The sequence below is a fragment of the Geotrypetes seraphini genome, chromosome 2 (assembly GCF_902459505.1).
Source record: "Geotrypetes seraphini chromosome 2, aGeoSer1.1, whole genome shotgun sequence".
NCBI classification, from domain to species: Eukaryota; Metazoa; Chordata; class Amphibia; order Gymnophiona; family Dermophiidae; genus Geotrypetes; species Geotrypetes seraphini.
In genome coordinates this window covers 411,816,986-412,826,817 of record NC_047085.1, presented here as the reverse complement: position 1 = coordinate 412,826,817, position 1,009,832 = coordinate 411,816,986, and the positions used below count along the sequence as shown (strand labels likewise).

Below are 1,009,832 nucleotides of genomic sequence, written 5' to 3'. Positions count from 1 at the left end.
ATGTCAATGCCACCAGATTTTCCAATAAATTGTTCACTTGATCCCAGATGGATCTCCAAATTCTAAGTATCAAGGGACAATAGTACAGTAAATGATCCAACATCCCAGCATTTATTAGACTTTGAACTATCTAATTTCTGTAAACGAACTGGGGTCCAAAATGCTCTATGTAATAAGAAAAACCATGTTGGTCTCATAGATGCAGACACCATACATCTCATCCTCCAAGTCCAGATTCATGGCTAATGCTTTATCTCAATGCTCCAAATATCACGAAGACCAGTCTTTGGCTTTTTATTCAAAAATCCGGATATTAATTTATACCTCTGAGTGGCCTGGTGTCCCAGAAAGTCCGCCTGAAAAACATAAGACCGGCAAGCTATATTGATATTTTTTTTTTAGATTTTTCCAATCAGGAAACCCCTCCTGAATGGCCTGCTTCAACTGCAACCATTTATAATTTTGAGATTTAGCAAGACCAAATGTGCATTGCAATTGTGAAAAGTCAAGCAGCTTACCATCTGATATTACATCATCCAAAGTGCGTATACCCGCTTTCATCCAATGCTTCCAGATGACCATAAACCCGCCAATTTGAATCTTGGAGTTCAGCCATAGGGACTGACAAGTTATGGATCGGAATAGGTGTTAAATTATTAATACATTTTAATGTCTGCCATGTGTCTATCAAAATTCTATTGTCCTTATATAACCTTGGAAGTTTGATACTTAAAACGTGACACTATCTCACAATCTTTGTAAATGTTTGATTAACCATAAAGGGAATGGCAGTGGTGTGTGGTCAGGGCTTTCAGATTGCTTTAACCAATCAAACTGCAGCAAGCAAAAAGTAAAAAAACATGGCTGTAGGGCTTGGATTCTGTACTGCCTCCTGAATCCCCTAGGGCAGTGTTTCTCAACTCAGTCCTGGAGTATCCCTTTGCCAGTCAGGTTTTTAAGGATATCCTCAATGAATATGCATAAACTTGATTTGCATGCATTGCCTCCATTATTTGCAATTTTTTTTCATCTAATCTAATCTGGGATTTTTGAGTTGCACTATGTCTACAGAAGTTCAAGGCGACTTACAGAACAGTTGATGGAGAACTGTTTAGTACAGTTAAAGAATGTTTAGAGATTCATTACAATACAAGATACATTACAAAACCTTTGGGATTCTTTGAGGTAGAGACAAGTCGTAACTTGCATTTGAAGAGGTAATTTGGTATAACTCAAAGGTGCTGCGGGAAGGACATTAAATGGAGAGGAGTATTACATACAGCAAGAGAGCTAATATGAATCAATGAAAGATGCCATAGGTAGATAGTCTATTACAGTCATTAATCAGTGATTAGTTGTGTACTTGGTTCCATAGTAATTGGGTGTGCTGCAGTTTTGTGGGTCTGTTTCTCTGGGAGTCTATTGCGCTTAAGTGTTCAGTGCTGATGGATATTGGGATTGTTTGCTGGTAGAGTTCATGGAGTCGAATAGAAAAGTGTTTAGTTTCTTGCAAAATTTGGAGCAATTAGAATCGGATCTGATAACTGTTGGGAAGTTGTTCCATGTTTTCACACCAGAGAATGTGAATATTTTGTGGAATATGCACTTATACTTAAGGCTTTTGTTGTGGGGAGGTTCAGCTGTAGACTGTCGAGATTTCTCACTGAGGCAGTAGAGAGTTGTGCGGGGACAGAAATCCCAACCGTCCCCGCCAAAGTCCCACCCATCCCCACCCATCCCCGTGAGGAATCCCCTCCGTCCCCACGAGGAATCCCCTCTGTCCCCGCAAGGAATCTCCTCCGTCCCCACAAGGAATCCCCTCCGTCCCCACCCGTCCCTATAAACTACGGAACTAGTTATTTCATTTAATTATGCTACTGAATTAAAGGCTCTGGTAGAAACCCATTTACAAATAAGCAAAAAGACTTTATTAATTTGGAAATATTAATTGAGAAGAATACATACTTTGTAAACGAGTTTCTACCAGAGCCTCTAATGTTTATAAATTTTTATCAACACAACTAATATACTACTTTATCCTAAAGCAAAAAAAAAAAAAGAAATATAATTTTTTTCCTACCTTTGTTGCCTGGTTTCTGCTTTCCTCATGTTCTCATTCAATTCCTTCCATCCACTATCTCTCTTCTCTCTGCGTCTTCCATTTGTTCTGTTACTGTGCCTCTCCCTTTCTCCCCCCTTCCAAATTGGTCTGGCACCCATCTTCTTCCCTCCGCTCCCCCCATAGTCTGGCATCTCTGTCTTCTTCCCTGCCAGCGTCTTCTCCCCACTCTCTCTTCCCCATTTCCTTTCAGCGTCCTTCTCCCCCCCCATCTTCCCCATGTCCTGTCAGCATCCTTCTCCCCCATGTGCTTTCAGTGTCCTCCCCCCTCTGTCTTCCCCATGTCCTTTCAGCGTCCTCCCCCCATCTTCCCCTTGTCCTTTCAGCGTCCTTCTCCCCCTCCGTCTTCCCCATGTCCTTTCAGCGTCCTTCTCCACCTCTTTGTCTTCCCCATGTCCTTTCAGCGTCCTTCTCTACCCCTTTGTCTTCCCCATGTGCTTTCAGCGTCCTTCTCCACCCCTTTGTCTTCCCCATGTGCTTTCAGCGTCCTTCTCCACCCCTTTGTCTTCCCCAGTGCTTTCAGCGTCCTTCTCCCCCTCAGTTTTACCTTAAGCGTCGTTTCCTCTCCACTCCCTTTCTCCCTCCCTGCCCCTTACCTTTGTAGCGCTTCCACGCCCGAATGACAACAGAACAGGCCCAGTCTGACAAACCTCCCTGCCCTGGAGTATTGAAGCTGCTGTAAGAAAGTAATTTAGATTCGCGGCTACAGGGCAGGGAAGTTTGTCGGACCGGGCCTGTTGTCAGTCGGTTGGAGGAAGCGCCACAAAGGTAAGGGGACCTGGCCGGCTGTGCACCCCCATGGCTGCACCCGGGGCGGACCGCCCTCCCCGCCCCCCCTTGGTATGCCACTGCCGATCGCAGCACACAGCCGATCGGAACAGAAGTCTTCCTGATGTCAGCGCTGACGTCGGAGGGAGGGAGGGCTTTGCTTAAGCCCTCCCTCCGAAGTCAGCGCTGACATCGTGGAAGACTTCTGTTCCGATCGGCTGTGTGTGCGCTGCGGCAGGGCAGGTAGGGAGAAGATGAGCCTTGCATCCAACCCCGCAGGAATCCCGTGACCCTAGGGGGCATCCCCATGGGATCCCCATGACCTGAAGGGGGAATCTGTGGGATTCCCGTCGTCCCTGTTCCCGTGCAGCTCTCTATGAGGCAGACCATGCCAAGGAGAATAGGTAAATTAGTGGTGCAGCAGAGCTTCCGTTGAGTATGTGGTACATAATGCAGGATATTTTGAATTTTATTCGAAATGCGACAGTTAGCCAGTGTAGCGCTTGAGGTAGTTACAGATAGTCGTATGTTTTTAGTCTTAACATGAGTCTTATTGCCGTGTTTTGTTTGAACTTTAGTTTATGGATTAGGCTGATGTTGATAACCTAATGTATTTTTCATGTGTATTCATTGTGGATATCCTAAAAATCTGACTGGCAAGAGGTTAGTTAATCCAGGACTGAGTTGAAAAACACTGCCTTAGGGCATGCCACTTTTGCTTCAAGCAGTTTGATTGGTTCAACAAGCAACTATTCAATCAATCAAATTGCATGAAGCAAGAGCGGCAAGGGATTCAGGGGTTTTAGAGAATCCTTGCCCTGGGCTTTCAATCCTAGCCCTGGGACATTCAGGGCCAGTTCCTTCCTTCCTTCTCTGATGGAAGGGAGACAGTGGAACAGGGCAAACAAAATCTGGGCAACTTGCTACCCTTCCCTCTCGTGCCCCTGTGTCAGCTGGGAGGAGCCCAGCCAGTGCCAACTTCAAGCCTGTGCAGGCCGGGGGAATTGTGGACACTGATGGTAGAGGAAAGGCCCGGAGTAGGTCTGTCATTTGAAGCGGCCACTAAAAGTTAAAATTAATTGCAGTCTGCAGAGCTGCTTTTTACCTGCATGGAGAAGCCCTGGAGCAGGTCTGTTGCTCTGTGAAACCAGTGATTAAAGCCAACATGTAAGCACTGGCTGTGTGAAAAAGGTAAAGGAAGCCCTGGAGGTACTGGAATTCTGGGGGGACGGGGATGGAGTGGCTGGAGGGAAAGGGGAGAGAGCTACTGGACCTGTGTGGGGAGTGACTGGAGGGAGAGGGGAGAGAACTACTGGATCTGGGGGAGAGTGATAGGAGGGAAAGGACAGGGGGTACTGGACCTGTGGGGTGGCTGGGCTTGTAGGGAGGGAAGGGAGGTACTGGACCTGCAGGAAGTTGGACTGGAAGTAGGGGAGAGAGGTGATGAACCTGTAAAGGGAGAGAACTGGAGGTTGGAGGTAAGGGAGAGAGGTCAGATACATAGGAGAGAGGAAGAGCTAGAGGGAAGGGAGAGAGAAGCTGGACCAAGGGCATAAAGGAAGAGGGGGGTCAAATGCTGAACCTACTGTGAGAGAAAGATGCAGAAGGGGGAGAGAGAGAATGGGAGGAAGCTGGATGGGCTGGGGTTGGAGAGGAGAGAAACACATTGCCCTTTCTGAGCTTGTTGGGGAGAACAGGATAGAAAAAAAGAATGATGTGTTGAAGGGAGAAAGGGGAACAAGGGATGGGATAGGATCACAGGGAAAAGATGCTAGGCATGGAGGAATTATAGAGATAGGATACATAACATAACTTTTATTCTCTAGACAGAGGGAGGGACAGGGCCACTGGGAGGGTCAAAGAGGGGAGATGTTGGACTGGATGGATAAAGGACATACAAGATGCTTTGCAAGATTGCTGCTGGATGTCCCGGCGACCATTTTTATTACAGAGGAAGAATGGGCAGGAGCGAGCGGGAATCGCTTCTGTCCCAATGCACCGCTTCCACCAGGAGATTGCGGTAGGCCTGGGGGGATGTCAGTCTTTCTTGCTACAGAGGGAAGGAGCGCTAGCTGACTTTCTGGTAGTGCACAGACTGGGGTGCGGGTATGGGTGTTTCTCTGGCTTGGGAGGAAGTAGAACCCTGCAGAAAGAATACTTCAGAGGCAGGCAGACAACAGGAGGCTGGCTTTGTTGCGCCTCCAGCTGCCTGAAGATTTTAAAATACAGCGGCGGGTAGCTGATAGGTAGGGGAATCAGGAACTGGGGAGAGGTTGGATCCAGCTGAGGAGTGGGGGCTGGAGCTGGGAATAAGCGAAGGACAGATGCACAGGGATTGCAGAAGGGAAGGACATGCTGCATAGGGGTGGGAAGGACGGATGCTGCAAGGGGTGGGGAGGACAGATGCTGCACGGGCTGGGGGGTTTGGAAGGGAGGGAAAGAGATGTTGCTGGTAGGTGAAGGAACTGGAAAATAGAATTGTTGAATATAGGTGTGGAGTGAGAAGGAAAGACGTGCACATGGGGAAAGGAAAATTGGGCATAGAGAGAGAAGTAGAGATGTATGGGGGGAGAGAAGGATGAAAGGGAGAAATGTTGGATATGGTGGTGGAGAGGGAACAGAGGGACAGATTGAAGGGGATGCAAGGTGGAGGAATATTGGACATTGTGATGGAGGGAGAGATGTGGCATGGTGCTGGAGAGGGGTGATAGGAAATATGGGGCTGGTGGGCAGTGGTGAAAAATGCTGCACATGCTCCAGGGGATGAGAGGGAGAAATGTTGGATGTGGTAGTAGAGGGGGTGGGAGATTACATTACATTAGTGATTTCTATTCCGCCTTGCAGTTCAAGGTGGATTACATCTGGCCATTTCCAGAGGAATTGAATAGTAGAGCGGTTTGTTACAGAGAATTGGGATGAGTCTTGCAGTGTTAGTTTGTCTTAAAGGATATCTTGAATAAGATGGTTTTTATTTCTTTTTAAACGATTTGTAGTCTGTAGTTGTTACCAGTAAATTGGAGAGTTGGTAGTCTAGTTTTGCTGCTTGAGTGGCTAGAAGGCCGTCGTACAGTTTTTTATGTTTGACGTCTCTGATTGGGGGATGAGTGAACGGTTTGTGCGTTCTCCTGTGTCTGGTTGAGGTAGTTTGGATTAGGCGGTTGTTTAGGGCTGTCTCCGTTTATGGTTTTAAATAGTAGGCAGTAGAATTTGAATTGCACTCTTGCTTGTATTGGGAGCCATTGTGAGTCTAGGTATGCCGCCGTGATGTGGTCATGTTTCCTCAAGAAAGATGAACAATGAGAAAGAGAGGGAGACATGCTGCCAATAGGGGTGGAGGAGAGAGGAAGAAAAGTTAGGCTCATGGAGGGACAGAGAGAGATTTGGTTGGGGAAGGGAATGAAGTCTAGACAAGATGATGCATACAGGAGGCAGAAAGAAAGAAATATTGGATGATGCCCACTTTCGCATTGGGCAGGACGAAGGAGGAGGACTTTGCGATTCCTCCTGTTCCCACCGCTGGAGGCCTACGGAGCAGGAGGGACTGAGCACCCCACCTGCTCCCAACGTTTATGTACAGGGGGGGTGGTAGGTTGGGCCGGGGTGGACAATTTTTTACTCTCCTGCTCTCTGCTGCCCTTCCCCGCAGTGCAGCCCCGCTTTAAAACCAAGGACTCGCACTGTGGGGAAGGGCGGCAGAGCAGGAGAGTAGGGAGAGCCAGAGAGAGTTAGGCAGGCAGAGAGCAGGTCGCGGCGTAGAGCTGGGGGAGCCAGAGAAAAGAGTCAGGCCAGGCAGTACTCCGAGTGGAGCCTCACCAAAGACAGAGCAGTTTTTTACACAAGTGACTGGTCCTTACCAGTTGCTTGTTCTTGATCGGCCAGCCAGTCGGTGTATCAGGAAACAAGGGTAGTGAATCGCGTCCTTCCTGCTTTGCATGCTGAGTCCCCTCATTTACATGCACGGATCGGGATGGGATCGCTATACAGGTTAGTGAATCGGGTCAGAGGGAAATTGGATCGCAAAGGGCTCGCAAACCAGTCGTTTTGCTTTGTGAATCTAGCCCAATGTTTCTCCTTTTTTATCTGGTTGCTAGTATAACTGTAACATTCACCATGGTGTGGAAGTTGCATTATAGAGGATGGATCACAGTAGAGGGAAGGTCGCAAAGCAGGCCTATGTGAATCGCTGCTGGCTGGCTTGTCGCCCATAATTAGAACTGCAAGCACCGCAGCAGAGATGAGGAGAGAAAAGGACAGAGACATGCTGGATCTGTGCATGGGGCTGGAGGGAAAGGGTAGATGTGTTGCATTTACCAGAGCTGGCTGGAGGGAAGAGGGAGATGGGGCTGGGACCTGAAAGGGGATGGACAGGAGAGAGGCCAGGACCTGAAAGGGGCTGGAAAGAAGGGAGAGAGGGTCTGGGACCTGAAAGGGGCAGAAAAGTTGAAGAAAGATCAATGTAAATGATCACTTTGTGCCTTGTGTCTGTCTAGCACTGAAGAAGAAAGTGAGAAAAGAAATAGCAGATGGAAAGGAGGCCTGGAAACAGAGTTAAGAGCACAGAGGACAGCAGAATAATAAAATCACCAGATAACAAAGGTAGAAAAATTATTTTATTTTCAGTTTACTGATTTGAATTATGTTGGTATTGAGAATTTATATGTCTGCTTTATTTTGCACTGTATAGGAGGATTGCATTTTCTTCTTTCTCTAGTGTTGAATGACATGCAGAGTCTGGTGTCTCTGCTTTCAGTTTTTATCTCTATTTCAGCTTTTGTCTGCATATTTTTTTATAGTTCCCTGTTTTGTATCAGATCTTTTCTGCATTTGCAGCTGAGGTGAAGGATTCTGCTGGTATATGGTGTCTGTGTAGGAATCTGTAATAGTCTATCTTTTTTTTAGTTTCACAGTAGCAACTTTATTAGTGCTCTAGGGGCTGTAGAACAAGATAGAATCAAATTTTAGAGCATTTCCACAAGTAGTATAGTCAAAAAGGCAGAGGAGATGGAGGAGGGACCTCAGCTGAAGGAATGCAGAGCCTGTCTGCTGTCCTCTCTCAGAAGATGGTAGTCAGCAGCAGCTTGACACTGGCACCACAAACGTAAAGTTCTCATGCATGAACTGAGCATGCTCATGATGCTATGTTGGCAGCTCAAGTTGGTGCCACTAATTAGCATGCTTCAGAAAAACAAGAGGGATTGGGACTGCCAAACCCATCACTTCCCATTGAGAGATGTGATGGAGCCACCAAGCCTGTCTTGCTGTTTTCTCTAGGAAGTGTGAGATGCTGGGGCCACTGAATCCCTCTTTTTTTCTGTGGTTGTGTTATATGTTGAGACTTCAATTGGTTCTCTTTCATGTGTTAAACTTCAAGAAATGTTCATGGATGCCAAAGGCAGCTGTACCATCAGTTCAGCCCAAAGCCCCAGTATTTGCGATCTTGTTAACTGGTTCTGTTTCCTGTGTTAAGGACATTTTCATGGATGTTTCAGATAACTAGCATCAGTTTGGTTCATAATGACAATGACTTTACATTGTCTACACTTCTCCCTCCATATTCACGGGGGTTAGGGGCAGAGCCGGCCCGGGAATATGGAAAAATCGCCAATAACTTTAGGGCCAACACTGACCCACCCCCACCTCCATTCCTCCTGGACCTCCTTCACTGTACTTACTTTTTAAAGCCTGGTGGTCTAGCAGTGAAGCGGGGCAGGAGCGATCTCCCTATGCTCCTGCCCTGTGCAGAGCTGGGGACAAAAATGGTTTCCATGAGTTCCTGCAAGACCATGGGAACTCACAGCAGTCATTTTTTGTTCCCAGTTCTGCACAGGGCAAAAGCATAGGAAGATTGCTCCTGCTCTGCTTCACCGCTAGACCACCAGGTTTTAAAAAGCAAGTAAGGGGAGAGGCCCGGGAGGTGGGGGAGGGTCACCCAGACAAAAAAACGCAAATAACCAAAGTTGCTAATTCTGAATCCGGGAATATGGAGGGGGATGTGTACTATCACTCATATTTGAGTATGACCTGAAGAAGGAATGGATGACAAGGCAAGGCTTATTTTATTTTGTTGCAAGCATCCTGGATATCATGTGTCTGCTGCTCTCTGCTTTTGCCTCTTGTTTGTGAGTCCACAATAACTTTATAAATAAATATCAGTCTGTATTGTTCAAAGTATACACAGACTGACATTATGTGGTGTAGAATTTCCCCTAGTTGGACAGAGAACCCACGGGTATAAAAAGTACAAAAGGAAGTGGGAACAGACAATGAACACTCCACTAAAGATCACTGATGTAAAACCAACTTGTTTATTTCAGAAAAGGACACAAGCAGAAGCTATGGACCTGACACAGCACTGTGTTTCGGCATCTGATGAACGCCTGCATCAGGGGTCACTAAACATAAAAACATAACACAACATATTAAATCACATCATACAAAAATTAACATTTTTTTATAAGCCATACAAATAAATCAATACTAGAGGCCAATCAAATAAATAAATACATATAAATACAACGAATGATCAATATGTCAAAGATATGTATATGTGACAAACAAAACATATGATAATGTATATGCAAATTCATAAAAATGAAACCAAACCTGTGGCGTATATGTTCACAGATGACAGGTCTGGGATAAAACAAAGCTGTGTAGTAAAAATATGGAAATAGGACTATCAAACAGAGAATCTTGAGTGTAACATTTCATGCATTGTAAAACCTGATTTGAAGAAAGAGGAAGGTGAGTATAAAGAGATATGAAATGCCACAGGTAAGGAGAAGAAAAGAAAAAAAAAGGGGCCGAGAGAAAAGAAGGAAAAAAGAGAAAGAAAAGAAAGGGGGGAAAATAAAACCACACCAAAGGAAAAAAAGCCAAATGAACCAACATAATAAAAATGATGAAATAAGAAGCAATAAGAAAAAGAAGTGCCTATGAACGGAGCCTGAAAAAAAAAAAGCCTCAAATACGGACGGAGGTGATAGAAATGTGAAAAAACCAAAACCGACATGGAAAAGACTGAGAAAAACTAAATAGCAGACTGTCATCAGAAAAAACCATCAAGAGGGTGCTCATAAGAAAAAAGGGGGGCCGACCGAGAAGAAACAGAAGAAAATCAGAGGACAATGGAGAAGGAAACTATCCCGTCAGCATAGGTGTGAAGGAAAACCCAAAATGCTAAAAATGAAACTAACAAAGTTGAACGATATAGCAAAAACTATTGAAAAAAAACCAGAACGCCAACCCAAGGAAAATATGTAGAACTATATGAAAGAGCCTGCCGTACTGCACAATTAAAAGCGTATAAGAATACTGATACAATTGCGTGGCAGAAAAAACTGCAAGTAGCAGTGTCAGAAACAGGGGCAAGAAATGCTAAACAAGTGTATTAAAAAAAGAAAAAGAAAAGAAATGCACCTCAAGCCATATTAAAGAAGCACAGAAACTGGGTAAAGTTAAATAAACCATGAAACGTGTCCACTTACCTAAGTTCAATTAACATGCCAGAGTAACCAAAATCACTGAAAAGCTATGGAAGCATTTTCAAAAAGGAAGCCGGCATTGCTGAAAGCATTTAAATACCCAGAGGAAACCACACCCATAAAACAGAAAAATAAGTAAAACCACCAAAAAAAGGAAGAAACACTTCTGAAATAAAAGAAAATATGTTAAAGATAATCAAAACAAATATATAAGTTATAAATTAAACTTAGTTAAGAACTGATGACATATAATGTATAAGAAATGATTGAGAGGAAGGCGAGACTACTAGGTCCACATGAAGAACAAGTAGAACAGTGCACATAAAGCTTGTTGATGAAAAAAAAGGGAAAAACAAACCAAACAGGAAAATAAAACAAAACCTAATAGAACATACTGAACAAACATTATATGAACAAAGAGAAAAAGGGGGGTAAAAACAAAAGAAAAGAAAAAACTAGAGAGAAAAAAAGGGAGGGGAAGCCTTAAAGAAACGGATGAAAATCAAGTTCTAAATTTTTGTTCCTCCTTGCAAAGTATATTATTCAAATCACCTCCTCTGCTACTACTGTTAATAACTTTAAGTACAAAAAAACGTAATGTCCTCTATGGTGTGCCCTTCCTTAACCCAATGTTCCACTAAGCGTGCTGTCCATATATTTTGATTTATGCAGCTACGATGTTCAATCAGGCAGATCTTGACTAACCATTTTGTTTTTCCTATATACAAAAGGTTGCAGGGACATAAAATCACATAGATCACCTGAGCAGTATTGCAATCTGAACTATGTCTAAGGGTAAAACTTTCCTAGTCTTAGGATATTCAGATTCTGAGATCTCTAAACCAGTGTTTTTCAACCTTTTTATACCTATGGACCGGCAGAAATAAAAGAATTATTATGTGGACCGGCATCGGTCTGTGGACCGGCGGTTGAAGAACACGGGGCTAAGTCGTGGGCCAGACCCTGCCCATCTCTACCCAATCCCACCCCAGACCCCGCCCTCATAATAGTACTAATTGCACCTTGCACTTCCCGTGCCTCATCTGGAAGCCTTCCCTCTGACGTTGCAACGTCAGAGAGAAGGCTTCTGGTTCAAGTGCAGGATGCCCGTAGGAGCCACTGCCTGTGGCTTTGTGCACTGAATCAGTTAGGAAGAAGGAGCTGGCTCGAAGATAACGCCGCATCGATCGCACTGGCGGTTGAAGAACACTGTTTTGGGCCTGATGCACGTGCTGGCCCTGTGGACCGGCAGGAAATTTCTGTGGACCGGCACTGGTCCATGGACCGGTGGTTGAAAAACACTGCTCTAAACAATGTCTGCAGATAGTACATCTACCACATTTGTGATGGCCCTGAGGGGTCAAAGTATTAGCTTTTAGAGTTGGCAAGAAAGATGGAACTAGATGTTCCTTCAAGTTCTTCTGTCTGGAGTATGCGACTACAAGGCGCTTATCTCTAAAACAAGTATGTCCTTCTAGAATGTGCCAATGCTGTCTAATAATCTTCTGAATATCATTTGCCAAATGTGAAAATTTCAATGTACAAACAATATCTGGTGGTGCTCTTAATGTAAGCAAATCTTCCCTATGATATATATTTGCTTTCTTAAAACCCTCTTTTATACATTTATCTGGGTAACCCCTATTTTTGAATCTCTCGTGGAGAGTGATAGACTGCCGTGTATACAGTGGCATACCTAGCATATGTGACACCCGGGGCCCATCATTTTTTGACACCCCCCATCTATATAAAAAATATGATTTTTAGTAACAATCTACATAACGCACAACAAGAGTGTACCTAGGAAAAGGCAGCATCTTAAACACTGCAGTGAGCACTAGAACAGTGTTCTTCAACCTTTTTACACCTATGGACCGGTGGAAATAAAATAATTATTTCGTGGACCGGCAAACTACTAAGACTGAAATTTTTTTTAAAACCATCGCCGCTCCGTCCCCGCGAGGTCGGTCCCACAAACCATCTGATCCCATCCGCACAAGCCTCAAATAGTTATGATTTTATATTGAACATATTTTAAAGAATTAAAATTATTACAGAATGCTACACAAATTTCATGTAACAGAATACCATAGTCACACATGACAGGAATGGTGTTAGGGGAGTGGAACTAGGGCAACTGCCCCCTGGTCAGAGAGAGCCCTAAGCCAGCTGGAAGCTAAAGAAGCACTGCCTGGGCTTTGCACTCCCCAGTTATGTCTAGCAAGATACATATTTCAAATCTGATATATTTGAATCACAAGATAGAAATAAAATTATTTTTTTCTACCTTTTGTCGTCTCTGGTTTCTGCTTTCATTGACTTTTCACTCTCTTCCAGCCAGTGTCTGCCCTAAGAACATAAGAATTGCCACTGCTGGGTCAGACCAGAGGTCCACTCACGCAGCGGCCCTCTGGTCTAAGACCAGCACCCTAACTGAGACTAGCCCTACCAGCGCACGTTCTTGTTCAGCAGGAACTTGTCTAACTTTGTCTTGAATCCTTGGAGGGTGTTTTCCCCTATAACAGCCTCTGGAAGAGCGTTCCAGCTTTCTACTACAGAACTTCCTTACATTGGTACGGAATCTATCCCCTTTCAACTTTAGAGAGTGCCCTCTCGTTTTCCCTACCTTGCAGAGGGTGAACAACCTGTCCTTAGCTACTAAGTCTATTCCCTTCAGTACCTTGAATGTTTCTTTCATGTCCCCTCTCAATCTCTTCTGCTCAAAGGAGAAGAGGCCCAGTTTCTCTAATCTTTCGCTGTACGGCAACTCCTCCAGCCCCTTAACCATTTTAGTCGCTCTTCTCTGAACCCTTTTGAGTAGTACCGTGTCCTTCTTCATGTACGGTGACCAGTGCTGGACGCAGTACTCCAGGTGAGGGCATACCATTGCCCGGTACAGCGGCATGATAACCTTCTCTGTCTCTTCAATCCAGCATCTGCCCCTTCCATTCACTGTCTGTCTTTCCCTGCCAACTTTTCTCCTGCCCCCCCCCCCCCCCCAATTTGGTCTGGCATCCATCATCTTCCTTCTGTTCCCCTCATGGTCTGGCATCTCTGTCCTTCCCACCCCCTGTGGTTTTTAGCATCTCTCTCTTCTCATTTCCTCTACTCAGATCTGATATTGTTCTCTGCTCTCTTTTCCCTTTTCTTCTCTGGTCTTCCTTCTTATTTTCTGCCTCCATCTAAATTAAATTCTTTCTTACTATTTAGTCCTATTTCCCTCTTTTCACCGTGTCTACCCACAGCTTGTCACCCCTTTCCCTCACCCCTCCATTATCTTACTATTTTCTTCCCCCTTTATTTATCTCCTCCTTCCATCCAGTATGTGTTCTTTCCCCACTTCCATTCAGCAACTGCTCTCCCCTCTCAACTGACATCCATCTGCCTTCTGCTCTCTCTCCCTTCTTCTCACTTCCATCATCTGTCCCCTTCTCTCTCTCATCTCCTCCATTCCATCATCTGTCCCTTCTCTCTCTCTCCCCCCCCCAGCTTCCATCATCTGCCCCCCTTCCCCTCACCTTTGCGGGTCACTTTCTTTTCCCTGAGGGTGGCTCATGTCAGAGGGGAAGCTTTGGCCGAGCAGAACCGCTTGCAAGGAACAGTGGAACTTACTTGATTGATGTCGATGCTGGGGCCCGTTGCCGTTTGAAGGAAAAAAAAGGGACCTGCAAAGGCGAGAGGAAGGGAAACCTCCAGGACAGCTGCTCTTTGCCCTCCTTCAGCGGCCCAAGAGTCCAGACCAACAGCGGCAGCTCTGTGTACTTTTAACTTCGGCACAGAGCTGCCCCTAAGCAGTAGTTTAGCGAGGTTTCATTAGGCAGCCTCGGGGCCTTTGCTAGGCCGGCTCGCTTCGATGATGCGATGTGGGCCGGCCTAGCAAAGGCCCCGAGGCTGCCTAATGAAACCGCGCTAAACTATTGATTAGGGGCAGCTCTGTGCCGAAGTTAAAAGCACACAGAGCTACCGCTGGTGGTCTGGAGGTGCGGAGACAAGGCAGGAGGCAAACGCAGTGGAAGGCAGGAGTCCCGGCGAAGGCAGGTGTCCTGACACAGCGACTGCAACAGGAAGTTGCAAGTCAGCTGACGCCGGCCTTTCGTTGCGGCGGGGACCGAATCCTTTGCGGACCGGCAAGATTTTTTTGTGGACCGGCACCAGTCCGCGGACCGGCAGTTGAAGAACTGTGTACTAGAACACCAACACATACATTGTAAAACTAAACAAACCAGATCATGCACAGTCAATTGATCCTGTACAGTTGATGCTATCAGAAAGCCATGCCCCTTTCATACACACAGACAGATACACCCTCGCTCAATATGGAATAATCATAAACTAAAAATAGAAATATGTAGACAAAAGTTAAACTGAACTCCCAAGAAACCAGACTCTGCATACAATGCAACACCACAAAAACAGTAATACATGTCCTCTAATACTGTGCAAAATATAAAGACAGTAGATGTAAATTTGAAAAAAACTGATACATAACAATCACCACTTTACAAATTAACCAATAAAAATAAAACAAATAAGAAAATACCATTTTATTGGATTAATCCCTGTAAGCTCGGTTCTCATCCACACAAACCACCTGATTCCATCCACACAAGCCTTGAATTGTTTTATATTGAACTTATTATATTAAAGTATAAAAAGAAACAATATTCCGTACAATTGTCAATTTATTAATCAGCTTCTTCTCCCGACTCTCTCTTCCCCATTTCCCTTCAGCGTCCTCAGCCCACTCTCTCTCCACTTTCCTTCAGCGCACGCACATAAAAACTAGCAAGTAATTTTATATCATTTTCATTCTATTCATTCATAGAAATTAAAGTCTAAATAATGCCAGTCACATAACAAAACATGATTTTACAAAAATAATTCCCTGTACAGTCAAGCCTGCAAGGATTACTAGATGTCTTTCAGCAGCTCCCCTCCAACCCTCCTCCTTACCTTCATGGCCAAGTCAAAATGATCTACTAACAATAAAATTTTAAAAACACAAAGCACACTGTACGCAGAGAAAATGTAAATTATCATTCATATTCCTCAGGCTTTCAAAGAGGTCAAGGCAGTTGACCTTATGCAATGTCACCTCAGTAACAACTATACAAAAATAGACAAATATACCCCCTCCTTTTTTACTAAACCGCGATAACGTTTTTTAGTGCGGGGAGCTGCCCTGAATGCCCCAAGCTGCTCTCGATGCTCACAGGCTCCCTGCGCTAAAAACTGCTATTGCGGTTTAGTAAAAGGGGGCCATAGTGCAAAATATAGACAGCATATATAAATTCTCAAAACGGACACATTTTGATCACTAAATTGAAAATAAAATCATTTTTCCTACCTTTGGTAATTTCATCAGTCTCTGGTTGCACTTTATTCTTCTGACTGTGCATCCAATATTTTTTCCCTTCTTTCAGCTTCCTGTATGCTTCCTCGCCTCCAGACCTCATTCCCTCCCCCAACTTTTTCTTTGTTTCATCCTGTCCCCTTCTTTCTTTCTCTCTTCATGCCCCCTTTCTTTATGTATGCCTGTTTTATTCTCTCTCTCTCTGTGCCCCATTTCTTTCTTTCTTCCACCCTGCCCCCTTCTTTCTCTCTCCATGCCCCCTTTCTTTCTGTCTGTCTTTCTCTCTCTCTGTGCCCCATTTCTTTCACCCTACCCCCTTCTTTCTTTCTCTCTCCCCATGCCCCCTTTCTTTCTGTTTGTCTTTCTCTCTCTCTGTGCCCCCTTTCTTTCTTTCACCCTGCCCCCTTTCTTTCTCTGTCTGTCTGTCTTTCTCTCTCTCTCCGTGCCCCATTTCTTTCACCCTACCCCTTCTTTCTTTCTCTCTCCCCATGCCCCCTTTCTTTCTGTTTGTCTTTCTCTCTCTGAGCCCCATTTCTTTCTTTCTTTCACCCTGCCCCCTTCTTTCTTTCTTTCTCTTTCTCTCCCCATGCCCCATTTTTTTCTTTCTTTCACCCTGCCCCCTTTCTTTCCTTCTGGATCCCTGTCCCCCCCTTTCTTTCGGGCTTCCTGTCTCCCCCATGCCACTGCCATTTGGAAACATGCTGCTGCCACTGCCGCCGGGGAAAGGCTGCCACTGACCATCGGAAACAGGCCGGCGTCGAGTTCGCCCTGCTTCAATTCTAATGTCGAAGGATGTTCTGGGCCAGCCAGGCAGCGATTGGCTGGCACAGAACGTCCTCTCCGACGTCACAATTGACGTCGGGCAGCGAGAGTTGGTCGGCTCGCGGGGAAGAGAAACAGGGAGGGAGAACTTGGCGCCGGCTTGTTTCTGATGACGGCAATGGCAGCCTTTCCCTGGCGGCAGCCTATTCCTGGTGAGTGGCCAGTGTGCACCTCCTTGGGCCGTGCACCCGAGGAGGACGGCCTCCCCCCTTGGTATGCCACTGTGTGTATAATCTTCATTGTCAGAGCAAATCTTCTTCAACCATAAAAACTGAGAAAAAGGTAAATTTTTCTTCAAAGATTTATTATGAAAACTTTCATAATGAAGGAAAGCATTCTGTCTGTTGGTTTCCTATACAAAGAAGTAGTGAATCCATGGTCTCTTTTCTTAATCATCAAATCTAAAAAGAAAATTGAAAGGGGATCATGTTGCATTTGAAACTTAAGATTAGTGTGTTTAACCAGATCAGAAATGCCTCCAAGGTATCAATATCACCCTTCCACAACATAAAAATGTCATCTATATATCTTCTATAGCAGGGGTGCCCAATAGGTCGATCACGGTAGACCGGTAGATCGCCAAGGCAAAGTGAGTCGATCATGGAGCCCATCCCGGGCTCCATGATAGACTCGCGTTGCCTTCAAAATCTACCGGCCGATCAGCCTTCCGTTCCCCGACTGCCTGGTGAAGACAGCTTCCCTCCCTTCCACTCACTGCCCTCTTGCCCACAAGCGAACTGAACTCAGGCTTCGGGGCTCTAACACTGCGTGTGCCGGCTTCCCTTCTCCAAAACAGGAAGTTATGTCATTTCTGTTTCAGAAGAGAAGGTAAGCCGGCGCGCGCAGTGTTAGAGCCCGTCCCCCCCCACCTGGGTTCAGTTCCTCTAACAACACGTGCTCTGAAACAGGAATGACGCACCCTGCAAACTCCGGCCTTGAGGCACGACACTCTTGGTAGCTGGCTGCAGCCGCAGACACGTCCCGTGCTGCCACAGCGGCAAGTATCTGGATTACCGAAGGATCAGGGGCAGGACACGGCAGCCATGCTCTGAGTGTCGCCTTCCCTCCCTGTGGAAAGTTTCCGCTCGTGTCCGCTCCCGAGGAGAGCACCACCGAACATAAATGGGTGAGTGCCGTTCTCCCCACATATTTTTCTGTCGCCCTCTCCCACTCTAGCATCCCCAGAGCCGTTCCTTCACTGGGGCTTCTATAGGAGGCAGGGCAAGTAGGGATTAAAAATTAAACAAAAAATATTATAATGCATCTATATTGCTTGGACACTATCTGGCAAGTCTGAGAGGCCCAAACCGGACATTGTAACGTGTGGAGTGATGCCGCCCTTTACCTCCAGCCTGGCTACCAAACATGGAGGCAGCAGCAGAAGCATAGTAAATGCCACGGGCTTCCGAGAGAAGGGAAGGAAAAGAGAAACCAGACCATGGAAGGAGAGAGAAGGGAAGGAGACAGATGCCAGACCAGGGGCAGCGATTGGCTAGCCAGAACGTCCTCTCGACGTCAGAATTGAGGTCGGGCGGCGAGAGAAGCAGGGAGATCAAAGAGCATGGTGCCGGCCTGTTCCCCGATGGCAGCGGTGAGAAGGGAAGGGAAGCAGTTGGGCACCCCGCTCTAGACGAGCCGCGAGCCGCACTCAAGGAAGAACAGTGGAGGGTGACCAGCTGTGCGGACCGCCCCCCCCCTTGGTACGCCACTGGAGCAGCAGCGTGTCTGGCCGGCTCATTCCATTCAAAGCTGCGGGTGGCAGCTCCTTGCGAGATCCGCACCTGCGTCTGAAGCCTCTCTGATGTTGTGATGTCAGAGAGGCTTCTGATGCAGGAGTGAATAGGGCAAGGAGCCGCCAACCCGTGGCTTTGAACGGAACGAACCAGCCAGACCCGCTGCTGCTCCAAAAGGAAGGGAATGATCCAGTCCAGACCACGGGCCGCAAATAAAACTTGGAGAGCCACATGTGGCCCGCATGTTTGAGACCGCTGATCTAAAGCTACTTCGGAGGGTGAGCCGCTAGCGGAGCGGACTTTTGAACACTGGTTCTGGGACCTTAACGCCGAGATGGTGGGGCTGTGCTTGGATGTTAAGGCGGCCCTGGCAGAGATTCGGGCGGAGGTGGGAGAGCTGGGAGGCAGAGTTTCGGCCTCTGAGGATCATTTGGAGTGCGTGGAGATGGCCTTGCAGGAGACCACAGATATGGTGGTGACACAATTTGATGAATTGAGGCGGCAAGTAGAAGATTTGGAGAACAGATCAAGATGCAATAACTTGCGTTTTAAGGGTATTCCTGAAACTGAGTGCTATAAAGATGCCCGGCAAGTGGTGCAGGAATTTTGCAGTCACTTGCTTGGTGAGGAGGATCGGGTGGATCAGTCCGATATTGCACTGCATCGGGCCCATAGAAGTTTGGGCCAGGCTCGTGGGACAGGTAACCAGGATATAGTTGCCTGCTTTGGAGACTTTTTGTTGAAAGAAAAGATTCTACAAGCGGCACGCCGTCGTCCCACCTTCACCTGGCAGGGGATAACGGTCGGGGTTTATCAAGACTTGGCTACTGCTACCCTGCAAAAAGGGCGATCCTTTCGGGAGGTTACCCAGGTGCTGCAAGCAGAGGGCTACCGCTGTAGGTGGCTTTTTCCATTTGGGCTGCTATTCACAATTAATGGGAAACATCGTAAAGTGGATACTGTGGCGGATGCCTGGATGGCCCTGAAAGACATGGGATGTCGCCTGCCCTTGGATCAGCAGGAGCGGAGCTCGCCCAGCACGAGTGTGGAGACTGGTGGCCGGGACCAACGGGTCTCTGCTGGGACTAGCCAGCCTCCAACATTGGACTACTTTGAACTACTTTGCTATTCTTAGCTGTTGCGCATCGTATACTTTTCCTTTCTAGGGAAGGGTCTGTGTTCACAATGGCATTGCTGTGTTTTATATCTTCTGAGGTTAAACACTTGTTTATGTCCATGTGACTTTTAGGGGTTGAGCTGCACGGCTGACTGAGGAGTCGAAGCTTGAATGTTTACGTGTGTGAAGTGGAGAGTGTGAATGGGTTCAGTTTGTAGGTGGGAATGGAAGGGGTGAATGACTGCAGAGAAGGGGAGTGTGGTGTGACTGAGCCTCTTCGATTTAACTCATTTTCTCAACCTGGCTGACTCGAGGTTTGCGGGATCAGCTACTTGGAGGGGGGGAGGAATAGGAAGGGACTTGGCAGACAACAGAGGAGGGGATTGGGGGGGGGGGGGCGTGACGAAGAGGATCCAGAGGTTCTCATTGGTCCTGGAATGTAAATGGGCTGAATAGTCCCGGCAAGAGGAGCATGGTTTTTCGTGATTTAAAACGCATGCACCGGGATATTTGCTTAATACAAGAGACCCACTTGAGACCCAGAGATGTAGCTTTTCTTCAAAGACCACAATTTGATTTGATATGGACACATCAGGGGGCCAGAGCTACTAAAAGAGCTGGAGGGCTGGCCATTTTAGTATGTAGGGAATTGGGTTTACAGGTGGAGCAGATATATCGGGACAAAGTGGAGAGATGTTTGGCATTGAGAGGTACTTTACAGGGTCGCCCCCTGACCATCATAAATGTCTATGGGCCTAACACTGCCCAAGCTGACTTTTTTTAGGAGTCTCCAGGAGGATTTTGCAACCTTTGTGCACGGAGCAGTATACTTAGGGGGTAATTTCAATGGCCCACCAGATCCCTCCTTGGACCACTCGGGGGGAGGGAGGGCGCAGAGCACTTCAGAGCCATGCCTAAGCGCTTAGAACACTAATGCTTTCACTGGGTTTGGTTGATAGTGGCGCTTGCTCCATGGCACCCAAAGGACCTATACCTTTTACTCTCACACCCAAAATACTTACACTAGATTGGATGGGATGTGTATACATAGGAACCAGATGGGAGGGCTGCAATGAGCAGAAATAGAGACGATGCACATATCAGATCATGCCCTAGTCTGGGTGGCCTGTAAAGGGTTACTGGACCAGGGGGGTAGACGATACTGGAGACTCAATGAATGAGTTCTCCGCCGGTAGTAGCTGCAGTAGAAAAAACTATATGGGATTACTTGGATTTAAATGATAATGGGGAGGTCTCTGATGCTATTTTGTGAGATGCCCTGAAAGTAATAATTCAGGAAATTATTAAAAGGGGGCTCGATATAAGCGCCAGCGAGCTCAAAGTTTCCTTCAGTAGCGTGCACGTCTGCTCCAGCTGGAAACCGCTCACCAAGCTATGCAGGATCCTCAGACACTGGTCCAATTGCAGCGGGTGAAAGATGAATTATGCAAACTTCAGGTGGCAGAGCCTGAAAGAATGAGGGACAATTTCAAATTAAACATCTAATAAAGCTAGTGCACAATTTGCTAGGTACATTTGGATTAAACAGGCTTGGGCCACTATAGTCCGGATTCGTGGTGCTGAGGGAGGGGAGCCGAAGGTCATGGATATGGCAATTCAGCGGGAGTTCCTGAATTTTTATTCCCAGCTATATGGGCCTTCTGAGCTGATGGATAAGGAGGCACAGTCTCGATTTCTTGACTCAATACATATCCCTGAGCTATTGGTTTTGAATAGAGAATTTCTACAGGAACCCATTAAATTATCTGAGGTTCTAGAAGTGATACAGTCCTTGAAAAATGGCAAATCCCCGGGGTTGGATGGGTACACTAGTTGATATTATAAACATTCTCTGAACAATTGGGACTTTTATTGGTCAAGGTGGCTAATGGAGTTCCCCAGGGAGGAGCTCTACCAAAATCCATGGGAGAGGCTGGGATGGCGATATTCCTGAAACCTGGGAGGGACCCATTATTTTGTGGATCATACCGTCCCATCTCGTTACTAAAGTTGGATGCTAAGATCTTGGCTAAGGTTTTGGCCCTGCGGTTGGAAAAGGTGCTGCCCTCTTTGATCCATCAAGATCAAGCTGGAATTATTCAGCTTAGACAAGTGAGTGATATCAGGCAAAAATTGCATTTGTTATGGGCGGCTGGATCCTGACCTGACAAGATGGTTTTGATGGCTATAGATGCAGAGAAGGCCTTTGATTGGGTCCTGTGGGGTTTCCTATGGGACGTGATGGGATGTTTGGGTCTGGGGGGAACATTCAGTGCTTGGGTACAAGCCCTGTATGAGTCACCATGGGCTTGCCTTAGGATTAATCAGTTATACACAGATTTTTTTTTCAATATATCGGGGGGACCAGAAAGTGGTGTCCCTTTTGTTTGCCATGCCAATAGAACCGTTAGCTTTGGGTATTCGTCACCACCCTGATTTAGTTGGGATCATGCAGAATGGGGAGGATCATCAAATAGCGCTCTTTGCTGATGACATCTTATTGTATGTGGGAAAGCCGGAGGTCTCTATACCGTGATTATTACAGCTTTTTGATACATATGGGAAAGTCTCGGGGTTTAAAATAAATTTAGATAAGATGGAAATTTTGAACCTGACCTTGACAGATTTGGAGGTGGATGGGCTCCGGGGGCACTTCCCATTCCGCTGGGCCTCTCAAGGGATTAAATACTTGGGCATTTATATTCCTAAGGATCTTTCTAAGTTATATGCGGTGAATTATCCGCCTATTTATTGGCGTATTAGATCTGACCTACAGTGGTAGAATAGCCTCTGGCTTTCCTGGTGGGGCAGAATAGCTATTGTTAAGATGAATGTGCTTTCCCGGTTATTCCTCTTTCAAATGCTGCCGGTGCCAGTGCCATCGGGGGAGCTGTGGGGTTTGGGGGCGGAGCTAAGGAGTTATATTTGGCAGAGAAAGCCTCCTCGATTATCTCAATCCTTAATGTGGGTGGCTAGGAAAGTAGGAGGTCAAGGGGTGCCTAATTTGTGGTGGTACTATCAGTCAGCACAGATAAAACTGGTGCTAGATTGGGAACTAGGGAACATAAAAGAGGTGTGCAGTTGGAACAGGAATATGGGGGTCCAGGGCGCCCCTGGATCCAGGTAAGTGTTAAATTGGGAAATGAGGCCCTGGTGTCTTCTTTGACAAATATACAGGCGGAACCCCAGTTTACAATGGGAAGGGAAAATTGGGTATTCCACCGGTAGGCTCAGAAGGGGTTGCTTATATTTAGAGACCTAATGGGGACCTACGGGATCCTTTCTTTTGACCTGCTCCAACGGAAATTTGATTTGCCTGCTGGAGACTATTTGGCCTATTACCAGATCCAACATTTTATGCAAGCCCAGGGCTGGGGATCTCTGGGGTGGGAACACCTAGAGAATTTGTGGTTGCTCCTGCAGAAGGTTCCTAGACCGTTTTCAGTGGTGTATCAGTATTGGAGGGGACATTCTCACACTCATTTTCCCTTTCAGAAACATTGGGAGGGGGATCTATTAAAGAATGGAGAGTTATATGTGGAGAGGTATATAAGGTTTCCTCTTGTGCGTTGGTTCAGGAGAATGCTAACAAGATTCTGACCCGGTGGTACTATACCCCGGAGCGACTGCATAGAATGTTTCCTGGAGTGTCTGCTCACTGTTGGAGATGTGATATAGCAGTGGGGTCTCTTTTTACATATTTTGTGGAAGGCAGTGGTTCATACCATGACAGAACTTACTGGGGGTTAGGTGGGGAGGACACCTCAGAGCTGTTAGAATTGTACAATATTAAAGAACATCAATGGGAAACTAAACTCCTTCGCTTAGGCATGGCGGCAGCAAAATGTTTAATAGCAAACCACTGGAAAAATACTGCAGCACCAACTCATGCTGAATGACTCAACAGTCTGTTGTCCTTGGGGAGAATGGAGTTGGCGGTGGCTAAACGTCGCTTTACCTATGCATCCCAAACTTCTACTTGGCACAAATTAGCTATTTTGGATGCTCTTTAAAAGGTCTCCTTAGTTCTGGTACTCTGTTGCTTTGACGGATGGTGTGTGTGTGTGTGGGGGGGTTTGGGTCAGGGAGGATTTGTGGTTGTAAACGGTTCATAGACAGTGGAGCGCAAGACGTCAGCGCGCCGACAATTCGGCACAAGACAGAAGCGCACGGGGGAAAAAGTAATTTTTAAAGAGCTCCGAAGGGGGGTTTGGGGTGGCAACCCCCCCACTTTATTGGTTAATGTTCGCGCTGCTGTTGGAGGGGGGTTCGGGGGGTTGGAAACCTCCATTATAACGAAAACTAAACTTTTTATGATTTTTTTTTTGGGAAAAGTTAGGTTTTCTCTATAATGTGGGGGGTTTCAGCCCCCACACACCCCCGCAACGGCAGCGCGAACACTAACCAATAAAGTGGAGGGGTTGCCACTCCAAACCCCCAGTCAGAGCTCTTCAAAAATTATTTTTTCCCCGCGTGCTTCTGTCTTCCACCGAATTGTCGGCGCGCTGGCGTGCGACTATCCCGTCACCGTTGTAAACTGTACTGATGATGTGTTTTTCTAATCTGCACTGGTATTTGTTGTATATGTTGGATGATGATGTGATTATATATTTCTTCTTACAAAACTTATAATAAAAATTTAAATATAAAAAAAAAATATGTTAAAAAGCAACGGTCCCAGCAAAGAGCCTTGGGGAGCCCCACTATTTATACATACACCAAGAAAGCAAAAAATAAAAAATACAATGATCTATAGATTGGGGCTAGGCAATTCTGGTCCTCGAGAGCCACAAGCAAGTCAGGTTTTCAGGATATCCATAATAAATATGCAGGAAATAGATTTGCATCGCAAGGAGGCAATGCATGCAAATCCATCTCATACATATTCACTGTGGATATCCTGAAAACCTGACGTGCCTGTGGCTTTCGAGGACCGGAATTGCCTAGCCCTGATTTAGAAAATAGTGGAATAACTGAAAAGAAACTGGAGAAAAAACCTCAGAACCTAGTCAGGAAGAATTCTCCTCTGACGCTGACTAATCTGCAAGTGTTTGAGATAAGTTTATCATTATCATTTCATCTGTTTCAAAAGAAGTGTATGGCACTGGAGTTTTTTTGCTGATGAAGTAAATACTTTTTCCAGTTGAGATGTTTTTCCCGACAGGGTTCTGAGGCTTTTTCTCCAGTTTCTTTTCAGTTATTCCACTATCTTCTCTAGATCAATGTTTTTCAACCTTTTTACAGCTATGGACCGGCAGAAATAAAAGAATTATTCTGTGGACAGTCATCGGTCCGTGGACTGGCAGTTGAAGAACACGAGGCTAAGTCGTGGGCCAGACCCCCCCATCTCTACCCAATCTCCACCCCAGATCCCGCCCCCATAATAGTACTAATTGCACCTTACATGTCCTGTGCCTCATCTGGAAGCCTTCCCTCTGACATTGCAACGTCAGAGAGAAGGCTTTCGGTTCAGGCGCAGGATGCCCGTAGGAAGCAGGTTTGTGCACTGAATCAGTTAGGAAGAGGGAGCTGGCTCAAAGATAACGCCGCATCGATCGCACCGTGGACCGGCGGTTGAAGAACACTGTTTTGGGCCTGATGCATGTGCTGGTCCTGTGGACCGGCACTGGTCCATGGACCAGTGGTTGAAGAACACTGTTCTAGATCATTGTAATTTTTATTTTTTTTTTTTGCATTCTTGATGGTGTATATAAAAGCATATTACTCTAATGTTGAGCTTCATTAACTTCTGGTGGAATGGAGAAATCAATTTAAGATCCTAACTTTGGTGTATAAAATCCTGCATTGCTCCATGCCGAAGATGTTAACATTCTTTATTGACTCCATACTTACCCTTTCGTTCTTTGAGGTCTTAATCCCAGGGTTTGTTAGCTGTTCCATCTCTCCGATGTATAACAAATGCAAGTATTTGATCTCATTCTTTCAGGGTGGCAGCACCACAGTTGTGGAATGCTCTTCTGGAATCAATATGTGAAATTTCTACATTCGTAGCTTTTAGAAAGAGCTTGAAAGGCTATTTTTTTAGGAAGGCTTTTCATATTTAAGCAGCAGATTGGATAAGATTGCTGAAGTGCTAAAATCTGAAGGTATTTATTTTATGAATCACTAGCTGATGCCCCGGCGTTGCACGGGTATTTAATTATAGCAATAACACTGTAAATGGATTCAAATAAAGATACTTTATAGTGGTGAATGAAAATATTTTTTTACAGCTTTATAAAAAGTACAATAATCAAATTATAATGTGAAATATTTGACAAAATGAATACAATACAACTAACACAAAACTTGATTATAAACAACATTTTTAGTTTCACCTCCAGGAGCAAGAACATATACATTCTTGGGTGAACCCACCCTTCCCACATGTGCAGGTGGGCCGCGAGACCCCCAGAACATATCACCCCAGGTAGTGAGGGATCTGCATACCAATTTTCGTTCAAATCGGTCCCACAGCTTTTTACATTTTTTCCATTGACTTGAATGGGTGAAATCTGATTTTCTGTTTGTAGCTCCGCCCACGTGTGCAGGTGGGCTGCGAGACCCCCAGAACATATCACCCCAGGTAGTGAGGGATCTGCATACCAAGTTTCGTTCAAATCGGTCCCACAGCTTTTTACATTTTTTCCATTGACTTGAATGGGTGAAATCAGATTTTCTGTTTGTAGCTCCGTCCACGTGTGCAGGTGGGCTGCGAGACCCCCAGAACATATCACCCCCGGTAGTGAGGGATCTGCATACCAATTTTTGTTCAAATCGGTCCCACAGCTTTTTTCATTTTTTCCATTGACTTGAATGGGTGAAATCTGATTTTCTGTTTGTAGCTCCGCCCATGTGTGCAGGTGGGCTGCTAGACCCCGAGAACATATCACCCCAGGTAGTGAGGGATCTGCATACCAAGTTTCGTTCAAATCGGTCCCACAGCTTATTACATTTTTTCCATTGACTTGAATGGGTGAAATCTGATTTTCTGTTTGTAGCTCCGCCCACGTGTGCAGGTGGGCCGCGAGACCCCCAGAACATATCACCCCAGGTAGTGAGGGATCTGAATACCAAGTTTCGTTCAAATCGGTCAAGCCGTTTTTGAATTACTGTGAGAATGGCAGCTTTTTACATTTTTTCCATTGACATGAATGGGTGAAATGTGATTTTCTGTTTGTAGCTCCGCCCATGTGTGCAGGTGGGCCGCGAGACCCCCAGAACATATCATCCCAGGTAGTGAGGGATCTGCATACCAAGTTTCGTTCAAATCGGTCAAGCCGTTTTTGCGTGATCGCGGCACATACACACATACATACCTCCGATTTTATATATATAAATTGTTGAAGAAATTTTATGTATTATTGTTGGTGATATGATTTATGTATGTTATGACATGCAACTCGCTTGGAACTTTCAATATGTGGGATATAAATGTTTCTTACTCTATACAAACTCCACTTTTTTAGCTGAGAGCACTAACCCCCAGAAGAACAACCCTCAGGTTTTATTTTAGGTAGAGCTTAAAAGCGCAAATCTCCTCCACCCACATCATTGGCTAAAAAACTTCTGAAGAGGGTGTGCAAGTGCGTCAGTTAGTGCAGGGCTGAAACAGCTATTGCCTCTAAGTCATAAGGAACTTAAGTGATATTTAAATAGAAGCCGACGTTTCACGGTAAAGACCGTTTCTTCAGGGCGTATAAACTTTCACATTCCAATAGCTTTTGAGTTGCTTGTTTATTCTCGCCAGCATCCTGAGAATAAACAAGCAACTCAAAACAGAGGAATAAATTAGGACACCTCCACATATCCTCCCACTTAAAGTGGCTCAAATCACGCACAGGTGTATCGCATCAGGTGCACATGATTAGAACACTGTTATTCAGCATTTTGAAGGGGGTTTTCCCTACTTAAACCTCAGATGTTTACCCCCTCCTTTACTAACATGTAGCATGGGTTTTAGTGCCATCAGCGGCGATAACTGCTCCAACGCTCATAGAATTCCTATGAGCGTCAGAGCAGTTGCTGCCAGCACTAAAACCCATGCTACATGATAGTAAAGGAGGGGGTTAGTTTGGTGTGCTAATGATTGCTGCAGTGAGAGTGAACACATAGTGAGATCAAGAGAGCTGTCTGAGGCCTTCAGAAAGAAAATTGTAGCAGCTTATAAGTCTGGTAAGGGATTTAAAAAGATCTCAAAATAATTTGACATTAGCTATTGTACAAGTGGAGAATTTTCCAAACAACTGCCAACATGCCCAGGTCTGGCCGTCCAAGCAAGCTGACCCCCAGAGCAGGCCACAGGATGCTAAAAGAAGTCTCCCAAAACCCTAAAATGTCATCACAGGACCTACAGCAGGCTCTTGGCTACTGGTGATGTGCATGCCTCTACAATCAGAAAGAGACAGCACAAATTTAACATGCAAGAGGAAACCTTTGCTCTCTAAGAGAAACATCAAGGCCAGCTTGAAGTTTGCCAGAAAGAACTTTTTTGTTCATTCCTTTTATGTTTTTCTTTCTCTCCTATTTAAAGATTGTAACTTTCTCCCCATTTTCCCACACAATTCTTGTAAGTTTTAACTCACAATATAAGTCATTTTGTACGTCAGCACCAATATTTTATCTGCACATTTATATTATGTTGTACATCGCTTAGCAATCTAAATAAGCGATTCATTAAGAGCGAATAAGCTTGAACTTGAACAAACACCAGGACTTCTAGAATAGTGTTCTATGCACAGATGATTCTAAAATTGAATTATGTGGACACCAGAAAAGAGGACATGTTTGGCATACAGCATTCCAGGAAAAGAGCCTCGTACCAACTTTGAAGCATGAAGATGGAAGTGTCATGGTTTGGGTATGCTTTGCTGCAGCAGGACCTGGCCAGCTCACCATCATAGAATCCACCATGAATTCTACCCTGTATCAGAGGGTGCTTGAGGATCATGTGAAATTCTACCCTGTATCAGAGGGTGCTTGAGGATCATGTGAGACTATCTGTAAGAAAATTAAAGCTTCTTCTGTAAAGTCTGGCCAGTAACATCCTCCTGTTCTATATTAGTGGAGTTCACATTGATGCCCACCCATTCTACACTGCATCACAATATATGGAACACAGACTGTGCAGGTCTGTCCAATAGTTCTTTACTTTACATCCTTCATTTTCTAATTAGAAATCCTCTATTTTTATCCCACGTTTTTTTGAATTCTATCACCATTTTCCTCTCCACCACTTCCTAACATTGCTCCTAAGTCTTCCTCCCTGTAACCTCAAAGTTTTACCATTTTTTTCTTCTCTGGAAAACATTTGGTTCTATATTAATGCCTTTCAAGTATTTAAACATCTGTATCATACCTTCTCTGTCCTTCCTCTCCTCCAGAGTATACATATTTAGGTCTTCCAGTCTCTTCTTATACTACTTTTCGTCACCTTCCTCTGGATCACTTCAAGTCTTTATATATCCTTCGCCAGATATGGCCTCCAAAACTGAACACTTTCTTTTCCAGAAATAAATAAAAAAAGATTTGACATTGATACGTGAACATCCTACTCTGTTTTCTATCTTTCAACAAGTTCTTAATCCATAATAGGACATTACATCCTATTCCATGACTTTCTAATTCCTCAGAAATCTTTCATGAGGTACTTTGTCAAATGCCATTTGAAAATCCAAATGCACAATATGGGAAGGGGGGGGTGGTATATAGTTATATTAAAGGTTTAATCAATAATTATGCATGTAATATTTTGTATGATATTTTTGATTACAATATTTGTGGGAAGGGTGGGTGGTGGAGAGAAGTAATTTATGTATTTAAGATGATAATAGAAAGAATTTCAAGTGATGTGTATAATTCAATTGATGCAATATTGTGTACCTGATGTAAGATGAAAAAATGAATAAAGAATTGGGGGGAAAAACAAACAAATGCACAATATCAACTGTCTCACCTTTATCCATATGTTCATTCACCCCTTCAAAGAAATACAGTACATTGGTGAGGCAAGCTTTTCCTTGACTAAATTCATGTTGACTTTCTCTCATTAATCCATGCTTGTGTGTTCTGTCATTTTGTTGTTTACAATCTCTCCCATTTTGCCTGGCACCGATGTCAGACTCACTAGTCTACAATTTCCCAGATCACCTTTGGAACCCTTTTTAAAAATCGGCATCACGTTGGCCACCTCCAGTCTTCTGGTACTATGCTAGATTTTAAATAAAATTTACTAACAATAGCTCTGCAAGTTCATTTTTCAATTCTATCAGCACTGTGGGATGTATACCATCTGGTCCAGGCAATTTGTCAAATTGACACATTACATCTTCTGATGTTGGAGATGTGTTTAAGTTTCTGATTCATCAAAATTGAATACCATTTCTGACACTGATAACTCTCCCCACATCTTCCTTGCTGAAGACTGAAGAAAATAATTCATTAAAATCTCTCTGCTTTGGCCTTGTCTTCCCTGAGAGCCCCTTTTAACCCTTGGTTATCTAGTGGTCCAACTGATTATCTTCCCAGCTTCTTGCTTTTAATATACCTAAAAAAAAGTTTGTACTGTGTGTTTTTTCTTACAACGCAATCTTTTCAAGGTTACTTTTTGCTTTCCTTATTAGCACTTTGCATTTTATTTGCCATTCCTTGTGCTGTTTTCAATTATTTTCAATCAGAGCCCTCTTCCACTAAAGAAACAGTATGCCGGGCAGTATGCTGGGACTCCGTCAGAAATGTCACCTACATGTGAGAATGCTCAGTCCTGTTTGTCCTCAAAGTTGACTGTTTCGACTCTTTCTCTCTTAAATTTCCCTTCACTTAATGATGGGCTTTTCCCACTAGTACTCTATAGCAAAAACCAGGTGAGTTTTCAGGATACCCAAAATAAATTATCATGTATATAAATTGTGGATATCCTGAAATCTGACTGGCACCAAACCCTTCCTGACCACCCAAACTGTCACTCCCCCCACAGCCAAATAGAAACAAAATCTCAACAGCTAGAAACACCTTCACCGGGACCCCAAACCACCCGACAAAATCTCTATACCACCTATAGAAAATTAGTCCTATGCAGCAGACAGAAACTGGTCAGACTTCCCAGACATACAATGGCTCGACCTAGACAAACTACAAAAAATACAATCATGCAGCCTGCGACCTCAACCACTGTTCCCCATACCTGTTAAAAGCCGCCAACACTAGATTCCGCACCCACCTCTTGCGGTGGATTAGTTGCATGCTCACAGAGGACCAATTTCAACAAGAACTCGCCAAAATCATCATAACCCCTATTCTGAAAGACCTAAAGCCTCAATACCGCTATATGTTAAACTAATGGAAGGCCTTGTAGCAAAACTTCCCACCGAATACCTAGAAACCCACAATATACTCCACCCCTCACAATCAGGCTTCAGAGACAACTACAGTACAGAAACACTACTAGTCTCTCCTAGACACAACCAAACAACACCTAAGCAAAGGCAAAAAAATGCTATTCAAACAACTCGATCTCACAGCAGCATTCAACCTGGTAGATCACGACATCCTACTACAAACACTGGAGGCAATAGGAATCACAGGCAAAGTCTACAATTGGTTTGAAGGAGTCCTCCGCTCAAGAAGATGAAGAGTAAAAGCAAACAATGAACAATCAAAATCTTGGAATAACCCCTGCGGAGTCCCCCAAGGCTCCCCACTATTGCCAACACTCTTCAATCTTTACATAGCCACACATGCTTAGACAAAACTAGGCATAACATCATACAGCTATGCAGATGATATCACCATCCTTCTGCCTTTCGACCAAACTACCCCAACACAATGAACTACACATTGCACTAGAAACAGTGTCAAAATGAATGATAGACCACAAATTAAAGCTGAACCAAGACAAAACCAAATTCTTACTTCTAGAAAGAAACAAAACCCCAACCATAACAAACCTAGAAATAAACTCCATCACATATCCCTTACAAACCAACATAAAACTGCTGGGAATAATGATAGACAAAGGCTGCACCATGGAATTTCAAATCAGCAAAATGGTTCAGAAGTCATTCACAACCATGCGCAACTTAAGACAAATCCGAAAATACTTCAACAACGAAGAATTCAAACTCATACTACAAGCGCTAATTCTAGGACTCCTGGACTTCTGTAACATACTTTACCTGTCATGCCCCGCCAACATGCTAAAACAACTACAAACAGTCCAAAATAAGACTAATATACTCTCTGAAAAAATACAACCACTTTACCTCAGCTTTCCAAGACTCACACTGGCTCCCAGTACAAGCACGCAAACAACACAAATTCTACTGCACCCTATTCAAAGCCCTAAATGGAAATGGACCAAGCTATCTGAACAACCGCCTAATCAGGAAAAAGACCAAGGAGAACACAAGCACACTTTGCCCACCCCCCAATCAAAGGCATGCAAAGCAAAAAAATATATGACGGGACTACTAGCCCCCAGAGCAGCGAAAATAGACCATCACCTCTCAAATCTGACCATGACACCCAAGTACAAAACATTCAGGAAAGAACTGAATACTGTTCAAGAAATTTGTCAAATGATCTAACCAAACCGTATCGACCCTTCCCAGATCCCGACGCATACTATAGCTATCAACCTTGTAATCTTCCTGGGAATGTCCAGGCTAATTTCTTGTAAATCGCCTAGAACTGAAAGGTATTGGCGGAAAAGAAGACACCAGTATAATGTGTACTCTGAGGACTGGGTTGAGAGTCACTGCTCTACAGTCTACTACAGACATGGGCAACTCCAGTCCGTGAGGGCCGGAATCCAATTGGGTTTACAGGATTTCCCCAATGAATATGCATGAGATCTATTTGCATACACTGCTTTCAATGCACATTCATTGGGGAAATCCTGAAAACCCGATTGGATTCTGGCCCTCAAGGACCGGAGTTGCCCATGTCTGGTCTACTGTTTACACTGAGGATATCAAACTTCCATCCTGGAGGGCTGCAAACTAGTCAAGCTTTTGCAATATTTTTAATGAATATGCATGAATTAGATCTGCACACGATGGAAGTAGAGTGTGTAAATATTTCCCCATTAGAAATATCTTGAAAACCTGACTGGTTTGTGGCCCTCCTGGATTACAGGCTGACATTCCTGGTTTTCATGATCTCCAGAAATCCTTTCAGCTGTAACTGATAATGTAATCCACTTAGGCTTTAAACAATAGAAAATAAAAAAATAAAAACTTCTGCAGCAGAAAATGAGATGTCTAGTGTGCTTGGAGTCTGCATCCCAAAGTTTACAGCACGTTATTAACTCAGTTCCCTGTTAACTATAACAGTTATATGAATGAGAACCATTTTCTTGCATGAGGAAATATTTGATGATACATCAGTATTACAGTATTCATCCAGTTTGACTTACTACTACTATTAATTATTTCTATAGCAGTACCAGACATACACAGCGCTATACACAATCGCAAAGAAGAAGAATACAGTCCCTGCTTGAAAGAGCTCACAAGCTAAACAGCCAAGACAGACAAACAGGATGTCATGGATACAGTTAAGGGGAACAGTTAATCAGCTGGCTGGGCTGGAGTGCAGAAGAGTAGGGTTAAGGATTGAAGGCTATATCAAAAAGGTGGGTTTTCAGTCTGCTATTAAACAAGGGATTTGGTGGACAAACTCAGGTAATTTATTCTAGGCATAGGGGGCAGCTAGATGAAAGGAATAAAGTCTGGAATTGGTAGTGGAGAAGGGTAAAGCTAAGAGCTGCTTATCGGAAGAACAGAGTTTTCTGGGAGGTGTATGAGAAGAGAGGAGAGATAGAGGGGCAGCAGAATGAACATGTTTGTAGGTCAGCAATAGGAGCTTGAACTGTATGTGATGGCGGATAGGGAGCCAGTGAAGTGACTTAAGGAGAGGGGTAAAGCAAAACAAAGTGGAATTGACCCAATCAGAATGGTGCGCACCAAAGAAGTGTCCTTCAACTCATCTGATAAATTCAAATGCCTTTATTCTTCTGAATTTATGAGAATTTGGAAGAATAAAGGCATTTGAATTTATCAGATGAGTTGAAGCACATTTCTTTGGTGCGCACCATTCTGATTGGGTCAATTCCACTTTGTTGTTTTGCTTTTGTTTCCCCTGTTCTATTCTGTTAAGGAGAGGGGTGTCATGAGTGTAGCGATGTTGGTAGAAGATGAATTTAATCAAGGAATCTGATCTTCCACCCTTTTTATTATATCTTTTTTTATCAGATTAATGCAGAACATTGACAGTTATCTCTACAAAAAACTGTCTCTATGCTAACTGGTATTTCTGGAAGATCTGGCATGTACTAAAGTGTTATACTGCTTGCACTTCAAATACTTTTATCACATTAACTCTTAGCTAAGACTCTCAACTTATACAATAAAAATAAGTTTTTAACTTTGTTTTGTGCAAAATGTTTTTTTTTTTTTATTACAGTGTCACTGCAAGAGTAAACACATCAGGCTCAAGAAAAACATGTTTATGAATTTCTGCATATGAAAAATGTTTTCACAAATAGATACAAATGACATATCAAATGGATGGAATTGCCTTGGTCCTATGCAATGCAAGAAAAGACCCAGAACAAATGCATTGTTTGGATACAAATTTGGTATTATATAGTGCAAATAAAGCATATTTTAAGATAAGCCCATGGATTTTGCAAGTTTTGATTAAAAAGAAAAAACTACAACAATTTTCCAGGCCTAAATAACCATAAATTTTTAACTGACAAGCTCTATATAAATTTTTTTCATCAAGGCTGCTGTTAAACAATTATTTCACACATCAAAGTCATATTCTGTTTGTTCATGCAGCCTCTAATTACATGATTGCAGAATTACAGAAAAAACCTTATAAAAATAGGTTTATAATTTTATTTAATAGCTCTAACACACTTCAGGCATACAGGGTTTCTGCAAATATTTTAATCAGGCTAGATATCTGCCTTGAATCTCTCATTTGGAATTTCTTTTAGCAAAGGCAATTTATAATATATATATCTGTGTATGTGTATACTGATATACCTCTGTGTGTGTGTATGCGTATATATCCTTTTGATTTTAATGCAGTGGCACATACTTGAAAATTTTACAACATACTGATTGTTTCCAGAGATAACACAAAACCAGTGGTGTATGAAGAATACAGACTCATGCATTCAATAGCTCATGTTCTTTATCAGTTTTCCCAATAGCATCAGGATTAGATAATGGGTCAAGATCAGCAAAGAGATTAAACCAAGCAGTCAGATCTTTAGGATTCTTTCCAGGTTCTGGAAAACAGAAAACATAAATCACATTTCTTGTGTTTCAGACTTAAGATACACAATCTTTAATGAAAAGGGCTAAGAAGAATTCATAGAAATTGTTAGCCTCAATCATCTAAAATTAGAAATAATATATTTTCATTCATTATTGCAATAGAAGATAGAATAATATGTGGAAACTTATTTTAATTTAGCAGGCCAAAAGCATTTGAATCATCTAGAAACAAGTTTTATATGAACCTAAGTGTGTGTCTATATGCCTTTAAAAAAATGTTCCCTTTATTTCCTACAAACAGAAACACTTCTCTTAGAATTCCCCAGCATGTAGCAAGTCACATATTAATATTGTTTAACAGATATGTTAAAGGGAAGCAGCCAGCTAGAGAGGAAGTGGGACCGCTAGACGACGGAGACAGGAAGGGAGTGGTGAAGGAGGAGAAGGTAGTGGCAGAAAGGCTTAACATGTTCTTCTCGTCTGTATTTACTAACGAAAACACGTCCAACATGCCGGAACCTGAGCAATTCTTCAACGGAAGTCAAGCAGAAAAATTAACATTCATAGAAGTGAGCATTGAAGACGTTCGCAGGCAGATAGAAAAACTAAAAACTGACAAATCCCCGGGTCCGGATGGCATACATCCAAGGGTTCTGAAGGAATTAAAGGAGGAGATAGCGGAACTACTGCAGAAAATTTGCAACTTATCCCTGAAAACAGGCGAGATCCCGGAGGATTGGAAGATAGCCAACGTTACGCCCATCTTTAAAAAGGGATCAAGAGGTGATCCGGGAAACTACAGGCCAGTGAGCCTGACTTCAGTTCCTGGGAAAATGGCAGAAGCACTGATAAAAGAAAGCATTGATCAACATTTTGAAAAGCACGAACTTCTGATAGCCAGCCAGCATGGTTTCTGCAAGGGACGATCGTGCCAAACAAACTTATTGCACTTCTTTGAAGGGATTAACAAACAGATGGACAAAGGAGACCCCCATTGACATCATATATCTAGATTTCCAAAAAGCCTTTGACAAGGTGCCCCATGAACGCCTACTCCGGAAACTAAAGAACCATGGGGTGGAAGGAGACGTACATAGATGGATCAGAAACTGGTTGGAGGGTAGAAAACAAAGGGTAGGAGTGAAGGGCCACTACTCCGACTGGAGGAGGGTCACGAGTGGTGTCCCGCAGGGCTCGGTGCTCGGGCCGCTACTATTTAATATCTTCATAAATGATCTAGAAACAGGGACGAAGTGCGAGATAATAAAATTTGCGGACGACACTAAACTATTTAATGGAGCTCGGACTACAGAGGAATGTGAAGAATTGCAAAGGGACTTGAACAAACTAGAAGATTGGGCGACGAGATGGCAGATGAAGTTCAACGTTGAGAAATGTAAGGTATTACATGTGGGGAGCAGAAACTCGAGGTACAACTATACAATGGGAGGGATATTATTGAATAAGAGTACCCAGGAAAGGGACTTGGGGGTATTGGTGGACATGACAATGAAGCCGATGGCACAGTGTGCAGCGGCCGCTAAGAGAGCGAATAGAATGCTTGGTATAATCAAAAAGGGTATTACAGCCAGAACAAAAGAGGTTATCCTGCCATTGTATCGGGCAATGGTGCGCCCGCATTTGGAGTACTGCGTCCAATATTGGTCGCCGTACCTTAAGAAGGATATGGCGTTAGTCGAGAGGGTTCAGAGGAGAGCGACGCGTCTGATAAAAGGGATGGAAAACCTGTCTTATGCTGAGAGATTGGAGAAGCTGGGTCTCTTTTCCCTGGAGAAGAGGAGACTTAGAGGGGATATGATAGAGACTTATAAGATCATGAAGGGCATAGAGAGAGTAGAGAGGGACAGATTCTTCAAACTTTCGAATAATAAAAGAACAAGAGGGCACTCGGAAAAGTTGATAGGAGACAGATTCAAAACAAATACTAGGAAGTTCTTTTTTACCCAACGTGTGGTGGATACCTGGAATGCGCTTCCAGAGGACGTGATTGGGCAGAGTACGGTACTGGGGTTCAAGAAAGGATTAGACAAATTCCTACTGGAAAAGAGCATAGAGGGGTATAGATAGATTACTGCACAGGTCCTGGACCTGCTGGGCCACCGCGTGAGCGGACTGCTGGGCACGATGGACCTAGGGTCTGACCCAGCAGAGGCATTTCTTATGTTCTTATTCACCAAGTTATAAGAAAAGAAGCACTTCTTTTCCTACTTTCAGCTGTTTTTATTTAATAAACATGGAAGGCTCTGTTTGATGGAAAGCAACTGAGCAGTTCATCCCATAGGCACCAGTACACTTTTCTATGAGTAGGCCCTGCTAACAAAACTGGCATTGCTTTCCTGTACAAATAATGCATCAGTATAAAAATGCATGCATTCTCCATTTCCTTTTCTCTTTTGCATCTATAACAGTTCAATGATCCTAGCCCTTCCTTCTCTCTGCTAAGTGCAGCTTTTCTTTTCCACATTATCACAGGGCTCTGGTGTCTCACCAATTTCTTCCCTTTGCATGGGCTCTTTCTCTCTCTACCACCATCTCTGAAGCTTCTTTTCATTATCTGATAACTGTGCAATGTGCCATGTTAGCATTTCTATATGAGAACAGGAAGTATTTCTCTCAATTGCTGCTGCTCCTGCTTCTTACCATAGCTTATTGACTCACATAAAAACCATATTAGAGGAAGAAAAAGCACAGTTACTTACCATAAAGCACAGTTACTTACCGTAACAGGTGTTATCCAGGGACAGCAGGCAGCTATTCTCACATATGGGTGACGACATCCACGGAGCCCGGATGCGGACAGTCTTGCTTATAGAAACTAGAAGTTTCAAGTCAACCGCGCATGCGCCTGGGTATAGCAGAAAGAGATACAAGCAGCCATCCAGTTGGAGATGGTACGCTTAGAGATTGGATGTCCCAACTTGTTTGGATCGGAGACAAAAAGTTGAGGAGCAGTACTGTGTGGTTTGGTGCGTTCCAAATAGAAAGCCAAAGCACGTTTACAGTCCAGAGTATGAAGAGCTGAATCTCCAGGGTGAGAATGAAACTTTTGGAAAAACACTGGAAGAACAATGGATTGGTTGAGATAAAATTCTGAAACCACTTTAGGTAGGAATTTAGGATGAGTACGAAGGACCACCTTGTCATGATGGAACACAGTGAAAGGTGGATCAGCAACTAAAGAATGCAGCTCACTGACTCTTCGAGCAGATGTGAGGGCAATGAGAAACACCACTTTCCAAGTGAGATACTTCAGATGAGCCGTAGACATTGGTTCAAATGGAGGCTTCATCAATTGAGCAAGAACAACATTGAGATCCCAAACCACTGGAGGTGGTTTGAGAGGAGGTTTGACATTGAAAAGTCCTTTCATGAATCTGGAAACCACCGGATGAGCAGAGAGGGGTTTCCCTTCAATAGGCTGATGGAAAGCAGCAATTGCACTGAGATAGACTCGAATCAATGTAGACTTGAGGCCAGAGATGGATAAGTGAAAAAGATAATCTAACACAGAAGATAAGGAGGAATGTTGAGGCTCCTTATCGTGAGAGATGCACCACATAGAAAATCTAGTCCATTTCTGGTGGTAGCATTGTCTAGTGGTAGGCTTCCTAGAAGCCTCTAAAATGTCTCTTACAGGTTGAGAAAACTGAAGAGGACTTATGTTGAGAGGTACCAAGCTGTCAGGTGTAGAGACTACAGGTTGGGATGAAGCAGAGACAGAAAAACTGGCAGAAGATATAGCTCCATGCTGCTGAGTTGAAGTAGAAGGGAGTACCAAGATTGTCTCGGCCACCGAGGAGCAATCAGAATCATGGTGGCATGAGCATTCTTCAACTTGACAAGAGTCTTGAGAATGAGAGGGAACGGAGGGAATGCAAACAGGAAGAGATTCGTCCATTCCAGTAGGAAAGCATCTGCTTCGAGCAGAACTGAGGCAGTTTGTGGTTGTGGGGAGCTGCAAAGAGATCTATCTGAGGCGTTCCCCACTGTGAAAAAATGTGATGTAGAGGCGAGGAATGGTGTGTCCATTTGTGAGGTTGTAGAAGACGACTCAAGTTGTCCACTAAGCAATTTTTCGCCTCTTGGATGTAGACAGCTTTTAGGAAGGTGTTGTGGAGGATTGCCCAGTCCCAAATCTTCAGAGCTTCTTGACAAAGTGAGAGAGATCCCATTCCTCCTTGTTTGTTGACATAGTACATGGCGATTTGGTTGTCCGTCCGAATGAGGATTACCTGGTCGTGAAGAAGGTGATGAAAAACTTTGAGAGCATTGAATATCGCTCTGAGTTCCAACAGATTGATGTGACACAGACGATTCGTGCTGGTCCAGTGGCCTTAAGTACAGAGACCGTCAAGGTGAGACCCCCAAGCGTAGGTCGAGGAATCTGTTGTGAGGGACCTACTGATGGGGGGGGGGGGGCGTTTGAAACAGTAGGCCTCTGGAGAGATTGGAAGAGAGCATCCACCAGCGGAGAGAGTGTCTCAAGGAAGGAGTGACTGCAATGTGTCGAGAAAGTGGGTCACAAGCCTGCGTCCACTGAGATGCAGAGTCCACTGAGGAATTCTGAGGTGAAGTCTGGCAAAAGAAGTTACTTGCACTGTGGAGGCCATGTGGCCTAGTAGAGGTGGATAAGTGCAACAGATAATCCAGAACAGAAGATAATGAGGAATGCTGAGGCTCCTTATCATGAGAGATGCACCACGTAGAAAATTTTTGGTGGTAGCATTGTCTAGTGGCAGGCTTTCTAGAAACCTCTAAAATGTCTATTACAGGTTGAGAAAACTGAAGAGGAGTTATGTTGAGAGGCACCAAGCTGTCAGGTGCAGAGACTGCAGGTTGGGATGAAGTAGAGATCCTTGACTGTAAGCAGAGATGGAAAAACTGGTAGAAGGTATGGCTCCCTACTGCTGAGTTGAAGTTTGTCTCGGCCACCGAGGAGCCATCAGAATCATGGTGGAATGATCGTTCTTCAACTTGACAAGTCTTGAGAATAAGAGGGAATGCATACAGGAAGAGATTCATCCATTCCAGTAGAAAAGCATCTGCCTTGAGGCGATGAGGAGAATAGATCCTGGAGCAGAACTGAGGCAGTTTGTGGTTGTGGGGAGATGCAAAGAGATCTATCTGAGGAGTTCCCCACTGTGAAAAAATGTGATGAAGAGGCGAGGAATTGAGTGTCCATTTGTGAGGTTGCAGAAGACGACTCAATTTGTCCACCAAACAGTTTTTTGCCCCTTGGATGTAGACAGCTTTCAGGAAGGTGTTGTGGAGGATTGCCCAGTCCCAAATCTTCAGAGCTTCTTGACAAAGTGAAAGAGATCCCATTCCTCCTTGTTTATTGACATAGTACATGGCAATTTGGTTGTCCGTCCGAATGAGGACTACCTGGTCGTGAAGAAGGTGATGAAAAACTTTGAGAGCATTGAATATCACTCTGAGTTCCAACAGATTGATGTGACACAGATGATCCGTGCTGGTCCAGTGGCCTTGAATACGGAGACCGTCGAAGTGAGACCCCCAAGCGTAGGTCGAGGAATCTATCGTGAGGACTTTCTGATGAGGGGGCATTTGAAACAGTAAACCTCTGGAGAGATTGGAAGAAAGCATCCACCAGCGGAGAGACTGTCTCAACAAAGGACTGACTGTAATGTATCGAGAGAGTGGTTCGCAAGCCTGTGTCCTCTGAGATGCCAGGGTCCACTGAGGAATTCTGAGGTGAAGTCTGGCAAAAGGAGTCACATGCACTGTGGAGGCCATGTGGCCTAGTAGAACCATCATGTGTCTCGCTGAGATTGAAGAGTGGGAAGACACTATGTGACAGAGGTGAAGAGCATCGAGACGTTGAGAAAGGATTGCTCTGAATTGGATAGTGTCCAGAACAGCTCCGATGAACTGTAGATTCTGAGAGGGCTGAAGTTTGTATTTGGGAAAGTTGATTTCGAATCCCAAGCTTTATAGAAACCACGTAGTCTGTTGGGTCGCTACAATAACCCCCTGAGATGTTGAATCTTTGATGAGCCAGTCGTCTAGGTAGAGGAACACCTGAAGACCATGGTTCCTTAGAGCTGCTGCTACCACCACTAGGCACTTGGTGAACACTCTGGGAGATGATGCCAGGTCAAAGGGTAATACTCTGTATTATTATTATTATTTTATTTCTTATATACCGCCAAAGCCGTAGTAGTTTGAGGCAGTTTACAATAAAGAAGGGCTGGACAATCAGCGAATAGTTACAAATAGTGAATACAGATAAAGATACGCGAATAGTTACTATCAGTGAATACAGATACAACAAAGAATCAGCAAATATGGTTTACAACAGAGAAGGGCAGGTCAATCAGTGAGATGTTACAGTCAGCGAATACAGATACAATAAATATGCGTGTGCGGGGGAACGGGCGAAATAAGGACAAAAGTGGGTGGGCAGGGCAGAGGGTAGGGAAAGAGAACTTGGGGAGTAGGGGAGGGAGGGAGGGCTAGGTTGTAGTTTGGTTGAATAGGCTAGTTTCTAATAATTTCCTGAAGTTTAGGTAGGATGAGGAGTGCGAGATAATTCTGCTTAGCCAGTCATTTATATGACCTGCTTGGAAGGCAAGTGTTCTGTTTAGGTGACTTTTGTATCGGCAGGCCTTTAGAGTTGGGTGGCTGAAGAGGTGGGCTCTGTGGGTGGGTCTGGAAGAGCAGTTTAAGGAGAAATGGGAAACCAGGTATAATGGGGCCAAACCAAGAATGGATTTGAAACAGATACAGGCAAACTTGAATTGGATTCTTGCTTCCATGGGTAGCCAGTGGAGTTTTTGGTAGTAGGGAAATGTGTTCCCATTTTTTCAGCCCAAAGATCAGTCGGATTGCCGAGTTTTGGATGATGCGGAGTCTTTGAATGGTTTTTTTGAAGGACCCCAGGTAGATAATGTTGCAGTAGTCGAGTAGGCTTAGGATGTATGACTGTACCAGTAGTCGAAAAGAGCTTGCATCGAAGTACTTTCTGATGGTTCTCAGTTTCCATAAGGCGGAGAAGCCTTTTCTGACCAGTAAGTAGGTGTGAGATTCAAGGGTGAGGTTGCGGTCAAGTGTCACTCCCAGAATTTTTATGGAATCTGTGATAGGAAAGACATGACCATTTAAGGAGATTGTAGAATCTTTGATTTTGTCATTTGGACTTGGTAATGAAGATTCCCCACCCGAAATCTGAGGTACTGACGGGAGGCCAGATGAATGGGGATGTGAGTATAAGTCTCTTTGAGATCCAGAGAACATAACCAATCATTCTGATCTAGAAGGGGGGTAAAGGGATGCCAGGGAAAAATTTTTCTTTGACTAAAAATTTGTTGAGAGTCCTGAGATACAGTATGAGTCACAGATCGCCCGTCTTCTTCGGAACAAGGAAGAAACGGGAATAAAACCCCCTGCTCTGCTGATCCAGAGGAACCTCCTCGATGGCACGGAGATGAAGCAGAGCTTGAGCTTCCTGAAGAAGGGCGGTCTGGGATGGATTGGAGGGATACTCTCTTAGAGGAAGCTCTGGTGGAACCTGAGTGAAGAGAATATTCTTCCTTGATGATTGACAGTACCCAGAGGTCGGATGTAATGGTCTCCCATCGATGATAAAAAAAAAGATGGAGACGGCCACCTATGGGGGGAAGGGAGAACAGAGGCAGAACAATGGAGGTTATGCTCTGTTTCAATGGTTCCCAAACATGTCCTGGGGGACCCCCAGCCAGTCAGGTTTTCAAGATATCCCTAATGAATATGCATGAGAGAGATTTGCATATAATGGAAGTGACAGGTATGCAAATCTCTCTCATGCATATTCATTAGGGATATCTTGAAAACCTGACTGGCTGGGGGTCCCCCAGGACAGGTTTGGGAACCACTGCTCTGCTATAAACAGTCAAAAAGGCTGTGCAGCAGAAGGCTGAGGTTTCTGTTGCTGCTGTTGTTTCTTGGGAGGTGCTCGAGTGTAAGGAGCCGCCCTTGAAGTATAAAGGCTCTGGAAAACTGGAGTAGGGTGTGAAGATTTTGCAGGAGCTAGCTTTGGCTTTTTTCTGACAATGGAGGCAAAGGATTTTTCATGTTCAGACAATTTCTTTGTGACAGCCTCTATGGGCTCATCAAAAAGATCATTGCCTGTACAAGGAATGTTGGCCAAATGATCCTGAAGATTAGGGTCCATATCGATGGTGCGAAGCCAGGCTAATTGGCGCATCGCCACAGAGAAAGCAGTGGCCCTAGCAGACAGTTCAAAGTCATCATAAGATGACTGAAGAAGATGCAATCTGAGTTGTGACAGAGTAGCAGTGACTTCTTGGAACTCAAAATGTCTATGTTGTTCCAGTTTCTTCAGAAAACCTGGAAGAATATCAATAAGGAACTTGAGATAAGTAATGAAGACAAAATTGTAGTTGAGGATGCTGGAGGATATCACAGAATTCTGATAAAGCCAACATCCAAACTTGTCCATTGTCTTACCTTCTTTTCCAGGAGGAACTGTGGCATAGACTCTGGAAGGCTGGGTACGCTTCAAAGATGACTCCATAAGGAGGGATTGATGTGATAACTGTGAATTCTCAAACCCCTTGCAATGGAGAGTTCTATACCTCGAGTCCAGATTGCCTGGAACAGCAGGAATAGCGTAAGGAGTCTCCAAACAGCATGTGAAAGTCTGAGATAAAAGCCAGTTAAGAGGGAGTTTAAGTGACTCTGCAGGAGGTTGAGGCAGATGCATTTCCTTGAGATACTCCTTAGAGTATTTAGAACCAGCATCTAATTTAATGTCCAAGTCATCAGCCATCTGACGAAGGAAGGAGGAGAAAGACAGCTGATCCGCAAAGGCCCTGCCTCGAGAAGGGCTCGATGACCTGAAAGCACTTTGAGCGGAGAACTAAGGCGAAGCCTCTCTGGAGAAGTGGCAATCCAAAGAATATGGAGACTTGGAGGAGACGATGGAAGCAGCTGAGTCCTCGGGGTCTGGAAGCGGTGACCTTGATCGAGGAGTTGGAGGCCTCGAAGAGCTGGAAGGTCTAGAATGAGGCCTGGACGAGGAAGGCTGTTCTTTGGAAGAAGACCTGCGCCTCGATGGATGCCTCGATTGACGAGAATGGTGCCTGGAAGCAGGTCTTGAGGAGGATCGAGTTGATGTCACCCTATGTATGGAAACAGGCAATGCTGCTGGTGCATGAATAGGGCTGGAAGCTGTGGATTGAAACTCAGTGGTTTGGATCGAGGAATCTCGAAGCACTCCCAAAGACTGCTCCTTGTATGAAGGGTGAGAATTCTTGTCGAGACACTCGCAAAGAATCTACTCCTTGCCTAGAGTGTGGAGATTACCATTGAGACACTCGCAAAGACTGTGCTCCTTGCATAGAATGTGTAGATGCCAGACCAGACACTCGCAAAGACTCTGCTCCTTGCATATAGTGTGTAACTTCAGCTCGAGGCACAGACAGGGACTCGACCTTGCGGGAGACTGCTGATTGCCCAGGCTGGATTACATGAGGCGAAGTCGAGGCAGAACCATACTTGTTAAGTAATTGTACAAATTGCTGCTCCAACAGGGTCTGGAGAGAAGCCTGCAATTGTGGGTCCGAATCTGAAACTGGACCACATGCTGAGGCTAAAGGCTCCAAGGTAGCAGTGGAGATGTGCTTTGACTTGGAGGTCTTGAAGAGCTTGAGGACCACCGCCGGAACCTTTTCCTTAGTTATCTGACCTGAGGAGAGCTCAGGGGAAGATAAAACAGGTGTACTTGAGGTCAAAGACGCTCCAAATGAGGAAGGTTTGATGAGACTTGAGATTGGCGTCGTGGAAGCAGGAGGATCTTTGGTGGATGGTGGGACCAAAGCAGCACTCGAGGTCGAGGATGTGAATGAAGAGTCTATCCTGAAGAGTTTCTCCACCAAAATCCAACGACGTTTAAGGGCTTGAGGTTGAAGAGTAGCACAGCGCTCGCAGGACTTCGAACAATAATCAGACTCGAGGCACTTGAGGCACCAGCGATGTGGGTCTGTGAGAGAAATCATATGCTGGCACTGGCTACACTTCTTGAAGCCTGTTGTTGGCCGGGACATAGGAGGGAAAATAGCCACTGCGAAGTTGAAGCAAGCAGGCTGTCGCCGAGCGGCTTGTCCCGCCAGTCGGAAGAAAAAAATAAAGTCTCTCTTTTTTTTAAAAAAAAGAAAATAAAGTAAAAGCGATTCGCCACTAAAAAGAATACACACCGTGGTGAGAGAAGGCACGAAGCGAACTAAGTTCAGCACAGAGCGTCAAATATGGACTTCTCGGCTCTGCGGAAAACTGAGAACTGAGGAGACTCGCCCTGTGCTGGGCGGGAAGGCACTCATGCATGCGCGGTGCGGCTGACTCGAAACTTCTGAAGTTTCTACAAGCAAGTATGCTTGCGAGGCTGTCCACATCGGGGCTCCGTGAATGACGTCACCAATATGTGAGAATAGGCTGCCTTCTTGTCCTGGGATAATACAAGCTTTTTAAAAATAATATGGGCCTGATACTCAGTAGCAGCTATGGTTCAATAATTGGTGACAAACATATAACTCATGGAGTTTTAAAACTGATATGGAATCAGGCCTATTCAGCTACTAAAGAATAAGTACACTTCTCCCTCCGTATTCGCGGTTTCAATTATTTGCGGTTTTTAGCTTGCTGTCTCCTCCCCCCAAATTACATCAGCTTGCATAGAGAAATTACTGATTCCAAGCGTTTATAGAGAAAATCGCTGATTCCCAGCACTTTCTTCACTGTGTTTTGCCTCTCCTTCAGGAACAGGCCAGGTCTCTCACCATGTTATTCGCGGTGTCACCATATTCACGATGGTTTTTAACAGAAAACCGTGAACAACATATGAAAAAGTTATTCGCGGTTTTTCTGTATTTGCAGTTCTGTTAATTCCTTATCACAGGCTGGCTCTTCAACATATTGACAATTCTAGGTCTAATATGTGCCTGCTGAGAAAGTTGGCCTACACGTTTTCCTACTCCTGCTATATTTTTTATTTTAAAAATTTCTATACCGTTAACATAATTTACATACATAATTTCATAAAAACATGATAAAATAGACACACAATCATCAGAAATCATATCTACAAACTAATACCATAGCTTATATAATGAGAATCGTGAATAACTCTGTGCAGAGAGGAAAATTATTGGCTAAATCATCTTGAGTAATTTTCTAAACATGCCCTTTTCACTAGTTTCATATTTGGCTTACAAGGGAGTTCCATGAGCTGCAGAGAGCACCTGAAGGTGAGCGTCTATCTACCTAAACATCTGAGCCTCCAGATGTAATGGAGCACTCTTGGTGACTTGTCTGTTTACATATGTTACCATAGTGGCATTGTCTGAGAACATTCTGCCTTGCCTTCCATCAGATCTAGGGAGGCTAGGAATTTGCCCGATGCCACCGCTGCAATTACTGACCAGACCATCTCCATGTGGAAGCGTGGCACTTTCAGAGCCACATTCACAGGTATCGGGTCTAGAATCAGTCTCCGGTTTTCAGTGTCTCTTTTGGGCACCATGGAGTCCAGACCCCTATTCTACATCGATGGTTCTATGGCTTGAATAGTTAGTAGTCACTCAGACCCTGGCCACCTTGTCCAGCTGGAGAATCCACAAACAGATCTGGGGAAGGGTAACAGAACTCGATTTTGTGACTCTCCTGAATAAGATCTAGAATGCAGCGGTCCAAGGAAATTTGCTTCCATACCCTCCTTAGAATCATTCTGTCCTTGTCAGTTCACTTACAGAAGGAAAAACTGAAGAGGATACTATACTCCAGTAGTGAAGGAGGAGCTAAAAGATGTGACTGACATCCTTCTGTAACAGTTGTGACCAGAGGATATTCACCTAGAGTACAGCCGCCTTTGTTTATGTAACAGAAATTAGTTTACTGATATACCTTCTGGTTTGGACTAACTAATTTAAAGAGATAATTTTTCAATTGTACTATTAGGGCTCTTGTGTTTTAAAGGAAAATAATAATATTAATAAAACAAAACCTAAATGTCTTATATGGCTTAGCTAAGCACCCAGAATACAGCTAAAAGCCATTGAATTTGTTTTACTATACAGTAAGAATGAAATTGTGCATCTAGATTGCCTATTATGAGTTAATATCTTGGGTTTGGTTCATTCTTTCTTGAATCTAGTAAATATTTTATTTCCTCTACTAGATTCAAAACAGGAAGGGCCATTTTCAAAGCTTGGCTGATATATTTGCAGCTCATTCGAAGTGATGGTGATTAGTAATTGAAATATGTCAATTTTGAGAAGTTACATCTGTTGTTTTTATATTTTGGACTGTTCAGGAATAAATGCATTTCTTTCTATTTCTCTTCTGGTGTACTGTGTGCAGAGTCTGGCATATTAGGGTTTCGTTTGTGTACAACATACTTTTAAGTTTGTGGGTTTGTATTTGAAAAGGGGTTTTTTCCCCTGTTTTCTGCATGTGTGATTGAGACCAGGTGTTCTGGCGGGGATAGAAGGCCAGAAGCTTTGGTTGGTGTCATTGCCTCAAGTAGGAAAATATTTGTCGGCTCTGGACTCGAAACAGCCCCAACTAAAAAATTAGTGATTACATATGGCATGATCCCTAACAAACGACACTCACATACCCAAACTTCTAACCTCGGTTTATATTCGAGTCATCCTTTTTTCCCTTCTTTTTTTGGGGAAAAATGTTACCTCGGTCAATATTTGGTTCGGTTTATATTAGAGTATATACGGTACATACAGGTACTTCAAGCATTTTCCCTATCTGTCCTGGTGGGCTCACAATCTATGTAATGTACCTAGGGCAGTAGAGGAGTAAGTGATTTGCTCAGGGTCATAGGGAGCAGTATGGGGTTTGAACCCACAACCTTAGGGAGCTGAAGCTATAGCTCAAAACACTATGACACACTTTCCTCCAAAAGAAGGGTATGATTTGAGGGTGATCATATCTCATGATCTTAAGGTGGTCAAATAAGTTAAAAAATGGTATCAGAGAAAGCCAAAAGAATACTCATAGGGAGAAAAACAGCCAGCAGGAAAACGGAAGTGATGGTGTTCCTGATGAGAACTCAATTAGAGTACTGTGTACAGTACTAGAGATGGCACCTTCAAAGAAAAGCCGTGCAAGTTTTGCATCACCTCTGAGTAATACGTTGTTCTGTCTTTCTTGCTGGATCATAGCAATATTTCTGATGCCTACTGCTGCATATTATATACTGGATTTCTGGAGAGGAGAATGGTCTGTTCGGAATGGAGTGATATTTATTGGGAGAGATAACCTTGAAAAAAACGTATCAGAACACATGGGTGAAACATGTCGGTTATCCCCCGTTCTATGAACTGAGACCAGAAATTGAGCTGATCTAAAGCTAAGTAAATGTATTTTAGTCACTATTTATAAACTATTTAAGTATTTAAACATTAAATTATATAAAAAATTATAAAGAATACTGTCAGTTTAGGTCCTGGGTTCAATTCCCAGATAAGCCCCCAAAATGTCAGTTTCAGTTTGTGGCCCCCCCAATGTATGGTGGTAGGGGTTAAGTGAAATGCACACTGACAGACGCCAGATCCCAGGTTCAGTTCCCTCACAGATGACTCACCAGGACGTAGAATAAACGAGCACAGCCAGAGGTGATTGCAAAAGAATATATTATAGAAATAGTCTTACAGAAAAACAATATTCTGAAGCATTACAATTAAGTAGAGAGCATTACACTTAAGCAGAGAGCAAAGCAGTTTCTCTGCCTTACAGAGTCCAGAAAGAAGCTTGCAGTTCTAGGGAGAGCCAGAGAAAGAAAGAAAGAAAGAACCAGAGAGCCCAGAGATAGATAGATAGATTGATAGCTCGATAGAAAAAGAGAGAGATAGATTGATAGAGCAGAGAGCAGGCTTTTATACCTTGGAATCTTATTCTGAATAAAGAAATTATTGTATCTCCCAGTATCTTTCTGTTTAGAACTTGCAAACTGTTTGAAACAATGGTTAATTTAATTGCTAAGGAGAGTGTGATACTTGCAAGCATGGTGATGGGATTAGGTCTCTGGTTTCTTTGTTTCTTGATCAGTGCACTTGGACCCATTGTCCTAAGCACCCTCTTAATCAGACATTAACACCTTTTAGCTAGTCATGATTCAATCAGGGCTACTTAAAACCATATCAGGGATACTTAAAACAGTCTTCCTGTCCTCAGGGTCTATCTGCATTCCCATGCCAGAGTCAGATTGATATAATTTCCCATAGGCCTTCGCTGACATAAGTAATGCCAACTGAAAATGCTGAATGGTAGCGACAGCTAGGCTGACAAATACAAGCACAAAAAAAGTTTAAGAAAATTAAGAAAATATAAGGATACGATGACGAGAGGAGGTGTAAAGCCACCTACTATGAAGATTTATTGAGTGGGGAGGTGGCCTCGCTGAGGATCATGTGAGAGATTTTGCAATTGAAAAAGGTTTAAGTATATAAGGTTTGTATCCCTTATATATTGAGACTGCATATTATATACTGACATGTTCAGAATTTTATGCTCTATTACCCTGCAAATTTTAAATTGATTTAGGACTTCATATTTAAGACTTGTAACGCATAAACTGCACAATGTCAAAAAATGTTGATATTTTGTGAATGGATTACTTTAGCTATTCAAATCGTACTAAGTTTATTTGTATTTTAACTGTTACCCCCTTCAAGAGGAGGTAGCCCTGAAAAGGGCTGTATGTTTTCTGCTATTCTAATAATGTATGGGCCAGCCTTTGTTCTTGATAACAAGCTTGCAGCATTGAGGCATGGAGTGAACCAATTTTCGAAGTTCATCTGGCTGTACAACATGGTGCCAAGCATTAATCAGTGATTTTGGGTGTTTTCTGAACACCTTGACAGCAAGATTATTCCACAAATTCTCAATTGGATTGAGATCTGGTGACTGCCCTGGCCATTCCAGTCGCTGAATATGGCTTGATGTCATCCACTTTGTCACCATCTTTGCCCGATGACAGGGTGCATGTCATTCTGGAAGTCGAAGTCACCCTGAAAGAGACTCCTTGCAGACGAAACCATTACGTTTTGCAAAGTGGAGAGATACTTGGCACTGTTCATCAAGCCATCAATCACCTGAAAGCGTCCAATGTCACTGGCTGACACAGCCCGAGACCATGATTTTTGTCAGATGCTTTACAGTCAAGTCCAGGCACTGTGGTTTGAAAGCCTCATTCTTAAATTGTCTTACAAACATGTTGAACTGGCCTCCCCTAACACACATGAAAGTACTCTAATCGCTGAAGAGAACGTTTTCCCACACCTCTGGAGTCCACATGCTGTACTTTCTGGCCCACTCAACCCGTCGCTTTCTTTGCATTGCCGTTACCAATGGCTTTTTTCTTGCTCTACAGCCACGTAGTCCAAACTCCAGGCACCGCCGACGTACGTACACTGAACACATTTCCTGCCACTTGGCTGACAATTTTTGGTGATGTGAGTTTGCAATCTGTCACTGAAATCCGGAGAACAACCCTATCCTTTCACACAGTGGATTTACATGGCCTTCCACTTCAAGCCCTGTCAGTCACATTTCCTGTCTCTTTTTTCTTAATGAGCAAGCGTATGACTGTACTTTGATTGCACTTCACCCTGGCTGCAAATTTGCCGGCTTCAATAGCCTTTTTCATTAAGTATCACTACTATCACACGTTCTTCTTTTGAAAGATTTCTAACTTTTCCCATGTTGCAATTATGCTGTCACTGGAGTAGAAACATAGAAGATGACGGCAGAAAAGGGCTACAGCCCATCAAGTCTGCCCACTCTGCTTATCCACCACCTGTCTATGCCCTAATGACCCAATTTTCTTATCTTGACCCTCGTAGGGATCCCACATGGGTATCCCATTTATTCTTAAAGTCTGGTACGCTGTCTGCCTCGATCACCTGCACTGGAAGCTTGTTCCAATGATCAACCACTCTCTCTGTGAAGAAATACTTTCTGGTGTCGCCATGAAATTTTCCGCCCCTGAGTTTGAGCGGGTGCCCTCTTTTGGCCGAGGGTCCCTTGAGAAAGAAAATATCATCTTCCACTTCGACACGTCCCGTGAGGTACTTAAATGTTTCGATCATGTCTCCCCTCTCCCTATGTTCCTCGAGAGTGTAGAGCTGCAATTTGTTCAGTCTCTCTTCATATGAGAGACCTTTGAGCCCTGAGATCATCCTGGTGGCCATCCGCTGAACCGATTCAATTCTGCGCACATCTTTACTGTATTGTGGCCTCCAGAATTGCACACAGTACTCCAGATGAGGTCTCACCATGGCCCTGTACAACGGCATTATGACTTCAGGTTTTCGGCTGACGAAACTTCTATTGATACAACCCAATATCTGCCTTGCCTTAGATGAAGCCTTCTCCACTTGATTGGCAGTTTTCATGTCTGCACTGATGATTACTCCTAAATCTCGTTCTGCTGAAGTCCTAGTTAAAGTTTCTCCGTTCAAGAAGTACGTCCTGCATGGATTTCCGCTTCCGAGGTGCATGACCTTACATTTCTTAGCATTGAAGCCTAGCTGCCAGGTTTAGGACCAACTTTCCAATGTAAGCAGGTCCTGCGCCATATAATTCTGTAAACTGCATTCACTTACTATATTACATAGTTTGGCGTCATCGGCGAATAGTAGCAGATGGTTATAAAAACTGATTTTCATGCTTCGTTATATATGCATATGAATGATGCGCTGTGATTGGTTCCTGAAAACAAACGCCATTGGTTGAAGATGGAGTGATCTGATTGGACTGTTTCGATCCGGTTTTGACGTGAAATATCAACATTTTCAACATTCCGCAGTTTATGCGTTAGAAGTCTTAAATCTGAATTTAAAATGTGCAGGGTGATAGAGCATAAAATTCTGAACACGTCAGTATATAATATGCAGCAGTAGGCATCAGAAATATTGCTGTGATCCAGCAAAAAATACGGAACAATGCATTACTCAAAGGTGATGCAAAACTTTTGTATGGCTCTGTATACTGTGAGGGACCATGGCCTGGGGTGTCATGCATTTCTCTTCCTCTCCTCCCTCATTCATTAGGCATCATAATACTGAAAGGTGATGCAAAACTTTTGTATGGCTCTGTATACTGTGAGGGACCATGGCCTGGGGTGTCATGCATTTCTCTTCCTCTCCTCCCTCATTCATTAGGCATCATACCTTTGCTGGCAGGGTTGCCAAAGCCCCACAAGCTGAAGAAATCCACTGCCCAAGCTACGCCCTTCCTTCTCATGCTGCCTCAGGAGCAAGGAAATCAACAGAGTGCCCCAGTGTATGTTAGCCAGGCCTTGAATTTGAGGGGGGGGGGAAGAACCCGAGAAAATTTTGTCCTACCTTACTCTGTTTTTTGTTGCCCTCCTCCTGCTTCTCAAATGCCTGAGCTTGCAGAAATCCTCTCTGCATGGTCAGTTTCCATGCATGCACAAAAAAACCCAACAAGCATAGGAGGTGAAGAGGTAATGGTGGCCTACAGAAAAATCTACCAACTGCCAGGCCAAAGTTGGAGGATTGCTTTTACTAGTGAGGCTCAGAAAGCCCCAATAACTACTACTATTATTAATTATTGCTGTAGCACTACTAGACTTACGCAGCGCTGAACAGCGTCACAAAGAAGAAGAAAACAGTCCCTACTAGAAAAAGCTTACAATCTAAACAGCTAAGATAGACAAACAGGATGTCATGGATACAGTTAAAGGGAATGGTTAATCAGCTGGCTGGGTTGGAGGGCAGAAGAGCAGGGTTAAGGATTGAAGGTTATATCAAAAAGGTGGGTTTTCAGTCTGAATGGTGCCACAATTTGGGATGAGGGGAGGCTGAACCAAAAGTGGGAGTGCTGAGGCCCAAGGGTGAGAACAGTTTGGCTCTACAAAGACACTGACTCATTCAGGGTTTTTGCAATGAAAGAATCAGTCCATTTTTCATGTGAGCAATTGAATTCTGATGCTTTTTGCCCCATTTTTTTGTATAGTGATTTTGATCTGATCTCTTGTGATTTGATACAGTCTGCCAGCCATGTGGAGATTATTGTATTGGTGACTTGAGCTCCAAGTCTGTTAGGAATGAATGACAGGAACAGCTTGGTAGAAGTTTTGTGAAGTTTAGTCTGATCTGAGTAATAAGCAAGTGCATGTTTACAGTCCAATGAATGGAGTGCAGCTTCACCTAGGTGAGAGTGGGGTTTTGGAAATAAAACAGGAAGTATTATAAACTGATTCAGATGAAATTCTGGGATGACCTTCGGGAGGAACTTGGAATGAGTGCGAAGAACTACCCTATTGTGCTTTAAGTTCACTGACTGCGTGCAGAAGAGACATGATGAAGTCTACTTTCCAAGTGAGATGTTTGAGAGATGAAGTCGGAAGTGATTCAAACTAAAATTTCATCAGAGTGGAAAGTATAACATTAAGGACCCAAGAAACCAGAGGAAGCTTGATTGGTGGTTTGGTATAATAAAGACCTTTTGTGAATCTGGAAACTAGAGGATGTACAGATAATGTTTTTTCATCCAAAGGTGTACGAAAAGCACTAATAGTGCCCAGATGAACTCTGACTGAAGTAGTTTTGAGACCAGAGTTAGAGAGGTGTAGAAGATAGCCTAGAACTGATAGGAAAGTATTGGATCCAGAGAACTGAGATTACACCATACTGTGAAGCGAGTCCACTTAAAATGATAGCATCACTGTGCGGAAGGTATTTTAAAAGCTTCAATGATGGCTGACACTAGTGTAGCATCTGCTTCCTAGAAGAGTGAGAATGATGTGAGAGCTAACAAACAAATTGGGATGGAGAAGAGAGCCCTGGTTCTATGTGAACAACGTTGGGAAGACTTGAAGCGTGATGGGTTCCCATACACTGAATTGTAGGAGGAGAGGGAACTATGTCTGATGTGGTCACCCAGGTGCTAAGAGAATCATGGTGGTCTTTTCTTGGTGAAGTTTGAGTAAATTCTTCCCAAGTAGAGGTACTGGAAGGAAAACAAAGAAACTTATCCTGCTAGTCGAGGAGAAAGGCATCTGACTCCAGGTGATTGGGAGTGTAGAATCTGGAACAGAAGACTGAAGTTGTGATTGTGGGTGGAAACAAATCACCTCTGGAGTCCCCCAATTCAAAAATATTTGATGTAAACAATTGAGTGACCACTCGTGAAGTTGCAGAAGTCTGTTCAACGTCTCTGCTAAGTTAGCATAGTTCCTCTAATGTAACAGGTATTATCTGAAGACAGCAGGCAGATATTCTCACACTCTCAAAAAAGTGTACTATCACTTTAAATCTTTAAGATTGTCTGTACCATGCACATGCTAGTGCTTTCCTACCTGCGTCATCTCATGGGACCATCAGTTCAGTAATAAAGCTAAGAAACCAACTAGGGGCGGTGGGAGGTTATGAGAATATCTGCCTGCTGTTCTCAAATAATACCTGCTATAGGTATTATGCTTTATCTGAGGACAAGCAGGCAAAATATTCTCAACCCGTCCCTGCGAGTTTTGTTGCTGATCCAGTCCCATTCCTCTAAGCTAAGCCTTAACTGCACAAATCTCAGACACATGATTTTAAAGTGTTTGAGGCTTGTGTAGATGTGGACAAGGTAGGGACTGGGTTGGGCTGGGATGGCAAAATGAGTTCCTGCGGGGACGGGGAAAAATTTGTCCCAGTGTCCTTCTCTAGTGCTATGAGAATCTAGGTAGCGAAGTTTGAGTAAAGTCTTCCTGAGTAGAGGAATTGAGAGAAAGCATAAAGAAACTTATGCTGTCAGTTAGATCTTGTACGCATCTTTAAAGAGAGAGGTTTTGAGATTAAACTTTAAATTATTAGAATTAGTTTCTTGTCTCAAGATTATCGGGAGAGAGTTCTATAATGTAGGTGCTACCACTGAGTAAATGGTTTTACGAGTTGTGTCGTAGAATAACTGTCAAACGGAGGGAATTGTGAGAAGATGCTGTTGTGTTGATCGAAGCGTTCTTGAAGTTTTGTATGTGATCAGTAGTCTATCAATAAATGATGGTGAATGATTTGCTTGAACTTTGACAGAGTGGCTCAAAAAGGTGGGGGCATTGCCCTATACGTCAAAGAGGGAATTGAGTCTACCGGAGAGAACACGAAGAATAAGTTAGAGTCTCTACGGGTCAAAATTCCTGGAACAAATGGAACAGAAACGAAGATCAGCATCTACAACCGACCCCAAGGGCAGTCCGAAGAAATTGATGGAGAAATGATGGATGAGATTAAACGCAACTGCAAGGGAGGCAATGCAGTTATCATGGGTGACCAGTGTTCTCCCTAGGGCCTTTTAGCTGGGCGGTCCGCCCAGCTAATTTAGACGAGCGCCCGGCTATCATCTGCTGCTGCCACCGCTGCTGAACATAAAAAAAAAAAACCCGGCTTGGAGATTTCAGCCGGTAGCGATCTTATGCTCCGGGGCTCTATTGGGGGAAATGCTGCCGGGTCCTGCCTTCGTGGAAACAGAAAGTAGGCAGGACCCGGCAGCAAGAAGAGCAAATGCTTCACTAACCTGTCTCCTGCCTTAGCCCGTAGCGAACGCTTGCTTCAGGGCTCTCAACATGTGCGTGCCGGCTTCCCTTCTCCCCCTCCCCCCCAGACATAACTTCCGGTTTCGGAGGGAAGAGAAGGGAAGCCGGCACGCACATGTTGAGAGCCCTGAAGCAAGCGTTCGCTATGGGCTAAGGCGGGAGACAGGTTAGTGAAGCATTTGCTCTTCTTGCTGCCGGGTCCTGCCTACTTTCCGTTTCCGAGAAGGCAGGACCCGGCAGCATTTCCCCCAATAGGTCGATCGCGATCTTGGGCCGATCAGCCTTCCTCTCCCCGACGGCAGAATTGACGTCGGGGAGAGGAATGCTGGTCGGCCGAAGCAGGGAGAGCCTGGGGCAGCATCGGCTTTCGGGCCTGTTATTGGTGGTGGTTTGGGTCCTGGTCCCCGATGGCAGTGGCTTGGGGGAGGGCAGGGAGAAAGAAAGAAAAAGGGCAGGCAGGGAGACAGAAGAAAAGAAGAGAAACATAAAAAAAAAAGAAAGGGAGGCAGAGAGAAAGAAAGGGCAGGGAGAGAGGAAGGAAAAGTTGGGGGAGGGAATGAGGTCTAGAGGAGAGGAAGCATACAGGCTAAAAGAAGGGAAGAAAGATTGGATGCACAGTCAGAAGAAGAAAGTGCAACCAGAGACTCATGAAATCACCAGATAAGGTAGGAAAAATGATTTTATTTTAAATTTAGTGATCAAAATGTGTATGAATTTATATCTGATGTCTATATTTTACACTAAGGTCCCCTTTTACTAAACCGCAATAGAGGTTTTTAGCGCAGGGAGCCTATGAGCGTCGAGAGCAGCCCTGGGCATTCAGCGCAACTCCCTGCACTAAAAACTGCTATTGTGGTTTAGTAAAAAGGGAGGGGGTGTATTTGTCTATTTTTGTATGATTGTTACTGAGGTGATAGTGCATAGAGTCATCTGCTTTGACCTCTTTGAAAAACCCTGGAATAGGAATAATAATTAACATTTTTTATGCGTACAGTGTGCAACATTTTCTATGCGTATAGTGTACTTTGTGTTTTTTTAAAATTTTATTGTTGGTAGATCATTTTGACTTGGTCATTTTAAAAGTAGCTCGCAAGCCCAAAAAGTGTGGGCACCCCTGCTCTAGAACATCACTCCTTAGTTTTATCAAGTGGTGCAGTGAGGGGCCAGCACTTTACATCTTATCACCTGGAGAAGGACCGAGATTGTCTGGCAAAGTTACACGAGAAAATGGAGTAGATTCTGCGCCGTTCACGGAGGAGGGTGTTTATGAGCAACTTGAAAAACTGAAGGTGGACAAAGCGATGGGACCAGACGGGATCCATCCCAGGATACTAAGGGAGCTCAGAGAGGTTCTGGCGAGTCCTATTAAAGACTTGTTCAACAAATCTCTGGAGACGGGAGTGATTCCTGGGGATTGGAGGAGAGCGGATGTGGTCCCTATTCATAAAAGTGGTCACAGGGATGAAGCAGGAAACTACAGGCCGGTGAGCCTCACTTCAGTTGTTGGAAAAATAATGGAAGTGTTGCTGAAAGAAAGGATAGTGTATTTCCTTGAATCTAATGGGTTACAGGATCCGAGGCAACATGGCTTTACAAAAGGTAAATCGTGCCAAACGAACCTGATTGAATTTTTTGATTGGGTGACCAGAGAGCTGGATCGAGGACATATGCTAGATGTAATTTACTTGGATTTCAGCAAAGCCTTTGATACAGTTCCTCATAGGAGGCTGTTGAACAAACTTGAAGGGCTGAAGTTAGGACCCAAAGTGGTGAACTGGGTCAGAAACTGGCTGTCGGACAGACGCCAGAGGGTGGTGGTTAATGGAAGTCGCTCGAAGGAAGGAAAGGTGACTAGTGGAGTCCCTCAGGGTTCGGTGCTGGGGCCAATCCTGTTCAATATGTATGTAAGTGACATTGCTGAAGGGTTAGAAGGAAAAGTGTGCCTTTTTGCAGATGATACCAAGATTTGTAACAGAGTAGACACCGAAGAGGGAGTGGAAAATATGAAAAAGGATCTGCAAAAGTTAGAGGAATGGTCTAATGCCTGGCAACTAAAATTCAATGCAAAGAAATGCAGAGTAATGCATTTGGGGGATTAATAATAGGAAGGAACCGTATATGCTGGGAGGAGAGAAGCTGATATGGACGGACGGGGAGAGGGACCTTGGGGTGATAGTGTCCGAAGATCTAAAGGCGAAAAAACAGTGTGACAAGGCAGTGGCTGCTGCCAGAAGGATTCTGGGCTTTATAAAGAGAGGCATAGTCAGTAGAAGGAAGAAGGTGTTGATGCCCCTGTACAGGTCATTGGTGAGGCCCCACTTGGAGTATTGTGTTCAGTTTTGGAGACCGTATCTGGCGAAAGACGTAAGAAGACTTGAGGCGGTCCAGAGGAGGGTGACGAAAATGATAGGAGGCTTGCGCCAGAAGACGTATGAGGAGAGACTGGAAGTCCTGAATATGTATACCCTAGAGGAAAGGAGAGACAGGGGAGATATGATTCAGACGTTCAAATACTTAAAGGGTATTAACGTAGAACAAAATCTTTTCCAGAGAAAGGAAAATGGTAAAACCAGAGGACATAATTTGAGGTTGAGGGGTGGTAGATTCAGGGGCAATGTTAGGAAATTCTACTTTACGGAGAGGGTGGTGGATGCCTGGAATGCGCTCCCGAGAGAGGTGGTGGAGAGTAAAACTGTGACTGAGTTCAAAGAAGCGTGGGATGAACACAGAAGATTTAGAATCAGAAAATAATATTAAAGATTGAACTAGGCCAGTTACTGGGCAGACTTGTACGGTCTGTGTCTGTGTATGGCCGTTTGGAGGAGGATGGGCAGGGGAGGGCTTCAATGGCTGGGAGGGTGTAGATGGGCTGGAGTAAGTCTTAACAGAGATTTCGGCAGTTGGAACCCAAGCACAGTACCGGGTAAAGCTTTGGATTCTCGCCCAGAAATAGCTAAGAAGAAAAAAAAAAAAATTTTTAATTGAATCAGGTTGGGCAGACTGGATGGACCATTCGGGTCTTTATCTGCCGTCATCTACTATGTTATGTTACCTCATTCTTTCTTTTTTCTCCTCATGTACAGCACGGTTCTTTATTCTAAGCAGCTCTGGCACTAACAGTACCAAGGGTGCCTTATGCTACTTTCACTACCACTTGCAGTCAGGTTCGGCATTTTATCATGGTTTTGGTTTTTTATTTAGTTTTTCACCAGTATTTTCATTTATTTATTAAAGCAGCCTTTTTTAACAGCCCGATGCCCCTCCCCTATCAGTGTGCATTCAATCCACTGCCGACACTGTTTTGGCGCCTCTTTCAACAGATCAAATATCATAGCCCCACTGTCGCATGTTCACATTTATTCTGCGTACGAGTTTATCTCATCAGTGCAGAGACCTTTTCGTTAAGTCCATTTTACTCTCCCTTTTTTACTTTCCCGAGTGCTGTGGTTTTATTCTTTGGTTTTAATAGAAGCTCATTTGAAGAATAATTTAGATCTTTCCCAGGTTTCACTTTTCATCTACCCGGTCTTTTCTGGTTTCCTTTCTATAGTCTGCTTTTCATCTGGAGTCTTTTGAGTTTAGAATTACATTTTACGACATATTTTTATGGTTATAATTGTATGACATGTCTAAATCGGTCAAGTTATCCATTTTTTTTTGTCCCCTCATACAGTGGCAGACAGCCCCAGGTGCCAGCCTTAGGGGGGTACACAGCCGGCTGGATCCAGAACCTTCCGAGCTGCTCTAAATGGCACCTGCACCTCAGCGTGGCTGCTGTACTTATTCCAAAGCAGAGTCGGCAACCACACTGAAGTGCAGGAAGGTCCTGCTATGACTGCATTTACCGCCTCTGCCTCCGGAAGACGTAAGTGGCGTCGGAAGGGGTGGACTGGCAGCTGCAGTCATTGCGGAACCTTGCCACAACTTCCTGCGTCTGCCGGCCCACCCCCTCCAACATCACTTACATCTTCCAGAGGCAGAGGCAACAGAAGCAGTCATCATGGGACCTTGCTGGTTTGGAGGGAGAGAGGAGCATAGAAGGGTGGTAGAGGGAGAAAAAGGGGGTCAGGGTGGTATGGAAGGGTGGTGGAGGGAGAGAAAGGGGGCAGATGCTGATGGAATTGGTGTGCAGGGAAAGGAGAGAGAGACATAAGGGGGGAAGGATACTGGATGGAATTAGGTTGGAGGGAAAGAAAGGGGGCAGATGCTGATGGAAGTGGGGGGAAGGGAGAGGAGAGAGTGAAATGCCAGACCATGGGCGTGTGGGAAAAGGAAGGGAAGAACAGGAGAGAGATGCCAGACCATTGGAGGAGGGAAGGGAAGAAGATGGATGCAGAATAATAGGGGTGAAGGGAGAGATGGAAGGGGAATACAAGGAGAGAAGATGCCGTATAGAAGGGGCAGAGAGAGGGTAGACAGTGGATGAAAGGAAGAGAGTGACAAGACTATGAGGAAAGCAGAAACCAGAGAAGACAATGTAGAAAAAAATTATATTTATTTTTTTGCTTTAGGGGAGATGCATCGCTGTTTCTGTAGTGTTGCATTGTATACAGAGTCCAGCTTCTTGGTGGTTCAATTTAACCTTTGTCTACGTTTTTATATTTTATCCCCCCTTTTACAAAACTGTAGAGGGTTTTTTTTATAGCACCAATTCTGGTGGTAATTGCTCAGAATTCTATGAGAGTCTGAGCTGTTACCACCATGGCTAAAAACCACATTATAGTTTTGTAAAAGGGAGGGGGGTTAGTTTGTGATTACATATTCCATACTAGGCAAAGGTGTTTTCTGTGTTCTGTGTGTTCGAAAGACATGGTTTTCAGTTAGGACTGACTGTGTAGGATTGATCTGTACTAGTCTGGCTTGTTTAGTTTTACAATGGGTGTATTGATGTTGTACTTTTCATTGCAGTATGTAAGATGCTGCCTTTTCCTAGGTACACTCTTGTGTGATGTGTGGATTATTACTAAAAATCATGTTTTTCATACAGATGGGGGGAGGGGTGTAAAAAAATGATGGGTGTCACATATGCTAGGTACACCACTGCCTTCATAGTTTATATCTAATCCACAAGCCTGCTTTTAGGACCTACAGGGTATGTATCCCTCTGATTCATGACAATTTCACTTCTCATGTTATCTTATCCATTCTTTTTATTATACAACTGCCCAGATAAGCATCATTTTTTGACGTGATTGGACCTTGAAAACTAATGGCAACAGTGTTCTCCCCATAAATTTTTTCCAGCCATGAAAATTATTTGCTGCATTTAGTGTGCCACAAAAAACATTTGCTCCGTTTAGTGTGCCAGAGTTAAAAAAGTTTGAGAGACGCTGCTCTATACTATTTGAAAGAGGGCAAATATCTATTTATTCACTTCTAGAACTGGATACTTCTTAAATTTAATAAAAAATTATGGAACAAGTGTCAAACCTTAAGAAAGACTGCCATATTGAGCATTGGAAAATAACTAATAATTAACTAATACAAATAGTACACATTTAGGGCTCCTTTTACTAAGCTGCGTTAGCGGTTTTACCACACGCTTAGCTCGCGCAGAATTGCCGCACGTGCTAGACACAAATGCCAGCATTGAGCTGGCGTTAATTCTAGCCATGTAGCGCGGCAATTCTGCACGCGCTAAAAACGCTATTGCAGCTTAGTAAAAGAAGCCCTTAATTTTCCACCCCACCAAATTTCCCCGTCCCGCCCCACCCGGCTACTTTTTCATGCCACCTGGCTGGAAAAAATTTCTGGGGAGAACACTGGGTGACTTCAATTATCCAGGGATAGACTGGAACCATAGGCACCTTTGGCTGCGGTAGGGAGACCAAGTTCCTGGATGCTGAAGGCGATTGCTTCCTGGAACAACTTGTCAAGGAAAATATGAGAGGAAATACAATTCTGGACTTAATTCTAAATGGACTACAAGGACCGGCGCAAGGTGTAGAAGTAGAGGGGACACTGGGAACCAGTGATCACAATATGATCCGCTTCGACCTGGACACAGGGGCGAAACATCGATCCAGAATGACGGGCACGGTGCTGAACTTCCAAAAAGGGAATTACGAAGGGATGAGACTCATGGTGGGGAAGAAGATTAAGAAAAGGATAAGCACTGTAAAGACGCTAGAACAAGCATGGTCCCTTTTTAAGGACACAGTCACCGAGGCACAAAATCTATATATACCGTGTATTAACAAGGGATCCACGAGGAAAAAGAACAAGGAACTGGCGTGGCTCACTGTAGCAGTGAAGGAAGCAATCAGAGACAAGAAGACTTCGTTTAAGGAATGGAAAAGGTCGAAAACAGACGAAAACTGTAAAAAGCACAAACAGCATCAAAGCAGGTGCCATAAGACGGTAAGAGGGGCCTAAAGAGACTACGAGGAAAATATAGCCAAGGAGGCAAAAAACTTTAAGCCGTTCTTTCGATATATTAAGGGGAAGGAAGGAAGCGGTGGGGCTGTTGGATGACCATGGAATAAAGGGAGTGCTAAAGGAGGACAAAGCCATCGCCGACAAACTGAACATATTTTTTGTGTCTGCGCTTACCAAAGAGGATATACACAACATACCGGAAGCCAACAGGCTATACGCGGGAAACGAAGACGGGAAACTAACAGGGTTTACGATCAGTCTAGAAGAGGTATGCTTCTAGACTTAAAAATGATAAATCCCCGGGACCGGATGGCATCCATCCGAGGGTAATCAAGGAACTGAAAGGGCTATAGCTGAACTGCTTCAACTAATAGCCAATCTGTCCATCAAATCGGGAAGGTGGCAAATGTTACGCCGATCTTCAAGAAAGGTTCGCGGGGTGATCCAGGAAACTACAGACCGGTGAGTCTGACCTCGGTACCGGGAAAGATGGTAGAGGTGCTGATAAAGAACCGCATCATTGAGCAACTTGACGAACATGATCTGATGAGGACCAGCCAGCACGGCTTCAGCAAAGATCTTGCTTGACGAACCTGCTGCACTTCTTTGAGGGAGTAAACAGGCAGATAGACAAGGGTGACCCAATCGACATTGTATATCTGGATTTTCAGAAGGCGTTCGACAAGGTTCTGCATGAACGACTACTTCGAAAAATTGCATGCCATGGAATCAAGGGTAAAATACTCACGTGGATTAAAAACTGGCTGGCGGATAGGAAACAGAGAGTGGGAGTAAATGGACAATACTCGGACTGGAAAAGCATCGCCAGTGGAGTGCCGCAGGGTTCGGTGCTTAGGCCTGTGCTCTTCAACATATTTATAAACGATCTGGAAATTGGCATGACTAGTGAGGTGATTATATTTGCAGACAATACTAATTTATTTAGAGTAGTGAAGACGTAGGAGGATTGCAAAGATCTGCAATGTGATATAAACACGCTCGAGAAATGGGCCGCAAATGAGGTTCAATGTGGATAAGTGTAAGGTGATGCATGTCGGTAACAAAAATCTTATAAACGAATACAGGATATCCAGGGCGGTTCTTGGAGAGACCCCCCAGGAAAGAGACTTGGGAGTACTAGTCGATGAAGCCATCCATGCAATGTGTGGCGGCGGCGAAAAGAATGCTAGGAATGATTGGAGAAGGTTACATTGCCGTTGTATCAGGCCATGGTATGCCCTCACCTGGAATACTGCGTCCAGCACTGGTCGCCGTACAGCGAGAGATTAGAGAAACTGAGCCTCTTTTCCCTTGAAAAGAGGAGACAGAGGGAAAACATTCAAGATACTGAAAGGAATAGACTTAGTAGATAAAGACAGGTTGTTCACACTCTCCAAGGTAGGGAGAACGAGAGGGCACTCTCTAAAGATAAAAGGGGATAGATTCCGTACAAACGTAAGGAAGTTCTTCTTCACCCAGAGAGTGGTGGGAAACTGGAACGCTCTTCCGGAGTTTGTTATAGGGGAAAACATCCTCCAGGGATTCAAGACAAAGTTAGACAAGTTCCTGCTGAACCAGAACGTACGCAGATAGGGCTGGTCTCAGTTAGGGCACTGGTCTTTGACCTAGGGGCCGCCACGGGAGCGGACTGCTGGGCATTATGGACCACTGGTCTGACCCAGCAGCAGCAATTCTTATGTTCTTATGAATGTGAGAAAAAGAATTTTGAATGTAAGTTTATGGGATATTGGCAACCAGTGAGCCTATTTTAGAAGAGAAGTTACATGGTCAAATTTCTTAGCATTAAATATAATTTTTACAGCTGTGTTTTGGATAATTTGGAGCCTCCTGATCTCTGCACAAAAGAGCCTGCACTTCTGAGACTCTCCTGGAAGAAGTAATTGCCACCAAGAAGACTTTGTCCAACATATAAAACTTGTTTCTAGATTCAAATGCCTTTGGCCTGCTAAATTAAAATAAGTTTTCACATATAATTAGCCACTGTTTGCCCTGTATCAGTAACATAGAATATTGCTACTCCTTCGGTTTTGGCCAGGTACTAGTGACCTGGATTGGCCACTGTGAGAACGGGCTACTGGGCTTGATGGACCATTGGTCTGACCCAGTAAGGTAATAATATTTTTAAGTTCTTATGTTCTCTCTCCTTTTGCAATAATTAATGAAAATATATTATTTCTACTAATTTTAGATGATTGTGTTTCATTTTTCAGAGGTTAACAATTTCCAACAGATCCATGAGGAAGGTCTCCTGTAAGGGCTCCTACAGAGCTCTGCTGAGTCCCTATAAAACTATATTAAGATTCCAGGATGGAGATGGGTCTCAAATCTGGGGCCCTTCAGGAACCTATGTCCAGGTGGGCTGCTAGTAAAGCTCTCTTCTTTCGGCCCTGCTACTTGAGCTCTATCTCTTGTCAAAGCCCTCTTGGAGAAATGCTAGCACTGATGGGATGTGAGCACTGCCCGGCTCTAACTTTTCGCTGCTGCACTAGCGCTGAAATGTCTCTCATGCCTTAGCATATGCTGAAACCATTGTTGGCTTTTTGGCTCTAAGGAGAGTGGCAATGACTACTTCTGAGTATCCTTTTTGTACTAGTGCTGTGAGCTCAAGAGCCATGCTGTAAGACCAAAGAATCTTCAAGGGCAGGGGTAGGCAATTCCGTTCTTCGAGAGCCACAGGCAGGTCAGGTTTTCAGGATATCCACAATAAATATGCATGAGATAGATTTGCATCTCAAGGAGGCAGTACATCTCATGCATATTCATTGGGGAAATCCTAAAAACCCGACTGGATTGCGGCCCTCAAGGACCGACATTGGACAACCCTACCCTAGGGCAACTGGTCTACTGCAAGAGCAAGTCTGGATGCACCTGGAGTTTGAAACTTTGCTCCTTTTGTAGTTGTACAAGATCCATGTATCATGGGCACTAGGGCCAATCTGTTGCTACAAAAGCTACTATTCCTGTGTGATATACTATTTGGCAGACCACCTGGCCTATCATAGGCTGGGGGGAAACATACAGTAGCCCGGTCTCAGGCCATTGTTGAACAAGAGCGTCTAGTCCTGCACTTCCAGGTTCATAACTTTGGCTGAAGAACCGATTCACCTTTTTGTTCTTTGCAGGCAACACTGCGACGGAGTGCATTGGCCTTGAATTGGGTGACCATTGCAATGAGCCCTCTAGCTGAAAAAGCTGGCATCATTAGACCGCTTCATGAATTGATCAGGAGTGGGATCCCCCTTTGCTAGAGACTATGGATTGAGTCACCAGCTCATGCTGTGTTTAACTGCCTCTGTCCAGGGAAGTGGAACTTGCAGGAGAAAATGGGATATTCACGTGGGATCTATAGGGGAGTAAAAGTCGGGGAGTGGGTCATTGGTATGGGCAGACTCGATGGGCTAAGGCCCTTCTCTGCCGTCAATTTCTATGTTTCTATGTCTGACAACCCAATCTTCTCACAATGGCCTGGAATCCTTCAGGGACAACCACTCTCCTGGGTCTAATGTCTGTCTGCTGAGATAATCTGCTTGAACATTGTCCAGAGATTGCCTGCATATGTGTTTCTTCAGAACAGAACAATGCTTTCGTCTCATGCCAGAGTGGAGCACTTCTGATGCCTCCCTGCCTGTTTACATAGGCCACTGCAGTAGCATTGTCAGAGAAGACTTTGACTGCTTTGCCCTCCAGCAAAGAATCCAGACGGTGCAGTGCCTGATGAACTGCTCGTAGTTCCAGCCTGTTGATAGACCACTTTCACTGCGACGGAGTGCACTGGCCTTGAATTGGGTGACCATTGCAATGAGCCCTCTAGCTGAAAAAGCTGGCATCATTAGACCGCTTCATGAATTGATCAGGAGTGGGATCCCCCTTTGCTAGAGACTATGGATGAAGCCACCAGCTCATGCTGTGTTTAACTGCCTCTGTCCAGGGAAGTGGAACTTGCAGGAGAAAATGGGATATTCACGTGGGATCTATAGGGGAGTAAAAGTCGGGGAGTGGGTCATTGGTATGGGCAGACTCGATGGGCTAAGGCCCTTTTCTGCCGTCAATTTCTATGTTTCTATGTCTGACAACCCAATCTTCTCACAATGGCCTGGAATCCTTCAGGGACAACCACTCTCCTGGGTCTAATGTCTGTCTGCTGAGATAATCTGCTTGAACATTGTCCAGAGATTGCCTGCATATGTGTTTCTTCAGAACAGAACAATGCTTTCGTCTCATGCCAGAGTGGAGCACTTCTGATGCCTCCCTGCCTGTTTACATAGGCCACTGCAGTAGCATTGTCAGAGAAGACTTTGACTGCTTTGCCCTCCAGCAAAGAATCCAGACGGTGCAGTGCCTGATGAACTGCTCGTAGTTCCAGCCTGTTGATAGACCACTTTCACTGCGACGGAGTGCACTGGCCTTGAATTGGGTGACCATTGCAATGAGCCCTCTAGCTGAAAAAGCTGGCATCATTAGACCGCTTCATGAATTGATTAGGAGTGGGATCCCCCTTTGCTAGAGACTATGGATGAAGCCACCAGCTCATGCTGTGTTTAACTGCCTCTGTCCAGGGAAGTGGATCTTGCAGGGAGTCTCTGAGGAGACAAGGTGTCCTAGAGGGGGCGCATGTGCACCTTTGCCTAGGATACCACCTGTGTTGTGGCCACCACTGACACAAAGACTTGAAGGTAATGCCACACAGTTGGCTCTAGCTTGGCCAACAGGTCTGTAATCTGACCACAAATTTTCTGTTTGCATGCTTCTGGAAGCTGCTGTGCTGAATAAGACCTCTAGATATTTCAGGGACTGTGTCGGAACAAGGTGGCTCTTTCAAAAGTTCACAATTCATCTGCAACATCTCCACAACTGCCGCTACTACCTTTTCTCCTTCTGCTCAAGATGGTGCTCTGATAGCCAATCGTCCAAGTAAGGGTGCACCTGCCAACCTACTCTGCAGAGACTAGCAGCCACCACCACCATCAAAATAACCTTCATGAAAGTTCAGGGCACTGTTGCCAGCCCAAAAGGAAGTGTTGAGAATTGATAGTGATTATCCAACACATGATATCTGAGAAACTTTCTGTGTCCTGTGAAGACTGGGATGTGAAGGTATGCTTCCATCAAATCTACAGCAGCCAGAAACTTTCCTGGCTCCACCGCTGCAATGATGGACTGAACGGTCTCTATCTGGAACTGAGGAACTCTCAGGGCCGCACTGACATGTTTGAAATCCAGAATGGGCCTTCACTTCTCTGAGCCTTTCTTGAACACGACAAAGTATATGGAGTATCTGCCAGAGCCCGAATGTTCTGAAGGGACTGGTTCTATGGCTTGAATATCTAGCAACCTTCATAATGTTGCCTGAACCCATTGTGCTTTCTCTGGCTGGCCAGCTGGCGAATGCATGAACCGGTCGGAGAGGGTGTGCAAACTATCTTGTAGCCCTCTCTGATAATTTCCAGGACCCAGCGGTCAGATGTTATCTGTTCCCAAGCCTCCAGATAGTCCAAGTGGTAACCTCCATTCTTTAGGAGCAGCTTGAGGGCTGGCGTCATTGTGAATTTTTGGCTGGCACTGCAAAGTGTAAACCTGAACCTTGGTTCCTCTGGTTCCTGGAGAATTTTTCTCTGAAACTTTGAAAGGCTCTCTGAGTAGAGGCTCCTGTGAAATACTGTTGAGAGTGCCAGTACCCACGAAAGGACCCCCAGCTCTGGCCTCTAGATGATCAGGGTCTGCTGTCTGGTAAAGATCATGGTCTTGCACACTGGTCAGAATCTGTCCCTTGAAAAGGGAGCCTGCTCAGTGGCACTTTAGAGGTCAAAACACCCACCTATTGCCTGATCCAAAGCATATGATGGGCAGAGATCAAAAATGTTGAGACCTTCCCCAAGACTTTGATTATATCATATACTGCATCCACTACATAGTCTATTTCCACCACCTCAAGCTGAGGCAGTTAGGCCATTTCCATTGGAATCTACATTTCATAGCCTAGAATGACAAGCACATGCCACAAAGGAAGCCGTAGCAGCAGCCTTAATCCTTAAGGCTAGAGCCTCAAACTGCCTCCTGGGGACCATATCCACTCTGTAGTCCTGCAGATCCTTCAAAATCACACCTCCCTCACTTGGTAGGGAAGTGCATTTGGTCACCTGAGCTACCAGAAATCCACCTTTGGCATAGCAAACATTTGCTGGAATTCCTGATCCATGGGGTACAGTTGAAGCTATGGTTTTAGCTACCCTCAGTGAGACTCCGGGAGTCTCCCAAGGCTCTATGACTAGGATCCTCATGTCCACGTGGCATGGAAAAGACATGGGTTGAGCCTGGATCCCGCTCAGAAGAGAACACTGGGAGGTCAGGGTTTGTGGAGGCTCTATCTTCACTTCTTAAATGGATTCGTTAATGATTTCCAGCAAACCAGAGGACTTTAAAAGTCAGCGAACAGAGGGATCCTCTCCCTGGTCTATGGCTGATACTGCCTCCCAGTCCTCTAGCTAGAAGGCTGCTGTCCACCTCCTCCCCACACTGACCAGCTTATCACATGCTAGTGCTGAAAGTGCTGTGAGGCCTTGAGTATCAGCGCATAGCTCATGGCTTTCCAGCTTTCACTCTCTCCAAGAACCTCATGAAAATCTCGGAGAGGGCGGGAACTGGAAGGCCTTGAGCATGTGCAGATGCTGAAGGCCCCATAGTTGCTCAGCTTAGAACTTTGGTGACAGGCTCTTTCTGCACTGGCATGCGGTAAATATAGTGCCGGTCAGTAAGGGGAGGAGGTGGACAGCAGCGTGGGGTGAGTTCGCAGTGGAGGATAGCAGTGCCGGTGGCCTCGCGGAGGGGGGGTTGGATTGTTTGAGCAGCGATGATGTCCTTGGGGGGGAGTTTGAAGTGTTGGGTAGCAGCAACCATTGTCTCAGGAGTGGGGGGAGTTTGGAGTGGGAGAACAGCATTGACATAGGTCTATTTTTTCTCAAGCAACCAGAAACTACACTTATCTGGCATCCAACAATCTTCATGAGTGTGGTATAACTGGGAGTCTACTGTATTATGAAATAAAAGCAACAACTATTTATATTACAAGAAAATAATAATCACCTTTCACTGGTGTCTTGTTAATATCATAACTCAGGCTGCTTGGGTTCTGCACTGGCTGTGATTCAGCTGGATGCCAGTCACTGCTTATTGCCCAGTCTGAAAAACAAGATTACAACATTAATCATGTCAGAATTGCAGCTTTCTGTTGAAAATTGATACTAGCACATGTCAGAATATCAATATTCAATATATGGTACATACTGTCAGCCATATGAATGTCAAGGTGCTTAGATATAACAAGCATACATGAATCAAATGTTCAAATGTTAGATGACATTCCTTAGAAATTTAATTTCCTTATTCCAGGCAAACATGCTTTACAATTATGCAGGAGTAATCTCACTACCACTATGAAGGAAGGAGGTATGATCTACTTTTACACGTTTTGACTTTGTCAAAGGAATGGAGTAGAGTAGTTGTCTAGTGGTTAGGGCACTGGACTGACAACTAGAGACACCTGGGTAAGTCATCTAACCCTCCATTGTTTTAGGTACAAACTTACTGTACAACCTCAGGGGATTGAGAAAACCAAGTATAGTCAAACCTCGGTTTACGAGTGCACCGGCATGTCCTGTGCGTTGGTGCTGTTGCCGGTGCCAGATGGGGGTAAGACAATGTGTTTGGGGGGATGGGGGATGCCAGATTGCGGCGGGTGGGGGCGACGCGAGCGGGGTGGGATGCCGGATCACAGGGGCGGGGTAAGGTGGAGCAGTGCTGGTGGCCTCGGGGGTGGGGGAGGAGGTGGAACGAATCAAGTGAGTTTCCCTTATATCCTATGGGGAAACTAGCTTTGATATACGAGTAACTTGATTTACGAGCATGCTTCTGGAACGAATTATGCTCATAAACCAAGGTTCCACTGTATATTTGAATGTAACTCTCCTGAATGTAAATCCAAAAACAGGTTAAAAAAAAAAGAAGTTATTATAACCTGTTTTGGCTGGAGGATGTTTTTCCATTGGGATCTTCAGAATTTCAATGAACTATCTCTTAAACAACTGTGTTGCTGATAACTTGATTTTGGGGAAGGTCAGTATTCACAAATTACACGTCAGGGCATTTTCAGTGTGATTGTGTCTTGTTGTAGCCCAGTACATACTTGAAAACCCTTCAACAGATTTTCTTGAATTTCTTTAACTTTATCATCTATGCCAATATTATCTCAAAACTAAAATATGCCTTTAACGTGCTCGCTAATCCGTTTCCAGACAGTTTAGAGTGCATGTATTTTAGTGGCAGATTATCAAAATGGCTTACCGAGGTCTTTTCCAAGATTTCTTTTTTTTTGTTTGAAATATTTTTTATTGAACAGAAAAGCACAGCACAGCCATACAAAAACATTGCAGTACAGGCATGACCGGATGCTGGTAGAACATCTAACAGAACTAAACAAACAAGGTATCACCCCCTCAGACGAGGGGGAGTTGTGGCCAGGCCCACCGGACATCCTACATGGCTCAACAAGTCAGAGTCCACCCCATCACGGCCCGCAGAGCCGCGGAGCTCATAATCCGGAAAGGCCGAGCGGTGCAAATCAACGTTTTCCAATAACAGTGGAATCCCCAAAAAAGAACCCTCTAACCACCCCCCCTCTTCCAGTCTCCAATCGCACTCCAGTCAACCCCTCATACACTCCTGCACACCATCAACCATCCAAATAAACATGAAAACAGAAAGCAGAATAACCCTCCCCCCCCCCCGTTCAGTGAGAGAGTGAGTGTGAATAAGACACAAAGTCATTCATAAAGAGCCAAGTTCCTTCACAGTAGCATCCCATAAAGAGCGGTACAGTTGCTTGGGTGCCGATAGCGGCTCCGGATGGACACGGATCTCCCAGCGGGCCACCTCCAACAAGGAGCGCTTCCATACCAGCACCTCGGGTGCATTATCATCCATCCAGAGCCGGAGCACACCGCGTTTGGCCACCAACAAAGCGGTATAGAGAAATCGCCAGTGCTCCAAACTGAGGCCCTGTTCTAACACCGCCCCCTCACTCCCCAGAAGAATGAGCGAATAGGACCACTGTAGAGGCAACTGCACAACCTGGGCCAGAAAATCCAGTACCCCATTCCAATACGTTTCCAGCTGGGGGCATTCTAATATCATGTGGACCAGGGTGCCACGCAGTCGCCTACATTTAACACATATGTCAGTATCCCACAAGCCCGCCCTCCTACCCCGCACCCTAGTGAAGTATGTGCGATGTAAGATCTTAAACTGTATCTCCTGTAGGGAAACATTGCGCGCCCCACGAGAGACATTAGCAAAGCATGCCACCAACGTCTCAACCCCGACCTGCTCCCCGAGTTCATCCGTCCACTGAGAAGCGAGACCGAGAAGTCGGGGGTCCGGCCGTTCCTCTCGCGCCAATCTATACCAAGTAGAGAGGGAATTCATTAAGGCTGGGAAAGAGAGAAAGACGCGGTCAACCTTCAAGAGGTCGCCACCAGCGGGGGCATCTCTACGGCAGGACTCATAATAATGGCGTAATTGCAAATAAGCAAAAAACGGCATTTCGGGGAGAGACCAGTGACGGCGGAGGTCAACAAAAGAGGGGAACGCCCCCTCCCCAGAGGACACCGCCGTAATATGTCCCAGGCAAAAGTTGGAACCAAATCTAGCCTCCAGTCCACGGGCCGCACCCACCCCCGGAGGGAACTCAGGGCTCCCCCGCACAGAGCGAAAAGCCCAATTGTCCCGCAATCCTCCCCCTATTCGACGCCGCCACCAGAGCAGCGCACGGCGCATCGGGTCCAGCCATATAGAGTTACAACCCAACCTAGGGCGACGCCACCCACGGATATCAAGACAAGCCAGCGCACGGTGTGGGGTCACCCAGGAATCAAACAATCCCGGAGGAGCAAATCGTGAACCCCTCGAGTGTAGGTCATGCACCCATCGCAGCAGGGCCGCGACATTGTATAGCCGAAGATCTGGGAGCGCTAACCCCCCCCGAGCTCTGCTCTGCGTAAGTCTCCAAAACCCCACGCGGGCCCTCCGATTCCGCCAGATAAAGGAGCCAACAAAGGACCTGTAGGCTCCCTCCTCCGACGCTCGCAACCACAGGGGAATCATCTGTAAGGGATAAAGAATCTTGGGCAACAAAACCATCTTCACCAAGGCAATACGACCGAAGAGCGACAAAGGAAGATCACCCCATCTGTGGCAAGCATCCCGAAGCTGGGCAAGCCGTTCTACAATATTACGACGATATACCGTGGCCCAATCTGCGCTCAGAAAAATTCCCAGATATTTGAGTTCACCCGTCGCCCAACGGAAAGGGAAAGAAGGTAAAGTTCTCGATAAACAGGGCGCAGTGACCGAGATTGCCTCCGACTTACTGAAATTAATACACAGGCCGGAAAAAGCCCCGAAGGAATCGATAAAGGAAGTGATGCGGGGGATAGAATCCCGGGCATTACTGACAAAAAGTAGCATGTCGTCCGCAAACATGGTAATCTTGCAGACCTCCGCCCCCACCCGGATGCCCTCCACGCCCGGGGCATCACGTATCTTAGCCGCCAGCGGTTCAAGCGAAAGTATAAACAGCAACGGCGATAAGGGGCAGCCTTGCCGGGTGCCCCTCCTCAGCGGGAAGGAGACCGTACGCTGGCGATTGATGAGAAGCTGGGCGGTAGGAGCCGTATACAGACGAATCACCCAGTCAAGGAAAGAGCCTGTAATGCCAAAACGACTTAGGACCCAGAAAAGATAAGGCCAAACTACCTTATCGAAGGCTTTTTCAGCGTCCAAGCTAGCCAACAGATCATCCCCCGATCGACCTCTGCCCTCCCTCAGCGCCACCAACGCCTTAATTATGTTAGCCGAAGAGAAGCGACCCGGCACAAAGCCTACCTGATTTGGATGAACAAGCAAGGGGACAACCTGTGCTAGGCGCCTAGCCAGGATAGCCGTGAGGAGTTTCATATCCTGATTTAGTAGGGAAATGGGTCTATACGAGCCCACCAAGGCGGGATCCTTGCCCGGCTTAGGGAGCACCACAACATGGGCATGATTCTGCTCTGGGAGAAGTCTATCCGAGTCCTGCATATCTCCAAACATAGCGCACAATGCTGGGCCCACGTGATGTTGTAGGATCTTATAAAACTCGGGACCCATACCATCCGGTCCCGCAGCCTTAGCAAGCTTCAGACGACCAACAGCCGCGGAGATCTCTTGACAAGTGATAGGGGCATTAAGTAAGGTTCGATGAGCTTCCGAGGCGATCGGGAGATTCAAGTCGCGAAAGAAATTATCACGTTGCTCCGTGTCGTACCCGCCCTCGTTATAAAGATCACTATAGAATCGCACGAATTGGTTCTGAATAGCCGCCTCCGTCCGGTGCGACACATTCGAGGAGTCCCGAATAGTGGAGATGCGGGTGGTGCGCCGGTGCGGACGAACCAGATTGGCCAGAAGCCTCCCCGCCCGATTACCCCACCTGTAAAGTTGAAACTTGTACACGTCAAGATGAGTTAAGGCCCGAGCAGAGAGGATATCGTCAATTTGTTTGCGTAGCCCAAGATAGGATTGACGAGCTTCCTCTGAGCTGTGCCTCAAGTGATATAACCGGCATTCCCTCATCTGTTTTGCCAAGGACGTGAGTTCCGCATCCCGGAGCCTGCGCTTGCGGATAGAGTAAGCTATTATGCATCCGCGAAGATAAGCCTTTGCCGCTTCCCAGAATACAGTATCGGAGACCCCAGACCCTTCATTCGTCAGCTTGTACTTAGACCATTCCTCGGTAAGGTAGGTATGAAATTCCCCGTCAAGATACAGAGATGGATTGAGGCGCCAAATACGGTCACCCTGAGATCCACTCCCCCACTTAAGAGTCATAGTTACAGCAGCGTGGTCACTAAAGGGGACATCAAGTATGCGGGTGCGCGTCACCCTCCCGATAGAACGAGAGGGGAGTAAGAAATAGTCCAGTCGAGAATGGCAGTGGTGAACCCCTGAGAAGAAGGTAAAATCCACCTCTCCAGGATGATACACCCTCCACACATCCTGGAGATCCAACTCTCCCATTAGGAAGTTCACCCCCCGCCGCTCATTGTCCGCCGTCACTGGTCTCGGGGGCTTACAGTCAATGGAAGGGTCGCTAGTTACATTGAAGTCCCCTCCCACCAGGAGTTCGTAGTTCGGCAATGCTATCAAAGAGGCCCCCAGAGAGGAAAAGAAAGAGGGAGTGTATACATTAGGCGCGTAAACATTGCAAAGCACCACAGGTTTATCATTCAACGTCCCCACCCAGATGACGAAACGGCCCTGAGGGTCCCTAATGACTCTATGTGTTACCATCGACAATGCTTTATGGAAGAGTATAGCCACCCCCCGTTGCCGAGAGGAGTAGGAGGACGCCACTACTTCTCCCACCCAATCTCGCTGCAGTTTCTGATGTTCGCATGCCGTGAGGTGAGTCTCCTGTAGAAAAGCTACCATGACCTTTTCCTTCTTCAAAAAAGACAGAACTTTCGTGCGCTTTACTGGCGAGTTGATGCCCGCCACATTCAGCGTAAGACACATCAAGTCAGCCATATCCATGAGAAGAACTGAGCATCAGCACAACGTCCCAACTGTTCCACCCAAGATCCCCTAGGGTCTCCCAGCTAAACCCCTGAGGACAGACAATAAAACCCCACGATCCCCACTGAACTAGGGATACACCCCCCCCCAACCCTACCCCTCCTCCCCTCCCTCTACGCAGAGCACTCAACCATACACACCCAAGCACACCCCACACAAACATAGAACAACCTACCACACCATCTAGTCCCCACTCTTCCTCCCGCTTACGACCCCCCCTCGTACCCACCCAGCATCCCAACCGTTTCCATTCCCCCACTAAAAACATATACCTAAAGGCCCCCCCCAACCCCCTCACACAAAGAGACCCATACAACTGCAAAAATCAACCCCACCCCTAATGGCAAGACCTCCCCTCATGAACAAATCTAAAGACAGCAATGAAGTCAAAAACAGAGCAAATAGCAGATAACAGAGAATAAAGAATGGGGGGTATAGATCGGAGCATCAAATACCCAAAGTCCAGAGTCCAGAATCCCTGCATGCATATGCCGAATCATCGGTCCAGTCCAAGGATCTGACTAAGCATAACAGAAACAAATGCCAGAACCGAGAAAGCTGCCAAAGCAGCGCAGTGATAATATCCCTCAATAGCGTCCATCCATCAGGGCCTCCCAGGACCAAGCAGAAAAGAATAAGAGTCCACGAAAGGCCCCAGTGGTTCCCCCCAGAAGGGGACACAAAGCTCGAGCTCAGTAGTAGCCGACCCCTGTTGCAGGTATCAGCGGCCATAGACGCAAAGTCAAAAGAGATTTATAGAGCAACTAAGCAAATGAGGTAAACTGAGGTACTGAGTTAAGGGTTCGGAGGTGTAAGTGCCAGGGATCTGATAAAGGTCTGCAGTGCCTCCGCATCCTCGTAGGTCTTCGGTCCCCCGGCCTCAAAGACCCGGACCCGTGCAGGGTACTGCACCACGAAGCGGAGGCCTCTGTTGCGGAGCTCAGTGCAGTGAGGTGCCAAGGCTCGCCGGCGGGCAGCCACCTCGGCAGAGTAGTCGTTAAACAGCAGAATTTTAGCACCGTCCCGTTCCAACGTGCCCTTTTTGCGATAGAACGCCATGACTTGTGCCTTGTCAGCAAAATTCAGATATCTGGCAATGACAGGTCGCGGTCTGCCTTCTCCCTCGCGACGCTGGCCCAGGCGATGCACCCTTTCCACCAAGGCGCGTGATCCTGCCGGGGTGAAGCCCACTGCATCAGGTAGCCACCTCTCCACCAGATCGCGCAGTTCGGCGTCGCGGATATTTTCCGCCAGGCCCACCAGTCGGATATTATTACGACGTCCGCGGTTTTCTTGGTCTTCCAGGCGCTCGTGTAGGGTAGCGCACGTAGCCTGCAGGTCCCGAACCTGCGCCTCCAGCACTCCGGAGCGGTCTTCCTGGGCGGTGATGCGAGACTCCGCTTGCTGAAGGCGTTGGCCATGCCGCTCCAGGCAGTCCCGCACGTCCTCCACAGTTGCCTGTAGTTTGGTGAGTCTCCCATCAATTGCTGCCGATATAGTTCGAGTCAGCTCCTGTACCGCATCGTCCTGAAGCAGCACTTTCGGCGGGGTCGCAGTTCCGGCCGCCATCTTAGGTGCGCCGTGCTCACGCTGGACTCGTGCCGGCCGCGGGGTCCTAACTGGCATAACTTGCCTGGAAACCCGCGCAGAAAACCGCCGAAGCAGCCGTCAGCCTCCCACTGCTTTCCGCTTGATATCGCGCCAAAGAAGGTGAGGGGAGCAGAGCTGAAAAGCTTTAAAAAGCGGAGATTGGAGCGTGAGAGGGTCGGAGCACGAGCCAGGAGCCGCCGCTCAGCTCAGCGTCATCACGTGACCCCCTTCCAAGATTTCTAGCAGTCTTTGATACTGCCATGCAAATGTAATACAACGAGATCGTTAATATTGAAATGATAACTCCAAGCTATTCTCTATAATTGCCAAGTGATTCTCTAACCTCATAGTGCCACATTTGCATCCAGAATTTACCGACAGGTCTGAGCTGTCATTGCCTTACTTTCTGATCAGTGCCTGAGCGCTGACTGGTTCAGGCACCGACAGGAAAGTAAGGCTTGACAGCTCAGACCCATCTCTCCACGCAAATTTAAATAATAAACAAAATGAACCCTAATTGAAGTTCGGCAGGAGAGATGCCCATTCTCTCCTGCTGCATCACCAACAATAATCCCACATACCCCCGGCAGCAGAAGAAATGTCCAATCTCTCCTGCCACCACGCAACCCCCCCTCAACCACACACACACACACATGCCTCTGACAACCCTCAACCTCTCCCCCTTACCTTACTTAGATGGCTGGCTGAAGGGATGCTTATTCCCTCCGGCCAGTTGGCCTGCCTCTTCAAAATGGCGGGTCTTCCCTGTGCATCCTGGGATACATCGGGGAGGGGCCTGAGGCTCTGACTGGCCCAGGTTGTTTAAGGCCCCTCCTACAGGTGGGGTCTTATGTGTCTGGGCCAATCAGAGCCTTAGTCTTCTCCTTGGTGCATCTGAGAAGGGGCCTAGTACATCTTTTAGGTTCACCAAGATTTCTTTCAATTCCTTCACCTCATCACCCTTGAAAACCATTTCCGGTTCAGGTAGATTTTTTTACATCTTCTTCCGTAAAGACCGAAGCAAAGAATTCATTCAGTCTCTCCGCTATGGCTTTATCCTCCCTGAGCGCACCTTTTATTCCTTGATCATCCAAAGGTCCCACAGATTCCCTCACAGGTTTTCTGCTTTTGATGTACCTAAAAAAATTGTTACTATGAGTTTTCGCCTCTTTGGCAAGTTGTTCTTCATATTCTTGTTTAGCTTTCTTTATCAATGCTTTGTATCTAACTTGCCAGTGCTTATGTCTCTTATTTTTTTCTTTGGGATCCTTTTTCCATTCTTTAAAGGATGTTTTCTTGGCGATAATAGCTTCTTTCACTTCACCTTTAAACCATGCTGGCTCTTGTTTTTCTCTTCTTTCCACCTTTGTTAATATGTGGAATACATCTGGTCTGAATTTCCACTATAGTATTTTTGAACGACATCCACCCCTGGTTTACATTTCTGACCTTTGCCACAGACCCTTTTAGCTTCTTTTTAACCATTTTCCTCATTTTATTGTAGTCACCCTTGTGAAAATTAAATGCAGCTACAGTAGATTTCTTTTGCGACATCACTCCAGTTATCAGCTCAAATTTGATGTTTGATTACTGTTTCCCAGCAGGCCCAACAGTTACCTCCCGTACTATTCCCTGCATTCCACTAAGGGCCAAATCTAAAATAACTCCCCCTTTTGTTGATTCCCAGACCAATTGCTCCAAGAAGCATTCATTTTTGACATCTAGGAATTTTACCTCCTTAGCACTCCCTGATGCAGAATTTATCCAGTCAATGTTGGGGTAGTTGAAATCACCCCAAATATCTTAGAGCACAAGTAAGTTTGAATAACAGTATAATCTATAATCCTTACTTAGTAAAAAGCTTCTTGCTGCCTTATTTATATATCTTAGGGATTGTATTTCATGTCTTTCCCAATAATCTCAAAACTCAGAGCAAGCACAAACATCATACACCCAAAAGTGGGAGAAAAAAGGCCTCATATGGCCAAAAAAAAGTCAATCAGATATGTGAAAAATGTCTCACTGTAGAAATATTCCCTGCCAAATATAATGGCACTTAGTAGCAAAACTAATGTCACTTAGCTTTTGTTGATGACTTGCCTTTCTCCATTAATACTGCAACAGCTACACTCGCGGTGCTTCTTTTATCCGCTTATCCGCGGATGAAAGAAGCACCGCGAGTGTAGCTATTGCAGTACTAATTCCACAATGCTATCTGTGTTGCTCAGAATGTTTATTTTGTTTGATTCAATTCCCTCTTTAACATATAGCACAACCCCTCCCCTCCAATTTGATCAACTCTATCATTTCGATATAATTTGTACCCAGATAACACAATGTCCCATTGATTGTCCTCCTTCCACCAGGTCTCCGAGATGCCTACTCTATCTACCTCATCATTCAGTGCTATATACTCTAACTCCCCTATTTAATTTGTTTAGATGTCTAGCATTTGTATACAGACACTTCAAATTGAGTTTTTCCTTGTATCCACAGGCTGCTGAGAAGAAGACAGGGATAACTTGACATCTTTACTCTTCTTCCCTCTTAAGGACTCTTGGTTTTCTTTCATCATTTTTTAAACTTCTTTATTGGGACTTTTTGTTTTTAATAGTTTTTAAAAGTTTTTATAGTTACAGTTTGGGGACGTATTGTCACCTCATACTTGTATTTTAGTTAAAGTTTGTTTTCTGTTTTTACAAATTTGTACACCGCCTAGAAGGCTAATTGGGCGGTATAAGAAATTTTAAATAAACGTGAAACTTGAAATGTTCTAATTCCAACAGTATTCTTCTAGTAAAAAAATGTTTCTTCAGCCTTCATTCACATGCTGAGGAAAGTCAGATCCTGTTTTCATCAGCAACATTTCTCTGTCCTTGTTCAATCTACCGTGTTTCCCCGATAATAAGACAGTGTCTTATATTAAGTTGGATCTAAAAAACACACTAGGGCTTACTTTTGGGGATGTCTTATTTTTTTCATGTACAACAATCATCTGTCCCCTTCCTCTCCTCCACCCCAATTCTTCCTCTTTCCTTTCTTCCCCCCATGTGCAACATCTTTCCTCCTCCTCACCCATCCCCTTGTGCAGCATCTTTCTATTCCTCCCTCCCTCCTGTGCAGCAGAACCCCACCAACCCTCCCACCGTGAGACTGACATACCTCTGCTCCAAGGCCTCCTAAAGCACCAGGGGTGGGGGGTTGCTTAATCGACGAGTCCAATTTTTTCAGCAAATTAGGCAGCACTAGTGTCAAGGATGGAGTCAGGGAGTGTTGGGGGACATTCGGGGGTCAATCTTAACTAGGGCTTATTTTTGGCGTAGGGCTATATTAGGAGCAACTTTAAAAATCATGCTAGGGCTTATTTTCAGGATAGGTCTTATTTTCGGGGAAACAGGGTATATCCTTTCATGATTAGATTATTATAATTCAATCTATTTAAGTTTAACCAAGCCTGCAGAGACTCCAGTTAATTCAGAATACCGCAGCTAGGTTGATTTTTAGTAAGGGTAAATTTGAGCATGTATCTCCGCTGCTGGCTAAACTTCATTGGCTTCCGATATTTTCCCGGATACACTTTAAATGTGCCTGCTTAATTTTTAAGATTCTGTTTGGCATATGCTCTCTACTTATTCCTCTTTCCTGGAATTCTCAAAGACTGGGTCTGGTTAGGATTATACAAAAACTTAAACTTTTCCTTCCCTTAAAGGCATTGCTTCTATTGGTAAACTAGGGACATCTTATTCATTTAAACTAACAGAAATATAGAACGATATTCCCCTAAGGTTGAAAATTACTGTATATTTTTTCTCCCAAAAAGTGGGTAGGAAAAAAAGGTGCTTCATATGGAGCAAATACCCCCCCCACGCCGTTACCTTATTTAGACCGCCCCTGCTATTGGTTTTTTGCTACCGCCGCAAGTAGAGGAAGGGAAAGGCCAGGTGAGTGCAGCAATTGCATGCCACCGGCCCAGAAGCCTTACCCCCGACGTCAATTCTGACGTCGGGGAGAAGGTTGGGGCCGGCAGTGTGCAATTGCTGCATCTGCCTGGCCCTTCCCAGCAATTTGTTCAGTTCGTCTCTCGCTCTCAGGCCGCAACGAGGCCATGGCTTGCGGTGCTGTGCTGATGAGTTTGACCTGCTGCTGAGCCAGGAGTCTCCCCCCCCACTTTGTCAACATGTCCTCACAGTGGCAGTAACGGGAGGTAATTAAATCCAGCGGGCGGGCAGGCTTAGGGGGCGGGGGCGGAAGAGGACAGAGGTTGGAAGGCAGTGAGGGGAACATAGGAGGGAGGGAGGAAGGAACAATTGTTGGGCCTGAGGGAAGAAATAAATAAATAAATCAACAGATAACGAGGGGGGAAGGGCAAAGGTTGGAAGCAGTGAGGGGAACATAGGAGACAGGGATGGAAGAAGGGACAATTGTTGGGCCTGGGGGGGGAGGGGGGGGAGGAAAAGGACAAAGGCTGGAAGGCATTGAGGGGGACATAGGAAGGAGGGAGGGAGGAAGGAAAGAAAGAAAGAAAGAAAGAAATCACCAGACAACAAAGGTAGGAAAACTGATTTTATTTTCAATTTAGTGATCAAAAGGTGTCAGTTTTGAGAATTTATATCTGCTGTCTATATTTTGCACTATATTTGTCTTTTTCTATAGTTGTTACTGAGGTGACATTGCATATTTTAAAAAGTCATCTGCCTTGACATCTGTACCCTGTCCCAGCCTACCACTAGACCACCAGAGGGGTGGGGTTGGGTGCAGATCCTGGCAGGGAGAATTTGGTTCAGAATGTTTTTTTTCTTGTTTTCCTCCTTGAAATCTAGGGTGCATCTTATGGAGCAAAAAATACCATACGTTCACTTCAATCCTTCTGCAAAAACTTAAACGTGGTTATTCTCAAAATTGTTCTTCCAATGCTGAAATTTTAGGGCTGCCAGTCGGACCGAAGTCTGACTGATCCTCAACACCTGCGGACTCGCACACATGAAAGGGGGGAGGCAAAATACAGCGAGCCCGGCTGAACCCCCTTGTCTGACAGCCTACCCCATGTCTGATAGCCTACGCTGAAGCCTTTGCAACCCAACAGGCAAGCAAAGCTACTAGGGGACTGGACCCCAAGCTCCACAAAAGTTTCTGCAGACTGGTTAATAGGTACCACAGAGGGACTGACCTGTCAGCTGCAGATCATGATGATAAATGATGGGTGTCACCACTTACAAATACCAGGAGCAAAACCTTATCCCTCTAAACAGCCAGTATGTACTCTATATATTACCTTAAAATATGCACTTCTTGTTTTTCAAACATCTAGAGCATGAAAGAAACACTTTGGAAAACACAACTTGGTCACTTACCATGCAATGAGGACTGTAAATCATTCATATTTTGGTCTAAAAGCTCTGAGGGAAGGAAGCCTGATGGAGTCATCGTCTCCTGGTCACTAGCTACATTATTTGTGGCATGGTCATTGAGCAGGTCATCTCCAAAGACTGCTGTCCATTCTTTGCTAAAGTCTCCTTCATCCAAACTGGATGCATTAAGAATATCATTCAACATCATCTCATCTTTATCACAACTTTCAGGTTCTAGTGGGTCTCCAAGAAGGTCCTTTGGCACTGATAAGAAAGGATGCAACAAATTACAAATCTGTATAACATACTGGGCAAACATAGCCAGAATACCGATATGAAACTCCCCCAAAACAAAACAATACTACAGATTAAGCACAGTTACTTACCGTAACAGGTGTTATCCAGGGACAGCAGGCAGATATTCTTTATGCATGGGTGACGTCACCGACGGAGCCCTCGGTACGGACCTTTTTACTAGAAAGTTCTAGTTGGCCGCACCGCGCGTGCGCGAGTGCCTTCCCGCCCGACGGAGGAGAGCGTGGTCCCCAGTTAGTATAAGCCAGCTAAGAAGCCAACCCGGGGAGGAGGGTGGGACGTAAGAATATCTGCCTGCTGTCCCTGGATAACACCTGTTACGGTAAGTAACTGTGCTTTATCCCAGGACAAGCAGGCAGCATATTCTTTACGCATGGGTGACCTCCAAGCTAACAAAGAGGGAGGAGGGATGGTTGGCCATTAGGAAATTAAATTCTGAAGTACAGATTGGCCGAAGTGCCCATCCCGTCTGGAGAAAGCATCCAGACAGTAGTGAGTAGTGAATGTGTGAACTGAGGACCAGGTGGCCGCCTTGCAGATTTCCTCAATGGGCGTGGAACGGAGGAAAGCAACAGAAGCGGCCATAGCTCTTACCCTGTGGGCCGTGACAGCACCGTCTAGTGACAGACCGGCCCGAGCGTAACAGAACGCGATGCAAGCTGCAAGCCAGTTGGATAGCGTTCGTTTAGAGACCGGTCGACCCAAACGGTTCGGGTCGAAGGTCAGGAAGAGCTGAGGGGACAAGCGGTGAGCCCTTGTACGATCAAGATAGTAAGCCAGGGCGCGCTTGCAGTCAAGACTGTGCAATGCCTGTTCCCCGGGATGCGAATGGGGTTTCGGGAAGAAAACAGGCAACACAATGGACTGGTTGAGGTGAAAAGCTGAGACCACCTTGGGGAGGAACTTAGGATGGGTGCGCAGAACCACCTTGTCATGGTGAAAAATAGTGAACGGTGGATCGGCAACCAGTGCATGAAGCTCACTGACCCTCCTGGCAGAGGTGATGGCAATGAGGAAAAGCACCTTCCATGTCAGAAATTTGAGCGAAGTTGTGGCAAGCGGCTCAAAAGGAGGTTTCATGAGGGCAGACAAAACCACATTCAGGTCCCAGACGACTGGAGGGGGCTTCAGAGGTGGTTTGATGTTGAAGAGGCCCCTCATGAATCGGGAAACCAGAGGATGAGCCGTGAGGGGTTTTCCTAGGACAGGCTCATGAAATGCCGTGATGGCACTGAGATGAACTCTGATTGAGGTAGACTTGAGGCCTGCGTTGGACAGGGAGAGCAAGTAGTCCAGAACAGTTTCCACCGCTAAAGAGGTGGGATTGTGATGATGACGGAGGCACCAAGAGGAGAACCTGGTCCACTTCTGATGGTAACATTGGAGGGTGGCCGGTTTCCTGGAGGCGTCCAAGACGAGACGGACAGGCTGAGATAGATTTCCTGGAGAGGTCAGCCCGAGAGAAACCAAGCTGTCAGGTGGAGCGAAGACAGATTTGGATGTAGTAGAGATTGATGCTGCTGTGTAAGTAGAGTAGGAAACACAGGTAGAGGAATGGGCTCCCTGGAGCTGAGCTGAAGCAGGAGGGAGAACCAATGTTGACGAGGCCACCGGGGAGCTATGAGGATCATGGTGGCTCCGTCCCTGCGGAGTTTGGATAAAGTCCGCAACATTAGAGGTAGAGGAGGAAAGGCATAGAGGAACCGATCCGTCCAATCGAGAAGGAATGCATCCGGGGCCAGACGGTGAGGAGAGAAGAGTCTGGAGCAGAACTGGGGCAGCTGATGGTTGTGAGGGGCTGCAAATAGGTCCACTTGCGGAGTGCCCCAGCGAGCAAAAATCGAGAGGAGCGTGGGAGGATCCAAGGTCCACTCGTGAGGTTGCAGGATGCGACTGAGATTGTCGGCCAGGGAGTTCTGTTCGCCCTGGATATAGACAGCCTTGAGGAAGAGACTGCGGGCTGTGGCCCAGGTCCAGATGCGAAGAGCCTCCAGACAAAGGAGGCGAGATCCGGTGCCGCCCTGTTTGTTTATGTAGTACATGGCGACTTGGTTGTCCGTGCACAGGAGCAGAACCTGAGGACAAAGAAGGTGCTGGAAGGCCTTGAGAGCGTAGAACATGGCTCGTAGCTCTAGGAAATTGATGTGATGTCGACGCTCCTGTGGGGTCCAAAGACCTTGGGTGCGTAGGTCTCCCAGGTGAGCTCCCCATGCATAAGGGGAGGCATCCGTGGTGATGATCATGGAATGCGGGGGCAGATGAAAAAGAAGGCCCCTGGAAAGATTTGAGGAGTTCAACCACCATTGTAGAGATCGCTGAAGAGACGATGTCACAGAGATGGGATGAGAAAGAAGATTCGAGGTCTGGGACCACTGGTTGGCCAGAGTCCATTGAGGTGTCCTGAGGTGGAGTCGTGCCAGGGGAAGCACATGCACCGTCGAGGCCATGTGTCCCAGGAGGACCATCATCTGTCTGGCAGAAATGGAGTGATGAAGGAGCACCTGACGACACAGGCGGAGCAGATTCCGCTGTCGGTCGGAGGGGAGAAACGCCCGCATGAGTGTGGTGTCGAGAACTGCTCCAATGAACTGAAGGCGCTGTGTGGGAAGCAGATGCGACTTGGGGTAGTTGATCTCGAACCCCAGAAGATGGAGGAGAGAGATGGTTTGATGAGTGGCTTGTAACACAAGCGGAGACGTAGGTGCTTTCACCAACCAATCGTCCAAATAGGGAAACACCTGGAGGTTGTGAGACCTGAGGAAGGCCGCCGCCACAATGAGGCATTTGGTGAACACCCTGGGTGATGAAGCGAGGCCAAAAGGTAGCACTTTGTACTGATAATGGCGATGGTGCACCTGGAATCGTAGGTAGCGACGTGAGGATGGATTGATTGGGATGTGAGTGTAGGCCTCCTTGAGGTCCATGGAACATAGCCAGTCGTTCTGAGAGAGATGAGGGTAAAGCGTGGCAAGGGAGAGCATTCTGAACTTCTCCTTGACTAGACACTTGTTGAGGTCCCTGAGATCGAGAATGGGACGTAGGTCTCCTGTCTTCTTTGGAACTAGAAAGTAACGGGAGTAGAATCCCCGGCCCCTTTGTTCCAGAGGTACTTCTTCGATGGCATTGAGAAGAAGGAGGGATTGGACCTCCCTCAGGAGGAGGGGGGTTTGAGTTGAAAGAGAAGCAGACTCTACGGGAGGATTGTCTGGTGGAAGAGTCTGGAAGTTGAGAGAGTAGCCGTGGCGGATGATGTTGAGGACCCACTGGTCCGATGTGATGACCTCCCAACGGCTGATGAAGATGTGGAGCCTGCCTCCGATTGGCTGAGGAAGAGGCAATGAGGGTGGAAGACTGGCTAAGCCCTGGAGAGAGGAGTCAAAAGGGCTGAGATGGTTTGGCAGGAGGAAGAGGCTTGGCAGGTTGATTAGACTGGGCACGAGCCTGGGTGTGCTGGTGTTGGCGGGCCCGCCTAGGTTGCTGTGAAGGTGGATTGAGCGGCCTAGCGGAGAACCTGCGCTGATATGAGGTCTGTGGTCTGTAAGGACGAGCAGGTGGAGCCTTTTTCTTAGGTTTTATGAGAGTGTCCCATCTGGTCTCATGTGCAGAGAGTTTCTGCGTGGTGGTATCCAGGGACTCACCGAATAATTCATCACCAAGACATGGGGCGTTGGCTAATCGGTCTTGATGGTTGACGTCCAGATCAGAGACCCTGAGCCGAGCCAGGCCAGGCGGCGCATAGCCACAGCGATGGCAGATGCACGGGAGGTGAGCTCAAAAGAGTCATAGATAGAGCGCACCATAAATTTTCTTAGTTGAAGCAGGCTGGAGACGTGCTGCTGGAAAAGTGGAACCTTATGCTCTGGCATGTATTTTTGCATGGCGGAGAGTTGCATTACCAGATGTTTCAGGTAGAATGAAAAATGGAACGAGTAGTTGTTTGCCCTGTTGGCAAGCATGGCATTCTGGTAGAGCCGCTTGCCAAACTTGTCCATAGTTTTGCCCTCTCTGCCAGGAGGGGTGGAGGCATAAACACTGGAGCCCTGAGTCTTTTTTAAAGTGGACTCTACCAGGAGAGACTCATGAGGCAGTTGGGGTTTATCAAATCCTGGGATTGGTATAACCCTATAGAGGCTGTCCAGTTTACGGGGGGCCCCAGGGACAGTCAGCGGGTTCTCCCAATTTTTATAAAAAGTTTCCCGTAGGATATCATGCACGGGCAACTTTAGGAACTCTTTGGGAGGCTGATCGAAATCCAATGCCTCCAGGAAAGCTTGTGACTTCTTAGAGTCAGATTCCAGTGGCAAAGACAAAGCACCCGACAACTCCCTGAGGAATTTAGAGAAGGAAGATTGTTCAGGTCTCGATGTGGTATCGGGTGCCGAAGGCTCTTCGTCCGACGACGATGCATCCTCCTCGGTACCGGTAGGGGATTGTTCCCATAGGTCCGGGTCTCTGACATCGGTATGTGCGTGTCGAGAGACCGGAGTGGAAGGCTCGGTATGGTGAGATTTAGATAAAGACTTGCCTGAGCGTACCGAGACGTTACCGGGTGATGCAGACCTGTGTCTGTCTCGGTCCCGGGAAGTACGGTGCCGGTCAGGGTCGTGGGAAGACCGGTGCCCTGCTCGGTCCTGAGGAGGATCGGTCGACGTCAAGGCCATAGTCTCGGCATGGGAATGGAGATGTGGTGCCGAGAGAATGGGCATGGAAGAGTCCATAGGTACCGATGGAGTGGATACCGGTTGGACGGTGCGGGGCTCGGGCCGGTCTGGTACCGAGAGCAGCGGTGCCAAGATAGAGGGTAAGAGCTGCTGAAGTTGCTGGTGGAGTTGTTCCTGCAACTTGTCCTGGAGGATGGCCGCAATGCGGTCATCCAGGGGAGGCACCGGAACCACTTTTTTCTTCTTTGGTTCCATGGGTGCCGCTCTACACTCCGGCGATGAGGAGGCCGATGACGAGGCACTCACCGATATCGGAGTGGAGCGTTTTTTGGCTCGGCGTGGAGCCAAAAGGACTGGTGTCGTCCCCGAGGAGGGAGGGCGCTCAAGGGTGGAAGGCTTCTTAGCCGGCTTACCTGGCGCCGGAGGCGCCGATGTCGTCTCAGGCGTCGTCGAAGTGGTCGGTGCCGATTTCGACGGTGCCGCAGATGAAGAGGTCGAATCCATAGTCGGGCCGGTGCCGAAAAGTAGATTTTGTTGGATTTGACGATTCTTCAAAGTGCGTTTTTTAAGAGTGGCACAGCGGGTGCAGGAGTCCGCCCGATGCTCCGGTCCCAAGCACTGCAAGCACCAGTTGTGTGGGTCAGTGAGGGAGATCGGGCGTGCACACCGCTGGCACTTCTTAAAACCGGGCTGCGGGGGCATGAATGGGAACACGGCCTCCGCAAAATCAAACCCCGAGGCCTGGATCGTGACAACAGGCCCCGCCGGGGCAGGAACGAAAAATAAAGCAAAAAGAAAAGATTTTTTTTTTTTTTTTTTTGTAAATTGAAAGAAAAAAGCACCCGAAGGTGAAAAAACCGAAAAAATAACGCGAGCGGGAAGGCAAAAGGAGGATTTCAACGACGTTGAAAAACACACGTCTTCTTCGCTCCGCGGAAACGAAGAAACTGGGGACCACGCTCTCCTCCGTCGGGCGGGAAGGCACTCGCGCACGCGCGGTGCGGCCAACTAGAACTTTCTAGTAAAAAGGTCCGTACCGAGGGCTCCGTCGGTGACGTCACCCATGCGTAAAGAATATGCTGCCTGCTTGTCCTGGGATAAAATTAAGATTACCGCAAATTTTTCTGGATCTTCAAGCACCTGAAATTCACAGCCTCCCAAACTGTATTTTAGCCCCCTTGTTCTTTGGACATGGACTTACAATTCTTATTACAGGTCTAAGATTAGGGTTAAGTAAATCTGTTGTGGACCACTGGCTTCGATCTTTGTCTGACTTATTGAATTGTATCTTACTTAAAGATGCGACCTATGAGTCAGACAGTTAAGGGGTGAGGCTCACTAAACGAAGTGAGATTAATAGCATGGAATTTTGAGGAGGGGGAGGCCGTGCCCTCTCAAATGTTCCAGGTGATGGTACTGATTTGCTTCCCTTCCCCCACAGATAATATGGCTTCTCTAAACCTTGCTCCACCAAACTAAGAGCTAGACGCACTAGAAATGGTTGTTAAAACTGTGTGGGTCACTGTGGGCCAATATTTTGGCAATTTCTAAACGGCAATCAATGTTCAAAAGGCTTCCCATGCAAATGAGTTTTGTGGAGGGCAGCTGTAATCCCATCCGATTAATCGTTTAGAAATTGGCTCTCACACATGTGCAAAGCTGACAGGGGAAACCCGAACAGCTGAGCAGCAGGGGAAGCCCCAAAGCAGCCTCCTGCCACTCAGATGTTTGGGTCTTTTGTTTTAATGGCACAGATGTGTGCGTGTCGAGTTTACGGCATGGAGGGTTCGCAGTGGCAGAAGTGAGTGGACATCCTCCTGCCTCTATTTTAGTTTTGGGGGTCGTCGGGGAGGAGCTGGCTCAACTTTTTATGGGGCAGATATTGTGCATGTGTTACATACACACATCTATGCCCATAGAAAGAAAATGAAAAAAGTGTGGCAAGTTGTTTTTTTCAGGTCAGTATTACCGGTCAGCAAAATTTTGTGCATCACTGCAAAGTTAGGCCATCGATCAGCTGGCTCTTAATATTAATGACCTCATTTTAATAGTAATGAGGTCATTTGCATAGAAGAGTTGGAAAATATACAAATGAGTTGGAAAATGTACGAATGAATAGAAAACAATGTGGTGAGCCATCTTGTATAATGGGTTGGCAAATTTGGTAGGTCGCTAATTTGGTCAGTCGAACTGATTTAGCAACTATCAGAACGTAATCAGAGTGCTTAATCCATCTAGGCCCAAGTAGGGAACTACACTGATGATTTAATATTGCTGCACCACAAATGATTAGGGCATGGAAGATCGTGTTTTTCATGCCCTGAAAGAACAAGAAAATAAAACTGGCTGATCTAGCAAAGGGGAACAGAAGACATGTTAAGCATCCCTTAGCAATATAAACAAGGATGGCTGTGTTCATTGCAGCAAGAGAAAAAAAAGGAACCAGTAGGGTTATGATTATAAGCAGGGTTTAATTTGTAGACAAAAAGGAAGCAGACCTGTGGAGCTGGGAGAAGGAGGAGCAGGCTGGCAAGGGGTAAGAAAACAGAAGAAGAGGGGCTGTTCTATTCCAGGCTGGCCATTTCATCTACTCTTTCTTTCCTGTTCCCCGCATGCTTCTTGAAAGGGAGGGGCCTGGAACAGAACACCCCAGTTGCTCTGAAGTCAGAAAGAAGTGGCAGAACTGCATTCCAAGCTGTTCCCTCAGAAATCAAGGCCTGCTTGTGAGATGCCTCAGAAATACTAGTATTTTTTCCACAAGTCAGTCAGAAAATGAGAGTCTGGTGAGCATTACTAGCAAATTTACAAAGATGGATCAAAATTGAAATTTCATTAAGATACTTGAGACTTGTTTTTCCATGAAATCAGGTCACAGGGACCTGGATCTAATCAGAGCAACTTTGGTTAGAGTTAGTCATGGATAAAATAACCCCAAAGAACTTAAAACCCCTAACCCCTGCTAATTTTCCGGATATAAGATAAATTGGAGTAAATCAGAGGTTCTTCCATTGAATGTACACTGTGTAAAAATTTGATCCATTCCCATTCCTTTAGAAGGAAGAGGGTATAAAATATTTGGGTATTATGATTCAAAGAACTTTGGAAGACACATTGACAGTAAATGAAAAATCCCTATTATTGAAAGTCAAAGAATTGTGTGAGCATTGGAATCCATTACATCTGTCTTGGTGGGGGAGAGTCCAAACCATCAAAATGATAATTTTGCCTGTGGTTTTTGTACCAAATGAGTATGTTACCGGTTTATTTTCAAAGTTCCTTTTACAAAGGGGGGGGGGGGTGGCTTGGTCGCGCATGAAACGGTCAGGTAGCGGGTGAGCTCCGTGCTGACAGACTGTTTAAAGATTAATAAGTCGCTTGAAAGTTTGTTTTTTTTTTGGTTGGAGAAGGGGTAAAGGTAGAATGGCGTCAGGGAAACAAGCAAAAAATAATTCAACGTTTGGAAAAAAGAGCGAAGCCAGAGCCAGAAACCCCTCTGAAGATGCCATTATCAAAAGGAGCTGACAGTGAGGTTATGAAAGAATTGAAAGAAATAAAGGAGATTGTGCTGGCAAGTGCTAAGAAATTAAATGATCTGACGGATGAAGTGGAATACCTAAATAAAAGAATGGAACTGATGGAAATTAAAGCAAACCAATTTGAAAAAAGAATGGAAGAAACGGAAATAGAATTATTTCAAACTAAACAGGATCGGGTGAAAATAGAGGCGCTTACCTGGGAGCTGGAGGACTGTTCAAATCGTGAGAGGAGGAGCAATTTGAGGATCTTGGGTATACCGGAAGGGGTAGAGAAGGGTAATCCTATCTCCTTCCTTGAGAACTTTATACCTAAAATATTGCCTATAAAAACGAAGTTCCCTCTAGAGATTGAGAAGGCACATAGAATACCAGTGAGAAGGTCAAATAAGCCAATGGATCCGCGGCCATTAATATTTAAATTAAGGCATCAACAGGTGATTGAGATTTTTCAACTGGCAAAACAAAATAAGAATTTAAAGTGCCAAGATGCCCGTATTCATATAGTGCCTGATTTTGCCAAAAACGTGGCAAAAAAAGAGGAAAAAATTTTTGGAACTCAGGCTGCAATTAAGAGCTATGGGGGCCAATGACGGGCTTCTATACCCTGCAATCATGAAGGTTACTATTGAAAATAAAACATCCACATTCGATGATCCAGGAAAATTGCAGGAATTTATACATCAGAGGGAACAGCCAATGTCTCCATAAGTCCTCCACCAGATGTTTGAACAAAGAACACACCAAGAGATGTTTGGTTTTTTTTTCTTTTGAAACAGATGTTTTGATTTATTTCTAAAAGTTGTTATAAGAAAAATCAAATATAGAATCTTTGCTGCTGTGGAAGTCTAATGAGAAACGGAAAAGAATGTTATGGTCTCAGTTTAAACTGTATTATATTAACGGATCCTAGTATGAAAAAAAGATGATCTTTTTAAAATCTGATTTGAATCATAATTTCGCCAGATGGAAAGGTAATGGCTCTAACAAGAGTTAAAGATATTATAATATGGGGCAAACACTAACAGTACTGAGATTGATGCGAAAGATTGACAGCCTGCTCGCTTGCCTCAGTCAGAGCTTGTAAATTACAAGCGCGTGCGAGAATACTGCCTCAAGGTGCTGTAAAAGCAGAAAAGGAACTTTAAGCAATATACAGGGCAGAGATTTCCTTTTAATAGATGGGAAACTTTGCTAGGCTGCTGTCTAGGGGGAGAGAGTCAGTGTCCTTATATGAAACGAATGGGAGGTGACAAAAACTGATCCTTAACTAAATGCTGACCCAAAAATGGCATCGAGAGAAACAAAATGTGCAGCGGATGATTTAGTAGGTGATATTGACCCCCTCATGAATATGTTTAATTCCTGTATTATGATGGATCAGCACATATGGACAGCTGATATTGAAGGAAGTAGGACCTATGCCAAGACTTTTGAAAAAGCGGGCCTGAACACCAGAACTAAGTGGAGCAAATCATCAAAAGACTAAAAGATCTCAGAGGAGTGGTCAAAAAGACGCTTTATGAATACTAAAGGTGATGAAAATATTCACACAGTCAATGAACCCAAGCTGAAAGAATTAATTAGTGAGGCAATGGGAAAACTATATACAGGCTGAAGTAGGAATGACTAGGTTGTAACAGATATAAGACTCAGGCTGCGAGATTCCTGCTCCACTTTGGCCATTCATCTCCTGGATTAGAACAGAACGATGGTGAACCGGGCAGCAGTAGGAATTGATGTTATTTTTCCCGGACACGCACATATAGAGAGCCTAGCCCATAAGGTGGAGTCAGTGGATACTCAGCTATGCTGTTGCAGTATACAGAGATTCTGAGAGAAAATCGGAAAGGATTAATGTTTTATAATTGGGAAGTGGTACTCTAGCTGTTAACCTGCTAACGGAATTACGATTTAACAGTATTGGGATGAGTTTGCTTTGCTTATTTAAAGATACTTTGTACACTTTGTGTGTATGTTTACCCGATTCTAGATAAATATTTGTTACTTGTTTAGATTACAGATAGAATCACTACTGAATTTAATAATTTAAGTTATAAAATATGAGTTTCTTGAGGATAAATGGATTTGATAAAATATAAAAATTTATGGAATAAGAGAAATAAGTATATTAAGCTCAAGGTCTACGGTATCTATATGGATTCTGAGTGGATGAAATTCTGTGTGTAATTTAATAGATAATTAAACAGAATTGAAATATGTCTTGAAATGTAGAATGACTATCAAAGGTTATTTTAAAGATAATACACAATATTATGAGAGGATGATGAGTTTATGGTGAAATATATAAACCTGAATCTATGCAGATACAGGATACTCTTACATTAATTTATCCTTCATTTAACTCATGATATTAATTTAATACATCTTAAGTTTAGTTATACAAGTATTTTTACCAGAAAAAGGAAAAGAGGCGTGTTATAATTGATATATAAGATGAAATTTAATTTCTGAAGGCCTTTACTAAATGATAGATTTCAATATACAGTGGTACCTTGGTTTACGAGCATAATTCGTTCCAGAAGCATGCTCGTAAACCAATTTACTCGTATATCAAAATGAGTTTCCCCATAGAAAGTAAGGGAAATTCGCTTGATTCGTTTCCCCCCCCCCCCCGAGGCCTGTGGCACTGCTTTACCCCCCCCCCGAGAACCGGCATTGCTCCCCCCACTCACGAAAGCCCCCCCCACGTGATCTGCCACCCCCCTGTGATCCAGCATCCCCCCACTCACGTCTCTCCCGCCGCAATCTGACATCCTCTCCGTACCCATCACCCACCCAAACACATCACTTACCCCCCATCTGGCACCCGGCACCAACGCACAGGACATGCCGGTGCACGAAGATCTGTCCTCCTGTTCGCTGGGCCTTGAGCATCTGCGCATGCTCAAGGCCTTAGTTCCTGCTCTCTCCAGATTCTTGGAGATCTCGAGAATCTCGGAAAGAACAGGAACTAAGGCCTTGAGCATGCGCAGATGCTCAAGGCCCAGCGAACAGGAGGACAGATCTTCGGGCACCGGCATGCCCTGTGCGTTGGTGCCGGGTGCCAGATGGGGGGGGGGCAAGTGATGTGTTCGGGTGGGTGATGGGTAAGGGGAGGATGTCAGATCGCGGCAGGGAGGGGGTGCCGGATCGCGGGGGGAGGCGTTCATACATCGAGGCAAGCTCGTTTTGCGAGGTGCCGATTTTGCAAATGTTTTGCTCGTTTTGCAAAACACTCACAAACCGGTGCACTCGTAAACCGAGGTACCACTGTATATTTATTTATGATTACATTTAGAATTTGAAATCTGTGAGATATTTACTGAATGATTTTAAGAGTTTATAGTCTATTTAAGATATACCATGAGATTTTGTTCACATAGAATAATATTTTCATAAAATTATAATAATTTATAAGAAGTTGATAATAACTGAATTAATATACCGTATTTGCCGGCGTATAAGACGACTTTTCAGTACCTTAAAATCCTCCCCAAAGTCAGGGGTCGTCTTATACGCCGGGTACTGTTTACATGCAGTGGCGTACCAAGGGGGGGGCGGAGGGGGCGGTGCGCCCCGGGTGCCAGCCCTAAGGGGGTGCTCCCGGCCTTGCCGTTCAATCCCCCCCCACCCCCGAAGGACCGCTCACCCCACTGACCTTCCTGCACCAACTGTGAAGCAGTCCGCAGCAGGATCGCGAAGTCAGCGTCAGCGATCCCGCCCCTCCTCTGACGTCAGAGGAGGGGCGGGACCGTGGCGCAGGAAGCAGCGCAGGGATCGCTGACGCTGACTTCGCGATCCTGCTGTGGCTGCTTCATAGGTGGTGCGGGGAGGCCAGGGGGGCGAGCGGTCCTTCGAGGTGGGTTGGGGCATCAGGCCTTCAGGGTGGGGCGGGCGGGCAGGCAGGCAGGCTTTCAAGGGGGAGGGGGTGACAGGCAGGCAGGCCTTCAAGGGGGGACAGGCCTTCGGGGGGGTGCAGACCTTCAAGGGGTGCAGGCCTTCAAGGGGGGGGCAGGCAGGCCTTCAGGGGGGGTGCAGGCCTTCGGGGGGGTGTAGGCCTTTGGGGGGTGCAGACCTTCAAGGGGGTGCAGGCCTTCAAGGGGGGGGACAGGCCTTCAAGGGGGGAAAGGCAGGCAGGCAGGCCTTCAAGGGGGAGACAGGCCTATAAGGGGGGGACAGGCCTACAAGGGGGTGGGACAGGCCTTCAAGGGGGGGACAGGCCTTCGGGGGGGGGTGCAGACTTTCAAGGGAGTGCAGGCCTTCAAGGGGGGGTGCAGGCCTTCAAGGGGGGGTGCAGGCCTTCAAGGGGGAGACAGGCCTTCAAGGGGGGGAAAGGCAGGCAGGCAGGACTTCAAGGGGGGACAGGCCTACAAGGGGGGGGACAGGCCTTCGGGGGGTGCAGGCCTTCGGGGGGTGCAGACCTTCAAGGGGGGGACAGGCAGGCAGAAGGTTGTGCAGAAGGTGTGCGGAAGAAGGGGTAGTCTTATACGGCGAGTATATAACAAACTCTATATTTTAACTGTAAAAGTTGGGGGGTCGTCTTATATGCCCAGTCGTCTTATACGCCGGCAAATACGGTAATACAATACATTAAAGGAAAGTAATATTTAATGACAATAAGAAGTAAGAGAAATTGAAATATAGATTGATTTAAATTGGAGGTTATGAGTTTATTTATAGATCTAATTAAATTTAATTAGAGTAATTATATTATTAAAATGTATAATTTATTTGGTTAGAAATTCAAAATATATATTAATTTAATGAATTAGGAAAAGATATATAATTCATGAAAATGGTTAAGATTTTGATGTATCATTATAAATGTTTCAGTGACTTATAATTTAAAAGATTATTTATGGATAGTCTGTCAGGGAACCTTCGAAGCCTGATCCGAAATGTGTATCACCAAGTTTTCACTTTTAGTAATAAATTGGGGTGGGAAGGTGGGAGAAAGGATGGGAAGGAATGGGGTTGGGAGGGGGAAATTTAGTATTCAAAATTTTAATAGATGGAAAATGGTGTTTGTTCATACTAATTTCAATAAATCTAATTGCTTTGGTCAGATTATATATGGAAATAGAAATATACAATGGAGATTAAAATTTTATCACTAAATGTTAATGGCCTTAACCATCAAATAAAAAGGAAAAAAAATGCTTGCTTTTTTGAAACAACAGAATGCGGATATTTACTATATACAGGAGACGCATTTATCAGCGGTAGAGTCAAAAAAGTTGGAAGGTGGTTGGGTAAAACAGTGCTTTTTTGCCCCTGCATTGGGGGAAAAAAGCAGGAGTAGCTATATTAATAAATAAGAAATGTACAGCTAATTTTCAATTGATTGATTGAGAACCTTCAGGAAGATGGATACACGTGGAAATGAGTATGGGAAATAGTACCCTGGAATTATTTAATGTGTATGCCCCTAATTCAAATCAAATTGAATTTTTAAAGAAATTACAACAATTGATACTACCACTGGCTGCTTCTAATTTAATAGTGGCTGGAGATTTTAATGCTGTTATGGATCCGCTAATGGATAAAAAACCAAGCAAAGTTATGAAATCGTTAGGGTTAGATAATTTAGTACAATCTTGTGATATGAAAGATATATGGCGGATACTTCATTTTGATGATCGGGAATTTTCTTTTTGCTCACAAGTTCATAAATCCTTTTCAAGAATTGATTATATTTTTGTTTCAAATCAAATAGTACAACAGGTGACACAAGCCTCCATAGATCCAATTATTTTGTCTGATCATGGTGGGGTGTGGATTGAATTTAAGATTCCTGAACAAGAAAATAGTAGACCTATATGGAAATTTGATAATACATTGATTGCAGATTCAAAATTCCTTGAAGAGTTTCAATTAAAAAGGAATGAATTCTTTCAAATTAATACATTGGAAGAAACCTCCATGGAAATTTTATGGGATGCCTTTAAGCCGACCATCGGAAGTAATATTATATCATATTCGGCATATATTAGGAAACAACTTAAAAAACAATTTTCTACTTTGGAAAAAGAAATAAAGAATCTAGAATCTAAATTGATTGATAAATGGGAGCAAAATACTCTGCAGGCTCTATTAAAAGCAAAAGATAAATATAATGCAATCTCTTCAAAATTAGTAAGGAAAGATTTGTTTTCCCAGCAGACTCTGTATTACGGAAACTCAAATAAGGCGGGAAGATTATTAGCAAATTATCTCAAAGCAAAGAAAAGAATAACAAAAATTATTGCAATAAAGGATGAGAAAAGTGATACACATATTCAAATTGGAGATATTTTAAATTAATTCTTAAATTTTTATAAAGACTTATACTCTTCTGAGCCTTATGATAATAGAAGAAAGGATGGATTAGAATTTTTGAAATTAATTAATAGTCCGAAAGTTCCTGAACATATTAAAAGAAGTTTAGAGGAGCCTTCATTATTAAAAGAATTAGGATCAGCGTTTAAATCTCTTAGAGTTGGATCCGCTCCAGGTGGTGATGGTTTCACAATAGAATTTTATAAATCATTTCAAGTTATCCTATTACCTCATCTATTCAATTTATATCAGTCTCAACTGACTAAGGGTTGCATTACAGGAACTATTGCAGAATCATTGACTATTGTTTAGCCAAAGCCAAATAAAGATCCCACATTGGTTTCAAATTATAGGCCTATCTCATTAATCAATGTAGATGGAAAACTTTTGGCTAAGACATTGGCTTTACGCTTAGCCAAAGCTCTCCCTTTTATTACTGATATGCACCAAACTGGATAGTATTCTTCTTTCCACCTGGAATACATTAAAATGTATTAATACTTTAACTTCTACTCCAATACAACAATCCACATGTCAATCACTATGGTTAAACTCCAAGATATAAATCAGCGAGTCTAAAATCCTCTGGAAACATTGGTTGCAGGCTGGCATATGAACTTTAGATGATGTAATTCAAAATGGGAAAATGGGAAATTTATTACAATTGCAACAATCATTTGGCATTTCAAAATCCCAAGGTTAGAAATGGTTGCAGTTGAAACAGGCCATTTAGAAAGGGTTCCCTGAATGGCGTAACTTAAAAAATCAGTATAGCTTGCCGGGCCTCGGTTTCCAGACAGATTGGCAAGGGCACCAGGCCGTCAAGTGGTATAAATTAATATCTGAATATTTGACTGAAAAACCTAAAATTGCTGAGCCCTGTGAAGATGGAAGCATAATACTGTAGCTCCTCATCACTTTCATAAAAGAAGCCATTTAAGAATATAAAAATTAGATTTTCATTGTGATATTAACAAATATCGACAGAAGAATATTATGGCTTTCAGTAAAACTGGAAAGAGACACAAACCGGAATCACCAACTAAAGCTTCAACGACTAAAGCAGAAGATCACAGCATTGGTGAAATTCTGGACTTAATAAGAACACTGAAGGATTTGATGACAGAAACCAAAGAAGAAATTAAAGATGAAATTAAAGAAGAATTGCAGACTTTAACAACAGAGGTACCCAATTCCAAGCTAGAGTGGGAATACTGGAAAAAAAAACTACTGTGATTGAGGAAAATAGCGCCAGACTAAACACATCAAACTACAGTCAAACCTCGGTTTGCAAGTAACCCGGTTTGCGAGTGTTTTGCAAGACGAGCAAAACACTCAGCAAACTTTTGACTCGCAAACCGAGTGTTGACTTGATTTGCGAGCACCCTCCCCCCGATAACTGGCATTGCTCCCCCCCGCTCACAAAGGCCTCCTCGCTCCAACCGGCACCCTCCTGTGCGAACCTGCCACCCCCCCCCCCCGCCCGAACAACTTAAACCGTCTGGTGCCGGTGCCTAGAAGATCTTCTGGCTTCTGCCTGCCTTGAGTATGCATCTGTGCACGGCGGGCTTCGACCTAGCTGTGGTTATTTTCCCATTTATGTCCCAGCCGGTCACAGGCTTCAAGATGTGTAGCCGTTGCCAGCACGCGATCTCCCTTACTGACCCACATTGGCGGTGTATTCAGTGTTTGGGACCTGACCATTGTCATAGAAACATAGAAGATGACGGCAGAAAAGGGCTACAGCCCATCAAGTCTGCCCACTCTGCTTACCCACCCCCTGTCTATGCCCTAATGACCCAATTTCCTTATCTTGACCCTCGTAGGGATCCCACATGGGTATCCCATTTATTCTTAAAGTCTGGCACGCTGTCTGCCTCGATCACCTGCACTGGAAGCTTGTTCCAATGATCAACCACTCTCTCTGTGAAGAAATACTTTCTGGTGTCGCCATGAAATTTTCTGCCCCTGAGTTTGAGCGGGTGCCCTCTTGTGGCCGAGGGTCCCTTGAGAAAGATAATATCATTTTCCACTTCGACACGTCCCGTGAGGTACTTAAATGTTTCGATCATGTCTCCCCTCTTCCTATGTTCCTCAAGAGTGTAGAGCTGCAATTTGCTCAGTCTCTCTTCGTTCGAGAGACCCTTGAGCCCCGAGATCATCCTGGTGGCCGTCCGTTGAACCGATTCAATTCTGCGCACATCTTTACTGTAATGTGGCCTCCAGAATTGCACACAGTACTCCAGATGAGGTCTCACCATGGCCCTGTACAACGGCATTATGACTTCAGGCTTTCGGCTGACGAAACTTCTATTGATACAACCCAATATCTGCCTTGCCTTAGATGAAGCCTTTTCCACTTGATTGGCAGTTTTCATGTCTGCACTGATGATTACTCCTAAATTTCGTTCTGCTGAAGTCCTAGTTAAAGTTTCTCCGTTCAAGAAGTACGTCCTGCATGGATTTCCGCTTCCGAGGTGCATGACCTTACATTTCTTAGCATTGAAGCCTAGCTGCCAGGTTGAGGACCAACTTTCCAATGTAAGCAGGTCCTGCGCCATATAATTCTGTAAACTGCATTCACTTACTATATTACATAGTTTGGCGTCATCGGCGAATAGTGTTATTTTACCTTGAAGCCCTTGAGTCAGATCCCCTATGAATATGTTGAAAAGGAGTGGACCCAGGACCGAGCCCTGCGGCACTCCACGGTCACCTCCGATGTTTTAGAGAGGGTACCATTAACCACCACCCTCTGAAGTCTGCCACTCAGCCAATCATTGACCCATGCAGTTAGTGTCCCTCCTAACCCCATCGATTCCATCTTGCTTAGCAGCCTGCGGTGTGGGACACTGTCAAAAGCTTTCCTGAAGTCCAGGTACACGACGTCCAAAGACTCTCCCAAGTCCAACTTTCTTGTTACCCAGTCAAAGAAGCTGATGAGATTGGATTGGCAGGACCTACCCTTGGTGAATCCATGCTGACTGGGATCCCGAAGATTCCCTTCATTCAAGATCGTGTCCAATTTGCTTTTAATTAGTGTTTGCACACTATTGATGAGTTTGCACACTATTGATGTGAGACTCACCGGTCTATAATTCGCAGCCTCTGCCCTGCAACCCTTTTTATGCAGAGGAACGACATTAGCTAATTTCCAGTCCAGGGGAACTTTCCCCTTACTTAGGGAGAGATTGAATAGCTCAGCCAACGGTTTCGCCAGGACATCGCTCAATTCTCTGAGCATTCTTGGGTGCAAATTGTCTGGTCCCATGGCTTTGTTCACCTTGAGTCTTGCCAGTTCACTGTAAACTTCACCTGGTGTGAACTCAAAATTCTGAAACGGGTCTTCTGTGCTTTGTGTTGCCTTCAACTGGGGACCGTGTCCCGGTGCCTCACAGGTGAAGACTGAGCAGAAGTATTCATTCAGTAGTTCGGCTTTATTGGAATCTGCTTCCACGTAACTTCCGTCCGGTCTTCTAAGGCGTACTATCCCGCCTGTGTTCCTTTTTCTGTCACTAATATACCTGAAGAAGGATTTGTCCCCCTTTTTAATGTTTTTTGCCAGAATTTCTTCCACTCGAAGTTTTGCCTCCCTAACTGCCATTTTGACCGCTGTAGACCTTGTCCTATATTCTACTTTTGCCTCTCTTTTCTCCGTGCGCTTGTAGGAGAGAAACACTTTTTCTTCTCCTTAATGAGGTGCGAGATCTCCGCGGTGAACCACCGTCATCGAGTTCAGGTGGAAAAACTCTTTGGAGTTATGGATCTACTTGCACTGGTCTCGACCTCAACCTCGAATCCGGTAAAACTCACAGGGGTTCCGCCTTCTGCCTCGACTTCGGCTTCAACCTTAAACAAGTTGTCCTCATTTGGCAGCTCCTCGTCCTCGAGCAAATCTGCTAAGACTTCTCCTGACGAGACACTTGTCTCGCTGCCTCCCTCAGGTCAGGTACTAGCAGTGGTTATCAAGCTGCCCAAGAAGCATGTCTCCAAGTCAAAGAGTCATTCTTTCTCCTCTTCCTCGGAGACTTTAGCCACATTAAATGTACCAGATCCTCAAGTCTCAGTGTCACATTTGGAGGCTATGATCCAGACCATCTTGGATCACCAGTTTGGTAATATGCTTGCCAAACATGCTCCTGCCTCGACTCTGCTTCCTGCAGTCCAGCCTGAGCACTTAGGAATATCACAAGGAGTAGAGTCCTTGGCTGTGCCTCGAGCTGATCCTCCTCACTCTATACAAGGAGTCGAGTCCTTAGGAATGCATTGAGAGGATTCTACACACTCTATGCAAGGAGTTGAGTCTTTGCAAGTGTCTCGTCTGGAGCACAAGCATGCTACTCAAGGAGCCGAGTCCTTGACAGTGCCTTGAGATACCTTGACACCAGGCGTTTAATCCCTTTTGGTGTCTCGATCTCGATCGCCAGCCTCCAGTCCTCCCTCCTCGTATAAGGCATCACCCTTCTCGAGAAATAGGGCAAGAACTCTTCGACTTTCTTCTCAGTGAGACCTGCCTGGTTCGAGGCACAGTTCTCCGCATCAGTCGAGGCATCCATCGAGGCACAGATCCTCTTCTCGAGACAAGCCTAGTCTCTCCAGATCTCGAGACTCTTCGAGGCCTCCAACTCCGAAGTCAAGGACACCACCTCCAGATACCTCAGCTTTTTTTTTGTAATCATTTTTATTAGAAAGGGTACAACAGGGCAACATGAAGAACAGAATAGCCAGAGGCTCAAATACAGATAAGCAGTAAAAATACAATAAAAATACACTCTCTGCTGTTAGGTATTGGAGTAAGACAGGTAGCACAGATCAACAAAACAACAAGAGAGACCGATACCCCCCAGCGAGCTAAGGTGCGAAGATAACTAGAACAAAGAGGTAATAGAGGGGCATCCCCGGTACCACATAAGGTATAAAGACAGCAAGCCCCACAATCCCTCTATGGGGGAATGTGGAGATGAAAAGGACATTCCCTGTCACCCAGCCGACCCTTTACATTTTTGGTTGTATAAAGCACACAAACATCCCAATCGACCCTCCAGCCAAACATACAGGGATTCTATCCATTCTCTCAGTGAGTCGTCTATACCTGCATATTCAGACCTCAGATATCAGTACTCCAGAGAAGCTTCATCTTCGTTCTCTGCCTTGCGAGGCACCTCAAGGTCAACCTTCCTTGGAGCAGATATCTTTTTCTTCTTTCCTACGTCAAATGAGTAAGGACCTCAGTATTACTTTGGACTGATTCCAAATACTCTCAGGAATATTTAGAAGAAATGGGTATGTCTCGTCCTCCTGCGGAGTCTCTCAAATTGACCATTAATAGACTTTTTTCTCAAACCTTTAAGAAAAATCTTGAGATACCTTATTCCATTCCTGCTGTCCCAGGAACTGGAGTCTCGTTACAGGATGGTCCACTGCAAGGGCTTCGAGAAATCTCAGTTATCTCAGTCCCTTCTTGTGGAGTTTCCTCTGAAAAAGACCAATCCTGCCAAAGTGGACAAATTTGGTCGCCATTTGTATCAAAATTCTCTCATGGCAACTAGAGTTTTGAATTTTATTTTCATTTCTTATTTCAAGCATTTGGTTGACACACTGCCTGAATATTTCAAATATATCCCTCAACACCAACTTCCAGGGTTTCAGCAGACGATCACCACTCCAACTCAACTCTGCATGCCTCTCCTTCAATCTTCCTATGATGCATTTGAACTTGCCTCGAGGGTCGCTGCCTTTTCAGTGGCGATGCACAGGCTTGCCTGGCTCCACACTATAGACATGGATCCCAATCTTCAAGATCATCTGGCCAACATTCCTTGTCAAGGCAATGAATTGTTTGATGACTCTATTGAGGCAGCTACTAAATGATTGTCTGAACATGAGAAATTGTTTGCTTCCATCACTTGTCCTAAGCCTAAGCCTTCTACCTCTAAAGGCTTCAGACCTCTTCCATCTTACCAGAGGTGTTTTCTACAGAGATCAGCTCCTTATACAAGAGCGCCTCCTAAGAAACAACCCCGGGGGGGGGGAGGGGGGAAGATGGCGGCGATGTGAGGAGCCGTGAGAGACGCGCTGAGATCTCTCCGAGTTTACTTCTTCTAATCAACTATACCTTTTCTCCAGATGCCCCATACGAAGAGGAAAGGGGTGGTCAGGGTCCTTTCCTTGCCGGCCCTGGCGTCCACACCGTTACAGCAAACTGTGGATCGCTTCTTTTCGGCCTTTCCGGCGCCTGCATATCCCAGAGTGGAGAGTCCGGCACTGGGCGACGAAGTGAGGGAGTCGCTTGCCCTTTCGGGCATTGAAGCATCTTTATCTTCTCCGGTATCCCTCATACCTCCATGTCCGGCAACCTCCGAGACGCTGAGGCGAGAGACTCGCGATCCCGGAAAAGGACACGCGGCACAGCGTCTATGGCTGGTCAGCTGATAGAAGCAAGCAAGAGAGGGGAGAATCTGTCCTCTCCGATGGAGGTTTCCCTGGTTTTTGCTTCAGCGGATGGAGACCAAAATGGAAAAATCGTCTGAAGAGGTAACTAAAATAGTGGAGAGCTTAGACTCATTAACTAAAACTGTGGAAACAATGAAATTGGATTCTATAGTCCAAACTAAGCAGATGCAGGAGGATATATTGCACTTACAACAGTTTAAGATGGCTTCAATTAAAGACAGTTCCTCTATACATAAGAAATTAGAGCAATTTGAACATTTTAATAGACGCCTGAACCTCCGTATTTTAAATTTTCCACAAATTTCGGGTGTATTGCCTCTCGATTTATTGAAAAGATACTTGATTGAAAATCTAAAGATTTCTTCAAATTGTATACCTCCAATAAATAAAATTTACTATTTACCAAATAAGAAGATATCTGGAAGAGGAGGAGAAAATAAGTTTGAAAAAGAGAAAAAGGAGGAAAAATAATGAAATAGAATTTGCTAATGTGACTGATCTTCTTGAACAAACAATAACAGCTGATACTGATAGAGCTACGCTCTTAGTATCATTAGTATTTGAGCAAGATGTAAATATGATTATGAAATTGTTCTTTAAAAATTCACAAAAACTATTTGGGGAACAGAAAATATGGATATACCCTGACGTCGCTAAGACTACTCAAGAACGGAAGAAAGAATTTATTTCTATGCGCCAAGATACTATTAATTTGGGAGCAACGCTTCTTTTAGCATACCCATGCAAATGCTTAGTTAGGTATTTGGGAGTTAAATATACATTTTTCTCTCCAAACCATCTGAAGGAATTCTTGGATGTGAAGAAGATCATTAAGGACTGAGGGATAATAGAAATAAAGCCGGCGCTTAGATACATTAAGCCTATTTGTTAATTAAATTCCTCCTTAAATTTTCTCTCATAATTTTTGCTTGACCATCCCCCCATTATAGTGGTCTAAGAAGGAGATAAAGGAATATTCTTGTAAGTATGAATTTGTATTACTTTTGGATTGTTTTACCTCCCTGTGTTTATTGTAGCAAGATGTATACTTGTAAATTTTGATGAATAAATAGAAATAAATAATAATAATAAAAAAAGAAACAACCACAACAGCAATAGAGGCAGTAGAAACCTCAGACCCCTGCTGCGCATAAGGCCTTTCAGCCTTTATGACCATTTAATACAGAGCATAACCTCCATCATTCCGCCTCTGTCTTCTCTCTTTCCCATTGGAGGTTGTCTCCATCATTTTTACCATCAGATCTCTGGGTGCTGTCCATCATCAGTGAAGGATACTCTCTTCATTTCATCCAGGTTCCTCCAGATCTGCCTCCAAGAGAGTATCCTTCCAATCCATCACAGACCGCCCTTCTTCTTCAGGAAGCTCAAGCTTATGTTCTTAAATTAACAGAAATAACATTTGTCTTAATGACATTAATTCTGGCTAAAGTGATGAGGAAATAAACTTCCATCAGCATAAGTTGTCTTTTAGTTTTTGCACTACAAAAGGATAGTATAATACATAAACTTTACTTAAATTATCTCAGGGGTGTCCAATGTCGGTCCTCGAGGGCCGCAATCCAGTCGGGTTTTCAGGATTTCCCCAATGAATACGCATGAGATCTATTAGCATACAATGAAAGCAGTGCATGCAAATAGACCTCATGTATATTCATTGGGGAAATCCTGAAAATCCGACTGGACTGCGGCCCTCGAGGACCGACATTGGACACCCCTGAATTATCTGATACTGTTATACCCAGATATTGCATGGAACAGGTAGGTTTGTGGATGTCATCACATAGATTACAATTACATGTTGGCAAAACTGAAATTTAGAGGATTTGCAAGCAGATTGCTTGAATGTGCTGGGGGTTGTGACAAACCTAGCACCAGCACTAGTTTTGCCCCTAATAGGATCCTGTGCAGAAAAGCTGACCAGATTAATTCTGGTGACCGAGTTGAGGCTGACCTCCCTTGCCCATATAACTAGAGCAGTGGTGATCCAGATCAAGGGCAGGCAGACTTGCAACATTGGCATCCTGTCTATAAGTCAGCTAAGGCAGGCAAAGAGAAGCTAGCTGAGCCTAAAAAATCTAGACAAAACAGGCAAGGAAAGCCTGCAGTAGAACCAAAGCCCATTCCCCTCTACAGGCTGAAGGGATTGGCTGTGGGCTGATTAAAGGCAGGCTGAAGCAAACAGCAGGGGGAGGAGAGAGTGACGAGGCTGAGTCACTTCAGCAGCCCAGAGCACTGCGAGAGTCTTGGGACAAAGAAGCAGTGGCTGACGTCCCAGATTGGCCCATGCAGGAGGTAGAAAAAAGCCTTCCCACTTCTATCTGTCTTTTCTCAGAGTTGTTGGAAGTAATGGAAGTGCAGGAAGCTGGCTCCATTACTGAGAGTCAGGCACAACCCATGGAAATTAATTGAAAAGTGAGTAGCTGGAAAAACAGCCAGTGGTTTTAGATTTTTCTCACTCTTTGAGCAGGGAGTGATTTGTGTGTTCTGCTCCTTTGAAACAGAAGCTAAACTGTAGGTTTTCTGAGGAGAATACTTACCTGGAAGATTTGCTGTTGTGACCATAGAACGCTTGAGCTAAAGTATACGGAACTGTATGAATGCTCTGTAATGTTAAACCTTCCTGTGTGTGCCGTGGCTGAGAAAGCAATTACCTAATCTCTCTCAGCTGTGCTGCCTAACTGAGACATAACTCAGGCACTCAGCAGCCTTAGGAAAAACGGTCTTGTGGCTAGCTCAAGAGAATATGAATTGTCTGCTGTTACAAGATATGCTAGGATTTCATGTACTTGCTGTGAAAATCTTCTGCCTGCCTTGAACTCTGCTACAAAAGAAAAGTTTTGGGGGGGTTTTCTTTCTGAAATGCCAACCTGGTCTCTGTACTGAGCCAGAGTGAATGGTCTCAGGTGAGACATATTTGCTTAGTTCTTTTGGGAACCTTTAATCTTTGTTTTTCCTTCACTTTTGAAAACTGGATTCTGTGAAGTGCATGCGTGAACTGTATGCTTTATTCCAGGGATCGCAAAGTCCCTCCTTGAAGTGCATGCACATAGATCTCATGCATATTCATTTGGGAAATCCTGAAAACCCGACTGGATTGCAGCCCTCAAAGAGGGACTTTGAGACCCCTGTTTTATTCTTTGTGACCATCAAGAGCAGAATAAAACTACTATCATGTTTTTGAAATAATTCTGACTGGACTTTGTACTGTGTTGGGTGGTAGAAGCCCATACTTACCTTTTGCTCCCAGGCCTAGGCGATTGCCTAAGGCATGGTTAAAGACCTGAAGATGCGTGAACTGTATGCTTTATTCCAAGGATCGCAAAGTCCCTCCTTGAAGTGCATGCACATCGATCTCATGCATATTCATTGGGGAAATCTTGAAAACCCGACTGGATTGCAGCCCTCAAAGAGGGACTTTGAGACCCCTGTTTTATTCTTTGTGACCATCAAGAGCAGAATAAAACTACTATCATGTTTTTGAAATTATTCTGACTGGACTTTGTATTGTGTTGGGTGGTGGAAGCCTATAACTTACCTTTTGCTCCTAGGCCTAGGCGATTGCCTAAGGCACGGTTAAAGATCTGAAGATATCCCTGGTGGTAGGGAACACGCCAGAGCATAGTTGTTGTTACAAGTCCACTGAGGGGTGCTTGTAACAGGGTGCAAGTGAAATTAAAATAGGACATAATTTAGAGGATTTGTAAGCAGATTGCTTGAATGTGCTGGGGGCGCATGCAAAATTAAAACAGGAACTGACAATCTTGGGTGTTTGCTTAGACTCGGCACTTTCACTGAACAAACAGATTTCGAAAACTATCCAGGGGGGATATTCACAAGTCCGTACTTTGTACAGATTAAAACTGATGCTAACATCCTATGACTTTAGGATGGTGATACAGGGATTAATCTTACCAAAGTTGGATTACTACAATTCACTTGAAGTTAGTAATGAACTTGGTTCCAAGGCTGATTGCAAATACACCCAGAATGGCACATATTTCACCTGCCTTGAAACAGCTTCACTGGCTTCCAATAAGACAGAGAGTACAGCACAAAGTCCTTACAATAGTCCACCAGGTTTTGCAAAGGTTGGCTCCAGCCTGTTTTTGTGCATTGTGGGAGATTTATAAACCAGGAAAGATACTAAGATGGAGGGAGGGATGAAATTAACAGCATTAAAGGAAAAGGGAGTGTGTTATGTGACCTCTAAAATAAGGATGTTCTGTATTGCTGGTGTATCTGTGGAACAGTCTATCTGGATATTTGAGATTGTGCACAGAATGTGTCAACTTTAGGAAATTATTAAAGACTCAACTATTTGTCGAAGCCTATATGTAGGTAGTAGAAACAATTCTCGTGTCCTTTGGACATGTGGCAGTCCTATACATGTAAAACATGAATATTGCCTATGTCTGGTTTTTTTTACAGATATTCAGGTATAAATACTGTTTTGTCGATTTTATAAATGTCCTTGATATTGGAAACCGCCTAGATTTTAGGCAATATATAAATGTGTTAAATAAATATTAGAAGCATGAATCAGGCTAAACCTCCTGCATTCTTATATACAGTAAAAACTGGTAAGAAGATTAAGAGGGCTTTCTGAAAAGGTTAATATTTCATCAATATATAATGATAACTTGTGCATTTCCCTTCCTTGCTCCACCCCCTTAATATTGTTTATTGTGAGTTTCTATACTGCTACTAATGACTGGGGAATCAATTCAAAGCGGTTTGCATGAGCTTCTGTAAAAGGTGTTACAATACATGAGCTCCTGTAGAGGTGTTACAATACAGAGTTACAAAGGTGATACAATACATGGGCTCTATACAGAGTTACAGGAGCTTCTGCAGCAGTATTACAATACAGAGTTATTAATACCAGCATAATTAAGACATAATCAATCATCCTACTTATATTACTGGCACATCGATCATCCTACTTACATGCATATGTTCATAACAAAATCAATTGTCCTACCTATATTGACATCTAATATTAGGCTTACTATTGCAGCTAAGTACACAATATTTATACATCTCCTAAGGAGTTTGGCCTATTCAACTAAATATAGTCTATATACATGTATCTGTATCGTGTTTTATGTTTATCTTTGAAGTATTATCTTCCTCAGAGTCTAGTTTTCTGGGCTTTAGCCCTTGGTTTATTTATACCCTATTGTGTTCCTGCTATGTTAAGCTCTGGAATGCATTGCCAGAGGTTAACTATTCTCTGAATGAAAAAATATTTCCTCCTATTGGTTTTAAAAGTATTTCCCTGTAACTTCATCGAGTGTCCCCTAGTCTTTGTTATTTTTGACAAGAGTAAAAAAAATTAAAAAAATTGATCTACTTGTACCCATTCTATTCTACACCACTCAGGATTTTGTAGACTTAAATCATATCTCCCCTCAGCTGTCTCTTTTCCAAGTTGAAGAACCCTAATCTTTTAAGTCTTTCCTCATACAAGAGGATTTCCATCCCCATTATCATCTTGATTGCTCTTCTTTTAACCTTTTCTAGTTCCACTATATATTTCTTGAGATAAGGCAACCAGAATTGAGCGGAATACTCCAGGTAAGATCGCACCTTGGAGCAATACAGAGGCATTATAACATTCTTAGACTTGTTAACCAACCCTTTTTAAATAATTCTTAGCATCTTATTTGCTTTTTTGGCCGCCACCACTCATTGGGTAGAAAGTTTCATTGTATTGTCTAAGACGACACCCAAATCTTTTTCTAGGGCGCTAACTCCCCAAAGTGGACCCTAGCATCTGGTAATTAGGGGTTATTCTTCCCAATGTGCATCACTTTGCATTTATCCACATTAAATTTCATCTGCCACAGTCTTCCAATTTCCTAAGGTCTGCCTGCAATTTTTCACAATCTGCATGCGTTTTAACAACTTTGAACAGTTTAGTGTCATCTGCAAATTTAATCACCTCACTTGTTGTTCCAATTATAGAATGACATGGGGGAAAAAATCTGTCCCTGTCTCCGCCCCGTTCCCACGAACTAGGGCCCTATCCCGTCCTGCAAACCATCTGATCCCATCCACACAAACCTCAAATAGTTTTATACTGAACTTATTTTATTAAAGTTTAAAAAGAAACAATATTCTGTACACTTGTTATTTATAAATGTTTATCAACACAACTAATATACTACTTTATCCTAAAGAAAAGAAATAGAAATTTTTTTCCTTCCTTTGTTGTCTGGTTTCTGCTTTCCTCATCTCATCATTCTATCCCTTCCATTCACTGTCTGCCTTCTCTCTGCCTCTTCCATATGGCATCTGCTCTGTAACTGTACTTCTCCCTTCCATCTCTCCCCATACCCATTGGTCTGGCATCCATCTCTCTCCTACCCACTAACATGCATCTGCTCCTCCCTCCCCTTCTTTCCTCTTCCTTCAAGCGTGTTCCCCTCTCTCTCCCCTACCTATTTCCATGCAGCATCTGTTCCTCTCTCCCCACTATCCCCCCTCTCTCCACTTCCTTTCAGCATCCTTCGCGGTCCAGCAGCCCCCTCCCTCCCGATCAACACCGTCCGGGCATCTCCCTCCCTCCCTTCATGGTGATTTTCATTTTTTTGTCTCCCAGCTGCTCGAGCCTTTCATCAAGTCGCGTGAGGCTGCCTGCAACTTCTTCTCCGACGCAACTTCCTGTTTCTGGTTGTGTCGGAGGAGAAGATTCAAGCAGCTGCGTGCAACTTGTTGAAAGGCTCATGCTGCTGGGAGACAAGAAAAATAAAAATCGCCACAAAAGTGAGGGGAACGGAGGGAGGGAGATGCCTGGATGGTGGTGATCAGAAGGATGGAGGGGGCTTCTGGACTGTGTGATCAGTGACCGCGCGCATTCCCTCACTTCACTGCAGAGACAAGGCCACTCAAGCTCCACAGGGCAGTGAATGGCCTTGTCCCCGCGATCACTTTTTTTTCTCCCCGTTTCAGCAGGTTAATCGCAGCTAGCCACGTGTAACATCCACCATGTCATTCTCTAGTTCCAATTTCAAGATCACTTATAAATAAGTTAAATAGCACCAGTCGCAGTACTGATCCATGTAGCACTCTACTATTTGCCCTCCTCCATTAAGAAAAGTGGCCATTTAATCCTACCCTATGTTTTCTATCTGATAACCCAATTCGTAATCCACAACTGAACTTTGCCTCCAATCCCATGACTCTTTAATTTTCTCAGGAGCCTCTCATGAGGAACTTTGTCAAAAGCTTTCTGAAAATCTAGATACGCTACATCAACTGGCTCACTTTTATCCACATGTTTATTCACAGCTCAAGCAAACTAATGAGGCAAGATTTCCCTTAGCTGAATCCATGCTGACTCTGTCACGACATCATGTTTGTCTACGTTTTCTACAATTTTATTTTTTATAATTATTTCCACTATTTTGCCCGGCACTAAAGTCAAACTTACCGGTCTGTAATTTCCTGGATATTCCATGGAACTGTTTTTAAAAATCAGTGTAACATTGGCCGCCCTCCAATGTTCATGTACTATAGATGATTTTAGCAACAGTTTACAGATCATTAACAGCAGGTCAGCAATTTCATGTTTGACTTCATTTAGTACCCTGGGATGTATACCATCCGGCCCAGGTGATTTATTACTTTTTAACTAAAGAGAACTGATCTATTCCTTCCTAGACATTGGGAATATCAAAAATGGAGAGTGCCCGACATCTTTCAAATCCCAACGGGTGTACCCCGTTAAGCAATTTGCATCTTCAGGGGAACTGCATGACACGCACGGATAGCAGTGTGGAATCCATATGGATAGAAATTCCATTTGGCAGGAACCTGAAAAAGGTCTGATGCTCCCAGCCTGAAAACAGGCTTAGTAGGGCCAGAGGGCCCAAAATATAAAATCAGTGAAAAAAACAAAAATTCTTCAACTATGGATGAAAACAATAAAGCCAAAGAAAGTGGGGACTGGGAAGGCACAAAAAATAGTAAGTTTTGCACTCTTTGAGAAACTCCAAAACACAGTTTCTCAGCTTCACGGAAAACTGAGAACTGTGATGGTCCCATGAGCTGATGACAGGTGGGAAAGAACCAGTACATGCACGGTATGGGTGGTCCTTGAAAGACAATACACTTTTGAATGTCCGTACCGGAATCCATGCATGACATCACCAGTGCTGGGTAGTAACTAGTTACAGTAATTAGATACATTTTTAGTTAATTATCGACTAAATTAATTAGTTACTTTATATTAGTAATTACTAATAAAATTTACAAGTTAATTTTGCGTTACTGTCTACATAGCATGCAGAACAATTGAAGACAACTTTCCATTCATGTTATTTTACTCATTAAGCCTCTAATTCAACTAGTTTCTCTTGCCTCACCATAATGCATTACAGTTAGCTACGGCTATATATGTAACGGCTATATATGGTGACAGCCAGCCAAACGGGCTCTAATGAACTGAAAGAATCGCTTCATAAAGGACTACACTAATTTGCAAACTCATTTGCTTGTATGAGGTCTTTTAAGCATAAATATTGTAAACAGTTTAGGCATTCCTTGATAGATGGTATATCAAGTGATTAATAAACTTAGAAACTTGTTCAAAAAATTCCAGGAGTTTGAATTATGTCTTACTTGAAATGTTATTATTTCCATTATTTCTGTTGCCTTGTTTTTTAATCCTGTAAACTGCTTTGAACTGTAAGGCTTATGCAGTATATACAGTAAATAAAAAATTATGTTATGTTTTGAGATGCACTAGGTGGCGTTGAGTAGCTTGAAACTTCACGATTAGCATCCTTTTTTCTGTTTGTTTTATGCTTTAATTTCATAAAAGAAAATCAAGTATAGAAACTCTCTCAAAATCTGAACAAAAGTTAATGAATCTTTATAATCCTTATTCATATTTAAAGTGAAATGGTGTATGAAATTTTAGGACTCACTCTACCAATGAGTTTCATCATTGATACAAAATGTGAAAATCATCTCTGGTAGTCTGGTTCCTGAGCTTTTAAATGCTAAAGTTATCATCAAATGACACCTAGTATATTGAAGCTGCAAAGGGAATGGTACAGCTGAGGGGGTGAAGAACTTATGTGCACGACGGAAGAGCGGGACTTGGGTGTGATTGTGTGTGATGATCTTAAGGTGGCCAAACAGGTTGAAAAGGTGACGGCGAAAGCTATAAGGATACTAGGTTGCATAGGGAGAGGTATGGCCAGTAGGAAAAAGGAGGTATTGATGCCTCTGTATAAGACTCTGATGAGTACCGTATTTTCACGCATATAACGCGCGCGTTATACGTGGTTTTTACGTACCGTGCACACCCTTGCACGTTATACGCGTGAGCGCGTTGTACAAAATTTTTTTTACATAGTTCCCCCCCCGCCGTCCGATTCACCCCCCCCCCGCAGGACCGCTTGCACCCCCACCTCGAAGGACCACTGGCACACACCCGCACCCCGAAGGACCGCTCGCACGCACTCCCACCCGCACCCCCACCCTGAAGGACCGCTCGCACCCCCACAGCCTCCCGACCCCCCCCATCATGTAGAAGCTCCTACCGATGTCCTGCTGCTTTCTCTTGGCGGTCCCGACACTCGACACGATCGGGGCAAGAAGGAGCTCAAGCCCTCTTGCCCCAGCCAACCGCGGCACCCCCGACATGATCGGGGCAAGAGGGAGCTCAAGCCTGGGGGCGGGGCCTGGGGCACATGGGCCCAACCCGACCATGTGCCCAATGCCCCGCGCCCAGGAGGGACCTAAGGCTCCCGGGCCTATTCTGATTGGCCCAGGCGCCTTAGGCCCCACCAGTAGGCGGAGCTTTGGGACGGATGGGCCAATCCGGCCTCATTCCGTCGTTGGCTGCCTGCCGGACAGGCGGGTTTGGCTCCCGTCTGTCCGGCCAACTACACAAAGGTACGGGGAAGGGGGGTGGGGGTGTCGTGGGGGTCGGCCAGGAGGGTAGCGGGTCGGCTGGGGGGCGGTCGGAGGTTCTTGGGGGGGCGGTTGTTGGGGGGAGGGCTTGAGCTCCCTCTTGCCCCGATCGTGTCGGGGGTGCCGCGGTTGGCTGGGGCAAGAGGGCTTGAGCTCCCTCTTGCCCCGATCGTGTCGGGGGTGTCGCGGTTTGCTGGGGCAAGAGGGCTTGAACTCCCTCTTGCCCTGATCGTGTCGGGGAGTCGGGACCGCCAAGAGGAAGCAGCAGGACACCGGTAGGAGCTTCTACATGATGGGGGGGTCGGGAGGCTGTGGGGGTGCAAGCGGTCCTTCAGGGTGGGGGTGCAGGTGCGGGTGGGAGTGCTTGCGAGCAGTCCTTCGGGGTGGGGGTGTGAGCGGTCCTGCGGGGGGGGGGGGTGAATCGGACGTCGGGGGGGGGGGGGCATCATGCTTTCAGGGTGGGGACAGGACTTCAAGGGGGAGAAGAGAGTCGGGGCGGGCGAAAGGAGAGTCGGGGTGGCCAGAGGAGAGTCGGGGCGGGCAAAAGGAGAGTCGGGCAGCATGCGCGGTATACGGGTGTGCGCAGTATATAAAAATTTCTGTACATAAATTTGTGTTTTTCGCGTGCTATACCCGTGTGCGCATTTTACACGGGTGCGCGTTATCTACGTGAAAATACGGTACTCATTTAGAATATTGTGCACTATTCTGGAGGCTGCATCTTCAAAAATATATAAAAAGGATGGAGTCTGTCCAGAGGAAGGTGTATGGGCTTTGTGATAAGGTGCATGAGGACAGACTTAAAGATCTCAGTCTTTATACTTTAGAGAAAAGGCGGGAGAGGGGAGATATGATAGAGCCATTTAAATACCTATGTAATATAAATGTGCATGAGTTGAGTCTCTTTCATTTCAAAGGAAACTTTCAATGAGAGGGCATAGGATGAAGTAAAGAGGTGATAGGCTCCGGAGTAATCTGAGAAAATACTTTTTTACAGAAAGGGTGGTAGATGTGTGGAACAATCTCCTGGAAGATGTGGTAGAAACAGAGACTGTGTCTGAATTCAAGAGGGCCTGGGATAGGCACGTGGGGTCTCTCGGAGAGAGAAAGAGATAATAGTTACTGTGGATGGGCAGACTAGACGGGCCATTTGGCCTTTATCTGCCATCATGTTCTACATTTCTATGTGGAAAATACATCATGCCTGCTTGCTTGTTTGGGAACAACATACCACTTTCCTCGTAAAGTGCTTTTTCCTGAGGATCGAGATCTAACAAATTATCCAGTGTACCTAAGGGTGAAACATAATAGCAGTATGTTAGAAACTGTTCTGTTGCATTCTCCAAGCAAGAAATTTGAAAACCTGAAGCCTTACAAAAAGGTTCACATAGAAATATAGAAGATCCTTAAGAAAAATGTATTTGTCACCTGAATTCTCCTTGAGAGTAAAGTTTCCTTCTAAGGCAAGCAGGGAGTTTTTGTTCTCTTCTGCTATAAAACAAAACAAAATCCAACAGGAAACATCAAAATCAACTATAATGCTGTCCTGGGTATTTCTTCACTAATTATATCAGGGCTTCCTGATACCTATGATTTAGCAGAGTGAAGAAATGGCCTAGAAGTTAGAGCAATAGATAAACCAGGATTCAAATCCTGCTTTTCTCATTTGTGCCAGACACCATAAAGACTTTTCAGGGCCAGGGAACTAACTGTTGTACCTGACCTGTAACTCAACTTTAGCATGTATTTTGGAAAGGTAACTAAATTAAAATAAAACACCCCAGAATCCAAACATAATGTGTCTTTATTTAGAGGTGAAGTCACTAATTATACAAAATTATTTGCATGACATATACAGTTTTTTCATGAATATTTAGTGGCACAGGGTCTGTTAGTGAGCAGAATCATTATTCACAATCTCCCATCTCTTATCCCACTTGTAAATTGACTCTATTGATAGTTTACTCAATTCTATATACTGAACAACTGTAATCTTTACTTTCCTATCTACACATTGGCATTCTTTTCTCTCTTTGCTTAACTCTTTTTTTTTTTTTTTTGAGATGGTAAACTGCTTAGATCTGCTTAGTGCAGTAATAGTGGTATAGCAAATATGAATATTATTATTATATAACTGGAATCTTCCAAAGCGTCAACTACTTGGACCTGTTAGAAACTAAATAATATGAACCATAAGACATGTCCAACCTCCTTTTAAAATTATTAAACTAGTAATGATAAAGATAAGGGCTGTTAATGTACTATACTGAGCTATAACTACTAGAAAAGAGATTCTCAGAGAGCATTTGCTTCAACTTTGTGTGCCTTTGTCTACTTCAAGTATTTTTTTAACTGAAACAGCCTACACAAAACCATACCTCACAGTTAAAACTTGTATTTCACTGAAAAACATGTCCAAACACTAGAGGATCAGGATTGAAAGATTAGGTTTTTACCTGGCTAATCTCGTTTCTGTTAATATACACAGGAGTCCGTACATTAGCTGTTGATTCCCACTAGCCACGAATCTGTAGAAGAGTGTCATTTTACGATCTTGAACTCCTCCCCTTCTGCAGTGGAGAACAGATCCCTGTTCAGTTGGTATCAAAGCAACTGAATGCCACTGAAACAGAAAAAAAGGAGAAGCAGAGGCACAGGGAACTTCCCCAGCAACAAACATATTCTGTTCTTCTCTTTAACTTATGAAATAGAACAATGATCAATAAACAAGCAAACATTGAACAATAAATTATGCACATGAGTAGCTTATGCACATAAGCAGCTAGGAACCAACCTAAGTGCAACTAGTAGAGGCTAGAGAACCCTCCAAAGTGAATAGGGAGCCCCTGTTCCTGTAGCAATGTCTCTGCTTAATTTTAGATACAGTAGAAAAGGTCCTGAGATGGACACTGGTAACATCCGAGGCAGAAATCAGGTTAAATCAACAGTCTGCACAGGGTGAGCCATATGGACTTCTGTGTATATTAACAGAAACAAGGTTAAAAACCTAATCTTTCATTCTGTTATATATACAGTACATAGGAGTCCATACATTAGCTGACATACTAAAGCAGTGTCAGACATCTAGGGAGGGACAGATGAATCTGCCCGCAGAACCAAGGACCCAAAAGCAATATTCTCTCGAGACAAGACACCCACTCTGTAAAATCTCATAAAAGGGTGAAGAGTAGCCCAAGTAGCTGCTTTACAAATTTCATCAGGCAAAACAGCCCGGGACTCCACCCAGGAAGCTGTTACATCTCTTATTGAATATGCTATAATAGAGATAGGGAGCTGTTTCCCGCAGGCTGTCTGTAGGAAGATGAAATTGCCTTGCAAATCCATCTGGCAATCAAAGCTTTGGAAGCTGGCTTGCCATGTCTCAAGTGGCTGGTCAGCACAAAAAGATGATCAGAAAGTCTGAAATCATTAGTCTTCTCCAGATAGATAAGTAGGGCTCTGCGCACATCCAGCCTCCACAAAGTCTGTCCTGTTTCATCGAACCCGTAAGGTGAAAAGCAGGCAAACAAATCGCCTGATTGACATGGAAGGTAGAAAATACCTTTGGAAAAAAGGAATGTATTGTCTGCAGAGAAACACCAGATTCCATATTACGGAGGAAGGGCTCCCTACATGAGAAGGTCTGCAACTGAAATCTTTCTTGCTGAGACTAAGGCAACCAAAAACACTATCTTAACTGTAAAATCCAAAAGTGGAGAAACCAAGAATATCAATAATGTTGCCAATTATAAAAATCTAGCTAAAAAGAAGGAAAAAAGACCTCAAATTCCCCTCAATGGCAGAGTAAGGTAACATCATTGGTTAAAAACCAAACAAACCCTCCTTACAATCTTATGTACTATATACATATCACTTTAGAACATCTTAACTTAACTGAAAATCCTGATCCCAATGACCCATTTCACAGTCTGCTTCTTCAGGGGATCAAAAAAAGAAGACACCATTCACAGAGACAATTACATCATTCTGTACCTTATTTATTTGACTTGGCATAGATTATCTGTGTGTAAATCACAAAATGTCACAGGCTTTTTTGCTCTAAGGAGAGTCATAACAACCTCCTCTAAGTAACGCTTCCAAATCAGGGCCGTGTGCTCAAGAGCCATGCCGTAAGACTAAAGCGCTCTAGATTCTCCATGGGAACTGGGCCTTAACTGAGGAGCCCCAGATGACGGGCAGTTTCAGGCACCTGTCTTTTTGTTAGCGCACCAGATCTGCACACCAAGGCCTGTAGGGCCAGTCCGAAGCCACCAGAATCGCTAGCCCCTGATGATTCACTATTCTGCGGATAATCCAGCCTACCATGATGGGAACACAGAGAAACTTCTCTGAAGCCAGGGCTGAACAAGAGCTTCTAACCCTGTGCTTCTCCTCTCAGCTCTTTGACTGTAGAAGCAAACTGCCTTCGCATTTTTGGCTGTGGCCATTAGATCCATGTCCATTTGCCCCCATCTCTGTACAATGAGGGAAAACGCCCTCTGGGAATAGAGACCCATCACCGGATTCAAAGTCTGCCTGCTGAGAAAAATCAGCCTGGATGTTCTCTATCCCTGCCACATGGGTAGCTGAGAAAACTTGCAAGTGAATTTCCACCAACTGGAATTACATCTGTGCATCCAAGCATAGGGGAGCACTTTTGGGGCCTCCTTGTTTGTTCACATAAGCCACTACAGTGGCATTGTCTGAAAACACGCGACTGCCTTCCCTGTCAGGAAAGATTGCAACTCCAACAAGGCTAATCAAATGGTTCTCAGTTCCAGATGATTTATGGACCACTTGCTTTCTGAAGGGACTGACCTGCCCTGGAGTGGGAAACCACAGCAATGAGTGGTGCTGCAGAGACCACTTGGACAGAAGAGAAAGCTGGAGTGGGTGCAACTTCCAGGGAGGCCACCATCGAGCCCAGCACCTGCAGATAATGTCAGGCCATGGGGCTTGGAAAAGCCATGATCTCCATTATTTGCTTTCTGAGCATCTGTTTGCTTGGCTCAGGAAGAAAAGCATGCCCTGTGCCTCAGATATTCCAAGCATTGAGTCGGTTGAAGGTGACTCTTTCGGAAGTTGACTATCCAACCCAGGCTCTGGAAGAGGCTCACCATCTGCTGAACCATGTGATCGCCATCTTCTATAGAGGGGGCCCTGATCAGCCAATCAATTAGGTAAGGATGCACTTGGACAACCATCAACTTGCTGTACTTCTTTGAAGGAATAAACAGACAGACAGACAAGGGTGACCCGGTCGACATTGTATATCTGGATTTTCAGAAGGCGTTTAACAAGGTTCCGCACGAACGACTACTTCGGAAAACTGCGAGCCATGGAATCGAGGGTGAAATACTCACGTGGATTAAAAACTGGCTGGATCATAGGAAAGAGAGTGGGGGGTAAATGGACAATACTCGGACTGGAAGAGCATCACCAGTGGGGTGCCGCAGGGCTCAGTGCTTAGACCTGTGCTCTTCAACATCTTTATAAATGATCTAGACATTGGTACGACGAGTGAGGAGATTAAATTTGCAGAAGATACAAAGTTATTCAGAGTAGTGAAGACACAGGGGGATTGCGAAGCTCTGCAATGTGACATAATTAGGCTCGAGGAATGGGCATCAACATGGCAGATACGGTTTAACATGGATAAGTGTAAAGTGATGCATGTAGGTAACAAAAATCTCATGCACGAATACAGGATGTCAGGGGCGGTACTTGGAGAGACCTCCCAGGAAAGAGACTTGGGAGTTATGATCGACAAGTCGATGAAGCCGCCCACGCAATGTGCGGCAGCAGCAAAAAGGGCGAACAGAATGCTAGGAATGATAAAGAAGGGGATCACAAACAGATCGGAGAAGGTTATCATGCCGCTGTACCGGGCCATGGTGCGCTCTCACCTGGAGTACTGCGTCCAGCACTGGTCGCCGTACATGAAGAAGGACATGATGCTACTTGAAAGGGTCCAGAGAAGGGCGACTAAGATGTTTAAGGGGCTGGAGGAGTTGCCATATAGTGAAAGATTAGAGAAACTGGGCCTTTTCTCCTTCGAACAGAGGAGATTGAGGGGACATGATTGAAACATTCAAGGAACTGAAGGGAACAGACTTAGTATAAGGACAGGTTGTTCACCCTCTCCAAGGTAGGGAGAACGAGAGGGCACTCTCTAAAATTGAAAGGGGATAGATTCCGTATGAATGTAAGGAAGTTCTTCTTCACTCAGAGAGTGGTAGAAAACTGGAACGCTCTTCCGGAGTCTGTCGTAGGGGAAAACACCCTCCAGGGATTCAAGACAAAGTTAGACAAGTTCCTCCTGAACCAGAATGTAAGCAGGTAGGACTAGTCTCAGTTAGGGCGCTGGTCTTTGACCAAGGGCCGCCGCGTGAGTGGACTGCTGGGCACGAAGGACCACTGGTCTGACTCAACAGCGGCAATTCTTATGTTCTTATAACCATGGCCAAACCGAAAAGAAGCACCAGGAATTTTCCTGGAGTCACCGCCGCTGTAACAGAGTGGATCATGTTCATGCAAAAGTAGGGGACCTACAGGGCCTTATTTACTGACTTCAAGTACAGAATGGGATGCCAATCTTCTGTGCCTTTATTGGGCACTATGAAGTTTAAGGAGTATCTGCCAGAGCCCAATTCTTTTTTGGGAACTGGTTCTATGGCATGAATATCCTAGAGTTGTTGCACTGTTACTCGAACTCGGACCTGCGGCAGTCCAGCTAGGGAGTGGAGGAACAGATCCAGAGAGGGGAGGGGTTAAGACAGAGCGATCTTGTGCCATGAGGAAGGGCAGCCGTTGCCCTGGTGTCATTGCTGCTTCTTGGAGGACAAGCCACCACGAGAACCTGTGGATTACTGATGCCTGTAACTGCCAAATCTCTGTCTAGACCCCTGAAAGGGCCTGTGCAATGAGTAACTGGAAGAAAACTGGCAGCATCTCCTAGAGGCACAAAAACTGCTTCTGCCACCCCCGGCCGAACGACAGCCCCTTCTGTCCAGGAGGGAGTTGGGATGACGATCAGTCACACTGGCCAAGAGGTTGTCCTGCCCTTTGCCAAACAGCTCCTTGAAAGGTAATTTGCTGAGTGGCCTTGGAAGCTGAATCACTCGCCCACTGTCTGATCCAGAGCATGCAGCGGGCAGAAATGAAATAAGCTGAAGCCTTATTCAAAACTCTGATGATGTCATAAAGAGCAATGGCCACATAATTCACTCCCTCCTTATCATGTGTGGACAAGTGTCCCCCAGTTCTGGGGGGACTAGTCTGTAGTTTGGTATGACAGGCCCATGCCATGAAAGAGGCAGCTCCTGCAATTTTGATACCGAAAGCCAGCACTTCAAACTGCCTTTTAAGGACCACGTCTACCTTACAGTCCTGTGCATCCTTCAGCATCACTCCACCACTAGGCAGGAGGTGCACATAGTCACTTGTGCTACTGTGAAGTCCACCTTCCACTGGACAAAGAGCTGCTGGAAGTCTGGAGCCATAGGACAGAGCTTAGACATAGTTTTGGCCAACTTAGTTATAAATCCTTCAGGCGACTTCCATTGGTCAGTGACTCAGGAGGTGATGTCTGGATGAATAGGAAAAAAAATTGACAGTGCATTAGTGCCACACGTAATGGAGCACAGAGAGGAAGAGGGCCTGCTGGATATCAATCTTAAACGTAGAGATGACACATGAAACAGAAACTGATTTGAAAAGGTGATGCACTGAGAGATCATCACAGTGATCCGTCACCACTCCTGCCTCCTGACTACAGGACCCTAGTCAGGGATCCCAAATCATCCACAGATGCAGAACAGTCATATGACAAAGGCATGGAGTCTTCCAATCATCCCAGTTCTGCTCTGAAGGGTCACCAATACTAGGAGCCTGCTTGGGAGAAGGATTCCCCTGAGGCAGAGCCAGGGTGCCCATAGGCAGTGCAGCACTTCCCGGGCCTAAGTAGGCTTTCCATAAAAGGCTAGCAAAATTGGAAAAGCAATGCAACTGAGGACCTGAGGCTCCCTGTACGACCCCAGAGTGGGGAATTGGAGTTCTATCTGCCACCACATGCTTACGTTTCACCTCATCGCTGCTCATGCTTTCTGAGCAGGATCTCTTCTTTGTAGACTGGATCTTCTGGTATTTTAGGGGTTCTAAGGCCTTGGAGGACTGAATAAGGGCTGAGCCCAAAGTTCCTGCCCCTTCCTCACGCCCTGTGGCATGTGAAACATGTCCACTCCTCAACCAATAAATCTGCACACCAAATGCAGGATTTGGGGCTAGAATGGCCTGGGGCATCCAAGATAGCCACTGCCAAAAAATCCATGCCAAAAATGGGCTGTTGGAACCAAATAAAATAATAGTGATTTTAGGGTTTTGGAGGAGGGGGAACCTAATCCTAAACTCAGAAACCCTTAAAAATGAAATTTTCAACCTCTCCCCTCGACCCAATTTTCTCCATAGAGAATAATGGGAGTACTCACTGTGACTTCTGGTGCCTGCCTGCTTACAGCAGCCTGCCTGCAGGGAAAGAATTTCTACCTCAGAGATTGTCAGGAACTTGATCTTCGATGGAGATCTTCTGGCTGCCAGTCGACTCCCACCCCTGAAAATCCACACAAACTGACGGGGGAGAAACTGCGTACCTGGCTTCCAGATACCCAAGGGGTTCTTACTCAGGGGTCAAACAGACTGCGTTCAAGCATCTGATGAAATCAGCAGGCGAGCAGCTCCCAGGAGAATGGACCCAGAGCTCCTAAGGAACACCAAGCAGGCTTGCTCCATAGTGTGACCAACCCAGCACCAGTGCTAGCTTATTCCCAAGAGAATGCAGCATCAGGAACTTACATTCCCTTACCAGAAGAGCTGACCAGGTCAGTAGCCATAGTCAGGAGTTAGCTGGCAACTCCCCAGGCAGTGAAGCTGAACAAGTCAGGGACTGGTTACCTAGCCACACACAAAGTACACCTCAGGAAAGGTTTATTTCTGAGCCAACAAGGTTTACTACTTTAAAAAAGAAGCCTGTCACTTTAAGACAATCCCTATAAAAACAGTATGGAGAGAGCCAGATCCCCTCCCCTGCTCCAGGTAAAGCAGGTGTGGCTATCCCAAACATAAAATGTAGGGTTTGGAATAGCAGAGGGGGGAGTAAGGGAAACAGCCATGGAAAACAGCAAGAGAAGGAGCTGGTGGAAGCTGGGGCCAAGGGAGCAGAGCAGGGCTGTACTAAGCCATGGATGGGCCAAGAAATGGAAATGCTTGAGGAGGAACTGGCTTTACCCCAAACCTCCAGAGAACAACCAGGTTGGGAAGCTATGGACTCTACCTGTGGGCCAGAGGAGGCTAGGTTGCTTCCTGAATTTATGGAGGTGGGTCCCTAAAAGGTTAAACCTTTGGACTGTATGGTTTGGGATTTTTTTTTCTCTCCTTTGTTTGTTTAAGCTGGGCTGGGGAGCAGAAGCTTCTATAGGAGGAAGCAAGAAGCTGTTTTTGGGGGGAAAGTTTTGTTTTCTTTCTTTTCCCCTATCAGTGTGTGAAGTTTTTTTTCTTTCACTGTGTTTCTTTTTGGCTGTGAGGTTTTGTTGTTGTTGTTTTTTAGAAGGGTTCCCCCCCCCCTACTGCTTAGGTTGGCAGTAACCTCAGCCAGGTGTGGGCTATTAGGGAATGTGTATCTGGGGAGAAGTTTCAAGAGTCATAAAAGTCAGACCAAGAAGATTGGCATTTGTTTTGTTTTTCTTGAATGCTAATGTGTAAACTTTCTCTCATTTGTGTAAGCCAGATCACACTCACCACTTCAACAAGGAGAAAAGGGACAACAGCCAAACTCCCCCCATAAAAGGGGACGAGCCAACAGCAGAGAATCCACAGTGCAAGGCCAGCCGAAGGGAGACTGTAGGAGCTGTGCCTAGTCCTGAGCACATGGTGGAAGAGTCCTGAGCACATGACAGAACAGTGAGCGGAGGTCCATCCTCGACACGCCCAAACCTACAGCACTAAACACAACGATTGGAGTAAAGGAGATGATTGGAGATGCTGGCCCCTGGCAACTAGTAACATCCTCTACGGGCAAGCGAAGTAAACCCACCTCATTCTCACTCTCTTCTTCTTCTTCTTTTTCTCTTCAACAGGATAGCCGTTCATTAATACCACAGCTAACTCTCAGAAATAGATTTCAGATCTTACAGGATGGAACCACCAAGGAAATAGCAGAAGGGACTCATGAGGATACCCAGCTCACAACGTCAAATCCAGAGCACGCAGACCGGCCCCTTCGGAAGGAACGAAGAGTGGTAGTCATGGTGACTCCATGCTAAGGGGCACCAAGGGACCAATTTGCAGGCTTAATTTGCAGTCAAGAGAGGTCTGCTGTCTCCCTGGAGCCAGGATCCAGGATATTACCACTAGCCTAGACAAAATTCTAAAACCTAATGATCATTTTCCCATGTTTCTCATCCATGTAGGCACAAACGACACTGCTAGGAATGCCACAGAGAACATCCCCAGAGATTTTGGAGCGCTAGGAAAGAAGTTGAAGCAGATAGGAGCACAGGTGGTCTTTTCATCAATTCTTCCAGTAAGAAACAAAGGCAGAGCTAGAGAAGAGTGTATTCAACGGACTAACGAATGGCTCCGAGAATGGTGCATAGAAATGAACTTTGGATTCCTAAACCATGGCGAGACCCTCCAGGGACTACAAGGACCAGACGGACTCCACCTAACCAGAAGAGGTAGAAACATATTTGGACATCAATTGACCCGCCTACTCCATAGGGCTTTAAACTAGGTAAGTTGGGGGAGAGTACATACTTATATCCCAGAGCAGTAAGAAACCACCCTGAGGAGGCAAGTCGCACTCACACTACCAAGTCTAAGGTAAGTACCAATGATATCCACAATAATTCAGGGAGAAATATCACTGATAATTTAGGAGCCACACTAGCTCGTAAAGGAATATCTTCACAGATATGGAGGGCTATGTATGTTAATGCACACAGCTTGGGCAATAAAATTCTAGCATTAGAGACTGAGATAACAAACGCAGATCTTGACATGATAGCGATATCCGAAACCTGATTCACGGAATTGCATGGGTGGGATATGGTTATACCAGGGTACAACCTACTTCGTTGCGACCGAGAGGGTAAATTGGGAGGAGGAGTAGCGCTATACACTAAGGAAAGCATCAAAACCACCAGAATCACAGATGTTAGATACACCGGGGAATCCCTCTGGGTGAACCTGGCCAGAGGGAATGAAAAATGCCTATACCTTGGGGTGATATATAGACCTCCCAGGCAACAGGAGGACAAAGACATGGAATTAATCGAGGACATAGAGAACATCACACTGCGCGGGGACACAGTAATGCTAGGAGACTTCAACATGCCAGATGCAGATTGGAACACACTCTCCGCGACTACGGGTAGCAGCAAAAGAATATTAACCTCCATAAAGGGTGCACGTCTCAAGCAATTGGTATTGGAGCCCACCAGGGACCAGGCGTTACTAGACCTAGTTCTCACCAACAGAGATAGCGTCACGGAAGTCTCAGTAGGAGACACACTGGCCTCCAGCGACCATAATATGGTATGGCTCAACCTCAAGAAAGGTTTCCCTAAGACAAACACAGCAACAAGGGTTCTCAACTTTAGAGGCACAGACTTCAACCGCATGGGAGATTTTGTCCATCAGGAGCTACATAAACAAGCAATATCTGACAATGTGGAGGATATGTGGTCGTCTTTGAAGTCCATCCTACACGAAGCAACACACCGATACATAAAGACAGTAAGTAAACGCAGGAGAAACAAAAGACCCCAATGGTTCAGTAAAGAAATTTCAGACCTAGTTAAACAGAAAAAAGACGCATTTATCACCTACAAACATTTAGGCAGAGAGGGGGCGAAAGAGGACTATCTAGACAGATCTAAAGCTGTCAAAACAGCAGTCAGAGAAGCCAAACTCCGAATGGAGGAAGAGCTAGCACGGAAAATTAAGAAAGGGGATAAATCTTTCTTCAGCTATATTAGTGACAGGAAAAGAAACAAAGATGGGATAGTACGCCTGAAGCAATCGGACGGTAACTTTGCGGAATCAGATTCTGATAAGGCAGAACTACTAAACAAATACTTCTGTTCAGTGTTCACCCGCGAAGCGCTGGGAGCTGGTCCACAGCTCCAGACGGGAGATAACCAGAAAGACCCGTTTCAAGATTTCGAATTTACGCCCAGTAGCGTCTATGACGAACTATCAAGACTCAAAGTAAACAAAGCCATGGGACCGGATAACCTACACCCCAGAATACTCAGGGAGTTAAGGGAAGTCCTGGCAGAACCATTATCTGTTCTTTTCAATCTTTCCCTAAGCACAGGAAGGGTCCCCTTGGACTGGAAAACCGCCAACGTAATCCCACTCCACAAAAAGGGCTGCAGGACAGAGACAGCAAACTACAGACCAGTGAGTCTCACGTCTATAGTGTGTAAACTCATGGAAACACTGATCAAACAGAATCTTGACACAATCCTAGACGAAGAAAAACTGCATGATCCACACCAACACGGGTTCACCCAGGGTAGATCCTGCCAATCTAATCTGATTAGCTTTTTTGACTGGGTTACTAGACAACTGGACGCCGGAGAGTCACTGGACGTGGTATATTTGGACTTCAGTAAAGCATTTGATAGCGTCCCTCATCGAAGATTACTGAACAAGCTGAAATCGATAGGATTAGGAGACACTCTAACTACATGGGTTGGGGATTGGCTGAGCGGTAGACTTCAGAAGGTGGTGGTGAATGGTACCCCATCCAAAGCATCGGACGTGATCAGTGGAGTGCCGCAGGGCTCGGTCCTGGGCCCGATTCTATTTAACTTATTCATAAGAGATATGACGCAAGGACTTAGAGGAAGGGTATCACTGTTCGCCGACGACGCCAAACTTTGCAACATAGTAGGCAAAAGCTTATTACCTGATAATATGACACGACCTGCTGTTGCTGGAACAATGGTCAACTACTTGGCAGCTAGGCTTCAATGCTAAAAAATGCAAGATAATGCACCTGGGTAAGAGAAACCCGCGTAGAACTTATGTACTAAATGGTGAGACCTTGGTTAGGACCACGGCGGAACGCGACCTAGGGGTGATCATTAGTGAGGACATGAAGGTTGCCAATCAAGTGGAGAAGGCTTCCTCCAGGGCAAGACAAATGATGGGGTGTATCCGCAGAGGTTTCGTCAGCAGGAGACCTGAAGTTATGATGCCATTGTACAGAGCCATGGTGAGGCCTCACTTGGAGTACTGTGTTCAGTTTTGGAGACCACACTACCAAAAGGACGTGCTGAGGATCGAGTCGGTTCAGCGAACGATGGTCTTGGGGCTTGTGACAAATCTAGCGCTATCCCTAGCTTTGACACAGTGGTGAAGAAGGTAGGTAGTCCCCGAGGCAGGAGAGCTGGTCAGGTTGGCTGCAGAATATGAAAAGCTGACTTCACTTGGACTATCCCAGGAGCTAAGAAACTACAGCTCCCAGAAGGCCAGTCTCAGCACAGAAAGCTGTGACTGAGACAGGCACAGCTGCAGAGAGTTTTCTCTCCCTTCTCACTCTGCAGCAGGGAGGGGCAAATTAGAGGGGGGTTAAAAGAGAGCAGCTGAGAGAGAGTCAGGAGGAGGAGGAGCCGAGGAGACTTCAGGGTGTGCTCGGTGGAGAACCCTCTCCTCCTCAACGGAATGCTGAGGAGGCTGGAGACTGGCAAATGTTGGACACAGAAGAGCTTACTGCTGACCCAGGGAGTGAGGAAGGAACCCCAGGGGAACCCATGGAAATCCAGGAGAGTCTGGTAGGACCGGAGGAGGTGTCCATGGACATTGATAAGCAGTAAGGGTATTGACTGTGTCCTCAGTAGTGAAGCTACCAGTTATGCCAGTGATAGTTTGAAGGGGAGTGGTATGTCTCTCCCTGCTGATAAGGAACTGTGAATTGCTGCTTGAAAGCTTTAGTTGTAAAGCTAGCAAATGTGTTGGCATTTTTTTTGTTCTCTGCTAGCAGCCAAGCTGAGCCGAGAGCGTTCTTCCTCACAGCTGTGCATAATTAATTACTTGCAAGTCACAGCAAGGAGCTGTGCTGAGAGCCTGCACGGACCTTGTGAATTCTGTGCTAAAGAAGAGAACACGTTTTACAGAACTACAGTATGTGATAAGCCACGTTAAGGCTGTGAAAACCAGGTGACATGCTGGCCAGGTTTTTGTTGCACAATTTTTGGGTTAAAGTTTGTTTCTGTTTCTGAATGTTTCATGCCTGTGAAATGACACAGCTGCTGAAGCTGAAGCAGCTCAGTGAAAGTTTCTAAATCCAAACTGCTCTGGTGAACAGGACTGTTTATAGGTGTGCTAACAAAGTCCAGAGGCTGTGGAACTGTAGGTTAAGATGGGACACGCCCAAAAACCTGGACACTGGATTTCTTTAAAAGTTATGCTCTGTTTGAACAGCTTGTGTTTTGCCTCATAGTTTTGAGTGCTTGTTTTGAGGTCTGCTAAGCTGAAGCATTTTTCCTTTTGTTCAATGCAACCAGTGAACATAATAAAACTTTGTTTGATTATTCTAATATACTGGATTTTGAGGTGTGTGAGTTTCTTTTCCCTTGCCTGTTTTTCTTTTGGTAATGTCAGGGAATCTGATATTATACCTTAGGCAGACGCCTAAGAAGGCCTGAAGGGTACCCTGGTTAAAGGGTACACGTATGGACAGGAACAGTCACAGTGTTCCAGCTCGCTGTCGTGAACAGGAGCTGGGCAGGTGTGACAGGCTCAAGGATCTCACGTATGAAGAAAGATTAAAAAAATTGTGGCTGTACTCACTTGAGGAAAGAAGAGAACGGGGAGATATGATTGAAACATATAAGTACATCACGGGACGCATCGAGTCAGAAGATGATATCTTCTGGCTCATGGGACCCTTGACCACCAGAGGGCATCCGCTGAAGATCAGGGGAGGGAAGTTTCATGGCGACTCCAGGAAGTACTTCTTCACCGAAAGAGTAGTGGATCATTGGAACAGACTCCCACTCCAGGTGATAAAGGCCAGCAGCATGACGGATTTTAAGAGAAAATGGGATACTCACGTGGGATCTTTAAGGGAGTAAATTCAGGGGAGGGGATACTTGGAATGGGCAGACTTGGTGGCCTATAGCCCTTTTCTGCTGCTTTTTTCTATGTTTCTATTCTTTTTTGAAGTACTTACCAGCATAAAGCCATCACAGGGCCTGATTAAACCTTGGAGGCCACCTGCAGCGCAAGCAATTGCAAACAACTACAACTCAGTGGTGACGTTTACTGTGTACCATCTCTCACTGTTTGGCCTTCTATGTTTCTCTGTATAGTATACGGCATTGCTAGCCTTAAAGAAAAAATAAATATATATATATATTTTTTTTTTCATGAAAACTGTGGTTTAGATTTCCTTTGTGCTTTATAATTGCCAGCCCGGCCATTTTGATTTAAGCCCAGTGAAAGGGCTAAATAGCAATGTTACTTACCGTAACAGTTGTTATCCAGGGACAGCAGGCAGCTATTCTCACTAGTGGGTGATGTCATCAGACAGAGCCCCGGTACGGACGTCTCACAAGCACGTGTTGCTTGTAGAAACTTAAAGTTTCTAGATGCCCGCACCGCGCATGCGCCGGTGCCTTCCTGCCCGGAGATCCGGGCGTGTCTCCTCAGTTCAGGTAGCTAGCCTGAGAAGCCAACCCAGGGGAGGTGGGTGGGACGTGAGAATAGCTGCCTGCTGTCCCTGGATAACAACTGTTACGGTAAGTAACATTGCTTTATCCCAGGACAAGCAGGCAGGTATTCTCACTAGTGGGTGACCTCCAAGCTAACCTCAGTGGGATGGAGGGGGAGTTGGCGACTTAAGAGAATAAATTTTTCAATACTGTTTGGCCAAACTGTCCATCCCGTCTGGAGAGAGTATCCAGACAATAATGTGAGGTGAATGTGTGAACCGAGGACCAGGTGGCAGCCTTACAAATTTCCTCGATTGGTGTTGATCTGAGGAATGCTACTGAGGCTGCCATTGCTCTGACCTTATGGGCTGTGACCTTACAAGGAAGTGATAATCCAGCCTGGGCATAGCAGAAAGAGATACAAGCCGCCATCCAATTAGAGATGGTGCGCTTTGATACGGGTCTTCCCAACTTGTTAGGATCGAAGGAGACAAAAAGTTGAGGAGTGGTTCTGTGTGGCTTGGTGCGATCCAGGTAGAAAGCCAAGGCACGTTTACAGTCTAGAGTGTGAAGGGCCGATTCTCCGTGGTGAGAATGGGGCTTAGGGAAGAATACTGGAAGTACAATGGATTGGTTGAGATGAAATTCGGAGACCACCTTAGGCAGGAATTTCGGGTGAGTGCGTAGGACCACCTTGTCATGATGGAATACTGTGAATGGTGGATCCGCCATCAATGCCTGGAGTTCGCTGACTCTGCGAGCGGACGTAAGGGCTACAAGAAAGAGCACTTTCCAGGTGAGGTACTTAAGAGGGGCCCTGTTGAGTGGTTCAAACGGGGGCTTCATGAGACGGGAAAGGACTACATTGAGGTCCCAAACTACTGGGGGTGGTTTGAGAGGAGGGTTAACATGGAAGAGTCCTTTCATAAATCTGGCGACCACTGGATGGGCCGAGAGGGGTTTCCCTTGTAGGGGCTGGTGGAACGCCGCAATAGCGCTCAGGTGGACTCGTATGGAAGTGGACTTGAGCCCAGATTGAGATAGGTGTAGGAGATAGTCCAGCACGGAGGATAAGGAAGCTCGCTGAGGTTCCTTTGACTTAGAAACACACCATGAGGAGAATCTGGTCCATTTCTGGGAGTAGCATTGTCGAGTGGCGGGCTTCCTGGAAGCTTCCAAGACCTCCCTCACTTCTTGTGAGAATTGGTGAGGGGTTACGTTGAGAGGAACCAAGCTGTCAGGTGGAGAGACTGCAGGTTGGGATGAAGTAGTGATCCTTGATGTTGAGTAAGCAGTGAAGGAAACACTGGAAGTGGTACTGGTTCCCTGCTGCTGAGTTGAAGTAGGAGGGAGAACCAAGGTTGTCTGGGCCACCGAGGAGCTATTAGAATCATGGTGGCCCGTTCGAGTTTCAGCTTGACCAGAGTCTTCTGGATCAGCGGGAATGGTGGGAACGCATATAGAAATCGTTTCCCCCAGTTCAGTAGAAAAGCATCTGCCTCGAGGCGATGAGGAGTGTAGATCCTGGAGCAAAACTGAGGCAGTTTGGAGTTGTGGGGAGCCGCAAAGAGGTCTATCTGAGGCGTCCCCCATTGCGTGAAGATTTGGTGAAGGGGGCTGGAATGGAGAGTCCATTCGTGCGGTTGTAGCAGACGGCTTAGTTTGTCTGCTAAGACGTTGTTCTCCCCCTGGATGTATACTGCTCTGAGTAGGGCGTTGTGGCGCACCGCCCAGTCCCAGGCTCGTAGAGCTTCCTGGCAAAGGAGGGCCGAGCCCGTGCCTCCTTGCTTGTTGATATAATACATGGCGGCCTGATTGTCTGTGCGAATGAGGATTACCATGTCGTGGAGTAGATGTTGGAAAGCTTGGAGCGCATTGAAGATGGCTCTGAGTTCCAGTAGATTGATTTGGTGTAGTCTTTCCGCACTGGTCCAGAATCCTTGGGTGCGGAGACCATCCAGGTGGGCCCCCCATGCATAGTTCGACGAATCGGTTGTGAGAACTTTCTGATGGGGGGGGAGAGTGCATCAGCAAACCTCTGGATAGATTCGAAGAGGTCATCCACCAAAGTAGAGACTGCCGAAGAGCAGGTGTGACTGAGATGTGTTTGGATAGTGGATCGGACGTCTGATTCCACTGTGATGCCAGGGTCCACTGGGGGATCCTGAGGTGGAGTCTGGCAAAGGGTGTCACGTGTACTGTGGAGGCCATATGGCCCAGGAGCACCATCAGTTGTCTCGCCGGTAGAGTTTGGCGAGTAGACACCGCCTGGCAGAGGTGAAGAAGGGACTCCATGCGTTGCAGGGGCAGGAATGCTCGGAGTCGGGTGGTGTCCAGGACCGCTCCGATGAAGGGGAGGGACTGGGTGGGTTGTAGATGAGACTTGGAAAAGTTGATCTCGAAGCCCAAATTTTGGAGGAAGTAGGTTGTAGCCAAGGCCGCCGAAGTGACCTCTGGGGCTGACGGGGCCTTGATGAGCCAGTCGTCGAGGTATGGGAACACCTGTAGACTCCTGTCCCGGAGTGCTGCGGCCACTACCACCAGGCACTTTGTGAAGACTCTGGGGGACGAAGATAGGCCGAATGGTAGCACTCGATACTGTAGGTGCAGATTTCCCACCCGAAATCTGAGGAACTTTCGGGAGGCCGGGTGAATGGGGATGTGAGTGTAGGCCTCCTTGAGATCCAGGGAGCATATCCAGTCGTTCTGCTCGAGGAGGGGGTATAGAGAAGCCAAGGTCAGCATGCGAAACTTCTCTTTGACCAGAAACTTGTTGAGGGCCCGAAGGTCTAAAATGGGTCGCAGGTCGCCCGTTTTCTTCGGGACGAGGAAGTACCGGGAGTAAAACCCTCGGTTCAATTGGTCTGACGGGACCGGCTCGACAGCCCGAAGCTGAAGTAAGGTTTGGACTTCCTGAAGAAGAAGGGCGGTCTGCGTCGAGCTTGAAGGATACTCTCTTGGAGGATGGTCCGGGGGGACCCGGTGGAATTGAAGAGAGTATCCTTCTCTTATGATGGTGAGGACCCATAGGTCCGTGGTTATGGCCTCCCATCGATGGTAAAAAAGATGGAGGCGGCCCCCTATGGGAGAGGCCGAGGTTATGCTCCCGGGAGGGGCGTCAAAAGGGCTGGGGAGCCTTAGGTGCAGCCGGTGGCTGAGGTTTTTGCTGAGACTTCTGGGGAGGTTGTCTCTTCGCAGGCTGTCTCGCAGCAGGCGTTTGTCTGGGCATGTAACGCCGCTGGTAAATCAGGGGTGGCCTGGAAGGTCGAGACTGTTGAGGTTTGGGTTTGGGCCGCAGGATGGATTGAAAAGATTTTTCATGATCCGACAGCTTCTTGGTAACAGTTTCGATAGACTCATCGAACAGGTCAGCTCCAGCACATGGTACGTTGGCGAGTCTGTCCTGGAGGTTGGGATCCATATCGATTGTACGGAGCCATGCCAGGCGACGCATAGCTACCGCGCTTGCGGCGGCGCGTGCCGAGAGTTCGAATGCATCGAAGGAGGATTGCATCAGCTGGAGGCGTAATTGGGAGAGGGAGGCTACCACTTCCTCGAACTCGAATCGAGCTTGGTTGTCTATGAACGGAGTGAACTTGCGGAGCACCGGCAAGAAGAACTCCAGATAGGAAGAGAAAAATAAATTGTAGTTTAGCACCCGTGACGCCATCATGGAGTTTTGGTAGAATTTTCTACCAAATTTGTACATCGTTCTCCCCTCTCGGCCCGGCGGTACAGAGGCGTAGACCTGGGAGGGATGAGAGCGTTTAAGGGAGGACTCGACCAGTAGGGATTGGTGGGAGAGTTGAGGGCCCTCAAACCCTTTATGGTGCACGATGCGGTATCGAGCATCGAGTTTGCTGGGGATCGCCGGTATGGAATACGGTGTTTCGAAGCACTGCATGAAGGTCTGGTCCAGTAATTTGTGCAAGGGGAGCCGAAGCGACTCCGTTGGAGGGTTAGGTAAATGCATGGTGTCCAGATACTCTTTGGAGTATCGGGAGCCCGTGTCAAGGGTCACATCCAGATCATCCGCCATTTGTCGGAGGAATGATGAGAAGGACAATTGTTCCGCCAGCGTCGGTCTGTGGGACGGGCTGGAGGAGGAGGAGGCCTCCAGGTCCATGGACATCGGGGAGTGGTAAGGAGAATCGGGCACCGATGTCTCCTCGTACTCCGGGCCCCCCGGAGGGGACACCTCTGATGAGGAGTATCCCCTACGTTGCAGTTTTTTCTGCGGTGACACCTCCGAATGGCGTGAGGAGTGCCAGGATGAGTGTCTCGATCGGTGCCCGTCTCGGTGGCGGGACGGGGATCGGGATCGTCTGTGCATCGCATGGTCTCCCGAGGCCCCCAAGTGGATAGGGCTGGAAGCGGTGGATCGCAACTGGGTTTGCGATGCGGGTTCTTGCGATGCTACCCAAGTCTGGTAAGGAGTACGGAAGAACTCTTCCTGACTATGCCCAGGGCTTCGAGTATCGATCGGAGGTCTGGTCCCATGTTGGCGCGGAGGCGTAATGGGTTCTAATGGCGGCATATCGGTAAGCGAGGCTTGCCGCGTGGGCATCGTCGCCCTCCCCCGTTCGTCCTCGTCGGTTGTCGAGGTCGAACGGTGTGGGGGAGGGGGAGGGGGCGGACCGCCCCTTTGGACCGGTACCGGGAGGTCACCCTGTATGGCAGCGATGAGCCCGGGTCCGATGGTCTGCATGAGCTCAACGAATTGAGCTTCCAGCATGGACCGTAGCGAAGCCGATAAGGAGGGATCCGCACCGAAAGGGGGTCCTCCTGCACGGACATCACGCTCCTTCGAGGCCGAGTGCTTCTGCTTAGTAGCTTTCGGCACTTTGATGACCACTGGTGGCACTGTGGAAGGAAGAGGTACCTGAACCGAGGAGACCGGGGCAGGCACCGACGTCGAGCTCGTGGATGGTGTCGGGGTGAGCGATGCCGGTTTCACCGCACTCGATGCAGGAGGGGTCGATACCGGTTTCGCCCGAACCGGGGAGGTATCAGATGAAGTGGAGGCTGAGGGATCCTTAGCTGCGTCCATCTTGAACATCGATTCCCACAATAGGCAACGCCGCTTGAATGAGCGTGCCGTAAGGGTAGAGCAAGGCCTGCACGATTTCGGGATGTGGTCAGGGCCCAAACACTGCAAACAGCGCCAGTGAGGGTCCGTGAGTGAAATCGCGCGTTGGCACTTGCTGCACTTTTTAAACCCGGTGATTGGCCGGGACATAGGCCGGAAAATCTCCGCCGCGAGGTCGAAGCCAGTGGGCCTGAGCCACGTGGCCGGCCCGTTCGACCCGCCGGAGGAAATAATCTTCTTTTTTTTTTTTTTTTTTTTTTTACTGAAAAAGAAAAGTACTGTTAACTGTAATTAAAAGAAAGCGAAAACGCGGACAAGGAAGGCAAATTTAACTGAATTCAGCTAGCGCATGATGAAGTTGAACTTCTCAGCTCCGCGGAAAAGAAAAAACTGAGGAGACACGCCCGGATCTCCGGGCAGGAAGGCACCGGCGCATACGCGGTGCGGGCATCTAGAAACTTTAAGTTTCTACAAGCAACACGTGCTTGTGAGACGTCCGTACCGGGGCTCTGTCTGATGACATCACCCACTAGTGAGAATACCTGCCTGCTTGTCCTGGGATAAAAAAACTATTTTTTCTTCTCACTGTTTTGGGAGTGGTGATTTTTGGCTACAACAGCCAGCATATCGGGTGGTCCTAGGCAAGCGTCCAAGCCAGAGCTTACTCCTAAGGGTTACCCTAGTTCCAGGGGAACACACCAGGGTCCGAGTCAAGTCCCCACCAGCACCCTCTGCTGTCCTGACCCGAGGACTGGTAGGTACTTTGTTGTCATTCCACAAACACATCAGTGGAGTAGTAAAATCTTGCTTTTATCGCCTTGTAAATGATCAGATTTGTCGCTAAATTTTTGGAACCTAAATCTTTAAACATCCTAATTCACTCGTTAATCATATCAAAACTCAATTACATCTCTCAAGAGGTCATATCAATCCAGAGGAATATTGGTCATAATACGAATTACGAGCAGAGATAGGAGAAGGGGTTGATTTTTTGGGATCACTGGATGAAAACAAGCACATCCATTTTAGATAAAATTGCCCCTAAACGAAATAGCAAAAGCTGCTCAAATAAATACAATAAATGATTTGACACCGAACTATTAAAAATGAAACATTAGTAAGACGATTGGAAAGGATCTGGAATAAAACAGGAAAAGTATCAGCCTGGAACAACTGGAGATCCAACATAAAAAGCTACAAACAACTGATAAAAAAAAAACGTAAAGCATTTTACTCATCCAAAATTGACTCATCCAATACTAGCTTGAAAGGAATCAATACAAAAGAACTCTTCAACTTGCCTACGAATTTATTTGACACCACATGCTACGCTCAATCCACGCTACCATCAGCAAATTATCTAGCACAGCATTTTGATTCAAAAATTATAAACTTAAGAAATAATTGTTAGATAAATGACATATAAGCACATCAAATAGCTAACATACAAGGAAATGAAATACCAGCGGATATGATTTGGAATTCCTTTCAAGATTTAGAATGGAATAATTATATCAAATTATATAACAAGTACACTAAGTCATACTGCATTTTGGACTCCTGTCCCCCAGAAATTTTGAAAGCAGCTCCATTAGACTTTAAACTAACTTTGTTGAATTATTTGACCGATAATTTTAAAAAAATGGAAAATTCCTTACTAATAATGGTCACATTATAATAACCCCAATTCCAAAATAATCGTAAAGAATCTTTAACATTAGTAACCAACTATAGACCACTGGCATCCATTCCATTTTTTGTAAAAATCATGGAAGGATTGGTACATACCTAATTGATGGAATATCTTGATCAGTTCTCTCTTTTACATGAAACTCAATCTGGTTTTAGACCTCTGTTTAGCACTGAGACAGTAATTGCTGCCATCTTGGATAATTTACGCTCTTTATTTAGCAGGGGCCTTAATGCCCTGATTATGCAATTTGACATGAGTTTTGCCTTTGACTTGGTGGACCATGGGAAATTGTTACAATGCTTAGATGCAATTGGTATCAGAGGAGAGATGTTAGACTAGTTCAGAGGTTTCCTTATGTCCCGCACCTATCAAGTACGTTTCAATTACAATCTCTCTGATACCTGGAGTAATCCAACTGGCATTCCGCAGGGGTCACCATTATCCCCATTGCTTTTCAATGTTTACATGTCATCATTATTCAAAGCTATTAACGGAGAAAGCCCAACCTGCTGGAATAACCGACTAACTCAATCCTCCTCATCCAGGCACAGGAGAACCCACTCACTTTTCACACACCCACCATCCAAAAATGTCAAACGAAAAAAACTATATGACAACCTAATAGCCACCAAAGCAGCTAAACTGGACAGACAAATCACCATTCTGTTGTCATCAACAAAACCTTCAAGAAAGATACTAAAACCAAAAAATACATAAAACCTATCTACCTATCTAATATGATCAGTTCCTACCTAAACCCCACCTACCCACTCTACACCCTTAATATACTCTAATATGCTTCTAACTACTGCTAAAATGCCTCTATTTACCCAACACTTACCACCTTAAGATCTCGACAACTCTTTGGTAATTCTTATTACCCAACATTTATCACCTTAAGATCTCGACAACTCTTCTGTAATTCTTATGTAACTCTTATGACATCTCTTATGCTATTCCTGTAAACTTTTATGTAAACTTTCATGTAATCTCTGAAAACTTTTATGTAATCCGCCTTGAACTGCAAGATATTGGCGGAATAGAAATCACTAATGTAATGTAATCATTAGGTGCGCAATTGACCCAGCTGGGGATAAAATTATTTAGTTACGCAGATGACTTCACGATCATTATCCCATTCGCTACCTCTCTGAAGTTATTCCTGTGGCAACAGAAGTACTAAACTTGATGGAACAATGGATGACTTAACTTAGACTGAAACTTAATTCAGAAAAAACAAAAATCTTTATAGCCTCACCTCACCCACTTGGCACTAAAGCATCACTAAGCATCAATATACTTAGTTACCCTATTCAATCTACTATGAAGGTCTTGAAAGTAATACTGGACCAGGGCCTAACCACGAAAGACCAGGTGGACTCTTTGGTTAGAAAGGGGTTTTTTACTCTCTGGAAGCTTTGGTCCATTAGAGCATATTTTGACTTCATCATTCAGAATTTTGGTACAATCCCTTATACTGAGTCAACTTGATTACTGTAATATCGCCCATCTGGCAATTTCCCAGAAGAATAAGCAGCGATTACAACTGGTGTAAAATGCGTCAGTCAGGCTGATTTTTGGGTTGAAGAAGTCCGATCATGTAACTCCTTCCTACCAACTCCTGCATTGGTTACCAATGGAAGCACGTGCAAAGTTTAAGTTTGGATGTTTTTGCTTCAAGGCACTATTCGGTCTAGCCCCTAAATATATAACTGACCTTTTTCTCTTTCTCAACCAACAGACATAAGAGAAGCTCACACTTGAAGTTTGTTTCTCCACCAGTTATTGGATGTAAATTTAAAAGACACCATCAACATCTTTTCTCTTATCAAGCAGCATTATAGGGTAAAGATCTAGAATAGATATTATGCATGGTAATAACTATGAGGAATTTAGGAGACACCTAAAAACATATCTGTTCCTGAAGTACTTAGGTAGATGATCTGCACAATCTTTCCCACAACAACTGATCTCTAGAACTGTTAGTCATTAATTTCTAACTTTGTTAGTTCTACTCAATTTGTAGCATTTTTAATTATTGTAAACCGCATAGAACTTCACGATCCTGCGGTATATAAACTATTATTATTATTAAACTGTTATTATTATTAATTTCTGCAACTCTTTATTCATCGGGGCAAAATCGCACTGTTTGCCGACGACGCTAAACTGTGCAACGTTGTGGGCAGGGCATCAGAACCAGACAGCGCAACCAGGCCAAACACTATGGAACAAGACCTGCTTGTACTGGAAAAATGGTCCAGTACTTGGCAACTAAACTTTAATGCCAAGAAATGTAAAGTAATGCACCTTGAGAGCGGAAATCCGTGCAAAACATACACCTTGAAAGGTGAAAACTTAACAAGAACTACTGCAGAAAAGGACTTTTGGAGTTCTTATCTGGGAAGATATGAAGGCTGCTAATCAGGTGGAGAAAGCTTCAGCAAAGGCCAGACAAATGCTGGGTTGCATCAGAAGGAGCTTTATCAGCCAAAAGCCAGAAGTCATATTACCATTGTACAGATCCATGGTGAGACCTCACCTGGAGTACTGTGTCCAATTTTAGAGGCCACATTACCAGAAGGATGTGAAGAGAATGGAGTCGATACAGAGAATGGCCACTAGGATGATCTCAGGATTTAAAGACATCCCGTATGAAGAACGCCTGATCAGACTGCGCCTATATTCTCTCGAGGAGCGCAGAGAAAGGGGGGACATGACAGAAACATTTAAATACATCATGGGTCACATCAAAGTGGAGGAGGAAATCTTTTTTCTAAAGGGTCCCACGGCGACAAGAGGGCATCCACTAAAACTTAAGGGAGGGAGATTTCATGGTGACATCAGGAAATACTTCACCGAACGGGTGATTGATCAATGGAATGATCTTCCCCGCCAGGTGGTCGAGGCTAGTAGCGTGCTCGACTTCAAGAGTCGCTGTGACAAACAGGTGGGAGTACTACAGAATTATGCTCATACGATAAATACTCCAGGAAAGAAGGGTTCTTGAGTAGGCGGGCTATTTGGGAGGGAGGGTTCTTGAGTGGACAGACTTGTTGGGCCGTCGGCCCTTTTCTGCCATCATATTCTATGTTTCTATAACCCATAAGGAAAAATTAAAAGGCTTCAGATCATTCAAAATACAGCCATCAAACTTATATCAAAGGCTAAGAAGCATGATCATATTACTCCTCTTTTACAAATGTAATGTAATGTAATGTAATTTATTTCTTATATACCGCTACATCCGTTAGGTTCTAAGCGGTTTACAGAAAATATACATTAAGATTAGAAATAAGAAAGGTACTTGAAAAATTCCCTTACTGTCCCGAAGGCTCACAATCTAACTAAAGTACCTGGAGAGTAATAGAGAAGTGAAAAGTAGAGTTAGAGGAAAAATAAAAATAAAATAAACATTTTAACAAGCCAGCATTGATCTAAATACTTTGGAAGGTAGAAGAGAGGAGAGAAAGGAATAGAAGCAGAAGGGGGAGCCGTTGAACAGTAGAATTCTGGAGAAATTTAAATGATAGAAATAGAACAAAACAAAGACAAAAGGCAAAACAATAGATAAGATTAAAGATAAATCATAAGCTGGAAAGAAAAATAAAATAAAACTTTGTCTTCAATCCACGGTTTCAGCGTCAGTGATGAAGTGGAGCAAGTAAGTTTAGGAGGAGCGATTGACGTTTCCAGAAAGGGCTTCTTCAGGGAAGAGACTTGGCAGACAGTCCCAGGATGCCTATGTCTCCTCCCCTGCGATGTTCTCCCATCCATGCATTCCCTCCCAGACACACTGCCCGTGCCCCAGCCGCTCCAAGGAGGCTGCCCCAGATGAGGCCCACGGTGAATGCAGGATTCTCTCCTCTGCGGGAAAGCCGCCCGGAGCCGACAGTCGATCTTCTTAGCGGATTGCATGGGGGGAAGAGTTCACACTCTTGGTAGGATCGGGTCTGTGTGCTCTCGGTGGTTGTGGCTGGTCTCGTTGCTGCCTAGGTGTAAAAGCAGTTGATCTCCACTGCTGCTGATATTTAAAAGCAGGCAGATTGATCTCTCTAATGGACTGCAGGGGGAGGAGTTCACACTCCTGGCAGGATCGGGTCTGTGGGCTCTTGGTGGTTGCGATAGGTCTCGCTGCTGCTTGTATGTAAAAGCAGTTGTTTTTCTACTGCTGCTGATATTTAAAGCAGGTAGATTGATCTCTTAAACGGGATATAGGGGGAGGAGCTCACATGCCTGGTTGGATCGGGGCAAGGGCTCCTATTATAGGCTGCTTAGGTGTAAAAGCAGTTGATCTCCTACTTCTGATAATATTTAAAAGCAAGCATATTGATTTTTCCAACGGAATGCTGGGGGAAGAGCTTACTTGTTTGGCTGGATCAGGGCAAAGGGCTCTCGGTAGTGGTGGCTGGTCCTGTTGCTGCTTAGGTGTAAAAAACAGTTGATCTTCCTAGTGGACTGCAGGGGGAGGTGGAGCTCACACTCTTGGCTGGATCGGGTCTGTGTGCTCTTGGTAGTTGCGGACAGTTCCGCTGCTGCTGAGGTGTAAAAGCAGTTGATTTCCCACTGTTGCTGATATTTAAAAGCAGGTAGATTGATCTCTCCAATGGACTGCAGAGGGAGGAGCTCACATGCCTGGCTGGATCGGGGCAAAGGGCTCTTGGTAGTGGTGGTTGGTCCTGCTGCTGCTTAGGTGTAAAAGCAATTGATCTCCCACTGCTGCTGATATTTAAAAGCAGGCAGATTGTCCAGGGAGAGGAGCTCTGCACTCAAACTGCCATCCTCCTCGCTCACTGGCTCCCAATTACTCATAGAATATCCAACAAAACCATACTGACATTCAAAACGAAGTCCATTAAGGAGCCTCAATATATACATAATCTGATAATTCCGTACACCCCAACATGTACACTTCGTTCTATGGACCAACATCTTCTGACAGTGCCATCATTAAAGATAATACCGTGTTTCAATGAAAATAAGACACTGTCTTATTTTAATTTTGAGCCCAAAAAATGCACTAGGTCTTATTTTCGGGTAGGGTTTATTTTTTTCATTACACGATCATCTCTCCCTTCTCTCCTTCACTTCAATTCTTCCTCTTGCCTTTCTCTCCCCCACATGTGCATCTTTCCTCCCCTCTCACCCATCCCCTTGTGCCTTCCCTCTGCAGCATCTTTCTATCCCTCTATCCCTCCCACCCCCCTGTGTAGCAGAACCCTTGCCAAGTTTCAAGTTTATTTACAGTTTAATATATTGACCATCAAACAAATATCTGGATGGTTTACAATTGTTAAAATTAGAGTTTTAAAAAAAGTAATAAAAATAAAATAGGGTAACATAAAAACCAGACAAAGATAAAGATACGGACAAAGTTGGTACAATAGGCACTGGGGGAGGGGAAGATTCAAAATTACATCGAAGTCAAAATAAAAATAAAAGGGAGGTAGGAAGGGGAAGGGAGAGAATGAATAGGGGAGGGGAGGGGGGTCGCTTCTTAAAAGAGGTTGTTTCTAACAATTAAAAATGGAAGAAAAAGGATCTTATCCAGAATTTTGGTATATGTATTGAAATAAAAAGGTTTTTAGTTTGGTTTTGAATTTGTCGAGTAAGTTTTCCAATCAAAGGTAAGATGGAATTGCGTTCCAGAGGGAGGAGGCTGCACGGTTTACAAGAGCTTAATGTTAGGAAGGAACAGCATAATGGGGTTGAAGGTTGGGTATAGGGGAAAGAGAGTATTACATTTTTGTGAATAGCCTAGTTTTCAGGTGCTTTCGGAATAGTTGGAAGAAGCCCAGATTCTGTAGTGGGACAGTAAGGTTATTCCAAAGCTCGGTGATTCTGAAGAGGAGAGATTTCCCTAGTTTTCCCGCATAGAGGATACCTTTTGGCGTGGGGAAGGATAGTTTAAGTTTTTGGGCGGATCTGGTGGAATCAGGACTCAGGGAGTTCCAAGATAGTGGAATTAGGGGAGGGAGGATGCCGTGTAAGATCTTAAAAGCTAGGCAGGCGCATTTAAAGTGAATCTAATAGTCCCTTCAAACACTTGTGTAACACACTACCATCCTCCAAAAAAGGCTAATGCTCAAGCCAAAAAGTAATCTATATATCAATCAAAAGATTGAGATAAGAGATTTTTAGGATCTCAAGTGCTCGCAGTCGCATGCTAGTTGAACAAGTCTCGGCAAGTAACTATCTTGCAAACTATCATCGGTCCTTTAAACCCTTATTGTTATCATATATTTCATTATTTTTATGTAATTTGCTATATTTATATTCTCATAATAATACTTAGCTCGGGTGTAGATTCTTAACCCAGCCAGCAGGAAACGCCAAAACCACCTTCAGTTTGAAAGAAGGAACATAGCGCAACAAGATTTGAGTTTCAGTGAATTTAAGGAAAGGATCTCTGCAAGAAAGCATCCATCAACAGAAAAAACATTCTAAGCATCAGAACCAGCAGAGATGCTTCTTGAGGAGGCCCGTAAGAAGCCTGGCTCCGCAAAACCACTTGAAGATCCTCGATGGGAAAGGAGGAAACCAGAAGCATGAGAAACCAGTGTAGCTCTGCAGTCTCAAGCACTAAAACAAGAGAATCCTGCTACTTGGACCCTAAGGGATCCCTGTGACAGGTCTGAATTGGAGGAAAGCCAACACCACAGAGACTAGAGTCAAAACAGTTCCAAATTTCCTGGGTGCAACAATGTTGGACAGTCGCCCAAACTTTAGCCTAGGCTAGGACCATTGATGGCTTTATAGAGTTAAGGAGGGAGACAATGACCCCTTCTGAGTAAACCCTCCATGCTAATGCTTCGCGTTCAAAAGCCATGCAGTAAGAGCAAAGCAAACCGGATTTTCTACAAACACTGGATCCTAACAAAGAGGGTCTGAGTGAACCTGTAACTGGGACCTGTCCAAAGCCGCAGCAGATCCATGTACACGGTCTGCGTGGTCAATCTGGAACAACTAGAAAACTGTCCCCAATGGCTCGTGATCCAGAGGATTCGGACTAACATGGGCCACAGAAGAAACATGTATAACAGTATGGATGTTGGGGAGTCCCTGGACATCATATACCTGGACTTTAGCAAAGCATTCGATAGCGTACCACACCGCAGGTTGCTGAGCAAGATGAATTCTATAGGATTGGGCGACACATTGATGAAATGGGTTGGGAACTGGCTTGGAGGTAGGCTTCAAAGGGTAGTGGTGAACGGCACCCCCTCCAAAATGACGGAGGTGATCAGTGGAGTGCCGCAGGGCTCGGTCTTGGGCCCGATCCTATTCAATATCTTTATAAGAGACTTGGCAGAAGGGCTCCGAGGTAAAATAACATTATTCGCCGATGACGCCAAACCAAGCAATGTAGTGGGCAAAAGCACAACGGACAAAAATTCAATGCCCGACAACATGATGCACGACCTACTCCTACTTGAGCGCTGGTCTAGGACCTGGCAACTCAGCTTCAATGCCAAAAAATGCAAAATCATGCACCTGGGCAGCCAAAATCCATGCAAGACTTATACCCTTAATGGCGAGATCTTAACAAGAACTGTAGCACAACAAGACTTAGGGGTGATCGTCAGTGAGGACATGAAGGCTGCCAATCAAGTGGAGCATGTTTCATCCAAGGCAAGACAAATCAAAGGTTGCATACGCAGGAGTTTCGTCAGCCGTAAGCCTGAAGTCATTATGCCATTGTATAGATCCATGGTGAGACCCCACCTGGAATACTGTGTGCAATTCTGGAGGCTGCATTATCGCAAGGATGTGCCGAGACTGGAGTCGGTCCAGAGAATGGCCATCCGGATGGTCTCTGGACTCAAGGATCTCCCGTACGAGGAACAGCTAGATAAATTAGAGATATACTCATTCGAGGAATGCAGAGAGAGGGGAGACATGATCGAGACGTTCAAGTATCTCACGGGCCGCATCGAGGCAGAAGAAGATATCTTCTTTTTTAAGGGTCCCACGGCAACAAGACGGCATCCGTGGAAAATCAGGGCGGGAAACTGCACGGTGACACCAGGAACTTCTTTTTCACTGAAAGGGTGGTTGATCGCTGGAATAGTCTTCCACTTCAGGTGATTGAGGCCAGCAGCGTGCCTGATTTTAAGGCCAAATGGGATCGACATGTGGGATCTATTCACAGAGTAAAGGTAGGGGAAGGTCATTAGGGTGGGCAGACTAGATGGGCCGTGGTCCTTATCTGCCATCTATTTCTATGTTTCTATATGCTCTGCGGGCACGGCTGGACCAGAGCAATTATAGCAGTACCTCCAGGCTCAGACTTTTGACTGAAGAACCTGTCCACTTACATGTTCTCTGTTGCCATAAGGTTGAACACCAGCTGACCGCAGCACTGAACAATGGAATAGAGGGCTGATGTTGACAGCATTCAGGCACCTGGATGCAGGGCTTGTCTGCTGATAAATTGTGCTTGGATATAGAAACATAGAAATAGACGGCAGATAAGGGCCAAGGCCCATCTAGTCTGCCCACCTTAATGTCCCTCCCCTACCTTCGCCCTGTGAATAGATCCCTCCCCTACCTTCGCCCTGTGAATAGATCCCATGTGACGATCCCATTTGGCCTTAAAATCAGGCACGCTGCTGGCCTCGATCACATGCAGTGGAAGACTATTCCAGCGATCAACCACCCTTTCTGTGAAAAAGAATTTCCTGGTGTCAGCTCGTAGTTTCCCTCCCCTAATTTTCCATGGATGCCCTCTTGTTGTCGTGGGACCCTTGAAAAGGAAGATATCTTCCTCCGTCTCTATGCGGCCCGAGAGATACTTGAACGTCTCGATCATGTCCCCCCTCTCTCTGCGCTCCTCGAGTGAGTATAGCTGCAATTTGTTTAGCCGTTACTCGTATGGGAGATCCTTGAGTCCTGAGACCATCCGGGTGGCCATTCTCTGAACCGACTCCAGTCTCAGCACATCCTTGCGATAATGCGGCCTCCAGAATTGCACACAGTATTCCAGATGGGGCCTCACCATGGATCTATACAATGGCATAATGACTTCCGGCTTTCGGCTGATGAAACCCCTGCGTATGCAACCTATGACTTGTCTTGCTTTGGATGAAGCTTGCTCCACTTGATTGGCAGCCTTCATGTCCTCACTGACGATCACCCCTAGGTCACGTTCTGCTTCAGTTCTTGTTAGGATCTCGCCATTTAGGGTGTAAGTCTTACATGGATTTTGGCTGCCCAGGTGCATAACTTTGCATTTTTTGGCATTGAAGCTGAGTTGCCAGGACCTAGACCAGCGCTCCAGTAGGAGTAGGTCGTGCATCATGTTGTCGGGCATTGAAACATCATCTATTGTGCATTTGCCCACTACATTGCTTAGTTTGGTGTCATCGGCGAATAATGTTATTTTACCCCGAAGCCCTTCTGCCAAGTCCCTTATAAAGATGTTGAACAGGATTGGGCCCAAGACCGAGCCCTGTGGCACTCCACTGATCACCTCCGTCATTTCAGAGGGTGTGCCGTTCACCACCACCCTTTGAAGCCTACCTCCAAGCCAGTTCCCAACCCATTTCGTCAATGTGTCACCTAATCCTATAGAACTCATCTTGCTCAGCAACCTGCGGTGTGGTACGCTATCGAATGCTTTGCTAAAGTCCAGGTACACGATGTCCAGGGACTCCCCAATATCTAGCTTCCCCGTCACCCAGTCAAAGAAGCTGATCAGGTTGGATTGGCACGATCTCCCTTTTGTAAATCCATGTTGACGGGGATCCCGTAGATTCTCCTCATCCAGGATCTTATCCAATTGGTGTTTTATTAGAGTTTCCATTAGTTTGCTTACTATCGATGTTAGACTCACTGGTCTGTAGTTTGCTGTCTCCATCTTGGAGCCTTTCTTGTGGAGTGGAATGACGTTAGCCGTCCTCCAGTCCAACGGGACGCTGCCTTTCCTAAGGGAGAGGTTGAAGAACTTGGACAATGGCTCCGCCAGGACATCACACAGCTCCCTTAGCACCCTGGGGTGTAGGTTGTCAGATCCCATTGCCTTGTTAACCTTGAGCCTTGATAGCTCACTGTAGACACTGCTGGGCGTAAACTCGAAGTTACTGAACGGGTCAACTGAGTCAACCCTTGTCTGTAGCTGAGGGCCAAGCCCCGGCGCTTCTCGGGTGAATACTGAGCTGAAGTATTCATTTAATAGTTGGGCTTTTTCAGAATCCTTTTCCACATAGTCTCCGTCTGGTTTCCTAAGACGTACAATCCCGCCTGAGTTTTTACTTCTGTCACTGATATACCTAAAGAAGGATTTATCTCCCTTCTTGATGGTTTTTGCCAGAGACTCCTCCATGTGAAACTTAGCCTCCCTGACTGCCGTTTTGATGGCTTTTGATTTGGTCAAGTATTCTGCTCTAGAGACCTGTTTCCCTGATTGTTTGTAAGAGATGAATGCTTTTTTCTTCTCCTTGATAAGGGCCGAGATCTCCGCAGTGAACCACTTCGGCTTATTGTTCCTTCGCCGTTTACTTACTAATTTAACATAGCGGTTTGTTGCTTCCTGTATGGTGGTTTTCAAAGTCGACCACATTTCTTCCACGCTATCGGTTTCTGCTTGTCCTTGTAGCGCCTGGTGAACGAAGTCTCCCATTTCTTTGAAGTTTGTGTCCTTGAATTTGAGGACCTTGGTCAGTGTGGTAGATTTAGTGAAACCTTTCCTAAGATTGAACCATACCATGTTGTGGTCACTGGAGGCCAATGTGTCACCCACCGAGACCTCTGTGACACTTTCTCCATTGGTAAGTAATAGGTCCAGTATTGCCTGATCCCTTGTTGGGTCCAACACCAGTTGCTTGAGACCAGCTCCCTTCATAGAGTTTAATAGCCTCCTGCTGCTGCCGGAAGCAGAGGTAAGTTTATCCCAATCCACATCAGGCATGTTGAAGTTACCTAACACTACTGTGTCCCCACGCAAGGTGATATTTTCTATATCACTGATTATTTCCATATCCAGGTCATCATGTTGTCTTGGGGGTCTGTAAATTACACCAAGATACAAGCATTTGTCCTTCCCTCTGGCTAAATTAACCCAAAGGGATTCCCCAGTGTACTGGACATCTGAGATTCTTGTGACCATAATGTCATCTTTAGTATATAATGCTACACCTCCCCCTATTCTGCCCTCTCTGTCCCGGCGAAGCAAGTTGTAACCCGGTAAGACCATGTCCCACCCGTGGGAGTCTGTGAGCCAGGTCTCAGATATTGCCACCACATCCAGGTCGGCATTCCTTATTTCCGTTTCTAATTCCAGGATCTTGTTTCCCAAACTGTGTGCGTTGACGTACATAGCCCTCCATGTTGTGTTTTTGTTACATCTCAGTGGGTATGTTCCTGCTTGAGCTACTTGAACACCTTTAGCATTGTTTGTATTCTCCCTAGACTCATAACTACAATGTGTACTCCCCTTGGACCCAGAATTACAATGTGTGCTCCCTCTAGACTCAAAATTACAATGTGACCCATAATTGTCATATGAACATACCCCCGATTCAAAAGTTTTCATACTCGCCCCTGACCCAGAATTACGGTGACTACTTTCCTCAGCCCCCAAAAAGTATTGGCAGTTTAGTTCGCCAGGTATGTTGTATGTGCCTGTACCCTCCCCCGACTTACCTAGTTTAAAGCCCTGTGAAGTAGGCGGGCTAGACGGTGTCCAAGGACATTCTTTCCTCTTCCGGTCAGGTGTAGCCCGTCGTGTCCCTGTAGTCCTTGCAAAGCTTCTCCATGGTGCAGGAACCCAAAATTCATCTCCTTGCACCATCCTCGCAGCCAGTCGTTCACCTTCTGTATTCGATCCTCTCTGGCTCTGCCCTTGCCCCTCACTGGGAGAATCGAGGAGAAGACTACCTGCGCATCCATCCTCCTCAGCTTCTCCCCCAGGGCTTTGAAGTCTTCAGATATGCTGTCCGGGGTGCTCCTGGCAGTGTCGTTGGTTCCAACGTGGATTAGAATCATGGGGAAGTGGTCTCGGGGCTTGATGAGTCTGTCAAGGCAAGCGGTTACATCCCGGATCCTGGCCCCAGGCAAACAGCAGACCTCTCTTGATTGTAGGTCTGATCTGCAAATTGGTCCCTCGGTGCCCCTCAGCAGCGAATCTCCGATGACCACTACTCTGCGCTTCTTAGGGGTGGGCCTTACTGTTGATTCCGGAGCTGGAACCGTCTGCCGAACAACTTCTTGAACAACTTCTCGTACTTCGTTCTCAGGACCTTCCTGTAGCAGCTGAAATCTGTTCCTCAGGACGATTTGTGGTGTCGATGTAGAGCTGCCCTGTATGTGAGAAAAAGAGACAGAGTTAGGTCCTCTGCGTTTTCCTGTGGATAATGTCCACTCTTGCTATATGACCCTCGGATGGATGCCATCCGGTCCGGGGATTTATTACTCTTAAGCCTATCAATCTGCCTACACACCTCCTCTAGACTGACCGTCAATCCTGTCAGCTTTCCGTCTTCGTTTCCAGCATATAGCCTGATGGGTTCCGGTATGCTGTGTACATCTTCTTCGGTAAATACAGACGAAAAAATGTGTTCATTTTGTTGGCAATTGCTTTGTCCTCTTTTAGCGCTCCCTTTATTCCATGGTCATCCAAAGATCCCACCGCTTCCTTTGTGGGTCGTTTCCCCTTAATATATCGAAAGAACGGCTTGAAGTTCTTCACCTCCTTAGCTATTTTTTCCTGGTAGTCTCTTTTGGCCCCTTTTACCGCCTTATGGCACCTGCGTTGATGTTGTTGTTTGTGCTTGTTCCAGTTTTCGTCCGTTTTTGATCTTTTCCATTCCTTAAATGAAGTTTTCTTGTTTATGATCGCTTCTTTTACCTCTACAGTGAGCCACGCCAGTTCTTTGTTCTTTTTCCTCTTGGATCCCTTGTTGATAAGCAGTATATATAGATTTTGCGGCTCGGTGACTGTGTCCTTAAAAAGGGACCAAGCTTGCTCTAGCGTTTTTACAGTGCTTATCCTCTTCTTAATCTTCTTCCCTACCATGAGTCTCATCCCTTCGTAATTCCCTTTTCAGAAGTTCAGTGCCGTGGCTGTCGTTTTGGACCGATGTTTCTCTCCTGCGTTCAAAGTTTTTTCTCGCAAGCCCTAACAAAAATCCTACTGAATCAATGCTTCATTTAAATGGACACAACTACCCCATAGTTTCTACTTTAAAAATATTAGGGGGTCACATTAGATCGTTCACTGTCATTTAAAACTCATACTGATTTATTGATTAAGAAATGTTTTATTATTCTTTGGAAGCTGCGCTTCATAAGGAAATACTTTGACTTTATGTCTTTTAAAATTTTGATACAATCGTCTATTCTCTCAGTATTAGATTATTATAATATCATTTATTTGGGTTCCTATAAAAAAAACAATCAGTCGATTTGAGAATAATACAAAACACAGCAGTCCACCTGATTCTTAATCTTATAAAACATAATCATATTAGCTTATATTATCAAAAGCTTCATTGGTTGCCATTTGAATCCAGAGTGTTATTTAAATTCGGTTATATCTATTTTAAGATTTTATTTGGTATAGCACCTTCATATTTCCCTTCCCATTTTAGATTTTATAACATTAAAAAAACCATTTGAAAACCAGGTTGGTTCTCTTTTCTGTCAGTAAAAGCATGCCGTTATAAAAATTTTTTAGATAAGAGCTTGGCATTCCAGGCTGAAGTAATGAATTCATGTTTGTATGTTCTTATTTCCCCATCCCTTTCCTATTATCTTAAATAGATCTTAAAACTTATCTATTTAAAAAACATGAAACATAGAATTGATTTTAATTTATAACCTTTAGTAATCCATTTAAGTTTCTAATTGATTATTTGATGAATTTGTATTATCTGAGTCACATCAAGGTTTGTGTGAGGGACGCTCAGGACGCCAAAATTGGCTCACACCTTACAAACCAAATGGGGAAATATATATAATGGACGATATATAATTATATATAATACATTATATTGTGTTATAGGGTGCTCTCAGTGTGAACCCTCAGTGATAGGAGCGCAACTCTGACACTTCACCTCTGGGTCAAGGCGGTAAGCCTCCACCCACACACCATCATCGAGCACCCCGGGTATGCTGAAATCAAACAAATCAATCAATCAAAAGTGAATAAATCAAACTCAACACAAATAACCTGAATGACCCCCACACAAACCCTGCCAGCCAGACCCCCCAAGAACGCACAACAAAAGTAAAAAACATACAAGAACTATCAAAAAAGTATCAAAAAAACAACATAATACTTATCTGAAGCTATCTCACAGACTGAACAACGCAAACAACCGCGCCAAGAGGAAAGGTTCAACCGCGCTGGTTTCGGGAGAAGCCCTTCTTCAGGAACCTGACTCCCGACGGAACACGAACAAAGGGGACGGCTGGAGGGCGGGGTCCCTCCAGCCATCCCCTTTGTTCGTGTTCCGTCGGGGGTCAGGTTCCTGAAGAAGGGCTTCTCCCGAAACCAGCGCGGTTGTTTGCGTTGTTCAGTCTGTGAGATAGCTTCAGATAAGTATTATGTTGTTTTTTTGATACTTTTTTGATAGTTCTTGTATGTTTTTTGATTTTGTTGCGCGTTCTTGGGGGGTCTGGCTGGCAGGGTTTGTGTGGGGGTCGTTCAGGTTATTTGTGTTGAGTTTGATTTATTCACTTTTGATTGATTGATTTGTTTGATTTCAGCACACCCGGGGTGCTCGATGATGGTGTGTGGGTGGAGGCTTACCGCCTTGACCCAGAGGTGAAGTGTCGGAGTTGCGCTCCTATCACTGAGGGTTCACACTGAGAGCACCCTATAACACAATATAATGTATTATATATAATTATATATCGTCCATTATATATATTTCCCCATTTTGGTTTGTAAGGTGTGAGCCAATTTTGGCGTCCTGAGCGTCCCTCATACAAACCTTGATGTGACTCGGTTGCCTTTTTGTTTTCACTATTTTAGGATTTTTTCGGCATATCCGGAGTGTATTGTTGTTGAATTTGTATTATCAGCTGAATTCCATTTTTTAATAAGTTTTAAGATGCTGCGCTTAGTGTTGTATTACTTAGATTTGTGTCATTTCCATTTTTAACATTGCTGTATGACCTTGTACTTTTAATGCCCATGCATTATTATTGTGAACCGCCATGAACTGATGGTTTGGCAGTATATAAAAATAAACTATGTGCCAATGAGGGTGCCTGAAGGTAACATACCACCCAGTAGAGCAATAAGAGGGTTACCAACCACCATCGTAGCATTGTCCAAGACTCAGACCACCTGGCTTTCCAGAGCTTCAGCAAGATCAGTAAAGTTAACCAAATGGCTCAGAGTTCCAGCCTGGTGATGGACCACCTTCTCTGGATGGCTGGAGCAACGTTCCTGAACCAACTGACAAAACGAGGGAGCTTCCCAGCCAAAGAGACTGGACCCTGTCATGACAAATACCCAGGAAGCTATGCAGAAAGGCATGATCCTGACAAGAGACTGCGGATGGAGCCACCAATTCAAGCTGGCCCGAGACTCTGGTATCCAAGGGTAGAGACATCTGCTGAGAGTCCGTCCATAGAGACCAACAATCTAGCAATGCATGTCAAGAGTACACAAGTGAGCTTTCGACCAGAGAACTACATCTATAGTGGCTGCCATGGACCGCAGCACTGGAAAATAGCACCACGTGGTCTGGCTAGCAGGCTTGCAATTTGATAATAGCCAACTGCGGTTTTCTGTAAGACAGACATGGCCATGGTCATCCGCCATGTGGAACAAGAAGCCAAGTATTCCAGGGATCTTTTCGGTGACAAATGGTGCATTTGGGATCTCACAGGCCAACCCAAGCCCTCCAGGACCTGGAGCATCTGAGCCACTGTGTGTCACCCTTTGGAAAACAAGGGCCCCTGATCAACCAAGTTGGCCAGAAAGGGATGCACCTTCAAGCCCATCTTTTGCAGGTAAGCTATCACCACCACCACCATCACCTTAGTGAATATGCAAAGAGCGGTCGCCCATTCGAAAAGAAGGGGCAAAAACTGGTAACGACTTACCAGAATATTAAAGTGCAGAACCTTCCTGTGGTCCAGTGTAAGCAGGCCTCCGTCAGCTCTAGAGAGGCTAGGAACTCTCCTGGAGCCACCGCTACTATGACAAAGCAAACGGCCTCCATGCGGAAATGCAAAATCTTGAGTGCTACTTTGACTTCAGTAAGGTCTAGAATGGGCCTCCAATCGTCTGAGGCTTGCTGTGGCCCAATGAAGAATATGGAACATCTGCCTGAGCCCAAGTCTCCAGGCGGTACAAGCTGGCCTGAATGTCCAACAACCTACGCACAGTGGCCACCACTCCGTTCACAAAAGGGAGGCTAAGCCAGATGCTCCCACCCCCCTTTCATGTGCTGTGCAGCACATGGGACAAGGTTGCACCTCAAGAGCGCCAACTGGCACAATCCTGGCTTGAATTAGGGACAAAGATTGGAAAAGATCCAAGATGGCCACTGGCAGCATTTTGATGCAAAAAAAACAAAACAAAATGGCATAATCAAAAGTAAAATCCAAGATTTTAAGATTCTAGAGGTGAGGAAACACATGAGCACATGCAGAAACGAAGGAAATTCACATTTTCAGACAATCCCCCCCCCCCCTCAGATTTTCCTCATAGGCTGTGAATTGTAGGCTGTGAATTGTGCTGGCAATGGGCTGCAACCTGCCACAGCTTCAATGGTAGCTAGACCAGGGAGAAGAATCACTTTCTCAAGAGAAATGTCCTTCCATAGCTGAATATTTGGGCTTCCAGCCTGACCAGTGTCTGACTCAGCCTACACCCCCCTTAGGACCACGAACATGCAAGAACTGAAGAACCCCAATCCCCCTCCCCCCGCCAAAAAAAAAAAAGCCCGACTAAAATAAATGAGCAGAACAGAACCACTCCTTCAGGCATGCATGCAGAAGGAAAAAAAACAACAACCCAACTATAGAGGGAAGCAGAGCCCTCTGTGAAGTAGGAGGAACACAGAAAAAATCTAGAGTGGGTTCTTTTTGCAAGGCATGTGGCTACAGGGAAATTACCCACTTGTCCAGAATGACACACCTATTGCACTACAAAAAGAGATTATGTGCTTACCCTGGTAAGCTCTTTGCCAGTAGATAGATGACACATTCTAGACCAGACATGGGCAACTCCGGTCCTCGAGAGCTGGAAACCAATCGGGTTTTCAGGATTTCCCCAATGAATATGCATGAGATCTGTTTGCATGCACTGCTTTCAATGCATATTCATTGGGAAAATCCTGAAAACCCAATTGGATTCCAGCTCTCGAGGACCAGAGTTGCCCATGTCTGTTCTAGACAGTAGGGTTATTTCCTTATAGCCATGTGCTGCTGCAGAAGGAATGCACTCTGGATTTTTCTTCACTGGGCTCTCTAGCTCCACCTTCAGTTCGTAACCAAACACTTAGAGCCACTCAACACATGTTTAGTAGAGGCACCTGTAGCTAACAGAAATTGAAGATAATCCCAAGCTGACAGAGCTGGCTGCTCTAGAAGAGGAGAAATCTGGGCACATAGTTTCTGCCAGCAGGCTTCTGGGAGATAGACGCAGTCTGTAGCCGAGTTGAAGAGAACTCCCAGGTATGCCAGAGACTGTCTGAGCATCAGATGGCTCTTCCTGAAGTTGACAATCCAGCCCAGGTTCTCCAGCATCTCAAGTAAGGGTGAACCTACAGATCCACTTTTCGCACATAAGCCACCACAACAAATATCACTGTAGGGAAGGTCTGGAGCATTGTCGCCAGCCCAAAATGCACAGCCTCCTTTCGAAAGCGTGGAATCTTGAGACACATTCACGAGCTGAAGATCTAGAATAAGCCTCCAATCTTCTGAGCCATTCTTGGCATGAGAAAATAGATTAGAGTATCTGCCTGAGCCCGAGTGTTCGGGTGGCACAGCTCCAGAGCTTGAATATCCTGCCAGCGCTGAACGGTGGCTTGAACCTTAAGCTCCTTGACCGGACAACCTGTAGGAGAGTGAACGAGCCAATCTAACAGAGGCCCGGTAAATTCCAGCTTGTACCCTGATCTAAGAAAGTCTAAGACCTACTTGTCGGACGTAATGCACCATCTAGGCAGGAAGAAAAACTGAGAGCCAGTCACCTATCTGAAGAGGAGCATCCCTCAGCCTGGAGCCATTGTGCCTCTGATGGCGCTAATTGTAGTAAACAGGATATAAGGGGGCCCATGGCCAATATGTATAAGACACTCCTTGCCTGGGAGTCTGGACAGCATGCTAAGTACAGATTTTCTGTTACCAGTGAAGCAAAGAGAATTCAAGGTATAATGTCTGGAAAAACAAGATGCTGAAATATGTGGCAGTCATAACAATAGTCTATAGCTGAAAGTCACAAACAACTTATAAATAACAAAAACAGACTGACCTGGGGTGGGTCATGCAATGGCTGGATATTGTGGAAGATGCCTGGGCACAGAGCTCCGCTCCAACTCTCCTAATAACCCTCTTCTTTATGATCCCAACCTGTGCCCACTCTCCTTAATCACCCTCAGGGCTTACCCTTGCCACATAGGTTCTTTTTGGTTACTGAACAGCGCTCTATCTGCAGCATGGGGAATGCCGCCGAAAACTCCCAGAGTGCTTAAGAGTACGGTGGTGCACTCCAGCAAGATGGCGGGGACGCAGAAGCAATGGCGGATCGCATGGCAGATGAAATGCTGCAAGTGTCTATGCGAAACCTCTCACAGCTGCTGGATAAGCTAGCAAAGTTGCATTACTCGATGGAGGAGTTAAAGGATGTTTTGGCTGGGCATGCCACATAAATTCACCAGGTGGAGGAGCGCATCTCGGCTCATGAAGACCATATGGTGGCATTGGACGCTAGGATTGAAGCCCTAGAGACCTGAGTGAGCCAGCTGATGGACCGGGTTGAAGACCAGGAAAATCGGGCCAGACAGAAAAATCTCTGAATCGTTGAGGTCCCGGAGGCGGTTCCAGACTCCGATCTTTTAAATCTAGTGAAGCGCTGGCTGCCAAAAGCATTGGGCCTACCTGACCAAATGGGGCCTGTAGTGGTGGAATGTGTTCATCGTGTTGGGCCACGGAAAGACAGGAACAGCAATGGTCGGCCGAGGCTGGTGTTGGCCCGCTTTCATAATTATGCAATGAAAGCTTGGCTTCTTGAGTTCTTCAAAAAAATCTAGAGTTTTGGAGTACGAGAGCGCCCAGCTTATGGTCTTTAAAGATTTCTCTGCTAAGGTGGCTGAGCAATGCCAAACTTTTACTCGTTGTTCCCAGCTGGTTACCCAAGGCATTAGCTTTGCCTTCCTATACTCGGCCAAGGTGCGCCTCACTCATGAGAATAAGATTGTCACCAATGCGAAGGTAGAGGATCTAAGGAGGTTCATCGAGCAGCTGCTGGCCAAGTTATTTGTTTTTGGCGGGACTGGTTTTTTTTGGCTCAGATGTGGCTCATGAACTGACATTTTGGTTTGTTCTTGGAGCGCTGGTGTGGGCTGGGATTGGTGGCTTTCTATACCCGTTTACCTACCTAGCGGGTGAGGAGTGTGTGCATGCAGGGACCAGGTGCGGCATGCTCTAGGTGGCTTAGCAGCTTGCCCCATGCCTATGAGCAATGCAGAGTGGCCTGCTGCGGTGTGGGACTTCACCATTCTTCTGCTCCCTCTGGCTGAATGGTCCTGTTGGCATTGTCTTGAGTGCTGTTACAGTTCTGGGTCCAGCCTAGATGGTGCTTCTGCCGTCTCCGACTTGCTGGTCACCAGTTTTCATGCCTTTGTTTTCTGCATGAGTCCGAGACTCTGCTGTTGTTTTTGTGAGTGGCGTTGTTGGGTTGTTTTTTTTTTGGGGGGGCATCCTTGGTGATACTGTTTTCTGACTAGTGCACTTGGGATATTTGTGTGATGGTGTCTTTGTACTCCTTTCCCTTGTTTTTGGGACACAGGTTGGGGACTGTTTTATGGTATTGTTTCTATAAAGGGGGATTTATGGAGGGGAAGAGGTTGGGAAGTGGAGTGAGAGTGTCTGTGTGCGTGCTTTTATGGATGATGGGTAGTATGGAGTTCTGGCTAGGTGTGAAGGTGTGGGTCAGAAAGGGGAAGGTTAGGAGGGGAGGGTCTGGGATTGGGGGTTCAAGAGGGGGGGCAGAGCGGGAAGGGTGGGCTTCTGCTGGGTTCTATTTTGAGGTGTCAGTGAGCAGTGTGTTGGGTTGGTTAGGAGGCTGATGCCACTGCCCCATATAGGCTATCACTCTATGAGTTCATATTTCCTGTTCAATGCCCAAATGGGTGATATCAAAGTTGCTAGCTTTAACGTAGATGGTTTACACTCTCCAGTTAAGCGCAGCAATGTGCTCCAGTAATGTAAGAAACTAAAAGTTGACGTCCTGCTCCTATAGGAGACTCACCTCAGTGTATCTGAGCACACCAAACTGAAGAGGGATTGGGTGGGTGAGTTGGCTTTTGCCTCCTACAAAAGGCAACGGGGTGTTGCAATTCTTTTTCACAAAAAACATACATGCATGCTACATAAACTGGTTCAAGATGCTGAGGAATGCGAGAATTCAAGGGAGCCAGTAAGGAAGCTGCTGAGTGCCGAGAAGCAGCGCCAAATCGCACTGCTGCTCGTGCCACTCAGATGAGGAAATTCAATCGCGCAGCCGGTTAGCAGCAGGGCAGGAGTTTGAAAAGCTTGCTCCTGCCCGCTACACCTCCACCATGGATCGGCAGAGGACCCGCTGAACCTGCACCTCAACCACGGATCGGCAGAGGTATGATAGGGTAGGGAGAAGGGGGCAAAGTCTTGCGGCGGCCTTAAAATAAATTCGGGGAGGAGGCATTGACCCGAATATAAACCGGGACCCCTATTTTTGGGCCAATTTTTTGGCCAAAAATCCTGGTTTATATTCAAGTATATATGGTATTATCAATTCCTTTATGGGAGCACATCTAGCCAGTCAAGCAGGCCTGGTGTATACAAATCTAATATATGCAAATCTGTTTCACACCTATTCATTATAGATTACTTGAAAACCAGTCTAGCTAAATGTGTCTCTAGAAAAAGTTTAAGAATTATTTATTGTCTCAAAAGTATATTTTTTATTGGGATTTATTAACCGCCTTTTCATGAAGACGGTTACCCAAAGCAGTTTACAATACATTGAATAGTAATCAGGAACTCTTAAGTATTTTCACTCTATGTCCTGGCAGACTCACAATCTAACTGTGGTGCCTGGGGTAAAAAAGGGTTAAGTGACTTGTCCAGAGTCAAAGGGAGCAGGTTGGGATCAAACTCTCAACCTCAGGGTGCTGATGCAGCAGCTTTAAGCACTAGATCACTCCTCCCTCTACGTGCAAAATGTAAGTCAAGCTTATGGCTTCTGTGTATTTAACAGACATTATTAGAATAGTTAAATAAAATAAAATAAAAATATTCACAGGATAGAAATCAGGTGTTATAATCTTTAAAAAAATAACATACCCAATAAGGTAGACTCTTTATTTTGGTTTTCCTCATCTAGTGAAATCAACCTGTAATATAAAGAACAAAGCAATTTGGATCACCACTGAAACCTTGCAGGGAGACAAGCTTCTACAGCTGGCAGATGGGATAAATCCTTAGCAACGAATAGCAATGAAGACTAAACTGGGCATACTGGCCATCTGTCATTTAACTATGTTATTACTGTAATAGGATTTTTTTAGGAGGGGAAATCACAGTTCTTAACTCAAAAGGAAAAATCATTATTAATTAAATTATTAGTACATACTGAAAATATGTCACCTTATCTTGTATCCATAGTCAAACTATACATAGCAAGATGAACCTTAAGATTGTCCTCCTTCAGGAAAATTTTTTGTGAGTCCACTCATAAAAAGTACCTTCTCCTGCTTGAAACAAGCTTCAATTCCTGCAAGGTATAGGCAGAATAGAAGTCACTAATGTAATGTAATTTTATATGTGCATAAAGATAGTTGAAAAAATTTGAGTTTGCCAAAGACACAGTTTTTTGCCAAGCCTTTTCGGCTTAGGGCCTGTGAGTGTCTGCTGAAACAAACCTGCGAGAATCTAGATTTGACAGCATGATTATTTTGTATAATTGTTTTAAGTACTTCCCTATTTTTAATGTATTTAAGATTTTGTATTTCAATATAAACCGTTTGAACATAAGATTTTGTGTTTTTTATTGTATTGTAAACTGCCATGATCTAGTAACGCCGGGTGGTATAGCAAATTTCAATAAACTATAAACTCTCCGATTCCAACTTCAGAAAGCTACCCAGAGACAAAAAATACCAGAATTTTATACCAAACCACTTGTTACAAATTATCCCTAGGACTTGTCTACTTATTCAATTGCTATAAAATGTTTTCTGTTTCTCATAGGCAAAAAAACAAAAAGAAGACCACCTCAATGTTCCACATGAGTGGGAGGATCCAAAACACCACAAGAAGTGAAAGCGATGTTCTGGATCAAATGAGTTTATTCCAAAATGCAAAATGGCAGCAAAATGTTCAAAGTTGACAAACAATGACTCTAGTCGCCTCTTGCAATGAAGGTCTACAAATTTGGATAATATGGTTCACGTCAACGAAGACACCCTACATGGTCTGTGTTTCGGCTAATTGACTGCCTTCCTTAGGAGTAGTAGTATCTGCAAATCAATATTAAAACAATACTAAAAACAGTAGAAATAACTAAGTAATTCTCCAAAATGTTGAAACGTCCAGTGCAACAGTAGAAAAGAAAACTGCAAGAACCCAGTGAACCTTTCTGTAGAAGAGTTTCAAGAAATTGGACCTGTATGTCTCCAGTTTCAATCCTGGTTTTTTTTCACCCATTGTTGTAGAACACTCACCCCTGTTAAAGGGGTTCACAGTCCTTCTGAGAGCTACCAGTAGCTGAATATTTGCCTTCAGCAAATATTCTCCCTTCGTCAGTTCCTTCAGCATACTGCCTCTTAGCATCTTCATCCCAGATTCTCACATCTCCTCCCACAAAATTCTAGGGGGACACTACCACTAAGAGCAGATGATAGCAACTTACAGCTTCCCTCCCAAGAATTAGCAGACCTGTGGGTACTTTGTACCTTTGGCAATGTAGGCTCATTTTCAAAGGGAAATATATGCAGTTTCCTTTTAAAAATATATTGACTAACAGGGAGCATAGGAATGTAAATATCTGTAGAATTTGCGTCCCTAACTCCCTCCTGGAACATATGTGCAATGAGGTAAACATCCCTCTTTCCCATGCAAAGATAATTTCACATTATTCTTTCCTCTAATGGGGATAGGATAACCAATTTTGAAAGATTCTCTTTTCATGGATAAACATTCATTCAGCACACTACAGTTACTGAGACAGCCAGCAGAAGTGTTTATCAGAGTTTCAGGCAAAAATAAATGTGGAGGAAAAAGCCTCAGACTAACGTAGCAGCACTTAAAACAGGAAATGTCAAGCTGCTTTTAATCCTATCACTGGCATTTTAAAAACTCCACAAACCTGTGGCTTACATAACTCCAAATGAAAAACTACTGATGTACAGGACAGGCCCAGATGCTCAAAAGCTTTCTGAGGCAGTAAGAGTTGTTAAAGCACTCTTACTGGCATGGAAAGCTACCCTGCCAGTGCACAAAAGGATTCTCCATGGCTGTTACTGAACATTGTAGCAGCCCCTGAGAATCCTTTACTGATGAATTACAAGAAGATCAAAAGTATTGCACAACAGGGGAATGCATTGTTTCCTGTGCAGACTTTAACGGCAGGGTCTGAGCTGTCATAGCCTTCCTTTTCTGTCAGTGACGGAGGGGAAGATTCTCAAATATTTGCAATAAAATACAACGGGCCGCTGTCACGACCGCTACTGTAACGATTTCAAAAAGGCGAGTCATTCTTAAAAAGCCACATGTACCAATGAAGTTGGCGGAGAGTTGAAGTGGATCGCTAAATTTGCATGTGCCAATTGCTGGTGATAGAAGTTGGCATATATGCAAAATAAACGCACAAATTAAAAAAAAAAAAAATATTGAAGATTGGCAGGAGGTATGCCCTCCCATCGCTGTCATCAAGCAACCCCCCCCCCCCCCCCCCCCCCCCGGAAGCAAGAGAGATGCCCATTACTGCCTGCCTCCAAGCAACCTCCCTGACACCCACCAGCAGAATGAGAGATGTTCACTTCCTCCTGTCACCAAGCAACCCCACCTGACACCCCCTGGGAGGGGCCTTAAGCAACCTGTGCCAATTGGAGCCTTAGGCCCCCCTGGTGCATCGAGGAGGGGAATATCCACCATTTGAAGAGGCAGGCCTGTTGGGGTCATCGGGGGTACAACGGTGGCAGCAGGAGGGAGTGGACATCGGGGGGGGGTTAGGGGGTTTGCTTGGCAACTGGAGGGAGTGTGCATCTCTTTCACTGCCAAGGGTGTCAGGGGTTGCTCAGCAACAGGAGGGCATGGCGATCTCTCCCACTGACCGAGGGGGGTGTTGGGGTGAGGGGGGTTTGCTTAACGGCAGCGGCAGGAGGGAGTTGGCATCCCTTTTACTGGTGGAGGAGGGAAAGGGCATTGCTTAATGGTGGCAAAATTTTCTGGCTCAACTTTAAATTTCTGTTAGCCTAATCTTGACCTCATCCTAAACGGATTAGGGGGGCCTGCAAGAGGGGTAGAAGTGGGAGGACCACTAGGCAACAGTGATCACAACACGATCAGATTAACATTAGAAAGGGAGACATCCATAGTAAGGAGGACCGCAACAACTGCGCTAAACTTCAAGAAAGGGAACTATGTTGCTATGAGGGAAATGGTGGGGAGGAAGCTCAGAAACATCTTTAGGATGGAGACTGTGGGAAGCGCCTGGACCCTATTCAGGGACACCCTGCAGGAAGCACAGAGAATGTACGTCCCCAGTTTCAGGAAAAGCTGCAAGAACAAGCGATCAAAGGACCCGGTTTGGATGTCAACAGAAGTAAAGAGGGCAATAAATGACAAAAAAGTATCCTTCCGGAGATGGAAAAAGGACCCAACGGAGGAAAATCACCAGGCGCACAGGAAATGCCAAAAGGAATGCCACTGGGAGGTTAGAAAAGCAAAGGGGGATTACGAAGAGGGGCTGGCCAGGGAGGCGAAAAACTTCAAGGCATTCTTCAGTTACGTAAAGGGGACGCGACCAGCGAGAGAGGAGGTGGGGCCGTTGGACGATGGGGATAGGAAACATAGAAAGTGACGGCAGAAAAAGGCCGAGGCCCATCGAAGGGAGTGATTAAGGAGGATAAAGAGGTAGCTGAGAGGTTGAACACATTCTTCTTGTCGGTTTTCACGAGCGAAGACACATCTAATATACCGGACTCAGAGGAGCTCATGAGTGGGGAACAGGCTGAGAAATTGGAGCACATAGAGGTAAGTAAGGAGGATGTCCTCAAACAGATAGACAGGTTAAAATGCGGCAAATCACCGGGCCTGGACGGGATCCACCCAAGGGTTCTGAAGGAACTAAGACAAGAAATAGCGGGCACAATCCAGCATGTTTGCAACCTATCCTTGAAAACTGGTGAGGTACCAGAGGACTGGAAATTGGCAAATGTCACACCTATCTTTAAGAAGGGATCGAGGGGTGACCCCGGGAACTACAGGCCGGTGAGCCTGACTTCAATTATAGGGAAGATGGTGGAAGCTATGATCAAGGACGGCATTTGCGAGCACATCGAGAGGAATGGCCTACTGAGAACAAGCCAGCACGGATTCTGTAAGGGAAGGTCGTGCCTAACGAACCTTCTGTACTTCTTTGAGGGAATAAGCAGTCGGGTGGACAATGGGGAACCCATAGACATCATCTACCTCGATTTTCAAAAGGCTTTCGACAAGGTGCCACATGAAAGGCTGCTTAGGAAGCTGTGGAACCACGGGGTGGGAGGGGATGTGCACAGATGGATCAAGCACTGGTTGTCGGATAGACTGCAGAGGGTCGGAGTAAAGGGTCAATACTCTGACTGGCGGGGAGTCACAAGCGGTGTGCCACAGGGTTCGGTGCTGGGGCCATTACTCTTTAACATATTTATCAATGACCTGGAAAAGGAGGCAAAGTGCGAGGTTATAAAATTTGCAGACGATACCAAACTGTGCGGCAGAGTTAGGACCAGGGAGGAGTGTGAGGACCTACAAAGGGACCTGGACAAGCTGGAAGACTGGGCAAACAAATGGCAAATGCGCTTTAACGTGGACAAATGCAAGGTCATGCATATAGGGAAAAAGAACCCGTTGTTCAACTACAAATTGGGGGGGGTATCGTTGGGAGACAGCAGACTTGAGAGAGACTTGGGTGTGCTGGTGGATGCATCACTGAAGCCATCTGCACAGTGCGCAGCAGCTTCGAAAAAAGCCAACAGGATGCTGGGCATCATAAAGAGGGGCATAACAACCAGAACGCGGGAAGTCATCATGCCATTGTATCGAGCGATGGTGCGTCCACATCTGGAATACTGCGTTCAGTATTGGTCGCCGCACCTCAAGAAGGACATGGCGGTACTTGAGAGAGTCCAAAGGAGAGCAACGAAAATGGTAAGAGGGCTGGAACACTGCCCATACGCCGAGAGGTTGGATAGGCTGGGGCTCTTCTCTCTGGAGAAAAGGAGGCTCAGGGGAGATATGATAGAGACCTTCAAGATCATGAGGGGCATAGAGAGGGTGGATAGGGACAGATTCTTCAGACTGAAGGGGACAACAAGTATGAGGGGGCATTCGGAGAAACTGAAGGGAGATAGGTTCAAAACAAATGCAAGGAAGTTTTTTTTCACCCAAAGGGTCATGGACACTTGGAATGCGCTATCGGAGGAAGTGATCAGGTAGAGTACGTTACAGGGATTCAAACAGGGATTGGACGGATTCCTGAGGGATAAAGGGATCGTGGGATACTGAGGGAGGAGCTGGGATGTAACACAAGTATAGAAAGCTAACCAGGTAATAAGTATAGAAACCCAACCAGGTCGTGCATGTGCAAGACCGGAGGGTTAGGACTTCGATAGGAAGACAGGACTTCAATGAGAAACCAAGGTGGCAAGGGAGCCCCTTCAGGTGATTCAGACGGGTCGTGACCTGTTTGGGCCGCCGCGGGAGCGGACTGCTGTGCAGGATGGACCTATGGTTTGACCCGGCGGAGGCACTGCTTATGTTCTTATGTTCTTATGTTAATCTGCAAACTTTTCTCTTTAGATTGTTGACTAGTAGAAATTTTCAAGTCTTGAGACCAGATTTTCTACTTGGTCCATCCTAACAGATTGGTGTTGAATTTTTTCTTCAAGATTTTTAATTTGAATTGTGGAAGTTTGTATTGTTGAAATAAAGAGTGTGCATACCTTGCAAAGGCTCTCAATAGCTCCCCAGATTGCCTCCATATCTATCACTGCAGGTTTCATCAGTGGGCAAAGAAGAAAAGAGGGCAATTTCATCAGAGAAACTCCTTCCAATTGTTCTTGAAGATGTGTTTCAACTCGAATAACTCTCGGGGAATCCTGCCCCCTCCAGCCGCTGGCAAATGATGTTTAAATCCCAGTGAGAGTGGAACTTCCTCTGGGATTAGGGGTGAATCAAACGGCGCTGACGTCTCTTCCTGTAGTGTTGTCGGCATCCCAGACATCCTCCTGGGACATGGGGGAACTCCCAGACCGGCAGGGTTCAGCGAAGTATTGCTGTCCAAGATCGAGTTCGACCCCCCTCGATCAGCAGAGACGCTCGATCCAATAGCCACAGCATAAGATAATATTGCTTTTTGGCGCATTAGCGAAGTGGCAGAGGAGGCAGGAAGATCGCCCTCTGTTTTCCTTTACATTTCGACATTTAAAAGAGAAAATAAGCAGCAAAGATAAGTAAGGCTTTTCAATAATTCTGCCATCATAGCAGGAGCCTCTTCCTAAGCGACTTGCTCCGATGATATCTTGGTTCCTTCTACCAAACTCTTATGATTTTAAAGTGTTTGAGGCCTCTGCAATGAGGACAGAGCTTGCAGGAATGGGGCAGGGCAAGAATAGAACTCGCTGGGACACACAGTAGGCTTAATTTTAATTTCTGGTGGAATTCGTTATGTCACATATATAGAATGGAAAGATCATTGGCGGTACAGAATGGAAAGTATAAAAATTTTATAAAAATATGGGAGCCATTAACATCTTTTTGTCATGATTAAATGCCATTTTTCTATTAATTATATACCACTTAGTGTTGGGTGGGGGGAGGATTTCAATTGTAGGGTTTATGATCTTATAATGAATAATGGGATTAGAGGGAGGGTGGGGGGAGGGTTGCATTTATATTTATAGGATACAATACAATGATAAGATATTCAAGTGGTCTAATTAATAGTGTTTATTATGAATTTTTGTACACTTGATGAAAGTTTAAAAATGAATAAAGAATAAAAAAAAAAAAAAGAACTCGCTGGGACAGGACAATGAGTTCCCGCGGGGATGGGGAAAAATTTGTCCCGTGTCATTCTCCAGCTGTGATGTTTTCTACGTTTCCATGGTGGTGCTGAACAATTTTTCTTGTTGAAATCTCCGGCTCTTAATGGAACCAAGCACAAGAATCTACCTGGTGCATTGCCAAGGCACTGCAAACACCAACTATGAGGGTCAGTGATGGAAATTGGCCTTTGGCACCTGCAGCACTTAACACTTGATAACAGCCAGGACATCAACGGAAAAAGTGCGTCTACTAAATTGAATTCAATGGCTGAAGAAAAACTGAAACGGCCTCGCCGGCCAAAGCCTGTGAGGGGAAAAGAGAGGAAAGAAAGTTTCCTCACTCTATTTTTTTTGTTGAAAAAATATAAGTACTCTTAACTGAAGAGAAAAATTAGAAGAAAAAATGTGTGAGCAGCAAGGTAAATGGCAAAAATTAAACAATGTTCAAAGATACAACTTCTTAGCTCCGCAGAAAACTAAGAACTAAGGTATCGCGAGTCTACGTCGGGCAGTAGGGCACTTGCACATGAATGGTGCAGGCAGTTCACAAACTTTCTTGAGTTCTTAAAGTGGCAATGCAATTTTAAAGCTGTCCATACCAGGGGACATCACCCACATGTGAGAGTATGCTGCCTGCTTGTCCTGGGATAATGTACATTACAACCTCTCTACCCCCCACCACAAAAAAAATCCAGTTTCTTCGTCTTCAAAATCACAAATATCTGAAATAAAACTAATTTTTTTTCTTAAAATCAATGTACCTTTGCACCCATTCCCATGCTGCCTGAAACAAGAAGAGGGGTCCCGGCCCCTGCTTCTTGAGAACTCGTCTCAGTTGCTAACCCCTCTGACACTTTGGGATCCCTGCAGAACCTGCACTGCACTCCTAACATTTCAATGCCTCTTTTCCACAGCTCCGGCACTTGAAGGAACTGTTCATGTTAAGCATGCAGCCACCAAACACACATGGTGGACCTGAAAAGAAAACTCTTCACCCGCCTCACCCAATGCCAGCGCTGTGATGTAAACAAAATAAACAAAAAAGACTTTTCCTTTCTTTGTTAGGTCCTAGCTCATGCTCGTTGTCTAACACCAGCTCTAGCATTTAATCACAAAATAGAAAATACCTTTTGTTGTCTGGTCATTTTATTATTCAGATTATATTGGTCCCAGGCTCTGGTTTCTGTTTGTCTTCTGCCCATTTGATGTTTTTTCTTTCTCCAAGCTCACCATCCATCTTCCATCTCTGTACCTTCCCTTCCACTGCCATATTCAACATTTCTTTTCCACTGTTTACCATCTTCTCCCTCTCTCACCCTGCCTTGTGCTCTCGGTCCCTCCATGCAGCATCTCTCACTTCCTCCCCTCCATTATCATGTGCAACATTTCTTTCTCTCCCCCCATGCACCTATTCTCCACCCTATGTCCAACATTTCTCCTTCTCTTCTCTAGGCATGTCTCCCTCCCCTCTACCATATGCAGAATTTCTCCCTCTCACCCCTTTCTACATCTGTTGCGTCTCTCCCTTCCTCTTCTCTGCCCCATGTCCAACAATTCTTCCTATCTCCTCTGCTTTCTTCCCCCCATGTGCAGAATCTTTTCTCCCTCCAATCCCCCTGTGCTGCTTTTCATCCAACCCTCCCATCCACCTGTGCAGCAGCTTTCCTCCCTCCTATACTCCTCTGAAGCACCGACCAACCCCCCTTCAGGCCTCTCAAAGTAGCAACAGTGGTGATGGTGGCTCCCGGGTAAAGGCAGCGCTCTACCTGCTCCGCTAGGGCTTCCCTCTTCAGCGTCATGATGCGAAAGAGGGAAGCCCTAGCGGGGCAGGCCAGAAGTTTGGAGTGCTGCCTTTTCTCGCCAGCCACCGTCACCACTGCTGCTACTTTAAGAGGCCTGGAGGAAAGTCAGGACTCACTGAATCGGTAAATCCAATTTTTCTAAAAAGCAAATCGATTCACCAAAATGAATTGGGCAGCACTACTCAGGACTCCAAGAACAAACCTCCAGAGTCGTGACCGATGTATGCACATCAGTTGTGGAGCCTTGAGCCCTTGTGAATGCTCAAGGCCTGCTGGCTCCGCCTTCTTCTCAGAGGGGGAGGGAGCCAGCAGGCCTTGAGCAAGTTTCAAGTTTTCAAGTTTATTAAAAGTTTGTTGTACAAGCAATATCAAATACTTTAATGCGTATGACAATTTAAAATTAGGAGACAAAAATAAAATAATTTATACGAATAAACATACAATGTATGTACACAAGTAATTAGTGATACAAAAGGGAAGAGGGGTGAACTACAATCTTTAAAGAAAGTAAGAGTACATTTAGGGAAAAAAACAACATCAAGAGGGTGATGAAGAATGTTTTAAAAATATGGCTAAGCCTAAAAAAGAAGATAGGGGAGATTGTGACCTATACTTAAGGTCTGGTTAAAATAAGGTATTTGAGCCTGGGATTAATGATAGATGAATTATCCTATCTATGACTCAAATGCGTCTTTATACAGGTAGCATTTTAATGTGCTTTTAAATTTTTCTAATGAGGTTTCTCCACGTAGATAGATTGGTAAATTGTTCCAAAGCTGGGGTGCTATGACTGAAAAAATTGTAGATCTTCTGGTACCTATTATTTTTAGAGAAGGGATAGTCAGAAAATGCTATTCCGTTGATCTGAGTGTCCTGGCTGGAGAATATGGTGCAAATGCTTAAGGCCCCGCATCGGATCTTCGAATATGGCTTTCTTCTGGTAGTATCCCCAACTATGGCAATATGTGAAACAAAATTCTTCTATCCAGCCCGAATATATCACAACCTCAAACACTGATGGGTTCTGGATAAATAATTTTTTTATGTAATTTTTTTAGTATATCTCAAGGAAGCCTCAGCCCCACCACTCCACCGCTGTATAATCTCACAACCGCGGGAAGCATTACGTGGTGCCTCATCATTGGCCGTCCCCCCTTTAATGTGTTTAAGCACATTAAAGGGGACGGCCAATGATGAGGCACCACGTAATGCTTCCCGCGGTTCCGAGATTATACAGCGGTGGAGTGGTGGGGCTGAGGCTTCCTTGGGGTTTCTTCTGGTAATAGCAGCAGCTTTCTTCTGCACTAACTGGTAAGCTGCTGGCTTGAGAGGAGGATGGATAAGTAGGATAGAGGTGCTATATTCATCGGAGAGAGGCCTCTATAATCGACAATGGCACTGGCATTCATCGGGGGGGGGAGGGGGGGCAGTGTATGGCCATGCACAGCCCTAGTGGTCATCGGGGGTTGAGTGGAGGAGGAAGAAGAGGACAGCTGTGCCAGTGGTCAGGTGGTGGCTCGAATATAAATTGAGATCCTAATTTTTGGGCCATTTTTTTGGCCAAAATATCTCAGTTTATATTCGAGTATATACGGTATTCTCCACTAGAGGAGAAATTCTTTCTGTAGAGAGCATGTACTGCCTATTATAGTGATGTGAAAAAGTATCTACTCCTGGTCTTATGATTTACCCTATTATTGCACATATGTTACACTGAATGATTTCATCTTCATACAAAATGTAATATTAGACGAAATCTAAGTAAACACAACAGTATTCGCGGGGGGATAGGGGCAGAGCTGTACCGCGAATAGGGAAAAATCGTGAATATCTTCTCGTCCGGCTCTGACCACCCCCCACCTCCCTCCCGCCTCCCCCGGCATCCTGGCCTTACCTGGTGGTCTAGTGGGCTTTCGGGGCAGGAGCGATCTTCCTACACTCCTGCCCCGTGCAGATCGCCAATAGGAAATGACTGCCGTGAGTTCCCGTAGTATCTCGAGACTACGACGGGAGCTCATGGCAGCTATTTTCTATTGGCGATCTACACGGGGCAGGAGCATGGGAAGATCGCTCCTGCCCCGAAAGCCTGCTAGACCACCAAGTAAGGCCAGGATGCCAGGTGTGAAGGCTGGAGAGAGGCAGGAATGTGCTATACTATGTGAAATTGCGAGTGTCGAAACCGCGAATGGGAAGAGGGAAGTGTACTACTTCATTTACATCCATGTGAAAAATCACCATCCCCTTATTCACTCAACCAACTAACCAAAATTGATAACTGAAATGATTTCTACTAAGCAACTAAATAACTTACTGATCTTCCTCCTGTTCAGTGCTGTCAGGTGGAGCAATCTCTCTCTTTTCCTTTTTTTCAGTTAATTTATCGGTAGGATCTTGTAAGCTCTAGATCAACAAATAAATGGAACAACAACAAAAAAGATGATTATCCCTAAATTCTATAATGTATACCTAAAGTTAGAGGCACCTGCATAGGTGAACCTTGCCAATGCAGGCGCCTAACTTAATTTAGTGGTAGGTTAAATCAGCACTGATAATTGACACTCAATAGCTCTTAAATGGCACTGTGGAGTTAATTGAAAGTTAGCACCTATCATGGTTGGCATGATTCTACAGTGAAGCGCCTAGCACAGGGGTCAGCAACCTTTTTAAAGAAGAGAGGAGGAAATATTTTTTCAGTCAGAGAATAGTTAATCTCTGAAATGCATTTCCAGAGGTTGTAGTAAGAGCGGATAGCGTAGCTGGTTTTAAGAAAGGTTTTGGACAATTTCCTGGAGGAAAAGTCCATAGTCTGTTATTGAGAAAGACATGGGGGAGGCCGTTGCTTGCCCTGGATCAGTAGTAAGGAATACTGCTACTCCTTGTGTCTTGGCCAGGTATTAGGGACCTAGCTTGGCCACCGTGAGAACAGGCTACTGGGCTTAATGGACCATTGGGCTGACCCAGTAAGGTTATTCTTATGTTTATCCTAAATGTTTGACCCAAGATTTGCAAAGAGCTACAATGGGTAGAGAAGGGGGTTTGAGATACTATTTTTAATGTGATATGGGTATATATGTATTTAACACAAAAATAAAACCCTTATGTCCATTTCTCCATCCTGCAACATATTTCCTTCTTTCCCACAACCCAAATATTATGCTCTTTCTTGCTTCAACGGTCCAGCGGCAATTCTTACAGCTGTCTGCCGCTATCCCAGAAGCCTCTCCCTTTGTCACATCCTGTCCAGACAGGAAAAGGAAATTCTGACAGAGGGAGAGACATGGCAAAGGAGAGGCTTCCGGGTTAGCAGCAGGCAGCTGTAGGAATCACTGTCACTAATCTGTTGAAGCAAGAGAACGCAGGAGGTAAATTAACTGGCAGGGTCGACGGTGATGGTGGCTTCATGAATGAGTTAAATGCATCTATCATTCTGAGAAGAGCTGCAGCAATGTGGTCAAAGAGCTGCATGTGGCTGCAGGTTGCCGACCCCTGGACTAGTAGAAAACACAATTAAAAGTGAGCATGGTTGGGGGCAGATCATGGGTTTTTGAGTTAGGCGCAAGCATTTAGGTCAAGAAAACTCTGGCACCAATTTTTTAGGTGACATCTATAGAATTGGCCCCTTAACCCTCAACTATTTAAGAATATTTATATAAGCTACCCAAGTGGTCTTTGCTTTAAAGGACAATAAATATACAGAATAAATTATTATTATTTTTTTTAATTCTTTATTCATTTTAAAACTTTCATCACGTGTACAAACATTGCAAGAAATAAAATAGTTTTAAACACTTGTACATCTTATCATTATATCTTATAATTGCAAATATAACCCTCCCTCTCCCATCCTGAGATCCCTCTAGTTACTTTTATTTTTCATATAATAGAAACCCATCCCCCACCCCATCCTTATCTTACATAGTTAATATAAAAATATTAGAAAAATGGCATCAATCATGACAAAAGGACGTTAATTGTTCCCAAATTTTAATAAAGTTTTTATAATTTCCATTTTGCACCGCTATTGATCTTTCCATTCTATATATGTGACAAACTGAATTCCACCAAAACTTAAAATTAAGCCTACTATGGTCTTTCCAGTTATTAGTAATATGTTGAATGGCTACTCCGGTCAAAATCAATAAAAGTTTGTTATTACACATTGATATCTGATTCTTTTTTCTCATAGACATACCAAAAAGCACAGTTACTTACCGTAACAGTTGTTATCCAGGGACAGCAGGCAGATATTCCCACACATGGGTGACGTCACCGACGAAGCCCCGCAGCGGACAGCCTCGAAAGCAAACTTGCTTGAAGATCTCGAACTTTCGAGCACTGCACCGCGCCTGCGCGCGTGCCTTCCCGCCCGAACTAGGGGGCGCATCTCCTGAGAGGATCCTCAGTTCAGATACCTAGCCAAGAAGCCAACCAGGGGAGGTGGGAGGGTTGTGGGAATATCTGCCTGCTGTCCCTGGATAACAACTGTTACGGTAAGTAACTGTGCTTTATCCCAGGACAAGCAGGCAGCATATTCCCACACATGGGTGACCTCCAAGCTAAATAGAAAGGGATGGAGGGAAGTTGGCATATTACGAAAAAAGATTTTGCAAAACAGATTGGCCAAAATGGCCATCCCTCCTGGATAAGGTATCCAGACAATAATGAGAGGTGAAAGTATGAACCGAGGACCAAGTGGCAGCCTTGCAGATTTCCTCAATAGGAGTTGATCGGAGGAAAGCTACAGACGCCGCCATAGCTCTAACTTTGTGGCCCGTCACTCGACCTTGCAAGGAAAGACCAGCCTGAGCATAGCAGAATGAAATGCAAGCAGCCATCCAGTTGGATATTGTGCGTTTTGATATAGGACGTCCCAACCTGTTCGGATCAAAAGATATGAAAAGTTGAGGAGATGTTCTGTGAAGTTGAGTGCGTTGGAGGTAGAAAGCCAAAGCACGTTTACAGTCCAATGTATGAAGAGCCGCCTCTCCTGGATGAGAATGAGGCTTTGGAAAAAATACAGGGAGAACAATAGACTGATTGATATGAAATTCTGAAACAACTTTAGGTAAGAATTTAGGATGAGTACGTAGAACAACCTTGTCATGGTGAAAAACTGTGAAAGGTGGATCAGCCACTAGCGCTTGTAACTCACTGACACGTCGAGCAGAAGTGAGGGCGATCAGGAAAACAGTTTTCCAAGTGAGATACTTGAGATGAGCTTTGTCAAGTGGTTCAAAAGGAGATTTCATAAGTTGAGCTAAAACAACATTGAGATCCCAAACCACAGGAGGTGGTTTAATAGGAGGATGGAGATTGAGAAGTCCTTTCATAAAACGAGAAATCATAGGATGTGCAGAAAGGGATTTTCCATCCAAAGGCTGATGAAAAGCAGCTATAGCACTAAGGTGGACTCGGATAGATGTAGTCTGAAGTCCAGATTGTGATAAATGAAGTAAATAGTCCAGAATTGATGTCAAGGCAGCAGATCTGGGAAGTAAATTACGTGTATAACACCAAGCAGAGAATCTTGTCCACTTTTGACCATAACATTGTCTAGTTGATGGTTTTCTGGAAGCAAGTAAAATATCTTGAACAGACGGAGAAAATTGAGAAAAGTCTGTTATATAGAAAGGTACCAAGCTGTCAAATGTAGAGACTGTAGATTGGGATGAAGCAAAGATCCTTGATTCTGCGTGAGTAGAGAAGGAAATACTGGAAGAAGTAGAGGCTCCCTGGTGCTGAGTTGAAGTAGAAGGGAGAACCAAGGTTGCCTGGGCCACCGAGGAGCTATCAGAATCATGGTGGCCCGGTCTGATTTCAACTTGACTAGAGTCTTGAGAATCAGAGGAAACGGAGGAAAAGCATAAAGGAATTGATTCCTCCAGTCCAGTAGAAACGCATCCGCTTCGAGACGCTGAGGAGTATAGATGCGGGAGCAAAATTGAGGCAGTTTGAAGTTGAGAGGTGACGCAAACAGATCTATCTGTGGAGTCCCCCAACGAGCAAAAATTTGGCGAAGAGTAGGAGAATTGATTGTCCATTCGTGAGGCTGTAGAAGACGACTCAATTTGTCCGCCAAACAATTTTGTTGACCCTGAATATAAACCGCTCTGAGGAAGATGTTGTGAAGAATCGCCCAATGCCACAATTTCAGAGCTTCTTGACAGAGGGAGTGAGATCCCGTCCCTCCCTGTTTGTTGACATAATACATGGCTACTTGGTTGTCGGTACGTACTAGAATCACCATGTCGTGAAGTAGATGCTGAAAAGCTTTGAGAGCATAGAATATCGCTCTGAGTTCCAACAGATTTATAGGACACCGCCGGTCCGCTTGGGTCCAGAGCCCTTGAGTGCAAAGACCGTCCACATGGGCTCCCCATGCATACATTGACGAGTCGGTTGTGAGGACCTTCTGATGAGGAAGAGGATAAAACAGTAAACCTCTTGAAAGATTCAAAGAGAGCATCCACCAGCGGAGAGACTTCTTTAATGAAGGCGTGATGGAAATTAGTCGAGTTGGTGGATCCACTGATTGTTGCCATTGAGATGCCAGTGTCCATTGAGGAATGCGAAGGTGAAGTCTGGCAAAAGGAACCACATGAACTGTAGAAGCCATGTGACCGAGCAGAACCATCATTTTCCTTGCTGGAACAGAGGAAAGTTGGCAGAATTGTTGAGACAGTTGAAGGAGTGCATCCTGACGTGGTTGTGGAAGATATGCTCTCAGATTGATAGTGTCCAGAGTAGCTCCTATGAACTGGAGGGACTGAGAAGGAGTCAGCTGAGATTTGGGAAAATTGATGTGAAATCCCAAACTTTGCAGAAAAAGAATAGTCTGTTGGGTCGCTGCAATAACCTCTGAAAAAGAGGGAGCCTTGATGAGCCAGTCGTCTAGGTATGGAAATACTTGAAGACCCTGGTTGCGAAGAGCTGCAGCTACAACCACTAGGCATTTGGTGAAAACTCTGGGGGAAGAAGCCAGTCCGAAGGGGAGAACTCTGTACTGAAGATGAAGATTTCCTACCTGGAATCTGAGATACTTGCGAAAGTCTGGATGAATAGGGATATGAGTATAGGCCTCTTTGAGATCGAGAGAGCACATCCAATCCCCTTGATCCATCAAGGAATATAGAGTTGGCAGAGTGAGCATTCGAAATTTCTCTTTGACTAGATATTTGTTGAGAGCTCTGAGATCCAAAATCGGTCGCAAATCCCCTGTCTTTTTGGGAACTAGAAAATAACGGGAATAAAATCCCAAGTTCCTTTGTGGAAGAGGAACTTCCTCCACCGCTCGCAGGAGAAGAAGAGCTCGAGCTTCTTGAAGAAGAAGGGGAAAATGCGACTGATTTGAAAGACACTCTCTTGGATGGCGATCTGGAGGTGCCTGAAGGAGTCGAAGAGAGTATCCCTCTCGTATGATGGTAAGTACCCAGAGGTCTGAAGTAATGAGCTCCCATTGGTGATAAAAAGTGGACAGGCGACCTCCTATGGGGAGGGGAAAATTTGGAAACAGAGAAATTTGAATGCTCAGGTCGAGATTGTCAAAAAGACTGAGCAGGCTTGGTGGCAGCAGGAGTCTGAGATTTTTGTTGCCTTTGTTGTGGAGGAGGCCGACGAGCAGGAGGTCTAGAAAAAGCAGGAGTTGTTTTCTGCGGATAGCGACGTGGAGTTTGTTTGAAACCTCTAGTTGGTACAGGTTTAGGTTTTGGACGAATGAGGGAAGCAAAAGAGCGCTCATGTTCTGAAAGACGCTTTGTAGCTGCCTCAATAGAGTCATCGAATAATTCATTTCCTTGACAAGGAAGATTAGCCAATCTATCCTGAAGGTTAGGATCCATGTCCACTATCCGTAACCATGCTAATCTACGCATGGCTACTGCAAATGCCGACACTCTAGACGAGAGTTCAAAGGCATCATAGGAAGCTTGTAGCATGAAAAGTCTCAACTGAGAAAGAGTCTTAAGGATATTTTTAAATTCTGATAGGCGATTGGTAGAGATGTCCGGGTAAAATGAAGATAAAATCTTTAAAAAATGGTTGAAGTAGGACGTAAATATGTAATTATAATTAAGAACTCTATTTGCCATCATAGAGTTCTGGTATAAACGACGTCCAAACTTATCCATGGTACGGCCTTCCCTACCAGGAGGAACCGAAGCATAGATTTTGGAGGGATGTGCTTTCTTCAATGATGATTCTACAACTAGAGATTGATGAGAAAGTTGAGACTTTTCATATCCTTTACAGGGGACCGTTCTATAACGAGATTCTAATTTGGATGGGATAGCAGTGATAGAATAAGGAGTTTCCATATTGCGAGTGAAGGTCTGCTGTAGAACAGGAGTCATAGGTAATCTGAGTGACTCTTTTGGAGGATGGGGAAGCTCCATATCCGCTAAGTATTCAGGAGTATATTTTGAGTCTGAATGAAGGTCTATCTTGAGAGCTTGGCCCATGTCAAAGATAAATTTGGCAAAAGAAATTGATTTTGGATCAGATGTTTCCTCAGGAGAACCACTGCGAGAGTTATGTTGAACTGAGTAGGATGGAGAAGCCTCTCTAGAATATGGTGAAAGGTCTGATTCCAGACGCAGAGTGACCGAAGAAGCTGCACTGTGAGTTGGAGTAAGAGAATGCTTTCTTTTCAAACTCCTGGAGGGAGAAGTAGCAGGTGTACGTGTTACAGAATGAGTCGAGGTATGTGTAGGACTGTCTCGACGGACTGGCTTCGACGGTGTTCTGGATCGAGAAGGGCTTCGAGTCGAGGCTCGTCGAGATCCATGCTTCGACTTTGACTTCGAAGAACAAGGTAAAGAAGCCTCGGTATCCAAATTCAAAGACTCCCTCCGAAGCTTAGAAGGAACAGGTCTTGAATGCTTCGATCGATGCTTCGGAGGAGGTGAGCCCGGAGAAGACTCTGATGAAGAAATGTTCTTCGGTGTCCGGGATCGGCCTCGGGAGACTGGAAGCTCTGGTTGAGTGACAGGCTGATCAGTCCGAGGCAAGGTCGAGGACGGGACCAATTGAGCTACCAAGGAGGAAATCTGAGTTGTGAGTATAGATTTCAACATGTCCTCTAGCATCGGCACCGAGACAGAAGATTCTGACCTCGTAGGTGCAGCAGTACGCTCCGAAGAGGGCGACCTCGAAGGTGAGTATTCCCTTATCTTGGAGGTACGCTTCGAAGGTGGACGTGCCGAGGACTCTGGTGGCTTCTTGGATACGGCACCTGAAAGGGAACTCGGAGACTTACCCCCCGTAGAAGACTTCGTGGATGGCGTCGTCTTCGAGGCAACCGAGACAGAATAGGTCGAGGCCTTCGAGACCGAAACTCCAGCCGGAGTCTGGGTCGAGGCCTTCGAGACCACAGGTGTCGAGGTCGTCGGAGTCGAAGCCTTCGAGACCGGAGCAGCCGCTACGGTCGAGGCCGGATCCGAAGATTGCTCCATGCCGAAAAGTTGAAAAAATTGAGCACAACGTCGTCGAAAGGCCCGTGGAGTAAGGGTGAAGCAGCGATGACAATCTTCTGGAGAATGAGAAGAACCCAGGCACTGTAAACAACGGCAGTGGGGATCGGTGACAGAAATCACCCGATTACACTGTCGACAACGTTTAAACCCGGTAAGAGGCCGGGACATGGAAAAAATAAAGTCCGTGTCGAACGAAGGAGCCTAGGCCTAGGCCCAAAGCTCGACGGCCGAACAAAAAAAGAAAAACAATATATATATATTTTTTTTTATTTTTATGAAAAGAAAAAGAAAGGAATAAAAAAACAAGCACAGCGACCGACTTTAAGAAAGAAACAGCCGCGGTGATGAGAAGGCAATTGCTGCAGAGAAAGAGAACGTGTCTTCTTGTCTCCGCGGAAATAAACGAACTGAGGATCCTCTCAGGAGATGCGCCCCCTAGTTCGGGCGGGAAGGCACGCGCGCAGGCGCGGTGCAGTGCTCGAAAGTTCGAGATCTTCAAGCAAGTTTGCTTTCGAGGCTGTCCGCTGCGGGGCTCCGTCGGTGACGTCACCCATGTGTGGGAATATGCTGCCTGCTTGTCCTGGGATAAAGTACAGTATCATAAGTTAATGCTACATGATTTTCCAATAAACAATTTACTTGATCCCAGATTGCGTTCCAAAAGGCTAAGATATGGGGACAATCGAACAAAAGATGATCTAAAGTCCCTATATCGATATTACAATGCCAGTATCTATTATACAAAGAACTATTTAACTTTTGCAATCTAACTGGGGTCCAAAAAGCTCTATGTAACAAAAAAAACCAAGTTTGTTTCATAGACGCTGACATTGTACATCTCATTCTCCAAGACCAAATTTGTGGCCATTGAGATGCTGAAATATCATGCTTAATCTCAATGCTCCTAATGTCCCTAAGAGTATTATTAGGCTTTTTTTTAACCAATTCACTAATAGTTTTATACCAGTGTGCGGCCTGATGTCCCAGAAAGTCCGCCTGAAAACATAAAAATTATTAACAGGCCAGATTCATTGAAAATAATGCATTTCATTTAGAATCTTGTGTTTCCCAGAGCTAATTGTATTTCTCTCCCATTCCAAAAGATGCATACTCTTTAACTGAAATAAGGGCAAGGAAATTTTTTTTTTTTAATCCTTTCATGATAGGCTGGCAAATTTAAGTCCCATAGCATGTATTGAATCTCCTTCTTCTGTGTCTAGTTGGATATTTCTTGAGTTTATAAACCATCATGCAGCTCTAACAAGAAAAAGTCATTTGAAAAAGTTCCCATGTTTAAACAAATGCCAGATGTTACATCACTGTATAAGAAAAAGACAGAAGCAAGACTGAAAAAAATCATCAGGGGTTGTAAAATTTATGATGGATATCTTGTAAATCTTTTTGTCTGAAAAGTGGGAGATGTAGTGCCAGAAACTGTCAACTAAGAAAAGACAATTCAGTGTTCTTTTATCATATCATGAGAACAAATGTGGAAAGCAACTTTGATCAAATTACATTGTGAATTGCCACTTTTGCAGTAATTGTATTCTATAGCAAATATTTCACTATGGACAATTCTGATCTAATTTGGCTTGAATCAGCTATCATTATGGCAATGTGCTGCACAAGGTATGTTTAATAAACTATGGAGATCCCCAACTCCATTCGAGACGTCGATCTTTGTTAGTGGCTAGAGGACAGGTTGCCTAAGGCCATTGCCTTGCCTAACCCTTTGGCACCTTTCTCTTATCGAACGTGCTCACAGATTGGGAACCCGCCGTGATGAGGAGTCCTGGCCTCGGCTGGTCATCGCCAGGTTTCTTAATTATGCCTTGAAGGAGTGCTGGCCCACTTTCACCGAGGAAGAGATCTTAACCTGCAATTGGAGGGTCACAAAGTGCTGATATTCGCCCCAAGTCTTGTCGAGGCGTCGTGCCATGGCACCCCACTGCAGTGAATTATTCAAGCGTAACATCCGATTCTCTCTGATGTACCCTGCGCAGGCCCGAGTGATCTATAATAACTCCACAGCATTCTACAATACCCCAGCTGAGCTGGAGGGGTTCCTTAAGACTCTGCCTGCCTTGGTAACAGGGGACCGCCAGGCTTCCTGATTTTGCCCGGTACCGGAGCCCAGGTGAGCTGCTTTTCTGCCAAGTTGTTCCGTTTGGCCCTGTTGGCCACCGGGGGGCCATTGCGACGGTCCTGGTTGGCCCCTGCCCTCCGGGGTAGCGAGTGCCGGAGTGGCTGCTCGGGAGCACTAAGCAACTTGTGTGACTGCTGCAGACGGCTTCCCTCTGGTTGCAGCGGCTTAGCCCTGGGGGCTGTTCATCTCCATTTTCTTACAACGGTGGCTGTCCCTTCACTGTGCCTTAGTCTGTCGCCTTGGCTTCAAGGTCATGCAGGATCTGGACCATATCTTCAAGCTTCTTGTTCCATGGGCTTTGGAGGGCCATCTCTGGATATCTACTATCGGGTGAGCAGTCCCCCTGCGATGTGGAGGCCTGAGAGTCTTTCCATCCTGTGCCCAGCCTGTTTGTTTCCCTACAGAGATTGTCATTCCTGCTTTTGGAGAATCATGGATGCCATGCTCTCATTGTCTTTGGCCATTACCTTATTCGCCCTCTACAACACCTTGCTGCATGACTAACTACTACTGAGTCCCTGATTCTCTGGACTATTTGCTCTGTTTTATGCTCCCACCCCAAGTTTTGGTGTCTGTTGCATTGCTCTGGGCCTTCCCTTTGCGAGGCTATAGTCCATGTGGAGCCTTGGATTTGTCAGGTTGGGTTGATGTCTGTTATGGTGCAGCCCGAGGCTGCACGTTGAGTTGTTCTAGGGGTTGGGGGTTTAGCAGGGATTTTCCCATGCTACAAATGGTCTTTGGGTTTGGTTCAGCGGAGGGGGGGGGGTTTGTATGCTTGGGGTGTATGTGGTAGTATGCTTGGGGTTGTATGTTTGTTTTCTCTGCCAGAGGGACGCCACGCGCTGGGGCTTTTCACTGTTAGAATCCAACATTCTGCTGCCAAGTGTGTTTGACGGTGTGGGATATGGCTGGGACATCCCACCCTTGTCAGGTTTTTCCTGCTCTGTGTTATTCATATGTTATAACTCAATTGAATGTAAAATCACTTAATGTGGATGGGATTCACTCCCCCATTAAACGTACAAAACTATTGGCCTATCTTAAAACGGGAACGCACTGATATAGCTTTTTTGTAGGAGACCCATCTGACCCCCCTCGAACATGGTAAGCTTCATAGGGAGTGGGTGGGACGAGCAGACTATGCTTCTTTCACAGCCAGGAAATGCAGGATGGCTATACTCACACAAAAACATACCCTTCCACATTCATAGCCAAATTGCGGATCCTAACAGGCGGTTCATAATACTAAATGTGGAATTTTGGGGGAAGCCGTTGGTATTGTGTAATATCTATGCTCCCAATACCTATGCCCACGCTTTTTTCTCCTCCCTGGTGGGTCACCTGGCTCCGCTTCTACCCCAACTGCTTATATTGGGTGGATATTTTAATTTTGTAGCTCACCCTCAGTGGGATCATAAACCAGCCAACCCAGTACCGAAGGGCCACTCCACTAAGGGGGAGCATTTTCTCCTGAGGGAATTAGGCCTAATGGATACGTGGCGTACCCTGCACCCGGATGAGTATGACTTAACATTTTATTCTCACCCCTATTCGACTTATTCTCATCTCTGCTTCTCTCTTCCCATACATGATGGATGCCCACATCTCGGCGCCCCTAATTTCTGATCATGCCCTTCTGGGCCTTGCTTTACGGTTTGGTTCTCAGATGGAGGGCCGCATTTGGCGCATGTCACCCCCACCTCTTTGCAGATGCCTCGTTTCACGAGTTTTTTCAAAAGCAATGGGAAGCTTTTGTCCAAACCAACTCAGTGGAGGACGTGGGCCCAGTTACTTATTGATGCGGATGCTAGCACTAAGTTCTTCCAAGGCATCAATCTTCCTACGCTGACTGACGCTCGAAGAGCCACTCTCAACGGTCCCATCACAGGTGAGGAGATACAGGCGGCCATTAAAAAACTCAAGCTGGCTAAAACGCCGGGACCTGATGGCCTAGGTCCAGAGTTCTATAAACTTTTTGACCCCTCAACTTTATTACCCCTACAAGACTATTTTATGGGACTGCGCACTGTTACTCCCATTGGGGACACCCATAATAGGGCTCACATCATCAGCCTTCCCAAGCCCGCTGGATGCTTTGGCCTAGCTCTATTTTAAATCAAGATGTCAAGATTCTGGCCAGCATTCTTGCGGTGCGACTCAATGGCTTCCTGCCCTTTCTTATCCACGAAGACCAGGTGGGCTTTGTGCCGGGAAGGCATGCCTAAATGAACCTTTTAAAGGTCCTCGCGATGTTGCAGTCTTCCCCATAACATCACTGACGACGCTTATCACTAGCCTAGATGTCGAAAAAGTGTTTGACATGGTCTCCTGGACTCACCTTTTTGGGACTTTTGAACGTTTCGACATCCAGGGCGACTTAAATGATTGGCTGTCCGTTTTGTATCATAATCCACGCTCTCAGTTATTGGTGAACGGAGGGGTGTCTGACCCCTTCTCTCTGGGGAGAGATACGCGGCAGGGTTGCCCCCTTGTTGCAGCTTCTCTTCCTTCTCTCCTTGGAGCCTTTAGCTTTTCAGATTCGTCAGAACCCAGTGCTGGAGGGGCTCCGGGTGGGCAGCCAGGAATTCTGCATTAGCATGTTCGCTGATAATATGCTCTTATATGTTAAGCATGCTGATCAGACTATGACCGCATTAATGTCTCTCATTAGGTCCTAAGGTGTTTTTTCCGGTCTTAAAATTAACTTCGCCAAGATGGAGGCTCTTTTGTTAGGGGCCTCAGCTGTGGAACCTTGGTGTACAGGTTTGGGAATAGGCATCGCACCTGGGAAGTTGAAATATCTGGGCATCATGCTCTTTCGGGATTCCCGGAAACTTTACGCCGTAAACATTATGCTACTATTGGGAAGATTAAGACCCTCTGTCTTAAATGGCACACACTCCCCTCTCTCCCTGATGGGACGGGTGACGCTGGTGAAGATGGTGTTGTTTCCCAAACTGCTCTACTCACTTCAAACAATCCCTGTCTGGATATCCCGTACGGACGAATGTTCTTACCAAGCTATTATCCGTTCTTTTGTCTGGAGGGGGAAGGTGGCCCATATCAATGCTCTTAAACTGTCTCAAGAGTAGGAATAGGGGGGGTTTAGACTTACCCGCTCTCCACGTTTATAATGTCGCAGCGCTTCTCCGTTGGATCCATGAACAATTGGTATCTTCTCAACGCTACTCTCCTGTGGCTTTGCTTGAAGATTGCTGCTTGCCTTGGTCTTTTTTGTCTCTTATTCATGGGGCTGGGGGCGGGAGGGGGAGGGCCTTATACCTCTGTTTTCCCATTCCTCGTTCCCTTCCGTAGAGCCTGGCAATGGTGGCATTTGCAACAGGGCAGGCTACTCTCGGTCTCTCCATTTCTCTCCCTTCTCCGCAACCCTGATTTTGCTCCGGGAGTGGAGGAACTGATGGGTCTGGGGGGGGGGGGGGGGGCGTGCAGGGCGTGATGCGACTTTAGGTACTGCACTGGCTTTGGGGGGGAGGCTTGTTCCCTTCCCATGCTCAAATGCAAGCATCCTGGCACTTGCCTCCCGCCAATGTCCACACTTACCTCCAAGTTCATCGCTATTATCATTCCCTAGTACGCACCCACGGGGAACAGTGGGGTTATGGCACCTTGGACTTGATTTTCCTTTCCACTCCCACCACAGCTAATAAAATATACACTTGGTATGGAGAAGGGAGGGATTGTACTGGGGAGGGGGTGCTTAACCATTCTAGTGAGAGAGTGGACTAATGAACTCGGGCTAGATGTCTCCATCCTTTTCTCCTTTTCCAAACACTCTATCTTCAAGTGAAAGCGGTAACCCTGCAGGAGACACAATATAAAATTTTGCACTGCTCCTTCCTTACTTGAGCTCGAGGGCATGTCATGGGGTTGTGGCCTGACGATAAATGCCTTAAATGTAAAACCCACAGGGGCACTTTCATTCACTCCTTTTTTGCTTGCCTGAAACTGACTCTCTGGGACTCTGTAAAGCGCTGTCTGGCTGATCTCCTGCACAGAAATGTGCCCTGGAATGAACTTGCTTTGTTATTAGAGGGATGTCCAAGATCTACAACATCATGAACTGGACTTGTCCTCCCAGAAATTTGTTTTACATGCTATTCTTGTGGGGAAAAAGCTTATCTTGAAATATTGGATCTTTAAGGAGGCTCCCCCCCTACACCCTGTGGATAGCCCTGATGAAGCAGCAGGCCTGCTTTGAGTTGGACACCTATTCGTCTCACCAACAGGAACATTGGAAATTTTACTGTTCTCTCTGGCAGCAGCTCTTGGACACTAATGCTTAAATGCTATTGTATGTTTTTCCAGTGCTGGATTGTCTGGTTTCCCTGCTATTCCTTTTACTCCTTTTGCCTTGAGGGTTAGCACATGATTCTCTGTATTTCCTTACCTATGCGGCCTGCTGCTAGGACAAGTGCCTTCTCTCTTCTCTGCCACACGCTGTATATCTGTTGGCAGCCTTATGGGGCTCCCTCCCCACCTGGTTAATCTAGCACTGTGCCTGTTGACCTTGTTTCTTTTTTGCTGTCAGTGATTCCTTCTATGACGGGGGTGGCGTTCCTCGGCGGAGAGAGTGTGTAAGTGCCCGTGTGCCCTAGGGTGTGTTTTTGTCTAGATTGTGTATGCTGTGACAGGGTGACAATTGCCTGTGTTGAATCGTTTGGGGATTCTGGTTATTTTCTTTATATTTAAAATAGACGGGGGTTGCTGGCTGGCGAGATGTTTTTCGCACTTCACTTCGCTCACGATGTGGTTCCGATACACCTTTTTTCTGTACTTCTGTGCAATCCCTCATTGGTTGTACCAGTCTGCTCATGTTTGTTACACTGCTTGCTTTGTTGCCTAGTGTTTTGTACTTGTTATCCAGCTGCCTCTTGTCTCAATAAACATGATATTAAAAAAAAAAGAAGTGGTTATTTAACTTTATGTGCCATTAATCACAAACATAACAAACAGTTTTAATCTGAACATGGCAACTTAGGATAGTGGGGAAATTATAGAAAAGATAAACATAAAAGAGTAAAACAATAGGTTAGGATTAAAATGGCAGTAGTTTAAATTTTAAGATTTAGATTTAGCCTTTAGAAGGACAATTGTTAACCAAAGGCGTCTTGAAACAAAAGTGTCTTTAGTTTAGCTTTAAATTGTTTTATATCGGATTCATAGCGCAGGTAATTAGGTAACGAGTTCCACAGTTGATGAAATTCCAATGCCATAGGACAAGCTTAGATATAGTCTTAGTCAGTTTGAAAGAACTCTCTGGAGTCTCCCACTGCTCTAACTAAAGCAGTGAAATCTGGATGTGCAGGAAAAAAGGATGCCAGAACATTAGAAAGGCTCATGACTCTACACCGAGACATGGAGGGCTGACTTTCCAACTTCAGTTCTTTCAGGGCATCCAAAATGAAATGGTGGACAGAGACTGACTTAGCCGGCAAACGGAGGTTTTTTTTTATCTGGATCAGGACTCCACGAGGCATCCAGCTTAACTATTTATTTATTTAAAAATTTATATACCACATACAACTATGCAGTTTACATATCACATACAGTACATAAAATCTTATTTCCCTGCGATTTCCACATATAACAGACATAACTAGACAACATCATTAATATCCCCCCAATATAAAATATCAATATACCAAGTCAAATCAAATTTCAACAATTAAGAAAGCAAAAATGCATTAGATCAGGGGTCTCAAAGTCCCTCCTCGAGGGCCGGAATCCAATCGGGTTTTCAGGATTTCCCCAATGAATATGAATGAGATCTATGTGCATGCACTGCTTTCAATGCATATTCATTGGGGAAGTCCTGAAAACCCGACTGGATTGCGGCCCTCAAGGAGGGACTTTGAGATCCCTGCATTAGATCAAACGAATCAGTGTCATCCAGGCTAGAAGCAGTGTCTGGTGAGCCAACTAAGGCAATCTGGGTCCACAGTAACCTGGGCACTAAGGACCTAAGTAGTGACCTCCGCAATATGGTCTAAACATGAGCTGGACAAATTCTGGGGAAAAGCCACACACCGGGGCAGAGGCCGACTCCCAACAAACCATAGACAAGGCTTGCAAGGGATCCCCAGACTTAGTGGACTTGCGTTTCGCACTGTCACCAAAAATATGATGTAGGCCAGATATTTTGCTCAAACCTGGATCCACATTGGTTCTCCAGCCCTAGAGAAACTGGAGGGGTGAAGCCTGAAGCTCCTGCTCTCTCCTTGCGCATGCCGCAGCGTAAGGTACATGGATGCTTCTCTGCAGGTTTTCCAGCACAATCCACACATGAATTCATAAGGTCAGAGGCTAAGGAGTCCACCCCTAACAATTTTTTTTTGTAAAATCAAGGGGTTATGAGGCAGGAAAAAGAAGTTGTAAGAAAGGATCAATAAAATACAAGATGGCCACCTTCAGAAATTTTTTGCCAAAAATAGCCCATGGAACTATTTTGGAAAAAAAAAAAAAAAAATCATCAAAATAGGAGGGTTGGAGGTTGGAGACCTGAATAAACCCTACTCCCCCCCCCACCGATTTTCCCATAGGAAATAATAGGGTTGTATGCAGTGTCTATGCAGTACCTACATGTCTGCTCTCTCTCTCTACAGCTGAAGTAAAGGGAAAGGAAATTCTGCCTCAAATTTTTTCCAACAAGGTCCAATTTTCAGGATCTTCGGGTTGCCAGCTGGATGGACCCCAATCAAAACCTCTACCCCCTCGGGACCTCGACATCATACTGGGGGCAGGAAAACACAGTTTGTGCCCCGATATTCCAAGGGTTCTTACACAGGGTGCATACAGACTGCGCTTAAGCCTCTGACATGGTCAGAAAGCAAGCTTGCTCCTAGGGAAACAAACCTCGAGCTTTGTGTGTGGCTTTCTGCAAACACACACAGTAATTAAAACAACAACATTGGGAGGTACCAAAGTCAATACCAGTGCCTTGGTAGTAGATGTTTAAAGTAAGAGGCGAGATTAGCAAGCAAACGGGTAAATTGAGAAATGGGTGTTGGAGGTAGAAGATGAGCTATGAGGGGATTTAGTGGAAGTCACTTTGATGAAAGCCTAATTACTGGCCATGATGATAAATTTGAGGACCTCAAGAACAGGTCCAATTGCAGTAATTTTCAGTTTGTCGGCTTTTCTGAATCTATTCAGGATAGCAATTTGGCTAGTAGTTTGGTTCACAAAAGAACTACAGTCTGATGAAAAACTGGGGAAGCTTAGTATCTCTCACAGTAACACAGCAGTCAGTCTACCAAAAGACTTTTGATAGAGTGACTCGTGCTATGGTATGTAGAAGAGACATTATGAGAGCAGTTTTACATTGTTTTATTCTATTGCTGAAATAACCTTGGGATTTACTGAATCTTTGTATCCTTGACACAGCCTAAGGGTGAAATATGCCTATGCTGGACTTTTAATAAAGAAGTACATATTTCAAGGACCCTGTTTATCTAAGGCAATACTACTGTTTGGCTCACATTCACATAGGGCATGAAGCACTGCTATTTCAGGTAACTTAAAAGTTGAAGCTACCTGGCTCCTGTTATATATCCAGTAGTACTCTGGGGGAGGGGGATGGCAATTCTTTTGTAATGATGAGTTTGTTATTGTTCTTACAACAGAATGGCATTTATAGGAAACAGTTAGGTCCTTTTACAAAGGTGCACTGCCAAGCAGTGCATGTTAAATGTCAAGCCACCCATTCTATTTTCATAGGCAGCTTGGCAGAATACCTTTATAAAAGTAAAAGTCAGTTGAAGTGATGTCCTATGTGGCTTGAAAACTTGGCTCTTTTCAAAAATTTAATCACCTCCCGCTCTCTGGTACCCTTGTCCCTCTCTATTTTCTTAGTTCCTCTCCTATAACCCTTCATTGTAGTTCCTTTCCTCCTAACTCTGTAAACCGTGCCGAGCTCTACGCTTGCGGAGATGGCGCGGTATACAAACCTAAGGTTTAGTTTAGTTTAAAAGCCTGCTAGTATGTGCTAAGCTGTTTGGTTTGTACTTTATTTCTATTTATTTATTGGGATTTATAAACTGCCTTCATGAAGAGATTCACACAAGGCAGAATATAGCAGGTAAAGTTTAATATAAAACATTTTGTTAACAGCATAATAGTAAAATGATCAAATAACCGTAAAGCATAGTTACTTACCATAACGAGCAGGCAGATATTCTCACATAAGGGTGACATCATCCAAGGAGCCTGGTTCGGACAGCATTGAAAGTGAACTATTACTTTAAATTTTAAGAAACTTCGTAACTGCCCGCACCGCGCATGCACAAGTGTCTTCCTGCCCAATGTAGGCTCGCGGTACCTTGGTAAGCAAGCTAAGAAGTCAACCTGTGGGAGGGATGTGAGAATATCTATCTGCTGTCCCCAGATAACATCCATTATGGCAAGTAACTGTGCTTTATCTTAGGACAAGCAAGCAGCATATTCTCACATGTAGGACTCCCTAGCTGAAAATAATAGGATGGAGGGAGAGTTGGCCATTAAGAAGAAAATAAATTCTGTAATACTTCTTGGCCGAAATGAGCATCTCATCTGGAATAGGATTCTAGACAGTAGTGAGATGTGAAAGTATGAACTGAGGACCAAGTAGCTGCTTTGCAAATTTCATCAATGGAAGTGGAACGTAAGAAAGCTACTGAAGCTGCCATAGCTTGGACTTTGTGTGCTGATACACTCCCCTCGAGCTGCAGCCCAGCCTGAGCATAGCAGAAAGAAATACATGTCGCTAGTCATGTAGAAATAGTTATTTTAGTTACACGCTTACCCAATCTGTTTGGATCAAAGGATATGAACAGTTGAGGTGATGTCCTATGTGTCTTAGTTATTTGTATGTAGTAAGCCAGGGTACATTTACAGTCAAAAGTGTGAAGAGTTGTTTCACTAGGATGAGAATGAGGCTTTGGAAATAATACTAGTAGCACAATGGATTGATTATGAAATTCCGTGACCACTTTTGGAAGGAATTTAGGGCGAGTGCAGAGGACTACTTTATCAGGATGGAAAATCGTAAAAGGTGGGTCTACCACCAAGGCTTGAAGTTCACTCACTCTACGGGCAGACATGAGGGAGATTAAGAAGACTACTTTTTAAGTGAGAAACTTGAGATGAGTAGAAGCCATTGGTTTAAATGGTATTTTCATCAAAGTGGTAAGAACTACATTAATATCCCAGACCACAGGAGGTGACTTGAGTGGAGGCTTAGAATTCAAGTTCCCTTATTATGGAATGCTTACAGATTTTCCTTTGCAAGAGGCATCCAACAATTCAAACTCTCCCTTCCTTCTAGAAAAGAAAATAAAGGAGTTAAGATCTTCAGTCAATCTCTGGCTTTCAAACTTTCTCAACTATGGAATGAACTCCCCTTAATTCTGAGGAGCCCCAGTTCTTTCCAATCTTTCCGTATATTTCTAAAAACTTTTTTTTTTGCCAAACATTTTGAAAACTAATCTCTTTGAAACTTTTGCTATTACTTTCTGTAGTTTTTATTTAATCATTGTAAACTTTTTTAGTTTTTATCTAATTGGTGTAAACCGAGTCGAGCTTCCTTAGGTTGATGACCCGGTATATAAAGTTAAGCTTTAATTTAGTATTGAAAAGTCCCTTCACAAACCTGGAAACAAGAGGATGAGAGGCCAGAGATTTATTGTTGACAGGAACATGGAAAGCACTAACGGCACTGAGGTGAACTCTGACCGAAGTAGTTTTGAGCCCAGAATTGGAAAGATTAAGAAGATAATCCAATACTGAGGATAGAGAAGATGGAGTATCTTAGTGTTGGAGAGCATACCACATAAGAAAAAGTGTCCACTTCTGTTGATAAAATTGCTGAGTAGGTGGTTTTCTGGAAACAATAAGAATGGCTTGTACAGCATCTGAGAGATGAGGATCTGTTGAATTCAGGCTGAGAGGTACCAAGTTGTGAGGTGTAGTAAGTTCAGATTAGGATGTAAAAGAGATCCTTGACTCTGAGTGAGCAGAACTGGAAAGAATTTCAAGGGAATTGGATCCCTGGCACTCAACTGAAGTAGGAGTACCAAGGCTGTCTGGGCCACTGAGGAGCTATTAGAATCATGGTGGCTGACTCTGTTTTGAATTTGACTAATATCTTGAGTATGAGGGGGATTGGAGAAAATACATATTGGAACTTATCCGGCCAATCCAGAAGAAGCGCATCTGCTTCCAGATGCTGAGGAGAATACTGCCTGAGGCAATTTCTGATTGTGAGGAGAGGCAAACAGATCTATCTGAGGAGTTCCCCATAGTGAAAAAATGTGGGGCAATACTTTGGAGTTGAGAGTCCACTTGTGTGGTCAAAAAAATCTGCTGAGTTTGTCAGCTAGAGGGTTCTAAGACCCCTGCACATATACAGCTTTGAGAAAAATGTTGCCAGCAATCGCTAGTTCCAAATGTACTCGGCTTCTTGACACAAAGGGAGAGAGCCCGTTCCTCTTTGCTTGTTGATATAATACCTCACTACTTGATTGCCTGTGTGAACTAGGAGGACTTGATTGGAAAGGCCGTTCTGAAAGGTTTGAAGAGCATTTCGAATTGTTCTGAGATCCAATAGGTTGATGTGGAATGATCTCTTGAAGGGACCAGCGACCTTGTATGCAAAGACTGTCCAGATGCACTCCCCGAGTATACATGGACGCATCTGTTACGAGTACTTTCTAATGTGGAGGGATATGAAATGTAAGACCTCTGGAAAGATTGGTCGGTTCCATCCACCACTAAAGCAATTGACAAAGAGATGAGATGACTTATCTTTTGGGAGAAGGGGGTCAAGAGCTTGAGACAACTTAGAGGCTAGGGTCTACTGAGCTGTTCTGAGATGAAGTCTTGCAAATGGGGTAACATGGACTGTGGACGCCATGTGCCCTAAGAGTCGCATTATTTGTCTGGTTGAAATGGTTCGTAGACAAGAAACTTGCTTGCAAAGATGAATCACCATGTCTTGTCTTTGCTGAGGAAGGAAATACCTTAGATGAACTGCATCGCGAAGGGCTCCTATGAACTGCAGTTTTTGAGAGGGTTGAAGTTGAGACTTTGGGAAACTGACTTCAAACCCTAACTGTTGAAGCAATATTATGGTTAACTGTGTTGCAGAAAGTATTTCTGGAGGTGATTCAGCTTTTATTAGCCAATTGTCCAGATACAGTAATACTTGCAATCCGTGAGTTCGTAGAATTGCAGCTACTTGGTAAATACTCTTGGAGAAGATGCGAGGCTGAATGGCAGAACCTTGTACTGAAAGTGTTGGTGAGCTACAAAAAACTGTATGACCTTTCTGTGGGCAGGATGTATATGTGTGTAAGCCTCTTTGAGATCTAGAGAGCATAGCCATTCATTTCGTTCTAGAAGGGGGTATAGAGACCCCAGAGAAAGCATGCAAAACCTCTCTTTGACTAGATATTTGTTTAAGTCTTGGTGGTCGAGAATTGGTCAAAGACCTCCTGTCTTTTTCAGAATTAGAAAATACCTGGAGTAGGACCCCAGATTTTTCTGAGGAGGAACTACTTCTTTGGCATTTAATTAAAGCAAAGCTTGGATTTCTTGAAGAAGGGATGTCTGATGTAAGCGTGATTTGGAGGTAGTGTTACAAAATGAAGTGAGTAACTCTATTTGATGATCTTGAGAACCCAAGAGTCTGTTGTGGTGATAGCCCAACATCAATGATATATCTGCAATCGACCTCTGATCAGTTGGGGAGGAGGCTGGATGGGTGATACAGTGGCCATGCTCTCTAAAAGCACGTCAAAAATACTGTGCCGGCTTTTGAGGGGATAACGACTAAGATTTCTGAGGTTGTTGCTGTTTTTGCCTCTTCTGTGGTAGTGGTTTAGAAGAAGAGCAGGTTGCAGGGTATTGTCTCTTGTACAAATAAGCAGCAGATCTTGGAGCTGACTTAGAAGGTTGAGTCTTATTCTTTGACCTGTTCAGAGAGCTCCAGATCTGCTCGTGCTGAGTGAGCTTTTGAGTAACTATTTCTATTCTGTTCCCAAAAGGTTCTTCCCCTAGACATAGTATATTGGCCAAACAATCTTGAAGATTAATATCCATGTCACACTCTCAACCAAGCGAGGTGCCTCATAGCCATGGATATGGTGGATGCTCTAGATGTCACTTCAAATGCATCAAATGTCCTCCAAGCTATATACTTCCTAGTTTGGAGAAGGCTTTGAGTTGTGTGTTGGAACTCCTCAAGATGTTCCGGAGGAATATATTGTTCAAAATGCATCAACTTCTTTACATATGTTTGAAATAGGACATATAGGAGCAGAGGTGTAATCTCTGGTACTGGAAGACTTCTTAAGGGTCGATTCTATCAGCAGTGATTGGTGCTGGAACTGCAATTTGTCAAATCCTGGGCAAGAAATAATCCTGTAGAGAGAATCAATTTTCCATGGAGCTGCAGTGACTGAAAGAGGATTCTCCCAATTACGGAAAAGGGCCTCCTTAAGAAGATTGTGCAATAGCAACTTTAGCAGTTCCTTAGGTGGCTCATCATAGTCCAAGGGGTCTAGAAGCTCTGCCCTTGGTTCAATGTCAGCCTCCAATTTGACAGATAGGTCCTTCCCTAACTGTCTAATGTATTTAGTAAGAGACAGTCCTTCTGGAGACCTCCTTCTTGGGGGAGGAGGCGACATATCTGAAGTATACCATATGATTCCGGGCTGACAGAGTAGGTTCACACTCAAAGTCAGTATGGTGTCGTGAGAGGTCAGAATCAGCCACAGGTACTCCAGGTGAATCTTTATAAGGAGAGGAGTATTAAGGAGAAAGGTGAGATCGATGAGACGATGCTCAACGTCCCTGGTACTGCAATGAGCCACCCTCTTCCCTGTAGAAACATGGGAATTATGTGATGCTGGACAATGTCTCGATGCAGACCGTCTAGTTGATGCATCGAAGAAACTCGATGTCTCAATGCAGAACGATGATGCTTTGATGAAGAGTGGTGTTGGGATGTTGAGGATTGATATGTCGAGGAAGAGCATCACTGTCCACTAGCCGATTGATGTGATATAGACAGATGCTTCAATGGAGATCTGGATGCGGTACCTTGAGGCCTCAATATGCTATGCTCATACTGGGTCGGTATCGAGGGAGTTGATGTAAGCAGCAGTGCGGTGTGCAACTTGAACATGTCACCAATCTCCCTCCGAAAGAACTCATTGAGTTGCTCCTTGGCTCAAGAATCGGTACCATCAGTGTAGCAGGCTGTCTAGGGGTGGGTGACCTCCACGAGGATACAAGCCCTGAAGGAGACAACATCTGCGGAGATGGAGAGCAATGACATAGCTTCTTAGCCTGCCTCAGGGGACTCGCTGACTAAGCTTGCAACATTGGCTGGGAAAAGGATGGCTTCTTATCTGGCTTCCCCGATGCCGGGATGTCATCTGATGCTGATGTCGATGCTGGTATTGCTGGTACGCAGGCTCTGAATGTTTGATGGTGTCCACAGCCAAACCGAAAAGCATCTCCTGCTTGATGTGAAGGGCTTTCAGTAAATGCTTCTCTAAGGTGGAGCAGTGAATAGGAGTCTATATGATGTTCAGGGCCCAAACACTGTAAACCCCAGCTATGCGGGTCAGTTATAGATATAGGCCACTGGCACTGACAGCAATTTTTAAACCCTCAATGGTTTCAACATGGACGGGAATATAGCATCAGCAAAGTTAAGCTCAATGATTAAATTTGGTTTTAAAGAAAGAGAAAAATGGCGGCTGAAAAACCGTACTGAAAAACGGCTCATCCGATGGCACAAAGCCCTCACAAGGGCAGAAACCCAAGTGAGAGAAAAAAGAAAAACAATTTCCTTTTTTTTTTTTTTTTAAAGAAAAGAAACAGAAAAACAATGGCCAAAGGCCACAAGACTGTAGAGAAAAATTCTATGGCGGATTCAAAGGCATGCGATCCGGACGAAGTCCAGGAACACACTTCTTCGCTCCATGGAGAACAAAGAACTGAGGTACCGCAAGTCTACATCGGGCGGGAAGGCACTCGCGCATTCGCGGTGTGGGCAGTCGCGAAGTTTCTTAACTTACCATGACAATTCACTTTCAATGCTGTCCATACCAGGCTCCATGGATGACGTCACCCACATGTGAGAATATGCTGCTTGCTTGTCCTAGGATAAACACAATAATTAAGGTAAGCTTGGAAATAGCAAATTGAAAACTAATAATAGGGCTATCATGATGAAACCGTATCAAAAATATACACATTTAACAGCACTATAGAGCAAATATATAACCATAAGTACACATTTAACAGCACTATAGAGCAAATATATAACCATAAGAACATAAGCAATGCCTCCGCTGGGTCAGACTTGAGGTCCATCGTGCCCAGCAGTCTGCACACGCGGCGGCCCAACAGGTCTGGGACCTATGCAGTAATCCTCTATCTATACCCCTCTATCCCCTTTTCCAGCAGGAAATTATCCAATCCTTTCTTGAACCCCAGTACGTTACGCTGTCCTATTACGCCCTCTGAAAGCGCATTCCAGATGTCCACCACACGTTAGGTAAAGAAGAACTTCCTAGCATTCATTTTGAATCTGTCCCCTTTCAACTTTTCCGAATGCCCTCTTGTTCTTTTATTTTTCGAAAGTTTGAAGAATTTGTCCCTCTCCACTCTCTCTATGCCTTTCATGATCTTATAAGTCTCTATCATATCCCCTCTAAGTCTCCTCTTCTCCAGGGAAAAGAGTCCCAGTTTCTCCAATCTCTCAGCATATGAAAAGTTTTCCACACCTTTTATCAGACATGTTGCTCTCCTCTGAACCCTCTCAAGTATCGCCATATCCTTCTTAAGGTACGGTGACCAATATTGGACGCAGTACTCCAGATGCGGACGAACTATCGCCCGATACAACAGCAGGATAACTTCTTTCATTCTGGTAGTAATACCTTTATTGATTATACCTAGCATTCTATTCGCTCTCTTAGCGGCCGCTGTGCACTGTGCCGTCGGTTTCATTGTCATGTCCACCATTACCCCCAAGTCCCTTTTTTGGGTACTCTCCTTCAATAACATCCCTCCTATCGTATAGCTGTACCTCGGGTTTCTGCTTCCCACACGTAGTACTTTACATTTCTCAACATTGAACTTCATCTGCCATCTCGTCGCCCATTCCCCTAGTTTGTTCAAGTCTCTTTGGAATTCTTCGCAGTCCACCTTAGTCTGAGCTCCACTAAATACCATATAACCTTATAGATTGCCTATTTCCAGTACTAGATAAGGCACAAGAAGCATGGAATTCAATAAAATAAATAAAAAAATGAATTCAAGGGAATTTTTTAAGTGCCTGCTATCAAATTTATGTGACACACTAAAAAAAGTTGCAAGATCTTTTAATGTTGAACTGCAACTAAACAATAAATTTATAAAAAGAAATGCATATTGTTGACCATTCATTAAAAAACACAAAATTAAAAATCATGAAATGCAATGCTGACAGCATAATTACCAAAGTATTCAAGACTACACCCTGAAGCAAAGAAAAACTGGCTGTGTTTCATTAGCAGACCTTGGCATACATCTCCTAAGACAATGTTTTCTTTTCAGATACAATCCCAGGAGATATTTCAAGGACTATTTGCAATGGTCAATTCAGAAAAACAAATGAATCACTTAAACAATCATTTAAACAGTCAGACATCTTTCAATGTTTAGGCAAGTTGTCAATGTCTCAACAATTAATTTATCGCTTGACAAAATGCAACTTGTTGGCTTAACTGATGCATTTTTATCTAAGCATAGCAAGGAAAAGAAAAACAATCCACCAAAGTAGTTCCACAAAAGACAGAAGCGATGACAAACTTACTGCAAAAATGAATGTGAGAAGAAAATTGTCATAAGAATGTGTAAGGGCAAACAATTTGTGATTACATAGGGTTGGATTTATTATGTGTTTTTCCTCTCTATGCACTCAGGAAGAACATTTTTATAGAATACTACCTAACTCGTATAGCAGATAGGAATAGTGACAAACATTTTCAAAATTATACTTTCCCTTTGAAATTTCCCCGTGATGGAATGTACAGGAAGCTATTGGTTCCCCTTAACACTCCCTCATGTGGCTATATTAAATCCTGCAGCTTAGGATTAATGCTGGAAGAGCTAAGCGAAATTAGTCTGACCAATACAGTTTTCACATGGTTTGAAGGATTGAGAAACAGATCCTATAGTATTAAAATGCAGGGAGAATTTTCACAATCTTAACCCTTGTGTGGGGTGTCTCAGGTGCCATTTTATTTAATATATTAATGAGAACTTTGGATGAATTACTAACTCAAAAGCAGATTGAAGTATTCACTTTTGCAGATGATATTTCACTTATATTCTGGTCAAAGTTGAGGAGAATCTTATGGAAGTGTTAAATTTGGTAGAGGATTGGACAACTTTGCACTTAATGGAACTAGATAAGGATAAAACAAAATTCCTGTGGTTGAGCCCACCATCAATTCTTATTCTTGGTTCAAGTTCAAGCCTGGGTGACCTGTCACTTCCCTATAAGTGATTCTGTAGGCCACACCTTCAAAAAGATATAAAAATGGTGCATGGTATGTATTTTCAACTTTTTAGATAAGCTGCATGAACTCTAGCGTTTACAAGAAAACAAAACAACATTTCTCTTAATCTTGTAGGGTCCCGACATGGACTATGTTTCGCTGTCTACCTCAGGAAACCCCGCTCAGAGTTCTGATACAAAATACTAACGTGGGAATGCTCCTCAAGGTCCATGTCCAAGGTCAAGATAAGTTTTGGGTTTTTTGTAAGGTTTTTTGAAAACACTAGAGTTCAAACAGCTTATCTAAAAAGTTTAAAATACATATATGCAATGATTGGTCAGTGGAACTTTTTTGAGTTTCAGCATCTCATAGTCTCCGGGTCTCTGAGCATATACCAGATCACCTCATTTGAAGAGTATTTTTGAAGTTTTTGAGTTCTTAGTTTAAATAAAATTGTTGTGCCCAAAGAAGGGTTTTCATATACATGCATTTGGACCGAGAAAGTCAGCCTTAATGGTTTCTACTCCCTCTACACGAGCAGCTGAGAGAGCCTGCATATGAGCTTCCGCCCACCAGAAGAGGAGTTGAGTTTTTAGGTGCAATGGGGCGCTTCTGGTGCCTCCTTGTTGACATAGGCCACCACTGTGCATTGTCTGAAAAGACCAACTACCTTGCCTTCCAGAGACTTCTCCAGTGCCTGAAGTGCTAGTCAAATGGCTCCGAGTTCCAGGCAATTTATGGACCACTTCTGTTGAGCCAGAGTAAAACAACACTGTACTGGGTGACCGTTGTAATGACCATCCTCCCCAGCCATAAAGGCCTGAATTGGTTGTTAATATCTGCCAAGAGGAAATGCGAAGAGGCATGTCCCTGGAGCAGGCAGTCAGTTGCAGCCACCACCACATGCTGCTCTTTGCTACCGGCAACCATGGGCAATGTTGCTGAAGTGAATCCAGTCCATCTGAGGAGACCAACGAGAGAAGAGGGAGCCTTGGAGAGGTCTCATGTGCACTCTTGCCCAAGAGACTACCTCTATGGCTGCTGCCATTGACCCAAGACTTCAGGTAGTGCCACACTGTGAGACACGATCTCTGGAACAGATCTAAAATCTGCTTCTAGGGCTCCAGTCTGCATGGTTCTGGAAGAAAGACCCAGCCCAAAGCCATATCGAACAAGACTCACAGGTACCCCAGATACTGAGTTGGCTCCAGCTGGCTCTCCTTGCAGTTGACAGACCATCCTAAGACTTGGAGAAGTTGTACCACTCTTGAAACTGCTCAGTTGCCCTCCTCTGTGGACAAAATTCTCCTGAGCCAATCGTGCAAGTATGGGTGCACTTGGATCCCAGCCTTGCGGAGGTACACTGCCACCACCACCATCACCTTGGTAAAGGTGTGAGGCGCAGTTTAGTTGCTAGACTGAAGGGGAGCACCCGGAACTGGAAATGCTGGTCCCAACAATGGAACTGCAAGTAACTCTTGTGGACCGGGAAAATGGGAATGTGGAGATAGGCTTCTGTCAAGTTGAGGGAAGCGATGAACTCCCCCGGTGCCACTGCCACTATGACCGATCAAACAGTCTCCATGTAAAAGTGTGGAACCTTCAGAGCCTCATTGACAGACTTGAGGTCTAGAATTGATCTCCAGTCTTTTGAGCCTTTCTTTGACATGATAAAGTATATGGAGTATCTGCCCAAGCCCAATTCAGTGTCTGGGACTGGCTCTATGGCACAAAGGTCCAGTAGCCTTTGCACCATTGCCCTGACTCTGAGGGTTCTCTCCATTTGGCCAGCCAGAGAATCTACAAAGTGGTCTGGAAGAGGGTCACCAAACTTGATTTTGTAACCGTCCCGAACAACTTCCCAAGTCCCAGTGGTCTGTGCCAATCTGAGCCCAGACAGACCAGAAGGCTGACAGCCTACCCCCTTATCTGGGGAGCTTGGCCCCTTGCCTGGCGTCATTGTGATTTTGTAGAGGCTGAGGAGAAGTGAGAGCCTGAGTTTTGAGTCTCCTGCCTCTACTGGACCTCTAATGTGATCCCTGAAAGGAATGCTGCATCACATTGCTTGCTGCAGAAGAGCAGAATCTTTGAGAACTTCAAAAATTACTCCTTCCTGTGTCCAGAGCCACTTGGGGGGGGGGGGGGGTCTTTTGTTTGGTATGGCCTTGGGGCAACAGTCCTCAATTCTTGCCATAAAATTATCCAGACCTTTACCAAATAGAATCTACCCCTTAAAGGGGAGCCTGCTTAGTGTGGCTTTAGAGGCAAAATCTACTGGCTGTCAGATCCAGAGCATCCGACAAGCGGAGATCGCATAGGCTGACACCTTGCTCATAATTCTGAATGAGATCATACAGAATTTCTGATATATAATTCACCCCAGCTAGGATCCTTGTCATCCTCCAGACAGACATCTGTGCAAGTATGTGCTACAAAGGAAGTCGCAGCTTCTGCCTTAATCCCTAAGGTTAAAGCTTCAAATTGCCACTTGAGGAGTAAGTCTACTTTAATGTCCTGTGAATCCTTTAACATAACACCACCTTCTCTAGGCAGGGAGGTGCATTTGGCGACCTGAGCCACCAGTGAATCCACCTTCGGCTGAATAGTTGCTGGAAAACCGAAGCCATTGGGAAAAGCATGGTCATAGTCTTAGCTACTTGGAGGAGCCTCTCTGGAGACTCCCCTATGACTCATGTGACCAACTTAGTGATATCTGGATGTGAAGGAAAGCACAATGATTAGGCGACAGAGCTGTTCATAACTGAGCACTGAAACGAAGGATTTGGAGGTACATCCAGCTTCAGCTCTCTCAGCAAGGCAGCAGTAATGCTGGAAAGTGCAGAGGCTTTAAACAGCCAGTGCACTGTGGGGCTAACCCTCTGGTCCAGGGTAGCTGCAGACTCTGCCAGTAAAACATCATCCTGGTCCAATAGTGGGATGGAATTGGATTTTCCATCCTTCCAGTTTATATCAGATTGAACCTCCTGGTCCAAGCTTGTGTCTTTGGCTAGTGGGGACACCTGCTGAGGGAAGCTCTCCTGTGCCACTGCCTCTGGTGTGCTGCATGCAGACACTAAGGATCCTCGGCAGTTCAAACACATATGAGGCTCAGGGGTGAAGTCTTGCACTGGGCGTCTCGAGGACTATGGCAAGGACCTCCTACTGGCCCTCCTGGGCTCCGCAGCCCCAAGCATCTATGCTTGGCCAATGCAACTTCAGAGGGCTCTGTAAAGGATCTGTTCCCCTTGGAATGCACCTCTTGTGGATCCCCAGCCCTGTAGGACTCTTGAGGCGGCTGAACCCTTGGCTCTTGCCACTCCCCTGTGCGCTCTGCTGCACATGGGACATGGACGCTCCTTAGTTTTCCATCCATCACAAACTTGGCATGATATAGTGTTAAAAGGTCTGACCCTGCAGTGACAGTTCTTATGTTCTAAAAAACCTGAGAAGTCTATCTGTCTATTTTAAGCAAAATTGAGGGGTTTTGAGTCAGATGGAGGCTTTAGAAAAGATAGTTTAAAATCCAATATGGCCGCCACCAGAAAAATAGTACCAGAAATAGCCCCTGATGGACAGAAAACACAAAGAAAGGTGTTCAGAGGAGGTGGACTTAGCCCTACTCATTGTGCCATGTGGTGCCTGCCTGCTTCAGCATAGGAACTCAGATGGAACAAACAAGGAAGAGATCAAACTCAGATTCACTGGACAAACCTGGTCTTTGGACTGCCAGTTGGACTGAGCCTCAACACCCAGAAAATCTTATCATGCAGCCGGCCCACTATTAATCTCAGCCGAGAAGCAGCCCAAACAACCTACGCTCAAGTTCCTGACTAAATCAGGGATGAAAGCAGCTATATAGGGGATGCCCCCTGAACTATAAAAAATACCAGCAACTTAGCTAAGTGTTCCCAAGGAGTTGATCCTGCTAGTAGCAGACTTCCACAGCACAAGCCTGCCATCTTCTTCCAGGCAGAGGTCCCAAAAAGTGGAAACATCTGGGCACTGAGCCTCCAAAAAATACTGACATAAAATACCTGAAAATAATAAAACTGCAGAGCAGAACAAAAACACTTCTGAACAACTAGCTTGAAGAAAACAAACAGAGGGCAGAAGCAGCTCCCAGAGAAGGAGGTGAAGTCGAAAACATGATTGACAGTTTTCTGTAAATAACCTGCGAGTTCAGATACAAGACCCTAAAGTTCAGGACCACTAGACATACTGCACTAGAAATCTTGTTGACTATTCTAAATGGTGGAACTTAGTATGTCTTACACACAAATACAAACCATACCTAGACAAAAAGGGTAAAATTTCACTTGCTTACTTCAAAAATGGTACTTCCTATCAAGGAATTCTGATCATTGTGAGCATGACAATAAAGAACTGGCTGAAAGGCAAGGAAATTGAGACTCTGACCCAGTGAGATACATGCAGGCCAAAGCAAGGCAGATACTTCCAAATGGTGATAACAAAAGCAGGAGACCACTTGATGAAGCAAAGTGAGTGATAAGCCATGACCTAGATTCACTACTTAACTTACACATGCCACCTAGTAGTCATTGCTCATGTCTGATGCTAGATACTAAGAGCTAGATTCACTAAACCCTCCGATCCAGTCTCGACGATCACAAAATCCGTTTTACTGGTTTTGCAATCGTTCCCCGACCCACTAAACTGCTGCCGATCAAATGTCCTACCTGATCCGATCCACCCATGCAAATGAGTACAACCCCATGCAAAATAGCCAAGCGACTGATTCACTAACAATTGCCTGGCTATTTTGCACCGGGTTTTACTATCATAAAACCCAACTGCTGCAGACCCGTCAGTAACTGTATTATCGACAGGTCTGCCAGTTTTTTGACGGGTCTGCCTGTCTTTTTTATTCATTTTTTTCCATGGCACAGATATTTTACGTGTGTTACACATGCAAAATATCTGCCCCATTAAAAAAAAATAATAAAAATTAAAAAAGACAGGTAGACCTGTCAAAAAAAACACTGCCCCGCTCACCCCCAACAAAGGCGCCTCTCCCCACAAAAGGCAGATACCGACTCCCTCCAGCCACCCGACGTTTCTCCCACCACGCCACGCCGCTTAATATGGCAGGATGGATGCCAACTCCCTCTTGCCATCAGGGCCACTCCCGACTGTGCACCCCCCAAAAAAAATGTCCCCTCCTGTAAAAAAGTTGGAAGAAAGAGGGGTGCCCAGTCCCTCCTTCTCCTCCAGACTCCTGCGTCGATCTGCGGGCCTTAGGCCCCGCCCTGGTGCATCATGTGATGCATGGGGAGGGCCCTAAGGCCCTGATTGGCTCAGGTGCCTCGTCTCTTCCCCCCTTGGGAGGGGCCCGAGGCGCCTGATCAAATCAGGGACTTCCTTAGGGCAGGGACTTCCTTAGGCTCAGTCCTAAGGAAGTCCCTAAATGGCTCAGGCGCTTCGGGCCCCTCCCAAAGGGGGAGAAACCTGAGGCGCCTGAACCAATCAGGGCCTAAGGTCCCTCCCCATGCATCCCATGATGCACCGGAGCAGGGCCTAAGGCCCGCAGATCGATGCAGGAGTCCAGAGGAGCAGGAGGGACTGGGCACCCTTCCTGCTCCCAACTTTTTTACAGGTATGGGGAGGGGGGCATTTGGTTTGGGAGGGCGCAGTCGGGAGTTGGCTCGATAGCAAGAGGGGGTCGGCATCTCTCCTGCAGTGTGGGGAGAGTGTCAGTGGCAGGAGGAAGTCAGTATCCCTCCTGCCATTCGTTTGCGGTTGCGGGCATCAGCATGCGGTGGCGGGCATTTTTTATTTTGGTTCATGGAAGGAGGACGGGAGAGGGCATTTTGTCGGGAGGGGGCTTTTTTTGGCAAGATATTTTGCATGTGTACAAAATCTCTCTGCCATTAAAAAAAAGAAAAAAAACAACAACCCCCAGCAGAAGCCCTGACAGCAGTGACAGGAGGCTGCTTCTCCTGTCACTACTGTCAGGGCTCTGTCCCGACTCAATCGGAGTTTGCATATAAATGATTTGCACCTCCGTGCAATTGCTGTTTCAAAATTAGGCAGGAATCGGCCAACAGCGATGGAATCGCTATCTTTAGTGAATCTGGGCCTAAGATAGCCAAGACTAATCAGAATACCAAGAGAAGCAGGAAACAGTAATGGCATGAGAGGAAACCACATAATTAACTTGTTACTGTGGAAACATGAATATGCTAATTGAGTAGATGTGCCTTGTAAAACATTATAAAAACTGATGCTTTGTAAACAACTGATGAGGGCATGAGATACCTCATAGTCATAACCTTCCAGTATAAATACTCTTGTTATAAAGATTTCATTTTTGGAAACATATATCAGCTTTTGTACTTTTGTCTTTTAGTCTCTAATTGTCATTTATGAACGCAAGAAACATCATTTCAGACTTTATACTTTCTCTTCTTATTCTGTAAGTGGGATTTGTTGGCACATGTCTGAGGAGTTCTGACTAACAATAGGAATCATCATACTTGTTGGATTAAGTCCAGCCATTGTGAGGGACTAATGCAGCCTGGTTCCAACATCCCTTAAAAATGACATTAATCATCATCCTTAATTTACCAAGTTCATTATTCGACTCTTCTATACTTCTTGTATACTATGAGGTAATAATAGTTATAAGTAAATCAGAGTATTTTCTCACAACGTTCACACTATACATTTAGTATTTCTGTACTATCATCCAAGAAAAGGTTGTCATGCTCTGCTAACTGTTAGAAGAATAACAATTGAAAAACTAAGTATGAGTGTGAGACTATCATTTTGAAAACACAATAAAAATACCATGACTAAATAAAAAATTTCATGCTATTGATACCAGCGCAAACAGTGGCTTCCCCCATATCTGTTTCTATAGCAGACTATGGCATTTTCCTCCAAGAACTTGTAGAAACCTTTTTGAAACCCAGCAATGCTAACCACTGTTCCCATCTAGCCCAGTATCCTGTTTCCAACAGTGGCCAATCCAAGTCACAAGTACCTGACAGAAATCCAAGAAGCAGCAATATTCTATACTTCTGATCCCAGGGCAAACAGTGACTTCCTACTGCTTTTTCTCAATAGCAGACTGTTCCTCCAGGAACTTGTCCAAACCTTTTAAGACCCATCTACATTAACTGCTGTTACCACATCCTCTGACAACAAATCCCAGAGCTTAACTATTCTTTGGATGAAAAAATATTTCCTCCTATACTGGTTGTAAAAGTATTTTCTTGTAACTTCAATGAATGTCTCCTACATTTTGTAATTTTTGATGGAGTATAAAATCAATTCACTTGTATCTTTCTGTTCTATACCATTCAGGATTCTGTAGACTTCAATCATTTCTCTCCTCAGCTGAAGAGCACTAACCTCTTTTGTCATTCCTCATACGAGAGGAATTCCATCTTCTATGTCATCTTGGTCACTCTTCTTCGAACTTTATTTAATTCTGCTATATCTTTTTTGAGATATGGCGACCAGAATTGAACACAATAGTCAAGGAGAGGTTGCACAATAGTCATGGAGCAATACAGAGGCATTATATTATTCTTAGTCTTATTTACCATCCTTTTTCTAATGATTCCTAGCATCCTGTTTGCATTTTTGGCTGCTGACACATATGGAGTGGAATGTGCATATGTATGTGTATTTGGATATCTTCATACCTATTTCTTATATGCATAAGCTCTCAGGCAATTATACTGTATAACAGCTTACTTGAACAAATAAAGGGATAATTGTATGAGGCCACATAGGTTAGGTGGCAAGAATGCATGTATAAGGGTATTCTATTATTTATACGTGACGCTATGAGTGGATGAGGACGTGTTTCCGGGGCCCTGATCCTCTCTACGGAGTATTAGCTTACTGAATTCGCACCCTGGCCGGTTCTTTCGGTAGCGCTCCTGCTCGGGACCTAATGGACAGATATTTAACTCGCTCACAGGAGGCTGCGCATATGAAATCCGGTCGCAAAGATAAGGATCGTTCGAAGCCTGGTGAGCCCAAAATGGCGGCCATATCGGGTACTGCTGTTTCTGAGTTTACAGACACGTCTTTGAATGACATTAAAACAGCAGTGGCACAGGTAATGGGGCCACAAATGGAAACTTTAACCACTCAAATGACCCGCATGGAACAACTCCTGACCAACACCAAGGCACGTACTACTGACCTGGAACAGCGGGTGTCTGCCGCGGAGGACACATTCAACTCCCATGAGTTAGACCTAGCGGCCCTACAAGAAACGGTGCGCCTGCAGGCTGACAAACTCGACGACTTTGAAAATAGGTCGCGCCGTAGCAATTTACGTTTTTTGGGTGTCCCAGAAATCATCCTGGATGTGCGCCTCCTTGCCGAGTTGGATGGCTGGCTTGAGATGGAGTTCCCAGACACTGTGGCTCCTGGCTCCCTTTGCCTGGAAAGGGCCCACTGTCTTAGTGCGCGGCCTGCTCGAGAATCCAGACCCCGAGTGGTGATTGCTAAATTCTTGAATTACCGGCACAAGATGGATATTTTGCGTCAGTACTGGGCTAAGAGAGACTCACTGAAATTGAAGGGTTCGGTTGTACGTCTTAGCTAGGATTATTCGTCAGCCCTTACTGAACGACGCAAGGCCTTCTATCCTCTCTACACAAAGCTGGTGGAGCTTAAGCAACAATTTCTATTTGTTTACTCTGCATTACTAAAGATCCAGCATGATGGTACCTGGCAATCTTTACCGGTGGCAACGGAGGCCGCGGACTTTATTAATGTGAACCTTGGCTCTTCTTCGGAACCTCCCTGACTGTGTCCTTACCTGTTTGGTTTCTGATCTTTGGCCAGGGTGGCTCTTCTTGGTTATTATAGCTTTGTGCTATTTGTACCGATACTCTGTTTGTATGTTTGGTTGTTATTTTCCTGTATTACGAAGATTGCGGTCCCGTATAGTGTCTTTATGGACCTCTTACATACTCCTGCGGGGATATGTTTTTTGGGCTTGTTTGGGGATGGGGTGGGGGTTGGGTGTTTGGATGGGAACAGTCTACGAGGTTGCTATTTTGGGGATTGGTTCTTATTATGCTTTATTTGACTTGTTATTGTTTGACCATGCTGTTATTTACCATGATACAGGCTGGGTGTTCTGTGGTACGCACCTGGGTGGGGCTAGGCGCCTGGGTGTGGGCTCTGGCTATTATATGCTGCATGTATTTTTTGTCCGGGGCCCCTGGGTGACAGCACGCTTCGCATTGTTTTCTGAACATTTCTGGTATAACGTCCCCGGTTAAACGTACGAAGCTTTTGCGACAATTGAAGCATCATCATGCAGATTTGGCTTGCTTGCAAGAGACTAAATTAACTGCGGAGGAACATAGAAAACTGCGGAGGAACATAGAAAACTGCGGGGATGGGTAGACTCTGTGTTTTATGCTTCCTCCCAGGGCAAGCGGGCTGGGGTCTGTTTGCTAGTACGTATTTATTTATTTATTTAGATTTTTTTTATTTATTTATTTAGATTTTTATCCCGTCCTCCCAGTAGCTCAGAACGGTCTACAAGTGAACATACACAATGGAGAGTAATTAGACATATAAGAAGTACAACAGGTTTAAATGTTTGGACTTACAAGAATGTGATGTAATTTAAATAAAGGGAGAATACAGCAAATTAAGAGTAGAGTTTAAATATAAGTAGTTTAGTTTAAGTACAGTTCTATGAGTTTAGATACAGTTTGTCAGTGTAAAGACTAAGAGAGGACTATACTGAAATTTAGGGAGAAGATAGGCAGGGGAGAGAGGAGAGAGGGGGGCTTAAGGGGGGAGTAGACAGAGGGTGATCTTTAGTTGAAGAGGAGGGTCTTTATCAATTTATGGAATGTTAATAATGAGTTCTGTTGTCTGAGTTGAGGGGGGAGTTGGTTCCAGAGGTGTGGAATGAAGTGGCTGTAGGATCGTTTGCGGGCAGTTTCTGTGAGGAGGGACCTTCCGGGGGGGGTGCATAGGTGTATCTCCGATTTTGAGCGGAGGGTGCGAGTGGGGGTGTAGATGGGAAGCTTGGATTTTATGTAGGAGGGGGTGGTGGAATAAATTCTCTTGTTGGCAATTGCCAGGGCCTTGAAAGCACAGCGCTGGCTAATTGGGAGCCAGTGCTCAGCACGGAGTGCTGGGGAGATGGGATCATGGTAGTTGAGGTTGTGTAGGAGGCGGATAGCTGCATTTTGGACCCGTTGGAGGCGTTTGAGATTATTTTTGGTTAGTCCATTAAATAGGGAGTTACAATAATCCATTCTGGAGAGGACATATGCGTAGAGGAGTTGGGCGAGGTCCGGTGTGGAGATGTAGGGTTTGATCCTTTTCAGTTGACGAAGGTAGTAGAAGGAGGTGGAGATTACTTGGGATATGTGGGCAGATAGGGATAGGTGTCCGTCTAGGGTTACTCCTAGGCTGCGAACCTGATCTGTTGCCGTTAGTAGAGTGGAGTCCCATGCTAGTGTAGGACGTGGGTATTTGGTGGGGTTTTTTCTGATCCATAAGAGTTCGGTTTTAGAGGCGTTAAGTTGAAGTTTGTTGTTTGACATCCAAGTTTTCATGTCAGAGAGGCAGTGTTGGAGGTTAGCAATTTGGGACGACCGGTTCTCGCCTAGAGGGAGGAGCAGCTGGATGTCATCTGCATAAGAGTGGATTTTAATGTTATATTTCTGCGCTATATCGATGACAGGCCTGATGTAGAGGTTGAATAGGAGGGGGGATAGAAGGGCGCCTTGAGGAACACCATATTTGATAGGCTTGGGGTTAGATTTATGTGTCCCTAGTAGGACAGTAGGACAGTCTGGGTCCTTTGATGGAGGAAGGAGGTGATCTATTGGAGGGATGTGTCCTTGATTCCGAGGTCGTAGAGTCTGGATGTGAGGAGATGGTGGTCGACTGTGTCAAAGGCAGCGCTGAGGTCAAGTAGGACTAGTAGGGCATCACTGCCTTTGTCGAGTATTGACCAGCTGTCATCAATGATATCAAGGAGTACTGATTCTGTGCTGTGGCCTTTTCGGAAGCCGGATTGGGCTGGGGATAGAGCAGCTTGTTCTTCAATGAACGGGTGTAGTCGGTGGAGCACAATTCGTTCAAGGAGTTTGGAGACAAATGGGAGGTTGGAGACTGGGCGATAGTTGCCAGGTTCGTTAGGATCAAGGGTGGGTTTTTTGAGAGTGGGCTTGATAATAGCTGACTTCCAGCTGAGGGGAACAGTCCCAGTGGTTAGAGAGGTGTTAATGATGGGGAGGATGGATTCTGCCATGGCATCTTCTGTGGACAGCAGGAGGCTGGACGGGCAGGGGTCGAGGATGGTGTTGGAGGGTTTGAGTTCGCTCAGTGTTTCGAGAACCTCAGTATGAGTGGCTATATGAAATTGGGAGAGAGCGGCGGAAGAGGGGGTATTTGGAATCGGCTGGGGCTGAGTAGGAGCGGGTTTGGTGTTGGCGTCAAGATTATCTCGGATGGTTTGTACTTTGGACTGGAAGAAGTCCGAGAGAGTCTCGCTATCGAGTTCTGTTTGGTTGCTGTGACTATTTCTTTGGGCGTTAGTGAAGAGTTGGTTTGTGAGGGTGAACAGTTGTTTAGATCTAGAAGGGGCTAGTTGTAGGAGGCGAGAGTAGTAGGTCTTTTTTGCTTCTAGAATGGCTGCTTTGTAGGTGATGGATATGTTATTCCAGTGGGCTTTGGTTTCTGTGCACGGGTGTTTGATCCAGATCCTTTCTGCTTTTCTCAGTGATCGTTTTATGGATCGGAGGTCATTAGTGTACCAGGGAGCAGGTGCTTTGTTGGTGATTATTTGGGTTGTTTTTGTCTGGACAAGGCTATTATAGAGGGATTGGATGTTGGAGTGCCATGTGGAGGCTGCCAGGTCAATGGAGTGGGGATGTTGGGTGCAGGTTTCATTTAGGGTGCAAATACCCGTGGCCATGGCTTGAGGGCTGACCGAATTAGGGAGTTGACGTAGGGTGGGGGGGTAGGATCTTTACGCGGGGTTAGGGTAGTTTCGAGTGGGAGTTCGAATTCAATGAGGTGGTGATCTGACCATGGGACAGGTGTGGTGGTATAAGTTTGTTGGGGCTCTGCAGTTGGGTCTCTGAGGGTGAAGAGCAAGTCTAAGATGTTGCCTGCTGAGTGCGTGGGGGTGGTTATAGCTTGGTGGAATCCCAGGTCGGAGAGGGAGGAGAGAAAGTTGTCAATTTGTCCTGAAGTGTTGGGGTAGTATGGGAAAATTGAAATCTCCCAGGATTGTCACGTGTTTGTGTGAGATAGATAGTTCGGTGATGAATTCGAGGAGGGTCTCTAGGGTATCTGCTGGGGAGTTGGGAGTTCTGTAGAGGCGTATGAGGGCGATTTTTTGTTTGTGGCCTATGGTGAACGCAATTGCTTCTAGGGAGGGAATATTAATGGAGTTTATCAGTTTTGGTGTGGCGGAGGTCTTGACAATGGTAGTCACTCCACCTCCTTTCCCAGAGGTACGTGAGCAGGCGAGGGCCTGGTAGCCTGGAGGACATAGTTTGCCTAGTGTTATCCCATCATTGTCTTGGAGCCAGGTTTCAGTGATCATGAGGGCGTCCCAAGTCTTGTCACAGATGAGGTCGTGTAGGAGGAAGGATTTATTGTTAACTGATCTTGCATTGATGAGTGCCAGTTTGAGTGTATTGCGGGAAGGGGCTTGTGGGGAGGGAAGAATGGGGATGAGGTTGGCAGGGTTTCTGGTACGGCTTTTTTTAGGTTGGGGGGAGAGATCACCGTATCTGCCTTGGCCTGTAATAATGGGGATGGTGAAGTATAGTGTTGTAAGGAGTGTAGGGGAAGTGGTGAGGGTGGGGGTGGGCGGGAGGGTGGTTTGTAAAGTGGTGGGAGGGGGGGTGGGGAAGGTGGTGGCCTGAAGAGTTGGAAGCATGGCAGGAGGGGGGTTTGAGGCGTTGGGTCAGAGGAATTCAGGAGAATCTCGCTATCAAGTCGCGGCTAAGTCCTACTGTTGTAGTTAAAGTCTGATGGGGGTCAATTATGACAGAGCTAAGTCAGGAGCTTGGAGCCGAATTGTTATTATTGGGGCAACTGGAGGAGAGGTAAAGGTTTGAAGTGTGCTGTCACTTTATGTCATCAGGATCCCCAGGGTAGAAATTTACTGTTACATATTTCCTTGCAGGGCACAGATTTCAGGTTATTGATCCCCTATGGGCCTAATTTCTATTCTCAGACTTACTTTAACTCTCTGGTCTCTTTGGGTCTTTTGGACACATCTTTTCCTCTTATAGTGGCTGGGGATCTTAATCAGGTGTTGGATGCTTCGCTTGACCGTTCCAGTCCTACCGCTCTACCATCGGGCATGCTTGCCAAAGGTGTGCCCTTTCTTTGTAAGTCCCTCGGCTTGGTGGACCCCTGGCGGTTACTCCATTCCTTCAAGCGGGATTACACTCACCAGTCTCGAGCACATGGGACCTTTTCTCGTTTAGACTATCTTTTGGTCTCAGAATCCTTGTTCCCTCGTTTCGCCGAGGCTATCATTGGCCCTTTGGAAGTATCTGACCATTGTCCCATCTGGTGGGACGTTGCTTGGGGTATTCCTCCTATGGGGGCACTTAGATGGCGCTTTCCCTCGTACTTGCAGGATGATCCTGATTTTTTAGCTTATTTACGTAAAAGTTGGGATGATTTTGTGATAACCAATGGCCAACATCAATCTACTCCGGACCTTTTTTGGGAAATGGCCAAGGTAGTACTCAGGGGGGCGATTATATCCTATGTGACGGCCCGCCGTAAGAGAATCTCGCATAGCATTATTCGTTTGGAGAAACAATATTCTCATTTGAAAGCTAAATATTTGCAACAGCCAACCTGTTTACTCCAGGAAGAACTTCACTCGGCTCAGGTTGCCCTTAACTCTTTACTACATGATCGAACCAAGCGCTCGCTCTTCTACAGAAAATATCGGGTTTTTTCGTTTTGGGAATAGAACAGGCAAAATGTTAGCTACTTTGACTAAGAACTGGCAGGATGATCGTTATATTTCTCGGATTAGGGCGGACTCTGATTCTTATCACACTAAGCCCGTGGATATTGCGGAAGCGTTTTACCAACATTTCTCTAAATTCTATGCTAGTCCAGGACCTTATAGTGGTCCTGATGTTCTTGATTATTTGGAGGACGCGGGCATGCCCAAGTTCACTGATCTGCAGAGATCGGCTTTGAACGGACCTTTTCGGGGCACGGAGATCCAAAAGGCGATCAAGAACTTGCGCTCTTGTATGGCCCCGGGTCCCGATGGGTTCTTGGCCGAATTTTACAAAATGTTATCTCTGCAGGCGTGTGAGCCCCTCTTGGGTTTTGTCACGGCTCTGGAGAAGGGCGTATTTCCATCTTATGCCAATACAGCTACTATTACTTTGCTCCCGAAGCCGGGTAAACCTAGGGATGAAGTTGACTCTTATCATCCCATTTCTCTTATCAATGTGGACTTAAAAATTTTGGCTCGCCTGCTAGCGAATCGTCCGACTTCTCTTTTGCCCCATGTAATATCATCGGCGCAGGTTGGGTTTGTGCAAGGCAGACATTCCGTGGTGAATGTTAGAAGGGTGCTGTTGGCTGTGTCCAGAGCTCAATCGACTTCCACGCTGGGCCTTCTAGCGAGCCTGGACGCAGCCAAGGCATTTGACCAGGCTTCTTGGCCTTACCTTTTCCAGATTTTGGATTATGTGGGTATCGGAGGTTGGTTTTGATCTTCCTTATGGGTATTGTATTCTGCACCATCGGCTTCGGTCTTGATAAATGGGATCCTTACGCGTTCCTTCGAGGTTGGTCGCGGGACTTGCCAGGGCTGCCCTCTGTCTCCCTTGCTCTTTCTACTCTACTTGGAACCCCTTCTTCGTACGATTCAGAGGGATAATGAACTGGTTGGGCTACCGGAGGGCTCTTCTCAATTACGTTTGTTAGCTTTTGCTGATGACTTGCTGCTTGCTTTGGCTCAACCACAGATCTCCTTGATGCGTGCTCTGGAGCTCTTGGATGAATTTCATCTTTTCTCTGGATTGACGCTGAACAAGCAGAAGTCTTTGGTACTTCTCTTACAACTGACCGTTCGTGATACCTGGCAAGGCACTTTTCCTTTGGTGTGGGCATCCTCTTCCATTCGCTATTTAGGTATTCTTATACCCAGGGACTTGACTACTCTTTACTCTCTTAATGTACTTCCCTTGCTTTCTACAATTGGACAACGGCTGTGGGCTTGGCACTCTTACCCCTTGACCCTTCTGAGCAAAACTGCTCTGTATAACATGATGGTGATTCCTCAGTGGCTTTACCTTCTGCAAACCTTGCCTTTTCTTCTCCAGCGCTGTCACCTTCGGTTGCATCATCAATCTTTGCTTCTGTTCTTGTGGGGAGGTAAGAGGTCTAGGATTCCATTACACACCCTTACTTTACCTACTGCTCAGGAGGGTCTTGGGTTATTGTACCTGGGAAGACTTAATGTGGCCTGTCAGCTTCGGCATTTGAATGACTGGTTTTGTGGGACTACTCACTTTTCTGCTGCGGGGGTGGAGTGCCTCGCTTTTGCTCCCTATCATTTAATTATCTACTTCATGTGAAATGTTTACTACCACGGGTACAGTCCTATGGGGACTTGTTCTTATTTCCCGTACGAAAAATTTGGAAGCAACTTTGTACTCAGTTGGCTATTTGGTTTGATGTGACACCATGTTTGCCTATAGCTGATAATGGGGACTTTCTCCCTGGTATGGATTTTGGCACTCCTCCCCTGTGGCATTGGAGGGGTTTGTTTTATCTTTATCATGTCCTACAGCCTGATGGTTCTCTCCAGTCCTTTCGGACGTTATGTGACTCTTCTACCTTGAAGGATGGGGACTGGTTCTCTTATAGACAATTACAACATTATGTCCATTCTCTCCCTGGTTCCGCTCTGACTGAGGAGATTCAGGAGAAACTATCTGAAGTTTTTTGTTTAACTGCACAGGTGCCCATACCCTTGCGTTTTCACCACCGATTTTTGCAGGAGCTGGCTGGCGATTTGGACTATGACTCTCTGGCAGCTAAATGGACACAGGAATTGCAGTTCCCCATTTCTGCGACTATGCTGAAGCGGAGCATTCTCCAGGGGGCGAAATTATTGGTCTCTGCTGTGGAAAAGGAACGGTATTATAAGTTCTTGGTTCGGGCCTATTTTGCCCCTGTCAGAGCCTTTAAAGCGCACATACGCTCTACTGACACTTGTCCTAAGTATGCGGCTCTCAAAGCTTCTCTGGGCAATATGTTTTGGCTCTGCCCGGGCATCTGGGCCTATTGGAAACGCATTTGCCTGCACATTAAGTCTCTTTGGAACTGTACTTGGGTGCCTACAGATACTTTTCTTTTCACGTTGAAACTTTCCTTGCTCCCTGTTCGCCCGGGTGCTACTGCATTTGTACAGAAAGCTATTTTTATGGGCATCAAGACTATTCTTCAGTGCTGGTTATCTCCGAGTACTCCCATAGTGTCACACTGGCGGACTCAGATGATACAGCAGGCGGGATGTGAACGCCTGGCTATTGCTGATATGGACTCTAAGCATGGTTCCCTTTATTTACGATGTTGGTTACCTTTTTGTTCTACTTTGACAACCCACTGTACGTAGTCGCTTACTGAATTAATTTCTTTGTTCTGTTTCTGTTCTGTTGAATATTGGAGTAGCTGTTCCCAAGGAAGGGAGGATGGGTGGGTGGGTTGGGGAAGGGGGGGTTTTCTTGTGTTATGATTTACTGTTTGCTTGTTCCATTTCTTAGCTTCTTATTTAAAACTAACAAACAGATTTAAACATACATGTAAATGGGTACTTGCATGTAAACAACCTCTTACAGAATTATCAACGTCCTTTCTCAGTAGGCATGTGCAGGGGTCGAGTTTGGTGGAGTTCACAATTATGTGTGTGTAAAATATAATTTCCATGTACGAGTATAACTCTAGAAACACAGAAACATGACAACAGATAAAGACCAAATTGCCCATCTAGTCTGCCCATCCACATCATCCACATCTCCTCTCCCTAAGAGATCCCATGTGCTGGTCCCATGCTTTCTTGAATTCAGATTAGAGAGCTGAATGGGAATGGGGCCAACGAGAATCCCACAGAATCCACAGGGTTTCCCCCTAGGATCGTGGGAAACCTGTGGGGATTCCTCCCCCAAGGCGTGGGGATCCCGTAGGGTCCCTAATAGGGCTTCTGCAGGTATTTATCTCTCTCCTGACTGGCTCTAAAATGTCAAAGTAGTGCTTCCTCCTTTCTTCCTTCATAATCCAGGGAGCTGCTTCATCAACAAGTCATGGGCTGTGGTTCCTACAAGCCACTCACAGTTAACTTGGAAGTCTTCCCTCTGATGGGTGAGGATGGAAGAGCTTACTTGCAGGGAGACGTTTGATTTCTGTTTCCATGCAGCTCTCTAATTCAGACATAGGTTTTTTTTCTCCACCCCTTCCACTAAGAAGCCATTTCACATAACCACTACCTTTTCTGTACAAAGTATTTCTTCAGATTACTCCTGAGCTTACAAACTTTTACTTTGATTCTAGGCCTCCTCATTACGGAGTTTTCCTTCAATTGAAATAGACTCACTATACATTAATACAGCAGAAAAGTGGGCAATCACACATGTAATTGCCCAATTACACATGTAAGTGGTCGAACCTAGATGTACGCCATTCTCTGTCACTTGTACTAATGTTCAGAAATGAAAAATAGGTTCCTACTTTTCTTATAAAATACCATATTTTTCGCTCCGTAACACTCACCTAACCATAAGATGCACCCTAGATTTAAAGGAGGAAAACAAGAAAAAAACCATTCTTAACCAAATTCTCCCTGCCAGGCACTGCACCCAACACCACATTCCTTGCCAAGCTTTGCACCCTGTCACTCCTCCCTGCCAGGCTTTGTACCCTGTCCTCCTCTGGTGGTTTAGTGGTAGGCCGGGACAGGAGTGATCTGTCCCTGCTGACTAACAATTTTTCACACACCCCAGTACCTTTTTTAATCAACCCCCTGTAACCCCCAGTACCTTTTTTAATCATCCCCTCGTTACTCTCCAAGTACTTTTAAATCATCCCCCAGCACTAAATCATCCCCCCATACCCACACCAGCACTTTTATGGTAAACAATTTTTGATTGATGGTAAAGAAAAAGAAAACCAAACAGCATGATAAAACAATAAAGCATACAACTGCCAAAAACTGAACAACCGGTAAATAAAGATATCATCATTAATGCAGAGAAACCTCTCCCCCCCCCAATCTGTCAGCTCCCTCCCCCCATCCCCCTTGCAGAGACTCAGGCATTGCCCTCAAAGAAGATCCAACCCAGAGTCCCAGGCTCTTATAGGCCCAAAATACGGGCACCCACCCAGCCCTGTAGGAATCTTCCCCCCGCCAGTACTTTTAAATCATCCCCCCGTACTTTTAAAATACCCCCTGCCTCTGCTGCCCTCTTTTAAAACATGCCGCCACCCCTTTTTAAAACACCCTCCTGACCGCCACTGCTGTAGTACCTGGTGGTCCAGTGTGTTTCCCTTCCTCGCTAGTGGCGCACAGGTCAGGAGGTCATACCAGGATATAACTTACTCCGTCACGACAGAAAGGGCAAATCAGGGGGAGGAGTAGCTCTATACATTAGAGAGGACATCAAAGTTACTAAAATCACAGACATCAAGTATACGGAAGAATCCCTCTGGGTGAATCTTGCCAGGGGCAATAACAAATGCCTGTATCTTGGTGTTGTGTACAGACCACCAAGACAAAAGGACGATGTGGACCAAGAACTAATTGAAGACATTGAGACCATCACACTGCGAGGAGACACAGTGCTGTTGGGAGACTTCAATATGCCCAATGTGGACTGGAACAAACTTTCAACTACAACCAGTGAGAGCAAGAGGCTACTAGCCTCCATACGAGGAGCACGCCTCAAACAGATGGTACTAGAACCTACCAGGGATCAGGCGATCCTGGACCTGCTGCTCACCAACGGGGACAGTGTCACAGAGATGTCAGTAGGAGAAGCTTTGGCCTCCAGCGACCACAACATGGTGTGGTTCCACCTGAAGAAAGGAATCACTAGGTTAAATACATCAACTAAGGTCCTAAATTTTAAGGGGACTAACTTTCAGTGCATGGGGGCTATGTCTACAAAGCACTGCAAAACCAGAGCACGACGGACAGTGTGGAGGTACTATGGTCGGCTCTGAAATCAACCCTGCAAGAAGCAACCAACATATACATGAAAACCGTGAGCAAACAGCACAGAAAAAATAGACCGCGGAGATCTCAGAACAAGTAAAGCAAAAGAAAAAAGCATTCATAACCTACAAACAATCGCAACGGCTGGAAGCTAAAGAAACCTATCTGGCGAAATCTAGAAATGTTAAAACGGCAGTCAGGGAGGCCAAACTCAGGATGGAAGAAAATTTAGCAAGACAGGTTAAAAAGGGGGATAAATCCTTTTTAAAGTATATTAGCGACAGGAAGAAGAACTCAAGTGGTATTGTGCGCCTAAAAAAACCTGACGGCAACTTCACTGACTCAGACGCGGACAAAGCAGAACTACTCAATAACTACTTCTGCTCAGTCTTCACCTGCGAAGTGCCAGGATCCGGACCTCAGCCACAGAGGAAAGGGTGCTCGGAGGACCCATTCCAGGACTTTGCATTTACCGCAGGCAATGTCTACCACGAACTATCAAAGCTAAAGGTGAACAAAGCCATGGGCCCGGATAATTTACACCCCAGAGGGATGCAGGTCAGAGGCCGAAAATTACAGGCCAGTGAGTCTCACATCAATAGGATGTAAACTTATGGAAACATTGATCAAAAACAGATTGGACACGATTCTGGATGACGAAGGACTAAGAGATCCCCACCAGCATGGCTTTACGAAGAGAAGGTCTTGTTAATCTAATCTGATAAACTTCTTTGACTGGGTAACAAAGAAACTGGATAAGGGAGAGTTCCTGGACATCGTGTATTTAGACTTCAGTAAGGCTTTTGATAGTGTCCCACACCGTAGGTTATTGAACAAGATGAACGCGATGGGCCTAGGAGAAACACTGACTGCATGGATAGAAGACTGGCTTAGCGGTAGACTTCAAAGGGTAATGATAAACGGTATTCCCTCAAAAACGTCGGAAGTGACCAGTGGAATACCGCAGGGCTCGGTCTTGGGCCCAATACTATTCAATATCTTTGTAAAGGACCTGCCTCAGGGACTTCGAGGTAAAATTACATTATTCGCCGATGATGCTAAACTATACAACGTTGTGGGCAGCGCAGCAGAACCTGATAGCGCAACCATGCCCGGCACTATGGAGCAGGACCTACTTTTACTAGAACAATGGTCCAGTACTTGGCAACTAAATTTTAATGCCAAAAAATGTAAGGTAATGCACTTTGGTAGCAGAAATCAATGCAGAACATACACCCTGAATGGTGAAAACCTAACCAGAACTGTAGCAGAATGGGACTTGGGAGTAATCATTCGGGAAGATATGAAAGCTGTGAATTAGGTGGAGAAAGCTACAGCAAAAGCTAGACAAATGCTGGGCTGCATCAGAAGGAGCTTTATCAGTCAAAAGCCTGAAGTTATACTGCCGTTGTTCAAATCAATGGCGAGACCTCACCTGGCGTACTGTGTTCAGTTTTGGAGGCCACATTATCAAAAGGATGTGAAGAGAATGCAGTCGATTCAGCGAATGGCCACTAGGATGGACTCAGGATTTAAAAATCTCCCATATGAAGAACGTTTGAGCAGGCTGCGTTTATATTCTCTCGAAGAGCGCAGAGAAAGGGGGGACATGACAGAAACATTCAAATACATCACGGGCCGCACTGATGTGGAAGAAGAAATCTTTTGTCTTATGGGTCCCACAGCGACAAGAGGGCATCCGCTAAAACTCGGGGGGGGGGGGGGGGAGAAGATTTCATAGGGACATTAGGAAGTATTTCTTCACCGAAAGGGTAATTGCTTGATGGAATGGTCTTCCACGTCAGGTAGTCGAGGCCAGTACCACGCTCGACTTCAAGGGACAATGGGACAGACAGGTGGGGTCGCTCCAGAGGAATGCTTAAAAGATGGATTCTCGAAGGAGGGAGGGTTCTTGAGTGGGCAAACTTGTTGGGCCATCGGCCCTTTTCTGCCGTCATACTCTGTTTCTATGTCTATATACAATGTACATTGCTAGTTTTCCATTTTAATTTAATTTCTATCCCACATAACCACACAGTTCCAAGCAGGTTAAAAGAAAAGATAATACAATATCAAAAAATTTACAAACCATTAAATATATCTTAAAATATAATCATAATATCCACCCTACTTAAAAAATATTTCTGATCTAGCAATGTTTTTTTGGTTTCCTAAAAAGCCCAATATTAGATATTATTTCACTGGGCAGAGAATTCCAGAATTCTGCAGCTCTTCTCAAAAGTGTTCTCTTCCTCGAGGAGAGCAATCTACAATCTTTATAAGATGGTATTATCAATAACAATTATCAGTAAGAGCATAAATACCTAGTTGAGTAATAACCTGGACATGCACATATAAAATTTTAAAAGTAAAAAGCAAGTTTTTAAATTCAATTCTTGCCTCAACTGGCAACCAATGCAGCTCTCATAGTAATGGGATAACATGACTGAAATCTATTTGTCCCACCCCCCCCAATATAAGTTTAGGCAGCAACATTTTGTAAAATCTGCAGTCGTTTCATCTGTTTGGCAGGAAGACCTAGCAGACATATATTACAATAATCCTATGAGGTATTAAGGCAGGGGTGTCCAATGTCGGTCCTCGAGGGCCGCAGTCCAGTCGGATTTTCAGGATTTCCCCAATGAATATACATGAGGTCCATTTGCATGCACTGCTTTCATTGTATGCTAATAGATCTCATGCATATTCATTGGGGAAATCCTGAAAACCCGACTGGATTGCGGCCCTCGAGGACCGACATTGGACACCCCTATATTAAGGACTGAACTATAACCCACAGAAAACCTCTCTCTCTTAAAAAAAAAAAAACAAACCCATAATTTTTTGATCATATTATTAGCCTACGTCCAACCAAACCCCCAAGAGTTTAATTTCAGTTTTGAATGTAACATTTGCATTTTAGAGTTTCACTTCTTCTACAATGTTGATGACTTCCTTTCCCCCAATATCGCATTAGATGTGATGGTTTTAACCATATTACATTTGTCTTATCTGAATTTAATTTCAAAGAATCTTGGGACATCCAATTGAAAACTGCCATAAACACATCATTTATCAAAACACATCATTTATCAAAACATTCTTCTATAATGTTGACGACTTCCTTTCCCCCAATATCGCATTAGATGTGATGGTTTTAACCATATTACATTTGTCTTATCTGAATTTAACTTCAAAGAATCTTGGGACATCCAATTGAAAACTGCCATAAACACATCATTTATCAAAACTGTAACTGAGGATATGTCAGATAGTACAGGAAAGATTAATACAATAACATCAGCATAGAAAAAATAGTCAACATGTTTTTCCTGGAGCAATAAACCTAAGTCTCTCATGTATAAGTTAAAAAGAATGGGATAAAGGGGAGAACACTGGCGAACTCCTTGAGTTATCTGCCATTGTTGTGAAAGATTTTCTTGCTAACTAACCTGTAGACATGGACTTGAGAATTAGTAGGCCAGCTCAAAGACCAAACAAATGTAATTTAGCCTGTATGACTCTAACTTTGCAATTTTTAGCAATATTACAAATGTACATTCTGATTACTCATCGCTGCTGACTAGGTAAGATACCAGTACTGTTCCTTTTATCAATTACCTTTAGCATAGTGAATTTGTATGGCTGATATCCTTTGAAGCTTTCATGGATGGCTGCCATTGTATGTGAGGTTTTCTCCCAAAAATGAAGCAGTGTTGTCTGAATTGAAAAGAAATATTGTTTATGAAATTACAATTTGAATATGTTAAACCCTCCTTTGCCCCAGATATAAAATTAGTACCTGTATATAATACGTAAACCGTTTTGATTGTAACCATAAAAAGATGATTTATCAAGTCCCATCTCTTTGTTTCATTTTGTTCTTTAGATACCTGATATGTTGTCAAGACGTGGGACAAGAGATTGCATCTACTTGCTCCGAGAAGATCCACTTTCTGACAGACATCTGTCTTCAGTTTGTCAAAGCTGGCTTTAGAATGACGAACCTGGGCTTGTACCTAAAATGCAAAAGCAAGGCTTATTTTTTACTTTCTTTTTTAAAAATTAGAATTTTAAGTCATTTTTTAAAATAATTCTTTATTACATTTTCAGATCTTACAAAAAGTGCATCATAGCATACATGTCATAACCATAAGAATTAAGCACTTATAAACATTCAGAAACAATTTATCAATACCCCAAAAAATACCCTCCTCCCTTCCCAACCACCCCAGAAAAGATTAAAAATCAGAGAATCATATAAACATATATCCCCCCTCCCCCCCCGGATGTGCAATTAATATATCAACAAAAATTAAAACTAAAACAATTCTATAAAAGACATTAATGGACCCCATACTAATTTGAAAATTTTTGTGTTCCCTGACAAATCAGCATTCATTTTTTCATATGTATACACTAAATATAGATTTGCCCACCAGAATGTAAAATTAAGACGGTCCCAATTTTTCCAGTTGCATGTAATCAACTGTATAGCTGTACCCGTCATAATGAAGAAGAGTTGTCCTTTATATTTATCTAACGGGGCCTTAACATGCAACACAGTTCCACATATCATTATCTCATAGGCCAAAGGGATCGCAGACTCCAAAATATTATTAATATGTTCCCAAATCGACTTCCAAAAACTCAGTATCATAGGACAATAAAACAGTAAATGATCCAGTGTTCCTATATCTAGATGACAGTGGCAGCATCTATTAGACCTAGAATTATCCAACTTATTCAATCTAACCGGGGTCCAAAAAGTACGATGTAACAAAAAATCTCCCAAGTTTGTCTCACAGATGCCGATGCTATACATCTCATCCTCCAAGATCAAATAGGTGGCCATCAAGATGCAGAAATATACTGCTTAATCTCAATGCTCCAAATGTCTCTAAGAGTGTTTTTGGGTTTCTTATTCAAAAGTTCAGATATTAATTTATACCACCTGGCGGCCTGATGCCCTGGCATATCTGTCTGAAAGCAGAGGAACTGCAAGCTGTAGTAACTTTTTAAGTTTCGCCTATCAGGGAACCCTTTCTGAATGGCCTGCTTCAGCTGCAACCATTTAAAAAACTGAAATTTTGAAATACCAAAAGTTTGTTGCAATCAAGCAATTTTCTATTTAATATGACATCATCTAATGTTTTTATACCTGCCTGCGTCCACTTCTTCCAGGCAATTTTAGACCCGCCTATTTGTATCTTGGAGTTCAGCCATAAGGATTGACACAAAGACTGTTCTATAGGAATTTTAGTTAACTTATTAATGCATCTCAAGGTCTTCCAAGTATCCAAAATAATATTATTGTCCTTAGCATAATATCCAATACATGAGACAGTCGCACTGGGGACTTAATTTTCCATTCCAAATATAGCCAATCTGGAAGATGTTCCATGAGCTTGGGCAGGATCCAATACATACACTGACGCAGAATATAGGCCTGATGACACCTATAAAATTTGGAAAATTTACCCCTCCCTCCACAATTGGTTTTTGTAGAGATACTAAAGTGATTCTAGCAGTTTTACCCACCAAATAAATTTGATAAGAATACTATTCAATTTCTTGTAAAAGGACCCCTGAATGGCAACATACCCATTTGGTAGCAAACCACAAGCAAAATCATCATCTTAACTGTTTGGACTTTCCCCCACCAAGACAGATGTAGTGGGTTCCATTGCTCACACATTTCTGTAACCTTTAGCAATAAAGATTTTTCATTTACTTTCATCGTTTCTTCCAGCATCTTGTAAATCCAAATTCCTAAATATTTTATACCCTCTTCCTTCCAAAGAAAAAGGGAACAAATCAAACAATCCTTTTTGACAATGTATGTTGAGCGGAAGAATCTCTGATTTACTCCAATTTATTTTATATCCTGAAAATTTTCCAAAACTTTCAATCAAATCCAGTAAAAGTGGAATGGTAGTTTCAGGATTCCTCAAATGAAGCAAGATATCTTCTGCATATGCAGAAACTTTGTATTCCCGACCTGTGTAAGGAATACCTTGAATCTCCTCTGCTTGTTGAATAGCCAATAACAAAGGTTCCAGTACAATATCAAACAGCAGAGGAGATAATGAACACCCTTGCCTAACTCCCTTCTCCAGATGAAAACAGTCTGAAAAAGTATTATTTATATATAATCTGGCAGAAGGGAAGCTATACACGTATAGCACGTTATACACGTCATTGTCCTATGATACTGAGTTTCTGGAAGTCAATTTGGGGACATATTAATAATATTCTGGAGTCTGCGATCCCTTTGACCTATGAGGTAGTGATATGTGGAACTGTGTTGCATGGGTCCAAAGAAGAGCGGAGACTTAAAGGGAACATGATAGAGACTTATAAAATCATGAAAGGCATAGAGAAGGTGGAGAGGGACAGATTCTTCAGACTAGCGGGGACAACAAAAACAAGAGGGCATTCAGAGAAACTGAAAGGAGACAGATTCAAAACGAATGCTAGGAAGTTCTTCTTCACTCAGAGGGTGGTGGACAGCTGGAATGCGCTCCCAGAAGAGGTGATAGGACAGAGTACAATATTGGGTTTCAAAATGGGATTGGATGACTTCCTGAAGGTGAAGGGGATTGAAGGATACAGATAGAGGGTAACTATACAGGACACTAAATGAATAGAGAATACACGATTTAGGAAAAGGATCACTTACAGGTCATGGACCTGGGGGGCCGCCGCAGGAGCGGACTGCTGGGCAAGATGGACCTCTGGTCTGACCCGGCAGAGGCAATGCTTATGCTCTTATGTTAAGGCCCCGTTAGATAAATATAAAGGACAACTCTTAATTATGACGGGTACAGCTATACAGTTGATTACGCACAACTGGAAAAATTGGGACTGTTTATTTTTTGTAAAAATTTTATTATTTTAGAAACTACAACAATGTAGTACATTTGATTGAATACAGAAAAATATTACAGAGATTAAACCATTTTATACAATTAGTATATAGAACCATAACTTTACCCACCCACCCATCTATCAAATATTAATAATACAAGACAACTTTATTTATTACACCGATATGAAGAATTAATATCAATTTCTCAATTACATCTCCCTCCCCCACCCCCCCACCCCGGATGTGTAAGGAAAAAAACTTAAAGAAAAATACATAAACCATTAATGTGAAGCAGCAAATAAAGCCAATGGGCTTTTCCAATTTTTTGTGATCAATTAAATAGCAATTCCAGTCAAAACCAGGAAAAGACGGCTTTTTATATTTATCAAGGGGAGGTTTAACGTGTAACATAGTACCACAAATTATAGCTTCATATGTTAAGGGAATATCCGATTCTAAAACAATTTTATTTGTCCCCAAATTGACTTCCAGAAACTAAGTATCAGTGGACAAAAAAATAACAGATTATCTAAAGTCCCTATATCAGCATGACAGTGCCAGAATCTATTAGATTTGGAACTATCTAATTTTTGCAAACAAACTGGGGTCCAAAAAACCCTATGTAATAAAAATAACCATGTTTGCCTCATAGATGCTGATGCTGTACATTTCAACCTCCAAGTCCAAATTCGTGGCCAACAAGATACAGAAATATACTGTTTAATCTCGATGCTCCAAATATCTCTGAGACTATTTTTAGGTTTTTTATTCAAATATTCAGAAATTAATTTATAACACTGGACAGCCTGATGTCCTACTAAATCTGTTTGGTAGCAAAAGGTCTGCAGGCTATAATAATTTTTCCATTCAGGGAACCCACTCCGAATGGCCTGCTTCAACTACAACCACTGTTGAGATTTTAAAATGCCAAATGATTGTTGCAGCCATGAAAATTCCAGCAGATTCTCATTGGATACATGCAACTGGAAAAATTGGAACTGTCTTAATTTTACATTCAGGTGAGCAAATCTATGTTTAGTGTATAAATATGAAAAAATGAATGCTGATTTGTCAGGGAACACAAAAATTTTCAAATTAGTATGGGGTCCATTAATGTCTTTTGTAAAATTGTTATATTTTTAATTTTTGTTGATATAGTAATTGCACATCTGGGGGGGAGGGTGGATATATGTTTATATATATATATATATATATTTTTTTTTTTTTAAATCTTTATTCATTTTTATATCTTACAACAAGTGTATCAATAAATTAACAATTGAAAGTAAATACATCACTTGAATTTCTATTTTTAACAATAATACATAAAATTTAACCCCTTCCCTCCCAACTCTATCATAACAAATGTATAATTAAATATATCCTATGAAATATTATTTTTCCTGATCTAAACATTTAATAAAATTCAGAATTCCCCCCTCCCATCCCTTCATTTGTATTGTACCTATAATGGAAAAATGGTATCCATTCATTACAATAATTTGTCAATGGCCCCCATATCTCTTTAAATTTTTTATAATTTCCTTTTTGTATGGCTATTGTTCTCTCCATCTTATAGATGTGACACAATGAGTTCCACCAAAAACTGTAATTAAGCTTGTTCCAATTTTTCCAATTATGCGTGATATGTTGTATGGCGACTCCTGTCATAATCAATAAAAGCTTATTATTGTTTGATGACATTTGGCTCTTTGTTCTCATTGACATACCAAATAGAATCGTTGTCATATGACAAAGAAACAGGGTTCTCTAATAAACAATTTATTTGTCCAGATTGATTTCCAGAAGGTCAAAATAAGGAAAAATTATGTTCTTACCTGTTAATTTTCTTTCCCTTAGACGCAGCAGATGACTCCAGAGACCAATGGGATAGCCCACATCTACCAGCAGGCGGAGATAGAGAAACTGATTAACAGGTGGTCCTATTGGCTGGCACTCCTCCTGTTTATCCAGTATAGCTCCTTGCCCAAGTATCCGTAACCATCAATAGGCATAGCATGTAAAAAACTTCTTTCCCATAATAAATCTCAAAATGCAATAATATAGAAAACAACCTGCCATAATAACAAACTGCGAAAGTTGCAAAAAGAAAAACCGAGAGAAAATATCCAGAAAGGGTGGGGCTCTGGATTCATCTGCTGCGTCTAAGGGAAAGAAAATTAACAGGTAAGAACCTAATTTTTCCTTCCCTAGCAACAGCAGCAGATGAATCCAGAGACCAATGGGATGTAGCAAAGCAATCCTCAATCTGGGTGGGAAGCAAACGCCGCCTCCGCAACAACTGAAGCACAAAACGCCCCTACCGCATGCGCCCCCACATCCAAGCAGAAATGCGAAGAGAAAGCACTCTCGGAAGACCAATTAGCCGCAAGACAAACCTCCTCCAAGGAAAAAACCTCTGGGCCGAGCCCATGAAGTAGCCATCGCTCCTGCGGAATGGTCATGGAGTTCATTCGCCAACCACTTCCCTGCCAGCAAGCAAGCATAAAGAATGTCCCCCTGGACCCATCGAGCGATGGAGGCTTCGGACGCCGCCATACGTTTGAGGCGTCCCTTGAAGAATACAAAAAGGAAAAGCGAGCGTGACATAAAAGAAAGGATGACACCCCCCTAGAAAGAAATAGTGGTCCCATCCGAACTGATACTCCATATTTCGGAAATCAGAAATAGAAATCCCCGTTGAACAAGGCCTGCAACATAGAAAACTGCAGAGCTGAAGCCATGGCCACAAGAAACCCCATATTCAACGGCACAGCCCGTTAGAGTCCCAAAAGACAAGGATGAAATGAAGCCTTTGGTAAACTGAGAAGAAGTATGTGAAGATTGTACTCCAAACCGGGCTTTCTAAGAGGTGCATGAATATACTGCACTCTGTTTAGGAACTGAACTACATGAAGCTGAGAAGGAAGCGAAGAGCAAAATACCTAGCCCTTGTAACAAGCAAAGAATGGCACTAGAAGCTGAAGGGAATTGAACGCTAAGCCCTCGGCAATACCCTTGTGCCAAAAAGGAACTCTGGAGTTGTTCAAACGTTAAGAAGCACCCAAGAAAGGAAAAAACCTCCAAAAGGAAGTAGAAGCCACAGGAGAAGACGTCCGTAGCACCTGGATAAGAGAAGAAACAACCTGCTTCGCATAACCCTTACACGTCAGCCAAGACTTTTCAAAAAGCTAGGTCGTAATACTAAAGTAGTACAAATATCCATGTTGATCGGACCCCAGGCGAGCAAGGCCGGAGATACCAGGAAACTTCTCAGTCCGGTTGCCGAAAGACTCATCAAATCTGCATAGTAAGGATGGCGCCGCCAATCCAGAGATTCTACAAATACTGTGCCCGGAAAGCGAGCTCGAGATGGCAAATCCAAGCCAACATCAGCCGCGGAAAACACTGAAAAAGAGAAGGCAGAGGCGACAAAGGAGCCACGCAGCAACCCCCTCTAACTCCCACTCCCTGGGCCCGCCGAAGAAGCCAGGAAGCTTAGAATTGAGAGACGAGGCCATGAGGTCTAGGTCCAGGAGATCTCACGTCCATAAAAAGAGCTAGAACGCCTGAGCCACAAATCTCAATATCCAGGATGCAGAAGATAACACTATTACTAACATGCACACTCTCCAGAGCGTACACAGCGCTGTACACTATTAACACACAAGAAATGGGCCATGCTCAGATTCCGCGGAGAGAAAGTCTATCCAAACTCTTATCTTGATCCATAAAAGGATCTGCCAACAGAAGATGAAGATGAGTCCACCCATTAAAGCAGAACATCTTCACCTGCCAACTGAGTACAACACCTACTGCCCAAGCTGTAGAGAAATACCCCCATCCTAATACTGACCAAAAGGACCCTCAGCGGCAATCCGGAAGAATGATCTGAAGCTCCAGAAAGGTAGCCTGACCCTGCTCAAGAGTAGAAGAATGAACAAGTACTGAGTCGCCTCTGAAGACCAGACTCCTGGAGCTGAGGATGGAAGCCACCGAGCCCCCCAACCCGAAAGCCCAGGATGGTCGGTGGTCATGAGCTAGTCCAGCAAAGACCGAGGCATGCCTTGAAAAGAGAAATCGCGCTGAGCCACCAAATCATACAGAGCGATGCAGGAGGAGCATACCAAATAATTGGAGCCCTGAGATACCGGGAACCTTCGGAACAAAAGCGACTGCTGTAGCGTAAGAAGGGGAAAGCAAGCCGAAATTCCCAGTGGAATCAGCAATATGGATCCCAGAAACTGTACAGAATTCCATACTCTTGGTCATGGTAAGCGAAGAAGAATACCAATCTGAGACCGAGACCCCACGCCCAAGTCTCCGGAAAGAAACACATGTCTCTCCTATATGAATAAAAACATTACCCCGATATACCTATAAATAGTATAGGAGAAAAGAGCGCTGTGCAAATTCGAAGATGCACGTATAAAGAACTGAGGAAAAGATACCACCCTTTTCGTGTCAGTCAAATGGCCCGACTGGAAGTCATCCGAATCAAGCAGGCAGTCAAGAAGAAATTAGATGAATCGCCTGGTAGCGCCAAAATGGCTCCACCGCCCACCTCATCTAAAACGTTCGTGAAGCCTCGGGTAGGCGAAATGGCATGTGTCAAAACCGAAAGCGCTGCTCCGAGAGGCAGGCAAGCCTAGTGCCGATTCAGAGTCCATAGAGAAAATGTAAATATACTCCCATGGTGTCTGCAGAAATGTGTAACCCTGAGAAACTAATTCAGCAGAATGGGATCCAGCCTGCCCAATGCCCCCGTCTTGGCCACCATGCAGTAAGTGGTCCCCAAGAACTACAAGAACCATCCTGAGGACCAGTAACACTTCAAAGAGAAACACAAAACATAGAGACTCCATGAACGAACAGGAAACCTGAGGAGGAGGCAAAGGTGCAAGCATCCTGAAAAATGTTCACAGCCCCCTGACCTGACAGTATAGCGACTACTCCCTCATGAGAAAGCTTGACGAGGCCTTGGAAGAAGTCAAGATACCCTCAGAATGAAGTGCAAAAGGTCAGTAAACGGCAGGATGAGCATTGTAGGAACTTTAAGAAGAAAGAAATTCTCCTAGGAAAAAATCAAGGTTCATAATGTAACCCATGAAAACAGTACTAACTCCATGCAACGTGAGCGAAATACGTATGTCCTTTAAAGGGAATATGTACTAGATGCAATCAAGATGCTGTATCTACCGCCCTTTGAAAAACAACAGCATCCTAACAGGTATCAGACAAAAGCGTTGTGACCTGCCCATATGACAGCTCCCTGTCCACGAGAAAGCTGAAAGAGCTGACAGCGGAAGAAATGATCCCCACAAATTGCAGCAGTGGTCAAAAAATGAGCTGGAGGACAAACACAATTTCAGCAAAGAAGAAAGGAACACTCCTGAAACCCAACTATACTCGCAATGTAGCATTGACCAAGACGGAAGACTGAAAAATAATAGGAAACCGCGGCAGCCTGCAGTAACTTAAACTGCATGCAAGGTGCTCCAAAAACCAACCGCCCCCAAAGGGCAACTATGTTTGGGTGTTGTTTTGGTTTTTTTTTTTTTTTTTTTACAGTAACCCAGGCGACTCATGCCCCTAGTACCGCATCATAGGGACAGAAAGCAGTTCCGCAGCACTACCAGACACACTGCACTCCCAAACTGCACCCCAACAGATAAACTTGACAGCAGAACCGGAATCAATGCTATAACGCAACCACACACACAAAGCACAGCACAGGGAAGTGAAAAGAAAACATTCAAGTATGCATATGCTCTTTAGGGAAATCCTAAGAGAAAGAAAGAAAGAGAACCCCCACCAAGTACCAGGTAATCTCTAGCTGCAAACAGTATCCTGCAGCAATGCACCCTCTGGCCACCCTGTGCAGAGAAAAGCTGAACTGGGCAGAGGAGCAGAAACTGAAGTCTCCCTCCAATATGCTCCCAGGCCTAAGATGCAAGGCCACCCAGTAACTAGAATTGCAGCAAATAAACACTCACCAAGGCCCCAAGCGCTGCATCACATCCAAATGGGGCTGCACTAGCTCCACGCATGAAACTCAAACACTAGGGAGGCCTTGTGAAAGCATAGACTACACGCTGCAGCGCAGCTGATAACGGAGGATCGTAAGCGTGTTAGGTGCTCACCCGGAAAATGCAACTGGTAGGCCGCGGCACCTGCTCAAAGCAGCCAGGGGAAAAAACAGCCGACCTGCTGTGGCGCCGCCGACAATGGAGGATTCCAAGCGCGCTTCCCCGAGTGCGGGAAAATTGATCCCTTCAACTGTTGGAAATTACATATCCGGCGCCCCGCCACCTCCAGAACATAACAGAAACCGCAGCGGAGCTTCCCCAGCAGAAGAAAACACGCTTGCGCATGACTTCTGCAAGCTGAAAACCCTTTTTCCTTCAGAGCTAATGTGAGAGCCGCAACCACCACGAAGCCACCGCCAGTGGAACCAACCAGTGAGCGCGCCTTACACGAGCGGGAACGGCCTAGGTCCTCCGACCCTATTCCTTCTCCAACTTAGAGTTGACTCCATCAGCGCCAAGGAAAAAGTGCGTGCCCCTAGCACGCGGCAAAAGCATAGCCACTACTACCTCCAGCCACACACCCGGAGGGTCCCGAGCTACTGTAAATTCCCGGTCCAAAAATAGCTCGGAGGTCACCAGTACCCGAACACAGCCTCACCACCATGACAGCTCACAAGCCCCAGCCCGCCAAATAAAAATAACACCGCACAGGACACCAAACGTCCCTAACAAACACACATCTGCGACCGAAGCTCCCCCAAACCAAAAGAAGCATACTCACAAACAGTGGTCAGGACCCGCAAGTGCTGGTAGATGCCAGTAAAAGCCGGTTGCTCAGCACCATGAGGACAGAATAACCATTCAGAAACTGTGGAGTCCTTTTTTTTTTTTAAGGGAAAGAAGAAAAATAGGGACTCAGTCAAACCCTCTATCATCGGAGGGAGGGTGAGGCAGGGACCTGGGGGAGCCCAGGTGTAACCCCTAAAGCCAGCACCGTTCAGCCGGACACCCCTGTCTCACTGAAGAGGAAACCTCAACAGGAGAAATAGCACTGATAACTCTCTGAAGAGAAAACCTCAACAGGAGTAATAAGATTTCAGTCACAGCCAGAATCCAGGAGCTAGATGAATAGCGACTTTCCCCTGCTGGGAGATAGAGCATACTGGATAAACAGGAGGAGTGCCAGCCAATAGGACCACCTGTTAATCAGTTTCTCTATCTCCGCCTGCTGGTAGATGTGGGCTATCCCATTGGTTTCTGGATTCATCTGCTGCTGTTGCTAGGGAAAGGGACAATAGTATAACAAATGATCTGATGTCCCAATTTCAAGATTACAATGCCAGCATCTATTAGACTTAGAGATATTTAACTTCTGTAATCTAACTGGGGTCCAAAATGCTCTATGTAAAAGGAAAAACCAAGTTTGTCTCATAGATGCGGACATTGTACATCTCATTCTCCAAGACCAAATTTGTGGCCATTGAGACGCAGTAATTTGATGCTTGATCTCAATGCTCCAAATGTCCCTAAGTCCAGTTTTAGTTTTTTTGTTTACAAATACGTTTATCAATTTATACCACTGTGCAGCCTGGTGTCCCAAGAAGTCCACCTGAAAGCATAAAAATTCTAAACTATATTGCGTATTAAGATTCTTCCATTCAGGGAACCCTGCCTGAATGGCCTGCTTCAGTTGCAACCATCTAAAGCTTTGCGATTTATTAAAACCATATTTATGTTGCAGCTGTGAAAAGTCAAGCAGTTTACCTTTTGAAATAACATCACCTAAAATCTGTATACCTGCTATCATCCAATGCTTCCAGATGACCTTAAATCCGCCAGTTTGAATCTTGGAGTTTAACCATATAGTTTGATTTGTCGATTTATAAATTGGAATAGATGTTAAATTACTAACATATCGCAGAGTTTTCCATGTATCCATAAATATTCTGTTTTCTTTATACAATCTAGGCATTTTAATGCTAAGAACATGACATAAACCAGGGGTCTCAAAGTCCCTCCTTGAGGGCCGCAATCCAGTTGGGTTTTCAGGATTTCCCCAATGAATATGCATGAGTTCTATGTGCATGCACTGCTTTCAATGCATATTCATTGGGGAAATCCTGAAAACCCGATTGGATTGCGGCCCTCAAGGAGGGACTTTGAGATCCCTGACATAAACATAGAGGGAACATGAATCGCCATTCCAACCACAACCAATCTGGGGTATTATCAATGAGCTCTGGGAGGACCCAATACATACCCTGGCGCAAGATATAGGCTTGATGATACCTATAGAAATTGGGAAAATTTACCCTACCCTCCGCAATTGGTTTTTGTAAAGATACAAAAGCAATTCTAGGAGTTTTACCCAGCCAAATAAATTTTATAAGAATACTGTTTAACTTTTTATAAAACGACCTCCTAAAAAAAACTGGTAACATTCCCATCTGATAAAAAACCACAGGCAATACCATCATTTTAATAGTCTGAACTCTCCCCCACCAAGAAAGATGTAGTGGATGCCATTGCTCGCACATTTCTGTTACCTTCTGCAATAAAGATTTTTCATTCTCTTTCATTGTGTCTTCCAGTGTGTTTTTTATCCAAATTCCTAAGCATTTTAATCCACCTTCCTTCCATACAAAGAAAATGAATCAAACAAGCCTTTTGTACAGTACACATTTAGTGGAAGAACTTCAGATTTACTCCAATTTATCTTATACCCTGAAATTTTCCAAATTTCTCAATCAATTCAAGTAAGCATGGAATGGTTGTTTCTGGATTTCTCAAATGAAGCAAAATATCATCTGCATATGCAGAGACTTTGTATTCCCGATCTGAATAAGGAATACCCTGTATCTCATTTACTTGTTGAATAGCTAATAACAAGGATTCCAAAAAAATATCAAAAAGCAAAGGAGATAAGGGACAACCTTGTCTAACCCCCCTCCGCAAATTAAAGCGTTCTGAAAAATTATTATTAATATACAATTTTGCAACAGGGGAGCTATACAATGTTTGAATCATTTGTATAAATCTTGAACCTATTCCATACCATTCCATAGCTTGATACATGAAGGTCCATTCCACCTGATTAAAGGCTTTTTCTGCATCCAAGGACACAGAAAAAGCCGGATCTTTCATGGCTTTTGTTAAATTCAACATATGAAAAGCCAATCTTGTGTTATTATATGAGTGTCTCTTAGCAACAAATCCAGTTTGGTGCATATCAATAATAAAAGGGAGAGCCTTAGCTAAGTGTAAAGCCAATGTCTTAGCCAAAATTTTTCCATCTACATTGATTAGCGAGATAGGCCTGTAATTTGAAACTAACGTGGGATCTTTATTTGGCTTTGGCAAAACTATAGTCAGTGATTCTGCCATAGTACCTGTAATGCAACCCTTTGTTAGTTGAGTCTGATATAATTTTAATAAATGAGGTAATAGGGTAACTTGAAATGATTTATAAAATTCTACAGTATACCCATCACCACCTGGAGCGGATCCAACTCTAAGAGACTTCAACGCTGTTTCCACTTTATATGATTCTCAGATTTTTGATCTTTGCTGGGGTGGTTGGGAAGGGAGGAGGGTATTTTTTTGGGTATTGGTAAATTGTTTCTGAATGTTTATAAGTACTTAATTCTTATGGTTATGACATGTATGTTATGATGCACTTTTTGTAAGATCTTACAATTTAATAAAGAATTATTAAAAAAAAAAAAAAAAAAAGAAAGTTGGATTTATTTATTTGATTTCTTTTTTAGCCCATTCTCCCAAAGGAGCTTAGAATGGGTTACAAATCAGGTACTCAAGCATTTTCCCTATCCATCCCAGTGGGTTCACATTATGTACCTGGGGCAGTGGAGGATTGTGACTTGTCCAGGGTTACAAGGAGCAGCATGGGGTTTGAATCCACAACCTCAGGGAGCCGAGGCTGTAGCTCTAACCACTATGCCATATTCGACTTAGTAGTCATACTTGACTCAGTCACAGCCCAATCTTTATTACTATGTACTTCAGTTATAATGCATATACATAGACTTGCTGAACAAGAATTGTGCATTAACAACTGATGTTAATGCATTTTAGTACACTGGTCTCTAGATCTTTCGCTATGCAGATAGAATGGCGAAAACCTGCAACAAGTCTGATTTATCTCTGTAGCAATTTAGAACTGCATACCTTCCTAAATTTTTCCATCTGCTTGAAAAGATCAGGGTCCAGCTCTTGAGAGATATCCTTCATCCACAGCAAAGCACCCCTGTATTCTGTTCGAGACTGTTCCATGCGGTTTACTGTCAGCCAAGTGTCTGATATGGCCCTGTATCTGAAAGTCTCCACCTCCTGATATAATCTGCATAACGGTGCTCGTAATGATAACCTAAAATAAACCAATTTAAAATTTTAGTTTTTTCCATCAAAACATTTTCCTCCAAGACACCATAAAATCATTTTATCTTTTTAATATCATTTCTTTCAATGTATGTACTTTTAATTTGAAAAATAACTCAAAAGTTGTTAATGTTATAAAGACAAAACCACCAGTTCAGTAATCTTCTTTCTGGTAGATACTCTAGGTGTTCAATTCGTAGCCGCGATCCAGTGTTTGCAGAAATCCAACACTTTTCTCACTATGTACTTCTCCTACTACTGAAAGAGAGACAGAGCCACCTACAGTTACATCAAAAAGCAAAGCCACCACACTGGAACAAGGCAGCAACCAAAGGAGACGGCACGGGGTAAATCTCCCCAGAAACATAAGTAAGGTCTGTTCTGTTCCACAAGACATAACAACATAATTAATAAACAGCCAACAGGCAACACCGAGAATATTTATAAACAATGTAGAATTAACCTGCAGTGTGCAACGAGCACCCACTGGAAACCTGCCATCGGTAACAATGGTAGACATATAAAAGGGAAATCACCCCCCAAAGACCATCTGCTTGCTGGAAGATACTTCAGCCTGTAAGGAGAAAAAACAAGAGGAAAAAAAAGGCAGGCAAAATCACCAAAACCGATTCCATACTGAGAGGGTGGGTCATATAGAATCCTCCAGGGTCCACCAGAAAGAAAATTACCAAAGTTAAGAACCTAATCTTTCATTCTGGTACGTCCCTTCTGGATTCTATATACTCTAGGTTATGTACTAAAGCAATGGCATTGTCTAGGGAGGGACAGAAGAGTCTGCCCTCAACACCAAGGTCCCACAAGCGGTGCCAGAATGCGACGCCACATCTACTCAGTAAAATCTGGTAAAGGTATAAAGAGAAGACCAAATAGCTGCCTTGTAAATTTCATCTGGCATAACAGCTCGAGTCTTCGCCCATGAAGCCGCAACATTCCTAGTCGAGTGGGCCTTGAGAGAAACCGGCGGCTGCTTTCCACAGGCAATGTAAGCCAATGAAATGGCCATACGGATCCAATGGGCGATAGAAGCCTAAGATGCTGGCCTAACTTGACAAGGCTGGGCCATCAGGGCAAAAAGATGATCTGAAAGGCAAAAATCATTAGTTTTCTTCAAATAGTGGAGGAAGACTGTCCGCACATCCAATTTGCAGAAGATCTGATCCTTTCACGCCGACCCCATGGTGCAGAAGGCAAGTAAACGAATTTCTTGGTTGACATGAAAATCAGAAACACTTTTGGCAGAAAGGGACAGTATAGAAAACAACCCCTTGAGTCTGTTATGCACAGAAAAGGCTCCACATACAAAAGAGCCTGAAGCTCCGAAATACACTGTGTGCAGACGTTAGCCACTATAAAGACAGTCTTGATAGTCAGATCAAAAGCATAGCATCTTCAGTGGCTCGCACAGAGCTTCTACAAGACCCTGCAGAACAATATTAAGATTCCACTTAGGAACAGGCTATGCCCCTTTGAAAAATCTGGTCACATCTGGATGGGCCCTCAGGAAAATGAGCTCGAAAACATGAAAGACCAGCCCATTGAACTTGAGAGGTCATCGCCAAACCTTAATCCAAACCCACCTGAAAAAAGGCCAGAACCACCAGAATAGGAACCATCACCGGCTCCAACTGTTCTCTGGCATACCACTTCTGAAAAGCTTTCCAGGCCTTGCCATAAGAAGCCATAATAGAGGGAGGAACCTTAAGCAATCTGGGCCAATCAGAGCCTTAGGCCCCTTCCCGGCACATCCCAGCTATTTTGAAGAGGCCAGCTTGTTGGCCAGAGGTAGGAGGCATCCATCCAGTTGGCCTTTGCAAACAAGGTAAGGGGGAGGGATTGGCGTTGGAGGCACAGGGGGGTCATCATGGGTACGACAACGGTGGCGGGAGGGAGTGGGCATCTCTCTTGCTGCCAGGGAGGAATGTCTAGGGGGGGAGGGGAGTTGCTTGGCAACGGGAGGGAGTGGACATCTATCCCGCTGTTGGGGGAGGGTTGTTTTACAGTAGTGGCAGGAGGGAGTGGGCATGCTTCCTGCTGATCTTCAATTTGGGGTCTTTTTTTATTTTTATTTTATTTGTGTATTTATTCTGTGCATGTGCCGATTGCTAATACCAGTGATCAGCACATGTAAATTTAGCGACCCTGTACAAACCTCATTTGCATGCGCATTTTTTAAAGAATGACTTGCTTTTTTGAAATTGTTATAGTAGCAACTGCAACAGCTGCCCATCAGATTTTATCATGCACATTTGGGAATCTTCCCCTCAGTTGTCAATGACGGAAAAATAATTTTTTGAGAGCATTCTCATATGATTTAATTCTAAATCAGAATCCAGAATTATAACTAAGATTCTAGATGCATTATTACATTACATTAGTGATTTCTATTCCACCGTTACCTTGTAGTTCAAGGCGGATTACAAAAAGGATCTATCTGGCCATTTCCAGAGGAATTATAGAATAGTTAGGGGGTAGTCAACTTGGTTCATAGAGATGATGTGGTTCTTGTGGCGTTAGGTTGTTTTAGAGAGAAGGGAGGCGTTAGGTTGGTTTCAATTGTTGAGTATCAAAGATTTTTTAAATAGTATGTTTTTTTATTTCTTTTCTAAATGTTCTGTAGTCAGGGGTCATTATCAGCAAAGTAGAGAGTTGGCGGTCTAATCTCGCTGCTTGTGTGGCCAGGAGGCCATTATTCAGTTTTTTCTGTTTGATTTCTCTGATTGGGGGGTACTCTAGTAATTTCCAAAGCCAATAAGTTATGCCTTAGCTGTATTCATTTTTAAAATGTTTTTCTTAGCCCAATCAATAACTTTGCCTATAACTTGATCGATATATTCAGGATTATTTAGAGTTGCTTCCATAAGTGGACAAAGTAGAAATATGTCATCTGCATAAGCATATACTGTGTAGCCTATACTGTATAGCCTAAATTTGAAAAGATTTTTCCAGATTCACTCATATTTAAGGAAGGTGATAAGGATGAACCTTGAGGCACACCACATCTAGTTTTCCATATTTCAGATAATTCAGTGCCTATTGCTACTTGATATGTTCTTCTTCCAAAAATCCTTTAAACCACAATTCACTAAACCTATACAGTTTAGCATTAACTGATGATCCACTGTGTCAAATGCAGTGGAAACATCAAACTGTCACCGCAATGGTTACATGCATCTAGAGGAAAAGGCCATCTTACTTGCCAGTCTTCTAGTACCAAGCTTTTACCAGTGAGCACTCATGGAGCAGGCTGAGAGACTAAGGATCATCTCATTTTTTTCTGAACATTTACTGGGGGAAGGGGTTTCTCTCCCCTATGGAGCCGAGTCTTGCAGTATGTTTTATGTCAGGGGATCTTCCCCATGTTGTTGATTTGGTGCTGAATAAAGCTGAGTTGAGCCCTGGGGATGCAGACCTCCCCTCTTGATTTTTCTTTTTTGTTGACACACACATGCAAATTTTTAACAGGCGTTTGGTCATCCTATTGATCTGTTAATCATGGGGGAGTGTTGGGTTGAGTGGATGGGGTGGGGGAATTGAGGGGATTTTTTTATTTCGGTGGGTTATTTTGGACTTTGGGCCCCTATCACCAATCTCTTGGTCCATTGGGTTATATACAGTAGTTTTCATTTTATATGTGACTGTTTGATTATGAAAGATATTGTATTAATGTCTCTTACGCCTACTACTTATGGGGAATTTAGGAAACACCTAAAAACATATCTGTTCCTGAAGTATCTAGGCAGCTGACCCGTACAATTATTTCTCCACAATAACTGATCTCTAGAGCTGTTAATCACTAGCTTTTACCTCTGTTAAGTTCAATCAATTTGTACCATCTTTTAATCTTTGTAAACCGCATAGAACTTCACGGTCCTGCGGTATATGAACTGTTATTATTATTATTAATGTACAAAAGATAAATATTCCACTTAAATGTCAGTTCCAGTTTAGGGAAGCATTGCGTTTGCAGGTAGATGTTTTGTTTATCCAGGAGACCCATTTGCTCCCTAGACATGAACAGGTGTTCCATAATCGATACCTGTAAATTTTCTTGGCTTCTAGCTGTGGAGACATGAAGTCAAAGGGTGTAGGAATATTATTTTCTTGCAAATATCCCCGGCAGATCCTCCATACTGTGGCAGATGGAGACGTGCAATACATTTTAGTTAGGGCACAACTTTATGATTATACCTATACTTTTTTGAATGTCTATGACCCTTAACTCTGCTCAGGGAGCATTTTTTTCCCATATCTTCCAGGTGTTAGCAGATAATGTAGTAGATAATGTAGCAGGTTCCTTAGTTATGGGTAGGGACTTTAATTGCATGCTGGATCCCAGTTTACACAATTCTACCCCTACAATTCTTTATGTCCAGAAAGATAGGGCCTAACTCCTTAGCTTCTTGAATCAAAGGGATTTGACAGATGCTTAGCGTTTATTACACTCTGGGGTTTGAACCTATACTTATTTCTCGCCTAAATATTCTACCTCCTCCCATATTGATCTATGGCTAGGAGGTCCCACATTGTTGGGACAACTAACAGATGCTATTATCCATTCTGCTTCTTGGTTAGATCACGCCCCTCCATTACCATAACTCTCTCGCTAGCTACTCACTGCTTGGGTCGGTGATATTAGCAGCTTAATGAGGTCCTCTTATTGGAGTCGGCTAATATCTCTCATTCAGAAACACAACTGCAAACGTTTTTGCATATTAAATGGCACGCCTGAGGTAATCTCTTTTGTTTTATGGGAGACTTTGAAAGTGGTCATGAGATGTAATATTATTTCCCTACAGGCGCATTTGACTAAGTCAAGGTGTGCCAGAGTTCCAATTGAGGGCACAGATAGCTTCTTTGGAAGCTGACTATAGAGATATGGGGGAGACGATGGATACCCAAAAAAAAAAAAAAAGCTACAGGAAGCCAAATTACATCTCAATGAGTTGGAGTTGGCTGATCTCTCTGAGCAACTTACCAGGACCAAGCAATTATATATCGAGTTTAACAATCGAGTGAGTAGATTAGCAGCCCATAAGCTTTGTAAACACCAAGAGCAGCATTGTATTACTGGCTTACGCAATGCAGCAGACAGGGTGTCTATTGATACTCAGTATATACAGCAGGAATTCTTACACATTACTAGAGGTCTGTGTCTGTATATGGCCGTTTGGTGGAGGATGGGCTGGGGAGGGCTCCAATGGCTAGGAGGGTGTAGATGGGCTGGAGTAAGTCTTAAAAGAGATTTCGGCAGTTGGAACCCAAGCACAGTACCGGGTAAAGCTTTGGATTCTTGTCCAGAAATAGCTAAGAAGAAAAAATTTAAAAATTTAAATTGAATCAAGTTGGGCAGACTGGATGGACCATTCAAGTCTTTATCTGCCGTCATCATCTACAATGTTACTATGTAGAGACTTTATGCACCAGATTTCTCGCCCCCCTGCCCCTATGATCGCTACTTTTTTGGCTGCTGTTAAACTGCCCATTATTTCACGTTCTGACTACGAGTCTCTTTCACAACCTATTACTCTACAGAAGATTTGCCTAACTCTAAGGCTCTGAGGTTGGACAGGTTTGGCAATCACTTTTATAAATGCTTTGCTAAATTGTTGGCGCCCATTTCAGTTAGGGTGTACAACACTATAGATGATCACACTGTGCTGTCTTATTCTTGGCGATTAGCTGCAGTTACTAAGCCGAGGAAGAACCCTCAGTTATGTAGTTCCTATTGGCCTATCTCATTATTGAATACTGATTACAAAATTTATACCAAAATTTTGGCTGCCCGATTGCATAGGGTGCTTTCAGTTGTTTTACATCCTGACCAGGCTTTATTTTGGGCAATAGGGCTTCAGATAACATTAGTAGAGCTCTGCATCTCATTGACACAGCTCAGTCCAAACGTATTGCATCCATCTTTCTATCTTTAGATGCAGATAGGGTCTCTTGGCTCTTCATGTTGGCAGTGTTACACCATATTAGTTAGCAGCGGGGCAGGAACTCGTAAAGTTCGTTCCTGCCCACTGCACCTTCACCGGGAATCGGTAGATGAGGTATGAGGCTAGGGCAGGGAGGGAGGGTGCAGAGCCTGACAGGGGAGGGAAGGAAGGAAGGGTTCTGGGTGCGGAGCCTGACAGGGGAGGGAGGGAAGGGGGCTGGGTGCAGAGCTTGGCCGGGAGGGGGCTAGGTGCAGAGCCTGAAAGGGCAGGGCACTTGAATATTAAGTTGCCCGACTTGTATTCAAGACAACCATTTTTTCTCCTTTTTTGGGGGGGAAGGAGGGGTCTCGACTTATATTCGGATATACTTATATTCGAGTATATACGATACATCCTGGTTGGGACATGTTAATGCAGTCAAAATGGTAGAATTACCAAAGCTTCTTTATTTGTTTACAGCCCTACTGATTGCTATTCCTCAGTGGGTTTTTCTACCTTTTAAATCGTAAGGTTTTCTCTTATATCTGGAAGAGGAAACCTCCGAAAGTGAACCGGGCGTTGTTGTGCCAAACTCAGTAGAGGGGACATATGGGGGTTACCCATTTTTCACTCTATCATCAGGTGGCCCTACTACTGATTATTGCTGAATGGATGTGTATTGGGGGGGGGGAACTTCCAAACCTTGGCTTCGATTGGAGCAACAATTAGTATCCACTATTCCTTTATGGGCCCTCCCATGTCTCTCTAAGAATAGACAGACAGCTTCTCCCAGAGCTTAATATGCTTATGAGGCAGCCCTTATCTACCTGGGTTAAATTACACCATCATCTATTCCCAGACCACAAATATTTCACCCCAATCTCCTTTTTGCCTGACTTCCCATAAAAAAAGTATTATAGGACATTCCTTGATTGGGCTCACGGCATCCCTCCAGACCTCAAGTCAGATTTGGGTAGAGGGTAAGATACTTCCCTTTGAGGATTTAGTTAGTGAGATGGACCTCTCATTAGAGACCTATTCCATTACAATCAATTATATGCTTTTTTGAATTCTAGTGGGCGGGATGAACTGCTATTACATGTTTCCCCGAAAATAATGTCAGAGGCAGGATCACGGCAGAGGAAACAGCTTAAAGCACTTTGCAAAGACGCTGTAACTGCGATCTTCACTGCAGGCTGAAACTATAAAGTAAACGGTGCGGGGAGGCCAGGGGGAACACGGAGGCCTTCCCAGAGGGAGGGGATGCGCAGTTCTTGGGGGAGGCCAGGGGGAAGCCGACAGCAGCACTTCCTGACTGACCCGCCCTCCTTGCCCTCTAAAGCAGGTGCGGCAGTGGCCGTCCAGCAAGAGCAGCGCTGCTGCTCCTGCTTTAGGGGGCGAGGGGGGAGGGTCCGAATCGGGAAGCCGATTTTTTTTTTGTATCGATTTGAATCGATTCACCCAAAGTGAATCGGTGAACCGATTCAAATCATGAATCGGGCAGCACTACTACCTACTTCCCTAAGCAGCGTTGGGCCGGCAGCACTCTAACAGGCTGCTTCGGCCTTGTCCACCCATGAACTCTACCACGTTTCTGATAACATCATCAGTAACGCGGCAGAGTTCACGGGTGCAGTGAGAAATTTAGGCCATACCTACTCTCCTCTCAATGGGCTAGTATTTATAGCTATTTGTTTCAAGTGTCTATTGCTGCCTCTCTTATTGAAAATGGATATAAAATCTTTATCAGTGCCACCTCACTCCAGCTTAGTTATCCAGAATATTTCCTGGTCACAGTGATTCCTGCTGGAGAGATTGTGGTTTCAGAGGTACCTTATATCATATTTGGTGGACTTGTCCAGTGATATATTCTTTTTGGTCTCACATTTTGAGAGACATATTGGACATCTCCTCCCCTCAGCAAGCGGACTTTTGCCTTTTGCATTTGCAACCTCCAGGAGTATCCAAGTTAGCATATAAATTTACAACATCTTTATTGGTGGCGGCCAAGTTGGTTTTGGAACAGAATTGCAAACGCCCACTAGTGTCTTCCATGGATATGTTATTAGCAAAATTAGATTACCGGTACATGTGTTTGATGTCGAAATTAACAGCATATAAATATAGCGAATTTGTTTCCTTTCATAAGGTTTGGGACCTATATTTAGATCGGCAAACTCAGTCTGCTTAAGTAGTTTCTTTGGGAAGATTGAGCTAGGTATAGGGGCATGGATGAGGGTGGTGAGGAGATAGGGGAATATTAATGGAGCTGGGGTTTTTTGTAATTTTGTATGGGGGGGTGGGTCTGTTTTCATCCTGGTTATGTATTAGAACTTGTTTTGTTGGTATATATAGTTCCCCCTTTCATTTGATGGGGTGGGAGATGGCAATTGTTCTGTATTCATTATTATTTGATATAAATAAAACATTAAAAAAAGAAACCTTTAATGTAGTTCCACAAATGAGACACAGCCCTCCCCAAACCAAATATCCAGTGACCGAGCCAGTACCCATACTTTTACAGCTTTATGTGCAACAGAAGAGAATGGATTACAATCTACTATACCTTTGCTGAGATGAAAAACAGAGGGCTTTTCCAGTAGCCTGCATCATTTTTCCAGCTCTGGTCTTATCTTGACAACCTTTTGAACGAAGGAACTTTCCCAGTTCATTTTCATCCTGAGACAAAACTGAGAAAATAAAATAATCATCAGTCATATAAATGTGTCCTAAAGAGACAAAAAGTCACACATACACTAATGGCCAAAACTGTGGAAACACCTAGCATTTTAGGCATTGTGCTAAAAAAAAAAAAAAAAAAAGCATGGCTATAACACCATAACTGTATTTAATGCATAAAATTTCAACTAATTACATTACAGATTTCTATTCTGTCATTACCTTTCGGTTCAAAGCGGATTACAAAAAGAGTTATGGTAAATTAATCCTATAAAAATAACCAGCCATATCTGGAAAAGATTTACTACTCTGAATCTTATTGCCTTCATAGAGACTGAGATTGGGCTTGAAGGTAAAAAAAAAGGAAAGATTACTGACATTTTTCTCACAGCAATAGAACCTAAGACAAATAACTTACAGTTGCTTTAAGAATACTGAGAAAAAAAAAAAAAAAAAAAAAAAAAAAAAAAAGAGGCGTGGCTTGAACGGTTGGTTGAATAAACAAATAGCTCCTTATATGCAAATATATTAAAAGAACTACTACTAAATATTTTAAAGAAACTAAAATATATATTGAAATATGACTTCAACTAAACAAAATAAAGCTGAACTGGGAGCTGGAACATCGGGGAGCAATAAGAGGTCGAAACCTGAGCCAGGTACACCCTCTAAAATCCCATTACCAACAGAAAAAAATCTGGATGTTATGGAAGAACTAAGACAAATAAAAGAAATTGTCTTAGACAGTAACAAAAAACTACAAAAAGCAATGGAAGATGCTGCAATCCTAACTAAAAGAGTAGACATTACAGAAAATAGAATTTCAACATTAGAAGATATTACAGAACAACTAAATACAGATATGAATCACAGCAAAATCATATGGAAAGAAATAACAGAGATAAAAAAAAATCTTGAAGACAGCCGGAATCGTGAAAGACGGAATAATTTAAGAATAATCGGATTACCTGAAGGAGTGGAAAAGAATGATCCGATTGCATTTCTTGAAAAATTTCTACCTAAAATACTACCACTGAAATTTAAAACGGAACTGGAAATTGAAAGAGCTCATAGGATTCCAACACAAAGAAACAACACTCAAACAGGTCCAAGAACTTTAATTTTCAAACTTTTAAGACATCAACAAGCAGTTGAAATATGCCAAATAGCCAAGGAAATCAAAAATCTTAAATGCCAAGATTCAAAAATACACATTGTCCCGGACTTTGCAAAAGAAACAGCAACAAAAAGAAAACAATTCTTAGACATGAGACCACAACTAAGATCTCTAGGAGCTAGATTTGGGCTCCTCTACCCGGCAACTATGAAGGTTACCATTGCTAACAAAACGCAAAACTTTACGGATCCAAAAAAACTACAGGAATATATAAATCAACTGGAGCAACCTATGACAATCTAAAGAACAATTAATGAATTCATACCAAATACTTTGACGGTTAAAGATAGTTCAGAACGGAAAGCAATGGAAAAAGAACACACAAGGATCGAATTAAAGACTTAAACAACTTGCAACATTCTCCATGGAAAATAAGAAAACTGAAAAATACAAAAATTCTAAAATTCTACTCAGAATAAATAGAATAAACTTACCGGGAGGAATGAAAATGAAATGAAACACATCTCCGAACTCAAATGATGACAAAGAAAATTTTTTCAACAAACTTAAAAATGTATTGATTGAAAAAGAAATTTTGAAAGTGGAGTAATAATAAGAAAGAGAAAATAATAAGAAGAAATGATTGGTTTCCTATATTTCTGGTTGAAGGTGGTACTTCGGGTTTAATTTTGCGTTTCGGATACATTAAAATACATTTCAAATACGAAATGTATGAATAGAATGTATCTGAGACGAAAAAATTACCTGGAAAAAAAAAAAAAAAGTTTTTAAATATATATATCTCAATATTTATGTTCTTTATTATTAAGTTGAATTTAATACCCACAATTATTCAACCTGGCAATCCTTTATGGGAGATAAAATGAGGGTTTTTGGCACAGGACTTTACTCTCGTCTGCACAGGCATTAGATATTTTAAAATCATAGATATCTAGAGAGTATATTATTGAGACAGAACTTATAAGAACTCTAATGGGAGTGTTAGCTTCTCTTAATTGACACTCTCTTGTGAATCATAAGAAAATAATGAGTATAAGAGATAGGGGATTCCTGTGCTGAAAACTCTTGTTACAGTTCTGAGGAAAGAGGCTAAATTGGACAGCTTTTTAAAGTAAAAATAATATACCACCTGAAAAGAAACGAATTGTAATGAAATGTTCTTAGACATAAGTGATTTAATATAATCATTCTTATGGATTTAAAGACATACAAATATAGAAAATAATCTTTCAATACATAAGAATGAAAAACTTTTTACTTATTCTTATAATTAATAATAAAATAAGAGAAAATATACAGAAATAGAGAAAAAATGTAGTACTTTAGATAATTATTAATAGCCTGTCGGAGTTATCTAAATCCAACCTCAACCTGCGTATCCAAGTTTTCGTAATTAATAAGGGGGGGAAGGGAGGGATAAAAGGGATGGGAGGGGATAAAAGAGAAATATATAAGGTAATCATGGGAATAAAGGAAAAAAGAGAAATGAAATACTTAAAACATTGGGAAAATATACATAATTTAATACCTAAGAATTTAAAAATAAATGGATATTAAAATTATGTCTTTAAATGTTAACGGTCTAAATCATATGATAAAAAGGAAAAAAACACTATCATTTTTAAAAAGGCAAGATGCGGATATATGCCTTATACAAGAGACCCACCTCTCATGTATAGAATCTAAAAAGCTAGAAGGAGGCTGGGTCAAACAGTGTTTTTTCTCACCAGCTATAGGGAAAAAGGCAGGTGTTGCTATTTTAATTAATAAAAAATGCTCTGCTTCATTTAAACTAAAAGCTTCAGATATTCATGGAAGATGGATAATGGTGGAAATGAATATGGGAAATACTACCATGACGTTAATTAATATATACGCCCCTAATTCGAACCAAAATGAATTCTTTAAAACTCTTCAACAACTGATCATACCACTGGCTACTTCAAATCTTATAGTAGCAGGGGACTTCAATGCTGTAATGGATCCTTTATTAGATAAAAACCCAGGTAGAGTTATGAAATCTATGGGACTAGATAATTTGATTCAATCTTGCGATTTAATAGATATATGGAGAATACTTCATTTTGATGGTCGGGAATTTTCTTTCTGTTCTCATGTTCACAATTCTTTTTCAAGAATAGATTATATCTTTACTTCAAAACATCTTGCACATCAAGTGACACAAGCAGCCATTGATCCAATTATTCTATCTGACCATGGTGGAGTATGGATCAAAATTAAAACTACAGATCAAAATAATAACAGACCAATTTGGAAAATGGATAGTACATTGTTGGTTGACAAAAATTTTTGTGAAAATCTTCTAACAAAAATGAAAGAATTTTTTCAAATAAATGATAATGATGATATTAACAGAGAAACTCTATGGGATGCCTTTAAGGCAACCATTAGAGGACAAATAATTTCTTATTCGGCTTTTCTAAAAAAACAAATCAAAAAACAATTTTTAATCTTAGAAAAAGAGATTAAAAATTTAGAATCAAAACTTATAGAAAAATGGGAATATTATATTCAACAAGAATTATTAAAATTAAAAGGTAAATATAATGAGATCTCATCTAAGATGATTAGGAAAGATTTATTTTCTCAACAAACATTGTACTATGGTAATTCAAACAAATCAGGAAGAATATTGGCAAACTATCTTAAAGCGAAAAAAAGAAAAACAAAATTAATAGCAATAAAAGATGAAAATGGAAATACAAATACACAAATTGAACCTATTTTAAAACAATTCTTAAAATTCTATAAATCTCTTTATTCTTCCGAAAATTATCTAAATAAAGAAAAAGATGGTTTTGAATTTTTAAAAATGTTAGAGGGTCCAAAAATTCCTGAACATATAAAACGAAGTTTGGAAGAACCAATATCACTAAAAGAATTAGGAACAGCTTTGAAGTCCCTTAGAGTTGGATCCGCTCCAGGTGGTGATGGATATACAGTGGAATTTTATAAAACATTTCAAAACTTTTTATTACCCTATTTATTAAATCTTTATCAATATCAACTCAATAAAGGTTGTATTAAAGGCACTATAGCAGAATCTTTGACTATTGTTTTGCCAAAGTCCAATAAAGATCCCACTTTGGTATCAAACTATAGACCAATATCTTTAATAAATGTAGATGGAAAATTATTAGCAAAAATACTTGCGCTAAGATTAGCTAAAGCTCTCCCCCATATAATAGGTATGCATCAAACAGGATTCGTTGCTCAAAGACATTCATCTCACAATACCAGATTAACATTCCATATGTTATATTTAACAAAGAAAATGAATGAACCTACTTTTGCAATTTCATTAGATGCAGAAAAGGCCTTTGATAGAGTAGAATGGCCTTTTATGTATCAAGCAATGGAATGGTTTGGTATAGGTCCTGGATTTATACAAATGATACAAACAATGTATAGCTCCCCTTCTGCTAGACTATATATTAATAATACGTTTTCAGAAAAATTTAATCTACAGAGAGGAGTTAGACAAGGATGTCCCTTATCCCCTTTGCTGTTTGATATTGTTTTAGAACCCTTAATATTAGCTATCCAACAAGCTAAGGAGATACAGGGTATACCTCATTCAGATAAAGAATATAAGATATCTGCTTACGCAGATGATTTATTACTATATCTGAAGAATCCAGAATCCACCATTCCACATCTACTTGAATTGATTGAGAAATTTGGAAAATTTTCAGGATATAAAATTAATTGGAATAAATCAGAAATTCTTCCACTAAATATACATTGTACAAAAGGTTTATTTGATACATTCCCTTTTGTTTGGAAAGAAGAATATATTAAATACCTTGGAATTTTGATAACAAAAACAGTAGATGAAACAATGAAAATTAATGAAAAATGCTTATTACAAAAAGTAATAGAAATGTGTGAGCAATGGAATCCTTTGCATTTATCTTGGTGGGGAAGAGTACAAACCGTAAAAATGATGATTTTACCGATAGTATGTTACCAAATGGGGATGATACCAGTTTTCTTTCAAGATTCGTTTTACACAAAAATAAATAGGACTTTGACAAAATTTATATGGCTTAATAAAAAACCAAGAATTGCTCTAGCGTCATTACAAAAACCAATTAAGGAGGGAGGGGTAAATTTTCCCAACTTTTATAGGTATCATCAAGCCTATATCTTACGTCATGGTATGTATTGGATCCTCCCAGAACCCACAGATAATATTCCAGACTGGTTTTGGCTAGAATGGAGGCTTATGTTTCCATTACGTCTTAATCATGTAATTAGTATCAAAATGCCAAGGTTATACAAAGATCATAAAATATTTATGGATACCTGGAAAACTCTAAATTACATAAGTAATCTTACTCAAATTCCAATTAGTAAATCAACCAACCAAACTATATGGCTAAACCCCAAGATCAAGGTTGGCGGTTTTAAAGTCATCTGGAAACATTGGATGATAGCAGGCATTCGCACTTTGGATGATGTAATTAAAAATGATAAATTGCTGGAGTTTTCACAATTGCAACAAAAATTTGGTCTCAATAAAACACAATATTTTAAATGGTTGCAATTGAAGCAATCTATTCAGAAAGGGTTCCCTGAATGGAAAGATCTCGCTAAATATCACAGTTTGGAATTCTTATGTTTCCAGATGGACTCAATAGGTCACAAAGCCGCACAGTGGTATAAATTAATATCCGGATATATAAATAAAAAACCAAAAAATGGTCTTAGAGACATTTGGAGCATTGAGATAAAACACCAAATTAGTGCATCTCAATGGCCACGACTTTGGTCTTGGAGGCTAAAATGTACGGTGTCAGCATCTATGAGACAAACTTGGTTTTTTCTTCTTCATAGAGCTTTTTGGACCCCTACTCGTTTACAAAAAATAGATAGTTCAAGATCTAATAGATGCTGGCACTGTCATATTGAAATTGGGACATTAGATCATCTTTTATTCTTTTGTCCATTTATCCTATCATTCTGGAAATCAATTTGGCCCCAAATTAACAGAATGTTAGAAAATCCAGTAGCCTTGACATATGATACTATATTATTTGGAACAACTATGAGAGCAAAAAGCCAAATTTCATCCAGTAATAACAAACTCTTATTTATTTTAACTGGAATTGCAATACAACAAATCACATTCAATTGGAAACAACATGATAGATTGAACTATATGTTCTGGTGGAATTCGGTATGCCACATATATAAAATGGAACTTGCTATTGCAACACACAAAGGATACATTAATAAATTTAAAAAAATATGGGGACCATTAACCGATTTTTGTAATGAAGGATAATTTTTCCCATAAATAACATTGGAAACATCTAAAGACCGTTAACATGATTTCTCTAATGAACTTTTCCCATGATAAGATAATTGTAAAGAGGGAAATGGGGTGGGCTTTTCAATTTTGATTATTACATACTAAATTAATATTTAAAGAATATACAATAAAATTGATTTATGTATTATTGGTTGGGAAGGAGGGTGGGACAAGGGATTTTTATATTAATGTTAAACTTGATATTAATATATGAGTTATTCAAGTGTGTATTTAAGTTTCTATTGAGTTTATTTGTAACACTTGTTGTAACACAAAAAAAAATGAATAAAGATTTAAAATAAAAAGAGTTATGGAAGAAGGGTTACAACATTAGATCAGAGAAGGTTTCCAAGAGAGAGAAAAGTAGGATCTGGGGTTAGGGAGGGGATGGTAAGAGGGGGGTTAAGCTTTATCATGGTATTGCTAGGCTGGCCCGCTTTGTGGGACGGCCTACTAAAGGCCCCGAGGCTGCCTCATGAAACCATGGCTAAACTACTGCTTAAGGGCAGCTGTGTGCCGAAGTTAAAAGCACACAGAGCTGCGGCTAGACTAAAGAGAGGAAACATTTGCTGGAGAGAGGAGAAGGGGTATTCCTGGACAGGGGAGGACGGAGGGGAAGGGGTACTGCTGGACAGGGGAGGAAGGAAACAGCTGGCAGGGAGATTAGAGGAGGAGAAGGAGTTAGGATGGAATGGAGAGATCAGATGAGGGAAAGGGGAGAAACAGAGGAATGAGAAAGTAGAGAAAGATTGATGTTGGGAACGGGGTCAGACGAGAAATAAGGAGAGAAGAACAAAGATGCTAGATGTGGTGTAGGAGAGATAAAAATGAAAGCAGAATGAATCATGTAAAAAGAAGAGAGGGGGCATAGGCTGGATGGAAAAGGGAGAGGGGCATAGAAAGAAGGCAGATACCATATGGAAGGGGGAGATGCTGCATTGAAGAGACAGAGGGCAGACGCTGGATGGAAGAGAGTGAAAAGACGATGAAAGCAGAAACCAGAGACGACAAAAGGTAGAAAAAAATAATTGTATTTCTATTTTGTGATTAGAATATATCAGATTTGAAATATGTATCCTGCTAGAGCTGGTGTTTGACATAACTGGGGGCTCTCTCTGACCAGGGGGCAGTTGTCCTAGTTGCATTTCCTTAACACTATTTCTGTCATGTGTGATTGCGGTATTCCGTTAGCATGATATTTCTGTGTACCATTCTGTCATAATTTGGCTTATTCAGTTTTCTTGATATGTGCCGGTAAGTTTGACATCGGTTCCAGGCAAGATGGTAGAAGCACTGATAAAGGACAGCATCTGTGAGCACATCGAAAAAAATGGGCTGATGAAAGCGAGCCAACATGGCTTCTGCAAGGGAAGATCGTGCCAAACAAACTTACTGCACTTCTTTGAGGGGGTAAACAGCCAGTTGGACAAAGGGGAACCTTTAGACATCATTTACCTTGACTTCCAAAAGGCCTTTGACAAGGTACCCCATGAGCGGCTGCTTAGGAAGCTGTGGAACCACGGGGTGGAAGGGGACGTATACAGATGGATCAAACACTGGTTGGCAGGCAGGAGACAGAGGGTTGGAGTGAAGGGTCACTACTCGGGCTGGAGGAAAGTCACGAGCGGAGTTCCGCAGGGGTCTGTACTTGGACCGCTGCTGTTCAATATATTTATAAATGACCTGGAAACGGGGACGAAATGTGAAGTTATAAAATTTGCGGACGACACTAAACTCTGTAGAAGGGTTAGAACTACGGAAGAGTGTGAGGATCTACAAAGGGACCTAAACAAACTGGAGGAGTGGGCGAATAAATGGCAGATGAAATTCAATGTAGGGAAATGCAAGGTCATGCATATAGGGAGAAAAAACCCGATGTTCAGCTACCAAATGGGGGGATTAGTATTAGAGGGAAGTAACCTTGAAAGAGATTTGGGTGTACTGGTGGATACAACAATGAAGTCAACGGCGCAATGCGCAGCAGCCGCGAAGAAGGCAAACAGAATGTTGGGTATTATTAAAAATGGTATTATGACCAGAACAAAAGAAGTCATCCTGCCGTTGTATCGGGCAATGGTGCGCCCGCACCTGGAGTACTGTGTTCAGTATTGGTCACCGTACCTCAAGAAGGATATGGCAATACTTGAGAGGGTCCAGAGGAGAGCGACACGAATGATTAAGGGCATGGAAAACCTTTCATACACTGAAAGACTGGAGAGGCTAGAGCTCTTCTCCTTGGAAAAGCGGAGACTCAGAGGAGACATGATAGAAACCTACAAGATCATGAAGGGCATAGAGAAAGTAGAGAGAGATAGATTCTTCAAAATTTCAAAACATAAAAGAACAAGAGGGCATTCGGAAAAATTGGTAGGGGATAGATTCTAGGAAGTTTTTCTTTACTCAACGGGTGGTGGATACCTGGAATGCGCTTCCAGAGGACGTAATAGGGCAGAGTACGGTAATGGGGTTTAAGAAAGGATTGGACAATTTTCTGTTGAAAAAGGGGATAGAGGGGTATAGATAGAGGATTGCTGCACAGGTCCTGGACCTGTTGGGCCGCCGCGTGAGCGGACTGCTGGGCGCGATGGACCTCGGGTCTGACCCAGCAGAGGCATTGCTTATGTTCTTATGTTGGGGAGGGAAGACAGGGGTTTTGTTGATCTTTGCTCTGTATTATTTGTATTTATAAAATGACAATTATACAGAATATTGTTTCTTTTCATACTTTAATAAAATACGTTCAATATAAAATCATAACTATTTGAGGCTTGTACAGATAGGATCAGATGATGTGCAGTCCCGAGCTCACGGGGACGGGGCGGAGATATTTTTTTAAAAAAATTTCAGTCTTAGTAGTTCGCCGGTCCACAAAATAATTATTTTATTTCTGCCGGTCCATAGGGGTAAAAAGGTTGAGGAACACTGGTCTACGACACCCAGATCCTTTTCTTGAGTGCTAACCCCCAACGTGGATCCTAGCATCCAGTAACTGTGATTTGGGTTATTCTTCCTAATATGCATCACTTTGCATTTGTCCACATTAATTTTCATCTACCCCTTGGATGCCGTCTTCCAATTTCCTAAGGTCTGCCTGCAATTAGGCAGGAAAGCGTGAAAAAAGACCATTCCATGCGCATCACACCACTCCTCAAATAGACGCCAAACCCTTACATAAACCCACCCATAGGGTGGAAAGCCTCTGGGACCCCAAGAGCGTTGAGAGCACTTTATATAAATACCCCTTCTCACCTAGGCGACCCCTTTCAAGAGCCAAGCCGTAAGATAAAAGGGACCCGGATAGAACATTGGAATAGGACCCTGAGTTAGAAGGTCGTCCAAGAGAGGAAGAGGATCCACCACCAGATGCCTCACCAGATCCGCATACCATGGTCGTCGAGGCCAATCCGGAGCCACCAGAACCATGAGGCCTGGATGGTGAATTATGCGGAGAAGAACTCTGCCCACTAATGGCCACGGAGGAAACACATACAACAGCCCATCTGTTGGCCATAGTTGAACCAGAGCATCCAGGCCCTTGGCCTGACCGTCTCTGCGATGACTGAAGAAGCGGGGCGTTTTGGTGTTGACACTTGTGGCCATCAGGTCTATGAGGGGCTGACCCCCAAGACTGCACTATCAACTGAAAGGCCACAGGGCTTAGACACCATTCTCCGGGATTTAGCACGTGACGACATAGGAAGTCCGCCTGAACATTCTCCACTCCTGCTATGTGGGATGCTGAGATCTCTTGAAGGTGTGACTCCGCCCAGCCCATGAGCAGAGTCGCCTCCTGCACCACCAAAGTACTCCTGGTGCCCCCTGATGATTGACATAGGTCACCTCCGTAGCATAGTCCGACAGAACCCTGACTGACTTGCCCATCAGAAAGGACTGGAAGGCTAGCAACGCCAGACGGATGGCTCTGGTCTCCAAAACACTGATCGACCAAGAAGCCTCCTCCGTGGACCAGGTGCCCTGAGCTGAGTGACCTAGACACTGAGCCCCCCAAGAAGACTGGCATCTATGAGCATCACTGTCCACTGCAGCTGTCCAGACTCGCCCCTTGTACAAGTTGGGGGGGGGGGGTCCTTAAGCCACCAGCACAAACTGCCCCAAGCTAAGCCCAGAAATGGAACAGGGTGATCCAGACTGTGTCTCTGAGGCGACCACCTCCGAAGAAGAGCATTCTGAAGAGGACGCATGTGGGCCCGCGACTACTTCACTACATCGAGGGAGGCCGCCATCGACCTCAAGACTTGGAGGAAATCCTGCGCCCAAGGACACTGGGACGCCATAAGCAGGCGAATTTGAGATTGCAATTTGCTCACCCAGGCTTCCGGAAGGAAGACCTTCCCCAAGGAGGTGTCAAACAGGACCCCAAGATATTCCAGGTGCTGAGATGGAGACAACCGGCTCTTTGCAAGGTTGACTACCCATCCCAGCGACTGCAGAAACTCCACCCCCTGAGCCGTGACCCAAGTGCTCTCCTGGAATGACTAGGCTCGAATCAACCAGTTGCCCAGCTACGGATGAATAAGAATGCCCTCTTTGCGCAATGCAGCTGCGACGACCACCATCACTTTGGTGAACGTCCATGGAGCCATGGCCAGACCAAAGGGAAGTGCACAGAACTGATAGTGTTGCCCAAGATAACAAAACGCAAGAAGTGATGATGGGATTTCCGAATAGGAATGTGTAAGTAGGCCTCAGTGAGATCGAGAGATGACAGAAACTCCTCCGGCTGAACAGCCTGAATCAGAGATCGCAGAGTTTCCATGCGGAAGGCAGGCACGTGAAGAACTCTATTGACCCCCTTCAAATCCAGGATGGGTCGAAAGGTCCCTTCTTTCTTTGGCACCACAAAGTAAATTGAGTACCAATCTGTGTTCCATTCCAGCAGGGGAACTGGAACCGCCACGTGAAGATCCAACAATCTCTGAAGGGTCTGGCGAAAGGCCTGCTGCTTCCATGCCACCTGCGAGAGAGAAGCGAGAAAATGGTCTGGCAAGGACCAGGCGAACTCAAAAGCATAGCCGTCCTGGAACACTTCCAGAACCCACTGATCGGATGTGATGTCTACCCACTGTGGATAAAAGTCTCTCAACCGGGCGCCCACTGGAACCAAGTGCAGAACGGGTGGCAGGGGACCCAGTGGGGGCACTACCTGCACCCCGGCGGGCCCCACAAAAGGACTGCATGCGCTGAAAGAACTTACCTCTTGAGAGCCCAGGAGACTGAAAAGAAGCAGCCCCTCGATTGGAGTGGAAACGGCAGAAATCACGCCCACGAGCAGTGCCACCTCGAGCCAGCGGCCTAGGCCTATCCTCAGGCAAACGAGGCGCTTTAGAATCAGAGAGAATCTGAACCAACTTGTCCAGGTCTTCACCAAACAAGATCCTATAAAAGGAAACTTCGTCAACTTAGCTTTGTACGCCAAATCCGCCGACCAAGCACAAAGCCACAAGGTGTGGCGTGCTGTCACTCCTAAGGCCAGAGACTGGGCAGAAGTTCGCAAGAGGTCATACATGGCATCCGAGAGATAAAAAGCACCCAATTCAATTTTTTGCAACTTCTTGTCTTAGCAAGTCCCAATTCTCAGATTTATCATCAACTACATGCTGGGCCCAACAAAAACATGCCCGAGCCACTAGCCCGCCACACATAACTGCCTGGACTGACACAGCTGTCACATGAAAACTCTGTTTCAAGGAGGGACTCCAACTTACGCTCCTCCGGGTCCTTCAAGGCCGCACCACCCTCAACAGGCACGGTATGCCGCTTAGAGATGGCCGAGACCACCGCATCTACTACAGGCAACTTCAGAGTATCCCTATCCCATTCCAGAATGGGATACAGGCGGGCCATGGAGCGCGCAAAGCAAAAAGGGGCTTCCGGCACCTGTCACTGTGCGAGCATGATGTCCCGAATATCCTGATGGTTAAGAAGAGAGTGGGAAGCAGAGCGAATCCTCTTAAGCAAGGGGTACACCATATGCAGGGGCTCTGACAAGGGGTCCTCAAAGTGCAAAACTGAGGAGACCTGAATGATTAACTCATGGAGCTCTTCCCGCTGAAAAATGCGCACCACAGAAGTATCTTTGCCGGCTAGGGGGTGTTCGAACCCCTCGCCAGTGGAATCCAGCCCTCAAAGAGGATCCTGGAATTCTCCCCAAGGGTCCAGGTCAATCACATCATGCTCCTCTGGGAAAAAATCCTCATCCCAAGAGAACCTCGGCATTTAGATGAGAAGATTAGAGGGAGGCAAACCACCGCTGTGTGGGGCCGCACCAGGGAAGACATCGAGAGTAAACCCCCCCTCCCCTGAGACCTCAGAGTGGACACGGAACCTCCTGCCGCCAGAACATAAGCTTTACAAAATACTAACATAAATTCAGGGGGAAAGACCCCCGGCGTCCCCAAGGGACTCCCTGGCCCAGCAGGGGACCCTGACATACCTTGCCCCTGTATTTTCAGAACAGGGGGAAGGTCACCTGAAGTAACTGAAATGAATGAGGAAGTTCCCGCCGAAATTGGACTGGAAACCGCCAAAATTGGAGCTCCTGCGGCCTGTCATGTCTGAAAAGCCTGGGACTTTCCCCGACGCTGAGGCCGAGGAATCGACAGATGCGAAAAGGGAATCCCCAGCCGATCCGGCGGTAAGGGAATCCTGTGCTCCCTGTCGGCAGCTGGGGAACCCTCCGTGTGGGCATCATGGGAAGCCCAGGCGTCCCCACGATCTGAAGCCGAACCGCGAAGCACATGTGGCGGGGTGCCCTGGCCGCCGGCATCCGCTGCCGACGAGGCTTCCCCATCGCTCTGGCCTAAACAACGCTTGCACAGGCCGGCCACGAGTACCTCGCGCCTGGAGCACAAGGAGCACTTTTTCCATTTTAAAGAGCTCATTGTGCTGAAAACCGCCCTAGCTGTATAGAAAGTGCTGGTTAGTTGAGAAAAACACAGAAAAAAAGGCAGTTATAAAAGGAAATGAGCCCTTTAGACGGCACACCTCAGGATTTTTTTGTTATTTCTTTTTACATAGTCAGAACAGACTCCACGGCTCTCAAAGCTGGAGGGCTCACCAACCGGGGGACCAGGCCGCCTGCTGAGGCCCACTACAAAAATATGGGGAGGTGGAGGAAGGTGGGGCAAGGGACCCAGCACGAGACTTGCCAGATTTAACACCCCCAAGGTCGGACGATCCTCAACAGAACCCGTCCAAGCTCTATCCGGTACAAAAAGGGGAACCAGAAGTCCACAAACAAAGTTCCAACAGTTCTAAGAGGGGAGCTGAAAAGCCTTACCACCTGCTACCGGAGATTAAGGAAAACTGGAGTAGCAAGAGGGGCATGCTATATTGATATACAAGTTTGATCTCAGTCTCCACCTGCTGGTAGCAGTGAGGCATATTACCCATTAGGAAGGACTATACCAGTCTGCCAAGCGATACAGAAACTATAGTTATCCGGCATCTACCAATCCCCATAGGTGCCAGATAACAAAGTCTACTTGGAGTAGCAAAATTTCATGCTGCCAATCTAGGGCAATCTGTGGCTTTCCCCACATCTATCTCAATAGCACGTTATGGACATATGTTCTTATACTCAAACTACACACTATCAAAACATATGTGCCTAGTTACAAAATAATGTTTAGGTGGAACAGTGGTATATACAAGTGTATGCACACACATATGTATGTTAATACTAAATAAATTAAACATTTATATATGTAACTGGCATTTAATTATCCCCTAGGAGTCACCACCACCCAAGAAGAGGTATCATTGTAGAAAATACATTGAAATCTTTCACTCAATGTGGGCAGCAGCTAAAAAGCAAACAGAATGTTAGGAATTATTAGGAAAGGAGAAGACAATAAAACTAAGAATATGACAATGCCTCTGTATCACTCCATGGTGCAACCAAATCTTGAGTATTGTGTGCGATTCTGGTTGCTTTATCTAAAAAAAGGTATTGCGGAATTAGAAAAGGTATAGAGAAAGGTGACCAAAATGATTAAGGGACTGTAAAGACTTTTATATGAGGTTAAGGCTCTTCTTCTTGGAGAAGAGAAAGCTGTGGAGAGATAGGATAGAGGTCTATAAAATCTTAAGTGGAGTGAACAGGTAAACAAGAATTGATTAGGTTTATTCAATCAAAAAGTAAGACCAAGGACTCACCATGAAGTTTCAAAGCAGTATATTGAAAGCAAAAAGAAGGAAGCATTTTTTTTCACTTAACTCATAATTAAAGTCTGGAATTCTGCTGGAGGACAGTAGAAACAATTATCTTAGCTGAGTTTAAAAAAAAAGGTTTGGAAAATTATTGGAGGAAAAGTCCATAAATCATTATTAAGGTAGACCTTGGGAAAGTCACTGCACACTAGAGCAGTGTTCTTCAACCACTGGTCTGTGGACAAGTACTGGTCCACAGAAATTTCCTGCCAGTCCACAGGGCTGGCACATGCATCAGGCCCAAAACAGTGTTCTTCAACCACCGGTCCATGGTGCGATCGATGTGGCGTTATCTTCGAGCCAACTCCTTCCTCACTGATTCAGTGCACAAAGCCACAAGAAGTGGCTCCTATGTGCATCCTGTGCCTGAACTGGAAGCCTTCTCTGATGTTGCAATGTCAGAGGGAAGGCTTCCAGATGAGGCGCGGAACGCGCAAGGAGCCGCTGCCCACAGCTTTGTGCACTGCATCAGTGAGGAAGAGGGAGCCGGCCTGAAGATAACACCGGGGGCGGCATAAAATGGCCAGGCGGGAGCAGGCCAGAAGGTAAGTCATAGTATGGAGGGAGGGAGACAACAAAGATAGGGGGAATGATTTTATTTTTGAATTTTGTGGTTGAATTATATCAATTTTGAGAATTTACATCTGCTGTCAGTGTGCTTTGTGTAGTTTAATTTTGTGGTTAACCATTATGTGTTGTTAATAAGATTATATTGTGTGTATCTATGAAAAAGGAATGGAAAAAATAGTGTTACAATTAGTATTATTATAGGGGCGGGGTCTGGGGTGGAGATTGGGTAAAGATGGGTGGGGTCTTGCCCACAACTTAGCCCAGTGTTCTTCAACCGCCAATCCATGGACCGATGCCGGTCCACAAAATAATTATTTTATTTCTGCCGGTCCATAGGTGTAAAAAGGTTGAAGAACACTGCACTAGAGAATAACACGTGGAAAAAATCTGTCCCTGTTACTGGACCACCATCACCTTCACCACCCCGTCACCGTCCCCACCATCCCCTTCACCGCCCCATCCCCGCAGCATCCACCCTTCCCTCTCGCCACCTCACTGCCCTTCGGCACCCCTCACGCTGTCCATGCATCTCCCTTCCTCCCCTTACCTTCTCGTCGCATTTTAAGGTTTCAGACTTGTTAAAAGCCGCCGGAGTGTTCTTGCAGTCGCATGCATGTGTGGGCGGAAGCTTCTCCTCTGATGCAACCAGAAGTTGCATCAGAGGAGAAGCTTCTGCCCACACACGCACGCAAGCTCCGGTGGCTTTCAACAAGTCTGAAACCTTAAAACATGCCGCGAAGATGAGGGAGAGAGATGTGGGTGGGTAGGTAGGAGGGAGGGAGGGGTCCGCGCGCGTTCCCTCCCTTAACTGCGGGAAGAAGGCCATTCACTACTCCACAGGGCGGTGGATGGCCTTGTACCCGTACCTGCAGTGCAGTCCCCCCCCTCCACCGTTTTGGCGGGATACCCGTAGCTAGCCGTGGAACATCCACTGTGTCATTCTCTACTGCTTACCCTAGGGCAGTGGTAAGCAAACTCATTAGTCAAAAGAGCCAAAGATCAGCAGTACAACGATTAAGATTTCTTTTCAGAGCCATACCCCGTACTCGTTTGCGCTACGACGGCTACGTCAACCCAACTGATACCCTGCTCGCCCGCACGTAGTCGAAATCGATTCGTGGCAGAGCCTAGAGAATGACACAGGAAAAAATTTGTCTCCGTCCCCATCCCATCCCTGCAAGCTCGGTCCCCGTCAACCATCTGATTCCATTCACAGAAGCCTCAAATAGTTTTATACTGAACTTATTATATTAAAGTATAAAAAGAAACAATATTCTGTACAATTGTCAATTTATAAATCAGCGTCTTCTCCCCACTCTCTCTTTCCCATTTCCCTTCAGCGTCCTCAGCCCACTCTCTCTCCACTTCCCTTCAGTGCACGCACATAAAAACAAGTAAGCAATTTTATATCATATTCATTCTATTCATTCATAGAAATTAAAGTCTAAATAATGCCAGTCACATAACAAAACATGATTTTACAAAAATAATTCCCTGCACAGTCAAACCTGCAAGGATTACTAGATGTCTTTCAGCAGCTCCCCACCCTCCCTCCCTCCCTCCCCCTTACCTTCATGGCCAAGTCAAAATGATCTACCAACAAATTTTAAAAAACACAAAAGCACACTGTAAGCAGAGAAAATGTTAATTATCATTTATATTCCGTAGGTTTTCAAAGAGGTCAAAGCAGATGACTTTATGCAATGTCACCTCAGTAACAACTATACAAAAATAGACAAATATACCCCCTCCCTTTTTACTAAACCACGATAGCGGTTTTTAGCGCAGAGAGCTGCGCTGAATGCCCTGTGTTGCTCTCGATGCTCATAAGCTCCCTGCGCTAAAAATCACTATTGTGGTTTAGTAAAAGGGGGTCATAGTGCAAAATATAGACAGCGGATATAAATTCTCAAAACGGACATATTTTGATCACTAAATTGAAAATAAAATCATTTTTCCTACCTTTGTTGTCTGGTAATTTCATCAGTCTCTGGTTGCACTTTCTTGTTCTGACTGTGCATCCAATATTTCTTCCCTTCTTTCAGCCTCCTGTAAGCTTCCTCTCCTCCAGACCTCATTCCCTCCCCCAACTTTTACTTTCTTCCACCCTGCCCCCTTCTTTCTTTCTCTCTCCATGCCCCCTTTCTGTTTGTCTCCCGTCTTTCTTTCTTTCTGTCTCCCTGCCACCCCTTTCTTTCTTTCTCCATGCCCTCCCCCAAGCCACTGCCATTGGAGAACAGGCTGCCACCACTGCCAGGGAATAGGCTGCCGCCATCGGGGAACAAGCCACCGCCGAATTCTGAGCTCTCCTGCTTCCCTTTCCTGTAAAGAGGATGCTGAAGTGCCGGCCTGACCACCCTTCCCCACCCGACGTAAATTCTAACGTCGGAGAGGAAGTTCCAGGCTAGCCAGGCAGCGATTGGCTGGCCCAGAACTTCCTCTCCGACATTAGAATTGATGTCGGGTGGCAAAGGTTGGTTGGCCTGGTGCTTCAGCATCCTCTTTACAGGGAAGGGAAGCAGGTTGAGCAGGATGAGCCGCACTCAAGTGGCTAAAGAGCCGCATGTGGCTCGCGAGCCACAGTTTGCCGACCACTGTCCTAGGGATAAGAAGCATGGAATTTTGGTAATTTTTTGGATCCTGCCAGGTAAATGTAGCCTAGATTGGCCACCGCTGGAAATAAGATACTGGGCTAGATAGATTGTTGATCTAACCCAGTATGGCAATTCTTATGTTCAACAAATTAATCTCATGGTTTCCTAAACTAAAATCTGAATTGAGCATATTACTTACAACAAATCCTCTTTTGATATTGTTCAATTACTTTAAGTAGTTCCATGCATGTTCTCTGGATTGAATGAAATAGCTGAAATTAAATAAAAAAGGAAAATTATTCCAGAAATATCTAAGAAAAAAAGATGGAAAAATATTTAGCACCGTAACTTGAAACTTCAGCAATTCAATTAATCATAAGCAATATTTTATGAGAAAAATTGCAAAATTTATGTAAGCATGAATTAATTTGGTGTCTTTTGTAGTAAATAGATGTGTCATTCTGGACAGTAGGGTATTCTCCCCATACACACAAGCCAAGCAGAAGGGATCTACTCCAGTTTTTTCAATTCCTCTGCCTCCTTCAGAGGGCTCTGCTACCCCCTTCAGTTTGTATCAAAGCAGGCGATAGCCCAGTGTCTCTCAAACTGTGTGCCACAGCACAGTGGTGTGTCCCAAAGAGATTATGGGTGTGCCACAAGAGATTCCAGAATTATAAGTAAGATTGTCAAGTGATTTGTTAAAAATTTTTCTGATTGATTATTATACACTTGTTGTAAGATTTGAAAATGAATAAAGATTTTTTAAAAAAAAAGAGATTCCAGAATTTTACTTTATTTTTAATAATTTCCTTCACTGTTTTTGATTAAAAATCAATAAAGAATTAAAAAAAAAAAATAATAATTTCCTTCATAAATACTCATACATACTAGAAAGCACAGTTACTTACCTTAACAGGTGTTATCCAGGGACAGCAGGCAGCTATTCTTACATTACATTACATTAGTGACTTCTATTCCGCCTGTACCTTGCAGTTCTAGGCAGATTACAAAAGAGCTAACTGGACATTTCCAGGAAAGTTACAATTTTGAGTTACAAAAGAGATGAGATAGCTGGATATTTCCAGGAGATATTGCAAATTAGATAACAAGTAAGACAACTGGTTATTTCTAGGCAATATTACAAATAAAATAACAGATAAGATAACAAATAAGATAGCTGGACATTTCCAGGAGCATTACATTTTAGGGTATTGTATTCTTGGTTGATATTTTGGGGTGGAAAAGAATACCAGAGGAGCGGTGGAATTGAGAGGTTTTTTTATCAGGGAGGGGAGGGAAGATGGGTGGAGTTAAGGTGACCGGATATATTTTTTGAATAGCAGAGTTTTGATTTCTTTTCGGAATGTTTTGAGGTCGTACGTTGTGGTTAGCAGGTTGGAGATGGAGTGGTCGAGTTTTTCTGCTTGCGTTGCAAGTAGGTTGTCAAACATCTTCTTGCGTTGAGTTCCTTTGAGTGGAGGGTAGGTAAATGGAGTCAGGGATCTTCTTTGTCACATATGGGTGACGTCACCGATGGAGCCCGGATGCGGATGCCTCACAAGCAGACTTGTTTGAAGAAACTCGAAGTTTCGAGTTGCCCGCACCTCGCATGTGCGAGTGCCTTCCCGCCAAGCACAGGGCGCGTCTCCTCAGTTCAGACAGCTGGCAAAGAAGCCAACCAGGGAAGGTGGGTGGGTTGTGAGAATAGCTGCCTGCTGTCCTTGGATAACACCTGTTACGGTAAGTAACTGTGCTTTATCCCAGGACAAGCAGGCAGTTATTCTCATATGGTTGACCTCCAAGCTAACCAGAATGGGATGGTGGGAGTGTTGGCAATTTAGGAGAACAAATTTTATAATACTGTTTGGCCAAACTGTCCATCCCGTCTGGAGAAAGTATCCAGACAATAGTGAGAAGTGAAGGTATGAACCGAGGACCAAGTAGCAGCTCTACAAATTTCCTCAATAGGTGTAGATCTGAGGAAAGCTACTGAGGCTGCCATAGCTCTAACTTTATGGGCTGTGACTTTACTGTGAAGGGGTAATCCAGCCTGGGCATAGCAGAAAAATACAAGCCGCCATCCAGTTGGAGATGGCACGCTTAAAAATAGGATGGCCCAACTTATTTGGATCGAAAGAAACAAAAAGTTGAGGAGCAGTTCTGTGTGGTTTGGTGCGTTCTAAGTAGAAGGCCAAAGCACGTTTACAATCCAGAGTATGAAGAGCAGATTCTCCAGGATGAGAATGAGGCTTGGGAAAAAACACTGGAAGAACAATGGATTGGTTGAGATGAGACCACTTTAGGGAGGAATTTAGGATGAGTACGAAGAACCACCTTGTCATGATTGAACACAGTGAATGGTGGGTCAGCAACTAAAGCTTGCAGCTCACTGACTTGTCGAGCAGAAGTGAGGGCTATGAGAAACACCACTTTCCAAATGAGATACTTCAGATGAGCCTTATCAATTGGTTCAAATGGAGGCTTCATGAGTTGAGTAAGGACAACATTGAGGTCCCAAACCACAGGAGGCGGTTTGAGAGGAGGTTTAACATTGAAGAGTCCTTTCATTAATTTGGAAACCACCGGATGAGCAGAGAGGGGTTTCCCTTCAATAGGCTGATGGAAAGCCGCAATAGCACTTAGATGGACTCGGATAGATGTAGACTTGAGGTCAGAATTGGATAAGTGCAAAAGGTAGTCCAAAACAGAAGATAAGGAGGAATGCTGAGGCTCCTTATGATGAGAAAAACACCACGAAGAAAATCTAGTTCACTTTTGGTGATAGCATTGTCTAGTGGTAGGCTTCCTAGAAGCTTCTAAAACATCTCTTACAGATTGAGAAAACTGAAGAGGAGTTATGTTGAAAGGTACCAAGCTGTCAGGTGTAGAGACTGCAGGTTGGGATGAAGCAGAGATCCTTGACTCTGTGTAAGCAGAGAAGGAAAAACTGGTAGAAAGTACGACTCCCTGGTGCTGAGTTGAAGTAGAAGGGAGTACCAAGGTTGTCTTGGCCACCGAAGAGCGATTAGAATCATGATGGCATGATCGTTCTTCAACTTGACCAGAGTCTTGAGAATGAGAGGAAATGGAGGGAATGCGTAGAGGAAGAGATTCTTCCATTCCAGAAGAAAAGTATCTGCCTTGAGGTGGTGAGGAGAATATATCCTGGAGCAGAACTGAGGCAGTTTGAAGTTGTAGGGAGCCGCAAAGAGGTCTATCTGAGGGGTTCCCCACTGTGAAAAAATGTGACAAAGAGGCGAGGAATGGAGTGTCCATTCGTGAAGTTGCAGAAGACGACTCAAGTTATCCGCCAAGCAATTCTTCGCCCTTTGAATGTAGACAGCTTTGAGGAAGGTATTGTGGCGGATTGCCCAGTCCCTAACCTTCAGAGCTTCTTGACAAAGGGAGGCAGATCCCGTCTCTCCCTGTTTCTTGACATAATACATGGCGACTTCGGTGTCCGTCCGGATGAGGACTACCTGGTCGTGAAAAAGATGTTGAAAAGCGTTGAGAGCCTTGAAAATTGCTGAGTTCCAACAGATTTAGGTGACATTGACGAGCCGTACTGGTCCAGTGGTCTTGAGTACGCAGACCATCGAGATGAACGCCCCAAGCGTAGGTCGAAGATTCTGTCGTGAGGACCTTCTGATGAGGGGGCGTTTGAAAAAGCAAGCCTCTGGAAAGATTGGAAGAGAGCATCCACCAACGGAGAGACTTCAAGGAAGGAGCGACTAAAATGTGTCGAGAAGGAGGGTCGTAAACTTGCGTCCATTGAGATGCCAGCGTCCACTGAGGAATTCTGAGGTGAAGTCTGGCAAAGGAGTCACGTGTACTGTGGAAGCCATGTGACCCAGAAGTTAACATCCATAAAGGGAGCACAACTCAAACAAATGGTATTGGAGCCCACTAGGGCCCAGGCGATCCTGGACTTGGTACTCACCAACGGGGATAACGTCTCGAAGGTCTCAGTAGGAGATACGCTAGCCTCCAGCGACCACAACATGGTGTGTTCTACCTCAGGAAAGGTTTCCCTAGATCAAGCACGAAAACAAAAGTACTCAACTTCCGAGGCACTGACTTCGAACACATGGGAGATTTCGTCCACCGGACACTGCAGAACCAAGCTACGACCGATGATGTGGAAGCTATGTGGTCATCCCTGAAATCTACCATACATGAGGCGACAAGCATCTACATTAAATCGGTACACAAACGGCGGAGAAACAACAAACCCCAATGGTACTCCGCAGAAATCTCCCACCTCGTCAAAGAGAAGAAAAAAGCATTTATTTCCTACAAACAAACGGAGAATAGGGAAGCTAAACTAGAACATAGGGCGAGGTCTACAGCGGTCAAAACGGCAGTCAAGGAGGACAAACTTCGAGTGGAAGAGACTCTGGCAAAGAACATGAAGAAGGGGGACAAATCCTTCTTCAGGTATATTAGTGATAGGAAAAAGAACACAGACGGGTTAGTACGCCTTAGAAAACCAGATGGGAACTACGCAGAATCGGACCCCGATAAAGCAGAACTACTGAATGAATACTTCTGCTCGGTCTTCACCTGCGAGGCACCGGGGCATGGTCCGCAGTTGCAGGCAAGGGCCAGCGTGGATGACCCGTTTCAGAATTTCGAGTTCACACCTGGCGACGTCTACCACGAACTGGCGAAACTCAAGGTGAACAAAGCCATGGGACCAGACAATCTACACCCCAGGGTGCTCAGTGAGCTGCGTGATGTCCTGGCAGAACTGCTATCAGGACTCTTCAATCTCTCCCTAGGTTCGGGGAGAGTCCCCATAGACTGGAAAACAGCTAACGTCGTTCCACTGCACAAAAAGGGTTGCAAGGCAGAGGCTGCAAACTACAGACCGGTGAGTCTCACATCAATAGTATGCAAGCTCATGGAAACACTAATCAAACATAAATTAGATGCAGTATTGGATGAGGAGAATCTACGGGATCCCAGTCAACACGGATTCACCAAGGGTAGGTCCTGCCAATCCAATCTCATCAGCTTCTTTGATTGGGTAACAAAACAGCTGGACTTGGGAGAATCCCTGGACGTCGTATACCTGGACTTCAGCAAAGCTTTCGATAGTGTCCCGCATTGCAGGCTGTTGAGCAAGATGAAATCAATGGGGTTGGGAGAAACACTAACTACATGGGTCAATGACTGGCTGAGTGGCAGACTTCAGAGGGTGGTGGTTAACGGAACCCTCTCTAAAACATCGGAGGTGACCAGTGGAGTACCGCAGGGCTCAGTCTTGGGCCCGCTCCTTTTCAACATATTCATAAGGGACCTAACTCAGGGGCTTCAAGGTAAGATAACGTTATTCGCGGATGACACCAAACTATGCAATATAGTGAGCGACAGCTATTCACCCAACAGTATGAAGCAGGATCTACATTTGTTGGAGCTTTGGTCCTCGACATGGCAGCTGGGCTTCAACGCTAAGAAATGCAAGATCGTGCACCTCGGCAGCAGAAATCCGTGCAGAACCTACACCTTAAATGGTGAGATCATAGCTAGAACTTCAACAGAATGAGAGTGATCATCAGCGCAGACATGAAAACTGCTGATCATGTGGAGAAGGCTTCATCTAAGGCAAGACAGTTGTTAGGCTGCATCCGCAGGAGTTTCGTCAGCAGGAAGCCTGAAGTCATAATGCCATTGTACAGAACCATGGTGAGACCTCATTTGGAATACTGTGTGCAATTCTGGAGGCCACACTACCGAAAAGATGTGCTGAGAATAGAGTCGGTGCAACGGATGGCCACCAGGATGGTCTCGGGGCTCAAGGATCTCACGTACGAGGAAAGGCTGAAAACTTTGCGGCTCTACTCACTCGAGGAACGTAGGGAGAGAGGAGACATGATCGAGACGTTTAAGTATATCACTGGTCGTATCGAGATGGAAGAAGAGATTCTCTTTCTCAAGGGACCCTCGGCCACAAGAGGGCATCTGCTCAAACTCAAGGACGGGAAATTTCATGGCGACACCAGGAAATATTTCTTCACCGAGAGAGTGGTCGATCCTTGAAACGAGCTCCCGGTGACGGTTATCGAGGCAAACAGCGTGCAAGAATTTAAGAGCAAATGGGATGCCCATGTGGGATCCCTTAGAGGGTTAAGCTAAGGAAACTTGCCATCAGGTGTGGGATCCCTAAGATAGTAGACTTGGGGGTGGGTCAGTAGAGTGGGCAGACCTGATGGGCTATGGCCCTTATCTGCTGTCATCTTCTAAGTTTCTATGTTTCTATCATGTGTCTCGCTGAGATGGAAGAGCAGGAAAGCAATGTTACTTACCGTAACAGTTGTTATCCAGGGACAGCAGGCAGCTATTCTCACTAGTGGGTGATGTCATCCGACAGAGCCCCGATACGGACATCTTGCAAGCATGTCTTGCTTGAAGAAACTCAGAAGTTTCGAGATGCCCGCACCGCGCATGCGCCAGTGCCTTCCCGCCCGACGTACCGGGCGCGTCTCCTCAGTTCAGGTAGCTAGCCTGAGAAGCCAACCCAGGGGAGGTGGGTGGGACGTGAGAATAGCTGCCTGCTGTCCCTGGATAACAACTGTTACGGTAAGTAACATTGCTTTATCCCAGGACAAGCAGGCAGGTATTCTCACTAGTGGGTGACCTCCAAGCTAACCCCAATGGGATGGTGGGAGAGTTGGCAACTTAAGAGAACAAATTTTGTAACACTGTTTGGCCAAACTGTCCATCCCGTCTGGAGAAAGTATCCAGACAATAATGAGAGGTGAATGTATGAACCGAGGACCAAGTGGCAGCCTTACAAATCTCCTCAATCGGTGTCGATCTGAGGAAGGCTACAGAGGCTGCCATTGCTCTGACCTTATGGGCTGTGACCTTACAGGGAAGGGATAATCCAGCCTGGGCATAGCAGGAAGAGATACAAGCCGCCATCCAGTTGGAGATGGTGCGCTTCGATACCGGTCGTCCCAACTTGTTTGGATCAAAGGAGACGAAAAGTTGAGGAGCAGTTCTGTGTGGCTTTGTGCGATCCAAGTAGAAAGCTAGAGCACGTTTACAGTCCAGAGTGTGCAAAGCAGATTCCCCAGGATGAGAATGAGGCTTTGGAAAGAACACCGGAAGCACGATGGATTGGTTGATGTGAAATTCAGAGACCACTTTAGGTAAGAATTTTGGATGAGTACGGAGAACCACCTTGTCATGATGGAATACAGTGAACGGTGGATCCGCCACTAGGGCCTGAAGCTCACTGACTCGACGAGCTGACGTGAGGGCCACTAGAAAAACCACCTTCCAGGTGAGATACTTGAGTGGAGCCGTGTTGAGAGGTTCAAACGGAGGCTTCATAAGATGAGAGAGGACAACATTGAGATCCCAAACCACAGGAGGAGGTTTGAGAGGAGGGTTGACATGAAAAAGTCCTTTCATAAATTTGGAAACCACAGGATGAGCAGACAAAGGTTTCCCTTGTAGAGGCTGATGGAAAGCCGCAATAGCACTCAGGTGGACTCGTATAGAGGTAGACTTGAGGCCAGACTGGGACAGGTGTAGAAGATAATCCAATACAGAAGATAGGGAAGCTCGCTGAGGTTCCGTGGCATTGGAAATACACCAGGAAGAGAATCTAGTCCATTTTTGGGAATAGCATTGTCGAGTAGCAGGCTTCCTGGAAGCCTCCAAGACCTCCCTCACTGCTTGAGAGAACTGGTGAGGAGTTATGTTGAAAGGAACCAAGCTGTCAGGTGGAGGGACTGCAGATTGGGATGAAGTAGTGAACCTTGATGTTGAGTGAGTAGTGAAGGAAACACTGGAAGAAGTACTGGCTCCCTGCTGCTGAGTTGAAGTAGAAGGGAGAACCAAGGTTGTCTGGGCCACCGAGGAGCAATCAGAATCATGGTGGCATGGTCTAATCTCAATTTGACTAGAGTCTTTTGAATGAGAGGAAAAGGAGGAAACGCATATAGGAAACGTTTGCTCCAATCCAGCAGAAAAGCATCTGCCTCCAGGCGATGAGGAGTGTAGATCCTGGAGCAAAATTGAGGCAGCTTGAAGTTGTGGGGGGCTGCAAAGAGGTCGATCTGAGGTGTCCCCCACTGAGCAAAAATCTGATGAAGGGGGTCGGAGTGGAGCGTCCATTCGTGAGGCTGAAGTAGACGACTCAATTTGTCCGCCAAGACGTTGTCCTTCCCCTGAATGTAGACTGCTCTGAGGAAGGTGTTGTGGCGAACCGCCCAATCCCAGACTCGAAGAGCTTCCTGACAAAGAGGGGCCGAGCCCGTGCCCCCTTGTTTGTTGACATAATACATGGCGACCTGATTGTCTGTGCGAATAAGGACCACCATGTCGTGAAGCAGATGTTGAAAAGCTTGGAGGGCATTGAAGATGGCCCTGAGCTCCAGAAGATTGATTTGATGGAGTCGTTCCGCACTGGTCCAGAACCCCTGAGTGCGAAGACCATCCAGATGGGCCCCCCATGCATAGTTCGATGAATCGGTCGTTAGAACTTTCTGATGGGGAGGAGAATGAAACAGCAAACCTCTGGATAGATTCGAAGAGGTCATCCACCAGAGAAGAGACTGCCGTAGAGCAGGAGTGACCACAATGTGACGAGATAACGGGTCGGACACCTGAGTCCACTGAGATGCCAGAGTCCATTGAGGGATCCTGAGATGTAGTCTGGCAAAAGGCGTCACATGAACTGTAGATGCCATGTGGCCTAAAAGGACCATCATGTGCCTCGCTGAGATGGATTGGCGAGAAGACACTGACTGGCAGAGTAGAAGGAGAGCATGTAAGCGTGGAGGAGGAAGGAATGCTCGAAGTTGAATGGTATCCAGGACAGCCCCTATGAAGGGGAGAGACTGGGTGGGCTGAAGATGAGACTTTGGAAAGTTGATCTCGAAGCCCAAGCTCTGCAGAAAACAAATGGTGGTCAAGGTCGCCGAAATGACCTTGGGAGCGGACGGGGCCTTGATGAGCCAGTCGTCGAGGTAAGGGAACACCTGGAGACCCATGTTCCGGAGTGCAGCGGCCACCACTACCAGACACTTCGTGAAGACTCTGGGCGACGAAGATAGGCCGAAGGGAAGCACTCGATACTGCAGATGCAGATGTCCCACCCGGAATCTGAGGAACTTGCGGGAGGCCGGATGAATCGGGATGTGAGTGTAGGCCTCCTTGAGATCCAGAGAGCATAACCAATCGTTCTGCTCGATGAGGGGATAAAGAGAGGCAAGGGTCAGCATGCGGAACCGTTCCCTGACCAAAAACTTGTTGAGGACCCGAAGGTCCAAAATGGGACGCAGATCGCCCGTCTTCTTCGGGACCAGGAAGTACCGGGAGTAAAACCCCTGGTTTTGTTGATCCACCGGTACCGGCTCGACGGCCCGAAGCCGGAGCAAAGCCTGAGCTTCCTGGAGAAGAAGAGCGGTCTGTGTGGAGTTGGAAGGATACTCTCTTGGAGGATGGTCCGGGGGGACCCGTTGGAAATGAAGAGAGTATCCCTCTCTTACGATGGAGAGGACCCAGAGGTCCGTGGTGATCGCCTCCCATCGATGACAAAAATGATGGAGACGACCCCCTATGGGAAAAAATGGGGTAGGCAGAACGAGATCGGTTATGCTCCCTGGAGGAGAGTCAAAAAGGCTGAGTAGCCTTGGGAGCAGCCGGCATCTGAGGCTTTTGCTGAGTCTTCTGAGGCGGCTGTCGCTTTGCAGGCTGTCTCGCAGGAGGGGCCTGCCTCGGTTGATAACGCCTTTGGTAGATTATAGGCGGTCTAGAAGGACGAGACTGTTGTGGTTTAGGCTTAGGCCTCATGATAGACTGGAAAGATTTTTCGTGGTCTGACAGTTTTTTAGTAACAGTCTCGACAGACTCATCGAACAGATCCGCTCCCGCACAAGGCACATTTGCAAGTCTGTCTTGGAGATTCGGATCCATATCAATGGTGCGAAGCCAGGCCAGTCGACGCATGGCGACCGAGCAGGCCGCAGCACGAGCCGAGAGCTCGAAAGCATCATAGGAGGATTGCATCAATTGGAGGCGCAACTGGGACAGGGTCGCCACCACCTCCTCAAACTCAAACCGAGCCTCAGCATCGATGAAAGGTGTGAACTTGCGGAGGACCGGCAAGAAAAAATCCAAATAGGACGAGAAGAAAAAATTGTAATTGAGCACTCGAGTCGCCATCATTGAATTCTGATAGATACGTCTACCAAACTTATCCATCGTTCTCCCCTCCCTGCCAGGAGGCACGGAAGCGTAGACTTGGGAGGGGTGCGAACGTTTAAGGGAAGACTCGACTAGGAGGGACTGATGAGAGAGTTGAGCTCCCTCAAACCCCTTGTGGTGCACGATGCGGTATCGAGCATCCAACTTGCTAGGCACCGCAGGTATGGAATACGGTGTCTCCAAACACCGCATGAGAGTCTGGTCAAGTAACTTATGCAGGGGAAGCCGAAGTGTCTCCGCCGGAGGATGAGGTAAATGCATGGTGTCCAGATACTCCTTAGAGTACTTCGACCCAGTATCTAAGGTCACATCTAAGTCATCCGCCATCTGTCTGAGAAAGGATGAAAAGGAAAGTTGGTCCGCCAAGGCCGGCCGGCGAGACGGACTAGAAGACGTGGAAGCCTCCGGTTCCAGGGAGAGCTGAGAGCGGCATGGAGAGTATGAGGTAGATGGTTCTTCATACTCCGGTCCCTCTGGCTGGGATAAATCTGAGGATGAGTATCCCATACGCTGCATTTTCTTCTGTGGAGACACCTCCGAATGACGCGAGGAGTGTCTAGAAGAATGTCGAGATCGATGCCCCTCCCGATGCCGGGATGGGGAACGTGATCTTCGATGCATCGATCGATCCCTTGAAGCCTCGAAGGAATGGATTGGACTCGATGCAGTGGAGCGCATGGGAGGCAACGATGCCGACTCACGCAGTGCCACCCAAGTCTGGTATGGAGTGCGAAAGAACTCCTCCTGCGATGCAGTATGCCCAGGACTCCGATTATCAGGGGCCGATGTAGTACCCTGGTGACGTGGAGGTGTAATGGGCTCTAAAGGCGGCATGTCAGAAAGGGAAGCCCGCCTAGTGGGTTCCGCCGCCCTCCGCCGCTCCCCCTCGTCGAGCAGGGAAATCGAACGACGAGGAGGAGGAGGAGGGGGCGGACCGCTCTCCGGGACCGGGACCGTAGTATCGCCCTGAATATTAGCGATAAGCCTCGGTCCCATCGTCCGCATGAGCTCAACAAATTGAGCTTCGAGCAGGGATTTAAGCGATGCCGATATGGAGGGATCCGCACCGAAAGGGGGTCCTCCTGCACGGTCATCGCGTTCCTTCGTGGTCGAGTGCTTCTGCTTGGTAGCTTTGGGCACTTTAATGACCACGGGAGGAACAGTGGAAGGCGGTACCTGAACCGAGGAGACGGGAGCAGGAACCGATGCTGAACTCGATGCAGAAGCCGGTGTGAACGATGCTGGCTTCACGATGCTCGATGCATGAGTCGCAGATGCAGGCTTCGAACAGACCGGTGAAACATCTGTCGAAGTCGAAGCAGATGGCTCCTTAGAAGACTCCATCTTAAACATGGACTCCCAAAGTAAGCAGCGCCGTTTAAAAGAGCGCGCTGTGAGCGTGGAACAAGGCCGGCACGATTTCGGAACGTGTTCTGGACCAAGACACTGAAGACAGCGCCGGTGTGGGTCCGTCAACGAAATCGCACGCTGGCACTTGCTGCACTTTTTAAAACCGGTGATAGGCCGGGACATAGGCCGGAAAAGTGACGTTGCTAGGTCGAAGGAGCTAGGTCGCAGCCACGAGGCCGGCCCGGCCGAACCGCCGGACGAAATAATTGTAACTTTTTTTTTTTTTTTTTTTTTTAAATAGAAATAAAAGTTCAAAGAAAGTAAGTAAAACAATAAAACGCGGGGAAAGAAGGCAAAATACTGAAATTTCAGTCAGCGCAGAATTGAAGAGAACTTCTCAGCTCCGCGGAAAGAAAAGAACTGAGGAGACGCGCCCGGTACGTCGGGCGGGAAGGCACTGGCGCATGCGCGGTGCGGGCATCTCGAAACTTCTGAGTTTCTTCAAGCAAGACATGCTTGCAAGATGTCCGTATCGGGGCTCTGTCGGATGACATCACCCACTAGTGAGAATACCTGCCTGCTTGTCCTGGGATAAGACACTGTATGACCAGAGATGAAGAAGAGCTTCCATTCGTTGTTGTGGAAGGAATGCTCCAAGTTGGACAGTGTCCAGAACAGTTCCAATGAATTGTAGATTCTGTGAGGGCTGAAGCTGAGATTTGGGAAAGTTGATCTCGAATCCCAAATTTTGTAGGAACCAGGTAGTCCATTGGGTCGCTACAATAACCCCTTGAGATGTGGAATCTTTGATGAGCCAGTCATCGAGGTAGGGAAATACCTGAAGACCATGGTTTCATAGAGCTGCCGCTACCACTGCCAGGCACTTGGTGAACACTCTGGGAGACGAGGCCAGGCCGAAGGGTTGTACTCTGTATTGATAATGCAGATTCCCCACCCGAAATCTGAGGTATTGATGGGAGGCCGGATGAATGGGGATATGAGTGTAGGCCTCCTTGAGATCCAGAGAGCATAACCAGTCGTTCTGCTCGAGAAGGGGATAAAGGGATGCCAGGGACAACATTCAAAACTTTTCTTTGACTAAAAATTTGTTGAAAGCCCTGAGATTCAGAATGGGCCACAGATTGCCCATCTTCTTTGGAACAAGGAAGTAACAGGAGTAAAACCCCCTCCTGTTCTGCTGGTCTAAGGGAACTGGTTCGATGGCATGGAGACGAAGCAGAGCTTGAGCTTCCTGAAGAAGAAGGGCGGTCTGGGAAAGATTGGAAGGATACTCTCTTGGATGAAGCTCTGGTGGAACCTGAGTGAAATGAAGAGAGTATCCTTCCCTGATGATGGTAAGCACCCAGAGGTCGGATGTAATTATCGTCCATTGGTTGTAAAAATGATGGAGACGACCTCCTATAGGGGGAAAAGGAGACAGAGACTGAACGGTGGATGTTATGCTCTGTTGTAAACAGTCAAAAAGGCTGAGAAGCCTTAGATGCTGTTTTTTCAAAGGAGGGCGAGTATAAGTAGCCAGCTTCGGAGCAAAACGCCTTTGATAGATAAGAGCAGGGCGTGCAGGTTTGGCAGGAGCTGGCTTTGGCTTAGGTCCGACTATAGAAGCAAAGGATTTTTCATGGTCAGATAATTTCTTGGTGGCTGCCTCGATGGATTCATCGAAGAGGTCATTGCCCTCACAAGGAATGTTAGCTAAGCGGTCCTGAAGATTAGGGTCCATGTCAATGGTACGAAGCCAGGCAAGACGACACATAGCTACAGAGCTGAGGAGACGCGCCTTGCGCTGGGCGGGAAGGCACTCGCGCATGCGCGGTGCGGGTGACTCAAAACTTCGAGTTTCTTCAAGCAAGTCTGCTTGTGAGGTGTCCACATCCGGGCTCAGTCAGTGACATCACCCATATGTGAGAATACCTGCCTGCTTGTCCTGGGATAATAGATGACATACACGTCAATGTCAATGTTATGAGTGTTTGTGTGCGTAAGGATACTACCACCCAGACAAACATCATTTTTTGATGTAATTGGTCCTTGAAAACTAAACAGTAAGTCATTTTAGTTTATTTTTTATGCAGTAGTTATCCTAACTTTAGCAGTAAAGCAATCAAGGTTTTGTTATTGTTTGGATCATCTTATCTTTGCAAACTTGGATTTTCAGCTGCGACTGAAATTAAATTAAAAAAAAGAGAACAATTGCAGATGGTGGATGACAAAATGCTTCTTTGCTTGTTGACTATTGAGCCACATTTTGAGTTAATTTGCACTCGGAAACAAGCACATCCATCGCATTGATTAGCAATTCTATCTACTTTAGTTTCAACGCTGTTAGAATTACCCATACACTGCTTAAAGAATTTTAAATAAATAATGCTCAAATTTAATTTCTTGTTGGTTTTGCAATTTTATAATTTCAATTAAAATGTGCCACGAAAAACATTTGCTCCGTTTAGTGTACCAGAGCTAAAGAAAAGTTTGAGAGACAATGTGTTAGCCAATATAGGAGTAAAAAGTCTAATGAACTCACAGAGCACCCTACACTGTCTAGAGCAGTGTTTTTCAACCGCTGTTCCGCGGCACACTAGTGTGCCGCGAGATGTTGCCTGGTGTGCCGTACGGTAAGGGCCGCCATCAGGGCAGTACCACCAGTCTAGGGAGAGGGGCGGTCCGCCCCACGTGGACAGGAGAGAGCTGGACGGGGGACCCGCGGAGTTCAATACATCTCCAGCCGCGAGGCTCGTCTTCTGTTCCTGCCTGCCCTGCAGCTAACATATAGCCGATCGCAAGCGTTCCCCGATGTCAGCGCTGACGTCGGAGGGAGGGCTTAAGCAAAGCCTGCCTTCCGACGTCAGCGCTGACGTCGGAGAATACTTCCGTTCGGCTATTTGTGCGCGGCAGGGCAGGCAGGAAGCAGAAGACAAGCCTCGCGGCTTGAGCTTCGTTTTGCTGAGAAAGTTGCAAAGATGGGCTGGGAGGCAAACACGGAACACAAAAGGGGGGGAGGGAGTGCGTTTTGGACACAAGGCATGAACTTGGGAGAGAGGAAGGGAGGGAAAGAGATGCTGAGGTGGGGGAGGGAATGCGTTTTTGGACACAGAAGGCATGGACTTGGGAGAGAGGAAGGGAAGGAAAGAGATGCTGAGGTGGGGGAGGGAATGCGTTTTTGGACACAGAAGAAATGGACTTGGGAGAGAGGAAGGGAGGGAAAGAGATGCTGAGGTGGGGGAGGGAATGCATTTTTGGACACAGAAGAAATGGACTTGGGAGAGAGGAAGGGAGGGAAAGAGATGCTGAGGTGGGGGAGGGAATGAGTGTTTGGACACAGAAGGCATGGACTTTGGAGAGAGGAAGGGAGGGAAAGAGATGGTTGTGTACACGGGGAATAGAAGAAAGGAGAATTTTTGGTCATAGGGAGGGAGTGAGGTACAGATAGTGGCATACCAGGGTGGGGGGGGGGCAGTCTGCCCCACCCCGGGTTTACGTCCCAAGGGGGTGCACAGCTGGCCACCCTCCAGTGTTGTCCCTAGGCCGGCAAACTGCGGCTCTTTAGCCACTTGAGTGCCACCGCCGCCATCGGGAACAGGCCGGCGCCAAGTTCTCCCTGCTTTTCCCTGTGGGGCCGGCCAACTCTCGCCACTCGCGTCAATTCTGACGTCGGAGAGGACATTCTGGGCCAGCCAATCGCTGCCTGGCTGGCCTAGAACATCCTCTCCGACGTTAGAATTGACGACGGGTGGCGAGAGTTGGTCGGCCCTGCGGGGAAGAGAAGCAGGGAGAACTCGGTGCCGGCCTGTTCCCGATGGCGGCAGTGGCAGCCTATTCCCCAGTGGCGGTGGCAGCATTATAAAATACTTTTTTTGTGTTTATTTGATTCCTATATATTTATATATAGTCAATATAGGCACAGTTAAATTTTTTAACTTTTTCTAATGGTGGTGTGCCTCGTGATTTTTTTCATGAAACAAGTGTGCCTTTGCCCAAAAAAGGTTGAAAAACACTGGTCTAGAGCACCAAATATATAGTCCAAAATGGAAATAATATAACTTGGCTTAATTCTCTGGATGTGCATTTGAAATTCTCTGCTGTTATTGATAGGCAAACTGTCACCTACTTGGATACTGTGGTCAGTAAGACAGTTCATAAAAACTTACCACCTCTGTCTATAGAAAATCTACTGACCGCAATACCTATCTTCATTATTCCAGTTTCCATCCCACTAGACTAAAACAGTCTCTTCCTATTAGTCAATTTTTGAGAATCCGGCATATTTGTTCCACCACTGCCGAATTCAAAGTCCAGGCTAAATTACTTACCCAGTGTTTCAGGGATAGAGGTTACCCTGACTGGGTTATCAAACGAGCATATCACAGAGCTCGATATGCCAACCCCGAATTATTGTTGAATCCACAGAACACTGTTATGCCTGATCGTCAAGTGTGTGTCATTTCCTACTCGGACAAGCTCAAACTGTGGCCAGTATTATCAGAAAACACTGGCATATTTTAACCATTCATGACAGTTTTAAAGAACTTCCTAGAATTGCCTTTTCCCGTCCTAAGAATTTAGGCAATTTATTGAGTCAACCTTATGGGAATAATGTTCAAGGCAGCCATAAATCTTGTGGACATTGTAATGTTTGTTCGAATTCTCTTGCCATTACTACCTGGTGCCATCCTACTACCCAACGTGAGTACTTTAAGACAACATACCACCTGTCTTTCCCAATGGGTTGTCTATGTCATCATGTGCCCATGTAATTTGTTATATGTGGGACGGACTAGCCGTAAAATAAAAACTAGACTTGCAGAACATAAGAGTCGCTTGAACACCTCTACTATTTCTTACCCTATGGTACCTCATTGTTTGGATAAAAGTAATACGTTCTTTGACCTTACTTGGTTTATTATTGAACAACTGCCTGTGGACTTTAAAGGGGACAAATTTGCTCGTATCCAGCTTCGTGAACAATTTTGGATTTTTGAGCTTAATGCTATTCATCCCCATGGCCTCAATGAAGATATAGAGAGGAATACCATTGTGTAGTCTTTGTTGTCGCTGTTGGGGCTCTGATTGGCTGTCTATTGATGACGTTGTCCTACTGTTCAGTTTTTAAGCACGTTTTTGCGCGCTGCTCTTTTAGCTCCTTCTTTTTCATGGCTGACTTGTGCTGGTGCCACTCATGGCCTGATGATTGCCATCCATCTTGCCTAACAGATTCCTGAGGAAGGGACCTAGTGTCACCAAAACCGGGCTTGGTAGAATCCTGATTGGAGGCGGTTTCTTTGCCTCATTGTCGATTCCAACTTGCTGGACCATGTTTGCAAGCTAAGTTGCCTTTTTTCATCTAGGAGTCGGCTGGGGAACTCCCTGAGCGCCCTACTCTGTCTTCTTTTTTGAGCACCTCACTGATGTGATTATTTTATCACTTGATTAGTCCTTCACTGTTTGTGATTATTTTGGGCACACCGGAGGGTCCAGTGATGGTGTGCAGGTGGAGAACTTCTCCTTTCGCTTATCCTTCACACTGAGGACCCTCTCCTTCACTTATTATAGTACATTTCATTATATTATTTCCTTTTTGGACTATATATTTGGTGCTCTAGACAGTGTAGGTTGCTCTGTGAGTTCATTAGACTTTTTACTGCTTTATGTGGTTTCTATTTATTATCTTTGGCAGTATTATTTTTGGAGTTACTATGTGATAGCCAATATAGGAACACATAAGAAGGAGGGGTACAGGAAGACTCCCGAAAAACAAATCTGTTCTGACCTGAAAGTATAACAAATATGTTAAGCATTTTAATTGAACAATCAAAACATCAAAAAAACCATACCAATCAGAAACATTTATGGAGCTCAAACATTCAGAGAATGGCCACCCGGATGGTCTCAGGACTCAAGGATCTCCCATATGAGAAATGGCTGGATAAGTTGCAGCTATACTCACTCGAGGAATGCAGAGAGAGGGGAGACATGATCGAGACATTCAAATATGTCACGGGCCTTATTGAGGTGGAGGAAGATATCTTTTTTCTTAAAGGTCCCATGGCAACAAGAGGGCATCCATTGAAACTCAGGGGGTGGGAAATTTCATGGTGACACCAGAAAATATTTCTTCACCGAAAGAGTGGTTGATCGCTGGAATAGTCTTCCACTAGAGGTAATTGAGGCCAGCAGCGTGCCAGATTTTAAGAAAAAATGGGATTGGCACGTGAGATCTCTTCACGGAAGGAGTTAGGGGGTGGGACATGGGTATGGGCAGACTAGATGGGCCGTGGCCCTTTTCTGCCATCAGTTTCTATGTTTCTAATTTGTTATAGCAATAGATTATTCTCCATACCCTTCAGGTTATACTGACATCAAAATCTCAGTTTTGACTTCAACTTCCTGAATGAGACAGTAGGCAGGCAGAGTACATAACTGACAAGGTGGGGTTCCAGAATGACACACCTATCTACTAGAAAGCACAGTTACTTACTGTAACAGGTGTTATCCAAGGACAGCAGGCAGATATTCTCACGTATGGGTGACGTCACCAAAGAAGCCCAGGTACGGACCACTTTAAAAGTGCATCGCCACTAAGTCTTTAGAAAGTATGCGATAGCCAGAATCGCACAGGCGCAAGTGCCTTCCCACCCAACGTGGTCGCCCGGTCCCTCAGTTAAGATAATCCAGCTAAGAAGCAACCCGGGGAGGTGGGTGGGTTGTGAGAATATCTGCCTGCTGTCCCTGGATAACACCTATTACGGTAAGTAACTGACAAGAAGGCAGCATATTCTCACATATGGGTGACCTCCAAGCTAACAGAAATGGGATGGTGGGAGAGTTGGCCTTTTAAGAAAATAAATTTTGTAATACAGATTGGCCCAAGTGCCCATCCCATCTGGAGAAAGACTCTAGAAAGTAGTGAGAAGTGAAGGTATTAAATAAGGACCAGGTGACAGCTTTACAGATTTCCTAAATGGGAGTAGATCTGAGGAAAGCCACAGAAGCTGCCATAGCTCTAATTTTGTGGGCTATGACACGACTCTCCAGTGCCAGTCCAGTCTGAGCATAGAAGAACGAGATGCAGGCAGTCAGCCAGTTGGAAATCGTTCTCTTGGAAACAGGATGCCCCAACTTGTTTGGATCAAATGAGATGAACAGTTGGGGAGATGTTCGATGTGGCTTTATCCAGTCAATGTAATAGGCCAAAGCCCATTTACAGTCCAAAGTATGTAAAGCAGTTTCCCCAGCATGAGAATGAGGCTTAGGAAAAAAACACTGGTAGAACAATTGATTGATTGAGATGAAATTCAGTGACAACTTTTGGAAGAAACTGCGGATGTGTACGAAGAACCACCTTGTCAAGATGAAAAACTGTGAAGGGTGGATCTGCTACTAATGCTTGTAACTCACTGACCTTCCTGACAGAGGTAAGAGCAATAAGGACACCCACTTTCCAGGTGAGAAACTTGAGATGAGCTGTGGCCATTGATTCAAATGGTGGCTTCATCAAGCTGAAAAATACCACATTAAGGTCCCAGACTACAGGAGGAGGCTTGAGAGGTGGTTTAACATTGAAAAGTCCCTTCATGAATCTAGAAACCAAAGGTTTTCCCTCTACTGGTAGGTGAAAAGCTATAATAGCACTGAGATGAACTCTGATATTTGTAGATTTGAGTTCAGAGATAAGACAGAGAAAATAAATAATCCAGCACCAATTCCACTGCCAAGGAAGTTGGATCATGATGATGAAGAAGACACCAGGAAGAAAACCTAGTCTACTTTTGCTGGTAACATCGTTGAGTGGCTGGTTTCCTGGATGCTTCAAGGATTTGTCTAACAGATTGAGAGAGATGCAAAATAGATGGATTCAACTCGAGAGAAACCAAGCTGTCAGGTGCAGTGAATGCAGATTGGGATGCAGAAAAGACTCCTGATTTTGTGTAAGCAGAGTAGGAAATATTAGAAGAGGCTCCCTCTCTTGAGCTTGAACAGAGTTCTCAACATGAGAGGAATTGGAGGGAATGCATATAGAAACAGGCCTGTCTAATCCAGGAGAAAGGCATCTGCTTCCAGTCGGAGAGGAGAGTAAAGCCTGGAGCAAAACTGGGGCAACTGGTGATTGTGAGGAGCTGCAAACAAGTCCACTTGAGGAGTGCCCCACTGAGCAAAGATGGACTGGAGAGTTGCAGAGTTGAGAGTCCATTCGTGAGGCTGAAGAATTTTGCTGAGGTTGTCTGCTAGGGAATTCTTCTCTCCTTGAATGTAGACAGCCTTTAAGAAAAGGTTGAGGGCCATCGCCCAAGTCCAGATTTTTTGGACCTCCTGACACAACAAGAGAGAGCCCGTACCTCCTTACTTGTTTATGTAGTACATCACTACTTGATTGTCCATGTGAAGAAGGAGGATTTGGGGGCAAAGAAGGTGATGGAAGGCGTTGAGGGCACAATACATTGCTCTGAGTTCCACTTTTTAAAACCCGTCTGCGGCCAGGACATCGACGGGTAGACAGACTCCGCTAAATTAAAATCAGAGGCCCAGATGGCTGAACAGGCCCCGCCAGGCCGAGACAGGGAAAAAACGAAAATGTTTGATTTTTTTTTTTCCCCAGAAAAAAAAGAAAACAATTAGAATAAAGAAGAAAAAAATGACTGAAAGTCGGGAAGGCAGCAATTTTTTTTTTTTTAACGTTTCAACGGTCGTTGAAAAACGTGTCTTCTTAGCTCCACGGAAACTAAGAAACTGAGGGACCGCGCTCCTACATCGGGCAGGAAGACACATGCGTGGTGCGGGCTATCGCAAATTTTCTAAAGACTTAAAGTGGCAATGCACTTTTAAAGTGGTCCATACCGGGGCTCCATCGGTGACATCACCGATACGTGAGAATATGCTGCCTGCTTGTCCTGGGATAACATAGAATATGAAGGAAAGTCTCCGTGAGATTCAAGAACACTAGAAACTCCCCAGGAGAGACAGCAGCAATGACTTTGTGCATGGTTTACTTTCAAAAATGAAGAATCCGCAGGAAGCGATTGACCAACTTGAAATCCAGAACGGCCTCCAGTCCTCCGAGCCTGTCTTTGGCATGATGAAGTATAAGGAGTATCTGCCAAAGCCTGATTAGTGTTCTGGAACGGATTCTATTGCTCAGATGTCCAAGAGACGCTGCAGGGTAGTACAGACCTTAGATTCCTTTTCCGGCCAGCCTGCCGGAAAACCCAGAAACAAATTCAGAAACAGGCAAAATAAATCTCTCTTGTACCCCTCCTAAATGGCATCCAGCACTCACTGATCCTAGAATATATGAATTCACTCTTGGAAAAACTGAGAAAGTCATCCCTCTGGCATCAATGGGGCTTTTTAGGAGCAGGAGCTGCTCGGGATCCAGATACCTGCGCGGATCCCTCACAAAAATGGTTCATAGTCTTAAGCGCGCCGACAATTGAGGGCAAGACTTCATCGCGCCACAGGAAAAACCTTCTTTTAAAGGGCTCCGAAGAGGGATGTTGGTGGGGAACCCCCTCACATTACTTAATAGTGATCGCGCTGACGTTGGGGGATTTTGGGGGATTGTAATCCCACATTATACTGGAAACTGAACTTTTCTCTATTTTTTTTAGGGAAAAAGTTAAGTTTTGAGTATAATGTGGGGGGTTACACCCCCACACCCCCCCAAGATGGCAGCGTGAGGCAGTGCGATCCCTATTAAGTAGAGTGGGGGGTTCCCCACCAACACCCCCCATCGGAGCCCTTTAAAAGAAGGTTTTCCTGCGGCGCGATAGTCTTGCGCTCAATTGTCGGCGAGCCTTTGTCCTCGCGCGCTTTTGTCTTGTCACCTGTCATCCAGACCTGTCCCAAAAAGAAGCTGACCCTTGAAAGGAAGTCTGCTTAAAGTGGCCTCGGAGGCAGTGTCCTCAGTTCAATGACAGATCCAAAGAGGCTGGCGTGCAGACACTACATAAGCTGAGACCTTACTAAGAACTCAAATGAGATCATAAAGGGCATCAGCCATATAATCCACACCGTCCATCACTAGCTGGAAAGAGACATCTAGTTCCGCAGTGGGCACTTTGCACAATCCTGTGTGACAGGCACGCGCCACAAAGGAGGCTGCTGCCACCTTGATACCTGAGGAAGGAACTTCAAAACATTTTTGTTTTTTTTAAACATATATCCACTCCTGGAGTCCTGAAACACTACTCCCCCATCACTAGGTAACCTATGCCACAGCGGAATCCAATTTAGGAGCCCAAAAACTTCTGAAAATCAGGAGCTAGCGGATAAAGCTTAGCCATAGCTTTAGAATGCCTGAAAGAGCTCTCAGGGTATCCCATTGTTTTGTACTCAGACCAAGAAGCTGTGGATGGGATAAAAAGAAAAGGAACATTGCATATTAAAACAGTCCATGACCAAACATTGTGACATGGAAGATGGAGATTTCATGGACAGAACCAGGCAGAAAAAAAGTCTGCAGACAGAGGGGCCCTCATCCAAATCCAGACACTCAGGGCGACCGTGTTGATTAGTCCTAGCAAGGGTATCAGCTGGATCCAAAATAGAAGTAGTGTCAGGAGACAAGACGCATAATATTCATATGGCAACTAATGCAATCGAGCTCTACCATAGCCAGATGAGATGGCTCCTAAAAAGGGATCTCTGCCACTGGCACAACCAGCTTAGAAGAAACCGAAGCGCTCACCAGCTGCATCAAATGAGCTGGGACTGCCTTCTAGAAGAGCGAAAATAGTATGGTGAAAATTCACACCCTTTATCCACTGTAGGACGGCACCCACACTATGCCAAAAAGAGTCCCCAGACTTGGAATGCAGGCATTCGGCACCAAACTCCAGAATGGCCTCTGGCAACTTGCACTTAAACCCCTGACAGGGTCAGAGGGCAAATGGACCCCAAGTCTGAAAAGAGTAGAACAAGCAGGCTGGCTCTAGATCCACTGAAGTTTCTCTGAAGGCACCAAAAAAAATGAACTTTAAAATAAGAAATATTCTTGATTTGGACTCACGAGCAGGTCATCTATTTGTACAATGTTGGACTTCTTTTTGTGATACTTAGACTCCTTATTTTAGAGATAAATTTGGTATTGACTTGCTTGTTTGATATATTGACAGTTTCTATTTTGCTTTGTACTGATTGCTGCTGCTCCTGGGAGTGGGTGGGAAGGATAAGGGAATAGTTGGGTTGTTTGATGCTGTGTCGTGGGAGCTTCTTACTTCTTTGCTATATTTGTTTATACTTCTGCTTACTGTATTGTTGTGAAACTTTAATAAAAATGATTTAAACATAAAAATAAGAAAAAGATGCAGAGCATATCCTAAAGACTTCTGCATGGATTGCTTGCAGAAAGTGAAAACTGTAGGGGGCTCAAACTGGGAGGAGCACATGCTCAGAAAAGTGTTTAGATTTCTGCAACTCCCAGATTGCAGGAAGGGATTGAACACAGAGTATGGAATCCAGAAGGGACGTAAAAGAATTAGAATTATATATACAAAGACAGAAAATAAATACTGATGAATTGCAAGTAGATATCATATACAGTCAAACCTCGGTTTATGAGTGCACCGGTTTGCGAATGTTTTGCAAGACGAGTAAAACATTCACAAAATCGGCACCTCGGAAACCGAGCTTGACTCGATTTATGAGCACCCCTCCCCCCCCCCCCGCGATCCAGCATCCCCCCCTGCAATCCAGCATTCCCCCCCATTCGCGTCACCCCTCCCCCGCGATCCTACATCCCCCGCCGAGCACCCAAATAGCATCCCTTACCCCGATTTGGCACCAGTTTATTATTATTATTATTAGTTTTTTTTTTTATATACCGCCTATCAAAGTTATCTAAGCGGTTTTTACAATCAGGTACTCAAGCATTTCCCCTATCTGTCCCGGTGGGCTCACAATCTATCTAACGTACCTGGGGCTAGGGAGGACTGAGTGACTTGCCCAGGGTCACAAGGAGCAGCGCAGGGTTTGAACCCACAACCCCAGGGTGCTGAGGCTGTAGCTCCAACCACTGCGCCACACACTCCTCACATGCCGGTGCCAGTGCCTGAAGATCCTCCCTCTTGGCTGGGCTAAACTAGGCCTTGAGCATTTGCGCAAGCTCAAGGTCTTCTGGTCTCGCTCTCTCCGAGAATCTTGGAGAGAGCAAGACCAGAAGGCCTTGAGCATGCGCAAATGCTCAAGGCCCAGTCCAGTCCAACCCAGCCAAAAGGGAAGATCTTCGGGCACCGGCATGTCCTGTGCATTGGTGCTGGTGCCAAATCGGGGTAAGGGATGCTATTAGGGTGCTCGGAAAGGATGCCGGATCGCAGGGGGGATGCCGGATCGTGGGGGGGGGGGTATGGAACCGGTGGCCTCGAAGGGGGGGGGAATAGAGCAGCGCCAGTGGCCTCGAAGAGGGGGGAGGAACGTATCAAGCGAGTTTCCATTCATTCCTATGGGGACACTCGCTTTGATATACGAGCAATTTGGTTTACGAGCATACTTCTGGAACAAATTATGCTCGTAAACCAAGGTTCCACTGTATTAAGAATTTTTTTCCTTACATACCTCCAGTTTGGCATCCAGGTCTGCATCTGAAGCAACCACATGTTCATCTTCCTTTTTCCCTGTGACTTTAATCAAGGTCTGCTTTGTTTTCCAGTACTTCTGCTGCATCTTGTTGACAACTGATTTCTCCCGGCTTTGGGCATACCGGTCATAAAATTCTCTAGAATATCCACTGAAAAGTTTAAAAAGTCACATTAAAAAATTGTATTGAAAAGCGTTTAAAAACTATGGCATATAATCACTTGCTAAGATTTTCTTGTGGTCAGCATATGTAGTTATATTGTATTTAAGCCTTTATTTATTATTTTTTACCTTATGTGGTTGGTTGGTCTAAATTTGTTTTAACCATCTGGTTTGATTAATGTGTTTTTCTTTTTTACCCCAATTTTATCATTATTTGTAAATCGCATTGAATTACGATTTTGCAATCAAATCAAATTCTTATTAAACTTGATGACAGATTTAAAATATGCTGCCCAAACATGAACTCAATACCACTGATAAAATGACCTGTTTATCTTTACTGTACAGTTTTAATTCAGAGTCCTGACAAATAGCAACTCAAAAGGGACATATAAAAAATACAGAATGTTTTTCCATTAAGAATATATAGATGATTGTCGTAAGATATTATTTTTATGTGGTATATATTAGTTGTATATGAATTTGGGAGGGGGGTAGGGGTTAAATCTTCTTGGTGTACGATATTGAAAATTTCTCAAGTGATGTTGTATTATATTTGGTTGATATTTACTGTACACTTGATGTAAGTTTAAAAATGAATAAAGAAATTATTTTTTAAAAAAAGATATAGAATCTTGGCTATGTTATCAAAAAGTTTTTCTAAGTAGGCCCAAGCCCAGGCCTACTGTGAAAAACTAATATACTGTATATATGCTAATTGAAATATTAGACAACCACATAAAAAACTACTTGTAATGTTATTAGCTGTACTGTAACAGATATTCGTAAGTGACTTACTAATTGTGGCCATCCATATTTCATCAATCTTTTCTTTGGAGCCTTGAAAGAGAGACAACAAATATCAAGGTTATATGTTAGTCAGAAACTTATCTCACCAGATCCTGCCCCCTTCAATGGATTCTCTAGCCTCAAAGGTTCTCATAGTGTGGTCACCAACAAGAAATGATGGCAATATTGACAATTTATCTTTAACATAATCCCCATTCTTTTTTCCCTTCCCACTGCTTTCACTTGCTCCATTTCCCCTCATCACTCCTCCAATTCTTCTCTTCCCCTCTTGCCAAGTTCCCATAGCTCTCTCCTTTCTTGCTTTTTCTCCCTCCTTTAATCCTCTTTCCTATTCTTCTTCCCTGCTACCACTGCACATCTCCTTTTTCTTATCTTCCTTTCTGTACCTCACTCCTACCTCTTGCAAGGGAATCCAGAAAATAGAGGACAGAGAAACTCAAATTTGCAGCCATCTTTGAGAACCACTAGAACCCAGCAGTCAGAGGTGATGGCCTCTCATTACGCCAGAAAGGCTGACAACTGCTCCCGACGCGTGGAGAAGACATCATCCTGGCACCAGAACTGTTTCTAACCGGAAACCGCCAGCCGATTTGCCAAGGACTGATGATGCCAGGGCCCGCTGAAATATGGTCTGGCAGACGAAGAGGACCTTTGACCTGTGGAAGGCCTGAGTACGGACGAAAACACCGGAAGGGATGAAAATTAGAACACCCACAACTCCTAGCAGGACAAGACCTGCTCCCAGGCAATGCCTTAGGTTTACGATCACTGGCCACAATGTCATCCAGACTCTGGCCGAACAGGAACTGACCCTTAAAGGGCAACCAGCTCAATGTAGCCTTAGGAAGAAGAATCCCCAGATCTTTGCTAGATCCAGAGTATTCTGCGAGCCAAAACAGAATAGGAGTCTCACTTGGCGAAAACTTCCAAGTTGTCGTAGAAGGCATCAGCCATGCAATCCACTCCAGAAATAAGAAAATCCAAATCATGAAGCACCAGTGTCAGCATCATGGCGCAGCTTGGAATGACATGCTCAGGCCATGGAGGAGGCCATCGCCGCTTTAACACCAGCTGCGGCTGAAGAAAAGAGGTGCTTAAGGATGAAATCCACATGTCAGTCCTGGACATCCTTCAGGACCATCCCCCCATTGCTAGGGAGAGATGTGCGCTTGGTGGTTGGTGCCATCTTCGGGGAAATAAAGCCGCACCACGGCTCAAGCACATTTCAAGCGACCCACTGGATTATCCCAAAAATCAGTAATAATCTGAACGTCAAAGAGGTAAATTGTGCCGAGAATCACCTACTCCTGTAATGCGTCTCACAAAGTAAAAAGTGCTGTGAAAGATACAATAAAATATATTTTACTGTATCTTTCACAGCACTTTTTACTTTGTGAGACGATTTACAGGAGTAGGTGATTCTCGGCACAATGGATCTTTTGGTTTATGATTTTTTATTCCATATTTTTTGTCGCATATTTTTCAAACCTTTTTGTATATTGGACCTCTGACGAAGGTTTGTCCGAAACACGGACCGTGTCGGGTCCCTTGTTTGGGAAAAAGGTTTTTATAAATTTATATTTGTCACAATAAATTCTGCCTGCATCTTGTACACATCTGCAGTTGGTTTTTGTTTGTTCCTGGTTGGTTTTATCTGCAGATAAGGTTGGACCCCTCCTTCCTTTTTTGTTGCTCTGGAAGGGAAGCAGTAGCATTTTTAACTAGGTATGCCTGATAAAGCATATTTACAAATTCCGGTGGAAAACCCTCTGTAGGAGTCAGGGCATAAGTAACGTGACCATTTATTTTTTTCCTCAAAACGGGACATCTACTAATTTTCAGTCCTGCCCCCAATCCCGCCCCAGTCCCACCCCCCCTAATTTTTTCCATTCATTTTTCATGTACAGTTCACACAATATCTTATTAATTTATAATGGTAACCATAAAATTTAAAAAACCCCACAAAGCACACTGTATGCAGAGAAAATGTTAATTATCATTTATATTCGGGGGGTTTCAAAGAGGTCAAGACAGATGACTTTAAAATATGGAATGTCACCTCAGTAAAAACTATAGAAAAATAGACAAATATAGTGCAAAATATAGATAGAAGATATAAATTCTCAAAACTGACACATTTTGATCACTAAATTGAAAATAAAATCATTTTTCCTACTTTTTTGTTGTCTGGCGAGTCTTGGTTGTGCATCTGTTCTTTCTCTCTCCCTGTCCTCCCTCTTTCTTTCTTTCTCTCTCCCTGCCCTCCCTTTCTTTCAAACCACAAATCTCTCCCCTGTTGCATCTTTGAAGAAAGTTAAGCCTAGAGCAGGGCTGCTGCTGGCATTCAGGGCCATCTTTCCTATTTGCAGGGGTTTGGGCACCTCCCGCAACTGGTTGGCTTCAAGCAGCAGCTCCTCCAGGCTGCGGCTGTAGCGGTAGATCTCGTCGGGCACAGCCTGCAGGGAACAGTGCCGCTTGTCCACTGACTCAACATGCTGGTTGCAGCACCAGAAGGGGATGCGCTTGAGCATGGCGAGAGCCACTGCCGCTGAAACCCGGGCTGCTCACATCCAAAGCACAGATGGGGGGGGCCTCCTCACACCACAGCAGAATGGAAAGTCAGCGAGCAAATCCGTCAACTACAACACACAATGAAGCGGTGTTACACCCCTGTTGCCATCATGAGTATTTCCAAAGAGGAAGAAGGCCGCATCAATGAACTGCATTTCAACGGCTATAGGCATTAGAAAGAAACTGGGAAAGGTTAAGTCAAAAGGGCTGGAAAAATCCAACGCTGCGCGCAGCCGCTCGCACCAGCAGGGAGAAATCCCGGGCTCCTTTTGGGCATACCTGCACGTTGTCCCCAAGCACAGCTTCGGAACACCGAAATGTCCCGTTTTCAGAAAGAGAGCAACTAGACTCTAGTTGCTCTTTCTGAAAACGGGACATTTCAGCGTCCCAAAGCTCTGCTTAGGGACAACAGGACAGGGTACCTAAAAATGGGACGGTCCCATTCAAAACAGGACGTATGGTCACATTAGGCATAAGGCACTTGAAGATCCTCCACGGAAGTCAAAGGCACTGCATTTGAGCAAATCTCACCCCCCCCCCCCCCTCATGGGCTGCAGCACACATGTAACATGGCTGCGCAATTGACAGCCATCCACCACAAATGAGGCATGAATCCATCCCATCCTGTCTTGGAGAGGTCATCCATGTGGTTTTCTTTCAAAAATGAAGCTAGCAAGTATGAAAAATAACTTTAAAATCAAATCTGGAAAAATCCAAATGCCATCGAGGACATATTTTGACTAAAAATATCCCAGGAAAACCACAGAGAATCCTCTAAAACAGAGATTTTAGTATTTTAGGGATGGGGAGGGAAACCACCTAAAACCCCCTTTTTAAAGCCCCCCAAAATCTGATTCAAGCTGTTTTGCTCCCTCATAACCATGTACTGACAGGAAAAAAAAAAACCACATTTTACTCATTGTGCTGAATAAGAGCTGAACACAGCTTACAGGGAGATCCTTTGTCTCAGTGAACTGGAAATCTGGATTTCAAATCTTCTGACTGCCCCACCACAGCCGAAGACCTCCGCCACCCGTGGAGATGTCACGCAAATGCCTGATGGAGGAATGCAGTCTGGCTCTGATCCTGGTTGCGCCTCCACAGAACTGCTCAGCCTGCTCTACACCCAACTAGCGGACGAACCTGGGGATGAGCTATCTCCCATGGGAAATATCCCAGAGCCCCAATCTGAAGTGCAGCCTGTCTAGGGGGCTTACTGCCGAGCAGGGAACCAACAGAAGCAGACGTTCTCCAAAAGTCTGCAATCTCCCGCAGTCAAGGACGTCCCCGCAGGGAACCTCCATAGTAAGAGGGCAAAACTGTGACCAAAAATTACTGAAATTACTGTAAAATTACGAAAAGAAACACAAGCAGAAAAGATAAGCCCCTACAGCCTGGCATGTAGGAATTAAGACTTGAGTACGCAAGAGCATGCTCAGTGGTAAGGTGTGAGGGGGGTGGGGGTAAAACATAAGAACAGCCTTACTGGGTTAGACCAATGGTCCATCAAGCCCAGTAGCCCATTCTCACGGTGGCCATTCCAGGTCACTTGTACCTGGCCAAAGCCCAAGGAGTAGCAACATTCCATGCTACCGATCCAGGGCAAGTAGTGGCTTCCCCCATGTCTTTCTCAACAGACTATGGACTTTTCCTCCAGAAACTTGTCCAAACCTTTCTTAAAACCAGCTATGCTATCCGCTCTTACCACATCCCCTGGTAACACGTTCCAGAGCTGAACTATTCTCCGGAAAAAAATTTCCTCCCATTGGCTTTAAAAGTATTTCCCTATAACTTCGAGTGTCCCCTAGTCTTTGTAATTTTTGACAGAGCAAAAAATCGATCCACTTGTACCCGTTCTACTCCACTCAGGATTTTATAGACTTCAATCATTTCTCTCCTCAGTTGTCTCTTTTCCAAGGTGAAGAGCCATAACCATTTTAGTCTTTCCTCAGATGAGAGGCGTTCCATCCCCTTTACCATCTTGGTCGCTCTTCTTTGAACCTTTTCTAGCGCCACTATATATTTCTTGAGATAAGGAGACCAGAATTGAACGCAATACTCCAGATGAGGCCGCACCAAGGAGAGATACATGGGCATTATAACATTCTTAGTCTTGTTAATCATCCCTTTTTTAATAATTCCCAGCATCCTATTTGCTTTTTTGATCACCACCGCACATTGGGCAGTAGGTTTCATCGTATTGTCTACGATGATACCCTGATCCTTTTCTTGGGCAGGAGGAGGGAAATAACCCAATGGTCCAGGAATAAAGTGGGATTGTACAAGGATATAGGTGTTACAATGTCAAGTTAGTGTTTTCTGGGAAGGTTTTATGTTACACAGAGCATAGTATACAGAGTGATCCATATTCAACAGCCACTAAGTCTCAAACGAATAGAGATCCAGCTGAGAAATTTTACATGGTTTCATTTGAGGATATAGGGAACATCCACATAAATTTTTATTTAATTTGGAGGAGGTCGAGCAGGATGATTTTCAACATTGAACCACCTGACATGGAATGGCTCCACTACTTTTTTTTTTTTTTTTTAAGGATGAACAGCATAAAAAGCAGTTACTTACCGTAACAGGCGTTATCCAGGGACAGCAGGCAGATATTCTCAACATACGGGCGACGTCATCCATGGAGCCACGATGCGGACAGCTTCACAAGCAGACTTGCTTGAAGAACTTTTAGAAAGTTTGCAATTGCCGCACCACGCATGAGTGAGTGCCTTCCCGCCCGAGGTAGGGCGCGCGTGTCCTCAGCATCACCTCAGTTCAGATAGTTAGCTAAGAAGCCAACCAGGGGAGGTGGGTGGGTTGCAAGAATATCTGCATTATATCCCTGGATAACACCTATTATGGTAAGTAACTGTGCTTTATCGCAGGACAAGCAGGCAGCATATTCTCAACCTATGGGTGACTTCCAAGCTAACCAGAATGGGATGGTGGGAGTGTTGGCAATTCATGAGAATAAATTTTGTAATACTGCCTGGCCAAAATGACCATCCAGTCTGGAAAAAGAATCCAGAAAGTAACGAGAGGTGAAGATATGAACCGATGACCAAGTGACAGCTTTGCAGATTTCCTCAATAGGAGTAGATCTAAGGAAAGCTACAGATGCCGCCCTGGCTCTAACTTTATGGGCTGTGACTCGACCCTCTAGATGAGTCCAGCATGAGCATAGCAGAAAGAGATGCAAACCTCTGGTCTGACTCAGCGGGGGCAACTTCTTATGTTCTTATGCCAACCAGTTGGAGATGGTTCGCTTGGAAACTGGACGTCTCGATTGGATTGAAGGAAACAAAAAGTTGAGGAGAAGATCTCTGTGGCTTAGTTCTTTGCAAGTAGAAAGCCAAATCACGCTTACAGTCCAGAGTATGAAGAGATGTTTCTCCAGGATGAGAATGAGGCTTTCAAAAAAACACTGGAAGAACAATGGATTGATTTAGATGAAATTCTGAAACCACTTTAGGCAAGAATTTAGGATGAGTACAGAGGACCACCCTGTAATGATGGAATACTCTGAAAGGTGGGTCCACTACTAAAGCTTGTAGCTCACTTACTCTGCGAGCAAACATGAGAGCAATGAGAAAAACCACCTTCCAAGTAAGATATTTCAGTTGAGCCGATGACATTGGTTCAAATGGAGGCTTCATCAACTGAGCAAGAACAACATTGAGATCCCAAATCACTGGAGGCGGTTTGGCATTGAAAAGTCTTTTCATAAATCTGGAAACCAAAGGACAAGCAGAGAGGGCTTTCTCTTCTATAGGCTGATGGAAAGCAGAAATTGCACTGAGATGAACTCATATAGATGTGGATTTGAGGCATGACTGAGATAAATGCAACAGGTAATCCAGAACTGAAGACAAGGAGGTAGATGAGACTCCTTGTGATGAATGGTGCACCGAGCATAAAATCTAGTCCATTTCTGGTTGTAACATTGCCTAGTGGTAGGCTTCCTAGAAGCCTCTAGAACAGGGGTGCCCAATACGTCGATCGCGATCGACCAGTAGCTCAGGAAGGCAACGTGAGTCGATCGCTAGACTCGTGTTGCCGTCCTGATCTACCAGGCCGATCAGCCTTCTTCTGTATTCTCCCTAGGGCCCAGCTGTCATCTGCTGCTGCCGCCGCTGCTGAAAATTAAAAAAAAAACCCGGCTTGGAGATTTCAGCCCGTAGTGAACTTATGCTCCAGGCTCTAACGTGTGCGTGCCGGCTTCTCTTCTCTTCCCTCCGAAACCGGAAGTTATGTCCGGGGGGGGGGGGGGGGAGAAGGGAAGCCGGCACGCACATGTTGAGAGCCCTGAAGCAAGCATTCACTACGGGCTAAGGCGGGAGACAGGTTAATGAAGCATTTCCTCTTCTTGCTGCCGGGTCCTGCCTACTTTCTGTTTCCGCAAAGGCAGGACCCGGCAGCATTTCCCCCAATAAGTCGATTGCGATGCTGGTCGGCTGAAGCAGGGAGAGCTTGGGGCGGCGTCGGCTTTCGGGCCTGTTATTGGTGGCAGTTTAGGTCTTGGTCCCTGATGGCAGTTTGGGTCCTGGTCCCCGATGGAGTGGCAGTGGCTTGAGAGAGGGCAGGGAGAAAGAAAGAAAAAGGGCAGGCAGGGAGACAGAAAGAAAAAAGAGAAACAGAAAAAAGAAAGGGGGCATGAAGAGAGAAAGAAGAAAGTGCAACCAGAGACTCATGAAATCACCAGACAAGGTAGGAAAAATGATTTTATTTTAAATTTAATGATCAAAATGTGTCTGAATTTATATCTGCTGTCTATATTTTACACTAAGGTCCCCTTTTACTAAACCGCAATAGAGTTTTTAGCGCAGGGAGCCTATGAGCGTCGAGAGCAGCGCTGGGCATTCAGCGCAGCTCCCTGCGCTAAAAACTGCTATCGTGGTTTAGAAAAAAGGGAGGGGGGTATATTTGTCTATTTTTGTATGGTTGTTACTGAGGTGATAGTGCATAGAGTCATCTGCTTTGACCTCTTTGAAAAACCCTGGAATAGGAATGATAATTAACATTTTCTATGCGTACAGTGTGCTTTGTGTTTTTTAAAAATTTTATTGTTGGTAGATCATTTTAACTTGATCATTTTAAAAGTAGCTCGCAAGCCCAAAAAGTGTGGGCACCCCTTCTCTAGAATGTGCTTGACAGATTGAGAAAACTGGAAATTGGCAGTTACGTTGAAAAGTACCAAGCTGTCAGATGTAGAGACTGCACGTTGGGATGAAGCAGAGATCCCTGACTCTGTGTAAACAGAGACAGAAAAACTGGTAGAAGAAATGGCTACCTGCTGCTGAATTGAAGTAGAAGGGAGAACCACGGTTGTCTGGGCCACTGAGGAGCTATCAGAATCATGGTGGCATGTTCGTGTTTGACGAGTGCCTTGAGAATGAGAGGAAATGCATACAGAAATTGATTGGTTCATTCCAGAAGAAAAGCATCTACCTCCAGATGGTGAGGAGAGTATATTCTGGAGCAGAACTGAGGCAGTTTGTTGTTGTGGGGAGACGCAAAGAGATCTACTTGAGGAATTTCCCACTGAGAAAAAATGTGGAGAGGCAACAAATTGAGCGTCCATTCGTGAGGTTGCAGAAGACGACTCAATTTGTCCGCCAGACAGTTTTTCTCTCCTTGAATGTAGACCGTTTTCAGAAAGGTGTTGTGAAGAATTGCCCAATTCCAAACCTTCTGAACTTCCTGGCAAAGAGGGAGAGATCCTGTTCCTCCCTGCTTCTTGACGCAGTACATGGCTACTTGATTGTCTGTACGAATGAGGACTCCTTGATCGTGAAGATGCTGAAAAGCTTTGAGGGCAATGAACATCGCTCCGAGTTCCAACAGATTTATGTGATACCGACGATCTGTGCTGGACCAATGACCTTGAGTACGGAGACCATCAAGATGAGCCCCCCAAGCGTAGGTTGAGGAATCTGTCGCGAGGACCTTCTGATGAAGGGACGTTTGAAACAGTAAACCTCTGGAGAGATTGGAAGAGACTGTCTCAATGAAGGAGTCACTGTAATGTGTTGAGAGAGTGAGTCGAAAGCCTGCGTCCACTGAGATGCCAGGGTACTCTGAGGTGAAGTCTAGCAAACGGAGTCACGTGAACTGTAGAGGCCATGTGACCTAGCAGAATCATCATGTGAGGTGAAGTGAGGGATGAAACTTTTTGACAAAGTCGAATGAGAGCATCCTGACGTTGCTGAGGAAGGAATGCTCTGAGTTGCACAGTGTCCCATACAGCTCCAGTGAACTGTAGAGTCTGAGAGGGCTGTAGTTGGGATTTTGGAAAGTTGATTTCGAACCCCCAACTTTGGAGGAACCAAATAGTCCTTTGGGTCGTTACAATAACCCCCCGAGATGTTGAATCTTTGAAGAGCCAATTGTACGGGAAAACCTGATTGCGCAGAGCTGCTGCTGCTACTACTACTACTAGGCACTTGGTAAAAACTCTGGGAGATGATGCCAGGCCGAAGGGTAGCACTCTGTACTGAAAATGATGATTTTCCACTCGAAATATGAGAAACTTGCGAGAGGCTGATGAATGGGGATGTTGAGTGTAAGTCTCTTTGAGATCCAGAGAGCATAACCAATCATTGTGATCTAGAAGGGGATACAAGGATGCTAGAAACAGCATCCGAAATTTGCCGAGAGCTCTGAGATCCAAAATAGGTTGCAGATCTCCCGTTTTCTTTGGGAAAAGGAAGTAACAGGAGTAAAACCCCCTGCTCTTCTGTTCCAGGGGAACTTCCTCGATGGCACAGAGACGAAGCAGAGCTTGAGCTTCCTGAAGAAGAAGGGTGGTCTGCGACGGATTGGAAAGATACTCTTTTGTGGGAAGATCTGGTGGAACTTGGATGAAGTGAAGAGAATAACCTTCCCTGATGATAGTGAGGACTCAGAGGTCGGTTATAATAAGCTCCCATCGTTGGTAAAAAATATGGAGCTGACCCCCAATGGGGAGAGGAGAGGACAGAGGCAGAAGGAAAAATTATGTTCTTACCTGTTAATTTTCTTTCCTTTAGACGCAGCAGATGAATCCAGAGACCAATGGGACAGCACACATCTACCAGCAGGTGGAGATAGAGAAACTGATTAACAGGTGATCCTATTGGCTGGCACACCTCCTGCATCTTCAGTATTGCTTCTTGCCCAAGCCTACATAACCATCAATATGCTTAGCATGTAAAAAAAACTTCTTTCCCATAACAAATTTCAAAAGGTAATAATACAGAATACAACTATCAATAATAACAGACTTTGAAAGTTGCAAAAGAAAAAAATGACAGTCAATATCCAGAAAGGGTGGGGCTCTGGATTCATCTGCTGCGTCTAAAACAGATAAGAATATAATTTTTCCTTCCTTAGCAACTGCAGCAGATGAATCCAGAGACCAATGGGATGTAGCAAAGCAATCCTCAATCTGGGTGGGAAGCAAACGTTGCCTCCACAACAACCGAAGCACTAAACGCTGCCTCAGAATGCGTCCCCACATCCAAACGGTAATGCTGAGATAAAGTATTTTTGGAAGACCAAGTAGCCACATGACAAAACTCCTCCAAGGAAATAACCTGTGGACTATGTCCAAGTAGCCACCATTGCTTTGGCTGAATGGTCATGAAGTTCTTCCGCCAAGTAAGCGTAAAGAATGTCCTCCTGGACCCTTTGAGTGATGGAGGCTTTGGACGCTGCCATACGTTTGTCGCATCCCTTGAAAATGAGGTGATCTAAATGACTAAAAGTTGTTAGAAACCTACAGATTACGGAGAATGCTACGCACATTTTAAAAATGCAGTGATGAAAAGCTCGCCTGCCAATTCCCCCTCCCACGAGGAAGGAAGGAAAAGTGAGAGCGGCATAAAAGAAAGGATGACACCACCTTAGAAAGAAATTGTGGTACTGTCCGAACTGACACCTCAGAATTTGTAAATCAGAAATAAGAATCCCCGCCGTACAAGGCCTGCAACTCAGAAAACCGCCAAGCTGAAGCCATGGCCACAAGAAACACCGTGTGCAACGTCACAGCCTTTTAGATTCTCAAAAGACAAGGTTGAAATGAAGCCTTCTGTAAACTGTGAAGAAGTACCTTAAGACTGTACTCCAGACAGGGCTTCTTAAGAGGTGTATGAATATACTGTACTCCTTTTAGGAACTGAACTACATGAAGCTGAGAAGTAAGCAAAGAGCGAGATACCCAGCCCTTGTAACAAGCTAAGATTGCCACTTGAAGCTGAAGGGAATTGAACGCTAAGCCCTTGGCAATACGCTTGTGCCATAAAAGAAAAAATATAAATCATAGAACTCTGGAAGGGTGTCAATGTTGAGAAGTACCCAAGAAAGGAAAAGCCTCCAAACAGAAGCATAAGCCACAGGCGAAGACGTCTGTATCACTTGGAGAAGAGAAGAAATAACCTGCTTTGCATAAACCTTACACATTAGCCATGACTTTTGAAAAGCTAGGTCATAATACCAAAATAGGACGAATATCCATGTTGATCAGACCCTAGATGAGTAAATCCGGAGATACCAGGAATCTCAACAGTTTGGCCATCGAAAGACTCATCAGATCCGCATAGCAAGGATGGCACAGCCAATCCGGAGATTCTCTAATTACTGTGCCCTGAAAGCGTGCTTGAGATGGCAAATCCATCCAATCATCAGCCAGGGGAAAACACTTAAAAAGAGAAACCAGAGGCGAGAAAGAAGCAACGCTGCTACCCCCTCTGACTGCCACTCCCTGCGTCTGCTGAAGAAGCTAGGAAGCTTTGAATTTCAAGATGAGGCCATGAGATCTAGTTCTAGATCTCATCTTTATACAAAGAGCAGGAACACCTGAGCAAATAGTTCCCAATTTCCAGGATGTAGAAGATTTTACTACTACTACTACTACTATTTATTATTTCTAAAGCACTGAAAGGCGTACACAGCGCTGTACATTTTAACATACAATAGACAGTCCATGCTCAGATTTTGCGGTGAGAAAGTCTATCTAAACCCTTTTCCTGTCCTGTATAATGATGCGCTGACAGAAGAGGAAGATGAGATTCCACCCATTGAAGTAAAACCATTACTTTACTCGCCAAAATACATCATGTACTTTCCTGGCTGTAGAGAAATACCACTATCATAACACTGTCCTAAAAGACCTTTATCATCATTCCGGAAGAATGGTCTTGTAGCGAGATTTTATGGTATACTAATCAGTTACATAAACAAATTACGTGTCTGATAGTTTTGTCTAGGGAAAACCATAAACTCTGCCAGGTCCAAATTTCTTTGTCTATTTATACGACACAAGACCCAGGCTAATGAGAAAAGCACAGTTACTTACCGTAACAGTTGTTATCCAGGGACAGCAGGCAGATATTCCCACACATGGGTGACGTCACCGACGGAGCCCCGCAGCGGACAGCCTCGAAAGCAAACTTGCTTGAAGATCTCGAACTTTCGAGCACTGCACCGCGCCTGCGCGCGTGCCTTCCCGCCCGAACTAGGGGGCGCATCTCCTGAGAGGATCCTCAGTTCAGATACCTAGCCAAGAAGCCAACCAGGGGAGGTGGGAGGGTTGTGGGAATATCTGCCTGCTGTCCCTGGATAACAACTGTTACGGTAAGTAACTGTGCTTTATCCCAGGACAAGCAGGCAGCATATTCCCACACATGGGTGACCTCCAAGCTAAATAGAAAGGGATGGAGGGAAGTTGGCATATTACGAAAAAAGATTTTGCAAAACAGATTGGCCAAAATGGCCATCCCTCCTGGATAAGGTATCCAGACAATAATGAGAGGTGAAAGTATGAACCGAGGACCAAGTGGCAGCCTTGCAGATTTCCTCAATAGGAGTTGATCGGAGGAAAGCTACAGACGCCGCCATAGCTCTAACTTTGTGGCCCGTCACTCGACCTTGCAAGGAAAGACCAGCCTGAGCATAGCAGAATGAAATGCAAGCAGCCATCCAGTTGGATATTGTGCGTTTTGATATAGGACGTCCCAACCTGTTCGGATCAAAAGATATGAAAAGTTGAGGAGATGTTCTGTGAAGTTGAGTGCGTTGGAGGTAGAAAGCCAAAGCACGTTTACAGTCCAATGTATGAAGAGCCGCCTCTCCTGGATGAGAATGAGGCTTTGGAAAAAATACAGGGAGAACAATAGACTGATTGATATGAAATTCTGAAACAACTTTAGGTAAGAATTTAGGATGAGTACGGAGAACAACCTTGTCATGGTGAAAAACTGTGAAAGGTGGATCAGCCACCAGCGCTTGTAACTCACTGACACGTCGAGCAGAAGTGAGGGCGATCAGGAAAACAGTTTTCCAAGTGAGATACTTGAGATGAGCTTTGTCAAGTGGTTCAAAAGGAGATTTCATAAGTTGAGCTAAAACAACATTGAGATCCCAAACCACAGGAGGTGGTTTAATAGGAGGATGGAAATTGAGAAGTCCTTTCATAAAACGAGAAATCATAGGATGTGCAGAAAGGGATTTTCCATCCAAAGGCTGATGAAAAGCAGCTATAGCACTAAGGTGGACTCGGATAGATGTAGTCTGAAGTCCAGATTGTGATAAATGAAGTAAATAGTCCAGAATTGATGTCAAGGAAGCAGATCTGGGAAGTAAATTACGTGTAGAACACCAAGCAGAGAATCTTGTCCACTTTTGACCATAACATTGTCTAGTTGATGGTTTTCTGGAAGCAAGTAAAATATCTTGAACAGACGGAGAGAATTGAGAAAAGTCTGTTATATAGAAAGGTACCAAGCTGTCAAATGTAGAAACTGTAGATTGGGATGAAGCAAAGATCCTTGATTCTGCGTGAGTAGAGAAGGAAATATTGGAAGAAGTAGAGGCTCCCTGGTGCTGAGTTGAAGTAGAAGGGAGAACCAAGGTTGCCTGGGCCACCGAGGAGCTATCAGAATCATGGTGGCATGGTCTGATTTCAACTTGACTAGAGTCTTGAGAATCAGAGGAAACGGAGGAAAAGCATAAAGGAACTGATTCCTCCAGTCCAGTAGAAACGCATCCGCTTCGAGACGCTGAGGAGTATAGATGCGGGAGCAAAATTGAGGCAGTTTGAAGTTGAGAGGTGACGCAAACAGATCTATCTGTGGAGTCCCCCAACGAGCAAAAATTTGGCGAAGAGTAGGAGAATTGATTTCCATTCGTGAGGTTGTAGAAGACGACTCAATTTGTCCGCCAAACAATTTTGTTGACCCTGAATATAAACCGCTCTGAGGAAGATGTTGTGAAGAATCGCCCAATGCCACAATTTCAGAGCTTCTTGACAGAGGGAGTGAGATCCCGTCCCTCCCTGTTTGTTGACATAATACATGGCTACTTGGTTGTCGGTACGTACTAGAATCACCATGTCGTGAAGTAGATGCTGAAAAGCTTTGAGAGCATAGAATATCGCTCTGAGTTCCAACAGATTTATAGGACACCGCCGGTCCGCTTGGGTCCAGAGCCCTTGAGTGCAAAGACCGTCCACATGAGCTCCCCATGCATACATTGACGAGTCGGTTGTGAGGACCTTCTGATGAGGAAGAGGATAAAACAGTAAACCTCTTGAAAGATTCAAAGAGAGCATCCACCAACGGAGAGACTTCTTTAATGAAGGCGTGATGGAAATTAGTCGAGTTGGTGGATCCACTGATTGTTGCCATTGAGATGCCAGTGTCCATTGAGGAATGCGAAGGTGAAGTCTGGCAAAAGGAACCACATGAACTGTAGAAGCCATGTGACCGAGCAGAACCATCATTTTCCTTGCTGGAACAGAGGAAAGTTGGCAGAATTGTTGAGACAGTTGAAGGAGTGCATCCTGACGTGGTTGTGGAAGGTATGCTCTCAGATTGATAGTGTCCAGAGTAGCTCCTATGAACTGGAGGGACTGAGAAGGAGTTAGCTGAGATTTGGGAAAATTGATGTGAAATCCCAAACTTTGTAGAAAAAGAATAGTCTGTTGGGTCGCTGCAATAACCTCTGAAAAAGAGGGAGCCTTGATGAGCCAGTCGTCTAGGTATGGAAATACTTGAAGACCCTGGTTGCGAAGAGCTGCAGCTACAACCACTAGGCATTTGGTGAAAACTCTGGGTGAAGAAGCCAGTCCGAAGGGGAGAACTCTGTACTGAAGATGAAGATTTCCTACCTGGAATCTGAGGTACTTGCGAAAGGCTGGATGAATAGGGATATGAGTATAGGCCTCTTTGAGATCGAGAGAGCACATCCAATCCCCTTGATCCATCAAGGAATATAGAGTTGGCAGAGTGAGCATTCGAAATTTCTCTTTGACTAGATATTTGTTGAGAGCTCTGAGATCCAAAATCGGTCGCAAATCCCCCGTCTTTTTGGGAACTAGAAAATAACGGGAATAGAATCCCAAGTTCCTTTGTGGAAGAGGAACTTCCTCCACTGCTCGCAGGAGAAGAAGAGCTCGAGCTTCTTGAAGAAGGAGGGGAAGATGCGACTGATTTGAAAGACACTCTCTTGGATGGCGATCTGGAGGTACCTGAAGGAGTCGAAGAGAGTATCCCTCTCGTATGATGGTAAGTACCCAGAGGTCTGAAGTAATGAGCTCCCATTGGTGATAAAAAGTGGACAGGCGACCCCCTATGGGGAGGGAAGAATTTGGAAACAGAGAAATTTGAATGCTCAGGTAGAGATTGTCAAAAAGACTGAGCAGGCTTGGTGGCAGTAGGAGTCTGAGATTTTTGTTGTCTTTGTTGTGGAGGAGGCCGACGAGAAGGAGGTCTAGAAAAAGCAGGAGTTGTTTTCTGCGGATAGCGACGTGGAGTTTGTTTGAAACCTCTAGTTGGTACAGGTTTAGGTTTTGGACGAATGAGGGAAGCAAAAGAGCGCTCATGTTCTGAAAGACGCTTTGTAGCCGCCTCAATAGAGTCATCAAATAATTCATTTCCTTGACAAGGAAGATTAGCCAATCTATCCTGAAGGTTAGGATCCATGTCCACTATCCGTAACCATGCTAACCTACGCATGGCTACAGCATATGCAGACACTCTAGACGAGAGTTCAAAGGCATCATAGGAAGCTTGTAGCATGAAGAGTCTCAACTGAGAAAGAGCCTTAAGGATATTTTTAAATTCTGATAGGCGATTGGTAGAGATGTCCGGGTAAAATGAACATAAAATCTTTAAAAAATGGTTGAAGTAGGACGTAAATATGTAATTATAATTAAGAACTCTATTTGCCATCATAGAGTTCTGGTATAAACGACGTCCAAACTTATCCATGGTACGGCCTTCCCTACCAGGAGGAACCGAAGCATAGATTTTGGAGGGATGTGCTTTCTTCAATGATGATTCTACAACCAGAGATTGATGAGAAAGTTGAGACTTTTCATATCCTTTACAGGGGACCGTTCTATAACGAGATTCTAATTTGGATGGGATAGCAGTGATAGAATAAGGAGTTTCCATATTGCGAGTGAAGGTCTGCTGCAGAACAGGAGTCATAGGTAATCTGAGTGACTCTTTTGGTGGATGGGGAAGCTCCATATCCGCTAAGTATTCAGGAGTATATTTTGAGTCTGAATGAAGGTCTAGCTTGAGAGCTTGGCCCATGTCAAAAATAAATTTGGCAAAAGAAATCGATTTTGGATCAGATGTTTCCTCAGGAGAACCACTGCGAGATTTAGGTTGAACTGAGTAGGATGGAGAAGCCTCTCTAGAGTATGGTGAAAGGTCTGATTCCAGACGTAGAGTGACCGAAGAAGCTGCACTGTGAGGTGGAGTAAGAGAATGCTTTCTTTTCAAACTCCTGGAAGGAGAAGTACCAGGTGTATGTGGTACAGAATGAGTCGAGGTATGTGGAGAACTGTCTCGACGGACTGGCTTCGACGGTGTTCTGGATCGAGAAGGGCTTCGAGTCGAGGCTCGATGATGTCGAGATCCATGCTTCGACTTCGAAGAACGAGGTAAAGAAGCCTCGGTATCCAAATTCGAAGACTCCCTCCGAAGCTTGGAAGTAACAGGTCTTGAATGCTTCGATCGATGCTTCGGAGGAGGTGAGCCCGGAGAAGACTCTGATGAAGAAATGTTCTTCGGTGTCCGGGATCGGCCTCGGGAGACTGGAAGCTCTGGTTGAGTGACAGGCTGATCAGTCCGAGGCAAGGTCGAGGACGGGACCAATTGAGCCACTAAGGAGGAAATCTGAGTGGTGAGTATAGATTTCAACATGTCCTCCAGCATCGGCACCGAGACAGAAGATTCTGACCTCGTAGGTGCAGCAGTACGCTCCGAAGAGGGCGACCTCGAAGGTGAGTATTCCCTTATCTTGGAGGTACGCTTCGAAGCTGGACGTGCCGAGGACTCTGGTGGCTTCTTGGATACGGCACCTGAAAGGGAACTCGGAGACTTACCCCCCGTAGAAGACTTCGTGGATGGCGTCGTCTTCGAGGCAACCGAAGCAGAATAGGTCGAGGCCTTCGAGACCGAAACTCCAGCCGGAGTCTGGGTCGAGGCCTTCGAGACCACAGGTGTCGAGGTTGTGGAGTCGAAGCCTTCGAGACCGGGGCAGCCGCTACGGTCGAGGCCGGATCCAAAGATTGCTCCATGCCGAAAAGTTGAAAAAATTGAGCACAACGTCGCCGAAAGGCCCGTGGAGTAAGGGTGAAGCAGCGATGACAATCTTCTGGGGAATGAGAAGAACCCAGGCACTGTAAACAACGGCAGTGGGGATCGGTGACAGAAATCACCCGATTACACTGTCGACAACGTTTAAACCCGGTAAGAGGCCGGGAAATGGAAAAAATAAAGTCCGTGTCGAACGAAGGAGCCTAGGCCTAGGCCCAAAGCTCGACGGACGAACAAAAAAGAAAAACAATATATATTTTATTTATTATTATTATTATTTTTTTTTTTTTAAAATTTTTATCAAAAGAAAAAGAAAGGAAAAAAAGACAAACACAGCGACCGACTTTAAATAAAGAAACAGCCACGGTGATGAGAAGGCAATGCTGCAGAGAAAGAAAACGTGTCTTCTTGTCTCCGCGGAAATAAACGAACTGAGGATCCTCTCAGGAGATGCGCCCCCTAGTTCGGGCGGGAAGGCACGCGCGCAGGCGCGGTGCAGTGCTCGAAAGTTCGAGATCTTCAAGCAAGTTTGCTTTCGAGGCTGTCCGCTGCGGGGCTCCGTCGGTGACGTCACCCATGTGTGGGAATATGCTGCCTGCTTGTCCTGGGATAATACTTTTTATTATGAAAATAGAAAAATATAGATCACAAGCCAGCTGCAATATCTAAATATTGTTCACAAAATATCTGATTACATAAATGAAACTCAGTACATAATTATCACAATACACTTCTAGATAACTAAGTAAAATAATTCTTACACACACTAAACAATTCTTATAATAATAATAATAATTCCTGTTTAGCAGCAATTGATTACAGTTATCACCAAGGTAGCTTTTCAAACCTTATCCTATATCACAATCAGATGCACTTATCTAACCCCAGCTGATAAGATAATAAATTCCTTATTCTCACCATTCAGTAAGGCCTCAGCACACAATTAGGTGAAATGGAAAACGATTCTTTTCAGCTTTAGTAGACGTAGGAAATCCTTTGTTTACAGGCACACGTGTTCATCAGCCACTGGTAAGCTATAATTTATTGGCAGCCAAGTTTCCTTGAAGTGATGGAATTCAGAGCTGTTTAGAGTCCGATTCACTCTCTCTCAGGCAGAGAGTCACACGAGGTAACTGTTCAGGTCTAATTATTAAAGAAACGATGCGTGCAGGACACCTGTGGTAAGATGTGAGCTTCCTCGCATCCCAACACAGACTAATCATCATTCGCAACCTTTCACTTGGACCTCGTCAGATGACTTCCTCGGACCAATCCAGAAACAAAACTTAGATGAATAGTCTTTCTGTGTAAGGTCTCATACAGGCTGGGAGACACAGGCGCCGTTAGACAGATAAGAACAGGCTAGGAGTATACCTCCCACAAGAATCACACAGTCTAATTATGAAGACATAGATGAATGTCCTTGACTAGAATACCATTCTGGTACATACCCAGAATGCATCAGGCAGAAACAGCAAAGATGTGTTCTTCTTTCTCGCTTCTTGCAAAGTTCATGCTGGAAAGATTTCTTGCAGACAATGGCTCAGGCTTGATGATGTCAGAGAGGCCTAATCTTCAGGTGCAAATAAGGAAACACCCCTACAGTCTGAAACTCCTGAAATGTTAGCCTGACCATGCTTCAGTCCAGAAGAATGAACGAGTACCGAGTCTCCTCTTAATACCAGACTCCTTGCGCTGAGGATTGAAGGCACTGAGCCCCCCCAACCCGACAGCCTGGGATGACTTTAAGCCAGCCCAGCAAAGACCAAGGCATGCCTTTAAAAAGATTAATCTCACTGAGCCACCAAATGTTATTGAGCGATGCTTGAGGAGCCTACTAGATACTACAATTGGAGCCTTGAGAACCACTGGAACAAAAGCGACTGCTGTAGCATTCTCATGTGAAAGCATGCCGAAGTTCCCAGTTGAGTTACCACCATACAACCTAGAACCTGTACAGAATCCCATACTCTTGTTCTTGGTGATTGAAGAAGGCAAACCTGGGGTTGGATCCAAGATGGCGATGGCATAGGAACGCTGTGCGATTGCTCCTGATAGCTCCTTCAAAGTGGACATTATTTCCGCATTGAGCACGATTTCCTACCTTTGATATGCCTAATCGGAGAAGCGTCGCTGGGGCCTCGCGGCGCTCCGAAACTTCCGCGGTTGGCAACATTTAAGATCTCATCCGGCGCATGCAGGGAACGTCGACAGGATCAGGGCTACCCCCGCTGGAGACGCTGCAGGAGAACGGCACGCAGCAGTCCTCCTTGGGGCTTGAAACTACCTTTAGCCCTGATATGTGAGCTAGAGAGCTGCATGGGAACGGGGACGACGGGAATCTCGCGGGACCCGCGGGCATCCCGCGGGTTCCCCCTTTGGGTCACGGGGATCCCGTGGGGACGCCTCCGAGGGTCGCGGGGTTCCTGCGGGGCTGGATGTACTCAGTCGCGCGGCTCTTCTCCCTACCTTCTCTGCTTGCAGCACAGAGCCGAAAGGAAGTCTTCCCGACGTCAGCGCTGACGTCGGAGGGGAGGGAGGGCTTAAACAAAGCCCTCCCTCCTTCCGACGTCAGCGCTGACGTCGGGAAGACTTCCCTTTGGCTCTGTGCTGCAGGCAATGCAGGTAAGGAGGAGAGTAGCCTCGCGGTTCGAGTGGCTACCAAGGGAGGGGGCGGTCCGCCCCGCTACACCCCGCCCCGGTTGCAGCACAGCCGGCCAGGTCCCCTTACTTTTGTGGCACTTCCCCGACCGACCGACAACAGCCCCGGTCCGACAATCCTCCCTGCCCTGTAGCCGCGAATCTAAATTATCTTCTTACAGCAGCTGTAATAAGGTAATTTAGATTCGCAGTTAAGGGCAGGGAGGTTTGTCGGACCGGGGCTGTTGTCAGTCGGTCGGGGAAGTGCCACAAAAGTAAGGGGACCTGGCCGGCTGTGCTGCACCCGGGGCGGTAGAGAAGGAGTGGGGAGAAGGACGCTGAAAGGCCATGGGGAAGACGGGAGGAGGGGGGGGAAGGACTCTGAAAGCACTTGAAGACAGAGGAGGGAGAAGGACGCTGAAAGCACATGGGGAATACAAAGGGGTGGAGAAGGACGCTGAAAGGACATGGGGAAGACGGGGGGGTGGAGAAGGACGCTGAAAGGCCATGGGGAAGACAGAGGGGGGAGAAGGACGCTGACAGGACATGGGGAAGATGGGGGGCGAAGGACGCTGAAAGGAAATGGGGAAGAGAGAGTAGGGAGAAGACGCTGGCAGGGAAGAAGACAGATGCCAGACTATGGGGGGAGCGGAGAGAAGAAGATGGGTGCCAGACCAATTTGGAAGGGGGAAGAAAGGGAGAGGCACAGTAACAGAGCAAATGGAAGATGCAGAAGGAAGAGAGACAGTGGATGGAAGGAATTGAATGAGAACATGAGGAAAGCAGAAACCAGGCAACAAAGGTAGGAAAAGAATTATATTTCTTTTTTTTTATTTTGCTTCAGGATAAAGTAGTATATTAGTTGTGTTGATAAAAATTTATAAACATTAGAGGCTCTGGTAGAAACCCATTTTTCAAAGTATGTATTCTTCCCAATTAATATTTTCAAATTAATAAAGTCTTTTTGCTTATTTGTAAATGGGTTTCTACCAGAGCCTTTAATTCAGTAGCATAATTAAATGAAATAACTATTTCTGAAGTTTATAGGGACGGGCGGGGACGGAGGGGATTCCTCGCGGGGACGGGTGGGGACGGAGGGAATCCTCACGGGACGGGTGGGGACGGGTGGGATTCCTCACGGGGACGGGTGGGGACGGGTGGGACTTTGGCGGGGACGGGTGGGATTTCTGTCCCCGCGCAACTCTCTAATGCGAGCACCTCCCCCGCATCCACGAACGGCTAGTTCCCTGAGGGAGGGGGAACTTCTGGATATCGGAGTGTTTCCTCCTCCGGAGGCAGTGAAGATCAGTCCGGGGGACAGAGATTCGGTTTCCCAGTCTCTTTTAGGGAACCTGAACATGGAATTTGAGGCTTCAACAACTGCGGGAGATGGATTAGCCCAGCCTGAACAGACATTGGAAGACTTGCCAGTGGGTGAGCACAGGACTTTACATTTTCAATTTCCTCAGTTAATTAAACCCCAGGAGGTAACATTGGACGCTCTGTAGGACCTGGTAGCTAGTATTCCTAAAACTATAGCGTCTCAACTAAATCAAGTGGAAGAACGTTTTAAATTGTATGATAAGGATATTTTAGAACTACGGAAAATCACTGCTGATAATAAATCACAGATAGAAAATCAACAACAGAATATTAATTCCCATAAAGTAATACAGGAGGCCTTAATTAAAGATAATACAAATTTAAGAAGAAAACTTGAATCACTTGAAAATTCTTCAAGAAGTAATAATCTTAGATTAATTAATTTTCCTAAGATTACAACAGTAACTCCTAGAGAGATGATTACTCGTTATTTAACGGAAATATTGGGAATTTCTGAACCTTCTATACCACATCTTACTCAGGTTTATTATCTTCCTGTTAAAGATATTAAAGATCAAATGAACTTACAAGAAGTAAATCAAGAGCCTTTGGATGTTACAGCTTTATTAGAATCCTCAGATAGGGAAGTAGCCATACCGGCAACTTTGCTTCTCTCAGTAGCTCTTACAATGGACAAAATATGCTATTGAAATTATATTTTAAAAATAAACATAAAGAATTTTTGGGACTGAGAGTTCAAATGTTTCCTGATTTAGCCAGAGACACACAGAAGCGGAGAAAAGAATTTCTTTTAATGAGACCAGCAGTTATAGCTCTGGGTGCTACTTTTTTCCTTCGGTATCCTTGTAAATGCATAGTCCATTATAAGTTGCATAAATTTATTTTCTTTGAACCCTCTCAACTGACAACATTCCTAACACTGTCAAGGCTGGAGAAAGCTCAAGATGGATAGAGATAGACGACTGTTAGCACAGTTTTACCTATAACTGTTTTTTTCTTCTTTATTTGATTACTTAAATTCCGTTTATTATAATCTTGGATCCTATATAAGAGGACTTGAGTGAGATTTAAGATACAATTTATTTCTTGATTTTTATTATTATCTTTGAAATTTTTATTTCTTGAATTTTGCTTTTCTGTACAAGTTTATACTTGATTGTTATATTGAAAACTTATAAATAAATAATAATAAAAAAAAGAAGGCGGCAAACCTGAGACTGTAACCTGTCGCCCCAGTCTCTGAGAAGAAACACATTCCTCTCCTACGTGAACAACATCCCCCGATATTCCAATAGTTAGTACAGGAGAAAAGAGTTCTTTGGAAATTTGAAGATTCACATCCAAAGAATTGAAGAAAAGAAGTTCAAATAAAAGAAATCACCCGTTTGTGTCTGACAAATTGACCTACTGGAAGACATCCGAATCAAGCAGTCGTCTAAGAAAGAAAGTACCTGAATCTCCTGTTTGCGCCAAAATGCCACTACTGCCCTCACTTTCAAAAATGTTCATGGAGCCGTGGCTAGGCCAAATGGCATCTGCCAAAACTGAGAAATTGTAAATATTCTCACAGTTTTTCTCAGGAAATGTCTAACTCTGAGAAACCAGAATGAGATTCAGCCACCGTCTGACCAATTCCCCCGTCTTAGGCACTATGAAGTTAATGGATAACTTCCCTTAGTTACTGATGAACTAAAAATACTGCCCCGAGTACCAGTAACATTTAAAAGGGGTCTTGCACGAACGTAAACTTTGGAAGCTCAATACATGGTCACTCCAAGAAAGAATCTGAAATGGGAGGAAGATTCAAAGTTGCAAGCAACCTGAGAAATGCCCAAAGCCCCCTGACCTGACATCATAGTGTCTTTCCCCTCACAAGAAAGCATAAAGAGTTACCAGAGGAAGTGAAGAGCAGACAGTCAGGGAACGGCTGGACAAGAACTGTAAATTCTGGAAGAAGAAAGGAACTTTCTCAGAAAAAAATCCAGCTTTGCGATGTAAGATGGAGTATGTTAGAATTCTGAAAACAGTGCTAATTCCATGTAATGTTAGTCAAAAACTTACTGCCTTTAAAGTGAAGACGTACTAGACATAATCTAGAAGCTGCATTGACCACCCCATGAGAAACAATCTGCACGCAAATTGTTATCAGATAAAGCTGATATCCCTAAAGAGAGCTTCAGGGATGATTCCAACAGCCACATAGCATTTGCTACTCTGTGGGTTTGGGAGAATAGATAACTTGTCCCTGGTTAGAAGGAGCCACACAGCTCTTCCTGCCAATTTGAGGGACTGTCTAGCAGGTGCCATGAAAAGATGGCGACCTGAGAAATCTGTGCGAGAAGCTTTGAAACTTGCAGTTCCTGGCACACTAGAAATAGAAAAGACAGTTCAGGAATCAATTCTATAGTGCTACCAGACACACACAGCGCTGCACAGAGGCACAAAGAATAAGAAAACCTCTAAACCTACACAGACTCAGCCTTCAGGGACACCGAGGGAGACAAGAAGATACCCGTATGAAACACAGGGTACTCTCATGCCGCTGACATCACTGTGCAGCAATTTGCCTTCTGCTGACCCATAACGGCAAAAAACCGAGATTGGGCGGCTGAGCACAGGGCAGAATCTCTTTTTTAAGCACCATGAGGCATAACAGTACAGTCGCAATTAAAGTAGTTAAGTCTTTTCAAGCAGAGAGAGTAGGGAAACACACACACAAGGTATATCACCACAACGGTGATGAAAGCTATTGAAACATTCCTGACACGTAGAATCCCGAAAACAAGGAAGCCGCAGGATAGTGACCTAAGTCAGCTGCAAAATAAACTCCGTGAACACTGCGGTGCTCCCGCTAGCGCTGGAGACCCAAGCGCATGCCTGTTTCATGCTGAAATGAGCTGGTTCTATCAACAATGCATTAAAAACCTACCCGGAGCCAACCATTAAAATATTTTCCCACTGTCATGGTATAAAATGCTTAAAATGAACATTGGAGAGAAATAAATGAATTCTGCTTTGTTCTCAACTTAGGAAAATAAGCACACACCTTATGCGCTCAGTCAGGAACCGGCTATGTGAAGAACACACCCGGAGCCGTCCAAATATTTACCTCCACCCGGCCGTGGGAACTGCCAAGCAGAGTCCACCTCGGGGAGAAATCCCATTACCGCTGTGGCGCTGCTGCTAGAGTATGAAAACAAGCGGGAAGACACTAGTTCTGTCAATGGAGCTCTATTCATCCACCTGAAGCCCTTTACTGAATAAACTTCATACAAATGTAAATTTACTTGTCAGTCACTAAACCATTTCCACAACTCTACAAAATATAGCGTTTGATAGAAAACATATTCCTTCTGTAGACTCATACTAAATCCGCAGCTCCAGCACAACCAGAAAAGAAGTTCAAATAAAACATATACTTACAGCTTTGTTGATAGTGCCGGGAGATGCCGATTGCTCAGCACTATGAGGGCAGAATTGTTTAATGGTCACTGTGGTCTCTCTTTTTTTTTTTTTTTTACAGTGAAAGGAAAGAAGATAAATCGAGACCCAGTCAGACCCTCTATCATTGGAGGAAAGGTGAGGCAGGGACTTGGGGGGGCCCAGGTGTAACCCCTAAAGCCGGCACCGTTCAGCCATTCATGGGTAATTTGAGAGACTCCCTAGGAGGATGAGACATACCCAGTTCTTCCAAATACTCCTTAGAGTATTTTAAGTCAGATTCCAAAGTGATGTTAAGATCTTTACTCATTTGGCTAGAAACTTGATAAAGGACACTGGATCCCATTGAGGAGAAGATGAATAGGAACCCCTCGAGTTATCTCTCATAGCAGAGGACGAAGGTGAAGCCTCTTTGGAGTATTGATACCTGAGATCTGAGTCCATAGGAAAAGATGACCCACTTCTGGAATGTGAAGAGAACCTCGCAGGAGAAGAACTTGACTGACGAGAATGGTGAGGCTCTACAACAGATCTCCTCGACAAAGGAGTTGGTGTTCTCGAAGAGTCTCGATGCCTCAATAAACAAGACCTGTCTCGAGAAGAAGACCTGGGCCTCGATGAATGCCTCAACAAATGATGTGGAGAACTATGCAGAGAGAGGGGAGCATAGAGAAAATACAATAAATTTGAGGAGCTAGGGTCTGCCCTACCATGTTAAATATAATGGTGACCGTTTTGTAATTGATAGATTAACAAGTTCTTTGATTTTGGAAGGGTTGGGGATGGTCCTTATGAATATATGTTCCTATGTATTTGATTGCTTGAGATGACCATGAAAATTCAAAATGAGCAACATCAGTTGGAGATATCAAGTTTTTAAGAAGTATAATTTCAGATTTTTCCCAGTTGACTTTAAAGCCAGAGAATTGGGAATAAGTACTGACAATTTGTATGAAAGCAGGGAAAGAGGAGGCTGGGTTACAAAAAAAGAGAATAATGTTGTCGGCATAGGCTGCAACTTTAATTTGTCTGGAGAAAGATGGAATGTCTTGTACTTGTGAGCATTGTCTTAAAGATGATAGTAAAGGTTCTAATGTAAGATTGACTAATATAGGAGAAAGTGGGCAGCCTTGACGTGTACCTCTTTTCAAATGGATGGGGTTGGTGAGAAGATTATTAATAAGAATTCTAGAGGATGGTTTCCAACATAAGATATGAATCCAGGAAATGAATAAGTCACCAAAATTCAACTGCCTCAAGACATGTATGAGGAACAGCCATTCAACTCTGTCGAAAGCTTTTTCTGCATCAACAGCCAATCCCACCTTTGATGTTGTGAAATAGCCTTAGATTATCCCCTATATACCGATTTTTCATAAAGCCAACTTGATCAGGCAAAATAAGTAATTCAGTTACTTTATTCAGTCTAGTAGAACAGTGGTTCCCAACCTTGTCCTGGAGGACCAACAGGCCAATCGGGTTTTCAGGCTAGCCCTAATGAATATGCATGGAGCCAATTTGCATGCCTATCACTTCCATTATATACAAATCTCTCTCATGCATATTCATTAGGGCTAGCCTGAAAACCCAATTGGCCTGGTGGTCCTCAAGGACAGGGTTGGGAACCACTGTATTAGAGAGTATTTTAGCCATAATTATATAATCTGAATTCAGCAGTGAAATTGGTCTATAGTTTTTAACAAGTGTAGGGTCTCAATTAGGTTTGGGAAATGCTACTATAGTGGCCTCAGCAAAATTACATTGTTGGTTCATGTATAAAGTTATAGTAAAGAGAGTAAATAAGGAGCAAGTTGAGAGCCATATTTCTTTTTCTAAAAACTCACTTGTTAGTCCATTGGGACCGGAAGCTTTGTTAGCAGCCAATTTAGAGATAGTTGTTAGAATTTCTTGAGTTGTGATTGGAGAGTCTAATTCTTGTTTGAGGTGGTGAGGCAGAGTGTTGGATGTGCAACAGAGTCTAAGAACCGAGATAGTCTGTTCAGAGGTTGTAGTTTCAGATTGGAATAATTGAGAGTAGACTTGTTCAAATTCAGTTTGTATCTGTTTGGGACACATCAATATTTGATACTGAGAATTCTGAATAGAGGATATATGAAATTTTTCTCTTTTGCCTTTTAGATATTTTGCCAGGGATCTGCCCATTTTATTATCTCCTATGTAGCGACCAGATTTTTATATAAAAAGATCACGTTTGGCAGTACAAGATATAATGGAGTTGTATTCGTATTTCATTTTGATTAGTTTAGAATGATTGTCTATTTTTAGTGGAGTCATTCATGTACTAGGATTTGAGTATTTTAATACTGGATTCAAGATCCTTAAGTAATTTTAAGGATTTTTTCTTTTTCCATGCCATCAAACTGATCACTTCCCCTCTTAAGAGTAGCTTTATAAGCTTCCCAAATGGTAGCCGACGAAATGTCAGAATTTGAACTATTATTTTGAAAAAATTCAATTGTGAATCTAGAAATCTTTTTTGAAATTTCCTCATCAGTCAAAATAAGATTGAGGTTCCAAGTATGATTAGAAACATCTTTCAGTTTCAAAAATAGAGAGGTTGGGGCATAATCAGAGATGATCAGAAGAATATGGCATGACTAGTGGAGTATAGTAAGATTGGTGAAAGAAGGTATGAGATTAAGAAATAGTCCAGCCTTGCATGTGTGGGGGTGAGTAATGTGTATAATCTCTTTCTTTAGGATTGAGAATCCTCCAAGGATCTATAAGGTTATAGTTGGATATCATGTTTTGGATTTCTCCTAGAGTTTTGGATTTGGAGGGTCTGCATAAGGAAGATCTAAGAATAGATCTAACGGTTCGTTGAAATCATCAATAATAAGTGAAATGTCGCAGTAATCTAAGAGAACGATGTGTACATAAATATTGAGGAAAACAAATAGTCTTAGGTTTTGAATGATGCATGAATTAGACATCATCTGCCTTCGGTATCGGCAGCTTGTGATATGAATGAAATAGATAAGAGAGGATTTTACGAGGAAACCCCGGGTTTCTTTGAGGCTAACAGATGAAAAAAAGGAGTAGCAGCTAGCCTTTAAAAATAGTTTTGGCATTATTAGCAGCAGAAAGATGAGTCTCTTGTAACATTTTAATATCAGGGTTAAGGGAGCGTAAATAATTTGAAACTTTTTTACGCTTAATACAGTGGTTTAGCCCATTGACATTAAAAGAAATAACATGTAAGCCTAACACTTAAGTGATCATTATACATAGATATATATTATAGTGATAAAGAATCATTAAAGTTGCCTTCAAAAAACCTGAAGTCCAAGGCCTGATATAAATCTCAAAGGAAAATATATGCCCTCCTGAAAAAAATACAAAACCAAATGGCACATCTCTGGTAGATTGTCAAGTCAGAGATGCAATATTAAGAGAACTAGAATAGGGTGGGTTTAAACCGCAATAGGTAATCTTAAACACAATGGGCTCATCTCATAGGACGGCAGAAGTTCAGCAAGTAAAGCGTTTCTGGTTTATGAGTCACTGCATTTAAGAGTCTATGAATTTTTGATGTTCAGATGGTTCAGAATAATCAAACTGTAAATCACTAGGAGGTACTGGAGTACGCTTACTAAAAATAACTTCAGCACTCTAGTTCAAATGCTGAATTTAAAGCCTTATAGTTTCCTAATCAAAATGAACATTTATCAGGAGGAAAAAAGTCTCAGAAGCAACAGGGGTACACGCTGTCCCAGGGCAATGTAGGGGAGAGCTTTGACAAGTAAACTGACTTCCCTGCACACTACGATCACTGACCATAAAAGAACCTCTTGTAAAAGTTAAATAAATGTCTCTCACACTTTAGCAAGTAACAACAATAGAAAAAGTGCTTATCTTGATGAGGTTCCCATTGAAAGTCAGTCTTCTCAATGCTGCCAAGTATTAAACTTGCTTCTGCCTGTGCTCATTTTCAGCCAACGGTGGCCATCGTTTCGCTGCTAATCAGAGCCCAGCTCCCGTCTAGCAAAGGTACTGGGGGAGGGGGATCAGGGGAGCACCAGTGGTAGGAGGGAGTGAGCATCCCTCTTGCCTTTTTCTTTCAGAAGGGGAGGGGGTCTCCGTTGGCAGGAGGTAGTGGGCACCCTCCTGCCTTTTTTTTTCAGGGTAGGGGATGGTTCGGGGGTGTGGGGGCAGCTCCGCTGGAAGGAGGGAGTGGACATCCCTCTTGCCAATTTTCTCATGTGTGTGTGTGAGGGGGATTCAAAGTGCCACGTTCATCAAGCGTCATTGGGGAGGGCTGTCATTGGCAGTGGGGACTTTATTTTCATTTTTTTATGGGACAGATATTTTGCGTGTGTCACACATGCAAAATATCTATGCCATTGGAAAAAAAACAGGAAGACCTGTCGGAAATAGTTACCGACAGGTCATTTTTTTCCAATAGCTAATACCCCTGGGGGTTTTTTTGCATGCCAAGTGATGTTAGTGCATAAATCGCTTGGCTACTTTGCATGGGGTTTTAGCTAATTTGCATGGCCAGATCGGAAAATGGGCGATAGAGGGGAAAAATTGAGCCGTTTTGTGCATCAGGTCGGTAAAAGCGATCATTGCTAAATCTGTGAAAACAGGTTTAGTAATGATCGCTGACTTTAGTGCATCTAGCCCCATATCCATAGTCTGGCTTGTAGGAAAGAAACTGCTTCTTAAGGGAACAGTCCTGAGGCAAGAGGGGAGGAGCTTAAGACTGAAACTATGAGACTTCCTAAAAGTTCTGGTGAGTATAGGAAAATAACCCACTAGTCCCCAAATAGAGTGGGATTGTACAAGAATTCCTCTACTATAATACTGCCTTGGACTGAAAAAGTTGGAACACACTGCTCTAGTACATAGATCCCCAATGGCTTTATTCAAACAAGATTTTATCCCCCATCTCTGCCAATTGGGAAAATTCTTACTGAATAAGACTTCATAATATTTATAATGCACTTAGAGGGAATGTGGATAACCATATAAAGCTGACAGCATTTTTAAGCCAGGGGATTCATCGCCTTTCTTCAGGAGTGACCCAACTTTGCCAATGGCTACTGAACAAAAAATTGTATTTAAATTCTTATCAGAGCTTGTGTCAGCTTTATTTGATGTGGCTACTCTCCCCTTACGGTCTATTACAGTCCATAGCTGAATAAGCAGTAGGCACACCGTTCTCCAGGAAAGCGGAAATATACACTAGCACTGTTCTGGAAAGTATTAAAGACAATAGAATACAAAAAAATAATACGTTTGTATATTCTATTAAGATTATAAGTTGGAGTATGCACATGTCTTTATTTTTTTACTCTGTTGCTTATTCCATGGATCTTGTTTCTAGATTGCCCTTGAATTATATTCAGGTTTCTAAAATCAGCAGGCCAATATTACTGCGTAAAAAGCCAGGAGGTATTAAGCTTCCTTCTTTCAGTACCTCAGGCAGTAGTACCTCCAGAACAAACAGTGAGTAAGCAAGCGCAGGCGTAGATCTTCCCAACACAATCATTCAGCACCTGTCGCTAATCTGAGGCAGTCAGGTGCTAGTCATACCTGTCGACACTATTCCATATAAAGACACGAAATCTTTCGAAAGGAACTCAGAAAGAGAAGCATCGAATCAGAGAATCAAAGCAGGTCTACAAGCCCTATATATCTCTCTCTCTCTCAAAAAGCATTAACTACCAGCATCGATCAAAAACCCGAAGTGCGAGCAGGTGCAAAACAGTAAATTAATTATCCAGGATCTCCAAAGAGTGAGTCACTTTCCGTTCTCTATTCATGCACAGGCGTCGGAAAGGGGTAAGCCCCGGGCCCTAGCACCACCAACTTTTCTACCACTCTCCGCTGCGCTACCCCCAAGGAGTTAATAAGCAGGCATAGGATCGCACGGATACCTACAGGCTAGTACTATTTTCTTTTTACCTCGTCACCGTTGACAATGACTCCCGGCTCCCCTCCTTTCTCCCGCCTAGATCCTGCATTCAGAACCCGCGACTATCCAAAGCAAATGCAAACACGACTCGCACGCATGCGCGTAAAAAGGAAACGTCACAGCCCGTAAAGCAACCGCCGGTTGTGGCCCTTCATTCACGCATGCGCATTAACATGGTAACGTCACAAAAAAAAAAAATATATATATATATATACAATGTGTTATTGCCCATGCTTCGCGTTGGTATTGTTTGGTAAAAGACGGGAATAGTGGTTTGCTCTTAAGGGATTTAGTAGTGTTAAAAAAAAAAGTTGTAAGTTTGTTCTCTGTTTCTATCTTGTTTTGGGAGACTGTGTGTGCACTGAAGGCTGCTGAGGTGCGGTTTCGATAAAATATGTGAAAGGTAAAGAGTGCCAGTCTTCAAAGGAGGGGGGAAGCAAGTTCAACCCCTAACCCGGATGGAGGGTAAATTGGAAGCGACTGGTGTAACCCTGACCACCTTTCTAGTTAAACTGGATGGGTTGTGCTGCTCATTTACTGTGTAAACGGGAGAAGGTTTGAAGACTGATCCTTCACTTTCTCGCAGAGAGCAGCGGCCCTTAGGCTGCTGCTGGTTGTTTGTCTTGTTTCTGGCTCTAGGGCAGTGTTCTTCAATGCAAGGCTGGGAGGCCAGTGGTAGCCCCTAGTGTGCCCCCCGTCATTACTCTTTTTTTTCCTTCACTACTCTCTGCCTCTCTTCCCAGGTTTGTGACAAAGCAGAAGTGGATAGCGGGAGCAGCTACATGCTGCAAGGACACAGCATTTTCATTAGAAGAAAATGTATTTGGAAATGCCTCCCTCTTTGAGGATACCTCCCAATGAAAAGTTTAAAAGTGGTCTTGATGGATGACTGTTATTGTCACTGCTAGTAAGCAGTGTCATGGCCTATCTGGGGAAGATATTGTGTGGCTCTCCTTCAGCTCAACTGGATTTAAAGTGGCTCACATGTAAAAATTAGAGAAGACTGCAGCTATGTGTAGGAGGTTGCTTGAGGCATAGGGTAGTTCTTTTTTTATTTTTATAATGCTTTATTCATTTTTTCATCTTACATCAAGTGTATAAATAATAAAACATTTAAAATTGAATACATCACTTGAATTTCTTTCTATTATAACATTCAATACATAAAGTTTACTCCCTTCCCTCCCACCCATCCCTTAATTAATCAATCAAAAATATCATATAAATATTCTTTTCTATTGATCTAGACATTTAATAAAATATATAACCACACACCCCTACATTTGCAATTGTACTTATGATATCTATTCATTGCAATAATTTGTCAATGGCCCCCAGATCTTTTTAAATTTATTATAAATCCCTTTTTGTATAGCAATTGTTCTTTCCATTTTATAATTGTTGACACAATGAATTCCACCAGAAATTATAATTGAGTCTACTGCAATTCTTCCAGTTACAGTGGTACCTTGGTTTACGAGCATAATCCGTTCGAGGATCATGCTCGTATCCAAAATGCTCGTTTTGCAAAGCAAAGTTCCCCATAGGCTTTAATGCAAATTCAGAAGATCCGTTCCACAACTGAAGTTTGCAATGGTGGCCCAGGGGTGAGTAACTGCCTGCGGGTGCTGCACAGCGATTCAAAAGTGGTGCCTTCCTTGCCTCGGGGTCCCCATGCGGTTGCCCTCCTGCTTCGGCGATGCCTCTGCCGTCCGTCAGCGCTCTCCCGGCTCCCATCTAAACCGGCCGCCATCATGAATGAGCATGCGCGACATCACCTCTCTCCTCTCCTAAGTCAGCCGCTGCCCCAACAACACGCTCACCATATACAAGCACGCAGGACGTCCTGCGTGCTTGTACGTGGTGAGTGTGTTGTCGGGGCAGCGTCTGACTTAGGAGAGGAAAGAAGTGAAGTCACGCATGCTCATTCAGGATGGCGGCCGGTTTAGATGGGAGCCGGGAGAGCGCTGACGGACGGCAGAGGCATCGCGGAAGCAGGAGGGCAACCGCATGGGGACCCCGAGGCAAGGAAGGCACCACTTTTGAATCGCTGTGCAGCACCCGCAGGCAGTTACTCACCCCTGGGCCACCATTGCTGAGTGCTCGTTTATCGGGGCAGTGCTCGGTTTACGAGAAAAGTTTGCTGAGTGTTTTGCAAAACACTCATAAACTGAGGTACCACTGTACTTGTGATATGTTATATGGCGACTCCTGTCATAATTAATAAAATTTTATTGTTTGATAAAATTTGGCTCTTTGTTCTCATTGACATACCAAATAGAATCGTTATCATACAATAATGCCACATGATTCTCCAATAAACAATTTATTTGGTCCCAAATTGATTTCAAAAAGGCCATGATAAAGGGACAATAGAATAACAAATGATGTAGAGTCCCTGCTTCAAGATTACAATGCCAACATCTATTAGACTTAGAGCTATTTAACTTTTGTAATCTAACTGGGGTCCAAAATGCTCTATGCAAAAGAAAAAAACAAGTTTGTCTCATAGATGCGGACACCGTACATCTCATTCTCCAAGACCAAATTTGTGCCATTGAGACGCAGAAATTTGATGTTTAATCTTAATGCTCCAAATATCCCTAAGACCAGTTTTAGGCTTTTTGTTCACAGATTTGTTTATCAATTTATACCACTGTGCGGCCTGGTGTCCCAGAAAGTCCGCCTGAAAGCATAAAAATTCCAAGCTATATTGCGTATTAAGATTTTTTCCATTCAGGGAACCCTATCTGAATGGCTTGCTTCAATTGCAACCATCTAAAACTTTGTGATTTATTAAGACCATATTTATGTTGCTAACTGTGAAAAAGCAAGCAATTTACCATTTGAAATAACATGTCAAATCCATATACCTGCTATCATCCAATGCTTCCAGATGACCTTAAATCCGCCAATTTGAATCTTGGAGTTTAGCCATATACTTTGATTCGTCGATTTATAGATTGAAATAGCTGTTAAATTACTGACATATCGTAATGTTTTCCATGTATCCACAAATATTCTGTTATCTTTATACAATCTAGGCATTTTGATGCTGAGAACATGACATAAACGTAGAGGAAACATGAGTCGCCATGCCAACCACAGCCAATCTGGGTTATTATCAATGAGCTCTGCGAGGACCCAATACATACCCTGGCGCAGAATATAGGCTTGATGATACCTATAAAAATTTGGAAAAAATTTACCCCTCCCTCTGTAATTGGCTTTTGTAGAGATACTAGGCATGGATAGTTCTTTTACTTAGTGTCTAATGCAGAAAGCCATGTTTCTGAAACAATAAAATTCTCACTAATGTGGATGCTGAAGAACAAGTTAACCTTTTATTCCTTCTCAGATCTTTTGTTAAAGCCCCAGCATTAGAAAACCCAGTCATCTCTGCACTTCTCTGTATCCATGTTAAATAGCCAATACTTTTATTTTATGCCCCTGTATTGCTCCATGATGCGACCTCATCTGGAGTATTGCGTTCAATTCTGGTCTCCTTATCTCAAGAAAAATATTGTGGCGCTAGAAAAGGTTCAAAGAAGAGCGACCACGATGGTAAAAGGGATGGAACTCCTCTTGTACGAGGAAAGACAAATGGTTAGGGCTCTTCAGCTTGGAAAAGAGATGGCTGAGGGGAGATACGATTGAAGTCTACAACATCCTGAGTGGAGTAGAATGGTACAAGTGGATCGATTTTTCACTCCATCAAAAATTACAAAGACTAGGGGGCACTCAATGAAATTATAGGGAAATACTTTTAAAACCAATAGGCGGAAAAAAATTTTCACTCAGAGAATAGTTAAGCTCTAGACCACGTTGCCAGAGGATGTGGCAAGAACAGATAGTGTAGCTGGTTTTAAGAAATTACATCAATAGAGCCAGGTTGACCTTTGGTGCATTTTGGAAAGAAATTAAGACTGTATTGTTTGATAGATTTATTTCCTAAACAGAAGTCATACTAATTACAATAATTTTACTCTGACTATTCTTAAGAAATATGTTGTACTTTTGCTATTTGTATTTCGCTGATTGTCCTGCTCTCTTCAGTGTAAACCGCCTAGAAATCGTCTGATTGTGGCGGTATAGAAGAATAATGTTATGTTATGGACAAGTTCCTGGAGGAAAAGTCCATAGTCTGTTATTGCGAAAGACATGGGGGACCGTGAGAACGAGCTACTGGGGACCATTGGTCTGATACAGTAAGGCTATTCTTATGTTCTAATTGCAATGAGATTTAAATCTCCAGTGTGCGAGTGGGTGACTAGTAATTAGAGCTACAGCCTCTGCACCCTGAGGTTCTGGGTTCAAGCTCTGCGCTATTCCTTCTGACCCTGGACAAGTCACTCAGTCCTCCGTTGCCCCAGGTAGGGTTAGATTGTGAGCCCACCAGGACAGAGGGGGACAAATGACAGTACCAGAATGTAAACTGCTTAGACAATTAATAGGCTAGAGTTATTTATATACTGCCTATTAATTGTCTAAGCAGTTTACATCTAGAGAAACCATTTGGGAATACCTTATTTGCCTTATGTTAGGCAAGAGTGACATAGTGGAGCCGCACACTGGGTGGAGAAGCAAATGACAAGCCACTCCTGTACTCTGCCTTGAAACATCACAGGGTGGATTCCTCACTGTGAGTGTTGCCAGGGGTCGGTAGCTGACTCGGTGACATAATCCAGCCATATAAATAACTACAAGAAATAAACAAGAAAATGTTATCTTTTTTGCCAAAAATGGCCTAGATGTGTTTATCCTCAGTGCATCTATCTTTTTGAAAAAACAAAAAAATCCAAATGAAAGTGCACAAAAAAACAACTATTGGGACATAGGAGAGACCAGCATTCTCAGCAGACTGGCCACACAGATATCCCATTAGAAATGGAGCACCCCTAGGGAACAATGCAATATTCTTCATATAAAAGGTTCATATAGAAGTTGCCTTCTCAGAATTAAGGTTGTAAAAGATGTAAGAACATAAGAAGTTGCTTCCACTGGGTCAGACCAGAAGTCCATCGTGCCCAGCAGAGGTCCGCTCCCGCGGCGGCCCATCAGGCCCATGACCTGTGAAGTGGTTTCTGACTATTCCTATAACCTACCTCTACTTCACTGGCTCCCAGTACTTTCCAGAATTCATTTCAAATGTTCCTGCCTAGCTTTCAAGATCATTCACGGCATCCTTCCGCCCCTAATCCCTCTATCCTTCCTCGCCCAGATGCCTGCCACCACCAGATCAGCCCACAGACATAAACTATCCTTCCCCTCTCTACACGGCCTCCTCCATGCAGGTAAACTGGGAAAATCCCTCCTCTCCAAAATCACGGGCCTTTGGAACGATCTCACTGTCCCGCTGCGGAACCTGGGTTCCCTCCAACTATTCCGAAAACAACTGAAAACCTGGCTTTTCCCTAGCATATAACTTTCTCCCCTTCTGTCTACATCCCCGCTTTTTATATGCTTTTGTAAACCCTTCTCCCCTCTCTTCTTATTTTTTAAGCTTTGTAAACCATGTCGAGCTCCACTTCCGTGGAGATGATGCGGTATATAAACTTAAGGCTTAGTTTAGTTTAGTTTAAAAGGTCCCAGATACACATCTTACCATAATTCCCTTAAATTGTATGGTGAATCCTCCAAAACTCACCAACAACCTACTGGACCCGACTTATACCTCCCCAATAGCCCTTATGCCTGTAGGTGTCACCTATATGTCAGTACAGTAGTGTTTCATTCACATCTTTGGAGGGTGAGAAGATTAGTAACCACTGGGGGAGTAAGGAGGGCCATGCCTCCAGCAATGGTCAGTTTAAGAACATAAGAATAGCCATACTGGGTCAGACCAAAGATCCATCTAGCCCAGTATCCTGTTTCTACAGTGGCCAGTTCAAGTCAAAAGCATTATATTACTGTGTGCTGCCATATCCAAAAATGAAAGCAATGGATTCTGGGATATTATATTGAACAATATGACCTCAGGAATGTCTACAGATAGACTGAATGGCTACTGCCAATCTAAGCCCTAGATTCACTAAAGTCAGCAATCATCGCTAAACCTGTTTTCACAGGTTTAGCAATGATCACTGCTAACCGACCCAATTCACAAAATGGCCCACTGTGTGTTTTTCCCCTCGATCGCCCATTTTCCGATCCGGCCCTGCATATCAGTAAAACCCCATGCAAAATAGCCAAGTGATTGATTCACTTACATTGCTTGGCTATTTTGTATTGGGTTTTACCGATCCTAAAACCAGATTGCTGTAGACCTGTCAGTAACTGTTACCAAAAAGAGAAAAAGTGGGCAACAGGATGATTATAAATCTATTTTGCAAAAATCTTTACATATTACACACGCTAAGAACTGCTGATTAAAATTTACTATTGTAATGATTTCAGGGGAGCTTTTTAAATATTTTTACTTTTAAAATCTAACAGATTCCCATTTGAACAATATGCTAAATGGAATAAGGTGAGTATATCGTAAGGAAATAAAAGATCAGTTCATAGGACCTCTTTATGGTTTAGATATCATTTCAGGTCCCTATCCTGTATCTTTTTCATTTAATCATTTGTGCTCATCCCCTCCTCCCTACCTTGCTGAAAAATATTTGTGAGCAACACCTAAATACTGGTTCTTTATACCTTCTACTACTCTCAAAGATTTTATTATTTATAATAATTATCAAAACAAACTACTTAAAAAGACTCAAAAAACTCAAGAAGCTCAATGATACGAAAGGCAACACATCTTATGTGGCTTTTGCTAAAAACAGCACTGTAATAGGCTGTGAAACTCCCAACGCCCTCTGTTTTTGTGGGCATTTCAATCCACTCCTGGATCATTCTGTTGCCCACTTTTTCTCTTTATGGTTTTGGTCAGGGTAGGATGCTTGTTTCTAGGCCTACTGGGTTAGTATCTTTAGCAAGGTAACTGTGTTACCGACAGGTTTGTCTATTTTTTGACAGGTCTGCCCGGTCTCTATGGTTCACTAGACAACCTACCAGGCTACTTAAGATACTTGTGTGCAGCTCTACTAGGCTTTTCTATACCAGGTGCTGATGTTATGGAGACAGATATGTACGATTGTATTCTGATCATTGTGGGTGTGAGGGGGTCGGTGAGCACTGGGGGAGTGTGCGGGTGTCTTACATTGATGCATGCAGTGGTCATCTGGTCAGTTTGGGCACCTTTGTGGCACTTAGACCCTTCAAAAAAAGGTCTAGTTCCAAACGTATAAGTTCTGTCCAGGATGTCTTGTAAATGTATGATTATTGCTGCAAGGCATCCATGTCTAACCCACCCCTGAGACCACCCAAAGCCCACCCATAACATGCCTCCACCACACCCATCTCGTGCTCTGAACGTACAGAGGCTGGAACACCTCAGGACATTAGAAAATCCAAATGTTGATTTAGGATGCTTTTTGGACGTCTATGTTTTATGATTGTGGGCCCTAAAGCTTTCTCTAGTCATGTTTTTTTAATACCTGCTTGATATCTCCCTCCTCTCTTCCAAACTCTTCCTAGTCTGATGAAACACTTTATTCCAACGGCAACTTTTGTTGTGCTGGCAATAAGTTATAAAAACCCTTCCAAATTTCAGTTTAATGGGTTGGCACTATTTTCTCTAAATAATAGCCATCCGGGTGCTAGAGAATGACACGAGGAAAACATTGAAACTTGGACATAGGACAAAGGCTTATACATGTTACTTAGGTGAGGAAATATAAGGAATGAGAGGTAAGGAAGTAAAGGGAATGGCAACAGATATGGGTGCTTTACAAGTTGGGAGGGTACGGCATATACGCAGTTTCAAAAGTGTAAAGCATTAGCAGCAGCAAAAGCACAATAGAAATAATACCAGACAAAATAATTTCTTTCTTAGGTTCTTTTTAATAGCCCATATTCAGAAACAGAAACAGTCGACTCCCGAAATTCATGGGGGTTATATTTCCTCACCTAAGTAACATGTATAAGCCTTTGTCCTGTGTCCAAGTTCCAAGTTTTATTAAAAATTTGATATTCCGTCTATCGGATTTCCAAGTGGAATACAAATGAGTCTACAATAAAAAGTAAAATCTTAATTAGATTGTAAGCTCTTTTGAGCAGGGACCATCCTTTGCATGTTTGTTGTATAGCACTGTGTGCATCTGGTAGCACTTTATAAATAATAGTAGTAGTAGTTTATTTAAAAATAGTTCTGTTACATCCACTACGGAGTCTGTACAGTAGATGTTCAATCTGTACTTGTGAACTGGGTCTTGCAGAAAGCCACAAACATTGTTTTCTGCTCCTCCTACATAGCAGAGGAACACAAAGCCCCCTACAGTTTTTTTCTTTCTGCAAGCAAACTGTGGAGAAGTGTTTTTGATCTGTTCTGCTTATTTTATTCTTTTTTTCCAATGTAAGCTCATTCTTTTCCCTTCACTTCAGCTGCAGAGAAAGAGCTGACAGACAGGCACTGCCGAGACCATGAGTGCAACCCCATTATTTCCTATGAAAAAAATTAGGGGGAATCTAAAAACATCATTTTTGGTAGGTTTTGGGGGGATGGGTTCAGGTCTCTCACCTCTAAAACCTCTATTTCACTGGGGAGGGGGTGATATACTCTCCACGGACTGTTTTTGGTACAGTTTCTCTAGCGATGACCATCTTGATATAATTGTCCTACAAATTCAGGTGTTAACCTGTGCATTTTCTTTTGGAAATTTTGCAAAATTAAAAAAAAAAAAAATGGTTTGCCTTTTTGTGGATGATACCAAGATTTGTAAGAGTGGATACCCTGGAGGGAGTGGAAAGCATGAAAAAGGATCTGTAAAAGTTAGAAGAGTGGTCTAACATCTGGCAACTAAAATTCAGTTCAAAGAAATGCAGAGTGATGCATTTGGGGAGTAGAAATCCAAGGGAGCAATATGTGCTGGGAGGTGAGAAGCTAATGTGTTCAGATGGGGAGAGGAACCTTGGTGTTAAAGTGTCTGAGGATCTGAAGGCGACAAAACAGTGTGATGGTAGGTTGTATAGAAAGAGGAGTAACCAACAGAAAAAGGGAGGTATTGATGCCTCTGTACAGGTTGTTGATGATGCCAAACTTGGAGTATTGTGTTCAGTTTTGGAGGCTGTATCTAGTGAAGGATATAAAAAGAACTGAAGCGGTCCCGAGAAAGGCAAAAAAATAAATTAAGGGGTCTGCACCAAAAGAAGTACGAGAAGAGACAGGAAGACCTGAATATGTATACTTTGGAGGAGGGGAGGGACAGGGGAGATATGATACAGACGTTTAAATACTTGAAGGTATTAATGTAAAACCAAATATTTTCCAGGGAAGGGAAATTGGTAAAACTAGAGGGCATAAATTGAGGTTGTGGGGAGGTAGACTTAGGAGTGATACTAGGAGATTCTTTTTCACGTAGAAGGTGGTGAATGCCTGGAATGTCCTACCGAGGGAGGTGGTGGAAAGGGAAATGGTGAAGGAATTCAAAAAAGCATGGGATAAACACAGAAGATCTCTAATTAGAAAATGAACGGTATATATTGAAGAGCTAAAGCCGATACTGGGCAGACTTGCATGGTCTGTGTCCCATATATGGCAATTCGTTATAGAGTGGGCTAGGGAGGACATTGATGGGCAGACTTTATGGCATGTATCCGCAAGTGATGAAATGGTTAGATGGGCTGGAATTAGCTTTGATGGCAACTCCAGAAGCTGGGACCTAAGGGCAGTCCCTGGTGGACTTTACAGTCTATGGGCCAGAAATATAAAAGTAAAAAAAGGACAATTTAATTTAATAATGAATTTATAATGCATGTACTAATGGGCAGACTGGATGGACCATTCAGGTCTTTTACTATGTAACTAACTTTGGGAACCTGAACGTTCTTTATAGTTTGTCATTTCTCTGACATCCTGTTATACATATTTTCTCTTGGTCGTTAACACACAGACTTTATACAATATTAGTTGTGATATTTGTGCTGAGCTTGCATCAGAAGCCAGAAGAACAGTATGCACTAAATGCTGGGTGTCTTATTTTATACCTAAGCTTTAGTAAAAGGTGCCCTTTGAAAACAATAGTGTAAAGTGCCTACATTAACCTATGTCCATTTTTCAAATGTCATATGTATGTTAAAAAATTCAACCACTTTCTGGAATGTTTCTGTTCTATAAAGAGTGCACGATGTGAAAGTACACACAAATTTTTGACTGCCTAATAACTCACTTAGCTGAATAGGGTTGATTTGGGAAGGCTAACCTTTATTTTATGCGCATGCAAGTACATAAACTTTTGAAGATTTACCCAAGTATGAGCACAATATATGATTTCAGAAGTCCTATAGACTAGAATAACCTTTGCTGAATAAAAAAAAAGTCTTAAGATAAAAGAACTTAGTGGACCTGTGTTATTCAAGTGAACCTGACAGGTGTATGTGAATGGCATTTGTATAGATCAATAGTGACATCCTGTGGCTACTTATGCTAATGAAAAGTAGGTACTGTGTAAAAGACAGAGGCTGACAGCGTTTTGTGGATTAGCTAATACTGAGACATTATCTGTTGCAGATCCAAAACTTGCCATTTTTTTGTGGAACAATCACTGATAGACTGAGATGGAGCCTGAGATGGTGGGAAAACAAGTATGTATGCACTATGTGGTGTAGATTTCACCAGATAGCAATGAAGACTATATCATAGGACCTAACAAAACCAAGAATGTACCAAGCACATACGAACAAGGATGGAAGCGCATTAGAAGTTGTTCAGATGGAGATTATACTTCGCCCCCCACGAGTCCTCCTGTCAACACTTCCAGTCCATCAAGAATATAATCATCTAATCGTAATTTTTTAGAGACTTACTATGGACGAAGGACAGGAACAAGGTAATGACACGGACATACAGCCAAGGGACATATTATACAGACACCATATAGCGCGGTCCGTGGCATCACAGGGGGGTGGGGGGGAATAAGAGAACTATGGCCATAAGAAAACTATGGCCAAAAGAAGACAAACATTCTACAACTAGAACAGATGGCAATAGAAGAAATACCTATTTATAATTTATCATCTAATGTTCTCATTCACCCACAGACATCGATGTTACAAAAAGGATTATCATTCATATCCACATGTATGTATGATACCTTTCAAACCAGGGTAAATCTCTTTAAATTGAAACAGAAACTACAAATAAGACATTGCTTCTCAAAAGATGTTATTATAACCAGCAATACAGATATCTCCATCTTGAAAAATAAATCTAAATGGATCCCCAATGCCCAATGTGATCCTCTAATGAGCACATTCTATGAATGCGTCATGCGTGATGTAGAAGACCTTGAAGCAAAAAAACAAAGGAGAGGATACGATCACAATCTTGATAGTGCTAAGGAATAATCACAATATTGTATTAAAACCTGCGGACAAAAGGGGTGATATCGTTATCCTTAATCGTGAAGATTACATCAATGAAATACTACGACAGGTGAACAACCCAGAATTCTACATCCCCTTAGAAACTGATCCAACCAACAGATTACACACAAAGATCAAAGAATTAATAGAGACAACCCACAAAGCAGGCATTTTGACATCAAAAGAAAAGGCTTTCCTGGTGAATGACAACCCTGTAGTACCAATTATATATGTTCTACCCAAGATACATAAATCCTTGGAAAACCCACCCAGCAGACCCATAATATCGGGTAACGGATCAATACTGGAACCTCTTTAAGATTTTGTCGATCACTTTCTGTGACCCTTCATCCCCAAAATAGATTCATACGTCTGCGATTCTTCACACATGATATCTATACTAGAAGATTTTGATGGAGATCCTGCAGAATTGACCCAGGTCACTCATAGAATCCCTGTACACCAATATTCCCCAGATGTCTGCCATTCAAATAATAGAACAAACATTACAACAATGAACAACAGAATTATGCATCCCCAACAGCCTAATTATCACCCTGGCAACTCTCGCTTTAACAGAAAACTATTTTTGTTTCGTAGGACGGTTTTATTTGCAGATAAAAGGCACAGCAATGGGGGCGTCTATGGCCCCGGACATTGCAAATCTCTTTGTTGCACACTTTGAGAGTACCTTTTTGATAGATCATACATTCAAGGAGGAACTACGCCTCTATAAGAGATATATCAACCATATATTAATTCTTTGGAAGAGGAATACTAACAAATTACAAGACTTGCTCACTTGGCTTAACTCCTGTGATCCAAAAACTTAAAATGGAGCATGACTCTCAAAATCATTCCTTTTTTGGACATCAAGATCTATAAGGACTGCTACAGTTTCAAAACAATCATCTATAGAAAACCTACGGACAAAATCACATACCTATATTACTCTAGTTCATCAAGCTCAGTTAAAGAACAATCTTCCATATAGTCAGTTTTTAAGATTAAAATGCCTGTGTTCCAAACCATCAGACTTTGAAGAACAGTCAGTCAACTTAGCCAATCGCTTCACACAAAGAGGGTATCCACCTAAGGCAATCAATCAGGGATACCAAAGATCCAAATTATCCCATCGTGAAGACTTACTGGACACTGGGAACAAAACCAGGAAATCTCCAGATCTGGTATGCACCATGCAGTTCTCGCATCATTCCAGAGAAATCCGCAATATCATTTTTAAACACTGGCATATTTTGTCTCCCCACAAATGTTTTAAGACCACCAAGCCAATTTTGCATTCACTAGGAATAGAATCTTGAGAGACAAATTAGTACCCTCCACACTTCCACCAATTAAAATCAAGGCAACAGTACATCATGGACATCGCCCCTGCTGTAGATGCTCTGTATGCCAACATTCCTTGCAAATACAGGGCTTCACACACCCCAGGACAGGGAAACAGAAATCTTTAAATTTTGACAGTCACTGCAATACAGAACATGTCATCTAATATAATAAAAGCCTAAGCCGCGCATGCGCACTCCCATCGCGTGTTCCGTTTTCTGTGCGCTGTAGGGCACCACAGATAGGAGTGCGCATGCGCGCGAAAAACTCTCTCTCTCTCTCTCTCCCCCCCAACCCCTGAGGCGGATGTAGGCCGCGGCGGCTGTCGGCGGCCCGAGGTGGATGTTGGCTGCGGCGGCTGTCGGCGGCCCGAGGTGGATGTTGGCTGCGGCGGCTGTCGGCGGCCCGAGGTGGATGTCGGAGAGCGCCCATAGCTTCCCGGGAGATGCGAGTGACGCAATGATGCTGACCAATCATAGGAAGAGGGGGAAGGACCCTAGAAAATCTACAAAGTAACCTGCCGACCGTTTGGACGAGTGGCGTGAAGGTGCAGACCAATTGTAGAGAGAGAACTTACAGGGCAACCCGCCTACAATTGGAGGCTAGGCTGGGAGTGACGGGACAGGGCGGTGGACAATGACGACAGACTAAAGGTGGGGTTAGGGAACGGCAAAGGAACACAGCCACAGTTCTTGCTCGAATGCAGTACTGTATAGCAAAAATCTCCTTGGTGGAACACATGTACAATATAGCTCGGGGGGAGTCATGGGATGATTCCTCAGGCAATCAGTCAATCACAACAAAGGGGGAGGGATCTACAGGTATTGTAGACATGAAGTACGTTGAGGATGGATAGTGGGAACGGTATAACCTCTTAGGAAAAAAAACAAACCGGAAAGAGTGAATAGCCAGGCAGAACCAAGGCCGCCGCGGCTGTCGGCGGTTGCAGGCCACGGTGGCTGTCGATGGCTGCAGGTCGCGGCGGCTGAGCACGGACGGCATGACAGCAGTGGGATGGAATGGGGGATGGAAAAGGAGATGCTGGCTACCGTGGGGGGATGGGAGGAAGGGATGATGCTAGCTACCTTCTAGCACCCGTTAATGTAACGGGCTAAACAACTAGTTTACATTATAATGTGCCCATGCAATCTCTTGTATGTGGGCAAAACTAAAAGGAAAATGAAAACCCATATTATTGAACACAGGAGCTGCATCTTAAGGAATGTCACATCAGCACCATTAGTGACGCATTGGCATGAATTAGGACATACCATTAAGGACTTGAAATTTTTCACTTACAGGACTTTTAAACAAGAGGAAGTAACAGCAATCGTTTACTGCTACAGGCTGAGCAAAAAACACGAAATAAACATGATCTCACCAGCAGGACTAAACACAGAACTGGAACTTGAACATTTTCATAATATGATTTATATTACTCTACATGTCCAGTCAAATACAAGTTCTGATATCTACTGTACTGTATATCCATAATATGATCTGCGATCAATTTATATTTCAAGTCATGTTATGTTGAAGAAAGGCGTTTTAAAGTTTTTTAATTTAGACCAGGTTGTTGTTGACATCATATTTATTTTAAACTGTTAGTCTTTACCAATTTAGTATGATGCTCTAATGGATTTCTTTTTGTTAATATTGAGATGGCCACAGTACATAATCTGTAAGATCGTTGTGATTATATCATCACACTTCAAATTGCTATTTATATCCTTATGTTATCGTATTATCCATTTTTTATTGTTTCCATTTATCCACATTGGCAATTATAATTTCATCAGACAGGAGCTAGGGATATAGATTTCACATTGCCACTCAATCCATGTGTTTCTCCATTCATTCGGATTTACCCCTCACAAGACTTAAGCTATGTTCACAAGTACAAGAGCATACCATCTAATTGGCCCTTTTTCTTAACACACAGGCCAGTATACTCAGGTTAAGTTCTTGGGTTCATCATTTCCCGTCTATTTTATTTTTCCCTTTTCTAATACACTTTTTAGTCAAATGATTAAACAATCAGGTTTGCTCAGCATTATTAGCAAGAGCAATTCCCTTTTGAATTGTTTTACCCAGTCAGCCAGTAACCAATGAATCCCCACGTCATTTGCCTGGTATTTAGTTTTGGTTTAGTGCAGCAGATTTTCACTGTGATTTTTCGCACCACTTAGCGCATCTCAAGCCATTTTCAGTTATCTGGTAAGCACATTTCGCTTAGTTCCCCTCTAGTTACACTTTTTCGGAGGCTTATAACAGCGTTTTTATTATATTTTTTTAAAAGTTTGGGATACCTGAGCTTTTCTGTTTCTGAAGAACTGGACCTCTATAGTTTTTTCATTGTCATTTCTTTGATGCTGCAGCATTATGCACCGAGAAGCAGAACCGTAGGATAGACGTTGGTTTTTTAATCACGCGGTTGGTTTTTTTAATCACAGCTGCTTCTGTTAAAAAGTTGTGCGAGTTTCCATCCTCTTTTTATTACCATTATATATAGGACAACATTCAGAGTGGGTCACCAGAATTCATTTTTACATTATTTTCATTTAAGCCTCTCAGAGTTATTATTTTTTATATTGACAATGTTTTGGTTTTGTGGAGTTTATTCTCTGGGGGACGGCTGTATTGCATCAAAATGCTGCGGCATAGTTAAACCACGGATATCAGGTACATTCTAATTATAAAGTCCGTCAGTGCCAAGGTATTTGTAAGTCCTCATTCCTTTGTTTTTCATACCACATTTAGGGCTCCTTTTATGAAGGCACATTAGGGCTTTAACGCGCGGAATAGCGCACGCTAAAATGCTGCGCGCGCTAGCTGCTACCGCCTCCTCTTTAGCAGGTGGTAGTTTTTCAGCTAGTGCACACTATAGCGTGCGCTAATCCGGTGCATGCACTAAAAACGCTAGCGCACCTTCATAATAGGAGCTCTTAGTTTGGTTTTTACACCTCATTCAGTTGAATTCTGGTTTGGATCATGTCTTTTAACGTTGCATTATGTCTTTAGACACAAATGTATTCTCCTGCACTTATTTTGCTCCCTTCATCCTATGTCTTTTTTTACTATATAATTTTCTTTGATGAAATGTTTTTAAAGCATTATCATGACTATTGTATTATAAATATTGGCTATTATGTTTAATTTATTTCGTGTTTTATTACGCCATTCATTTTTTCCTAAGCATTTATTTTTATGGCTGTTTCACTTCAAGCACTAATTATATTTAATCAGTATTTATTATCATTATGTTCAATCTACATTTGTTATTATTATGCTGAATCAGAATTTGCTATCATTTGCTTGATCAGTATTTGTTATCATAATGCTTAATTACGTTTTTGTTTTATTGTGCCATACAATGTGGTTTTTGATGAAATGTTCCTTTTAGCATTTGTGGTCATGATTGTCCTATTCTAATTAATGCAAGTCAGATATCTTTTCTTGTTGCTCCAATTTTTTCATTTTACATTGTCGTTCTTTGAGGGTATAGTTCTTACGTTTCTGAAATTATAGCTCATCATGCATTCCATATATTTATTTTTTAGTTATATGATTTGTTTTTCGTATGATCTATTTTATCTATAATTCAAAGACACGCATACTGTTTTTAGTGCATACTTTTATCTGTGTACCCTATTTCATCCAGTATATATACGGTTTTATTAGCACGTCTTTACTGCCACATCATGATACACACCAGTGCTTGTTTTTTTATATCTGTATGTGCACATCATGCACTATGAAATTCTGGTTTTCCATTTATCAATTCCCATTGGCTGTTCTTGGCACCGTACAGATTCTCACATTCTTTTCCTCTGTCTCTTGTCGATGTTTTCGGCCACCTTAAACAGCATGGTCACACTTGGCCCTTTTTTCGTCTTTTGGTCAAGTTAGTCATCAATTTGCATGCATAAGGTTGGCACCACAGTCACTTTTATGCCATTTATTACTTATTATTTATTTCATTATACCTTAATCCCCATTAGGACCCCTGAGGAAGGTGTGTTCTGTAGGATTACAATGTGAAATTTGTGAAGCTGGTGTTTGCACTGGTTGAGATGGGTTTGGTTCTCTGCTGCCATCTGGTGGTTGTTCAGACTCACCATAAACTGACCTTACTGGGCATGTCTGAAAATCAGTGAGGCTAGTGACATCACAGGAAGTGGAGGTAGACCTTACTGGGCGTGTCTGAGAGACAGGAGGTATCCTGTTCTCTTCCAACCTGCCTGGGCAAAGCTGAAGTCGTGGGCTAATTTCCCCCCCTTCACAAGATGTTAAAAGCAAAGATTCCTCAAAGCAGGACTTTTCACTGACCAACAATTCATCATCCACAGCAGACTCGGAACACTCTGACAAACTTTCCCCCCCCACTCCCCACCCCTCAGAGCTGAAGTCCAAAGGGTTGGCAGCTCTGACCACAGGGAAAAGCAGGAAAGACTCAGTAGGCAGAGAGAGAGTCTCAGGAGTCTTACGCGCAAGCCGCACCAATAACACAGCGAGATTGACAAGAAAAGATAGCCAAGTATGAAAGAAATCATCCCAAAACACGGACGCAAACCCGGGCTTGGTACGGAATGCCAAGACACGATGAGCAGCAGATTTAAAAGCAACTAAGCTCTCCTGAAAGGGTAATAAGTCACCAAGCAAAGGACAGTGTTTGTACAATAGCCAAGAAAAAGAATTCTGTATCCCGCTAGCGAAAGATAAGAGTTCATCCATCACAGACATAGTGACAAGTAAACTAAACAAACCGAAGCTATTGCAAGGAGTTCGTGAAACAGGGACAAAAAAAAGACACGGACATGCCCCCAAACTGTAGGAATATTTATGATAGATACTAATCAGTTACATAAACAAATTACGTCTCTGTTAGTTTTGTCTAGGGAAAACCATAAACGCTGATCCAGGTTCTGCTTTATTGCCTGTTTACACGACACAAGACCCAGGCTAATGAGAAATACTTTTATTATGAAAATAGAAAAATATAATTCACAAGCCAGTTGCAATATCTAAATATTGTACACAAAATATTTGATTATATAAATGAAACTCAGTACATAATTATCACAATACAATGGTTAGATAATTAAGTAATACTACTTGTTACACACACACTAAACAATTCCTTATAATAATAATAATCCCTGATTAGCAAATGATTATATTATCACACAGGTAACTTTACAACCCTTGTCCTATCACAATCGGATCCTTATCTAACCCAGCTGATAAGAGTGTAAATTCCGTATTCTCACCATCCAATTAATCAGGCCTCCGGCACAAATTAGGTGAAATGGAAACTTCTTCTTGTTAGCTTTTAGGAGATGCAGGAAATCCTTGTTAAAGGTACACGTGTTGTCAGTCCTTGGTAAGGCTACAATTCATCAGCTGTCAAGTTCCTTTTAGTGCTGAATTCAGAGCTGTTTAAAAGTCCGAATTTCTCTCTCTTAGGCAGAGAGTCACACGAGGTAACTTACAGGTCTAATTATTAAAAGAAAAGGTTACGTGCAGAACACCTGTGGGAAGATGTGAGCTCCCCCGTACCTCAACACAGACTAACTAATTAATTAGCACCTTCTCACTTGGATCTCATCAGATGACTTCCTCGGACCAATCCAGAAACAGAACTTGGATGAATAGCCTTTCTGTATAAAGTATCATATAGGCTGGTAGACCCAGGGCCGTTAGACAGATAGGAGTAACTTCCACAAGATTCACACAGTCCTATAATGAAGACACAGATAGAAGTCTTTGAATAGTATAACATTCTGGTATATACCCATAATGCATCAGGCAGAAACAGCAAAGCTGTGTACTTCTCTCTTCTTGCAATTCATGCTGGAAAGATTTCTTGTGCAGCAGAAAGATTTCTTGAGACAATGGTTCAGGCTTGGTGACATCATAGTGGCCTAACCTTCAGGTGTGAATATGGAAATACCCCTACAGTTCCCCGAAATATGGACCGTGTAGGGTCCGATTGGACAATCACACATGTACTACTGTACATACTTAGACTTATACTTGCATTTTTATGTTTTTATTTGTGAAGAGCAAATAATAAATCATCTTTCAGAAAATCTACATCCAGAGTCTTGTTTTTATCAGATTGTTCTCACTGTGAAATATTGGGTCTTCTTTTTGTTGCTTGATTATATCATAGTCACCAGGAAGCTGAAGATGGCCATATAATAGAGAATTCAAACTCCTAACCACTATGAGCAAATAAACTTACCCAGAAGAATTTTCAAGGAATGTGGTAAGATATTTTCCCCGGTTGCTTCAGTTGATGTGAAAAGTTCAAATGTTCAATTCTATTTAGACCTTGAGGATTTCATGCAACAGAACAACTTGAGGGAGATCTAGGGTGATAGTTGGGTTTAAATAAATAAAACTAAATGTGGCCCATGTTTGCTTTCATACAAACAAACAAAAACAGCTAGCCAACCAATCCACAGTTGAATAATGCAAGCAAGAAACCCAAAGAGAGGAGCACTGTAGAGTAGATGTTCGTGATACTGGATTTATTGAATTACACAACAATCAACTGTAGCCACATAGTTTGAAGAGTTTAGAAGGGTACAGACCCAACATAGGCTGTGTTTCAACTCTATCTTCCTCAGGGGTCCTAAGATGGAATATACATTTTTTTTATATTAAAAATTTTTTTTTAATGAAATGTTTTGTGAACAAGTGTGTTCCACAAGAGAAGGTTGTGAATAAGTGTAAATATCAGTAAAAAACAGTTAGACGTGTAAACCATGTGGGAGTGAAAGGTGAAATTCTAACAATATAAAGTGGTGTGAAATGATGTAGGTGTAAAACAAATACGATCAAGATGCACTTGTGCATTTGAAGACTCATCAGGGTGAAACGGTAGGTGGAAATAAAAAAGCATAAAGATGAACGGATTTTATAGTGAAAATGAAGGCACATACCTCAAGATGGATATAAGGCTTAGAATAAATGTGAGTAAATTGAAAAGCGATAAGAGGCTTAAGGCAAATGCAATCAAGGTATACTTGTGCAAATAACTACTCACCAGGGTGAAACTGTAGGCGAGAATTTTAAAAAAGCATAAGGATGAATGGATCTTATGGTGAAAATGAAAGCATATACCTAAGGATGAATGTTAGGTTCAGACAAAATGTGGATAAATTGAAAAGTGAGCTGAAAATTGAATAAAGAATAAGTCAGGAATAAAATAATAATAATTTTGCATCATTACATATAAAAGAAGATAAAATAAGCATGTTAAAAAAATTTAATGATATTAATAATAATATAAAAAGTAAATAATAAGAAACAATTTTTATTAACATGTAATCAATAAATTAAAAAAAACACAACCCAAAGGACTGACTCTTTAGAAAGTTTAGATCCAAAATAAAATTCAAAATAATGTTTGAGGACAGGAATAAATATGAAAACCAAAATGTGGACTGAACGAGTGAATTAACCACTGAACAAGTAGATTTTCACATAGCCAAGAAAAAGCTAAACAAATATCTCTTTAAAGTTTATTCTAAAGCCAAAAAATATAATTAAAACCGAGATGAAATATAGAAACTGAATAGTGGGCTGAACTAATAAAAAGACCAAGAATGACAAAGGAATGGCAAAAGGGAAAGCCTTATGACTAAAATGTAACAGTCAAAATCAATGATGGAAAGAGGTGGAGCCAGAGGATACAAAAACTGCACAAACCTTATGGTTAAAAAAGAGTTACAATAGGGTAGAAACTAGTGGAAAACAAAGATTAAGCAGCATCTGTGGTAGTGCTTATATTTTCCCCCCAGGGAAGGTTTACCTTTCACACATTTCAGTAGGAGGAGAAGTAATAGATGAGGACATCACAAAATGATTTCCTCAATATACATTGAAAATCATTTGTTTTACAAAGGAGGGGGAGAGGTGTGACAATTCCTACAAATATGTTGAATTTATCCCATTTATTCCTGCTGTTCCTAATTTTGAGCTCTGCCTGTTATCTTGGCTCTTGCATATGGCATAGGGAGCACTTCTGAAAATACTACCCTGAAGGTCATGGATTTTAGCTTCCTACTAAAAGTTTAATTTGACTTCCAGAAACTCCTTACCACATTTCCCTGTGTTATTGGTACCCACATGTACTAAAACAGCAGAATCCTCCCTAGTATTCTCTAAAATATTATCTAGGTGATGCATAAGGTCTGCCACCATCACTCCAGACGATCTTCACATCCACCAGCCACCCAACTATCTACATGTGTAATGATCGAATCTCCCATTACAACAGCCATCCTAACCTTTCTCTTCTAGGCAGAAGTCCCTGGAAACACAACACTGTGAGTCCATTGGGACAGATAGGGAAAATGTTTGAAGTACCTGTATGTAAACCTGCAAATAGGTGTTATACAAGTCCCAATCTCTTCTCCTCATCCACTCCCCACCCCCTTCGATGTAACGGAATATTTCATCTAACCCCCACCCCCCACTAAAATACGGGCTGGAGGGATCCCAGGCCCTCCTGCCCTCGACGCAACCCCCCCCAATGACCGTCCCCCCCGAACCGCTGATCAGCCCCCACGCCGACCCCTGTACCTCAAAAAATGTTGGCCGGATGGACGGGTGCCAAGCCCGCCCGTCCGGCAGGCCAGCCAGCGCAGGAATGGGGCCGGATTGGCCCAGGTGGCTCAAACCCCACCCACAGGTGGAGCCTATGCCAACCAGAATAGGCCCGGGAGCTTTAGGCCCCTCCTGTGGGCGGGGCCTTAGGCACCGCCCCCCCCCACACCCCGCGGTACGCCACTGCTTGGAATGCTAAAGTTCTATCCAAAAATTTTTTTAACGACATGCATTTGTTGAAGGAAAATAAAACCAACCAGATCTACGAATATTTTTCTTAGAAATAAAAAATCTAAATTGAGAAACAAAGTAAGCCGGCGCTAAGCCAAATAAAAACTTTAAAACAAATTCATCCAAATTTAAATAACACTCTAGACCTCAAACAGTAGCCAGTGAAGCTTTTGATAATATACACTGATATGATCGTGTTTTTTCAGATTTTTTTTAAAAAAAATCAAACGAATAGCTGTATTTTGTATGATTTTTAGTTGGCTATTAGTAGTTATTTTATACGATCCCAGATAAATAACATTACAATAATCCAATATTGAAAGGATTGAAGATTGAACCATGATTTTAAAATGATATATAATCAAAATTTTTCCTAATAGTACAGTTTCCAGAGGACAATAAAATATCTCTTAACCAGAGAATCTGTATGGGCCTTAAAAGATAATGACCGATCTAAAATAACCCCTAAAATTTTCAGCGTAAGAGATATGGAATAAGATTGACAGTTTAAAAGTAAAGTTGTTTCAGCAATTTTTTCCATTAGGACTAGCTAGAAAGAATTTTGATTTGCCTGGATTTAATTTCAATCTAAGGGCCTGTTCCGCATGGCAACAGCCCCAAAGCCCTTTAAATCTCTATGGGCTTCGGAGCCATTAACTTGCTGCAGCCGCTACCTCGGCTTTATAAAACAGGCCCTAAATGTAGATGTCCAAATTTCCACTTGTGTATGAATAAAAGCTATATAATTTAACACTTCTGAAGTGAGTTGGGTTAAAGGGATGAGTATTGAAATGTCATCTGCATAAACATAAACGTTTACCTGTAAACTATATAATAAATAACATAACAGTGCTAGGTAAACATTAAATAAAGTTGGAGAAGGTAGTGAACCCTGGGGGAACTCCACTTTCATTTACCAACCTGGTAGAATATTGACCAGCACTGACTACCTGGTAAGACCTATTTTTCAAAAACCCTTGAAACCAATTCCTTACCCTTCCTGAAATTCCGATGGAATCCAAGCATGCTAGTAATATATCATGGTCAATTAAGTCAAAAGCACTACTCAAATCCAGTTGTAAAATAATTGCGCTTGAACCTGATTTGAATAGCGATGCACTAACACTAAATTATTTGCTTGAAAACACAACCGATTCAGCCTCCTGTCACTGCTGTTAGGGCTTCTGGTTTTGTTTTTTTTAATGGCACAGATGTGTGTGTGTTAAACACAACCTGTCCTATTTTTAAAAAAATCCCCCCTGCCATGTCCTCCTACCTTGCGCCGGCACCCCAAGCCACCGTCCACCCCCAACCCATGTCAAAATGGCAGGAAGAATGCCCACTCCCTCCTGCCATGAGGGAACTCCCACCTGCCCCAAAAAAAGGCAGGAGGGATGCACACTCTCTCCTGCCACCGAAGGCACCCCTCACCCTCCAGGCCCCCCTGCCCCATCCCTCTTAAAAGTTGGGAGCAGGAGGTGCTGAGAATACCTCCTGCTCCTCCTCCCTCTGACTATGACACTGGGCCTTAGGCCTCTCCCTGGTGCATCATGTAATGCTTTGGAAGGGGCCTAAGGCTCTGATTAGCTTAGACTCAAGGGAGGAGCCCGAGGCATCTGAGCCAATCAAGGATATCCTTAGGCTCTTCTCTGAGGAAGTTCCTGATTGACTCCTTTATAAAGACCCCGATTGGTTTGACTGCGCCGATCAGGGCCTTAGGCTCCTCCCCCATGTATCTGAGATATAGGAAGGAGCCTAAGGAAGGCCCTGATTGGGTAAGAACCCTAAGACTCCTCCCAAGGGAGGGGCCTGAGACATCTGAGTCAATCAGGGTCTTAGGCCCCTCACCATGCATCACATGATGCATAGGAGAGAAGCCTAAGGCCCGGCATTCTGGACGGTGCATTGGAGGAAGCAGGAGGGACTGAGCAACCCTCCTGCTTCCCAGCAAAAGGTACAGGGAGGGAGGGGCCTCAAGGAGGGGGGGTCCTCTGATGGCAGGCAAGAGTGGGCATCCCTCCTGCCTTTTTTTCAGGGGGAAGGGGGAGGAAGGTCCTGGCAGGAAGGAGTGGGCATCCCTCCTGCCATTTTGCTGCGGGGTGGGGTGGAGGTGGGGTCAATCGGGATGGTAGGAAGGAGTGGGCATCCCTCCTGCCAACTTTTTTTTAGGGTAAGATCCTTCGTTGTAGGAGGGATTGGGCATTGCTCCTGCCATTTGTTTTAGGTTCGGGTGCGGTGCTGTGTTTGTTGGGGGAGTTGCAGCATTTGTCGGGGGGCGTGCCATTTTCAGGGAGCATTGGGGAGGGCTGTCGGCCGAAAGGTCTAGAGCAGGGGTGTCCAATGTCGGTCCTCAAGGGCCGCAATCCAGTCGGGTTTTCAGGATTTCCCCAATGAATATGCATGAGATCTATTAGCATACAATGAAAGCAGTGCATGCAAATAGACCTCATGTATATTCATTGGAGAAATCCTGAAAATCCGACTGGACTGTGGCTCTCGAGGACCGACATTGGACACCCCTGGTCTAGAGCAATTGGGTTTTATGATCGGTAAAACCTGATACTAAATAGCCAAGTGATGTTTGTTCATCAATTGCTTGGCTATTTTGTATGGGGTTTTACTAATTTGCATAGGTCAGATCGGGAAATGGGCGATCAAGGGGAAAAACATGCGGTGGGCTTTTTAGCGATCGATCAGATTGGATTCCCTGATGCACAAAACTAGTCAAACCAGTTTAGTGATGATCGGAACATGATCGGTAAGTTTTGTGCATCTCCCAGTAAGTCTACAAGCAGTTTCCCCACAAATTCTTTTCAGTGAAGATGTCTGACTCTGGAATTCCTGTCATAGCACCTTTTTTAGATTGAGGGGAAATCAACCATAACCCTCTTATGTGCTTGTACTTCCTTGATTATTCACACTGCAAATAGTATGCTAATCCCTTTTTAATTTTTTTCTTTAATCAGTCTCTGTGGTTTGAGTGATAGACAACTGACACAGCTTATCCTGATATCTAAAAGGAAAACTCTTTTAAGAATAGCCTTACTGGGTCAGACCAATGGTCCATCAAGCCCAGTAGCCCGTTCTCATGGTGGCCAAACCAGGTTTCAAATTTCAAGTTTCTTTATTTTTGATATAACGTTTATCATACAGGTATGTTTCTTTCTATGTTTCTATCTAGTACCTGGCCAAAACCCAAGGAGTAGCAATATTCCATGCTACTGATCCAGGGCAAGCAGATGCTTCCCCCATGTCTTTCTCACTAACAGACTATGGACTTTTCCTCCAGGAAATTGTCCAAACCTTTCTTAAAACCAGCTACGCTATCTGCTCTTACCACAACCTCTGGCAACACATTCCAGAGCTTAACTATTCTCTGAATAAAAAAAAAATTATTCCTATTGGTTTTAAAAGTATTCCCCTGTAACTTTGAGTGTCCCTTAGTCTTTGTAATTTTTGACAGAGTGAAAAATCGATCCACTTGTACCTGTTCTACTCCACTCAGGATTTTATAGACTTCAATCATTTCTCTACTCAGCCGTTTCTTTTCCAAGCTGAAGAGCCCTAACCTTTTTAGTCTTTTCTCATACGAGAGGAGTTCCATGCCCTTTATCATCTTGGTCGCTCTTCCTTGAACCTTTTCTAGCACCACTATATCTTTCTTGAGATAAGGAGACCAGAATTGAACACAATACTCCAGATGAGGTTGCACCATGTAGCGATACAGAGGCATTATAACATTCTTAGTCTTGTTAACCATCCCTTTTTTAAATAATTCCTAGCATCCTGTTTGCGTTTTTGGTTGCCGCCACGCATTAGGCGGAAGGTTTCATTGTATTGTCTATGATGACACCCAGATCCTTTTCTTGGGGCTAACCCCTCCAAGGTGGACCCTAGCATCTGGTAACTGTGATTCAGGTTATTCTTCCCAATGTGCATCACTTTGCATTTGTCCACATTAAATTTCATCTGCTATTTAGATGCTCAGTCTTCCAATTTCCTCGCCGTTGCAATTCCAGATCATTTATAAATAAGTTGAATAGCATTGGTCCCAGTACAGACCCCTGCAGCACTCCACTGTTTACTCTCCTCTATTGAGAAAAATGACCATTTAACCCTACCCTCTGTTTTCTATCCGATAACCAATTCCTAATCCACAACTGAACTTTGTCATGACACTTTAATTTTCTCATGAGCCTCTCATGAGGAACTTTATCAAATGCTTTCTGAAAATCTAGATACACTACATCAACTGGCTCACCCTTACCTACATGTTTATTCACACCTTCAAGAAGTCAAGCAAATTGGTGAAGCAAGATCTCCCTCAGTTGAACCCATGATGACTCCGTCTCATTAAATCATGTTTGTCTACGTGTTTCACAATTTTATTTTTTATAATTGTTTCCACCATTTTGCTCGGCACTGAAGTCAGGCTTACCGGTCTGTAATTTCCCAGATCTTCCCTGGAGCCCTTTTTAAAAATCAGTGTAACATTGTGCCACCCTCCAATCTTCAGGTACTACAAACGATTTTAGCGACAGGTTACAGATCACTAATAGCAGGTCAGCAATTTTATATTTGAGTTCTTTTAGTACCCTGGGATGTATACCATCCTGTCCAGGTGATTTATCACTTTTTAACTTGTCATTTTGGCTTAGCACATCTTCCAGATTCACCAAGATTTTTCAGTTCCTTCACATCATCACCCTTGCAAAACGTTCTCTGTAAAAGTTACTTTTAATAGCAATAATTAAAATGAGATACTCACAAATATGACCCTTGCTTGCTTTCTGTTTGTATTGATAGAGCTGTCCTTTGAAAAGGCTACGTTAAAAAAAAGGTCTAAACCGAGGCTTCCTGTGCCTGTTAATTGTGAATTATACTGATACTCACCCTTTCTCTCTTCTTCCTTCCATTTAGCTTCTCTTTTCTTTCCTCTTCCATTCAGTGTTTGATCTTTCTTTCTCTTCTTCCTTCCATCTTATGTCTCCACTAATATCCAATACAGTGGTGCCTCGCATAACGAACGCCTCGCACAGCGAACGCTGCGCACAACGAACTTCTTGTCTTGATTCGTACAACGGACTTCGTTTCACACAACGAAGTCGCCCAAGCTGCATCCTTCCGCGCAGTGTGCGTGACGCTACCGGCTACCCTCCTCCTCCTCCTCCATCAACCAAATGGGAAGTTACATCATGAGGGGAGAGGAAGGAGGAAGGAAGCAGTTGGCAGCATACGCACTGTTAGAGCCCCGTGGCTTGTGTTAAAGTTGTTTACAGACTTCAACAGCAGCGGGAGAAAGCAGTCGCCGGCCCTGTTTCGCCGATCGAGGGGGGGTCCTGTTTCGCCGATCGAGGGGGGGCCCTGTTTCGCCGATCGAGGGGGGGCCCTGTTTCGCCGATTGAGGGGGGGTGCCTGGTGTTGCCGATCACTGCGGGGGGGGGGGCGGGCTTTGGCAGAGGTGGGAGAAAGCAGTAAATGAGTGGAAGTTGGCAGGCCTGGGGATGGAAGGGCAGTCGAAATACGGTATGTTGGAGCAGGGGATGAGAGGGAGGGAGAGAAGGGGAAATATTGGACAAGGGCAGAAGGGATGCTAAATCATAGGGTGACAGGCAGAGAGAACAACAGGAAAAAGAGTGGAAGCAATCTTGAACCCTGAGGGTGAGGGAAGAGAGAGGTGGTGAGATGATTGATCATGGGGAGAGGGACAAAAGGGAATAGAGATGGGATAGGAAGATAGTGGAAGTAAAAGGACAGGGAGATGTCAGGAGAGGAGATTATGGGCTACAAGAATGGAGGGAGGAGATATGCAGGAAATTGTGAAATTGTGGGACCGACCAAGGGACGGGGGTGGCAAGGACATGAATGAAAGGAAGATAACTTCTAGCCCCTCACCGCTGCTGCTTTCCCGCTTGTGCCTGATGCTGACGGCACAAGTTCTTCCCACTTCCATCATCTGCCTTCTTCTCTCCCTCCCTCCATCCCAGGCAATTCACTGAGAGGGGCAGGATAACTGATGGCACTGCGCTTAACTGCCCTCTCTGTCTTTAAATTTAAAAAATGTGTGTTGTTTTAAAAAACAATTATATTTTTAGATGTATCTAAATAAAAATAATAACAAAAAATTTATCTTTTTTTATGTCATCTTAGCATATTTTATGCTACAGAACAAATTATTTTTTTTAACATGTATTGTTATGGGAAAACGCGTTTCACATAACGAACTTTTCGCATAACAAACTTGCTCCTGGAACCAATTAAGTTCGTTGTGTGAGGCACCACTGTATTTTCCTCTCACCCCCCTTCCATCCAGCATATGTCCTCTTCATCTCTTTCCTATCTGTGTCTCTTCTCTCCTCTCTGTCACCACCGTGGTTGTTGCTTTCTGTGACCAGCTGCAGAGCTGCATCCTGTGTACACTCAGCTGATGACTTTAAAGTAGAGAGCTGCACGGGAACGGGGACGACGGGAATCCCGCGGGACCGGCGGGCATCCCGCGGGTTCCCCCTTTGGGTCACGGGGATCCCGTGGGGACGCCCCCTAGGGTCGCGGGGATCCCGTGGGGACGCCTCCGAGGGTCGCGGGGTTCCTGCGGGGCTGGATGTACTCAGTTGCGCGGCTCTTCTCCCTACCTTCTCTGCTTGCAGCACAGAGCCGAACGGAAGTCTTCCCGACGTCAGCGCTGACGTCGGAGGGAAGGGAGGGCTTAAACAAAGCCCTCCCTCCTTCCGACGTCAGCGCTGACGTCGGGAAGACTTCCGTTTGGCTCTGTGCTGCAGGCAGTGCAGGTAAGGAGGAGAGTAGCCTCGCGGTTCGAGTGGCTACCAAGGGAGGGGGCGGTCCGCCCCGCCACACCCCGCCCCGGTTGCAGCACAGCCGGCCAGGTCCCCTTACTTTTGTGGCACTTCCCCAACCGACCGACAACAGCCCCGGTCCGACAATCCTCCCTGCCCTGTAGCCGCGAATCTAAATTATCTTCTTACAGCAGCTGTAATAAGGTAATTTAGATTCGCAGTTAAGGGCAGGGAGGGTTGTCGGACCGGGGCTGTTGTCAGTCGGTCGGGGAAGTGCCACAAAAGTAAGGGGACCTGGCCGGCTGTGCTGCACCCGGGGCGGTAGAGAAGGAGTGGGGAGAAGGACGCTGAAAGGCCATGGGGAAGACGGGAGGGGGGGAAGGACTCTGAAAGCACTTGAAGACAGAGGAGGGAGAAGGACGCTGAAAGCACATGGGGAATACAAAGGGGTGGAGAAGGACGCTGAAAGGACATGGGGAAGCAGAGGGGTGGAGAAGGATGCTGAAAGGCCATGGGAAGGGGGGGAGGACTCTGAAAGCACTTGTGGAAGACAGAGGGGGGAGAAGGATGCTGAAAGCACATGGGGAAGACAAAGGGGTGGAGAAGGACGCTGAAAGGCCATGGGGAAGACAGAGGGGGGAGAAGGACGCTGACAGGACATGGGGAAGATGGGGGGAGAAGGACGCTGAAAGGAAATGGGGAAGAGAGAGTAGGGAGAAGACGCTGGCAGGGAAGAAGACAGATGCCAGACTATGGGGGGGGAGCGGAGAGAAGAAGATGGGTGCCAGACCAATTTGGAAGGGGGAAGAAAGGGAGAGGCACAGTAACAGAGCAAATGGAAGATGCAGAAGGAAGAGAGATAGTGGATGGAAGGAATTGAATGAGAACATGAGGAAAGCAGAAACCAGGCAACAAAGGTAGGAAAAGAATTATATTTCTTTTTTTTTTTATTTTGCTTCAGGATAAAGTAGTATATTAGTTGTGTTGATAAAAATTTATAAACATTAGAGGCTCTGGTAGAAACCCATTTGCAAAGTATGTATTCTTCCTAATTAATATTTTCAAATTAATAAAGTCTTTTTGCTTATTTGTAAATGGGTTTCTACCAGAGCCTTTAATTCAGTAGCATAATTAAATGAAATAACTATTTCTGAAGTTTATAGGGATGGGCGGGGACGGAGGGGAATCCTCGCGGGGACGGGTGGGGACGGAGGGAATCCTCACGGGGACGGGTGGGGACGGGTGGGATTCCTCACGGGGACGGGTGGGGACGGGTGGGACTTTGGCGGGGACGGGTGGGATTTCTGTCCCCGCGCAACTCTCTACTTTAAAGTTCTCACTCTGCTCTATAGAACAGGAAGTTGTTGGAGGGGGTGAAACTTGCAGAGCTGACAGCCACGCATATTCAGGCTACTGTCCTGCGACTCTCCTGTGTTCTTTTGCCACTGCTGCTAGCGTCTAGAAGCAGTGATGGTGACAGTGGGGGTAGCAGTGGGAGGCTCGCTGTTAATTATCATACCAGGCCCTGCTCTAGCTTAAAAATGACCCCAAGGGCATGCTCTGCCAGTCAATGTCTTTCATGTATTAAAGTCCATCAAAGATAGGATGTGATAATGGGAGTTTACAGTATTTAGCTGGAATATTCTTCTGCACCAGGCGGAACTACTGCTTTAAAACTGCTAAATAACATAATCTACTGGAGGCAAATGGAATATATTTCTCTTAGTTCTTAGAAAATATGCCTTAAATCAATTTATTCTGCTGCATACCTGTTAATTACTGTCACTACAACTGAGATTCTAATTTCAGTCTTTGACATTTTTTCTACTGTGGTGATCTTTGTTTTCTAGTATCTGGACCTGGCGAATCAGTAGCAAAGAACATTCAAGTTATTTTTTTTATTATTTATTTACTTTGTTTTCGATCCCGTTCTCCACAATGAGCTCAGAATGGGTTAGAGGTTAACATGCCGCTCCACGTATAATAATAATAAAAAAAGTCGAAGTTCATCTTGTGCCTATGTCACTAGTCGTCCAAAGTCCATTCTCAAAAAATACGTCCAAAATGATTTTTTTTTTACAATTGTTCACTTGTACGTCCAGCTGTTTGATCATCCAGACCACTAAGTCATCTATCTTTATACCCCATTCTCGTCCAAAAAATTGTCCAAGCCTAAAACGCTTAGAAAAAGACCTTTTTTATGTGGGAGGGACCAGCAAAGTGATGGACTGGCCACCCAGACATGGCAACAGAGTAGTGGGGCAGCTTACAGGGCACTGTTGTAAACTTCACAAAAAGTGTGCCACACAAACATCTTACTACAACTCCCTTATAGGTCATGGTGAGCCCCACAGAACCTACTATACCTACCTGTCTACCACCCCAATAGCCTTATAGCTGCAGGTAGCACCTACATGACAGTACAGTATGGTTTTGGTGGGTGCACATTTTTCACCATGGATGCAATGGTTAAAGTGGCTTATGGGCCTAGGTCCTCCTATCTATGGTTCACTAGCCCATCCCCCAGACTACATAAGCCACCTCCATGCATCTCAACTTGGCTTTCCTATGCCAAGTGCTGATGTTTTGGAGGCAGGTATGTACGTTTTGATTTTGATTTTAATGGTGGTGGTGGGGTGGTCCAGTGATCACTGGGGGAGTGTGTGGGGGTCTGTACTTTGTGTCTACAGTAGTTATCTGGTCACTTTAGATACCTTCTGGGAACTTAGACCTGTTTTTAAATCACCTAAGTCATAACGTATAAGTTCCGTCTAGGAAGTCTCGTTGAACTTTCGATTATCGCTGCAGGTTCACCAAGTCTATGTCGGCCCACATCCCGCCTACCTTCCACCCTAACCACTCCTTCATAAATGTCCCTAAGCTGATACATCTAAAACCCGTTTTGATTATCGGCACTTGGACGACCCGTGTTTTAGGTCGTCCAAGTACCGATTTAGGTGGGTTAAGACGTATTTCTGTTTTGATTATGAACCCCATAATATACAGTCAAAACAGGTTATGATTTGTTAACATACATAATATACAGTTAGAAATATGTTACAATTTGTCATGCTTACGATACAATTTCACCCATCAGTTCATTTATATTTATCAGCACTATAACCTTTAAACCTACTCAATTTTATTATTAGATATGTTTAGACCACTGTTGTGAAGCCCTCAGCAACCTTTTTTTTTTTTCTTACAGTCTACTAAATTCCTGATCCATATAAAGAAGATATAAAGATCTTCACTTATTGCATTTTTATTTTACTATGCTGCAGATTTAGAGCTTGCAATCTTTTGTTGTTTGTTCCCCTTAGAAGCTGGTTTTCAATTGATCCCAGAGGTACAGGGGCAATGATGTGACTTGGTAAAAGTCCCCATGTGGCCTATAATTCTAGAGAAATGCCAGGACAGTGCTCTCCGGACCTGTTCCCTTGCTTTATCCAGTACAGATTTATTAATGCTGCAGAGCACAAAAAAGGCATCACAGGTATTTTTTAAACATCCATTCTGTTCACAACCTGGGCAAAATGTGTAGTCTGAAAAGATCCAGTCAGCTTCAGAACAAAGTCATTTGTTTATTCCTTCTTAAGGTCTCATCATTTGGTACTACTCATACAAACTCTGAATAGAACTGAGATTATTTTTCAGGACTTTCTGAGTGTCTCAGTCACATTTTGGCATACCTGGCAACGTTTGCACAGTTGAGGTCCTCGTTCTTGCCACAGGACACCATTTGCAAGAACTACCTTCTGGGATTCCACCCAGGCACTGAGGAAATTAAATGTCAAGTCTCCATTGAAATCGGTACTGTATCTAAAAATAAAATAGCCAGAATGTAGGCATCACCTACAGATCATAATCATTTTAGTGTCATTACTTCCCATTTTGATTTTCAATTTCCCAAATGACACCAAGCATGACTAGGTGGGCTACAGCAAATAATGCCAATCATTTGAAAAGTAATGATTTTCTCTTGTTAATGCCTAGCTTTCTGTTAATCCACTTTATTAAAAATCTCCAGACACAGAGATACAACTTTCATAATTTCTGTTCCCTTATCTTAATTAGATCTGCCCTACATTATCTCCCAATTTTATATTCATTACTTTAAAGAGAGTCAGTGGATGCTGAATTCTATTTCAGCCACATCGCATGCGCTCTCTCTAATCTCCGCTTAGATTTTCCAGGTTTCATAATATATTTTATTTTTCTCAGCAGTTTCTTTCCGCTTCTCTGGATCTTCAGCTCAGTTAGAACAGGCTTATGATAGGATTGTGGTACCTTCATTTGTAATTGTCTGGTATTTGCCTTTGTTTTCATTTCCTTGCTCCCAGGAATTCCAGGCTTTGAAGTCACAGTCTTCATTTATGAACCACTCACTCAGTGGCGAAGGTCCAGTACAGGTGTTTAGTGTGAATTTTAAGATGACTTTATTTTCTGGTCTTATATTGTAGTGCAATTCCAAAAACATACAAACATAAAAAACAACAACTCTCATTGGTGGCTAAACAGCCTGTTAGCCTATCATGCTTTATTCATTACTAAAGTTCAAGAAAAACACAAAAATAACTTTTCAATTTTAAGTCCTAGAACCTGCAACCTGCTTGCACTACTTGGACAGGTTCCCCACAGTTCTCCTGCGATTATGAAAATTCAGAAGCAGTTATTCTTAACTCTTCTGTTACCCTTAATTACATCAGAAGCAGTAATTCCTGATCCTTCTATTATTCTTAATTCAATCAGAGGCAGTAATTCTTAACTCTTCTTAGTCTCGTGAGGCAACACCACCTTATAAGAAACAGCATTTTTACTTTCCCCAAACTTTACTCTGTAATCATGTTCTCAAACAAGCATGACTCCTCAGGTCCCATTTCAACATCATTTGTAAACATTTCTTCTGGCATTTCTGTATCAGATTCATTATTACCTTCAGAAGAATGATTAGAAGTTTCTGTCCTGAGGTTTACTCCTTGCTTTCCATGTGGAATACTAGCTTCTGTCCTCTGAATCCTGGCTGGTACAGGTCTGTTTCTCCCCAAGGATTCCGGTATCCTGTAAGCTTATGCCTGCCTCTGCCTACAGAACCCTCTCTTTTCTCTAGCCTGGCATTTCCTATCAAAACACCTGTGGTTCTCTGGTGCTTTGCTAATGAGCATAGATAGCTTCCCTGCTCATTAACCCTGCCCCTAGCAAAGCTGATTGCAGGAGCTAATCCCTTTGTGGGTTTTGCTATCACCTGCCTGGTGCATGCTGGTTCTTGTAGTTCTTTGCTTTCAGCATTCCCTACCTTAGAACTAGGCAAGTATAATCGAGTCACTTTTGGGTTACCTTTCACTGGGGATAAATTCTGCAGGGCAGTTTCCCTAACCTGCCTGCTTCTAGGGGTAGTTTTAGAGCACTGCTGGGTTTCTTCCAGCATGTCAGGGCTCTCCTTGTCACAGCTTGCATCGGCTCTCTTCTGACATCACTTCCTGGCTGCAGGAACAGGATGTGATATCAGAAGGGAGCCGAGGTGGGCGCGAGCAGTGGGTGGAAGGTACTGCTCATGCCCGTGAACATTTCAAGAGGTACATGGGGGGGGGGGGGGGGGGAGGGTAGCGCTCAAGAGGCGGAGAAGAGTGGGTGGGCATCCAAGTGGTGGGAAAGAGTGGAGTGGTGCATATGGTACAGCGATGCTGGGCACCACCATCCCTGGCACCAGCCTCCCTCACTACTCCACTGCATTCTGTTCACATCCTATATAATGTTCCTTCAGTTTGATCAATGGGTACCACTGTTGAGAAGTGACTGGGACTGGGATTCCTGGCCTACCAGAGACTGTAAATTCCACCTCTGTGGCCAGCGCCAGCTCTATCCAACCTGATGAGTTAACAGTGCACACCATTATTTCTGAAACACTGGGCTGGCTCCTTCCTAGGAACTGTGCATGAACATTAAAAAAAAAATGCAATAGCTTGCAACCTGAACTAAAAAAAGATGTAAGCATCAAACATAAATGAATCCGTGTTGGTGTCTTGTGCGAAATAAGATGACAGTCATGGATTCCTTTGTTCTCAGTGTGTACATATTATGAAACCATCACAATTAATACAAATTTGTACTTATGTAAGAAGTTTGAACAAAAAAAGTCACTTTAATGTAACACACCTTGAACTACAACTGAAATAGGTGTAAGTTAAAGCCTAATAAATAATTTACTATCAATTATATCATCCCAACTAGCTTGCATGCTGAATTAGTCAGGGAAGTAATTTATGCATTTATTTAATTCTCGTATATACCACCTACAAGCCTTAAAGATACTGAAGGGGTGTACATTAAAGTATGGTAGGTATTTTTCTGTCCTTTGGAGGGGGTACAATCTAACCCCCCTTTTACAAAGCCAAGTTAACGGCTGTCACTGTGGTAACTACCCCAAAGCCCTTAGGGATTTAAAGGACTATGGGGCTTTTGCCGCGTGGCAGCTTGGCTTTGTAAAAGGAGGGGTAAATTTGCACCTAAAGCAATACAGGATTAATTGTTATCCCAAGATAATGAAACTTACCTTGAGCTTGGGTTTGGAAAATACAAGTATTAAATCTACAATCCAGATCTATTTTGTCTGGGTGAGCTGAATTCCATGAATAAACTATTTTTACCAGACAATCATCAATGTTTGCTTGTATTATTGGTAGGGGTGGAGATATTAAACTTTTTTTATTTTTTTATTATTTATTTATAGAATTTTATAATATTACCAAGCATATACATCTTGTACAATAAAGTGAGATCAAACAACATACTGAACTAAATTTCCAAAATTAAGATATATCACAATCATAATTCAGTTTGAAAATAAAAATAGATAAAGTAATAATGATCTAGTTACTTTACTAGTCCTCCATATATTGGATCCAAGATTTAAAGAGTAGGACAAATATAAATCAAATTAATTAAAAGAAAATCCATGTCTTACTACAGTGCGGGGAGCTAACCTTCCATGGGCGCTGTTATTCCTTTCTCAAGACGTTTCGCTGAGAGAAAACTAATCAGTTGAGACGGCTCTGTAAAAATATACTTCAATGATAAATATCTAACCACACATTTACATGGATATCTCAGAAAGAAAATACCCCCTATTTGAGTCACTCCAGGTTTTAGAAGTAGAAATTCTTTCCTTCTCTTCTGAGTCTCTCTAGAGACATCGGGGAAAATCTGAATATGATGTCCCAGGAAGTCCTTGGACCTATTTTTAAAGAAAAGTTTTAATATCCAATCCTTGTCTGGAGCCAAAGCGACAGACAAGAGAGTGGCTGGGACAGCCAATTCTCTATCCGATTGTTCCAGTATTGCGGAAATGTCCAATGATCTCTCCTGGGATTCCTCAATTTTTCCTTTTTCTTTGAATTGGGGCTTGGCAGGAAGATAATACACTCTTGTAAGAGGAGGCAAGGAGCCTTCAGGAATTTCCAATATTTCCATAAAATACCTTTTCACCATTTCTCTAGCAGAAGTTGACAAGATCTTTGGAAAATTTATAAATCTCAAATTGTTAATTCGACCATTATTCTCCTGAGCTTCCAGCTTCCTCCTGAGTATTATATTATCTTTAACCAGCAAATCTTGATTTTGTTTTAAAGATATTAGCTCCTTACTTGTATTTTGTGACTCTATTTTTAATTGAGATATATCCTGCTTTAACACATTTATTTCTTCTTTTTGTTCTTTTAATTCCTTGTCCAAACTTTTTATTTGAGGATTTAAAGAATTCCCCAAATTCACTACCAAGTCCCATAATGCTTCAAGTGTAACTTTAGGGGGTTTTGTAGGTGAAAAAAGTTGTAATGGTGTAGTATCTAAATGTTCTGAAGTTAGTTTTACCTCAGTGAAGTCTTGTATTCCCCCAACCTCTGTTGTCCCGGTCGCAAGTCCTTGCAGAGAGAGCATGTCACTCTGCGTTGTTATATTCGGCGAGCCCTCCATGCTAGCCTCTGGGAGCAAAGAAGCTACCTCCTCGGGTGCATTCTGGTCCCGTGGAGAGCTAGCTGCTTGCGGCGTCGGTTGAAGGGGTGGTGTCCTGACGTCGGGGCTAAGAGTGACATCGAGCCCAGGGGATCTCACCACCGTGCTACTCTCCGGCGGCGTCCCTAGCGAGCTGGCACCCGACTCTTCTTGCTCCCGTTGTAGGCATCGGAGAAAATCATCAATAGTGACCGCTGGGGTTAAGGGTCGCCGGGATGCTCCTCCGACGTTCCTTCCCCGTCTTTTCGGCATAGTTACAGGAAACTTTCGACGGCGTCCTCACTGCAGCAGATATGCAGCGGCCATCTTGGATCCCCGAGATATTAAACTTTTAATAATCTGAAGAATTGTTTCTAGTATAGGCATTGCTCTTGGCTTAAATGCAGCTATAATTACAAGAGTGTAAGAATATAAGAATAGCCAAACTGGGTCATACTAGTGGTCCATCTATCCCAGTATCCTGTTTCCATAGTGGCCAATCCAGGTCACAAGTACTGGCAGATAATAGCAACATTCCATGCTACCAGGGCAAGCAGTGGTTTCCCCATGTCTTTCTCAATATCAGACTATGGACTTTTCTTCCAGAAACTTGTCCAACCTTTTTTTTTTTTTTTAACCCAGCTATGCTAACCATTGTTACCACATCTTCTGGCAATGATTTCCAGAGCTTAACTATTCTTTGAGTGAAAAATATTTCTTCCTATTTGTAACTTAATTGAATATTCCCTAGTCTTCATAATTTTTGAATGAGTAAAAAAATTGATTCACCACGACCCATTCTACACCACTCAGGGCTTTGTAGACCTTAATCATATCCCCTCTTAGCCATTTCTTTTCCAAGCTTAAGAGTCCTAAACTATTTAGCCTTTCCTCATTTGAGAGGAGTTCCATCCCCGTTATCATTTTGGTTGCTCTATTTTGAACCTTTCCTAATTCTATATCTTATTTGAGATATGGTGAAAATGCTTTATGAAGAAAATCAGAGGTCATGAAGTAGTGCTGTTCTGATGCAATGTTAAATACTCTGAAATAGTAATGTTAATGTGGTTATATCACATAACTATTTCTCCTAAGAAGTGCATCTGCTCATTAGCAGAATACCAAAGACAAGCTGTGGATAACTCATTCATGTGGCACTGATCAGTTTTTAAATGTATTTTCATTCTCTCAATATATTCATCAGTCATGTATCATTTATAAATGATTATACTGTGTTATTGAAGCATGGATTACATACTTTTTCCATTTACACTTTAATATATTAGATTTCTTCAAAAGGACATGCGATTTAGTTGTTATTAAGTGTAAATAAAACCTTTAACACCATTTCTAGTGCAATGTGTCTAGTAGTCCTGAACACTAGGGTTGTGCATCTGAACCTGTAAGTTGCTTGCAGAATGCTGTCAATCATCTTTGAACTCTGCCTCCTTCCCATGCAGCTGTTCCTGCCCCCTCAGTTTTTTTTCATGTTCTTGGACTTTAGTAAGGCTTTTGATAGTGTCCCTCACTGTAGGTTATTGAACAAGATGATTTCGTTGGAATTAAGGGAAACATTGATGGCTTGGGTTAAAGACTGGCTCAGTGGCAGACTTCAAAGGGTGGTGGTAAATGGTACTCTCTCCAAAACGTCGGAAGTGATCAGTGGAGTACCGAAGGGCTTGGTCTTGAGTCCTATCCTATTTAATATCTTTGTACAGGACCTGCCTCACAGACTTTGAGGTAAAATTGCATTATTTGCCGATGACGCTAAACTGTGCAACATAGTGGGCAAAAGCACAGTGCCCGACATTATGACGCAGGACCTACCCTTACTGGAACAATGGTCCGCAACTTGGCAACTGAGTTTTAATGCCAAAAAATGTAAGGTTATGCACCTTGGCAGCAGAAATCCATGCAGTACTTACACTCTGAATGGTGAGATCTTAGCAAGAACTGCTGCAGAACAGGACCTAGGAGTAATCATTAGTGAAGATATGAAGACTGCCAATCAAGTAGAGAAAGCTTCATCCAAGGCTAGGCAAATGCTGGGTTGCATCCGAAGAAGTTTTGTCAGCTGAAAGCCCGAAGTTGTAATGCCATTGTACAGGTCCATGGTGAGACCTCATCTGGAATATTGTGTTCAATTTTGGAGGCCACATTATCAAAAGGATGTGCTGAGAGTGGAGTCGGTTCAGCGAATGGCCACCAGGATGGTCTCAGGACTCAAGGATCTCCCGTATGAGGAACGTCTAGGTAAGTTGCAGCTATACTCTCTCGAGGAATGCAGAGAGAGGGGACACATGATAGAAACATAGAATAGACGGTAGATAAGGGCCACAGCCCATCTAGTCTGCCCACCCCAATGACCCTCCCCTACCTTTCTCTGTGAATAGATCCCATGTGTCTATCCTATTTGGCCTTAAAATCAGGCACGCTGCTGGCCTCAATCACCTGAAGTGGAAGACTGTTCCAGCGATCAACCACCCTTTCAGTGAAAAAGAATTTCCTGGTGTCCCCGTGCAGTTTCCCACCCCTGATTTTCCAGGAATGCCCCCTTGTTGCCACGGGACCCTTGAAAAAGAAGATATCTTCTTCCACCTCGATGCAGCCCGTAAGATACTTGAATGTCTCGATCATGTCACCCCTGTCTCTGCGTTCCTCGAGTGAGTACAGCTGCAACTTATCCAGCCGTTCCTCGTACGGGAGATCCTTGAGTCCCGAGACCATCCGGGTGGCCATTCTTTGGACAGACTCCAGTCTCAGCACATCCTTACGGTAATGCGGCCTCCAGAATTGCACACAGTATTCCAGGTGGGGCCTCACCATGGATCTATACAATGGCATAATGACTTCAGGCTTACGGCTGACGAAACTCCTGCGTATGAAACCTATGATTTGCCTTGCCTTGGATGAAGCTTGCTCCACTTGATTGGCAGTCTTCATGTTCTCACTGACGATCACCCCTAAGTCTCGTTCTGCTTCAGTTCTTGTTAGGATCTCACCATTAAGGGTGTAAGTCTTGCATGGATTTTGGCTGCCCAGGTGCATGACTTTGCATTTTTTGGCATTGAAGCTGAGTTGCCAGGACCTAGACCAGCGCTCCAGTAGGAGTAGGTCATGCATCATGTTGATGGACATTGAATTTATGTCTGTTGTGCTTTTGTCCACTAAATTGCTTAGTTTGGCGTCATCGGCGAATAATGTTATTTTACCTCGCAGCCCTTCTGCCAAGTCTCTTATAAAGATGTTGAATAGGATCGGGCCCAGGACCGAGCCCTGCGGCACTCCACTGATTACCTCCGTCATTTCGGAGGGGGTGCCGTTCACCACTACCCTCTGAAGCCTACCTCCAAGCCAGTTCCCAACCCATTTCGTCAATGTGTCGCCCAATCCTATAGAACTCATCTTGCTCAGCAACCTGCGGTGTGGTACGCTATCGAATGCTTTACTGAAGTCCAGGTATATGATGTCCAGGGACTCCCCAACATTCAGCTTCCTCGTCACCCAGTCAAAGAAGCTGATCAGGTTGGATTGGCAGGATCTCCCCTTAGTAAATCCATGTTGACGGGGATCCCGTAGATTCTCCTCGTTCAGGATCGTATCCAATTGGCGTTTGATTAGAGTTTCCATTAGTTTGCACACTCTTGATGTGAGACTCACCGGTCTGTAGTTTGCTGTCTCCATCTTGGAGCCTTTCTTGTGGAGTGGAATGACATTAGCCGCCTTCCAGTCCAACGGGACATTACCCGTACTAAGGGAGAGATTGAAGAGCGCGGATAGCGGTTACGCCAAGACATCACACAACTCCCTGAGCACCCTGGGGAGTAGGTTGTCAGGCCCCATTGCCTTGTTAACCTTAAGCTTTGACAGCTCGCAGTAGACACCACTGGGTGTAAACTCGAAATTACTAAACGGGTCATCTACGTCAACCCTTGTCTGTAGCTGAGGGCTGAGTCCTGGCACCTCGCGGGTGAAGACTGAGCAGAAGTATTCATTTAACAGTTGGGCTTTTTCCGAGTCCGCTTCTACATAGTCTCCGTCTGGTTTCCTAAGACTTACTATCCCGCTTGAGTTCTTATTTCTGTCACTGATATACCTGAAGAAGGATTTATCTCCTTTCTGGATGTTCTTCGCTAGAGACTCCTCCATGCGGAATTTGGCCTCCCTAACTGCTGTTTTGATGGCTTTTGACTTGGGCAGATAGACTTCCCTAGAGTCCTGTTTCCCTGATTGTTTGTAAGAGATGAATGCTTTTTTCTTCTCCTTGATGAGGTCCGAAATCTCCGCAGAGAACCACTGTGGCTTATTGTTCCTTCGCCGTTTACTTACTGATTTAACATAGCGGTTTGTTGCTTCTTGTATGGTGGCTTTCAAAGTCGACCACATTTCTTCCACGTTATCAGTTTCTGCTTGGCTTTGTAGCGCCTGGTGAATGAAGCCTCCCATTTCTTTGAAGTTTGTGTCCTTGAATTTGAGGATCTTGGTGAGTGTGGTAGATTTAGTGAAACCTTTCCTGAGATTGAACCATACCATGTTGTGGTCACTGGAGGCCAATGTGTCACCCACCGAGACCTCTGTGACTCTTTCTCCATTGGTAAGTATCAGGTCCAGTATTGCCTGATCCCTTGTTGGTTCCAACACCAGTTGCTTGAGTCTTGCTCCCTTCTTAGAGTTTAATAGCCTCCTGCTGCTGCCGGAAGCAGAGGAAAGCGTGTCCCAATCCACATCAGGCATGTTGAAGTCACCTAACAATACTGTGTCCCCACGCAAGGTGATATTCTCTATATCTCCGATTAATTCCATATCTAGGTCATCCTGTTGTCTTGGGGGTCTGTATATTACGCCAAGATGCAGGCATTTGTCCTTCCCTCTGGCCAAATTTACCCAAAGGGATTCCCCAGTGTAGTGGACATCTGTGATTCTGGTGACCTTAATGTCATCTTTAGTATATAATGCTACACCTCCTCCCATTTTGCCCTCCCTGTCCCGGCGAAGCAAGTTGTAACCCGGTATGACCATGTCCCACCCGTGGGAGTCCGTGAGCCAGGTCTCAGATATCGCCACCACATCCAGGTCGGCATTCCTCATTTCTGTTTCTAATTCCAGGATCTTGTTTCCCAGACTGTGGGCGTTTACATACATAGCCCTCCATGTTGTATGTTTGTTACGTCTCAGTGGGGATGTTCCCGCTTGAGCTACTAGGACACCTTTAGCATTATTCGCATGTTTTGTACTTTCCCTAGACCCAGAGTTACAACGTGCACCTATCCCGGATTCCCTAGACCCAGAACTACAGTGTGTTCCTATCCCAGACTCGGAAATGTGTGTACCCTGTGGGGGTATTCCCGCTTGGGCTACTTGAACTCCTTTAGTACAATTTGCAATGTGTGTTCTCTCGCTGGACCCAGAATTACAATGTGTACTCCCCTTAGACCCAGAATTACAATGTGTACTCCCCCTAGACCCAGAATTACAATGTGTACTCCCCTTAGACCCAGAATTACAATGTGTACTCCCCTTAGACCCAGAATTACAATGTGACCCAGAATTATAACGTGAGCCAACCCCAGACTCGATAGTTTGTATACTCTCCCCTGACCCAGATCGGTGTTTACTTACCTTAGTCTCAAAAAAGTATTGGCAGCTTAGCTCGCCAGGTAGGTTGTTTGTGTCCGTACCCTCCCCAAACTTACCTAGTTTAAAGCCCTGTGTAGTACTGGCCGTATTGAGGTAGAAGAAGATATCTTTTTCCTTATAGGACCTACGGCAACAAGAGGGCATCCATTGAAAATCAGGGGTGGGAGATTTCATAGCGACACTAGGAAGTATTTCTTCACTGAAAGGGTGGTTGATCGTTGGAATGATATTACACTTCAGGTAATTGAGGCAAGCAACGTGCTCGATTTTAAGAAAAAATGGGATAAGCATGTGGGTTCACTTCGAGGAAGTGCTTAGGGGGAGGGTCCTTAGAGTGGGCAGACTTGTTGGGCCGGTGGCCCTTTTCTGCCGTCATGTTCTATGTTCTATGTTTCTAAGTTTCTCAGAAGTGTTTCTGTTCTGCGGTTTATTGTTTTGGGGTATTTTTTTCTTAATGTTTGGTTGGAGGCTTGGTTCCCACTTGTTGGCACCTCTGGGAGAAGATACAGACTCATGTTGTGGAAGTCTGCTGCTAGCAGGATCAGCCCTCCCAGTGCCTTCTTCCCGTATCCTTAGTGCCCCCAGTGTCTCCTTCTTATGTCCCCCCACTGCCTTCCAGATTTTGTCCACCCCCAAAGCCAGCCTGCCTGCCTGCCTACCTCCCTCCCTCCCTCCCTGCCGCATTAAAGCCAGCCAGCTTGCCTGCCTACATCCTTCTCTCCCTGCCGCGGAAAAAAAAAAAGCGCCTCTCTCCTTCCTTTCCCCCGATCTGCGTCGCTGCAATCTTACCTCCCCATTGCTGCTGCTAATCGCCGCCGACAATACATCTTATTTCCAACGTCAATTCTGACATTGGAGAGGACATTCAGCCCGGAATGTCCTCTCTGATGTCAGAATTGGCCGACAATACGTCTTCTTTCCGATGTCAATTCTGACGTCGGAAAGAAGACGTATTGTCGGCGACGATTAGCAGCAGCAATGACGATTGGCAGTCATTGCGGGACTTTGCCACAACTCCCTGCGTCTGCCGGGTCCACCCCCTCCAATGTAACTTACTTCTTCTGGAGCAGAGCCAGCAGACGAGTCATCGTGGGACCTTCCAGCATGCGGCTGCCGAGTCCACTCCAGAGCAAGTACGTCAGAGTGGGGTGGACTGGCAGCCAGCAGCTACAGTCATCGTGGGATCTTGCTGCATGAAGGGAGAGAAAGGAGCAGGATTGCTGGAATGGAAGAGTGGTGGAGGAAAAGAAAGGGGGCAGGGTGATATGGAAGGGTGGTGCTGATGGAATTGATGTACAGAGAAAGGGGAGAGACATAAGGGGAAGGATATTGGAGGGAAAGAAAGGGGGCAGATGCTAATTGAAGAGGGGTGGATGGAGAGAGAAATGGCAGACATTGGATGGTAGTGGGGAGCCTATGCTGGATGGAAGTGCAGATGGGAGAGATAAGGGAACAAATGCAGCAAGGAAATGGAAGGAGAGAAAGAGGGGAGAAGACGCTGGATGGAAGTGCATGATGGAAGGAGGGGATAAATAAAAGGAGGGCACATGATGGGGAGAAAAGGATTGAGTTAGGGAAACACTGGAGGGTTGAGGGAAAGAGGTGGCAAGCTTTAGGTAGACAGTAAAAAAGGACATTGATGAGAAGGTAGTAAGAACGTAATCTAGACAGATGAAGAAAATAAATTGAAAAGGAAAATGAGGGAAAAAATGGAAAGGGATTGCAGAGGACAGGTGTGGGAGAGGGAAGGAGAGGAGAGAGATGCCAGACCAATGGGGTGAAAGGAGAGATGGAAGGGGGAGGCATACGGTTTCTGGAAGGGGCATAGAAGGAGAGAAGATGCTATATAGGGGAAGAGAGACGGCAGACAGTGGATGGAAGGAAGAGATTACAAGAAGATGAGGAAAGCAGAAACCACAGAAGACAAAGGTATAAAAGTGCCCCGGGTGTCACATATGCTAGGTACGCCACTGACCAGACATTCAAAAAACATACACAAAAACCACCATAGAATAGTAATGTGGTCACCAAAAAGAAAGACATGTACAAAGAAAATAATATTCTTTCACAATCTCTTCAACTTTCCTCAGTAGGGCTGCTGAGCACTGGGTCCAAGCTGTAATAAGGTGAAAGACAGAGGAGAGTTTCTAGAAAAAGGGGATTTTGGTACGATACTTTCAAAATCCAGTACAGGTATAAAGACCAGGACCTTTGCTCAGTTCTACATGGGCAATCTTATCACTCAGGATGGCTTCCTTATTGAATAAGAACTTTACACTCTGGCTGACTCTTCAGTTTCACAGTAAAAACAAAACAAACATGAATCAAGCAAAAATACACTGTGCACCAGGAGAGACACCTTAGCTCTCTTTTCAATTGCTGCAAGGGTTAATGAACTGAGAGCAAGTACTGTTCTGCCTCCTGGGTCTCCGTGGAAACTCAGCAGTTAGCACAGCTGAACCGGAGCTCAGCTAATCATAGCCACAGCATAGCACAAAAACGTTCCAGGGAAAACCCAAAAACGTTTGTATTAAACAGTCACTTCCCTTTGGCATTGCAAGTTTACTTTCACTCAACAGTAGCTTCAGAAAAATACCATAAAGCATAATCCAAGGTAAGCAAAGACTAACACAAAACAGTCCTTTTCAAATGTCCACACAGTGCTTTAGGAAAACCAGCAGACAAGTTCACTTGGTTCAGTTTAGTTCTATCTGCTCTGATTCCTTTTCAATTTTTGGACAGATATTCCAGAAGTGGGTAGAACTTCTCCTATTTCTTCCATTTCCCAGTCCAGAGCTCCGCAGTCTGGCTGGCTAAGAGAAACCTCTTTCTCTCTCTATCTCTCTCTCTCTCCTCCCCCCTGACTCCTCTGAGAGCCTCTCTTTAAGAAATGCTAAACCACTCCCCTTCAGCCTGTAGAGGGGGATGGGTTTAGGCTCTAGCTGGCTACGTAAAACCCTGCTTCCCTTTTATGCCCTGTCTCAGCTTTATAGGGCCAGGCATTGGTTTTGATCTTATTCCTTTGGCAGGGATACAAGCAGGTTTGGCAAAAGGCATAACTGGCTGCTTGTATTCTACATGGCAATCTCTCATTACTTTCTCCCTGTCCCTGTATCCAACTGCTCAGCAGAGTTCACCTGGTCAGCTCTTCTACACAGGATCTTGGAATTCCCAATGCCAGATCTTGGGACAAAGCCTGTGTGGGCATTGGGTTTGAAACAGCCTGTGATTTTTCACAATCTGCAGGTTATGGTGCTCGGTTGATGCAGACCTTGAGCAACTTCACATACTCAAAGCCTTGAGCTGTGCATAATCAAGGTCCTACACTGCCCAATGCCAGAAGCACAAGAAAAGGTAAGATGAAAAAGCTGGTTATTGCAGGGGGGAGAAAGAGATGGAGGGTGGAGGACAGCAGTGCCAGTTACTGCAAATTCCAGGGAGGGCTATTAATAAAGTAATCTAAATTTGGTTTTTAAGATGAAATTTATGAGGGTTCTCCATAATGAAACAGGGGGGTGGGCCATTATTATTTATTTATATACTGCTTATATATCCCCCCAAAGGGGATCCTAAGTAGTTTACATTGGAATAGTCAGGTACTCTCTGTCTCAGAGGGCTCACAATGTACCTATAGTAGCTTAGAAACAATATAGCATGTATGTATTCAAATTTTTATTGAATTTGTAGAACAATACATCAAAGGAAAAAGCAAACAGTGAGATAAATCATTCTATATACTTGCAACAAGTTTAAAACCAAAACCAAAACCCCATAATTTCAGTGGATGTAAAAAACTTCCATGATGCAGGAAAGCTGACATGCTTTTAATGCTTCAACTTGTTACCCAAAGCATTAATGTATCTGTGCCATTTTTAGAAAAGGTTTTGGAGATAGGGTTCTCCCTTTCTATGCTGCATGCTACTAACATACGTACATGCACAAAAGAAATTAGAGATTTTATTTGTCTTAGGCTATTTCAGTTCATTAAATAATAAAAAGACATTAACCACATTAAATGTCATACAGGACTTATAAAATTTTTCTGTCTGTGGTACATTACTTTGGAATCAAGCTTTCTTAGGCTCTATGTATCTGGTGAGTTTAAAGAATGAGCAGATATTGTTATGAACAGTTAATTAGTGTGAAATATATTGGTGCCTTGGTCATGCTGACTTCTGTGATGCTAAAGAGACAGTGGAGGAATTGTCTGAGGTACAGGCTGAATTTAAAGAACTGATTCTGTATGAGTCACATAGCATGAAATGAACTGCAGTGACACTAGTTTTTTATTCTTATTAGTTTTCAGGCAGGAAAGTTTTCAAACATTACAGTGGGTTGCCCTTGGTAGGATAGACTTATTGTTCTGGAATCGTAATTCATGACATATAAAGTAAAACCACTAGATGGCAGTCTTGAGATTGCAATGCAAATGGAGTACATCCCTATGGTATCCAATGCTTATTATTCTTAATTTCACAGAACACACTGATATTTTCCCATTGCAATCTTCCTTTCACTGAGGCATCAGATTTGGGTTTTTGTTTTTGCTTCACTTACACCATTTGTTTCTTCCAATATTCATTATGGTGAATGACTGTTTATATGCACTGTAAATTGGAAAGAATGACTCTGACCAGCATATAAAATTATGGAATGTTTAATAGGTTGGTAGCACACAGCTAGATATTATCACACCACTCACAAAACATATGAGTCATTGCTCTTCTGGTACCTCATTCTTCTGTCAATGCCTATAATAAAAGGAAAATGGGAAAGAAGTATCTCTTTAATGGGATATGATTGTAAATACAGATATTTTCAACCTGGTGGAGCAGCGCATGTCTCCCTGGAGACAAGTCTAGTATGGCCTTTATGACAGTTTGCATGCTGACTTGACTAATATTAATTGTCACATCCTAATATTTGCTTTTAAAGTTCATACAGGTGTAGAGTACATTCAATATCATTTTGTTCTCATATTGGTCCTGGAAATTCATTGCAGATTTTTTGCAGGCTGTGATATCTTTGAATGAACTGAGACAAGAATTATCTAAAGACTTTGTATGTGGGCTTTTGAGACCACATATGGTAGACCCCTTCTTCAGATGTCAAGTTGTCATATGGTGAAAATCTCTATGTACTGGTATTCCTTTTATCTTGTATGGTCTCTGGTTAAGCAGAAGAGCGGGGCCAATATTCAGCATGGCTTATTTGATTAATTCTATCCTGTGTATTTAAAAAAAGAACCAATTAAGTTGCTCATTTTGAAGATTCCCAGGTAGTATTAACTTGATAAAGTTATTAAGTTAATTGTCAGGACAGGTTTTACAGCTGACCATGCTTGAAAATGTTAACCTGCCCTAGGGCTAGATTCACTAATCCCCGATTCCGTGTCCGATCCGTGCCCGATTGCATACAGGCCAACTAGTTCCTTGACCATGGCCCTAAACACTGAACAAAGAAACCTAAAAAAGCTTTAAAAAAGTGGGAATCTTGATCTGGGATTTTTTTTCCTATCCTAAACAGCAGTGCAGGGGAAGAGAAATGGATTCCTAATATACTTGTAATTCTTTTCCTGTGTTCTTTCTGTAACCCATATATTTATTCTTACCAATGTCCCACAATTTATTCCACTTTGTTTATCTGGTTCTGTATCCCTCATATATCCACTTTTTCCATATCACTTACAAAACTTTCCTTTCTGTAACCGGCGTCTGTAAACATGGAATGGACTAGGTGTTGTACCTGAGGAAGGCGACGTAGTTGCCGAAACTTGGATCCTAGTAGGGACTTTGTTTTGTTTTTTTTAAATTTATACTTGAAATAAATGACTTGTATCCATAAGTGGGTTGTGACATCTCCAGAGCCTCTTTTTATTGTTCTTTTCTGTTGTCCTATTTTAAAAATGCCATAAAACCAGTTTGCATTGGTACAATCTTTTGTACCCCAAACTATTCCTCCTTGCAATTGCAATCTTCCATATTCAAAATATATAATAGCCTGAGTTGCATTGCTTATAAACAACATACTGTAAGGCTGTACACCCTAATACAGGTAGGGTTGCTTCTATAAGAGGACCTTTTTTATAGACTTATGTTTACAGCCTTATCCAATACCCCTCTCCAATATAGAGATGGAGCACCAGTTCACCACCAGTTGGCCCATAGGTTATTTAAGAACTCTTGTCTTAGGTGATAGAGGTTGGACATATTTATTCCCCATTGCATTATGTCTTTGTATAGGGTCCCCATTTGCATTAAATAATGAAGGTTCTTTCTCTACCTCCAATAGGAAGAGTCTGTGGGTTCCACCCAGCAGTGTAAGAGACATTTCTTTGCAACCTAGAGGGCCTTCCAAAGCAAATGATCAGTGCTCATTTATTTAAAAGATTTTTGCTATTTCAGAAATTCAAAGTGGATTCATAAGTCCCTCGAAAAACCACCAACACTGGAAATCTAAAATATACATTTGAAAGTGTGTGCCATGTTTCTTAATGGTGCCACCAGATGAGAGATGAGTGCAACTGTCTCTGGTAGGGGAGAAACAAAAAACATGACATTTGAAATCATTGTTTTATTATGATATACATTATACTCATACAATATGAACAAGTACAAACTGTTTAACTGTCATTCAATTCATGAGGGACACCGAATACACATTCAGAATACATCTAAAAAGGGGGAAGTTTTACTAATAGGTGATTTTAACATGCTGGATGTTGATCGGGATATCCCTATTGCACGGTCTTCAAGAAGTAGAGAGATTCTAGATTTTCTGCAAGGAGAACTGTTCCAGTAGGTGGTAATGGAACTCACGTGGGATGGGGGTCATACTGGACTTAGTGCTTACAAACAGGGAAAGTGTTTCTGATGTTACAGTGGGTGATCATCTGGCATCCAGTGATCACTGCATGGTATTTTTTAATATTAAGAAGGGGATAGAGAGGGATCATTCAAAAGTAAAGAATCTGGACTTTTAAAAAACTAATTTTGTTCAGATGGGGGATTACGTCAAGGAATTGTCTGGATGGGAACATCTGGAAGGAATAGAAATACAGTGGGCAAAACAGAAAGGAGTTATTGTAAGAGGAAAAGGCCGCTTTGGTTCTCAAAAGTAGTAGCTGAGAAGGTAAGGAATAAGAGGTTAGCTTTCATAAACTACAAAAGATCACAGAAAGAGGAAGCCAGGCAAAAATATCTGTAAAAGTTAAGAGAGGGTGATCAAGTAATCAGGAAAGCAAAGTTACAAATGGAAGAAAAAACTAGCTGACACAATAAAACGGGGAGACAAACTTCTCAGACAAGATATTTTTTAGATATATCAGTGATAGGAAGAAGTGCAAAAGTGGCATTGTGAGACTTAAAAGTGAAGGGGAGGAATATGTAGAAGCTGATAAAGAAAAGGCTAAATTGATTAACAAATATTTCTGTTCTATGTTCACGGCTGAAGATCCAGGAGCGGGAAAGGTTGGATAAGTTCCTACTGGAACAGAACATACGCAGATAAGGCTAGACTCAAATAGGGCACTGGTCTTTGACCTAAGGGCTGCTGTGTGAGTGGACTGCTGGGCATGATGGACCACCAGTCTGACCCAGCAGCGGCAAATCTTATGTTCTAACATGTACCATCAAACAAACACTGAAATTACCATATAAATATAAAAATATAAAGTTAAAACCCATCAGGGACATTAAAAAATAAAAATCAGTTAACAAAAGCAAATAAAAATCACATGTTTATGTGGGTCATTCCCATGCGTTAAGGCCATCGTTACCACATGGGGTAGAATGGCTGAGTTTCTGATTTTTTTTTCTATTAATGGCCACATATTATTTTCTCATGAGTACGTGGCCACTAATGTGTGAGTCCCTACAACCTCCTATTTTGTAGGTACCAATCAGTTAGCGTGTGCAATATAGCTGTTCTAACCGATTAGCACAGAAGGGCCCTAATTCTATACATGGTGCCTACTAGTTAATTGGCAATGAGCTCTTGGGTCCTGGGCCCCATCCAATCTCATCTGCCGGATTCATCTAATTTTTTTTCAACATCTGTAAGCGTGATATTATATGGACAGATTGATTCTTCAAAAAACTAGGGAAGACCAGCACACTCAAAAACCACTTCTATCATATACCAATATATAATAAGAAACAACAAAATGAAGTGGCTACTACATTATATTCAATGTTGATAAATTGCACTAGTATCATCTATTTTTTCAGTGCTCAGCGATTACTTAATTTCAGACCAAGGGACAAGCCCGAGTGTATGAATGTCTGTTTTTATTTTCTAATCATCGCATTGTAGAAAAAAAAAATCAATATTTTTAAAGAATATATGCTCAAAAAGCTGCACATGAAACTTATCTGAGATGGTTGAAGGTAAGTATCACGCTCTGGGTTCTGAAGCTTTTCGCAATTGCTTCCTCAGAAAACCCATAAAATTCAACTCTTTAAATGTTCAAAACGAGTCTGTCCAACACTGCCTTTGCAGTGCACCTTTCAGCTCTGGGCGTACAGCAGCACTGAAAAGGCCTAAGCTGTTTTAAGATATGTCTAAAACCCGTTTCGATTATCGGCACTTGGACGACTTGTCTTTTTGATCATCCAAGTGCCAGTTTAGGCAGGAGTTTAGACGCATTTCCATTTCAATTATGAGCCCCCAAGTGTCCAAGTGTTCAAGAGATTTCTTGAAGGTAGGGTTATCATATGGCTCCAGAAAAAGGAGGACAGATTAAGACATCCAGGTTTTACTTCCATTGCTTTCAGCAGAAGTAAAACCCAGATGTCTCAATCCATCCTCCTTTTTCTGGAGTCATGTGGTAACCCTAACTGAAGGGAAATGGTTTATGGTTTAATTTTATTTAATATACCGCCCTTCCTTAGGCAATAACAGCAGCAGAGGAACTTTATGTTAATCGGTCACTTGAGTTAGTTGGTGCCAGAATGAGCAAGAGGTAGGGCCTCAGCAGAAGCAAGCTTGGGTCAGAGTGCAGTGAAGAAGCTGTATTTTTCTTGTGTGAAATATAATAATAGTGGTGGAAATTAGGGGACAGATGTAATAATTGTCACACTACAATTTGTTACAAAATAAAAGGACTGAGCATACTCTTTTAAAGTAAAATACTAGACACTGGAAACTACTAAAGGTGTCTGATAGGTCTATTGCCATTATTGTCAATCCTAATGGACCAATCACAGGCAGGTTACCTGTGATTAGCCGATGGGGAGCTAAAACACTAAGGGCTCCTTTTACTAAGCTGCGATAGTGGTTTTAGGGCGCACATAATTTTAGCGTGTGCTAAACCCACGCTAAGTGACTAAAACTAACGCCAGCTTAATGCGCTAAAACCGCAATCGCAGCTTTGTAAAAGAAGCCCTAAGACGCCATGTTTAGCAGAATCAGTGTGATCAGATTGATACGATGCTCACTTGTATGCACAGGAAAAGTTTTTTAACAAGTGCTTTGTGATTATCAATAGAAAATGTCATGAGTTTGATTGTTATAGACCAGTGGTCTCAAACTCAAACCTTTTGCAGGGCCACATTTTGGATTTGTAGACACTTGGAGGGCCTCAGAAAAAAAAAGTAAATGTCTTATTAAAGAAATGATAATTTGGCGTGAGGTAAAACTCTTTATAGTTTATAAATCTTTCCTTTTGGCTAAGTCTTAATAATAATATTGTCATTTATAGCTAAAGAGACATATGATCGAGAAACTGTTTTATTTTACTTTTGTGATTATGATAAACATACCGAGGGCCTCAAAATAGTACCTGGCGGGCCGCATGTGGCCCCCGGGCCGCGAGTTTGAGACCACTGTTATAGATGATCCCATGTACCCTGAAGCAGCAGCTCTTTCAATATGAAATGCTGGCCACCATCAGGGGATCTCGTCTTAATCAAGATAAGCACATTTTAAAATTTGCTTTTCATTTGAAAATTTTGGGCTCCTTTTACTAAGGTGCGCTAGCGTTTTTAGCACACGCAGGATTTTAGCGCACACTAAACCCGTGCTACGCTTCTAGAACTAATGCCAGCTCAACGCACAGCAATTCAGCGTGCGCTATTCCGCGCATTAAAGCCCTAACGCACCTTTGTAAAAGGAGCCCTTTGAGTCTGCTTCTGTTTTCAAAGGTGAAGTTTATTTTTTAATGCCGACGATAGATTATATTAATAGAGCATTTCTTTTTTGAATAAGCTCATTATAAACAGAGCGGAGCAACAGTGTGCTTGCTTAGACATCTGGGGCTTTTTTCTTCATATTCCCTTTATATGCATATGGATTACTATATTTTGGAATAAGTTGTACTTTAGTAATTTCTGGAGTGTCTAGTATTTTACTTTAGAAGAAAATAATTGTCTGCATTGTATGGGAGCCTGTTCTAGCTCATGGTCCCATTTAAAATGATAGCTTGCATTGTTTCCCTGAGAATCTCTCTGTCTCTTCAGTACATAGAGGATAATTCTATAAGTGGGCAGCTACTTTGTAACACTTGTGCATGTAAATGTACTTTCACAGATAAGTGTACATTTACTATTCCCTCTAAACCAGGGGTTTTTAACCTGGGATCCGTGGGCCCCTAGGGGAGTCCATGGATGGGTTTCAGGGGTCCGTGAGAGTCAGATAAAAATTAACATTTATATTCACTAAACTGCCTGGTACTGTTGATTTTTCTCGCAGATAATGAGAGAGTAGATGTTATAGTAGTAGCAATGGTAGTGGAAAACGTAGTAGTAGATCTGTTTTAATTTGCACAAGAGGATTGTATTTCATAATTATAATGAGTGGCCATTACGTTTTGCATAAAAAAGGAGTGTTTTTGTTAAGATTGTTTACTTTAAAGTTTAGGCCTTTAAAGTTTAGGCTTAGGCTCCCTCTTGCCCTGATCTTCATTGAGGGTTCGGGGAATAGCCGAGGCAAGAGAGCTTGGGCTCCCTCTTGCCCGATCGTGTCGCAAGGAGGGCTGATCGCTGCAGGAGAGATGGCTCATCTCTCCTGCTGCGATGGTGATCACCCACCCCTTCCAAATTGCGGCACTTCAGGGTGAGGATCACCGGCAGGGGAGATGCCCTGCCACGATGCTCATCCCGAAGTGCCGCGGTTCAGAGGGGGGTGGGTGATCACCATCACGGCAGGAGAGATGAGCTATCTCTCCTGCAGTGATAGTGTCAGTAGGCGGTAGGCAGGTTGCTGGGGCCGTTGAGCTGCAGAGATCAGCTCAGCAGCCCCTCTTTCGGGCTTTTGACTTGGTCTAAGTCAAAACATATAAGTGCCGACTAGGCAACCTGTCAAATGTTTTGGTTATACCTGCTGGATGCCTAGGTCTAGGTTGGCCCACTGCCCGCCCTTTTTCCTCCTCTAAAAACGCCTCTTTTCGCTCTATGCGTTTAGAGGCAGGGGAAACCAACTTTGATTATGGGTACTTGGACAATCAGGCTTTTTGATTGTCCAAGTACCCATTTAGGCCAGTTTATAGAAGTTTGTGTTTTTTTTATTATGAGCCCCATAGCTCCTAGTGGTAGACATGGAAGACTACCACTGTGGACGCAATTTTGTCAGAAAGTGCCAGAAGGGAAGGACTAACTGGGCATTGCTTCTGTCCAGTGTACCCTTAGACCACTAGAGATTCTACTGTAGGTAGTGGTCAGGGGTAAGGGGATCCTTTGTGGGTGGAGAGGACTTGATTGAGGGAATCTTGAGCAAGGTAATTTAGAATCAGGGGTTTGAGTGGGGGAGTGCCTGGATAGCAGAGGGGATCTTATAAGGTAGGGGGTTTTGGATTGGGGGCACATGGCATGGAAGTCATAGCAAGCACTGGGTTGTGGCTTGGTAGCAAAATTCTTCCAGGTAGTAAAATAGCGCCAGTTAAAAGAAGGGGTTATTTTACTGTGATTTATAGCACGACTTACACCACAAGTTGCGTTATGGTTTTTACATAGTAATGAACTCTTTTACATGCATTTGCATGTTTTGCATCACATTACTTTGCAACCTGCAGTGACCTAAATATCATCTTTAAGACAAGTCAAGCTGCATTGAGGCCCTTTATTAAAGGGTAATTATTGAGACATAAAGACCTAATGCAGTTTGATAATTCCCCTCTCACCCTTAGTCACTGGGAAATATAGGTAAAAGCAAGACCAAATACTGGTTTAATTACAGGACAAGATTTAGTGCATGGTATTGATGGAAAAATGAGAATATGTTGTAAGAGAATTAATTACTCACTAATACACAGTATACACAGACTGTAACTTCCAGAAACGTCAGAGTCGGGGTGGGGTGGGGTTCTGAGAACGGTTGCAACATTAGAAGTGACAGAGATAAATGCAGTTGGCAACCGGATTTGGAAGAAAAACACAGACTGCAAATGTTGCGGCTCCAGGATCACGTCAAATAAATGCTTGTTCAGCATTCTGTTCAGAATCACTTTTTCTCCTTTGAGCATTGCACATATTCATTTTTCTATGTTACCAGAGGCTACACATCATCCCATGTACCTTAATTATTCTGAAATTGTCTTCGATGATTGCATTTTGTCATTCCGCCTTCTGACATCTGTTACTGTGTATTGAAGGTGATGCGAGAAATGGAACCACCTTTGGACAGGGGAGCAAAAGAAACAGTTTTTGGCTAAATACGAGGGTGGTTAGAGAAGTTTGTTAAAAAAAAGCAAGTTAAACAACACAGTCTCCATTGAGGGCTATACACTTCGGCCCAGATTTTGTAACTGGTGTCCTTGTCGGTGGCCACCTTAAAAGTGGCTGCCAATTATGTGTTAATCATGTGACGATGCCAGGTACAGAAATGCGCCTCTGGCAAAGGTAGGCACTGGAAATGTAGGCCAGGTTTTTCCTGGCGCCTACCTTTGATGTGAATACTTTAGGCTGCCTAACGCCACTTCCGGTGTTAGCCACGCCCACAGAGGCATTAGGTGGCCTAAAGATCCTACAGAGGCGCGGTTCTAGTGCTGATTTTTAGGCGCTGATTCTAAATTACCTTGCTCAAGATTCCCTCAATCAGTCCTGGTGGGGTAATTATATTGGTGGAGTTATGCTGTCTTATGGTGCATTTTGAAAAGTAATTAAGTCAGCGTTGTGTGATAAATTCATTTCCTAAATGTGGATATTAATGTTCAAAAAATTTTACTTTGAACATATTTAAGAAATTTGTTGTATTTTAACTCTTTGTATTTCGCTGATTTGGACAATCCGTGAAATATAAATAGTTAAAATACAACAAATTTCTTAAATATGTTCAAAATACAATTTTTTGAACAGTAATATCCGCATTTAGGAAATGAATTTGTCAAACCACCTAGAAATTGTTTGACTATGGCGGTATAGAAGAATAAAGTTATGTTATGTTATATAAGATGGAAGAAGGAGTGCTTGATTAAAAAGGATGTAATTGAACTGTCCATATTTCTGATATTCTACAGCTGAACAATGGCTCTAAAGTCTGGGAATCTGTACACTTTGACTGCTACCTAAATCTTGTGCTGCAATCAGAAACATGCAGTAATGCAGTCCACGAGTTATTTTGCTTTTGTGAAATCATTGTCAGCACCAACAGTAAGATTAGTGTTTTGGTCCTTCTTTTCTTTTCCTTAGGTTTGTCTGATTTATGCTTTGGAAAGGACATTCAAAGGGTCTGTATGTGTTCTGTAATCAGATAACAGCAGAGCATAAATATGTACTCACCTGTTTCTTGCTGGAGTGAAAGTGAGATGTCAGCTCTATATGATTCTATTTTCTGCAATGATAAAGTTCCTATTTCAATTTTTTTTAGCTTCATCGGTAATTATGATTTTGAGGTTATTCCATAACTCTTTGGGCTCTCTATCTCCTGTATCAAGAAAGGCAAATCTGTTGTCTAGTTTTATCCAATAGTCTGATGGAATATTTTAAATATCATATTTTGGAAGGTCTCTAATGATCTTGCGAAGTTTTATCTTGGTCTTGCATGTTAAAAGCTCGTGGTCACTTCCACAATTAGCTCCTAGTTTAGTTCTTGCAGTCAAAACTGCGGATTTCCATCTCTGTCCTATGCAGATATAATCAATTTGACTTCAATACATGCCATTTGGAGAGATCCATGTCCTTTCCAGAGCTGATGCAATCAAAATTCTAATTCATTCTCTAGTTATTTCTCACCTTGATTATTTATTTATTTATTTTTTTGAAATAATTTTTATTGAACAGAAAAGCACTGAACAGCCAAAGAAAACAAAACAATGCAGACATGGCAGGGAAAAAGCGAAATAGCAGATCAGTCAGGAGAGCTCCCCCCCAAAGGAAGGAGAGACAAACCCCATGAGGCCCCTAAAAGAGCAAACCAAAAGTCAGCACAGTCTGCAGAAAAGGGCAACACAGAATGCAATCAAGCTGGGCAGTACAGTACAATTCAACATTTTGCAATAAACAAATGCAACAAAGAACAAAAAGTGATACCCCCAGCATCCAGCCAACTCACCCACCACAGCATCCATACCCCATTCATGCCGCCCCACACACACACTCACCAGCAACCATCCAAGCCCCCCCCCCCCCCCAGTCCAGTGGAAGTAATTAGGGGCAAGGCACACACAGTCACAGAGAGCCAACCTCCAATATGGTAGCATCCCAAAGAGATCGATACAGGCGCCGAGACGCCGACATCGGTTCCGGGCAAGTGCGAAGCTCCCAGCGAGCCATTTCATCAAGGAGCGCTTCCATCCTATCACCTCAGGCGCACTGGCATCCATCCAAAGACGGAGCACACCGCGCTTGGCCACCAGCAGTGCAGTATATAAAAAGCGCCAATGCTCCAAACTCAGGCCCTGATCTAGCACCTCTCCCTCGCACCCCAGTAGAAAAAGTAAATAGGACCATTGAAAGGGCAGTTGCACAACCCGAGCCAAAAAATCCAACACACCATTCCAGTAAGTCCCCAGCTGCGGGCATTCCAGTAGCATATGCACAAGGGTACCACGCATACGCTGACATTTAACGCAGATATCTGATTCCCAGAGGCCCGCCCTCCTGCCCCGCACCCTGGTGAAATAAGTGCGGTGTAGTATTTTAAATTGTATTTCCTGTAGCGAGACATTCCGGGATCTTCTGGGGATGCTAGAAAAGCAGGCCACCAACAGCTCAACCCGACCGGCTCCCCCAACTCTTCAGTCCATTGAGAAGCTAAGCCAAGGAGTCGAGGGTCCGGTCGTTCCGCCCGGGCCATCCTATACCAAGTAGAGAGAGAATTCGAAGAGGCAGGGAGAGAAAGAAAGATGTGGTCAACCTTCAGGAAGCGATATCCAGCTGGGGCACTCCTCCGAGATGCCTCATAAAAGTGACGCAGCTGCAAATAAGCAAAGAAAGGCATATCAGGGAGAGACCAGTGACGGCGGAGGTCAGGAAGGGGAGGGGGAAAGTCCCATCCGCAGATGCCGGTAAGCAAACGTGCCCCAAACAGAAACAAGTGCCAAAGCTGGCCTCCAAACCACGCGCTCCACCTACACCCGGCGGGAACGCGGGGTTACCCCGAACAAATTAAAAGGCCCAGTGGTCTTGCGTTCCCCCTCCTATCCGACGTCGCCACCAGAGCAGCGCGCGCCGCAGCGGATCCAACCAAAGAGAATTACAGCCCACCCGGGGGCGCCGCCACCCAGGTACATCAAGACAGGCCAGCGCACTGTGCGGGGCCACCCAAAAATCAAACATGCCTGGGGGAGCAAATCGATAACCGAGCGTGTAAAGTTCGTGCACCCAGCGCATCAGAGCCGCCACATTATATAACCGGAGATCCGGAAGCGCTAAGCCGCCCCACTCTCTACTCTGCGTGAGTCTCCAGAACCCTATGCGGGCCCTCCGGTTCCGCCAGATAAAAGAACCAATAAAGGACCTATAGGCCCTCTCCTCAGCCTCCCTCAGCAATAAAGTTATCATCTGCAAAGGATAAAGAATCTTGGGCAACAGAACCATTTTAACGAGGGTGATGCGACCAAAGAGCGACAGAGGGAGGTCCCCCCAATGATTACAAGTATCCCGAAGCCGAGCAAGGCGATTCACAATGTTGCTCCGATAAACCGCGGCCCAGTCAGCGCTGAGGAAAATCCCAAGGTATTTAAGCTCCCCCACAGCCCATCGAAAAGGAAAGGTGGGCAAGCCACGGGATGCACAAGGCGAAGTGACAGGGAGCGCCTCAGATTTACTGAAATTAATACACAGTCCTGAGAAGGACCCAAAGGAGTCAATTAAGGAAGTTATACAAGGAATGGAAACCTGGGCATTGCCTACAAAAAGCAGCATATCATCCGCAAACATAGTGATCTTACAGAGCTCTGCACCCACCCGGATACCCTCCACTCCCGGGGCGTCTCGGATTTTAGCCGCCAGCGGTTCAAGCGAAAGTATAAATAACAGCGGCGACAAGGGACATCCCTGCCGGGTCCCTCTTCGCAAGGGAAAGGAAGTCGTGCGCTGACGATTAATAAGCAGCTGAGCGGTAGGAGCCGTATATAAACGGACCACCCAATCGTGAAACGGGCCGGTGATATCAAAGTGCCGCAAGACCCAGAAAAGGTAAGGCCAGACAACTTTATCAAAGGCCTTTTCGGCATCCAAACTAGCCAGCAAATCGTCCCCAGGGCGTTCCCTGCCCTCCCTCAGAGCCACCAGTGCCTTGAGAATGTTGGCCGAAGAAAAACGTCCAGGCACAAAGCCCACCTGGTTAGGATGTACCAGCAAAGGGACATCCTGAGCCAGTCGCTTAGCCAGAATAGCCGTAAGAAGTTTCATGTCTTGGTTAAGCAAGGATATGGGTCTATACGAGCCTACCAGGGTGGGGTCCCTGCCCGGTTTAGGAAGCACCACGACGTGAGCATGGTTCTGCTCCGGGAGGATTCTATCCGAAGTCTGCATATCACCAAACATAGCGCATAAGGCAGGGCCCACATGATGTTGTAAGATCTTATAAAACTCGGGTCCCATGCCATCCGGTTCCGCAGCCTTAGCGAGTTTCAAACGGCCTATCGCCGTAGAAATCTCCCGACAAGTGATAGGGGCATTGAGTAATTCGCTGTGCGCCTCAGAAACGTACGGAAGAGTCAAGTCCCGAAAGAAAAGATCACGAGCCTCAGTATCGTACGCACCCGCGCTGTACAGGTCGCTGTAAAAACGCACAAATTGGGACTGGATAGCCGCCTCTGTCTGGTGCGACACATTAGAGAAGTCCCGAATATGAGAAATGTGCGCCGCACAGCGAAATGGCCGAACCAGGTTGGCCAATAGCTTCCCCGCCCGATTACCCCATCTGAAAAGTTGAAACTTGTAAACATCAATATGGGTTAATGCCCGCGCAGAGAGAATGGCATCAATCTGTTTACGCAAACGAAGGTACGACTGTCGAGCTTCCTCTGAGCTATACCGCAGATGATAAAGCCGGCATTCCCTCATTTGTTTTGCCAACGAGGTTAGTTCAGCATCCCGCAACTTTCGCTTGCGAATAGAGTAGGCTATAATGCAGCCACGCAGATAGGCCTTCGCCGCTTCCCAAAACACGGTATCCGAGACATCAGTCCCCTCATTCGTCTGCTTATACTTAGACCATTCCTCTATAAGGTAGGTGTGAAATTCCGCATCTAAATACAAGGAAGGATTGAAACGCCAAATGCGATCACCAGTGGATCCGCTCCCCCACTTGAGAGACAATGATACAGCAGCATGATCACTGAAAGGAACATCCAATATGTGGGTACGCACCGTCCGGCCAATTGAACGAGAGGGGAGTAAAAAATAGTCCAGACGGGAGTAACAGTGATGAACCCCCGAAAAAAAAGTAAAATCCACCTCCCCAGGATGGTAAACCCTCCACACATCCTGGAGGTCCAATTCCCTCATCAGGAAATTCACCCCCCTACTCTCATTATCCGCCGCCACTGGTCTCGGGGGCTTACAATCAATAGAAGGATCACTAGTGATGTTGAAATCCCCACCCACCAAGAGCTCATAATTCGGTAACACTATCAAGTGGGCCAAGAGAGCAGAGAAGAAAGAGGGAGTGTAAACATTTGGAGCATATACATTGCAAAGCACCACAGGTCTGTCAGACAAAGTCCCCGCCCAGATAACAAAACAGCCCTGAGGATCCCGGATAACCCTGTGAGTGACTGCTATAACCGCCTTGTGGATGAGAATAGCCACCCCCCTCTGCCTAGAAGAAAAAGAGGACGCAACCACTTCCCCCACCCAGTCACGCTGCAGCTTTTGGTGTTCACAGGCCGTGAGGTGAGTCTCCTGTAGAAAAGCCACCCAGACTTTTTCCTTCTTCAAGAACGACAGGACCTTGGTGCGCTTCACAGGAGAGTTTTTGCCTGCCACGTTCAACGTAAGACACACCAAGTCAGCCATAGCCATGGGAAGCACCCAGTACCAATGTCCAATCCCAATGAAGTAGTGTACAGTCCCTGAGAGTCTCCCAGCCGGACCCCCAAGAACAAGCAGTATAGCTCCTAACCTTCCACTGAACCAGAGAACCTCCCCCCCCCGCGGCCAAGCCCCCCCTCCCCACCCCAGATCACACCCAAACACACCCCACACAAACAATCCACAGCCCAACAGACATACAAGACCCCACTCATACGTCCCCCCGCTCCTCCCTCCCAACCCCAACCAACAACCCCTCCATCCCCTCCCCCCCACAGTAAAAACATAGTACTGAAAGCCCCCCCAACCCTCTCACGTAAAGACCCAGGAAACCGCATAAAGAAGGCCACCCCACCCCCCCACCCTCAACATCAGACCCCCCAAGACAAAAATGCCCAGGGACCGCAGGAACAACAATTGTCCAAAGAGAAAAGAAAAACAAAAACAAACAAACAAGGGGCATAGGCCGAAATACCAGGCCCCCAAATTCAGGATCCCTGTAGTCAAAAAGGAAACAGCATCGTGGTCCAGGGACCCGGTTGGAAAGGTCCTGGGCAGGGGACAAAACGAAAAGGGCATCAAGCAGAACAGTGTAGGTCACCCTTAAACTCCCCCCAAGGAGGACCAGGAACACCAGCCCGGAAGACAAAGAGGCAGTCCAGACCCCATATGGGAGCACAGGCGACCCCAGCACCAGCAAACAGGGTAGCCAGCAAAATGGCAAAAAGTCAAGGCTGGCCCTAGAGCCCTAAAGCCCCCACCACAACGATTCAGAGGGCAAAAGCTCAAGACAGTCCAACCCCCGGTCCAGAGGTAAAGTCTCCAGGGAGGTCAAAATCTGAAGAGAGTCGCAGTGAGATCGAAGCAGATCTTCTTAGGGCACCGGAGGCACAGGCGCCAGAGATCTTATATAGGCCTGCAACGCCTCAACGTCCTCGCAGGTCTTCGGTCCCCCGGCCTCAAAGACCCGGACCCGGGCAGGATATTGCACCACGAAATGGATGCCTCTGTTTCAGAGCTCGGTGCAGTAAGGTGCCAGGGAGCGCCGGCGAGCAGCCACTTCGATGGAGTAATCATTGAAGAGCAGGATCTTTGTGCCCGCATGCTCCAGCACGCCCTTTTTTCTAAACAGGGCCATGACCTGGGCCTTATCAGCGAAGTTATGGTACCTGGCAATAACAGGTCGGGGCCGGCCTGCGCCCTCCCGACGCGGACCCAGGCGATGCACCCTCTCCACCATGGTGCGTGACCCTTCCGGGGTAAAGCCCACCGCTCCAGGAAGCCACATCTCCACCAGCTCTCGCAGCTCAGCGTCACGGATAGACTCCGCCAGACCCACCAGTCGGATGTTATTTCGGCGTCCGCGGTTCTCTTGGTCTTCAAGCCGCTCGTGGAGGGTCGCGCACTGAGTCTGCAGGGCCTGAATCTGCGTCTCCAGCACCCCAGCACAATCCTCCTGGGCAGTTATGCGGGACTCCGCAGTCTGGAGACGCTGACCATGTCGCTCCAGGCAATCCCTTACATCCTCAACTGTTGCCTGGAGCTTAGTGAGCCGTTCGTCGATCGCTGCTGAAATTGTCCGGGTCAGTTCTTTAACCGCGTCGTCTTGCAGCAGTACCCTCGGCGGGGTGACAGAGCCGGACGCCATTTTGAGTGCCCCTTGCACACGCTGAGCCCGAGTCGGCTGCGGGGTCTTAATGGGCATACCGTGCGCAGGATCCGCTGCAGAGAACTGCCGAAGCGGTCACTAGCACCACAAAGCGCTCCGCTCCACTGGCCAACAAAGAAAAAGTGAGGACAAAGCAGGATGGCTAAAGAGAGCGAAAATTAAAACGTGAGAGGGTCAGAGCACGAGCAGGGAGCCGCCGCTCAGCTCAACGTCATCACGTGACCCCCTCACCTTGATTATTGTAACTCTCTTTATAACAGACTCCCTCAAAAAGAAATTCGACGCTGAAAAATTAATTCAAAACACAGCAATAAAACTCATCTATAAAACTGGCAAATTTGACCATGTTACCCCTCTTTTGAAGGAAGCACACTGGCTCCCCATTACACACCGTATCACTTATAAAACCATTCTGCTCACCTTTAAAATCAGACTTTCTCACCTGCCTTTATACCTAGATAAGCTCCTCATCCCACAACGCTCAATACGTTTATTGAGGTCAGCCGATCAGAAACTCTTGTCAATTCCTTCTATAAAAGATTTCTTTTACACTAGGAAAATAAACTTCGCAGTAGTAGCTCCAACTTTGTGGAATGCTCTGCCACAGCTACTCCGATCCGAACTTCAACTTGATAAATTTAAGATAAGCCTGAAGACTTTCCTATTTAGCGATGCCTTTTCCTGCGTTTAGATTTTTCCTTTTTTTTTTTTTCTTCCTTCTTCTCTTTCTTTCTTTTTTTTCTTCTCTTTCTTTCACTCTTCTTTTTCTTCTTCTCATATTCAACCAACCGCTTTTATAAAGCGATCCCACCCCATATGTTTTACCCTTTTCCCTCTGTCTCCTTTCTTCTTCTAACATGTAACTCTCCCCCCATCCTTCTTACTTTCCCTCACCTTCAAGTCTGTCTAGTTAATGTCCTTGGTGTGCACTTTTATTATTTTTTAAATATTTATCTTTTTAAAATTTTTATTGTAAACTGGCCAGATACTTGTTGATGTTCGGTATATTAAAAGTCAATAAACTTGAAACTTGGTGACATTTGTGGTATTGGAAATGCGTATTCATGATTGACAGTTGGTTTGTTTTGCAAAACTGTACTGTTATCACCAGCTTCATTTCTTTTTCCTATGCCGTGCTTTCCAACCACTGCATCTTCAGGTGTACTTCCTACTTTTGTATTGAAGCCCCCCATAATGATCAGTAGATCTTGTTTCAGCATTTGATCTTTTTAATTTTGAAGTTCGTAGAACAATTCTACATCCTCCTCTTCCACATCTGTCATTGTAGCATGTGCTTGGATCAAGGTCACATTGATCGGCTTTCACTGTAGATGTATTGATGTGACTCTATCATGGACCATTTTTGAAAGCTTATTGTTGAGGATGAATGCCACACCATTTTTCCTCTGTTTCATGACCAGAGTAGCAAATCCAGTGCTCACTAGATTAAAAATGGTATTGTTTTGTCCATTTGAGTTCACAGATCCATATAAAAATCAATTTTGGTTTTTTTCTTTCCATTTGATGTTTGATGAAAATTTCAAATTTTCCTTGATCATGCTTTATACATTCCATGTTCCTATCTTGAGAATATCTTTACTGCTTCTGATCTCCATTTTCTGTCCAGCAACATCAGCATCAGGACGTCCTGGCAGCTTTGATCCAACAGCTTCACAAAAACTGGGCATACTCTGGGCAGTAATACTCACTTTAGCTTACTTGATTCATTGAAGTTACAGGGAAATACTTTTAAAACCAATAGGAGAAAACATTTTTAACTCAGAGAATAGTTAATATCTGGAACACATGGCCAGAGGATGTGGTAACAGTGGTTAATATAGCTGGGTTTAAAAAAGGGTTGACAAGTTTCTGGAGGAAAAATCCATAGTTGCTATATAGACAGACATGAGGGAAGCAACTGCTTGCCAAGGGATCAGTAGCATGGAATATTGCTACTATTTGGGTTTTTTTGCCAGGTACTTGTGACCTGGAATGGCCACTGTGGAAACAGGATACTGGGCTAGATGAACCAGTGGTCTGACCTAGTATGGCTGTTCTTATATTCTGTATTCTTGGGTGCAGATTTCAGAATCAGATTTTTTTTAATCCAAAAAGGACTAAATTGGTTTGCTATAGAATAGAGGATTAAATTTAAGGCAGGATTACTGGAGGGGCTTTTTATTAAACCGCATTAGATGTTTAACACAGGTTTTAATGAATGTTAAAAAACAGTTAACATGTTTATAAAGCAATTCATATACATTCCATTCCATCTTAAATAGGGGATATGGAAGAAGTTGGGAAGGGGTGGGAAGTACCAGAGAGTTAATGTGGGTTGACCTCAACTTACATTAACTGCCAGTGTGGCACATACTGTAATGTAGAATAGTAATGTGAATGGGTCAGCAAGAACTGAGCAACACAAACGGCCTCTTTTACAAAGCCGCACTAGCGGCAACAGCCCCGAAGCCCTATAAATCTCGTTGGGCAGCACAGCCGCTAGCGTGGCTTTGTAAAAGAGGCCGAAAGCCTTGTCTTAAGAATTTATCTGATTTTTTTTTTGAAGGTATAAACATATATGTAAATACAGGTGAGACGGTTGATCTGGTGTATTTGGATTATCAGAAGGCATTTGACAGCCCCTCACAAAAAGACTCCTGGGGAAATAAAAGTGATGGGAGGAGGCAGTCCCTGGTCTATTTGTTCTTTTGTGGACTGGAAACTGGTTAAAAGATAGGAAACAGAGAGTAGGATTAAACGGTCAGTTTTCTAAATGGAAAAAGGTCAATAGCGGAGTGCTCAAGAAGTCTGTACTAGGAACTGTCCTGCTTAACGTTTTCATAAATGATCATGAGAAAAAAAAAGCAACGAGTGGGGTGATCAAATTTGTTCATGGCTCAAAATGATTCAGTAGAGGAATATAAGGAACTACAGAAGCATTTTGTACAGCAGAACAACTGTGGACAATACTTTGAACTTTTCAGAAAAGTGTGCCACTGTTACAAAAAAAAAAAAAAAAAATCAAAATATTAGGGAGTATTCAAAAAGGAATTAGAGAATATCATTATGCCTCTTTCTAGGTCCATGGAACAACTGCACTCTAAAGGATCCTTTTATCAAGCCATGCTAGCGGTTGAACGCACATAATACCGCGCGCTAAACCGCCAGCCGTGCTAGCCGCTACCGCCTCCCTTGAGCAAGCGGTAGTTTTTAGGCCAGCGCGGGGGTTAACGCATGATGAAACATCGCGCGCATTAACCCTGCTAGCGCGGCTTGATAAAAGGAGCCCTAAGTACCATGTGCAATTCTATCCATTCTATCTCAAAAAGGATATAGTAGAATCAAACCCAGAAAAGGATCAGAGAAGAGCTACAAAAATGATGAAAGAGATAGGACATCTTGTTTATGAAGAAAGGCTAACAGGTTCGGACTTTTTGGCTTGGAAAAGAGATGACTGAGGGGAAGAGGAATGGATTCTAGGTAGGCCCTGTGAACTGTTTAACCTTTCAAACAAGGCTTCCACAGGAGGATACTCCTCGAAACCAACAACCAAAAATTATAGGATTATTTTTTTAAGCTGTAGTAGAATCTATTGCTTGTGGATGAGGTCAAAATGACTTAATACAGGAGCGTTCAAAGAGGTTTGGACAAGTTTCTGTAGAAAAATTCCATAAAATATCAATATCTATGCCTCTAGCAGATGTGGGAATTTAAGAACAATTTATGGTCTTTGAAAAAACTTAAAAATGGATAGGATACTCCAGGTTTTTTCCTCGGCCAACAAAAGGTTAATTTGGGGGTTATCCACAAGCTGGACACTCAGGTTATACCATTGTCATCCGGTGACTTAATGCTGGCTACTTCAAACTTTTCTGCACATGCTCAATTCAACAGCACATGTAGAACACATGGGAACCTGCCGAAATATTTTATGTAAAAATGTAAGTGGATTTCTTGCAACAAATAGATGAGTTAATATTTTAATAGCAATTCACATTCCTATATCTTTTGAGCTATCACAAGATGTCATACATCTTATTCTGAACATTATATTTTAGCACCATCTTCACTCACAATATAATATAACAAACAGAGAATTGCAACCTGAAATATTTGCCCTCTGATTGAATTAGGTTTACAAAACACTTTTGTTTTCAGCTCTCATTCTCTCTCCCTCTTTGCTTAAGAAAAATCATTTATAGGATCCTAAATCCAAGCTTGTGTACAGGCTGTGTAAATCAATAGGTAAAGCATTTGGTCTCTTGGGAGGGTAGTGCCAGCTGTCTCATTGATTCAGCTCTCCTCTTGGCTGATTGTGAAGTAGCATTGGCATCGTTTCCTGAAGAAGCTGCTTAATAAGGTGCCACAATGCTAGCAGTTACCAGGGAGAAAGAAATAGAACATCTGGTTGGAAACAAAGGAAAACTCCATGGCTGGGGCTCCGTCTGGCTATCACTTTCTAAGGGATGAATGTGCTGGGCTCGATCACCAGCCCATGCCAGCTTTTCCTGCCAGAAAGGAACAGGCTGGGAGAAAGAGTTGAGATATGAAAATAATAACAACAGGGATAGAAATCAAAGCCTTTTCAGATGAGAACTCTTTAATGAATACTTGCTGGTAAGAGTTATAGTGATAAGTATTGTACAGAGAATTTTGCACTTTGTGCTTTCTTTCTTAAGCTCCAGTATCTGACAGCACTTGATTCACTGGCAATTCAGTCTCCCCCCATGCCTTTCTGGGAACCTTTTTGTAACAAGGTCTTCAAAAATGCTCATGAGAGACGACTAAGTGCCTTGGAAAAGAGTCTTATTGAAAAATATCATGAACTGTGCTAATCCTACGCTAGGGAACACTGGTCCTGTGATAAAAGAGGAAGAGGCACTCATCAGCATTCTCCTCTCTTCTCTCAATACTGATGTCAGTTCTGTTCCTCCTTAAACTCCGGAATCAAGAGACAGAACTTTCAGTGTTAAGAACATCTTTCTTGTCAGGACACAGCTGGATCTGATGGTGTAATAAAAGTACTATCTACTGAAAAATATGCAACTTTTCCTTTCAATCTCAAAATGTAGGACAACTACTTTCAATGGACTTCATAGTTCAACCTTCATTCTACTTTTTTCTTTCTAGTCTTCATGGCAAAACTCAAGATCCAATCAGTTCACCTTAAGTAAAACCTTCTCTTCTATTTACCTCCTACAGATACAGTGGAAGAAGACTCAAGAAGGCTTTTATTTCTTTTCAAACATGATATTCCACCTAGCAAAATCTCTCCAGATGGATTACCTTTAAATTCTATAATAAAAGTTTTAAACAAAACATTACACCAAATAAAAGCCACAAAATAACTTCATGAAACAACCCCTACATTCTTAACCTGTCCTTATGATCCATTGGAAAAGCCTGTTCCATACTAGAGAATGACACAAGGACAAATTTGTCCCCATCCCCACAGGAACTCAATTTCCCTGTCCCGTCTCCGTGAGTTTTGTTGCTATCACTGTTCCTGCCTCATTGCCTTAACTGCACAAGCCTCGAACATTTATGATTTTAATGTGTTTGAGGCTTGTACAGATGAGGATGGAGCTTGCAGGAATGGGACAGGAAAAGAACGGGATGAGAAAATGAGTTCCCGCGGGGACGGAGAAAAATTTTTCCCCTATCATTCTCTATTCCAAATATCATTCCCATGACATTCAGTCACAGTGGTCAAAGTTTGATTTAAATGGCCTACTGCCAATAGGTTTCTTACATCTGGATATTCAGAAGTGGTATCTAGAAAGCGGGTGGCATGGATTATGCTTGTATAACTTGACTGCTTGCAATTATCTGAGTACTGGCAATATTAATACTGGATTAAGTTACAAAAGCCATTTTGCTATCCTAACTTTCAGGGACAGAGCTAGGGATTCCAGTGCTACAGGGAGCACTGTATCGGTGCCCCCTTTCCTCCAGGCCTACCACCACTACAGCAGTGCTGACCAAAGGCCTTCCCACACAGACCCTCCTTCAATGCTGTTGCATCCCTCTCCCACTGACAACTGTTGGAAGAGGCAGGATATGCAGTGCTGGAGGGTGGGCCTGGCACCACCGTAATCCAGGAAAGTGTGGCACCCCTTGTCATCATGCTCCTGCCATCATGCTGGCCCTGCTAACTTTAGCTGGATAGTTACCAAGTTAGGGAACTGAATATCGCCAATAACAGGATAATCTTAAATTCTACCCAGGCTCTGTTCCAGACTGTCTTGGCATTACCTGCCTAGTGCTGGAACATTCAGAAATGATTTTTTTTTTTTTTGTATATTTATATATATTTATTGAATTTTTTCAATATAATCAAGCATAACTTGTACAGAAAGGAAATTCAGCAAAAGAATTAATAATTAAACATAATACTTCAATCAAACATCAAATATAAGCTAAATCTCTACTCAAGTCCACAAATAGGATCCAAAGTGGATGGTGGGCAAGTAATACTGAGATAAATTAAATTAAATAAATTATTACTAGTAGACTGAAAATACACTTTTCCTTAATCTAAGCACTCATATTCCACCTTTCTCCAAAGGCATTATCTGGATAATGCAGTTGAAAATCAATGTATAGCCTTAGTGAGTGGAACTTATCTGGGCAGGAGCTGCTCCTACTCGAATAAGTAAGAGAAGTTACCAATGTGGGCTATTGTTAAGATGAGTGGTAGTGATTCAATACTGTGTTTTCTTTCATTAGGGGCAGGCAGGTTACCTGGAGTCCTGAAGAGTTTGCCTATCTCTCACTATTGAAAATGTGATAGTGAAACAGCACCCCTCACTGGCAGTACCTTGTAAGATTAATGCTTTGACTCCACCTGCCCTTGAACTGAAGAACTGTTATACAGCCCTGGAAGTGGAGAGATGAGAGCATCCCAGGAAAAGGAAGGACCAAAGTTCAAAATCCCCAAAGTGGTTGGATCAGTGACCACTAGGAGACATAAAATAATGGTAGCTGGTGATTCCCTTTTGAGAAGTATGCTGTCTGCCTGGTGCCAAAATCCAAGATGTTATGGAAAGCTTGCTGAGACTCATCAAGCTTAATGATTATTATCTGATGTTGCTTATCCATGTAGGTACCACTAGGTACCTGTCCGAATGCTTCAAAAGTGTAAAAATTGGAAGTATTACTAATAAGCAATTTTAATATGCCAGGTGTTGGTTGGGGTATCCCTATTGTGGGGTCTTCTAGAAATAGGGAGATCTTGGATTCTTTATAAGGAGAAATGTTCTAGCAGTTGGTAATGGAACCCACGTGGAATGGGGCCATACTGGACTTAGTGCTTACAAATGGGGAAAGAGCAGATTTTAAACTAGAAACTGGGGGAAGGCCAACAGTTGCTCAAAAGAGAATGGTTCAGGACAAGGTATCTTTAAAAGATACCATCATATAAGGGAAGACAGAACAGACCGATATTGAGATTGAAATACAGGCCACAGTTGACCAGGTTTCCTTAAATACAGAGCAGACTGATTTTAAAGATTGCAAAGTAAACATGCCAACTGCTGAGCAAATTGTAAATAGATTTGACAAACATTGTTTGAAATGTCTGTAAGTAAATGCCATAAGCCTAAGAAACAAGATGGGAGAGTTAGAATATATTGCATTAAATGAAAAGATAGATATAATAGGCATCTCTGAGACCCGGTGGAAGATAACCAATGGGACACTATCATAGGGTGGATCGAATCAGTGAAGGCGTAGCGTTATGGGGAGCAGAAATACACCTTAGGGAGAAGTTCCATGTGTAAGGGGGAAAAGGATAATGATAAGCCATCATCCGCCAGACCGGGATGAATGAACAGATGCTGAAATGTTATCAGAAATTAGGGAGGCTAACAAACTAGGTAACATAATACCTGGTGATTTCAACCACTCCGATATTGACTGGGTAAATGTAACATCAGGACATGCTAGGGAGATATGATTAAATCAAGGACTGCTTTATGGCATAGCTGGTTCAGGAACCAACAAGAGACAAAGCAATTCTAGATCTAGTTCTTAGTGGAGCACATGAATTGGTGTGGGAGGTAATGGTGCTAGGGCTGTTTGATAACAATGATCATAACATGTCAGATTTGATATAATCCCTGGAATAAAAATCTAATACGACAGCACTTAACTTCAATAAAGGAGACTGATGACATGAGGAGAATGGTAAAAAAATAAATTTAGAGGTGCAGCTGCAACGGTCAAAAATATACATCAGGTGTGAAAATTATTCAAAAATACCATTCTGGAAGCCCAAACTAACCCCCTCTTCTATAAAGCCGTGGGGTAATGGCCCCAAAGCCCATAGAGATTTAAAGGGCTTCGGGGCTGTTGCCGTGCGGCAGCCACTAGCGTGGCTTTGTAGAAGAGGGGGTAAATATATTCCATGCATTAAAAAAGGGGGAAGGAAGACCAAACGGCAGCCGGAGTGATTAACAAGTGAGGTGAAGGAAGCTATTAGAGCTAAAAGAGAATCCTTCAGAAAATGGAAGAAGTTTTGAAAAGGTCAATCAGTAGAGCAGCCAGAACTTTCCTATTTATTCAGTACCCTTGGATGTACACCAGGGGTGTCAAAGTCCCTCCTCGAGGGTCGCAATCCAGTCGGGTTTTTAGGATTTCCCCAATGAATATGCATGAAATCTATTTATATGCACTGCTTTCATTATATGCTAATAGATCTTATACATATTCATTGGGGAAATCCTGAAAACCCGACTGGATTGTGGCCCTCGAGGAGGGACTTTGACATCCCTGATGTACACCATCTAGTCCCATTGCTTTGTCTACCTCCTCACAAACACAATTCTCTGGAAATTGATCAGGGTCTACCACACCTCCAGTCCTATTTGCTTTTGTCCTCTGCAGTTCTGTTTCCGGCACTTTAGCCATGAACACAGAACAGAAATATTTGTTAAGCAATACAGCCTTATTTTTATCAGCTTCTACATATTCCTCTCCTTCACCTTTGAGTCTTACAATGTACTTTTGCACTTCTTCCTATCACACCTTGTAGAGAATCCAGGATCTCCTTGCTTCTAGGAAATCTCATAATAGGGATAAACCAATCTGGCATATTAAAATCACCTATTAGTAGTATATCCCCCTTTACAGCTGTATTTTGACTGTCTTCTATTAAATCTCTTACCATTTCTTCCATCTATGAAGGAGACCTGTATATCAAATCAGTGAAAATACATTTTCTATTCCCTTATTCCAATTTGACTCACAGTGTCTCTTCCTTAAGCTGTAGATCCTGCATCTGTGTAGCTTTAATATGATCTTTAACATATAATGCCACTCTTCCTCCTTTTCTTCCTACCTTGTCTTTCTTGAACAGATTATAGCCTGGTATCATAGGCACCAGCTCTGTGGGTGCCAAAGCACCCTCAATATTTTTAGGAACTCATGGGACTGGTGGTCTTCATTGCAAAGCCCACAGTTGGAGACCTTTTGGGTGGCTCACACAGTAGTACAGGGTTCCATCTCCCTCCTGCGGGATCCATCGCTGCAGCTGCTCTTTCATTCAGCAGCATGAGTGAAGAAAACACGCTGCCTTTGGTGACCTGGAAGTTTTTTCATTGCTACTGTTTCCTGTCCCCAGTTAGGTGGGAAGCAGTAGCAGTGGGAAAGCTTCTGGGTCACTTTAGGCAGCGTGTTTATTCACGCATGCTGCCGGTGGACTGAAGGGTGCAAGAGTAGCTGCCTTACCAAATCCTGTGGAGTGGAGAAACACAGGGGGGTGTTGGGTGATCACAAGGGAGGGGGGGGTGATAATTAGAGAGATGCTGGACCATGGGGATAGGGAGAAAAAAAAGAGATGCAAGACTTTCGGAGGAGGAAAGGGAAGGGGAGGACAGAAATACCAGACAATGGTAGGGAGGAGGAGAAGGGAAGAGAAGGGAGAGAAGAAGAGATATTAGACCACAAAAGAAGGGGAAATAGAAGGAGAGAGATGTCAGACTACTGGATAGAGAGGGAAGGAGAGAGACATGTCAGACCAGGGAAGGGAAGGAGGGAAAAAGGGGAAGAGAAGGACTGAGAGATGCCAGACCAAAAAGGGGAAGGAGGGGGGGGGGAGATGCCAGACTGTGGGAAGGAGAGGAGAAAGATGTCAGACCACCAGAGGGAGAGAGAGAGGGAGGATATGCTGCACAGTGATGGAGAGGAAGGAGAGACATAGGGAAGAGATGGTGCACAGGGATGGGAGGGGTGGGGAAGAGATGCAAGAAATGCTGTTTAAGAAAAGATGGGAATAGGGGAGAAGAAAAAGGGAGGAAATGGTACACATGGATGGAGTGAGGAGAGGGAGGAGATAGTGCACGTGGATAGGTGGGAAGTAAAGACATGGAAAAGTAGATTGATTTGAGAAGGAAGCAGAAAAATTGAAGAAAGTTGAACATTAAAAGTTAATGCCAAAGATGGATATAGGACAGAAAATGAAGGAGAGAAAATCAACAAATGGATAAGAAAACCCTGGAAACACAGTTAAGAGCACAGATAGGAGGAAGTGCAACCAAAGACTGGGGTGTATGGTATGCTGTTTGATTGCCTGTGTTGGTGGGAGCTTATTTTACAAAATGTTATGGCCGGGGGTCTAGTTTGGCTTTGTACTAACTAAGGGCCTCGTGGGTAAGGGCTGACCGTTCGTGATTTTCCCATTGTTGGACATTGCCCTGTTCCTTGATGGCCTATTTTACATTGGGAAGGCTTGTTTCTGCTTGATTATATTGCTTTCATTGTTTTTCTTGTTCTTCCTGTATTGCTATTGTTGTATAGTTAGTTGTATTTGCCTGTCTGAACCATTTGCCATTCTCAATAAACAAATGTTTAAAAAAAGAAAAATAAAATCACTAGCCAACAATGGTAGGAAAAATGATTTTATGTTCAATTTAGTGATTGAAATATGGTGGTTTTGGGAGAGGCAAATGATTGAGGGTGTTACCATCTTGGTGGACTTTGATCTGACCTGGTTTGCAGCGCTTCATTGACAACAGAAGCTGGAGAGTCGGGACCTGTTTCCCTGCGGGCACCCAAGGAGTCAGACGTCCTGACGTCACGTGGGTCCTTTGCCTGAGGGTTAAAGGGACGCCGCGACTGCACTAGTTTGGAGAGGCAAACGATTGAGGGTGTTACCATCTTGGTGGACTTTGATCTGACCTGGTTTGCAGCGCTTCATTGACAACAGAAGCTGGAGAGTCGGGACCTGTTTCCCTGCGGGCACCCAAGGAGTCAGACGTCCTGACGTCACGTGGGTCCTTTGCCTGAGGGTTAAAGGGACGCCGCGACTGCACTAGTTTGGAGAGGCAAACGATTGAGGGTGTTACCATCTTGGTGGACTTTGATCTGACCTGGTTTGCAGCGCTTCATTGACAACAGAAGCTGGAGAGTCGGGACCTGTTTCCCTGCGGGCACCCAAGGAGTCAGACGTCCTGACGTCACGTGGGTCCTTTGCCTGAGGGTTAAAAGGACGCCGCGACTGCGGCGCGCGGCCGCAGGGCGTGGCCAAAGGGGCGTGCCCTAAGGGGCACGTTTTGCCCCTTGGGAGCCCCTTGGAGACACTGGGAGAACGGGAGAAACTGTATGTATTAACTTTTTAAAAAAAAGATGGGGAAAAGAAAAGGTAAAGCTAAGGTTTCTACACCAATATTATTAGGCCCCATAGATCGGCATTTCACGTCATCCAGTGCCTTAGGCCATAGCCAAGGAGCGGATTCGCTGTCAGGGGCATCTCTTAGTCCTCCAGGTAGAACTCCACCACCTCCACCAAGTAATCCTGAAGTTTTGGGGCCTAAGATTGGCTCCAATTCTCAGCCGGAGGGACCATCTGAGCAAATGGCATCACCCTTATTAGTTTATGGGGTGATACCCAAAGCTTTGTCTTTCCAAGATGAGGCTTTGTTGGTCAGAGTCCCAGACTGAACCTCAGGAAGTTACTTTAAGGGATCTTTGACAAATAAATACTCGAATGGAGGGGTTATTAAAATCTGTAGTGACACAAAATGAAAAATTTTCGAAAGAAGTTATTGAAAAGTTTGTGAATGTTGATTCCAACTTAAAAATCATTGAAAAATCGATTAGAACAACAGAATCTCAGGTCGTTACACTACAAGCAGTTTCTTCAACAGCAGTAAAGGATTTTCATATCACTCATATGAAATTTGAAAAAATGGAGAATTTGCAAAGAGCAAAAAATCTACGTCTAGTTAATTTCCCCAAAACTCATTTGTTGTCTCCAGAAATATTGGTTAAAAAATACTTTAAAGAAGTTTTGGGGATGGCTGATGTAGACAATTTGCCTTTAACAAACTTATATTATATTCCTCAGAGGAAAAAGGTTTCCATAGAACCGGGTATAGACCAGTTGGAACAAATTGAATTTGATTTAACTGGTTTCCTGGAAGATTCACAGGATATAATTCCAACTAGGTCTACACTTCTTATAACTTGTACAAGAGAGATAGATAAATCCTTAATTATGAAAGCTTATTTTCAAAATAAGCAAACTAAATTTTGTGGGGAAAATGTTTTGATTTTTCCAGATGTAGCCCAAGCAACACAATTAAGAAGAAAATCCTTTTTGGCATTAAAATCTAGGGTGTTGGCTTTGGGGGCTACATTCTATTTAAAATTTCCTTGTAAATGCTTGATTAAATTTAAGGATAATGAATATGTTTATTGGGATTCTATGCAATTGGAGCAATTTTTGCAACATCATGAAATTATTTCATCTGTCCCTATATAATTAATATGTTGGAGTTTTGAAATAATTAACACTTTAGATCATGTTTATTTTGAGTCTGTTATTCAAGTAATATTTGTTTGCTATCTCTCAGTTATGTGGACTTGAGGAAGCTTATGATAACCTTTGGTTTCAAAATAATTTTTCTTAATTTTTTGTTGTAAATTCCTTTCTTTATTATTATGTACAAATAATAATGTTTTAAAACTTTGAATAAAAAAAAAAAAAAAAAAAGAAATATGGTGGTTTTGAGAATTTACATCAGTTGTCTATATTTTACTCCTGGCAGAATTCTGCACAACTGCATAGCACAGAATTTGTGCAAACCTTCCGATTTGTCACGTCCCTGTCCTATCCCCTCCTTTCCTTCTCCCCTTCACGGATCTAGCCTCTTCTTCCTCTAACCCCCTCCCCCCCATGAGGTCAGACATAACTGCGGGCCTCCCAAGGAAGAAGCAGTGGTGGCAGCCAGCCAGCAGAGGCAGTGCTGTGAACAGGCTGCTTGCAACTAGCCCCTCCAGAGCATTCCCTCTGCCATATCACTTCCTGTAGATAGATGACATGACAGAGGGAAGGTCCTGACAGGGCTGGCTGTGAACAGACTGCTCACAGCGCTGCCTCTGCCTGCCAGCTGCTACCACTGCTGCTGCTTTGGAAGGCCCACAGGTATATCTGATCTCATGGGGGGAGGAGGGTTCAGTCGGTGAGGCCAGACCCACATAGGGAAGGAGGAAGGGATGAGGACATGGATGCTAGGCCTTTGATAGAGGGGGTGGGGGAGGAGGGGACATAGATCTTGGACTGGAAGTAAGGGGGAGAGGAGGGAACATGAATCCTGGACTGCAAGGGGGGTAGGAAAGGAGGGGGACATGAATAATGGACTACAAGGGTTGGGGAGGAGATGAGGGGATATAGATACTTCATGGCAAGTATGTGTGTATGTGGGGGGAATAGGAGGGGACATGGATGCTAGACCTGCAAGGGGAGGAAGAGAAGGGAGGTGACATGAATGCTGGACCTGTAAGTAGGGGGGAAAGTGGGTGAGAATGAAACTCATAGCAGAAAGGGGGGTGAGAAGGAAAAGATACTTGACCGTAGAGAGAGGGAGAGATGGGAGAGGGAGTAGAGAGAGGGAGAGATGCCAAACCATGGTTAGTAGGGAAGGGATTAAGGGTGCAAGTGAGAGTTGTGGTGGGTGGGATGAGGGGAAATGGATGTTAGACCCACAAGAAGCAGTGGGGGATGGGGGTGGGGGTGGATGGTAGAGAGAGGAAGAGAGAATGACCAAGACCAGAAAGGGGATGGGAAGGGAGTAAGGGAGAGAGAGAGATGCCAGCCTATGGGGGTCAAGGAGGAGATGCAGGGTGCAAGTGAGAGAGGGGTGGGATTTAGAGGGAAACAGAACTGCAGTTGGAATGAGAGAGGGTACTGAAGAGGCTGGAACATGAGAAAGGAAAAGGCAGGAGGAAGTTTCAGGCCTCGGGATAGGAGAATTCTACGCAAAACACTACGAATAAATGTTCCAGAATTTTGAAATATCGTGCACAGAATTTTCAAATATTTTGCGCAGAATTCCATCAGAAATAATATTTTTCACTATTCAGCAAGAAATGCATTTGCTTCTATTTCTTTGATGTACTACATGTAGAGTCTGGCATCTTAGGGTTTTGTTTGTGTATATTAGGACTTTTAGTTTGTGGTCCTGTATTTGCATAGCATTTATCTGTGTTCTGCATGTATGACTAAGGCCAGGTGTTCTGGTAGGAATGAATGTTGAGAAGTGCCATACAGTGTGCTTTGTGTAGTTTAATTGTGTGATTAACCATTATGTATTGTTAATAAGATTATATTATGTGTATATATGAAAAATGAATGGAAAAAAATGACATTGCAATTAGTACTATTATTATGGGGCAGGGTCTAGGGCAGAGCTTAGGTGTGGTCTAGGGAGGGGGCTTGAGTGGGGTCTGGGGTGGATCTTGAGCACCCCTAATCATTTTGAAAAGTTGGCTCCTATGCTCGGTATAACTATATCCCATTACGATTCTCCATGAGCCACATCTGCGTGATCACAACTAAATCCAACTCAGCTTCTTCCATCACGGCCTCTAGATCCAGAACCTTGTATATGAGAAAATATGTCTGAATATATGTATACAGTATGTGCAACGGCATAGTGAGGGTGGGAGGCACCTGGGGCAGTGGTGCTCCCCCCCCCCTCTGCGCACGTGCCCTTTCTCTTCCCCCGTCGACATGCATCGACCTCGGCTCTTCCTCTGATGTCACCCTCCAGGTTTATACTACTCCCTTCCTAATGTTTTTTTTCCATCTATGGCTCTTTTTTTCTACTTTAAAACACTGAATTGTAACTTTATTCCTCCATCCCTTGTGTATCGATCAGTTTGTACGTCTGTTGGTCAACCCATCATTTTTAAATTCTAAATAGTATTTCGAAATGTATGTTTACCTTTTTATTGTAACTAGCTTAGCAAATTTGAATAAGTGATTCATCAAATCAAAATAAAACTTGAAACTTCCTGGTCCCAAGTGAGAGCAGTAGTCTCTGGTAGAGAGTTGCGTGGGAACTGAAATCCCACCCATCCCCGCCCGTCCCCGTCAGAATCCTCTCCGTCCCCACCCGTCCCCGCAAGGAATTACCTCCATCCCCGCCCGTCCCCATAAAAAGCAGCAATTACTTCTGACAGGATCATCAATTCCACAGTTTCTTTTGTGTTTGCGCTGCTGTTTTCCTTGTGGAATCTCTTTGGTGGAACCCTTTTTTTGTTTTCTGTTCAGGTAATTTACTTATAAAACCCCTCTTTTACTAAGGCTGACATGTCCATTATATTATATGGACGAACCCTGCATCCAAAGCCTTCCATCCCCGTGGGAGTCCCGTTGGCTAGAGGGGAGTCCCGTGGGTTGGGGAGGGATTCCCACGGGACCCCCGTGGGACCTGCGGGATTCCCGTGATCCCCGTTCCCATGCAGACCTCTAGTCTCTGGGTCTAGGCATAATCAGGGCTTAACTTGTGGGAGAATGGCCTGGGTTACAGGTTCACGCTTCTTTTCAGCTTCTAAGGCAGCAGGGATTCTGCTCCAGTCCTCCCTTCCAGGCAGCCTGCAGGGAAGCGGAAGGGACGGAGTGAGCCTGGAGCAGAGCAGAAAACATCTCTGCTTCCTAGATATCCTGTTGGTCCTAACCCTAGCCTGCCTGTCCTCTCTTCAAACTTCACAGTTCTGCTCCTTTTTTGTCTACACGTTAAGCCCTGTGAATAACTGATCCAAATCTACTTCTCTGCCAGGACTTCTTTGTGATTACTATCATCAGTCACCAATCTTCCAAATCTCTTCAATGCTGAGACCTACAAGCCGGATTCAGCTGCCAGTAAGGGGGGGAGGGGGGTGTAGGACTGTCATGTCGTTAGGCCAGGAATCCAGAGACTTAAGAGCAACCCAGTGTTAACCCAAAGCAATTGCAAAATCTGGAGATTGTAAAGAAATAGGTTCATTTGCTTTCCCATCCTTGTGGGTTACATGGTGTGTTTGGGGTTTTTTGGTGTTTTTTTTTTTTTCAGAACTGAGCACAGTTGCAAAGCCAGACTATATAAATTCTGCAGATAACTTATTGCAGTAGCTTCAAAAATTTAAATAATGGGTGCAGGGGTGAACCAGGGTCAGCTGGTACGTAGTACAATTTTGCCCCTTGATCCAAGTTCATCAGAATAAAATACATGATGAAATAAAAAAAGAAGTAGGAAAAGGATGTCACTTACTTGGTGACAAGCTGAGTGAGTGTTGTTGGTAATCTTTCTCCTGGCATATGCTTTGCCATCTTGTGCTGGTTCAACTTGCTCTCACCCAGGCTGTAGCATCTGTTAACTTACGGCTCTTAAACATAAACCGATGCCAAGAGAACGTTTATTAATTTACTCATTCATCACCAGTCTAACCAGTGCCGGAAAATTAATTTGCTGCCAAATAAATGTATTTTATAGTAATAATTAGCAATTACCATGCTCTAGTGCTTTTGCAAATACGGGTCAGGAATGCGGCACCTGAGATATGTGAGGGTTGGTGACATCTACAACTACTGCTGAGGCAAGCAGCTTAAGGGTTAGATTTATTAAAGGGGCTTTTTTTTTTTTCTCAGTTTCTGTCTCTGACAAAAATGTGCAATACATCTGGTTCTAATAGTACTGTAGAGTAATGCAATTTTATTTCTAGTCAACCCTTCCCCTAAGGCTTTTGGTTATAGCAAAGCTATGTTATGTGCAATCTAATATCCCACTGAATCCTCATTAATTAGAGTTCTTGGCAGGTTACAGACAACATATTGTTACATAAAATTTTGTATAGAGTTAAATATGTCGCAAAGAATTATACATGCTACATAAAGTTATAAAATTGTTATCAAATTATACATACAGTGTGAGGTAATACTGTATTTCATAAACAGCAGCGGACCATTAACATTGCCTTCGTTTCAGGTGACTTGTATTATTAGTATGAGTCTTTTTGGACCCCTGGTAGGGATTTCTTAAAAAGCCACGGTTTTACTCTTACTCCTATTATTTCTCTAGTGCTACCAGACACATGCACCACTTTGTCCTCCAGGTACCTATCCAATCCTTCTTTGAAGCCTTGTAGCGTGCTCCTGCTTATCACATCCTCCGATACATGGAACGCGCTACCGGAGGATGTGATAAGCAGGAGCACGCTACAAGGCTTCAAAGAAGGATTGGATAGGTACCTGGAGGACAAAGGGATTGAGGGGTACAGATAGGAGTAGAGGTAGGATATAGGGATAGGTTTAGAGGTTTAGAGGCAGTTACAAAATTAGACAGGGACACTGTTCAGGCAATTAGGCCTGATGGGCCGCCGCGGGAGCGGACCGCTGGGCAAGATGGACCTCTGGTCTGCCTCAGCGGAGGCAACTTCTTATGTTCTTATGTTCTTATACAGTGAACACTTAAGAGATGGTTCCTACTTGAGAGAGCTTACAGCTTAATTATGACTGCTCAGGTAGAGATTTATAAGGGGCCTGATGAGGCACATAGACTATAGAGCAGTGGTTCCCAACCCTGTCTTGGAGGACCCCTAGGCCAGTTGGGTTTTCAGGATAGCCCTAATGAATATGCATGAGAGAGATCTGCATATAATGGAAGTGCCAGGCATGCAAATCTGCTCCATGCATATTCATTAGGGCTATCATGAAAACTCAGCTGGCCTGGGGGAACCATCTCTTTAAAGAGATTGACATAGATATTGGTGCTTTGTAAGTTGGTAGGGTTAGGACTTATATGCAGCTTTTAAAAAGTGGGCCTTTAACCTGGATTTGAATACCACCAGAGAGGGGCCCAATGCACCGAGCCAGACAGGTTGTTCCAGGCATACAGTGCAGCAAGGTAGAAGGGATAGAGTTGGGAGTTGGCAGTAGAGGAGAAAGGTATTGACAAGAGAGACTTACCGACAAACGGAGTTCTTGGGGCGGAGTGTAGGGAGAAATAAAAGAGGTAAGATACTGAGCAGCTACAGAGTGAATACACTTGTAGGTCAGTAAGAGGAGTTTGCTTCTTTTCCGACCTAATGGCGACCTCCACATGCTGTAGGTGCAGGTCGCCACGCACATACCCAGTAGATCAGGTATCCCAAGAATTTGATGCTGCCTGCTGGTGCACGTGTCAGCGAGGGCATTAGCTGCATCAGCCCAGGCAGACAGCAAGAGCGGCTGTACTGAATGTTGAAGCGAATAGGAGGTGGACTCTGGGTACGTAGGCACTCACAGAGAGGCTCTTACACTCGCACGAATCAGTGAGGGCATTAGATGCATCAGCCCAGGCAGACAGCTAGAGCAGCTGCACTGAATGTTGAGGAGAATAGGAGGCGGACCCTGGCTCTTATGCTCATACGTGAGCACCGTAGGAACTGTTCCCATCCCCAGCTCTGGTTTCCCACTGGAGATCGCACGCAATAAGTCCCACCCTTTTTTGACACAGCTTCCTGTTTCTGGCAAATGTGGGATGCTTGCGAGGGAGAGAAGTTGTGTGAGATGTGGTCGGGGGACCAAAGAAGGAAGGCTGCGGGATTTGGTAGTGGGCATGCTCAGGAACCGGTTTGATGGTAGGAGGAGGGTGAGGATGTTTTAAAAAGGTACTGGGGGGAGGAAGGGGGGAGGTGGAATTTGTATCTTTGCTGCATAAGACGCACCAACATTTCCACCCACTTTTGGGTAGAAAAAAAATGTGTCTTATGGAGCGAAAAATGCGGTAATTTGACAACATAGTGAAAACCCCCCATCCCTGACTGAAATTATGAATGTGGACATCAGATTAATTAGTTAGACACTTTTCCCTAATTGCAGGTACTTTAATATCTGTTTGTTCTGTGCCTGTACAGGAAGCTTCTTCAAAATGCATGGATTGCACTAACTTTGTGCTGATCTGATGTTATAAGAGGTCAACACACAGGAAATGTCAGCTGTGACCTGTGAGTGAATGGAGAGAGAGAGAGCGCGTACGGGAGGGGGGGGGGTGAGAGGAAGGAGTGAGTGAGTAGGGTGAGAGAGCATGGAGGATAAAGATTTGTATTCATTAGCACATCTTAAACATTCAATATACACATAAGAACATAAGAAGTGCCATCTCCGGAACAGACCCTAGGTCCATCAAGTCCGGCGATCCGCACACGCGGAGGCCCCGCCAGGTGTACCCTGGCATAGTTTTAGTCCCCATATCACGCCAAGCTTCTCATAAGGAGATGTGTATCTAGCTTACCCTTACCCATGTCACTTTATGCCACTCATAAGGAGATGCACATCTAACTTACCCTTAAATCCTAGAACGGTGGATTCCGCAATTACCTCTTCTGGGAGAGCATTCCAGGTGTCCACCACTCATTGTGTGAAGCAGAACTTCCTGATATTTGTCCTGAACTTGTCCCCCCTTAGTTTCAGCCCATGTCCTCTTGTCCGTGCCACATTGGACATTGTAAATAATGTTTTTTCCTGCTCTACTTTGTCGATTCCTTTCAGTATTTTGAAAGTCTCGATCATATCCCCTCGCAGTCTCCTCTTCTCAAGGGAGAACAATCCCAGTCTCTTAAGTCGTTCCTCGTATTCCAAGTTCTCCATGCCCTTTATTGATTTAATGCATGTTAACCTATAAATTAATGAGTATCCAATTTACATGCACTAAAAAGTTCTAATAAGCATTAAACATGCTATATTGAAATAAATATTTGAATTAAAAAGAAAATACCCCCAAATATGGGAAAAAGTCTGAAAATTCAAAAAAATAAACTGACAATTTTTTTTGCCGATGCTTATCCCTGCCATAGACTACATATCAGCGTACACACACAGGTTTGGAGCCTGTACTACCTAGATTTACATACGCCTTCCAAGTTTATTTTTAACTAAGATGCTGTAGCATTTTTCCCACTTAATGTAAGAAAACAGTGTCTGTGCCTTTCACTGCACATTACATATGCCGATTCATATCCTGCTCTTGCCACAGTACGCCTGTGATAAATCAGCTCTAAGAAGGGTTTATAATATACCTGGGTGCATCTTCCCTTGAGGGCAATGTGTGTTCATTTATCACAGAGCATTTTTCTGAATAGTAATAAGGATGATAAAAAAAAAAAAATGAAGGGAACAGGGAAGGGAATCAAACTCACTTTATTTGCAAGAGGGTATTTATTAATTTGTCTCACTTGATGGGCAGTATCATAAAATCGAGCAGCAGACTGAGCGGCAAGAGTTAAATAGCTGAATTATGGCTTGGGTTACAAATTATAAAGGAGGATAAAAATGATAAATGCTGCTTCTGTAGGAGAATTTGAACAATACAATCGCTCTTTGTAAGAGATTCATTGATTTTTCCTTTCTTCTCTAGTCATCTTAATAAGAGTTTGAAACACTTCTGCTTAGCAATAAAGAGGAATAATGTATAAAATTTCACTTCGTGGGCTCCCAACATGCTGTCTTAGTATTAAGCCCGTTCATATAACCTGGCTTCTTAAGGAGAAAGGACACATACAAAATATTCCAGAATAGCAATGACTTTGAGGACTAATGGCTGGAGAAATAGGAGGTATGCTTTGTGGCAGCTACTGAGCCACGATGTGCAGTATTTATTTTTTTAGTATTTATATACCACTTATAGCCTAAGGTGTTTACATACAGGGTACTCAAAGCATTTTTTGCTATCTTTCCCAGTGGGCTCATACTCTCCCTAATGTACCTGGGGCAATGGGAGATTAAGTGATTTGTCCAGGGTCACATGAAGTAGCATGGGATTTGAACCCACAACCTCAGGGTTCTGAGGATGTAGCTGAAACTACTGCACTCCACTTGACTGTGGAGTACAAAGTTGCTGTACAAATTTTTCTGGGATGGCGAAGGGCCTTGAAGCTCTAAGTTGGACCATCTTGTTTGTTCAAGTGCAAGGTGTCTCCTGAGCAAACTTTTAACAAATAATATGACTCCAGACTTTCTGCCATCTCTGTGCTGCAAGGCTGTTAACCTACAGAGTGCCATAGCACATGAAAATTCCTGGCACTGGCTAACTTTAAGTATATACTGTATTCCTTCAAACTGCTTAATTGAGATTTCTTTGGGATGATAAAATGTCAGAACTCCCTGGAATGGCTGAGTGTTATGACAGTGCCTCTTGGCATGATGGAGATGGAGGTAGTTGTTAGCTGGTAGTAATGGCAGGAATAAGTCTGTCCTGGGATTATTTTATTTGTATTTATTTCCTGTGCATAGCTTGATTTCTGGACTGAGTTGTATAATAGTTTTTCCTTTCTTTCTTCCTATTCCAATGGGCTCAAACCTGTCGTGAGGGCTCCACAGATAGGTTTTCAGGTTACAGCAGCAACAAACCAAAAAGAGAGAACACAGAAAGACACAAACTGAGATGAAACTATAGGTCCTAAAGAAAATCTTTCAATAAAGGATTTTGTTTTGTCTTAGTTTGTGGCCGTCTCCACTCTCCCTTTTTATGGGATTTTTTTAGGTTTTCAGGATATCCACAATGAATATTCATGAGAGAGATTTGCATGTCCTACAGCAGCGGTCTCAAGCTCGTGGCCCCTAGGTACCATTTTGCGGCCCAAAGTCTGGCTGGCTCCCTTATTGAAGTCATTCTTCAGTTCAAAGCCACAGGTGGTGGCGGCTCCTCGGGCGATCCATGCCTGTGTCAGAAGCCTTTCTGAAGGCTGGCTCCCTTGCCAAAGTCATTTTTCAGTTCAAAGCCGCCGCCGCCGCCGCAGCTCCTCGCATGATCCGCACCTGCGTCGGAAGCCTCTCTGATGTCATGACATCAGAGAGAAGGCTTCTGACGCAGGCACAGATCGTGCGAGGAGCCACCACCGCTTCTCATGGCTTTGAACTGAAAAATGACTTCGGCAAGGGAGCTGGCCAGAAATGAGGAAGAGAAATGCTGCTGCTGCTGCTGCACAGGGAAGGGAGTGGGGAGGGAAATGCTGCTGCTGCACAGGGAAGGGTGGGAGGGAAATGGGGGGGGAGGGAAAATGCTGCTTCTGCAGCACAGGGAAGGGGGAAGGGAAGGGGAGAAGAGAAATGCTGCTGCCGCACCCAATTGGGGAGAGAGAGGGAAGGAGGGAGAAGGAAGACAAGGGAGAGGAGAGGAACGAGAGATGCCAAGTCCATGGGAGGGAGGGAAAGGAAAGAAGGAAATGAGCATTGCTTCAGGAAGGGGAAGTCATGTTTGACAAACTTACTTCAATTTTTTGAGGAGGTGAACAAACAAATCGATAACGGTGAACCAGTGGATATAATATACTTGGACTTCCAGAAAGCGTTCGACAAGGTTCCACACGCAAGGCTTCTGAAGAAACTACAAAGCCATGGAATAGAAGGAGATATACTAAGATGGATAGGCAAATGGCTGGAAAACAGATTGCAGAGGGTAGGCATAAATGGGAAGTTCTCGGACTGGGAAAAGGTGACGAGCGGTGTACCCCAGGGTTCGGTCCTTGGGCCCATCTTGTTCAATATCTTCATAAACGACCTGGAAGAAGAAACAACAAGTAATTTAATCAAGTTTGCAGACGACACAAAACTATATAGGGTAGTTGGGTCACAAAAGGACAGAGAAGAACTCCAGAGAGATTTGAACCAGCTAGAGAAATGGGCAGAAAAATGGCAGATGAAGTTCAACATAGACAAATGCAAAGTGATGCAACTGGGTAAGAAAAACAAGGAACATGAATATAAAATGTTAGGTGTAACATTGAGCAAGAGCGAACAAGAAAGGGACCTGGGGGTACTGATAGACAGGACCCTGAAGCCATCAGCACAATGCGCAGCGGCAGCAAAGAAAGCAAACAGGATGTTGGGCATGATAAAGAAGGGGATCACGAGTAGATCGGAGGCAATCATAATGCCGCTTTACAGAGCAATGGTCAGACCACACTTGGAATACTGTGTCCAACACTGGTCTCCCTACCTAAAGAAGGATATAACCCTGCTGGAGAGGGTGCAAAGACAAGCCACAAAGCTAGTTACAGGTATCAAGAACTTGAGCTACAAAGAACGCCTCGGAAAACTGGGATTGTTCACCCTCGAGAAGAGAAGACTGCGAGGGGACATGATAGAGACTTTTAAAATATTAAAAGGATTCGACAAAATAGAGCAAGAAACATCGTTATTCACATTGTCCAATGTGACTCGGACAAGAGGTCATGGATTGAAGCTGAGGGGCACCAGGCCTAGGACAAATATCAGGAAATTCTGCTTCACACAACGAGTGGTGGACGCTTGGAACGCACTCCCGGAGGGGGTCGTGATGGAGACCACCATTCCGGGATTCAAAGGCAAGTTGGATGCACACCTTCTCGCAAATCAAATTGAGGGATACGAGTAAACAAGGTTTCTCAACAGGGAACATCTGGCTTGGCCTCCGCGGGTGCGGGTTGCCGGACTGGATGGACCTATGGTCTGATTCGGCGAAGCCATTTCTTATGTTCTTATGAGATTCCAGACCATGGAGGGGGAGGGAGAGATGCCAGACCAGGGGAAAGGAAGGAGGGAGGGAGAGAAAGGAAAGAGAGAAATGTCAGACCATGGAAATAGGGAGTGAAGGGAAGACATGGAAAAGTAGATTTTGAGAAGAAGCAGAAAAATGGAAAAATTGAATGTTAAGTTAATTCCAAGGCAGAAAGTGAAGACGGAGAGAAAAACAGTCAATGAACAAGAAGGCCCTGGAAACATAGTTAAAAGCAAAGAAAAATTAAGTAACCAGACAACAAAGGTAGGGAATATGATTTTATTTTCAATATAGAAATTGATATGTGTCAGTGTTGAGAAAGGAAAGATGTTATATTTTAACTGTGAGGACCACAGAAAAAATAGTTAATGTCTTATTTTAAAAATGACAATTTTGCATGAGATAAAACTCTTTATAGTTTATAAATCTTTTCTGTAACTATTTTTTCTGCGGCCCTCCAAGTACCTACAAATCCAAAATGTGGCCCTGCAAAGGGTATGAGTTTGAGACCACTGCCCTACAGTATGCAAATCTCTTTCATGAATATTCATTGTGGATATCCTGATATCCTGATCCCCCAGGACAGGTTTGGAATTCACTGCCCTATTCTATCCTGATCATTTGGGAACATTTGTTTCTTTACATCCACCTTATCAATTTTCATATTTATCTAATATGATTTAAATACAAATAAAACAAGTCTAGGTAAGCCTGACAACTGTCTCTTGTGCTAAGATCTATGGAAGAATTGTTTTAGTGAACAGAGCAGGATGATTCCCAACCATCATGCTGCCTCACACTTGATCACCAACCTTATGCCAATAAATTTTGTATTCATTTCCTCTTGATGAGTACTGGTTAAAGGAATATCATTCAGCAGCTTGCCTTATGGGCTCCTTTTACTCAGGTGCGCTAGCGTTTTTAGCGCACGCAGGATATTACCACAGCGCGTGTGGCAATGTAGTGTGCGCTCTTCCACGTGTTAATGCCCTAACGCAGCTTTGTAAAAGGAGCCCTATTTGTCTGTAACTCTGACATTCATTTGATTTACAAAGGATATCCTACATTTATTTATAAAGGGCCAAATTACACATTTACAGATAGTAAAAAGAGTGGGACCGTTTCTCTAATGTTGCACAGAGAACACTGGAGGCAGTTTTAGTTCCTGAATGCAGGATATCCGTTAAGATTTAAGGTTAAGTAATGCTATATCTAAATTTCTATTCCTTAGTTGAATAATTGCCACGCTATGTAAATTTGACTCAAGCATATTTATTTTTGGTGCCATGAAGTCTGATGAGCTTGCGGCACCAGTTGCCCATCCTCCATGGACCAATGCGGCAGTGTCATGATTAAGTGAGTTTGTTTTTAATATATATATATATTTTTAACATTAAAGCTTGTTGTGGAAAGCCAAACGCAGGGATGAAGTCTATGATTTAACACATCCCCCCTTGGAGTTATGGCTTTAAATGGCCAAAACAGGCCTGTGGGGCCTGAGAATCTTCCCTCATCAAGCATAAATTATAAATGCTAATTCTGTTCACTTATTTATGGTATTCAAATATTTATCCTTTAGACATCATTCACTTTTATTGCCAAATGAATTCTGTACATTTATAATGAAGCTTATTATTCTGCTATATATAATCTTATTGTTTCATTTTTGATGAATAACTCAATTAAAGGGCAGACCTTGGCTGGCTTGTTTTATTTATTTTTGTCTTGCATTTCAAATGTCTAGCACAGGGGGAATAATTTGCTTCAGTCACTGATTAGTTAAAGCAGATTTCCCCCTGCTTGTCCTTAAAAGGCAGGAGAAAGAGAAGATCAAGAAAGAGCCTTGGCCTTTTCTTTACTAATAGAACAGAACTTGGTAAACCTAAGCTGTGTTTTTTTCTAATAAGGGACATTAAAATTCAAAACACTGAAGTAAGCAACAAGCTTAGATCTTGTCATTGGGCACCTTATAGTGTAGAAGACACAGACCACTGAAAGCCAACTATAACACCAGCTTGACATGCATGAGGAAAAAAAACTACCTAAGTTGAGTTTAGTTTATTTGGTACTTTATACGATATCACTTTTAGTAAGAAACAGCAAAGCAGTTTACAAATCACCATAATAAAAAGAATAGTAAAGAATGAAAGGAACTCCATATATTAAGATAGGGTGGAATACTTAATCGCACAGGTCCATATTGGAGGTCTGCACAGGAACGGGGATCGCAGGAATCCCGCGGGTCCTGCGGGGGTCCCGTGGGAATACCCCCTAACCCACAGGACTCCCACGGGGACCCCCCTCTGGCCCACGGGACTCCCACGGGGACCCCCCTCTAGCCAACGGGACTCCCACGGGGATGGAAGGCTTTGGAAGCAAGGTTCGTCCATATAATATAATGGACATGTCAGCCTTAGGAAAAGAGGGGGTTTATAAGTTAACTAGTATTTAAGCCCGTTACATTAACGGGTGCTAGAATAGATGTGTAGACTTTTAGCACAATGGGTCGCTGAGCCATTTCTTTCTTTCTTACTTTATGTTTTTTATCTCTCTCCCTGACCCCCTTTCTTTCTGTCTCTGTCCCCCTGTGTGTCTCTGTCTCTTCCCTGGCCCCCTGTCTTACTGTCTCTCCCTAGCTGGCTGTCAGTCTTTCTTTGTTTCTGTATCTTCTCCCTTCGCAAGTGTGGGGCAGTTGTAGGCACGCATGCGCACTCCTTCCGGCCACGGACATACGGAACACGCAGGTGGGAGTGCGCATGCGCCGCTTAGGGTTTTATTATAGAGATTACCTGAACAGAAAACAAAAAAAGGGTTCCACCACAGAGATTCCACAAGGAAAACAGCAGTGCAAACACAAAAGAAACTGTGGAATTGATGATCCTGTCAGAAGTAATTGCTGCTTTTTATGGGGACGGGTGGGGATGGAGGTAAATCCTTGCGGGGACGTAGAGGATCCTGACTGGGATGGGTGAGGACGGAGAGGATCCTGGCGGGGATGGGTGAGGACGGAGAGGATCCTGGCGGGGATGGGTGAGGACGGAGAGGATCCTGACGGAGATGGGTGAGGACGGAGAGGATCCTGACGGGGATGGGTGGGGACGGAGAGGATCCTGATGGGGATGGGTGATGACGGAGAGGATCCTGACGGGGATGGGTGGGGACGGAGAGGAACCTGGCAGGGACGGGCGGGGATGGGTGAGATTTCTGTCCCCGTGCAACTCTCTAGTCCATATTAGACATTAACATTGGTGCTACCTGCAGTGCAGCACACATAAAGCAAGCACTCACAAGAAGTCATACTTGCATGTTGATATTCAACAAAGCAGACGTAGGCCCTTTTGTCACATGACAAGCTTATCTACTGCATTGTTATATAAACGGTGCCTAAGTCCTAGGCACCGTTGAGCAGAATTGTCAATCATACGCTAGGCGCCATTTATGAACTCATACCTAGTGGCATCTAAGTGATCTTAAGTGCTGGTAGGCATCGAAATCTTAGGCATGCTCCCATTTAGATCAGGGTTTTCTTGGCCTAAATGAGTGCACCTAAGTCAAACCATGCGCAATAATATATTCTCTGTTACTGCTCCCACACTTTGGAATTCAGCTCCGTTACATTTACGGGAGATCTGCACATTAGATAAATTCAAGTCAACTCTAAAATCAATACTTTTGAAAGATGCTTTTGCAATTTGATTGCAGTCTAATTGTCTTTTTAAGGACAGATATTTTATATTTTACCATTTCTTCTTAGGCATTTCCTTAGCATTCTTAACAATTTAGTAAATATACCCCCTACCTTTTGTTTTGTTTTTCCTTTACAGTTTTTCTTTGATTATTGTAGTTCCTTCCTTCTTTCCTCTCGTGTATGTCTGTCTTGTGCTTCTTTTGCACTTGTCTCTATTGATATAATTAATTTTTAATATGTCTGTATTTCCACGTTTTCTGTTTTTTAAAAATTATTATTAGCCGCTTTGTAATTTGAAAAGCCGGGATAACAAATTATTATTAAACTTGAAACTTGATGCCCAAATTCTGCCCCTAACCATGCCTACTTTTGTGGTAGGTGCCTCAGGGTAGATGCCTACCTTGAAGTGGTAGGCGCCTACTGAGTCGGGCACCTACCAGGTAATTCATGTTTTCAAAATTGTTTTTTTTCAATGGCGCTGTCAAATAACGGTGCTGACTGAGCTAATTAAGAAAGTTAAGTTAAATGCCCAGATTGGCTAGGTGCACTGATCTAGATGCCTAACTTCAGGTGCCATGTAGAGAATTTAGGCTTAAAAGCAAAATTTAGGGGCCCTTTTACTAAAGCCTAGGGCACACTAAGCTTAGCATTTTGTGTGTGCTATTATCTGTTAGTGCGTGCCAAATTTCTTTTACTAAGCTCTGGCCTTAGTGTGCCCTTGTGAAGGTTCTTCCCACGTGCTAAGGTTAGTTTTGCTACCGCTGTAAAATGGCTGATTTGTAGACAGTAAGGCCCTGATTCTGTAAAGTCTGCTAAAGTTAGGCGCCTACTTTAATTGAGCAATAGGCTTAATCAGTGCTGATATTGGCAGTAAACACCTCACAATTGGCCTTAAGTGGACTTAATTGAAAGTCAGGTGCCTAGCTCAAAAGTCTTGATTTTTTTTTTAAAAAGTAAGCACCTAGCCCAAAGCCTAAACCTACTCTACAAGTGGGCATGGTTAGGGGACGATCATGGTTATGTTCTTGAGTTATAGGCACCTCTTTGTGAATCAGGTGCCGTTAGGCTCTGATATTGGTGTCTAACTTTAGGCATAGAAAACCCTGGCATAAATTGGGGCTGCCCAAATGTTAGGAGGCTGAGCGCTGCCTAAGCATGCTTAAGTGATGCTGAGCGTGATTCTGTAATGGACACTTTATAGAATTGGTGCTGATATTGGTGTCTAACTTTAGGTGGACTGTATAGAATCAGGGCCTAAGGCTCATGTGCTAATCCTGCACTAACCATTAGCATGTGGTGATAGCAGCACTAACTGATTTTGAGCGAGTGCTAAAATGGCAATTACTGCAGGATTAAAATTACTATTTTAAATGGCTTTAGGCATGAGATAGTGCCAAACACAGCTTATAAAAGGGTCCTTAAATGTTTCTACCATGCAGCCTTAAACTTTGTTCAGGAGGACTCAGCTCATAGATAGTGTGGCAAGGAATTCCATAGGGTGAATGCTATGTGAAGATTAATTAATATTCGCAAAGCGTATGATAAGCAGTTAAACTCCAATAATAAAGAATAATAATAAAATAATAATAATAATTTAAAAAAATAGTCCAGAAACTTTCAAGGGTGACTCTAGCTAGATAGATAAATATTAAGTAGGGGTTGCCCACAAACAGTGGGCACATGGTGAAATTAAGGCAAGTGCTATTTTAACTCATTGTTCCTAGGATGAACTTTACAATCTGCTGCTGGTTGCTCATAGATCAGCCAAGTTGATGAGAAACAGATTTAAAACTGAGAAAGATTAGAAAAAAAGTTTAGGTACAAGATCTTTATTTGAAGTTCCGAAAAATGAAAAGCTCCGAAAACTGAAGTAGTCAATTTCCCCAACGTAACATATGATGCAACCAATGCCTACATTGGAAGCCTGTGTGCTCTGCAGTTTGTTTGTAGCCTCTTAACTACTTGGATTTTTTGTGACTTTTATGTTTTTATATTTAAGACAGCCAAGGACCCCATAAGACCCCTGAGGAAGGTATTTTTATTTTGCCAAAACACGGACCGTGTTGGGTCATTTGTATTTTATACATTATTTGATTTTATCTTATGGGTCACTTGTGACTGAATAAACCCTTTGTGGATTGATTTTAAGATTATTGTTTTTAAGTTATTTGGATGCTTATTAAACTACAAACTGGTACATCCGATCTTCTGTTCCACAATCTTTTTGTTGTTTCGAAACCAACACAGATGCATGCTTTTCTCGTGATCTCTGCGCAATTCAAGTCAGAGGGCTTGAAAGTGGCAATAAAGATCTGCAGATTCCACTCAGGGTGGCAGTGAGAAGCAGAAAAGGTCAGAGGGCCGGTGCGATTATCTGGGCACCTCATTTCTGGCGCCATTTATAGAATCTGGGACTGTGAGCTCACATGCTAATCCTCAAACTCAAGGCCCGCTGGCCAAATCTGGCCCACCTGGTCGTTTTATGTGGCCTGCAGTCCAATGCCCTCAGTGTTATCTTGTGGTCGGCTCCCTCCTCCTCACAGCTGCAGTGTGCATGAAGCCGAATGCAGCGGCTCCTCATGTGTCCCGCGTCTCATCCAGAAGCATTCCCTCTGATGTTGCGATGTCAGAGAGAAGGCTTCCGGTTCAGGAGCAGGATGCACGAGGAGCCACTGCATGTGACTTCGTACACACTGTGGCTGTGAGGAGTAGGTAGCCAGGGGGCATTGGACTGCAGGCCGCATAAAACAGCCAGGTTGTAGCCGGCCAGAAGGTAGGACACCCACCAGAGGGAGGCACAGTATGGAGGGAGGGAGACAGCAAAGGTAGGGGGAATGATTTTATTTTCAATTTAGTGTTTGAATTGTGTCAATTTTGAGAATTTTAATCTGATGTCTATCTTTTGCACTGCTCAGGAAGAAATACATTTGTTTCTTTTTCTCTGGGGTTTGTATTTCATATAGAGTCTTGAATCTTGGGGTTTCTTTTTGATATATTACCGGTAGTACTTTTAGTTTTTGGTCCCATATTTGCATAGGGGTTACCTGTGTTATGGTAGGAATGAATGTTGAGAAGCATACAGTGTGCTTTGTGTAGTGTAATTCTGTGTTAATAAGATTATATTGTGTGTGTATATATATGAAAAATGAATGGAAAAAATGGTGTTATAATTAGTACTATTATGGGGGCGGGGTCTCGCCCGTGACTTAGCCTGTGTTTTGGATTTTTGCCCCTTAATGTGATTGAGTTTGACACCCCTGGGTTAGCATATGGCAATGTAGCTGCAGTGATTAGTTCACAGCACAACTACTCTCTACCACAAACACACGCTGAATGCTAAAAAAAATTTTTTTTTAGCATATTGGAAGCTTGTTCTAATCCCAAAACTGGCATAGAATGCCTGAATGCACTCCACAGTACTGGTTTTTAACCTGCAGTAAGCACAGCTTAGTGAAAGTGCCCCTAAAGCATTTGCATGAGTTTTAAATATTTTGTTGGCATAACTATTTTTCTGTTTGGACAGCCACACCCCATATGCCTTCCCCAACACCATTTAGATGCTTCAGGAATTTGAATCCTGGTGCGCAAAAGCTGCATCAATTCAAAACTGCTCAATGAAACTATTCAATTGTTTATTTTTGCATCCTAAAAACAAGTGTTATCTGTATTATATACTTTACACAAAACTTTGTAAGAAACTCCAAAAAAACCTTTATGATAAATATCAACAGTTCTTTAATAATCCAACATATTCACAGTCTCTCCAGCAGGGTTGAGCTCTCACTGAAAAGTAAAGTAAATAACCTTATGCAGATATTTTATTTTACATATTCAGTAACTTCAAACTGCCACAACAATTCTTTACTATTTGCTGCAACAAGTTTTCATCCTACATGGGCTTTCAGTGAGCAAACAGATGTTACTAGACATTCTGGGGCAATATGGCAGAGTTTTTGGTTTTGCTCTAAATTTGGATCTGTCTCCTTGAATCCTTGCAGGGTTGCCAATAATTCACAATGCTACAGAGTTGTAACTGTTATAATTAAAAAATATCTGCTATTCAGTCATTAAGAGTAAAAGGTAAGTAGACATTAGAGAATGACATGGGGGCAAATTTGTCCTTGTCCCCACAGGATCTATTTCCATCCTTGTCCTGTCCCCATGAGTTCTGTCCCATTCTTGTAAGCTCTGTCCGCATCTACACGAGCCTCGAACACTTATGGTTTTAAAGTGTTCAAGACTTATGTAGATGAGGACAGAGTTTGCAGGGATGGGGCAGGGACAGGGACAGAACTTCTGGGGACAGGATGGGGATGGAGATAGATCCTGCAGGAATGGGGACAAATCATACCATTCTCTAGTAGACATCACAGAGTATTTTTCTGATTATGATGAATATTCTATGCTAATTCATCCATGCCCACCTGGAAGATTTAGGATGATTAGTTTACAGCATATACCAAGTTATTTAAAAATGACTTTTCGCCTATTTTGTGCCAATGGTACAAATTCTCACACATGCCTAGTGTGTTGTAGTATTATATAATGTACACTAGGTGGCAGTGTAGCACTGAAAAGCACTGAAGTTCCCATTCTCTGTGAACACATTGCTTGCAAAAATAGACAAGTGCATATGTGATATGCATATAAATGGTCCCCAGTGTTTTCCCTCTTTTCAGCTATAATGAAGAACCATACTCCACATAACTAAGAAAGCTCTAATAATACACTCATTAATAAATTAAAGGATGGTAATAAAACAATCAATAAAGAAGTCAAAGAACCAAAAATTCTATGATGCAGTTAAAAACTAAAGTATCAGATGAATAGTTTCTTTCTTGCTTTCTCTCTCTCTTTTTTTTTTAAGGATGAGTATTCTTTGCAAGGATGCTGTAAGTTTCTGTTGATACCACGACTCACCATCTTGCACAATAAATTATGCAGCTGCATATTTAACTTTTTTTATTTGTTTTATGGCAGCTTCCGTCTTGTAATAAAATTATAATGTATGTCAAAACATTCAGTGCCTTCAGATCCTGTGCTGTTCACTACATGGTTCTGTCTATTGACTTCCCAGATAGGCATGCTCAGGCTTACAGAGAATTGGGCTGCAGCAAACACTTCTCAGTACCTTTAGGGCTGACTTACAGTCACTCTAATGCCAGAGATCCCCAGATAACATATGAATTCTTCCATCTAAAAGTATAGGAGGAAAGTGAAGAAACAACTACATATAAAACTTTGCCATGATGGTTTCTCAACCCATCCAGGGGATCTGGCTGCTAGGTTGGCTTTTAGGATACTGGAGACCACATGTGTAAATCTATCTAATGCCTGCTCATTGTGGATATCTTGAAAATATGACTGGCTGTGAGGTTTCAATGACTGGAGAATCATTACAATTTAGTACCATTTCACTGTTGTAGTCATTTTACCAGGAATGGAAACTTAACCCCCCCCCCAGCACAGAACACATCAGCAGGACAACACTTGTGACTGCTGGTGGCTGATGCCACATTGCATAATGTTATAAATGGATTATGTGCTACATTATTTTAAATACTATACATCTGTCAAACTCCTTCATATCCTTATGTACAGTACGGGTTCTAACATCAGAAGAGCTTTGTCCTAGGCACAGAATGATAAGGAGCTGAAACTCTCTTAACAAATAGTCTGACACCTTCTCAGCCAAGCTTAATGTGCCTACCAGACATGCTAGCTTGATGATGTCAGGCCCATTTTCATCAACAGGGGACATTTTAACAAACCTTTTCTTATCAAGGCTTTTTTTTCATAGCCAGCTGTGCCTTCGGGGGGGGGGGGGGGGGGGGGTATCAATTAATAATTCACTCAGTGACCATCTTGAAAGATCTCAGTAATTAGAGTAATTGGATTTTAATGAGGAGTTTCACTTAGTCACATAGACTTCTAGTTTGCAGAACTCAGTGGTGTGTACAAAACTAAACACAGGAATGAACATTTTAGTGGACAGTGAACAAAATGGGTCCCAAGCTTGGAAAAAAATACTCCCCCCCCCCCCCCCGCTGAAATAGAAAAATCATCATTAATATTTGTCTTCCTAAGCTGTTGGTGTGTTGTACAAATCAATCTATTTGTTCTGGGACTATGTGGGCCTTGACATTTCTTTAGGTGTCATTCCTCTTCATTTTTGTGAGGCAGGTGATGGTGAGTTTTAGCATGTTGGCATTACAATGATCCAGTATGAAAGGATGAATAGAATTCAAATACCAGAGATTGCTAAATCAATGACATTTAGGAGGCCTTCTATTAAAGTGAGTTAAACAGTTAGGGGGTCTTTATTAAAGATTAACGCAAGTTATCTGCAACTGGGCCCATAAGAATACAATGGGTCATGTGGTAGATACCATGCATTAATCTTTAGTAAAAGAGTCCCTTAGAGGGGAATTCTGTAAGGAATAGGGTTACCATATGGCTTCAGAAAAAGGAGGATAGATTGAGACATCTGGCTTTTACTTCCATTGAAGCCACACACTCTCCATTAATACATAATGGTAGCCACAAAAGCAATGGAAGTAAAACCCGGACATCTCAATCCATCCTCCTTTTTCTGGAGCCATATGGTAACCCAAGTAAGGAACCACTTAGTTTTAGGTAGCAAGGTGTGTAAATGATGGTATTTTAGTTATTCACCCATGTAAGTGACGACCTCTGCCAGCTTTATACCCAGATAGTTTGCTTCTCTCAGGTCTTCCGCTCAACCATCTCTCCACCGTTCAATCTGTTCAAAGTTCTACTGCACAACTTATATTCTGCCAGAGCCACGTGTCGAAGTGGAAGATGATATTTTCTTTCTCAAGGGACCCTCGGCCACAAGAGGGCACTCGCTCAAACTCAGGGGCGGAAAATTTCATGGCGACACCAGAAAGTATTTCTTCACAGAGAGAGTGGTTGATCATTGGAACAAGCTTCCAGTGCAGGTGATCGAGGCAGACAGCGTGCCAGACTTTAAGAATAAATGGGATACCCATGTGGGATCTCTATGAGGGTCAAGATAAGGAAATTGGGTCATTAGGGCATAGGGGGTGGGTAAGCAGAGTGGGCAGACTTGATGGGCTGTAGCCCTTTTCTGCCGTCATCTTCTATGTTTCTATGTTACCCCTCTCAAGTTACTTCATTGGCTCCCCATCCATTTCCGTATACAGTTCAAACTCTTCTTACTGACTTACAAGTTCATTAACGAAACTCTCCGCAGCTCAGATTATTTTTATTGTACTATATTATATTGTCTTTCTGTTGCTCGTTTTGTATTTTTCCCTTTTTGTTCTACTTTTCTATATTGATTTTGTATTTCATCTCCCCCCCTTCCTTGTGTATATAAGTTTGTAAAGTTAAATTTCTTATTTCGAATGTCATTATGTATTGTTCTGTAATGTATTGTTTCCCATAAATTGTAATTTTAATTTGAGCATAGCTTAGAAATATGATTAAGCGATTAATCAAAACAATTATTAAACTTGAAACTTAAACTTGAAACTTCATCCACTCTACAGTCCCCCAATATCTCTCCTCACTCATCTCCCCATCTTTTCATCGGGTAAGTCCTTCTTATCCATACCCCTTTCCTCCACTGTGAACTCCAGACTCTGTCCCTTCTATCATGCTGCACTGTATGCCTGGAACAGACTTCCTGAGTCAATATGTCAAGCTCTATCTCAAGCAGTATTCAAATCCAAGCAAAAAAGACCATTTTTTCAAAGCCTAACTCCCACTTACCATAAGATACCTATGTTCATCCTGTCATTCTGTCTGCAAGAAACTCCCCAACCCTATATGTCCTGTCTGTCTGTCCAAAGCTCTTCTGGCCAGAGACCGCCTTTTACTTGTTAAATGTACAGATGCATAGATTTTTTTACAATTGGTTAGTTCACATATTGGATACTCATAGCTCAAATGCTCACAGCATACAGTATTTTGTATTAAAGTTTTGGGGTTGTGGAATGAATCGTCTGAGTTTCCATTATTTCCTATGGGTAAATTCACTTTGAAATACGAGTGCTTTGGATTACGAGCATGCTTCTGGAATGAATTATGCTCGCAAACCAAGGTTTTATTGTATTTTGTAAAAAAAAAAAAAAAAAAAAAAGTATATATATAGGCACCTACCTTTCTGGAGAAAGAAGCTTAAAATAGGTGCCATAACCAGCGCCAACAGTATTACCCTCCACATGTGAGAATTAGCACACACGGTTAGCATATGACCATGCTAGCACTTAGGACTAGGTTCACTAAATGGGCACAAATTTGGGCAAAAAAAAAAAAAATCAATGCAGAGCGCTATTCTATAAAGGGCACTCTGAGTTGTGTGTTGTTTATAGATTAGCACATAGCACCGGGATCCACGCCAACCTTTGGGTGTGAGGATTTACACCAACAGAAACCAGGTATACATCTGGTGGGCTCATGCTCAAAAGATTCACAGTAGAGGAAACTCTGCTGCGAATCCAACACTGAAAAATAAGCGATGCGTGCTCAAAATATTGAGCATGCAGATTCATGCTGCATTAAAATTGCAGCAAGTAATTTGCTGCCCATTATTCTGAGCTAAACCTATCAGTGCCTGATTGGCTCAAGCACTGACAGGAAAGTCAAGTTAATAAAAAAAAAAATGTCACAGCATGTCAGTCCCTTCACTGAGCCCCAGCAGATCTACCTGAGCTGGGCCTAACTAGTAGAGAATGACACGGGGAGCGATCCCCGCAGGGAGCTGCGGCGTGGCTGCGGTTTGGCTGCGGGTTATGGAGACTCCAAAGCCAAATTGCCGCAGACACGGGGACAAAAGTTTTCACCGCCCGCAAAAACGGTGAAAAGATTTGTCCCCGCAGGCCAATGTACCCCCTTCTAGGAACCGCTATTTACCTGTGTTTCACCATGCTCCTCATTTGTCAGATCAACCCTTCCTGCCAATAGAACCCGCCCCCCCCCCCCCGACGATCGCCGGCAGGAAGGTGCTCAGCCCTTCATGCCGACAGAACCAGCCCTCCCCAACGATCGCGGCAGGAGGGTACCCATCCCCTCCTGCCTACCCCAACAGCCCCCCCGACGATCGCAGCAGGAGGATATCCAACCCCTCCTGCCAGCTCCCCAACAGCCCCCCTATGATCACTGGTAGGAGGGTGCCCAACCCCTCCTGCCGGCCCCCCCAACGGCTCCCTATATCGCCAATAGGAGGGTGCCCAACCCCTCCTGCCGGACCCTCCCCCAACAAACCCCGCCATCCCGAAACACCACCCTTAGTCTTACTTTCCAAGTTGGACCGGACAGCTCCTCGCTCGTCTGGCCAGCAGGCCTGCCTCCGTCCAAATGAGGCGGGCCCGCCCCTCCCCTCCCCTGCCTAACCCACAGGATCCTAGGGCCTGATTGGCCCAAGCACCTAAGGCCCCTCCTATAGCGGGAGTGGCTTTAGGTGCCTAGACCAATCAGGCCCTAGGATCCTGTGGGTTGGGCAGGGTAGGGGCGGGCCCGCCTCATTTGGACGGAGGCAAGCCTGCTGGCCATACGTGTGAGGAGCCGTCCGGTCCAACTTGGAAAGTAAGACTAAGGGGGTTCCGGGGTGGGAGGGTTCGTTGGGGGGGGGGGGTCCAGCAGGAGGGGTTGGGTACCCTCCTGCCGGTGATCTTAGGGGAGGCCATTGGGAGGACCGGCAGTAGTAACTACCACAGGCCCTGGTGGTCTAGTGCAGTGTTTCTCAACTTGTTCAAGCCAAGTACCCCCTAAGACTAACAAATATTAACTGAGTACCCCCGCCCAAGTTCTGCCCCAGACTCCACCCCCATAATAATAGTACTAATTGTAATGCAATTTCTTCCATCTTTTTTCATATACACACAATATAATCTTTTAAAAAATTTATTTATTTATAGTATTTATATACCACTTATAATCTAAGTCAGCGTACTTCAATCTTTTTATACTTATGGACCGGCAGAAATAAAAGAATTATTTTGTGGACCGGCACCAGTCCGTGGACCGGCGATTGAAGAACACTGGGCTAAGCCATGGGCCACACCCCACCCATCTCCGACACAGACCCCGTCCCCATAATAGTACTAATTGTAACACTATTTTTTCCATTTATTTTTCACATATACACACAATATAATCTTATTAACAACACATAATGGTTAACCATAAAATTAAACTACACAAAGCACACTGTATGCTTCTCAACATTCATTCCTACCAGAACACAGATAACCCCTATGCAAATATGGGACCAAAAACTAAAAGTATTAATATATACTGTACAAACAAACCCTAAGATGCAAGACTCTGCATGCAGTACAACCCCAGAGAAAAAGAAACAAATGCATTTCTTCCTGAAAAGTGCAAAATACAGACAGCAGATGTAAATTCTCAGACACAATTCAATCACTAAATTCAAAAATAAAATCATTCCCCGTACCTTTGTTGCCTCTCTCCCTCCATGCTGTGCTTTACCTTCTGGCCTGCTCCTGCATGGCCATTTTATGCCGCCCGGTGTTATCTGTGGGCCTGCTCCCTCTTCCTCATTGCCGCAGTGCTTCAGCTGCACCTTTTGCAAGTGCAGTGCAGTCTCTTTTTGGAGCTTCAGCTCTTCCAAGTGCTTCAGGAGCCTGTCCCTGTGCTCCTCCACTCCCCTGATGTAGCCAGCTACAAAGTTTTGTACCTCCAGTGCTACGGTCTTCACACTCTCCCCAACTGCTTTACTGACATTCTTAATTTTGTGCAATACCCCCTCCAGTGCTCCCACATGGGGCTGAGTGCATTTTAGGAGCTCCCTCATATAGTCCCCATGTTTGTGGATGACGTTACTGGTGAAATCGTAGGCATGCTCACGGGCAGCGGATCCTTGCGCATCCCGCGCCTCATCTGGAAGCCTACCCTTTGACGTTGCGATGTCAGAGAGAAGGCTTCCGGTTCAGGCGCAGGATGCGTGTAGGAGCTGCTGTCCGCAGCTTTGTGCACTGCAGCAATGAGGAAGAGGGAGCCAGCCCGAAGATAACACCGCATTGATTGCACCATGGACCAGCGGCTGAAGAACACTGTCTCAGGCCTGATTCACGTACCAGCCCTGTGAACTGGCAGGAAATTTCTGAGGACCGGCCCTGGTCCACAGATCAGCAGTTGAAGAACACTGATCTTTAGAAAGCTGGTCCTCGATCTGGCAGCTGGGCTTCAACGCCAAGAAATGTAAGGTCATGCATCTCGGAAACAGAAATCCTTGCAGAACTTACACCCTGAATGGAGAAACTTTAACCAGAGCTACGGCAGAACGAGACTTAGGAGTAATCATCAGTGCTGATATGAAAGCTGCCACTCAAGTGGAGAAGGCTTCATCTAAAGCACGGCAGATGATAGGTTGTATCAGGAGAAGCTTCATCAGCAGGAAGCCTGAAGTCATGATGCCATTGTACAGAGCCATGGTGAGACCTCATCTGGAATACTGTGTGCAATTTTGGAGGCCACATTACTGTAAAGATGTGCTCAGAGTTGAATCGGTTCAGCAGATGGCCACCAGGATGGTCTCGGGGCTAAAGGGTCTCCCGTACGAGGAAAGACTGAGCAAGTTGCAGCTCTACTCTCTCGAGGAGCGTAGGGAGAGGGGAGACATGATTGAGACATTTAAGTACATCACGGGACGGGTTGAGGTGGAAGATGATATCTTTCTCCTGAAGGGACCCTCGACCACAAGAGGTCATCCGCTCAAACTCAGGGGAGGGAAGTTTCGTGGAGACGCCAGGAAGTACTTCTTCACGGAGAGAGTGATTGAGCATTGGAACAAGCTTCCAATGCAGGTGATAGAGGCATACAGCGTCCCAGACTTCAAGAATAAATGGGATACCTATGTAGGATCCCTACGAGGGTCAGCCAAAGGATAGGATCACTAGGGTATAGACTTGAAAGAGCGGGTCAGTAGAATGGCATTATTACAATTCTACTTAAAGGGGACATTAGACTTAAAAGGGAGGGTCGATGGTGTGGGCAGACTTGATGGGCTGTAGCCCTTATCTGCCGTCATCTTTCTATGTTTCTAAGTGGTTTACATTCAGGTACTTATGCATTTTTCTATGTCTGTCCTGGTGGGCTCACAATCTGTCTGACATACCTGGGGCAATGGGAGATTAAGTGACTTGCTCAGGGTCACAAGGAGCAGCATGGGATTTGAACCCTCAACCTCAGGGTACGGAGTCTGTAGCTCTAAACATTGTGCCACACACTCCCCATTAATACATAATGGTAACCCCCCCCACACACACACACAAAGCACACTGTATTCAGAGAAAATGTTAATTATCATTTATATTCGGGGGGTCAAAGAGGTCAAGGTAGAGGACTTTAAAATATGCAATGTCATCTCGGTAACAACTATAGAAAAATAGACAAATATAGTGCAAATCATAGAAAGCAGATATAAATTCTCAAAATTGACACTAAATTGAAAATAAAATCATTTTTCCTACCTTTCTTGTCGGTGATTTCATGAGTCTCTAGTTGCACTTCCTTCTGACTGTGCATGCAATATTTCTTTCTTCCTGTCTCCTGCACACTTCCTATCCTCTGGACCTCATTCCCTTCCCCAACCAACATATCTCTCTGTCCCTCCATGAGTCTAACTTTTCTTCCTCTTTCCTCCACCCCTGTTGGCAACATGTCTCCCTTTCTTATCCCCTAGATCATGTGTAGCATTTTTCACCACTGCCCATCAGTCACATGCCCATTTCTCCTTCTATCACCCCTCTCTAGCACCATGCTACAGCTCTCCCTCCATCACTATGTCCAACAATCCTCCCCCTTGCATCCCCTTTAATCTGTCTCTAAGTTCCCTCTCCACCACCATATCCAAAATTTCTCCCTTTCATCCTTCAATTCCCCATGCATCTCTACCTCACTCCTCTCTCTCTCTATGCCCAACAATTTTCCTTTCCCCATGTGCACCATCTCTCCCCTTCTCACTCACAAACTCGTTTCCAATAATTCTCCCTTTCTATTCCCTCCCTATGTCCCAAGTTAGTGCTTTCTTCCTCCCTCCCTTCTGTGTCCCGAGTTTGTGCCCCCCTCCCTGCCTTCTAGCCTTTGTCCCAAAATCGTGCCCTTCCCATGTCCCAATGTGCTCCTTCCACCCTCCTTTCTCCCTTTGTCTCTATCATGTCCCCTCTCTCCCTTACTTGCATGAGCTGCAATCGCTTCTTTCAGGGTCTCCAGCTGGGCTACTCCTTCTGTCTTCAGCGGCACTTTCAGGGATGCACAGGCAGCGATTCACATGCTGCATGTGGCTGACCCACAAGTCTTCCCTCTGACATCAGCTCTGATGTCGGAGGGAAGGTTTCCGTGTCAGCTATGTGCAGCATGAAGGAGCCGCTGATGCGCCCTTCCATCAAGTGCCACTGAAGGCAGGTGGTAACTGGGACTCCCCGCTGACCCGGAAGGCTTTCCTCTGATGTCAGGTCTGACATTGGGGGGAAACCTTCTGAGTCAGCCTTGGTGGAGGGAGCGGGCAGGAAGGAGGGATCCCTGGCAGCAGCTTCGGCGGAGGGGGGAGAGTGGGCAAGCAATATCCTCGGCAGCGGCCAGTGCCACTTACCCCCAACAAGTGGCTCGTTTACTGCTAAGGGTACATTTACTGCATGTTGAGAAACACTGGTGTAGTGAACTGCTGAACCCCTCCCCAACCTGACCAACCCCCCCCCCCCGTCAGACCCAACCCCCTACCACTGGTCCTGGCAGTTTAATGGAATCCCAAATCAACCCAACGACTCAACTGCCATTGGTCCTGGTGGTCCAGTGAATCTTGAACCCCCCAACCCCCTACCTCTGTCTCTGGTGGTCTAGTAGATTCTTCACCTCTCCATGTACCACAGTCATAGGACACAGGAGGGAGCAAGCATCCCTTCTGTTTCTGAGCCTCCCCTTTTAAAATAGCAGCACCCCACTGGGGCCTACTTATCATATGAGTTATTTTTCCATATATGATTATTTGGCCCTGCCTAGTGCATCCCAGAATGCACTGAGAAGAGGCAGGGTGCTTCCTTTTTGAATAGAGTGGCCCAGAGGCAGGAGAGAATAGGCATCTCTCCTGCCTCGTATGACTAAGGTATGTGGAGGGGTGGGGATTCAACTAGACCACTAGGACCAGGGTTAGGGAAAGGGGGGGGGGGTCAAAGAGTTACTACAGTATAGTTACTATAGTGGCATTAAGCACCATAAAGTGCCTTGAAAATCATTTTAAAACATCTTTTAAATGGCATTTTTCACTTAACTTAGGTGGCAGTGGGGCGCCTACTGGAGCCTAAGATAAGGCACCATTTATAGAATATGGACCTTAGTGAAATGTGTGTAAATCCAAATTTTTCCTAATTAGTGCCAATAATTGGTAATGCCCAATTACTGGTGCTAATTGGCTCGTGAGCCAATTTTTTTATGCATGTTTCTCAGAATACTATGCAATATTGGGCACCATATATAGAACCTGGGGGTTAATGAGATGATTCTTTTTAGGTGCACTAATTCCCCAGTTAACTGCATAGGGTGAAATGCAGCCGGCAATGGGTGTGGAACGGGCCTTGCAGTTAATATCCAGTAACTTACTGCTCAATAACTGTCTGGGCAGCAGATAATGCATATCAATTAACATCAACTTAATAGGTGCCACTAGATGAATCTGCAATTATTAGCCAGTAATGATACCTCTTTATTAAGTACATGGGCAGACGATGGGTACCCCCTGCATTTAACACAGAAGTCTTGTGTTTACTGTACCATAAATTGGGCAGTTACCATGCATTAATCTCAAATCTTTTCTGCGCATTATTTATTTATTTAAATTTTCTATATCGTTTTCCCAGGAGACCCAGAATGGTTTACATGAATTAATTCAGGTATTCAAGCATTTTCGCTGTCTGTCCCAGTGGGCTCACAATCTATCTAATGTATCTGGGGCACTGGGGGGATTAAGTGACTTGCTCAGGGCCACAAGGAACAGCATGGGTTTGAACCCACAACCTCAGGGTGCTTTATACTAGCAAATGTGAGCCAAGTATTGGACAATCAAGCCATTGTGACATCACTGATGAGGTTGGCTCTTAGGCATTGGTGGAATGAGGCATTATGACATCACAATACTCTGGTTATCAGAGGCTGAAACTTTTCACATTATTTATTTAGTTAATTTTCTATACTGCTCTCCTAGGAGAGCTCAGAATGGTTTACACTTCCCCCTCCGTATTCGCGGTTTCCGTAGCTATGGTTTTGATTATTCGCGATTTTCTGCCAAAAAAATCATTTTCATTTTTCAGGCTATTTCAAGCCCTGTGAGTCCCCCCTTAAGCCTTACCTAGTGATCTAGCAGGTTTAAAATAGCCAGGGGGAAGCAGGGGTTAGTGGCAGAACCGGCCCGAATATTATTTGTGGTTTTTTAATATTCACGGGCCTGCTCTGACCCTAACCACCGCAAATACAGAGGGGAAAGTGTATATGAATTTATTCAAGTATTTTTCCCCATCTGTCCTGGTGAGCTCACAAACTACCAGTATCTGATGAACCTGGGGCAAAGGGGGATTAAGTGACTTGCCCAGGGTCACAAGGACCAGTGTGGGTTTGAACCCTCAACTCCAGTGTGCTAAGGCTGTAGCTTTAACCACTGCACCACACTCTCCCTTAGTAACAGGGAACCTTAGGGGCTTTGTTCCTAAAGTTGGTTATGTTTTGCAATTACCATGCCTAATGCTAAAGTGCAGATCTAATGTGGCAATTATTGGAGTGTTCCCTGCATATTCTTTTGCTGTTCCCACATTAAAATGTCCAATCACTATAGTATCCTGATCGCAATTAGCATGGATGCTTTTAGGCTCTGATTCTACAAACGGTTCCTAACTCGTAGGCACAGTTAGGCATGACTGTCAGTTATCTGCTGGGTGCTGTTTTTAGAATTGCAGTCTTAGATGCCTGTAGGCATTAAATCCTTAGGCACACTGCCATTTCACCTTCTGTAATGAGAGCACTTTGCACACATACACCAACCCAAAGACACAGTTCCCAGGATGAAGCCAAAGGGTTCCTGGAATTGACCAAACCCTCTTCTGATCCAAAGCACCAAGGCAGATAGTTCCAACTAAGTCATTGTAGTTTAGAAGTCCCCTGCTATCAAAAGAGCTAGGTTAAACACCATTATGTCTCAAAGACAGACCGGCAGCACAATAAAGGTTTTGGTTAGAGGTTGACCAAATTTTATTTTTAGTTATGGTGTTTATTTAGAGAGAGGGGTGACATGATCGAGACATTCAAGTATCTCACGGGCTGCATCGAGGTGGAAGAAGATATCTTCTTTTTCAAGGGTCCCGCGGCAACAAGGGGGCATCCGTGGAAAATCAGGGGCGGGAAACTACGAGGTGACACCAGGAAGTTCTTTTTCACTGAAAGAGTGGTTGATCGCTGGAATAGTCTTCCACTACAGGTGATTGAGGCCAGCAGCGTGCCTGATTTTAAGGCCAAATGGGATAGACACGTGGGATATATTCACAGAGAAAGGTAGGGGAGGGTCATTGGGGTGGGCAGACTAGATGGGCCGTGGCCCTTATCTGCCGTCTATTTCTATGTTTCTATGGGGTTTTTTTTTTTTTTTTTTTTACAGCTTACATGAGTGCACTTAAGTCAAACCATGCCCAAAATCCTCCCTGAATTCACCCCTAACCATGCCTACTTGCTGATAGCCGCTTTGGTGTAGATGCCTCCCTTGAAATGGTAGACACCTACTGGCTAATTCATTTTTTTAATGTATTTTTGTTTTTAAATGGCATTTTCAATTATCAGCACTGATTAAGCCAATTAAGAAAACTATTAGGCACCTAGATGGGCTAGGCACACCGATCTAGGTGCCTAACTTTAGGCATCTTTTATAGAACCAGGGCCTCAGGGCTGGATTCTATAAAGGATGACTACATTAGGTGCTGCTAGGCACCCTAATCAGGACGCCTAGCGATGGCTAACTTTGGAATCCAAGCGCAACTTTTAAAAAAAATTAATATGGTAATTGGCCATACCAGTTTTAAGCAAATCAGAAAAGAAAAATTAAATTACCAATTATGAGTTCTACACAAAACATTTAGGATGCCTAAATGTTAAGTTGAGGCGCCTAGCCATGCCTATTTGAAAAGAAGGTGTGGTTAGGGGCAGAGACTAGGCATCAGTAGACATGTGAGATAGGCACCTGTAAATCAAGCCAGATAAAACCTGTTCTAATGTACTGGCGCCTACCTCTAAGACACCTAGCGACACCTATGTCTGCTTAGGGTATGATTTTATGAGTGGCACCTAGCGTTTGATTGACAACTGTGCGGAGTGGTGCTTAAAATAAGGTGCCCTTAGGTGCTGTTTATAGAATCTGGCCCTTACATTAAAAATTCTATAATCCGTGCCTATACAGGTGTCGGTGAGTGCCCTGCCGACGCCTAAGTTAATTGAAAAACGCCATCAGAAACAGCAAAAAATGGCAGTGTTGAAGCACCTATTAATGCCTAAATAAAAGGCGGCTGGCATCGCGGCTAAGTAGCCGATTCAGGCTGCAGAATGCCAAAGTAGTCGTGGCCAACGTTGGAAGTGGTGTTAGGCAGGCTAAAGAGGCTGCGATTCATGGCAAGATAGGCAGCTGAAATGTAGGCCTGGAAAACCCTGGCTTACGTTTCAGCAACCTATCTATGATGCCGCAGGATCCTAAAGTCAGGCTGCAGCAGCCATAAGCTGATTGCAACAGGAAAAGTTATCCTACGATCAGCTGAGCCAGCAGTGCTCTCTAAAGCCACGGCTTCGGGGAGTCCTGCCAGCTCAATTGATTGGGGGTGGGGGATGGGGGGGAATACCCCTGCCATGATCAGCTGAGAGGCTGTAGCAGGAGGAATACTCACTCCCTCCTTCCGGAACCCCCGAAGCACCTCCCCCAACTGCGATAGGCAGGAGAGATGCCCATTCCTTCCTGCCGGAACCCCTGAAGCACCCCCTCCACCAACCACGATAGGCAGGAGTGATGAGTCCTCCAGTCTCACAAGGTCTTCTAGCAATTTTTCACAATCCTCTTGAGATTTAACAACTTTGTGTCATCAGCAAATTTAATTCTCTCAATAGTTATTCCCCTCTCTAGATCACTCATTAAAATTTGTGCATGCATCTGGCTGTGTGGCATTCTACAAGGCATGGTGCTTAACTCTACTGGCACATGACTCAGAAGAAGGTGTGACCATGGGCATATCAGGGGTACTCTGAAACATTGCACATGCAACTACAGAAAATGGCCTCAGTGCAACTAACTAGGGTGCCAGCATTTACACCAGATTTAAGTAGGTGTAAGTCTGGCACGTAAAGTTAGGTGTGAGAATCATCATTAAGTGTGATTCCACAAAGGGTGCACACGCTTTATAGAATTACGCATAGTGCCAATTTTCCCATTGATATTTGAAAACCACTAAGGGCTCCTTTTACGAAGGTGCATTAGGGCCTTAATGCGCGGAATAGCACGTGCTAAAATTCCACGCGTGCTAGCCGCTACTGCCTCTTGTTGAGCAGGTGGTAGTTTTTCAGCTAGCGCGCGCGCTAATCCATTGCGTGTGCTAAAAACACTAGCGCACCTTCGTAAAAGGAGCCCTAAATGGAAAGCTTCCTAATGACTGGTGGTGCACTCTCCTTGTGGAAGTCAATGGTCCCCTAACTAGGAGGTGGTCACTTACAGATAATTTTATAACTGGGTGCCTGGAGGAAGCCTGAGAATAGCCTGAGAAATTGACATGGGGATAAATTTGTCCCCATCCCCCACACCATCTATCTCCATTCCTGTCCCATTTCCAAGTTTATTCAATATTTGATTAATCGCTTATTCAACATTCTAAGCGATGTACATAGTATAATAATAACAATAGTTAATAGGGGGAGACTGACAATTTCATATAAAAAACGAAAACAAAATACTTGAGACGAACATGGAATATAAAGGGGAAGGAGAAGGGAAAGAAATACAATTTTAAAAAGGGTAAAGAAAACATTTATGGTAAACGACATTAGGAAAGGAAGACAAATGGAGGCTAAAAAAGTACATATGAGATCTAAAAAAAAAACTTTGGTCGGGTCATACATACTGGTTATATCAGCTGTCAAATGCATCTTTAAAAAGAAAACATTTGAGCTTACTTTTAAATTTAACCAAATCTAATTCCTCACGAATATTGATTGGAAGTAAATTCCAAGTTTGAGGTGCTGTGACGGAGAAGATTGAATTTCGCCGTGTATTTATGATTTTTAAAGAAGGGACTATCAAAAGATGTTGATCAATGGATCTAAGAGCTCTAAGTGGGGTATAGGGGATCAAAACTCTGTAAATAAAAGAGGGAGACTTGAATTCTGTCCCTGTCCCATCCCTGCAAGCTCTGTCCTCATCTGCACATACCTCGAATACTTATGATTTTAAAGTGTTTGAGGCTTGTGCAGATGAGGACAGAGCTTGCAGGGATGGGACAGGGACAGAACTTGCAGGGACGAGATGAGGATAGAGATAGATCCTGTAGAGTTGGGGACACCGTGTCATTCTCTAATTCTGTAGATGCCTGCTTTCCTTTATAGAATACCAGCATACACATGAATATATGTGCTCATATTTAGGTGCACACACTTACACCTATCAAACACTGCCTTGGGTGAATCTCTTCATAAAGGCGGTTAATAAATCCCAATAAATAAAACAGCTAGCATATGTGTATGTGCCTAAGGGCTAGAGATAAGTGCATACCTTACAGAGTCCTGCCCATACTCCATATATGTGTATGTCCACCTCTAAAATACACACTGTGGAAGATACATGTATGTATATGTACAGCATAGTGCTTTTTTTTTATTTTTCATTCGACTGTTTTTGGCAAGCAGCATGTACTTGTCTGATTCTTTCATTTGGTTTTTTTCCCAGCTGTACAATTGTTCTAATCTAATCTTCTATTTCTGCCTCAGGCATACCTAAGCAGGCTCAAGGCAACTTACAAAGAGAAGTGAGAGGAACAGAGAGAGGCAGGGAGAGAAGGGGAGGAGAAATGAGGGAACATTTGGGCAAAGGTACTGTATATAATAGATGTGTTTTCAGGATATTTGGACTCCTGAGGAAGGCTAATATTGCCAAAACATGGACCGTGTTGGGTCCTTATTTTATTTTTGTCACACATCGCCTACAATACAGTAAAACTGTCTTGGTGACTTTTTGATTTTTTAGCAAATGGCCTATTAAACATCTTTGGTTTCTTGGGATCATTTTCCTGGATTCATCCGGGTGCTTTGCGAGGTTTGCTCTACTTTCTTATGCAGAATAGTGCTTAAGATAGAATTGTGGCATACAGTGGAGTGGTGGAGGGGATTGTGTGTTTCAGTGACTTGTGTGTGTGTGTGTGTGTGTGTGGAGGGGGGGGGGCAGTATGCTGTAGGGCCACCCATATCAGACAGGCCTCTGAGGAGAAACCAAAATGTCCTAAATCTGTGGGAGTCAAGATGGTGTTTGAAGCAGAAGTGCTATAAGTCAGCTTCTGTATTGGCATTTGGTGTAAGCCATTTTCTCCCCATTTGTGATGGTGCAAGGTTCTGTTCTTGAGCTGATTCAACAAAGAAAAATGGGGAGACCCAATGATCCACAGTGAAAACAATCCACTGATGAAAACAAAAACAAAAACTATGGATACAGATGTTCTGGAGATAATTTATTAAACTGACATATAAAACCATGAATATTCAATTTAAAAAGTACAATGATAAAAAATACTGTTATAAAAATCCAACTGGACCGGAGCTGATTCAGACTATTCTTGAGGTTGCTGGCTATAACTATGACTATGACTATGGATCTGCTACAGTACCTTTGAAGGACCCAACATTTAATGAGTTAGGCCTTTGTGCAGAATGAGTGTCTTTGAGCCCTGAAGATAGGCTGGCTCCACCAAGATTAGGAACAGTTTGTTGGCTTCCACACTATCTGTGAAGTGGCAGGAGAAGTAGTCAGCCTCATCAAGTGGGGAACCAGTGCATGGAATGCCTCATTGTCTCCCAAGTTGGCAAGTTTGACACTGCAACAACTTCTGGAGCTGCTGAGTTGGTTAACCATTGTCGGTGGACTTTAGAAACCAGCGGTAGTCGACTGTGTCACCATATGAGAAGCCATCAAGATGTTGGACTGGACTTATCCCTTTAATAAACTGTGAAGGTGTTTCTGGAGAAGTGTGTTGTTATCCAGGCCAAGGTGGAAGTACAGAGATTTTAGATCTGCCCTCTTAGGAACCTTTGTCCTGGAACTGGACTGAAATTTGGGGTTATGTAATTACTTCAGATATAGCAACATACGGAAGAAAAACCTCAGGTCTTAATTGGCAGAGGTTAAGGTTCAAACCTCCTCCACCCACATTATTGGCCAAAAACTTCCGTAATGAATGACCAGATGCCACTAAAGTTATTCTTTCTTAAGGACTGAGATTCTAGAACAATTCTCTAATGACTGTGTTTCACTATTAAAGGCGTCATCTATTCTGCCTTGCTAATGTTTCATGGAACTAAGCCATTTCTTCAGGGCTCAGACTTCCTGTATATCCATACAGCTAGGACGCTGGTGAGACCATGAACACAACTCTAGCTATGTGGATATATAGGATTTCTGTCCCCGCGCAACTCTCTAGTTCCAACTGTGATTGTAGTTCCCTTTAGTTAGCACGTAATCTGTTACTGTATAAGATTCATCTGCTTTGTAGTTAGGGTTTTTTTTTTCTATATTTATGTTTCCTGCTTGACTCCAGCAACATTATCGACTAATGATTGGTACACTTCCCCCTCCCTATTCGCGGTTTCAATGTTCGCAGTTTCGATTATTCGCAATTTTTTTTCCCAGGACACCCCATGAGAATCGCTTGCTAGTAGACCGCATAAAAAAACCCCGGCCCCGGGACTTGGATCGGGGCGAGGAGGGAGGTGATCGGAGGAGGAGGGGGGGGGGGGGCGATTGGAGGAGGAGGAGGCGATCAGAGGCGGAGGAGTAGAGCAGCCGCCCCAGGAGCACAGATCTTACCTGGTGGGTCTAGCAGTGACGCAAGGCAGGAGCGATCTTCCTACATTCCTGCCCCGTGCAGAGCCATGCTGTGAGTTCCTGTGGTCTCACGAGACTACAATGGGAGTTCCTGTTGTAATCTCATGAGACCACGGGAACTCACAGCACAGCCCTGCACGGGGCAGGAGTGTAGGAAAATCGCTCCTGCCCCATGTCACCGCTAGACCACCAGGTAAGGTCCGGGGGTAGATCAGAGCCGGCCCAAAAGTTATTCACGAATTTTCCCTATTCGCAGGCTAGCTCTGCCCCTATCCCACACGAATAGGGAGGGAGAAGTGTATTTCCTATATTAAGGGGTTTTCCTGTACATTTATGTCTTGTTCTGATTTCTTTTTCAAGTATATGCTTGAATATTATATTGAATTCTAAAATAAAATAATAGAAAAATACGCATGTAACTGGTGTCTAACTCTTAGTGTGTACTTAGAATTGCTCTGCTTGTGCTTTTTCCAATTTTAAATCTATGGCAAGGAACCTGTGAATGTTAGCTTGAGGAAGAATCCATCCGCTAAATTAATTTCCATCTAGATACTCATCTGACAAGCTGCAGTCTTCATGGCCCTTGCACTTTGAACTCAAGCCATTTGTTTCAGTGTAGAAAGCCTCTGTGTCGTGTTGCCTTGTTCCTTTGGTTGATAAATAATGAACATGGGATAATAAATATCTGATTTTTTCCCCCCAAAACTTCATTTTTTGAACTCAGACTTTACTACACAATAGAGGTTAAAAGGTGTCTTTGACTTGTAAGAGACCATGCAGATGATGAGTGAATTTTTTTTGGGCTGTGGATGCAACTGCTTATAAAACCAAGTAATTCAACACTTGCAACCTTTTTCATAAACTAAAGATATTTTAACCGTACATAGTAAATTACAGAAATTGCAAGTGGATTAAAGCACTGGAAATAGGAAAGAAAGCAAGAGACTCCAGTGAAAAGATTTGAATCATGGTCTCCAGAATTATTTTGTTTTCTTTATGCTACAATAGCTTATCTACACACCAGGTGTTTGTAATGATAAAGCAGAAGTGAAATTTCAATAGACGAGGGGCCGCTGAAAAATTCTCAGCCCAACTGTGGGAACTCACTGGACAAAGTATAAAGCCCTCGATGGAGACTGCCCCAACTTTGTTGGCTGGGCTGAGAACTTTTCAGCGGCCCCTTATTCAAAGGGACCCAACACAGTCTGTGTTTCAGAGAACATACCTTCTTCAGAGGTCCATGGTTAATAAGATGTGAAATACACCGCAATAAAAAGGAATAAAACAAACGCCTGTGTGAATTGGATTTTTTTTTTTCTCAGACTCTTTTTGGGTGTCAGGTCAAAAGCGCACCGGGACAAAGGCGCGCGCAGACAATTGAGCGCAGCGCGGAGGTGCGCGCCGCAGAAAATTACTGTTTTTACGGCTCCGACGGGGGGGCGTGGGGGAAACCCCCCACTTTACTTAATAGAGATCGCACCGTGTTTTGGGGGCATTGTGGGGGGTTGTAACCAGTGTTCCCGCTAAGGTGCGCTGGCCTGCGCGCGCGCACAAAATATTACATCGCAGCGCAAAGTTTCTCTTCACAGCGCACACACGCGTCGCAAAGGTAAGGGGAGGTAAGGTAAGGGGACGCATTGGGGGGATTGCACTTCCCCACAATTGCCATGCTTCGGTTCCTCTTCTTCCTTCCTTCCTCCCCCCCCCCCCCGCGGGACCCTGCGGCACCATCAACTCTTACTCCCTCTAATGTCGGCCCTGCAGCTCCAGACTTCCTCGCACCTTCTCCCCTCCCCCTTTGGATCGCTATTATTTTAAATGTTATAGCCGCGGAGCTGTATCCATCAGTGGAGATGTCTAACCTCGGCCTGCCCCGGAACTCTTACTGCAACAGTGACTTCCTGTTCCTGCCTAGACGGGCGGCTGCTGCAGTAAGAGTTCCGGGGCAGGCCGAGGTTAGACATCTCCACTGATGGATACAGCTCCGCGGCTATAACATTTAAAATAATAGCGATCCAAAGGGGGAGGGGAGAAGGTGCGAGGAAGTCTGGAGCTGCAGGGCCGACATTAGAGGGAGTAAGAGTTGATGGTGCCGCAGGGTCCCGCGGGGGGGGGGGGGGGAAGGAAGGAAGAAGAGGAACCGAAGCATGGCAATTGTGGGGAAGTGCAGAGCTGCAGGGAAGAGTGTTGCGGTACCCAGCTGGAGGGAGAAGGAAGATGAGGGAGGGAATTAAAGGAGATGCCAGGGCTTGGAGCATAGGAGGAAGGTATGCCAGTCTAAGGGAAAAGGAAGGGGGAGATGTGAGAGCATGGAGGGGGAACGAAAGATGGAAGAAAAGGAAAGGAGAGAGATGCCAGAGAATCAGGGAAGGGGAGATACCAGACTATGAGGAGAGGTGTGGGAGAGGGAAGGCGAGGAGAGAGATGCCAGACCAATGGGGTGAAAGGAGAGATGGAAGGAGGAGGCATACAGTTTCTGGAAGGGGCATAGAAGGAGAGAAGATGCCATATAGGGGAAGAGAGACGGCAGACAGTGAATGGAAGGAAGAGAGTTACAAGAAGATGAGGAAAGGAGAAACCACAGAAGACAAAGGTAGAAAAAAATTTCTATTTATTTATTGCTTTAGGAGACATGTGTCACTGTTTCTGTGAAGCATTGTATGCAGAGTCCAGCTTCTTGCTGGTTCAATTTAACCTTTGTCTATGTATTTTTATTTTATCCCCCCTTTTACAAAACTGTGAAGCGTTTTTAGCACCAGCCTTGGTGGTAGCAGCTCTGATGCTCAGAATTTTATGAGCATCAGAGCTGTTACCTCCGTAGCTAAAATCCACACTACAGTTTTGTAAAAGAGGGAGGGGTTAGTTTGTGATTACATATTCCTTACTAGGCGAAGGTGTTTTCTGTGTTCTGTGTGTTCGAAAGACATGGTTTTCTGTTAGGATTGACGGTGTAGGATTGATCTGTGCTGGTCTGGCTTGTTTAGTTTTACAATGGGTGTATTGATGTACTGCTCACTGCAATATGTAAGATGCTGCCTTTTCCTAGGTACTCATGTGTGACGTGTGGTTTGTTACTAAAAATCATGTTTTTCTTACAGATGGGGGGGGGGGTGCCAAAAAATGATGGGCCCCGGATGTTACATATGCTAGGTACGCCACTGTATGTAAAGATACCAGAAAGCTGGCGTAGCAAAAACTTCTAAGTTTTGAGTATTTAACCCTCCCACAATCTCACGGGCACTCGTTTCAAGTTTATTGAGATTTTGATTTAAACGCAATATCAAATATTTTCAATGCGTATAACAAAAATAAATTTGGGGAAATAAATAAAACCATTTGAACCAGTGTTCCCGCTAAGCTGCGCTGGCGTGCGCTGGCGCACAAAATATTACATCGCAGCGCACACGTTTCTCGTCACAGCGCACGATCGGAAGAGGCGTACGGCAGATGGCAGGGCGGCGAGAGGAGAATCGGGCGAGTTGGCTCATAACTTGCTGGCGCCCGATATTTTTGGCTCACGGTGAAAAAAGTTTGCTCACAACACCCGCCCGCTTAGAGGGAACACTGGTTGTAACCCCCCACATTTTACTGAAAACTTCACTTTTTCCCTGTTTTTAGGGAAAAAGTTAAGTTTACAGTAAAATGTGGAGGGTTACAACCCCCCAAACCCCCCACAACGCCGGCGCGATCTCTATTAAGTAAACTGGGGGGGCTCCCCAACAAAAACCCCATCGGAGCCCCGTCGGAGCCCCTAAAAACTGTAATTTTCTTCGGCACGCGCCTCCGTCTTGCGCTCAGTTGTCGGCGCGCGCCTTTCTCTTTCGCCGAGTTGTCTATGAACCCTCTTTTTGTGTCATACAGTTGGCCCGAGAATCCAATTCACACAGGCGTTTGTTTTATTCCTTTTTATTGCGGTGTATTTCACACCTAATCCACCATGGACCCCCTGAAGAAGGCATGTTCTCCGAAACACGGACCGTGTCGGGTCCCTTGGTTTGTAATGATGTGGTATCATTTACTGCATTAAATATTTGATATAATAAACATCGCCTGCATCTTGTACACACAAATGATTTTTACCATGACTATCTATGGCCCTCTTTTATCAAGCTGTGTTAGGGTTTTATTTTTATATTGCAGGTCACTGTGGCAAAAGCTTTGGCGCTCATAGAATTCATCTGAGTGTCGGAGTTTTTACCGTAGTGATCTGCAATATAAAGAAACCCAGACACAGCTTGATAAAAGGGAGCCTATATTTGTGAGTATGTGTTATTTCTGAGTTACATTTTTTTTGTTCTTTTTTCAGTTTGTTCTTCCTTGCTACTAAAAGTGAAAGGGGCACAGAGAGGACAGGGTCACAGTAGAGGGGCTAAATGAATTCTTTGCATTGGTCTTTACTAAGGATGATATAAGGGATCTACTCAGGCCAGAAATGGTATTTAAAGATGACGAGTCAAAGGAACTGAAACAAATCTCAGTGAACCTGACATACCTTTTCATTCTTTCATTCATTCCTATTATGATTTGCATTTTTCCCCCCAAATTTTAACCCTTTGATTGGCAGATGGTGAAAACGACTGCTTTATGTAACTTAACATTGACTGAGAACAACAGTGCCAAGTAATAGGCATTTGGAGATGCAGATCTCCCATAAGACCCATAGAAACACACGTTGCTTCTGGGCAACAATGCCAAATAAAGGGTTTATATTGTTTATATTTGTAAACCGCCTTGCTGTGTTCTTAACGATTGACAGTACACTTCTCCCTCCGTATTCGCGGTTTCAGCATTCGCGGTTTCGATTGTTCATGGTTTTTAGCTTGCTTTTCTCCTCCCCCCAAATTACATCAGCTCGCATAGAGAACTTGCTGATTCCAAGCGTTTACAGAGAAAATCGCTGAGTCCCAGCACTTTCTTTACCATGTTTTGCCACTCCTTCAGGAACAGGCCAGGTCTCCCACCATGTTATTCACAGTTTCACCATATTCAAAATGGTTTTTAATAGAAAACAGCAAATAACATATAAAAAAGTTATTCGCGGTTTTTCAGTATTTGCGGTTCTGTTAATCCCCTATCACAGCGAATACGGAGGGAGAAGTGTATATCAAGTTGAATAAATCATAAGCCAAAGAGCAGCAAGCCACCTGGACCACATGGTATATACCTCCCAAGTACTGCCAGAAATCAAAAATGAAATACAAATCTACTATTATAATCATCCGAGGTACCTGAAGATTGGAAGGTGGCTAACGTAGCACCAATTTTTAAGGCGGTAAAAAACGGTGATCTGGGAAACTCCAGATAGATGAGTCTGTTGGCAGTGCTAGGCAAAATGTTGGAAACAAATATAAGAAACAAAATTACTGAACACATAGATAAAAATGGTTTAATGAGACAGAGTCAACCAGGGTTAGACAAGTGAAGTCTTTCCTTACCAATCTGCTGCTTTTTTATTGGATGGCATGAACGCACATGTGGATAAAGGTGAGACAATTGATAAACTGTATCTAGATTTCCAGAAAGCTTTCGACAAAATCTCTCAAGAGGAAATTGAAAACCACAGGATAGGAGGCAATGTCCTGTTGTGAAGTGGGAATTGGTTAAATGATAGAAAACAGAAAGTAGGTTAAACAGAGATTTCTTTCAGTGGTGGAAGGTGAACAGTGGAGTACCAAAGAAATCTCTACTGGGACTGGTGGGTTTAACCCCACCCCCCCCCACATATTTATAAATGATTTGGGAATGAGAATGATTAGTGATGTCATCAGATTTGCATATGACACAAAATTATTGAAAGCTGTGGAATCACATGCAGATTGTGAGAAATTGCGGGATTGGGGGAGATTAGAAAACTGGGCCTTCAAGTGACAGGTAAAATAAAAATGTGGACAAGTGCAAAGTGATGCATGTTGGTAAGAATAACCCAGGCTATAGCTACATGATACCACATTAGGAGTCGGGAAAAGAATCAAGGTGTCCTTGTGAAAAACGTGTTGAAATCTGCTCAGTATGTGGCAGTGACCAAAAAAGCAAACAGAATGCTAGGAATCATTTGTGGGTTCTGAGAGATGGAATCACCTTCCAGGGTACTTAAGACAGCTGTCCGAGACACATAGCTATAAATAAATAAATGAAAACATCTTGAAGCTTTGTTATAGATGTAAGTATACGTGTAGATTGACACACGCTACTAATTTTCAGGTTGTTCTGTAAGATGTATTTGTTATTTTAATGTTAGTTTGTGGGGTTTTTTTTAAATGAATACAAACATTTTGGATATCCCCACTTAAGTATAAATGGGTAATAAATGTGATAATAAATAATTAAGAAAGGAATAGACTACAAAACAAAAAAATCACAATGCCTCAGTATTGCTCCATAGTGCAATCACACCTTGAGTATTGTAAGCCAGATTCTATAGTGCTATAAGTTAGGCAGTGGCAGATGATGTATTGCTGCCTATCTTGCTTTAATTGGTGCAGTAATTGACCACTGTTAAAAAACAATTAAAAACTCGATGAAAAATAGATGCTGGTAGACGCCTATGGAGGTAGACATCGTAATCATGTCTAAGGAGACGTCTAAGGTCAAAGTAGGCATGGTTAGGGGTGGATTGACCATAGGTGCCATTATCCTAGTGTGCCAAAAAAAAAATTCAAACTATATGTACCAGAGAAAAAGAACAAAAATATTACAACTTTAGTCATAGACCAAAAAAATGGAGAAAAAAAGACCTCAGTGTTTCCAGGGATAACAATCACCTGGAGATCTCTATGTCAGCTTCAAAGCTGCTATCCGCTATAATAAAAGCCTTAGTAGCGCATGCGCAGAATGAAACTCCGTGCCTGTGTGCCTCTGTATGCGCAGTACACCGCTGTGCCTTCTGAAAGCGAAAGGCGAGGGTGAAGGAAGGGAGAGATGACCGTGGTCAGAAGGTGGATGTGACCGTCTGGAAGGAGAACCGGTGAAGAGAGATGGTCATGTTCTGAGGGAACAGACCGCCTCCGTTTGGGAGTGACAGAGGGGGTCGGAACGGTCCAGGAGCAGAGGCGAACGAGACTGGCCCGGAGAGGGCGAAGTTGACAGAAACTGTCACAGTTTGAGAGAGTGTGTGTGCGAGGGGGGCAGGGGATAGACTCCTGGTGTGGAGTGGAGGCGAGCGAGACGCTCACGGTTTGCGCTGTGCTGGTACCCTTTGGGGGAGGGGGTGCAGGGAGTGATCTTGCTTTGATTTGGGGGAGGAGTATGCTGGGGAGCAGGGAGCGATCTTGCTTTGGTTTGGGGGAGGGGTGTGCTGGGGGGGGCAGGGAGTGATCTTGCTTTGGTTTGCGGGAGGAGTGTGCTGGGGGGGCAGGGAGCGATCTTGCTTTGATTTGGGGGAGGGTGTGCTGGGGGCCTCAATGCCCCATTGTGCTAAAAGTCTACACATCTATTCTAGCACCCTTTAATGTAATGGGCTAAAAAACTAGTAGGCAATACATCTTTGGTCTCCAAAAATCTTCATTCTCTTTTTTTCAATTTTTTTCTAATTATTCAAAATTTTTGCTATTTCCAAACTTTTCAAAAAGTCCATAGCAGGAATCCACGTCTTGAAAATGTAGTTTCTGTAGGTGGCTGCTGATTTAGGTGCCGCTTACAAATCTGGTCCTGTGTGCGATTCTGGTCGCTACTTCTCAATAAAGATACAGTGGAATTAAAAAAGGTACATGCAAATGACTGGTCGCCAGCTATCCCTCTGCAAAAGCATCTTTGACGGCTACTTAAGTGTACCATCGCTTCGCACTTAAACATTGGATGAACTCCCAACCTAATTGTTTGCATTTCCTTTTTCAAAATACAGCGCAAACACTAGGGAACACTCCATGAAGTTACATTGTAGAACATTTAAAACATGAATGAATACATTTTTCCTCACCTGATGCACAGTTAAGATTTGAAATTCTTGGAAGAAAGGTCCATAAAATATTAAGGGAGACCTAGAAAAAGCTACTCTTATCCCTGGGAATAAGAAGATGGAATCTTGCTACTTTTTGGAATCCTATTAAAACATTCCATGCATTTTGGGGGGAGATTTGGCGATCTATATTCTTTCCACCCCCCCACACAAAAAAGCATAACAAAAATACCTCCCCAAACCAAAAAAGAAATAAACACAAAAAAGCATAACAAAAATACCTTCCCAAACCAAAAAAGAAATAATAAAAAAAGAGATGAAGGCTTTTTTTTTTTTGGAAACATAAAAAGGTCTTTTCACTAAATGCCATGCAGCCCATAAAAAATATAATAATCCATTAACTCACCTTATTAAAAGGACCCCAAATTTGTCAATAAGAACACAGGGAAGTGTTTGGAGTACAATATCCAGACCCCATTTTTCAGTAAAAATAAAATAATATATATATATGTTCAGTTATAATGAAATACCAATCAATAAGCAGGGCAGAGGGATGGTCGCACAGGGCCCCGTGCTCCTAGGGGCCCAGTCTATCCTTCTGTATGGGATAATCCCCCACCCCTTCCGCACGCACATTTCAGCAAAGTGGCAGTCAGCGGCAGCGATTTTCATGTCCCTTTGGCCGCCAAGCCTAGAGCCTCCTGGCTGCTGCCTTTTGCCCCTTTTTGATGCCACCTCCTGCTTCCGCAAGGGCGGGACGCAGCAGCCGAGAGGCTGCCCACAAGATATGAAAATCACTACCGCTGTCTGCTTTTGGTTGAAAATATGGATGTTACAGTACATTATAACCAGAACTCATGTGGTATTTGCTATGAGGGTGCAGGATTTGCCTTTAATCATATCCAGGAGGAGGGGGCCGGGGAGGGGGGGGGGGGCATTGAGCTGGTCTCTGTCAATAAGAATACTCTTAAAGCATTGGACATTGCATACTTGATCCCAAAGCCTTTGGACGCAAAGGCTCGAAAACTTTGAGCAATATTTTACGGGGTAATTGAACAAGAAAACAGAAGGCCTTATTAATCACCAGCACATATTCATGCTCAGATTGTCTGGCGGACAATAAGTCTTTTTCTCCAGGAACATATTGTCTGCAGATGAGATGATGCGCTTAACCTTCACAATGCAGATAAAACGGAAATGTTGCTTGCTCACATGTCTTCCCCCCCCCACCCTTGAATTTTAAACTGGAGCTTTTAAAATGCTAGAGAGAACGGGCCCAGCAACCGCCTGACATATGGAAGGGACAACTGTAACGAGGCAAGCAAGGTCGAGAAGTCCTTTCTCTCCTGATAGCGCCAGCTGGCAGCCCTACACCGGGTGCCAGGGAGAGCCAGACTTCCACAGTGCTGATGGCATCGGTGGCATTCGCAGGTACTTGACAGCACTTCTCACTGAACATACAAAACGCTGGCAAGAATGCTTCCACTTGGTCCCCCCCCCCCCCCCCACCACCACTGCGTGCCAGGCTTTGACCAAACCTTTGCTGGAAGTGAACGACTGGAAAATGAGACGGTGCCAGATGTTTTCGTGTCCCAGTTCGACGGCTAGGGAGTTACACCAGAGAGTAATTACTTTCAGAAAATGTTCCCCGTTGTAAATACTGTATTCAGCTCCCCAAGGGTTAGCAACCTGGGATAGACTGGGGGCCCCCCTGGTGGCAGGATCGGGTATTGCAGCAGAACGTTTTCCCGCCTGTCAGGACTGGAAAAGACGGGGGGTGATAAATATATGGCTTTTTGACTAGTCTTTTTCCTAACTAATTCGCAGCAGCGTCAACTCAAGCGATCTGTTTGAAAACGAACTGTTGAAGTCTTTTCAGGCAGACACACTTTATCAAAACTTAAATCGCAGGACTCGCTGTTCGTTTTCGCAGTCTAGCCTTTTTTTTTTTTTTTCTTTAATAGAGACAAATGGCTAGGCGCGCTCCTCTCCCCAGCAAAGCTGCAGGTCTGCTTTAAGTTTCATGTATGGACGGGATTCACGGATGATGCCTGGATCAACAGGGTCTAAGCACGTCAGTTCTATTTAATATAGTCCCAGCCCCCTCCCCCCGGACATAATACATGTATTAAGGCCGGTTTTGGAGGAACTCAGGAGTGCTGATCATAAGTCACATACAACACTTGCACTTATGAAAGGGAAGGGGTAAGGGCCCAAACCCGTACACTATACTCTCCCTAACCACACAGCACAGCACGATGTGGTGTTTGGGGGAGCAACTGTTCAACCCCATCCGGTGCCTTTTCTCTCTTCCCCTCGCCCCCCCTCCCCCCGCGAGGAGTTGAATTTTTGTGAAGTGATAAAAGCTGCTTTCCCGAACTCACAGGCGAGTGCGGTGGGGGTTGGGGATGGGATGGAAGTGGGGGGTGGGGGAATATGTTTGTGTGCAAATTGGAGACTAAACCTTCCCGTATTTTCCTGTATGCAGATAGGCAGTGCCCCGATCTCCAACGTGCAGAGCACCCTAGTCCCCCAGGCTGGTATCTGACCACACACTCCCTTCCCTCTCAACTTCCTCTCCCCCCCCTCTCTATCTCTCTTTCCCTCTGCTGCTGCTGCTGCTGCTGTGCGTGTGGTAGTGATCCAGCAGCCGGCTTTCGTCCCAGCGCTGATATAAAGCATCCAGGCAGCGCTGGCAGGCGATGCACTAAATGCCGCGTCCCAGGAATCACTCCGCACTGTCGACTTGACCGGGGCACCGAAGGGCCACCCACAAGGGACCGATCGCCAGCGATCCCTCCGCAAAAGTGTCTTTTGACAGTCACTTTTTAAAGTGTGCGGTCGCTTCGCTCTTAACGCTGGATTAACTCCCCCCAATTTAATCGTTTTATTTCTTTTTTTTTTACGTCAGGAAAAAAAAAAAAAAAAATCACTCCTCCAACTTACTTCCCCCTTCTTCCTTCCTCCCCTCTCTCTCTCTCTCCGAGTCTAACCTTGCCTGGTGGTCATGGGGTCTATAATTTCATTCTCGTCTAGGCTGGTGAGAGCTCTCCTGGCTCTGTAAAGTGGATGTCAGGTGTGGATCTATGTTCTTGAAAGAACAAAGGCACAAGGAAGGCAAAGCGGAGGAAGTTTGAGACGGGAGGATGCAGGCTGTGTACTGGTACGCCCTTCTTCTCCTCCAGCCGACTCTCTACCTGGTAAGTTCCGCTCACCCCCTTTTGTTCGGGGGGGGGGGGGGATTCCTGCTAGCCTACAAATGACAAGAGAGAGAAAGGGACCGCTCGGATCTCAAACGAGACTGTTTCGTTCCGACGGGAGAAAAGAACCGCTTGGATCTCAAACGAGACCGTTTCGTTCCAGCACTTTAAGCACGATTAGTTGGGGGGGGGGGGGGGGGGGGGGAATACATGTTGTCCGTAGCTTTCTGTACGATCTTTGGCGATATTCGAGTTTATTGTGCCCGATCATCGCCTTTGAGCCCAGGCATCGCAGGTGAACGGTGGTGGACTGGGGGAGGGGGGGGGCAGCGTGATTGCTCTGCCGCTGACCTCTGAACATATCGAGCTCGCCGGGGGTGGGGGTGGGGGGCGATGCCCTTATGCAAGGAAGCGCTAGTGCATGAGGGCGTTCAAGCTTCGGTAGTTTTATTCTGGTGGATGTAACTTTACCTTCGCAGCTACTCCTTCCAGGGCACTAGAGCGTGGAAATAGGGTGTGTTATGTGCAAAGCTCGATTCTATCCCGGAAGGTTCCAAAGCGCCAGTCTAAGATTAACACGGCCAGAATTTGAAACAGGGCAGGCTCAGATAACACGTTTGTGGAGCTCAGATATGTTAATATTTATGTTTATTTTTTCTTATAGTCCGCCTGAACCGAGCCGGATATCAAATTGCCCCCCCCCCTCATACTGTATTCTCAGTTGGTGTCACACACTATGCTCCCGTCAGTTTATATCACAGGGTCAGTTCGTTCTCTGCTCTTTCTGAACAATCAGGTTGTAATGGAAAGTTGGGGTTAATTTTGGAGAAACCATACTTAAGTATATATGACCGTATGTTGATGGGTTTCTAAAATACCATTAAATAACTGCTTTGCATTACTGTGCTAGGGATTTCAATATGCTTGATTTATATATTTTTTAATGTGCTGTAGCTTCTATAGAATATCAAGCTTTGCAGCACTGCTAAGGATGATTAGGGTGAAAACATGTCCATCGCTCTACATCAAGAGGCATAAGATTGATACTAACCGAAAGTCTTAAATGAACAAGTTTTCGGCTTACATGTTCCGTGGTCTCTGAACGGCTTGATACCTCTGAAAGCATATGAGAGAGAAGGCTATGATCATATGTGTAGCAGTGGGTAAAATAATTACCACCACTTTATATATATATATATATATATTTTTTTTTTAAATAATAGTTTACAGGAGTCTTTGAACTTTTCAGTGGTGTCTGTAGTTCGCCCTCTTTTGGCGTTCCTGTACTTGCTACGCTAGTCCACCAGAGGGCACCACACGCCTCCGTTGGTCTGAGAAGCAGGTGAACACTGGGGCATCCAACGCAGCTGCATTCTCTCGAAATGTCACCTGCTTGTACAGTTTGAGCTTCACTAGAGGGATAGGCATTACGGAGAGGGAAAATCAATCCGCTTTCTTTTTATTTAGCAATGACTTTAAGCTATTTTCCTCTATTACTTTTGTTTTATGCTCTTATCGGGAAACCAAACTTGTGATACAGTGAAGCAAAGCTGGACAGTCAGAAGCATCAAGCCAAATGCACACAGGTGTAAGTTAGGATGTATTGAGTCTATACAAACTAAAGACCAATCAACTGAAAAGCATTGGAAAATTCAATTCATACACCTGCTGTCATATACATAGGTTACACACGGCCAGCCCTAAGCCTAATGCCAAAAACTTTGGTTGGATGTGTCGCAGAAAAATGAAGTAGAGGCGACCGCCAAGGGAATTTCACAGCGAATAAACCATAGTGTCATCGTGGAAAATAATATGTCAAAATCCAGAAGTGAAATCAATATGTTGTGTTAAATTTGAAATGTAGTGTTTGGCAGTTAAACTGTTTTTCCCTCTCATTACAACAACAGTGTTGGATTTATTCTAATGCGCTACAGTCTGAACAACGAGAGCATTAATTCTCCTTTAATTGTAAACTGGGAGCGTTTGAAAACCATTCAGTGTGCAAATTATGCTGATTCAATTACCGTTTAGTTACAGACTTCATTACCTGAATGCATTTTTTCGCAGGGGTTGGTAACACAGAAAGAGGACATTGTTTTCCTGCTTTACTGAAGACATGGGCATAAGTAGAAACAATAAAACCAGAAAAAAGAGGAACTAGACAATTTTAAACCATTTTTAGAATTTTTTTTTTTTTTAAATAAATAAATCTACTACATAACACATAGGGAAAAATTTCCCAGCATTGCCTGGGGCATATTCAGGACCATATATTTCTTGCACACAGTGCCAACCTTTAAAGGTTAAACAAGGCCAGCATTAAATACCTGTAATAGCCTTTTATGCTGGCATTGAAGCATTGAAGCATGAATTCTTGATTAAAACTTTAATTGAAGGACAAAAACTTTCAAGGTGTAAAAATCTCAGGTCTGCTTTCTTTCCCCCCACTGCAAGTTTCTTAATTTCAGGGCGTTCTTTCCATCAAAATGCCTATTGTGGTGACAAAAGGAGCTGTAACAAGCAACCTATTTCTGTGTGTATAAATCAGGTCTAATTTAATGGAGACAAAGCAAAAGGGATTTGAACAGGCCTGTAACTATTTTGCGCACAATGAATCTACAAGATAATTCCAGCCTGAAAGAAAATATGGAATAATGAAACTTGGTACTTTCGGTTTTCCATCCCTCAGGTGGTCAAATGTCAGTCTCTTATTAGAAAGGATTCAGGTCGGTCACTCATTGCTAGAATAGATAAATCTTAATTATCAAGAATTTCATGGGGAGAAATGGTTTCCTTATGAAAAGCTTCCACTTTATGATGTCTTCAAAACAAGAATGTAATAAATAGCTAATTATTTTCTTGCCTTTCTGAGATGGCAGTCAGCATTTTACAGAGATTCTTGGCACTGGTTACTTCAGTCTATTAGTTTCATTTTAAATATCCTACCTAGACTGCTTATACGCACACACAAGCACATACGATTCTGTATAATACAGCTTGATTTATGCAGTTATTTTCAAGCAAAACTAAACGGATCTTTTCTTTTTAGGGCTATTCATATAAAGACAAATGCACTGTTATATAAAAGTCATGCATGTTATTCATAGGGCCTTTCACATTTGAATCCAGGTAATATAATAATGAGCAGGGTAGGATTTAATCTCATTTCATTCCTGGATTGTTATCAGTACACTTATAATATGAGAAAAAAAATTAAGATTTGATGCTTTCTTTAAAGAATTTAGCAAAATAATCTATACATGGAGGTGGGAAACAGGGTGCTTGCCATAGGGCAAACCTATTTGGAGGTTTCTTCTTGGAGGCAAGTCATATATAGGCCAAAAGGAAGGATTATGGTATATTCATACATTCTGGAAATTAATTGCAGTAGTTATGGAAAAATGTAAAAGTATTTTGAATTTGGAGATCACACAACCACTGCTGAATAAAAGGTATCTTTTAATTCTCAACTGACTTCCATGCTAGCGATTTTTACAGAAATCCTGTTGGGCCGTAAGCTTTAGTTCATATATTTTAAGACAGTTGGAGATGGAAAAACAGGATTCTTTAGCCTCTGACCTACATGTCGAAGAGTGCCAGTTTTTTGTTGTTTTTTTTTTTAATCCCAATAGTTGCATAAGAGTCCAAAGGAGAAAAAAGGTGAGATAATTTTTGTGAAATTGCCATTAGAGAGGATAATAAATCAAATGGTTATTTAGTTCTGGTTTTTTTCCACCTACTTAGCCATGATTAAACAAATCATAGATATCAACAGTGTATTCCTCCAAAGATTTGATATAAAACCAGCACTGGATACGTAAACATCTTTATTTTATTTTTATTTTTTTTTTTACGACTTTCCTTGTGGTGGTTGAATAATACATGCTAGCTTTTAAGTTAATCACCTAATAGTATTATTTTTTAAACAAAATAGCCCGGAAATATGAAATACAGTGCAAAGTCATGCTTGTAAGCATGTATCCTTCCTCAAGGGCCATCCTAGGAAAGTTACACATTGCTCAGAGCAATAAATAGGATACAGCTTTCAGTGTCCCCAGATAAGGAAGACTTTGCTAACTCAATCAGTTAGAAAGCCCATGACTGTAAGCAAAACCAGGGCCTGGAGTAAAGGGTCCCATGGTTTTCTTTCTGTGCCTTTTCTGTGTGTTTTGCATGAATCTTTATTAGGATAGCATTAAAAAACACACACACACAAAAAACAGGCGAAGGATCTCGTGGTGTCACTGTGTGCCTTATGGAGCAACACATCTATCGATCCAGAGGAGCACCGGCGTTTTCTGGCCTTCTAGTAATAAGAGCTCAGATGAAGGATCCGAATGAGCCACTGTGCACTGATGGGTTGGGGGTTTTCAGAACTAACCTCATCTGAGAAGGTGGAGCCGAGCACTGTCCACAGTGTTTCCTACCAACAGTTAACTGGTGGCGAAGAGTCTTTTGGCTCATTTACGAGCGTGTTTGTTTCCAGTGCCCTTTACGGTTATGCTAAATTAGGTGTCACAATGTATAAAAAATTAAAAATCGGGCAGCTGCGAAATCGATACAATTTTGGTGGCAAAGTAGGTGCTGAATCTACCGCATTTCCCCTGACACCCAAACGGTTCCATAATCTGAAAATCTGGACGAATGTGATGTTTGTGCAGTGTTGACAGTTCTGGCCTGCCAAGTTAACATAGTTGGGAAATGGTTTGAAAGTGTTCATCTACTTTTGCTTTGTTTATTTTAAGGGGAACAGCAAAAGGAGGCAAATAGTTTTGGCCAGGGTGCCAAAACACCTAAGCCATTCTATTTAGCTCCATATTTAGTACACCACAGTTTTGCTGCTGTGACTTTAATGTAGAAAATATTTTCATCCTAGTCAGGCTTTGATTTTTGCCAGAGGACTTCAAACTATTGAAAAGCTCATAATACTGTATCTGGGAGTATATTTTCTTCAAAAACTGTCTTTCTTCCCAGGTGAATCAAAAGAATGCATGTACAAGCTGAGGCCAGGCTCATCAACCTTTTAAGGTCTTTTCTTGCAGTAATTAAAATATTAACTCATCTAATCAACTAACTTTGCAATAAGGGAGAAAATAATTGATCTTTGCATTTCTCCCTTCACCTTTATCAGGCGAGGTACCCCAACGTGATTAAATGTCAGGCAATATTAGCTGACCTGCTTAGTCTGATGGCTGAAACCTTTTATTTCAGACAGAGGTCTGGAGATAGCGAAGCTGTTTTAAGCTCTATAATATTTCCCTGAAGAGCACATCCGATCTCCTACTTTAATGATTCACATCAGGTACCATAGCTAATAATGGGGGAGGGGGGTTGGGTAATGATTCTTGATAGACTGAATGCTTCCAGTATCCTTTTTATTTTTTTTTGCTTTTCTACCAGAGTTTGTTTTTAATTTTAATGCTTCCTCTGCCTTTTCCTTGCTTTCTGTTCCTGTCATCAGATTTGATTCTGTTGCTGTGTGGGTTAGCTCCGATTGCTCGTAACTGTGTTGTGGGTAAGTTAAGCGAGAGATTTATCTGTTAGTTTAGCTCTCGACCAGCTCGTCTTATAAGTCAGCATTCAACAACCTCCTGAGTACTTTGTAAACATTGCTTGAACATTTTATGCTGCACATTGACGTGTTGACGATTCTGCTTTAAGGATTGTGACAATAAACTGAAAAAAAAGAAGAGAAAAAAAAATCCCACCACAAAGTGTGGCAAGCACTTCATCAAGGATAAAAAGGCTCTGCTGTAAGGATGTCACTCAATTTATTGTGAAAGTCAAATGAATTACGTTTAATGAAAGTGCTCCCTAGATGAATATTACCAGCAATTTCCTGAGTTGGCTCTGTCAGATTGATATGAGGAAATGCCAACCCATATCAAAAAAGATCTCCAATCTCAATTACCATGCAAGCTCTTGAAGAGCAGTTTTTATTGATATGATATATATTGGCGGATTCTCAGTGTTAGGCAAAATTGCTCGCACTTTTTACAGGGCTGCTGGTTTTGATGTTTATTTTCTTTGGGCTAGAGCTACCCTTTAATAGGAAAATGTGACGCTATATCAAGAGCCCAGAAGGGTTACGGTGTTCAGGACGGAAAAATAACCAAAATATAACTGTTTGAATTGTAAGTTAATGTAAAATCAGTCTGCCTCAGCCAGCTCTATATTTAAAATTATTCTGAGTGTAATATTTTGCAATGTAGTTAGAGGCCAAATTATATATAACAAAAAAAAAAAATCCCCAAAAGATATTCTTGAGAAAGGTAGAATTTCACCAAACTTTGAAAAGAATGCCAGCATTTTTTGAATACAAAATGCAACCTAATCTGCTCAAGGATTGATCGTGTTAGAGGGTGTCTTGGTCTATTTATTTCACTCACAATAACACAAATTGATGCTTAAGGAAAAGCGGTGTTTCCTTAGAAACCATCTGATGTGCGTTCCTTTGCTTTCGGGATTTCAACCCTTTATAGTTTCCTGTGCCACTGACGCTTACAAAGGTAACAGAAAGATGGTGCCAAACTAAGGAGTGAAAACTGGACTAAATTTATTAGGGTTACTATATGGAGGGACAGAGGTTCTGGGCATTTCTCGTGAGGAAGTGCAGAATTATATGTCATCCCTTCTCAACTTCAGCCTAATCAATAGAAAACCCTTGCTTTTCCACTGGAAAGCAAAGGCAGAAAAAAACTTTTTTTTCTTTCTGTGTGAGATTAAGCCTTAGGCTGGACGACACTCTCTTTCAACTAGAATTATTCAGTAATCAATATCACTGATGTTTTTCACACTGCTACAAATAAATACTTTGATTTTTGCAAATTCGACAACTTTGAGCCTGCATGGCAAGCGCAGCTATACTTCCTGGTCTGACTAGTTAAAACTACAGTACAAAGCTTATATTAGCAGGGCCGTGTACACTTCCCTGCTCTCCTGATAGTAACCGAAATATCAAAGCTTTTGTCTATATTTATGTAAGATTTAAGATTTTTTTTTTCATAGTCTCTGTGTATGGATGATCTCTTTGGAAATAGTCGTCTGCATGAGGCTTTAGAATGGATGTTGCAATATCCCGATTTTTGACATGTCCCAGCCAACTGCCGAGCCGGAGGCGAATGGCGAATTTGCTATTCAGCACCTCGGACAGTTCCCAGCGCCAATCGTCTATGGTTGTGCAGGAGAATCAGAACACACGTTGTCGCCCATGACTCCACATCTCGGTACTTTTCAGATCAGGAGCATTTTTTTAAAGGAGTTGTAAGCAGCATTGGTCCTGGAGGAGAAAGAGGAGGGAGGGAGAGAGAGAGGGAAAGCAAGATCCTCAACGAAAAATGCTTTTGTAATTTTCCAGTGCAGCACATCAAATGTTTATACGATTTTAATCTTGGGGGTTCCCCCCCCTGCACAAGAGCTCTAGATTTGGTTGTGGTCTTTCCTTATCTCACTTAACCAAAACAACGTTATTGCCCTCACGGCGCAGCCTCCATCAAAGCCAACACGCTCTCTGTAATGTAGAGTACTCTTAAAAACCAATACGACAGCAGCCATCCTTCTTAATTAGTTTCTGGAATGAATTGGAAAGCAGGGAATAATTAATTTAGGATCGAGAGGGTGAGGAAAGAGGGTCTCTGGGGATCTATGGTGCTGACTATGGAGATGCACAGGGATGGCATGTCTTTGGGTCTGTTTGTGCCTCTATATGTGTAGGGGAGGGGGGAGGGGGAGGGAGGCAGAGACTGCTGATATTTGTGCTTGGTAGGAGATGACAGTGGATATGCCCATATTAGGCATATTAATATAAATGTAGGTCTATCTATCTATCATGTGGGTTATGTATGTACCTGTTTACATGTTTATGTGCATGTATGTTAGGGGTGATTGAATAGCACTTGCATATCCTTGAGGACATTCCAAGGGGAGATCAGCTTCAATTATTGTCTGAAAATAATGAATCCTGAAAAAAAAAAAATTAAGCACCTTTATGGTGGTATACACATTTTTTTTGTATTTAGTCTTGTAGCTGGAGTCTATTAAAGCACTCCCTCAAAACCATTTGAATCTGTTAAATGTAATTTTAATGGATCCCTTAAATTGAAAAAAACCTTATTGATTGGTTTTTCAAGGTAATGGATTAAAACAGTAACAGAGTAACAACTGGTAGCAACTAATTAATAAAGACACTTCTCTTCTAAGGATCAAATAGTAGACTCCCTCATTTATTTACTCAAGGCTTAAAAAAAAATAAAAAATAAAAGAACTGATTTAATTTTAGGCCTGCCAAACCATTCCTTGCAAAGAACTGAAAGTATGAGTCTAGTTTTAGTTTGAAAACCAATTTTTATTTTTTTTTTTTAACTCTATTTAGTAAAGCAGCTGGTGGCTTACTTTCTACTTTAAATAAGAGATAATAATTAACCACATAAATCCAAAGATATCCTCTAGAGCAGTGTTCTTCAACCTTTTGACACCTAAGGACCTGTGGAAATAAAAGAATTATTTTGTGGACCGGCACCGATCCACGGACTGATGGTTGAAGAACACTGGGCTAAGTCGTGAGCCAGACCCTGACCATCTCCGCCCAATCTCCACCCCAGACCCCGCCCCATAATAGTACTAATTGTAACACCATTTTTTCCATTCATTTTTCATATATACACACACACACTCAATAAAGTCTTATTAACAACATATAATGGTTAACCACAAAATTAAACTACACAAAGCACACTGTATGCTTCTCAACATTCATTCCTACCAGAACACAGATAACCCCATGCAAATATGAGACCAAAAACTAAAAGTACTAATATATACAAACAAACCCTAAGATTCAAGACTCTGCATGCAGTACAACCCCAGAGAAATAGAAAGAAATGCATTTCTTCCTGAACAGTGCAAAATACCAGACAGCGGATGTAAATTCCCCAAACTGACATAATTCAATCACTAAATTTAAAACTAAAATAATTCCCCCTTACCTTTGTTGTTTCCCTCCCTCCCTCCATGCTATGCCTTACCTTCTGGCCTGCTCCCACCTAGCCATTTTATGCTGCCCCCGGTGTTATCTTTGGGCCAGCTCCCTCTTCCTCTCTGATGCAGTGCACAAAGCCGTGGGCAGCGGCTCCTCATGTGTCCTGCGCCTCATCTGGAAGCCTTCCTTCTGATGTTGCGATGTCAGAGAGAAGGCTTCCAGTTCAGGCGCAGGACGCACATAGGAGCCACCGCCCACGGCTTTGTGCTCTGCGGCAGTGAGGAAGATTACGCCGCATTGATCGCACTATGGACCGGCGGCTGAAGAACACTGTCTTGGGCCCGATGCACGTGCCGGCCCTGTGGACCGGCAGGAAATTTCTGCGTACTGGCACCAGTCCAGTACGCAGAAATAGACCAGTCCAGAAATAGACGGTTGAAGAACACTGCTCTAGAGGTTTGGCATTGACAAGCAGTTGCCAATAAACAGGGAGGGTTGACAAGAAAAGTGAATTTGATGATGGATGGAAAGCCTTAAAATAAAGGAATGTGATGGGAATTGATTAGGCTGCAGGGCCAACATTTTGGACAAGTCTTTTATTATCATACGGGTCAGTGAAAAAATATTCAAAGCGCCCAGTGGTGGGACTTGCTACTGGTAAATAATGGTATGTCACTTTGGCCTGTTTCTAGAAGTTTTTCATTATGGAGCATAGCTCTGGAAATCTTACTCCTCCATCAGCCAGATTATATTGCAGCTGCTCTTCTTACACACTGATTAATGACAACAAGAGGGCATCCGTGGAAAATCAGGGGCGGGAAACTACGAGGTGACACCAGGAAGTTCTTTTTCACTGAAAGGGTGGTTGATCGCTGGAATAGTCTTCCACTGCAGGTGATTGAGGCCAGCAGCGTGCCTGATTTTAAAGCCAAATGGGATCGGCACATGGGATCTATTCACAGGACAAAGGTAGGGGAGGGACATTAGGGTGGGCAGACTGGATGGGCCGTGGCCCTTATCTGCCGTCTATTTCTATGTAACACTATAGTTTTGAACTTATGATGGTCATTTCTATCCTCTTAATCATCACTGTCTGTCTTTTCTACTTGTCACCAAATGATCTGATTATGAGCCCAGTGAGCTAGTCTTTTTCAAAAGAAATTCTCCCCGTCCTGTTGCATTTTGATATTGTCAACTGTGCTTGTGGTAGGAAAATGAGACTAAAAGTATCAATATGCATCCAGATGCCAGCTAAATACAGTGATACCTTGGAATCCGAACGCCCCAGTACTCTAACAACTTGGAATCCGAATAAAAATTCAAGCAAATTTTGCCCCGGAATCCGGACGCTGCTTTGGAATCTGAACGCCCTGCACGTTGTTCATGTGTGTTTGTGCATATGTTTCCCCAGCACTTGGGCCACCCATACGTCATTCCGTTCATTGTCGGAAGCTGTAGTGAAAGCATCTTGTGTGATTTTCACCTTTGTGTAGTGTAGTGAGGAAAATACTATACTATATTATTATTATTTGTTAATATTTTACCTTAAAATCTAGTGTATTTACTGTTAATATTTGAGATTGTGGGACCAAGGAATGGATTGATCCAGTTTCTATTATTTTAAATGGGAAAAATTGTCTTGGAACTCGAACAATTTGGAACTCGCATGGGGTTCTGGAACGAATTAAGTTCAGATTCCAAGGTATCACTGTATCAAGATCAGTCCAGTTCCTCTTTACCTAGATAAATTAACTACCCTACTCAGGTCATCCTTGGATGTGATCAATGTTCATGTTTTACCAATAAGGATCCCTGTTTCGGCACTACTGGATAACGCCTTCTTCAGTGGACACTGGGTTGCATTGTGCTTTCCAGACATGCGCTGTGCCAAAGTGGCTAGGCGGACTGTTTTTGCTGCGTCCAGTACGGTCCGTCTAGCCACTTTGGCACAGAGCATGTTTGGAAAGCACAATACAACCCAGTGTCCCCTGAAGAAACATAGAAACATAGAAATTGACGGCAGAAAAGGGCTATAGCCCATCGAGTCTGCCCATACCAATGACCTACTCCCTGACTTTTACTCCCCTATTGATCCCATGTGAATATCCCATTTTCTCTTAAAATCTGACACGCTGTTGGCCTCAATCACCTGCTGAGGCAGCTCGTTCCAATGATCGACCACCCTTTCGGTGAAGAAGTACTTTCTAGCATCACCCTGAAATTTCCCTCCCCTGATTTTCAGCGAGTGTCCTCTGGTTATCGAGGGCCCTGTAAGACTGAAGATATCATCTTTCATCTCTATACGCCCCGTGATATACTTAAAGGTCTCAATCATGTCCCCCCTCTCTCTTCGCTCCTCCAGCGAGTACATCCGCAGTTTTTTTAGTCTTTCTTCATATGTGAGATCCCTGAGCCCCAAGACCATCCTGGTAGCCATTCGCTGAACCGATTCAATTCTCAACACATCTTTCCGGTAGTGTGGTCTCCAGAATTGAACACAATACTCGAGATGAGTGGCGCCGAAACAGGGATCCTTGTTGGGACTCTTTTAACGTTTGTACAATTTAAATAAAGACCCATTCCAGTTGATCGAGACATCTACCTTGTCTTTCTTCTGTTGTGCATCTTTATCCCAAGACAAGGGACTCTTCTTTTGTGTCTGCATGTTTTACCAATGACACCAGTGTTTTTTTTTAGTAAACGTGATGCACCACAGTAGAGCATAGCTTGATGATCTAATGGCAATATAGTCTGATGCAGTAAGTTTTGGGGTTTTTTTTTTTTTTTTTGCAGTTTAAAAGATACAACATATCACATATCTGTGAAATTTTAGTTCAGCAGGAACATCATTACTGGCTGTGATACTGTATAGTTTAGCATTGCTAGAAACATGAAGCTTTGATACTTTTTTTATTGCTCAGAAAGAGGACTTTCATGATTGGAGCTATTAATTCAATTTGTCATATTTTAGGTACTATAGTCATGAATGTAATGTCCTTATGTTATTGTGTATGATGTGATACAAGGGAAAGATAATGGATGTTCTTTGTTGTTTTGTTTATTTTTTGTTGTTCTCTCTACATCCAGTTTTAATCATGTTTTCTTCTCCTTACAGAATATTTTCTTAATATCATTTTTATTTTACAAGCTGTGAGATTCATTCAGAATCTATTTTTGATTGTTGGATACCTTGTTGACATTAGTAGTCATCTGATGTGTGCTTCTTCACTGATGGTTCCAAGTCTCTTGGCATCTAACTAATTATTAACACTTGTACCCAGGCTCTTGAGCGGTTGTCTATCTGCTTTGTATGGAAACTAGATTCTCACGTTTTATTTTGTGAGAAGGCTTCTGTCAAGAGATGAGCATAGAGCTTTTCTCTTTTATTTCTTCCTGGCTGGTGCAATCGAAAAAAGCGAAGTAATCTCTTTGTGTGAAACCTTATCACCTATACCAGAATCCCTCAGTTTAAAGCTTTGGAAAATAAACCACACTGTAGTCTGTTTTCTACCACCCATTAAATGTCTATAGGCAGCATCCATATGTGATTTTTTTTTTTTGTCTCTACGCATTGGCCCAACGATATGGTGTCATGGGAGAAACATCTTGGTGCTGTTAGTTCCTTTTGCACTGGAGCTACAGAGATGAAAATGGTCGTACATTAACAATCCAATGATAATATAGATGGTACAAAGATATTTTTTGAGAAAGTTTAAATGACACACAAAATATCTATCTTTGTGTGCGTGTATTCTCACATTAATTTGTATATTTGTGCATAAAATAATACATTTTAACTGGCATCAGATCTGAAATAATGACTGAAAAATGGCAGTTTTGGCATGTGCCATATTGTTGATATGGAGAATTTCAGATTTTTACTCTTCAATTGTAATCCTACCTTATATCAAGGGTGGGCAACCTCAATCCTTGAGGGTCACTTCCCTAGTTGAGTTTTCAGGATTTCCCCTAGTGAATACGCATGAGATCTATTTCCATGCACTGTCTCCAATGTGTGCAAATAGATTTCATGGATACTCTTTGGGGAAATCCTGAAAACCTGACTGGGTTGCAGCCCTTGAGGATAGAGGTTGCTTATCTCTGCCTTATATACAATAATTTTCAGTTTACACATGTGCAGCTGAAATAATGACAACTTGTACAAAAAAAAGTCCACATTAGGAAGTACGACATCAGTATTCTTTTTGTTGAAAAAACTCATTACCCATGGTGCTTATTGTAATAGGGAAGCTGAAGAAAGGTTTACCCCTGGCACAAATGAAGCAGCACAGATTATGCCAAACCAAACCTTATATTATCGCTTTATCTGAAAATGATGTGCCTGGGGCTAGTGCTGTTTCAGCAGTCTGCGAGGAAGATCGTCAGCAACGTCAATCAAGTATGAAATTTGGCATACATCATGGTGGGAGTAGAGAGGGAGAAAGATATTAGGAAAACTTCCAGTTTTTTTCTTCAACTGAAAAATTATATATTGTTTGTATGTATGTGCGTGCGTACGTCTCTGGGTTAGGCTGCTGTCCCTTTAAATTACTGGCACAAAATTCATTGCTAGCCAGGTAACCACATTTATGAGATGGCTTTTGCACAGTGACAGCAGTGTTCAGTTTAGATGCTGGTGGGAAGTAGCATCCCAGAAATATTGTACTGTAGGCAGGGTCACTCATCAATAACAGACTTTTACACTGTTTTATTCCTATTTATTACCCGCCTTTATGAAGAGACTTACCTAAGGCAGTGTATAGCATAAGAACATAAGAAATGCCTGCACCGGATCAGACCTGGGGTCCATCCAGTCCGGTGATCCGCACACGCGGAGGCTCAGCCAGGTATACCCTGGCGAATACATTAGTCACTCCTATCCCTCAATGTGTCCCGCAAGAAGATGTGCGTCCAATTTTTCTTTAAATCTTAGAATGGTGGTTTCCTTCACCATCTCTTCCGGGAGAGAGTTCCAGGCGTTCACCACTCACTGTGTGAAGCAGAATTTTCTGACATTTGTTCTGGCCGTGTCCCCTCTCAGCTTCAGGCCATGACCTCTGGTCTGAGTCTGGGTCACATTTGCCAATGTGAATAACGCTGTTTCTTGCTCTCTGCATGTAACAGTACAAATCCTTCCTAAAATATAAAAACTAGACTCGTAGGAATGGAGCATATCCAGTATGAAACATGCTCATGGTTGACAGCTCACCCAAATCTAAATAAATTCCAGGCATGTACTGTAAAAGATGTGATACAGTATTTAGATGACTCAGTGGAAACATCTGTTTCTCTATTTCCAAAACAGAGAAAGCTAGATAGAAGATTCAGAGCAGCACTATTTCATTCCCTTCTTTTACGGAGGTCTACACATATTAACAGGCAGCAGAGGTTTGGACTCTTTGGACCTGATTCTATAAACAGTGCCTAGGTTAGACACTGTAATCACGATGCTTAGCGTTGCCTAAGTTAGTTCTGCATGCAACTTAATTGTTTTTAAGTGCTTTAAATGGCCCTAGTAATTGACCACAGCATTAAAAACTGATTAAAAAACATGATTGTGATGATCAGTCTAGGTTATGCGTGGATATCTGTGCAGCATCTAGCAACGCCTACGTTAAGGTGCTTCCTGACACTTACCAATGAAAAGTGCCTACCTGAGAAGTAGGCCTGGTTAGGGGCGGAGAATAGGCGTGGCCGACTTAGGCATTGCTAGGTGTCTTAGGCAGATGCTGGGAAATTAGGCTAAGCAAAACCTGGCCTCATAGGCATCGGAACATGGGAGGCCATAGGGGCCAAGGCCTCCCCCCAAAATTGGTGGTGAATAGTTGGTGCCCACCATCCCACCCTTTTCCCAATATTGTACTTTATGTCTTCAGGGCAGCCGCTGTACAGCGTTAACGAGCAGGCCTTTTCCAGAACCCTTCATTCTACATCCGGGGGCAGGCCTGCTCATTGACGCTGCTCAGTGGCTGCCCTGAAGATTTAAGGTGCAGTGCCGGTAGGAGGTGGAGTCGGGAGCTGGTGACAGGTCGTGATGCAGGATTCCATTGGGGATAGGGCGGAGCTCCTGGGCCCCCCCCCCAAACCAAATAGCGTTCTGCTGCCTATGCCTGTCCTAATATATCAACACCTATGTCTGCTAAGGCGCCACTAGGTGTGATTCTATATAGGCCGCCGAGTGGTTGATTGACAACTGCGTGGAGTGGCGCTCTTTATTGAATTAGGCCCTTTGACTTAAAATGAAATTTAAGGGATTCATAAGAACATAACATTTACCAAGCTGGGCCAGGCCACTAAACCCAGCATCCTGTCTCCTAAAGAGCAGATCCATTCTTTGGTTTTCACTTTCTTTGCTATAGCAGTTGATGCCTACTGAACAATTCCTCAGCCAAATGCTTCGTCTCTCTGCATTTTGGCAGGCTGGAATTCAGTCTGAAGTGCAGAGCCCCAAACGAGAGCTGTCCAAAGCACCTTACGTCAAACCAGAAGGAACAGCGGAGCAGTATTTGCTATGCTCCTGTGCGATAAGACAAAAAAGAATAAAATTAAGGAAAGCTGTATTTTGTTTTTTTGAACACAGACCTTTAATTAACTGCAGATGATGAAAAATTAAAGGGGGGGAAAAAAGCTCTCTTAATTGCTTAATGTGATTGTGCAGTAAACACAGCATGCTTATCACCAACATAGAATTTGCTGGCAAAAGTCAGAACCCCGTTGGGGAAAAAACAAAAGAGGAACTTTTATAGCAGGGTTGGAAAGGAAGGCTCAGAGCAGGAGTAATGCGCGGAGCATGTTTGCCTATGGAACCATTAAGCCCTTTTGCTGCTATTGTTCTGTCAATGCTTTGGTACCTTTAACTTAATCTAAAAGCTAAATGGATTTAATTTGTACAATTAAAGTCATCCATGTGATTGCTCTCCAGCTTTGCTCTTATTCCTTGAATGTCCCTGCAGGGATCTAGACTTTCAAATCCACAAAACCAAATAGATCTTTTAAAAATATATATTTTGTTGCTTTTGTGGCTGTGCTTTACTTTATTCACTTTATAAGAGACAAACCTTATAAATGTCTATCCCCCCCAAAAAATGTTATGATCCCATATGCTGCTGCAGATTCTGTTTCCTAACCAGCCTGCCTTCCTCTTTACCTCCACAGGCCCTTCTTCTACTTGCCTATTTGACCAACCCCTTTTCTTTCCAATAGCTCTAAACCTTGCAATCATCACTTGGCTTTAAAACTTGGAGGTAAAGGGGCAAATTCTATAAGATGTGCCTAATGTTAGATGGCTAAATAAATAGGTGCCTGCCTCAATTAGTAAATTGGCTTCAATTGTGAGTTTTAACAAGCTCATAATTGAAAAAAATTATTAATTGGGGTTAGTCGCTTATCTTCTTAGGAAGATCCTACAGAAGATAGGCGCCTGACAGTATAATAGGAATGTTTAGAGGTTGAGAGTGACGGGGGTGCCACTAGGCCATTCTCTAAAGGACTCTTAGGCACTTATAATGTAGGCCTTTAAAACCCTGGCCTACTTTACAGGTGCCTAAGTTTTAAGCTATAAGACTTACTCCATCATATATATATGGGTAAAATACTGTATTTCTCAGCAGATTGATTGGATTTCTAAACGCTCAGAGATATGAAACTAATATAGAGCCGAAGCCCCCGAGGAGTTCACCTTCCAGTCATAGCATTATAAATTTGTAATCAATCTCTGAGACGTATCAGTATATTCCCTATTTTTCTTTTTCTTTACTTATACTTTTTTCTTTTTCTTATACTTGTTCTTCTTACTCAATCGAAGTTGTAATGTTATAAAAAATCAGATGCCAAAAATCAGATGACGATCATTAATCAAATTCAAATTCTCAACTTAACATAAGTCTATTCCAGGGTCTCAACGTGGCCCTGTTTCGATGTCTGCTTCAGGAGACCCAAAATAGAGACTTCCACCTCTCTCTTCCAATCAGCGATACCTCCAATCAATGATGTAGTAACATGGTCATGACTGTATTTCTGTAATCATGGTTAACTTGATCAGTATATGCGCAGCAGCGTCCCTCATGTACTGCGCATATACTAATCGAGTTAACCATGATTACAGAAGGAGATAGAAGGCCATGAAGCAGCCTGTGTAGATTGCTGCCGACACTGTTATAAGATATTAGTGTTTAAGCCTTTTATATTAACGGGTGCTAAAATATATGTCTGTCTGTCTTTCTTTCTGTCTCCCTCCCGCTGTCTATCTTTCTTTCTTTCTATATCTCTCCCTCCTGCTGTCTGTCTTTCTTTCTGTCTGTCTCTCTCCCTGGCCCCCTTTGTCTGTCTGTCTGTCTTTCTCTGGCCCCCTGTCTGTCTTTCTGTCACTCTCCCTGACCGCTGTCTTTCTATGTGTCTGTCTTTCATTCTCGTGCGCTGCCTGCCTGTCTTTCTGTCTCTCTCCATGGCCCCCTTCTGTCTCCCCCCCAAAGCAAACCAAGATTGCTCCCTGGCCCCCTTTCTCTCTCCCTCCACTTCCCTGTGCAGCAGCAGCATTCCCCCTTCCCTGTGCAGCAGCATTCCCTCCTTCCCTGTGCAGCAGCAGCATTTCCTCCTTCCCTGTGCAGCAGCAGCATTAGCCCCCCTCTTCCCTGTGCAGCAGCAGCATTCCCCCCACTTCCCTGTGCAGCAGCATTTCCCTCCTCTTCCCTGTGCTGCTGCAGCAGCAGCAGCAGCAGCAGCATTCCCCCCCCCTTTCCCTGTGCAGCAGGTAGCAGCATTTCTGTTCCTCGTTCCTGGCTGGCTCCCTTGCCAAAATTATTTTTTAGTTCAAAGCCGCCGCCGTGGCTCCTCTCACGATCCACGTCTGCGTTGGAAGCCTTCTCTCTGACATGTCGTCAGGGAGGCTTCCGACGCAGGTGCAGCTCGTGAGAGGAGCCGCTGCCATGGCAACGGACTCAAGAATAACATCAGTAAGGGAGCCGGCCAGACCGTGGGCCACGGCCAGACCTGGGGGACCTGTGACCTGTGTTAGATGGAATGAAGGCGGTAGGGGGGGAATCGCCGCTGTGGTCACCGCCTCTGTGGTTAAGGTGCCTCTGCATGCACAGTAGATGGAGGCACCGAGGGAGGGTGATGGGGAAACCACCAGTGGCTCCTTCTATTGCGCATGTCTGACACGGATTCACACATCACGGAGTCAGGGATCACAGCATTGTAAGTGCGCATGTGCTCTTAGGGTTTTATTATAGAGGATTCCTGTTTCGCAGTTCGGATGCGGGTGGGGGGGGTATCAGCGTGTGTGTGTGTGCATGCAAGGTGGCGGGGGGAAGGGCAACTGCTGCCGATGACTAGGGCTTGTTTTCGGGGGTAGGGCTTATATTAAGACCTACCCTGAAAATCATGCTAGGGCTTATTTTCGGGGTAGGTCTTATTTTTGGGGAAACACGGTACATGTCAACAATCCACCTAAATGCTGTTCTGTAAATATGTGCAGACTTAACAGTGCTTTTCGATGGATAGATGTACAGATAGGCAGAATCTGGGTGGATTCACATGTATAACTTATAGAATGTGGTAAAAGCAGTTATCTTATCAGGGTTTAAAAAAAGTTTGGATAATTTCCTAAAAGAAAAATTCATAAGACATTATTAAGATGGACTTGGAAAAATCTACTACTCTTTTATAAGATAAGCAGTATAAAATCTGTTGTACTCTTTGGGATCTTGCCAGGTACTTGTGACCTGGATTGGCCACTTTGGAAAGAAGATACTGGGCAATGATTTTTTTTTTTTTTTTTAGTAGTTATATACCACTTATAGCCTAAATGTTTTATATTCATGTACTTCAAACATTTTCCCTATCTGTCCTGGTGGGTTCACACTCTACCTGGGACAATGGGGGATTGAGTGACATACCCAGGGTCACAAGGAGCAGTGTGGGTGCTGAGGCTGTAGCTCTAACCTCTGTGCCACATACTCCATTATGTTTTAATGCTCTAGGTTATCTATGTACCTCTGGCATTTAGGTGTGAACAGCCTGGTGTAAGTACTCATGCCTAAACTACAGGTGTGTATTTCTCCTGTTATGCTGGCATTGTAAAAGGAAAGTAGGTACCTGCTTTCCTTAATAGAACAGGCATAGGCGCACAGATATAGAATTGCCCTCCAAGCTAGAATGCAGTTGACAGCAGGTTTTTGCAGTGTGCATTAGCTTGCATTTCACAAACTGTTCCAAGTTTCTCCTGCAGACAGTGGTGAGATAGGTCAGAGAAAGAGTTGGCAGCTTTTCAGTAGGATGCCTGTTAGAGCATCCTACTGAAAAGCATCCTCTAATTAACATTCATTATTTTGGTCATTAGAACCACTGCTGAAAACCAATCCCCAGTCTCAGTTTTGGCATTTGTGTGATGGTATTTTGACTCCTCAAGGATCTCAAGAACACAACATAGCCAGAGAAATAAAAAGAAAGTTAAATATTGTACAAAGAATGCAAGCAGGGAAGGGATATTATGCATTAAACTATCCACACGATGCACTTGGAAAGTAGAGTATGATAAAAGAATCTGAAAGTGGAGAGTACTGTAGATCAGGGGTGCCCACACTTTTTGGGCTTGCGAGCTACTTTTAAAATGACCAAGTCAAAATGATCTACCAACAATAAAATTTTTAAAAACACAAAGCACACTGTACGCAGAGAAAATGTTAATTATCATTTATATTCTGGGTTTTTTTTCAAAGAGATCAAGGCAAGACTTTATGCAATGTCACTTCAGTAACAACCATACAAAAATAGACAATAGCGGGTTTTAGCGCAGGGAGCTGCGCTGAATGCCCTGCGCTGCTCTCAATGCTCATAGGCTCCCAGCTATTGTGGTTTAGTAAAAGGGGGCCATAGTGCAAAATATAGACTGCAGATTTAAATTCTCAAAATGGCCACATTTTGATCACTAAATTGAAAATAAAATCATTTTTTCTACCTTTGTTGTCTGGACATTATTCAAATCTTGTTGGTCTCAGGCTCTGGTTGTCTTCTGATAACTCACTTGCCAGGGTCTCCTGCCCATTTGTTGTTTTCTTCTTTCACCATGCTAACCATCAATCTTCCATCTCTGTCCAACCCTTCTGTTTCCCTTCCCTCCCCCCAAGTCTGGCATCTTTCCTTTTTTTCATCACCTGTTCTCAACTACCCTTTCATCCTTCATCTCTCCCTCCTTCCCCACCCCCCAGGGTCCACCATCTCTCCCTTTCTCTTCCCAATTACCTTCCTATCCAATATCTCTATTCCTCCCTCCATACCATCCCTTGTTTCCAACTTCTTCCCTGTCTGTTCCTTCCCTCCCTAAATCCCATTGTCCACCATCTCTCTCCCTCTCCTCTATTTTTAAGACCCATTATTTCTTTTCCCCAAAGTCCGGCATATGCATGTCTCTTTGAACCCCTTCTCTCCCTCCCTCCATGTACTTCTACACCAGGGCCCCCAGAAAAAGAAATGTACATGTGTTTCACTTTACACCCCCCTCCCCCGAAGGCCTGAACCCCCTTGAAGGTCTGCACATTCCCCTCCCAAAGGTTGACTCCCCCCCTGAAGGCCTGCACTACCCCTTGAAGGACTGCACCCCCCCTCCCGAAGGCCTGCCCTCCCCACATCCATTTACCTAATTCCAGCAGAGAGCAGTCTGCAGAGAGGATCGCTAGTACTTTAGCGATCCTTGCAGGTTGCCATAGGCCTCAGGAGCTGTCTTCCCTCTGCCCCAATCCTGTCTCTGACTGAGAGGAGGGGCAGTACCAGGCAAAGGGAAGACCTGAGGCCTATGGCAACCTGCAAGAATTGCTAAAGTACCACCTGCCACGGCTGTCTCCCATTCGTCCCCTTTGGAGATCCCCACAGGAACAAGGAAGTTAAATTAATAGAATACTTAGGCACAGGAAAACAAAGAAATGCAGAAGAGATATACCTTCAAGAACTGCCCCATGTGTCACAATGCTCATTAGTGGAACTGAATAAAAGACAAGTACAAAGGATTTAGAAGGGGTGCACAGCCGGCCAGGTCCGGGTCATCCTGCCCTTCCTTTCCCCCGGTCCACGCTCGGGGCTCGCGCCTGCCTGGTCCCGCACCGACGCTCGAATGGTGCCATCAACTCCCATGAGTCTGGCGATAACCAACAGCACCATTTGGGCGGCGGTACAGGACCAGGCAGGTGCGAGCCCCGAGCGCGGACCGGGGGAAAGGAAGGGCAGGAGGACCGGACGGCTGTGCATCCCTCCAAGCCGTGCACCCGGGGCGGGGGCGAACCTCCCCCCCCCGGTACGCCACTGATTGGGAGGCCGATTTTGGGGGTTTTAAAATTGTATATCGGGCAGCACTAGGCCTCGGCTCTTACCTCAATCATTACAGGCGCTTCTATTTCTTGTGGTGCGCTGAGCTCCATCCCCCACCGACCTTCACCCCGCCCTTCCAGCACTCTGATTGGCCGGCGTTCTTCAAGAGGCGGGCCAATCAGGATGGGAAAAAAAAGAAGGGAAGAAGGGAACCCGCTCTGCGATCGACTGGGGTCGCCTGAGCGAACGACCTGTCGATCGCGATCGACGTGTTGGGCACCCCTGCTGTAGATGCTCTATGGTTGGTTGAACATACGTTAGGGCATATAACTAACCAGAGCAAAATGCCTTGTCAGTTTAATAACTACATTTGCGGTGCAATTCAGAACCTTTGAAATTTGTTTTTTGAAAGGTGGTTTTTATTCTTATTGTGGAAGTAGACTGCATGGGGAGAGTAATTTTATAAACCCTGTTTCCATGTAAAAGGCTGATTTTTACACATAAATGGGCTCTCATAAAATTAGGTTACATCTAAAGTCTGTGTGGTACAATCAGGGTGGTGTAATGGTGTAATGTTGAGTTCTACGCACATGTAATAAAATACACACATGCATTGCCATTTATGTGTCCTCTGGGCCTTTGGTGTGATTTCTGAAGGATTTGTGCTACCATTTTAGAAAGGCACCTATGTTATAGCATTCCCACCATCAAGGCTCAGTAATATGATGGTATTAGTCTATATATTATAATAAATAATATTTTCCAGAAAAGGATTTCTATGTATTCTAGGGGCCAAATTCTTCAAATGGAATCCTGAAGTTAGGTGGTGGTAGGCATCCTACTGCCATCTAATGAACCAATCAGGGTGCATAATTTTGTTTTTTTTAATGTAGGCGCCATTCTTAGGTGCTGGTCTCATGTCTATGGAGGTTCATAGAGATGCCTATGGATTTCTAAGGCCAGCGTGGGCATGGTTTGTGCCAGAAGTGGCCTTAGGCATCCTTAGGTGTCCCTATATGCCTCCGAAGGCTCGAGACCGGTGCCTTAATGTAGATCTTTAAAATGCTGACCTACATTTAAGGCGCCACTGTTAAAAAAAAAAGACGTGATTCTGGATGTGGTGCCTGCCGGTGAGTGACACATGGAAGGTGCCGCTTCTAGAATCAGGTCATCGGTCAGTGGCGTATCAAGGGTGAGAGGCACCCAGGGCACTGGTGCCCCTCCCTGCCCTCATTTATGCTGCTTTCCTGACCCCCCCTGCCCTACACGCGCCCCCTTTCCCTTCCCCTATGCCCTGTAGTTGTTCAGCACACGAACAACAACTCCAGTTTGCTCCTCATGACTGCGTCGGCTCTCCCTCTGACATCACTTCCTTTGCGCAGCACTTGGACATGACGTAAGCAGAAGCCGAAGTGGTCGCAAGGAGCATATTGAAGTTGTTGCTTGTGGTAGTGAACAATTAGAGGTACAAGGAAAGGGAAGGGGACATGCATACGACAGGGGGAGGGGAGGAGTGGAAAGAGGTAGGGGTGGAGAGGAGGAGGGGTGCTGGCGCTCACATCATGAAGGCATCCAGGGCGGACTGCCCCCTCCCCCTTACTACGTCACTTCCCTCGGTGACTGAAAGCTCCTACCCCCTTCAAGGCTGAACTTTTCAATTGGGTTTCTTCATGTATGTGTACTGGCAAATTTCTAGCGGAACATGGTGACTCCTATTATTAAAAATTCTAAGGAATCTGTTTCCCTGACTGTCAACTACAGACCCATTGCCAACATATCATTTTTTCTTAAACTAATGGAAGGTCTGGTTAACATCGATCTCATGAAATATTTAGAGTAGTTCCGCATTCTACATGATTCCCAGTCTGGCTTTCATGCAAATTACAGTACCAAAACAGTTTTAGCTTCCATGACTGATCATCTTTTTCATTTGTTTTCCTGGGGAAAAATCTCATTGGTAATGTATTTCGACTTGAGCAGTGCCTTTGATCTCGTTGACCATGACACTGTGCTTAGATGCCTTGACTCCATTGGCATTTCTGGTCAGGTACTACATTGGTTCACAAGTTTCCTAAAAAAACGTACTTACCAGGTTTACAGTGAAGGAACTTTCTCTCAGGCATGGAGTAATCCCTGTGGAGTTCCTCAGGGCTTCCCACTCTCCCCTTCACTTTTCAATATCTATATGGCATCATTGGGAAATATGCTATCCGATTTAAAATTGAAATTGTATATATACACGGATGACATCACAATTATTATTCATATAACTTCATTGACCCAAGAGACAGAACAATTCATCTCATCTGTCCTTACCAAGGTAGAACAATGGACTACGCAATTTAAACTAAAACTGAATTCGGAAAAAACTAAATTTTTTTTGGCAAGTCCCAATAACAAGCTCATGAACACCTCTTTGAGATTAAATGGGTCAGACTACCCAATTAACCCTACAATCAAAATCCTTGGTGTCATCTTGGACTGAAGCCTGATTTTTGAAGATCATACCAACGCTCAGGTTAAAAAATGTTTTTTCACTTTATGGAAACTTTGTACCATTAAACATTATTTTGATTTCCTCTCTTTTCGACTGCTGGTTCAATCTTCGATCTTCGCGACTATTACAATTTCATATACTTGGGATCTTATAAGAAAACCATCAAATGACTGACAATCGTCCAGAATGCCGTAGTCCGTCTCATTTTTGACCTCAAGAAATCTGATCATGTAAGCTCATATTACACTGGCTGTCTGTGGAAGCAAGTGTCATCTTTAAATTTGCTTGCCTTTGCTTCAAAACCATAACAGGTTCTTCCCCAATTTATCTGTCTCACCATTTTGAATTTCCAGAGACACCCTGTACACGTGGAGGGGCATAATAAAAAAAACACGTCTAAGTCCCCTTTTGGCCTAAGGCCTTAAACGTTGAAAGTAGAAGCAGGGAAAATGTCCATAATCAAAAAAAACGTCCAAAAGGAGGTTTAAAAAAAAATAATGGCCTGTCTCTACGTTCAGCTGTTTAAACACCCAGACCACCACACTACGTCTAAACTTATACCCCATAATGAACCTAAAAAACGCTTAAGCCCCAAACGTCCAACACAAGGGCTTTTAGTCGAAGGAGGAGCCAGTCCTTCGCCTAAAAACTGGATTCTGTAACCGGTGTCTGTCAAAAACAACACCGGTTACAGAATCCCCCCCCCCATGACATCGGGGCAAGAGGGAGTCCAAGCCCGCTTGCCCTGCGGCACCCCCAAACTCCCAATGAAGATCGGGGCAAGAGGGAGTCTAAGCCCTCTTGCCCCACGATTCCCAACCCTCCCCCCCCCCGCCGAGTCCGATGGGGCCAGGAGGGAGCCCAAGCCCTCCTGCCCCACAGCCCCCCCAATTATGTTTGGGGCAGGAGGAAGCCCAAGCCCTCCTGCCCCTCAATCTCTAATCCCCCCGAGTCCGATGGGGCCAGGAGGGAGCCCAAGCCCTCTTGGCCTCTCGCCCCCTACAAGATCGGGCAGGAGGGAGCCCAACCCCTCCTGCCCCTCAATCTCTAATCCCCCCGAGTCCGATGGGGCCAGGAGGGAGCCCAAGCCCTCTTGGCCTCTCGCCCCCTACAAGATCGGGCAGGAGGGAGCCCAACCCCTCCTGACCAGGTGGACCCCCTACCCTCCCACCCCCACTACCATACGGGCAGGAGGGATCCCAGGCCCTCCTGCTCTCGACACAACCCCTCCCCCAACGACTGCCCCCCTGAACCCCTGATCATCCCCCCTGCTGACCCACAACCCCTCCCGCCGATCCCATGACCCCCCACCCCCAATCCAACTCCCCATACCTGTTAAATGTTGGCCGGACGGATGGGTGCCAAGCCCATCCGGCAGGCCAGCCGGCTCCGGAATGGGGCCAGATTGGCCCAGGCGGCTGAAATCCTGCCCACAGGTGAGGCCTAAGGCGCCTGGACCAACCAGAATAGGGGGTGGAGAGATGATGTATTGCGACAGGAGAGATGCCTCATCTCCCCTACCGCGATGCCATCACTCCTCTACCCGAACTGTCACAACCCGCGGCAGGAGAGATAGGGCATCTCTCCTGCCGCGGGTCGCGGCAGTTCGGGTAGAGGAGTGATGGCATGTTTCAAGTTTATTAGGATTTTATATACTGCCTATCAAGATTATCTAAGCGGTTTTTTACAATCAGGTACTCAAGCATTTTCCCTCTCTGTCCAGGTGGGCTCACAATCTATCTAACGTACCTGGGGCTATGGAGGATTAAGTGACTTGCCCAGGGTCACAAGGAGCAGCACGGGGTTTGAACCCACAACCCCAGGGTGCTGAGGCTGAAGCTCCAACCACTGCGCCACACACTCCTCCGCATCACGGTAGGAGAGATGAGGCATCTCTCCTGCCGCAATCATTGCTGTAGGGGGTAGGCAGGTTGCTGGAGCCGCTGAGCTGATCGCAGCAGCCACGAGCAGCTCAGCGGCCCCTTTTTTGGCACTTAGACCTGTTTTGACTTCGTCTAAGTCAAAATGTATAAGTGCCGACTAGGCAACCTGCCTAAAGTTTTGGTTATACCTGCTGCATGCCTAGGTCTAGGTCGGCCCACCTCCCGCCCTTTCCTCTCCTCTATAAATGCCTCTTTTCTCTCTGTGCGTTTAGAGGCAGGGGAAAGACCTAAGCTGGTTTTAGATACGTCTAAAATCAGCTTTGATTATGGGTACTTGGACGATCAGGCGTTTTGATCGTCCAAGTAGCCATTTAGGCCACTTTTTAGATGTTTTTTTAAAATTATGAACCCCATAGTGCTTATTTTGCCTTTCCATCCTTGAAGGGCGGTATCTACAAGAGATTCCTTGATCAAACACTATCATTCCAAGCAGGCAAATGGAACAAACATTTAACCAACTTTATTTCAAATGCACTTTCTTATCAAACTTTCAGGAAGTCAATTAAAACTTATCTTTTTGACAAATTTCTCTGACCCCACTTCTGCCTTGATGCATTCCTAAAATACTCCCAAATAAACTCGATTAATCTTAACATGCTAATATAATTTCAAAAGCTTTTTGTATTATTGCTGTCTGTATACAGTCTCTTCCTCTGTAAACCGCGCTGAACTATTTGTGGTATTGCAGTATATAAAAATAAAGTGATTATTATTATTAATTTAGGTGGCATGTAATTAGTGGCATGTAATTAGTATGTAGCTATGACAATAGGACAGAGGAATAGCCTAATGGTTAGAGCAGCAGGCTGGGAACTAGCCAACCGAAATCCCACAGCAGAAGGCTTTTCCATGAGCCCCTTCTTTGCTCCTAGATCTGCCTTCCCTATGATCCATTTTCTTCTTTCCCCCCTCCCTCCTCAGCAATTTTGCTTACATTGCTTGGTTCTGCATTTCATATATGATTGACTGGGTGTTGTCAAATCATTTTGTTTAAACCTAACACCATTACAAACCTGTCTTAATGCAATTGCAGATTGGCTTTTCACATACAAGCGCAAACTGAATCCAGATAAAACAATAGCCTTTTGGATAACTGGTTTGCTAAATCCTCCTTCAGTTAAGTTCTTTTGATCAGTCAATATTTCTGGTTTTTGGTTTTCGATATTTAGGAGTATGGTTAGACTACAAATTATCATTTCATCAACAAATTTCCAATATAGTGAAAAATTAGGCTTTTTCATATTATGTTCCCTTCAGGCTCTCGGAGATTTTTTGGGATTTTGAGTTATTACACACAGCATATTCATGCTTTCCTCATTTCCAAAATTCAATTACACAGGCATACTTACTGTATGTATCAAATCAATTGTTTTCAAACATTACAGAATTGTGCAGTATGCTTACTTTGCAGATCCTCCAGATTTGAACATGTAACCCTTTTCTGCTTTCATTTACACTAGCTGCCCATATGAGGGGGTGCTGAAAAGTTCTCAGCCCAGCCAACTAACTTCCTAAATTCTGAGCGTTATTTTGCCACTGTAGCTGAAAAGAGTGTTATCTTATTTCGTTAAGTGCCAATTTGCAGAAACGAAATTCTATGTTTTGACAGTTTCAGATCATTGATTAAACCATATCCACGTCATTCTCTTCTTGGTTGGGCTGAGAATTTTCCAGCACCCCTCATACATTTGAAAATTAAGTTTAAATTACTTATTCTTACAGTTCAGGCTTTTCACAAACATATGCTGACATATCAAATCTCACCTTCCACTAGTCCCTACACTCATTCCCATATCCTCTGGTCATTAGATTCAAATAGAATGGTTATTCCAAATCCTTGGCAAGCCTATTTCGAGTCTACTAGGCATTCAGCATTCTATTTCTTTACCTCAACTCTTTGGAATACTCTACCCAATGTCATCAGAGCTGAACAATCTTTTCCCCATTTCAAGACTCTATTAAAACACATGGAGGTGCATAATCGAAAGGGATGTCTAAGTCTGTTTATGTCCAACTCGTAAGTCGTCCAAAATAAAAAACAGCCTAAGATACATTTTCGAAAAATACGTCCAAAATTTTTTTTGTTTCAAAAATCATCTAATTATACATCCTGTCGATCTGATCGTCCAAGCCGCTAAATCGTCCATCTTTATACCACATTTTCACCCAAGTCCAAAACGCCTAGAACAAGCCCTGTTGGACGTGGGAGGGGTCTGCAAAGTGATGGACTGCACACCCAGACATGCCACCTAAATAGTGGGGTACCTTACAGGGCACTGCTGTGAACTTCACAAAAAGGGTGCCATATCTTCTCCTCCCTACAGCTCCCTTATAGGCTATGGTGAGCCCCCCCAAACCACCTCCAGAATCCCCTAGACCCACTTATCTACCACCCCAATAGCCCTTATGGCTGCAGGAGCCACTTATATGCCAGTACAAAAGGGTTTTGGGGGTGTATAGGGGAGTACACATGTTTAAGTATCAATGCAGTGATTACAGGGGCTTATGGACATGGGTTCTCCTCTCTATGGGTCCCTAACTCACCCCCCAAGACAACTTAAGCTGCCTCTGTGCAGGACAACTAGGCTTTCCTATGCCAGGTGGCCAGGTGATGATGGTCTGGAGGCTGAATTTTAAAGGTGTGATTAATATTTTTATGGGGGTGGGGGGTCGGTGATCACTGGGGTAGTGTGTGGGGGTCTGTGTTATGTGTTTGCAGTGCTTATCTGGTGAGTTTAGATGTTTTTTTGTGACTTAGACCATGTTTTACATGGTCTAAGTCACAACGTCCAAGTTCCGTTGATCGTGTTCTGTCTAACTTTCGGTTATACATGCTGTACGACTAAGTCTAAGCCGGCCTACGTCCCGCCCAACTCTCGCCCTCAACACTCCTCCTGAAATGCCCCGTTTAGCTTTGATCGTTCAGCGGCACTATGAAGGCCTAGGTCGTTTAGAAATACGTCCAAAACCCGTTTTTAGTATCGGCACTTGGATGTTTTTGAGAAATGTTCGTCCAAGTGCCGACTTAGGCCGGTTTTTGGACGTATTTCTTTTTCGATTATGAGCCCCACTTTTACTCCCAACTGAATAAATAAGGTTGAGGGCAGAGACTGGTGTCCTAGAGAGACAGATTGAGATTTTAATTCTATTTGGTTTTAGTGACTTTATTATTTTTTTAAATTGAATGATTGTATGTGTTATCTCTTGAACTTTTCTTTTGATACTGGTATTCCTTTCCTTTCTGTGGTTTGTTTTTAGTAATTGTGTTCACCACTTAGGTCCTTAATTGGTAATGGCAGTATATCAATTGAATAAATGATAACTTTTGAATCCTTGCTGTTTAGCAGAACTCTAGAGAGGTGTCCCAACACTTCACACAGGAAGTGCAGAGCAGTACAGTAACTTCCTGAACTGGGTAGGGTGTAGTAGTGGCAGGAGCAGAACAGAAGGCAGCAATATCATTGGATAGCTAGTGAAGAAAGGAAGAACATCAGGCTAGCAGCATAGCAGGATTCAAGCAGCCATTTTGTAGCATGGCCCAGACACCATGTCAAGATGCAGATTCTGTGGCAGAAGTTCAAATGAAAGTGGGGGAACCTGATAACAGGATAAAATATGGCCCTTCACAGTAATTCTAGCATATTATTTGCTACAACATTTAGAAACATAGAAACATGATGGCAGATAAAGGCCAAATGGCCCATCTAGTCTGCCCATCCGCAGTAACCATTATCTCTTTCTCTCTCTGAGAGATCCCACATGCCTATCCCAGGCCCTCTTGAATTCAGACACAGTCTCTGTTTCCACCACCTCTTCCAGGAGACTGTTCCACACATCTACCACCCTTTCTGTAAAAAAGTATTTCCTCAGATTACTCTGGAGCCTATCAACCAATTATCATAAGAAATAGTCTTCTTGGCTTCCAGTGTGCATTATGAAGGAGGGATGACTGCATTCATAAGAATTGATCATATATTATAATATTTGGTTAAAACACTGCATGAAATTTTCATCCTCTAACTCAAAGCAATATGGCATTTGTTTTCCTGGCTGTGTTTTGACTGTTCGTCTGTACCTGTAGGTTCATAATTTAATATGCAATCACAATAGATGAAAGGCTTTTTAGAGCAAAATGTACTACAGCGAATTTACAAGTGGAACTCGTACCAGTTTACTGGATGTTTCTGAAGATGTTTGGTTTACAAACATATATAAGAACATAAGAATAGCCTTACTGGGTCAGACCAAAGGTCCATCAAGCCCAGTAGCCCATTCTCACTGTGGCCAATCCAGGTCCCTAGTACCTGGCCAAAACCCAAAGAGTAGCAACATTCCATGCTACCGATTCAGGGCAAGCAGTGGCTTCTCCCATGTCTTTCTCAATAACAGACTATGGACTTTTCCTCCAGGAAATTGTCCAAACCTTTCTTAATACCAGCTATGCTATCCGCTCTTACCACAACCTCTGGCAATGCGTTCCAGAACTTAACTATTCTCTGAGTGAAAAAATATTTCCTCCTATTGATTTTAAAAGTATTTCCCTATAACTTTTTGATGTAATGAAATTTTTGACGGAGTGAAAAATCGATCCACTTGTACCTATTCTACTCCACTTACGATTTTCTAGACTTCAATCATATCTCCCCTCAGCTGTCTCTTTTCCAAGCTGAAGAGCCCTAACCTTTTTAATCTTTTCTTCATACGAGAGGCGTTCCATCCCCTTTATCATCTTGGTTGCTCTTTGATCCTTTTCTAGTACCACTATATCTTTCTTGAGATAAGGAGACCAGAATTGAATGCAATACTCCAGGTGAGGTCACACCATGGAACGATACAGGGGCATTATAACATTCTTAGTCTTCTTAACCATCTCTTTTTAAATAATTCCTAGCATCCTGTTTTCTTTTTTGGCCACTGCCGCACATTGGGAGGAAGGTTTCATTGTATTGTATATAATGACTCCCAGATCCTTTTCTTGGATGCCAACCCCCAAGGTGAACCCTAGCATCAGGTAACTGTGATTTTCACATACCATGACAGGAATGAACATTATTCCAATGCAAGAGTATAGTGGATATATAAATCACTCAGATGTATTGCTAATATTTATCTCCACCTTTGTGTTGTTTTAGAAGGAGCCTCCTACTGGAGTTGCTAAGGTATAATAAGCACAGGCAACTTATCAAAACTGGTGCCCAAGACATTTTCTATATCTTTCATGTGTTGTTTGTTTTATACATCGACTGTACTGCTTTTTCTTATTCATTACAACAAAGCAGTAGTTCATTTAAAGGAGCTTTACAAAAGAGTAGGAGTGGTTCTGCAGGACAGGAGAAGGGCAGATGTGGTCTCTATCCACAAAAGCGGAAGTAAGGAAGAGATCAGAAACTACAGGCTGACTCTTGACAAAGGCATTTCTGGCTAAAACACTGTCAGTGTCAAGTCTGTACTTGGTGCCATCAATAATGGTTGCTTTTTGGCTGTGGCCATCTTTGCCTCACAACTCTTGTGTTTGGTCTCTTGTGCCTAAGACCCTGCCCATAGGAGGGGCATTAGGCATCTGGGCTAATTCTGGTTGGCCCAGGTGCCCAAAGCCTTTCCTATGGGCAGGGCCTTAGGCACCTGGACCAATCAGGCCCTAGACCCCTAACCACAATGCACCGTGAAGGGGCAGGCAGGCCTGTCAGCTGGACGGAGGGAGGACCCATCCATGCAGCCATCTACTAAGGTTAGAGGGGGGGGGGGTCCTGGAGGGTTGGGGGCATTAGTGTGTCTGGGGGTGTGTGGATGGGGTACGGGGGGTGGGTGTGCCGGCGGGCTGAAGGGGGTTGGGGGGTGTCTGGCAGGAGGGATTGGGCACCCTCTTGCCAGGGAGGTTCGGAGGGATCGCGGCAGGAGAGATTGCATCTCTCCTGCTGGGGAAGATTCGGGGAGGTCGCATGAGATCGCGGTAGGAGGGACTGGGCATCTCTCTTGCTGCGATCGTTGTGTGTGTGTGTGTGGGGGGGGGGGGAACACACAGTTCCAGGATTCTGTAACTGGCGTTTATGACAGATGCTGATAAGAGAATCCTGCTTTTAGATGAAGGACTGGCCCCTCCTTTGCCTAAAAGTTCTTGTTTTGGATGTTTGGGACTTGGGCAATTTTTTGGTTGGGAATGTGTTGTAAGGATATACGTAGTGGTGGTCTGGGTGATTAAACTGCTGAACGTAGAGGTAGGCTATTCTAAAAAAAAATATATATATATATATATATATCATTTTGAATGTGTTGGGGTTTTTTTTTGAGAATGGACATTTCCATGCTGCCTACTTTCTATGCCTAGGGACTTAGGCCAAAAGGGGACTTAGACATTTCTTTTGATTATACCCCTCTATATTACATAGTATATTGGGGTAAGAATATACAAAGCATTTCCACAGATTTTTATAATTCATCCAATCTATTGAGGTTTTATAATGCAGGTATGTTAAGCCATCCATGTATTTTAGATAACCACCATTTTAATGGAGACCCAAGAATGCGGCACTGTTTTTTTTTTTTTTTTTTTTTAACCAATATGATAGCCATATGATTACATTTTTTGGCCTCCTTTGATAACCCTTGGTTTATGAAAATCTGATCATCACCCAAGAGAGCTTCAGGCTTTGGACTACAGGTTGTTTTGGGCTGCAGGCTTCCCAGCACCAGACCACCAGACGCACCTACGTGTAAAGGAGGAAAAACCAAGAAGAAAAAAATTCTGAGCCAAATTTTTTTTTCTTAGTTTTTCCTCCTCTACAGGTAGGTGTGTCTTATGGTCTGGTGTATCTTATGGTCCGGTGCGTCTTATGGAGCAAAAAATACGGTAAATGGGAGGCGTACATGTACTTCAATGACAACAACGATATTAGCCTTGTGACATTGTGAGAAGCAGCAAAGGCTGTCAGTAATTGTGAAACGGATGTAAGAAGGGGAAATAACAATACTATTCTTAACAACTCTAAACCCTTAGATCACGACACATTACTCACCTTACTCCTGTTCTGAAAACTCAAGTTAGGAAGGTGAAAGATAAACTGAATGCAGTACTACAACACAGAGCAGAAATATAATTTTCAGAAATATAATCTGCACCATGAGTGGTTGTGCAGGAATGGCATTCATTGGGGAAAACCTGAAAACCTGCTGGGTTGTGACCTCATGTACCACTGTTCTGTCTAAGCCAGGGGTGTCAAAGTCCCTCCTCGAGGGCCGCAATCCAGTCGGATTTTCAGGATTTTCCCAATGAGTATGCATGAGAACTATTAGCACACAATAAAAGCAATTCATGCAAATAGATCTCATGCATATTCATTGGGGAAATCCTGAAAACCCGACTGGATTGCGGCCCTCGAGGAGGGACTTTGACACCCCTGGTCTACGTTGAGCGGATGCCCTCCAACTGCATGCTTCAATACTGTGTTTTCAGTCTCTAAAAACAAGCAGGTTCTTTGGAGTCCTGCAAAACCTTGTCTGTCTTTCACTATTGATAATGTGATAGTGAAACAGCACCCCCCACTGGCAGGGTTGTAGCTGGAGGACTTCTGCTCAGTTTAGACTTTAGAGGAATTACTACTACTATTAATTATTTCTATAGCGCTACCAGACGCATGCAACGCCGCATAGAGCCACAAAGAGTAAGAAAACAGTCCCTGCTTGAAAGAGTTTACAATCTAAACAGGCAAGACAAACAAACAGGATGTCATGAATACAATTAAGGAGAACAGTTAATCATGGGCTGGGTTGGAGGGCAGAGGAGCAGAGTTAAGGATTGAAAACTATATCAAAAGGACGGGTTTTCAGTTTGACCAGTTTGGGAACCCCTGCATTAATGTGTGCAAGCAGCATATAAATACAGGTGGCCAGTTATAGAATTGCCCTTTGCATGTCTAGGAGAATATTGCTTAACCCTTTCAGGACCAAGGGACATATTTGTCCCATAACTTTAAAATCCTATAAATTTTGATTGGGATAGTCTACAGTTCTAAATTTGATATGTACGGATTCCATATGATACTGCCTTTATGTAAACAAACTGGTTCCGACATTCATTCATTAGCGTCGTTGCCAGATTGACAAGAAGATTCATTTGCCACACTGTCCATAAGCCAGAAATGTGATTTTTTTAAAAAAAAAATAATGATATTTCACAAAAAAAAAAAAAATTTTTTGGCATCTGCAAGCCCTTTTTACCATAAAAATGTCGTCAAAACCACAAAAATTGGCCTACGATCCTTATGGTCCTGAAAGGGTTAAAGAACCGAAGACAAGTCTTCTCCAAGTATACAATATAAAACAGTCACAGGTTAAAAGGCATTGTAAGTTGCAAATCTCAGATTGCAGAGGCATATAAGGAATGCTGCAGCTGTAATTTTCATTAGAGACGTATGATAGCTGCATACAAAGTGCCGAGTCTTTGTCAAAACCACGTGAGAGTCTGTGATCCCTAGCAGTCTCAACATCCGTAGCCCAGGAGCTTTAGCAAAAGAAGACATATGAATTTTCTTTTATGGCTGACTCAAGCCTGCTTTCTCTAGAAAGGCTTTGCCTGGCATTGTTTGCATTATGGCTCTGTAACAGAAGGCCACCCTCATTTATTGTCTCGCATAATCCAGACACAGAAAGATGCAAACCACTGCATATGTGAGGAAGTCATGCATGGGCTGCGTACTGCGTAGGCGGCTCTGGTTTGGGACTGGGAGTCTAATTGCTATTGATGCAGAGATTTTGCAGGGTACTGCAGTTTTGTGGGTTTTTTTTGGCTTCTTTCACAGGAAATATGTAATTAAATACTGAGTATTTTGTGCTAGGTATTTTTACTTTTTAATTAATTTTTTCCATGTGTGGTACATTTGCATCTCACTGCCTTTTGTTTAATAAAAGGGTTTGCTTCTTATCTTTGGGTTTTAGTAGTAAGGCTACTTCATTTAAAATAATTATATGTCTTTTAATATATTTTATATAATTTAGTCTTGTCATAAATGCAGGCAGTATATAACAGTATCCAATCCATACTGATAAAATAATAGAGTGCATTGATTTAATATGAAAATGCTTTCCTTGTGACATGGATAAATAGATCGACTTTGTGAATTTTCAGCCACCCTTCAATTCATATCAATACAGAAATCAGACAATGGTCTTTTTTTTTCATGGCAGAAGCAATAGATTGGCAGGGCATCACACAGGTAAAAAACACCTGTACTCCAAATGTGCCAGTCAATGGCAGCCTTAACATCTGTATTGCTTGTTTGACTGTATACTGAAAATTTATAATAGAAATAACTTAATATAGGTCACTGTAGGCCATATAATTTATTAGCACAAAGTATGTGTATCACGGATGGACTTATTTGGCAAATGTTGACATTTCCCAATGAAAGAGTAATCCATGGATTTGTTCAGGGTGCCGTGCTTACCATAATTTGAACAAACCATTCAGTGTTCATTCTAGAGAGAAGCGCTAGGACAAAAAAAAAGAGAATTCTGTTAGCCTAAAAAGTGTATAAATATTCAGATGTGACCCATCAGTTTGTACAAGTGCTTTCTGTTTCTCTGCAGCGAGAATGAGAAATGCAAGAAATGATGAAGCTCCTTTTCGTACAATGAAATTGCAACTTCCAGTTCACTGAAACCTGGTTCAGGAATCTAGACGGAGGGAATGGAATTTATGCTTCAAGCTCTGTCGTCTTCACAGTGCTCTTTGAATGGCTTCTACATTTGCACACCAGTCACTTGCAAGATTATTTGGATGAAAGAAATGCATTAGCTAAAAAGTGGCAACAGGCTTAAGAGTTCACATATATGTCTGTTTCGGAAGAAACACTAAAACCAAAAACTTAACCGTAGTTTGATGGTTTGGCAACCGATAGAATCACTCAGTTAAATTCTGTAGCATTTAAAATATTTGTGGCTATTCAAGGAAAGCAAAGCTATCTGGGTACAATGGCAATTGCTACAACTGTCTTGATAGTAGCGATAAGAACATAAGAAAAGACTTATTGGGTCAGACCAACGGTCCATCAAGCCCAGTAGTTCGTTCTCAAGGTGTCCAGGTCCCTAGTACCCGGCCAAAACCCAAGGAGTAGCAACATTCCATGCTACCGATCCATGGCAAGCAGTGACTTCCTCCATGTCTTTCTCAATAACAGACTATGGACTTTTCCTCCAGGATATTGTCCAAACCCTTCTTAAAAGCAGCTATGCAATCCACTCTTACCACAACCTCTGGCAATGCGTTTCAGAGCTTAACTATTCTCTGAGTGAAAAAATATTTCCTCCTATTGGTTTTAAAAGTATTTCCCTGTAACTTCATCAACTAGTCTTTGTAATTTTTGACGGAGTGAAAAATCGATCCACTTGTACCCATTCTACTCCACTCAGGATTTTATAGATTTCAATCATATCTCCCCTCAACTGTCTCTTTTCCAAGCTGAAGAGCCCAGATCTTTTTAGTCTTTCCTCATACGAGAGGAGTTCCATCCCCTTTATCATCTTTGTCGCTCTTCTTTGAACCTTTTCTAGTGCTGCTATATCTTTCTTGAGATAAGGAGACCCAAATTGAATGCAATACTCTAGGTGAGGTTGCACCATGGAGTGATACAGGGACATTATATCATTCTTGGTCTTATTAACCATCCCATTTTTAATAATTCCTAGTATCCTGTTTGCTTTTTTGGTGGAAGGTTTCATTGTATTGTTTACAATGACAGCCAGATCCTTTTCTTGGATGCTAACCCCCAAGGTTGACCCTAGCATCCGGTAACTGTGATTCAGGTTATTCTTCCCAATATGCATCACTTTTCATTTGTCCACATTAAATTACATCTGCCACTTGGACTCCCAAAAAACTAAGCAAATACAGTCAGGATGTCAATATTTCTGACCTAACTTTATCCAGATGCTCCCTAATTCTACAACAGGTTGCCTAAAACTAGGGGCACTTATGTATGTGGGTGTTACAGTTATGGATATAATGTTAGCTGTAAACTCAATGGTGGTTTATAAAATAGACAAGCAACCTGCTTAGGGCCAAATTCTATATAGAAACATAGAAGATGACGGCAGAAAAGGGCTACAGCCCATCAAGTCTGCCCACTCTGCTTACCCACCCCCTGTCTATGCCCTAATGACCCAATTTCCTTATCTTGACCCTCGTAGGGATTCCACATGGGTATCCCATTTATTCTTAAAGTCTGGCATGCTGTCTGCCTCGATCACCTGCACTGGAAGCTTGTTCCAAGGATTAACCACTCTCTCTGTGAAGAAATACTTTCTGGTGTCTGCAGCAGCCACTCTCTCCTCCTCTCCCTATTGGCTAAGGCTCTTAATATTTGCATCTCCTCTTCCTATAGGCTAAGGCTCTTTACACCTGCATTGTGATGTCATAGAACTTTCTGATTATAGAAACATAGAAACATGATGGCAGATAAAGGACAAATGACCCATCATAGAAACATAGAAGATGACGGCAGAAAAGGGCTACAGCCCATCAAGTCTGCCCACTCTGCTTACCCACCCCCTGTCTATGCCCTAATGACCCAATTTCCTTTTCTTGACCCTCGTAGGGATCCCACATGGGTATCCCATTTATTCTTAAAGTCTGGCACGCTGTCTGCCTCGATCACCTGCGCTGGAAGCTTGTTCCAATGATCAACCACTCTCTCTGTGAAGAAATACTTTCTGGTGTCGCCATGAAACTTTCCGCCCCTGAGTTTGAGCGGGTGCCCTCTTGTGGCCGAGGGTCCCTTGAGAAAGAAAATATCATCTTCCACTTCGACACGTCCCGTGAGGTACTTAAATGTTTCGATCATGTCTCCCCTCTCCCTACGTTCCTCAAGAGTGTAGAGCTGCAATTTGTTCAGTCTCTATTCGTACGAGAGACCCTTGAGCCCCGAGATCATCCTGGTGGCCGTCCGTTGAACCGATTCAATTCTGCGCACATCTTTACTGTAATGTGGCCTCCAGAATTGCACACAGTACTCCAGATGAGGTCTCACCATGGCCCTGTACAACGGCATTATGACTTCAGGCTTTCGGCTGACGAAACTTCTATTGATACAACCCAATATCTGCCTTGCCTTAGATGAAGCCTTCTCCACTTGATTGGCAGTTTTCATGTCTGCACTTCTTAGCCTTTTTCTTGGCTGTGGGGGTGGACCGGCAGCTATGCTGAAGTGCAGGTTCCAGACCCGGCCAGCTGTGCACCCCTTTAGGGGTGCACAGGGCGGTCCGCTCCCCCCCACGCCCTGCCCATGGTACGCCACTGCCTGACAGCTATGTGAGTGAAGAGAAATGGTGAATGTTGCTTAAAGTACTCCAACCCCCTTCCCCCCCCTAGTTGTGCAAAGTATATCATGTTGCACTTTATTTTTTTTAGCCTTGCATTACATCTAACCTTGGGGAGCTAAGCTATGCCTGGGTGGTAAAGAAGAAAACAACATTCTATTTTGCAGAAAGAATCACCTCTCACCTTTACGCAGATTTAAAAATGTAAATAAAATTTCTTCCTGCAAATGGCACACAGTCCATGAAGGTCACATATTCTACTGGAATCTAGAACACCATTTGATTTATCAACGGTTCGGTAGCTATTGCATTTGGCTGGCTTTCTGTAATCTAAGTTTTAAGCATTAAAAGACCCATTATTTTTATGTATAGTCCTTAGTTTGCCACATAAACCCCCCCTCCCCCCATATAAATCTTTAAGTACTTCATGGTAGAATTAATTATAAGATGTCTGTTCATGGGTATCAAACCTTGACGCATTCAAATGCCAGGCCATTCTGGTAGTGTTCTCTGAGAGCTATAAGAAGTGATTTTGAGCAGTGGCAAAAAAAAGAAAGAGGCTTCTAAGAGACTTTAGACTGTGTCTAGCTTGCATTATACATGTGCCATTCAACAAATCTTTTTATGTGACTGAAAAGCACCAAAGTATACCCACAGATGACATAAAGCAATGAAGCAGACTGCTTGGGAGACTTTTGTAATATGTACTTTGATACAGACTGTGACATCTCAGTGTGGAATAACTCTTCTGCACACAGTGTAGAGGAATTCAGGTACAAAAAAAAACAACCCATGATAAGAAGAAGACAAGGAAGAAGAAAACTTTGTACCTAATAGGGAACAGTTAACAGTATGATCATTGGAGATATTTCATCTTGGATAAAACTGCAGAGTTCACCCAGGACGCACTCACAGTATGAGGCAAAAACTGCTCCTAAAAATATAATGATTTTTCCTCATTAATGATTTTACTTTGCAGGCAACAATTTTATGCTTTTTTTCCAGATAATATTATTATCACCATGCACAGTAGGACCATGCCAGTTCAAAATATTTTGATCTGGGCTTGTTATATCAAAATCCGGGCCACAAACAAGAGAGTTGACCCTAGTTCCTCCACAAAATATGAGGCTTGTGGAGAAACAATGTTCAAGATGAAGGTTTTTATTGAAACAATTTAATAATTCAGATGAAAATGTCTAGGACCTAATGCACAGGAAGCAATGGACCCATGTGTGTGCCACAAAAGCTCTAAGAGACTGGGATAATTGCTATTCATGTTTAGGCCAGTTTGGATTAGCTTGAGAATTAGGAAATAGCTTCCTGGCTATGATGCAAAACTCAAACGCCTTATTGAGTTCTTATTCCTAAATGCATGGCACTAGTAGGTTTGGACAAACTAGAAAAGGGTTAATGACTGTGGCAAATACTAGGGATGATTGTGGGTTGAATATTGCTACATTTGTTTCTTCTTGTTACTAGCTTTTGGTTGACGGCTCTTGGGGTGATTAAGGTAGACCTGTGAGATAAGAAAATCGGAATTTGGAGGGAAGTTGAAAAAATGAGAGATAACCAGAGAAAGAGTGATGGGGGAGGGGGGAAACCTGACTATAAAGGGTAAACATGGAACGATGATTTGGATACGGTCCAAGGTAAATATATTTTAAAAGATACGGGCAGCAAAGGAATCCAATAGGAAACTATGCCAGAAAACATCAACTTGTTATTTGTGGTATCACCAGGCATACATGGTAGGCTATGAAAAATCTCTAATGATATAATTGCAGCCCTAGATCCCAGAGGTGGGGGGATTTAATATATGTAGTATTTATATACCACTTATAGCCCAAGTGGTTTATATACAGGTACTCAAACACTTTTCCCTATCTGTAGGCTTACACTCTATCTAATGTACCTGGGGCAATGGGGGATTGAGTGACTTGCCCAGCTCACAAGGAACAGCATTGGATTTGAACCAACAACCTCAGGGTACTCAGGATCTGGCTCTAACCACTGTGCCACACACACTTTTATTGCTAATAGCTCCACTTCCCCAAGATTTGAATACCGTAGTCAGTGTTGGATTTCAATACCAAGTGTGGTGTATAAAACTATAGCTGAGTTCTCAGTGCTGGCTGTTCTCTGTATATTGGCAATGAATATCTGGGTATATAGATTGTCAGGTGAATGTTATGTACGGTCTACTGATGTTTGGTGTTGGTATCTGAATAACCATCTGGGTAAGGCAAGCCATGACATCTGCTGTCTAGGTACTGGTGCTGAATCCTTGTGTCTCTGAATAACTTCCAATTATGCTTTGGCTTTGTCCCTGGACTACCCCAGTACTACTTGCATAGTGCAGGGGTGAGAGGTGGCTGGTGAGATTTTCAGCATTATCTAGATCAGGGCTTCTCAACCCAGTTCTAGGGGCACACTCAAGCAGTCTGGTTTTGGGGATATCCACAATGAATATTCATGTGACAGGTTTGCATACCAAGGAGGCAGTGTATGCAAACCTATCTCATGAATATTCATTGTGGGTATCTTGAAAACCTGACTGGATGTATGTGCCCTGAGGTCTGGGTTGAGAAGCCCTGATCTAGAGTAGACAATGCCCCTGAAAATCAGGATAGGGCTCTGAATCTTCCACCCACAGAATAACCAGGAAGTATGATTTGACTGTATAAGAATACATTAAATCTCTCCACGCTCCCTTAAGAAACAAATTCAATATAACAAGAGTTCCCAAACCTATCCTGGGGGAAATCCAGCCAGTCAGGTTTTCAGGATATCCACAATGAGTATGCATGATACACAAGGGTCATTTCATAAATAATGTACACTATTTTTTATATATTTACATGTTTTATTTTTTTCAAGTATTTCTTTACAATCCTTCAATATAGTCTCCCTGATTTGCAATGACCGAGTCTGGGAAGCTTCATCATTCCATCCAAGATACTGTTTTTATTTAGTTGCCGAATGGCTCGGGTACCGGCGGAAGAAAGCTCTTCCAGAAATGCAAAATGGCGTCAACGCATAGATTGTTTCAACTTTGGAAATAGGTCGAAGTCTGGTGGACTCATGTCTGGACTGTAGGGAGCATGAGGTAATACCTCCCTGCCGTATTTATGTAGTTTTTCAATGATAAGTGGAGAGCGCCATCTTCCCCATGACCAAACAAATTTCAATGAACTCAATCAAAAGTCAAAAAAATGATGATTTTTGCTTATGATCATGAAGGCATCATCATCACAGACAAAGTTCCATGTGGAAGAAGTGTCACAGCAGTGTATTATCGTGATTTTTTTTGCAAAAAATGTACAGAAAAATGCAAAAACTCAACCACAGTTGCTCTTGGCTGGGCCACCCATTCTTCACAAGAATGCTCGCCTATACATAGGGAATGTCATCATTGAAAAACTACGCGAATATGGCTGGGAGGTGTTACCTCATGCTCCCTACAGTCTAGACCTGAGTCCACCAGACTCTGACCTTTTTCCAAAGTTGAAACAACCTATGCGTGGACATCGTTTTGCACCTCTGGAAGAGCTTTCTTCTGCCGGTACCCAAGCCATTCGGCAACTGAACAAAAACGATGTCTTGGATGGAATAATGAAGTTTTCTGGACATTGGGTCTCAGTCATTGCAAAGCAGGGAGACTATATTGAAGGATTATAAATAAATACTTGGAAAAAACAAACAAACCCATGTAAATTAAAAAAAAATAAAAAAATAATGTGCATTATTTATGAAATGACCCTCGTAGATTTGCATATGGAGGAGGCAAACTGATCTCATGAATATTTACTGTGGATATCCTGAAAACATGACCAGCTGGGGGTTCCCCAGAACAGATTTGGGAACTACTGCCCTACAGAATATTCAGGAACCTTTACTTGGAACAGTCTACCACAGAAACAGACGACATGTGCCAATACTCATAATACAGAGAACATTCAATACATAGATCTGCAAACACCAATAAAATATATCACAGATCCACATAGAATCTCACCATGATGAAACATTTCAGGTGTATTAGTATAAAAATTCTAATAATATTTGTGAAAACTAAATCCTAGACCTGAGTGGTCAGACAATTTTCCTCTTCTCTAGCTCTAAAGGGTCAGTGAGTAATATTATATAAAAATCATCACAGACTGTTAAAGGGCAATATTCAGTCTACTGGTGGAGGGAATAGATGACTGTTCATCTAAATTATAATTTAAGGTACTTATTGGTCTTAATGTGAAATATTTGTTTTCTGCCCTGAGACATGGCCCTCCAAGCAAAACAAATACTGATGTCTCGCTGGTGGTTACTGTGCTCCCTTCAGATAACGACAGCCTAAGTTATGAACATTTAATTTCCTGCAATCTACATAATTTGCATAGTAAATGAAGGATAGTGAGTAGTAATAGCAGCAACAGCAGCAGGGTATATAGAGAATTAAAGCTGTGGTGTTTGTAATTTTGCCAGAAATAGCTTTGGGAGCTCAGTATTCTTTTTCACCATTGAGGACTTTCTTTACAGACATGCAAGGGAAAAGATGGGATTTACATACTGCCACTCTGTGGTTACAATCAAACCGGTTTACATATTACAGGCTTCAACGTTCGGACTTCGCTGATTTATACTGTATATTGTGAGTTTGTCTATTTTTTTTTTTACTTTAGTTTTTAATGCCAACAAAAAGTGCGATACAATTTACATACAAATAATAATAATCAAATAAGCACTTATAAACAATCAGAATCTATACAAAAGATAAAAATTCCCTCCCACATCCATCATTACCATCAGGAATAATACCAAAACAAAAGATATACCTCCCCTCCCTCTCCCCCCCGGATGTGTGGGTGCAATACAATGGAAAATAAAGATAAAGGGCAACTATAACAAATCTACAAAAGACGTCAATGGACCCCAAACCAATTTGAATATCTTATTATGCTCCAGCAAGTCAGCATTCATTTTCTCATACTTATAAATTAAGCATAAGCTCGCCCACCAGAAAGGAAAACTATTGCGATCCCAATTTTTCCAATTGCGAGTAATCATTTGCATGGCTATCCCGGTCATAATTAGGAAAAGCCGGCATTTATAGCGGTCCATGGGGGGCTTAATATACAATAACGTTCCACATATAACTACCTCATATGTCAATGGAATTGATGCCTCCAGTATGGTATTAATTTGTCTCCACATTGACTTCCAAAAGTTAAGTATCAAAGGACAATAGAACAGCAGATGATCCAGTGTCCCTACATCAAGATGACTGTGCCAGCATCTATTAGATTTAGAACTGTCTAATTTTTGTAAACGAACAGGGGTCCAGAAACTTCTATGTAACAAAAAAAAACAAACCATGTTTGTCTCATAGATGCTGACGCTATACATCTCATCCTCCAAGTCCAAATTCGTGCCATTGAGATGCAGAAATATGCTGCTTTATCTCAATGCTCCAAATGTCTCTAAGACAAGTTTTTGGCTTTTATTCAAGAATTCAGATATTAATTTATACCACTGGGCGGCCTGATGCCCTATGAAATCTGTCTGGAAACACAGAACTAGCAGGCTATAATGATTTTTTAAATTTTGCCAATCAGGGAACCCCTTCTGAATAGCTTGCTTCAACTGCAACCACTTATAAATTTGAGACTTTGAGATACCAAAAGATTGTTGCAGTCGTGAAAAATCAAGCATTTTCCCATTTGATATAACATCATCTAATGTACATATGCCTGCCTACATCCAGTGCTTCCAGGCAATCTTAGACTCGCCAATTTGAATCTTGGAGTTTAGCCATAAGGATTGATACATGGATTTCTGAACTGGAATTTCTGTTAAATTGTTAATAAATTTCAAAGTTTTCCAGGTGTCAAATAAAATACTATTTTCCTTAACATAACTAGGTAACTTGAACACTTTGTTGATTCTTGTGAAGCTCATGCATTGACTTTTCTGAACCTGTTGACTTCATTGTTGGATCACAGCGAGAGGAAGAACTTCAAATTGAAGGGAATTAGAGAAGGATAAATATTCTGTGTGAATGACCAAGGGCTCTGCACTCACACAGCCATCCTCATCGCCTCCAAGTTCCGGAATCGAGTTTGTCTATTTTGTAATTATGTATGCTACTTTGTTATCTGCCTTGGATAAAGGCAGAATATAAATTAATAAACATAAACATTTACAGGTGCTACATATTATTTAATAATAATAATAATTTTATTTTTGTATACCGCAATACCACAAGCAGTTCGGAGCGGTTTACAGAGGAAGAGACTATACACAGACAGCGATGTTACAGAACATATTTTCAATTACATTAGTAAGCCGAGAGAGGTTAGGTATATCCAGAAGAATATCAGAGGTACAAGTATTTCAGAGATACAACAAGGCAGGAAGGAGTCAGAGAAATTTATCAATTTCCTGAAGGATTGGTAGGAGGGTGTATTTGAAATGAGAGTGGTTAGGAATTTATTCCATTTGCCTGCTGGATTTTGTACCTGGGACAATGGAGGATAAGGGACTGCTTTGGGAATCGAATCCAGTTCTCCTGGTTCTCAGGGCACTGCCCTAATCATTAGGCTACTCTAGAAGGGGAAGGGTGTCTTTTTGGTGCATGCTGGGGAAATGGATTGGGAAGGAGTTGGGCTATTGATGTTTCATTTTTTTAAATGTGGATCCTGGCCAATATTCAGCTGGGATTCACATAAGCTCTGGTGGTCAGCCCCATCAGATTAATTTTTTTTTTAGTATTTTTACACTGCTTATAGCCTAAGCAGTTTGCATTCAGATACCCAAATATCTCTCAAATTTCTGACCAACTGACTTTCCTGTCAAAATTCAAATTGGTGGACTGTCTTGTTCCCAGTCAGGTCAGTGAACCCACCATTTACAAAGTCACACTGCAGACTTCAGAGCATACCCTGAAGAAAGCTGCATCATGATGGCTGAAATGTCAGTTTCTACCTGACAAAGACGCAGCGAGACCCAGAAACCTGCAACAAGCACAATGCCAGCTGCGGAAACCCTGAGAGAACATCTAACCCAGCTCCATGGGGAGAACATCTTTAAACCTACCATAGACTTTTCCATTCTGTGGACTTTCACAACAAAATTCAAATTTCTGACCAACTGACTTTCCCGCCAAAATTCAAATTGGTGGACCACCCTGTTCCCAATCAGGCCAGTGAACCCACTATTTCCAAAGTCACACTGCAGACTTCAGAGCATACCCTGAAGAAAGACACAGCATGATGGCTGAAATGTCAGTTTCTACCTGACAAAGACGCAGCGAGACCCAGAAACCTGCAACAAGCCAGCTGTGGAAACCCTGAGAGAACAATTGAGTACAAGGTCGCACTCCCCTGTTCGATCTCAAGCATTAGTGTCAGCACAGATCCACTTGATGTATGCATTGTCATCGGCAGAAGAGTTGTCTTTTGAGTCAGACCAATGACCTCCACCCCGACACACCTCAACGCAAAATTGATGGGACGACTTCCTTATGAGGAAAGGCTAAAGTGGCTAGGGCTCTTCAGCTTGAAGAAGAGACGGATCAGGAGTGATATGATAGAAGTCTTTAAAATACTGAGTGGAGTGGAAAGGGTAGATGTGAATCACTTGCTCACTCTTTCCAAAAATACTAGGACTAGGGGACATGTGATGAAGCTACTAAGTAGTAGATTTAAAACAAACCGTAGAAAATATTTCTTCACACAATGTGTAATTAAACTCTGGAATTCACTGTCAGAGAATGTGGTGAAATCAGTTAGCTTAGCGGGATTTAAAAATGATTTGGATAATTTCCTAAAAGATAAGTCCATAGGTTATTATTGAGATGGCTTGGGGAAATCCTCTGCTTACTTTAGTATATGCTATCTTTTATCTCAAACACAATAGGGTGTAATCCCACTGCTACCAATACTTCTTTCAAAAGTGCTTTTGTTATCTCTTTGGGTCCTCAGAGGGCCACCACACACTCAATCATTTCATTGTGTGAGGCTTTATGCTCCCGTTCGTCATTGGTCCCATATTTTTCATTAATTTTTTAAGATTAGTTGAATGTAAATACTAGTACTAATGTACTTAGCTTTAGGTTACACGTTGTTCGGGAGGGTAGAAATATCCGCCAACATGTTTCGCCCTTGCAACTTGGGGCTTTATCAAGACTCCCTCACCCTAAATAGATAAAGAAAGACAAGCCTAAGTGTCATATAAAGCCTAAAGCCTATAATCAGTTAAATATAAATTCAAACTCTTACCGTTCATTGTGTTTAGTAATCTTTTACTGCCACCATCACGTCGCTAGCGTAATGGCGGACTTATACGGAGTCAGCTGATTTATACGTGAGCTAGACGTCAGCGTCTCCAACGTGAAAACGTTGAGGGCTGACGTCATACTCAGGTCAATCTAATCGATTTTATCTAGAAAATATAAGTGTATAAAGTGATGGATGAAAAGTGAAAAACAGAACCCCAGGAGCACTCATCATATTAGGGAAGCCCATTCCAACTCATTATTGAGACCCATTGGTGCCACTGAATTTAGGCGGTAAATCCATCGTTGTTCAATAAGATTCAGCCTTCCTTCCCAATCTCCTTCTAAGTCTGTCTCAGGTAAATGATCTATGATCCTCCATTTAATATGCTCAATATCATGTCCTTTCTCGAGCCAATGTTGGACTATGGGGGCTTGCATCGTACTGGTGTTAATACGGGATTTATGTTCATTTAACCGCATGTTAATGGCTCTTTTAGTGCGTCCCACGTACACCAGGTTACATGGGCACACAATTACGTATATGACCCTTTTAGTTTTGCACGTGGTGTCTGACTTAGATTTTATTATGTTGCCTAATTGAGGGTCTTTCCATTGAGACCCTTCTAACGTGGATTCGCACCATTGACATTGATGGCAACTAGTATGTTTATACTCTTTCTTGTTGTCATAATGGTTGTCAAATTTACGCAAAGCCTGACCTATAGTTTTACCTCTGCGATATGCAAACAAGGGAAATTCCGTAAAACATTGGTGGAGATTTAGTATATACCAGTATTTTTTAATATATGAAATCAATATCCCTGACGCTTTTGAATATGGAAGGACACACACAATTCGTCCCTCTTCCTGTGTCTTGGGATTATCCTTGAGGAGCAATTCCCTTTGTGCATAACGAGCCCTATAATAGGCCTGTTTAACTGATCTTTTGGGGTACCCTCGCTCAAGGAACCTCCCCTCCAAATCTTTAGCTACTTTTTTAAATTCCAACATTGTGGAGCACACTCTCCTGACTCTTAGATATTGGCTAATGGGGAGACTAAACTTGAGATGAAAGGGATGATAGCTGTCAAAATGTAGTAGCGTGTTACGTGCTACCTCCTTTCTATATAAGTATATGCAGCATAAAATCTGTTTTACTACTTGGGATCTTGTTAGGTACGTGGGACCTGGGTTGGTCACTGTTGTAAACAGGATACTGGGCTTGATGGACCTTTTGGTCTGTTCCAGTATAGCTATTCTTATGTTCTCCCTATCTGTCTTAGTGAGTTCACAATATGTCTAAAATACCTGGGGCAATATGGTGTTAAGTGACTTGCTCAGTGTCACAAGGAGCAGTGCTGGGCTTGAACCTGCAACCTCAGGAGGCTGTAGCCCTAATCACTAGGCCACTCCTCCACTCAGTGGCGTACCAAGGGGGAGGGGGGGGCGGTGCGCCCCGGGTGCCAGCCCTGAGGGGGTGCTCCCGGCCTTGCCGTTCAGTCCCCCCCCACCCACGAAGGACCGCTCGCCCCACTGACCTTCCTGCACCACCTATGAAGCAGCCGCAGCAGGATCGCGACGTCAGCGATCCCTGAGCTGCTTGGGCGCTGCTTCCTGCGCTGCGGTCCCGCCCCTCCTCTGACGTCAGAGGAGGGGCGGGACCGCGGTGCAGGAAGCAGCGCCTAAGCAGCGCAGGGATCGCTGATGTCGCGATCCTGCTGCGGCTGCTTCATAGGTGGTGTGGGGAGGCCAGGGGGGCGAGCGGTCCTTCGGGGTGGGTCGGGGCATCAGGCCTTCAGGGTGGGGCAGGCGGGCAGGCAGGCAGGCAGGCTTTCAAGGGGGAGGGGGTGACAGGCAGGCAGGCAGGCCTTCAAGGGGGGACAGGCCTTCAAGGGGGGGGGGCAGGCTTTCGGGGGGGTGTGCAGACCTTCAAGGGGTGCAGGCCTTCAAGGGGGAGGGACAGGCCTTCAAGGGGGGGAAAGACATGCAGGCCTTCAAGGGGGGGACATGCCTACAAGGGGGGACAGGCCTACAAGGGGGTGGGACAGGCCTTTAAGGGGGGGACAGGCCTTCGGGGGGGTGCAGGCCTTCGGGGGGTGCAGGCCTTCAGGGGGTGCAGACCTTCAAGGGGATGCAGGCATTCAAGGGGGGGACAGGCCTTCAAGGGGGGGACAGACAGGCAGGCCTTCAAGGGGGGACAGGCCTACAAGTGGGGGGGACAAGCTACAAGGGGGTGGGACAGGCCTTCAAGGGGGGACAGGCCTTCGGGGGGGGGTGCAGACCTTCAAGGGGGTGCAGGCCTTCAAGGGGGGGACAGGCCTTCAAGAAGGGGACAGGCAGGCAGGCCTACAATGCGGGGGACAGGTCTTCAAGGGGGGACAGGCCTACAAGGGGGTGGGACAGGCCTTCAAGGGGGGTGCAGGCCTTCAAGGGGGGACAGGCAGACCTTTAAGGGGGGGACAGGCCTTTGGGGGGGACCCTGGTTTAGAAGTACATGGAGGGAAGGGGGTGTTCAAAGAGACGTGCATATGCCAAACTTTGGGGGAGGGGGGAGAAATAATGAGTCTGAAAATAGAGGAGAGGGAGAGAGATGATGGACCATGGGATTTAGGGAGGGAAGGAATAGAAAGGGAGAGAAATTGGACACAAGGGATGGTGTGGAGGAGGGATAGAGATACTGGATAGGAAGGTAATTAGGAAAAGAAAGGGAGAGATGGTGAACTCTGGGGTGGTGGGGAAGGAGGGAGAGATGCCGGATGAAAGGGTAGTTAAGAAAAGGTGGATCTGTGGAGGGAGATGAAAAAAAGGAAAGATACCAGACTTCCTGGGAAGGGAAGGGAAATGGAAAGGGAGGACAGAGTTGGCAGATGGATGGTTAGCATGCAGAAAGAAGGAGACCCTGGCAAGCAAGTTATCAGAAGAAAACCAGAGCCTTGGACCAACAAGATTTGAAATATAACCAGACAACAAAAGGTAGAAAAATTAATTTTATTTTCTGTTTTGTGATTATAATATGTCAGATTTGAAATGTGTATCCTGCCAGAGCTGATGTTGGACTGCAAACGTGAGCTAGGATTTAACAGAGAGAAGAAAAATCCTTTTTGTTTCTTTATTTTATTTACACCACAGCGCCAGTGTGGTTAGGAGAATCCAAAGGGGGTGAAAAAGCTATAAAACCCACCAGGAGTTTTGAAAAAAATCACCCAACTGGGCAGGAAAATCGAATTGAAAAACCAATTCAATAGGCTGAATCGAATCAAAAATTTTTTTCCTGAATCTGGCAGCATTAGTTTGCGCTACTGTCTTAGACTTTAGGTCCTGGGATTGGGGAGAGATGGCATCCTCAGTACTTTATAATGCAAGTGAAACGAGGATTTGGTCAGACTTTTGAAGGGTCTGCAGAAAAAAAATATTGTATAGGCCGGGGACATGAGACAGCAGGAAATGGGAACTTTTCTTCCTTCTATTTTTTGTGAATGGAAAGGCTGAGGATGTCAGAGAGCTCAGTTAAAATATGTGCTTTATAAGAAAATATAATAATGTGTTTTATAAAGTTTATAGCATAGCTGGCCTACCCAGTGAGGTGTTCCTAGTGGTGATGGTGGCAGTGTGTCAATGTGTTGAGAGGAAGAGGTGGTCTAGGAAATTCTGCTGAGCAAACTCCGGGCCCATTTCCACCCCCCAGTTAGTCCACTCCACTCAACTGGTTCACACACTGAGTGGGTCTTTGGGTGTTGTTTTGGGATCTCTTCCAGTGGTTTATCAGTATCTCCTTCTGGTCCAAGGAAGGAAACTTTGTTATCCTTAGCATTGACCTACAGAATATGTTTGTAACAGCGCTGCTTGTGTGGCATTAGGCTATGTAGTGATCGAAAGAAAAAAACAGACCTTTGCACATTTTTGCACTATATGGTGGGTGTATGAGGAGATTCACATTTCCTGCACAGCTAAGTCCATGTGAAGTTACCGTGTGCTGTATTTGACATCTAGCAAGGTCTCTGTTTGAAAGGAAAGATCTAAACTTAAAAATGAAGTGGCCAGAAGTTATGGTAAAAGCAGATAGTGTAGCTTGTTTTAAGAAAGATTTGGACAAATTCCTGGAGGAAAAGTCCATAATCTGTTATTAAGACATGGGGGAAGTGTCTGCTTGCCCTGGATCGGTAGCATGGAATGTTGCTACTCTTTGGGTTTTGACCAGGTATTAGTGTCCTGGATTGGCTACCATGAGAATGGGCTACTGGGCATGATGGACCATTGGTTTGACCCAGTTAGGCTATTCTTATGTTTTGTTCTCATCTGTAGGGGCCTTTGTTTTCACTTCTTATTTTAATGTATTTTTTTTCTGGGAACTTATCAGTGTTTTTTATAATGGGAACAAAAATGGAAGAGAATTAATGTGTGTGGAATGAGGGGGTAACTAATTTCTTCAGCTAAATAATTCAATCCACTTCAAACAGACATAGGAGAACTCACGCACCATTCACACACCCTCCAACCAAAAACGTCAAAAGAAAAAAACTGTTCGACAACCTCCTAGCCATTCGAGCTGCAACACTCGACCCCCAACTCTACAACCAATTGACATCGACCACAGACTGCAAAACCTTCAAAAAGAAATAAAAACCCTTCTATTCAAAAAACACATAAAACCGAACTAACACAATCAGAACTGTCCCAAGCATCACCTGCAACTACTCCATATGTACTTCTGATGTCATGACAATTCAGACATAATTTATGTTATGTTATATTTGGAATATAAGAAAATTTTCACTGCCTGTTTCTATTCTGACCATTTATTCAGTTTCATGGTCATTAGAAAAAATATTTTTTTACATGGGGGGGTGGGTGTCAAAAAATGATGGGCATACCCTAGGTACGCCACTGCCTCCACTCCAGATTTAAACCCTGATATTCATTGCTGCTGCCTGGATATGGCCCAACACTGAATATCTGGAGCTACTCAAGCCAGTGACAGTAAGAGGTACATAATTGAAATGTAAATACGTCTAAAAATTTGCCTAAATCAGCATTTGCAGATCAAAAAGACAGGTCGTCCAAGTGCTGATAATCAAAATGGGTTTTAGACATATTTAAAAACAGCTTAGGCCTTTTCAGTGCTGCTTTACGCCCAGAGTGAAAAGGGGCATTTTTGAAGGAGTGGTTAGGGCGGGAGGTAGGTGGGATGTGGGCTGACCTAGACTTAGGGGTCCTTTTACAAAGGCACGGTAGCGGTTTAATGCGTGGAATACCGCATGTTAAACCGCCTGCCGCGCTAGTACCTAACGCCTCCATTGAAAAGAGCTTTGGCTCCTGATTGGTGAAGCCTGACTTTAGTGCAGGAAGAGGCGGTCAGAGCATACCACAAGTGATTTCCTTCACTCGCCGGTGCTCCAGCTGCCCTCTCCTGCCTCCCCAGGTGAAAAACCATATTCATGGTTTTTCAATATTCACGGGGGTTCCTGGAACAGAACCCCCGCAAATATTGGGGAAGTACTGTACACAATATCAACTGCCTCACCTTTATCCACATGTTCATTCAGCCCTTCAAAGAAATACAGTAGATTGGTGAGGCAAGATTTCACGTGACTAAATCCATGTTGACTTTGTCTCATTAATCCATGCTTATATATATATATATATATATATATATATATATATATATATATATATATATATATATATATATATATATATATATATATATATATATATATATATATATATATACTGACCACTGTGTAATTTCCCAGATCACCTCTAGAACCCTTTTAAAAAATCAGTGTCACATTGGACACCCTCGATGGTGTTCCCTTGCTGGATAAATTTGTCCATACATCCGGGTCTGGGAGATGCCTCTGTGGGTCCAGGAAAGGGCCCTCCAACACCCAGCTCCTGATCCTGTTCTGCCATAGTAATGGGGGTGACATAGCTTGTCAATGTTTGCTGAAACAGGGTCAGCACCAGTAAGTTTGCTGATGGGTAAAGACAAACCTTCCTCTTGTGCATTACCATAGTTGACCCGGGAAAATGCAGTTAAGGTTGCAGACACCAGAGAGCTGTGCAAACATACTTCCAGTCAGTTGGCCATCTTGTCCCAAATCCAGATTAAAAACAAAATTATAATGCATGCTATCGCTTTTTTGATAAATTGTTATTATGTCCAGATCATATAATTGATGATTGGAATAAACATCTTACAATACTATTTTTTTTAAAATAGTGCTTCAAAGTAATATAATTCCATGACAAAAATCTTGCTACAGAAACCAGAAGGGAATTCACAATATTTCATAAAAGAAAACAAAGAAGTTTATTTCAAATAGGTAGTTTGCCCTTTAAACCAGTCCACGCTAAATCAATAGGAAGCAAGGGACCTATCAAGAAAAAAACAACAACAACAATTTAAGGAAATAAACCATAACAGAAGGAAAAGTCAATATTCCTATTCTATGAAGTTGAACTTCATGCTGATTCAGATACAGAAGACTGGGGAACTACAGCTCTGGAATCCAAAAAGGTCTTCAATTGTTCTGGGTCAAAAATTATATATTTCACAGATTGATTACACATTTATATGGATAGTTCAACCAAAATAAAGCACCAATCTGAAGAGCTCGGGATCTCAGAAGAAATTGCCATCTTCTTTTTTGTATAGGTTGTGAAACATCAGGAAACACTTATACTTTACAATTTAGAAACATTGTTTCTCTATTTTGAAAGAAATGTTTTAACACCCAGTCTCTAAATTACCCCCCCCCCCCCATTTTATGAAGCCGGAGCGCTAAATGCACTAACGCTGTTCCAACGCTCATAAGAATTCTATGAGCCTCCCTAGTGTTCCAGGCCATGGTAGAAACCTCTACCACAGCTTAGTGAAAGGGGTGGGGGGGGGGGGGAGGAGTGGGAGAATTTGCAAAGTAGTTGCTACAGGATTCTCTCTCATTTTCTATTGTTTGAGTAGTAGACAAAGAATCAACTGATAATTCCATATCCAGATCTTCTTTTTGCTCTCCTGTCTTTTTAACAATAATACACTCTGGATAAAGGGGACAGGCTTGTTCTGGTATCTTCAAAAATTTCAAAAAAATATTACTTTAAGGTAACTTGAGCTGCAACTGAGGGAATTTTTTGGGAAGTTTATAAAATGTGTGGAAGGGCATAATCAAAAGATATGTCTAAGTCCATTTTGGGCCTAAGTCGCTGGTCACCGAAAGTCGGACACCACCAAAGTCCATTCTTGAAAAATACGTCTAAAATATTTTTTCCTCGAGAATCGTCTACTTGTACTTCCAGCCGTTTGATCATCCAGACCACTAAGTCGTCTATCTTTATCCCCCATTCTCGTCCAAAAAATCATCCAAGTCAAAAATGCCTAGAACAAGACCTTTTGGACATGGGAGGGACCTGCAAAGTAATGGACTGGACACCCAGACATGGCAACAGAATAGTGGGGCACCTTACAGGGCATTGCTGTGAACTTCACAAAAAGGGTGCCACATAAACATCTCACCACAACTTCCTTATAGGTCATGGGGAGCCCCCCAAAACACCCCCAAAACCCACTATACCCACCTGTCTACAACCCCAATAGCCCTTATGGCTGCAAGTGGCACCTATATGGCAGTACAGTAGGGATGGGGGGGGGTTGGTGGGTGCACATGTTTCACCATGAATGCAGTGGTTAGAGAGGCTTATGAGCCTGGCTCCTCCTCTCTATGGTTCACTAGCTCACCCTCCCAGACTACATAAGACACCTCTGTGCAGCGCTACTAGGCTTTCCTATGCCAGGTGCTGATGTTCTGGAGGCAGATATGTACGTTTTTATTATGATTTTTATGGCTGGGGGGTGTCCGTGATCACTGGGGGAATGTGTGGGGATCTATACTTTGTGTCTACAGTGGTTATCTGGTCACTTTGGATACCTTCTGGACACTTATACCTGTTTTTAGATCGCCTAAGTCATAATGTATAAGTTCTGTCTAGGAAGTCTCGTTGAACTTTCGATTATCGCTGCAGGACGACTAACCTCCTCTTTTACATAGGTGCGCTAAGCTTTTTAGCGCATGCTAAATATTAGCATGTGCTAAACGCTAATACGTGCATGTTATCCTATGGACGTGTTAGTGGTTAGCGTACATGTTGATTTAGTGTGCGCTAAATCTGCGCTAAAATGCTTACACACCTTTGTAAAAGAGGGCCTAAGTCTAGGTCGACCCACATCCCGCCTAACTCCCGCCCTCACCACTCCTTCATAAATGCCCCTTTTCACTCTGGGTGTACAGCAGCACTGAAAAGGCCTAAGCTATTTTTAGAGACATCTAAAACCCACTTAGATTATCTGCACTTGGTCAGCCTGACTTTTTGATCTTTCAAGTGCTGATTTAGATGGGTTTTTAGACGTATTTCCATTTCGATTATGTACCTCATAGTATTCTCCAAGTTCTCAAGCTTACAATGTAAAAAATTTGTATCTTTAATTAACTCTCACTGTTGTTCTGATGTTGATTTAGATTTTTCCTCTAGTGAGGAAACTTTACCTTTCAAATTTGTTGCACTTAACTTGTATAATTACTGAGGAGTTCTATGGTAGATAGTTCATGAGGAAAACTCATTCAAAATAGAGAGTTCAAACTTGGGAAAGGAATCCCCCAAAGTGTCTAATGTTCCTCAGCATCAACCTTCTCCTTTCCTGGTTCCTGAGATGGAGTGCTCCAAGTCTTCTCTTTGAGACCATCAGGGCCCACAGTGATGACTTGAGCTACCCCTTCAGCAGCTTGCATCAGCGTTTACAAGCTCTGTCAAACCCCTGCCTCCAGGGCTTTGCGTGCATCATCATCCAGTGTCATCCCAGGAAAGCTGTACTATTGTGTTGGGTCTGCAGGATTCTACTGCTCCTCTGGGCTGAGTGACACATCCACTGAAGGCACTGAAACTGACTCTCCTCTCAGCGTTCCTTGCAGCACGGCTCCAGCACCAGCTCCTTCACTGTCTACGGTGATGAATTTGTCCAGCAGACCAGCTGCTGAAGGAGTAGATGCAACTGCAGGGTAAGTTCTTGTCTTCCCTTTTCTCTTAATCAGAGCGCACAGGAACAACATTTCATCAGGAAAAATTATTTGGCAATTGGGGAGAGAACAGCTCAACACCACCTCCTTGATGCCAACATACTCCCACCCTTACAGTACTATTCATGTTGATTCTATTGTACCCTATAAACAAATTACACCTAAGATGATTGGTATACCCGAGGAACAACAACATTTTTCTTTTGTATGGTAGCCAGAGATATCATACAAAAGAAAATATTGGGGTATTTACTGTAAAAAATGTTGCTGTTCCTCTGGTTTTGAAAATAAGTGAAAATGGAAAACAAGTATAAGTGAATATACACATAATATCACTTTAACTAAGAAAGCTTATTACTGTATTCTCAAAAGATATTAATGAGCAAATAATTATAGAGCTCTATTCCATACTGTTTACTCCTTAGTCTCTGATCCATCAAAAGAATGTGACAAGTCCCATCCAACCGCTCATGAATTTGCTGAGTATTTTGAAGACAAAACATCAGCAATTAGATCTCAGCTAGTTGCTGCCAATTAGATTGATGTTATTTTTAACACTGAGCAAGTGAGATTTTAGCGGATTGTGTTTAGTATGAATTCACTCCTGTTGACCTTCCAACCGATAATTCAAAGCACGTTAACCAGATGGAAATGGCTGCTGACTGGTTAATTTGTTTTTGTGGCACTTAACTGGTCACTTTGACTGGTTAATTTGTTTTTCAGTAGCACTTAACTGGTCACTTCACTGAAAATGACCATTTAGTGTCAAAGTGCAAGCCAGTTATGAAAGGGGAGTTCCATGAGCATTTCAGGGGCGGAGTTTGGTTAGCTTCTGATATTCAGAGCTAACTGGCCAGGGTTAGCATATCTTTATGCACTATTGCATGACTGGTTAGCTATGAATATCAAGTTAACTGAGTGTGCACTAGCCTACTTTACAAGAAACAGATATGTAGGGGGGAATTAATCAAGCAGCATTAGGGCTATTCTTATGTTTTTATGAGTAAGGACCCTTATATGTGTGGTGTGAGGCTGCCAGGAAGTGGTGAGAAGGAGGTAGGAGTGATAGCTTATATGGATGATGTGGCTGTGTTTTGAACAACTAATAAGTCTATAAGTAGAGTTGGATGGCATTGCCGGGAGTTTGGGCAGGCATCGTCTGCGCGGATTGATATCACAAAGCACTGCATGCTAGTTGCAACTGGAAGTTGCCTGAGGAGGAACTGATGAGCCAGTCAGGGTCTAACAGCTCCTAACGACCTTCCTCCACTTAAGACTGGTGCATGATCCAGGTGAGGTTCTGTGGTGTTGCCTCACCACAGGTGGTTAATGTAAGGTAATGTGATTGCGCTAATATGCTTAATGTCCTTTAATGAATCCCCCCTTAGTGTTTCCTTTTTAATATTTTGATTCCTTCAGACCTAAAAAAGTCTAAAAAAAAAAAAAAAGCCAGACGGTTCATTTACATTTTATTTAAATGAGCCTACATCATGATAAGAACTTTCTATGGTGCCAGCTCATTTACGCAAGGGAAATTGCAATTTAATACATTGACCCCTATGGCTGGCAGCTGGGATATTCTTAATAATTTGGACTGGAATCACTGGGTGGGCTGGATAGACAAATTGATTTTTTTTTTAATGCCATCAGTTTCTGTATGACCTGGTTTACCATATAAAACAGTAACAGAATTCAAGAACGCATGGAATAACCACAGAAGAACCTTAGTTAAGATAAAATGGATTCTACAACATTGCAGAAGCCCTAGACTATAAACAGATGGATTGATCTTTATCTGCAATCCTATTATATATTGCTATTAGAGCAATTTATTTGCATGTTTTAATAGGAGTCTGGGGGAACAAATGATTTAAATTAAGATTGTGATTAAAGTGTGTGTGTGTGGGGGCGGGGGGAAATATACACAATATCAAAGAAACACACACGACTTTCTTCAGGAGACGTGGGAATGATCCTGCCACCACAACCTCAATAATGTGGAGAAAAAGACCTCAGTGCTCGCAGCACACCTCCTAAAGAGGACAAGCCAATCTAATCAAGAGGGTGCACACTAATCATATGCCAGAAAAAAACTCCACACATCATTAATATTGTACAGTCCATCCCCACGAACTCCTGGAATTGGTAAAGGAATGTAATATTTCTGGTGCAAAATCAAAATCTCTGCAATATCCAACATGTGTGGGAACTATAAAGTCACTAATACATCCCCCCCACAATTGGTATTAATCTTGCCAAAAAGCACAGGAACATAAATAGCTCAACAGTTTTTGCAGAAGCCCTGCACAGAAAAAACAGCATCTTGTCCCAAGCATCAGCCCCAGCCCAGGTTCAACAGGCAGTTCTATGTAATTCAATTCAATCTGTAGACTTTCATTAGTAAAAAGAAAAAAAAAAAAAAAATCAAGAACAAAAATCAAAATACCTCAAATATTAATTTAAAAAAACAGTCCAAAATCCAAAAATCACAACGAAAGATTGAAAGAACCGCTTAGCTGCTAGCAGATCTACTGACAGGCTAGGTTTTCAGGATATCCACAAAGAACCTGACCTGCCAGTAAATCTCGAGGACTGGAATTGGGCAGCCCTGTGCTAGACGCTGTTCCTGGTAACTACTCAACTCCTTTCTCCAGTGCTGCATACACGTCCACTGCAACTCGATCCTGCTGCTTTTTCACACAGTTCACATACACCAATCTCAGGGGCAGTTTCTCCTCCATTGTGGCAGCAGAGATCCTCTCAGCCACGCTGAAATCCCAACAGGCGTATCCCGTTTCGCTCACAAACGTCTTCAGGGGAAAAAGCAAGAGACACTAAGCGCATTCCACTGCTCCACTGAAGGGCGTATGAGCAGAATGCTACTTAACGGACAGCTGACGGAGGAGTTTGAAGTTCAATCAGGGGTTAAGCAGGGGTGCCCGTTGTCCCTAGACTTGTTCATTCTGAGCATCGAGCCTTTGGTGGCAGCCCTGGATTGGTAGCATGGAATGTTGCTACTCTTTGGGTTTTGGCCAGGTACTAGTGACCTGGATTTGCCACCGTGAGAACGGGCTACTGGGCTTGATGGACCATTGGTTTGACCTAGGAAGGCTATTCTTATGTTCTTAAGAGAGGCTGTATGATGGGGACAACAACTGTGAATGTAGCTGTGTGAGTGGAGAAGAAACAGGCCGTGAGAGGAACTGGGAGAAGGAGAAAGGAAGAGCAGGCACACAAGATTCAGAGGAAAGAGAAAGAGATGGAGTGCTTCTTTGTGGAATTGGGAAAAGAGGGGGTGAGAGGAAAGAGGTCATGATGGAGGAAAGAGGCATGAAGGTGACAAGGATGAGAAGTGGCACAAAGGCATGGCAATGGCATTAGAAGGAAGTGCGATGAGAGAAGGTAGAGAGAGACTTTAAAGCATACTCTTAAACTTCTTTAGATTTGCCTCAGCTTGTAAATATTTTGGTAATCCATTCCGTAAATATGGTGCTTAACAGGAAAAGGCTCTCTCGTTCCATTTTGCTCTAGCTACATGAGGTACCACCATTCTGAAATCCCGACAGTGATCTAAGAACTCTGCTAAGTTTACAAGGTATCGCCAGGGGACTTAAGTAAGGTGGCTGCAATTCATAAAATGTTTTCTGTGTTCATGTAAGAAGTTTAAATCAAATTCTGTATTTAATATGCAACCAGCGATAATGACTAAATAAAGGAGTAACATGGTCAAATTTATGCATATTACCTAATAAGTAGCATAGGGCTAGATTCTATAAATGGCGCTGAATTTTTTTTCACGGATAAAATTTGGCCCTTAACTCTGTCCTGTGCTTCAGCACAAGCACTTTATAGAATAGGGATCAACAATCAATATGGTGCTGAACATGGGTGCCAACTTCAGTGCTCAACTGTGGGTACAAGGACTTATGCCAGCTGGAATCTGGTATAAATAGTGGCATGTAAATTAGAAGTGGAACACTGAGCACATCTTTTGTGAATGCCCTTGACCTGCACAAGCCTTTCCCATGGCCACACCCCCTTTGGAGTTGCTCGTAAGAACATAAGAAGATAAGCAATGCCTCCGCTGGGTCAGACCTGAGGTTCATCGTGCCCAGCAGTCCGCTCACGTGGCGGCCCAACAGGTCCAGGACCTGTGCAGTAATCCTCTATCTATACCCCTCTATCCCCTTTTCCAGCAGGAAATTGTCCAATCCTTTCTTGAACCCCAATACCGCACTCTGCCCTATTACGCTCTCTGGAAGTGCATTCCAGGTGTCCACCACACGTTGGGTAAAGAAGAACTTCCTATCATTCGTTTTGAATCTGTCCCCTTTCAACTTTTCTGAATGCCCTCTTGTTCTTTTATTATTTGAAAGTTTGAAGAATCTGTCCCTCTCTACTCTCTCTATGCCCTTCATGATCTTGTAAGTATCTATCTTGTAAGTATCTATCATATCCCCTCTAAGTCTCCTATTCTCCAGGGAAAAGAGACCCAGTTTCTCCAATCTCTCTGCGTATGAAAGGTTTTCCATCCCCTTTATCAGACGCGTCGCTCTTCTCTGAACTCTCTCGAGTAACGCCATGTCCTTCTTAAAACTGCCTGTTGAACCGCAGTACTCCAGATGCGGACGAACCATCACCCGATACAATGGCAGGATAACTTCTTTCGTTCTGGTTGTAATACCCTTTTTGATTATGCCTAGCATTCTGTTTGCCTTCTTAGCGGCCGCTGCGCACTGTACAGTCGGCTTCATTGTCATGTCCACCATTACCCCCAAGTCCCTTTCTTGGGTACTCTCATTTAATAACATCCCTCCCATCATATAGTTGTACCTCAGGTTTCTGTTTCCCACATGTAATACTTTACATTTCTCAACGTTGAACTTCATCTGCATCTCGTCGCCCATTCCCCTAGTTTGTTCAAGTCCCTTTGCAATTCTTCGCAGTCCTCTTTAGTCCGAGCTCCACTAAATAGTTTGGTGTCGTCCGCAAATTTTATTATCTCACACTTTGTCGCTATTTCTAGATCTTTTATGAATATACTAATTAGCAGCAGCCTGAGTACCAAGCCCTGTGGGACCCCACTCGTGACCCTCCTTCAGTCCGAGTAGTGGCCCTTCACTCCTACCCTCTGTTTCCTACCCGCCAACCAGTTTCTGATCCATCTATGTACGTCTCCTTCCACCCCATGGTTCTTCAGTTTCTGGAGTAGGCGTTCATGGCGTTCGTGATCCAATTTAGGTTCTGTTTGTTTTAGAATCGTGAATAGTTCAATTGATCACAAAGAATTGGAAAAGCCATGACAGATTAAATTATACATTTTGGTGGACAACTGTATGTGCCATATATCAATATGAAAGAATGAATGCGGAATGTTTAGGATTTAGTGCTTTATTTAAAAAAAATATGGAGTCCATTGACTTTATTTGTTGATTCACAGTAAATGATAATATTTTAACTTCTAAGTTTTGTCATTACACATCCGGGGTGGGAGAGGGGTAGGGGAAGGAAAGATACTGGAAAAAGGGTTATGAAATATTTTTATTATAATAATAAAGTTGTTTAGTATTGTCACTTATTGTTAGAAGGGGGGGTATAGTTATATTTCTATGTACTATTTATATGAAATGGTGTATTTTCGGTAAGAACTTGCTATTTTTAATCAAATGTATTACACTGTTGTAATTTAATAAAATAATAATTATATATATATATATATATATAAAAGAATAGTGCATAGCCTGATTAGCACCCAAATAAAAATTGATGCCAATTAAGTGCTTGCTAGCTTCAATAACTAACCCCTCCTTTTTAGTATGCCATGATAGAGCTTAAGAGCCAAAAGTCCATAAAGCCTAGTTTCCTGTTTCCAACAATGACTAACCCAGGTCCCAAGTAGTAAAACAGATTTGATGCTGCCCAGAGCACTAAGGGCTCCTTTTACTAAGCTGCAATAGCGTTTTTAGCGTGCCCTGAATTGCTGCGCAGGCTAAACCCGCGCTACGTGGCTAGAACTAACGCCAGCTCAATGCTGGCATTAGCGTCTAGCGCACGTGGCAATTCAACGTGCACTAAAAATCGCTATCGCAGCTTAGTAAAAGGAGCCCTAAATGCTCCGACACTCTTAGAATTTCTATGAGCGTTGGAACATTTAGCACTTTATACGAGAGAGTAATAAAAAATTCTCATCCCAACCAGCTTCCTAAATCTGACACTACTTTGCCACTGTAGCTGAAAAGAGTGTTATTTTAAATTTGCAAAGTGCCAATTTGTAGACTCTAACGAAATAAACTAAAATAACACTCTTTTCAACTACAGTGGCAAAATAACGTCACATTTAGGAAGTTGCCCGAGCTGATAACTTTTCAGCATCCCCTCATAGAATCCAGGGAGATAAGGTAGAAATGCAAGGGAGCATACACATGGATGGAGCATGGGTAGACCTGTGGGCATGTAAATATATGGCACATTGATGGCAGAGTATACTAGTACAGTGGTACCTCGGTTTACGAGTGCACCGGTTTGCGAGTGTTTTGCAAGACGAGCAAAACATTCGCAAAATCGGCGCCTCGGAAATCGATTTGCGAGCGCCCCCCCCTGCGAACCGGCACCCTCCCCCCCTGTGATCCGGCACCCCCCCCGCCGCCATCAGGCCCCCCCGCCGCCATCGGGCCCCACCCACCGTGACCTGAGGTCACCCCAACCCACTCGAACCCTCTTCTTACTTTGCTGTAGCCTCTGCAGCGGCACCGGCACCAGCATGTCCTATGCGTGGTGCCGGTGCCTGAAGATCTGCTTCCTGTGCTGGGCCTTGAGCATGTGCGCATGCTCAAGGCCTGAGAGTTCACGTCGAACGTGAACTCTCAAGGCTCAGCACAGGAAGCAGATCTTCAGGCACCGGCACCACGCACAGGACATGCTGGTGCTGGTGCTGCTGCGGAGGCTACAGCAAAGTAAGAAGAGGGTTCGGGTGGGTTGGGGGGACCTCAGGTCGCGGCAGCGGGTGCCAGATGGTGGTGGGGGGGTGCCCGATGGCGGCGGGGGGGAGGGTGCCGGTTCGCGGGGGGGGGGGGACACCTTCGGGGGGAGCAATGCCGGTTCTCGTGGGGGGGAGCAGTGCTGCTGGCCTTGGGGGGGGGGGGGGTTGGAAACCTATCAAAGCGAGTTTCCATTATTTCCTATGGGGAAACTCGCTTTGATAAACGAGCATTTTGGATTACGAGCATGCTCCTGGAACGGATTATGCTCGTAATCCAAGGTACCACTGTACTAGTATTTTAGCCCATTACATTAACGGGTGCTAGAATATATGTCTGTGTGTCTTTATTTCTGTCTCTCTCTCCCTCCCGCTGTCTGTCTCTCTCCCTGGCCCCCTTTGTCTGTCTGTTTTTCTGTGTCTCTCCCTGCCCCTGTGTCTTTCTTCTTTTCTTTCTATCTGTCTCTCTCCCTGCCTCCTATGCAGTAGCATTTCTCTCCCACCACTTCCCTGTGCAGCAGCCACAGCAGGATTCCCTCCCCTTCCATTTCCCTCCCCGCACACCACTTCCCTGTGCATCAGCAGCGTTTCCCCTACCCCCCTTTCTCTTCCCGCGGTCTGGCCGGCTCCCTTAGTCCCTTACTGCCCCCCCCCCCTTCCCTTCCCACGGTCCCGACTAACCTTCCAATTCCAGCAGCGTCTGCAGCACTCTACACACTGCTGGTTCAGTAGAAGGCCCCGAAGCAGCGTGTGTAGAGTGCTGCAGACGCTGCTTGAATCGGAAGGTTTCAGGACCCGCAGCCCTTGCCGGACCCGAAGCGAGCTCTAGGGTTTTTTGTTTTTTTTACGCGGGCCCAGCCGGAGCAGGAGGAGAAACCTGGGAGGCAACAATTAAAGTCCTTTCTGGCCCCCGCTGACATCGCCCTGGCCAGTTCACATCCTTAAGTTCAGACAGCAAGAGCCACCGCATCCGACTGGCTCCGTGCCACTGCGCGCATGCGCACTCCTACCTGCGGGTTCCTACAGCTCACGGAAAACGGGAGCACACAGGTGGGAGTGCGCATGCGCGCTTAGGGATTTATTATAATAGATTCTATATTAGAATCTGATTGCCATTATAGAAAAGGATCTCAGCACACAGCATCGGGGCACCTAAATGGAGGGACTCACATGTAGAATCACTGCCTTTATGCAAAACATTCATTTTAGAGAGTGGGGAAGGGCCAGAAATGGGAGAGGAGAGCACTGTGTCCGTTGGCCCATATAAATGGCATGGCCTCTTTCCCCTAGGAGCTAGGAATGCCCTCTGCAATTTCTGTAGTTTTGCAGCTAGTGTGGATGAACTTTAACAGTTTAACACAAGTTGTGTTTTGGGGTTGTTTTTTTTTTTTTTTTTTCCAATTTTCTATACCATTCTCCCTGGAGAGCTCAGAATGGTTTATATGAGTTTATTCAGTTATTCAAGCATTTTTCCCCATCTGTCCCAGTGGGCTCACAGTCTATCTAATGTACCTGGGGTAATGGGGGGATTAAGTGACTTGCCCAGGGTCACAAGGAGTCACAAGGAGCAGCGTGGGTTTGAACCCACAACCCCAGGGTGCTGAAACTGTAGTTTTAACCACTGAGCCACACTCTCCCAAGTTAACTGCAAAAACATGATGTGTGTTAGCAAATAGGGACCTTAAATCAACAGAGGAGATAATCCACAAATATGGGACCTGGGATAATATTCTTTCATATACAGAACCTGCACTATGAACATTGGTGTAGTAAATGTGTGTGTGTGTGTGCGGGGGGGGGGGGGGGGGGGGGAGCGGGGAGGGGCTGGGGGCAGTCTATTCCAGGCCATTCAGCATGGCTCCCTGTTTAATAGAAGAGGCCCCATGTGGGAGAGGTGAGGAAGTTAGCCCTAGGGAAAGGAGTGTGTCTTTTTGCCGATTCTGCCTAACTGTTATGGTTGCCTGTGCCCCATGTATCCAGGTCCCTGTCAGATGGGAAATATAGCGGCCCAATCAGAAGCATGAATGTCCTGGAGTAATTGAGAAGCTTGGGCTTTTGATGACCCTGTTTTCAGTATAAGAACCTAAGAATAGCCACACTGGGGCAGACTAATTGTCCATACAGTCCAGGATCCTGCTTCTAGCAGAGGGCAATCCAGATCGCAAATTCTTGGCAGAATCCCAACAGCAGTTGCTTTTCCCATTTCTATCTCAATAACAAACTGTGGACATTTTCTCCAGGAACTTGTCCAAAACTTTTTTTTTAACCCAAATGCGCTAATTAGAGAATGACACAGGGACAAATTTAGCCCCATCCCCGCATGATCTCAATTTTCCCATCCTGCCCCATTCTGTACAAGCCCCAAACACTTATGATTTTAAAGTGTTTGAGGCTTGTGCAGATAAGGATGGAGCTTGCAGGAATGGGGCAGGGACTGGAAAACGCTGAGTTCCAAAGATTAACTATTCGTTGAGTGAAAAACAATTTCTTCCTATTTGTTTTAAAAGCATTACCTTAAATTACAGGTTCAATTATGAGGGGGGATGGGGATAATTTTATAATTTTATTATTATATATTGAACAATGTATGTGATTATATAATAGGAAGGGGTGGGAAGGGTGGGTAATAATAGCATATTATTTATTATCTTAATGTTTATTAAGTGATATATTTATGATTAATTTGTCTTAACATATTGATACACTTATTATATGTTTGAAAATGTAACTTCATTGAGTGTCCCCTAGTCTTAGTACTTTTTGAAAGAATAAACAATGAATTCACATTTACCCATTCTACATCAATCCTCTATCATATCCTCCCTCAGCCATCTCTTTTCCAAATTGAAGAGCCCTCGCCTCTTAAGCCTTTCCTCTACCCTTGGTTTACAAAGATTTACCATGGTTCCAATAATGGAATCAGGACTGAAAAAGCAGCATGCTGTAGCACAGTTGAACTGTTTTTGCAGTGACCAGTATTCATCTGATAGAAAATGGCATTTCACTTTCCCAAATTATAATTCAAAATGGCTTACATTTTATTTATTTTTTTAATTTTCTCTCTCTCTCTTTTTTTTTTAAGGTACTCTGAAAATTAGGAACTCAGATAAATTTAAAACAAAATCTACAAAAACATTCATTATTTTCATTTTCTCCAGTTCTGGAAAATGGATTGCATAGGGTTTCATTTAAATTTATTTTCCTTGCAGGATTTGGATCAAAAAGATACTTGTTCTGCCTGCATAATCCTAGTCATCAATCTAATGGATGACAGTTACTGAATTAAAGCTAGGTGTGCTGGAAATGCAGCTTGGCCAAGTTATATGAATGCAAATATTATTTCTGTTGAATGTACAGTAACTGATCTCTTGCTCAGTTTACATTAGCATAGAGGTCTTAGGTTTATAAAGGTGAACCCACCAATGCTTCAGAATCTCTCCTTGATTTAGTGTCTCCCCTCCCCCCCCCGACACGGCTGGTACTAAAAACCAAGCTATGCTTTTGTAAAAAAAAAAAAAAAAAAAAAAGCGGGTTAGATAATAATGGGAAAAAAAAATAGGTTCAATGTTCAACATCTGATGAGTGAAGTGGAAGTTGACAGATGAAGGATCAGGGAAGTGACCACATGTAGTAGAAGAAAGAATTACTGCACTCAGATAATTTTATTAAATCGGAGCCTTTTTTTGTTCATCAAAGTCTATCATTTGTCCATTGGTTTAAAATCTATAAGGGATCGGTCACTGCAGGCATCCTTTTCCATTTTTTTTCTACTATTTTCTCCTTTATTTTGGGGACTTCTTACAGCAGCTACCAAGGGCCAGAAGAGTACGGGCCTTTGGGATCTTAGCGACCTATTGGTCATCTTCTGTGTGTTTGTCTAGGGGGGGAGAGAGCTTGTGTTTGGGGTCTTTGCTGATTGGGTAGGGTTGGGGAGATGGGGGGATGGGGATTGCTACTTTTGTTTTATCTCCTAACTACAAATGTTGTATTGTTGGATGCTGGTTCTTTTGATTTTGTTCTATTCCTTGGTGTCTGTTGTTTGGCATTCATAATAAAAAAGATTTGAAAATAAAATCTGTAATCCGATAACTTGATGTTCAGCCTGCCATTATATTCCCAATTTCTAGCTATAATTAAACCAGCCACTTGGGATTACATTCTTTGCCTGTTCTGATTTGTAAATTATTCCACAGATGGAATTCTGTAGTTTTTAGAACGGTTAATGCATCACTGATAGAGACAATGCCCTGGAACCAAATAAACTACAGAACAACTGACCAATCTGTAAAATATTTTTTCTTGCTGGAAGCATAAGAATGTTCCTGACATGCGTCATCTACGGGTTCGCTTGGATGCCCTGCATCTTATGTCTAAGTTGACGGCTATTCATCGCCATACTATGCCTCTTTATCATAAGATATGGGATTCATATTTGACCTGGAGGGGGACTGCTTGAATGTTTTTGTTTCTCTGCTTCTGGGAGATATTGGTGGGCAGAACCCTTTTTCTTTTTTTGTTTGCTTTTGCTTTTCCTGAGAGTCTTTGTTAATTTGCATATATTGTCTGTAGGGGTGGGGGGTTGCGGGGGGTAGGTTTTGGGTTGGGATTGTTTGGCTGTGGGGATTCACATTGTATTTTTATGTTCAGAACCTTGTAATTAGCTATATTTTGTGCTGTTGTGTGAATTTGTTGCTTTTCTTCTGGTGGTTGTTTATGGTGAAAAATAAATAAATATATAACCAAAAAAATATATATATTTTTTCTTGATAAAATAATTGAAAGCACAGTCACAAATTGGAATTTTTTGGGGAGTCTATGGATATTATAGACCTCACTTTAGTGCAGAGGGCACATTAATGGCTCTACTAGGCGGTATCTGATTTGAGTTGGACCTTTCATTGCCTGTTGACCTACTCAATTACAACACTTTATCGACTCAATTAGTTGAACTAGGTTTTAGTAGAGTAACACTGAGTTGATTCCAGTCATTTTTGAAAGGTTGAAGCTAGAGAGTTTTCTGGACCAGGCGATTTAGTGAATTGAGCTGCTGGGGTCCTCAGGGTTGCATTTTGTCTTTGTTTAATATTTTATTGCATCCCTGGGGAAGATCTTTCAAAGTCTAGCTTTCCACTATCAAATACATGCAGATGACACAAATGACTTTCATGCTACTGATATTCTGAATTATGGCCTTTCTGACAGTTGTTGGATGAAAGGGAGAAAGAACAAATTCATTATCAATAAAACAGGGATTGCATCAAGGAACCTCCCCCCCTCCCCCAATGCTGAGATTATCTATATGCATGCATTTGGAAGGCAACCATTTTTTTAAAAATTCATACACAGGTCCATAGTCTGGGTTTCAAAACTGATTTCATTGTACCATGTATTCTAAACTTGTCACTACAATAAAGAACCCCTTTGTTCAATCTGACAACTTTGATTCTGGATGATTCAATGTTATGTCTTGTCTTTCATACACTGATATCCTCCTGTTTGGACTATTGTGACTCACTTCATGTGCATGTGTTGAAAAAGACTTAAACTTAGTTAGTCCAGAATATTAGACCCTACCTGCTTTCAGGGTCCATTGTGTTGAATCTGCAGAGGTTGTGGTAAGAGTGGATAGGAGCTTGAGGTTCCTGTCAGGGATCTTGACTTTCGTTAGGCGATTGCTAGAATACCCAGCGTCATTAAGGGCTCAGTGTGGAGGGAATGCACATATTGAATCCCAGGGTATGAATAACTTTTCTCATACCTTATGGAAGTGCTCTAAGATTCAGAGCTTTTGGAATCAACTGTTGAGCTATCTGGGGCACTGCAGTGTCTTTATCACCTTATGGGGTCTTGTTTGGTAGAGCTGCTGCTTGTGGGATTTTTGGACAGGGGCGTACTTTGTTGTTTCAGAAGGCATGTATGGTGGGCCATAAATGCATTATGCAATGCTGGTTGCAGGACTCTCCACCAAGCTACTGGCAATGGCGGAACCAATTCATTGTTTGCTGCTGTTTGAGGCAGTGGAGGCGTCAGGCGAAAAAAGGCTTTTTTTCTGCATATGGGATCTGTATCTCTAGGATTTATCACCTTGGGCCAGAAGTTTAATCATTAATGATTTATTCTAATTGGGTATTTCTGTCTTCCTTGGTGTTTCCAGTAATTTTTTTTTTTTTTTTTTGGGGGGGGGGATGTCTTTTAGTGGCACTGTTTTTTTGTGTTTTTTTTCTGGTGGTGGTGCTGGTGTTGGGGGGTGTCTTAAGAGTTCATCCCTTCGTCTCATTGTATTATGGATCTTGTTGGTTTATGTCTGGCCTTTTTTTGTTTTTCTCTGCTCTGACCTGCTTTAGATCCTAAGTTGATACGTGTGTTTCTGTTCTAATTGCTTCTTGGTTTGTATTATCCATATCAGCTGTTGCTGCATATTACCGGGGGAGGGAGGGGGCGGGGAATGTTATAGAGGTGCTTCGGTTAATGGTTTGATATTTTGTAGTGGGGGAGGAGGGAACAACAAATTATTTTGATGAAGGATTTTGTGGATTCACTATGCTGTAACACTCATTTTTCTTCTTGTATTCTGCTTGATTCTTATGTTATGTCTGTATATGCTTTCTCTTTCATCAATAAAAATTGTTTGAATTTAAGAAAGGTTTGGACAGTTTCCTGGAGGAAAAGTCCATAGTCTGTTATTGAGAGACATGGGGAAAGCACTACTTGCCCTGGATCGGTAGAATGGAATGTTGCTACTCTATGGATTTTGGCCAGGTACTAGGGACCTGGATTGGCCACCATGAGAACGGGCTACTGGGCTTGATAGACTATTGGTCTGACTCAGTAAGGCTAGTCTTATGTTCTTATGTGTCCTACTTAGTAGGTACAAAGCACTCAATTCTATAAATGGCAACAAAAAATTGGCAGCAACTAAAAAGTGAATCAAGCACTATTCCATGCCCTTTATAGAATAATGATTAGTGCTGGGATCTGCGCCTAATTTTAGATGCAAGGATTTACACCAACTAAATCCTGTTGTAAATCCTCGTGCCTAAAATAGTTGCGGATCTGCCTTATTGTATAACATTTTGAATAAATTGCAAGAACACCCCTGACCCTCCCATGGCCATGCCTGCTTTTTGGAACTGCTTGTAAAACGTATGTGCAGATCCTGCCTAAAAATACATGCATATGTTTTAATTGATGCCAATTATCACTAATGATTATTAGCACCTAATTATCAGCACCAAAGGCCTGATTCTCTAAAGGACGCCAATCTCGGCGGCCACCTAAGAAACGGCCGCTGATCACGTCAGTCACGCATTGGCATCTTTTAGAGAATTGAGTCTTTTTTTCTAACAGACATCTCAAATGTAAGCCAACATTTTACAGGCCTATTTATGGAGTCTGTCTTGTGTCTACGGAGATGCATAGGGGCACTTACAGAGGACACCCAAGGCCACTTCCAGTGGAAACCATGCCCATGCTGGCCTTGGGTGTCAGTAGGCATGACTAGATGCCTCTGTAGGTGTGAGTCAGGTGTGTAGGCATCCTTCGTGGCATGGATTTTTTTTTTTTAAATTGATAGGATGTCTAACGCCACCTATAATTGGGATGCCATTTGTAGAATCAGCCCTTAATTGGCTTGTTATTCGATTAAATTAAATATAGAAATTAGGTACATGCCCTAATTTCTACAAACAATTCTTAGTGCCATTTATAGAATTAGATTGTAAATGGTGTCACGTCAAATATGGATGACCTGGTTAGCAAGTGCTAATCATAACACCCTAGTTAAATAGTGGAAGAATGCCCACTTTCCATTCATAAATTGAAGGCTGATATTATTAATCTTGGAACTGTAGACCAGAACTTCTATATCATTTCCAAGAACCTCCTCTCTCTATAGTTGTTACGTTTTCACTCCAGACTTTCATATATTCATACTAATTTTAACGGACCTCAGAAACACCATCCTCCACCGTCAACCATACTTTGTCTTAAAACGGGGAGCCTCACAGGTGTATTTATCCTCACTGGTCCATAAACTTTTAATTTTTAGACTTTCTGACTTTTTTATATATGCGCTTACATATGTACTTATCTTTGTACTTATCTGCGCTATTAAAAAGATAAGTACAAAGATAAGTACATATGTAAGTGTATATATAAAAAAGTCAAAAAGTCTAAAAATTAAAAGTTTATGGACCAGTGAGGATAAATACACCTGTGAGGCTCCACTTTCCATTCATGACATGCCCACCTCAAAAAATATTTTTTAAAAATAGTTACCACACTTAGCGCTTGAGAGCAAGCAAATTACAGCAAAATACTTTGATGCATTTTGTGGTAAGCCTTTTCTCACATACTTAACTCCCTTTAGTGAAAAGGGCCCATAAGTTAGTCAAGATTGTTTTTTAAAACTATAAAAATGGTTCCTAGAAATGTATGCTTATTAGACCACATTGAGGGGCCACATGGAGTGTGTGGCGCAGTGGTTGGATCTACAGCCTCAGAACCCTGGGGTTGTGGGTTCAAACCCCGCGCTGCTCCTTGTGACCCTGGGCAAGTCACTTAATCCTCCATAGCCCCAGGTACATTACATAGATTGTGAGCCCACCGGGACAGAGAGGGAAAATGCTTGAGTACCTGATTGTAAAAACCGCTTAGATAACCTTGATAGGCGGTATATAAAATCCTAATAAACTTGAAACTTGAAACTTGAAACTTTAACTAAAAGACATTAAGACAGAAAAAGCAAGCATTGGATAGTGCCTTGCCAATTCTATGTAGCAGGATAGGGATCCAAACTGTTTTGTGCATAATAAAATGTAATCATTGAATCATCGCTGTTGAGGCCAACATTTTGTTTGACCTGGCCCAAAGGTCCACTGGATATCTTTCAGCTTCATCACCATTTCACACTGCCATAAATTTTGCAGAGCCAAGTTAGGCTCACATGAATCTACTAAAGTTCAAGCCTACATGTGCTCCCACAATAGCTGGGTTGACCCTGTTCAAGTTGCGTTCCCTTAACCCAGTGTGCCTCAGCCTGGCTTAGTGTAAAGTACCGTACAATAATATCACTGAGGCTCGAGCTGAAATTGCTGTTGCAGCATCTCAAAGGGGAGGATTTGATGGGGCTTAAAATACTGTATTGTAAATAACTAAATCTGGCACCATGACTTTCAAAAATTGATTTCATTTCAATCATGATGCAAGGATTATAGCATAATGAGGCCTGAGCAGTGTAATGCTATGGCTGCTCCAAAACAGCAGCCACGTGTTTCAAACAAATATGCCAACAGTACTTGTTCCAACCGGGGATTAAACTTTAAGTGGAAAAAGTATGGGTAGCATTCTTAATGGATATGAAATCTTAGGTGCAATCATAATTTTTAGGGCAACTACAAACCTCCAAATTTAAATTCTTGACCAATGGATTTTCTTGCCTCGATCCCCTGCTGAAATCACATCAAGCCCCAGCTGATCAGGTTTAAGGACCCACTACATATAAAGGCAAACTGCAGACCTCACAGCATGCTCCTGAAGAAAGACATAGTATGATGACTGAAATTTCGGTTCTACCTACTCGGATGCGGCGAGACCGGAACAACTGCAACAATCATGATTTAAACTATTGTCATTTCAGGACAGGGATGGCCCTATAATGAGGCCAGCAGAGGAGGCGGCTGAGGGAGCAGCATCTTTCTGACAGCCAGCCTACGTGCTGGTCAGCTCTGTCTACCGCTCCCCTTTCTGGCGTCTAATCTTTTCAACCTCTCCCACCTAATCGGCATTTTTTTTCTCTCCCCCCATGTCTACCTTTAGATTTTGCGGCAGTGGAAGTGATTCACAGAGTGGCCCTGCCAATCCCGGTGCTTCTCTCCACTGTGGTCCACCCGAGCAGAAATAGGAAGTTGTCAGAGAGGGTGGGCCACAGTGGAGAGAAATGCCGGGGTTGGCAGAACCACTCTAAATCACTGCTGCTGTCACCAATAAATCTGAAGGAGGGGAGGGGAAAATGGCAATTGGAGGGGAGAGGGTGAAAAGATTAGATGCCGTAAAGGGGAATGGCAGAGTGAGTTGATCAGCAGGTAGTCTGGCTGGCAGCAAGATGACACTCCCTCAACAGTGCCTGATATTGAACTCGGGGGCAGTGGCATATCAAGAGTTAGGGGGAGCAGTCTGCCCCAGGTGCAGCCCATAAGAAGGTGCCCCAAGAGCTAGCATTATGATCTTCTGGCAGTGGCAGCATTCACAATTTGCTGCTCTGCTGGTGTCAGGTCTTCCTCTTTGCCAGGTCCCGCCTGGCAGAGAGGAAGGCCCGAAGCCAGCAAAAGCCACAGTTGTGAAGGCTGCACATCAAATCGGGTTTTCAGTGTTGAAAAGGCTCAACTATAAAGAGTGGTACAGTTTCAGAGATGGATGTATATATGTTGTCATCTGTATGTGTATCAGACTCAAGAGTTAGGCAGTGACCAAGGTATGAGATGGAGGGGAGGGAGGAATCCAGATTATGCAAACATGAATACACTGCTAAAAAGTGCCTTTGTTTTTCCACAGCTGTCTTTGTAAGTATTGGAAAATATACATCTTCACATTCTATACACAATTGCGGGATCTGGCATATCTTCAAGAGGATCTATGCCAGTGCTTCTGAATCCAATCCTTGGGGCATACCTAATGTGACCATTTATTTTTTTCCTCAAAATGGGACAGGATCCCCAGATCCATTCCCCCGGATCCCGGGTCCTTCCCGGATCCTCTGGATTCCATTAAATATAGTGCAAAATATAGACAGCAGATATAAATTCTCAAAAGTGACACATTTTGATCACTAAATTTAAAATAAAATCATTTTTCCTACCTTTATCTGGTGATTTCATGACTCTCTAGTTGCACTTCCTTCTGATTGTGCATCCTCTCTTTCATTTCTTTCTCTTTCTTCCTGTCTCCCTGCCCCAAGCCACCCTGCTTCCCCGATGCAGCTTGCTTCCCCTGCCCCCCAACAAGCCAAGCCACCCTGCTTCACCGATACACCCTCCTTCCCCTGCCCCCCACAAGCCAAGCCACCCTGCTTCCCCGACGCAGCCTGCTTCCCCTGCCCCCCGATGCACCCTAGCCAAGCCACCGTTTCCCCGACACAGCTTGCTTCCCCTGCCCCCCACAAGTCAAGCCACCCTGCTTCCTCGATGCAGCCTGCTTCCCCTGCCCCCCGACAAGCCAAGCCAAGCCATCCTGCTTTCCCTGCCCCTGACAAGCCAAGCCAGTCTGCTTCCCCTGCCCCCGACAAGCCAAGCCACCCTTCTTCCCCTGCCCCCACGCATCCTGCTTTCCTGACCCAGCAACATCAAGGCACATGCAGCGACTGCACTGCAGAAGTGCCATGCCTACAAGTCTTCTCTCCGCCCCCCCCCCCCAATGTCAATTCAGACGTCAGAAAGGAAGTTCTGGGCCAGCCAATCGCTGCCTGGCTGGCCTAGAATTTCCTTTCCGACGTCAGAATTGACGTAAGGAAGAAGGCTTCTGGGTGGCAAGCAGCAGCGGTCTGGGAGCAGCGGTCCGGGAGGGGAGTGTTGAATCGGGCACTGGAGGGAGGCTAGCTTTGGTGTGGCAGGGAGGGAGAGGAAGCGATCACCTGTCCCATTGTCAAAGCTGTGTGTGTGGACAACGGGACAGGGGATCTAAAAACGGGACGTATGATCACCTTAGGCATACCCAGCCAGTTGGGTTTTCAGGATATCTACAATGAATATGCATGAGAAAAAAATTGCATGCACTGTTTCTTTGCTATGAAAATCTCTCTTATGCATATTCATTATTCTCAAAAACTGACTGAGTGGGTATGCCCAAGGACTGGGTTGAGATGCACTGATCTATGCCATTTGGAAGAAACACAGAAGTTCAACCAAAAAGAGCTGGATGCAAAGGAACCCTTTGGGTACATTCAATTCTAGGGGTTGTTCAAAGGTAACCTGTAAGAGTTTGAGACATTTATTCTATGAATAACCCCAACTCTTTACTTTCTGCTCCCTTTCAAAGGCCAGAAAGTCACAGGGTGTTATGCTGATTAGAATTACTAAGGTTTTACAGAGTAGCCACCATTTTGTTTGAACACTCCAGGGCTGCAGTCTTGTCCTTCGGGGTTCCCAATGTAATACTACTGCTTCTAGCATGGTCCCAGAGCAGAAATCTCTGCATGAACTTAAGTCAACTCACCTTTGATAGCTTGCACTGTAGAACTGCTTACTGCTAGCATCTCTTTCATTTCTTGGAATTACTGCAAGGAAATATGCCATTCTCTTGCTAGAACTGAAGGCACCATTAGGAGGGTGGCGCTGGCCCAGGCAGGCGGGGGGAAAGCTCGCGCCTGCCAGTCGATAATGAAAACATCATTCAGAGGGTGGTGCTGACACCGTTGGACCACCAGGCAATGGGAGAAGCTTAAGGAGGTGCAGAACAGGACAGGAAGAGGCGGCGTGGGCCCAGGCAGGCGGGTGGAGGGCTCACGCCTGCCGGCCGATGCACCGCTGGATCACCAGGCAATGGGGAAGATTTGAAGAGGGACGGGACTGGGTGGGGGGTGTTTTAAAAAGGGACAAGGGTTAGAAAAGCTTTTTAAAAGGCCCGACGGGTGTGTGTGTTAAAAATTTATATCTTAATTGCATAAGACGCATCGACATTTCCACCCAATTTTGGGTGGAAAAAAGTGCGTCTTATGGAGCAAAAAATATGGTATATCTAGTCTATGAACCAAAAGCCATAAACCATAACTACTTATTCTGATGTAATTATTTTAATACTATTTTATATCATTGATTGTTGTAACCTAGGCCTTTTATGAATCTTGCCTTCATTCCCCTATTTGATTATTAATTTATTCTATTTTACAGTACCTAGGTAACCCTACAATTTAGGAAATATATTAAATTAATAAACCATAAACCATACTTTTATCCTGAAGTTGAAAGACTTACATCTCTATCTCTATATTTTGGTAATCCTTTTATAAATGTGCATTAGTTTTTGTCTTTCATTTCCCTAGCAACAGATGTGGGCTTTTAACCATTCCTACATTGCAGTAATTTTCTTATTCAAATAATGAAAAGCTTTACAAGTTTTATTAAGCTTTATCCCTCTTGAATTGTGCTGTATTATTTCTAAATTGTGTGTGACTTTTTCAATTGTCTGTTTTAATACACTGTTTTTAAACTGTTGTAAATTCATCATGGACAAAAAATGAGACAGGCATGTACTAAACACATCATTTTGTATTGCATTCATATGAAAAACATTGGCCTGCAAAGTTTTAGATGTTATCTTCTTAACTTGCTAATACACAGAAATGAACAGAGCATATTTTGAACATACAACTAAGCAGAAAAAAAAAACCTGGATCAGCACAAATTATAGCTTAGAGATATGCAGTAGATTTTACCAATTAAGTTAGGCACCAGTAAGGCACCTAACTGTACTTTCATCAGGGTTTTAAAGGTATACATTACACTTTATAGGTGCCTGTCCTTTAGAGTAGTGTTCTTCAACTACTGGTTTGTGGACCAGTGCCAGTCCACAGAAATTTCCTGCCGGTCCACAGGGCCAGCACGTGTATCAGGCACAAAACAATGTTCTTCAACCTCCGGTCCACGGTGCGATTGATGCGGCGTTATCTTTGAGCTAGCTCCCTCTTCCTCACTGATTCAGTACACAAAGCCAAGAAATACACAAGGGGGGTCTTTTAATCACTGTGGAATGACAATACGGGACGGTATGTAGCATATTCTGCTCTGCTGATGTTAAAAAGTCCTGCCATCATATCTATGACTGTGTTTAGGGATCATCTTGTTTGTTTGCTGTATATATGTTACAAATTGTCATCCTTTCATTGCCTCTTATGAGCAAAACATAAGAATAGCCATACTGGGTTCATCTAGCCCAGTTTCCTATTTCTCAGCAGTAGCCCAGTCAGATCATAAGTGCCAGGCAGAATCCCACAGAAAAGAAAGATTGAATGCTACCAACCCGAGGGATATGCAGCATAGATGAGTTGGATGAGGATAAGGTTTGATTAGCAGATTTTACTCCCGCTGGTTACTTATTTTCATCCGTGTTTAACATTGCAAGCTATTGCTTGTTTTCTGATAATAAACCTTGTGCATCCAAAATGGCAAGCATTGATTCCAGGCTGAGTTCAAGCAAGCCTTTGATGTAGCTGGTCCAGCTAATATAAGTTGGGTTAAATATTTCAGCTGCAATTCTAAATGTTTCCCACTAGATACTGCTAATGCTTCTCATAGCATACAAGCAACACAACCTGCAAATTAATGACTCTGGTATAATCTGTAAGCAGAGTTTCATACAATTAATCCTTGCATTCTCCTACTGAGGCTTCACTTACTCATGCAAATGAAGAACTGGAGCCTTTTCATTTTGTTCTCATGTGGTACATCATTACCTCATGCAACAGAATGAAAGGGGATGAATTAAAATTCATATTTGCTTTTTTATGTAGGGGAAAAAAGCTCCAAATAATAATCGCTATAAATTGTGTAATTATACCAGTTCCACTGCAGTACCTCATGTAAGTATGTAGAATCATTAATGTTACACCATCCTGATGCAGTGTTTTTGCCATCTGATAAATAATCAGGAAATTAAACAGGATGTAAACCTCTGACCTATTATTTGCGACCTATTATTTACACATGTTTTTGTAGAGTTGATGAACCCAAGTTCAGGTCTGGTTTCTTCTCCGGCCAATATATAGAGAATGACACAGGGACAGACTTTCTCCCTGCCCCCGTGGTTAACCACGGGAAACCATCCCCATGTCACTCTTTAAGAAGAGAGGGAAGAACCAGCGTATGAATGGGCACAGCCACTGACCTCAAACATTGCATTGAAGAATGCTGGTGTAGAAGGACTGAGGTTAAGATAGATACTAAGGAATGACACGGTATGGTTTCCGGTGGTTATTCGTGAGGCCAGGGACAAATTCTGTTCCCATGTCATTCTCGACCTCCTGCTCACTTAAGTTGCATGTCTGTGACTAACCATCGATATTCAATAGCATTTAACTGGTTAATGCTGCTGAATATTTGCAATTAGCACCTGCGCCAAAACCAGCTAACTTGTGAGTGTCCTGGGAGTGGAGTTAGCACTTATGCTTATGCTATTCATCCCTTGACCACATAAGATACCACATTAAATTGGGCCACATAAATAGCACTCCCAGCTTATGCGGTCAAGGGCTGAAAATTGTACCTAACCACATAGGGCTGGATTCTATAAACGGTGCTGTCATAGTCAGCTGCCTATAAAATGGCCGCCGATTACATGTCAGTTATGCAATGACGCTGCTTCTAGAGTCATGGCTTTGTGAAAGGTAAGCGCTGGAAATGTAGGCCAGGGTTTCAAAGGCCTACACTTCTGGCACCTGTCTTTCACATGAATCGCGGCTACAGAGGCGTAATGCCACTTCTAGTGTTAGCCATGCCTACAGTGGTGTTAGGCATCATAAAGCACCTCTGTAACCATGATGCAGGTGCCTACTTTTTTTTTATTTATTCTTTATTTATCAATTTAAACTTTTGACAAACTTAACAGTCAAAAAAAGGAAAATAATACAATGCCAAGAATTATCACTCATACATGACAGTATCTTCAAACATAACAATGGAAATAATTACATTGACTTGTATAATTAGTCCACAATAAAGGAGGCGGAACTGAAAATGGACTGAATTAGTTAACTAGAAACCGGTAGGGAGGGCATGACCAGGGGCTGCCTGACAAGGTCAGCTGCCTACTGGTGCCTAACTTATGGCGCCATTTATAGAATATGAGCCATAAGCTTTAGTCACCAACCTAAAACTGGATATTCAGTGCTGGTACTTGGACATAGTCCAGCATTGGATATCTGGGACATAAAAATGCTGACCGTTGTTTCCGTCTGAATATATCAGCATTTAATTAAAAATGCTGGCATAATTTGCACTTCCAGTGGAGAAATGAAAAAGTGTCAGCAAATGCTACTTGTCTACTGTTATTGAACTATGATTTTACTTCTAAATTTGGCATGTGTGGCTAATATACTGTATATAAACAGCATAATTTTTTGAGAACTAATATGGTTACTGGCAATGTCAAAGTTAAATAGTACAAAGATGGCAGTACTGTTTATAGCAAATAATGGATGCAAATAGAAGGGATGTATATGAATACCATTCCAAGCCTCTTTTGAAAATTCAAGTACCGTATTTTTCACTCCATAAGACGCACCTGATCATGAGACGCACCCTAGATTTAGAGGAGGAAAAACCAAGAAAAAAATATTCTGAACCAATTTGAGCCTCTGAACCCAACCCCCTAGAAAAATAGGCAAACATACTGCAGCAGACAGATTTTGATCACTAAATTGAAATCCTACCTTGGTTGTCTGATGATTTCTGGTTGCACTAGATAGAAAGAAAGAACTTTCTTTCTTTTTCTTTCTCTTTCTTTCTTTCCTTCCTCAGGCCCAACAACTGTCTCTTTCTATTCCCTCCCTCCCTCCCTCCTTCCTATGTCCAGAATTCGTTCTCCCTCCCTCTCACTGCCTTCCAGCCTTTGTCCTTCCTCCCTCCCGCACCGAAGCCTGCCTGCCTTCCTCCCTCCCACGCCAAAATCTGCCTCCCTACCACACCAAAGCCTGCCTGCCTTCCTCCCTGCCATGCCAATTCCTTATCCCTGGTCCACTGCTCACCCACTGCTGCCGCAACTCCACGAAGGGAAGGGCTGGCGGCCCTTCTCTTCTTTTCCTGCAGCAGCGAGCAGGTAAGAGGGCAGCGAGCAGCACCAGCAGCGGGGGTGGAGGTGACGAGCAGTAGCAGAACACCGGGGGGAGGGGGAGGGGCGGGCGGAGGTGTATTCGCTCCATAAGATGCATCTTTTTGGAGGGTGGAAAAAGTGGGTCTTATGGAGCAAAAAATGCGGTAACTTTTTGAGCACTGGGCAACAAGCAGAAACAATTCAAGTTTTATTTATTTAATTTTCTATACCATTCTCCCAGGGGAGCTCAGAACAGTTTACATGAATTTATTCAGGTACTCAAGTGTTTTTACTGGTGGGCTCACAATCCATCTAATGTATCTGGGGCAATGGGGGGGCGGGATTAAGTGACTCGCCAAGAGTCACAAGGAGCTATGTGGGTTTGAACCCATAACCTCAACATGCTGAGGCTCTAGCTTTAACTACTGTGTCACACTCTCCCCCTTTTTAGTTTCTTATGATCGTAATGGTCTTGGTTTTACACTCAAGGGAATGCAATCATTTGTCAGCATCTTTGCTGTGGAAGATGGCTGAACATTACAATACAGCTAAACACATGCAACATTTCTGTGCATCTGTAGGCCTTTCTACTAACTCTGCACTTGATGTATATTAACAGCCACAGCTGAGATGTATTAAGTACAAAACTTTCATGGTAACTGTTAAGGGCATTCCTAATACAGTAGACTCTCAGCTAACCGGCATCCATGGGGATTGATAGATGCTGGATAAATATAGTTTCTGGTTGCTTGAGAGTTACTATTAAAAATAGGCCTAACTAATATTATACCCCATACTATGCCATGCCATAAAGTGTTCTAAACAAACTACTGGACATGTGGTAGGCAAAGCGTGGGCATACTCAGTTTACCAAGTGTATCAAGTTTACACTTAAATTTCCACCAAAAATTGATTTTATTTCATTTTTATTTAAAGTATTACAGTATTTCTTTAAATTTTTTTGCTGGTTGCTTGAGTTCAGGTTAACAGAGAACCTATTATACTTTGCAGAAGACAGCTGTTCTGCTAATACAGAGCAATGGCGAATGAAGCACATTGAGGGATAAATTCCATATATGGTGCCCCAAAAACCAACACAGAAAAGGTACTATTCTATAAGCTGCGCTTAAAGTTAGGCACGGCCATGTGGTGCAAATGGCGCAGAAGCCTTTATTCTATAATTATGAGCATAACTTAAAGTAATACCCCCGATCCGTCCATGACCTGTCCATTTCCATGCTCCCTTTTTTGACTCACACATAAAATTTAGGTGTAGATCCTGTGCCTAAATGTATGCACATAATTTGTAATTTATTTTAATTAGCACCAATAATTGCTTGTTAAAAATGCCAATTGTGCTAATTAGCTTGTTATTCAATTAAACCATGACCAACATTGCATGCACAATTTGTAGTAAATATATATATATATATATATATATATATATATTAGATTTGGGGTAATTGCACAGCTGCTAATGCAGAATTCAGTTAACTATATCTCCAGAGGTGCAGAATCAGATAATACATATAAACAACATCTATATTAATTTAAAGGCACAGTCTAGGCCCCTTCCCCACCCATTCCATATATTTTAAGAGGTAATTCTATGGGGGAATGCAGACTTGAGGCAGCCAAAGAGAGATGTGAAACACAGATGCATGTACAAGATCTTTATTAGTGGGCTGACCTATGTTTTGGCCCAATACCTCAAAGGTTGTTGGCCCAATACATCAGAGGTTGTTGCCTGTGTCAAAAAGCTGATTTATGCAATATCCACAGTACCCAGGTATCAGATAGTATATAAGGAAATGTTTGAATACTGAGAAAGCTTTAAAGGACGCTGCTCACAATGCAGCCCTACAGCTAGTGTAAATGCTTACAGTTCAATGTATGCATGAACATGCATAAATTATAGTATACAATAATTTACATGTGTACATGCCCTCTGCCCATAAACTGCCCATGTGCATACTGTTATAGGTACTGGGGTACTTTGTCACGAATATGCCACGGGAGAAGCTCTGGCTTTCTGTTAAAGGTTAGAGCACAGAAAAGGTTGGCTCTTTAATTAAGCAGGAAACTACAACTCCCATAAACCTTAGGGCTCAAGTTATTGCCTTCAAGATTTCAGGAAGAGAAGGGGGGATTAGGAGAACAGGTTCTACTGAAGGAAATATGGGAAGAGAATTCTAGAAGGGTGGAGGCCTTATTAGAAGAGGTAGAATTTTGTTTCAAACGTCCATAAAAACTCTCTCCAGAAAGCAGAGAAAGGGGGAGAAAGTGGGAGTAGATGATACCAGAGGGAAATTACTTAGCTTCCAAAAAAGTAACGACTGCAGGGCCTTGAGAACTACAGCACTAAAAGCCTGTGGGGGAAGGACTGCAGAGAAACTGCATGGACACAAGCAGAAGAATCAGAAACGTCTGCCAGTATAAGAATGTGTATTTTAGTAAATGAAAGAGGGTGCCGGGTGAAAGGAAGCCCTGAACTAGAGATTTGAAAATTCACCCCAAGTTTAACAGTATCCAGAAGCATGGACTACTGCACCTAGTTGAAAGAATGTGGTGGACATTTTTGGTCAATGCCTGAATACAACTCTCAAGGCTGGTGATTGCTCTTATTGACAGTGTGGCTACTGCCAGCGTGTTTCCATGAATCTTCACTAGCAGGCCACTGCATATTCCACAAACTTGAGTAGAGACAGGTCTCATTATTATTGTTTGTCAATTAGCATTGCACACCAGTATTTCCCCCACTTTACTCATATGGTCTTAAGAAATCACAAAATTATAAGTGGTTGCAATTGAAGCAGGCCATTCAGGTAGGGCTCCCTGAATGGAAAAATCTTAGTAATCAGTATAGTTTGCCGTTCTTGTGTTTTCAGGTGTATTTTCTGGGACACCAGGCTGCTCAGTGGTACAATTTAATATCTGGATTTATGAATAAGAAACCAAAGACTGGTCTTTGGGACATTTGGAACATTGAGATTAAGCATCAAATTACTGCATCTCAATGGCCACAAATTTGGTTTTGGAGGATGAAACGTACAGTGTCTGCATCTATGAGACAAACTTGGTTTTTTCTGTTACATTTTGGACCCCAGTTTGTTTATAGAAGTTAAATAGCTCTAAGTCAAATAGATGCTGGCACTGTCATCTCGAAGCTGGGACATTAGATCATTTGTTATTCTATTGTCCATTGATTCTCGCTTTTTGGAAATCAATACGGGGTCAAATAAATTGTATGTTGGAAAATCCAGTAGCATTATCGTATGATACTGTGCTGTTTGGCATGTCAATGAGGGCTAAGAGCCAAATATCATCTAAGAATAGCAGGCTTCTACTCATTAAGACAGGGGTTGCCATTCAACACATTACGAGTAATTGGAAAAACTGGAAGAGACTTAATTACAGTTTCTGGTAGAACTCTTTATGTCACATTTATAAAATGGAAAGGACAATAGCCACACAGCAGGGGAATTTTAGAAAATTTCAGGAGATTTGGGAGCCATTAACAAAATATTGTAATGATTGAATATTATTTTCCCCCTTAAATATGCACATTCAGGATAGGGGTGGGGGGAAGGTTTTTTTGATTTGAATATTAAAAAAGGTATATAGGAATGGGGTTTATGGTAGGTTTTCTTGAATTTAAAGAATGTTATTGATTAGGGGGGATAAATTCTGATATAGATTTTAACAGAATATTAAGTGTTGTATTTGATTTTAAAATGTTATTAAAAAAAACACCAGAGAAAACACAATTTAAGCTTCATTCTTGCCTTTAAGCTGCAGTATATATTGCTCAGACCCATTCCATGAGTTCTGGTCCTACTTTAGCATTCTACTCACTTGACTCTTGCTGCATCGGCTCCCCATGGGAGCTCAGGTCAGCTACTGGCAAAGGTGTCCCTGGGAGCTCTTGCATTTCTACATCAGAAGGGATGTTGGAGACAGGTTTGCTGCCTAACTCCTCCCCTCCAGAAACCTTTGGGCTGATTTTAAGTTCCTTGCTGCTAGGAGTGTGTACTGATTCACCCAAACTCCTTTGGCCACCAGATGTCAGGTGTTTCAGCAATTCCCTCGTGTGTTGCTCTGCTTAGCTTCACTCTTTTCTATTCCTTCCCCCAACCTGAAGCTCAGGTTACTAGCAGGAATATTTTATCTCCTAACATAGGAGGTGGCTTGAGCACTGGGAATGTTTCATCAGTGTGTCTGTCATAACAGGTACCCACTGACAAAGTATACACCCTCAAAACATGGTGCATACCTAAGGTGACCATATGTCCTGTTTTGAACGGGACAATCTTGTTTTTGGATCCCCTGTCCCGTTGTCCCCACACACAGCTTTGGGACACCAAAATGTCCCGTTTTCAGGGACAGCGTCCTGAAGCTGTGCGCGGGGACAACGGGACAGGCGATTGCTTCCTGTCCCTCCCCTGCCGCACCAAAAAAAAAAAAAGCCTCCCTCCAGCCCGATTTAGGTCCACCGCCGCTGCTCCTCTGCTGCCACTACTCGAACCCGGAAGCCTTCTTCCCGACGTCAATTCTGACATCGGAGAGGACATTCCGGGCCAGCCAATTGCTGCCTGGCTGGCCCGGAACGTCCTCTCCGACGTCAGAATTGACTTCCAGAAGAAGGCTTCCGGGTTCGAGTAGTGGCAGCAGAGGAGCAGCGGTGGTGGACCTAGGAGGGGGGGGGTAGGCAGGCAGGCTGGCTGGCTGGCTCTGGGGGAGGGAGGGAGATAGGCAGGCTTTGGGGGAGGTAGGCAGGCAGGCAGGCTCTGGGGGAGGTAGGCAGGCAGGCAGGCTGGCTCTGGGAGAGGGAAGTAGGCAGGCAGGCTGGCTGGCTCTGGGGGAGGCAGGTAGGCTGGCTGGCTCTGGGGGAGGTAGGCAGGCAGACTGGCTGACTTTGGGGGAGCCAGGCAGGCTGGCTTTGGGGGAGGCAGGAAGGCTGGCTCTGGGGGAGGTAGGCAGGTAGGCTGGCTCTGGGGAAGGCTGGCTTTGAGGAAGTAGGCCGGTAGGCTTTTTGGGAGGGGGTGGGACAAAGGCTGGAAGGCAGTGAGGGGACATAGGAAGGAGGGATGAAGGAAGGAAGGAGAGAAAATGGCAGAGAAGGGGGGGGGGTTGTAAGTAGAAGAAAGACTAGAGATATAAAGGCCTGGACTAAAGGGGAAAGACAGGAGGCAGAAGCAGGACTTTGGGAGGTGCAGACAGAGGTGGAGAGTCCCTGAGGAAGAGCAGAGAGAGGCAAGATCATAACAGAGGAGGGAGAGAGAGAGAGGGAGACCTGGAACAAAGGTACAAAGGAGAACTGACACTGGATCTGGGGGCACTAGGAAGGAGGCACTGGAGGCACTTAGGACATAGGAAGGAGACGCTGGGGACACTAAGGACATAGGAAGGTACTGGGTGCACTAAGGACATAGGAAGGAAGGACGGAGGGAATAGAAAGGGACAATTGTTGGGCCTGAGTGCAGAAAGAAATGAAAGATAGGATGCACAGTCAGAAGGAAACGCAACCAGAGACTCATGAAATCACCAGACAACAAAGGTATGAAAAATGATTTTATTTTCAATTTAGTGATAAAAATGTGTCAGTTTTGAGAATTTATATCTGCTGTCTATATTTTGCACTATATTTGTCTATTTTTTTATAGTTACTGAGATGACATAGTTGAAAACCCCCAAATATAAATAATTAACATTTTCTCTGCGTATAGGGTGCTTTGTGGTTTTTAAAAAATTTTATGGTTACCATTATGAAATAATAAGATATTGTGTGTACATGAAAAATGAATGGAAGAAATTGGGGGTGGGGCTAGGGTGGGATTGGGGGTGGGGCTATGGTGGGATTGGGGGCAGGTCTAGGGTGGGATTGGGGTGGGGCTAGGGCGGGATTGGGGGCATGTGGGATCCCTACGAGGGTCAAAATAAGGAAATTGGGTCATTAGGGCATAGACAGGGGGTGGGTAAGCAGAGTGGGCAGACTTGATGGGCTGTAGCCCTTTTCTGCCGTCATCTTCTATGTTTCTATGACTGAATATTAATAGATGTCCCTTTATGATGAAAAAAATAAATGGTCACGTTATGCATACCTTTCTGCCAGCGGTGTTCTAGAAAAGGTCATTTATAGTCAGAAATACCTAGTGGCGTAGTAAGGGGACATGCGAGGGGAGGTGGTCTGCACCAGGTGCAGTCTTCCTCAGGACGCTGGCACCCCTCCTCCTCTCTGTCCCCCTTCCCACTCCTCCCCCTGCTGCACGCATGTGCCCGCACCCCTTCCCCGTACCTTTTTAACTTTGGTGCGAGCAGCAAAGAACTTGCTGCCTGCGTTGGTGTTGGTGCTTTTTCTGACATCAGAGAGAACTCCAAAGCTGATGCGGACAGTAAGTTCTTTGCTGCTTGCGCCAAAGTTAAAAAGGTACGGGGAAGGGGCATGCTTGCAACAGGGGGAAGCAGGGAAGAGGGTGGGAGAGGGGCGCCCCGTCCCGGGCACAGGTCACCCTTGCTATACCACTTGTAAGTACCCACTTCCATGTGTAAATGATTAGAAAACTGCCATTTACATGCTTTCATGCCACCCAAAACAGTTAATGAGTATTCCCTGCTATATGGCATGCTAACTGGTTTTTGAACTCTGTGTTTACGTTAAAACCTATTTTAAATACCGAATGCAGTTTAGTGACTAGGCCCCAAAATGATTTTTTCAATCACATAAAATGTAGCTGCCATAAGCAGTAAAATAATCATCACCCTTTTGCCAGATGTTAGACTTATTCATAGATCAGGAAAGCACAAGAAACAATTACAGAGAATGACAGGTGCCTGAAGATAACGAGGGAGATCTTTGTATAATGTGGAAGCTATTTCCTCATGGGGTTCCTGGTTGCGTATTCCACGGCACCGCTAGTTAAGTTCATTCAGCTTTATTAAAAGATGGTCAACCACAGGCATGAGCAAATGAGCTTTCTCTGTCAGTTTTCTAGCATAAACAATTTGCTTGTCTATATGAAACAGTACAAAAGACTTACACGGTGGGAAGTCATCAAAGCAGCTGTCAAAAAAAAAAATCATTTCTGCAATCGTATAATAGGTTCAATGGAAATGGAGTGAAGTGGGAGTTCGTAAGGAAAATTCTGAAAGTTATCGCTACATCCAGAGATGCTGAACTATGAAGCTTGTTTTGAAAGGTTAACCTATGGCACAATGTAAATTGCTATTTAAAACATTTAGAAAATGTATTTATGTTCTCTAATTGATTACGTTCTCTCATCAGAGTGCTGACACCAATAACAGAAAAATAGAGGGTTTTTTTTTCCCCTTGATAGCAGAGAACAGTAGGCTCCTTTCAGAAATGTTCTGATCAACACACGGATCAGGAGCCCTGAATCAAGAACCGCAAGCCAGAAATGAAACATTTAACATTTACAAAAAATAAAATGATTACTGTATAGAAGATATAGTCTGAATCAACAGTGACACAACATTTATTTTTTCTCATAGACTACCAATCACCTTTATGATCATCAGTTGTGAACAGAGAAGTTAGGCCACCAAAAAGTGTAAATGAGGAATCCACTACTACTGAGTTTTAATGTGCATGCACTTAGCATCATCATGGCGACGTCTGTGCACTTCTGGATGCCTTGAGCTGCAGCAACTACATTTAGTGTGCTGTGGCTCGAGAAAGTTTGCCGGACACTGTTTTACTGTTAAGCTGGGTTATTAGTAATTAGGTCCCGTTGCTTAAAATGGGTCCTGTGCTACAATAGCATGAGTCAGTGCTAAATTAAAATGTCTTAAAGTGCTAGGACTGCACTAAATAGCATATTTTACTATTTGGCCGAATATAAATACTGAAAAATATTATTCAGCCGAATACCGAATACGAATAAAGGGCATCGAGCTTTAACATAACAAATAATAAAATAAGCAATGTGAAATCAGAGCGTTTATTTCAGTAGGATTTAGCATAGTAGATTATTCTTATTCAAATTTAAATAACTATTTAGCTGAAAATTAATAATGTATTTGGAGCACTATTCAGGGCTGAATCAAATTGAATATGAATATTCGGTACAGCCTTAGTCTTAACAGAAACCAGTGTTAAAAACACTGACTCTGAATGTATTTATTTTAAAATATATCATATGTTGTCTTTCTAATTAAAATCAAAAGAGCTCCCACTAATAACCATAATGTACCTTCAGATACAGTTTCATATTATGATACCCATGAATCGATCACCAACACAAACTTAACCCCATCAATTAGTCACTGCTCCCCAAACCAGAAAGATTTTAGTCTATTATTTGAACACATCCTACATCTCTCACTCCTTATTACATATATACATAAGCTGAAACGTTCCACCCAATGTGTGGCGGCAGCCAAGAAAGCAAACAAGATGCTAGGTATTATTAGAAAAGGGATGGTAGACAAGACTAAGAATGTTATAATGCCTCTGTAACACTCAGTGGTGCGACCTTACCTTGAGTATTGTGTTCATATGAAAGGTAATTTTATAGAAGGGCACCTGTTTTAAGAGGGTGAGGAGACGCTGCAGCACCACGAGTCTCAATGTGTAGAAGATTGTGGCACAGTACTTTTTGATAAGTTGTGGCTAGTTCATCACTGTCTAGCCACTGGGGGGGGGGGGGGGGTCAGGAAAAGAGAAAGAAGAGGACAGATCTGGGTGATGGTTTATATACTACATATGTCAAGCAATTATATATTTTCAATGCTCAATATACAGGTATATGTATTTAGGTAATGAATGTTACTACTACTGCTATTATTAATTATTTCTATAGTGTTACTAGATGCACGCAGCACTGTGCATTAAACACGCAAGAGATAGTCCTTGCTCAAAAGAGCTTACAATCTAATTGTGATATACAAACAAGACAAAAAGGGTGAATCTATACACCCTACTTAGGTAGGGAATTACACAGGTACTGATGAGTCAGATAGGGTAGGGGACTATAGAGGGAATGACAAACAGATATGGATGTTTTATTTGCGGGTTGTGTTAGGACTTTAAATCCAGCGTCAAAAAAGTGGGCTTTCAGCATGGATTTTAATACTGTAGAGACGGAGCCCGATATACCACATTTGGCAGGTTGTTCCAGGCGTACGGTGCAGCAAGGTAGAAGGGAGGGAGTGGGGACTTGGAAGGCTCTCTGTACTGCCTTGTAGGCTTGAGCTTGTCCTACCTGAACCTTCTCCAAGCAGAGCTTGGCTGCTGCTCCTGCGTGGTGAATACATATTCTGCCAAATTTCTTCATGGACTGGGTTCATTACATGCACCCGGCCCTCCTCTATCCTTCTTACAAGAAAACATCACCAAAGTCTACATGTTATACCCCAAACCAGGGGTAGGCAATTCCGGTCCTCGAGAGCTGGAGCCAGGTCAGGTTTTCAGGATATCCACAATGAGATGGATTTGCATGCACTGCCTCCTTGAGATGCAAATCTATCTCATGCATATTTATTGTGGATATTCTGAAAACCTGACCTGGCTCTGGCTCTCGAGGACGGAATTGCCTACCCCTGCCCCAAACCATCATGCTTAACTCCCCATTCTAATCCACCCCAAACATTGAAGTCACTGGGCATGAAAAATGTCCTCCCTATATCCTGGGAAGAAACACAACATAAAGGACTATTCAACTGATATGCTTACAAATGTTACTTTAGTCCAGGGGTGTCCAATGTCGGTCCTCGAGGGCCGCAGTCCAGTCGGATTTTCAGGATTTCCCCAATGAATATACATGAGGTCTATTTGCATGCACTGCTTTCATTGTATGCTAATAGATCTCATGCATATTCATTGGGGAAATCCTGAAAACCCGACTGGATTGCGGCCCTCGAGGACTGACATTGGGCACCCCTGCTTTAGTCTCTACTATTCCTTCCCACTGTCTGCACATGCCCGTTAACATAAATAAAAATGAAAATCGATTCAAAGAACACATATGGAACAAGTCCAATAGCTGTAAAGTCTGAACATGCCAGCTCTCAGCAAAGAGATATATAGCGCTGCAATAGCACAAAGTTGTTAAGCTTGTGGCTGATCTGGAAGCCATTGAAGTAATCTCTGCAGGGCATCCTCACTCATCTCATAGTGTATATATGCACTTTTCATTCCAAACAACCCAAAGCTTTGCTGGGAACTGCACAGGTGTAAAGTAAAGCACAGCTATTTCTCTGGTAGGGACTTGCACATGATCATATAGTTTCAACAGAGATTTGCCACAGGTACAGAGTATTGGAAAATCAATATTTTAAAATGTTGCAACTTTGCACAAAAGGAACAGCTGTAAAAAGGCTACAGAGAGTTGCAGGAGCTAAGCTTAAAATGTGAGTGATTGCTATTCTGGGCCTAGTAGAGCCCTCTGGAGTTCTGCCCACATGGTGTGCTCTTTCTATACACAAAGGCCCCAAAGGAGAGTATTTCGTAGGGTTACCAGAAAAAAGAGGACAGATTGAGACATCTGGGTTTTACTTCCACTGAAAGCAATGGAAGTAAGGAGGACAGATGGAGACGTCTGGGTTTTACTTCTATTGAAACCAATGGAAGTAAAACCTGGATGTCTCAATCTGTCCTCCTTTTTCTGGGCAATATGTACAATTACGACGGTCGAAACAGAGGATACCAGAGAGACATAGACCAATACAGGGCACCGTACAGGGGCGGATACAGAGGCCCTTACAGAGGAAGGGGACAATTCAACCATCATTACAGGGATCGATAGAGGAGATACCGGTCATGAATTTATCTACTTATCCCCTATCAGCAACACAAATTACTGTCCTACAGAAAGGTCTGTCTTTCGTTCCCACCACCCGCTATGATGCCTTTCAGACACGCATTGATCTTTATAAATTCAAAAGGAAGCTACAAATCCATCACTTTTTTAATAAAGATCAATTAATTAATACATATATAGATAATTCCATTCAAGTCTAAATGGATCCCTCAAGGTACATGCGATCCAGTTATTACTACTTTCTATGAGTGTGTCCTCAAAGATATAGCTAAGATGGAAGAAGACCACAAATTTATCAAACATAAACCAAACATGTATTTTTTAGAGCTTAGAGCCATCAATGAACTTAAAAAAACCACAGATATAGTCATTAAACCTGCAGATAAGGGTGGATTATGGATAGGGAAAAGTATATCAATGAGATTCATAGACAAATTACTGATGTCTCTTATTACACTCCCTTGGACCACGATCCTACGCCCCTACTTATGGAAGAAATTAAAGAATTGGTAGAAACGGCTCACAGTGCAGGCTATATCACCTCAAAAGAAAAGCATTTTTTGATCAATGAACATCCTGCCATACCCACTATATACATATTGCCAAAAATTCACAAAACCCTAGTAGATCCTCCAGGTAGGCCAATTATCTCAGCCATCGGATCTGTTTTGGAACTTTTGTCAGACTTTACAGATTTTTTCCTTCGACCACATGTTCCCCTCATACCCTCGTACATCCGAGACTCAGCACATATGATTAATATCTTGGACAACTTTGATGGAGGCCTTGAAGATGTCATTCTTGTTACACTTGACATCGAATCACTTTATACGAATATCCCCCAAATGGAGGCAATAAGCATCATCAATAAAACATTAAGCAATAGGAATACCTTAGAACGTATACCGAACAGGTTTATTATAACCGCAGCCACAATAGCACTCACACAAAATTATTTCTGCTTTTTAGGTCAATTTTATTACCAAACTAAAGGGACAGCCATGGGTGCATCCATGGCCCCTGACATTGCAAATTTATATGTGGCAGACTTTGAAGAGAAATTTCTTACCGAACATGAATATCAAAATGAGGTTAGACTCTATAAAAGATATATAGACAATATTTTTATTCTATGGAAAGGAAGTATCCCTAAACTTCATTTATTTCTAGAATAGTTAAACACTTGTGATCGAAATTTGAAGTTCAAAATGGCATTCCATGAAGATCACATTGCATTCCTAGATATCATGATTTCAAAAACACGTTATGGATTCCACACTTCTATCTATAAAAAACCTACGGACAAGAACAATTATTTACACTATTTAAGCTTTCACCAACATACTCTTAAAAAGAATTTACCATACAGTCAATTTCTTAGACTCAAAAGGTTATGCACCACACAGGACGAATTCGAAAGACAAGCCCCACATATGGCACAAAGATTTGTTCAAAGAGGCTATCCTCCAACTGAGGTCTCCCAATGCTATCAATGATCACAATTACAACACCGCGAAAATCTACTCCAGACAGGCAATAAAACACGGAAGCCACCAGATTTCACCTGCGTTCTGAAGCATTCACATCTCTCTGGAAAAGTGACACACATCATTAAAGACCACTGGCGTATTTTAGAATTACATCCGTGCTTCAGAGGCAAAACACCTATGATCGCCCTTGCACGTAATACAAATCTCAGAGATAAACTAGTGCCTTCCGTACTCCCGACAGTTACGACTGCCCAGCATCACCATACAGGACATCAACCTTGTACGACATGTTCAGTTTGCAAGCACTCTCTGAGCATTACAACTTTTAAGCATCCACGCACAGGAAAGACATACAATTTAAATTTTAGCAGTGATTGTAACACCCAGCATGTTGTTTACATCATTATCTGCCCATGTAAACTTCTCTATGTTGGCAAAACCAAGAGGAAGATTAAAACGAGAATTATTGAACACAGGAGCTGCATTTTAAGAGAAGTCTCTACAGCACCCTTGGTTCAACATTGGAAAGACCTAGCTCACACGATTGACGAACTATGCTTTTTTGTTTTTAAAACCTTTAAAAACACTTGGAGGGGTGGCGATATTGACAACGTCCTACTGAGGGCAGAACAGAGAATAATATTTGAACTGAATACTATCACACCAGCAGGTTTAAATTTAGATATAGATTTTCTCCCATTCTTATGATTTTTCTGTTTCTTTATTTTGTGCTATTTGTATTTGCACATTTTACGTTATATTATGTTTTATTGTATTCATTTGTCTTTTCAAAATGTGTTATTAGCCATACACATATGTTGTAATCTAGTGCTTTACTGTAACATTCCAGTTTTTTATTATATACTTGTTTCCTGTATGGGTCCTTCTATCCCTATTATTATGTATCTTAATATTTAGTCTCACCATCCTCAGGATTTATTACTGTATATATATTCTTGCTAGCCATTTTATCCATCTTTTACATATTTATACCTATGTTTGATTTCACCTTTTCAGTTTATGCAGCCACATGATTTCCTCCTTTCTGTTTTCCCTTTTCTTTTCTCTGTCTAAGCTTACAACAACATACAATTATTTTTCTTTATCACATTATGCCATCATCTACATATTTAGTTTCACATACACTAGCTTTGACGAAATTAAGACACGCCTATCTTGTAGGCTGATTGGCTGGTTTTTCTTTCCATCAAATTACCCTTCTTTTCCCGACATTCATTTATGCTTTTTACGACATTTTTTATGGTTTTTATTCATTTATTTAAGTATCTCCATAGTACTGCCTATTTCTTGCGACGGCTCATTGCAGTGGCGAATTTTGACGTCGCTTATACTTTGGGTAAGTTTTTTTTTTTATTTCTTTTATACTTTTAAACTCTCCAACAGCCCATTTTTAAGGGTTTCTTTACTCATAAATGGGTTTCACTAGTTTTCATATAGGATTCCTTTTTTAGATTTTCTTTCTATTTACATTTAGTAGTGAGCCTATGTGCCCCTCCTCCTCCCTTTCTGCGAGACCTCGATAGTGTGTTGTCGGCGCGGGCCTGTGCGCCGGGTGTCCCGCGCTACTCCGGTAGTCCTTTAGACACTGGGGGTGGCGTGTGGCAGTCGGCGCGCCGGTCTGTGCTGTGGACCGCAGCCGGGTTTTTGCGGAGGTAGGTTTGGTGGGTCATCACAAACGCCTTAACTTTGTATAGTTTTTACTGCCATCAGCCCAAGAAGCCTTGTAAGTTCTCCTTTTTGATATCAGTATTGTTCATCTGTAAAGCTTTTTTCTTTTAGCCCCATTATTAAATAGATTTACCTTTTAGTTTAATATACTTTGGCCTTTATCTTCGTTTCTGATTTTGCTTTTAAATTCTTTTTCCTTACATCAGACATCCTCGTTCTTATTAGCAATACTACTCTTTAGGTATACTTTAATATATTCATACGGCTGCATATTTCTAAACTTTCCTGGCATATTTCTACCACCAGGTGATAGCTTCCCATAGACTTACTTAGTTTGCACTTCCAGTCCTGTGCACTTTGCAAAACTTTCCTTGCACATTTCTTCCACCTATGTGATAGCTTCCCATAGACTTATTTAGTTTGCATTTCCAGTTGCATGTTCTATTAAAAGATGTATAATGTGGTTGCTCTCATTTAGATTTATGGCTGTGTGTTGTATTAATACATTCACTTATAACTATTTATTCACTTGTCCATTCCATAATAAGATTTATAACGTGTCCATTATATTTTATATTTATATATTTTATATATTTTTTTATTTGGACTTTTTTTATTTGGATTTGTAGTTGTGTGATGTACTAATATATCCATTGACAAGTATCATTCATTTTTAGTCTGATATCTATTTTACTAATTATTATTCATTAATAACCTCTGTATATAAGGTTTTTTATATACGTTACTACTTATTTTAATTATTTTATATAATTTATGGTACTGTTGTGGTTTTTTACTTAAAAAATTTTTTTTATTTACTGATGTAAGCTATAGATATAATCCTTCTGTAAGGTCTATTCACGCTTTATTACTCTATATGAAACAAGTTCCAAGATGTTTTATAATTTATAATTTATAATATAGGGTTGACGTCTGTACATTATTTTTTTACATTTCTATGACCGTATTGCTTTTTTATTCTATAGCTGCTACTCTACAATTTTTAGTGACTTTTTTTTGTTATCCCCTTTTTTTTACCATGGTATGTATTTTACTCCTTGTTATTGTATGGTATCCTCTCACATGTATTTTTCTTTTTCTGTCTTGTCTTCTCCTTATGGGTCACGTTCTTTATGTGTCTATTTTTGTCCTTATTTCTTCTTCTTTACAGTTAGTAATGTATGTACAATTGATGTTATTTAGTTTATTAAGATCACCTATTCTGTTTTTGCATGTAGTTCGTTGAAATTGCATGTCATTGCTATCTTATTCTTACTTACTTTCTCAATATGCACATTTGTTCTTCTGTTGTATCCATCACAAACTCTGGTATAGTACAGTATTGTTTTAATTTTTTTAAGTGTTTGTATAATGATTATTTTCATTATTTATTTTTGTGTATAATTGTTATTTTAATAATAAATTTTATATTATATTTGTACCTAATAGGACACCTGACGAAGGTTTGTCCGAAACACGGACCGTGTCGGGTCCCTTGATTGGTAAAAGGGTTTGCATATAATTATTTTGTCACAATAAATTTTGCCTACGTCTTGTACAGATCTGCAGTTCTGTTTTGTTTGCTCTTGGTTGTTTTTTACTGCAGTTTAGGTTGGAACCTTTTTTCTTTTTGTTTTGCTCCTTTTTCTGGAGCCATACGGTAACCCTACTCTTTCGTCAGTTCCTCCATTTTTCCCAAAAACTACACAGAACATTATCCTTGAGAGTTTCAGGGAAGCCAATCAAAAGGATATTATTTTTTCTGGAGCGGTTCTACAGATCATCCATCTTTTCTGTAAAGCCTGCCAATGAATTTTTCATTTTGGCTAGCTCCTCTGAGATCCCGCTCAATGTGTCTTCCGTGGAACTCACTCTTGTTTCTAATTCTATCATCCTGGAATTAAACTCAGAGACAGATTGTGAGACCACCTGAACATTTGCATTAAGTTTGTCAATTTTAGTTCCCAGAGCTGTTTTAACTGCTTTAGTTAATTTTCCTCTTTTTTTTACAAAAATGCACAAGAGGCTTTTAGCGCTGGCCAGTGCGCTGAATACACTTTGCTGCCCTGACACTCATTAGAACTCTATAACCGTCGAAACAGCGCAGAGCATTCAACATGCTGGCTGGTGTTAAAAACCTCTTGCATGGGGGATTGTGAGAAGCACGTTGCTTATCGCGGGCCCTTCAAATTGTGCCTCCACCATCTTAGAGTCAGCTGCTTTCAATTTATCATTGTCCTTTGTGTTTTTGGTTGACATTTCTGTATTGTGGGTTTATTTTTTTTTTTTCAGAACAAATGTGCCCATAGGAAGCTTCACAATATCTGCAAAAGAATTACAGTTTTTCAAGGATTCCAGCTTGATGATTAATGATAGGGGAGATGGCCAAAGAGCTTAGAAAAAAAAGCAGCTTCCTGACTCACTGCATCAGGTGATCCCCCTAAAAATGACTTTTTACATGTGAACTATAAGTCAGTGCTTAGAGCTATAAAGAAAAGCATTTACGGTAGTATATTTTTATATTCAGCAATGATTTTAAATTGCATAATCTCAATCTTATGAAGAGGCTGCTGAAAAAGTTCTCAGCCCAACTTGCCAACTTCTTAAATTCTGAACATTGTTTTGCCACTGTAGCTGAAAAGAGTGTTTACCTTATTTTCTTAAGTGCCAATGTGCAGAAACAAAATTCAATGTTTTTGACATTGTTTCTAATGAACATGCAATAGAGAGATTTGCATATAATGGAGGTGTCAGGCATGCAAATCTGCCCCATGCATATTCATTAGGGCTATCCCAAAAGCCCGACAGATCTGGTGGTCCTCCAAGACAGGATTAGGAACCACTGTGCTAAAGCTTTCTGCATTAGCTTGCCAATCGGTGTGCTAAGCACATGCTATTTATTTATTTGCAGAGGGACATGTTAGGGGCGGAGAGTGGGCATCAATTCACTGACATTACCACTGCACTAACTGGTTGGTGTGCTCGTAATGCAGAAGCCCTGAGTGCTTCATAAGTAGGAGTCAATTATCCCCAAATTCTATAAAGTCTGACTAAAGTTAGGCACCTACATTGGCACGCATAGCCGATGTAGGCACATAACTTAGGGCTTATTCAAATCCTATGAGAGTCGGAGCATTTACCTCACTGGCCTGCAGTAAAATAATCTACCGTTGCTTGATAAAAGGATCCCTTAATCGATTAATAGGCTAAATTGGCTCCAATAATTGGCAATTAACACTTCATAATTGGCGTTAGTTGAATTTAATTGAAATTTAAGTGCCTCTTGGTAGGTGCCTAGTCCAAAGTGCCTAGTTAAAAGTGGGTGTGGTTAGGCAGCAGATCATGGGTGTGTTTTTGAGTTAGGCATCTGTTTTCTACTTAGGAAACCCTAGCATAAATATGGTGCGCCTAAAAGTTAGGACGCCCAGCGACACCTACAGCTGCTCAGGCAGTTCTAAGCAGGTTCAAAGAAGAGCGACCTAGGAAAGGTTCAAAGAAGAGCAACCAAGATGATGGGATGGAGATGGGACTCCTCTCATTTGAGGAAAGACTAAAGGGATTAGGGCTCTTCAGCTTGGAAAAAAGACAGCTGAGGGGAGATATGATCGAAGTCTACAAAATCCTGAGTGATGTAGAACGGGTACAAGTGGATCGATTTTTTACTGCATCAAGATTTACAAAGACGAGGGGACACTCCATGAAATTGCAGAGTAATACTTTTAAAACCAACAGGAAGAAATATTTTTTTTCATTCAGAGAATAGTTAAGCTCTGGAATGCATTGCCAGAGGACATGGTGAGAGCGGTTAAAGTAGCTGGTTTTAAAAAAAGGTTTCCACAAGTTCCTGGAGGAAAAGGCTATAGTCTGCTGTTGAGATAGAAATGGTGGAAGTCATTGCTTGCTCTGGATTGGTGGAATATAATGCTGCAACTATTTGGGTTTTTGCCAGGTACTTGTGACTTGGATTGGCCTCCCTGAAGATGGGATAATGGGCTAGAGGGATCACTGGTCTGACGTATGAGGGATCATATGTTCTTATGTAATTCTGTATAGTGCACCTAACTTTTATAGAATTGTACTTAGTGCCCCACGAGTCGGCACTGAATTTTTAGGCAGGATATATAGAATCAGGCCCTAAGTACTCCTGTGGTACTTTTATAAATGGTCATACACTAATACCAATATTAATGCATGGTCAAAAATAAAGCAAATTGAAAGAAAAAGCTCTTTTTGACAGCAGTGCTAGAAATGGGCTTAGCAAATGGAAAGGCCAGCATAAGGACACTCTAAGCCCATATACTAGCCCTCCAGAAGTACAGAAATATCTAATTTACCTGAATGTAACTTGCTTTGAGCTACTACTGAAAAAGATGTGAATTAAATCCAAATAAATAAAAATGATTGGATGAATCAAGCAGTACAGGCAACTTCATTTCTACATTTCATTTTGCCACAGTAGTTGAGGTTCCTTTACCTTTCAGACACTGCAGTTACTGCCAAAAAACACACAAGTGCTTGGAGTAGAGAAGAACTTTTGGAGGGGCATAATCAAAAAATACGTCTAAGTCTGTTTTGGGCCTAAGTCGCTAGTCGCCCAAAGTCAGCAGTGTCTAAAGTCCATTCTCAAAAAATACGTCCAAAATATATATATTTTTTAAAATTGTCTAACTGTACATCCTACCGTTTGATCATCAAGACTGCTAAATTGTCTATCTTTATACCTCATTCTTGTCCAAAAATTTGTCCAAGTCAAAAATGCCTAGAACAAGACCTTTTGGATGTGGGAGGCCACCCAGACATGGCAACAGAGTGGTGGGGCACCTTACAGGGCACTGCTGCGACCTTCACAAAAAGGGTGCCACATAAACATCTCACCATAACTCCCTTATAGGTTATGGTGAGCCCCCCAAAACCTACTAGACCCACTTGTCTACTACCCCAATAGCCCTTATGGGTTCAGGTGGCACCTATATGACAGTACAATAGGGTTTTGGGAGGTTTTGGAGGGTGCACATGTTTCATCATGAATACAGTGATTAGAGTGGCTTAAGGGCCTGGGAGCTCCTTTTTATGGTTCATTAGCCCACCACCCAGACTATTTAAGCCACTTCTGTGCTGTTCTACTAGGCTTTCCTAAAGCCTGGAGGCAGGTATGTACGTTTCTATTCTGATATTTATGATGGGGGTGGGGGGTGGGTAGGGGGCAGTGATCACTAGGGGAGTATGTGGGGGTCTGTAATTTGTGTTTGCAGTGGTTATCTGGTCAATTTGGATACCTTCTGTGCACTTAGATCTGTTTTTACATTACCTAAGTCACATCTTACAAGTTCCTTCTAGGCAGTCTCATTAAACTTTTGGTTATACTTGCAGTACGACTAGCACCCTAAGTCAATAGCATCGTCATTGTATATTTTCTTGTGTTGGGTTTATTTCCTGTTTGATGATTGTTTTGTTCTGTAGGTGTGGTTGAATGTCATCATGTGCTAACCCCCGCGGCTGGCTAAAAAGCTAACGCCTGCTCAATGCAGGCGTTAGCGGCTAGCACGGCAGGCGATTTAACGCACGGTATTACACCTGTTAAACCCCTACCGCAGCTTGATAAAAGGACCCCTAGGTCTAGGATGTGGCCCACAGAGTTAGTCAGGGAGGCAATATAGTAAGGTTTTGCTAGGCTCATACTTAACACCAAAGACATTGTGGTTAGAGTGCCTATGGGTCTGGCTCCTCCTCTTATTAAAATCCAGGGAGTACATAAAAAAGTGACCATGGTACAAGAAGTGTGGGACTTGTTACGCAAGGAAAGTCTGGTGCCTGAGGAAGATTCTACACCTTGTAAATCTGTTGCACAAAAACTGGACTGGTACAGATGGCAAGCGGCTCTCCAGCGTACTTTACCCAATTTCTCTATGCCTTCTCTATGCTCTTTGTCAGGAGCAGCGAGGTTCCATTCAGCGCAGTTCACCATGCTAAAAACTGCTAGCACAGTTTAATAGAAGAGGGCCTAAATCTAGGTCAGCCCATGTCCTGCCCAAAACCCGCCCTCACCATTCCTCCTAAAACGCCCCTTTCAGCTCTGGGTATACAGAAGCACTGAAAAGGCCTAAGCTGTTTTTAGATATGTCTAAAACCCGTTTTGATTATCGGCACTTGGATGACTTGTCTTTTTGATCATTCAAGTGCCTATTTAGGCGGGATTTTAGATGCATTTCCATTTCGATTATTAGCCCCTTAGGGTAAAGGGTATGGGACTTGATATACTGCTTTTTCTATGTGGTTACAATTAAAGTGGTTTACATATTTTAGATGGATACATATGAGTATTTTGTACCTGGGATGATAAAGTGTTAAGTAACTTGAGCAAAGCAGAAAAAAGAAGACCCAATGTTCCACAGGAAACGGAGCAGTCCAAACACAAACACAGTGTGGAATCTACAATGTTCTTGACTATCCTTTTATTTCTTGCAAAAATCTTTAAACAATGTTAAAAATTGATCCACATTGATTACATTGGCATTCAACAGACCTGACACTAGCAGCGTGCTTTTGGCTTGTTTCTTCATATATTCTCGATTCGAATAACTAGTTCCAAGTTTCAAATTTCATAGGATTTTATATACCGCCTATCAAGGTTATCTAAGCGGTTTTACAACCAGGTACTCAAAAATTTTCCCTATCTGTCCCGGTGAGCTCACAATCTCTCTAACGGACCTGGGGCTATAGAGGAAAGTGACTTGCCCAGGGTTACAAAGAACAGCACGGGGTTTGAACCCACAACCCCAAGGTGCTGAGGTAGTAGCTTCAACCACCACACCCCTTCCTTATTGGACCCTTGAGGAAGACTTGTTTGCTGAAACACGGCCCATGTTGGGTCTGTTGAATGCCAATGTAATCAATGTGGATCAGTTTTTAACATTGTTTAAAGATTTTTGCAAGAAATAAAAGGAAATTCAAGAACATTGTAGCTTCCACAGTGTGTTTGTGTTAAGTGACTTGCCCAGAGTCACAAGGAGCTACAGTGGGACTTGAACTCACAATCTCAAGGTGCTCAGGCAGCTGTTTTGACCACTAGGCTACTCCTTTTATGAACCAACTAGTGATGAGCAGAGCACACCCTTTGTGACCAAGACTTACCCAGTTGACAATGAGGTTTTTAAAAAAATTTCCAGCCACAGTACTGTTGTGTTTTTCTCAGTTAATGCCCAAAATATTCAGATCAACTGCAGCAGTAGGATGTACAAAAAGAAGAGGAAATGGTCAAGCTATTGTTGATTGCCAGAAATTGATCAAATCAAATGTATGTGGAACATCAAATCACTTTCCACTGGCAGGTCATATTGATGATATTCCTTTTTGAATAAGCACATTTATTCTTTCCATTCAGTCAAGATGCATTTGAGAAACACATAATAGGCTCTTATATTGAAAAAGAGAAAATCATGCAGAGCAGAAGAAATTATTCACAAAAATAAGTAACTTAGTGACCCTTTTCCCTAGTTGGCCTTAGCGTGTGTTTAAATTAGTCATTCCTGCGCAATAAGGTCATTTTATTGCATGGGTAAAATGGCCAATTATTTCTAGCATTAATGGCCACACACTAAGTTTCCCATTAACACATCGCCATTTACATGTGAGCATTTAACTACACCTATTTTGTAGGTGGTAAGGGCTCACACGCTAACCATGTTCTATAATCAGTTAATGCGCAGCGATGTACCTGCATTAACTGATTAGTGCAGAACATGCCTATTCATCGCCCTGACCTGTCCCAGTGCTTAAAAATAAACTCTCTTTTTTATGAAATCCGGCAGTGCAGGCCATCGCGGTAAATGCTCCGACGCCCACAAGAATTGCTGCACAGCACTTGGCTGCGCAGCTTTGTAAAAGGGGGGTCAAAGTCTATCCCCTCCTTTTACAAAAGCACGGAAGAGGATTGTAGTGCTGGCTGGCGCACTGAATACTCTGTGCTGCCCCAGCAGTCATAGCGTTCCTGTAAGCGTCAGAAATGTGCAGAGCATTCAGCACGCTGGCTGGTGCTAAAAAACCTCTTACGCGCTTTTGTAAAAGGGTAGGTGTGTATATTTTAGTACATGGGAAGCATGTACAAATGAAGAAATTACCATCGGATGCCTGAGCAGACGCTGTGGTAAGCATTTTTTTTTCCTGTGCTTTTTGACATTGTTTCAGATCATTGATTGAACCATATCCACTTCTTGGTTGAGCTAAGAACTTTTTAGCACTCCCTTGTAGAATTTAAGAGTCTTATGATTTTGTTTCCATTCCTGATATTTCTGATGATGCACATTATTCTTTTTATAAAAAGTACAGCCAACTTCCTTAATTCTGAGTGTTTTTTTGCATTGTAGCTGAAAAGAGTGTTATTTTATTTTGCAAAGTGCCAATTTGTAGAATTGTAATGCTATGCTTTGACATTGTTTCAGATCATTGATTGATTGATTGAACCATGTCAAAGAAAAGTGTGAAACTCCAAGCCGTCATGAAGTTCCTATTCCTAGACAAGAAAATTCCAAAGGAAATCCATGAATGTATGATGCAAACATTGAGCGACAAATGCCCATCATACTCCACAGTGAAGAAGTGGTGTTCAAACTTTCAGCGTGGAGATTTTGAGACCGAAGGTGCAGCAAGATCTGGGAGGCCTCAAACAGTGTCAACTCCTGAAATTGTTGATTATGTCCATGACCTGATTTCGGCAGACTGGAAAATATCAGCTAAAATATTCCCAAGACACTACAGATATCCAGAGAACGTATTGGGCGTATATTCCACGATCAGCTGGGCATGCAGAAGCTGTCAGCCAAGTGGGTGCCAAAATGTTTGAATGCTGATGAGAAACAACGCTGAGTGGCACTTCCAAGCTGATTTTGCAACATTTTCAGCAAGCTAGTGCCAACTTTTTGGAAGGACTAGTTACTGTTAATGAAACATGGTTACATCACTATTATCCTGAGATAATATAACAGTCCATGCAATGGCGGCACTCAGGTTCTCCAAGGTCAAATCTAATAACATCTCATTATACAGTAAAAAGGGTACACCATTAAAAGCGTGGCAGACAAAGCCATGCCGACAAGCACACGCCGACAAAAACACACTGGACATATGCACATCGCCAGTTCACTCTATTTAAAGCCTTATCTTTTACGCTCTGAGAGGGTGTGTGGGTGGGAAACCCTCCTGACTACAGTTAGAAGTGCTGGCGCTCCCGTTGGGCGGGGTGCGCATACGTGGTCTGCGCATACGTGGGGATCGCAGAAGAGCAATGGGGCGTTCTTTCGATCGCCCCCCATCTACATATTTTTCTTTTCTGAATTTGTCGGATCTGCCCAGATCAGGCCCGGATCGGGCCCGATTGGGCAGGTTGGTGAATCTGGCTCTTAGTGCCATGAACCAACTGATTAGTACTTGGTTAGTGCATGAGCCCTTACTGCCTATGAAATAGGTGGCAGTAGAGGCCCACACATTAATGCCACACACTAATGGGAAATTAGTGTGTGACCATTAACTGAAAAAAACAGAAATTTGGCCATTCTACCCATTCGGTATAACTGGCCTTAGTGCGTGGGAATGACTCATGTATGCACACACTAAGGCTACTTTTTACCACAATTTGGTAAAAGGGCCTGTAATTTGTACCTGAGGTTACAGAGGGTTAAGTGACTTGCCCAAGGTCACAAGGAGCAGCAGTGAGACTTGAACTGGGCTTCCCAGGTTGTCAGCCCAAGACTATAACCACTAGGCTACTTTGTTGTATTTTTAGTATGTTATTTTGTATACTACTTTGAGAGGTTTTCTTTGGAATCTAGAGGAGTGGTTTATAAATGTTTTAAAATGTATTAACAAGGCCCTTAACTTGGCCCTATGTTTGACTTCTTAGTCTGAAGTTGTGTATGATTTTATCAGAATGTCCTCACTGTGTTCTTTATCACAAAAGGGATTTGGGAATATTACCATTCTAAAACAACTTATCCAGGTACTGTGCCTCATAAATTATGATTAAAGTCAAATATTTGTTTTGGTTGCCATGGAAATCTATGAACTTTGATACGAATTTTCCTATAATGATTTAGATTTTCCAAGCTTCTCTTGACATCATTTAGTATATTATCTTTCAGCTATGTAAGGTACTCTTGAATAATTTCAAAAGCAAAGATGAATTAACCCAGACTAATATTAAATGAATATCAAATTATTGTTTTTACAGACTGGGACATATAGATTCCTGGTATGTATAATTGTACTAGCAGTAGAGAAAAACTGGATCATTGAAATATCTTCTAAAACTGTTATCTAGCCAAGGCATACAATTGGGTTTACAAATTTGTTTAGTTAATGATCTTAATTGCCATCTAATGAAGAGCTTGTTCCTGGCCAAATCCAATGGCCTCTACTCTATCCTCATCCTTCTCAATCTGTCTGCTACCTTTGATAATGTTGATCACCTATTCCTCAACATGCTCTCCTCGCTGGGATTCCAGGGTTCTGTTCTCTCCTGGTTTTCTTCCTATCTCTCCCATTGTATTTTCAGGGTATGCAGTGGTGGATCTTCCGCCACTGTTATCCCACTGTCTATCGGTGTACCTCAAGGCTCTGTCTTGGGCCCTCTCCTCTTCTCCATATATACATGCTCTCTCAGTACATTGATCTCCCATGGTTTTCAATACCACCTCTATGCTGATGACTTCCAGATCTACCTCTCCAGACCAGATATCACTACAGGAATTCAGGCCCGAATTTCAGCCTGCCTGTCTGACACTGCCACTTGGATGTCTCACCGCCATTTCAGACTGAATATGGCTAAAACTAAACTCCTTATCTTTCCACCTAAACTCACTTCCCCCCTCCCGTCATTCTCTATTTCTGTGGATAACACTTTTCTCCTTCCTGTCTCATCAGCTTGCAGCCTCGAGTTGATCTTTGACTCCTCTCTCTCCTTCTCCGCTCTGATCCAGCAGACCGCTAAGACCTGTTGTTTCCTCCTCTGTAATATTACCAAGGTCTGACCTCTCTCTCCGAGCACACATTCAGAACTCTTGTACACACTCTGATCACCTCACGCTTAGACTACTGCAATGTACTTCTCTCAGGTCTCTTGCTCATCCATCTCTCGCCCCTTCAATCCATTCAGAATGCTGTTGCGCGACTTATATTCCATGAGAGCTGCCATCTTCAAATTACTCCTCTCCTCAAGTCACTTCATTGGCTCCCCATCTTTTTCTGAATACAGTTCAAACTCCTCTTACTGATTTAGAAGTGCACTCTGTAGCCCCTCAATATCTCTCCTAACTTATCTCCCCAAGGAAGGGGCCTTAGGCAGCTGAGCCAATCAGGGCCTTAGGACCCTCCTTGTGCATCTCAGGATGTATCAGGAAGGGGAAGGCCCACCATTTTGCAGTGGCGGGCCTGAGGAGCAGGAAGCCTGGGCATCCCTCCTGCTGTCGACTAATTCCCAGGTATGGGGGTGTGTTCAGGGCAGTGTGTGTGTGGGTTGGGGGACATCCTGTGGCAGGAGAGAATGGGTATCCCTTCTGTCGATTTTTTTTTTTAAATGAAGGGGAGCAGGGGAGGGGATGGGTAAGTTCAGGGGGACCTTGCGGGGGAGGGGGGTCAGTGCAGGTTTTTTTTTTTTTACAGTGGCAAGAGGGAGTGAGCAACCCTCCTGTAGATTTTGGCTGGCACAGGAGGGGGAGTTTCCATGGTGCAGGAGGGAGTGGATAACCCTCCTCTCCATTCTGGTTAGGGGTGGGTGTGTCATCAGGGGGAAGCATCATCGGCGGGTTGGGGGGGGGGGGGTTGGCACAAGCATTGTTTTATTTTTAAATGGGGCAGATATTGTGTGTGTGTAACATATACACCTCTGTGCCATTAAAAAAGAAAAAAACAACCAACAGCTGAGTGGCAGGAGGCTGCTTTGGCAGTCTCAGAGCAACTGGCCCGACAGGGATTATGGCGAACCTTTGTGCAAATCATATGCATGGAAACTTGCTGGAACATCGATCACTGTTCCACTATCGGCCAACAGCAACTCACATGGTCTTAGCGACCATTTTTAGTGCATCTAGCCCTCAGTCTGGCTGCTACTTGTCACTGTTGAACAAAGGCTAAAGCTTCTCCTCAAGGGCTGCAAAATCCACAAAGTTTGCCTGGGAAATGAATGCAGGTTCCTTTAAAGGCAGTGCAGCCACTTAGCTACTAGGTCAGCATCTATTTCTTTTGTGTCTATGAGCAGGTATTAGTGTTTAATAATTATTTAAGCTCCTGCTGTTTAACTTAATCCTATTACTGGGAAGCTAAGTAAATCTGGGTCTGCTGTGCTGACCTCACATTTGAAGTATGAATATTGATAAACTGCTGAAGAGTGGGCTGGGGAAAATATTTTTCAAAAAATGGTCTGTGATTATATGGTCATAATGAAATATGTGTAACATTTACAGCCTCGTTTTAGAACGGATATAGAAGTCGGAATTGAGACGTACAGGTTAAGATCTCAAGTTTTACAAGAATTTTGGAACAGAATCTGCCGACTTAGAGGCTGTTCTAAAAAGCAAAAGAAATGCTCATTTATGCACTGAGTTTGTATGGCATAAACATTAATTTCAGAAGAAAAGAAATTGAAAATGCCAAAGGTTTGAAAATTAGAAAAATAACCGTACATCTTCCTGATTCTGTCACAGAAACTGGTCTCCTTTGCCTGTTTGGATTTTGGGAGGGACAAAACCACTGCGAGATTAAGGGGGGTGGGTAACCTCCTCTAATCCTTTCAGTGGTGTGCTCGCCTTCAGCTAGTGAATCACAGCGGGGAACTTGGATATGTGTTGTCGGTTTTTTCCTTCAGACAGCAAGGTGAGGGGGGACTAGGTGGTCGACTCCAATAGCCACAGACAGACTGACTGGAGGATAGCTGTGGGAAGCGGGAGATGAGAAAGAGACTGAAAGAAGGGGGGTTATACAAGAAAAACTGGGAGTTGTAACATCATGGCCGTTTCATCATATTAATTTACTGTTAGCTGGGTAACAGCTACTTCTACTGGCTTAAGCTCTGCTGATTATTTTCAATTTTTATTTTCTGGACAGATAAGCCTTTGCAGCCCATGTTTTCCACATTTACAGGGATGAGCTGTTATACTGTATACTGGCTGCAGCATGGCCCACCATCTTTTCCCATGAGCCTCTGATGATTGGTTGATGATTTTATACAAATTATACAAAATACGGCAGTTAAAATTATCATGAATTCAAGGAAATATGATCACATTATGCCGCTCTTAAAAATGCACACTGGCTTCCTGTCCTGCATAGAATTACTTACAAGTTAGCTCTTTTTAGTTTCAGAATTCGTCTAACAAATCAACCCACATTTCTGGATAAATGCTTTACCCATATGCTTCCCTCAGAACAGTGGTCTCAAACTCAAACCCTTTGCAGGGCCACATTTTGGATTTGGAGGTACTTAGAGGGCCTCAGAAATAAATAGTTAATGTCTTATTAAAGAAATGACAATTTTGCATGAGGTAAAAAACTCTTTATAGTTTATAAATTTTTCCTTTTGGCTAAGTCTTAATAATAATATTGTCATTTATAGCTAAAGAGACATATGATCAAGAAACTGTTTTATTTTACTTTTGTGGTTATGATAAACATACCGAGGGCCTCAAAATAGTACCTGGCGGGGGCCGCATGTGGCCCCCGGGCCGCATGTTTGAGACCACTGCCTCAGAACATTAAGATCGACAGATCAACATCTTCTGTCGATACCCTCTTTGAAAACCATTAATGCAAGGCGCACAGACATCTTTTCTGTGACTGCTCCTCAGATATGGAATAATTTACCAGCTCAAATTAGAGAGGAAACAACACTAGAAAGATTTAAAAGCTCACTTAAGAGTTTTCTTTTCAGAGATTGGAAATACTTAAACATGCGCCTCCAATTTCACAAATCGCACAAGTCTAAAAAATACAATCCTGAAACTTACAACTAATGCCTCAATTGTTATTAGCCCTTTATGTTCTTCTTTCTGTATAAATTTGTAGTTCTATCCCTGCTTTCCCTGAGACTTAAGTAAGTTATAGTCGATGTCTGTCTTTACATGTCCCTTCCCCTAATTTTTATTATGTAATCACTCAGACATTTTAATAAGTGTTTTATCAAATTTTTAATAAAACTTGAAACTTGAGATACTGCCTCTCTCACTGGTACATCTGTATGTTTCTGGGGTGTCTCAGAGCCTGGGCTCAGTTACTAGAGGAGACATGATAGAAACCTTCAAAATCCTGAAGGGCATAGAGAAGGTAGACAGGGACAGATTCTTCAGACTGTGGGGAACCACAAGTACAAGGGGGCACTCGGAGAAATTGAAAGGGGACAGGTTTAGAACAAAAGCTAGGAAGTTCTTTTTTACCTAGAGGGTGGTGGACACATGGAACGCGCTTCTGGAGGTTGTGATAGGCCACAGCACACTACAGGGGTTCAAGGAAGGTTTAGATAGGTTCCTAAAGGATAAGGGGATTGAGGGGTACAGATAGAAGTAGAGGTAGGTTATAGGAATAGTCAGGGACCACTTCACAGGTCATAGGCCTGATGAGCCGCCACGGGAGCGGACCGCTGGGCGCGATGGACCTCTGGTCTGACCCAGTGGAGGCAACTTCTTATGTTCTTATGTTCTTACTAATAGTTGGAGACATAAGTCAATTGTAGAAGGTAAAGGAAAAGATGCTAGTGCTCAATACCATTCAGTACCCCTTGAAAAAAAAGCACTATTGACCTCTTTCTTAAGATTTCCTTACATTTTTATTGGTTATGTAACCTAGGTCCCACTCACTGAGTCAGTGAGCACTGGCTAAGCTCTTCAGGATGGGTACCTGGGACCAGGATGTACAAAAATAGTTCAGGTTGTAAAGCTGGGTATGGGCTGGAGCTGGGCTAAATCCCAGTAGGCTGTGAGGTTTAAGGTACCAACTTCCAGTTGCTCTGGAAATGTATTCACACTCAAGAAAATATATTCACACTCAAGAAATGCTTTTAAACTCAGGAATTTTTACCAATAGAATTTTAACATGATAAACAAAGTCTCGAGGTAACAAGGGAAAAAAATGAAGTCTCTCTTCTACATCTGGCTAGGTCTCAGGGTGCCCCTGAGAGGTTAATGTGACAACAAGCTCCAAGGTTTAAATATTTAGAAATGTACAGGTAGTCCTTTAATCCTCCAACCCCATGTCATCTGGCAGGGTAATCAAGAGCTGCAGCTTGTCTGCAGTGCACTCTCACCAGACAAGCATGCTACTGGGCTTTTCCTCAGCCACTGGACCAACTCAGGACCAGACCTCCCTGTCTGTCTTTCTTCACACAGAGGTGTGGTTCCCCTCAACCACCTACGTCTCCAAATGGGTCTTTCCCTATTCAGGGTGTCTCACTCTCTCCCGTTCCCAGGGCCTCTACTTGATCTTTGCATGATCAGCAAGGGGACTCTTTATTCCTTAGCTCTGGTTGCAGTGCCAGTCTGTGATAACCCCTTTATCCTCATAGGTCCTGGTGGCTGATTGGGCAACCAAATACCCCGTGCTTTATCACATACTTTTATTCCTCAACTCTCCTCCCCACCCCCAGTGACATCTTGCTGTCATTCATCTACAGTAACCTGAATTTCTCTCATAATATAAAAGCCCCACCATATGACTTGCTGTCATCACACATCAATTTCCTGGGTTTTGCCACTCCCCCCAGTCAATCATCAGTCTTCCTTATGTTCTCAGGCAGGAACCGAACCAGTTTTAAAAATCCCCTGGGGATTCTCCTCACTGAAGTTCTCCAAGGAGTGCTAATAATACATTTAGAGAATGCACTTTTCAATCTGAAAAGCACCACTAATGGATAATATATAGATTACAGAAAAAGTTAACTTGCCTTTTGTATGAAAGATAATACTGTGGTTGAGTCTGTTTTATACAAGACTGTAGTTGTGAATGTTTGATTATACAAGACTGTGACAGGAAAATTAAGCACAAGGAAGATGTGTTGATTTCTGTTTGTAAAAGACTTTTGCTTTAGGCACAGAATGAAATTGGATATTTTAAAGGTCTTTTTAAAGAGTCACATAGGTAAACAAAGTTGTATACAAGTATTTTGTTTTTTACATTCAGCAGTTTTTGCTTTTCTGCATTCCGGGGAAGGTTATCTCCTGTTTTTCCACTCTGCAGAACTTAATGCTCATAATTTCTGAAGATTATCATAACAGATAATGAACGAATAAATAAAACCCAGCTTAATTGATTATATGAGGGGGTTGCTGAAAAGTTCTCAGCCCAACAGATAATGATGTAGAATGGATATTGTTCAATCAATGATCTGAAACAATGTCAAAACTTAGAATTTTGTTTATGCAGATTGACACTTACAGTGGCAAATTATTGCCCAGAATTTAGGAAGTTGGTTGGTTGGGCTGAGAACTTTTCAGCACCCCCTTGTAATCAGCTTAAAAAATAACTCCCATGCTTTAGACATTTCAAGACAGGTATAATTTAACTACCTGTTTAGCAATGGAACAGTGGCTCTTCTTAACTGAGGGCCTGAAAGGTTTCAGATTTTTCTCAGTACTACTTTTCCAATCATATTACCCATATTGCAAAACTGAGCTTATAAAAGGGTAAAGAATTGCCGCATGGCACAAACATCCCTTCTGAATGAAAGTGCCAGGCTTTAAAAGTACAGGGCTCAAAATTCAAAACAATTTAGCCGGCTACTGACCACTTAAATTGCTTGGTTGGGGATAGATGCTAATATTCAGCAGGACTTAACTGACCAAGTTCCACTGAATATCACAGTTAATGTCAAACACAAAGTTGACTATCTTGGGGGTATTCTGGGGTTGAAGTCAGCACTTGGCTACTTATGAGGTGCTGCTGAAAAGTTCTCAACCCAACCAAGAGAATGATGTGGAGCCATGAAACTTACAAGTTATTCCACACTTTTCTTGACACTTTTTGTTTCAATGATATGAAATGAAATGAAAAGTGTGGAATAACTTGTAAGTTTCATGGCTCCACATCATTCTCTTCTTGGTTGGGTTGAGAACTTTTCAGTGGTTCCTCATAAGTGCTGATATTCACTAACACTAACCCTGGCTACTTAAGTGCTGAAGTTCAGCACTTAAGCGGCCAGAATTAGCGCATATATGGGACCATATAAAAGTCTGTCCTATTTTTATGTGGTAGCCCATGGCCACTTAAGTGATGACTATTGACTTATGGGGACATTCTATAACCGGCACCAAAACTTAGGCACTGGTAGCCACCCTCCCAGCACCTAAGTTAATTGACAAACACCATTAGAAATTGTGAAAACCCCCTGTGTTCAAGAGCCTACCAGTGCCTAAATAAAAGACGCTGGAATTGTGCCTACATAGGATGTGGCTAATGCTGGAAGTGGCATTAGATGATGGAAAGCGCGATTCACGACATAGACAGGCAGCCTACATTTCCGGTGCCTGTCTTGTCCGGAGGTGTGATTCTGCATACAGCGCAGTCGTGTGACTGACACGTAATCAGCAGCCCCTTTTAGGTGGCTGCCGATAGCAGCGACATATACAGAATCCAGCTGTTAATGTTTATTTGTTATTATATATACCGCCTATCAATGGAGGTTGCCTAAGTGGTTTTTACATTCAGCTCACAATCCCTAGTGTACCTGGGGTAAAGGAGAGTTAAGTGTCTGGGTTTTGAAAAGCTGGTGAGATCGGGGCTGGGGCTGGAGTTCATCTGAGCATGCGCAGATGTAAAGTGATGATGTTGCACACATGCCACGTCACATCTGCGCAAGCACAGATGCACTCCAGCTCCGGCCTGAAGAGACGAGGCTTGTGTGGGACTGGGTTTGGGGGGGGGGCTTAATGGAGCAGGGTGGGGCTGGGGGGGCAGAGCAAGATGGCCTGGGGGCCATAAAGGGGCGGGGCCACGTTCTCTTTTACCAGATGGAAAATGTGGTAACCCTAGCTAGGCTCAAACACTCAACCTCAGGGAGCTGAGGTTGCAGCTCTAACCACTATCACTCCTCCCTACGCATTAGCTGGCTTAAAAATAACTGGCTAGTCAAAGCGGAAGCCCGCAGTAGTTGTGGCTTTGAGTATCTGCGAACAATGCAGTTGGTGATGAGCAAAACGCTGAGCGCTGGCAGCTGAATAGTGACCTCACAGTTTTACTTTAAGGTAAATCTTAACTACTCCCTTGAAATAAGAATGATATATGGAAAAAAATCTTTTACCCTGTACTATAAGCCATTCATATAGTCCCTATGATAACAGAAATATTAGAATGCCAGTAATCTAGGTAGGTATCTCATAAATTCTGCTGATAAGAACCATGACTAAGTACTAGATGAAGACAGCTTTTTTGTGGCCCTGTTATAGATTGGTTAAAGGTTTATAGTTAAAGTACTCAAATACAGCATTCATTTTCCAAGAAACCTGAATTGATCACATTCAACATGCCAAAATGCTCCCTTTCTTTTGCAGCTTCAGCTGACTCCTCTGCATAAAGCGTGGCTCTTTCTTCTTGTAGCCTTCTAGTTTATGATGAAAATCAATGATGACTGAAGCTTTCCACAGCTATCCATAAAATGCAATTACTGTATACAACACATAGTGAAACTCTTGCTTTATATATGTTGAGACATAATTTATGCCACTTACCTCCAGAGAGGTATCGATCTCCCTCCCTGAATGCTCTGCAATGAACTCTCACTTGTAAGATCAGGGAAATATAGACTTATTTGCATTGATCCATAATATGATTAATAGTGACCCAGGTTTTGAACCCCCCTCCTGCTCTGGGACCTGGGCTTAAGTGTATTATTTTGTGCTTGATTTTTCTTCATTTGGGATTCTCATTTTATCTTTTTAAAACTCCTTTGCTTTTTTTTTTTTTTTTTTTTGTCATGACCTCAAGTGGGAGTCTGCAGCAAAGCTTCCAGGATTTCTTTACAGGACATAATATAGGCCATGCTCATTTTTCCATGGCATTCTTTCAAGGCTCCCAGAATGAAATGAAGGTAGTAGCACAGGGGCTGGTGAATAACAGTCTGAGGGGAGAAGTTATCAGTGTGGGCTATCATTAAAGATACAGTAAAGAATATTATACTGTTAGCCCATTACAAGTAATTAGGTTTCATTGGATAAAATGGGACCTGTGCAAAAATAGCATATGTTAGAGATAAAATAATATGTCTCAAAACGGTAACTCATGCTGATTACTCACGCCCCTCAATGTGTATAAGCAGCTCCCTGGCACTTAGAACTGATTTAAAATTTATGTTTCGTTGTTACAGCTCAGAGTTACTCCTTTGTATACCAAGAGAGCTCATGTTGTATATGCTACATAGCCCCTAGAATTAGAACAATCTTCATAAGTTGCTCAGGGGCCTTTAATGCGCACTTAGGGCCATATTCTATGTATGATGCCTAAAAAAAATCAGTGCCAAAAAAGATGGTGCTTTATGCAATTCTATAAAATATTTCTGAAGTAATGTGCAGGTTATAGAACAGGGGTGGGCAACCTCGGTCCTCGAGGGCCACAATCCAGTTGGGTTTTCAGGATTTCCCCAATGAATATGCACGAGATCTACTTGCATGCACTACCTCCATTGTATGCAAATAGATCTCATGCATATCCATTGGGGAAATCCTGAAAACCCGACTGGATTGCGGCTCTCGTTGCCCACCCCTGTTATAGAATCATGCTTAGTGCCTGTACGCGTGACTAATATTTAGGCACGCACAGTTAGGCCAAAGAAAGCCAGGCCTAAATACCTGCCTCTAAGTTGTATGCAGATTGGGCATATTCTATAACAAAGTGCCTAACTTTTAGGCATGCCCATGACTCACCCCATTTCCTCCCCTGGCTATGCCCCCTTTTGAGATTCCCATGCTAGAATTTACATGCGCCTCTTTAAAGAATATGCTTAGAAAGTTGTGAGTGCAAATTCTAATTAGTGCCAATGATTACTTGTTACTAGCCAATTATCAGTGCTGATTAGCTTGTTAAAAAATTAAGTTGCGCAGCTTTGGTCACACTATACAAAATCAGCATCTTAATGTGGGAAAAAGGCTTACTACAAAACGTAATAAGGTATTTGGCAGTAAATTGCCTACCATCATGTGCTATTTATTTTTCATTTGTTATTTTTTCAGGTGGGGAATGGGCATGAAAATATTATCCAGCTAGTGTGTTTGCATTAGCATGCTGACTGGATAATGCAAATTTAACACAGGAGCATTAATATTTTTGCAGGACTGGGTTTGGAGGGCTTAATGGAGCAGGGTGGGGCTGGGGGCGGAGCGAGGGGGGCTGGGGTCATAAAGGAATGGGGCCACCCATTCTCTTTTACCAGATGGAAAATCTGGTAACCCTAGCTAGCATGCTAATAGAAAAATTAGCATGAAACCTGTAAAAAGAAAAAAAAAAAAATACAAAAAGCCCCATTTTTGGATTGCATGAAAAATGGGCTTAGCACACAGGAATACCCCACATTAAAATGCTCTATGTAAGCCTATTTCTTTTTTTTTTTTTTTTTAAATTCTTTATTGATTAAGTCGATTGCAAAATGCAAAAATTTTTTTACAAACAAGACAGCACTTACAGTCAATCAAATAATAATACAAAATATGCTTCCCTCTCTCCCACCCTCCCTGGATGTGTATGATAATCAAGTAGGAATTAAAGGCTTATACAATTAATCAAATTTAACCAATTCCATTAATGGACCCCATGTTGCCTTAAAAAATTTGTTATGTCCCAATATTTCCAAATTCATTTTTTCATATTTATAGCAATGACACAAAGTTTCCCACCAAAAGGAAAAATGTAGCCCGTTCCAGTTTTTCCAATTCCTGGTGATCATTTGCTTGGCAATCTCTGTCATAATTATAAGAAGTTTGCTTTTATACCTGTGTAATGGATTATTAGCTTTCAACAATGTCCCACATATGATCACATCATAGGACAATGGAATCGATGTTCCCAGTATCATATTAAATTGTCCCCATATTGATTTCTAAAAATTGAGTATCAGGGGACAATAAAACAACAAATGATCCAGTGCCCCTACTTCAAGATGACAATGCCAGCATCTATTAGACTTTGAATTATCCAACTTTTGCAAACGAACTGGGGTCCAAAAAATTCTATAGAACAAAAAGAACCAGGTTTGTCTCATAGATGCTGACGTTGTACATCTCATCCTCCAAGTCCAAATCCGTGGCCATTGAGTAGCAGAAATTTGCTACTTTAACTCAATGCTCCAAATGTCTTTTAGGCTTGTTTTAGGTTTCTTATTCAACTATTTGGATATTAATTTTTACCACTTGGTGGCCTGATGCCCTTGCAAATCTGTCTGGAAACATAGGCCCGGCAAGCTATACTGATTTTTAAAGTTGCGCCAATCAGGGAACCCTTTCTGAATGGCCTGTTTCAACTGCAACAATTTATAACTTGAGACTTAGATATGTCGAATGATTGTTGCAGTTGTAATAAATTTAGCATTTTCCCATTTGAGATCACATCATCTAAAGTACGTATGCCTGCCTGCAGCCAATGTTTCCAGAGGATTTTAGACTCGCCAATTTGTATCTTGGAGTTTAACCATAGAGATTGACACGTGGATTGTTGTATTGGAGTAGGTATTAAGTTATTAATAAATTTTAATGTATTCTAGGTGGAAAAAGAATACTATTGTCCTTATATATTCTAGGCAACTTGATACTCAAAATATGGCTCAGACGTAATGGGTCCTGGGTACATCGATATCAATTTTTTATCATTTGGCCTCAGACCCACCACTCTACCACTTCAGAAAACCTTTTAGCATGGAGAATTACATGGCTTTGAAGAATGTATTTAAATGGGTGGTTAAGCTGCCGCCGCCATCTTATTCTTGGAATTATATTGGATTCTGATGACATTAGCGGCCGTGGTGACTTACATTACAATATGCTTTTAGTTAATAATTTAGTGTATGAGAATAGGGAATGCAGTTTGATGAAAGTCATTGTGTTTTCCTTTTCGCAGGGGGACCCTTGATAAATTGCTAAAAATCGCTAAAATTTATAACAAGTAAATGTTTAATAAGAAGTTAGGCCGATGATGAAGAGCCACGTAATTCTCCATGCTAAAAGGTTTTCTGAAGCGGTGGAATAGTAGGTCTGAGCCAAATGAAATAAATTTGATATTCACGTACCCAGGACTGAGTGAAGGGTTGTGATATTGGTGTTCTGGCTAAAAACTTTTACTTAAACCATCAATTTTGGAGTCAGACGTAATGGGGACATGAGGTGACTCTAATATCAGCCTATCCGGTAGATTCTCCATGAGTTCAGGAAGGATCCAATACATACCCTGGCACATTATGAAGGCTTGATGATACCTATAAAAATATGGAAAATTTACCCTCCCTCCCCCCCCCTGCCGATTGTGATTTTTGCAAAGATACCAAGGCTATTCTAGCAGTTTTACCCAGCCAAATAAATTTTGAATCACATTTAGTTTTTTTTTTTAAGACCCTTGGAAATAAACTGACAACATACTCATTTGTAAGCCTATTTTTTAACATCATGTTTGACTCCCTATATGGTTGGCATGATGGTGACTTCACAACCAGAAAAATGCTTCTCTATAGGGATTAGAAGAGGTCACTCCCTTAATCCTCCAACTCTTGATGTCTCTCCTAAAAGACAGCTGACAATCCTTGAAAGCTTTGGGATAAGCCAAAGTTTATATTCTAAAATGGGCAACACATAAATATATATGTGACCATTTTGAGCCTTTGCTATTTTAGACATTTATTTTTCTAAAATGGATGTTCTTGGTGCTCATAACCAGTACATAAATGTCCATTTCACAATATATTTTAGAACAAGCTCTATGTTCAGAGATGCTGTTCTGAAATACTAATGGAACTAGAGATGCACTGACCTGAGCATCTAAGTTCCAATATGTGGCCTAATGGTTAAAGCAGCTGCCTCAGCACCCTGAGGTTGTGAATTCAATTCCCACTGCAGCTCCTTGTGACCCTGGGCAAGTCACTTAACACTTCATTGTCCCAGGTACAAATTAAGTTCCTGTCTAAAATATGTAAACTGCTTTGGTTGTAACCACACAGAAAAAGTGATATGTCAAGTCCCAACCCTTTTCTAAAATGCTGCTCCATATGCCTTTATATAATGTTAGTGTAAGTGGCAAAAATCACATCTATCTTACAGGCATGGACAGTTATTCCTGCTTTCAAGCTGGTCTAAATGTCTATCTGACATATGGCCCTCATGTTCAGCAACCCCTGTGCAACTACAGTTAGAGAAAAGGTCCCATGAAGCTCCATTTAACCATGTCTGCCCTAGATCAAAGCATATACAGTGCTGGGTGTTTGTTTAGACTCGGCTTTAACTATGGGGAAGCAAATCGGATGTATTATTCAGAAAGGTTATGCTCAACTTCGTATGTTGTATAGACTAAACCCATTTCTGAATAAGTATGATTTTCGAACTGTGGCCCAATCTTTGCTTTTGACAAGATTGGACTACTGTAATTCCTTGTTCTTGGGTCTGCCAAAAACGAGATTGAAGGTTCTGCAGGTGCTTATGAATTCTGTAGCTAGGGTCATTAGTGGGGTGATGAGGACAGCCCATATAACCCCAACATTGAAGAATTTGCACTGGCTACCGATTGAGCAAAGAATCCAATTTAAAGTGTTGTCCCTAGTACATCAACTAGTACATCACACTGTGCCACTTTGGTTTCAGTCTCTATGGGAGATTTATAAACCTCCAAGGGCATTGCACTCTGAAGAGAAAATGAAATTGGTAGCACTGACAGCTGATAATGTATGATATGTGGCAAATCAACTTGTTTTCCATTGTTGGAATATCACATTGGAACAATGTTTTCCATTGCTAGAATATCATATTGGAACAAGGTTACCGGGCAACTAAGATTATGTGCAGACCACTACAGCTTTAAGAAAATGTTGAAAACCAAGCTGTTTGTAGATGCATACTTTTGATCTGTCTTTCCTAATGTTGTTTGGGCATTTATGTAACATTTTTTAATATGTTACTTAAGAATTTGATGGCTTTGTTTTCACATGTGTTGATATTATTTTGAAGAATGGTTTGTATTGGTTTTGATTTTTGTTTTTGACCTATGTTTGTTTATTTGGAAACTGCTGTGACTCCAGGCGGTATATTAAGTTTTCAAATAAATAAATAAAAAAAATAAATAACCCAAGTACTTGTATACTCAATTCAAATTCAGCCAAAATTCCACTCCTTTAATGCCTATGCGGATGACATAACAATCATGATACCTGTAATGGCTTCATTAGTCAATACTCTCATCACTGTCAAAAAATGTGATCACATCATAGAAAAATGGACTTCAACCCACTGCCTCATACTAAATAAGAACAAAACCAAACTGAATAGGTAAAGGCAGAATAGAAAACCTGATTAACATAACATACCTAATAGTTCATCTCTTACTTTGCAGATAGAATATGAAAGACTAAAATAACAGACCCAGTGTCAGAACTGAGAATCAGACTCATTGGTTCTCTTGTATTCTTTTCTCCTTTTACCAGCAAGATCTTCAAATGCAAAATATCTTTTTTTTTGTGACAGAACTATAGAAACATACAACAATCAAAAATTGATAAAAGAACAAAGGAAAATGTTGTAATATGTGTCTCATCCACATTACAGCTCTCTCATTCTCTCCAGCATATATTATACAGTTGTCAATAATGGAGTCGTAGTATATTTAAATTAACAGCAATGCCAGCTGTGGAAACCCTGAGAGAACCTCTAACCCAGCTCCACGGGGAGAACATCTTTAAACCTACCAGAGACTTTTCCATTCTATGGACTTTCACAACAAAATTCAAATTTCTGACCAACTGACTTTCCCCGCTAAAATTCAAATTGGTGGATTGCCCTGTTCCCAATTAGGTCAGTGAACCCACTATTTCCAAAGTCACACTGCAGACTTTAGAGCAAACCCTGAAGAAAGTTACAGCATGATGGCTGAAAAGTCGGTTTCTACCTGACAAAGACGCAGCGAGACCCGGAAAGCTGTAACAAGCCATAATAGCAATTTTATTGTTAGATTAAGTTATTCAAACAAATAAAACAATACATTTTTCCCAATGGACCCCAGCCAAAAACCCAACTTTTGTGCTATAGCTATGCCCTTCTCCAGAGAATCAAAGATATATAAACCCTGAATATTTCCATGTGTTCTCTAAACCCGAGAGCCTAAATTTAGATTTGGAGTGGTAGGTATTCCTGGCCTGATTTGGATGTGGGGAAGAGTAAAATCTGGGGTAAAATGTGATTCATTTTTATCAGTTGCTCTTCTTCACTCCTTTTGGTTTGAATTCTTTGCAGACTCTCACCTCTTAGACACCTTATGAATCTGTGAAGCTCTATACTCTGTAGGTCCTTTGATTTGACATCTATTTAGCCCTTCCCTCTTCAGGTATCAGGGATCACTTAGCCCTCAATATCTGACTGCACATCACTTTCTCTCTTGTTGATCACAGGTTTCCGTGCTGTTCTATTCAGATTAGCAGAATGGTGGGACAGTACAGCAGGCAGTAAACACAACTTTTGTCTCTCCTGTACCTGCTGGGCATGACAGCACTGTTCCCAGACTTGTTTCTGATCCACCAAGGAGACAATAATTTGTGAAACTCACAAGCTTGTTATTAATGAATAACTTTTTAAAAAAGACCTCACTGACCCCCCCCCCTTTTACAAAACCGCGAAAGCGTTTTTTAGCGCCGGCTGGCATGCTGAATGCTCTGCGCTGCTCCCTACACTCAGAGAGCTCCTATGAATGGCGGGAGCAGTGCAGTCTAGCTACCAATTCTTCTTAATAATAGCTTAAGATATCTCAATACCAGAATAGTCACAGAGTCCACTGAAGGATAAACCCATAAAAAAATGCAGTGCAGAGCATTCAGCGTGCCAGCGTGTGCTAAAAACCGCTTTCATGGTGTTGCTGCTGAACTGCCGTTCTCTCACATCATCCCTTGCCACGGGTTTGTCTGATGACTTGTCAAGATGAACAGACGGGTCAGAGAGCCCATCTAATTTTCAAGTGAATTCCATGTCCGGCATGATAACATGTGTGTTACCTGCCATGACCCTTTCAGGCCAGACAGTGTTCACTTGTTTGATATGATGCACAACCTTTTCTGGATTCATAGACAACACCGCGAAAGACAAAGGCGCGCGCCGACAACTGAGCGTAAGACGGAGGCGTGCGCCGAAGAAAATTACTGTTTTTAGGGGCTCCGACGGGGGTTTTTGTTGGGGAGCCCCCCCAGTTTACTTAATAGAGATCGCGCCGGCGTTGTGGGGGGTTGTAACCCCCCACATTTTACTGTAAACTTAACTTTTTCCCTAAAAACAGGGAAAAAGTGAAGTTTTCAGTAAAATGTGGGGGGGTTACAACCCCCCACAATGCCCCCACAACGCGGCGCGATCTCTATTAAGTAAAGTGGGGGGGTTCCCCCCCCCACGCCACCCGTCGGAGCCCTAAAAATAGTAATTTTCTGCGGTGCGCGCCTCCGCGCTGTGCTCAATTGTCTGCGCGCGCCTTTGTCCCGGCGCGCTTTTGACCTGACACCCCTTTTCTGACAGGAATTTCAGAGGGTTGTATTGACAATTAAGGCAGAAGGTCAACCGTGGACAATTTAGGTTGGTGGGAGAGAGTCTTGGGTAGGTTTCCAGCCTATGATAGGGTGCTCAAGTGAGCCATTCAGAGGGACTGCTGAATGGGAAAAGCCTTGCTTGCCCTTTTAAATTTCTCTTACCCCCCTCCCCCCCCACACTTGACATCAAAATGCCTCTGACACGATGATGTTTCCCCACAGCTTCCCCAGTGTTTTGCTGTGGATGACACATCTTGCCCAAGTGCTCCATCTAGTGAATGGGTGAAGTGTGCACCTGGGGTTTGGGGAGCAGGAGGGGAATATGGAAGCAGAAAAAGCAGGAAAGCTGCATTGGCCCAGGGGAAGAATAGCTTAGTGCAATCAGGTGAATCTAGGACAGCCCTATTACAATCATAGAGGGGGCTCACATCTTGGGAATCTATACCTCAAAATATTCTTCAAGTAATCTTATTTATTACATTTTTACCTGTTTAAACTAGAATTCCTTTGACAGATTTTGTAGCATACACTCTGTACACCTTGTACTTAATAACTATGTAAATTGAAGCAGTTGCTTTAGAGCGCCTTGTCTTAGGTTTTTTTTTTTTTATTAGTGTTGAACACACAGAGCTTCAGCCATTTCCCGAGAGGAGTTATTCTTAGTTCAGTAAAGTAATTCTCATTCTCACAGCACTTGAACTGCAGAACGTTTCTGAAGCGCTGCGTTCTCAAAGTCAGCAACCTAGCACCTTTCATTAAACCACTTTCCAAAGGTCTTTGCAATCCTGTTAATAATTTGTTGTACCAGGTGAAACATTTTATTTGAACAGCGAGGGAAACTTGACTTCGCAGGTTAACTCGCTTTATCCATGGATCCACAGGGCAGTATAAATCTCACTCTTGTATTTTTTTTTACAATATGATTCTGTCTTGACCAGCAAGAAATGTCCTCTTGGGATGATGGAAAAAAACATAACTACCTATGTTCAGCAACAAGAGTTTCTGTGGCATTTCTCTGTATGAATGAGAATTACTTTACTGGACTAGAGTTCCTATGAGTGTCCGGAGCAGCGCAGAGCATTCAGCGTGCCAGCTTTTGCTAAAAATGGCTTCCGTGGTTTTGTAAAAGGAGGGGGGGGGAAATAATTAAGTATACTTGCTATGAAGTATGTACAGTATGTAAGTAAGTGTTGTTTACATAGGCCCTAGGGGATGGGAAAATCTGGTACCCCAGTTGCATTACATGTTGGGTTTTTTTCTATTGGGAGAAGGTAGATGGGCAGTTCCAGTTTCGCTACATTTTTGGCAGAACCTTGAGGTTGAGGGGAAAAGTAGGTTGCTACTCAGAAGGGAGGAGTGTGTGGCGCAGTGGATGGAGCTACAGTCTCAGCACCCTGGGTTTGTGGGTTCAAATCCTGTGCTGCTCCTTGTGACCATGGGCAAGTCACTCAGTCCTCCATAGCCCCAGGTACATTAGATAGATTGTGAGCCCACCGGGACAGATAGGAAAAATTCTTGAGTCCTGATTGTAAAACCGCTTAAATAACCTTGATAGGCAGTCTTGTAAAAACCTAATAAACTTGAAATCAGTTTTTTTTTTTTTAAACATTTGTTTTTTAAAAACTTATTTGTGTAACTCAGGACAGTTGTTTATGAGGTCTGAGTTAAATAGATGGGGAATAGTTCTATAACAGGGATCTCAAAGTTCTTCCTTGAGGGCCGCAATCCAGTGTCAGGTCAAAAGCACGCCGGGACAAAGGTGCGCGCAGAAAATTGAGCACAGCGCGGAGGTGCGCGCCGCAGAAAATTACTGTTTTTAGGGCTCTGACGGGGGGCATGGGGGGGAACCCCCCACTTTACTTAATAGAGATCGCGCCGCGTTGTGGGGGGCTTGGGGGGTTGTAACCCCCCACATTTTACTGAAAACTTCACTTTTTCCCTGTTTTTAGGGAAAAAGTTAAGTTTACAGTAAAATGTGGAGGGTTACAACCCCCCAAACCCCCCACAACGCTGGCGCGATCTCTATTAAGTAAACTGGGGGGCTCCCCAACAAAACCCCCCGTCGGAGCCCCTAAAAACTGTAATTTTTTTGGCGCGTGCCTCCGTCTTGCGCTCAGTTGTCGGCGCGCGCCTTTGTCTTTCGCGGGGTTGTCTATGAACCCCGCAATCCAGTCGGGTTATCAGGATTTCCCCAATGAATATGCATTGAAAGCAGTGCATGCACATAGATCTCATGCATATTCATTGGGGAAATCCTGAAAACCCGACTGGATTGCGGCCCTCAAGGAGGGACTGAGACCTCTGTTCTATAAGGAGCCACCTAGATTTAGGTGGCAAAAATGGGTACATAAAACATTTGTGCATAAATGTCAATATTTCGGCTGTGTGCTATTCTGTGCCCAATAAACGCAAATGGCACTCAAACAGAGATGCTGAGAAAAATCTATACTAAGCACTATTCTGTAAGGGACACACAGGGATGAGTGCAATGGCGTGGTTTGCTCCAGGCATCGTGTTGGTGGGGGCACCGACACCTGTCCTCTCTGCCCCCTGCTCCCCCACTACCATGTGCACCCCTTCCCTTCCCGCGCACCTCTTTAACGTTCCCGGCGCAAGCAGCAATCCCAGCCTGCTGCTCGCAACGGCGGCGGCTCTTCCTCCGGCTCCATTTCCTGGGCCCACGCCTAGGAGGTGACATCCGAGGAAGAGCCGATGCTGGCGCGAGCCGCGGGTTGAGGTTTCTGCTCGCACCGGGAATGTTAGAGGTACGGGTGAAGGGAAGGGGCGGGTGCACATGGCAGGAGGGAGCAGGGAAGGAGCAGATGTAGTGGAGTCAGAGAAGAGGGCGGGACAGAGTTGCAACCGCCCTGGGCATCTCTCGCTACACCACTGGCTGAGTGCCCTTTACAGAGTAGCACTTAGAACAGATTCTTACCCCCTTATCCTGGTCAAACTTAAGCCCTCTTTTATCAAACTGCGATAGCAGGTTTTAGTGCAGGGAGCTGCACTGACTGGCCCGTGCTGCTCCCGATGCTCATAGGAACTCTATGAGCTTCGGGAGCAGCGCGGGCCATTCAGCGAGGCTCCCTGCACTAGAAACTGCCAGCGCAGTTTCATAGAAGAGGGGGTTAGTGCAAATTGTGGCACAAGTTGGGTTCGTAACTGGCATTCGATAATACTGCGCCTATATATTTGATATGTCCCTCCTATGGTCACACCCCCTTTTGGGTTATACATTTGGGCACTTGGCATTATAGAATAGTGCGTAGGAAGATGCATGCATAAAGCCAAACTAGTGCCAATTAAGTTTCAATTAACTCCAATTGGTGTTGATAATTATTTGTAAGCACCCAACTGACTAGTTTAGACCTGCATCTGGGCTTCGTGTCCAAATCTGGGCGAACTATATAGAGCCTGGGGATAGTGCCTTAATGCAATGGCGTATACTTTCACCATGGGCCTTCACAGAGAAAGAGTTTGGGTTGGGTGTGGGCGAGCCACACATTATAGTATTGTACAAAGATTAGAGAATACTATAATGCAGGTTTCAAGTTTCAAGTTTATTAGGTTTTTATATACCGCCTATCAAGGTTATCTAAGCGGTTTTTACAATCAGGTACTCAAGCATTTTCCCTATCTGTCCCGGTGGGCTCACAATCTATCTAACGTACCTGGGGCTATGGAGGATTAAGTGACTTGCCCAGGGTCACAGGGAGCAGCGCGGGGTTTGAACCCACAACCCCAGGGTGCTGAGGATGTAGCTCCAACCACTGCGCCACACACTCTTTAACAATGTGGGTGCAAATTTTTACATCAGCTCTATGACTATTGTACATGTACGCACCTAGAATACAACTAAATAGGTGGCCTTAAAATTAATATATATCTTTCTGAGTGCAGACAGATATCAAAATCAACCTAGAATACAGGCATGTTTTTAGTATGATGTGCTAGTATTCTATAAAGAAAAGTGGGAACTTATTTTTCTTTATAGAATAAGCTACAAGTTCACACATTATACTGTAGAATTACCCTCTATGAACTGCCTAGGTCTAATACTATCTGGTTGTAGTTTTGTCATGCCTCTTTCCCTTCCTAAATAAAAGCAGGTGCATTTTGACCAAACACTGAGCTGACCAATTCACATTTAAAAGATCTTTTAAACTAAGCCATTTATCTATTTAACTTCCTTTGAATACCGGCTGCTAGAAAGTCCTAATAGAAATGCTGGTGCTTACCTAGCTGGCTATCTGCCTAGCAGGTAATGCAGGAATCTAGGAATCAAAATTATTTGGGAAATGACCCCATTAGTAGTAGCAGCTATTTAGATCTTTACAAAGTCATGCAGTTAGAGATAACAAAGGAGGTGACTGAGGGTCAACTAAATGGACAATTTCTGCCCATTTATGTCAGAGTACAAATAAGAGAGGATAAAACTGCCCTGAATAAGGAAAGATACTTTATACACTGTCACACACTGTAGCTGGTAGCTTGGATGTATCCAATGAACAAATATATAAAATGGCGGAGACAGAGACTGTCTGATTTCAAGAAAGCCTGGAATAGGCATGTGGGATCTCTTAGAGAGAGGAAGAGATAATGGGTACTGCGGATGGGCAGACTGGGTGGGCCATTTGGCCTTTATCTGCCATCATGCTTCTATGTTTGTATTAGTGTTTATCAGTTAAAACAGAGAATCAGGACCCCTAGATATATCGTTGTAGTGCAGATGAGATTAATTGGACAGACTGGAAAAGCTGTTTGGTCTTCTTCTGCTGTCATTTAATACTCCTGAAGAACTATTGTCAATAAACCTTGTTTAAAATGAAATAGGTTGAATGCATACATTCAGGTAATGATGAGCTTGTTAGCTGACTGAGACACACGTTTCAGCTTATTTTAAATTTACTAAGAATTTGGTGTGAAAATGTGATGGAGAACAATAACAATGAGGATACCGATGCTTTCATACAGAAATGAAAATGTAACAGACTCAATCTATAAACACATACAGAAAGAACAGATTCTAGGAAGAAAGAAATCACCAGAAAGGTAACCTGGAGGTCAGCTTTGCACTGACCTCTTGGCTTAATTAGTAGGCTCGAGGAAAGCTGAAGACAGAGGCCAAGGGAAATCTAGCCAAGAACGCAGATGCTACTGGTATAAAGGAACAAACCAGATCTCGGCAGCTGTCAGACTAACCCCAGGAGTAGATGCACCGCTTGGCTCCCTTGCAGGAGCTGAAAGAAGAAAGCATTGGCAGGTCATCCATGACAATCTTCTGACTGATGAATAAATGACAATAAATATGGCTTCCATTCCAGCATTTTTAGAATATTTGTCAGTAGATTTGCTAATATGCACCACCATATTAACATGCACTAATGCTATTAATGGCTGTTATTAGTAAATGGATAAATTTAAACTTAGCCCAACAATATATAAGAGGGGTCAAATTAATATAAGTACAAAAGAAAAAGACCTGCTCTTATATCTCAAATTTTGCCGTCTGAGTTCTGCTTGTAAAAATTACTCCATAAACCAAAATTAATAATTACTTGTACCGGGAGGTTTTTTCAGTCTGTGGGAACCTCTTAAAGTAATTAGAGAGTTTGCCAGGGTCTATTCAAGTGCCCCCGAAAGCGCACCATAGGGTTTTCCTGCAAACATCATTCATTACCTACACGGTTTAAGTGTTATTTTTTAAAATTTACCTCAATCTCAGAGTGCATAAATATCAAAGAGATCAATAAATATTTAGTGCAAAATCACACAAAATCGTTTGAACCCGTTTCATAAGCTGGGACCTGTTGTAAAATGATGCTCGTTAACAACATGCACTAATGTGTAGTGCCTTTAAGTACATCTAGCTGTCGCTCTCAATAGTACTCTGTGTACACGGATCTGGAAGAGCTACACATTGACTGAGTTGTTTCATTTAGTGAATGATTAGAGGAAGGAGCTTTTGAGTTAAGTTTACATTTTGAATATTTATGCCTTGTCTACTTTGGAGAGCAACAACTGTACTGAATGGCCCAGACTCTATAAAGAGCACCTGTAGTTAGGTGCCTAGTTGGTGTACCTTGCTGATCTAGGTACCTAACTTACCTCCTCTTCTACAAAGCCGTACAGCAACAGCCCCGAAGCCCTTTAAATCTCTATGGGCTTCGGGGCCGTTACTGCATGGCAGCCGCTAGCGCGGCTTTGTAGAAGAGAAGGGTTAGTTATACAATTTGGCTGAATTGGCACCATTAACTAAAAAGCGCAATTAAACCCCCACCAATAAAAATTAATTAGCTGGAAGGCACCTATCTCAGTAGGTATCTACCACTTCAAGGTGGTATCTACTCCGGGCATCTACTTCAAGGCATCTACTTCAAGACATCTACTTCAAGGTATCTACTCCAGGGTGTCTACCAGAAAGCAGAGATGGTTGGGGCATTTTTCTGGATAGATTTTGGATGTGGTTTGACTTAGGTGTACTCATTCAGGCAAAGAAAACCCTGGCATAAATGGGAGTGCTGCTAAGGTTTCAATGCCTATCGGCGCGTAAGACCAGTTAGGTACCACTATAACAAGCTCCTAGTGGATAATTGACAATTGTGCTCCTCAGTACTTAGAAGTTAGACACAGTTGATAGAATCAGGACCTATGTGTGTAGTTAGTAATTTATTAGAGAGCCCATGCATTAATGGTACTTCAGTCAGCAGGGAAGATACATAGAAACATGATGGCAGATAATGGCCAAATGGCCCATCTAGTCTGCCCATCCACAGTAACCGTTATCTCTTTCTCTTTCTCTCTCTGTCATGTTCCTTCATTGTAGTTAAGGACTGGAAGACTTAAACTGAGTTTGGGAAATATGAGAGATGGGCGTGTGCGGGTCACCGAACTGGATGGACCAATGGTCTGATTCGGTGGAGGCATTTCTTATGTTCTTATGTTCTTAGTTGTATGGCCCTTCTCTGCCATGTTGGTTTGTAGAGGCCCAGTAGCATCTTTATAGGGATATCAGGGTTGAGCAAACTAATATGGCATCATTAGCATTGTCTTGCAGTCCCTCAAGGAGCTAATGTTTTAGTAGGAGCTTGCCAGCAATCCATTTTCACATGTTTGTTTAGAATGGAACAATAAGTGCTGTAGTAGGGAACAATAATCTTCAAAAGGGGAAACCCACAACTAGATTGGCAGTGATATATCTGAAATTAAAAAAACCAAAACCAAAACCTCTGAAGAAAAAAGAATCCAAATTTTCAGTTCTCAGTGCTAAATAATTTTTTGCTTAATCATGAAATGGTTTTCTGAAAGAACATCACAACAGATGTTCATATTGAAATTTTCCTTTAGTTTCTAGAAAGGGAGGGATGGGCAGTACTATACTGGATCTGAAATTCTTTAGAGATTTTCACTCCAGCCCATCTACATCATCCCAGCCATTGAAGCCCTCACTAGTCCATCCTCAACCAAATAGCCATATACAGACCGTGCAAGTCTGCCCAGTACTGGCCTTAATTCTTCAATATTTACTATTATTTTCTGATTCTAGATCCTCTGTGTTCAACCCACGCTTTTTTGAACTCTGTCACCGTTTTCCTCTCCACCACCTCTCTCAGGAGTGCATTCCAGGCATCCTCCACACTCTCCGTAAAGAAGAATTGAACATAGTACCTTCTGGGCTTCTTAATCTGCCTTTTTATTTTATCCAACTCATTAAGTCTCATACATTCTGTCTGCAACTGACTCCAAAGGCAGAGTCTGAAGTTTTATTCTCATGTGGTTCTCTTTCTAACAAAATGAGGCACAGGCTGTTCCATGAACAGCAGGCTCTGCCTTCTTTGGTGAGATGCACAAATTTACTGCACTTTGTTCAAAATCTTCAGGTATGGAAACAGTTTCTGTAGCCTTCAGTGGTAAAGAAAGGCCGACAAATTCATACTGAAAGACGATAGCATGGAAAGAAAGGAGGAAAAGAACATTAATAAGGGCCATATAAAAAAACAACATTACTTAATTTAACAGGGGTATCCATGTCCTTGACTAGTATGGTTGACAGCTCATGAACAAGAAGATGTGTTCAAGCTATCTAGATCAATGTTTCCTTATACTGCATAATACTTTCAATTATTTTTGCAGTCAAAGATCAGCCTTTGTAAGAGAAGTTTATTGTTGAAGATAAAATTGTAGTATGCAGTTTGCTTCTGGACTGAGAAAACTTGGGCAATTGTTAGAGTGCTTGCCTTGCTCGTTATGCAAACTATCTCTTTTGGAATGCTGATGAACGTAAGTGATATCTTGGCACAGCTGAGAGCCATTTTGAAGGATATTTAAACACTGTAGCTTTTCTATCCTGTTTCTTCACTTGCCAGTTCTTCATTAGTCCCAGTCCTCTGAAGAGTGCTGGAAATGCTTGTAATAGCTCATTAAGTGAACAGCAGTACTAATGTACCTACTCCAGCAAACAACCCCCCCCCCCAATAGCTCAACAAAAGAGATTCGTAAATGTAGTAAGATCAAAATTAGGAGAACAATTCAGAAAAAGAAAATACATAACCCGGCAAGGGACAATAAATCAAAAAGGCATCTAAGAATATACATTGTACCTCATCTATCCTTCCTTCCCTACCAGTTCCCAAGATAGGAGCTCATATCTTCTGAAGTGGCTATTGTCAATGAAATTCTGCAACATGGTAACATAGTTTTATAGACACATGAGTAAATGATGGCAGATAAAGATCTGAATGGTCCATCCAGTCTGTCCAACAGTCATACTCATTATTGATTCATGATTAAATAGGCTTTCTTTGATATTTACGATACATAGCCCATAGATGTCTGTCTGGTACTGTCCATAGTTTCCTACTACTTGAGTTGCCATCAAAGCCTACTCCAGCTTATCAAGACCATCTTGTCATTTGTGGGACACAGACCATAAAAGTCTTCCTGGCACTGTCCTCATGTTCCAAATGATCAAAGTTTCTTTTGAAACCCTTTCCATCCCATCCTAAAACAAATTGCCGTATACAGGACCGAGCGAGTCTGCCCAGTACCGGCCTTAGTTCTTCACAGCTAGAGTTACCATCTATGCACCACTTGACACATCAAATGCATATACCATACAGCCATTTAAGTTTTGTTTTGATTTTCTAATTAGAGATCCTCTGTGTTCATCCCATGCCTTTTTGGATTCCAGCACCGTTTTCATCTCCACCACCTCCCTCAGGAATTTCCTGGCATTACTCCTAAGTCTGCCAACCCACACCCACCATTCATGCCCCCTAGTTTTACCATTTTCCCCATCTCTGGAAAAGGCTTGTTTTTATATTAATAACTTTCAAGTTTTTAAACATCTACATCATATCTCCCCTGTTCCCTCATCTCCTGTAACCGACTAGGATAATGAAATACAGAGTTAATATGCAATGACACTGATCCATGTAAGATCGACTCTAGCCAGATAAGTGGTGTTCACTGGGGGCACCTGCTGATTTTCAGTGGCTCTGCAAATTTTCATTGTTCACTCTGGCACTATCCAGATAGGGCTGGATTCTGTATATGGCACTCCAAAAAAGTATACTAAGGGCCATATTCTATAAACAGTACCCTACTGTTTCTGAGCCTCCCTCTTATTGGACTTGGAGATCTTTGGTACATAATTTGGCCACCTGGGAGGCCTGAGAGGCGGTTGGTTGCCCTCGATAACGGCGCAACTACCTGCTGATTTGGGGAGCCTATCTAGATTCCTTACCTACTAGAGGTCGTAGCCTCCTTTTGAATTTTCTTGCTTAGCTTTACTAGTGTTCCCCATGCTTGCTCCCATGGTCAGTCACTGCCTATCCCTTTCTCTTTCTCTTTTTTTTTTTGTTTTGTTTGGGGGGGGGGGTTCCTCATGAAGTATGCCCAAGGGCCACAAGAGTATGGGCCTTTGACATTTGGGAGACCTTTTGGTTGTTTTTGTATATTTCTGGAGGGGAACCCGGAGGGGAAGTTGCATTGTGTGTATGTGTGTGGGGAAGGGGGGTGGCTGGGGGGAGGGGGTTGGTTTTGCTTCTTGGACTGTTTCTGACAATTGTGTATTGTTGGATGTTGATTCCTTTGTTCTTGTTGTATTTCTTGCTCTTTGTTCTTTTCACATTCACAATAAAACAGATTTGAACATAAACAGTACCCTAAGTTAGGCGATATGCCACCGCTTAACTTGTTCTAATTGGCTTTAATCAGCATTGTAATGACCGCGTCATTTAAACCGCTTAAAAACTTATTAAAAAAAGTAGGCGCCGGGACGCATCTAAAGCAGGATGTCTAATGGCGCCTTATGCCTAAGTGGGCATGGTTGGGACAGAGCAGGTCTAAGTGCTGTTAGGCGTGATTCACTTAAGAACTTAGATGCCTGCAATGTGGACCTCTAAAACTTTGGTCTACATTGCAGGTGTCTAAATTTTTTCTTAGACGTCATTGACTGTGATTCTGTTGTCAGCTCCTAAGTGTCATTGCCATGTGGCAACATCCATTTCTTTGTAGATGCTGCCGATAGAGGCGCTGTTTACAGAATCCAGCCCTAAGTGCTATTCCGTAAATGGCATTCTGTGTTGGGGCGTCATTTAAAGAATAGGGTTTGGTCCTGGGATCCATGCTCAATTTTGGGTGCAAGAATTTACACCAGCTAAAAAGGTGTAAATCCTCATATCTAAATGAGCAAACAACATAAAGAGAGGTTCTAATAGCTCAAAATATCCTCCCCCCCCCAAAAAAAAGCACAATTGGCCTCAAGAATAGGGACAAATCACATACTTTTATGTAGATGACCTGACATGGCCTGTGTTTTGGCCTTCTCTGTTTTTAAGAAATGCAAGTCTAACAAAGTCCCAGGAAAGCAAGGAATCACTCACCAGTGATCATACTTCAAAACAGGATGCCAACAATGTGATGCCATTATTTTACAACATATATATGCAAAAACACAACCCACAAGATCATAAATAAGTGTGTCAATACCAGCTTTCCATATGATAGGATAGGTCAGAGACATAGAGGGGCAAAAAAGGAGAGGAAACCCTCCAACCACCTCACCACCCAATCATTGCTTAATCCTTCATATTTTTAAGTCGATTTTAGAACGTTTTGCAAAGAGTTCTAATGGTGAATTTTTCCAATTTGTTAAATATGTGCAAAATTAACTTAGCTAAAACTTAGTTTCTTGGTTTTGACGTGGCACGTTTCATTACTCTAGGAAACCAGCCAGCAATATAATCAACTGTTCTTTGCTAAAGGAACAGCAATGGACGGTATATTTCTAAAATGAAAAAAGATACAAAATCTACTTGCTAAAGAAAGACTGAGAACTTGTAACAAACATTCTACACTAACATGGCACTAAAAAATTACTTAGAAGGCATTTCAAATGCATTGATGGGTATTTTGTGACATCATCATGTTTTTTACGTGCTGACGTATTTTTCTTTTGAAAGCATTTGAAGTCAAAATCTGTTTTGCTGTTAAAACAAGCCTGAGAGTGTCTTCGAGGAATGTCCCTTTTATGAGAGGTAACTAGCCTTCTAAGTATTTTTTTAGTGCCATTAGTGTAGAATGTTTTTTACAAGTTCTCAGTCTTTCTTTAGCAAGTAGATTTTGTATCTTTTTTCATTTTAGAAATATACCGTCCATTGCTGTTCCTTTAGCAAAGAACAGTTGATTTTATTGCTGGCTGGTTTCCTAGAGTAATGAAACGTGCTAGGTCAAAACCAAGAAACCAAGTTTTAGCTAAGTTAATTTTGCACATATTTAATAAATTGGAGAAATTCACCACTAGAACTCTTTGAAAAATATTGTAAAATCAGCTTAAAAGTATGAAGGGTTAAGCAATGATTGGGGGGTGAGGTGGTTGGAGGGTTCCTCTCCTTTTTTGCCCCTCCATGTCTCTGAGCTATCCTATCATATGGAAAGCTGGTATTGACACACTTATTTATGATCTTGTGGGTTGTGTTTTTGCATATGCATATATATATTGAAGTTTTTCACACCCTATTATATATCTTGTGGTATTATTTTTGTACCCTGAGATATTTTTTTTATTATTTTACAATAGACGTATTTCTGTAACACTGCATGCAAGTTCCAGGAACATTCCTAACCCATCCATACCCCTTCCATGGTTACACCCCTTTTCAAATTCACACATTAAAATTTATGTGCCCATCTTTATAGAATAAAGATGCGCACATAAATTCAAGTTTTTGTCAATTACCACCAATAATTGATTGTTAGTGCCCAATTATCGGCACTAATTGACATATTATGCAATTAAACTTGGCTCATTATGCAATTAAACTTCATGAGCCAATTGGACATGTACTCACATTTATGTGCGCAGTTTTGATCATCATATGCAGAATTAGAGGGATAGTGTCAGGGCTGTCCAGGGGCAGAGTCAAGGTGGACCTGGAAGTTATTTGGCTACCACCGATATTTAGTGCAGGTACCTGGATAACTATCTGGATAAATTTTTGGACAGCAGAATAGCTTTTCTAATTAACTTAGATATCTATCTGGGTCCTGATGCTAAATATTGATGGTACTTGGATAACTTCAACTGGCCACCTTATGCCCGGATATTCAGCACTGGTATTCAGGTATAAATTTAAATTCTGCAGTCAACATTTGAAGTCAACACTCACTATGGTTTTTTTTTAATACTGGTATCGAGGGAGGGGAATCATACGTTTAACACTTAGAAAGTTTACTAAACACAAACACTATATGGAAAAATAAGGCCCCTATGAAAATAATCTGTTGTCTGTTAGCCAAAAACATCTATCTGTCTTAGGAGCCCTTAAAAATATCAGGCAATATCTAACATTCTCAAACTTAGAAAAGAGCCTAAATCGAATCTGGCTCAAAAGTATAGATTACTAGTATCATAGCTCTCTTTACAAATGTTGTCTGAGAATGGTCCGAAAAACATAGTGGTCCAATCTATCTTCAGAAAGCAACACCCTTTCCTTCTTCTCCTCTTCCTCCTCTTTCTCCCTCACACCTGTTCCAAAATATGATAAAAAACACATTGTGAAGGGAAGCACTTGGATAGAACCATGAAAACCATTTTATACTTAGTCTTCTGAGCATAAATATAGACTTAAGCTGAGGAAAATTAAGAAATCTTAAATTGAGTCTCTTTATTCAAAGCCTTTACAAATTGTTTCATCAGGTCTAGCTTTACATGTAGTGATGGCAGTATGATTCTATCTCATGCTACCAAAGGTTCATTGATTACATTTTGTCCTCTAACCACCATATATTCCCTTGGAGGCCAATCTTTTTTTTGTCCAATGTTCATGTTTGGCTCTACTATTAATAAATTAATAAGTGCCCTAAATAACTCCAGGAATAGGTTAAAAAAATCCAAGACACCAATAAATTTTTTTTTCGTTGGCCTGTGTAATAAATGATAGGAAAGATAGGGCAATAGAGGTAAACAGTAAGAAAAAGTAAGAGGCTTGTCTGAAATGCCTGGCAGGCTCATGCTGACAGTAGTCTCAAGTTCAGGCACATTCATCTCTCTTTTTGATTTCACTACTCTGAAACCTCCCAAGATGGAAAAGTTCTTAACATTTAGAAAAAAGTAATAGGTTTCTAGGGGCTCTAAATGGAACTGGGGTTCTTCTTGTGTTTAGGGATGGAAGAAGGGGAAATACTTGACTTTAGTTTTGATGGGGTGGGGTGGGTGTAGAGTGGGTGTCACGGTCTGGTTCCCTAAAACAGTTTTCCCCAACCCTGTCCTGGAGGACCACCAGGCCAGTCGGGTTTTTGGGATAGCCCTAATGAATATGAATGAGAGAGATTTCCATATAATGGAGATGACAGGCATACAAATCTGCCCCATGCATATTCATTAGGGCTATCCCAAAAACCCGACTGGCCTGATGGTTTTCCAGGACAGGGTTGGGGGACCGCTGCCCTAAAATACATGTTAGTGTGCCAGCCCAGCTGGGAGAAAATAGGAGGATATAGGGGCAGGAGTGAGACCAGGGCAGGCACCGAAAACCTAGCGCAATAAGGTCATGTTCAAATTCCTGTGTATGCTTTGCACTGAATTAACCCTCACACCTAACCTCACAGAACCCTTCCTAATATTATTATTCTTTATTCATGTTATACTACTTTTTCTAACTGGCAGGTCAAAGTGGTTTACAACACTAAAACATAAATAGAAAATAAAAAAGGAGCTACAATAGGAAAGAAACTCTCACACTTAAAATAAATCTTAAGAATTTTTGTGGGTAGAGGGATAAATCCAATGTTATTCAAAAGTGACGTCAATCTTACTCATAGTTAAAGGCCTGTTTGAACAGCCATGCTTTTAAATTGGGTTTAAATTTCTTGAAATCAAGTTCTGTCCTTAAATAAGATGGCAGTGAGTTCCAGAATGATGGAGCCAAGAAGAAAGATGCTCAATGTCTAGATGACTCTAGAGAAGAAATTCTTGGGTTTAGAAAAAAAAGACATGGGGCTCCTTTTACTAAGTTGTGATAGCGGTTTTAGCACGGGCTTAGTGCGCGCTAAATTGCTGTGTGCGCTAGATCCTAATGCCAGCATTGAGCTGACGTTAGTTCTAGCCGTGTAGCATGGGTTTAGCGCATGCTAAAATTCTACGTGCGCTAAAAACGCTATCGCAGCTTAGTTAAAGGAGCCCATGGTCATTTAGTGATCTTAGCTGTGTTGGTGAATATGGTATTGTAAGGGAAAAAAGATAAGGGGTAGACCTACAGTATATATAATGCTTTAAAGGTTAAAGTTAATAATTTGAATATTATACGATGTTCTATTGGAAGCCAGTGGTATTTTTGGAAAAGTAGAGAGACATGATCATAATGTTTAGTGTGACAAAGCAAGCTGTGTTTTGGGCTGATTATAATTTCTTTCTTTTGCATTTGAGAACATCCTAGGTATACAATGTTACAGTATTCAGTCTTGTGGTAATCAAGTGGAAAGAGTCTGTGTCAAAATAATGCCTTATTGAACAAAGCTGTTGTATTAGAAATAAGCTGATTTTACAAAGGGAGGATATCTGATTCATAGAAGATAATTAGGAGTCAAATATATCCCGCCTTTTACAAAAATCACGATAGCAGTTTTTAGCCCAGGCCAGCTCATTGAATGCTTTGTGCTGCTCCCAACAGTAATAGGAACTCTATGAGTGTCGGGAGCAGCGTAGAGCATTCAGCGCACTGGCTTGTGCTAAAAACCACTATTGCGGTTTTGTAAAAGGGGGGATAATGCCTAGATAATGAAATGAATTAATGGGTTTAATATTACAATTGAAAAGATTTAGGTCAGACTATGTAGTCAAGAGTCCACCCGTAAACCTGCATAGAAACCTCACTTGTGACATCTGTCTGAATAATGCATTTCAAAACCAAGTGGAAGAGTCTTTTTTAACATTTGAAAGTATATTTTAACATGATTTTTTTTTTTTGAAAGTATATCCATCCAATAGGCTAATTATTTGTGTACAGTGAAAAAAACAGGCAGACGTATCATGGTTGTGCATGGCATTTATAAACAATGATAAAAATATTTGGGTTTTTTAATTTATTGTTCCCACTTCCTGAAATTGGCTAACCTGCTTGATTGGACCAGCCAATGTTTTTAAACTTGGCATCAAGCCAATGGCCCAGAAATTTTCCTTCTTCTCTGGTAGGCTATTGCATCCTGAAATTTCACTTGCAACCTGTCTTTCATGGAGCCCCCGAGTCTGATCACTGATTGTCACAGTTGAGCAGTGACTGAGGTTCTCTCTGTCCAGTAGGCCGATGCTCAGAACCTAATGCTGGTGCTAAAGCTGATTAGTGCTAGACCAGCGCTGTTATTAATCTATGCAGAATATTTACAGGTTTCAATGTAGGAAACAGTATGTACACCAAAGATGAGCACAAATAGTATTTAAATGTAGCCAATGAGGTAATTTCCTATTCTCCCCAATGCTTAGAGAGCAATGCATAAACCAAAATCACCCTTGCTGCTGGAAACTTGGAGCTGGCATCAGGGTGCTTTCTCCTTAAAATTTGCCAGGAAACAGAAGGAAGCCCCTGCAAGCCTCTAAATCAAGGATCTCAAAGTCCCTCCTTGAGGGCCGCAATCCAGTCGGGTTTTCAGGATTTCCCCAATGAATATGCATTGAAAGCAGTGCATGCACATAGATCTCATGTATATTTATTGGGGAAATCCAGAAAACCCGACTGGATTGCGGCCCTCAGGGAGGGACTTTGAGATCCCTGCTCTAAATGCTGGGAGTGAGAAACACATGTGTGCAAGTCTGAGCAAAACTGAAAATGAAAGCACATGTTGTCGCCTGTTTTCTGCACTTAAATTTAAGCCATCCAGTGAAAAGTAATATGAAAGGCTTAGATTTAAAGGCGCTGAGGAACAATGCCAATGTATGCTTCATTTTCGGGTTTGCTTGTGTTTAGGGTTACCAGATGTCTGGATTCCCCTGGACATGTCCTCCTTTTGAGGACATGTCCTCCTTTTGAGGACATGTCCGGGGGTCCGAACGGCTTTTCAAAACCCGGCACTTTGTCTGGGTTTTGAAAAGCCTCCCTCAAAATCACCATCTGGCAGGAGGGCAACACAATGATGTCATGCGCACATGCATGCACGCGATGTCATCGTATCGCATGCGCGGATGCCCTCCTGCCTAACCAGAGCAGGCAGCAGGGGGTGTGGCTGGGGCATGGCTAGGGTGGGATTGGGGGCGGGACTGGTAGTGTGATGGGGCAGGGATGGGTGGAACTGGGTGGGCCTGGGGGCCGATCTAAGGGGCCTGGATTTTCTGAACGAAAAATTTGGTAACCCTACTTGTGTTGCCCTTACCATGAAACTCTTGTGCGCATGCGAGACATGTTCCTCCCCATTAATTTCCCAATCTCGCAGTGTGCATATTATTTGCATGCAATTAATATTGAGCTTTGGGGAGCTATTTTTCTGCACTGTTCCTGGGCACTATTTATTATAGCAGAGGAGTTCTGCACTTGAGCCTGCAGGAGCTATGGATTAGAGAATGACACGGTGACAAAATTCATCACCGTCCCCGTCCCCGCGGATAACCGCGGGAAATAATCCCATGTCATTTTCTAGTGTCTATTTCAACCTCGGTCCTTCTACACCAGCATTCTTCAAAGCAAAGCTTATGTGAGCCAAGGATAATGAAGCCATTGTGACATCACTGATGTGATTGGCTCTTAGGCACTGGTGGAATGAGGCATTATGACATCACAATATCTGCTCTAGATACCAAGACTGTAATTCTGTAGTGTCTATTTCAACCTCAGTCCTTCTACACCAGCATTCTTCAAAGAAAAGCTTGCGGGTCAGTGGTTATGCCCAATTATACTCTGATTCTTCCCTCTCTCCTTAAAGAATGACATGAAGATGGTTTCCCCCGGTTATCCGCGGGGATGGGAACGGTGATGAATTTTGTCACCGTGTCATTCTCTACTATGGATGCCCATCCAAACAGCATTTTAAACTTTGCTGTAACACAGGGGTCCTTAGCCCAGGCCCAGGGCATACCTAATTAGTCTGGTTTTCGAAATATCTTTATTAAATGCAGGTCTATCTCATGCACATTCACTGTGGACACCTTGAAAAACAGACTGGCTGGGTTCATTCTGAGAGCCCCGTGACCAGGAAGTGAAATCAGAAGAGTGACATCAGAAAGAAAACTGTGGCAACTGGAATGTAAATAGAAACCTAGGAAAAACCGAACAGGAAAGGGACCTTGGCGTATTAATTGATAGGACCCTGAAGCCGTCGGCGCAATGCGTGGTGGCAGCGAATAAGGCAAATAGAATGCTAGGCATGATAAAGAAGGGAATCACGAGTAGATCGGAGAAAGTAATACTACCGCTATATAGAGCGATGGTCAGACCACACTTGGAATATTGCGTCCAGCACTGGTCTCCATACCTATAAAAGGATTTAAAAGTACTTGAGAGGGTGCAGAGACGAGCAACGAAGCTAATAAAGGGCATGGAGAACTTGGAATATGAGGAACGACTTAAGAGACTGGGATTGTTCTCCCTTGAGAAGAGGAGACCGCGAGGGGATATGATTGAGACTTTCAAGATACTGAAAGGAATTGACAAAATAGAGCAGGAAAAAAAATTATTTACACTGTTCAATGTGACACGGACAAGAGGACATGGACTGAAGCTAAAGGGGGACAGGTTCAGGACAGATATCAGGAAGTTCTGCTTCACGCAGCGAGTGGTGGATACCTGGAATGCTCTCCCGGAGGAGATAATTGCGGAATCCACTGTTCCAGGGTTTAAAGGTAAGTTAGATGTACATCTCCTTATGAGTGGCTTAAGGTAACATAGGTAAGGTTAAGCTAGATGTGCATCTCTTATGAGAAGCTTAGAGTATGGGGACTAATACTATGCCAGGGTACACCTGGCGGGGCCTCAGCTTGTGCGGATCGCCGGACTTGATAGACCTAGGGTCTGTTCCGGAGATGGCACTTCTTATGTTCTTATGCCAGTGCAAGCAGCAGCTTGGAGATGCTGCTTGCTGCTGTTGGAGATCTGGAAGAGGTACAAGGGGGCAGAGAGGAGGAGAGATGCTGGTGTCCCCGCTAAGATGTTGCCTGCAGCGTTCCTCCCCCTCTACTCTCCGCATGATGCGCCACTGTTAACATTACTTGTCATTTAGAAGAGCAGGGCTAAAAGTCAAATAACTGCTCAAAATAACAAACTTCTCTTTATAATGACAGGGGTTGCCATACAACTTATTTTGAGGAATTGGAACAACTGTGAGAGATTAAATTACACTTTCTGGTGGGAATCTCTTCTTCCTTGAACAGAGGAGATTGAGAGGAGACATGATCAAAACATTCAAGGTACTGAAGGGGATAGACTTAGTAGATATGGACAGGTTATTCACCCTCTCCAAGGTAGGGAGAATGAGAGGATACTCTCTAAAGTTGAAAGGGGATAGATTCCGCACAAACATAAGGAAGTTCTTCTTCACCCAGAGAGTGGTGGAAAACTGGAACGCTTTTCCGGAGTCTGTCATAGGGGAAAACACCCTCCAGGGATTCAAGACAAAGTTAGACAACTTCCTACTGAACAAGGTCGTACGCTGGTAAGGCTAGTCTCAGTTAGGGCACTGGTCTTTGACCAAAAGGGCGCCGCGTGAGCGGATTGCTGGGCACGATGGACCACTGGTCTGACCCAGCAGCAGCATCTCTTATGTTCTTATGTTTTACTTTTAAAATGGAGTGTATGATGGCCATACAACAGGGACATTATAAGAAATTTATGGATGTTTGGGAGCCATTGACAGAATTCTGCAAGGAGTGATTGTTGATTTTGCTCTTTGATCAGGCACGTCTAGGGAGGGTGGGGACTTATTTTTATTTAAAGTGCAATTGTTGGGTATGTATAAAGGGGGAGGTTGATATATGTATTTGTCATAAATATAATTTGATAGAATGTAAGGGCTCCTTTTATTAAGCCGCGCTAGCGGGGTTAACGCGTGCGACGTTTCATCACACGTTAACCCCCGCGCTGGCCTAAAAACTACCACCTGCTCAATGGAGGCAGTAGCGGCTAGCACGGCTGGTGGTTTAGCGCGTGGTATTACGCGCGTAAAACCGCTAGCGCGGCTTGATAAAAGGAGCCCTAAGTGTTGTTAAAGTGTAAAATGTCTGTAAAATATTTTGCACTTATTTTTGGCTTTAAAATAAATAAAGATATTTTAAAAAAACATTGTTGTTTAGAGCAGTGGTTCCCAACCCTGTCCTGGAGGACCACCAACCAGTCAGATTTTCAGGATGGCCCTAATGAATATGCATGAAAGAGATTTGCATGTAATAAAGATGACAGGAATGCAGATCAGCCCCATGCATATTTATTAGGGCTATCCCGAAAACTCGACTGGCTAGTGGTCCTCCAGGACAGGGTTGGAGACCACTGGTTTAGAAAATATTGGACTGATGATTAATTATCCATTTAGTTAATTTTTCCTATATCAAACTTGTCTCCTGGGGTATTTCCAGCTCTTTTTCATGGGACCCGCTTTGAGCTGAATAGGTATATGCAGGCTATAAGTGAAAGTAGAGTAAAGTTAAGGAGTACAATTTTGCAGAATTAAAAGTTTGGTTGTACTGTGCTGTGACTGTATGTTCGCAAAGTAAATACTGGACATAATTGCATTCAGTCCTATTCTGCTTCAGAGTGGTAAACATTTTTATATGCATGGCCTGCTTGGGTAGTATAATGCCAGAACACTCAAGCACTGGGTTTTTTTCCTAATGCTAAAATGGAAGGAGCTGTTGTGTTCTGTTGATTTAGGGATAGGTTTGTGTGCTATGTTTTGCATGTTTACTTATCCTTTCTGTTTCTTATTGTTGTATCACAGATCATAATTTGATTTGTTGACACAAGATTCAATGCAATGCATATAGACATGCTCTGTTTATGTGGCATTGATGTAGTTCACTTATAATCATATTGGTGACTCAGTTCTGATGATTGTCTAAGAGCTAGTAAAATATTTTCTCTGCAGTTTTTAAGCAGCAGTTACTGCAAATCAAACTATATATATGGTTGCTAAGAAATGTGTAGCACTTTCACAATCCTACACAATGGTGTAGCAAGGGTAGAAGGCACCTGGAGCGGTGGCACCCCCCCTTGCCCTTCTCTCCATCCCATGCACCTTCTGCGCCAACCCCCCATGCCCTCCTCACCCCCCCTGCGCTCCTTCTGTGCTAAATTTGTGCCCTCTTTTCCCACCCCCGTACCTATTAAAATTTTCATCAGCGTGAGTGTGAGCAGCTTCTGCAACCTGCTGCTCATGCTGGCTTTCCCTCTGATGTCACTTCCTGGCCCCGCGACCCGGAAGTGATTTCAGAGAGAGCCAGGCTAGCATGAGCAGCAGGCTAGAGTAGTTGCTCATGCTTGTGAAGATTTTAAATAGGTAAGGGGGAAGGGAGGGAGGGCTTGAGCATGGCATGGGGGGGGGACAGAGAGGTGCCAGTGCTCCCACCAAGATGGTGCCTGGGGCGGTCTGTCCCTTGCTCCCCTTACTACGCCACTGATCCTACAGTAGATAGACTGATTAACTCCCTTCCTCTTTCCTAGCTGCTTTGGCCTTCAGAATGTGAATAGTAACTGAATATAGGTTTTCCTGGATATTGCTGTCATAAAAGGATGGTGAGACGTGGTAGAGTGGTAGAGGTACTGCCTCTACACCCAGAGGTTATGGGATCAAATCCAAGGGCTGCTCCTTGTGCAAAACACTTAACTCTCCATTGTCCCAGGTACAAAATAAGTACCCGTATATACAGTCATGTGAAAAAATTAGGACACCCCATGAAACATTCAGTTCTTTTTTAAGAAATGCTCACATATCGATGTCAACTCTTTTTTTCATTTATCTCTGGAAAAGAAAGTGATGCAATTGCAGGCAAACAACAAAACTTTTCCTTGATTTACTCATGAAACAAAAGATATCCACAAAAATGTGTATTCTAACCGAGGAATAAATTAGGACACTCCCATATATCCTCTTACTTAAAGTGGCTCAAATCACATGGTACACATGATTAGAACATCATTACTCAGCATTTTGAAGGAGGTTTGCCCCCTTTATTCCTCAATAGGACCCCTGAGGAAGGAGTGTTTCTCTGAAACACGGACCGTGTTGTGTCCGTACTCCATGTATATGAGAGCCATTTCCATGGAGTACAATTTCGTATAGATTTTTAATAAAGATTCCTGCACCTTGTACATTCCACTCTGTAGTCCTTTCTTTGTTTTTGGTGTTCTACTTAAACCTCAGACATTTAGTTTGATGTGCTCATGACTGCTGTGGTAAGAGTAAACACCATGGTGAGATAAAAAGAACTGTCTCAGGTCTTCAGAAAGAAGATTGTAAAAGCTTATAAGTCTGGTAAGGGATTTAAAAAGATCTCAAAAGAATTTGACATTAGCCATTTCACAGTTCGGAAAATAATGTACAAGTGGAGGACTTTCCAAACAACTGCCAACATGCCCAGGTCTGGCTATCCAAGCAAGTTGACCCCCAGAGCAGACTACAAGATGCTAAAAGAAGTCTCCAAAAACCCTAAAATGTCATCACGGGACCTACAGCAGGCTCTTGCTACTGTTGATGTGAAAGTGCACAAATTTAACTTGCGTGGGAGGTGTGCAAGGAGGAAACCTTTGCTCTCTAAGAGAAACATCAAGGCCAGACTGAGATTTGCCAGAGAGAACGTAGACAAACACCAGGACTTCTGGAATAGTGTTCTATGGACAGATGAGTCTAAAATTGAATTATTTGGACACCAGAAAAGAGGACAGGGGTGGGGGTGTCGGCAGTAGGGATCAGGCATCCCTCATGCCACAATACTTGCAGGGGGGGAGGGGTCCGTGGGGGATCACGGCAGGAGGGATTGTGCATCCCTCCTACTGGGGAAGATTGCAGAAAGGTTTGGGGGATTGCGGCAGGAGGGATTGGGAATCCCTCCTGCCGGGGAAGATTGCGGGAGGGTTTGGGGGATGCACTGGGAGTGGCCTAAGATCCCAATTGGTCAGCTGAACTGGCTGTGACAGGAGATCCCCAACACCCACCCCTTAAATTGACAAGAGAGATGCCCACTCCGTCTTGCCGCTGGACTGCTATCCCTGACATCTCCCAAAGCACCATGGCAGGAAGAATACCCATGCCCTCCTGCTGACATACCCCCTAACCCACAAACTCCCCTCCAAAGTAGCCCAGTATGAGGGATGCACATTCCTTCCTGCCTCATCCCCACACCTTTCCAAACCTCAACACCCCAACACCTCTAAGCCCATCCTGATATCCCCCACCCCCATACCTTTGTTGAAAGGCCAGATGGAAGGATGCTTACTCCCTCCAGCTGGCAGGCCCACCTCTTCAAAATGGTGGGCCTTCCCCTTCCTGGTGCATTTTGGGATGAACCGGGGAGGGACCTAAAGCCCAGATTGGCTCAGATGCCTAAGGCCCCTCCCATAGAAACATAGAAATTGACGGCAGAAAATGGCCATAGCCCATCGAGTCTGCCCATACCAATGACCCACTCCCTGACTTTTACTCCCTTATAGATCCCACGTGAATATCCCATTTTTTCTTAAACTCTGACACGCTGTTGGCCTCAATCACCTGCTGAGGCAGCTCGTTCCAATGATCGACCACCCTTTCGGTGAAGAAGTACTTCCTAGCATCACCTTGAAATTTCCCTCCCCTGATTTTCAGCGAGTGTCCTCTAGTTACCGAGGGCCCTGTAAGACTGAAGATATCATCTTTCACCTCTATACGCCCCGTGATATACTTAAAGGTCTCAATCATGTCCCCCCTCTCTCTTCGCTCCTCCAGTGAGTACATCCGCAGTTTTTTTAGCCTTTCTTCATACGTGAGATCCCTGAGCCCCAAGACCATCCTGATAGCCATTCGCTGAACCGACTCAATTCTCAACACATCTTTCTGGTAGTGTGGTCTCCAGAATTGAACACAATACTCGAGATGAGGTCTCACCATGGATCTGTACAGTGGCATTATGACTTCAGGTTTTCTGCTGACAAAACCCCTACGGATGCAGCCCATCATTTGTCTTGCCTTGGACGAAGCCTTCTCCACATGATTAGCAGCCTTCATATCATCGCTAATGATCACTCCTAAATCACGTTCCACCGTGGTCCTGGACAAGGTTTCACCATTTAGTGTGTAAGTTCTGTGTGGATTTTTTTTGCCTAGGTGCATTACTTTACATTTTTTAGCATTGAAGCCTAGCTGCCAAGTTGATGACCACTGTTCCAGCTGCCGTAGGTCCTGCGTCATAAAGTCAGGCACACTGCTTTTGCCTACTATGTTACATAGTTTGGTGTCGTCGGCAAACAGTGATACTTTTCCTCTAAGCCCTTGGGTCAAATCTCCTATGAATAAATTGAATAGAATCGGCCCTAAGACGGAGCCCTGAGGTACTCCACTCGTCACCTTGGCCAATCAGTGCCTTATGCCTCCTTCTCAGTGCATCCTGGGATGCAATAGGTGTGGCCTAAGACTGTGATTGGCCCAATTGGAGACTTAGGCTATGCCCATTACATTCCAGGATGCACTGGGAAAGAAGCCTAAGGCCCTGATGGGCCCAGGTGCCAAAGGGTTAAATATTGCACTTAACTATCTATGTTTCCATCAGCTTTGCATATCCAGACATCCAGTGCTGTAGCCTGGATATGGCCTGGCATTGAATTTTCGGGGATAACATCAGCAGTGGTAAGCAAAATGCTGATTACTGCTGGATGAAGATCAAACCCTAAAGAATTAGAAACTAGGCTGGGAAGAGCCCTTTCCTTTCTGGATGCCCACCTTTTGGCACATATATTTAATATCCCTCCACCAAGATTTGACAAACTATGAAAATTTTCTGTTTGTGAGTGCTGGGGCTTCTCTCCATTAATTGCAATGTAACTGGAGTGAATATTTGTGTTTCATCGAATGTGCTGATTAAACAATTTAAGAATAAAACAATTTGAAAATAGCAGTTCAACTCCTCTTTTGCTTATGCTGCTATTACAATTTGGAATAATCTACCAGTTTACATTCGGACTGATATCAAGTACTTAAGGTTTTGTAAAAATTTGAAAACTTTTTTAAATGACTTGTTATAATGTTCATGTTATGATGATATTTTAATTATTGATTGTTTTTGTATTTTCCCATAGATTTTATGGCCTCTTTAAATGTAAATCGCCTTGAATGTTTTTGGTATAGTGCAATTAATAAATTGTGTATTAGATTAGATTAGATTCTGCTATCATCATGCCATTAGAATATGTTGGTACCAAAAGGTCTGAATAGCACATTTTTTGTTGCTTGGCTGGCACGAATAGTACTTACCTGTATTTCAGTTTTGTAAAATGGGTTCTGATAGGATTTAAAAAAAAACAACTGAAACAGAACTGGGGAGCTCCAACCCCCTTTTTGTATTGGAATTATGAGGGACAAAAATAGCAAGGAGTAGTCTATGCTAGGCAGTCCGAACACATTACACCGTACTATAAGAAGCTACATTGGCTGCCGGTTGAAGCCAGAATAATATTTAAATTTGGTTGTCTATGCTATAAAACACTCTAGCACCTCACCTGCCTAGCTTGGGAAACATTTTGTTCTCGCTTTACCTGTAGAACTACGTTATTCTCATTTCCAACTCCTAACGGCTGCCAGTTTAAGACATACGTCGACAAAACATATGCTGGTACCATAGGTTTTAATCTATATAACAATTGCAATTGCATATAACCTATCCAAATCGTTTTAAATATTTGTTTTTCCATCGTCAAAGAGCTATCCAAACATACTCCCAATACTGTCATCTCTTTTTTTAACTAACAGTTTGTCACCCATCACATCAACACTTTCTAACTCAAAGTTATCTTGATGTAAACTGCTCTGAACTGTGAGGTATAGCGGGATACAAAAAAAGCTATTATGTAATTATGTATTATGTAATAATTTACTGGAAAATCCGGTAGCTTTATCGTATGATACTGTGCTATTCGGTACATCAATGAGAGCGAGGAGCCAAATTTCATCTAATAATAATAAGTTACTACTTATTATGACAGGGGTTGCCATACAGCATATTACAAATAATTGGAAAAATTGGGATCGGCTATGTTATAATTTTTGGTGGAACTCTTTATGCCATATCTTTAAAATGGAGCGTGCTATAGCTATTCAACAGGGGCATTTTAAGAAATTTAGAGATGTTTGGGACCCATTAACAAAATATTGCAAAGAATGAATATTACTTTTTCCCTTCGAACATACACGTCCAAGATGGGGAGGAGATGGGGTGGGGTGGGGGGATAATTTTTGTTTTCTTAAACAAACTATCGCCCACCTGGTACGCCGGAAGGAGTCGGACACGACTTGGAAGCTGAACTGAGACAAGAATGCAGGACTGGAAGTGTAACAGTGATGGGGGACTTCAACTACCCGGGGATTGACTGGAGTACGGGTCACTCCAACTGCGCTAGGGAAACAGGATTTGTAGAAGCTGTGAGGGACTGCTTCATGGAGCAACTAGTCAGGGAACCGACGCGAGGGAGTGCTACTCTTGACCTCATCCTAAACGGATTAGGGGGGCCTGCAAAAGGGGTAGAAGTGGGAGGACCACTAGGCAACAGTGACCACAATGCGATCAGATTCACATTAGAAAGGGGGACACCCACAGTAAGGAGGACCGCAACAACTGCGCTCAACTTCAGGAAAGGGAACTATGCTGCTATGAGGGAAATGGTGGGAAGAAAGCTCAGAAACATCCTTAGGATGGAGACTGTAGGAAGCACCTGGACCCTATTCAGGGACACCCTGCAGGAAGCACAAAGAATGTACGTCCCCAGTTTCAGGAAAAGTGGTAAGAACAAGCGATCAAAGGACCCGGTTTGGATCTCAACTGAAGCAAAGAGGGCAATAAATGACAAAAAAGTATCCTTCCGGAGATGGAAAAATGACCCAACGGAGGAAAATCACCAGGCGCACAGGAAATGCCAAAAGGAATGCCACCGGGAGGTTCGAAAAGCAAAAGGGAACTACGAAGAGGGGCTGGCCAGGGAGGCGAAGAACTTCAAGGCATTCTTCAGTTACGTAAAGGGGAAGCGACCAGCGAGAGAGGAGGTGGGGCCGTTGGACGATGGGGATAGGAAGGGAGTGATTAAGGAGGATAAAGAGGTAGCTGAGAGGTTGAACACGTTCTTCTCGTCAGTTTTCACGAGAGAAGACACATCTAACATACCGGATTCAGAGGAGCTCATAAGTGGGGAACAGGCTGAAAAATTGGAACACATAGAGGTAAGTAAGGAGGATGTCCTCAAACAGATAGACAGGTTAAAATGCGGCAAATCGCCGGGTCCAGACGGGATCCACCCAAGGGTTCTGAAGGAACTAAGACAAGAAATAGCGGGCACAATCCAGCATGTTTGCAACCTATCCTTGAAAACTGGAGAGGTACCAGAGGACTGGAAACTGGCGAATGTCACACCTATCTTCAAGAAGGGATCGAGGGGTGACCCCGGGAACTACAGGCCGGTGAGCCTGACTTCAATTATAGGGAAGATGGTGGAAGCTATGATCAAGGATGGTATTTGCGAGCACATCGAGAGAAATGGCCTACTGAGAACAAGCCAGCACGGATTCTGTAAGGGAAAGTCATGCTTAACGAACCTTTTGCACTTCTTTGAGGGAATAAGCAGTCGGGTGGACAATGGGGAACCCATAGACATCATTTACCTCGATTTTCAAAAGGCTTTCGACAAGGTGCCACATGAAAGGCTGCTTAGGAAACTGTGGAACCACGGGGTGGGAGGGGATGTGCACAGATGGATCAAGCACTGGTTGTCGGGTAGACTGCAGAGGGTCGGAGTAAAGGGACAATATTCTGACTGGCGGGGAGTCACGAGCGGTGTGCCACAGGGATCGGTGCTGGGGCCGTTACTCTTCAACATATTTATCAATGACCTGGAAAAGGAGGCAAAGTGCGAGGTTATAAAATTTGCAGACGATACCAAACTGTGCGGCAGAGTTAGATCCAGGGAGGAGTGTGAGGACCTGCAAAGGGACCTGGACAAGCTGGAAGACTGGGCAAACAAATGGCAAATGCGCTTTAACGTGGAAAAATGCAAGGTCATGCATATAGGGAAAAGGAACCCGTTGTTCAACTACAAATTGGGGGGGGGCATTGCTGGGAGACAGCAGTCTAGAGAGAGACTTGGGTGTGCTGGTAGATGCATCACTGAAGCCATCTGCGCAGTGCGCAGCAGCCTCGAAAAAAGCCAACAGGATGCTGGGCATCATAAAGAGGGGCATAACAACCAGGACGCGGGAAGTCATCATGCCATTGTATCGAGCGATGGTGCGTCCACATCTGGAATACTGCGTTCAATATTGGTCGCCGTACCTCAAGAAGGACATGGCAGTACTTGAGAGAGTCCAAAGGAGAGCAACGAAACTGGTAAGGGGGCTGGAACACTGCCCGTACGCCGAGAGGTTGGATAGGCTGGGGCTCTTCTCTCTGGAAAAAAGGAGGCTCAGGGGAGATATGATAGAGACCTTCAAGATCATGAGGGGCATAGAGAGGGTGGATAGGGACAGATTCTTCAGGCTGAAGGGGACAACAGGTACGAGGGGGCATTCGGAGAAACTGAAGGGAGATAGGTTCAAAACAAATGCAAGGAAGTTTTTTTTCACCCAAAGGGTCGTGGACACCTGGAATGCGCTACCGGAGGAAGTGATCAGGCAGAGTACGGTACAGGGATTCAAACAGGGATTGGACGGATTCCTGAGGGATAAAGGGATCGTGGGATACTGAGAGAGGTGCTGGGATGTAACACAGGTATAGAAAGCAAACCAGGTAATAAGTATAGAAACCCAACCAGGTAGTGCATGTGCAAGACCAGAGGGTTAGGACTTCGATGGGAAGATAGGACTCAATGGGAAACCAAGGTGGCAAGGGGGCCCCTTCTGGTGATTCAGACAGGTCGTGACCTGTTTGGGACACCGCGGGAGCAGACTGCTGGGCAGGATGGACCTATGGTCTGACCCGGCGGAGGCACTGCTTATGTTCTTATGTTCTTATAATTGTTGGGTTTTGGGGGGATGGGATATATGTTTTGAATTAGTTTCTGATAGAATATTAAGTGATCTTAAAGTGTACATAAGAACATAAGAACATAAGAAATGCCTGCACCGGATCAGACCTGGGGTCCATCCAGTCCGGTGATCCGCACACAGGGAGGCTCAGCCAGGCGTACCCTGACGCATACATTAGTCACTCGTATCCCTCAATGTGTCCTGCAAGAAGATGTGCGTAAAATGTTTTCATCTTGTATTGCACTTATTGAACGTTTTAAAATAAATAAAGAATTAAATAAATAAATAAAGCTATTATTATTAAAATATTCACCGATTGGAGCTCAGTTATATTCCCATCTATGTTATTTTGATGCTTTTTTGTCTTCCTCCAAAAGCACATCCAGCACCCTTGGCCTGGAGGCCAAGCCAAATATACCAACGATTGTAACTCCTACTAAGTGACAACATAGTGTCAAACAGGCTGATGTTCAGAACCTAATGCCGGCATTAGAGGCAATTGGTACCAGACTAGCACCAATCCTAAGAACAGCATAGGCACTGAAGTTCAGTGCAAACTGCATGTAAATGCAGTCAGGCAAGCTACGTAACTATTCCCTCCCAATGCTCAGAAATAGCGCCCTTACAAAAACTCTGCCCTTCCGCAGGAAACCTAACGCTAGCTTGGCTGCAGGCATTTGTCTGACCTTCGGCAAGTGGAATCGGGCTCTCTCTGGCTTGTCCTGTGGGCCTGCAGCTGGTGCCGGGGTCCGCACTGCTCCCTGCCCCTCCTCCCCTTGCAGTGATTCTCTACCTCCTGTAATTCATAGAAACATAGAAACATAGAAAAATGGTGGCAGAAAAGGGCCATAGCCCATCAAGTCTGCCCCTGCCAAGTATCCGCCCCTCTGAATTTACTCCCTCAAAGATCCCACGAGAGCATCCCATTTTCTCTTAAAATCCGTCACGTTGCTGGACTCAATCACCTGCAGTGGGAGTCTGTTCCACTGATCCACTACTCTTTCGGTGAAGAAGTACTTTCTGGAGTCGCTATGAAACTTCCCTCCCCTTATTTTCAATGGATGCCCTCTGGTGGTCGAGGGTCCCACGAGACAGAAGATATCATCTTCCGACTCGATGCGACCCGTGATGTACTTAAACGTTTCAATCATGTCTCCCCTCTCTCTTCGCTCCTCAAGTGAGTACAGCCGCAACTTCTTTAGTCTTTCTTCATATGTTAGATCCTTTAGCCCCGAGACCATCCTGGTGGCCATTCGCTGAACCGACTCGACCCTCAGCACGTCCTTACGGTAGTGTGGTTTCCAGAATTGAACACAGTACTCCAAGTGAGGTCTCACCATGGATCTGTATAACGGCATGATGACTTCAGGACTCCTGCTGACAAAACATCTACGGATACAACCCATCATTTGTCTTGCCTTGGAGGAAGCTTTCTCCACCTGATTGGCAGCCTTCATGTCATCACTAATGATTACCCCTAGATCCCGTTCTGCTGTGGTCTTAACCAGGGTCTCACCATTTAGTGTATAAGTTTTGTGCGGGTTTCTCTTGCCCAGATGCATTACCTTGCATTTTTTAGCATTGAAGCCTAGCTGCCAAGTCGTTGACCATCGTTCCAGCAGCAGTAGGTCCTGTGTCATATTATCAGGTAACAAGCTTTTGCCTACTATGTTGCAAATTTTCACGTCGTCGGCGAACAGTGATACCTTTCCTCTAAGTCCTTGTGTCATATCTCTTATGAATAAGTTGAATAGAATCGGGCCCAAGACCGAGCCCTGCGGTACTCCACTGAGCACTTCCGACGCTCCTGATGAAGTACCGTTCACCACCACCCTCTGTAGTCTACCACTCAGCCAGTCCCCAACCCATGTAGTTAGAGTGTCTCCCAATCCTGACGATTTCAGCTTGTTCAATAACCTTCGGTGTGGAACGCTATCAAATGCTTTACTGAAGTCCAGATATACCACGTCCAGTGACTCTCCGGCATCCAGTTGTCTAGTGACCCAGTCAAAAAAGCTAATAAGATTAGATTGGCAGGATCTACCCTAGGTGAACCCATGTTGGTGGGGATTGCATAGGTTTTCCTCATCTAGGATTGTGTCAAGATTCCGTTTGATCAGTATTTCCATGAGCTTACTCACTATAGACGTGAGACTCACTGGTCTGTAGTTAGCTGTCTCTGTCCTGCAGCCTTTTTTGTGGAGTGGGATTACGTTGGCGGTTTTCCAGTCTAAGGGGACTTTTCCTGTGCGTAGGGAAAGATTGAATAGCACAGATAATGGTTCCGCCAGGACTTCACTTAACTCCCTAAGCACCCTGGGGTGTATGTTGTCCGGTCCCATGGCTTTGTTCACCCTGAGTCTCGAGAGTTCGTTGTAGACGCTGCTGGGCGTAAATTCAAAGTCTTGAAACGGGTCCTTTTGGTTATCTACCGTCTGAAGCTGTGGACCATCTCCCGGTGCTTCACATGTGAAGATTGAGCAGAAGTATTCATTTAGTAGTTCTGCCTTGGCAGAGTCTGATTCTGCAAAGTTACCATCTGGCTGTTTCAGGCGTACAATCCCATCTTTGCTTCTTTTCCTGTCACTAATATAGCTGAAAAAGATTTATCCCCTTTTTTAATGTTCCATGCTAGCTCTTCCTCCATTCGGAGTTTGGCCTCTCTGACTACTTTTTTGACAGCTCTAGATCTGTCTAGATAGACCTCTTTCGCCTCGTGTCTTCCTAAATGTTTGTAGGTGATAAATGCTTCTTTTTTCTTTTTAACTAGGTCTGAAATTTCGTTGTTGAACCATTGGGGTCTTTTGTTTCTCCTGCGTTTATTTACTGTTCTTATGTAGCGGGTTGTTGCTTCATGTAGGATGGACTTCAGAGTCGACCACATATCCTCCACATTGTCCGCTTTTGCTTGTTAAGTAGCTCTTGATGGACAAAATCCCCCATGCGGTTGAAGTCTGTGCCTCTAAAGTTGAGAACCTTTGTTGCTGTGTTTGACCTAGAGAAACCTTTCTTGAGGTTGAGCCGTACCATATTATGGTCACTGGAGGCCAGTGTATCACCTACTGAGACCTCCGTGACGCTATCTCCGTTGGTGAGTACTAGGTCCAGTATCGTCTGGTCCCTGGTGGGCTCCAGCACCATTTGCTTGAGATGTGCACCCTTTATGGATGTTAAAATTCTTTTGCTGCTACATGTAGTCGCGGAGAGTGTGTTCCAATCTGCATCTGGCATGTTGAAGTCTCCTAGTATTACTGTATCCCCGCGTAGTGTAATGTTTTCTATGTCCTCTATTAATTCCATGTCTTTGTCTTCCTGTTGTCTTGGAGGTCTGTATATCACGCCAAGGTATAGGCATTTTTCATACCCTCTGGCCAGGTTCACCCAGAGGGATTCCCCGGAGTATCTAACATCTGTGATTCTAGTAGTTTTGATGCATTCCTTAGTGTACAGTGCCACACCTCCTCCCAATTTACCCTTTCTGTCGCAACGAAGTAAGTTGTAGCCCGGTATAACCATATCCCACCCATGAGAGTCCGTGAACCAGGTTTTGGATATCGCTATCACGTCTAGATAGGCGCTTTTTATTTCAGTCTCCAATTCTAGAATTTTATTGCCCAAGCTGTGTGCATTAACATACATAGCCCTCCATATCTGTGAAGAGATTCCCTTATGAGATTGTGCATTTCCTAAGTTATCATTGATAATTTTCCCTGACTTATTGTGGATAACATTGGTACCTACCTCAGACACAGAAGTGCGACATGCCTCCTCAGGGTGGTTTCTTACTGCTCTGGGATATAAGTATGTACCCTCCCCCAACTTACCTAGTTTAAAGCCCTATGGAGTAGGCGGGCCAGTCGATGTCCAAATACGTTTTTCCCTTTCCTGGTTAGGTGTAGTCCGTCTGGTCCTTGCAGTCCCTCGAGCTTCTCGCCGAGGTCTAGGAATCCAAAGTTCATCTCTATGCACCATTCACGGAGCCATTCGTTAGTCTGTTGGATACTCTCTTCTCTTGCTCTGCCTTTGTTTCTTACTGGGAGAATTGATGAGAAGACCACCTGTGCTCCTATCTGCTTCAATTTCTTTCCCAGCGCTCCAAAGTCTCTGGGAATGTTCTCTGTGGTGCTCCTAGCAGTGTTGTTTGTGCCTACATGGATGAGAAACATAGGAAAATGATCATTAGGTTTTAGAAATTTGTCTAGGCTGGTGGTGATTCCCGGATCCTGGCTCCAGGGAGACAGCAGACCTCTCTTGTCTGCAAATTGGGCCTGCAGATTGGTCCCTCGGTGCCCCTTAGCATGGAGTCTCCGATGACTACCACTCTTCGTTCCTTCCGTGTGCAAGCTGCCACACCAGCTTGCACTCCCTCGCCCCCCCCCCCCCCCACCAACACCTGGGCATGCGCACAAGACCTTTGATAACTGGGTTTATAGACAGTGATAGGAGGGTCAAAATAGATAGGAAATTTTGATGTTTGTCAAGTTGTGTATGAATTTTATGTATGTTTTATTGTAAATCGCTGAGGCTTTTTTAAGTGGATAATAAATAGAAAAATAAATAACCATGTAGTTCTCATGCGCATGAGCCAGGCAGGTTCCGAAAAATAACTTCCCAATGTTCAATTCTAATAGTGGAATTGTACAATTCCATTTTTATTTCTTTGTATTGGTGTTTGTGGTTTTGTTTTCCCCTGGTTTGTTCTTTCAATTCTAATAACGTGCATATGATTTGCATGCTATTAATGCTAAACATTTAAGAAGTTATTTTTTAGCACTGATCCCATGGTATTCTGCGCTGTACAGAACAGCGCAGGAGTTCTGAGCATCGTCCTGAAAGTGCAGCTGCAACCTGCTCTTTTGACAGATGATTACCACCACCCTGGCCTAAAATGAAGGGATTTACCATCTCAAATGGGGTAAATGTAAAAGTCAATACTGCAAAGTCTAAGGAAGTGCTTTTTTTATTTTATTTTGTGCTAGGATCAGTTGCTTGGACTTGTGCTGTGGTATTTGCCCCAGGACTCTATCAATAGTGATTACTGAAATCTATAAAATGGATCATCTAATGGCCATTATCATCGTAGGCTACATTGAACTAGAGAGGAACTATTTTAGTCAGTATTCAGAGAAGGGAGTTTTCAGTTGTCAGCATCAAGTGGCCACCAAGGATAAGAGTCTAAATCATTGAAAAATGCATAATTTATTAAAGGCATAATAGATCTGGGTTTCAAAAGGTGTTGCTTGAATTCTTTTAATACTTCATTTGAAAGAGAACAATTAAACAGTGGACAGGATTTATCTGACTTTCTTGAAAGTATTTGACACTGTACCAGGCAGCAGAATGATTTACTGTGCAAGGTCAAACATGATACTTTGAGAAAAAGCCAGTAAAACAGCTAAAGCATTATCACAGGGATAAAAGATGTAAGGTAGCAATAGAATGATTTCTCTAGAAAAGAGCTAAGAAATGAGATCTTGTAAACCATATTGCCAGTGATGATATATCAGATTTTCTTATGATGCAATCAGCTGTAGCACCAGAGACTGAAGCACCCATATTCAGGTCTTAGAGGAAGATTCTCAAAACTCGCCGGTAAAATCTGGCAAGCCAATGTAGTGCCTATAGTGGAAGCGACTTTTATTTTACAGGTGATTCTCAGCATAATAGTATGCAAATTATATGCACGCTATTTGTGCGGAGAATCGCTGGTAAAGAGCAGGAGGAACTGTGTCTGGTGCTTGCTCAGAAGAGCAATCGTTAAGCACAGCTCCTCCCTCCTCTCAAAGCAGCTCTCCCTGCCATAATCAACTGAGCCGCAGGTCTACCCAAGTCCTATTGGCTCAGCTGATTAACAGTCAGGGAGAGAGCATCAGAAAGAAGAGTCCCCACTATTGCCAACACCCTTTTCTCGCCTGTCGCTGCTCGGACCTCCCCAACACACTGAACAAGATTGGCAGGAGGGTTGCCCACTCCTTCCCGCTGCTGCTGCCACTAGGGTTCCCTGCTGCAGCCTCCGCCATCACAACCCTCCCATAGTCCCCCCGACACACCTGGCAGGAGGAATGCGTACTCCCCCTTGCCATTGGTGATTCCCACCCTCTGACAACCCCCCAGCAGGAGAGATGCCCACTCCCTCCCACTGCTGGTGATTCCTATCCCCTGACAACCCCCCAGTAGGAGGGATACTCCCTCCCCCCGCCGGTGATTCCAATCCACTGACATCCTCAGGAGGAAGGATGTTCCCTCCCTTCTGCTGCCAGGGTCCCCTGCCCCCTGCTCCTCCCCCTCCCCATCACCCACTGACACCCCCCGTACCTTCCCGAGAATGGCCAGTCAGAGGGATGCCTACTTTCTCTAGCTGGCAGGCCCACCTCCTAGTGCACCTTAGGCCCCTCAACGGTGCATCCCAGGATTACACAGGAAAGGGGAAGACCTACTATTTTGAAGAGGTGGGACTGCCAGCAGGAGGGAGTAGGCATTCCTCTGGTTGGCCATCATCAAAAAGGTAGAGGGTGTCAGGGTAGGGGACCCCGGCAGCGGGAGAAAGCAGGCATCCTTACTGCAGGGATGTCGTGGAGTGGGAATCACCATTGGTGGGAGGGAGTGGGCATCCCACCTACCGGGGATTAAGGGGGTTGTCGGGCAGACAGGGACCCCGGTGATGGGACAGGGACCCCAGTGCCATCCTTCAATTCAGGGGTATTTTGTTTTTCTAAATTTGTGTTTGTGTGTATGCATGTGTGTGTGTGGGGGGGGGGGAGAAGGGGGGGTCTGATCTGTCAAGCCCTACTTTCCTGTTAGTGCTTGAGTCAATCAGTGCTCAGGCACTGACTGGAAATTAAGGCTATGACAGCTCCGAACCTGTCAGAAAATTTTGGCCAAAAATGTGGCATAACAAGGTTTGGGAATTGCCCAGCGATGATGGAGAATCACCCGGAATGCTCTTTTAAATATTGATGAGCCCATTCTACTACCTTTTTAATATTAATGACCTCGTTGTACTACATTTGCATGGCAGAATCAGAGACTGCTAGGAAGCTCGGAAAAGGCCGTTCTGATATAATTGGCTAGTTTAGTGACCATGTTAAGGGCATGGTAAGTTTTGAGAATCTGGCCCATAGTACAAAAGTTTCTCAAACTTTCAGCATGAAAATTCTCATGACTCATACACAAGCATAATTCCACTTGTGTACTCACTGCAAAATACACCTTTTTTGCATTACATAAAGCATGCATTTTTTAATGTACTGAAATATATGGAATTGTTCTTCTAATGGAACAGCATAAGAGTTACCATCCTGGGACAGACCGAAGGTCCATCAGGCCCACTATCCTGTTTCCAACAGTGGCCAACCTAGGTCACAAGTACCTGGCAAGATCCCAAAGAGTACAACAGATTTTATGCTGCTTATTATAGGAATAAGCAGTGAATTTCTCCAAATCCATCTTAATGACTTATGAAACTTTGTTTTAGGAAATTAGCCAAAACTTTTTTAAACCCTGCTAAGATAACTGCTTTAACCACATTCTTTGGCAATGATTTCCAGAGATTAATTACACATTGAGAGAAGAAATAATTTCTCTGGTTTGTTTTAAATTAATTACTTAATAGCTTCATTGCATGCCCCATAGTATGTTTGGAAAGCAATTCACATCTATCCGTAACACTCCGCTCAGTATTTTATAGACCTCTATCATACCTTCCCTGAACTATCTCTTCTCTAGACTAAAGAGATCCTAGACACTTTGGCCTTTCCTCTTAGGCAATTCATCCCATCCTGCTTATCATTTTTGCCACCCTTCTCTGTACCTTTTCTAATTCTGGGATATATTTTTTGAAATGCAGCAAACAGAATTGCACACAATATTCGAGGTGTGGCAGCACCATGGAGAGATTCAAAGGCATTACAACATTCTCATTTTTGTTTTCCATTCCTTTCCTGATAATTCCTAACATTTCATTTGCTTTCTTAGCCGCTGCAGCACATTGAGCTGAAGGTTTCAGCGTATCCTCAAAGATGACACCTAGATCCTTTTCCTGGGTGGTGACTTCTAACGTGGAAGCCTGCATCACATAACTATAGTCTGGGTTTCTCTTTTTCACATGCATCACTTTGCACTTGCTCATATTAAATGTCATCTGCCATTTTGATACTCAGTCTCCCAGTCTTGCAAGACCTTCTTGCAATTTTTTCCACAATCCTCTTGCGATGTAACATCTTTGAACAATTTTGTGTCATCATCAAATTTAATTATCTCACTAGTTATTCCCATCTCTAGATCACTGATAAATATGTTAAAAAGCAGTGGTCCCAGCACAGACCTCTGGGGAACCCTACTATCTACCCTTCTCTATGAGAATACAGTCCATTTAACTCTATGCTCTGTGTTCTATCTTTTTAAACAGTTCTTAACTCTTAAAGACATTACCTCTTATGCCATGACTTTCTAATTTCCTCAGAAATCTTTAATGAGGTACTTTATTAAATGTCTTTTGAAAATCCAGATGCACAATATTAACTGGCTCACCTTTATCCACATGTTTATTCATCCCATAGATGAAATGTAGTACATTAGTGAGGCAAGATTTCCCTTGACTAAATCCATGTTAGCTTTGTCTCATTAATCAAGCTTATGTATATGCTCTGTAAAAGAAGTACACTGGGCAGGCTCTTACCATACCATCTTGAACTGCATGCAGAAAGCCATCAATGTCTTTCCACCGAACCTCATTTAAATATGTTGAAAAATACTCACATAATCCTCTCCATAGTGAGCAATGGGGAAAGAACAATATTCTTAATTTGCAATTATAAAAACCTGCATATATCTATTAGGACAACAATCAAGTTTATTACATCCATACACTTAAAGAGAAATATAAACCTAATTAGAAAAAAGTGAAGCAGCTGGGAAAGAACATCTTTATTAGCTAATTGTGCCCAGAGCCATGGAAACTATTCAGGCATCCTCAAAGACTGATCAATAAGGTGATTTCTGTAGCAACTGCAAAAACTGATGCTTAAAACAGAGTAAACAAGCTATCAAAACATACTGCAGTATATTGATCAAGGTCTCTTTAAGAAATCAGTTTACTTATAGTCCAAAGTTCATGGTGCTTTCAGGTTGGGCCAGCAGAATATTTATCCTAGGGCCAACATAGGATGTATTTTGTCCCCTATAATCATATGGACAACTTCTAGCTGTCACTGCTATCAGAAGTCAAGCAATTTACAGTACCTATACCAGTGGCGTACCTAGGTATGTGGTACCTGGGGCCCATCATTTTTTGACACCCCTATGTAAAAAAATATTTTTTGTAATAACCATGAAACGGAATAAATGGTCAGAATAGAAACAGGCAGTGAAAATTTTCTTTTATTGAACCTCATATATGTAACCATTATTCCAAACATAACATAACATAAATTATGTCTGAATTGTCATGACATCAGAAGTACATATGGAGTAGTTGCAGGTGATGCTTGGGACATTTCTGATTGAGTTAGTTCAGTTTTATGTGTTTTTTGAATAGAAGGGTTTTTATGTCTTTTTTGAAGGTTTTGTAGTCTGTGGTTGAGGTCAATAGGTTGTAGAGTTGGGGGGTCGAGTGTTGCAGCTCGAGTGGCTAGAAGGTTGTCGTACAGTTTTTTATGAGAGAGAAAGATGAATGTAGGCAAACTTGTTGGAGACAAAAGACTTTTCATAGGGTACATGAGAAAGAGAGGAGGAATAGGAATAAGATTGGAAAGGTGGCAATTTGAACCAGTGGGGTAAGAGTTTAAAGAGTTAGGATTGGGACCGATAGCCCAAGCAGAGGAGAACAAACAAGAGAGAGAGTATGGAGAACAGAACGGAGATGGCTGAATGAAAAGACCAGTAAAAGCCATCACATTGTTTCAGATCAACTGTGAAAAATATGATCTACTCTTTGGTATTTGCCAGCTACTTGTGATGCAGACTGCCCAAGGAACTTGGCTTGACATAGCATGGCTTATCTTAAGAATATGTGAGGAAAGTGGATACTGGGAGGGGTAAAAGAAAGAGGAAGATAGGTAAAAAAAAAAAGGAGACATTAAAAAGTTTGGGAACCTCTATTCTAGGGATCCTATAATGTTAGTATATCAATTTTTAATGGCCTGGCTTCTGAACACCAAAGTAAACTTATTTAGCTGAAGAAATTAGTTACCCCTCCCATTCTACACATATTAATTCTCTTCCATTTTTGTTCCCATTATAAAAAACACTAATAAGTTCCCAGAAAAAAAATACTTTAAAATAAGAAGTGAAAACAAAGGCCCCTACAGATGAGAACATAAAATAAGAATAGCCTAACTGGGTCAGACCAATGGTCCATCATGCCCAGTAGCCCATTCTCATGGTAGCCAATCCAGGTCACTAGTACCTGGTCAAAACCCAAAGAGTAGCAACATTTCATCCTACCGATCCAGGGCAAGCAGACATGTTTTGCAACAATTTGCTTTATCAAGGATCCCCCAGAGCCATTATGTCCACCATCTTACTCAGATCTTGCAAAAAACTCTTGAGTAAGATGGTGGACATAATGGCTCTGGGGGATCCTTGATAAAGCAAATTGTTGCGAAACATGTCGGTTCATGTAACCCAGTAGCATACTAAGCTAAGTATACAATTTATTTGAATATGTTTAAATAGAATAAACTCAAGGAAACTTCTAAAACTTCTAAAAAGATTGTGGTGGATAAAAAAGTTAAAAAGTTAAAAAAAAAAGTTTATATAAATAACAGCAATAAAAGAATGTGGGCCAATGAGGAATAAAAACACCGGTATCCCTATCGCTATTGAACATTACTAAGGGTGGAGGAGGTGTACCTGAGGCCACATTTTGCCAGATTTGAAATATATGAGAGCATGTGGAACAACTTGTAATTTTGTGGAGAGGGATGTTGGATACTGTGGAGGTTGGGTGAAGTATTGGAGACTTGTGTTGTATAACTCCCAACCATTAATGAAACAGAGTTAAATAGTGCCATCTTTAGTGTGTATAAACTTTATAAAACACATTATTATATTTTCTTATAAAGCACATATTTTAACTGAACTCTCTGACATCCTCAGCCTTGCTATTCACAAAAATAGAAGGAAGAAAAGTTCCCATTTCCTGCTGTCTCATGTCCCCAACCTATACAATATTTTTCTTCTGCAGATCCTTCAAAAGTCTGACCAAATCCTTATTTCACTTGCATTATAAAGTACTGAGGATGCCATCTCTCCCCATTCCCAGGTCCTAAAGTCTAAGACAGTAGCGCAAACTAGTGCTGCCCGATTCAGGAAAAAAAATTTTCAATTCGATTCGATTCAGCCTATTGAATTGGTTTTTCGATTCGATTCAATTTTCCTGCCCAATTGGGTGTTTCAAACATCCTGGTGGGTTTATTTTATAGCTTTTTCACCCCCTTTGGCTTCTCCTAACCACACTGGCGCTGTGGTGTAAACAAAATAAAGAAACAAAAAGGACTTTTCCTTTCTCTGTTAAATCCTAGCTCACGTTTGCGGTCTAACACCAGCTCTGGCAGGATACACTTTTCAAATATGACATATTGTAATCACAAAATAGAAAATAAAATTATTTTTTCTACCTTTTGTTGTCTGGTCAATATTCAAATCTTGTTGGTCCCAGGCTCTTGTTGGTCCCAGGCTCTGGTTGTCTTGCTTGCCAGGGTCTCCTTCTTTCTTCTTTCTCCATGCTAACCATCCATCTGCCATCTCTGTCCTCCCCTTCCGTTTCCCTTCCCTCCCCCGGAGGTCTGGCATCTTTCCTTTTTTTTTGTCTCCATCCACAGATTCACCTTTTCTCAACTACCCTTTCATCCTGCATCTCTCCCTCCTTCTCCACCACCCCAGGGTCCACCGTCTCTCCCTTTCTCTTCCCAACTATCCTCCTATCCAGTATCTCTATCCACCCTCCACACCATCCCTTGTGTCCAACTTCTCTCCCTTTCTGTTCCTTCCCTCCCTAAATCCCATTATCCACCATCTTTCTCCCACTCCTCTGTTTTTAGACCCATTATTGCTTCCCCCCCAAAGTCTGGCATGTGCATGTATCTTTGAACCCCCCGTTTCCTCCCTACCTCCATGTACTTCCACACCAGGACCCCCTCCCCTGAAGATCTGTCCCTCCCGAAGGCCTGTCCCCGCCAAAGGACTGCACCTCCCCTCAAAGGTCTGTCCCCCCTGAAGGCCTGCACCCACCATGAAGGCCTATACCCCACCCCTGAAGGCATGCACCCCCGAAGGACTGTACCTCCCCCCGAAGGTCTGTCCCCCCCTGAAGGCCTACACCCCATCCCTGAAGGACTGTACTGCCACCTGAAGGCCTGTGTTCCCCCTGAAGGACTGCACCTCCTCCCAAGGACTGTCTCTGCTGTAATCAGGTAAAGAGAGGTTCGGGAGGCCAGAGGGGAAGCTGGACACTGCAGCACTTTCCGACTGACCCTCCTCCCTCTTCCTCTAAAGCAGGAGTGGCAGTGCTGGCCAGCAAGAGGCAGCGCTGCCGATCCTGCTTTAGGGGGTGAGGGAGGAGGGTCAGATGGTGAATTGGGAGGCTGATTTTTTTGGGTTTTGAATTGATTCAAATCGATTCACCCGAAATGAATCGGTGAATCGATTTGAATAGTGAATCGGGCAGCACTAGCGCAAACTCCACAAAACACCACCAATAGCGAACAAAGCAGCTCAGCAGCAATACTTACTTTTGGTTCAGCTGCAAAACTGCTACTCGCACGCAGCTCCCTTTCATGCTTCTGCCTCTGCCGCGATCCACCCCGCTGGAAACAGGAAGTTGGTCATTGATTGGCAGATGCGAAATGCAAGAAGGGCAGCTGGCCGGGTGATGAAAGTACGCCGACATTAGAGTGCAACAAGACAAAAGTTTAAGAAGCTCCAATGGGGGTGGGGGAACGGAATGGAAAATAAGAGAGAAGGCTGGACCACGGTCGGGGACTACTGAAAGCCTTGGGGTCGGGCCATGAGAAGGGAAGTTCCCGGGCCATGACTCCAAGGCCGGGAGCACCCCCCTCATGGCTTGCACCCAGGGAGGACCTCCCCCCCTTAGTATGCCACTGACCTATACCATAATGATCTAGATTACTTGTAATTTTATCCTTGACATTGCTCATTAATGACAGAAAGACTTCTGGAAATTCCATTTGGTTTCAGGATGGAGTGGACTGTTGGCACTTTAAATCCTAGTTGCATAATGCTGGCACTAGTACTGCAGGTGAAGAAAAGTTTTAACGATCTTGAAGTTAATGAGTGACTGTCCATTGCTGTTGCCATTAATGATAGGAAGATCCTGATAGCGTTTGTTTTTTTTTTTTTTTTTGCAGTAGGAAGAGGAAAAGGTGCTAGGTTGTTTAACATCAAAGATAATGTGGGAGGCAGATTCTAGGAATGAAGCCAAGATGGCAGCGTAAATCTGGCGGTGTGCTTGGGGCTCTCTTACCTTGTTTTTGTTTCCTTTGAATAATGCCGCATACAAAACATAAGGGTGCTATCCATGTCAGACCCTCTCCGGTGGACACTTACAACAGAGAATATAGTGCCGAGTTTCACCTCCAGAGCTCCTTCTGTTACCGGGGAGCAGAACCATGTTGTAATGTCAGTTAAAGAAGTGCCTGCTACACTGGGGCCAGAAATATCTTTATTGCCCCCAGATCCCATTGTTCCTCTGTATCCAAAGACATCATTAACTGATTGTCAGAGAAATCTCACTATCAAAGTGGTTACAGGGCTTTCATCTGTCGAGGGACATGTCAATAGTGGGGACCACGGTTGGAAAGGAGACATTAGGGGCTAGACTTCAACTTGTAGCCCCCATGGAGGTAACCCTGGAAACTATCTGGAATGTGCTTCAAAGACTGGACGGGGCTTATTAAAATCCGCAGAAGAAATAACTGCCCTGGTATGTAAAGTGGACTTTCTTACTAAGACCGTAGAAGATATTAAGAGGGAAAACCTTTCTCAGTTTGCCTGTGTAAATGAAGAGATATCTTCTTTAAAGAAAGTAACAACTATTCTAATTAAAGACAAGACGTCAGTACATAAAAGATTGTAACAATTGGAGAATTATATTAGGAGATGTGATATATGCATCTTGAATTTTCTTAAGCTACCTGATTTAACCCCTGTTGATTTCTTTTGTAAATACCTGATTCAGATTTTGAAGTTTGCTTCTGAAGCTATTCCACCTTTGAACATGATTTACTTTTTACCAGTTACTTCAAGTAAAATGATTGGGGGGTAGAGGGGGTGGGGGGGGGGAAGTACCAGTCTCTTTGCCATGCTTTTAATTAAGGAGTCTCAACAACAAGATGAATGTATTAATCGTGACAATTTATCGGTGATTCTAGAAGATCCAGTAACAGTAATTGAGGAAAGAGCTACCTTATTAGTTTCATTTATATTTCCACAAGATCTTAGTCCAGTAATGAGACTTTATTTTCACAATGCTCAAATTCCAAACAGAGGGTTTGGATTTATCCTGGTGTGACTAAACAAACACAGGAAAAGAGGAAGGCATTTCTTGCCTTGCGGCAAGAAACAAGTAATTTAGGGGCAACCTTTTTGCTTGCATATCCCTGTAAATGCTTTGTCCGCTTTGCTGGGGTAAAATATATATTTTTTGCCCTGGACCAGCTGAAAAGCTTTCTAGATTTGAAGAAGATTTCTATTAGATAATGGGTGTTATGAATTTTGTTTCGTTAAGCCTATTAGATTGACATTTATCTTCTATTAACTATTTAGCATTTTTGGGCTAACCTCCCTCTTCTTTAGTGGTCTAAGAAAAATGTTAATTTACTTATTGTTATTTAATATCTATATGGCTGAAATAGGCCAATTATTTCAGTCCTTGGGATTGTAATATTGAATTTATGCAGATGATATTATTTTCTTCTTTCCAGTGTGTGGGTGGGGAAAGGATCTAGAAAGGTTACTGAGTAATTATATGAGTAAGACTATTGAGTGGATAGAAGAACAGGGTCTGAAACTGAATGTGGATAAGACTGAGATTATGTTTGTGGGGAAACCTGATCCTAAATGACCCAAGTAATTAAAGGTTATTGATGATGTTCTTACAGTGAGTGAGTCAATGGCAGTTTTAGGTGTAAAGCTGGATTGTGGCCTCTCAATGAATTTACAAGTTGCAAAAACTATACAAGCATGTTTTGCGTAAATACACTTATTGCAAAGCCAATGTTGTCTTCTTTCGATATCCACACAGTAGTTTAGGCAATGGTATTATCTAGACTTGACTATTGCAATGTCCTGTATCTTGGAATAACTAAGACAAGATGCAGGGCATTGCAAATTGTGCAGAACGCAACAGCAAGATTGATAAAAGGCGTATCTAAATACAATCACATCTCGCCCTATCTCCAACAATTGCACTGGCTGCCTGTTGTTTTTAGATCTCAATATAAATCAATAAAAACCATACCTGAATTGTTTAAAAGTAAGATGTCAAACTATTTACCATCTAGGTCTCTGCATTCTGAGAATTTAGCATTATTAAAAACAAATGATAATCCAAAATATGCTGAGAGCAGTAAAATGGTCTTTTGCTGTGCGGGGGTCAAACTGTGGAACTCACTTGTCGGTCAATCACGAAAATGTTATGACAAGGGTAATTTCAGAAAACTATTAAAAACACAGTTATTTGTTAATGCATTTTTCTAGGAACTGATCTTTGCGATTGTTCTTTTGATGGTTCTGATGATTATATGTTAATGTTTGATTTTATTTGTCTTACTGAATTATGTATGTAACAATATATAAACCGTTTAGGTTTAAACGGTATATAAATTTTTTAAATAAATAAATAATAAAATAATGATTTAACGGAAATCAAATCTCACCATTTGGGGTGCATGCTACAATAACAATGCCAATAGCACAATATGCAAAAGGAGCATGACACTGCCTCATGGTATATAGGAAAATGTCAAATGAAATGACTGGAAGCAAATACCTTTCAATCCTAGATGTATCAGTAGGATTTTGGCAAAACCCAAGAAAGTCAGATTCGCATTGTAACAGTTTGTCCATCTCTCTTTTTCTAAGACAGTATTTGAGATCTATCCAGTAGTAGAAGTACTCCAGAGCTTTTTCCAGCAAATCTATAATGAAAAACTGGTGTAAAAGTTTACACTGATGACATTCTGATTGTGGATGGCATCCCCGAAGAGTATATTCAACAACTATAATTGACACTAAACTCCATCAGCAAAGAGGAACCAAACTCAATAAAAACTGTTTTATGGGCATGAAATTGTATATCAGTGAAAAATTGAATGCCAGAAACGATACAAATTGAAAGCAGTAAAATCAAACCCATCATGTTCATTCCAGCTCCTAGGGAAAAAAAAAGAGGACAACTAAAGCTTTTTGAGTTTGATCAAATGTAGAAAAATATGTTCCTAATCTTTCTGAGGAAAATAGCCGAAGAAAAAGTGTACTTTCATCTAGAATTCACTGGTTTCAAGATATAACACTAAAGAATTTATGAGCAAAGCTGGAATTAGGCAGGGAAACCAGGATGTTGGTCTGGGCACTAGATTTTAAATGGTACTTCTGGTGTTGCTTTATAGGTGGTCAGAGCTGGGTTTCCTACAGTGTGTACTGGGCATTGAAATGCCTTCTTATGGCACTGATTAGGATATAAAAAAACAGCAAAATCCAAAGAGGTTCCATAAAAGAAATGAAGCAGCAAAACACAAAATGATTGTGGAACAGAAGATCGGATGTACCAGTTTGTAGTTTAATAAGCGTCCAAATAACTTTAAAATCAAGAATCATGAAAATAATTCACAAAGGGTGTATAGGGTCACAAGTGACCCACAGGATTGAAACCAAATAATATATACAATAAAAATGACCCAACACAGGCTGTGTTTCAGCAAAATAAAAATGCCTTCCTCAGGGCTCTTATAGGGTCCTTGGCTGTGTTGAATATAAAAACATATAAGTCACAAAAATCCAAGTAAACAGGATACAAACAAGCAGCACAGTTCACAAGACTACAGTGATTAGGATATGACAAAAGATGCATAGCTATCTCTACCAATGCCCCTACAGGTGATCAGGATATAGGCTTTCAACTTGAGATGAAGCTGGTTAACTTACGCTAAATTCCCTGATGAAGCTTGGTTGCGAAACAGGGAGCCCTGTTGGAGATTGTGGAGATATACAGCAAGCGGTGAGGAGTTTGTAGCCGTTGTGCCTTTGGCTCATGCTCCACTGTGCAGGCTTTTTCTTGCTTCTACACCCCTGCACTATTTTGAAGACTACTTGGAACACTACGTTTGCAAAGATAGTGTGATGTTATTGTGATACTTTACAGAATTTATTGATATTTAAAATTCTTTTTCTACTTATCTTGGAGTTTTTGACCAAGGATGTGTCTGCCTGTCTTAAAGTTGGTATTTTGAGAGCAGCTTGTCTATTTGGGCAGTGATTTTTTGCACCCTTATTAGACACTGAGGTCTTTTCTCCATTTTTTATGTATGAATGTCTATAGTGCTGGGTAGATATTTGGATGTAGTTTAGGTGTATACAGTCTTTCAACAAGTTACAGGTAAAAATTGCAACCTACAGTATATCATAGGTTTCAGAATGCTGGAAAGGATTAAGCATAGCTTGAGAGAATCTCTGGATCTTGAGGTTATTTGTTCTAAATTCTCTAATTATAACTATGGATTTATACCAAATGTCGACTAGGAATCATTGTGGTTTACATAATATTAGAAATGATACAGAGGTGTATACCAAATGTACTTGAATACGTTGTAACTGATCAGTGTAGTGAAGAGAATAGATGTGTTTTCAGTGCCTTCCTAAATTGGAAGTGTGTGGTAAGTCATCGTAGGCTGCTTGGGGGTTCGTTCCAGACTTTGGGTCCTTGGAATTCAAAGGTGATCTCGAAGAGAGCTTTCCTCCAGACCTAGCATGGGGAGGGGAGTGGTAGCTTCCAGCATTGAGTTGTCCTTGAGTCATTGAAGGAGTGTAAGACTGGAATGGCAGAAGTAAGACCGGCTGAGTTTTCTCCATATATAGCTTTATACATGCAAATTTAAACTGAACCCTGCTTTTTAACCGGTAGCCAGTGCAATTCCTTAAGCAGTTGGCTTGCCCTCTCATATTTGGTTTTGCGAAGGAGAGAGTTGAATCAATTCTTAGATCGCAGGCTCCAGCCACCCAATCCTTGATGAAATGAGCCTTCTGTCTGGCATAAAGAGAAATAAATAAAGCCCTGTGTCCAGGGCAGGATTAATTAGTCGAGGGCCTCTAGGCACACAAGTACACTGGGCCCTCTGTCCCGCCCCACCCCACCATGCGTCCAGGTGGAAACAGGAAGCTGTGTCAGAGGGAAGCTTTGGGCAAGCAGCACCGCTTGCACAATTACAGTTCCCATTGCCTTTCTTACCGGTGTTGCTTGCTTGTCTTACTTTCCGTCGATGGGGGGGTCGCGTTGCCGATCGAGGGGGAGGGGCTGCATTGCCGATCGATGCTGGAGGGGCCCATCACCATTTGGAAAATACAATGTTGATGCCCTCCTTCATCGGGCCCCCCTGACCATTTCGGGCCCTAGGCACATGCCTACTTGGCCTATTGGTTAATCCTGCCCTGCATGTGTCTAGTAAAGTCTATGAAACTTCTTGGTGTTGTCTGTAAGGCAACACAACGTGTTCTCGCTCTCAGATACTGGGGCAAATTTGTGGAATTCAGGTTTCTAACAAGCAAAGAAAGGTAGTGAAAAATAACAAGTAAAGATAAATAGGTAAAAAGAGCAAATGGAGAGAGAGAGAGAGAGAGAGAGAGAGACCGAGACCCTTTTATTAAAGCGTGTTAAGCACTTATCTCCAAATTCTAGATATGGTGCCTAAAAAAAACAGCGATTCTATAAAAGGTACCCACTATATACAATTACGCTTAGTGGCCAAACATGGCATGACATTTAGGTTCACCCATTTAAGCCAAGGACAACCAGGTCTAAATACATGCGCCTAAGTTGTACGCAGATCAGGCATATTCTCTAACAGTACACCTAACTTTTAGGAATGCCCACCATCCACCCATGCTCCCATTTGAGATTCACACTAGAGAATGACACGGTGAAAAAATTGTTCCCCGTCACCGCCCCGTCCCCGTCTCACCATCCCCGTCACCGCCCCGTCCCCGTCTCACCAACCCCGTCACCGCCCCGTCCCCGTCTCACCATCCTCTTCACCGCCCCGTCACCGCCACTGCCACCCCATTCACCGCCCCGTCACCGCCACTGCAATCCCATTCACTTTTCTTTATTTACGTATAAAGGAAACATTCTTTAAAACTTTAAAACTTAGTTAAATATTAGTTAATAACTATACAAAAACAAAACACGCAGAGAAAAAATTAATTAATAAAAATTCTCAAAACTGACACATTTTGATCACTAAATTTAAAATAGTTATTTTTCATACAGTTTTTCAATCACTAATCTTCCACCACCCCTGGGGCTAGCAATGCAAAAACAAACACGACATGTACTTTAAATGCTGCCGTGATTAGCATAGTGACCGCGGCTACGGCTGCAAGTCTCCCCTCCCCACAGCGATCACGGCAGGAGGGCACCCAACCCCTCATGTAGACCCCCCCAACGGCCCTCCCGACAATCGCAGCAGAAGGGTACCCAACCCCTCCTGCCGGTCCTCCCAATGGCCTCCCCTAAGATCGCCGGCAGGAGGGTACCCAACCCCTCCTGCTGGACCCCCCCCAACGAACCCTCCCACCCCGGAACCCCCTTAGTCTTACTTTTCAAGTTGGACCGGACAGCTCCTCGCTCGTCTGGCCAGCAGGCCTGCCTCCGTCCAAATGAGGCGGGCCCGCCCCTACCCTCCCCTCCCCTGCCTCCCAATGGCCTCCCCTAAGATCGCCGGCAGGAGGGTACCCAACCCCTCCTGCTGGACCCCCCCCCCCAACGAACCCTCCCACCCCGGAACCCCCTTAGTCTTACTTTTCAAGTTGGACCGGACAGCTCCTCGCTCGTCTGGACAGCAGGCCTGCCTCCGTCCAAATGAGGCGGGCCCGCCCCTACCCTGCCCAACCCACAGGATCCTAGGGCCTGATTGGTCTAGGCACCTAAACCCACTCCCGCTATAGGAGGGGCCTTAGGTGCTTGGGCCAATCAGGCCCTAGGATCCTGTGGGTTAGGCAGGGGAGGGGAGGGCCCGCCTCATTTGGACGGAGGCAGGCCTGCTGGCCAGACGAGCGAGGAGCTGTCCGGTCCAACTTGAAAAGTAAGACTAAGGGGGTTCCGGGGTGGGAGGGTTCGTTGAGGGGGGGGTCCAGCAGGAGGGGTTGGGTACCCTCCTGCCGGCGATCTTAGGGGAGGCCATTGGGAGGCAGGGGAGGGGAGGGGCGGGCCCGCCTCATTTGGACGGAGGCAGGCCTGCTGGCCAGACGAGCGAGGAGCTGTCCGGTCCAACTTGGAAAGTAAGACTAAGGGGGTTCCGGGGTGGGAGGGTTCGTTGGGGGGGGGTCCAGCAGGAGGGGTTGGGTACCCTCCTGCCGGCGATCTTAGGGGAGGCCATTGGGAGGCAGGGGAGGGGAGGGGCGGGCCCGCCTCATTTGGACGGAGGCAGGCCTGCTGGCCAGACGAGCGAGGAGCGGTGAAACACAGGTAAATAGCGGTTCCTAGAAGGGGGTACATTGGCCCGCGGGGACAAACCTGTTCACCGTTTCCGCGGTCGATGAATGGCCTTGTCCCCGTCACCGCAGCGACTGCTAGTTTTCTTCCCCGTTTTCGGCGGTGACCCGCGGCTTAAATGCGGTGGCCGCGGGTAAACCGTCACCGTGTCATTCTCTAATTCACACATTAGAAGGGATGCACACTACTTTATAGAATGCTCCTACAACATTGTGCAATTAGCATCAATTATGTGGTGTTAATTGCCATTTGTTGGTGGCAATTGTCTTGTTAAACAATTAAATAGCAAGTGCAAATCGGCTACATGCACCAATTTGCGTGCTCAACGTAGGACACCATATTTTGGGCCTTAGTGCGTAGTTAGCACAAGTGCATTAAAAGTTTGCCCATTGTCCCGTGTTAGATCTATGCTCAGTGAATGGTAATATCCTGTGTTACAATATGTTAAGCCCAGATTTTAACACACTATAACAAAAGGGCTCCCCAGTGAGGGAAAGAGAAAGCACCAAGTCTTTGTCTCCATAGACAATGAATACATTTTCCATTGGCTATGCTGTGTGCAGACTAAGCCACAAATCTGGAAATAGTCTCTGTGATTGATTGGATTGGATTTAGCAGAAACAATCAGACACATCACATGGAAATCAGTTGCACAGTGTAGAGAGATGGAATGTCCCAGCCCCAGTTCCAATATCAACATTAGACCCGTGCCAGCCCCCTACCTGCCTTAGCCATACATCCTACCTCTGCATCAGCCCCAGCTCTCTGAAAATGGTGAACACAGCATTGCTTTCAATGGAAATAAAACCCGGATGTCTCAATCCGTCCTCCTTTTTATGGAGCCATATGGTAACCCTAGGAAGGCCCATGTCTCAGGAAGTGATTCCAATCTGAACTTGTGTTTTGAGCACCTGAGGAAAAGTGACTTACTCAAGGACACAGAGAATCAGAAAAGCAGGACCTGAACATTGGCTTTCTTGCTTCTCAGTCCTCAGTTCTAAAAGTAGGCCACTCCTCCATTTGTTCATTTTGGATGCCTGCAGAAACATTCCGAGTGTTAATTAGCACATAAGATAAGGTTTTTAGTTTGACTTAAGATGAGATATTTTATTTCATGACTGTAAAGAGGTAGAAAAGCAAAGAGCAAAGAAAATTACAGACATTAATCTGCAAAGGAACAGCTTATTATGATAAAAAAAAATTAATTTAAACTAGAGTTTATATACTGTCTTTCAGGTACAACTGTTGAGATATTTTCTCTTTGAGAATTTGCTAAATGCACAAGGGTATAAGAAGTGCCTATAAAGTTTACAGTTATGGGCCTTCATAAAAATTGTCCTTTATATTGTTTATAGTTCCCCTGTGTGGTATCAGTTCCAGTCTGAATAATTTTGTTCTATGATAGATATGTAGCTGTACATGACAGGAGTGAGAGGAGTCTGTGTGAGTAATGTCTAAAGTACATTAAAGAAGCTCGCAACTTGAGGCTAAAAGTAGGTGATGATTTTAACGTGGCCAAATGGGTAAAAAAGACAATGGCAAAAGCCAGAAAAATGTTTGGGTATATTAGAAGAGGAATAGACAGTAGGAAGAGATAATGCCTTTGAATAAGCTTTTGGTGAGATCTCATTTAAACCAACTAATAAAAAAACAAGCAAACAAACATTCAACAGTAAAAAAAAGTGCCAATACAAGGACTCAAAACCACATGCAATCAATTATACATATAAAGTGAAGAAAAGACTTCAGTGTTACCAAGTATATAGTATATCTAATCTAATCTTCTATTTGTGCGTCGCACATATCTATACAGGCTCAAGGCGACTTACAAAGGGAAGTAAGAGAGAGAGGGGGAGAGGTAGTTAGGAGGTGGGAAGGGAAAGGAAAGGCTAGGAGGAAAAAGTGAGAAATGGAATAGAAAGAGGGACATCGGGAGACTAGGTGTCGAAGAGGTAGGTTTTCAGTTTTTTTTCTGGAATATGGTGCAGCTGGGTTCTGTTCTGGTCATTTCAGTGAGGCCATTCCAGGTTTTTAATCATAGAAAGGTAAGCATGGAGTGGAAGATATGTTTGTATTGTAGATTTTTTGTGGAATGGAGGTTTAGTAGTATCCTGTCAAGGGTTCTGCAAGAGGTGGACCATGTTGTCGAGAAAATCTGGATGAGAGGAGTTGCTGAGTTTCCTTAGAGGTTGCGGTGGATGATGCATGAAATTTTGAATGTAATTCTTGATAGGATGGGTAGGCCAGTGTAGTTGTTTGAAGAAAACTGAGACCGAGTTGTATTTTCTTAGATTGAAGATTAGTCTTACAGCGGTGTTTTGGATGAGTTGGATCTTGTGGATTAAGGTGGAGTTGATTCTCATGTAGGTGGAGTTGCAGTAGTCCAGTTGAGGTAGTATCATAAGTTGTACAATCAGGGCAAAGTGGTGTTGGTAAAAGTACGGTTTAATTTTTCTTAGTTGTCTCAAGGTGAAGAGGGATTTCTTTCGGAGGTTGGAGATTTGAGGTTCCATGATGAGTTTAGAGTCTAGAGTGCAACCTAGGATTTTGGAGGATTCATCTACGATGAGTGTCAAGGCATTTACCTCACCAGCCCGCACTAAAAAGCTCTAGTGCAGTGTAGTATAACCCAGTGAAAGTAAAAATCTAAATATGCGTATTTTTGAACAAAACTCAGGAGAGGGGATGTACGATAGAGACATTTATATAGTTCTAAGGCATAAATTCACAGGAGGGTCTCTTTCAGTTGAAACAAAATTCTAGAACATGGGTCAAAGGAGGAAGTTGAAAAAGGATAGACTCCTGAATAATCTAAAGAAATATTTCTTTACAAAAATGGTGACAGATGCATGGAAAATTGTCCAAGGGAGGTAGTGTAGCCAAAGGCTATATGTGAATTTAAGAATATAGAAGAAGCACAAAGGATGGAATTGTAGAGCTTAGTAGTAGAGAATGACACAGGGACAAATTTTTCCCTGTCCCCGCGGGAACTCATCTTCCTGTCCCTTCCCTGTGAGTTCTTTTCCTGTCCCTGCAAGCTCTGTCCTCATCTAAACAAGTCTCAAACACTTTAAAATCATAAGTGTTTGAGGCATGTGTGGTTGACCCCTGATGAAGACATTGTACACTGAAACATGGTTTATGTTGGGTCAACAAAGGCTAGTCCCTGTTCATTGAGACCCATTCTTTTCAAATCAGAGCTGCAAAAACAGTAGCAGATCTAGGTGTTGCCCCAGAGGATATTATGTCTATTGGTAAATGGTGTTTCTATCTCTATAAGTTATGAATCAGACCTGACTGTGATTAATTTGGGGGATTTTTCCCTGTACCTCCCCTCAACCCTTGTTTTTCTTTTCTCTCGCTCTTGTTTATTAAATACAGACCCTGGGATGAGCCACTGATCTCTATAGATATGAGATCATTCTAGGCATACAAGAAAGCAGTAGAGAGATCTAGTGAAAAATGGGTGTGGCTTGTGAAAAAGTGTCAATACTACGGTCCGGACACTGTGAGATGCGCTGGACTCAATTAGTGCCAACAGTTTTGCACATGATTAAAATTTCAGCACAACTGGACATAATGTTCATTCACCTTAGGGGTAACAATATTACATCAGCATACAGCATGGAACTGACTCAGAGGATACAGAGCAACTATGTGACTCCAACAGGACTTCTAGCAACATACATTGTTTAGTCTGAAATTAATCCACAGAGAGAATGGAAAGATGAGAAGCCACATAAAGCCGCTGAAAGAAGTAGGAAGAAGTTGAGCAAATGGATACTTAATTTCACGGGGACAATTGGGGGTGGCACATGACCTATTCGTTGAGTCCCAGGCCTAACGACACTCATTTATCAGATATAAGGCTGGATATTTTCTTGATTGCAATGTACGATCACATCATTATAGAGATTAGTAGTCGGAACCCTCTGCAAGCAAGAAGTAACTGCTGCAGGATATGGTGGGGGATGGATGGTCAAGTGGCACACAGCAGGCATTGTATGCTGAAACATGACTCATGTTGGGTCAATAAAGGCTAGTCCCTGTTCATTGAGACCCATTCTTTTCAAATCAGAGCTGCAAAAACAGCAGATAGCTAGGTGTTGCTCCAGAGGATATGGAATTACTTACCAATTCATTTGAGAGAAGAAACTACCCTGGAGAGATTTAGGGCTCCTTTTACTAAGCCGCATTAGGGCATTAACACGTGGAATAGCACGCACTAAATTGCCGCACGTGCTAGACGCTAACGCCAGCATTGAGCTGGCGTTAGTTCTAGCCGCATAGTGCGGGTTTAGCGCGCGCTAAAATGCTGCATGTGCTATAAACACTAACACAGCTTGGTAAAAGGAGCCCTTAAAGGTGCCCTCAAAAGCTGTATATAGATGTTTTTGATACATAACAAATTTAAAATGGACAGATTAACCCATTTCTCCAAAACCACTATCCTGCCTCTTTCAAACACAGTGGAATTTTAGGCCTCAATCAATCCTTTCCGTAATGTATTAGTTCATCTATGTTCTTTTTCTTGAAAATTGTAATTCTACCCTTTATCCTCCCTCTCAAATCTGTCTGTGGTCAATATTTGCTGTTTATATGCTATTATATGTCTCTTTTTTTATTATTATTATTGTTAATTGCTTAGAAATTTTTTATATAAGCGTTTTATCAAATTTTTAATAAAACTTAAAAACTTGAAACTTTGTGCTTTTTTTGTTTGATTTGTTTCTATGTACTTTGACCCTCTATGCATTGTTATGGTGAAGAGAATGGATGCCATAATTTGCTGAGTCATGCCCCACTGGATCCAAGCACCTCCTGAGCAGTCTTAGGAACTGAAATTGTGACAAAGCTGATCCATCTTTCTGTATTAGCAGGACCATATAACCAGCTGGGTGGAGTGCCAGTTATTTGGACACATACTTGACTGGACACAGGGATTCCCACTGATACAGTTCAGCTAGACGGTTGCACCCCTTCCACTCTGGTCATATTTTTTTTTTAACTTCTTCAGCTTGATGCACACCAAAATGGGAGAGCACTGCACATCTTGAAGCAGAAGGCCCATCCATTCATTCCATTCAAGGTTCATGGGACCAGCTCAATCACCCAAAAAACTCTGACGAAAGCAAGAGAAAAGGCATATTGGAATAGCTTTACTTCGAAATGGTTGTAGCAGATGGTTGGCAATGCCCTATAAATGTCTTTCAGACAATGAAGTGCAATTGACTTCCTAAAGTCTATCACTGGAATTTCTTTTGAGCAGGGACTGTCTGTCTCTTGCATGTATAATGTGCAGCGCTGCATATGCCTGGTAGCATTATAGAAATAATAAATAGTAGTAAGCTCAACCCTTCATCATTCTCCACACTATAAAATTGCTGGTAGTACTATGGAAGACCATACTTAGAAAATAAGCTGATTCTGATCAGCTGCCATGCCATAGAGGCAGTGGCGTACCTAGCATATTTGACACCCGGGGACCATCATTTTTTGACACCCCCCATCTATATGAAAAATATGATTTTTAGTAACAATCCACATATCGCACAAGAGTGTACCTAGGAAAAGGCAGCATCTTAAACACTGCAGTGAGCACTAGAACACCAACACATACATTGTAAAACTAAACAAGCCAGATCCTGCAGTCAATTGATCCTGTACAGTCGATGCTATCAGAAAGCCATGTCCCTTTCATACACACAGACAGATACACCCTTGCCCAATATGGAATAATCACAAACTAAAAATAGAAATATGTAGACAAAAGTTAAACTGAACTGACAAGAAACCAGACTCTGCATACAATGCAACACCACAACACCACAAAAGCAGTAATACATGTCCTCTAATACTGTGCAAAATATAAAGACAGTAGATATAAATTTGAAAAAACTAATATATAACAATCACCACTTTACAAATTAACAAATTAAAAAAAAACAAATAATGAGAAATAAGAAAATACCATTTTATTGGACTAATCCCCGTAAGCTTGGTCCCCATCCCCACAAACCACCTGATTCCATCCACACAAGCCTTGAATTGTTTTATATTGAACTATTTTATTAAAGTATAAAAAGAAACAATATTCTGTACAATTGTCAATTTATAAATCAGCATCTTCTCCCCACTCTCTCTTCCCCATTTCTCTTCAGCGTCCTCAGCCCACTCTCTCTCCACTTTCCTTCAGCACACGCACATAAAAACAAGCAAGTAATTTTATAGCATTTTCATTCTATTCATTCATAGAAATTAAAGTCTAAATAATGCCAGTCACATAACAAAACATGATTTTACAAAAATAATTCCCTGCACAGTCAAGCCTGCAAGGATTGCTAGATGTCTTTCAGCAGCTCCCCTCCCTCCCTCCCCCTTACCTTCATGGCCAAGTCAAAATGATCTACCAACAATAAAATTTTAAAAACACAAAGCACACTGTATGCAGAGAAAATGTTAATTATCATTTATATGAAGAACGCCTCAAGAAACTGGGACTGTTCACACTCGAGAGGAGAAGACTGAGAGGCGATTTGATAGAAACTTTTAAAATATTAAAAGGATTCGATGACATAGACCAAGAAGCAGCATTACTAAGATTTTCAGATGTGACAAGGACAAGAGGTCATAGCCTGAAACTGGGTGGCAGCAGGTTCAGGACGAATGCCAGGAAGTTCTGTTTCTCACAACGAGTGGTGGGCACTTGGAATTCTCTTCCTGAAGGTTGTCACAATCCTACCCCGAAAGCACAGCTAGTGCCTGAACGGGTTTTTGCTAAACCCAGGCTGGTCATACAGAGAGCCAACCACGGGGATAGGATTGTGACCAAACATAGGGAGAAATCTGTATTGCCCATATATCCTGAGGTAACTGATCTCCAGGGAGTAGAGGAGTATGAGGAGAACAGCTTAGAACAGCCTGGGAGAAATTCCAATCCCTCTGGGAACTCTCAGCTGAAGGGAATAATTAAACCCCCCAGGAAAGCTAGGCAAACTGGCCAAGTTGCTCCTCCTCCTCAGAGAACAGGGTGTGTTCGCCTTGACAATTTAGAGGCAGCTCTGAGAAGGAGAAGGAGAGTGCACTCTGAGCCAGCCCAGAGAGAGGTCTCTCCTGATTGTCCTCCCGAGTTCCAAGATGTGGAAATGATTGAAGCAGACACAGACCCTATGGCCAGCCAGCCAGCAATGCTAGAGTCCATGGACTGTTTAGAATCTACCGGACTGCCTGAAGATATCTGCATGGAGGAGAGTTAAGTGACAGGGCTGGGTAGTTTTGAAATAGAGCATTGTTTATCGGGTTGTTCATTGTTCAGGCAAGCTGTGCTGCTGGGAGCTAAAAGGGACTTGTGCTGACTTGCCTGCTTGAAAAGAAAAGAAAAAAAAAACACGTTTTTTTTTTTTACTTAAAGGTTCTAGGACATTGAGGGTTGCATGGACTGGTGCTGTTATAATTTGAATGAGGGAAGTAATCATTGGGGAGAATCCACTTTCCATACTGGTTGGGTTTGTGGGGCCAATTGTGGCATTCTGTATTGCAGAAAGATTAATTGTGGATTCACTTACTCCCCTCCTCCCCCAACAGCTTTGATTGAGCTGCTTGGGGTTCAAGCCTATCTATCTTTGAGGCTTGGATACAGCACTATAGCACGTATTAGCAACCGCACTGCCTTCCTTACTGATCCTGAAGGCAGTAGCATTTTTGTTGAGTCCTGACACTTTTGGTCAGCTCTATTTTGTTTTTCTTTACTTACCTTTGATGTGGAGTTGAGACTGATGGAAAGTCAAAACCTGGCATTCAATCACAATAAAATGATTGCTATATGAACTGTGAACTGACTTCTTTTGATTTTTGTTTCATACATTGAGAGTGGACGTGAACCAGCAGGACTTCCTTTATTCACAGGAAGCACGCCGGAAAGGCTCTACAGTGAACGGGGTGCGGGCCTATCAGAGTCGTAAGCACCGGCCCCGTTACAAGGTGTTGTGGCGGAGACTACTCTTCGGGGTTTCAAGCACAAGTTGGATATACACCTTCTTGCAAATCATATTGAGGGATACGGTAATTTCAGGTTTTCATAATAGAGAACTAAATGGGCCGCCGCGTGAGCGGATCGCCGGACTTGATGGACCACGGTCTGATCCGGTGAGGGCATTTCTTATGTTCTTATGTTCTTATATTCCGCGGGTTTTCAAAGAGGTCAAGGCAGATGACTTTATGCAATGTCACCTCAGTAACAACTATACAAAAATAGACAAATACCCCCTCCCTTTTTACTAAACCACGATAGTGTTTTTTAGCGCAGGAAGCTGCGCTGAATGCCCCACACTGCTCTTGACGCTCATAGGCTCCCTGCGCTAAAAACTGCTATTGCGGTTTAGTAAAAGGGGGCCATAGTGCAAAATATAGACAGCATATATAAATTCTCAAAGCGGACACATTTTGATCACTAAATTGAAAATAAAATCATTTTTTCTACCTTTGTTTGGTAATTTCATCAGTCTCTGGTTGCACTTTATTCTTCTGACTGTGCATCCAATATTTCTTCCCTTCTTTCAGCCTCCTGTATGCTTCCTCTCCTCCAGACCTCATTCCCTCCCCCAACTTTTTCTTTGTTTCATCCTATCCCCTTCTTTCTTTCTCTCTCCATGCCCCTTTTCTTTCTCTATGTCTGTCTTTCTCTCTCTCTCCCCATGCCCCATTTTTTTCTTTCTTTCACCTTGCCCCCTTTCTTTCTTTCAGGATCCCTGTCCCCCCCCTTTCTTTCTTTCTTTCTGACTCCCTGTCTCCCCCCTTTCTTTTTTTCTCCCTGCCCTCTCCCATGCCACCGCCATTGGGAAACATACTGCTGCCACCACCGCCGGGGAAAGGCTGCCACTGGCCATCGGAAACAGGCCGGCGCTGAGTTCGCCCTGCTTCTGTTCCCGCGGGCCGACAAACTCTCGCTGCCCGACGTCAATTCTAACGTCGGAGAGGACGTTCCGGGCCAGCCAGGCAGCGATTGGCTGGCCCAGAATGTCCTCTCCGATGTCAGAATTGAAGTCGGATGGCTAGAGTTAAGGTCGGCTCGTGGGGAAGAGAAGCAGGGAGGGAGAACTCGGCGCCGGCTTGTTTCTGATGACGGCAATGGCAGCCTTTCCCCGGTGAGTGGCCAGCTGTGCACCCCCTTGGGCCGTGCACCCAGGGCGGACCGCCCCCCTGCCCCTCCTTGTTACGCCACTGCATAGAGGTTTAAGCCATTCCTTCTCCCACTTGAAGCAAAATATAGCATACCACTTGGTTCACTGAGACAGGCCATAGTGTCCCTGCATTGTGAATGGTTTATAAAATGAGTGAAAGTCTCAGATAGAACATACATAAGCTGTTCTTCTTGCTGACAAGGAATGCATCAGCAAGTCCCACACTTCTGGGGGACCAATTCTCAAATTGCCTCAGGAATTGGAGGAGCATGGATGTCTGCTCCTGGTGCTGCTGATGGGGGAATACTGTCCCCTTGAAACAAGATAAGGAGTCAGCAAATAGATTGTACTGTGTGATCTCACACAGTAATACAGTTCCTCAGAGAAAGAAAAACCAGTTTCTTAGCAGGACAAAAAAATTGATATTCCTGGAAGATAGCTTGTTGATAAGAACATAAGAACATAAGAAGGTCCATCTTGCCCAGTGGTCCGCTCCCGCGGCGGCCCATCAAGTCCACGACCTGTGAAGTGGTTTCTGACTATTTCTGTAACCTACCTCCACTTCTATCTGTACCCCTCAATCCCCTTTTTTTTCAGGAACCTATCCAGACCCTCCATGAACCCCTGTAGCATGCTCTGGCCTATCACAGCCTCCGGGAGCACGTTCCATGTGTCCACCACCCTCTGAGTGAAAAAGAACTTCCTAGCATTTGTTCTAAACCTGTCCTTTTTCAATTTCTCCGAGTGCCCCCTTGTACTTGTGGCTCCCCACAGCCTGAAGAATCTGTTCCTGTCCACCTTCTCTATGCCCTTCATGATTTTGAAGGTTTCTATCATGTCTCCTCTAAGTCTCCGTTTTTCCAGGGAGAATAGCCCCACCATTTCCAATCTGTCAGCGTATGAGAAGTTTTCCATACCCTTTATCAGTTTTGTTGCTCTTCTCTGGACTCCCTCGAGTACCGCCATGTCCTTTTTGAGGTACGGTGACCAGTACTGGACACAGTACTCCAGATGTGGGTGCACCATTGCCTGATACAGCGGCAAAATGACTTCCTTCGTCCGGGTCGTGATACCCTTTTTGATGATACCCAACATTCTGTTCGCTTTCCTTGAGGCTGTCGCACACTGTGCTGACGGTTTCAGTGTTGTGTCCACCATCATCCCCAGGTCTCTTTCAAGGTTGCTCACCCCCAGCAATGATCCCCCCATTTTATAGTTGAACATCGGGTTCTTTTTCCCTACATGCATGACTTTGCATTTCTCAGTGTTAAAACTCATTTGCCATTTCCTTGCCCAGTCTTCCAATCTCGTTAAGTCCCTTTGCAGGTCTTCACAGTCTTCCTTGGTTCTAACCTTGCTGTAGAGTTTGGTGTCGTCTGCAAATTTAATAACCTCAAAGTTCATCCCTGTCTCCAAGTCATTTATAAATATATTGAACAGGAGTGGTCCCAGAACCGACCCCTGTGGGACTCCACTTGTGACCTATCGCCATTCTGAGTAATGGCCCTTTACTCCCACCCTTTGTTTCCTGCCTGCCAGCCAGTGTTTGATCCATCGGTGGATATCCCCTTGTACCCCATGGTTCCACAGTTTCTTTAGTAGCCGTTCGTGGGGTACCTTATCGAAGGCTTTTTGGAAGTCCAGGTAAATGATTTCTATGGATTTCCCTTTATCCATCTGGCTGTTTATTCCCTCGAAGAAGTATAGCAAGTTCGTGAGGCATGACCTTCCCTTGCAGAAGCCGTGTTGGCTTGCCTTCAGCTGCCCATTGATTTCTATGTGATCGCAGATGGTGTCCTTAATCAGTGCTTCCATCATCTTTCCCGGGACCGAGGTCAAACTCACCGGCCTGTAATTTCCTGGGTCACCCCTTGATCCCTTCTTGAAGATGGGTGTGACATTTGCTATTTTCCAGTCCTCTGGGATCTCCCCTGTTTCTAAGGAAAGGTTACATATTTGGCGAAATGTTTCTGCTATTTCGTTTCTCAGCTCTTTTAGTACCCTTGGATGGATGCCATCCAGACCTGGTGATTTGTCGCTCTTTAGTCTATCTATCTGACGGAGGACGTCCTCCCGGCTTATCTCTAGTTTAGCCAGCTTCCCATCCCGGTCTCCTTGTAAGATCTCCTCGGGTTCTGGAATATTGGATGTGTCCTCTCTCGTGAAGACAGACGAGAAGAACTTGTTTAATCTGTCAGCTATCTCTGTTTCCTCTTTCACCACTCCATTCCTGTCTCCATCATCCAAGGGTCCCACTTCCTCCCTGACCGGTTGTCTCCCTTTCACATACTTGAAGAATGGTTTGAAGTTTCCTGCTTTCTCTGCCAGTCTCTCTAAAGCCAGGTTGGCAGACCAGAACAATGAATAAGCTTGAGACCCCAAATGTGAAATGCTGCAATAACGGGAAGAAAATTCTGTCCCTTGTAAGTACCTCCTTATGCCACCAGGTGGGCCAAAGAATATACTACATCTGTGTGGGTTTGGTACAATTAGAGCTCCTTTTACGAAGGCGCGGTAGCGGTTTAATGTGCGTAATACCGCACACTAAACCACTGGCCGCGCTAGCCGCTACCGCCTCCTCTTGGGCAGGCGGTAGTTTTTAGGCCAGCGCGGGGGTTAGTGCGTGATGAAAAGTCGCATGCGTTAAACCCGCTAGCACGGCTTCGTAAAAGGAGCCCTTAGTCTAATGACAGTTCATCTAATAACAGTCGGTCTAAGGATATAAGTCATCTAAAGTACAATTTGTCCAAAGAGAAAATCTGTCTGAAAATTAATTTGTCTAATAGACAATTGATCTAAAAATTAAATAACCAAATAAAGATGTGGCAGATCACTTTTCTAAAGTCAAAACTGAGAATACACCACATGTATTAGTCTAATCAAGACATTAACTCTGGAAGCCACATGGTATTGTAATACAATGAATAAAAAATTAACTGAATGTAATAGAGGTAAATTGGTTGCTGAATGGCAGAAAGAACAGAAAAATATTGAAGGTCAGATGGAATGCATAATATGAAGTGAGCAACGAAAGAAACAGAAAAATGATGACAGAAGCTGTGAAGATTGTATTGTGTCTGTTTTTACACAGCAAGCCCCCGGATATTCTAGATTTTCTACATGGCATTGCCCACAATCTGCAGCTTTAGAACAACATTGACAAACTTACATACTTTTTAATTTTATCAAATGTACTTTCCTCACTCATGCATATTTATAAAATTAATTTCTTTCATAAGGATTTTGGTGCTAATCTTTAATTTCTGTATCATGCTGTAGTTTTGTATTAGTATCCTGCCTCATCTTTTATTTAGAACAATCGAGTCATTAAACCAATTGTACCATTAGGCTAATTGTCTTTTAGACTAACTGACCCATTAGATATGGTGTATATTAAACCAATTGTCCATTAGACAAACTGTCACTAGATTAGTTGCTGGAGACCCCATCCGGGATCCCCAGGTGTATCTGTGAAGAGCTCAATTTCACTTTGTTTGATCTAGCCGGAAGGCAAGCCCGTTGAATGAAGTAAAAAAATTATTCCCAAACTGCCAGGTCTTCCTAATTCTAATGACATAGTGACTCTGGGATATCCTGTGGTTGCTAGAGCCAGCCATGGGATACTTGTAAGCAAAGTTCAATAGGCCAAAGCCTTTGACAGTGTTCCATCTAATAAATAAACTGAGTGACCTTGGGATGAGCCCCAAAGTGATGCAGTGATCAGGAACTGGTTGAGTGGAAAGTGACAGAGGGTAGTGATCAATGGAGATCTCTTTGAGGAAAGAGATGTTACTTGTGGTGTGCCTTAAGGTTTGGTTCTTGGGCCTGTTCTTTTTAACATTATTGTAAGCAATATTGCTAAAGGGCTGTCAGGTATGATTTGCCTCTTTATGGATGATACCAAAATCTGCAATAGAGTAGACACCCCTGGTGTATGAATAACATGAGGAAGGACCTAGTGAAACGAAGAATGGTCTGAAATTTGGCAGAAATACAAGGTCATCATGCATTTGGGCTGCAAAAACCCGAAGTAACGGTACAGTTTAGGGGGTAAAGAACTTTTGTGCATGAAAGAGGAGTGAGACTTGGGTGTGATAGTATGTGATGATCTAAAGGAGACCAAATAGATTGAAAAGGCGATGCAAAAGCTAGAAGAATGCTAGGGTGCATAGGGAAAGGAATGGCCAGTAGGAAAAAGGAGGTATTGATGCCCCTGTATAAGACTCTGGTTAGACTTCATGTAGAATATTGTTCCGGACAGCTTTTAAAAACCCGGCACTTTGTCCTCAAATCATGTCGAACAGGGAGGAGGTCCACTCATGCGCGGATGCCATGCGATGACATCACACGCACGTGTACGTGTGTGTGATGTCATCGTTTGGCATCCGTGCATGTGCGGACTTCCTCCCTGCATGACAAGAGTAGGCAATGGAGGCGGGGCTAGGGTGGGGCTAGGGCAGGACTGGGAGCAGGATTAGGGCGTTACAGGGCGAAGATGGGTGGAACTTGGCTGGCCTGGGGGCAGCTCTAAGGGTCTGTATTTTCTGATTGGAAAATCTGGCAACCCTTTTAGCCATGCTGCAGCATGCGTAAAATGTTTTTAAAAAATTGATCAGATGGTTAATGCAGGAAAACTTTTGCCAGGGCCATGGAAATGTGAAAAAGTTGGTTGAGAGGAATGGGTGTCTACTGACACTTCCTTTCTCCTACCAACCAGACCACCCTGTTCTGGATACCTTTGCTACATCAGCCCTTAATGACCCTATGACCTGAACCCTTAATCACACTTCAAAAACCTTTGAACCCCCTTCTTCCCATATTTCCCTGACCAAAATAAATTAAACTCTGGTGTCTAGTGGCACTCCCCACCCACCTGACCTTCCTCCAGGTACCTATGACCACTTCTGACTCAAAATTTCTCACTCCCTGGTGTCTAGTACTGCCCCCTTCCCCCATGATTCAAAAAAACAATCCCTGGTGTCTAGTGGCACTTACCCTCCCACCCAACCCCTCTCCCAAATACCCCCGCCACCACATCCTACCTTAAAAGGCAGGAGAAATGCCCACTCACTCCTGCCTTTAGTACTGGTATCTTGAAAAATGGTTGTAGGATGTACCAGGTGGGGGTCGGTCTACCACATAAGGGAAAAAGGATGGGAGAGTGCCACTAGACATTAGGGATGATTTTTTTCTGAGTTGAAGGAAAGAAGGGAGTGCTGCTAGACACCATGTAATGAGGTTATTATGAGATGGGAGAGAAGAAAGTGCCTGGGGGAGGGGTCATAGAAACATAGAAATAGATGGCAGATAAGGGCCACGGCCCATCAAGTCTGCCCACTCCAGTGACCCTCCCTATCTATCTTTACGGATAGATCCCACATGTCTATCCCATCTGGCCTTAAAATCCGGCACACTGCTGGCCTCAATAACCTGAAGTGGAAGACTATTCCAGCGATCAACCACCCTTTCAGTGAAGAAGAACTTCCTAGTGTCACTGTGCAGTTTCCCGCCCCTGATTTTCCACGAATGTCCCCTTGTTGCCGCGGGACCCTTGAAGAAGAAGATGTCTTCTTCCACCTCGATGCGGCCCATGAGATATTTGAATGTCTCGATCAGGTCAGGTAGGTGGATGGGTACCGTTAGTCACCACTGTGTAATTTTTCTTGGAGAAAAGGGGAGTTGAATCATTGGGTCGGGGGCCGATGCACATGCAGGTGGTTTGGAACTAGTGTGCTTTGAAATAAATAAATGACCCTTTATGTCAGTGGCTGAGCTAATCACTGCTCAGGCACTGACAGGAAAGGTGACATTTTGTAATGAACTGCAGATTACTGCGACAATTATAATGCATCAGTAGTTTGCATGCTTACTGATTATAGCATGCTGCATTCGTTTTGCAATGATCATTTCACAATAGAGCTGTGGCTCGACTGCAAGGCTTTCTGAATCAGCACCTGAGTGTTTTAGTAACTCTGAACCTTTATTAAATGTATGTTACTTTGCTATGTCACTATGCTAGACAAATAATATTAGCTGCAGCAACATTAACCTTACAATACCACCTAAACGTTTTAACACTTTTCCTCTAATTTGAACAATTGCCTTTTACTAAGGTACGCTAGCGTTTATAGCGCACGCAGGAAATTACCGCGTGCTACGCCGCGCACTATGCTTCTAGAACTAATGTCAGCTCAATGCTGGCATTAAAGTCTAGCGCGCGGGGCAACGTAGCGCGCGCTATTCCGCGCGTTAAAGCCCTAACGCAGCTTAGTAAAAGGAGCCCTACGCGTCTCCACTAGAAATTAGAGCACTTACCTCTTAAAACTGCTTTGGCATATCTTAACAGCTGAAATTTCATTTATAACATGCACACTATATTTCTGATCATAATCTAAATCATATTTATGTCGGAGGACTCAGGGAGGTGAATAAACGATGGTTATATATTAGCATGAATAGGTGTTTTAGGCATGTCTGTGGGCAGAACTGAAGAATGCAGGAGCTTAATGGACAGTCACGCTTCCTAATCCTGGTTGATTTGATTTGATTTACTGATTTAATATCCTGCATCCCACCAGTAGCATCAAAGGGATTACAAATTAAAAACAATATTAGCACATAAAATTTTAAAACACCCAAATAGCATAAAATCTGAGACACCATTTCAGTTCCAGTCACCTGGCCCATACTTGTGCATGGGGATATGTCTTGAGCTTCTTCCTAAATTTTACTACATGCATTTCTTTAGGCCAATAAGAATAGTTTTCATTTTGTGTGTGAGATGTATACCATGAATGTTTCCTTCCATAACTGTTGCAATGCAGCTTGACCATTCATTATATTGCCTGCTCTTCGTCTTCCAGTAAGAGTCAAGCTTAATTTCTTTGGGTCCAATACAAAAATCTAAGGCAAGCTAGCACACATAGCTTACCACCTATATAACATTTCATGAATTAAGAAATACAATTTTAATTTTATTTATGAGATGACCTATATCATTGACTATGTCGGGAAGGGGTAATAAAAGGAACTCACAGTCCCGTGGATCCTGCGGATCTAAAGCACAAGGCCTTAACACATCATCTGTTTTCCATGCAGTAGATATCTGCCTGATTAATACCTCAGCTGGAACAAGCTATTTTGTGGGTGCTCCCAGGGCAGAGTCAACACTTAGCTGGTTTAGTGCATGTATTCAGCACTTAAGCAGCTAAGATAGCCATATAAATAGGATACAAAATACATAGCCCTATCTTTATGCTGAATCACACTTAAGCAGTTATGTTTTTGCTGCCTTCGTGTACCCATGATCAGGCATTTAATTTCCGTGGATAACGCTGGTGGCCGTCAGTTGCTGGGTCCAGTACTGAAAACAATTTAACCCGTCAGCAATGGCCACTGACTGGTTAAATCACAGATAGCTGGCTATTCTCGCATATTCAGCTCACAGTTATGCATGGATAGGGTTATACACAAAAACGTGAACTGGTCTATCTCGGGGGGTGGATCACAGTTATGCCCCAATATTCAGCATTGACTGGGCAAGCTTAGCACACAGATAGGACCTCATTAAGGCTCTCTTTTACTAAGCTGTGATAGAGGTTTCTACAACAGCCTGGAGCTCTAAATGTTCCAATGCTCATAGGAATTCTATGAGTGTTGGAGCATTCAGCATTCCAGGCCATGGTAGAAATCTCTACTGTAACTTTGTATAAGGGAGGGGTGATAAATGTCCTATCTTTGTATATTAGCTGATGCCCAGTTAGTGCTGAATATCAGCTTTATGAGGCATACACTAACTGGTGATCAGGATAATTGCACACATGCGTACTTATAGCTATTCTAGGGTTGTAAAATGACAAAAAAATAATGATGCAAAATATTTTAATAAAATCCAAAATCTTATTTTTTTATTAGATATCGATATTAGATCATAAGATTACTCAATTAATTGATTAGCAAATCAATTGAGTATCATTTGCATCAGAGAATTATTACAGAAGCCAAAAGCTGGCCTTGCTCATAAAATTCCAACGTTTTACCAGTTACACGTCCATATATATCCTAAATGACGACATTCCTTCGTTACAATCCATCTGCAGTCTAATTGGTTCACATTATTTATTCCCATATAAGGCTAGCTTCATATAGGCGTGTCACAAATTGCATTCTTATATCTAAAAAAGTTACATTCTCACATTAAGCTTACATATTTTATAAAAAGAAGAAATACATAGACCAATATTATAATATACTTACAAAACTCCTCAGATTCTACATCCCTTCCTGTAAATATCAGTGTTTTTTCCTGAGATCTTTGTCTCACAAAGACTGCACAAAGAAAAGATGGAAAGAGCAGGTACCCCTCCCACCAAGATTCTACGAAGTATAAAAAAGTTGCTCAAGGTCAGAGGTCAAACACCATCTGTTGCCTTATCAGGATCTCTTCAGGATTTCAGATATATGAAAATCAAAATAACATATATTCCTAATCTAATCTATATTGGTTGTTAACATATATTCCTATAGCTACCTAAGAAAATTTCTATTATGTAATTTTTCCTAACTTTCTGATACTTAATTTTGGATCAATTCATACCATGATACACATGTGGTTTAGATTTGTCCTTAGCAAACTCAAGTCATGGCAAACCTAGGGCCCCCTGGTATGTGGATACCAGGTCAAAAGCCAACTCCTGTCTGCCTACATTTCCCTGAGGATTGGCCTAGTTCAGGCTGGTCACTCTAACATAAAGAAGCTCTATAAGAAATTAAGCTTCCCATCTGGAGTACATTTGATATGGTAGTCATCAATCACAAAATGTCTTAACCTGCCTCCCTATATCCGTCAAGCACATGACATATATCAAATCCATATGGTAACTTAAAATCCCTGTTTTTAAACTTTTTGTATTTCTGATCATTTTATTCCAGCTTATCCAATTTTCATTTATTAATTTATAGCTACTAATCCACATTCTCACTTGCTCTTGGATTAGGCCTTATCTATCAACAGTTTTTCTTTTCTAGCTAGTAAATCCTAGTGCAATGTGAGAAAGTGTAATAGCTGAATTTTTTTATTTCATGTTTACTCACTCGTACCTGCCCAGGTAAACTAAGCTGGCCCTACTCAGAACTACTTAAGGCATAGGACAAGGTCCTTACTGGTCAGTGAAAACCCAGATATTCAATGCCGCTTGCTGGAAACAGTCTAGCATTGAATATCCTGGGTCAGCAGTGGCAGCGGGTGATTACCGCATTGCCTGCCACAAATGAAAATCACCCGGGCTGTACACATAGAAATATTATTTTTGCAGTATATGAAGCTATACAAAGTTGCAGCATTAACTTCTACAGGATATAGTGAGTGGCAAGCACAGTTCATTTTTAGACATAATAGGACATAATAGTACCAAACACCTTTTATTTTTTGTGACATTAGCGCCATTGTCAAAACCTTCAGTTCTACAGTTATCAAAAGGAAACTGATGACCCTTGAAACAGGCAATTATCATTTTAGATATTTATCCTCCATTTCTAAAGCCAAAGCTATACACTCAAGCAACCTTTCCTAACTGGTAGGTATACAAGTATCTCTGTTGTGAATTCAAAGATCAGAATAATAACACATTTTTCTTAATACGAGACATCACAAGAGAATAGTAACTGTTTTCTCTTTCCAACGATGGTGTTCTGTACTCTTTTACCTCCTAATTCATCACTCACCTAAGGTTTTTTTATGTTGGCAATGTTTGTTACTTAAGGTTGGGGTGACTGAGTGACTATATCTAGAATTAATGATGTTTTGTACACACTGCCCCCTCTTTTACGAACACATAGAGCTCCTTTTACAAAGGTGCGCTAGCGTTTTTAATGCACGCACCGGATTAGCGTGCACTAGCCAAAAATCTACCGCCTGCTCAAAAGGAGGTGGTAGCGGCTAGCGCATGCGGCAATTTAGCGCACGCTATTCCATGCGTTAAAGCCCAAGCGCGCCTTTGTAAAAGGAGCCCATAGCGTGGGTTTAAGCACTGGCAGCGGCGGTTACTGCTCTGATGCTCATAGGAATTCTATGAGCGTTGGAGCAGTTATCACCGCTCTGGCGCTAAAACCCACGCTATGCACTCGTAAAAGAGAAGATTTATGTGAAACATTTTTTATGTGAAACATATTTCATGCATCATTCTTAGAAAAAATGCCTTAGAAACATGCACTGCATGTAAATGAAACTCACCTACCCACCTCATATCAGATAACTACATTCCACAAAATCCTCCATTGGCTTTTACTGACTGTAACATAGGTATCCAAAATAGTTCTCTGTATGACTAACTTTGAATTTCCTCCTAAAATCGAGGTGGTGACCATAATCAATTCTTGACAGAGAACAATTTTGGATAGCTATGTTACAGTCAATAAAACCTAATGGTTTAAATGATTTGTGGAATGGAATTCTGTTATCTGATGTGAGGTGGGATAGGTGGGTTTTATTTACATACATGTTTCTTAAGGCATTTTTTCTAAGAATGTTGCATGAAATATGTTTCACATAAAGTTTGTTGAAAATGATGTCATCATATTTTGATGTCACATATTTGACATCCTTTTTGGCGTTTCAGCTTTATTAAAGAAGGAATATTGTTAAGTCTGTTAAGCCCTTTAATTATACAGCTGGTGGTTTGAGGATAATTTGGAGAGTAGAGGTTTGCTTGAGCTCTGCATGTCCCTGAGGCAGAAAATGGAAAGAGACTCTCATCAGACTTAGAAGCCAGCAGCCAGATAACTTTTTCAACTACTATATACTTATACAGAACATTTTTGAATTGTGGATACCATCTCAAGCCTTCACCAGTTACATGCACTGAGAGGGTATTCAATTGGAATTTGATATTTTATTGAGGGACACTATGATATTTTAGAGATACTTTGATTGACACATTTTGGTGTATAGTTAGTATGAGAGGACACTGGTGATGTAACTGGTGCATTAGCTATTCAGAGATTTTCTCCGGCATGCAGCTTTTATTGAGCAGTGTAAACTGTCGCACTAGTGTTTTTAGCACCAGCCATGGCTGTAAGAACTCAGATGCTCATAGAATTCCTATGAACTTTGGAGTTCTTACTGCGCTAGGCCGACGCAAAAAACGCTAGCATTGGCTTTGTTAAAGAGGGCCTATAAGTTATTAGTACAGCTTATCACTTTAAAGAGTGCCTATCCATTTTATTTATGAGTTTAGTATTTTATTCATGATATTTACTCCTGAAGGGAAGTTCTTGAGTTTGAAGTGTTTCTTCCATACAGCAAAACTTCCAGGGAAGGATGCTCAAACCTCAGTCCATCATCTTATCCGTCTACAAAATATTTTTTTAAAAATCAAGCAATATAAAATAAAGACAGAATCTCATGGTACATCAAATAGTCCCATATATTACATATGTTGCTTTGATTCTTGAAAATCAGATTGTTTTGATGATAGGGTGCTGATGAATGTCATGGTTTCTAATGCTATTTTCAGTGTATGATATTATTTGTGTAGGCTAAGAGCCTAGCTCACAAAAAAGGCATGAATAAAAAATTACAATGAAATTTAAAAAAAAAATAAAAATGTTTATATAATGTGCACTAAGAATTATTTCCTGAATTTGAGGGGGGTGGGGGAGGGACTGTAAGAGGTAGAAGTGGCACTAAAAAAAATTTAAAAAATTAGTTTGATATAATTCCATCCATATCTATTAACTGTTAACAAAACAGGCAGAACACATGTTTTATTAAATTAAAATAAGGAGATGAAATAAACTTAAATCTCACCGGTAAACTGCATCCTGAAACACAAACTTCAGAATTTAAAAGAGAGTTGATGTACTACTGAAGTGACAGAGGTACAAGAGTAGGGTTACCATATAACCCCAGAAAAAGGAGTACGGATTGAGACATCCGGGTTTTACGTCTATTGAAAGCAATGGAAGTAAGGAGGACACATTGAGACATCTGGGTTTTATTTCCATTGAAAGCAATGGAGTAAAACCTGGATGTCTCAATCTGTCCTCCTTTTTCTGGGGTTATATGGTAACACTATGCAAGAGGCACTCGACAAATAAGATGTGAAGAGATTTTAGGATGGAATAAAAGCTCCAAGACCCAAGCACTGCCTGATTTGCTCCAAGGATTGATCTCTTTTGATCTCTGACTGTCAAATCTTAGAGCACTTTTAAGTGGTGCTTAGGCAGCCCTCCTCCTTTGATTGCTGAATAAGATTCCTCGCTGATCTGAAGAAATACACTTAGTTTGTCCTCCTTTGCAAGATGAAGTCTTGAAAGCTATTTAGAAACTGTCTTTTGAAAACTACATGAGGAGAACAGTCTGGCATCTGAAATGTTGTAGAGGGCACTCAGGTTCTGCTTCAACAAATTGCTCAGCAGAGACCTCTAGTCAGTGGCATAGCGGGGGTGGTGCAGACCGCCCCAGGCACCAAGTCAGTGGGGGCGCTCTCTACCCCACCATGCCACGCTCACGCCACCCCTCCCCGTACGTCCGTATTATCTTCACTAGCGGGAGCAACTTTTGTCTATTGCTCACGTCAGCCTGGTTCCCCTCTGAATCTGGGTTACGGGGCCAGGAAGTGACATCAGAGGGAATCCAAGGTTGGTATGAGGAGCATCTAGGTACGGGGGGGAGGGGGGAGAGTGCAAGTGTGGAATAGGGGGCAGGAAAGAGTGGGGAGGGGTGGTTTAGAAGGAGTGGGGGTGCAGAGAGGAGGGCATGGGGTGCAGGGAGGTGCCACTACGCCGGGCACCTCCTACCCTTAGTACGCCACTGCCTTTAGTGATTTTACCAGTATAAAACATGCAACCTTTTGACTTGGGAGGAGACACCCTTTGGAGGGAAACTGTATTGGTATATGAGTAAATACTAAGCCCAGTGGGAGCAGCCTGGTCTTTGCCTCCTACTCTCTGGCCATTGTACTACTACAAAGGGATCAAGCATGGTCCTTTTCTTCCTAATTAAAAATACACCTAAGAGGGAGAGGGTGTCTTGCTAGTCAAACCACTGTACCTGGACTGAGCAGGATTATTACTACTACTTATCATTTCTATAGTGCTACTAGATGTATTTATTCAATTTTTTATACCATTCTCCCAGGGGAGCTCAGAATGGTTTACATGGATTTATTCAGGTACTCAAGCATTTTTCCCTGTCTGTCCCGGTGGGCTCACAATCTAATGTACCTTGGGTAATGGGGGGATTACATAAGTTGCCCAGGGTCACAAAGAGTAGCGTGGGTTTAAACCCGCAACCTCAGGGTGTTGAGACGGTAGCTTTAACCACTGCACCACACTCTCCCCATGTATGCAGTGCTATACATTAAACATTCAAGAGACAGTCCCTGATCAGTAGAGCTGAGCAGGAGGGAAATGCATCTAAAAGAGGCAACAAAGTTGCTGCAGTTACTCAAATTGGAGCTTGAAGGGCGACCATGTCAGTATTCTTCCTACCAAGAAAAAAAGAAGGGAAAAGTGACAAAAACAAGCATGAAAAGAACAAGCAGGAATCAGAGGAAAATCCCATGAAAAATCTCAGGACAGAGAACCCCAGAAGCTGAATTCCTACTGGGGAAGGAACCACTTACAAGGACTTTGAACTTAAAGGTGTAGAGAACTCTGTTGCCTTAAAGAGACTTACAGAACAGCTTCTCCCTGGAGGGGCTGTACAAGGTTATTACCAAGGAACCTCTACCAAGGCACATGTTAACAGAACTACCTACTAAAGACTATAAATATTTTAACTACTTTATTACACTACTGACTGCACTGTATATAGTTAATGCTGACAAATTACTTTAAAACTAATAAACCAAATATGGAAGAATGTCTAAAATGATTACGCAAAAATTATTCTAATGGACAGAGAGTGGAAATATTGGAGTATCCACCAAGTAGGCTCTTGATCAATTATCATAAAGCTCAAAAATCTATAACCTTACTGTGCCATAAACACAGTGTTAAATTTTTGTGATAAGAGAGTCCTCCATTTTCACAACTCATGAATGGGCATCAAGCCTCAAAGCCAGAGTTGTATTTACCCTGTTTCCCCAAAAATGAACCCTGTTTCACCGAAAATAAGCCCTAGCATGATTTTTAAAGTTTAAAGTTTCAAGTTTATTAAAAGCTTGTTGTGTTTTTCCGCTATAACGCTTTCACATTTTACTGTAAGGCATAGCGTATTCCACCATGTGTTGTGGTCACCTTAGACATGTCTTTCCAGCAATGTTTGAATGGGTGTATGGCTCCGGTGTCTGTGTTTTAGATATTACATGTACTTTTGGCTGCATGTTGTGCTGCTACTCCCCTCTTTCTAGATAGGCGTGGGTCTGCCTGCTGTATCACATTATGTAGATAATTTCTTGTGACTCATTGCATTGGCGCATCGTGCATGCTTCTTGCCTTGTTAACATTTATTGTACTTAATATACCAAACTCAATAAAATTTTTTGAACTAAAAAAAAAAAGTTTGTTGTACACACAATATCAAATACTTCAAAGCATATGACAATTTAAAATTGGGAGACAAAATAAAACAATTTGTACATATAAACATACAATATATGTACACAAGTAATTAGCGATACAAAAGGGAAGAGGGGTGAACTACAATCTTTAAGGACAGTAAAAGTACATTTAAGGAAAAACAACATCAGGACGGTACTGAAGAATGTTTTAAAAATATGGCTAAGCCTAAAAAAGGATAGGGGAGGTTGTGACCTATATATAAGGTCTAGTTAAAATTAGGTATTTGATCCTGGGATTAATGATAGATGAATTATCCTATCTATGACTCAAATGCGTCTTTGTACAGGTAGCATTTTAATGTGCTTTTGAATTTTTCTAATGAGGTTTCTCCACGTAGATAGATTGATAAATTGTTCCAAAGCTGAGGTGCTATGACTGAAACAATTGTAGCTCTTCTGGTACCTATTATTTTTAGAGAAGGGATAGTCAGAAAATGCTGTTCCGTTGATCTGAGTGTCCTGGCTGGAGAATATGGTATCAAAAAACAATCTAGAAATATTGGTGTGTTGGTTTGTTGGATTTTGAAGGTTATCAGTGCAATTTTATAGATTATTCTATGCGAAATTGGTAACCAGTGTGCTTTTTGTAGAAGATGCTCCAAATATAAGCCCTACCCCCAAAATAAGCCCTGGTTAAGATCAACCCCCGAATGTCCCCAACACTCCCTCACTCCATCCCTGCACAATTCGCAGAAAAAATTGGACTCGTCGATTCCGCAACCCCCACCCCGGTGAGACTTGACATACCTCCGTTCCGAGGCCTCCTACAGCAGCAGCGGCGGCAGCACTCTGAATGGGCTGCTTCATGGCCTTCCCCGCCGGGGCCTTCCCTCTGCCACATCACTGAGCGCTACCGTCGCTGATGTTTTTGGAGGCCTCAGAGTGGAGGTATGTCAGTCTCACGGTGGGAGGATGGGTGGGGTTCCGCGGCACAGATGGTTGGGAGGAAGGGATAGAAAGATGCTGCACAAGGGGATGGGTGAGAGAGAAGGAAAGATGCTGCACATGGGGGTAGGGGGGAGAAAGGAAAGAAGAAGAATTGGGATGGAGGAGAGGAAGGGAGAGATTATTATTGTACATGAAAAAAAATTAAGATATCCCCCGAAAATAAGCCCTAATACATTTTTAGGACCCAAAATTAATATAAGACTCTGTCTTATTTTTGGAGAAACGCGTTAGATAACCCAAATGGGTACTCATTTGTGAAACATTCCTGGATCACTCTTAAAATATGAACCATGCTATAAACAAAAAGTGCTTAATAGTGTGATACTCCAATAGCTACGGTCTTTATATTTATTTAATCCTTGAGCTTCAAACATCTTATCAAATATGCTGTTAATATTCTGTCCACTTCACAATAGTTTATGCTGCACACTCTGCAGTGCCATTTTCACTCAGTAATCCTCTTCCCCCAGATTGCTGGTAATTGATTGCTGGAATTTGTGAGCGGTGCCTAAGTTGCCGAGGAAAGGGGAGTTTCCTATGGAACGGAGCCCCGTTGAACCTAATGCAGCATGCTGCTGAAATTTGAATGTTTTTCACAGCACGCCGCTGAAGACAGTGAGATAAGTACCATACTTAACCCCTTTGAGTTTGGACCAGCATAAACTATGCAGAAAAGTACCTGCATTTAATGAACACAAACGGCTTTGATTGTACCCCCAAAAGGCAGTATATCAAATTCAAAGCAAGGTCAACACTTCTGTTGTATTTGTGGATCTGAGAAAATCTGTTGCCCATGCAAATTCATAATTGCTTGCTGCCTTCGTAAAGGTATGCTGCACTTAAAAATTTCAGCAAGCATTCCAATTTCATATGATGGTGACATTTTCAACCTCAGGCAACTGTATGTCAAAACAAAAGTACCTACAAAACAATCTGTAATCTTCTTTTAAAAGATGATTGTGCATTGGTGATGCACACATTGCATAAGATTCAGCAGCTATTGCCTGCTTTGTGCCATCCTCTTGGAATTTTGAATTCACTAACAGCCTTATAAAAATGAAATTTATGCATCAGTATTTTCAGCAAAACAACGATGTTTATTAATGCAAAATTAAAATACAAAACACAATGTAAGAAAAGCCAACAAATAGCTTAAAATAATAAAATCACTTGCTGCAAAGAGATATCAATTTATTTTGGTTAACCTTACTCCTTTTTTGGTCTCTCCGTATTTTTCAGCTCATAACCAATCTTTACAAGGTGCAAGATGGTAGACAGATTCAGCTGTTGAAAAGTTGTGTTATCTCAGCATCTTCTTGTATAACCCCATTTAAACTGATGCTGACAGTTGTGTTACATAGATTGGACAAAGCAAACTTTGCATTTGAACTCTTGCAAGCGTCCCTCCTGAATGAGCAGAGCATGCACGTAATGACAAAGTTATCAAGAAGTTGCCCACGTAACTTTATTCTATGGACAGCAATCCTGAAAATTATTTCTAGATCCAGACATCCAACCATTCAATCTGCCAGCATCAGCTGGGAGGATGGAGTAGAGAATGACAAGGGGACAAATTTGGCCCCGCCCCGTCCCCTTGTGCTTTGTCGCTGTCGTTGTTGTCCCTGCCCCATTCCTATAAGCTTTGCCTTAATTGCACAAGCCTTGGACACTTATGATTTTAAAGTGTTTGAGGCTTGTGCAGATGAGGACAGAGCTTGCAGGGATGGGAAAATGAGTTCCTGTGGGGATGGAGAAAAATGTGTCCCCTTGTCATTCTCTAGAATAGAGATTTGAACACTACTACTATTTATTATTTCTATAGCACAACCAAACACACGCAGTGCTGTACATTAAACACACAAGAGATAGTCCCTGCTTGAAAGAGCTTACAATCTAATTATGACGGACACATTGGGCAAAAATGGGTGAATCAATATACAGTATGCTGCTCATGTAGGGAAATACAAAGGGATGAAGAGGTAGAGAGGGTAGAGGACTCCAGAGAGAATGACAAACAAATATGGTGGTTTATGGAATGCTTTTCTGGATTTTCTGATGTGCAGTAAGTACTAGGGCAACAGCATGATGTCCTTCAGTAACCAAGAGATTTATTGGCACATAGTAACATAGTAGATGACGGCAGATAAAGACCCAAATTGTCCATCCAGTCTGCCCAACCTGATTCAATTTAAATTTTTTAAATTTAAATTTTTCTTAGCTATTTCTGGGCAAGAATCCAAAGCTCTACCCGGTACTGTGCTGGGGTTCCAACTGTCGAAGTCTCCGTCAAATCTCACTCCAGCCCATCTACACCCTCCCAGCCATTGAAGCCCTCCCCAGCCCATCCTGAACCAAAAGGCCATATACCGACACATACCATGCACATCTGCCCAGTACTGGCCTTAGTTCAATATTTACTATTATTTTCTGATTCTAGATCTTCTGTGTTCATTCCACGCTTCTTTGAACTCCGTCACTATTTTCCTCTCCACCACCTTTCTCGGGAGCCCATTCCAGGCATCCACCACCCTCTCCGTAAAGTAGCATTTCCTAACATTGCTCTTGAATCTACCACCCCTCAACCTCAAATTATGTCCTCTGGTTTTACCATTTTCTTTCTCTGGAAAAGTTTTTGTTCTACGTTAATACCCTTCAAGTATTTGAACGTCTGAATCATATCTCCCCTGTCACAACAGTCTATTGGCCATACTGTGCCAAATACCGGGTTTCCAAAAGGAGATAGTGTCTCATTTTCTCAAGAAAGACAACAGCTGATCCTTGCTTGAGGATAGAGGTTTGACCATGTACAATATGATAAGCATTGATTCAGTGATAATAGTGGCTTGGCTTTGATGGGCTGGCCATATGGTAAGCATGGAACACACGGTGTTCTGAAAAGATGTTGCCTTACACTGTTGACAAATGGGCAGCAATTGTGAGGTGGATAGTTTTATTTATTTATTTAAAAATTTATATACTCTATATTACCTATACAGTTCCATAGTAACAAGCATAAAATGTTAAACAAACATATATAATTCAGTTGTTAAAAAAACAACACTCTTAAAAATGGTCGGCAAACATCAGAAATCTTCAAATCCAGTGTGAATATAAAATTTCAACTCAAAAAAGTGTGTGGCGCGGTGGTTGAAGCTACAGCCTCAGCACCCTGGGGTTGTGGGTTCAAACCCCGTGCTGCTCCTTGTGACCCTGGGCAAGTAACTCAGTCCTCCATAGCACCAGGTATGTTAGATAGATTGTGAGCCCACTGGGACCGATAGGAAACCGTTTAGATAACCTTGATAGGTGGTATATAAAATCCTAATAAACTTGAAATTTCACAAGCAGTTGAGTTTTTAACATTTTCTTAAAATTCATTCTAGCAGCAGTCAGTTTGAAAATACATATACATGAGGGCATATGGATTGGAAAACTCTGACTTTGGATTAGCCTCAGTGGCATCAGATTTGCCATGTAGGTTCATAACAGTTCAAGCTGAATTGTATCTTATCAGTGTAAGATTGGCTATTGACCCCTGGCAACACACACATTGAGGAATCCACCCTGTGGTGATTCATGGCAGAGTACAGAGGAGATTTGCTATCACTTTCTCCCATACAGTGTATGAATCCACTATGTTGGTGCTGCCCAACATAGGGTACCTCTGCCCACAGCACCTGGTATGCACAGGTGGTCTCCCATCCAGGTACTAACCAGGTCTAATTCTGCTTAGCTTTCAATGGTGAGAGTAGGCCTACCCAGGTCAGCCAGGCTGTAGGCACAAAATAGCTGTATATCTATCATATGCTTCACTCGAGCGTGTTTATGCCTTGTTGTAGGTCTTTGCAATCCTTCTGTGTCCTCACTACTCTGAACAACTTTGTATTGTCCACAGATTTAATCACCTCACTCGTCGTACCAATTTCTAGGTCATTTATAAATATGTTGAAGAGCACGGGCCTGAGCACTGAACCCTGCGGCATTCCACTCATGACAATTTTTCAGTCCGAGTATTGTCCATTTATCCCCACTCTCTGTTTCCTATCCATGGTCTCCTACTGTTTGAGAGCCTTAATCTGACCATAGTGATGCTAAGGCTGATATCACCTATATTTTGAAAGCATCAGTTCAAGGTCATAATGTACCTGATACCTTTCTTCATTATCGGCTGTCACTGAAACCATCACCATACTACAATCATTTCCATCTAGGTTTTGTTCATCTAATTCACCAGTTAGTGTAGTTCCTGATCTAGACTGCACAAAGATTTTGTCTGTTTTGGAAATACCAGAGAATTGATTGATGTCCTGCACCTTTTTATTTTGTAGTTTCATTTGTTAATCTCTTTATGTTTCTGACTGATCATCTGTATTTATAACAAACATATATGGTAGCCAGAATCCCATGATTGAACTGTTTCCAACTTTGAACGAATACAACCTTTAGAAAACATGGTCTTATATATGTTTTCTATATATGGATACCAAAAGATCAGTAGAATTCAGTAAAAATTGATCAATGAATATAGATTTTATAGCTGAACTTTCAGAAGCATTATGTAATATCGTTGATCTGACAAAAGTATTTTTTAAGATGTCTATAAATAGGCCAGTTTCTAAGATTGTTCTGTTATTTTTCTACAGCCTGGGATACCAATTAAATTTACTAAAATATCACATCCTTGAACTTGTTCAACACTAATGTGGAAGCTAGCTTTTGAATCCACAGGGGAACTTTCTTCTGTTAACTTGGTATAGTCATAAACACTCACAGCCTTAATGCATTATAAAAGACTGCAGGAAAACCAATTAGATGTCTGAACACAAGAATCTGGCAACTGCGTATAAACAGTAAAACATGTACAGCTGTAAAGCATATACTAAAACAAAGAGAAAGAAAGAAAACTGCCAATTACTCAAAAACACTTAAGCTAACCAAAACTGGACTCTCCAAAAATAAAATCTCATAGCGATTCAGGAGGAGAGATATGTAGCTATTTATCAAAATAAACATAAACACATATTCAAAGGTTCATTGATTTTGCTGGATCCTTTAAATCTCTATGAAAATGAAAACTGATAGGATTCAAAACCCTATGAGGTACTTAATTGATAAAATAACCAAGTATCTGCAGATTTGCAAACCACATGGGACTTTAAAAATTGCCTCTCAAATGTCAAGAAAAAAAAGAAAAGAACATGTACAAATATATGCACACACTTTTTAAAAAGACAATTTCTTCTTCTTTCCTGGAGACTGGATGGGAACAAGAGTTCTGGGATTCCAGAAGCTCTTGGAATGAAAGTTCTTCTTCCACCTCTTCGTTTTTGCCCTCAGTATGCAGTATAGCCTTCCTGAGTAAGGCTGAAATGGAGACATTCAGGATCCATCAAACTGCAGATGCAGGATCCCGCTAAAACTGCAGCTGGAAAAGAGGCATTTCTTCTATTTGAAATCAAACTTCAGTGAATGCATGTATGCATGCACTAATGGCATGCCTATTCTGCAGCATACTGGCTCTTTGTAAACGCTATTGCATACTATGTATAGTCAGGGAAAAGAAGAATGAGGGGCATTCAATACAGGCAGTGTCCATCGGACTTGTACTTACGAACGAGGAACCTGTTCTATCTTCGGTTTCCCATCGTGCACCTCTCCCTTCCTCCCAAGTCCCAAGGCACCCCTCTCCCTCTCGAGTTCCAACACGCCCCTCTCTCTCCCCTTCCCTCAATTCTGTGCCTCAAGTAAGTGCCTCCCTCCGGTGGGTGTTTAACTTCTGGCTGGCTACCTCCTCCTTCAAGCCACAGTCGTTTCTTTGCACAAAGCCACGGGCGGCAGCTCCTACATGCATCCCAGAGCTGAGCTGGAAACCTTCCCTCTAACGGATGGGGTGTCAAGGGTGTCAGGGTAGGGTGTTGGGGGGTGTTCTCAGGCAGGTGGTTATTTTAGAAGCCTTATTCATGATTTAGATGTGCACAATGTGGCATTTAGATGTATATATTGTATAAGAAAGTTGGGATATACTGTACATGTCCAAGTCACAAATATATACATATAGAGGTGTGGTTTGGGTATATTTTAACAGTAAAAAAAAAAAGGGAGATAGACAATGGCGACCCGGTTGACATTGTATATCTAGATTTTCAGAAGGCATTCGACAAAGTTCCACATGAACGACTACTTCGGAAAATTGCATGCCATGGAATCGAGGGTGAAATACTCACGTGGATTAAAAACTGGCTGGAGCATAGGAAACAGAGAGTGGGGGTAAATGGACAATTCTCAGACTGGAAGAGCGTCACCAGCGGGGTGCTGCAGGGCTCAGTGCTTGGACCTGTGCTCTTCAACATCTTTATAAATGATCTGGACATTGGTACGACGAGCGAGGTGATTAAATTTGTGGACGATATGAAGTTATACAGAGTAGTGAAGACACAGGGGGATTGCGAAAATCTGCAATGGGACATAATCAAGCTCGAGAAATGGGCATCGACATGGCAAATGAGGTTCAATGTGGATAAGTGCAAAATGATGCATGTCGGGAACAAAAATCTCATGCATGAATGCAGGATGTCCAGGGCGATACATGGAGAGACCTTTCAGGAAAGGGACTTAGGAGTTCTGATCGACAAGTCCATGAAGCCATCTGCACAATGTGCTACGGTGGTGAAAAGGGTGAACAGAATCTAGGGATGATAAAGAAGGGGATCACGATCGGAGAAGGTTATCTTGCTGCTGTACTGGACCATGGTGCGCCCTCACCTGGAGTACTGCGTCCAGCACTGGTCGCCATACATGAAGAAGAACATGGTACTACTCGAAAGGGTCCAGAAAATGGTTAAGGGGCTGGAGGAGTTGCCGTACAGCGAGAGATTAGAGAAACGGCCTCTTCTCCCTTGAAAAGAGGAGACTGTGACGGGACATGATTGAAACATTCAAAATACTGAAGGGAATAGACTTAGTAGAGAGAGACAGACTGTTCACCCTCTCCAAGGTAGGGAGAACGAGAGGACACTCTCTAAAGTTAAAAGGGGATATATTCCGTACAAATGTAAGGAAATTCTTCTTCATCCAGAGAGTGGTAGAAAACTGGAACGTTCTTCTGGAGTCTGTTATAGGGTAAAACACCCTCCAGAGTTTCAAGACAAAGTTGGACAAGTTCATACTAAACTGGTGAGACTGGACTCATTTGGAGCACTGGTCTTGACCTTGGGGCTGCTGCATGAGTGGACTGCTGGGCAAGATGGACCATTGGTCTGACCCAGCAGCGGCAGTTCTTATGTTCTTATGGGTTGGGATTGCTACTTTTTAACATATTTATCAATGATCTAGAAATGGGACTAAGTAGCGAGATAATTAAATTTGCTAATGACACAAAGTTGTTCAAAGATGTTAAATCACAAGAGGATTGTGAAAAATTGCAAGAGGACCTTCTGAGACTGGGAGACTGGGCATCAAAATGGAAGATGACATTTAATGTGAGCAGATGCAAAGTGATTCACATGGGAAAGAGGATCCCAAACTATAGCTATGTGATGCTGGGTTCTGTGATAGGAGTCATTGCCCAGGAAAAGGATCTAGGTGTCATTGTTGAGGATTAGTTGAAACCCTCAGCTCAATGTGCGGCGGTGGTTAAAAAAGCATATAGAATGTTAGGAATATCATGAAAGGAATGGAAAACAAAGATGAAAATGTTATAATGTCTTTATATTGCTCTATGGTATAGCTGCACCTCTAATACTCTGTGCAATTCTGGTTGCTGTATCTCAAAAAAGATATAGCGGAATTAGAAAAGGTACAGAGAAGGGTGACAAAAATGATAAAAGGGATGAACATAAGAACATAACATAAGAACATAAGAATTGCCGCTGCTGGGTCAGACCAGCGGTCCATCGTGTCCACTCATGCGGCGGCCCCCAGGTCAAAGACCAGTGCTCATTTGCATACGTTACAGTTTAGCAGGAACTTGTCCAACTTTGTCTTGAATCCCTGGTGTTTTCCTCTATAACAGACTCCGGAAGAGCATTTCAGTTTTCTACCACACTCTGGGTGAAGAAGAACTTCCTTACGTTTGTACAGAATTTATCCCCTTTCAACTTTAGAGAGTGCCCTCTTGTTCTCCCTACCTTGGAGAGGGTGAACAATCTGTCTTTATCTGCTAAGTCTATTCCCTTCAGTATTTTGAATGCTGGACGCAGTACTCCAGGTGAGGCCGCACCATAGCCCGGTACAGCGGCATGATAACCTTCTTCGATCTGTTCGTGATCCCCTTCTTTATCATTCCTAGCATTCTGTTCGCCCTTTACACCGCCGCCACACATTGCGCGGACGGTTTCATCGACTTGTCGATCAGAACCCCCAAGTCTCTTTCCTGGGAGGTCTCTCCAAGTACCGCCCCGGACATCCTGTATATGTGCATGAGATTTTTGTTACAGACATGTATCACTTTACACTTATCCACGTTGCACCTTATTTGCCATGTTGATACCCATTTCTCGAGCTTGATTATGTCATGTTGCAGATCTTTGCAATCCCCCTGTGTTTTCACTACTCTGAATAACTTCGTATCGTCCACAAATTTAATCACCTCACTCATCGTACCAATGTCCAGATCGTTTATAAAGATGTTGAAGAGCGGGTCCAAGCACCGAACCTTGCGGCACCCTACTGGGTATTGCCCAGTCTGAGTATTGCCCATTTACCCCCATCTCTATGTTTCCTATGCTACAGCCAGTTTTTAATCCACGTGAGTATTTCACCCTCGATTCCATGGCTCACAATTTTACGAAGTAGTCGTTCATGTAGAACCTTGTCGAACGCCTTTTGAAAATCCAGATATACAATGTCGACCAGGTTGCCCTTGTCTATCTGCCTGTTTACTCCCTCGAAGAAGTGCAGAAAGTTCGTCAAACAAGATCTGCCTTTGCTGAAACCATGTTGGCTTGTCCTCATCAGACCGTGTCCATCAAGGTGATCAATGATGCGGTCCTTTATCAGTGCCTCTACCATCTTTCCCAGTACCGAGGTCAGACTCACCGGTCTGTAGTTTCCCGGATCTCCCCTCAAACCTTTTTTGAAGATCATCGTAACATTCCAGTCTTTCAGAATCTTTCCCGATTTGATCGACAGATTGGCTATTAGTTGAAGCAGTTCAGCTATAGTCCCTTTCGGTTCCTTGATGACCCTTGGATGAATGCCATCCAATATGTACCAGAAGCATGCTCGTACACCAAAGTGCTCATATATCAAAGCGAGTTTCCCCATAGAAAGTAAGGGAAACTCGCTTGATTCATTCCACAGACACCCCCACCCCTCACGAGACCACTGGTGCTGCTCGTTTCCACCCCACCACATCCTATCCCGAAAAGAACCCCCACCCCTGAGGCCACTGGTGCATTTCCACCCAACCCCCGAGAACCAGTATTGCCCCCCCGCACGTGAGTCCCCCCTGGCTCGTGGGCGGAGGGAGGGGCCAAGCCGGTTGTCAGGGTTGGGGGCTCGCAATTCAAATCAATGCTCGGTTTGCGAGGCATGATTTACTTGAGTGTTTGACTGTACAGATTTGGATGGATTCTTCTGTGATTGTCTCCTAGCTGCTTGGCTAGAGTACCATGGTTGTATTTGCAATTGTACACTGTCAAATAAGTGTACTATGGGCTCCTTTTACAAAGGTGCATTAGGGCCTTAACGCGCGGAATAGCATGCGCTAAATTGCCGTGTGCACTAGACCGTAATGCCAGCATTGAGCTGGTGTTATTCTAGAAGCGTACCGCGCGGTAATTTTGTGCATGCACTAAAAACGCTAGCGCACCTTAGTAAAAGGAGCCCTATGTTTACACAAGATCACCTTTAACCATTCTAAGTATGCTATATTTACACCCCCTAAACAGGATTACACAAAGATAACAGTTAACCATTCAAAGGCCAGGATTTTGAAAACCCGCATTAAAAAGGAACAGTCTGCTACCGCAGCCGTTTTGATACCGAATCTGTAAACCTGAGACATTCTTAAAAAATTGCGTGTGCAAATAAGATTGGTGGATAGCAGCGAAGATTTCCTACATTTGCATGTGCCCATTGCTGAAGGTCACATGCGCAGAAAAACACCGTTAAAAAACTCCAACAAAAACACACTCTCCTGCTGCTCTATTGGACGAATGGAAGGGATAGGAGGGGAGTGTAGGGGTGTTGAAACACCCCTACAGGAGAAGCAACGTCAATTTTTTTTTTTCAATCGCACATAAAACATGCCTTTTTCTCCAAAAAACTACTATAATTCAGGTAAATCTTTTAATTTGTTTTTAATGTAAAATTTAATCAAGAACCACAACCAGAAACACACAAGACAAGGGTATTAAACATGCGCTCAAGAAGAAATGTTGGCTTTTGACAAGCGTGCATGAAACATGCCTGTCTCTTCCAAAAACTCAAAAGAAGCGTGGTTTTACTCCCGTCCACTAAAAATATATAAATACACATTTTTTTTTCATTAGCCACAGTCAAAACACAAGTGCTGGCACTGTAATGGCACCCCTGGACCAGTTGCTACTTTTTGCCACCAAAAGCTGATGCCGCTTTTTGAAAATGCCTCAGTGATTTTTAAGAATCCGCCGGAGGGCTCATTTCAATGTTAAAGAGCACATTTGCACGCCATTGTTGGAGACTGCAAGAAACCTCACTAAAGACAGAGATAATCCATTTTGATAATCCACTGCTAAAATGCGTACAGGCTAAACCATCGGAAAACAGTGTAGCGACGGCGTTAAAATATTGAGAATCTTGCCTAAAGTTTGCTATATTTACAACCTCGTAAATAGGTTAACCAGTCCAACTAAGTAAAATATAATTACATGCATTCTAATTGCTCTAGCATGTTCACTCTATTTAAACTCCTCCTAGATAAATCTAGTTACTCTCATCCTAACTTATTTAGAACTGTTACTATGTTCCTCATATCTTAATAATTTCTGGAAAGATTTACTTTGTGCAATCATGCCATGACCTGTTCTCCTATCGTGTTCCTAGTGGGAAGGTGGGAGACTGCTATTTTTCTCTATGTAGCTTTCTCCCTCTGTCGTCTCATAGTTTCAGTTGAAGTAATCTGAGAAAAGGGTAGTTGTTATTCCTTTCTTGAATTTTCCGATATCCTTTTCTAGCTTTAATTTCTTCGGTAGGGCGTTCCACACGTTGTAGCCATTACAGAGAACATTCATGCCCTTGTGCTTTTGCATTTGATGTTTTTGAAGGAGGGTATTTGTAGTAGAGACTCTTGGCTCGAGTGTAGGGTATGTAGAGCAGTATGGTTATGTAGTCTGGCTGCAAGATATTAGGGTTCTGAGAGGTGGATTGTTTTGTGTGTCAGCAGTAAGATCTTGAATTTCACCCTGATTTCTATCATACATCTAGTCATCTCTAGAGAAACCAGCCAACGAGGGGTCTTACCACAGGAGTTTTTGATTATACCTATAACATAGGGACTAGGCTAATAAAGTCTCCTACAGAATATTTTATTGAATCTAAAGTAGACTGAATAAAATGATGTAATTATTTAGTTTTCCACAGCTGAGCTGTCTATGCTGACAGGGAAGTAACCATGGTAACAAGAATCGGAGAGTAAAACCTAATGAAGGTTGCAGGAACCCCCTCCCCTCCAAATGAGTTTTAAGCTATGGAATGAGAAAAGTGGATTACAGATGTATTCATGGAAGAAAGAAATAACTAGTTCAATGGAAAACTTCAGACTTGATCTGTTTTGATGACACATGAATAGGCTAAAACATTGTTTATCTGATGTTCTTATGCCATAACTATTTGCTACATCTTTTAGTACCTCACATTCAGCCAACACAATTCAATTCCCTTCCCTTCTCTGGAGGAGTAACTTAGTGGTAGGAGAAGCAGGCTGAGAACCAGGGAAATCAGGTTCAAATACCACAGCTGCTTTTTGCGATCTTGGGCAAGTCACTAAGGGGGAAATTCTATAACCAGCGCCTAAATTTAGGCGTCCAATGCTCAGAAAAGGCAGGGTTGAAGTGCCTACCGATGCCTAAATAAAAGGCGGCTGAAATGTCCCTGGAATCATGGTGAGAATTTGTGGGAGCCAGTCAAAGAAGCCGCTGAGTGCCGAGCAGGCAGCGCTAAAGTGCATTGCTGCTGGTTGCCAATCAGCGGCAGAAGAAATCAGCTGCCACCAACTGGGAGGAGGTAGGAGGATGGGACAAGGTGCACTGCAGAGCCTGGGAGGGATGGGGGGCTGGGTGAAGAGTCTGATAGGTGTTGGGAGGGAAGGAAGGAAGGAAGGGGGCTGGGTGAAAAGCCTGACAGGGGTTGGGAGGGAAGAGGGCTGGGTGCAGAGTCTGACCGTGGAGGGAAGGAAGGAAGAAAGGAAGGGAGGGGGCTGGGTGAAGAGCCTGACAGGGGTTTGGAGGGAAGGGAGCTAGATGCAGAGTCTGACAGGGGAGGGAGGGAAGGAAGGAAGGGGGCTGGATGAAGGGCCTGACAGGGGTTGGGAGGGAAGGAGCCTGGGTGTAGAGTCTGACCATGGAGGGAAGGAAGGAAGGGGACTGGGTGAAGAGCCTGAAAGGGGAGGGATGGAAGAGGGCTGGGTGCAGTGCCTGACAGGGGAGGGAGGGGGCTGGGTGCAGGGGATAAGGATTTTGGGAAGGCAGGGAGGACAGATACTCAGGGGGTTGGGAAAGAAAGATATTGCACATACTGGGAGAGGGTTGGGAAGGACAAATGCACAGGCTGGGGGGGGGGGGTAGGAAAGGAGGAAAAGAGAGATGCTGCACAGGTAGAGTGGGAAAGGAGAGAACTAAATGCTGACGGTGGGGGAGGGAAAAGAAATGGAGAATTGTTGGACATAGGTGTGTGGCGTGAGAGGGAAAGAGAGATGATGTATATGGGGAAAAGATAAAAGAGGGAGAATTGTTGGACATGATAGTGGTGGAGAGGAGGGAGGGAGAAATGTTACACTGGGAGGGAGGAGAGATTACCCAAATAAGGGAGAGATGTCAGACTACTGGAATGGGAAGGAGAGAGAGAGATGCCAGACCACAGAATGGAAGGAAAGGAGGGGAGATAGAGATGACAGACCGCAGAAAGGAGAGGAGAGAAATGTTAGACCTCGGGAAGAGGGAGGGAAGGAGAGAGAGATGCCAGTCCATGGGAAAGGAGAGAGATTCCAGGCTATGGGAAGGAGAGGAGAAAGATGCCAGACCATATGAGGGTGGAAGGGGGAAGACAGAGATGTCTGACCATGGGAGAGGGATGAGATGGTGTATAGGGATTGGTTTGACAGGGAAAAGATGAGAAGAAAAGCTTTTTATGGATAGATGGGAGGAGGGGAGAAGAAAGAGGGAGGAGATGGTACATATGGATAGATGAGAAGGGAAGGCATGGAAAAGAATATTTTGAGAAGAAAGCAGAAAAATGAAGAAAGTTGAATGTTAAAAGTTAATGCTAAAGAAAGATCTATGGCAGAAAGTGAAGGAGAGAAAAACAACAAATGGATAAGGTGGCCCTGGATACACAGTTAAGAGCACAGACAGAAGGACTGGGAAAGATGGTTTGAAAACCAAAATCAGCAGGCAACAAAGATAGGGGAAATGTTTTTATTTTCAATTTAGTGATTGAATTGTGTCAGTTTTGAGAAATTACATCTGCTGTCTATATTTTGCACTGTTCAGGAAGAAATGCATTTGTTTCTATTTATCTGGGGGTTGTACTGCATGCAGAGTCTAGCATCTTAGGGTTTTGTTTGTGTATATATTTATTTATTTATTTGTAAATTTCACATTATTTAACAAGCATATCATCTTGTACAGAAAGTGCAATTAAGAAAACATAATATTAATTACTTTCAATCCTGAAAATAAACCCAAACATCAAGAAATATATTCCTCAACTTAATCGCACACTAGTCCTCAAAAATGGATCCAAGACTTAAAAATTAGGAGTGAATAATAATACAATATAACAATCAAATCAAATCACATTATCTGTTGCGAAAGAGAGCTTAAATTATTACTTGGATGCAGATATTTCTTCTTTTTCAAGGCGCTTCATAGAAAGGAAAGCCATCAAGTGAGCCGGTTCAAAAAAGATATATTTTAAAGTACGATACCTAATTACACATTTACAAGGGTATCTAAGGAAAAAGAAACCCCCTATCTGGGTCACACTAGGTTTCAATAATAAAAATTCCCTTCTTCTCTTTTGAGTGTCTCTCGAGACAGGGAAAATTTGAATATGGAAATCAAGAAAGTCTCTATCTCTAGATCTATTTTTAAAGAAAAGTTTAAAGATCCAATCTTTGTCTGGAGCCAAAGCTACAGTCAATAAGAGAGTGGCTGAGCTAGCCACTTCTCTATCTGATTGTTCCAATAAGGCTGTAACATCCAGAGAACTTTCCTGTGGTTTCCCGTCATCATTTTTCTTTTGAGAATCCTGATTCTTTGCAGCTAAATAATACACTCTTGACAATGATGGTAAAGAGTTCTCAGGTATTTTAAGAATTTCTAGAAAGTAACGCTTTATCATGTCTCTTGGAAAAATTGATGAAACCTTTGGAAAATTAATTAAACGCAAATTGTTAATACGACTGTTATTTTCAAGTGTTTCCAATTTTCTCCTCATAATTAGATTATCTTTTACAAGTAGGTCTTGGTTACTTTTAGTCATTTTTAAATTCTTCTTTTCTTCCTGAATTTCAGTCTTCACTAATACAAAGTCTTGTTTCAAAATATTAATTTCTTCTTTCTGTATTTTTAATTCCTTCTCTAAGATCTTTATTTGGGGATTAAGGGAATTTGGTAAAACCAAATTACAAGTACTAAGGAAGTATCTAATAAGTACAAGGATACAAAATTACTTCCAAGATAATTTCTACAAAAACATAGCCATGCCTCAGAGACTGAATCATCTGGCACACTAGAAAGTGTTGCTTCTCATCAGTCACAGTTCTCATTCATTCTGATGGCTTATGTTTATATTTTTAGTGATTTTTAAAGTTTTTTTGTGTTTACTTATTTTAAGAAATAAATATAGATTCTTTTAAGAAGACAGTGCACAATTTTTAAAGGCACTTATCTTTGAGTAGTCTGCACTGGTTCCCAACGGGGCCACCGTTTCACCCGATGTGGCTTCCTCAGGGGAAAAAATCAGCAGTGCCTGCAATGTACAATTAATTTCATTACAAATTGACTACAACATGCTTTAATTCAATTCTTTAACATTTAAATGCAGTTTGGTTAGAATTGTGTTGAAATTTAAAGAGCAACTTACGGGACCAGATTCTTACATGTCCTCCGTGAATTTCAGAGTTTGAAAATGGCGACGGCCCGGTTTTTTTTTTTTTTTTGGTTGTCCCGATCACATGCTTTCGTTCAAGCATGACACTAATGACGCCAGTTACGTTTCGGCACGCTCCAATGCAAGCACCAGGATTGGTGCTTTATTGATTAAAAAACCCTGAGCGTTCTGCCGGGCCGTCGCCATTTTCAAACTCTGAAATTCACGGAGGACATGTAAGAATCTGGTCCCGTAAGTTGCTCTTTAAATTTCAACACAATTCTAACCAAACTGCATTTAAATGTTAAAGAATTGAATTAAAGCATGTTGTAGTCAATTTGTAATGAAATTAATTGTACATTGCAGGCACTGCTGATTTTTTCCCCTGAGGAAGCCACATCGGGTGAAACGGTGGCCCCGTTGGGAACCAGTGCAGACTACTCAAAGATAAGTGCCTTTAAAAATTGTGCACTGTCTTCTTAAAAGAATCTATATTTATTTCTTAAAATAAGTAAACACAAACAAACTTTCAAAATCGCTAAAAATATAAACATAAGCCATCAGCCAATGAATGAGAACTGTGACTGATGAGAAGCAACACTTTCTAGTGTGCCAGATGATTCAGTCTCTGAGGCATGGCTATGTTTTTGTAGAAATTATCTTGGAAGTAATTTTGTATCCTTGTGATTAAGGGAATTTCCCAAAGTAGAAACTAGATCCCAAAGTGAATCTAGAGTGACTTCTTGGGGTTTAACAGGAGCAAATGAACATAAGAACATAAGCAATGCCTCTGCTGGATCAGACCTGAGGTCCATCTTGCCTAGCAGTCCGCTCACGCGGCGGCCCAACAGGTCCAGGACCTGAGCAGTAATCCTCTATTTATACCCTTCTATTCCCTTTTCCAGCAGAAAAATGTCCAATCCTCTCTTAAATCCCAGTACTGTATTCTGCCCTATAACGTCCTCTGGAAGCGCATTCCAAGTGTCCACCACACGTTGGGTAAAGAAGAACTTCCTGGCATTTGTATTGAATCTGTCCCCTTTCAACTTTTCCAAATGGCCTCTTGTTCTTTTATTATTTGAAAGTTTGAAGAATCTGTCCCTCTCTACTCTCTCTATGCCCCTCATGATCTTATAAGTCTATATCATATCCCCTCTAAGTCTCCTCTTCTCCAGGGAAAAGAGACCCAGTTTCTCCAATCTCTCAGCGTATGAAAGGTTTTCCATCCCTTTTATCAGACGTGTCGCTCTTCTCTGAACTCTCTCGAGTAACGCCATATCCTTCTTAAGGTATGGCGACCAAAACTGGACACAGTATTCCAGGTGTGGGCGCACCATCGCCCGATACAGTGGCAGGATAACTTCTTTCGTCCTGGCTGTAATACCCTTCTTGATTATATCTAGCATTCTATTCGCTCTCTTAGCGGCCGCTGCGCACTGTGCAGTCGGCTTCATTGACCTGTCCACCATTACTCCCAAGTCCCTCTCTTGGGTACTCTCATTCAATGGCATCCCTCCCATCGTATAGTTGTACCTCGGGTTTCTGCTTCCCACATGCAATACTTTACATTTCTCAACGTTGAACTTCATTTGCCATTTTGTTGCCCATTCTCCTAGTTTGTTCAAGTCCCTTTGCAATTCCTCACAGTCCTCTTTAGTCCGAGCTTCCCTAAATAGTTTGGTGTCATCTGCAAATTTTATTATCTCACACTTCGTCCCTGTTTCTAGATAATTTATGAATATATTAAATAACAGCGGCCCAAGCACCGAGCCCTGTGGAACACCACTCGTGACCCTCCTCCAGTCAGAGTAGTGTCCCTTCAACCCTACCCTTTGTTTCCTACCTGCCAACCAGTTTCTGATCCATCTATGTACATCTCCTTCCACCCCATGGTTCTTCAGTTTTCGAAGTAGGCGTTCGTGGGGTACTTTGTCAAAGGCTTTTTGGAAGTCTCCGTTATTATGAAGTTCTTAGTGCAACACTAGACTGCTCAGTTGAACTGTTTACCTCCCCAGTGCCTTGTTCCTCCTTAGTTAAGGTTGTCCCGGTCGCTGGTTCTTCCAAAAGGAAAAAATCCTTTGGAGTTGTTCCCTGTAGCGAGCCCTCCGATACGCTGGGCTCTCAGGGGGAGTACACTGTCTCATTGGACATACTCTCCTCTCGTGGAGAGCTGGCTCTCAGCGGCAACGGCTGAAGGGGAGGCGTTCTGACGTTGAGGCTCAGCATGCTATCCAGGCCCAGGGTATCCGCAGGAACAATCCTCTCTGCCGACGCTCCCAATGGGCGATTCCCCAAACCGGCCTGCTCACTTTGGAGGCGTCTGAAGATGTCTTAAACTGTAATAATTGTAGGTCCTGAGCACTGGGAGGCACCACCAATGCTTTTGCCTCTTGTTTTTGGCATTCTTCAAAAGGTAAGGAAGGCACTCTCAGGCATCCCGTCGGCAATCAGATAGCGGCAGCCATCTTGCATCCTTCCACTAAAAAAATCTTGTTTGTATATATTAATACTTTTAGTTTGTGGTCCTTTATTTGCATAGGGGTTATCTGTGTTCTGCATGTGTGACCAAGGCTAGGTGTTCTGGTAGGAATGAATGTTGAGAAACATACAGTGTGCTTTGCAAAGTTTAATTATGTGGTTAACCATTATGTATTGTTAATAAGATTATATTGTGTGTATATATGAGAAATGGTATTACAATCAGTACTATTATGGAGCGGGGTCTGGGGAGGAGCGTGTGGGCCTCCCAATCAAAAAAGCGTTCAGCTGCCTATGGTTCAGGGGAGGTGCCAACAGGAGGGTTTGGCCTTCCCTACTGCTGGGCATTTTCAGTGGAGGTGCTGGCAGGAGAGATTGGGCATCCCTCCTACCGGGGATGTTGCGGGGGAGTGCCAGAAGGAGGGAGTGAGGCTAACATAGAAACATAGAAATAGACGGCAGATAAGGGCCACGGCCCATCTAGTCTGCCCACCCCAATGACCCTCCCCTACCTTTCTCTGTGAATAGATCCCACGTGTCTATCCCATTTGGCCTTAAAATCAGGCACGCTGCTGGCCTCAATAACCTGAAGTGGAAGACTATTCCAGCGATCAACCACTCTTTCAGTGAAAAAGAATTTCCTGGTGTCCCTGTGCAGTTTCCCTGGGAAACGTGGCTGCTCTCAGTCGATCGCTGCAGGGGAATTCCCCCTTCCCCCATCAGCAGGGACTTCCTAAAGCTGCAATTCTGTAACTGGCACCCAAGTTTGGGTACTACTGCTGCAGTCTAGCGACCAAGATAAGCAGCTGAAATGTAAACTTGAGTTTTCTGGGCCTACATTTCAGCCACCTATGTTTGTGCAATTCTATAACTGGTGCCCTGGAATGATTGACAGGCTTTAGCGGCCGCTTTTAAGATGGCCACTGACTTGGGTGCCGGTTACAGAATCCGGCCCTTAACTCTCCATTACCTCAGGGTCAATGTTGGATTGTAAACCCTCCTGGGATAGAGAAGTATATACCTTCAGCTCCTACTGAAAAGGAGTGAGCAAAATTTCTTCCTGCTTGCTTAATTTTTTGCCATTGAGACATGCAACAAAGTAAGTTCTAAGTGTGAGAGACTGCTTTAATGCTGTAGTTTTCCTCCTAAATGTTTATATCATGGTGGTTTCTAGAACTGGAATGTTGGCTCTTGAAAGCTCACCAGAAATGTATTAAGTTAGGCCAATAAAATGGTATCACCTTACAGTGCTTTTTACTAAACCGTGCTATATGTTTAACATTGAGATTACCTACTACTATTTATCATTTCTATAACGCTGGAAGGTGTGCACAGCGCTAAACATTTAACATGCAGTAGTCCCAGCTCAGAAGAGCTTACAATCTAATTTGGACAGACAGGACATTTAGGGGTTGGGGAGTCACTTGCAGACAGAATGATAGAATGGATAAAGGTAATTTTATGGTCAGTGGAAGTTAGGAGTTGAAAGCCTCAAAAATGAGGGCTTTCAGCTTGGATCTGAATAATGATAAAGACGGACGCAATGACTCAGACAGTCTGTTGTAGGCATATGGTGCAGCAACATAGAGGGGATGAAGTCTAGAGTTGGCAGTGGAGGAGAAGGGTACGGATAGGAGGGACTTAGTCGATGAAAGGAGTTCACGGGGTGGAGCTTAGGGGGAGATAAGTGTGGAGAGATTTTAAGTGGCTGAAGAGTAAATACACTTGTAGGTCAGTAAGAGGAGTTTGAACTGTGTTTGGAAATGGATGGAGAGCCAATGAAGTGATTTGAGGAGAGGGATAATATGAGTATGGCAGCTCTCTTGGAATATAAGTTGTGCAGCAGAGTTTTGCACAGATTGAAGGGGAGAGAGATGGCTGAGCAGAAGACCTGAGAGAAGCAAACTGCAGTAATCTAAGCAAGAGGTGATGAGAGTATAGATAAGGGTTTTAGTGGTATGCTCTGAAAGGAGAGGTCAGATTTTGGTAATAGAGGAAGAAGCCATAGACTTTAGCAGTTTGTTGGATCTGAGTAGAGAAGGGGAGAGAAGAGTCAAAGATAACCCGAGGTTGTGAGCATATGAGACAGGGAGGAGGAGAGTGTTGTCCACAGAAATAGAAAATGGGGGGAGGGGGAGGGGGGTTTAGGTGGAAAGATAAGGAGCTCGGTCTTAGCCATATTTAGTTTTTAAATGGTGGTGAGACATACAGGTGGCAGTGTCAGACATGCAGGCTGAGAATCAGACCTAGTGTGGAGACTGAGAGGTAGATATGGGAGTCATTGTCATAGAGATGATTCTGAAAACCATGGGAGTAGATCAGTACACCGAAGGAGTGGGTATATATCGAAAAGAGGAGAAGTCCCAAGACAGAGCCTTGAGGTACACTGATTGACAATGGGATAGAAGTGGAGGAGGATTCTCTCATTGCATATACTGAAAGTGCGATAGGATAGATAGGAAGAAAACCAGGATAGAACAGAACCTTTGAATCCCAGCAAGGATAGTGTATCAAAGAATAGAGTATCAAAGCTGCAGAAAGATTGAGAAGGATGAGGATAGAGTAGAGGCCTTTGGGTATGGCCAGGAACAGGTCATTAGAGACTGATGAGGGCAGTTTCTATAGAATGGAATGGGTAAAAGCCTGATTGAAGTGGATCAAGAATAGTTTGAGAAGAAAGGAAGTCCAGGCAATGGTGGTTAACAGCACGTTCAAGTACTTTGAATAAGAAGGGGAGGGGATGGGGCAAAGGTTGGCGGGGGATGTAGGGTCAAGTGAGGGTTGTTGTTTTTTTTTTTTTTGAGGAGAGGTGCAACTACAGCATGTTTGAAGACATTGGAAACAGTTGCAGTGGAGCATGATAGGTTGAAGATGTGATAGATAGGAGGGATGACAGTGGGAGAGATAGCACCGAATGGGAGCATGTAGTGGGTTTGGAGGAGGTGAGATGTGCAGTTTCCTTTTCAGTGATTTCAGAAAAGAAGGAAAAAGTGGCAAGGGTTGAAAGGAGGTTGGCAGAATGGACTGCTGGAAGAGGGAGTGGCACTTGGACATTTTGGTGAGAAAACATCAAAGTGCCGATATATGCTGCTTTTTGGACATCTTAGTGTTTTGAAAATAAAACCCATAACCCTTATGCACACCCTTTTTTAAATTTTATTTATAATTTTGAATACTTACAATATCCAACAATTCAAAGAAAAAAGGAAATCACATAAAACAATACATAATCAAATCATGCATACAAAGCTCCTTTCAAGCCCACATTAATGGGGAGTAAATCTTGCTATTTCTAATAAAATAAAGTTCAAGAAATATAAAGAATAGTGATTCTTGGTTCATATCAAGAACCTTGAGTCATTCCTTAAACTGGGATACTGCTATATTAATTCTCCTCATATTCTTCAGTATGGTGAAACAAATCTCATTCTATTTCTTTTCTCTTGCAATTAGGAATTGTTGTAGTTGTATTGGATCCCAAAACGAGTATTCAATATCTTGTAGTTTAATCATACATTTGCAGGGAAATTTCAGGTAAAAGGATGCATCCAGTGCCAGCACTCTATCCTTCAATTTCAAGAATTCTTTCCTCCTCAACTGTGTGGTTCTGGATACATCCGGAAAGATCCTGACCAAATCCCCACAACATTTCATTAACCTATTTTTAAAATAAAGTCTCATTATCAACATTTTATCCATCTCACTCATGCATGTTATTACCAGGGTGGACCGAGTCTGAATCACATCCTGTGTATCTTCTAAGAATTCAGTCAGATTTACCTCTGTTGTGGTCAGATGGTCCTCCCTCTGGGCAGATTCAAGTTTTTTTTTTGAGGAATATAATATTAATTATTTATTGGAAAATTCTCTGCATTGGTCATTCCCAGTACTTCTTTAAGAAACTTCCTTAATAAAATCTCAGGTGACAATAAATGAGTTACTGGAAAATTGACCAAGCGTAGATTTTTCAATCTACTCATATTCTCGATAGATTCAATTTTAGAATGTATTACTGTTGAATCTTTAACAGCAGATACAGAGACAGCTTGCAAATTAACACATTGATTTTCCACCACATTTAGTCGTTTATCCAAACAACCTAAATTAGCATCCACGTTTTCTAATTTAGAAGAAACTAACTGAGAATAATCTCCCATTTGCTTCATCGTTGTCCTGAGAAACCCTTCAACTCTGGATATACCTAGCCATAAGTCCTTTAAGGTAATATCCTGTGTTTCTTCTGTTCGTGTGGTTTCATCCACTCCACCAGAAAATGTCAAAGATTTAGGTATTTCAGCATATACTAGTTTACTTGAATGGGTGGATGAAATCACTTGAGCATCAGATATAGTGGGGGTTATATTCCCACTATCACTGGGTACCGGATGAAGGGGAGGAGTACGATTGAGAGGACTTATTGAAGCTCCTGACAAGGAGGAATCTACCTCTGGTGGTACCACTGGTGGATTGTCCGAAAGTAATAATAAGTGTCTATCCATTGGGCCCGATACCACTGGTGTAGAACTTTTAGGTTTTATCTTTCTTTTTCCCATATTCTAGAGTCATATAAAGGTAATAGAAAGATTTTGTATATTACCAAACCGGCTTCCAGCTCCCGGACTCTCGTGACTCCAAGGGGCTCCCAAGGGGCCTGGCGTGCCCCTTAGGGCACGCCCCTTCGGCCATGCCCTGCGGCCGCAACCGCGGCGGCGGCTTGGTTTTAACGCTGAAGAGACGGACCCAATGACGTCAGGGGGTCCGTCTCTGTGAGTGCCTGACAGGTGAGGAAAGTTAGCAGCAAACTGCTGCTGCAGGAAGCCAGGAACCGCCGGAAATCCAACAATAATCCCCTCGGGTGTATCCACTCTCTTGAGCAAGGCTCCCGGTTCAGCCGCGGCGGCGGCTTGGTTTTAACGCTGAAGAGACGGACCCGATGACGTCAGGGGGTCTGTCTCTGTGAGTGCCTGACAGGTGAGGAAAGTTAGCAGCAAACCGCTGCTGCAGGAAGCCAGGAACCGCCGGAAATCCAACAATAATCCCCTCGGGTGTATCCACTCTCTTGAGCAAGGCTCCCGGTTCAGCCGCGGCGGCGGCGGCTTGGTTTTAACACTGAAGAGACGGACCCGATGACGTCAGGGGGTCTGTCTCTGTGAGTGCCTGACAGGTGAGGAAAGTTAGCAGCAAACCGCTACTGCAGGAAGCCAGGAACCGCCGGAAATCCAACAATAATCCCCTCGGGTGTATCCACTCTCTTGAGCAAGGCTCCCATGCACACCCTTATAGAATAATACTTAGGGCACTTTCATGTTAATTTTTGCTTTTTAAGGTGTGCCTAAACTCAAATGCTTAGGCCCCCGTTTACAAAGGCAATTATCGCGGTAATCACTCTAGAGCCTATGAGGATTCAGTGGGTTTTGGAGCGTTTGCTGCGTGGCAACCATTAATTCACCTTTATAAAAGGGGGAGGGGGGGAGCAGGTTAGTTATAGTGCTTTCAACTCCTAACTCCTCTCACCTTGGATTCTGCATCTTCAACCCTCTATGTCATGTCTGTCCAAGTTAGATTGTAAGCTCTTCTGAGCAGGGACCATCTATAAATATCAAAATGTACAGCGCTTTGTATGCCTTTCAGTGCTATATAAGTGATAAGTAGTAGCAGTAATTGCCCTTCACATGCTTTGGATTTAAACATCATCAGTTTTTGTTCATTTTCTATTGAAGTACAAGTAAAATATAATTGGCAGTAATGTATTTTTTTCAGCACAGTCTTTGAAAGCCACAAAATGCAACTGTAGCACAAATTTTTACCGAGCTCAGTTTTTCAAGCTAACTAATTTTGACATGCAACTGTGGTGATTAACACAGGACAAGCTACAGAGAACATCAATAATATCCAAGATTTCTTTTATCGCTAACACACTCTAAAAATCTGAGATATAGAAAACATATGAAATGAAGTGGATATTAAAGATGCACAATTGCTCTCTCCTGTACTGTAAATAAAAACAACAACACACACGTTATAAGCAGGAAAAAAAAGTCAATTTGGTACTTATTGCCAAAGACCCACATAGGGCTCCTTTTACAAAGGTGCGCTAGAGTTTTTAACGCACGCACCGGATTACTGCGCGCTAGCTGAAAATCTACTACCTGCTCAAAAGGAGGCGGTAGCGGCTAGCGCACGTAGCAATTTAGCACGCACTATTCTGCACGTTAAGGCCCTAGCACGCCTTTGGAAAAGGAGCCCATAGTGAAGCTTGGATGAATCCAGCATATTGCCGGCGTAACCAAACACACGTATCCAACTGTAGTGCATTTTGTTAAATTGTTCAGATAACACATATGACAGACCTCTGCAATTCAGTGAAATATTTAAAGAGAAAGTGAAACAGACATCTGTGATGCTAGAAATATTGGGGCTGATTTATTACTGGGGTTTCAAGAATGACTCATGTAACCCCAGTGTTGAAACAACTGCACTGGTTACCTATGCATCAGAGAGTCCAGTTTAAGATTCTCTCAATCATACAGCAAACCTTATATCACGTTTCCCCAAGGGCACTAAAGGAGTTGTTTTTTTTTTTTTTAAATCAATCAACCCAGAAAATGTTTGAGATCTGAAAATAGCATGAAGTTGAATTTGGAGGGTAAGATGTTAAGATTGGGGCAAAAATGCTGTCTTTAGCAGGTGCCAAGCTTTGGAATGCGCTGCCTGGTATTCTGCGATTTTGTGATGAGAGACTGAATTTTAAGAAAATGTTGGAAAACACAATTATTTGTTAATGCCTTCATGTGCTAATGCTATTTGCTGCTGAAGCCTTACCGTTCCGTAAATGTTTTTATGGGATTTTGTCTTTACATCTTTGTTGGATGAATTTGAAAAAAGTTTAAAAAAAAAAATTCTTTATTGATTTTCTAAACTTCAAAAGTGCAATACACAAATATATATCATACTAGCTTATAGCCCATTACATTAACAGGTGCTAGAATATATGTGTGTGTGTCTGTCTTTATTTCTTTCCCTCTCTCTCTCTCTCTCCTTAACCGCTTTCTGTATTTCTGTCTTTCTTTCTTTCTTCTTCCTTGGCTGTCCACCACCACCCCTTGCTTGCTCCACCTGTCCATTCTCCCTTCCTTTTACCTCCCCTGTGTCCACCACCACCCCTTCACTGCTCTCCTTATCCAGCAGCAGCCCTTCACCCTTTGTTTTACCTCCCCCCTGCTAGAATATATGTCTGTCTGTCTCCCTCCCTCCCACTATCTGTCTTTCTCCCTGCCCCCTATGCAGCAGCATTTCTCTGCCCCACTGCAGCTTTAAAAAGGTCTTACTTCACCACCCTGGCACCAAGGTAGGGAACCGGGCATCCTCACCTCCATGGTAGAAATGGTGCTAGGGCAAGGGCAGAATTTAAAGGTTGTCAGCTTTTTTTTTTATTATTGGCTTTAGCCGTGCTCTTCGCCGCTTTCTTGGCTTTAACCGCTTTCACCTTTTGAGGGCTCTTGGCTGTTTTCTTGATGGCGGTTGCCAACGGCTTCTTGGCCCTCTTCGGACTCTTTTTCACTCCGGCCCCTGCCACATTTTTCACTTTCTTCACTGCCGCTTTCTTGCTATTCGGAGGGCTCTTCTTCTTCGCCTCCGGTTGCTTCCTGAAGCCTTCTTCAGGGCAGCCAAGGACATGCCGATCAGCTCGGAGACGCTGGGGCCCAATGCCTTGCACGCTTTCGCTGCTCCTGCCGGCTTCTTAGCCCTTTTCGGCATATGCCCTCCGCCGACAGGCCTCCTCCCGGCAGCCGCCACTCCGCGAGTCCTGGTGACATAGTAAGCACGTATGCGCACTCTTGCCGGCACAGCGCAACAGAACAGGGATCAGGGAAGCATGCGGTGAGAGTGTGCATGCGCGCTTAGCGTTTTATTATTATAGATAATAAGTTAATAAAAGCACATTCAACTTACAAATATGCATAACCAACCATTTTCTCCCCCCCACAATGAATATGCATAAACTTGATTTGCATACACTGCCTCCATTATATACAAATTTCTTTCATGCATATTCATAGTGGATATCCAGAAAACCTGACTGGCAAGGAAGTACTCCAGGACTGAGTTGAGAAACACAGCTATAAACTGCTCTTTAGGCATACCATTTACACCAACAGAAATATGGTGTAAATCAATGTACCTAAATTAGACATAGATTCCCCCCCCTTCTATAACTATGCACATAAATTCGAGGAACACCCCCAATCTGCCCATGACCCTCCCATTTCCTTGATCCTTTTTTATTTTGGAGTAGATCCCATGCCTAAATTTACTTGTGTAAATTTTAATTAAAACCTATAATTAAAACCAATTTTAATTAAAATAATTGCTTGTTAAGATCCCAATATTTGTTGCTAATTGGCGCATTATTTAATTAAATTACATACACAAATTAGACATGTGCCCAAATTTGCATATGCAATTTTTAGTGCTTTTTATAGAATTTGGTAGCTTGTGGGCTTCTTAGCATTTAGGGCTCCTTTTACAAACTCATGATAGTGATTCTCCTGTGGCAAATGCTTCAAAGTATATAGGAATTGAATGGGTTTCGGTGCATTTGGTGCAGGGGAATCACTACCATGGTTTTCTTAAACAGGGCCTTACAAGGGGCCACTGAAAAGTTCTCAGCACAACCAACAAAGTTGGTTTAGTCTCTATCGAGAGCTATATACTTAGGGGTCCTTTCACTAAGGCTTGCTAACCGATTTAGGGCGTGCAAACTGATTAAGCTCGCGTAAACTAATTTAGCGCATGCTAAATGCTAATGCGTCCATAGAATATAATGGGCACGTTAGCATTTAATGCGAGCTAAAACAGTTTGCACGCGCTAAATCAGTTAGCGCGCCTTAGTAAAAGAGGGAGTTAGTCTAGTGATTTTCCATGTTTTTCAATCCGTTCGATAGAAGCATAATGAAAAAAAAAGGGGAAAATCGCTGGACTAAACTAAACTAAACCTTAAGTTTATATACTGCTTCTTCTCTATAAAGACAGAGCTCGGCATGGTTTACAGGAACTTTAAAAAGTGTTATATACCTTGATGGAAACTACCCCAACGTTGTTGGTTGGGCTGAGAACTTTTCAGTGGCCCCTCGTAGTGCACATTAATTCCCATAATATGCATTAAGGCCCTAACACCCACATGAAGGCCCTAACACTGCTTGATGAATTCCTCCTTATATGTGTTCATCTGAAAAAATCTTTTGAAGATCAATCTTATAAAATGTTTCTGGTATGCATGAGTAATTAGAATCTACCAACTAGAAGAAATTGAGAAACAATTTGCATCGACTGCAAAATGTAAAGAAGTGTGTTTAATATTCTATAATATTGACTCTCAACTGATCACATATATTTATTTAATTTATTATTTATATACCACTTATAGCCTAAGTGGTTCACATTCAGGTCCCCAAGCATTTTTTCCTATCTGTCCTGGTGGGCTTACACTCTATCTAATGTACCTGGGGCAATGGGGGATTAAGTGACTTGCCCAGGGTCACAAAGTGCAGCATGGATTTGAACCCACAACCTCATGGTGCTGAGGCTATAGCTTTAACCACTGCACCACACTCTCTCTTTCCCAGTAGGCTACATGAGAAAGATGTAAAATTGCCATGAAATATGCATTTGTTTGCAATACAACAGAATGCAGTACATATGAACTGATGTGCCATAAACTGTCTCATGGGCTTGGTATGTATATTAAATGTATGCCGAACCATCTGTCGAAAACCTCAGAAATGAAATGAGCAGTAATGAGTGAATTGTTAAAACTGGCAGGGTCAAGAAGAATGAACAAAAAGGCAACAACAGACAAAATATAGGAAATGTAATAAAAACTGGAACACATAATGCAGGAATATGTCAGCTTATCAAAGTAAAGAAGACTCTTCAAGAATTTACACTGTTCTCCTTTTATAATAAGGAGATAACAGTAGGTTTACTTGTTCAAATCCTGTCCAGACATGATACTATACTATATTCAGATATATAGTCCACCTATTTCCATTGGGTTCATAAGCGGATTACAATAAGAACACTTTGACAAACAAGGGAAATATGGTATTCAACTTCATAATTAACCAATAATGAATTTTATATTTGGAAAATAAATATAAGAACATAAGCAAGAGCATAAGCAATGCCTCTGCTGGGTCAGACCTGAGGTCCATCAAGCCCAATAACTCGTTCTCACTAGTATCTGGCCAAAACCCAAAGAGTAGCAACATTCCATGCTACCGATCCAGGGCAAGCAGTGGCTTCCCCCATGTCTTTCTCAATAGCAGACTATGGACTTTTCCTCCAGGAACTTGTCCAAACCTTTCTTAAAACCAGCTACGCTATCCGCTCTTACCACAACCTCTGGCAATGCGTTCCAGAGCTTAACTATTCTGAGTGAAAAAATATTTTCTCCTATTGGTTTTAAAAGTATTTCCCTGTAACTTCATCGAGTGTCCCCTAGTCTTTGTAATTTTTGACGGAGTGAAAAATCACTCAGGATTTTGTAGACTTCAATCATATCATATCAAACTATCTGTAATGCTAATGTTAATTTGGAATCAAGTATAATACCCAGTACTCTTGTTTTATCAGCAATCTTGAAGACCTCACCTGAAGGTAAAATACATTCTTTAATTGGAATAGTTTCATAGTAACCAAAACATAGAATCTTGGTCTTTGACCAGTTAACTTCAAAAGTTGTTATGAGACTAAATATCTACCAAATATTTGGTTTGTTTCAGATTGTATTATATCTAATTAAAAATAGCCAATTCAGAACATAATAAGAAAATGTAATCTATATGACAAGATCTGCTATATAGTTGACCTTTCTAAATTTGCTGAAGTTTGAGACAGTGAATGCTGCCCTGATCAATTGCTGCTTAGTTCTAGGGAGCTTCAGGTCTAGAAGTCATTGTGACATCACATCGAGATATATCTTCATAAGACACAGCATTATTTGTGGATTGAACATCATTTGGCAATACATAATTCTGAGGTGTGGTTTAATAAGGAGATTTGGGGGTTGAGAGTTGTGGGGAATTAGGAAATCAAGGTTGGGTGAATGATTGCAGATGTGAATAGGTTGGCTGGGATGGCTAAGGATTAGGATAGCTTTGGATGTGTGAAGAAATTATGGTCATCAATGACATTATAGGTCATGGGAGATATGAAAGAAAAATGGATAGGTGGGAAGGGAGGAGACGTAATAGTTAATAGGATGGGAGGACATAAGATAAGTGGAAAAACAGTGGTCCAAGCTAAAAGGAGCAAGAAAAATGTCTGGCGAAAGTGCAGGCAGAAGAACAAAGGGCTAGAAATATAAAAAAAGGAGAATTTTTTTCAGGTATATTAGTGAAAGAAGGAAGATGTAAAATGGAATTGCGAGACTGAAAGATGCTATGAGGCAAAAGCAAACGTGTTAAACAAATACTTCTTTATTCATGGAAGAAAATTCTGGAGAAGGACCATGATGGGCTGGCAAAATTACATGTGAGAGAGGATCTGCTAAGGGGAAGAAAAACTCAATTGAACTATCTTTCCTGCTAGCATTCAAACTTGGGAAAAGGCAAAACTTGGGCTTCAGGAGGTTATTTCATTGTCTTTCTCTTTTTAGTTCAGTACTCTGCTTTTTCAGCAAAGTCAGTTTAGGCAATAGTGTAGGCTTTAAAGTCTCTGTTAGGGTTTAGTCTAGATTAGTATTTTAGGGTTGCATTTCAGAGCATTAGATCAGATTAGGGCACAGATTGCAGTTGAGGAAAGTCTTGTTTTAGGGCTCCTTTTACAAAGCCGCACTAGGGCCTTAACGTGCGGAATAGCGCATGCTAAATTGCTACGCACGCTAGCCGCTACTGCCTCCTTTTGAGCAGGTGGTAGATTTTTGGCTAGCGTGCGCTAAAACTGCTAGCGCGGCTTTGTAAAAGGAGCCCTTAGTGTTTAACTCCCACCCATCCTCCCCTTCTACAGCCCATTCCTGGCCTGATCTCTGATTTATAGTTCCTTGAACCAATTAGAAGGCTACAAACATAATTAGCTAGTAATTAGTTCTTAAAAAGTTGTCTGAGAAATCCCTAGAGGATAACCTACCAATTATAACATTGCATAATAATAATTAAAAGTAAACAGGAAAAAGGTGAGAGATCAGCTTTTAAACTAGAAACTGGGGGAAGGCTCAAGAAAGCATGGTTCGGGACAAGGTACAGGCTACAGCACAGGCTACAGTAGACCAGGTTTCCTTAAATTCAGAGCAGGCTGATTTTAAAGATTGCAAATTATCCATGCCAACTGTTGAGCAAATTGTAAAGAGCTATGAGAAACATTGTTTGAAATATCAGTATGCAAATGCCAGTAGCCTAAGAAACAAGATGGGACAGTTAGAATATACTGCACTAAATGAAGAGATAGATATAATAGGCATCTCTGAAACCTGGTGGAAGGAATATAACAAGTTATATCATGGATTGAATCGATGAAGGCATAGCGTTATATGTTAAGGAGGGACAGTACTGGGTGGACTTCTAAGGTCTACGGCCCAGAAATAACAAAGAAAAAAATACATTTTAATTTAATCATGAAATTGTAATGCATGTAATTACAGGGCAGACTGGACAGACCAGGTCTTTATCTGTTGTCATTTACTATGTTACTAAGTAAGCTGAGAACTTTGCTCCAATCTAGCAGTCACATCTAGGAATTAATGCTAAGAAAGGGGAAAAAGGAATAGATTTTGCTTACAACTTTTTCAGTTGTAGCTCAAAGTATGTTACTTTCTGACACAGTAAGAGGGCAATTTTCAAAAGGTCACCCAAAGTTAGGCACCAGGATGATGAATGCTAAAAGTACCATTTTAGATAAGTTGTAGAGTAGGAATTGAGACATGTAAAAGTCAGTGCATCTCAGTTTTCACCTATTTTGTTAGAACAGAATCTGCTGACTTAGAGCCTGTTCTAAAATACAGAGAAATATATTTACCTTATGTGCTGAGTGCATGCAGTATAAACATCCATCTAAAAAAAGTATATAATATACTGTAAAAGTTTAGGGCCACTTTTACAAAGCTATATTAGCAATGCTACTGCAGTAAATTCCCTAAATCCCATAGGAATTGAATGGGCTTCAGTGCATTTTGTAAAAGACCCCCTTAGTAAGCTGAGATGCATAATGAGACTGCTGAAACAACAAATCAGGCTTTAAGCAGTAAATTGGGAATGATGTACTTGAAAACATTTAGAATTTTCAAATAAGTCTCAAATAAGGTAAATAGTGGAAAATCATATATATAATTTGAAATTTTGGGATTTTTTGGGATTTTTAGATAGATTTTTTAATTTTGATCGATGCATTAAGAACATTGTAAGAATGGTTTTTGAGATATTAAGAAAACTGAGGAGGGTGAGAAATTGTTTTTAACAATATCAGGATTTTAGTGCAATCCTTTCTTTAAAATGAATTTAAACAAAATTTTACAAGCAACAGCTTGTTCAGAAACAGGATATACAAAGGCAATATTACCATCAAAATAAGCAGAAACTTCTTTTTAGGAAACTTATACAATTCTCTCTTAGCCCACAATACCATGATTCTACAGAAAATTTTGGATAGAGCATCTAATAAAAGGACATCAATCAGCATAAGAAATAGGCCAATGCTATAGATTATAATATGAGGGTAAATCATAAAGTAAAGGCAAAATACATTTAACGGCTTTAATAGACGTAACGGTGAACAACTGAACATATTTTCCAAATAATCACCATGCAAGACGACACATTTGTTGTATCATTCAACTAGCTTCTGCATTCTTACAGAAAAGTTTTTCAGCTACTTCTGAAGGCTGGTGAGCATCGCTTCCTTTACTTTATTAATTTTGTCATTTATTTAGCCCGTCCTCCCATAGGAAACCAGAACGGGTTACAGGAGTACATTCATATTATGGGACAAATTTTAGTGAGACATAGGGCTCCTTTTACAAAGCTGCAATAGCGTTTTTAGTGCACGCAGAATTTTAGCTAAACCCATGCTATGCGGCTAGAACTAATACCAGCTCAATGTTGGCGTTAGCATCTAGCGTGCGGGGCAATTCAGCGCACGCTAAGCGCATGCTAAAATCTCTATCGCAGCTTAGTAAAAGGAGCCTTAGTAAAAGGCTTTACAGCATTTACAGCATGGACAAGGGTATAGATTACAGCAATTACAGTATAAATATAACATTTAGACTTACAAATACAGACTTAGTGGACATAGGATGGTTTAAATTGCATCATTTTCAGTGTAGATATACTAGGAAGTGAAATAGATTTTCTTTGCAGGTGGGTGCATCTTTGTTGTCAGAGAATGTGGTAGTAATTCAGGTTATATTTGTGGTGGCAGGCGAATTTTAGTGAGATTCCATTTGGTATATTAGGTGGGTCTTCAATGAGCTGGGTTTGCAAAGAGGAAGGTTTTCACGGCTTTTCTGAAGTTCCAAAGACTGTCTAATGATCTTATGGATGAGGGGATGACGTGCCACATTCTGGGTATGTAATGAGAATATGAGCGTCTTCAGGCTGTCACAGATGTGAGTGAGTGGCCTGGTGGCAGGACCAACCAGTTTTCTGTTTGGGATCTCATTGATCGTTTAGAGACATAATTTTGAAGTTTTGATGCTATGTAGTTTGGTGTCATTTTGTGGAAAGTCTTGAAAGCTAGCACTAAGGCTTTAAAGGCGTATCATTTTTGGATAGGTAGCCAGTGCATGGATGTTAGTGTAGGGATTACATGGTCGCGAAAGCCCAAATTTTTTAGGAGTCGGATTGCGGCGTTTTGAACACTTTGTAGACAGAAGAGTGGTTTTGCTGGTAGAGCATTGCAGTAATCTAAGTGGGATAGTACAAACGCGTAAAGTAGCTGGGCAAAATCGTTTTCTAAAAAGTAAGCACGGATGCATTTTAGTTGGCGGAGGTAGTAGAAGGATGAAGATACTAAATTTGATTTGTCTTTTTCTCTCTGAGTCACAGTGATGCATGTCTCATCGCTTGTAACAATTCTCTTCAGAATACTCGGATCTTTTTCATGCCATCTCAGAAATTGGGTCGCAACCTCCACACACTGTTGCTTGTTCAGATTAGTAAGCTGTTTGGGAACTCATTGTGTGCAGACTTTCTTGTATCCCAAGTCATCATTGTGCTGACTAAAACATACTATACAGCTACAGCTCACTGCATAGTCTCTATCTCAGGTTTTTGTGCCGAAAGCAAGGACTCCTCTGAATTGTATTGGCCACTGTAAGAGATTCCTTATTCAGCCAACCCCTAATTCTATAATCTTGGTGTTACCAGCCAGACTCTGAATTGATTTAACAGTTTCTTTAATAAATGAAACATACAATTTACAGTCAAATGGATCCAGTGCAGTTCAAGTTTGTTGCATATCTTCTTACTCCACCTCATGTATGTAGGGAAGGAGTAGGGGGGAATGAAAGGAACGAGGGCAGAGAAGAGGGTGTGAGGGGGTATCTCCGCCCTGGACACTTCCTACCCTTGCTATGCCACTGGGTGCATGCACTTTATAGGATCATGCTTAGCACTGATTTTGTACCAAATTTTTAGGCAGCAGACTTATGTCTTATAAAATCAGGTGTAAATGCTAGCCCCTAACTTGGACGTGCTCAGGCTGTATTCTGTAAAGCTGGTGTAACTTTTTGAAATGCTCCAACTTGCCCCATTTTTAGATATGTGCTATAAAAGTTAAATGATGAGCATTATAGAATAGCATACGGTCAGATGCACACCCAAATTCTAATTGATGCCAATTAACTCCAATAATTGGTTGTCAGCTCCCCAATTATTGATAGTGAAGGACGCATTGATCAATTACATTGCAAACACAACTTGGGTGCGCACCCAAATGTTGGCACACAACTTTGGGCACCATATGTAGAATATTTATCCCATCCTTCCATCATGTACCTTCTCCTCTCTCTGTCCACTTCCATCCAGTGTCTGCTCCCCTCTTTCTCTCCTCCCATTTCCTTCCTGCAATTGCTTTCTTATCTCTCCCTATCTGCACTCCATCCAGCATAGGCTCCCCACTACCATCCAATGTCTGCCCTTTCTCTCACCATCCACCCCTCTTCAATCAGCATCTTCCCCCTTTCTCTCCCTCCAATATCCTTCCCCCTTATGTCTGCCTCCTTTCTCTGCACATCAATTCTATCAGCACCACCCTTCCATACCAACCTGCCCCCTTTCTTTCTCTCCACCACTCTTCCATTCCAGCAATCCTGCTCCTTTCCATTCCTTTCTCCTGCTTCATTTCCTGCCCCCCGCACCCCCTTGGTATGCTACTGAAACCGCGTTGAACTTCTAGTTACATGGTTAATAAGCACAATATTATGTTATGTTAAAACTAAAATAGAAGTTAATCAAGATAAATGGAGAAATGAAGTGCATGTTTATAAAAGGCTGATAAGAGAAAAATGTAAAGCTTTTAATTCAGCTAAAATCAGATACTATTATTACAAAAGAATTGTTTAGGTTAGTTTCCTCCATTTTTCATATTGCTCATCTTACACAGGCCCCTCAAGCAACTCTTCCTAGTTCAGTTCATTATTTTGAATCTAAAGTGAATAATTTGAAAACTTCTTGTGGAAACCTTGTAGATACAGATTCGTTAGAAATAATACCTCTAAAGGATCCTTGCTATTCTGATTTGTCCTGGACCTCTTTTAAAAATCCTAATTGGGACTATTTTAGGAAACTTTATGTTAAATATGCAAATTCTTACTGTCTATTAAATATTTTTCCTCTAATGTTGATAAAAATATCAAAATTGGATTAATGCAATTCACTCTACAAGGGTATTGCTCAAAAAGAAATTAGAAGATTACAAATAATACAAAACTGCAATAAAAATAATTTTTATTAAAAAAGGAAATTTGATCACGTCACGCCATTATTGAAGAACGCACACTGGCTCCCCATTAATCATAGAATTACATATAAACTGGCACTAATCACATTTAAGGTCCAGCTATTCAAAACCCCACTATTCTTAGATAGAGTAATTATTCCTTACAATCTATTTTGAACTTTACAATCAGAGGATAAGAACCTTCTCACTATTCCATCCTTGAGAATAATTAACACCAGGCGTAACATACTTTTCTCGTCCACAGCTCCTCAAATTTGGAACCAATTACCGGCCCAGGTAAGGGACGAAAAAACCCTTGACTAGTTTAAAGAGAAACTAAAAAGTTACCTATTCAGGGACGCTTTTGAATAAATTCATCCCAGTATTAGTAGGACATCGACACTCAATGCAGGCAAGGCACCATCTATGTAACTCCCCTATGTTTGATCCCTTTCTCATTCTCTTTCCTATATTGATTGTAGTTCCTCCCTTATTTTCCTTTCATTTGAAGTAAGTCAGTGTTTACCCCAACAATTTTTTGTCACTCCTATTTTTATTGTACATCGCTTTGAAATTTTAAAAAAGAGATTTTAACAAATTTTAAATACACTTGGATAAATTTGGATCGGCCCCATTAAAATTTCAGACAAAACTTTATAACTGGTTACCCTATATGTTAGATTTAGATGAATTTCCAGCAAAGAATGAACATATTGTTATTACACATATAATTAAAACTTCACAGGAATCTCCATCACTCATCTCTAATTACAGGTCAATAGCAAGTATTTCTTTTTTCATTAAGATAATGAAGGGTCTGGTGTATTCACAGTTGCTCAATTATTTAGAACTCTACTCTCTTTTACATTCAACTCCATCAGGATTCCATCCACTATATATATAGCATCTTTTAGATCACTTGTTAGATCAATTTAGGCAAGGCGTTGATGCTCTGATATTACAATTTGATATAAGCAGTGCATTTGATCTTGTTGACCATTATCAACTACTAAGATAGTTGGATATTATGGGTATTTCTGGTGATGTCCTTAAATGGTTTCAGGGCTTTTTGCATTTTCGTACTTATCAAGTTCATTTTGGAAATGCATTTTCTACTAATTGGACCAATTCTAGTGGAGTTCCTCAGGGATCTCCCCTTTCTCCTTCACTTTTTAATGTCTATTTGTCATCTTTGGTTAGCCAAACTAGGTGTGACATTTTATAGCTATGCCAACAATATTACCATTGTAATTCCAACAGATTCAATATTTTCTCAAGCTATGCAGTTAATTTCCACTACAATTATAACTGTAGAACTGTGGATGACTGAATTCAAGTTATAACTCAACACAGATAAAACAAAATTCTTCTATACAACTCCTAGTAAGAAGAAAATAATTGAAATGAGTATAAATTTGAATGGTATGTTGTATCCGATCAATCCCATTGTAAGGTTGGACCCCCCCCCAAAAAAATGTAAGGTTGGAGGGGTTATGGTTGAAGCGGCCTTACAATCCGCGGTCCCGAGTTCAATACCCTCACAGAAGATTCACCAGGAAGTAAAATCACTCACAAAGACTACTAACAGTGTTTGCATAAAGAATAGATATATTGTGCAGAAAAAGCAAGATTCATAAAAGTTACAATTAAGCATTACAATTAATGAGAGATATGTTTTACAATTACAGAGACTGCTTCTGTGCTTTTGTGAATGAGAGATAATAGGTGCTGTGAGGACAGAGAGGTAGAGAGAGAAGTACAGAGAAAAAGGGGGGTGGGGGGGTGATGTTCCAAGCTTCAGGTTCCAGAGATAGAGCAAGAGCGGGGGTGTTGCAGAGAGGAGTCTTTTATAGCTTGGAATCTTATTCTAAATATAGAATCTATTGAACTTCAATAGAATCTATTGAAGTTAAGTTTCCCAATTCTTTGTAAACTGTCTGAAACAATGGTTAGTTTCACTGACCAGGAAGGTGAGTGAGGTGTGCTAGACTGGAGAAGAATAGATTGGAGTCAAATGTACTTTCTAGTATGCCTCTGACAATAGTTTAGTTATCTGTGCACCTGGACCCATTGTATATCTTAAGCTGTCCATCTTAAGCACCAGATATTAACACATCTTCTTAACACCTCTTAACCCCTATTTACTGATCATTGATTGAATTAAGGTTGTTGCAATGACATTCCCTAAGGTTAAACATGAATGATATGATCTCCCATAGGCCTTTGCTGACATTGGTTAGGCTAACCGAAAATGCTGATTGCTAGCAATGCTAGGCTGACACCCACAATTAGAATTCTAGGCGTTATTCTAGATCAAAATATTTCAATGAATTCACATACAGATGGGTTAGTAAGGAAGAGTTTCTATATGTTGTGGAAATTATGAACTATTAGACCATATTTTGCCATTTCTTCTTTTAGATTATTGGTGCAATCTTTAATTTTAAGTATTTTGGACTATTGTAATATTGTTTATTTAGCGGGTTATCAGAAAAATCTTTACAGAGTTTGCATTATACAAAACACAGCAGTCCGATTGATTTTCAATTTGAAAAAGTCAGATCATGTCACATCTTATCAGAAATTGCATTGGTTACCAATTGAGGCTAGAGTCATATTTAAATTTGGATGCATATGTTGCAAGGTTTTATATGGTCTAGCACATGATTATCTCATATAACCTTTTTCATTTATTAATCCAGAACGTCTAAGACATAACTGTAGCTTGTTCATCTTTCCATAAGTAAAGGGTTACTTATATAAGAGTTATTTTCAATGACTTATCAATTCAGGCAGCTTCTTGGGATAAAGAATTTGCAGGTCTTATAGTCAGTGCTGCCTCTTATCTGCAATTTAGGAAAGACTAAAAACTCATTTATTTAAAACATTTTGTAGTTTGGATTATTTGTTTTCATTTTTATTGTTTCTATTTTCTTTTGTAAACTGCATAGAACTCTTAAGGTACTGTGAACATAAGAACATAAGAATTGCTGCTGCTGGGTCAGACCAGTGGTCCATCATGCCCAGCAGTCTGTTCAAGTGGCGGCCCTTAGGTCAAAGACCAGTGCCCTAACTGAGACTAGCCTTACCTGTGTACGTTCTGGTTCAGCAGGAACTTGTCTAACTTTATCTTGAATCCCTGGAGGGTGTTTTCCCTTATAACAGGCTCCAGAAGAGTGTTCCAGTTTTCCACCACTCTCTGGGTGAAGAAGAACTTCATTATGTTTGTAAGAAATCTATCCCCTTTTAGCATTAGAGTGCCTTCTCGTTCTCTTTACCTTGGAGAGGGTGAACAACCTGTCTATCTACTAAGTCTATTCCCTTCATTATCTTGAATGTTTCAATCATGTCCACTCTCAGTCTCCTCTTTTCAAGGGAGAAGAAGCCCAGTTTCTCTAATCTCTCACTGTACGGCAATTCCTCCAGCCCCTTAACCATTTTAGTTGCTCTTCTCTGGACCCTTTTGAGCAGTACCGTGTCCTTTTTCATGTACGGCGACCAGTGCTGGACGCTGTATTCCAGGTGGGAGCATGATTCTGGGGGCAGTATTCCGGTACAGCAGCATGATAACCTTCTCCGATCTGCTTGTGATCCCCTTCTTAATCATTCCTAGCATTCTGTTTGCCCTTTTTGCTGCCGCCACGCATTGCGCGAATGGCTTCATCGACTTGTTGACCAGTACTCTCAAGTCTCTTTCCTGGGGGGTCAATCCGAGTACTGCACCAGACATCCTGTATTTGTGTATAAGATTTATGTTACTGACATGCATCACCTTACACTTATCCACGTTAAACCTTATTTGTCATGTCGCGGCCCATTTCGCGAGCATGTTTATGTCACATTGCAGGTCTTCACAGTCCTTCTGCATCTTCACTACTCTGAATAGCTTCGTATCATCTGCAAATTTAATCACTTCGCTGATCGTACCAATTTCCAGGTCGTTTATAAATATGTTGAAGAGCATGGGTCCAAGCACCGAACCCTGTGGCACTCCACTCATGATGCTTTTCCAGTCTGAGTATTGTCTATTTACCCCCACTCTCTGGTTCCTATCCGCCAACTAGTTTTTAATCCACATGAGTATTTCCCCCTCGATTCCATGGCTCGCAATTTTTTGAAGCAGCGGGACCTTATTGAACGCCTTCCAAACAAGCAATGAATTATAGAGTCCCAGTTTGATTTACATGTACTTGCCCTTGTGACTTTGCTTGAATAAAAATGACAATCATTTTGCTCTATGGGAAAAAAAAAGAATTAGTAGATTTAGACTGAGCTCCATAGGAGAAAATAATTTGCCACAGACTAATTTTAAATAGCATTAGCAGGGTGATTGCATGCCGAGGTTAAAGATGAATGCAGTACTTCTAGGCTACAGTTTGAAAAATATGTAAATGTAAACCAACAGGATGAAGTGTTGTCTAGTGATTGCACTTTTAAAGAGTGGGAGCATTTTAGTTTTACAATCTTGATCTTTAGTGGTAATCTATGTAATATAGTACACTAGCTGATGCCCCGGCGTTGCACGGGTATTTAATTATAGCAATAACACTGTAAATGGATTCAAAAAAAGATACTTTATAGTGGTGAAATAAATTATTTTTTTACAGCTTTATAAAAAGTACAATATTCAAATAATAATGTGAAATATTACTAACACCAAACTTGATTATAAACAACATTTTTAGTTTCACCTCCAGGAGCAAGAACATATACATTCTTGGGTGAACCCACCCTTGAGCAAGCAACATAGAGTTGTCCATGGGAAAAACAGGGGGATCTTAAATCCACTCCACAGTATGTAATAGTCTGCCCTTGTGATTTGTTGATTGTGATAGAGAATGCAAGTCTCACTGGAATTTGCAATCTCTTAAACTGAAAAGGAAGATCTGTTGGAATAAGTGGTATCTGCGGGATAAATACGGTTTCACCTTGTCCCTTTCCGGTTAAGATAGTCGCTTCAATTACATTGGACAGTAACCTCTTTACACAAAGCCTTGTGCCATTGCAAAGTTTTGATGGGTCAAGGTTGCTAAGTAAAATAACTGGAGATCCCACAGCTTTTTACATTTTTTCCATTGACATGAATGGGTGAAATATGATTTTATGTTTGTAGCTCCGCCCACGTGTGCAGGTGGGCCGCGAGACCCCCAGAACATATCACCCCAGGTAGTGAGGGATCTGCATATCAAGTTTCGTTCAAATCGGTCCCACAGCTTTTTACATTTTTCCCATTGACTTGAATGGGTGAAATCTGATTTTCTGTTTGTAGCTCCGCCCATGTGTGCAGGTGGGCCGCGATACCCCCAGAACATATCACCCCAGGTAGTGAGGGATCTGCATACCAAGTTTCGTTCAAATCGGTCCCACAGCTTTGTACATTTTTTCCATTGACTTGAATGGGTGAAATCTGATTTTCTGTTTGTAGCTCCGCCCACGTGTGCAGGTGGGCCGCGAGACCCCCAGAACATATCACCCCAGGGAGTGAGGGATCTGCATACCAAGTTTTGTTCAAATCGGTCCCACAGCTTTTTACATTTTTTCCATTGATTTGAATGGGTGAAATCTGATTTTCTGTTTGTAGCTCCGCCCACGTGTGCAGGTGGGCAGCGAGACCCCCAGAACATATCACCCCAGGTAGTGAGGGATCTGCATACCAAGTTTCGTTCAAATCGGTCCCACAGCTTTTTACATTTTTTCCATTGACGTGAATGGGTGAAATCTGATTTTTTGTTTGTAGCTCCGCCCACGTGTGCAGGTGGGCCGCGAGACCCCCAGAACATATCACCCCAGGTAGTGAGGGATCTGCATACCAATTTGCGTTCAAATCGGTCCCACAGCTTTTTACATTTTTTGCATTGACTTGAATGGGTGAAATATGATTTTCTGTTTGTAGCTCCGCCCACGTGTGCAGGTGGGTCGCGAGACCCCCAGAACATATCACCCCAGGTAGTGAGGGATCTGCATACCAAGTTTCGTTCAAATCGGGCAAGCCGTTTTTGCGTTGGCAGCTTTTTACATTTTTTCCATTGACATGAATGGGTGAAATCTGATTTTCTGTTTGTAGCTCCGCCCACGTGTGCAGGTGGGCCGCGAGACCCCCAGAACATATCATCCCAGGTAGTGAGGGATCTGCATACCAAGTTTCGTTCAAATCGGTCAAGCCGTTTTTGCGTGATCGTGGCACATACACACATACACACACACATACAGACATACATACCTCCGATTTTATATATATAGATGTGCTTTGGAGGATATACAGTACTACCTTGGTTTTTTTTTCAAGTTAATGCACTGTTAGGGCAACCAGATTTTATATACAGTTTATAAGATGGTAAAGAAGCATCACACTAGACTATTTTCAGAAGCCTGCATTGCTGGAAGGTTACATGTGCACCATATAGTTAATTTTCACATGGATACTACCTGGGTGGTTTTCTATAAAAAAAATTACTCACATGGTATAGTATGTATAAAACAGCTACTTGCTTTATGCCTGCTATTTCTGTGGATGGCTGATTGGGGGTCAAATGTTTGTATGCTGTTTACCTTAATCCATTGAAAACTTCTCACCCCACCATATGCCTTTGTTTACTCTGGTTTCAAGTACATGCTACAGAGAATCCATGACAGATGACCTGCTCACCCTTGTCTATCTGCCTCTTTACTCCCTCAAAGAAGTTCAGCAAGTTCATTAAGCAAGATCTTACTTTGCTGAAGCTGTGCTGGCTGGTCTTCATCAGACTGTGTCTGTCAAGGTGATCAATGATGCAATCCTTTATCAGCGCCTCTACCATCTTTCCTGTTACCGAGGTCAGACTCACAGGTCTGTAGTTTCCCTGATCTCCCCTCAAACCTTTCTTGAAGATCGGCATGACATTTGCCACTTTCCAGTCTTCCTGAATCCTTCCCGATTTGATCAACAGAGTGGCTATCAGTTGAAGCAGTTCAGCTATAGCCCCTTTCATTTCCTTGATTACTCTCGGATGGATGGCATCCAATCCCGGGGATTTATCGTTTTTAAGCCTATCAATCTGCCTGCATATCTCTTCTAGACTGACCGTCAACCCTATCAATTTTCCGTCCTCATTTCCTGTGTATAGCCTATCAGCCTCCGATATGTTGTGTATATCCTCTTCGGTAAATACAGATGCAAAAAATGTGTTCAGTTTGTCAGCAATGGCTTTGTCCTCCTTTAGCACTCCCTTTATTCCATGGTCATCCAATGGCCCCACCGCTTCATTTGCGGGTTGTTTCCCCTTAATATATTGAAAGAACGGCTTGAAGTTTTTTGCCTCCTTGGCTATTTCTTCCTCATAGTCTCTTTTGGCCCTTCTTACTGCCTTGTGGCATCTGCTTTGATGTTTGTGCTTTTTCTAGTTTTCGTCCGTTTTTGACCTTTTCCATTTATGTTATGTTATGATGATAAAGTGGTAAAAATGAGTCCTACAATAAGAAAGCCATAAAAAATGACCCCCCCAAAACTTGTGAGTATGGCAAGTAAAAGAATTATGAGAGAGAGAGAGAACTTCTAATCCAGAAATCCTCCACTGAAACTGGAAGCCAAACCACGTGATCTACCATGTAGACTATGACTGATAGTACAATTGGGTTTCTCTCTGTTTTGTATGAAAACAACACTTAAAAAAAAATGAACACAAATTTTGTTTGGCAGCAAGCAATGTTTTGGTTCTTGGAATGGATGTGAATATGCCAACATCTTAAACATTGGAAACATTTGGCTCCAATCCAATGATTTGCAGGAAGCTAGCAAATTCTTTAAAAGGATAATGATTATAGAAATCTACAGGGAGTCTGAGCCCCAACTCCAAATCTGACATTTCTTACAATTACATTAATAGCATTCCCATGCATTTATCCCAGCGATATCCAAACAAGCAATGAATTATAGAGTCCCAGTTTGATTTACATGTACTTGCCCTTGTGACTTTGCTTGAATAAAAATGACAATCATTTTGCTCTATGGGAAAAAAAAAGAATTAGTAGATTTAGACTGAGCTCCATAGGAGAAAATAATTTGCCACAGACTAATTTTAAATAGCATTAGCAGGGTGATTGCGTGCCGAGGTTAAAGATGAATGCAGTACTTCTAGGCTACAGTTTGAAAAATATATAAATGTAAACCAACAGGATGAAGTGTTGTCTAGTGACTGTACTTTTAAAGAGTGGGAGCATTTTAGTTTTACAATCTTGATCTTTAGTGGTAATCTATGTAATATAGTACATGTGCTTTGGAGGATATACAGTACTACCTTGGTTTTTTTTCAAGCTAATGCACTGTTAGGGCAACCTGATTTTATATACAGTAGATAAGATGGTAAAGAAGCATCACAATAGACTCCATAGGGGACCATTCTCAGAAGCCTGCATTGCTGGAAGGTTACATGTGCACCATATAGTTAATTTTCACATGGATACTACCTGGGTGGTTTTCTATAAAAAAATTACTCACATGGTATAGTACAGTGGTCTCAAACTCAAACCCTTTGCGGGGCCACATTTTGGATTTGTAGGTACTTGGAGGGCCGCAGAAAAAAATAGTTAATGTCTTATTAAAGAAATGACAATTTTGAATGAGGTTAAACTCTTTATAGTTTATAAAACTTTCCTTTAACAGTTTTACCTTATGCAAAATTGTCATTTCTTTAATAAGACATTAACTATTTTTTCTGTGGCCCTCCAAGTACTCTATTTTTTCTGCAGCACTCACATTTAAAGTTTAATATCTTTTCTTTCTCAAAACTGCCACATTTCTATTACTAAATTGAAAATAAAATAATTTTCCAACCTTTGTTTGGTAATTTCATCAGTCTCTGGTTGCACTTTATTCTTCTGACTGTGTATCCAATGTTTCTTCTCTTCTTTCAGCCTCCTGTATGCTTCCTCTCCTCCAGACCTCATTCCCTCCCCTAACTTTTTCTTTCTTTTTCTATGTCTGTCTTTCTCTGATTCCTTGTCCCATTTTTTGCTTTGTTTCTGGCTCCTTGTCCCCCCCCCTTCTTTCTTTTTTCCTTCTGGCTCCCTGCCCCCCCCTTCTTTCTTTCTTCCTTCTGGCTCCCTGCCCCCCCTTCTTTCTTTCTTCCTTCCTTCCTGCCCTCCCCCATGCCACCGCCGCCGGAGAATAGGCTGCTGCTGGCGCCATCGGGAACAGGCCGAGATCTCCACGGGGCTGACAAACGTCAATTCTAACGTCGGAAAGGACGTTCCGGGCAGCCAGGCAGCGATTGGCTAGCCAGAACGTCCTCTTGACGTCAGAATTGAGGTCGGGCGGCGAGAGAAGCAGGGAGCTTAAAGAGCATGGTGCCGGCGGTGAGAAGGGAAGGGAAGCAGTTGGGCACCCCTGCTCTAGACGAGCCGCGAGCTGCACTCTATGAAGAACAGTTGAGGGTGACCAGTTGTGCGGACCGCCCCCCCCCCCCTTGGTACGCCACTGGAGCAGCAGCGTGTCTGGCCGGCTCATTCCATTCAAAGCCGCGGGTGGTGGCTCCTTGTGAGATCCGCGCCTGCGTCTGAAGCCTCTCTGATGTTGTGATGTCAGAGAGGCTTCCGATGCAGGAGCGAATAGCGCAAGGAGCCGCCAAACCGCGGAACGGAACGAACCGGCCAGACCCGCTGCTGCTCCAAAAGGAAGGGAATGATCCAGTCCAGACTGCGGGCCGCAAAAAAAAACTTGGAGAGCCACATGTGGCCCGCGGGCCGCGTGTTTGAGACCGCTGGTATAGTATGTATAAAACAGCTACTTGCTTTATGCCTGCTATTTCTGTGGATGGCTGATTAGGGGTCAAAGGTTTGCATGCTGTTTTCCTTAATCCATTGAAAACTTCTCATCCCACCATATGCCTTTGTTTACTCTGGTTTCAAGTAAATGCTACAGAGAATCCATGCCATCTAAATGCAGGTCTTGGGTTGGGAAAATCTGCTAGCAGAATTGACTATCAGACCTTATCCATCTCTTTCCCAACTCTGTCCTTGCTTGGAGAAATGAGAAGCAATTAAAACCTGTTAAGAGCCAGTAGCTATCTTCTGATGTGAATACAGGGTTTTGTAACTGGTGCAGTGACCTCACTTGATCCAGGTCCTAATTTCTAATTATGTCTTGTTTTCAATTGAAGCTTTCCTTCAGTATAGATTGCCTACTGGTGCTGCAAACTATTTTGAAATAGAAGCTTGAAGAGTGAACTTATCAAAGTACAGCAACAGGTGAGCTTATACTGCACCTTGATTAACCATGGGAGTCAGCAAACTGCGGTATGATAGTGCTGCTGGTTGCTGACTTCCATGGTAAATGCTTCCAGGCCTTAGCTTAAAGGGGCTGGTGCCATTCCCCTCACCCTCAATGACATCTCCTAACTCCATGATCAAGCCCCCACCCTTCTGATGACATTCCTACACCCCCTAAAAAACTCCCACCATCCTTTTGGACCTTCAAGCCCAGTCCATGATGCTCTAGTGGTCTTTAGGCATGTCGTGACATTGGATGTGAATTGGATACATCTGCCAGAGGGCTCAGTGTGTTTATCTGTGGAGATGTACTAAGGATTTGTGGACTATGGGGGAGGTGTGGGAGAGAACTGGAAGGTTGTATGATAAGGTGGAGAGTGTGTGTGAAAGTGTGTGAGGGTATCTTTTGGGAGTGGAGGGTACAGTGGGTGTAGGAGAAGGGCAAGTGTGTGGATACTTCAGATTGTTTATGGGATATGGAACATCTGTGTGAGAAGGGGGTAGTATTATGTCATGGTGTTCCAACACTATGCTCTTATCCCTGTTTCTCCTCCTTTTATTGCTCTCTCCTGCCCTCACTCTCCCTTTCACTTACTACTGTAACATAGTAAATGACAGCAGATAAAGACCTGAATGGTCCATCCAGTCTGCCCATTATTCATAATGAAATTGTCCTTTTTTCGTTGATATTTCTGGGCCATAAACCATAAAGTCCACTCAGTCCTTAGGTCCCAACTTCTTGGAGTAGCCATCAAAGCTAATTCCAGCCCATCCAGCCACCTTGTGGCTTTCAGATACATTCCGTAAAGTCTGCCCAGCAACATCGTCATGTTCCAAGTTGCTAGAGTTCTCATTAATGTCCTCCCTATACCAAATTGCCATATACAGGGCACGCAAGTCTACTCAGTATTGGCCTTAGTTCTTCAATATGAACCATTCATTTCATCAGTTCCTATTTTTAGGGCACTTCTAGTGGCTGCTCTTTTCTCTTAATTGGATACTTATCCAGAGAGCAGTCTGCACATCATCAGATAAGTTGCTGCTCTGCCCTTAGCTTCACACATCCTCTGCTCTGGGACTATTCAGATCTGTGGATAGTGCTGCTGAACCTCCACAGATGGTGACGCTTAAAGCATTTATCTGGATGGATTATGCCACTGAGTCAACTACCAACCCCTGGCAACACACACAGTGAGGAATCCACCCTGTGATGTTTCAGGGCAGAGTACAAGAGTGGTCTGTCAATGCCTTCTACTGAAGAGTGTGTGGCTCCGCTGTGTTGCTGCTGCCCATCTTAGGACCCCTCAGCCTACAGCAGCTGGTATTTCCAAGTGGTCTCCCATCCAGGTACTAACCAGGCCTACCCAGGGCAGCCAGGCCATAGGCTATTTATTTGGATAACTACTGCTATTTAAATAACTGCCTTTGAATATCGGGCCTTACAAATTCACACTGGATATTGGTGAAGAATATTTATATTTCATAAAGCACACATTAGCTCAGAGAAATAATTTCTTCTTCCTAAATAACTGCTCAGTATCTACAGGTAGATCAATACCAATGTGCATGCAGTCCATCGTATTAATTACAAGTATATTGGGAAATCCATCAGTGCTCCATGAATACAAGTGCATCTGTGTTTCTTTGAATTTTGCAATTAATTTTCCTTTCCTCGTGCAAGAGCCCTCGGCAATTGTTGCAGAGTTTCTGAACAGGGCGCTGAAGCTTCTGCTACGTAAAATGAGATTGAAACAAAAACAAGGCATACAGCAATTTTTTTTTTTTTTTTAAATTGCTGGCACCCCTTGTGTGTATAGTAAGGGTTCAAGGTCATACTTTATGTGGCATAAGAGGAGCACAGACAAGACAGTGATTTTTTTTTTTTATCGCAGCCAAATGCACAATTGGTGACATTTTTAGATGATAAAGGACCCTGCCAAACAGCACAAATTCATTTTATAAAGCACTTACAAACTGACCTGGCAGCTACTTTGCTATAGAAATTGAGGCTGACAGCATATAAAGCTGCAGATGTCTTTATTATTCTTCAGCTGTCCTGCACACCTGCTAATTTCTCTCACAACATTAGTTTATTAAGGTAAAAATTATGAAGCTTGGTAATCACTGCTTACCTAGGAATAAAACTGGTAGCCAAAATAAAGCTTACATTGCCTCCTGATTTCTGCCATCCTTAGGTTTACTTGAGCCTGATAATATCATTGTCAATGTCAAGTTTTACTCTAGGTAGATTTTTAGTCAGGTTCTTACTATGAAAAGCAGATTTACACTCATCAGAATATGCTGCGGAAAGAAGTGTTATGCAAGTAGAAAAGTGATCTCTCCCACTGGGCATTGACAGGTGTGAGAGTGGGGTTCAGACCGTCCGTCCCCCCAACCTGTGCTCTCTGCCATAATCAACATTGGGATTTCTAACACTTGAATGGTATATATTTCATTATGGCACCCAGTTTAATAGAGAAGATGTTCTTGATGCAGGCTTTTATTCAATCAGTTTGAAAAATCCACATATACATAGGGGTCCTTTTATCAAGCTGCGGTAGGGGTTTAACGCGTGTAATACCGTGCGTTAAACCACCTGCCGCGCTAGCCGCTAACGCCTGCATTGAGCAGGCGTTAGTTTTTTAGCCGGCCGCGGGGGGTTAGCACGTGATGAAATGTCTGACGCGCTAACCCCGCTAGCGCGGCATGATAAAAGGACCCCATAGAGTGAGAAGGACCCAACACAGTCTCAGGGGTCCTATGAAAATGAGTGTGAATAAGTGTTGAAAGAGTGAAATTTTCATTGCGTGTTGACCTACTGAGCTATATCTTCATTTCCACATTTGCCTTTGCAGATATTATAGCATTTCAATGCTACGTTTCCTTTTTTTTTCTTTTTAGCACATACTGTACCAATAGTGCTTTATTTAGTATCACCATATTTATAGTATTCACCTATTCTACCTTTAATTAGTATCACCATGGTACATATCACGTGTTGTTAATTTACTCACCAGATCCACTTGGCTTTAATTTATGCATGCATCATTATATTATTTGAGTCTTCACTGGCACCTTCAAATTCTTAATTGGAACACTACAAACACATTCTCACTCTTGTTACCTCCAGCCCCACCCAATTCTGCCCCAAGTTCCGCCTCCACAAAGCCTCATTTTTTCTTCTGGAGCATATGCGGATGTAAGTGACATCATGCGCTCATAGGCTCTCCAGATATGGCTGGAGCTTTGTTGGGGCTTTCCAAAACCCGGACAAATGCCAAGTTTTAGAAAGTCCATCGGGGAACCTGGACAGTCCTCTAAAAAAGTCAACATGTCGGGGTTTTCCCAGATGTCTGGTAACCCTATGCCACTAACTATTACTAGGTTCATTGTTCAGGTGGTATGAACTGTTTTTACGACCTTCAGTGATGCCTTCTGTATGACCAGATACTGAAGGAATCTCCCCTCAGATCATGGCAGCTATCTTCTGGCCATACCATGGCAGGTACATGTTCCATCTGTGGAGTAACCTAATGGTTAGTGTAGCAGGTTGAGGATCTGAGGAACTGGATTCATTGCTCGCTGCAGCTCTTTGTGACCCGGGGCAAGTCATTTCACCCTCCATTGCTCCAGATACAAAAACTTAAATTATGAGCTCACTAGAGACAGAGAAATTACCTACATAGAATTTAATCAGGATCAAGGCTGGAGTGGATATTTATGGCAACTTCAGTACTTGGGAATTAGGACTGGCACTGGGCAGACTTCTATGGTCTACACAAGCACTGTCATTTGAATACTTATACACACATTGGTTCCAGGTGTTTTGGGTATGCAAATGGCATCATCTAATTTCCTTTCTGTACTTCTTTCCCCTTCCTCCCCATTAGGTGTGAGGGTTTGGGGGCCGGCAGCTGCAGGCGCTACACTGACCTCCTTTGCAAGGTGCACGTTCTTGGAGCAAAAAGGAGATCATAACTGCCCCAGGCAGTGCCTGTAGGGAGACCAGAACAGGCCCCCATATTGAGCTGTGTAGCTGAGGGGCCTATTCCATCTTCCCTACAGGCACTGCCTGGGGCAGCTATGATCTCCGTTCTGCTCTGAAAATGTCCAGCTTGCCAGAAATCAATTCAAGGAGAGTGGGAAGAAATACAGAGAGGACTGTTAGATGAAGCTTTTTAGGCACCCAAATGTCCAGTGCCAATATTGTGGTACCCAAAAGTCACAGGTGCCTAAAAGCCCCAAAGTCTTGCTCCCCAGCAGGAAATGGCAGATGATGTTTAATGTGAGCAAGTGCAAAGTGATGTACGTGGGAAAGAGGAACCCGAACTATAGCTACGTGATGTTGAGTTCTATGTTAGGAGTCACTACCCAGGTCAATGTGTGGCAGCGGTTAAGAAAGCAAATAGAATGTTAGGAACCATCAGGAAAGAAATGGAAAATAAAGATGAAAATGTTATAATACCCTTGTATCACTCTAAGGTACAGTCGCAACTTGAATACAGTGTGCAGTTCTGGTCGGCGTATCTCAAAAAAGATATAATGGACTTAGAAAAGGTACAGAGAAGGGCGGCAAAAATGATAAAAGATTTGGGATGACTTCCCTATGAGGAAAGGCTAAAGCAGCTAAGGCTCTTCAGCATGGAGATGGCTCAGAGATAACTCACCAGGAGTATTGTGTTCAATTCTGGTCTCCTTATCTCAAGAAAGATATAGCGGCACTAGAAAAGGTTTAAAGAAGAGCAACCAAGATGATACAGGGGATGAAACTCCTCTTGTATAAGGAAAGACTAAAAAGGTTAGGGCTCTTCAACTTGGATAATAGAAGGCTGAGGGGAGAAATGATTGAAGTCTACAAAATCCTGAGTGGAGTAGAACGGGTAGAAATGGATCGATTTTTCATTCCATCAAAAATTACAAAGACTAGGGGACACTCGATGAAACTGCAGGGAAATACTTCTAAAACCAATAGGAGGAAATAATTTTTCACTCAGATAGTTAAGGTCTGGAACGTGTTGCCAGAGGTTGTGGTAAAAGTGGATAGTATAGCTGGCTTTAAGAAAGGTTTGGACGCTTTCCTGGAGGAAAAGTCCATAGTCTGTTATTAAGACATGAGGGAAGCCTCTGCTTGCCCTGGTTCGGTAGCATGGAATGTTGCTACTCCTTGGGTTTGGGCCAGGTACTAGTGACCTGGATTGGCCACCGTGAGAACGGGCTACTGGGCTTGATGGACCATTGGTCTGACCCAGTAAGGCTATTCTTATGTGCTTATAAATGAAGTAAAGTAAACTTACTATACCTTAGAAATTGAGAACAAAACCTTTGATATAAAGAAACTATCCATCTAATGGGCACCACCACCATGCCCCCCAAAACCAAGCACTGCAGACACAAACAGCCAACTGCACAGGAAATAGCCGACTTTTTCTTAAATAAGATCAAGGGCATACAAAACTCAATAAGAACCAATAATCACAGATCCTTGGACAGCAGATCAAATCTGAAATGACTTTGAACCTCTCTCTCCAGATGATCTATACCCTGAACTAAAAAGACTATCCAACCAAGGTTGTATATTCATCAAATGCCCCCTTCACCTCTTTGCTCATACCCCCCATGATGATCATACATTGGCTAACCTGTTACTGAAAGGTCAGCTACCAGAAAGTATGGGCTATATAGTGCTCACACTAATTCCCAAAACCCAAGGAGCAGACCTATTCATGCCAGCTAATTTTAGGTCTATCACCAGTATTCCTCTATTAACAACCAAACTACTAGAAACTCTAGTCTGTATCCAAATCACTGCCTACATTAAAATTTTTCCTGACAGCACCCCACACAATTAGTTTTTTTTGCACTTGCCATAGCACAGAACTTCTGCTACTGATTTTAACTACCAAAATTAAACAAATGCTGAGTAAAGGGTAACAGTCTATCTTACTCAAATTTGACATATCATCAGCCTTCCATTCAGTCGACCATAGCCTACTGCTGACCAAATTAAACGAACTAGGTCTGAATGGATCAACCCTCAAATGTTTCAAAAGCTTTCTAGAAAACAGAGAATACTCTGGAAGGATGGTACCATCTCACAATCTTGGAAATCCTTGTTTGGTGTCGCTCGGGGGTTCACCTCTATTCCCTATACTATTCAACCTATTCATGAACTCCCTAGGCAACATCTCCTTCACCAAGGGAGAAAGTATATTATCCTATGCAGATGTCATCTTCTTACTCAAACCTCTAGGAACTAACTTGAAAGACACCTCCTCCAAAGTATAACTCCTTACGGTCAGTTCCCACTACCCTGCCACCAGCATCTGAATCTACTCTGAACATAGACAAAACATTCAAGGTCCTTGGAGTCATACTTAATTCCACCCTTTCATACGATTCCCAGACCTTCAGCTTATGGAAACATTAACCCTTTTACAGACTGAAGCAACTACACCTGATCAGACAATACTTTCACAATCACTGTTTTGCCATCCTGGTTCAAATGCTGGCCATCTCACAACTCGACTACTGCAACTCACTCTATTCTGGCTTGAGCTCCTCCCTAATGAGTCAAAACACTGCAATTAGACTGATCTTCAGACTAAAAAAATATGGTGCTATATCAGCATGGTATCACAAACTTCACTAGTTACCTATAAAAGCAAGAATAACATTCAAATTATCTTGCATTATGTTCCATACTCTACATGCCAACACCTCAGAGCAGATAATTCAACTCTTCAGCAAAACATTCTTCATATCATTCAGGATCCATGAAATGTACAATCTAATGATCCCCTCATACAAAGGAGTCAAATAAACCAAATTTTTAACTCCCTATTCACCTATGAAGTCACTAGGAATAGCCTCCAAACAGCTATCAGGACTGAACTGATTTACCTCAGATTTTGAAAAACAAAAACCAAAACAAAACCCTGAAAACACACTTATATGACAGAACTCAATATTCTTCTAGATAACCTCCCCTCTATTTCACAAAAACTGTCTACTTCTCCACAACCTAATGCTAGAACACTTTTTTATCCTTGATTTTGTCTCAGTGGTAAGTAAACTCTAATAATTGTAAATAGTATGCTCTTTCCCCATGACACTGTGTGGGTCTCTTCATTTGTAAATTGCTTTGAACCTGTACTGGAAAAGAGCAATACAGAAATTCAGGTTAGATTAGATTTATGCAAAATATCCCACCCTTAGCAGTTTCAAATTGGCAGTGAATGAGTATCTGATAAGTAAATTTATTTGTTAATATTTGGATGAACAATTCTTGTAATTGATACAATTCCATGTTCCCCTGTTTTATTATTATGCCCTGCTAGTTGCCCTTTTCCCTTGGAAGCCAGGTTATAAAGAAGGTTTTCATCTTAATTTGACTTTTCTAGTCAGTAAATTTAAAATAAGCACAAATATTTATTTGATGCTAAGAACTCTTCCAGTAACTAAGACAACAGTCTCCTCAAGCTGTCTTACTATCTCCACATGATCAATTTATTTGGCAGAGCATTAAAGCTAAAGAAATCAAAGTGAGTTGCATTAGTACTAGCAGAGGCATGCTAGAAACAGGGTTGTGAATTCATTTGTTGGGTAAACTAAAAGGAGCTGATTATTTTACAGCAGTCATGACATCTAGAAATTGTTTAAGCCAGAAATATAAGCATCAAGTTTAGGAGATAAAATATAACCTCAAATGATCTTTCTTGATAAGCAAGGTGCATAAAAGTCATTCACATACTCCTATCTTTTATTTAGATTAAGGTAGGCCATTGGGGAACAGAATGATTAGCCTGGAAACATATCAACCAATTGAATAAACCGTGCACATAATGCACTTGGACTTTAATGTTGAACTTAAACATACAGGTATTAAAAAATGCATGCAAAATAAATTTATTTCTTTTATTTAAAATTGATACAGGGAATTTATGGATAGTTTCTTGAAGGTTTTTATTTTATTTGAATATTAGGTAGGAGGGTGGGGGAAAATATAATTGTACATTAATGTCTGAAAAGTTTATTGTGCTTGTCTTGTAATATTATATGTATATGAATTACTTGTTGCATAATTGTAGTTTGAAAATTCAATAAAGACATACAAAAAAATAAAAATAAAAATTTCTTATATACTGCAAATCTACAAATATAAGTGGTTTATAACATACATACATAGAATAGTTTTAACATTAAAACTAACTACTCTTCAAGACATAGGGCTCCTTTTATCAAGCCATGCTAGCGATTTAACGCACATAATAACGCGTGTTAAACCGCTGGCCACACTAGCTGCTACTGCCTCTCTTGAGCAGGCGGTAGTTTTTAGGCCAGCACGGGGGTTAGTGCATGATGAAACGTCACGTGCGCTAACCCCGCTAGCGCGGCTTGATAAAAGGAGCCCATACAGTATTCAAATACCTGAACAATGTCTAACCTTTTTGTTTTAATTCATAAAAATGCCTGAAAAAACAGATGTGCTTTTATGAGGTGCAGCTGAAAAGTTCTCAGCTCAGCCAACAAAGTGGGGGCAGTCTCTGTCGAGGGCTATACACTGTCCAGTGATTTTCTACTTTTTTCATTCTGTCAGAAGCAATAGGAACTTTTCAGTGGTCCCTCACAAAAGTTTTCTAAATGACTCAAATCTTTGCCCTTAAAAAATGAATAAGGAGGCTGAAATATATGTTTGATACCATGCATTATACTCTAGATTCTATATAGATCGCTTGAAGTTGGGCACAGATCTGAGAAAGGTGTTTCACGCATATAACGCGTGCGTTATACACGGTTTTTACAAACCGTGCATAACCTTGTGCGTTATACGCGTTAGCGCGTTTTACAAATTTTTTTTACATAGTTCCCCCCCCCGACGTCCGATTCACCCCCCGCAGGACCGCTCGCACCCCCACTCTGAAGGACCGCTTGTACGCACCCGCACCCCCACCCCGAAGGACCGCTCGCACGCACTCCCACCCGCACCCGCACCCCCACCCTGAAGGACCGCTCACACCCCCACAGCCTCCCGACCCCCCCCGCTCATCATGTAGAAGCTCCTACCGGTGTCCTGCTGCTTCCTCTTGGTGGTCCCGGCCCTTCTGTGAGCCCTGCGTCTGCGCTGCTTCATCTTCCGGCGGTCCCGCCCTTTCTTTAGTGGTTCGATTTTCAAAAATGAAGGTTTTTGTGCTTCCGACTTTGGACATTTAGCAAGAACATCCAAATCGGACTTAGGGCTTCTTTTACAAAGGTGCATTAGGGCCTTAACACGCGGAATAGCGTGCGCTAAAATGCCGTGTGTGCTAGCCGCTACCGCCTCCTCTTGAGCAGGCGGCAGTTTTTCGGCTAGCGCATGCTATAGCGCGTGCTAATCTGGTGCGTGCGCTAAAAACGCTAGTGCACCTTTGTAAAAGGAGCCCTAAGATGTCCTTTTCAAAAATGGCCCTCGATATTTACTAATATATAATAACAGTGAATGAAAAAATGAATGAAAAAAATGACATGTGATAAGCTAAAACAACCTGGATTATAGTTTCTCAAAGTTACAGACTGGTATTAACAAAGCATTTCCTAACTTTGAGAGAAATACTCTTTGAAAATGTACTAGAACTGATTGCCTACAATTATAGTCATAATTTTACTAAACTTCTAAATTTAGGAGCCTAAAAAGTGGAATGCAATAAGGGTAGATTTTAAGGCCATTTTTACTGCAACAATAAAATAGCAGATATCCAATTTTTCCGATTAATGGCCATAACTTAGGCCCCCTTCTATCAAACTGTATGGCAGTTTTTAGCGCGGGGAGGCGCGCTGAAGGCCCGCACTACTCCTGACACTCATTGAGTTTCTATTTGCGTCAGGAGCAGTTCGGGCTATTCAGCGCAGTTCCCTGCACTAAAAACTGCTATCGCAGTTTGATAAAAGAGGGCCTTAGTATAATAATAATAATAACTTTATTCTTCTATACCGCCACAATCTTGCGACTTCTAGGCGGTTTACAATCAAGAGAGCTGGACATTCAGCGAGTTACAATGTGCAGATAGTCAGAGGAAATACAAAGTGCATAAACTTTAAGGAAGCAAAATTATAGCCATTAGCTTGTGGCCATTAATACAGATTATCAGCTAAGAACTTACCAATATCTATTTTGTAGGTGGGTAAAGGCTCATATGATAATTTTGCACTAATCAGTTAGCATGCAGTAATGATTAGCGCAGAAACACTCACTTTCCACCCCACCAACACACCCCCTCTACAAAAATTCAAAACTTTAGCTGAAAATAGGGCATAGATTTAGGAGATCAGATTTTTTGTTGTTGAATATCGAATCAATTGTTTTAAGTGTTGTGGATGTTGAGGACACTAAAAATGTATGAAGTAGTGGTGACGGGATACTCCAGTTTCTCCACCCAAAATTGGAATGAAGTTGGATGAATGGTGCAAAAGCTATACAGAGGGGAAATACCAATAAGAGAGAGAGATACTCAGGTAATGAATTTAGAATTACTAGCATGCTGCTATTTCTGTGGAATTATCACAGAGCACAAGACAACAAACACCAAATATATTTATCACTTATACAGTTGTGATCTGAGACAATCTGGTCATGTGCAGCTGAAAAAATAAAGCCTAATAGGATTGTAAGTTAGTGTGTGCAGAGCATAGCTCTGGTTGCTGATGTCAAACTGTTTTTAATTGGCATGTGTTTGAAGTATTGCGTGCCACTGATAGATCTACAAGACCAGAGTGCACTTCAGCAAGAACAAAAAAACCCTAGTTGGAGGAAATTCTGATTAGGTCACCTGCAAACAATGCAGAGCCTGTGCCCTGCAAAAGAAGGATGATTTTGTTATGGACAAAGACAAGCTGTGTGTGTCTTTTTAATAATAATTCTGGCCTACATTTCATGTGGCTATCTGTCTCGGACGCATGGTTCCATACATGGTGACGTGATCGGCGGCCGCATACAGAATCCAGGTCTACATATATTGAATTTCCCCATATGTTGTCTTTTGTCTTCTGAGATATTATTTCGTAGATATTTAAAGGAGATATTGCAATTAGATAACTGTGACAAATTGGTTATTTCAGAATATTGACATGTGTTTGTTCCTTAAACTGGAGCCGTCATGGGAGCAGCAAAAGAGATTGCCAATTTAGAATCAATTAAACTAATATACTTGAATCCTTTAAGGAGGGTATTGCTACTTGGGCAACTCTTCAGGTCACCCTCTTGACTGAACAGGAGAAAATTAATATATTGAAGCTGTTTTTCTGGAGAAAAGATGCTCAGTTCTGTGATCAGTCAATCTGGATTTTCCGGATATGGCTAAGACCACACAACTTGAACATGGGTATTGGACGCCAGCGCACTCATAAAGCTGCAGTTACCAATTACGCTGCTAGCTTTCACTCAAGGTGTGAAAATAACAAAAACATGGAAAATGACACTAACGCAAGATTTACCAAAATATTTAATTTTATTGCTTTTATTCTTCCATTATGAAACTCAAAAGAATAGTTGAAAGAATAGTTGTGTTAGCGGGAGGTCATTATAGTTGCCAAAATGCTGGCCTTCTGATAACGAGCTCAACTCGATACTTCGAAGCTCCCCATTATATACCTTAAGTTCAGTATGAGATCATTGGCTGTGTGGGCCAACCAAAAACAGTGGTCTTTAAAGTTAGACAAAGAAAATTCCTCTACATGTTTAAAAGTTTTAGAAATCATATTTGTTTTGTTTACATTCGTTTCTGAATATACATTAACATTTTATAACATATCCAATATTCCTTTTATCCTTTTCACAAAGGTATATTAAGAAAAATCAGCATTTGTTAAAAAGGTGCTGATATATTCTCAGCCCTCAGAGAAAAAGGCAGTCAAGGAGAAGGAGAAGGCAATCAAGGAGAAGGAGGGGCTGTTTTCCCCCTCTCCTTGAGCTGACAGCTTCAAATTTCACCTACTCACACAGAAGCCTTCCTATGCTAGAAACTACCATGTGTCTGACTCTAATTATTTCCAGATGTTGCTTTAGGATTTATCCCTTAGTGTTCTTTTTATAAACCATTTCACTTTAAATAAATTCTTTCATCCATCCATTCATACTTGGGGCCCCAAACATTCATAATTTCATTCATAGCTTCACACATTATATGTCATTCATATTTAATACCTGTTATATCTCAGTTTGGGATACGTAATCTAATATGCTCTTCCTACCCAGCCTAATGCACATCTGGTATCAATTAGAACCACGAGGCTAGAAGCGGGAAAACTCTGAACAAAGAAAAATAGAGAGAACAAAGAAGACAGAAAGACAGAACCCAAAATGGAGTTCTTAATACAAGATGGAGTTCTTAATCCCTCTAGAAGTATGTTACCCATTATCTGAGTTCCTCTATGATTCTTGCTTAATAGCAAAGTACATAAAAAGAATATTATTATACTTTTCCTTAATATTAATCTGTAGTGTGTTTTTCTGGCCTTGGCTACATCCATATTCAGATTTTTATTCACCAATTTTTCGTATGCTTCTATTGGGCATGGCCTTAACTAACACATATGCTTGTATCTGACTAGAGTTACCCAGAATCATACGAAAAGCAGGCCATTTTTGTAGAAAAATTCCACAAAATACTGCACTATCATGTCCTGATGTCCATTCCATTACTGTCCCACAGACATCACCCCCTACTGGCCACGAGCCACTACTGCTCAAACTGTGTCAAAAAGAGTTTCTGAAATTGAAAGACAGGGTAACAGGGTTAGGAAGCATTGTCTTCCTTAAGCTCCCCTGTAAATGTGTGATAACATTGAATTCCATGAGGTATATTTACTTTGACCCTACCAGCTTGATAGATTACTGATTTTAAAAAAAGCATTTGTTAACGGGGTAATAAGTGTGGATATAGCTAAATTTTGTAAAGTCTGGATGATGGAGGTGGGGGTTAATTCTTTAATTTAAAATTTCTTGTTTAATATTTCAGTTACTACTTCCCATTGATATGGACTGTGACTTCATTGTATTTCATTGAGTGTGAAATATATATATATATATATATATATATATATAATAAATGCAAATTTAAAAAAATACAATTTCAGATATATTAGTACTTTTAAAATAAAATCAACAGATCAGGCATATTTGGGTGCTGACAGCTGGGGAGTCCATTTTGAATTCCAGACTCTTAATTGAGGCTAGATGAAAACACTACCATTCTGAATAGCCACCAACCTTCATGATTGCACATAATCCAGAGCTCTTTAGTTTTGGCTAAGGTTAAAACTAGCCTGTTTTGGGACACCTACTGTAATCACAAATACATGCCAAACATGCAATTATAATATTTTATTTTATTTATTTTAAAAAAAATGTATACACCGCCTGTTACCAAGTGGCTTCCATTGAAACATACATATCATTAAGACAAATATAATTACGAAGACAAAAACATCTTACTTTTACATCTTCATTACTTACTGCTAATAACTGTGTTTTCAGCAACTTCTTGAAATTTACATGAACAGCACAGAGTCGCAAGTTCCCTGTTAGTGCATTCCACATTTTCACTCTAGCTATTGAGAACATTGTAGTCCTCATCACAGCATAGTGCACTCCCAATTCCCTAGTCACTGTACATCGTCTGCATAAATTTCAAACCTGTATCTCTTGGTAAGAAATAGGGAGTCAAGAGCTGCAGATAAATGTTAGCACTGCAGGGAAAGCCATATAGATTTCCACTCCTTGAATACTGTCCTCAGCTACTGATATGATCAGCAAGGAATGATTCGAGCCATGCATGCCCAATAGAAGTAAAACCTGGATGTCTCAATCTGTCCTCCTTTTTCTGGATAGAGAATTGAATTTATCACCCCCCATAAATTTTGTAAATTAAAGTAAGGGCTCCTTTTACAAAGGTGCGCTAAGCGTTTTAGTGCACGCTAACCATGTGCTAAACACTAATGCATGCATGTTAGTCTTTTGATGTGTTAGCATTTAGCATGCTAAAAATGCTTAGCGCACCTTTGTAAAAGAGGGGATAAATGTGCTCAGTGAAAAAGCTAACGAGCTTAGGTATAGGAGCAGCAGATTCCACCAGCTATAGCTTTATGACATCATAGCACCTTCCCTACCTTCTTTATATCTACAATACTATTCCAGAACAGGTTAAGTAGGCGGGCGATATTGATAAATACTTGCAAAAATGATGACAAAGAAGCAAGGAAAAAAGATGTTACTTATCTTTCAGCGGCTGGGTTTTACTGTGTCCACTGCTCGCAATACTCCTGATGTTCAACATGCTCTGTGCTCTCCGTGTCATGTGATTTAAAAAAAAAAAAAAGTCCGTTAAACTCAAAACAATATCCATTCATACAAAAAATCCCAAACTACCAAGTTAAAATCCCTCCAACAGTCCACTGATACTACGATATTCCACACACATATTCTTCAATCTTGGGGAAGAAATTGGGGGGAGGGAGAGAAAATTACTGATCCCCCTTATGTGTGTCTAATGTAAGAGGGAAGTTATGAATGTGGGCTACTGTTGGCAGTTTATTTTATCACAAGTCAGATGGTTTTAGCCCAGGGTCCCAGTCTATGCAATGAGATCCTGTACTAAAATCGCCCAACTTATGGTAAAATAACATTGAAATGACTTACCAGTAGCCCATGCTTATAACTTCCCCCCATACTGAGCAACTGATGTCAGCACAAAATCACCACTTAAGTGCCAGATCAAATTAGTTTCACAAATTTCTTTTTTTTTTTTTTTCTCTCCATTATCACTAGGAGAATGATGTGCATTATTGACTTTACTTACAATAGTCATTAAGGCATAGAAACTGAAAAGTCCGGGTATTAATTTTTATTTTCAAATCAGTTTATGAAAAACCCATTTGCTTTATTGAGTACATATACAACAAGCCTAAAGTCAACCTGTGTTGGGCAGATTTTCTAGACCAGAAATTGCATCAGTAAAAGAACTAGAGTCTCTGTATTCATTTGAGTTTAGTCTCACTATCGGTTCTGCTGTTCTTGAAACCATCCTTCACCATAACTGTTATAGAACAAATTATAAACCAAACACGGCATGTCTTCTAGGCAGAGGCAGACAGGTCATATAGCAAATGCTTGTTGAGAACCATTGCACCTCAACTCTGAAGAAGTGGGTGAAATGCGATTTGCACCGGGAGGGGTGCTACTACAACAATAAAGCAAAGTTACCGCTATACTGATAACATAAGAATGCAACACAATAATAGCGATAAATCTTATTGAATTTTGAAAAAAAACATATAATGAAAAGTAAATGACATATATAGTACACGTGAGAAAATTAATGAGGGTCAATGAAGAATGGGGTCATTATAGAGTTATTTACTCAAATGGCAATCCGAGGATCCTCCCCAAAATCATATAAGTCTGTCACGAAAAAGTCTTTAGGGTTCTTAAAGGTTTTACTGAAGATATAAGACTTGATATTTTGATTTTGAATAGCCTTACTAATTGCAGTAAATTGTTATATAACAAAGTACAACTTATGAGTGAACGGGTTGCATTAACAATTCACTTGGGAATTACTAGATGGTGACAGGTTTGAAGAGCAAGTAAAACTAGCTTTGTACGCAGGATGCACATTTTTGTGGAAATAGCATGATCAGGGTACAACTAAATAGCAATGTTCCCTCCTGTTCCTTCCTTTCAACTGTTGGTGTTAAATTATTGGCTTACTTCTCAAATTGAAGCACATATTTCACCACCTTGTTCCACAAGTCTGAATACAACATTTTAGTGGGAGGACAGCTTATAATTATTCCACAACTTGTCAAACAAACCACAGATGCATAAATGTGAGGGTAGGCTTAGCAACTCTTGTTTTCTGAAGAAACTTCAATGCAATGTGTGACTTCCATATAACTTCAATGTATTAAACAAAAGTGTTATTAGAGGTTGCTGTGTTGGAAGGTGTGAAAGAATACAGGTAGGAACAGAGCTTAATAAACAATATGAGCTATGAGAGTCTAATGAAAGAAAAGCCTAATAAGATAATTTGGAATAAACTAGCACCTTTGTAAATGGGAAGGGAATGCCTGCAGTGGAGATATGTCAGACAACAAGGTCTTTTACAAATTCTTCTATTTTGCTCCTGTGGTGGCAGAGTTTTTGAAAATAGATTTGAGAGACAGAAGCCAATTTTGTATTTTCACCAGATTTTCTTCGAAAAACAAAACTGGAGAATATTAAGAAACATTTTGAAAATAGGAATTTTAGATACTGCCAGGTACTGTGTATATTTGAATATAAACCCATCCAAATATAGGTCAGGATAACATTTTTCCCCTAAAAAGGGGGAAATGTTAACTCAAATATAAGCCAAAGGTTTATATTCAAATATTCCTCTCTCATGGTAACCAGCATTTCTCACCCTCTTACCTGCCCTTTCTACTCCTTCTTTGGTGACTGACATCTTTCTACATCTATCTCCTTCCTTTTTCTCTCCCATGTTGACTAGAATTTCGAGTACTGATCTTCAATACAATGCTATGATAAAGAAGATAAATTATAATAAAGCACCAGCTTCCGTGGATCCCACTTAGAATGAGAACATTCAATACAGTCTATTTGTGGGACAAACACAATGTTCCACATTCAATTTCCATTCAACCAGTAGTTTAATCAAATGTTCATTTAAATGATCCTCAGAAACACCACCTGAGACTCCTATAATTTATTGTCTTAGGCTTTAAGTGTTGTTTCCTCATTCACATTTGTGTTGAAAATACTATTTCAATATATATAATTAAATAGTTTAGCATTGGTTTTTAATAAAGTGACATCTTATGTGTGGTCTTCCTTTTAGGGATAACTCTGCCAACATGTTTCACTAGGAAGTTTATCAAGGCCGTTCATCCCTACAAGCATACAGAAAAAAGTTCATATCCACTAAAACCCTCCTCTGATAGTCAAGGGTACAAACTCTCCCCATTACGAGTGTAATATTCATTTACCTTAAGAAAGCTCTGCGCTACTCTACCCGACCATGGCAGCTAGTAACATGGCCGCCGTGTTCTTGTCTTCACTTTAAAAAAGTTCTCTGATGGTGCATCCCCACCGATAATGTCATCACGTCGGCAGAGGATCGCACCACGGAGGAAAAGTTTATCTTCTTTTATTTACATTTAACCCTTATTATTAGCTTGCACTAAGGATTTGTCTCTGACCCAAGGGGGAGCCCCATCCACCACCCTTCAGATTAATGAAACCCATTCCATTCCAAGATTTAAGTCTTTTGGAATGACTGTATCCACCTCTGTTTCAGATAATTCAATCTATCCTCCCAATTGCTTCCCTCCCTCCCTCTAAAGCCTCAATTATTCTCCACCTGATCTGTTCAATAGTATGTTGATACTGGGCCCAATGTTGGACCAATGGGGCTTGGAGATTGCCTGTGGTAATACATGACTTGTGCCAATGGATCCTTCACTTCCTCAGGGTCCACCATCATTGCTGCTGACAAACACCAGACAGCTTTCCCACTTCCTGCTTTGGGTGCACCTCTGACCACGTATTCCTCCTCCGCTATGACCATCCATTTAGACCCACAGTGACTAACACTTCTCTCTTCCTTCCCTTTGTCCTGCAGTTACCGGCACATCTCTCTCTTTCTCCCCTATTCTCCCTGAAGTGACCAGCATTTGTACTTACCTGTAAATCTAGAGGCTGACACAGATGCAGAAGTAACTGCATACAGGGCCAATCCAAGGCATTTAGCTTCTGTGCATGCTTAAGGCCTGTCGGCTCTTTGAGCATGCATAGATGCTCAAGGCCCCAACTGGCCCTGTTTGCAATTATTTCCGTGTTTGTGTCAGCATTAGTGTCTATACTTGCCAGTAAATAGAAATGCTAGTCACCGCAGAGGGGGTAGGACAGATGTGCTGATTTGACTATAAGCTGAGATCCCAATTTTTGGGGGCCCTCCAAATTTTGGCTTATAGTCAAGTGTATACAGTACTTGTGAGCTAGATTGACCACTATTGAAAACAGGATACTGGGCTAAATGGACCATTGGTTTGTCCCAGTATGGCTATTCTTTTTTTTTTAATCTTTATTTTCATTTTATCCTTTTGACAAAAATATTAGTCAAAACAAGAAATAATACAATACCAGTTTTAACATCTTTGAATAACAAAAGGTATATAAAGAAAATTTACATAAGAAAAAACTTTTCAATCAATTCAAAAATACAAAATTAAACTCTGAAATCAAGTGTACTGGTTTGTATAATTAGACCTTAATTAAAGGGGAAGAAAGCTATGCATTCACTGAATCTTTTAATCAAACAATACAAGGAAAATAAAAAGATGGCTGATTGGGCACAAGAACCTTATTAAACTGAGCTGACTTGTAACAGAGGGTCTCTCAAGAATACTAAACTTGCTCTTTAGCAGAAATAAATTTTATCAACTGCTGAGGTTCAAAAAAGACATATCTATTCCCTTGATAGACCATCACACATTTACAGGGGATCTGAGAACGAACGTTGTACCCAACTGCAATACCCATGAAGGGGCATAATCGAAAGGAACATCTAAGTCCGTTTTCGTCTAAGTCGCAAGTCGTCCAAAGTAAAAAACAGCCTAGGGCACATTTTCGAAAAATACGTCCAAAAATTTTTTTTTTCCGAAAATCATCTAACTATACATTCTACCGATCTGATCATCCAAGTCGTTAAATCATCCATCTTTATACCACATTTTCATCCAACTTTTAATCCAAGTCAAAAACACCAAGAACAAGTCCTGTTGGACGTGGGAGGGATCTGCAAAGTGATGGACTGAACACCCAGACATGGCACTTAAATAGTGGGGTACCTTACAAGGCACTGCAGTGAACTTCACAAAAAGGATGCCATATCATCATCTCACTACAGCTTCCTTATAGGTCATGGTGAGCCCCCCAAACCACCTCCAGAATCCCCTAGATCCACTTATCTTCCACCTCAATACCCTTATGGCTGCAGGAGCCACTTATATGGCAGTAGAAAAGGGTTTTGGGGGGTGTATAAGGGAATGCACATGTTTAAGTATCAATGCAGTGATTACAGGGGCTTATGGGCATGGGTCCTCCATGGGTCCCTAACCCACCCCAAGACGGCTTAAGCCGCCTCTGTGCTGGACGACTAGGCTTTCCTATGCCAGGCTGCCAGGTGATAATGGTCTGGAGGCTAAATTTTACAGGTGTGATTACAATTTTTATGGGGTGGGGAGAGGGGGCGGTTATCACTGGGGTAGTGTGTGGGGGTCTGTATAATGTGTTTGCAGTGCTTATCTGGTGACTAGGTGGTTTTTTGTGACTTAGATCATGTTTTATATGGTCTAAGTCACAACTTCCAAGTTTCGTCTATGCTAGGCTGTATAACTTTCAGTTATATATGCTGTACGACTAAGTCTAAGCCTGCCCATGTCCCACCCAGCTCCTGCCCTCGACTCTCCTCCTGAAATGCCCCGTTTAGCTTTTGTTGTTCAGCGGCATTATGAAGGCCTAGGTTGTTTAGAAATACGTCCAAAACCCGTTTTCATTATCGGCACTTGGACGTATTTGGACAATGTTCATCCAAGTGCCGACTTAGGCCGGTTTTTGGACGTTTCTCTCTTTCGATTATGAGCCCCTTGGTCTCAAAATAAGAAACTGTTTTCTTCTCTTTTGGATTGTTCGTGACACATCTGGATACATTCTCACTAATTTTGTCATAAATGGTATATCCTTAAACTTAAAGAACAACTTAAGCATCCATTCTCTGTCAGAGTCAATTGCAAATTGTACAAGCAGCATAGCAGTTGCTGGTGCCTCATTATCAGATCTCTCTAGGAAATTTGTCAAATCCAAACTATCAGCAGATAAATTCTGCTGGCTTGGTTTCTGAATTGAAGATCTAGTTGGTAAATAATATATTTTTGTGAGAGGCGGATAAGAGGTTTCAGGAACTTTCAAAACTTCTTTCAGATATTTCTTAAATGTATCTTGCACTGGAATAAGTGGTAGTTTTGGAAAGTTTGTAATCCGAAGATTACATCTTCTGGTCATGTTTTCCAACATTTCCACCTTAAAATTAAGGTTTCCACTGTCCCTTACCCACACCGAGGCCTGGGAGTCCACAGTTTTTATTCTGGTCTCATGTCCATCCACTTTGTTTTCCATGCTAGATAGTCTATTTTTCAAATCCAAATTTTCAGACACAACAGTAATGTAACATTGTAAGTTGCTGCATTTGAGTCTCCAAAGAGAATTACACACTAGATATTGCTTACCAGAGTGTTTCCATATTACAAACCTTGGACCTCTGCATAGGTGTTAGTTCAAAACCCAGACCTTCTGGTGTAATTAAAGTATCTGAGACCTCAGATGGAGATTGGTTCAGTTTAAGGAAATCCTGAGGGATCCGCTGTTTCAACTCCCCTGAGTGCTCCGATAGTTGAATTCGCTTCACAACTCTTCCTGCTGAGTTGACTCCCGCCCTCAGCTGGTAAGGAGAAAGAACACCCCGGGACTTTCCTTCCACTAACTGCTGCTCTAACGCCCCAGGGTGAATCGGAGGACTCCGCTCTTCCGGAGATAATGATGTTACCTCAAGGGAGAGTGCTGACGCTTCAGCTTGCATGCCTCTCACAGCTGAGGAAAACTCCGGCTCACTTGTTCGCATCCCTCGTTGGAGAAAGGCATCCATCGGATCCTGCAGCTGCTGCTGAAGATTCATCAAGGAAGACCCAGAACTTGGATTTGTATTTGACCATTGAAAAGGTAAAAGGCAGCCCTTAGGTACCTCTGTGGCGACTTAGCTCCAGCTAACAGCGGCCATCTTCGTTAAGCCAGTATGGCTATTCTTATGTACCAAGTTTCCGAGTTTATTAAGAGATTCTATCCAGCCTTTTCATTTAATTCTCAACAGCCTTTATTCTCGAGGGGAATTCACAGATTTAAATTAGCCTTCCCTTCTACCAAGGGAATCAAAGTTTTAGGTAGGATTTATCATTCTTTGGCATTTTCTCTTGTAAAAATTTGGAATGATCTTCCTACAGAAATTAGACTCCTTCCAACTCTGATAATTTTTTGGAAAACTTTAAAGACATATCTATTTCAGAAATTTTTTAATGATAAATAAGGGGTTGCAATTTGATGACTTTCTTGTCCAATTATTCACTTTCCTTGTACTTTCGATAACTTTGTGTAAACCGGATCGAGCCCCTTAGTCAGGATGATTCGGTATATAAGACTACGATTGGATTGGATTGGGTTATCTAGGTGGCTCACATATACTATTGGGGATAGGAAGAACACAGAAGAAAAAGAGCTGATAGAGGGAAACCAAGCTAGGAGGAAGAGTGAAGTACAATTGATAGGAAAGGGAGGAGGGGGACAGCAGATGGGGAGGGGCTGTATTGCATTCAGGCTTACTACCAGTGTACCTTGAGTTAGCGCAAGTATTAGCCGTAATCTTTGGAAAAAAGGAAAGTCTTAAATTCAGATTTAAATTCTTCTTACTGGTGGTTGGTTGTAGTTAATAATGACTAATGTGTGGTCTAGAAGCTTCTGCCATTTGAAAATGTCAGGAGAAACAGGGGTTTTAAACATAGTGCTGACTGCCATTAAATTGGGTTTGAAAAAACTTAACTGGGGCTACTGATATTTCAAAGTTACCAATATTTTGGAATGAAAGTGGAATGGAATTAGGCACACCTCCAGTGATTTTGTGACATTTCTTCTAGCCCCACATGCTCAGAATCACTGTTGTCTTTCTAAAAGGAGAGCTGCAAAGCAGACCTTAATGACAAGAGTGCATAATTCTAGTTTCAGTCTTCCTCTTCATGAAATATAGAAAACTGAGGCTCTTTTTATTTCCAAATTGGCCACATGCAGTGAATGGGGAAAGAATGTTCATGGTTTATGATTTATACAGGCACCTCTGCTTCTGGCAAATCGCCTATAGGTAGGAGATTCAGTCACACTTAACGGTAATTTCTTGGCTAGAGGCTGTACCCATTATAGACCATGGCTTTATGCTTGAAAAAAAGTTGCATGCAAAAAGAAAAAAAAATAAAAAATCAATTAAAGTGAATGGGAGAGCTTTGGCAGTTTCACTTACTAACATTCATGCAGTTTGCATAGGGAATTCATATTCCCAAAATATTCCTATAATGTTCCTATTGTTTCAGCTGTACAGTTATGTGTATAGTGTATGTGTGTTGGAGGGGGGATCCAGCTGGTGTTTTGCAAAATGACTGTACATTTCAAAATGCTCTGGAGCAAAATACCAGCAAATGACAGAGCATCAGAGGAAAACTGCCTGCAAGCATCAAAGGAGAATTTACAAAGGAATCCTCTTATCCGAGACGTAGAAAGCTAAGCTTTTATCAAGTGTAAGTGTCCAACATTAGCACCTTTAAAGCAGTATTTTCATCTATGCAGAGTGTTAACCTGCATGCAATTAAAACTTTAGTTCTAGAAAGTTCAATGCACATAATGGGCTTTAATCAAAAAGGACTTTTCTCATTGGAAAATTTATTTATTTATGTATGTTTTGCCTTTCAGTTGCTCCCTTTATAGATGTACATTTAGAGTAAACTTTTTATTAAAACAAATATTTCATGAGCAACCTAAAGCAGGAACATTTTCTTTCTGTAAGAGTTAGTGACATTTTCAAGATCATTCTATTCATTTCATACAGAATGAGCACACTATAAGCTAAATAACATGCTATAAAATTTAAGAAGGTTTTAGTTGAATAAATCTTTGTTCAAATGGTTGGTGAAAACTTTTATTGCACTTTTGGTTATGAAAGGGATTCAGGAACAGAATGTCTCCTTGTACTGTTGTAGCTCTAGAACACACTATGATCTGGGGAGTTTGATCTTCTCTGGTTTGACCTAGGGCCGACGTAATTTGCCATCCTCAGTGGGGTTGGTTGCAGTTTTGTTGTGGAAAAAAGTATATGTGGGGAAACAATTTTTTGATCAGTGTTTAACTGCTCATGTGTGACACCGCCACGGGTGGCGGCCAGACTCTGCGGCACCTCGAGTCTTGCTGAAAGGGAATTGGGGAATGGGGGAGAATTTTGGAGGAGGAGCTAGTATGACACCGAGTAGCTCCTCAAATTTTGTGACTAAGCTACACTGTATTGGAAAATATTGATGTTGATTTTATTAAATTGTTTGTTGGCCCTATATGTGAGTTGGTGTTTGTTATTTGGACAATCTGAACGATGTGTGAATTCCAGTATTAAAAGGCCGGAAGGGACTATCTTCAGTTCACAACTCAGATCTAGCCAAAAAGAGCAGCTTAGGCAGTGGCAGTAGGAGCTGCTTCACAATCTCCCTACTGATACTATTAATTATTTCTAGAGTGCTACCAGACGTACGCAGTGCTGTACAGAGTCACAAAGGAGACCGTCCCTGCTCGAAAGAGCTTACAGTAAACAGATGACAGACAAACAAGGATGCCAGGGTGGGAGATACAGTTGGGGGAGGGGGGGGGTTAATCTGCTGGCTAGGATGGGAGCAGTGGACAGTGGGGAGTAGGGTTATGGATTGAAGGCTATATCCTAATACTTTTAGGAGCCGAGTTTTAAAGTAGCTAATGCACAAATAACTTTCCTATCCATATATTTTCAATAACTATACTGAGAGTAAACTTCCCCCTCCGCATTCGCAGTGATAGGGGAAAAGCATAGCAGCGAATACCAAAAAACTGCAAAGAACCTCCCAGCCGTCCCCAGAGAGAAAAATACTCGGCACTTAGCTTGCCACAGGAGGAAGACTGAAGCTAAGTGCCGAGTATTTTTCTCTCTGGGGACGGCTGGAGGGTTCTTTCAGCAGGAATTTCTTGCACATTTGGGTGATTTATTAATTTTCATCACTTATTATTGATTATTATCACTATTTACTTTGAGCACACGTGACATATCCAGTGATGATGTGCAGGTGAAGCGGGTTTTCACTCTCTTCCTGGTTGTTACAAGCGCCGGAGAAAATTCCCCCGTCACTGACTCCTCACACCGAGGATATGTCGTTTTCACGTATGCAGTGGAGTCCTAGCTGTAAGAACCTATTGATTTTTTTGCTGCTGTACTATAGTATCTTTGAAGTCTCTATCCCCAGTAAAAAAATAAAATCCTGTAATGGAAGGCCTTTCTGGTTGATCTACTTTTCTGGGTGCTACCACATAAGTGTTACCCAGACTGGCCTCTGTCAGAGATAAGGATGCAGGACTTGATAGAACTTGGACTGACTCAGCATGGCTTATTTTATGTTCTTATATTCTGTGCTTCCTTGATGAGCACGGTCTTTTCTACTGTTTTGGCAACAGGCATCTGTGATAGTCATCAGTAAGACTGCCAGCAGCATTAAATATTCTCTTGGAACAGAGGCTGGTTAATATGGAGAAGTAGTCTCCTTAATAAAACTATCCAGATGGTCTTCTTTTCCTGCCAGCCTGGCCACAAAGGGACCGTCTTTCAGATCATATGTTGATTTTCATCCACAGCAGATCAGAATATAAATAATCTTTCAGTGGTATCCAGTAATGTCACTCTTTTTCAAGGTTTCCTTGCCTGCTCAGAAATCCTGCTTTGTAAGTTTGCCCAAAAATGTCCTTAAAACTAAATCATGATCAGAATGAAAATACAGTTTCCTTTGCTGTTGTTACATGACTGTCAAAAGATGAAATAGCATTATACAGGAATGAGATAGGAAGGGATGCCACATGGTGGCAGCAACAGTAGTATTAGCCAGTGTACATCATCAAACCCAGTGATAATTTTATATATGAAAAAAAGAAGATAGGTCCCAGTTCAGGGCTAGCAGTGGCCTCTTTCTTCCATCTGAGCTGCAATGGAGTAAAGGAGTGGCCTAATAATTACTTCAGTAGCCTAAGGACCACTGTGGCTCTTTGGGATTCTGGGCAAGTTACTTAACCTTCCATTGCTCCAGGTACAAAATAAGTATTTTGTATATAACATATAAACCACTTGATTATAACCACAGAAAGGGAATATATCAAATCCCATTTTCTTTCCTCAGTATGGAAAGGGAAGTAAGTTCAAAGAGGTGCTAGGCTGGCAATGAAAGAACAGATGGTATGAATTCATCACTGATCAAACATTTATAAAACAGCCATCTGTGGATGAAGTGAAAGAAAGAAAACATAGCAACCCATGGAAAACATCATTTGAATTATTTGAAATCTGAAGAATTTATATATTGATTGAAAAAAAGTGGCATTAGGGTAATTTGCTTTCTCCTCACTATAGACCTATTTTATTAAAGGTTAATTCTAATTACAGCTTTGATAAAAATAGGTCCACTATAAAATTTTGTCACAAAATAGCATGAGATTATTATCTATCAGTAAAATTTTAAGAAAAATATTTGGTGGACTTAGATGTTCAAAAGGCCTTCTCTTATACAAACTTCTGATTTAAACTCAAAACCTATGTTCCAGGAGTGGAGTGACCTTACAGGCAACTGAGCAGTGCCTGAGGGCCCAGAGCAGTTTGTGTGTGTGTGTGGGGGTGGGGGGGGGGAGTTAGGGTTCTCTACTCATCCTACCCCTTCCTGCTTTGGCAAGAGTGGGATGTAGCAGGGAGCAGGTCACAAGCTCAGTGAAGACAGCTTGTGGAAAGCATAAGAACATAAGCTGTGCCTTTGCTGGGTCAGACTTCAGGTCCATCATGCCCAGCTGGCGGCGGCCCATCAGGTCCAGGACCTCAATAGTAGCCCTCTATCTATACCCTTCTATCCGCTTTTCCTTCAGAAAATTGTCCAATCCCTTCTTGAACTCCAATACCGTACCCTGTCCTATCACTTCTTCTGGAAGCGCGTTCCAGGTGTCCACCACCCGTTGGGTGAAGAACTTCCTAGCATTGGTTCTGAATCTGTCCCCTTTTAATTTTTCTGAATGCCCTCTTGTTCTTGTAGTTCTCGAAAGTTTGAAGAATCTGTCCCTCTCCACTTTCTCTATGCGCTTCGTGATCTTGTAAGTCTCTATCATATCCCATCTAAGTGTCTGCTTCTCCAACGAAAAAAGCCCCAGTCTCTCTAATCTTTCAGCGTATGAAAGGTTTTCCATACCTTTTACCAAACGTGTCACTCTCTTCTGAACCCTCTCGAGTATCGCCATATCCTTCTTTAGGTACGGCGACCAATATTGGACGCAGTACTCCAGATGTGGGAGCACCATCGCCCGATACAACTTCTTTCGTTCTGCTTGTAATACCCTTCTTGATTATTCCTAGCATTCTATTCGCTTTCTTAGCAGCCGCTGCGCACTGTGCGCACTGTGTCATGTCCACTATTTAGTCCTAGCCCCATTAAATAGCTTGGTGTCATCTGCGAATTTTATTACTTCGCTCTTCATCCCCATTTCTAGATCATTTATAAATACAGTGGTGCCTCACACAACGAACTTAATCCGTTCCAGGAGCAAGTTTGTTATGTGAAACGTTCGTTGTGTGAAACGCGTTTTCCCATAAGAATACATGTAAAACAAAATAATTCGTTCTGCAGCCCTGTTTTCCCATAAGAATACATGTAAAACAAAATAATTCGTTCTGCAGCCCTACATTTCCCTCCCTCCACCTCACCTTATATGCAGAGTTTGCCAGCTTTCTTTTTCACCCAGCCGCACGCTTTCAAAAAGCTGTGCACGCGCAGCTGCTGAAGTTGATCAATGTTCTCTTCTCCTGCAACTTTCGGTTTCCGGTTGCGTCAGAGGAGAAGATTGAACAACAGAGCATGCGCGCATGTGCTGCTCTTTGAAAGTGTGTGGCTGGCCGAAAAAGAAAGCCGGAAAACTCGGCATCTAAGGTAAGGTGGAGGGAGATGATGGAACACTGCATTCAGACAGGAGGGTGCTGCTGTTCCCGGCTCACATTAGGAAGCGGCGAGAGTAGTTCCGCCCCCCCCCGGGCCCCTCGGGCGACTTCGTTGTGTGAAACGAAGTTCGTTATAGGGAGCAAGACAAAAAGTTCGTTATGCGCAGCGTTCGCTGTACGAGGCGTCCGTTATGCGAGGCACCACTGTACATTGAATAGCAGCAGTCCAAGCACCGACCTCTGCGGAACACCACTCGTGACCTTCCACAAGTCCGAGTAGTGGCCCTTCACTCCTACCCTCTGCTTCCTGCCCGCTAACAAATTCCTGATCCATCTGTGTACGTCTCCTTCCACCCCATGGTTCTTTAGTTTCCGAAGTAGGCATTCATGGGGTACCTTGTCAAAGGCTTTTTGGAAGTCTAAGTATACAATGTCTATGGGGTCCCCTTTGTCCATCCGTTTGTTAATTCCTTCGAAGAAGTGCAATAAGTTTGTCAGGCATGATCTTCCCTTGCAGAAGCCATGTTGGCTTGTTTTCATAAGTTTATGCCTCTCTAGATGCTCCTCAATGCTATCTTTTATCAGTGCTTCCGCCATTTTCCCCGGAACCGAGGTCAGACTTACTGGTCTGTAGTTCTTACTGGTCCTTACAGACTTACTGGTCTGGATTTACGGGTCACCTCTCGATCCCTTTTTAAAGATGGGCATAACATTGGTTATCTTCCAATCCTCCAGGATCACGCCTGTTTTCAGGGATAGATTACAAACCTGCTGTAGTAGTTCCGCTATTTCCTCCTTTAGTTCTTTCAGTACTCTAGGGTGGATTCCGTCCGGGCCCGACGATTTGTCAGTTTTTAATTTTTCTATCTGCCTGTGTACATCCTCAAGGCTTAATTCCATGGATGTTAATTTTTCTGCTTGGTCTCCTTTGAAGATTTGTTCAGGTTCCATTATGTTGGATGTGTCGTCTTTTGTGAATACTGACAAAAAGAACATGTTTAGTCTTTCTGCCACTTCTTTCTCCTCCTTCACCACTCCCTTCCTATCTCCGTCATCCAGCGGTCCCACCTCCTCCCTAGCCGGCTGCTTCCCTTTAACATATCTGAAGAACAGTTTGAAATTTCGTGCTTCCCTGGCTAGCCTCTCTTCATATTCTCTTTTTGCTTTTCTAACTATGAGGTGACATTCTTTTTGATACTTCCTGTGTTCTTTCCAGTTCTCATCGGTTTTGCCCTTTTTATATTTCTTGAATGAATTCTTCTTATCCCTATCGCTTTCTTCATTTTTTTAATTATCCACATCGGATCTTTTGTTCGACTTTTTTGCACCCTTTTCTGAATCTGGGGACATACCGATTTTGCGCCTCGCTTACTGTGTCCTTGCGATGACCACTACCATTTTATCATACAAACAAGTAGGTGGATCAAGGAGACTTATTGTCCAGGTGGGCCTACCTTGGTGAGGGGAGAGGGGGAAGGGGCAGGAGCCTTATTACCCAGGGACCCAGATCCATTATAAAGGTGACTAAATTCTACAGTTTTGCTCTGCCTTGTGTCTTATAGTTGATTACTCTTTACTATTCAGTATAGACCTGCTAATTTGTTATGAGGAGCCTGAATAAGATATAAATTAAAAACCTGCCTTCATGTGTTAGTAGGTTGGTTAGCTGTCCATGAATTGCCACTAAATTTAGCAAACCTGCTGTATTGTGGGTATCCAGACAACAGCAAAATCCTCCATATCAGACAAGACTGAACAGGGAAACTATCCATACATTAGTGCTTTCAGTGGAAAACTTTATATCTACAACTACTGTTTATCACTTATATAGCGATGAAAGGAGTATGCAGCACTGTATATTTTGACATTTAAGTGACTGTCCCTGTTCAGAAGAGCTCACAATCTAACATGGACAGGCAGACAAGGATGCAGAACACAAGGTGAGAGGAGTTAGGAATTGAAAGCGGTCTCGAAGAGGTGGGCTTTTAACTGGGCCTTGAACACTGCCAGAGACAGAGCCCGCCATAGGGATTTGGGCAGCTTGTTCCAAGCATACGGTGCAGCAAGGTAGAAGGGACAGAGTCTGGAGTTGGCAGAGGAAGAGAAGGGTACAGATAGGTGGGACTTATCAGCTGAGCGGAACTCGCATAGGGAAACATAGGGGTAGATTTAGCACCATTGGGTCATTTTCTATATAGTTTACAAGTAAAATTTTTCATTTAAGCAGATGATATTTCAATACTTATTCTTTTAACTGCGTTTACACCAGAAATTTTAAATCTGATTTCTTTCATTCTTACACAAGTGGAAATCTGGACTTCTAGTTTTAAATTGAAACTGAATCCAGGCAAATCAAAGTTTTTTTTTGCTAGTCCTAAAGAAAAGCTTACTGAAACAATGTTTACTGTAAATGGTCAAACCTATCCAATAGTATCCACCTTAAAAATATTAGGTGTTACATTAGATCATAGTTTATCCTTTAAGGCTCATACAGATTTATTGGTCAAAAGATTTATTACTCTTTGGAAGGTTCAATCATCAATTCTTTCAATATTGGACTATTGTAATGTTATTTATTTGGGTGCTCATAAAAAGAACAATTAGTTGATTAAGATTAATACAAAACACAGCAATTCATCTGATTTTTAATTTAAAAAATCACGATCACATTAGTTCATATTATCAAAAAACTTCACTGGTTGCCAATCGAGGCTAGAGTGGTGTTTAAATTTGGAATGTGTTTGTTATAAAGTTTTATTTGGGTTAGCACCATCTTATCTTGTTGCTCATTTTTTACATTAAAAAAAATATATACGTAGATCATGTTGGTTTTATTTTCCCACAGCGAAAACTTGCCGCTTTAAGAAATTCTTGGATAGGACTCTGGCGTTTCAAGCAGGAGTAATGAATTCATGTTTGAATGCTCTTATTTCTCCATCCCTTACTTATTATCAATTTCAGAAAGATCTTTAAACTTTTTTATTTAAATAATACAAAATTTAATCTATTTTAAAATTATCATGATAAGTGGATTTTTATTATTTTATGGAATAATTTTCATAGTTTCTTACCTATTTTAGTATAAATAATTTGTATTGTGCATATATTACTCTGAATAAGTTAAGGTTGCATTTTGTTAGTTAGTATCTTTTTTAAACTGTATTACTTTCTTTTATAAGACACTGTTATTTGGATCTGTATTTTAATTACTTGTAGTAATTACTATTGTGTAAACCGTGAACAACTGATGGTTTGGTGGTATATAAAAATAAACTATTATTATTTTTTATCTATGGAGGAGCGAGTAGCTGCTTTGACGAAATCATCATATTGGAAGCTAAGAATAATGTGTCAGTTTCAGCAAATGTTTTTGTCACTACAGATCTAGTAGCAGGGATCAAATCCCTTGCTCTTTTGCAGTTAGATTACTGCAACCGTTGCCCAAAAGAGCTTACACTGGCTCATGATTATTTGCTGTGTAGAGAAACATGTCGAACGTCTGGATTTTGGTTGACCATCTATTGTCCAAGAAAAACTGAAGGCTTGCTTTAGCAATCCTTGTCCATGTAGGGGATAATTTCATAACAGACTTGCATGTGAAATGTCAGAAAAGCACCTATTTTATGCCAATTTCATAAAGGCAATATGATAATCAAAATGTCTCAGCTGTAATAAATCAAATAAACCAACTCAGCTGAATGAGTTTGTTTGTTTGATTTTATTAAAGCATCCTAAGCACCTATGATCCTAAGCACCTATGGCATGGCTTCCATAAATGGCACCGTTGTCAGCGTCCGCCTTAAAAGTGGCATGTCAATCACACAAAAATGTTGTTTACAGAATTAAACCTTCAGGAAAGTAAGGTGCCGGAAATGTAGGCCAGGGTTTTCAAGGCCTACATTTCCTGCTCCCGCCTTTTACATGAATCATGATTACGGATGTGCTTTACAACGCCTAATGGAAGGGGTGGAGACAGGGCAGGATTAATTCTTTGAGGGCCCCTAGGCACCCAAGTACACTGGGCCCCTCTGGCCTTTCCCTGCCCATGCTCCACCCCTACCATGCCCATGTACCACCCCCATTTATCTGTTTTCTTATTTATTTCTTTATTTCCACTTCAAGTTTCAAGTTTATTGCATATTTGATTAATTGCTTATATCAATTTCTAAGCGATGTACAGAAAATAAATATTGAATTTCATAATCAAAGGGAAACAAAATTATATAAATATGACTTACAAGACAGGACAATAGAAGGGAAGAAGGATAAGAAATACAAGTTATGAATAGTAAAGAAAACATATAGGGAGAAGGACATTAGGGAGGGGAAAAACAAAAAAACACAAGGGAAACGGAGCCTGGGCTGATATAAAGCTCCTGATCCTAATCTGTTGTCAGGTTAATAAACTGGAACTAGTTTTATTCATTGTCAAATGCATCTTTAAAAAGAAAGCACTTTAAATTGCTCTTAAATCTTTCCAGATCCATAAGTCTATATTAATAATCAAGTTTACAACGCCTCTCAACTGCCTCTGTATCGACCAACTGTAACCCATATGTATGCATAAACAACCAAATCTAACTCCTCTAGTATGTTCCACTCCATGTATGTTAACTTGTAACGAAACAACAAAGCAAGCAGTCCACCAAAGAATCCAACGTGGAACAAAAGAAGATCGGCAGACAATAAGGATATTCAAATCAGGTGTTCCCAAGAACCATATGCCCGATGCATTTAGCCAAACAAAGCTAGTCAACGCTAACAGAAAACCATGTCTTTCATACACACAGAACACAGATACACCCTCACCCAGTATGGAATAAGTAATCACAAACTAAAAATAGAAACATGTAGAAGCCAAACTGCATACAGTGAAACACCACAGAAACAATGTCACATAGCCCCCTAATACTCTGCAAAATATACATATAGCAGATGTACATTTGAAGAAACTGACAAACAATCACCAGTTTACAAATTAACAAATAGAAATAAAACAAAAATTGAAAATAAGAATATACCATTTTATTGGACTAATCCCTTTTTCAATTAACTTTCAGAGGCCATAGTCTCCTTCTTCAGGTCAATATAGTATACTGCTGTTACATTATACTGTCCTGGCCTGAGAAAGGGGGTTTTGGTCTCTAAAAGTTAGTAAAAAATATATAAAAATTAGTCCAATAAAAAGATTACCTTATATTCTAAAGCAACAAAAAAATCTTTTTTCTATCTTTTGTCGTTTCTGCTTTAATCATCTTCATGGAAATAATATCTGGCTGTGATTCCCAGTGCCTTCACCATCTCTCTTTTTGTCCTTGGTTGGGGACAGCAGCAGCAGCGCCGCTGCCCTGTCCTTCACGTGTCCCGAGGGAGGCCATCCTTTCTTTTCTCGCTCTCACTCCCTCCCCCGGGCTACCTGGCTTCCGGAAACGTGAAGTTACACCGGAGGCAGGACGATTGCATGCACTGGCTTGAGCCTGCCACTGAGGTTTGTCTCACCTTCTGAGCCACGAGTGAGGTTGGGTCTCGGTGGCCTAACATTGGCCAACGGCTACGGAGAGACGAGGAGCGCGAGGTAGTTAACCAGAAAAAACGAAGAGAGAAGCCGCGGGACCTTTCCTCTTGCTTGCATCGCTCTTCCTATAAGCTCCGCCGGTCTCAGTCCTGCCTCTCAAAAACAGGAAGTCATTTTAGAGGGGGGCGGGATCAAGATCGGCAGAGCCTATAGCAATGCAGGCAAGAGGAAAAGTCCCGCGGCTTCTGTCTTTGTTTTAGCTGTACCGTAGCCGAAGGCAGGGCTGATGGCAGCTAAGTGACCTGCCTGGATCACGGGGCCCCCTTGAGCTGTGGGACCTAAGCAGCCGATCTGTTTGCCACCTCCTAACGCCAGCCCTGGGGGCCCCCCCTGACTATTTTGGGCCCTTTCCATTAATGAAAGTTAAGTTAACTAAGGGCTCCTTTTATGAAGCCGCTGTAGCGGTTTAACGTACGTAATAGCAGACGCCAAATCGCCGGACGCGCTAGCCGCTATCGCCTCCTCTTGAGCTGGCGGCAGTTTTTCGGCTAGCGCGGGGGTTAGCGTGTGATTAAAAGTCACGCACGTTAAAGCCGCTACCGTGGCTTCATAAAAGGAGCCCTAAATCAATACAAGCATTTAATAAGAATTGGCAAAGAATACATTAAGGACCTGTGAAGATGAGCGTCGGTGTGAGCTAGTTACTGCATGGCTTTCTGAGGTCCGAAGATAATTAGATCATAACGCTTGCTGAAGAAGTTTACTTTATGAATTACAGCGAGGTGTTCTGTGGTGCACTTGTGGCATTACCCACGCCTACAGTGGCATTAGGTATTATAATGTGTCTCTGGAGGTGTGAGTCCGGTGGTGTTTTTTTAGGTGTCTTTAATTTTTTGTTTAAAATTTGCTTTTAAATGGTGTTTTGGACTTAACTTATGCGCCAGTAGGGCGTCTGCTGACGGCTAAGTTTAGGTACCATTTATAGAATATGGGCCCATGAGCTTTGGCCAAATACTTTCTCAGAACCAGCTCTAATAGTCCACAAATTTTCCCACATAAATGCACCTGCTCAATTTGACCTTCCCAACTAAGCATGTTTAGCATTGTTGAGAACAGGTATATCATATTGCAGATGTAACCAAACTTTCTGATTTCCACGGTATCTTTTTAAAATCCAAACCTGAAATCATTTCTAAAAACCCTTCTCTTCCTTGTCTTTTTATGCATTGAGACCCACTAAAATCACTAGACCCTGGATCCAGGACAGGGTTTTAACATTTGCGTTACGAGTAATTATCTCCACTATTCGCAATGCTAATTTGTTGATAAAAAAAAAAAGAATCCCTCCCCGGCAAACAAAAATGTTGTTTCATGCAAGCAGTAGGTTATGTTGGTGTTTTCTTTCCTGCCAAATGAATAGAAAAGATACTCACACCTGTAAGAGCAGACCCACACTGGAGCTGGATCAGTATTGTCACTATGGACAGGGAAAGGATCTGCAATTGCTAGATAAAATGTATTCTTTTTTTTTTTTTCCCCCCTTACACAGACACTGTGCTTTCAACACTGAAGTGAACTCCTAGCAGAGGCATGACAGAAAGCTTAATGCATTTCATAACAAATGACTGCTTCTTCATTAGAAAGGTGCCTGCTTCACTGCTAAAGATATCTTTGTGGAAAAATGGGATAAAGGACCCTTTATCTAGTAACCTCAGCTGTGTTCTTTCCATCTTTGCTAACGGCACAGGTTTAGCTGGAGCGTAGCTTCACTCTATTTGAATGCATATAAAATCATCACAAGAGGATTGCATATTCTGTTGTCACCTATTCTGACTGCTCTGAGGTCAAAGCTGGAGCTAGAAAAATTAAGGGGCTCTTTTACCAAAGTGGGTTGGGGATCTTAATGCATGGTTTAGTGTACATTAACCGCCAATGCAAAAATGCATTAACAGTATATGTGGTATTTTGGGGGGTTAGTGTGTGGCTAGTTGAGCGTTAAAGTCATTTTGGGGGGAATTAGTGGACTGGGGTGGAGTATGGGTAGAGAATGGGCATGGAGAATGTTCGACACTTAACATGTTGCACTTATAACATGCTGCTTGACTAACCCACAGTTAGCACGGGGTCACTTAATGCACCCTAAATAGCAGGCACTAATAGAGTTGGGCAACTTTGTAAAAATAATATATTAAAGTTTCTAGTTATTGCAAAGTAAAAGTAATATATTACAGTTACTAGTTACTTGTTTAATGAAAGTAATATGTTAAGTTACTGTGAAAGTATGGGTATGTTAATTTTAGTTACTTTATAATTCTTTGATATAAAATTGTTTTGACTATATACAAAATTAATTCTAGTAATTGGAAATTCATCTATTTTCAAATAAAACATCTAAACAGAAATGCTCAAGTCCTCAAATGCAGGGATCCAATATAATTAAAGAGATATTTAAATCAAATAAGGAAAATAGAAGAAAAGGTGCAGAAATCATACATATCTATATTCATTTTTTTGTTCAATAAATTTTTATTGAATTTAAGGAAAAATCAAACATACATCATACATCTAACACAATACAATATAAATTAGATCATATATATATATATATGTAACAAAAACAAACAGAACTAGAAAAACAACAAATTAACAATTAAATAATGATCATTGATACTATCATAAATACAACAAAAAGGAGAGTATGGATGTGCATCTTATTCAGGCAAGTCATAGCCAATCATTCAGGCATATGACTATAGGATATCAGCAACTCCCATATTTTAGTAAATTTATATAAAGCATTGGATGTTTCTGCAGTGACACACTCATATTTGGTAGTTAAACAGTATTCCACCAGGTTATATACTCCACAACTGATGTGTCTTTCCAATGTTGCAATATAATTTTAATAGCCAAATTGAGCAAAATTCTTAATAATTTTGAGTGATTCTCTGTTATTGGCTGCTGAAGACCAAAATGCCCCAATACTATAATATTTAATGTAAGTGAGTCCTTTATTTCCAGCAAAGAACTGATAGTCTCCCATACACAAAGCCAATATTCATGTATATGACCGCAATAATATAGTCAATGAGTTAAAGTGCTGACTTACTTTTGACATGTCCAACACTTGTTTGAGTTATCACTTTTAATTTTAGATAGTTTGTAAGTTGTCCAAATGGCTTTGTGGAATACAAAAAATATGGATTGTTTAATTGCTGCTGATCTTAATGATTTGTGAATGAAAGTTCAAATCTGTTCCCAACATTGCTCAGAAATATCCTTCTTGATATCAAATTGCCATGTTGCTTCTGTGCTCTTAGGTTGAGAATTTGTACCATTTAGAAACAGCCCCCTTTTTAGATGTTATTATTGTCATAAAAGGCAATAGACTCAGGACAGAAGAGCTTAGCAGCTTACACTTTAGAAAAACATTAAGGCAATGTTGGACTTGAAACATATCTATATTCATTAATCCTCGGTATAGGAGCACCAGACAGAGCCTTCTTCTAATGTCAATGCCAGCAAAGAAACAAAATATTGTTCAATCAGAATGGTTGATCATAGGGTTCTAGGTTTTAAGTGTCAGTTAGAAATAGGTCCAATGAATATTTCCTAATATGAAGGTACTGTTTTTGAAGTAACTAAACAGCTCCCATTACAATGAAGGAGCAATTGCATTTCAACGTTTGTCTGCCATTCTGCATCTTCTTGGAGTCATAATTAAGAACATCCATAACATAAGAATAGCCATACTGGGACAGACCAAAGGTCCATCAAGCCCAGTATCCTGTTTCCAACAGTGGCCAACCGAGGTCCCAAGTAGCAAAAACAGATTTTATTCTGATTATCCTAGGAATAAATATTGGATTTCCTCAAGTCATCTCAATATGGCCTATGGATTTCTCTTTTAGGAAATTGTCCAAACCTTTAAAAAACTCCGCCAAACTAACTGATTTCATCACATTTTCCGGCAATGAATTCTAGAACATATACTCATGGCTAACTTTAAGGAGAAAGTGCATACTACACCAGAGGTCCAGACGTACACAGATTTAGATTCAGCTTCAAGTAGTGGCACAGAGGACTCTAGCGTTAGGTCCAAATCCCTGGTTTTTTTACCCATGGGAGGATGGGGGGTGGGGCACGGAGACAAAGAGGACGCAGGCAAAGAAGGAGGGGTACGAACAAAGGACAATACACCAACCAGCATTTACAAGTACGTCCTCAAACCAGATCAATAGGCCTCATCAATCAATAGTTAACAACCTATTTGGCATTCCTTTGTCAGATGATCAGTTGGCTGTATTAGACAGAGGCCTATCGTTCGTACCCTCTACCCATTATGTCTCTTTCACTACTCATTGCGATATTGAGCGTTTTATGAGGGCTTTGCAAATTAAACTATTTTTCCATAATCAACCAGTGCATTCAGATTCCTCCATCTTCAGAGCACCATCTAAGTGGCAACCCCCTGGTCCGTTGGACCCGAAGTTACACACCTTTCACGAATTAGTATTAAGAGTCATACATTCTCTTGAACGTCATCTACAACAGAAGCCCAGAAGGTACTATAACCTATCCAAGCGAGAGCGCACTGCTATTTGAACTAAATAGGGACAACCAACGTATTATTAAACCTGCGGACAAGGGGGTTCTATTGTAGTTTTAAATCAGGATCAATATTTAACTGAGGTTAAAAAACAACTTTTTGACCCCCGGTTTTATTCCATCTTAACCGGAGATCTCACTGATGCCCTAAGGAGTAGTATAGCAGGCATAGTAGACATGGCATATAATGAAGGCCAACTTACTAAAGTGAGACCAAATATTTAAAAGTTCTTTCTCCCCGTCGTCCAACTTTTTACGTTGTCCCCAAAGTTCATAAAAATGTACGACCTCCGCCCGGGAGACCTATTGTGACTCTGAGGGGTACCGTTTTGGAGCCTCTGTCCAAATTTATTGATTGGTTTTTGAAACTTCTTGTTAGCAGAGCCAAATCATATATAAAGGACACTACACATTTTTTATCTATCATTGAACAGATTTCTGACATACAAGATACTCATATATTAGTTACAATGGACTTAGTATCCTTGCATTCTAATATACCACACGCAACAGCCTTGGAATTGATCTTGAGGATATTTATGCATGAGGTTCATCATAAACGAGTCAGAGCAGATTTTCTTATCCAGTTAGCACAGTTAGTGTTAAATCATAATTATTTTGAATTTAACCAACAATTTTTTCTTCAAATGCATGGTGTCGCCATGGGCACGGCTGTGGGGAAGATTCTTGGTGCCGTATTCATCAGGGGTCATCAGGGAGGGCCATCATCAGCTTTTGTCTGACCCAGTAAGGTTATTCTTATGTTCTTATGTTCTCTGCCAGCTCTGTACATATGTGAGAGTTGCTCTCACAGTGATTAATCAGATGGTAGAGTCAAGGATTATGACAAACCTCTGCATGACTCATTTGCATGCAAACCTTTTAGTGCATCAATAGCTCTTTATGAATCTGCCAAAAATCGGATTGGAGCAGACACACATGCTCTTACCAATCCTCATTAGTGCTTCTAGCCCTTAACTGAAGTGCTTATCAGAAAGTACGTGTTGTTAGGGGCAGATTGTGGGCGGATCTTGGGCGTGTTTTGCATCTAGGCACCTAAATTGTACTTAGGAAAACCTTGACATAAATAGGGGGTGCCTAAGGTTTTGATGCCAAACAGCACCTGTAAGTCCAATTTGTTGGATATTAGTGAAGTCCAATTTAGGTGCCACTAGGCACAATTCTATAAATGGTGCCTAACTCTTGAATGACAGCAGCTATATGCTGTATTGCTCGGTGCCTATGTTTTAGGTGCTATTTACAGAACTGGGGCCCGATTCTATATAGATCGCCTAAAAATTCAGGATTGACTTGTGCGGCGTTAAGCCTGATTCTACAATAGTTAGGTGCACTTTATAGAATTATGTTCAGCACTGCTTAAGTGGTGTTAAGTGTTGCTAGGTATCCTAACTTCAGGCTCACCATATTTATGAAAAACAAACACTACTGCTTGCTGAAACTTCAAACAACAATCACGTATTATATAAACTCTTTTCAGAATATTGAGTCACAAACATTTCATTATGTTTGTTTTTTTTACCATATTTATGCCAGGGTTTTCTTGGCTTAAATGCCTGCACCTAAGTTAGGTGCACATGGGTTCATATTCAATAACTGTGTTTGTAACTCAAAAATTTACCCTTGATCTGCCCCCAACCATGCCCACCTTTAGATAGGCAATTTGGACAAGGTGTATAACTTTTATAGACTCGTGCCTACCAAGTTATGCACCTAACATTCAATTAACTTCAATTAACATCACTTATGAGGTATTAGGTGCCAATTATTGGCGCCAATTTAGCCAATTAAGTTAGGCATCTACATTGGCTAGGTGTACCGATGTAGGTGTCCAAGTTTAGGTGCACTTTATAGAATTTGAAGGTAAGTGATTCTGCATTAACTGCTACCTCCGTACTATACACTGTCCTGGAAAATTTTATTGCCGGACCTGAAAGTGAAATGTTGGGCATGTCCCCCCCCCCCAATAATTGGCTTGTTAGATTTGCACTTAAAGCATGTAAATTTCTTGTGTTAAAGGGTACTAACTATAAAATCTAATGCATTTTAGTAAAAGGGATTCCAAGTGAGCTATCTTTATAACAAAGGGGCCATGAAACAAGATATTCATCCCAAAGAGGACTTGCTAGAAAGCATTATCTAGTAGAATTGTACTTGCATTTCTCTTAAGCAAATATTAAGAGGGGTTTCTTATCTACAGGATTGATATGACATGAATGCAAACAGTACATTTCAGGCATCTTTACAAAATAAAAAGAGTGACTTAAAATAAGTGAAATGCTAGGTATACCTGTAAAAGAGAGAAAGAAAACAAGATACATGTTTGATGGGCCTGTGGGTGTTTGTTTGTTTTTTAATTATAATGAAAGGAAGCTAGATCAAAGTACAGTCCCCTAAAATGTTTGACTCCATATTCTGTTTGAAATGTGGAACTGAGGCAGATACATTGATACATTCGTTCCTTTGCAGTCCAAAGCTACCCAGTTTTTGGTCTGAAATATTGGTCAAATTTCACCGCCTTGGGTGAATCTATTCATAATGCAGGTTAATAAATCCAAATAATTAAATAAATAAATACTTTAAAAAGGACTGCTGGATGAATCATTCCTTTATGCTTAGGAGTAGGGATAAAAGGTTGGATGGGTTTACTGGAAGAGTGTTTTTCATTTGGACAGATAATTTTCTACATTGCTGTCCTTATGGTTATTTATTCAAACCATCCAGGGGGTCTACTCTATTGCAGATTTTGGTATCATCTACAAAGAGACAAATCTTACCTGACAGCCCTTCAGCAATATCTCTTATAAAAATGTTAAAAAGAACAGGCCCCAAAACAGAACCTTGAGGCACATCACTGGTAACATCTCTTTCCTCAGAGCAATCTCCATTAACCACTACCCTCTGTCGTCTTCCACTCAACCAGTTCTTGACATAGCCCGTCACTTTGGAGCCCATCCCGAGGGCACTCAGATGGATTAAGACATCTGGGTTATATTTCCATTTCTTTTAATGGAAGTAAAACCAGGATGTTTCAGTCTGTCCTTTTTCTGAAGTATGTTCTGTTTGTTTTCTCACTGAAAAAACAATGTCATGTGCTATAAGTTAATATTAAGGATTGCCTGTATAGGTTTCAAAGTTCAAAGAAATGATTGAAAGAAAAGCATTAAGTTATTTATATGTAAGAACATAAGAACATAAGAATTGCCGCTGCTGGGTCAGACCAGTGGTCCATTGTGCCCAGCAGTCCGCTCATGCGGCGGCCCTCTGGTCAGAGACTAGCGCCCTAACTGAGACTAGCCCCACTTAAGTACATTCCGGTTCAGCAGGAACTTGTCTAACTTTGTCTTGAATTCCTGGAGGGTGTTTTCCCTTATGACAGACTCCGGAAGAGTGTTCCATATTTCTACCACTCTCTGGATGAAGAAGGATTGTATTTGATTGATTTTTGTTTTTTTTTATTTGCTGGTTTGTTTTGTTGTTTGGAAATAGACATTGGCTGTTTATGCTGTTTGGTTTGCCTTCACACTGAACAAAGCACTAAGCCATGTGCTATTAGTTTGCTTTAACACTGGGAAAAAAGCATTAACTCTGTGTTTTACTAAATGGCACTAGAGCAGGAGTGTCAAAGTCCCTCCTCGAGGGCCGCAATCCATTCGGGTTTTCAGGATTTCCCCAATGAATATGCATGAGATCTATTTGCATGCACTGCTTTCATTATATGCTAATAGATCTCATGCATATTCATTGGGGAAATCCTGAAAACCCGAATGGATTGCGGCCCTCGAGGAGGGACTTTGACACCCCTGCACTAGAGGGTTTTAGTGTGGGCCGGCGAGGTAAATGCTCTGATGCTCATAGGAATTCTATGAGCATTGGAGTATATACCTCACTGGCCCGCACTATAAACCTCTAGCGCCATTTAGTAAAAAAAGTCCTAAGTTATTTGTGTTTGATATTCTAAGGGTTGTTCTTGATATGTTTTGTGCATGAATAATTAGAACTAAAATTATTGGCTGGAATAAAATATTACTGGTATTGAACTGATGCTTGACTTTCTGTGCACAACGAAGAACCCAGCATGCCTCAAAAGTTGTACTTTATTAATGTTCTTTCAATAAAAATAAAATTTAGGGGAAAAAAAACCTACTATAGGCTTAAAATGTTTATTTTCAATGCCTTAGGCCCACAAAATTGCATCAAATCATTTTTCTGCTTTGAGCAGAGATATGTAAGGATCAAAATTAAGACTGCGGGGACAGCGAGAGGGCAGAGATGAAAAATGTGCTTCACTGTGAGACAGTGAGGGGATTGGGATGCAAATGCAGGAACAGTGAGGGGACGGCGATGAATCTTTTTCCCTGCATCACTCTCTATCCTGTATGTTTAATATAAATGGACATCAAACATGTCTGTGTCTATTTCTTAAAAGCATCTCAAGGAGTCATAAATTACAATTCAAACAAATTTCACCAAGTACAGTTTTACTGTGCCATCAAGGCACTCAGTTATCACATGGTGACAGGCTTGGCATGAACAATAGATCTATTTTCAGACTTACTTGTAGGCCTTTGATACAGATGACTTTTTTTCCCCTGACTAAAAGGCTCACAGGCTCTATTGTCCATATTAAAACAACTTTTATAAATTATCTGCAATCAGAGAAGCTCTACAAATCAGTACAGATAATGCCAAGGCTTTTATGCATCTCTGTTGTTTTCAAGATTGCAGTATAGAATGTACCAACATACAGTAGGCCAGAAGGGAATATTAAGAATGTCAATTATTATTCTTGGATATAAAAATCAAGTATTGGAAAAGATAAGGAAAATAAACATAATTTTTCCTTACTCTTTAATAGACCCCTCAGTGGGGTCTGCATAAAATTCTAGAGCAACTTTTTTTTAAACTAAAGTTCTTTAAGACTTTGCACTTTCTATGTAGTGCGGTAAGGCCCAAATTGCCATGTGGTTATTGCAAAGCCTGTGCAGTAAATACCGGGGGCATGACCAGTATTTTCCCATAGAGTTACTGCACAGAAAAAAAAATATCTTTATTTAATGGTAAATGTAGAGTCAGTTAGCACAAATGTACTTACCATCTCATACATAGAAGGCAGAAAATATATTTGCACTCTTTGCAAGTAACAGCACACAGGAAGTTACCAACACTAACAGCAATGCTCAGTCCACACCTATTACCCACTCATAACCCCAACGAAAGCAAAAAGAAGGGTACTAGCTTTGGGTTCAGACAAACTGGCAAAAGAATAGGCAAGAGAGATGTCTATACCAACCATAAGTTATATGAGGAGAGACTAGAAGCCCTGAATATTTATACCCTAGAGCAGGGGTGTCAAACTCAATCACATAAGAGGCCGAAATCTGAAAAAAAGGCTAAGTTGCGGGCCAAATTTTTAATTAATATACTTAGGGGTCCTTTTATTAAGGTACGCTAACTGATTTAGCTTGTGCTAAATGCGCACCTTAATGAAAGGACCTCTAAGTGACTAAGGCTTAGTCTTAGCAGAAATATAGGATTACAATGTCTTCAACCCCATATCAGCTCTGTGGTATAAACAAAATAAATATTGTAATCACAAACAGAAAATAAAATTATTTTTTCTACCTTTTGTTGGTCCCAGGCTCTGGTTGTCTTCTGATAACTCACTTGCCAGGGTCTCCTGCCCATTTGTCATTTTCTTCTTTCTCCATGCTAACCATCCATCTTCCATTTCTGTCCTCCTCTTCTGTTTCCCTTCCCTCCCTCGGAGATCTGGCATCTTTCCTTTTTTTCGTGTCCATATCCGCAGCTGCAGCAATGGACCCCACCATTCTCAGATCCACTATCTGTCCTTTTCTCAACTACCCTTTCATTCAGCATCTTTCCCTCCTTCCCCACCACCCCAGGGTCCACCATCTCTCCGTTTCTCTTCCCAACTACCCTCCTATCCGGTATTTCTATCCCCCCTTCAACACCATCCCTTGTGTCCAACTTCTCTCCCTTTCTGTTCCTTCCCTTCCCTCCCTCCATCCATCCCATTGCCCACCATCTCTCTCCCTCTCCTCTTTTTTATTTCTTACCCACCATCCACTTAGTCTGGCATATGCACATCTGGACCTCTCCTTTTCTCCCTCCTGGTACTTCTACACCAGGGCCTGCCCCCGTCCTGAAGGCCTGCATGTTTTCCCCCCTTCTTCTTCCCGGTTTCACCTTCAAATTTGGCCCGCCGTTCCTACCCTCCCTCCATCCTGGCTTCCTGATCTCTTCTAGCCCGCCGGCACGAACTGTTGCCACTGCTGCTGCTGCTCTTCACTCGCGTCTGCCTTCGCCTGGTCTCCTCTTCAAAGCAGCCTGATGAGGATCGCCGGCCAGCTGTAGTGAACCTCTCAGGCTGCTGTCGACCTCGGTAGCACGTTCCCTATGACGCAGTCCCACCCCTCGTCTGACGTACAGGATCGCGTCAGAGGGAACGTACTACCGAGATCAACAGCGGCCTGCGAGGTTTGCTACAGCCAGCCAGCGATCCTCAGCAGGCTGCTTTGAAGAGGAGACCAGGCAAAGGTAGACGCGAGTGAAGAGCATCAGCATCAGTGGCAGCGGTTCATGCTGGCAGGCCAGATTTAGTATAAAGTTGAAAATGTCTGGTGGGCCAATTTTTAACACAACATGGGCCAGATTTGTCCCGCGGGCCACAGTTTGACATGTCTGCCCTAGAAGAAAGGAGGGACAGGGGAGATATGATTCAGACGTTCAAATACTTGAAGGGTTTTAACGTAGAACAAAATCTTTTCCAGAGAAAGGAAAATGGTAAAAACAAAGGGCATAATTTGAGGTTGAGGGATGGTAGATTCATGAGCAATGTTAGGAAATTCTACTTTATGGAGAGGGTGGTGGATGCCTGGAATGCGCTCCCGAGAGGTGGTGGAGAGGAAAACGGTGACAGAGTTCAAAGAGTACGGGATGAGCAGAGAGGATCTAGAATCAGAAAATAATAGGGCTTCAATGGCTGGGAGGGTGTAGATGGGCTGGAGAGAGCTTTGTCGGAGACTTCAGCAGTTGGAATCCATTCACAGTACCAGGTAGAACTTTGGATTCTTGCCCAGAAATAGCTAAGAAGAAAAAAATGTAAAAAAATTTAAATTGATTCAGGTTGGGCAGACTGGATGGACCATTTGGGTCTTTATCTGCCATCATCTACTATGTTACCATGTTACTTACAAAATTTTCTTTTGTGGTCAGAAGATTTTTCCTGATGTGTCATGTGCTACTTAAAAGCTCTCATGCAAGTGTCTCAATATCTTTCAGGCACAGAAGTCTATTTTTACTGACCCCTCACATCTAAAGAAATGTATCCAAGATCATAAGAAGGGTAGTGAAGTGCCTGGGCTTAAGGAGGGGATAAATTAGGGATGAACACAGAGGATCTGGAATCAGAACTAAGGCCAGTACTGGGCAGACTTGCATGGTCTGTGTTTGTATATGGCTGTTTGGGGGAGGATGGGCTAGGGAGGATGTAAATGGGCTGGAGTAGGTTTTAATGGAGATTTCGGCAGTTGGAACCCAAGCATAGTACCGGGTAGAGCTTTGGATTCTTGCCCAGAGATAACTAAGAAGAAAAAATTAAAAAAATTTAAATTGAATCAGGAAGGGCAGACTGGATGGACCATTTGGATCTTTATCTGCTATCATCTACTATATTTATTGAAAGCAACACTAATTGTCAAACAAGTCCTTGATCAAAAGACCAAGGGCTCCTTTTACGAATGTGCGTTAGCATTTTTAGCGCACGCACTGGATTAGCGCACGCTATAGTGCGCGCTAGCCGAAAAACTACCACCTGCTCAAGAGGAGGCGATAGCGACTAGCGTGCACGGCATTATAATCCTCATTACTCCGCGTGTTAAGGCCCTAACATGCCTTCGTAAAAGGAGCCCTAAATGAAGTCCCGACTAGGATCCAAGTTTCAACAACTGTGTAGTCTTCTTCAGGGGACAATAAGTAAACTAAAACATAGTAGGAGAAAATAAAATGTCTGAGGCATATAGTACATAAAAAATGCAAACCATAAAAAATGGAAGCAAACACCAACAATATAGGTATGAATGAGTTAAAACATGTGGATAATTTAGCATGTAAAATCAAACAATATAGACTATAAAAACGCTGAAACTCATAACCCCAATATTTCCCACCCTACAACAGGGCATGTAGTTAGGACTGGTTCTACAAATGGGTGTCCTGATTGTAGGAAGTGGTAGGCATCGTACTGCCACCTCACAGCCAATCAGGCTGTAGATTCTCTACAGGACACCAATGTGTGATTGACACATGAGTGACGTGATGCAGCGGCTTCTTAGGTGACCACTCAGGTCAGTGTCTTTTAGGTGGCCGTTAGTGCGTGAAGTGGCAAATACTAGATCAGTGTTCTTCAACCTTTTGACAACTATGGACCGGCGGAAATAAAATAATTATTTTGTGGACCAGCGTTGGTCCGCGGACCGGCAGTTGAAGAACACTGGGCTAAGTCGTGGGCCAGACCCCACTCATCTCTACCCAATCCCTGCTCCAGACCGTGCCCCCATAATAGTACTAATTGTAACACCATTTTTTCCATTAATTTTTCATATATATATATATATATATATATATATATATATATATATATATATATACACACACACACAATATAATCATATTAACAACACATAATGGTTAACCACAAAATTAAACTACACAAAGCACACTGTATGCTTCTCAATATTCATTCCTACCAGAACACAGATAATCCCATGCAAATATGGGACCAAAAACTAAAAGTACTAATATATATACAAACAAACCCCAAGATGCAAGACTCTGCATGCAGTACAACCCCAGAGGAAAAGAAACAAATGCATTTCTTCCTGAACAGTGCAAAATACAGACAGCAGATGTAAATTAATCACTAAATTCAAAAATAAAATCATTCCTCCTACCGTTGTTGTCTCCCTCCTTCCATGCTGTGCCTTGCCTTCTGGCCTGCTCCCGCCTGGCCGTTTTATGCTGCCTCTGGTGTTATCTTCAGGCCAGCTCCCTCTTTCTTAATGCTGCAGTGCACAAAGCCACAGGCAGCGGCTCCTCATGCATCCCGCGCCTCATCTGGAAGCCTTCCCTCCGACGTTGCAACGTCAGAGTGAAGGCTACCAGTTCAGGCGCAGGACGCATGTAGGAGCCTCTGCCCACGGCTTTGTGCACTGCAGCACTGAGGAAGAGGAAATAGGCCTGAAGATAAAGCCGCATCGATTGCACCATGGACTGGTGGCTAAAGAAAACTGTCTCGGGCCCTATGCAGGTGCCAGCCCTGCGGACTGGCAGGAAATTTCTGCGGACTGGCACCGGTCCATGGACTGGCGGTTGAAAAACACTGCACTAGATGTCAAGCTAAGGTAATAACATCACTACAAATTTACATTATGACTTCTTACTATATATTAATAAAAGGGCTCTAGATCTGCAAGTTGGCCATTTTGGCCCATATTTTATAAATGATGCCTTAACTTAGATGCTGGTATGCCTAAAGAGTCGCTTGTCCTCTCTACAGGTCCTGAAATATCTAGAAGTTCACTTTGACACAGCTCAGGGGATAGTTTTTCTCCTAGAGGATCCAGTGGTTAAGTTACAGGCCAAAAAAAAATCTGACTATTCAAGCTTCTGAGTCCCAAGGTTTGGGACTACCTTCAGCTTTTGGGATCCATGGTGGTGATTCTGGATCTGCAGTCAGCTCTCTTGTCCAGGTAGGCCCTAGTTTTACAGGACTTTGAGTGACTTTAGACTCAGCCAAAGCAAGAGCCAATCTGGACTGGTAGGACAGTCCTATCCACCTCATTCGGTGAATTTCACTGGATTCTCCATAGTGGGTAGTGGCTACCATTATGCAAGTTCCCTCAGCTTATGCAGAGTTTTCCATGGTTGGAAAACAGGATACATGGCCATACACATGGCCTTGGTGGACTTCTTTTCTCTGTTTCAATGGAAAGCAGTCTGGGTAATGACGGACAATTCCATAAAAGTGGCCTATATAAACAAGCAAGACAGCACTAGGAGCCAAGAAGTGGCACCAAAAGCAGTAACCCTCTTCCATCGGGCAAATATATCTTCAAGCTATATCTGTGATGCATATTGTGGGCAAGGACAATGTCCAAGAAAACTTTCACAGTTGGATCCTGGAGAGTGGGAACTGGTATCGGAGTCCTTTCAGTTCATTAAGCTAATAGGGTCCGCCAGTTTGTGACTTTATGGCTACATGCTCCAATGCTAAGATGGAACACTTCTTCAGCTGTTGAAAAGAGGCAACGTTACAGGGGATAGATGCTTTATCCAGCTGTGTGTGCCATCCTCATCTCATCTTTCTAATAGTTACAGATTGTCCCCATTAGACATGATATGCGGACCTAATGTATCTGTTAGAAGCTGAGCTGCTTCCTTTACCCAGGAGATATAACCTTACTCATTAAGACCTGGTAGAAATGGATGATCCAGATCCCTTTTGACTTAGTTTGGCCTTTGAAAGAAGGTGCTTAGTGGAGGCATAGTTTTTCGCCTGTGGTTGGCTCTACCTTTCTTAAGTCCTAGAAGTTCTTCATGTCACTGGCTTGAATGCACTGTCTCTTGGGAAAACACAGATTCCAGATGTCCTAGGGTTTTTTTTGTAGCAAGGGCTGGATCAGGGGCTAATGCTGAATTTCATAAAGACCAGAAGTCTTTTCTATATAGAAAATAGGCACCTAGTTTATTTTAGAGTACTAGTGTAACAGTGCTAATAGTTTAGATGTGAGCACTTAGGTTAGTCTTAGATCTGGTTAAGTGTATGTATTTAACTTACAATATTATATAAGTTACAGGTATAGGTTGGGTCCTGCTGGATTCTGCCCATGCGTATGTCTCCTTATAAAATCCATGCAGTGCAAGATATAGGCATATTTACAGAACAAAGAAGAGCACAGAAGGACAAACTCCGCACAAAGTCAATCAGTCAAAAACGAGCAGAGATGACCAAGGTAAAAACTTTAATAGGTAGCTCGCATGGAACACACTTCAAATGAACTCGACAAAGGCCGTGTTTTGGTAAATGCCTGCTTCAGGGGTCCACAATCTCACTTCCGGTTCACCACACAATTGTTTCCCACGTATTCACCTTTATAGGACCCCCAGGGACTCCTGAAGAAGACTTTTTGTCGAAACGCGGACCGTGTTGGGTCCTGTATCCCTAGCAGACTAGGTCCTTTAAGGCTCTTATGTGGATGATTTACTTTTATGTGGATGGAATTATTTTATGTGGATGATTTTAATGTACCTTTGGAACTTTGATACTTTCAAATAAAGTCCATTTGGGAACATCGTCACTCCACAGAGTTTTTTTGGTTTTATATTGTATATAGTCCCTTGTTTAGAATGTGTAATCAGAGTTTAACTGTTCAATTTATAGTACTGCCCTTATAATAAGATAAGATAATTAACAGAACACTTCCTGTTTGCTAATAAACAATTTAGAGCATCTCACTTTCCTTAGAAAACATGCATCATTACCAATACTTAAGGTAAGAATCTTTTTCTTTAACAAAAGTAGTAGAATTCCTTAGTAATAGATCTTCAAGAAATGTCAGTGACAAAATCCCTAGGAATGCTTGCAGTGATTTAGAATTGTACTTTAATTCAATTTAAAGCACTTAGGTTCCCCCTAAGAGCCATATGATTTCCTTTCAACAGAGTAAAGCTTTTCTGTGTATCACTGTCTACATAAATAATCTCTGTTTTTAAAGCTTTGAGCAAATAGTTATATAGATATTGTATATTCTGTTAGGCTGTCCATCTACCGTGGCCACATACTGTTTGCAGTTTATTCATTTTCAGTTGGTTTTCTCTTTATCGGGTACATAGTTTTCCCTGTGTCAAGAGGATAGGAATTTTCTTATTGTTTCCTGCTGCTGAGCAGCTAAACATTATTCCAAGACACAATTTCACTTGCAAAGTTTAGGTGTAATATAGACAGATTTAAAAGGCCAGATTCAATAAATGGTGCCCTAAATTAAGTGCTATTATGATCCATGCTAAGATAGCACGAGGGTTCTTCAAAAGGTTTTCGCACGTTCATATTTTCATTGTGGTACAGTGACTTAGAAATTAAACACAGAAACTTAAAACAAGCTTGCAATTGGAAGCCAATGTAAGGACTGCAAAACAGAGGTCATATGATGAAATAATTTCCAACCCATCAGCAAGCATGGAGACATATTTTGAATTAGCTGCTAACATTCCAGCTGGATTTCAGACAGATCACAGTACAAATTATTGTAGTAGTCAGATGTTTCCAGAAATTCATTGAAACTAATGGTGCTCACCATGGCTATGTTTATCTCTATTTTCATATGAAGCTACTGGTAAGGCAAACTGAAATACATTCCTTTAGTCTTAGACTAGATTCTAAGCACACAGATACCACTCATTCTGATGCATACTTAGGTTTTAATGTTTTGCTAAGCTTTCCTGCTATACAGTATGGGGCTCATAATGAAAACAAAAAATGTCTAAAAAGTGGCCTAAATGGGTACTTGGACGATCAAAAAGCCTGATCGTCCAAGTACCCATAACCAAAGATGGTTTTAGATGTATCTAAAACCAGCTTAGGCCTTTCCCCTGCCTCTAAATGCATAAAGCGAAAAGAGGCATTTTTAGAGGCGGGGAAAGGGCGGGAGGGAGGCGGGAGGTGGGCCAACCTAGATATAGCCGTACAGCAGGTATAACCAAAGGTTTAGGCAGGTTGCCTATTCGGCACTTATACGTTTTGACTTAGACCAAGTCAAAACAGGTATAAGTGCCAAAAAAAGGGCCGCTGAGCCCCAGCAACCTGCCTACCCCTTACCACAACGATCGCAGCAGGAGAGATGGCTCATCTCTCCTGCCGCAATTACGATCGCCCACCTCCCTGAACGGCGGCACTTCGGGGTGAGGATCACAGCAGGGCATCTCCCCTGCCACAATCCTCACCCCGAAGTGCTGCAGTTTGGGGAGGTGGGCGATCACCATCGTGGCAGGAGAGATAAACCATGTCTCCTGTTGCGATCCCCCAGCAACGATTGGGGCAAAAGGGAGCCCAAACCCTCCTGCCCGAACAATCCCCACCCTCCTCGACACAATCAGGGCAGGAGGGAGCCCAAGGCCTCCTGCCTGGTGACCTCCTGCCCCCACCCCCACTAAAATACAGGCAGGAGGAATCCCAGGCCCTCCTGCCCCCGATACAGCCCTCCCACATCCGGCCCCCCAAACACCCCCCAAACCTGAAGAACATTGGACAGATGGACGGGTCCCAAGCCCGTCTGTCCGGCAGGCCCACCATCCTCAGAATGGTGAGCCTTAGGGCCTGATTGGCCCAGGTGCCTCAAACCCCACCCACAGGTGGGGCCTGAGGCACCTAGGCCAACTGGAATAGGCCCAGTTGCCTTAGGCTCCTCCTGTTGGAGGAGGTCTAGGATATCAAGGGGATGTGGGGAAAGTCTGGGGGATGTCAGGGGATGTTGGGGGAGGTCTGGGGTGTAGGGCATCATAGCTCAGCTGATCCTAGAAGAGGAAATCCTCATCAGCTGAGCCACCAGGAATCCCCGAAACTGACTCAGCTGATGTGGATTCCTCTGCTGCGATCATCTGATGGGAAGCCTATGGGATTTGGGGTTCTTTTTAGATCTTTGGATGGTGGGAGGGGGTCTTGACCACTGGGGAAGTAAGGGGGGGGGGTGGTCATGCCTTAAATCCTTCAGTGGTCTTCTTGTCAATTTGGGCATCTTTGTGGAACTTACTGTAGACATAATTCAAACAGGTCTAAGTTCCCTCTAGGAAAGCTTTGATTATGGCTGGGGTATGTCCAGGTTGAAGCTGCCCAATTCCTGCCCATAACACACCTCCCAACATGCCCCTTTGATCTCTGGATGCACAGCAGATTAGAAGTACTGCTGCATGTCCAGAAAGTTGGTTTTGATAATCGGCACTTGGGCGTCCCTGCTATTAGGACGTCCAAGTGCTGACTTAGGCTGGTTTTTGGACATTTTAAAATTTTGATTATGAGCCCCCTAACCTCTTGTGTCATCCTTCTCTCCTTGTTCTTTTCTATCACAAATTGTAGTTCTTCCCCATTTTCCCTTATGTTTTATAGTACGTTTTTATTAGATTTCTTTTACCTGTTTTTATACATTCATTTGTATCGTGAGCCGCTTAGCTATGATTTGAATTGCAGGATATCAAATAATAATAAACTTGAAACTTATAGAATATGGGATTTTGCAGCCATCTTGGGTTTTGGGATTTATACTAGGTTTCAGCAGATGTAAGTCTGGTGCCTAAAGCTGGCACTGATTTTTTTTTAGCACCCAATTTTGAGTGTGATTTACAGAATTCCCCCTTTATGAGTGGCTCGTTAGTAGCATGCAAAAATATACCAGGGTCCTTTTCCTTGTACTGACAGAAGCAAGAAGCATAGTCCCTGGGAGCAGGAGGAGTCAAGTACTATACTACTCTTATGTCAGTGTGTCATGGCCGTGACCAATAGATTACAAAGAAATGTATGTTGATACAAAATCCTCGGAATATGTCGTGTTAGGATAAAGAGTTGTATTGTAAAATTTTGCACTGTAACTATGACAAATTTAACCTGTAAACGGTGTATTATGGATATTGGTATTAGACCCCTAATATGTGCTGAGTTAGGAAAAAAATTAATACTGTAACTATAGCAAACTGTAGCCTGTTAACTGTATATTATGTACATTATCCTGTAACCCATCCTGAGCTCTTTGGGGAGGATGGGATAGAAAACTAATTAAATATCCAGGACACAGGTAATGCAACGTAGCTGTATCGCGCAAATGGAGTACTTGGGCTATCATTCAGTATTTCTTCCATTTTATTTCATTTTTTTTTGACATCCCTATATACTTTCTATATATACATCTGACTGGAAAGTATAGAGATTATAATATAAATACTGTATGGCTATTTTTATAAGCATCTGAAAATAGAAAGACATTCCAAAGGAAATAATGGGGATAAAAGGATATTTGTCAGTCAGCTAACAGAGGTCTCTTATGAGGCTCATTCCATAATGAAGGAAATATACCTATTGAGGTTGCTCTGTCTCTCTACTTCCCAGATGCTCATGCTTATATGACTATGTGCATTCAGATTCCAGTCGGAGTGCTGGCAGAAGCGAGAATCCCGGTGAAAGTTCCGTGACATTCCTCTCATTCTGCGATGGTTGTACTGTAGGTCATGGATTCTAGGCAGTGATGATGGCCTGGCAGCATGCAGCTGTAAGCCTTACGTATGCTTCCGCATTGCTGGTTCTGTGACCTTCCCCCATCCCTAGAGTGTCATTTCATCCATTACTGTCACCCCCCTCGAGGGCTGGAACACACCCAATTTTTGGTATGCAGCAGCATGAACTTCCTAATTTGTCAAGTAAAATTATTAGAATCTCTTTCCTGTTACCTTCACCCATAAGTTACAGGCATTAAAAGGAAGGGCATTGTCTGAGGCAGAGATTCATAAATCTGTAATATGTAGAGAACAGAGAGGAAATTTGCTAATGAAGGTTTCTTTTGATAACATTGACTATCTTCACTGCTAAGATCACAGAACCTAATAACCTTATTGGACAAAGCATTTGTAAACACTATCAATTATCAAAATGCTTAATGTGCAGCACTTATTCACAAACCAAACAGCATAGTAGATGTTGCCAAATCAGTAACCATATTTCTATGCTTTAGTATGAATAATCATATCATAATTCTGTGTTTCTGGTTCTTTAGCAGTTCATTCATTAAGGGGAAACCCACATATGCCATCCAATGTCCCATTAATCACTAGTGAGACAGTAATTAACAACGAATGTCAATAATGCAAATAAGTTAACCACTTCACAGCTAATTGTTTCTTATTTACTAGATTATTCTGCAGAAACAATGACGTTTACTTATGCTACAGTATAGCAATAGTCCATTAAAAAAACAGAAACGTGCTATCATAATTTCATATTTTTAAATAGACACAAGCAAACTTTCTATCCGGGAACAAAATGCATTGTTTCCTAATGTCAAGAATGCCATCTTGAGGAAAATGAAAATATTTAGAAATAGAAAACAGATATCTTAGAGCAGATTTCTATGTTGGGATTCTGGCCCAGTGAACAGCAGGATCTTCTAGTGTGTGCATGATTTTCTGCTTGGATCCACATCAAGTTTTCAGAGGTCATGATTGTGTGTTAGCTCTTGAAGTTATTTTCTTCCTTATACCAGAGCCATAATGTTCATGCAAATTTATGTATTTCACATTTATTCAATTAACCAGGATGCGTTTCTATTGTCTTCCTCTCGTTTCTATATCAGAGGCATCAACCTTTTTTTAAACAGTAGACCACATGATCAAAAATCTATGTGCATGCAGATCACATGGATTTTTGTTATAATAATGAGTCACATGATCAGAAACCTATTTGTGTGCAGGAGGTGTTGTTTTTAGACTGTGGTTGCATAAGCTATACTCGTCAAAATCTGTGAATCTCTTCTGAAATTATGACTTACTATACATCAAAAGCTGTGCAATCTTTTAAAATTAAGTATGTCAGTCAATAACAGATAAAAGTTGGGTGTTTTTAAATCTAAAATTCTCAAGCAGGGTATATCTCAAGGCCAGGTGGGCTGTATGCCTCTGGCCTCTACTGTCCTATAGAATGTAGATGAGTGGGAAAATTCCTATACTTAATCCTGAACCCAGCCTTTTCCTACCAAGCTGTGCAACAATCTAAATCAGTGTTTTTCAACCACCGGGCCATGGACCAGTGCAGGTCCACAGAAATTTCCTGCCGGTCCACAGGGCCAGCACGTGCTTCAGGCCCAAAACAGTGTTCTTCAACCGCCGGTCCATGGTGCGATCGATGCAGCGTTATCTTTGAGCCAGCTCCCTCTTCCTATCTGATTCAGTGCTCAAAGCCACTGGCAGTGGTTCCTACGGGCATCCTGTGCCTGAACCGTCAGAGGGAAGGCTTCCAGATGAAGCACGGGACGTGCAAGGTGTAATTAGTACTATTATGGGGGCGTGGTCTGGGGGTGGAGATTGGGTAGAGATGGGTGGGGTCTGGCCCATGACTTAGCCCAGTGTTCTTCAACCGCCGGTCCACGGACCAATGCCAGTCCACAGAATAATTCTTTTATTTCTGCCGGTCCATAGGTGCAATAGTCCACTGGACTATTGCGACTCTATCTACCTAAGCCTAACAAAGAAAAACCTTCAAAGACTCCAGCGGATTCAAAATGCCGCTGCTAAGCTTATCTTCGCAAAAAGCAAATTTGACCATGTCTCACCACTTTTGTCCAAGCTCCACTGGCTCCCGATAATCTCCAGAGTCCACTTCAAATGTGCCTGCCTTACTTTCAAGATCCTACATGGCATTCTCCCCCCTTTTATTCCTCTTTCTTGGAATTCCTCTAACCCCAATTCCACCAGATCTACCCAAAAACTGAAACTTTCCTTTCCCTCTCGAAAAGGCGTTTCCCTTGTAGGAAAACTAGGTTCCTCCCTCCCTTTCAGAATCACTGAGCTCTGGAACAATCTTACCTCCCCTCTTAGGAATCTGAGCTCCCTCCAAATCTTCCGTAAACATCTGAAAACCTGGTTATTTTCAAAAATGTAACTCTTCCTCTCTCTGGTTACTCTGTCCTAAATTTTCTCTTCATTTTGTCTTTTCTTCTCACTGGAGTTCCTTTCTACCCTAACCCTTGTTAACCGTGTCGAGCTTTGCGAATGTAGAGACGATGCGGTATACAAACCCAAGGTTTAGTTTAGTTTAGTTTAGTAAAAAGGTTGAAAAACACTGATCTAAATAGCTACATTAACTAATGAGGTTTCAACGCAAATACCCTTCTTCCAGGTTTCTGTGACCTTGCTGGATGGGATCCAGCCATCATTTACATGCCAACATTGACCTAGCTGGTTTCTGGGATGCTGAATTCTACTGGTATGAAATAGGCTATCCTATGACCTGCGAGAACATAGTAACATACCCCCCCTTTTACTAAGCTGCGATAGCGGTTATTAGTGCAGGGAACCGCGCTGAATCCTCTGCGCTGTTCCTCATGCTCATAGAGTTCCTATGAGCGTCGGGAGCAGAGCGGAGCATTTAGTTTGGCTCCCTGTGCTAATAACCGCTATCACAGTTTAGTAAAAGTGTGTGTATGTGGGATGGGGGTGGGGGATAGTAAATGACGACAGATAAGCTCTGCAAAAGTTTAGAGCCCCATTTTATAGACAACTGAGACAGCCAGATCAAGATGCTACTATTTATTATTTCTAAAGTGCTACTAGTTGCACGCAATGCTGTACATGAAACATACAAAAGATGGTCCCTGCTTAAAAGAGCTTACAATCTAATTATGACAGAGACACAGGGCAAAGGGTGAATCGAAATATGCTGCTCATGAAGTGAAATACATGGGGTGAAGAGGTAGAGAAGGCGCAGTGAGTGTCCTGCTAGAAGTGAGGCACTCCCACTTCGATTTCTCCTACCTGGGTGTCTTTTCCCCTAAGCATTCTTGCTTGTTCCCAAGTTGGAAACACTCCACAGTAGGGTTGTCCAGAAAAAACAAACAAACAACAAAGTTGGAAAATATGGAAAGATATGCACAGTTCTGGTAGGTATGTTAGAACTATCACATAATACATCCTGGTCAGTTAAGTAAAAGTAACAAATGTACTGTAAATTTAAGTGAAAATTGTGACTTTGGTTCCAAAATGCTTTACACCAAACACCATACTACCGACAACTGCCACTGACAATTGACACCAGCAGACAGTGAATCTCTCACAAGCACAGCACCAGTAAAAATGGTGACCCTTCAAATGAGTGTAGGACAATTGCGCTACAACAAATGCGCACACAGACAAGTGCACGCACTGAGAATTGCGTGCATGGACAAGCGCGCACATGGACAATTGTGGTGGCGAATAATAACCCTCTTTTTTTGAGGGGGACTCCCCCCACTCTACGCTTTAAAGATTCACTTGCAATCTAGTGAGGAGCTAGATAAAATAAAGGCAGACAAAGCGATGGGACCGGATGGTGTACATCCGAGGGTGCTGAAGGAACTTAGTGAAGTTCTGCTAGCTCCACTGACTGACCTTTTCAATGAGTCTCTAGAGTCGGGAGTGGTACCGGAGGACTGGAGAAGGGTGGTCCCTCTCCCCAAAAGTGGAAGTAAGGAATAAGAAGGGAATCTGACTTCTGTGGTAAACAAATTAATGGAAACACTTTTAAAACAGAGAATGTTCACATTTCTGAAATCCTGTGGATTACAGGACCGGAGACAACATGGATTTAATCTGATCAATTTCTTTGACTGGGTGACCAGAGAATTGCATAGAGGATGTGCGCTAGATGTGGTATATCTAGATTTTAACAAAGCCTTTGACAGTGTTCCACACAGACGTCTGATAAATAAACTGAATGCCCTTGGGATGGGCCCCAAAGTGATGGGCTGGGACAGGAACTGGTTGAGTCGAAGGTGACATAGGGTAGTGATCAATGGAGATCACTTTTAGGAAAGGGATGTTACCAGTGGTGTGCCTCAAGGTTCTGAAATTTGGCAGCTAAAATTTAATGCTAAGAAATGCAAGGTCATGCATTTGGGCTGCAAAAACCTGAGGGAACAGTACATTTTAGGGGGTGAAGAACTTATGTGCATGACAAGAGCGGGACTTGGGTGTGATTGCATGTGATGATCTTAAGGTGGCTAAATAGGTTGAAAAGGTGATGTTGAAAGCTAGAAGGATGCTAGCTTGCATAGGGAAAGGTATGGCCAGAAGGAAAAAGGAGATATTGATGCCCCTGTATAAGATTCTGGTGGGACCTCATTTAGAATATTGTGTACAATTCTGGAGGCCATACCTGCAAAAAGATATAAAAAGGATGGAGTCGGTCCAGAGGAAGGCTACTAAAATGGTGTGTAGTCTTCGTGATAAGGCATATGGGGACAGACTTAAATACTTTGGAGGAAAGATGGGAGAGGGGAGATATGATAGAGATGTTTAAATACCTATGCAATATGAATGTGCAAGAGTCTAGTCTCTTTTATTTGAAAGGAGACTTTGCAATTAGAGGGCATAGGATGAAGTTAAGAGGTGATAGGCTACAGAGTAATCTGAGGAAATACTTTTTTATGGAAAGGGTGGTAGATGTGTGGACCAGTCTCCTGGAAGACTTGGTGGAAAGAGAGATTGTGTGAATTCAAGAGGGCCTGGGATAGGCACGTGGGATCTCCGAGAGAGAAAGAAATAATGGTTACTGTGGATGGGCAGACTAGATGGGCCATTTGACCTTGATCTGCCATCATGTTTCTATGTTTCTATGATTATGGGAACCCTAATCATGATATAAACCTTACCCTAACACGAAGGCACTGATTTGCTGACACTCCTCAGGCCCCGTCCCTTGGGAGGGGCTTGAGGCACCTGAGATGCCTCAAACCCCTCCCAAGGGATGGGGCCTGAAGAGTGTCAGCAAATCAGGGCCTTCTGCTTACGGGCAAGGGACGGGGCTTTAGCAGTGTCAGCAAATCAGGGCCTTCCACTTATGGGCCACAATTGTCCTGCGTGCACTTGTCCATCTGTACAATTGTCGGGGCGCATTTGTCCCAGCGCAATTGTCCTGCGCGGATTTGTCAATATACCGTAAAAACAGTCTGAAGGAAAGAAAACATTAGAGAAAGGAATAAACTTCAAACATAGCACACAAAGCCACTAATCATCTTTGCTACCTCAATCACATCCTCTACACGTGGGAGCCCATTGGGCTTCCGGAGCTGCATGCAGCATTAATAGAAAGAACAGGTACTTGCATCCCATTTACATAGTTTCTGAGAAATGAGGAAGAGATGAGGGAGCATTGCCCAGCTACACAATTAAGTATTCTCAAATACAAATGTTCCTCTAAGCTAAGTATTTTTTTCTTCTAGATTCATGCTTAATTACTTATCAGTGTGAATAGATTTTCTGAGTATATGATGCGTTAGAACTTTCTTAATTTTTTTCCTTACACGTGGAGTTTTTAAAGGCCTGTGATAGTGAGCTTTTTCTTATGGCATTTGTTAATCCTAAGGATTTTGTGGAAAATCAGAGCCCGATATTCAGCTGGTGGCAGGAAGCGCTTTTAATGCCTACTGACAGTGTTCGACCTGGATATTCAATGCCTGGTTATTTCTGGTGACCAGCATTGAATCCTGTTTTTTCAACAATGGCTAGTACATGGCCAGTTAAACTGATATTCTGACTTAACTGGCTATGGTTTAGCATACAAAAAGGTAGGCCTGCTTTTTATGTAGCCTTATTTGCCCACTAAACCTGGCTGCTTACGTTCTGAATATTTGGACTACAGCGATCATGCCCCGGAATGCCTCCAACATCTGTGGCTTATTTTTTGGGTGTTAACCAGCATTTTCAGCATTGAAAACCAGTTAAATGCTGCTGAAAATGCCTGGTTAGACACTGAGATGTGAGTCTGCGGTTGTTACTGGCCAGTTAACTCATGCTGAATATCGGCCAGTCACTGTTGAGAAGATAAATATTTTTCAAATTACTTCCGTATATTTGAAGGTTTCTTCTGCATATAGATTGGGTTTTGAATTGTCCTTTTATCATATAATTAAATGCAATGTTAGCACCTATGCTACAGTTACGTGCTACAAATTTGCACCTCAACACTTGATTGTTACCACATGAATAAGAAGTACGAGGGTTCAATAGGCCTTGAAAGTTTCTCCTTGGATATGTTTTTTTCTGGAAAGCAGCCCGACGCCATGTTAGTTTGGTAGATTGATCCCTCTGATTCTCACCCTCTCAAGAGGAAAAGTATAGCACTAGTTTCATTGCCGAATATGTAAATGTTCAAATGTTGTAACAAAAACTTTTAGATAGAAGCATTAAAGAAAAAGATAAAGTCCTAAAACTCAGATTTTCAAGAGCTCTGTGAGGAATAAAAGACAGAAGAAAAGGTTCAGCAGTGGTTCTTTGCCAAACAAGAACTCCAGTCGTGCCCCTGTTAAAATGACTGTGGAGAGATACAGAACGAACCACAAATATATTGTATTAAAGACTGACCTAGCTGACAAAGGGATATTATCAGTATGTGCAGGAGTGCACATGGGGAAACAAATGATTAGACTTGTTTTGTCCATTCCTAGGAGCATAGTCAATTGAAAATATTTGAAAAAAAAATTGTCAGCCACGGTCTCCCTGGCCAGCTGCCCAGCCAAAGGACAAGAAACGTACTGAGCATCACTTTTTAATGACCTGGGAATAGTGGAATCACAGCATACTTGCTTTCAAGCAAAGCTCCTTTTCACCATATATAGGTAGATGGACTATCTCTTATTATTACGATAAACTGTCAAAATAAAGGATATCAAAGAGATGGTAATATGGTTTCTTTTTCAAGCAATCAGGTTTGGGGGAATTTTATGCTTTAAAAGGAGCATGTTCTTTAGTTAACTGTGAGAAATTACCCTAAAGGAAATTCAACTTTATGTCTTATGTGTTGAAGGCTTGTAATATAGCATGACATGTTCATTTTTGCCTTGGGCTTCCCATTAAAATTATAGAACAGTCATTAGTACATTTGGAACCTTAGAATAAATTAATCATTTTCTATCTGTAGAGAAGAAGTTGATTAATGTATTCTAGGCAGGGAATGTCTAAATGAATGTTTGCAGTTTTTCAGTAGAAGAGTGTTCCACAATCAACACTGGGCCAGAGGAAAACTGTGTCTTTTGGCAGAAACACTTTGAAGAAATAGTAGATTTATCCACAAATGTACATAAGCTTCTAAGATGATCATCTAGGTCCCATCAGAGGTGCTTTGAATCTGATAATGGTATGTGTTGTGCTGATTTGCATAATGGGCTATGAACCAACTCCTGGATTCTATATAGGTTGCCCAAAGTTGAGCGCAAGAATTTGCACACAGATCTGAGATCTGCACACAAATTAATTGACTCAATTGGTGCTAACAATCAATTGATGCTGGTAACAGGAACTTAATTGATCCTATTTGGGGGTTACACCTAGATCTCTGTATGCATTTCTCCAATAACCATGTTCTTGCATGCATCGGAAAAGGGGATGAGCCTATCCATGGGAAGGGCAGAGGTGGATCAGGGGCATTGCAAGAAGCTAGGCATGATTTTACAAAATAATGGCCATCTACGCCTAACTAACTAGTCTTTATGAGGCATAAGTCCTGTATCCAGAGTTAGGCGCAACTTGTATACTGAGCCCCTATTCTATAAAGGTTGAGCACCCTTTAGGTTCAGACAATTTTTATTGATAAAAACAACATCAAATATAATGCCCAGGCACCCCAAGGTGCTCAATACAAACAAATATGCATCATTTTAATAGTATATTCAAGTATTCACTTGTACAGAAGGTAGGTTAGTGAAATATAACTTATAACCAATATAAATCACAATAAACATAAAGAAAATTATTTCAACTAACCCAACTCAAGTCCTCAAAAAAGATATCCAAGATTACGTTAAGCGAGAAAAAAAGGAAAAATTATTATAGAAATTAGACAAATTACAGACAGAACTGAGATATAAGAACAGCTTATATAAACTACTAGCTGATGCCCCAGCGTTGCACGGGTATTTAATTATAGCAATAACAGTGTAAATGGATACAAATAAAGATACTTTATACTGGTGAATGAAATTATTTTTTTACAGCTTAATAAAAAGTACAATAATCAAATTATAATGTGAAATATTTGACAAAATGAATACAATACAACTAACGCAAAACGTGATTATAAACAACAATTTTAGTTTCACCTCCTGGAGCAAGAACATATAAATTATTGGGTGAACCCACCCTTGAGCAAGCAACATAGAGTTGTGGGCTGCGAGACCCCCAGAACATATCACCCCAGGTAGTGAGGGATCTGCATACCAAGTTTCGTTCAAATCGGTCAAGCCGTTTTTGAATTACTGTGAGAATGGCAGCTTTTTACATTTTTTCCATTAACATGAATGGGTGAAATCTGATTTTCTGTTTGTAGCTCTGCCCACGTGTGCAGGTGGGCCGCGAGACCCCCAGAACATATCACCCCAGGTAGTGAGGGATCTGCATACCAAGTTTCGTTCAAATCGGTCAAGCCGTTTTTGAATTACTGTGAGAATGGCAGCTTTTTACATTTTTTCCATTGACATGAATGGGTGAAATCTGATTTTATGTTTGTAGCTCCGCCCACGTGTGCAGGTGGGCCGCGAGACCCCCAGAACATATCATCCCAGGTAGTGAGGGATCTGCATACCAAGTTTCGTTCAAATCGGTCAAGCCGTTTTTGCGTGATCGCGGCACATACACACACACATACACACATACATACATACCTCCGATTTTATATATATAGATTGAGCTATTGTTGATTCCTCTTTATCCAGTCAAGACAAAGCCAGAAAAGCAGTTAACTGATGAGGTTAAAAAAAAAACATATTTAACTGAATGGTAACAAATAATACACTCGCAAGGATATCTTAAGTAAAACGTCGCGTCCAGTGAAGTGACTCCAGGTTTCAAAAGTAGAAATTCTCTACGACGCTTTTGAGCTTCTCTAGAAAAATCAGGAAACATTTATACTTTACATCCAAGAAACTCTTTCTGTTTATTTTTGAAGAAAAGTCTCAATAACCATACTTTTTCTATTGCGAGAGCTAGAATCACAATTTTGAGCACCCTTTATAGCAGTGTATTGCAAACTGTGTGCCACGGAACACCAGTGTGCCTCCTGAGATTTCAGGTGTACCGTGGTACATTGAGGAAGAGGAGAGGTGCCGGTGCCAGATGACTGTCTAAAGGTCGTGCCTCTTGCGAAGACAGGCACGTCTTGTAAGCAATCTCCCGACACCGGCACCTCTTCTCTCTGCTGGCCCTTCTTTCCAGCGCAGGTCCTTCTTTCGGTGCAAGGCCCATTTGAAGGCGTGCTGATATCATGCCAGCGCACTTCTGGGTGTCTCGAGTCGAGGACACTAGGTTTAGTGTGCTGTCTCATAGAGCTTTATAGAATTGGGGCTCAGCGAGGATCTTTTTGGTGCCTAGCTTTCAGTGCTATATATACAATCCCCCAGGGATTTAAGGACTGCTGCTGCCACATGCCTTCCATGTGACACTGGATAAAGTAATTTTGCTTTCCATTGTTTTATATGCCCACTTAAATTGCAAGTTATTTGTGTCAGGTGGCAATAATGCCTGTAGATACAGTAATTTGATTGTAGTAAGTCTTTTGTTTGTGGCACTATAACTGTGGGAAAATTAAAATTTCAAAAATGCTGTAAAATTAAATAATGAAATCTGCGAAGAATGCCTATACACTACAAAATCAAGTAGGAAAACAGTCACCGCAGTTCCTTATTTCCATTTATATACCTAATCTGGTAAATATAAATGATTTCTATTGTACTTTGGGCTAGAACCAGTAGTTGAAAAAGTATACCTTGAGTGTAGCTCAAAGATGTGGAGTTAAGATATATGTGTGCGTTAACGGGTGGATGAGTAGTTCACGAGTGGTGGAGTCTGACTGAGTTACTGAATAGAAGAGTTAGGAGTGGGCATCTTGGCTGTATGAGTGAGCAGATGCAGGAGTTTAGTGAGTGAATGGATGAAGGATGAAGTGAATGGACTGAGTAATTGACTTGGGGCTATGAATTGAGGCTGAATGCATGAATGGATAAGGATGCTATTATGGGAGGATACTGAGTGACTGGTTGGTGCCTCGAGAGTACTACAGCGGGGCTGTGAGAGTGGATTTAGGGATTATAAGAGGCTAGAAAGACAGCACACATAATTGTAAGTGAATGCAGAGGGCATAATTTGAGTCAGAAGGAGGGATAGCTTGAGTGCTGAGAGAATTTAAATTCTTGAGAGTTTTAAGTCAGCCCTTTCTATCCTCTCCGTCCTCTTTTCTGCCTCTTTCTTTTTCTCCTTTCCCTCATTATTTTCCTTTTCTTTATCAAAGCGGGGAACTGGATTAGAAACTGGTTGACAGACAGATGCCAGAGAGTGGTGCTTAATGAAATTCACTTGGAGGAAGAAAAAGTGAATGGTGGAGTGCCTCATGGATCCGTGATGGGGCTGATTCTTTTCAATCTAATCTAATCCTTAGGTTTGTATACCGCATCATCTCCACGTTCGTAGAGCTTGACGCGGTTTACAGTAGGAGAAATAGGAAGGAACTACAACAGAGGGTTAGAGGTAGAAGTGTGAAGAAAATTTAGAGGACTTGGGATGCCAAGATATAAGAGTTTCCTTGATTCCTAAGTTGGATGGAGACTTACATTTTTTGAGAAAAGCCAGGTTTTCAGATGTTTGTGGAAAACTTGGAGAGACTCAAGTTCCGAAGAGGGGAGGTAAGGTTGTTCCAGAGCTCAGTGATTTTGAAGTGGAGGGAGGTCCCTAGCTTTCCTGTGTGGGAAATGCCTTTTAACGAGGGGAAGGATAGTTTTAATTTGTGGGAGGATCTGGTGGTATTAGGGTTTGAGGAATTCCAAGAAAAAGGGATAAAGGGAGGGAGGATACCATATAGGATTTTGAAAGTTAAACAGGCGCATTTATAGTGGTCCCTGGTGTCAGTTTGAAAGTGGCCCCCACAATATTAGGTGGTAGGGGTTAAGTGAAAGGCGTACTGACAAACGCCAGGTCCCAGGTTCAGTTCCTTCACAGAAGTTTCATTAGGGATAGAATCAAATAAGAAGCACAGCCAGGGGTGATTATATAAAGAATATATTATAGAAATAGTCTTACAGAAAAGTAATATTTATAAGCATTACAATTAAGCAGAGAGCATTACACTTAAGCAGAGAGCAAGCAGTCTCACTGCCTTACAGAGGTCAGAGACAGAGAGGGCCATAGAAAAAGAGAGAGAGAGAGAGAGAGAGAGAGAGAGAGAGATCTGTGTGTTGCAGAGAGCAGGCTTTTATACCTTGACTCAATATAGAAACCTGTATGCCCCAGTATCTTTCTGTTTAGAATTTGTAAACTGTTTGAAACAATGGTTAATTTAATTGCTAAGGAGGGTGAGATACCTGTAAGCATGGTGATGGGATTAAGTCTCTGGCTTGATCTGTGCACCCTTGTCCTAAGCACCCTCTTAATCAGACATTAACACCTTTTAGCTAGCCATGATTCAATCAGGGCTACTTGAAACTTAAAATATATCAATCAGGGCTACTTAAAACAGTTTCCCTGCACTAAGGGTCTATCTGCCTTCCCATGCCAGGGTCAGATTGATATAATCTCCCAGAGGCCTCTAGGCTGACATCTCCCATAATTTTTTTATTTTTATTTTTATTCTTTGAAATGAGGGCAAGCTTGTGGTACCCTCGCTTACCTCCAACAGTACGTCCCCTGTCTTGCAGAATCTCCAAGCTATGAAGATAGGTTGTAAACAGTTCCCATTACGAGTTCAAACCTCTGTCTTAGGTCGTATAGGCCATAATCTGGGCGGGGATCCCAGTATGCCTATATCTTACCCGTCGTTGAGCGAGTGAACGTACATAAGGGGTGTAGCTTTTTCAGGAGGTTCAGGTATAAAGGTACCAAGATGTCATAAGAGAGAGTATCTGAGTATGGGATATGGGATAATATTATATCTGACCCTGGTAATGGTAATGCAATAGGCCATGCCAAATTAAAACCAAATTAGGACCAAATTAGCAAGTGTCAGAAAAGATACTGGAAATACATGTATAACTGCCTTAAAAGTTAGAAGGAAGCTTGTATGATAAGCGTTGTAAAGAAATGTACATGTGTTTCACTTTACAGCAAAGAAAAAGCATAATAATACATAACAAAATTTGTACAATAATTAAGATAATGATAGGGTGAATTAAAACATTAATTACGTGGTTTGCAGTGGGCGAATACCCAAAGAAAAGTTCCCAAACTGAGACATGAGCGTCTTGTATTAAATTTTGTGCAATCGGTCCATTTTAAAAAGTGATAGTATGAATCACTTCTTTGGAAGTTTTCTTAAGTTGTTCAATGTAAGTATTGAGTTCAGTAAAGTTCAGCAGCTTGTGGAATGTCTCATTCCCCATTCCAAGAGGTAGTGGATGTACAGCATAAGAAATAAAGTCTGGAATGTCCATAGAATAGGTTAAATAGGAGGAATTGTACAGCAAAGCGTTCTTATGAAGGTGGCTATATCCGATGAACAGGAAACATTGTGTACAGCATGTGTGGAAAAGTCTTTGCAGTCAGGGTGCATGAAGATGAATTAGTCCAGCAGGAACCGGCAGTCTCTTTAAACTGATGAGGTGCACACTTGAAATGAAAGGATGTTTGCACAGGATCTGATGTTTGCACAGGATCAGTCAAGTCACTGGAAAGTCACTGGAAACTGGTGGTGTTCGCCCTTGATATGAAATGATGTCTGTGCATACAGGGAGGGATTTGAAAAGAGTCCCGATATCAATCAGCAGCTGTACTCCAGTGTGATCCAAATAAGATAGAAAATGGAGGAGAAACCATTTTGCCTGTACTGAATGTATAGAGAGAAAGAGAGAGAGAGACCAGGTTGCCTGTACTGAATGTGGCAACATGTAACAATATTAATGCATTTACTTGTTTTAGTTATGGCAAAAGACAGACAATATTCAAGTACTTAAGGTTCTTAATCAGACATTCCAAAAAGATATGTTTTTGTGTGCTGCATATAACTTATGGCAATTCAGAGAAACCATAATTCTGTACTGAATGTATATATAAAAAAAATTATGTCAGAAATGTGTACTGAATCTAATGAGGAGCATAGAATAAACATGGTATAGATATAGAATAAAACCTTTTCTTAAAAATATAACCCCTAACTAAGCTACATTTAGCATATGCAAATTATAGGGATTGCGCAATTGGGCTAGTTAAAAAAAATTGGGGAAAAGAGATCTAGAAATGGCCAATGTTATGTATCCTGGGGTACCCCCTAAACTAAAACAAATAGACAAAAGACAGACCACATAGCACAGACAACATAAAACACAAATTTTGAGGCGTCGGCATTATTCTTCCATCTGTCAAGTGTTCAGGGCTGAATTTAACTCTGCAAATAAACACATTGTTATAGAAAAACACAGCAAAGATGAACACCTGAGTAGTACAAATAATGCATATCATAACCATCTCATATTCAGAAAAGGCATAAAGCTAATATCTTCTTTGGAACATCTTTATCTCTGCAGTGATAAAGAGGAACCTTGGAAAACACTAGAATTGGTCTGGGATGGCTATATCCGAACTGCTGCTAGGAAAAAGAAAAAAACATTTTAAATTAGCAGCAACCTCAAGGTCACTTAGAGCAAACTTTGTCCATGTTCCATTCAGGCCGACCTGGACCACATGTCTGCCACCTGGGTCCCACTGCACTCGGAGGAGTGGGCACTGCGGTGCAGAAGTCAGGTGCAGGCTAGATTTGTCTTCTTTTGTCTGCACTGTTGTGTCCTGGCATTCAGAGGCAAGGGGCAAATTCCAAAAATCATTAGTCATGTCCAAATGAATTCATCAGGAAGGACCGAGACAGAGCCCCCAAAATGTCAGTTTGAAAGTGGCCCCCACAATATTAGGTGGTAGGGGTTAAGTGAAAGGCGTACTGACAAACGCCAGGTCCCAGGTTCAGTTCCTTCACAGAAGTTTCATTAGGGATAGAATCAAATAAGAAGCACAGCCAGGGGTGATTATATAAAGAATATATTATAGAAATAGTCTTACAGAAAAGTAATATTTATAAGCATTACAATTAAGCAGAGAGCATTACACTTAAGCAGAGAGCAAGCAGTCTCACTGCCTTACAGAGGTCAGAGACAGAGAGGGCCATAGAAAAAGAGAGAGAGAGAGAGAGAGAGAGAGAGAGAGATCTGTGTGTTGCAGAGAGCAGGCTTTTATACCTTGACTCAATATAGAAACCTGTATGCCCCAGTATCTTTCTGTTTAGAATTTGTAAACTGTTTGAAACAATGGTTAATTTAATTGCTAAGGAGGGTGAGATACCTGTAAGCATGGTGATGGGATTAAGTCTCTGGCTTGATCTGTGCACCCTTGTCCTAAGCACCCTCTTAATCAGACATTAACACCTTTTAGCTAGCCATGATTCAATCAGGGCTACTTGAAACTTAAAATATATCAATCAGGGCTACTTAAAACAGTTTCCCTGCACTAAGGGTCTATCTGCCTTCCCATGCCAGGGTCAGATTGATATAATCTCCCAGAGGCCTCTAGGCTGACATCTGGCGATTATCGGAAGCCAGTGGAGCTTGGCCAGGAGCGGGGAGACATGGTCAAATTTACTTTTAGCGAAGATGAGCTTGGCTGCGGCATTCTGAATCTGTTGGAGTCTGTGGAGGTTTTTCTTATATTTGTGAGCGATATTGCCGAAGGTCTGTTCTTCTGTTTTGTTCTATATAATAATAAAAATATTGAACACAAAAGGAAGATAAGGGTTGCTTTTTTGCTGATGGTACCAATATTTGTAACAGAGTGGACGCCCTGGAGGGAGTAGAAAACATGAAAAAGGATCTGCAAAAGTTAGAAGAATGGTCTAATGTGTGGCAATTAAAATTCATTGCTAAGAAGTACAGAGTGATGCAGTTGGGGGAGTAGAAATCCAAGGGAGCCATGGGAAGTGAAAGGCTGATATGCACAGACAGGGAGAGGGACCTTGGGGTGATAGTGTCTGAGGATCTAAAGGCAAGGAAACACTATGACAAAGCAATGGCTTTAGCCAGCAGGATGCTAGGATAGAGAGATGCAACCAGCAGAAGAAAGGAGGTGTTTATGCCCCTGTACAAATCATTGGTGAGGCCCCACTTGGAGTATTATGTTCAGTTTGGAGGATGTATCTGGCTAAGGATGTAAAAAGACTTGAAGCAGTTCAGAGAGAAGGAATGAAAATGGTAAGGAGTTTGCCCATAAGATGTATAAGGAGTGACTTAATGACTTGAAGAGAAGAGACAATGGTGATATGATACAGACATTCAAACATTTGAAAAGTGTTAATATAGAAACACACCTTTTCCAGAGACAGAATTTATAGTAAGTTGCATGGGGGATCAACTCAGGAATAACATCAGGCAATACTTTTTCACAGAGATACCTGAATACCCTCCCATAGGATGTGGTGGAGATAAAAAAAAACCAGCAGTGGAATTGAAAAAAAAAAAAAAAAGAACGTGATAGATACAAAGGAATTTTGAATGGACAGAATGAAACCAAATAAACTTAGCGGTACTTTAGTGGCAACTCCAGCAATTGGAAGTAATGCCAGTGCTGGGAAGACTTTGACAGTCTGTGCTCTAACCCTGGCTGGACAGAATTGGATGGGCTGGAGTGGGGCTTTGATAGCAGCCCCAGTACAGGAGAACAAGGCCAGTGCCAGGCAGTGGCATAATAAGGGTGAGCGGCGCCCGGGGTAGTGACGCTTCTCCCCGTCCCCCCCTGCTGCTCACGCTGCCCTCCCTTACCTTTCCCCATACTTTTTTTTTTAACTTCCCCGGCAGGAGCAGCATGCCCACTTGCCCTCTGACTTCGCTTCCTAGGCCTGGATCCCAGAAGTAACATCAGAGAGAGCACCGATGAGGACGCAGGCAGCAATCTCTCACCGGGGAAGTAAAAAATGCATGGGGGAAGGAAGGCCCTTAGGAAGACCACGCCTAGGGTGGATCCACACCCCGCACTACGCTGCTGGTGCCAGGCAGACTTCTATAGTCTGTGCCCTGAAAATGGCAAGGACAAATCAAAATCAAGTATGCATATGTATGCTATGAATTTATCTTGTTCTACAGGCAAGATAGACCATACAGATCTTTATCTGCTGTCGTCAGTTGAGGCTAGGAACATCACTGACTCTTCTTTACTGCTAAAATCGCAGCCTATCTCCCTGTCTTATACGAGCAAGGCTGGGAAACTCACCACCACTTCTCTAATTTCACTGCTGCCCCTATAGTCCTCGCCCATGCCTAGCCTTAGGAGAGCTTGCACGCCTCCCTAGGCTCCCGGAGACACCTTCAATGTAGGTGGCATGCCTCGGGAGGTTTAAAAAAAAGAAAAAATGCGCATCACGATTAGCTGGTTAGACAGCGGTAGGACGCCTACTGCCGCCTACAATCGGAATGCCGTTTATAGAATCTGGACCTCAGTTTCTACTCCAGGAAGATGACCTACTGAAAGGGATATTTTAAGCTCAAACAGGGCTGGCCTTCTAACAACCACCAAATCTGAAGCAAAAATTAAGCGAACAGCAAGCTCCCTTCAGAAGCTCAAAAAAATGAAGAGTGATAAAATACTGCATCATGCTGCAAATTGCTCCTGCACATCTCACAGGATGCCACAGTTATCCACACGGGAACACAATTTGACATAAGAAGATCCTACTCATGCTGTGTTTCAAATATAGTATTTATTATTCCATGCAGAACATGTGAAGAAATATGCTATGTTGTGGATATGGGCCATATGCTAAAAACAAGAACCAACTCACACAGGCTCCACATTAAATAGCACAAAGCAAACCAAGGTGATACTATTGCATTATTCAAACTCAGCACACTACATCAACAACTCAGCGATCAAGATACTAAGAGGAGATATTAAAACAATCCAGGAATGTAAAACCTTTGATAAAATATTTGAAAACCAACAAATATTTGAAAACCAACAAATATTTGAAAACCAACCTCTTTTAGTCTGACCACCATGTGCTGCCAAGATATTGACCATGGCAGCACATGGTGGTCAGACTAAAAGAGGCCACAACTCAGATTCCTAAGGGGTTAAGTTATTAGTAAGAAGTGGGTACGAGAGCAGGAGGGTGTTGTTCTCTTAGGTAAGAGACATTCTTAGGCATAGAGGGAGGTAAGAATTTTAGAGGAATGTGATAGAGCAGGTGTGGTTGGGTGGGAATGTATGAGCGTGGCTAAAGGGGAGGGGGGGGGGGGCGTGAGAATTTTGAATTAGTAAAGCTGTGATCCTTGCCATTTTTCACTACCTGCCCAGCTTTAGTTCACATCCTGCCTAGCCCAACCATCTTGATTTAAATTGTTGTGGAATTGGTTGGAGAAAAGCTGTGTGTATGTGAGGGGTGGGAGGGAAGTTGGTTAGTCAATGAATTAGAGCACACGGTGGTTGCAAATATATACAAATAGTGAGAATTGTCATAAATCTAATGATTTACCCAAGCTCAATAAAATTCAGGAGCATGACTGTGGTTTAGCCAGACCACATCTTTTACAGATGATGCCCAAAGATTGAGCATGGAGAAATAAGCACTTGAAAACACTGACTTTGATAGAATAGGGTATGGACAGTTGTAGGTTTGAAACAGTGGTCCAATGACAAGCTTTATGCTTTAATGGCATTCTGAGTTAAGTCAAAGGGCATGATGTACAGATTTTTATACTCCATATGCATTGTTTAATGGCCTGCAGAATTCAAATGTCAACAGCTAGTACTATGTTTCCCCGAAAATAAACCCCAGCATGATATTCGGGGTAGGTCTTAATATAAGCCCTACCTCCGAAAATAAGCCCTAGTTGCCAGCAGCAGCAGCAGCGCTTCCCCCCAACCCATCTCTCCCTCCCATCCGAACCGCGAAAACGAAATAAATACCTTATAACAAACCATCAGCATCGGCAGCAATCTATACAGGCTGCTTTGCGGCCTTCTATCTTCCAGGCATTCCTCTGCCACATTGCTGATGATGTCATCAGCAATACGGCAGAGGAATGCTCGGGCAATAGAAGGCCACGAAGCAGCCCGTCTAGATTTCTGCCAATGCTGCCGGTTTGTTATAAGGTATTTATTTCAGTCTTGCGGTTTGGATGGGAGGGAGAGATGGGTTGGTATGTGTGTGTGTGGGGGGGGGGGTGCACGTGGTAGGGGGATAGAAAGATGCTACAAGAGGGGATGGGAGAAAGGGAGGGATAGAAGATGCAAGGGTTCTGCTGCACAAGGGATGGGAGGGAGGGATAGAAAGATACTGCACAAGGGGATGGGTAAGAGGGGAGGAAAGATGCACATGTGGAGGAGAGAAAGGAAATAGGAAGAATTGGGATGGAGGATAGGAAGGGAGAGATGATCATTGTACATGGAAAAAATAAGACATCCCCGAAAATAAGACCTAGTGCCTTTTTTGGGTCCCAAATTAATATAAGACAGTGCCTTATTTTGGGGGAAGCACGGTAGGTCTTGTATCAGTGTGACTCCAAGACAATCTCACATTGTAAATCAGGGTGATTTGGGGATCTGGTATAACAGTATATTTTGTGTGTGAAGCTACTTAATTATATATGATTACATTGTTCTGTGGCCAATTTAAGAAACCACTATCTTTTCTCTGAATTGTTGCTTGTGCTTATCATGTTTGAAGTTCTTCTGTTCGGTTAGGGTAATGGGGAAGAGGAGGAGGTGGAAAGTGAATTTGGGACACAAGAGGGAAGAGACTGATTGTTGCTTATTGGTTTGAGGACTGGACTAAAATATGGGTTTCCTATCACATTATGAACCATAAAATTATATTGATTTCTCATATGATCACCCATCCATCTCTGCCTATTTTTCACCCCTACCTTTACTCTTGAGACTGTCATTGGAATGTGTGTATGTATCACTTTACAGTACATTCGGATATCGCCATCTTTTGCTCATATTCTTCTGATTTGAGGAAGAAAGTTCTAGCCTTTGATAACTAGATAAAAATGTAATACATTTGTCTAGTAACAGAGGTATCTTAATTTAGTTTAGTTTTATTTATTTTTATTAATATTGAAAACTTTGTAAATACTACAATATCACTGAACTGGAGGAGCATTGGGATCTCGACCATAAGAGTTATGATCACCTGGGCTGTTTCCATTCCAACCAATAAAAAGCTCAGTGCAAGAAAACTAGACATCATGGTGAAGAAGAAAGACAGCACTGATAACAGAGTTGTCATGCCAAGTGGTTATTCTGTGCATTGAGAGGAGAATGAGAAAATCTTGAAGTAGCAATCAATGTAGTCAGAAAGCAAAAAATATGGCAGAAATACACAGAATGCTTCATTTTGTATTGGGTAACACAGGCTTGATTAATAAGAATTCCAAGGAAACCCAATGTATAACTGTAGGCTTCTTAGCATTTAACAGGTGCTAAGATTTATTAAAAGAGCCTCCCAATGCATGTTACATTTTAGGAACTCCAGAAGGAAACTCTTTGACATGCAACTTGTACTATGGCAAGCATTGGCAATAAATTTGAATTACTAAGATCCTATTTCACATCTTAGGAGTGAGGTTCATTACTGTCATGGTATGCACAAAATTAACTTATTTGGAGAGATTGTCCCTCGAAGTAGCTATTGAGGAAATTAATCCACTTCTAAACTTAATCCAAATAAATGTATTCATTATGGTTATCCTAAAATCTACCCCTTTCTATACTATCATTCCCCTAAAAAACTATACTTGTTATATATACTGGCTTTGTACCTATCAGACAGCTCTCAATGGGCTAGAGCATTTTGTTAGAAAAAAAATGTGATGTAACAACCGGTGTTAGCAACAATATTTAGTTGTGTGTGTCTGGTATGAAAAGCCTAAGGCAATGCAGGCAAAATTCCAACCTTGGCAATCAACTGAGTAGCACAATTATGCCAAGTTTGGGAAGCTTTAAACTTGAAACAAAATTGTTTCCCCTCTTTAGTAAATTGCTACACATTACCATTTTTATTAAGCCTACGGTATCAGAAGAGGGTCACATGAGTGCCATCTGAAGATGCTAATGAGAACAAAACAAGTCCATGTCACTTCCCATTCTTGCTATAATCTTCATCATGAGAATAGATTAAGAATCTGCCACTTTCTCTTCTTGTAAAATCTGTGTTTGGCTCACAAAACTATAACACTGGACTAGTAATGCTAAATAAAGCCTGTAAAGCATTGTAATAATGCTTATGATGTAGAAATCCTGGCTTCAGTGGAGACCTGATGGGAGAATCTATTCTTGCTGTAAAACGAAGACGATACTTCGCATAACATTAAAAATATCCTTTGCCAAATCTTTTGCTTTTTTGAGTTACTCTTTTGTTAAAGGAGCACTTTAACCTTGATTTGAAAAGTCAGCTAGATGGAATGCTCCTTGTTGAGTGTATCAAGCTTAAATATAGTGCCTTAAAGCTCAGAATGAAAATAAGACATTTAATAAAAAAATTTCTTTGTAAGCTTAGCATGAATAAGAGAATTCTTGTTCCTTCTCCTGTGGCCTGCTAACTCCCTGCTAAGCTTATTATGGCATCTTATGCTTACAGCCTTATAGACTCAGCAAGAGGTTAGAGGACAGATGGGTATGAAGCATGCTGACGAAAGTTTCAGAATTACAGAGGAAATAACTTCCTTTAATATGCTTGTAAAGACTATTGTACAAGTAGAAAAAAAAAATCCCAAAGAAAGTCAGCTCTTGTGTAGCTTTTAAATCAGAACAATGGAGAGCCTCTTTGTAAATTTCAATCTGCTTTGACTGCAAATCAGCAGTGTGTAACTGACTAGCATTTTGACATCCAGAGCTATTTCTACATAGAGCAATAATCAAAGTACATACATGGACGCAAACTCCCTGGGTAGGTTTAACTTGCAGGATTTGTACCAATGATCACAATGTTTACTTTATTGCAACTAGAAAAAGTAACCACAGAGACATACGCCTGTTTTTTTCTCAGGTAAAGGTTTTTTTGCAGCTAAAACACAGATTTTCTAAACATTAACATTTTCTAAGCATTACCACATGCCAATTTGCCTTAATGTTTAAAAAAAAAATTTTTTTTTACTGTGCATCCTATTTTGTGCGATGGGGGTCTGTGTATTAATAATGCACATTAACACACTTTAGATTGAAAATCTATATCTATGGCTTTATATATTAATTTGCATTACTATGTTGTCAGTAAATAGGCCCCATTGGGTAAAATGGCTCTAGCAATACGTAACATGTGAGTGATAACATGGTAGCAACATTTCGTAAATGTAGTTCTGTTGGTGGTGTTGCTTCATCTAATACAATCATATTCTCAAGAACATAAAATTTTGCTCATGGAGTGGATAAGAATTTTTTTAAAAAAAAAAATCTTTATTGATTTTCCAAACATCAATAGTACAAGACATAACTATATAACATATAATAATAAGTCAATAAAAGCCATTCAACTTACAGATATACATAACCAACCATTTTATACCCCCCCACCCAATGCTTAATCAATAAAACACAAAATACATAGATTTTCCCAATAACCTTACCCTATTCAAGTTAATAATATCCTTCCATCCTCCTCCTACACACCCTAGGTGTAAATACTCAAAGGTCAAAATTAGGACAGAATTAGTTGTCCCCCCCTTCCCTGGATGTGTATGAAAATAAACAAAAATTGACTCATAATCAAAGACCTACTATATTGAAGTAATATAAGATGTCAACAGGCCCCAAACCAATTTAAATAAATTACTATGCCCCAAACTATCAGCATTAATTTTTTCATACCTATAACTGGAGCACAGATTTGCCCACCAGAAAGGAAAATATAGGTGGTCGTAATTCTTCCATTTTTTTTGAAAATCACCTAGTTGGATATCTTGGCAGACAAGACATCCAACCCTTAAGATGGCTAACTTTACACCCCATTTTTGACCACAGAAACCACCCAGTTGAAAACACCAGAATCCAGACCATTTGGACATGGAAGTGGTCATCCTTGTGATTGACTGAACACATAGACATGCCAACAGAACAATAGGACACTTTAGAGAGCACAGCTGGAACCATCACATAAAGTATGCCAGATGTACATCTCATCATAACCCCCTTATAATTTATGATGAGCCCCCAAAACCTTATATACCCACTTCCACCCCAATAACCCTTATGGCTACAGGTGGCACCTATATGGTAGTAGAGTAGGGTTTTGGTGGCCTCATATTTTCCACCATAAATGTGTGGGTAGAGTGGCTAATGGGTCTGGTTCATCCTCTCTATGGTTCACTAGCCCACCCACCAGGCTACTTAAGACACCTGTGTTTTGCTCTGCTAGGTTTCCCATACCAAGTGCTGCTGCTCTAAGGACAGGTATGTACTGTTTCATTCAGATCTTTGTGGGGTGGGAGGGAGTTAGTGACCATTGGGGGAGTGTGTGGGGTTCATTACTTAATCTCCCCAGTGGTCATCTGGTAAGTTTGGGTACATTTTTTAGCATTTAGACACTTCTAAAACAGGTCTAGCCCAAAATGTCTAAGTTCCATTTAGGATGTCATGGGAAAGGTTTGATTATTGTCGCAAGACATCCAAGTCTAAGCCACCTGAAGACCACCCTTAGCATGCCTCCAAACATGTCCTCTGGAACTCTGGATGCACAGCAGGCAAAACACCTTACTAGATATCCAGAAAGACTGTTTCAAAAATTGGCACTTGGCCATCTCAGCGATTAGGAAATCCAAGTGCCGACTTATGATGTTTTTTGGATGTCTATATTTTTTGATTAAGAGCTCCATAGGTGTTTATGTGTCTTTACAAAATACCAAGTAGAAATCAATGGCTTTGTGGCAAGTATTCAATAACAGTCCAAAGCAAACCAGCTATCTTGCCATGTATAACTCCAAATGCAAAGAACTAAACTTTGATATATAAACACTGGGGATATCTCAGAACGCTACTCTGAAAGATATCAGCGTAGCAGCACTCCTCACTGAGTTCACCCTGTATATATCAAACCTAATATTTTTTTCTTTTTATATTTTATAGTTCAACTCGTAACTTGTCATGAAAATTTTCTTTAAACATATTAATTTTATAAATATTTCTTCATCTTTTTTGCTTATAAAAACTTCATCTTATTATTAAAGCATTCCATTTTCAAAAATTCACTAATGGATAATGCACTTATCTTATATATATCAACTGTGTGGCCGCACTGTTCCCCACCAACGCGTTTCGCCTTCTTCTTCGGGGCTAGTGCTGCAACTGTTGGCTTACACCATTCCATTCTGCGGCCATTCTAACATTGAGGCCACACAGTTGATATATATAAGATAAGTACCACTTTCCAAATTTTTTGTGAATCTCACTAAAATCCTTAAGATTAGGCTATCATACAAGTCTGTAAGTTCTATAATACACAGTCTAGAGACGAACCAGGAATCTCAAGCGCTCACAATCAGGAGCCTGATGTAATTCTCAAGGCTGGTGACTTATTCAGTGAGCTATCATCGACCCAGTTATGTTCTCTATACTTTTAAGTATAATTATTAATTTATTATTTTCTAGTTATTTTTAAATATTTTTTCTCTCATTTTTTCTTTTTTATTTAAAACGACTGATAAAGTAGTCTAGTGTTCTAAATATCTATTACTTTCCCATCATTTATTGAAGGTTACTTAGCTTTCATATTCTCTAGCTGAAAGTGCTTTAATTCAATTTTTCTCCTCAATGCTTTACTTCAATTTCTTCTCGACGGAAGATCATTGACTCTTGAAAATGTTCAGGTCACTGCAAGGAGCAGTCTCTCCATAATTCTAGTTAATGTATCGTTGTGGTGCTGGTGGTGTTATCAGTGCTACCTTTGGTGTTTGCCTTGATGAAGCTCTTGTTTAATTAATAAGAGCGAAACGGAGATCTTCCGTCGAGAAGAAATTGAAGTAAAGCATTGAGGAGAAAAATTGAATTAAAGCACTTTCAGCTAGAGAATATTTTTAAGGTAATCTTTCTTCTTCAGATCAGAAATGAGCATATATAAGGAAAACATGAAAGTATGAGTATATATAAGGAAAACATGAAAGCATTTCAGGGATAGTTTCACAGGATGAGGGAGGGGTGGGTGAGCAGCAGACAAAAGCAGCTATAAAATGTAAAATGAAGAAATCCGTGGGGGTTATTCAGTGTGTGCGGTGGTAAGCAGCTTGCAAACCGCTTCCTGCTGCAGGCTGACCTCAATAGAATCAACAAAAGTTAAATACAAGATAGCAATTAAATTTTTTTTTTCAGTAATTACAATACAGAAATCAGACTATTTGTAGCAAAATTCAAATATCTTAAATTTGTTACCCTTGATCTATTTTCAATCAGTTCTAACTGATGATGAATTGAAAGGGCTATCTTTGATATTAGCTTCATTAGTAGCCTGCAGGGCTTACAACTGTGTTCCCATCATGGAAACATTTTCTCCTAAGAAAAATTAAGGGGCCCTTTAACTAAGCTGTGTTAAGCACTAACATGTGCAGGAAAAATGACCTAATGCAATACACGCTAAAGCATTCTGCATTAGTTTTGCCATTTGCGTATGATAGGCACATGGTATTTGGTTTTACTTTTTTTTGGAAGGGGGTGTTTCGGGGTGCAAAATAGGCACAGAAGCACTGTTCAGCTAGTGTGATCAAATTATTGCTGCACTAACTCATTAGCGTGTCCATAACACGGGAGCCCTTATTGCCTCCTAAGAAGAGACGGTAAGTGACTCCCTGTTAAGTTACTCAAAAATAACTTACAACTCACGCAAACATATCGATCCCACCATATTCTGGACAAAAGCAGATACCATAATCCAAGGCTACACTCCCAAAGACTTCATCTCACAATGGAGTCATCTAAGTACAGCAACCTTGGATGAACTAGCCCCAGAACACCCCAAAACCAGAATCCACAGAAAATCAGACAAGTGGTTCGTCAACGAACTACTCCTACTCAAAAGGCAATGCAGACAACTAGAAAGAAAATGGAGAAAAAGCAGCCAGGAATCCACAAAAACAGCATGGAGAATACAAACAAAAATACAAAAATGAACCAAAAATACAAACAAAAACTGAAAGAAAAAAGAAAGACATACTACACCAGGGGTCCCCAAAGTCCCTCCTTGAAGGCCAAATCCAGTTGGGTTTTCAGGATTTCCCCCATGAATATGCACTGAAAGCAGTGCATGTACATAGATCTCATGCATATTCATGGGGGAAATCCTGAAAACCCGACTGGATTCGACCCTCAAAGAGGGACTTTGGGGACTCCTGTACTACACAAAGCAAATAGGAGAAGGACCCCAAGACACAAAAAAGCTATTCCAGCTACTAAAAGACTTCACAGACACCACACCCTACCTAGCCAACAGCATCTCCCCCCCCTCAGCCACCCTCTTAGCCACATACTTCAAAAACAAGATCGCAAACATCAGAGCCACGTTTAGTGGAATTCCCATACACATAGAAGAGATCTTAAATCCCCCTGAGAGAAAGAATCAGTTGCAGCAGACAGAACCTGGTCCCACTTCTCACCCTTACAATGGCCAGACTTCAACAAACTATATAATAAATACAGCCACGCAGCCTGTGACCTTAACCTCTGCCCCCCATACCTATTAAAAATCTCCAATACACTATTCCGCTCTCTACTCCTACAATGGATACAATCTTTACTCACAGATGGACTTTTCCCAAAAGACCTCAGCGAAATCATCATAACTCCGATACTAAAAGATCCCAAAGCAACAACGGCCAACCATCCAACTACAGACCCATAGCCTCAATCACACTGTACGTCAAGCTAACGGAAGGCCTCGTAGCTAAAACCCTAACCTCATACCTAGAAAACCACAACTTACTCCACCCCAACCAGACACAGAAGAACCCATTCACTATTCACACACCCGCCAACCAAAAATGTGAAACAAAGAAAACTATATGACAACCTAATGGCCACCAGAGCAGCAAAACTAGACAGACAAATCACCAATCTGCTGTCTTCGACCACAGACTACAAAACCTTCAAAAAAGAAACAAAAACTCTACTCTTCAAAAAATACATAAAACCTATCTAACATGACCAGTTCCTTCCCAAGCTCCACCTACCACACTGTCTACTCCTATCAAATCTAAAATGTTCAAATTACCTAACACGTATGACCTTAATTTCTCGACAATTCTTATGTAATCCACTTATATATCTTGTAACTTCATGACAATTCTTATGTAATCCGCCTTGAACCGCAAGGTAATGGCAGAATAGAAATCAGTAATGTAATGTAATGTAAATCGTTTATCATTGTTTACCGTTTATTAACATTTTCTGTACTGCTTTATTTAACAGACAAGTCCAGGCGATTTACAATTTAAAAACATGATCACGGGCTCCTTTTACAAAGCTGCGGTAGTGGCTCCTGCTGTGGTAATTGCTCTGATGCCCATAGGGATTTAATGGACGTCAGAGCATTTGCCGCATGGCAGCTGCTAGCACAGCTTTGTAAGGGGGTGGGGTAAATTAAGAAAAGAACTCCAATTTTACAATAGGAAAGGCGCAATCACACAAGATATACAGACAGGCCCAGATTCTCAAACGGTGACATTGTCAGTGGCTACCTTAAAAGCGACTGCCAATCACGTGTTGGCACCATTTAGAGAATTAATAATAATAATCAATTTATATACCGCAAGACCATAATGTTCTAAGTGGTTTACAATAGTTGAAAAAAACAAACAATAAAAGAAGCTGAATAGAACGAAAAAAGTTAAAAGTCAATAATTAGAGACACTAAAATGATCAAAATAGTGCATAATACAATTTTTATGGAATTAGCTGCCTAAATACTACAAAAACAGAATTGTATCTCTGGCAAAGGTAAGTGCCAGAAATTTAGGTCAGGGTTTTCCAGGCCTACATTTTCAGCACCTAACTTTGATGTGAATTAGAGAATGACACAGGGACAAATTTTTCCATGTCCCCGCAGGAACTCATTTTCCCGCCCCGTCCTCGCAAGTTCTTTTCCTGCCCCTGCCCCATTCCTGCAAGCTCTGTCCTCACCTGCACAAGCTTCAAACACTTTTAAAATCATAAGTGTTCGAAGTTAGTGCGGTTAAGTCAGAACTTACAGGAATGGGGCAGAGATAGGGAGAGCGACAAAACTCACGGGGACAGGACGGGGAAATTGAGTCCCTGCGGAGATGGGAACAAATTTCTCCCCGTGCCATTCTCTAATGTGAATCACACCTCTCTAGGTGCTTTACGGTGCCTAATGCCACGCCTGACACTAGTCACACCTGCAGTGGCATTAGGCTCCTTGAAGTGCCTATGGAGGTGCGATTCCAGTGCCAGTTATTTAGGGGCATTGAAAATCAGCTTAAAACATCATTTAAAAAGGTATTTTTCACTGAGCTTACCAGCGCCTAAAAATAACAGCACCGTTTAGAGAATCCAGGTCACAGAGACCATTAAAAAGAAGAAATAAATTCATGTTGTGCCTGGCTCTCCCATGCTTTCATCCCAAAGGCAATACATACTCTTAGGGCTCCTTTTACAAAGGCGCGCTAGCGGTTTAACGCGCATAATAGCGTGCTCTAAACCGCCAGATGTGCTAGCCGCTACCGCCTCCTCTTGAGCAGGCGGTAGTTTTTGGCCAGCGTGGGGGTTAGTGCGTGATGAAAAGTCGCGCGTGTTAACTCCGCTAGCGCACCTTTGTAAAAGGAGCCCTTAGTCTCTTCAAAAGGTAGCTTGGAAGAATAGATTTTTAATGTTGAACAGAATTGAGAAAAAAAAGTCATAAAATGAAGGATCAAAGGAAGGGTCAAAGGAAGAGTGTTTCTTTTTTTTTTTTTTTTAATCTTTTTATTTATTGCAAAATTATTACAAGTAATAACACTTATTACAGAAACCCAGACAGTTATATTCTAACAAGAAGCAAAAACTTTTTAAAGAATTAATTAAATCTTCCTTAGGCCACAAAATTTAGGAGGAGGGGGGTCTATGTAGAAGAGATAGGAAGAGTGTTTCAAAGAGCAAGACCAAGAAAAAGAAGGCCAATTTTCTTGTGAAATCCCAACGGGCGTGAAATGGCCCCGGAAGTACCAGTCTGTAGTCATTTATGGAGCACAAACATCTAGTGCAGGGGTGTCAAAGTCCCTCCTCGCCAGAATCCAGTCGGGTTTTCAGGTTTTTTCCCATTGAATATGCATGAGATCTATTTGCATGCACTGCTTTCATTGTATGCTAATAGATCTCATGCATATTCATTTGGGAAATCCTGAAAACCCGAGTGGGTTGCGGCCCTCGAGGAGGGACTTTGACACCCCTGATCTAGTGGGAACATGAAATAGTCAGTGAGGCTAAATAATCTGGTTTATTTCTGTGGTGAGCTTTGTAAACCAATGTCAATATTTTGAATTTAACTTGGAATTCAATAGGTAACCAGTGGCCTAAAGTGGTCGTGACATTTAGCTTTACGTAGAACACATGCTCCTGTGTTTTATAGCATTGCAGCACATGGCCAGAAAAAATATAATTAAAAAAATTCCTATTTTATGGCCATGCTAGAATCTACCAGCACAGCTTAATAAATGGCCCTAAACTTCTCCTGATCTTCCAATTTAGTAATAGTTTTTGTTGAAAAATTGGTCCACTGGAACACAAACCCATGCAAGATTCTATGCCTGAGACAATTGTCTTAAGAGGTCCTTTTACTAAGGTGAACTAGCTGTTTTAATGTATGCTATAATGGACATGTTAGTATTTAGCGCACGCTAAAACAGCTAGCATGCCTTAGTAAAAGGACCCCTTAATATATCAGAGATATACTGTAGCTCTTACTTGAGGGAGTAATGTCTTTCCTTGGAGATCCTCATACTGTAAAGGATATAGACCACCCAAGGGAGGGGGATTACTCTCATAGGAGAAAAAGGTGAAACCTTATTCAAATTTGCATTCAGAGATAATTGTTATGATTCCTGAACAAAGGAAACCATAGGGGGCGTACCAAGATACTTTAAGTCTCTTCTCTTAGGTAGGAAGAGTGAAGACCTGACTTTGAGGCTCAAAGAAGCTCCATAGGTTAGAAGAACATCACCATCCTGAGCATCGATCGATCTCAGTTCATTACTGAGAGCAAATGCTGGTCCATAAGGCCTTGTTTCCTGCTAGTAGTTCCTGTTATTACCATGCAATATACAAGTGTGTACTTTGAATGTAAAAATATCTGTGTTGTTTTAATCCCCAGCTTAATCCAAACCCCAGGAACACATCTAAATACAGGTTAAAGTCTGCTTACTATAGAATAGCACTCATATTTTTACCCAATTGCAAGGTAGCCAAATCCAGAAATAGTCTGTTTCTACATTTCCCCCATAAATATGGCTTTCAAAATTGCTCTCTCTGAAGGCAATGTGATGGGGGTAATAATCTAACTTTTTAGATGAGTAAACACTTATTTAGCAAAATAGAATTGTGCTTTGATGACTGTTCTCCAAGAATATGGCCAGAGTAGGGTTACCATAAGGCTCCAGAAAAAGGAGGATGGATTGAGACATCCAGGCTTTACCTCCATTGAAAGCAATGGAAGAAAAGCCCTGATGTCTCAATCCATCCTCATTTTTCTGGAACCATATGGTAACACTAGGCTATAGGCATGCACACTGGATGAGTGGTATACCTATAGATACTCTAGATATAGACGGTCTGGGGGCAGGGTTGGGGTGGGGACTGGTAAGTATGCTTGGGATTTTATTTTTCACAGCAGGTGCAAAACTGCACAGCCTGGCAAGATTGTCAAAGAGAAATTCCTGCATGGCAGGTTTCAAAACTGCCATCCCCACTTTAGGAGAAGTAGCCTAATTTATTTATTTAATTTTCTCTACCATTCTCCCAGGGGAGCTCAGAACAGTTTATATCAGTGGTCTTAAACTCGCGGCCCGGGGACCACATGCAGCCTGTCAGGTACTATTTTGAGGCCCTTGATATATCTATGATAATCACAAAAGTAAAATAAAACAGTTTCTTGATCATATGTCTCTTTAGCTATAAATGACAATATTATTATTAAGACTTAGTAAAAAGGAAAGATTTATAACTATAAAGCATTTTTACCTCATGCAAAACTGTAATTTCTTTAATAAGACATTAACTATTTTTTTCTGAGGCCCTCCAAGAACCTACAATCCAAAATATGGCCCTCCAAAGGTTTTGAGTTTACATGGTTTACATGAGTACTCATGGTTTACATGAGTATATTCAGGTACAACGCGATACGGACAAGAGGACATGGTTTGAAGCTAAGGGGGGACAAGTCCAGGACAAATGCCAGGAAGTTCTGCTTTACACAGCGAGTGGTGGACGCCTGGAATGCTCTCCCAAAGGAGGTTATTAAGGAATCCACTGTGCTGGGATTCAAAGGCAAATTAGATGCACATCTCCTTACGAGAGGCATAGAGGGATATGGGTGACTAAAACTACATCAGGTGTATACCTGACTGGGCCTCCGCGTGTGCGGATCGCCGGACTCGATGGACCATGGGTCTGATCCGGAGATGGCAGTTCTTATGTTCTTATGTACTCAAGCATTTTTCCCTGTCTATCCTGTGGACTTACATCGATCTAATGTACCTGGGGTAATTGGGGGGGGGGGGGGGAAATTAGGTGACTTGCCCAGGGTCACAGGGAGCAGCATGGGTTTAAACCCACAAAATTAGGGTGCTGAGGGTATAGCTTTAATCAGCGTGCCACACTCTCCCCCTAATGGTTAAGCACCAGCCTAAGAACATGGCAAACTAGGCTCAATTCCCACTGCAGCTCTTTATGTCTCTGGGCAAGTCATTTAACCTTCCATTGCCCCAGGTACAACATAAGTACTGTAAACAATAGATAAAACTGCTGTGATAAAAAGCACCTTTCCCTATATTTTCTTCATGGACATGCTTTAAAGCCAAATCAGTTAGGAATATATATCCAGGCAGAGGCGTAATAAGTGTGAGCAGTACCCTGGACGATAGTGCCCCTCCCCTGCCCACCCTGCCACGTGTTTGCCCCCTTACCTTACCCTGTACCTTTTTATCTTCTCGGGCATGAGCAACATGCCCACATCGGGGTCGGCTCGCCCTTTGATATCACTTCCTAGGCACGGGCCCTGGAAGTGACATCAGAGAGAGCGCTGATGCCGATGCGGGCAGCAACCTCGCAGCTGGGGAAGTAAAAAAGCTACAAGGGATGGCAAGGGGTATGCACGCGTGGCAAGGAGAGGAGCGCCGGGGGTGTGTGAGGGTGGTTAGAGAGGAGGTGGGGTGCTTCATCCTTAGTAAGACGATGCCCGGGGCAGACTGCCTCCTTGCCCCCCTCCTTACTACATCACTGTATCCAGGACTGAGTTGTAAAACACCATAGGAATACTCTCATTGATAACTCCATTGGGATGAATGGGATTACAAAGACAATGCATTAAATCCCAGAGAGCCTTTTGGGCCACTACACTATCTAATTTAGCAATACTAACTATAAAAATACTGCTATTCTCATAAGGAATTGTTAATATAGTGATTACTATGTTCAGATATTGTTTGATCAGTTAAGTCCATATCTTTAAACCAAGCATTGTATATCATGCTAGTGTCTAATTCTGCATTTAGATTGGAAAGTAGGGTTTTTAAAAAACCTTTTCCCAGAAGCGATGGGACTCTAATCAAGGAAGCTGTTGAGAGGCTAGCCTGTCAAACTACAGAATAAGGCATAATGAACAGATAATGTTGTACTGTGTGAACAATACATTAACATTCAGATACCTTATTCACATGCTAAACATTATAACAAGATGAGGCATGCCGCGTATATCAATTTTTTCGATAAAGACTGTATCATGAGTGTAAAATTGCACAAACTTAACCTAGTCATGCTATAGTCATCAGATTGTATTCTTTCAGTAATTGTAATTTTTTGATCCTCCTGGGATGCTATAGATGAGTAGATGTCTATTTCTTATAGCAGGAACATAATCACTATAAAACATAAATTACAGACCTCACCACTTTTTCCCCTTTGGGAAATTTGCATTTAAGAAGTTGATTATCTCTACATAGATGAGGTTAAAGTTATATATGCAGCTTATCAAACCATTTTGATATTTGTATTAACTACAGAAAGTGGTATAATTATACTGTTCTACACATAGTAACTTATGGAAACAGTGTGTGTCATGAAATTCCGTTTTCGGGCATGTAACCAATTTCGTGCCCAGTGAAACTTGCAAATATAACAGGAAATGTCTCGGGTATGTAAACATTAACTTTGTAAATACGACCCTGAACAGGCAAAACTTTCTATCACATTATGCTTATAATATTACCTTAACAGACTTGCTTGTGTGCATTATTTACTGGTAAATATCAGTTAAGCTCTGGAACGCATTGCCAGAAGTTGTGGTAAGAGCGGATAGCGTAGCTGGCTTTAAGAAGGGTTTGGACAATTTCCTGGAGGGAAAGTCCATGGTCTGTTATTGAGAGAGACATGGGGGAGCCACTGCTTGCTCTGGATCAGTAGCATGGAATATTGCTACTCTTTGGGTTTTTGCCAGGCACTAGTGACCTGGATTGGCCACCGTGAGAACGGGCTACTGGGCTTGATAGACCATTGGTCTGACCCAGTAAGGCTATTGTTATGTTCTTATGTAGTAAATCTGAAATCATGGTGCTTAGGTGGCACTCACCTCATGAGATCCTTCCCTTACTTATTATTGACTCTTGGCCTATCTCCATTTTTAAGTGCATGAAAAGGCAGTATTTTGCTAAACAGCGGTAATTATTAACGTGTTTTTACTGCAGCTTAAAGTGATTTCAGGATTGACATGTGCTTTCCATATGCTAAAATGTAGATTTTATTTTATTTTAGCACTGTGGCAGGTTGGGGGTGGAGAGTAGGTGTGTTCTGTAATAATTAGTTAGCACAGCTACATTACTGTGCACTAACCAAACAGGCCCTGATTCTATATAAGGTGCCTAGCTCCTAAACGCCATTCAGCGCAGTTGTCAATCAACCATTAACCATTTATAGAATTGCACCTAGTAGTGCCTAAGTATTCTTAGGCACTGCTAGGGGTTGAAACCTTACATGCTCTTCCATTTAGGCCAGGATTTCCTTGGTCTAAATCAGGGGTGTCCGACCTGCGGCCCAAGGGCCGCATGCGACCCCATGAAGTATTTTGTGCAGCCCCGGTCGAGAGCGATGCAGTGTTTTCCTCTGCTGCCCCTGAGTGTTTACCATCTTGCCAGCTCCCTCCTCTGTCTTGCTGCAGCGTTTGTGCGGCTCCAGAAACATTTTTTTTGGCCAATGCGGCCCAGGGAAGCCAAAAGGTTGGACACCCCTAGTCTAAATGAATGCATCTTAGGTAGGCACCTAATAGCACCTAAGTCTTTCCATGCTCAAACTCTGCCCCAAATCCACTCCTAAACATGCTTACTTTCCTGGTAGGCATTGGTAGGCTCCTCGCTGTAGATGCCTACCAGCAAATTAAAAATTTTAAATTGGTTTTTAATGGAGCTTTCAATTGAACCAATTAAAAAACACACCCTTTCGTCAAGTTGTGTTGCTGAGCAGCGCAAGCTAAATGATGGGCCACCCATTCTATTCCTATGGGTGATTCGGCATATAGCTTAACGGTGTATGTGTGGGGTATGTGTGTTAAATTAAGCATCTAGATTAGCTATCTGCACCAATCTAGGTGCCTAACTGTAGGCTTCTTTTATAGAATCAGAGCCTTAGGGGCTCATAATCGAAAGAGAAAAATGTCTAAAAACCAGCCTAAGTCGGCACTTGGACGAACATTTCCCAAACACGTCCAAGTGCCGATAATAATAACGGGTTTTGGATGTATTTCTAAACAACCTAGGCCTTCATAGTGCCGCTGAACGACCAAAGCTAAACGGGGCGTTTCGGAAGGAGTGTCAAGGGCAGGAGTTGGGTGGGATGTGGGCTGGCTTACACTTAGTCGTATTTCATGTATAATCAAACGTTATACAGCCCAGGATCGATGGAACTTGGACGTTGTGACTTAGACCATGTTAAACATGGTCTAAGTCACAAAAACCCACCTAACGTCACCAGATAAGCACTGCAAACACATAAAACAGACCCCCACACACTACCCCAGTGATCCCCGACCCCTCTAACCCCATAAAAATCGTAATCACACCTTTAAAATTCAGCCTCCAGACCATCATCACTTGACAGCCTGGCATAGGAAAGCCTAGTCGTTCAGTACAGAGGCAGCTTAAGCCGTCTTGGGGGTGGGTTAGGGATTCATGAAGAGGAGGATCCATGCCCATAAGCCCCTGTACTTTGAAACTTAAACATGTGCACTGCCCTATACACCCCCAAAACCCTTTTTTACTGGCAGCCATAAGGGCTATTGGGGTGGTAGATAAGTGGGTCTAGGAGATTCTGGAGGTGGTTTGGGGGGCTCACCCTGATCTATACGGGAGCTGTAATGAGGAGAAGACATGGCACCCTTTTTGTGAAGTTCACAGCAGTGCCCTGTAAGGTACCCCACTATTTAGTTGGCATGTTTGGGTATTCAGTCCATCACTTTGTAGAGCCCTCCCATGTCCAACAGGGCTTGTTCTAGGCGTTTTTGACTTGGACGAAAAGTTGGATGAAAATGTGGTATAAAGATGGATGATTTAGTGACTTGGACGATCAGATTGGCAGAACGTATAGTTAGACGATTTTGGAAACAAAAAATTTTGGACGTATTTTTCGAAAATGTGTCCTAGGCTGTTTTTTACTTTGGATGACTTGCGAGTTGGACGCAAACGGACTTAGAGACGTCAATTTCGATTATACCCCTCCACGTGTATAATTAGTGCGTGAGCCCTTACTAGTGCTGCCCAATTCACGATTCGAATCAATTCACCGATTTACTTCGGGTGAATCGATTCGAATCGATTTACCCCATCAAAAAATTGGCCTCCCGATTCATTGACTGACCCTCCCCCCTCACCCCTAAAGCAGGAGCGGCAGCGCTGCATATTGCTGGCCTGCCGCTCCTGCTTTAGAGGGTGAGTGGGGAGGGTCAATCAGGAAGTGGCTTACCTGCTAGTGTCCGGCTTCCCGCAGCAATTTACTGAAATTCAGCAGCCTGCGCTGCAGAAGAAGATCGCTGGCTCTAGCGATCTTTGTAAGCTGCCATAGGTTGTCTGAGTTGTCTTCTCTCTGCCGCGGTCCTGCCCCTTCTCTGACGTGTTATGAGGTCAAATTTTCTAACTCTACAAATTAGCCTTGCAGCCGCATTTTGGACCATTTGTAAAGCTTTGCACTGAATTGTTGGAACCCCTAAATATAAGGCATTGCAGTAGTCTAACTTAGATAAGACTATAATTTGAACCACAATCCTGAAATCGTATGTTGACATCATCGATTTTAAGTGACTTAACAGTTGTAACTGGAAAAAAGTAGATTTGACAACCGATAAGATTTGATCCTTCATGCTGAGTGTTGAGTCTAGCCAGACCCCTAGAATTTCTCTCAGGCCTCCCGCACACCCGTCTCTTGCCTCTTCAATCCGTTCAGAATTCTGCTGCACGACTCATATTCCATGAGAGCCAATATTCTCAAGTCATTTTATTGGCTCCCCGTCCATTTCTGAATACAGTTTAAACTCCTCTTGCTGAAGCCCCCAATATCTCACCTCACTTATCTCCCCTATGCTCCCCCCCCGTGATCTCCACTCATCGGGCAAGCCCCTATTATCTGTACCCTTCTCTTCCACTGCCAACTCCAGACTCTGTCCCGTCTTTCTTGCGGCACCATATGCCTGGAACAGGCTGTCTGAATCAATACGCCGTGCTCCATCCCTGGCAGTGTTCAAATCCAAAGCCCATTTTTTTGAAACTGCTTTCAATTCCTAACTCCCACTCACTTCTGTCAGATACCTATACCCACTGTATCATTTCCTTTACCATAATCTCCCCAACCCTGTAATGTCCTGTCTAAATTAGATTGTAAGCTCTTCTGAGCAGGGACTGTCTATTGTATGTTAAAATGTACAGCATTTCGTACGCCTTTTCAGCGCTACAGAAATAATAAATAGTACTAGTAAGTAGTAATATCTACTACAAATGATGGCTTGTTTTGTGCTCTTTTCTTTTGGACTTGGTTTTCTTTTTTTAATGGTTCAAAATTCTAGATAGATATCAGAAAAATGACTATTTTTTGAAAAAACAAGATTTTGCAGTTTTGAAAATGGGCATGTTTGATACTGGATTTTTGTGCATCTTCTGCAAAAGATCCAAATGTGTATTTGGATGCCATATCGAACATGCCCTGTCATATGTATTAAATGTGTAATTAGTGTGGGCTATAAACTTTTTAAATAAGTAAATTAATTCCATTGTCATTGATGGTTATCTTGTTTCAGTACCTTTCCTTGTACATATGTCATGAACTATACAGTGGCAACTGATACTTGCCAATGCAAACGTGCATCTTCCTTAAGAAAGATTTCAGATGATTTTATTTGGCAGACCACTGGCTATTATTGAGAAATGTACTTAGCTTTATTTTAGCTTTTCTCACTATCTGGCTATAAGTGGTGCCTCATTCAGATTGTAGAATTGAGCTGGAACTTCAATTTTAATCTGTAGCCTAGAGCACTAACTACTGGCCATCCAACCAGTTAATGAATTCTATTACATAAAAAGATGTATTGCACTTCTGGGTGATTAGTGTTCATGTAAGATGAACGCTTTCATCTCCCTCGGTCATACCTGCTTGATTTATATCTGTGGAGATCCTGCTGTTCTGACTTGTCTCACTGTGTTGGCTAGGGCCATATACAAAGTGGTGCTGAAAAGTTCTCAGCCCAACCAAGAAGAGAATAACATGGGCATGGTTCAATAAATGATCTGAAACAATGTCAAATCATAGACTTTTGCTTCTGCAAATTGGCACTTAGCGAATTAACACTCTTTTCAGCTACAGTGGCAAAATAATGCTCAGAATGTAGGAAGTTGGTTGGTTTGGCTGAGAACTTTTCAGCACTCCCTCGTATAAATCAGGGGATAAGGAGGTACCGCTAATTTTGCGTTCTTAAATCGACTGCATGAACTTTCTGCTTCACCCTACCAAGTGTGCCTGTTTGAAGAATGTTCAGTGTTGCAAACATTTGCTTTTAAATGAGTAAATCTGGATGTTTGAAATTAGATTTGACAAACATCAATATAAATTGTATGTATGAATAAAATAAAATAAACTGCATCGCTACCTTGGGTGAATCTCTTCATAAAGGCAGTTAATAAATCCCAATAAAAATAAGAATAAACAGAATATAAAGGCTTTCTGTTGTTGCTTACATTTATTTCATATGTAGAAACTTTTTATTTTCTATGATATGCAAGACGCTAATAAAAACAGAAATTTAAAAACACAGGTCTGACAGGTAACCAAGACAGAATTTGGTTGCATTTGATTTTCTACACTTAATATAATACTAATTTTATCTTTGAAAATGGGGGTGGGGAGTAGGGGGGTATTCTTATTAAATTCAAGTGTTTTTATTTGGCTTGTAAGAAGTTTGTGAATAAAAGGGATACATTTCTCTCATGTTTTCTGTCCTCTAATATGTTGACAAGATTATTTCAGGATAGTTAATACCCATTTGCAAATTTTTTTAAAAATAAATTGCATTATTCCACTTACCCTACACTGCTTTGTACCATTCTACATTATAGAGCATTTGCAAATTATTTTATGCTAGATTAATATGTCAATATAATCTAATATAATCTTATCTAAAATGTTTCCTTATTTCCCCTAAAAAATTTTATAATTGCATAAGGTTTCTGTAAGACTAAATCATGAAGTACAATGACACTTCTGAGGAACCCTGATGTGGCACCTTCAGAAGGTCTGGCTAATGGTTCTTTGAAAAGAGAACCCAGCAGTTCTGAGTGACAAGGTAAAAAGTATTTGTGTGGAACCACAGTGTAAAATTCATGCCTGTTAGTTCTTCTGCTAGTACCTGACTCCTGTATAATTGAAAGGAAAAAGAAATGTCTTGATATTTACTGAGGCAGGAAACAAGAAAAAAGCTCTTTTGAAGTTTTATGTTATATAAAAAAAGTATATAATTTTCAGACTTGGTATTTTTTCTTCTATTTCAAAATTATCTTAAATATAAAATAGCAGTTACTATACATTTGTGTGGTGTAGCGAGATGCAGCGTTGTTATTATGTCAAGTGGGGGTATTTATAGGAAGCTTTTAGTCCATCATATCATTTGGACATTTTTAGTTGCTGGCATTGTAGATCTTGAAAGTTTGGACAAGTATGCTTTTGATTTAAGGCTTTTGGGTGTATGCGAGGGGATTTTCAAGGTCTTTAGAGGAAAGCAAAAAAACATACTTTAACAGAAGTTCCTGCTGTGCCTGTGTTGCTGTGAACAGACTCTGGTTTGCCGAAGCCAAGAGATTAGAAATATCACAGCTGCCTGTTCAATATAACACATAGGTGCTGACTTGTACTGCAAAAATAAGCACGTTTATTTTGACTACGAAACAATGACTGCTGAAGTAGTATTTTAGGAAGGTGATTAATCCAATATTGCTATTAAAAATGAGCAAATGAGTTTATGAGTGGATCTTGGCACAATTTAATACCGGTTGGTGCATGGCAAAGGCTAATACTCAGCAGATGGCAGAGTCCTAAAACCCATAATAATGACTGCAGTTATTTTCATTACTGTCAGTTCATGACACAGACAATAGTGTGAAAAGGCTTGAACCAAGTAATCACAGTAAATATACTCCAGGGGACCAGATGTACTTCAGACAATCAGAATGGTGATGGATGCTCAGGCTGAATGGGATTTCTGCTTATATCAGATGCATATGATGCTAAAAACTGCTGCGGCATTAACTATCGCAGGCATGCATTTTTTTCTTCTTGTAGTAATAATGAGCAAATTGATACCATCTTGTAATATAGGCAGATCTACCCTATGCAGCTTGTGATTTTTCTATGCTAAGCATGAATATTAATTTAGTTTGCAGGTGTTCTGTCTCAGATATCAACAATTCTAACATTGTTGACCCCAAAACCTTAGCTGGAACTTGTAGAAATGTAAAGGAAGGCAAATTAAAACCTTTTTTGCTCACCTGAGCATTTCTATTTAGAAAATAAAATGAGCTATTCTGGGTGAGATTAGAAAGTCATGTTTTTTTAAAATAATTTTTATTGGTAAAGCAGCCAATACAAGATTAATAACAAGAATCTCAGTACAAGGAAATCCAGCAATATTACATACAACTAGTGGCGTACCTAGCATATGTGACACCCGAGGCCCATCATTTTTTGACACCCCCCTCCATCTATATGAAAAATATGATTTTTAGTAGCAATCCACATGTCGCACAACCAGAGTGTACCTAGGAAAAGGCAGCATCTTAAACACTGCAGTGAACACTAGAACACCAACACATACATTGTAAAACTAAACAAGCCAGATCCTGCCCAATCAGTTTGATCCTGCAGTCAATGCCAACTGAAAACTATGTTCTTTTCATACACAGAACAGAGATACACCTCGCCCAATATGGAATAATCACAAACTAAAAACAGAAATATGTAGACAAAAGTTAAACTGAACCGCCAATAAACCAGACTCTGCATACAATGTAACATCACAACACCACAAAAACAGTGACACATGTCTTCTAATATTGTGCAAAATATAAAGACAGTAGATGTAAATTTGAAAAAACTGATACATAACAATCACCACTTTACAAATTAACAAATAAAAATAAAACAAATAATGAGAAATAAGAAAATACCATTTTATTGGACTAATCCATTTTTCAATTAACTTTCAGAGGCCAAATCTTTCTTCAGAACAGTACAGTATACTGCTGTTATGGTATCCTGTCCTGACCTGAGGAAAGGGGTTTAGTCCAAAAAATTGCCTTATTTCCATTTCCTATTTATAAACTTTTATCAATACAGTTACAATATTACTTGATTCTAAGTAAAGCAACAAAAAAAATCTTTCTACCTTTTGTCATTTCTGTTTTAATCATCTTCTCTTTGCTCTCTTCTTTCTATATAGTGTTTGTCCTCTCTCCCTTCCATGCAACATCTGCCCTCTCTGCCCCTTCCACCCAGCTTCTGCCCTCTCTCTCTACTCTTTCCATCTACTGCCCACACTCTTTCTGCCCCTTCCATCTACAGTCCACCCTCTCTCTCTTCCATATGGTATCTTCCCTCTTTCTATATCCCTTCAATAAACTGTAAATCCTGTGTCCCTTCTCTCCTTTGCACATGATTCATTCCAGCTTCATCCCCTCTACATTTTTCTGTCTCCACCCCCTCCCCTATGCTTTGGCATCTCTCTCTTTCTCTTCTCTTCTCCTTTCCTTCCTTCCTTCCCACTCCACACCATGGTCTGGTATCTCTATTAGAGAATGACACGGTGGTTGTTACCCGCGAGTAGCCGCAGGTAACCTGCCGAAACGGGGAAGAAAAAATAGTGGTCTCTGCAGGGACAGGGACAAGGCCATTCACCGCCCCGTGGAGTGGTGAATGGTCTTGTCTCCGCAGTGAGGCAATCATGGATCGCACGGTCCATCAGCCCCACCCACCCGATCGCAGTGTTCTGCCATTTCCCTCCCTCCACCTCACCTTATATGCAGAGTTTGCCGTCTTTCTTATTTGCCCAGATGCACGCTTTCAAAAAGCCACACATGCGCGGCTTCTAGAGTTGATCAATCTTCTCCTCTCCTGCAACTTCCTGTTTCCGGTTGCGTCAGAGGAGAAGATTGAACAACAGAGCAGCCGTGCGTGCGTGGCTCTTTGAAAGCGTGCGGCTGGGCGAAAAAGAAAGCCGGAAAACTCAGCATCTAAGGTGAGGTGGAGGGAGATGATGGAATGCTGCATTCGGGCGGGAGGGGGCTGCTGGACTGCGCGATCGCGCATGTTCCTGGCTCACATTAGGAAGGAGGGAGTGAAAGGGAAAGAGATTCTGGGCCAAGGGAGAGAAAGAAACCCACAGCAGGAAAGAAAGGGGAGGACAGGTAGGTGAGTCAGATGCAGGAAGCAGGGGGGGGGGGAGAGAAAGAGGGAAAAATGCTAGATGGGGTTAAAGAGAAGAGACACATTGGTGTGGAAGAGGAAGAGAGGGGAAATCTGGACACAGGAAGGTAACAGAAACAGGGGAAATTATGTGCATGGGGGCATAGGGACAGAGACATAAAGGGGACATACATGCCATGGGGATGGTATATGGACACGGGGGGGGGGGGCAATGCCAGATACATAGGGGAGATATTAGAAATGGGGAAAATAGGAACACAGAAGCGAGATTGTTTGGGGACTGAGTCGCAGGCTCCAGCGGCTTGCACAAATTACATTGTAACGTGCCACGAAAGTAAGAGGGAGGGAGGGAGGTAGTTAGATAGGCCGCGCGAAAGGAGCTGAAGGGTGGTATAAAGGAACAGATGGTGAAGAAGGGAGGGGAGGCTGGTGGTGGAAAGGAATAGAACAGACTGAAGGAGGATGGAGAGGAACAGACCCTGAAGGGAACTGTGGAAGACAGAGTGGGGAGAAGACGCTGGAAGGGAATAAGACAGATGTCAGACTATGGGGGAGCAGAGGGAAGAAGATGGGTGCCAGACCAATTGGGGGGAGGGGGTGAAGGGAGAGGCACAGTAACCAAGAAAATGGAAGACATAGAAAGAAGACACACAGTGGATGGAAGGAATTGAATGAGAAGATGAGGAAAGCAGAAACCAGACAACAAAGGTAGAAAAGAATTCTATTTATTTTCTTTCTTTTTTGCTTTAGGATAAAGTAATATATTAGTTGTGTTGATAAAAATTTATTAAAAAAGTCCTGCCAGCTGAACATCTCTTTCTCTAGTTCAGCAGCCAGAACTTTGATTTATAAGGAAGGCATAAGCTAAATATTGCAGTACTGAGGTTTATATGGATGATGCGGGGACGGTGACGGGACGGTGAATGGGATGGTGTATATCCTGTGTCCCTTCTCTCCTTTGCACATGATTAATTCCAGCTTCTCCTCCTGTACATTTTTCTGTCTTCAGCCCCTCCCCTATGATTTGGCATCTCTCTCTTTCTCTTCTCTTCTCCTTTCCTTCCTTCCCACTCCACACCATGGTCTGGTATCTCTATTAGCCACGAGTAGCCGCGGGTAACCCGCCGAAACGGGGAAGAAAAAATAGTGGTCTCTGCGGGGATGGGGACAAGGCCATTCACCGGTAACGGTGATGGTGACGGGGCAGTGAAGGGAATGGCAGTGACGGGGTGGTGAAGGGGACGGTGGGATGGGGATGGAGACGGGGCAGTGACGGGGACAGATTTTTTCCCTGTGTCATTCTCTAATCTCTATCTCCTTCCTTTCCCTCCCCCCATGCCATGGCACCTCTTCCTCCCCCTCCATGGTCTGGTATCTCCTTTCCTTTTTTCCTTTCCCCCTCTCCCATGGACTTGGCATCTCTGGTTCCTCTCCCTTGTCTTCCTTCTCCTTCCTTCCCTCTCTCTCTTCAATTGGGTGCTGCAGCAGCAGCATTTCTCTCCCCCCCTTCCCTGTTCAGCAGCAGCATTTCTCCCCCCTCCTTGCCTGTGTAGCATTTCTCCCCCCCTTGCCTGTGCAACATTTCTACGCCCCCTTCCCTGTTCAGCAGCAATATTTCTATGCCCCCCTTCCCTGTGCAGCAATAACAGTTCTCTTCCCTGCCCAGCATTTCTGCCCAGTTCCCCTGCTCAAAGTCGTGGGCGTCTACACCTCACACAATCTGTGGCTATGTCAGAAGCCTTCATTCTGACATTGTGAGGTCAGAGGGAACGCTTCCAACGCAGCCACGGATCGCGCAATGAGCCGATGCCCACGGCTTTGAGCAGGGGAACCGGCCAGAAGCTGAACAACACGCCAGAGTGAGCACCCGCAGACACCCCTGTTTACTGCCGCTGCTGCTGGTTAAGGAAAGCAGCAGCAGCAGAATAGGGAGGGTGGCTGGCTGTGCACCCCCTTGGGGCGTGCACCTGGGATGGACTGCCACCCGCCCCCTGCATACAACCCAGGAAGGGGAGCAGGAAATTCAACAAGGAGCAACATTCTGGAATGAGCAGCGTATACTAGGCCCCATTAAGAAGGAGTATTTCAATTGGAATAGACTTAATTATTGTTTTTGGTGGAACTCTGTATGCCATATATATAAAATGGAAAGGACACTAGCTGTCCAAACAGGAAATTATAATAAATTTCAAAATGTGTGGAGGCCATTAATAGATTATTGTAAAGATTAAAAATATTCCTCCCTGTATAAAATTTTCAGACATTAAGGGGGGGAGGGGGTGGGTGGGTATTTTTGATTATAATTGAAACAAATCATTTTCATAAATAAATAAGGGAGGGGGGCAATATTTTATATTATGATGATCAATTATAGGATTTCAAGTATATTTGAATGCTTAATTGATAAATGTCAATATTGTACTTGATTTAAGATTTGAAATGAATAAAGATTAAAAAAAAAAAAAAAAAAAAGAAGGCGTATTTCAGCAGCCTGTTGATAAATCGAGTGTGATGAGGAAGGCCATAAAGAAATCATTGAGAAAGCACATTCCTGGAGGACCAATCAGGGCTGCAATAACCTGAGTTTTAAATGAGAAATCTCAAACCCCCGCGTGCATTCCCAACCATTCCATCAGACAACATCCAGCAAACCAAATCATACATCCACATCACACATACTGCAGACACATCACAGGCATGCACCATCCATACCGGCTTGAGAGTAAACAAACAGTTTGGAGCCCCACAGGGCAGAGGCACAGTCAAACAGCAGAGACAGCCCCCTCAGCCGCTGACAGAGATGCTTGCCACAGGGATACATAAAGTAGTTTATTGCTAGATAAAGCGGAGTGATAAGTTCGAATCTCAAATGCAGCAACCTCCTTCATTTTCTCCCCTTCGACCATCCAGTGCTCACCATGATAGGCACCATGATCAGCTGAGCGGAGGGTGGCCTATGACTGTGGCGGCAGAGAAGGGAGAGGAATAGCCAGAAGAGGCCGAGAGTGATGTGATAGAGGTCCTCGGCCAGGGCAGCACATGATCCGGCTGTTCAGAGCGGCTGACCGTTGGGCCCTGCGGCTGTTCTTTACCGGCCTGTCGGTGATGTGGACTGGAGTTGATGTTTTAGTGAACTTTCATTCTGTATTCTACAGTCTCCTGATTGAAATGATCTCAAGTAGTTTCTGTGGTCTGGGCATACTAGAAAGCAGTAGATGGATGTCCATTGTTATGGTGATAGGTTCTTTCCTGAAGCATATCAGGACTTCCAGTAAGCTATTGATCATGTAGCACATTGTTGAGTGAGACTCCTTGGAATTGAGAACTGGAGTCAAACACAATCCTGATTTGGCCTGACTTTTGTGGATGGTACACACCAAAGATAGGTAAGTACAAATATTCTTCATTATCTGTCAGTGGTAGAGCTGGTTCTGCATGGTCATTATCCAGCATGTTCTGCATGAATGTTATGAAGTGCTGTTTTGTCTCTGATATCTTATGCAGTGAAGTAAGTCAAGAAATAGCTTGTTCCTTGTTGTTAGACAGTCATATTCTGGGTATCTGAAAGGGTAGTAGAGCCACCCAACTGTTGGACTTATCTATGAAGAATTCCTGGTCCATGATTTTTAGGAACTCTCTATCCTCAACTGAAAGAGTTGATTTGTCATCATCCTTGGTGACTTAGAACACTGCATCGCCCAGATGATCTTCTGGATCTGGTTGTGAAGTGTTCTGATAGATTGAGCTAGGTTCTGGTTCTTCCCAGCTGTAAACCTCTTTTACTTGCATATGGTTCTGACAAGTCTTGAACAAGATGGTACATCCATTAGTCAAAACACATATCTTGTACACATCTACATTTGGTCTCAGTCTGTTGAGGCAGATGTCACCTAAAATCACCCATCCCAGGGCGAGTCGGTAGGCATATGGAGTATCAACTGGTAGAGAATGACACGGTGGCGGTTTACCCGCGGCTACTGCGTTTAGCCGCGGGTAACCTGCCAAAAACGGGGAATGAAAATTAGCAGCCTCTGCGGGGACGGGGACAAGGCCATCACCGCCCCGTGGAGCGGTGAATGGTCTTGTCACCGCAGTGAGGCATAAAGGATCGTGCGGTCCCCGCATCCCCATCCGCCTACCCGCACGCCGGCTCGATCGTTTAACCAGCTTCCTCTCTCCACCTCACCTTAGTTTGCCGGCTTTCTTTTTCGACGACCGGAACGCTTTCAAAAGAGCCACGCACGCGCGGCTGCTCAGTATTCAATCTTCTGCTCTGACCCAACCAGAAACAGGAAGTTGCAGCAGAGCAGAAGATTGAACTTTGAGCTGCCGCGCGTGCGCGGCTCTTTGAAAGCGTGCCGGTCGCCGAAAAAGAAAACCAGCAAACTAAGGAGAGCTGGAGAGCAGTAGCGTACCAAGGGAGGGGCGGGAGGGGCGAAAAAGGTAATGGCGCCAGGCCTTGGAGCACCGAGGCAGACCGCTTCTCCCCCCTCCCAGCCGAACCCCCGCTGACCCTCCTATCTCCCCCCCAAAAGTGAACCTTTCCGACCCTCCCAGTGAAAGCAGCAAACCTCCCTCCAGTAGCGTTTGCTTTCTCCTCCCTCTGCCGCATCACTGATGACATCATCAGTGACACGGCAGAGGGAGGAGAAAGCCGCGAAGGAGGTTTGCAGCTCTCGCTGGGAGGGTCAGAAAGGTTCACGGGGGGGGAGATAGGAGGGTCAGCGGAGATTCGGCTGGGAGGGGGGAGAAGCGGTCTGCCTTGGTGCTCCATTACCTTCTTCGGGCAGCATCAGCGTTTACAATTCGCTGCTGTTGCCGGCTTCAGGCCTTGTTCTCTGCTGGGTCCTACCTACTTCCTGTTTTCATGAAGACAGGACCCGACAGAGAGGAAGGCCTGAAGCCGGCAACAGCAGCGAATTGTGAATGCTGCTGCTGCCCGATGAAGTTCAGGACATCAGGACATCGAGGAAGGAGCAGGGTGAAATCGGCTGCTGGCTTGGGGGTGAGAGTAGGGAAAGAATCGTGGAAGTGGAGAAATTGGCACGATGGCTTTGTGGGGGCTAGGGGGAGAGAGAAAGAAAGGAAAAAATAAAGAGGGGGGCAGGGGGAGAGAGAAAGAAAGGCAGAAAGAAAGAGGGGGACCAAGGGGAGAGAGAAAGAAAGGCAGAAATAAAGAGGGGGTCAAGAGGGAGAGAAAGAAAGGCAGAAAGAAAGAGGGGAGCCAGGGGGAGAGAGAAAGAAAGAGGGGGGGGGCAGGAGAAGAAAGAAGAAAGATCAGAAGAAGGACCAGAGACTCATGAAATCACCAGACAAAAAGGTAGGAAAAATGATTTTATTTTCAACTTAGTGATCAAAATGTGTCCGTTTTGAGAATTTATATCTGTCTATATTTTGCACTATGGCCCCCTTTTACTAAAACGCAATAGCGGTTTTTAGCGCAGGGAACCTATGAGCGTCGAGAGCAGCGTGGGGCATTCAGCGCAGCTCCCTGTGCTAAAAACCGCTATCGCAGTTTAGTAAAAAGGGAGGGGGAATATTTGTCTATTTTTGTATAGTTGTTACTGAGGTGACATTGCATAAAGTCATCTGCCTTGACCTCTTTGAAAACCCGCGGAATATAAATGATAATTAACATTTTCTCTGCGTACAGCGTGCTTTGTGTTTTTAAAATTTTATTGTTGGTAGATCATTTTGACTTGGCCACAAAGGTAAGGGGGAGGGAGGGAGGGGAGCTGCTGAAAGACATCTAGTAATCCTTGCAGGCTTGACTGTGCAGGGAATTATTTTTGTAAAATCATGTTTTGTTATGTGACTGGCATTATCTAGACTTTAATATCTATGAATGAATAGAATGAAAATGATATAAAATTACTTGCTTGCGGGGACCGCGTGTTCCGGCTCACACAAGGAAGGAGGGGGTGAAAGGGAAAAAGTTTCTCTTCCTTGGAAATAGATTCTGAAGTGACCTCATCAAAGAAGACCAGCACTAAATGTACAAGAAATCCCTTAAACAATGTCAAAAGAGCCCAAAATAGAAAACTGCTACTGCCTTGAGACTCCATTATTGAAGGAATCAACTTGAAATCACAGAAGAGACAGGAAAAGGTTAAATGCCTCATGGAATCCTCAGGTACAAAACACAAACCAAATTGTGAATGAAATCAGAGCAGACAGTAAGAATTATAAAATTGATGTCATTATCCATCTGGAAAAAAAGGCGTACTAGAAATAATGCCTCAGCAATACAATTTTCAGAAGTTCTATTTGCTCATGGTAAGGGAGAAGAGAGACTGCTAGTGATGGTGGGGGGACTGATAGAAGATATGAAAGAAGGGTGGTAGAAAGGAACAGATGGTAAAGGAGGGAGGGAAGGGTGGTGGTGGAAAGGAATAAAACAGACTTTGAAAGAGGGTAGAGAAGAACAGACCCTGAAAGGAAATGTGGAAGGCAGAGTGGGGAGAAGACGCTGGAAGGGAAGAAGACAGATGCCAGACTATGGGGGAGCGGAGGGAAGAAAATGGGTGCTAGACGGGTCGGTGACGGGGTGGTGAATGGGATGGCAGTGGCGGTGACGGGGCGGTGAAAGGGATGGCGGTGACGGTGACGGGGCGGTAAAAGGAACGGCGGTGATGGGGCGGTGCAGAGGATGGTGGGCCGGGGACGGTGCAGTGACGGGGACAGATTTTTTCCCCGTGTCATTCTCTATCAACTGGGCCTGGCCTTTAGCCACAAACTCTGACCAGGGCTTGTATACCTTTTCCTAGTAAAAGTAGGATCTTGGTCTTTGCTGCAAATGTTTTGCTATTGGTTGCAAATGAGAGTGCTGTTGTGAAACCTCAGGCATAGGGATTTATCTCCTGATGTCTGGTATTTGATTGTACTCAATTAGAGTTAGTAGATCTTCATTAAAGCTTCCATCTATTGCTTATATCATGTGACCACTCACTTTTCTCCCTATTTTCCTTGTCCTCCCTAACAGGTTCTGAGGTGGTAGGGATAGTGGTTTCCCTGAATGTTCTTGCCGCAGACTGGTTACTTTGTTCGTTGATGATGACATACATTTTCACTGCTTTTTCTGGTTGCTCTTTATTATATACCTTTGCCACACAAATCTTGGTGCATGACCTTTCACTGAGGCCTTCTCCATATACGTCTATCTAGTTTGTAATGACATTCGGTGGTGATACTTGCTCCATCTGTTTCTCTCCCCATGGCTTAATTCTGAGGCAGAAGTTCTCAGAGAGGTTGACCTGATCCTGTCAGGATGTAAGTCATTTACTTGTTGGTCATTATCATATGCTGTGCATTTAATGGCTGCTTTACAGTCCTTAGACATGTGTTTGGATGAAGAGCAACATTTATAGCAAATTCTATATTTTCTTAGCAGTTCTTTTCTCTTTCTTGAGGATGTGATTTTTTATGCATTGGACATTGTTGCTCTGGATTCTCTATTTTCTCTAAAGTAGGTGGTTGGTCATTTGCTTGAGCTGCTATGAATTACACATCTGTCTTGTGCACAGCTACAGACTTCCTGGTAGAGTTGCTGTACCTTTAAACTGGCTTCTTATCTTGGAAGTGAACTGTCTTCACTACTTCAGGTGCATCATTCTGGAAACTAGGATCATTTCTTCTTTTTGCTAGTTTTATGATGAACTCTGTGAAAACTGTAAATGGAAGGAATCTCCATTGATTATCCTCTTTATATTGCATGCCTAGAGATGACCATTTCTCATTGACATCATATGGTAGCTTTGCTCTTTTTTTATGCCACAGGATGTAACAGGACTAGAAGACACAGATCATATTTGCGTGCTTCCAGTTCTTGGAGAAGATCTCCAAGATCCAGCAATTTTCTTTATCTTTGCTGGTGTTTTTGGTAAATTGTCTATTTACCTTATTAATGCTTGCTGGGTGACTTCTAGGTTGCCTACATTTCTTGCAGGCCTCGAGCATCATCATGCTGAAATACATCTTTTAATTTGTTTATCATCTCTGATGATTCATGTCCCAACTATCTTATCATCAGGTTCATCTCTTGCCTTGGTGTGGGTATCAAGGCAGCCTTGGCATCTTTGGAAGTTGGTATTCCACCCTTGGTACCTCTCTGGGCAGTCAATAAACTGAGTTCCGTGTTCACTAACCTTTTGCACACCATGTATGTTGCTAGGTGTTCTCTCTCTAAGGTCTCTAGCACACTGACATTATGGGACTTTCTCACCTAACACATGTCTCTAGTTTAGCTACGGATACTTCCTTCTGTCACCATTGGTTACCATTGTCACTTGAGTATCTGGTCTGTTCCCATTGCTATGTACCTGTGTATATGACATACCAATAATCTAGCAAGAAAACACAACAAAGGTAACCAATTGGTGCTCAGTCTCTTTTTATTGTAATTGACTCGACATGACCGTGTTTCGGCCCAAAAGAGCCTGCTTCAGGAGTCTTGTGGTTCAATAATGATAGATAAGATGTACAAAATCTCATATTCTTTCACTCTTCATGAAAAATACCACTTTGTCTAAAGCCAGAGTGGACTGTTGACTGTAACAAAAGAAAACCACTAATCTAGTCAGAATGGAATACCTGTCACCCTGGCTAGTGACCGGAGCACTCATGTTCGAAACCTAAAGCCCCAGCCTAGAGTGAATGTACCTTTGCAACCCTCTTCTCTCCCAATATTTGGTGTATATTCCCTGATGCCTTGCTTCTTTCACTGTAAATGCCCCTCTGCCCTCTTACCTCCCACCAGTATACTGTGAATATACTACTTGTCCTTTAATCCTAAAACACTGTGATTGTATCGCTACAACTCTACAGTATATAGAATGTACCTGTACCTCCAAACACTGTGAATGTACTGTTCTAACCCATTCTGAATTCCTGGTTAGGATGGATTCTGCCTGGAATCAGGAGCGGAGTATGGCTTGAAGGGTACCTCTTGCTTAATCATAGCGTGTTTAGTTGGGCATGGTTGCTCAGTCTTCTTTGAAAAATTGCGAGCCGTAGAATCGAGGGTGAAGTACTCGCGTGGATTTAAAACTGGCTGGCAGATAGGAAACAGAGAGTGGGGGTAAATGGACAATACTTGGACTGGAAAAGCATAACCAGTAGAGTGCCGCAGGGTTCGTTGCTTAGACCCGTGCTCTTCAACGTATTTATAAATGATCTGGAAATTGGTACGATGAGTGAGGTGATTAAATTTGCGGACGATACAAAGTTATCTAGAGTAGTGAAGACACAGGAGGATTGCAAAGATATGCAACGTGACATAAACACGCTCGAGAAATGGGCCGTGACATGGCAAATGAAGGTTCAACATGGATAAGTGCAAGGTGATGCATGTCGGTAACAAAAATCTTATACACGAATACAGGATGTCAGGGGCAGTACTTGGAGAGACCCCCCAGGAGAAAGACTTGGGAGTACTGGTCGACAGGTCATTGAAGCCATCTGCACAATGTGCGGTGGTGGTGAAAAGGGTGAATAGAATGCTAGGAATTATTAAGAAGGGGATCACGAACATATTAGAGAAGATTATCATGCCACTGTACCAGGCCATGGTATGCCCTCACCTGGAATACTGCATCCAGCACTGGTCACCGTACATGAAGAAGGACATGGTACTACTCGAAAGGGTCCAGAGAAGAGTGACTAAAATGGTAAAGGGGCTAGAGAAGTTGCCGTACAGCAAGAGATTAGAGAAACTGAGCCTCTTCTCCCTTGAAAAGAGGAGACTGAGAAGGGACATGATAGAAACATTCAAGATACTGAAGGGAATAGACTTAGTCGATAAAGACAGGTTGTTCACCCTCTCCAAGGTAGGGAGAATGAGAGGGCACTCTCTAAAGTTAAAAGGGGATAGATCTCGTAAAAACGTAAGGAAGTTCTTCTTCACTGAGAGTGGTGGAAAACTGGAATGCTCTTCCGGAGGCTGTTATAGGGGAAAACACCCTCCAGGGATTCAAGACAAAGTTAGACAAGTTCATGTTGAACCAGAGAATACGCAAGTAGGGCTGGTCTCCATTAGGGCACTGGTCTTTGTATGGTGCTAGAATCTGTGCTTGAAATGAAGCATTTCCCTCAGTGTGCCTTTCTGGAGCAAGAGCCTGTGGCAGTGCATTCATGTGCACACTTGTGTATGGATCACTGTAGTGGCATTTTGTCTCCATAGCGAGCTTCACCTTAGACTTGCTTCTTTCAGGGGAGCTGGACTCTGCTGCAGAGGAAAGTGTTTTCCCTGAACCCAGTGACTCTTTAGAGTCAGACTGAGAATGTTTGTTCTCTTATGTTGAGACCTGAGCTTTTACATTTTTTGCTGAACACTGGGCAAAATCTTCCGCTATGATATATTTAAGCTGGCTCTCCCCACCTTCAGGCCTTGTGACTTCTTCAAGGGCTTTGGCCTCAGTCTCAATTGCAGCTGCCTCTTTATCTTGCTGGAGTACTTTCAAGGCAATATCTAGCTCTGCCTGTTAGACTGTGGGAACACAGTGTATTGAAAAATTTTAATGTAAAATTGAAATATATTTAATATATGTTGATTGGGTGAGGCAATATTCTTGGGGTTAGCCCCTTGTTTTTGCCTCTATGGCTTTGAGCATATTTTTTCTATTATAAGTTGATATGATTAAGAATCACAAGGAGCCACAGTAGGATACAAACTGGGTACTCCTAGTTCTTAGCTTGCTGCTCTAACCATTGGGCTACTCCTTCACTACAGGGCAGTCTGGGGGGTAGAGTCAAGGGAGTTGGAGTGGGAGGGAGAGAGGGAGTGGGAGGGAGAGTGGGAGAGGAGAGGTGAGAACCTGCAAGAGAGGGGAGCAGGAGATATAGGGGGGAAAGGAGGGATGCTAGACCACAGAGGGAGAGAGAGAGAGAAAGAGAGTGATTAAGAGTAAGAGAGGTCCTAGAATGTGGGGGAATGAGGGAAAGAGATGCTGAGGTCCACAGTAGATGCAGCTACACAAAGCCTGATGCTATGTTCCTTCCTGGGTTGTAGAGGTGTTGAATTGCACTTAGCTGGCTTTCACTTCTGGTGCAGTTTGTTGCTTACACAACCCAGAAAGGAGCGCAGAATTATGATTTATTGTAGTTGCATATCCTAATGCCAGGCTTGGTTTCCTGTGGCCTCTTTCCCCTCTGATCCACTGCCCTACTAAACATTAAACTGGATTTTTTGAGCAGGAGGAGAGAGGGAGAGAAAGAAGGAACAGTTTGCTGCTGGACCATAAGGGGAAAGGGGAGAGAGAAGGTATATGGAGTGCTACACCATAAGGATGGAGAGAAAGGAGAGGGGCCAGGGAATTACTGGACCATAAGACGGAAGGGGCAGAGAAAGGAAAAGGAGTTGCTGGCCCATAGGGATGGAGGGGGAGGGAGAGAGGGGAAGTGAATTGCTGGGCCAAAGAGGTAGAAGGGAAGGGAGAGGGAATAGGGATATGCTAGGCTTCAAGTATAGGTTGAGAAGAGGGAGGAGATGCTAAGTTATAGGGGTATGAGAAATGGGAGGGAGGGGAAATGCTTGACATGGTGGAACTATGTGAGAGAGACCATGGGAATTTTCAAGGAAATGAGAGGAAGATGGTAATGGGGAGAGGGTGAAAGAGAAGGGAAGAAGAGTTCAGGAAAGGAGTAAGACAAGAGAGCTAAGGGATGACAGGAGGAGATAGAAAGTTGATATTAAATAAAACATAGGGCTAATGAGTGATGGTGAAACTTGAATGGGAAGACAGAAGAAACAAGAGAAAAATGAAGTTTGTTAGAGGTGAATGAAGTGAGGGAATGAAAGAAGAAAGGAGGAAAGTGGAGAAAGGACAAATGGACAGCACCCATGGGAAAGAGAGCAGAAGACAGACAGGAAAGCAACTTGCAAGGACCAACTTGCTTGGAAAAATAAAATACCCATACAACAAAAATTGGAAAAGTGTTTTATTATGAAATTTTTTTAGGTAGAATATGTTAAACTTTGGGAAATGTGCATCACTGTATAAGAGGAAATGCATTTCTGTTTTTATTTCTTCTGTGTTGTGGTACATGTCTAGTTTGACTTCTTGGGGTTTCCAGTTCAAGTTTTTCTTTATATTTTTCTTTCTAATTTATTAATCCCTTATTCTATTTGGTGAGGATTTGCATGTGGCTGAGATGTGGTATTATCTTTCTACATGGTTTCTGCGTAGAACTCTATAGCAGTATCATTTGTGATTTTTTAATGAATAGTAGGTGTATTTCTGTTCTAGGGCTCTGTGAAATATTTTTAGTGCTGCCTGTTCTTAGGAAGGGTTCATGTTGTTTGAATCATAGGAATTAGTGCTACTGTTTATGGTAGGTTTGCAATATGTATGTTGAGATAGGATTTTTTTTCATATTAATTCACAGTGTGCCTGTCAGTGGAGACATGAAAATCAGAATTTTTTTTTTACCACTGTTCAGCCTTCACCTGCTACCCTGCCATTCTTTTGGTTAACAAAATACCCCCCCTCCCAAACACAATGAAATAACAACAGTAAGAAAATTTTAAAAAAGTTTTCCTTTCTTGGTCATCATGTGGTGCCAAGGACTATTCATGCCACTATTGGGTTAACTTTAAACTTCTCATGATTTTTTAGATCTTCCTGTCATGGTGACGGGACAATCGTTTGCCAGCCAACAGCGCGCCAACAATCGAGCGCTGACAATTCGGCGCAAGACATAAGCGCGCCACGGGAAAACTTAGTTTTAAAAAACTCAGATGAGGGTGTGGGGGGGGGAACACCCCCACTTTACCACATACTGTTTGCGCAGCCATTGGGGGGGAATGTGGGGGGTGCAACCAGTGCTCCCTCTAAGCGGGCGGGTGTTGTGAGCAAACTTTTTTCGCTGTGAGCTAAAAATATCGGGCGCCAGCAAGTTATGAGCCAACTCGCCCGATTCTCCTCTCGCCGCCCTGCCATCTGCCGTACGCCGTGCGCTGTGACGAGAAACTTGTGCGCTGCGATGTAATATTTTGTGCGCCAGCGCACGCCAGCGCAGCTTAGCGGGAACACTGGGTGCAACCCCCCCACATTATAGTGAAAACAGAACTTGTCCCGAAAAAAATTGAAAAAGTTCCGTTTTCTCTATAATGGAGGGTTCCAACCCCCCAGTCCCCCCCAACAGCAGCGCGAACACTATGCAATAAAGTGTGTGTGTGTGTGGGGGGTTCCCCACTCACACCCCATTTCAGAGCTCTTTAAATCTAAGTTTTCCCGTGGCGCGCTGGTGTCTTGCCCTGAATTGTCTGCCCTCCATTGTCAGCGCGCTTGTGTATCGCGCGCGACTAACTATGAACCTCCTGTCACAGTTGATGTAGCTTTGATACTGTCAGTGTGCCTGGCATCTTCCTGCCACTATTGATTATACATTGCTATCCCCAACAAAGCAAACATAAAACATGGCAGCAACAGCCATACCAGAACACGGCATGGGTTGACTGAGGATACCTTATGTTCACGTACTGAAGTCTCCATCCACCTGATCATTTGCCAGCCAATTGGCAAGAGTGACATCTGCAGTAAACGGGTAATTCTATAAAGTAGGCACTAACATTTACACAGTAGTAAAGGGGGTACAGGGGTGGCCCCGGGCGCGGCCTTCCTAAGGGTGTGGCACCCCTCTTCCTCTCTGCCCCCCGCTCCTCTCCTTGCTGCACACATGCACCTCTTATTTTACCCTGTACCTTTTTAACTTCCATAGCGTGAGGTTGCTGTCCACGTCGGCATCGGCGCTCATCACTTCCAGGACCCGTGCCTAGGAAGTGACGTCAAAGGGCGAGCCGACAATGACACGGGCATGCTGCTCACGCCGGAGAAGTGAAAAAGGTATGGGGAAAGGGAAGGGAGGGTGCGTGAGCGGCAGGGGTGGGGTGGGTAAGAAGGTGGGGGAGGAGAGCCACCACCCTGGGTGCCGCTCACCTTTGCTATGTCACTGCATATACATGCAAGTTATGTGTGTTAACAATTAAAACAATGTTCCCTCTAAGGACTGAGTTGGTGAGCAAAGAATTTCCATTTCATTACCCTGTGAGATTCAAACACAGATATGCACACGTGCATAGGTATGCATGTGATATGCACACTCACTTGCAGGGAGGTTAGAAAATAATCCATGAACTGCGCTCTGCATGCTTTCCCATCTTGTTAACGAGCAATTTAACTATAGATTTATAGCTAGTTTGAATTTTACTCAGCTATTGGAAATTTAGTGCAGTTTAGAGCAGTGGTCTCAAACTCGTGGCCCGGGTGGCCATATGCGGCCCACCAGGTACTATTTTGAGGCCCTCGGTATGTTTATCATAATCACAAAAGTAAAATAAAACAGTTTCTTGAACATATGTCTCTTTAGCTATAAATTACAATATTATTAAGACTTAGCCAAAAGAAAAGATTTATAAACTATAAAGAGTTTTACCTCTTGCAAAATTGTCATTTCTTTAATAAGACATTAACTATTTTTTCTGAGGCCCTCCAAGTATCTACAAATCCAAAATGCGGCCCTGCAAAGGGTTTGAGTTTGAGACCACTGGTTTAGAGGGAACTCTGCGAGTCCCCCTGTATGAGAACCATTCTTTAAAAGAGGACAGTAGGGCACATTTGAAGACAGCAGGAAAGGACTATCCTGTTACTGATGGTATTATGCACACTGTATACACTTTAGGGATATCAAAGTAATGCATGGCAAAATAATATAACATATTAAACAGAATAGTACTTGCAGTATTCTGGAAATATATGGAGTTACTTTAACACTTGAATCTTTCACTGCATGGTTTATGGTTTACTGAGTTCGATTTACGGCTCTTCCCCAGTCCAGCATCTTCCTGTGGCCATGTCAAAACTGATGTTCAGCAGCATTGTAACAGAAATCCTGAGGGTTTTGGCAGTAGAGGCCTACTGAATTTCAGTTTCATATTCAGTACCGAAACTGACCCGAAATCCACTTTTGTGTTTGGCTGAAGATGCCAGTGTATGAAAACACAACTGTAGCATTGATACTCCCTGCTGCCACAAGACCATTCTCTCTCTGAGCCAGCTTTCCCCTTTATGAGTAGCCTACCAGGTCTAACCCCCCTCACCCCGTACATCCTTCTTTTAAAAGCTAGGGCAGAAGCAAGTCGGGTTGCTCTTGCCTCTGCTTGCTGCATTCTGAAAATGATGGCTAAACTTTCCATGGCAGTGTTGCGAGGCTGCTTTGGGACGTTGCGGCTGCCGTATTGGAATTGAGAATGATATTAGCAAGAAGTTGTACCAATTCTCATCCGCCATTTGTCCTTTCTGCCAATCTACTTCTCAAAGATGGCAACTTTCTACAGTTTTCCTCCTCAGCTACTCTGCAGCAGCCAACTCCTTACTGTTCTGCAGAACTGATCTGTTGAGCAAAATCTACAGATTTTTCACTGTTTTATCTTTATAAAGTTCAATTCCATACACACACTGAAAGATCTCATGCTTTACCAAGTACAGAGAAAGATTCACCTCCATCTGATCAAATGATGATCTACTTGGAGTTCACTTGCCATCTATGGTGAATATTGCTTCCAAGGAGAAACAAGGGCTATTGTGAATTCAAGAGGTACTCCAGTTCCTTATTACATTCTTTCTTTGGTTTTTGTTGTGCAGTCTTAACATGAATACAATCCCTTGTTCCCATTAGGGCACCATTTTTTTTTTGGGGGGAGGGGAGTAGACCTGGTAGGCTGCTCGAGGGAAAGAACAGGTTTTCAGTATAGGGGAAAGCTTTCCTCTTTACTGAAAACCTGTTCTTGGAAGCAATATTCAGTGGAGATAGACAGCTAATTCCCTCTGAATATTGATGGGCTTGTGGCAACATGGGGTATGAGTGCTACAGTTGACAGACATGACAGTGCCACAGCTTCTCTCCTCATTCCTGAGGGATGCAGGATTGTCACGGTGTGCTTGTTCTCCTCATGGTTCTAGGAGTGCTGATGTTGCATTTGGTGCTGCCTTGCCTCTCTTGTGACTCTGAAGGTCTTCTTGCCACCTTGATGGTATTCCAAATTGCAGTATCCCAAATGTTCTGCATAAAAATAAAATGATACTGAATTTCCTGTCCTGCTGGGCTGTGTAGATTTTCCACTCTGCCTACTCTAGGATGATTTTTTTGTGTGAAGACAGAGGCAGAGGGATCCCACAATGGCAGCTGTGTGTTAGCCCTGTTTAACATGAGTTCCTTACCTCTTTGAACTGAGGCCAATTCCAAATGGGCTTTTATGATCTGTATCCTGCATATGAATATTCTGAATGTTCATGGTTAGCATCTAAAACTTAACCGCCAATATTGAGCGCTGACTGGCCAAGTTTAGTGTAAATAACAGGCTTGTCCTTGACCGCTATCAACTTAATCAGCCAGCACTCAATATTGAATTAGCTGGTTAAGTTATAGCCACTAACATCCCCCCCCCCCCACCGGATATTCAAATGCCTGTCACTGGAATTTCCAGGCTGAATATCGAGGCTCAGTATCAATTGCGGGAATTAGCTGGCCTGCTTCTCTGGTCTGAATATTGGCCCCTCTATGGTTTGCAAATGGCAAGCCAGATGGCATATTGCATATCACTTTATTATCTTATGCCACAAGTGAGGGCGCTGTGCATCTGGAGGAGGAGGGGAAGACTTCTTAATGTTGAAATTGGCAAGTTAACCAAAAGTATTGTGAACATTATTCATAACATACATTGCCCCAAGACTGCCTAAAGGTGGTTGGTATGATGGCAAACTGCCAATCAGTGTATAATCATGAATAACATCAACCCGTACACAGTAATGGGTGCGACTCTGGATTGTGCGGGTCTTTATCTGCCATCATTTACTATGCTGTTGTGCTATTTTTAGAAGGGAAAAGGAAGGGTGGAAGTCGAGTGTGGTCCTCTTTGCTCCTCCTAGCTTGATGGATTCTTTTGTTTCTCGTATTGGTGCCAGAGAAGCTAGATCTGACAGAGGCCCACTTCAGCCTGACCCAGCCAAGGAAGGGAATGTGGAAGCTGGTGGGTTGGAAGTTTTTCTCAACCTTTGGATCCACAAGCGCCACTTCCACAGTCACAAACTCAGAGCTTACAGATTGTGATCTTTCTGGTGCGGGAGTTGGCAGGAGTAGGACACTTAAGAGAGGCCTGTTGAACTACTGAGCCAAAAGGAGATCTCAGCACTGTGAATTAAAGTTTGATGGTGTGTGTATTGGGGGGGGGGGGGGGCAAGTTCTTGTGGCACAAGCAAGTTAGTCCTTGGGAGCTGCCAAATCGGAAGGTACTTTGAATATTAATTTACTGCTTTCTCTGCTGTCCTCCCTTGATGTAAGACCTCATTCAATCAACCTTGGAAAGCAGTGACTGACTTGGGTAAATTATTGTTTCCCCAAGTTAATTCTTTTGCAACAAAACTAGAACAGTCTGTGAATACACAGAAACAGCTATCTTAAGTAATTGCTTGTTTTAAGACTGGAATGAATACATCAGAGCAGTCAGTAGAAGCTTTGCAGTTTTTTCAAATTGCTGCTATTAAAGAGCTTTCTTCATTGTGGCTCAGAGTTGAAACCTTGAACAATGTGACACAATAATTTAACCTACTGTACATATTTTGAATTTTCCCAAGCTGTTGGCTGTCTCTCAATGCAAAATGTTTAAAAGGTATCATTAGAGAGTACTTATGGTGCCTGAGGATGAATTTCCTCCCCTAACAAGTGTCTATTTGCCCCAGGCTAGACACAGTTCTCAGTCTTAAGAAGAAGCCAGTTTTGCAAATGGATATGTTACTGCTTTTTTGGGAAAAAAAAATCTGATACAGTGTCGGTCAGTGTCGGCTACAGTGATAGTAATTCTTGCCTTGCCTCCAGTCAGAGATTGACCACTTGCATTCTTTTTTCAAACACTGTGGCAAATTACGGGGTCCTTTTACAAAGATGCGCTAACTGATTTAGCGCATGCTAATCTTTAGAGGTTCCATTTTATGCAGATTTAGGAGTCCTTTTCCTAAGATGTTCTAGTAAATCAGGGTATCGTAAACTGTGTGCTGTGGTACACTAATGTGCCCCCCCAAGATGCCAGGTGTGCCGCGAGACTCCGTAGAGGAGGAGAGGTATCGGCGCCAGCTGACTGCCTACAGGACGTGCCTCTCACGGTGAGAGGAACATCTTGTAGGCAGTCATCTGGCACCAGCACCGCTCCTCCTCTCCGGAGTCTCTCTGTGCCTCTTCCCTTCCAGCAACCCCCCCACTGGGGGGCTCAGGGCCCCATCGGGAGGGTCTTCACGCATGCGTGGATGTCGATGTAAATGATGTCATCGCATCGATGTCCCCACACTTCCGGATGCCCTCGAGCCAGGGCCACCACATTTAGTGTGCCGCGGCTTCGCAAAGTTTGTGAGACACTGTAGTAAATGGACTTAGTGCCAGCTAAGGTGGAACTTTCCCACCTTCTAAATCCATTTCTAGCACAGCTGTAAAATCTGCCTTTTTCAATTACAGTAAAACCTTGAATTGCAAGTCACTTGGGGGTCCTTTTACAAAGGCACGTTAAACCGCCTGCCGCGCTAGTACCTAACGCCTCCATTGACGAGGTGTTAGGATTTTAGGCTGCCGTAGGGGTTAGCGCATGATGAAATGTCCGACGCGCAATCCCCCATAGCGCGCCTTGATAAAAGGAGCCCTTGGTTTGCAAGTGTTTTGCAAGACAAGCAAAACATTTGATTAAATTTTAACTTGATATACAAGCAACGTCTTGCAGTACAAATACATACAGTATACACACATCACAACTAAGCCGAAGGTTCTTCTCTCTCTGACGCTGCAGGAGTGTAGTGACTGTTCTAAATTAGCGAGGAATTGCAATACGAGTATGTATAGTATTTTGTATTAAAGTTTTAGGGTTGTGGAACGAATCGTTTGAGTTTCCATTATTTCCTATGGGGAAATTCACTTTGATATACGAGTGCTTTGGATTACAAGCATGCTTCTGGAATGAATTATGCTCGCAAACCAAGGTTTTACTGTATTTTATTTTCAGGCAGTAGAGTGCGGCAGCTGAAAGAATTAAAAAGGGACACTTAGGACCCGATTCTATATATGGCACCTAAAAATTAGGCACCAACTAGTGTGGCGCTAAGCGCAATTCTAAAAAAGTTAGGCACACTTTGCAGATCCACACTTTGGCCCTCTTTTACTAAGCGCACTAACCGATTAGCATGCGCTAATTGATTTAGCGCGTGTTAAACGCTAATGCGTGCATGCTAGTCTATGGACGTGTTAGCATTTAGTGTGCGCTAATCGGTTAGCACACCTTAGTAAAAGAGGGGGTTAGTGTCACCTACGTGGCCTTAGGTGTCACTAGGTGTCCTAACTTTAGGTGCACCCTATATGTGCCAGAGTTTTCATGGCCTAAACGTGTGCATCTAAGTCCAAAAGAAGTGCCTACTTGCAAAACAAGCCCACAATCTGCCCCCTAACCATGTCTGCTTTGTGATAAGTGCCTTGGACTCAAAGTGGTAGGCGCTTTCCAAGTTAGGTACCTAACATCCAATTAAAGACTAGCATGCACTAAACAAGGTTGCTAAGACCGTGCGAGTTGCTGTTGGCCAGTTTTTTTGGCTGATTATGGAACAGCGATTGATGTTCCATCAAGTTTCCATGCAAATGATTTGCACAGAGGTTCACCATAATCCCGTCAGACCAGTCGCTCTGAGAGTGACTTGGACACATGCGCAGAGCCGGTTTGGGGATGCCCGAACAGCTGAGTGGCAGGGGAAGCCCCAAAGCAGCCTCCTGCCACTCAGTTGTTGGGGCTTTTTCTTTTAATTGCACAGATGTACATTTGTTGCACATGCACAAAATCTGCCCCATTAAAAAAAATATATATATATCATCCCCCCACCTATGATAGCTCTCCCCAATAACATAGAAACATAGAAACATAGACCACCTTGAAACCAGAATGAATGCAGGAGGGATGCCCACTCCCTCCTGCCACCACAAACCCCCCTCCTGCACAGACCCCCTCCCACTGTAAATTTCTCACCGAACCGATCCCTTCCCTCCCCTGCTTCCCTTTCTAAAAAAATAAAAAGTAAGGAGGGATGCCCACTCCCTCCTGCCACTGGATGCCTCCCAGTCTCCCGAACTCCTCAAATTCCCCCATACCTGGAAATTAGGTGACAGCAGAAGGGATGCCTCGTCTCTCCTGATCATCAGGCCCACTACTCTAAAATGGCGGGCCTTCCCCTTCCTGGTGCATCCTGGGATGCACAGGGAAGGGCCTAAGGCCCTGATTGGCTCAGATGCCTAAGACCCTTCCCAGTCCCAGTCAAACCAGTTTAGCAATGATCATTAGACAATCGGAGGCTTTAGTGCATCTAGCCCTAAGTACCATTTATGTCAATTACAAGGCGATAATTATCAATGCACCAATGTAGTCACCTAAATTTATTAGAATTTGCCTGTTACTGAAGAGATTTACCCAGTGAACATATAACTATGCTACTCAGAGATCTTCAGTTCTGATATTGATAAAGCGTCAAGCCAAATATTTGGTGAAATTGCTTGATTGTACTGTATAGTTAGGGGGCAGAGGGACAATGGAGCTAGAACAGGCAGCAAAATTATCTAGAAAGCAGCGCTATTCAGCCACTGTCTTGATAAATATTTTATGTAGATGTTGAATATCAGACCTAAGCTAACCATGGAATGGTAGTGGAGACTACATTATATTTTTAACTGAATTTATGAAATAAGTAAAATGGTGCAGCTGGTGATTAATTTATTTTGACTGCTGTCATGGCTGAACATTGACCCCCGTGGGGTTGATTGTGAAACAAAAAAGTTCAGTTCTTCAATTAGTTTCCTAAATTCATCAGGAATTTATTTATTTATTTTAAAAATTTATTCCTTGTCTAAAACCTAAACGAGTTACAATAAAACATATATAAAATCATATCTAATTTACATCACATAAAAACATAATTAAATTTAATAATCCGGACTCATATAATTTAAGATAGATAAGCCTGCACAAATAAGTGAGTTTTAAGCAATCTGTAAAACTATCCTCTTACACAAGGGTAAGCTACCTGGCAGTTTATTCTACAGTCTTACAGCAGCCACAGAGAACGCAGACTGACCTGGAAAACATTATTCATTTGGTCCAGAGGAAGGCTGCTAAAATGGTACGTGGTCTTCATCATAAGGCGTATGGGAACAGACTTAAAGATCTCAATCTGTATACTTTGGAGGAAAGGCGGGAGAGGGGAGATATGATAGAGGTGTTTAAATACCTACGTGATGTAAATGTGCATGAGTTGAGTCTCTTTTATTTGAAAGGAAGCTCTGGAATAAGAGGGCATAGGATGAAGTTAAGAGGTGATAGACTCCGGAGTAATCTGAGGAAATGTGTCTGATTTCAAGAAAGCCTGAGATAGGCACATGGGATCTCTTAGAGGAAGAGATAATGGTTACTGTGGATGGGCAGACTGGATGGGTCATTTGGCCTTTATCTGCCATCATGTTTCCATGTTTCTACTTGTTGACTATTTTAGAATTCTTTATGTCCCTTAAGGCAATGGTTCACTTGTACTCCACACACTTTAATGTTTTGATTATGCTAATCTTACATCACTTTGAACACTGACGCTAGTCCACCATCCTCAAATTCGTAAATGGCAGCTTCGAAGAACCCTCCCCCCTCCTCATGTTCTTCCCTTTTTTCTCCTCTTTTCTTGACTTTATTGTAGTTCAGATCTCTCCCTTTTGTTTCTTTGTTTGTTTGTCCTTGTCTTTGTTATTTGTTATCGTTTTGTATTTTAAATTTGTAAAGCCCCCATTTTTATTATTTTTGTATATCGCCTAGAATCTAAGATAGGCAACTAATCAAATTTTATTAAACTTGAAACTTGCTTCATGAAGTGCTACATTTTCAAATTCTGATTGGCACCATCACATCTTTTTTTATTTGGTGATTATGGGGTCCTTTTACTAAGGTGCGCTAAACGATTTAGCGTGCGCTAAATGCTAACACACCCATTATATTCTATGAGCGTGTTAGCATTTAGCGTGCTAAATCGGTTAGCGCACCTTAGTAAATGGACCCCTATATCACTATTAAGATTATTTACTTGAATATTTGCATTCAGCACTTTCACTGCATTGCACAAATGATTATTTCCATCACTTTTTTGTACAGCCATACAGTGGCAATTTGTCCTTTGAATTTTCTGCATGTACAGTCTTTCAAAAAAAAGTAATATGATTTTGTCTCTTTTCATTTGTAGCTGTCTTAGTAATGTAGCACCAATTTTAGCCTTCTTAACTGGCCATTTCTACTCATAGCCCAATGGGATTATTTCAGCTGGTTAGTTTCATTAATAAATACTTATATTTTTGACCTTTATTATACATTGATATAATGATGTTTTCAGGTTTATAAATCCTTTTTTAAGACATTTATATTTTATTTTTCTCAGTTGACACTGTGTTTGGTTCTAGAATTATTTACTAGGGTGTTAAGATATAGTTTTATATTGTTTTATCAATATGTTTGATACTATTTATATAATTTTATACTGTATATGATTAGGTCTTATACATTATTTATGCTTTTTTAAATATTATTTATATTATTATTTTTACACCTCTGAAGCAGGTGTTTTTCACTTTAACTTGGCCCTTGTTGGGTCCAACAATAAACAGGATCTGATTTTCCCTAAACGGATGGTCTTGAGTATTTTTTGTCTTGGCATTTGTAGATCAACCAAATCTAGTGTCTGATTCCTTGGGTATAGGTCTTCTTTTTTTGTATTGGTTTAGCATTATATTTAGTTGAACTCATGCGATCACTTATCCTTGCATTATCATAAAATGTAGTTGTTTTATGATTCAATACGTTGCGTATTTGAGGGATTCCTTCTGTTGAAAATTGGCCCTGCACACTTGTTATCAGGAACTGGTTTTTTTTTTTTTTCATTATGAAGCTGCTGATCTAATGAGAGATACATCAAGATGAGTCACAGCATCTTGATAAGTAATGTCAGCCACTAAAGCATACTGCAATATATAATAGTAGTATCAACTATTAGATGAAAGACCTTTCAGAATGTCAGTCACTCTGCATGCTCATTATACAAACTTGTGTGTTGGTTAGGAATGGAATTCCCAGCTGCATGGAAAATGTACGCTGAAGAAACGCTGAAAGGAGGACAGCTTAAATACTTGATGACAGTTTTAGTCTCGACAGGCCATATTTTTCACCTCAGGAACCAAGGCAGAAGAGGATCATCTCGTCTTGCTAGTGTTTCATTATTATTTATATTGGGCTCTTGTGATGGAATGAGATGACTGTGCCACTGATTGTTTGGGACAAAGTGTCTTTTACCTTTTACCTGTGAGTCAATTTGAAGAAAGAGCTAATAGAAACAGAGCTAATGGCATCTCAGTAAACAAGGCAGGCTAGATGCGTTCCTAACTGTGGGATAGAGCTTCAAATTAACAACTCTATCTGTCTGATCAATGCAGAAAATACATTTTAACATTGTTTCTAGACATAGAATGAAATAAGCTATCTAAAAGGCAGTAGAAATGCTACTTGTACTTTGAATTGAGGTTTTTAAAAATTTATTTCTTAATGGATCGTATATAAATATATAAAATTATAAAGATCTCAACTTACAACAAACTACCGTACACCAAAATTGCATAATAGGAGCATACCCCCCTTTTACAAAACCGTGGCGTGGTTTTTAGTGCCGGCCGTGGCGGTAACAGCTCTGATGCTCATAGAATTTCTATGAGCGCGGAGCTTTTACTGCTGTGGCCAGTGCTAAAAAACGTGCTATAATGCGGGGGGGGGGGGGGGGAAGGGGATAGTCTGTCAAACTTCAATACTATTTTTAAAGTGTAATAGATCCTTAACAATTAAATCAAGAATTATAACTCTCGTCTAGGAATTACTTTTTTTCTGATCCATGTATTTAACATTACCCCCTTCCTCTTGTCTAATGCCACCTCATTAATACCTCATGGAGGTGAGAGTTTTAAAATAATTTATAAATAGACACAGAACAAAAGAAATTCTCTTATGTATAGGGTAGCCAAGGGAGGTTGAACAGCTCAGTGGTAGGCAGGAGCTCCAGACCCTTTCACCTTTAGATCAGAAGATCTGATCCAATGTAATTAGTAGTAACTGTAATTACTGTCAATTTCATTCCAAGATATTGTTACTGGTGACCTTTGGGGGGAAAAAGTTAATGATGTTTCATTTCTCAGAATATATGTTTAGTTCACTGCAAAACAAAAATTTGGAAAAGGCAGCAGAGCTGGTAGTCAAAGATTTCAGGGCCATAAACAGTGACTTGCACTCTTACCCATGTAAGTAGTTCTTCCAGGGCAAGTCTGAGGCACATTGACAAGGTGGTATGGGGAAGCTTGTGCTGCTTCTACCTGTGTAATATCTATGCTACAGGTAGAGGGCATACCTTTCTTGTGCCATGAATTCAACATCTTTCAAGAATATTTAATTTAAATAAAAAATAATTTTAAAACACCCTAGAGGTACAGATGCCAAAAAGTTTTATTATCTTATTTGTTTTTACTGTTAGTAGGCATGATTTGCTAATATTTATCTATTCATTCAATTTTTGTAGCCCGTCCTCCCAAAGGAGCTCAGAATGGGTTAGAAAACTGGCATTTGTATATAGGGAGTAATTCTATAACAGTGCATGGCACCTAGAGGGTGCCTAGGTGGACTTGTTCTTTAAAGGGAAAAAGACATCTAATTTCCTTTATAGAATGCATGCATAATGACATATATGCTAATGCAGAAGTTTCAGCCTAAATGCTGATGATACAGTAATTTATAGTATGTGCAAGTTCTACCTATGCTCTACTCAGACTTTGTCCATGTATAGTCTTACCTTTTAGATACACTCTATAAAAGATATGGGGCTCATTGTATAGTAGGGTTTGGGTGGGTTTTGATGAGCTCATACTTAATACCATAGATGTTGTGGTTAGAGTGTCTTATGGGCCTGAGTCCTCCTCTTTATGGTTCACCAGCCCACATACCAGGTAACTCTATATACCTGATGCTCTACTAGGCTTTGCCATACCAGATGCTGCTTTTCTAGAACCAGTTATGTACCTTTATGTTCTTATTTTTGTGTGGTGGAAGGGGTCAGTGAGCACTGAGAGAGTGTGGGGGTGTCTCACCTTGATGCATGCAATGGTCATCTGGTCAATTTGGGCCCATTTTTGGCATTTAGATGATTCTAAAACAGGTCTAACTCCGAACATTTAAGTTCCATCCAGGACGTCTTGCAAAATGTTCAATTATCTCTGCAAGATGTCCAAATTTAACCCACCCTTATGCAAGCCCAAATCCCACCCATAACATGCCTCTACCACGCCCATCTTGAGCTCTGGAAGCAGAGAGGCTGGGCCACCTTGCTAGAAATCCAGAAAGGCCGTTTTGATTATCAGTACTTGGACGTCTTGGTGATTAGAACGTTCAAATGACTTAGGACACATTTTGGACATTTATATTTTTTCATAGGAACTCTATGAGCATTGGGAGCGGTGCAGAGCATTCAGTGCATTGGCCTGTGCTAAAAACCGCTTTCAAGGTTTTGTAAAAGGGGGTGGGGGTTAATGTTGACCGGGTACACAACTACAAAAATAAGGAAAGAAAACATGAATTTATTATATCCCATCAAAAAATATTCATAAAGTAAATATATGAGAGGAAAAAACACATAAAAAAAGAAATCCTAGCAGTACAACCAGGTACTAGTAACCTGGATCGGCCACCATAAGGACGGACTACTGGGGTCGGTAGCATGAATGTTGCTGTTTTTGCCAGGTACTAGTGGCATGGATTGGCCACCTTGAGAACAGGACCATTGATCTGACCCAGTAAGGCTATTCTTATGTTCTTATGGCGCAGTGGTTAAAGCTACAGCCTCAGCACCCTGAGGTTATGGGTTCAAACCCATGCTGCTCCTTGTGATCCTGGGCAAGTCACTTAATCCCCCCATTGCCCCAGGTCCGATAGATAGATTGTGAGCCCACCGGGACAGAGAGGGAAAAATGCTTGAGTACCTGATGTAAACCGTTCTGAGCTCCCCTGGGAGAACGGTATAGAAAATTGAATAAAATAAATAAAATAAAAAAATAAAATAAAATATCCCTGATAAAAAAAAAAAATCTAATAAAAAGGTACTAAATTTGCATGCTGATTTTGTGCATAAATATTTAGAATACAGGTATAGGCATCCATATATGTATGCAAATGCTGAAAATCCAGCTAAACACTGCACATGTGCATTTTTTATGTAACAAATATTTACAGGGGGACACAACACACACACAGCAGCTACCAGCAGCTCTAGAGCTGCCAGAAAATTTTGGCACCAATTATTCAGTGCACTTTGCAAGGAGAGCTCATTTCAATACTAATGAGTTCCTTGCGATACATTTACATAGGGTTCTCGGTGGCTGCTACGAGGATTGGTAGCAGCCACGGAGAACCCTTTTCAGTATCAGCAGGAGGGTTTCCATGCCAGTTAAGGCCGCGTTAACGAGTCTTACTGGCACGGAAACCTTTTGTGCATCGGGGCCTGAGTAAATTTGAAATGTCTACTTTTTCAGGCAGCACTGTTCACCTAGCTTTTGTATGTGAGTTGTGTTCTTCTGAGCAGCTTTCAGAAAATGACAGGTTTCTTTATTAAACTCAACTATGCCAAGCACAGTTTATCTGCGAGTCATTGTTGTGCTAGCTAAAGCAGATGCTCTTTGGAATGATACCCAATGAGCTGTGAAACTCTTATAGTCAAATTTGTGTCCAGTTGTCCACACATTAGTTGCCTGGTGAATTAATGCTCAGTCTGTCTTCAAGGCTTGTTTTATTAACGGGGATGCAGTGTTGTGCTGAAGTGCCAATCAGGAACATATGCTGAGAGGAGAGCATGTTGTAATTGTATTATTAGCAAATGTATATGCCTGAGACAGTAATATAGAAAATATCCTCATTTGTTTAGGGGGTTTCCACTGGCTTCCTTAAACTATAATCCAATTTCTTAAAGAAATCTGAGGGAATGGTAGAGTTTAGGGGGTGAAGAACTTATGTGCACGACAGAAGAGCAGGACTTGGGTATGATTGTATGTGATGATCTTAAGGTGGCCAAACAGATTAAAAAGATGGCAGCGAAAGCTAGAAGGATGCTAGGGTGCTTAGGAAGAGGTATGGCCAGTAGGAGAAAGGAGGTATTGATGCCCCTGTATAAGACTCTGGTGAGACCTCATTTAGAATATTGTGTACAATTCTGGAGGCCACACCTTCAAAAAGATATAAACAGGATGGAGTTAGTCCAGAGGAATGCTACTAAAATGATGTGTGGATTTCGTCATAAGGCGTATGGGGACAGACGTAAAGATCTCAATCTGTATACTTTGGTGGAAAGGTTGGAGAGGGGAGATATGATAGAGACGTTTAAATACCTACGTAATATAAATGCACATGAGTCGAATCTCTTTAATTTGAAAGAATGAGAGGGCATAGGATGAAGTTAAGAAGTGATAGGCTCCAGAGTAATCTGAGGAAATACTTTTTTACAGAAAGGGTGGTAGATGCATGGAACAGTCTCCCAGAAGAGGTGGTGTATCTGAATTCAAAAGGGCCTGGAATAGGCATGTGGGATCTCTCAGAGAGAAAAAGAGATAATGGTTACTGCGGATGGGCAAAATAGATGGGCCATTTGGCCTTTATCTGCCATCATGTTTCTATGTTTCTAAGTGATTAGAAGTTATGTACAGATCCGCCTATTCTGTAACTAGCGCGCCTAACTTCCATAGCTCGCAGCTCCAAAGAGACGTGGCCATGGGTGTAGGGTTACCAGATTTTGCATCTGGCAAAAGAGGACATTTGCCCCCACCCAATTCTGCCCTGAGCCTGCCTGTTCTGCCCCGGCCCGGCCCCATTCCACCCCGCCAACCCCAGCCCCACACAAACTTTGTCTCTTCAGGCCAAGTCTGGAGTGCAGATGTGACGTGAGGACATCACATGCATGCGTGTGTGCATGCATGTGACATTACTGTATCGTATCCATGCAGATGCAGATGCGCTCCAGACTCGGCCCCAATCTCAATAGCTTTCCAAAACCTGGACAAAGTGCAGGGTTTTGAAAAACCATCCAGATGCCCAGGCAGTCCTCTAAAAAGAGGACATGTCCTGGTAAATATGGATGTCTGGTAATCCTACACGGGAGCACAAAATTCACAAAATGCACGGGCGGGTGCACAAAATGCACGTTAAGCTAGTATTCTATAAAGGATGCTCTATGTAGTGCAGATCGACCTGGTGCCATTTATTGAATCTAGCCCAAAGGGCTGGATTCTCTAAATCAGGGGTCTCAAAGTCCCTCCTTGAGGGCCGCAATCCAGTCGCGTTTTCAGGATTTCCCCAATGAATATGCATGAGATCTCTGTGCATGCACTGCTTTCAATGCATATTCATTGGGGAAATCCTGAAAACCTGACTGGATTGCGGCCCTCAAGGAGGGACTTTGAGATCCCTGCTCTAAATGGTGCAGATTTAGACAACCACCTAAAAAGTGGCTGCCGATCGCATGTCAATCATGTGACAGCACCGTTTAGAGAATTGTTTTCAAGGCCTTCATTTCTGGCACCTATATTTGCCGTGAATCACACCTAAGTGGGCGCTTTATGGCTCCTCATGCCACTTCCAGCATTATTGCAGCCCCGGATAGTATCACTATGGATTAGTATTAAACTACAAATCCCGGACAATTCTGCACTTCATGTCCCCGACCTTGAAGAAAAACTTGAAACGCGTCGGTGGGGAATGAGGCAGACCCGGTTCTAAAGCTAAGTCAACTCTATGCACAGATTATCTTAAAATGTTTGCTTTTAGATAGCACTGACACTTTATAAATTATATTATGCAAATAATTGCACACTAGTTCAAATCTATCACATATTAAAAAGTTCCGGTGCGGACGGCTACCACACAATTCTATCGTGTGGCATTCTGAGGAACATATGTGATTTGATCACATGAACAGTGGTGAACTGGTATTTATTGCTTAATAATTAGAATTTTGTGCCTTTTCCTGTTTTGAGTATTCAACTTCCAGCGTTAGCCATGCCTATAGTGGCATTAACATAAGAACATAAGAAATGCCTCTACTGAGTAAGATCTGAGGTCCATCGTGCCCAGCAGTCCGCTCACGCGGCAGCCCAACAGGTCCAGGACCTGTGCAGTAATCCTCTATCTATACCCTTCTATCCCCTTTTCCAGCAGGAAATTGTCCAATCTTTTCTTGAACCCCAGTACCGTACTCTGCCCTATTACTCCCTCTGGAAGCGCATTCCAGGTGTCCACCACACGTTGGGTAAAGAAGAACTTCCTAGCATTTGTTTTGAATCTGTCCCCTTTCAACTTTTATGAATGCCCTCTCGTTCTTTTATTATTCTAAAGTTTGAAGAATCTGTCCCTCTCTACTAAGCACTTTAAATTTAATGTTGCTTACCATTTCGAACAGTGTTTCCCAATTGACTTAGACGCTGGTAGGGTGCCTACCGGCATATAAGTTTAGGCACTGTTTATAGTATTTTCCTCAAAGTGCCTATCTGAGATCTAGGATGTGTGTGCGATCGTGTTAGGATCCCCAGTATTTCAGAGGTAAAAGGCAGTAAGTTCTTTGCAGAGATACCTAGCAAAGCATGTTTTTTCTCACCAATTTTCCCACAAATTGGACATGAACTTCCTTCTGCCATTGCAGGACAAAACAGTGGTCATAAGGCATTCAATCATCTGCAAAGGTTTTCTTCTTGTCTTCTTTAAATTTGTCATGTTGAGTTGTAGAGTTAAAACAAAAAACGAGGAAACTCTCACAATGATAAGTTACACGGGAGATCAAAATTACCAAACTGAAACACTAGAGGGAAAAAGGCCTCAGAAGTCCGTCATCTGGTGTAGTAACACATTACACTGCTGATATGTTTCAGGACTAGGAATCATTCACCAGCCAAAAAACCCCCAAACCTCCATTACAAACTATACTTTTGCTTTCAATATATCAAAACATGTCCATAACAACAGCACTTATCTTCAAAGATCCCTACAGGGACCTGTTTCGCCAATTGCTTCCTCAGGAAATCTCTATGTGTTGTGCATATCTGTGAAGATAAAACAATGTGTTATAGTCTATCCTTAAAGTCCGGTAAGAATACAAAAGCTTCAGCAAAAAGAGAAAAAGAAGAGAAAATTCACTTGTGACTGTTGCTTCTAGCCACTTCCATTCATGAATCAAGATGGTGTAAGCTGCTTAAAGCTTTTTGCTAAAGCTTTCGTATTCTTACCGGACCTCCATGCAAATCATTTGCATGCAAACTTGGTAGCGCATTGATCGCTGTTCCACAGTCGGCCAGAGAATTGGCCAACAGCAATCTAGTCGGTACATGTAGCCCAAATTGGTAGAAAGATGTGTGATTTTCAAAACTCAGCTTTGAGATGGTTTTTCCCTACAGTTCATCCAAATTTCAAGGGGGCATGTTTTGGGCAGTACCTGGATGTTTCCAAAAGTTGAATGTTTTTCTGTCATAATGGAACTAAACCAAAATGTCTAGGGCAAAAATTGAGACATTTTAGACCAGTGCTGTTTCAATCACGACTAAATTACAAAAGGTTGCCCTAAATGACCAGATGACTAGTGGAGGGATTAAGGCATGACCCCTTCTCAATCCTCCAATAGTCACTGATCCCCTCCTATCCCCTAAGATATGAAAGTAACAATACAAACCAGGCTGTATGACAGCTTTAGATGTGATGGTTGTTCCTATCAGAGCATCAAGCAGTGTCTCAGGAGTAGGCTAGTGGTGAGTGCAGTGAAGGGGACCAAGGGTTATATCCAACTCTAACTGGTACATTTGTGGTAGAAAGTCTGAGTCTTCCAAAACCACTAAATACTGCTGTACCTATATATAGGTGACACACACAGGCTTGAGAGCTATTGTAGTGGTCACAGTGAAGTACAATTGATTTTCTTCTGTTCCTGAAGAGCTTACCATACAATATAAGGGAGTTATGGCGAGAGTTGTACCTGGGACCTTTTATGTGATGTGTACTGCAGTGTCCCCTAGTCTTCTCCACACTCTGCTGGGATGTCTGTTTAGCCAGTCTACTACAAATGCTGGCCCCCAGATGTCACAATTGCTTGTTTTTATGCTTTTTTTTTTTTTTTTTACCAAAATAGTAACAAAAGATAGACAGACTGAGTACAAACATGTTTCGAAAATGGTGATTTTTAAAACAAAAAGATAGACATTTTCCTGATTTGAAAATTGCCATGTTCACCACTTAATTTTTGGACATTTTTCACAAAGTACTCCAAATCGTACCTAGACATTATTTTGAAGATGCCCCTCCATGGTATTTGCAGGTTCAACATGGGCTTTTAGGCTACATTTGAAAAGCAGTGAAAGGGGAGTGTGATATGCTGACTCAGGAATTTATTCCAGCTATACCTCAAAGCAAGCAAGAAAGAATATAGTCTGGAATTTGCAGTGGAAAAGAGCTCCTGTTACATAGAAACATAGAAATAGACGGCAGATAAGGGCCACGGCCCATCTAGTCTGCCCACCCTAATGTCCCTCCCCTACCTTTGCCCTGTGAATAGATCCCATATGCTGATCCCATTTGGTCTTAAAATCAGTCACGCTGCTGGCCTCAATCACCTGTAGTGGAAGACTATTCCAGCGATCAACCACTCTTTCAGTGAAAAAGAACTTCCTGGTGTCACCTCGTAGTTTCCCGCCCCTGATTTTCCACGGATGCCCTCTTGTTGTCGTGGGACCCTTGAAAAAGAAGATATCTTCCTCCGCCTCGATGCGGCCCGTAAGATACTTGAACGTCTCGATCATGTCTCCCCTCTCTCTGCGCTCCTCGAGCGAGTATAGCTGTAATTTGTCAAGCCATTCTTCGTATGGAAGATCCTTGAGTCCCGAGACCATCCGGGTGGCCATTCTCTGCACCGACTCCAGTCTCAGCACATCCTTGCGATAATGCGGCCTCCAGAATTGCACACAGTATTCCAGGTGGGGCCTCACCATGGATCTATACAATGGCATAATGACTTCCGCCTTACGACTGACGAAACCCCTTCGTATGCAGCCCATGATTTGTCTTGCCTTGGACGAAGCCTGTTCCACTTGATTGGAAGACTTCATGTCTTCACTGACGATTACCCCCAAGTCTCGTTCTGCTACCGTTTTTGCTATGATCTCGCCATTAAGGGTATAAGACTTGCATGGATTTTGGCTGCCCAGGTGCATAACTTTACATTTTTTGGCATTGAAGTTGAGTTGCCATGTCCTAGACCATCGCTCTAGTAGGAGTAGGTCGTGCATCATGTTGTCGGGCATTGAATCTTCGTCTGTTGTGCATTTGCCCACTACATTACTTAGTTTGGCGTCATCGGCGAATAATGTTATTTTACCTCGAAGCCCTTCTGCCAAGTCTCTTATAAAGATGTTGAATAGGATTGGGCCCAAGACTGAGCCCTGTGGCACTCCACTGATCACCTCCGTCATTTCGGAGGGGGTGCCGTTCACCACCACCCTTTGAAGCCTACCTCCAAGTCAGTTTCCAACCCATTGCGTCAATGTGTCGCCTAATCCTATAGAACTCATCTTGCTCAGCAACCTGCGGTGTGGTACACTACCGAATGCTTTGTTAAAGTCCAGGTACACGATGTCCAGGGACTCCCCAATATCCAGCTTCCCCGTCACCCAATCAAAGAAGCTGATCAGGTTGGATTGGCATGATCTCCCTTTAGTAAATCCATGTTGTCGGGGATCCCGTAGATTCTTCTCATCCAGGATCTTATCCAATTGGCGTTTGATTAGAGTTTCCATTAGTTTGCTCACTATCGACGTTAGACTCACTGGTCTGTAGTTTGCTGTCTCCATCTTTGAGCCTTTCTTGTGGAGTGGAATGATGTTAGCCGTCCTCCAGTCCAACGGGACGCTGCCTGTACTAAGGGAGAGGTTGAAGAGCGCGGACAGTGGCTCCGCCAAAACATCACTCAGCTCCCTTAGCACCCTGGGATGCAGGTTGTCCGGCCCCATTGCTTTGTTAACCTTGAGCTTTGACAGCTCACCGTAGACACTGCTGGGCGTAAACTCAAAGTTACTAAACGGGTCAACTGAGCCAACCCTTGTCTGTAGCTGAGGGCCAAGCCCCGGCTCTTCTCGGGTGAAGACTGAGCAGAAGTATTCATTTAATAGTTGGGCTTTTTCCGAATCCTTTTCCACATAGTCTCCGTCTGGATTCCTAAGACGTACAATCCCGCTTGAGTTTTTTCTTCTATCACTGATATCACTGTTACTGCCTACTGAATCTGAATTTTCCAAGTCTGACGTCAAGCTTCCTGGTTAGCCAGTAGAAATGTATAAAATCTACTGTGTATTAGAAGAAAAATCTAAGAAGGGAACTGGCATTCATATTTAAAACTAAAAACTCATGAACTGTTCTTTTAAAAGAGATTTTTGCATACATTCCCCCCCCCCAAAAAAAAAGACCCCCCAAAAACAACTATGCTATTATCCTAGCACAATTAGATTACTGTAATTCAATCTATATAAGCCTGAGTAAGGGAAATCTAAAATGGTTACAACTAGCAGCAAAGCTAAAATTTGGTAAGAGAAAATTTGATTATGTGTCTCCTCTTATGAGAAATCTTCACTGGCTCCCTGTCTAAGCGTACAGTTTAAATGCACTTCTATGATTTTTAAAATTATGTAAGGACTATTTATGTTTTTGATTCCTCTTTCTTTGAACAACCAGAGATCTTCTAATCTAATCTAATCTAGTCTTCAATTTATATACCGGGTCATCTCCTGAAGGAGCTTGACTCAGTTTACAAGTAATTAAAGACCACCAAAAAAGCAAACAAGTGCATAGGAGAAAATAAGTATTGTAGGGCAATCAATCCATTTAATCTTTAGGTAAACTGTTCAAATATTGTGTAAATAATAAGGTTTTCAAGACTTTACAAAATTGTTGTAATTTACCTATCAATCTGACAGAATCAGGAAGCCCATCCACATTTCTACCAATTTATAAGCGAAAGATTGACTGAGTTTCCCGGCCGATTTAATTTCTCTGAAGGAAGGGAATAATAATTTGTATCTCTGTGTATTCCTTGAATAGCAAGACCTAAGAGTATTCCAGTATAAAGGGACCAAAGGACCAAATATTCCATAGAGAAGCTTCTGATTCAAGAAACTCTCAGAAATTTAAACTGCTCTTTCCATCTTTAAAAGGAATAAAATATATTGGTAATATTACTCGATCTTTCTCATATACTTTTACAATGATTTGGAATGGGATTCCCTCTTATGTTAGAACTCTTTTCTCCTTCCAGATTTTCTACAAATCTATGAAAACACCATTATTTCAACAGTTCTTAGAAAATTGTTTTAAGGAACATTAGTTATCTTCTCTCTAGGACTATGGTCTCAAACCCACAGCCTGGGGGGCTACATGCGGCCCGCCAGATACTATTTGAGGCCCTCGGTATGTTTATCATAATCACAAAAGTAAAATAAAACAGTTTCTTGATCATATGTCTCTTTAGCTATATATTGCTATATTATTATTAAGACTTAGCCAAAAGGAAATATTTATAAACTATAAGGAGTTTTACCTCATGCAAAATTGTCATTCTTTAATAAGACATTAAGTATTTTTTTTCTGAGGCCCTCCAAGTACCTACAAATCCAAAATGTGGCCCTGCAAAGGGTTTGAGTTTGAGACCACTGGTATAGGATGTCAGATGAGGGTCTTCATTAATAAGTTATTTTCTCTCCAATCTAACTACTTTCACTCGATTTTTATGTGAACCGAGTCAAACTCCTTTTGGAGAGATGACACGGTATATAAATCCAAGATTTATATTAGATTATTCTGGATTACCTAATTCAGCAGGGTAAATGATCTCTATATGCTTTTTTTCTCAAAAATATATGAAAAATTGAACCAGCAGGAGGCCTTGTTACTTTAGAAAAATGTAAGGGACACATTTTGATCATTAAATTGAAAAATCATTTTTCCTACCTTTTTGTCTGGTGATTTCATGAGTCTCTGGTTGCACTTCTTTCTTCTGTAAAACCAATATTTCTTTCTTTCTGCCTTTCTTTTTCTCCCCCTGCCCCCCCAAGCCATTGTGCCAATTTCTCCACTTCCTCGATTCTTTCCCTATCCCCACCCCCAAGCCACCAACGCAATTTCTCCCTGTTGCTTCCTTGAGCCAGGCCTGGTGCGTACAAGTGCCGGGCCCACAAGACTTCACTTCCGACGTCAATTCTAACATTGGGGAGGAAGTTCCAGGCCAGCCAGGCAACAATTGGCTGGCCCAGAATTTCTTCTCCGATGTCAGAATTGACGTCGGAGGTGAAGTTTTGTAATTCTGGCGCTTGTACGCGCCAGGCCTGGCTTCTATAAAGGAACCAGAGGCAGATCCTTGCTTTATCAATTGATCAAAAAATTGTTGCATATAAGGGGCTAAGATATTTTGAAAAAACAAATAAAACTCAACTGTAAATCCATCTGGACCAGGTTATTTGTTCTTGGCCATTTCAGAAATGGCATCCGTAATATTCTTTTGCGTAATGGCTGAATAAAGAAGTTCTTGGTCTTTGATGGATAAGGTCGGAAGCTCAATTCCATCTAAAAAATTATATGAAATTGTTTTATCCACTAACTCTGAGGTATATAATTTTCCATAATATTTTTAGAATTCATTTAAAATATCATGGGTAGAAAAGACGACATCACCAGAGTCAGTGATAAAGCTATCAATTGGCTTCTTTTCGCTTTTCATTTGCAAGAATGTTGCAAGAACATGGCCAGGTTTGTTGTTTTCAGAGTAATAATTAGCTTCTGCGATGAAAACAGAGTGGGCCGTATCTTTCCATAGCTTAGAATTAAGCTGGAAGCGGAGATTTTTGCAGGTCCAAGAGAATATTAACGTTGTTGATATCTCTTTGGTGCTCAAGCTCTTTATTTTTAAAATCACAATCCAGTGCGTTAATTTCTGCAACTTTAATTTTTTTAATTTTGGAGTTGATTGAGATGATCTCACCCCGGATGTTTTGAAAGCATCCCAAGTTATTACCCAATTGGTATCTTCGGGTTTATTAAAATGAAAATTCTTTAATAGCCTTGGCAATGTGTACCTTAAAATCTGTCTTAAGAAGTCAACTGGAGTTAAATCTCCACTACCTAGACAGATTGTGAAATCTATTCAGGATGATATATTTGTTTGTATTGTTTCAATATCAGTAAGCCTTGTGAGTGGCCTATTGTGTCATACACAATATGGAAGGCTATTGTAAGTCATTGCTTCAACCACTGTAATAATCTCTTGGAAGTATGGCTTGTGCCGAGAATTGTCTGCCCTTTGCTTCATAGCTTTCCTCATTTTTAGTAGTTTTCTGATAAGGATAAATTTGCTGCATGTTTATTTCAAGCAACCTTGAAGGATCTATCTATCTATCTATCACATAGCTGGGACTCAGTCGGCCCTAGGCAGGAGGACCAAAATGCCCCTCCCCAGGTCTGGCATCATGCCTCTCCCCACAAACCTATCTGTCTCCCAGGTTCAGTGCTGTGCCCCTACCCCGTGCTCAGTGGCAGAAACAGTGCTAAAGGCTGCTATCTGGCCATTGGAAACTTTCCTCTGCTGTGTCCCACCCACAGAAAGTTACATCAGAGTGGCAGGATGCAACAGAGGAAAGGTCCCAGTGGTCTGAGAGGTAGCCTTTGGTTCGCTCTGTGATCATTATGGTTTAGCACCACATTGCCATTATATTCTATACATTGCCCAGATATTCTATACAAGTGTTCCTACATTCCAAACCTCTTGTTGACAAGACACCAGATCTCATTGATCTCTGCTCTTCAATATCATTCAAGAAAAAAGAGGCCTCTCACTGGTACAAGATTATCAGGGTGAAGAGAGCCCAGAGGCCTCAGGTGGTAGAATCCAGATGGAATGGAGAGCTGCAGCTTAATATCTCCGAGGATGCCTGGCAAATCATATGGTCTCGTACCTCTAAAATATGTAAATCAGCAACATTTCTCCAAACATCCTGCTTCTTGCTCCATAGGGCCTACTGGACGCCTAGTCGGCTTTCTAGACTTAATCCAAAAGCTGATGACCATTGCTGGTCCTGTGGTAACGCACATATGTTGCGCCATATGTTATATGACTGTCCTCTTATCTTCAACTACTGGAGCAGAATTTGGACAGACATTTGTTCTCTCCTCAAGTTAAAAAGTCCATTGTCATTCGCTATTCTCATCAATGGGGGCTCTGAGGCTCTCTTACCTATCACTGAGGATAATAATAACCTGCTACACATATTAGTCCTCATTGCAATTAAAATTATTTTCTCTAATTGGAAGAATCTAGCAGCTGCTGAGTATGCAACCTGGTGGAACTCGGTATGCCTGGTGGCCAAATTCGAACACATTGCTGCTGAGAGGATGCGTTCCATGCGGAAATTTGAATGGCTCTAGGCTCCACTTCTGAACTTCATCACTTCACTTTATCAGTCCCCAGGTTGATTCTCCTACATCTACAAAATGGGTTGAATGGATGTTTTACGAATAGTTAGCATTATATTATTTGCACCACTTTGATACTGCTTGTCTGAGTCCTCCACAGCTGACATCCAGGTACTGTATTACTGTTTATTTTTCACATGATATTGTATTTCTGTCTTTTGTTTTATGTTAGTTTTTGCATTTTCCATTTCTTTCTTTACTTATTGTACTACATAGTAACATAGTAGATGACGGCAGATAAAGACCCGAATGGTCCATCCAGTCTGCCCAAGATGATTCAATTTAAATTTTTAAATTTTTTCTTCTTAGCTTTACCCAGTACTGTGCTTGGGTTCCAACTGCCGAAATCTCTGTTAAGACTTACTCCAGCCCATCTACACCCTCCCAGCCATTGAAGCCCTCCCCAGCCCATCCTCCACCAAACGGCCATATACAGACACAGACCGTGCAAGTCTGCCCAGTACTGGCCTTAGTTCAATATTTAATCTTATTTTTTCTGATTCTAGATCCTCTGTGTTCATCCCACGCTTCTTTGAACTCAGTCACAGTTTTACTCTCCACCACCACTGACTGTATTGTGGCACTACTTTTATTATGGACATTAAAAATATGTATTTGACGGATTACACCATATGTTTTGTTCATTGTGGTTTTGTAAAACTCAATAAAACTTTTTGAACTTAAAAAAAAAAAAAGAATGCTGCCTCTGATGCTGTAGCTGTGGAGGAACTGGTAGGCAGGAAGCAGGCAGGTGCTGGACCCTAGATTGTAGAAGGGAAGGTTCAACTGCAGAGGCCTCTAACACTGGGCAGCCTGAAGCACTTTTTCAGACTTACTCAATGGTAGTTATACCTCTGATAGATAGATTTAAACAAGCTCTGTGAATAATACAGAAAAAGATTGCTGTTATGGGAGCTCTCATTGCGTGGAGAGACATATAAGGGGGAATTCTGAAAGGCATTTTTACGAGTTAAGCAGTGTTAGCGTGCAGAAATGATTTGTTTTTTTTTAAATTCTTTATTCATTTTTAAATCAAACAACAAGTGCACAAACATATATCATAAATTGATTCCAATATAGCACTATAAAATCTAACACATATAATCTAATAGACCATCAAAGAAGAAATGATTTGTTAAAATATTTGTTAGCCTGGTTTGCAGGAACACATCCTGCATACACATAAAGATATCTACTGTTTCATGAGCCATTCCCAGCAGCAGAAAAAGGTCAGTGATATGCGTATCTTTGAAAATTCAAATGTTATCGTACAACCCCACCCCCCCAAAAAAAAATAAATTAAATAAATAAAAAATTGTGCATAATTTTCCTGAGGTAATTTTCAAAGCAGAAGTGCACATGTGCTGAAAATCCAACAAAAGCCATGAAACGTGCACATGTATTTTGTGCCCAAGTGAGGAGTTACAAAATTACCCCTTAATTCTCATGAACCTTAAAAAAGTAGAATTACAAATGTAATGCATACCCTGGAACAAGAGTTCAAGAGCCAAACCTGACTCAGCCTGTGCTTAATGACTTAGATCCACCTAATATTTCCATTGGAAAGTGGTTTCAGAATGGTTTAAAACTGTAAAATGAAATACCATCAGCTTTTTATGGGAAATGCATTTAAACCTGCACTGCAGTCAGTTTTCAACATGAAATGAAATGCACGTAAAAAGACAGAAATAAACAATCATTAAGAATGCAATTAAAGAGAGATTTCACAGTGCACAGTGATGCATACTTAAACAGCACTGCTTTGAAAATTAAAAAAGGGTACACACTGGTCATGAAATACTGTAGTTCTAACTGGGGTTTATTTTTACTGATATCTCATGTCCAGAAAACGGAATTTTCCAGAAAAAAAATCTAGTCATTATTTTAAAAATCTCACAAACATTTTACATACTAAGAATAAATCAAACATGAAATTGGTTTCAGAAGTAAACAAAAACATATGGTAGAATGGAAACATGCTATGAAAATTAATGTAGTGAAATTTGTTCATAATGCTCTTAAGACAGTCTCTCTATACGGAAAATCCGCTTACAGGAGCATAATGATCTCAAAATGTGCCCTGTGTGGCACACCTCTGAGCAATCCCAGCCCATTCACTGCATCATAGCCGAGCAAGAGAGCCCAATAGACGGGGTGCCATTTGGGTGCCCCCACTTTACCTGTGCCCTGTGTGGCTGTACCTAGTTAGCTACGGCCCTCCTTTCCTAATAGCACCGTATCTTTGCATACAATGGGGTTCTCTGCTAAAGTAATGTGGTTTGTGGTAAAATAACCCATCTTAACAGTAGCCCGCATTCATAACTTGCCCCGTAAGCTCATTTCATGTTTTGAAAGGAAAGTAGAAATAATAGTATCTGAGTGAGTTCAGAAAGCAGGTTTAAGAGAACTTTAATTGCTAGTGAACAATTTGCCACCTGTCTCTACTCTTCTAATTTTGAGCTTTGTGTCCTCATTTGTTAACTTGCAAGAATGATAGATGGCAGGCCCAATATTTACGTCAATTTACATTGAATGGTTTGGGAGGGGATATTAAGTAATAACAGGCAGTGCTACTGAATATTCTCTCTGCCATGGCATTCTCCAGTTAGCTTTTGGGGAGGGGGGGTGGAGTCTGGTGAGCACTGGGGATATTCAGTGCTGGTACACATATAGTTAACTGTGCTAGTCAAATGACTTAAATAACATAATAATATATGAATAGCTATACTAGCCCAGTATCCTGCTTCTAGCAGTGGCTAATTCAGGTCCCAAGTACCTGGCAGAATCCCAGATAGCAGCAAGATTCCATGTTACCAATCCCTGGGACAATAGTTGCTTTCCCTATTTCTATCTCAATAGCAGACTATAGACTTTTCCTCCAGGAACTTATCCAAACCTTTTTTTTTTAACACAGATATGCTAACCACTGTTACCACATTCCCTGGTAGTGGGTTAACTATTTGTTGAGTGATAAAATATATCCTATTCATATTAAAAGAATTACCACGTAACTTCATGGCATAACCCCTAGTCTTAGTACTTTCAAAAGAATACACAATTGATTCATATTTACCCATTCTACACCACTTGGGATTTTGTAGACCACTATCATATCCCCCCTCAGCCATATCTTTTCCAAGCTGAAGAGCCCTAACCTCTTAAGCCTTTCCCCATACGAAAAGTGTTCCATTCCTTTAATCATTTTAGTTGCCCTTCTTTGAACCTTTTCTAATTGTGCTATATCTTTTTTGAGATACGTCAGTTCTAATTTTGTCCAGTTCGCTATCCAGGTATGGCCCTGGACATCAACCATACCTGCATAACTTCTGGGCACAACAAAAAACCCTACTATTCAACACCAATGCCCAGACGCCCAACAGTGCATATCCAGGTGTATTTTAGCTAGCGACAGTCAGCGCTTAAAATGCTGACTCCTATTGGCTTAATATTTACTCAGATCATCCCAAACTCTAGCAAGAGACACCGGCTTCCTTGAAAATTAGCTAGATAATATTTGAATATTCATATTTAATTTTTATGTTTTAGTATATAGAATAACTCTTCTTGATTCCTTTAGAGCTTAGGGAGGATATGCCAAGGCTTAATTTTTTAAAAATTGCCTTAGTCCATTTTCTAAGCTACTCATGAATGAGTCTACCAAAGCTCACAGGTCACCTAAACTGAGAGGGCAAAAAAGTGCCTATTTGTATCTTATTTTATAAAAGCACATAACTTCCTAAAGTGAAGTCATAGACACTTACTCCTGCTCAGAAGTAGATATAAATGTCTATGGCTGCTTTCTACTCAAAACCCATACCAGAACATGGACACCTCAAGTCGCATAAAAGTATAAGTGTCATGGTTGCAGTGTGTATTTTTTATTTTCATGGTTCAATTTTATAAAATGAATTTTATGTGTGTACACTTCATATACACAAAAAATGCCTTAGTAAAATTACCTTCAAAATGAACGAGATAGGAACCTATAGAGCAGGGGTGTCCAACCTGCAGCCCGAGGGCCGCATGCGGCCCCGTAAAGTATTTTGCAGTGTTTTCCTCTGCTGCCCCGGGTGCTTACCGTCTTGCTGCCTCTCTCCTCTGTCTTGCTGCAGCGTTTGCGCATTTGTGCGGCCCCAGAAACATTTTTTTTCGGCCAAAAGGTCGGACACCCCTGCTATAGAGTGACCTGCCACTTTAAGATATCTGGATAAGTTACTCAGGTAATTTAATGAGGCATTTTATGTAGTCTATCCATCTAAGTTGAACTATTGAATATGAAGTCCTATGCTTAAATCAATGTTATCCATTTAAAAATAGGATTGCTATATATGTGGTCCACTTTCATCAATGTGTTCAGAATTCTATAAGCATCAGAGCAGTGTTGAAGTGTTTAGCGCTCTGTGCTGCAGTAGAAACTTCTACCTCTGCTTAATAAAAAGGGGTATATAAAGGGGTATATTGTGCTAGTCACTACCTTCCTTGTGTTTCTCCAAGTCTCCGTCATTTGGTTTGTCTGTTTTTATTTTAGTATGTACAATTGCTGTTTGATAAGATGATTATTCTTGAGCACTGCCTTGAAATAAATGGATAGCTTTATCCTGATAGCAGCTGCATATCACTGATATTTGCTTTTGCATTTATTTTTGGCCCTGGCACATCCCTGGCTTCTCCTATACTTAAATGGATAAATTATGGCCCAGTGATAATTACAAATAAAAAAACCCAAAAAATCACTTGTATGTTCTCTCAGGGTTTCCATACCTGACGTCATGCCTATTGCATGTTTCCGGGTCTCACTGCAGAAGTTTCAGCCATCATGCTGTGGCTTTCTTCAGGGTATTGCTGTGAGGTCTGCAGTTTGTCTTTGTACAGTAGGTCCTCAAAACCAATTGGTTGGGGCTTGAGGTGTATGAGGCAGGAAAGTGTGTTGGTCACCATTTTGAATTTTGGTGGGATGGTCACTTGGTCACAAATTTGAATTTTGGTGGGAAAATCAGTTAGTCTCTTTTCTTTCCCCTTAGAATGGAAAGTCTCTGGTGAGTTTAAAGATATTTTCCCCCTGAAGCTGGGTAATATGTTCTCTCAGGGTTTCCATAGCTGGCATCATGCTTGTTGGAGATTTCCAGGTCTCGCTGCATCTTGTCAGGTAGAACCGCCGTTCTTTGAGAAGGTACAGCATTGCTTGCATCTGGTAGCACTTTAAAAATAATAAATAGTAGTAGCAGTAGAAACAATTAGAGGTTTTAAGAAAACAGTTTTGAAACATAACACAATGAAGAGATCCTATGTTAAGGTACCTTCCAGACATTTGTGTATATAACAAATAAAGATAATAGGCAAAATCTGCCCCACAAAAGGTCTGTTATTTCAAGAAGCTGTTTTAGTTGCTAATTTTGAACTGCTTGCATACTTATTGCAAGATCAGGGGTGTACAAGGAATCTATAATCAGTCATCTGATTAGAATACCAGGAAAGTGAACTGAAGCTGTAGAATCCTGTAAGCAAACATTAAATGAGTCATTTCTGATTTTGTTTTGACAATGTTGATGGTTTGATGCATTATGAAATATTAAATTCTTTGCACACATCTTGTAAACAAGAGGTTATGTAAAGCAGGAATTGCTGGAGATGGATGCCTCTGTGATAGAATGATTCATCTTTACTTTAGGAGTAAAAAAGGAGCTATGTGCCAGTTTATTAAAATTGAATTTACATAATGGATCAGTAAAGTACAGTAGTTAAATGCAGGTATGGATGATGTCCAGGTAAAATGCTTCTTATAAAATTAGGTCTGCTACACAAGAATGTACAATGAGAAGAATGAGGGGCATAATTATCAGTTTGGGCTACCATTTAGATGGGCTCTTTTACTGGTTAATTTGAATTATTAGTAAATAGGTCTCACTGTATAAAATTCATACAAACCCAGAGTTGAACCTGGAAGGTAGGATTATTAGACAGAAACTGAGCTATTTTTGATATGTGATGAGGGTGACTTCACTAGAAAAAGGAGGCGCTACTCGGAATAGTCAGTGGTAAAAGGAGGCAGGGGAGACCAAAGACCTGTGGGCTGGATACCAGCGAGAATGACGCAGGAATGAACATCAAGAAATTAAAAGTGGTGGGGGAGAGTCCAAACCTTACTAAATGAGTATGTTACCGGTTTATTTTCAAGGGTCCTTATATAAAAAATTAAATGGGATTCTTACCAAATTTATTTGGCTAGGTAAAACTGCTAGAATTGATTCAGGGGTGGGGGGGGGGGAGGGGGAGTAAATTTCCCAAATTTTTATAGATACCATCAAGCTTTCATTATGCAGCAGGGTATGTATTGGATCCTTCCTGAAGTCTTGGAACATTTTCCGGATTGGCTGATTTTAGAATGGCAGCTCATGTCCCCATTGCGGTTGAGCCACATTTTGAGTATCAAGTTACCCCAAATCTATAAAGAAAATACAGTGGTGCCTCGCATAACGAACGCCTCACACAACGAACGCTGCACACAACGAACTTCATGTCTTGATTCACACAACGAACTTCGTTTCACACAACGAACTTCACACAACGAACTTCGTTTCACACAACGAACTTCGTTTCACACAACGAAGTCGCCCGAGCTGCCGATGTATTGCATCCTTCCGCGCAGGCACTGCAGGCAGTCGTTAGTCACTGCGCTTAACTGCCCTCTCTCACTGTATACAGTCGTCCTTTTAAGATAAACTCAATATTTTTTATATATCATGGCTTCTACAAAAAGCAGGAAGGTGATTTCTGTTGAAATGAAACGGGAAATAATTAGAAGGAGTGAATGTGGGGTAAAACAGTGTGACCTCGTCAAAGAGTTTGGCCTCAGCAAGACCACCATTTTCACCATTTTGACAAATTTATCTTTTTTTATGTCAACTTAGCATATTTTATGCTGCAGAACGAATTATTTTTTTTAACATGTATTGTTATGGGAAAACGCGTTTCACATAACGAACTTTTCGCATAACAAACTTGCTCCTGGAACGAATTAAGTTCGTTGTGTGAGGCACCACTGTAGTATTCTTTTTGCCACATGGAAAACATTAAAATTCATTAACAATTTAACATCTATACCAGTACAACAATCCATGTGTCAATCCTTATGGTTGAACTCTAAGATTCAAATTGGTGAGTCTAAGATCCTCTGGAAACATTGGCTGCAGGCAGGTATATGTATATTGGATGATGTATTATCAAATGGGAAACTGCTTGATTTTTCACAACTGCAACAATCATTCGGTATTATAAAGTCTCAAGCATATAAGTGGTTGCAGTTGAAGCAGACCATTCAGAAGAGGTTCCCTGAGTGGTGAAATTTAAATGATCAGTATAGCTTGCCAGGCCTATGCTTGCAGATTTGCTAGGACTGATTTGCTAGGACATCAGGCAGCCAGGTGGTATAAATTAATATCTGAATATCTGAATAAGAAACCAAAAATGAGCCTAAGGGATATTTGGAGCATTGAGATTAAGCAGCAGATTTCTGCTACTCAATGGCCATGGATTTGGACTTGGAGGATTAGATGTACAGCGTCAGCATCTATGAGACAAACCTGATTTTTTTTTAGCCCTGTTCGTTTGCAAAAATTAGATAGTTCAAAGTCTAGGAGATGCTGGCATTGTCATCTTTTTTTTTTTTTTTTTTAGTTCAATCATCTTTATTAGTATTTGAAATATACAATCTAAGGGCAAGGATATCATATGTTGGATACAATAGTAGTGATATACATAAAATGGACATCTATGCCCCAGTACATAACAGAAGAAATAGTATTACAAAAACAAAACACATAACTATAACCAGAAAACCTGGCCAGACGTGAGATCAAATCATAGTAAATATATTGAACACAATATAATCAATCTGAAATTTTTATATATCTTGATATAGGGACACTATATCAAGATGACTATTGTACTATTGCCCCTTAATACTCGGCTTCTGGAAGTCGATATGGGTTACAATTACTAGGATACTGGACACTTCCATTTCAATGTCATATGATATTGTTCTATTCGGAACTATATTACAACCCAAGTCTCCAATTTCTGCAGCTTATTCCTTGTTGTTATGACTGGGATTGCTATATAGATGATCACAAAAAATTGGAAGAATTGCAATAGACTGAATCATACCTTTTGGTGAGAATCCCTGTGCTTATTCTATCGATATGAACATCTGAATTCGGAACTAACTGGTCATTGTAAAAACTTTAATGAGATTTGGTGCCTATTAGCAAATTTTGTTACCACTAATCAATAGTATAAGCCTTCTATTTTTAATAGAGTTTTATACACATCCAGGATGGGTGGGAGGGTGGGGGAGGAAAGATATTTCTATTACTATTTGGTAGTTATAAGTGGTGTTTTATTGTACCAATTGTTGTATTTTTTTATATGCACTTTGTGTATGTTTTAAAATGAATAAATATATATATATTTTTTAAAAGAAGCCATGGAAAACAGGGAAGCATGGCAAGGACTAGCCTACAGAGTATCCAAGGATTAGATATGACTGAATGGATAGTAGTAATAGTATAAAATTAATGGGAAAATAACACATCTTAATGGTAGCCCACATTGATAACTGCACCCCTTTATTTTACTACAAACTTGTACTACTCATATTTTAGCACATGTCTAAAACCAAGACAAAAAAATCACCAAAACGATTCCACAGGGAAAAGGGAAAACTAAGCACAAACAAAGCTCTGGACATGATAGTCTTGATGTAAAAATCTTCACAAATAACAGTGATACAGACAAATAGGTAAATCCAAATAACGCACGGGTCAAAAATGTGATGTGGGCCTATAATTCCTCTTTCATTAGACTGTTCTGTTGCCATTGACTGATGACCTAACTCCAAAGTGGAGGGATAATGGTCCACCCAGACTCACTCATAGCTATGCCCCTAATAACACTCGATTGTGGAAGAATCCAGGGTTAAATAAAAATAGTGAAGAAGATAAAAGGAATAGAAACAAGAGGAAAGAGTGAAGTAGAAGAGAATGATAATTAAAGAGAAGTCCATAGGCCATTATTGAGATGGCTTGGGGAAATTCACTGGTTATTAATAGGATTAGCAGCATAGAATCTGTTTTGCTACATAGGATCTAGCTAGGTTCTTGGGACCTGGGTTGGCCACTGTTGGAAAAAGGATACTGGGCTTGATGGACCTTTGGTCTGTCCCAGTATGGCAATTCTTATGCTCTTATCTCTCCACTCACAAATTAGCTTCTCCTCTATCACAATCAATCTCCTATATGTGAAGGGGCATAATAAAAAAAACAAAACAAAACGTCTAAGTCCCCTTTTGGCCTAAGGTCTTAAACGTTGAAAGTAGAAGCAGGGAAAATGTCCATTATCAAAAAAAACGTCCAAAAAGAGGGTTTTTTTTTAAAAAAATGGCCTGCCTCTACGTTCAGCTGTTTAAATGCTCGGACCACCACGGATCGGTGTGTGTGTGTGTGGGGGGGGGGGCGATCGGGGATTCGGGGGGGGGGGTTATTGGGGGGGTTACATCGAGGGCAGGAGGGCCTGGGATCCCTCCTGCCCGTATTTTAGTGGGGGGTGTGGGTTAGAGGGGGTTGCAGGCCAGGAGGGCTTAGGCTCCCTCCTGGCTGGATCATGTGATGGAAGGGGGATATCGCTGTGCCAGGAGGGCTTGGGCTCCCTCCTGGCCGGATCATGTGGTAGGGGGGAGGGGGGAGATCACCGGGCCAGGAAGGCTTGGGCTCCCTCCTGGCCCCAACGGATTCGGCCCGAGGGGGTTTGAGGATCGCTGGGCAGGAGGGCTTGGGCTCCCTCCTGCCCTGATCGTTGGGGGGGGGGGGGGGAAGGGTGGATCACGGCAGGGGAGATGAGCCATCTTTCCTGTCGCGATCATTGCTGTAGGAGGGTAGGCAGGTTGATGGGGCCGCTGAGCTGATCGCAGCAGCCACGATCAGCTCAGCGGCCCCTTTTCGGCACTTATACCTGTTTTGACTTGGTCTAAGTCAAAACGTATAAGTGCCGACTAGGCAACCTGCCTAAAGTTTTAGTTATACCTGCTGCATGCCTAGGTCTAGGTCGGCCCACTGTCCGCTCTTTCCCCTCCTCTAAAAACGCCTCTTTACTCTCTGAGCGTTTAGAGGCAGGGGAAAGGCCTAAGCTGGTTTTAGATACATCTAAAACCAGCTTTGATTATGGGTACTTGGACGATCAGGCTTTTTGATCATCCAAGTAGCCATTTAGGCCACTTTTTAGATGTTGGTTTTTTTTTTTTTATTATTATGAGTCCCATAGTTTCTATATCATTTTCTCAGGTTTTGACTTAGATCAGAGCAAGGAGAAAGATATGACTCAGATCAAAGCAGCAAAGCCTGTTCTGATTTGATGTCTTCAGGCATGAGTGAGAAGAAAGGAAATAAATCTCAGAAGGGAAAGCAGCAAATCCCAGTATGAAGAAGGCAACCATGAACTTCACCATTGTTGTTTCAGTCAAGGTTACCATCTTGAAATTATTTTCTACTTTGCTCTAATCTCTGCTACTACTAATCCTTTTCAAGCACAGAGTGACTTTGTTCCTTCTCCAGGCTGAAATGGTAATTATATGTATGCATTTGGATGCATTGTAAAATAACTCTTCATTACCGAAAGAGCTGGCAGCTATCAGAACAGTCATATAGTGCTTTAAATAGTAAGACTGAGGGACAGGATTCATCAATCCAGAGCAAAGTGCTAAGAGGGTATTTTTGATGTTTTATCCACCATTTTGTTCTCCTCTTCTATTTATTGTAGGGGCACATTCAGAGGTATCCTAGAATTGTACCTAATAGTGCTGTGTTCTGTTTGGAACTAAAAAGCTCAGAACATACTTTTTATATTTAGATCAATATTCAAAATAATTTATCTAGGTAACAACGTCCATTAGTTGGATAAATGGATTAGTGGTAACCAGCCATGGATATTTAACAGCCTTATAAAGACATGACATTGAATATCTTTACAGTCCACTTTAGCACTAGCTGGGATGCTTAAGGAATAGAAAGGGCAGATATCCAGAGAATGGTGATATTTAGACTGTTATCCAGAAAACCACTGAATATCAGCCTGGACCCTGGTTTTGCAGGTGCTCTCACCAGCTCCTCTGATTCCCTCTCCCTCTCTCATCATCCCGATCCCTGCTCCTTCCCCACTCCTGATATTTTGAAGGCTCAAATGAGCCCCCCTCCCCCCATGGCTGCAAACTGCATGTTGACCAGAATGTAGCCAACGGTGACTGGATTTTCATTTGAGAATTTAGGAAATCTATTAGAAGTAGAAAAAAAGCTAATATAGGTATCACAAAAGAAAGTGAAATCATATTTACTATAAGAATAGGAAGTGATTTTAGAAGGGTTAGGTGCCTTTTACACAAGTAAAAGGTTGATTTAAATGTGTAGATTGGTGTACCCCTTTAACTAGTAGCTTAAAAAAGGTGTTACTTAGACATGGAGAGAGACAACTGCATGCCGATAGTTTAAGGTATGTGCGTTTTGGTCATGGTTTGGGTAATCCTTCAAAACATATGTGCTCTGTATCTTACAACCAGGGCTGGGCTTAAGAGGGGGGCAACAAGGGCAGTCACACAGGGCCCTGTGCTCTGGGGGGGGGGGGCATGTTTAACAGAGTCAGCTTTTCAACTGGCAGATGACAAAAAGTTAAAACTTCTTTTCTTTTTTAATCTTCATTTCCCCCTCCCTCTCCTTCTCTCTTCCTCTCCTTTCCCCTTGACAATCTGCTACTCAACATTGATGCTTTAAGCTCTATACTCCTCCAATCTCACTACCAGTCAACCTTTTTAGTTCCTCCCTCTCAATCTTCTTCACCCTTTGGCTTTTGCGCTTCTCAGAATGATAGCACTATTATATTGCCCTTTTGGTCCACTGGTCCAGGCTAACCCCAGCTTGTAAATCAATAAGATTACAATAGTAGTTGGCAATTAAAGAATTCAGTTTAAATAAATAAATAAATCCCTGACACCTCATTTAAAATCTTAAATCCCGGGCAGGGGAGCGGTGATGGTGGGGTACCATACTAGTCCGCATAGGGCTCCACCATTGCTAAGGCCAGCTCTGTTTACAACAACAGTACTCATATATCATATACACAGTAACATCTGCTTTAAGGGCCCCTTTTACAAAGCCACAGTAGTGATATTGCTGCTGTAAATGCTCTGAATCCCATAGGAATTAAATGGGCTTCAGCGCAATTACCGCGGCAGCATCACTACCGTGGCTTTGTAAAAGATCCACCCTAAGTCATGCATACTCCCTGGCTAACTTGTTCTTTGGAGGAGAATTTAATTTAGGAGGGGGGAAGGGAGCTAATAGTGCTTCAAAATTGATTATTGCAATTCACTCTTTAAAGGACTATTTCAAAAAGATATCAGATGTCTTCAATTGATCCAAAACGCCACCATAAAAATCATTAGAAACTCAAAAAAATATGACCATGTCACTCCACTATTGAAAAAAGCACATTGGCTACCTATACTTCACCAGATCACATATAAAATTGTTCTCTTAACATTTAAAACACAAAAAACGAAAGAAACCTGCTTTCATAGACCGTCTTTTGATTCCATGCGATCCTCCAAGGGCTTTAAGATCCACTTTTCAACGAACTCTCTACGTCCTCCCTTGCTAAAAATTATCAATACCTGTCGTGCCTCTATTTTCTCTGTCACAGCACCCATGATCTGGAACTCTCTTCCATTTTTTTTTATCAGAGCAGAACATAATTTAGATAAATTTAAGGGTAGTCTAAAATGCTTCTTTTTTAGGACGCATACGAGTAATTTTCTTTTTTCTATTTGATTTCTTTCTTATTTTCCCCTCCCCTTCCCTCCTTGTTTGTTCCCTTATTTTTTTTCTTTACAATATTGTAGTTCCCCCCCTCTTGTTTCCAACCCTCCCTAAGTCTATTAGGTTAAGGTCTGATGTCTTGACTTGTCTTGTCGGAAACCTGGAGTTTGTCTCCCTTTTTAAATGTTTTATTTAACTGTACAACACTTCAAATTTTATGATTTGCATTTAATCAAATTTTAATAAACGATGAACTATGAAGCTATTTTCCAGTCATTTAAAACCAGCTTGAAATATGATGAACATTTTGAGTTCTGGAGACCTTTAATCATCCATTTGCACATGTATGAAGGGGCGCTGAAAGGTTCTCAGCCCAACCAAGAAGAGAATGATGTAGATATGGTTCAATCAATGATCTGAAACAACGTCAAAATATAGAATTTTTTTTTCTGCAGATTGGTACTTAACGAAATACAATAACTCTCTTTTCAGCTACAGTGACAAAATAACACTCAGAATTTAGGAAGTTGGTTGGTTGGTTGGGCTGAGAACTTTTCAGCACCTCCTCATAAATAGCAAAATTGCTGCTTAAATCTATAAATAGTTCTACTTACAAACACAAGGCCCTGCAGCTCTTTTTGTTTTTAAATTATTCTCTGTAAAATTACTTCCTTTGATGTGAATGCCACAAATCACACATATTTTGGCAGCACTATGCATATTTTATGAAACGATCAGCATTGAATGAACCTCTTCTAAAATACTACAGGTTTTTTGAAAGCTTTGACCTAAACATCTGTTTTCCGGCCAAGACAATATAGGCAAATATATCTTCTACGTGTTTTACATATGGATCAAAATCTTTTAAATTTTTCTTTTTAATTGAGATTTAAATCATTACTTTTCAAAGAAACATATAGGTAATCAGCCCACATCACAAATAGGAAAAAAAAAGAAAATGGCATTCAAAACCTTTCATATGCTGAAAAGCTAGAGAAGCGGGGCTCTTTTCCCTGGAAAAGCGGAGACTTAAAGGGGACATGATAGAAATTTATAAGATCATGAAGGGTATAGAGAAAGTAGAGAGGGACAGATTCTTCAAACTAGTGGGGGCAACAAAAACAAGAGGACATTCACAAAAATTTAAAGGAGACAGATTCAGAACAAATGCTAGGAAGTTCTTCTTCACAGAGGGTGGTGGACATCTGGAATGCGCTTCCGGAGGAGGTGGTGGGGCAGAGTACAATTATGGGATTCAAAATGGGATTAGATGATTTCCTGAAGGAAAAGGGGATTGAAGGGTATAGTTAGAGGGTTCCTATACAGGATATTTAACGGATAGGGAATAACATGTTTTAAGTAAAAGATCACTTACAGGTCATAGACCTAGGGGGCCGCCGCGTGAGCAGACTGCTGGGCATGATGGACCCATGGTCTGACCCGGCAGAGGCAATACTTATGTACTTAAAACAAACAATGGTTTCACAACTACAAGTGCTTAATTGGTAGCTCCTAATTTATCCCCTCCTTAAGCCCAGGCACTTCACTTCACTCTAGATGTGAGGGGTCAGTAAAAATAGACTTCTGTGCCTGAAAGGTATTGAGACACTTGCATGAGAGCTTTTAAGTAGCACATGACACATCAGGAAAAATCTTCTGACCACAAAAGAAAATTTTGTAAGTAACATAGTAGCATAGTAGATGATGACAGATAAAGACCCGAATGGTCCATCCAGTCTGCCCAACCTGATTCAATTTAAATTTTTTTCTTCTTAGCTATTTCTGGGCAAGAATCCAAAGTTCTACCTAGTACTGTGAATGGGTTCCAACCGCTGAAGTCTCCGACAAAGCTCTCTCCAGCCCATCTACACCCTCCCAGCCATTGAAGCCCTATTATTTTCTGATTCTAGATCCTCTGTACTCATCCCATGCTCTTTGAACTCCATCATCATTTTCCTCTCCACCACCTCTCGGGAGCGAATTCCAGGCATCCACCACCCTTTCCATAAAGTAGAATTTCCTAACATTGCTCTTGAATCTACCACCCCCAACCCCAAATTATGTGCTCTGGTTTTACCATTTTCCTTTCTCTGGAAAGTATTCTCAAAGAACTCACATCTTCTCTATCTCAAAGGTGAAAGACATTAGCAAGTTAGCCTAATTATTAAATCAGAGCTTTCCACAAACTCAGTCAAATTAAGGCTACTCTCATTATGTAGATATCCATAACCCCTGAATCGGTAGCATGGAATGTTGCTACTATTTAGGTTTTTGCCAGGTACTAGTGACCTGGATTGGCCTCTGTGAGGACAGGCTACTGGGCCAGGTGGACCATTGGTCTGACAAAGTACGACTATTCTTATGTTTTTCCTCATTTACAACATGAGAGTTTCTTGGAATATAACATAAACAAGGAATTGAAGCTTCATCCAGTTTAGAGATATTTAACACCTCGCTAAAGCATTTACCCCTTCTTTTATCAAGCTGCGTTAGAGGTTTTTAGCATGGGCCAGTAAGGTAAGTGCTCCGATGCTCATAGGAATTGTATGAGCGTTGGAGCATTTCCCATGCCAGCCCACTCTAAAAACCTGTAGCGCAACTTGATAAAAGCTGGACTTAGGGCTCCTTTTACTGAGCTGCGCTAGTATTTTTAGCACGTGCTGCAAATTAGTGCACGCTAATCACCCACGCTACACAGAAAAATTAATACCAGCTCTATGGAGGCATTAGCGTCTAGCGCACGCGGCATTGTAGCGTGCGCTAAGCGTGCACTAAAACCACTAGCACAGCTTAGTAAAAGGAGCCCGTAGTCACTAGAGCATCAGATCTAAGCAACCTACTCTTAGGAAAATTAAGCAAATGTATAATTTTTATTTATCAATGAATTCTCAAAGATCTCTAATTCCTGATATAAAATAAAACTGCTTACCTATATCCAGTAGTGTTGGTTAAAGTACTTGGCCAAAGTACTTAACTAAAAGTAAAAATAAACCCATGAAAAAATGTACTTAAGTGAAAGTACAAAAAAAAAAATTAGAGGGGCATAATCAAAAAAAGCGTCTAAGTCCCCTTTTGGCCTAAGTCCTTAAACGTTCAACGCAGAAGCAGGGAAAGTGTCCATAACCAAAACAAATGTCCTTGTTTTGATTATGGCCTTCCTCTGCCTAAATGCCCAATCTTCACTACGTCTAAAAGTACACCCACACGACATCTACACATTTTAGCCATAATGAAACAAAAAAACGCCTAAGCCCCAAACGTCCAACAGAAGGGCTTTTAGGCGAAGGAGGAGCCAGTCCTTTGCCTAAAAGCTGGATTCTGTAACCGGTGTCTGTCAAAAATAACACCAATTCCAGAAAACCCCCCCACACACACACACAACGATCCAGGCAGGATGGTGCCCAAGCCCTCTTGCCCCGCCAACTCCCTGACTCCCCGACGATATTGGGGCAAGAGGGAGCCCAAGCCCTCTTGCCGCGGCGATCGTGCCCCCCTGACTCGATATGGCCAGGAGGGAGCCCAAGCCCTCCTGGCCCCGGCGATCCCCCCCCCCTCCGATACAACGGGCCAGGAGAGAGCCCAAGCTCTCCTGGCCCGTGGCGACCCCCGACTTGTTCGGGCCAGGAGGGAGCCCATGCCCTCCTGGCCCCGGCAACCCCTTACCCCCACCCCCCACTACATTACGGGCAGGAGGGATCCCAGGCCCTCCTGCCCTCGATGCAACCCCACCTCCCCCAACAACCTCCCTCCCAGAACCCCCGATCGCCCCCCCCAGCTGACCTGCGACCCCCTGGCCGACCCCATGACCCGCCCCACCCCCCTTCCCCGTACCTTTTTTCAAGTTGGCCTGACAGACGGGTGCCAAACCCGCCTGTCCAGCAGGCAGCTGACGGCAGAATGGCCCAGCCGTCCCAAAGCCCCGCCCACAGGTGGGCCTAAGGTGCCTGGGCCAATTAGAATAGGCTCGGGAGCTTTAGGCCCATCCTGTGGGTGGGGCCTTAGGCACATGGCCCATCAGCTCAGCGGCCCCTTTTTCAGCACTTAGACCTGGTTTGACTACGTCTAAGTCATAAAGGTCTAAGTGCCGACTAGGCAACCTGTTAATGTTTTGGTTATACCTGTTGTACGCCTAGGTGTAGGTCGGCTTACCTCCCGCCCTCTGCCCGCCCTTTCCCCTCCTCTAAACACACCTCTTTTCTCTCTGTGCGTCTAGAAGCAGGGGAAAGGCCTAAGCTGTTTTTAGATACGTCTAAAAACCAGCTTTGGTTATGGGTACTTGGACGATCAGGCTTTTTGATCGTCCAAGTAGCCATTTAGGACACTTTTTAGACATTTTTTTTTATTATTATTACCCCCTTATTGTCTAATTTAGGGCTCTTATTACAAAGCCGTGAAAGAGGTTTCTACCGTGGGCCAGTGAGGTAAATGATCCTCTACCACAGCTTTGTAAGAGCTAGTGATAATATTTTTTGAGTAAAAAGCAAAAGTATAAATACAATTAATGAAATTAATTAGGGATCCTTTTACAAAGCCTTGTTGGGCTTTTTTATCGCTGGTCATTGCGGTATTAGCTCCGATACTCATACAATTCCTATGAACGTCAGAGCTAATATTGCCATGGCTGTTGTTAAAAAAGCCTAACATGGCATCAAAAAAGTGGGGTTAGTAAATATATGCTGGGTTTTACTAAACGGCACTAGAGGTTTTTAGTGTAGGCTGGCGAGGAATTTTATGAGTGTCAGAGCATTTATGTCTCTGGCCCACGCTAAAAACCTCTTACACCGTTTAGTAAAAGAAGTTCTAAATTAGTAAATACATTTTTTAAAAGTATGGTAAAGAACACATGAAAAAATTTACTTAAGTGAAAGTAAAAAAAAAAAATTGCCTAATATAATAATTTTTGAGTAAAAAGTAAAAGTATTGTCTTATGCAATGAATAAAACTATTGTGAACACTTTATTCCATCAACTTTGGGCTCCTTTTACTAAGCTGCGGTAGCGTTTTTAGCGCATGCCCGTGCTATGTGGCTAGAACTAACGCCAGCTCAATGGTGGCATTAGCGTCTAGCATGTGCGGCAATGTAGCACGCGCCAAGTGCGCGTTAAAACCGCTAGCACAGCTTAGTAAAAGGAGCCCTTTATTGTTCTATAATTCAATCCACTTTGTAATGTAATTTGTAATGTAATGTAATTTATTTCTTATATACCGCTACATCTGTTAGGTTCTAAGCGGTTACAGAAAATATACATTAAAATTATAAGTAAGGAAGGTACTTAGAAAATTCCCTCACTGTCCCGAAGGCTCACAATCTAACTAAAGTACCTAAAGAGAATAGAGAAGTGAGAAGTACAGATAGAGGAAAGAATAAGAAATAAACATTCTAACAAGATTGTATTGAATTGAGTATTTTAGAAGGCAAAAAGAGAGGATAGAGAGGTATAGATGCAGAAGGAGGAACCGTAAAACAATGAATTTTGGAGAAATTTAAATAGTAGAAGTAGAACAAGACAAAAAATTAATGGCAAAACAGTGAGTAAGATTAAAAATAATTAATAAACTGGAAAAAAAAAAAAAATAAACATCAGTCTACATTTTCAGTTTCAATGATGAAGTGGATCAAGTAAGTTTTGGAGGAAAGATGACGTTCCCATAAAAAGGACTTCTTTATGTAAGAGGTTTGGTTGATAGTCTAGGTTGCTAAGACTCCTCGTCTGTGATGGTCTTCTTCATATAATCCTTATGACTCACTGCCCGTGCTCCAGCTGTTACTCTGAACGACTGCTACAAGATGACTGCCATAGATGAGGCATGTGGTGAGTGTTAGTGTTCTTCTTCTGCATAAAAGCCACCCAATACTAATTTTGGTGTAAGTAGGTGCCGCAAGATCTGGGGCAGACAGGGAACTCCTGCTTTGCTGCTGCTGCGATCTCCATAGCACTCGGTCTGTGCGGCCTCGGTGCGAAACTCTTAAGAAAAGCTGGGCTGATTGATGTTGTGATTTCAGTGCAGAAGCCCTCAGACTCAGGATGGGCATGCGCCGAACAGGCCATTGTTGCTGATGCCAGGAGTGCAGGAAATAGGGGGAAGCAGCGAAGAGGACCGCAACGACCACGGGACGCCATGGCCGGCGAGTCATCCGCTCCAGCATGATCCACCAAGCACATCCGGTCAGTGGGCTCCGTGGGAGGCTCCTCTCAGCTCCCCTATCTGCAGACCATCGACCGTAGCAACGCATCTGCACAACTTTCGCCCCAAGATCCTGGTTCGATTGCTGCCTCCGGCCGCTTGCCTGAGATCTGCCACCTCTCCCCCTGCTTCCAAACAGGGGCAAACTGCAGCACGCAGTCTCCGGTATACAGGAGCAAAGAATCCAGATCATGTCCTTCACAACTCCAACCAAAAACGAGTCTTCAGATTGGTCTTTCCTAGCCGCCACCACAAGTCCAATGAACCACAAGCGAGGGGCCCTCCAACTGTCGAGATGGAACCAACGGTCAGATCACAGAAAAACAGTAAATATATTGAAAAATAAATATATAACAAAGGAAAAAGAAACTCAGAAAAAAGAGATTAAGATCAAACTTAAAAGCAGAAATTAGAGATTAATTATAAAAATTTAAAAATACAAAAGAAAAGAAAGAATAAAAAGTAGTTGGAAGGAGACGGAACAGTAGGTGACTTAACTGTCCGCCATCTTAATTAGAAGATTACTTTGCTTTTTTAAAACTAATCCCCCCTTTTAGAAAGCCTTGCTAGTGGCTGAGCATGGCAAAAGCCCAGAAGCCCTTTAAATCCCTATAGGTTTTGGGGTGGAGAAGAGGATGGGCACTTGTGCCCTCACCAAGATGGCACCCCCTTGCTATACCACTGTCTGTAGATATTGATCAAGAGAATCTCTTTCTCAAACACTTGCCTTCTGTATAGAAAATAATACGTTCTTTATCATCATTATCGTTATCATTATCTACATTAGAAGCAGCATAGCCTAATTCATCATTTGCATCTTCATCTTCATTATTATCAGGATGCTGATCAGTTACAGAGAAGATTTCCAGAAAGTTGGAATCATTGTCTACTGTTGTTCGAACAATTTTTCATCTGAAGGCAAATTCTGAATATCATTGAGAACTGATGCAAGAACGTCACGTTTGGAAACCCTTCAAACTTTGGGCCAGACAAGCAGATTTGGACAGTCACTCTCCAATGTAAAATTTTTCATTGGATGATCAGATGCCTGTTGTGGTTGAGCCATATCTGTTCACTAAGAACTGCCACCAGCTTCAGCTTTATCTCTACTTCAAGGCGACCCAACTCATCACTGTTCTGTTTGGATGGAGACCAGTAACCAGTTCAACAAACACAGGCAACTCCACTGTTCTCATATGCTATATTCACTGAACAGCAAAATTTAAGATGAAATGATCCACTGTTTGCATGATGAGGTTTGCAATAGCAAAATCCTGTTCCAGGCTTTGCTGTTTGATTTGGTTTACTGAGGAATTGCCATTTACATCTTGCTTCCGCTGAAATTATTACTTCACTATAAGTAAAAGTAAGAAATGTTATCCTGTACTTTTTTTTAACAAGTAAAATTAACAAAACTTTTACTTAAATACAGTAACTAGTTTCATTTACTTAGTTACTATAAAACACTGATGTCCAGGAAATTATTGTCAAATTTTTCAAGTTTAGTCACACTGTTGAGTAAAGAAGCAAATCTGGGAAACAGTTCTGGGAAAGACAGATACCGTCTTTTTTAATATACAGTACGTCATATATCCAACACTGAAACAGGGAGTAACAGAAATTATCACAGCAGTAGGCAATGCTATTACTACAAAATTTGTCACCAGTACTTCCTTTGCAAACTCTCTTACAGACTATGCTTGTAGCATTAAGATGGTCTCTGAACTAAAGGAGGTTCGAGAAGTGGAGTGGGGGAGTATGCTCTGCCAAGCTCAAAGGGGCTTCATCAACAGAGGTGCCCACATTGCCTTCAGAGGTTTTCATAGGTATTGGCACAGTACAGTTACTTATGAGACCTTTCAAATTAAGTATGGTAGCCAAAACTGGCTTAAGGCTTGCTTTCCTTGTCCACATAGTACATAAAGACTTACCAGAAAAGTCTTCAAAGTAGAAGAGAAAACCTCCCCTGCAATCTCTGTCAGTACTCTGAAGGGGCTCCAGAGGAGAGTGGGCATGCTCTTTCAGGCAAGCCCCTGAGGCAGCACACATGTGGCCATGCATCATCTTACTTGCCGCATTTTAAGCTGCTCTGGTGGAGGCTTGTCTGATGTCACCCAGGTGGATTCTCCAGTGCCTGTAAACTGTTTCTGCCAGATAACTCAATGCTCCCAAAAGACAACTGAGCTCTCTACTCCCTCGTGAAGAGTAATCTTATAACAAAACACCTAAGTAAAAATTTGCTAGATGCTACTTTCCTATTATGCAACAGGAAAGTAATTGCAAGGCACTGCCCATGCGCACAACCAGCCCTTTCTCCACCCATTTCCTGGTTCCTTGCACAGTAAGCAGTGCAGATTAAATTTCAGGGCTGTGCAGTGACTGTTACTGTGGCCATGTATTAATAGCTACCCTCTGCTCATTTATGCAGATAACCACTTATCACACTTTACTAACCAGACCACTCTGTTAGATGAATATGCAAATCATGTTTCCAAACAGATCCCATGGTTCTTCAGTGCTTTAGTTATAACATCTGACAACACATATATTAGTACTGGATAAACCATTTTTTTCTACACTGAGCACCACGGCTTAACACCAAAATCAAAATACAATTTTTCAAGGCGCACCTTCCAATAACCCAATTGTTACATCATTCTCCTATTAATATGCACTTTTGTGGGTTTGCTTGGCTTTGTAGACCCCTATGTTTTGTGAGGTGCCTTGCTTAAGGTCACCAGATGAATGCAGAAATAAAAATTTATTTTAATTTACTTAATGCTGACTTGTTTTAGCAAGTTCTGTCATATTATTATTATTATTATTTTATTTATTTATCAGATTTTCTATAACATTATCAAGTATCCACTTGTACAGAAAAGTTGAGTTAAGTAAGTAAACAAATCTACATTATGATGATATAAAACAAACATAATAAGGAAATTGAAACTTAACTTCCACTCAAGAACTCAGTACTGAGATCCAGGAATTAGATTCAATGAGTTATTTATAAAAGACATTAATGAAAAAAGAGGAAATATGAAACATAGTCAGCTGAAGGAAGTGTCCGAATTAAACAATGAGCATTCATGCTGTCTCTGCTCTCAGGCGAGCGGCCGTCAGGAAAGTTGTCAACTGGGTAGGATCATAGAAGATATATTTTTTGCATTTGATACTGTATCACACATTTACATGGGTGATGAAGAAAAAAAGCTGCCTCTAAAAGAAGTAACACCCGGTTTTAAAGTCAAAAATTCACATTGACATTTTTGTGTGTCTCGTGCCAGATCTGGAAACATTTGTATCTTGTACCCAAGAAATTCTTTTAATTTATTTTTTAAAAAAAGTCTAAGCAACCAATTTTTATTTGGTGCTAATGCTACTGTAAGGAGAAGTGTTGCCGGTTCTGCCATTTCCCTATCTGAACATTCCAATAGCATTGGAATGTTGGATGGCTATTGCTCATCTTGTAATTTTTCCCCTTGTTGTTCATCTTTCTGTATAGGTAAATAATAGACCTGGGTAAATGGTGGCAACAATTCTTCTGAAATTTCTAAGACCTCTGTCAAATAATATTTTAACATATCTCTAGGAGTTGTTGTTGCGTCTCTAGGAAAGTTAATCAATCTGAGGTTATTATTACGGGATAAATTTTCTAAAGTCTCCAATTTCCTTCTCAGATTTGTATTATCTCTCACTAATGTTTCTGTGATTTGTTTAGAAGTAACATTGGACTTTTTAAGGTCTTGCAGTTCAATTTTGAGATTTTTAATATCAACTTCTTGAGTATTTACTTTTTGCTCCAATTGAACCAATTGGGGCTTAATAGATTTAGCCAGGTCAGCCACGAGATCCCAAATAGCGTCCAGAGTTACCTCTTGAGGTTTCTTTAATATGAAGAAAGATTTTTCAAGTTGGGTTTTGACATCCTCACCAGTCGGCCTCTCCTCCTGATGGCAACTCTCCTGTTTGCGGTTCGCCCTCTGAACAAACACTTAGGGCTCCAAAGGACTCTCCTGCAGCTGCAGGGAGTCCAAATCCAAGCTCCCCTCTCTGATATCCGAGGCCTCTGGGGAAGGAAGCACATCGCCTTCCGATTGCTCCTCCACCCGTGGGGAGCTGGCAGTCTGAGGGAGAGGGGTTGGTGCTCTTGCATCGGGACTCAATGTGATCTCTAGTCCCAGGGAGATCGCCTCTGCCTCGCTACATGGCACCTCCAATGGGGTTGCCGATGCCACTGACACTTCCTGCATTCGGCGCAGGAGCTCGGTGATATTACCGAGTCGAGCCGGGCCAGGTTGCTGCGAGGCTCCAGCGGAACTATGGCCCCTCCTCTTTGGCATTTCAGAGGTAATATTCTTTTGCAGGCAATGGGAACCAGGATAATCGCTCGAGCGGCCGCACCGAACTGCTCTGTTGACTCTTCCATCTGCCATCTTGGATCCGCCAAGTTCTGTCATATTATAAATACTGTTTTATACTTGCAAACTAAAGAACATCATCCCGCATACAGCAGTATTTAACTTTGCCTATTTTTCCTACTTTTCTTGTGTTTTATGGTCCTTTTCCAGGGATGTGCAGCTCACTGTGATTGCTATCCCAGTCAGTTCTGCAACATCTGCAAACATGAAAAGCGACTTTATAACATTATCTACCAAATCATTTATAAGTAGGTTAAAAAGCAATAAGCTAAGTACTGCAGTTCCGACTTCAGCTTAACCTTATCAGTTCCTATTACTATTCTTTTTAAAACAGCATTTTAAATCTATTAAAATTGATGTCTATTCCCTTAGAAACTCCTGCTTGATAAGTCCGTGATACTAGATTTAGATCATGCTCATACGAACACACATCAGATTAATATTTAAAAACAGTTAATAGGGTCAATTGAAAGGTTTCTGGCCTGATCAAGAAAACAACATATTTTGGGGGGAAATAAAATTTATTTTCAACACAGTCTCCTTTTAACTCAATACATTTCCTCCAATAATTTTTCAGACCTTTCATGCTTTCAGTAATTTCACCTATTGAAAAATGTCTGAACTGGAAAAATATCTATTTACAGCACCTATGACCACAGAATCTGAAGAAAATTTCTTCCCAGACCGTCATTTCTTCATTTTCAGACACAGAAAGACACAGGGCCAAATTCAGAGAGTATGGAAAATGGAGAATTAATTTGAACAGCAATTCATGCAATTTTGCTATTGTGATTGTTGATGTGTGAGCCGGTGCATTGTCCTGGAGGAAGAGAACTTTCTTCTTGGCCAAATGAGGATGTTTTGTTTTGATTTTGGCATTTAGATATTGTAATAAGCCAGCAAATAATTCACCATTAATGGATTTTCCTTTTTCCTATACAGTAGTCTATAAAAATTATCCTGTGGAAATCCCAAAAAACGGTCACCATCACCTTCACAGCCAACTCAGCTATTTTCGCTTTCTTTGGAGTCAGTTCATCTGCTGTTGTCCATTGGATTGTTGTTTTGTCTCAGGTGTACGAGATGGACCCAAATCTCATCTACAGTTACAAAATGCCACAAAAAAATCTTTCTTATTGCACTTAAAATGCTCAAGACATGTTTTCAAAATGTCCAATCACACTTTTTTTGGGTCAACAGTTAGCAAATGTGGCAACTGTCATGCACTCAACTTCTTCATGCCTAAATATTCTTGTAGGATGGTGTGTACATGTTCTGATGAAATTCCAGCAGCTTCTGCTATCTATTTTAGGGTCAATCGGCAATCTTTCATCACGATTTAGTATACTTCATCAACCATTCATCAGTTGTTGCTGTTTTTGGATGTCTGGAGCATTCTTAATCAAAAATGCTTATCCGGTCATGGTTAAAATCTGTAGCCCACACTTTCACCATTGGAAATGAAAGAGACACATTACCATACACTGCATCTAACTCAGATTTTAGTTTGGTAGGTGTTCCCTTCAAATGAAAGAGTTTTATCATGGTGCGATACAGAATTTTGTCCATTTTTTTATAAAGTGGAGCAGTTATTCACTTTAAAAGGCTGACATGACAAAACTAAGGGCTCCTTTTACTAATCTGCGATAGAGTTTTTAGCGCGCACAGATGCATTTAACCCACGCTACGTGGCTAGAACTAACACCAGCTCAATGCTGGCATTAGCGTCTAGCGTGCGCGGCAATTATGTGTGCGCTAAGCATGCACTAAAACCACTATAAGCAGCTTAGAAAAGGAGCCCTAAATGTTAGACTGACTTAAAAATCTAGCCATAGGTGTTTGTCAATGCCATCTGTTGGACAGCTAATCTTACTTTTTCTTTGTCAGGCTGGAAACTTTTCAATTGATCCTTGTATGGTGCCATGTCAAATATGAAACTGCCTTTTTAAAAAAAAATTTCGACATTCTACCAATAGGTCCCTATTTGAAAAGCATCTCAATATATAAATAGCACCTTTTCCACATGCATTGGCTCCCTTTCGAATCCAGAGTCCTATTCAAATTCGCCTGCTTCTGCTACAAAACAGTTTTTGGCCTACTACCTAGTTACCTAAATCATCATTTCACTCTGAATCTCACCAACAAGAAATCCCGCAGAATCCAGCTGTTCGTCTTCCCATCACTAAAATTATGTCACTTCAATAGATTTCTTGACAAAACCTTTGCGTACTTGGCGGCTAAGCTGAACCCTTGGCTTGCCCAAATGATACTCGAGGCCCCCTCTTACCTTAGTTTTAGAAAACTTCTCATAACACACCTCTTCCGCGAACAGGGCTTTTAATCCCCCCTGCCCCCTGCTTCTCCCACTCCCCCTGTTCCCTCTACTCCCCCTCTCCCCCCCTCTCCCCACTAGGTCTCTCTCACGTTATCGCTTACCTTCCAACCCTACCTCTGTCTTACCGTTACTTCTGCTAATTCTCAGTTAAAGTGTTCCCAACGGCCCCCTCTTCATTGCCTGTAATTTTGTTAAAATTTTGTAAATCCATGTGTCACCGTGGATCTTAATTAATGGATATGAACCGCCTAGAACTTCTTTGGGTATGGCGGTATACAAGAATAAAATTATTATTATTATTATTATGTAGATCTCAGAATAAAAAACAGACCATCAAAAGAAGAATTATATTGAACTAAATATAATTGTGCCCAACTTGACCATTTTTACCTATAAGGCCGTAAACCATATAAATATTGAAAATTAAAAATTGTACAAAACTTTCCGCCTAAACCCCCCAAAAGTCCCAAATCCTCCCTGCTATCACTTAACCTTCCAGAAACCCCTTTAACCTTGAAAACCTCTCCTCTTTGCCTACCAACTATAAACCCCTCACTCAACCAATCAGTACACTCTCCACCACCACCAATCCTTGCCAGCCATCCTTAGTATCTAACTCATATAATTAATATTTCCACCAAACCTGTTCCCCTTAAAAAAAAACCCACACATATTGTCATACCATCTAGACCATTCCCTTCTATTCCCCCTCCCCCCCATTTATCCTCAGTAGCTCAGCTAAGTAACACCATGGGCTCGGTTGATGTTATCAGCCCACTCAAGTGGGCCTTCCTAAACCTTAATCCTATCTCTGATGGTCCTATGCACTAGTGTGATATGTGAGGTTTTTTTTTTTGTAGCTAGTCTTTGTAATTTATATTTTGGTGGAATTTATGGTGACTGTCTTTATAAAACAGATATAAAATTGTATCTTTTTGAGAACTTTTATAGGTGCCATGCTATAAAATTACTTACATATAGTCAAGACATTTTAATTTTTCTTTTTCTTCATATGAGTACAGCTTTTTTGATTTGGCTTCATGTAACATCAGGGCATGCTAGGGAGTTAAAATTTCTAGATGAAATCAAGGATTGCTTTATGGAGCAGCTAGTTCAGGAACTGACAAGAGGTGAAGCAATTCTAGACCTAGTTCTTAGTGTAGTGCATGAATTGGGTGGGAGGCAATAGTGCTGGGGGCCGCTTGATAACAGCGATCATAACATAAATCAGATTTGATATAATCCCTGGAGTAAGTTCTCACATGAAATCCAATATAATAGCATTTAACTTTAAAAAGGAGACTATGATAACATGAGGAGAATGGTAAAGAAGAAACATAGAGGAGCAGCTGCAAAGGTCAAACATTTACATCAAGCATGAATGTAATTCAAAAACACAATCCTTGAAGCCCTGACCAGATATATCCCATGTATTAAAAAAAGGAAAAAGGATAAGCGCCCCACCCCATAAGGGGCAGCGGTGACAAAATGGCCGAGGCCAGGGAGGGAAGGGAAAGGGAAGGGAGGAAGGGGAAAACAGGGGTAGAGAAGAGATAGGGTCAGAGGGCCAATTAGGGACAGGAAGGCAGGCAAGGGGAGGTGGGGCGAGTAAGGGGAGGTGAACCGAACTGAGGCGGAAGTTTCAGTTTGGCTTTCGACATGGGAGTGTCATGGCGTTTCCTTCCCTCCCGCCCAAGGGGAAACCAGTCACAGCAGAGGTGGAAAAATCCTAGTAGGTTCATAGGCACATCATACTGATAAGAATGAATACATATAGCCATGCACTCAGAGGCTTATCTCCCTGCTTGGACAGGGGGGAGGCCGTGTGGCATGATTTCAACAACCAACAGTTGAATGGCCCTTTCCTTGACCGGGATGGGGAGAAGGCAGGGCAGCTTGAACGGCTCTCCCAGGAGAACGGTTGAGTTGATGTTATAAGAACTGAGATGCAGTAATGATGATGTGCTATGGTATATAAACTGTTCATGGTAAATGAATATGATAATATGCATTGGTATCTAAATTTGTTTATGGTTAACGTTTTGGTATGTTGGTATTTGCTGTTTGTAGATGTTTGTATTAGGGCATTTACGGCTGCGGCCATTAATAAAATCCACATTTCTGTTGACAAGCAGTGAGTCTATGTAATCCTTTCAGGGGTAGCGAGAGTTGGGTTGGGGGGGAGCAACAAGTGCCAAGTGCCAATTTTCAGGAAGACCAAACGGCAGCCGGCCTGGTTAATGAATGAGGTGAATGAAGCTATTAAAGCTAAAACAGAATCCTTCGGAAAATGGAAGAAGCATCCAACTGAAAATAATTGTAAACAACACAAGGAATGTCAAGTCAAATGCAAGGTGCTAATAAGGAAGGTGAAAAGAATCCCTGAAAAGAAGACTGCACTGGAAGCAAAAACACATTCTGCTGAGCACAGAAGCTTAGCGTTTTTCTTCTAAATTTTTCAACAATCAAAAGCTACTATATACTTTTAAGATATGCTTCATACCAAGAGGAAGGGGAATGTGAGAGCGGGACAACTACTGCTACTCACATCGTCTCCAGCCCAGCCGACGATTCAGCATTTTCTGCAGCTGCTGAGCCCAGCTGACACCCGGACAATCTCGCGGCGGCAGACTTCCGCATTGGACTTGAGTGAGGGAGCACTCGAGTCCTTGGAATTGATGACATCGTTGTTGCCGCCGCTTCTCTTTGTGCCTCCGAGTCCAGCAGGACCGCAGAGTGAGGAATCTGGCCCCGAGGAAGAGGAGCAGGAGACCCCGGAGCAGCTATTGGGAGGATCTACAGCCCCAGCTGGAACTCTGGGTCGGAAGAATGCATAAGAAGTAGGAGGAACATCAACTACCCCAGTAGTGACACTAGAAACACTTTTTGAAGCTATTAAGTAAATAGATGTGAAGGTGGAGAAGACGGCCTCGGACATGGAGGTACTGGTTAAGAAAATGGATACTTTTACAGATAGTTTGGCTACAGTTAAGCTTGAATGTATGGATAAAATACAAACTGAGTCAGCTTCCTTGAAGAGTTCAATTACTACTATTATTAAAGAACAAAACTTTACAGCCCGTAAAATAGAAATGATAGATAATTTTAATAGAAGATTGAACTTGAGGGTTCTAAATTGTCCAAGGATTCCAGTGACGTCACCAATAGAGATTTTCAAAAAATTTCTTAGAATCCTTGAATTTTCCGCAAGACCAAATTCCGCCCATAAATAAAGCATATTTACCTGTTTCAAAGAGATCTTCTGATATACCGAGGGGTGAGAATTTGGTTTCTGATAAAGATTTACAAAATCTTACCGCAATATTGGAGGCGTCATCCATGGATGTTAAAGAAAGAGCAACGTTAATTGTTAATTTTATCTTCGAACAAGATCTTAATTCTGTGATGAGGTTATTCTTTAAAAAACCTGAAATATCTTTTTGTGGTCAACGACTTTGGTTATATCACGATGTAACCAGAATAACTCAAGATAGGCGGAAAATGTTTTTGGCAATGAGAGAGGAGACAAGGAAGCTAGGTGCTACCTTTCTTTTAGCATATTCATGCAAATGTGTTATTAAGTATATAGGTCTAAAATATATGTTCTTCACACCAGACCATCTACGATCTTTTTTAGATCTCAAAGGTTTTTCTAGTGGAGGGAGTGTAGCTCAAGAATAATGCTGGGTTGTAGCGTTTAAGCCTTTTCTCTTTTTTTTCAAAAATTTCCTCCCTGTAATTTCTTTATTCCCCTCTTCTTTTAATTAAGGTCTAAGGAAGAGTTAAGTTTCATAATAATTTTTACTTTAAATGTTAAAATGATACATGCTCTTTTTCTTTTTGGAACATAACTCTGTATTTCTGTATCAAGTAGTTTATACTTGTAAAGTATGTTAAATTTAATAAAAATAATAAAAAAAAAAAATGATAAAAGGCATGGGACAACTTCCATATGAGGAAAGGCTAAAGCGGCTAGGGCTCTTCAGCTCGGAGAAGAGATAGATCAGGGGAGATATGATAGAGGCCTATATGATGCTGAGTGGAGTGAAAAAGGCAGATGTGAATCACTTGTTTACTCTTTCCAAAAATACTAGAACAAGAGGCATGTAATGAAGCTACTACGGTAAATAACTGAATAACTAGTTTAAACAACCAGGAGAAGTATTTCTTAACTGAATGTGTAATTAAATTCTGGAATTCGTTGCTGGAGAATGCAGTGAAAACAGCTTAGCATAGTTTGGGGAAATCCACTACTTAATCCTAGGATAGGCAGCATAAAATCTGTTTTAGTCCTTGGGATCTTGCCAGGTACTTGTGTCCTGGGTTGGCCACTGTTGAAAATAAGATACAGGGCTTGATGGACCTTTGTTGTGTACCATTAAGGCAATTCTTATGTTCTTATGGATACCTGTTCAGTCTACTATAGACACAACAGTTTTCTTTGGAGTTTGCCCAGAATCCATTGTTGACTATTAAAAGATAGGCTAGAACCTGCTGTTTTTACCACTTCTTCCAAATAATGCAATGTATTCTCAAAAATGTGAATCTTACACCAATTAAATGAGGTTAATTATTTCATTATTCTGACAATAAAAGTTTTAGGGGTCCAATTAGATTGGAATTTATCAATAAAATCACAAGTAGATTTGATAGCTCAAAAAGGATTTGTAATGCTATGGAAGTTAAGGTTAATTCATTCTTATTTTGAACCTTATCAATTTCAGATATTGGTGTAATCTCTTTTATTAAGTATCCTAGATTTTTGTAATATAATGTACTTAGCAGGTTACTATAAAAATCTCCAAAAGTTACAATTTATCCAAAATTCTGCAGTGCATCTTATATTTAATCTGAAGAAATTTGATCATTTGGGGTTTTTATTGGTTTTGTTTTTTGCCAGAAATTATTTTGGCCCCCGATACAGGCCAAGGTTTTATTCAAATTGGGATGTGTTTGTTATAAAATCATATTTGATCTAATCTAATCTTCAGTTTATATACCAGGTCATCTCCCAAAGGAGCTTAACTCGGTGTACAGTTGATTAAATTAGAATAACAAGCCTATGAAGGAGAGGCCTAAGAGTAGGATAATTATCGGTTCAAAGATGATACGGAAATTAAAATATAAAATTGTTTAAAAAATTAATTAAAAACTTAAAATATTAGGATAAGTTATTGCTACAGCATTTTAGCAGGTAGACCTTCCAGGTATAGTGTAAACAACCAGGTTTTTAGAGCTTTCCAGAATTGTAAAAACTGTCCTATCAGTCTGGTGGAATCAGGTAGCCCATTCCAAATTTCAACCAGTTTGCATGCCATAGATTTGCTAAGCTTCCCAGCACATTTAATTCCTTCTTATTTATATGCTCATCTTTCTTTCTTTTTTTTACCTAAACAATCTTTGCAAAATATTACTTATTTTGCTTTTCCATCGGTAAAGGAATACAAGTATAAAAAAATACATAACCAATCTACTCTCCTACCAAGTAGTCAAATGGGAGTCTATAATTCAACCATTAATTTCACTATCATTCTCTTACATACATTTCAGAAGATTAATGAAAACTTATTTGTTTAGTAAATTTTGAAAATGATTATTGTATGGTTTTAATTGATTGTAAATTCAACAGTTAATGTGCTGGTTTTATTTTTTGTAAATCACATAGGACTGTGAGGTATCTGTGATTCATAAATAATATTTTATGTTATGTTATGTTATGTTATGTTTATGACTATTAGCGTGTCAGCAACAGTTTTAATAGATTATGGAGGATAAAGTGAAATGTAACACTACTGTACTATAATCGTAGAATGCAGCAGGAACAATTTGATTTCCATATGATATATTTAGGGCCTAATAATCAAAGCAATTTAAATAGAAATGAGAGGTTCTTGCATGGTGAAATTGCAGTGAGCTGTCCATCTGCAAAAATTCAGTAGCACTTAACCAGGCAGTTCCACTGAATATCAGTTCTCAATGTTCTGGCGGTAATCTGGGTAGTGCTGGGAGAGTTCAGGAGCAGATCTGGGGTGGCACCAGAAATTATTTAGATTCCAGCTAGTGCACATATAGCTTACCAGGTAAATAGGACCGCTTATGTACATAGCAGTCCTAACTTTTCTCAGTTAGCTATGTGAGAGTGGCAAAGACTATCGTCTGTACCCATATAACTTTAAGGTGCTGCCAATGACCCGGTTATTCTGTGCTGGTCCATAGATATACCCTGGCACTGAATATCTGAGTGAAATCTAGCTGGCAACGGTCAGCATTTAAAAAGCCACTGATTGCTGCTGACTGAATATTAACTGGTAAATTAATTTCTATCAATGTATTATCTTTCCATTCTTGCTAAGGACATGCAAGAAGGAGGCGGGTGTTTGGGCACTTTTCTTTTTATTTCAAAACAAAGCACAAAGAAACCCTGTCAATTCTTTTTTTTTTTCCCCCCCATTTGCTTTCAGTTTTAGCGAATGCTGTTTGGTCTAGATTCTAGAGTCCAGAATTACAGAGTTTAATTATTGTTTATTGAAAGATTCTATTTATTTATTTATTGAAAAAGTCTCGAGATACGGGAACTCACAGCAGCCATTTCCTCATGGCGATCTGTACGGGGCAGGAGCGTAGGAAGATCGCTCCTGCCCCGAAAGCCCTCTAGACCACCAGGTAAGGCCGGGAAGGCGGCAGGGAGGTAAAAAATATGTTTTTTTTATTTTCCCCCTCCCCAGAAAAAAATAGCGATTATGTGAAATTGCGAGTGCAGAACCGCGAATGGGGAGGGGGAAGTGTATTATGTTCATCCTAGATTTACACACCTCTGATAATACTAGTTATCTGTACTTATTTATCATATTACCCATTGAGTGAATAAATATTTTTTCCTGTTTGATAGTGGCTTCATTGCATGGCCCCTAAATTCTATAAAGTGCGCCTAAAGTTAGGCACCTACATAGATGCATCTAGCCAATCTAGGCCCTAACTTAATTATTTAAAAAGCTTAATCAGCGCTTATAATGAGCAATTGGCAAATCATAATTGTCTTAAATTGGAGTTAATTGGATATGCCTACTAGAAAGTAGATGTGATTAGGAGGCAGATCATTAGTGTGTTTAGTATGTAGATGCCTGTTTTGGAATTGGGCACCAGTAGGGGCTCCTTTTACAAAGGCGCGCTAGGGCCTTAACACGCGGAATAGCGCGCGCTAAATTGCCACGTGCGCTAGCCGCTACCGCCTCCTTTTGAGCAGGCGGTAGATTTTCTGCTAGCATGCGCTAATCCAGTGCGTGCGTTAAAAACGCTTGCGCACCTTTGTAAAAGGAGTCCTAAGTGCCTAACATAAGTGCACTCATTTAGGCCAAGAAAACCCTGGCATTAATAGGGTGTGCCTAAGGTTAGGATGCCTACCAGCGCCTAAGCACACCATAGGCACCATTAGGTGTGATTCTGTAAATGGTACCTATGATTGACACACGCTTTGTGCCTTGCTCCTCAGAACCTATGTTTTAGGCCCCATTTATAGAATCTGGGACTTTCTGCTTAGCAATGTAGATTGATATAAAGGCATTTTAAAATTCTCCAGTCCTTTCCAAATAATTTTTAAACATTCTATTATTTTTACAGCCTCTTCACACTGAGCTGAAGATTTCAGAGTATAAGGGGTCACTGGAACATTCTCAGGCCAACCAACAAAGCTGGGGCAGTCTCCATTGAGAGCTATACACTTAGTACAATGATTTTCCACTTTTTGTTCCGTCGGAAAAATACAGAACGGATAAAAGTATTAATGGCACTCAACTTTGAGCACCGTTTAAAAAGTAGCACCTAGCACACACTTTTTTGGGTGCTCAAAGTTGGGTGCCATTTACAAAACTGAATCCCAAATGTGCAAAATCTGGGCTGCGTGGACATCTTTACAGCTCTATTTTTCCTCAAGACATCATCACTGTGTACAGTGGTGCAGTGAGGGTGAGAAGTGCCTGGGTAGTGGCGCCCTTCCCCCACCTTCTACTCTGCCCTTTCCTCCTTCCTGGCCCCTACTGCTACGCACGTGTGCCCCTTCCCTTCCATGTACCTCTTTAATTTTCCTGGTGCAAGCAGCATCACCAACTTGCTGCCCATGTAGGTGTCGGCTCTCCCTCTGATGTCTCTTCCTAGGTGTGGGATATCAGAGGGAGATCCGAAGATGGAGTGAGCAACAGGTTGGAGTTGCTGCTCATGCCAGTGAAGAGCTAGAGGAATGGGGGGAAGTGAATGCATGCGCAAGGTAGGGGTAGGAGTGATAAGAAGTGGGGGGAGGGGGAAGTGGCGGAGAGGAGCAAGGGTGCCGGCGCCTCCACCATGATGGCCCCCCTGGTCCCTCTTACTACGCTACTGATTCTATATAAGAACAAAAGTGAGACAGAAGACCGCAATATCTACTGTGCTATTTCCCTTCAAAGGACGATATAGCAAGGACTTTGCACGTGTGTTGAATTGACTGCCCTGATGAGGAGGCTTCTGAGCTCAGCAGTTTTACCATTGACATGATCTTGCCACATCTGAAGGATAAGAATATGGAATACCACCAAGGAGTCCAACAAGACAAGAACCCACGGGCACAATGCAGCAGTGGGAATGGACAAAGAACAATCCACCAGAGCCAGGAGGATAAAATCAAGCCTTCTTTATTTTAATCCAGGACGTACAGTTATAAGGACGTACAGTTATAAGTACTATGTTTCAGCGAACACAAACGCTTGCATCAGGGGTCACTGTATCTCAAGTTTTCACAAAGAGACTATACTTTTGTAAATAAACAAATAGTCAGTAGCCATTTCCATTGTCTTCTCTACTGGATAAGTATACGGAGCAGAGAAACCACCACACAAAGCTTTCAAGCTTGTGAGAAATGCTCTGTTTCTGATTTTGGAAAAGTTCAGCTGTCCTCCCAGACTTCTCAGCTTAATTTAGATCTCATATAACATGAAAGGCAGCAATCATTATGATGGCTCTATTTTGGAGGCTTTTAACATTAAGCAGGGCTGCGACCTTGTCTATACAATATTTGCGATATTCTTTGTGCTGTTGTTAAAGCATTCCATAAGACCAGCATTTAAGGGAATATACATGCACAGAGGATCTGCTTGGAAACTTTCAACCTCTATCAACTCAGAACAAAAACCAAGATGCATAAAATTCTCATTAGAGAACCAATATTGGCTGATGACACTACTGTGATTATTTATGCTAATGAACCCATCTAATGACTCATGGATCATTTCTTATGGCCTCACCATTAGCTGGAAGAAGACAAATGCAATTGAACAAGTTGTGAACATGCCCCCACTCCATCATTATCAACAATTGCATGATAAAGGTCACGAGTAAGTTCACATACTTGGGATTCACCATCACAGACCATCTTTCACTTCATGCTGAGTTAAATCTGCAAATTGGAAAAGCTGTCATCTCTCTGTCCGAGCTTACAAAATGAGTGTCAAAGAACTGCAGACTTATGTATCACATGAAATTTAGTGTTTATAAAGCTTGTATAGTCAGTACTTTCATCTGTGATAGTGAGAGAGGGGTGCTGTACTCACATCAAGAATAAATGGTTTCTAAATTCACTGCTTAAAATGAATCTTTAACATCTTCTGGAAGGAAAAAAAAATCCCAAATAAAATTCAACGTTCTGTAGCAGGTACAAATTTCCATTATTTTCACCTTGCTCAGAGATAAGAATATAAGAATAGCCTTACTGGGTCAGTCCAATGGTCCATCAAGCCCAGTAGCCCATTCTCACGGTGGCCAATATGGGTCACTAGTACCTGGTCAGAACCCAAGGAGTAGCAACATTCCATGCTACCGATCCAAGGCAAGCAGTGGCTTCCCCCATGTCTCTCTCAATAACAGACTATGGACTTTTCCTCCAGGAAATTGCCCAAATCTTTTTTGATACCAGCTACGCTATCCACTCTTTCCACAACCTCTGGCAATGTGTTCCAGAGCTTAACTATTCTCTGAGTGAAAAAAATATTTCCTCCTATTGGTTTTAAAAGTATTTCCCTGTAACTTCATTGAGTGTCCCCTAGTCTTTGTAATTTTTGATGGAGTGAAAAATCAGTCGACGTGTACCATTCTACTCCATTCAGGATTTTGTAGACTTCAATCATATCTCCCTTCAACCGTCTCTTTTCCAAGCAGAAGAGTCCTAACCTTTTTAGTCTTTCTTCATACGAGAGGAGTTACAACCCCTTTATCATCTTGGTGGCTCTTCTTTGCACCTTTTCTAGCACCACTATATCTTTCATGAGATAAGGAGATCTTCATGATGACTTGGTAAGGGATGGCAACTTAATTTTCAAAAAACATTCTACAAGTATATGAAGAGCTAGCCTCTGGGAAAAAGTCAATTGGCCATCTGCACCTACAATGTATTTATTGGGATTTATTAACTGTCTTTTTCATGAAGAAATTGATCCAATATGCTGAATAATAATCAGGTACTCTTAAAGTATTTTCCCTATCTGTCCTGGCAGACTCACAATCTAACTGTAATGCCTAGGGCAATGGAGGGATTAAGTGACTTGCCCAGAGTCAAAGGAGAAGGCTGGGATTGATCTCAACCTCAGGGTGTGGAGACAGCACTTTAACTACTAAGCCTCCCTTCTGCTCCACTTTAAAGGTGCCTGCAAGCAAGATCTTAAAATCCTGACCTTAACATTAATACCCTGGAAAATCCAATCTAGGTCACAGTCATTGAAAACACAAACTCTACAAGGACACTCAAAAGCATGAGAAAAGACTGCAATGGGTCTTAGAAGATCAAAGTGCACTGGAATTAAAAACAAAACTCAATAATAGCTGTGCACATTTTCTGCTGAAATTTTATCAGCTGTCCTGTTAACACACAGGAATGGTCATTGCTCTCTGTTAACTGCATGGCTGCCTCAATCAAAGTGCTAGGAATGCCCTCAACAATTAACGTGGAGGTTTAAGAACATAAGAATAGCCTTACTGGGTCAGACCAATGGTCCATCAAGCCCAGTAGCCCATTCCCACGGTGGCCAATCCAGGTTACTAGTACCTGGCCAAAATCCAAAGAGTAGCAACATTCCATGCTACCAATCCAGGGCATTAAAAAAACAACTAACCCACTAATAAGGAAAAAGCTATATATACTGCTGAAATTCCACCTATAACCAACAAGTATATTGGGAGAGCACAACTGAAACCTTAATAGTGTACTTAATTAAAGGTAATTCAAATATTGTGATGGGTCCTCAGTTGACACAACTCAGTCAGGACAAACCTCTAATATTGAGCAGAAGTATAACCTGTAGCCTACTGTAGCCCAGGACAGGGCTCAATAGCACTCTCAGTGGTCACTACAAAATAGCACACCAGCGTGTGACCCGAAATGGAGTCACCCTGCAGGACTGAACTGTTTTCAACAGGAACCAAAAAAATCCCAAAACAAAACACAACAATTGAAGTTCATAGGAAATAAATCAATTTTACTCATTCCTTCCTGAAGGTAAGTAGTTCATGATACAGCTGCCAAACTTGTCAGAATGTTCCCAAACAGCAGCAAACAAAAATATCAAAATAAGCAAGCAAACAAACAGCATACAATAAAGTTCTTGGCTTGCTCTCAGCAATGATTTAGTCTCAGCTGTGTCTGAGAGTTCAGCTCTCCTCAGAGCCAGTTCTGACTGCTCCCAGGCAGGCAGTTTCAACAACACAAAAAAAACAGTTCATGGCACTTATCCAGTAGCACTAGTGCTCAAAGTTCATTAAAGCCTCTGGCCAGTTCAATTCACTGCCAGGACAGGAGAGTGTCAGGTTTTGCAAAATAAAGCCTCTAGACTGGCTTTCAAAAATTCCCTCCCAGGGTGTTAGCAAAACCTCTCCCAACAAATCACACTCCTAGCTTGCATAACAAAAATAGTCCCCAAACAGTCCAGAGCAAAAATCACAACTCACTGTTCATAGGTGAAAGCCCAGCCCACCTGCATGGCTTCAGAAACATCAGGAGCATACTCTGCCAGACTCTCCTCATACTCTATGGGCTGTTCTCCTGGAAATAGCAGCTCCTCAGCTTGTCCAGCCTCTAACAGCTCCATTGGAATGGGTTTGTTGCTCCTGCTTGGCCCAGGGGACTCCCTAGGGAGAAAAGGCTTAAACCTCCTCCCTAGCTGGCCCTCTTGTCTGTTCTCAACTACAGGTTCAAATACTTTAGGGCGACGCCCTACTCTGTCTGAGTCGACAATGTTCCAGGGGCCTCTTGGGCTCCCCCGGTGGCTGGTTGGGACAATATCACCTAACTCTTCTTCAGTTAATTCGAGCTCCCTCTGGTGGTCAAAGGAGATATGCTCAGGCTCAGGAACCGGAGGGACCTTGGAATTTCCCTTCCTGGTTTTCCTTTTCACTTTCTCCCCTGCCTTAACTGGGACCTTGGCAGGGAGAATACCTGGCTGGTCACAAACCCAACGGGGTTACTCAAGAGTATAACATCCCTGGACCCGTGAGTGATTGTGCAACTAAACCATGCAAAATAACACAAAATTTAATTTAATATCAATTGTGATATCTCCAATATACTATGTGCAATAAAGATTGCTATGGTGAGGTTCAACTCTCAAAGAAATGGATATGTCCTTCAATGGCTGAAAAAGCATGTAAAAAATCAAGCTTTTGAAAGCGAAATGAAGAAAACAATGTACTTATCTCCCAATAAGTCGCTAATCGTCCATTGTTATTGTAGGTATAATGTCCATACTGATGATGTTTGAAGCTCTACGGGGCTTCATTTCAGAAGCATAGACCTCGCAAAATCAGAGAACTGAGTTGAAGCTAGTTGAATCTCAAGGAAAATGGCGCTCTGGCGTGGGCAGAGGCTTCCCCCCATGTCTTAATAACAGACTATGGACTTTTCCTCTAGGAATTTGTCCAAACCTTTCTTAAAACCAACTACACTTTTACTACAAACTCTGTCAATGCGTTCCAGAGCTTAACTATTCTCTGAGTGAAAAAAAAATTCCTCCTATTGGTTATAAAAGTATTTCCCTGCAGTTTTACACCTAATATGCCTTATGTTAACACAGGTGGAGTCCCATTTTACATAGAATGTAACTATCAGAATTGAGATGTTCAGGTTGGGATGATTTAGAAAAGGATTTACCACAAACAAGACCCAGCTAACAAAAGCCGGTAAAGTAGAGCTGATGATTTGGAAACTCTAAGGTTTATTGTTCACATAAAATGATTTAAAAAAAACAGTTAAAAGTCAATAAAACAATTGCAACTTGCAAAATCAACAAGGTGAATTTTAAAAAGATATTAAAGCCACACCTTTTTATTCAGGCCTTTTATTAACTAGATTACTTTTTTAGAAAGCTAATGAAATCCTGCAGAAAAGGAAATTGATAATTTTGAAGCCGTTTATTTGATTCTTGGGTGCTTTTTATGTAAATGTGTTTTGTATGTTATATTTGAATTTGTACATTTTATTGTAATCTGCTTTGATTTAAAGCAGACAAGAAATTTTTTAAATAAATAAATAAATAGTCCCAGATGTATACCAGTCTGTATACAAATCAGATGGTCATCTATGGATATATGAATCCACAATGGTGTTAACAATAATAATAGATTGTAATGACCTATAAGCTCAGTATATCAAATCAGCTGGTAAATGGTGTAACAGTAGAATGGATGGTGTTTCTTTAATGAGTAACCTTCTTCTGGGATCCCATGAGAATATATAAATGTGGTATAATCTGATTGGTAGGTCTTATTATGTAACTCCAGGAGTGTCCTTTTATGAAGATATGCGCTAAGCGTTTTAACGCACGTACCGGATTAGCGCGTGCTATAGCGCGCGCTAGCCAAAAAATCTACCACCTGCTCCAAAGGAGGTGGTAGCAGCTGGCATGGGCAGCAATTTAGCGCACGCTATTCCGTGCGTTAAAGCCCTAACGCGCCTTCGTAAAAGGAGCCCATAGTATCAAAACTGTGTGCTCTGTAATGTGACATAAGTAGGCAGTTTGGGTGGAGTGTGGGTGGAGTTGCAAAATGTGTGCATTCTTTAGAAATTAAAGTGATTTTTTCCTGTAAATTTACACCAGTTCCTGAGATGGCGTTAGACACCAGAGAGGAAAGCATAATTGTCCCCTAAATCTCTGGCAGAAAAACCAGGTCTAATCAAGCATGTACATAACTAACACGTCTGTTTCAGATCGGATATAAATTTAGTTGGGGAATGTTTGAAAAAAAAAAAAAAAAAAAAAAATACATACATTCCCAGTGTAAAATGGGAATAAACAGTATATATGTTTTCCTAGACTGTCCAAACCTGGCTGAGAACATGTCATCTTTAAATCTATGCATCCTGGGATATATACTGAGAGTGCTCATATGAAATTGCCTTTTATAAAGGTTTAATCCAATAATATGAACAGGGATACCATCACCTTTCTCAAAAGCAATCATATAAAACAGAAAAGAGAGGAAAAAATTATCCTTAAGCACATAATTTATTTCCTTTTCTTGTATTATATACTGATTTGTGTGCTGCAGAACAATTTTTTCCTTTGTTTTCTTTTTTGTATGATGTATACAGGAATTTCATTTAGGAAAAGGGATTTGGGATTTGTCTACTACCTTTTTATAGTTATACGACCACAATGAAAGCAGTTTATATACAAGAACTTCAAGCATATTCTGGTATAAATCAGACAAAACCTGACATATTAGTGACATATTAGTGACATATTAGTGACATATTCTGAATGGATCTGGGGAAAATCCAGTTTTCTTGATGAACTTGAACTAGGCTAAAATCTGTCTGATTCAACTAACTTCAGATTTCTTCCATTTTTACACTGTAAACGTTAGAACATAAGAACTGTACTGCATTAGACTAAAGGTACAAGAGAAGCCAATTCAGGTCACAAATACCTGGCAAGAACCTCAAAGAGTAAAAACAGATTTTATGTTGCTTATCCTGAGGATAAGCAGTGGATTTTTCCAAGTTCATTTTAATAATGGCTTATGGACTTTTCTTGTAGGAACATGGTCCAAAGTTTTTTAAACCCTGCTCAGCTAGTTGCTTTTACCCCATTCGCTGCCATTGAATTCCAGAGTTTAATTACACACTGAGAGGCTGATACTGTATAGGCCGCCGGTCTCAGCGGCCACCTAAGTGACTGAGAATCGTGCACTGGTGTCTTATACAGAATCACATCTGTCTTAAAGAAAATATGCCTCCCCCAATTCTCTAACCAGCACCGTTTAGAGAATTGTGCCTGCCTGATCACAAAGATAGGTGTCTCAGCCGCCTATCTTTGCCGAGAGATCCCTTGCTATCAGCTGAATGCAATAAGGGAGTCCCTTATTAACTGAGCTGGCAGGAGTCCCCAAAACCTTGGCTTCGGGGAATCCTACCAGCTCAGCTTATCAGGGGAAAATACCCCTACTGTGATCAGCTGAGCCGGCTGCAGCAGAGGACCCCCAGACACCCACATCTGTGATCGGCAGGAGGGATGCCAACTCTCTCCTGCTTAAGTCCCCTGACACGCCCAAATCTAATTATTAAATTTATTTATTTATTTTGATTTCTATTCCGTTCTCCCAGAAGGTCAAAACAGGTTACAAGTATACATTCACAATTGTTTGAAAACAGACTAGTCATGACAACAAATAGGTTACAATAGACAATAACAGAGCTTATTCTAGAGACCAGACTAGCCATAGCGAAGAGTACTAGGAGAAGTATATTGAGGAAGCAGTTTTTAATTGCCCGACTTGCAGAAGAGGAAGGTCTTTATCAGGAAGGATGCCCACTCCCTCCTGCCGCTAGGCCCCCTCGATCCACCGACACCTCCTGACACCCAAACATGCCACCCAACATCCCCTGAACCCCCAACATCCCACCCCAACTCCCCCCAAAACCCTCTTTGAAGAAGGCCAACAAGAGGGATGCCCACTCCCTCCTGTTGACAGGTCTGCCTCTTCCAAAACAGTGGACCTTCCACTTCCCAGTGCATCCTGGGATGTACTGGGGAGGAAAGACTAAAGACCTGATTAGCACAGACACCTAAGGTGTCTCCCAAAAGAGGGGCTTTAGGCACCTAGGCCAATCAGAGCCTTAGGCCTCCTTCCTAGTGCATCCTGGGATGATGCCCTGGGAGTGGCCTAAGATCCTGATTAATCCAGATATCATAAGAGAGGTGTTGGAGACAAATATTGTGTCTGAATTCAAGAAAGATTGGGACATGCATGTGGGATCTGTTAGGGAGAGGAGGAGATAAGAGGATACTGTGGATGGGCAGACTGGATGGGCCATTTGGCCTTGTCACCACTCTGCTGTCTGGGAACGGGACTCCACAGTACTACTAGTGGTTGAACATTACAGTTACACTGACATGTGACCAGAACTGGAGTCACCCTGCAGGAATGGAGTGATAAGAGGAACACAGCAACACACAACTCCAAAGTTATGTAATAAGGTGTATTTTACTTGCATCAAAAATAAGGTCAAGAATGGCAAACCAAAAATAGATAATCAGTTTTGTCCAACAGAAGCAAAAACCCAAAATCAAATTACTAAAATGCAAAAATAAAAGTTCAAGTTTTTCCTTCTTTTCACCAGAGAAAAAAACCCCAATGTTCTTGAGCATTGGCTCTCCTTAGAGCTAATGGCTAGATTGTGCTCTTCACCTGCTCCCAAACAGGGAACCACTAATAAAGTCCTCTGCACTGCTCTGTGCACTGCTTGCAGATATCAATTAGAAGCCTCCAGCAGAGTAAGAAGCCCTGCTGCGTCAAACAAGAGGGTCCCAGGTTTGCCTTACAATTAGCTTTTCAAACAGCTATTCAAAATACCCTCCCAGGGTGTTAGCAAACCTCACCCAAATGAGCTCTCTTAGCTTCTACAATTTAAACACAAAAAAATGCTGAGTTCCCAAACCAGAAAGTTCCAACAAAACTCACAGTGCAGAAAAAATAGATCATTAGCACCTTGCAGTAAGTCCAACCTGCATAGGTTCAGGATCCTCAAAGAACTCCTCAGGCAAGCTCCCTTGAAAGTCCATTGGAGTTTCTTCCTCAATGTCCTGCAGATCCAAGGTGTCTCCAGCTTCAACTACCTCCTTAGGTGTACTGGTATCACCTCTGCCTGAACCAGGGGGTCCTCCTGGGAGAGGAACCTGATCCTTCACCCTAACTTGCCTGTCTGCTTCTCCCAAGCTGCTGGCTTTTCTAGAGCAGGGCGGCGCCCTGATCTAGCGGAATAAGCAGGCAACAGCACCGCTCTTGGGCTCCCCCGGTGGCGACCTGGATGTTGACTGCCTAGTGACTTTTCAGAGATTTTGGGCTCCCCCTGGGGGTCAACTGGGAAATTACCATGCTCAAGATCAGGAGGGACCTTGGAACTTCCCTTCCTGGATTTCTGCTTTACTTTCCCCTCTGTCTTAACAGGGACCTTGGCAGGCATCGTGTCTGACTGGTCACAGCCTTTATCTGTCATAATGTTTCTATGTTTCCATTATTCCCATTTCTAGATCATCTATGAATACATTAAAAAGGAGTGGGCCCAGCACAGCACCTAGGGAATCCCATTATTTGCTTTTTTCCATTTAGAATGCTGACCATTCAACCCTATTCTTTGTTTAGCTGTTAAACAATTCTTAATCCACAACAGGACACTGCCTACCTCATGACGTTTTTATATGTAAGTTCAACAAGTTTTATTGAAGTTTTCCATAACAGAACAACATAGAAAGAAGTAACATAAAATAATTTGATGAGTACAAACTTGCAGGAAAAGGGTATACAGTCAATCAATTTGCAAAGTAAAATTGTGTATAAACATGGTATGCTACAAGAAGATTTGGGGCTCCTTTTACAAAGGTGTGCTAAAACTTGTCTTTGCGCTCATTTGTTGTTGAGCTCAATTGTCCTGCGTGCAGATGTCCTTGCACGCAATTGTCTTGCGCTCACTTGTCTTTGCACATTTGTCTGCACGCTTTTGTCTTGCGCACATTTGACTTGCCACCATGCTAAACGCCAACACATGCATGTTAGTCTATGGACTCATTAGTGGTTAGCGCACATGTATATTTAGCATGTGCTAAAACACATGGAGGGGCATAATCGAAAGAAACGTCTAAGTCCGTTTTCGTCTAAGTCGCAAGTTGTCCAAAGTAAAAAACAGCCTAGGATACATTTTCAAAAAAATATGTCCAATTTTTTTTCCATTTCGAAAATTGTCTAAGTATATGTCTTGCCGATCTGATCATCCAAGTCACTAAATCGTCCATCTTTATACCACATTTTCGTCCAAGTTAAAAATGCCTAGAACAAGCCCTGTTGGACGTGGGAGGGGTCTGCAAAGTGATGGACTAAACACCCAGACAAGATACCTAAATAGTGGGGTACTTTACAGGGCACTGCTATAAACTTCACAAAAAGGGTGCCATGTCTTCATCTTACTACAGCTCCATTATAGGTCATGGTGAGCCCCCCCAAACCACCTCCAGAATCCCCTAGACCCACTTATCTACCATCCCAATAGCTCTTATGGCTGCAGGAGCCACTTATATGCCAGTACAAAAGGGTTTTGGGGGTGTATAGGGGAGTGTACATATTTCAATATCAATGCAGTGATTACAGGGGCTTATGGACATGGGTCATCCTCTCCATGAGTCCCTAACCCACCCCCAAGATGGCTTAAGACTCCTCTGTGCAGCACGACTAGGCTTTCCTATGCCAGGCTGCCAGGTGATGATGTTCTGGAGGCACAATTTTCAAGTTGTGATTAATAGTTTTATGGGGTGGGGGGGACGGTGATCACTGGGGTAGTGTGTGGGGGTCTGTATTATATGTTTGCAGTGTTTATCTGGTCACTTTAGTTGGGTTTTTGTGACTTAGACTATGTTTTAAATGGTCTAAGTCAGAACGTCCAAGTTCTGTCGATCCTGTGCTGTATAACTTTCGGTTATACATGCAGTACAACTAAGTCTAAGCCTGCCCACGTCCCGCCCAAATCCCACCCTCGACACTCCTCCTGACGTCCCATTTAGCTATGGTCGTTCAGCGGCACTATGAAGGTCTAGGTCATTTGTAAACACGTCCAAAACCCGTTTCGATTATTGGCACTTGGATGTCTTTCGTTTATGATCATCCAAGTGCCGACTTAGGCCGTTTTTTGGACATTTTTCTCTTTTGATTATGAGCCCCATAGCGCACCTTAGTATTCTAGTACCACAGCCCAGACTTTGTCAATGGCTGAAAGGATATCCATTTTTTTCTGCTGCTACCTTTTCATATCTAGCATAAAGGCATACAATATTCTACCATTCATTGTAATTTAAGGAAGAGAAATCTTTCCAATGTGATGAAATCATTTTCAGTGGAATCAGTAATAGGCATTTAAGCAGTCTTGCTTTATCTTTATCTAGAAATGTTTCAGTGGTGAAGCCACCAAATATGACTATTGAAAAGGAAAGGTTATCTATAATGCACTATCTCATGACTTTCTAATTTTTTGAGGAGTTATTCATGAGGTACTTTGTCAAATGTGTTCTGAAACTCCAAATATGTAATATCAACTGGTTCACCTTTATCACATGTTTATTTATATTTTCAAAGAAATGTAGCAGATTGATAGAGCATGATTCCTCTTGGATAATTCCATATTGGCTTTGTCTCATTAATCCATGACTATGGGCTCCTTTTACTAAGGTGCGCTAGAGCTTTAACGCATGGAATAGCGCGTGCTACATTGCTGTACGCACTAGACCTTAATGCCAGCATTGAGCAGGCGTTAGTTCTAGAAGTGTAGGGCGCGGTAATTTCCTGCGTGCGCTAAAAACGCTAGTGCACCTTAGTAAAAGGAGCCCTATGTTTATGTTTAGTAATTTTGTTCTTTACAATAGTCTTTTTACCATTTCATCTGGAACCAGTGTCAGTTATAATTTTCTGGGTTACCTCTGGAACCCATTTTAAAAATTGACATTACATTGGCCACCCTCCAATCTTCTGTTATATGCTTGATTTAAAAAATAAATTGCATATTGCTAATGATAGCTATGTAAGTTCATGTTTTAGTTCTGTCAGTACTCTGGGATGTATACCATCCAGTCCAGGCAATTTGCTACTCTTTAGTTTGTCAAATTGCCTCATTACATCTTTCCAGGTTTACAGAGATTTGTTTCAGTTCCTCTGACTCACAACCATTAAATACCATTTATGGCACAGGAATTTCCCCACATCTTCTTCAGTTAAGACAAAAACAATTTATTTAGGGCTCCTTTTATCAAGGCACCCTACGGGGGTTAGCGCGTAGGACATTTCATCACGCACTAACCCCCGCAGCAAGCCAAAAAACTAACGCCTCGTCAATGGAGGCATTATCGACTAGTGCGGCAGGCCTTGATAAAAAGGACCCCTTAGTCTCTCTGTTATGGCCTTGGTCATCTAGTGGTCCAAGTGATTTTTTTTTTATCAGCTTCTTGCTTCTGATGTACATAAAAAAGTTCTTATGTGTTTTTGCCTCCTGAACAATCTTCTATTCACAGCTCTCCTTGCCTTCCTTGTCAGCACTTTACATTTGACTTACCATTCTTTGTGTTGTTTTCTATTATCTTCAGTTGGATCCTTCTTACATTTTCTGAAGGATGATCTTTTAGCTCTAATAGCTTCCTTTTCTTCACTTTTTTTTTAATCATGATGACTGATATACCGGGATACTGTGAACAGTCTTTTTTCCACTTTTCCATGTGTGCAAATTTGTTTATGTACACCAAAATATTTGAAATGGGGGTATGCATGTAAACACATTTATGAACATATGAGGTTGCATTTATTTGCAAAAAATGTTTTTTTGCGAATATAAATACAATTTTATGTACATTAAAATTAATACATATAAAATATAGAAACATGACAGCAGATAAAGGCCAAATGGCCCATGTAGTCTACCCATCCTCAGTAACCATTATCTCTTTCTCTCTCCGAGAGATCCCACGTGCCTATCCAGGCCCTTTTGAATATAGAAACATAGAAACAAAAGTATGTCCATTTTATGAACTAGCTTAACACTATGCTATCTTGAAAGGAAGAAAAGATTATAAACAGAAAGGGAAGAAGTTAATCCGAGTAAAGACTTGACACTAAAGATGTTCCAGGCACATACAGATTAGGTTTGAATGTGTGGATTAAGGGTTTAGAATAATTCAAAGATAGATGGGGATGAGTGGAAGGAGGATGAACATTTAAAATTTTCCATAAAAATTATGATAATGATGTATATATGCCAAAATAAACAGTAAAGAATAAATATATCTAATATATATTTTGCTACATTCCATGGGGTGAATATTCAGCCAGTGATGGTAAACATTTTTATGGCTGTCCCAGTGTTGAGCTTCCTGGATAGTCACTGCTAGGCAATATCTGGGCACTGACATTGGATATCCTGGTTTATGTGATTAAGAGGGGCATCTTTAATATGATGTCTAAGTCCGAGTTTGGATGTTTTATGAAAAATGTTGAAAAATCCAGTAGAGAAAATTACCATTTTCAAATAAAAAAAAAATCTTTGTTTCCCAGGCAGCAAACCAGACACCAGTTTGAACAGGCATAAGGGAACATCAAGAGGATTTAAGATTGAAGGCTTGTTCGAAGAGGAGGTATTCAGCATAATTTTGAATTTTCAATAACTGGGTTTCAGCTGGATAAATTGAGGAAGATCATTCCAGGATTTGGGAGCAAGGGAAAAGAAGGCTGGTTTTTGGGTGGCTTCATAGTGAGCCTGATGTGGACCTGGAAGCAACAGACTTTTTGTGTCAATGGAGCATAATTGACATGATGGACTACAGGATAACTAATGTAGAAAGATGAAGGCAGACCAGTGTAGAATGATATATGTACTAAACACAGAATTTTAAAGAGAAAATGATATTGTACGGGTAACCAATGTAGTCCTATAAATAGCTTGTCAAAGTGTCATGCATGCCTGCAGGTATCATCTTTATTTATTTATATACCACTTATATCCTAAGTGGTTTACATTCAGATACTTTATCATATTTCCCTATCTGTCCCGGTAGGCTCAAACTCTATCTAGTGTACCTGTGGCAATGAGGGGATTAAGTGACTTGCCCATGGTCACAAGGAGCAGAGAGGGATTTAAACCCACAACCTCGACTGCTAAGGCAGTAGCTATAACCACTGCACCACACACTGGATAGGGTTCACCATACAGTATAATCAGGTTATTGTGAGATATGAACCTGGAACTTTGTATGTGACGTTACTGTAGTACCCCCTAGAGCTCCCCTCTGCTCTGCTCAGATGCATCTGTGAGCCCATCTGAATCTCTTATACAGGCTGAGATGTATTGTTTCTTTTACAACTTTGGGTGGTGTGATGGGGGTCGGTGACTACTGGGGGGAGTAGGAGGGGTTCATGCCTTAATCCTTCCTGTGGTCATCTGATCAGTTTGGGCACCTTTTCATTTTTTTTTTTTTTAATACATTTTTATTTTGAAATAGGTATACAAGATAAAAGGTACAATACTCTGGGAACAAATAAAACCATAAACCAAAAAACAAAACACACGATGAAAGAGTCTACCACGTGGTATCTGCACGGAGACGAATGAATCCAACCAAGAAACCAAGCAATAACCCCACCCCCATTCCCCACCCCCCACCCCCCCCAAGCACCCAGTGTCAAAAATTCAAGAGGGCACTTTGGGCGCCATGGGACAAACTATCCCAGACTGGAGTCCAAATAGCCCGGAATTTCCTCCAACAGCCAGGGCCACAATTCTTAACATCCAAATATTCATACTTTAACAAGGTAAACAATTCATTTTTCCACATGGTAAGGGCAGGTACCTCTGCTTGCCGTCAAAGCAAAAGTATACATTTTCGAGCCAATAACGAAGCATTTTTCAGCAATAAGGAACCTTTTCATTTTTAAAACAACTCTAGCCCCAAGCATCTAAATGGTAACCTGGACTTTTTGTTAAATGTTTGACTATCACTGCCAAATGTCCAAATCCTAAGCTTGCTCTATGCTCACCCAAAACATGCCTTCAACATACTCTCTTGGAATTTAAATGAACAGGAGATGAACAGCCTAGAAAAATGTCTAAAATACGGGTTTTGTATTAGTAATCTGGATGGTTTAGCAAGAAAAACATCCAAATGCCACTACATGTCATTTGGGGGATGTTTTTCTTTTGAAAATGAGCCCCTAAATGTGATATTCAGTACTTAACCACTTAAGCAACACTCCATAAAGATAGGACTGTGTATTATGTGGTGATTGGAGTGCATAACTTAGGGCTCCTTTTACTAAGCTGTGTTAGGGCTTGAACGCGTGGAATAGCGCGTGCTACAATGCCGTGCACGCTAGATGCTAACGCCAGCATTGAGCTGTCATTGGTTCTAGCCGCGTAGCGTGGGGTTAGCATGTGCTAATCTTCTGCATGTGCTAGAAACGCTAGCGCACCTTAGTAAAAGGAGCCCTAAGTAAGTTAAACGTAGCATGCACTCAGGGCTTTCAAGGGATTCAGTGAATCCCCAGCTCTACAGCCCTGCCTTTTTTTTTTTTGTATTTGTTTCTTTACTTTTTGCTTGATGCAGTTTGATTTCTTGAGCAGGCAGTAGAAATCAGTTAATCAATGGATAACCTCGCACAAACAATTTAAGAAGCAAGGATCCTCTCCTGGCTACTTTAATCACTTTAAATGTTGACCTGTATGTTAATATAATACTGTACATACATTAGAGAAATACCATTGCGGGTATCTTATTTACTTTTTAAGTCAAATTATTACAACTACATATCTCCTTTACTTCACTGGCTACCAGTAACATACAGGATTAAGTTTAAAATTCCTTTACTTGGCATTTCATGCTTTCTATTCAGGGTCAGAGCAAACAAACCAAAACTGCAGACTTGTACACGGTGCAGGCAAATTTTATTTTGACAAATAAATCTATTCAGGGTCTCCAGCTTACTTTTCGTCAATTACAATTACTCCTACCTGGTCTCTGTCCTCATTGGATTCTAACAGAATGGTATTACCGGACCATACATAGTTCAGCACATTTAAAATCAACCAGAAATATTGCTTTTTATTTTCGGGCTCTTTCCTTTTGGTATTCTCTACCAGATCATATTTGTTTAGAGTCATCTTTTATTCAATTTAAAATTCTTCTGAGTTCTTTTTAACTTTTTATCGTATTTTCCAACTGGTTAAATCTTACTGATTGGTGCTGTGGAAGAATACTAGGCAGGTCTGTCATATACAGTGGTACCTTGGAATCTGAACTTAATCCGTTCCAGAACCCCTGTTGAGTTCCAAGACAATTTTTTCCCATTGAAAATAATAGAAACTGGATTAATCCGTTCCTTGGTGCCACAAACTCAGATTTTCAACAGTAAACACACCGGATCGGGCCCCCCTGGCATAGACAGTAAGATCGGCAACGGCAACTGCAAGCGGTGCTCAGCCCAAAGCTTCCCTCTGATGCGAACCACCCAGCTGGAAACAGGAAGCTGCGTCAGACGGGAAGCTTTGGGCTGAGCAACGCTTGCAGTTCTCATACGTTTGGATTCCGAAGCAGCGTTCGGATTCCAGGACAAAATTTAATTTTTAAAAAATAGTTTGGATTCCAAGTTGTTCGGGTTCTGGGGCGTTCGTATTCTGAGGTACCATTGTACTTATTCTCTGTGTGATCGATAAAATGCTTGTGACCTTTCCTGTCAATTTTGGAGTTCTATTTGTATATAGTTTTTAATTTTAGCTCAGTAAACCACTCAGATTCTCTGCTGGTACAGGTGGTATAGAAAACAGAATAAATAATAATATTATAGAGTGTTTATGCACAAAAGACTGTATTTAAACCTAAACAATTCCCTTTTATAAAACTGCCTGGCATATGGGCTCTTAAAGTTATGTACAAGCATCCTATGTATGAATAGGCTTGTCTTACCTGATGGGAAATATTCTTGGGGTGGAGTTTGTGAGGGGTTTGCACTTTTGAATGTGGGTATTTTCTAAATATACACAAATGCACATGCAGTAAACCAGCAATTTTGTGTGTGCCTGGTAGAACATATAAATATGTGTGTGTTTGGAGGGTAGGTGAGGGAGTGGAAATTTAGAATTGGAAGATATGCATCTGTGTTTTGTTTTTTAAATTAAATTGTTGTAACTATATTCCTGCTTGGCAAGTTAAGTAACTGGGTATAAAATTATCCTCTCTTTATATAACATACCCTGTATTATGCTAAAATATTCTATTTATTGATTTCCTGAAAAACAGCAGACTGCCCATGAAATGACTGCCAAATAATGAAGGAATGTGTCATAGACATATGGAGGCAGCTTTCTGTTTATGCTTATTCTCTTATAAAACAAACATTGAACTCCAGGAATTAGTAACTGGAGAATTTCAAAATTATAGCCTTAAACAGTATAAAATGTCATCCTGACTTTAATTACATTAACACCCTCCCCCCTTTTACAAAGCTGTGTTAGGCTTTTTTTTTATTACCGGCCATGGTGGTATTAGCTCCGACGCTCATAGCAATTCTATGAACGTTGGAGCTGTTGCTGCTGCAGCCAGCAATAGATAGCCTAATGCAGCTTCGTAAAAAAAGGGTGTGTGGGTGTGTGTTAAATTTTAAAAATAGCAAGATGCAACAAGATGAAACTGACATTCATTCAAACTTGAGAATGATGTGATGTGAGAAATATTTTCATGCACTACCTCTAGTGTACTAGGAGCTACTCTACATATTCATGAGGGTATGTAGTAAACTGGCTGCCTGATAGCCCTTGAAGACTAGAGTGCACATTCTAAGTATACAACTAAAAGATATATTAACAGACAGAATTGAACCTTGAGGCACACCACTGGTAACATCCCTTTCCTCAGAGAGATCTCCATTGACCACTACCCGCTACCACCTTCCACTCAACCAGTTCCTGACCCAGTCTGTCACTTTGCGGCCCATTCTGTGGGCACTTTGTTTATTTATTAGACACCTGTGTGGAACACTGCCAAAGGCTTTGCTAAAATCTAAATACACTGCATCTAGTGCTCTCCCTCTATCCAGTTCTCTGGTCACCCAGTCAAAGAAATTAATCAGTTTTGTCTGACAAGACCTGCCTCTTTGGAATCCATTTTGTCTCAGGTCCTGTAATCCACTGGATTCAAGAAATGTCACTATTCACTGTTTTAAAAGTTTTCATAATTTTTTTTTTTTTACCACTAAAGTCAGACTTACCGGCCTTTAGTTCCCTACTTTTTCCTTATTTCTACTTTTGTGGAGAGGGACCACATCCGCCCTTCTCCAATCCTCCGGTACCACTCCTAACTCTACAGAAACATTGAAAAGGTCAGCCATTGGAGCCACTCAAACTTCCCTAAGTTCCCTCAGTACCCTCGGATGTACACCATTCGGCCCCATTGCTTTTTCCACCTTTAGTTTAGCATTCTCCTTATGAACACAATTCTCTGAAAATCGATCAGGGTCTACCATACCTCCACACCTCTTTTTGGCTGTCCCACTCCCAGTGCTTCATCTGTGAACACAGAAGCGAAATATCTGTTAAGAAATTTTGGGGAAATTCTAAAACTGGAACCTAAACTAAGTTAAATGAAGAACACCGTTAGAAACAGACAAAAATGACGAGATTGAAGTGCCTACTGGTGCCTAAATAAAGGGCACCGGAATCACACCTACGTAGGCACTTTAAGCTGCCATGCACCAAAGTAGGCACGGCCAATGCCAGAAGTGGCATTAGGTGGTGCGATTCACACAAAGATAGGTGCTGGAAATGTAGACCCAGGAAACCCTGGCTTACATTTCCAGCACTTAGCATTCCCATAAGCGCAATTCTGAAACCCACGCATATGTGTGACTGATATGCAATTGGCAGCTGTTTTTAAGGCAGCTGCTGATATCAGCACCAGTTACAGAATCTGGGGGATTCAGCCTTATGTTTATCAGTTTTTATATATTCCTCTGATTCCAATGCCTTTGAGTCTCACAATGCCACTTTTGCACTTCCTCCTATCACTAATATATCTAAAAAATATCTTGTCCTGAGTTTTGCTGTGTCTATTTTTTTCCTTCCATTTGTGTCTTTACTTTCCTGGCTACTCGACCAGCCTCTCTTAACTTTTCCAGATATTTTTGTCTGTCTTCTTTTTTGTAGTTTCTGAAAGCTAATCTCTTAAGAACAAAAGAATAGCTTTACTGGGTCAGACCAATGGTCCATCAAGCTCAGTAGCCTGTTCTCACGATGGCCAATCTAGGTCACTAGTACGTGGCCAAAAACTAAGGAGTAGCAACATTCTATTCTACCGATCCAGGGCAAACAGTGGCTTCCCCTATGTCTTTCTCAATAACAGACTTTTTCTCCAGGAAATTGTCCAAACCCTTCTTAAAACCAGTTATGCTATCCGATCTTAACCACAACCTCTGGCAATGCGTTCCAGAGCTTAACTATTTTCTGAGTGAAAAAAATATTTCCTCCTATTGGTTTTAAAAGTATTTCCCTGTAACTTCATTGAGTGTACCCTAGACTTTGTAACTTTTGACGGAGTGAATAATTGATAACACTTGTATCTGTTCTACTCCACTCAGGATTTAGTAGACTTCAATCATATCTCCCCTCAGCCGTCTCTTTTCCAAGCTGAAGAGCCCTAAACATTTTAGTCTTTCCTCATACGGGAGGAATTCCATCCCCTTTATCATCTTGGTCACTCTTCTATGAACCTTTTCTAGCGCCACTATACCTTTCTTGAGATAAGGATACCAGAATTGAACGCAATACTCCAGCTACTATTTTTGAGAACCATAGCAGCCTTCTTTTCCTCTTTTAATTTTTTTACAAAATGTTTTTTTGCCCTTACTATAGCTCTTTTCTGTTTTGCCCACTGTTTTCCTACTTCTTCCAGATGTTCCTATCAAGACAATAGTTCCTTGACATAATCCTCCATCTTAACAAAGTTAGGGTTTTTTTAAACTTTAGTATCTTCACTTTTGAATGAGCCATGCAGTGATCATTGGATGCCAAATGATCTCACACTATAACATCAGAAACACTTTCCTAGCTTGTTAAGCACTCAGTATGACTATCCCATGTGGATTCCATTACCAACTGCTGGAACAGTTCTCCTTTTAGAGAATCAGGGTCTCCCTACTTCTCGGAGATCCTATAATATGGATACTCCAATCAACATCTGGCATATTAAAATCACCTATTTGTAATACTTCACATTTTACAGCTATATTTTCCATTCCCTCTTTCCAGATTGACCCACAGTGCCTCTTCCTTACCTTGTAGATCCTGCAATTTTGGGGCTTTAATATGATCTTTAACATATAACACTCCTCCTTCTTCTTTACTTCATACCCTGTCTTTCCTGAACTAATTATAGACTAGTATAACTATTTTACAGTCATAGTTCTCTACGAACCATCTCCATGATTGCCACTAAATCTAGCCCAGCTTCTTCTATCATAGCCTCTAGATCTAGAACCTTGTTTCCCATACCTTGAGCATTAATATATATTGCTTTCCAGACATTGCCACTTTTTCTCATTTGTGTAAAGGTATTTAGTGATTCACTTACCTGAGGGCTTATACTTATCTGAGGGTTTTGGTTACCCTGCCCCAATAATTATAGATTAAAGCCCTCTTCAATAGGTTAGCCAGTCTGCTGCTGAAGGCATTTCTTCCCATCTTTGATGGATGTACACCATTCCTGCTCAGCAGCCCTTGGAAAATCATCCCATGGCTTAGGAAGCCAAATGCTTTCAACATCACCATTCATGCCAGTCATGCATTGATCTCCAGGATGCAAGCTTCTCTGCCCTGGCTTTTACCCTTGACAGGGAAGATAGGTGAGAACATATGTACACCTGACTATTTCACCTTCTCTCCCAGAGCCACAAAGTCACTTTTGATTCATTTGGAGGGGTAGCTTGCAGTATCATTAGTGTCAACATGGATGTGTAGCATTGGATAATAGTCATTGGGTTTGATGAATCTCAGCAAGCTCTCTGTAATATCTTGAATTTTGGTACCAGGCAGACAGCACACTTCCCAGGACATCATGTCTGGTCTGCAGATGGATGCCTCTGTAACCATTAGAAGGGAACCACAAACTACCTTTTGTATCCTAGTGATCATAATTTCAGCAACTTTGAGGATTTCAAGCTTTTGTCCTTCCTCTTCATGGGATGCTCTCATCTCCTCCATTTCCAGGGCTACATACCAGATCTTCAAGGGTATGTGGAGTCACTGTATCAGTCCTACAGGGTCTTATAACCTGAATCCAGCTGTTATCTTTCAGCATGGTCTTTTCTTCCCCACTGCTGGAAATCTTTGATGCCTCATGAAGCATTTCATTGATGTATCTCATTCTCATGGATGCTTCTCAGCCTTGCCACCTCGTCTCTAAGTTTCTTCATGAGGGATTCAAGCTGAAGACAGTTTGCACCTGGAACCACTCCCTCTGCTTGGGTAACATTTTCTGTCTGCACAGAGACAGAAGCTGTAACCTGGGCAACATATTTGGCAACACAATGTTTCTCAGCTATACTGTAGTTGCAAAGTGCACTTGATGGAAATGCACTTGATGGAAAAAAAAAGAGAAATAAGAAAAAAAAAGTCCTACCAAAGCAATGTCCTCTTCCTGATTGGCTGAAGAGCCTATAAATCAAAAGATAAGCCTTGGTATGGATGGGGGAAGGTGGTGATGGGAATTAAACACTAAACAGAGACTTTCCTGAACTGCAACCTAATATACTAACCTAGACTAAAACACTTTTTATATAAAACCCTAACAGAGCCTTTAAAGAATACGCTATTGTCTAAACTGACATTGCTGGAAAAGCAGTGTCCTAAATTTAAAAAAATTAAAAAGAAAGACAAAGATATAACTTATTGAAGCCCAAATTTGCTTTTTCCCAAGTCTTATCTCTCCTTATACTCCACCTTGTGAACTATGTTCATTCAGCAAGTCTCTCTTATTTGTACCCTTCTCCTCTACTGCTAACTCCAGAAATACATTCCTTCTTTCTTGCTGTGTCATATGTATGGAACAGGCTGCCTGAGTCAGTACATCAAGCTCCTTCCCTGACAGTATTCGTCCACTTTTTCAAGGTTGCTTTTAACTCCTAACCCTCAACTCGCTTGTAAGGTACCCATGCCTGAGAAATTCCCTAACCCTCTACTTGTCCTGCTTGTCTGTCTGATTAAATTGCAAATTCTACTGAGCAAGGATTATCTCTTGAATATTTTAATGCACAGCATTGCATAGTCTAGCAGTGCTATAGGAATGATAAACAGTAATAGATTTATTATGACATAATTGGAAGAATATAAGACTGTATAGTATAATATAGTATGATATAGTACAAGAACATACATAAGTAGCATAGCATGTAAATGCAAGGGAGAGTTAACAAGGGAAGAACACATTCCGTAACAAACTGAAAACCTACCTCTTTGACACTTGAACATCTCAGATCTTCCCCTGCCCAAATGTTCCCCCCTTTCTCCTCCCCTTCTCTCCCTGCCTCTCTCTGCTTCCTCTTACTTTACTTTGTAAGTCACCTTGAGCCTGCTTAGGTATGCGCGACGCAGAAATAGAAGATTAGATTAGAGTGTTGTAGGTGGTGCTACCACTTACACATGCTCATTAGAGAAGGCATCTGAAGTGATATCACTTCTAGAAGTGGTATAACTGTGTGTATGGCCGGGGGAGGAGGGCTAAAATTTTACACACCTTGATACCGGGTAGTAATAGAATTCTATAACAAAATCTGGGTGTTCAGATTATAGAATAGGCTTTCATGGCATCAGTGCACCTACCAAGAAGAACCCACATAGCATTGCCACCTTAATCCTCTCTATTTTGCTACTGTTCCATTTTATGCAATGGAACCAAGTTACTATTAATATACATTAATGGGATTAGCATGAGATAATGTAAAATCAAAACTCTAGCTGTCACAAGAAAGTGTTAGAGTTATTAAAGGGTACTACTGCGTTAACATGCCCCCATTGTGTTAACTAGGACCCCATTGGATAAAATGGGACTGGGTTTTTTGCCCATGTTCATTATGTTCTGTAACTTGTTGTTTTCTTCGCTTCTGCTGGTTTTTCATGTCAATAAAAAATTGTTTACAATCAAAATAATGTGCTCTATGTTAACTCACATAAAAAGTGGTTGTGGACACCAGTAACTCTCGCTGTGAATGTTGCTTCATTTCTGTCGTAATTAAGAGGCTAAGCATTTCCCAAAAGTGGCAGTAACTAGAACTGTCTTACCTTGAAGATCATTATTACTTTTCTAACACTTTTACAAGGATATTTTAGGACTGTCGTTTTTATGACATTTTGATTGCTTCTGAGGGTGTTAACTAGAGATAAATGACTTCTGAATTAAAAAAAAGAATAGTTGGGTGTCAGTCAACAATTAGGCCGCAGGATTTTAGCCCTTGTACTCAGAAGACTTTCCCATGAGGTATATAATTTAGTTTACAACTTCAACATAGTTTTCATTTTTTTATCAGCATGCTAATTTGGAAACGTAGGTTTGGTTCATCACAGCTGCATCCCTTAACATTTTAATGACTTAAATATCTTTCATTTTTATATCTATTTTTAATATTTACACATCTTTTAATCTTCTTTGCAATACTTAGTAAAACATTTTTTATGATTAGGGCTTGTGGTTTTAGATTGTAACTGATTAAAACTGATAAAATACCCTGATACAAAACATTAGATAAATAAAATAAGAATAAGTGTTTACTGGATAAACATCAAAAAGCCCCAATATATTCTCACCTCTCTCTTTGATTGCCTTAGATCCTCCACACTGTTTTCATGTCTTTTTCACGGTGACAACTCAGCTGCACAAATGCGTTTGATTCAATTGCACCACAAAATACCAATAAACACAGATTTGTTGTACTTTCAAAGAACCCCTAATTAGCTAGAAAAGAAACACCTACATTTAAAATTTGTTAAGTACCTAGGAATAGAAACTGTACTTTGAGCTAGATTCACAAAGCAAACCGATCGTGCTACCAGATTTCCCTCCGGCCCAATTCACTAACCTCTCCTGCGATCCGCTTCCAATCCGTGCATGCAAATGAGGGAAAACGCATGCAAAAATTGACAGAACGCGATTCATCAAACAAATCTTTGAAACCGACTGGGCTGGCCGATCAAATGAAGAAGTGACTGCTGTAGACCACTCGCAAACGTCTTTCCGACTCTCCAGCTCCATTGAAGCCCTGCTCTCTGCCTTTCTCTCTGCACGCCCTGCTCTCTGCTGCCTCAAATTTTTCCTGCCTGCAGCCCCAATGCTCTTCCCCGATCTCTCCTGCCTGCTCTGCCCCGAATTGCCGCCCTGCTCTTGCTCAATCTCTCCTGCCTGCTCTGCCCCGAATCGCCGCCCTGCTCTTCCCCGATCTCTCCTGCCTGCTCTGCCCCAAATCGCCACCCTGCTCTCTCCCAAATCACCGCCCTGGCCTGCTCGTCCCCAGATCTCTCCTGCTGCCAGCCCAAATCTCTCCTGCCCTTCCACGCACTGCAAGCTCATGGTTTTAATCCACGAGTTTAAAGCGGGTTAAAACCACAGACTCGCTGGGCTAAAAAGTTTTTTAAAAAAAGTAGCGGCTTGGATGGGCATGCGCAGACTACCTACAGATGGTCTGCATATGCGTCGGATTGGCAATCCATGCCAGCAGATGGAGGTGTTCCTCCGATCACTCCCATCTGCATATTGGAGTTTGGAGAATCCATCGGACCTGCCCGGATTGGACATGGATCAGTCCCGATCGGGCAGGTTCGTAAATCTAGCCCTTTAACTGTATCTTTTGTAGCATCCTAACTTGGACACATTTTTCTCTTCTACAAAAAGTGTACTCTTTCCCACATACATGCACAGTAGGGCCATAAATTTGAACACATAGGAATAATCAGTGGGGGGGGGGGGAAATCCTATATGGCTACTAATATTTTGGGTAGACTGAGTGGATGCTGTGCAGCAGGAGAGCTCAAGTTCACACAAGCCTCTTGTAAAAGGGTTTTTTATCAATGGAGAATCTAAAAGATATTATTGGGCAAAGCTGTGGCTGAGGAGCAACAAGACATGTCGGTCTGCAATCATGGCAGAGTGTAACCTGCATGCAAGGTTATAAATGGCAGAGAAAAGCTCACCCTTTTGTAAAAGCTACCCCCACTCCCACATAAAGAATGGAGGATGGAGCACATATTTGAGAGAACAACTCTCTGCTATCTAGAGAATTTCTGATGTACAGTAGGATGCCACCATAACCGGGGGTAACTCTGGCTAATGTCCTCGACTGCAGAAGCACTATTCTAATTTGTAGGGGTGGGATTTAGAAGGGAAATATAGCAGAATGAAAGGGGAAAGGAAATGAGGGAACTGAGGAGAATGATGGGTTGCTTTAGAGAAACCAAAAGATAGATGGGGGCGGAGAGTGTGATGTGGAAGAAGCACAAAGAAAACTAGAAAGAGCATAAGAACGTAAGAATTGCCTCTGCTGGGCAGGGCAGGATTAACCAATAGGCCAAGTAGGCACATGCCTAGAGCCCGAAATGGTTAGGGGGGCCCAATGAAGGAGGGCATCAATATTGTTTTTTCCAAACGGCGATGGGCCCCTCCAGCATCGATCGGCAATGTGGCCCCCCCCGATCGGCAACACGGGTCCCACCCCGATTTGCAATGCAGCCCCTCCCCCCATTGATGAAAAGTAAGACAAGCAAGCAACACGGGTAAGAAAGGCAACAGGAACTATAATTGTGCAAGCGGTGCTGCTTGCCCAAAGCTTCCCTCTGACACAGCTTCCTGTTTCTGCCTAGGTGCATGGTGGGGTGGGGCAGGGGGCCCAGTGTACTTGTGTGCCTAGGAGCCCTCGACGAATTAATCCTGCCCTGCTGCTGGGTCAGACCAGTGGTCCATCGTGCCCAGCAATTCGCTCATGCGGCGGCCCTCTGGTCAAAGACCAGCACTCTAACTGAGACTAGCTCTACCTGTGTACATTCTGGTTCAGCAGGAACTTGTCTAACTTTGTCTTGAATCCCTGGAGGATGTTTTCCCCTTTAACAGCCTCCGGAAGAGCGTTCCAGTTTTCTACCACTCTCTGGGTAAAGAAGAACTTCCTTACATTTGTACGGAATCTAACCACTTTTAACTTTAGATAATGCCCTCTCGTTCTCTCTACCTTGGAGAGGGTGAACAACCTGTCTTTATCAACTAAGTCTATTCCCTTCATTATCTTGAATAAGATAAGGGGAGACTTTAAGGGACAAGGTTACAAGGGAGGAGAACTGTGGCTGTAAAGGGATTGCATCAGGTACACTTGTCTTTTGGGATTTTTAGAAAGGACATATAGATTCAAAATTGAGACATTTCTGCTAGTATTTTAGAACAGATCTGTCAATGTAGAGTTTGTTTAAAAATATATCAAAACTCTTCAACAGGTACTTCTGCCGCTAGCTGCCTCTCATCTAGTGGTAGCTGGGGACTTCAATGCTGCTATGGATCCATTGTTGGATAAACAACCCAGTAAGCTTTTGAAATCAATGGGATTGGATAATTTAGTTCAATCCTGTGGATTAAAAGATATCTGGCGGATTCTCCATTTTAATGCTCGGGAGTTTTCCTTTTGCTTCCATGTTTATAAATCATTTTCAAGAATAGATTATACATTTGTATTAGATCAATTAGTTTAACAGGTAACCAAAGCTGGCATAGACCCAATTGTTTTATCAGATCATGTTGGAGTTTGGATTGAATTAAAATTTGAGGAACAAGATTGTAATAGACCTGTTTGGAGATTCAATAATACATTGCTTGCAGATTCAAACATTATTGAAGAATTTTAATTAAAAATGAATGAATATTTTCAAATCAATGCTTCAGAGGAAATCTCTTCAGAAACATTGTGGGATGCTTTCAAAGCTACCATGAGGGGGAAAATAATCTCATTTTCGGCGTTTGTTAGGAAGCAACTTAAAATAGAATATTCTAATTTGGAACAAAATATTAAGGTTTTAGAGTCCCAATTGGCCTTGAAATGGGAACAAACTACTTTACGAACCCGAACAAGTGAGGTGTACGATTGCTGTGGTTGTTTCCAGTTTGCCTCACTTCCTCATCTTCTACATCCTTCTAGGGAATCTTTATGCCACATTTTTAAAATGGAACGTATGATTGCCATACAGCAGGGACATTATAGGAAATTTAAGGATGTTTGGGAGCCATTGACAAAATTGTTGATTTTGCCCTTTGAACATACATGTCTAGGGTGGGGAAATACTTTTAATTTAATTATGGTTAAGTGCAATTGTTGATTATATAGAAGGGGGGGGGATGATACATGTATTAGTTATGAAATATAATTTGATAGAATTTAAGTGCTGTTAAAGTGTAAACTGTTTGTATATTATGTTGCACTTAATTTTTAGCTTTAAAATGAATAAAGATATTAAAAAAAACAACATCAAAATATTGATATTTATGCTCTAGTTAATGTGGTAAAAGCATCTATTGTACAACAATAACTATTAAAAATATCAATGAGCTCAACACAACATAAACATTTATATAGTGGCAAGTACATTTCAGAACATACATATATAATTTTTCCAACACTTTCACAGAGCCTGATATCCTGTTTCATTTTCGCTTTTGGAGGATGAGGGGGAAGGAGGGAGGAAAACACTGGATGTTTACAGTAGAAATTATCCCTTATCCCTCAGAGTGTGGCCCAAAATTTAATTTAATTCCTGCTTAAACCTGCAAGTTCAAAGTAGATCACAACACACGAATGAGGAAATAAAATAATACATCATAAAAACAGAAATAAATCAATAAAAATTACATATAGTACAATAACAATACTTTCCAAAACTAAGGACCTCTTCTATAAAACTTCGCTAGCAGTTTGTAGCGTGGTAAGCCACGCTGAATGGCCTACGCTGCTCCTGACGCTCGTAGAGTTCCTATGAGCGTTGGTAGCAGCGCAGGCCATTCAGCATGGCTCTGCGCTAAAAACTGCTAGCGCAGTTTGATAGAAGAGGCCTTTAGGCATCCCCAGAAAAATGTGTAAATCCTCTTGTCCATGTTGACAGTCAGAAACATGCATTCCTGCCCTAGTTTCACTCAAAACATGCCCAAAACACATATCCTTCCCAAATACATGTATCTGAATTTTGAACATGTAAATCTCAGCTTTCTAAAGAACATAAGAACTTAAGAATAGCCTTACTGGGTCAGACCTATTAGCCATGACGACTCTTGTTTCTTCTTTCAACCTTTGTTAATACTCCAAATATATCTGGTCTGGGCTTCAATGAATGCATTTTTAAACAACGTCCATGCCTGGTTTACAGTCCTAACCTTTACCACCAATCCTTTTAGTTTCTTTTTAACCATTTTCTTCATTTTTCTGTAGTTGCCCTTTTGAAAATTAAGTGCGACTATAGTACTTTAGCAATGTCACTCCATATATCAGCTCAAATTCGATCACATTATGATCACTGTTTCCCAGAGAACTTGACACAGTTATCTCCCATACTATTTATGTATTTATTCAATTTTCTATGCTGTTCTCCAAGGGGAGCTCAGAATGGTTTACACAAATTTATTCTATGCCCTGCATTCCACTAAGGACCAAATCTAAAAGAGCTCCTCTTCTTCTTGGTTCCTGGACCAGTTGCTCAAAGAAGCAGTTCATTATGATGTCTAGTAATTTTACCTCCCTAGCACTCCCTGATGTAACATTTATCCATTCAATGTTAGGGTAATTGATATCATTCACCAATTGATATCACTAACAAATAAATGAGCAAGAAGCACTTGAAAATCACGAACACAATAAAAAAATGGCTTTTATGCTCTTTAGTGAGTGTCCTACTCCCCATCATTTAATACAATGCACTGTGAAGAAACAAAGATCTCAAAGTCTTACAATATACCCCTCCTGTTTATCAGGGGTTACCACTATTCCATTAATGGCCAAATAAAACCACCACTTATTTAAATTACTCAAAAACTATGCAAGGTACTAAAAAACAAATATGAAAATGAAATGTTGCAGGAACTCCCTCAGAAGTTATAGCAAAAAGAACATGCTTCTATAAAACTGTTGAAGAGTCAAACTGTCTTTCACTTAACTTGAAACTGTCTTCTTCCCCAAAACACTCCAAAACATCACAAAAACAAGTTGTGACTAGCTGTTTAACAGTTTTATAGAAGCATGTTCTTTTTTGCTCTAACTATTGAGTTGCACTTATGGCAACGGAGGGCAAAGTGAATTTCCCAGGGTCACAAAGAACATACAGTAAAGTGGAAGAAGCAGGATTTCAACCCTAGCTTCCTTGGTTAAAAGAAACTGCTCTAACTACTGGGCTACTCCTTCACACCGCTCATGATCTCCGTTTTAAAAAATTTTTTTTTTGCATGTTTCTTGAATTTCTGGATTTCATATAGAGCATTCTTTTACATTGAAATGCAGTTATCAGATCTTTGACCCTATGTTCAAATTGTAGATTTGGCATAATTTTTATGGGACTTCAAACAAGATCTTAATATTTGTTTCTGTATACTTTTCATTATAAAGAAGAAAATACTACTTGGAGAACCCCTAGTGGTCACAGTTGAACATTGGTAAGTAACTTAGGGCTCCTTTTGCTAAGCTGCGCTAGTGGTTTAGCGCATGTGCGCTAGACGCTAATGCCTCCATTGAGCTGGTGTTAGCTTTTCCGCGTAGCGTGCGCTAATCTGCAGCGCGCGCTAAAAATGCTACCGGAACTTAATAAAAGGAGTCCTAAAACTTTGGTGTAAAGAGTTATATTATGCACTAATGAATGAAAAATTGCTCATTTATCATTCTCAAAAACTCCATAGAAATGTTGAAAATAAATTTCATGCACTGATTTTATGAGTTCAAGATTTCAATCACAAATGTTTATTCCTTATTGAAAACAAAGAATAAGACATTGGTTTCTAGATTTATTTTTGGACAAGCACAATTTTCTGATTTAATGACAAGAAAAATCTATGCTTAGGAATTTGTCCTGTTTCCTACATATATTCAAAATTCTTGTTAATGCTCAAACACAAACTTATTTTTGTTGCAATAGATGAATAAATAATATAAAGATTTTGGATCAAATTTTGTACCTGGTGCCAAAAAGGAGCGCTAAGTCCTCTTCTATAAATAATTAATAATTTTTATTTTTTTATACCGCCTAACCAGCAGTTCATAGCGATTTACACAATAGGTACTCAGCATACAATATAATAATAACATCATACATAATAAAATTCTAAGTAACTAATACAAGCATTAAAACTAATAAATAAGGAAAACACAATATAAACTAAAATAAGTATAGGTAAAAATATTAAAAGTACATTATATGGTGTTCTGAGTTGGGTGCCATTTATACATTAGCACCTAAAAGTTAGGCATGATGATTTATATAAACTGAAATCTGGTATAAATCTACATGCCTAAATTAAATGTGGTCAGGCATATTTGATAACAGTGCATGCATATTCTTGGAACACCCATGCCCATGCCTTAATTCTTGCCAATTAGCATTGATAATATAATTTTTAGTGTCCAGTTATCATGCTAATTGCTTCATTATTCAATTAAATTGAGTACAGAAATTGGGCATGTGCCTTCCTCCAGGTCTCTGAGATGCCTATTATATCTACCTCATCATTCAGTGCTATATACTCTAACTCTCCTAGTTTTTTGTTTTTTTTTTGGCTTCTAGTATTTGTATATAGACACTTCAAATTGTGTTAGTTTCCTTGTATCTACAGAAATATATATAATGTACACATTAAAATACTGGTTTAAGCATGTCTAAAACATGACTAGGGTTTCGAGAATGACTAAAATAATGTGTTCAATATAAGGAGAATGAGAAAAAAAAAAGCTAATTTCATTATGATTTATTTTTAAATTTAAAGGATTGTCCCAGGATAGACAAAATGTGTAGCATATCATCGGACTGAATACTGCAAAATTTTTCTATTGCTAAGCCAGAGTTTGCTGTTAATCATAGGCATCTTTTTTGTTTGGGGAGCCCAAAAGCTCCGCCCTAGACCCAAAGGAATCCTGTGGCACGACCTCTCTTTCCAGCTCCTGACTCCACCACCTACCTTCCTTGTCACTGTAATTTTAAATGTTCAGGCAGCTGCTACGCAGCATCCCTGGAAGTCTTCATTCTGCAATGACTTCCCGTTCCATGCATAGGTGGAACGCAACAGAATGAAAGGTTCTGGGGCAGGCCTGCTCGTTGACTCTATACAGCGGCTGCCTATAGATTTAAAATTACACCAGCCAGGAGGAGGTAGGTGGGTGAGTAGAGCCATAACTGACTGCCAATGTTTTGGGAGGCCACAGCTCCGTGGCTTCCCTCGTTCCGATGCCTATGCTGTTAAGTATTTGCTCCATTCCCTCCTCCCCGTAACAATAACCTCTTCAAATAAGTATTTTTTGTAGCAATTACTGTTATCATTATTTTAACACTAAGGAGCCTTTTTACTAAAGTACAGTAGGTTTTGCACTTGCCACGCATTAAAACTAAAGATTAATGCAAAGTCAGTGTGGTAAATTCAGTGGACATGCTTTGCACAGACAGCCTGGAAACGATCCTATTCCCATTTCTTACCAAACCTCTGGAACAGCCTACCTCTTCATGTCAGAGCCCTTAAAGGACTTCTTAACTTTAGAAAAGCAAAAAAAAAAAAAAAAGCAAAACCTACTTTTTGCCTAGTCACTCCCTCAACCCTTCACCAGCATCAATATGTAATCCTATATGAAGATATATTGCAACACACTGTATGTAAACCCTACATTGTAACACTGTGAATGCAAACTGTAACCTGTTCTGAGCTCTTTGGAGAGGACGGGATAGAAATCTAAATAAATTAGATCATGGTCATTCATAGGAAAAATAGGACATTTCAGCTGTAGTAAAAATGCAAGTAGGGAAATTTCATGTAAGACGGGGCTAAGGGCACTTTATACCACAGCTTAGCTAAGATTCTATAAACAATGCCCTAGTTAGGCACCGCTAAGTGTCCTAATTGAAGCCACCTAGCGATGCCTAACTAAAATCTGCACCTAACCTAAATTGCTTCAATTAGCTTAAATGGAAAAGTAATTGACCACGCTATTGAAGTTAACTGAATAATTAATTTTTTAAAATAAAATTAAAAGTTAAGTGTGGGATTCCATGTGGTACCTAGTAATGCCTGTATGGAGGCACCTCTTGATACCTAACAACGCTTACCTGAAAAGTAGGCGTGGTTAAGGGCCTGAAAATGGGAGTGGTTGATTTAGGCATTGCTAGGTGTCTAAGTTAGGCACCAGTAAATTAGACCCAATAAAACCTGGCCTAATATACTGTTGCTTTCCTCCGTGAGGGTCTAGGATGATTTATCACAGCTGATTCATTGTGGCTGATTCATCGCAGTCATTTCATCACTGAATCAGCTACAACGAAACATCCACAGCAGCACTTTACCTCTTGGGGGGGGGGCTATGCCTCCCACCTCCCTATCCCAAATAGGAGCACCCCCCACCCAAAGTAGGAGCGTCATCCCGCATCCCCCCTACCCCCCCCCAAGGTATGTGCGCTGCCATGATGAATCACCCTATAGGGAAAGGGATGATTTATAGTGGCTATTTCATCATGAAACATTTCATCACAGTTGTGATGAAAGAGTCATGATGAATCATCCCATCCATGATGACCACAATGAACCCCAATTGTGCCTCTCCTTCTCTCTCCTGCTAGTGCTTCCCCCGCCATGCTTCTCCTCATCTTTTCTCCCCTGCCGGTGCCTCTCCTTTTCCCCTCCCATCGATGTTTCTCCTCCTTTCCACCCCCCCTCCGCCAGTGCATCTCCTCCTTCCCATGCCCCATTCCATGTTGAAACAATAGGAAGTCCCAATATCATGTAAAGTAAATTGACAAATTGGTATTTTCTAACCTTGTTGAATAAAAAGCATAGGCATAAATTGCAAAGTTGCTATCAGTTCATGCTGTCCTTTTAAATCACTTCTCATGCTATTGGGTGAATTCTTAAAAGCTGGACCCTGTGTCAGATTTATTCTTGGTCACTTTTTATCTGCCCTTGGCCTTCCTGATTTGAAAGCCATCAAGGCCAATAGATTCAGGTGCAGTAACAGATGGCATCTAGTTAGACTCGTTTCTCATAAATACGTTTAGGAAGAATTCAGCTCAAGGGCTTATTTGTCAAGGTACATTACACTCTATGCTGCATTCAGATGATGCATAGTACTTGTCGGTTTTGATTTGTTTTTAAGGATGATTCTTGCTGCTTTTGAAGTTTAGCATGGCTTTCTATAAGCACTTTTAAAATGTTTTAATGCGTAAAATGAAAAGTCTTGTGGAGAGAATGAAGCATTGTGCTGTATTATAGATGATGTCTCTCCTTTTGCCAAAGATGTGACAATGGCAGGAGCTCTCATCCCCATTTCTTTTTAATACAGTAGAGCAGTGGTTCTCAAATTTATCTTGAGGGACCACCAGCCAGTCTGTTTTTCAGGTTATCCCTCTGTTCAAATATGTAACTTTTGCATACTGCTTATGGGCCTGTGACATGAAGGATCAGCCATTTTCAATATTTTGAATTTGCTACGTTAGTCAACTTTTCCCAAAGATGGTCCCAAATATAAAAGTATATCACTGTATTAAGGAGATAATCAATTTAATCCTGTGATGATTATTCAAAGGCTCTTTATCAAATCACAGCTCTGATAACTATTAAATAAATAATTAAATTATAGTAAAGTGCTCAGACCAATAGCCCATAATTTAGTGATAACACCAAACTGTGGCTAAAAGAGGGACCATCATTGCCTTTACTGCCTCTGACCCAACCACAAAAGAAACATAATAATGGATAAAATTTACTTATCTGCAATTGTTGAACTATTGGGTCTCTATAGCCACAGCTGTGATAACGTGATGAACTGCTTGTGATAAAGTGCCAGTGCTCAATGTTCTTAAACGGATTTTGTATAAACTAAATCTCCATATTTGAGTCTCTGGCCCCCCAACTCGAGTTTCGGCTCTTCATCAGGAGGAGACGCTTATTCGGGCACTCTATACTCAGAAGACAAAGAAAATTAGTACAACTATACGATGGGAGGGATGTTATTAAATGAGAATACCCAAGAAAGGGACTTGGGGGTAATGGTGGACATGACAATGAAGCCGATGGCACAGTGCACAGCGGCCGCTAAGAAGGCAAACAGAATGCTAGGCAAAATCAAGAAGGGTATTAGAACCAGAACGAAAGAAGTTATCCTGCCATTGTATTGGGCGATGGTGCGTCCGCATCTGGAGTACTGCGTCCAATATTGGTCGCCGTACCTTAAGAAGGACATGGCATTACTCTGGTTGAGGCAAGGCGAGCCTTTGAAATATGGGGAACAGCTACTCCCTTGTCATTTAAAGATCTCAATGAGTGACTAGGTGTGCAAAATAACACCAGATTAGAGAGATATAATGGTTGTAACTCAAATAGTGCCCTATGTGCCAGCATCAGGATTTTAAATTTAATTCTAAATTTCATTGGTAACCAATGGAATTTCAAATATAATGGAGTTACATCATCATAGATGTGTGTGCGACCTAACAGCCGAATTGCCGCATTTTCTACTGTTTGTACAGAAGCAATTAAGGAAAGATTTATAAACTATAGAGCTTTACCTCATGCAAAATTGTAATTTAGATTCTAATCTAAAGTATCAACTGCAAGAGACAAGATTTTGGTGTAGTCCTTTAGGCTTTTTTCTAGAGGATAGAATCAATATCCGACTTGTGTCTGGAAAACTTGTGCCCTAAGTGTCCGGTGGTCGCGTCCGCAACCACCTTCAGCTCTCGCCTCCTCCAGCATCAGACACAACCGCCATCTTACATCAAGCAGTCTCCGCCAGGAGAAGTGATGAATTTTGCAAGAATTCATGAGATTACGTACACACGCACAAGCTGCACCCTCCAGTGGCTACCTTACGTTCTGGAACGTTGCCCGCCTCACTGCTGTAACCTCACGCAAGCGCTTTCCTGCATCTGTATGTGATTGTCCTCTCCACTTCACCTCCCAATCGTATACAGACGCAGGAAAGTGTGAGGTTACAGTAGTGAGGCGGGCAACATTCCAGAACAATGGTAACATACCGAGGGTCTAAAAATATTACCTGGCGGGCCACAAGTTTGAAACCCCTGCTCTAAAGCAGTGGTTCCCAACCCTATCCTGGAGGATCACCAGGCCAATCGGGTTTTCAGGCTAGCCCTAATGAATATGCATGAGAGAGTTTTGCGTATAATGGAAGTGAGAGGCATGCAAATCTGCTCAATGCATATTCATTAGGGCTAGCCTGAAAACCCGATTGGCCTGGTGGTCCTCCAGGACAGGGCTGGGAATCACTGCTCTAAAGTATACATATTGAGATCTTTAAGTCTGTCCCCAAATGCTAACGCGTATCATTACTTCATCAGGGTCGGGGACGGAACCGGAGCAACATAATAAGCTTGTTCATTTAGCCCTTCAAAGAATCAACGAGGTTCTAAAAAAAAAACCAACACATTTTCTCCATATTTATGATGTTAATAATTGCAAATTTTAGAACAGACTTTTGCCCCCTCTTTTACTACGGTGTGCTCAGGGCCGGATTTTCCTATAGGTTAACTAGGCTAACTAGGCTTCAGCCTAGGGCTTTAAGATCCGTGTCACATTTTTTATAAAGGTTAGTACCAATAACAACATGTTTCATTTAACATATTGATATATATCAGAGTAATGATGCATTTTATTATCTCTCATGTAATTTACAAACTTAAAAATGGGAGGTGAAAGGGCCTCATAAGTGGAATAGCCTAGGGCCTCTTTTCATCTAAATCCGGCCCTGGGTGCACGTGCGCTAACTGATTAGCATGCGCTAATCGATTTAGCGCGCGCTAAACACTAATGTGTGCATGTTAGTCTATGGACGCGTTAGCGTTTAGCACACGCTAAATCGATTAGCGCATGCTAGTCAGTTAGCGCACCGTAGTAAAAGTCTGTAGTGGACAAGGTATCATCACCGCCACAGTTTTGCAAAGTGGTGCGGGGCAAAGGGCTTCATGTCCACTTCTCTTCTATGCATGCTAAGGGATCTTGATTCCCAATAAGTTGCGTTCTTTTATTCTTTTTTAAAACATTACTTTTCCATTTTATGTTCAGACTTTTAATTAAACACAGCCTAATGGTGATATTTGCTGGAGTATACATTTGGTGTAAAGAAATCAATATTATGCTGTCGTCAGTCAGATGAATATTGCATATAGAAGAAACACTCAATATTTCTCTTTACAGTAAGTTGTGCACAGGGTTTGCAATGAAATTTGCAATTATTAACATCATAAATATAGAGAAAATGTGTTTTTTTTTTCAGCAAGCATTCCAGTAATGGGTTTTTCTATTCTATTAAAGTTATTTTAGCTTTTCCTGTGCTATTTCCCTTTTGAGATGGTTTGTATTCGTTACGATGTGCTTGCTAATTTATGGATTTTATTTTATGTCTTTTTAGCATATTTTCAATATTTTAAAAATTATAATTGGTATGTTGTTAGTTTTCAATGAATATTTTAGAGGCCTTTTGCCTAAACTATATTAAGCGTAGATTTGCACTTAATGCATGTTAAAAGACCTACCACAAGATGCATTAAAGCATTTTACAGTAGTTTGCCTCTTAGCATGTGTTAATCATGCACAATCTACTGCATTTGTTTATTGCAGTTATTTTCTGAAGAGAATGTGGCATGGGCAGTGTTATCAAGCTAGTGCGTGCACATTATCACATGCTAACTGATAAGCTGACTCAATGTGGGAGCACTTTAGGCTGGATTCTTCAAAAAGTCACTGAAAGTTAGGTGCTGGCAGTTTCCTGGATCACACTTACCAGCACCTTTAATTGGTTAAGTGGCACAATAATTGGTTGTGCCATTAAAATCCAGTTAAAAGCTCATTTAAAAAAATTAGGCATCACTAAGCACCTTCTGGTGGTGCCTGAGTCCATTGCGCTTAGCGGTGCCTAGTGACACTGAAGCCTGGAAGTGGGTGTGTTTAGGGGTGGCATCACTAGGCACCACTGGCCTTGATTCTGCAAGGACCCTAGGCACCAGAAATATAGTCCTGTAAAAGCCTGGCCTACATTTCTGGCGTCTAAGGTCCTTGCTAGCCATGATTCCATAAACAGTGTCTATCCATGATTGACAAGCAGCAGGACTCTTTGTGCTTCCTAAACAGGAGATGGTAAGGATTCCTGTATTAAATTTTGCAGGTACCATTAGGGTTTCTATATTTTACAAAGGAAAACCCCAGACACATAACCCTGCCCTGCCACATTCTACCCTAATCCCACTTGGCTCTGTCTCCAGCCATGCCCAGTTCTGCCCCCAGCCCCCAGCAAGCCTCCTCTCTTCTGTGATGAGCTACGACCGTGTCTGGAGGGCCTGGAACAAGCGTGGATTTGTGTGACATCATCTGCGTATGTTTAGAGGCCCTCCGTATGCAGCCGGATTTCGTCGGGGCTTTCCAAAACTCAGAGAAATGGGTTTTGAAAAGCACGTTTGGGAGCCCGGACATTCCTCTAAAAAGAGGACGTCTGGGTTTTCCCCGGTACCATTCTCTAATATTAATATTAGTGTATAACTCGCAAAAAACCATGGTTACTCAGGGCCTAGCGTGAGGGAAAATTCCACTTTAGCGTCTGCAAAACACAGATTTTGCCACAGCTTAGAAATAGAGAGTGACGTGGGGACAAAGATTCATCCCCGTCCCCTCATCTTTCCTGCATTTTCTTCCCTGTCCCCTCACTGACCCTGCAGTCTTAATTTTTTTCCCAATTAAATTATAATTTTTGGTGGAACTCCTTATGTCATATTTATAAAATGGAGAGACTTATTGCAATACAACAGGGTTGTTTCAGGAAATTTCAAGATATTTGGGAGCCATTAACAAAGTATTGTAATGATTAGAAAAATCTTGTTTCCTTTAAATTTACAAGTTCAATTATGGGGTGGGAGGGAGGGTATTTTTATTGTTACATGTTGTATAAGTATTGATTATATGATAGATAAGGGTGGGGAGGGGGAGATAAGAGAATATCATATGTATCATTGTTGATTATTAAGTGATATATTTATGATTATTTGTATGGATATGTTATCACACTTATTATAAGTTTAAAAATGAATAAAGTTTTAAAAAAATGATTTAAAAAAAAAAAAATTTTTCCCACATCTCCCTGTTCGAAGCAGAAAGATGATGTCATACAATTTTATGGGCCTAAAGCATTGCAAATAAACATTTCGGCCCATATTCTTTAAATAGCATGTTAGGTTAGTTGCTGGTAGGCGCTTGTGATTATGTCACTGGGCCGAGCGGTATTACCTGTCACACATCCACACTTGCAGACAATACGAAGTTATTCAGAGTAGTGAAGATGCAGGGGGATTACGAAGACCTGCAATGTGATATAAACACGCTCGAGAAATGGGCTGCGAAATGGCAAATGAGGTTTAACGTGAATAAGTGTAAGGTGATGCATTTTGGAAACAAAAATCTTATACACGAATACAGGATGTCCAGTGTTGTACTTGGAGAAACCCCCCAGGAAAGAGACTTGGGAGTACTAATTGACAAGTCAATGAAGCCGTCCGCGCAATGGCGCAGTGGCAAAAAGGGCGAACAGAATGCTAGGAATGATAAAGAAGGGGATCACGAACAGATCGGAGAAGGTTATCATGCCGCTGTACCGGGCCATGGTACGCCTTCACCTGGAATACTGCGTCCAGCTCTGGTCGCCGTACATGAAGAAGGACACAGTACTACTCGAAAGGGTCCAGAGAAGAGTGACTAAAATGGTTAAGGGGCTGAAGGAGGTGCTGTACAGTGAGAGATTAGAGAAACTGGGCCTCTTCTCCCTTGAAAAGAGGAGACTGAGAGGGAACATGATCGAAACATTCAAGATACTGAAGGGAATAGACTTAGTCGATAAAGACAGGTTGTTCACCCTCTCCAAGGTAGAGAGAACAAGAGGGCACTCTATAAAGTTAAAAGGGGACAGATTCCGTCCAAACATAAGGAAGTTCTTCTTCACCCAGAGAGTGGTAAAAAACTGGAACGCTCTTCTGGAGGCTGTTATAGCAATTCTTATGTTCTTATGTAGCCAAGTACTCTCTGGTCTACTTACAGAACTGGAGACACAGGTTTTCTATTGGTATACTTTTGGATTAGTGTCACACGCACTCCCATATAATAGGATGGATTGGATGATGGTATCGAATAATTTTGCTTGTAGTCTACCTGGAGAGTTATATTTCTCCAAGGGTTTCTTTATTGCTTATTTTAAAGTGTATTCTACTTTTTGTTCATTTATGAAGATTTTAGAATTGTTTTGGAGGTTTTGTGGTCTCTTTTGGAAAATCATAATCTCTGTCTTTTCCTGGTTTACTTGTAGGTTTCTAGTGGGTTTAGATTTTCATGTAGATATTCTGAGGCAGGAGACAGAATGTCTAGATCATCTGCATAAAGGGGTCTTTTTACTAAACTGTGGTAATTGCTAGCACACACTTACCACATGCTAAACAGGCTTTCCACAGGACTGTGCTGGTGACCCACAGTAAATTTACGTTTTCTGCATGTGTACACTGTGTTCTAAAAAAAAATTTTTCTCAATTAGGAGCATGTTAGGGGGTGGCGAGTGAGTGTGACAGGGCTAATCACTTAGCACATGAGGCATTGTCACATGCTAATTAGTTTGTGGCCCTTGCTAGTTACAAAATAGGTGGAAGTAAGGGTTCATATGGGAAACCAGAAGTGTGGATTATATCAAAGCCGACAGGGTTTGACGTCTCGCTGTTCTGGTCACCATTTGAAGTGGACTTGTGCACAATGAGATATGTTTAATATTATCCCCTGAAGTAGCCAAGAGTATTGGCGAAACAAGGTTCCTTGTTAAGACAGCGTGGGATGGCAAGTGTGAAGGAGACCTGTTGCTGAAAGACGGATGTTGAAAAGAAGTCCCATTTTCAAGATAAGTCCTTTGGGGTTCATAATCCAAAAAAAAAAAAAAAAAAAGTCTAAAAAGTGTCCTAAATGGCTACTTGGACGATCAAAAAGCCTGATCTTCCAAGTACCCATAACCAAAGCTGGTTTTAGACGTATCTAAAACAGCTTAGGCCTTTCCCCTGCCACTAAATGCACAGAGAGAAAAGTGGCGTGTTTAGAGGAGGGGAAAGGGCGGGCGGTGGGCGGGAGGTGGGCCGACCTACACCTAGGCGTGCAGCAGGTATAACCAAAATCTTAAGCAGGTTGCCTAGTCGGCACTTATACGTTTTTGACTTAGACGAAGTCAAAGTCTAAGTGCCGAAAAAGGGGCTGCTGAGCTGATGGTGGCTGCTGCGATCAGCTCAGCAGCCCCAGCAACCTGCCTACCCCCTACAGCAATGATCGCGGCAGGAGAGATGCCTCATCTCCCCTACCGTGATGCTGTTATTCCTCTACCCAAACTGCCGTGACCCACGGCAGGAGAGATGCCCTATTTCTCCTGCCGCGGATCGCGGCAGTTCGGGTAGAGAAGTGATGGCATCGCGGTAGGGGAGGTGAGACATCTCTCCTGCCACGATACATCACACACCCCCCGACAACATCGGGGTAAGAGGGAGCCCAAGCCCTCCTGCCCCGCGATCGCTAACCCTCCCCGATTACGGTCGGGCAGGAGGGAGCCAAAGCCCTCCTGCCCTGCGATTGCTAACTCCTCCGATTATGGTCGGGCAGGAGGGAACCCAAGCCCTCTTGCCCCAGGCACCCATGGCACCCCCCGACAACATCGGGGCAAGAGGGAGCCCAAGCCCTCTTGCCCCATGGCACCGATGATCCCCCCGACAATATCGGGGCAGGAGGGAGTCCAACCCCTCCTGCCCAGGCGGACCCCCTATCCCCCACCCCCACTACAATACGGGCAGGAGGGATCCCAAGCCCGCCTGCCCTCGAGACAACCCCCCAATGACTGCCCCCTGAAACCCTGATCGGCCCCCCCTGCTGACCCCATGACCCCCCACCCCCAATCCCACCCCCCATATCTTTGAAATATTTGCCGGACGGACGGGTACCAAGCCTGCCCGTCCAACAGGCCAGCCGGCTGCAGAATGTGGCCTGATTGGCCATAGGCGGCTGAAACCCCGCCCACAGATGGGGGGGTCTAAGGTGCCTGGGCTAATCAGAATAGGACCGTGAGTCTTAGGCCCCTTCTGTGGGCGGGGCCTTAGGCACATGGGCCGGGTCGTTGGGGGGGTGGTCGTTGGGGGGGTTGTGTCGAGGGCAGGAGGGCCTGGGATCCCCCCTGCCCATATTGTAGTGGGGGTGGGGGATAGGGGGTCCACCTGGGCAGGAGGGGTTGGGCTCCCTCTTGCCCCAAAGTTGTCGGGGGGTGCCGCGGGTGCCCGGGGCAGGAGAGCTCGGGTTCCCTCCTGCCCGACCATAATCGGGGGGGTTAGCGATCGTGGGGCAGGAGGACTTGGGGTCCCTTTTGCCCCGATGTTGTCGGGGGGGGGGGTGGTGGTTTGGGGTGGATTCTGTAACCGGTGTTGTTTTTGACAGACACCAGTTACAGAATCCAGCTTTTAGGCAAAGGACTGGCTCCTCCTTCGCCTAAAAGCCCTGGTGTTGGACGTTTGGGGCTTAGGCGTTTTTTGGGTTCATTATGGGGGATAAGTGTAGACGTAGTGGTGGTCTGGGCGTTTAAACAGCTGAATGTAGAGGCAGGCCTTTATCAAAAAAACCTCCTTTTAGATGTTTTTTTTGGTTATGGACATTTTCCCTGATTCTGCTTTCAACGTTTAAAGCCTTAGGCCAAAAGAGGACTTAGATATTTTTTTTTATTATGCCCCTCCACGTGTAGGCACAAGAAGAAACGAAATGTTCTCTGTTTTAGGACCTCACACTTGGAATTCCCTGCCCTTTTACATAAGAAAAGATAAAGACCTCAATTCTTTTAAAAAATCTTTGAAAACTTTTTTATTTAAAGATGCTTTTACCATTTAATTTTATACTTGGTTTATATATTCCTTGTTTTTCAAGCTCAATTTTTAATCTCTTAATTTTATTTTTGCCCCTTCCTTATGTATGTAACTTTAATGTTTTTCCCATATTAGATTGAGAATATTGTAACTTTTTCCCTTTTTTTCCCTAATGTATCAAGTTTGTGATGTAACTCCTTAAAGTTCTAACATTGTATGTTATAAATTTTTGCCTTTCAAAAATTTTATGAAGTTTTGTTTTAACACTATTTGTTATCTTTTATGATATTTTATTGTACATCGCTTAGAAATTGTTATAGGCGATACATCAAATAAAATTGAACTTGAACTTGAACTTGAACTTGTGTGCACCTGAATGGCTTTTTTATTTTTATTTTTTCATTTTTAAACCTTGTTTGATATAGGAGGAAGTCTTTTTTATGCCTATATTACTGAAAGCAGCCAGAAATGATTGATTAGAAGTACTGTTATGTTAGTTTGAGGCTTTTTTTCTCCTCCTTTTTTTTGTCCTCCAGTTTTGTGTTACCGGGTTATAAATGGAATGCCTTTCAGTGACTGTGACATAACAATACATTTTTTGAGTAGTTTTTTGTTAACTTATTTGTTATCCTTACATATTTTTTGAATGATAAAGTTTTTATAGTGGCCATGTACTAAAGGCAAAATTAACACATGGCTATTAATTTGGAAAATGGGAAAATGTGTCATTTTCTGGCCATGGCACAAGTGGCCTTAAAGCATGGAAAGGACCTATATAAGGGACGCACTAAGGCCACTTTTGATGTGGCTTTAGTAAAAGGGCTCTTAGAGAGTATTTAGTTTTAATCCTTGGGGTGGTTGATTTCTCCAGTACTGCAAGGGGATCATTGAAGCAGATATTGAAGAGTATGGGGCTTATCCCTGTCTTAACCCTCATTCTTATTTGAAGCACTGATGGATGAACACACTGATTTAATTATATTATAGACTTCCACCCAATTCCAGTGTGCAGTAGTTTAAGGTTGCATCTAGGGTGCCATGCAGAATCAAATGCATTTTAAAGTCAATTCACCCTGAGGGAGTGCTTTTTCTGTTCTTGTTTTACATTTTTGTTAATTAGTATCTGTAAGGCAAAGATATGGCCAGTAGTTCAGTGCTTTGGAAAGAACCCAATCTGACCTCTGTACAGACTTTGCTGTTCAGTTAGGAATTGTAATATTTGTTTGTTGAACACCTTATAGAAAAAAAATGCTAATGTTACTACTGACACAGATATATCTGTAATTATTTAGGGATCCTCCTGTTTATAGATTCATATAATTAGCCCCTCTGTCAACATTGTAAGGAACTAACCAGATAATAAAATCAGGTTAAATAGTTGTGTCAGGGTTTCCTGTATTTGTACATTGCTATACTTGAGAATTTCATTTAATATTCTAGAGCCACATACTTTTCTGTGTTTAAGTATTTGGAGGCATTCTTTGATTTCCTGTATTTTTATAGATTTGTCTAGAGGAGTATAGTAGTATTTGTTAGTACTCTCCAGTAGATTTATATTTTTTCTTGGGTATGCTTTTTCTCTGGTGTGATATTTTCAGGTTTGATATCTTTCTCGAGGTGATAGAAGTTCTCAATTCAAATGTTACCATTCTGAATTACTACATCTGATTTTGTTCTGGGTTATCTTAAGCGAGATTATAAACCAGTCCTAACTTTCTAAAATAGGTATTGATCAGGGGTGGGTAGTTTAGGGAGGTTTGCCATGAAGTGGTTTTTCTCTTCTTTTCTTTTTTGTATGGTCAGCAACTGCATCCATCTCTTAATTAGCAAAATTGTCTTGTCAATATTTATAAAATAAAATAAAAATGAATGTATAAAAGCAAACTGAAATAAAATGAGAAAAACCTACAAATGGCACCGAAAAATAAGCTAAACAAAAAATTGTTGCCTTAACATCACTAATAAATGCTAGCATTTAAATGTATATCTTGTATACATGTAGAAAATCCAATTTTGGAAAGCCAAGGTTTAAAGTTCTGCAGCTGCACTAATTCTAAATATGTCACTAACACTTGTGAACAAAAATATGGGTGTGCAACCGATTTCCACATGCAGTTTAAGATTGTAAGTGCTTTCAAGCAGGGACAGTCTTCTTTGTGACTCTCTACAGCCCTGCATACCTCTGGTAGCACTATAGAATTAATTAATAGTAATAGTAGTATTTAAAATTTACATGTAAATTTCACACACAGATTGGAAAAGGGGGATGTGGTCATGGGAGGAGCATAAGCAGATTGGGGGCATTCCTTAAATTTATGCATGATCTTATAGAATAAAGGAAATTGATGTACAATTTAGGCATGAGAATTTGAACCAGTTTTACTTGGAGTAACTCCTCATCAGTGGTGTACCAAGGGGGAGCGGTCCGTCCTGGGTGCACACCCCAAGGGGGTGCACAGCTGGCCACCCAACAGGGAATAGGCTGCCGCCGGGGAAATGCTGCCACTGCTGCCATCAGGAACAGGCCGGTGCCGAGTCTCCTTCCCTGCTTTTCTTCCCCACAGGGCCGACCAATTTCTCGCCACCCGACGTCAATTCTGACGTCGGAGAGGACGTTCTAGGCCAGCCAATTGCTGCCTGGCTGGCCCGGAATGTCCTCTCCAACGTTAGAATTGACGTCGGGCAGCGAGAGTTGGTCGGCCCCGTGGGGAAGAAAAGCAGGGAGGGATACTCGGTGCCGGCCTGTTCCCGATGGCGGCAGTGCCAACCTTTCCCTGGCGGCGGTGGCAGCAGTATGTTTCCCAATGGCGGTGGCATTGAGGAGGGCAGGGATAAAGAAAGAAAGGGGGCAGGGTGAAACAAAGAAAGAAAGAAAAAAATGGGGCACGGAGAGAGAGAAAGACAGGCATAGAGAAAGAAAGGGGGCATGGAGAGAGAAAGAAAGAATGGGGCAGGGTGAAAGAAAGAAAGAAAGAAATGGGGCACGGAGAGAGAGAAAAAGACAGAAATACAGAAAGAAAGGGGGCATGGAGAGAAAAATAAAGAAGGGGGCAGGATAAAACAAAGAAAAAGTTGGGGGAGGGAATGAGATCTGGAGGAGAGGAAGCATACAGGAGGCTGAAAGAAGGGAAGAAATATTGGATGCACAGTCAGAAGAATAAAGTGCAACCAGAAACTGATGAAATTACCAAAAAAAGGTAGGAAAAATGATTTTATTTTCAATTTAGTGATCAAAATGTGTCCGTTTTGAGAATTTAAATATGCTGTCTATATTTTGCACTATGGCCCCCTTTTACTAAACCACAATAGCGGTTTTTAGCGCAGGTAGCCTATGAGCATCGAGAGCAGCATGGGGCATTCAGCGCAGCTCCCTGAGCTAAAAAAACACTATCGCGGTTTAGTAAAAAGGGAGGGGTATATTTGTCTATTTTTGTATAGTTGTTACTGAGGTGACATTGCATAAAGTCATCTGCCTTGACATCTTTGAAAACCTGCAGAATATAAATGATAATTAACATTTTCTCTGCATACAGTGTGCTTTGTGTTTTTAAAATTTTATTGTTGGAAGATCATTTTGACTTGGCTACAAAGTTAAGGGGAGGGAGGGAGGGGAGCTGTTGAAAGACATCTAGTAATCCTTGCAGGCTTGACTGTGCAGGGAATTATTTTTGTAAAATCATGTTTTGTTATGTGACTGGCATTATTTAGACTTTAATTTCTATGAATGAATAGAATGAAAATGATATAAAATTACTTGCTTGTTTTTATGTGCGTGCGCTGAAGGAAAGTGGAGAGAGAGTGGGCTGAGGACGCTGAAGGGACATGGGGAAGAGAGAGTGGGGGGAAGACACTGATTTATAAATTGACAATTTTAAAGAATATTGTTTCTTTTTATACTTTAATATAATAAGTTCAATATAAAACAATTCAAGGCTTGTGTGGATGGAATCAGTTGGTTTCCGGGGATGGGGACCGAGTTTACGGGGATTAGTCCAATAAAATGGTATTTTCTTATTTCTCATTATTTGTTTTATTTTTATTTGTTAATTTGTAAAGTAGTGATTGTTATATATCAGTTTTTTCAAATTTACATCTACTGTCTTTATATTTTGCACAGTATTAGAGGACATGTATTACTGTTATTGTGGTGTTGTGGTGTTGCATTGTATACAGAGTCTGGTTTCTTGGCGGTTCAGTTTAACTTTTGTCTTCATATTTCTATTTTTAGTTTGTGATTATTCCATATTGGGCGAGGGTGTATCTCTGTTCTGTGTGTATGAAAAGAACATAGTTTTCAGTTAGCATTGACTGCAGGATGAATTGACTGTGCGGGATCTGGCTTGTTTAGTTTTACAATGTATGTGTTGGTGTTCTAGTGCTTATTGCAGTGTTTAAGATGCTGCCTTTTCCTAGGTACACTCTTGTTGTGCGATATGTGGATTGTTACTAAAAATCATATTTTTCATATAGATGTGTGTGTGTGTGGGGGGGTCACATATGCTACGTATGCCACTGCTCCTCATGCCTTACATAGGATGCAGATCCTGGAACAGTGCTTAGTGCGAAATTGTATCAGCACTGATTTTTCTGTGCCATATACAGAATATTGGCCTATATGTGAATGGCAAGGGGAAGTGATTTGGGCAAAGCTTGTGTGGAACCAAAATCTATACATGCATTCCCTATTCAGAAAGGGAATGGAAGCAAATGCTTAAACAGACTGATGTTGGGATTTATGGTTTATCCCATGAGGAGTTTTATTAAAAGTGCTTTTTTTGGGCCTCCTTTCATAGGAGGGATTAAGGGAATCTTCCTCCATTTCTTTTTTTCCCTCTCAAAATTGACAGTGTGGAAAGACAGTGACCTCTGTATTTAATTATGATGTGCAGCCATGAAACTTACAAGTTATTCCACTTTTCTTGATACTTTTTGTTTCAATGATATGAAATTAAATGAAAAGTGTCAAGAAAAGTGTGGAATAATTTGTAAGTTTCATGGCTCCACATCATTCTCCTCTTGGTTGGCCCCTCATACACATAAAGGCAGACATACACATTTAAGTGTTGGTATCTTAGATGTGTAAGTTCTGATATAGAAAAATAGTCACACAAGTTGAATGGCAGAATGTATCTATAGTCAAAACTCATTCAAAACACACAAAATAGCTGATGTAGGGACTTTCTAACAATAGTCCAAATTAGTGTTTGGGGAACCACCATGTTTGATCAAGTAGTTGATTTGAGAGTACGTTGAAAAGTGTCCGGTCCATTTCATTGAGAGGTTTGAGCAGCTATCCTTCAAACGTTAAGTATTTGATCATATATAACTTTGTGTTTTTCAGGATTGACTGTGACTTCACATCCTGAGGCAGCTTATAATTAGCGAAACGCTGGCCACCGTCGATGTGCGGTGTCTTTCTGTTTACTCAATAGAATTTGGGTTTTCAAATCATTTTCAGATCATAGGGGTCCTGATACAAGGTAGAGTATATTCCACTTGCATTGCACAAGGCTTTTCTCTATTGAATTATTATTGAGGAGGTTTTTTATGCCAGTGACTTTATTACACCCTGTAAAACTCCACCTATTTTCAACCTGAGTTTCTCGGTTTGGTGGAGAGGGGGATCTGAGGCTTTTTCCTCCTCTTAATAATTTTCACAGAAGAAGCGTTACTGATGTGTGAATTGTGGGTTTTTCTGCCTTGTTCTGGAACTCTATGCTTGTGGAATGTTTAGTACTTCTCTTTGTGGACTCTGCTGATTTTTCATGAGTAGTTGTGCTGTGCTGTAAACCAGGTCGAAAGTGTAGTGAGATTATAGTACCACTACTCACACATGTAAAAATCATTATATTATGCACTTTGATTAATGATGAATGCACTTAGAAACACAGAAAAAAATTACCAACAAATATTCAAAATAAAGCTGCTAATAGTGGAAGGTAGCAGGCTGAAAGGCAAGTTTCTAACATGGAGAAAAAGACCTCAGTGTTTCAAGGAAACAACCAAGAAACTATATGACCAGTTATAAACTGTCATACAAAACATATCCCAGGTCAAAAAACTCCATGGAAAAGGTTTATAAAGTTACAGTTTAAAATACACAAGTTAAACTGCAAATAACAGCAAAAAAACTGTAAAAAACACAGAATCATAAAATATAGTAACTGATGGCAGATAAAGGTCATATAGCCTATCCAGTCTGCCCATCTATAACAACAACTAAGCTCTACTATCAGAGATCCACTGTGCTTCTCTCATACCTTCTTACATAACGTAATCAACAGTCGGTTCTTATATTCTGCAAAAATCTTATGGAAGTTTATTGTGGATTACAATCAAGAAATGCGTAAACAAATCAAAAACACAATGGTTAGGAACAAGATATCTTTAAAAGGGAAAATAGGTCATCCCATTAGCGAGGTTGCAATAGAGGCCATAGCTGACCAGGTATCCTTAAATACAGAGCAGATAGATTTTAAAGATTGCAAATTATATATGTCAACTACAGAGCAAGTTGTAAATAGGAATGACAAACATTGTTTGAAATGTCTGATGCAAATGTCAAAAGCCCTGGGATGTGTATAATGGATTTTATATATGTGTAGGGTGGAAGCTGGGATTGTGGCAGTAGCTACATCTGTCTGTATGTTTCTTGTATATAGATGTTTGTATGTAACCACTGCTGATAGAGACTGTGGTGTCTAAAAAATTGACTTTCTTGGGGAATAGTCAATTTTGAATTTGATTGTAGGATGGCATGTATTGAAAGAATTGTAAACTGTTTGAATTTTTCTATTAATGGCCACATGCTAATTTTCCCATTAGCATGTGGCCATTAGTGCAAGATCATCTGTTGCCACCTATTATATTGGCAGTAAGGGCTCATGTGCTAACCACAGAATGCTCTACGGTAAGTCATTTCAATCTGCAGTAAGCATGCGTTAGTGCTTATTGCTGTTTGGTAAAAAGATCCCTTAATAGATAAAAACCCCATTTTGTATAGGACATATGGGTCAGAAAGGGAATGCCCAAGTTTGGATGATCAAGATTTCCTGGGTACTAAACAAAAGGCACCTAATGTTAGATCTCTGTTCAAACTCACAGGAAATGGCATAAATATTTCCTTAGAAAATTAACGATCCACTTATATCCAAACTTCTAGGGTGGGACGGAGGAGTGGTGGTTCTGAGGTCTTAAGGAGAACATATATATTTAAACATCAGAATGAGAATGGGAAGTTGAAGTTGAAGTATAATATATCTATTACCTTAGAAATTTGGATATAAGTGGATACCTAATGTTAGATGCCATAAATGGGCATGGTTAGTACAAATTCTCTAATGGCTTCAGGGCACACTTAAGCCATTATAGAATGTTATGTTAGGTACCATTGACTCATAGAAACATAGAAACATAAAGGCAGAAAAAGGCCAAACGGCCCATCCAGTCTGCCCATCCGCAGTGGCCATTATCTCTTTCTCTCTCTAAGAGACCCGCATGCCTATCCCAGCCTTTCTTGAAATCAGACACAGTCTCCGTCCCCACCATCTCTACTGGGAGACTGTTCCACCCTGCATCTACCACCTTTTCTGCAAAAAAAGTATTTCCTTAGATTACTCCGGAGCCTATTACCTCTTAATTATCCTATGCCCTATCATTCCAGCGCTTCCTTTCATATGAAAGAGATTCATGCATATTTACATTACGTAGGTATTTAAACATTTCTATCATATCTCCCCTCTCTGCTTTTCTTCTAAAATATACATGTTGAGATCTTTAAGTCTGTCCTCATATGCTTAGCGATGTGATGACATCATCAATTTAACATGGCAGAATACAGGCCTTTCTTCTGTGCAGTATGAATTTGATGTCGACATTGTCGCATCAAATGCGATACTCCATTTCTAACACTACCCACCTCCTGCTGCCCAGATGGGTGGTACATAGTTGGTCTGACATCTCCGCTGAAACCTTGTGAGGCCCTGCTGGTAGTGGAACTACCAACAGCATAGCTTTCAGCTTCACAGATTCATGCAAGCCCCAGTGGCACGACAAATCCATGTACCATGTAGAATAGTATTTAAAATATATATAACTTCACATCAGTATAGTTCAAATATATATTTCTTATATGGTATTTATATAATAACATTTCTTCTTCAATATATCCTCTCCTCAATCCTTTTCAAAGCATTCTTGTAACTTGTTCATAACTTAAGTTGTCATTTGATTGGAGAAAGACATTAGTGGCTACACCTGACCCAACTTATTTCATTCTAGTTCAGGTATCCTACAGCTAGCCTCCTCATTGGTCATCACTCCACTCGCAACCATATCAAAACTTTTTTGCTTTTTTATATCTATCTTTATAACTTCTTATCAAAGTATACACTTATCTTCAGAACTGTTTGGTGCTCTAACACGAATTTATGTTTTGCCAATTAGCTGTCTCAAGGAGCAATCCATATATCTTTATTGTGTCATGCTTGTATCTCTTGTTGGCTCTTTAATAAAAATGATATAAAAAAAAAAGAAGAAAAGACCCGCCGTCAGCTAATAATAATAAGAAATTTTGGCCAGTTGTATTTGTGATTGTCAATGTAGAATAGTGGCATATAAATCCTCATTGCTATAGTCACTTAGGTGCACCAACATATACCTCCCATTGGTATAGCATAAGTGCACCTACTGTAAGTGTACCTTGCAATGCAAGAAACTGATAGTATTCTATGTTGCAAATGTCACTAGGCAACATGCCCATGACATACTCATGGTCCAACACACATTAATGCATCTCTTGGAGTTGTGCACCATGCAACTTAGATCCACTGTTTCTAGAATTCACCCTACCACCTATGCATGGAAATGCCAATTAGTAAGGTGATTTATGCACATAAGTGTGCCTATTCAAGTATATAGTAACATAGTAAAATGACAGCAGATAAAGACCTGAATGATCTACCCAGTCTGCCCATTAGTTACACACATTGTAAATTCATGTTTAAATTAAATTGTCTTCTTTCTTTGATATTTCTGGGCCTTAGACCATAAAGTCTTCCCATGACTGTCCTTAGGTTCCAAATGCTGGAGTTGCTGTCAAAGCCCACTGGGCCATCCAGCTTGTCTTTTGTGGAATACAGACAGTAAAGTCTGCCCAGCACAATCCTCTTGTTCCATAGTACTGGAATTCCCATTGAAGTCCTCTTGAGATCATCCTGTACAGAATTGCCATATATGGAACACAGACCGTGCAAGTCTGCCCTTAATTCTTCAATTATACCATTCATTTTCTAATTAGAGATCCTCTATGTTTGTCCTACGCTTTTTTGAATTCTGTCACCATTTTCCTCTTCACCACCTTCCTTTGAAGGGCATTCCAGGCATCAGAAAACCTCTCTATGAAAAAAAAAAAAAAATAAATTCCTAACATTACTCTTAAGTCTACCACCCTGCAACCTCAGTTTATGCCCTCTAGTTTTACCATTCTATAAATTAATTACATTACATTACATTAGTGACTTTTATTCCATCTTAACCTTGAAGTTCCAGGAAGATGATAGAAAGAGAAGCTGGACATCCCTGGGAGATTAACAATAATTGGAACTATTCATGGGGCCACGTGTGAATAGGTACAGCATTAGTTTGACTTGACATATTTTCTGAATAGCAGAGTTTTTATTTCTCTTCTGAAGGCCTTATAATTTTGGGTGCTGTTGTTAGTAGGTTGGAGAGGTGGTGGTGAAGTTTGGCTGCCTGAGTTGCTACTAGGCCGTCGTATATCTTTTTGCATTGTGTGCCTTTGAGTGTGTGTGTGTGTGTGTGTGTGTGGGGGGGGGGGGGCAGGGGTGTAAATGGGATCTGAGTTTTTCATGGCCTGGTTGAGTTGTTCCAGGTAAGGTGGTTATTCAGGTATGTGGGAGTGGCGCTGTTTAGGGCTTTGAATAGTAGACAGTAAAATTTGAATAATATGCATGCTTGCATTGGGAGCCAGAGTTTGTCTAGGTATGCGTTGGTGATGTGATCGTATTTGCTTAATGAGTAGATCAATCTAAGGCAGGAGTGTCAAAGTCCCTCCTCGAGGGCCGTCATCCAGTCGGATTTTCAGGATTTCCCCAATGAATATGCATGAGATCTATTAGCATATAATGAAAGCAGTGCATGCAAATAGATCTCGTGCATATTCATTGGGGAAATCCTGAAAACCCGACTGGATTGCGGCCCTCAAGGAAGGACTTTGTTACCCCTGGCCTAAGGGCTGTGCATAAATAGCACCTAAATATAGACACCCCTTATAGAATCGCTTTTGTACATGTATTAGCTTTGCAATCTACCTTTCCATTACCATCTGATGACACTGTCTTTCCCCTTCACCTTAAGTATTTTCCTCTTTCTGGACATCTTTTAATATACCATCCTGTGATTCATTTGAAAATCCTATGTCTCATTTCAATGTCACTACCTGCTTGCTTGATTCTATTCCATCAAAATGTTTGAAAGTACCATCTCATGGTCTTATCTCGACCATGCATCATGTAATCTCCCAGTCTTTCAGCAGGGATTGCGGCTTCTACTTTTAAGTCTGCTCTTGTACACCAAATTCTTAAGAAGGTTTAGATCCTACAGTTCCCAAGAGCCATGAGCCTATTCCTAACCTGCCTTTTCTATCAAAGCTCATAGAGAATAGAATTTTCTCTTCTCAATCATAATCTCATATCGGATCTGTGAATGGCTTGTACCCTTGCCAGACAGTTTTTAGGCTGTCTTCAGTGATGAAACAGTAATTACTTCCTGTGGCATAGTAAGGGTGAGCGGGCCCCTCCCCCCTCTTCCTCGCCCTCCCCTGCCGTTCCCAAGCCCCCTTCCCTTTCCCCATATGCACAGCCCCATAGTTCTCCAGCGTGAGAAGTGTGCTCCCATCGGTGTCCACTCGCCCTTTGATGTCACTTCCTAGGTGAGGGTCCCGGAAGTGACATCAGAGAGAGTGCCGATGCCTACATGGGCAGTAACCTCACACCGGGGAAGTAAAAAAGGTAAGGGGAAGATAAGGGGCATGTGCATGCAGCAAGGAGAGGAGCAGGGAGGCGGAGTGGAGGAAGGTTCATTGCATCTTTAGGAAGACTGCGCCCAGGGTGGACTGTCCCCTCCCCGCACCCCCTTGCTACACTACTGATTATTTCTCTATTGAGTGAACTTTAAAGTAAGCAGGATGCCAGATATAGCACCTTCATTGTATCTTTAGATCGCTCTGTTGCATTTGACCAGTAGTCAATCGTACTCTCCTATTCCAAAGAGTAGGGACCATAGGGATTGCTGGAACAGTTTTAAGCTGGTTTTCATCTTTTTTTTACAAAACCACTTCTTTCAGGTTTTGCAATCTAGCTAGCTCGATCTAAATTTGAACTACTTGCTCAAGATTAGGATGCGAAAATACAAACTGGCTGCGTCAGAAATCTGTGCTAGGAGCAAAACCAGACTGAGTCCCATAATGCATGTGCTGTATTTATGCTTATATTGAAACAACTGATGTTGCATTGACATGTTGCATTGATCGTTTTTACTGTTGCATTGATCACCATTGTTGTTACTTTGATCGATTGCTGTTACTGTTGCATTGATTGCTGTCATTGCATGGATTGCTGTTGTAATGTTCATGTTCCATTGATTGCCATTGTAACCCACCTCGAACTTCACTTTTGAGGATTTGGTGGGGTATAAGATCGCAAATAACATAACAATCCTCTTCATTGTCTTCTTATATCTTTTCTTGTAGGGTTCCCCAGGGCTCTATTCTTTCCCTGCTCCTTTTAAATATCTTCCCACATCCTCTAACACTATTAATACAAATCCATGTTACTAGTTCCTATTCTTATTTTGATGTAATTAGGTGTGGGGTTGCTCACCTAATCGTACTTCACTTGCTCAAGGCTTGCTTTGAGGGAGCTGCTGCAGAAGAAAATAATGCCAGATTCTCTGACCCGGCACGGGATTTCCCAACTTCCAGTTAGTAAGTGAAAATAGCTGGAACAAGATTCTGTTCTGTCTGCAAACACAGTTTTAGATAGATATTAATTTAACAAATGAGTAAGCGCTCCTCAGGTATCATATCACATGACAGGAAGAGGCACCTGAAAGGAAGCTGCTGTGGCTCAGTGGGTAAAAGCCCTGTTCTTCCCTTCCAAAAGTCCTGGATTCCAATCCCAAGTTTGGTCAGCTCCCTCAGCACATACTTTAAAACATATATGTACCAGCATATAAACATATAAAGTGCCAATTTTGTAAAATACATACATATTTAAATGCAGACAAAATACACCTGTGAGTGCTGGATTTTGTAAAATTAATTGTGAATTAATATCTAGTAACTGTTAGCACATAGCTACAGTAACTGTTACCATGTTGGCATGACAGCATGCAATAATTCATGTGCTCAGTACATACCCTGTTATGGAAAATTGGTGGGTTATAGTTAAGGACTGGAGTGTGAAACTTTGGAATTGGAGATTTAGAAATGGGTTACTGTAGAGTTGGATGAATTGGAGGCCTTCATGCATAACCAATCCAGCAGCCTCTCCGTTAGTTAAATACGTTACACAATGGTTTCTGCTGTTTGGATCTATAGCAGTCGATTCTCCTGACTCCCCCCTACCCCCCCCCATATTAAGTTTCACCATCTTTTTCTAGATTCCTGATTTTGTCACAGTAGTAGTAAGATGGTGATTCTATTTTATTGAGGGCATGAAATTAAATTCTACTACTATACATTGTTTTGATATTTTTACATCTCCTTGACAACTTCTCCTGCTACAGCTGTTTCCAGTTATGAAATGAACATGACAAGGTCTCTTGGTTCTCCTTTTCTGAAACATCAAGGGCTAAATTCTATAAATGGTGTCTAGGTTATGCCCACTAGGCTCTCTGATTGGGGACACCTAACTGAGTTCCATGAGGAACTCATAATTGCTTAATTAGCTTAATTGACGTCATAATTCACTATGCCATTAAAAGCTCATTAAAAACATTTAAAACCTACCGACACTTAAGTTGAGGTGCCTACCAGTGCCTACCGATGGCTACCTTAAAAGTGGCTTTGGTTAGGGGCAGAGAATAGGCATTATATGACTTAGTCATCACTAGGTGTCTGTTTTAGGCACTGGTGAATTAGGCCAAGAAAACTCTGGCCTAATATACCAGCACCTAACATTAGGGCGCCTAGTGGTACCTTTCGATTTAGGCACCGATAGGTGAGGATCTGCAAATGGTGCCTAACAGTTGATTGACAACTGCGCTGAATGGCGAATGTTTGCTTCTAGACCTTTGGCCAGCTATTAGGGACCTGGATTGGCCACTGTGAGAAAGGGCTACTGAGTTTGATGGACCATTTGGCTGACCCAGTAAGACTATTCTTATGTTCAATGTTCAGTAATCCTCCTCCTCTTCTTTCTGATTAAACTTTGCATGGGCTGATGTATAGTAGCAGTTCACATTTGTGTGCAATATAAAGGAGGTTAAGTGTACAAATCTGAGTTTGTGAGCCCTCTAGAGGCAGAAAAATACATCACTTTGATCAAGTTTCAAGTTTATTAGGTGACTTGATTAATCGCTTAATCAAACATTCTAAGCGATGTACACTATATAATTTACAATTATTAGAAAACAATACAATACATACAAATACTTAAATAGCGGTAAATTGCTCTTAATTTTAACATTACTAAACATAGGGTAAGGAGGGATGAAATACAATTCATAAAGTAAAGAAGAAACATTGAGGGAAAATACAAAAGGGAAATAGGTAACACAGGTATAACAAAAGTAAAATATAATACTCCAATAATAAAATTATGTTGAAAATGCATCTTTAAAAAGGAAGGTTTTTAATTCGGTTTTAAATTTCCCAAACTCTTTCTCCTCCCGTGATAGCTTTCAAGCTGCAGGTAGTATGCAAGAAAGTGAATACTAATACTCAGATGATTTATAGATTTAAATAGAAGTAAAAAAAACCACATGGGTGGGATTCTATAACTCAGTGTGAAGGTTTAGGTGACTTAATATTCTTCCTATTGTAGTTCCTCCTCCTTTCCTCAGTCTTATCTCTTTGATTCACCTTACTTCCCTATACTTTAGAATATAAGCTGTTTAGACATTCATTTTTGATAAGCGGGATATTAAATCCCCTTAATAAACTTAATAATAAGAGTCTGTTATAGAAAATTAGTATCAATGGCAGTTGTAACTGTTGATGTCTAATTGTGCCCTGAGTGGGTGTAACAAAGTATTCTATAAATTATGCATGTATCTCAGAGACATGTCCATGGCCAGACCATTTAACACACAGATACACATAAAAGACACAGAAACACAACATAAAGACCCTGATTCTATAAAAAGATGCTTACAATTAGGTGCCAGGATCGGCACACCTAGCCAATCTAGGTGCTTAACTTACCCCCTCACCTTTTATAAAACCACAGAATAGGTTTTTAGCACCAGCTGGCATGCTAAATGTGCTGCGCTGCTCTGATTATCACTTAATATACCGGTGCTTAAGGTATGCATGCCTATTGGTGTTTAAGCACTACTACGGTAGATGCTACTTTTCTAGGCACCTACTGAGTTAGGCATCATTTATAGACTCTGGTCCAAAATGTATAAAAATGCACACACAACATAGATATATGCATAAAAATGACTCAGCTCACAGACACACACACTAACATAGATACATACATACAGTAAACTCAACATATGAAACATACAAACCAAACACAAAGATACACAGACATGGGGCATAAGATACAAACATATATACAGCTAGATGCATGTACAAATGCATAACAGAGATACATTCACTTTCAAATAATACTCACATAAAACATACATATAGACAAAGCAGATGCACACAAAAACATATCCAAGACACACCTACAGGTAGTCACATATACACACTCTTGAAAAACATACATATGTACATATACAACATACACACGGCCTCTTTTACAAAGCCGTTCTAGCGGCTGCACTGCGCTAACGGCTCCGAAGCACATAGAGATTTAAAGAACTTCGGGGCTATTGAAGAGCGGCAGCCGCTAGCGCAGCTTTGTAAAAGAGGCCGATAGTGTCATACAAAACATACAATGCAGAGATATATGTCATATGCACTGTTCCCTCTAAGCTGAGCAGGTGTCCTCCAGCTGCATTGCTACCACTAGGGGGTGGAATATTTTCAGTCGCTAAGGACAGAGGATGCCCAGCAGGTCTAACTTTATACCCCATTTTTGACCAAAATGTTGTCCAAGTCCAAAGTGTCTAGAACAAGGCCATTTGGACACAAGAGGGACCAGTCATGTAATGTACTGGCCACCCAGACATACCAACAGAGCAGTGGGGGCACCTGAGAGGACACTGCTGTGAACTTCACATAAAGAGTGCCTCATGTACATCTCACCTCAAACCCCTTATGGGTCATGGTAAGCCCCCCAAAACACCTTCAAAACCCACTATACTCATCTCTCTACCATCCCAATAGCCCTTAAAGATGCAGGTGGGACCTACATTGCAGTAGAGTAGAGTTTTGGGGGGTTGTGGTGGCCTCAGACATTCCACCATAAATGTAATGGTTAGAGTGGCTTCTGGGACTCACTACTCCTCTTTATGGTTCACTAGCTCATCCACCTGGCTACTTAAGACACCTGTGTGTAGGCCTACTAGGCTTTCCCATACCAGATCCTGCTGTTCTAGAGATAGGTATGTACATTTTTTATTCTTATCTTTGTGGGGGTGTCTTTAATTTGTCAGTGAACATCAAGCCATGAATAAACTTGAAACTTGGAATGCTAGGTGCTGGCCAGTGGGGGTGGGGGTAGGGGCATGGGTACAAGCTGAAGTCTGCCAGTTCAGGGGGAGGGGGTTGGCAGTGGCAGAGAAGTGAAGATTACAGGGAGGGAGGGTGGTAGGGCATCACAGGGAAGTCAAGGGGAGGAATGGTAGAATATAAACCCTCTGGTTTATATTCGAGTTACCATTTTTCCCCTAAAAAGGGGGGGGGGGCAAAAACGGTATCTCAGTTTATACTCGTATGGATTTATATTCGAGTATATATGGTTGTCCATTACTGCGAACAATGGAGTGTCTGCTAGTTTCGGAGCTGCTGCTGACTGTATATATTTTAGAGTGGGTTGTAGGGGCAGTAGAGAGAGCAAGCACTTGGTAGGCCAGGTAGGTTTGGTAAGAAAGCATGACGCTGTGAGGTATAGAGAGGTGGGGGAAGTGTTGGGGGTCAGGCAATGGGATAGAGAGAGCAACCACATGCTAGTGAAGTTCATTGAGTGTCAGTTTATTGTAAAGCATTATTACTGCTTATGATATATATATATATATATATATATATATAAATAAATATAAATAAATTTCCTTAGTAACTTTGCTAACATGGGCAAATATAACTAATGTTGTCTGCCCCTCCCCCATTCCGCTCTTTACAAAGAAGAAAGCTACATTTTTGAGTTAACAAGGACCATAGCTTTATTAGCACACAACTTAGACCTGAGTTCAACAATGTTAACAGTAAAACTTTACACTGTCCATCTCCCCTCAGTTTGCTGTTTGGGTGGCCTGACTGATGTATCCCAACATAATCTACTTACTTCTGAGATGATGACCACACAGCCTTCCAAATCTGCCTTTTTTCTAATGTGGCAGCTCACATGTTCTGCTGATGTGTCTATCCTCCCAGTTATAATAGTTTAAAAGTAGAATATAGCGTATAGAATATAGCATAACAGACTTGGGTTCCCTTAGGCTACAATAACAAAAAATGACAGGGAAAGGAGACAGCGGGCTGGGTTATATTGAAACCTTACTCCTCATCTGCACTGAATTATATCCCAACAAACCAGCAGCCTTACTGTCTTGATCTTATATATACTAAATGGTCACAAGTGCTTGGCTACCCTCCCACCTGCCCCCTCCCTCCACAGATAGCCACCACATACTATCCTTCATATATCCCACTCCGTCCTTCCCCCACAAGACTTGAGCAAAGGCAGGGGACAAATTAGAAATAGGGTCCCACACTGAATAGAAATATGGAGTCAGCCATCATGTTGCTGACAGGCTGGGCAGGTAGTTAAATATTTTTCCCAGACAAACCAGAGAAAATTTACCCCAGGAAATCCACAGAGAAGAAAGTCCAAGGAAAACCATGAAAACACTGTGGAGTGACGAGGATCCTGAGATGGCCTTATATTTTTCCCAGTTCAGGCTTGATATGCAGTAATTACCATTTTTCCCATGCTAGGGCCATATTGCTCCCACAAAAAAAAAACAGTAATGCCTTGCATGAGGGCCATGCTGTGCATTTTAATCCCCTTTGAAGAAGTGTTTATTGTTCAAAAAGCTGATTAGAATTTCCCAGAGCAAATACTTTGCTGAGATAGAAAAGAGGGCTGTGGATAGGGGCAATGATGTACTTCTATATTTCATGTTTCTGGACGAGCAATAGAAAGACACACACTTTAGCAAGAAGAAGCTTAATGAACCGAAAAAGTTTTTACATTATTCGAGAGTACATTTTCAACTTCTTTGGGAGGAAATTAAGCAAAATTTTATGTAAATGATACATAACCTTCAATTCAGTTTGGCTCATTTACCATAGAGATCTGTTGCTCTTCTGTAACTTCATTTGCTAATATACGCTCAGCATCCTCATGCTAATTTCTTATAGCAATAAAATCATATCTGATGCTTGACTTAATGCCCTGTTATTCTCTCAGATTCCCGTTTGCTCTTTACCAATTTTTTTCTCTTGTGGTTTAAAACATTTTGTTTCTTCTTTCTCACTTTTCTGCATTGTTCTTAACTCAACAACTTGCACGTAAAATATGATTTTCCTGATATTAGTTTTCATTTGATCTATTAAGAAGCAATATTCAAAAGTCTGGCTGTCATTAAAAGATAAATAGATGATGTTTTTACTTATCTCTATGCTCTGTATTCAGTGGGTCTGTCCATTTAAGTGGTTTGCAGGATATGAGGGAAGCATGGTTTTACTAGAGGTAGGTTTTATCAGACTTATCTAATTAATTTCTTTGCCTTGGTGACCAGTGAATTAGATTGAAAAAGAGCACTTGATTTGATGTACTTAGAGTTCAGCAAAGCCTTTAAGACAGGGGTAGGGAACTCTGGTCCTCGAGAGCCATATTCCAGTCGAGTTTTCAGGATTTCCCCAATGAATATGCATGAGATCTATTTGCACACACTGCTTTCAATGCATATTCATTGGGGAAATCCTGAAAACCTGACTGGATTACGGCTCTTGAGGACCGAAGTTCCCTAACCCTGCTTTAAGAGGGCTAGGTAACTTATGAATAAACTAAGCTACCAGGGTATGGGTCCAATAGTGACTGTCTGGGTCAGAAACTGTTTGAGTGGGAAGGGTAGCAGGTCACATACATCATTGGTGGTTCAGGGGGTTCGGGGGGGGGGGAGTCTCTGTTCTACTGTTAAGATGAGTTATTTTACCACAAGTTGTACTATTTTAGCACAGGGCTGATTTTATACAGTGAGACCTTGTGCTGAAATAGCACGACTTGTGGTAAAATAACCCATCTTAACAATAGCACACATTGATGAAGTAGCACTTAACTAAACAGTAAAATCAGAATCAAAACCCACAGCTTCAATTTTATTAAATATATATGCACTACTAGGGTAGGTATTGCCATTACATCTATAGTGAGGCACGTAATCGCATCTAAGGTCAAAGTGGGCATGGTTAGTAACGGAGATGACCTTAGGTGCGATTCTCAAAAGATCTTAGGCATCTGCAATGTAGACCAGTAAAACCCTGGCCTACATTACTGTGTCTATGTTTTGTGATAGGCACAGTTAGCCGTAGTTCTTTAAACTGCGCCTAAACGTGATTGACATGCAGCTGGTGCTATTTTTGTAGACAGCTGCCGGTATATGTGGGGCGTTCAATAATATATTTACCTCAGTAGGAAAGAAAGTTTAAAAAAAAATATGTTGTTTTATTTTTCAATATAGTCCCCTGATTGCTCCATTCACTTCATCCACTTTTCCTGCAATTACTTTAATCCTTTGAAAAGATTTATTCTGTTTGACCTTAAGACCAGGATATCACAGTTTTCTTGACATCTTCATCACTTGAAAACTGCTGTCCATGGAGAGATATCTTTAAAACTCGTAACTGTCGTAACATGTTGTGAAGAAGCAGCATACCTGCTGTGAATTTTCCTCATCTTTTCTCCTTTATTGACTCCCGCAAAGTGATCATTGTGTTGGCGTAACTCTCCCCAGTTATGGTTGTCTTATGTAGTATGAACTCCAAAAGCAAAAATCCTTCATCATCCCAGAAGACAATTGCCACAACTTTACCTGCGGATTTTTCTGTCTTTGAACATTTTTGGGATGGGGAAGACTTGTACTTCCACTGTAGTTACTCCATTTTGGACTCAGGATCACTGTGATAGACCAAAGTCTCATCTCCAGTCACCAAATGATGAAAAAAAAATTAACTTTGTCTTCAAGGAGCATCTCCAAGTTCTCCTGACAGCACCGGAGCCTCGTGGTCTTCTGGCATGGTGTCACCATTTTTGGAACCCATCTTGCACTAACCTTGGACATGCCCAACTTTTCATGAATTATTTTCCAAACTGTACCTGCCAAGATGCTCATTTCTTCAGCTATTTGGGAAACCTTAATTCATTTGTCTGACAAAATTAAATCCTTGAATTTCTTGCACATTTCTGTGGAAATTGCTTCCACAGGCTGCCCAGTGTAAGAGTCATCTTCAATGACCTCTATACCCCACTTAAACTGCTTGCTACAAAATTTTACATTGTAGGATGGTGGGGCAGACTCAAGGTTGTTCTCCTCCCTTACGGGAGCTGGGAGAGTATTCCAAAGGTGTGGGGCTACCACTGAAAAAAAATGTGCCTTTTTGTTCCTATTATTCGAAGGGAGGGGACTGTAAGCAATTTATGGTCGCACGATCTAAGAATCCAGGATGGCTCATATGGAATAAGATGTTTATTGAATGAATTGAAGTGATTTAGAATGCATTGTTTTAAACAATATTAATTAAATTTTATAAGAAATTATTTGATTGATTGGTAACCAGTGAGCATTCTGAAGCAAAGGGGTTACATGGTCATATTTCCCAGTTTTTTTAATTAGTTTAATTGTAGCATTTTGGATTATTTGAAGGTGCCTCAATTCTTTCTGGGGTCTCTAAGGGAGAGGAGGAGATAGTGGATGCTGCAGATGGACAGACTGGATATGCCATTTGACCTTTATCTACCATCATGTTTCTATGTTTCTATGACCAGGTGACCGCTGCAGGGATGAAAGCATGCCCCACCCTCACACTCTCTCAGTGTTCACTAACTCCCTCCTACCCCCCAAAGATGTGAAAGAAATAGTACATACCAGCCTCTATGACAACTACAGATATTATGAGACATGTTAGTGGAAAAGCAAGCAGGTGGGCAGTGTAGTGAACCAGAGAGGGATCCTGGCCCATAATAATAATTAAAAAGCTATCCAACGCCTACTGTACTACTATATAGGTTACACCTGTAGCCATAAGAGCTATTAGGGTAGTAGACAGGTTGGTATAGTAGGTTTGGAGGGAGTTTTAGAGGGCTCACTAAAAGGGGGTTCTAGTGAAATATGCACCTAGAACCTTTTATGTGAAGCTCACAGAAGCGCTCCCTAAGGTGTCCCACTGCCCTGTTGGCATGTCTGTGTGGCCAGTTCATTAAGATGCTGGTCCTTCCCGCATCCAAATGGGCTTGATTTGGACATTTTTAATTTGGACATTTTGATTTTCAAAAATGACCAAAAAAGATAGAAGTCCTTGGGACCAGAATATCTAGTTGGGGCATTTTTTGGAAAAAAAAAAAAGAAGAAGAATGGACATCTAGTGGTTTTGAAAATAGACATTTCCCCACTCCAACTTTTGGATGACTTGCTGGAAAAGCTCAAAGTCAGACTTACCCCCTCTTCTATTAAACTGCGCTAGCAGTTTTTAGCACAGAGAGCTGCGTTGAATGGCCCGCGCTGCTCCCGACGCTCATAGGAACTCTGTGAGTGTTGGGAGCAGCGTGGACTATTCAGTGCGGCTCCCCACACTAGAAAATTGCCTAGCACAGTTTAATAGAAGAGGCCCTTAGATGCACTATTGAATAGATTCCACCACATTGATTCGACCAATTACTGACAAGTCTGAATGTGTGGATCCATGGGTCCTGGAGGATTCCAACTAGACTTGATTTGCAATGCACTTAGGGCCAAATTCTATAAATGGCACCTGATGCCTAGATCAATGTGTGCCTAACTTAATTTTTAAATTAGGCTTAATCGCCATCACTAATTAAAAATTGCCATTATAAAGCAATTAAAAAACAATTAATTAGTCGGTAGGTATCTAACTCGGTAGATACCTACCACTTTGAGGTAGGCATATAGTCTGAGGCACATACCAGATAGTAGGCATGGTTGGGGCAGATTTTGGGCATGGTCTGACTTAGGCACACTCATTTAGGCCAAAAAAAAAACAAAAAACCCTGACATAAATGGAAGTGCACCTAAGTTTTCAGAGCCTCCTGGTATCAAAGAGCGCTTAGGTGCCACTAGGTGCAATTCTATAAATGACACCTAGTGTATGATTGATAATTGCCTTCCTTGGTGCCTAGAAGTTAGGTTCCATTTATATAATTAGAGCCTTAATATCTTATCTTTATCTGAACCTTAAAATGAAATGCCAAATTACACTTTCTAAGAACAATAAAAATCACCAAGGGCAATTAACCTTCCTTTTATTGTTGGACCTGATACAGGCCATGTTTTGGCGTAACCGCTTGTATCAGGGGGTCAATAAAATAGATTCTATTTGTATTGTAAACTAAATATTCCCATTCGGGAGTAAACTTCGACACCAGAAGGCTTTTTTTTTTTTCTATTTCCTGTTAAACAGTGACTCCATTTATTGCTGTGCAAATCCACTCCTGATTCCTGGAAACTCAGCAGACATTGAAAGCCAATCAAAAAAATGCATTAAGTCCAATTAAAAAGGAATCACCTTATTTACTTTATGTTTTGTTTTATTTCTAGATGAAACCAACAAAACTGAGATGCAGGCAAATTTATTGTATCAAAATTAAAATGCAAAAAATAATATAAATAAAACCCTTTTACCAATCAAGGGACCCGACACGGTCCGTGTTTCGGACAAACCTTTGTCAGGGGTCCATGGTAAATAAAGTCTAAAACATACCACAGAAAAATTGAAGATAACAACAAAATGCCTTTATGTTATGTTTGCCGAGAATTTCTGACAGAAGTAAAGCGTCTCATATATTACCTGATTTCACAAGATTAAATCTAATTTTTTAGTATCATTTTTGTTATCATGTTAGAATAATTAGGACCCTCTTTTACTAAGCTGTGATAGAAGTTTCTACTGTGGCCTGGAGCGCTAAATGTTCCAACGCTCATAGGAATTCTACGAACATCAGAGCATTTAGCGCTCTGGGCCGTAGTAGAATCCACTACCATGGCTTAGTGAAAAGGGGAGGGGGTGTTAAGATATGTTCTTGATGTTTCATGGTTTTCTTCTTTTGTGCTTATGGAAAGGAGGGAATAATTCAGACTCTGCTATGGTATGCATTCTCATATAATTGGCTACGAGTTGTTTTGGGAGACATGAAGTTAAAACCCAACTGCAATTGCAGCATTAAAAACATAGAGCACCTTAATACTAAAATGAGTTTTTGTAAATGTTCTTATGCCTGACTTTCTGTTTTAATTTTAAAAGGCTTTTTAAAATGAAGTTTTATTTTGATAGTAAAAGGGCACGTAGGTTTGAGAAATTCTTGCAAACCTCGTAGGGCACTGTGAGGTTTACCAAACCAATGCTATATTTTAGTGCTGCTTGCTTAAGATTAACCTTCATTGAATCAGATCACTGAATTTCACATGTCATTTTAACATTTCCTTGATTATAATTAAGAGAGGAAATCAGTCTCCACAATTTAATCGGCGTCCTTCAGGTTATTCTTATCTTGAGAAAAAGCGTCTTTTCATGCATTTTTAAAATACCTTCTGTAGTTTTTCAGTGCATTAATACATTCTATGGGATAAGTTTTTTTTATTACATATTAATAGAGTTCCAATAAACTTTCTTAGCTTGATATGTTTATTTCATTTCCTTGATGTTAGAAGTGGAAGATTAAACAATATGGGCACCACTCTTATTTTAAAAGGTTTTATAAAATTTTATGTTCAGTTCTGTGATAATGTTGGTAAAATCTATCCATACCCCAAATCTGGTAAAAGAAACATTTTGCTTTTTCCCTGACTATAAATGGAAAAATCAATGATGTCTGAAAGAAGGACAACAGCTATTTAGATTTTTTCCTGGACTGTCCAGAATTTATGATTAATGTCCAAAAGGCATATGTAGAGCTAAAGGGGCTCATTTTCAAAAAAGAAAGACATCCAAAACTGGCATAAATTGACACTTGGATGTTTTAATCACCAAAACCAACTTCCTAGATATCCTGCCAGGCATTTTGTCTGTAGTGCATCCAAAGTTCAATGGGGCATGTTGGAGGCATTATGGGCAGGATTTAGGCATGCTTAGTGCTTGGATGTCATGTGGTGATAAACATTCCCCAAGAAGATCAGGTTGCCATTTAGATGACCTGAGCTAGACCTTTTTTAAAAAATGCCTCTGCACCAGAAAGGTAACCAAACTGATAAGATGACCACTGGAGGGATTAAGTCATGACTCCCCCACACTCCCTGAGTGGTCAATGATTCCGATCCATTTCTAAGTTTTTGGAACCAAAATCATTAAATATTTTACTACATTCTCTTGTCATCGCCAAGCTCGATTATTGTAATTCCTTACTATTAAATATTACTCAAAAGGAAAAAAAACGGTTACAGATAATCCAAAACACCGCTGTGAAACTCATTCACAATGGAAAAAAATATGACCACGTAACTCCTTTTTTGATTGATTCACATTGGCTCCCTATTAGCCATCGTATAGCCTTCAAAATTTTGCTTTTAGCATTTAAAACATTATCCTCTAATGAACCGCAATTTATAAATCGCATGCCTATTCGCTCCCTCCGTTCTACAGCCCAAAGACTGCTCGTTGTTCCTTCATTAAAAATTATTGGCACTAGACGTCACGATATATACTCAGTGATGGCTCCTCAGACCTGGAATACCCTACCGCAATATATAAGGGATGAAAATGACCTCAGTCGATTTAAAAATAATTTAAAAACATTTCTTTTTAAAGATGCATTTAACCTTTGAATCTTAAATAATGTAGAAAACATCTCTGAAAACAAATAGGTAAAAAAAAAAAAAAAATTTTATATAGGAAAATTAATTTTATTACCTTCCCTTATGTTCTTTCCATTTACGTTTTTTTTCATTAATCTAGCTTAACACTAATTTTGTAACTTTACCCCTTTTTTCCTTCTGTATCCAAGTTTGTAAGTACGTTTGTTCGTCTCGCCCATTTTAAATAGTATGTTAATTTTATGACTTACTTTTATATTTTGGTTGTAACTCGCTTAGTAAATTATGGATAAGCGATTTATCAAATATAAATAAACTTGACACTTGATACCAACATCTAGTATGGAAAATCCTAGTAAAGCAGCAAGCAGATGTCTGGAATAGCATAGTGGGCAGTTTGGTGAAGCATGGAGTGAGGGATCCAGGCCCATATCCCACTCCACTCTCTAAATTTATGGTGGAAAGTGTGAGCCCATCAAAACCTACCAAAATCCTACTAAACTACCTTATAGGTGATACCTGCAGCCATAAGGTCTATTGGGGTGGTAGACAGGTGGGTATAGTAGGTTTTGGGGGAGTTTTGGAGGGCTCACCATACATTATACAGAGGTTCTGGTGAGATTTAATCCTGGCACTCTTTGTGTAATGTTCACAGCAGTGCCTCTTAAGGTGTTCCACTGCTCTGCTGACATGTCTGTGTGGCCAGTATAATATAAAAGGTGGCCCCGCCAACATCTAAATGGCTTGGCTTTGGACATTTTGAACTTGGACATTTTTCTTTTTGAAAATGGCTGAAATTGTTGGATATCCTAAGAGCCAAGATGTCTAGATAGGCAATTTCTGAAAATTAAAAAGTATATAACAATTTTTATACTTTTCAGCATGTGTAGAAGTATATACAATGATCCCTTAAGAAACCATTTCAGACTTCTTGAGTCAGTTGAAATGCTGCTTTGATTGAATTCTCAAACCTTCACTTTCATGTGATCCTCTTAAATTTGTAGAAAGGATTAACAATGTTAGATTGAGGCTAATATGCACTAAAGAGGATTGGTAAGACTGTGTGGGTCTGTTCCGATCTGATTTTTGGCTGATTCAAAAAGAGCTATTAATATACTAAAATGTTTGTATGCAAATGGTTCACACAGAGGTTTGTCACAATTCCCCATCTCTCCCGTTCGATTCATCACTGTGAGAGTGACTCTTACACATACGCAGAGCCAGCAGAGGAAGCCAAAATAGCTGAGAGGCAGGAGAAAGCCTCCTGCCACTTAGCTGTTCGGGCAGGAAAACTTTATTTTCTTTTTATAAATGGGCACAGATACTGTGCATGTTACACACACACAATATCTGCCCCATTAAAAAAAAAAGAAAAGAAAAAAAAAAAGACTTCTACCCATCCGATGATGGGCCCTTCCCTGTGCAACACATGATGCACTGAGGAGGGAAGGCCTGCCATTTTGGAGCAGCGGGCCATGAAGTTAGAGGGACCGTGCTTCTCTCTTATTTCCATCTTTGAAAAAAGGTACATGGGGTGTTCGGGAGGGGGGGGTTGGGGGAGCATCCCGTGGCAGGAGGGAGTGGGCATCCCTCATGCTTTTTCAGGGGTAGGGTGGGGAGGAAGGGCGATGGTAGGGGATGGTTTAGTGGGGGGGGGGACCTAGCATGGGAGTGGGCTTTTGGTGGAAGGAGGGAGTGGGCATCTATTCTGCCATTTTTTCTCATGCAGGGGTTGGGGTCGCCATGGCAGGAGGGAGTGGGCACCCCTCCTACCATTTCACTGATACAGGTGGGATGATCAACATGGCAGGAAGCATGCCAATTTTTTTTTAAAAAAGGGCTAAACTATGGTAAGCAACTGGTTTTGACCAGTCACTTTTTTGGATTGCTAAAAGCGATCACTTTGTTTTTGTGCATCGGGAAGCCATGTTAGAGCATCAATCACTTTACTAGTTTACATGGAATTTCAATATTAATGAGCTTATTTGCATGGTTGGATTGGAGAATGAGCGATCATGCAGAAAACCACGTGGTGGGCCGTTTTCTACATTGGGTTGGCAAATGTGATCATTGCTAAAGAACAGGTTTAGCAACGATCGCTGGCTTTAGTGCATCTGGGCCTGTGTCTTATTTTATATCTCTGTTATTCATCCTTCCCCTTCCCCAACATTCCATTGCATCTTGATTCCTTTCGCACAGCTTCATGTCTTCATTTCTTATGAATTAACGTTTTGCTCCAGAACCTTTTTATCAGCTTTTATATTTCTTTTGTGCCTGTAAAATAGTATTTTACTCAAGAAAATTGGGATTTAATAATTACCTGTTCTGTCCAGGAGTACAAGCGTGTGCATTCTATAACAATTTTTCAGACATGTATAGAACAGATGTTTCTGGGGTGGCAATCAGAATGGGCATGTGTAGTTTTCATTGTCCAAAGCTAAATGTGTTGTTGAGGGATGAAAAATACTTGCAGAAAAAGCAGGCACAGATCTCTTCAGGAAATATTTTGTAAGACAACCTTCCTGTATAGTTTGTAGTTAAACTGATTCTGGGCGATGGCGGTTGGGAGGGAGTGAGGAGCCCTAAGGAAAATGTTTGTTTTGTGTTTTTTTTTGTTGGGGCTGCAGGAAGTGTGTTTTCTGGGTGTATATTCTAGAGGTAGACTTTGGTGACGGTTGTGGTAGTAAAGGTGTTGCAATATATCAGATGGCATGACATTCGTAATTAAAGTGCCTGATTGCTGTGCTGTGTAACTTTCCCTCACTTTCTTTTCTATCAAGATATTATTGTAGATCTTCCCTGGTCCTTCCTACCTTTTTCCCTTATTGTATCTTTGTCTTTGTTATTATGTTTACTGTTATGTATTTTAATGTAATTTTAAGTAATCTTATGTAATTATTTTTCCTTTTGCTCCTCAATAATTATTTGGAAAACACTTACCCCTTCTTCTAGTAAATTGCGCTAGCAGTTTTTAGCGCAGAGTCACGCTGAATGACCCGCGCTGCTCCCGATGCTCATAGGAACTCTATGAGCATCAGGAACAGCGCGGGTCATTATGTGTGGTTCACCGCGCTAAAAATTGCTAGCACAGTTTAATAGAAGAGGGGGTTAGTCTTATAATGAGCGGTATATCAAAACCTTAATAAACTTGAATCTTGTTCTGCTATTTTATTATTGTTTGTACATTAATCTAACATATGTTTTAATTGAATACTTTATATCAGGGGTAGGGAACTCCGGTCCTCGAGAGCCATATTCCAGTCAGGTTTTCAGGATTTCCCCAATGAATATGCATTGAAAGCAGTGCATGCAAATAGATCTCATGCATATTCATTGGGGAAATCCTGAAAACCCGACTGGAATATGGCTCTTGAGGACTGGAGTTCCCTACCCCTGCTTTATGTATATAATTTTAAATACATGCATATTTTAATGGCTGAAGGAAGCTCCAGAATGAGAGGGCATAGGATGAAGTTAAGAGGTGATAGGCTCAGGAGTAATCTAAGGAAATACTTTTTTACAGAAAGAGTGGTAGATTAATGGAATAGTCTCCCAGTAGAGGTAGAAACATAGAAACATAGAAAATGACGGCAGAAAAGGGCTATAGCCCACCAAGTCTGCCCATTCCAAATACCCGCCCCCCCCTGATTTCACTCCCTTAGAGATCCCATGTGAATATCCCATTTTCTCTTAAAATCTGACACACTGCTGGCCTCAATCACCTGCAGTGGGAGTTTGTTCCAATGATCCACCACTCTTTCGGTGAAGAAGTATTTTCTGGAGTCGCTATGAAACTTCCCTCCCCTGATTTTCAGCGGATGCCCTCTGGTGGTCAAGGGTCCCATGAGGTAGAAGATATCTTCTTCCGACTCGATACGGCCCGTGATGTACTTAAATGTTTCAATCATGTCTCCCCTCTCTCTTCGTTCCTCAAGTGAGTACAGTCGCAGTTTATTCAGACTTTCTTCATACGTGAGATCCTTGAGCCCCAAGACCATCCTAGTGGCCATTCGCTGAACCGACTCGATTCTCAGCACATCCTTCCGGTAGTGTGGTCTCCAGAATTGAACACAATACTCCAAATGAGGCCTCACCATGGATCTGTACAGTGGCATCATGACTTCAGGTCTCCTGCTAACAAAACCTCTACGGATATAACCCATCATTTGCCTTGCCCTGGAGGAAGCCTTCTCTACTTGATTGGCTGCCTTCATGTCCTCACTAATGATCACCCCTAGATCACGTTTCGTCATGGTCCTGGCTAAGGTCTCGCCATTTAGTACGTAGGTTCTGTGCGGGTTTCTCTTATCCAGGTGCATTACCTTACACTTTTTAGCATTGAAGCCTAGCTGCCAAGTTGCTGACCACCGTTCCAGCAGCAGTAGGTCCTTCGACATATTATCAGGCAAAATGCTTTTACCTACTATGTTGCAAAGTTTGGTGGCATCGGCGAACAGCGATACCCTTCCTCTAAGTCCTTGGGTCATATCTCTTATGAATAATTTGAATAGAATCGGGCCCAAGACCGAGCCCTGCGGCACTCCACTGATCATGTCTGACGTTTTGGATGGGGTACCGTTTACCACCACCCTCTGAAGTCTACTGCTCAACAAATCCTCAACCCATGTAGTTAGAGTGTCCCCTAATCCTTTCGATTTCAGCTTGTTCAATAACCTTCGGTGTGGGACGCTATCAAAAGCTTTACTGAAGTCCAAATATACTACATCCAGTGACTCTCCGGCATCCAGTTGTCTAGTAACCCAGTCAAAAAAGCTAATTAGATTAGAATGGCAGGATCTGCCTTGGGTGAATCCGTGTTGGTGGGGATCACGTAGGTTTTCCTCGTCTAGGATTGTATCAAGATTCCGTTTGATCAGTGTTTCCATGAGCTTGCACACTATAGACGTGAGACTCACTGGCCTGTAGTTTGCCGTCTCTGTCATGCAGCCCTTTTTATGGAGTGGTATAACGTTGGCAGTTTTCCAATCCAAGGGGACTCTTCCTGTGCATAGGGAGAGGTTGAAAATAACAGATAATGGTTCTGCCAGGACTTCACTCAACTCCCTGAGCAACCTGGGGTGTAGGTTGTCCGGTCCCATGGCTTTGTTTACTTTGAGTCTTGATAGTTCGTAGTAGATGCTACTGGGCGTAAACTCGAAATTGTGAAACGGGTCTTTCTGGCTGTCTCCCGTCTGAAGCTGTGGACCAGCTCCCGGCGCCTCACAGGTGAAGACTGAGCAGAAGTATTCATTTAGTAGATGATGATGCAGATGACAGGCTGAATGAGCCATTTGACCTTTATCTGCCATCATGTTTCTATTTCTTTTACAGATCCCAGTGAGCTATGGTCCACATAACTGTCTTGAGGGCTCTGGCTAAATATTGGCCAGGATCTGCATGAGCTCCGATGGGCAGCACCCATGCAGTTAGCCTCAGATATTCAGTGTTGGTGCCCAGATCATGGCCCAGCACTGACTATCCGGGACTAATTTAGCTGGTGACCTTCAGCATTTAAACCAATGCTGACCACCGCAGGCTGAACAGTATTGGTCAGAGTATCATCTTTCAGTCTGTTAAACTGTTTTCTGTGCCTTTATCTTCATTGCTCCTGTTTAATGACTCTTACAATTCTTCACACTAACAATAGGTGGTAGGCAACGCCAGCATACCCATTTGTTTGAATTTTATAGCTCTTACTGAAATTGCATTCTAAAGTGTCTGTCTTGGCATTTTTAGGCAATACCAGCGTAGCCACTTGTTTGAATTTTACAACTGCGTCTTAGGTCCTTAATGCGTGGAATAGCACGCGCTAGCCACTACCGCCTTCTCTTGAGCAGGCGTTAGTTTTTCGGCTAGCATGCGCTAATCTGGTGCGTGTGCTATAAACGTTAGCGCACCTTCATAAAAGGAGCTCTTAGTGTCTTTATTGTCATTTTTTTGTATTGTAAACAGATAAAAGATTTATGTGATTTTATCCAAGCACTGTGTTTAAATTCTCTGCTCTTCTAATGATCTACTTTATTCAGAGAGTCAGCTCCCCCCCCCCCCCCACACACACACAATAAGTATCTATGATGGCCAGCTGGGATCTTTCCTGAAGATTTCACTCAAATGCTCTGGGTTTATCTGTTTGAGTTTTTCGTACCCTGATAGTGAATCCAAGAAATAACAAAGAATAAGGGCAATATATTACATTGGTAAAGGCTTTAGATTCCTTGACTAATAAAGGGGCTCATTTACTAAACTGTGCTAGTAAATGGACTTAGAACCCTTACAGGGAGCTCATAGTGCATCAGAAAAACCTGAAGACTCTTCTCTTCGAGGCAATATACTCCATTGACAATCAGTAGCTTGTTTTGGCTCAGAGATTTTAATTCCTTCCAATGTAACTTGTACTGTTAATTCTCCTCATTATCACCCAATTAGAAGCCTATTCCCCCCTCTCCTCCTTCTGCTTCTATCTCCATTCCCCTCTCTCTTTCTTCTACCTTCATTCGAATTGAATGTCGCCTCGAACCTGCTTAAGCATAGAGCGACTCACAAATTGTAGATTAGATTATATCTGTAGAAAAAAACCAACAAGTTTTTATATGATCTTTTTCTGACTGTGTGCAGAATCACATACAATTTATATTTAAGAGGTGCTAAGGGCTCCCATGTTATGGGCGTGCTAACTAGTTAGCACAGTGGTAGTGTCAATGCACTCAAAAAAACCAAGCAAACAAACCAAGTATCTAACCCCAGATATTCAGCTGGCAGCAGTCTGTGTTTTTGTTTTGTTTTTTAGACTTACCATCGCCATCTAATTTAGCCTCAAATATTCAGTGTGGGGCCATGTCTAAGCACTGGTACTGAATACTGAGGGCTAGGTCTGGGAGGCCTGAATTATGCAGGCCCCACTGAATATCGGGTTGGGGTCTGCATAAGTAGTTTCTTCTTCTTTTGTAAAAAAACAGACAAACCAAAAGAAAAATAAAAAATACTGTGCCCCTTCCCATCCCCCAAATGCCCCCTCCCTCCTCCCCTGCCTGTGGTAAAGCTCCCTCCCCCTCCTGTCCCCCAGGCCTACTTGTATATCTTGTGATCAAGCGGAGGGTCATTGATGCAGCCTCTTCTTCTTGCCCCCTCACAAAGTCTTTTCAAAATGGCTGCTGCAACCTCTCTCAGCAGCTCACATTACTTCATGTAGTACTGTGAGCTGCTGTGAGAGGTTGTGACAGCCATTTTGAAAGACCTAGACAAGGGAGCAAGAGTGAGGGGGCTGTGCACCTTCCCCTGAAGACCCCCACTGGACCACCAGGTATTCAGGTAAGTCCAAGAGGGCCTACCTACACATTGGGGTGGCAGGCTGGAGGGAAGAGGAAGGGAGAAGGGAGAAGACATGTTGAGTCTTTGAGGCTTGTTTGTTAATAGGTGATATTGATGTACCCAATTCAGGAAAACTTTATAGTAATCTATTAGCAAACTTAAAGTTTGGGGGGATGGTTAGTTACTATTGTGAGTTTGCTCCCTAAGTACATTAGTATAAATTAGTAATAGGGTGTGGGTAGGCCATGGGCAGGTTGTACCATTGTTCTCTCTAATTTGAGTAGGAGTTTTCCACCTACAGTCCTGCAAGTGGGTGGTGCTGCTTCATTATCACATTGTCAATACTGAGGGACAGGCAAACCCTACAGGACTCCATGAAGCCTGCCTGAAAACATAGTACACCCTGTCTGGACAGCAATGCATTTGGAGGACTCTCACTCAGCTTAAAGTAAACAATGGGTTTGCACATCTACAAAACTATTGAATATTGTAAATTGAGGCATATAAGTACTGACATTTAGGTGTGTGCATCAGGAAAAGTATGGCATATTGGTTAAAGCTACAGCTTCAGCCTCCTGCGGTTATGGGTTCAAACCCACACTGCTCCTTGTGACCCCGGGCAAGTCACTTAATCCCCCCATTGCCTCAGGTAGCTTAGAAAGATTTTGAGCCCACCAGGACAGACAGGGAAAAATGCTTGAGTAGCTGAATAAATTTGTGTAAACCATTCTGAGCTCCCCTGGGAGAAAGGTATAGAAAATTGAACAAATAAATAAAAATGTATATGTGCTGTACACATGGCACTATTATTATGTTAATTTTTCTATATAACCTTAAGTGCAGCCTATATATGCCAGGGTTTCCTTGGCCTAAATGTGAGTGCCAAAGTTAGGTGCCTGAAAAAGGAAACCATGCCCGCAATCCACCCTCTAATTTCTGCTAAGTGCCTTGGTCTAGGTGCCTACCTCAAAGTGGTAGACGCCTACTGTCCAATTAAGCACAATTATGAAGTGCTAATTTTAATGATCAATAATTAAGTTAGGCGCCTAGATCGGTTAGGCATTCTGATCTGGGCACCTAACTTTAGGTATCATTTATAGCAAGAGTCCCCAAAGTCCCTCCCTGAGGGCCGAATCCAGTCGGGTGTTCAGGATTTCCCCAATGAATATTTCATTGACAGCAGTGCATGCACATAGATCTCATGCATTTTCATTGGGAAAATCCTGAAAACCCGACTGGATTCGGCCCTCAAGGAGGGACTTTGGGGACCCCTGATTTATAGAATCAGGGCCATAGTGTATAAGTGCTGGGCATGCCCCTGACCCAATCATGCTCCTCCCATATTCACACTCTCTAGCAGCTACGCACTAAGGTTACAGAATTACAACGAAATGTAGTTATGTACATAATTACAAATTAGTGCCAGTTATAACAATTAATTCCAATTATAGCTGGTTATTGGATGTTAATGCAGATTAGTGCTTAATTTCTCTATTAAGTTACAGGCATAACTGGCATTATTCTATAAACTACTTGTGCAATTTTGCGTGCTAAGAGTAAAATTGTGCAGATTATAGAATGAACAGGACAGTGTACATACAGCTGAATATTTCAGTTACACTAATGGGTGGATTGCCCCCTAAAGGTTAGTTAATGTTAGTACATTTTTTTCAACCAGGCTATTCTTCAGGAGTGGGATGATCACTGAGGGACTTGGCCCACAGTAACCAGGCCCCCTGCAACCAGTCACAGAATCCATGAAAAACAGGACTGAGTGTGCAGAACCTGAGCTTTGAATTACTATTTGGGGGCCAGGGGTAATTTTTTTTTTTTAATTCTTTATTGATTTTCTAAACTTCAAAAGTGTAATACACAAATATATATCATATAATAAGTTAATAAAAGCACATTCAACTTACAAATATGCATAACCAACCATTTTCTCTCACCCACCCCCACCCAATGATTATTCAATAAAACACTGAAACAGATTATCCCAATAACCTTACCCTATTCGGATTAAAAATATCCTCCCACCCTCCTCCCACCCCAGGTGGACATACTCAAAAGTCAAATTAGGAAAGAAATATCTCTCCCCTCCAACCCTTTCCTGGATGTGTACGAAAATAAACCAAAACTAACTCATAATCAAAGACCTACTATAGTGAGGTAATATATGATGTCAATGGCCCCCAAACCAGCTTAAATAAATTACTGTGCCCCAAACTATCAAAACTATAGAATTACTATTTGGGGGCTGGGGGCCATTTTTATCAAGCAATGGAAAAGATGCAAGAACTCAATTCCCCTGAGTATCCCCTCAAAAAATGGGTAATGTTAGTCTTCTAGAATCAAGATATAGCTAATGAGTTCCAGAAATTTAAGCCATATCTAAAGGAAAGCATCAGCGCCACATACACATAGCTTCATGCTCTTTTTCAGTACAGAATGCCTGATAAGATACTGAGACTGATGAGATAGATATTTGGGAGTAAAACTGACATACCTCTTCAATAAAAAATGAAAGACTGCTGGAATAAATCTGATAATCCTGATTTGAGTAGCCCTTCTTTCCTTCACAACTACGATCATAACCATTTCAGAAACCTGCCAATAACCAATGCTGTAGTGGATGTTCTAGCTTATTTTTTTTTGGTACAAAGACACTTCATGACAGGAGCTGAACAGAGAGGGAAGAAGAAATAAAGGTGATATCTGTGCACTTCCAAAAGACTAAGGAAGCTCTGCTAAGCTTGAAAATCTTCCAAAATAGGAGCCGTGCCTTTTGAAACAGTGATTTTTTTTTTCCAGTGCTCATTAAGATGTGGGTGTCATCAGAATCTTGCATTAAGGCATTTCTGCTTGTTTGGGTCCCTTTCGTTTGCCTGCAGGGATAAAATGTGAGTGCTTTTCATTAGTGGTAACTGAATGAGAGTGCTGTTCATTAGCATTAACAGAATGAAAGTACTGTTCATTAGCATTAACTGACTTATAGGAAAGGGAGTTCAGTTTCTCTTTGCACTGTTGCATTACATATTATCTCAGCATGAAATAGACTTCTTTGTTTCCCAGAAGGGCGAGGGAGAACTAGTGTGAATATGGAAAAGTTCTTTGTAGCCATACATATGTGAGACTTCTGTGGCTACTATGGGGTCCTTTTATCAAGCTGCGGTAGGGGTTTAACGCGCGTAATACTGCACATTAAACCGCCTGCCGCGCTAGCCACTAACGCCTGCAGTTTTTTAGCCGGCCGCGGGGGTTAGCGTGTGATGAAATGGCCGACGCGCTAACCCCGCTAGCGCGGCTTGATAAAAGGACCCCTATGTCTCAGAGCTTGAAGAGAGTAAATATCCTTTACTCATTCCATACATTTGATTTAAGCAATAGAGGTTGAAAGCAGTACTGTCTCTCACTCCATTCCCATTCACCTGGATGCACCCTTATTCAGGATACAAAACACATATATGAAGATGGAAAGAAACTAAATCAAGACTAAGATGGTAATTTTCAAAGGAATTTCTGAATCTCAATGGGGGTTTACAAAGCAGAACCCTCTTCCCCCCCCCCATGAAAACTGTCTGCCTATTATTTTAGGAGCCCTTTCCCTTGGCCATATCACATTTCAAGGGGAAAACCAGCATACACCCCTCATGAACCTGCAATCCCCACAATCACTCTGTGTTTAATAGGCTTAGGCTTAGGGGGGAAGTTATCCAGCTGTGTTAGAGCACTAACCCATGTTATTTGCCCCTTAACATGTGCTAAAGAGCTCTAATGCTGGGTGCTGTGCCATAATGCATTAGTCACCCCACATTGTGTATTGATAAAATGGCAAAAATGCATATAAAACTTCTCACTGCTATGTAAACTCTATATCATGGATTGTGGTGCAAATTTCACAGGGGCTTCTGGGCTATCTCTTAAGGGGATTAGCAACATGTAAACTTTAGACTCTTGCGCACCCTCTTTCCCACAGGAAGCACCCCAGTAATACCCTAATCAAGCCCCTTCCCAAAATATCTTCTTTTTGCACTTTTCCATTATCTTCCTGCATACAATCAATTAGATGTTTCACCAAATTTGGCAGGCTGCAGTCATGATTTGCAGAAATTGCTTTAAATTTAATGAAGGCGTAGGCAATGGTTTGTCTACAAAGGGATATTATTATCCTGAGAGTATTCATCTAAATAGAGTTTCTATCCCTGTTCATTAAGAGGTAAGATTCTAATGGATGTGAGGCTATCCTGTTGTCTGCAGATTCAATAGGTGGTGGTATTTGCTCTAAACTGTGCACATGTGCATGTTCACGTGGTTCTAAAAGAGATTGCACATGCCTAGTAGAGAATGACACGGTGACAAAATTCATCACCGTTCCCATCCCCGCGGATAACTGCGGGAAATAAACCCTGTCATATTTTAGTGTCTATTTCAACCTCAGTCCTTCTACACCAGCAATCTTCAAAGCAAAGCTTGCGGGTCAGTGGTTGTGCCCAATTATACTCTGATTCTTCCCTCGCCCCTTAAAGAATGACATGAAGATGGTTTACCGCGGTTATCCGTGGGGACGGGAACGGTGATGAATTTTGTCACTGTGTCATTCTCTAATGCTTAGCATCTGCTACATAGCATTTATGATGACTTTTTTTTATTGTGAATATAGGCTATGCCACACACATCGACTTGAGGCTGAAAACTTGCACACAAATTGGCAAATTCAATAAAGTTTGCCTAAACTTAGGCTTATTCAGTGTCAATAACTGGCGTTTGATACCTCATAATTGTCATTAATTGGGCCACTTTCCCTATGAGGATTGGCTAAAGCAGCTAGGGTTCTTCAGCTTGGAGAACAGACGGCTCAGGGGTGATGTGATAAGAGGTCTATATAATACTAAGTGGAGTGGAAAGGGTAGATGTGAATCACTTGTTTACTTTTTTATAATACTAGGACTAGGGGGCATGCGATGAAACTACTAAGTAGTAGATTTAAAACAAACTGAATAAAATATTTAATTAAACGCTGGAATTTGTTGCTGGAAAATGTGGAGAAATCAGTTAGCTTAGCGGGGTTTAAAAAGGGTTTGGATAATTTCCTACAAGAGAAATTCATAGGCCATTGTTGAGATGGCTTGGGGAAATCCACTGCTTATTGTAGAATAAACAGCATAAAATCTGTATTACTACTTGGGATCTAGCTTGGGACTTGGGTTGGCCACTGTTGGAAACAGGAAACTGGGCTTAATGGATCTTCAGTCTGTCCCAGCATGGCAATTCTTATGTTCCTAATTGAAAGTTAGGCACCTAACTTGAAAAATATGATTCTATAAAATATATATGCCTAGTCCAAAGCGTCTACTTAAAAGTGGGTGTGGTTAGGGGTGGATTATGGGTATGTTTTCAAATTAGGTGCCTAATTTAGGTGAAGAAAACCCTGGAATAAATATGATGTGCCTAAAGATAAGATGCCTAGCAAAAACTAAGGTGACACTAAACATGTCACCTGAGGTAACACTAAACATGATTCTATTCAGTACGCCTAAGTTTTAAAGAATCACACTTAGCACTGCACTAGTTGGCACCGATTGTTGAGGTAATCTATATAGAATCAGGCCCAAAATGCTTGTCATGTACACTCAGGCCAGCCAAAATTAGAGAGAACGTTGGTAGGTGGTACATAGAATTTTTGCCAATAAACAGCTGTTGAGGCAGTTGAAGTATTTTTAAATAATGTTCTGCTTGTAACATTACTTTCTGAGTAATGTTACAAGCAATGAATTATTGAATTGCTCGCAATACTGTTATTCCTGGCTTGTTGAAACAATAAGTACGGATTGTACTGAATGCTGTAGTCCATCTTGGTTTTGGGACACATATCTCCTTGTATTATATCGGTTACACTGTTGATAAATTTTGAGTACAATTTAAGCTGCTTTATCTGATTTTTATTAAAGCTTTTAAGTTAACTGGTCCCCAAAGTCTTTTGATTGTTATTGGAGATGTTTCTGATTTTGGTGCTTACTTATTTATCAGGAACAGCTGATATTACCCTCAGTGTGAGTTGTTGAGAAGTCCTTGACTCAGTTAGATATTTTTTCTTTAGCTGGGGTACAGCTAAGGAATGACTGGCCCATATTTTTATGAACAGGAGACAATTTGTTTCATTTTTGAAAAAAAGGTTTAATACATTGTTGGCTTTTCCAGAGGTTTGAAAAATGTAAGTTTTATGTTATGTTTATTGTTTGTATTAGTTTTAACTGATGTTTTATATGCTACAAACATAGAAACATGATGACAGATAAAGGCCAAATGGCCCATCCAGTTTACCCATCCACAGTAACCATTATCTGTCTCTCTCTCTCTAAGAGATCCAAAGTGCCTATCCCATGCTTTCTTGAATTCAGAGTCTTTGTCTCTATGTAATCAATGACCCCAACTCTAAATTGTTTCGTTGTTTAACTATGATTGCTTTGAAACTCATATTCACAAATTGGAAGAATTCAGATAATTTATCACATTCTTTATGGTGGCATAATGTTTGTTTAATTATGAGGTATGAAAGAAGTTTTGCTCTCAAAAATGGTGGTGTTCACAAACATGATCTTATATGGCAACCTTTAAGGGACTACTGTGAAAATATGGTTAAAGATGCTTGATTTACTCGTACTTGTAATGTTAGATTTAAAGCACATTCTTTATTTGTACCAGAATAACTTGTATTCACTTGATTTGACTGTCATTTTACGTTATATGTTTCTTTTTCTTCCATTTCTCTTCAGCTCATTATACTTATGTTGAATCAGTCAAAAACTTGTATTACTGTTTATTCATAAAACCAATAAAAAACATTGAACTTAAGAGTCTTTGTCTCCACCACCACTTCCGGGAGACTGTTCCATGCATCTACAACCTTTCTGTAAAAAAAAGTATTTCCTTAGCTTATCACCTCTAAACTTCATCTCATGCCCTCTCATTTCAGAGCTTCCTTTCAAATGAAAGAGACTCGACTTGTGTGCATTTACACCATATAGGTATTTAAACATCTCTATCATATCTCCCCTCTCCCGCATTTCCTCCAAAGTATACATATTGAGATCTTTAAGTCTGTCCCCATATGCCTTATGATGAAGTCCACACACCATTTTAATAGCCTTCCTCTGGACTGACTCTATCCTTTTTATATCTTCTTTCAAGTACAATCTCCATATTGCACACAATATTCTAAATTAGATCTCATCAGAGTCTTATAAAGGGGCATCAATACCTCCTTTCTCCTACTGGACATACCTTTTACTATGCATCCGAGCATTCTTATAGCTTTCATCAACACCTTTTCAACCTTTGGCCACCTTAAGAAGATCAAGTACAATCACACCCAAGTCCTGCTCTTCTGCCATGCACATAAGTTCTTCACCCCCTAAATTGTACCTTTCCCTCATGTTTTTGCAGCCCAAAAGCATGACCTTGCATTTCTTAGCATTAAATTTTTGCTGCCAATTTCAGAACATTATTCAAACTTCGCTAGGTCTTTCATCATGTTATTCACACCATCCAATATATCTACAGTATTGCAGATTTTGGTATCATCAGCAAAAGGGAAAATCTTACCTGAGAGCCCTTCAGCAATATAACTTATAAAATGTTAAAAAGAACAGACCCAAGAACAAAAATTGAGGCACACCACTGGTAATATCCCTTTCCCCAGAGCGATCTCCATTGACCACTACCCTCTGTTGCCTTCCACTCAACCAGTTTATGACCCAGCCCGTCACTTTGGGACTCATCCCGAGGGCACACAGTTTATTTATTAGACACCTGTGTAGAACACTGTCAAAGGCTTTGCTAAAATATAAACACACCACATCTAGCACACTCCCTCTATCCAATTCTGTGGTCAACTAGTCAAAGAAATTGATCAAATTTGTCTGACAAGACCTACCTCTAGTGAATCCATGTTGTATCCAGTCCTGTAATCCACCGGATTCCAGAAACTTCATCATTCTCATCATTTCCATTAATTTACTTACCACAGAAGTCAGACTTACCAGCCTGCAATTCCCTACTTCTTCCTTACTTCTACTTTTGTGTAGAGGGACCACATCTGCCCTTCTCTAGTCCTCTGAAACCAGTCCCGACTCTAGAGAAGCATTGAAAAGGTCATTCGGCGGAACCACCAGAACTTCTTTAAGTTCCTTCAGCACCTCGGGTGTACACCATCTGATCCCATCGCATTGTCTACCTTTAATTTAGCTAGTTCCTCATGAACACAACCCTCTGAAAATTGATTAGGGTCTACCACTACTCCATCCCTATTTGTGTTTGTTTTCTATGTTTCTGCTCCTAGTGCTACATCTGTGAACAGAGAAAAGAAATATTTGTTAAGCAATTCAGCCTTTTCTTTATCGGCTTCTACATATTTCTCCCCTTCACTTTTGAGTCTCTTTTATGGCACTTTTATACTTTTTCCTATCACTTATATATTTAAAAAATGTCTCCCTGTTTTACCATGTCAGCTATTTTTCTTCCATTTGCATCTTTGCTTTCCTGACGTCTCAACTAGCTGCTCTTAACTTTTCCAGATATTTTTCCTGTTTTCCTCTTTCTATGATCTTTTGTAGTTTATGAAAGCTAACCTTTTATTCCTTACCTTGTCAGCTACTACTTTTGAGAACCAAAGTGGCCTTCTTTTCCTCGTACTTTATCTTACATGTCTCACAAAAAGGTTTGTCGCCTTTACAATAACTCCTTTCAGTTTTGCTCACTGCATTTCTACTTCTTCCAGACGTTCCTATCCAGACAATTCCTTAACGTAATCGCCCATCCAAACAAAGGTAGTTTTTTTAAAAGTCTAGAGCCTATACTTTTGAATGAGCCCTCTCTATACCCATCCTAATATTAAACCATACCATGCTGTGATCACTGGATGCCAGATGATCACCTACTGTATCATCAGAAACACTTTCCACATTTGTAAGCACTAAGTCCAGTATGATCCTATCCCACGTGGGTTTCATTACCAACTGCTAGAACAGTTCAAGTTCAATTTATTTGATATACAGCAAATATAAAACCAATGATAACATCTAAACAGTTTATAATGTAATAAATATATAAAAAGGCAAAACAAAAACAATAAATCAATACACATAATACATATGTGAAACATAAGGGAAAGAAATAGAGGTTTATTCTGGCAGAGAACCCAAGATCTCCCTATTTCTATAAGACCTGACAGTGACAGCTGATGATCGCGTCACAGAAATAGATCTCACACTCCTTGGTTACTGGTATGAAATATATTTATTAGTAATAAATGAAAGTCAGCAAAATACACTGGAATGCTGCACTCAGGGTAGATATGGATAATATACATACAATGTGGCAGGCTTCTGTCCTAGGATTCATCTTTTCTCCTCCTCTCCTCCCCCTGTTATGCCAGCCAGAATAACATTTATACACTTTAGCTCAGTAGCCTAAGATACAGATTACATACTTGCTTTTCTATTGGCTATATGGTGTAAACACTTATCATGGAGCCATACCGAAAAGTGACGTCACTTGGTGCCAAAACCGACCTTTCTATATTTCCCTGACAAATGCATTTCCAATTCTAAGGCTAATAACTCTGGAGAACAGGCCCCCACCTTCCTGAGTTACATTGTTCTTTGCTAGCACTTCTTAGGAGGATTTCTTATCATGTACTGTACTGTTCTGAAAAGTCCCAAAACAATGATGCCACAGTCAGGAGATCTGACTGCTGGTTTCTGGAGCAAAGGTGAATCTCTCTCTTACTAGCAAAGAGGAAAATGACTGCTTAGAAGATTGAATTCATATGCACAATGTCTCTCTTGGAAATATAACTATTTGGGGTTCTCAGGGGTCTTTGCTTACAATATATGCAGGTCTTATGCTTGCATCTTCTTCCGACTACATTTTCATGCAGATCTTACTCCCAATTCTCCTCTGATTCGTCCTCAGACCCCACAGTAGAGATACCCCAATCAACATCCAACATGTTGAAATCACCTATAGTATTAGTAAAACTTCCCCTTTTTAGATATATTCTGAATGTCTACTATTAAATCCCTATCTACTTCTTCCGCCCATGAAGGAAGCTTGTATATCACACCAATGTAAATATATTTACCACTCCCTCTCTCCAAATTGATCCACGGTGCCTCCTCCTTGCCCTGCACATCCTGCCATTGTGTGGCTTTAATATGATCTTTAACATATAAAGCTACTCCCCTTCTATTTCTTCCTACCCTGTCTTTCCTGAACAGATTATAGCCCATTATAACTACATGTTGATTGTGATACACCTAAATACAATAGAATAAGCAAAATATAAATATATGAATGAATTAATAAATAAACCTAAGGCTAAAATGAAGTTTAAAGTTATTCAAATGATGAGAGTTGAAGTCCTAGCAAATAGAACAGCATAGAATAAAGATATTTTGCATTGCAAATTCAACTAAGAAGCCTGGAGGGGGGGGGGGGGGGTCAAAGAATGGACTATTCTATCCGGGTCATGTGCAGGTGATTCTAAACAAAAGTATATTCTCTTTTTGATATTCCATATGGGCTGCAGGCATTTTGGAACCAAGAACATCCCAAGCTGGAATCACACCGTGTGTGATGCACATGCTAGTGCCCTACTCCTTGTCTAATCCCCCCTCTTTCATTTGAAAGGAAGCCACTGCACTGCAGCTGCTACAGGAGAGACAATAGATGAGAAGTGATTTTTGCACTCCTGTCTTCTGTGGGCCATGTGAGGCAGCACCGCCTTTGGGGCAGCCCTGCAGAAAGTCATCAAATGACAGAAATGATTATTTTTAAGGACATTTGGGGCCCTTTTACTAAGTTGTGTTAAGATTAACACAGGCTTGATATGCCAAAAAAAGCTGACTGCAGGATGTGCATATGTGTCTTGCAGTAATTTTCCCCTTTGCCTGCGCTAACCATGAAGTATTTAATTTTTGAACATTTAATTTTGGAGGGGCATGAAAGGGGCAGAGAATGTACATGAAAGTGTGATTGCATGACTTGAAAATTAAAACAGAAAAAAATACTCTATTTTATGGGCATATGAGAAATGGGCTTAGTGTGAGGGAAAGTCCCGCATTAGGATGCGCTGAGCCAGGAGTGTAGCAAAGGAAAGAGGTACCCGAGGCAGTGGCACCCATCATCACCACTCCCACACACTTCCCTATCATGCCCGCCGTGTGCACCCTCCTCCCCACGTACCTTCTCAAATCTTCACCATCATCAAGCTGCATCTCCTACCTACTGCTCATGTCGCCCTCAGCTCTCCTGCTGATGTAACTTCCTGGGCATCAGAACGGGTTGGGGGGGGGCACAGGGGTCAAGGCCCCCCCAAAAAATTGGCGGTGGAGGTCAGAAGAGTTATGGCTCTCCCGACTCCCCCCCCCCACCTCCTCCCCAGCTGCTTTCATTTTAAATCGCAACAAGAAGAGAAGACCCAAGTTTCCACAGGAGAAAAAGGATAGCCCAAAACAAACGAAACTGTGGAAATCCAATGTTCTTGCTTCTTTTATTCAGTTAATCCTTTTAAAATACCATGTCCACATTTGTCATGGAGGACCCAACAGGGGCCGTATTTCAGCAAAACACGCCTTCCTCAGGGATCCTATAGTACTGATTTTGAGAGAATGTAATATGAGTATGTTTATGCTCAACAGGGTGAATAAATGGTGCCCAGTGAGGTGTGCAGATGAAAATACCTTAAAAAAAAGTGTGCAGATTAAAATATATTAGAAAAATGTGCAGACTCCCCACCCACCTCCTCCCAGCTGCTTTCATTCAAGTAGCCGTCAGCGGCAACAAGTGAGCCAGCTGCTGTTGGCGTACCCTGTACGTCCAGTTGCTGCAGAATGAAGGTTCCAGGGTTCACTCATTACTGCTGACGGCTGCCTGAAGATTTAAAATGACAGCAGCCAGGAAGGAGGTAGGTGGGGGAGCCGGGAGCCGGAGAGAGAGGTCTAGGGTGGAACATTTCCCCCCCCCCCCATACAAAAAGCATTCCACTGCTTATATATGGTGTTGTGCAACAGTTCTGGACATTTCTCCTGTACTGCATGACACAGGTGATTTTCTTAATTGTAAATCGTCAGATGTTCTGCTAACTGTTTTTAAAATCAATAAATTAAACTAAAAAAGGGGCTTGTTATGACAGTGGAAACATTCTTCAAACCTGAAGCCTATGGTTCTGAATAAATTACATTAAATAATACCTTTTCACAGTTGCTAATGCAGTACCTACAGCAGCTGACATTTTGATAAGTAGTGAAACCCTTAATATAGTCCTGTTTGACATAAAGGGTTTATTAAGGTAGCGGATTCACTATATCAGGAGAAGCAACCTTTCCCCTAATTTATTTCTTAGACATGAGAAAAAACATATCAGATCTGGCTGGCCTAGTGATTGAAGTACGATGAGGAGGATCTGGGTTCAGTTCCCACATCAGGTCTACTGATTCCTGGAAATGCTGCAGAATTAATTCATTGTAGTTAAAATAAACAGAATGCCTGAGATTAAAATCTGTGTTTGACTCAACATATTAGGAACAAATTACATGAGAGTGAAAAATATATACATGCGCACCTCAGGTGCATTTGTGATGGTAAGGGATAAAAGGGCAATTGTATAAACTGGGCACTACTATTTAATACCCATATAAACCAAGTTTCAAGTTTTTTCCAAATTTTTATTAAAATTTGATGTGCACGCATTGTCAAATATTTCAAAGCGTATTACAAATTTAAAAATGGGGGGAAAACACCATGGTAGATTAATACAAAATAATATATACATACAAAATTCAATACAGGCACAAAAGGAGAGGGGGTGTGAACTACAATAATTAAAGGAAAAAAGAGAATTTTGCATAGCGTGTGTTTGCAAGGGAGTACAAGGGATAGGGACTTGTATACTGCCTTTTTGTAGTTACATAACCACATTCAAAGCAGTTTATAAACAGGTGCGCAAGCATTTTTCCCTATCTGTCCCAGCAGGCTCATGATCCATCTAATGTGCCCGGGGCAGTGGAGGATTAGGTGACTTGCCCAGAGTCACAAGGAGCAGCACAAGATTTGAACCCACAACCTCAGGGTGCTTAGTCTGTAGCTCTAACCACCATGCCACACTTTCTTCACATGGGTGGGGCTCCCACTTGTATGTGTAACTTATAGAATAAGACGCTTTCTTACCTGCCACTTTTAGGTGCCCACACTTATGCCATCTCTATGGCTAGAGTAAGTGTAGGCACCTAGATACTAGGTGTGCCAATTTTGGGTTACACTAGAATTCTATAACAGAACCTAGGTGCCTCAGTTCCATTAGAGAATAGGCTCCTACTGCCCGATATTCAGTACTATTTAATCAGCCAGAAATAGCTCCTGGTCAGTTAAATAGTACTCAGCCAGCTAGGTGTGAATATTAAGTGTGAGGTGACCGTTGAATATTCACACTTAGCGGCTAGCCCAATCATCAGCAATGTTGCGTGACATAGCCGGTTAATGACAATATTTATTGGCTGACTGGCTAAGTTGAGCAGCTAGATAGACCCACATACATAGCAGGTCTGTTTTGGGTCGTTATAACTTAACCAGCCAGGGCCAGGCTATGAACATTAAACCACTTCAGAAATATGGTCATTATAAACAAGCTAACCCACCCACGCAGGGAAAGCAGACGGTTCCCTTTTTTTCATAGTCTTTTCCAGGAGATTTTAAACATTAAAGGGCTCATAATCGAAAGAGAAAAACGTCCAAAAACCGGCCTAAGTCGGCACTTGGACGAACATTTCCCAAATACGTCCAAGTGCCGATAATAAAAATGGGTTTTGGATGTATTTCTAAACGACCTAGGCCTTCATAGTGCCGCTGAACGACCAAAGCATTTCGGGAGGAGTGTCGAGGGCGGGAGTTGGGCGGGACATGGTCTGGCTTAGACTTAGTCATACAGCATGTATAACCAAAAGTTATACAGCCCAAGATCGACGGAACTTGGTCGTTGTGACATAAAACATGGTCTAAGTCACAAAAAACCACCTAAAGTCACCAGATAAGCACTGCAAACACATAAAACAGACCCCCCACACACTACCCCAGTGATCACTGACCCCACCACCCCCATAAAAATATTAATCACACCTTTAAAATTCAGCCTCCAGACCATCATCACCTGGCAGCCTGGCATAGGAAAGCCTAGTCGTCCAGCACTGAGGCGACTTAAGCCGTCTTGAGGTGGGTTATGGACCCATGGAGAGGAGGACCCATGCCCATAAGCCCCTGTAATCACTGCATTGATATTTAAACATGTTCACTCCCCTATACACCCCTAAAACCCTTTTTTACTGACATATAAGTGTATCCTGTAGCCATAAGGGCTATTGAGGTGGTAGATAAGTTGGTCTAGGGGATTCTGGAGGTGGTTTGTGGGGCTCACCATCACCTATAAGGGAGATGTAGTGAGATGATGGCATGGCACCCTTTTTGTGAAGATCACAGCAGTGCCCTTTAAGGTACTATTACTATTTACTATTTAGGTGCCATGTCTGGGTGTTCAGTCCATCACTTTGCAGATCCCTCCCACATCCAACAGGGCTTGTTCTAGGCGTTTTTGACTTGGACAAAAAGTTGGACGAAAATGTGGTATAAAGATGGACGATCTAGCGACTTAGATGATTTGTGAAACAAAAAAAATTGTGGACGTATTTTTCAAAAATGTGCCCTAAGCTGTTTTTTACTTTGGACGACTTGCGATTTAGATGCAAACGGACTTAGATGTCCCTTTTGATTATGCCCCTCGACGCTAATAAAGCAACCGAAGTTTGGCTAGTGATTCAATACTCAAATATCAAAAGGAAGTTTGGGCCCTTAAGTTTTAAGAGAGGTTGCAGCTGGATTTTTTTTTTTTTTTAATGTTATTAATTTCAGCATATTTAGAGTGTCTAGAAAACTCTAGAATGACAGTTGGACAAGCTGGTTATTTTTTAATAAAATTAAGAAATAAATATATTTGACCTTGTTTGACCCCCTTCAAGCACTATTAAATCAATAAGCAAACATTTTCTGATCTTAATCTCTATAGTGCATTATAAAGACTCCTTGCACTATTAATTGCTTTCTGATATAATGATACCATTCAATTCATATGTCAAATATACATTAGCAAACTCCAAATATGAAACATTTTCTCAGTTGTAATCCCTTCCTCCCTACCCTTTGCCCATCCACACAATCTACCAGGTTTTTATGCGGATTGATCATAGTAAATGCTCTTGCAGCTTTTCATAATTAACGAAACTGGCCCCTACCCTCAACCCCAGCTATGAACTTGTTTTGAGAATTTAAAATTTACCCTTGCTCACTTGTTTCAACTAAAATTATTTAGAATCTCCAAGACCGTGATCAAAAAATATGGTGAATGTTTAAATTAAAAAAAAAAAAATTACAGTGAAAGACATATTGCCATTAATCCCCTTCAAAATACTTCCCCTTGCTTCGAACATACATCCCATTGTTCTTGCTGTTTTCTGAAGCAGTTCTGGAAGTCCTCTTCTGTGAATGTCTTTACCTGCACTGTCATGGCTGCCTCGATGTTCTAAATTGATTCAAAATGTTTCCCTTTTATGGGACTTTGGGGAAGTGCTAGAAGTTGCACGGTGCCAGTTCCAGTGAATAAAGTGGATGAAGACACACTGTAATGTTTTTATTTGACAGAAATTGCCGTACCAGACGTGATGTGTGACACGGAGCTTTGTCATGATAGAAACATAGAAACATAGAGTATGACAGCAGATAAGGGCTGGCAGCCCAACAAGTCTGCCCACTCAAGACTAACCCTCCCTCCCTGGGGTATCCATTTTTAAGCATAACTCTGTGGTACCCCTATCTGTTTGTCCCATCGATTCTTGGAGTCGATCACACTGCTGGCCTTGACCACCTGGCATGGAAGACCATTCCATTGATCAGTCACCCGCTCGGTGAAGAAGTACTTCCTGGTGTCACCATGAAGTCTTCCCCCCATGAGTTTCAGCGGATGCCCTCTTGTCGCCATGGGACCCTTTAGAAAAAAGGTTTCTTCCTCCACTTCAATTCGTCCCGTGATGTATTTGAATGTTTCTATCATATCCCCCTTTCTCTGCGCTTCTCAAGAGAATATAGGCACAGCTTGGTTAGACGTTCTTCATATTGGATGTCTTTAAGTCCCGATACCATCCTAGTGGCCATTCTCTGGATTGACTCCATCCTCTTCACATCCTTTTGATAATGTGGCCTCCAAAACTGGACACAGTACTCCAGATGAGGTCTTACCATGGCTCTATGCAGCGGCAGTATGACTTCAGGCTTTCGGCTTATAAAGCTCCTTCTGATGCATCCCAGCAGTTGTCTGGCCTTTGCTGAAGCTTTCTCCACCTGATTGGCAGCCTTCATATCTTCCCTGATGAGAACTCCCAGGTCCCTTTCTGCAGTAGTTCTCAATAAGTTTTCCCTGTTCAAGGTGTAAGTTCTGCATGGATTTCCGCTCCCAAGGTGCATTACTTTATATTTTTTGGCATTAAAGTTTAGTTGCCAAGTACTGGACCATTGTTCCAGTAAAAGCAGGTCCTGCTCCATAGTGCTTGACCTGGTTGCGCTGTTTGGTTTTGTTGCCCTGCCCACGGTGTTGCATAGTTTCGCGTCATCGGCAAATAATATAATTTTGCCTCGAATTCCCTGAATCAGATCCCTTACAAAGATGTTGAATAGCATTGGGCCCAAGACCGAGCTCTGCGGTACTCCACTGGTCACTCTTGACGTTTCCGAGGGGATACCATTTACCATCACTCTCTGAAGTCTGCTGCTTAGCCAGTCTTGCACCCACGCTGTCAGTGTTTCTCCTAGTCCCAACGAGTTCATCTTGCTCAATAACCTACGGTGAGAAACACTATCAAAGGCCTTCTTAAAGTCTAAATACACGATGTCCAGGGACTCACCCCATCCAGTTTTTTGGTTACCCAATCAAAAAAGCTTAGCAGATTGGATTGACAAGACCTTCCCTTTGTAAAGGCGTGTTGGTGGGGATCTCTTAATCTCTCATTATCCAGAAATGTGTCCAATCTGTTCTTAATCAACTTTTCCATGAGTTTACTCACTATTGATGTGAGACTTACCGGTCTACAATTTTCAGCCTCTCACCTGCATCCCATTTTGTGGAATGGGATAACGTTTGCAGTTTTCCAGTCTAGGGGAAATTTTCCCTTGCTTAGGGAAAGATTGAAGAGCCCTGCTAACGGCTCTGTCAGGACATCACTCAGTTCTCGAAGCACCCCAGGTGTAGATTGTCCGAGCCCATAGCTTTGTTTACTTTTAATTTCGATAGCTCCTGGTAGACTTCACGCGCAGTAAATTCCATGTCCCAGAATGGGTCCTTCGAACCATTTGCCCATTTCTCAGGTCATTTTCTAGGCACATCTATTGTTAAAATGTTTTGAACAGAATTATAAGAGATGTTCAGATCCTCAGAAATTTCCCTAATAATCAATAGTCTATTTGATTGAATAATTTTGCTTACTTTTTCAACATTCTCTTGTGTTTTTAATTTGGAAGGATGTCCCGATCTCTCTTTGTCTTCAACTAAAACACAACCATTACAAAATTGCTTGAACCACTTATAAATCATTTTCATGGTCACTGCAACATCACCATAAACTAATTTTAACATTTCCTGTGTTTATTTAGCACTTTTGTTTTGCAGTTTGAAACAAAATTTCATGTTAATGCGTTGCTCCTGATCCATGATTTATGGCAAACTTTAAAACACATCTTCTCTCAACCTTAGCTCACAACTGACTACACTAATCAAGTTGAAACTTGTCACATACTGTTACTAAGGTTTGATGTGCAGATTCCCATATTAAAGATCCCTGCTTTTCCATTGGATGGTGTTCGGCAGCAGCATTCATCATATTTTTTGATCACACCTTGTATATTAAGCTAAATTGAAATGCAAATGAATCTCAATAACAATTTGATTTCTCTGAGTAAGGTATTACTCAATCTTAATGCTCTGGATAAAGAATCTCATTTGTCAACACAACTGATTCTCTTATGATCATGATCTATATCCTTTTCACTTAATATAATCATTCACAGAGAGAGTGAGAAACTTAGGAGTATTTTAATCAAACCTAGACATGACAATACAAATCCAACACATTGTGAAAAATGCTTATAGCAAACTCTACTGAGTTATAGGATTAAAACCCTACCTAACCCATCAAGCAATGTCCAACGTAATAATATCCCTGGTACTCTCAATCTTTGACTACTGCAATGCAATCCTGCTGGGCTTCCCAAAGTACATAATCAGGCAGATCCAAATAGTACAAAATGCAGAAGCAAGATTTCTGCTGAGAAAATTGAAGAAGACGAGTGCCACTCCTACTGAAAGAATTACATTGGCTCTTGATTGAATGCAGGGTGAAATTCAAGATCATGTTGCTGATTCACAAAATCATATATCATTCAGAACCACAAAATCTAGCAACTGGACTACACAACCATACAACAACACGCGCCCTGTGATCGAGCCAAGAATAACTTCTGGAAATATCCTCCTTCAGAGACAACAAATGCAAAAGCATCATGACAAGAATGTTCTCAGTGATGACCCCAATGTGGTGGAACTCCCTTCCAAAGGAGCTAAAACTAGAAATGAGAACCCAAAAAATTCAAGAAGGGAATAAAGACTATACTTTTCAAGAAGGGAATAAAGACTATACTTTTCATGGACCACTTTAACAAATAAAGAAACTTTCAGGGAAGAGTAGCAGCAAGGAAGCAATAGCAGGCTACTCCCCACCTTGAACAAGCCAGAACACAACAAGGCAAACAAAGGAACTAGGACTACTGTATAGTGTATATACATAAAATGAATATATTACGATAAAAATATATAAGATGCCCAAAAGCATCAAAACCATCAATGAAACCATCTGATACACATGTATAGATAACCATCATAGAAACACTCTAACTCTGTACAGTAACACCCCTACTAAAGCTCATACACTGTAGTTCATGTATTGCATTGTAATCAAAATTGTAACTAAAACCAACACTGGAGCTTATGTATCATAGCTCGTGTATTATACCACCATTATTGAAGTTCTTGTATTGTAACACCATTATAGAAGCTCATATAAACCTTTCTGAATTGACTCTTCAGTCATTAGTAACAGTATAGAAGCTTCCAATAAACAATTCAATTGAGAGTATGTAAATATTTACCAAACTGATATTTTATATTGAAAATTCACATTTACTACAGATTATAGTAAATTAAAATGGGGACAAATCTGTAGTAATCCACAGTTTAGTCTGACTGAGGCACAATGGAATGATTGCAATGAATAACAGCTGTGTTAAATCAGAAAGTCTATTATAGTAGGACCTGACACGATGGCTGTCTGCCAGTGTAGGCAGTTTGAAACCGTCCTTGAATGCCCAATAGAATAATTTTAAGCCATTTCATTCAGAGTGAAGAATATGTTCTAGGTAGTTAGTGATCATCATTGCTCATAACCAATGAGCCCAAGGAGGAAAGGAGAGTGCCACCACTTTTATTAATGAAAATAAATGTCTGCAGTGGGAAGTGATATTACTGTTGTGGATCACAATTGTTCAAACTGAAAATATTTTTTTTTTTTACTTCACTTTCTAGAATTCTCCCTCCTTGATCGACTAGGTATAACTCAGACCATCTAAACAGTTTATTGACAGTCTTTGGGTCAGGTCTTAGAAAAAGGCTATGAATGATTTCAGGAGCCATGATCTTTGCATTATTAGGAGAATGTAGGCTCTGTGCAAAAATATCCTATATCTGCAAAAATGCAGCATACTACTACTATTTATCATTTCTATAGTGCTGAAAGGTGCACAGAGCGCTGTGCATTTAGGGCTCCTTTTACTAAGGTGCGCTAGCGTTTTTAATGCATGCAGGATTTTACCACACGCTACACGGCTAGAGCTAACGCCAGCTTAATTCTGGCGTTAAGGTCTAGCACGCATGGCAATTCAGCGCACGCTATTCCATGCATTAAAGCCCTAACGCAGTTTTGCAAAAGGAGCCTTTAATAGAAGGTCCCTTCTCAGAAGAGCTTACAATCTAATTTGGACAGACAGGGGTGTTTCTAGCAGAAGGAATAATACCTTTCAGTGAAGAGCTGGAATACAAATACTTATTCTTCAAGAATGTACTTGTCAAACATTTTTGTAGGATTTTTAAAGGTTTGAGGGCAATTCTATAAATTAGTTTCTCTGTCAAGGTGCCCTAATGCCACAAGCAATTCTATAATGGCATTTTGGCATATGTAGGCATACCCTCTTATGTCAGCTGGTGCACCTAGGTATTACATGTATAGTATTCTATGAACTGTAGATCAGATTTTGTAAATGGCATTCAAATTCAAATGCTGGAAAATATTGGCACTAAGGGCTCCTTTTACTAAGGTGTGCTATCGTTTTTAACGCATCCTAAAGATTAGCATGCGCTAACCACGCGCTAAATGAAAAATACTAACACAAGCTCTATGGAGGCGTTAGCGTTTAATGCATGCGGTATTGTAGCGTGCGCTAAAACCGCTAGCACACCTTAGTAAAAGGAGCCCTAATTGATATTCTGTAAAGGGCATGTGCCTCTAATAGAATAGTGCTTCAGAACCAATCTTATGCCTAACTTTGGGCTTCTGGCTTATGTCTCCTGAAATCTGGTGTAAATGCTGGCTCCTAAGTTAGCACACTGGCCCAGTATTCTATAACTTGCGCTATTTTGTTGTGCTTCCTTTCATTACATTTTAGTGCATGTCTTTGCATTGTAATGTAAGACAAAGCAAGTGTTATTCAGTTTTAGTATGAGTTAAAATAAAATAGTTTGCAATAAAACACAGGGAGAGTGACTTTCAAGGTCATTTTCATGGCTAAAACAATACTTTGCTTGTGGAAATGGGCCTTTGTAAAACTGTCTGCCTAATATGTGGGTAACATTCCATCTGACTGCCTGAATGTGCATAACTTTACACACTGTTTGAGCAGTATTCTCGGTACATTTCTGAAACATCCAAAGATGCACACACAATTTAACCCCAAAAGTAATACACACCAAAATGAAAGTAAGCATATAGGCCCAAATTCTCTAAACAGCGCCCAAGCTCAGTGAAAAACTTAGTTTAAACAACATTTTAAACTGAGTTTCAAGGCATCTACTGATGCCTATAAAATCGGCACCAGAATCGTGACTCCATAGGTGCTTTAGGCCGCCTAACTCTACTATAGGTGAGGATAATGCCGGAAGTGGCGTTAGAAGGCCTAAAGTACCTATGGAGATGCGATTCACATCAAAGTAAGGCGGTGAAAATGTAGGCCTGGAAAACAGCTTTCATTTCCGGTACCTGCCTTCGCCACAGATACGATTCTGTAACAGGCACTGTTGCATGATTAACACGCAATCAGCGACCGCTTCTAAGGTAACTGCCAACAATGGCACCAGTTAGAGAATCCAGCCCATAGGCCTGGATTCTCTAAATGGCACTTTTTTTTTTTTTAAGGCACTGATAGGTGCTCAAGCTCAGTATAAAATGTTATTTAAACAATGTTTTTAAGTGAGTTTCAAGGTGTCTAAAATATTGGCACCAGAATCGCACCTCTGTAGATGCTATAGGCCGCCTAATGCCACCGTAGGCATGGCTAACAGCTGAAATCAATAGTTCTTCAGCACTACAACATTTTGTTACATGGTATTCATTTCACACCAAAGGTCCTCAGAAAGCCACGCTATTTGAACAGTGTGGCAGCAATCCTCACTGAAACCCTTGTTTATCGGCGTGTGTTATTTTTTAATTTTAAAACAATTTTTTTTACTATATTTTTAAAGTAGTTTTAAAGTGTCAGTGCTTATATGATTACGTTGCTTTCTTGGGAGCGGAGAGGTGTTCAGGACATTTCATCCTTGCTTGGACGGGCCTTCCAACGAATTTGGGAGCCCTTTTGGTCTACACTATCTCCGGTGGCTCGTAGTCGCCTTTTGAACTGTTAGGGTATTATTCTCTTATTTATCTCACTTTGTTTGGCATCAGTGAGAGGGGGAGGGTGGGTTGGGTTGGTAGGGTGGGTTTGATGGTTTTTGTATACAATTTTGAGCTACCTTGTTGTTCTTTGTTCTTGATTTTGATTGTAGTTGCTCAAGGGGTGACCCAGGAAACTAAAGGCCGGTGAGCCTGACCTCAGTCCCGGGAAAGATGATGGAGGCACTAATTAAAGACAGCATCTGTGAGCACACCGAAAAAAATGGGCAGCTAAAACCGAGTCAACATGGCTTCTGCAAGGGCAGGTCATGCCTCACAAACTTATTGTACTTCTTTGAGGGGGTGAACAGCCAGGTGGATAAAGGGGAATCTATAGACATCATTTACCTTGACTTCCAAAAAGCCTTCGACAAGGTACCGCACGAGAGACTGCTTAAGAAGATATGGAACCACGAGGTGCAAGGGGAGGTCCACCAATGGATCAAAAACTGGCTGGCAAACAGGAAGCAGAGGGTTGGTGTAAAGGGCCATTACTCAGGCTGGAAAGGGGTCACCGCTCCTGTTCAATATCTACATAAACGATCTAGAAGCGGGAACCAAGTGTGAGGTCATTAAATTTGCAGATGACACCAAACTATACAGCAGGGCACAAACCAGGGAAGACTGCGAAGATCTCCAAAAGGATCTAACGCAGCTGGAAAAGTGGGCCGAAAAATGGCAAATGAGCTTCAACATAGGAAAATGCAAGGTCATGCACGTGGGGAAAAAGAACCATACAGAATGGGGGGAACACTGCTAGGGGTCAGTAACCTGGAGAGAGACCTGGGAGTGATGGTAGACGCAACACTGAAGGCATCGGCGCAGTGCGCCACAGCCTCAAAGAAAGCAAACAGAATGTTGGGTATCATTAAGAAAGGTATTACGACCAGGACAAAGGAAGTCATCATGCCGCTGTGTCGTGCAATGGTGCGGCCGCATCTGGAGTACTGTGTCCAGTACTGGTCGCCGTACCTCAAGAAGGACATGGCAGTACTTGAGGGAGTACAGAGAAGAGCAACTAAACTGATAAAGGGAATGGAAAATCTCCCATATACCGACAGGTTGAAGCAGTTGGGACTTTTCTCACTGGAAAAGCGGAGACTTAGAGGAGACATGATAGAAACCTTCAAGATCCTGAAGGGCATAGAAAAAGTAGACAGGGACAGATTTTTCAATTTAAGGGGCACCACAAGTACGAGGGGGCACTCGGAGAAATTGAAAGGGGACAGGTTTAGAACAAACGCTAGGAAGTTCTTCTTCACTCAGAGGGTGGTGGATACATGGAACGCGCTTCCAGAGGCTGTTGTAGACAAGAAAACATTAAATGGTTTCAAAGAAGGTTTGGATAGATTCCTAGAAGAAAAAGGGATTGAAGGGTATAGATAGGTATAGACCACTACTCAGGCAATGGGCCTGATGGGCTGCCGCGGGAGCGGACCGCTGGGCAGGATGGACCTATGGTCTGCCTCAGCGGAGGCAACTTCTTATGTTCTTATGTTCTTAATAAAATATATTTAATGATAACTTAGTCAATAATTTAGTATAAAGTGCAACTTAGCTTCTGACCATTATTGCACCAGCCCTCTCCAACGCGTTTCATTCTTCTTCAGGGTCGGGGATACTGGATATGCAAGATGTTCAAACAGTTAGCTTATGCCATAAAAAGTTTTCACTGCGGCGATCAAGCTAACTGGTATTCGGAAGTTAAGAGGGTACAGCCGATAATCAGTGCTGTACTTGCACAGCTAATCAAGCAAAGATAGCTCTGCTATAAGCAGTCTTACTTGCCATTTAGTTATATGGGCACCAGTCAGAGGGGATATGCAGTACTGCCCAGTTAAGGGTTACTAAATATCTCCTCCTGAGCTACTCAGTCCAACCTAACACCTTAGGGCATACTAAAAGGTTTAGCATGCACTAAATAAAAACTGAATGAAATAAACATTCACCAACCTAACATACTATAAGGCTTTATTTTTTTTTTTTTTTACAAAGCCACAGCAGCTACTCTGGTAATCACTCCAACGCCCATAGGGATTTAACGGGTGTTGGAGCATTTGCCACACAGAAGCCACTATCATGGCTCCCGGTTTATCTCAGAATCCAGTTTAAATGTATATGTATTATTTTTTAAATTTTATATGGTATTTTTATTCCTCTTGTTCCTCTTCTATGGAATGTTTATAGATTTTCATATGCGAGAGACACTCAACGATTTAAGCTTTCCCTCCCTTCTAGAAAAGGAATTAAAGGAGTCAAGAATTTCAGCCTTTCTCTGGCTTTTAAATTTCCCCAAAAATGGAATGAACTTCCTTTAATTTTGAGGTGTCCCAGCTCTTTCAAATCTTTTCGTAAATCTTTAAAAACTTTTATATTTGCTAAACATTTTGAAAGTTAATCCCTTTGTATTTTAGCATATTTCTTAGCTTATTGTTAACCGCGTCCTCTGGTTGAAGACCCGGATTATAAAGTTAAGTTTTAATTTAGTTTGTAAAAGGGGAAAATAATATTTCCTTCAGATTGCATTCTAATTTAGGTATTTAATTTTTATTTTCTGGAAAAAGAAATATAGATTATTATTTTTACTGTAGGTATGGCTGTATATTAGAAGCGACAATATTTGGAATATATATGACAAACAAGTTAAATCTTATATAACCCAGATTTCAGGCCAGTCCCAAGGGTGAGCTTACACTTAGTATCAGAAGAGAGGGGTGAAGTCATCAAAGTGTGATTAAAGTCAGGATTTTACAGCACCTTAATTTACAGAGCGAGTCAGCAACTGGCAATAGTTCAGTACTGCAAGTTACTGAGACCTGTAGTAAATGAATAATAAACGCTGGGTTATACTAAATGGCACAAGAGGTTTCTAGCACAGGCCAGTGAGGTAGATGCTCAGATGCTCTGAGTGTTGAATCATTTACCTCACTGGCTCATGCTAAAATCTTCTAGTACTGTTTAGAAAAGAACATAAGAGTTACCATACTAGTACAGACCAAAAGTCCACCAGGCCCAGTATCCTGTTTCTAATCCAGGTCAGGAGTACTTGACAAAATCCCAAAGAGTAAAACAGATTTTATGCTGCTTATTCTAAGAATAAGCAATTGATTTCCACACGTAATAATGGCTGGTGGACTTTTCTTACTACTGAGGGGAAGTTCTTCAGAAGAAAGAAGAAATGAGTGTGCTTGTATATTCTTTTACTTTGCTGAGTTATAGCTGGCCCCTAATTTGGTGGAATTGGAAGAATGGAGGTATGTGGAGAGGAGAGAGCCTCCCAATGCTGATCCTAACCTGGAACCCTAAAAATCCTAGAGCTAGATCTGCCAGCTCGAGCGATATCAAGTTGTGCTCCCAGTTTGCCATATAGCAACATAGTAATTGCTATTAGGGTCCCTAGACTGGCAGGGATCACCCAAGTAATTCAGAGTTTACATTTTTCCCACAGGCTAAATCGTACACACATAAGCTAAATACATACACACATAAAACATTGCTTGAAGAAGGCTGCCGAACATATTAATTTATTGTCCTCATTACATAGATAAGGAAACCGGCCATTCGCTATGCCAGGGGTCCCCAAAGTCCCTCCTTGAGGGCCGAATCCAGTCGGGTTTTCAGGATTTCCCCAATGAATAGGCATGAGATCTATGTGCATGCACTGCTTTCAATGCATATTCATTGGGGAAATCCTGAAAACCCGACTGGATTCGGCCCTCAAGGAGGGACTTTGGGGACCCCCTGCTCTATCCAACTATCATATTATCATTATTTCAATTCATTTTCTTTTTTTTTTTTTAGCACTTGTGGATAAAAATGAGATGGCATCAATACAGTACATTTTTGTATTAAATGGATTTTCCATTGTAATAGGCATGCTCTTATGTACTCTCTTTTTGTTAAGGAATGGTTGAGAGAGGCTGAGTAGTTCTGACAATGAATGAGTGCAAATAAAGCTGCTCTCTTAAGGATAATAGAATATCTGGTTTTCATCATAAAACCAGATGAACAAAGCTGAAAAATAAAACACAAGCAATATTTAAGACCAAAAGAACATAAGAATTGCCATATTTGGACAGAACAAAAGTCCATTAAACCCAGTATCCTGTTTCCAACAGTGACCACCCCAGCTCCTGAGTACCTAGCTAGATCCTAAGTAGTAAAACAGATTTTATGCTACTTATCCTAGGAAAATGCAATGGATGGCTTCAAGGTGTATCCGTAATGGCCTATGGCCTTATCTTTTAGGAAATTATCCAAACCTTTTTAAAACCTCGCTAAACTAACTGATTTCACCACATTATCTGGCAATGAATTCCAGAGTTTTATTACCTGTTGTGTGAAGAAATATATTCTCCAGTTTGTTTTAAATCTACTACTTAGTAGTTTCATCACAATGCCCCCTAGTCCTAGTATTTTTGGAAAGAGCAAAACAAACGATTCACATCTATCCTTTCTACTCCACTCAGTACTTTATAGACCTCTGCCATATCGCCCCTGAATCATCTCTTCCCCAAGCCTTTCCTTATAGAGAAGTTGTCCCATCCCTTTTATCATTTTCATTGCCCTTCTTTGTACCTTTTCTAATTCCGCTATATATTTTTTGAGATACAGTGATCAGAATTGCACACTGTATTTGAGGTGCGGCCGTACCATAGATCGTTATAACATTGTAACAAGGGCATTATAACATTTTCATCTTTGTTTTCCATTCCTTTTTTTTTGTATGTACATCTCTGATGTACTCAGACTTGATTCTATGGGAAACAAAGGACCCCTTTTAAAATGCCACAGAATTGAATGGGCTTTGGTGTACAGTATTTGCCACAGGGGAATCACTACTGCGGCTTTGTAAAAAGGGCTCAAAGCTTAGTAAATCAGGCCCTTAGTACAGGTACATTGAAACTCATTCTGTTTTCTTCCAGACTTCTGTTTGTACTATATTTAATACCCCAAAGAATCTGGGATGCCAGAGGTAATTTTTGAAAGGGTTTCCACATGTAAAATGGAGTTTTACAAATACAGGATTTTTTTTTTCCAGGACAAATGGATTGGAAACAAGAAACAGTGTGCAAAAGTGTTTATTTAAGTGAAAATGCCCAAAGGTGGAGCTAATCAAACATTAAAGTTCAGACACTAAAGTTTAGACATCTACTTTGCAAAACATAAATTACAGAGCATGTGTACTATATATCTATAAATAGCAATTTTAGAAAGTAAAGTATATGCATTATATGCCTTTCTAAAACTGTTGATATTTACATGTTGATAACCACTTTTGTAGACTGTTTTAATATCGCTTTCTCTGGAGGATATTTTGGAATGGTTGTGTGTCATTTGCATGTATGTAAACTATCATTTTTACAATGTTGCTCTTTACATGTGTAGATGCTGCAGGATGCTTAGATTCTATGCATGTGTTACTGGTTTTGTGCTAGAATGCACATCACAAAATTTCCAACTATTGGAACGTAGGAGTGGTCAGCATTCTTAGCAGACTGGCCACACAGACATCCCAGCAGAGAAATGGTGCACCCTAGGGGGCAATGCAGTGAACTTTACATAAAAGGTCCCATAACCCCCTTCCATTCTATGGTAAACCCTTCAAAACTCACCCACAACCTACTGTACCCAACTGTATGCCACCTGAATAGCTCTTGTGCCTGCAGGTGTCACTTATATGTCAGTACAGAAGGTTTTTGGTGGGCTTAGTGGGCTCACAAGTTTACTAGTTAGAATGGGATATGGGCCTGGGTCCCCTTCTCTGCAGTCCACTGCACCAATTACCAGGCTACTTCAGAAGTCTGCTTGTTGCTCTAATATGACTAAGCCCTCCAAACCTACCCAAAACCTACTGTACCATCATATGGGTGCCACCTGCAGGCATAAGGGCTAACGGGATAGTATACAGTTGGGTGCAGTAGGTGTTTAGTGTGTTTTGCAGGGCTTACCATACAATATAAGGGGGTTATGGTAAAGTGCGTACCTGGGACCTTTTATATGAAGTTCACTGCAGTGCTCCCTAAGGTGCCCCACTGCTGTGCTGGGATGTCTGTGTGTCCAGTCTGATACAAATGCTGGACCCCTCCTACACCCCAGTAGCTTATTTTGTGTGTGTTTCTTTTGGACGTGTTTTGTTTTTTTAAAAAATGGTTCAAAAAAGATAGATACAACCTCTGAGAAATAACCATTTAAAAAAAACCAAACAAACCAAGATAGACGTTTTGCAGTTTTGAAAATGGTTATGTCCACTACTGGATTTTTGTGCATCTTCCACAAAACGTCCAAATTTGAATTTAGACATCCTGTTGAAAATGCCCCTCTGTATCATTTTGAACATATGGTGACCAGAATTGAACCCAATACTCAAGGGAAGGTCACGCCATGGAATGATGCAGAGGCATTATAATATCCTCACTCTTATTTACCATCATTTTCCTAATAATTCCTAGCATCCTGTTTGCTTTGTTGTTTGCTGCCACACATTGTGTGGATGGTTTTAGCGTATTGTCTTCAATGACACCTAGATCTTTTAGTTTGATACTGAACTCTAAAGTGGACCCTAGTATAAGATAAATATGATTTGGATTATTCTTCCTGATGTGTATCACTTTGCATTTGTCCACACTGCATTTCATCTGCCATTGAAAGCTGGGTGGGGGAGGGGGAGTGTTGAAAAGAAGGATGAAATCAGAATCAACAGGTATATATAGAAGGAATGGAGGAAAGGGCTGAAAGGTAAAGTTCAGTGTGAAAGAGAGGAATAAACAAAGATAGACAAAATGGTAAATGGACAGCAGACCCTGAAGGCACTTAAGATAAAACAGATAAGGATAAGCAGAAAAGAAAGAATGGGATGAAAACACTTAAAAACATAAAATGCCCAAACAGCAAAGGTAGAAACAGTATTTTATTTTGAATTTATTAATCGGAATATGCCAGCTTTGGGAAATGCATATCTGTGATTTCCTTAAATTTTGCTCACTACGAAAGATAATACGTTTCTCTTGTATAGCACTGCAGGTAGAGTCTGTCTTATTTGGGTTTTCAGTTACATTTTTTGTCTGCATGCTTCTATTTCTATTTTGAGCTCCTTTGTTCTGTATTTTGTGGGAGTCTGTCTGTGCATGTCTGACTGAAGTGAGCAGTATTCTCCTAGTCTTTTTTTTTTTATTTTATATTTATCAAATTTTACATTTTATAAATCAAGTATCCACTTGTACAGAAAGTTGAAGAAAAGCAAGAAAATAATACTCATAGGTAAAATACATAATAATCAACTAAATAAAAATAAATGTTTAGCTTAAATTCAGCTCAAGTCCTCTAAATTAGATCCAAGAAGGATGAGGCGGACATATTAACAGATACTAACAAATATCAATTCAAATATTAGGAAAACAAAGTCTCTTAGCTGAGGAAGGATATCATTTATTCAATTACACCTCGCTTGATTTCCCTTCATCCAGTCGAGTTCCTGCCAGAAAAGCTGTCAACTGGAATGGCTCAAAGAATACATATTTCTTCATATGGTACTGTATTACACATTTGCAAGGGTGTCGTAGGAAAAAAGTCCCTCCAAGAGATATAACACCTGGCTTCATCAAAAGAAATTCTCGCCTTCTTCTCTGAGTTTCCCTTGCCAAATCTGGGAACATTAATATTTTATGTCCAAGAAATTCTTTCATTTTATTTCTAAAGTACAATCTAAGCAACCAGTTTTTATCTGGTGCAAGAGCCACCGTAAGAAGCAATGTTGCCGGAGATGCAAGCTCTCTGTCCGAAAGTTCCAAGATTGCTGAAACATCAAGTGGTTGACTATCCTCCTGTTGTTTAAGTGGTAATTTAGTAGTTTTCATTGGTAAGTAATATACTTGAGTAAATGGTGGTAATGTATCCTCTGGAATACCCAAAATCTCTACCAAATAACGTTTCAACATATCTCTAGGTGTCACAGAGGCTATCTTAGGAAAATTAATCAAACGGAGATTATTATTGCGAGAAAAGTTCTCCAAAGTTTCCAATTTTCTGCGCAAACTTGTGTTATCTTTTACCATTACTTCATTAAGCTGTTTTGATGCTTTTAACTCCTGTTGTATATTCACAATTGAGTTCTTAGATTCCTCAATTTCAACTTTTATATTTTTTATATCATTTTCTTGAAGAGTAATTTTATTTTCCAGCTGCAAAAGCTGGGGTTTAACAGACTTGGCTAGGTCAGCAACTAAATCCCAGATTGAGTCCAGTGTTACTTCTCTGGGTTTTTCAATAACATATGAAGGATTGAAAATTTGAATAGTCTCACCGGTTATCAGCTGATTCTGGCAATCCTTCTGCTGGGCTGAAATGATCCCTGATGTTTCCAAATCCTCGGTATTTCTTGGACTCACCTGAAAACTCAGGGAGTCCATCTCCACGCTCCCCTCTCTGTTCTTCATGGCCTCCGAGGGTAGGTGCTTGCCTCCTTCCGGGAGCTCCTCCACTCGTGGGGAGCTGGTAACCTGAGGAGGTGGGGGAGGTGCCCTAGCGTCGGGGCTGAGCGTAGTTTCTAGCCCCAAGGAGATCACCTCATTTCCGCCTCTCTGAGGCGTCTCCAGCGGGGGGGATGCCGACGCTGCCGGGATATCCTGCATCCGACGCAGGAGCTCTTCAATATTGCCGAAAGAGGGGACCGCTGAACGCCGCGAGGCTCCAGCGGCGCTGCGGCCTCTCCTCTTCGGCATCTCAAGTAAGTAAACACTCCAAAAGAAAATTTTCAAATCAGTCTTCTCCGGCGTGCTACTCAGCGTCCGGGACCGTCGGCCATCTTGGATCTCATCCCGGCCAGTATTCTCCTAGTCTTACTCTCTGTGTAGGAACCCGTAGCAGTCTGGCTTGTTCTGTTTTCCCAGTAGGAGGTGCCTAACATAATATTCGTGTTTCAGCCTTTTCATAGGGCGGATTAGTGCTGTCTAAGACCTGACAGTGCTTATGTCTGATTTCCTTCGAATTTTGAATGAGGGTTTTTTTTTTTTTTTTTTTGCAGGATTTTGTGTTATTTCATAATGAAATTGGCAGCTGGCACTGGAGAGACGTCATCTAGAAATCTTGTAGCATTTCTCTGATCCCACTGCACATGCCAATGGTGTTCACATGAAATAAAGAGAAGTCTGTGAAAGGCACCGTTTGAATCTATGGATTGGGGGGAGGGGGGGAATTGAATGTAAGCAATACGCATAGGGCAGAAAAAAAGTACCACAGCACTGGCCCTGCCCTTCCCTACCCAGTGCTGTGATACTCTTATACTTTGCTTTCATTCCCATCCTTCTCAAGTTTCATTATACATATAATTGCCTTTTTCCTTCCCATAACTACATAACTGAAGAAAGAGCTGTTAGGATGGGAGGACATAAGAGAAGTGGAAAGACAGTGGTCTAAGCTGAAAGGAGCGATAAAAATGGCTACGGACCTTTATGTGAAGAAAATCAATAAAAACAAGAGAAAAAGGAAGCCGATATGGTTCTCCAACCTAGTGGCTGAGAAAATAAAGGCGAAAGAGTTGGCGTTCATGAAATATAAAAAAACCCAAGAAGAGGAGAGCAGAAAGGACTACAGGGTGAAACTGAAAGAAGCCAAGAGAGAAATACGTTTGGCGAAGGCACAGGCGGAAGAACAAATGGCTAAAAATGTAAAAAAGGGAGATAAAATTTTTTTTCAGATATATTAGTGAAAGGAGGAAGATAAAAAATGGAATTGCTAGGCTAAAAGATGCTGGGAACAAATATGTGGAGAGTGATGAGGAGAAAGCAAATGTGCTAAACAAATACTTCTGTTCTGTGTTCACAGAAGAAAATCCTGGAGAAGGACCGAGATTGTCTGGCAAAGTTACACGAGAAAATGGAGTAGATTCTGCGCCGTTCACGGAGGAGGGTGTTTATGAGCAACTTGAAAAACTGAAGGTGGACAAAGCGATGGGACCAGACGGGATCCATCCCAGGATACTAAGGGAACTCAGAGAGGTTCTGGCGAGTCCTATTAAAGACTTGTTCAACAAATCTCTGGAGACAGGAGTGATTCCTGGGGATTGGAGTAGAGCGGATGTGGTCCCTATTCATAAAAGTGGTCACAGGGATAAAGCAGGAAACTACAGGCCGGTGAGCCTCACTTCAGTTGTTGGAAAAATAATGGAAGTGTTGCTGAAAGAAAGGATAGTGTATTTCCTTGAATCTAATGGGTTACAGGATCCGAGGCAACATGGCTTTACAAAAGGTAAATCGTGCCAAACGAACCTGATTGAATTTTTTGATTGGGTGACCAGAGAGCTGGATTGAGGACATATGCTAGATGTAATTTACTTGGATTTCAGCAAAGCCTTTGATACAGTTCCTCATAGGAGGCTGTTGAACAAACTTGAAGAGCTGAAGTTAGGACCCAAAGTGGTGAACTGGGTCAGAAACTGGCTGTCGGACAGATGCCAGAGGGTGGTGGTTAATGGAAGTCGCTCGAAGGAAGGAAAGGTGACTAGTGGAGTCCCTCAGGGTTCGGTGCTGGGGCCAATCCTGTTCAATATGTATGTAAGTGACATTGCTGAAGGGTTAGAAGGAAAAGTGTGCCTTTTTGCAGATGATACCAAGATTTGTAACAGAGTAGACACCGAAGAGGGAGTGGAAAATATGAAAAAGGATCTGCAAAAGTTAGAGGAATGGTCTAATGCCTGGCAACTAAAATTCAATGCAAAGAAATGCAGAGTAATGCATTTGGGGATTAATAATAGGAAGGAACCGTATATGCTGGGAGGAGAGAAGCTGATATGCACGGACGGGGAGAGGGACCTTGGGGTGATAGTGTCCGAAGATCTAAAGGCGAAAAAACAGTGTGACAAGGCAGTGGCTGCTGCCAGAAGGATTCTGGGCTGTATAAAGAGAGGCGTAGTCAGTAGAAGGAAGAAGGTGTTGATGCCCCTGTACAGGTCATTGGTGAGGCCCCACTTGGAGTATTGTGTTCAGTTTTGGAGACCGTATCTGGCGAAAGACGTAAGAAGACTTGAGGCGGTCCAGAGGAGGGCGACGAAAATGATAGGAAGCTTGCACCAGAAGACGTATGAGGAGAGACTGGAAGCCCTGAATATGTATACCCTAGAGGAAAGGAGAGACAGGGGAGATATGATTCAGACGTTCAAATACTTAAAGGGTATTAACGTAGAACAAAATCTTTTCCAGAGAAAGGAAAATGGTAAAACCAGAAGACATAATTTGAGGTTGAGGGGTGGTAGATTCAGGGGCAATGTTAGGAAATTCTACTTTACGGAGAGGGTGGTGGATGCCTGGAATGCGCTCCCGAGAGAGGTGGTGGAGAGTAAAACTGTGAATGAGTTCAAAGAAGCGTGGGATGAACACAGAAGATTTAGAATCAGAAAATAATATTAAAGATTGAACTAGGCCAGTTACTGGGCAGACTTGTACGGTCTGTGTCTGTGCATGGCCGTTTGGAGGAGGATGGGCAGGGGAGGGCTTCAATGGCTGGGAGGGTGTAGATGGGCTGGAGTAAGTCTTAACAGAGATTTCGGCAGTTGGAACCCAAGCACAGTACCGGGTAAAGCTTTGGATTCTCGCCCAGAAATAGCTAAGAAGAAAAAAAAAAAAATTAAATTGAATCAGGTTGGGCAGACTGGATGGACCATTCGGGTCTTTATCTGCCATCATCTACTATGTTACTATGTTACATCTTGCACCCCTTCTCAGCCATCAGTTACTCTCAGTGCAGGGTTACAGTATATCACTTGATAGATGAGTTACTATTGTTGCCAGATGGAATTAAATTGGGAAGAGGTGGCTTTTAAAAGGTATCTGTAGCAGCTGGCAACAGTGAGGCTGGGATGTTTCAAGAAGGATCAGCAAAACAGGCTAGGAGTGAAGGCAACAGCCAGCAAGAGAAGGAGTTGGGTTTTACTGGTGACAGGAAGAAGATATGGCAACAGAACACAGTTCTGCATTAAAAAAAAACAAAACAACATCTGAGTTAGTTAGTCACGAGTGTACTTCTTCCAGTCTAGTTTGATTTTGCATTTTTGTGCTAAATATATGTACATTGATAATTAGTGTCAGTTTCAGAATTTGAATCAAAAATATTGTTTTAAATTAGATTGGGTGAGATGTTTGTGAATATTTAAAAATCCAAAGAAAACATCAGAGATCAGAAAAAAAATGAGTTAGAAATCTTTTAGCCCACCACATAACAGGAGTAAGAAAGGAAATAAATTTTGAAGATTTTTAATATATTAAAAAAGAGTTATGGAGGAATGACAGCAGCTCATTATGGAAACTCATGACAGTGCCCCCATGAATGACTTATATAAACTGGTAGCTTTTTTCTAGGTATCTTAAATATCACGGGACTGGCAACTAAAGGGGGAAATCCTTGAAACAGCCTGTGGCGAAACATAGTCCTATGTCGGAATATGTACTCCTAGCCATGTTTGCAAAAAGAAAGATGAGTACTGTTTAAACTAATTTATAAATTATAAATAAGAGCACTTCTAAGTACTTTATGAAAATATAAAATGGACCGGTGACAAAGCAAGTGCTTATAATCTGTGTGTGACAAAACTTTATAGTACATACAGGGGCACCACAGAGGTCTGAGATAGTGATATTTAAGGTACCTAGAAAAAAGCTATTGGTTTAATATTATTAACTTTAAATAAGGTAATACAAAATTTAAAGCTTTGAATTATTTGCTTATATAAACTGGGGCAGTAGGAGGGACAATACTGTGGTAGGTAGGCAGTATTTTCTTGAGATTGGGTGAAGGCAGTTTTCCCATCCACACTCCTTTATTTTGAGAAGGCTGAAGATCATTTAGCATGAGTGGGATGATAGGTCTCAGCTTGGTGGGTTTGGAAGGCAAGCCCATAAGAATTCCAGCTGAAGGGGTACAGACATTGAATTTAAGCATGGATTTATGTTCTGCTATGTTACTGCTTGAGAAATAGCTTTGAGTGGTATGGACCAAAATTTGTGGGAGGCTTGGACCTAAAATAGGATGGTTGTTAAGGAGATTTCATGCTCACATTTTGACTAGGACATTAACATTGCATTGATATGGATTTATGGGATTACAATTTTGGCTGAAATGGGAGAATCAATTTGTCTTGGGGAAGGGTGATGACTAAGAATGTCTCACATTAAAAAAAAAAAATCTTTGAGCTGTTTTGGGCCAAAAGTCAATAATTTCTTACCACCATACAAAACAAATCAATGACAAGGAAATTTAAAAAGGGAATGCCAGAAATTCCTTCTTTCTGGCTTGGGTCATCCTTGATAAATCAGGAAATATATTTATATAAGAACATAAAAATTGCTTATTGATATATCTAAAATAAAGACATAGAACAGTGCTATGGTCAGGTTCAAGGGTAGACATGGTGAAGAGAGTACCGTATTTTCACGCATATAACGCGCGCGTTATACGCGTTTTTACCTACCGCGCATACCCCTCGCGCGTTATATGCGTGAGCGCGGTATACCAAAGTTTTAAAACATAGTTCCCACCCCGCCCGACGCCCGATTCACCCCCCCAGCAGGACCGCTCGCACCCCCACCCCGAACGACCGCTCGCACGCGCTCCCACCCGCACCCGCATCCACGATCGGAGCAAGAGGGAGCCCAAGCCCTCTTGCCCGGCCGACTCCCCGACGTCCGATACATCCCCCCCCCCCCGGCAGGACCACTCGCACCCCCACCCCGAACGACCGCTCGCACGCGCTCCCACCCACACCCGCATCCACGATCGGAGCAAGAGGGAGCCCAAGCCCTCTTGCCCGGCCGACTCCCCGACGTCCGATACATCCCCCCCCCCGGCAGGACCACTCGCACCCCCACCCCGAACGACCGCCGACTTCCCGACAATATCGGGCCAGAAGGGAGCCCAAACCCTCCTGGACACGGCGACCCCCTAACCCCACCCCGCACTACATTACGGGCAGGAGGGATCCCAGGCCCTCCTGCCCTCGACGCAAACCCCCCTCCCCCCCAAGAACCTCCGACCGCCCCCCAGCCGACCCGCGATCCCCCTGGCGACCCCCACGACCCCCCCACCCCCCTTCCCCGTACCTTTGGTAGTTGGGCCAGAAGGGAGCCCAAACCCTCCTGGCCACGGCGACCCCCTAACCCCACCCCGCACTACATTACGGGCAGGAGGGATCCCAGGCCCTCCTGCCCTCGACGCAAACCCCCCTCCCCCCCAAGAACCTCCGACCGCCCCCCAGCCGACCCGCGATCCCCCTGGCGACCCCCACGACCCCCCCACCCCCCTTCCCCGTACCTTTAGTAGTTGGCCGGACAGACGGGAGCCAAACCCGCCTGTCCGGCAGGCAGCCAACGAAGGAATGAGGCCGGATTGGCCCATCCATCCTAAAGCTCCGCCTACTGGTGGGGCCTAAGGCGCGTGGGCCAATCAGAATAGGCCCTGGAGCCTTAGGTCCCACCTGGGGGCGCGGCCTGAGGCACATGGGCCCAACCCGACCATGTGCCTCAGGCCGCGCCCCCAGGTGGGACCTAAGGCTCCAGGGCCTATTCTGATTGGCCCACGCGCCTTAGGCCCCACCAGTAGGCGGAGCTTTAGGATGGATGGGCCAATCCGGCCTCATTCCTTCGTTGGCTGCCTGCCGGACAGGCGGGTTTGGCTCCCGTCTGTCCGGCCAACTACTAAAGGTACGGGGAAGGGGGGTGGGGGGGTCGTGGGGGTCGCCAGGGGGATCGCGGGTCGGCTGGGGGGCGGTCGGAGGTTCTTGGGGGGGAGGGGGGTTTGCGTCGAGGGCAGGAGGGCCTGGGATCCCTCCTGCCCGTAATGTAGTGCGGGGTGGGGTTAGGGGGTCGCCGTGGCCAGGAGGGTTTGGGCTCCCTTCTGGCCCAACTACCAAAGGTACGGGGAAGGGGGGTGGGGGGGTCGTGGGGGTCGCCAGGGGGATCGCGGGTCGGCTGGGGGGCGGTCGGAGGTTCTTGGGGGGGAGGGGGGTTTGCGTCGAGGGCAGGAGGGCCTGGGATCCCTCCTGCCCGTAATGTAGTGCGGGGTGGGGTTAGGGGGTCGCCGTGGCCAGGAGGATTTGGGCTCCCTCCTGGCCCGATATTGTTGGGGAGTCGGCGGTCCTTCGGGGGGGGGGGAGGGATGTATCGGACGTCGGGGGGGGGGCATCAGGCTTTCAGGATGGGGACAGACCTTCAAGGGGGGACAGTGCACGGAAGTCAGGGGGGGTGAACGGAGAGTCGGGACAGCGCACGGAAAGTCAGGGCGGGCGAAAGGAGCGTCGGGCAGCATGCGCGGTATACCCGTGAGCGCGGTATATCAAAGTTTTTGTGCAAATCATCGTGATTTCTGCGCGCTATATTCGTGTGCGCGTTTTATACGGGTGCGTGTTATTTGCGTGAAAATACGGTAGTTCTTTCAGTTATTGATTCCAAAGAATTCTCAGGAAATTCTGATTCAAAGAATCTTCCTAAAGTCTATCCTCTCAAGTCTTCCTATAGTAAAGTACAGACAAATATGCAGCTTTAAGAAGGGAGGAAAATTATCTACTAGAACTCCCAGTACCTCCCTCAGATACCTCAACCATATGAACTGGTAGAACTTAGAAAAGTTTTTTTTTTTTTTTAAATGCAAATTATTCCTTCTACCTGATTTTCCAGATATTCCATCTGGTCACTGTTGAGGAAATCAGAGGAGTTCAACAAGGTACATTCAGAAGGACTGGGCTACACTAGCAGATGATACTGGGGAGGATGTACTCTGCACACTGGTTCAATGAGACTATTGCAGCATCACATTAGATACCATCCACACACTGAGTAGATTGTACAGACTGATGTCTGACACATGCATTCATGCCAAAACACAGTCTGTGCCGGGTCTTGGAGTAATGATTTGCTTGCTATCCCAATTTCAAAGGTTTTCTTCTCTCATTAGAATTGTCTGCTGCCTTTGATTCATTTGACTACACTCTTATATTAAACCATCTCCAAGAGTTAAGTATCACCGGTACCATTCTACAATGGTTTCAGGATTACTTCAACAATAGACACTACTATGTTCAATGGAACAACATTACTTCAGATCACTACAAACTCATTTGTGATTTTCCACAAGGATCAATTCTGGCGCCCATACACTTTAATATATTCATTGCTCTATATCTGATCTTAGTACAATCTCTCGGTCTGACCACTTTCGTATATGCTGATGACATTCAACTCATAAAAACCCTTGATGATTTCTTGCCACCTACCATTAATGACCTAGATTTAATCACCTCTTGGTTTATACCTATGAAACTGAAACTAAATCCAGACAAATCTAGGACATTATTTACCACACATATATCCAACATTATCACCTTACCAATTATCATTCCTTATGTATCAACATTAAAAATTCTAGAGTTACATTCAATCCATCCCTCTCCTTCAAAACTCACATTTCTCTTGTTATCTTATGCTGCTTCTACAAGCTCAAACTGATCTCTTCTGTCCATCACAGGCCTTTAGAGTATTCACTCAGTCTTTAGTAATTGCCCAACACAATTATTACAATAGCCTATCTTTGAAAGAACAACACTACTTCCACATTGTATAAAACACAGCTATCAAATTACTAACAGGTGCCAACAGATACAATCATGTGACTCCCCTTCTCAGAACAAACCATTGGGTTCCCTTCTCATACCAGATTTACTTCAAGATACTCTTACTAGTTCATAAGATTTTCCACTCCGGTACTCCTCTTTACCTCGATATTTGATTGTCCTATGTTCCCACCAGAACTTTAAGATCTCAGTCTAATCAGCTATTTATACCATCTCTCCATCAAATCTGCTATGACTTTAGCTGAACAAAAAACTTCAGTGTTGTAGGTCCTATTTTTTGGAACTTTTTATCTTTAGAAATTAAATCCCTAACTTGGTTTCATATTATATTATTTACTTGGCTCTTATGTTATTACTATATGCAAAATAATGTAATTATTGAATGATAGTTCTGTTATCTATATAGATATTAGTGTTATGACTGAATGCAATAATATACTGTTCTTTTATTTATATAACACTGTTCTTGTTTAAAAATCAATAAAGAATTATTAAAAAAAAATCTCTTTCTTTCTACCCAGAATTCCGCAGTTCTCTCAAAGCCTTTCTATTTTCTTATGCTCTCCCAGACAAATTTTTCTGACCCCCCACCTCAATCTGATGTACTCCCAATACACTTCCAGATAAACCTGACTAAACTTAACAAGCCAATGTAAATTCGAAAGTTCGCTGTAATGTCGCTGTCTGTATACAGTCTCTTCCCTTGTAAACCGCTTAGAACTGTTTGTGGTATAGCGGTATATAAAAATAAAATTGTTATTATTATTAATTCCCTATTCCCTTACGTCCCTGCCCATCTTAGGTCATATGGAAATGGATAATGTGCAATGCGGCACATCAGCACTGATTACTACTTACTATTTAAGCTACAATTTCCTATAATTTGATGGCGTTCTACCTATTTCTGTCATTCCCTTTAGTTAGGTGCTATTGACTCATATTTGAGTCCTATTGACTTGATGAATTATAGATCTAAAAAGATACTGGTTTTGTGCTAGTCCGCTAAGGTCCTCTAAGTTTATCCCCATGGTTATTTTCAACACGTCCAGCCATCTGATTCCCCCTACTCCTGCATTCCCCTTCTCCTCCATATTTTCTTTTTCTCCTATTAACTGTAACTCTGCACTTCAGGGAATTATAACACTATGCAAACCACTCTGACAGTATATGCTGTTTTATCTTATGTACTTTGGATTCCTTGTTGACTAATTTTCTTTAATACACATCCTTTTCCTTTAACATGCAAGTAATACAATCTCTACAGCAGGGGTGCCCACACTTTTTGGGCTTGCGAGCTACTTTTAAAACAGTTGTCTCAAATTCAAACCCTTTGCAGGGCCACATTTTGGATTTGTAGGTACTCGGAGGGCCTCAGAAAAAAATAATTAATGTCTTATTAAAGAAATGATAATTTTGCAGGAGGTAAACCTCTTTATAGTTTATAAATATTTCCTTTTGGCTAAGTCTTAATAATAATTAGAGAATGACACGGGGAAAAATTCTGTCCCCGTCACTGCCCAGTCCCCAGACCACCATCCTCTTCACCGCCCTGTCTCCGCCGTCCCCTTCACCGCCCTGTCCCCGTCTCTGCCATCCCCTTCACCGCCCTGTCACCTTCCCCGCTGTCCCTTTCTATAGTTCTGCTTTAGCATGTCAGTTGACATAGTGATGAAAACCACAAAGAACATTGTAGACTGTTTTGATGATTAGTTGACCCTATAGGATCTATAGTGTATTTGCACCTCATCAGAGACTCGTGATGCAGGTCTAGTAGCCAAAACACAGCTGTATCGCCACCAATGAAAGTTTAGCTTTGAAACAATCATATCAACTTTGGTGTGTTCTTAGGTTAACTCCACTGTGTGGTGTGCCGCTAGTAGAATTCAACACAACATATCCTTCCTGGATGCTGTCTTGGTCCATGTGGTAATCTGCTTTTCAAATGCAAATATTTTGAATAGTATAAGCCTTTCAAGACTATGAACATGAAGAAATATTATTTCTAAAAGAATGGCACTTGATAAATATGGAAATCTGTCTAGTGTGCCTATGCATTAACCCTTGAAAACTTTCACTAGTTAGTACCCATTCCTGCAAAATTTAGTTAAATTTTACTTGATAATTTTCACACATTGCTACATTGAGGAACTTTGCATGGTCTGGGCTGTGACAGCACATGACAATTAAAACCCACCTGTTTGCATGGTGGGTCTGAAAAATTAAAAGGCCCTCCAGCCTGAATTCGATGTTTCCCTGAACCCCTCTCCTGGGGAGTTGTAGTTCTTTAGGCCTGCAAAGCTGGTTTTGTGCACTTGATTTTGCATTAGTGAACTGCTTTACATGATTTTATATTGCAGCAGCTCATTAATACAAAATTTCCATAAACCATTAGATTAATATTACCATGAATTTACTACCACAAAGTATACTTTTATTAAATAAATTGGCAAAAGTGCACTTAGCACAAAAATAATAGTGCAAAACACCTTCATGTTTTGCACTAAGTGCAAGTCACATCTTGTTTTAGGGCCCTAGGTGTGAATAGCCTGGGTTTATAACCTTTCCTGGTTTGCTTTTCCTTTAAATGTTTTGCTCCTCTCTTGGTCAGAGGGCATTTGGATTTATCCCAAACAAGTTTACCTACATCTTAATGAAATATAAATTTTCTTCCCTCCTTCTCATATTTCTTTGCAGCACCATGGTAACATAAAGGTCTTTTTGGTAAAGTCACAGGTGGAGCAGATTTTCAATGGTTTGATTTCCATAGATACAAATTAATGATGAATATGAAAATCACTCATACTGTTAAAGGTACATTAAAACAAATTATGTTCTTGAAATAAGTGCACAAAGTAATTAAAAAGTTGAGAGAACATGCAATAGATGAAAATTTGAGATGAATAGAAACATAAACACATGCTGTATAAATAGAGAGCAATTAGTTTATCTGAAATCTGTAAAATCTCTACAAGATGTACCCTTTCCTTTAGTAGCTCATCTGCTTCTGGTTCTCGCTCAGATCTCATCTGGAGAATGGCACAGCGGACTGCAACAGTTTAATAAGGAGAATGAATCCATAAATACATAGATTATTTTTTTCCATATTAAAGCAAGTTTTCTGGTTTCAAATCATTAACCAACATGCCCAGTGTGTATTGTACTAAAGTTAGAAAATATCATATAAGTTTCTTCTTGCTAAATTGGTTCAATGGCTGAAATACAGTATTTGTATTTGAGATGCATTGTCAAGAAAATTGCTCTTTGAGTACTTAGCAGCCCTGGGACCTTCGTTGCTGAGATGTGAACAGCTTCATGACTTCAAGTATAACACTATGAAATGATCCATTAAAAAACATTCCAGGATTCATAAATGCTGATCAATAAAGATTTATTTCCAGGCCTTCTGTCTTTAATTGTTCAGATTCTGGGCCTGTCTTAAAAATTTCTTGAGGAAAGTCTCATTGCACCTTTCCTACTATAAGGAGCCATATACGAGTGGCTTCTTTGGACATTTTACTAAAGCTGACTGTCTAAATTTATGCTAAATCTATTAAAATTTCACTAAACTCCTGGTTGGCAATAAGGATGGATTTAAGCTGTAGTAAAAAGTGGTCTTAGCAAGCTCTTAAGTGGGATTTACCAATGTGCTAAGAACATTTTCACTGAAGCCATAAAATGGTCATTTTGTATTTATTTGTATTAATGGTTGTGTCCTATTGTTGCCATTAGTAAATGGCACAGTCGAGCCAAGTCACATTATTATGACCACCTGCTAACATTCAGAATAACCACCTCTGGCAGCATGGACCGCAGCCAAACAATGTGAGAGTGGCTCATTAAGATTCTGGGTGGTTCCTAGAGATATCTGGAGCCATGCAGACTACAGCGCGTCTGACAGTTGTTGATGGATACGACGTGATGGTGGATCCAGTCATCGAACATGTTGATCAAGGTGGTCCCAAATATGCTTGATTGGGTTAAGGTCTGGGGAATTTGGAGGCCATGGAAGTAGCTGGAAGTCTTGGTCATACTCTGTGAACCACTTGTGAACAATTCTGGTAGTATGACATGTTGCATTGTCCTGTTGAAAGATCCCATCGGCCACAGGGAAAATCGTCAACATGTACGGATGTACTTGATCGGCAAGGCTGAAGAGATGCCCATATCAGTTGAGAGTGTCTTTCAGAGGTATTGAGGGACCATATCAAGAAAACATTTTACAGATATAATGCTGCAGCCACTAACATGTGTACATCCAAAAGTGGTTGCTTGGTGTTTGTTCTCAGTGGTTTCATGCCTGACATTCCAACGTTCATTTGTTCAATGGAGCTCAAAACATGACTCATCAGAGAAGGCATTGCAAGTCCAATGTCAGTACTCCTGTGCAAATTGTAGCTGATTTTTGTGATGAACCCTCGTGAGCATGGGTGCAGTCACCAGTCTGCTCCAGAGCCCAATTCACTGCACAGTCATTTTGGACACACATCTGGAAGCCCCCTGGCTTGTTTGGATGGTGAGTCACTCCTCAGTAGCATGCCGATTGGCCTGCACCAAACTGCGCAACTGACATTCACCTGTTGCATCGATGGCTTGTGCTGCCCCATAGTTACCACATCGGTTCATCAAAAAGGTTCCATTCATCCACTCATGGTATACTTTAACCACAACAGCCCGTGAATAGTTCACAAAGTCTGCTGTTTCCAAAATGCTGCCCCTCAGTCCAGTAGCCAATGATCATGCAAGTTTATTAGGTTTTTATATACTGCCTATCAACATTATCTAAGTGGTTTTACAATCAGGTACTGAAGTATTTTTCCTTATCTGTTCCGATGGGCTCACAATCTATCTAATGTACCTGAGGCTAAGGAGGACTGCCTTTTTCAATGTCTGATAAATCATGTTTTGTCCCTATGACACCTCCTTGTCACTGATCACCACAGAACAAGGAAAAAATTAGAATAATAGAAAACATACAAAATTTTATTTTATTTTTTTTCAAAATGCTTCAAAGTGAACTCTCAGACCCACAACCAAAACTCTAGTGATATTTCATGGAGCCAATTGTATTAGAGACCATCATAGCATGTTCACCGTCTCTGCCACCTACTGTCATAGAACCTTCGTTCTATCCCAGCCACGGTTGCTATATTGGCAACTTGCTGGCATTCAACCTTAGATATCAGCGAAGTCTGCACGTGACATGTGCATTTGTTCATTGACTGTGTGTCCCTGAAGTCAGAGGTAGGTCATAATAATGTGACTTGACTGTGTGGGCCCTTACTACTACCCACTGTGTATGTGGTAAGGGCTCATGCTGTATCCATGTACTAACTAGTTAGCATGTGCTAATCCAGCTGTGCTAACTGGTTAGTGCAGACGCACCCCTCCCCAAAAAATATATACATTTTTTAGCACATGGTTAGCACACACATTTAGCAGTTACTGCAGGATGACTGAACATGCTCTATTGTAAGCCATTTTAAGCTGTGTTAGGTAGCCATTAGCTCCTAGCACTGCTTAGTAAAAGGGTCCCTAAGTCTGAATCATAATTCTAGTCAAATGAGTGACAGGCCTAATTTTATGAGCATACTGGATAATATTGAACTGTGATAGTCAGCGTTGAAGAAAAGAGCTGGAAACTGCTGTTAAAATAATACCAGATATTCATCTCCTATGCTTGGGCTGCAGCGCCAACCCAGAAGTTTATTTATTAGACATCTGTGTGATATTCAAACTACTAACTGGATACCTAATCAAATAAGAGGGGTAATTTAAAAAATCTATCTTTCTATCTTAATGGTAGCCTAATGATAACTATTCCCCTATAGTAAGGATGGAATTTTTGCAATTAAGATCCTAAAAAGGGGGGGAGGGGGGAAAGGATTATCAACATGAGCTGTTAAAATGGGTTATTTTAACCCTACTTGTGCTGTTTTAGTAAAGGTTTGCTTTGCTATAATGAAACCTGGCTTCTAATAAACTTAGCTAATAATCCATTTTAACATTAGCACACATTGATAACTTCCCCCCTCATTTGTTTTTGAATATCAAGCCCTTTATCAAGATATCTATACATATTACCAATCTATAGATATTGTTACTCTATCCTTTCTATCTTATGATGCTGTGAGTCCTGGCAGTAGCAATATCTTTAAAGACAGTGGATAACTTGTAACAAATGCAATATGAAAGCATATACCCCTGAATTCTAAAAATTGCATATGCAAATTTGGGACAAGCCCAATTTGTACATGCAATTTAACTGAATAACAAGCCAATTAGCACCAATAATTTATCCCTCCCCCTTACTAAGCCATGGTAGAGGTTTCTACCATGGCCCAGAACGCTAAATGCTCTGACACTGCTCTGATACTCATAGAATTCCTATGAGTGTTAGAACAGCATCAGAGCATTTAGCACTCCAGGTCATCACAACTTAGGGATAGATTCACAAAGCAAACAGATTGTGTACCGATCGGTTTGCGACCCCTATGTGACCAGATTTCCCTCGGGCCCCATTCACTAACCTCTCCAACGATCCGCTTAGGATCCGTGCATGCAAATGAGGAGAAACGCATGCAAAGTAGGCAGGGATGCGATTCACAACATAAATTTGGGACACCGATTAGGCTGGCCAATCAAGAATAGAAGCGACTGCTTGGGACCAGTCGCACAGGTCTCTGCCGACCCTCCTGCTTTATTGCCCTACTCTCTGCTTGTGTAGGAGGAAGTTTCAGGCACCGGGGAAATCGTGCGGCTCTTGTCCCTGCTCTGCTCTCTGCCCTGAGCTCTGCTTTGAAGCCAATTTCTAACCAGAGAAGGCATTAAGTGTGACTCTCTCTGCCGTCTTCCCTGGAGTGTGAGCCCGAGGGTTTAAAGCGGGGCTGCACGCTGCAGTGCAGCCCCACTTTAAACCCGTGGGCTGGTCCTGCAGGGAAGGCGGCAGAGAGCAGGAGAATCTGGGCAGCAAGAGCAGAGCTTCTTTAAATTATTTTTTTTCCCTCCGTTGTAATTATACATAGCATCTGCAATAGATCTGTCTTTCGCATTTACTCTAATATCTGGCTGTTCAGTAGTGACAATCCTGCTTGGCTCTCTTCGGTTTGCTAGTAGCTGTCACGTTTCCAATTGTACTACTACCGCCCTGCAACTTTCTAAAGGGGAGAGCAGGAGAGTCGGTGCGTGTCCACATTCCAATTAAAAAAAAAAAATCTATGCCAGGCCCGGAGGTCCAGCGCATGCGCCGACCATCTATAGATGGTCTGCGCATGTGATGGGATCGCTATTGAGTGATCCGGGCAGGCAGATGGGGGCGTTCCTCCAATCGCCCCCATCTGCATATTGGGGTTTCAAGAATTCATCGGACCTGCCTGTATTGGGCCCGTATCAGGCCCAATCGGGCAGGTTCGTGACTCTAGCCCTTAGTAAAAGAGGGCCTTAGACCATAACAAGCAATTATTAGTATTAATTGGTTTTAATTAAATTTACATGTAAAAATTTAGGCATGAAATCTGTACCTAAATTTTACACAAAAGTCATAAAATGGGGCATGGAAATGGGAAGTTCTTTAGCAGATGGGGGCATTCCTTGTATTTGTGCCCCTAATTATAGAATAAGGGAGATCCATATTTAATTTAGGCCTGAGTTGGTGCAAATGGTTGTGCCTAAAATTAGTTGCATTTACCAACACTAAGGGATCCTTTTACAAAGGTGCGCTAGCATTTTTAGTGCACGAATCGGATTAGCATGCGCTATAGCGTGCGCTAGCTGAAAAACTTCCACCTGCTCAAGAGGAGGCGGTAGCAGCTAGCACGCGCAGCATTTTAGCATTAAGGTCCTAATGCATTTTTGTAAAAGAAGCCCTATCTGCTATTCTATAAACAGATAGTTTATAGAATAGCCAAGTTTGTGCAAATACTGTTTCCTCATATATATAATCCACAATTCTAAACAGTATAACTACTATTTATATTGTTCTCACTGCAAGGTCTTCAGAAGTGCCAGTCGATAGCCAAGTGTTTTCAATGGCTAATATTCAAGTTTATTGGCACTGGCCTCCTCATAAGACTTGCATTGTTCTATTCTTATTTGTTAATTTTTATACTTTTTTAATGTGCTCTGTGCTCATTGCAAATGAATATCTTGTGCTTTTACTTATTTTAATATACTAATAAAATGTAAAACTTATCTCAGCATTTGTTTTGCTTATATTAGGAAGGGACTGTCACTCTGACATGTTTCGCCCTGAAGCTGTTTCAAGAAAAAGTCCCCTGCAACATAATTGAAATTAAAATCATATTTTATACTACTCAATATAAAAACTCTTTTATCTATCTTATTAAAAGGTCTAAGAATCATCCATAGTGAGCTTATTGGACAATAATTACCCCTTGAAATGCTTTCAAAACCATCCCGTTATGCAGACTTCTCCTAATCAAGCCGCAGCTTTTTTAAATCTTTATTTAAATCTCCCTCATTTGAACGTCATAACTTGATGACATGACTGCAGCGAATCTTAGCCTTGATTCGTTGCAGTCACGTCATCATATTATGACGTTCAAATGAGGGAGGTTTAAATAAAGATTTTTTAAAAAGCAGCGGCCATCTTGAATAGGAGAATTTTGAATATCAGGATGGTTTTGAAAGCATTTCAAGGAGTAATTATTGTCCAATAAGCTCACTATGGAAGATTCTTAGACCTTTTAATATCAGTTTGGAAACACAGAGGAGAGATGCTAGACAGGACAAATATGGATGTAGAAAGAAAATGGATAGCAGATATTGAGAAAGAAGAAATGTCAAGGGATATTATGTTACAGGGGCTAATTTGTCAAGGGTTATTTTTCTACAGGTGCTCTTTTGTCAAGAACTACTGATTTTTATTAATGGGTCTTTAAGTCAAGGGCTATTATGTAACAAGGCTATTTTGTTAGGGTGTTCTTGCCTTGACTATGACTGAGGCCCAGATGAAGGTGTGAATAAACATGTGGATAAAGGTGAGCTGGTTGATGTACAGTTTATCTAGATTTTCAAAAATCTTTTGACAAAGATTCTCAAGAGAGGCTCCTGAGAAAATTAAAAAGTCATTACGGTTAAGCCAAGTTGCCCCAAATCTACAAGGATAATAGTATTTTTTTTTTGCCACCTGGAAAACATTAAAATTCATTAACAATTTAACATCTGTACCAGTAAAACAATCCACGTGTCAATCCTTATGGTTGAATTCCAAGATTCAAATAGGTGAGTCTAAGATCCTCTGGAAGTATTGGCTGCAGGCAGGTATACGTACTTTAGATGATGTGTTATCCAATGGTAAAATGCTTGATTTTTCACAATAAAAAAAAATTTCCTTAAGAAATTGCAGGGAAACTTCCAATTGAAAACAGAAGGAAGTCAGAAAGTGCTTGTATCAAAAAGTAAACTGACCTCACTTAAAACCTGTCTATGGAGATTGATCAAAAATTTGGAAGTTGCTCAGAGACGTGAAACTCTTCAGGGAAGGTATATACCTCCCCAGTATGGGTACAGAGTTTACCTTCCAGTCATTGCAGCTTTTTCAATAATGATCACGCTCCAAGCCAGGGAAATTTAAAGAATATATCACAGTCTTTTAAAACTACAGTGGTACCTTGGATTACGAGCATAATCCGTTCCTGGAGCATGCTCGTAATCCAAAATGCTCGTATATCAAAGCAAGTTTCCCCATAGGAAGTAAGGGAAACTTGCTTTGATATGTTCCCCCCCCACCCCCCCTGAGGCCAGCAGCGCTGCTACCCCCCCACGAGAACTGGCATTGCTCCCCCCGAAGGCCCCCCTCGCGAACCGGCACCCTCCCCCTCCCCGTGATCCGGCACACCCCGCCGCCATCGGGCACCCCCCTGCCGCAACCTGAGATCCCCCAACCCACCCGACCCTCTTCTTACTTCCAGTGTAGCCTCTGCATCGGCATCGGCACCAGCATGTCCTGTGCCCGAAAATCTGATTCCTGTGCTGGGCCTTGAGCATGTGCACATTCTCAAGGCCCTGCACAGGAAGCAGATTTTCGGGCACAGGACATGCTGGTGCTGGTGCCGATGCTGATGCAGAGGCTACACTGGAAGTAAGAAGAGGGTTTGGGTGGGTTGGGGGATGTCAGGTTGTGGTGAGGGGGTGCCCGATGGCGGCGGGGGGAGGGTGCCGGATCGCGGTGGGGGGGGAAGGTGCCGGTTCGTGGGGGGGGGGGCGCTCGTACAGTGAGGCAAGCTCAGTTTACGAGGCACCAAGTTTGCGAATGTTTTGCTCGTCTTGCAAAACACTTGCAAACCGGTGCACTCGTAAACTGAGGTACCACTGTACTTCAAAAATGATGGCATTCTTTGTTTGTATGTTTCATGAAAGCAAACATCAATTTAAATAGGTGACTTATAATGCTATTACTTAGCAACAATCATTCGGCATTACAAAGTCTCAAGCATATAAGTGGTTGCAGTTGAAGCAGGCCATTCAGAAGGGGTTCCCTGATTGGCGAAATTTAAAGAATCAATATAGCTTGCTGGGCCTATGCTTCCAGACAGATTTGCTAGGGCATCAGGCTGCCAAGTGGTATAAATTAATATCGGAATATTTGAATAAAAAACCAAAAACTAGTTTAAAGGATATTTGGAGAATTGAGATAAAGCAGCAGATTTCTGCTACTCAATGGCCGCGGATTTGGACTTGGAGTATGAGATGTACAGCATCAGCATCTATGAGACAAACTTGTTTTTTTTCTGTTACAGAGTTTTTTGGACCCCCAGTTCATTTGCAGAAGTTAGACAGTTCAAAGTCTAATAGATGCTGGCACTGTCATCTTGAAGTAGGGGCACTGGATCATTTGTTGTTCTATTGTCCTTTGCTACTCATCATTTGGAAATCAATGAGGACAAATTAATTTGATTTTGGAGTCTTTGATTCCGTTATCATATGAGGTGGTTATTTGTGGCACATTGTTGTCACCTAAACCTCCTTTAGACAAGTATAAAAGTAGATTATTTTCCATTATGACTGGATTAGCCATGCAAATGGTTACCAAAAACTGGAAAAATTGGGATTGACTTTAATTTCTCCTTTGGTTAAAAAATGCTTTTCGGTACTATGGAAACTCAGAACCATCAGAAAATACTTTGATGCAGCATCCTTCCGCTTACTGGTTCAATCTTCCATCCTAAGCTTGCTCGATTTTTTGCAACATCATTTACTTGGGATCCTTCAAAAAAAACATTCTAAGACTCAGAGTCATTCAAAATTCGTCAGTTCGATTGATCTTTGGACTGAAGAAATGGGAACACATAAGCCCCTACTATCAAAACTCCATTGGCTGCCCCTAGAGGCGCGAATCCTGTTTAAGTTCTCTTGTCTGTGTTATAAATCAATATTTGGTCTGGCCCCCACTTACCTAGTTTCCCATTTTAATCTGGCAAGTTCTTTTAGGCCCACATGAAGAATACATCTGTTCACCTATCCAACAATAAAAGCCTGCCACTACAAAAGATTCTTGGACAGAACTCTTGCCTTCCAGGCAGGCAAATGGAACGATTGGCTTAGTAACGTTATTACGCTCTCCTCATCCTACTTCAATTTTAGAAAACTGGTAAAAATGAATTTGTTCAATCGATTTGTAAACTAAGATTCTATACTACTCTGCTTATTCAACCAGTAACCCTAAGAACTATATACGGTAGTTTTCCAATTCTTTTATTATGTAAGATTGTATTGTTGACTTTGATTGTAACCTCTTCGCTGATTGTCCAGTGCTTTTTGCTGTAAACCGCCTCGAACTTCTATAGCTTTGGCGGTATATAAGAATAAAATTATTATTATTATTTTGGTGGAACTCTTTATGTTTATGCTACAAGTATGAGAAAATGAATTCAGAAATGTTGTGTAATAATAAGTTATTTAAATTAATATGGAGTCCATTGACAAATTTTGTTAATGATGATTAGCTAGTTTATTCTCCTGATTTCTTATTTGATTTACATATCCAGGGAGGGTAGGTGGGTGGGTGGATGGGTATTATATTTTGATGTTTTCATTGATCAATAAGTTCAATATGATTTTCACTATGGAGCTCATAATAAAAAAAGGTCTAAAAAATGGCCTAATTGGGTACTTGGATGATCAAAAAGCCTCACCGTCCAAGTACCCATAACCAAAGCTGGTTTTAGACGTATCTAAAACCAACTTAGGCCTTTCCCCTGCCTCTAAACGCATAGAGCAAAAAGAGGCATTTTTAGAGGAGGGGAAAGGGTCAGAGGTGGCCCTACCTAGACATAGGCGTACAGCAGGTATAACCAAAACTTTAGTCGGCACTTACGTTTTGACTTAGACCAAGTCAAAACAGGTATAAGTGCCAAAAAAGGGGCCACTGAGCTGATGACGGCTGCCACAATCAGCTCAGCAGCCCGGCAACCTACCCACCCCCCACCGCATCCATCGCGGCAGGAGAGATGGCTCATCTCCCCTGCCTCAATAGTGATACCACCAAGTGCCGTCAAACGCCATGCGCATGTTAGCGTTTAGCACGCTCTAATCAGTTAGCATACCCATACATGAACTATCTAAAATGACACTGAATATGTTCTATGCATTCTACAATATTTTTTCTAAAAAGGTTAGGGCTCTTCAGCTTGGAAAAGAGATGGCTGAGGGGAGATATGATTGAAGTCCACAAAATCCTGAGTGGAGTAGAACGGGTACAAGTGGATTGATTTTTTACTCCATCAAAAATTACAAAGACTAGAGAACACTCGATAAAGTTACAGGGAAATACTTTAAAAAACAATAGGAGGAAATATTTTTTCATTCAGAGAATAGTTAAGCTCTGGAACACATTGCCAGAGGTTGTGGTAAGAGTGGATAGTGTAGCTGGTTTTATGAATGGTATGGACAAATTCCTGGAGGAAAAGTCCATAGGCTGTTATTGAGACAGACATGGGTGAAGCCACTGCTTGCCCTGGATTGGTAGCATGGAATGTTACTACTCTTTGTTTTTTTTGCCAGGTAATAGTGACCTGGATTGGCCACCGTGATGACGGGCTACTGGGCTTAATGGACCATTGGTTTGACTCAGCAAAAGGCTATTCTTATGTTCTTATGCTCTAAAATTGGAATTTAAATAAAATGTAATAATAATATTGTAACATCTGTTTGATGACTGGACTCTGAATCTGTTTAGCTATTACTGTATTTCCTTCCCATGATTTTGAATAGTGAGAACGTGGATAATATAATTGTTGGTGTGACTGAGAAGTGTGCATCCGTACAGATCAGTAAGTCATATGTACTTGATACACTAGTTTTCTCTAGCAGGACAGAACGTGGGACTTACATTTCATAATTTTGCTATAAAGAATTTCACTGATAAACTCTTTTTTCCTGAGAAATGCTAACAGCAAATAATTAAACTGGAGCTCAATTAACATAAATTTAGAACTATAGTTCAAAAATTAATTTGCTGCTTCATTACTGATGCCTTTGGTTTAGCAAATGTTTTCCTTAAGTGAGTTGATTTTATTCCACAAGAGTTTTCTAAATTATCTGCTGCTACAAACAGGAAAATGAAACATGGAAATAGATTCTGATTTAGATTTCTACTTCAAGAGTTCTGAATTATTAGAAGGCGTTAAAGGTGACTGAAAAACTTCACGAGACAGCCTGACATGGACAACCCATCAGTTCATATTCTTCCACTTAGGCCAGTAGAAACCAAGGAACACTTTTAAATGAAAGTTGCTGTTTAATTCCAATGTAAATAGTCACATGCAGTAATAAATTCTGCTGAGACATTAGCAAGAACCAATCTGCAATTATCATTTTAAATTAAGTACTATGGAGCATAAGAATCTAGGAGCATAAGGTGTGCCTGTGCCATGCTGACTCAGACCAAGGATCATCATCCTGTCTCTTATCAGGGTAGCCCCCTCCCCCTTATGCTGCTGCAGTAACTGCCCCAAAGCTCATAGGGATTTAAAGGGCTTTGGGGCTTTTGCCACGTGGCAGCTGCTAATGCCGTTTTGTAAAAGGAGGGGGGAGGGGAAGTTTGGTACAAATTTTTCTTTCAGATGGGGCAACCCGTGTGGAGTACCTCAGGGCTTTCTATTATCTCCTGTGATATTTAATATGTTTTTTGGGATTTGTGTTGGAGAAGCAAGGCTTTACAGTTTATATACAAGCTGATGATATTTCAGTTTTGGTTCCATTACATAATTTAGCAGGAGGATTATTGAAAGTACAACAAGGAATGCAATTAGTAGAATCTTGGATGTGTAAACATAATCTGAAATTGAATTCTGATAACGCAAAATGCAAATATTTTGGATATAATTTTTGTGATCTCCTTTCATCTATTTCAGTTAAATGCTATTTAAACTAGAATCATCAATTGAAATAGTAGGTTCCCATTTAGATAGTATGAGGGAGTGCTGAAAAGTTCTCAGCCCAACGAACCAACTTAAATTCTGAGCATTATTTTTCCACTGTAACTGAAAAGAATGTTTAGCTTAATTGATTAAGTGCCAATTTGCAGAAACAAAATTCTATGTTTTGACATTGCTTCAGATCATTGATTGGACCATATCCACGTCATTCTCTTCTTGGTTGGGCTGAGAATTTATCAGCACTCCTTCGTAAACTATTATTGGAGCCTCAGGGCCTGTTTTACAAAGCCGCACTAGCGGCTACCGCGTGGCATCAGCCCCGAAGCCCTTTAAATCTCTCAGGGCTTCGCGGCTTTGTAAAACAGGCCCTCAGTTAAATCATTTAGGGGTCCTTTTACTAATGCGTGCTGGACAATTTAGTTTGCAAAATATGCACGCTAAATGCTAACACGTCCATTATATTCTATGGACGCGTTAGAATTTAGCATGCGCTAAATCGTCTAGCATGCCTTAGTAAAAGAGGGGGTTAACAAAGAAGTTCCCTTTTTTTCATCTTAGAAAATTTAGAAGTATTCATGAATATTTTGAGCTGACCCAATTTAAGACTTTAGTACAATCAATTTTATTTGGTGCAATTTTAAGGCGTACAGAACAGGAGAGTCACCTCCACAAGTCAATCTCAAGCAAACAGTAGAGATATCCAAAGGAACAGGTGTGCTGATTTGTTTCATAACTCTGCTTTATTCACTCAATGACTCATCAGAATGCACAAACCCGATATTAAGTTCTTGAAGAAGCCTGTAAATCTGTGACGAAAACGGGACCCGTCAGATACTGAACTACTAATTGAGTTCGGGCAGCCACCACTTGGAGCCTCCGGAGCCTTTAAGATAAGTGGCTGGCTTTTGTGGATTGTTTTGTGGGACTGTGCTTAAAAATTTTCAAGTCAATTCTTCAAGTTTATGTTTATAAACGAAGATAAGATTTGCAGTGCAAATGAAAGTAGTAGGATTGCTTGAACAATCCCTAAATGAAACTGAAACCTTGTTCATTCAGTTATGATAAATTAATAGCATAATGCTAAACTAAGTATAAAGCTAAACAAAAATTAATGTTAAAGTTGCTATAAATATATTAAAAAGATATCAAAAAAATATAATAGCAAATAGGTTAGGGTGGAGGTTTTTGGATCAATGAAATCGACCTGTCACCACTGAAAAATCTTGGGATAACGCAATATGTTCCTAATGCATAAGTTGACATACATGTTTCACTTTTAGTTTTGAATACTCAACCTTGTAGCACCTCCCAACTCAGTATTGCAAATGTAGTACAACGAGGCCATTAATATTTAAAACGAGAACTCCGAGCAATGCCCTAACATTGCCTGGTGATGCACTAAATGAAGCGCCAATCTTTAACAAACCAAAATTACCAACAGGTCTGGTGGTACTGGTAGTGTGTTAAAGCACATCTCAGGTGGGTGTGTTAAAGGTGCATCTCATGGGTGCATGCATCAAAAAAGAACACACTGGCAAATCTGGGCTGCAGATTCTAGAAACTGAAATAGCAGGATTAATTTTTTCAGATGGCAGGCCATAGATGTGTATATTTTAAACATGTCTCAGGTGCATGTGTTAAAGGTGCATCTCATGCACGCTCACAAAAAGCTGCCAATTGCACGAGATGTGGAAGTTAAAAAAAAAATCCTTTGGGGGCAGCATATATGTGCCATAGAAGCAGTATAGAAAAAAAGCATTCACATTAGCAAAGATTACTGGGACACAACAGCGATGATGATGGAAGAAAGGAGGTACAACGGCGACAGAGGACTCTAGTGCATGCCCACCCCATGTGTCCACCTAATGGCTATACAGATGCATATGATACACGCCAAACGTAATCATTTATTTTTTTTCTTTAAAACTGGACATCTGCTAATTTTCAGTCCTGCCCCCAATCCCTCCCTAGTCCTGCCCCAGCCTCGCCCCCAATTTCTTCCATTCATCTTTCATGTACACACAATATCTTATTAATTCATAATGGTAACCATAAAATTAAAAAACCCACAAAGCACACTGTATACAGAGAAAATGTTAATTATCATTTATATTCTGGGTTTTTTTCAAAGAGGTCAAGACAGATGACTTTTAAAATATGCAATGTCACTTCAGTAACAACTATAGAAAAATAGACAAATATAGTGCAAAACTGACACATTTTGATCAATAAATTGAAAATAAAATCATTTTTCCTACCTTTGTTGTCTAGTGAGTCTCTGGTTGAATTTCCTTCTGACTGTGTATCCTTTTTTTCTTTGTTTCATTTCTTTCTTTCTCCCTGCCCCCCTTTCTTTCTTTCTGTCTTTCTTTCTCCCTGCCTCCCTCCCCCCATGCCACTACCATGGTGGCTGCCGATTTCTCCCTGCTTCCCCGACACTGACGCAGCAACAGGGCCAGGCGAGGCGTGTGCATTGAATGCACAACGGCCGGCCCACAAGCCTTCCCCTGACATCAATTCTGATGTCAGAGAGGAAGTTCCGGGCCAGCCAATCGCTGCCTAACGTCGGGAGGGAAGGCTTGTGGGCCTACGTTGTGCAGTTGTTGCATGCGCCTGGTCTGGCCCTGTTGCTGCATCAGCATCGGGGAAGCAGGGAGAGAGCCCAGGCTCTGCGATCGACTTGCAGCTTCAGTGTAGCACAGTTTCTGGATGCCAAAATGTCCCGTTTTCAGAAAGAGAGCAACCTGTTAGACTCTAGTGGGTTGCTCTCTTTCTAAAAATGGGACATTTTGGCATCCTGAAGCTGTGCTTGGGGACAACGGGACTATCTATCTAAAAATGGGATGGTCCTGTTCAAAACGGGATGTATGGTCACATTATACATGCCTATGATAAGCGCCTATGACACGCTACATTAAGGCATGCCTATAATTGATGCTCATGTGTAACTATTACATAACTTTTCCTGGTGGGTGTGTTCATTTGTGCCTCTATTCTTAAACTATTCTGCTCATGTGTAAGTCACTTTATCTTATGACCAAACAGAAGGGATTACTGTGGACCTCTGTGAACCTCATTTGCCTGTGAAGTTGTTTGAACATTGATCATCATTTTCAAATCAGACAATTTACCGGCACCACAGCAACCCACAGGATTTTAATGGAAATTTTAGAACATCAGGACCTTAGTTCTATGAATTTCTGTTTGATTTTTATATGGCATTGTAACATAGAAATTATTTCACGTGTGTAATGTCAGATTTACTTACACATTTAATCTACATCTATTGCATAATGATAGCATTATCACCTGTTTAGTGCAAAATTATCAGCTGATTTTAAGGGAAAAAGATTGATTTTTATGGTGCTTATATTCACTGGCTTTGAGTGACCCCACGATGGGCCTCAAAAATTGTCCGAAAAATAGTTTATGATCAAGCACATACAAATTCAAGGGAAAAGTGTCAGTTTCACATGTTTGAAAAGGGTGAGTCTCCCAAAGGTAAAGGGCATATAATAATTACACCTAGTATCAAAAATCCTAAAGAATTCATTACTCAGGTCTCTAATTATAGACCAATTTCATCTATTCTTCTATTTGTAAAACTGATGGAAGGATTTGTTTATTTACAACTCTTGAATTATCTGGACCAATTTCCATTTCTACACATGTCGCAAAAGGTATTTCATCCTTTTCATAGTACGGAGACATTGATCGCCTCACTTCTGAACTACTTGAATGCTTTGTTTAGTAAAGGAATGGGAACATTGATTATGCAATTTGATTTAAGTAGTGCTTTTGATTTAGTTGATCATAATTTTCTACTTAATTGTTTGGATGCCATCGGCATCTCTGGCAAAGTATTGCAATGGTTCTGAGATTTTTTTTTTTTAATCACGTACTTATCAAATCAGTTTTAATAGGGTCTTGTCAGATACTTGGAGTAATCCTTGTGGAGTTCCTCAAGGATTTCCTCTTTCTCCTGTACTTTTCAATAGTTATCTCACCTCCTTGGGTTCAAGATTTTTAATATAATTTTTTTTAGTTATGCAGATGACATAACTCCAGTAATTTTTTTTTTTTTTTTTTTTAAATCTTTCATCAGCTTCTCAGTTAATTTCAAAAGTTTTCAGACTGTAGATCATTGGATGAGGGATTTTAAATTAAAGCTTAACCCAGATAAAGCTAATTTTTTCTTTGCATCTCCTACCAAATGTACAGAAGAAAATTTGACTCTGAATGGAGTGTCCTACCCTATTACCCCAACAATAAGGATTTTATGAGTATACTTTGATCAAAATCTATCCATGAGTGATCATATTGATGTTCTAGTCCAGGGGTGGGCAACGAGTGCCACAATCCAGTCGGGTTTTCAGGATTTCCCCAATGAATATGCATGTGATCTATTTGCATGCACTGCCTCCATGCATATTCATTGGGGAAATCCTAAAAACCCGACTGGAATACAGCTTTTGTTGCCCACTCCGGTTCTAGTCCGAAAAAGCTTTTTTACATAAAGGAAACTATGAACAATTAGATCATACTTCAACACTACTTCATTCAGATTATTGGTACAATCTTTAGTGTTGAGTACTTTGGACTATTGTAATATAGTACATTTGGCAGGTTATCGTAAACATTTTCAAAGATTACATATATTCATTATATAAAATACTGTTGTGCGTTTTATATTTAATCTGAAGAACACAGATCATGTTACACCTTTTATTAAAAAAAAACTTAATTGGTTGCCAGTAGAGGCTAGGGTATTTTTCAAGTCTGGAACCATGTGTTATAAGGCTTTGTATGGTTACACATCCAATTATTTAGTTGATCAATCCCAATCGCTCATTGCAAGCCACTGCATTACATTACATTACATTAGGGATTTCTATTCCGCCATTACCTTGCGGTTCAAGGCGGATTACAAAAGGTTAATTTAAAAAAAAAAAAACAGAGTTACAATGATTAGCAAGAGAGGTAAGTTGTAGATCTTATAAACATTTAGCGGGTTGTTGATTGCATTGTTTTCCCTTCTGTTCATGGTTGTTCATATAAGAGATTTTTACAAAGATTACTGTCTTACTAAGCAGCTAGTTGGGATACACAGTTTTGCAGACTATGATCTTTTTCTTCAACTTATATGCATTTTAGAAGATTGTTAAAATGTAGCTTACTTGCAAAATTCCTGGAGAATTGACTTGTTAATCAATGAGACTGTTCTGTCTTCTTAGTTTGTTAAATCACATAAAGAACTGCAAAGTTTTGCAGTATACAATTGTGATGTTATGCTATATTATGTTATGTAGGCCCATAGCCCACTTGGATAGTTAGAGTGAATGGCTGGGGCCCCATAGATGCATGGTTATAGCTAGTCAGAGAAGGCTACATGAGAGGTGGCAGGGGCAGACTAATCTTCAGGACCTCTTTCTTAATTTCCTGAGCATTGGAAGTGAGAGATTGATACCCAACAAGTGAACTAGAGAAGCATCTGTATCTAATTTGCATATGCAAGAGAACCTTGGACAGTACTTGCTAATAAACCTTAAAAAGGGAGAAAGGGATTCTGTTAGGCCTGAAAAGGGGCAGGAAAGGTGGCTTTTGTTGAACCCAGGACTTCTGATGGACCCAAAAATGGGGGTCTCAGTTAACATTTGAGTCACTTACTGTAATTTTTCTTCCTCCATCCCCTGCTCCCCTCGGTTGCTGGCTCCAATCAGCAGTGGCTCCTTCCTCCTTTAGCTGTTATGTTTTGGGCCAGTAAGGTTGGATAATCTTGAGGCAGAACTACAAGTTCTCCTGCGAACCTGGTAGGGCTCAGAGCAGGAACACTCTGGGGTGGTGGAGACTGGTTTGCAGCATTTTTTGTGCACATTTTTTGGAAACCGCCTAGGTTTAGGTGGTATAGAAATTTTTTTAAATACATAAATAATGTTGCCTTAACATTTAATGCATGATAACCACCTCTGTGTTAACTGCAGTCTCTACCCATTTTTGCTCAGTCTCCATCTATCTCTGCCCCCTTTCACTCTCATGGAATTGCCGTAGCTCGCATTAACTGCAAATACACCAGGTTAATTTGCTAGTTCTACACTTCTTTAACTGTTAGAGTGCTTTTAATACTGCACTAAATAGCACAGCTTACCAAATAGGCCCTGTAGGGATAAACTCACCAAAAAGTATTTTTATGCTATAGCACACCAGCCCATTCAGGAGGCAATTCTAGAACAGATTGCTAAAATTTAGGTGCCAATTTCTACAGGCCGCAAGCCTATTCTATGAGATTCATGGCTCCTTCAAAGACAACAAATGCTCAGCACTGGAAGTCCCCCACAAGATATCCCACACCAAGGCCAAATTCCTATCAACACTATTTCCCTTACATTAAGCCTGAGCTACCTTATCAAAGACAAGTCCCCACCAAAGCCCAGCACCCTCTTGATCCTCAAGGCACCTGTCCTTAAGGCTAGTCCTCACATGATTGAGACAGGGCCAAGATGTAGCAGAAAAGATCAGGACGATAATAGCAAGGAAGAGAAAGAATTAAAGTATCCTCTGTGAAATAAATAAACAAAGGAGAGAGAACTGACATAGGAAAAGAGGACACTAGAAAGAAAGAAAAAAAGGAAAGCAAGAGCAAAGAACAAAGAATGAGAGAAAAAAAAAGATTTTGAGTCAGAAAATCAAGCTAGAGACACCAGAAATTATGTTATTACCTGATAGCTAATGGGGTCCTTTTACTGAGCTGTGATAAACACTAATACATGCTTATTATAGGTTAAAAAAGCATTATCATAGGTATTTTTGGAATTGACATGCGCTACCCACGCATTAAAAAAATAGAGGCATGTTTGGAGATGGGGCATAAATGTGCCCTGCATTTTTATAAGTGATATTACTGAAGGGCTGTCAGGTAAAATTTTCCTCTTTGTGGATGATACCAAAATCTCCAATAGAGTAGATACCCCGGATGATGTGAATAACATGAAGAAAAACCTAGCAAAGCTGAAATTTGGCAGCTAAAATGTAATGTTAAAAAATGCAAGGCTATTCATTTGGGCTGCAAAAACATGAAGGAATGGTACAGTTTAGGGGTGAAGAACTTATGTGCACGACAGAAGAACGGGACTTGGGTGTGATTGTATATGATAATCTTAAGGTGGCCAAACAGGATGAAAAGGTGACGGTGAAAGCTAGAAGGATACTAGGGTGTATAAGAAGAGATATGGCCAGTAAGAAAAAGGAGGTATTGATGTCCATATACAAGACTCTGATGAGATCTCATTTTTAATATTGTGTATAATTCTGGAGACCGCACCTTGAAAAAGATATACCGTATATACTTGAATATAAACCAAGATTTTGGGGCCAAAAAAATGGCCCAAAAATGGGGATCTTGGCTTATATTTGGGTCATCGCCTGCCCACCCCATCCCCTCACGGACTTGTTATAGGCCTCCGCCAGGCCTGCGGTATGGCCTGGTGGGGTTGGCTGAGACAAGAGGGATCCCTCCGGTCTCCTGTCACGGCCAACTCTGCCAATACTGTTTTACCTCCCTCCCGCCTCCCCATATGTACATTTCTGAATCCCTGGTGGTCTAGCAGTGTACTGGGCAGGAGTGAGCTTTCCGTGCTCCTGCCCCACACTAAGCCCATCCCTGAATGGCCACCTCGTGAGAACTCACGGCAACCATTCAGTGAATGGCTCAGCACCAGGCAGGTACGAGGAAAGCTCACTCATGCCCAGTACACTGCAGAGTTGCAAGAACTCGAGGCAGCCATTCAGGGAGAGTCTCAGCATGGATCAGCAGCACAGAAAGCTCGCTCCTGTCCAGAACACTGCTGATCACCAGGAATTCATAAAGGAATGTGGAGGGAGGTGGGAGAGAGGTAAAAATATTGGCAGAGTTAGCCAGGACAAGAGACAGGAGAGATCCTTCCTGTTCCAGCCTACCATGTCATACAGCAGGCCCAGTGGAGGCCTGCAGGACATCAGGAGTGAGGGGGTACAGGGTGTAGGGCAGGGAGGGGGGCTGGGTACAGATCCTGGCATGGAGGGAGGGGGGGCAAGGTGGAAATCCTGGCAGGGCAGGGAGGGAGGGGGCTGAGTGCAGAGCCTGGCAGGGCACATATTAACCTCTCCCCCATCTTATATTCAAGTCAACCTTTTTTCCTCCTTTTTGGGGGCAAAAAAGGTATCTCATCTTATACTCGGATTGACTTATATTTGAGTACATACCATAAAAAGGATGGAGTCGGTCGAGCGGAAAGTATTAAAATGGTGTGAGCTCTTCATTATAAATCATATGGGGACAGACTTAAAGATGTCAATATGTATAATTTAGAGGAAAGGCAGGAGAGGGGAGATATGATTGAGATGTTTAAATCTCAAAAATATACTAATAGTGGAGAAAAAGCCTCAACTGCATTAAAAAATGCTTTCAATATCAGATGGCAGCCCAGCGGGTTATAAGCCAGTCAAATTCTGTCTCATAGGCAAAAAACTCCACAAAGTGCAAAATGCTACTTTCAAAATGGGTTACCTAACACCACTGTGCACAGGAAAACAAAAGAACAACAAAAAGAACAGGAAAAAATGCTTCACTTATCTTCACTAGCTGGTATCCTTGCTCACAGACTGTTGCAATCGGGCCCACAGCTGTTGGGTTACCATCTGATACTGAAAACATTTTTAAATGCAGTTGAGGCTTTTTCTCCACTATTAGTAAATGTGCTTCAGTGAGTAGCTTCACCACTAGGCTAATAACATTGAGTATATTTTTGAGATTGAATTCTTGTTATTACATTATTTTTCTTGTGTGACAGAGATGTTTAAATACCTATGTGGCATAAATGTGCATAAGTCGAGTCTCTTTCAATTGAAAGGAAGCACTGGAATGGGAGGGCATAGGATGAAGTTAAGAGGTGATAGGCTCAGGAGTAATCTAAGGAAATATTTTTTACAGAAAGGCTGGTAACTGTGTGGTGAAGAAGTGTTGGAGACAAAGACTGTGTCTAAATTGAAGAAGGCGTGGGATAGGCATGTGGGTTCTCTTAGAGAGAGGAAGAGATATGTCTGAGTGGAGGAGTAGCCTCATGGTTAGTGCAGCAAGTTTCAAGTTTAATAAAAATTGGATTTGATCGCAAAATCGTAATTCAATGCGATTTACAAATAATAATAAAATTGGGGTAAAAAGAAAAACACATAAATCAAACCAGACGATTAAAACAACTTTAGACCAACCAAACACAGAAGGTAAAAAATAAAGGTTTAAATACAATTTATAAACAAATAAAAAGGGCAGGGTGATGAAACAATAGAATGGGGAAAAAGTTACCTGCTCAATTTTCACCTATCAGCATTACTAGTACTCTAACCTGCATCCTGAATATATAAAATTGCATAACTCAGTTAAAAGCGTCCTTAAAAAGCCAGCTTTTCAGGAGACTTTTCAACTTACTAAGTAATTTTTCTTCTTTTATATTAATTGGGAGCGAATTCCAGATTTGAGGGGCCGTGACTTTAAGATCCTAGTGTGCTGGGTTCAGTTCTCACTGCAGCTCCTTGTCACCATCGGCAAGTTACCCAACACTCCATCGCCCCAGATACAAAAACAGATTACAAGCCCACTAGGGACAGAGAAAGCACCTGCATATAATGTGTAAAGCACTGCATAGGTCTACTAGCATTACAGAAATAATTAGTAGTAGTACATTCTAGTACATTATGGGGCTCATAATTGAAACAGAAATGCATCTAAAAACCCACCTAAGTTGACACTTGGACGATCAAAATACAGGTCGTCCAAGTGCCGATAATCGAAATGGGGTTCTAGATGTATCCAGAGACTTTTTCGCCCTCTGAATCCTGCTGTGCACCCAGAGCAGAACAGAGGGTGGTTAGGGAGGGATGTGGGCAGGATGTGGGCCAACCTAGATTTAATCAAAAGTTTGACAAGATTGCTTAGACGGAACTTATAAGTTGTGACTTAAGTGATCTAAAAACAGGTCTAAGTGCCCATAAGGTATCCAAAGTGACCAGATAACCACTGCAGACACAAAGTACAGACCTTCACACACTACCCCAGTGATCAATGACTCCCACCCCCCGCCATAAAAAGCAGAATAAAAAAGTAGTCTAGGGGTAGGATAGTGAACCACAGAGAGGAGGATCCAGGCCCATAAGCCACTCTAACCACTGCATTCATGGTGGAAAATGCGAGTCCACCCCAAAAAACCCAAACTCTACTATATTGCCATGTAGAATGGTGGGTACAGTAGGTTTTGGGGTTTTTTTGCGGGGCTCACCATGACCTGCAAGAGAGTTTTGGTGAGAAGTTTATGTGGCACCCTTTTTGTGAAGTTCTCAGCAGTGACCTGTAAGGTGCCTTACTCCTCTGTTGTCATGTCTGGGTGGCTATTCCATTACTTTGCTGTCCCCTCCCACATCCAAAAGGTCTTGTTCTAGGTGTTTGGGACTTGGATGATTTTTTGGACTAGAATGTAGTATAAAGATAGATGTACTAGTGGTCTGGATGATCAAACGGCTAGGTGTAGAAGACGATTTTTGAAAAAAATATTTATTTTGGAAATAGTTTTTGAGAAAGGACTTTGGACACGGCCAACTTTGGGCGACTAGCGCCCTAGGTTCAAAACAGACTTAGACGTTTGTTTTGATTATACTCCTCCATGCCTTCAGTCTTAAAGATAATACTAAGGGCTCCTTTCACTAAGGTGCGCTAGCATTTTTAGCGCACGCCGCATTGCCGCACGTGCTAACCTCGCGCTATGTGCCAAGAACTAATGCCAGCTCAATGCTGGCATTAGCATTTAGCGTGTGCGGCAACGCAGCATGCACTAAAAACCACTAGCGCAGTTTAGTAAAAGGAGCCCTAAATTACTCCCTCCCCCCATACACACACACTCGCACACTTTTATAAATCTGTGCAAGAGGTTTTTAGCGCTGGCTGGTGCACTGAATTCTGCGCTGCTCTGACACCCATAGGAACTCTGTGACCATTGAAGCAGCGCAGAACATTCAGCGTGACGGCCAGCACTTAAAACCTCTTGCAAGGTTTTATAAAAGAGGGGGTTACTTACAAATCTTTAAATTAATTTATTTGATATTTGCTTGAAATGCAAGATCATTTGCTCGAGGTTAAAAAAGCCTGGCAGGATGATTAAAATTGTAAGATATATTTCTCGTTATAGGTTTCTTATTTTTGTTTACATATATGCGCATATTTAAATCACATTTTAGCTTATTTTAATTTTAAATGTTAGTCAGTAAGCCACCCCCCCCTGTTACAATAGCATAGCATGGCTTTCAGCGCCGGGCACGGCGGTAACAGCTCCGACACTCATAGAATTCCTATGAGCATAGGAACTGTTACCGCCGGAGCTGGCGCTATAAACCGTGTGATGCTTTTGTAAAAAAAAAAAAAGGGGAGGTAAAATATTAAACTAAAATAATAATTTAAAACTGATTGTTTATTGTAGCACCATATATCTTTACTTAGAAATCAAACTTTATTTTTATAATTCTTAAAATGAAATATACTGTGTAATGTTGGTATTATGGGTTTTTGAAATAAAATCTACATTAATAAATATCTTTTTCAGATGTCACCACAGCAGTCAAAATGATTAGTCAATGCAATTCTGTCTCACTAATAAATTTTGTTCTTCCCCAAGATATGAAACAGATTACAGTTGAGCAGTTTTGATTAAAATATGGCTCCCTGGCCTTTCAACTTGTAATTGTATTTAGAGTTCTTTTCCACATATATCCAGAAAACGGCAAGCCAATATTAATAAAACCTGGCTTAGTGCAGGTGCTAGCAGAGCAATAGGTTCTTGACAAAACTTATTTAGTTTCATTTGAAAGCTCACAGAACTGCACATTGTTTGTATAAAGCAGCTGTCTAGAAAACCAGGCATTACAAATCCTATTTAATTTATTCATGAAAGTATTAATACCCTTCTGAATGAAGGCTTGAAAATGATGAAGAGTAAAAGTGAATAAGATCATAAAGTTGCATTCTAGCATTCAGAAATAGGTCTTTGGTTATTGATGATGTTGTATAAATTTTATTGTTTATTATGGGGTGATTTTACAAATGTGCTGGAAAAAGGTGGCCTTCGCATGCCATTGTCACACATTTTCTGCCAGGCCATTTTCTACCACAACAGTAAAATATCTGATTTCTCATTTAAAAAAAAAAAAAAAATGAATGGCCATGTGCTGTGAACAAGTATATTTTTTGAGCTGTTGACTGCTGAAAATTACAAGTTACTGGTTTTGGGACTGTATGACTTACTGAGGCTACCAAAGAGATAAGTCTAATGTAATAGTTGGATAACATAATTCAGTAAAATAAAAATAGAAAAATGGAAAAAAAGAATAAAAAGGTAATAAGAGTGGATAGGTAGGGTTTTTTTTGCCTATGATTTGATTGGGAGCCAGTGACTTGACCACGCTAGAAAACCCAGCTGGGTTAACTGTTCCACGTTCTGAGGTTCTTTACCCTGCAATAATATTAGCGTATCACTATACTGATTATGATAATAACATATATACTAGGATAAGATACCTCAGTAGTACATAGCCCCACAATGTTTTTTTCTAATACACATGCTAATGTAGCCATTAGCGTACAGCCATTTAATCAAATTGGTGCATGAGCACGTACCAACACTTATTTATTTATTTAAACATTTATATACCACCTAGAATCTAAGCAGTTTCCATAAAAAGAATATACATAGTTTAAACACAAAACTTAAAATTAACAAGCTTTCATTCACTCCAAACTGAGATTATAACTTCACTCACGCTCAACTAACAATCAATTCACAACCTAGAAGTTCCTACAAACAGTTTATCCACAACATAGATGAACGATGAAAGCAGGGATTCGAACACTTGATGATGTTATCTCAAATAAGAAAATGCTTGAGTTTTCATGACTGCAACAAACATTTAGGGGTCCTTTTACAAAGACGCTGTAGCGGTTTAACACGTGGAATACCGCACATTAAACTGCCTGCCGCGCTAGTACCTAACGCCTAAATTGACGAGGAGTTAGGATTTTAGGCTGCCGCGGGGGTTGGTGCATGATGAAATGTCTGACACGCTAACCCCCTGTAGCGCGCCTTGATAAAAGGAGCCCTTAGTATTGCTAATTCTCAAAATTATAAGTGGTTGCAGTTGAAGCAGGGTTCCCTGATTGGCAAAATCTAAAAAATTATTATAGTTTACAGATCCTTTCCTTCCAAGTAGATTCGTTAGGGCCTCAGGCTGCCAGGTGGTATAAATTAATATCAAAGTTCTTGAATAAAAAATAAAAAAATGGTCTTCATGACATTTGGAGCATTGAGATAAAGCAGTATATTTCTGCGTCTCGATGGCCACAAATTTGGATTCGGAGATTGAAATGTACAGTGTCAGCATCTATGAGACAGACATGTTCTTTTTTAGTACACAGATCTTTTTGGACCCCTGTTAGGTTACATAAGTTAGATAATTCTAAATCTAATAGATGCTGGCACTGTCATTTAGACATTGGGACACTAGATCATCTGTTGTTCTATTGTCCTTTGATACTTAGCTTCTGGAGATCAATATGGGGGTAGAATAAATAACATTTTGGAATCATCAATTCCTTTAACGTATGAGGCAGTTATTTGTGGTACAATATTACATGTTAAACCCCTTACAGATCAATATAAAAGTTGTCTTTTCCTTATAATGACCGGGATAGCCTTCTAGATGATCACCCGAAATTGGAAGAAATGTGATTGTTTAAATTTTTCATTCTGATGGGCAAGTCTTTGCTCTAGTTATAGATTTGAAAGAATAAATGCTGAAAATTTAGGACATGGTAATATATTTAAATTAATATGGGGCCCGTTGGCATCTTATGTTACCTCACTGTAATTGTTTGTTGACTGTGAATCAGTTTGTTCTTTACTATGGTATATATCCAGGGCGGGGGGGGGGGAGGGATTCTTTATGTCATAAATTGATTTTTGAATATTTATAATTGAGATGGGTATGAAGACATTATTCAGAATAGATAGGATATTTATGATAATATATATTTGTGTTATATGGAATGATAATTGGGTGGATGGATGGGTAGGTGGGGGGGAGGGGAGAAATGGATGATTATGAACATGAGAAAGATGAATGTGCTTTTATTGTATTACTATGAGATTGCATTGGTTGTATTGCACTGTTGTAGTTTTGGAAATTAATAAAGAATATTAAAAAAAAAAATAGATGAACAAGAGTGTCTGCTTGTGGGCTCCATAAACCAATAGAGAAACTATTTTTATAAGGAACAAACTTAACCTGAACTGGAGTGGCTCTACAAATAAGCATCCACAAATGGCAGCCAATGGAGCTTTTGATAAGAAAGGGTGATATGTTCCTATTTCTTTAGGCCATAAATAAGGCAGACAGCAGTGTTCTGGACCACCCTTAATTTTCTAATAATTTTCTTGGGAGCGCCTACATAAATAATATTGCAATAGTCGAGAATATTCAGTAAAATTCAAGTAATACTCAAGTAAAATTGGGTGCTGTTTAGTGAATCACGCTGAGCAGCACCTATTTTGGAGGCGCCCATTAAATAGGCCAGCTCTAGGTACAACTAAAAGTTAGGCGCCCATGCGAGCGCTTAAGCACGCTTAAAAGCAGTGATTCTGTAAGAAGGCGCCTAACACGTAGCCACGCACACACCTAACATGCATAGCGCCTATTTTTTTGAAGACTGCTTAAATTTTTAGAGGTGCCTTGTTACAGAATCGCGCTTTCTTGATTAGTTTAGATGCCCTTAAAGCTTTTGATTGTGCAGCTTGGGATTATTTGTTCTCAGTTTTGGGTAAATATGGTCTGGGGGGCTCTTTTCTGGACATGGTGCGGATACTTTATGCCAACCCTAGTGTGGCTCTGCTGGTAAATGGAGCTGTGTCAGCTGGTTTTCGGGTGGAGAGGGGCACTCATCAGGGCTGTCCATTTTCTCACTTATTATTTATTTTATCTTTGGAACCATTGTTGTAGCGTATTAGGAAGGATAGCTCTATTCTGGGTCTTCCCGTGGGACAGGACGAAGTGTGTTGTTTGGCCTTTGCTGATGATGTCTTACTGTTGTTGACTCAACCCCAAAGTCTTTTCAAAACCTTTTGCATCTGGTTGATCTTCATGGGAGGGTGTCGGGCTTTGAATTAAATTTAGACAAATCTGAGGCTTTGCCAATTAGTGGGCACTCTTATGAGGATTGGACTTCCCCATTTCCTTTACAAAACGTGGCACACAGAATTAAATATTTGGGAATTTATATTACTGGTAACTTTAAAAAAGCTTAAGCTGAAAATTTTACTCTATTGTTGGGAAAGTCCTGGGACTTATTGGCTCTCTGGACTAAATTCCCGCTGACTTTGCGGGGAAAAATTGCTTTGTTTAAAATGGTATTGTTTCCAAAATGGCTTTATGTAATGCAAACCTTTCCTATGTATGTGATTAATAAGGATGTAGGTCAATATCACAAAGTTTTGCAAAAATTTCTTTGGAACAACAAGAAACCCAGACTGACCTTGGCACAACTTTCTCTGCCGGTGGGGAGAGGTGGTTTGGCCTTGCTGGATCTCAGAAGATATAATATTGCCTGTCTCCTCTGCCATCTGGTAGATTGGATTAAGAACACTCAACACTATATCCCTGTTTCTCTTGAACAGCAGTTGATGGCACCAACACACTTGTTATACTATCTTCATGCTAAAAGACCTCATTGGATTTTTCCTACTCGTTCTCATCCTTTGTTGAAATCAATGAGACAGTGTTGGCGTGGTTGTATAAATGTATGCATTTGCCCTTCACCTCTATTGTACTATTGCCCTTATTGGGGAATCGAGATTTGGACCCAGATGGCTCTAAGCTCTATTTTTGGAGATGGACTGACCATGGCTTATGTTATGTGCGGGATGTGGTCTCGGAGCATGGCCTTCCTACTTCCTTTCAGGATCTTCAAGCTTGGGGGATTTTTTAGGCTTGAGATTGGCTTTCTTATGGCCAAGTCATCCATTACCTACATTCTTTGGACTGTAATACTTTAAATGAAGACATGGCGGATATGATTCAGGAAACATTGACTTTGTCTCGACAGTCCCACACCAGCTTGTCCTTTCACCAGGTCAGTTTGAATAGTTGCAGTGTCCCATGGGATTACGATGCAATGGCGATGGTGTTTACGATGCAGTGGCGCATTTGACTCACTCAGTGCTTCTGCAAGAACAGCATTATAAATTTTTGCTATGACTTTACATCTCCCCCTATAAGGCATATGTTGCAGGGTTTGCTTCTCATGCCAGCTGACCTAAATGTCATTTGTCACCAGCTGGCTTATTTCATATGTTCTGGTCTTGCGACAGACTGCAAACCTTTTGGTCCTTTGTTGGTCTCCATTTACAGACAGTCATGCGGAAAAGAGTTCCTTTGTGGGCAAATGTCCTGCTTTTTGCTCAATTCTCTTCAATGGGATTTTCTAAGGGTAATTCCTTGCTGCTGCAAAAAGCTTCTTTGTTTGCTAGGAAATGCATTTTTTTACTGTAGCAGCAATTCGAAGCGCACTAACCCCCGTGGCAGCCTAAAATCCTAATGCCTCGCAAATGGAGGCGTTAGGTACTAGCACGGCAGGCAGTTTAACGTGCGGTATTCCGTGCGTTAAACTGCTACCGCGCCTTTGTAAAAGGACCCCTTAGTAAAAGAGGGGGTTAGTATTACAAGTGTGCTAGCATAGTATGCCAGACAGTATGATATATATATCTGGCATACTGTGCAAGCACAATTGTAATACTATGTTTATCATGCTATGCTAAGCTTATATATATATAACACTATGTTGCCATGCTAAGCTGCATAGGATGAAGTTAAGATGTGATAGTCTCAGGAGTAATCTAAGGAAATACTTTTTTACAGAAAGGGTGGTAGATGTGTGGAATAGTCTCCCAGTGGTGGAGGTGGTGGAGACAGAGACTCTGATTTCAAGAAAGCCTGAGATAGGCACATGGGATCTCTTAGAGGAAGAGATAATGTTTACTGTGGATGGGCAGACTAGATGGGCCCTTTGGCTTTTATCTGCCATCATGTTTCTATGCTAATGCTTTAAAGCAGGGGTGTCCAACCTTTTGTCTTCCCTGGGCTGCATTGGCCCCCAAAAAAATGTTTCTGGGGCTGCACAAACGTGCAAACGCTGCAGCAAGAAAGAGGAGGAAGCCGGCAAGACGGTAAACACCCGGGGGCAGCAGAGGAAAACACTGCATCGCCCTTGACCGGGGCCGCACAAAATACTTCATGGGGCCGCATGCAGTCCTTGGGCTGCAGGTTGGACACCCCTGTTTTAAAGGTTTCTGAAGCAAAAGGCAAGATGAAAAGGGAAGTTCAGTGCTGTGCCTCACTACCATTCTAAACATTGCATATATTAGCCTATTGTTTGCTTAGATATGCAAGTAATTTAGGGCTTTATCCAGCAAAGATATTTCCATAGGCGTAAAATGCCCTTTAGAAACAGAATAGTAGAGTATCACAGCAACCTGATTCTACTTTATAAATAATGCACCTAATTAAAAAAAGCATGTTGTTATGGAAATATTCACACGCTTGTGATATATTTATAATAGTGTTATATGTCAAGCAAAGGGCAGAAATAAAATACAATGATGCATGGGGAAAATACAGAACAAATACTTTATTGGGATTTTACAAACATAAACTTCTGAACTGTAGATTCCAGGTTAGTAAGGTAAATCAAATTTATGGTATTTCCCGAATGCTTTTTATTTAGTGTGCAGCCGTGGGACATATATCTGCAGACATCAGATCATTTATATGGCTCAAGAATTTTGCTGAATTATGAGAGGTGACAGAAATGTTGCAAATCTGCTTGCCTTATTAATTGTGTGTGCAGGTTGGTACAGCATAGTCTGCTACAACTGAATACAGGGAAAAAAAAGCCCCCCAAAACCCAAATATTAAAGCTTCTGAACACTAATCAGTTATGATATTTACAAAATATTTGTTGTGCATAAAGGTATGCTTATACTTTGTTTTTGCAACACCACCCTGAGGTACCATATTAAACAAAATATATAGCTAAAATATAATAGAGTATGATTGTCATGTTACTTTATTGGAATGCAGAGAGATAAAGGTTAATAAAAACAAACAAGAATATCTATAAGATGATATTTAACTAAAAAGGCAAATTTACATAGCAGGTGAAGTCAAGCAACCCAAGACCTAATTATGCACTGTGCCACAATAATAAAAACAGGTGAGTATGATAACAGATTTACTGGAAAGCAAAATGGGAACAAATTATCAAAGATACTGTTGCAAATTAGAAATCCCTATGCAGTTGGTCTAAACTTATTTGCATATAGAGCCACACTTAAAAATGTGACTATTTGGTTTATATGTCTCTGTGTCCAATAGTGGTATGTAGACAAGCTTATCAGGGTCAATTTATGGATATATAAATATGGAAGTTCGAAAGAAAGCAGTCAGCAGAATATCCTCCTTCATGTGAGGTCTGTTACAGTCATTCTTTACACTTATAAGCACTTCAAAACAGAAAGTTCTACAGCCGCTAACCATTTATCAGTTGTTGTGACATGAAAAGAGTTCTTAGAATACAAAAGAAAGGTAAAAAAAATAAAATAAAATGCCTCAGGGCCAACCTCACGACCAGAAGACTTTAAATGCTTAATAAAATCCAATAAAAGTAACAATCCAATGCATTTGTCATGTCAGATATAGAATAGTGCACTTCCAGGACACCATCTTTTGACTCATGAGCATTTCGAAAAGATACATGTCTTTTTTTTATTTGGGGAGGTGGTGGTGGGGGGGGGGTTGTTCTCTTTGGTGTGCCAGAAAGGAAAAAGGGCTGCATTGTTGACGTTTCATGACATGTTCTATGGGGATCTGCAGTAACATGAATTCTTGCAATACAAATGTGAAAAAAAATTACAGTTCTCCTCTAGAGTTTATGTAATGAATATTATTAATGTATTGGCTTGCCCTGTACTCTGGAGAGGTCATGGATTGAGAGGGCTGGTCAAATGGGTGAAAGAAAGGGGTAAGTAGGACATATTAGATCATTTTTCCTGAGCGACTGTTCAAATTCTCCTTTTAACCTATTTTTTTTTCTCTCTTTTAACACCCAGGACTTTTTCAAAAGCACTCTTATTTTCCTTTTTTTCTCTGTAGTTTGGATATCTTTATTTTAGCTTTATTAACCAGGGTGTTATTGTCTTTTGTAGAACCATCTCTCTTTGTTACTGTGGTTTGATGATAAGGTGCAAATGGAAAAACAACAAATGCCAGGCTCTATTCTTATTTGCATTTTCAAAAGAAGAAAAATAAAAAAAAACCTCTAAAGTTGCCTTTGAAGTGCAATATACGGACAAACTTATGTGCAAATGTTTTTTGCCATCAAGTAAGGAAGAAGACTCTGAAGTTCTGGATAATTTTAATTGAAAAGCCAGTCACTCTTGGTTTGCTTTTGATCTCTATAGCACAGCCTGTTTATTCCTTGTCTCTCATCTCAAAAAAAATAAAAATAAATAAAAAATATTTCTTCCTAATCTATTTAACAAGTTTATCATGGTAACAGAGGAAGAATGTGTGTCTTGGTGGAAGGATGGGAAGAAGTTTGTTTGGATATTTGGGTGCATACATTGTCTTCTGGATTCTGTATAGATCACCCAAATTTGGGCATGGACAGTGGCGTAGTGAGAGTGGGAAGCACCCAGGGCAATGGTGCCCCCACATCCTCTTCTCTGCCCCACCCCTGCTCCTTCCCTACCCCATATCACACTTGTGCCTTCCCTTCCCCCGTACCTCATTCAATCTTTGCCAGCACGAGTGGCTTCTCCAGCCTGCTGGTTGTGCCAGCGTTGGCTTTCCCTCTGACATCACTCCCTGGCCCTGCGACCCGGAAGTGATTTCAGAGGGGATACAGGCTGGTGCAGACAGCAAGCCCAAGAAGTGGCTCATGTTGGTGAAGATTTAAAAAGGTACAGAGTGGGGGAAAGGAGAGTACGAGCATGGTGTGGGGTCAGTGAGGTGGTGTGCCCCCACCAAGAAGGTGCCCAGGGCAGTCCATCCCCCTGCCCCCCACTCTTCCTTACTACACCGCTGAGCATGGATTCCAGATTTGCACATAAAGTAATTAGTCATTTAGGCACTAAAGGGGGGGGGAATTCATCAAGGGTCACCAATCGATTTAGCATGTGTTAAATGCTAAAACGCCCATATGATTTTTATCATTGGTTACAAATGCAACACTTTCTTCTTTCTAGTAAATAGCCCTTGACAGACTCAGATACCTCAGATTTTATTACACTATTGGGGCTCATTTTTGAAAAAGAAGAACATTCAAACAGTGGCATAAAGAGGCAGATGGACATTTTTCTTGCCAAGCCCTTCCAATATGCTATTTCTAAAACATATTTTCTAGCTGCATTTCTATGCTGTTGATCAGTAGTTTATCCAAATCTTGAGGGAATATGCTAGAGGTATGGTATGGGCGAGATTAGGGTGGTCTTATGACTTTTACACTTTTCTGTTGTAATCAAACATTTAAGAATATGTCCAGGGAACAGTTTAGACATTTGGGTCTAGACCTATTTAATAATGAATAAGTGCCAAAAGGTGATCAAACTGACCAGAGGGCTTCTGGAGGGATGTAAAAATGCCCCCATTCAGTAGTCACTGGTTCCCTTCCACCCCCTAAAGATGTTAAAATAACAGTATATACCTGTCTATAAGAGAGTATCCAATGTTATGGCCAGTCCATGTAGAGCAGCAAGTAGGTTCCTGGAGAAGCTTAGTGGGCATAGAGATGAGGACTCAGGCCATATCCCACTCTAACAACTACACTTATGGTGGAATATGTGAGCCTTCCAAAATCCACCCAAATCCCACTGTCCTACATATAGATAGCACCTGCAGGCATGAGAGTCTATTGGGGTGGTCTACAATTGGGTCCAGAAGGTTTTGGGTTGGTTTTAGAGAGCCCATCATATACTATAAGGGGATTATGGTGAGATGTTATGAAAAGTTCACTACAGTGCCCCCTAGGGTGCCCCACTGATCTGCTAGGATGTCTGTGTGGTCAGTCTACTAAAAATGCTGACCCCTTCTACTTCCCAATGGCTTATTTTCTGCATTTTTCTTTTGGATGGATTTTTTTCAAAAATGGTTCAAAAAGTGACATACATTTGGAAAATGGCCATTTTCGATAAAACAAGAAAGACATTTAGCAGTTTTGAAAATGGACACGTTTGGTACTAGATTTTTGTGTAATTTCTGCAAAATGTCTAAACTCTGATTTGGATGTTATATCAAAAATGGCCCTCCATGTATACTTGGGTCTGTTCAGGGGGATACTACTCCTTTATTTTATAAAGCGTTATGTTCTGTAATTTTTACCTTTAAAAAATAGTACTAAATCTGCTTTGGATTCTGATATTTCATGGAGAGGTTGCAATATTGACTGGTCACTCTTGTCCAAAACAATAGAAGTTCTAACTGATTCCACAGAACACAAAAGGAAAACCAAAACCAAAAATAGAACAATGGAGATGATGTTCTTGATATAAAGGTTTTAATTGCAGTAATTCTTCACAAATTAAGGGGTCCTTTTATTAAGATATGCTAATCAATTTAGCATACACTAAAGATTAGCGTGCGCTAAATGCTAAGATGCCCATAGGAATATAATGGATGTTTTAGCATTTAATGCACACTAAATCGGTTAGTGCACCTTAATTAAAAAAAACTTTAGTGCTGTATTGCTTGATTTTACTTTTATGTTTTGTGACTTTATCCATTTTTATGTCTTAGGCCCTCCTTTACAAAGTTGCATTAGTATTTTTAGCACCGGCCATGGTGGTAAGAACTGCGACACGCAGAACATCAGAGTTCTTACCACCGCGGTTGGTGCTAAAAATGCTAGCGCGACTTTGTAAAGGAGGGGGTTAGTCTTTTGTGTGGTGTTATATACAAACCTTTTCTGTTTTTGAGGTTTATGTCAGGGAAGCAAAGAGGTTAAAAGAAGACGTAAAGTTAAATGATGTATTAAAACTTATAGCAAAATTGTCTATTGTAGATTGGCTTACAGTGATAAAGCGAATTTTAACCTCGGTTTATATTTGAGTCAACTTTTTCCCCCTCTTTTGGGGAAAAAGGTTATCTCAGTTTATATTTGGATCGGTTCATATTCTAGTATATGGGTATGTTTGTTTTTCTTTTATTGGTTTGGCTGTTTTAAAGTTTTATGTGTAATATCCTTAATTTTAATAAAAATGTTATGAACAAAAAATATCAATTAGAATTATGAAGCGTTTAATTGGCAGTACTTAGGAATTACGCACAGGTATGCCTTATGTCCTTTTCTGTAACATGATATTACAGTATAGAATTCCTGTATTTATGCACCTCACTGCCATGAGCTGGATACCAGCCTTTGGCAGGCATAAATGCTCATGCCCTTAGTTAGCCACAAAGCTCCGATTCTATATATAGCCTAAAAAACAGCACCGAATAGTGCAATGCTAAACTCAATTCTATAAAAGTTAGGCACACTATATAGAATCACGTTTAGTGCCATCTAAGTGACCTTAGCCACTTAGGTAGGCATCCTAATTTTTAGGTGCACCATATTTATCCCAGGGTTTTCTTTGCCTGAATACCTGCACCTAAGTTGTATTCACGACAGCGCCTAAGTCAAAAGCTGGAGCCTAACTCAAAAACATGCTCACAATCCGTCAGCTTTTAACTATGCGCTTTAGACTAGGTGCCTACTGAATAATTTCAGTTAAGAGGTATTAATTGGTAATTATCAGCACCAATTTAGCATATTAATCAATTAAGTTAGACACCTACATCGGCTAGGCACACTAAGCTAATACTCTATAAAGGATACTCCATGTAGAGTGCCCTTTACAGAATACTAGCTTAGCGTGGATCATTGCAATACCTAATTGTAGGCACCATTTATCAAATCAAGCTCTACAGAGAAAATTCTAGAAACGACACCTATGTAAATAAAGAAACAATGTTTAAAATGGCAAAAAATAGTAAAATTAAAATGTCTACTAGCACCTAAATAAAAGGCACTAAAATCATGCCTATGTAGGTATTTTAGGCCGCAAATGCTACTGTAGGCATGGCCAATGCCAGAAGTGGCATTAGGCAGCCTAAGGTGCCCACATAGGTGCAATTCATACAAGGATATGCACCAGAAATGTAGGCCTAGAAAACTGTGGCCTACATTTCTGATACCTATCTTTCCCGCGGGCATGATTCTGTAAAAGGTGCTGATGCATGATTGACATGTGATCAGCAGCTGCTTTTAAGCAACTGATGATATCAGCACTGTTTATAGAATTTGGGCCTAAGCGTATATATTGTTGGAAAAATGATTGTCCCATGTTGTTCAGTATGGGTTGTATCATAGTTATTAAAATTAATATTCAGTTGCTCTCTTCTGATTTTACATAATGTAACATAAAAAATTTACTTCTATATCGCAGTCACTGTTAAGTTCTAAGTGGTTTACAAAAGAAAAATAATACAGAAGAATAAAAAGTTTTAATCACCTAAGTATCTAGAGAACAAGTACGTTTTCAGATGTCTCCTAAATAATTGGTAAAAGCAAGATGTCATGATTAGGGAAACTAAATCCGTATCCCAAGCTGCTGCCTGGTATGGCAAGAGGCAATGGTTGTATCTGTTAGTAAATGTGAAAGAATCTAAAACAGGGCTGCCCAAGTCCAGTCCTCGAGATCTACTGGTAGGCCAGGTTTTCAGGATATCCACAATGAATATGCATGAGAGAGATTTGCCTGCACTGCCTTCTTGGTATCTTGGTATGCAAATCTTTCTCATGCATGTTCATTGTGGATATCTTGAAAACCTGGCCAGCCAGTAGATCTCGAGGACCGGTCTTGGGCAGCCCTGATCTAAAAGATAGTTAGGTGCCAAACCAGTCAAGATCTTATAGCAGATACAACCGAACTTAAATCTGACACCAAGCTTCCATCGGCTACCAGTGGAGTTCCCCCCAAAAATGGGTCACATGATCATACTTTTTCAAATTGAAAATAAGTCAAACTGCTGAGTTCTGAACAATACTTAATCTGCACAGGTTTTTTTGTGTGCCAACTAGATGGACAATATTACAATAGTCCAGTTAACTCAAGACTACAGATTGAACCAGCAGTTTAAATGAAGAGGCATCGAAATACGCTCTCAGCGCCCACAATTTCCATATTGTATAAAAGCCTTTTTGAACCAAAGAATCCACTTGGTTCTTCATAGTTAGTCTGATCCAAAATTACACCTAAGATCTTAATGGTCTGTTGGACAGGATAGGTTATGTAATTCATAAATTAATGATGTTTCAGTGCTATTTTGGCATGGGGATGCATAGAAAAATTTTGTTTTTTCCGAATTAAGCTTCAAACCATTCATGTATTGTTGAGCTCTGTGTTTGAGTTGGTGGTAATGCTGGGGAGGCGGTGTTCTGGAATGCTCATTGATTTACTTTATTTCAAGGAAGAGCAAGATGGAGGAAAGAAGGTATTAAAAATGACAGAAACTTCAGTTTTTTTCAGTTTTGATGAATGTGCTTAATAATATTTAGGGGAGTAGGGCAATTTTCAGACTACATGTTTACTAATTTACAAATTTTTGAATATTGCTCCAAAATAAGAATGACAACTTACTGCTGTCTGGATTTGTCATAATTTATCAAATGATGTCATATGGCTTAATGAATTAAATGCTCCTTTTATTAAACGCCAGTAGAAGTAAATGCTCTGATGTTCATAGGAATTCTATGAGAATCAGAGTATTTACCTTGCCGGTCTGCAGTAGAAACTTCTACCAACGTTTAGTCCAAGGGGGTCTTCAAAAAGTTTCCATACTTTTATTGTTTTAAACACTATTTATTAAATATCTCAAAAACAAATTACAGCAATACTTGCAAGGTGTGCCATCTTGCCTGACTGATTAGTCACATGACATTCTACAACATGTCCTCTTACCACTTCACCCGCCCCAACCATTTCCCACAAAAAAATATTAAAGTGTGGAAACTTTTTGCATAAAACCCAGCGTAAGATAGGGATTAAAAGCATACTTGTTAATTTATGGCAATGAAATAGACCACCAGCAAGACATAAAAAGCTATCATTTATTAAAATCTAGAGTAATTGTTATGATTTTGGCCTCTTTTTATCAAGCCACGTTAGGGTTTTTTTTTATCGCCGGCCATGGCGGTAAAAGCTCTGACGCTCATAGAATTCCTATGAGCATAGGAGCTTTTACCGTAGTGGCCAGCGATAAAAATCCCTAACACAGCTTGATAAATGGGGGCCTTTATTAAGTGCATGGTGCTATGGTAAATAATGCATACTCCTTTGTGGTGCTGACAGTGATTTCAAGATATTTTTTTCTGTTTATTTTTTTAGGTCACGTGTGCAAATTTAACAAACAGTGGAAAATCAGAACTTCTAAAATCAGGAAGCTCCAAATCAGCACTAAAGCACATATGGACAGAAAGTAGCAAAGACTTGTCCATCAGCCGATTTCTGTCACAGACTTTGCATGGCAAGGAAAATGAAACTGCTTTGGATCTGCGCTATGACACCCCAGAACCTTATTCAGAGCAAGATCTCTGGGATTGGCTGAGGAACTCCACAGATCTGCAGGAGCCTCGCCCCAGGGCTAAAAGACGGCCTATTGTCAAGACAGGGAAATTCAAGAAAATGTTTGGCTGGGGTGATTTTCACTCCAACATTAAAACTGTCAAGTTAAACCTATTAATAACAGGGAAAATTGTAGACCATGGCAATGGAACCTTTAGTGTTTACTTCAGGCACAATTCCACCGGTCAAGGGAATGTGTCTGTGAGCTTGGTGCCCCCTACCAAAATTGTGGAATTTGACTTGGCTCAGCAATCAGTGATTGATTCCAAAGATTCCAAGTCCTTTAATTGCCGTGTTGAATATGAAAAGGTTGACAAGGCTACCAAGAACACACATTGCAACTATGATCCTTCAAAAACATGTTATCAGGAGCAGACCCAAAGTCACGTGTCATGGTTGTGCTCTAAGCCCTTCAAAGTAATCTGTATTTACATTTCATTCTACAGTACAGATTATAAACTAGTACAGAAAGTGTGTCCTGATTACAACTACCACAGCGACACACCCTACTTCCCTTCTGGTTGATGATAAAATATGGTTGAGACTGAAGCTTGGGGAATAAAAAAATAAAATAAAATAATGACACATGGATCTTACCATGAAGAAGGAAGCCACACCTATTGCCTGGAATGTGTTCACCTTGCCGCTGAAGTCAGCTGTCGGCAGAGACAATACGCTAATGGAAAACAATCAAATGCAATTTCTTCCTAGTTAACTTCATGTATCAGTATATAATAGTGAGATATAATGGATATGATAAACCTGGACACATGCATAAACATTTATTGTATCTTTTATGCGGTGGGATTCTGCTTTAGAGGGTTTTTATTGTCTGATATATGATGCGTCAGGATAATATCTCATCAAGGACCAAGGATGAACCATAGAAGGAGCAACAACACAGATTGATATGGAAATTTCATTTTGAATTGTGAATATACTACAGTGAACAAACCTCACTCTGATAATATCCTCTCACAGACAGGCACTGTATAAGGAAATAAATAATGCCTAAAAAGTATGCAGTTGTGAAACAGGGAAAACACATCTCCAGGTTAGCACTACTTATTGTTTGAACACTGGAAGTACACATTGACTTCTTTCCCCCAGAATGAAATAGGCACGTTCAAGGTAGTACAAGGTGGCTTTTTTTTCTGTGGCAGGACCTGTTTTTGGTAAAGATGAGCACACATTTGTAATTTACATGTGGAGAAGACATTAGGATTTCATGTTTCTCAATTTGCTGTTGAGCTTTGCAAGTTGAGATCAATTGCACAGCTGAAAACTATCATGAAATATAAGAGAAAATACTGTACCTGTCAGAACTCCTGTAAGTTATAAGTGACTGACATCTTTATTGCAGTATATTGTAATGAACTAAATATCCTAGTCTTCATTTGTATGAATGGTTTGTATTGTATATAGTTTAACCATTGTTCCTTGCGCCACTTATTAATATTAACTTGTAATTGTCTCTCTGCTTGTTACTGGTTAAAAAAATAAATAAAGAAAACAAGGAAACGAGGAATCAGTTTTATCAATGTAGCTGTAAACTGTTAAAAAAAGGACAGAATTATGCACAAAGCATTTATTCAGCTAAAGTATTGTTGACCGCTATAAATAGACAACATTAAAGGTCTGTCTGTATTTAGATATTTTATTTCTGGACAAAAGACAAAATGTACATAAAAATAAAATAAAGTTGAGTTTCAATATTTATAGATTTATCTTGGTTTAATGGAAGTTACCGTACTTAAAGGTTTTGCCATAAATGGATAAGTGATTTTAGATGTAGAGTGCTTCACTGATGTGTAGGTTCCCGTTCTGCCACCAAAAGCACACATTCGTTGTCAATCTAGAGAGCAAGGTACAGTATAGAAGTTTCAATTTTGCCTAGCGATCCACACAGAGATGACATTTGCTATCATTCATTTTTCTCTCAGATTAATTCCACTCGGCAATTATTCAAAAAGAGCATATATCCTTACTCAGGGTGTGCCTGCGATTATCTTGTTCAAGCTCAAAGCTAACCTGCCTAGACTGATACAAATTAACACTGGTTTTTGATTTATTTTTGTACATAAACCTTTTAGTCTATGGAAGGGGAATAAGGGTAAAAATGAGGGGTTTTACCAAATATTAACTATTATGCAAAGAATCATTATAAGGTATTTGTCCCCCAAAATAACTGCATACATCATTGTGACTATAAACTTGTCTTCAGAGCTAACTGAGTCAATTGTATAGGCCTGACATTCAAAATCATTTAAGAATGTAGTTATCAAGATGGACTACCATTAATATGTGTTATTTTACCATTAATCCCAGTTATTGGCAACTAGATCCCATTGCATAAAATGGGACCTGTGCTAAAATAGCATGTAACACTGGAAGTCGCATCTCACTCAGATTGATCATAAAATACACAACACATATAAAGTGGAAAAAAAATGGGCCGCAGCTTTATTGTCATAAAATCAGACTTTAACAAAAACTTAGAACTTTCCAATACAGTGTAGCTTATTCTCAAAATTCTGGAGCTACTCGGTGGCGAACTAGCTCCTCATCCAAAATTCACCCCCATTCCCCACTTCCCTTTCGGCAAGACACGCGGTGGCGCAGAGTCCAGCCGCCACCCATGGCGGTATCGCACATGAGCAGTTAACAAAATTTAATCACCCAATCTGTTGCATAGCTACACTGATCCAAAATTGTTTCCCCAACATAGAAATTTTCCGCCAACAAAACTGCGACAAACCAACCCCCCCCTCCCCACCCGCCAAAAAACACCAAACCACCCAGAGAGGACCCATAAAGAGGGAAGGGAAGGGCGGGATAAATTTCCCTCACAACTCTAACCTTCCTACACTCCCTCCCACTTTAATTCTCCCTTGCCCGCCAATTCTCCTCACAAAAAACCCTCCAATCCCAGAGCCCCTTCCTCAGCCAATCCACACTTTCTCTCTCTACCCTATCCTTGCATCTCTTACTTCCATACTCCTCCCTTTTTCTAACTTGCCTAACAACCCACTACCTATTCTCCTAACTTCCTGCTAATATCAATTAACCCTTTTCTTCCCCAACCCAATCTTCGCTAGCTCATCCAGCGTTATAAGCCCGCAGATTAATCTGCAAGCCACTTTATTGGGAAAATAACACATCTTAATGATAACCAAAGTGTCAAGTTAGTATTCTATAAATAATGCTCTTCTCAATGCGCCCTTTACAGAATACTAGCTTACAACGAATCGCTCCAGTGCCTAACTTTGGGCACCGTTTATTGAATGTGCGTAAATGTTTAGAGTATTAATGTTTGTGGTTGCACATACATGCATAAGTGCTATTCTGCAAATAGAAGTATTTCTTCTGGTTACTTCTAAGCCTATTCCATTTCACCTTTATCCTATGACCACCTCATTCCAGAATTTCCTTTCAAATTAAGAGTTTCACCTCCTGTGCATTTACTATGGGGGTATTCAAAGTCTCCATTATATCTCCCCTCTCCCACCTTTCTTCCAATGTATACATGTTGAGATATTTAAGTCTGTCCCACTGACAATTTTAGTAGCCACCCTCTGGACCAACTTCATCCTGTTTATAACTCTTTGAAGGCACAGTCTCCAAAATTGTATACAATATTCTATATGAGGTCTCATAAGAACATGAGAGTTATCATTCCTGGGACAGGCCGAAGGTCCATGAAGTTTAGTACAATATTCTGGTTCCAAGAGTGGCCTGGCAAGATGCCAAGGAGTAAAACAGATTTTATGTTGTTTACCTGAGGAAGAGGCAGTGGATTTCCCCAAGTCCATTTTAATAACAGCTAATGGACTTTTATTTTTAGAAATTATCCAAACCTTTTTTAAACCCTGTTAAGCTAATTGCTTGTACCAAATTCCAGAGTTTAATTACATGAGTGAGTAAATATGTTATCCAGTTTGTTTTAAATCTACTATTTAGTAGCTTCATCAAATGCCCCCTAGTCCTACTATTCTTGGAAAGTGCAAACAACAGATTCACATCTACCTGTTCCGTTCCACTCAGTATTTTGTAGATATCTCTCCTGAACTGTCTCTTCTCCAGACTGAAGAGCCCTAGCCACTTTAGCCTTTCCTCATAGGGAAATCTTTCCATTCCTTTTATCATTCTCATCATCCTTTTCGGTATCTTTTCTAATTCAGCTATATCTTTTTTTGAGATATGGTGACCAGAACTGCACATAGTATTAGATGTGAGGCCGCACCAGAGAGCAATACAAAGGTATTATAAACATTCTCATTTTCACTTTCCATTGCTTTCCTGATAATTCCTAATATTCTATTTACTTTCTTAGCTGCCACTGCACACTGAGCTGAGAGTTTCAACTTATCCTTAATGATGTTACCTATGAGGGAGTGCTGAAAAGTTCTTAGATCAACCAAGAAGAGAATGACATGGATATAAGTTCAATCAATGATCTGAAACAATGTCAAAACAGAGAATCTTGTTTCTGAAAACTGGCACTTAACAAAATAAGATAACATTTTTTTCAGCTACGGTGGCAAAATAATGCTCAGAATTTAGGAAGTTGATTGGTTGGGCTGAGAACTTTTCAGCACCCCCTCGTAGATCCTTTTCCTGTGCAATCTGCGGTTGGACATTTTGTGCAAGGTGTCTAAAACCCCAGTGGAAAAAAATGTCCATTTTCAAAGCTTCCAGAAGTCTATCTTTTATTTTTGAAAATGACCTAGGTATAAATTTTGGTCCTTATGTAATTTTGTTCTTTATAATAGTATCTACCATTTTGTCCAGCACCGAGACTCATATGTCTATAATTTCCCAGATCACCTCTGGAACCTTTTTTTAAAATCAGCATCACATTGGCCACCCTCAAGTCTGCTACTATTCTGGATTTTAAATATAAATTACAAATTACTAGCAATAGCTCTACAAGTACAGTTTTCAATTCTATTATTACTCTGGAATGTATACCATCTGGTCCGGGCAATTTGTTACTATTCAATTTGTCAAATTGCCCCAGATACTTATACAGAGCTGCTATCACCTTCCTTTTCCTACTGGTCATTCTTCTCCCTATGCATTCAAGCATCCTTCTAACTTTTTCTGGTTAGGTATGCAGGAATAAACACTGAATATCGAGAGTACACACATGATTTTCAGGTCCACTGAGAATCTGAATATTCAATTCTGATACCCAAACACAGTTTTGCATTGAATATCGATCTAATTCAGCTCACAGATACCAGTGGCTTTAAAACTGTTGACTACTACAGACTGAATATCATTTGATATTCTCCTTAATTTAAGCATGCCAGTCATTTAGTGAGATTTAGGAGCTTACTGCTAAAACAACTGATAAATCATAACTTCTTTTTCCCACCACGAATCTGCCTATTTCCCCCGACTTTTAAAGTCTTTTTATGAGTTTAGTTAAATACTGAACCTAACTCTCGAAATAAAGAGCATTATCCCTTTGAATATCAGACTCAAAACATTTATTTACACTGAAACACTTTCAAAAGTTATCTTGGTTGCTTGATGGCAAGCTCATAATCATGGTAATGGGATGGGGGGTGTCTATATAGCAAATGTACGAAGTAGATCTTTACTTTGCAAAGTACCTCATATTTGTTTCAAGCTTCTAAGGATGATGCTTCTATTTTTTTTTTTTAGTTGTTCTGTATAATTGTGAGTTGTTATAGCGTCCTTTTCAAGGATAGGCAGAGAGCAAAATGAATGCAGTGTGAGTGTATTAAAAAGCATTGTGTATTAATTGCAGTGTGAGTGTATTAAAAAGCATTGTGTATTAATTGCAGTGTGAGTGTATTAAAAAGCATTGTGTATTAATCAATTAAGTTAGACACCTACATCGGCTAGGCACACTAAGCTAATACTCTATAAAGGATACTCCATGTAGAGTGCCCTTTACAGAATACTAGCTTAGCGTGGATCATTGCAATACCTAATTGTAGGCACCATTTATCAAATCAAGCTCTACAGAGAAAATTCTAGAAACGACACCTATGTAAATAAAGAAACAATGTTTAAAATGGCAAAAAATAGTAAAATTAAAATGTCTACTAGCACCTAAATAAAAGGCACTGAAATCATGCCTATGTAGGTATTTTAGGCCGCAAATGCTACTGTAGGCATGGCCAATGCCAGAAGTGGCATTAGGCAGCCTAAGGTGCCCACATAGGTGCAATTCATACAAGGATATGCACCAGAAATGTAGGCCTAGAAAACTGTGGCCTACATTTCTGATACCTATCTTTCCCGCGGGCATGATTCTGTAAAAGGTGCTGATGCATGATTGACATGTGATCAGCAGCTGCTTTTTAAGCAACTGATGATATCAGCACTGTTTATAGAATTTGGGCCTACGTGTATATATTGTTGGAAAAATGATTGTGAAGATATTACTCATTGTTTTACCATGGATACCATGAAAACTTAAGAGACTGTGGACTCCCCTGTACAGATTTTGGAAGCCTTGCTATAAAGAATAAAAATAGTGGAAAGATGTACAGGAAAGCTAAAATCTATTAGGCAGCTTATGTGCAGCTAACACTCTTTGGATCTCCGCCTCCATCTGTGAACCTGCCAGATAAGAAGACACATCCTTATTTGGAAGACTGGTACCCCAGTGACTTGTTGGGGCGTACCACTAGGGGCTAGATGCCACCATTATCCAAGATGGTGGTGGGAACAGCAGGATGCTGCTTGGCGACTCCCACACCAGGTAAGCATTATTGGTCCACAGAAGTAGTATACTGTAAGTTGCACAGATATTATAAAACTAATTTTGGCAGGTGGAATTAGCCAATTGGTGTTAATGTTTGGGCCAAACCCCACTTAGGGCTCAATTTACTAAGTAGTGATAGCGTTTTTAGCGTGCGCAGAATTTTAGTGTGCGCTAAACCCACGCTACGCGGCTAGAACTAACACCAGCTCGATGCTGGCATTAGCATCTAGCGCATGCGGCAATTCTGCGCACGCTAAGCACGCGATAAAAACGCTATCGCAGTTTAGTAAAAGGAGCTCTTAGTCTCTGTCTTTTCAGTCAATTAGTGCTTTCTGGTGTCATGTCCCACTGTAGCCATACCTTTGACTTCCCATTCTCCACTTTTGATGATTCTACAAGAAATAGTCATCAATGCCCCAAAATGTCATAGGAGTGCCTTTAAATATGCCCACTTGATAACATATTCGAGGTGACCACCTCTATGTGTGACTGAAAGTAATATCTCCATGTGAAACATTGGACACTGAACATGAATGATGTGTAAAGCCCTTCTTGGCTCCTTTTCTAGTAGACTGCATGCAGACAGTCTGACATGCATTTGAATATCATTCATGAGTCTGACCCTCTGTTAAATGCTGACAGGATATATACCCTGTTCACGGAGACACGGGCACAGATAGCAAGAGCCTAAGTGAAAAATATGGACATTCCATACTAATCCCCCACGCTCTCCCAGCTGGAACAGCTTTTGCATCAGAGGTTTTGAATGCAGTCCTTATCTCCACCATCAACTTCTCTCCCTGCCTTAATTTTCTTACAACAGACAAAGGAGATGAAGGTAATCATTTTATAGCAAAAGCTAACTAGAATAGAATGAAAAGTGTGCACATATATGTTATTCTAACTTCTTTTGTTAAACATCTGAATATTTTAAGGTTGATGAAAGAAGCTTTGTAATGAAATAAGGGAGAGGGAATTATATGGGAAGTATGGGTAGTTTGTCTCTGTCACTATGACAATCTCCAGTTTTCCCTCTACTCCTTCTCAAGTTCTGAACATAAATCATTGTCATTGGACAGGGGAAAGGGAGGGGCAAGAAGTACTATAGATAATTTGTCCTTATCTCTGAAAGAACCCCAGGCATTCTCTTTCTCCTGCTCCTCCTTAGTTAATGAGCACAAACTTGTGGGTTTCAAAAACAGGGATAGCTCTCGTGAATTTTGAATGTACAAGAAAAAACCAAAAGCAAAATTAACATGGAACACATTTGATTTTAAAAGTGGAAGAGAGCTTTTGCAAATTTTGAGGTTAATAAACAAAAGTGAGAGCTTTTATGTGGGCATACAAGAAAATAAAAAAATTATAGGTGAAATATTGAAAGACACTTCTCTGGTTAGAAGATGCTGCTGAATATTTCCTCTAATCACCTCGGCACTCTCTGGGCAATGCACGGGTGGGACATGGGTAGAGCTTGGGCTGAACCAGAAGTTAACTGGTTAGTGTCCATAGTCAAACCACTAAACCAGTTAGGTATCCTGAAAAGTGGGAAGAACAAAAAGGCTGTCCTAGCTTTAGTCAGTTACCTATCTGGTTAGCAATCTGAATATGACTAGTAACCACATAGCATATTTCAGGTCAGCATTAAAATCAGATGGCTTGCACTAGTTGGTATCTTGACACCAGTGCTGAATATCTAGTTTTGTTTAACTGCAGTGGTCAGCATTTTAACTAAATGCTGACTGCTATGGTTATACTGTTTATCAGCCCATAGATTTAAATGTAAGCTTAGCCTTCTCTAGATGGGGGAAATAATTCAGGCATGCACATCAAGGATATCATGGGACAACCAGATAAAAGCTGCCCCTATGTTGTTTGTAAACCAAAAAAGTGTACACTAACCACAGATGAATCCCGACATTTAGGGGTAAATACAATATAGGTTGCTAAGTTAGTATTCTATAACAGCTGAGTTGTATGACAGATCTGTTATAGAACACTAGCGTAAGTCAACAGTCATGCATCAAACTTTAGGCATGACCTCTTAAGCCATGTCTAATGTTGCTACATAAGGGGAGGGGGATTCAATGGGCACTAACTGGACAAATGCTTGTATCTTGGCGTAATTTACAGACCTCCAAGACAACATGATGACCTGGATATGGAAATAATCAGTGATATAGAAAATATCACCTTGAGTGGGGACACAGTAGTGTTAGGTGACTTCAACATGCCTGATGTGGATTGGGATAAACTTACCTCTGTTTCCGGCAGCAGCAGGAGGCTATTAAATGCTATGAAGGGAGCTGGTCTCAAGCAACTGGTGTTGGACCCAACAAGGGATCAGGCAATACTGGACCTATTACTTACCAATGGAGAAAGTGTCACAGAGGTCTCGGTGGGCGACACATTGGCCTCCAGTGACCACAACATGGTATGGTTCAATCTTAGGAAAGGTTTCACTAAATCTACCACACTGACCAAGATCCTCAAATTCAAGGACACAAACTTCAAAGAAATGGGAGACTTCGTTCACCAGGCGCTACAAGAACAAGCAGAAACCGATAGCGTGGAAGAAATGTGGTCGACTTTGAAAACCACCATACAGGAAGCGACAAACCGCTATGTTAAATTAGTAAGTAAACAACGAAGGAACAATAAGCCGAAGTGGTTCACTACAGAGATCTCGGCCCTTATCAAGGAGAAGAAAAAAGCATTCATCTCTTACAAACAATCAGGGAAACAGGTCTCTAGAGCAGACTACTTGACCAAATCAAAAGTCGTCAAAACGGCAGTCAGGGAGGCTAAGTTTCACATGGAGGAGTCTCTGGCAAAAAACATCAAGAAGGGAGATAAATCCTTCTTTAGGTATATCAGTGACAGAAGTAAAAACTCAGTACGTCTTAGGAAACCAGATGGAGACTATGTGGAAAAGGATTCGGAAAAAGCCCAACTATTAAATGAATACTTCAGCTCAGTCTTCACCCGAGAAGCGCCAGGGCTTGGCCCTCAGCTACAGACAAGGGTTGACTCAGTTGATCCGTTCAGTAACTTCGAGTTTACGCCCAGCAGTGTCTACAGTGAGCTATCAAGGCTCAAGGTTAACAAGGCAATGGGGCCTGACAACCTACACCCCAGGGTGCTAAGGGAGCTGTGTGATGTCCTGGCGGAGCCACTGTCCAAGCTCTTCAACCTCTCCCTTAGCAAAGGCAGCGTTCCGTCGGACTGGAGGACGGCTAACGTTATTCCACTCCACAAGAAAGGCTCCAAGATGGAGACAGCAAACTACAGACCAATGAGTCTAACATCGATAGTAAGCAAACTAATGGAAACTCTAATAAAACACCAATTGGATAAGATCCTGGATGAGGAGAATCTACGGGATCCCCGTCAACATGGATTTACAAAAGGGAGATCGTGCCAATACAACTTGATCAGCTTCTTTGACTGGGTGACGGGGAAGCTAGATATTGGGGAGTCCCTGGACATCGTGTACCTGGACTTTAGCAAAGCATTTGATAGCGTACCACACCGCAGGTTGCTGAGCAAGATGAGTTCTATAGGATTAGGTGACACATTGACGAAATGGGTTGGGAACTGGCTTGGAGGTAGGCTTCAAAGGGTGGTGGTGAATGGCACACCCTCTGAAATGACGGAGGTGATCAGTGGAGTGCCACAGGGCTCGGTCTTGGGCCCAATCCTATTCAACATCTTTATAAGGGACTTGGCAGAAGGGCTTAGGGGTAAAATAACATTATTCGCCGATGAAGCCAAACTAAGTAATGTAGTGGGCAAATGCACAATAGATGATGTTTCAATGCCCGACAACATGATGCACGACCTACTCCTACTGGAACGCTGGTCTAGGTCCTGGCAACTCAGCTTCAATGCCAAAAAATGCAAAGTTATGCACCTGGGCAGCCAAAATCCATGCAAGACTTACACCCTAAATGGCGAGATCCTAACAAGAACTGAAGCAGAACGTGACCTAGGGGTGATCGTCAGTGAGGACATGGAGGCTGCCAATCAAGTGGATCAAGCTTCATCCAAAGCAAGACAAGGTTGCATACGCAGAGGCTTCGTCAGCCGAAAGCCGGAAGTCATTATGCCATTGTATAGATCCATGGTGAGGCCCCACCTGGAATACTGTGTGCAATTCTGGAGACCGCATTATCGCAAGGATGTGCTGAGACTGGAGTCGGTTTCAGAGAATGGCCACTCGGATGGTCTCAGGACTCAAGGATCTCCCATACGAGGAACGGTTAAGCAAATTGCAGCTATACTCACTCGAGGAGCGCAGAGAGAGGGGGGACATGATCGAGACGTTCAAGTATCTCTCGGGCCGCATAGAGACGGAGGAAGATATCTTCCTCGTCAAGGGTCCGACAACAAGAGGGCATCCGTGGAAAATTAGGGGAGGGAAACTACGAGCTGACACCAGGAAATTCTTTTTCACAGAAAGGGTGGTTGATCGCTGGAATAGTCTTCCACTACATGTGATCGAGGCCAGCAGCGTGCCTGATTTTAAGGCCAGATGGGATCGTCAGTGGGATCTATTCACAGGGCAAAGGAAGAGGAGGGATCTATTCACAGGGCAATGGTAGGGGAGGGACATTAGGGTTGGCAGACTGGATGGGCCTTGGCCCTTATCTGCCGTCTATTTCTATGTTTCTATGTTTCTATGTAACTGCATTAGCGCATACTAATGATTAGCATGCATTTAAATGCAAAGATGCTCATAGGAATATAATGGGCATCTTAGCGTTTAGTATGTGCTAAATCACTAAGGCCCATATTATATAGAACATAAGAATTGCCGCTGCTGGGTCAGACCCGGGGGTCCATCGTACCCAGCAGTCCGCTTACGCAGCGGCCCTCTGGTCAAAGACCAACGCCCTAACTGAGACTAGCCCTACCTGTGTACGTTCTGGTTCAGCAGGAACTTGTCTAACTTTGTCTTGAATCCCTGGAGGGTGTTTTCCCCTGTGACAGACTCCGGAAGAGCGTTCCAGTTTTCTACCACTCTCTGGGTGAAGAAGAACTTCCTTTTGTTCGTAAGGAATCTATCCCCTTTCAACTTTAGAGAGTGCCCTCTCGTTCTCCCTACCTTGGAGGGGGTGAACAACCTGCCCTTATCTACTAAGTCTATTCCCTTCAGTACCTTGAATGTTTCGATCATGTCCCCTCTCAATATCCTCTGTTCGAGGGAGAAGAGGGCCAGTTTCTCTAATCTTTTGCTGTACGGCAACTCCTCCAGCCCCTTAATCATCTTAGTCGCTCTTCTCTGGACCCTTTCGAGTAGTACCGTGTCCTTCTTCATGTACAGCGACCAGTGCTGGACGCAGTACTCCAGGTAAGGGCGCACCATGACCCGGTACAGCGTCATGATAACCCTCTCTGATCTGTTCGTGGTCCCCTTCTTTATCATTCCTAGCATTCTGTTCACCCTTTTCACCGCCGCCGCACATTGCGCGGACGGCTTCATTGACTTGTCGATCAGAACTCCCAAGTCTCTTTCCTGGGAGGTCTCCACATACCTATAAATGGTGTCTTAAGCTAGGCGCCCAACTTAAGTGGAAAATGCCATTTAAAAACGATTAATTTCATTTAAAAAAATATAGGTGCCTACCAGTGCATAAAAGAATGGCACCTGGATCAAAGCTATGGAGACACTTTATGAGGTCTAATGCTACTGTAGGCGTAGCTAATGCCAGAAGTGGTGTTAGACATTGCAAAAGCAACCTCATAGCCACGATTCACGTGAAAGGTAGTCACTAGAAATGTAGGCCTTGAAAACCCTGGCCTACTTTTCTGGTACCTACCTGTCTTGAGACTGTGATTCTATAAACAGTATCATTGTTTGATTGGCACACAATCAGCAGATATGTTTCAGGCATTCACTGCTGACAGCGCCATTTATAGGATCTGGGCCTTAGTGCCTGTTGATGAATTCCACCCTAAATGTAGCAGCTGGGTGCTACAATGCAATTATTCTTTTTTATATTAAAATTTTTTTTAAAAAAATATTTTATTGATTTTCAAAATAGATATACAAAGTTGACAATAAACATTATACGAATCTACAATAATCACAAGAAATATACAAGTATACAGAAGTGAATTAAAGCAAGAAACCATCTAATTGTACCAATCATGGACAATATTCTGCAGGGGAACGTTGATTATAAAACAGTGCAATTAATGTCTCTTGTTAAATGTATACAGAATAACCAGCACATGTAATTTCAGTAGAGAATGGGCTAAAAGAGATTTCCCAGTGAACATCTCTAAATGATATAAGTTGTAATAATTTGGGGAATTACACTGAAGCACTGTATGTCAACGATCCAAATAACAGTAAGATTAGACAGGACTCCATATTCTGTGGAATGAACTCATAGAATGGTGTTTTTCAGTGATAATTCTTTCATATATAGTAGTTATGCAGACAGTATTCCACATCCAATAAATTCAACTTTGGATAGATCCTTCCAGCAATGTAAGATTATTTTTATAGCTAAGAACAATAAGATATTGAGCAGATGAGCATTAGGTTCGGACATAGATTGTGTAAACCCATGCTGACCCAGAATGATAATTTTAAGGTGCAAAGGTTCATGAATTTTTAACATGGTAGATATAGTATTCCAAACTTTGTCCCAATATATCTTAAGATGTGAGCAATGAAATATCAAAATTTTCCACAAGGCCAGCATAAATTGGAGCCTTTAGTAGAAAATTTGGCGAGTTTCTGTGGAGTCCATTGAGATCTATGCAATAAGAAGTACATTGATTGAAGGACTGACGCAGATCAAGAAGATTTAAATACTCATAAGAACATAAGAAATGCCTGCACCGATCAGACCTGGGGTCCATCCAGTCCGGTGATCCGCACACGCGGAGGCTCAGCCAGGCGTACCCTGGCGAATACATTAGTCACTCGTATCCCTCAATGTGTCCTGCAAGAAGATGTGTGTGCATAGTCTAGTCCATACTTTTTGCCAAAGCTCGTCATCAGCCATAATATCTATGTCAGGATGCCATGCACTCATCAATTGTGAAATGGATGCGGAAGAGGTTTGTCTCAGTAATGCATACCATTTAGAGGCTGGAGTTATCTTGATATTGAATTGAAGGAGATCAGGTGTGGATTTCAACTCTAGGAGGTCTGGGATTGAGGCACAAACACAGTGTTTCAATTGGAGCCAGTTGTTATATTGGTTGGCTGGTAAACTAAATTTTTAATTGTTATACTACAAATAACTCAAGAAAAAAACAAGAAGAAAATTCAGCATCAAATAAAAATTAGATTCATGTTATAGCTTACTAGCTCACATCATGGGGAAAGATCAGAGGTCATACATAAGTAATAATTAAAAGAAGAAAAAAGAAAATCTGAACATTTCACAGGCCTAATCTAATCAAAATAACCCCTAATCCACCTGTATAAATATTACATAGAGATAATCGCTATTTTTTTTTTTTTTTGCCAAAGGGTTTTCTAGATGCATTAGTTCTAAAAATTATAAAAGCTATTACCCTAAATAACCAGGCATTTGCGAGGAAATTTTAAAAAGAATGTACCTGCAACTACAAAAGCTTTGAGCTTCAGCAGCAAGAAGGCTTTATACCTCATTCGAGTATGCATGGATGTATTAATATAGGGGTCCTTTGACTAAGGCGTGCTAACCGCTAACGTGCCCTAAGACTATAATGGATGCGTTAGTGTTTAGCACATGCTAAAATGGCTAGTGCACCTTAATAAAAGGACCTCATAGTTTAGGAACAATAAAATATCCCCCTTTTATGAAGCTGCATTAGTGGTCTTTATCACTGGCTGCAGCGGTAAAAGTTTCGATGCTCATAGGAAGTCTACGAGCATCAGAGCTTTTATTGCTGTGGCCGTCAATAAAAAATGCTAACATGGCTTCATAAAAGGTGTGTGTGTGTGAGGGGGGTGAGGGAATAGTTCACAAAAATGTACTCCATAATAGAGGTTTCTACCATGGCCCAGAGTGCTAAATGCTCCAAAGCTCATAGAATTCCTATGAGCAGCAGAGCATGTCAGAGCATTTAGCGCTCCGGGCTGCGGTAGAAACTTCTACTATGGCTTAGTAAAAGAGGGCCTAAATTTTTGGATTAGCTATCCTGGAGTACAATAGGAAGTACCATAGCAGTACCATAGGAATTTATAATATCTCTATCATCAAGGACAACTGCAGATTTTCTTTTACATGCATCTTAAAAAGTTCTCTCTGAGACAATTAATGAGTCACAGGAAATTTTAATAGCCGTAAATTGACCACTCTTGAAGCATTCTCCTGCATTTTCATTTGAAGATGGATAGGTCAGGCTATCGTGTGTGGGAAGCTACAAGTGATGATTGACTCATATTAACCTATAAACATTTTCCCAAAATGTTTTACAATATTTATTATTTATTTACCCCCTCCCCCTTTACAAAATACTAGTGTGGTTTTTAGCGCTGGCTGTGGCGGTAACAGCTCCGACGCTCATAGGAATGAGCGTTGGAGTGTTACCATCACGACCGGCGCTAAAAACTGTGCTACAGTTTTGTAAAAGGGGGAGGGGGTATTTATTTATTTATTTAAAAAATGTATACACTTCCTAAATCTAGGCGGTTTACAAACGACCATACCTAAGTCACAAATACAAACAAAACCCACAGAAAAAATGTCTCTGTAGTGCTGAAAACAATGAAAACATCATTCCATCTCTAGATTACATAGGGCTCCTTTTACAAAGCTGTGGTAGCGGCTGTTGCTGCGGTAATCACTCCGACATCCATAGGGCTTTAATAGGTATTAGACCATTTACAACTACTCATCAGATGCTACCATGGCTTTGTAAAAGGGAGGAATAGGTAACAGTTGCAAAAAAAAAAAAAATCTTCAATTTTTAAAAAATTCTATTAGCACACAACAAGTGGTCAGAAAGACCATTCTACAACTTCAATCCCGCAATAGCAACAGTAGAAGCCCTGGTATCAACATAATGAGTTTTCAACATCCTATCCATGTGACACATGGCACAATCAGATCATAATGATCCACCTGGACAATACACAATCAATGAATCTTTAAAATAAAAAGGAGCGGGTGCATATAGGTCTTGGTGAACTATAGACAGTACTTTATGCTGTACCCTATACAAAACTGGCAACCAGTGGAGTTGGCAAAGCACCAGCATTATGTGCGTAGACCAGGCATGCAGCAGCATTTTGAACCATCTACAATGTCTTACATCTAGCACTTAAATGCTAAGATATACCAACACCTTTTATGGCATAAAGGAGCATATGGACATATTTCTCACCAAATCCTTCAAATTTGCTATTTTTTGAAACCCGCGCTCTAGATCAGTGTTTCTCAACTCGATCCTGGAGTACCCCCTTGCCAGTCAGGTTTCAGGATATCCACATTGAATTTGCACAAAAATGATTTGCATACACTGCCTCTATTATATGAAAATTTATTTCATGCATATTCATTGTGGATATCTTGAAAACCTGACTGGCAAGGGGGTACTCCAGGACTGAATTGAGAAACACTGCTCTAGATGGATTTCTATGGTAGTTGTCTGCATTGTGTCTCCATCTCAAGAGGGCATGTTAGAGGTATGGTTTGGGTGAGACTAGGATGGTCTTATGATTTGGATGCTTTTCTGATATAATCAAACATTTTAGAAAACGTCTAGGGCACAATTTGGATGTTTGGGGCTAGTCCTGATTTAACAATGAATAAGTACTAAAAAGGTGCCCAAACTGACGGAGGGATGAAGGCATGACCTCTCAACACATCCACAGTGGTCACTGATCCCTTCCCACACCCCAAAGATGTGAATAAAACAGTTCACACTTGTCTGTATGAAAGCTTCAGATGTTATGACCAGTCCTAGTAGAACAGCAAGCAGGTTCCTGGAGCAGCCTGGCAATCAGTGTAGACAGCCATAGAGATGGGGACTTAGATCCATACTCAACTCTAACTACTACACTTATGGTAGAATATGTGAGCCTTCCTAAATCTACCCAAATCCCACAATTCCTACATATAAGTGATACCTGCAGGCATAAGGTATCCAAAATCCACCTAAAACTTACTGTATCCACCTGTATACTACAACAATAGCCCTTATGCTTGTAGGTGTCATCTTTATTTAAGTACAGTAGGTTTTGGGTGGGCTATGGAAGAATCACCATACAATATAAGCAGGTTATGGTGATATGCATGCCTGGGACTTTTTAATGTGATGTTCACTGTACTACCCCCTAGGCCTAGAGTGTCTCTCTGCTCTGCTCAGATGTATCTGTGTGGCCATATGAAGCTGAAAGATAGGCTGGAATGTATTGTTTCTTTCATATCTTTGGGAGGGCTCAGTGACCTCTGGGGGAGTAAATAGGGGTAATGCCTTAATGCCTCCAGTGGTCATTTGGTCAGTTTGGCTGATATTTTGGCACTTACTCATTTTTAAAACAGATCTAGCCTCAAACGTCTAAATGGTGCTTTGGGTGTTTTGTTAAATGTTCAATCATTGCTGCAAAATGTCCAAATCCTAAGCCTGTCCAAAACATGCCTCAAATATGCCCCCTTGGAATTTACAGGGGATGATCAGTCTAGAAAAATGTCTACTATATGTTTTTTGAAAATAGTGATCAGGAGGGGCCTTAGGCACCTGGGCCAATCAGGGCCTTAGACTTCCTTCCTGGAATGTAATGGTTGTGGCATTAGACTCCAATTGGCCCTAATATATATATATATATTTATATATATATAAACTGTACGTAGATATAAAAGAATGCTATATATAAAAATGCTGAGTATAATACGATTTTGAAAAAAAACTTGTGGAAATAATGAACTGGCATTTCTAACTATACAAGATACACAAACAGTATATATTAAAAAATGCTGCTGAGTGCACATAAACATCAGAAAAGGATACACCTCCTGCAGTTTATCCAGCACAGATTGTGCTGGACTCATTATGGACTGTAATGGCGTCTGTTCACACTTCTGGTTTAGCTTTAGTAAAAATGCATTCAGCTACATTCTTGCTTGTAATCTCAGGGAAAAGGGATAGAGGAATGTAAGACACAACTCTCAATAGTGGAAATGAACGTCAAGAAAATAACAGCA

The 1,009,832-nt window shown here is 42.5% G+C and overlaps 2 protein-coding genes and 1 long non-coding RNA gene across 10 annotated transcripts; 2 read left to right on the top strand and 1 right to left on the bottom strand.

The window, feature by feature from the left end:
• Window positions 1–33,887: 33,887 nt before the first annotated feature.
• ICA1 (islet cell autoantigen 1) lies at window positions 33,888–345,507 on the bottom strand. Of its 6 annotated transcripts, none has more exons than XM_033931013.1 (15): window positions 345,484–345,507; window positions 281,602–281,643; window positions 280,621–280,792; window positions 256,682–256,754; window positions 238,498–238,621; window positions 229,786–229,984; window positions 216,594–216,719; window positions 216,322–216,420; window positions 167,606–167,694; window positions 156,525–156,574; window positions 113,942–114,004; window positions 113,745–113,804; window positions 81,286–81,546; window positions 68,759–68,854; window positions 33,888–34,697 (listed from the first exon to the last, which is right to left on the bottom strand). In XM_033931013.1, exons 2-15 carry the CDS (start codon window positions 281,616–281,618, stop codon window positions 34,576–34,578), a joined length of 1,551 nt encoding a protein of 516 aa, XP_033786904.1. In that variant the 5' UTR covers window positions 281,619–281,643; window positions 345,484–345,507; the 3' UTR covers window positions 33,888–34,575. The 6 variants fall into 6 exon arrangements, with proteins under 6 accessions (XP_033786904.1, XP_033786905.1, XP_033786901.1 ...); XM_033931014.1 differs by lacking the exon at window positions 345,484–345,507 and adding an exon at window positions 312,135–312,260 and having other exon boundaries at window positions 113,942–114,001; XM_033931010.1 differs by lacking the exon at window positions 345,484–345,507 and adding an exon at window positions 312,135–312,257.
• Window positions 312,394–313,268, top strand: LOC117354119. The gene is made up of 2 exons (XR_004538122.1): window positions 312,394–312,547; window positions 312,888–313,268. It is a non-coding gene; the product is annotated as an uncharacterized LOC117354119 (long non-coding RNA).
• Window positions 345,508–434,805: 89,298 nt separating the features above from the next.
• NXPH1 (neurexophilin 1) lies at window positions 434,806–993,595 on the top strand. Of its 3 annotated transcripts, XR_004538121.1 has the most exons (3): window positions 546,015–546,236; window positions 852,775–852,854; window positions 991,698–991,737. XR_004538121.1 is itself a non-coding variant. In XM_033931009.1 (2 exons), the coding sequence occupies exons 1-2, from the start codon at window positions 434,869–434,871 to the stop codon at window positions 992,457–992,459; spliced, it is 816 nt and encodes a 271-aa protein (XP_033786900.1). In that variant the 5' UTR covers window positions 434,806–434,868; the 3' UTR covers window positions 992,460–993,595. The 3 variants fall into 3 exon arrangements, 1 of the variants encoding a protein (XP_033786900.1); XM_033931009.1 differs by lacking the exons at window positions 546,015–546,236; window positions 852,775–852,854 and adding an exon at window positions 434,806–434,922 and having other exon boundaries at window positions 991,698–993,595; XR_004538120.1 differs by lacking the exon at window positions 852,775–852,854 and having other exon boundaries at window positions 991,698–991,813.
• The last annotated feature ends 16,237 nt before the right edge of the window (window positions 993,596–1,009,832 follow it).

What these genes read in the sequence shown, in the direction of transcription:
- NXPH1 (XM_033931009.1), top strand. Translation starts at nt 434,869, where the DNA reads ATGCAGGCTGTGTACTGGTACGCCCTTCTTCTCCTCCAGCCGACTCTC. An exon ending in TCCAGCCGACTCTCTACCTG is followed by an intron (nt 434,923 to 991,697) that starts GTAAGTTCCGCT and finishes TTATTTTTTTAG; the next exon opens with GTCACGTGTGCAAATTTAAC.
- ICA1 (XM_033931013.1), bottom strand. An exon ending in AGATGGAAAAATTTAGGAAG is followed by an intron (nt 216,720 to 229,785) that starts GTATGCAGTTCT and finishes TTTGCATTTTAG; the next exon opens with GTACAAGCCCAGGTTCGTCA. An exon ending in ACGTCTTGACAACATATCAG is followed by an intron (nt 216,421 to 216,593) that starts GTATCTAAAGAA and finishes TTTTCAATTCAG; the next exon opens with ACAACACTGCTTCATTTTTG.